The sequence below is a fragment of the Gopherus flavomarginatus genome, chromosome 6 (genome assembly GCF_025201925.1).
Source record: "Gopherus flavomarginatus isolate rGopFla2 chromosome 6, rGopFla2.mat.asm, whole genome shotgun sequence".
In the NCBI taxonomy this organism is placed as follows: domain Eukaryota; kingdom Metazoa; phylum Chordata; order Testudines; family Testudinidae; genus Gopherus; species Gopherus flavomarginatus.
In genome coordinates, this window is record NC_066622.1 from 3,984,792 (window position 1) to 5,138,224 (window position 1,153,433).

At 42.9% G+C, this 1,153,433-nt stretch overlaps 4 protein-coding genes across 20 annotated transcripts in view; 2 read left to right on the forward strand and 2 right to left on the reverse strand.

The window, feature by feature from the left end:
* The first annotated feature begins 93,834 nt into the window (after nt 1-93,834).
* PTPRG (protein tyrosine phosphatase receptor type G) lies at nt 93,835-690,973 on the forward strand. Of its 2 annotated transcripts, none has more exons than XM_050957273.1 (29): nt 93,835-94,029; nt 224,329-224,433; nt 411,140-411,319; nt 418,937-419,085; nt 490,421-490,516; nt 539,066-539,132; nt 555,169-555,326; nt 560,121-560,313; nt 582,695-582,879; nt 585,012-585,120; nt 587,834-587,883; nt 590,423-591,350; nt 599,966-600,095; nt 634,773-634,864; nt 654,122-654,213; nt 670,002-670,098; nt 671,391-671,473; nt 671,710-671,844; nt 672,105-672,239; nt 672,674-672,846; nt 673,810-673,945; nt 674,295-674,441; nt 678,740-678,833; nt 679,807-679,883; nt 680,353-680,481; nt 682,838-682,984; nt 684,813-684,955; nt 688,260-688,395; nt 689,732-690,973. In XM_050957273.1, the coding sequence occupies exons 1-29, from the start codon at nt 93,945-93,947 to the stop codon at nt 689,876-689,878; spliced, it is 4,398 nt and encodes a 1,465-aa protein (XP_050813230.1). In that variant the 5' UTR covers nt 93,835-93,944; the 3' UTR covers nt 689,879-690,973. The 2 variants fall into 2 exon arrangements, with proteins under 2 accessions (XP_050813230.1, XP_050813231.1); XM_050957274.1 differs by having other exon boundaries at nt 93,838-94,029; nt 590,561-591,350; nt 599,963-600,095.
* Nucleotides 690,974-725,285: 34,312 nt separating this feature from the next.
* On the forward strand, nt 725,286-804,233 carry C6H3orf14 (chromosome 6 C3orf14 homolog). Of its 12 annotated transcripts, XM_050957560.1 has the most exons (9): nt 725,312-725,463; nt 727,118-727,202; nt 728,753-728,876; nt 737,595-737,669; nt 745,499-745,581; nt 752,282-752,356; nt 790,293-790,367; nt 799,901-799,970; nt 800,600-800,693. In XM_050957560.1, exons 2-8 carry the CDS (start codon nt 727,150-727,152, stop codon nt 799,926-799,928), a joined length of 513 nt encoding a protein of 170 aa, XP_050813517.1. In that variant the 5' UTR covers nt 725,312-725,463; nt 727,118-727,149; the 3' UTR covers nt 799,929-799,970; nt 800,600-800,693. The 12 variants fall into 12 exon arrangements, with proteins under 12 accessions (XP_050813510.1, XP_050813517.1, XP_050813518.1 ...); XM_050957553.1 differs by lacking the exon at nt 799,901-799,970 and having other exon boundaries at nt 725,286-725,374; nt 800,600-801,180; XM_050957561.1 differs by lacking the exons at nt 799,901-799,970; nt 800,600-800,693 and adding an exon at nt 803,836-804,233.
* FEZF2 (FEZ family zinc finger 2) lies at nt 759,696-763,311 on the reverse strand. Its single transcript, XM_050957491.1, has 5 exons — nt 762,894-763,311; nt 761,814-762,647; nt 761,501-761,635; nt 761,199-761,331; nt 759,696-760,440 (listed from the first exon to the last, which is right to left on the reverse strand). Exons 2-5 carry the CDS (start codon nt 762,594-762,596, stop codon nt 760,193-760,195), a joined length of 1,299 nt encoding a protein of 432 aa, XP_050813448.1. The 5' UTR covers nt 762,597-762,647; nt 762,894-763,311; the 3' UTR covers nt 759,696-760,192.
* The window catches only part of CADPS (calcium dependent secretion activator), a 404,679-nt gene continuing 35,157 nt past the window's right edge, over nt 783,912-1,153,433 (reverse strand). The window contains exons 2-30 of one of the 5 annotated variants that reach the window (XM_050957615.1): nt 1,105,577-1,105,690; nt 1,076,354-1,076,686; nt 1,007,091-1,007,171; nt 998,484-998,720; nt 996,180-996,301; nt 942,222-942,333; nt 935,671-935,810; nt 931,542-931,608; nt 920,187-920,295; nt 918,376-918,588; nt 906,783-906,919; nt 900,198-900,385; nt 889,011-889,112; nt 887,845-887,908; nt 887,015-887,138; nt 884,621-884,689; nt 883,742-883,759; nt 871,569-871,675; nt 864,117-864,273; nt 862,769-862,910; nt 850,950-851,096; nt 846,581-846,736; nt 842,182-842,329; nt 833,333-833,407; nt 831,948-832,031; nt 820,285-820,317; nt 815,278-815,385; nt 787,492-787,596; nt 783,912-785,745 (exon numbers count right to left, since the gene is read on the reverse strand). In XM_050957615.1, coding sequence (XP_050813572.1) covers nt 785,566-785,745; nt 787,492-787,596; nt 815,278-815,385; nt 820,285-820,317; nt 831,948-832,031; nt 833,333-833,407; nt 842,182-842,329; nt 846,581-846,736; nt 850,950-851,096; nt 862,769-862,910; nt 864,117-864,273; nt 871,569-871,675; nt 883,742-883,759; nt 884,621-884,689; nt 887,015-887,138; nt 887,845-887,908; nt 889,011-889,112; nt 900,198-900,385; nt 906,783-906,919; nt 918,376-918,588; nt 920,187-920,295; nt 931,542-931,608; nt 935,671-935,810; nt 942,222-942,333; nt 996,180-996,301; nt 998,484-998,720; nt 1,007,091-1,007,171; nt 1,076,354-1,076,686; nt 1,105,577-1,105,690 — 3,672 coding nt within the window. In that variant the 3' untranslated portion in view covers nt 783,912-785,565. The remainder of the gene's footprint in view (nt 785,746-787,491; nt 787,597-815,277; nt 815,386-820,284; nt 820,318-831,947; nt 832,032-833,332; nt 833,408-842,181; nt 842,330-846,580; nt 846,737-850,949; nt 851,097-862,768; nt 862,911-864,116; nt 864,274-871,568; nt 871,676-883,741; nt 883,760-884,620; nt 884,690-887,014; nt 887,139-887,844; nt 887,909-889,010; nt 889,113-900,197; nt 900,386-906,782; nt 906,920-918,375; nt 918,589-920,186; nt 920,296-931,541; nt 931,609-935,670; nt 935,811-942,221; nt 942,334-996,179; nt 996,302-998,483; nt 998,721-1,007,090; nt 1,007,172-1,076,353; nt 1,076,687-1,105,576; nt 1,105,691-1,153,433) is intronic. The other 4 variants (XM_050957616.1, XM_050957614.1, XM_050957617.1 and 1 more) reach the window with 4 other exon arrangements.

Consider the following 1,153,433-nt stretch of genomic DNA (forward strand, 5'->3'; position numbering starts at 1 on the left):
ATAGCTTGTATCACTTTGAATAAGCCTGTTATAAGACAAGGCTCCTATGTTTCATCAAGGAGTATCAGATGTGAAACAGCATGAAGGTATTTAAGAAGCCAACTCAAGAGTTCCTCCTACACAAGCATTCAGGTCTTGAGCAGGCCAGGCAAACAATGAGCATTACACCAAAGCTTAAACTTGTTCTTCATCATAATTTTAAAGACAGCAAAACAATGTCCACCTCCCTTCCCATTTGTTACAAGGAGTCTTCAAGTTTAAATCTCCTCAACGTGATAGATATGCTTGCTTTGATCTGCTTTGCTCTTGGAAGTCCAGGGGCTCCAGGCTGCTGGCCCAGTGCTGCCCACGGTCCGCTCTGTCTGCCATTAGGGATTCTTTTCCCCCCAAGAACCCTCTATAACATTTCATGAACCACCAGGGTTTCACAAACCCCAGTTTGGGACACCACTTCTGAAAGGTTGCCAACCCCTGGTATAATCTAATGATAGAATAACCATCAGTGTGGGGTGAGTCTGCCCTATTTCTCAGCAGTTTGTCCTGGCATTCTCTGTGACCCAATGAGGTACGTGACACACTCCTGTCCATAGGCTTGTTGATCCCCTCAAATCATTCTAATATATCCATGAGGAATGATTTCCTTTTACACAAACAATGTTGACTCTTACCTGCCACAATTTTGCATAAGGAAGGGACGTCTCTAATGTAGAATCATAGCGGAGCCAGCAGGGATTCTTAAAATAGACCAGGAGTCGGCAACCTTTCAGAAGTGGTGTACCAAGTCTTCATTTATTCACTCTAATTTAAGGTTTCGCATGCCAGTAATACATTTTAACATTTTTAGAAGGTCTCTTTCTATGTCTATAATATATAACTACACTATTGTTGTATGTAAAGCAAATAAGGTTTTTTAAAGTTTTTAAGAAACTTCATTTAAAATTAAAATGCAGAACCCCTCAGACCGGTGGCCAGGACCCAGGCAGTGTGAGTGCCATGGAAAATCAGCTTGCATGCCACCTTTGGCATGCGTGCCATAGGTTGCCTACCCCTGAAATAGACCATCATTGAGGCTGCAGGCTTTGCTGATCAGCCCAGTGTCAGACACACAATATGAAGTGTAGCTGGCACACAGCTAAACCCTCATTCTGCAAAAGCAATCCACCTTAGCATAGCACATGATATCACAGGATGTAGCTCCCTGCTCCCCGACCTCCACACATGCAAGTCAATCTTCTATCTCAGCTATCCTGCTTACTCCCTAAGACATTTGACCTACCAACCCACCTGACCTTCCTGCCTTTCCCCTCAAAAGTTGTGCCCCACTGCAACTCCGTCAAATTTGTAGGTGAAGGGAGTTAAATCAATCAACATGACTGCTGATTTTGGGCACCTCAATTTTTGGATGGCCAACCTGAGACACTGATTTTCCGAAAGTGCTGAGTACCTATCCTCTGCAAATCAGGCCCTTTAAAGGTGTCTCAAGTTGGGCACTGAAAAATCTCTAGTCATATTTGAAAATCTTAGCCTTGGTTTTAAACTAAATCAGAGGTAAAGGGTTAAAAAGCTTACCTCTTATGCATTCTCTTTCACTGACATCAAATACTACCCCCAATCAAGGGATAGTGAGGTATTCACCTTGCAAGTATATTCCTTTATCCTTTCATCTGTCTTCCCTCTTTTTGTACTTGGCATTTTAAATGTACTTTTTCCTCCTTTCAGATACTGAACATTCAGAAGTGGCTGAAGAGGCAGGCATGCTAAAAAGGAGAATGTCTTTTGTCTCCTTCAGCCTTCAGTGTATACAGTCATGAGTGTAAAACATAAACATTGTACAGAAAAACTGAAAAAATCTCGAGTTCAGTAAAATGGCATATCCTAGAATTTGGCTAAGTATGTCAAAAAGTTAAAACTGATGAAGGGGGGAAAACTACAAGTATTATTGAACAGTATTAAAAGAAATTGGAAAACCTGAGCTTTTCCAATAGCTCTTCTCATAATTCTCCTTTTCTAATGCTATAACCTCTCTATAACCAGAGATTATGCATTACATAAAGAATTATAACAGCTAAATTTACACAAAACAGATGAAGAGGTGGATTACTACTAGAGCAGAAGCTTTTGTTTAGCAAAAGATGGCTTTAAATATTATGCTATTAAGGGAGGAAAGAAATGCAAACACGTGAAGCAAAAAGTGATGAATGTTGCTAGATAATATTTCTAAAATTCAACTGAGCATAACATCTCTTGAAGACAAGCTGAGTAGAGATCCTGGGAACACACTCTTTTAGCCCAATAGGGACACTACACTTTTCCTCATTTATACTCAGCTGTTTACTAGTTAAGATGCAAAAATATAAAACTCTCTCCCTAATCCTTAGCAATACTACAAGCCTTTAATATCTTGTCCTTGCTAGCCTCACTACTTCAATGTGCCAGGTTCTTCTAAAAGCAGTTTTCCCTGCCAAGTGAAATTTGAGAACCTATCTGCCATTGTGTTTAATGGGAATTGTAGGTTATTTTTCAATGAATTACAGTGATTCCAATATAAAACTGCTTTTATCTAAAAACTACAAATCTTAGAACTCATGGTGTTGTGCAATGTGTATTTTCTCCTATGGGAAATTCAAACAAACTCTATCTCTTGCCCTATTTGGTTGGTGGCCAAGAAGCGGGAACATAATCATTGTGGCAAAGTAATAGTAGTATTAGTAATAGTCTTATTTAATCTTAAAAATAAAAATAATAAATTCCTTACCAATTCTCTTCTCTCCATATGGCAAACTATGATTCTTTTCCTCATCACCACGTTTTTACCCAGTTTTGAGATTGACAGTGTATTTCTGTTTAATCCTGTTTATCAGATAACATTATTTATGATCTCCAAACAGCTTTGATACCAGGGTTTGGTGCTTGGATTCATTTTGCCAGTTATGCAGCAGAAAAGCAGCAAAACATTATAAGACCTGCTTAGACAGTTACTATGTTTTTATTTTTTGGAGCTCAGTCATAAAAACAACAAAAGATTGCTTTGTTTTATTTTTATAGGGTAGGTATATAAATCCAGAGAATATTCTCCACTGGATTCTGACTACTTTAAAGCAAGTTTTGAGCCTCATAGCTTTACAGTAGCTCTTTAATGGCTGCTGTTTTTTAAAGATTGTTTTGATTATGATTCAGTTCTTGTCCTCCCTCTAAACCTTTTACTCAAGCTACTGCACAGTCTGCGGTGGTCAACTAAACAGCTTCTTCTGTAAGGCCAGTCCACCATTTCTCCTAACTCAGCACTGGTCATTTCTCTTTTCCTCAAAAAGTGCAACCGTATTCATGTTTTTTGACATAGTAACAACAGCCCAACATCCAGTCAGAACAGCTTCTTCTGTGCGGCCAGCCATTCATTCCTCCCTATGAGATTGTCATCCCCAGATGCATGCTGAGCTACACCCTGTGTATTTCCCAGACTGTACCCACAACACATCCACAAATGGCTATTTTCAGTAACAGCACCACATCCTTTTGTGAGCCGCCCTCTTCACTAGCATGACAGCTGCAGCTGCTGACCACAGAACTGCCACCTTTTGGAGTTGTGCCCTTTGCATCGCCCATGACTGAAACAGTCTACAAATAGCAAAAAAGTCTAATATAACTTTTCACTGAAAGCAGAGAGTTTGACAAATCAAGATGTCAGTGTTTTGCATAAAGTGATGACAGAGTGTCCTGAGTCTAACACATAAGAATACCTCTAAGCTACATACACAGAGTATAATGTTTTTCTTTACTTTAAAAAAATATTGGTAGTGAAATCCAAGCCTCCTAACAATAACATCTGGAGGATGACTCTCAGGTATATCTAAGCATGAGGAGAAGTGTAGGCACATTTCCCTCCAGAAATCTGCAGTCACTGAACATGGCCACCAGCCGTGGATCCAATTAGCTATAGAATCCAAGAGACTAGCTTTCATAGTGTGCTTAATACAGTGAACAGACTGTTTTTTTTTGAATGCTGGGGTAATGGCACAATTTCTCAATACTATGGAAAACTTACAAAATATACATGCAAGATATAATCATAGAATGGTGCAAGTGAAAATTATAAAGGATAATTGAAACTCCTACATCTTGAAAAAGAAACTAAAGAAGCTGTAGGATTTCTGTTTAGCTAAAGGAGAGCACACAACATTAAGTAACGTCATTTTAATACAAAATGAATTGGGTCTTATCCTAAAGAAGAAAATAAGTAAGTTCCTAAGTGTTACTGAAAGCACTTATTTGAGTTATGAAATCTGTCAGGCAAAATACTAGCCAGGCTATATGAAAACAAAGAAAACAAAACACATAGTACAGCAGTCAAATATAAAAGCAAGGGTTGGACAAACAAACCACAGTGTACATAGTGTCTGCAAAGATTAAAAAATGAATGGAAATATCCATGCTGAGAATGCTCACATTTTTCTATCAAGAGCTAATGCTAAATTGGAGATCTTCTTGCAAAATGTAGGGAAAAAAAACTTTTCCATTAACATGGCATGACTTTGAACTCAGAGGATTTTAGGAAGAGTTTTCATTCAGAATTAGCAAATTTTCTTTCAGATTTTCTCCAGAACTTGTACAGTGTAGAGAGGAACAAAGGTGCATACTGATGTAGGAGATGGGCCTGTACATTGAAGGAAATATTGACTTTACTACATGCTCTTCCTGTCCGTTGAATCAGCAGCAGCTCCTCCTTGCAAACAATGCATTGCAAGCTCCATGTGAGAGGAATAGCTTATATGGAATACAGACCTTATACAAAATTTTAAATTTTACGTTTCAAGTGAGTTTCATCTTGATAGAATTTAAAGTAGCTTTCCTCTATACACATGAAGATTCCAGAAGATAAGCTGTTTGACTTACAGCCCAGTTCCAAAAACAGAAAGATTACTCTAACACCCTTGTTTCTGAGAGGGAACAGGAATTGATAAAACTGATTAGTTCAAAGTTCAAAGCTGATTTTGCTGATGTATGTATGTATGTTGAGTGACTAGTTGTTGCTGTTTTTTTTTTCAAAAACTAGTTAAGGGATTTCTATATTGCACTTCCTGTAAACTGGCAACACATTGTCATTTCAAGATCTTTTCAGCCAGCTAAAACTATGCCAGCTTCCTCAGAATGGTCTCTTGTAGCCAATTTGTGATTTTTTTGTAGGGTGGAGCGGGAAGGTGTCACAAATTTATAGTCTCTACAGTATGTAAAACACTGAATATTTTTTAAAGTGCTGATTTAAGTGGGACTTTTCGAAGTTCATGTTTGCTAAAAGATGACCTAATTTGAACCTGACTGCATGACTCCAGGGTAGGTTTCACATCTGATATATCTGAAGACCTTGGATGGAGGCACTGCAAGGCTGAGTAGATGAAGTTCACAAACTATAAGAATCAAAGGTATGGTCCAGAAATATTATATTTTGGGATCAACAAGACACACATTCCAGAATCTCAAAGACCAGCCATCCCGGGAAAAGACATCATGACATCAACAAAGTCTCCGCAGCCTTTCCCTAGTGTCCCTGAAACCAAGGTGTGATAGCAAGAAGCAAGGTGTCAACAGAATATCACCATCTGGTTCCTTGACTGCAGTTCCAGCTCCTATTTTCCATGAGTTCAGAAAACTGCAAGAGGTGAAGAGTTTGCAAATCCCTGTTATCTTATTTTTCCTCTCTCTTTTTGAGCTGGGAAGCATACTAACCTTTCTGTAAGCTGTGAAAGTATGGTTGTATGGATGCATGTGTGTGTGAAAGCCCATACAGTTCACATAGGGAAGGAGTCTGAGAAAAAAATGTTTCCCAGGTTTAAACAGCCCTAAGCATCGTCTCATAAAATTATTTATTAGAGCATGTTCTGTGGCCTATGTTAAAAAATCCTGAGTAACTTGAAATTGTCATCTGTAATTTGTGGTAAGCAAGAATTGTCAAACTTCTGCTTATTGAGAGTTTTATGTTAAAGTCTGTATTTTAATATCTCTGATGTGAGGTTGGAAAAGTTGACCACATAAGAATAGAATTCTAAGGAAGAGGCTTTATAATTGTCTCTAAGATTGTGGTTTAGAGATTAGATAACTTTGTTTTATTGTTAGGTTCTTTACAAGCTCTTAATCATATATTTGATTAAGTTTAGTAAATTCTTTAGCTGGGGTTCAGAACAAAATGGACCTTTTTACAGTCCTCTTTAGAATTTATAAGAATATTATTTTTATTATTAATTTGATTTAATTAATTTGATCATGTAACCTCAAACCAGTGTTGAGATTAATTTCTTGATTTCATCTTGATTGGAATGTTGTAATACTCCATTTCTACCTTAGCTTAATATTACTATTAATAGCTTTAGTGATACATTTTTATTATTTTTAGGTGGTTTAATAAAGTTTGTAAGAAGATAGCCACGTTTTTCTTTCAAAAAACAACATAGGTCCAGATATCTTTGAGGACCTGGGTGGATGCCTAAGAGATGTGAGCCGGGCATGGTGACTGGTGGGGGGGAAGTATGGTTTTAAGCTAAAGGTGTGTTCTTGGGTATCCACAAGGTTTGGCTTCCAGTCCTTTACATGCCTTCCCTGCTGCCTCTTCTAAAAGACTGCTATCTCTGATTCAACTAATGGATTATGCAGTAGAGAAACCACGGTGAAACACATGTGGATTTTTAAAGTAAATCTTCCTTGGCTGTCATTTTTTCTGCAGATTGTACAGTTCAGAATACAAAGCCAGTTCATACAGCAACCACATGAAACTTCTGAGCAAACCAAAATTAATGTGAGAAGCAAAAGAGAAATTACAGAAAAATGTTGCAATTCTAAAAACTGATAATGCTATTGAAGACCTCTGAGTTGGCAAGACAGATATCCAACAGAATGCCAACAAAGACATCCAAAAAAATTTTAATTCTACAAGCATTCAGGCTATATGGGGACATTTAAATGTGGCATAGAATGCTTGCCTAAATAAGTAAAAAAAACAGAAAAATAGTTCCCCATTCCACCTATTATCCCAACAGAAGAATGGCTAAAAATTATACACTAATTTCTGCCTGGATAGGCATAGCACTAGGGAGGAGGAAGAGTGGGGGGCAGGAGGGATAGGGGTTCTAGTAGACCCATTCTCTCCTCTAAGAAACCTATAAAGTAGGGAAGGATCCTACCAGGCAGTCCTGGGGAAAGGCACAACGAGGCATACTTTACTCTGAAAAGGAGCACTATGAAACATGGTCTGATCGTACCATATCATGCTATCTTGATAGGGGAGATAGAGAGATCCTCCATGGAAGCTGATCATGTCATCCTGCTGTTGCAGTGTTCATGTTGGTGCATCTCCCGCTTAGCCTTCTTGAGTACTAGGAAGAACTCCTATCCTGCTTCTTGTGCAGAGACAAAACGTCATTATGTTCATTCTTAATCAGCTGCCCTACTTCTACAGTGTGCCAGCTCGATATGGAGCAGGACCTAGCCCTATACCAAGAGATTTAATGCCATGTTTGATGGCCCTTGGCTGCCAAGCTCTCTGCCACCAGATAGCAGGGTGAACATGAACCTTACCAGTTTCAGGGTGAAATGCAAGACCCAGCTCTGTACAGATATTTCTCTAGTAGCAATGACTGGAAAGTGGGATGGCAACACATTCCTTGAAACAAATATCCTCTTTCTGGATAGACTTACACTTCCTAGATTATCCTGCTTAGTTACTACTGTGCTCTCATGTACTATGAGCAGTGCAACAGAAATGCAAAATTAGAGCAATATAGATTAGAAAATATTAGATATTCTTGCCAATCTTTGTACAGAATGAGTCTGCAAAAAACAGCATTAGAAGATAGTAATGTGATAGCCTAAGACAATTGGAACAAATCAAAAGCTCATTTATTTAAATTAATGGGTAAAGCTGTTATATGAAAAACCAAAAAACCCACCTTATCTATTTACTATAATCCACGTGTCATTTGAAATGTAAATGGGCACAAACAAGGTTTACTATTGTCTCCATTCCTATAAGTTATTATGTGTCTCACACATTTACCAAAAAGTCAACATGGGCATATGAGCATACGGCATCGCTTGCTGCCAGTTTACAATTATATATAACTAGCCTCATAACAGCTATATACAGTAGAGAAACATTGCAGTGCCTTTGAAACCCTACAGTCAACATGCAAAAATTATACAATATACAAAAATCATAAGCAAGCTCTAGGCAGTATCCACATACTTTGTAACCTCCTTGAACCACAGAAGTTCACTTTAAAATTCTGCTAGCAAGTCTGTCTATGGCAAACTCTATTAAGTCTGACAGAACCTGATGGGTATTTTAAAGGTTTAACAGCCTGTAGGGAGTTAGTTCTAATATTTGTACCTGGCCCTCTGAAAAATAGGCCAGAAAACAAGATATCATTTAGGACTCAAGAATAAATCAAATGTGAGGATTCTAACCCTAGCTGGTTTTCAGACAATTTTTGTACAAAGAAGATTTAGAAGACTTTTTAAAAGTCAGTTTCCTCTAATTTTGGCAAATTACCTCTCTGAACCACCTTGTTTGATCATTAGCTTTCCCAAAAAAAATTCTACTGGCTAGATACCACACAAGCAAAATTTCCTGTCCAAAAGATAGGATTTTGCCCTCTGGAAGATAGAGGGTGTCATAATCAGACTACAGTAACTAACAAGTTACATGAGATATCACGGTGATGAGCAAGGTATAAGAACCTGAATCAGATAGAATCCTCAACTATAAAGTCATTACCTAGACTCTGTAATCAAAACTGGAACACAAAAGGTATTATATAATAGAGAACTGTTATCATGGTGAAATGTTCTGGTTTTTTAATTAATCAGGCAAAAATAGGTTATTGAAAACAAATAATTATTTTTCCTGGCATGATGTTTAGTGTCTTTCTTTCTGCCTGATGTAAACTGTATCTAGAGTGTATTTAGTGTTCGGTAAGATACAATATGTATATGTAAGGGAGGATTTGTAACAATTAGCCTGCTTCAAGTGCTCCTCCTGTTTGCATAGTAATGAGCCATTCCTCTTTGCTGAGATATGGAGGAAAATGCACTAAAGAGATAACCTGGCCTGAGGTTTTTAAACATTTTAACAAAGATGCTGTAATGGAAATAAGGCTGATTCTTTACTGATAATTTTATTCTTCCACCACCAACTCACATAGAAACAACAAGCCCATGGCAGATGGTGAGTATGATTCTCCCCTCACTTACACTGGTGTAAATCAGAGGGTAACTCCAGAGAGAGGACAATCAGGCCCACCCTTAATATGTTATAGTCAGGGGCGGCTCCAGGCACCAGCATGCCAAGCATGTGCTTGGAGTGACAAGCCGTGGGGGGCACTCTGCCAGTCGCTGCGAGGGCGGCAGGCAGGCTGCCTTTGGTGGCATGCCTGCGGAGGGTCCGCTGGTCCCGCAGCTTTGGCGGACCTCCTGCAGGCTGCCGCCGAAACCTCGGGACCGGGGACCTCCCGCAGGCAACTCACCAAAGGCAGCCTGCCTGCCGTGCTTGGGGTGGCAAAATGCCTAGAGCCGCCCCTGGTTATAGTAGCTGTAATTTCTGACCATTAACTGCTGCATTTTCACCTTTGATGGTACAAGTGAATGGCTGATATCAGCTAAATGTTTTGGATAGAAGAAAGGATAGGGCCTCATTCACCACTGCATTTTACTCCATTATTACAACCTATCTGATCCCAGTTTTACACTGTGATACCAGTGATATCAGTGGAGTTATATCTGCATAAAAACAGAGGAACAGTCATGATTCAGGCCATCAGGTTTTTGCACGTTTGTTAAGAGTGGCAGCTATATTAATTGAACTACTTAAATATCACTCTGGCATTTGGCAGACATATTTTCATAAATATTTAGGAATCTCCACTTTTATATTTAGTTGGATCCCAAATAGTCTGTTTCCTACTTCAGTTGTTCTATGTAGAAAAATAGTTCTATTTACTTGAAAAAGAAGGCCGACAAATTGGAAACTATAGTGATGGCAAACCAACATTTGGAAAGGACACAGACAGTATATCATTAGAAATTAATATTTATTTCTGCGTTGCACAAGTGATGAAAATATTTTATTGCATGCAAACGTTGTATAGGTATCGATATAAACCAAATGATACTGTACTGTGTAAACAACTCCAGCACATTGTTATGGCCATTTCTCATGCAACTGTCTTTTTTGTTATTGAACAATTTTGCTTATTTTCTTGATTTGCAAGTATCAGTTCCTTTTCTCTGAAGAACCTCACTATTGATGAGTAAGTGAAAGAGGACAATTTTATACTGTGATGATATAAACTGTTTAAAAATCATGTTTTTCAGGCTAAATCTTTTATTCAGAGCCATCATTTTCATGCTATTGCATCTCTGTTTTATCATGCTTCACAGCATGCCGGTTTTCACACTCATTCTTATGGCATTACAGTTTCTAGCAGCCTAGCTTGCAAGACAGATATCTGTCCACGAGTATTTTCTAGAACACACAATAATACCACATGGAAACTGAATTAAGTACAGTAAGTCTAATTTATATTGAAAAGATTTAGCTTGCTCCTTGAGGTTATATGCTCTACATATAGTCCTTTCATAAAATATTTGATAGTTCTGTTTTATTTATCACTCTAATTTTAAATAAAGTAATTAAGAACAGGATATTTTTGGTATAATATACCCGGACACTAGTTATTAAAAGCAGAGACTTTGGCTTTCCTGTAGTTAATATTATGTCTGCATTTCCATTTTAAGCCTAATTTTTCACAATATTATAACTCCATACACATTGATTCTGGGGTAAGAATCAGCACAAAGAACCTCAGTTTATGAGTGATTTATGTTTTACCAAATATATGAAGATAGTTGTAGTTACACAACATAAGAAAGCATTTTCTAGTATAGCTATGCAGGAATGAGATATGCGCAAAGAGCTATACCAATCAAAAAATACTCATTAAACAAGCTGAGAAGAGAGAGATGGTGTAATCTTGGACCAGTCTGCTCAAATGACAAGTCTTCAGACAGATGATGTGACATATTCTCACACCTTAGCTTTCAACCATACTTGTAAATATCAATATCAATTGCATGACCTTCTCCATGAATGCCATACAACCTGCAAAGCTCTCTGGATCTACAGTTAGATGCCTCTCTCACAATCCACAGATGTATGTTTTTTCAAGATGCAACTGCTTTTTTTTTAAAAAAAGGGGATTTTTGGTTTGACTTTTATTACACATTACCCCAAAACCATAAACCACAACCACCAGAGAGGGAGACCAATAAAAAGGGTCAATGCCTCCATAGCCACCCTGAAAATAACATTTAAAGGATCACACAAATATAAGCTAACAGCTCTTTCATATTAGTATTCTAATATTTTAAAAAAATTAATACACACACTATATATATATAGTGTGTGTGTGTGTGTATATATATAGTGACAGGGTCAGGCCAGATGGCTACAAGAGAGTGGTCCTATTGGTATCCAGGAGGTGGGCAGGCAAAGCCCGCCCACTTCTAAAGCACCTCCCCCTAGCCTAAGGGGAGGATCCACAGGTCTGCGATACAAATAATTCCGTGGGACAACTAATGAAAAAACAGGATCGGGAGTGAGGTCATAGGGCTAAACGAAGGGAACCTGATGGGGACACCGAGCAGAGAACCCCGGACAACGCCCACTGCTCCTCGAAGGCGTCAAGGGAGTGCTACAAAAGAGTGGTCGAAGGTAGATACATTAGTTCTAGGTTAAGCAGGTCCCTTTTCCTTGGGTAAGATAACAGGGTCTATTCCAGAATACTCAGGAACTTTCTATAACTAATTAAGGCAGGCAGGCTAATTAGGACACCTGTAGCCAAGTGGGAAGCTGCTAGAATTAATTAAGGCTAATCAGGACACTTGGTTTAAAAAGGCTCTCACTCCAGTTAGTGAGGTGTGTGCAAGGAGCTTGGAGTGAGAGGATCTGCTGCTGGAGGACTGAGGAGTACAGGTGTTAACAGACATCAGTAGGAAGGTCCTGTGGCGAAGACAAAGAAGGTGTTGGGAGGAGGCCATGGGGAAGTAGCCCAGGGAATTATAGCTGTTGCACAGCTGTTCCAGAAGGCACTCTAGACAGCTGCAGTCCATAGGGCCCTGGGCTGGAACCTGGGGTAGAGGGTTTCCTCCAAACCTCCCAACTCCGGATCCAACACAGGAGGTTGCACCAGAGGGGAAGGTCTCTGCGCTATTCCCCAACCCACATGGAGGATCAGCAGAAACTGTGGGGATTGGTCTTACTCTTTTTCCCCATACTGGCCAATGATGAGGTTATCTGAGTGAACAGCAGATTTGAGCCATGAAAGTGGCCAAACTGAGGGCTACTGTGAATCTCTGAGGCTAGAAAAATCTGCCAATAAGTGTGGAACCCACCATGCACTAACTGAACCTAAAATGAAAATTTACAAAGAAGAGGGTTACATTTATGTATGTGCTTTCTTCCTGTATCAGACTCCCCAGACTTCTATTTTTGACAAATATTTGTTATTCAAATTGAACAAGAAGGGAATTGTAAATCTGAGTATTGCTGGCTAGAGCACTGCACTCAAATTCTGCACGCTCAACTCAAACAACATTTTCACTGACATCAAGAGTTAAGCCTGTATGACAGTGGCAGGATTCATCTCAGAGTCTACAGAGTTTTTCAAATGTGGCCACCAGGAGATTTTCTTGTGGCTACAGCCTCCTGGGTGGTGATCGTGCGGGGAGGTGCTGCCAGCAGGGGTTTGACCTTGCCCCCCTCTGGAGCTGCAAATGCCACAGGAGTAGGCAGCCGGGTAAGTTCTCAGTGGTGGTGGGGCTCAGGCTTCCAGCTTCAGTCCTGGGTGGCAAGCTGCAGGCTCTAGCCGTGTGGCATTGGGCTCCGTCCCCCCACCTCTGGCCCTGGGCTCACCACCCCTCCATTGCTCCTGGCCCCCACTGTGTTGTCCAGCTCTGGTCCCCGGCTGCAGGTCTTTGGGCAAATATCACTTTCCACAGAAGCAGACTTACTAGCTTGCAAGTCAAAAGGCAAAACAAAAAAAAAAAACAATCAAAGCACCTTATTTGTGTTTCTATTCTGTTTAGGTCCAGTAAGGGAGACAAATGTACATTATTGAGTCTGCAAAAAAAACTTACATAAATAAACTACTGTGATTTGTAAAAGCAGCAAAGAATCCTGTGGCACCTTATAGACTAACAGACGTTTTGGAGCATGAGCTTTCGTGGGTGAATACCCACTTCTTCAGATGCATGCATCCCACGAAAGCTCATGCTCCAAAACGTCTGTTAGTCTATAAGGTGCCACAGGATTCTTTGCTGCTTTTACAGATCCAGACTAACACGGCTACCCCTCTGATACTGTGATTTGGACATGTATATGTGCATATTTGTTTTTCCTAAAGTTAATTGGGTATTTCAGGAAAATTTGGTGGCTGCACTCTGAGGCCACCAAAAAATTGTTGAGAATGCCTGTAGGTAACCTCCTATGCAGAACTCTTAGTGAAACAGCATTAGTATAAATGATAATATATGTAGTTCAGATATTAGCAAATGATGATTGCACAGAGGTACTTTTACAATATGTTTTTGACCAGATACTCAAAGGATTCTATCATTTTGTTCATTAAATCAAAGCTAGGAACATCCTTGATCTTAATTTTACATTAATTTGCTGTCTGTCTAAAATTAATTTATCCATGTTGAAACTTTGGCCCTGATCCAAACACTTCTGCATAGACAGAACTTTAAGTACATGAGTAGTTCTAGGGAAGTCAATGGGACTGCTCATGCACTTAATATTAAGAACATGCCTAAGTGTTGCAGATTAAGGGTGAAATTCTGGCCCTATTAGCAGTTGATGGCAAAATGCCCATTGACTTCAATGGGGCTGGGATTTCACTTGCAGAGGCTTAATATCCAAACACCTGAATTTAACCATCATCAGCAATTATTTTCTCAAGTTTTTATTACTTCCCGTTAGCAGAAATGGACTGATATTCTTATATCCATGTATTTATGAATAATATATCAAGTAGCTACTTTAATAGCTTTTAGGAGGCCAAATATATTTTAATACACATGCTTTACATCAAAATATCCCTTAGCCATAAACATGGCAACCTAGCCCATTGTGAAGAGCAGAAGAGAGCAAAGAAGAATGCAGTGGAAGAGGGGGAAGCTACAAGATACTACAATTGCAATACAGAACAAGGGATATCAATAAGGGAAGCAAGGAGGCAAAACAGAATTTTAGATGAGGGAGTAAATAGGAAAGAAAATTTTATAAATACATTTTGGGTAAAAGGAAAACAAAGGCCAGTACTGAATCAATAGTATGGTCAAATCATACTGGTCACAAAGTGCTGAATATCTCCATATTTTTTTTTCAAGTCTTTAATAGAAAGTGTGATGTAAGCATGAAGCTTTGAGATAAATATTAATAAGGCTCTGGGAATATCTAGCTTCAGAATTACTAAGGGGCAGGTAAAAGAATATTTAGGTAATTTAAATATTTATAATTCAGAAGAGATCGATAATATTCATCCAAAGATTCTTAAGGAACTGGCTGAGGAGAAACATTGGAAGTCATCTTTCAGACCTCATAAAGAACAGGTAAGGTACCAGAGGACAGAAGAAGAGTGAATAATAGCACAAATCTTAAGAAACAGGAAAGGAGAGAAACAGTTATAGGCCAGTTATTTCTCCACAATGCCAAGAAAAATGTTATATTAAAAATTAGGGATGCCCCCAATCTGCACTACCTGAGCTGAACAAGTTGAACACCCAACAGTTGAGGAGGTATGTGTGTGCATTGGCTCTAGGGTTGTGTTTTGGCCTGTGATGATAAAGAAGTGAGCCATGAAATCTGGCTAGGACTCAGGTTCCAATGCCAATATGTCAGGCAGTTTTGGTTCAAGGCTTATAAATCTAAACATAACCTTAGCAATATTATTGCCAGAAGAATGTTTTTAGCATGCTTTGTCTACCCATCCTAAACAAAAACAACTACACCCTGCTAGCTGAGCTAGTCACATTCCAGAGAAAACTGGATCTGTGCATCCAATCCAGCTTTTCAAAAATGATCTAGATATTTACCAGTTTCTTGATGGGAGACAGCATTTTCCATTCTACCAATGGGGGGGTGACATGTTAGATTACAGCTAATGGCAGTTATGCTGGACCTACATCACAAAAAGAATTAAACAGCAATAGAGACAAATAAGAAAGCAATATCTCACATCATGAATAATAAATACATTGTTCCATTTTGTCCTCGAATAAAATAAGAAACATGAATAATGAGACTAGTTGACAGAGGTGTAAAAATATGAAGCTAAAACTTGTATTGTTGAATTCTAAATTTACACATTATATTTACATTTTATATATTCAAAAAATTCATTTCATGGTGATAATGAATCTGTATGTAACTAATATTCTATCACTCAATACATTATAGTGTTAGAATAATCTTCCAAGGCACTAAGCTATCATGCATCAAACATTGCTTTCCGGTAACTGGTTGTTCAAAGTAGGTCTCCCTTTTGGTTTTGACACTATTAATCTTTCTGCCTCTGGGCAAGACTAAAAGATGTGGGCTCCAGAAGTAAAAATTAGAGAAAAAGAAAAGGTTAAAAGACAGAAACAATAAAGTAAAACAGCCAGGGAAGATTAAAAAATTTATATAAATAAAATCTTTAAAGTAGCAACTTAAATTCCTCTTAAAGAGCACACACACTATTTTTATTGTTGCTCTTGAAAGAATATGGACCAAAGTCAGCCCTGGCATAAATGGATACAACTCCCATACAAGTCAATGAAAGATATGTCCATTTGTGTCACAGCTCAATGTGACTCAGCAGTTTCCTTTCTGTATTAAACTAACCAGAGGCTGCATGCATTTCTAAGCAGTCCAGTGAAATCCTTCTTGCTTATACCCCTATATCCACCCACACAAATACAACTGCTTCCTATTCACCATTGTAATAGTACTGTGCACAGGACCAACTTCAGGGTTCAGGGAAGAGTTAGTCTGATCTGATGATTCTTTGGGATATCCTCTTGGCCACCAGCAGTAACTCTGCTGAAAAGTTCATGCAACCTGAAGTGGCGTTGCTTTGCATGGAGTTCCTTCCATGCTGCCTAACCCTACTTAAAATGTTCCCCAGCAGCTGTTTTCTCAGGGCTCTAGTGAAGTCTCTGCTCCAAACAGGGAGGCCAAGAAGCCCTATAGCCAGTGCAGAGGCATACAGGGCCTCCATACGGATGGGTCCTGTGTCATATTGATCTTGGGAGATCTGCAGATTCTGTGTATAGATCATCCCAACTCTTGCCATGATGGTTGGGGATGGGAGTCAAAGCTGTACTCTCCCCTAAAATGGAATAAAACCCATCAGGTTCCTCTTCCTGAGTCTTCCACACATATGTTTATTCAGAGTCCCTTCCTGTGAAAAATAAACAAAAATTAAAAAAAAAAACAGGAAGGGTATGTGCATTTCCTGCTAAACAATTTGAGCTAGTCAAGGGAGTAGAACTCTCCAAAAGGCATTGAGATGCTGTTGATTAGGTCCCATTTTTTGTTGGAAGTTATGAAATGTTATTGGAATAGTGGAGTCCCTGGGGTACTTTAGGATGGGAAGAAATGCAATCTTAAAAATTGGTGGTAGTCCTAGAATTTGGGCAATAAGCCTATTTTTATTCTCTAACTATAGCAATATAGTTCCTTTTCTAAATTTGCCTAGTTTCATCAAATTTACCATTGCTTCTTTTAGGGTAGGGTGAAATTACCCCACTATGATTAGAACTTTGAAAATGGATGGGGAACACAATAAAATCAGCACTGATAAACAAAAGTTTAATATAGAGTCCAAAAGGTTCTATGAATGACATTGCAATGGTTATTTTTTCATTATGCTACAATGTCTTTGTAGCTCTAATTAGTTTAGACATAATTGACTAGAGCTCTCTGCTGCCAAGGTAACTCTCCCACCCAGGGTAACTCATGCATCAGCTTTTGATCTCTGTTTATAATGGTAAATTTCTCATGCCAGTAGAATGGAAGTAGTAAAGAACTGAAAGGAAAGGGGATCACTCAGCAGTCTCAAATGTATTTCTATCTTTATTATAGATAAATCTTATTTATTTTTGCCTGTTCTTTTTCGTTTAAAAAAATGAAAGATTTCCATTTGTGACACTCTTTAATTACAATCTTAACACTTTAGCTTTATTTCTTCTTAGCTTAATTAATGGTTTCTGTACTGAGGGGGTGTGGCCTTCCTCCGAGACTGATGGGGAAGAACCACTCTCTGCCCCCTACTCGTCAGAGCCAGACAAGCCACACCCACCTCTCCCACCAGAAGCAGAGAGGTGGGACAGGAAGTTTAAAAGATGGGCTCTGCCACACCAAGGACCCTGGGAAGGTGCTGGGATGCCCACTGACCAGTACCCAAAGGAGCTGGTTGTGTTCTCTGGGGAGATGGAAGAATCCTAGGAAACAGAGGTACACTCAGAAGGGATAGTTAGTGGCAAGTAACCCAAGGACACCTGACAAGAGTCTGGTTGTGTTGCCAGAGTTCAGGTCATTGTGTTTCAGTGTGATCCTTGCTGACCCAGTGGTGGAACCATCCGCCAATATTAGGGCCCTGGGCTGGAACCCAGTGGAGTAGGGCGGGTCTGGGTCCCCTACCCCTGCAGCCGACCCCACCCCTGGGATGGCTGCCTATCCACCTTAAGCCAAGAGGTCTGCATTTGTCTGCCTGAGCCAGGAGGCCAGGTGATAGACTGCTTGTTGCTCTGTCCTGCCCAGAGGGCCAGAGCCCTGAGACTGCTAATTTCTCATTGAGCATTGCATTTATAGACACACAGTAGTGAGGGGGTGTGGCGACTCTCCAAGACTGATGGGGGGTAGATGGCCACAGACCCCTACAATTTCCCTTACATACAAAAATCCATTAGAATATCATCAGTACATCTAGAAACAAAGAATGTAGGCCACGTTTACAGGATGGGGGACTCTATCATCAGAAGCAGTGACTCTGGAAAGAATTTGGGGTTATGGTCCTCCCTCCTCGGTCACTCTCTCCCTCACCCTCACTCACATTCACTGGACTGGAGCAGGGGGTGGGGGTGTGGGCAGGCTTCGGGCTGACCCTGGGGCAGGGGGTTGGGGTGCAAGCTCTGGGAGGGAGTTTAGGTGCAGGAGGGGGCTCTGGGATGGGGCAGGGGTTGGGGTACAGGAGGGGGTATGGAGTGCTGGCTCCAGGAGGGGGCTCAGGTCTGGGGAAGGGGGTTGGAGTGCAGGATGGGTGCGGGCTCCCACCAAGTGGCTCATCCCTTGGCTGCTCCTGGTGGGCAGCCTAGCAAGGCTAAGGCAGGCTCCCTGCCTGCCCCAGCTCCGTGCCACTCCTGGCAGCTGCTGGCATGTCCCTGCAGTCCCGGGGGGGAGGGGCATGCGTGTCCCTGTGCTTCCCCTCCCTGCAGGCCCTGCCCCCACAGCTCCCATTGGCCAGGAATGGGGAACTGCAGCCAATGGGAGCTGCAGGGGCAAGAGCAGTGCATGGAGACCACCAGCCCCCTGCCCCACGCAAAAACGTTCCCAGCAGTTCTGGGAGTGGCGCGAGGCCTGGGTAGGCAGGGAGCCTGCCCTAGCCCTGCTGCGACACTGGACTTTTAGCAGCCAGAGACTCCGATCAACTGGCAGAGGCTTCGTGACCAACCAGTTGATTGCGATCTACTGGTTGGTGACCACTGATTTATATACTATTAAAATGTATTTGGTGAGACAAGTGTGGGCTGATGAATCAGGATGTCCTATATTCTATTCCGAAGTATAACCATTACAGGTTTAGGGGCACAGGTTCTACTGAAAGCCAATGAGACTTGTGCTCCTAAGTCACTTAAGCACTTATGAAAGTCACTCTGTACATCTGTGGTCTTGAGGAAGCTATTTAATCTGTGTGTCATTCCCACAAGAGTTGCTGGTTTTATCAATATATCATCAATGGCTCTTTTTTTAAAAAAAGAATTCTTGCAAACAATTCATTCATTATATTTTAGACTAATCGCTTCTGCATTTTAGACCAAATTTACCATCAATGTTCTTTACTTCAACAACTGCTTGCTACACTGACATAGTATCTACACTGTAGTCAGATTTTTATAAGGATTTTTAGTATGCAGAGGCAGCACCCGTGCTCATCAGCTACATTAACACAATGGCTCTTCTGGAGCCATTACAGGTGATCGTGCCAATGATCCATGGATTATGTACTTTCTCAAAGTCTGATGCACTTATAAACAAAGTGTTTTTCCCCCCTTTGCATTTCTTGTTTCTCATGAGACATTTTTCCCTTTCCATCCCACATTTGTTAACACTAATGCAAAACAGAAAATATTAAGCCACAACAGCTTATGCTAAAGTAACGTGATGGGTCTGATTAACCCCAGCAAGGCAAAATAATTCACACATATTATTTATGACCAATATTGTCTTATTTCCTTTTTCTCCTGTCTGTGTCCATCTGCTGTCTCTTGTCATATATGGAGATTGTAAGCTCTTTGGACAAGTACTTTGTTCGGTGTTTGGACAGTGCCTAACATAATGGTGTCCTGGTCCAAAACTGGGGCTCCAATAATACCTGACTATCCATTTCTATATACACTGACTAACTTCTGTAGAATTTCTCCCAAACCAGGTGATTTTCCTAATGGTACTTCCAAAAATATATAGGCACAGTGGGTTGAGGATGGAGTTTTCAGCCACTGTACTCCACATTTCATTGGGTAACCCTGACTGGGTTTGTCATTTCTGTGTTTTGTGTGTCCCCCTCAAGCCTTTTCCTGCAGGCCCAGAGGGGCTCAGACAACTACAGTCCCACTTACAACAATGACTCCAGGACAAAAACTGCCCTCATCCTTCTGACTGGAGCATTAACTTTGCCTCTAACCACCCTAGCCATAAAGGAGCAAATGGAGGCTAGGAAAACAAAATCACTAAAAAATTTTTAAATCAAAAGCCTGGGGAGAAGCAGCACTGAAGTTTGGGAGAGTCAGGTAGGGTGCTCCATGGGAACTGATCTCTCAACCAGCCCTCCCAATTCATCATCCACAACCTCCAGTCCCTGCTGCTGACACAAGGGACCTGATATACTACTTGTGAGGACTTCAGGTATAGGGAAATGTCAAGCCAGGGCTGAACTTTTGTCAGGATAAAAGGACTCCACAACCCTGTTCTGCTAATAGATGGGGAATTAAGTTTAGACAAAAATGAAGTAAAACATTGGGGAAAACTAAATCAGGATCTCATTAGCCAAACTAACCTCTGCACGCACTAGAAGGCCACGGATACTTTCTGCAGTGGGATGACTACTCTGCGGGGGAAGGTCAGCTCACTGCAGAAGAGTCAGACAAAATACCTCAGCTACACCCCAAGTTGTTGCTCAGGAGAGCCAGTGTGATGTAAATATATTTCTTGCCCTTCCAGATTCCTAAGCACTCTCTCTTTCCTTACCAGTTTTGCCACAGGTTTCCTGTATGATCTGGGGGAAAATCCCTTAACCTCCTTTGCCTCAGTTCTCCATCTGGGAAACTGGGATAATCCTTTCTTTCTCTCACCCCCATGGCTGCCTTGTCTATTTTTATATTGTAAGCTCCTCAGGGTAGGGAGCATCTCCCTGTGGGTATGCACAGTGCCGAGTACAATAGGACCCCAATCCTGGATGGGCCCTCTAGATACTATAATAATAATAAATAATAATAATAATGATACCCAGGGGATTTTCAGGAGCCTTGCTATCAATCATTCAGTCACCCAGAGAAGGATGCCTTCTTCCTTGTCTCCTTGCCCATGGATTAAGACATTTGGGGTACACACACGTGCATTTTCATGGCCCAGTCATCACTTATTGGAAAGTAGCATACTTGGGTAACTACAGGGACATTCAACAGCAGCTAACAAGGGGCACCTACTGCTTTACAATTTGGCAGCAGCCTTTAGCTGCTGACCTCCACAAGGTCCAACAATATAGGTTATTTTGGTTTGTGTAAGACCCTGAAGTAGGAAGTACTTATTAAATAGAACAGTTATGCAGAGTACTGACCAGAAAAAAAGATTTAAGGGCTATTGTCAAAAAAGGACCTTGAAGATGTCAGCCCAGTATAGTGGAAAAGAAGCTAGCTGAAATGCATCAATGGGAGGAGGAAAATGCAGAGATGGAATACTAATAAAAAAATGTGCTATTGTTAATCTATAATCTGGTCCCATCTGCAATACTGCTCTCCTTACCGCTTCAGCCCAGGAAGGGTGCAGCATGGGCAGCCAGGATGATTCCAGGCTGTAAGAATCTTTGGTACAAGGCAGTTAAAAAGAGTTAGGCTTGTTTACTTTGGAGGTTTTCAAGGAAATTTAATAAGAGATTTCAGGGTGACAACTGAATTATTTAATGTTATGCATGTATTTAAGAAGGACCAACCAGATCTATACTTCTGAGAAGCTCAATATTAGTGGTCAATCTAACTACAGGAAATCCAGAAAGCAAACCAGATCCACATGGCTGAGACACTCAAGAGCTAGAGATCACAATCTAAAAATAGGAAATCCAGAAAGGAAATTTGGGCCAGGATCATCTGCTGCAGACCTATGGCCAAGAGCATCCTTCCCATAATTAGGGCCATACACAGGCCCCTCTGGAGCCCCTTTATGCCATTCTGGTGAAGAAAAGGAACTGTAAAGGAACAATCAAGGCCCACTGTGGAATTCTCTCAATGCAGGAGCACCTTAGTGCCACAGGCAGTCCATAGGCAGCCATAGTTAGAGTTCAGATTGCTCTAACTTACTCTGGGGTCTCAATATGCCCCCCACCTTTGGAGCAGCACAGAATCTAGGAGTTGTGACGGTGGCAGGTTGGGACTGTGACCTCCATGTTGCATCTCTCAGGAATCTGACTCTTACTCTCTCCATTAACGTACAGTAGCCAAGTATTAGACTAATTTAAGGACTGTGCCTGCTTGGCCTTTGCCTAGTACAGAACTGAAACTACAACTTGCTCACATTTTGAGCTAGTACGATTTCTAACAAACACCACTGAACCATTTTGTCCAACATAAGGATTTATCCCATTTCTCTCTCCCCCATTCCCTTTGATAAACAGCAGCTTCTAGATCAGTGGTAACTATACAAAAAGGAGATTGAGGAACTTGTGAAAGTTTTTATTTTTCTGCTACATAGATTCACTCTTCTTGTGGCTAAGCAAACATGTTCATATAGGGCAAACTTCTGGGTTAAATGTTTTAAAAAAAAAGATAGATTTAGCCAGAAGGCTCTTTTAAATATCCTCAACTCAGATTTTTTTGCAGTCATTTCTCCTTTCTCAAATCCTTCATTCACTGCTGTCTGCACTGTTCCTTCCCTCTCTGGTCATTTACACACTACTTTTATACTGATCACCAAGCTACCCCCAATGACCTAATGAAGAGTCAGCTAGTTATATAATGAGAAATCTTTTCCATCTAGACATCAGCTTTTCCATTATCTGTCCTTAAAATAACAGTAGATTGCCACCTCTAATGCACTACTGAATTTTAAGTGCAAGTTTTTGAAAAGTGCTTTTAAAAGGTTTAATCTCCATTACCCTGGGACACGCATGTAGTTCCCACAGGCATAATGGCAGCTGGGTGCTTATATGTAGAGAATAGACAACTTTAAGTTCAAATACTGTATGTATCTTGCATAGAAAATTTGACACACGGAAAGACTAGTAACAGTGCATTTCCTATCAGAAGATTCATGTAATCTTTTAGGGTTCATTGTTTTTTCATTTTTCAGGTTTTTCTTTGCATTGCACAGATATGTCAGAGCTTAACTTTCTTGCTAAACCTCCTTTGTAGACATAAAATAAGCTGGAGGAGTCTATGAAATAATCTGTTGCTGTTTCCATTTAGAATCAGGCACAGTGACAAGTAGGGAGCTTAACGTTGTCTCTTCACAATGACCTCATGAAGAGCAGTGACCATTTACACAGTGGAGTTTCTGTAGCTGTTGCAGTTCAAGCCATTTTACTTACAAAGAAAAAGATACTAAAGACAATCCTGGCCTTTTACAGGAAAAGGGACGCTGGCAGCTCTGGTCAGCACCGCTGACAGGGCCATTGAAAGTCTGGTTGGTGGTGCAGTGGGGCTAAGGCAGGATCCCTGCCTGCCGTGGCTCCCAGAAGCAGTGGTATGTGCCCCCTCCTATGCTTAGGGACAGAGGACTCCATGTGCTGCCCCTGCCCCAAGCACCAGCTCTGCAGCTCCCATTGGCCAGGAACAGCAGCAGCCAATGGGAGCTGCGGGGGTGGCACCTGCAGACAGGGCAGTGCACAGAGCTGCCTGGCTGTGCCTCTGTGTAGGAGCTGGAGGGAACACATACTGCTGCTTCCAGAAGCTGTTTGAAGTAAGTGCCGCCTGGAGCCTGCACCCCCTCCCACACCCTAACCCCCTACCCCAGCCCTGATTCCCATCGTACCCTCCAAACCCTTTGGTCCCAGCCCAGAGCACCCTCCTGGCATCCCAAACCCTTCATCCCCAGCCCCACTCCAGAGCCTGCATCCCAACCCCCTGCCCAGCCCAGTCCCCCCTCCTGCACCCCAAACCTCTCATCCACAGCCCTACTACAGAGCCCACATCTGCAGCCAGAACCCTCACCCATCCTGCATTTCAACTCCCTGCCCCAGCCCCCTCCTGGACCCCAAATCCCTCATCCTGGCCCCACCCCATAGCCTGCACCCCCAGCCAGAGTCCTCACTCCCCCCACACCCCAACCCCTTGCCCCATCCTGGAGCTCCCTCCCACACCCTGAACCCCTCAGCCCAGACCCCCCTCCTGCACATCAAGTCCTTCATCCCTGGCTGGAGCCCTCATCCCAAGTTAACCCCCTGAGCCAGCCTGGTGAAAATAAGCAAGTGAATGAGGGTGAGGAGAGCAAGTGACAGATGGAGGGGATGGGGCCTCAGAAGGGGCAGGGGAGGGCAAGGGTGTTTGGTTTTGTGCAAGTAGAAAGTTGGCAACCCTAATTCTACCCCATTTATAGCTAAACCACCATTTGTTGTGTTAAATGAGATTTCTCTGATTTTCTTCACCTCACTCTGTCTACCCCTTTCTCTGCTTGATTGTTTTATGAAACAGGAAGGCAGGTAAAGACAGGGGGGAAATCAATATAGTTAAACACATTCTCTGGACTCCAAATACTGAGAAGATTCAGCCCTGTTACATTTTGGTGCATGAATCCTCACAAATCTGTAAATTGGAACCATTTCACGTGTCTGGTGACTGATACAGATGTGAGAAGAGTTCAGAAGTTTTTGTAAATATACCCTGGCCCCTTTGTACTGTATCCGTTTAGCAACTGTGGGGATATATACTCTTAGAACGTATTTGGCTGGCAGTTCAAAAGAAGGTTTGTGATCTTCAGCCTTTCACATAGTGCTGCCATACAGCCATCACTGGGCAACTTATACTTGCCCTATGCCAGCTAGAATTTCTAATGCATTGAAAACCTTTTAGGAAAGGATCATTAAAATGTAATCCTGCTCCAAAGTGACTATTAAGGAGTATACTAGATACTGACACTTCATAGAATAAAGTTTAAAATAGTGTAGGGCCAGATCTTGCTGAGAACACCTTACAACACCAGTGGTACCCCTGATTTCATTGTACTGTTTACTTAGAAAGGTACTGCTCAGTGTGATTGAGTAGAGGAATCTGGACCTTTGTGTGTTAGTGATTATAATTTTGCTTCGTCTTGCCTTCCTGATAAAAAGAGGAAAAAAGCAAACAGTTATACGTAGACCCTATAGACCTAGAATGATCTAAACTGTCCCTGTTCTGTAGTATGGGACTAATCACATGATTGAAGTTATTAACATGTAAGGGTTTAAGATGCATAAAGTACATTTCTCACAACCCTAATTATCCATCTGATCAATAAATTCCCAGTTCTTCATGAGTAAGAATAGGCGGTTCTCCCAGTTTCACTTGTTTTGCTCAGTTTGTAATAAATGACTATTAGAATAATTGAAAAATATACATTGCTGTGGTAACTTATGACACATGCATAGGCTTTGAAGAGAGAATTCGGCACTAAGATTTAAGATCTGCTGCTTATATGACAAACTGACAGCTGAATAATTGCATTCCCCTGGGAATGTCCAGGAACAACACAACCTTTTCACCGTGAAACAATCTTACATTACAATTGCCAAAACCACCTAGTGTGTATCTGAAGAGCTGACAAACAATATTCTAGAGATTTGCTCCAAAGACTTAACAGGAGAAGGAATTCTGTACTAATGAGACAATTCAATGGAGCCAAAAGAAATGTTCTTCCTACAGCCATATGGCAAAAATAAACTTTTTACTAGAGGAGTTTAAGTCCTCATGAAGCACAATACTTGGAAATCTCCTTTCCTAAATAAAGTCTATAGTTCTTGAATTTTTAAATCATTGGTTCTGCTTAAAAATTTTGTTGTTTAACTCTAAAGAAATTCCCACATTTTCTGTTTTCCTGTGTAGCTAAAAAAGTCTAGCAGATGTCTGATCACTTGCCACGTTTCTAATGTTGACTCAAAAACATTAACCACTTCTTTCAAGCCTTCTCAACCAATTTCTCCATCATTACCTCACACGACTTTTTTAAAGGAATCTTGCAAATGACATAGATTTTTTCCCTAAAACCTCCTTTAAACACTACTTAAGTTCCCAGGCAAATGCTGAAATTAGCTAGTAAACATCCACTTACACCTGCTTGCTGCTGCCGAGGCAAAGCTGCTGAGTCCAGGTGATTTTTCCAGTTCACTCATTCTGGGGCAGGAGCTCTGAGAGCATTTTTTGCTGCTAAGGACTAAAAAATTTCTGGACTTTTACTTCCTTACTGTCTCACTATCTTTATTTCTTTTTCAGGCCATTCATGCAACATAAGCAGAATCCAGCTAGAAAGCTGCACCTCTCATACCAAGGGAAAAGCTCCTAGAGAAGAGGCCAATGCTAAAAATGAGCAGGCCTCAGCTTACCAGCTAAACTTCTGTAAAAGCCTCTCAAGTGGGTGTGTCAGCATCCAGCAGCACCTAGAGGCCAGAAGCCAGAAATCAAAGCAGAAGCAGGACATTGAGCTGCAAATACATCTGTTCCAGTTATGGCCATCTTACTCCCCTGCCTCTTCACTTTCTATCCCCATTCCATACCCTTGATATTCCACATCATTACGGCGACCTCTTCGGGGAGATACTCCAGCAGGAATCCCCATGCAATACCTGCTAACCAGCAGTAGTCAATGATCTTTCTTTATTGGTGTCATAAACAGATAGCTAAGGGTTAATGTTCTTTTACCTGTAAAGGGTTAACACAGGGAACCAAACACCTGACCAGAGGACCAATCAGGAAACAAGACTTTTTCAAATCTGGGTGGAGGGAAGTTTTGGGTGTGAGTTCTTTGTTCTTTGTCTTGTGTCTGTGCCCTCTCGGCTCTGAGAGTGATTTTTCTATCTCCTGGCTTTCTAATCTTCTGTTTCCAAGTTGTAAGTACAAGGATAGTAAGACAATAGGTTTATATTGTTTTCTTTTGTATTTACATGTGTGTAGTTGCTGGAATGTTTTAAATTATATTCTTTTTGAATAAGGCTGTTTATTCACTTTTTCTCTTAAGCAATTGACCCTGTATTTGTCACCTTAATACAGAGAGACCATTTTTATGTCCTTTTTTCTTTCTTTTTATATAAAGCTTTCTTTTTAAGACCTGTTTGAGTTTTTTTATTGGTTAAGGCTAAGGGACGAAGGGAGAGAGAAAACTCTTTGTGTTAGATTTACTAGCCTGACTTTGCATACCCCCTGGGTGAAGTGGCGGGGGAGAGATTAGACCTCACGGTACTTGTGTTTCCAGGACTGGAAGCAGGGAATCTCCTAGGGTCGGCCAGGGAGGGGAGCCTGGGAGGAAGTAACCAGGAAACAAGGGGAGGGGGTTATTTCCCTTTGTTGTAGGGCTCAAGGCATCTGAGTCTGGGGGTCCCCCAGGGAAGGTTTTGGGGAGACCACAGTGAGCTAGGCACTGTATAATTCCTGGCTGGTGGCAGCTTTACCAGGTCCAAGCTGGTAACTAAGCTTGGAGGTTTTCATGCTAACACCCATATTTTGGACGCTAAGGTCCAGATCTGGGAAAAATGTTATGACAATTGGGCACTGGATTCAGGATATGTGGTCCTTTATGGCAACTGGGAAACCTGCCAGTTCCCACTCTCACTAGTAAGCCAGAAAGTTGGAAGTCCAAGAATTGAATGAATTCTTGTTGTGCATTTGAAGCCAAGCAGGTTCTCAGATTTGTAGAACAATGTATTGAGCTGTCTTTACATCATAGAGGAGCTTAGAAGTCCAAAGTCCTCTACAGTCAATGGAAAGACGCCCATTGAATTCTGTAGGCTTTGGATCAGACTAAGTGAATTTTGTTTGCTAACTTTTTTTCTCATTGTCTTTGAGACTCTCCACCTCTACCATACAGGAGATATGAATGGGCTGAATTCATCCCTAGCACAGCTTCATTGAAGTCTACAATGGTATGAGGCATGACTTTGAACCAAAATCTATGAAAATCTTAGTGCTTTAACTGTTCAAATGCTACGAAAAATAGCTGCTTTCTTAAAATTCTGGTCAGTAAAATAAATCTCTCCTGCAGTAACTGTTCACATTAAGAATTACTAATTTTACTGATTCCAAAGAGATGTATTTCCTACATATATGGAAATACATTCACCCCTTGTTTCTACCTGTCCTACAGTTACCAGATAGCAAATGTGAAAAAACGGGATGGGGGCGGTAATAGTTGCCTATATACAAAGTCCCAAAAACAGGACTGTCCCTTTAAAAATGGGACATCTGGTCACCCTACACCTGTCCATCTGCTGAGGTGATTCACATCACCCCATAGCTGAACAGCTTCGTCTGGCAAAAAAACAGGGCCCAGGGCTGTCAGCAGCAGAAAGTCTGTATCAAAGGTTGTGGTAGGTGCAACACCTTCCTCCCCTTCTACTAAAAGACCTGCAAGGGACTAGCATGAAAAGGGTAAACTGGATGACCCAGCTAGTGATAGGCCTGTCAGTCTGACATTTATCCTGGTCATGATAAAGGAACAGCCAATAAGGGACTCAATTAATAAAGAATGAAAGATGGGGAATAAAATTAATGCCAAGCAACATGAATTTATAGAAAATAGATTGTCAAACTCACTTGTTCTTTTTGCTGAAATTAGAAGTTTGGCTGATAAAGGTAATAGTGTTTACATAATAGACTTCTGTAAAGCATTTGACTTGGTACCACATGACATTCTGATTAAAAAACTAGAATGATATAAAATTAACATGGTACACATTTAATGGATTAAAAACCGGCTAACTGATTGGTCTCAAAATGTAACTGTAAATGGGGAATCATCATTGAGCATGTGTTTCTAGTGGGGTCTTATAGGAATCTGTTCTTTGCTCTATACTGGTTAAAGTTTTTATCAATGACTTGGAAGAAAATAAAATCATCACTGATAAAGTTTGCAGATGACCCCAAAATTGGGGGTGTAGTGAATAGTAGTAAAGCGATCTGGATCACTTGTAAACTGACACAGAAATTAATACAGGTAAACGTAAACATATTTAGGAACAAAGAATGTAGGCTTTACTTATAGGATGGGGGACTCTGTTCTGGGATGCAGTGTGTCTGAAAAAATTTCAGACTCATGATGGAAAATCAGCTGAACATGAGCTCCCAGTGTAATGCAGTGGCCAAAAGGGCTAATGTGATCATTGAATGTATGAACACAGGCGAATTTCAAGTAGGAGTAGAGGTTATTTTACCTCTGTATTTAGCACTGGTGTGACTGCTGGTGGAATACTGTATTCACAATTCAAGAGGAACATTGAAAAATTAGATTGTTCAGAGAAAATCACAAGATCAATTAATCTGCCATCTTTGATAGACTCAAAGATCTTATTCTATGTGTCTTAAAGAGAAGATTAAGGGGTGACTTGATTAGTCTATAAATACCTACATAGGGGACAAATATTTAATAATGAACTTTTCAATGTAGCAGAGAAAAGTATAACATGACCCAATAGGCTCAAAGTTTAAACCAGACAAAATTCAGATTGGAAATAAGGCGTAAATTTTTAAACAGAGTAATTAACCCATTGCAACAATATACGAAGGGTTGTGGTAGATTCTCAATCACTGAAGATGTTTTAAACCAAGCCAAGATGTTTTCCTTAAAGATATGTCTTAAGAATTATTTTGGGAAACTTCTACGGCCTGTGTTATACAGGAGGTCAGATTAGATGGTCACAATGGTCCTTTCTGGCCTTGGGAATCTATGAATCCGTAGAGTGGGTGCCATGGCCAGGGAGAATACACAACCAAGGCAGCCAGGAAATGTACTGATTCAGCACTCCCTTCTGCAGCCTCACTAATGAAATTCTTATGAAGCCCAACATAGAAACCAGAGGTGCCCTATGTAACCCAAGGTTGAGGCAGCAGTGTAAAAAGCCATCAGCCCTCCTCTACAGTTGAATCTCCCCATAGCCAGTTGGGGAATGGAGATGTAGCTTTCACTCCCCTTTACCAAGCAAGGTGCACCTAGCCTGTTTACTACAGTTAGATTAGATGCTAGTTAACAACATTTTGCATTTATACAGTACAATTAATCCAAAAGAATTTTGCAGAACATATACAGTACAGACTGCACCAAGGAGATGCAGCTAATTCTAAAAGGTTGGAAGCCAGATGGACAAAATTTATCTAGCAAACGACACCATAACGTGGGGAGGGGAAATTTTGACCCAAGGCACCAGAGTTAAGCCCCAAATACTTCAAAGACAATCATGGGATTTTATGGTAAACTGTTTCAAAGAACAAATGACAAGCACGTGACTCCTATTAAAGTCCATGAGAGCTGGACACCTAAGTGCCACATATGCTTCTGTAAATCTCTTGAGGGTCCAAGCAGAGCTTAGAAGTTCAGCTGTTAATGTCTCATTCTAAAGATACATTCCCAGTAAACTCTTCCAGCAGTGCACAAAATCCATTTTAGGAAATTCATTACCATGTTATTTAAGCACCTGAGAATCCTTAAGACATTTAGCCTCATAATACTAGTGAAGTGCTATTACCCACATGTAACAGAAGGAGAACTGAGGCACAGGAAAAATCAGTTGTGTGATTTTTTTTAAAGGGCCTATGGAAACCAGTGGGAGTTAGGCACCTTGGCTTTTTGAAAATTCCACCACTAGTGACTTGCCCAGTTTCACAGGAATTTGTGGCTGAGCAGGGGAGCACATCCAGGGTTCTAGCCACTGGAACATTCTTCCTTTCAGCAGAAACTCCCCAATTGTATTACTGGAGCATGGCAAAACATTGAAAACAAATCTCAAGCCCTGGGGAAAGATCCTCAGCTGGTGACAGTCAGTGTAGTTCCATTTTAGCTAATAAGCTATGCTGATTGATGCCAGCAGAGGAGCTGAGCCCTAGCATTTATTAGATTTCAGTATCTCACCAATTTTGGGGTATGTTCTTTCTGGATGTGATTTGTTCCATATTAAAGATGCTGAACGCTTTGTGGAAAGCGGAGGGCTTAACGAGGCACAAAAGACGTCAAGACCATCCACTGCAACCAAAGAAGCTACCAGTCGTGACGATTTTTCGTACCATTGGTGTTTGACTTCTAAGGTCAAGAGAGTGGGATTGCTCCCGTACAACGGCTCTACCACTTAAAAAGCTTTCACGCACAGGTCCTGTGCAAATCATCAAACATCATCATCATACCACCCAAGTCCTGCGGCGATGGGGGAGGGGCAAAGTGACAGGTGGAGGTTACCACTGAGAGTCGTAGTCCCAATCCTGCACGCAGGCGGCCTGTGGATAGGTGGTCGTCCAGCTCTGTACCTGGGGCAGCAGAGTTGCCCGGCAGCATCCCAGGCGTCTGAGCAGCCCTCTTTAGGCCAGCACTGCTCACCCTAGTAAGGGAGGGGCCTAGAAAAGGTGGCCTAAAAATTGCCTGCCCTACAACACCTGGCCAGCAAGCCGTGGTTGGCAGTTTAACCCAATCTGCAGCCGAAACCAAAAATAAAATTTGAGAAAACTTACCATTGGTGTATGGAATGTTCGTACCCTCATGGATCGAGAAGCTGTTGCAAGACCTGAGGAGAAGGACAGCTCTCATTGCTCAAGAACTAGCCCACTACAACATTGATATAGCGGCATTAAGCGAAACAAGATTGCCTGCGGAAGGTTTCTTGAGCGAACTAGGAAGTAGTTACAACTTCTTCTGGAAGGGTAAGACTGAGACAGAGGACAGAATACATGGAGTTGGTCTGGCAATGAAAACCTCATTGATGCATCAACTCCCAGACCTTCCAGTGGGTATCAATGAAAGATTGCTGAAACTACGCTTCCCACTAAATGCCAAAAGTCATGCCACCATCATTAGTGCATATGCACCCACTCTAACATGCTCTGACAACTCAAAGGAACAGTTCTATGAAGATCTCGACAGACTGATCAAGGCCACACCTGTAACAGACAAACTGCTCCTACTTGGAGATTTCAATGCCCGAGTCGGGGCTGACAACGAGAACTGGAAAGAAGTAACCAGGCCACATGGTGTAGGCAAAATGAACAGCAATGGACTACTTTTGAGCCTTTGTTCTGAAAATGACCTGACCATTACCAACACTCTGTTCAGACAAGCGGATAAATACAAAACAACGTGGATGCACCCTAGGTCCAAACAGTGGCATCTGATAGATTATGCCATTGTCAGAAGGCGAGACATCTGAGACGTAATGATCACCAGAGTAATGCGAGGCACAGGGTGCTGGACAGACCACAGATTAGTCAGGACGTCTCTCCAACTTTACATTGCTCCCTCTCAGCACAAACGCCCTAAGCATGTGCGACCTGCTTTCAACATAGCCAAACTGAAGGATGCTCAATGTTTCAACAACTTTCAGAAGAGTCTTGATGACAAACTGACATCCCACGGACAACTGATCGGTACTGTAACCGAAAAGTGGGACCAGTTCAAGCAGATGGTGACTGACACAGCAATAACATCTCTTGGACCAAAGAAAAGAACACATCAGGACTGGTTTGATGAGAACCAAAAAGAAATATGTTCAGCTCTGGAAGTAAAGAGAAAAGCTTTTATCAAATGGCAGAATGATCCCTCCTCAGTCTCCAAAAGGGACCATTTCAAATACCTTCAGAGCAAAACACAGAAAGACCTCTGTCAGATACAAGACAACTGGTGGGAGAGCAAAGCCAAAGAAATCGAGCACTATGCTGAGACCCACAACTCAAAGATGTTTTTCAGTGCCATTAAGACTGTCTATGGACCTTCTAAACTAAGGACCACCCCACTGCTCTCATCAGACAACACAACGCTGATTAAAGATAAAGAAGGCAAGAACACTTTAGCAACCTTCTCAATAGACCAACCATGAATAATAACATCCTCAATGAAATTCCACAACAACCTGCTCTGACAGATCTTGACACTCTGCCCACTATAGATGAGATTAAGAAAGCTGTTAGCCAGATGAGTTCAGGAAAAGCTCCTGGAAAAGATGGGATACCAGCAGAGATATAGAAAGTAGCAGGTCCAGTAGCACTAGCAGCGTTATACAGCGTGATCAGCAGCATCTGGGAGGATGAAAACATATCACAGGACCTCCGCGACACTACTATTGTCTCTCTTTTCAAGAACAAAGGCAGCAAAGCAGAATGTGGAAATTATAGAGGCATATCCCTCCTCTCCGTTGGAGGGAAAATCATCACCCGCATCATCTTGAACTGCCTAATAGCCAGTATTTCCGAGGCAAATCTACCTGAAAGTCAATGTGGTTTTCGACCTGGCCGGAGCACAGTCGACACGGTGTTTGCTGTCAGACAAATACAAGAGAAGTGCATAGAACAGAACATGCACCTGTATGCTGTCTTCATAGATCTGACAAAGGCGTTTGATACCGTCAACAGGGAAGCCCTTTTCTATTCTATTCTATTCTAACATGACTTGGCTGCCGAAGAAAATTTGTCCAGATTATACGCCTTTTTCATGACAGCAGGACAGGCGAAGTATTGTCTGATGGAGCCACATCTGCCCCCTTCAACATCACCAACGGCATGAAACAAGGATGTGTTCTCACTCCTGTCTTATTTAACCTGTTCTCTGCATGCATCCTCAACCATGCAATGAAAGATCTGGATTGAGGTATATATTTGAAATACCGGCACAATGGTTCACTTTTTGACCTCTGTCGCCTGAATGCAAAGAGTAAGACAGTGCAGAAACTCCTTCTTGAGGCACTCTTTGCCGATGACTGTGCCCTCATGGCTCACACTGAAAATGATCTTCAGCACATTGTCAACAAGTTTGCCGAGGCCTCGCAACTCTTCAGACTAACTATCAGCCTCAGAAAGACAGAAGTTCTCCATAAACCTGTACCTGGATCAAATGCTTTTGGCCCAAGTATCTCCATTGATGGCCCTCAGCTTAAAGTAGTGGAGAACTTTAAATACCTGGGTAGTGTCATATCCAGTGATGGATAGCTGGATAATGAGATCAACGCTCGAATATCCAAAGCAAGCCAGGCACTTGGCTATCTGCATGTCAAAGTTTTAAACCATCACAACATCCGGATGTTAACAAAACTGCTTGTGTACGGAGCTGCTGTTCTTTCATCTCTTTTGTACGGGTGTGAAACTTGGACACTATATAGGCGTCACATCAAGCAGCTTGGAGCATTCCACATGCGTTGCCTCCGCCACATTATGAAGATCCGCTGGCAAGACAAAGTGCCCAATCTTGAGGTCCTCGAGAGAGCCCAGATGACAAGCATCGAAATGATGATCATGAAGTCACAGCTACGTTGGACCGGTCATGTCAGCCGCATGGATGCCAACAGAATCTCCTGCCAGCTTCTCTATGGTGAGCTCTCCCAGGGCATCCAGCATATAGGTCGTCCACGAAAACATTACAAGGACACCATCAAAGCCAATCTGCAGTATAGCAGTATCAAACCCAGGGACCTTGAGGATGCCGCCAGCGACAGAACACAGTGGCGTGCAACAATCAGAAATACCTGCTTTGCCTTTGAGGAAGACCGCTGCCGGCGTCTACAAGAGGCATGCGAACGACGTCACAGAGCACCAGCAGCGCACAACCCACTGACTGCAAACTTCCCATGCACCATCTGCAGCCAAATGTGCACCTCTAGAATTGGCTTGTATAGCCATCAGAGGGCACACCATGAGACCAACAATAGATGATTTGCTCAGATTTGTCATCATCAGATCGACAGACTACCAAGAGAAGAAAGATGCTGAAGGTCAGACATGATTCCTCTTCCAGTGTCAAGTCCTAGGTTCCAGCCCTTACAAATTCAAACTTCCCTGCAGGATTTGGCCCCAAGATATACCTACCCACTTTTCATTTTGAACTTAAAATTAACTCCTGGCACACTCTGTCCTGAGAGGACAACTCACTAAAAGTGATGGTGTGATGAGGCAGCTGCCCCACACTACAGAAAAGGGATTAAAAGCAGCCCTAGGGAGGCTGTGCCAAAGGCAGCCAATTAGAAAGGGTCTGAGAGGAGCAGCTAGATATGGCTCAGCAGGCTCATATAAGAAGGGCTGCAGGGCAGAGCAGAGGGAGTCACTCTCTGGAGCTTGAGGAGAGAGGTGGACTGGCTGCCTTGCAGGCTGAGGGAAGCAAGAACCCTGGACATAGTAGTGCTGCAGGCTGAGGCCATGAGGCTAGGGCAAAGAGGGTGCTGGGGCCGCAGGGAAGTGGCCCAAGGAGATCCATGGAGAAGTTGGAGGGGTGCAGTAAGTGGCTGCTATTTATAGGGTCCCTAGGCTGGGACCTGGAGTAGTGGGTAGGCGCGGGTCCCTCCCCCCTCCTTCTTGCCCCTGGGGAAGTGGTTAAACAGTAGACTGCACTTGCTACTGAAGAAAATAGCTGGACAGAGGACTGCAGTTCTCCTGGAAGGGGGGAAACACTAGTGTGGCACAGCGGAGAGCAGTGTCATGAAGAGGATGCTGCAGTCCTGGGAGTGATGTGGGTCCAGCAACGGAGGTGATAGTGGCCGAGACACCACCCGCAGAGGGTGCAGTGCTAATTCCCTGGACAGCCAGCAGGAAGCACCACAGTGGTGAGTCGCGCACCATCCAAGGTGATCAGCCTGCAGTTACACAGTGATTCACTCTATGCCATGTTACCAAAACTGCAAGAAAAAAGATATCATCTGTATGTAAATCTAGGCCATGGACAATTCCAGCTGCTTTTTTTTTCTTTTTTTAATAGAACCTTACCATGGTTAGGGAGATACGGAGAAGAACAAGTCACATTTGAGGGAAGACTTAATTGGGCCCAGGCTATGGTAATCAGTTGAAATTCCACCCACACTGCATAAGACGTGACTAAGAGACCATCTGAATCATTGTCTACTACTGTAGTCACTGTCTTACAGGGAGTGCCCGGGAGGCATAGAAAAGAGGTTTCAGAAGTTGGCTACTGAAAAGGCTTTGACATTGCAGTATCAGAGGTGACAAAGGCAGCATAAGGCTATGTCCACATACAGCTTATGTCAGCCTAACTTATGTCACTCAGGGGTGTGAATAAACTGCCCCTCGAGCAACATAAGTTACACCAAACTAAGTGCCAGGGGACAGCACCGTGTTGGTGGGAGAGCTTCTCTTACTGACAAAACTACCACCATTCACGGAGATGGTTTTATTATGCTGGAGAGCTCTCTCCCATCATCATAGAGCGTCTTCACCAGACGTGCTGCAGCAGCGCATGTGTAGACAAACCCTAAGACACAGAAAACTGCCTCTGCCACAGGCTGTGAGCCTGGGCAAAGCACTTAATTGCTCTGGGCCTCAGGGTGCCTGTCTGACAAGGGAAATAATCCTTTGTCCTTCGTCTTGTCTATTTAGATTGTAAACTGAGGCAGGGGCTGTATCTTACAATGTGTTTGTACATTATCTCATACAACAGAGCCCTAGTCCAGTTGGGCCTGTTGGCACTGATGAAAGGCAATAGCATTAATAATAAAGCTACGCCATCTAGTAACGTGTCTCCCATTGCAATTAGTATTTGTCATAACTTGATAACCTTTTTTACCATAGTCTCATTACCATGAAACACTTCTGCTTCTGGTGACTGAAATGAATTACTCAAATGAAAATACTCCAGCCTTGTGGGATCATGACAGGAACTATATAGCCCTTGGACATGTTTGACTGACAGTCTTAACTGCAAGCTCAGCAGCAGCCTCATATTGAGTATCTCACCCCAGTAGAACAAGGAGCCCCGACTTAACCCTCTAGCCAGCTTCAGAAAAAAGCTAGAAACTGGCAGGAAATAGGGAAGATCGACTGGATCGTATGTGGAGAGAGTGGGCTTAATTCTCCTCTCACTCACACTAATGCAAATCAGTAATAATCCACTGCTGCCAATCAGTGTGGTAAGAATAAGTGCAAGTGAGGGAATAATAAGGCTGTCAGTTGCTACTGACAATATCAGAGCAGAAGCATGTACAGCAAAAGTGCTTCCTCCAATTATCCATCAACAAGATTAGGATCCTTCCCTTACTACTCATAGCCCAGGCATCAGGGATATGGTTCTTTCGCAGTACCACATGCTGATATCTTCACTGTAGCCACTTAATTTTCTCATTTATTATTGCAGTTTCAGAATAGGTCATAATGTCATGTCATAAAAATAAAAGGTACCTCAAAGTTTATTTGCAACCATAGCTATCCAGAGCTGGGAGTGGGGAAATGATAGTAAATAACAAGGAAATGGAAATAAAAACAGATTTAAAAGAACATAATGTTTTGGTAAGACTTTTTTTTAATAGCAATGGCTTTGGAAAAAAAATTACTTTTATGACCAGGTTTTCCACAGTGCATGCAGAATCTGCAGGTGCATCCATTGGTATGCAAAGCATAACACTCTGAAGAAAAAGCTTTCTCCTCACTCTCTATTTTCTTTTAAAACACAAGCCTTACTAGATAAAAACTAACACAGATTCTTAATCTTTGTGGCTGGAATTGTCAGCAGGGCTCAGCATACTGGGTGCAAAACTGTCCTGACAACCTGGCCACAAGTATCACCATGGGAGCAGCAGAGTGCTGAGCTTTTGGAGAACCTGCCCCCATTGTGAGTGCTCAGCCCTTAAAAATCTGGCCCTGATCTTTTGGGAATTTGATCCCCTCTTGCCATAGGTTATAGTCACCCCACACATAGTACCCCCACACATAGTACTTTCAAAATCACAAGTGCAAAGCACTTGTGGGTGATACACATGCACAATGTTCAGTTGCGCTAGAGCGAACACAAGTTGATAATCCTAGTGTAGGTCTATACTGCAATCAGAAGGTATGATTGCCGCTCACTTCCTGAGCTAGCTTTAATCTAGTTAGCTTGGGTACAGGAGCAGAGCAGCTGTGGCAGCGTGTGCTTCAGCATGGATTGTGCAAGCTCACCGGAAATCCTGGGCAATTACTTGCTGAGCTAACCTGCGCTGCCATGGTTTCACTGCTGTGGTATCTGAGCTTGCTAGATTAAAGCTAGCTTGTGTATGTCTACTTGAGCACCGGCCATACCCAGGCTTGCAGTACAGACGTACCCTTTGTCAAAAGGAGGAGCTGAAGATAACAGAGCCAGGCAGAAATCCTGAAATCGGATTGCTAAACTTGGAAGACTGTATTTATAGACAATTAATGAGGTTTTTTTTCTTCTCTCCTACACATCTTGTCTCTGATGTACTATATCCACCAGCTACATGCTCAAAGACGAAGGAAAAGATGAAAGAGGAATGCCTCAGTAGCTCAAAGCAGCATTATTTCCCACCTATACAAAGCCCTTCTCTTCACCCTTCTTCATACTGCTGTAATTCCCGCCTCCCTGCCGCCTTGGGGGCCAGGGGGAAGAGCACTTGTGAAAAAAATTGCTAATGTTTAAAAATTGCTCATGAAATGCTACTGTATTTCCTGCTGCTTTGCATCCCATACACGTGATTAGAAAATGCATGTTCAGGGCAATGTTACTAGAAAATCCATATTCAGGGTAGTATCAAGTCTCTGGGACATCTGATTGGAAGTGGAGGTAAGCAGGGGCAAGCTGGTACATTAGAATCTGTGTCAGTGAGATCCTTGCCTACATCTGGTGGTTTCTGTAGGAAAGGAAGGATGAGGAGGATGAACACATGCTGCTTAATTGCAGCTTAAATATTTATATTTAAACTCAGTTTGTATCTCTATTTGCGCCAGACATAAGGCTGTCCGTCACATGGAATTGGCTGGCAAAGCTCTGCCTTTAAGTAACAGGTGAACATGTGCAATGGGAGCGCTCTTAAACAGGACTGTAACAAAGGGCACAAACCCATCCTGGACCCAAGAAGGAGGGATTAATGGCCTACCTGGGAGACCTGCAGCCTGAGACCAAACCTGTTCCACAACAACTGACAATATGAAGCCAAGAGGACAGAATCTTCAGCTGGAGGGATTAAAAGTGAAGAAGCAGGCTTCAGAGTGCTGTTGCCCTGACAGAGAAACTTCAGTGAGAGACTGATTGATCATCTGACAGTGTGTGGCCTAGCAGTCCTTCGGTAGGAACCCTAGAAACATTCAAACCTGGGGAAAAAACTTCAGCTGGCTAAGTTGTGTTATCTTATTGCTTATGTTGCAGGGCTGATTACACCCCATCACCCTTTGGGGGTGGGGGAGAGGTGCATTCCAGCCCCATGGTTGAGTCTGTAGAGCTGCCCCCAGTCTCGGGAAGGCATAGCCCAGTGGCCTTAGTCAGTAGTCCAGCCCTTGCTCTTGGGGCAGTGTGGCCCAGCAGCCAGACTCAGCAATACAGTGCAGCCTAGTGGCCAGAGTCAATAGTGCTGGTGAACTGGGTCACTACCCCTTGGTGGGCAGTGGCCCAGTAGGAGGAACCCGGGCACACTCTCTCCACTATGTCCCAACCCACTTTTGGTGGCCTTATTGGATATCCTGGGAAGTGGCAGGGATCCTACCAAAATACACTGAGTCTGTCTCCAGTTCTACAACCACTTCCTCACAAAGTTGCCCTAGGTCACTTCCTACCCAAATCTCTGCAGTTTGCCATCTCCAAGTCTCAATAGTTTCTCCCTTCTCTGCAGCATCCCAAGCCTGTATGTCAGGGTCCATCTCTGACTGGCTGGCCTCTGCATCCTGGAGTGCAGGTGGTCCTCCTCCAGGAGTCAGCAAAGCACCTCCTTCCTCACCAGCAGTCAGCCTGGATTGAGCTGCTCTGCTGCCTTTTATATCATGTCTCCAGCTGGTGCGTGCCCAGCAGAGCCGAGGGGGTGTGGCCTCCTCAGCCCAGAGAGAAGGATTAACCCTTGCTGCACCAGTGTGGGGCTGTTACACCCCATCACAGCTTATAAAGCCAAAGTCCAGGAAAAGAGTGTGTTTTGACTGCATCAGGAGTGGACTAGATTAGATTGGGGAAATGATCCTGTTTATATAGATACCGTGAGGATGCATGTATTTTGGGAGAATTATGCATTCTTTATACACAGAGAGAGAAAAGAGGAAAACTTTTGCATAAACTTTGGGAATTTTGATAAATAATGCTTATGAGAATTGAACACACATTTTCAGATTTTTTTAAATAAAACTTTCTCCTTGCCTCATCTATTTTTCAGGACAATTGATAGTTGCATCCATGCTCCAATATAGTAAACTCAGCTCTCTTCTAACATAGTCCCTAAAGTTTAAGAGCTTCATCTCTTATTCATCCAGTCAAATTCTACACTGGGATGTCGGGCTAGCCTCCTGACTAATTTATCTTTAGTAGGAATACTAATTGTACTGATCTCTGAGGAATCTGGTAAACTGTGAAGAAAGTAAATCCCAAAACACACACCACCAATTAACAAGCAATCAAGGTATTGTGCAGATGTTTTCTAGTGAGGGGCTTCATTTGCTTTTTTTTTTTTTTTTTTTTTTAAATCACAGTGAGACTTTTTTCCTTGTATTTCTTCTGCATGCTGACATGAACAAATCTGAAATTTGTGAAGATTATAGACTTTGTGACGACATTATACTTCAAATGTTAAAGCATTGATAGACGACAGGATTTGATGCAATGCTCCAGTCCCCTTTTACAATGAAAAATCTTGACAAACTTTGTTCCTTTTTTCTCCCTCTTGCATTTCACAATTTACCTTTTATAGATTGTGACCATAAAAAATTCATGGGGACGGTGGAGGTAGAGTTCCTTCATTTCATCTTACCTTCTCTGTCCTGTCCTGAGGCTTCTGCTCTCTGAACACCATTACTGAATTACTGAATGGTGGTGTTGCGACAGCAAAGATAAGTCACCTCTCTCCATCTCCTTCTTTTGTTGTCCTTGGTACCTTTGCATACTGTAGTCCTGTGTCAGTCTATAACTCTATGTTCACCCCTTCTTAAAGACTATAATTTTGTACAATGTGTGCCTTGTGAGGTATCATTTGAAAACGCATAATGTGCTGGTCATTATTGTCCTGGCAACGTTGTATGTAAAGTTATAAGATTCTAGGGATGTTACTAAGGCATATTCCAAATCTGGGCCATAAACGATGGGCAGTGCAAGACATGCATTTCTGGCAGAAAATCTGGAACTGGGAATTTGCTGGTGTTACTCTGCAGCGTAATTCAAGAGTGGGTGGTCATAGCACTCATACAGTATAGCTGGGAGTGATTTACATGCTGGAAGCTGTTTGGAGGCAGAGCAGGAGTGGTTGCTCTCAGAATGGAGCAATGTAAAAGACACAGCAGGCTGGAAAGCTGAGGGGACATAGCTGTTGAATAGTCCAGATTGTACGCTGGGGAAAGTCACATATCCTATGGGCTGAAACAAAATGACTCAGCAAGTTGAAGGTGCACCTACACAAAGAAGCAGAAAAGCTATGGCTGTTATGTGAATACTGGCAAACGGCATGCTGTTACAGATGTCATAGGCTTTCTCTCCCTTGAGAAATTGGGCAAAGAATTCCCATTAGTACTACCACCTCTTTAGCTTCAGAAATGGATGCCTTAGTGTCAGAAAGGCTCCTGTGGTTTACCAGCATTTTTACCCCATGTTCATTAAAACTCTGCATCTATGTGTACACCAAGGCTTCCATTAGTGTTACCACCAATAACATCTGGCATTGCAACATTCCCTAGTGTCTCTTCTGCATTCTGGAACAAGCTTATTATGCTGCTTCCAGAAATCTCTAATTCATACACGACCATTGTATCTTAAGATAGTATCTTTCATCCAGAGGTGTTCCAAGCTGGTTTCCATATTACATGTCATATCTATCTGCCACTAAAATACAGCCATTCTGAGGGTGAAACACAGTGGCCACAAGGAGTTGTTTTAAAGTGTAAAAGTGAGGAATAATTGGCCCATTTAACCAATTTTAACCCCTTCAGGATGGTGTAGGGTGAACACCCCATCACAGGGTGCTGGGGAGGTAGTTTGCCCAATGATAGGAACCAAAAATGTTCAGTATTACAAAGAAGTGCAAATAATTAGGGCAGAATTAATGGCACATTTCAGTCAAAATATCCTTCAATATGAGAATGCTTTATAATCCTGGAATGGCCAACATGCTAAATCCAGCCTTAACTTTATAAGATATTGAGACAGCAATTGTTAAATTTTAAACATCATAAAAGCATCTGGTTCCAAGGTTATGTACATAATTTCTGTTCATATTGGCCAGCTTCCTTAGGTTACTGTATTTGGCAGTCATTTCTGTGGCTTAGAGTGGAGAATTGTTAGCCACAGGATCCTCAAACTTCCTCTTATCTCTCAAAGCAGACAGGAAACCAACCAAAGATGGACAAGCAGTTCATACGCTAGAATCTTTGTCCTGGTCAGCAGGACAAATTATACACCTCAAACTCCCATTTTTTCTCAGCATACATATTGGATGACCAGAATTAAAGGCTCAGTCGTATATTTAATTCTCCTGTCACCTCTTCTTGGCATTTGACTAATCTTAAACTCTTTGCCTGAAGTTTCTTTCCCTAGGAATTCTTAACAGATAACAAAATTGTTGCTGTAATGACGTGTTGCTGTACTGCCAAATAGTGATGAGGATGAATAAGAGGTAGCTGAATAAAAGTGACTAATAATATATTTGTGCTTGTGCCATAAATGTTACAATTCTTCTTAGCATATGTGTTATGGGCCTCAGCTGGCACTTGACCAGGATTCATCATCACCAAATTTAGTCCTCTGGTTGGATCACTTAGCTTTCCCGGCTTGGGCTGTGTACTGATGGGGAGTGCAATGTGAATGCTGATTCATGCCCCCCAGTACTACAGTTAAAAGTTGTTATCCTCGTACTATGTGCAACAGAGTCACAAAAGCTCACTTACTGTTTTTGTTGTCTTAAAGATTACTGGTTTTAAGGGCCCGGGTAAGGAGCTGTAGAAAGGAAGCCATTTGGAAGAAACAAAAGATTATTTTTGGTTCTACCAAACCAAGGAACTATGCTATGTATTCTTGAGCTCCATCTACTGGCACCTTATCTACTATTTACCGACAAATACTGAAGCTGGTAATAAACAGTGTTGGATTATATTATAACTCAGAAGTGTAGCACTGTAAGATAATGATGTGTAAGTAAATCAGTAATCACCTGTGATGGCCAGGAAGGACCCTTTCCCTCCATGTACAGCTTTCCTATATTCAGTGCAGAGTCCTTTTGCCAGCATTGATCTTTATCTGCTACCTAGAGGAAAATTAAATTATAATACAGCTCTTGAACTGTGTGATGCTATGTCTGGAGGGAGAAATACCTTCCAAAATGATCTAACCCAAAGTGCATTGAAGTCAAGGAACAGACTTCCATTGTCTGTGGATTTTAGACCAGGTCCATCATCAGCATAGGCCCTGAGCATGATATTTGCTTGTCTTTTGTTTGCATTGCTGCTGATGTTATTAATGGGCACACAAATACAGAGTCCTTCAAAAAAAAGGTCACAATATTTGACTTGATGATATCTTGCATCTGTCAGTTTTGTCAACTTGTGAAATTATATGCAAAGCATTAGTAACACAATTGAACAGGTGAAATCACTCATAATATGCCTACCTCGGTGACTTGGGATATTAGACACTGACAGGCAGGTTACTGCATTGGTTGGACCAACAATCTGATAAGCTCCAGCAAATCCTTTGTTCCTATCTATTCCTATGCTATTCTTATCTTGATGAGACACCAGACAGCTACCTTCAGAGGCTTAATTTTTCTGTGGAAGTAACTTCACATATAATGTTGGATGCTTGTAGAACAGTCCATCAGACCAAAATGGGCTCTTGATGTCATCAAATTCTGAAAAGGTCTTCAGCATGTGAATGGAAGTGCCAGGATCAGACCTGAAGTTTGACAATATATATGAATGTTTTACTCTTATCCCTATGTAGTTGGCAACAAATGACCATTGATAAGATTCCATTTTAGCAGGAAACTTGAAAGGTTTCTCCTAGTCTCCCTACCTGCCCACATTACTCCTAGAGGCACTAGGAATTGTGCTCCACCCGTCCCAACTTCAGCAGCATTTAAGCCCCAATTCAGCAAATCATTTAAGCAGATGCCTAAGTCCCATGGAAGTTGCTGCTGAAGCAAAGCACTTAAGCATTTGCTTAATGGGGTAAACTTTACCATAAGCTTAAATGTCTTGCTGTATTGGGGCCTCAGATAAGTTCTCAAGAAAAAGAAATTGATGCTCTGCATTTATGATCTTTCTTGTGTCCAAGCCTGAGACCTTCTCTATCTCTATAGTAATAAAATCTTAATGAATTTAAGAACATTTTATTTTTCAAATTAGTATAATTAGTCAGAGGAAGTGAATCACTGGCCTTGAGCTCTGAAACATATGAAGTTCAGTTTTGTCTTTAAATTTATTCTGGAAGAGGTTTAATATATTTTTGGCTGAGAATTTCATCTTCCTTAGAAGCTGTAAATAAACAAAATGTCGTCCTTATACTTCGGAAATTGAAAAACAAGATGTAATAGAGTCAATCTGGTTAAAATGACTTCACCCTCCTTATAATACAAATACTTTTATCTTTATAAAAGAGAGGGTTAAATTTAAATGAAGTGGTAAATAAAACTAGAAAATGCTGAGATTAAATATAATGAAATTATAAAGGTAGGTTTAAAGACAAAAAAGGGAAAATGCAAAAGCAACATATCTTTCAAATGCAAGAGTTAAAAATTATCCTTTAAACACACCAGAAAAGGAATATGGGTAAAATTTTCAAAACTGCCTGTCACATTTTCAGATGTGATTTACAAGCTATGGACCTTAGAACAAGACTAGGGTTAAAAACAAATGCCTAGAAAAAAGGCAAGGATTACAACTTTCACATATTATAATGGTAAATATTATGTCATTGTTATAACCACTTTACATCTATATTTTATCCCTTTTTCCATTTCCCTTCATATACTCTTTGCTTTTTGGGGTAGTGACTGTCTCTTCTAATATGTGTGTTTTTACTATGAGACCTTGAACCTGTTTAGGTGCTTCCATAATATAAATCAGCATTAATGGTTTAAAAGTTTGTAAATTACTTCATGCATTGTATTTGTAAAGGGAGGCCACCCAGAAACAAAAGTGAAGTGTCTTTCATCTGTGCAGATAAGTAAAGAGAGAAAGAAGCAGAAGTTTCTTTGGGATTGAATGGTTCCTGCTTCCACATGTGGTTACGTGTGGAGGGAACAAAATCTTTCCTTCTCTATAATAATCTTCTTTCTTCTGCCTAGCAGTAAATTTTAATCCTCTTTATCTAGGCATGGAAGGAGGCCTATAAAATTCTATGCATGTTGATTCCTTTGTATCGATAATCCGTTTTCAGTTGTGTGGGGTTTTTTAAGGTGCTCTTAAAATGTGGTCACAGCTGGTGTATGAGGCAGGCTTTTAAGTCTTACTTGTATTTCCCCTCTTGGCCAACACAAAGACTATATTTGTCCAATAATCATTTTTATACATAACTCTGCAAAAGATATTATGACATTTTTCTGTTTCATTCACAAATTCAGCTTTGGTTGAACTAGACTTTGTTACCCAAAGACATCTCCACAGGGTCTGTATTTAATCTGTACACAGTGTGCAGCCTCTAATGGCTCCCTTATGAATAACTTGTGCCAAAGATTGGGCAGAGTCGTGGATTATTCTTTATATCAGGAAAGATCAAAAAGAACCTATTTTAGAATACCACCCTTCCCAGCCCACAGTAATGAAATAATTTGTTCTGAAGCTAGATGAACTCAATTTAAAATTATACACAGGTTTTCTTTTGTGTCTCTTCAGTGTACTATGACATTAAGTTGCTTATCACTTTTATGTGAAACCCACATAAACGTAAATACTCCCCAGGCTTCCTTTGGCACTATTCTTTGAGCTTGTCCTTACATCAAACACTTCTGGATCCTGATTTTTTTGATTCTGGACTCCATCTTACATTCCTCTGGGAATTTTGAAGGTGTAATATAAAAATTAGGCCAGTTTGCACATTTTGTCTGTAAATATATTGACATATATTTTGGCCGGTTTCCTGAGTTCTGCCTTCTAAGAGACATCTCAAGGGATCTGTCTTAGGGATGGGGGTTCCACAACCACCACTCCCAAGAGAAGGAGGCGGGTGGTCGTCAGGGCCTCCCTCCTCAGAGGGACTGAGTCAGCTATCTGCCACCCCAACCAGGAAAACCGAGAAGTGTGCTGCTTGCCAGGAGCAAGGATTCATGATGCGACGGAGAGACTGCTGAGACTCATCAAGCCCTCAGATCGCTACCCCTTCCTGCTTCTCCACGTGGGCACCAATGATACTGCCAAGAATGACCTTGAGCAGATAACTGCAGACTACATGGCTCTGGGAAGAAGGATAAAGGAGTCTGAGGTGCAAGTGGTGTTCTTGTCCATCCTCGCTGTGGAAGGAAAAGACCTGGGTAGAGACCATCGAATCGTGGAAGTCAACAATGGTGCTGTTGGAGAGAAGGCTTAGGATTTATTGACCATGAGATGGTGTTCCAAGAAGGAGGATTGCTAGGCGGAGATGGGCTCCACCTAACAAAGAGAGGGAAGAGCATCTTCACTAGCATGCTGGCTACCCTAGTGAGGAGGGCTTTAAACTAGGTTCACCAGGGGAAGGAAACCAAAGCCCTGAGATAAGTGGGGAAGTGGAATACCAGGAGGAAGCATGAGCAGGAGAGTGCAAGAGGGGAGGACTCCTGCCTCATACTGAGAAAGCAGGATGATCAGCAAGTTATCTAAAGTGCCTGTACACAAATGCAAGAAGCCTGGGAAACAAGCAGGGAGAACTGGAAGTCCTGGCACAGTCAAGGAACTATGATGTGATTGGAATAACAGAGACTTGGTGGGATAACTCACATGACTGGAGTACTGTCATGAATGGATATAAACTGTTCAGGCAGGACAGGCAGGGCAGAAAAGGTTGGGGAGTTGCATTTTATGTAAGAGAGCAGTATGACTGCTCAGAGCTCTGTTATGAAACTGCAAAAAAACCTCAGAGTCTCAGGGGTAGGTTTAGGTTGATTATTGGGAAACACTTTTTCACTAGGAGAGTGGTGAAGCACTGAAATGGGTTACCTAGGGAGGTGGTGGAATCTCCTTTCTTAGTGGTTTCTAAGGTCAGGCTGGGATGATTTAGCTAGGGATTTGTCCTGCTTTGAGCAGGGGGTTGGACTAGATGACCTCCTTCAATCCCTTCCAACCCTGATATTCTATGATTAAAAATTAAGGCCTTGATTCAGCAGTGGATGAATGATGAAGGCAAATGGACTTAGGCACATGCTTAATTTAGAGTCTAAAACTTTAGTTGGATGAAAATATATCATCTTGGTTTGGTCCTTTTTACTGAAATGCAATCTATCCTTACACAGACTGAGGGAGTAGCATCAATAAATGGATTAGAAATGACCATTCTACTATGAATTCTTTTATTTGAGCTGCCAGCTGCAAATGATACATTACCAGCTTTTTTTAAAATGTGAGGCCAAATCATTGGAATCAAAGCAGAACAAAGGTCTCTGGTCATGGAAGGAGATCCAAAAATAGCTTGCACACCTTAATATATGTGAGAATTGGAGACATGTATATACTTTGTTTTGTCTCAGTTGAACGTTTCGCCTCTCAGACTACAGTGTGTGTACTTCATATACTTTCCATAAAGACCATGACTTTTTACTACGGTGATTGATTTGTGTTCCATAAGGAGTTCTTCTGGATACATTAAGAGCCATATTAGTTAGGAAGTCTGATTTAAGCATCAAAAATCATGGGCCAGCCCTTCAGCTGGTGCATGTCAGTGTAGCAGTATTGACTTCAGTGGAGCTGTACTGACTTCCACCAGATGAGGAAATGGCCCAAGATTTTTCATCACACACATTAAAACATGTCCAAGCTAACAATGATTCCCAACTGTTTCAGAAAGCATGCCTGAGACATGTTTCCACTGGAGGGGTCAGTATGGTGGAATGAAGGCTCAGCAAAGAATACACATTGAAAGCGTTGGTTCTTTGCTTCGACGTGGTTTTAGGTTGGAAGGGGAGCATACAGTATGGCTCCTGATGGGAAACATAGCAGTGGCCAAAGGGTAAATAGTTACTTTCCATTCAAATCTTTTGCAAAGTCTACGGAGAAACGGTAGGAGAAAAGTACACTAAAAATTTGGTAACCAGAGCATGTCTGTGACATGGGGTGTTCCAGGCCTTTGTGGTCCCTTAGTGGAGGCAGTGCTGTGCCTCACCCAAGGAAACTTATGCGGGAGGGGGAGGCAGAGCAGCCATTTTGAAAACCAGTGAAATCTAGGGGCCAACAACAGCCAATCAAGCCCCAGACGGCTGAAATAAAAACCTGCAAACTGTCAGCAAGTCAGTTCCTAGCTGGAGCTAGAGGAATGAGTAGGGGTATCCCGAGGCTGCAGCCAGAGGAACCAGGCCAGGCCCAGCCTATTACTGGCTCCAGTCAGTGGAGGGGCTAAGAAGGAACATTGCTGATTCAATCCCAGGGAGGGAATTTAACCCAGAAAGAGTAAGAAGCTGTTTCTGTTTATAACTGGCCCTGAAGGACCAGGAACTGTTTTTACCTCTTGAGTCTGTTATACCCTGAGAGGGGGTTTTGGACTGTCTGACCTGGCTGGAGGTCTGAGTCAGAGGCAGGCGGAGCGCCTGCAGGGAGTGCTGGTAGCCAAAGAGAATGGCAGCACCATCACCGGATGATGAGAGAGTGCTCAAGAGATGAATGCAACCGTCAGGGTGATATAGGAAACTAAAGCATTTTAAGATCTGTCACTCTGGACTTGAAAGTGTTACAGTGCTGCATATATGTCCCCAAACAAACTAATTCTTGGGTCTAAGACATTTAAAATGAAGATTAAACTTCAAAAATATATTGACAAACAGGCATTTGCTCCCACATGGCAAATCAATGGATCACATACCCATACTTCTGAAATCAGAAGTTTAGTTAAGGAAAACAGTATAACCACAAGCCACTGGGAACTAGATCAGTTGGAATGTTACTGTTTTGTCAATTCAATTGAAGTAGTGAATGTCAGTCAAGATTTGCCTTTTTCTATTATGTCCTGGATAGCTACTTAGTAGATACGTGCAGCTGAGTGTATCTGGCTAATACGAACTTCCCATATTAATTTAATGGGGATGTCATTACACAAGAATGTGTGGTAAAATAAAAAGTCCCAGGTAATCTATTATGGCAGTTGCATTTGATTACTGTACCAATGGCTTTTGCATTGTTAGCTGTACTTTTTGTGTTGCTCCTTTGAAAGTGCACAATACATTATATCAAGCAAAAATCTGTGTGAGAATAGATGTATTGTTGTAAATAACTATCCAATACTTGAGAATATGTATTGGATTGCTGTCATTAATGTTTTAAAAAAAGCTTGATCATGAAGGAATAGGTAGATACTGTTACACAAATAACTTAGCATGGAATTCAGTGTCTATGGCAGGACTACCAGAGAGAATGCTAGGGCACACAGTCTGAGTTAAGTTAAGGTCGTTGCTTCCTCCAGGCAACAAGTGGTGTATGATTCTGCAAGATTTTCTTTTATAATATTTCTATGGCTTATCTCATGAGCTATGTAATGGGGCATTGCAAGAAGTAAAAAAGTGCCCAACTGCCTGGGGAATGGTCTTCACTCACCTGGAACATTGGTAATAACAGTACATTGGAAATAAATATTTGTTGAAATGCTGTATAATCTTGTGGGGATTTTTTGGAAACGTAAGAGTGGCCATACCGGATCAGACTAATGGTCTATTTAGCCCAATATCCTGTCTTCCTACAAAGAATCCTGTGGCACCTTATAGACTAACGGACGTTTTGGAGCATGAGCTTTCGTGGGTGAATACCCACCTCGTTGGATGCTCATGCTCCAAAACGTCTGTTAGTCTATAAGGTGCCACAGGATTCTTTGCTGCTTTTACAGATCCAGACTAACACGGCTACCCCTCTGATACTTGTCTTCCTACCGTGGCCAGTGCCAGATGCTTCAGAGGAAATGAACAAAACAGGGCAATTATCAAGTGATCCATCCCCTGTCATCCAGTTCCAGCTTCTAGCAGTCAGATATAGGGACACCCAGAGCATTGGGTTGCATCCCTGGCCCTATTGGCTAGTAACCATTGATGGACCTATGCTCCATGGACTGAAATAATAATTTTTTAACCCATTTATACTTTTGGCCTTCACAACATCCCCTGGCAATGAGTTCCACAGGTTGCCTCTACATTGTGGGTGAAAAGTACTTCCTTATGTTTGTTTTAAACCTGCTGCCTTTTAATTTCAGTGGGTGACCCCTGGTTCTTGTTTCATGTAAAGAGGTAAATAACACTTTCTCCACACCATTCATGTATTTAGACTTTATCATATCCCCCTTAATTCTCTCTTTTTTTTAAGCCAAATAGTCCCAATTGTTTTAAACTGTCCTCATATGGAATCTGCTTCATACACCTAATCACTTCTGTTGCTCTTCTCTATATTTTTCAAACTTTTTTTTGTTTGAGATTGGGCAACCAGAACTGCACAGAGTACACAACGTGTGGGCATACCATGGATTTATAAAGTGGAATGGTGATATTTTGTCTTATTAGCTATCCCTTTTTTAATGGTTCCTAATTTTCTGTTAGCACTTTGACTGCGGCTACACACTGAGTGGATGGTTTTCATCTCCTTAAGAAACATACAGTTCCTATCAAATACTAAAAATCAGCCATCAGAGATTATATCATTTACCATGCTTGTTAGGAAAAGTATATTCTTATCCTTCACTTAATATTGTCCAGAAGTAGCTTCCAAACATTCTAGAATCAATCCATTTACTTTAATTAAATGATTTTTCCCCAGTAGAATACATTGAACTATAGCAACACTTCTACCTTTGTAATTCCAAATAAATATTTCTAATCAGAACTGCCAAATGTACAAATGTGGGATGTAACCAATGCAAATTCTACAGCTGTATATTTAAAATACACACAATTGAAGTGCAAGAAACTTCCTCCTTAACTCTGTATCTTTGTCAATGAAGAGCGTCTCAGACCTTGCATCAGGAACTTGCTAAGGTGTTAGAGCCATCCTATATAAATAATGGAAATGTATCAGTCCAGGTGTTATTGAACTGAGCCATGTACTAGCTTGCTGTAAAAACTGAAATCCAGTCCTCTAAAGAGTTATCCTGCTTTACAACTAAACAGCACGCTCTGTGAAGTAAATCATGCTAGTGTTACTGACAGAATTAATACTGACATTATTCTAGAATTCATGCTCTTTGTGATCAATATAACACTGTCTCTAGTAAAATGGTAATGTTTCAATATACTGATTTACTAAATTGCCTAAACCATTTAACAATTTACAGCCCAGTTTTGCCACCCTTACTCTCACTGAGCAAGTAGCCCAACTGAACAGTAAAACTGGCCCCTGTACCTAGTCCTTAGCCACCATAAAATTCCCCAGTTAATTTGTTGAAAGATATTACTGAATTTTATTGTACCAACATTACTGATAAATGTTGTTTGCATCACTGACAAGAACCGAGTGTTGCTGTAATTCCACCACCTTCACTTAAGCAAAGACTTTCCTCCCTCCCTGTTCAGCATGGCCAGGTGGCAAGTGACTGGTAGACATCATGCGTGTCAGCCACTGATATTAGCTAAAGCTAGCTATGGCGGGGTGCGGGAGGATAAATGTGCATTGACTGAGTGTTTGGAACATGTTAGTTTCATCATGCTGATGAAGAGCACTTTAGAGATGGCAGGGTATTCAGCATGCCAGGAGAAGCAGGTCTGAATACAGGTGAGATCATGGATGTGGCTGGAGCCACAAACTCCAGCTGGAGGAACACTTCCTCTTCTACTTTCAGACCAAAAAGGTCTTTCTGGATGCTCCCTGGCCCATTTGTGTGAGCTGGATGTGCTTGCCTTCGGGAAATGGCTGGAACTCCCTTCGGCAAGGGCAATAAGCCTAGCTGAGGGACCAGAAACAGGTGCAGTAGTGGCAGCTGGAGCCAAGTGGAAGGGTCAAATGGGACAAGAACAGCAGCAAACAAGCACAACAAACCTCAGATCAGTGCTCCAAAATTCTGTAATTATGCTTTTAACCATGTGCAATAAACTTTCCAGATTTGAAAACAAAATATTGGCAGCATAAAAATGATAGAACTCCCTTTACTTTACTGCACAGTCCAATGGTGGACTGTGTGTGGCATCCTCCTCAGGCTGGTCTTCTGGCAGATAACAGCCTACTATTGCTACCAGCAACTCCGGATTATTCCTTTAGCTCAAGAGGTAGTAGTGTGCACTACAGTTGCTGAAAGTCTGGGGTTCAAACTCTCCTGAAGATTTACCTAGGGCAATAAAATATGAATGCTTGTTGCATAGGAGTTACTAGGGGCCATACAAACAGAACAAATACAATAAGAAGTAAGGATTAGCAATGCTCTATGGTGATATGGGTCATCAAGGGGTGAGGGAGATCTAAGATGTAGTTTAAAACTTTGGCTGTGAGGCTTCATAGCCAATCAAACCGAACTGAATTTAAAACACAATTTACTGAATTCAAACATCTTGGAAAACATGGCCATTAGATTGAGTCAAATCCCATTCTGGCATCCGGTGCGTCAGCTTCTTCAGCGCAGTATTTCTCATGTATAAAACATATGACCTGGAGGAGACTTTGCAGATTATGGTGGGTGGATCTTGCTGACAGAAAGCTGCATAGATTGATCTAGACTAGTTTTTCAGTCGCTGCCTTTAGGCATGCAACCACAGCAGTCTGCGTTACTCATCTCACCAAGGCTTTGAGGAGCCTCAGAACCTTGACTTGCTTGAGCTGAACTATAAAGCTATGACAAGATAACCATGCAGAGTTCCACTGGCATCCCCTCAAACCAGCCCAGCAGCAATGTGAACTTCGCTTTTGCTGCTAGTTGTTTTTTTTCCCCTCTCACTCTCTTCTTGCTGTCTAAATGAGACTGGTTATCTAAAGGAGTTGTAGCTCAACATCTACCTAACATTATTGCTTCCTGTTTAAGTTCTAAAGTAACTTGAGTGAGGCAAGATTCACGTAATTAACAAATTTTATTATGTAGTAAACTGACCCAGAAAGTGATTAGAGGTGCCCTAGTTTAGACTGAGAATTTAGGAAAGACTCAATGATTTTTTAACCCTTTCCTTTTCAGATGCTTGTATCTCAAAGTGGTCTTTGGAAACCTAAAGTTTAAGTAAATTATTAGTGCCTGCATAAAAGTTCCTGAGGTATTTATAGGTTGGCTAGTCTAGTAGGAACCCAGAAACAAAGGGGGGGGAGTGTCAACAAGTTTTCTAAATAATGGGATTGTGTAGAATGCTAGGACGACATCTAATGATGCTCTTTTTTTTTTTCCAGAAGTTAAGTGACTAGTTTTCCTGCCAAGATGATCTCATCTGTGCATTCAGATGGGTGCATTTAATATCTGGGTTTCCTGATGTCTCCTCTTAGAGCATGAGGTTAGTGAGAAAGTTACTGACGTACAAACATATTAATAGAAAAACAAAGTATCAGGTCTGCAAGAGCTGACTGCAGGATTTTCGTGAGAATCCATACGCTATATGGTTAACTATTACATCAGTGCTGAAACACTTTACCCAGCTACAATTGCCCAGTTCTAAAACTGAAGCAATTAAACTTCTTTAGACTTATCATTACTGCAGAAGTTTAGCAGCTCTTTGATTACAGCTCTATGAATTCAAGGGCAGCCATGCATTGAGCATCTCTAGCTCAAATTGACAACCATGCTTACCACCTGGGGCCAGCTTTGCTCAGTGGTTAAAGGCCCTATTCTATATTACTCAGGGAGTGCATATGCTGCCTGGCTTAATCTCCCTCCCGGTGGATCTCCACCACCTCTCCCTCTGTACAGTGCTTAATTGCTTGCTATTAGTGCAGAGCATTAGTGCAGCATCTTTCATCCAAGGATCTAGACGTGCTTATAAACATCAAGGTATTCCACCTGCTGGGAGGTAGATAAGAGCTACTGTATGCACTTCACTGATAGGGAAAACTATGCTACAGACTGCTAAATCCAAGCCTGGGTGTGAGGATGAAGTGGTGAGTGGAGTTTCACCAAGGATGAATTTGGCCTAGAGAGGTTAAGTGACTTCTCCAAGATTGTACAGTGAACCAGGAATAGAATCCAAGAGGCCTGGCTCCTAGTACGCTGCATTAGTCATTATTATTTTGTATTACAATAGCATCTACCATTGGACTAGGCATTGTACAAACGCATTGTAAGGCCGCCCCAGCTCCAAAGAGCTTTAGGGCCAAATCCACACAGAGATTTCAGGTGCCTAAATCCCATATTTAGCCACCGCTGCAATACACCAAACCCCTACCTGGTTAGTACCTAACTCTGTAGGTGCCTAAACTCACTCGCACCTCCATTTTTCCTGTAGCAGTCCTCTAGGTGTTTAAGTTTCTGCCTGTGGGCATGTATGCTGCTGGCTCAGGCAGGCATTCAGATATGTATGTCAGGCCTAGGCCCTAGCACAATCCTGAGACCAAGGGAAGATCAGCATTATCTTGCCTGTGGGGCTCAATCAGGTAGGTGCGCTCCATGCTTACCCCAGTGGTTAGGGTATTTTGTCTGGGATGTAGGAGACACTTGTTCAGTTCCTCCCTCTGCCTGATGAGGTAAGAAGAGATTGGAACAGAGGTTCCCCAACTCTCAGGTGAGTGCCTTACTGACACTGGATGAGAAGGGAAACAGAGGGGGAGAGAAAGGAAGTGACCTGCCCCAGGCCATGCAGCAGAACCAGGAGTAGGTCTGCTGGATTGTGCACCAGTGCACCATTCACTGGGCCGTGCTGCCATTCTTTTGCATTAACCAAGTGCTCCCATATTCTCACTCATCAGTCAACACTTCCATTACTCAGATGGCTTGAAATCTCCTTGGAACATTACAGAGAGGTAACTTTTAACATTTCCTGTGCTTGAACAGGACAACGGTCAGCTCTCGAAATAATCAAAACGTAAAGTTAAAAGATATGGGTGGCAGGTAAGAATTACTTTTATTCACTAAAGCTTAATTCCAAAAAGCAAATTATTTAGATAACACAAGGGGGTTTAATGCTTCTGAAGCAACAGCTCTGTCCTGGACTAAGTCAACTTAGAGGCCAAAAGCTGAGATGTTTACAAATCCAGAGAACAGAGCTTATGGAACCAAAGGGAAGCACCATCAAGTTATGCTAATGTCTGATGGTTAAACATTTTGGGGGCAGTTAAAAATAAGAATTAAAGTGTGGGTTTTCCCCCCAGCATCTAGACGAAGGGAGAGTTTGACATTTGCAGCTTGTGTCCAGCAGGCAGAACCATGATGCAGATTCAGTTACTGAAAACTGTCTGTGATAGGTTGGAGGGTTCAGTAGCTCCTCATTGGTGAGCAAACGGTTAACATCGGTTCAACTCCCTCCAGCTGTCAGAGAAAGGACTGTTGGCCTGCTTCATCCCTGTGCTGGTGCAGAGCTCTGAGCAAGAACTGACGGGAGGCACCTTGTACATCCCCTATACAGGGGCTGCAGAGAATTGGTTTGCCCACCACAGTCCATAGCAGCTCTGAGAACCATGGGTCTTGAGGGCATAGGGAGGCACTGGCCATATCTCTTCTCAGACTGTCCCAGATATGACCCAGGCATCAGAGGGCTCGGTATAGGATGGGGAAGCAAAGACCCTGCCTTGTCCTTTACACCAGATGTTCTCCCAGATGAGGGAGGTGATTTCAGTTGCTTTGCTGCCACTTTGCACTAGTATCAGGAGGTAGCCATGTTAGTCTGTATTCACGAAAAACAACAAGGAGTCCGGTGGCACCTTAAAGACTAACAGATTTATTTGGGCAGAATGCTTGTGGGTAAAAAACCCACTTCTTCAGATGCACGGAGTGAAAATTACAGATGCAGACATTATATAATGACCCTGGTTCTCCACTTGTGAGGTAACTGCCTTCTCTTCATGTGTCATTATATAATACCTGGATCTGTAATTTTCACTCCATGCATCTGAAGAAGTGAGGTTTTTTGCACTAGTGTCACTGACAAAGTATTCACATGACCCAAATGAATCAGGCCTTATAGATTAGGTTGTTATGGAAAGGCCTTTGGAGTGGTCAGACTCTGCATGCTGGAGTACTGGGCTGGGTGAAACCCAGGTAGAGAAGTTCCCTTTACACTTTTTGCTGCTTTGTTTTCTGGTTATAGAAATCCCTTTGAGCAGAAATCCTCACCGACTATAGCCTGCACCTGTGCTCTAGTTCTGCTGAGTCACTCCACCAGTTTCACATTATCTCACAGATGAAAGTCAGTAATTAGACAACATTCTGGAGTCTAATTGTCTGCGTCCATTCATTTCAGGCTAATAAGGATTAATAACAACTCAGAAACTCATGTTTTGATGGAGTTAGTTAATAAAAATATGGTTAAGTCAAGTCATTCATTAGGATGTGGATCTTTTCTTAATCAGCAATGTATGGTGTTAATATACACTATAAACTACTTTGTCTGTGTATACTTTTGAGGTGTATACATGCATATAACGCAATTCATACATAAGAATGCGACGTCATACTGAGGAGTGAGCAGTGGAGTATATGATGCACTGAGTTCTGTTATGGAAGAATAAGTTTCCATGATGCTCAGTTCTAAAAATCAGAATGCAGCTAAGTTTTATCCATTTTCTGTATCTCTGCCAAGGATGGTTGTCAGCTCACTCATGCTTGCAAGTTTGAATGAATCCATGAGACTTTTGATGAGAAGTGAACTTAAGTAAACTGCAACTAGTGAGACTTGGTACTTCGGTTAAAATGGACAGTTTCCAGAAGCTGACATCTTAGAAGATGGGACGACAAAGGGATGTGACATGACATTCTGTTATTAACTCTTATTTTCATGCTGAAACATATAAAGCCCAGGAATCTGCCTAAGATACAGTGGCTAATACCAAACACCTGGGAGGAGTGCTAGAGAAGCTTTAATGAAAACAAGAGATCAAGACTCTTGCTTTCTATTTCATCAAGAGGTTTTTCTTCATTTTCTTCACCTGCAGATCTATTCCAGTGTAAGTAGAGGCCATTTTCCATTCTTTCTGTCTATGACCTGGTCAGTTTATTGCCACATTAGCTTGTTTAAAGTCTTGAATATAATCTCCACCTTGATGTTAAACATTTTTCTTCAGGTAGGAAATGTAGAATTTTTTGTTGTCCTACTTGTAGCAACTTCATGGAGAGAAAAGCAACCAAGAACACTGCAACGCTGCATTTATTAAGCATGAGCACTAGGATAAAACACTGAAAATCAAAAGACCTTTTTTTGGTTGTGTGCCACTAGATTACAAACATGACTCTTATACTGGGAAGGATTTCCTGGCTATGAATCAGAGAAGTTATAGTTTGAACAGTGGGAAGTCAGCAGCTAGTTTTTGGCTTAAATAAAAAAAAAAAACCAAAAGTAACAGCTCAGTAGAGCATAAGAAAAGCATGTTTGCTTTGTCATGAACAGGGTAACAATAGGATAATCTACTGTAAATATTGAAGGGAGATGGAGAGAGGAAGAGATGCTCATTTTAACAGTACGAGCTTTGTAATGCAGTAGAACTTTGCCTTTTGAGAAAGTCTCTAGCCTTGTTGCTGTCCAGAGATGTGACTTTCACAAAAGGAAGCTTTAGAATTAACTTTCTAATGTGGTTATTATGGGAGAGGAAATGACTTAAGTGGGGAGAAAGCTAGAAAAATACTGGAAATGTTAAGAAAACCGTTAAATAGCATTGTGAACCCCATTGAGGGCAGAGAAATAAAAACACAAATGGCATTAAATTAGGAATATGGGAAGGAAATAAGAAAATTACCATTAACCTGGACAAAGGCAAACTTAGGTGATTGAGGGGAAATACACCAAAAATACAGATACTTAATAGGAGGGATGTACCTGAAAAGCAGAAATGCCAAAAGATGCACATGCAATAATGGTCAGTAAATTAGATAAATTCCTCCAGTAGCATATTGTATCAAAAATATAAATAACTTGATTAGCTTTTTAAGTCTGCTTCATATATATAAAATCTCGAGGAGGAGTAAGATCTATAAATAAGCTGGAGGCATAGCAATTGAGGGAAGAGTACCCAAAATGCTCAAGGGACTGGAGAGATTGGTTTAGTAGAAAGGATTGAAAGAACTAAATGGCCCTGATTCAACTCCATTGTGTACCGTTTGCTCAAACACCTAAGGGGAGAACTAACTTGGTTCAATGGCAGTTAAGGAGAGGGAAGGTTTAGGCATATAAAGTATAACAAAGCAATGGAGGAGATTAAGAATTAAAATTTTAGGGTAAATGGGCCAAATTCCACTCTCAGATAAATAAAGGCAACTCACTGTAGCTTGCATGTATTTGAGGGCAGAATGTGCCCCAAAAATCAGGAAAAACTTCCTAACGGTGACATCGCTTAGGCTGTGTTAGTCTCCCAAATGATGCTGGTGAGCTCTGTTGCTTCAGACATTTAAAACAAGACTTGATAAAGTGCAAGAAGATATAATGAAGGCAGCATTCCTACACTGTCGGGAGGCTGAGACATGACTAGTGGGTCTAAAAGGCCTTTCCCATTAGATGTCATGGGAGTTGCCAGGACCAGGATCTGTTAAAGTATGTCTTAATTTCTTCCCCTGTGAAAGGTGCTGTGATGGGCTGTGCAGCCCACACAGGCCCAGGAAAGGTTAATGAGGACCGGAGAGGCCACTGATGTATCTGGCTGCATCTGGAGAGTGGGCTCATTAGAAATGAAGCTGAGCTGGGAAGTGATTTTCAAGGCAGGAAGCTGAGAGCAGGTAAGAGTGCTGCACTCCTCAGTCACTGTTTGAGACTATCAAGATTGAGAAGAGAGCCCAGGGAGAACATTGGCCTTGGGCCCATCTCCTGAGCAAGGAAGTCTGTCACAACTCCAGGAAAGAGCCCAAGGAGCCACTGGGAGTGGAGCAGGCTCTGGTGGCGAGCCCTGATAAAAGGGCAGGATTTGGACCCACAAGGAGTAGGATTGCCAACCCTCTCGGATTAGCTAGAAGCCTCCTGGAATCGATCTTCTGCTGGCTCTTGAAACCAATCCAGGAAATTTTAATAGACCGCTAAAACTCTGCTCTGCAGCACAGTGGGGCTAAGGCAGGCTCCCTACCTGCCCTGGCTCCTGAAGCAACTGGCACAGCCCTTTGGCTCCTAGGTGCAGGGGCAGCCAGGGGGTCTCTATGCGCTCTCCTTGCTCTGAGCATCAACTCCGCAGCTCCCATTGGCCGAGAACCACAGCCAGTGGGAGTTGCGGGGGTGGTGCCTGAAGGCAGGGGCAGCATGCAGAGCTGCCTGGCCACCCCTGAGTCTAGGAGCCGGACATGCCAGTCGCTTCTGGGAGCTGCCCAAGGTAAGCGCCACCTGACCAAAGCCACATCCCTCAGCCCCTCCTGCCCCCAGTCTGGTGCCCCAGGCTCAGCCCAGAGCCTCTTCCCACAGTCTGAACCCCTCGGCCCCAGCCCAGAGCCCATACCCCTTCTGCACCCCAACCCTCTGCCTCAGCCCAGTGAAAGTGAATGATGGTGGGGGAGAGCGAGCAATCGAGGGACAGGGGGATGGAATGAGTGGGGGATGGGGCCTCAGGGAAGAGCGGGGCAGGGATGTGGCCTCGGGGAAAAGGGCGGGGAAGGAGGTGGAGCAAGAATGGGTTGGGTTTGTATGATTAGACAGTTGGCAACCGTAACAGAGAGCGAGCCCTCAGAGGTGCTCAGTGGAGGAACAGAGGCTAGAGCAGCAGAGAGGGATAAGCAGTAAAGTCCACAGAGGACTGAAATTGTTTTGAGTCTGTATATTCTTGGATTTTTGTCAGGGAATTCAAGGGAGAGCCCTGAGAGTTCTGGCTCCTGAGGCAGGTATCAAGATAATAGAAGAAGGCCCCGAGAGAAGGGTGTGAGGACCACAGGGCCCAGAGGTGAGGCTGATGACCCTTTTTGTGATGACACCAGGCTGTTTTCTGTTGGACTTTGTTACCCCACAAGCAGGGGGACTAAAGTGTGACTCGGCCGGAGGGCTCCATCACTGGAAGAGGCAGAACGCTGGATAACTACAGCAGCCATCAGCAGGGGTGCCAGATGGGGAGAGAGCTGCTACCCAACACCCAGCCATGAGGAGGCGCTCCAGCAGGGAACTGGATAGAGAAGACTTGCTGGCAGGTTGGGGCAGAAAGCATTGCTGGACTGTGTACAGGTGTTGAAAAGCATCTCTGTGCTGCAACTCTAGCTCAAGTGATAAACTGTTTATACAGGGGAACTGTCCCCTTAAGGCTGGACGAGACAGGCTGGGAGACCAGTTACCCTGCTCCAAGTTTCCAGGGAAGTAAATGAAGCTTCTGGGGAAGCAGATGCTGGGTGAGAGGAAGATGGTCCTGGGGAATTGTTAGTGGCTAGGAAAGAAAAGAAGTAGGAAAACCCAGGCCATTGATCCTTAAGGAGCCATGTAGAGAGGGTGGGGCAAGCTACCATCTCTCCCAGCCAGGTGTTTGGGGGTTATTAGACTGCCTGGGAAGGATGAAGGGAGTGGTGAGATGATGGGGAGGATAGCTCAAAAAGGAGGCTCCAAGCCAGGTCAAGGAAGAACTCAGCCATCATACAGCCCCGAGAGGGAAGGCTGTGAAAAACCCTGAACTTAAAGGGAGAAGAGCCCACAGACCAAGGAGGCCAGGACCTGAGAGAGACAGTCCCTAAGAGGGTTGTGGAAAACCCCTGAATTTAAGGAGAGAGATTGTAAGATAGGCAGGCCAGATTTGAACTCCACATACAGCCCTAAAAGGAGGACTGCGGAGTCCTGAACCTAAGTTGGGGGTGAGGGAAAGACTAAAGGGTCTCTTTCTGGAGCTAAATGTATTTAACAAATGAGACCCCAGGAGAGGGGAAATATTATTTTAAAGACTCTGGGTGTGAGTGGATTATTCTTGGGACACTGAGGAAAAATGTCCTCAGGACCATCACCTGCCACAAGGGGAGTGACATGTAGACTGTGTCCTACTTACGCTGCTGATTTGTTTTAACTCTGTTTTTAATCCAAGGGCGTTTGCATTTATGCCCCACTAGGAACAGATTCCTCATGCTGGCACAACCCTGTTGTGGTGAGCAGGCTTTTGTTCCTGGAATTAGATGTCTTCAGAATCTACCCAGCAGTGGAACAGCACTGAGTGACTGCATGGGGGCCGGCTGCTTTGTTAATGGTGTTGAATTATGTGATCTCAACCACAAGAGGCCAGGAAGTTCTGCTTCCAGTGACAGGTAATCACTTCTCTTTCCCCCCCTAGAAACCAGCAGAATGGCTTTCTTACAGGCCTCTTAGGAAGTGTTCTAGCTATTAAAGAGGATCTCTCTCTAAAAACACAGAATGGCTCAGAGGACTGAGAATGCATTTAAATTCTAGGTCACCATTTCAGATTCAGCCTAATGGGATGTTGGATTTTACTGGTAGTAGCTGGCTGCTTAGTTGTCTGCATGGAGTAGGTTTGAGGGGCTGTCTATTTCCAAGTGGACAATCCCCTGCATCACAACATCTATCTCTACAATTAGTACCTGTTGCTTGCCTTGTTGGTAGCTCCTTAGGGCTTGGCTACACTTGCCAGTTAGAGCGCACTAAATCAGCCCTGGGCGCCATAACTCCTGAGGTGTCCTCACTGGCAAAGCACTTAGAACACCTGGACTCTGGGCCCCTGGTAATCCACCTCCATGAGAAGCATAGAGCTTGCTGCGCCCGGGTTGGAGCACCGGGGAGTCAGTGTGGACTACATATTGCATTACTGTGCTGTGATTGGCCTTCGGAAATGTCCCATAATCCCTTGAAGTCAAGTGGCCACTCTGGTCATTGTTTTGAACTCAGCTGCAGGGATCCCCTTTCAAAGCTCCGTTTCTGACAGCCCGCATGCTTATCTGCTCCAGGACACAAAGCAAACCATTACTGTGGAATGCTCCTGCTGCAGAGGCAGGCATGTGTGTGGGTGAGGGTGAGAGAGAGGCATGGAGGGTGGGGGCTTATGTTGGGTTCCCCCTTCCCTCTGCCGCTGTCTGAACTTACAAGACAGCATGCTGACACACTCTGCCCTCCAAAACACACACTTCCTGTCACACTCCCCACTCTAATTTGAAAAGCAGCTGGCAATCTGGTAGGATGCCCATGGAACAATGGGAATGGAAAACCTGCATCATCTGATGCTGTGCCTGGCCCATTAATCATTGCAAACCCTTTCCAAAGCATGCTGCAGCCACTTGCACACTGGGTAGCTACCATAATGCACTGCTCTCTGTGGGGTTGCAAGAGCTGCTAATGTGGACATGCTCCACAGTCACATTGAGCGAGTGTGAACACACAGCAGCACTTTCCCTGCAGCTGTCTGCGAGGGCTGGTTTAACTCCCAGCGCTCTACATGTTAGAGAGACCAGGAGATGGATATCCATGGACAATGAGCGGCTTGCTAATGCAGGGAGATGGTCTTTTCAGATCAGTGTTGCCCCTGCACTGCCACAGTCTGTGCTGTCCCTGCGCTGTGGATAAACTGGAGGCTTTCAGCATCCAAGACCGTCAGCTCAGCACCTTTCACAAGCCCTGAGTATCGGCATAACATTTTTCCTAGTGGGGATACTTTCTACAGTGATATAACTCACTAACTGATTTTCCGCTCCCAAATAATCCAAATGTATTTGTGAGGGGGTGGACTAGGCCCAGAGGGGGGCTTGCTGGAGGCCTCACAGTCCTGCCACATTTGTCCCAGGTCAGAAGCAGTGGAGAGGTCCTCTAGTCTGGCTAGAGTGGCTGCAGAGGAAGCAGCCAAGCAGGGCCCAGCACCAGCTGCTACAGCACCAGAGGCAGAACAGTTCCTTGCTAGAACTGGCAGAGTGTGGATGGTGTGGCTGGCAAAGGGAACGACAGCACAATGGACAGCCCAGTGCTAGTAGGGACCAGGGGAGCAAGGAAGAGCTCCTGGCTGGCTACTAGGCCTGAGCTTAGAAGAGCCTTGAGCTAAGGGTACAGCCCAGTAAAGGCTGGGGCCCAGAGTAGTGCGTGGGCCCGGGTCCCCTCCACAGGCCATTGGAAGAGGGCCTACAATTGGACATCAGTAAGCTCCCAGAAAGAGACTGAACTGTCAGGAGGCCCAGCAGAAGACTGGGGTCAAAACAGACAAAGAGGGCAAAACCATTGCCTCCAGAGAGGAAGCCAGGGCGGTACGGCCTGATGGCAGGGCTAGGGCTGGGACAAAGACTGCAGACACACCCACCCAGAGGGGGCGCTCGCCAGAGGTGCGTGCTGACCCTGTTACAGTATTGGTGCAACATTCCCAAAGCCTTATTCAGGAAAAATCTCTTTTGACTGTGATATCAAACCTGAATGCTTGAAATTTTACCAGTCCTGCAAAATCTACACGCTTGTGTCTTCCTCTTTGACTTTTATGCTACTGTGATGGAGTATGCAACCCCCCTACACTGGGCAACAAGGGATTAAGGTACGGTATGGCCTCAGCTGGGCCTGCCCCACCACACCTGTAGGAAATGCATTGACTGGAGGAGCAGTTAAAAGGCAGGGGAGCAGTTCATGCAGGGGCAGACCAGAGAAGAGAGCGGACCTGCATCCTGCCACTCGAGCAGAGGTAAGCTGAAGGCAAGACAGAATCCCACCCCATAACTGCCCAAAGGTCCCCCCCGAGGGAAGGGAGAGCCTGCTACAGAGGCAGGCTGAGGGGGAAGCAGTCCCTTCTCCCTTTCATATGGACTCTGGGTTTTGTAAATTTACCTCTGTTTGGGTTGGACTGCCTCAGCCAAGGAAAACTCTGGGATTGATGTGGCCCAGGAGGAGGCAGTTGGTGCCTGAAAGAGAAAGAGCTACCACGCTACGTGCTTCACACGGCCACCTGAAGGTGCCTTGTGGTGAGTGGACACCCTTCACGCTGCCGTAACCCAGACAGTGATTTTGGGACTGTCGGGGAGGGAAGGGAAGGGAAGGAATGGAACTGACCCACAGAGGGAAGCCTTAAGCAATCCCTGGCTCTTAGATCACTGATGGCCCTTAAAGGCCCTGGGTGGGAGCCCAGTGGAGTGGGAAGGATCCCCTACCAACAACTCCCCTGCAGATGCCAGGCTTACCCCCGATTACTAGATGATGCTACCCTACCAACCAACCCCTGATTGAGAACTGTTAGGGCTACTATCTTTATCTCATCTACCTGACTTTTTAAGATGTTCCCATTGATTTCCCCCCGCCCCTGCACAAATCAAACACACATAATCAGTACCATACACATCTGTCATGAAACATTGCCAGTATCCTAACATCAGGTGATTCCGTTTTTGAATTGGCCTAAAATTAGGCCTAAGCCACAATATAAGCTTCATTGATTTAAGTACAGCAAGATATCTATTCAATAAGATGTGTTTTAGCAAAGTTTTTTTTATCTATTTGTAAAGACTTTCTGCAAATTAAGGCTCATCTATTGTGTGCTATAAACATGCTGGGTCAAACCTTGTGGCAGTGTGCAATGCATCTTTATCCTTCTGAGGGAAGTAATATAATAGAGTGAGCTGTGTAAGCAAAAATAAGTCACAAGAGTTACAGATAAAGGGCAGTATCTGTATGAATCTGAGCCTGTTGGTAGCTAATATATGTTGTTGCCCCTGGGCTCTGAGGATTGTTTCTGTTAGGAGGGAAAATTAATAGAATCAGGTATTTTTCTGATGTCATCCTGTTTTGCGCAAAGTCCCAATTTCCCTGAACACAGCAGGAGACAGTTTCTTTGCTCACAGCTCCAAGCCCCTTTCTAGCCAGTACTTAGCCTAAAATTATCTTCATTTTTGCTAGCTATTACTGCTCCTCTGGCTGCCTGGTGCTTCCTTGCTACTTCTCTCCTTCTCTGGTCTCTGTTTCTTTTTCAAACATGCACTAATGTTCACAAAATACCCAGAAAAACTCTCCCCCCACATGCCTTCCCTGTGCCTTTGTTTTGGGTAGTGACATGTGCCCATGCTTTGAGTGAAGGCTGCTATTGTTTCTGCTGTCTGGTTCCATAGAGGAGCTTAATGGCTTCTTACAACTATCTTAAATGAAAGATGGTGGTTATGCCCAACTCATAACATAGCACTCTCACTCTCTATTTATATATAGCAGATCACTATCTACTGGTGTATAAGAATAGGGTATGTGATTATGTTTATTAATGTGTAGGTTCACTAAAGCTATTGTTACATGGCAAATGATTTCCTTAACAGGATCTTCCTGAGCAGATCTTAACACCACACCCTGGGATGGATATAAGAGGAGCTTAGTGGCCTCTGGTGGAGGATAGGTTTGAGTGAGAAATGGGTGCATCTTACAGAAAAAAGATGGTCTCTGTATTGAGAGTGAGATCAAAGAGGTAAACGGTCACTGTTTTAATTTAGGGTAGCCATCCATCCCATAATAAGATGTATCACAGCCATCAGACAGACAATACAGAACACCCAGCCAGCATGACAGAAAAAAAACCACAATGGGCCAGTGCACATCCAGGCACCATCGCAGCTACTTTGTGGCCACTGGTGAAGACACCACCCACCATAGGACATCCAAGGAGATTCCCAGGGACAGACCCCTAATGCATGGTATGACAACTGGGGAGGAGGACATAGGTGACTCCAACAAGGAAGAAGCTGAAGGTAATGTACAGCACTGCCCAATGACACTTTCACCTGTCAGATCCTGATTTGTGATACTTGAACAGCACAGCTTTTCTGTTAGAGGCAATCTCTGCCCTGAGAGCCACACCTAGTTCTCACTGTGTTCAATGCATGGGCACCCCAGTGCAGAATCTGTCCCTTCATGTACATTAAAATCCTGGATGCACAGCATGTCGGTTATGGCATCAAAGAGGACTAACATTTGGCAAATGCACATGACTTAATGTTACATGAGTTCTCCTTAACTTCAGTGTGGCTACTAATATGAGTAAAGGTAAACACGTGCAGGATCACATCCTAAATTGGTACAAATACCTTATTCTTCAGATGAGTTGAGAATTACATGGAAGAAATGTACTTTAAACGTTTGTTTTACTGTTGGGAACCAATAGCTGGTGTGCATTTAATTTTGAGCTGTTGCAGGAATGAATCCTCCTAATTTCCATTGATAATTCACAAACATACTTTATTCCTACCCTGGGAGCTGTATTATTTTGCTTAAGTATATCAAAATTTGAGGGCAATAGGATTTTGTATTAGACAATTTACATAGATAGTCAAGTGACTTAACTAAGCTACGCATGTTCCTAGAATCCCTGTAAAGAGAGGTAACCAACTAACTCCCTGAAAAGAATCACTTTTAACATTCTGAGAGGTTGACAAATAAAAAAAAGATGGGATTGGACAAATATTTGGGCCACATAGGGAATACTAAAAAAACAGGAACAGTTATCTTGACAGGCATGTTAATTTAGGGACAGAATCTGTTGATGATGATGTTCACCCTTGTTTTACTCTGTCTAAGGCTGCAATCCTGCAAACATTTAAGCATGTGTTTAAATTCTATCATAGTCTACTCATGATAGTACAGTTAAGTTCATGCGTAAGTGTTTGCAGGATCAGGGCCTAAGAGAATGGATTCTGTTCATAAAACACCATTTAAATATTTATGCTCTAAATGATAATGATCTTCACCCATCCCTCTGGCATCTTTTGCTCAGCAAGCACTATTTCTGTAACTCCCAGCAATTTCACCAGGGCTCTGCAGTTTGCTGTTGGCACTTGAGGAGATAAGGCTAATGTTTGCAAATGCTTTATGTATGCAATTAGCAGGTCTGCGCTTGAATGGGACCTTGTACACATGCTATTTTTTAAATTATTAAATGCAGGTTCAATAAAGCTCATTATAGGTCTCTTCATGCAATGACTACAGCCCTAGGACATGTTTCATTTAACCATAAAACAGGACTTGAACAGAGTCAAAATGGGAAAGCACAGCCAGTTATCCGATTTTAACCTTTGGGGCACACAGCTAGACGCAGTCCATCAGCTCAGAGAGACTCTGGCTCCTTTGTTCTCCCACCTCCCCAAAAGAAGAGAGGGGCAGCCTGTGTTCTGAACAAAAATCAGTCACCCCACCTCCCTACAGGTGAAATAAAATCTATTACTAGACTTAACAGAAGCTTACCCTAGGTGTATAATGATCCCAGATGCTGAGCACCATGAAAGATCGGGACCTATGCACAAGATTGGGACCTAATGCAGAATCTTGTGCTCTTGTTCACTGAAAATTCCCACTTCCAGATGATTTCTGGGGGAGTTTTGAGTGTGAAGGATTGAGCTGTAACCCAAAGCTCCCTAAAGAGGCAACTTAAGAAGATTTTGCTGGTATAGAAACAGGTTTGGGGTTTTTTGTTTGTTCTTTGGTTTTTTTTTTTACTGAATATCACAGGGCACTTCACAATCACAGGGAGATGAATAGCTGGGGAACTTCATAAATAATAATGGAGCTTCCAAAATATTGCAGTGATTCAGAGCTCCTTGGTTTTCAGTGGTGGCTAATAAACCACCCCCCAATAAAACAGAATTTTCCTTTTCCCATCACTACGTTCCTGTTGTCTGTCTACTCTCCTTTCCTTTCCTTCTCATACAAAAAGATGCAGTCACCACACTGGCTGGTAGAAGAATGGACAAACTTTGTATTTTCCCAATGAGACTGACTGACTGACAGTGGCTTATTTCAAATTTAAACTATTGTCTGCTTATTGAAAGAAAACCTGGCTGAGCTGCTCTAAAAATAAAAAAATACTGCGAGAAGCATAATAATCTCCCTATCCAGTTGTCTACAAGGCCACTAGTTTAGCTGCTAGAGAGAGCTGTTATATTTTAGATGGGTTGTTTACATTCCAAAATAGAGTGTTTTACTCTTTCTAAAATTCTTCACAAATTTAAGTTCTTGCCCTGGTTACGTCTGATGAGGAGTCCACAAACTGATTTCACGCCACTCAAAATTTCCATAGAGGGTCTCACAAGCCTATGGTAAACTAAACTAAAATATATTAAACAACAACATTTAGCACTCTATATGTCCAGAGGGCTGTACAAGGATTGCTCCTGATCCTGCAGCCCTTGTACTCTGCAGAGTAGTCCCATAGACTTCAGTTGGATAACTCACATAAGTAAAGGCTGCAGGATTTGGCATGTTAAGAAATTAGTTATCAGAACAGCTCTGTGATATGTAGGGTGACCAGATGTCCCGATTTTATAGAGACAGTCCTGATTTTGGGGTCTTTTTCTTATATAGACTCCTATTACCCTCTGTCCCAATTTTTCACATTTGCTGTCTGGTCACCCTAGTGATGTGCAATATCTTAGGGACATCCCTCCCAGACTCTTCGGCAAATTCTTTGAAACTACTGCAGAGGAGAATGGCTCCAGAGAATTCATTCCAGATTTTACACTGAAGCCACTGATTGCTGAGACAGAACTTTGGTAGTCTGGCGAATGCTGTGTGACTGCTCTCATTATCCCAGGATAATAGCTGTGTTATGTACCTCACTCTAGTGACAGCACTTACATTGGAGTGGCAGTGTTGCCTACTAGCTAGCACACTGACCTAGGACTCAGGAGACATGGGCTCTATTCCTGGCTCTCTCATGGGCCTGCTGGGTGACTTTAGGCAAGTCACTTCAACAATGTGCCTCACTTTCCCCATCTGTATAATGAGGCTGATGATATTGACCTTCTTTGTATAGTGGTTTGAGATCTACTGAGGCAGAGCCCGCTATAAGAGCTAGGTGTTATTGTTACTCACATGAGTAACTCTCCCTTTAACTGGGACACAACAGCAGGTCTATATGTATTATTATTATTCCCATTTTACAGATGTTGAGGCAGAGCAGTGGTGAATTAACTTGCCCAAGGTTGCCTAATGGCTGCAGCACTGCATCTTTCTAATACAAAGGTGAAATTAGTTTCCCTGATAACAAAGACCCATCTCCAGGTCTGCAATCTATAATCCATTAGTTGTCTTTCTGATCCTTACCTCTCAACTAAAGATAAAACAATATGCCTGCAGATTTTCAAGCCGTTAGGGGGCTGGTAGATACTGTCTGCTAGACATGACCAGCTGAGGCCTTGATTCAGCACATGCTTGACTTCAGTAATGTCAATGGTCCTATTGAAATCAATGGTACCGAAGCACATGTCTATACCTTAGAGCAACAAGGTTCCTGATTATTCACTGGGATGCTCACACAGCAGTGAAGGAGTTAAGTTAAATTTTTATCCCATTTTCCCACAAAGGTGATTATAAAATCATCATTTGTTCAGTGCTTTCCTAAAGTGAAAATTAAAGCTCTAATCCTCAGTGTTTCACCTGTTTAAAAGAAAGAGAGAGAAAGAAAAGCATGCTTGGAAAAAGGACTAGCTTGGCCATGAATGTATACAACCAGACATGTCAACAAAAATGCAGTGAGTTAGGCCCCGATCCTGCACTGGAATCATGGGAGTGAACTCCTGCATTCACCTGCTACAAAGGTGTATGGTGCTGTTCAAACGGAATCCAGCGAACACCCAGGGTCTGTGCACACAGCTCCCAGTGCAGACTGAGGCTTTTGTAATGAAGGATGGACTTTTGAAAAGTGCCAAGTGATTTAGGAGCTGAAAGTCCCATAGAAAAGCAATGGGACTTGTCCTAAATCATTTAAACCTAGATTCTCAAAGGTTTTTCAGGTACCCTTAGCCACTTCTGAATCCCACCCTAAGTGATCACATTTAATAAGACACAATCGGGGCCTCTAAATAGTCCACCCTGCAAATTCAGACCTCTTGTGATTGACCATCTGAATTTGAGGAGGGGCCCCAGTTAGCCCTGGCATATGCAGCTCTGAAACAATTACAAGAAAACTCCACCTATTGCAGAATCATTGGAAAAAAATCCAACTATTAAAATGTTAAAAGTAAAATTACTTGCCATCTGAGATAAGTTAGCGATTGATTATGCCATGACAGCAAGGGAGGAGGAGTACATTTAAAACTAAAATTGGGGAAGTGGCAGAGAGGAAGGATTATTGAATCTGTGTTAAACTCCTTTCTAGTTAATTCACCAGTCCCAATTCATTGGAACATCCTTAAAACCCGATTCTGAAGTAATATCGAATATGTATAGAATACAATTCCAAATGAAAGTGAAAGGCAATGCAGAACATTTTATACTAAAGAAACAACATAGTGATGTGAGGACTAGATGCTCTCTCTGGGTTATGCCTTGTGAATACATACATATTTACAAGACAGATGTCTTATTTTATGCCCCTTAGGAAACTGGCTTGTTCTGAGGTGTACCATATCCTAGGGACTTGTGTTAGAGTGTAAGCAAAGTCATCAGCAGGCACTGTGCTGGAAAGGAGAGCGTGTTTCTGACCCCAGGGTGCATGACTGGGTGATGGGTTTCAGGAGGAGCAAATATCTCTGTGCCTGAACTGCCTCCTTTCAATCCACATCCATCCTCACCCTGTTCTCCTGCTGTATCGCAACTCTCCCTGGGGCATGCTGGGAAATTAGTCCAATATTAGCAAAGAACTAGGATGGAGGCGGTGGTGTGAGGGAGCAGGGATTTTAATAGAGGGTGGGACACACTGGAGTGCTGTAGAGGCTGACTGCTCTTTAGTGTTTCTGACCCCAGTCACATGCCATAAGTCAGGGTTACAAATGGTTAATAATAATCATCTGGCGGGGCTGCTCTTACAAGGCTGACCACCGAGAGGTGGGCAGAGATCACTGGCCTCCTAGACAGATGATGTGTTCTGGATCTCAGCCTAAGGGCCTGCAGGCGGAGAAGGGGGCAGCTTTCCAGTGGGGGGAAAGGGGTGAAGGAGGGGAAAGATGTTTGGGAGAAAATGTTTTTTCTTTCTAGCCTCTCCCAGCTGAGTGCTTATGCATATTTGTGCTGTGAGGGTTATAAGTCTTGGGAGAGGCAGGGTGCAGCTTGCCCCCAAAGAGTCTATGCGCACCAGAGACTGAGCCCTGCTCAGCATGCATGTTTGCTTAGCCTGCTCAGCAATGTATCTGCAATATGCTGATTTTAACTGAACAGAAAAATAGGATTTTTTTTTAGACTCCATCTCCGGAGGCCTGTGGGATTGTACCTACAGGAGCAAGAAGGCCAGCATCTAAAAATAAACAGCAGCATCTTGAGTTTTTAAAGTGAAAATGTCTGGCTTCATAACATAATAGAGCACCTCCTCTCTTTGGAGGAATGGGATGCTGCTGAGAATTCCTTAGGAAGGTTACTGGAGGCTATTAGTTCAAAAACATGCTGAAGACTGCAGCAGTGATCCCGGGCGCTAAATGGGACGAACTCTCACTGTAGACACATGAATCCTAAGCAATAGGTCATTGCCAGATATCATGGTGCTGGTCACCATAGAAGAAAGATGTATGCTGGGGAGACACAACCGATAGACTTCTTTTTACTTACAAGAACATGCAAATTTCTGCTATGAGGCCAAAACTGAGGAGAGGGAAACCATGTCTATTCCCCATCAGCACCCAGGGGTTCCCAGCCCATCAGGAGTTGGTGGGGGAGGTGGAGAAAGTAATGGCATCATGGCCTTGCTAGCAGGGAGGGGAAGGAGACAGGGACATAAGAGGGAATTGATGCATGTTGCTGGGGGAGTAGGGATTCCTCCAAATTCCCTGTCCCTCCAGCCATTCTTCCATGTAGCTCCTATGTCCTTGGAGGGACTCACAGGTCATTCTCCAGCTTCCTTTTAGGTCAGTCTTCCCATAGTGGCTTAAGCCTTGTGCTCAGACACCAGTTCCTCCCTTTCACTGTAGGGTGTCCCAGTAAAGGCTGTTACAGTGTTTGAGACCTTGGGGGTCCTAGTATGTTATTAGTAGCTGATATAGAAGGATATTGCCTCTAACCCATGGGAAGGTGGGTTTATTTGCTTTAATTACCTGTGTGGTCAGATGGTGAAGAGCCAGAGAGTCACTGCTCCAGGGCATGCTGTGTAGCTGTGATGGGGGGGGGACTTTTCTCCCCACTACTGAGGAGATTCTATTACTGGAATCTATGTGTAACCCACACGCCTCCTGGGAGTGGTGCTCTGTCCCCCTCTAGTGTCACCAAGACCCCTTAGAGATTAATGAGTCTGCTACAGCCTTACCGTTGAGGCAGCTGGCTTTTAGCTCATGCAGTAGAGTCTAGTGCATTTAGCTGCAGGTCTCAGGTTCAATCCCGCCTGCCAATGATCAGGGTCTGTTGGTGTTACATACCGTAAATAGGTTGGGACTCACCACCCGCGGCACCTCCTGCTGGTGACTCCGGGAATTAGCTCAATTCCAGTGGAGCAGCCCCTCCTGGTGGTGTCCCATCCATTGTTCTGCCCTCTACTCTCTGCTGCTGTCGCTGGACCCCCGTTGCTCCCTGCTCAGCAGCATCCTCTTTGAGGCCACTGCCCTCCGGCAGTGTCCCTTAGTCCATCTGGACCCCTTTCCAGGCATCAATGATCAGCAGTCCAACATTCCAGCCACCATATGCAACCACACACCCCAAAGTCTAATCCCTCTTGTCAGGGATCGGGCGTAGTCTATGATGGCCACTCCCTATGGCTAATGGCTGGGTGTACTGCAAGGAGGAAGGGGGGACCCAGGCCTGCCCTCTACTCAGGGTCCCGGCCCAGGGACCCTCTGGCATCAGCCTCACTGTCCTCTTTCTTTCCCCTCCTCTGTCTGTTCCCCTGGGCCGCTTCCCCTACAGTCCCTTGCACCCGCTAGACCCTTCCCTGCAACCTGGCAGCTATGGGCTAGAGCCTTCTAGCCTCCCTGAGCCTGCCCAGCACTACACTGTCCACAGTACTAGTCTCCCCCTTGGAGACCGACCGACCGACCGACCGACCGACCGACCGACCGACCGACCGACCTTCCCCTCTCAAAGGCCTGGGACAGACTGACCACTTCTGCTCTGGGCGGCCTTAATATATGGGTGAGCCTGGCCCTGATTGGCTCCCCATAAGCCCTTTTCCGATTGGCTCCCTGGCCTGCCACAGCCCATCCTCCCAGGGAGTGGGGCAGTCCACCCCACTACACGTACACACACGCCATAACAGTATTGCTAGTCCCAAAAAAATCATGTGTCAGACACTTTGGAAGCCAATATTACATTCTGATTTTCCTTTACTTGCCTTCTGGCATTTGACCCGACAGGGCTCCCATTTTTCAAGCTTCTCTCCACAACTATGCGGGCTGGGAACTACTTTTTTTTTGTATTTTTTTTAAATGAAAGCCAAGATTCTCCTGTAATTTCAGGACTCCCTGAGCTGGGTCTTAAGGAAAACACCAGACATAACAAGACCTGAGATAAAATCATGAGAATAAGCAACAGTGCTACAAGATATCAAAAGCTGTGAGCAGAAGAATTAACAAAGAGCAGAATGAGAGAGAACAGTAGATGTTAAGGCAAATTTTGCCTTTCCTTATTCATTTATTTGAGTTGCCTATTTAGACTTCTCACTTTGTTCTAATTAATTAACAAACCACTGATATTCATTTCTCAAAACATTTTTTTTGCTTCACTACATTTATTTGCACAGTACTACTGTTATGTACATGGATTATTCTTTAATGAAGTTCAGAACACCCTCTCCCAGCATGCATTACTCTTCCAAACACAAGAAATACAATGTGGTATATGAGCTTGTGACTTAAACTAATCTAATTCAGTTTCACTCTGCTTGATTACTCTTCATATGATTTTTGGCATATTATTTTTACTCATTATTTTGACTATTTTTAATTACTTGTTTTCATAACATATTTACAGTAATATTCACAACTCTGTTTAACAGAGTTCGGATTACCTAATTAAAATGTATTGGTTTATTTGTGCAATAACAACTTTTTTTTAAATGTAATTTTTATTACCTGCGTATCTTAAAGCAAAGATGGGCCCAGTATAGTACCTCCAAATCTGAACTCCTTCAAATTTTGGGGTGCTGGGGTAGAGATAAAGATGAAGGGTTGTATTTGAATATCTGGATCTGAGCCCACACCTGTAACTTTGGGTTTGTGTTGGATCAATAACTGGAATGAGGTCTATTTTTTAGTTCAGAGGTGCCTAGAATCTTGCAAATCATGGCAGGAAATCACAGCCCAAGATAGTGGATATGCCCTGAGTCAATTGATATTGTGAATTTTCCACTTCTTTGGGCTATGAGATTTTGGTGCAGTTGATTTGAACCCTAGCCCTCATTTGATCTTCAACCCTAGCCTACATGGCCAATAGCAATCAGTCTGAAAAGCCCTCACCTTGGGAATAAAAGGCTTTAAGATGCTTTTTTTTAAATTAAAAGATGGAATGAGGTTGATGTCAGGGGGGTGGGATCAAGTAATATGCCCTATAACACAACCCAGTGAAGGTCCTGTCACCTGCCTCAGTCCTGTAATGACCTCCACGTACACAGGCTACTGCAACTACCCTGTAACAGAGTCGACAACCTTAGCACCCTGCATAGGGATGCGGGGTATCTATACTGACCCATCCTGCATAAAGAGGCTGGATAGTGATTTCTGAGTCACAGTAGCAGGTGTCCCTTGTAAACGCCAAGCAGGCTGAATATCTTTCAGAATCAAGGGGAGCAAGAAGCCACGACAGGGGACAGGAGTGCCAGCAGAGGAGCACTCAAATTTGGGGGAAAAAATCAGGGTTGGGATTATATCCTGTTATTGCTATTTGAATTACCACTAAAGTGAAAGCCCCGGGAGGATGTAAGTTGAGGCTATGTGCTGTGTGCACAGGGAGGATGGGAGCACCACGTTCTGACAGATCACATGTGGTTGCAGATGCACAAGCCAGTTAGATCTGGACAGCTGCCCTGTGGGAGACTGGCAGTAATAGCATCTGATCCTTAGTTAAGTGTGAGGTGGCTGCTGCCAGACACTTTAAAAGCGGAAATAAAGCCAAGTTATTTATCTCATTTTATTTACAGTAATAAGGTGCCTGCTGGACATCTTCTAAGTGCAGTCTGATAAAATCAATACAGAGCCTTAGAATCAGAAATAAAGCTCAACCAAGCCGAATAGGCTACCAACCAGAACTGAAGGGTCTGGTACCAGGGCAAACACAGTAGCTCTCAAACAAACCAACCCACCAGAACAAAACAGGGACAATTTCCAGGTTATATGGGGCCCAGTCCTGTCTAGTTTATATTCAGTCTGTACTGAACCAAACTACCCTTGAAGTCATGACTCAGCTGAAGTCTTCAAGGGGGAATTTGTTTCTGTGAAGGCTGAGAGGGGACCTCAGGTTTTGCCCCACCAATATAGGGAAGAAAAGGCACTGGCACATTTACACAAAAGATTAAAACAAAAGAGAGGCTCCCCAAAATAGTCACTGATAAGGCCAATGAAATAAATGGCCCTTCTGTGCTGCCCTAAAAGAGGGTTCTGGCAGATTTAGTTGGGGATTGGTCCCCCTTTGAGCAGGGGCTTGGACTAGATGACCTACTGAGGTCCCTTCCAACCCTGATAGTCTATGACCTCGGGAGCGTTCCACAGCTGAGAAAGCTGTGCTCATGGTCTGATGCTGGATGAATGCAGGGACCAAGCACTGATCCACTGTGACTGTAACTGCAGAGCAGGGATAGAGAGGGAGCTGATAAAGATCCAGGGTGAAATCCTGGCCCACTTGAAGGCAAAGGGAGTTTTATCATTGGCTTCAATGGGCCAGGATTTCACCCCTAGTTTGCAATATGCTAATACTATCCCTGGTCCAATGAGTGAAGGGAGATGCTTTCCTTCAGGTTTAAGCCATAGAGACATGGTATTTAAGTGTATGTGACTGGAAATTTTCTCTGTGGTACAGATATTCTGATTCTGAGACAATGGTTAATGGGCAAAGCTTAAGAGTGGCTAGAAAAGCTGTTATCTGGATCACTGATCTACGTTAGTCCAGTTTGTGAGCAATGATTTATATGATAATGTACCAAGAAATCTGTTTAAAACAAAAAAAGACAAAACTGAGTTTCCTGTGGGGCTGATTTTCATCTAGTTTAATGAACTGTAAATGAGCTATCAAAGACAGCTCCCCATTAGTGGACATTACTGCAATAGGCTACCCCTGTACTTCACTGGATATCTTCTCGACAATCTCCTGATCTCTACAAATTGTTGGTAAGTGCTGCATTAAACTAGCTATCATCAGTCTTGGCTCTTACTACAGTAACTCAAACAGATGTCATTGCAGCAATGGTGAGACGATATTAAGCTTTGGTTTTAACTGAAGACTGTACCAAATTGTGACAATAATATAAAAGTGAAAACATATTGACTAGAACTGATTGACATGTTTTGTTTGAAACTTTTTTAAATGACCTTTTATCTAAAATGAAGACTTTCACAAAAAATGTTCTGGTTTTGATTATAAAAACAATCTTGTCTTTTATCAATTTATGAATTATCTGTTTTTCCCCTTTTTTCCATCTCTTTTCATCTTTCTTTTATTCTTTTCTGCCATTAAATGCAATAGAATAAATGATGCGTAGAGTTGATTTGCTTTTCACATTTTCCTCTCTGTTTTTCCCACCTTTTTCTTGTTGCTACTTTGTAACTTACCAAAACTTCTCTGAATTCTGGAAAAGTTACAGATTGGCAAATGGCAGAATGACACTCTGTCACTGTACTAAAGTCAGCATAAGAAAAGAGCAAATTAAAAGACAACCACCACCACCCCTGGCCATCATACATGTTATTACATTCAGTCGGGAAAAGGAGAAGGGGAGGGAGGAAGGAGAAACTGGGATAAATGAAGAAAAAATAAAAATTACTGCTAATAATAAAAAAGAAATAAAATCAGAGAAGTTCAAACAATGAAAAATTATTCTATTTCAAATCCTGTGAACTGGAAACAACGTAAAGTTTTTCAAAACAGTCTCTCCCATTTTTCAAACAACTCTAGGATTGACATATGGACCTTTATCTATGGCTTCCCAAAGCTGTATATGCCAATTTGTGGTTTGCTTAAACTTTTGATGCTAACAATACAGTTCTCATTTCACATGTTACAAACCTGGTCACTGTTATTCTTCCTTTCCTTCCAGATGACCCACTGTCACACTTCCTTCTCTGAAACTGGGTGAGAGATTACTTTGGCTATGATTCAGGTGGCTAGAGTGCTGTAATCCTCAGGACCTCAGATGTCACACCTGTAAACTCTTTAGTTCTTTTTCTTTATAACAACTTGTCTATTAACAGCTCATTCAATGGAGAAGGCGGAAGGAGCTAGAGAGAGCTCTTTGGTATTGTTCAATAATAACCCTAGTTTTCTTGGAGTGGCAGCCAATACTCACTAGACATTGTTTGTCAGTACATGTTGTTTTGCTGGATAATATCCCAGTGTAATAGCTTTGGTCTACACTAATGCCTTGTAACAATGGACTGGGGAAATGAGTCTTCCCTGTGACATAGCAAAGACAGAAAAAATGGTATATCAAATGTATGAGCACATAGATGTGAGTATCTTCTGATCTGTTGTAAACCAAATCAAAGACATTCACGAGCTTGAAAGAAGCAGAGCAAGAGGAGCTCCTCCCTGCTATACATAATAGTTCTAAATTGGCAATTTAAACTACTACGTGTGTTAGTGCTAATGTGAATGCATGAGATCAGAGAATTTTGGAATCGCTGAGGTTTGTGGTGTAATTTTCCCACTACTCATGTATTGTAGTCCAAGACTAGCCTACCTGCTAAAGATAGCACCCTTGTTAATCCCAGAGAGAAATGTACCAAGGCTAGTTACAACCTCCTGCCACCATCAGAGCCTGCCCACACTTACAGGAACTGGACAAATCATTAATATGTTAATCAGGCTGAAGGATAATTGAGAATAGATGGTATCCCTGGCACTGAGCAATGGGCAGTGACAAAAGCCTGCTCAGACAAGGTTGTTCTTCTCCCTTTGTTTTGCTGTGAAAATGTGGGCTAGTGATATGCCAGGAAGCTATAGAGTGACCAGGCATCCTGATTTTATAGGGAGAGTCCTGATTTTTGGGTCTTTTTCTTATATAGGCTCCTATTACCCCCCTCCCCATCCCCTGTCCGGATTTTTCACAGGGTATGTCTACACTACGGGATTATTCCAATTTTACATAAACTGGTTTTGTAAAACAGACTGTATAAAGTCGAGTGCACACGGCCACACTAAGCACATTAATTCGGTGGTGTGCGTCCATGGTCCGAGGCTAGCGTCGATTTCTGGAGCGTTGCACTGTGGGTAGCTATCCCGTAGCTATCCCATAGTTCCTGCAGTCTCCCCCGCCCATTGGAATTCTGGGTTGAGACCCCAGTGCATGATGGTGCAAAAACAGTGTCGCGGGTGATTCTGGGTAAATGTCGTCACTCATTCCTTCCTCCATGAAAGCAACGGCAGACAATCATTTCGCGCCCTTTTTCCCTGGATTGCCCTGGCAGATGCCATAGCACAGCAACCATGGAGCCTGTTCAGCTTTTTTTTACTGTCACCGTATGTCTACTGGATGTTGCTAACAGAGGTGATACTGCAGCGCTACCCAGCAGCATTCATTTGCCTTTGCAAGATAGCAGAGATGGTTATCAGTCGTTTGGTACCATCTGCTGTGCCATTGTAAATTGGCGATGAGATGACGGTTATCAGTCATTCTGTACCATCTGCTGCTGTCATAGGTGCCCCTGGCTGAGGTCAGCCGGGGGCACAAAGACAAAACTGGGAATGACTCCCCGAGTCAATCCCTCCTTTACAGTATCTAAAAATAGAGTCAGTCCTGCCTAGAATATGGGGCAAGTGTACTAGAGAAGCAGTGTATCAGAGAGCACAGCTGCTCCGTGTCAGATCCCACAGAAATGATGAGCTGCATGCTATTCTAGGGGGTGCCTCTGCAACAACCCCACCCGTTGCTTCCCTCCTCCCCCAACCTTCCTGGGCTACCATTGCAGTGTCCCCCCATTTGTGTGATGAAGTAATAAAGAATGCAGGAATTAGAAACACTGACTTGTTAGTGAGATAAAATGAGGGGAAGGCAACCTCCGGCTGCTATGATAGTCCAGGCAGGACATTAAATGGTGCGGGGGAGAGGAGCCCAGGATCCCGCTGCTATGATAGTGCAGGCAGTACAGAATCTTTTCTTTAGACATGAAAGAGGGGGGGCTGATGGAGCTCAGCCTCCAGTTGCTATGATGAAGATGGTTACCAGCCGTTCTGTACTACCTAGTGGGAATGACCGGGAGTCATTCCTATTTTTACCCAGGCGCCCCCGGCCGACCTCACCTGAGGCCAGCCAGGAGCACTCATGGGCTGATGACAAGGACGGTTACCAGTCCTACTGCACTGTACCATCTTCCACCGGGGAAGGAAGGAGAGAGGATGCTGCTGTTCATTGCCCCAGCACCGTGTCTACCAGCAGCATGCAGTAGACATACGGTGACATTGAAAAAAGTCAACAAATGATTTTTTTCCCTTTTCTTTCATGGGGGGGAGGGGAAGTAAATTGATGAGCTATACCCTGAACCACCCCGGACAATGTGTTTGACCCTACAGGCATTGGGAGCTCAGCCAAGAATGCAAATACTTTTGGAGACTGCTGGGGACTGTGGGATAGCTGGAGTCCTCAGTACCCCCTCCCTCCCTCCATGAGCGTCCATTTGATTCTTTGGCTCTCCATTATGCTTGTCACGCAGCACTGTGCTGTGGACTCTGTATCATAGCCTGGAGATTTTTTTCAAATGCTCTGGCATTTCGTCTTCTGTAACGGAGCTCTGATAGAACAGATTTGTCTCCCCATACAGCGGTCAGATCCAGTATCTCCTGTACGGTCCATGCTGGAGCTCTTTTTGGACTTGGGACTGCATGGCCACCCGTGCTGATCAGAGCTCCATGCTGGAAAAACAGGAAAATGAAATTCAAAAGTTCACGGGGCTTTTCCTGTCTACCTGGCCACTGCATCCGAGTTCAGATTGCTGTCCAGAGCGGTCACAATGGTGCACTGTGGGATACCACCCGGAGGCCAATACCGTCGATTTGCGGCCACACTAACCCTAATCTGATATGGTAATACCAATTTCAGCGCTACTCCTCTCGTCAGGAAGGAGTACAGAAACCGGTTTAAAGAGCCCTTTATATCGATATAAAGGGCCTCGTTGTGTGGACGGGTGCACCGTTAAATCGGTTTAATGCTGCTAAAATTGGTTTAAACGCATAGTGTAGACCAAGCCACACTTGCTGTCTGGTCACCTTAGGAAGCTGCCACACCCTGAGGATTTCTAAATTACAGTATATTCTAAATTGCAGACATTTTCTTAACTCGGGGCTGTTTCCCTCGCTTGTCTTACCCTTCCTCGAGGAGCTGTCCAGGAAGCCAGCAAGTTCACTAGAGTTTAAGAGAAAAAGCCTTGTCTGATACACAGATCTCCCCACTCAGCACCTGCCTAAAAAATCCCAGCTCGTTCCCTTATTTTAAACTGGATCCATTCACAAAAAAAAAACAAAAACAGTTGGGTTTAGAATGCTGGATATTTCCTGCACCTGTTGTCCCAAAAGCTGCGTTATCTCACAGACAAACTGCAATAGCTGCATGTTACAGAGCAATCGAGTTACAAAGAGAAGGATTTATGAAATAGAAAAACTCCTTCATTTAAGCAGAGAGACTCCCCCTTGTGGTAAATACGCTGTGGTAGGTTCAAGGTACTAGTGATCTCAACTACTTAGAATGCCTGTCGTGGGCAGACAGGCAAGTAAGCAGCTACCCTACCTAAGAGTGGGCCTAGGAACACGCCCAAGTTCAGATGTAGCCCACATTTTAAAATTAGCTTGGCCCACATGAGAACAATGGTTTTAAATTTTATTTTATTCAGTAAAAAACAAAGTGTAACCTTTTTCCTGTACATGTCTTTTAGAAGAATCATGGGGTCTCATGTTGTCATTTGAATGAATTAATCTTACAATGTAACTTTCAACTTCTCATTTTTTAAATTTCCTACTTTGAAAGCTGACACCTTTAACAGATGAGAGAGTAATTCTGTGTGCATGGATTTCACTTGCTGGTTTAAAACCTGGATCTGCAAAAGTCATTTGGAATAACAGGACAGTGGGAGGTTCTGTCCCCATTTATGATATATCTCCCTTTCAGGTATTTGTATTAACTAGGCTTCCAAGGGGAAATACTTATCAGCCCTGATTCAACTATTTCATCCTTAATATTAACCCAGCATCTATTAAACATTTCTTTAGCTAGCTATTGTGGCAGAGTACCTGCCTCTCCTCTGCTAGCTCAGTCCTTCTCAGCCTTGGACACACAGGCTTGGGCAAAACAAAAGCCCTTCACAGTCACACAGGTTCTGGCTGATCCCTTCTCAGTCACGCCCTTGTTCTGTTATCCTCTCCTTCTGGGGAGAGTGCAATCTGCCTCCCAAAAAAAGTTTTAGAGTTCAGCTGCCCCTACTCACTGGCAGCTACTCTACTTCTCTCCTCCCCCTACTTCCCTGCCAGGGAGGGTTTAAAAAGGTCTCCAGCCACTGGGGCCAGCTGAAACTAATTAGCTCCCTGGTAACCCCTGTTCCAGCTGAACCTTATTCCTCCATGGTTAAGCCTTCTGGGACTAATTACTACCCCTCTCTTGGTAGCTAAGTGTCCTGAGTTTGCCACACTATGCTATCCTGTAAATAAGTTTTGTTAAGATTTGGGGGTGGGGGCGCGAAAGACTTTTTGTGTTCTAAAATCAAATCGCAAAATTCTGCAGTTAGTGACACTAGTAGGAATTTAATTTGAGTTAAGTTACTTCAGATTTAAACCAGTACGGAAGCAGGATTTGGCCCTCCAAATGTTGTGCGATTTACACCTCCCCTCAACCAAAATAAAAGAGACGTTAACGTTTTAAAGCTGGTTGGTACTCAGGGTGATCACTACACTTTTGTGAGATTTGGTCACATCCCTGTTTGATTTAGTGACATTCAAGACCAAATTCAGACCCAGTGTAAGTGATGTAACTCCACTGAAATTAATGTTGAGTCATTTAGGTTAGTGGAGCTGGGGCCAGGTATAGTAGGTCTGTATTTGGCCCTTCATTACAAATGCAAATGAAAAGCTGAAATGAAAATCAATTTGGTTGCATTAGGGAGGTATGTTGGCAGGAATTGGGAGTACTGCCTGCTTAGCTTCTGGGGCAGCATCTTGTCACTCTCAAGAAACTTTTATACCAGGTGTGGAATGACATAGATTCATAGACTCTAGGGCCACGTCCAGACTAGGGGAGGAAAATCGATCTTAGATACGCAACTTCAGCTACGTGAATAACGTAGCTGAAGTCGAATTTCTAAGATCGAGTTACTCACCCGTCCAGACGGCGCTTAATCGATATCCGCGGCTCTCCGTGTCGATTCCGGAACTCCGTTCAGGTTGATGGAGTTCTGGAATCGATGTAAGCGCGCTCTGGGATCGATACATCGTGTCCAGACTAGATGCGATATATCGATCCCCGAGCAATCGATTTTAACCCGCCGATACAGCGAGTTAGTCTGGACGTGGGCTATGACTGGAAGGGACCTCAAGAGGTCATCGAGTCCAGTCCCCTGCCCTCATGGCAGGACCAAATACTGTCTAGACCATCCGTGATAGACATTTATTTAACCTACTCTTAAATATCTCCAGAGATGGAGATTCCACAACCTTCCTAGGCAATTTATTCCAGTGTTTAACCACCCTGACAGTTAGGAACTTTTTCCTAATCTCCAACCTAAATCTCCCTTGCTGCAGTTTAAGCCCATTGCTTCTTGTTCTATCATTAGGTAAACTAGTTTTCTCCCTCCTCCTGATGACACCCTTTTAGATATCTGAAAACTGCTATCATGTCCCCTCTCAGTCTTCTCTTTTCCAAACTAAATAAACCCAATTCTTGCAGACTTCCTTCATAGGTCATGTTCTCAAGACCTTTAATCATTCTTCTTGCTCTTCTCTGGACCCTCTCCAGTTTCTCCACATCTCTCTTGAAATGCGGTGCCCAGAACTGGACACAATACTCCAGCTGAGGCCTAACCAGCGCAGAGTAGAGCGGAAGAATGACTTCTCGTGTCTTGCTCACAAGACACCTGTTAATGCATCCCAGAATCATGTTTGCTTTTTCTGCAACAGTATCACACTGTTGACTCATATTTAGCCTAGATCTCTTTCTGCCATACTCCTTCCTAGACAGTCTCTTCCCATTCTGTATGTGTGAAACTGATTGTTCCTTCCTAAGTGGAGCACTTTGCATTTGTCTCTATTAAACTTCATCCAGTTTACCTCAGACCATTTCTCCAATTTGTCCAGATCATTTTGAATTATGACCCTGTCCTCCAAAGCAGTTGCAATCCTTCCCAGTTTGGTATCATCTGCAAACTTAATAAGCGTACTTTCTATGCCAACATCTAAGTCGTTAATGAAGATATTGAACAGAGCCAGTCCCTAAACAGACCCTGCGGATCCCCACTTGTTATACCTTTCCAGCAGGATTGGGAACCATTAATAACTACTCTCTGAGTACGGTTATCCAGCTAGTTATGCACCCACCTTATAGCAGCCCCATCTAAATTGTATTTGCCTAGTTTATCGATAAGAATATCATGCGAGACCATATTAAATGCCTTACTAAAGTCTAGGTATACCACATCCACCGCTTCTTCCTTATCCACAAGACTCGTTATCCTATCAAAGAAAGCTATCAGATTGGTTTGATACGATTTGTTCTTTGCAAATCCATGCTGGCTATTCCCTGTCACCTTACCACCTTCCAAGTGTTTGCAGATGATTTCCTTAATTACTTGCTCCATTGTCTTCCCTGGCACAGAAGTTAAACTAACTGGTCTGTAGTTTCCTGGGTTGTTTTTATTTCCCTTTTTATAGATGGGCACTATATTTGCCCTTTTCCAGTCTTCTGGAATCTCTCCCGTCTCCCATGATTTTCCAAAGCTGACAGCTAGAGGCTCACATAACTCCTGTATTAGCTCCTTGAGTATTCTAGGATGCATTTCATCAGGCCCTCGTGACTTGAAGGCATCTAACTTTTCTGTGATTTTTAACTTGTTCTTTTTTTATTTTATCTTCTAAACCTATCCCCTTCCCATAAGCATTCACTATGTTAGACATTCCTTCAGACTTCTCAGTGAAGACCGAAACAAAGAGGTCATTAAGCATCTCTGCCATTTCCAAGTTCCTGTTACTGTTTCTCCCTCCTCACTGAGAAGTGGGCCTCCCCTGTCCTTGGTCTTCCTCTTGCTTCTAATGTATTGATAAAAAGTCTTCTTGTTTCCCTTTATTCCCATAGTTAGTTTGAGCTCATTTTGTGCTTTTGCCTTTCTTGCCCGCATTCCTGTGTTGTTTGCCTATATTCATCCTTTGTAATCTGACCTAGTTTCCATTTTTTATATGACTCCTTTTTATTTTTTAGATCATGCAAGATCTCGTGGTTAAGCCAAGGTGGTCTTTTGCCACATTTTCTGTCTTTCCTACCCGGCAGAATAGCTTGCTTTTGGGCCCTTAATAGTGTCCCTTTGAAAAACTGCCAACTCTCCTCAGTTGTTTTTCCCCTCAGTCTTGATTCCCATGGGACCTTACCTATGAGCTCTCTGAGCTTACCAAAATCCGCCTTCCTGAAATCCATTGTCTCTATTTTGCTGTACTCCCTTCTACCCTTCCTTAGAACTCTATGATTTCATGATCACTTTCACCCAAGCTTCCTTCTGCTTTCAAATTCTCAACAAGTTCCTCCCTATTTGTTAAAATCAAGTCTAGAACAGCTTCCCCTCAGTAACTTTTTAAACCTTCTGAAATAAAAAGTTGTCTGCAATGCAGTCCAAGAACTTATTGGATAGTCTGTGGCCCGCGGTGTTATTTTCCCAACATATATCTGGATAGTTGAAGTCCCCCAACACCACCAAATCTTGGGCTTTGGATGATTTTGTTACTTGTTTAAAAAAAGCCTCATCCACCTCTTCTACCTGGTTAGGTGGCCTGTAGTAGACTCCTAGCGTGACATCACCCTTGTTTTTTACCCCTTTTAGCCTAACCCAGAGACTCTCAATGCTTCCGTCTCCTATGTCCATCTCCACCTCAGTCCAAGTGTGTACATTTTTAATATACAAGGCAACACCTCCTCCCTTTTTCCCCCATCCATCCTTCCTCAGCAAGCTGTACCCCTCCACACCAACATTCCAAACGTGTATTATCCCACCAAGTTTCAGTGATGCCAACAATGTCATAGTTGTATTTATTTATTAGCACTTCCAGTTCTTCCTGCTTATTACCCATATTTCTCACATTTGTATATAGGCATCTAAGATACTGGTTTGATCTTGCCTCCCAGTTTTGCCCTGACCCTCCTTTCTCTCTGCCATTATAGCCCACACTCCCTCTTGTTTCCAACCCATCTCCCAGGTCTCCATGTTCCCCACTTACCTGTGGGGTTTGCTCACCTGTCCCCGTCGAACCTAGTTTAAAGCCCTCCTCACATAGACGGACTCCAGCCAAAATCATATACCGTCCTTTTCAGAGAGGATCATCCCCATGACACTGATCTTTGACAGTAGAATGGGGGGAAATAAAAGCATAAAATTAGGGAATCCAGAGGACTCTTAGTGCTGAATAGTCAAATCATAATAGCCTAAATGTGCATTTGTTACCTAGCTAGTCTATTGATGCCTATAGGATGTATCAACTGTGGAACTGCAGTGAGGTTGGTGTGCATACTGGGAGTATCCAATTTTATTCCTTTCCTTGGAGGGTTTGTTAGCTATCGACTCTCATTCACTTCATGGAGTACTAGTGGTGGAATCCCTTTCCTTTTTAATGGGGTCTTGTTAGCTATTGTACTGTATGTCACAAGGATTTATTTCAACAGCAATTCCTTAACACACAAACCTAGAGAAATTCACATGAAACTATATCTAAGTAACTGGTAGTTTTCAGCGTAATCCCAGGTGCAGAGAAATTCACAGTGAAGGCAGAGAAGTCTAAGTCACAACTGGGCTGAACTCTACCACCTGCATTTCTTGACGGCAGCGCTAAGAGCTAAATCCCCCAGCCAGATCCACCGGCCAAATGCCAGATGAGTGCGTATCATGGCGGCAATACAGAAATGTTGTTTCTCCCAGTGCATCCATGCTGCAGTGAAGGACTTGGAGCAGCTGTCCAGCATGTGCCTGATTCACCTTTGCTGTGCAATCATTTGCACATTGCAAAATGGTGCAGGATTACTACTGATCCAGAAAAGTAGTATTTTGCACCCTGTCTGCACAGGTGTAAATTTGCCAACAAGGGGAAAGGCAAGCAAGAACCACATCTTACACCCTCGTTGGGGGCAAAGTGTCTCCAAAAGTGTGTGGTTTTGGCCAGCCAAACCCTTCTGTCCATACACAGGCTGAAATGAAGAACATTTTAAGTGCCAGTGATATTCTACCGCGTAAAATGACCCTGCCATTTGTAACACACAAAACTTCTTAATGTGCTCTCAGTAGGTCAGCTGGGACAAGGCTTTTCATAGTCTGACCAATCTTCCTTGTGGAATCACTGAAGGGGATGCATGTGGAATGGAGCCTGGGCATTGCTTATCATGGATTTATGGTAGTTCAGGCCTCAGTCGTGGTCTAGGCAGCGTTTTGCTACGTTGAAAACCGGTGTCCCTATCTTTCATGTGCGTGATGCATGTCTTTGTGACATCATGATCTGATTGCTGCAGTGCACTGTGTTCACAGCGAGAGCAGTGTGCAGCAGCAGGATGGCGGTTGGGCTGGGCAACGTCTCTACTTCCCCGCGCCCAACCATCTGTTATGTTCCTTTCACTGGCTGCCTATGTGGGCAAAGACTGACTTAAATGCTTTGGTTGTAATGTTTTCAATTCTTATAAGGCAGGACATCTCTCCTTTTTTCTGGTTTCTTATGTGCCGTCCCAGTCTCTGGAGGCAAAAGAGCGCTGGAGTATGGGGTTTGCTCAGACATGAGAACTGTTCAAATCTTTGCCTAAGAGACTCTGTTCTGTGGAATGCCCTTCCTTTCAACCTTAAAATTACTTCCAGGAGAGCCCTTCTTATGAGTTTTAAAGCCGTTTTATTTCAGAGGGCATTCAGCGTAGTGCATTGATTTGTTTTTATGTTTTTGTACTTCAGCATCTTTTATATTTTTATTGTGTAGGGTGCATAGGGCATCACTTGATGGATAGGTACCTAATAAATGTAATTATTATATATTGTAATTATGATTATCTTAGCCATATAAACTCCCTTAGGTCATTTCTGAAATTTCCAATTAACCACCCACTTCAGAATGATCACGTTTGCATTAGGAGATCAGCAAAACACCCTGGTTTTTAGTAGGTTACTTCCTCATGCCTCCTGTAACGTGTAAGCCCTCAGAATTTGACAATATTTTGCGAATTAAATATTTCTCATGATCTGTTGCTATTCTTATTTGATAGCCTTTGGCACCCACTTTGCATCCATTCATCTTGCCTGGTTCAAATGACTATCCACAAGGTGCAGAGCAACAGTGAGTCAGGCCCTCTAGTCCTTGAGTTCAGCTCTTTTCACTAAGGGCTAGTGTGAACTAGAAGCTGTACAGAAGCACATCTGCACTGATGCAGCTGCAACTCTGGTGAAGATACTCTAAGCCGATGGGAGAGAGCAATCTCCTGTTGACTTAATTACTTGACCTCTGTGAGCGGTGGTAGCTATGTTGGTGGAAGAAGCTGTCTACACCAGCGCTTAGTTCAATGTAACTTAGGTCGCTCACGGTATGGATTATTCACACCCCTGAGCAACCCAAGTTATACCAAAGTAAGTGGCAGTGTAGAGAAGCCTTACATGCTTGCTCCGCTCACCATTGCATGGGGCATAACTATTTTTTTTATAACAAGAGGGAATTTGTGCATCTCTTGATCTCCTCCTCCTCCCAAAAAATCTTACTGAGTTTCTTGTCTATGGGTTACCACAGTACACTAAATTAGAGGTCCTGTTGAATAAACTAAACTCACAAGAGATCAATCTGCCCTGCCATTGTGCCAGTTGCCAACAAACTTTTATAGAACAAAGCCATTTTGGGGACTCTTTATTTTTTTTTTAAAGCTCTATGTAACTTCAAGACCAGTATGAGGCTTTCATGTGGATATCTCAGCATACGAACAGCTGTCTGCTCTGAAGATGTTATCCTAAGGGCAGCCTGTGGAGGGGGGGTCTCTTTATAGACCATGAGGAAGAAAGCTTATTCGTCTCCCAAACCATTGCAAACATTAGGGGAGATTGGCCAATCATGATATGTTTGGGTATCATACAAGTAAATGTTCTGAAGTCATTATCCATCTATCACAGGTAGGTGGCAGATGAGCTGGCTAATAAAAAATATTTGCAGAAATCTATGACCTCCAGTACTCTGTGTCTTTCTTAGAGTTCACATCACCTATCAACAGTCTTCATTCCATTTTGCTTCACGCATCTTTCTGGATTAATCTGTTTTTTATGTCTTCATAAATCAAACAACACAGCATGTTGCTATGATTACATTGAAACAAAGGCCTTTTTTCCTTCCAGCTACTTTGCTTGCCCTCCACGTCTGTTTCTCAGCAGGTTCTCAGATGCCATGTAAGACTTTTAATGCCTCACAACACACTTAAAGAGGAATGAATCTGTCCTGAGGCTATGGGAAAGTAGCTCTTCTGATAAAATAATCCATGAAACTCCAAATTCAGCACTCCTCCATTTCTTCCTTTGCAATGCTAGACAGAAATAAAGGCTGCGGAATTAATCTGGAATCTTATAACACACATGACTTCTTGTAATCTGAATTGTAGCCTCTGAGGTACTTCGTGATGATGCTTGTGCTCTCTCTCTCTCTCTCTTTGGACCAAATCACTCAGCGTAAATTGGTGTCACTCCATTGAAGTCGATGATTCTAATGGAGCAATGCTGCTTTACACCAGCAAAGAATGTAGCCTTTTGTTTTGAAATGTTACAAAATGTAAGTTGCTACGTGGGGATTTTCCTCCCCTCCCCCCAATTTTTATCCTTCCTCCCTCCCTCAGTTCTTTACACAGTCATTATACATATTAACAAGCCTGGTTTGGAAATGATGAATGTTATTAATATTCTTCTAATTCAATAATCCTTCTCATATTTGAACTACGTGCAATATTTTCTGCTTTCTTCAGTTTTCCACTAATTCAAACATATGACAAATGTGAGTTTTGGTCGCAGTTTTCTATTATTTCCCTTGTCTGATCAAATAGATTAACAGACTGTCATTCCTTTCCCAGGAGTGATGCCCATGTGTTGAGAAAGGCAGGGTAAAAATATTACCTGTTCAAACAGAAGAAGATAAAAGTTATCATACATTATTCACTCTACCATGGAAAACCAGACAGAGATGCTGATCTTACTCCTTTCACCTTGACAGTTCCCACCACGTGTAATGGTAAATATAGCAAGATTTGCAGAATCCACATCAGTCTGGTCTTCCTTGCACTATATTAGAATTTCCCCTTACAGTCCATTCTCATCTCTTCACACCGTTCCTTTAAATCTAAAGCTACTTCAAAGTAGCAGTTGCTTTAATCATGCACAATGGCAGTAATTACTTTAAACAATGGGAAAGAACCCACTGTCCTCTAATGCACACTCCTCCCAGCCACCTGGCAGTGTTCCCGGGCTTCATGCTGTCAAGGCGGTTTTCTCTATTTGGACAATGAAGGGAAATCTCCAGAATGATTCCCACCTCGCTATTGTTAGACAATGTGCCATAGGCAAAGAGATGCTGCAGGAAATGGATTCTCATTTAACTGTGTCGCATCCCATTCTCCAGACCCCTGTCATCTTTACCATTCTCCTACCCACTCAAATTGCTAATGTAAAAAGAAGGCTACTTCCCCCACTGCAGGTCTTTGTTTGATAGCTGATGATGTAATGATTGATCTGCAGCTGTACAGAAACTGGGTTATACACACTGTACCTTTGGCATGCTGAACCAAGAGTTCTGCTCCTCTACTACTTCTTCTCTCTCTCTCTCTCTCAATATTTCATAGCTGTTAAGACCCTGAAGGAACCATTAGGCTCCTCTTGTCTGACCTCCTCCATTTCTTTGAATGGGGCACAGCTGTTTACAAAATATGCCTTACAAAGACGTATGAGGTAATTTGCTATCTGAATTCAGGCACTAATACCAAATGCTTACATACTTATATCTCAGTTGTGTGTGTTTATTCTAAAGATGGAAATGCATAAATCAAAATTCCAGATTCAAGATGTGGAGTTAAGTATCAGAGGGGTAGCCGCGTTAGTCTGCATCGGGGTAGGCAACCTATGGCACATGTGCCGAATGTGGCATGTGAGCTGATTTTCAGTGGCACTCACACTGGCCGGGTCCTGGACATCAGTCTGGGGGGCTCTGCATTTTAATTTTAATGAAGCTTTTTAAACATTTTTAAAACCTTATTTACTTTACAGACAACAATAGTTTAGTTAAATATTATAGACTTATAGAAAGAGACCTTATAAAACATTAGAATGTATTACTGGCACATGAAACCTTAAATTAGAGTGAATAAATGAAGACTCTGAACACCACTTCTGAAAGGTTGCTGACCCCTAGTCTGTATCCACAAAAACAATGAGGACTCAGATTTATTTGGGCATAAGCTTTGGTGGGTAAAAAACCCACTTCTTCAGATGCATGGAGTGAAAATTACAAATACAAGCATAAACATACAGGCACATGAAGAGAAGGGATCATGTGCCAGTGTATATATGCCTGTATCTGTAATTTTCACTCCATGCATCTGAAGAAGTGGGTTTTTTTACCCATCAAAGCTTATGCCCAAATAAATCTGTTAGTCTTTAAGGTGCCACCAGACTCCTTGATGTGGAGTTAGTTTCAGAATTTTAACGTACTAGTCTAGAAAGACATAGGCTAATGTAAAATGATTGATATTTTAAAACAAACACTGTGGTCCCAGTAACTTTCATTAATGATTTTGCATCAATGAGAATAATTAATGCAAATTGCATTTAAAAAAACACTGTTACTTTGTTCTGCCCTTATGAGACTGCAATTGCTTTTTAATTGCTTTTTTCAAATAGTGTCACCTGTTGAACTTCTGTTTACAGTCCCAGTTTTGCACACAGCCTGCCATAATTTGAGAGGGAGAACCCTTGGTAAAGTAGGAGCACTTCCTTTACCTATTGCTCTGGTTAGGTCAGGGATGTCAGCCTTCGAGTGCTGAAGAGAGAATGTTGCTCAGGATTTCTGGAACAAACCAATGTGAGTGGACTAGTTGAACATCTGTGTCATTATATAATCCTTAAGGTCAAAACAGGTGTGGTTCCCTCCCACTCCCTATTTGCATAGGAAGAGAAAATAGATGCAGTTTTTTTTAGTTTTACCTTCTTTACTTTCAAGCTATTTGAAACTAAATCACACAGACAAAAACCACTTACTTTGAGAGACTATGGTATTTGTCCATTTCTTCAAGCCTCTGGGTCTTTTGTTTTGGTTGTTCATTAGTCTTTATGCAGGGGCCTTGAATCTGCATTCCTTGTGAACCTAAAACACGCATGACCTCAACAGCCGTTTTGAGTGTGCAAGAAATGCAGGATCAGCCCCTAATTCATAGTAGGCACAACCTGGAGTGGGGGGAGTGAGAGCAAAGGTGGACCTAAGATACCTTTGTGTTTCCTGAATTTGAGGTGCCTAGGGCTGCAGTACACCCCATTCTACATCCAACCTGCTGCACATGGGCATGATGGCTGGTGGTGACTCTGGGTTCAAGTTCCTGTGCCCTGGAGTACAGTGTTCTTTCGTGGTGTGCAGTGAGGAGGAATGGGAGAGGGGGTCCCTCCCCCTGCAGCTTTCACCACATTCCAGGCCCTTTTGTGGCAACAGGGACAAGGCTAGGATTTGCCCTGGTAGTGAACTGAGATATAGAGTCTCCAACCTGCAGATAGAAGAAAACTCACTGAACTGCTGCAGATTGCAAGCCACCTTTGTGGTTATTGTGATCTCCCTGCTAATACCAGTGACAGCAGGGTGTGTGTTTGTGTCCCAAGGGATTGACATAGCCATTCCAATTGCTTGGGTAAATGATATTCTGCTGACTTCCTTAGACTGGTTCCTTCTTGTCCTTCATCCCCCTTTCTGAAGCTATGGTTTGAAAAGAACTCATCGACGAAAGACGCTGCATGTAAATAAAGGTAAGACAATGCCAGCAAACAAAAAAAACAGCAGTGACCATTCCAGTCCCAGATAAATCATGTGACTTGTATTGACTGTAAAACAAAATTATCATCCTGTAATAATATATGATTTTCAAATCTGACAAAAACTCTATCTGAATCAAGTTCAAGCTTTAACAGAAGGCAACAAAGCCCGATGAGCTCAAGTTAATACTAAAAATAATTCATTCTCAATTCAGACCACAGGTGCTGGAACTAGGGATGCTGTTGTACCCCGTAGCTTATAAGAACCCCAAATACATGATTTCTGCTTACAGCATCCTCATAATAATAATTGTTCCAGCACCACTGCAGTGTCTGTTTCTCAAGCCAGTGTAAAGTTATCATTCCCTTGGAATCCCCTGTCTATTGCCAGGCTAGGTACCAAGTGTAACTTGAGAGTAGTTTTTAAAGGTACCTGTTTAACCCCCCCCCCATGCTAGTCTATTATTTTGTGTGGGGTCTCTGGGCATAACCAGAAGTGTGATGGGCATTACTCAAAAAGCTAGGTGGGATGCTATAGTGTACATTGAGGGCGGTGTAATAACATAAATAACTTCAAACAGATACAATTTAGATAAGAGTGAGAAATTTTAAATTACAAATGGGAAATTATCTTGACTCAATTACACATTTAATCAAAAACGACCCTGCACTAGTTAGAAGACGTATAAAGGCAAAATACTGTTCTTATAACTAAAACGTGATAAAATCTTACAGTCTAAAGGAAGGGACAAAACTCATTACAGATAAGCAGCGCTGCCATTTCCCTCGGATTGCTTTTTATTTAAACGCAAGGGCTAAAAAGGAAATCGCTCCCAAGTATCTGCCAGAAATCAGCCTAGCCTCTGGGCGCTGATCGTTGCAACCTCAACTCTGATCCGGAGATCAGGATCCTGAGATCCTCAAAATATTAAACAGCAGCAGCAGCAGCAGCAGCGAAAGTCTCTGGCCGTTCTTTGCATTGTCATGATGTATCAGATTAAAACGGCAGCACATCCGTCCTGGTGTCTGCTATTGTATCTCGGTAGTTAGCCAGGCTCCTGCCAAATAGATCGATATTGCTGTAAACCCCCCTGCTGTCAGGAAATAGAAAAAATATGCAGCAGCAGGCCTGATTTGCGAAGGGCTGGAAGGAAGGCGCTGGTTTATCCCCGCTGGAGAGAGCCTGTGAGTGTGTGTCTGTTTCCAGCAGGGTTTGCAGGCGAGTGCGGCGTGAGAAACGAGCTGTACAGTGTGTCAGCGCATGTGTGCATTACACACACACACGTGTGTATCCCGCATACGGTGCGTGTACACACACACGCTCCCACAGGCCGAACAGATGCTTTCCCGCGCACACCTATTTTCACATGCAAACGCCTCCTGGGTTTGCAGCGCAGTCACTGGAGGCGAGAGAGAGCCGGGGAGGGGGGATGTGTGCACGGCCCCTTTAAGAGCCCCGGGTGCGCGCGAGAGCCCGACTCCCCTTTTCCCCGCGCGCCCCCGCCTCCGCGCTGCCTCTCTCCGCTTTAAAGTGGGAGCCAGGCGGCGGGCTCACATGCTGCTTCCTGCATGGAGGAATGGAGCGCGCCCGGCTGCCGTCTGAGCGCCGCTGCCCAGCCCGGGGCACGGACTGAGAGCCTGCGCCAGCCCCCGCCGCCTGCCCCTGCCATGGCTCGGCCCCGGGGGCTGCCTGCATGAGGAGCGAGGGACAGCCCGAGCCCCAGCCCCAGCCCCGCCACGGCGCTTCCCCTCCGGCCGCCGCCGCCCGGGGAGTGAAGTTCTGAGCTCCGGGAGCCGCCGCGGGGCTGCTCCAGGCCCGGCGCTTGCTGCCTCCGGGACCTTCTGCTCCGGCTGCACCGCACCCGCCTGTGCCCGCGGGCGGCCCGGGGACTCCGCTCGGCCGGGGCTGCGGGGTGGGGTTTGTTTTTGTTTGGGGGGGGGTGGCTGGGGAAAGCGCAACTTCTTCTCCACAAGTTCCAGCCCCCTCCTCGCCCCCTTTCGATGTGCGCCTTTGGACATGCGGAGGCTACTGCAACCGTGTTGGTGGATCTTTTTCTTGAAAATCACCAGCTCCGTGCTCCAGTATGTGGTGTGCTTCCCCGGTGAGTGCCGCCGGCCCCACGCGCGCGCGGGGTTTTTTTTGAAAATACAGCGCTCCTGCTTTACGCGCTCTGCTGCGCCGCCTGGCCCGTGGGGGGGCTGGGGGTTCCCAAGGGTGCGTGGCCCGGCGTGGCTGCTGCCTCTCCCCGGGGAGCTGGCTGTGCTGAGGGGGGGTGTTGCTGATTGACCGGCGCACCCCTAGCCATGGCGTGCGAGACACACCGGGGGGGGGTCTCTGCCCTGCCGCTGCCACGCTCCGGGGTGGGCTTTGTCTAGGGCAGCGGGGAAGGGGGGCGGTTCTCAGCCCCGGCTTCCCAGCCACTTTGCCCAACTCCCCCCCCTTCCCTCCTGTCCCCGGGCGCCGGCTGCCCCTGCTCGCAGCGGGACCGGCCGCGGGGAGGCCCCCCTACCCCCGGGTGCGGGATTGTGGCTGCCCGAGCCTGGCCCCCGGCTCGCAGCCGCCTCCCATCGCCCCTCGTGGGCTTTGCCCGCTCCGCAGCCGCATGCCCCACAGAGAGACCCCGGCCCCTCGGCAGCCCCTTGCCCCGGGGCGCCGGCTCCCTCCTCCCTCCGGCAGGCTCGGCTTTGGCGCGGCGCTTCCCGCTGCGGAGCCCCGAGCGGGGCCGGGCAGCAGCCGGCGGCTGGGGGAGCTTGGGGCGCTGCGCTGCGGGGCGCTAATGGCACCGGGCGCCCCAGCTCCAGGGGCCCGGACGTGCCCCGGGAAGGCTCCCGCTAGGCGGGCTGAGATTCCCCGCGCCTCGATCCTCCTCCCCCAACTTAGTTGTGTCCTGCCGCTGCCAGGGCCCCCCGGCTGCCCCCCGCCCCTGCTTAGCTGCGTTCTGCCGCCGTCCCCTTGACCTTGGGGGCCGGGGATGTGGGCTGGGGCCAGAGGGACAAAGGTCGGAGCCTGCCCGGGCTTCGGGGCGAGCTGAGCCCACAAACCCTGGCTGCTGCTCTGGTTCCTCTGCTCCCAGCCCGGGCAAGGAGGGAGGCAGCGGAGCCTGATGCGGAAACTTCCCCCGGCGGGTGGGGATGCTGTGTGGTGGGGCTCTGGCCACAGCCTCAATCCTCTGCTCCCCACATCCGTGTGCCAGGCGCAGGGGTGGATCTCACCCCAGGGTTGCCTTAACACGTCCTCTCAAGCATAGCGCGCTCAGGGCAAATGCAAAATCCTCCAGGAGGCTGCGGAGAAGAGGAAGCTTGGGTGTGTGTGTAAAATGGCTAAGGAAAGTTGAAATGGAATAGCAGACTCCTCCGAAGCCTCTCTGACATTTCCCCAAGCTGCAGTCAGCCAGATGCACCCACAGAGGCGCTGCTGAGCTTCTGTCTGTCACCGCCTGCGTTCGTCCCCTCTCCAGAGAGCCCCCCAAACACGCACGCAAGCTCCGGGATGGACGTGGCCCTTCTGATGAGTTACTCAGAACTTCGCCTGCGTTTCTCTCGAACTAGAATGTATGTGATGATAACGTCCCCTTGTCTGCCCATCTGCTGGCTTTCAGTAGCCACACAATCTTCCCTAACGCAGCTGGGGAGATCAAGATCTAAAGTTGACCAATTTCTCTATCCAGACAATTACAAAACCCATTTCTTCCAGAATTTGTGTACCCTTCAGTTTTAAAGGGGCACTCACAACTGTACATATGTGACTCCAGTTTCCAGCACCCTTCAGAATGTTACATAGATCTCTTTCTCTGTACATTCCTTTAAAAATATCTCAGGCTTTTCCTCATTTCCCCATTCCTGTCTTATGAGAATCTTTGTTGCAGGGAAGTAGCTGACTAGTGGAAATAATGAAATTGAGCACAAAATGCTGTAAAATGCACAAGCTGGTGGGTGGGGGTGTGTATTGCAGAACTCTTCTTTTTTTTTTTTTTTAAACTTATTTTGCTTAGTGGTGCTCCTTATTTAGTAGCTACAAAACTTTCAGCCAGATGTGATTTGTTTTTATTTAAATAGTGGTACCTTTTTTGGACTTGGTTAAGTGTGGATATATATTAAAAATGTACTTCGGTATCTTATTCCAGAAAAGTGAGGAAATTGAATATTTTGAAGGCCCTTGCTGCTTGCTTTCCTGTTCACTTTATCAGTGGAGCCTATGTTTTCATAGCTATTAAGGATGGAAAGCTGTGACACTGACCTTCTGATGCAGTTTGTATTGTGGACCACTTACAGGATACATGAGAAGAGCAAAATCACTTTCTGGAAGCTTTCTAGTAACTTTCAATTCTCTTTTAAAATACCCACAAGGACACAAGCAAATAGTCAGTATACCCCAATCACCTCCAGTAACTTATCAGATGATAAAATGATTTCAAGCAAAAATAAAATAAGCCAGAGTGAGAGTTAAAACCTCCATCTGTTTGAAATTCTGCAGCTCTTGAGGAAAAACACATTTATCATCTTTGTATTGATTTCTTCTCTATTTCACAAGAACCAGAGAGCGAGGCCCCATTCTCATTGATGTGTATATTATACAGTAATTACATCTAGAAAGCAGGGTCTGAGAACAATTCAGGAAAACAAACTCTGATGTAGGCTTAATATTACAATATTGTAAGAATAAACAATTTATATCCATGGAGTTAAAACTAGATAATATTTGCATTATAGGTTGATGTAAAGAGATGCTCTGTTTGCATACTGATGTTCGTGTACCGCGTATAGCTAAATGATTTAAGAACGTTAGTGACTGAGAAATAGCTATATAATACTTACAGATGCTGTTCAACACCAGGCTTTGCTTGGAAAACAAAGTATTTTCTTATTAAGGCTTTTGTGGCTGTAGTTCATGACACTGCTGCCATGTTAGGCCTCTCTGATTTCATTATTCTAGATTTTCTTCCAGACAGTGATCACACTTGTGGGTTGGGCAAGCTGGAACATTAAGACAAATAAGGACACTGTAGCCTTCTCTGCTGTGACCTGGTACATGAGAAGTGCCAGAGGCAGGAAGGCTGCAGTGAGCAACTCCGGAGACTAAAACAGGACATCAGTATTGACGACACCAAATGGCAAATTGTCAAAATTGGTGTTGGTGGGGAATCCCTGCCAAAAATTAACTATTTAGCACCTGAAACAAAATCTACTTCAGTTTTTTTAAAACCTAAATTAAGAAGCAGATGTTTGTTTTATGTAGGAAAAACTTTATTCCCAGCTGCCTTTGGACAAGAGATACAGATCACTACTTTGTCTCCTTCCTCTCTCCTTCCCCAATCGCTTTCATTAGTGAAGCAACATAGAACAAAGACAACTTAACTTTGTAAAATAAAGTATGAGGTCCTATAGAAAATAAGCCTTTTCACCTTTAGCAGTCCTCTAACAGAATTGTAATGGATTTTTACTTTTTGTGTACGTGTCTTGTTCTCTGCTCCATCAGTAACGACAAGAAAAATGTATTGGAAGCTTTTGCCCTTCCTGCAGCGCTAGTGCAGTACATTTAACTGTGAACTTGTCACTGGTAATTGCAATGGTTAGTAAATCAAACTAAGATAAAGTAAACACAATTGTTGCTATGGGGTCTGCTCACTCATGCGGATAAATTCATTGGGTCAATGAGTAAGAAAAGGCCTAAATATTAATACTATAGCATCCTTAATAATCTGCTTCCCTAAGGTAAGGAATGTTTGTTCCGTTATGCATTTTGTGACTAGTATAGTACCTGGTTTCTATGGAGCTGTAAGCTTGTTTATGATTTCCTAGGAGAAATATTGAAGAAGTGGATTTAATTTTTTTTAAATGACCGAATTAGTTAACCAATTTAGGTCAGTATTGAACTAGCATATATCTGCCTCCAACTTGTTTTAAAGGCATGATGTTGGTGACTTTTAGTTCTTCGCTCAGCAAGTATGAAGACTAGATTTTGGGGGGAGAGGGGAATCTTTAGTGTTGTTCATCTGTTTCTTAGGAGCTTGTGCCTTTGAGCTAATCAAATGCCACTTTCAAAATCTTTAAAAGTCCTGAATAAGACTGGCCTTGTTGATCCAAGATTTTCTGTAGCAAGGTGTGCACTATAAGAAATAGGAAATGTACAGGAGAGGGCTCTCCAAGACTTTATTTAGTCCTGTGGCTTTTATGAAGAAGACACATCTTACATTTTAATTATTCTTTTATTTTCAATGCCTTTTTAAATGTGCTTTATGTTCCAGGAAGTGGCTAATGGAGTCCTGACTGCTAAAGAATGTCAAATACTCCCCTCTTCCCTTTTCCTGCACACTGGGAACTGAGCTTGCTGGTATGCTTCTGAAGAGAAAATTAAGGAAGAGCTTTGATACCATTAGCAGGCTTATGGAAGCTGATTCACAGTTAGCAGAGCCAGGACAGAGCTTTGTAAAATCTTTGTGATACTGGAAGCTGAGTATATGAACAGCTACAGGAAGAGTGATTTTTGGGGGTGAAAGGGGAGTTCAGTCAATTCAAAGGGGGTTGGGGAGAGTAATCCATTTTCAGAGGATAGAATAGAATCTGGATATCAGAGAAACATAGTGATAGTGCAGCAACTTTCTGTTATTTGTCTGATATTTATAGGTTCTATAGAGCCATTGTTCTCAACTAGTGGGATCAGGCCCTATTCTGGGCCTTCTGTTTTCTAAGGGTGAAGAAGTGAGAGAGTATTGTGTGTGTGCTTCTCGCCCTCTCCCCCACCCCCCCTTTTAAGAGAGGTGCACTTCAATATATGTTACCAAAAACTGGTGTAAATAGCTTTCTATCACACTTTGGGAAAAGAGGAGCCTTTACTCAAACTAATGAAAGTTTTGCATAATCTAGCATAGAGACTTGATGTTCATCAGCTAGTCTGTACAGTAACTTCTGATGGACAAGTAGGTCCTGGCTGAGTTGTCAAGTCCCACTGTTCATTCCATCCTCCTTGAAAAGGTTGAGAAGTAGTGCAGTTTTATCCTAAGAAATCTCACTGAACAGGAATATGATGTGGCTTCTGTTGGGAGTGTCAACTTTCTGTCAGCAGCACGGGGGTGAAATCCTGGATTCATTGGCTTGTAATGAGTCAATGACTCTTAATAGGGCTAGGATTTCACCTGAGGTGTGTTTCTTTCCTTACATACACTTTTTTAAATTAAGTGTAATGCTTTAATTATGTAACATGAATAGTTTTCATTGTCTCTTCAGTTATAGAAAATAGGATGAAGATTCTATTCCTGTTCTGATCAAGGACTTGTTTAAGGACTAACATGCTGGCAGCTTTTGGAAAGAAAGCATTGTTAAATTTGGCTCTAATTTAAATTTTGAGTTTTATGGTTTAAATTAAAAAAAAGTTTCGAACTATTAATCTCAACTATCTTTGGAACAAATGCTAATCTTGGCGGCTGCTTTTTAGCAGCCAGTCGAACATGTGGCGTGATGTGCTCGGAAGCCTACGGGTATAGTAATAAAATTGCACTTTATCCAGTATATAACCTTAATATGAGGAATTGAGAGAATGAGACTAATTTCTGTTTGCTTTTAAGTTACTGTATTTTAATTTTATTACAAAACATACATCATAGTTGCTGTTGCATTCTGACTGAACTGTGATTCTTTATACTTTCATGTGGCAGCAAGAAGTCATCCTTAAGGCTTAATTATACAGTGCTTTTAAATATTTCAGTAACTTTGTTCTGCTGTCAGGGAGCCAAATCCTGAACCCTTAGAGCCATTTTTTTAAAAGGTATTTAGGCACCTAGTGGGATTTTTTTTCCAAAAGTGCCTAAAATCCCAGTAGGCACCTAGTCACGTCTTCAGGTGCTCAGGCTTAAAAGGTAAGGGCCATATTTTTAACTCAAGCAAACCGCCGTTCACTTTTTGTCTAAGTAAATCTGCAGGCTTCATTTTCTTTACATAATACTGACCTGGGTATAACTCCATTGACTTAACTGGGAGTCAAGCCACTTAACATTGACATCTACATCTCTCTGGGAATGTGGGAGGCCAAGAATAGGAGGAAAATATAAATTGTGTCCTGTTCAGACTGCATTTCTGTACTACTGAGGGGAGCCTGTTACCTTGCCCCACCTTGTAAGGTCAATTGAAGACCAACTGTTCTGGTTAGAAGCCCTAGTTTCTCCATTTGTAGATTGATATTCCTTCAATGAAAGAAAGGGGGTGGAGGGAGCATGTAGGTAGCTGGTAGGGAGTTTTGTAATGTGGCTGGGTTGGGGGCCCTATTGAGCTGGATGCTGCTGCGCAAACACAATCGTACCCTGAAGAGGTTACAGCGTAAATAATGACCCTTCCCACCAGAAGCTAACAGGTGAAAGGAGGGAGACAGAGCATTGAAACAAAGCAATGGAGGTGAGGGATGAAATGGCTGCTGCTCAGGGCCGGCGCTACCATTTAGGCGACCTAGGCAATGGCCTAGGGCGCCAGAATTTTGGGGGGGCGCTATTTTGCTGGGGGGGTGGCACGCGGGTTCGGTGGACCTACTGCAGTGATGCCGGCGGACAGTCCGCTGCTGGAAAGGCTCCAGTGGAGCTGCCGCAGTCATTTCGGTGGACGGTGCGCTGGTCTAAAGGCTCCGGCGGACCTACCGCAGTCATGCCTGCGGCAGGTCCACCGGAGCCTTTCCAGCAGCGGACTGTCTGCCGGCATCACTGTGGTAGGTCCACCGGACCTGCCGGGGGGGGGGGGCGCGGCGGCGAAATGGCTGTCCGTCTAGGGTGTCAGAAACCCTGGCGCTGCTCCTGCTGCTGCTTCTATTCATTTCTCTTTTCCAAATTTTTTTTCTTACGTGAATGTCAGGAAGTGACTAAATAGGAATGTGTGTGGGGAAAGGGAGAGGAGACGTATTACTGTGATGCATGGCTTCTTCATTCCACTCACAATAGGATTTATTTTATTATTTATTTTTACTGAAAGTTCACCTTAGAGCAATTTAAATTAGCTACAGTAAAATCAGGTAATGGGTGTTTTTTTTCATGTCACTGTACATATTTAGATATGTTTGGGAACTGGCGTATTAGAATTCTGAATCAAGTAATTTGGATAGTGCTGGATCATTCTATTGAACTGGCTGCAGCGTGCACGTGCCAGCAGCAGGCAGGTGAAATCTCACTTGATACTGGGTGCTGCAGCTCTTTAGTGTATAAATGTTGCTGTGATGCCCAAGCACATGTGTTCTCTGCCAGTTGCTGCTTTGAGGGATTTTGCATTCACAGCATGGAAACCTATGTGGAAAATCTAGATTTTTGAGACTTGGCTACTTAGTTTAACAAAGCTGCTTTGAATATCCTTTTCTGTGCTCACAGATACTTGATGAATGAAACCTGGAGCCAGGGGGAGCTGCACTGGTATTTGGGAGCAAAATATTGGCCATTATTTGGTCATGTGGCAGCTGTTGGTTCTGTTTTCTGATTCAAAAGCATGCCTGTCTTTTCGATGGAATGCTTTTAGCACTCCTCTTCTGACAGCCAGCTTATTCTAGTGAAAAAGAGGAAAGCTATCTGATCTCTTTTGCTCACCAAAACGGACAGTAGTACAGGATTCTCTTCCTCCCCCCTCCCCTTTCGGAGGGGAAGAGAGACTGATACAATGCCACAGTGTTTTAATCAAAACAGTGCTTCAGAATGTGTCCACAGAACAGCGCCTAAGTACTGGATTATTGCCCTTCATCATTCTCAAGCCTTAAAACTGGCATTTCTGCTTCCTGGCTGTGCCACCTTCTTTAAAAAAAAAAAAAGTCTCCTCTTCAAAGGGAGACTAATGCTTAAGAAGAATGCAGAAGGACTTAAACTAAAGACGGCACAACTCATGAACCCCCCCCGCTCCCAACTCCTGTCCAAAAAAGATCAGATTCACGTTATGTAGTCTTCTGCACCACTGCAAAGTTTGTGTAAAACACCTCCGTGCTGATTTTTGCAGTGATTCTTGCTTGGCACTGGTGCCAGTGATTATGCCTTGTATGGGGCAATGATTGTGTATGGTACAAGGCAATGGTGAACTGGACCCATTAAATGATCTCATTTCAGCAAGGGTGCTCATTTAGTGCCACCAAAGACTGCTGCTTTGTGTGCTCTATTCTGCAGAGAGTTCTAAACGCAGCCCTATACAATTGGAGAGACCCTCTTGCTAGCTTCTGCTCCTTGGACAAAGGGGCCATTTTTAAGAGGTATTGTAACCATTAAGAGGGAGTTCCAAAATAAAAAGATGTCAGAAGTGGTCTCAGATGGCCAATATTTTCCAAAAGTGACTATTTTTTTTGCTTGCCCCAATTTTGGAGGTCCAACTTGAGACCTCATAGTAGGGGCTGATTATTTTTCCCAGCAAGTGCTGAGTGCTAACATTCTGATGATCAGATAATTAAGTTTTCTCCACCTGAAAACTGAGGCACCCAAAATTGCTCATTGCTTTTGAAAACTTGGGTGCAGCTCTACATTGACTTGAAAAACTAGGGGTAGAAATGTCAAAAGCTCCTCAGTCCTACTGACTTTCAGTGGGATTAAGGTTGCTAAATCACTCTAGGTGCTTTTGAAACTTTTATTCTGGATATACTATGGAGGCAAACTAGAAAGGATAACAGTAAAACCTGTAAACTGGGAATTCACAGTGCAGGAATACCTTTCAAGCACAGCATCCATTTCACTAGTGAAATGAGAGAGCCACAGCACTAGTTCAACAGGTCAGAATCTCCCATATTGCTCACCAATTAATTATGTTCAATATTCTTTTTACAGTAGAATATTTATGCCTAAATTATTTTCAAAACTTTTAAAAAAATATACCTAAAATCTGCCTGTTGACAGCAGTTGCATCATATTCTAATTGGTGAGAATCACTAATGAGAGTACTCAGAGTCTAAAATTAGTTGTTTATTTTTCCTTTCTTCTGTGCCTGAGGGTTTTGCATCAGATTATGTGGCTTCTGTATAACTGTTTGTATTTCAAAGCAACACCTTCCTGAATTTTTAGCTATTTAAGTAAGTGTTAACTATGTAGGTTCAGTGACAGCAGTTTCAGAAACTGATTTTTGTTTAAATTGTTTCTTACTACATTGTTGACGCATAGTAAAGTGTTCCTCTTCTGTTTACTGTGAATAAATTCATTGTTATCTTTGTAAACCATGGGTGCAAATGTGTGATCATATAATGTCTCTCTTCTTAATATGGTGCAGATCCTCGGCTGATGCAAATTGTCATTGCTCCATTTAACAAGAGGAGCAATGACAAATTACACCAGCTGAGATTCTGCCCTATTGTCTTCATAGTGGGGGATGGAAAGGGTTGTCTTGAAAAATGTTGCATATTAAAACTAGGGATTTCGTTAATTTCAGTGTGATGTTGAATGAGGTTCTCACAAAGAATCAAAATTTGGTCAGAACATAACAGTAGTTATGATGCATGTCTTTCTTTGGTTTTATTTTTAAAAATCCCAGGTCTATGTTATTTTGGTTTGCCGATATCTAGGGTCTTCATAAAAAGCTAGGGTCCTTCAACAGAGCCTACCTGCATGGTTTGGCCTTTTATTTTTTTGTTTTCAACCATTGGAGAGTTTTTTGTTATAGGTGTTTGGCTTCTTCTCACTGTAAAGCTATCTCCTTATTGTAAGGCATGCTTAACATCTCTGAAATGTCCCAAGTCACTATTGACAATTGTTATGCAGTCTTTGTTTTCTTTTTTTTTAAAGAAAGAAAGAATTTAAAACACTTTGTGTAGATAAGATCAGTTACAGTCAGCATGGATTTGTCAAGAACAAATTGTGTCAAACCAACCTGATAGCTTTCTTTGACAGTGAAACAAGCCTTGTGGATGGGGGGGGGGGCAGGAGGAGTAGTAGATGTGGTATATCTTGATTTTTAGTAAGGCTTTTCAGACACTCTTTTATGACCGTCTCATGAACAAACCAGGGAAATACCAAGGAGCTACTGGTTGGAAAACCGTTCCCGGGGAAATAATCAGTGGTTGTCCTTCTGGAAGGGCATATCAACTCGGACCCTGTAGGGATCAGTTCTGGGTCCACTTCAGTTCAATGTCTTTGTCATTGAATTAGATAATGGCCTAGAGCAGCGGTCCCCCAGATGAAGGACCATGGTGGCAGTCGAGCATGTGCCAAAATGCCACCAAATTTTGGGTGGCGACACCTCTCGATGACATTGCTGCCGAAATTCGGTGGCATTTCAGCTCATGTTCAACCGCCATCCAGGACGCAGGCGCATTGGTGACCCCTAGTCTAGAGAGTACACTTGTAAAGTTTGCAGTCACCAAGCTGGAAAGGGTTGCAAGTGCTTTGGAGAATAGGATTAAAATTCAAAATGATCTGGACAAACTGGAGAAGTAAATAGGATGGAAGTCAATAAGGACAAATGCAAGGTATTCCAGTTAGGAAGGAACAGGAAGTTGCACACATACAAAATGGGAAATGACTGCCTAGAAAGGAATACTACGGAAAGAGATCTGGGGATCATAGTGGACCACACACTAAATGAGTCAACAGTGTAATGCTGTCACCAAAAAAAGCAAACATCATTCTGGGATATAGTAGCAGGAGTGCTGTATGCAAGACACAAGAAGTAATTCTTCTACTCTGTTCTGCTCTGATTAGGCCTCAGCTGGAATATTGCATCCAGTTCTGGGTACCACATTTCAGGACCCATGTGGACAAATTGGACAAAGTCCAGAGAAGATCAACAAAAATGATGAAAGGTCTAGAAAACATGACATATGAGGGAAGATTGAAAAAATTTGGATTGTTTAGTCTAGAAAAGAGAAGACAGAGGACAGGATAACAGTTTTCAAGTACATAAAAGGTTGTTACAAGGAAAAGAGAGAAGAATTGTTCTTCTTAACCTATGAGGATAGGACAAGAACCAATGGGCTTAAATTGCAGCAAGGGAGGTTTAGGTTGGACATTAGGAAAAAGTTACTGTCAGGATTGCTAAGCACTGGAATAAATTGCCTAGGGAGGTTGTGGAAGCTCCATCATTGGAGATTTTTTAGAGCAGGTTAGACAAACACCTGTCAAGGATGGTCTAGATCAGGGGTTGGCAACCTTTCAGAAGTGGTGTGCCGAGTCTTCTGTTATTCACTGATTTAATGTTTTGCGTGCCAGTAATACATTTAACGTTTTCAGAAGGTCTCTTTCTATAAGTCTATAATATATAACTAAACTATTGTTGTATGTAAAGTAAATAAGGTTTTTTTAAATGTTTAAGAAGCTTCATTTAAAATTAAATTAAAATGCAGAGCCCCCCTGGACTGGTGGCCAGGACCCAGGCAGTGTGAGTGCCACTGAAAAATCAGCTCGCGTGCCACCTTTGGCACCCATGCCATAGGTTGCCTACCCCTGGTCTAGATAATACTTAATCCTGCCATGAGGAAGGGGGCTGGATTAGATGACCTCTCAGGGTCCCTTCCTGTTTTGTAACTTTTTTTTTATTTTTTTTTTTTTTTAATGATTTAACCTATTAGCCAGACTCTAAACCAGGCACCATACAGGAAATTAAGATTCTCAGTCTAAATACCAATTTGAATTTGATCGGGGCAACTTGGTTCTTACTGGCAATTCAGTGACTCTATGAAAAAGATGTGATTGATAATGGGATGACAGCTTTTTACATGGGATTTTGTGAGGTGGACATATATGACCAGACCCTCAAAAGATATTTAGATACCTGAAATAAATGAGAGGTAAGAGACATTTTAGGGAGCTGGGAGAGATCTTTGAGGAGCTGGTCCATATTGTCTCAGAAGTGGATTGAGTCTCAGCAGAGCAACCAAGGACTGAATGCACATGGAACCCTAGACTGTCCTCTTTCCACTGGCTGTTGTCCCTGCAGAATGTTGTCCAAGCATATTGGGATGAGAAGCTTGCGCCTGTGGTATAATTCGTATGTCAAGAGCTATCCATGGGGCACCTTCCTGTGAACATTGTTCCATGATTTTTCTTTTTAAAAAACATATTTTAAAATCACATGTAAGTGCCAAGAAAAAAAAATTACTGTCTTCACTTCCTATTGACGAGCAAACATGTTTGTCAATCATATTTGACATGTTGTTAGGAGCACTGAAAAAAGTGTGTGTGTGTGTCTAAGAATTAATGGGGTTTGGCCATTAGCATGCTAGAATGAACCAAGTAACTTAGTTGAATGTACAGAGTTTTACTGAAAAAGTCCTTCCTCATAGTTTAAAAACAAATGAAATTGCTTCTTATTGATTTTAATTTATGTTGAAACACTGCTGTCTCTCTAACAATGCCAGAAATGGAAGCAACTATAAATGAGTACAAGATGTGATAAGATAGATGGACTCTTAAGCAATCAAGAACACAGACAACCTCCAAGTTAGACAGTAGTTAAAATATGAGACTATGCATGGATCAATACATAAGTTTGCCTTAATCTTGTCCTTAAGCGCTTGATAGCTACATGTCTGGTATGTAGACATCCTCCTCCTCTCTCTCTGGCAGAGACTGTAAGGCCTACTGACAGAAGGGAATATTTTTCACTATTGCCCTGTCCCTGCACACGTGGGTTTGCTTATGCACTGCAGTACACAGCCACATGGGAAATAGAGTGAGGAAGAATAGAGGGCAAAGCCTGTATTTCTAGAGACCCTTCAGCAGCCATTTGTAGAAGGAAGTGCTGCATGGTTTTTGGAATAACAACACCTCTTCCCCCCCCCCCCCCCAGACCATCACTCTCAAAACTAAATACACCAATATGTTTAGAAGGAGAGTTAGTTGAGTGTGAGACATCCACTGAAAGTTAGTGGTGCACCCTACACATCTGGCAAGAAACTGCAGCAGTAGTAAGATAGTGTGAGGAAGAAATGCCATGTCACCTGGGCTTCAGCTATTCTTTTACTCACCACCCTCTCCTTTAAATGTGGAGTTGCTTTTTGTGAGTAATTTGAGCAGAGATTAGTAAATATGAGAAACCATACAACACACACCCCAGGTATTGGACTCAAAAGACTGAGCCAACATTGCAGCTGCAGTAATTAATAAGGTAACTCCAGTGGAAACTGTTAACTGCATTCTACTGGCCTGATCCTGAGGGGTACTGTGCATTCCTAAGTGCTACTGAAGTTAATGGGAGCTGTAAGTGCTTAGCACATATTTAGGATCAGGTACTAATTCAGTAATGCAAATACCTTCTCTCTCCAGATAAGCAGTGCCCTTAACCTAGCATCCTGAGGAGGTGATGGGGTAGGTTCTCTTAATCAAGCTGTACTAAAAAGCCATGAATAAGCTACTATATAGGACACCTATGTTTGTCATTGTAGGTTACTTCCATGTCAGTCTTTTGATTTTGCACATTGGATGGCCACCATGGACAGCTTGGGGGAAGGGGAGGTTCATTTAAAAAATGTTGCACTTCTTTCTTTGATAAAAATGTCAAGACAACTTAAAAAAAAATTAGTTTGGTTGGGAAAATCCTGCTCTCTGGGAAGAGATCTATTGCCCAACAAAAATGAAACAGGTTCAGTGAAAACAAATTCTGATAAATTTTTTTTATATAATCAAAAAAGTGTGTGTGGGGGGGAGGGAGTCAACCTGTGCCAGTAGAACAAGACTCACAGGTGAAGAGGACACTAGTTATAGGGGCCCACCTCCTCCCTCACCAGCAGACTTACATGACATGGGCAACTACCTTGCACGGCTGCCCTCACTGGTGTACCTGAGCAAGTTGGGATTGGTTAGGATGCTTCTATCCAATGTTCTCAAAAATCTGAGCAGAGAGGGGAATTTAACACATTACTCCAGAAGCAGCCAACCCTGCTCAGACATGGATCTAGCAGAAACAAAGTGTCTTCAAAGGCAAAAAGCTCACTGATGACACTCTGCTTCAGGCTCCAACAAGCATCATCTCTGGAACAAACGGTGAAGTATCGTGAGTGCAGAGCAGAAGTCTGGCAATTGCTCACTTACAGAAGAGAGCGTAAGCAGTGCCACAGTAGATCAGAGTAATGCCTCATCTAATAATGATCCCCTCCCCAACCACGACTAGTACAGGATGTTTGACAGAATGCTGCAATGACTCCTGAGGAAAACAAGATGCAGTAGGAAGGTCAATAGTTTCTTCCTTTTAATAATAATAATAATAATTAATTTAAAAAAATCCATAACTGCCAGGGGTTCCATCCCAAGAGTACCAAGCACTTTCCATTCCACCTGAAGCTGAACTGTCAGACACAGAGTACTGTGCACAGGTGGTGTACATGTGTACTAGTCTGCCCTTCTCAAGGGAGAATCATATTGGATATTACATGAAGTTTCTGCAAGGTACAGGGCATTGGGTGCAAACCCTAATGTGATCCATGCTGTTGTCAAGGTTCCTTCCCCACTCTGAACTCTAGGGTGCACATTTCCGGTGAGCAAATGTCCTCCCTCAATCTTTACATCTGTTGGGAATCTCAACAGAGGCCAAGAGCTGGCTGCGTATGGAGACTTTAACTGCTTTTTCCAACTTAAGACAGCCCTTCCAGACAGGATTCAGACTTCTACTGGTGGAACACTCTTGTGTGTGCGCGTGTGTGTGCACGTGCACATTTGCACTGCTGCTAATATCATACCTCCTCTATGGATAAAGAAAAGTGCAGTTACTAGTACTGTCAAACTAGCACCTTTAAAGACCATTGCATTGTCCAGTCTATCACACGTTTAAATAAAATATAACTGGTGAAGTCTTGGCCCCTCTGAATTCACTGGCAAATGCAGCTGCTTTCAGTGGGGTCAGGATTTCCTCCAGTCTGCTTCTTTGGGTTGCTACGGTTTTGACCTCTATTTCACTCACTTAGAAATGTATTAAGTATACCAAACTACTCCAACAGGCTAAGGGTAAATTTTCTAGTTTGCTTTTTAAAAAAAAAACATTCTCTTTCTTCCTCTCCCCTCCCCCATATCCAGGGATATTTGGAGTGAGCTACCTACTCGCTTGCATTTAGCTTCCTTGTCGCTCTTGCTTTGCTCATAGTTATCTTACTGATTCAGAAAGGCTAATGAATTGGGGTAGAAGGGCAGCAGTGCTTCTTGGGAAAATCAGGGTGAGCTTTTATTCCCCTGAAACTGTAAGAAAGCCATGTTCTGTTGCTACAAAATTAATAACTAGCTTGTGTTGATGAAGAGCTCATTTCATTCACCTTTGAAGGCAACTTGAGTAGCACGTGAACTGCTCGGATCTGATATCAAAACAGCAAACCATTTCTTTTCAGCTAATCACCTAGAACTATGTAGGAATTCACACACAGGTGCCAGATGGCCAGCTGTGTTTAAAATATACGAATAGTCTCAGTGCATATTGCACCTGTGAATCTAAGCTAATAGGTGTTTGATCATACCTATCCTATGTGAATCCAGGATAGCAGTATAATAAAAGCAGTAATGTTTTCCAGCTCAAGCAGTTCATTGGTGTGCAGTTAGTTAATGCCTAGTTCTGCATGCTCTGCCTTTCTACATTTTATATTATCAAGCCATGTGACTTTTTTTTTTCTTTTTTAAAACTAACTAGTTTTAAATGTTAAATAGAATTTTCATCTCAGCTAATTTTTTTTTTTTCTGGATCTTGGAGTCTTGTACAAGGTTTTCCAGTAATCCTGGTCTCCTCTAAAATTAGAGTTCTGGGCCAGGATTGCATGTGTAGGTGCCTAACTCCCATTGACATCAATAAAAAATAGGCACTGCAAGTCCCTTTGAGGATCTGGGCCTTGGTGACTCTTTTAGCCTGCGAACTCCCACTTCTGTGATTGTGCATTGAATTACCATGCCCCACTCACCAAGGTCTCTCTCATAGCTATAATTCCGAAAGGTGTAAACCCCTCCTCATAGATACTCAAGTGCACAGGCTATCTGTAGAGCCAGGTAAGTACTCACAGGATTTCCATTATGAATGGATAACTACAGCAGCTTATCTCGTTTGCCCTCTATTAGTACCTAGTTAATTTAATAAATAACTCTGTAGTCCTAATCTTCAATTTTTAATTTGCCTGTCAGTTGCTTTCTGCTGAATTGATAACTGCTTGGAAGTGCCCAGCAGAAGAATGCAGTCCTGATGTGTTGTTCCTCAAATCCAGCTGTACAAAATAGTGTATGCTATATGCATTAGGGAGAGACAGATTATTTTTGGGGGGTCTGTATACTTAGGGACCATACTGAAGTTTGCTGCATGACATTTTGATCCCGTAAAAGAGATTCAGAAACTCATAGACTCCCTTTTTGAGAGTTGCCAGCTGAAAGTGAATTAAGCCATTTTGCCAACACTGTCTTCATTCCTGTTCATTGTATGGACCTCTTCATCCAGTGTACCATAGGATGTCAAGCAAAACAATTGATGAAACCATTAGCCAGCTTGCTATCTGGGTAGAAACATTGATGAATTCCTTCATATTTCCCCTTGGGTTTATTTAGTAATTTGTGTCAGAGGAGGAATGAAGTAGTGTAAACAAGTCACACGCTTGCTGTACCTCTCAATCCAGGAATAAAGCAGAGACGATGAGTGATTTTGCTTTTGCTTGCCTTCCTTATGTATATTTATAGAGTGTGGCATGAAGGATCTGCTTAACTCTTTCCTCCTTTTAACTTTACACATGGCCTTATAGGAGTAGTTGGATCTTTACATCTAGTAAAGAACGAATATACAGAAATTAATCAGAGGGCTTTGGCAGAACTGTATAATGATACTGTAGTAATACAGTACTGTAAGTGCGCTCTTTTAAATGTTGCTTGAAGTGTCTCTGCAGAATCTTTCTACCTTTCTACTGATGCTTTGATGTACGTGCCTTGGCTGAACAAGCAGATATTTCTGTCTTGCTGCAGAATCAGAAGGTTGTTTGTCTGTCCCTTTTTGCTTATTTTGTCTTGCAGCAGGGCTGTATGGGTCAGCAGCTAGGGCATGGGAAACCTGGGCTCAGTTCCCTACTCTGATGTGACATTGGGCATATCATTTAGCTGCTCTGTGCCTCAGTTTCCCATTTGTAAAAGGGGAGAACAGTCCTTCCCTACCTCACACAGGTGCTGTGAGGATAAAACACATCAAAATATTGTGGAGCACTCGGAGACCTATTGAGGAAATGAGCATTATTATTGTCTGTCCGGCATTGTCCTCTGTTCGTTGTTTCCTTGGTGGTGCATGGCCTTCACAGCTACACTGGCATTCTATGTAAGGTCTTATAGCACTCTCATGACAACCTTCCAGTTGTGAATTAAGCACGTGCTTAACAAACACACAGCTTGTTTTCCCCCCCTCCCCGTGGGACAACTGCATATGCATTGGAGTAGGGGAGGCTTGGTGTGGGGGAACGGGTGGCATTCAGTGGGACTGCTCACGGTAGTGAAGTTCAGCGTACACAGAGGTATTTGTGGAATAAAGGGCCCAGACCTGAAGTGCTCACTGAGTCCACTGGCAGCCTTGCCTGTGTCAGGCCTAGAGCAGCAGGCAACTCGGACCTGAAGGGCTTGAGAGTAAAGGGTTCCCAAGTGTTTCCTTTAATCCTTAGGCAATGGCTGCAGCTGCATGTGTCAGTAGTAATAAAAATGCTCTAGGTAAGCATTTTGCATCTTTACTGGCCATTATCCTTTCATTTTTTAGCTTAATACCATGTTTCATTTGCATTTGGTCTCCTTAAAATGCTTAAGAAATGAGTGGGGGGTGGTGGGAGAGAATGCTGTTTAAGGCCCCGATCCAGCAAAGTACCTATGCATGTGCTTAAATCTGAATTCAGTGGGACTTAAGCATGTACTTAGATATTGCTTTGCTGAATTGGGCCTTAATGCTCAAGTCTTTTTACAAATGAACTGTGTTCATGATGAAACAAAACAGTGCCATTCAAGGATTGTTTATATGTAAATTCTGCCCCTTTGCAACTGTGCAAAACAATAAGCAAACGGAGTGATGGTATTGAAGAGGTTTCCTCCATGCACAATTGGTATGCGAAGTAGATAACTTTTAGCAAAGGTTGGGTTAATAAATCAGTCCTAATTTAATGAAGTGGCATTGTAATCTGTGTCTAAAGCTATGCTTGTGGAAGAGCACAAAATATGGTCATGTCAATGGACTAGATAAGATAAATGTCCAAAGTAGACCGCGGCAAGGTCACGTGGCCTAACTGTGCTCTCTGTTGAATGGTGGTGAAATGCTGACTCAAAAACATGCAGATTTTTAACAATCTGAGCAAGAGCCAGTTGTTACTGAGGCAAAGTTGAAGCCGTAGTTTGTCAGTAGCACCTGAGGGTGACACCTGAAAGCTGGTAGGGAAATTGATATAGGAAGGGACTCAAAACAGAGTAGGGAAAGGCTGTTCTGAGGAGTCTTCTCTAAAGACACCCTATATATAGCAGGGTAAATCTACGGACCCCTATGGTACCTCTTTTTGTTCTGACAAAACTCCTTGCTAAATTCAGTGGGGACCTCTGCTGTAATGTCTAGTATAATATGAAGCAATATTTGATTAGTGAGTGACTTATTGTAGTGATGACAAGGAAAGACTATCAACTACAAGATATATTGATAAAGGGCAATAGTGTTTCTTTACGGTTGCTTCCCTGGAAAGCTGGTATGGTGCATGTTTCATGAGATTTGGAAGTCTAGTGTTGCTGAATGGATGTGTGGAAATTGCATGTTTTAAAATACTGTGGCTTTAATATATAATATAAAGTAAAGATTAATAAAATAAAGATTACATTAGTCAAACCAATAGGAGGAGGAAAAACTCTATTAGCACCATTATATATGTAGTCACAGGCAGCTCTCTTATCGTCTACATATTCCCATTTTACCATCTGCACTTCTGTTCCAAGTAAAAATTTTGAAGACTAAAAGCAGTAGAAATTCTGGTGGCAGATAGATGATGATGCAGCACTGAAAATCAGTTCAATTATAGAGTGTATCTTAATACACTAAAACTCCAAATGCTTTTCTTCCTCACTGGTTTCCCATTTCCATTCTGTACAACGTCTCTGGAGCCTAGAATTCTCAGTGCAACTATCAAGATTCCTTCCCTACTCTGAGCTTTAGGGTACAAATGTGGGGACCTGCATGGACACTTCTAAGCTTAATTACTAGCTTAGATCTGGTAACTCTGCCACTATCAAGAAATTTCAGTGTCTGGAACACTTTCTGTCCCCCTAAACTCTCCCCTCCCTGGGTGGCCTTGAGGGACTTCACCAATTCCCTGGTGAACACAGATCCAAACCCCTTGGATCTTAAAACAAGGAAAAATCAACCATCCCCCCTCCTTTTCCCCCACCAATCCCTGGTGAGTCCAGATCCAAACCCCTTGGATCTTAAAACAAGGAAAAATCAATGAGGTTCTTAGGGTAAAAATCATCTCTGTAAAATCAGGATGGAAAATACTTTGCAGGGTAATCAAATTCGTATAGCCCAGAGGAACCCCCTCTAGCCTTAGGTTCAAAGTTACAGCAAACAGAGGTAAAATCCTCTCAGTAAAAAAGGGACATTTGCAGGTTGAGAAAACAAAAATAAAACGAATCCGCCTTGCCTGGCTGTTTCATGTTTCAAAATTGTAAGACTGGTTCAGAAAGATTTGGAGAGCCTGGATTGACGTCTGGTCCCTCTTAGTCCCAAGAGCGAACAACACCCAAAACAAAGAGCACAAACAAAGACTTCCCTCCACCAAGATTTGAAAGTATCTTGTCCCCTTATTGGTCTTCTGGTCAGGTGTCAACCAGGTTTACTGAGCTTCTTAACCCTTTACAAGTAAAAGAGCCATTAACCCTTAACTATTTGTTTATGACAGCAACACTTCAGAATTCTGCAGGTGGAGACAGTGTACGAGTTACATGCAGTAAGACACTGGACTATAGGATGTTTGCCCCAATTATAAAACCACAGAGGGATTCTGATGATTGTGTTTGGTGAGAGTCTGATTCTGTTGTCTCTCGATCCATGTCCTGGGCTGAACTCTGATTGGAAGAGTTAAAACTTTGAGACCAATGGGGTGTGACCCAAATCTGTCCACCCACCATGACCATCAGTCTACCCTAGGTATGCAGGCTAGAGACTGTAATATCAAAGGTAGCTTAGCTTTGAACCACTGCTAAGGTGGTGAAAAATACTTTAACATGGCACACAACCAACACTACTCAGGTAAAAACCCATATCTCCATCACCTCCAGGTTGGACTGCCATAACTCACGTTACCTGAAGTTGGACACAACTGATGTAAAAAGGCTAGTACGCCATGTCTTACTAGTGGTTTTTTTTGTTGGTTTTTTTTTTAAAGGCCAGTGTGATCACATCACACCTCTGACTGGCAAACTCACTTGGCTCCCAGTTCTCTCTAGAACTGCTTTAAAATTCATGGTCCTGATTTGTAAGGGAATTAGATCTGTGTATCCTGGAAAACTTCTTACCATCTCCCTTCCATCCTGAAAACCATTGTAGTTGGATAGGCCTGGGCTCAGAGTAGAGGGCACTAGAAATAGAGTATTTTCAGTGACTGGACCCCAGCTGTAGAATTCTCTGCCATGTGAGATTGGGCTGAGTCCAAGCCTTGGAGGAAGACTGAAAGACATGTATCTTCTCTTCTGGTCTCGTTTGCTTCTCAGTTTTGGGTGGTGCATGTATACCAGAGTAATAGGAATTGAGAGAGGGACTATAATCATGTAAAGATTGCCAATAGCTTTCCTTCTCTCAGGAGCGTTGACTAGCTCGGTCAAAAGTGGACTGAAATTCTGCATGGGTTTCCACCAGCCAAGAAGAGCCTGGGTGCATTTTTTTGCATGAGGAAGCACTGACTGCCCCAGTGCTTGCAGCATGTCCTATTGTGGGTTTGGAACTTTAGGGAAGGTGGTTTTGCTGTCTCCTTCCATCCTGGTTCTGATTGAGGGCCTGTGACACTCTTCCCCAATTCAGTCAACGCTTCCTGTGTGGTAGGATGAGCAGTAGTATGCCAGGGAATGGGCAACCCAGACTAATTAGCCATCTTGCTGCATCCATGGTCAAGGGGAGAGACCCAAAGACGTCTTCCTTGCTGTTGTGGCAGAGGAGTGAATCAAATTCTTGCACCATAATCAGGTTCAGCTGTGTCGGGAGCACGAATGGCAGTAAATCCTACCCCCCATTTCATTTGGCTACCTGGGGGGGAGAGAGCAGGGAGTGAGGAGTAACTGAGGATGAGTATTTTGATGGTGGCTTTTTTCTTGACCTACCTTTCATTGCAGTATCTGATCATCTTTGCTTGTGGAAAGTAGATGGCTGTAGTGCTCTGCCATGCCATCAAGGAATGCTTTGTTCAGCCTGCTGGATGCCATTGTCAGTGAATTAGCATTTATGGACAAACAGCTGATTCTGTCAGCTGGAATCCAGGATAGGGCTGCCCATCTCTGTTGGGATGAGGTGGTGGGCGTGGTTGTGATCGAGGTAACGCTGTGTGATTGGGCTGTGGATGCCACCTGTGTGCGTCCTGAGCCTGCTTGACAGTAGTCACTGAGAGTAGCAATGTGCTTTAGACGTCCCAGTATTTGGCTCAACACAGATTCCAGTACGTGGATCAGCTGAAGAAGGGATGGTCTGTATATCCCTTGGGAGCCCTCTTGGCCTTGCATAGAGACTGGCCACCCCTTTGGCTCAGTTTCTGCTCAGTGCTGCACCAAATGAGTGCAAAGAACAAGTTGTGGTTACTCAGGGCTGTCTGCCTCATCCTGTCTGGTCTCTGACCTACCCCACCTTCAGACTGGTTTTTTGCTTTTTGAGCTGTGGATGGTGCTGGCTCTAGTGGGTTTAGACATTGCATGGAGCCTCACAGGCCTGAATTTGAAGTCTAGCATCATGTCAATAGAGCAAATGGCCCAATGTGATCTTGAATGATGCATCCATCATATCTGCTTTTTGCTCTAATTGGTGTTACTTTTTGAGAAAGTACCATGTGCCTGTGAACTCTTCAGGTATAACGCAGGGATTGAAAAGCAAACAACCAGACACCCTCATAGTTACAAATCTCTCATTTATTGCCTCATAAACGGTCTCCAAAGGCACTTATTCCATGCAAAGCAAACTATTCCAGGGTGGAGGTATTAGTACTCTGTCAGGCAGAGAGTAACAGCTTCTGTAAACCAAGTTTTCTTTTAAATAGACCTCATGACCTGTTAAATATTTACGTATTAATATTCCCTCATGGCTTGATCAGCGATTTTGAAATGAATTATCTTGCGCTGCTGTCACAATTCGAGAGACATGCTGAGGTGAAAGGGATTGTCTGTTTCCTAGATTGGAAGGATGTGCTTGGTGAAAATGAACATCCTCCTAAGGTTAAATTATCTGTTTAAAACCCTTCCAATTATGTTGCTAGGTAGAGGCTTTTTTATGAGATATAGCAGAGAACAAATGAGTTAATCTGAGGAGAAGAGATATTTGGCACATGCCTCCTGCTGCACCCTTCATCATCTGCTCTCACCTATTTTTCATCCCACTCTAGGGGAGGGGTGGGAATGGAATTGCCAGCCATCCAACTGCACTTGTGGGTTTTTGTATTTTGCTGTCCGGAACATTAATCCCATGCATTCAGGAGCACATGTGTGCGAACACTACTTGTCACCTCTCTTTCTTTGGCATCCCATGTGGGGCCGGCCATGTGTTCACAGTGGAAAGGAGTTTTTTTTGGTCAGAAGCTCCTGCCTGTCCTAACTCGCAGCTGACGGTGGCATCCAGTAGCTGTTTCTCTTCAAACGCAGTAACCCATGAGAGGTGACACATTTTGGTCTCTTCTTCAACCGTATTTTTCAGCTAACACAAGTTCCCGTAGCCCAAATACAAACCAGCCCTGTCCTTGGCCACAGAGGCAAACCAGCTGCCTACGACATGAGGAGATGCTCTCCACTGCACTGCTAGCTTTGGAAACATTTTTTCTCCATTTGTCCCTTCCTGTTGGAGTTGGGAACAATGGACTCTAACCAGTTGAGAGCTTCCACTGGGTGCTCTCTTGGTGGTGAGGGGCTGGTCTGGCTTCATGGAGTGGGAGCAGAGTGGAACTAAAGAGTCTTTCTGGAAACCCTGTGGATTCTGGATCAGCTGCCCAGAGAGCCTGACTCTCAGCACCGTGGTGACCTTTCATCGTCAGCCCCTGGAACAGAGGTTGCCGAGGCTTCTGGCAGCATGAATTTCCACAGATGGCCATCTCCTTGTGTCAACTTTTCTCACAAAAATCCTGCTAGGTTTGGAAAGGAGCATATCCCAGCAAGTGGCTGCTAGCCCTTTTGCCCCACTGATTCCCCCTTCCCCCCATTGGTTCCCAACAGCTCCTTCCCTGCAGAGCCATGACTAGGATGGTTGCCTAGGAGAGTTTACACATGCTCCCTGTGGAGGAAGGGAAGACACTTATGCTGTGCCAATACCCCATCCCCATATTCCATGAGCCATGGGGTATCGCCTTTCACCTCCTTGTTCCAGTGTCGCACAGCAGAGTGCATTGGCTGCAGATGGCAAGTCCTAGTAACTTGTGTTTCAAGAGAATGCTCTGTCTAAATTAGATAAGTAGAATATGACAGTAAAAGAGGATCACTGAATAGAGGGTTCTTAAAATACTCAGTGAATACACCTCTTTAAACTGGAGGCTGCTGGGATTTACTCACAGAATGTGGCAAGGTTTTTAATTTTTTGACTATTCCAAAGCTCTTTCCCTTGGAAGATAATAGTCTTTGTGTAATTGAACTTCAGGGTATGTACTTGTGATTGAAAAGCTGCAGATCTTGTCCTGAGATATTGTCTGCTTTTCTTGGGCCTGTTTTTGACCCAGTTAACAGGCTTTATAAATATATGCTCAGACTGAAGCCTGGCGCTGCCCTCCTGAACTTGAGAAATTCACCTCCAGGTCTGTAATGATGATCACTAGATGAATCTTATCTGTGAAGCAGATGGCCTTCTTTGCTTGTTTCCTAGCTTGGTATACACACCTAATTGCCCTTCTGAGAGACATCATTTTGCAAGCTTACATTGGAAGGAGGCTTATTGTCTGCAGACCTATTTTTCCCTGGCTTCCAGAGGCCTTACTCCAGCAAAGAAACCAGATTATAGCAGATCTGAGGAAGTGTCCTTTAGGAGGGAGTTTACTAATAGCAAAAAGAGAAGAAAAATCCTCTGGTGTCTATAGGATATTTTACACTATCGTGTACAATACTGTTGCGTCTCACTCCAATGTGAGACTCTTACTGTAGGAAAGCCAGACCTCTATTGCCATGATTAATGTAACAGATAAACGAGCCAAATATTCAGGCAGGTAAAATGTAGTCAATCCTGGCTCTGTGTGTGTGTATAATGTGAAAAAACCCTGCTAATTCTGTGAAATAAATTTTTGAAACTTCCCCAGCATAAAATTTATACTGAACTACATAAACACACTTGTAAAAAGCGCATCTGCTGCTGTAGTTACCACTTTAACACTGCTCTGGGGAATATCTTCAAAAATCAATAGAAAGCTCAGACAGACAAATCACGACCTAGATCTCTAGAGTGTTGATACTAGAACGTGTGGCGCTCAAATTCCACACAGAAAGAAGGGAATAGCTTGTCTTGGAAATGGCAAATGAAGATGGCCTGGCTCTGAATCACCTGACCTCGAGCCTGGACTAGGGTGACCAGACAGCAAATGTGAAAAATCGGGATGGGGGAGGGGGAAAATAGGTGCCTATGTAAGAAAGACCTTAAAACCAGGACTGTCCCTATAAAATCAGGACATCTGGTCACCCTAGCCTGGGCTGAAGCCCTTTAGCTGTGGAGGGAATATAAAGTGAGAAGACCGGCTTCAGAATGCTGATAGCTGGATGGAGAGATCCTGGCTCAGAGAGCAAGGTGTCTGTTGAGTGGTCCAGAGGTTGAAATGCTGGGAGTGGCTAGGCCTGGAAGAAGACTTGAGCTGGACTTCGTTACCTTATTGTTATCTTTGTTAATAATGGCGGTGCTCAGGAAGCAGATGGTAAAACTTCCGTTGACTCCAAGGGGAGCAGAGCTATGCCACTGCTGAGCATGGGTGGAAATTCCACCCTATATATTGTGTGGACTGGGCTTTCAAACAAAGCATAACATTGGAGAAAAGCATTGTTCACAAATGGGTTGAACCTTAAAGGAATGATACTGTACATAAATGAGTGGCTTCTGTTGCACCGTTTGCATCAGTTATTTTCCCTGTCCTTCTTGGGTTGAAAATATTCTGTATAGAGAATGGAGCAAAAGACATTATGGAGTTAAATTATACAAGCTTAAAAAAAAAAAGCCTTACACACAGGACTTTCGGAGGGGTAAGGGGGAATCAAAGGCATAACAAATTTGCATAGATAACATTTTGAATTGTTAATTCACATCACAAGGATGTGTCATTTTTAATTAAGAATAAAATGTGGATATTCTAAATTGGAAATGATTATAATTGCAGATGGAAATTGAGCTTATGGGAGCTGGTTTCATTTAACTTAACATTTAGAACTTGCTTTGTTGTTTTGTTTGTGGTACTGGTGATAGAGGTAGGTTATAAATCCATAAATTTAAGCATGTGTTGATGAAGACCTCATTTCCGCAAACACACAGGTTTGTAACTTATGTCTTGAGTTGTTCTGTTGATATGAATGGGGTCTACCTATGTGCATACAGTTACGCATGTGCTTAACTGTTTGCAGCATTAACCCAATATTATGGCCTTAAATACTATTGCTAGTAGATTTCAGTGCTGTTAAAATAGTGTTCATTAGGAAGAATGTTTGTTTGTTTTTTGTCCCATAGGGTTTTCATATTTATGGCATCTCTATTGACAAATATGGCAAGTACTGTGCTTCTAAACGCACAACTCAGCCAGATATTTAACTGGAGGTAGCTGTATGACTCACTGGATTATAAATCAGGGAGAAAAAACTGTAGTTTTTAGAGCTCTGTTAGAAGTGGACACCTGTTCAGCCATGTGAGAGAGCAGCAAATGTAATTATCCAGCATGCACCTGTGTGTTAGGTAAATAAATATTTTGAAGCAAGGAAAATTAGAAGGTGCTGCTGCTTCTGCTAAGAGCAATACACTAAGGGCTCCATTACCTCTGGGATACAAAGGGGTTTTAAAGCGAGAATTCCAATTAGTGCTAATGGGAGTTATCTGTGTAAATCTTCAGCACCTTGGTGGGAGAATGGCCCCTCTGAATGATTGGCAGGTATTACCTCTGCATTCTAATTCTCTGTGGAAGTGTAATCCAGAATCATTTCTTTGATCATTCTGTTCAGCCTTCCTGTTTGCTGTATGCTGCAACACACTAGGAATAAACTATTGTTTACCAGCAATGGCCAGGTAGCATCGCTGAGTTACTAGAATAATGTGCATGTGGAAATTTTAATGCACGTTTGTATAATATACTAGGTCAAGAGTAGCTCAGCTGTCTGAGACTTTAATAGGGATTCAGTAGGGCTTTCTTCTAAGAAGGGTTGAATTCTTCTTTTTTTCCTGGAAATTTAATTGATCTGTGATTCTCTAACAAACTCTCTCTTCTTCCCCTCCATGCATATCATGCATCCCTGTAAACTCCTTTTTGAAAGGTCTCTTTCCTCTCAGTTGCTGCAATACTTAAGAAGCAGTGATTTACAACAAATAATTCCATGTTAGGCTTTAGTCACTGTTGGCAAGTTCTTGCTAATGAAGATCAACTATATGTGCGAAGAAAGATCACAGCTTAATTTTATTGTGTGGTGTGTAAATAGCTAAAACATTAAGAGTGAAGTGAACTAATATTTAGTAGGATGATAAAAGAACTTACTTGAATGACAGCACAGTTGCTTTTCCCAAGTACGTGACTAGAGATGTAAAGCAGGGTAACGTCACTAGGGTAATATACAGCTGATAACAGTGACTTCATTTGCATTTCTTCCCCTTACCTTGTGGTTTTTTCCCCTGAAGCACATGTGTTGGGAATTGAAAATGCAGTTTGCCTGTCATGTTGGCAGTAATCTTTCAATTTTTTTAACCTAAAAAATGAGGCAGCAGACATGAGAAGCCACTGATGTATGGGGCTATTGATGGGAATTGAATTTGCAAAGGGAAAATGGGATTTGGTTGCAGTCTAAACTGGTAATGATATAGCCCAAATGAATCTGTAATGGTCATTCATTCATTTGTTTTTGCCAACTGTGTGATTTGACAAAACCTATTCATGGAGGTGACTATGAAAGAAGCATAGGTTAGCTCTGTGAGTAGGAGTTAATAGCTCATAGCAAACAACAGGTATGCAAACATTGGACTGCAGCCTGTTCCCAGTGACTTCATTAGATGCAGAAGGGGACTGAGATTTATTTACATGGGAGGAAAAATGGTTGGTGTTTGTACATATTTTTATTAGTAACTAACTGTCACACACAGAGTAAAATATACCGTGGTGCATACATTTTTAAGAATGTGTTTAGGTTTGTTGTATGGACCTTGAGAATTCTTCACTACTGTTCATTACTTGTACAGCGTTGTAAACCTACCAGGCACTTAACAGAATATCCACATAGTCAAGGTGCATGCCCTGGGGATGTGGCAACCTAGCACAGATGAATCTGATGCCTAGTGCAAAGACGAACGCATTCCAGTGGGTCTTCTGCTGTTTTGTTTTAAGTCACTGACTGAACAAGGAGTTTTGAGTCATGTCATGTCTACACTGCAGCTGGGAGCAAGATGAGCACTACCTGGGCTTAAGCCAGTGCGCTGAAAATAGCAGCATGGATGTTGTGGCTCTGGCGAAGACTCAAGCTAGACACCCAAGCTCAGGCCCGTAGGTTTGGATGAGCATGAGTTCCCAAGCTGCAGCATTGACACTACTATTTTTAGTGCTCTAGCATGAGCTGGACTACCGAGTGTCTACCTGGGGCTTTGAGGCTCCCTCCCAGCTGCAGTGTAGACATGCTCTTGTTTGCTAGAAGAATGTCGCATTGTGTTTCACGCCACTATACATGTTGGCTCGATCGTCCTCTAAGGGTGTGTGTCTGCCTCAAATGAAGGGGTGATTGTGGCATGAGTAGCATACCTGTGCTAGCTTTAATCTAGCTAGCCTGGGTAACAGTGGTAGGAAAGATTGAAATATTTGGACCTGAGTACAAGCTATTTAGGTTCAAAACAAGTAATAGGTGAAAGTACTTCCTGATGGCTCCTTCTCCTGTTAGGGGTTAAAAATCCACTTTTTCAGAATCATTTAATGGTCCAGTATGCATAGCAGTGAAGGCAAAGGCAGAAATTTGGGTTAAGTAAATGAAAATTGCATAAGGTTTTGAGAAAATCCGTGCTATGTCGTCAGTAGCACCCACAACAGGACTACCTATCTTTAACAAATGTTAGAAGGCAAGCACTGAAGGAAAGGGACCCGAACTTTGTGTCTACTAGCAAATGACCAGAATGCTAAAGCTAACTTTAGCATTGGGTACTCTTAAAAACAGATTTAAAAGTTTATTAGAGAATGTTTAAATAAAAATGATACAAAGAGTTCAAAGCGTCAGTTGGTCATTGGGGGCAACATACAGAGTATAGGGGGACGCTGGTATGTGGGAATTGGTTAGCACATAACATATACAGTCTGCAAGGTCCCCCAGTGCGGGGTGTATGGTGGGTGGGATCAAGAGGCAGTAAGGAAGCAGTGATCTAACCCTACTTATCTATTTGGGCAATAGAGTCCCTCTGGGAAGTGAAAAAATCTTTTCTGCTCTCTCTTTGCCATCAGCACTTGTGTATATATTTTTTAATATAAGGATGTTGGAGACTGAGGAAGAAAGCATGCCCAATGGTCTCAATAATTCATGGGTACTTATTTGGGAGTGCTAGTGGAAAGCTTAAGTTTCTGCCTTTCTGTGGAGCAGATATTGGAGCAGGTGTCTTCATGCCTAGGGATGTGTTTTGCTTGTGGTCCTCAGAGGCAGGAGAATAAATCTGACTCAGAATATTGTGTGTATAAAGAACTGTTTAGTTCTACAGCTGTGTAAAACCTACAAAACATTCATGTGAAAAGGGGGGTGTGCTGTCAACATGGGAACTTTTTAAACAAGACATACCTGTGACTTTGCACTCTCTGATTTTATGAAAGTATGCTAATGTGTGAATATAATGTAACTAAAATATGCTTCATGCAAAAAGTCTCTTGTAAGGTATCATTACAAAGTTTATAATCTGAGTATGTTCATCCTATTTGTATAAATGTATCACTCTTGTATCTGAAACTCAAAATATGAAATATAACTCTAAGGGCCCATTGTAGTTATGCAAAGCGTGGGCCATTAATGATAGTTTGGAATCTTAATGGCTCCCATCAACCAGGACAATTGACTGGATGGCTCTGTTGGCAGGCAAGCCTTCCTGTGAGTCAGGCTGGGAGGAATGAAGGCTTGGAGTCTTACAGTGACATGTGGTCATGTCACTTGAACGGGAATCCATCTTTAACCTGGTGCTTTTCCATTTAGAAGGGAGGAGGGAACCCAGAGAGGGACAAAGGATTCCCACCTTACGCAAAAGATATATAAGTGGGTGGAACAGAACAAAGGGGGAAGCCCTCTTGATAAATCCCCCTAGCTACTACCTGAGCTGGAACAAGGGCTGTACTAGGGGAAAGGATTGCACCCAAACTAGGAAGGCGTCCAGTCTTGAAAAACTTACTGAAACATCTCTGAAGGTGAGATTTTTACCTGTATTCAGTTTTATTACTGTACTAGGCTTAGACTTGAATGTTTTTATTTTGCTTGGTAAGTCACTTTGTTCTGTTTTTCACTACTTGGAACCACTTAAATCCTGTTTTCTGTATTCAATAAAATCACTTTACTTAATTAACCCAGAGTATGTATTAATACTGTGTGTGTGTGCAGACAGCTGTGCCTATCTCTCTATCAGTGTTAGAGAGTGAACAATTTATGAGTTTACCCTGTCTAAGCTTCATACAAGTTAAAGCCGATTTATTTGTGGTTTGGACCCCATTGGGAGCTGAGCACCTGAGTGTTAAAGACAGGAACACTTCTTAAATTGCTTTCAGTTAAGTCTGCAGCTTTGGGTCATGTGGTTCAGACCCTGGGGCTGTGTTGGGGCAGATGGGCTTGTCTGGCTTAACAGGACAAGGTGCTGGAGTCCCGAGCTGGCAGGGAAAGCAGGAGCAGAAGTAGTCTTGGCACATCAGCTGGCAGTTCCCAAGGGGGTTTCTGTGATCCAACCTGTCACAGTACCTGTCTAACTTGGTCCCTTTCCTTGCACTCCCATTAAAGTCGATGGAGCTCCTCACCTTGCAGCACTGGTAGGCATTAGGTTTGTAACTGAAGGCACAGATATATTCTCCAGTAGTCTACAAACCTCAAATCAGAGCAGTGACAAATGATCTGTCGAATCAGGGTCTCCCATTACCTCCTGAATCAAATGGAAATGCTTTCTATGGGAACTTACTGGTAATTTACCTCTGAGTTGAAAAGAAAAAATAATCAGTTACATTGATCTTAATTCCATAGCTAGGTAGGGGTGTGTGTGTGTTTTTTTTTTTTTAAAAAAAAGTGGCTTTAGTTAAAAGCGAGAGGACCTAGAACAAGAATCTCCTCCATACAATGTAACAGACCTCTTCCATGGTCAGACTTATTATAAAACTGTATGATGCTGAAGTGATTAGGTTTATGCCAAAGACTCCGTAGGGATACAATCTCTATGCTTGCTGTTGTTGAGGTAATACCCAGATTTCCTTTTAAGTTCCATTCTACACAGAGCACTAGTGTTCCTATGTTGGCATAACTCACTCCTGTCATTATCCATAGTTTGCTTACGGTTCTCCATTCTTGTACTTGCTGTGACCCTCACATCCAGTCTTTCACAAGTGGTCGTCTTTAGATACATCCCAGAATCCTTTGTGTCTGTTTCCATGGTAATTCAGAAGAGTCCCCAGATCCCATGGCCCTTCAAAAGGGATGTCATGGAAGTGCAGTGATTTATGGGATGCTTCTGGCATCTGAAGGGGACTAGTGGAAAGTGACTGAACAAACCGGCTTTGGCAGGAAGCCAGAACCAAGAAATAGGAACTAGCTTGCACCATCTTCTCTAATACCCCCATGCACGTTGCTGGCAACCCAGAAACTGAGACTTGCTGTTCTATGGGATTTAGTGTGGAAATATCAGATGTGAACTTTTGGCAAGCAAAAAAGGGTAACTGATTTAAAGACCAACAGTGAGTTTCCTTGAACGTGGGGGGGGGGGGGGGCGCAGAGGTGGCCAGGCTAGCATCTAAGGGCTGAATTCTGTGGTTCCTACCAAAGTAAGGCTCCCAGTGAAGTCCAGAGTAATGGCAAATGATGCGTTCTAGTCAAAGAATCTCTTAAATCAGCATTGTCACAAAGCTGGTTGTATAGGGATCCACTGCGTTGTGTAAAAGCTAGCGATCCAAAAAGTGACAGGAGTGATCTGAGCTAAGTTAGGAAAGCAGGGTGAGGTCCACTATTCAGTGGTAAAAAGGATTAACTTGTTCTCTTAAGCCCATAATTCCTTTTGGAGAAGTTTGGATGAAATGGGCAATTTGCAAATACAGGCTTATTCCCAAGCATAGTAGGAGCTGCTGTGTTTCCCAAAGACATCGCTGTTTTTTAAAAAACAAAACCAAAAAAACAACAAGAAAAAAAAAGATACTGCCAGGTCAGTATCACCTGAACAAATGCGTGAGTGTTGTTTTTGTCTAGATTCAGTTCTTGGTATTGATGGAAAGAACCGAGGCAGTGGCTCTAAACCTTTCCAGACTACTGTACCCTTTACAAGAGTCTGATTTGTCTTGTGTACCCTCAAGTTTCACCTCACTTAACTTATAAAATCTGACATAAAAATATGAAGTGTCACAGCACACTTACTGAACAATGGCTGACTTTCTTATTTTGAACCATATAATTATAAAAAATCATTTTCAGTATAAATATTGTACTTACATTTCAGTGTCTAGTGTACAGAGCAGTATAAACAAATCCTTGTCAAGGAAATTTTAGTTCCTACTGACTTCTCTAGTGCTTTTTATGTAGCCTGTTACAAAACTCAGCAAGTTACTAGCTGAGTTGATGTACCCCCGGAAGACCTCGAAGTACCCCTGGTTGAGAACGGCTGCACTAAGGTTCTGTGTTCGTGTAACCCACAAGCACTCTGTCCCCCTCTAGTGGTGGCTGAGCCTCATATAAAGCTCTTAAGTCTGCTACAACCTAAGGTAATGAAGCTGCATTTTCTAGCTCAGACAGTAGTGGCTTGTGCTTTAAGACTCAGAGGTTGCAGACTCTATCTCCACTCCCAATTGCACACGCAAAGGGTGTCGTGTTCCATTATGCAATGCACCTGATTTAACTCTCTGCTTCTGGTCACTGCTAAACAAACAAACAAACATTTATTCTTCAAGCCTCCAGTTCAGGAAAGTGCTTCAGCATATGCTTAGAGTTAAGCTCATGCTTAATTACTTTCCTGAATCCGAGCCAAAGCAGTGGAAAAACATGTCGCTTTCAGTATAAAGTAAATTATTTTCTAGTTAAAATTCATGTGAACTCTTTCTGAAACAATGTAGGTGATTGTGCTGCTTGGCTTTAGCCTTCTGTTTTGGCAAAATGTGCATCTGTTGCTTTAATAATTTGCAACATGGACACAACATATGTTCTTCCACATACTGTGAAGAGAAAATATGAACTTTAATCTAAATAAAATGTGCTTATGATCACTTGTGTGGCTGCTGTTCTGTTTGTTTTGTTCCCTTCCCAACCACCTTAGGTTTTATGTAGCGCGGTGGAGTGGTGTAGTTCTACGTTTCCATTGCAGCAGTGTTTTGCTCATGTTGGTTTATAAGATTTTTCAAGAGTAAGCCAGTATTTGTCATGAATGTCACTGATTGAATAGAACATTTTCTTTTTCCATATGTATGACTATGCAGACATTTGTTCTGGATATTTTTATTTAACAGTTCAAGGTTCAATTATTTCACTGGATAGTTAATTTCCACCCCCCCAACCTATTTAGTACCTGCATATAACAATAAGTTAATGAAACATTTATGGTGGCAGTCCATTAACAAGGAAACAAAGGATCCCGTCTAAAGACAGCCGCCAAAATGTTTTGTTTGAAGTGAAACCTGTTCTCTAGCTATTTTGAATTCATTACCGCTGCCTCTTACTGAAAGTTGAAAAGGTCAGTATGATGTAATGCAGTGATACCTTTGTGTGCGAAGCTGCTTGGAAGCAATCTGAGTCAACAGGAAAGCAATATCTTAAAGCTTATGACTTATTACTTTTGTGATCTCAGGTATGAAGGAGATAAAAAGGGCAAGAGTTTACTGTAGATTCTCTTGAAGGCATGTAGAGTTCTTGAAGTAGTAATAAATGGCAGATTAAAATTGATCTCAGTGAGACTTCCGATGTTAACCAGTGTTATGAAAGTAAATGATTTTAGCTTTTTAGCTGCTTCATCAAACAGATCATGTCATATCATAGTGTCACGGAACCTCCTTCCCTGAAAAACCCTACAGAGAGAGCTTTGAAAAGCATTTCTGGACTGGCTCTGGAACAGTAATTTCCAAGCAATAACGAGCCATCAAATGCTTTTTTTATTTTTAATTGGAAAAGTTAATCCTCTTGAAGATCCACAACAGTAGTTAATGATTCAGAGGTGCTTTAAAAGCAGCAGTGTTTTTGGGTGTGTCATAGGGCGTGCCCCCAGCTGATCTAGTGTGGCTCTTCAGGCACTCAGCCTCAGTTTTCCTTCTCTCGTGGCCCTTCTGAACTTCTCACACCCTTTTGGACACTGTGGCAAAATTTTCTGCTAGGTTTCTACTTTATGAAATTCAAATAAACTTGATAGTCTTTGCCCTTGGCTCAGTGGGTTGTGCAGCCTACGTCCTTGGGGGCTTGTGTGTATCAATCCTAGTATCTCTGGCCTGTAGTCTTTACCCACGGTGGCTTCATGTGAGGCCTGTAGATTCTGGGTGCTTCTCTCCTTTAGGAGAGCTGCCCTCTCTGTCAGCACCTCTCTTCAGCTGATGGCCTTTTATTGGGCCCAGGAGCTCCTTATTCAACTAACTGCCAGCTGGGCTTGTTCCTCATAGGGAGCCTGTGCCCCTACTGCCCTCAAGGGGCCAGCAACACTGGGACAGTGGTTGAGGGATTTGAATTTGTTCTTTAAAATGTGTGCATCAGGAATGGCTGAAACAAAAGGAATCATTGTCAATTTATGGGTTTTAGAAAATGCTAAATCCACAACGACTGCTGGGGTAGAACCTCAAAGTACTTTTAAACTCCTTGTCTGAACTCGACTAGATTGCGTGCGGGTGTCTTGTAATTGGCATAACCCCTGGTGCTGTTGACTCTCGTGTATCGTAGTACATATTTAATTGAGTAATATGGATGGATGGCAGGGCAGGGAGAGAGGAGTGTGAAAGTGTGCCTGCCTCTTCTTTCACAACAAAAGGAATGAATTTACTCCACAACTATTGTAATTCGCTCTGGAAGGACTGACCAGCATCTAGTTGGATCCAGAGTATAAGCTGAATTCATCGTTGGTGTCTGGGAGCATATCTCCCCCCCCCACCACCAGTGGAAGTGGCAGTCCGTGTTCATAACGGAAGCTAAAGCATTGCCCCAGCATGACTGAATGTCTGGCTATATGGATCGTATTAAAGCCATTCTTTGTGCTGTTTCCAGTCTGACTGATAGCTCTATAGGTCTGAACAAATAAGTGGCCCCTCTGTCAGAGATTACAATGCAGGTTACATATGTTACATGAGATGTCAGATGAGGAGGGAGAGAGGGGAGGCTTACACGAAATAAGGCTGAGAGTATTTGGTTTTTACAGGTTATGCTTTGTGCCTAGTTTAATTGGCATGTGTGCCATTTATTAGATCTAATAGTTACGTGGGATGCTGTTATCTCACCCGTGTGGGAGTGTTATATTTTTACACAAACAGGTCATTTGACATAGGTTAAGAATTGTGGAGGTCGCACAAGAGTTCATCTTAATATATTGCATTTCTAAACCCACATGCATTCAAAGCACTCTTAGCACTTCAGACAATGGAGGTAAGCCTCACAGCATCCTTGTGAGGAAGGACAAGGATTGGTTATGGAGAAACTGAGACCAAGATGTGAAGTGCCTTGCCCAGGGTCTCAGAAGGAGTCAGTGTCCAAGCCAAAACTGGAACTCGAGAGGGCCTTGCGTGGGCCTTTCTCAGATGAAGGCCATAGATTGTCCTACTGGCTTTCCACAGTACCATGTAAATAGAATTGGCTTGCATCATGCATATTTGCCCTGCCTTTCACGTGGGATATGATGGGTTTATTAGTAACTACCGATAGCAGCTCTGTTTTGTTTACCTGCTAGCTTGATGGAGAACTAGCTAGCTGCTGAAGAGAGGAACAAGGAATTTAATCCCTCCTTCTCCCAAATACAAAGTCTACTCTTCTGGAAAGAGTTAAACGTGATATAATTGTTTGTGATTACGAGGTTTCTTGAAAAATGTAACCATTGACATAATATGCTTAAATTTCCGTAAGGTGTTCAGCTTAGTCTTGTATGATCTGATGTAAATCTGTGCAGCCATATTTAATGGATTAAAATTAGGTTACCTGATCACAAAAAGCAACTGTAATTGAGGAATCATCTCCCAGCATGGGGGTGTTTCTGGGGCCTGGTAGGAACCTGCTTTTGACTGAATGTAATTTAATCTCATCAATGATCTTGAAGAAAATATAAATTAACCATTAGTAAAATTTGCACATGACACAGGATTCGAGTGGTACATAAAGGGGACGTGTGTTACGCAGACCAAGCTGGGTTGCTTGGTAAGATAGGCTCACTAGAACAGCATGCCAAATGCAAAGTCAGTAGATCTAGCAACAAAGAAAGTAGGTCACATGAGAGTATACAATACATAGGAATGCAGTGACCCTAAAAAGGACTTGGGAGTCATGATAGATATCTATAACACTACACTGGAAGCTCACTATCTCTTGGTTAAGACCACAAGTGCAGTCCTTGGAGTCATAAGCAAAGGATACCAAGTAGAAATAAAGAGGTAGGATTGCCTCTGTATATGGCATTAACTAAAGGAAACTCAGTCTGTTTATTCAGCTGATCAAGTGATCTCTTACTCTTTTCTTTAATCATGGTATATTAGTACAATGGAACCTCTGAGTTACGAGCACCTCAGGAATGGAGGTGGTTCGTAATTCTGAACAAAATGTTGTGGTTCTTTCAAAAGTTTACTGCTGAACATTGACGTAATACAGTGTTGAAACTTTACTTTGCAGAAGAAAAATGCTGTTTTTAAACCATCTTAATTTAAATGAAACCAGCACAGGAACAGCTTCCTTATCTTGTCAAATCTTTTTTAACATTCCTTTTTTTAGTAGTTTACATTTAACACAGTACTATACTGTATTTACTTTTTTTTAATTTTAATTTATTTATTTATTTTGGAGTCTGCTGCTGCCTGATTTGTGTAATTCCAGTTCCAAATGAGGTGTGTGGTTGACTGGTAAGTTCGTAACTCTGGTGCTCATAACTCTAAGGTTCTACTGTAGCTATGTAGGGATGAGAATTCTGGTAGTAAATGGCTCTCTAATCTAGCAGAAAAGGACATAATGAGAAGAGATCCAGACATTGGAAGCTGAAGCTAGAGAGATTCAGATTGTCAATAAGACACTTGTTCCGGTCATCAGCACGGTTAACAGCTTGCCTAGGGATGAGGTGGCTTTTCCATAACTGAAATTCTTTAAACCCGAACAGCCTATTCTTCTAGAGGAGATACTGTAACTGAGTAATGATGGGCTTGGTGTAGAAGTCACTGGATGAAGTTCTCTGGCTTGTGTCTATGCAGGAGGTCAGATAAGGTGATCATAATGGTCTTTTTTGGCCATAAAAATCTAAGAATGTAAATAACAAAGAAACATTTTCTTGAAAAGTAACTTTTCAGCCAGCTTTACTATCTTGAGGAGCTCTCAAAACCCATCCTATGCAGGTGAATAACAGTGAAATACATCTGTCTACCTTGATCCAAAGTGATATGGAAGTCAGTATAACACTCTGGATCCTGTAGCTTTTATATTTGTTGTGTAAGTTAGTGTTTCTTACACACGTTTTTGAAAACAACATTTTTTGAGTAAAATAATATTGTATTGGTTTTTAACTCCCCTCCCTCTGCCTCCCCGATGTTTGTTTGTTTGTTTGTTTGTTTGTTTTTCTTCTGGTGGACAAACTAATTGGGGAAACAGTCATAGAATCAAATGCATACAGGAATCTTCATTTTCCCTGTTGGATTCGTGTAGCATACTGGATGGAGGACTCTAGAAAATGCATTGTTAAAGGAAGGGAGTGTTAGTCAGACTGGCAGAGTTCTCCACTATTCAGAATCCCCGAGGAAGGGTCAAGAGACAAGTGACAGGGACTTCTTTGTTTTCTCCATTGCTGTATGTGCACAGAGTTTTTATGTAAGACAAGTTAATCAAGGAAAAAGTCTATGCCAAGTCTTTATTTCTTCCCCCTTCAGCATCTTCTTGTAGTAGCTCATTTTAGCGACGCTTGACTCACTGGTGTGGCATCTCTTGCTGGTCGTCTTAGGAATTGGGTCTTGTCCAGCCTGGAGCACCCTCTGCAGGCCAAACTCACCTGCCTCAGGTCCCCGTGTCCCTCCTGGACCCCAGTGCCCCTTACCCCATGGTTCTGCCCACTGTAGTACCCTCACATGCTCTGGTCTCCCCTCCCTGGTGGAACCCTCAACCCTCTCACCCACCTTGCCTCAGTGGCTGCTGCCAGTCATCATGTAGCCCCACTCACTGGGGCATACTGCAGTCTGTCATGGCCACTCATCATTGGCAAGGGGGTTAGGCAGAGGCAGCTGGTCCATCTCTGGGCTTCACCTCCTAGCCCCAGTACCTGCATAGGCCTTTACCAAGGCCTCAACCTGGGGAGTTGCCAGGTCAGAGCTCCCCAGCTCTTCTGGCTTTCCCCAGTCCTGCTCCACTCTAGGTACCCTTTTCTCCCCAGCAGTCAGACCCTTCTCTTTCCACAGCTAGAGAGAGACTCCCTCTGTCTCCTGGCCCAACAGCCCTCTTATCGGGGCCAGCTGGGCCCTGACTGAGTTGGTCACAGGTGTGTCTGCTTTCCCAATCAGCCTAGCTTGGCTGCTTTTAACTCCTGCCTATGGGAGTGGGGCAGTCACCCCACTACACACATTACAGCTTTTTTTATTTTTTTTTGAGGCTTATGTCATGAGTAAATTCTGCCCTTTGGCCCAAAGCCACTTGACCCCCGTTGGGTTGTAACTTGCCCTTGGTTACACCCCAAATGTGATTTGTCCCCTAAGGTTTTTCTGTGGTGTTGTGATGAGGGCAGAATGTAATTTTTCCTGTGGAAATGGCTACATAACAAGATGGTTTCTCCTCTTCCCCCCTCGCCCCCCGCCCAAACTAGCAAAAGGCACTACTGGAATGGAATGCCCCGTCTATGCGAATGCCATTGGTGTGTTTGTTTTGCCAGTGTAATACTGTCAAAGCTTTGTTGAATGAGCTGATTTCAAGCTGTTGATATAGTTCAGACCTTGGCAGCTCTCTAATCTCCTTGAAGCTTTAGTGTTTGATTGCATTCGGTTGCCCAGCAAATAGTCAACTGTGTAAGTTATCTCAAAGCGAGAATATATCTAAAGCCTGTATTTATAACAGACAAGGTTCACAGGAGTGCAGAGACCCTATAAATACACATATGGGCTTTTTTGAATATCCAGTGAAATCTCAAGTTCTGCTTGTCAACACCTGATAAACAGGCCTAAGTTATCTTTTTAGGTGCTGTTAGGTTTTATTGTTTTAACAATATGTGAAATAATGTCTGATCTCTTTTTTTCAGATCACTGTGGCAGTTTTATGTCTAAACTAAAAGGTCTTCTCATCCGTGATGCACTAAAATGTATATTTGCAATTGGTGGTTGTTGAAGGAGAGAACACTGCATAATTGACGGTAGATGTTTATGCAGATTTAGTAGCAATTTAATGTCTTGTCAACTCTAACCAACTAATATTACTTCATGCCAAAAATCTGGGAAGTTCAGTGGCTGTAGGGGAACAAATGTTTATACAATCTGCAACTCAACAATAAACTAATTGCTTTCTAATATGCACTCATGTTTGTATATAATTGTACTACTCTGGACCCAGTGCAGCATGACTCTTACAGGAAAGGCAGCAAGGGCACCTTTCATTCTATGAGGTCACTTTCAGATCCTTATTTCTTTTTTTGCTTACAATTTGGCACATTTTTGCCCAGCCCCACAGAATGTTATGGAGAGTTGGAGTAAAAAGAGAACAGCTATTTTGGCAAGAGGGAGGAAAAACATATTGCAGCAGTTCCAAACAAGCTTTGCAAGCTGTTGTATGAACAGCTCAAGCTTGTCGAAGGTAGTGGTGTTTAAACTCAAAGTTCAGCAGGGATGGATAGAACTCTGTCAGTGGTGCCTTTTTGCCTGTCAAAGACTGCCCCCCCTAAGAAAACCACCGAGTCTTATTGTGCTTTTTTCTGCTCATCTCCCCAGACTTCTTCCATTTTCTTGAACGGCTGTTGTTCCTCACGTTACATGAACACAGTGTATTTGAAAACTTTTCCATGCTAGAAACATCAAGGTCTGTGAAAAAAGGAAAGTGAAAAGGAAAGACATGAAACGGTCAAGGCACTTACTTCCCACTAGGCCAAAAAGGCATAAACAATAAAAACGAGAACATTGTGTAGATGCCTCAAAGACAGGGACAGATTAAGGCTGCTGCAACCTAGGCAGGTGCAATCCCTGTGCGCTAGGCCCCAATGCTCCTCACTCAATTTGGTTCCACTGCCCCCCTGTAAGGGCCAAACTTGAGTGGGCAGTGGATGGCCAGGGCTGCTCCTTACCTCTGCCACAGGGCTGGCTTCTGCCCAGACAACCAGCCATAGCTTCGCTGCCAGATGTGGAACTGTGGTAAGTGCCCACAACGGGTATGTTGTCTGGGACAAATGCGGTACGGAGACTTGGGTGGCTACAAATACAGAGGGGTTAATAAGGCAGTGTCCATGCAGCCAGATTAACTGGCTAGGAGAGGGTTAACTATAAGTAACATCTCTGTGTGTTTGTCTAAGGCCCAGTGCTGGGTTAATCTGGCCCTGCTCAAAGGGCAGGGAGTTTTGGAGTCAGTGTTGATTAGAGCCAGGCATGGCTGGACAGGGTCATAGTGGAAATCCTTTGTCACTGTTTGTTGCTAAAGTGAAAATAATGTCAAGAGCTTGTAAGTCACAAGCTGGAAAGGATTTGTGCTCACATCAAAAAGCAGAAAATCACTTCAGTTTCCTCAGGATGGTTCAATGAAACTTTCAGTATTTGGAGAGCAAAATGCTGCATTTTATCCTGCAAGTGAGATGTTTTTCCAATGATGCCATCGTCAAAACCTATCAGCAGCAAGACCTTAAATCCCTGCCTCCAGGTGTCTCAGTAGCTTATTTGAGGAGCAGGCCCTCTTTGGCTCCAACATCCCAAAAATGGCAAAATCTAATTGTCATAAAAACAGATTTGAGCTTTTATCAAGGTGAAACCTCCTTAAATGTCTTCAGTGTAGCACAAAATAAGCAACTTAAAGACCAGTAGTTCAAGCACTCTGGCCTGCAAGTTTATACTAGTCTGAAAAAATATATCCAAGGCAATCAGCCTGCAGTCATCTCGCCTACATTCCCTGCTATCCAAATTGTGCACTGGATGTGTCAGATCTTTTAGAAGAATTTGTTTGACCATGTGTAGTTAACAATTGTAGTATAATGCAAATGTAAAAAGGTGAGGAGTTCATGTTGCCCGGACAACCTTAACACTCATTTCCTGAATCTTGAGTGTCCCACTTTACAACATTAATATTCTTTAAATATAACTTTGAGTGGAGTATTGTATGCACGTACCCTTCCGCCCCCAATTCTATGCAGGGTGAGAGGGAGGGTAGGTGTGAGTATGTGACACTGCCTCAAGTGATTCTCAAATGAATTTCTACCACAAAACAATTGAATACTCTTCATTCAATTTCCCAGCTTGAAAGACTCAGTGGAACATGTGGTTGTACCCCAGTGTGGTAAAAATGTTGTTTTTAAATGGAAGTTCAAATTAATGTTAAAAGTTAGAAATAGCAAGTGTAGTAAAGCAGAAAGTCTTAGAGAATCAGGACATACATTCATCTTACTCAGAACTCCAGTGCTGTCCTTGCCTCTCGTGGAAGTTTCAACAGCTTGTGAAGCATATGAACAGTCCACTTGACTTAAGAATAGGCTAGTAAAAACTTTAAAGAAAAACCTATTGACTGGGGTGAAAATGGTTTCCGAACATGTGAAAGAGCTATATGTGTGTGTGTGTGTGTGTGTGTGTGTGTGTTTTTATTATTATTTTTTAAAGCCAAAAGCAAACCTTTCCATTAGTCTCGCAACTTGAAATTATCTGGGTGAATTTTTTCCCCCTAAACATTGAAGGTTTTTTGTTTTTTCTACAGACCATTTTAAATTCCTGTTTGCTTAATAATCTCTCTTGCTTGCGCACACAAGATAACGTTTGTCTATCTGGTTTTGCTGGATTACTAAATTGACAAAGCATCAGAATAAACAACTATCTGTTGTGAGTAGAATTAGCTGGTATGCGTTAGCTTATTTATTTATTTATTCTAATGTAGCCTATTTCCATAATGGTGCAAGGCTCCGAAGTGAAAGAAGTCCATGATGGCTCACTCCATGGAATTCTATGCAATTCAAAATGATTACACTAACCTATCAAAATGAGTGGGGATGGGGGCAGGTGAGTGACTGAATTTGGAGTTGGAGTTTTTTTGCAAGATATTCTGTTTTTTGTCAGACATCCAGAAAGCCCGCTCTATAGTCTGTAAATTTTATAATCCCTTTAATGTATTGGCTTTGCTGCATGCTGATGTCAAATAATAAATGTGATATTGTAGTTCATGGGAGGGATTTTGTTGCCCCAAAATTGGACTGAAAATATAACATTATGGTGATGGAAATTCCTTTGGAGCTGAAGGGTTTCTTTCTGCTGGGCTACATGTTCTCCACAGGCCTCCCAGAGTAATTGGCACTAATCATTTTGATGTGTTTGGGTTGTAGAAGTTTGACCTTGTACCTACTGAAGACTGCAGGGGACCTGACCTACTGAGAAACATCTTGTTAAAGTTAAGGCCCAGAAGAACCTTTCACTTTTGTCACCTGTTAGTCTTGGAGCCTCTTTTAAAGGGTTCACTTGTAACCTATCCTGGTACATTCCTAATAGGAATTTGACTTACCCTTGGATACAACTAATCAGGATGAGTATGAATTAAAATAACGTGCCTTTCCGCTGCGTGAGGTGCAGTTCATGGAGTTCAAGCTGTTATGAAACTCTTGAACTATATATGTTCAGGTTTGCAGAACATATTCTTAAGCTGAAAAACCTCTCCTCTCTAATTTAACATCTCGCCTCCCTGTGGACCCCCAAGGATGATCCAGTGTTAAGAACCAGGTTCTTCTCATGAAAGAGGAATCTGTGATTTTATATCAAAGCTAGGGTGGCATAGGCAAGTGCCCTATATGCAGCGTTAATATCCTGTTCTGTATTTTTACTAATCTTATTTCTCTCTACCTTTCTGCTACTTTATTTAATAGGCCTGCACATTGTTTAGAAACTGGTATCAACCACAGATACCCAAAGCAGCAGTTTCCCCAAGTCCTAGGATTTATCTCTTGAGTTGAAAGTCACCCTAGTTGAAAGTCACCCTACCTGCAATCTAGGAATTCTTCCTTTTTGTATAACTTTGTTTCATATACTCACTTAACCTAGTTCATTCTAGATCAGATCATTTCAGTAGAGCTGCAGGTTTCTAGCTGGATGATGAGCTCCATACTTGAGAATGAGTTCTGACTTTGTATGCAGGGATATGACTAAGGGTTGAGGTTTGGATGTGGCTGGAAGCCACCTGGCACATCTAAATAGTGACCTCATAACATCTTGATGGCATTAAATGAAAGTTGAGGATTAAAGCCCCAATTCTCCACTACAAAACTCATTTTTTTTTCTCTCTCTGATGTAGTTAGCCGTAGTACGACTCTGCTATGTGGAAGTCAGATGGGCATAGAACCTTAAAGTTGAGAGAGCACTATTAGCACAAATTAAACCTAATACGTGTCAATGCCTTGGTTTAAAGGAGCGGTTCTCAAACTACAGGGCGCATTTTCCAAGGGAGGCATGGGAATGTGTCAAGGGAGGTGCCATCTGTTCACTTTTTTCTTTGCAGGAGGGCTGTGCACACCCCCAGGAGGCAGGGATAAAGGAGACAGCTGGAGCCCCGCTGACCAGACTCAGCCTCCACTCCCCAATCCCTTTCCTGGAGGTGGTGGGGCTCCAGCTGTCAGCCCCAAGATAGCAGCAGCAACGCAGAAGTAAGGGTGGCAACGGGGTGCCAAGTCTGCTGTGAAAATATTGATGAATATCACTTTTTACATTGCCACCCTTCTGTGCTGGTGCAATGCAACTTTCAGAGCTGGGCACCTGGCTAGCCGTTGCTGGTGTCCACTCTACTTTCAGAGCTGGGTGGCAGTATATGTACATGTGTATGTGAAGGCGGGGCATAAATGGCTACAGACACAAAGACGAGGGGGCCCCCATTCAAATAAATTTGAGAATCACTGGTTTAAAGCTGGAATATCTTCTTTGCTGATAGCTCTGTAGTATGACACATTCCTTACTGTTGTAAAGACCTAAATCTAAAAACTAATTCTAACTGATGCAGATACTTAAGATAAAAGGTTAGGGTTTTTTTTAGACTTTGACATTAGACATTTGAAATGGGTGTTATAGAACAGAATGTAATTTTTTCTTGTTCTATTGAAAGGTTATTCCTTTTATGTTGGGATTTAATCCAGGGTTGTAGTTCTTAGCAGATGTTTTGATTAAATCCTGACTAATTGTAGACTTTTTTCTTTCTCCTCTGAAAGAAACAGTTGGGAGGATAGGAAACTGCATTTGTAAGAAATGTTGGAACCATTAGTTGCACAATTTGGAATTTAGGGAAATGTGAAAGAAATCAACTTTCTCTACAAGAGAGAACAGGGCTATAAAATTGATGGTTCTTATCAGGTTTCATGTCCGTATTTAATATGGCAACAACTCTCATTCAAACCAGAGTTTACTGATCATTGTGAAAGAATAGCTTTTGATGACAAATAGCCAGGCATGACTTGGGTAATCTCTGTAAAAGATGAATCACTGAAGGGACATGAGAAGTTCCTTTTCAAGGTATTTCTGGCTAGGGTGAATGTTATATGCTTACATGGCTTCAAATGGATTCTTGTTTTTTAAAATGAAAAGCACAGGTCTTGTTTTGTCTTCAAGCCATCTTTTTTTTTTTAATTCATATCCCTCCCCTCTGCCCCTCATAATAAAGTTGCTTGTGATCAGGCAACTTTGACCCAGTGCTGAGGCATGTGTTTCTCTTTGCCTCTGGCTCTTCATCTTTCGATTGTGTATTCTAGCTCTTACTGTTTTGTCAGTTGTCTCTCCCTTGTGACAAGGACCTTTCTTGGCTCGCCCCAAGGGGTACTCTGTGTGTGTGTGTGTGTGTGTTTTCACAGATGCCTTCTAGGGATCACATGGCATCTCAAGGCAAGTTGAGGACTCTGTCCAACCATGCGCAGGGGTTAAGGAAGGGAATGGTTGTGGAGCACCTCAGTGCTCAGTCCCTGCTTTGTGGATTTGTCATTCAGAATGGCAGTTCCCTTAGACTCCGAGAGATGATTTTCGGGGGTCAGTCCTTTTGGGTTCTGAGCTGAAAGGGAAACTACTGTCAGAACAATTTTTGGTTAATTGTCTGTCTGCTAATTGTTGGAGTCCTTTAGCTCCATTATGATAGGAACACAGCAGTCATTGTGGATTACTGGCTTTTTTCCCCAAAGCAGAGAGAGCTGGCCAATTGCTTGACAAGTTCCCTTCCTACTTGTTTGGTGCATTGTGGGTCCCTCCCCCCCCGTTATTCTAATGAGAGAATAACTAGGAGCAACCTGGTAAAAGAGCTGTTATATTATTATATATGCTGGCCTAGGTTCAAAAGGGAATTGACTTGACTTTTGAACTTTCAGTACCCTATGGAGCTTACTATTTTGCATTTTGAATAACTTTTAGTTATTAACTTACATCCTACCATTAAACCCCCTGATATTTTCGAACTCTGTGGCAGATTCTAGAAATTCGTTATTAGTCTAACAGAACAGATTGTCAGATTGGACAGTTCTGGAAAGATTTGCTGTAATCTTAAGTAGACCTAAATATTCAGTGGTGTTCAAAAGAGCAGCCATTTGTTGGGATAGCAGGTTTAATTGATTCTATAAATGTCAAGAAGTATACTACATGCTGAGGATCATCTTCTGGCATCTTATCTACTAACTACTCACGCATATACAACGTGTTTGTAACACTAACTGGACATTAAATCTGGCTACAGGTTGCCTAACAAACTCTTAATTTGTAGAAAATTAGATACATTGTGCTGAAGAGGAGACTAAATACTATTTAGAGCTTATGGTATTAATACTGTTAGCTTTAAATACTATTTAAAGCTTAAAGTACATCTGAGTTTTCTGTAAGGTTACTTCCATGCCAAGGTCTACCTTGTTGCTTGGAATTGGTTTGCCTTGGTTGTAGAAAAACTGAAATAAAATCCTGCACGCAAGTTGTCTCTCAAATCCAGTCAGTTACCTTCTTGTTTGCTGTTAACGGTTCCTTGATCCATATTTAATGTCCATATTTTATTAGCACATCGCTTCCAACAGCCTGTTATATGCAGCGTCTTCCTTTGACTTTTGAAAAAAATTATTTGGGAGTGATGACCTTAAATTTTAGTGAGGATTGCTGGGGAGACACTGTTAATGCTTATAAAATAAGTATGGGGTGGTATTCTATAGCAAAATGTAATATCGAGATAGGCCCACTTGGACCTAGGACAGAACCTGTCCTCTAAGACAGGAGTAAAGTGTAATGTGACAGTGGGGAAGAAGCAAAAGCAGAAAACTTTGCTGCCTAATGTCAGAATCATAGAGCTGAAGACCATAAAGGATCACCAGTTCATCTAGTCAGACTTCCTGCGTATCACAGGCCACCAGCACCACCCTGCACCCACACCAAACCCAACACCTGAAGTATTACAGCCCACAGGAGATGACTATTGTGGGGTGAAGTGTCTTTTTTTTCCCTAATATTCCTCCAAACCTAACCCTGGGTCAAGCAGAGAGTGCAGTGTCACAGTCTGGCCAGGTGCACACTCTTAGGGTGCACATCCTCCATCACCCCCTCTTTAAAATTGTAATCTCACCCTCCAACTGCCTAGACCCTGGAATCAACAGTGACTCCTCAGACACTCCTGTAGCTTAAACACCTCATCCTCTCAACTCCAGCCAAGTGGGTATAACATTTTAGAGTTTTAACTTCCAAAGAATGAACTTATTTCCTGCCCAAAACTTTAAACAAAAGCCAGGGAGTAGGTCACCAACTGTTAATTTAATTGTCTTCCTTGTACATAAACCTGTCTAGACTGCAAGATGTTAAGTAAAATATGTATTTTTCATGTTATTTATTAACTTGCGAATGACTTTGTTTTAACTATAGCACAATGACAGCAAAGTCAACGTTCGGTGCTGAGCCCCACATGGTACCCTTCTTAAAATACTCCACAGCAGAAAAGGGGCGCATATATGCGTGTATATGAAAAGGTTGATGTGTACTTGTATAAGGAGAAATTCAGGCCCTCTGCCTTCATAAACTCAGTTGCCAGTCTGGATTGTTCAAAAATTGTTAGTCAGATCCCAAAAATCCATGACTTTTTTTTTAAATAAATTTTGGTTCCAATTTTCATTTTATTTGAGCCTTTAGGATTCAGGCTAGAAAAATAGGTACAATTTTGAAACAGTGAGGTAATTAACCATTGGAACAATGTTTCAAGGGTTGTGGTGGATTCTCCATCACCGGACATTTTAAAATCAAGATTGGCTCGCTTCCCTAAAGCATCTGCTCTAGTTTGCACAGGAATTTAATTCAGGGAAGTTCTATGCCTGCATTACCCAGCAGGTCAGATGAAATCATCACAGCAGCCTCTTCCAGCCTTATCATGCACAAATATCTTTCCAGGATTTTCTCCATAACCAATTTTATTCTTTTCTTTAAAATAACGAAAGCTGAGATTGTTACATAATCCCATGGACTCCAGGATCTGGGGCATAAAGGAAAAGGCAAAATATTACGAGACAGTCCACAAGACTGTCAGCCCAATTTTTTTCCTTTGTAGAGGAAGAAAGGGGGAGCTTGAGCAGTCTGTGCACAGGGGTCCTCCGTGCAGAAACCTGAAGATGCCGGCATGGAAGGTAGTGTTGGAAGTGGGGATACTGTGTCTTCTGCTCTGCAGATCCAGTGATCCTATCACTCCATACAAGTATAGGGAATGAGGAGCTAGGGCTGCCACCCTCCCCCCTCCCATAGAGGTGTGTGCTATAGTCACTCAGTTGCCCCAGCCCTAGGCTTGGGGAGAGGGCGGGCATGAACATACCTGACTTGCTTTCCTACTCTCTGCAGACTTAACTGGCACAAATCTCTTGGTCACTCATGCTTTTTGCACCCATGAAATGAATTTAACTTTGTTAATTTAAATGCTACAGAACTTAAAACAAAACTCTGTGAAAGTAAAATGAATTATATTGTAAAAATAAGAATGGATTAAAGAAATGTTGTATGTACCTTTTAAGCAGAAATAAGAAATGTTGAAATACAGGTGCCAGGAAAAGAAACATTAGGTATAAACAATGGTGCTAATGGCGAAATAGTAACAGAAGATCGGTAATAGTTAGTTAGTAAGGAAATAAGATATGCATGCCTCGCCCAGGTAAACTTATCAGATTCTGCTTCCTTCGTTATCTTAAGTTCTCGCCCTTTTATCTGTATAAATAAGATAGTTAGTTTGTTTCTTGCATGGTGCTCACATTATCTGGGTGTTATTAGCAGAGCGCTGTGCTAATAAAACAGAGTGGTCTGACAAACTGTGAGTCCTGAGTCTAACTTTGACAGTTTGGAGGTCCCACTGAGATGGCAACCGTCTTCACTGGGGCCGTGTGATTCCTGACCGTTTTTGTAGGATCACCGTGGCAGCCGGCACCTGGGCATTTGGCCCGAGTGGTCCTCCACTAGAACAGAAAGACGCACGACCACAGTGAAGTCTATGCCATCAAACCTGTTGGTTCCCACTCTGTTCTGGTAGGGATCCTGGGATCTGACATCAGGAATCTGGTCAGGTAATTATTTCTGTGTTTTGTCCGGACTGAGGACTGTCTTGTCTCGGTGTCTATCCGTCCTCTTGTGGAGTGTTTGAGTCTGGGTGCCGTCTCCGTCCGGGGATTGGCCGACCAAGGGGTTCCTGTCTCTGCGGGCTGAGTGAGTGGAGTCTGTCGCACCGCACTTTGGGTAAAACCCTTGGTGTGAAAACAAGGGCGATTGAGGCAGTAGCCTGTGGACTCCTTTTGTGTGTTGCACTGGGCATTGCTCTGACGAACCTGAATTTCCTTCTTGTGTGATTGGTGTGTGAAGTCCTCCTGTATGGGTAACCAGAAGTCTACGTCGGGACAGTTCCTTAAACGAACACTGGCTCATTTTATGTATTTAGGATGGGTCTGGACTCCTGTAAAAAGGGTCCAGACTCCCATAAATTTCTGGAAAAATGGTCTAGGCTAACTCAGGGGGATCCCAAAACTCAGTGGCCACTGTTAAAATCTTGGAACAAAGACTGAGTGAACGTCTTAAAGGACAAACTTGGCCAACCTAAAACTAAACTCGCTAAAGGAGAGGTTAATTGTTTCATGCAGTGGTGGAAAGAGGCAAATCGTAGGTGGATAAAATCAAAACTCGCCTCTCTCAAATATTCAAATAATAAGTTAAAAGCCTCCTATCCCACCACCAGACTGATCGCTCCCCTTTACCTCGTTCTCCAAACCTCGGATTGATCCAACCCCCTTCATACTCCCATCGCATTGTAAAAAGGACAACAAGCCCCTTGTTCTGTTCCCCTTTTTGTTGTCTGCCTCAGAAACTGAATCTTTAGTGTTCCACTACCAATTCAGCAAGGGAGGGGTGGCTCCTCAACTAGCCCCCAACCTTCCCGGTCCCTTTCCTTAAACATTTCTTTCAAAATTGTGAAATGACTACAATGTCACTCACAAAAATGGCTCATTGGGAAAAAGCAGGATCAGGCCCAGACAAGCAGGCAAGCAACAGATAAAGAAACTGAAAAACAGGTTGGAAGCCCTAAGGGCTTAGTGTCAGGAGTAAGAAAAGCAGTAAGTGCAGGCATGAACCCCTGGAACAATACTTAAAATAGTTAAATTTAAGTTCATGAAGGTGTCATTTTGGGAGATAAGTGATTTAAGGAAAGAGAGTGAAAAGTTAACTCTACAGAGGCTGGAGAGAATTAAACTTTGTGAAAATGTTAAAAAGGACCATGTTAGAGAGAGAGAATTCTTGGTTTCTTTTCAGCCATTCTGAAGGGAAAATGGGCCCTTTTCCAAAAGAGTGCTTGTAAATAATCCAAATATATGTACAGCTATGTAAAAACAATGCAGTGTAAAGGAAGGTTAAGGAAAAGAAAATGTGTATGTATCTATTTGTCTGTGAAAATATGTAAAGTTCTAAGAATCTAAACCAGCACATCTGGTTTGTAAAACTCCTGCTTTGTTAGGTGTAAGATAAATTGGTTTTGTTTTTGTTTTTAATGCCACTAAAAATTCATTTGACTCTTTAATTCAAAGTTGCAAAACTGACAGATCTTTTTGCAAGACACAGGTAATTAGTGCTGTTTGGCTTTGGGATTTAGCATTTAACCCTTAAGGGGTAACTTGATTCTTTACAAAAATTAAAATGTTTTTAAATAAAGACCAAGTCGTGGCCGCAATAGGGCAGTCAAAATCAGGAGAATAGGTAGAGATTCTGGAGTCTTTTTGTTTGGTTGGTTTTTTTTGTAACAATAGCAGATAAGAGCTGTAATGAAAGAATAAGAAATTATCAGTGACCCTCTGAAGCAACAGCAGAGGTGAGGTGCACAAAAAAAAAAGAAGCAATGTTAAAAACATTGAGCCTTAAAATGGCTCTGTGTAATCAGACTGTCACTTTGATAAGGGTACATGAAAACTCTGTAAGAACAAAAGAAACAGTTACAACTTATGTAAAAATTGATATGGCTAATGTTTTTGAAAAATTATAGAAGGAATTTGCATTTTCCCTAGGACTTGTGCAGTGTATATTGTAGAAAGGGGTAAAAGAAATGCAAATGAAACGTGGTGCTGAATTAAAATCCTATTAGGGCTCCAAAAAGAGCTGCAATAGGCTGTGTTTTCTTTTTCAGATCCCTGTGTGTTAAGACAGTTTCTGAGCTCTGCTGATGGCTTTAAATCCAAAAGCCAAGCCTGTGTTGATGCAAATTACCTAACTGATAAAGGTGAGAAGCTGCAAATAAAGAACACACCTGGTCAGCAAACAAATTGCCTACATAAAAGGCATGGTATAACAAGATACCTTTAATAGATTTGATGCTAATGTTATTTGTTAATATTAAACATTGAAATAAATTTAATGTTAATAAGTACCCCTGTAACAACTTAGTGTGTGTGATTTTTGGGAAAAAAACTAAAAGTAATATGGTAATGATGCTTCTCAGCTATTACCTGTGAATAAACTTAAAGCTTAACACAGCAGGAAAAACATTACAAACTTGGTCTGGTATATAAGAGGAAAAACTTGAGGTATACCACCTCATGAATTTAACTAAACAGTGGAATAATTTCCGCATAACCCTTAAAAAGTAGAAGCCATTAAAACCTGGCCTGCCTATTTAAAAAAAAACAAAAAAACCCACAGGAAAATATGGAGGTAATTCCTCTGTTTTGCCTGCCATAAGCAAGGGTCTTATAAAAGAATGGAATCTTTAACCAATAATCAGTGCCACCCCAAAAGGGGTAGAACAATGTTTATTTTTGTCTTTCAGATAATCCAAATTACTGTATAATGGGCTATGTGTATGTGTTAATTCTTGGGGAAAAGTGTTTAAAAAGTGTTAACAACCCACCAGAAGACAAATGTAAATGTAATGTAAGTACTGTGTTTACCAATGATCACATTTACTATTTGCCACAACAACAACAAAAAGTCTCAGCTTACTGTAAGCACTGATTTAGCTGAGTTCTCTATCAGTCTTGGCATTGAATGGCAAAAAGTTACCAATCATCTGTTAAAAGTAACATAGTTCCTAGGAAAAGAAAAAACAAAAAAAACACACCAATGTGGGAAACGGAACCATTCATATTATACACGCAAATGGAGACATGTTAAGAATTACCACTGCAGAAAGACATAACAGCTTACCATTGATGTAACATATTTTCTGGATGGTCTCCCACAACTACTAGCATACTAATGTTACTACACCTAATCGTTTTTAGTTTTAAATTGTATGTCTTTAATTGCGATGTTTAAAATGTGCTGTTGGATAAAACAAATGTATGCAAAGCTAGAGCCATAGGCCCAACTCACCTCCCAGTATTTTCTATTACGCAGACTAAATAAGAAGAGACACTAGCAATTAATAATCTTAGTGTCAAAAGGGGGATATGTAGGAGCAGGATTTTATAATGTCCCATAAGAATTAATGTATGATTTGATTTCATCCTGCCAGCCACCCTTTTTGAATAGCAGAAAGAAATGACCCTCTGGGACTATAAGATTCTGTTTTCCCATATGCATTACAAATTGGGCCCTCTCTTAACTTTGTTTTAAGATTTAGTTAGTAAGAGACAGGATTCTCTATTGTGTCCGTTAAGTAAATTAGAGAAACATTGAAGGCCTGGATCTCAATGTAAATTGTCTTGGTTATTGATTGTAAAACTTAGCAAGGTTTAATTTGCAATACCATTTTGCTCAATATAAAATACTGTTGTTTGTATTCTCAGTCTGTTTGTGTGAAGGAGAAATGTATGCATCAGGAAAAGATAAGGTGTGAAAGCCATTGTTATAGCCAGAATCAAGGAAGAAGTAGTAAAGAGACTTAGGGTATGGCTACATTTGGAATTTCTCCGGGGCAGCGCTTTGAAGTGTGAGTGTAGTCGGAGCGGCAGCGCTGGGAGAGAGCTCTCCCAGCGCTGCATGTAAACCACATCCCTTACGGGTGTAGCGTGCAGCGCTGGGAGCCGCGCTCCCAGCGCTGCTGCCCTGATTACACTGACGCTTTACAGTGCTGTATCTTGCAGCGCTCAGGGGGGTGTTTTTTCACACCCCAGTTGCAGCGCTGTAAAGTGTGAGTGTAGCCAAGGCCTTAAAGAACATCAAAGAATCATCAGGCACTGCTTACTACCCCGACGGCTGTTAAACTGTCTGGCATCTCAGAGTGGATACATGCTTCGCAGTGTAAGAATGCACCACCCCCAGTGAACCAATCATCACCTCAGGACCACGCAGAGTCAATTTTGACTCCAGAAGAAGACGTAGAGGAACAGCCTGCAATACCTTACAATCTACGCTCTCGTAAGGGTTGCCGGAAGCAGACGACAACCTAAAGCAAGGCCCAAAAAGCAGCAGTAGTGAGCCTAGCGCCTGCTCCCTGGTGAACATAAAGGTGTGACTGCAGTTCCTTCAGGTTGTCAGAACCAGAAGGGCCCTGCCTCCAACATGCACCTCTGGTGGTGCCTGTTCCTCGGCTGCTGGTGTCTTAAGGTCTGGGGAGTCCACAATGACCATTCTTTTATCCAGCAGCAAGTGTGGATAGCTCCGACCCTTATTATTTCTAAATGCTGGTTCTGCAGCCACATCCCAGCCCACTCTCAAGCTGGTGTTCCTGTCCTGGCTATCCCACTCAATTCCTCAGACTTCACTGGAGGACCTCATCCGTTTAACCCAATATGGAACAGCAATGACACTTGGGAAGAGACTATTGGCAGTTCCTTTATCCCACTTGGGGGAGTAATACACCATGCAAAAAGCTCCTGACGTTATAAGCAATAGTTAAAATAATGGCAAATAAAACTGGAGAAAGTTTAAGAGCCCTGGCCAAAGAAACAGGGGCGATCCAACAGGTGGCCCTCCAAAACCATCAGGCATTGGACATAGTGCTGGCGGCCGAAGGAGGGACCTGTGCTCTCATTGGAAAAGAATGTTGTGTGTTTATACCTGACGAGTTCTTTATGGAAGTGGCTAAGTAACCTGTTCACTTTCTCTGGCATAGGAAACTGGTGGTTTCAGGGAGCCCTGACTATCTTGTTTGGAATCCTAATGATTTTTGTATGTCTTTAGTTAATCTCCTGTTGCATCCAAAATGGTGTAAGACATGCCACCCAGGTGACTGCCCCAAAACAGAGTGCTAATATGATGATTTTGAATATCACTGATGAAGAGATAAAGAATGGTTAATATGCGGAACCCAGTAAAATGTTGGTCATGGCAAAAGCTTGACCAAAAGGAGGGATTGTGAACGTAAGAATGGATTAAAGAAATGTTGTATGTACCTTTAAGCAGAAATAAGAAATGTTGAAATACAGGTGCCAGGAAAAGAAACTTTAGGCATAAACAATGGTGCTAATGGCGAAACATTAACAGAAGATTGGTAATAGTTAGTAAGGAAATGAGATATGCATGCCTCGCCCAGGTAAACTTATCAGATTCTGCTTCCTTTGTTATCTTAAGTTCTCGCCCTTTTATCTATATAAATAAGATAGTTTGTCTCTTGCATGGTGCTCACATTATCTGGGTGTTATTAGCAGAGCACTGTGCTAATAAAACAGAGTGGTCTGACAAACTGTGAGTCCTGAGTCTAACTTTGACAACTCCATACTGCTGCTTTTCCTATCCTTCTTACACTTAAAAATACCCAAACAAAGCTAGCTGAGCTCCATGGAGCTCCTGCAACTGGTTGTAGGTGATAGATGGAGAGAGAGCTGGGCTTGGCTGCTTTGGGTGATGCTCAGAGGCCTCCATGCAGTTCAAATTCACAGCCATGCTGCAGTCTGTATCTGCCCACTGCGTGTCCTCCCTCTGTCACATTTTGCGCAAGTCACCTAGCATGGTGTGAGGCCTTCAGTTTAAGTGTGACTAGTAAATTACTAACTATCAAACGCTTACGTAACTCAGAACAGATGCTCAATCTCTGAGGGCTTCAAACGATACCAAGAAGGCCTTTTGAAATTTAAAATACCATTAAAAATGGATTTCTGAGGATCCATTTGTGACCTCAGATAGGGAGAAAAAAGGCTAGACAGTACCACAGTCATTCAGTTTTCATCCCGGAGGAGTGTGAACATTTAAGATAAATTTATACAGAGGTCTCTTGAAATTCTTGCGGGCAGATGTTACTTCCAAGCGTGAGGTGGTGTAAGACCTAACGCATGATATTGAAATACTTCAGGTTAATAGTAATAACATGGAAAAATTCACCTAGGCACAATTTGGTGTGTACACAGTATGTGCCAGTGTGACTCATCATCTGGAGTATTTTTGCAAGGGACTTATGCCAAAGCTCAAAAATACAACTTTTAAAGTGTCAGGTCTCTGACTCTGACTGTGGTCTAGTTGGAGTCTTGTGGTCAGAAGTATGGAGGATGCTTTCAATTGTCAAAATGACTAGTGTAGCTCACCAGCAATGTTTGTTTATATTGAGCAGGCTATTTTTAGCATTCTTGGTTGCAGAAACAATTTTGTTTGTTTTTTGGCTTCTAGTAAACTAGAAATTGTCTCAAATCCTTTTGGTCAAATCAATTATATTTGACAAGGGCTGCAAAGAAAATCTGTTAGCAAACTATGGCCTATAAAGGACTTATCCACATAATGAGATATTTGGGGGTGGGGGAAGGGAGATGGAGGAGGGAGCAGGCCTGATAGGCGAAGTCCTATATCTCAGACTGAGTTAATAGGAAACAGAAGTCTGGTTAAAATTTAAAATGGAGTCCTTCTGATTTGGGGCATGGCTCCTTTCACTCTTCCTATCCTCTCCACTCACTGAACTATTTGATTATCTTCTAATTGTAATAGTCCTAGGAAATGTAAGTTGCTTTCAAAGCCAACATTGTTTTTTAACTGCAAAGGGTGGGTGGCATCTAATGAAATCAGTGAGAGTTTGGCTTTTGACTTCAGCAGGACCAGGATTTTTTGTTTTTCACTTTACTATGTCAAAATGGCAAGTGGAAATGAATGAGACTATTCCTTACTGTCTCAGCATGCAGCTCTTGTGTATTCCTGCCCTACGCTGCCTCATACAAAGCAAATTGCCGTTTTTGTAAGACAAAAACTTTCCATTCCAGGCAAACAATATAGTTTGCTATATATGCTGGTGTTTACATGGGTGCTGCATAGACTGGCTCTAATCTTTTTAGGCTGCAGAAGCATATCCAGATGGCAATCTAGGAAATACAAGCTTTCTACAGGTTAGAAAGAGATGTCCTTTTAGGTAAATGTGTACTCCAGGGGTCGGCGACCTTTCAGAAGGGGTGTGCCGAGTCTTCATTTAGTCACTCTGATTTAAGGTTTTGTGTGCCAGTAATACATTTTTAGAAGGTCTCTTTCTCTAAGTCTATAATATAGAACTAAACTATTGTTGTATGTAAAGTAAATAAGGTTTCAAAAACGTTTAAGAAGCTTCATTTAAAATTAAAATGCAGAACCCCCTGGACTGGTGGCCAGGACCTGGGCAGTGTGAGTGCCACTAAAAATCAGCTCGTGTGCCACCTTCGGCACATGGGCTATAGGTTGCCTGCCACTGGTGTACCCATTAGTTCTTCCCTACTGATAGACCGGCAGGGGCTAAAATCCTGGCTATAGTGAAGTCAATAGCAAAACTCCTGTTGATGTCATTAGGGCCAGGAATTTACCCTGTATAGCTTTGTTCCTACTCTCATGGATAAAAAGCACAGAGGCAAGAAAAAGAGAAAAGGAAAACTGTTCTGGGTAGCAGCTGAGAGAATGTGCTAAGGGCAGCAGTCCTAGGCCTTGATGGTGAACTTGGGCTCAGAGAAACCTCTGAAAGAGAGAGCTCAGTAACTGCTCCTCTAGAGATCTTGTGGCCTGATTTCCAGCTTGCTTACACCGGTGTAACCCAGAAATAATGTCACTGAAGTCAGTGTAATTAATTGTAAAATCAGTGTTAACTAAGAGGAGAATCAGGCTTGTTGTGTGGTGTGTTGTTGGTTTTTTTAGTTTATTTTTTAAAAAGAGCAGATAAATTCCTTAGTTTTTTTTTGATACTGTTCTCTGAGTGGTAGTGAGGCTGGTCTAAACACAGCTGAAATGAAGACTAGAAATGCTCCTCTTACCACTGGGGGAAAAAATATATCAGAAAAGCAGGTGAAACAGGGCTTAATGTAGGTTGGAGGTTATAGGCTCTGTTTATAGGGGCAAGTCATGTTGTTGGCCCATGAGGCTTCTGCGCACAAAGCAAGGGCATTATATGGCCCAGCCAACATCTTAAATAGTCCATGAAGAGACTTCAAAATCAGCTACACACGAGTACAAGAGAGGGTGGAACACCCAGGATACCCGCAGGATGATGGAGTGTTCATTTGCTAAGAAAATAACAAAGTTTTTAGCATAAAACTGATTAGAAGCAGGTAAACAAGATGGCCTATCCTAGAACTGTACGTGCCTTTAATAGAGGAGCAGTTTAACAAGACGATTTGCCAGGGTACAAGCTATTAGGGATAAAATTGTAGCTTTCTTGAGCAATCTTCAAGGGATGGCGTGGGGCCCACCTCTGAGCCCTTTGAAGCTGATGACAAAACTCAGTGACTTCAGTGGAGCAGGACCGATTCCTGGTTGACAATCTAGACTTTTTTTTTGTGATTAATCACTTAATTTCTAATTCTCTTTATAGACTTCGACCTATTATGTATAACTCGGATGAGTGTTGGACCTACAGTTGTTTAAACACCTGTTAGGTTATAAAATAGACTGCAAAGGTAGAAGATGTAATTTCCCATTCAAGTCAGTTCATGCACGTTTGGCGGGACACGCAGGGCTTGATCCTCCATCACCTTCCACTTTGTGGAGCCTCTGAGACCTTGGCAGAGTGGCTGTCATGCTTCCAAATGACAGTGGCAGGATTCCACACACTCTCTGCACTGGTCTATATGACTATCCAAGGTGCAGAGAGAATCAGCCCCAAGATTTTTACTGGCTTATGCATCTGGAGCTTGTACATTTTACAACATAAGCAGAAAGTAGCAGTTCTCTCTCTCTCTCTCTCTCTCTCTCTCTGTGCACGCTTGTAAACTTTGTTGTAAGCCATCTTGTATAAAAGCTCCATTGCACTAGAACAAAAGATTCAGCATTCTGAAGCTACCCCTTTTTGTGAACAATACGGTGGTAATTTCTCTGTGGCAACACTGACTCTAATGATGTGGAGAAGCTGTGCTCACTTGTTTGCGAGTGCGAATTATGTTCCTTATCGTGCATAATTTTTGCATCCTATTCATGGGCAGATGAGTGCATTGGCTGTAATATTAAAATAAAACTTAAAATCCCAAAATGCTCAACCCATCTGACATAGTGATTTGGGTTTGGCTGACTACAGAATCAAACAGAACAAAATACATGCTAAGTATGCTACCCTTTCCATGTATTCGTTGTCTGAAATATGTATTTTATTTTTTTGGGAAAAGTTAGATGCAGAAAACATTGCAAAGTATTTCAGTGTAAATAAGAAAATGTGTGGAAAAATGTAGGGCTAGATTTTTTTTCACCTAAAGTGCCCAGCACCAGAGCTTGGCGAAATTTTGTGATGGAACCTTTCTTCTTGTGAAAAATGCAGATTTGGTGACTGAAGCATTTAGTTAATTCCTACTGGTTTCCTTGAACCGTTCATTTGGAAAACCAAAATAGTTTAGAAAAAGTCCAGAATTATATTTGTTTGTTTCTAAACTACTTTTCATTTAAAAATGTTTTAATTTTATTTTTAAAAATTCAAAATAGTTTTAAAAGGCCCTATTGGCTGGGAGTGGCGAACCGCGGCCGCTGGGGTGGGGGGTTGGGGGGCCATGCCTGCGGACGGTCAACATAAACAAAATGTCTCGTGGCCTGCCAGCGCATTACCTCGATGGGCTGAGTGCTGAAGGTTGCCGCCCCCTGTCACATTGTTTGATTACTTTTCAAAAAGGGATTCCCCCACCCCCATGTGATGCTTGGTTAATTTTGCTCTTCAAACTTGATTTCAGCTCAAACACTCCATACTGAAATTTTACTCCACTCCTTCAGACAATAGCAAATCGATAAGAGCTAGCGACAAGAACATTTACCATTTGCATCATTTCTGCACATATTCTGGAATAAAATTAAAACCACAATAAACACTGTTCTCCAATACTTAGGGTTCTGCAGAGTACCTTCTGGCTAATGCATCACAGAAAAGTTCAGGTTTTAACACTTTGCAATATCTCAACATCATCTTTTATCTGGAGCTTGTAGTTAAGGGTTTGGGCTCTTCATTTAAAAAGCCACCAAGCTGATCGTTAGTGCCAACTGTCGGTCTGAACTGCTAAAACATTTGGAAAGAATAGAAGTGAATTCCTTCATCTTAAGGTAGGGATTCTTTCTTCTCCAGCTGCTACAATATCGGTATTAGTTCTATGCTCCATTTATTGCCTGTTCCTGTGGTTGTCTCAGCTATAGCTGTGCTGGGGTAGCATTGCCAGTCACACACTTTGCTGGTCAAAAGCTGAGTGGAGGCAGAGGAGCTTTGTCCTTCAATAAGCAGCGTCTTTTTCCTCCTCTTTCTCCTCCAGCAGCTTTAACTTGAAAAAACAAGTAGGTGTGAGTGTAACGTAGGGCCAGGCTTCCTGATGCCAAACTCAAAAACATGAACAAGGGATGAGCCCCCTGACACCAGTAGGTTCTGGGTGCAGTTTCTTGGTACTAACCAGGTTTGCCTTAACATGTGACTTGGGCTCAGATCCTGCAGCCCTAGTCTCTTCTCCAGGAGCAAAGACACTGGTTAGCAGTGACCAAATGGCCGCCTTCACGTCAAATATTGAGTAGAACAAAAGCATTTCCGGTAAAACATTTTAAAAACAATAAATCAGCCCATATGCATGCTGTTGTGCCCTAAGGCTTACCATTCCCTGCCTCTAGGAAGGTTGACTTGATGTAGACTCCTGACAAGAGAACCTGCTGCCTTTTTCTGAGAACAGCTCTTGATCTATGCAGGCTCTGTTGATCTTCAAGCTCACAACTCTGGCAAAGCCAGGTTTCCAACTTGTTGGAGACCAACTGTGTTGCCTCTTAGAAGTGATCAGCTTGCCCCCATTGTCTTCCAGCAGTGTGCTTGAGATTGCTTCTCTAGACCTATTGTGTGGCTTTCCTGTTTGCCCTTCCTACAGCTCCTATGAAGTAGATCAATACACAGCTATAGGGAAGTCTAAACATTCCGCTCCCCGTTATACAGTAACTAGCTGACTGACCAAGTAATTTACATTATTCATACCATTCTTACAGCTCAGTAATCCTAGATAATAAGTGGCAGCTCCTAACCTGCCACACAATCTACTGGCATCTTGCCTATTAACGACTGACAGATACCCACATATAGAACGCTCCTGAAATGCAGCCCTAAGGGAGGTGACATACTCTGTTACTCCAGATGGGTAACAGGTAGCACTGCTTGGCACAAAGATGGGACCTTTGCCCTGCCCAGGCTCAGTCCAGCTGGCAGCAGCATGAGAGCTTTGGATTATTCCAGGAAAAGACTAAAGAAACTGTTACTCAGCATTTGAATATGACGGGCCAGCTGGCTGACTGGCCCTTTTCAAAAAGGGGAAAACCCATTGCAATGAAGAGAGCTAAAGGAAACATGTAGGTGATTGCAGTTGCCCAAGGATGTTATATAAACGCGAATCGGGGGTCCTGGAGAACACTTCTGCACTAAGATATGGTCTGCGCCTAGAGAAAAGTTTCAAACTCCTGGCCTAAGCAAACTTCTCGCTGCAGCAGTGGATGTTAAGTATTAGGTCCTGACAGTAGTAAAGAGCCATTTATATCACTGCCAAATTGGTCTCTTGAGCTTTAACTATTCAGGTTTTTTTTCTGAACTGTATTATCATAGTGCAGAAGAAACCCAGTCGGGGACCAAGACACCATGGTGCTAGGTGCTGTACAAACACAGAACGAAAAGATGGTCTCTCCTTGGAAGACTTTACAATCTAAATAAACACATTTTCCAAAGTGACCAGTGATTTTTAGAGAGACCAGGTGGGTGAGGCAGTATCTTTGATTGGACCAACATCTGTTGGCAAGATATTTTGGAGTGCATCAGTTTTTGGGTGCCCAGTGTAAGGATTGCCTTTTTTTAAAGGGTCTCCTTTTCAGAGGTTGTGTGCTTCGCACCTGAAATGTGGGGTCTTTTATAGTAGACCCCCAAAAGCATTAGTCAGCTTTAATGTAGGCCTTGGTTGTTGGTAGACTGACGTGGAGGGTAAGAATGGGAAGCATCTAGCTTCCAGTGAAGTGGAAGATAGTCCAGGCTGCCCGGGCAACTCATGGTACAACTGGTTACAACCTGGTTATAGCAAGTAAAGTAAAGTTGATGGACTGAGCTGAACTCCTGCCTTTCTGTGACTTGTTACCAAAGGGCCACCATCTCCTTGAACTCTGATGCTGCTTTCTGAGATTGTTTTTATCTCCTAGTGTTTTAAAAACACCTTCAAAGCTGCTCTCCTTGAATGGGATGAGAAAACTTTCACTGTATTTACAGGTTGTGCACTCTGTACATTTGACATCACTCTGTTCATTGAGGTTCACTTATTCACCTGGATAGTACATCTGCTAGACCCGTTTGTCTTTCACACAGCAACAGCGTGAAGAGAAACTCTTTTACACTTAAAGGTCAATTATAAAACCACAAATTGGCTGGGGAGTGGAGAGGCAAGAGAAGCACTGGAAAATAACTGATGGAGTTTGACTGGATTTCTAGCTAGCTGTTTCTTTAAAACAAACTGTCTTTGAACAGCCAAAAAATTCTTAACATAATGTAGTGGGTGTGGTGGCAGGAACTGCTATTTCCCCTGAGAACATTTCTCATCACTTATGATCAGAAATAGGCTGGAAGACTGATGTTACTATGACTCTTCCTTCCTGGTATTTATTCTTCTGTTCAACTTGCTTTGTCTTACTTTCCTCATCCTCCCAATGCTGCCCACTGTGTGCTCTCTGACATGTAGATGGTGACCTTCCTTGGGCAGGAACTATGATCTTTTATTGTCTGTGCCACACCTTGGAGATCTTTTTCTTGCTAGGATTCCTAGGTGCTACAGTAAAAAAATTAATGATGTTTATATGTTTAATAAGGAAAGTTTAGTATCCGAGGTTTCTGGTGCTTTGCTTATCAACTAAACATAGTCCTAGTTTTTAAAAAAAAAAAAGAGAGAGAGAGGAAAAAAAAGAAACAAATAAAAAACACAGCCCAGCAAATACTCCACATGCCCAAAGCAGGAAAGAATTGAATTGAATACTAAATCATCCCAGCCATGAAGTTTTCGGTAAGATCCTGGAGTACTAGGTGGCGGAAGAGACTGCGTGATGACTGAACTTCTGTATTTTGCACCTTCAATTCTCCACCTTCTTCAGTCTCCGAATGGATCTGAGGTGTGGCCCCATGTAGGAATCTAATCTTGAAGTGACAATAGCATATGATGGCAGTAAGGTCTTTGCATGACATTGTTAGCTGGGCTTGCTGAGAGAGGGTAGGCTTTAGGCAGCCAGCTCCTACTGAAGTTTAGCAGGATGCTAACGTCTAACTCCCTTCCGCCTCTTTTTTGAAAATCACAGTTTCAAACTCCTTTATAGCAGGTACCCTATTTATCCAGCACTTGGTTTCCGTGCTTCTTGTCCTATAGTGAACATGTCTAATTTCTAGATGCTGTGCTGTTTGGGGCAGGGAATGGTCCGTCTGTATTTAGAAAGAGCCCAGCCCATTTTGGGTACTACTTAATGAGTCCCCAGTGATAGGGTCACATCTAACCAATTTTGATCTGCTTGGTACAGATTTTAGCACTTCCAGCATAAATGAGCGTGGCACCTTTCTAATCTAAGCTCCGCCTTTTTGCTCTGCTATTCATGCCCTTTGACTAACTTCTCTGTTAATACCTGGTAATCGTGATTTCTGTAGGGTCCCGGTGGCAAAGAACCATTGACTCCTAGGAAGTCATTTTGGTAGAAACCCCAACTTGGTTCTTTGTCGTGCCGTTGCTGCCCCCACACAGACACACACAATTTGCCCATTTTCCTTCTGACCTTGTGTTTGCCCCTTTTTCATTTGTTTTCTGCTCTTGGCAAATTGTTCTGAGACTTTTCTCATGTATCTGTATTTGGAGTGATTCCTTTCTCTTAAGAGCTTTTAACCATGTGGTCACAACGTTATTATTTGCAGGCAGTGGTTATTAATAGGGGCTGGGACTAGAGAGTTTTTAACCTCCTGTGTATATGGTCTTGATTCCTGCATGCCAAGCTAGAGTTCCTTGGGTGCTTTTACATATATCTTTACTCCGTTGTTCAGTGTCCACTAGGCGTTGAAAATATGTAGCAGTTTGTCATGTTCCATTTTTCTGTGCAACTGCAGCTTGTCCTTATCTGTGAATCTAGAGACACACAATGTTTTTGTGTTGGTGTTTTTGAGTGTGTGTGTGTGTGTGTGTGTGTGTGTGTGGAGCCAGCACTCACTTGGTACAAGCTGTATGAGTCTTTCTATGTTTGATTGGTGGAGGCTTCTGTCTGCTTCTCATGTCTGGAGTGGGCATGATTCCTTGCATTAGTTAGACTTCATGTCTGCAGAAATCTTGAACACCTGGGATGCTGGTGACAACTCCCTGACATCCATAATTCATGAGCTTGATAAAGCCTCTTGCTTAGAAATGCTCAGTCTGTCTACTTGGCTTCCTAATTGAAGTAAAAAATTCTGTAGGACTCCGTGCTGTTGAGGAGAAGGAAAATCTTCCACAAGGACAACATCAAGCTGGAGCAGAGGGAAAAGATCGTAATTAGGACCCTCCTTCTAAATGATGATGTCATGGTATCCTCACACTGAGGATACTCCTTGGGACAGGGGACCCCTATTATCAGGAGGAGCCAGCACTTACAGCAGGAAGTTGTTCCCAACACCTTCCAAAAACTTCCTGGATTGTCTGTGCACTGCTGTATTGCTCTCCCAGCAGATGTTAGGATGATTGAAGTCCCCCGTGAGAACCAGGGCCTCTGATCTGGGAACTTCTGTTAGTTGTCTGAAGAAAGCCTTGTCTACTCATCCTCCTGGTCCAGTGGTCTATAGCAAACGCCGAACACGACATCACTCTTGTTGCTATCGCCTCTAAACTTAACCCAAAGGCTCTCAACAGGCTTTTTCTCCAGTTTCATACTGGAGCTGTGAGCAAGCATACTGCTCCCTTACTTACAATGCAACTCCTCCACCTTTTCTCCCCCTCCTGTCCTTCCTGAACAGTTTATACCCATCCATGACAGTGCTCCAGTCATGTGAGTTACCCCGCCAAGTCTCTCTTATTCCAATCACATTATAGTTCCTTGACTGTGCCAGGACTTCTATTTATTCCTGCTTGTTTCCCAGGCTTCTAGCATTCTTTTACATTCTAAGATAACTAGGCCAAATAAAAAAAGTAAAAGAATCAAAAAAATGCCACTATCGGTAAACAACAGAGTAAGAGGTGATCAGAGACAAAAAAGCATCCTTTAAAAATTGGCAGTCCAATCCTCCTGAGGAAAATAGGAGCGTAAACTCTGGTACATCAAATGTAAAAACATAATTAGGTAGGCCGAAAAACAATCTGAAGAGCAACTAGCAAAAGACACACACACCAGCAGTAAATATTGAAGTACATAAGCAGTTGGAAGCCTGCGAAACAATCAGCGGGGCCTCTGAAAAATGGAGGTGCTAAAAGAGTACTCGAAGAAGACCAGGCCGTTGTGGAGAAGCTAAATGAATTATTTACATCAATCTTCACTGCAGAGGATGTGAGGGAGATTCCCACACCTGAGCCATTCTTTTTTTCGGTGACAAATCTGAGGAACTGTCCAGTAGAGGAGGTTTTGGAACAAATTAATAGATTAAATAATAAGTCATGAGACCAGATGGTATCACCTAAGAGTTCTGAAGGAACTCTTGAATGAAATTGCAGAACTAACAATTGTGACATGTGACCTATTGCTTAAATCAGCCTCTGGACCAGATGACTGGAGGATAGCTAATGTGATGCTGATTTTTTTTTTTTTTTTTTTTTTTTTTTTTAATAAAGAAAAGCTTCCTGGCCTGTAATTGCCAGGATTGCCTCTGGAACCAGGGAACTTTGGTTGAAACTATCGTAAAGAACAGAATTATCAGACCGATAGATGAACACGGTATGTTGGAAGAGTCAACACAGGTTTTGTAAAGGGAAATCATGCCTCACCAGTACACTAGAATTCTGTGAGGTCAACAAATATGTGGACAAGGGTTATCCAATGGATATAGTATACTTAGACTTTCAGAAAGCCTTTTGGCAAGGTCCCTCACCAAAGGCTCTTAAACAAAGTAAGGCGTCATGGGATAAGAGGAAGGTTTTTTTCACGGTCAGTTACTAGTTAATGGATAGGAGACAAAAGATAAGAATAAATGGTCAGTTATCACAATGGAGAGAGACAAATAGCATGGTTCTCCGAGGCTCAGTACTGGGACTAATTATGTTCAACATATTCATAAATGATCTGGAAAAAGGGGTGAAAAGTAAGGTTGCAAAGTTTGGCAGATAAACAAAATTACTCAAATAGTTAAATCCAAAGCTGACTGTGAAGAGTAACAAAGGGATCTCACAATACTGAGTGGTTGGGCAAGAAAATGGCAGATGACATTCAATGTTGATAAATGTAAAGTAACATACTTTGAAAAACGTAAGCCCAATTATATGTACAATGATGGGTCTAAATTAGCTGTCCTCACTCAAGAAAGAGATATTGGAGTCGTTGTGGATAGCTTTCTGAAAACATCCACTCAGTGTGCAGCAGAAATCAGAAAAAGTAACAGAATATCAGGAGCGATTCGGAGAGGGAGAGAGGACAGTAAATACCATAATGCCACTATATAAATCCATGGTACACCCACATCTGGAATACTGTGTGCAGTTCTGTTCACTCTATCTCAAAAAAAGATAGATTTGAATTGGAGAAGGGCAACAAAATTGATTAGGACTCTGGAACAGCTTCCGTATGAGGGGGGAGAGAAGAAAGAGTGGGATTGTTCAGCTTGGAAAAGAGACTACTAAGGGGGGATAAAATCATGAATGGCGTGGAGAAAGTCAATGAGGAAATGTTATTTACCCCTTCACATAACACAAGAACAAAAGGTCACCCAATGAAACTAATAGGCAGTGGGTTTAAAACAAACATAAAGTACTATTTCACTCAACACAGAGTCAACCTGTGAAACTCATTGCCAGGGGATGTTGTGAAGGCCAACAGTATAACGGGGTTCAGAAAAAAATTTAGGTAAGTTCCTGGTAGATAAGTCCAACATTGCTATTAGCCAAAATGGTCAGAGATGCATGCCAGTGTTCTGGGTGTCCCTAAACTGCTGACTGCTAAAAGCTGGGACTGGATGTTGGAATGGATTGCTCAGTACATTTCCCTATTCATCTCATTCCCTCTGAAGCATCTGGCACTGGCCTCTGTTGGAAGACAGGATCCTGGGCTAGATGGACCATTGGTCTGGCCCAGTGTGGCCATTCTTACATTTTTAAGATGTATGTCACAGTTCAGGGAAATTGTACCTGTATTCCTCTCCCCGTGGTCCAGCACAGGCACTCATTCAAGACTTCCGGCTCCTCCGCCATCACCCCGACTGGGGTTTTTCTAGGCAGTGGAGCTACCTGCCTACTCTGTGAGATCCCCAGCAAGACACACATCCTAAACAGGCCTGTCTGTGCTTTGTTTTTATCCTCAGTGGCTGTTCACAGCCTTTAATTGCCCATAGTTAGAAGTGCTTTCTAAGAAAGTAGTTCTTGCATTGAAAGCTTTACAGAGAAAATGTAATAAAACAATAAACTCTGCTTGCATGCTAATAAGCATACCAGAACTCGACCCCCACCAAATTCAGCAGCAGCTCTGACAGGAGACTCTCTCTCCTTCACACATCACAAAAGGTTCATAACAGCTTCAGCTCAGAACAAGCACCCTATGAATAAGTCAGTCTCTTCTTCCTACAGCTTGGGCCTTTGACTTTCAAGGTGTAGCCTCATAAGGTGGGTCCAGAGGTGGGAGTGTAAATTCCCTTCCCCCCCCCGATATTTCCTAGGGGAAACACTCAGCTGTGTCCCAAAAGTTCCTTTTTGTCTGGCCCACTGTGTAAAAGAGTCTTCTGAAGCACATAACACTTCCTGAGGCTTACATTGGTCACATTTCCCCACTGAAGAAGTTGCACACAATCTCATAATAACACAGACAATTTATATTTAATGCTATGGACTCCAAGGATGCTTAAACTTAATTCAGTAATGGTTTTCAAGGGTATTGAAGGGACTTGTCCTGTCACATGGGTTTTTTTAAGAAATGTGTATTAATTTTGTTTCATGTCAACACAGAAATCAAATGTACAATAAATAGCAGATGTAGCCATATCCCAGTTAGCTTAATGATACCTTAATAAACTGAAATCCATCCAGAAATCTACACTGTGTATGAAGGGATACATATCTGCTAGCATATCAGCCTCAGTTCTGGGGTTGATGAGCCATTGCTGTGGGGTTAGAGTTGGGGGCAACACATACCACAGCTATGCAAAGGGATTCTGGATTTTGTTAAAGGTCAGATAGGAACTGCTACCGGTGTCTTGGGTTTTCATAGATTTGAAGGCCAGAAGGGACTGTTGGATAATTTAATCTGACTTCCTGAATAACAGGTCATTTAATGTTGCACATTAATTCACAGTGTGTGTTAGTAACCTCTCAGTTTACCTATATTGTGTGCAAAGATGCTTGGCCAATCCTCTCCTGGACATCTTATCCTCATTGGCCTTTTGAGATATTGCCCTCTCTTGGTTCTTGTCCTACCTATATGACCTCCTCCTCCCCGGTGGGTCCTATCCTCTCCCACAGTCTGAGGTTGGATTCTTCTGGGTTCTGGCCTTGTCCCTTTGCTCTTCTCCGGTTACACTCTTTCTTTAGATGGTCATATCAGTCATGTGGCTTGACTGATAGTCTCCATGTGAGTGACTTGGAAAAATCTGTGTCTCCTCCTGTCCAATCCTGCATCGCATCTTGTCTCTATGGTGTCTCCTTTTGGATGTCTTGTCAGCGTAAACTGAACAAGGCCTCTGTTTGTGACATTGCTCAGGGCTACAACCTGGGGATTATTTTTTATTTTTGCCCTTCTCTTGCCTCCCCCATCTTCCAGTCCAAATCTTGCTGTTTCTTCGTCCTCAGAATCTCCATGATATGTGCTTTTCTCTTACCATAGTCAACTCTCATGTTCGTGTCCTTGTTGTATCCTGCCTTGATTATCACTTCCTCTTTGACTTCCCAAACAAACCTTATCCCCATTAGTCTATACAAAATGCTGCCACTTACCTCCTTTTCCTTGTACATGGAATTCCCCTCCTTGAATCCCTCAATAGCCTTCTCATCCTGGCTTGCATCAGATTAAGGCTTCTAGTCATCACTTTGACAGCTCTGTATAACTCTGACCCTCCCACCCCCCAATTACCATCCTTCGTCAAACTGTGTAGCCCAATATCACTTCCACTCCACCCATGCTGCATTCTGTTCCACTTGTTTGTCAGTTTCTATCACAATCATCTCTGTGCCGCCTTCTGTACAGCTCCCTGCGCGTGATACAACCTCTCCGTTCGCTTCCTGTTGACATGTAAATCTCTCTTAAAGACCCACGTGTGCCATGCTGCATAGTGAACTGAGTTATTTGTATACAAATTTCCTATTCCTCTTCCCCCTGACCTCTCTCTGATTGTCTATTTTTAAATTCTGAGCTCCTTGGAGCAGGGACCCATTTACCTTTTGGAAAGTGCTTAGTATTGGCTCTCTGAGCTAAGAGGTGAAAACAATATCTAAAAGTTGTATTTTGCAGTGACTCCCACTAAACAATAATACTCTGTAAGTATGAATCAGTCTGAGTTTGTGGTACAGCGTCTCCACTTGTAACTCCAGGTGTGGATAGCTAAATCACCTTAGTCTAAACAGACAGTGTGAACAGATGGTAAATAATGTACAGAAAGTGAAGCTGTGAGTAGGCTCAGCATGACCTTTGTGTCACACCCTTCTTAGTGTCATAGAAGCAGACTTGCGGCTCTGAATCACAGCCGACTACACTTTATTTGTAAGATGAATTTTAAATCATCTAAGGGTAAATGAGACGAAGCTGAATTTATTGAATGAAGCTGATAAGCCAGTGATCCTGTAGAACAAAGGGCTGTAAAGAAACTCAAAAGCATTGTCTGAAATTCATCTCCTCCCATCTTTCATCACAGCTACTAGTCTAAAGCAATGTCCAATCCACTTGTCCTTTCACTCTAATAGCTATAGTGAAACTGTCCAAGCCCAGCATGAGCTCTTCTCAGAAAACACGTTTATGATCAGAGGGTAGCCGTGTTAGTCTGGATCTGTAAAAGCAGCAAAGAATCCTGTGGCACCTTATAGACTAACAGACGTTTTGGAGCATGAGCTTTCGTGGGTGAATACCCACTTCCTCAGATGCATGTAATGGAAATATCCAGGGGCAGGTATATATATGTGTGCTAGCAAGCAAGCTAGAGATAACGAGGTCAGTTCAATCAGGGAGGATGAGGCCCTGTTCTAGCAGTTGAGGTGTGAAAACCAAGAGAGGAGAAACTGGTTCTGTAATTGGCAAACCATTCACAGTCTTTGTTCAATCCTGAGCTGATGGTGTCAAATTTGCAGATGAACTGAAGCTCAGCAGTTTCTCTTTGAAGTCTGGTCCTGAAGTTTTTTTGCTGCAGGATGGCCACCTTAAGGTCTGCTATAGTGTGGCCAGGGAGGTTGAAGTGCTCTCCTACAGGTTTTTTTATATTGCCATTCCTAATGTCTGATTTGTGTCCATTTATCCTTTTCCGTAGTGGAGTCCTGTTGGTTTCTCTCTTGGGTTTGTCTTGCAGTAGGAGGCTTCTGGGTACACGTCTGGCTCTGTTGATCTGTCAGACGTGTACCCAGAAGCCTCCTACTGCAAGACAAACCCAAGAGAGAAACCAACAGGACTCCACTGGCCATCACATACAGCCCCCAGCTAAAACCCCTCCAACGCATCATCAAGGATCTACAACCCATCCTGGACAATGATCCCACACTTTCACAGGCCTTGGGTGGCAGGCCAATCCTTGCCCACAGACAACCTGCCAACCTGAAACACATTCTCACCAGTAACTGCACACCACACCATAATAACTCTAGCTCAGGAACCAATCCATGCAACAAACCTCGATGCCAACTCTGCCCACATATCTACACCAGCGACACCATCACAGGACCTAACCAGATCAGCCACACCATCACTGGTTCATTCACCTGCACATCCACCAATGTAATATACGCCATCATATGCCAGCAATGCCCCTCTGCTATGTACATCGGCCAAACTGGACAGTCTCTACGGAAAAGGATAAATGGACACAAATCAGACATTAGGAATGGCAATATAAAAAAACCTGTAGGAGAGCACTTCAACCTCCCTGGCCACACTATAGCAGACCTTAAGGTGGCCATCCTGCAGCAAAAAAACTTCAGGACCAGACTTCAAAGAGAAACTGCTGAGCTTCAGTTCATCTGCAAATTTGACACCATCAGCTCAGGATTGAACAAAGACTGTGAATGGTTTGCCAATTACAGAACCAGTTTCTCCTCTCTTGGTTTTCACACCTCAACTGCTAGAACAGGGCCTCATCCTCCCTGATTGAACTGACCTCGTTATCTCTAGCTTGCTTGCTAGCACACATATATATACCTGCCCCTGGATATTTCCATTACATGCATCTGAGGAAGTGGGTATTCACCCACGAAAGCTCATGCTCCAAAACGTCTGTTAGTCTATAAGGTGCCACAGGATTCTTTGCTGCTTTAACATTTATGATGTGTGTTAACCAAATTAACTATGAATGTGGGAAGATACTACAGGAAGAAGAGCTATTAATTTAAGAAAAGGAACAATATAAATGCTTTACAAACGTTATACTCATAATACTGCCTCTGTGAAGTAGTTAAGGGATGGCCATATATTTTTAAATTTTGGGGTGGCTTTAGTAAAACCATATTCTATAGCATGAGCAGGGGCATGTGCAGGGATTTAAATGTGACTGTTTTTGGAGGGGCACTTTAAACACCAGTTCCCCACCCAGTGCCCCTAGATCCCCGCTGCCTGCCCCACCCACCAGCCCCCTGCTGCCTTCTCAGGCTTCCCACCCATTTCCCCCCCTCCGCCCAGCACCCTGAGGCCCTACTGCCTCACCCTATCCCCATTGTCCTGAGCTCCCTTCTGTGCACCCCGGGCAGGCTCCAAACCCTTACGGGAGGCTGTGCGTGAGGACTCAGCAGGCTTCCCAGCACCCCCTCTGGCCAAGCTGTGCTGCCAGTCTGGCTTCCCTGTGCTCGGCGCCATCTAGTGGGGCTATGGGAGCGCCAGCTGCAGTGCCTTCCCAGGCATGTCCCTACAGCTGTGCTCGGGCTGATTCCCACCCTGGCAGAAAGTGGGGGAAGATGGGCTGGGGGGAGGGAATCCCGGGGCGGGAGGTGTCAGAGCAGAAGCTGGGGATGGTGGTGGAGGCGGAGATGGGGGGACCTATGCCCCTGCTTGCCCCCTTTGTGCACCCCCCAAAGTATAAGCAACAACACTGCTTGATTAGTTGGCAGGTCAGATACTCATTACAGTCAAACTGACAGATAAGACTGAAAGTAGTGACTAATGTAAAGCATCCTTTCTCTGCAATAGGCTGCCTTCACTCTCATCCGGCTTTTGGTTGACAGTACAGCGTGGGTAAAGATGAGAGTACTAATCATGGTTTTACAAAAGGGGGTGGTGGTGTATTTATGCCAGATCAGTATTTAGACTATTTTTTAAAAAGTGAGAGGAGCCTTAAATGGTTTTATTGTTTCTTGTCTTTGGATATTGGTGTTTTACTTGAAACTAAGTAAGATCTCAAAAGAAAAATCATGAATTATCTTCTGAAGTATTTTCAAGAGGTGTGCTATCTTTGTGCTTAAAAATACATTGCACCATGACAATCCTTTATTAGCTGGATTCACTCCACCAACCAAATTCTTTATCTGGAATAGCTATAAGTCATAACAAAGTTTTTTACTTACACATAGAATTGATGGAATATTTATTTGGTGGATATTAAATTTTAATCAGCCTAGTTTTGAATGCATATTTATGACTTTGAATCTCAGTACTTTCAAGAAAAAAGTTTAAAAACAGTTCTGATTCCCGTGCTGCGGTTAATAGAAACTTACATTTGGTTGTTTTATTAATATCTCCTTCCAAGTCTGGTTAATCAAAGTACATTTGGCAGCAAGGTATTATAAATCATGATTTATTAACAGACAGTTAAGGCTTTGATGTCAATTATAGGATGAAACACCAAGATTTAAATGAATACTAAATTTTTATTAGACGTTTAAAGAGTTTACATGGTGTCATAACTGTTCATGGAACTTCACATAAAATATGACACTCTGCCCCTAGATGCTTATGAGACTAAAGAGATTTTCCTGTCTTCTATAGCTGGATCTCACGTTAGATGGTATATGAGGTGGTGGCATGTGGAAAGATTCTGACTGACATCCCAACTTTGTGATGAGTCTCTTGCTCTTTTCACAACAAAAAACAATGTGAAGAAACCATGCTGGCACATGTGGGTCCTAAATAAGTATTTACATGATCAGGCGAAGCCTAGCTGTCTACATTTTGCTGTTCTGGATGGTTTTTGGCAGCTTCTACAACGTAAAATGCAGTGAGCACCATTAGGTGCCTCGCAAACTACCTGAAGGTATGCTAGCCTATTCCTGTGCACTGCAGTGTAATAATCTGGAGGGTGGCTTTAGACAAGGAATGTCACATATAGTTCTGCAGAATTGTTACAACCTCTTGCTTGTTCAGTGTGTATTGGGGACTCAAGAGGAGGTATGAGTTGCATTATTGTCAGGATGTTGATGACACCCAGTTCTGTTACATCTGACCCAGGTAATGCTGTCAAATGTTTACCCTGTGTTTTGTAGAGACTGGGACGTGAAAAGCCCAGAGAAGAGAGACAGGAAGCATGGTGCATCTAAGTAGCTAAATCACCTGGGAGAGGTGCTGAAGGTAGAAATAAATGTTAAGTGACCAGAGATGACAACTTCCGGCTTCCACTGTTGCTAGTTGTTCTATTCCACCAGTTTCAACTATCGAGTGAAAGTGGTGGCTAATCAAATGATGGCAGTGAATTAAAATCCATTATATAAAATCCAAGGCGTGATAAATCTTGTGCTCTACTCGTGGTATTCCCCTTTGTTCACTACTGCTGTGAGAGGAGGGGGAAAATGTGTGCTCTAACTCAACCACCAGGTGTGGGCTTGATGTTAGAATCACTGGGTGATGTTATAGGCCCCGTGTTATGGAAGAGGTCTACATGAATAGATGAGCATAATGGTCTCTCTTTGGCCTTGAAATCAATGGATGAAAAGTTGGTCCTATTGAAGTCAGTGGCAACATTCCTACTGATTCAGTGGGGCCAGGATTTCAGGATTTCACTATGACTTGAAAGGTCAATTTCTTCAGGCACCTAATGTACTTTTCTTAAATTCCATGTGGCATCCCTGGAGTAATGTTTATGTCCCAATTAAATCAGATGTTTAAATTGGCTTTGATCCTCAGCCACTGGAAAAGAAGGTCTCTTTAAGTTGCTGAGGTCCTAGAAAGCACTATAATGTAGTTTCTGGTTTTTAGAAACAAACTCTTCATTTAATTTAAATAAGGCGATCCTATATACAGGCATCTCCTAGGTATAACATGGAACACACCTTCTGTTATGAAAGTCGGGGCTTAAACAACTCTACAGGGCAATGGAATATTTGAACTCCATGCAAAGGTGTGTTTTGAAATGGTTCATATTCTTATTTAACATGTTCTCAGTAGAATTATTTTTTTCCCTTAACATTTAGTATTGGCACATGGCTAGTTAATAAGGTGACCAGACATGTCCATTTTTCACGTCAAGAAATACTGAAAGTAATCTCTCTCAATTATTTTTTTCTCTTCATATGGAAGTCATATTTGTAAACAGCTATTTTCTATATCTCTATGAAGATGATGAAAACATATCAAAGGCTTATACCATCTTTTAAAAGTACAGTTGTATTGAATTAGTTTAAATCCCCAACCCAACACATTTATTCATTTATGCATTTAATTAAATAAAAGTTGAAAATAAATGAGATCATTCATTGCATAACATAAAAAAGAGCCTTCGTCTACCACAGATGTCTGTCACTCAGCTGTGTTTTGTGCCCGGTGAATGTACAGCAGCTGTTAGATATTTCTTTACAACTTTGTACAGAGTCAAATTCTGGAGGGGATGCTAATCCTTCCATAATTAAAGCTGAAGCCAGTTTTCTGCTACACACCCAGTCTTTCACACATGCCCCGCTCCCCAGCATAAATTGATCAAACCAGAATCTATCACAAACTCCGCTTGCCTCATTTCACTTTGGGTTCAACATTGTTGAAAGTTTGAGGAGATCACACAAGGAATTTCGTTTAGGAGAGATGGATTCTTTTAAAATTTTTCCCTAATGCTTTGTTTGACTTATGTCTCTGAAGCTGATTAACCTCTAAACTTCATACTTCACTTCTCCTGTAATGCTTAACAAGTGGAAGCACTCCTCACCGGCTTTAAAGGGGTTCCAGCATCAATTATAAATACTTAAATGGATTATTGTGAAATTATCAAAACATGGATGAAATTCTTAACTAATATTTATATACACTTATGGTTGCACTTTGCAGTAAAATAATGCAATGTGTGTGTGGCCCCATGAAATGGGCTTTGCAGTGGCTGGCATAAAACCACATTTATGTTCAGTCTCCATCCTACCCATCAAAACTTTTTCAAGCTAGCTCAGTACTGGCAATCTCACAACCAGATAACATGGGTTTAATTGAGTTTGCACAATGGAAGGAACAATTTTGCTCTTAATTCTCCCCTTGTTTATGTGAGGATTTTTTTTAACTTGAGCAAAGCTTGTTCATATTTTAAAACAATAATGCAAATACCAACCCTACTCTGTCTCTGCAGAGATATGATGGGCCTAGCAAAAGAGCGGCACATTTTAAAACCCTGAAGTCTTGATCATATGCCCAGGAGTTACTGAGCAACCTGTACTGATGGACCTTGGGTGTGTGGTCACTGAAATGCATTGGGGGGCGGGAGGAGAGATACGAATATATATGAATGCAGCAATTCAGAATGTAGTAAGAAACAGAATTGGAAAGCCGATTGTAAGGAGTATAAAACAAGAGAAATAAGTTAAAAGTAGATGTATATTTAAGAATCCTGGCAGCAGAATTTTCCATAAGCTGAAGTCTGACAGAGGATGGTGGTGGAGGGTGTTTTGCTTTCTGCTAGTCCATGAAACGCGTACTGCAACAAGGTATCCTGTAACAAGGTATCTTTCTCATCTTGGAAAGAGGCAACAGGATTAATTCAAGACCGTTTTCCTGAGATGGTAAAAAGAACGTACAGTTAGAGGAATAATCTATGACAGAACTAAATCACGGCAAACACCTTGCATTACTCACTGTATCTTCACAATCTTAATAGTAAACGTAATGGCTTTTCTGGTGGAAACTGATCTCCCACCGCAGATGCAAGAGGCTGTTGCTTTTTGGACTATCTATCATAAAGTCAGTCATAGCTGAATTAAGTATTATCTGACATCCATTTTTATAGAATAGGAGCCTTAACATGGCTCAGTCAGCATTGCAGAGAGGCCGAATTGAATGAAGCCTCTGTAGCAAAAACAAACCAACCCATCCTGATGTACGAAAGTCGAGACTTTTTGAACATTGCTCGTTTCAGCATTAGATTCTTGGTACAGACTGCCAGAACAGGCGATGGATGTTGCCTTTTTAAAATAAGTGTTGGGCTGTCCTTAGACAGGAAGGAAGCCCAGGAGCAGCAGAGCCCCCAGACAAGCACAGAAATAACATCTGGTCACTAGGCGCTAATAGAGGCACGTCTATTCCTGAGAAATCTAAAATCCTGTCTCTGGTCAGTTCACTGATCTTGTGCTTTTACTGCTTATTATTCTTGGCCATGTCAGCGCTTATGGCCTGTTGCCTTGAAGGTGTATTTTTAAAGTCGGAAACTTCTGCTGCATCCTGCCATTTAAGGAGTCTCTCTCTTTATCAATAATGATGCAAGACTCTTAAACAGTGACAAGCCTCTCGTGTTTAGATCCATGGCTTTTAAACAGAGAAGCTTTAAGCCCATGCCAGAAGTCTGTTTAAAATAACAGCAAGCCTCCATAGGGATTTAAATGAAGCATCTATCACAGCTGGAGACATACTGGAATTTCCAAAAGTGTTCCAGTCACTTAGGATCACAATGAAAGTCAATATGACCTAGGTTTCTGAGTCACCTGGGTACTCTTGAAAATTCTTGCCACAATTTTTAATATACCATTGACCTTTCCTACACCAGTGTCCTATTCTGACAACAGCATCTCCCCTCTGAACAATATCAGATAGTAGGGGCCTCAAAGCTTAGCTTGCCAAAGGAGAGGAAAATCAGATATGCAGCTGGAATGTACTCTCAACTTATTTACCCACATACACCAGTCCTGGAACAGAGGTAGTCAAAACAGCACGCGGAGCAGTCACCTCTTTCAGGAATCTCAGCCCAATAGCTATACGTGGTTCCCATAGAGCAACTCTGCCTCAAGATTTGAGAATTCAGTGCCTAAGGCAGAAAGCAAACTTTCCTGCTGCTTGTCCAGCTCCCTTTCCAAGGGCCACTGCTGCTACAGAACCTTGCAGTAAAAAACTCATTTGTTCACATGCTAAGAAAAATCCTGGAAGACTGTTTAACACAGTAGTGACACTGGCTATAACACTGGTCATGCAGACTGTGGAGGTGTGAACAGTCATGTGCTCTGAAGTGTTGCACTTGAGCTGCCCGTATGAATGCTGTTGGTGCAAACCTGGCAGTGGGTACTTTTTTTTTTTAGCTTGCACTAGCAGGGTCCACCCAGGGCAGTTGTTAGAGTGCCACACTTCAGAGAGCTCTAGTCTCCACTGTCGAGCAGTGCAGACAAGCCCGAAGATTGAAGTATTGTAGAAGTAACAGCCAGATTTGAAACCCTTAATCCCATTGATCAGTATCTTAATCTGCAGGTAGTCTCATGGAGTTAGGTGGAACAACATGTGATGTAATGTACTATATAACTTGAGTAAGGGACATCTGTCTGTCTCTAAGTTGACAGTCTACTATGAAGATGAAATTTAAAATAAAGGTCAAAATTCTGTTCTCCCGTGCACGTGTTAGGGTGCCCTAGAAGTCAATGAGTGTTCGCTGTGTGTGACTGAAGATGCAATTTGGTCCTAAATTAATTTCACTGGTAAAACTGAAACTCAAACATGGTGTGAATGAGACATCTGTTAATCTGCTGAGTCACGTCTATAGAGAAATGTCATAAGGATTTTTAGAATGCGACACTGCATGTGTGGCAGATGCTCTGGCACTGTGGATAGGTCTGTTTTTAGATGAGGTCTTAAACAGTGAACTTTTGTGTGGTCCTTTTTTATTTTAAATGTATATCCTTTTTAAAAAGCAAAGAAATTAAACTACAAAAATAATACTGGAATTGACACAAGCTACAATAAGCAAGGAAACTTAAAATTTAAGGCTGATCTGGTCATTTTAGATTTGTCAGGTCAGGTTTTCATTTGTTTTATTTTTTCATGTTAAGTTAGTGATCTTACTTTAGCAGAACAGGATGATGTGAAAAAATCACTTATGTATGAAACATAAATTTTAAACTTTTTATTGTGACCTTGTCTGTCTGGCACCACACCTTAAAGAGCTGTTGACGCTTCTTGTGAAACACAAATATTCTGTTTAGAGAACATTTGACGGTTTTTTTTTTTTTCATTTGGTCTCTTTCACTTTGTTATGATGAGCACTTTTTTGCGTTTAAGACCTGTGCTGTTTAGTAATTCATCTGCTCCCATTGCAGGTCCGTCACAGTCAAAAATCTTCACTAGTGAAGACATAATCATATGTATTTGTATTTATTTGGTTTTTAATTTGCTTTTATAGCATCCTGGCATTTCCCTTGGCACTTGAGTGCTCCAGTGGGCATATGACTGGGATGTGGCGAACACAAGTCAGACATGGCAGGCCAAATGCATAAAGCTCTCATAAATTTTTGTGGCTGTCTTGTGTGCAAGGATGGCAGGGCTGGATTCACAGTGAAGTGTGATGTTGCCAGGAAGGATAAGTAACGGGAGCTTCTGAACACTAGATAAATACAATCCTGGAGATGTATTGTGTGTGATGTACCGACAGACTTGTCTTTATATAAAATGTTTGTTTTTCCCAAGTCTTCCTTTGCAGTTCAATGCAACATTGGTAGACATGTTCTCCTAGTAGAATAGCAACAGCTGGAAGCCTTAAAGGAACAGACAGACAAATATGCCTCACAGTAGCTTTTACATGTCTTCATTTTCTTTTAAATTTGTAACTGGATTGAGCAAGGTCTTAGCAACAAGGAAGTAGCATTAGGAGGGACTTTTTGATATCTTGTGTTTGATTTCTGTTGGCTTGTTCTTCTGGAATCAAGTCTCCCTTTACTGTGTACTTCGTATTAACAAGAGCAAGAAGTACAGCCACATTCCTTTATTTACATATGAAGTGCAGTCTGAGGGCAGCTAGAGTAGCATGGAGTAAGTTTTTTGTGCATTATGGTAAAGGAAGGAAACTGAAACCGGATCAACACTACAGAGCTTGGTTGAAACAGGGCAGCTTGCATTGACCTAACTATGTAAGCATCTACACTAAAGTTTCACTCCCACTATACCAACTTAACTTCACCTTCATGAGATGTGTGGAGTTGATGTAGTTAGGTCAACACGGTGTCAGTGTAGACACTGCACTGCTTATGTTGACTGTTATTAGCTTTCAGAAACTGTCCCACCATGCCCCCACACTGGCCATACGGTTGGTACAAGAGCTCCTGGTGAGGACGCACACCGTTGACACAACGAATGTAGCGTGAACACGCAAAAGTGATTTAATTAGACGTAATTTTGAAGGGTAGACCTGCCTGGAGTGTATTTTAACCAGTGAATTTTCTAGCACCTAAAGGAGAGAGAGTTTTACCATCTGTGTCTGCCTGGTCTAGCTGTTCCCTTCTTGCCCACCCCAATCTCTCACACAGAAGAAGGAAATGGAGAGAAGGTAGGTGAGGTAATGTCTTTATTGGACCAATTTCTGTTGGTGGGAAGAACAAGCTTTTGAAATTCTCATTTTCCTCATATCCTGGGACCAACATGGTGGTAACAGCACTGAAAACTAAAGGAAGAAGAGAGCCCTTTATTTAAAGATTTTAAGTGTGGTGGGGAGGGAAAAATCACCACTCAGACAGCTGACTTTCAGACCTCCTCAGAAAGGCTGACCGCCTATGACCTCAGTCTACCAGACAAGATCACAGAAACTGCCTGGTTGGCCTACAGTGCCCATCTGAACAGCTAACCCATACACTACTTGTTAGGCCCAGGCTGGTCAGTTACAGGGAGTTCCTCGGGGGGTGTCAGCAGCAGCTACTCCACAAGCAGAAACAGAAACTGCAGTGAGTGCAAAGGGCAACTTAGTCTTATTGCAAATTCAGTACGTTTCCCCCACCCTGTTTAGGAAACTTGTGGTGCATTACGTAAAACTTGGTTAACCACGCGGTCTAGTTCTACAAGTCATTTAACAGTTCCTTTATTCCTGTGGTTACTCTGCTGGGTGAACAGTGTGTTAAATCCAAGCTTTTTATAACTGCATCCTGTCTGAGAAGAGTGGTGAGTGTGTGTTTGGCTTTTTGGGGGGTGGGGGGAGGGAGAGAGAGTCAAGAATTGTCTGTTCATTTTTATCATTGCTTGGACTAGGCTGCCTGGTATGACAACAAGGGTGGTGTTTGCATGCTGATATCATCTGTACAAGATCAAATACAAGATCTTGAAGTTGTCATGTGGAGACTTTATGTTCCAAATGATACGAGCATTGGTATCAAAACATCAACATTCAAATATTTATTTCAAGGAACATGAAAACATCCTGCCATTTCACCCACAGGACTTTGGTGTTATTTGCACACACTATCCTGCAAAATCAGGAGCTGAAGCGTTGGCTCACTTACAACGAGAAATGTTATTGTGAAGGTTGAAACGAAAGTCCTCCAAGCCCTAGAGTCTGTCATTCTCTTCTGCCCTTATCTTCAGTGTGCTGAGAGTGACTTGGGCTTGCCATATCTAGGAGATCACCTAAAGCTGCAGGGTGAGGGCCCCGGATGACGGCTCTGGTACAATGGAGATTTCTCCAAGGAGGGTAACATTTGTCAGTGCTGGAGATCTCCCGCAGGAAATAAAGGCCATCTCAAATCTCATCACACTCTGCCACAAGCACCAACCTGCCTTCTAACGCATACTCTCAGAGCTGTGTGCAAATCGTAAAAGAAAACACTACGAAAAACAAAACCCTCCACAGCACCCTCTCTCATCCTCTCTCTTCAGGAGGAGAACGGTATGAGCCATGTCTCACCAAATGGAGTCATGTTGCTTGCTGCAAGGCTCAGATACCACGGTGACCAGGGCTGTATAAGAACCTACGTAGAAGATGATGGCATGAATGCCATCTGGAGAATGAACACAGCCTTTGTCATACCTTCTTGTTAGGCTGTCAGGAAAGAAGGTGGCAGCGGGGTGGTGGTGGTGGATTAATTAATTCCTCTAGCCCAGATCTGTCTCTTGCTTATTAGTTACTTCTGCTCTTTCTAGAATCCAGATGGTTTCCAATGTCTGTCCCTTGGTGAGCAGTCCTTCTTGGCTAGTACTAATGAGTAAATTACAAGATGAAGCAAAAGGACTTCCAAGAAAAAGCAGAGGAAATGTGTGATTTTCTTTGGCTACCAATGCAGCCTGAAGATACTCCATAAAAGTAACATGTGGCAGGAACATTGTGTACTAGGTCATGGTGCCTCTCGTCTCAGGAGAATATCTCAATCCAAACAGGAAACCTGTTTGGCAGCAAAGGGAACCTTAATTCTTCGCCATTGCATGATGAGGCAGACGGCTTCCTGTCATTTCCATGCCATTTACTCTTGCCTTTGCAGCAATAAAACCAGTTCTTTTGCTGCATGTTAAAAACAAAAGCCTGTTCAGCCATTGGTATATGCATAGTTCCTATTCAAAGAGCTGGGATGTGGGCAAATTATCAGCAGTAAAATAGGTAGGAGTGTGTGTGTCTGTCTGTCTGTCTGTCTGTCTGTCTGTCTGTCTCCGTGAATGGAGAAGTTTGGCAGTCCTCTCACCAATGACTCTGAAGGAAACAGTATCTTTATGTCCAATAAAATGCACCAGCAACTGTCTTACTCCTGCATAATCTTCAGCTGAAATCAATGGTTCAGACAGGTCGGTCAGTCTAAATCAGACATTGATATCAAGTGTGTACATCTCCCTATTTAAAAAGAGACCAGATTTTCTTCTGGTATGAGTGGGTCATTTTTCATTAAGTCAGTAGCACGGCACCAGTTTGCGCCAGCACAGATCTTGGCCCAGCTTTCGAGGAATAATTACTAAGGATCTCATTGTACCATCCTTACAGCAAAGCAATCCCATTGAAGTCTGGGGGATTGCTTAATGGAAAAGGTGCAACTTAACGAGAGTAGAGTGGAGTGGAGTCTGGCTCTTAGTCGATACTGGTGGCATAGAATAACTTTGCAGACTACCATGATGGGGCTGGAAATGGTCCTGCTCTCCATGAATAAGGCAACCATATCCTAATATGCTGATGAACCCTTCAAACCCAGGAGAGCTGCCTTTATGGAGGAAAAGGGACTATTCTGCCCTTCTCCAAAGGAAATGGGTCTTTGTCAACCTGAGGGAAAAGTAGCGATGGCCACTGGAAAGCTTTCCCAAAGCTCTGTCTCTTCTAAGTCACCTGTTAGCCATTGAAGCAGCCATACCCTGGTGCAGCTTGACTGATTGTAGAGGCCTTTCACACACCGGCCTTGGGGGCAAGGTTGTCCACTGGCTAAGGTACTGGAGTGGAAGCAAGGAGACCTGGGTGCTGTTTTCAACAATGCCCCTGATATCTCTGTGATCTTTGCCAAGCCATTTTGCCACCTTGTGCCTCAGTTTCATCCCCTGTAAAATACACTCACCTGAGTACACGGCTTTGGGATCAGGGGATGAGGGAATGCTTGATGTACAAATGGCAATTTTAAAAATTATTCATGTTTAAAGATTTGGTGACTTTTTTTTAATTAGTCAGGAATTGGTTGACATAGTGGGGAGCGTTGTGGTCAGTACTTTTCGGAATTTTTTTGGTGACGTTCCTTAGTAATATGTTGTAACACTACTTCAGAGATGAAATTAGCATCCACTTAGCACTGTATTCCATGACCAATGAGCACGTTAGAGAAACAATTGTGAGGTACAATATTAATAATGCAGCAATATATCCAACTTTCTGGCAAATGGCACTGCAGATGAGATGGTTTAACTTCTTCCTCTCTAATAAAGGCTTGAAGCTGTCAGCTTATTGGCATGGCAGTGTGGACATGGCACAGAATGAAGTCCAAGGACACAGAGTATGAGAACTGGAGATGCTCATTTGGCAGCTCCATTTTTGACCAGCTCTGGGTTGGTATTCGATAGAATACACACTGGTGGTGGCCTTCTGCAACTAACAACAAATTTGGACTTCTTACAGGCTGACTGTTCTGTTTTGAATTGATGCCAAGTTGCAATAACAGGTCTCTGGCTGAGAGCAGGAGGAGGCACGTGGGCACCACTTTCAGATCCCAAGAGGCTTTTGAAATTGTTAGGTAAACCCATAGGAGAAGTGAGCAGCTGAGAAGCACCAGTCTCCTGCTAGCTGGAGACTGTGGCTTTGGTTGCTCAGGTTGTTACACCAGATGCACAGGTTTATGTCCTCCTACTTGGAGGTTTTACCTACTCTGCCACACAATCAGGCATAAGCACAGTAGACATACCCATTGTTCAGGCTCCTCCACTACAGAATAGGTTTCTGGGTTGCTGTACTATGTGTGCTTAAAAGTACACTGGATCTTGGTGAGATGCACCAGGCAGTTTAGAAACTAGAAGGTGTCTAGAAAACTGAACCAGAGGTGGCTAGTTTGAGGGTGCTCCGTAATGTTGTTTAAATCTAACTTAACCAATATTTGCCTTGAGTATTATGCACTACAGGTCTAGCAAAAGTTGTTTGGTTGGCTCATGGCTAGAGTGGGGAACAAAGCGTATGGCAGGCAACATGGTTCTCTATTGCTCAGTAGATGCAATTTACAAAGATGTCAGAAAGAAGGAGTTACATTACTGTCTGGTCAGTTATTTTTAGATACTCTAGTATTACCTGTGTGTTTTAGAAATGGTTTTTCAGAACTATCTAGCTTAAATTGAAAACTAAGCCCAAACCAAACAACACGGTGTTTGATTCCACAGCAAACCTTTCTTCACAGTGCTGTTCACTCCTGGGGGACAGGGGCTGGATAAACATGGAAATTTAAAGGTGTCAGGGATTTCAATGATCAGTTGAGTATTCAGTATGCCATTCCCAGCTAGTCACACAGACTCCCACACTGTGGAAAACATGTCTATCAGACTGTACACAGCTTGATTGTAATCTAGGAAGTGCTCGGTTTGTGGAAGTGCTCATTATGATCATGTTCTATTCAAATATGTTGTCTTCACCATTAAACAGCTTTCACAGCTCTGGACCCTCCTATTTATCTGCTCTTGCACCGTATCACCCCAGTGCCAGCATTCCCAGTTTTTGATTTGGCCACCTCTCCTACAAGAGTGTTTCTGCTTCCATCCATACCTCCTCCTCGTGCGGCCCTCCCTTCCATCACAATGCCTGCAGGAAACTGTCAAGTGATGATAGACTAAGAAGTGCTCTAGGGGGATTGCTGATACCCATTTGCTTTTGCTTATCTTATTCTTGCATTCAGGAGAGGGAACCCTAGCCGGGTGCATAGCTCCTCTGTAACCACATATCCTTGTCCTCCTTCCCCAGTGCCATCCATTTGGCACACCCACTTGTTTCATCTTTTTTTTTAAAGTTGATCGTAAGCTCTTATGAGCAGGGACTGAGTTTCCCTATGTTTATATGACCCTTAGTCCAATGGGCCCCCAATTCTGATTGCAGTCTTCAAGTGCTACCATATAATACGATGATAATAAAGGGTAATCACTGTATTGATGAAATGCCACTTACAGCTAGTAAGAAACAGGCTCCCATCTGGTTTAATTTATATATTTGAAAAAAATGCTTGTTTTTATACAACCACTTTTCAGGATGTGTCGTGGAATTCTTAGCACCCTTGCAACTAAGTGTGATTAGTGTCTGTTGGTGAATGATTTTTGTTTTTGATGTAAACTCTCTTAAAACAGAGCTGTTCCATGACCAGAATTTCCCTTTGGGGCAGGCACTGTCTTTTGTTCTTGTCTGCGCCTAGCACAACAGGGGCGTGCTCTGGGACTGGAGCTCTGAGGCGCTACAGTAACACAAGTGATGGATGATAATATTAAGGGGATGCTGTCCCTGTCCTCATTACAGGCCCAGTGGTTTGTTCACACACACACACACACACACACACACACACACACACACACACACTCTCCCTCTCCCTCTCCCTCTCCCTCTCCCTCCCACATACAAAGGAGCAAAGAGTCCTGTGGCACTTTATAGACTAACAGACATATGGGAGCATGAGCTTTCGTGGGTGAATACCCACTTCGTCGGATGCATGCAAGTGGGTATTCACCCACGAAAGCTCATGCTCCAGTACGTCTGTTAGTCTATAAGGTGCCACAGGACTCTTTGCTGCTTTTACAGATCCAGAATAACATGGCTACCCCTCTGCTACTTAAGTCTCTCAGTAGGTAAAAGAAGTCACTGCCCTTACCTACTCCCCTGTCCATCCTCCGGCTCCCCGTTACCCAGGCTGTTGATGCAGAAGATTGGGGAAAGCTGGAGGTGGCAGGCAGTGGTGACTGGATAAGCACCAAGTTAGGAGTTCCCAGCCATTGTTTGTGCTCCCCAGTGTGGGCTTCCTGCGGTCAGAACAGGGAGTGGATACCCCCAGTCTCTGCAGGCTGTCTTCTCTCTTTTTCAGGCACCCTATGCTGCTGCTTCTCTGTCGGCCAATCACACATGTGGGTTTGAGCAGCCCTTGGATCCAATGTGTCTTCCTGCTTGTGGCAGCAGCATCTCCTTCCAGGCCCTCGATTGTTAAGATTTATGGCCTGGACTCATATAGCATCTAGGGTTGCCAATTTTGATTGGACGTATTCCTGGAGGTTTCATCATATGACGTGATCTTTAATTAAAGATGATTCTTTAATTCTTAGAGACTCCAGGACAAACGTGGAGGATTGGCAACCCTAATAGCACAGCTGGACACAGTGGAGTCTATGCTGAGGGAGCTAGCTGCAAGATTTAGTAACTTACTATGGATAGACATCATTATCTCATTTTTTCCAACACGTACAATTTTATTGCAAGTCTCATGATACCTGGAGTTTTTCTTAAAGCCCCAGCTCCTAGAGTCATATGATTGTGAAAGTCTTGGCTTACTTTATTATTTAAATGAAAATTTCCAACCATCATGGTTGTGGGGAAAAGCTTGAAAATGTGACCTACAGAGACTCCAAAGCCAGAATGGAAATAAACAAGAATCCAATGTTTATTATCTCCAAAAAAGGCCCCCAAACCAAACAGTCCTCCTAATTGTTTAAGCCAAGCTTATGACTTCTGTTAGCCTGATTCATGAGTTTTGAATGGTTGGGGTTGGCTGATACTGTTACCTACAGATGCAACAGATGGGTGCTGTATGCTGTGCATCTCTCTGTGGTAGGGTTTGGAGTGGAGCTTACAGATTTCTATCATCTGTAATTGCTTTATTTTGTTCCATTTAAAATATCTTACTGGGTAAAGTATTATTGAAGGAGATATTCTACCTCTCTTATAAAAACGTTCCATTGCAAATACCACTAACTCATGCCTCTCATTTTCAAAAATAATTTTTTTAATCATAAGCTGGTGGGAATTGTGGCATCTCATCCTGCTTCTAGCTCAGATATGAATATTTAGTTATATAGAAAGGGTTTATGAGAGCAGATTCCCTTTTCAAAGATGATTGTCACAGTAGCTTAAATTGTCTGCCAAGCATCATAATAGAGTTTTACTACTGTAGAGAAACAAAGGCATAAGATAAGCTTAACTCATTGAAATAAAAAGAGAACAAAGGGAGAAAACATCAGAACAGCAACGAGCCTTGCTGATGACAAGGGAACACGGAGTGATTTCCATACAAGTAACAACTTGAAAAGAGCTCCCAAAATAAGGTTGCAGAGAATGGATTTAAGGTCCTTTTCCCCCTCCCATCCTCTTCACACTTCTTGTTTCAACAATAGCTTTTACTTGCAGTAATAGCAAGAGCAGTGTGCTGTGTAGGTGATTTCCTGAGAACCTGGCCTTGCCCCAAAGGAAGGGACCCTGAAGAGAGCATATTACACAGCAGCTCAGAGGTTTGATGGGAATTTAAACAAAAATCCTCAAGTGAGATGGAAAATAATGCTGGGACTTGAATGTAGCCAAAATCAATTTTCTGGCAGGTTGCAAGTTATCTGCATTTCTAATTTGAGTCTCTGTCTCTGCCTCTGTTTCTTCTAGCGGGAGCAACTGTCTTTCCAGCCAGTTCTCCGCTTTTGCCATTTAGTCTTTACAAAAGACAAGGAGGCACGCAACTGGAGCAGGTGCTAAAAAAAGCTGCATACAAAGAAATATGTCAGGGGAATGGTCTCCATTCCATGTTAAAGGAGCAGTTTTGTCACCGGACATGAGCACTGACAGAAAGTCAAAAGGAGAACATCAGGTCTCCTTCAAATGCAACTTTCAGCCCTTACTTTAGGACTTACAATCTTTAAGATTTTTACAAATCTTAATTACACCTCTATGACATATATAAATGCCATCCTAATTTTCTTAGCTTCTCTGCCTCAGTTTCCTAACTATGTAAATTGCCCAGGTCTACAGAATGATCCAAGACTAACACTCCAGAGTTTGACCCTCAGGCCACACCTTTTATCAATTTCCAAAAGTAAGGTTCCAGTTTGGCAAACACTTAACACATGCAGTCTTGGGCTTCTCATGATGCACACTTACATGCTTAAACGTGTGTGTGTGGGGGAAGATAAGGACCTAAATATGCAAATCCAAAATATGCAAATTTGTTAAACTAAACAAGCAATAAGATTTGCTGGTACGATACTGCAGAATACCAAGGAGTTGAGAAATAAGCACGCTGCTTAAACTTTAAAAGGGGACTGGAAATGCTAATGTTATTCATTACATGCTTTTTTAGCTTTTATCTAAACTATAAAGGAGGGACTAATGAGCAAAATTGCTAAAATATATGAACAAACAGCTCCTACTTAATCCTGCAGCCGTTTCATGCATGTAATGCCCATTGAAGTCAAGCTGGAGGGTGGCAAAGGGGGCTTTTAAGTTGCAAGAAGGAGAATTATATGGCTGAGCCTCCAGTTTGGAATTTTGTGTTTTTGTTTTTAATGAGTCACCTGTCCCCTCCATTTGTCTCTTCCCCCCCTGAAACTTAGTGTAATTTTGTGACAAACTTGGATCTTGATTGGATTCAACCTAGCTTGATGGTATGGATTTGCTCATAGTTATTGATCCTCTTATGACTCCTTGTGCCATAATGATAGCATATTTCCTGTCTAGGGTGTCTCAAGACAAAATGTTGTTCCTGGAGTATATCAAGTATCAAACGCATCATTTGTATTCCCTTGCCTGTGTGAGCACTAAATTACGTGCTGTTATATTCTAGAAGGAGGATATTTAAAGCCATCTATACTTTAATGGAAACAAGATTTCAATTATTCTTGTGGTGATAGGGATGAAAGTTTTCTAGTTTAGCCAGAAAAAGTCATGTCCTGTAATGAACCTGAGCAATTAGAAATGCACTGGTCTATAACTGAGCGTCTAATGAATAATCTATAGCTAAATGAGTTGTACATCTTAGTAGCTGCTGTCTTCTCTCCTACACCCTTTATGTTCACATGGAGCTACATATTTCCCACTGGGTTCCAGAGCACTCACCCATCATGCCATATGTTTTTTTTCCTCTAATGATAAGATTGCACGCAAAGGCCTCTGAATCTTTGGGCCTTTGGGGCTTGTGATGCTGTTGGAACATGTAGCATTCCAGCGTGAAATTTTTCACATTTATACCCAGCCAATAACTCGTTACACAAATGGCAGCATAACTGGAGCAGTCAAACGATAAAAAAAAAAAAACCAAATCTCAATCACGAGAGGAGAAAGTCGTGATTAATCGCAATGTTCAAAAATAATATCAATTTAAATTTATAAATCTTTTTGCACTTTTCCACATTTTCAAATATATTAATTTCAATTACAATACAGAATACAATGTGTACAGTGCTCACTGTTTTTATTACCAATATTTACACTGTAAAAAGATAAAAGAAATAGTATTTTTCAGTTCCTCATACACGTATTGTAGTGCAATCTCTGTCGTGAAAGTGCAACTTAAAATGTAGAATTATTTTTTTAAACATAACTACATTCAGAAACAAAACAATGTAAAACGTTAGAACCTACAAGTCAAAGCATGAAAGGACATGTGAATGTTTAGCATATCTGGCACATAAATATCTTGCATGGCTGCCTACAACAGTGCCATGAGAATGTCTTTTCTTGCTGTCAGGTGACATTGTAAGTAAGAAGCAGGCAGCGTTACCTCCTGTAAATGTAGTTGAACTTGTTTATATTAGTGATTGGCTGAACAAGAAGTAGGACTGAGTGGAATTGTATGAGGTGAATTGAAAAATACTATTCTCTATCTTTTTACAGTGAAAATATTTGTCATAAAATATAAAATGAGCACTGTACACTTTGATTTCAGTTACAATACAGAATACAATGTATTTGAAAATGTGGAAAAAATCCAAAAATATTTATAATACATTTAAATTGGTATTCTATTATTATTTAAATGTGATTAATCACAACTGTTTTTTAAATTGAGTAAATTGAGTTAATTGGCATGCGTTAACTGCAATTAATTGAGAACCCTAATAATAAAAACCTAATTGTTATGGGGATTAAAAACAGAGCAATTCTATGCATGTGTGTGACTTTCAAAAAGACAATATATATCCGTTTTCCAGGCTGCTTGGGTCATTTTCTAGAACTAGTTATGGCTGGATGCATGCTTCATGGATGCATATAATCAGTTTCTTGGCAAATGCACTTACAAACAAATTATTTATAGTCATTTTCTCCCTGCATTAAAGGTTATGATATAGCATACGACATTTTAAAAACAATAAAGGTCCAAATAACTAAAATCAAGGGATTAATGCTATAATAGGAAAGGGGGGCAGGTGCGAGGGGGAGTCCAGTGCAAATTGTGCTAAGTTTTTTCTCTGTGTGGCCATGATTGAACAACAGTGTGCTGATGTTGCTAAGCAGTGCATCTTTACCCCATTTATATAAGCACTGAAGCATTTAAACAGAGTATTTGCAGTTCATTTCCAGACAGCTATACTCTTATAAATAGATGAAAGGGATAAGGGCACCTTTCTGAGAACAAATTTTTATCTGAATTATCCTTCCTCACTACTGTACTAGAGCTAGATTTCATGACATTTAAAAGTGGCTATGCACAATTTCATTCTCCTAATTCTTCGCTCCATTTGGTGGGAGTGGTGGCATGACTGAATCATAGGAGACATGGATTCAAGAGCTTCTTAGCCAGGTGGCACTGAGCAGTGTCACCTTCATGATACACCTGTGCAGCTAGAGTATCACCCCAGTGGGATGAAGAATAGATGCTCACTGCTTGTTGAATCAGCCCGGAGGTAGTCCTGGAGTAACGCTGGCCTTGGCTCAGCGTGTAGAGTGTCAAGTTCCAAGTCCTCTGCACTGTGAAATTGGGGCATCAAGAGAGGAGGTTTGAGAGGAAAGATGGCTGTGGCTTAGAGCGTGTCCGCACATACAGCATGACAGTGATGCAGCCGCACCGCGTTTGGGGAAGCCGTGCTCTGCTGATGGGAGCAAGCTCTTCTGTCTGTGTAATTAAAATCACCTCCACGAGGAGCAGCAGCTGTGACAGAGGGAGAAGCTCTCCCTATGACCTAGCGCTGTCCACACCGGCACTTATGTCGGTGTGGCAATGTTGCTCGGGAGGGTGAGTGACATGAATAATGCTGCCAAACTGTAGTGTCGTCCGAGCCTACGGCACTGAAACACAACTGGAAAGAGCTGGATTTGTCTATCTGAGCAAGTCACCTGATCTGTTTGTGTCCCTTTATCTGTAAAGTGAGGATAACAATACCTCCTTGGTCTTGTCTAGTTAGATTGTAAACTTTTGGGGTGGGGGGACGGGACGGACTGTTCAGTACGATCTGTACGTACATTGACCAGCACAATAGGGCCATGTTCTGGGTTAGCACTCCAAGTGGAGGGTTGTGGGATATCTCTTAGGCTTCTGCTAGGGTTTAGTGCTGCCGAAAGAGAACCCTACAAAGGAGGTGAAGGATACAAGCTTATTGCAGCCTTCGCTTATCTTCTGGGAAATGCATTAAAATCTTATAACCATGAGTATGTTGTGTTTTTTGTTTTTAAGAGAGTTGATACTTAAGGGAAGTGGAGGGATGTACAGTTTGGTACATAAAACAGTGACTCAATAGCTTCCAACCTCCTGACTTGCTTACCTAAGTGAGGCTCTTAGACTATTCTCTTAGTTTTCTAAGAGAAAAAGGAAGCGTAGGGATGGGAAAAATGTCAACAGGAGCTAATCTGGCTATAGTGATGAGAATAAAAATTCTACAGCTTCTGCTGGTTTCCATAGGTCTGCTGGAAAACTCTGGCTCAGAGCATAGAATTACAGAACTGCGCAGAAGAAAAGGTTTGTTCCTGGAGCCAAACACTGCTGGTGATACAGGCAGTGTCTCATTTCCTGTGAGTGGCCAAGGAGTCAGCATGATCTAGTGGATAGAGCACTGGCCTGCAGCTCAAGAATTCTGGGTTCTATTTCTGGTTCTTCAGCTTGGTGACTCTGGGCAAATCGCTGCCTGGTTCAGATAATGATCTGACCTTCTTTGTGAAGCACTTTGAAATTAACTGATAGAAAGTGCTCAGTGGTGGTGTTACTGTGAGGTGTCTTCCAAGCGTTTAAGTGGAGAATGGTCACCAAGGGTAAAACTTTCAAGAGCTCTTAAGGTCCATTTTCAAAAGTGACTTTCCATTGAGTCATGGTAGGTGACTTTTGAAAATGTTACCTATGTCTCCGAAACACCAATGTGATACACCTCTACCCCGATATAACACAGCCCAATGTACATGGTTCACATATAACACGGTAAAGCTCTGACATGCCGCTCTGAGCAGCATGTTGAGAGTGCAGGACCAGGCTGGGGCCGAGGGGTTTGATAAGGGGCAGAGGGTCTCGGGGGTGGTCAGGGGCTCCCCCTGCCCTGGGTCTGCGGGGCAGGAGCTGTGGGAGGGCACTTTTGAGGACCCCACAGTCCCAGAGTGGCCTGGGGAATTAGCGGGGGACCGGAAGCAGCCTGCTCTGCTGCCCTTGCCCCAGCCGTGTCGCTTGGGGGAAGGGATCCCCCCCGCACTCACCAGCAGCAGCGGACGCGGAGCAGCTCAGCCCCAACCGGCTCCACTCCGCCAGCTCCCAGCCATGGCGCTCCACTTCCCGCCGCAGGTGAGTTTGGGGGGTGTCCTTTCCCCAACCTCCCTGCACTCACCGGTGGTGGGAAGCAGAGCGCCGCGGCTGAGAGCCTGCGGGGTGGAGTGGACTGGGGCCAGGCTGCTCTGCTTCCCGCTGCTGCTGGTGTGTGTCTGTCGGGGTGGGAGGGTGGATAGGGGTCAGAGCAGTCGGGACAGGGGTGGTTGGGTGGGGGATGAGGTCCTGGGAGTGATTAGGGAGGGGGGTCTCTGGAGGGGGTGGTCAGGGACCAAGGAACTGGAGAGGGCAAAGCAAGTTCAATATAATGTGGTCTCACCTATAACGAGATGAGATGTTTTTGTCTCCCGAGGACAGCATTATATCGCGGTGGAGGTGTATTTTAAAGGGTGAATTCAGGAGGCCTGTTTTTGTCCATTGTGGCTGCAGCTAGAGTGCGCGCACACCAGGAAGTGCACACTCACGGTTCACTCACTAACAAGCTTGTTGGTCACGCCAGCCAGGGTTCTGTCACTGCAGAGGAGCCATGTGCGTATTCGTGGGTGCACCTGTTGTGCCACAACTGAAAATCTGGCCCAGTGCTTGTTCGATGCAGAAGATGTTGCCGCTGCCGCCATTATCGTTAAAGATGCTGATCTGGTCTGACGGTGATAACGAGTGGGTAACAGCAGCTAAAGCTAAGAAGTCACCGCGCAGGGAGAGGGTATCTTCTAAACAGAAAAGTTCCAGCCTCACATTATTGCTCTGACTATCTTGACGAGTAAAGGGACTAATTTATTGCCAAATCAGTCAAGCGCATTGGAAAAGATCGATCAGATTGCTGCCCCTCTTCCATTAGGCTGCATTTGTTTGGATAGAAAGAAGCTGATTATGCCTAGACGGAAAGGGAGCGACAATTGAGTGGAAAGCTGTAACATGCCAAGATGGGTGGATAGCTTTATAATTCCTGCTAGTACAATCATGTCAAACAGCAAAGAGCAAATAGGAGAGATACCAATAAATCTTGGGCTCTGCTGCTTGGCTTATGAGTGGGTGAGTAGGTTTTGACCTTCCCTTCCACAGTGTTTAATTATGTTTCCCACATGACATTTTCTCTCTCTCTCTCTCTCTCTTTCCTTGACATATTCCATCATTTGCATCAATGATGATTGGCACCAAGCCCCTTTGGCATCTCCTGGGTTTGCTTGAAACTTGTGTTTTTTCTACATTTTTTTTCCTCCTCCTGCCCTCATTTTTCTCTTTACCTCTCCATATGCACTCAGTGAGCTTGTCATTCTAATAAACAAGCTTATTCTCCTAATAGCTTTTCCCAAGTTGCCACAGCTCTATTATGTGCCTCTGTTTCATGACTATTACCTGCAATTGGTGGGTGTGTTTGATGTATTTTCCCCAGTAGAGAGAGAATTAATATTTCCAACTTCAAAGAATACCTGGCTTCTGTGTGTTTCAGTTGGTGATGCTTTTATAAATAGGCAGAAGTCAGCTTGTACAGTCAGATGCCCACTCTGTCAATACACATACCTACAGCTATCTATATATAACATACAGTAAAAGTGATACTAGCCCCCGATCTTTGCTCCTGTGGACAGAAGCCTTATACCACTCTGAAGAGTTGTCTATATGGCGAAATTAAGTATAAAACTATACTGGTATAATTACACCATTACAGTCATACCAGCATAACTATTGCAGTATTGGCTCACATCTTATACTGGTGTAACTTCTCATGTGGACAGTCCCTTAGCCTCTGATCTTGCAGCCTGTTCTGTACAGGCAGAGCCTGCTGTTAATTTCATTGGGGTCTGGGTCTGCTCGCATGGATCAGCTAGCGTGATGCGGATCCTTAGCATGCTTTACAGTGGGGTAATTGGTAAATTTGTACACAGCCAGAGTGCTGCTGAAGGTTTACTGAAAAATAGTCTCCAACTTTAATTTTTCTTTTAAAGAAAAATTTCTCCACAATGTTGTCAGACAAAATGCTGTCTTAGTCAACAGCTTTCATCAGTCACCACTGTCACAACTGCTGACCGAGTACTGTACTGGATTACTGCCTTCTCTCTCGCTTTTTGAAACTCTCTCTGTGATTAATTCTGCCTTGTTAAATATTGTGGTTGATTTGAAATGCCATGGTCTTTTCATCTGATGACTATTTTAAAGCATTGCTGTGGATTAGACTAAGAGAAAACAAGGATTTCTAATAAATGATCAAATTTCATCCTGGTAAAGGGCTAATGGTGGGGGCACCCCAACATTGCATATTAGGACTAACTTGGTATTTATTGTTGACCTGAAAAGGGGGACGAACAGTGATGCTGCCAGATTAACCTACATAATTCTGTGTCATCTGCCAATCAAGACTAGAGCAGTGTGAGGAACTTCAGAGGGACCTGACCAAGCTATGTTAATGGGCAGCCCAGTGGCAGATAAAATTGTGTTAAGTGCAAGATAATGCACTTACCGTGGGAGGAATAATTAGACCTATTCATACACCTTACAAGTTTCCAAATGAACTGTAATAGCTTCTGGGAGGGAAAAAAACGTGGGCATCACGTGCTGCTGTAATGAATGTGGGAGCGTTCTGTGGCTATTGATCTGTACCTCCGGAGTGTGATTTATGCATTGGTGTGTTGGACTGCCAGAGGCAATTTCAATGCAACCTCCCAGAGGCGGGTGTAAACCCAGTGATTGCAAACCATTGTGACTGCCTGGCCAGTTACAAGGCCATTTTCCTAGGTGGTCTGGCTGGCTGCTTGGGAGAGCCTTGTTTGACCCTTCACACCTAGGACCGGTAATATAGATGCTCTTGAGCAATATTTGTCGGTGGAGGCCGGAGACACACAGGGAGGGGTGAGGTTTTCTGAGAGAATCCTGTTCCCCCGAGAAAGGGAGAAACCAGCTGGCGGAGAGACGCTCTTTGAGCCAAACTGAGACCTGACTAGTTCCCAGCAGTTCAGTTCTCTAGCTTCCTAAAAGAATGGACCCCTCCCTGTAACTTAAGTTGAAAGCCTTAAATTAGGCAGCTGGTGTGCTGAGACCACTGCCTGTTGTGCTGACCAGCATTGTCTCATGGTTTCTTGTACTCCCCTGTTGGTTGGTCTGTCATTTGTGGTCATATACTTAGATTGTCCCTGCCCAAAGCAGCTAACAATCTTTTCATTCTGTGTCTGTCCAGCAGCTAGCGCAGTGGGGTCCTGGTCCGTGCCTGGGGCTCCTAGATGCTACAATAATACAAGGAATCAGATACTATTATCGTGACTAAATCAGCTTGTAGTGAAACATAAGGTTAAGTGAGACCAACTGTACATGCATGTGGTTTGTTTTAAAATCCTCTTTCTCTAATCCCGTTAATAAATAAATACTTTTGGTTGTAGGCTCCTGAGGGGTGGGAATGTTGGTGCCTAAAACCTACTCAGACCTGCAGGGTGTGGTAAGGGATTGGTGTACCGGGGCGGTGGGGGAGGGGAGCAGCGTACTTGGGTTTGTCTTGTAAAATGCCCTGGAGATAGATAAAGCTAAGAGACCACAGACCTGAGCTGGGTGCTGTCCTCAAAGAGACCAGAAACAGGGCAGAGGTGCTGCTGTCCTGTAGCTAGGACAGCTGCATAAGCCAAAATGCCAACATGCTACTGGGACACATGAGGACTGGAATGGAAAATAGTGTGCTGCACCACTTTTCATGAAGAACAGTATAGCCAATGATAGTAGAAAAGTGAGTCCAAGCCCTGCAGAGACTTCCATAGATGTGTGGGTGCAAGAGCTTTGAAAGAACTTAATTTTGTCCTGTTGTTGGCCTCTTGGGCAAGTAAGAGTGAATAGAAAGGAAAGCCACCCAAGTATAATGAAGGCAGGTGACACAGAGCCGTAGTCTGTGTGTGCAGAAGAAAGCTGGCATCACTGGAAAAGGCTACCAAGACATCAGTCATTAAGCCTGCAGAGACATGTCTCTTGATCGTGGGGATGAAGCAAATGTAACTTAGGCTTTGATTGTCAGAGGCATGTGTGCATGGGACCCCAGCAATGAGCGAGTGTTGCAGGAATGCAGAATCGGTCAACGCTGCACTTGGCTGATGCAGCAACTCATGGTGTCAGATGCCATCAGGTGGTTGAGGGACATCTACCTTTAACACATCACTGGACATTGGCAATACCAGTAGAAATGAGCTGGAGAACCACTGAGAAGCAAATTGAAAAGTAACTGAAATACTTTTTTGGATTATATCTACTAAGGGACAACCTATCCTAATTGCTCAGTTAGTGAGGGACAATCGCCATTCATTCCTATATTTGCTTTCTGCAGCCAACTCGCTGTATAATTGTTCATGAGTGATGCAGCCGAGTATTCAGATTCTAATATCTAAGCTGTATCTTTAAATTTACTAATCTAAATGTGGGTTATTGCTGATTATGTACTATGTGTATTGTATGACTTTTTTAAACACACCTTTTTGGATAAGCCAAGCACTACACCCAGATGTCCAGACACTCTCTTCTTAACTTATGGATTATATCATTTTATATATAACTGATGAAGTTCTGCCAGGGCTGAGGAGCTTCGTTTATATTTCTACTGACCTGTCAGGTAGGTGTATGTCCTGCAGCAAGGCATGTGTTCTCACAGAGCATTTCAACTGTCTGTGTCCCTTTTCTATGAAGGGAACTTCATCTGTAGTGTGCTTGGAGCAGAGAGAGGAGGCAGGCAGAGGACAGAGAGGGCAGCTTGCATAGGGTACTGTGCTTACAGCTGCTAAATGCAAGGAGGGTCACCTCCAGTGCTGTGGGAATATGTTCTCTCTGCATTTGAGACCCTTGTTGTTACAATAGACACCAGGCTCAACTGTATGGGAGCAGGCATGATTACGTGTGGGGACAACGTATTCAGTCGGAATGAACAAGTGCAGAGGTGCTGGCTTTCTTAATTTTAAACAGAATTGTTTCACTTACACCACATGACTTTCAGGCATCTAATCAGAGCCTGCATGGGTGAGGGCTTGAGGGAGCACTAGGACACATCTAGGTACATGGCTCACAGCCTTTTTTCAGGCCAACAGACCACAGAGTGCCACAATCTAAAGGTTATTCCTTGGATAGACCAGCTGCGTTGTGCCGTTGAGGTTTTCCAGCTAGCTGCTGCACCCAGACTTAAAGGACAGCAAGTGTCTTGCCAGTAAATTAGGTGTGTTTACTTCACAGCCCTTTCACACATACTCTTCTCTGGTACTTGAAAGAAATGTTAGGTATGGATCTGCCAGATGACAAGCTGCAGTCAGCAGGCAGCCTGTAGCACTGCAAGCAGGTGTGAGAGAAACAAAGCTGCCACTGGCTGTAATGTGTTGGGTGACATAGGGTCTAAGGATTTATCTAATGGAATAGCCTCTCTGTGGAGTATTCCCCTCTTCCCCCTTCAAGTGCCAGGGAGTGCAAAATCTGTATGCAGCTCAAGGTTAACCCCCTTGGCAATCTCTAGGCAGTGTGTGGGGGTGTGTGTGTGTGGATGCAGCTCCTACTTGTAATCTGAACTATTTAGGGCAATAAAATGCCACACAAATGAAATGTTCACAAGCTGAGACATTAAACTGAGAGAACAGTAATTTGGTCCGAATGCTGCTCTTATATTAGTGCAAATCCAATGTAACTGTATAGACTGCAACAGTTACTCTGATTGGACAATGGTGTGACTTAGGAAAGGCTTTGGGCCTTTTTAGAGAACCTCATTCATCACGACACTTGGGGGATGAAATCATGACCTAATGGAAGTCAATGGCAAAACTTCTATTGACTTCAATGGGGAATGCTGAGCATGCTACAGAACAAAACTTTTTTAAAAAAAAAAGTACAGTCAAACGTAATCAAAAATACAAAACAAAGGCTCAGCTGGAAATGTATAAAATGGAGGTTGTCTTGTGATGGGCAGTTTGAAAGACCCATCAGTCTAGGTGCTATATTCGTTACGCACTGTGGCATTATAGCTTAGATACTGCATGTCACTGTGATCGTCAGGAGGGAAACGTGTACTGTCGTAGACTGATTACATGTATTAGTTCCCCGCTGTTGCAACAGAAGGACCTTGCGAGGATTATGGAGAATGGGCCAGATAAATATGAACTGATTTCTGTATGCTAGTTATCTGCTGTGGTTCCAGTTTCTCCTGTAGGATCCACTGATTTTCCCAGCAGTGCCGGGGAAGCTGGATGTGGCAATTCAATAGTCCGAGATGAAGCAGGCCGTTCTGTGGGGAATTACTGGAAACGTCTGTTATAAGGGAATTAGTACTGGACTAAACAGACATCCTGGTAGGGTACTGTCTTAAAAGCCCCCAGTATTAGAGCTTTCAAGTCAATTGTATGACACTGTTTCCAAGTGCAGCTCTCAAAGTGAAGAAACCCTTTTGAAAGCTTATTCTTTAGGCTTTCAGATTATGTAACATTTGGGTGCAGACTCTTTTAAAGGAGCCTCAACCTGGTTTCTGCTCTGATGCCCAGAGTTGATTCCAGGCACAAAACTGTGAGCACAATTGTAGGTGCAGTTAGGAGGGTTTAGATGCCTAATGGCCTGATTTGTTGGTGAAATCAGGTGGTTTGGCGACGAAATATCTCTTGTGCCTATAATTAGTCGTAGGTGAAAAAATAGACTGTTTAAGAACTTGGCCCTCTCTCAAACTATATGAGTCAGCCTTGGCATCATCATTATCCAAAGTGATTCAATTTAGTTTCTGAATTAGGATGGTGTAATTGAAGAGGGGAAGAAATATGTGCGCGTGGGTGTGGTGGTGGGCTTTTTTTTTTTTTTTTTTTGATGGGACATGGTGGTGTCACACTGGTTTAAAAAAAAAAACAAACTGACCAAAATATCTTCTATGATTGCTGATATGGCTGCTTAACTCCTTCTGCCTCCTCTCTGCCCCTCCCCCTCCCAAAAGAGACACAAACTGACAGCGATGAAAAGTAGGTTTGGGTTTGGCTATGTATGGCTTGCGTAAGTGGTGTGTGTGTGTGTGTGAATATTTGACACAGATTGCGATGAGAGAGCAGGGATCGGGGCGTCCTTTGTGTGTGCACAACTGGGCCTATAAAGTCCGTTAAGGTGAATGCAGCCAGGTTTTTGGGTTAAGTACAGTGCATGTTTAAGTTCATTAGTGCAAGAGGAGGAAGAAATTTGGAATTTAGGAAAACACATTTAAGACCCTGACTGTGAAAGTGTCATCAATATTTCTTCACTGCTAGCAGCTTCTTATTGGCACAACCAAAGTGCCTGTCTACACTTATGAGGATTTTAAGCTAAGGTATCAACTTCTACCCAGTATTTTCTGGTTTTTACTCCTTTGTCTAAACCAACAGGACAAATCTCTTCTTACAACGCTCTGTGACCAGAGTGGCAAACTAAAAATGCCAGAACACCCTAATTCTATTAGGCTGCAACATCCTAGGGTGGCTCAGAACCTTGTGGGTCACTTGCTTTGTTTTTGCAGCAACTAAGTTGCAAACATCAAAGACAGAAGCTACATTTTCCTATCTCTTTTGTTCTTTTCTCTTCCAGATAGTTAAATAGCTTAAAAACCAAAACCATTCTTTGGTGTGCTTCAGGGAATCACTGCCATGCACTGGGCAGCTGAATCTGAGTCTGACTGAGTGTGTCTGTTTTCTCCTCATCATCATCTTTTTTGTTCAGGAAGTGAGTGTGGTCTGAAAGAAACAAGCTCAAGGCCAAGTGAAGATGGAGAAACTTTTTCCAGTTAAAGCCTTGATGAGTCTGTCTCCTTGTAGATGAGTGTTCAGGGCTGGTTCAGTGTTTGAACATCGTGCCAGCAGTAGAAATTGAGCCAACTACGAGTGTGGTGAGAGGGGGAATTGCCCCAAATGTAACTGCAACAATTGAAACCCAAAAGGAATCTTTAAAAACTGCATGGCGGCAACTTGTAACAATGGCTTGCTGCACAATGGCTCTCCTTCTCTAGGAGTTTGGAATTCAAGTCTCTCGGTGGATGTGTGCTGTGTTCAAAGGTGAAGGCCCTTAGGTTTAAGCAAAGAAAAGCCACAAGTATTCTATTAATACACAGAGAGCCAGTGCAGAAGATTCAAGACATTCTGTCTACGCATGCCACAGCATGGCACAAGTCTTTTTATACCCATCTCACAGCAAGTGTAAGTCTTCCCTTCTGTTGCAGGTATCAGTGTTTGGAAATAAGGACTGGTATGTATCTTCCGAAACAACGTGCTCTTGAAATGTCAAGATGACATTGAATTTAACTCCAGTTCTGTAGCATAGACATGGCCTAATGTCGGCATAACCCCATGATTTAGGTGCAGCCTATAGCAACAAATGGGTTTTTCCGTTACTGTAGGAACACCACCTCCCCAAGCGAGGGTAGCTATGTTGATGAAAGCATTCTTCTGTTGATCTAGCTGTGCCTACATCAAGGGTTAGTTCTGCATAGCTCTGGAGCTCAGAGGTGAGTGATAGAGGTATGGAAGCCTAAATTTTAAGTGTAGATGAGGCCTCTGTCCAGTGCTTCCCCAATTTGTTTAAATATAGCTAAACTGGAGAAGTGCTCCTGTATCACCTTGGTGTATTGCAATTCATAAGAACTTCCAGAGTAATTGTGTTAAGTGCTCTCTTGTCAGCATATGGAGTTAAATTCAGACGAAAGCTTATTTTTATACTTAGGGGAAAAGGCAGGGAAGCATAGAGTGTCCCTGCCCTACAATGCTTTTCAGTAAAATATGTGCAATTAAATGCATATTGATCAGCAGCCTCTAACTAGCAGAGTAGGGCAGTGACCATGAGGACTACCTGCGATGAGTTTGAAACCAGCCAGGTAGGAAATAAAACTAACCAGAAATTATGAATAGCCAAATAACAAAAAGGCTTAATTAAATCTTGATGAAAATGTCTAACAGATTGCACTTATTTCTTCATTTAAAAATATACTTTTGATAAATTGTTTTAATTCCTAGGGCATAGATATACTCATCTTTGCTTGTCCTTACTCCATTGCCGTAGAAGCTTGGAGTTCAATACAGATTGATTTGTAACATGTATTAAGGTTTGAATTGCTTGATAGGTTCCGAAACTTCAGCTGGCAGGAGGAGTGTACAAACCTGGCTATTTTTATTTATTTTTAAAAGCACCTCAGTACCGTGTGAATGGTTTTTGTTTTAGCATTTTTTGTAATCTGTGCATGATTTAAAAAATAAAAGGTCCATATAGCTGAACTAGTAGTGAGAAGAGTGGCTGTGTAACTTATGACAGACCTTTGACTGCTTTTAGAAAGGCATTGGCTCTGTCCATTAATCTCAATAATATACGTAGACACAGACAATGCACACATCCTTAAAATGTTAATGATCTGACTGTGCCAGTGAAACTAGGAAACTAAGATGTAACAGTGTAAAATGTAGCATTTCAGACTTCAGCAGTACCATTTTTGTCTGTGCATTACACTAGACCACAAGCAAAAATATCATTTGAGCACTTAAGCACAACTATTGTCCATAGCACCACCTCACTCAACAGAGTACTCTCGTCTGTGTGCATAGCTGTCTGTCCTCATGGATGGTCCAGTTGCCTCTTTACACGTCCATCACCTCTGTCTCAATTTTCAGGGCAACCAGTAAATAAACACGTTTGCCATCCAGTTATCTGTAGGTTAGCAGGCTGCCTGCCTGTTTCACCACCACCATTTTGCAGCTATGTTAGGAAATGCTTCTCCCACACACATTGCTATTGTGCCTTTTAAGGTTTTTGTGCAGTGTACACGGTGTTTGAGTGAATGGCTTCACTTAGTAGGTGTTCCTTAGAATACTTGCACTTTCAAATACTTTTTTAAAGGATGCTTTTAATTATCAGTCTGGACGTTCACTGCAGGGGCAGCTCCAGGCCCCAGCATGCCAAGCGCGTGCTTGGGGCAGCATGCCGTGGGGGGCACTCTGCTGGTCGCCGGGAGGGCAGCAGGCGGCTCCGGTGGACCTCCTGCAGGTGTGCCTGCGGAGGGTCCGCTGGTCGCGCGGCTTCGGTGGAGCCGCTGGACCAGTGGACCCTCCGCAGGCACACCTGTGGGAGGTCAGCCGGAGCTGCGGGACCAGCAGAGCGCCCTCCGTGGCATGCTGCCGTGCTTGGGGTGGCGAAATGTCTAGAGCCGCCCCTGGTTCACTGGGCCAAATTCCGTTCTCGTTGACATCAGCTCAACCCTGCGGAACTCAGTGGGTCTCTGTCCTTGCAACTGAGATGAGAATTTATGCCATTAAGTTATAAAGATTTCTACGAAGTGATTTCAGTTAAAAAAACAAAATCAGAAGCCTGCAACACAGCAAATGGATACAGACAGGGATGAACTAGAGCAATGAAAATCAATATAAAAATAGTTAATGGTAATGCCATTTAACAAACGTGCTCTAAGTGTATTCTCAATTTGTTGGGGGTGAAGGGAAGATTTTTTTGGCCATTCAGATCTTATGGGAAGTATGAAATGGAGAGATTTATGCTAGAGGGAATCAATATAAAGCTCATCACATATTTTAAAAATTTTTTCCTCATAATTAAGCCAGACTAAGCTCATGTTAAGCGTCATGGGACACTCTCCTCAGAGAAAAAACTAACTAAATCTAATTTTTATGTTTTGAAGTTGATTTCTAATAAATTAGAAATCTTGCAGTGGGAAAGCATTCTCTGCTTTCCCCCAGTTAAATGTTAGACTCTGGATAATGGCATAATAGTTTATCAATTGCTACAAAGTCATAATAGCAGTTTGAGTACAACTGATACTCTGAAGCAGGAAAGTGCCTATGGTAAAATAATAAACCATTATTTCAGTACTAATCTCAACTTAATTAGAATAGGACAATGCAGCATATTTTTAATACTAGAGGAAAAACTATTAGCATAGTATTTAGTAACAATGATATCCTATTATCCCAAAGACAAAATAGGATTAATAGAGCAGTAAAGCACTGAAACCATATGTCAACAGAAGAACATAGTAGATTAATTTTGTCAATAGCCAAATTAAATTCGAATAGGGGAGGGAGGTGGGGAATCTTCCTTCTGCAAGGATCAGAAGGGATGGCTTGGCCACAATTCAAGTTTTGTTGCAGATTTTTTGTTGCCAAAAGGCAGAAGGTGCCCCCCAAGTTAAATATGCAGTTAGATGATTACAAACTCTACAAAATTCTATCAAGAGTCTGCTGATTGCCCCCTTCCCTCACCAGCTTTTTTTTTTTTTTTGAGGCCAGAAGGGACCATTAGATCATCTAGTCTGAACTCCTGTACAACACAGGTTATCGATTTTCACCCCCTGATTGTGGCACTGACATCTGAAACAGGGAAATATACTGTAGATGCTTCAAGTTTCTGAACTATTTTCCTGCATGCAGTAGCCAGGATTCTGACCCTATCAGTTGTTAATGAAGGTGAAACTCTGATTGCAACGAAGTGTGCTGCAAAGTGACGGAGATCTAGGCCAGGGTACTCTGAGAGCATGTTTAATGTTCTAACCAAGCCTAGTCCTGAAATTGCATCAAACAAGTTTTCCCCAATGTCAGTGTGATCAGATTTCTCTTTATTTGCAGAGACTAGTCAAGTGTAAAATGCTGGATTGTTCTAAAAATATCTATTAACATCACTTTGTGATATTTCTAATATGATGCAAACCTGGAAAATATTATGTCCTCTTTGCCTTGCTGTTTCATTTAAACTGTGGACTCTAACATAGTTATCAGAGTACCCAGGTTTGGATATGGGCCAACATATTCTCCAGTTAACGCTCATCTGCACCCAGCCCGGCTTCCATTGCTAAGGTGGGAGACTGAAGATTACTCCTCTCCTTGTTCAAGTCTCTAAGGTGCCACAAGTCGTCCTCCTTCCTCTCTTTTTAGTTTTTATTGCAGTCACTACGGAAACCAAACAGCAATGGTCCCTAGTGGCAGGAGTCCTATAGAAACAGGTCTGCTGCTTTCCTGGGTGACCGTCAGCTCTGAGCGCACTCCTGGTTAATTTGTTTTTAAGGCTTTAACACAAACGGAGAGCTATTGAAACTTGGCAGACTGAGCACGTTTCTACCCTGCAATCAGACGTGTGACTGCAGCATGCGTAGATGTACCCGAGCTACCTTTGGTCTACTTAGCTCCAATAAGAATAACGGGGACGCTGCGGCAACATGGGCTAGCCATTGGAGTATGTAACCAGATTTGAGGACAGGCTGATACTGTCCTGTTGCCGCAGCTTCACTGCTGTCTGTCAAAGCTAGCAGCAGTCACACCTCTACTTGCAGAGTAGACATACCTTGAGAGAGCACTCAGGTGATGTCTTTTAGTCTGCAGAATGAAGAGTTGGCAATGCCTCTCCCCTACGCTTCCCCCACCCAGGTGAACATGTTGCAAGCCTCTTCTGGAAGGCACACCTCTAGGGAAGAGGCTCTGCGCTGAGTCTGCGCTCTGGTCGAGGGAAGTCAGTGGGAAAACTCCCATTGGTTTTGATGGGTGGAAGATTTGAGCGGGTGCATTGACATTGTGGGGTTACCAAATGTGATCATACAGCTCACTGAGGAGCCAGCTAATAGTAATGGCTTTTAGCCAGCTCAGGCTTGAATCTGAAATAGTGACCTACATGTGAAAAGCCTCGAGAGGGAGTATATGGGAAAAGGGCAGGAGAATATTGAGCATTTTAAACCTGTAATGTGAATCCTGAACATTGATGCAATGTCTATGCCAAAACTTCAGGATAAATGTAACTTTATATCCCCTAAAGAGCTCTGGATGTCTGTATGCTGGCTTTTTCCTGGAAGTTACCTACAGTATTAAACAAGGTTGATATACCTTTTGCTTTGTGTTTGACTATTTTATGGAGAAAATATGTACCATATCTGAAATTATGGCAGTCTTGATCAGGAATATTATATAACAAACAAACAAACAACCCCCCTTCTCCCTCCCCACTTCTTTTGCTTTAGAAAAATCAAAAACTCATTTGTTCAGAGAAATAAAACGTCTCTAAGTAGCTGCTGCTCTCTGGGATGTATCATCAGGCTTCAGGACTGTGTTGCTGTCTAAGCACTGAGACACATTCACCTACTGCAATAAGTCAATAAGCTAAGAAGTTGATCACTATTTATGGCCCTGGCCTTGCACTGCATTTGCCTCCATTCAGAGCCTTGCTGGCTTCAATGGCTGCAGTGACTCTGCACCCTAGCAGCAGTCTGCCTGTCTGCTAGCAATACAGGATAAGGGCCTATTACTGTAGCCACTTTCTCCTTTGAATTTTTAGTTACTCTTCTGAGCTAGTAAGGAAAATTACATTGTATACTGCCCAAGTAATACTGGACTACATGGGCTGCAGGTCTGTGCTAGTATGACAATTCCTGTTTTGCAGCACAGCTGTTTTGTAACCAACAGCGTTAGCGTCCTGAAAAATCTAGGCAGAGTCCTGTAGGAGGAAAGACTTTACACACATAACTTGAGTTTATAGCCATGTATGATCTTAGCATTTTTATTCCTTTTTATATTGATAGGAGTTTTTATTCCATCCATCTCACAATTGCAGCGCAAGTCAGTGCATTTCTCTTGGGGTCTATAACTGGGAACGAAAGCTGACATTTGACAGAGCGAGGAGCGGGTGGGGAAGAGAAATACCCGCAGTGGGTTGGAAGATTTCTTGCTTTTCGGATGACATTCTTCTCTGAGAGGTAAAAGAAGAGTCTTAGCTGAATGTGTCTTGTGATTAATTTGTAGTTTTTCATGTTAATTATAACCACTATCTGTGAAATCAGGAGGAGGGCAAAGTATCAGATACAATGATTCTTTTCAAAGCATTTAAATATATAAGCTGATTTGAATAAACTTTTCTAAAACCCAAGAGAGAAAACAATTCTCTAACGCCTTACCCATGACAGGCAAACCTAGGATTGTGCAGAAAATATAAGATGTGTTGCTTTACATGAGACTTTTTTCTAACGCTGTCAACCCTTGTAGACATGTGGCTCCATTTGATGCATCCTGACAATGAGTTAGCAGCAGCCCAGTCCTCCACATTCAGAACAGGGCACATCTGTTATACGTTTGTTGACCTTCAAGGCTCAGTTAAGAACTAGCTGGAAAACATCCCTTTTCATTTCTATTTTTTCTGGACTCTTGAACATGTTAGCGAGCTACTGCCCAAGGGATGGCTTTGTAAAGTCTGGTCAGACTGTACATTGTAGATGACGAGCCTTTTTTACCTGTAGTACACTCCTCTGTCTACATGGCGAAGGGCTCCATCTGCCCGTTTTGTTCTGAGAAGTGACTTTCTAGAACATTCCGAGGTGTCTTTTTGTTTTCTGGGGCTGTTGTTCTGACACTTCGCACCATTTCAGACCATCAGTTAGTGATCTGGGGCATAAACCTTTCTTGGCATGGCAGATAGAGGCTTATTTTTAGACCCTGCTAGGAGGTCAGAGGTGCCTGGAAAACCGTTGTGTAGTGGGAGCTTACAGGACCAAAAAGCTCTCCCAGCATAGTGTAGCCCAGAAATGTATCTAGTGCTAGTTCCTATTTCTAGGAATGTCAAACACTAGTCCCAAACAGCATAAGGGGGAAAATGTATTTTAGGGGAGATGGGAGTACTGGAAGGAGTCTGTTCAAGGGACAGTTGGAGGGCTCAGATTTCCCATCTCTAAATCCGCACCATTCAGTATTTTTCCATTACCGGCTTGCACTTTTTTGAGTCTGTTTCACTCCATGTTGTATCACATTACTATAATTATGTGACCTAGTCTCCTCAGAGTGAATTATCAACAGGCTGTGCCACCCCTTTCAGGCAGAAGGAGGCAGAGTTGCCTGATAGAGCTTGCACTAGGATTCAGAAGACTTGAAGAGCCACTTCCCTCACTGGGGCTGTATAATGAGGATGATAGTGACCTCTTTCCTAAATCGCGCTGAGGTCTACCAATGACAGGCACTGCCTAAGAGCGGGGGGTAGTGGGATTATAACTCTGGGGGATCCTTCAAGCATTCTTACAGAGTACAGTCATCAAGGGTAATACTTTCAAAAGTACTTGCGTCCCATTTTCAAAAGTGACTCTGAGCAAGGTATTGATACTGGAGAAGGCTGCGAGTCAGTCATGGATTCCATGGCTTTCCGTGATCTCTGTGAGTTCTGCAGCAGCTGATGCTGGCTCACAGGCTGTCTGAGCCAGCAGCAGCAGCAGTTTGGGGTGTGTGAGAGGGGGTTGAGGGTGCAAGGGGTGCTTACCTTGGGGTGGGGGGCTCCCCAGCTCCCACTGACATAGCCATGCAGCTCCTAGGAAGTGATGGAGGGGCCTCCATGTCTCCTGCTACCTGTGCCTGCAGGCCCCGCCCCCGCAGCTCCCATTGGCAGTCGGCGCTTGTTGCAGGAGCAGCGCAAGGAGCCCCCAGACCCTCATCTGCCTAGGAGCTACAGGGATGCAGAGCTGGGTAGGGAGACCTGCCAACTCTCCCACCCCAGCACCAGCAGGGGTCCTGGGCCACCTCCACCAGCACCCCCAGATCACCCTCTCCTGTGCACCTGCAGCCCACCTGCCCAGGTTTTCGTCACTGCTATTTTTAGTAAAAGTCATGGGCCGTGAATATTTGTTTACTGGCCCTTACCTGTCCATGACTTTAACTAAAAATACCTGTGACTAAAACGTAGCCCTAATAATGGAGACTCAGTTGCTGTGGCTGAGTGAGACAGAAAACACAAACTGTTTTCCCTTTGTGGGGAGGGGCAAGCAGCCATGAGAAGGGATGAGGAGGTGCTGAGAGCTGGGAGATCTGCAGGACTGGAGTTGGGGCCAGGTTGCAGAGCATCACTAGGGGCTGCTTGGCGCCCTGCGTTCTGTGGCCTCCCCTCTGGGAGCACAGCAAGCTCTGAGGATGTAGGGCACTGGCTCCCATCTGCTGCTTCATGCTATTCTCGGTATGCTCCTTCAGTGGGGTTAAGAGTGCAGATTAACTAGTGCTGTAAGAGAAGCATTTGGAGCCTCAGCTAAGTGATGTTGTTCAGCTTTTTCCACCGGCCTGGAAGCAGAAGAAGAGAAGGGTTTACAAAACTCCCTCCCTTGACTTCCAGTCTCCCTTGAGCATGCCTGTTCATCTCCACTTCTCCTCACTGAACAGTGGAGGGGCTAATTGCACCCACAAGTGGCTACTGTAAATGATCCACTTACTCAGTGAACATTATACTTGGCATGCAAATTTCTGCCCTGCTGCTGCATGTGTCAACCTGTACTTCAGTAGGAGTTGTGTGGACACCCTGGGGCAGGAATTGGGGCTGTGTATTGTTAAAATTAATATGACTGAAGTCTGACCTTCTCAGGATGTGTGCAGCGTACTCTTCTTTACATTTCAGTCTGTTTGCATAAGACTGGTTAGTTTCACTTCTTAGGTTTTAGGCACTGGCGTGCTGCTGCTATAATAGATTCACAGGACGGCAAGGAAAAGTTTAATTAAACAAAAAGTCTTTCCACTTTAAATTGAATTTGAACATTAAGGAAGACATCTCTTCTTACCATTTAATCTCTTTTGTTTTTAATACAATTTATTATAAAATCATGAATGTAATCCTATTAAAAAGACATACAGCAAGTGCTAATTTATTGGAATTTTTCGAAAAGAATAATTTAGTCAGGAGAAAAATGAATGTAACTTGTGGAAATTGCATCTTAAAGGGACCCAGTCATTTTTGTGTTTTGTTTTGTCATTGTTTTGTTTTAAAAAACAAATAGTTATATTTTAAAGAACTCCAGTCTCTGATGGTACCGTTTTTCACAATTTGTGTCCTGATGCTTATATTTTTGTAGAAAGTCCTTTAAATATAAATTTTAATGTTGAAAGCACAAAATAAGCAAATGGATTTTTGTTTTGTTTCTTGTTACCTTTCAGTAGTTGTAATCTTTGGTGCTACTTGTAACTAATAGCAGGAACAGAATAATCAAACATGATTTAATTTGACTGTGCTGCGTGAAATTTTACCCAATACAAATAACCTTGAATCCATTTTTAAAAAGTGGTTTAACACAAATGTTGGTGCCTAGGCAATATCAGATTCTCAGTGCTCTAATCTTTATGGTCATGATCCTCCCAAGTACTGAACATCCTTAGCTCTGCCTTCTTGCAGCCAGAACCACTCCATATCATGATGCGTCTGTCTGCTTTCTACCTCTTCATGCCCCGCCTTCCACTTTAAGCTCCACACGGATGATAATGAACGGCTATTGATTGCACATTGCTTAGTGAACTAAAATTTTCAAATTCAGTGTTTCTGAACTAATGTGGGGCTTGTTCACTTCAATTAATGCCACTCTTCTGGAATGGAATGGCTGTAAATTGCACAAACAGTCTCTTGCTCAGTTTTGTTTTGGGTTTTTTTTCTCATTTAAACCTGCATACTTTCTTATGAGCAATCAGGTTATCTTTCAATGACTTTATGCAGTTCGTTGAACTTTTCCTTTCACTGGACTGTCAGTCCTCCTGTGGTGTCTCCTCCAATCCCTTCCATTCAAGAGAATACTTGCCTTCTCCTTTTCCCCTTGCCCACCAGGACCACCATGGCCTGTGCTATCCCTGGGCCAGGAAGAGGACTAAGAATGCACAGCCTGACTTCTTTCAGAGGGGGTGAGCATCCACAGATCCCATGTGAGCCAGAGGGAACTGCAGAAATGATGAGCTTCTAAAGATCAGGCCATGTTGTGAGTGTGAGGGGAGGGTGTTAGAATAAAGGCTAGATATAGCATATGGATTAAATGTTTCATATAAATTCTTTGGGTCAAGGACTGTAATAAAAATGTTACAGAATGTTTGTTTTCCCCGACAGTACATTCACATGAACTTGTGACCTCCTCATCATCCTTACCCAGGATTCAATTGTGCCTCTCAGTCACAGATCCAGGAGAGGGACCATGTGGAGCTGCAGCTCCCAGAGTGAGTTCTGGGAGCAGCCAGCTATGTATGGGGGCCTGTACTGGCTGCTACATCCTTTAAAGAAAATATACTTTGAGCTTGCCTGTGGTGCAGCCAGCCCTGCAAGCTAAAGCAGGGAATGGATGGTAGCCTCCCCATTGAGGCTTTTGAAGTAGCTAATGCCACTCGCCAGGGATGGTCTTTGCCTTCAGAGGAGTATACGGTTTGCAGCAGTGACCTGGCCCTGCAACCAAAGCAAGGGCTGCTTAGCTGTCCACAATCTGACCCACAGGATGTGGCATTGGTAACACCTTACCTTTCTGTGTAGCGTCGCTTCAGGTAGTGGGTCCAAGAGCCCTTTGCAGATGAACATATGAGAGAACAATGCACAGCAGGATGCAGCTGCATCTGGGTTGATGAGTTGGGGATTGGTGGTTTGTTGCTGTCTGCCCGAGTGTGGGGAGGAGAAAATGTTATCCAAGGACCCCGGGCATAACTCCTTCTCTTGCAAGAAATGCCATAGGACCAGGCAGAATATCTGCCTCTGCAACCACCCTACCTTACAGAGGCTTCTTTCTCTCATACTTCTGTCCCTGGATCTGACTATGATGGGAGTGTTGGGCTTCTCCTCTTCCATTCCTGCTACCAGCCCCTGCCTCCTCACCCTTCCCACTCTTCTCATTTGAATGACACTGCATCTGAGGCCACGTCCAGACTACCCGCCGTATCGGTGGGTTAAAATCGATTGCTCGGGGATCGATATATTGCGTCTAATCTAGACGCGATATATCGATCCCCGTGCGCGCTTATATCGATTCCGGAACTCCATCAACCCCAACAGAGTTCCGGAATCGACAGGGAGAGCCGCGAACATCGATCCTGTGCGGTATGGACGGGTGAGTAATCCGATCTTAGATATTCAACTTCAGCTATGTTATTCACGTAGCTGAAGTTGCGTTTCTAAGATCGATTTCCCCCCCGTAGTGTGGACGTGGCCTGACTCTTCTCTTCTTTCCCCCTCCATATGTCACTGTCTTCTACCATCCATGCAACTCTTTCTGATCTCTTCCTCCCCTCTTTGCTACCTCCTTTCGCCATCACTGTGAACAACACCACTGTTGTGCCTGTCACTCAGGCCCATAACTTGGGCGTTCTCTTCAACTCACTCTCTCTAAGTCCTCACATCCAGGCTGTGGCTAAGTTTTCCATGTCTCTTTTCTGTATAGCATCGCTATGGTATAGCCTTGTTGGTACAGCCTTTCCAATGCAGCCACGCAGCTGAATCTTTCGTTCAAGCTCATCATATCACATTTCCATTACTACACCATCCTTCTCTTTGGCCTTGACAAATTCATCTTTCTTCACTCGTATCCATTCAGAAAGCTGCTGCAAAGGTCAGGCGCTCTGCTTTTACTATCTCGCCTCTCTTTGCGTCCCTTCACTGGCTCCCTCCTCTGTATTACGTCAAACACAGGCCATGTCTCTTCACTTCCAAGTCACTTCATGGCCTGTCATCTGTCGTTCACTATGGACATATTCTCCTGCCTGTGACTGGCTCATGATAGCAGCACTTGTTAAATCTTCAAACAAGCACCTTCATGTGGCCCTCCATGCTTCAGAGGAGCTCCCTATAAGCATCTACCAAGTTACCAAACTCTCCTTCCTTAATGCCTATAAAAAAAAACTTGACAGCAGTTAGGCAATTGGTGTACTGGTTCCATTGCCTGTGATGCTGACCAATAACATCTCATTGTTCCCTTGTGTGTCTGTTCATCTGTTGTCTCTTGTCTTGCACTTAGACTGTGAGCTCTTTGAGTCACAGGCGGTCTTTTTGTTCTGTTTCATGGATTCCAAGGCCAGAAGGGACCACTCTGAGCATCCAGCCTGACCTAGAACTTCCACAAAATAATTCCTAGAGCAGACGTGCTAGGAAAACAGCCAATCCTGATTTAAAAATGGTCTGTGATGGAGAAGCCACTCACAGCCCTTTGAAATCATTCCACGTGTTAATTACACTCACTGTACAAAAATGTACATCTTATTTCCAGGGTGAATTTGTCTAGCTTCAATTTCCAGCCATTGGATCATGTTAGACCTTTCCCTGCTTGACTGAAGAGCCCTTTGTTAAATATTTGTTCCTCCTCTAAGTTCCCATAGACTGTAATCATGTCACCTTGCAATCTTCTCTTTGTTAAGCTAATTAGATGGAGTTCCTTTGTATAGTGATCAGCACAATGGGTCCTCGTCTTGACAATACAATACAAACAAATAATAATTGTCTTTTTTTTTTTTCAGGTTTTCCCCAAATGATGCACACATCAGGCAGAACTGGCTGAAAAGTGGGGAAATGTTTTGTGAAATACTTTATGAAAAAATTCTTTTTTTGGTTGGTTTTTTTTGTTTTGTTTTGTTTTAAATTCTTAGACCAGCTGTAGTGTCCATCGCAGAAGAATGAGGGGTTGAGCCATCCTTGCTGGGAGCTGAATTCACAGCGCTAGCAAAGCTAGTTAAATTGACTTCAAACCTGATGCCTAGCTCACTGAGTAGTATCCCTTCAGAGTTGTAGTATAATAAGATGAATACTCCATTGGGGCAGAGACCGTCTGTGCATGCCTTGTGCAGCACTCAGCATGTTGGTTACTTAGCATGCTATTATTTCATGCATATGTTTAGGGATGTACAGCACAAAACATTTTCCTGTAGCTTTAAAATCTATCACTTGGTGGGATGATATTTTACTGTAGTATACTATGATTTTTTTACCGTTTAAAATCAAATTACTCATATGGTCAAAGCTAATCTAATAAAAGCCCACAATATAATATGCAGAATGTCGGGCAAATAAAAAAAAAAGTAACAACTTATTTAATGCTCCTAAACTACTTCAAGGAAAAAGAGCATTTGGTAGTCTGCACAATGTTCTTGTTTAAAAATTCTGCTTCACTGCAGCAAGTGCTGCATCTGTAGAAAGTTAAGACGAATATGAATAGAGCTCTTAAAAAACAATCCCTGACATGCTGTCACTTCTTAATGCATTGGGGTTTTATTTAAAGAAAATGATTTACTTAAAATTATAATAGCTTTTTAAAGTTGGTTGTAGTAAAATTGAATAACTGAGGTAGTATTAAGGTAATAGCTGCTTTTTGGCCAACTTAGATTGTTGGATATTCCCTACAAGATTCCTTTGTGGCATTGTATGGAAGGAGTAAGCTATTTTTAACACTGACACCAGATGCACAAGAGGAAGAAATATTGTTACAGCTTACCATGAACAGACGTATGGAATACAAAAACAGCAACTGTGAAACCCACAAAAGCAAGGAACTTCCAAGTTAAGGTTGGCAGTGCCCTTAACTCCCCCTGCTGTGGATAAGTAACAACTCATATAACACAGTATGTAGGAACACTTAGCCCCTAGCAGTCACATGCTCGCAGTAGCTATGTGAGTGTTTGCCAGCGAGGCACAGCAACGCACATCTTAAGGGGAAGTTGGGTTTTCTCTTTTTTGAGTAACTAAACTTCCCAAATGGTCCTCAGTACCCATGGAGGCCTCCTAAATCAAGCGTGGCTACAGTGCGAAGTCTTATAGTTAAATCTCACCCAATCTGCTCTTGACCAGAGAAACCTGCAGTCGTCAGTCTTGCTTTCTGAAAGTTGGCAGAGTTCCTGGTGGAAAGGTTTCCAGTGTGCAAAAAGCTAGATCCACCAGTGCTTTTGTGGGGTTATGCAACACAGAGGGCCCTGACTATTTACCAGTGAACAGAGGCTTAAGAAAGTAAGTATGTTCTTCGGATCAATGTGACTTGCACATTAAATGTGGTGGTGTTACATGGGCAGAGTTCTTTTTTTAACATATTTTTTTCCCAAATGAATTAGATACTCCATAGTGATTGTCAGATTAATAGCCCTGGAAACAGAAAGCCCTCTACTCACTAGTTAAAGCACAGGCAGCAGGAATGAACTCTTCACTGCTAATGTGCCTCAAATTGCTGCTTCTGGGGAGACCATTGCTTGGGAAGAGAAAGCAGTTTGGTCTCCATGACCATACAGCCATTAGTCTCTCTGGGAGCTGGGTACGTGCTTGCTGGGAAGGAGCCATTTTATGGGGTAGATCCTGCCTGCAAGTATGTGGAATTCCACAACTCCCTGCCAAGTGTCCTTCAGACAGCACGATCTTTTTAGGTACCGCCCGAAAGCTGATTCACATCGTGATTGAAACATGTGCCAGTCCCAAGCTCCTGTGTGTGCTAACTTCCTTCTCCCCTGGCACAAACCCCACTTCCACAACAAGCTTACGTTACAAGCGATTCCTAGCTATAACGCAGGCCCCACGCCAACTGAAAGGATCCCTGTGTTGCCTGTTTCCCCCATCCCTTCTTTCTCCTTCGCTCTGTATATGCCTTAGCAACCTTCCTGCCCATATCTTTCTTCATCACCGTGTCCTGCCTTGCCAGGTTGCAGCTGCCAGTCACTTAGTTCAAGATGCTAGTGTTAAAGGTATTGGCTTGTATTAAATTACTTTTTAATACAGACTCAGATACAATTGACAAACTGTTCATCTAATAGATACTTTCCTATATCCCTGTTTTCAGCTGCCCCTCTGACTTAGAAAGGCCACATGGTCTGGTGATTAGAATACAGAGCTTGGAGTCAAGATGATTTATGACTCCAGTTCCTGCGTCTGCCACTGATACTCTGTATTGACCTTGGGTTCCTCTTTGTGCCTGTTTCCCCCATATAAGCAATGTGGATAGTAATACTCATCCTTGTTAATAAATGTTTGCCAAGGGCTTTAGGATCCTTTAGCAAGAGGTGGTATGTGCTGGATAAGTGCAAAGTGTTTTATCCTTTAAACTTTTCTAAACTTGTTAAGCTCCCATTTTCAAAGAAGCGGCTTCGAACTGCATTCAGCATTGCAATGACAGTCTCTGTGAAGTCTGCCTAAAGCAGCATTATTACCTCCAGCGCCTTATGCATGCACCACAGGATGGCAGTTGGCGTTGGTCTTTTGGCAATGGCGTCGCAGCAGGAATTCTATTCCAATTCGTTATCCACCCTAGCCCCCAGTCCTTTGTTGTTGCTGCTTTTGAAACAGCAGTATTCCACTTTATAGCTACACAGATGATTATTTCTCCCCAGGGCATTACTGTACATTTATCTATAGGAGGTCATCTCACTTACATCTGCCCAGCTGTCTGAGCTTGCCAGATCACTTTGTTTTTGATGTATCCTCTCTAGTGTCTACTATTCTGCCTGGCTTGGCATCACCCACAGATTTAATGAATGTGGAGTTAACGTTGGCTTCCAGACTGTTATGTGAATGGAGGGGAAAGAACAGTGCAGGGACCCACTTGATACCGCCTTTCGTTTTCAGACTGTTTCTACTTGGTTACAAAGTCGTTATTGTAACTAACACTGTTCTTGTCCATTTGATTCCTCTGAGCCCCATTTCTACTTTTTCTGCCCCCTTCTGCCAATGGCCTCGCTGTAGGCAGAATAATCTTCTAGCCAGCCCTGGCTCTGCTTGGTTCCTGAGGTAGTTAGACTGCTGCAGAGCAAGGAAACTCCCTACCTATTCACGCCCCTGAGGAGTGTCATGTTCTTGGAGTTAGTCATATGTTCCTGGAGAATGCAATAAATGAACTGTTACTTTTGAACCCTGCTTCCCCCATGTGACATCATGCCCTGCTGCTGCTAGATTGCCAGAACTGACCCTTCCCCTAAATACAACATTAAGGCCTGGTCTACACTGGGTGGGGGGGGGGAGGAGATATTGATCTAAAGGTATGTCTACACTACAGGATTATTCCAATTTTACATAAACCGGTTTTGTAAAACAGATTGTATAAAGTCGAGTGCACACGGCCACACTAAGCACATTAATTCGGCGGTGTGCATCCATGGTCCGAGGCTAGCGTCGATTTCCGGAGCGTTGCACTGTGGGTAGCTATTCCGTAGCTATCCCATAGTTCCCGCAGTCTCCCCCGCCCATTGGAATTCTGGTTGAGATCCCAGTGCAAAAACAGTGTTGCGGGTGATTCTGGGTAAATGTCATCACTCAATCCTTCCTCCATGAAAGCAACGGCAGACATTTCGCACCCTTTTTCCCTGGATTGCCCTGGCAGACGCCATAGCATGGCAACCATGGAGCACGTTTTGCCTTTTGTCACTGTCACCATATGTGTACTGGATGCCGCTGACAGAGGCAGTACTGCAGTGCTACACAGCAGCATTCATTTGCCTTTGCAAGGTAGCAGAGATGGTTACCGTCCCTATTGCACCATCTGCCATGCCATTGTAAATTGGCGATGAGATGACGGTTATCAGTCATTCTGTACCGTCTGCTGCTGTCATGGGTGCTCCTGGCCGACTTTCGCTGAGGTCGGCCGGGAGCGCATGGACAGAAATGGGAGTGACTCCCCGGGTCATTCTCTTCTTTATGTTTTGTCTAAAAATAGAGTCAGTCCTGCCTAGAATATGGGGCAAGTGTACTAGAGAACCAGAGAGCACAGCCGCTTCCTGTCAGAGCCCCAGAGATCCCGCAGAAATGATGAGCTGCATGCTATTCTAGGGGGTGCCCCTGCAACAACCCCACCCATTGCTTCCCTCCTCCCCCAACCCTCCTGGGCTACTGTGGCAGTGTCCCCCCATTTGTGTGATGAAGTAATAAAGAATACAGGAATAAGAAACACTGAGTTTTTAGTGAGATAAAATGAGGGGGAGGAATCCTCCAGCTGCTGTGATAGTCCAGGCAGTACAGAATCTTTTCTTTAGACATGAAGGGGGTGGGGGGTTTATGGAGCTCAGCCTCCAGTTGCTATGATGAAGACGGTTACCAGCCGTTCTGTACCATCTGCTGGGAATGACCGGGAGTCAGTCCCATTTTTACCCAGGCGCCCCCGGACGACCTCACCGAGGCCAGCCAGGAGCACTCACGGGCTGATGATGACGATGGATAGCAGTCATATTGTACTGTCTGCCAGCGGGAAGGGGATGCTGGTGTTCAGCGCTGCAGCACCCTGTCTACCAGCAGCATGCAGTAGACATAGGGTGACACTGAAAAAACACGAGAAACGTTTTTTCCCTTTTCTTTTTTTTGGGGGGGAAGGGTGTAAATTGATGGCGTATACCCTGAAACACCCAGGAAAATGTTTTTGATCCTTCAGGCATTGGGAGCTCAAATGCTTTTCGGGGACTGTGGGATAGCTGGAGTCCTCAGTACCCTCTCTCTCCCTCCCTCCGTGAGCGTCCATTTGATTCTTTGGCTCTCCGTTATGCTTGTCACACAGCACTGTGCTGTGGACTCTGTATCATAGCCTGGAGATTTTTTCAAATGCTTTGTCATTTCGTCTTCTGTAAGGGAGCTCTGATAGAATAGATTTGTCTCCCCATACAGTGATCAGATCCAGTATCTCCAGTATGGTCCATGCTGGAGCTCTTTTTGGATTTGGGACTGCATCGCCACCCGTGCTGATCAGAGCTCCACGCTGATCAGAGCTCCGAGTTCAGATCGCTTTTCAGAGCGGTCACAATGGTGCACGGTGAGATACCGTCCAGAGGCCAATACTGTCGATTTGCGGCCACACTAACCCTAATCCAACATGGCAATACTGATTTCAGTGCTCCACCTCTTGTCGAGGAGGAGTACAGAAACTGATTTAAAGAGCCCTTTATATCGATATAAAGGGCCTCGTTACATGGACGGGTGCAGGATTAAATCGGTTTAACGCTACTAAATTCGGTTTAAACGCGTAGTGTAGACAAGGCCTTAGATGCGCAACTTCAGCTACGAGAATAGCATCGCTGAAGTCAACGTATCTTAGATCGACTTAGATTGACTTACTTTGTGTCCTTGCGGCATGGGATCGATGTCCACCGTGCCCCTGTCGACTCCGCTTCCGCCTCTCGCCTTGGTGGAGTTCCGGAGTTGAGACGTGATACATTGATCCCTGACAGATCGATCACTACCCACCGATCCGGTGGGTAATGTAGACGTACCCTAACAGTGAACAGCAAAGCTTAGATGTATTCTGAACATCCCTATTAATCAGCCTGTGAGGGGTGCATGGCACTGCAGTGAGTTCGAATTGGGGAATTGCTCCTCCAGTATCTTGTCACATTTCAGCTGTTGCAGAGGAAGGTACAAAAAACCAGATGGTGGAGAATTATGGAATAATCTGCCCAAGGGGAAGTTTCTTCCTAACTGGTGTCAGCCACTGGTTGTCTTTTCCCCAGAAAGAACAAGATGATTTGTCTGGAAGACTGGTTGAAAAGGGAGAGAATTCTGAAAAGGTGGGATAATATTGCAAATGCTCCTCTACCCCAAGCCTGGTTAGTAGGGTCAATCAGCACAAACGTTTGCCTTTAACTCAGTTTTCTGTTGTTTTGATGTTTGCATGTGTTTTAAATAAAGATGGAATTGGTTTTTCCAGGTGAAGTCCATTGCTGGCAACATCTGTATGTGCTATGTACTGCCAGCATAAAAGGATTAAGATGCCATCACTATATGAAACATCAACACCATTAGCTAACTTTTTAGGCATAGAAACACTAGTCCCTATCAACTCTAAACTTTTTTTAAAAAGCTTTTCTTAGCCTTTAATTTGTTCCCTTAGAGCATTTTGTACCTTGTTGACCTTGAGACCTGACTGCAAATTACAAGAGAAATAGCCTATAAAATATATTATTAGAACATTTTTATTCTCGGTCATAACCGTTCCCCTTTGGAGTTTGCAGCTCCAGTGTTAGTGCCTGGAAACCAGAGTGAACCTAACTAGAGAGAGATTAATGTGGTTTTACTTCATTCGCACAATTAAATTAATTGTAAAATTGGCCAGGTATGTAAACCCTGTAACGTGACATGAACCTGGTAAAATCCCAATCACCGGCCTGTTGCTGATCTCATATCAGTTTCACACCAAGATGGGTCCATTGACTTAAATGGAGCCACTCCTAATTTACAATGTGAATGAGAAGAGTATCAGCCTCTGTGTGAATTGCTGAGGAAGTGCTGTCCTGCTCGTTCATGGAGTGACCTGGCTTCAGTGTAAAACTGTGCAACTTGATAGGTCAGAGGGAGATATATGGACCTTGGCAAAGATTCAGTGTGGGATCTGCTTTGTGTTGGATATCTTCCTCCAGCAAGAGAACTTTGGACTTTCTTTGCAAGAGTATAGATTCACTGACCTGGTGGGTCTCTTACATCTCACATTCTCACATGGCTTAAATAATAACTTGTAAATATTAATATTGGGGAAGGAAGGAAGAGGGGAGGCTGTATTAGAGGAGTCCCTAAAATTACAGTAGTAATCCAACCGTAATGGCTAGGAGTCTCTTTGGGCTGGTCTGTATGGTATGGCAAAGTGGTATAATGTGATCTAAAATGTGACCCTCTAACTGCCCCACATAGACCCTGATAGTGAGCTCTAAGAGGTGCATCTCAATGTGTACTGTTTCAGATGAAACTACATCAAAGCACCATCGGAACCTTTTGAGCACGCATCATCAAGGTCTGGGTGGGGCAGTTAGAGCACTCCACAGCTTATTCCACTCTGATGGGCATCACCACGCCATGTAGACAACTTTGAGCATTAACAAATTGTGGGTCAAATCTTGAACCTATTGAAGCCAAGGAGACTTTTGTCATTGACTTCAGTGGGATCAGAACGTCACCCATTGTGTATTAGTAATTAAGGCCCTGATCCTTACACACATGCTGAGCTTTACTCATATGAGTAATACACATGACTTCAATGGGACTGATTAGATGAGTAAATGTGACTGTCTTACGTAAAGGTGAGCATGTGTGCATTTTGCAGGAGTGGAGTCCAGGTGAACAAATATTTCTTAATTTCTTTTGGCTGATGTAGCCTGTATTTAGTTTGGATACTTCTTGGTACATAGCACCCTATAGCAGTGGTGGACAAGCTTTGGCCCGCGGGCCACATGCGGCCTGTCAGGGTAACCCACTGGCGGGCCGTGAGACAGTTTGTTTACATTAATGGTCTGCAGGAATGGCTGGCCACAGCTCCCAGTGGCTGCGGTTCGCCGTTCTCGGCCAATGGGAGCTGCTGGCAGCTGTGCCTCCGGATGGTCAATGTAAACAAACTCTCGCAGCCGGCCAGCGGATGACCCTGACGGTCCGCAAGTTGCCCCCCACTGTTCTCTGGTAAGTTTTTTGCAAATGGAATGAAAGTTTAGTAATACAAGACTGACTGTGCTTAGCTGGGAAATTTTGCTGACGAGGGGTTAAACTGCCGTGTAGTTTGGGGGCTAGGGTGGTGGCAAATATGAGGTTTGTGGATTAGTGAAGTGGGAATCAGTATGATTCTGTGGTATTCTGAAAGCAAGGAAGTGAAGCACAAAAGACTCCATTGAGGCCCCTTGCATTGCTGTTCAGGGGCTGATCCTACAGCCATATGGGCTACGGCCCCGTATTACTGCAGGGTCAGATAAGCTTAGAGCCCACGCTTCCAGCCTGAGCTTAGAGTTCTCTTACTTGGGTGTGTTTGTCAAACGCTTTGCTCATGGTGGAACAAGAATGGAAATAAAATGATCGCCTTCTGCAGTCATTAGTTTACTTTATCTCTCTTCTCCATTAACCCAGCACTGACTTTGTCTGTACTGAAGGAGAGAGGGAGGGAAAGGGTCAGCTTCCCTTCTGTGTTAGCTTGCTCTCTTGACATAAGAACATGAGAATGGTCTGACTTAGTATGGCCAGTAGTCCACTATCCTGTCTTCTGACAGTGACTGGTGCCAGATGCTTCAGAGAGAATGACCAGAACAGGGCAATTTATCAAGTGAGCCATCCCCAGTCCCATCTTCTGGCAGTCAGAGGTTTAGGGACACCCTGGGCAGGGGTTGCATCCCTGACCATCTTGGCCAATAGCCATTGTTGGCCCTATCCTCCATGAACTTGTCTAATTCTTTTTTGAACCCAGTTATTCTTCTGGCCTTCACAACATCCCCTGGCAATGAGTTCCACAGGTTGACTGTGCGTTGTGTGAAGAAGTGCTTCCTTTGGGTGTGTGGTTTTTTTTGGGTTTTTTGGTTTTTTTTAAACCTGCTGCCTGTTAATTTCATTGGCTGATCCCTGGTTCTTATGTTGTGTGAAGGGATAAATAACACTTCCTTATTGACTTTCTCCCTAGCATTTGTGATTTTATAGACCTCTATCATATCCCCCTTAGTTGTCTCTTTTCGAAGCTGAACAATCCCAGTCTTTTTATCTTTTTTCATTGTGAAGTACTTCCTTATGCTTGTCTAAAACCTTCTGCCTATTAGCCCTGTTTTGAAGTCCAACTTTTGTGTGTACGTTGGGCAGTTGCGAGCATCACAACTGATGTCAGTGATATGGTCTGATGACTTCACTATGAGATCTGGTAGAGGGAGGAGTTGTGCAGCCGTTGGGATTACCCCTCTTGGGAAGCACAGACAATGAAAGTTGACAGTTAACAAACATTTAAAAAAAAAACAAAAAACCAACCCACCTGTGTTGAACATACAGGCCAAGAATTTTCAGAGTTACTTGTGATTTCCAGTACTTCCATTTTTGTGTATGTGCCCAACCTGAGATTTCTTAAAGGGGCCTGATTTTCATGATGGCCTAAGCATTTTCCCTCTGAAAATTAGACCTCTTTAAGGTGTCTCAGTTTAGGCACCCTGTCATAGTATCTTTCCCAATTCTGGACCTTAGCGTCCAAAATATGGGTACTAGCATGAATTCCCTAAGCTTAATTACCAGCTTCGATCCTGTAATGCTGCCACCAATCAGGACTTAGAGTAGAGCGCATGATAGACTCTGGTCTCCCCCAAAACCTTCCCTGTGGACCCCAAGACCCAAATTCCTCGAGTCTCACAACAAAGGGGAATAAACCATTTCCCTTCCCCCTCTTTTCTTCCTCCCAGCTCTTTCCCGCCCTGGTTACACTAGGAGATCACCCTGATTCAACTCCTTGAATCACCACACAGAGAGGAATGATACCTTCCCCCCTCCTCTTTTCCCTTCACCCAGAGGCAATCCAGATTCAAGCTCCGTTAATCTAAAACAAAGGGATTCCCCCTTCTCCCCTCCCTCCCTGTTAAGTACAGACTCAATTCCCTTGAGCCTCAACAAGGGGAAAAAATCAGACAGGTCTTAAAAGCAAAACTTTTAATAAAAAGAAAGAAAAAAGTAAAAGGTCTATCTCTGCAATTTAGATGGTAAAAAGTTACAGGGTCTGTCAGCTTAAGAAACTGGAGAAACAACCTCCTCCAATAGAAATACAATTTAAAATACTTCTAGCCAAATACAATTGCAAATAAAGGAAAACAAATAAGACGACTATACTGCCTTTTTACCTTTATACTTACAAAATTGGAATAGAAGATTAGAGAGCCTGTAGGTACGTGTGGTCACTCTCAAAGCCCAGAGAGAACAAAGCAAAACCCCAAAAAACAAACAAAGGCATCCCTCCACTGAGATTTGAAAGTATCTTGTCTCCTGATTGGTCCTCTGGTCAGGTGTTGCAGGTCACTGTTTGTTAACCCTTTACAGGTGAAAGAGACCGTAACCCTTAGCTATCTGTTTGACACACCCAAAATACCTAGTTCTATTAGACATGCTTGGCCTGAAGATAGTGTGTTGAATACATGGGGGGAAGGGGCAGGTAACAGCATGGTGGGAGGGATGTTTGCTCTGGATTTGGGTAAAACAAAGCTCTCCTTAGGATTTTGGCTTTGTCTGTAGCTTCTGGTGACTAGTGATGGTCTAAGCAGGTCCACGGGCAGAAGCCAGGTCCCAGTGGGGAGGGTGGCTGGGGGGCTCCCTATGCAGCCAGTTGATTTATTTTTTGTCATTGAAAAAAGGGTGAAAATGAATTGTTTGGCATTGCTAGGTATCTGGCCAGCTTTGCTTATGTCTAATGCTAGTTCTGCAGGCGATTCCAATTATCTGATTTGGATCAGTGGCCCAAAATTACCAGCAATGCTGCATCTCGCACAGCTGATGCCAACTGAGTTGTAAACTGCATAATACAAAACCAAACTCTTTGAAATCATGCAGCAGCCTCCCTGGACAAAACTGGCAGCCTCTCTCTCTCCCTGACCTCCCCAGGCTCCCTTTTTTTCAGTTCCCTTAATGGGGTCATTAGTATAACTTGAGGCTGCCTGGCTGACTCGCTAATGAGGCTGGGCTGCCTTGCCTCAGACCCAGACAGGCTTGGAGAGGGGTCCATAAAACCTGGCGATGATCATAGGGATTTGTATTCATTCTTCCCAATTCCATGGGAGCTCATCTACTGTCCCTAGCAGTGACTAGCTGCCCTTACACACCCCGAGACCCTACTCACAGGTAAGTGGAGCCTATCCTTTTGCATAAAGTTGAGAGTCTCAGTGCCCTGCAGTGGGGGACTTCCCTGTCAATCCTCAAAGAGCTCTACATCCTGTCACAATACGCCTGCTTTTGTTCTGTGAAAATAGATTTTCAATGGTTTATTTACAGCAGCCCTGATGCTTGTGGGAGTTGTGTTTTCCTGATACCATGGAATAATGGAAAATGCATTAGAGTGAAATCAGTGGCTTCAAACTCACCGCGTTGCAAAGGGTTAATGCTCCTAGCAGCTGCTGCTGCATTCCTCTTGCTTGGTACAGGGAGTTTTAATTCCACTGGTTAATTTATTTCCCCACAATGTGACACTGTGTTCCCTGAACTATTTTTCATCTTCAAATTGCAATCTGCCGGTTAGTTCCTGTAAGGCCTGCTGTGCTCTGCGTTTGTTCTTGTTCTCAGCCACTGCGCTGCAACCACATCATATATCAGGTACATAAGCAGCAGAAAGAATGAATAGACCTAAAGGTCCCATGCCATTTACATGAACAGATCTGTAGATTATATTCTGCAGGGTGACTCTCTCATATGAGTGGTAGTGTCTGTGTCACTCAGCAGATCCTCAGCTGAAGGGGTGCCTCTTTTCCTATTGAGTCATAAGAGATTTATGAGCATAACTCCCATTGTTCACTAATGGGAGCCATCCATGAAAATTACCCATTCATCCATTGGAGAATAGATTTAGTCTTTTATCTGGGAATCAGAGGAAAGTCACTGTAGTATAATCAAAGGAAGAAGTCTTTCTTGGAATATAATTTGTTGGTACTGTCTGACCACCATATGTCGTTTGACTTTCATCCTTTTTTGGCAAGATATAAAATCATCTGGACAAAACATGGTGCTCTGTGGTTGAGAAATATATTTAAAAGCAATACAGTATTAAAATGGACTAGCTGCGCCTGAAATGTTTTGTAGATTTATTTGCTGTCAGAGTCTGATAAAATATTTGAGGCAAATGGCCTAGTTCTGTTTAGGCAGTTTCCTGTGAGAGGGACTAGAGAGATGGATTGAATCATTTTTTATTTTAATTGCACAAATATACTGTTAACCATTATAAATCTGTTTTCTATCAGTTGTTCTCTTTATTTTTTTCCCTTCCTCTCTTGCCTATCATTCAGTGTTTATTTTAAGACATCATCTGGAATAGTAAACACTTTTGCAGTTGAACATGTGGAAAAGTCTACATCTTAACTGTCTCTCTAGTAGTATCTGATTGTGATTGCAAATAAAGCCAGTGCATCTAATCTAAGATGCTGGTTTTTATAATGAGGCTTGTTTTACAGCTAGTTAATTGTCTTGGCTCACAGGTCTTAGCCATAGTCCACACGAAGAGATAGGTCTTGTGCATGCTCTTTTACCTTCTAAAATTTGTAAATCTCTCTCTAGCCGAAAAATGATGTAGATTTCAATAAAATACCTTTTTGGTACACACATACAAAACACCCCAAACCCAACCCCACAACTCTTTCTGCAGCCTGAATTAAACACAGGGCTAATTACTAACAGTCTGAATAACAAAGTCCCTTTATGGCTAAAACACTAATGAGATTTTTCTCTGTGCTCTTTAAGACTTCACATAATAATGGAGGGCCAAGTTCTTAATAGTCTAACTCTCAGGATTAGTCTTGAAGGGCTTATCTACATTACAAAAGTAGCAATGGTTTAACTAAACTTATTTAGTTAAACCAGTGCAAGTCCCTAATGTAGACACACTTAACCGATTTAGTGCTTGCTTAAATCAGCTTGTGTGGGTAAAATACTGAATTAAGATGAACTGGTTTAGGTGTGTCTGCATTAGGGGTTTGTACCAGTTTAATCAGAACAATTTCAAATTGATTTAGTCATAGCAGTGCACCTCTTCTAATGCCAACAAGGCCTAAAATGATCAGTGTTTGGCCCAGAATGTAGTGTGTGTTAATCTAACATAATGTATGAATGATGAAATCATTAGTTATGAAATATCAACCTTAAAGGGATTTGTTTTTTTTCCTTACACAGGTGACTGTTTGATATCATTTGAGCACTAATGCCTAGAGCATAGTCTCTCTCCAAATATTATAATAGGTTTATATACAAGTAGATAGGGGTTAAATTCTGTATTTTCATGTGAACCCTGAATATCACTAAAGTATTGAGGAAGGAATTATCTTATTGTGCCTTAGAGGATACTTATCAAATCCATTTTATTGAAAACTGAATATACTGAGAGAACAAATGGAAAGCTGATCAGAATATTAAATAAATAGCACAAAATTTAATTGCTTTGTTGGCTGTAGAAGTGCGACACGGATTGATTCACTTTAGATTGTGTAGGATGTGAGATTTCGAGCTGATTAAAATTTAAGGGGAATTAGAGATAAGAGATTTCACCATGATATCTGTGGGGATCTTTACCTTCTTACAGCAAGTAGTTACGATAGGAGCCAGTGCAAATCCATTGACAGCAGCTGTTGTTCCGGCTGATAGGTATCGATAGTACAGCAGAAATCCGTGGAGTTACTCTGGGTTTAATTTTACATTGGTGCACCTGAGAGCCAAATTGGGCCCAGTGTATTTTAAATATGTATTTACGATTCTCAGATCACATATGCTGGTGTGCATAAAGGTGTGCATCTCTACCTTCAGCATTGGCTTGGTGTATGTACCCAGCACCCTTTGTGGTTGGACACTTGCTGTGTCTCTCCTTGTTTCACAATCTCTCTGCCCTTCTGGATACATTGGTCCCCCCACTTCCTTCCTTTTTTCCTCTTGTGGCTTTCTTCCCAGGGCAACTGGGGTGGTGTTCTTTTCTATCTGACCATCCTGTGCACCCTCCTGCAACCTCAACCACTCCCAAGCTGCCTTGCTTCCCTAGTCCTCTTTGTATTGACCTCTGACTCCTGGCTGCTTTGCAGGATCTGGTTCTTACTGAGGGCTTGGCTACACTGGAAAGTTGCAGCGCTGGTGGTGAGTTTAAAGCGCTGCAACTTAGTAACTGTCCACACCTGCAAGGCACATCCAGCGCTGCAACTCCCTGGCTGCAGCGCTGGCTGTACACCTAGTCTGCTTGGGGTGTAACGATTGCAGCGCTGGTGATGCAGCGCTGCTCATCAAGTGTGGCCAACAAAAGTGCTGTTATTGGCCTCCAGGGTATTAGGAGGTATCCCAGAATGCCTGCTCACAACAAACCGGAAGAATGGCTGAACTCCGAGCTCCCCCGAGCTGCTTATCTAAAAAACAAACACAGCTCCTGTTCGCTGGAGCTAGGGAGCAGAAGCAGGCAGGGGAATTGCTTTGGAAGGTTCACAGCTGTTTGCTTGAAGAGAGAAGTCACACGGCAGAAGGGGAGGGGGAGTCCGTGTTGAGCAGCTGCTTATGTGGTCTGAAGGCTATTTAGAAGTGCATAATTTGCATTTAGTGAATGAGGGGTGGGGGAAGGGCTCGAAACTTTTAAATTGATTGCAGGTTGGTGATGTGTATGTTTCAATCCTTAGAACTTGCAAGGCAGGGAGCTGACAGATCCAAAAATCCATTCTGTCTCTCTCCCCCACGTTCCCCCTCACCCGCCTCTTTTGAAAAGCATGTTGCAGCCACTTGAACGCTGGGATATCTGCCCACAATGCACCACTCCCAACAGCCCTGCAAATGCTGCAAATGTGGCCACACTGCAGCGCTTTCCCTACACAGCTGTACGAAGACAGCTGTAACTCCCAGCGCTGTACAACTGTAAGTGTAGCCATACCCTGAGTATGATGAGAAACAAGTTTGCAGCTCTCTGTTGCTGAACTGATTTGAACCTCAGAGCTCGTGGTTTCCCCATCTCCCACCTGTAAAGGAATAATGGATAACTGTAATGATTAATGTTAATAACTTAGCTCCATTAACATTTACTTATTGTTTTCCTGTTCTTGGATACACACGAGCTAATCTCCATCCATTTGACCGGACCATCTATCTGTATAGGTGCTGAAATAACTCACATAACCATGATATGCGAGTGCCTCACAAACATTAATGAATATATCCTCAACCATCTCTGAGAGGTAAGGGAGGATTACTAACTCCATTTTACACTTGGAGACTGGAGGCATAGTGAGATTAATGACTTGCAAATCTACACTGCAAGAGAAGATCTGCAGCAATGAGTCTCAGATCCTGGGCCAACTGAGTTGGGTGTATGCTATGGGGCTAAAAATTAGCAGTGTAGATGTTCCTGCTGAGGTTCTGAGACCCATCCCCTTTGCTGGCTTTCAGAGCCCAAGTGGGAATGCTTAAAGTGCTATTTTCAGCCTATCACATGAGCCCTGCAAGCCGAAGTCAGTTGACCTGGGCTCTGAGGGTATGTCTACACTGCAGTTAAAAATCTGCTGCTGGCCTGTGCCAGATAACTCAAGCTAAGGGGCTGTTTAATTGTGGTGCAGACATTTGGGCTCAGGATGCAGCCGGAGTTCTGGGACCTTCCCACCTCGCAGGTCCTAGAACCTGAGCTCCAGCTGAAGCACAAAGTCTACCCCACAGTTAAACAGCCCCTTAGTCCGAGCCCCATGAGCCTGAGTCACAGCCACTGTTTTTTAATTGCAGAGTAGACATACCTTGAGATGCATTACCTTGGTTTTTATTTCAGTATAGTCATACCCATAGGAAGTGTGAAGCAGACTCAGGGATTGAACTCAGATTTTCTGAGTTCTTACAACACCTTAACATCAAGACCAACTTTCCTTCTCTCAGAACTCCTCCATTTGTGTGGCTTTATATCTTGCACTTAATTGTGTCAATCATCTGAAAAGTCCCAAAGACCATAGTAGAGTGGTATTTACATAACTATTGAGTTGCCACTCAGTAGACATGAGATGTTTAGCACATTGTATTTCAAGAGTATTGTTATAGTTTTGTATCATACCAAATATATTTAGTGATGTAACACAATCAAATTCCATCCTGCAGTTCCGTGAACAAACACTTGAGCTACCTTCTTGACTTATGTTGCCAGAACTTTTCAGTGGAATTATACAGTTGCATAACGTGGCTGCTCACCTATTAAAAATATAGATAGACACTAATTATAATTATAAACCTATGTAGAAGACTAAAACTGCATATTTTCATATGGATGTCAAGTTTTTAATTGCATAAATAAGATGCTGACTTAAGCAAATATTCAATTTCACATTAAAGAAAGAGATTTGTAAAGGCCTAGATTAACATAATTTAATTTTCTGCAGAGACGATACTGAAAATCAATAGCATGATTCATAGCCAGACCGCAGAATTGCCATGCAGCCATTCTTTGACTGCTTAAGCTAAAAGTTCAAAGAGTTCTACAATTTGATTTTAAATGTTGTGTGCTGACTCGAGTGTTTCCCTTTAGAATCCCTAAATGGTTTAGACCCTGTCTCTTTCCTGTTTTGCCGGTAGGCCTACCCAAGGCCTGGTGGCTGTGGAATTAGTAGCAAAACTTTATCTCTGGTGGAAGTGGCTATCTAGCATCCTTCTTCTGGGTGAAGAAATCCAGATATTTCTGGAAAATTGGCTGCCATCTTTGTCTACTGTCTACAATTATTCTATATCTGCATGCTCAATGAAGTGATGACTGTCTAACTCCCCCTTGTGGGGCACTAGATAACTAGTTAAAGTGCACATGTCCCAGGACACAGTCAGAACTGCAGGAAGGTCTGAAATACCATGTTCTTTTCCTGTTCCCCTGACTGCTGCTGCCTCCTGCTGTCCCGCATGCTTTTTCACATCTCTTCCTGTGGCGTTCCATGTCCCTCTTCTGACTCCAGATACTCCTCTTTCACATTGAAATCCCCTGCCCTCCTGTCAGCAGCGAGGAGGAGAGGAAGTAGACTCTCTCCCAGCAGACAGGAGGAAGGGATATGGCATATTGAACCTGAATCCTGCAGCATGGCCCTGATTTTTTTATTTAAGTTCAAGTTTTCACGATTGGATCCTGCAAGTGAGCCAGGAATTTGGCAGGTGCCTGAAATGTCAGGATAAATACTCAAAACCAGAGGTTCTGATTAAATAACACAATCTGTCAAGATTGTTCACGTGGGCTGGGGCAAACCCTACTGTAATTTTTTTTTTAAATTCTTTTCTGCCATTAACACTGCTACAGAACTTCCGGTTTGCCACAAAATTTTACATGATTGTGCTGCAGAAATCAATTGGCGCTGCCATAGAGTGAAGCCCTTTGCACTGCTTTGTAGATGGGGCAGCTTAATGCGCATGTTACTGAAATGTAACAAGCTCCAAGGTACCTTAGTACCAACCTGCTGGTGCTGAAGTATTATTTCAGTGGGAAGAATTGAACTGAACTGCCAATACTGGCTGTTCCATGAAGGGTTGTTACAAGCCCAGCCTTGCTGTGCCTGGCTTGAGAAGTGACGGGCGTATACCACTTGTGGTACGGCTACTACAAACAGTAACCTTTTGGACACTTAACTTCTGTAAACTGTTGGAATTAATTATTTAATCAGGAAAGTACTAATTAACTGAACTGAGAACTGTCAGACTTAAATTGCTGTTGAGTCAGACTATGCTTGGCTTTTCTTCTAATACTGCCTAAATCTTTGGATTTAAAAGAAGGTTTTATTTTTTGTCTTCTGTGCATATATAATAAGACATAGGTATGCAGGTGCGGCGTATTGTGGAAGAGCGGAGTTCTTCAGACTACTTTTCTGACATTTGTCAACTCATGCAGCTCAGATTTGATTGTCACATGTACAGAAGCAATACACAAAATCTGCATGTATAAACTTGCCTTCCTGTGAAAGCTGAGTGTTGCTTTAAAGGAAAGAAGCAGATGTTAACAGTAACAAGAAGAAAGCATGAAAGTACTCTGTGACAGTGTAGTGAGTGTTCCCTCTTTTTGTTTTGTTTGGTGCGTTCAAGTGCTTTACTTTATGAAAGCAAACCAGATTAGTGGCTCCTTTTTAATGATGTGTTTGCTGTGTGGTGGTCTTGGGATTATACATAAGGTGGCTGCCTGACACTACTGCCTCTTCTCCTTGAGTGGAAGGCAGCGTCAATGTCCTCCAGGCTGGATTGGATGGCATGAGCTGTTGAAGTGTGACTTCCCCTCAGTGAAGTTCTCAGGCCTTCAACACTTCAGCCAATTGAATCTCAGCCTCGCCCAAGAGCTCCACACATTCATAGAGAGAGAACTTCTGTGCCATAGGAGGGCTACCTGTTTGGGATTTTTAAATGTAGTTTCTGCTGTAGTGGAACCCAGTACAATACATTTACAAAAGCAGAAAGTTTATAGAATGTGCTGCACTCTGGTATGTGTGTTTCTCAAGAATCTGGCTACCCGCTGTTTTCCCTATAGCAGTTATTGTTTTGTGTATGAATAGTAAAGCAAGTCCACACGTACCCTTCATCTGGCTAGATAAAAAGACTATCGACAGTCTAAATGTCCTGGGCTAGACTCTGCTGGTGTACGTTAGCTGTTGATACTCTTTATGGATAAATGTTGTGTAAGATGTGTTCGGTGTAGTGAGTTTGTCAGATCTGAGGTGAGAGTTGTTGGCAAAGAACAGGGGATGCTTTGCCTAGGAGCCTCTGTGTCACAGTAACCCACTGTTGTCTCTTCAGAGACCTTATGCCTGACTCGAGTCTGTACACAGAGTCCAGGCTGAAATTGTGTCATCATGTATTTGTGTTACTGTAATGCCTAAGAGCCCCAGTCATGCACCAGGACTCCATTTTGGTAGGTTCTGTGTAAACACAGAACAAAAAGAGTCGCTTCCCCAAAGTGTACCCACTTTGCCCCCTTTCCTCCAATACCATTGTCAGCCTGAACATCTCATTATTTTCTTCTCTCCTCTTTGCACCCTCTTCCATTCTGCTCCCCCCCCCACCAATGAAAGGTTTTCGTTCAAGAAGCAACAAAACCTGTTGTGAAGGTAACTCAGTCATGAGGGTTTCCCAGGATGCCCTGTCTTGTGCCGTCTCCTTAGATTGTGAACTCTTCATGAAACAGAGACACTCTTTACACCTGAACAGCACCAAACCCATTGTCTCTGCTTAACAAATAATATCTTTAGCGAGTGAATGTTGTTTTCCTAATTGCTGCTGTTTTTTGTTTCTTTTCTCAGCTCTGACTGAAGGGTACGTTGGCTCGCTGCATGAAAACAGACATGGTAGTTCTGTGCAAATACGGCGGCGTAAGGCCTCGGGGGATTCTTACTGGGCTTACTCAGGTGAGTTGACTCATACTATATTGGAGGGAAACGTGACTGGGACACTGCCAACCCCCAAACTACCTGTTTGAAATGTTTGTTTTATTAGTTTTGCTGCTACGTATGCTTCAGGAACTTGAAACAGGAATTGGACTTCTATTTTGCAAGCTATGCAACTTGGTGTTTTGTACTGACGCTCCTGAAAATTCAAGAGCTTGACTGACCCACCCTGACCTTGCCTTCCACACACACAACAGCACAATTGCATAGCACACTCATGCACTGCTCTTGGAGCCACTGCATTCCCCAACCTGCTCTCCACAGAATGGCACTGAAGAGTTGTGATGGTTCTTGGAGTGCTCAGGACTGAGTCTCCTAGGTACCTCCCCTTCTGCCTCCAGCACAAGAGAGACTTGCTGGTGCTTAACTGAGTGTCAGAGAGCCACAGAGTTTTAAGGTCAAAAGGGACCAATACGATCACGTAGTCTGACCTCCTGCACAATGCAGGCCGCAGAATCTCACCCACCCACTCCCGCAACAAACCCCAAACCTACGTCTGAGCCACTGAAGTCCTCAAATCATGGTTTAAAGATTTCAAGGTGCAGAGAATCCTCCAGCAAGGGACCTGTGTCCCACGCTGTAGAGGAAGGTGAAAAACCTCCAGGGCCTCTGCCAATCTGCCCTGGAGGAAAATTCCTTCCTGACCCCAAATATGGTGATCAGCTAAACCCTCAGCGCATGGGCAAGACTCACCTGCCAGACACCCAGGAAAGAATTCTCTGTAGTAACTCAGATCCCACCCCATCTAACATCCCATCACAGACCATTGGGCATATTTACCACTAATAGTCAAAGATCAATTAATTGCCAAAATTAGGCTATCCCATCATACCATCCCCTACATAAACTTATCAAGCTTAGTCTTAAAGCCAGATATGTCTTTTGCCCCCACTGCTCCCCTTGGAAGGCTGTTCCAGAACTTCAGTGCTCTGATGGTTAGAAACCTTTGTCTAATTTCAAGTCTAAACTTCCTGATGGGCGGTTTATGTCCATTTGTTCTTGTGTCCACATAGGTACTGAGTTTAAATAATTTCTCTCCCTCCCTGGTATTTATCCCTCTGATATATTTATAGAGAGCAATCATATCTCCCCTCAACCTTCTTTTGGTTAGGCTAAACAAGCCAAGCTCTTTGAGTCTCCTTTCCTCGGATCATCCTAGTAGCCCTTCTCTGAACCTGTTCCAGTTTGAATTCATCCTTCTTAAACATGGGAGACCAGAACTGCACACAGTATTCCAGATGAGGTCTCACCAGTGCCTTGTATAACAGCACTAACACCTCCTTATCTCTTTTAGAAGTACCTCACCTGATGAATCCCAAGACCACATTAGCTTTTTTTCATGGCCATACCACATTGGAGGCTCATAGTCATCCTGTGATCAACCAATACTCCGAGGTTCTTCTCCTCCTCTGTTACTTCTAACAGATGAGTCCCCAGTTTATAACAAAAATTCTTGTTATTAATCCCTAAATGCATGACCTTGCGCTTTTCACTATTAAATTTCATCCTATTACTATTACTATTCAGTTTACAAGGTCATCCAGATCTTCCTGTATGATATCCCGGTCCTTCTCTGTATTAGCAATACCTCCCTGCTTTGTGTCATCCGCAGACTTTATTAGCACACTCTCACTTTTGGTGCCAAGGTCAGTAATAAAAAGATTGGTCCCAAAACCAATCCCTGAGGAACTCCACTGGTTACCTCCCTCCAGCCTGACAGTTCACCTTTCAGTATGGCCCGTTTTAGTCTCCTCTTTAACCAGTTCCTTATCCAGCTTATCATTTTCATATTGATCCTCATCTTTTCCAATTTAACTAATAATTTCCCATATGGAACCATGTCAGATAACTTACTGGTGTCAGCTCCCAGTCTGTCAGGCACCCAAGCACTCCGGGATATACTAGCCTTCCCTTTACCTTGTAGATGAATAATAAATACACCCCATTGCTGAGTCCTTTGGAAACATTCTCCTGTAGTAATCAGCCCCATATCCCCTGAACACTCACGGTAATAACGGGTCTGCTCTCTCCAAAGGAACAATGCAAAACCAGCTCAAATGATTCTGGTCTGGATCACCTCCTTAAATAATACCACTGCACTGAGATACGTTTATAGTGAAAATAATCATAAGTTTATCATCAAAGATCAAGATTCAAGAGCGAGTGAATAAGGATCGTGGTAACAGGAGAGTTACAGATGGAACAGAATCATTACATGGTTCCTAGAGACTAAAGTTAAAACTTATTCAGACAGAAGGTTAGCCTAAGACAAATTATCTCACCTCAAATGTCCTTCACAGCACTTTCAGCCAAGCCTGGTTGAGAGCCTGTTTTCGTTAATGTAATCTCATTGCCCGATTACTTCCTAGGTGGAGGATAAACAGGTGTCTTCCTTGCCATCTACTTATATCCCCAAAGTGCATTGTTTGTTCTCCTGTGTCTTATTTACGTGTGTTTTGTTATCCTGTTGATTTCACATCTCCGTATTAGCTTTGTATGTAAATTGTTGGCTTATAATGCTTAAGTTACATGTCGCGCAGACAGGTGAATAAACCTCCTTTGTCTGAGAGAAAATCTGTTTGCTAGTTCTTCCTTGACAGGAACATATTTTCAGTATACATACATTACTTTGTAAAAAGTATCTGTATGTACATATCACAATGATATTAATGAACAGTGTGAGCGTGGCTTTCATTTAGGACCTTACATGATATTCTTTGGTGAAGCATAATGTACATACCAGGATCAGGATATTCTCGTAACCTCCTTTACTGGTTGATATTGAGACATTCTTAGGGTTACATAAGTATTGTATATTTTAAGTGTGCATGCTTCCAATTTTACATTTTTGCAGATTACTCTCCTGCTAGGTTTTCAACCCCTGCGCTCTCCAACCCCAGTCAGAAATCCCTTACCCACTTCTCGCTCAATTACCGGTTTTCCAGGTCAGTTTTCCCAGCACTGCTTGCTTTCCCCTTACTTTCCCCCAGGCTACCCCAACTTTTCTCTTTCTTACCTCAAGTAGTTCTTCTGGACCCCTCTAAGGAATTTTCTGCTCCCACAAACTCATACTTTACCATTTTCCCCTTCACAAGTAATTCCCCAGCCTATCACATGCTATTCAAACAAACTCCCAGCATTTCTCGGTGGAAGTGTGAGCGTCCAGAAGTCCAGGGGTGGGCGGGTGTGTTTGTGTGTATTTTACAGTTTTGCGTCACAGTGAGACAGACTGATGCAACATATGTTAGAGAAGGTAGGATTTGGTGGATGTTTCATTGTTTGTTTGTCCTCTTGTCTTGTTAGGAAAGGTCTAGGAGAAACCTGCTCTCATGGATCAGTTTTGAGACTACAAATCACGATACAACGTAACTTGTACTAACCTGCCTCCATGTGCAATTCTCTGGTTATTGCAGTCCTGGAAGCTTCTAGACCTCCAGTTTATTTGCAGACCAGTTCCTCAAGAGCTGTGGGGAGGTGTGGGAAGAAAAAAAAGAAAAGTTCATGTTGGTAGCTATGGCTTGTTTGCAGAAACTGTTTCCACACACTTGTTTCTTTCTGAAGGTCCATTGTGTCATTAATTTTGCCAGACTTTTTTTGAAAGGGCTTGTGATGTATTTCACATATTTGATGTTAGTCCTGACGGAGACATTGTGTAGAACCGGTTTTATCACAAAGATAAAGTTGGGTTTCTAAGGAGTTTGAATATGGATGTCAGCTAAATAGGAAAATTATAACCTAGATAATACTGCTAATTCTGTCATCAGTAATAAATTATCAGTTTCATTGAAACTGCATGACTAGCTAAGGTTAGAATTCATCCATTAATACACAAAAATATCAGATGTCGCAGTTTCCTTTAATTTGATGTCATAATAAGAGATGCTGTCTCATTTGCAAATGAGATCGTATAAACAAAATACATTTCAGTAACAGATGACAAATGAGCTCTTTCCACTTAAATTTTAAGAATACTAGCAAATAAACAGGACAGATATTGTCACAAATTTTATTTCTTTATTGGATTTTAAATAATCTGATGATAGAAGGAAACAAATCAAGGAAAAATCTGTATGTTAAGATGGATAGTCTGTCGATTCTTATCTGTGCTCTACCAACTATACAAAAATTGCAGGTTAAGTGGCATTCGGTATGTTTCCTTGGTTTTGGTTACCTAAAAATGCAGTTGGAATATTCATTGCAGCCTATTAAAGGAAAATGTTTCAAGAAAACAAATAAAACACTGTTGTTGGAATTAGTCTGCTGTCATACATCTGAAAACTCTTTGCATGAGTTATTGGATTTTGTTTTTAATCAGTCCTGCAGTTTATGAAATGTCTCTGCGTGTGACAATTTTCTAAATTCTATTTTCATGACTATTCTGTTTTTTCATTCGTGACTAATATCACCTTATCCCCAGTAAAAGCTTTTACCATCCACTGCTCATTTTAGATTTGTCAGTGTAAAATATATAGACCAATCTTTAATTACATGTTACCTATTGGCTTTTTTTGCTTCTTTTTGTCTATTGATAAATCTCCAGCTTCTACAGGGAAAATAGCCAATCTGTTTTGTTTTACAGAGGACAGATAGTGTTTTCTCAGTCGTCAATCACATGCAGTTCTACTTGATTACTGTTATCTAATTAGAACCCTTTTTGTCACTATTGCTGATAAAAGAAGTAAAATTGGGAAATAGGCATAAGAATAGCCGTACTGGGTCAAACCAATGATCCATCTAGCCCAATATTTTGTCTTCTGTTAGTGGCCACTGCCAGATGCTTCAGAGGGAGTGAACAAAATAGGGCAATTTATTGAGGGATCTATCCCCTGTCATCCAGTCCTACTTTCTGGCACTTGGAGGTTTAGGGACACTTGGAGCATGAGGTTGCATTCCTGAATATCTTGGCTAATGACAATTGATGGACCTGTCCTCCACTAATTTATCTAGTTCTTTTTTTTAACCCAGTTATACTTTTGATCTTCACAACTTCCCCTGGGTATGAGTTCCACAGGTTGACAGTCTTTGTGTATTGTACATCCTTAAGGTTGTTTTAAACCTGCTGTCTAGTAATATAATTGGGGGACCACTGGTTCTTGCGGTGAAGGAGTAAATATCACTTTTTCTCCACACCATTCATGATTTTATGGGCCTCTGTCATATCTCACCTTAGTCGTCTTTCTCCAAGCTGAACTTTCCCAGTCTTTTTAATCTCTCCCCATGTGGAAGTTGTTCCATATCTGTAGTCATTTTTGTTGCTCTTCTCTACTTTTTCCAATTCTAATATATCTTTTTTGAGATGGAGTGACAAGAACTACATTCAAGGTGTGGACGTTCCATGGGTTTATATAATGGAATTATGATATTTTCTGTTTTATTATCTATCCCTTTCCTAGCAGTTCCTAACTTCATTAGCTTTTTTGGCTGCGGCTGCAAATTGAGCAGATTATTTGAGTGGTAAAAGCTAATTTAGAACCCCTCATTTTCTATGTGTAGTTGACATTTTTTCCAATGTGCATTACTTTGCACTTATCAACATTCAGTTTCATCTGCCAGTTTGTTGTCCAGTCACCCAGTTTTGTGAGATCCCCTGAAACTCTTCACAGTCAGCTTTGGGCTTAACTATCTTGAGTAATTTTGTATCTTCTGCAAAACTTTGCCTCCTCACTGTTCACCTCTTTTTCCAGCTCATTTATGAATGTTGAACAGCACAGGTCTCAATACAGATCCTTAAGGGACCCCACTATTTACCTCTCTCCATTGTGAAAGCTGCCCATTTATTCCTACTCTTTGTTTCGTCTCTCTTAACCAGTTACTGATTCATGTGAGGACCTTCCCTCTTGTCCCATGACTCCATACTTCGCTTAAGAGCCTTTGGTGAGGGCCCTTATCAAAGGCTTTCTCAAAGTCCTAGTACATTATAACCACTGGATCAGCTTCATTGACATGCTTGTTGACCTCTCCCCTCAAAGAATTCTAATAGACTGGTGAGGCATGATTTCTCTTTACAAAAGCAGTGTTGATTCCTCCCTAACATATTGTGTTTATCTATGTCTGACAATTCTGTTCTTTACTGTAGTTTTAACCAACTTGCCTCGGAGTGAAACCCAATTGGCTTTACTTTAGCTACCGTATAGTCATCTGGTACAGAGGCTGATTTAAGCAATAAGTTACATATCACAGTTAAAAGCAACAGAGTCCTGTGGCAACTTATAGACTAACAGATGTATTGGAGAATGAGCTTTCGGGGGTGAATACCCACTTTATCAGACGCCACTGACTAAGTGGGTATTCACCCACGAAAGCTTATACTCCAATACATCTGTTAGTCTATAAGGTGCCACAGGACTTAGTCTGGATCTGTAAAAAGCAACAAACACGGCTACCCCTCTGATACTTGATACCACAGTTGTGAAATTTCATATTTGTGTTCCTTCAGAACTCTTGGGTGATGACCATATGGGCCTAGTGACTTATTACCGTTTAACTTATCTGTTTGTTCCAAAGTCTCTTCTATTGACACCTTAATCTGGGCCAGTTCCATTCTTTTAGGTGACCAATCTGAGGTTCAGGTGTGGGGATCTCCCTCACATCTTCTGCAGTGAAGACAAATATAGAGAATTCATTTAGCTTCTCTGCAATGGCTTTGTCTGCGTGGAATACTACTTTTGCATCTCTGCTATCCAGTGGCCCCACTGAATGTTTGGCAGTCTTCCAGCTTCTGATGTACTTAAACCAATTTTTGCTGTTTTTGTGTCTTTAGCTAGTTGCTCTTCAAATTCTTTCTTAGCCTGTCTAATTATACTTTGATTTGCCAGAGTTTATTCATCTATTTGACTTCCAGTTTTAAAAGGATGCTTTTTTTGGCTTTAGCAGCCTCTTTGCTCTGTTGTTTAGCCATGGTAGCATTTTTTCAGTCCTCTTACTGTTTTTAATTTGGAGTATACATTTAGTTTGAGCCTTTGTTTTTAAATAGTCTCCATGCAGTTTGCAGGCATTTCACCCTTGATTGTTCCTTTTAATTTCTATTTAACTAGCCTCCACATTTTTGCGTAGTGCCCCTTTTTTAAGTTAAATACTGTTGTGGTGGGTTTCTATGACAGAAATGATCTATGTACCACTTCCTTGCCAAGGAACTGAAAGAGAATTTATTGTTATGTTATACCGTGAGCGCAACTGAAGTTTAATATTTGAGCAGTACAATATGAAATTCCATTCCAGAAGAAACCCTTTTAGAGTTTAACTTCCCAGACTCAGAGAGACAGTGCAGGCCTCCCTGGTCGTTGGCGTGGAGTTTGTGTTACATCAGTGTATGCTGAAAGCATTTGGCCCCTATCTTGTTCAACCCCATTTTATCACTCAATAAATACACAGTATATAGCTGTGAGGAATCTGTCTAGACAGTGCACATGCCACATTGAAGGCACTTGAGCGCGTGCAGTGCCTTGTGGGAGAGTGCTGCACTGAGGCAAGGTGAACTGCTGTCTTCAACTCCAAGCAGGAGGAGTTGTTCTCAGAGACAGGGAGAGCAGGGAATGAAGGGGAGTGTGTAGAGCGGCATTATTCATGAAAAGTTTGTGAGGTGGTAAGGAGAACAGAAGATAAAATAACGAGAGAGGCTTGGACAAGATGGATAAATATCCAAGCTTTTGAAATATACTCCTGCAATGCTGACTTAAGAGTCTGAGGAGATTCCGGCATTGCTAGGGCTAAGGAAAGCAAACTAATGGTGTGTACAATAAAATGAAGACTGAGGCAAGCATGACTATATTATTAGCATGTAAATGCTTCTTGATGCTGTCTAGTTACCATTCATTTCCAAGGGAGCTGCTCCACTTCTCCCCTGACCCATGTCTGCCACCTCCCTATCATCCCCAGCTACATGTGGAATTTTTAGCCAGCTCGGCTGCTTTTATCCTATATCTCTTCTCCATGTTTGTGCTTGTAGACCTTGGGGACTGATGTAGAGAGAACTTGTCTATAGAGATTGAGGTGAGGTAGCTGGCAGGGGACAGATGCTGAGCATATATTTTTCCTGAATCGAGTGTGATGAGGTGAAGGCTGGAAGCCACTTGCTTTCTTTCTCTCTTCCCCCCCGCCTGTCTTGGACTGTTCTCTGGGCAGGGAGTGGGGAAGCTGTTTGCCCAGTTTTCACAGGTAATGACTCTCTTGGGCAGAGGTTTTGGCCGTGGTTAGGGTGGTTATGTCACGTGAGCCGTTGAGTAGCAATTTACATGATCATCTGCATTGGAGGGGAGGGGAGATCCTCAAGTTTTTCTGTAGACATTTCCTCGTGAAACACTTCCCTTCCCATTCACAGTTATCCAGGCCATGTCGTCTTCTCTTTGCAGTCATAGAACATCCCCAGGGCAACGACAGCAATTGCTGGTGGGGTAAAGTGCTCTTAGCAACTATTTTAAAGCTTCTTTTAATGTAATGTAAGAGCTGGAGACAAGGACCCCGCATCACATGTCCAAAACTGCTCCTGCTAACTACCAACCGCGTTCAGGCCACTGTGGTGACCAGCGCTGTAACAGGTGCTCCATGGAGACCACATAGACCTGTGTGCCTGTTGCTCAGACAGTGAGCTGAGCTATAGTTGGATACCAATTTCAATGGAGCAAGGCTGATTTTTTCCCTGCCAGAGGGCATGCAGAGTGGTGGTGTTTTCAGGCTAAAACATTCAGTGATCAGTCCTAAGGCAGGGGTGGTGGGTTGTGGGCCCCACTGGCCTGCTGTGGTGCAAGGGTCAGTTACAAGGGCAGAACAGTTCAGAAGGGGCTGCTCAGTGACAGGGTCCACCATCAAACCTCCCCTGGGTAGGCAGCCTGTGGAATAACTGCACTGCTGCTCCACAGTCAGGGGCAGGAAGGATGCTCCAGGCGTAGTTTGCTGAGCTGGGACTCGAGAGATCTGAGCTCCATTCCTGGCTTCATGAAAGACTTGCTGAGGAACCTTGGGCAAGTCGCTACCTGTAAAATGGGAATAGCATTTCCCTACCGCATAGGGGTGTTCTGAGGATAAACATCTGCTACTGATTATAGGACACTCAGCTACTACGGTGATGGAAGGTTCCTAGAAACGTCTTCCCTGGACATCAGTGGAACTCCTGCATGTGCTGTCCACATACGGCATGTAGGGGCCTGGTCCACCCACCATCTCATCCAGTTGTACAAGTCAATTTTTTTTTTTTAAGCCTTACAAAATGATAAAGTTCATCTACAAATACAGCTCTTGTGTGAGTCTCATGATGCCCTTAACTGCAGCTAGGATAAATGAGAACTTGCATAAGAGAAGTAGCAACTTGAGAGGGAAAAAATAAAAGAACAGATAATTAAATGAAGTGAGAACTCAAGGTCTGTTTTTAATGGCTTCTGTCATAATCGCGGAGCAGAAGCTTACAGTGTATCAAAAGAAATGAGTATGCCAATAGCTCTTTAAACCAGCTTCAGAAATGAATGAAAGCCCACTGAAAAGAAAAAGAATAGTAAATTTCGTTTAAACCTGCAAGAATGGATGGAGATGGAATTTTTGATACAAAGTGCTAAAGTTTATTTCTATGGGAAATACTTTGTGTGTGTGTGTGTGTGTGTGTGTGTGTGTGTGTGTGTGTTTTGGCAATATATTGTATACACGTGCATATGTCAAATCTGGCTAGAGAGACTCAAAAGAGATTGACTGTAATATTTGGCTAAAATATGACAGCGTAATGCAAAGTAGAGGTTTGGATCAAGAGTAGTTCAACCTGAATGAATTAGGAGTCTCAGTTAAAGAGCTTTACCATTGCCGGGCCTGATTCTCCAACCACATAAGCACTTGTGTACCGTTATTCACATGAGCAATGCCTTTGAACTCCATGAGAACTAGTCACACCAGTATAGGACTTTAACCACATGAGACCAAGCAGTCTGCTCTTGCTTAATACTCAATAGTTAAATCCCAGGCAGACTGTGAAAAGCTACAAAAGGATCTCTCAAAACTGGCAGATGAAATTCAGAGTTGATAAATGCAGAGTAATGCACATTAGAAAACATAATCCCAGCTATAAATATGAAATGATGGTGTCTAAATTAGCTGTTACTACTCAAGAATGAGATCTTGGAGTCATCGTGGATAGTTCTCTGAACCCATCCATTCAATGTGCAGCAGCAGTCAAAAAAGCAAACAGTGTTGGGAATCATTAAGAAAGGGATAGATAAGACAGAAAACATCATCTTGCCTCTATATAAATCCATGGTATGCCCACATCTTGAATACTGTGTGCAGATGTGTTTGCCCCATCTCAAAAAAGATGCATTGAAATTGGTAAAGGTTCAGAAAAGGGCAACAAAGATGATTAAGGGTATGGAACGGCTTCCGTCTGAGGAGAGGTTAATAAAACGGGAACTTTTCAGCTTGGAAAAGAAACAGCTACGGGGGTTATGATATGGGGGTCTATAAAATCATGACTGATGTGGAGAAAGTAAATAAGGAAGCGTTGTTTACTCCTCATGACGCAAGAACTAGAGATCACCAAATGAAATTAATAGGCAGCAGGTTTAAAACAAACAAAAGCAAGTATTTCTTCACATAACGCACAGTCAACCTGTCAAGTATCAGGGGGTAGCTGTCTTAGTCTGTATCCACAAAAACAACAAGGATTCTGATGGCACCTTTAAGACGAACAGATTTATTTGGGCATAAGCTTTTGTGGATAAAATACCTCACTTCTTCCATGCATCTGAAGAAGTGAGACTTTTTACCCACGAAAGCTTATGCCCAAATAAGTCTGTTAGTCAACCTGTGAAACTCTTTGCCAGAGATTGTGAAGGCCAAGACTGTAACAGGGTTCAAAAAAGAACTAGATAAATTCATGGAGGATAGGTTCATCAATGGCTATTAGCCAGGATGGGCAGGAATGGTGTCCCTAGCCTCTGTTTGCCAGAAGCTGGAATTGGGTGGCAGGCGATGGATCACTTGATGATTACCTGTTCTATTCACTCCCTTTGGGGCACCTGGCATTGGTCACTGTCAGAAGACAGGATACTTGGCTAGATGGGCCTTTGGTCTGCCCCAATATGGACGTTCTTTTGTTAGTGAATTGCAAGATCAGGTCCTAAAATGTCTGTTAAACATATATCCATATTCCCATATTTAATAGGCTAAATGTGGCATACTCCCAGTATCCATAATCGTGACTACTGGCAGTTCAGATGGCTTGTCAGTAATGTGGAAAATTCTTTGCAAGTTCATAAGTCTTTCTGTCTTTTTTTTCTTTCTTTAAATTAAAAAGAAATGTCACAAATACACAACATGGAAAAGTGTACCAGGTTGAGGGCTCTTTGAATGACACTTCCTTAGGCTATCTACTGTATTTCATAAAGAATAATATTCGGAAGAGTAAACCAATTTTTTGTTTTTGAACTTCAATGTTGTTTTTGTGTTACATCAGTGGGTTCTGAAAGCATTTGGCCCCTACCTGGTCCAATCCCATTTTATCACTCAGTAGCCTATGGGAGGTGATGGAAGATAGGATTTTTGGATCCAAATCTGGTACTCTATAAATCTGTCAATAACCACGGTCCAGAGAAATATCTATGACTAATTGGTGAGATACAAAGAAAGGATGATTTACCAAATGATGTAATGAGATCATCTCAGTACATAAAAGAAAGTAGCAGCAAGGAAAAAAAAAAACAAAATCAAACTAAAGCATCTTACTCTCTCACTCAAATCAGAAAACCTCTACCCTGATCATAGAATATCTGGGTTGGAACGGACCTCAGTAGGTCATCTAGTCCAACCCCCTGCTCAGAGCAGGACCAATCCATTAAGAAAAGGGATCTTGCTCATTGCTGTCATTTTAGCTGCCATTGCTTTATATGAATGTGTCTGTCATAAAATGGCAATTTCTATTGTCCTTTAAGAAGCAGTATTTAAAATATAACCAGTGAATTTAAGACTTGAGCCTTTTTTTTTCTTAAAAGCTATTCCTGGCATTAAAACAGGAAAAAACACTAAAGGTTATTTCCTGTAAGAACAGCAAATGGTTTTAAATATGATTAAATGTAACTTGGTTTTGTCCTTTGTAAATATCTCTATTTCCAGCTCTTTGCCTGGGTCTGGTGTTCTCGTTAGACAAACAGCTAATACAAACTACACTGGAAACAATTGTCACATAGTGACTTCTGTAGAGGTGAACACCCAGATTTATTGTGCTGAGAGGTAACTAATGGCCTGTTTGCCTTGGTTAATATTTCCCTCTCTCTCAGGATGCTAATATATCTTGATGTTGACAACAAATATGAAGTCTGTACACTCTCTGTTGTAACATTCTGAACACATTCATCAAAAATATCCAGAAATGTGTGCATTATAGCCAAGAATTTCAAAAATGTCACCTCTCCTTTCAAGCTAATGTTCTAAAGATGAATTGAAGTTAGAAGACCAGAAAAATACTCCTATTAATCTCTGAACTGATCAGTAAATTGAGATTTGCATATCCTGTCTCTACTGATCAGAGGTGAATGGTTGTCTGCCCTGAGCTCTGTTGAAACCAGTTATGATGCCATCACTTACAAAGGCAATTGGATTGGTTAACAATTGATCCAGATATTAGTATTCACCTTTTTCATGAAATGAAATGGCTTGACAGTTTACTATTTTTGTCTAAGCATGAGAACTGACTTATCTGTGCATCTAAAACTTTTTTAATAGAAAAAAAACACATTCAGAGATGAAATAGTAAGGGGGAAGCAAACCCAGGGACGTTACACAGAAACCAAACCTAAAGACCCAACCTTAAGCTTTACACTTCTATATTTGATAAAATCCTTTTTCTAATAAGAGTTACGTTGCCTTCATGTATGCAGTGTTGTAACCATGTCAGTCCCAGGATATTAGAGGCACAAGGTGGGTGAGTTAATATCTTGTAGTGAATCAACTTCTGTTTGGTGAGAGATGCAAGCTTTCTTCCTCAGGTCAAGCTCTGTGGTGCTTGAATGCTTTTCTGTCTCAAGAAGTTGGTCCAGTAAAATATTACCTCACCCATCTTGTCTCTCTGTTTTCTTGAAACAGTTTCCCAGCATACCCCCTAACTTTAGGGGGGAATCTAGTGTTCCCAGACAGTCTCCGACCATGAGGTTGTCCCTCAACTTCTTGATTTTAAAAAAAGCTTAGTTCTAAGCCTGCTTTTAAAGTCTTTTTTTCCCCCTTAGTCTCCAGCGACTCATGACTAGTCAGAGTGGTGACACTCCCTCCTGACTTGATGATTGAGAGCCACAATGTTCTTTTCAACTTCGAGTTATCTGAGGCCTGGTCTAAAACTAGAAAATTGAATTGGCTTCACTGTGTTGCTCAGGGGTGTGAAAAAATCCTCATCCTCTGAGCGTCATGGTTAAGCCAACCTAACTCCAGTGTAGATAGTGCTAGGTCATCAGAAGAATTCTTCTGTTAACCTGGCTACTGCCTCTTGGGAGGGTGGAGTACCTACGCTGACGGGAGAACCCCTCCTGACTGCATAGGTGGTGTCTCTGCTGAAGTGCTACGGCTGTACCACTGCAGCTTTTCAAGAATGGAGAAGCCCTTGGTGTCTTACCATCAGAGGTAATGGACCACCGTTCTCTTCCTGGGCTGGACAATGGATAATTACTTACTGAAGCTGGTTTCATGTAAACAACTGGTTTGGGAGAGGCCCTTCCTGCTTGACTGCTCACCACCTGACTGAGAAGTTTGAGCAGTTTTTTCTATATACACCAACACAAAAATTCACATAACCATTGCCTGTATATTATCTGATAATTACTACCTTTCAAGCACTACAGGCTTTCATAGTAGATCCTACATGATATATATATATTTGTAGTACAAAAATGTAGGATGCAACCACTTGGTTTAACTGTTGATTTTTTTCTGTTCTTCCTTGGGTGTATCTGGACCACGGTTGTCACAACCTTTATATAGCAAAAACTGCCCTGCTGGCTTTTGAGCCTCAGGAGTTGCTCATTCCTACTGTTCTCTGCCTCCAAGACATCCATTCTGACTGAGAGACATTCCTCTCTCACTTAGTCACCCATTTGCAAATCCCCATGTCACTTTCCCACGAGGTCTCTTAGGACATTAAGGGTATATCTGCATAAAAGACTCCCGGCATGGCTGCGGCTCGCCCAAGCCAACTGACTCATGCTCACAGGTCTTGGGTTGTGGGGCTGTAAAACTGCACACGGCTGTAGACGTTCAGGCTCAGACTTGAGACCGGGCTCTGAGATCCTGTGATGAAGGAGAGTCTCAGAGTCTAGGCTCCAGCCTTAGCCCGAACCGCTACGCTGCTGTTTTTAGCCCCACAGACCTAGCTCTGTGAGTCAGCTGGCCTAGGCTCCGAGATCGGTGCCAGGGGTTTTTATCTCATTGTAGACATACCCTAACTTATTTTCACAGAGACACAGACAAAGTGGTTTCTTTATTAGACACCAGTAACACTGTCTCCTCCTTCTCCTTATCCTCTTTGATGGTTGAAATACTTGTGGTTTATTCCAAATACAACCAGAATGACTGCTGATATCCTGATTATGTGCAAGGAATAATATCTGGATTTTTCAGTCTTGGACATGGGTTACCTAGGGAGATGGTGGAATTTCCTTCCTTAGAAGTTTTTAAGGTCAGGCTTGACAAAGCCCTGGCTGGGATGATTTAGTTGGGGATTGGTCCTGCTTTGAGCAGGGAGTTGAACTAGATGACCTCCTGAGATCTCTTCCAACCCTGATATTCTATGATCACTATGGGTAAAGTAGCCATTTTTCACTTTTTTTGGCCAGTGGTCTTGTTGAAATTGTGAACTGATTGGTTTCTATGCTTCTGAAAAAATAAATCTGCGACCGAAAACTCTGCTTTTTGGCTGGGAGGAAGGCTGCTGAATAACTGAGAACCTTGAGCTACTGAGTCTAATCCTTCTCTAGATTGGAGGTGTGATAATGAGCAGGCATTCAGGAAAGAACCAGAGAAAGATCTTAGAAAGCTTTAATTCTTTCATGAGGTTTCTGCTTGTGTCAATATAATAAACATAAGCTGGAGTGTTAAATGGGGATTTCACAGATTCGAATATTGCGGCTTCCGTATTGTCTCAAAATTCTCTCATTTGCTATAATACAATCATGGATCTAGTTATTTCCACCAAAATGGGAAACTACAAAACAATGCTAATGACACACAACCCTTTAAACGTATATTGTTTTTCCTGTTGATCTTTCATTATAACCAGAATTGGATATTTGGCTGAAAATTGACATAGCCTTAATTATAGTGCTTTAAACGATGGAAAATGTGTTCAGAGACAGCAAAGAGTTAAATGTTCATTTTTAAAAGAGCAAACCTCAGTTCTAGTTATTTTAAAAGGGAATTGAGTCTAAAATGTTCCTGAATCTTTTCTAAGGAAAAATTCCCTTAGTATGGAGATAAATATACAATAGCTGTGTATTTTGAATGTGCAAACGAGAGATGGCACGATCAGAAACCAACTGTAGCTCAAGCTGAACAAATGTGCTAGAGAATGCACAGAAGGTAGGAGAGTGCCATTGCCTTAAGGTTCTTAAAAGATTGCAGCAATACATTGAACTTCCAATTTTGGTTTAGTATATAACTGAATAAATATAGCAGAATAAATAACTGAGTGGCTTGTGAGTAGCAAGGAAACTGCAGTGGAAAACAAAGCAAGCAGGAAAGCAGTGAATAGTCTGTAGGGTGTGGATAAAAGTAGTAGTCTGGTGCCAACATTATTGCAATAGCCCAAGCGTGAAATAATCAAGGAATGAATCAGAATTTTAGTTGCAGAACAGAAGTGGAATCCTCATGCTGTATAAATGGATTGAGTAGTGCAAATACTCCAGTAGATGAAGAAGTGGTAGTATTGCTTTTATTGCTTTTATTTCTGTGGTGGAGCCTCCATGATAAAAAAGGCAGTTATAAGATAATCATCATCTTGGTATCTCTACCCCAGGAGTTTCCCTCAAGGCAGGATCTCCATCTTGCAAAATGTAACATCAAAACATTATGGTCCTTGAAATGGCAGCCTGTGCCTGGGTAGGGAATTTAGCTGGTAAAGTGCATTCGTATAACCATGAGAATTAGCAAGCAAATACAGCGGTGAATGGTTACTGACAGGACGCCAGTCAATTGCCAACAGTGTAATGTTTGATGTAGGTCTTAAAATTGTCACACATTCCTTTCAGGCTGGATTTCGGGTGTTTGCCTGTAAAATTAACAGGTCACTTCTATCTAGCTAGGTGCATATGTGGCTCTTGTCACTATAGCATCTGACTGCCTTACGATCAGTGGATTTTAATCCACACATCTCTCTGAGACAGGCAATGTTATCCCCATTTTACAGATGAGAACGTGAGGATCAGGGTAGGTTAAATGACTGACTTGGGTCCCCCATTTGTGGGGTGCAGTTCCTACCTGTTTGGGAAACCTGGACTTTGACCCTAAAGTCATGCTGCAAGGCCCATGGATGCTCCTGGGTTTTTCTCCAGGGATGTGGGGGATGCAAGGGGTGGGAAACAGGAGGTAAAAGGGGTAACTGGGAGAGCTCAGTGCATTGGCCGTTGACTCTCAATTGCTAGGTTTTTATCAAAGCCTGCGTGTGCCCACAGAACTGGGTGAGTACACTTTAAAACATCAAATTAAATAAATATGAAATCCCGCAGCAGAGTGCAGAGCTGTGCATCTAAATTACATCTTTAAACAGCACTTGAGTGATTTTCTTGAAATGTTTTGAAACTTTACCCTGAACTCTTTAAGGGTCGTACGTGTAGCCCTCCAAGCTGTGCAGGCTGAGGGAGACCACTGGCATGGACTTGGCAGGGGGATGATTTATTTAAGAGGCACGTCAATCTACAGCATAAGGACAACATCAAGCCTCTCTGTGAACCCGTTTGTGGAGCTGGGAAGACAAGTGGGTTTAAAGCAAATGAAGCTCCTGTCTCCTGCACTCGTACTTCTTTGTCGTGATCTGTCTCCTACCCTTACTCCCACCTTTCCTCACTGCACAGCCTTGCTGGGTGGGCAGATCGATTGGGGTTTAATTTGTTCCTAATGAGGATGGAGGAATGAATTATCCCATTTCACTGGTGAAAAGCAGGAAGCCTTTGTTTTCTGTTGCTGTTCTAGAGGGTGGAGATCCCTAACTCTTGTTGACATTTGGTTTGTGAGAAGTGATGGGAACTATTGACCCACAGGGCCCTCGTTATTCTCTATGGCTGAAATGTCAGGTAGGGAAAAACACCTTCCAGCGTTGTGCAGCCACTTAAAAAGCCTTCAGTATTCTGGTCTGACTAGCAAGCAGTCTTCCCAATGCCTTCCTTGTTGTGTTTCTGTAGATATGTAATTTTCATCGTGGAGGACCAGCAGACTGCTTCTCGTCTGGTCCCTGCCCTTTGGCCTCTCTGGCTTGGATAGCCTTTCCGGGTGTTCGAACACCTACTGGCAGAGCTCACGGGGTCAATGGAACACACAAGCCTTCCTGTTGTCGTCAGGGTGCCAGAGCATCTGCCATGGCTGGCATGCCATTGGGCTGCTTGCGGAATGCAAAAGGGACAATGGAAAGACTTTCTCCTTCAAATACTACTCGGAGAGGAACACTTGATGGAAATTAACACCATTGAGGATATGCGAAGAGCAGCCCAGGGTAGACAGGGATGGTGGGGCCTTGTCTGTGCCCTGAGTGATGTTCAACAGCACAGGAAAGATTTAGGCTATGTCTGCACTATGCACCTTTTAGCAACACAGCTGTGCTGTTACAGCTGTGCTGCTAAAAGGTGTGCAGTGCAGCCACTCTTGGTCGGTAGGAAAGAGCTCTTCCGCAGACAAAAAATAAAAAAAAATTCCACCCCACGTGAAAGGCAGTAGCTTTGTCGTCATGAGAGCTCTCCCACCAACAAAGTGCTGTTCACACCAGCACTTTTCGTCGGTAAAACTTTTGTCATTCGTGGGAAGGGGTGTTTTCACACTTCTGAACGATAAAAGTTTTACCAATGAAAGTCCAGTGTAGACAAAGCCTTAGATTCAATCTTCCCATTGACTTGAGTCTGTCGGTTGGTGCTACGGGGGATTGGATCAGGCCTTGCGTTTTTCTCCATCTCAAGGCAATTCCTGAATGTCTGTCTTCCGCACAGTGTTGTTAAGTTCTCCACGACCCCAGGCCCAGTCCGTAGGGTCTGTACGATAGGTCTCTGTCAGAATTAAAGCCTCTAAGGTTCTATTTAACTGAAATTTTCCAAGAGCACCCTTGCAGTTCTATCATAGGCATTTATCTGGCCCACATTACCATAGTATCTGAACCCCTCACAGTCTTCTCCATATTTATCCTCACAATACCTCTAGGAGGAATGGAAATGCTCTTTTACAGGTGGGGAACTGATGCAAAGAGAATGAGTCCAAGGTCATACAGGTAGTCTGTAGCAGGAGCAGAGAATTGAGCTCAGCTCACCCACATGCAAGCCGAATGCTAGCACCTGCTCATCTTCCTGCCTTGCATACTAAAGGTTTTATTTGCAGGGGTAAAGTTCCACTGACTCTCTTGTGGCACAGCTTTTACCCCACTGCAGTAATGACTCTAATCTTGCTGATGTAACACAGCATTGCATGCATGCATATCTTACCTCACCAAAAAGAACCTTAGGAACAATAAGGTACTTCTTTTCTTCTGACATTATTTCTGAGGCGCTGTCACTTGGCCCATCATATAAACTTCTTAGGAATTCAGCGAAGGAGAAAACAACACTGTAAATAGAAGACTGAAGATGACTGATACTGACAGGTGGACTGTGCTGATGTAAACAATCCAAAAAAGTTACCTTGTTTCCTTCTCTCCTTCCTGTAATAAAACTATGGCTACATACCTCTCTCCACACTCTCCATCTATTGTTGGACCCAATCCTGAGAGATACTGACTGCCTTTAATTGCCATTAACTTTACTGTTCCTCATCTTGCAAGAGCACAGCCTTAAATGGCTTATTTGGCATTGTCGAGTCTTTGGGCATTATGGGCTCAATCCTGTGAAGTGCTGAGCACCCTCATACCCCATTGGAATGAATGACAGTTGTATATATGCTTTGCTTTCTGTGTATCTTTATCAAGTAAAGAAAAACAAGCTTACACCCCTGAGGTAACAGCTACTGCGAAGTCACAAAGAGTTTAAATCATTTCACATTCTGTTTGCCTGTTGTCTTTGTTCTAAAGGTGTATTGTCGTGTCTTAGGTTGCCTAGGCTCCCATCACATGCTAGGTCCTTCTCACCCTTGGGGTGTGAAAATGACTTTACATTCCAGATGCTAATCTGCTTCTAACCAGAAGTGACATTATCTTCCCAAATACTTTCCTACTCAGAGGCTTCCAGAATTCTTCAGAAATTTTGTTTTGTTTTGTTTTTTGAAGACCAGAAAGAGAGAGGCCTCTGTGTGATACAGTACTCTCAATACCCTGTAATAATTCTGATCTCCCAGGGGTGTGAATTTATTTTCAAATAAGATGGATTTCTCATTCAGCAAATCTGACTTTACAGTTCAGGATCATGTTAACAATTTCCAGTATCTGTCGTGCAGATTATTATTTGTGTTAGGGTAGTGTTTAGAAGCACTAAACATAGAACAGGGCCCTGTTGTGCTGTAAAAATGTGTAGCATGGTGGTCTGTTCCTCAGCGAGCTTACAACTGAAGAGAGACAAGGGACAGTGGGTAGATACAACAAACAGATGGGAGAAGCACAAGGTAACAATATGACAATTACGAACAACTGGAAAAACAGATAAGCCTTCCCTCTTCTTCTATGCATTTATTAAAGCTTTCCCTGTGCGTTTGACACATCCGGTATGGCCTCTTTTTGCTGCATTATCTAAAATTGCAAACTTATTAGTTATGGAAGTGGCCATTCTGGATACACCACAGCTCTGCCCCAACCTTCTGCCACGGGTCTCTGCCATTTGAGAGCCTCACACCAATTTCTTAACACTGCAAAACCTGTTCAGAGCAAAGTTAGTCAAAAATGTTGTGACCAATTGAAAAATGATGTTGTGAAAAATTTTTCCCAGGGAAAAATTTGATTTTGATTAAACCGCATTTTCCGATATTTTGGAAAAATGTGGTTTACTCAAAATTTTCCACATAAAAAGGACAATTTTGGTGACGTTTTAAAACTAAACATTCCAGTTTGAATCAACACTGGGTTTTGAAAGTTCTGTGACAGTCCTTGAAATTTTGACTTGTCATCCCAATTGTGTATGACAACAAACGTTGAAATATTGGAATTTCCTGACAGGCAGTAATTCCGTTTCCTTGCCAGTTCTGTTTAATAGCTATATATTTGGAAGCACATGGATGAAATCTAAACAAGACCTGGTTGTAGTAGCCTATTTTAGATCTGCATTCATAAGGAGGTGAAAGGAAGGCCCTTACGGTGGACCAGTACAAGAATTAGGCACTGTGTAAGACCTAGTTTTGAGTTGGGTCCAAATCCTGCAAACAACTATGTGTGTTTCTCACATCATGTGCCATTGATTTCCATGGGATGCCATGCAGGAATAGCCTGCGTTTCTGAGTGCAGCTATTTGCAAGATTGGGCCCTTTGATTAACCATTTTTACCAATGACTTGTACTCTGGTCTGTTAAGTACAGTCTTATCTATAACACTGTAGGAATAATATAGCAACCTAGATAACATTTTTATGAGTTTAAATTATTTTTGTGTTTGAAGTAATGATCCATAGTTTGAATGTGAATTTAAAATACTCGAGCTTGAATCCTAATAAAAACAAGATTGACATTTCTTTGGAGTTGTTGCGTAGTTGATAACTGATCACCAATATTTGTGTTCTGGTAGCATCTAGGGAAGTATAACGAAGATAAGTGGCATGTTGGGCCAGATGTTCAGAGGTCGATGGCTAAAGATGCAGAGGGGCGCCTCTGCACTTTTGAGCATCTCTCTGCATCTTTAGGCATCTATATACATTTGACAGTCTGGCCCATTGCATTCAGTCCTGTATGAATGTTTAGGGGAAACAATCCCAGCCTCACTGAATTTAAGATCTAGGGTGCCAATCCTGTTTGGCTGAACCTGCACAAAGGTCCGCTGAAGTTGATCAGGACTGAAGTCAGTGGTTCTCAAACTTTTGCATTGGTGACCCCTTTCACACAGCAAGCCTTCGAGTGTGACCTCCCCTTATACGTTAAAAACACATTTTTTTTTTATATTTAACTCTATTATAAATGCTGGAGGAGAAGTAGGATTTATGGTGGAGACTGACAGCTTGTGACCCTCCCCCCCACATAATAACCTCACAACCTCCTGAGAGGTCACGACCCCCAGTTTGAGAACCCCTGACCTACGTGGATGCAGCAATCTACCAGTCACTGAAAGATGAGACCTTTTAAATTATGGAAGACATGGCAATGACTTCCTGTCTCGTGTCATGATTTCAATACGCAGTTATAAACTGTGAGTCACAATGCACAGAAAAGAGCTTTTTGATCCCTCTTATCAAAGTAACCTTGGTCTCTATAATAAAAGTAACTGCTGTGTTGATAGTTTTGCTGAGTTGTATCATTTTTAAAAGATATAATGCTCTGCAATCTTTTAAGTGATACTGGGCATTTTTAACATTCATTGATAATTTCCTGGCATATGGACATCTCTGCTTATTTTAATAAGTACTTTCAGCTTTAATGTAAATGGTGGAGGAAATGGTCTTTTTTACATTCAAATCCGCTTCACTGGATAATTTAATGTTTTAAAATTTAAAACATATTAAAGTTTAAAATTGAAGTGTTAGTTTTTGAAATTTCATAAGGAAATGGTATAGCTGCGGTATGGACCTAAGCATTCAGACCTGCGGTACCATGATTAGAAAGATATGGCTGATGATAGCTTTTGTGTAAAATACATGTTATAAACACTATTACTGGAAATGCTTATGATCCAGGAGTGTAATCAGCAGGGGTATTTTGATGTGAGGATGTGTTTACAACAAAAAGCCTGCTTGTTGTTTTACCCACCAGTTTACATCTTGTCTCCTTTTAGCTTGCAAGCTCTTTGAGGCAGGCAATTGTCATTCACTATATGTTTCTACCGAACTTTGCAAGATGGAGCCTGGAGCTGGTTTAGACCTTTCAGTGCTACTGCTGTGTAAACAGTTAATAAAAGATACATATCAGAAGTGCACTTTGCTGTTCTTCTGTGCGTTGAGGGGAATAAGAATTCCCTTGAGCATATGTAACAGTCAGTTTAATTGACTGGGAATAAATATGAGCCCTACAGTCAATGGAAATATTCAGTAGAAATGGTGATGTTTAGATGTATGGATATGTAGATGATGGAAGCGTCTCTGTGTGTCATATTCCTCGGGAGGCTGCTTACCGACAGTGCTAGAACCCAATTCAAGGCACACTGGAAGCTGAAGAACTTATGCACAGGGAGAAAAATGACAAGGAAAATGAATGGAAAAATCCACTCCACTGAAGCTGAGATGACACAGTTCCTCGTGGTTATATTGATTTTAAATTACTGTTTAGAGCTGGCGCTTGTCTCTGCCTAGTCCTGTGCTGTTGGGTAAGGTGAGGGGTGGAAAGGAAGAAGCCACAAAATGCTCTTCCTTCCACCACTAGCCCTTTTTGTCCCTGTGCAAGAACCAGGAGCAATGCTTATTACATTCCTAGCATGTCAAGAACCAGGGAATTCTAGAATTCTCAATGAAGCCTGAAAGGGAAAAGAGGCAGAGCATGGATGAGACCATGGTCCTCTTTCTTCTTCTCACCCCACCCCTGCACACTGGTTCAACTGGGTAACAGATGCCTCTACTCCTGCTCTACTGAAGCTGTTATCCTGGATTTATGGGGAGTGTATACCCAAGAAGGTGACCAAGCTAATTGCAACCATAGGATGTGCATTCAGCCACCATAAATTAGTAAAATAGAACACCACAGAAGTAAGGGTTAATTGGGAAGCAGGCTTTTAGATGCACAGTCAAAACTAGCTGGTAGTTTCTGCTAATCAGAATGGGAGAAGAGGAAAGAAAAATAAACAAGTGAGATTGAAAACCTTGGTGAGTGGAAAACCTTGAGTCTAGATGCCTCTGATATTAGAAGTTTATTGAAAGTTAGGAAAAGTGGTGATCCAGTAGGGATCATTACGACTTATCTGTTCTGTAGGAGTTAATTATAAAAGATTAGTTATAGAGTGCAACTTCAGAACAGTCCTCTGAAACCATCTTGACAGAGGTTTTTCCTGACACCTTTTCTTCCTGGTGAGTGAGCAACTGGCCACTGCAAACCCACTGTTAATTACTCAGTATCGTTCCAGAGCTTAAGTAAATATCTGGGATGTTCTAATCCTATTGCTTCTGCCTGTGTGTGTGTTTAAATCTAATAAACTGCAGTTTTAGAAAGAGCATGTTTGCTTACATTAATCTTTTGTCAGCTGGAATTGCTGTGTTCCCACTGATTTATTCCTGACACCGCCTGAAATGAAACAGTTAAGTTGCCCCTGTTGTGGGTTCTGAAAACCCTGGGTAACAAAGCCATTAATAAGAAATGTAGCATGTCATAGTTAAATGGATAGTTAAAATAAAATAGCTACAATTGTATTTACAAATTGTATTGAGGCTAGAATTAATAGCAATATTCATTTAACAAACTTTTTGTGTAAAGTCATTACTGCTTAACTTGATGCAGTTTTCACTGATTTGCTGTCGATGAGAAGTTTATTCAGTTAGTAAGACTTAATGTTTTTATTTTAAAACCAATCTAATCTATTTTGGTATCTACTGTGCCTTTTGGGAACGAGAACGAAGAGCAAACAAAGCTAATTGTAATGGAGATTTGATACATTATCATAATGAAACTCTTAGTTACCATACCACTGAAAGAGCACGGCACCTGTGCTAAATCCAGGAACGTTGGAAAGGGAGATGTTCAGTCTTTGTCTGGTGGGGACAGAGAGAACAAAAAGGTTCTTGACACAGGCATCTTTTATAAGCACTGTTTGATTACATGTAGAACTCTCAATCAGTTAAGGATTTTGATCTATTTCTGAAATGACAAACACCTTTTGAGATATTTGAGAAAGGAGTCATAAATAAGGCTAACATTAGATCAGCTAGCAGTGATAGAATTGACACAAGAATCATGTACCAGAAACCTGGTGCATGGAGATCACTGGGTAGAGAGCTAATGCAAGAATGTTTGTTTAGTTTTGGGCTTACTTTATCACATTTCTAGCTGTATGAGTGGTTGGTTAACAGAGGTTTATAAAGGTGAAATGAACTGACTCGTGTTTCATGTTAATACTTCAATAAATAAATATTTATTTTCTCTGTGTAAGAAATACATCATAAATAGATCACTTTGACTTAGATTTATAATATGATGGTCAATTTCCCAGTCCTCTCTATTATTCAGTCCATCTAGTTTTTAAAAACTGAATAAGGATATTAAGCCTAAAAATACAAATTCCACAGCCTTAAAAACAGGTTAAGGCAGCTTTATACCTTCAGTAACTTAAGGGTCTTTCAAAATCTTACACTTTAAATGAGTTTCGCAGATGGGAAGATTTTATTTTCTTGCTTGCTTAATCCAAAGCGATACCAATAATTCTCACAGGAAATGATAATATGGGGAATGTATGGGACTTCACTTCCAGGGAGATGAATTTGAATGCATCAGTGCTTATGGAAAAGAGAATTTAGTAGAAATCTTAATAGAAATCTCCAATTAGATATACGGATGGCATATAGGTGACAAGATATAATACTACTTACTAGAGTAAACAGCACATGGAGTTGCAAATATGGTCTACATTTCACAAGGATTTTTGGCTTCATTTAGTGTTTTAGACAGTAGGGAGTACAGTAGCCTGAGTTGGGCAAAAGTGTAGGTTTCTCTCGCAAAAGACTTGGGCTCAGACTTTAAAAGGTGTTTAGGCATTGTTCCACTCAGCTCTGCAGTGCCTAAGGCCTGGTCTACTTGGGGAGTACGGTTGGGTCGATGTAAGATGTGCAACTTCAGCTATGGGAATAGAATAGCTGAAGTCAACGTATCTTATTTCGACTTACCTCCCGTCTTCATGGTGCGGGATCGATGGCCACAGCTCTCCCGTTGACTCCGCTACTGCTGCTCGCCCTGGTGGAGTTCCGGAGTCGACGGGAGCACGTTCAGAGATCTATATATCGATCCCCGATAGATTGGTCGCTACCTGCCGATCCGGCGGGTAGTCTGGATGTGTACCCTAAGTGACTTTTCAATGGGACTTAGCCACTTAAATAGCAAAGTCTCATTTTCAGAAGTGACTTGGGCATTTGGGCACTCAGGTCTCATTGACTTTTAATGAGAATTGCGTCCCTTTTGAAAATGAGACATTGCCAACTAAATCACTCAGGTCTTGCAATGCTAAGCCGAGCAACACCTAAATACCCTTAAAAATCTGGGCCACAGTCCTGCAGCCCTTTCTCATATAACTAGCCCTAGCATGGAAAGGAAGGGCTGCAGGATTGGGCACTCGTCTCTTTTCGTACAACTGGCTCTTTCAGTATAAAATTTGAAAAAACGTCAAAACCCTATGCCTTTTTGTGCTAAATTTAAAAAAAAAAAAAAAAAAAAAAAAGAACCAAACCCCCAAACTTCTGATAACCTCCAGGAAGGTTATCTCTTAGCTTTCAATGAAATATAGTAATTCAACTCTGCTGAGCAGATACTTTTTATATTTAAGTTAAAAAAAAAACCTGTGGGAAGTAATTTGAAGAAAATTGCAAATTCTATTCTTAGTACTAGTGATGACTTAAATCTTGCATGATTAGTCATAGGTGTGGGGATAGGGCAAAGTAATGAGATTAGCTCATTTGTAACTGCACAGAGAATTTTTTAATGTGAAATGTCTATACATAGCTTCAAATATCAAAGGATGTCTGCTTTGCTTTAAAAAAAAAAAAAAAAAAAGTACTTCATATAAAATATTTGAATCCAGGGTTCTCCAGCTGTGGTCCACAGAGCACTTCCATGTGGTATGCCAATGTGATGGAAGAACCTTTTGCAAAACTTCTGTCAGTCCTCAAGCAGTGACACTTGCTGCTCATTGCATCCCAGTGCAGGTCTTCTTCAGGGGTTCCATCACATTTCTAAAAGCCAGTTAATCTCAACATCAAGCTCCTGTGTGTATCCTGTATAGCTGCTTCTGCGTCTTTCTTCGCTTTGGGTTTTATGTTTGGAGTGATGATGGCTTAAATTTAACCATAATCATATTTTCGTCCTATGAAAAATATACCAGACCTGAACTTCAAATTCATCCAGATGGTATAGTGTGGGGCTTCAGGCAATACAGGGAGATACGGTATTAGTAAACTAACAGCTGTATGTCCAGGAAAAGGAAATAAAACAGCACAGACACAAAATAGGTGGATGTGAGTAAACAGCAGCTGCCCCCAACCTATTTAAGTGAGTTTATTTCCATCACTGACTTAATACTATCCTAATGTTTCTCCTTCATGTAACAATTGGCTATAATTGTCTCGGGGCAGGTCTGGGACCCAGCAGGTGTTGGTGGGAGGGTTTCTAACGTAAGTTGTCCACAGAATGAAATCCACTGCATTAACCTATTGATTCTGAGAGGTGAATTTTCCTGGTGTTGAACAGTCAGCAAATTAAAGCATGAGAAAGGAATGGTACTGACTGTTGTGTCCTTTAAATGATCATCTGCTGTTCCCACAAACTGCATTGGATTAGAATCCCTCAGGTCCTCCACGTACTTCTTACATCCTGAGGTTTTTCTCTAGAGTTTGATAGGTGAAAAATGCAGTGTTCTGGCATGAGCGAATGCTGATACAGATCTGTGTCTGTAAGCTTCTTTCTTGCTTCAAACTCATGGACCATGGTGATAGTTAAGACAGAATTATATAGAGAAGCAAGGAAGTTCTGCCAACAGGACTTGAAATCAAAGCAGTTCGGTAAAACCAAGGTATTCTCAATCTCAAACTTTTGTGCCAATTGTCACTGGGCTATGACAGCACAGTGGGTCTCTACTTCTTAAAAAAAATTCAAACCTTTATTTGGGAGGCTGGGTGGGTGGATGGATCCATGGGGGAGGGCAGGGAGGTACCTATAAAATTTCCTTGTGATCAACTTTCCCCAGCATTACATCAGATCAAGGAATGTTTGGCAGCTGGGATTTTTTTTTACTTCAAAGAATTTAGCGTGATACCAGAGATCAGATGCCTCTGGAACTGCTGATGCTGTAAACTGCAGTGGAGACACCTCTTAATCAGCCGAATGTGTTGCTCTGGGCAAGAGGGTGTTCCTTGCTCTGGAGGGTAAATTCTACAGTAGATACAGAACTGCATTTTAATTTGGAAAAGCCATAGGTGGGATTTGCACTTGAAGCTCAGTATTTGGAATATGGGCCTCAATCCTGTGAACATTTAAACACACATGCAACTTTGCTCATATGAATAGTTCCAGTGAACTACTTACGTGAGTGAAATGATGCATACGCTATTTGTAGGCTTGGAACCTTTGAACCCATCCTGGACCAGAATCTAGAACAGCATTCATTATAGTTCTCATGCATGTTACATGAAAACTGGTTGATTCAACCCAAACTAAGACATTAATTACTGATGCAGTAGGTGTTTTTACAGTGAAACTTTTCAGGCTTAATTTTCAATTCAGTACCACATGGCGTAATTAATTTTCTAATTGTATTTCTTCTTTTGCTGCTCTTTTTTAAATTTTGTGTGCAGTTGCTTTTAATAACATCTGGTAGCCTTTTTCAGTGATATGGGATCCGGTGAAAGTAAGAATCCTACAGTGTTTAACAGCCATGAACTGCAGAGTAATACAGAGAATACAGTTCATGCACAACTGACATGTAGCCAACTCTGGAGTGAAATGCAGAAATGGTTGAACAGCACAGAGAAAGATTACAAAGTGATTCAGGGCATGAAGTGAAGAATATTGTATCCTGCTGGAAGTACTGGAAATTTTTTTGCTTGTAGAATGTCGTTACATAATTTTAAATTATGTAAGTACTGTGACCCTGTATTTATACAAATTGCCATAGTTTTTATGATCACAAATAATTGGGACCTCAGTTCTATTTGAAGAACTTTTAAAGGTCATCTGTTATTGACCATTGAGTTAAAACTATGAAAGCACAGATAGGAACAGAGCGTTGACCGTACTGGATCCAACCATTTGGTGTCCTAATCTGGTGTCCTAATCTAGAGTCCTGCCTCCAGCTGGGATCAATATTTGATGCTTGTGACATTACTAAAAACAAAAGTAACTAATATTACCTGGATATGAGATGCCAAACTTCTATATGTTGCTGCTTTGTCCAGTGTTGAAATTATCAGTGATGTCAGAGTTTGTAAAGGGAACAAACTGTTGCCATGGAAATTCTGAAAGCCATCCCTGGTTCACTCTTGGCTGGTGAGTTGTGGAGAAGTGTGACTCAATGGAGCACATTCTTCCCTGGGTGTAACTGCACACACTGCTACCTCAGTGGACAAAGCTGGGTGTGTATTTGCTCACCCTCCAGGGTGCCCAGAGGGTATGGATGCTACAATAGCTGATCTGGTGGAAGAAAAAAGAAATGCTTTCCCTTTGCTTTCTGTTTTCCAATTTATAGCAGAGCTTGCAAATAACTCTTGGCAATTAGTCATCACTAAAATGTCTGGCACTATCCCAACGTTCTTTCTCACTGGAATGGTGAGAAATCTTTTAGGGGAAGATTTATAAAGTAGATGCCCAACTCCTATGGAAAGTCACCAGGAAAGTCAAAAGCTACTTGTGAAAGTCAGTGTGAGCTAGGCATTGAGATATTTATGCCTTTTGAAAATCTTCCCGGGATTGTTTGTGTCACGAGAGATAGGGCCTTTGGTTCTTGTGTTTGTTGTAACACACCTGTCGGATCACTTCTTATGACAGCATTCTAGCATGAGCATGTTCTAACTTTCTAACAAAATTCTTCTTTGGTCTGACATTTCTCATGCTAGTGTTCAATCCAAAGGTGAATGAACACTTTTGGGAAGTTTGCTAAAATTTTGTGGCCTATATATTCTGTGCTGTTTAAGGACCTCTTTCAATACCCTTTAAAATAAGTGGGAGTTTTTCCATTGACTCTTAGATTTGGATCGGGCCCAAAGAGTGCAAAAAGTTTGGTTTGATGTTTTTAATAAAATGTGGCCATGTTTCTTTGGCAGACCTCAGAGATTCAGATACGTGCAAAAGGGGGTTAGGTTTAACCCCTCAGTATCCATTCTCAGACTGAGGGAGTCAAGAGATGCCTTTTTTTCCTTCATCCCCTCCCTAACCCCCACCCCTCCAACCTCCCTGTCCCCTGCCTAAAGTAATAGTCCAGTTTTAGTTTGTTTCTTCCCTTCCCTTCCACACTTTTCAACTTTTCACTGTTGGCACCAGAAATGAGGGAGGGGGAGGAGATGGAGATGCCCCATTCTCCCAAAATTTGAGCACTGGCATGTAAAAGACACTAAGAACATAAGAACGGCCGTACCAGGTCAGACCAAAGGTCCTTCTATCCCAGTATCTGTCTACCGGCAGTGGCCAATGCCAGGTGCCCCAGAGGGAGTGAACCTAACAGGCAATGATCAAGTGATCTCTCTCCTGCCATCCATCTCCATCCTCTGACAAACAGAGGCTAGGGACACCATTCCTTACCCATCCTGGCTAATAGCCATTTATGGACTTAACTACCGTGAATTTATCCAGTTCTCTTTTAAACACTGTTATAGTCCCAGCCTTCACAACCTCCTCAGGTAAGGAGTTCCACAAGTTGACTGTGCACTGTGTGAAGAAGAACTTCCTTTTATTTGTTTTAAACCTGCTACCTGTTAATTTCATTTGGTGACTCTTAGTTCTTGTATTATGGGAATAAGTAAATAACTTCCTTCTCCACTTTCTCCACAACACTCATGATTTTATATACCTCTATCATATCCCCCCTTAGTCTCCTCTTTTCCAAGCTCAAGAGGCCTAGCCTCTTTAATCTTTCCTCATATGGGACCCTCTCCAAACCCCTAATCATTTTAGTTGCCCTTTTCTGAACCTTTTCTAGTGCTAGAATATCTTTTTTGAGGTGAGGAGACCACATCTATACACAGTATTCAAGATGTGGGCGTACCATGGATTTATATAAGGGCAATAATATATTCTCAGTCTTAGGGCTTGTCTACATCAGAAAGTTGCAGCGCTGGTGAGGGAGTTACAGCGCTGCAACTTAGGAGGTGTACACATCTGCAGGGCACCACCAGCGCTGCAACTCCCTGTTTGCAGCGCTGGCCGTACTCCCGTTTTGTCTCGGGTGTAGAGGATCCAGCGCTGGTGATCCAGCGCTGGTAATCAAGTATAGACACTTACCAGCGCTTTTCTTGACCTCCGTGGAATAAGCAGGTATCCCAGCATACCTGAGGAAGCCTCTGGTAATCAAGCTGGTCTCCTTCCCCGGCTTGCTCTCGCGTTCCCCGAACCCCGAGCAAGCAGGTCTCCTTCCCTGCGGTTTGCTGGGTGGTTCCGGGAACGCGAGAGCAAACCGCGGCGAAGCTGGTCTCCTTCCCCGGTTTGCTCTCGCATTCCCCGAACCCCCGAACAAGCAGGTCTCCTTCCCTGCGGTTTGCAGGGTGGTTCGGGGAACGCGAGAGCAAACCGGGAAAGGAGACCAGCTTCGCCGCGGTTTGCTCTCGCGTTCCCCGAACAAGCAGGTCTCCTTCCCTGCGGTTTGCAGGGTGGTTCGGGGAACGCGAGAGCAAACCGCGGCAAAGCTGGTCTCCTTTCCCGGTTTGCTCTCGCGTTCCCCGAACCCCCCTTGAAGCCGCCCAACAGCGCTGCAGTGTGGCCACATCTAACACCACTTGCAGCGCTGGTTGCTGTAAGTGTGGCCACTCTGCAGCGCTGGCCCTATACAGCTGTACTAATACAGCTGTAACAACCAGCGCTGCAAAATTTTAGATGTAGACATGGCCTTATTCTCTGTCCCCTTTTTAATGATTCCTAACATTGTTTGCTTTTTTGACCGCCTCTGCACACTGCGTGGACATCTTCAGAGAACTATCCACGATGACTCCAAGATCTTTTTCCTGACTCGTTGTAGCTAAATTAGCCCCCATCATATTGTATGTATAGTCGGGGTTATTTTTTCCAATGTGCATTACTTTACATTTATCCACATTACATTTCATTTGCCATTTTGTTGCCCAGTTACTTAGTTTTGTGAGATCTTTCTGAAGTTCTTCACAATCTGCTTTGGTCTTAACTATCTTGAGTAGTTTAGTATCATCTGCAAACTTTGCCACCTCACTGTTTACCCCTTTCTCCAGATCATTTATGAATAAATTGAATAGGATTGGTCCTAGGACTGACCTTTGGGGAACACCACTAGTTACCCCTCTCCATTCTGAGAATTTACCATTAATTCCTACCCTTTGTTCCCTGTCTTTTAACCAGTTCTCAGTCCATGAAAGGACCTTCCCTTTTATCCCATGACAGCTTAAATGCATCATGCAGTGGCATATACTGTACCTCAGATTGCAGGCACCAGAATCTAATAGGCACCTCTTTATACCTGGTTGGCCCCTTTTCTTGCCACAGAATGTAGGTAGAGGTGTATAGGGGATTATCCATGGGAGATGTATGTGTGTGTTGGGTTGTGAGGATGGAGATATGCTTGTGAAAATATATACCTGGCTATCTACCTACAGCACACACTCACATTGGTAATGTGCTAATTTGCGTGCGTCTTACCCATTTATTTTTACCCTGAGCAAAGCATGCCTTCCTCATTGACTGCTGTTTTTTAATTATCAGAGCACAGAATCAAGCAGCTGTCTCTACCAGTTTCTATCCAACTGTAAGGATCATTTGGTATGCAGGAGGCTGGAAACTTCACATGTACCACAAGAAGTCATGTGAGTCTAATGATGCCATTTAACAGGCAATGTTTTTCTTGGCATACATTGAGACCCTTTAGAAAAAGAGTATTAAAAACAGAGAAACCATGCTGTGGCAGAGAGGGAGAGGATTGGGGAAGACACTTCTGGTGTTAAGACTTCATCGGTCTTTATGTGGGAGGAGGAACTATGCTATTGTCTACTAGGAAATTCAGGATTTCAGTTGTTGTTTGCGGGTTCAAGAAAAACTTGGTTATGCTAATAGAAGGCATTACTTCTATTTGGCTATTCCTAACCTGGGCATCCCATAATTCTGATTATTGCAGCGTTGTAGGGCAGTGACCTGTGACACCGAAGAGAAGAAATTCCAGATAGGCAGTTGGGAGATGATGGCTCATTCAAAGGCATTGTGCCATGTAAGAGCACAGTTGTAGGAACATTTCATATTTATAATGTAGACATGCAAAATACACACAAAACAAATGAAGAAAACGTGATTGCACCTGACAATTCAAGTTCCCAGAATTACCTAGAACCTGAATGCTTAAGTGAAACCCCCACATTGCATCCCTGCTCTTCGTCCTTTTATTATTAAAATATATGACAAAATTCCTCCTTTGCCTTGGTGGGTCCTGTGCTTATAGGCGGATTTCCTTGCCTCAGAGATTCATTGCAGCCCTCAGTTTGGCCACTTTTGCTAGTGGCTCAAACCTGCTGTCCACTCAGCTGACCTCATCACTGGCCAGCATGGGGGAAACGAAGAACAATCCCCACAGTCTGTGTCCCACCTAATGGGTCAAGGACAGGCCAGATCCCTTTCCTATTTAGACCTTCCCTTCTGGTGTTTCTTACAGACCAGATAAACTTCTCCTGTGTCCGATCAGGAGTTGGGGGGATGAGGGGAACCCAGGTCCACCCTCTACACCAGGTTCCAGCCTAGGGCCCTGTGGATAGCAATGTTCCCTGTATCAGCTGTGTAACAGCTACAACTCCCTGGGCTACTGCCCCATGGCCTTCTCCTAGCACCTTCTTCAGGGGTAGGCAACCTATGGCATGGGTGCCAAAGGTGGCACACAAGCTGGTTTTCAGTGGCACTCACACTGCCTGGGTCCTGACCACCAGTCCGGGGGGCTCTGCATTTTAATTTAATTTTAAATGAAGCTTCTTAAACATTTTAAAAACCTTATTTACTTTACATGCAACAATAGTTTAGTTATATATTATAGACTTATAGAGAGAGACCTTCTAAAAATGTTAATGTATTACTAGCACGCGAAACCTTAAATTACAGTGAATAAATGATGACTCGGCAAACCACTTCTGAAAGGTTGTCGACCCCTGTCCATCTTTATCCTCAGTGCAGGATCTTCCTCCTGAAGCCTGATCACTCTTGAACTCTTCACTCCTCCAGCAGCACGTCTTCTCACCCCCTGCTCCTTGCACACACCCCCACTAACTGATGGGAGCTCCTCTTTCAACCAGGTGTCCTTATTGGCCGGCTTGCCATAATTGATTCTAGAAAGTTCTTAATTGGCTCCAGGTGTCTTGATTAGCTTACTTGTCTTAATTGGTTCTAGCAGGTTCCTGATTGCTCTAGGGCAGCCCCTGCTCTTGTCACTCAGGAAACAGAAAACTGTTCATCCAGTGACCAGTATATTTGCCTTCTACCAGACTCCTGTACCCCACTGGACTGGGTCTGTCACAAATACGAAAAGCCATTTTCTACAATAGTATTTGCTACATGGATGGTTTTTGGTTCCTTTTTTCTGTGTCCGGTCTGTCTATGGTTTTATAAGGTTGGACATGGTTTCTGGCACTCACCTCAAGAAGTAAACACCAAAATCTATCTTCCGGCCCTGTTAGGAGGAACAAACATAGTTACTTACTTATTTTATAGTAAGTAGTATTCCAGATTCTTCTGGGTTATCTTAATAACAGCCACCCAATAGGAGTTGTGGGGATGAACAACGTAATTGGTTTTAAGAGAGCTGGACAAATTTGTGTGATTGTATGACTGGGTTGCTTGTGATGGTGAGGGGCAGGACTCAGCAGCCCTGGAGCCTACTTCCAGTTTGTCTTATGTTCCTAAAAACTCATGCTGCAGAGATCAGGAAGGGATTTTCCTTCCCCTACCAATGTGGGCCTTTCCTCTAAAAGCATCAGGGATGGCCACGGCCAGAGATGGGACATTGCATGGGAAGGGCCAGGGCTCTGAGCTGGCACCAAAAGGTGTGTATCTCATATGCTTGGCTGGCTGGTTTTTGCTCACATTCTTGGGGTCTAACTGGAAGCCCTATGTGGGGTTGGGAAGGAATTCCTCCTCCCCTCACATGGGCAGTGACCTTTGGGGTATTTCACCTTCCTCTGCTGCGTGTGGTGCAGGTCACTTGTCAGGGTTATCTGGGTATATCTCACTTAATCATTGCCCTGCTATTGTGGGAGCCTCGGGTTCTGGTGCACATCAGACCGTCCATGGAACGCAATAGTCTAGCCTCCTGTGGGCTGTACGCTTGGGTACAATTTCAGTTGTTGGATTTGGTGCACGGGTGCTGGGTGGTGTTGATATAAGAAGTGGCAATGGTATTTTCTTTCACTTTTTGTTTTCCTTAAGTACAGTCTAATCATAATGAGGGTAAAGTTCTGTATCTGTCATTTGTATGAAAGTTCCTGCATAAATATGCTTATTTGTGAGACATTTTCTATTGTTTTGGTATTTCCCTTTCAATAGATACACGTAGTCAACAATGGTACAACAGCTGGCTGCAGCTAAATAATGAAAGACTGCCTAAAGCTCTTTGCAGAGTTTGTTTTAAAACCAGCGCAACTCCCAGCTTTTAACATTGGGGTAGAACAAACCATAAGGCATGACATGGTAAATAGTCAGGGACTTTCTGGGGCGTCTCTGATGGCATCAAACTGAAGAAAAGCATTTGCTTGACCCACCCTTGAGTTTGACCTGTAACACACGGTGTCAAGTGAAGTTTTAAAATTTCCTACTTAATTCAGGTCTGCCCTGTCCTTAATTTAGCTTGATTTTTGCCTGTGAATCACGCCCCGCTGGAGAACCGGCTGGAGAATGTACTGCACAGGTTATAGATGTCATCTGGGAAACAGTGAAGAGTAGGCTTCACACCTTGTCTGTGTCTGATATTGCAACTAATGGTAGGACATGAACTGAGAGGTGCTGAACGCCTAGAACTCCAGGTGACTTCTCAGGATCAGACCAAAACTGACCCTGGACAACAAACTCTCTCCACCCCTCTTTTCCTACCACCCCATTTTTTTTAATCCGGGGGGGAAATGGAATTCTGTTACTATACCCCTGGGTTTGTTTTGATTTAGACATTGTCAGGAACATTTACCCTTGCACCGTCGATGTCTCTGATGTGAACAGTTTAATAGTTTGAAAATGAATGAATTTAAAATTGGATAGTTGAAGGTCAGAACCCTATAGTGATAACTCAGCTAATGTAATATTCATATCTGGCTAGGAAATGGCACCATATATCAATATGTTGTCGCTGTCTGCCATCATTATGAAGGGTAGAAGTGCATTTGTGCTTTGACAGATAGCTAAGAAAGAAAACGATGGGTTATTACATACAGAAAACATAAAGGAAAATTCAGTGGTTGTGCACCGAACAGAACTGATGGGCATTGCACCATTAATCTGTTGTGAATAAAGTAATGTATGTTAGTTACACATTAACCCCATCAATGTTTCCCACTATAGAATTGTCTGAACTGGAGATGGAAAGGTGCTGTAGGTTTACACACAGTCCTTTAGTGTTGTTCTGCGCACCAAGATTAGTGTTTTACTTTTATATATCAACTAAGATGGGAGTTGGGGTGAGCCCAGTGTGTTTCTTCACAGGGTAGTTCTTGAGTCCAAAATGTATTGTGAGTTATAAGGCCCGTCTGCTGATCCTGCTGTGTTGATGAGGGAAGAAAGTGGGCATGCAGAGCCTCTTAGGGCAATAAGAATATCCTAATATAAGGAGTTCACCTCCTTGGTGCATGAGGTCTGCAGGCTTGTGCTGGTTATGGAACTCCAGGCCAGTTCTGCAGATGCTACCCTTAGCAGCAAGTGCTAGCCAGTTGCTGCAGGTCAGCATTCACTTTACTCTTGTTTTGTGAACCAAAAAGTCCTACCCTGGGTCATGTCGTTCTGGCTCACAAAGCAGTATACTGGCCTGTGCAGGCAAGGATTTCTTGGCCTGAGGACATATCAGCTAGTATTCTCCATCCATCCTTACTATGCTCTGCTGCCCATGCCAGGGGATTCTCTGGCTCATAAGAGACAACTGCTGACTATCCTCTCCACCATTTAAAAAAAAAAAAAAGTTGTGTGGACTGTTACCCAGCTGGCTGAGACATGCCTTAAATCCTCTCATTTGGCTATGGGCTTGCCCTGTCACAGAGACTGCATATATTGAATGAAGGGAAGGAGATTCTGCTTGGGTTTACAAAGAGGCAGCCATGAAGAGGGTTGGTAAATTCCTGGCGGAAACTCATCTGAGTTTCCTTCCTCTGTGTTTTCTGTAGCAAAGCAACCCAGAGTCAGTGGTGGCCTCTTGATTAGCCTGAGCAAGACAAAGAATGAAACATTATTTGCAAATATTTGCTTTGAGAAAAAAGTCATAAAATTCTCATGTATTTAAAAATATATGTATCATCTGCAAAACTCTCTAAACTGCCTGAATAACAGAAGAAGACGGAACTGGCTAGATTAACTTTTTGTGTGTATTTATATTATCCTGATGCGAAAAGGAACTCTTCCCCACCCCCCATTTTTTTTTTCCTTCTTCTCTATGCCACAAGTGAGAACCTGCATTGTTTAGGTGAAACTTCATGAGAAGCAAACTTTTTGTGGCTAGTTGAACCCTGCTGGTACTGTCTCCTTCTGGTAATTGTTGGTTTAAAAAAAAAATCAAGACAAAAGTTGATATGCTTGTATTTGCTGCTAGGATTTCAGAAAAGCTAATGGGAACTGGGGCCAGATTTTTAAAGGTATTTACGCACCTTACTCCCAGGGAAATCAGTGGGAGTTAGCTTCCTAAATACCTTTAAAAATCTGCCCTTAAGCACTCAACTCCCATGGAAATTCTTTAAGATCCTTTAAATATCCCAGCCTGCATGAATAGGCTTGTCAGAGTGAGCATGCTCAGGCTTCTGGCGAATCTGGCCATGCTCATAGGCTTAACCAAAGACTTAGGGTGTGTCTACGCTGGCAGAGTTACATCGCTGGCAGTTACAGTGCTGCTCAGAGAGCGCCGAAGGGGAAACCGCTGTTGTGTGTTCACACTATCAGCTGCCTGCGCAATAGTGTATTCACACTTGCAGTGCTATTCAGAGTGGTGCAGTCTGGACAGCTATCCCACAGAGCATCTCTTCCTCTTCTGCCACTGAAAGTTCTGGGAAGGCGGAGGGGGTCGCGGGGCATCCTGAGTCCTGTCCCAATGCCTCGTGATACTTTGCTTCGCATCCCAGCTGTCCCCGTGCTTCCATCCGCATTTGGCATCATCTTTCAACAGTTTATGTACTGCGCGCTCTGCCGGAATGGATCCCAAACTGCTGACCAGTATCCTGCTCTCTCTCACTAACACATTGCGAGTGGTCGTGGAGTTATTCCTTAAACTACAAAGTCAACAGAGTGTATTGGCCTGAGACTGTCCAGGCTATCCATCCTTCATTGACAGGACAGATGGTAAGCTAGAATCTTTAAGAATCTAAAACCAGTTGGAGAACACTTCACTCTCCCTGGTCACTCGATTACAGACCTAAAAGTTGCAATATTATAACAAAAAAAATACAAAACAGACTCCAGTGAGAGACTGCTGAATTGGAATTAATTTGCAAAATAGACACCATTAAATTAGGCTTGAATAAAGACTGGGAGTGGATGGGTCATTACACAAAGTAAAACTATTTCCCCATGTTTATTCCCGCCCCCTCCCCACACATACACTGTTCCTCACAACTTCTTGTCAACTGCTGCAAATGGACTATTTTGATTACTGCTACAAAAAGTTTTTTTCTTTCCTGCTGGTAATAGCTCACCTTAACTGATCACTCTTGTTAGAGTGTGTATGGTAACACCCATTGTTTCATGTTCTCTGTGTGTATGTGTGTGTGTATCTCTCTTCCTACTGTATATTCCAGTCTATGCATCCGATGAAGTGGGCTGTAGCCTACGAAAGCTTATGCTCAAATAAAATTGTTAATCTCTAAGGGTATGGTTACATTTGGAATTTCAAAGCGCTGCCGCGGCAGCGCTGCGGGAGCACTACCGAGGCAGCGCTTTGAAGTGTGAGTGTAGTCAGAGCGGCAGCGCTGGGAAAGAGCTCTCCCAGCGCTGCATGTAAACCACATCCCTTACGGGTGTAGCGTGCAGCGCTGGGAGCCGCGCTCCCAGCGCTGCTGCCCTGATTACACTGACGCTTTACAGCGCTGTATCTTGCAGCGCTCAGGGGGGTGTTTTTTCACACCCCAGTTGCAGCGCTGTAAAGTGTGAGTGTAACCAAGCCCTAAGGTGCCACAAGTATTCCTGTTCTATAAGCATTACAGCAACTCATTGATGTCCCACTCCCATGCTAACAATGTGATAACTACCCTTATACTGGTCTGCCAAAAATGGTAATCTCAAAGATCTGTTCCCTGCCCTGATTAGAAGGTGACTTATTTAAGATGCTTTTCCATTTAAAGTGTTTACAAGCTCTTATTCTAGAGTCTGTGAAAGGGAATCTTTTACAGCAGGGGTGTGGCTAGAATTACTCAAACATAATGGGATCTGTAAAACGACCCTTAACGCATTTTAGATAAATTAATTTATACGTAAGTGTTCTTTTTCTTTTCCTGTTACCAGATGTTGTAAAAGTCAAGAAAATTAATCACAAATAGGCTTTCTGAAGAGACTAGCTAAATAGATATTGATTTTTTTATGTGCGTTTCTTCCACCCCTCCCTCCATTTTTCTAGTTTGTGCCCTTTAATGAGTGGGATGTGGGGGGTGGGGGGAACCTCACTGCTGTTTGACAGGTACTTGGAGTAATCATCAACCACCTGTCATCTGTAATTGTTTAGCAGTCAAGGGAAAAGAAAGTTATTTTATTTTATGCTTTCATGCCATTACCACGTCTAGTATGGAATTATCTTACTTGTGTGAAGATGTTGTGTAAAATATTTCTGTGTCCTGTACTTTGTATATAATTAGATGGAGGTGTTTTTTGAACTAAACGGGACACTGTCCAATATTTTAAAGCCAACATTTGAATTATCATCATCTTTTGAGGAATATGCTCTAGATTTATATGCATAAAGTATACATACCTTTTTTTGAAAAAAAGAAAAAGCTATATTCAAAGATAATGTAATTATTTCACAGTGAAGACTGAATTGGAATAAATAAAGAGAAGTGTAGATTTGTGAAAATCTCTCTTTTGGATGTATCTGGATGAGACTTTGCTTCATTTATTCTTGGGATTTTTAAAAAAAAATAAAATTTTGTAGCTAGCAGATGCTTAGCCTGTGTGCTGGGAAAAGTTCGAATTTGAGATAGTTAACAAATGACAAACAGTTGGTTCCTTCTAAAGTAAATTGATAGCCAACCTCCAGGTATGGAAGAGTAGATTCAATACAAGAATACAAAAATTTCAAGGCTCTGTTCCCCAACAGCCTAAGAGAAGAGATGGACCCTGCAGTGTGACAAGAGGAACAAATCCAGGCTCCAGTAGTGCAGCAAGAGGAAAAGTCAATTCCAGTCACAAGGAAGAAAGGCTGGCCCATAGTTTCCTCTCATTCAGAGCCAGGAAACCTCATTTCAAGCCCTTTCCACTGACTGGAACTGTAGCAGAATGGCACGAGGAGAGGGGCCATCTCTCAGATAAGTAGGTCTCTCCAAAGGCCCTTGCAATACAGAAAAGGAGTGAAGTGTAGTCAATGCAAAGGGATTCTGCATTGCACCTTCTGTTGAAAAAGACACTCTTGCTTTCTATCTTACAAACACATTGTTGGGCTGTACAGGATTATCACACCGTCTCTGCCTAAGTCTTTCTGGCCTGGATCTATGGAATGGATTGCTGGCTCCAGTCCCAGAGCTATTTAGGGCTTTACAAGTTACAGCCAGAACCTTCAATCTAACACAGGTATGTAGAGCTGCCAGCTGATGCTGTAATCAGCAAATGAATATTCTGCACTGGCTTCTGTTTCTAAGGAGTCTCAGGAGAGTTCTAGGGAGTGTGCATTATAGTGCACTAATATTGGGTGGCCAAGGCATTGGTAGCTGTAGCTGGATTCACATGTGAACTAAATAGTCACATTTGCCCCAGAAAGCACAAGTTGAAAGATGTCATTTTGACTATATTTGTTATCCCTACATCCAGTAACTTCACATGCGCTAATTCTTCCCAGGGCTTTGCAAGTTACACTGGCTAAAACTTGCCAGAGACTCTGCTTTTTGTCCTATTATGGGAGGTGTTCCAGGTGGCACTGCTACATGTAGTCTTGCATGCATTTCCCTAGTATGCAAGCAAGTTGTCTTTGTAGAAAATGCTGTGTTACTGTTAGTTTTCTTTGGGGGAGCAGTGGCAAGCAGTAAGAGTTTGCTCCCTGCCTTAATTTCTCTTACTAGACTCAATTCTTGGGGCAGAATGACTCCAGGCGACAGACACTGGTATTTGAGCTGAGACCCCTGAAAGAGGGGATTGCCTGCATGCAGTTTGACCACCTCTGTTCCAGGACTAGTGAAGATGTTTAAATAAAACAAGATGCACTATGAAGAATATACCCAGACTCTGTCACCGATTTCTGCTGTAGCAGGAAGCTCACCTGCGACATCTTAGCCGTGGGGCAGTAGTCCATTCATGATACTGCTCTGTTTCCATGGAATCGGAAAGCGTGGTCCAAACCTGAGAGACGGTTATCCCCAGCAAAACTTTAAAACTCTTCAGAGGGAGAGAAAATTGATAGGGTAACCAAATAATGGCCATCTGGATTGATGAGGCTTTTCCCCAGCTGGGTCAATTTCACTTTATATGACTTTGCAGACTGCATGGAGGAAGTAAGGAATCCTTTCTTTTGTCTCCTGCAAGGCAGCAGGCTATGACTTTGGAAACCCTTTATTCCTCTATAATGCAGTGGATCAGACTCTTCACATGACTACTGTTGCTCCAGTAGTTCCCTCACTTCAGCTGTAAACCACAGTAACCTGTAAGAGCAAAACCAGGAGAAGGAGGCTTCTGTGTAGTCTAGGAGAAAAGATGATTATGAAGTCTGAGCAGGGCTTTGATAGAGCCATTTTCAGAGCACCATATCATTCTTTGAGTCTTCTGAAAGTGGACAGATTCAGTGATCTCTGGTGGCTCATCACAAACACAATAGCAAGATGAGAATGCTCCTGTCTCAAGCCCCGGGAGAAATGAATGACTAATCCATGTGAATGGAATAATGTTTACTTCCTCAGTCCCATCCCTAATATTAGATCCATAGTGCTATTAGCTCCATGAGTTGAGATAGTCCCTGGTTGTCAGGGCAGCGATGAATTCCTGAGTCAGTCCAGAAGGACCATCATCTGTTTGAGACTCTGGTCATCGAGCGCTGTCTCCATTGGTGCCTTCAGTACAACCACAGTATGGAACCTGAGAAACTCTGAGATCTGCATGCTAACTTCATAGTGAACACCCCAAAAGAGAGAGCGTGAGAAAGTGACAGACAAAACCCAAGTTTCTAGTGGGTTTTTAAAAAAGCATTTTTAATGTAGGATGAAAAAAATTCACCGCTGTAAATCTATTCAGGAGAGCTGTGAGAGATAACAGATAATTTCATTTCACTTAAAGCTTTGAATGTTTTCTTTTTCCTTAAGTAAATAACACCTTGCCGAGCTGTATTTAAGTGTGCCAATCTCTCCATGCTAAGGTGGCTGTGAGGGTGTTAATTACAGTGAACAAGCTAGTTATTAATGGTATTTTTACATTCTTGTCATCTATTAGTGGCTAGGGTTTTGGGGGGGGAGTTATTTAATTTATAATATCAGCTACTTTCTACCAGACAGGAACAAGTTTTGAGGGTGTAGGGAAGATTTTACCATTTTATATACAGGTTTAAGGAGTTAGTGGCTTTGCATAGATGTGTGATAGTCCATATAGGATTACTGTCTCTTATTTAAGTGATTCGTGTACTAAAGTGTCCCCAGGTAGACTGACACAGTAGTCTGTGACTTACTTATTAAAGGCTATCCTATTAAGGCCTTCATGGGAGCTCTTTAATTTGAGATCATTGATACCGTGGACTATAACAGCTCCTTTAGAGCTCTTATGGTCTTTAATAGTAATGCAGATTTAGAAATGCCTCCATTTCCTTCCGGAGTTGTTAAAATCTATATTCTTGGACACCTCCTAAGACCCACATTATTGAATGACAGCGCTTTTATGGCCCAGTGTGTCATTGTGCCAATAATCTTTTTAAGGAGTTGTCAGCTGAGCCTTGAGTTGATACACCTTAAAGATTCTAGCTTACCATCTCTCCTGTCAATGAAGGATGGACAGTCTCAGGCCAATACACTCTGTTGACATAGTTTTTGCTTTCGACCGTATTTTAAAGAAAAGGCCAGAGAACCACAGCAAGGTTAAAAATAACAAGACATAAAGTCAAACACCAAACAAAGTGGTGGTGGGGGAATCAGTTGGGGTGGAACTCTTGACTGAATTCTGTCTGTGTTTACACTGAGGGACCCTCGCTTTCTCTCCAAGTCTCAAAGCCGTGGATTGTATTAAGCTACGGTATCAGAAGCTGCATATAAATTTAAAGATGGAGCCTTGTTCAAAAAACTAGGCATAATGATTTTACATGTTTAATTGAGGCTCTTCACATTGCTTTCATGGAATTCATTGTGGTGTGTATGTTTAATGATGATGTAGGACTAATTCTAAGTATGGCGTCAATAAAGATTTCCCTCTTCCCCTTATAGGTATATTTTTCAGGGTAGGGACTCAGCAGTTTACAGTATGAATGTATCTGAATGCATTATGTATCTGCAGTGGCATATAAACAATAAACTAACAGTCTATCATGCTGTTTAATTTTAAATTTCCTTTCAGAGTTGGTAGATTAAGTTCTGCACTGACATACAGTCCATTTGAGTAAATGGTTTTCCACAAGAAGTAAATTACTGTTGAACTTGGCCACAGAGTAATGATGAGCATCCAGAAGTACCTTTACATTTGAATCTTAGGATACTTTGTTCTTCTGTTTCATTTTTGTGATGCTATAATTATCTGGTCAGCAAATAAGGCATTTGTAATTGCCAGGACTTGGAACACTGATGTCTTTTTTTGAGCACAGATAACTTCAGATACAACGTATGGAAAATAATGTGTTGAACTCAGTACAGCGATGTACAACATCGCCCTGGGAGTAACACATTTTGTGCATAAATTAGTTTTTAAATAATCCCATCATTTCATAGTGACTAAACTTAAATACATCATTGGCCACATTTTCTGTGAGCCCTCAGCTTGGATTTTAGTGTTTGTATGGGAACAGCAGCAGCCTCAATCATTTGTGTGCACGGGTTAGAATTTAGTTGCATGAAATCTACTTGTGTTCAGTCTTTCATGTGTTACTGAGGTTTGTGCATGTAAATTCTACCACGGGCACAGAAAAGATAGTGTCCGAAACATTACACATGCAAGTGATTGCTCATGCACAAATAGAGGCCAAAAAAGGGCTAACAATGAAATGACATCTAGGCTAAAGTCTTGTATTGCAGCACTAGTAAATTAAGCTCCGATCCTGCAACTGGCTCTGTTGGCACGAATCCCTGTAGGAGTGGATTGTATTGAAGAGAATTATACGCAAATAAAATTGTAGCTAGCCTAAATAACTGCACATGCATCGATATACATATAAGTTACAAGAGCTCAATCTTTAATCACAAATGGTTAAAACAATTTTAATAGATAAAAGTAATTTTGTGATTTAAAACCATGTATTTTATGGTCTTTTGTCAAGGTGGTGCTTCTCTTAGTCTAGAGATTTCTGTTTTGAAACATAATAAAAATGCTTGTTGTGTTTGACTATTTGATGAAAGCATGTTGGTTTGTGAACAGTGTTAGACAACTGCTTCCCCCAAGTCTTTGCTCGTGTCTCTTCCGAGTTCTTGTCGCTTGTGCTGTTCCTGAAGAATTTAATGAGATTTTGTCTCCAAGTATTTGCTTCCTTGTGATACTGTGCTTCCTCTTTTGTGTGGAGGTGTTATCTAGCCTTAGCTTTATTTATTTTAATGAGTTATTTTTCTCGTAGTTTTTGGTTGGTTTTAATTAGCTAGAGCTTGTTTGGCTCTTTATTCTCCTTTAGACACTGTGGGTCAGATCGTCAGCAGGATACAATGGTGTAGTCAGTAGAGCTCTGCCGATGTGTTGTGTGTTAGCCCAGTAGGATCCTATTTGAGTCTGTGGTGGGTTCACTTTATTTCCCAGTTTTGCTTCTGGGAGCCATTTTATGTTCACAATACACTTCTTTTCATTTGGCAAACCAGGTGGATCTCAAAGCATACAATGTAAAAAATTAAGAGCCTTTGTTCCCCATGAGGTAGGTGATTCATAGATTCCAAGGCCAGAAGGGACTGTTGTATCCTCCAGTCTGACCTCCTGTAGAAGACAGACCTTCCCCAAAATAATTCCTCGAGTATATTTTAGAAAAACATCCAGTTTTAACTTTAAAATGGTCAGTGATGGTGAATCCACCATGACCCTTGCTAAACAGTTCTAGTGGTTAATTATCTCTCACTGTTAAACATTTATTCCTTATTTCCAGTCTGAATTTGTCTAGCTTCAACTTCCAGCCATTGGCTCTTGCCTTGCTCTACTAGGTTGAAGAGCCCACTGTTAAATAGGTTCCCCATGTAGGTACTTATAGACTGTAATTAATCTTCTGTTTGTTAAGCTGAATAGACTGAGCTCCTTTATCACTATAAAACACGTTTTCCAAACCTTTAATTCTTCTCCTGGCTCTTCTCTGAACCCTGTCCAGCTTTTCAATATCCTTCTTGAATTGTGGGCACCGGAATGGGCCATGGTATTCCAGCAATGGTCGCATCAGTGCCAAATACAAAGATAAAACAACATCTTTACCCCTACTTTAGATTCCCGTTTTTGCCTTAGCCCTTTTGGCCATAGCATAGTACTGTGAGCTCATGTTCAACTGATTATCCACCCTGACCCCCAAATCTCTTTCAGAATCGCGGCTTCCTAGGTCACAGGGACCCTAGGTCTCAAACGTTGGTTCATGGGGCTCTCAAGAGCCAGTCATTTCCAACTTGCCAACCGTCACCAGAACTAGGAGCTCAACTCGGACAGAGGACTCCAGTCCTGGGATCTGATTGGCAGAATGCTGGGGGTCCTGACCGGTTCTCTGCTTCTGTTTAAAGCAAGCACAGGAAATGGAAGTTGTCCATGCAACTGGGTTTCCTCTTCTTAGGATGGTCTCTCTTGTGCTACCTGCTCCTACTGCATGACTGTGATCTACTGGTCAACTAACGGTGCCTAGATTCTGACACCTGAATTGCCTCTGGTCTGTCTTGGACTCTGATCCTTGGTGTCTGACCTGGCCTGGCTCCTGACTCCTCCAGCTCTGACCAGTAGGTCTGACCACCCATGTCCTGATCATGACATCAGGCTACAGTCCTCCATCGTGTACCTATGGCCTTTATTATTCCTAGGTGTCTATGTTGACATAGCCATATTAAAACGTGTTCTTTGCTTGATCCCAGCCTACTGGGAAATCCAGATTGACCTGTCCCCTTGGTTATTTACCATGCTCCCAAATTTTGTGCCATCTGCAAACTTGTCAGTGGTGAGTGTATGTTTTCTTCCAGGTAAATTATAAAAATGTTAAATAGCATAGGGTCAAGAACCAGTCCCTGCGGGACACCACTAGGAACACGCTCACTCTGTGATGATTTGATCAGGTAGCCAGATTTTAATCCATTTACTGTGGCCAGGTTAATTTTATATCGTTCTAGTTTTAGTAAGAGGTATCCCAGGACCGGCGCTAGGGGTTTGAGCATCCTAGGCAGACGGCAATTTCGCCGCCCCGCGCGCTGGTCTCGCAGCTCCGCTGGAGCTGGCACAGTGGTGGCTGCAGAGGGTCCGGTGCTCTGTGGCTCCGGTGGAGCTGCCGCAGTCACGCCTGCTGGAGGTCTACTGGAGCTGCGCGAGTAGCCGACCGTCCGCCTGCAGGCATGACTGCGGCAGCTCCACCGGAGCCGCGGACCCACAGACCCTCCGCAGGCACCACTGCGGCAGCTCCACCGGAGCCGCCTGCCGCCCCCTCCGGCAAAACGGCGCCCACCATTTATTCTGGTGCCCTAGGCGATTGCCTAGGCTGCCTAAATGGTAGCGCCGGCCCTGAGGTATCCTCATTTTACAGATAGGTAAGCTAACGGTTAGAATAATTTAGAGCATAGGATTGCAGTAATTTTTCATGATATGGGCAACATCTTCATAAAGTCACAGCTTTTATTTATTATGGCTCAGGCCACCTCCTCTCCCTTTTGCTGTCACATAACATGCTTGTAAGAACATCATCTGCTTATGTGGACAGTAACTTTAGGAAAACGTGGAATGCATTTTTTGCTGTGTTTCGCACAATATAACATCTGTCTAGATACAAGGAGAGCCAGCACTGTTTGGTCAGCCAGTTTCCTAGATCACCACCTAACCCTCCAGCTACCACCAGTGCTCTGTGGACCACAGTTGGGGAGCCACTGGTGTAAAGCCCAGTGTCATAAAAAGTCAGTGACCGAGCTAGCAGTGGAACTCAGGAGTTGTGGTTCTCAGTTTAATTCTCAAATCTTTAGGCATGCTGCATTGGTGTGTTAAGAGACAGCTATACATATTCCTAAAATAAACTGTCACCGTACATGAAGTTACTTACTGGTAAATCAGTTGGCTAGCAACATGAGCAAACTTTTCAGGAGATATAAAAAGTAGTAACATCCTGTACCCTGAGCATGATTATTTGTGTGGGTGGTCAGGTCCCTAATAATATTGAATTAATTTGAGAGGTGTATCTTTTTTTAGTAAGCTGTCATCTGTGAGGGAAGCCATTAGGATGGAAAGAGAGGGTCTATGAAGATGATTTCTCTAATTATAATATACACTTCATCTTGTGGCGGATACTGTTCATGATTCATGTTGCTGCACACCCACCACTTTTACTCTTCTGTTGTAGGGACAGCTCAAAACAGGGCAGGGAAAGGTCTGGGTTAGTATGCGTGGAAACCCAAAATAAAATAGCAAAGCAAATAAGAAATGGTTGAGTTGCCAACAGACCTCTTCTCTGATGCAACCTGTTCTGAATGATTGCAAACATCATGGTGAGTCTGTGGTTTCTAGGGGAAGGTGATACAGCTTCAGGGAGAAGAGATTCGTAGATCTGTTTTGATGCTAGCAGAGCGGTTTAGCAGACAGCATGGAGTTGGAGGTAAAAGAAACATAGCCCAAAGTTTGAGGGTGTTGAAATGAAGAGTCAACCCCATTTCTAGTATTTGCATGTTGCAATCTGTAGACTACAAGAAGGAAGAGTGATACATCTTCCCTAAATGTCCTCTCAGAAGAATTCTTTTTATCACTCCCATCAACACTCATACCACCACCAATCCAAAAAGCTGGAACTCTGGTCTGGACAGTAATTTATTCATATGTGATCTCCTTAGGCTGGTCTCTTGCTATGACATACTGTGGAAACTGGACATTGACTCCTGTAGCTTCGTACGAAGCAGGACTACTTTGATGCCATGTCTCAGCATGGGGGAAATTGCCCCAGTTGCTTTTATAGGTTCAGAAGTGAGGGCTTGTGTGCAAGCCATAATAGAAGGCTCAAGATTTAAAACCTACAGGGGGCAGTAAGATAAAATAACACACCCCAATATGTGGTTATGTGAAAATCAAGCCCACTGTTTGCTGGAATGTCTTGTGACGAAGAGGTTTTGTCTATTACAGGATAACTCTAGCCATAGAGCATTTTGGAAAGCATACATGATGGTCCTTTCCCTGCTCCTGACTTTGGTTCCACTACTCTGGAGCATTTGCTACCTTGTCTTCTGCCCTTAGCATTGATTTTACGCAATGCCAAGGGTAAAAACATTAGATTCATATAACCCACCTCTTTGTTTTTAACTGAACAGCTCCACTTTGATCCTTGGTTATATATCAGACCTATCTTTGAAGAAACAATTGATTTAATTTGTGAATATCTTCCAGGAGTAGGAAGGAAACTGCACCCAGTAAATACCAAAAAATCGTTACAAAGTCATATGGATGAGAGTGTAAATAACTGCAAGGCTTGCGTATTACTTATCTCAACAATAAGATGGAAAATCATTTGCTTTAATAGGTCTAAAGGATGGTTTCTTCTGGAAGGGAAGGGGTGTATGTGTGTAAACAATACAAATATATGTTACATTTGAAAGACTATCCATTACATAGTAACAGTAAGCAGAAATAGGAGATTTGTTGACAAATGAAAAACGTTTGTTAGATTTCTTTGATAGCTAGACGTTGTATTGCAGAACTCTCAAGGTTCTTCATGAAGTTGTGAATTCACTGGTTAATTACTTTTCTTAATCAATACTTTACTCAAATGCAGACACATGAAGATTCTGAGGGAGTCACTTTTAAAGGAAGAGGAATAATTAAATGACCTATTAGCTGCCTTAGTATGGACAAAGGACTTCTGGCAGGCACCCAACTTGTTTGGGTTCAAAATTCAAAGCCTACCAGCTTTCCAGATGAGGCGTTTTATCTATTCGAAGCCTCCATCACATTGTCTATTACAAATTATACTGAAATATTGGACTGAAAGAAAACATTATTGGATTGAGATATATAGATATATGAAATAAAACACTGCGAATTGCTAAAAAGGCATTCTGCTGAGTTGGAACTTGACCCTGTGCACACTTGGGTATATGTGTGACTTCACCAGTGTGAGTGATTCTTACTGTAGGGCTGTCTGCATTACTCATATGCAGAATTGTTTGCAGGATCAAGCCCAGGGGACCTGCTTCTGTTCTCCCCTCACCCCTTTACAACCTTTCAATGCCACTCTGGCAGCAAAGAGGAGGCTGAGAGGCACCCTGAGGAATGCCCGTGGGTAGGAATCCCCAATGGCTCTTTGCTCTCTTCACAACTTGGGCTGCCCCTCCTGTGGTTACTCCTGAGGGAATTCTGCACAAAAAATAAATAAATAAATTATGTGCATAATATTTTAAAATTCTGTATATTTTATTTGTCAATAAATACATGTGGAGGCTCCAGCATGGCAGTGGTGAGCACAGGCTACTGGCTGCACAGAGATAGGACATGGACTCGGTGGTGTGGCTGCACCTGACCCTGACACAGTGCAAGGGCTGGCCCTGCCCCAGAAACACCTGCCCCTCCATGACAGGCACACCAAGATATCAAGTGAGAGGGACAGAGTCTTGCATGCACACCCAGCCATGGCCCCCAATCCAGGTGTGGGCAGGCAGGCTCAGCCTGGCAGAGTCCAAGTTTGGAGGGGCTTAGTGTGGAGGGATCCAGGTGTGGTAAGAGGGTTTTGTCTGGGACAATCCAGGGGCGGTGGCTCCTTGTAATATTCAGGTCCGGGGAGGATCTGGATGCCCAGGGGGCCATTGGGGGATTCCAGGTGCAGGGGGAACGGGACTTTGCAGTGAGGTCCAGATGAAAGTGATTGGTGCTTCCATGGTGTCTGGGTGTGGGGAGACTGAGCAAAAGTGTTAGGGGAGTGGGGCTTGGTGGGATGGGCGTCTGGGCGCAGCTGGTTGGGGCTCAGTGCGGTGGGGTCTGGGTGGTCCAGATATAGGTGGGGTGGGGCTCATCAGAGTGGGGGCTTGAGCGCAGGGGCTCGAGGGGGGGCTGGGTGCAGGGGTGGAGGTCTGGGTTCGGGGGGGTGGGGCTTGGTGGGAATGGTCTGGATGTGGGGGGGCTCTGGATGTAGGGAGTGAAGCTCGGCGGGGTGGGAGGTTGGGTGTTAGGGGCTTGGTGAGAGTGTCTGTGTGTGGTGGGGAGTAAGGCTGGGCAGGGGGGTCTGGCTACAGGGGGGGTATGGGGGGTCCGGATGCATAGGGGTTGGGGGGATGGGGGAGAAGCTTCCCATACAGTGACCCCTGCTGCCACAGCTGAGGAGTGATGGGAACAAGAAATGGGGGTGGTGGTGGTGGTGTGTGCAGGGGGAGGTTTCTGGGGGTGGTCCCGGCCACTCTTTGCAGGAGAAAAGGAAGTTCTGTCTGTCCCTAGCCCAGCCAGGACTATCAGTTGAGCTTGGCGAAGAGTAGGAGCCACTGGCTAGAACATCCCCAGCCTTGCTCCCTGGGGTGATTTACCTGTCCGCTGGCTGCTCTAGGCACCTGAAACAACACTCCTGTGCTATCGGGAGGGACGCGTAACCACTCTTGCAGCTTCCCTTTGCTTCCCTATCAGAAGCCATTTTTCTGTGGAAAAGCAAAGAAATCTGCGGGGGACATGAATTCTGCACTTGCACAGTGGCACAGAATTCTTCTGGGAGTATGTGGCGCATCACCCTGAAGAAACAGCACAGAATGTGGCAAAGAAAGTGGAACTCAGTACTTGAAAGGCCAAAAGAAGCTGCAGATTTTCCTAATTACTTAAAAGTGCATTTTTTGCTTTGAAAAGTGACTTAAAAGAACTTGACATAATGGGGATACTGGAACTGAATGATTGGCATATCTTTTATTCCACATACTACTTCTGTAAGTGAATACCAGCACCTCCGAACAGTATTAATTACAAGGGTGCCCACTAGTTTGGTAAAGAGATGGTTTTGGTTAATGTTTGCCATTGTTGCTTGTGGTCGTGATGCTTTATCTTCTGGGACAGAAGATCTTTCTTCTCAGTGATAACAATCTGTGACAAGTCGCAGTATGGTATTCAATGCAGTACTCATTCCGCAACTACTTTGCAACTTGGATGTGCATCACAGCGTACGAACCACTGTAAGCTTCAGCTGATGAGAATGAGAGAGCTGAAATCGATCTTTAGCATTATGAGCTTGGTCTCTCCAGAGACTAGTGAGAGAATCCAATTATACTATGCATATTTGATTGAATAATATGAAGATGGACTATCTGATCAGTTGGAAGATATGGCTGCTGTCAGGAGGCTCTGGTATATAAGCTAAGGCTTTGGTATATTTTGGGCAGTGTTTGTCTTCAGAACCCTGTCAGTGCAATTGCCTCCTGCATCAAACCTATACTGAATGTTGTTTTTTTCTTTAAATAAAAGAGGAAGCTTGTTCTCACAATTTAGAATTCAGTTACCTGTTTGAACTGGTGAGATCTGTTAGCTCTGCATAAATATGTCAGTGACGGACAGCTCTTAATCACTGCGCAGGTAATTTGTTTCCCTTCCAAGGTACTCCTAGGGAATCGTGTGATCAGCCTTGTTAGAGTGAAAATAAGACCTGTTTAGCATATATTGAATAGTGGGAAAAGTGGTTGGTTTTTATTTTGTTTTGGTCCCGTAGGAAGACTCCAGAATCTTGATGAATGGGGGTAATGAAGTGTAAATTGCACCGGTGCATAAGAGGCAGAATTGAACCTTGTGCTTTTTAGATGTCCATTTATTAATAACCCTTCATTTCTTCTTTATAAATTCCTCCGTACATGCATGTGTACATAGTGCAGTATCAGTATACATACTACACTGGCTGCACACTGAAAAACAGAATAAAAGCTTCTCAGACTCCCCAAAGAATTAAGAGTATAATTATATCGTCCTATCAAAAGTTACCTGTAAATCACAGAGAGGGCAAGCCATAGTTGGTCAAAGCCAAAGTAGGAAATGTAATAGTTTGTGAAAGATTAATAAAAATGGATTGTACCAATGAGATCTTAGAGAAAACCCACTTGGTAAGCAAGCTCTTCGTATGTTCATCAGGATCAGAAGCCTAGAGAGGGCTCAGTTACATACTTGTTCACAATGTATCCAGTGTATTCTTGAGCCAGGAGCAGTATATTTTAAACTAATATGTGTCCCCCTCCTATCGCCACAAAAAGAGGGTTTGCTTTCTTCATCCCGCAGCTGAGTACTAAAGTTCTCAGACGCGCTGTAATTGTGCTTAAGTTGCCTGAGCCTTGATCAGTCTTGTTCTCAGCAGTTAACAGAACTGGTTTTCGGTCTCTTTACCTGAATACAGAATTGGAGATTAGATAAATCCACAGTCTGTCCACCTTTAGGAACTACTGCAAAACCCTTTCTGTTTAATCAAGCTTTCCCCCCATACTCAGACTGACATCGACAACATCTGACATCTCCCCTCTCTCACAGCCCAAAAGAGACCCCACCTCAAGCAGAGGTTTTGATAACTAGAAAAGGGAGACTAGCCAACGCCTCCGTGGAGTCCACTGAGCACTTCACTGTTGCCTGTCTGAAAAGCTCTCAAATACTGCAATGATGTGAAAAGACCTAAGACAGCACCATAGGACTGGCAAATAGCCATGAGTCTGCTCTGCCTCTGATTAGCGGCTGATTGCAAGGAGAAGCGGTGCTTTATCTTTATTACATGATAGGGCATTTTATTGCAAACTTAATCCTGCCTTAAGAAGCATCTGACTGTGTAGAATATGCAGCAATCCAGTTGTCATTTATTAAGAGAAATTTTGCATGTGGAAGCTTGCCTTTGACGTACCCTAAGGAAGTCTCCTCAGTAAGGTAGTTGGATATGAAATTTAGCAAAATATTGCTGTGAAACCCTACAGAAGCCCCCAAAACTTGCCTCAGGGAACTATCTTCTTAAAATGGATATCACTATGATCTGTCACACAGCCTGAAGAGCTAACTGTGATGGAACACACCCCTGTATTCACACCAAACACACTGCTGTAATAATTTTTGCGCAAGGCATGCCTGGTGAGGTATCATTTGAAAACTCATAACTTGCTGATCAGTAATAGGATGGTAAAATCCGTGTAGCACCATTATGTATAAAGTTGTGAACATAAACTTCACTTATGACTGCAGTGTGTTTCCCAGATGAATCTGGGGAGTGACTAAACCAGTTTCTCAAAGACAAAGGGCAAGTGGATGCCCCAACCAGGTGTCAACAAAGCCGATTGGCCATCACCCATCAAGTGACCATTCTTTGGCAAGAAAGGGGGCGCAGGGACAGAGATCTGCATTGTAGCCAAGAAACAGAAGTTATTAGATCACAGGCCCTAGTTCTCATGGGATACTTCAATCACCCTGATATCTGCTGGGAGAGCAATACAGTGGTGCATAGACAATCCAGGAAGTTTTTGGAAAGCGTAAGGGACAATTTTCTGGTGCAAGTGCTGGAGGAACCAACTAGGGGCAGAGCTCTTCTTTACCTGATGCTCACAAACAAGGAAGACTTAGTAGGGGAAGCAAAAGTTAATGGGAACCTGGGAGGCAGTGACCATGAGATAGTTGAGTTCAGGATCCTGACACAAGGAAGGAAGGAGAGCAGCAGAATATGGACTCTGGACTTCAGAAAATCAGACTTTGACTCCCTCAGGGAGCTGATGGGCAGGATCCCCTGGGAGAATAACATGAAGGGAAAAGGAGTCCAGAAGAGCTGGCTGTATTTAAAAGAATCCTTATTGAGGGTGCAGGAACAAAGCATCCCGATGTGTAGAAAGAATAGTAAATATGGCAGGTGACCAGCTTGGCTTAACAGTGAAATCCTTGCTGATCTTAAACACAAGAAGCTTACAGGAAGTGGAAGATTGGACAAATGACCAGGGAGGAGTATAAAAATATTACTCAGGCATGCAGGAGTGAAATCAGGAAGGCCAAATCACACTTGGAGTTGCAGCTAGCAAGAGATGTTAAGAGTAACAAGAAGGGTTTCTTCAGGTATGTTAGCAACAAGAAGGTCAAGGAAAGTGTGGGCCCCTTACTGAGTGACAGAGGCAACCTAGTGACAGAGGATGTGGAAGAAGCTAATGGACTCAATGCTTTTTTTGCCTCTGTCTTCACGAACAAGGTCAGTTCCCAGACTGCTGCACTGGGCAGCACAGCATGGGGAGGAGGTGACCAGCCCTCTGTGGAGAAAGAAGGGGTTCAGGACTATTTAGAAAAGCTGGATGAGCACAAGTCCATGGGGCCGGATGCGCTGCATCCAAGGGTGCTAAAGGAGTTGGCAGATGTGACTGAAGAGCCATTGGCCATTATCTTTGAAAACTCATGGCGATCGGGGGAGGTCCTGGATGACTGGAAAAAGGCTACTGTAGTGCCCATCTTTAAAAAAGGAAGGAGGAGGATCCGGGGAACTACAGGCCAGTCAGCCTCACCTCAGTCCCTGGAAAATCTTGGAGCAGGTCTTCAAGAAATCAATTCTGAAGCACTTAGAGGAGAGGAAAGTGATTAGGAACAGTCAGCATGGATTCACCAAGGGCAGGTCATGCCTGACTAACCTAATTGCCTTCTTTGAGGAGATAAGTGGGTCTGTGGATGAGGGGAAAGCAGTGGATGTGTTATTCCTTGACTTTATGGTTTCCCACAATATTCTTGCCGGCAAGTTAAAGAAGTATGGGCTGGATAAATGGACTATAAGGTGGATAGAAAGCTGGCTAGATCATTGGGCTCAACGGGTAGTGGTCAAGGGCTCCACGTCTGTTTGGCAGCTAGGATCAAGTGGAGTGCCCCAGGGGTTGGTCCTGGGGCCGGTTTTGTTCAATATCTTCATTAATGATCTGGAGGATGGCGTGGACTTCACCTTCAGCAAGCTTGCAGATAAACTGACCTGGGAGGAGTGGTAGATACACTGGAGGGTAGGGATAGGATACAGAGGGACCTAGATAAATTACAGGATTGGGCCAAAAGAAAACTGATGAGGTTCAACAAGGACAAGTGCAGAGTCCTGTACTTAGGATGGAAGAATCCCATTCACTGTTACGGACTAGGGACCGAATGGTTAGCCAGCAGTTCTGCAGAAAAGGACCTAAGGGTTACAGTGGACGGGAAGCTGGATATGAGTCAACAGTGTGCCCTTGTTGCCAAGAAGGCTAACGGCATTTTGGGCTGTATAAATAGGAGCGTTGCCAGCAGATCAAGGAATGTGATCATTCCCCTCTGTTTGACATTGGTGAGGCCTTATCTGGAGTACTGTGTCCAGTTTTGGGCCTCGCACTACAAGAAGGATGTGGAGAAATTGGAAAGAGTCCAGCGGAAGGCAACAAAAATGGTTAGGGGGCTGGAGCACATGACTTATGAGGAGAAGCTGAGGGAACTGGGATTGTTTAGTCTGAGGAAGAGAAGAATGAGGGGGATTTGATAGCTGCTTTCAACTACCTGAAATAGGATGGATCTAGACTGTTCTCAGTGGTACCAGATGATAGAACAAGGAGTAATGGTCTGAAGTTGCAGTGAGGGAGGTCTAGGTTGGATATTAGGAAAACTTTTTCACTAGGAGGGTGGTGAAGCACTGGAATGGGTTCCCTAGGGAGGTTGTGGAATCTCCTTCCTTAGAGGTTTTTAAGGTCACGCTTGACAAAGCCCTGGCTGGAATGATTTAGTTGGGGATTGGTCCTGCTCTGAGCCAGGGGGTTGGACTAGATGACTTCCAGAGGTCCCTTCCAACACTGATATTCTATGATCCTATGAACAGCATGAGGTCTCCTTGCTCCACCAGACCCCCTGTCTCTTGGTTCTCAGCTGGAAATGCTTTTCAAAGAGGGACTTGAACTATAAAAAAGGAGGGTCAAATACCCCAAGGCACCTCACCTGACCTGAAGAATTTAGTCAGTAATCTTGTTCACAACATGTGGTGAGAAACTTTGCTTTAAATCTAATATAGTTTGTTAGGCACTAGAACACATTTTCTTTATTTTTCTTGTAACCGTTTGACAATCTACATGAGTACAAGCAATGAGGCATAAATCTATCTTCTTCTAGTTAATAAACTTGTTTTGTTGTTTTATCTCATCCAGAGTGTTTAAGTTGAAGTGTCTGGGTACTCCATTTATGGTGGCAAGTTGTGTGTATATCATTCCCTTAAAGGAATAGTGGACTTCATATATTTGGACTGTCCCAGAGAGGGCTGGGCAGTACAGGACATACATTTTAAGAACATAAGAATGGCCATATTGGGTCAGACCAAAGATCTTTCCCAGTATCCTTTTCTTCCTACAGTGGCCAATGCCAGGTGCCCTAGAGGGAATGAACAGAACAGGTAATCACCAAGTGATCCATCCCCTGTCATTCATTCCTAGCTTCTGGCAAATGGTGGCTAGTAACACCGTTCCTGTCCATCCTAGCTAATAACTATTGGTAGACCTGTCCTCCATGAATTTATCTAGTTCTTTTTTGAAACCTGTTAGTCTTGGCCTTCACAACATCCTCTGGCAAAGAGTTCCACAGGTTAACTCTGTGGTGTGTTAAAAAAACATGCTTCCTTTTGTTTGTTTTAAACCTGCTGCCTATTAATTTCATTTGGTGACCCCTAGTTAGGAGGGAAAATTTGAGACTGGGAATATGTTGGGGGTGACCCTGCATTATAACCAAGGCTGGTGAGAGCCAGGATGTGACTGGCAGGCTGCAGTTATGCAAACATATCTGAGTTACCTGCAGGCTGGCAAGCTATTTGAGAGTGCTCCAGGTTGAAAGCTACAACAGTAAGGCATTTCAAGGCACTCCTGGTTGCAGGGCAAGAGTGAAAGAGCCCCCCACTGGTCTGGCTTGCACCCTGGTATGTCAGATTAACTCAGCTGTTAAAAGTGTATTCGCCTCTTGATGAACACTTGTAGGGTGACCAGATGTCCTGATTTTATAGGGATAGTCCTGATTTTTGGGCCTTTTTCTTATATAGACTCCTATTACCTCCCCCATCCACGTCCCAATTTGTCACATTTGCTGTCTGGCCACTCTAAGCACTTGTAATGCATTTAGGAGCAAGTTCACCCAGTGAGGGTACAGTCCAAGCACCAAGCTATGTGCCTATTCCATAGGAAGGTCAGTCTTTTCCCTTGTCACCCAAAGTCTTGTTATCCATGGCTGCAAAGCTATTTCACTGCCTTGAGGCCATCCATTTGGTACCTCTTGGGTTAGTGGGCAAGGAAGACTATAGGTGCTACATGAGGGAAGTGAGAGGGACATGACCTTCCCCAAGATAGTGAGAAATTTGGAGATGTCTCCTTCTGTGCAGTTACAGTATAGGCCTTGCTCTTCTTCCCCTGGGAGATTAGACTGGACTGGGTGGTTCTCCAGCCTTTGACTTGCCTCTGCTACGACCGACTCCCCTGAGGGTACAGGGGTTGTTCACGGAGCTGGGAATCTCACGCTGAAGGAGGCAGACCTCCTGCACAATTACCCTCGCCTGGAATCCTGCCGTCCCTCTTGTAGAGCCAAATGCATTCTGGTTTGGCTACCATGAGACCCTGTTGTTCAAAAACAATGAGTCAGGGCTCCCAAAATTTCATGAGATTGGCTTAAAAAATCATGCCAGTTATTTATTTATTGGTGGGCTTGGGGTATTTGCCTTTTGGTTTTTGAGCGTCGAGGAGTATGTTTTCAAGGTTTTTGCTGCAACCAGGGAGTCTAGAAAGTATTTTTTAAAAAAATGTCAGCTGCGATTCTTATATCGTCACATGAGTCCAGGAGCTGGGACTGTAAGGAAAATATCACGAGTTGGCAACACTGTGTTTGTCCTGACAAGAGCTATGGCAATTTCTTATTTTTATGTCTGTACCTCAAAATCATGATCTGAAACACTTCCCAGTGGCTTTCATGGCCCATCTTTCTAGCTAGAAATTAAATTCATGCTCATCAATGTTGTCTGTGCACCTGTGGGGTAGAATAGGGTTTTGGTTACATGGTCTGATTCTGTAGTCCCCTTTAAATCAATGTTTTGTTCATACCATAGCTGGTCCTTTTACTTCTGTATTTAAGCTAATGCTCCTCTTTCTGCGGAAGCAATCCAGGAAAAAGTGCAAATCCAGAGGTGTGAGGGAGCACATGGTAATGCTGATAAGTTTTATTCTGGAAATGCCATGCATACAGTCTCAGCTAATCATTATACTGTGTGTCTGCAGGGAGAGAGAAGGGTGTTTGCTCTAGAAAATTAATTTTTAATTCCTGATTCTTATTAGCAGAGGCAGCATACAGTAGTAGATTTAATTAAAGGTGTAGCAAGCTTTGTCAGTCAAGTGAGGCAAAATTGGACTTGGGCTCCCTTCTGAAATTCCAGAAACAAAAACAAAAAGCCTTTCCTAAAGTGTGCTAACACACTTTGCCTGTTATTACAGTTCATGTTTGTTTTTTCTCATTACAGTACCAGAATATCATTATATTGAAAATCAAATCTAACAGTTTATATTACTGCTCGTTGCTGGCTATGAGCTTTAGATCTCCTTTCTGTTAGTAATTGTGTAGCTTGAATGATTTAATTGAGCACTAGGTCAATCTTGTAGAAAAAGGCTTTTATGTAACATGTGCCTTGCAGTAGAAAACTGTACTATCACTTTGTCTTCAGTTTCAGCAGATTTTCCTATCAGGGCAATAGATATCTCAAAATAATGGCAGCTTTGCACAAAAATGCATATTTGGGGATTATGATAATAACACTTTGTTTACCTGACCTTCAAATTAGTTAGATCTAGATTCATGCTTATATCCTGACTACCTGATTTCAGTGTATATGACTGGTTTAGCTGGTGGTTCAGTTGATTTAAAAAATTCCATTGGAGATAGTTTTATTTTCAAGACCTGTAATTCTGAATAAAATTCAGGTATCAGAAGGGTAGCCGTGTTAGTCTGGATCTTTAAAAGCAGCAAAGAATCCTGTGGCACCTTATAGACTAACAGACGTTTTGGAGCACGAGCTTTCGTGGGTGAATACCCACTTTGTCAGATGCATGTAGTGGAAATTTCCAGGGCCAGGTATATATATGCAGGCAAGCTAGAGATAATGAGATTAGTTCAATCAGGGAGGATGAGTCCCTGTTCTAGCAGTTGAGGTGTGAAAACCAAGGGAGGAGAAACTGGTTTTGTAGTTGGCAAGCCATTCACAGTCTTTGTTTAATCCTGAGCTGATGGTGTCAAATTTGCAGATGAACTGAAGTTCAGCAGTTTCTCTTTGAAGTCTGGTCCTGAAGTTTTTTTGCTGCAGGATGGCCACTAAGGGCTGCTATAGTGTGGCCAGGGAGGTTGAAGTGCTCTTCTACAGGTTTTTATATATTGCCATTCCTAATATCTGATTTGTGTCAGTTTATCCTTTTCCGTAGCGACTGTCCAGTGTAGCCGATGTACATAGCAGAGGGGCATTGCTGGCATATGATGGCGTATATTACATTGGTGAATGTGCAGGTGAATGAACCGGTGATGGTGTGGCTGATCTGGTTAGGTCCTGTGATGGTGTCGCTGGTGTAGATATGTGGGCAGAGTTGGCATCAAGGTTTGTTGCATGGATTGGTTCCTGAGCTAGAGTTCCTATGGTGCGGTGTGCAGTTACTGGTGAGAATATGTTTCAGGTTGGCAGGTAATATATGCCATCATATGCCAGCAATGCCCCTCTTTATGTACATCGGCCAAACTGGACAGTCGCTATGGAAAAGGATAAATGGACACAAATCCTGCATATATATACCTGCCCCTGGAAATTTCCACTACATGCATCTGACAAAGTGGGTATTCACCCACGAAAGCTCATGCTCCAAAACATCTGTTAGTTTGTAAGGTGCCACAGGATTCTTTGCTGCTTTTACAGATCCAGACTAACACGGCTACCCCTCTGATACTTGACACCATGCAAGGCACTACATTTAGCTGTATGGAGTGGAAATCCATCAACCTCCTGAAGAAACTTGCACAAATACAGACAGATATCATCTTCCTTTCCATATGCAAATGGATGGACATCATACCAAATGGACTAAAGGTAAAAAATCCACTGCTATCTACATACTATACAGACCACAGTGAGAGATTAAGCCATACTCTATCAAAGAAACTGAGGAACCATCTGATCAGCATCCTATACAGCAAACAGGAAAACATCAAAAAAGAGCTCTCCAACCTGGAGACTCTCATTAATAACCAAACTTCCATACAAACGGACTTCACTAAAATAAGACAGGAGATCTACATTACTCACTTCACCTCTCTACAAAGGAAAAAGGACTGTAAGCTGTCTAAACTCCTACCTGCCTCATGGGGCCACAACCATGGTACCCCCAGCCCACCCAGCAATATCGTCAACCTATCCAACTACACACTCAGCCCAGAAGAAAAGTCTGTCCTATCTTGGGGACTCTCTTTCTGCCCTGCCACCCCCACCAACATGATAGAGTTCTGCGGCGATCTGGAAGCCTACTTTAGCCGTCTCTGACTCAAAGAATACTTTCAGGACAACACTGAACAGCGCACTGACACACAGGTACCCTCCCACCAACAGCTCAAGAAGAAGAACTCCACATGGACTCCTCCTGAGGGTCGAAATGACAGTCTGGACCTCTACATTGAATGCTTCCGCCGATGTGCACGGGCAGAAATTGTGGAAAAACGACGTCGCTTGCCTCATAACCTAAGTCGTGCAGAACGCAATGCCATCCACAGCCTCAGAAACCACCCTGACATTATCATCAAAGAGGCGGATAAAGGAGGGGCTGTTGTCGTCGTCATGAACAGGTCTGACTACCAAAAGGAGGCTGCTAGACAACTCTCCAACACCAAATTCTACAGGCCACTTCCCTCATATCCCACTGAGGAATACACCAAGGAACTGCAACATTTACTCCGGAAACTTCCTACACTAACACCGGAACAAATCAACATACCCTTAGAGCCCCGACCAGGGTTATTCTATCTACTACCCAAGATCCACAAACCTGGAAATCCTGGACGCCCCATCATCTCGGGCATTGGCACTCTCACTGAAGGACTGTCTGGATATGTGGACTCTCTACTCAAACCCTATGCCGTCAGCACTTCCAGCTATCTCCGTGACACCACTGATTTCCTGAGGAAACTTCAATGCGTTGGTGACCTTCCAGAAAATGCCATCCTAGCCACCATGGACGTAGAGGCTCTCTACACGAACATCGCACGCACAGATGGAATACAAGCTGTCAGGAACAGTATCCCTGATGATGCCACAGCACAACTGGCTGCTGAGCTCTGTGCCTTTATCCTCACACACAACTATTTCAAATTTGATGACAAGATATATCTCCAGATCAGTGGCACTGCTGTGAGCACCCGCATGGCCCCACAATATACCAATATTTTTATGGCCGACCTGGAAGAACGCTTCCTCGGCTCTCTTCCACTCACGCCCCTTCTCTATCTACACTACATTGATGACATCTTCATCATCTGGACCCATGGGAAGGAGACTCTGGAAAAATTCCACCACGATTTGAACAGCTTCCACTCCACCATCAACCTCAGCCTGGACCAATCTACACGGGAGGTCCACTTCCTAGACACCACAGTGCAAATAAGCGATGGTCACATTAACACCACCCTATACCGAAAACCTACCAACCCGCTATGCCTACCTTCATGCCTCCAGCTTCCATCCCGGGCACATCACACAATCCATTGTCTACAGCCAAGCACTGAGGTACAATCGCATCTGCTCTAACCCCTCAGACAGAGACCAACACCTACAAAATCTCCACCAAGCATTATCAAAACTACAGTACCCGCACGCGGAAATAAGGAAACAGATCAACAGAGCCAGACGTGTACCCAGAAGCCTCCTACTGCAAGACAAACCCAAGAAAGAAACCAACAGGACTCCACTGGCCATCACATACAGTCCTCAGCTAAAACCCCTCCAACGCATCATCAAGGATCTACAACCCATCCTGGACAATGATCCCACACTTTCACAGGCCTTGGGTGGCAGGCCAGTCCTTGCCCACAGACAACCTGCCAACCTGAAACATATTCTCACCGGTAACTGCACACCGCACCATAATAACTCCAGCTCAGGAACCAATCCATGCAACAAACCTCGATGCCAACTGTGCCCACATATCTACACCAGCGACACCATCACAGGACCTAACCAGATCAGCCATACCATCACCGGTTCATTCACCTGCACGTCCATCAATGTAATATATGCCAGCAATGCCCCTCTGCTATGTACATCGGCCACACTGGACAGTCGCTACGGAAAAGGATAAATGGACACAAATCAGATATTAGGAATGGCAATATACAAAAACCTGTAGGAGAACACTTCAACCTCCCTGACCACACTATAGCAGACCTTAAGGATGCCATCCTGCAGCAAAAAAACTTCAGGACCAGACGTCAAAGAGAAACTGCTGAGCTTCAGTTCATCTGCAAATTTGACACCATCAGCTCAGGATTAAACAAAGACTGTGTATGATTTGCCAACTACAAAACCAGTTTCTCCTCCCTTGGTTTTCACACCTCAACTGTGGTAGAACAGGGCCTCATCCTCCCTGATTGAACTAATCTCATTATCTTTAGCTTGCCTGCATATATATACCTGGCCCTGGAAATTTCCACTACATGCATCTGACAAAGTGGTTATTCACCCATGAAAGCTCATGCTCCAAAACGTCTGTTAGTCTATAAGGTGCCACAGGATTCTTTGCTGCTTTTACTGAATAAGATTGTGGCCTTTTTTTTTTTTTGAGGTTCAGAATAATTGATATCCTCCTGTCTATAACTGAGGGCTTGGCTACACTTGCGCATTAAAGCAGCCCCGGGCACCCTAGCTCACTACCCATCCACACTGGCAAGGCACGTAGAGCGTTCTGACTCCGCAGCGCTCCTGGTACTCCACCCTGGTGAGTGGAATAATATTTGCTGCGCCTTGGCTACAATGCCCGGGCATCAGTGTGAATAGGATGTTGCATTACTGCGCTCTGATCAGCCTCCGTAAATGTCCCATAATCCCCTTAAGTCAGGTGGCCACTCTTGTCATTGTTTTGCAATCACTGCAGGCATGCCGATATGCCCTTTGAAAGCTCCATTTCTGACAGCCAGCATGCTTATCTGCTCCGAGACAAAGCAACCATTACTGTGGAATGCTGTGTGTGTGTGTGTGTGTGTGTGTGTGTGTGTGTGTGTGAGAGAGAGAGAGGTCGGGGGGGGGGTGGTGCAGAGGGGTCTGTTGCTGTCTGAACTTACAAGACAGCATGCTGATATGCTCTCAGCCCCCTGAAAACCCACGCTCTCTCCTCCCACATACGCATAGCACGCTCCCTGTCACACTCCACCCCACCCCCCTCATTTGAAAAGCACGTTGCAGCCACTTGCATGCTGGGATAGCTACCACAATGCACTGCTCTCTGTGGCCATTGCAAGAGCTGCCAATGTGGCCATGCTAGTGCGCTTGCAGCTGTCAGTGTGGACAGATAGCAGCACTTTCTGCTCTGCACTGGTTTAACTCAAAGCACTCTATTTGCAAGTGTAGCCATGCCCTGGGATTCAGAGAAGTTGTTTCAGGGCAATAAAGAGATGGATGGTGGTTGGTTTGTTTTTTGGAACGGGAGGGGATGCAGAGAACTGAAAAAAGGTATTTTGGGGTGAATGGACATCTCTCTTCTCATGTGCCATCATAACTATATTCCAAGAAGAGGGCACTGCAAAATATACCAGCAGTATCATTTTGTGTACCTTACTCACTTACCAATGTTTTAAGTATAGATTTAAAAGATTGCTTGCTTACTTTAACTCTAGCAACATTAGAACATATGCAGCCAGTTATGGGACAACTATAATAAGTATTGATAATATTTATGATATGCACATTCATTCAAGGACATCAAATCATGTTACAAACATTAAGTAAAACCTCTTAATACCCCAGTCAGGTTAAATAAAATGCCAAGGTCACTTGGGCACCGAATCACTAAGACATTTAAGCGGATGGATAATATTACTCACATGCATACAGTTATGAGTGTATAAAGTACAATTTTGAATTGGGGCCTTAGTGAGTCATTGGCTGAGCTGATATTGAGGCTGAGAGTCCTGCTCCCATTCTTGTGCTTTAACCGCTAGACACAACTCCGTCTCTTTTGATGCTAATTTCAACTTTCCATGACCCCAAGCAGAAAGTAAGCCAATTTGCCATTGTTAAACCTCCTGACCAGCTGGAGAGGCAAGAACAAACAGCAAATTCTGCTTTAGAGCGGAAACCTCATTCTATTAGGGTGCTTTCATTTCTAAAAAGCCTGAAAATGAAAGACTCTGTTAGTGATGTTCTCGAAGCTCGCTCACCCAAATCATGCAAGGATGACTCAGAGCAAACTTCTGAAATCCCCAGCTTCTCTCTCTCTCTCTTTTAAATAGGAGTTCTGTGAACAAACTCCTATAGGAGTAACAAGAGATTTCCACTGAAAGGGAAGTGTGTTAGCCATTCAGGCCATCTGGTAGCTTGCCATTTCTGGACCAGGCAGTGTTTTTCACATTGTAATTTATTTTACTCTTAAAACAAACCACCCCTACTAATGACACACACAAAAAGCCTTCTTCCTTCCAGATTTTGGATCCCTGAATGGGGGGACGTGGGAATAAACAAACCAAAGCCACTTAAATTTCATGTCATGCACCTTCTCTGGAGAAAATTGTCTTCAGCTTTCGGTGGGTGAAGGGTGGTTCTCTCCTCCTTGCCTATCCCCACCCATGATGTGTGTGTTTGTATATTTCTGTCAGCAAGAACAAATGAATAATCCCTAGCCTGACTCGGTATTGTTAAGCCAAGCCCAGTGTTCCTAGGCATTATGACTCATGTAGGCTGTGACAGCGCTGCATTGAAGTGCATCCTTATGAAGTATGTGCCTTAGTCCCATTGACGTCATGGGGCCAGTCATGTGCTTAAAGTTAGTCAGTGCTTAGTTTATGATGAAGGAGGTGCCGGGACTCAGGGAATTTTTCTTATATTCATAACAGATGCAGCAAGCCCAGAGGTGCACTGGTTAAAGTACATACACCTCTACCTCGATATAACGCTGTCCTTGGGAGCCAAAAAAATCTTACCGTGTTATAGGTGAAACCGTGTTATATTGAACTTGCTTTGATCCCCCGGAGTGCGCAGCCCCTTCCCCCTCCCCCGAGCGCTGCTTTACCGCGTTATATCCAAATTCGTGTTCTATTGGGTGGCGTTATTTCGAGGTAGCGGTGTACTTTGCTGAAGTGGGGCTGCAGAGACCAGCCCTGGTATCAGCAGTCTTTACTCCTGTGGAGGATAGCTGTTTATGTCCTCAAAAAATAAACAAACGAATACATAAATAAAACTACGGAGCATGTCTAACAGCTAATTAACAAATTCTCATCCATTATGGACATTTTTTTAAAAAAGGGTTTGTTCTGTTCTATTGTTTTATTCTATTCTATACTGTTAGGTTCTTACTACGATTCTGAGTGCAGTATATCTGAGACTTTCCATTAGTAGCCGTGTGACTAAACATGCGTCATGTTGTGTGATCTGTCATCCTCTCCCCAGGGGGAGAAGCATGTGCAGTGGAATGTTTTGTTTTAGGGGCCTTTGCTATTTTTTAATACACATGTTGCTCTCTAGGTAGGTTGGAGGAGGCAGGTCAGGGAAGAGTGCCTTGTACTTGGAGTGGAAGGTGGTGAGCTTTGTGATAGTCCTTAGTTCCTGGGTGTATTCCAGTCTCAGACCAGCCCTGAGAAAGTTTGCTCCTGCAGAGACCAGCTTTACGCTTACTCTGTAGAGAGTTCTTTTTCTGCCAGAGGCGTGTAGTTGTCAGCCGCAATCTCCATCAGTTCAGTTCAGTTCAAGGATTTGCTCCTGGCAACTTTTTTACCTGTTCAGATATTAGTGCATTGTTGACTAAAGCAGAAGTAACAATTTTAGATAGAATATATTGTGATCCATTTTGAAGTGATTTAAACTTTTAGGCCCTCTAAAACATGGATTTTATAATATAAATATCAGAGGGAAAAGTTTGCAAGATTTGGAGTGTGGTTCAGATCAAAATTCTTAAATGCTTATTGGAATCTCAATAAATGTCCAAGTCTCTTTAGCCCATAAATCTCCCTAAAAGAGGCTTTATTGTGAGATTTCCAGTTTATACCTTGGTAAGGAGAACCAATGAGAGTCTTTCTGGGGGTATTTCTTTTCCTAATCTAAATACAGTCTGGAACTACATAGATGTGTGAATACTTCCTTTTAAAAAAGGGCACCTCACCTGTAGAATTTCAGGTAAGATTCAGGGTAAGTTGGCTTCCCATTCTGAATGAAATTTGGTCTTTTATATATGTGTATAATACCTACTAAGTAATTCACACTCACTTTGAGACCACTTTATGCTGCCACAGTGGTGCAACGCGATATTAATGTCTATGAGAACCAGACCATCAAGCCCAGACTATATGATGATTTATCCCCTATAATCCATCCTGCAAGGTTCATTGCAATCAATGTGATTGCAAAAAATCAGGGTGATGACCCCCAGACTGCAGTTCTAATAGTTTCCCAAAGGAAATTCTCAAAACTGCATCTTGGGACTGATGCAGAGTAGTGGCTTTTTTTTAAGCAAAGGAAAGAAAAATCTCCTTGTATCCTCCAAGGAATCTGCCCCATCTTTCTAAAGACGACCAAGACCAGAAATATAAATCAGCCATTTAAGGAAAAGGAGACCGTTCAGGAGCAACATCCTTGAGGGTATTCTGCATTGTACTTATGCTAATGGACCAGAGGCTTTGCTCTTAATTTAAACAGAAGAGTATTTTCCACACGATGGATTTTTTTTTCTTTCTTCTTTAAATTTGCCTGTAGCTTTTCAGTGACAAATATTTAATGGCCTTTTGTGTAGCGACCTTTAATATGCTGGCAAGAAAAACACACTTCGTCCAATCTTCCACCTGAAAAATGGCACAACCAATGCCCTTGTCTTTTTCCTCTGAGTCTTTCTTAACATGATTTAAAAAAAAAAGACCTTTTATGGGAAAAAGAATTATGGTTTCACTGTGATAATATATTCATGTTAACCCTAGAAGTGGCGTAGGTTGCTTGACCTATCAGTGCATTTAAAACAGAGACTCCCTCTCCAACTTCTGAACTATGGAGAAAATATTTTCAGATATAATCAGATATGAAATGGAAGATTATCTTTTGGCCAGAGGCAAGCAGATGCTTGTTTCATTTGAAGGAACTTTAATTTCAATGGGAAACTCTTAAATATACCAGTGTTATTGTCCATGGGGATAAAAAAAACAAACAATGCTAGAAGTTTGTGAGACTTTCTCACTAACTCTTTCCACCCAAATCCCAGTGAGTGGAACAGTTCTTGGAATGTAGTGTCTTGCTTGCATTTATTGATCTGCAAAGAGGAATGGTTGCATTGTAAAAGCTTTTGTTGTAGCTGGATACAGCCTATTCCTCCTGACATTCAGTTTATTTGATTGGATGCTCTGGGAGATTGGCTACATCTTTATCTGATTGTCAGTGAGAAGTGAATTGGGGGCAAGGCATTTCCTTTAGCTATCCAATCTATTGAAGTGATAACAAGGTGGTTTTTGCCTTTTGACTCTATAGGCATGATGGGAGGTGAGCTGTGAAAACTTCTAGAGCATCTTAACTGTTGTCCAGTGTGGGTGGAATTGTATTTACTAAATATTGGGTGCTAATAATGCAATGTCCATCTTGAAAATATATAAGCTGCTGATCTGCCACCATTGAAATATCAGAATCCAAGAGTTCACTCTTGGCAAAAGTCACAGTCTGAGGACTTGGAAGATGCCCAATCACTGGCTTCAAGTGGACACTCAAGTTGCACTTCTAGGGTGGGAATTTCCTAGGAGCCTAAGGAAGTTTTAAAAAAAAAAGAAAAAAAAAAGAGATATACCTATCTCATACAACTGGAAGGGACCTTGAAAGGTCATAGAGTCCAGTCCCCTGCCTTCACAGCAGGACCAAGTACCAACTCTGACAGATTTTTGCCCCAGATCCCTAAATGGCCGCCTCAAAGATTGAACTCTCAACCCTGGGTTTAGCAAGCCAATGCTCAAACCACTGAGCTATCCCTCCTCCTTCTAGCTGGCAAATGGCCAGATACTGTACGGTCAGAGAACTTTATATGAATAGTCTGCTGCTGATGCCCCTGAATCCAGCAGGCTGCTAGTTGTTGGGACACCTGGATTCATATTTTGGTAACAAACAGAGGCCTTAATAAGAATAAATATAAGTTGAACATTTCAAACCTGGATGCTTTAGTGCCTGATTGTGAATCATGGGGCCTAACTTCAAACCCAGGTTTGAAAATGTTGGCCAGAGTTTCCCATGCTGGTTTAAACACTACTCATAAAAGAAGAAGAGTTGTGGAACTAGGAAGAGACTCCAGAGAAAAAGAAGGAAAGGAACCTGTGATGGAGTGAGAGACCCTACAAGGAAACAGACACTAAAGGTTGAAAAAGGGAGCAATCCCTTTCCCAGCTGCAGCCTATGGGCAGGCTGAGAACAGCAGGGATAAAAGGCTGCTGCTCAGGTAGAAGAGGGTAGCTGCCAGAGAGACACAGAAACAACGAAAGAGCTCCATAGGGTCAGACCGGAGGAAGCTGCCCTGATAAACCAGTTCTCTGCCAGAAGAGATCAAAGATGATGATTACGGGGCGGAAGTACCTGCAAGGTCCCATGGGTAGGAAGGAGCCCAGCGAAGCTGTAGGAGATTTAAACAATTAAGTCTCTGACTGTACCACCTTGGGTCCCTGGGCTGGGACCCAGAGGAGACGGCAGGCCAGGCTCCCACTGCCACCCCCGCATGCACAGGAGTAAGAGAGCCAAGAACCCTGACCAAGGTGGCAATAACAGGAATATTGGACTTTGCCTTTGTGCTCCTGCTTTGACTTACTTTGTATCTGCTCTGTTGAAGAAGGAAGGGAAGAAACCTTGGGCCAGCACCAGACAAGAGGTTAAGAAAAGACCTGAGACAAAGGCCCAAACTCCTGGGACTATTGAGTGAAGGCCCACTAAGGGAAACTGAGGCAAGGACCATCATAGTTCCACAGCTCACCGCGTGTGGTGCTACAGAGCTGAGGTCCCTCAGTTTCAGAAGCCTTTCTTTGAACATTTAATCAGTACTACTTTAAAAGCTAGTGTGCATGTGTGTCATTGGTGCACCTGACTGAAGAATTGTTTTGTAATTGGACAATGTGCTAAGGTTTTTAGATCTGTTTTTAAATTATTATTAAAAAAGCCCCCAACTAGACTAGAGGGTTTTTTAAAAGAAAGTAAGCGATTTTTATTTTTCTTGAATCAATCTTTAATTTAGGAAGATTTTATTTTTCATAGAACCCACCTTGCCTCTAGCTATAAAGTTAAAAGTTTAAGTGTAGCCAACTTCTGTGATGTCTGTGGTTGCATTAAATGCTCTGTATCACTTTGCTATTCATGTCATTACTCCCAGTAATCACAGCGCTCATCCTTGCATATGGCATAATATGCTTAGTTGAATATCTCTTACTTTCAGGAGGCTTTGTCGCTGGTCGTTGTTTGTTTCTAAATCTGTTCAGTGACATACTCTGTTGGACTAATTTGATGGTTTGCACTCCAGTGGCTATGAGTTATGACCTGTGTTTGCTATCTGACATGCAAATGAAGAACTGAAATTTACAGGAAATCATTTGCTTCTTTGGTTTCTTGCTTTGACAGAATGTGATAAATATGCAAATTTGGGGAGAGTTCAAAACTTGCAGCACTTTCCCTCCTTCCCCCACAAAAAATAATTGCTGCTGCTGCACTTGTAGTAAAGAATTACAATGGAAGAGAGAGAGAGAGTTTCTTGGCTACTTAAGACTGTACCAAGTGCTGCATCATACTGTAATCAGACACATGGGGTGGACCCTTGCACTCCTGCAGAGACATCTTAATTTCATTTGTTCCCTCAACAGCCACAAAGGGTCTACCTACACAGGTCTGATTGCAGAATCTGGGCCAGACTACACTTCAGTTTGTGGTTCTTTTTCTGTTATGTGAAGGGATGAAATCTGGTATGGGAGGGTAGAACTGTAATTCCTGCTGACTTAAACAGTAGCCTCATGCACATGTCTGAGAATAGATGTGGGCTCTACAGATGGAAGTTAGTTGATTAGCCAAGGTAACTTGATCTTCTTTCTGTGATAATTAAAGTCTGATTACAAATCATTCAAGGATTTCAAAACTGTTTGGAAAAAAACGTCCCTTTTCAGTGCAGAATATATTCTTAGCAGCCTGCACCACCAAACAAGTGGCAAGTATAAAAAGGCTGAATGATGACCAGGCCATTGCAGTAAATTGTCATATAAATGAAGTCAGTGCAGTTCACAGAATAGTGAAGGGTTTTGCTGTTCAATATACAAAGCTGAAAAGTGGACAGTGTGTTCTACAAACACATCCTGGTTATTTCTGCACTGAAATAAGGCTTGGGGCCAGACTGTGATATTTCCACTCACACTGAGTCAGTCCCCTTTGTTTTAATGGCAGAGCACTGGTCTGAGACTCTGGAGACACCTGTGTTCAGTTCCGAGCTCTACCTCTGGTTGGCTGGGTCACTCTCATTAGTTGTTATACTTCTCAACATGAGTCCAAGTCTCAGAATCTGACCCTTTGACCTGTTTATATTGTGATGATTGCCTATAATGGTTGCATTATTATCACAGGGAAACCTGCATTTGCAAGGCATTCAGCTTTGTATAAACATTGCAAGCATTACATATCAATAATAAAAACGTGGATTTTTTTTTCTGTTTGAGACTGAACAAATGGAAAACCAAGTTAGTGCTAGAAACCACCTGTCAGGCTGTCTGGAGCAACTCACAATCATGGGTGCCAACCTCAGGGCAGACTGCCACAAACCAGGGCACCAAACCCCCGTTGGTTGTATGTTCTATAATTAGATTTCACGAATCACGCATCAAGTGTGAACTCCTCAAACACTATATGACTGTCCCCTAAGGACCCAGACAAGTCTGCCTATGTGATGGTCTCTTACACCAAAAAATCGCAACAATATTCAGGTGACTCCCTGTCCCAAAGAATCAATTGTTTGCCCCAGGTCAGTTGTACCTCAGATCTCAAACCAATGACAGTGCTTTGTAGCTGATCCTGTAATGAACTAGGTTTATTAACTAGGAAAAAGAAATGAGAGTTAATTACAAGGTTAAAGCGGGTAAACATACACATAAACACACACACACACACACATGAGATACAGTCTTCAATTCCAAAAGATGATGATAGCTGCTGTATATGCTTTATATGTCCTTTAGGGCTAATCCTGGCTAAACAGCTGGGGACCCTTGCTTATGCTTAGAAATCTTTGCCCATCACAGTTCAAGATACAATTTCTCCTAAACAGGGATTTTTATTATCTTCCCCAGCATTCAAGCTGTGATGGGATGAGGGCTTGTTCATGTACCTTCTTCAGGGGTATCGGGAAAGCAATCCACAATGTCTTTGGTGCACTGATGTTCCACAATGACTTGTCTGGTGTCTCTAGGTCTTCTTTTGTTGGGGAGAAGACAAAGTCTTTTGTGGTAAACTAGCAATTCACACTTGGTAATGCTTCTCCTCAGGTTTACAGCCTTAGCAAACATTTTTATAGTTATAGCACAAACCCTTTTAACATTACTTTATACCATGGGATATAGATATAAGTAAGATTAATACATGCAGCATCCTATAAGCGTTCCATAAAGTCTAAACACTAAGCACATTCTTATCACTCTAATGCCTGTTCTAACAATACGAATGCACAGGTGAGCAAGACCGGTTCCCAGCTCTGCTTTCAACAGTGTTCAGTGAGGCCTTGGCATGAGCTGGCCCCTGGTCTGCCAGCGTCCCACCGCCATTTTGGAGTGTTGGTAGTTACAGAAAGCTTTTTGATAGATCATTTTTAAAAAGCCAGCTACGAGGCTTGGAATTGTAGGAGTCTCCTGGCAGAGATGGATTGTTGCCAAAGGATCTGAGGCCTCATACATGGGAAAGAGGCAAGTGAGGGCAAAGCTACAGGATGAATCAACAGCCTCCATCATCCACTTGTTTGAAAATTTAACAAGGACCTTCATGCTTTCTGCCATGGTGCCGTACACACCTGGGAGAAGTTCCCTGTAAACATCTGCAGAACTGGCTCGTAACGTCTTGAAGTTCTCTCCTTAAAACTCTCCTCTGCTGTGAGGGCTACAGATAACTTGATAAGTGTTAGGCTGCTGGTGTGCTGAGACCACTGCCCTTCATGCAAACCAGTATTGTCTCATTGTTTCCTTGTACTCCTCCGTCTGTCTGTCTCTTGTCTTAGATTGTGAGCTCTTTGGGGCAGGGGCTGGCTTTCTTCTGTGTTAGTACAGTGCCCGGCACAATGGGGTCCCGGCCCATGACTGGGCCTCCTATGCATGATGATCGTACAAATAATAAACAATAATAAATCCAATTTCTTCCAAGATTGATGAAAGAGAGGATTTATTCCACGCCTATCATAACTATATATATGATAAATACAGATCTCCAGGCTTAGGAATGTAAACAATGCAAGTAGGTGTCCATGTACTCTGTTATCCAAGATTAAATAACTAGTATTGAAAGAGCAATACAGAGTGTCATGTGCAGTACATCAATGGAGCAGAAAACTCCAATGTGTGTTGTAGTTCTGTAAGGGCTATTTATCTCAAATGTGCCATCTGTTTGTTCACACTGAGTAATGAATGACTTTTCTGTTTCCACACCCGGACCTGTGCAGCCTTCAGTTGATGGGGGTGTAGCGCCGCAGCTATTTATCATGCTTCACTTATTCTGATCACTGGTTTAAACTACACCACCAGGGAAACATCTCAATACTTATATTATGATTCAAAAAGAGAGATTTCATGGGTTAATGGTGAAGAAAAGCAGCTATTTTCTGTCCCTTGTTGCTATAATTCAAAGTTGACTCTGCTAGTGTTTGAATCAAATTACTGCCAATATTGTCATAAGCAAATTTATCAGCCACAAGCTTATTTACCATGTCTTAACAGCGCAGGGCCTGATTTGTTGTCGGTTTTGGTGATTCCTTTGTAAAGCTTCAATTTCTTACATTGGTAAATGGGATAGAATACATGAATGAAAACAAGGTAGCTGAAAAGAGTTTGCATCTTCGGCTAGCTTCTGAAGAAGAAAAGGTTTATGTGAAGCAGAGAGGTTTTTAGCCAGTTGTATTCTGTATTAAAAAAAAAAATCTGTCCTAAATAAAATACAATAGCAAAAATATTGCTTCAGGAAGGGGAGGGTCTTCAGGAAAAGAGAGTAAGTCACAAAACTCCTCTTATGCTCTGCTACACTCGACTGCGTTGGTCTTATAGATTGCATCAATTAGTTACGTTTTACTGATGTAATCCCTTGGTGCCCGAAGTCAGCCATTTCCCATATGGCATGTTAAAAAACAAACGGCATTATTAATGCTTCAGGTGGGACCTGCAGAACTGTGGCACAAAGCGTTAAATGACATTAATTTCTATGATAACACTATCACTGCGCTGTTTTACAAGCCAATAACTTAATTTTTTGTTCCTCCTAGTAGTTTATCTCCATGAGGGAGGTAGATTATTGCCTTGTAAAGGAGCACAATGGTATTATCACCCGGGCTGCTGCTGGTGCTGTTAGCGCTTCAAAAATACAAAGTGAGAGAAGTAGCTGGGTAGAAGCAGAGATAGTGGCAAGGAAGCCCATAGAAGGGGACAGCACTCTCAGTGCAGTGCAAAGGTAGGACTATACTGCAGACTCATCCCGAGCAAGGTAGTTATACCGACCACACACACACACACACACACACACACACACACACACACACACACACACACACACACACACACACACACACACACACACACAGAGACAACACTATGTCAGCAGGAGAACGTCTCCCGTTGACATAGCTACTGCCTCTCAGGGAGGTGGATTCACTACGCCGATGGGAGAAGCTGTCCTGTCAACATAATAGAATTTCAGGAGAGGTTTCAGCTGAGCTCTGTTGAAAATCTGCATATAAATGTCTTCTCCACTGTTATAAACACTTCCTGGGTTGTGTTCTTTTTTTAAAGAAATAAAAACACAGCAGAGATTAACTTGAAGACATTACAAAAGCCGTTAACCAACATTTTCCTTTATATCCTTTAGTTTCTCTAGTTTTACTGACGCTCGTATCTGCTGGCTGGAGTCCTGCAGAGCTGAAGCTGAGTATGGACAAAGCTTCCCCTCATGTCCATTGGTGAAATGTACTCAGCTTGCCCTGAGAAACTCCTGCTCTTCTAGACACCATCCGTACTTTGAACAGAGAATACTAATTATTGCCAACTATCTTGGGGTTTCTGTGGGGGGTGTCAGTACTAAGATTGAGACCATCAAGTTCATCTCTCTGGTGAGTCCATCAAGATTTGGATCTTGTGTTTCCAGAGATGAAAATATAGCATCTTATCTACTGGGAAGCTTTCTGGGAACCTGATGTGAACTCTTGATGTTGCTTCCACTGCTGAAGTGATTGAGCTTCACAATATAGTCTTTAGAGGGAGGAGTTCACTGTGCTGGATACAAAAGACTTCTGTTTTCTGGCAGATAAACAGTATGTGGTTTGGCACAAAAGATCTTGTTGCAGTGCTTTGCACGTGTCAAATTAATGGTCTCTAAGCTCATTTGATCTTGAATTTCTTTTCAGGGAAAGCTTTTCAATAAAAACCTGTACAGTATTCTGTAAGATAAGTGGTAAAAGACAAACATTCGATTATCCAAACTTCAATTATTCAGCCCTCCAAGCTACCAGAAACAGGGTCATGTCCCCTGACGTTATTTCATTACATTGAAAATTACCTTGATTATCCAAAACCTCAATTATCTTATCAAATGTCTCTGTGACATTCAGGTAACAAATGTGGTGCTACTGACTTGTGCCCATTCTGTTCTCACTTTCACTCATGTAATCCTGCTGACCTCAATAATTCCTTCTTTGTTTTGTATGTTTAAAAATAAATTACTGATATTATAGTGGTTCTTAGAGGCTCCATTGTGCTAGGTGCAATACAGATACAGAGAAAGAGTCCTTAAGAGGTGGCCTGCAGAGCTTATTATATAAATTGCAAGACCTAAAAAGAGTGGGAGGAGAGAAGTAGTGATATTCCCTTTTCCAGATGAAATACTCAGGCCCAGAAAGATGAAGTGACTTGCACATGACTACACCACAAACTTGTGAGAGAGGTAGAAACGGAACCTAGATGTCTGGGGATAGTCCAGTGCTCTAATCACAAGACCGTTTTTTGTCCTTGTGACAAAAAATATAAGCTTTTTACCAAGTGAAAGCTTGCTGAAGGACACTGATGCTAATTGTCTAAAACATACAGCAGAGCCACTGTATGAAGACATTGGCCACTGTCGGAAGACAGGATACGGGGCTAGATGGACCATTGGTCTGACCCAATATGGCTGTTCTTATGTACTTATTTTTCCTCTCAACTCTACTTTAGAATTAGTTCTCGTCTTGTGCTTCGATAAATAAAATAGTACGTGCTGCGTATCTTTTGTAAACCCTTTTATACTGATTGGGATGTTTTGAGGTGAATAGTATTGTGAACTGATGCCCAGAAAAAGTCCATCATACATTCCCCCTCCATTCCCTTTACCCTTGGGTCAAAATTAATAGGGAATTAAGATGCTTTGTTCTATTATAATGTGTTGTGCAAGAGGATTTGATAAGTTAGTGAGCAGGATGCATATTTGGCACCAGACAAAATACTACTTATGTATGTTTTCTAGGGTTTCTATTGGTAGCTCACTCCACAGAAGGTAAAATATATGAATTTGCATAGGAAAGTGAAGGATAATGTCAGTACTCCAGGGGGTGTTTAGAAGACAATGGGTTCAATGTGAGACATGAGATCTCAGTATGTTTGAATGAGTGTGATGGTTTTTCTTCTGTGAACTTAATCTCGAAAACGCTCATTAAGTAGAGTGGTGTTGCCTTCTGTCCATTCCCTGATCACACCCAAAGCACTTGGAGTAAAGGGAAATCTATTATGCAGCAGGTCACACCCAATATAAGTAATTATGCTTTAAGTAAATGCATCTTGTTTTTTTCTGTTGTAACAAATAATGGACTGGTAATCTAATAAATCAATTGCTTTAACAGCAGTTAATAAGTGTTTAATGTGGATAAATTGGGTTGTCTTACAAATGGGTCTTAAATATTTAATTCAGTAAGTGTTTTAGCTCTTGGTTTTTTTTGTTTTGTGTGTGGTTGTTTTTTTTTTAACATTCATTATGTGATGTGTAAGGGTATGGCTACACTTACAGTTGTACAGCGCTAGGAGTTACAGCTGTCTTCGTACAGCTATGTAGGGAAAGCGCTGCAGTGTGGCCACATTTGCAGCGCTGTTGGGAGTGGTGCATTGTGGGCAGCTATCCCAGCATTCAAGTGGCTGCAACGTGCTTTTCAAAAGAGACGGGTGAGGGGGAATGTGGGGGAGAGAGAGAGAGTGGATTTTTGGATCTGTCAGCTCCCTGCCTTGCAAGTTCTAAGAACTGGACCATACACATCACCAACCTGCAATCAATTTAAAAGTTTCGAGCCCTTCCCCCACCCCTCTCTTATTCAATAAATGCAAATTATGCACTCCTAAATAGCCTTCAGACCACATAAGCAGCTGCTCAACACGGACTCCCTCTGCCATGTGACTTCTCTCTTCAAGCAAACAGCTGTGAACCTTCCAAAGCAATTCCCCTGCCTGCCTCTGCTCGATCAAGCAAACAGCAGCTGTGTTTGTTTTTTAGATAAGCAGCTCGGGGGAGCTCGGAGTTCAGCCATTCTTCCGGTTTTTTGTGAGCAGGCATTCTGGGATACCTCCTAATACCCTGGAGGCCAATAACAGCACTTTTGGTGGCCACACTTGATGAGCAGCGCTGCATCACCAGCGCTGCAATCGTTACACCCCAAGCAGACCAGGTGTACAGCCTGCGCTGCAACCAGGGAGTTGCAGCGCTGGATGTGCCTTGCAGGTGTGGACAGTTACTAAGTTGCAGCGCTGTAAACCCACCACCAGCGCTGCAACTCTCCAGTGTAGCCAAGCCCTAAGTAAAAGTGCTGATTTCCCCGGGAAGGACTACATTTTCTAACGGGGGCACAGCGCACATTCCTGAAATGGTTGTGTGGGCATCTAAGTAGATATGACTTCACTTCCACATGCTTGAACATGTTCAGTCCATGGTCTTTAAAATCGTACGGATGCCTCGGTAAGGCAAGATAGAAGGTACAGCTCTCTGTTTAAGTGAGTAAGTGTATATTCAATAATTTAGGCCCTGTTTGTCGGATTATTTGGATCCTATGTACACCGGCTGTGCTGGCAAATAGCTCCAGGAAGCATCAGTCATTCCTTGGCACCATGTAGTCTTGTGCTGCTCAGTCCCACCTCCTCCTTAGTACTTGGTATAGGAGTGTGCCACTAACTCAGTAAGGTGTGGGTCTGGGGAGGGAGGCGGATGTAGTCAGAGCTCTTCCTATTCTGGATTGCCACAACACTCCATAGAGGGATTCTGCTGCAGAGTGTAAATTAGAGCAGCCACTGGGCTGCTCTAATGTACACTAGGGTTGGCTCTCGTCCCAAACTGAATTCAGGCTCTAAAAAGATAGTGTAAAGCAGCCTTTTCCCCTTCGTCATGCCTGAACTGAGCTCAGGGCGTAATGGTGACCTCATCCCTGTTGGGGGAGGGGGTGGGGGACGGTGATAAGTGTTAAACATGTTTTTTCTGACGTTTGAAGTCCCACCCATTAAGTTCATGGAGAAGTGTGAAAAGGCAGGTGTGGTGATAGGGAATAGAAATAATTTTGTAAAGCACTCTGAGTGCATGGGGGGGGGGGGGGGCGGGGGAAGAAGGCACCATGCTGCCTTTCTCAATAAGAAACAATAGGAATTAGCAGCGTAGCCTTGAGTTGGTCTTGAGATCCTTTATCATAATGAAACCACAAATGATTCTTTGACCAGGAACAGCAGAAAAAAATAGCATGTTCCTTCTTGACTACAAACAGCCCCACAAGTGCTGTGAAGATGCTATGAAATATCGCAAAGGATTAAATGGGATCATTCATACCTACTCAATAAAGCCACCTTAAAAATGCCACTGCAAGTAGCAAGGGCAAGTCATGTGTTTAGTTTCTTTTTTTTGATCAGCAAGTAAAAGATGAGGTGTTTTATAAGGGTAAGTTAGGGAAGTGTATTTGTGCTTGTCTGGTACCTTTTATTGGTAATTAAGAGGTGACTAAATGAATGGGTTAAATCCAGGATGATGAGAATATTCCTTCAGCTTCCATGCTTCTGTTTACATTGACTTCAGCACGCTCACACAAAAGGTTGCAGAGGAGAAGTCATTAAATGGGCTAATGGGGCATTGAACTAACCTGAGGCAGCGTTTGAAAGGAACTGCTCCTTTCGTAACTTCTTATTAGAACTCTCTCAAGTATAACGTCAAGCTGGAGGTAATTACGCTAAAAATGCAAATAAACGTGGCGTGATCATTTTTATGCTAAATGACCAGCTGAAAATAAATATTCATGCGGCGTCCGTCGTTTCCACAGAGGCAGAGTAAATCTAGAAAGGAAGAGTTTGCTCTTGTGTCAGGGTCATGGTCTCCTGCTGCTGCACAAATCGAACAGTGAGGCTGTTGGGTCAATGGATAATTAGTGTCAAGGTGAAGGCCCGCAGTGTTTATCCTCCAAGCAGAAGGCAGTGGTCCTATCACAACAGAGACAGGAGCAATGTCTCAGTATAGAGACGATGACTGAGCACACACATTGAAGTATTCTAGAAGTGGTGCATCCAGATGAGAACTGAGGCCTATTGGTGGAGCAATATGGGGAAGCTTCAACTTGTTGCCAATTGTGTTGTAGGTTAGGTTTCAGCTTCCAGTGTAATCAATCATCACCTTAATATATGGAGATATATACCTATTTCAGAGACCTGGAAGAGACCTTGAAAGGTCATTGAGTCCAGCCCCCTGCCTTCACTGGCAGGACCAAGTACTGATTTTGCCCCAAATCCCTAAGTGGCACCCTCAAGGATTGAACTCACAATCCTGGGTTTTGCAGGCCAATGCTCAAACCCTCCCCCTTGCACAAGCATTATCATTTCTTTACTGGCTTTCTCACTCCTCTCCCCAAAAAAACTACTAGAGGGAAATCCTGGCCCTGTTAAAGCCAATGGAAATTTGGCTATTGACTTCAGTAGAGCCAGAATTTGCCCCCAGCATCTTAGTCATCTTATCAGATGTATATTAGTGTAGGAGACAGATACTTAGTTTGTATGCTCTTGGGACCTGATCCCTGAATGGGGCAACTAGGGACTACCACAATACGAATGAATAATAGTGCTAGTTAGTGTCTTACTGTCGCCTTACTGAATTGATGCATTCGTATCAGTTTATTAAACAGTGTCTCAGCAAATTAGAACTTTGCGGTTTTCCACAAACATACAGGACTTCTATCAGGCAAAACAGTTTGGCTGGCTGAGCTTATATTTGTATTAACTTTTATCTGTCCACAAGGATCCATTCGGCAAACTGACTTGCACAAATTTAGCTTAGCATGGGCCTGCAGCTGAGTGCTCTGTATTCCCATTGGTTTTAATAAGACTTTAGGACACTAAACGTATTGCAGGATCATACCCTACAATTTGTTTTCTACAATTGATCATTTTGCGTGATAAAATTTACAGCATCAAAGAAAGCAAGGCAAGAAAAGGATTGTGATGCTTTACAGGCATCAAACCACTTTCATATCTGCATATTTATTTTGCACATACTTGAGTGCCTGTTATTTAATAGCACTTAGAGATTTAAATGAAAACTGACAACATCAAGAACCAGGCGTACCGCTGCTATAAATATATTTAACTTCCTTTAGCTGCCTGACTTCTTTTTTAGCTTTCCGCATAGCGATAGCCAAAATTTCCAAAGTATTTGATATTCAGAAACCCAGTGGGCACAGTGCCCAACCCATCTCTTTGCACAGTAGACGTGCAGTGCAGATATATGAGAAGATTGGCAAAAACCATCAAGGAAACCAGTTCTGCCCCTAATCTTGTTCTCCCTCAAGTCAGTGGCAAAACTCCCATCTACCTAAATGCAAGCAAGATTGTGCCCTGTGTTTGCAACTGTTGCTTAAAGAGAGAGACGATGAATGCTCCTCATATTTCATTAATCAGGTGGCCCTAAAGGAAGGGCACCGACAAATAAGAGACGCAAAAGTCAGTGATGATAAAAGCCAACGAGGCTCTCAAGTGCAGCAGTAATGGTGGCCTTGAATCGCAGTACTGTCCAGAAGCATGGATCAAGGCCCCATTGTGTTGTGTACTGTTCTTTCATATATAGCACAGCCTTTGCCCCAATGATCTTAGAAACATGAAAAAGAGGTTTAGCAGGATATGTACAAGGAAAGCCATTAGACGCATGTTGTGTTAAATTCTCCCCATAACCAACACAAATCAGATACAAAGGGTAGGGGAGAGGAAAACCATTTGAATATGTTGTCTTTATATACACCCCTGTTCCAGGATCTAATTTCTTGTTTAATTAAATACATAAGTCCATCTGAAAGCCCCTCAAGCTGTGAAAATGTGAGGGAACCATCTTGGCTAATACCAGGGAATGAACCTCCTCAGCTGAAAGCATGAGTCTGTACGATTTAAAACTGAAGAGCTGAGCACTGTAGCCAGGGGTATAATGGTCTCTGTGGATCAGACCCAAAAGGGATTGTTTAATGAGTTGAGTGCATAACTTAGAGTCATGCAATGAAGTTGTACGTAAAGAGATTAGGGATGAATAACAGGGAAAATGTTGTAACTCAAATCTGTTGGCCTATGGAAGTCCTTGATGTCAGTTCACTGGAGTCCTTTAAAGGTTTTGAAGTTTTTAAGTACTATTTTAAACCCTTTGGGACATATAGTTGCAGTTTGATTGCTCTCCACCGTATTTCCTAGCCTTGTGAAGTGGGCTTCCTTCATAGTCTGAGCAGTCTCATTCTGCAGCTGAGCTATCCCTGTGCATTCTGGGACCTCATACCTGTCAGAAGCCCATGAGAAGGTCTTTCAGAGGTATTTTTTTAAAGTGTGTTTAGAATATTTAGATACAGACACCAGCTACTCTTGCTCTTCAGTGGCTTTAGCACTTAATTATAAGGTTAACAAATTTTTCCTAAGACCTTAAAATACTTTTGAATATTCTCTTGGGAACAATCTTTCTGTTGCAGGGAACAGAGAAGATGAACAAATGGGTCTTTTCTGTCATTAATTGTTACAACTTATTTTTATGGTGCTACAGCTTTATAAAATCATAGAAAATATGTGCTGATGTCCTTGTTCGGGAGACTTTTTTTTTTCTCTTGTTAAACATTCTGAAACCCCTATGTGCAATCCATGTGGCATACACCAGCACATCCACAGAGTATGCTTTCGTTACTACGTTTTTTTGTAACTGCTTCATGCATAGTCTCCATGCATATGGAGTAATTCCTTTGATTTGCGAGATCTGATTCAAAGCTGGAGCCTAACCACGTATTTTATTTTATATTATTGATTTATTTATTGCTGACTCCTCCAGAAGAACAATGTCATTGGAACAGCTCCTGACATATGCTTGGTACCTATATTACCCCTTATTCCAAGTTCCAGCTTATGCTTCTCAGCTGTGGCTGGTCCTCTCCCTGGTCAATGTTTGGCTTTTCCTTTAGTCATTTTACACCCTATGGATGTACAGTAGGTTCATTATGCTGATGATTTCTTTGGAATTCCCTCCTACTTCCAAAAGATGTTATTCCTGTTACATGTTGGTAAATGCATTTTTGGACCCCTTTGGTGTAAATTTGCTCACTGGCAGAGGATCCACATATGCATAACTCTGCAGCACCCCCTGTGTGGAAAGGTTGCCGGATGAGCTGAGCTCTGCAGTGACACTTGATGATGAGGGAACTGTAGACGTGGACGGGAGGCAGTGGTGAGAAAATCCGGAGAGGATCTACTATTCCATGCAGCAGTGGCCAGGAAACCCCCCCCACACACACACACAGTAGCTTGGAGTGTCAAGGGCTGCTCTTCTAGTCTGTAAATTGGAGCAGTGACCACACAAATGAAATGCTCTGCAAATCCATGGCTTACCCTGAAACGAGGGATGAAATCTTACCACTTCCCAGCCTTGCCCCAGGACAGCTTTATGAGTCGTCATAGAATTTTATCCTCTCTGCCTCGGATGTATGATACACCTCCCAAGTTACACGTGCTCGCCCATCTGCAGTAAAGTAGGAGGTTGCACCATAACCAGATGTGTGGTGTTCATTATTCAGCCAGCTCTGGGGCAGCCTCTCTTTCACTTGTACGGCATAATTTATTTTTGAAACACGCAGAAGAGTGATGAAAACCACTACAGCACTTAAACCAAAACAAAAATTCCAAAATATAGCAAGTATGTCTGGCAATTTAAAATAAAAAATGGTTCCTGTCTAGCAGCATCTTCCGAGCAAGTAGTTACTTTCCAGAATGTCTTGGGGAAAGCATTTCCTATTCTTCTCATGTAAATCCAAAGAGCAATTTTTATCTTTAAAAATTGAAGTGATTCCAGAAAGTTTCTATTAATTTTTTATTTAAACAGGACATTCCTTCTCTTTTGTCATCCAGCTATGCTATATATTAAACAAATTACTTCAGTCCAACTCTGGGTTTACAGACTTTCAATTATACTTGTTTTACTGAACTCTAATTTACGGCATCAAGATAAAAATCCAGTCATTTAGTTTTATGTGTACTTCCTTCTTCCCCCCCCCCCCCCCAAAAAAAAAAAAGTGCATTGGGGAGGGAAGTTTCAAGTTTGGTTGTTTCTATTCTTTGAAGAATATAAAGGGTTTGCAGTTCAGACGGGCCCATTTCCTTCAGTAATGGGAAAAGTTCAAGTATTTCTCTTCAAACAAAGCTAGAAAGATTATTTTTGCAGACTTCTGTTGAGTAGGTTTTGGACAACACCCTAGAACAGGAAACCTCAGTTTCTCCTAAGTTTATTCAGGATGCAAATAGATAACATTCCTGTTTTAAAACACTATCCACAATTAAACCTTTCAAATTTGTAATAATAATATGTAGTTTGATTTACTCTTTTCTCACATGAATGCATATATTTAATCAGCAATCCAATTTGAAGTTAACTTTTGGAAGTGCAGTATCTGAACTTTGTATTTTTAGGCTGCAGAGACGCGCTAGCAAAACAGTCTGAACGCAAAGTGTGTAAAGGTGTTCCTAGGAAACAGGATTGAGAGCACACATGATATTGCAGAAATGATGATAGTGATGGGTAAATGGCACTTGGCGTGGAGGTACAACCATCTTCTGTAGGCCCGATGAGACAGAGGAGTGAGATGGTTTAAAAAAAGAGAACGTCACAACTGCATTGTGCAACCGAATTTGAAGTTCTGTTCCAACAGTCAGAATCTGCTGATGAGTGTAACTCTTGAAGTGTATTATAAGAATACAAACTAAATTTAATTGAGAGTTCGAAAATCCAGTGCCTTTACGTGGTCTTGGTATATATAACCAGGCACTACAGTTGGCTTAGTTAGATAACAAATATAATATAAACATTTATTTAACTTGTGTTTATGTCTAACAAGTCTGCAAGAGTCTTTATTTACATTGATATATTAGTAATTTGGGTGATTGGTTCTGTTCTAAAAACACAGAGTGCATGATACTGTCCACGGGGAATTATATACCTATATCTAGGGCAGAAAAGGAGCATTCACATTTTTTTCTTAGTTTTTTTGGAGGAATGATGACACTTGCTGGGTAGATGGGGCTGTTTTATAAGGACTAAAAATTAAGCTGGAGTCATTACAACTTCACTGTTTGTCCCACTAGGTAGAAAGTGGTTATTTTGTCTTTCCTTTTTGGTCTTGCTTCATGAGGTAGAAAGCATTTGATTCACCAAGTGATGCTAAACTCCCTAATATCTGCCAAATTATTACTGGAAGATTCTTTGATTTCCAGAGTTCTTAAGCTTTAGTTAAAGACTGCAGGAACTTTGGTGAACAATTTGAAATCTCTGTATTCTTACTGAGAACCTTAGAGATTGCAGAGCTGTGAGAAATTGCGTTGTTGCCTTTTATTAGCCCAGAGGTTCTGAGTAAGAAGTATCTGGTTGATCGCCTTTGGTCCCTACCCAAAAGAGCAAAGAATTATTCTTTTCACAACAGATCACGAAGGGTCTGCACTAGAATATTTTGAACTTTGTTTCCATAGCTGATCAAAGAGTGTCCACTGAGCAACTAATAGAATGTGTTGCTACTCTCAAATAAGGAACAGGATTTTAAATCTGGTGTCACTCTGATATTAGCTTTCAGAAGTCAGGAACCTTATTATTCTTCCCTGTGTTAACTGTTTATGTGGGGGGCTAAGCAAAAATAACTCCTTTTGCAGCTGTTCTCAAGCAGTGGAGGAATAGCTCAGTGGTTTGAGCATTGGCCTGCTAAACCCAGGGTTGAGAGGTCAGTCCTTGAGGGGGCCACTTAGGGATCTGGGGCAAAAATCTGCCTGGGAATTGGTCCTGCTTTGAGCAGGGGGTTGGACTAGATGACCTCCTGATATTCTGTGATTCTATGTTTAGAAAGCAATTCACTGTTAAGTCAAGAATTACAAATATGGGCTTAATATGTGTTTGTTGGTCCTGCTGTGTTGGCTGGGCTTCATCTGTGACAGTCTTGCTTCTGTGGATGCTACAGTATTTCAGGCTTATGATGTGAATGGGCTGTATCCACATGTGAAGGAAATGGCTTGAGAAGGTTTAGATCAGGGCTACCCTAGGCATTAGTTACACCAGTATCCTATACTGACCCAGTGTGCCTAGTCAATACAACTTATACTGGCAAAACTGCACTTCCGCAGTATAACTTATTCCTCCCCTCCCCTCAGTGAAATAAGCTAGACCAGTAAAAACACAGTTCTGTCAGTATAAATGTATCTACACTAGGCACAACTTTGTCAGGCAGGGCTCACCGTTTATCACACCGCAGATCAATATAGGTAGTCCGCCAATAGTTTGTAGTGTAGGCCTGGCCTCAGAATACAGGGAGCGCTCTCTCTCTCTCTCTCTCTCTCTCTCTCTCTCTTTTTTTTATTCAAATTTTTCCTTTTCTTCCCCCCCCCCCCAAAAAAAAAAAGCGAGAAAGAAAGAAAAGGCAAATGGCATGGAATAAAAGGATACTTTCTGGCATTTTTAGTTATATGTTGATTGTTCACATGAACGCCAGAATACCCTGTTATGTTCTGACACTAGAGTTTGCTTGTATTTGTATTGTGCAAATAAGGTAACCTGATTAGTCAGTGTTTCTCCAGTGTGGCCCCCAGGGACTCCCAGTATCGCCCCCATGACTTTTGGGGATATGTGACCAGTAGGAACTTTATGTGAGAAATTTTTGTTACATTTTTTTTTTCTAAATTGACATCGTAACAACTATGTAACTTTGGTGATGGTGTTAATAGTACACATTCCACTTGACATTGAAAAGATTTATTTTAGTTACATGGCACTTCCAAATAACCACATGATTGGACTGCCACTAGTATTATAATTTAGCTGTCAAAACCGCAGCCACTGTGAATTTGCTGTGGCTGCATGTGTGGCCACAGCCCAAATTTGGTTGAAAACCACTGGGCTGGATCCATAAGGAGAAGACAGGTTTAAAATGACATATTCCTCCGCCCCCCACATATAGCAGCTAGGAGGTAGTTTGGAAGAGTTTTACTTTGAGGAGTTAAGTTTACACCCATCCAGGAAGCTGCTGCCACTGGAAGGACAGATGTAACTGGCGACCTGGGCCCTGGCTTGGAAGCTGATAGTGCTCTGCTGTAGCACAGAAGCAGAGAACAAGCTGCATGGTGCAGAGGTGGCTGCAGCTACAGCAGACAGCTGGGCCATGGGGAGAATGGGTAGCTCTGTGCCAACTATCATTTTCTTTAGCCCTTGCCAGTCAGAGGCCCTCCTGCTCAGAAGAAGATGGAGCAGTCTAATCTGGGCAGAGGGTGAGAAGGAGGTGAGAAACTGCGGGAAACAAACGAGAAGAAGAAATAAAATTGGGAGTGATTGGCTTTTTTTACATCTTATCCTGGACACTGTCAGTCCTTGCTATGGTCCTGCTGCCACCACAGTCATGCTTGGATTGATATAAAGTGGGGTTCAGGCCTCTGGCCAAAGCCAGTTTGGGGGTTTTAAAGTAGCATCACACTGTACTTCTGCTTCATAAACTGCTGCTCTGCCAGAGTTTTCTCATCTATTGTTGTGTGCAGAGCAATTGGCACAATGGGGCCCTGATCCTGAACAAGACCGCTAGGCACTTCCCCAAATAAGAGTCAATATGGAAAGCTAATGACCTCTCCTTTTGCTTTTTACAGACCTCTCTATCCAGGATACCCAGCACAAATGCCTGTGGCTTCTATGCCACATCTGTGGACTCAGTTCTGCGGTTGCTTTGTGCTGTGCAGTCTGGGGAATCGGCCTCAGCTGGGAAGTTGCCATTATGCTGGAGGAGATGGAAATAAAATTTGTTGTGGCCAATAGAGTCCACTTTTGTTTGTTTGTAATGCTGAGATACTGCTCACATGCCATTTAAGGTAGCTTGCATAGTTTAAGCATAACACTTTAGAAAGTACTGTAGCAATTTATGCATCAGCAAACCAAACAAATTCTTTACTGCACCTTGCTGTGCAATAGATTTTGCTGAGAAACAGCATAATTTTACTCATGTTGCCCCTGAGCTTCCTCCCTCAGTTTCCTCTTGCTGTTTCGTTACCCAACTTTGTTGTGTTGTATATGAAATTAGGCCATGATCCTATAGGATCCATGGATCCACACAGCTGACTTTATGCCTTCATGGACTCTTCCCCCAACCCCCCATTGATGCTAATGTATTTCTGCGCAGATGCAAGGGTCCACTTCTATGAATTTAATTATACAATCAGAGCCATAGTTTGTAATTCTTCAGGATGAGGACCGTGTTGTCTTATCTGTATCAGGAGAAGCCTACCACACTTTTGGGTGCTATAAAATCATGATAATCTTTAACAACTTTCCATGGAGTCCAACCCAGGGCCCATTGTAGTCAAAGACTTTACATCAGGTCCTTTATGCATTGCTGTTATTTTCTTAAGACATTTTGGGTTATACACCACTGTTTCAGCTATGGTTATATATTAGTATTATTGTAGTGTTAACAAAACACAGTTTATTTTTTTCAACTTCCACTTTTATGACTATAAGTACAGAATGGAATGTAGCGTATCTTTCAGTGCTATAGCTCTGAGCAGTTGGCAAAGAGAGGAGGAATATGCTAACTCCAGTAAAAACTGCTGGGCCAAAATCAATTGGTTCGATATATAGATGTGCTGATAACTAGGATGCATTTCATGTATATAATGGTTCCAGTGTTGTCTTTCGTATGTAACATCAAATATTTACAGTGGCATGAGAACACTAAGTAAAAAGAGAAAAAATGTAAAATCAGCCCAGGGTCACAGTTGCCAACTTTCATGTGGTAAATAAGCACCTCGACTTTCACAATAAGCCAAAAATCAAGCTACTCTCATTTCAAAACAAGGCCAAAACAAGCCAGTCCCTATGAGCCCAACACTCTGTGTGACTAGATCCCCCCCCAGCATACAGTCTGGGACTGTGGTGGGCCCACTGTGCATCTGACTCTCTCTCCTCCTTGCCCCTGCTTGCCTCTCCCTTCCCCCGCTTGCTGGGAGCCAATTCCCCCCTCCCCCCAAAAAAAACAAGCTACAAACTACAAGCCAAAAACAAGGAACTCATAAGCCAATTAAGCCAAAATCAAGCCCAATTTCTGCATTTTTTTTTCCACGGGTTTGGCATGTCTGCTCTGGGTTAGTTATGTCAAATTAATGTCGTCTTATGAGGTAAATAAACTGTAGTTCATGACAATAGATGGCATTCTAATCGCCAAACCTATATAGCACAATTTATTACAAGAGCTCTGTGTCGCTCCAAACTTTGTCTTTGAGATAAAGTGTGTTTTCATAGTTCTTTAAAACTACTCTTTGCCTTTAATTGTAGAGTGCATGTAAAATAGCATTTTTAAAGGTATTGCCCACCTTTTTGTATTTCGCCTCTCTTTATTTTCTGTTGGCTTTCTCAGCAGTTAGCCAACTCTGCAGACCTCATTAGCCCTTGCTGAAACTTTTAACCCTTTATAGCAGAGGGTGAGGTTTGCCTTTTGTATGGACTAAGCAGAGGTTCATCTCCCTGACCACATCTGATGTGGGTCTTTGGATTCTGATCCCCTGCAAGCACAATTGTTCCAGTAACTCTCCCGAGCACAGCTGTCTTCCTGAACCCCCACTACAAAGGGATTCTGTAGTGGGGAGAGAGCAACTGTAGTAGTTACTAGTACCAGTGACTTCCTCAGGTATCTTCTGCAGGTTTGGGGGGCTGGAGAAGGGGAATCCAGCAGTCTCCCCTGACTCTTCCACCCCTATCCTAGGCAGACCCAGTACCCTGTGAACTCCCTGTGGAGGGGCTTTCACAAGGACAGGGGGAAGAATGAAGCATGCAGCAGAAGTGGCATTTTTTTCATCTCCTTTTGTACAGTTTCTCTCTCTACAAGGGCATTGAAGGTGTATGAGACCCAGCCTTACCGAACTCTGCAAATCAAAGGTTGGGGAAAGGAAGCAAAATCTACTGACATTCATCCAAATTAACCTTTTAACACATAACATTTTCTGAATGCACTTCATCAAACGGCAACAGAGAGTGGTAAATGGTCTTGTTTAATATCTCAGGGCTTCAAAGAACAGTAGAAAAAACTCCTTATTGTTAAAATAAATACCTGGTTTAGTCCGATAAGAGGTGAGGTGGTTCATAAACTGCTGGGTGAGTAAGCCTAAAGAATCTGTTTAATTGAATCTTCTTACTTAGAATGTCACAGTTGTAGAAAATAGATGTCTAGGGAATTGTGGCAATATGCTGCCTTGACACCTTCTCATTGGATGAGTAGCTAGTTATAATATTACTTCGAGTCCCATTGAAACCAATTGTAGGCAAGTCATTCTGAACAGCAAACAATAAGTGTTTTCAGGCTAACCTTGACTGTATGGAAATATGGATGTCTAGAGAGGGGTGTGCGTAGTTTAAGTTATTAGATCAAATAGGGAAGAAAGAAATTGCACAGCATAGGAAATCCTTACATTTGTCTCTGAGTCCCTGTTGTTTGCTGGTGTGACCTTTTTATAAAGCTCTCCACAACAGGGCTTTCTCCCCATGTAAAATGAAGCTTAAGTTTTTAATTTTCTTTGTTAGTGATACAGCCATGCTCCTGGTCTTGCAACACCTGAACAAGGAGCCCTTACTAATGAGAATAATCCTGTTGCAGCCAATGGACCTATTCAAGGGAAATTGACAATTGCAGGATAGTGTACTGAAGTAAAGTAGGAATGATCAATAAATGGTGACTTGTAATATGAATATTACAAATCAAACCTCTGTTTCAGACTCCAGTTAGGGCTTTGGAGGGACAAGAATCTAGTTACCTATCACAACATGTACAAAACCTCAGCACTTAAATGCAAGGTATTGAATAGTTAAGGACATCCTAAATCATACATGCCCACATAATAAACACCCACATTATTCTTATCAAGTATGAAGTAATGCATATTTCATCACAACCCAACCTGAGCTCTGACTATGGATTCCTGAAGCCTTTTATGTATTATTTTTGTTTGTTTTGCAATTCATTATTTTGGTGTATATAGTTTTCTTTTCTCATCTGCTACAGCAATTCATGACAAGTTGTCAAATACCAATTGGTTTAATATTTCACTATTTTTTCCCTGGAAAACTGCCTCTTGGATTAGCCAAAGACAAAATCATCTTTGTTTTAAATGGTGGTGCCTTTGGCAGATAGGACATACAGCTGTTTGGGCTAGGATTTTCAAATGCATCTATGAGTTTTGGTCTCTGCATTCCAATTTCTTTCGGCTAGGTTCTAGGCTTTCTTTAGGGAGCTGTGAAAATAGTAGTATTTGCAAACATTTTTCTTTAAATGTGCCACTTAAAGTCCTTTTTTTATCTTAATTTAATAGAAAACTTTCTAACTGTCAGTGAGGCCCTAAAAACGTGAAAGCAGGGGGATATTTCGTCAATTTGCATGATCAAATTGGGATCAAAATCAGGCATAAATTGGGAGCATTTTGCAACCTTAATGATGGCAATGCTACCACCTCTTCTCAGTTGAGCTACTTTCATATTTCCAGCACTGGGATTAGGGCCCACAGCTTTATTCCTCGAGACACTGCTCTCGGCCACTGGGACTAGAGGCAGATCTTTCATAGCTGTCAGCTAGAGCCACACTCTTCTTTTCTTTGTAAGCCGGTAGAGGGCAACATCCCTACAGAAAAATTACCCCTTCCTGCTTCCAGTTAATGAAAACTCCCATTGAAATCTGTGGAAGCAGGACTGGGCCCCAATGACTTATTTATTTTTGTCACACTGTAGGTGGTGCATGAGTTTTCAATGAGACTTTAACTGTATGGAAGGTAGGAAGGGCTAGTAGTGGGGCTGTTCTGAGCTAGAAACGGACAAAGAAATTGTAGATAACTTTTAATGACATGTAACTCGACAACAGTTTGAAGTTTTTTCAAGCTTTGCAGAAATATTCTTCTTACCTTCAGAGTAATTTTCAGGCCAAGTTTCTTAGAAAAGACAAACTTTTATGGGCTGCTAAAGCAGGGCTTTATGGGGGTTAAAGTTAGGGTAAGTAGGGGGTGGGAAGCTCCCCATGCTCTACTGAAAGGAGAGAGGACCTCCCACTTCTTTGCTTTGGGGAGCTATGCTTCCCCCACCGCTATCCCTGCCGCTGTCTAGTGGAACCGTGGCAGTCTCTTTTAACTGCTGGTGTTTTACAGTGCAAGCTAGATGTCCTCTTAACTGCAGGAAAACTACTGCCTCTTCATAATAACTGGTAGGTTTTCCCCGAACAATTAGGAATGTTAATACTTTCCCCACGAGGCTAGTCATTATTTCAGCAAAGATAACTTCTGCTGGCATAATAAAGATTTTTTATTAAGGAGCTGTGATCAGCCCACCCATTAGCTTTAATGGACACCGTCAAGGAGAGAGTGTCCCAAACCTGACATTCTTTTTCTTAAGACTTGAAAATTGATGGTCTACGTTGCCACAGCCTGCAGGAATACCTATGGGGGAAGGCTCAGTAAGGATCCTTTTGTAAAGTCTCTCTGAGTTGTTTCATTGTGGTAATAGGGATTGCTCTTCACGGGGGACAAACAGTGGTTCTGCATCCAAATATAGTGGGTGGGTCCACGGGAATGTTGTTATACCTCTGCTTTCAGTGACTGGTCTTCCCCCTTCCCAGTGCATGATCAGATCCCATCTAACTTACTGTTGTTTTTTTAATCTCAAATAGAGGGACGCTCAGTTAGGAAAGCTACAATGCAGTCAAAGGATTAAATAAAGGCCAGCTGCAAATATAAAACCTCTCTCACTGGTTTGTTTTGAAACATGCAGCTTAAGGAGAGCTCAGCAAATGTTGGGTAAAACTAGTAAATGAATTCTAAGTCCGGCAATGTGGTCTATGAAATCTGAGATGATTACTTTGTCAGAGAGCTAAATGTGGAAAATAATGGGAAAGGAAGCATGCTCTGTATAGTGTAAAGCAGAGAAGTTCTGCCTCGGGGCAGGCTGTGAATTAAAACATACACGGTAAAAGCAGACTGGGTCAGTAAGGAAATCCTGCCTGACAATTTCAGATGTGCCCTGAAATCATCATCCTTCACCTTTATCTCGCTGACATTTTTGGCTCTGCCCTTTGACTTGTCAGCACTAAAAGAAACTGTGAGATAAACCATTTCTTTGCTCACAAAAAGCTATTATTGTTTTACATTTCCTCAAAGTGGCTGCTAGGGGCAGGGAGAGGTTGGGGAGAAAGTCTTTCTCCAAAGTTTACCACCACCCCTGAACAAACCCCACGCAATTGGTGTAGCTGGGACCTACGGGATAGGGTGTCAGAGCTGAGTAACAGTAACTGCATGAGTAGCCTTTTTCTAGTCATAGGGGAGAAAAAAAAACATTGGCACAAGTGATCCCGTCTCTTGTCAAACTTGGAGCCTGAAAAAACACCATCGTGACTTTGATCAAAGATATTGTTGTAAAAATAAGCTCTTTAGGGTGCAAACATGCTGTCTTCATTTTACTGTCTTGCATTTGGCTTCTGTTGGTAAAGTCCTGTCCTTTGCCTTCAGAAGCTTTGGAGAAATGTGCAACATAAAAGAAATGGTGATGGGGCCACCAAAGAGGCCTGTCTTTGTTGTTGTTTATACCCAAAGTATTATGTTATGCTATTGGCAAAGTAATTTTCAGCTCCAAGTGAGACAAGATCAGTCACAGTGGTTTTCACAAGATTGATGTGAAGACCTAGAGTGGTGCTAATTAATCAGAGATGGGGAGAACGCGTGCCTGCATACTCAATTAGTGTAACATTCCCTAAATTGGAGAATAGTGCAGCTGTACAGTAATATTATACAAAGACCATCTTTAGAGGAGGCTGAAAGATGTATACCATTACCTGTATACTAATACACCAGGACAGAACTGACTAGGAATCTATGCTCTTGAGAGAGACCGCTATACTGTGCACTTGAAACATACCAAAGGACAGCCTCATCTCTGATTATGGTTTATTTGTTTTTGTCATGTCTTTGATACAAACAATAGTCAAGTGCTTTTCATTGCTCTTCTTTGAAACCAGAGCATGATCATGAAATTACTTTCAAGGTTACAGGAGTTTCAGCAGCCTCACAATACTGCATGCATAAGCTTGCAGTGAGAACTTCAGTCCAAGTAAAACAACACATAAGGAAAGTCAGAGTTCTGTACACAATCTATATGTTAATTATATATTCAAACATTTATACATTTTATTATAGAAAGGTTACTTTTTCACCTTCCCCATGCTCCAGTCAGTTACTTCAAGAAAAATACTAATCTACAAGCTACAGTGGTGTTAAATAGCACAAGACAGCATGCATTTTTAAGTCTTTAAAAATAAAGCGATTTAGTAGTGTAGCGGCTTTAATTTTATCCAGATTTGGAGTTTACATCAGACACAGCTGTTGAATAAACCTGAGAAATGAATTAGAAATGGATTAATGAAGCTGTAAAACAAAGACAGAATATTTTAAGTAGTGCTCAAGACAACCAATTTTAAGTATGTAATGTCTGATACTGAAAGCAAAATAAAATAAAACAATAGGCCCAATTTGTGAATTGACAGCAAACATATAATTTTTTCACAGACTTCTAAAGTATGCAAACCCATATAATTATAGTTCAGACTAGTTAATTGGTTCCTATGGTTTGAGAGACGTAAGCCCTCCCTAATAAATAAGTCTATGGCAGCTAGCCCAATACGGCTCCATCACTCCAATGAGACTAGAAATGAACATAATGTGCCAATTCTACTCTTAGTAATGCTAGTGTAAATCTGGAGTAAATCAATTGGCCTAATATTAGCATCAGAAAACAGAGTTCAGTTTTCCTTGCCACTCTCCATCTCTTTATTCGTGTTCCATGCAATGTAGAGCCTCTGTCTCCATTACCTCTGTGTCTAAATGTAAAAAGAGGACACTGAGGTTTGATCCTTGAGCAGAAAAATGTTCAGACTAAGCAATTGTCAAATGTGGGTTCAGCTTCAGACAGACCTCTTTGACTCAAGGAATCATTGGGAGATCCGTGGAGGATGGGGTGGGGTGGGGTGTTTTCTTTCTTGCCCCAGTGGAATTTCTTCCCAATCTCTATTTTTGGAGATCATTTTTGCATCAGGTGTTCAAACCAATCAGGACGTAGGAACCTGAGAGTTCATGATTTGCTGCATTATTGCGTGGTGTACGTCTACTATATCTGCATTGCCTTACAGGAGAGGAATCAGTAAGCACACCAAGGACTTGTCTACATGGGGGAAATTTACTGGCATTACGATTCTGGTTCAGTTTACACCGCAATAGTTATCCTGGTATAACTCCATTGTGTGAACACTCTTGTTTGGAATAACAATGGTCTTTTTTCAGTTTAGCTTCCTGATTTCTGAGTAAGAGTGTCTGCACTGACAATTATACATTTCCCCATTGGGCCAGGTCTTTGCTTAGAACTTCATTAGCAGTTGGCTTGAACTGAATCTGGTAAAGAGAATAGAGTTTGTGAGCATGTACTTTCTGCCTTCCTTTTCTCTGTCTCATATTCATTGTAAGACGATCTTATCCCTTGTTTTGTTTAATTGTGGTCTTTAGAGGTTTTTGTTTTTGTTTTGCTGTCTTTTAATGGAGAATATTCCTGTGAGAAGATGTAGGGACGAGATCAGGAAAACTGGTTTGTTTAGAATGTTAGACAGCTGTACAGATACATGGGAATCTGAACAGAACAGTATTTATAAAAGATAATTATCCCTGACTTATGCTCAAGAAATGCAAAATCAAAACCCCATAAGGCTCAGGTCAAACTGAGCTTAACTCAGTCTTGTGAGATTTAAAAGGCATATGTATGTAGTTAAATACTTGTACAGTAGTACAAATCCTCCAGTTGGGTTTCTGAGAATAAAGATTGTAATTCTGAAAATAGCATTGCAATTTAGAAAGCATTTGCAAATGTTTGTCTTCAGTATCCATTCACAGTTTTTTCATTTGCTTATTGGAGTGTCACGTAGCCATTCAGCGCTGCATAAGAGTTATCTCTTGTGAGCATGAGTGGGTCATCTGTGGCCTGTTCTGTGGCTGTTCTTGTTGGAAAATGCAAGGTTACTTTACTGCTGTCTTGTGCTCTTCACATTGCTAGTTTTAGGCTGCAAGGAATTTTTTTGTACAGTCCGTACAATCCTACGCACATTCTCCAAAGGCTGTGTGTCCAGTGACTGTTTTCAAAATTTAAAAAAGGAATAATTCTGTAGCAACATTTTTTTAAGCTTGCAAAATACTCACACTTACTATTTTTGTATTGTCACCTTGTGTCGCTATTGCCATTGATGCTACAGCAACTATGTGTATTTCCCTGAGCTGGGACTTTTCTGAACCCTTCCGCAATAGCCCAAAGAAGCGGTTTGTTGGCACTGTCTAGGCTGGGCCACCAGACTTGTGTTGCAATGTTGTGGCCTGACAAGTTATGACACGCTTTGGTGTGGAACACTTTTTCACTACGTGATGAGAACAACAACAAAAAAGGTATGCATAGTACAGTCTCTATCTGGGCATCAGTACATCTTGAAGAAACATTTTGTAGTCATATTTTAAAAAACCCCAAAACCACAGCACACCTGGGGCATCTTGATTGATTGAAGTGCAAATCAGAACATTTCAGGCATCCCAAAATAAGTTCCTGGCTCCCTAGAATGTTCCAGAATGTTTTGTAAAACCAAGATGGTAGGGTCTCTCTACCATTGTCCACCTATAGTCAGGGGTGGCTCTAGACATTTCGCCGCCCCAAGCCCGGCGGCATGCCTCGGGGGGATATTCTGCCTGTTGCCGGTCCCTCAGCTCTGGTGGACCTCCCACAGGCGTGCCTGTGGAGGGTCCGCTGGTCCCGTGGCTTCGGTGGAGCCACGGGACCAGTGGACCCTCCGCAGGCATGCCACTGAAGGCCGCCTGCCTGCTGCCCTCCCGGCAACTGGCAGAGTGCCCCCCGCGGCATGTTGCCCCAAGCACGTGCTTGGCATGCTGTGGCCTGGAGCCGCCCCTGCCTATAGTGGAGAAGCATTTCTGTACCCCCGCATAGCTGTGGGCCTTTTATTGATGCAGCTTGTCTTAAAAGTGGGTGTATGAGGTTATTCAAGCCAGAGTCATTGAAGTATAACAAATATATCATTACCACTAGCCAGAGGATAATATCTTTTAGAACAAAACCTGATTTTTCTTTTACACCCAAGAATATAATTTCTTTCCCCACTTTGTCTGACTCATCATGTTCTAGTTGGAAACATTCTCTCTCTCTCCCCTTCTCTTTGACCACAAGTTGCTCTTTATTCCTACTGTATTGAATACTGTAGTCTGGCCTAATTAATTCTAGATCTCTCTGTTTGATTTTAAAGGATGATATCACGCCATACCGATGACCATTCGGGTTACCAATTAAATAACATCTCGCCTAGTGGGTTAACATTTAATCAACCTTTGCTTGGAATATTTTTGCAAGGATAATCCGAAGCATTTAACTAGCTGAGCAGGGACACGGATCAGATGGTTAAATGGAAGCAGCTGAATATTCAGTTAACTCTTCTGATTCTGGGGACACCACCAGTGGAAGCTCTGCTTTTTGACCAAGTCATTGTTCTCTGATCAACGAGATTGTCTCCAAAGAGAAACTTCCTCTTTGTTTTTCTTCAACAGATGGAAAATCTACCTTAAACCTGAGTAGATAAATAATGGTGTTGATTTTGAGATTTTCAAACTTCTGTATCAAAACACATGGTACTGGATGGCTCAAAAATGAGTAATAGGATTTGAGGATTTTTCACCTTCAAATCACTGGTTCAGTTCCAGCTTGGGTTAGTTTTTGCCTTCTAACATTTGCCATGTGTGAAATGAGTTGATGTTCTAGCCTCCTAGTAGGCAAGTGTTAACTTTCCGCTACTGCAACTTTTCAGGAAGAAAATACCCGATATTAAAGGACCTTTTAATGTAGCTGAGAAAGGCATAACAAGAATCAAGATCTGGAAGTTAATCAGAAAAATTCCAGTTAGAACTCAGCCATAAAATTTTAATAGAACAAACTACCAAGGGCAGTGGTGGATTTTCCACCTATTGACATTTTCAGATCAAGAATGGATGCCTTTTTGGAAGGTATGCTTTAGCCAAGCACAGTTAAGTGGGCTCAGAACACGGGTAACTGGATAAAATCCAATGGGCCTGTCTTGTGCAGGAGGTCAGGCAATAAATGATCTAGTGGCCCCTACTGGCCTTAAAATATATGAATCTATTCCCATGTTTCCAACTGCCATAGATATGCAGATGGCAGTAAACCTGGGCAAAACCAGCCCTCAGGAAGGACACAGATTTTGGGGGCCATGCAGAGCTGCAATAAGAGTACGTTCTTGGAACAGGGAGCAGCCTGCGTGGCTGAATATCCAGTAAGATCCAAGAATATCCAGTAAGACCCAAGGATCCACAGGGCCTTAGGTGGGGTGGCTCATTTCTGCCTGATAAAATCAGAGCTGAAACAGATACTTCAGTTCTGCAAGTCTCAACTCAGGCAATGCTCCTCTTCAGTCAAGTAGTTTTGCCTGTGTAACAGCTGAGTGAAAAGCAAGTAATGATTTAAGAGTTCGTCCTAGAGTGGATTAGAGAGCTTCTGTAACCTAACAATGAAAATAAACCCACTGCAAAACCAGTGTAGACAAGGAGCTGCAAGTGGAGAAGGATATGCTGTTTACCTGCTGTCATGAATTTTGCAAGGGCATAAAATTTATTTAAGTATTTTATTTGTATTAACGTAGTGCCTAGAGTGACAAAGCGGGTGAAGTAATATCTTTTATTGGATCAATTTAGGCAGGGCCTGGCCCCTAATATCTTGGGACCAACACGGCTACCACTACACTGCATACAGGTAGAAGGCCTAGAAGCCATAACTGAGGTCAAGGCCCCATTGTGCTAGGTACTGTCCAGATACCCATAGTGGCCACAAATCATTTGGCTCATGACATGAGTAACTGGATGAAATATAACTGCTGTTATACAGCAGATCAGTCTAGGTAAAGTAATGGTTCCTTCTGGCTCTAAAAGCTTTGAAACTACATCCTTGCTGGGCAGCTCTGCACAAGGGATCCAGAGGCCTAGAGATGGGGTGTTAGGGCACAGCCTGGAGAGCTACTCTCTGGATCCTGTTTGGAGCTCATATTGACAATACATCTGGGATCATCCCTGCTTTGATTGATCTTCATGTATATCCCTTGCAAAATGTTTTTTAAACGGAGTTTCTCATGGGGTTGCATTGCAATGCAATAATGTTGTCATAACTGTTGATCCTATGAATTAAGTGTATATGTATATGTCTATGTATTGTGTTGTTTTCTTTGCTAATCATTGATAAAATACATGCATAACAAGCTGTGCAATTTCGTCTTCGCCCTGTATGTGTATGCAAATAATGACTAATACCTCAGCTACATTATAGACTGAATTTTTGTGGAATTATACTTGTGGCTGTATTGTAACTGGGTTATCTTAGATTTGTGTACTTCCAGGATATATTACAGTCCCTGATAACAGAATGCATCTGAAATGACAGTATCTTTTATTTAAATATGGGATTTGGCAGACACTACAGTTTCCATTTTAAGAAGTAAATGAAAACAATTCACTTTTAGTTAATGAAATGTAAACAAATTGAAAAACACTTTTTTATTCTGCTTAGAAACTTTGCCAGAAAATGCTGATTCTTCAAATATGTTTTAACTGTTAAAAAAAGGAACACATGTAGCTGGGAAAGGATGTGGTGAATGATAATATATTAAATCTTTCAGCACTTCTGTTTGAAGTTGGGAATTTTGTTGTTTTAATCTCTATCTGATGTAACAGATTTTTTTTTTAAAAGAGAAAAGTGGATATTATCTTCACATAGTACCACATACTTAGATTTATCTGTGCAAGGCTAGTACTGCTGTGAACTGACTGAAACATGCAAATTTGGATATCTTAATTAGCCTGCTACATTCATATTAGGTTACTAAATGGCCTACTTGTGAACTAAGGCTACTAACTTTATGATTCTGATTAGAAAAAAAATGGCCTGTATGTTTTGAATGGAAGACTTAAAAGGTGGTCAATATGGGTGAAATTCACTTCTCTGCTTAGAGTCTGCAAAAGGCCATATGCATCACTTAAACTCAATGTGGACCAGTGGGCAGAGCAATAGACAGGAAACCTGGGGCTCTATTCCCAGCTCTGTTACTGTCCTGTTATGTGACTTTGGACAAGTCAACTCACCTCTCTCTGCCTTGGTTTCCCCTTTTGTAAAATAGAGATACTGATTCTTTCTTTTGTGTGTGTGGCAGGATCACTGGGGTACAACCTGGAACTGTGGGACCATTGAGCCCCCTTAACAGCTTGGGCTCTTTCACACAATGCTATGCCAGTGACAAGCAGCAAAACCCCTCCAGGCGCTGTGATCATTCAGCCGTCAGCATGTGGAGCCCTATGCCTGGCTAAATTGGACTAGTGCTCTCTAAGCCATTCATTCATGAACTATACAGAGAGAGGCACCACCAGTCGCCCCAGCGTGGCTCTCCAGAAATATACCATCTTACACTGCTCAAGACTCCCTTGTATAGTGTAAGCTCATTAGTTAGTTCACCATTCTGACAAAAGGGTAGTAGGCATGCAACAGCCCATGTGAACCTGAGCTGAGATTTCCCAAGCTTTTCAACCAAAACCACATTGGTTTAAAAAAAATATAAAACAGATTTATTAGCTACAGAAGGATGGATTTTAAGTGACTATAAGTAGCAGGCAGAGAGATCAAACTTGGTTACATAAGAAGTAAAAATAAACATTCGCTCTAAATTCTACAGACGAAGCAAGATTTGAATCAAGCAGTTTCTCACCCCATTGGATGTTTCAGGCAGTTTACAGTTCTTATCACACAGGTGGAATTTCTTTCTCAGCCTGGGACCAATCTCCCCAGGTCAGTCTTTGTCTTCCAGGTGTTGAGATGGGGGAGGAGAGAGGCCAAGTGGGGATGTCATCGATCCTCACTTATACTTTCTCTCCAGCTACTGGAAAGATCCGTGCTGTGCCGTGTGTGTTAGGCAGCCCTCACTGGGAATGCGCTCTGAAGAGTCTATGGGAGAGTGGATTCTTCTTGATGGGCCAGTGATTGATGCTTCTTTGTTGCCACTGGAAGGCAGGCTGAGAGTGTCTCTCAATAAATTCTAGATTGATAGATTTTAAGGCAGCAGGGACTATTATTATCGTCTCGTCTGACCTCCTGCATAACATAGACCAGATAATTTCATCTAGTAATTCCTACATCAAGCCCAATAACTTCTGGTTAAAGTAAATGCGTATCTTTCAGAAAGACCTAGTTTTGATTTATAGACTTCAAGTGATGGAGAATCTACCATCTCCCTGGGTATGTTTTTCCAGTGGCTAATTCCCCACACTGTTAAAAATGTGCGCTTCACTTCTAGTCTGAATTTGTCTAGCTTCAGCCTTTAGATCTTGTCATGTCTTTGTCTGTAAGATGAGGGCCTTCTATTTTCAGAAATCTTCTCCTCATGTAGTTACTTGTAGACTGTGAGCTAGTCACCTCTTAACCTTTTCTCTGATAAACTAAATAGATTTAGTCTCTCCATTGTAAAACAGGTTTTCCAGACATTAGATCATTCATGTAGCTCTTTTTCTAACCATTTCCAATTTGTCAGTTTTTTTAAACTGTGCATACCAGAGCTCATTCAGTACTCCAGTAATGGTCTCATTAATATCACCTCCCTACTCTTGCTCAGTTTTCCTCCACATATACATCCCATGTGCATGTTAGCTCTCTTAGCTGCTGCATTTCACTGGAAACTCGTGTTCAGTTAGTTGTTCACCATGACCCCGAGTCCTTTTCAGAATCACTGCCTTCCAAAATACAGTCCCCCATTCTATAAGTGTGACCTGCATTCTTTGTTCCTAGATGTGTGACCTAGCATTTGGCTGTGTTAAGATGCATGTGGTTCAAATGAGCTCAGTTTACCAAGCAATCCCGGGGCGGTTTGCCAAGGGCCCCCAAACAGGGTGGCATTGTGACCTGGTGCTTGGGATTGCATTGGCACTCTGGTTTGGTCCACTAGGATGCAATGCCAATCAAATCTGAATAATTTGCCCTTCCATCTCCATGTACGCAGGGGGGAGGGGAGGAGAGCGTTCCAAGCCTGAGAACTTGTATCCTGAGAAGAGAAACGTGTTTGCAAATAGACATATCGCAAAGAAACAGCAGAGAAATTTCTGGGAAATGTAATCTGTGTCTAAATTGTGCTATACCCAGTATGGCAATTCTTTAGAGGGGAGTACAGCTGCTGATTCTGGGATAGATTACGTTCTGTGAAAACACTTTTCTGTTAGCATTTGTTCGCTTCCTCTTTTCTATTTTTGAGTCCAGCACAATTCTTTTCTGTGTAAAAATGTGCTCAGAATAATTGATGCTGTTGTGAGTATTCTTTGTGTTCTGCAATTGAAATTTAAAACTCTTAATGACATTGATTAAATTTATCTGAGTACTGTAGCAGATGAGGTATTCATGCTTTCCACAAGGTGAAAGGAAGCATATGGTGTATTGTTTTATAATTATTCATTATATTTTCATGAGTCAAATAACACAGCTTCATATATGGCATTGAAAACTTGCTGCTAATTACGCTATGGGACAAAATGAAATAATTGTTCCTGAAATATAAGAGGCTTTAATAAACAAATGGAGAAAGAGGCATCCTAAATCACTTGAGTGCCCCCTCCCACATGTGTTGGTGGATCCCTGCACCGACACAGGGTCCCACTGATTCAAATAGGGCTGTGTGCAGCTGAAGAGCCCACCCATGCAGAGCGCTTTGCAGGACCAGGGCCTTAGAGAGAGTATTTTCCTATAGGAAATGCGCCTGCGTAAAGACTTTACTGACAGACTGAAAAGATGTGCTCTTTTAGCAGGCGGGTTAGCTAACATTTGAGGAGTCTGTACAGTTGGCAAATTAATTTCTATCCTATTCAAATTAAAAACAAATAAATAATGGCTACAATGTGATAGTTCATCCTAATATAAATAATAAATTCATAGTAGATTATATTTATACTCAAACAGGGAGGGGAGCATTTATCTTCAGTGATTTATTCTCACAATCTGCCAAGCTACTAAGCCAATATTCATTTGCTGGAGACTTCAGCCTTGCTCCACGAGATCATTTAGATTATTCCTCACATGGCTTTTTCTGCATTTAGAAAAATCTAAAGAAACAAAAAAAACATTAATAAAGACTTAAGGATAATGAAGCCTACGAAAAGGAAAAAGACCCCCAAAATACACACTATCCATAATAATCCCTTTTTTATTGATTTTTCTCATTTCTAAGTTTATTCTCATCTACATAGGTTCTTATGCTGGTTTCATTACTGTAGTATCCAAGGACCTTCCAGTAGTGCCTTAAGCAAGATGACTAACATTAGGCACGTGTTTGCCAGATCTTTACTCCCAGAGATGTCTGGGGAGGGGTAAGTAATGATACTGGGTCAATTCATCTCTGCAACCATGCTCCAATTAAAACAGAGAATGGATGAAGGAATGAATTATGAGAGAATATAGACTTTCAATATGCATCTTTTTTCTCAAAGACAAAAATTCAGAAATATTATAAAAGGGAAAATTAAGCTCTTTGACGAGGCAAATGCTAATATGGGAGAGTCCTCACTAACTTAATAGGTAGTACTTAAATTAGTCCTCAAGGGTCATATAACAGAATACTCCAATGAAAAAACGAAACACAAAAATAAATTATTACACCCTAACCACCAATTAGGGAAAAATACCGAAGAGATGAGAACTTTCATTACTTAAATACTACTACACAAGATGATAGACAATTAGCCTTTGAAAGGGACAGAAAAATCATTAAAATTCACTAAAGCAAGAGAATATGAATGGGGTGTGGACGGAAATAAAACAGGAGAACTTCTCATTTGGCAATGAAGAAGGAAGAGACTCAAAGTTCAGTTAATGAACTACAGGCAAACTAATGACATCCACGCAAATCTTAATAAAAGATTTAATACATTTTAACTCTACATATCTAATCCCAAGTATCCATGCTGGAAATAGAAAAATACTTATTTAAGTTATACTTACACTGACAAGTGTAAGAGAAACTGAAGCTGAGGAAAATTATCAGAGCATCTGCAAAGGTTTCCAAATCTGTATTTCATGGTCATGCAGGCAATGCCCATGTATTAGATGATATTACATGAAAGTTTTATAAATTTTGCTTGACCAAAATAATTCAGTATTTACAAAAATATTCAGCTACCTAACTGGAGAAAAAAAACTTCTTCTCAACAGTTCTGTTCAGCTACAGTCTGTCTTAAACCAAACAAAGATCCCGTAAGATTGGCCTATAATATTCCTATTTCCTTATTGAATCAATTTATTTCACAAATTGCATATTCAGGGCTTGAGAAAGGACTGGCAAAACTTTCCCATCCTGGCTTTGTAGGAGGGAAGAGTATTTTAGGCAGTATTCCCAGAATAACAACTATAATTGAGGGCTACATAATTAGCAAATTCTTAAATCTAGATCCTGAGAAAGCCTTGATAAAGTAGAGTGGGGTTTCTATCTAACAACACTTAAGAAATTTTGATTTGGTCCTGTCATAAACAGATAGCTAAGAGTTAATGTCTCTTTCACCTGTAAAGGGTTAACAAACAGGGAACCAACCACCTGACCGGGGGACCAATCAGGAGACAAGATACTTTCAAATCTCGGTGGAGGGAAGCCTTTGTTTGTGTTTTTTGGGTTTGGCTTTGTTCTCTCTGGGCTCTGAGAGTGACCACACGTACCTACAGGCTCTCTAATCTTCTATTCCAATTTTGTGAGCACAAATGTAGAAAGGTGGTATAGTCTTTTTATTTGTTTTCCTTTATTTGCAATTGTGTAGTTTGCTGGCGGTATTTTAAATTGTATTTGCTGGGGGGAGGCTTCTTTTTAGTTTCTATAAGCTGACAGACCCTGTAACTTTTTACCATCTAAATTGCAGAGATAGACCTTTTACTTTTTTCTTTCTTTTTAGTAAAAGTTTTGCTTTTAAGACCTGTCTGATTTTTTTCTCCTAGTTAAGTTGAGTCTGTACACCAGGGAATTGGTAGGGAGAAGGGAAAGAGAGCAGGGGGAAGAAGGGAAAAGTGAATTTCCTCTTTGTTTTAGATTCACGGAGCTTGAATCTGTTTTACTTCTGGGTGAGGGAGAAAGGGAAGAGGAGGGGGGAAGGTATCATTCCTCTCTGTGTGGTGATTCAAGGAGTTGAATCATGGTGATCTCCTAGTGTAACCAGGGCGGGAAAGAGCTGGGAGGAAGAAAAGAGGGGGAAGGGAAATGGTTTATTCCCCTTTGTTGTGAGACTCGAGGAATTTGGGTCTTGGGGTCCCCAGGGAAGGTTTTGGGGGAGACCAGAGTCTATCAGGCGCTCTACTCTAAGTCCTGATTGGTGGCAGCACTACAGGATCTAAGCTGGTAATTAAGCTTAGGGGAATTCATGCTAGTACCCATATTTTGGACGCTAAGGTTCAGATTTGGGAATTATACTATGACAGGTCCATTTAAAAAAATGTATCAAGTCACAATATTCCAAATCTGTAGCTAGAGGTACAACTGACAAGAATTTATAATGCTGATTTTTTTTTTTTAACTACGAAGGAAAAGGAAAGTTTGCTCACTTGAGCCCATCCCCCACATTATTTTCAATCTTATAACTCATTTCCAAACTAATTCTCGGTCTATTGGGTATGTCGATTGGTGGAACACAAAGCAATATTTCTCTTTAGGTTGATGCTACTCTGCTTTATTTGAATGAGACAGGGTGGAGTAGGGCAGGAGTTCTATCAGAAATTTGAAAACTCGGAAGATTATCAAAGAATAAAATTAATACAGAGAAAAGTAAAATGCTAAATGTTAACTGGGATTGAAATTCAATTGAAGAGAGAACTCAGAATTGTCCTTTTAAGATACTTAGGTGTGAGTATTTCTTATGAAATGGATGGGGTTATGTCAATTGAACTATTCCCTTCTGCTGGGCAGCGGGCATAAAAAACTTTAAGAGCAGAAAAGGTTACAAACTTACAACACTGATTAAAATTAATATATTACTACATTTCCCACCTCTATTCCTGTGCATCCCATGTAATTTGTTTATCTTCTTTCATAAAAACAATTACCTTCCATGCTATTTTCTCCCACTGAAAGCATTCGTGTTTAACCGCTAATTATGTAGTTGCTTTAGTACAATGCACTTAAATGTAGTTTGTCGATGGATGATGTCATATTAACAATCATACATAACTGCCTATGTCTGATTTATTTTGTTTCACATTGAGTTCCATTTAGTACTGGTAGCATTGCTTTGGCCTTAAAACACTGTGGTGTCTTGCTTAAGTTAATGATTGCTTACAAATATCGAGCACTGACTTACACCCATGCAATCACACTGAGGTCAGTGTGGCCTTACGGGTACAGCTTTCGTGAGAACAATATGGTGGTGGAGAACAGAGTGTGGAAAAAAGTACAATGGAATTTTTGCACAAGCTATACCACTGGGAATGAGAGCTTAGTTATACAGCCCTTTATTTGAAGAGATTGCCTCAAAGTATCCCAAAACTGTAAGATGTACTCTTCTAGTTAAATTTGATAAAGACCATCTCCCACCATTGCTTAAACAAACAATGTTTGCCAGTCACTTGACTAACTGCTTCAGACAAGTTTCACTGCCACCATACAAGATTAACCCTCTTAATTTTGTGTCCTTCACTTCTGTACAAGGGCCCAATCCTAAAAAATGCAGAACACCTTGATCAGTTCAGGTGCTAAGTGTGTCCTACATGACTTTACAACCTATTGACTCCAGGAAGAGTCGCAAAAGATCAGCTTCTTGTAAGAGCACCTCGCAGAATCAGATCCCTAATCAGCAAACATTAGAAGAGTGGAAGGGGGCAATTTTCTTCTCACACCTTTTGTGTCCATGAAACCTCAGTGGAGCTACTCCTGATTTACATTGTGGAAATGACAGAAGAATCAAGCCCCATTTCTCTGGTTGCATTGGTTTTGCAGATTATCAATACCACCATAAAAACAAAGCTGACTAGCTGACTTTAAGGAATGGAAGGGCTTTAGCGGTGGAAAATTGCAATAGTTTATTAGCATGTTAGATGAGCAACAATGATACAATCGTTCCTTAGGCTATGGCTGCACTACAGCCTAAGTGACGTCGTTCAGCGGTGTGAAAAAACCACCCCAAGTGACATAAATTACACCGATATAAGCACAGTGCTATGTCAGAAGGAGAGCGTCTACCGTCGGCATAGAGTGTCTTCACCAGATGCGCTGCAGCAGCATAGCTATCTCAGGACAGCTGCATTGTTGCAGTTCTGTACGCACAGACATGGCCTTAGGCTTGGCTAGGAAAAAGGGATAATTTACCATTTAATTATCAAAAAATGTTAGGGGGATTACTGTATGTGGGCAAGCTGAGTACAGTATGAACATTCTGATACAGTAGGATTAGTGCAACATAATGTGTAGTATTAATATTGGGTAATAAAAATGTGACAGAAGTAGTTGCATAATATTTTAAAAATTAAGCCAACCTCATGTGGACACATATGCATTTTTATTGGATTATCAGTGACATCTTTCAAAATTATGAAATACAAGTTGTATTCTCCAGTGCTGACGGCTGTTATAATTGCTAGAAGTACAGTAAATGTCCCCATCAGTCTCCGGGTTTAATCTCAGCATAATTAGCTCCTTGCACAATAGAGTGTTTAATTTGAATGGCTGCCAAGGCTCATTAGGTTAGAGAAGTAGTTCCTGAGATCTGTGTTGTTAAAAGTAGGACTTTGGTATGAGAGAATTTTCACTAGATGTGTCAGTTCTTTTTAATATTCTGGCATTGTGTACACCAAACTAAATATTTAAAGTTTAAATAGATATTAATGTAGCTTCTGCTTGATACTAGAAGCTGAAATGCACAACTCATTCAGAAATGCACGTGCTGCTTAGTAGATCTTACAAAGCTGAATAGGACTCAAATAATGTGCAATTAGTATTGCTTTGAGTTCCTTAAAGGAATATTTTTCTGGGGGATGGTGTGAATATATAAGAACATTATTTGTACCTGCCTTTTTGCTGTTGGTGGGGATCACAATGGAATAGTGGCATCTTGTAGCTATGGGAATAGGAATCCTTCCTAATTACTAAAATAACTGTGATTCATCCGTCATGGTGAAATTCTTGCATCAGGGAGATGCTCATTCTGAACTCTGCTTTTAAAGGGAATTCCTGAGCCTTATTATCTCTTTTACTTCTGCCAATCTCTTTCCTGTTGCAGACAGCCATTCCCAATATACTGATCTGGCTGTGGGGGTGGTTTGCTGATCTACATTGCCTCTGTTGCTACTCTCTCAATATCATCAAAAGTCTTAAAGCCCTACCTCCAGGAGTTGGGTGATTACATGAGAGTCATGTTTGTGGACATGACAAGGTCATTTATACCAGTGCAAAGTGGCACCATTATGATTTCGTGTGTCTTGGCCCCACTCTGCATGGATATAAAATAGTTATACAAAAGGCAAAGCAGTGCAAAAAACCTCCTCAAAACGTGAAAGTAGTGTGACGTCTACAGACTATCACATCTGCATGTTATTTGCCTTTCCCTCATCCTTGTCTGTTTAGATTTGTAGAACTCCAGGGCAGGGACGGTCTCTTCCTCTGTATGTGCACAGTGCCTAATACAGTAGGGTCCCAGTCTTGATTGGGGTCCCAAGCAGGTACTACTATAATATAAAGAAAAATGATTATAAAAGGCAATGGAGAATCAGGTCCATGGTGTAAAACATATACAGAAAACCTGTACCTATTTTGTTCATCTTTAAACTCTGAAATTTGAAAAGACTTATACCAAATTATTTCACGTATATACCTTGTACTTTATTCCTACTGACTTGTTTCCTATCTTCTGAGATTTCACGCTGCTGGTCTGAAACTAATAGGGATGGTTTCCATTTAAATAGCCTGAAACATACAGGAGCAACAGTGTGGTTATCACACATTTATTTGTAGATACACATAAAAATGTTTGTGTGGAATCAAATTCCTCCCGAGATTGTGACAAAATCTACATGAGATTCTTAAACATTGTGTTTGCATTGGGATATCTATATTAGCTAGTATGTATGTACAGAGACCACTGGATGAGTTGGTCGCTCCCTATTGATGCTCCATTGTGAGGCAGTATGGTCAGTGGATACTGCATTAGATTGGGTTTTAGGATTAATTGGATTCAGTTCCTGGCTCTGCAAGTGACCTAGTGCGCGGTTCTGGGCAAGTTGCATCACTTTTTGGTGCCCGTTTCCCCTTTTAATCCTCTGTCTTCTCTATTTAGACTGCAAGCTCTTTGGCAAGGGAATGTCTCTTACTATGCAGGTGTACAGTGCTAGAACCATAGGCCATAACAGCAGCTGCACATTGGTGAAGGGTGAAATATTTGTTCATTTAAGAAAAATGTGAATGGATTTTTGCATGGTAAAAACTGCATAAGTTGCATGTTGTGCTGAAGATGGCCCTTTTCATGCTTAAAACATTGTAGACATGATCAAAATATAGACTTAAGCATGGAAGAATCCAATAAGATCACAATTAAGGGTCTCTCAGAACAAGTATACATGAGAATTTTGCACTAATTTAACTTAATGTGTGAATTTAAACCCATTTAGCTGAACCAGTGCAAACTATTGGACTCTGATTTCAGTTAAGAATGACTTATTTTGCTGTCACTTAAATCAACTGGGAACAACTTTGAACTAAGTTTTAGTAGGAGTGTCCACACAAGGACACTGATTTAGGTTAAACTGGTGCAGCTTTCCCAATGTAGCCTACAAAGGAGATAAGCATATGTGGATCTGATCCCAGCATTTCATTCTAAATGTGCAAAAAATCAGTAGCTCTAATTTTTTTAAGGCAGCTATTTAATATATTAAGTTACAAGTCTGAATTTATACCCTCCAGATTTGTCTGAGTCACTAATTCAGCTAAATATTTCAGAATTTAATACAGTCTCCCAATATATTATTTCTGTGGGAACAGAAGGAAATCTCTATGCCTTTGGCAAGTAACCAAAGATGATGAACTGGAGACCCCAGTTTTAAAGGCACGATAGTATTGACCAATTTTAAACTGTCATAGAAAACGTCTTCTCGAGAAAGGATGGAATCTACCATTGTCCAAATCTAAGAGAAGGCTTCATATCTTTGGTCTTTGGAGCATATTGGGTATGAAAGGAGAGGAGGGATGTGGCGGGGGTGAGTGGGGAGGGGGTAAGGGCTGCAGAGAAAAATAAAGGTTTGTGTTGAAACTATAGAAATAGGATTGTTTGGGAAACTGGTAATGAGATGGCTTTCACCTCTAGGTAACAAGCTAAAATCCAGCCCAAGTTAAGAGTGACTGAAAGGTAAAATCTAGTGGCTGTTTGGCCCAGATCTTCAAAGGTATTTAGATGTCTGACTCCCATTGATTTTACTTTTGAGGCGCTGTGCCTTTGTTCTCTGCAAAGTGAGTTTAGATCTTTGTTCAATTTGCAGTGTCCAGATGTCCACCTAACAACCCACACAGCTGGCAGTCTCAATAGAGAGGTCAAAGACTGAATGGGCAGGAAGGAAGGAAGGAAGCCATTCTCCCCAGAGGCTGTCTTTTCAATTCAATCGCCCAAGTATAAATCTTGAGAGGGAAGCTTCTTGAGGGGGAGAGAAGGAAACCTATTTTTGTGTTACTTGGTGTTTAAACATTTTCTTTATGGATATTTGAAAGTTGCTCAGAGTTTTAGGATGTTAGAAGTAGTCCTGTCCAGAGCTGGATCTAGGGACAGGGGGGCAGGATGTTTGCCCTGGACCCCAGTTTTCAGAGGGTGCAGTACTGCTATGCTACTTTCCTATATTTTCCCCTTCCTCTGTTAATTGACGTGCTATGTGGGGTTTTGAAGGGTATTTTTGGCAGGGACAGGGAGCGTAGAAAACATGGCAGAAATGATTTGGGGTCAGACTACAAAGCTTTTACTCATATTAGTGGGCACGTACTCATGTGAGTAGACTTACTGACTTCAGGGGGACTACTCATGTTAGTAGTTGCTCACCATTGTTCACAACCTGGGCCTCCATGGGCTGAAAGTTGCTCTAGTCGTGAGTATGCAAGAAAAGAATTGCACAGCCAGGTGAGAGACTGGATTTGTTATAGTTGTCATTCCTTCAAGTATCAGAGGGGTAGCCGTGTTAGTCTGGATCTGTAAAAGGAGCAAAGAGTCCTGTGGCACCTAATAGACTAACAGACGTTTTGGAGCATGAGCTTTCGTGGGTGAATACCCACTTCATCAGATGCAGGTAGTGGAAATTTCCAGGGGCAGGCATATATATATATGCAGGCAAGCTAGAGATAATGAGGTAGTTCAATCAGGGAGGATGAGGCCCTGTTCTAGCAGTTGAGGTGTGAAAACCAAGGGAGGAGAAACTGGTTTTGTAATTGGCAAGCCATTCACATTCTTTGCTTAATCCTGAACTGATGATGTCAAATTTGCAGATGAACTGAAGCTCAGCAGTTTCTCTTTGAAGTCTGGTCCTGAAGTTTTTTTGCTGCAGGATGGCCACCTTAAGGTCTGCTATAGTGTGGCCAGGGAGGTTGACGTGCTCCCCTACAGGTTTTTGTATATTGCCATTCCTAATATCTGATTTGTGTCCATTTATCCTTTTTCGTAGCGACTGTCCAGTTTGGCCGATGTACATAGCAGAGGGGCATTGCTGGCATATGATAGTGTATATTACATTGGTGGATGTGCAGGTGAATGAACCGGTGATGGTGTGGCTGATCTGGTTAGGTCCTGTGATGGTGTCGCTGGTGTAGATATGTGGGCAGAGTTGGCATCGAGGTTTGTTGCATTGTTTGAATTTTAGAGAATAGCTTTATAAAATATTGAGTTCAATCCAGTATTGCTTAGGAACATGCTTTGTTTAAAAAAAAACATATCATCCAAAGAGATTTACTGACTTATGTTACTGAAAATACCTTGGATTATTAAAACTAAACATTTCTGGGGTTTTTAAATAATTTATTTTTTCTCTTTATGCACTTTCACTTAATTTTTGCATTTGCATTCTTGGACAACTGATGGTAGGTTAGTCCATTCCGCTTTGTTCCACAGACTCGACCCTGCAAATAGAATAGTGTAGCCCAACCCTTGCACATACATGCAGCCCTCCTGTGAAAGTGTTCCCAGCTCTCACTATTTTATCATGAGTCTCACAATCGTTGTTGTGTATCCTTAAAGGCCCAGCTATGGGAGCTAAGTGAATACATGGGAATCTTATTTTTCATTTAGAGGAAAAAGGAATTTTCTAGCCCCAGTATTTGTGGAGAAGAGCTGGGAGACATGACCCAGTTCCACACTAAGGGCTTAAGAACCAAAAGCAAACAGAAAGAACCCAAAGATTGTTGTTTTTTATTTTTTAAATCTCATGATTTTCAAGGCAGTCTCATTATTTTCAGAGGCCTGACTCATTAATTGTCAATGCTTGGGACTGGCAAAACTAGAATTTCATAGCAGCACTTCTGTTGGGTTTTTGACATCTTAGGTTAGGTGAAATGGTTATTTTTATAAAATGTAAATTTTAAGTCAAATCGAACCCAGCACTGTTAATTTAACAAATTGTATTGCATTGTGGTGTTAAAAATGAATGGTAGTGTGCTGTCATGGAAAAGTTAGTATCTGCTATATGAGAGTTTTTACAGGACTGAAGTTAGGTCTCCAACAATTATGACTTTTCCAATTGTTCGAGCAGTGTTAGTAAAAGTTTGTTTGAACAAGGGATAGGGAGGAGGGCTAGCTCAGTGGTTTGAGCATTGGCCTGCTAAACTCAGGATTGTGAATTCAATCCTTGAGGGGGCCACTTTGGGATCTGGGGCAAAAATTGGTCCTGCTAGTGAAGGCAGGGGGCTGGACTTGGTGACCTTTTAAGGTCCCTTCCAGTTCTAGGAGATTGGTATATCTCCAATTCTTATTTTTATTATATTTAACATATTTCAAGATACTTCGTACTTGGGACCTCTAAGGCTTTATAAATGAAGTTTCCTTTGTTACATTACCCATGGCAGAGAGATTGCATTGTAATGGACATTACGAAGCCCTGCAGAGTGGCAGAGGCTTCAGCAGTCGGTGATAACTGTTTTCAGTGAGCATTTTGCAATTGCACTTGGTAGCCGTGAAATGGTTTTTCTAGTAAATCACCTGGGATTAGGTTCTATAAAATGGTTCTTTCTCCCTCACTTTCAGACTAAGCAAAGTACAGTGAGAGGCTTGGAAAAAGTTTTAGAAATCACAGTCTAGTACACAGTCAGACAATGAGACGCCATCATAGATAGAGTTGCTATTGTCTGTACACGAAGAAAAGGTTAATACTGATTTTATTGCAAACACTTTTTTTTTTTTTTTAAGTATGAGGCAAGTAAAAGGCACTGTCGAAGTTTTTTACTTTCTATTTCAAATGAGCTTGTTGTAGTGGATTTAAGCTCCCGAGTTCTAATTCTGCTCAGTGTGTGATCTTAGTCAAGTTGGTGATGGAAGAGTGATCCAAGGGTTGGGCCAGTAGCCAGAGATTCTGAAGACCTGGGTTCAGTTCTCAGTTCTACCACACACCCTATGTGACATGTACAAGTTATGTAGCCTCTCTGCGTGTCAGTCCTGCATCTATAAAATGGGGATAATAGCACTGCCTTGCCTTGCAGAGATTCTGTGAGGATAAATACACTGAAGATTGTGAGGTGCTCACATTGTAGGGTGGCAAGGGCCCTGTAAGTAGGAAGATGGATTTCACCTCGCTGAGACAGTTGTTTTGCAGTCTATAGAATGGAACTAATGTTTGCCTACTCCTGGCAGTGCTGATTGATTAGTGAGTGCATGGCACTTTGGAAACAGAAAATGCTATATTTGTGTCTTATTTATTATTGGCATTTTTAATATTTCTTTACAGATGTTTTGCTAAACACTTTTTATCCCATAAGCCATATTGTCCATGTTCACGCTTTGTGCTAAATCAGCTGTCTTCTGCTTCTTCATTGAATAATGAGTTTTTCTTGATTAAAAGCTGCAGAGTTTGGCCTTTTGCGTTTACTGGTACCTGTTTCAAAGATAATATTGCATCAGTGAAAAGTATGTTGTTGCACTGGCAACCCCTAACACCCTGACTTATGTGTTCTCACCTTTAATGATGGGGAAGAGGTAACCACAAGCTCAGTAAATCTGTGGTGGTAGAAGTCAAATCTTTTGTGAAGTTTTAAAACAAGATTGAATAGAGCACTTGAAAATATGCTATAAGGAATGATCCTGCATTGGCAGGAACATGAAGCAAATAACCTAGATCTTTTCAACAGCTGAAAAATCTCAAGATTGCATTTGTAACTTTAAATTCATTTAAATAAGATGTTATTTTCCTGTGCTATCGATGAAGCATTCCTTTGTGAGAGCAGATGGGGAAAGTGAGGAAAACGTTTGGTAGGATAACTAGTTGATTCTTTTTAAATTAAGATGGGCATACTGCAGTTATGAACAGAAAGATCAGTCCTGGTAAAAAGCAATGGATGATAACTGGCTGAAAGTAATTATATAAAGTACAGCTCTTCCTGATACATGTAGCACTGGTTTAGTTATGTGCCTAGTTAATATGTTGCCAAAAGATGTCTTATTTAATTAAATAAAATATAAAAAGTTAACCTACATTATTTAAATTACTGGAGTGTGCTAGTATTTAAATTATGGCAATTAAAATTTAGTACACTTAGTCCAATTATATTTAACTCTTTGACCTGAGGTAGTGTATATGATTTCTTTCTAATATAATGCTGCAACAGGACAATTCATTACAACTGGACTCCAGAATTATGAAAGAGAATATTAATTGTCAGGTAGATATGACTTTACATGAAAAATCCTTTTCTCTGTTTCACTCGTATGGAGACATTTAACTTCGTAGGAATGAGTTTTATTGTTCTTAATACTTGAAATGACCTTATGGGTTAATGCTGGCGAATATCTGAACAGAAGGTGTAATAGGGTAATTAAAAGTCAAATTTGATGTGTTCAGAAACTATGTTCCCAGTTTCCTAACACAGGAATGTAACAGATGTTATTACATCCAGACTGTTATCTTGATAGGTGACACATCATTATCAACAACTGTTGATGAAGTGCATATTAATGCCCTAGGAACATGATGTTGTACAGGTGAAGAAGCCATAATTGGAATACGCTTCTATCTGTGTGTGTTAAAAATTTAAAAGCTGTTATCTGGGTTATTAGAACCAGTGTATTTTGGGAAAAAGAATATTTCTGTAGTTACAGAAAGCTTTAGCACTAGAAAATGTTATGTAGTGACAGCTGATCTATGCAAGTTTGGCAAAATCAAATGCCCCATTTATTTTCCTGTACCCACTATGAAATCTTCTATTTTTCTGCAAGGAAATTTGAACTTGGAAATTTCTCCATGTATTGTATATTGAACACATTCTTCTTGCAGCCATTAAACGTAGCGCACCTCCAATGGCTTCATTTTGTCTTCAGATACATAAACGTGAATCACCGTGTGCTTCATAAAATTAGATACAATGTTGACTAATGTTGTACTGTAGCTAATTTTGTAAATTATGCACCAGCATATTCCCATGCATTTTAATACAGGAAAGAGCCCTAGATCTGGAGAATTTAGAATATTTTATTTTAAGAGCTGATTCACTTTAGTAGAGAGTTACCGTAACCATATGGACTCACCCCTGCGGTGCCTCCTGCTGGTCTCTCAGGGAATTAGCTCGATTTCCAGCACGGAGCGCCCTCTGCAGGCCGGTGATCCACCTCAACTGAGCTCCGTGTCCCGCCTGCCCCGGACCCTGGTGCCCGTTCTCTCTGAGGTGCTGCCTCCTGGCAATATCCCAACAATCTCTGTTGATCTCTCATCCCTGGGGAGCCCCCACCCACTACTCCCACCTTGTCTCAGTCTGGGCTCCTGCCAGTCCTCACCTAGCCCATTCACTGGGGCAGACTGCAGTGTAAAAGCCACTCATCGCAGGCAAGGGGGTTTGACCTGCTGCCGCCTTCTACCACCCAGTACCTCTATGGGTCTGGAACCAGGCCCTGCAGCCTGAGGAGTTGCCAGCCTGGAGCTCCTCTGCTCCTCTGGCTCTTCCCCAGCCTTGCTTCACTCCCAGGTACCCTCTTACTCCCCTGCAGCCAGGCTGGTCTCTCTCCACAGCTAGAGGAGAGAGACTTGCTCAGCTTCTGGCTGCCCTGGCCGCCTTATAAGGCCCAGCTTCCCTGACTGGGGTGAGGCCCAGGTGTAGCTCCTTCCCCAGTCAGCTTGGGCTTTTCTCCTAGCCCTGAGCCCTCTCCCAGGACTGGCTTCTACCTGGTCAGGGCTGGAGCGGGTAACCACCCATCTACAGTTACCATGGTACATTATTGGCAGAAATTCATTCCCAGAAAGTTCAGTCCAGTTCCTTTTAATGGCAGGTCCGTAATGGATAGCAGGATATCAGGATATCAGGGGGGAAGGATAGCTCAGTGGTTTGAGCATTGGCCTGCTAAACCCAGGGTTGTGCAGTCAGTCCTTGAGGGGGCCACTTAGGGATCTGGGGCAAAATCAGTACTTGGTCCTGCTAGTGAAGGAGGGAGCTGGACTTGATGACCTTTCAGGGTCCCTTCCAGTTCTGAGATAGGTATATCTCCATATTTTTAATTTTTTTTAAATATACAGCAGAAGTACAGAGGCTATCCAAAGCAGAGCTTTACTTTGATCATCTTCTTTTATCACTGAAAATGTAGTTTATTTACCAAGTCTCCTCTTTTGAAAAGTTCCTTTATAAATTTTATGCTTTTATAAAGAGTGGTGTATCGGTAAGTTGAACTTTCCATAGCTCAGCTGTGCATTTTTGCTTATGTAAGACATTTAAGAAAGTAATGTATGACATGGCTGCTGCCTATAAATTCAAATAAATTCTCGGCTGGGCTATTCAGGGATAGACTTTTTGGGAAGCAGAGCTTCATTACATTCCTGCACACATCCAGATACATTCAGACAGTGTTAAAGGTTTTGTTTAAGGTGACAAATGCTAGTAAATCCCAGAGTCAAAGCAGCAATTACAGCAAACAGACTGTACAGCCATAAATCTAAATCCCTGTGTATTCAGATAAAGCCAGTTCCATGACCCCATACACAGACATACAATTATCTGACCCCTTGTACCAGCAAAAAGTAATGTTCGGGGTTTGGGTTCAGTTAGTGCAGGTTTTCTGCCTTTCTTATTGTAGTCTTCACTGTGAGAATGTTGTGCCCAGGGGTTAGAGCGTAAGTAGCAGGAAAGTCAGGCTAGGAGAAGATGCCTCTCTCCTTAACCCTGCTACCCGTGTGTGTGTGTGTGTGTGTGTGTGTGTGTGTGTGTGTGTGTGTGTGTGTGTGTGTGTGTGTGTGTGTGTGTGTGTGTGAGAGAGAGAGAGAGGGGGAAATGACCATTTGTCATCCATGGATCTCTGAGTACTTGATAAAGGCAAGCACTGTTATGAATGACAGAGCAGCCACTGGGATGGAAATAGATATTTAGATTTTGGCCAAATGGCCACAACTTTATTAAGCCTTGTAGCTTTAAGCTCGATACTTTCTGGAAGGCAATATGCTCTGGCAGCAGCAGAAGTGAGGAAGGAAACAGCTGCATCAAGCTATCACTGGCCCTTTCCCCCCCTATTTTGATCCTTGAATCCAAAGCAACCTATGTGTTGTGGGCTTAACCTGCCCACTTAAAGCCCGGAGCCTAGCAGGCCTATCTTATTACAAGCCCTAGCTGTAACAAAGCAGCCTCTGGCGGGACACAACTGAGAGTATCAATTCAGGACAAATTGCTTAGAGCAGGGCAGTCACAGTCCAAGGCTGGGCTCCTTCACTACTAAGGTACCAAACCAGCCAAACAGAGAGGACATTGGTTTCACCCCACTGGCCAACCAGAAGTCACACAAGCAGTCCCCTCCGACACTCGAGTTTCCCATATCACCACCAGCACCACTCCTTTTGGGGATGAATGATTATGAAAACTAATACCCCAGTAAAAGAGAGAAGGTTCTCCTGCTCCCAAGGGACCAAGTCCCAGACCTAGGTCAATATACAAGTTAGGTCTTACTCAGAAATCACACTGCTGCCAATCGTTTAGAATCTAAAATCTAAAGGTTGATTCATAAAAAGAAATAAATATACATGAGAGTTTAAAATTGGTTAAATGGAATTAATTACATACAGTAATGGCAACGTTCTTGATTCAGGCTTGTAGCAGTGATGGAATAAACTGCTAGCTTAAGTCAAGTCTCTAGAGTACATCCAAAGCTTGGATGGGTCATTCAGTCCATTGTTCAGTGCTTCAGTTTATAGCAAAGTTCCTGCAGAGATAAGAAGCAATATTGAAGACAAAATAGAGGGGTTCCCAGGCCTTTTATATCCTCTGCCAGGTGGAAGGACCCATTTGTTCTTACTGTGGAAAATTACAGCAGCAAGATGGAGTTTGGCGTCACATCGGCAACTCACATGTCCATACATGACTCAGTTTGCAGATGGCAACCATTGCTTACATGCTACCTTGAATGTTCCCAGGAAGGCTCCTCAGAAGTTGATTGGAGTCTCCCAAGGTTCATAGTCAATTAAGTGTTTCTTGATTGGGCACTTACTTAGAATAGTCCTTTCTCAAGAAGCTGGCCAAATGCTTCACTGATGCTACTTAGAATCAATCACATTGAGAAACAAGTACATAGCCAATATTCATAACTTCAAATACAAAACTGATACACATATACAGACAGCATACTCATAACCAGCAAATTTACAGCCTTTTTATAGACACCTTATTTGACCTCCTTTGTACAGGATTTGGTGCAACTATATGACCTTGGTTGCAACTATGATCTATACGGTCACAGTTCATGTCAATAACGTTACACTAGCCAAGTCCTGCAGCCCTGTTCAGGCTATTGGATTTCTTACTGATTTCTCCCCCAACTACTTTCTCTCCTACCACTACCGCCCGTGTACTGTGTCCCCAGGCGCCCTCTCCCTCAACCCCTTCTGGGTTTCTCAGAGGCTCCATCCTTTCCCTTCCTCACCTGACCCATCCTGGCATTTATTTAGTATGTGTGTGTATAGACACATGGTCACGTACTCACTTATGCGACTGTTAACTGTGACTCCTTCACCAGTCAATCCATAATTTAAGTAGCATCATGTAGAGGGCCAAATATCTAGTCTGTAGCCCATTTCTTCTGCCACCATAGCTGTTGGTCACTGAACTGTTTAATGCACAATAGGACAGTATTGCCAGCCTCTAGCATTCAAAGTCACGGCCCAAAGACTCAGGAGATTTAAAAAATAACCAATTTGTGGTTCTTTTTATTTGCCTCCTGGCTTTTGAGCCTTGTTGGTACACTCAGCTCATGTTCTCGAGTTTTTTCTGCAACCATGAGGGCTAAAAATGTACTTACTTAAAAATAAATAAATAATGAAAGCTGAGCTTCTCACATAATCCCACGATTGTAGAAGCTGGGCCTTGAAGAAAAACACCAAATATTGTTTCAGCAACTGTCTGAAATGGGCCACTTTCATTACCACTTCAAAAGCTATTTTTCCTCCCTTGGTATCCTGCTGTCAATTGAATTATCTCATTAGACTGACCTCATACTTGGTCAGGCAACTCCCATCCTTTCATGTATTTATACCCTGTTCCTGTATTTTCCACTCCATGCATCTGATGAAGTGGGTTCTAGCTCACGAAAACTTATGCCCAAATAAATTTGTTAGTTTCTAAGGTGCCACAAGGACTCCTCGTTTTTACCAAATATTGAGAGACTTGTGATGAAATACTGAGAGTTGGCAACAATGTTAAAAAGGCCAGCTTACCTTTTGCATAAGCTCATACTTGCAGTCACATTTTGTAGTTACAAACACTGCTGGTTGTTGCATATGCTGTAAGAATATTATCTAACATTTGTGTGCACACTTTAAATAGCACCCGGGCTTGCCAGTGTTTTAGTTGGCACCTACTGGACTCACCGAATTACCATAATAGAGCATACGATGATTAATTTTATAGGGTATTAGTATAAAAGTATCAATGGGAGCACTTCATTGAGTCTTTATCAATGATTCTCAGCCTTTTCAGGCTAGTGCCCCTGTATTTGAAGTCGAAATTGAATATGATCCCCTTACATTTACTATATAAAGCAAGAGGAAAAAATGTGTGGATAATGCTAAGCCTCCATAATTTATCTGTGTTGGTGTTTTCAGAGCTTGAAGAGAGTAATTGACCCTGCAGGTGAGGTGAGAATATACAGGGAGTCGGGGAGCCAGATTTTCTTGGCTTTAGCTTGTAAGACAATTTTCAATGTCTTGCAGCTCGCCTGATTTCCTGTCAGGAGCCCCCTGCGCATTGCAACCCACTGGTAGAGAAACTGGTCTCGTTGGATTTGCGGGTGAAATGTTAACTTCACAGGCATGTGTTCAGGCGAAAGTGCGTATGTAGCTGTTAGGACTTTTTATAGCGCTAACATAGGTGTCTGCATTTGTAATGTGTGGAAGTAGGTATTTGTGCCTGCCAATTTACACACTCATGCAAGAGTAGTTTAGAGTCTAAACTGAAAATGTACTATAATGTCGCCTAACAAACATTACTCCTAGCTCTTTGAATAGTTCTGCCCAGCATTCAGTAAGGAGGGGAATGCTCACTAACAGGAAATATGTTATTAAATGTGTTATTAAATTCTTACTTTTCCTCCATTGTTTTCTATCTCCGTCAATCCGATCTTTACATGTTGCTGAGACAGCTTAAACTTGTCACATTATAAAGACAAATCTGAGCTTTTTGGTAGCAAGCAAGATTCATCTGTTTAGGTTTCTCCTGCCTCTTCTTCAAGTGAATTTGACAAACATAGGAATTAAAATTTTTGTTAAAGCTAATGTTAAAATTATATAATACACAGTTTAAGAAAAGACAGGTTTCGGAGTAGCAGCCGTGTTAATCTGTACCCGCAAAAAGAACAGGAGTACTTGTGGCACCTTAGAGACTAACACATTTATTTGAGCATAAGCTTTTGTGGGCTACAGCCCACTTCATTGGATGCATAGACTGGAACATACAGCAAGAAGATATTTATACATACAGAGAACATACATACTTCCACCTTTTCATGTTCTCTGAATGTATAAATATCTTCTTGCTGTATATTCCAGTCTATGCATCTGATGAAGTGGGCTGTAGCCCGCAAAAGCTTATGCTCAAATAAATGTGTTAGTCTCTCAGGTGCCACAAGTACTCCTGTTCTTTTTAAGAAAAGAGTGTCTGGAAGTCTGGACATCTGGATATAATGCTTAAATTATCCAAATGTACAAAATTTGGTTTGAAAGTCATAAAATACACATAGTACATAATCTACAGTATCCCAAATTAAGATGAATAAATTCAGTGATATAGTTAAAGTATTAGCAACCATTTAGTCAGGTATATACAGTGCTGGTGTAGCCAGACAGATCCCCAGATATTAGAGACAAGGTGGGCAAGATAATATCTTTTATTGGACCAATTTTTGTTGGAGAGAGAGACAAGCTGCTGATTTTACACAGAGCTGTTCTTCAGGTCTGGGAAATGTACCAGCGTCACAGCTAAATACAAGGTGCAACAGATTGTTTAGCGTAAGTAGTTAACACACATTTCAAGGATCCCTTCTAGGTGAAGTGGCCCATTTAATACTTTTCCAGTCATGGTGGGGGAAAGGGTTTAGTGTGTTATCAGTTGTCCTAATAAGACATAAATCCAGTGTCTAGTCAATCCATGAATTTTAGTATCTAGCGAAGTTATGAATTTTTTCCTTCCCCCCTCCCTTTGTATGATGGGAGGGTTGTTAATGGGCCATTTCACCTTGAATGGTTCCTTGAAATATGTGTTAACTACTTATGCTAAACAAGCAGTTCTACCTTGTATTTAGCTGTGAAATTCCAAGTACATTTCCCAGATCTGAAAGCTTGTGTCTCTCCCTGTAGAAGTTGGCCAAATATAACATATTACCTTGATCCCTCCCCCGTGTCTTGCAAACATAGGAATTGTCATAATCGGAACAGATTCCGTGTGTCGTTGCTTCTTCTGCTGCGTGACTAGCCTTGCCCTTGTTCTTCATCTGAAGCCTTTGAGCCAGCTGAGTGCGCCTAGCTGGTGCAGGGGTTGCTAAGATTTACCACTCCAGCTGAGCTGGGAGACCATCACAGTCTCGAATAAAAGGAAAGTTTCCCTACAAAAACGGGAGGAGAAAGTGCAAAGACTCTTTTTCTTCCTCTGAGCCAGTGTTACTGGCATGTTCAGGCTGTATTGCCTGAAAGTTGTTCTGCCATCCAGCCAATTTGTCCCATTGGGAGAAGGCGGATTTGTTCCAGCCTTGTGTCACAGCAAGAATTCTTTGGAAAGCCTACTTCACTTTCCTTTAATTGTCTCTTCAGATCTGTGGCATGGTTATTGGGAAGAGTTAAACACAAAGCTCTCCCGCCTTATTCATCTCCTCATGTGTGTCTCCTGTGGAGGTGATTAGCTTTCTTGGTCAGCTCTGCATCTCTAAACCCTGAAGTATCTTTTGGCATATTTCATTTCTCTTAAATGTTGGTTAACATTTAGTGTATAGTATTAAATATTACTACACCCAGGGTAGGTTAAAAATTGATAAACCTGTCAAAGGAAATGCAGGGCAGGTGAACTTTTAAATTACAATGAATTACAATCTCAGAAACATTAAATTGATTTTGTATACACTGGAGAACATTTCTTCCACATGGTAAAATTGACCCTAATGGTTTGGTTAACAGATACTGTGTTAGTTAAAAGCCCACATTTTATTAATTATTCCAAACTCCAGTTAAAAGATCTGAATGGGAAGAGAAGGCAAAAATAAATAAATAAAACAATATATTCAAAAAGCAAAAAAAAAAAAAATCTCCCTACAACTAGCCAACACCTCTACCTATCCACCCCCACTTTTAAAAGACATTGTGAAATTTTCCTTCACTGTATTTATTCATTCAGTTCATGTTTCACTCTTGGCCAATATGAAGGAAATACATTTTTTCAGATATGACTAATAGTTTTTCATAAAATCATGGACTAAGCTTACAATATATTTAAGCACCATACTGTAAAAATATTTAACTTTTTTTTAAAAAAAGACAGTCATCTATTTATCTGTTTCTGTGGTTCTTTTGTCATATTCAAGAGTTAAAGAAAAGGGATTAGAGAAAACCCTTTTGTTTGAGCTGAAAAAAAATCTTTTTTTTTTTTAACTCCTACATTGGTTACTGAAGTTAGAAAAAGGAAATTAGCTGAATCCTCTAATCTGCATTAAAGAATTGATGTTAATGTTCGTTGCTTTGTTCAATATTTTTGGAAAGTTCAATTTCCAACTGATTGCCTTAGTGTATAGTACAGATATTAACCTCTTATTTATCAAGGGGCAGATTTTTAAAGGTATTTAGGCACAGAGTAGGATTTTCAAAAGTACGTAGGCCCCTAACACCCATTCAAATCAGTCCTCAAGAGCCATACCCGTAGAAAGAATTCAAGAATTAAGGGTTTAGTATGTAAGAGTTGTATCTTGGGATAAATAACATACAACATATATACTAACTTCTGTGACAGCACTCTTATGGATCAGTGTCAGGCCATGGTCCTGAGGGTAAATAACATACTTGTGTTTCCCCTAAGTCTAAGCATTCTTTGGTGATCTAAGAGCTCCCCTGTCAGCTTACTGATTCCCTACTGGGAATTGTGGTGCCTTCCCATAATCTAATAAACTTTCAGAAAAATAAAAATACAGTGGAACTTCAGTAATCCAATCTTTGCTGAGCCATAAACCCCATAATTCACACACAGGGATGGTCTCCCTCCCCCACTCCGCTTCTCAGCACAGATGTAAATGAAAGTGCTGAATGTCGTGAGATCTCATTACTATGACTGATACTTTTACAGCAGAATATTTGCTAGTAATACTGTGAAGTATCATAAATAATTACTATCAATGAACACAGTGTATTTTGTAATGCAGTTAGCTTTGCCGTTTTTAGAGTTGTTCACTCAGGTTTGGTCCAGTACTTATTTTATGCCGCAGTGTATGAGGTTATGCCACTGATGGGTCTGCTGTGGTACTTGGACTGCTTGATAGAGATCAGACCCTTACTTGCTAATAAACAAAATTCCACAGACTTCATTTCATCTCCCAGTCACTAGAGCAAATGAACTTCCCTAGAAGACAGTTTCATTAACCTCTTACTGATATCTTACTTGAAGATGTTGAACTAATAAATAAGACAAGATACGTTTTAAAGAACTCTATGGACCTAATCAACTTAACCCTCCCTTTGAAGTGTTTTAATTGGTTGCAAACAGGGGTTCTGGAACAATTTCTGTAGTGGGGGTGTTGCGACCACTTCAATCCAGGAGGTGCTGCAGCACCCCCATCACCACTAGTTCCAGCACCTATGATTGCAAATTACCTTTGGGATTTAATTGAATTCGTTTCATTTACTACTCGGAAGTCAAGAAGTAACAACTACAATTTCAGAAGAGGTTATGATCTTGCAATTCAGGGAATAGAATGGAATTGTATAAGTGAGTATCAGTATCATGCCTTCTAGTCATGAGGAAATGAGAGTGGTGTGTCGAGAAAGAGAAGCTGCAAATACTGGCGCATGGAAGATATGAAGCACTGCACTTTCATGGGAAATATGCTGCTGAATCTGCAGTGAGAGGCCATGGGATTTGGAAACACGAAGCAAATTCTTTTAGTCTCTTGCAGCCTGTGCTGAGACTTAGAGCATAGCCTAAAGGCCAGAAGATCTGGTTTAAGATTCTGGATTAAGGATGATAATGGTGTTGGCAGAGAAGGTTTCCAAAGGAAATCGTCTCGTTAAGGAGAAAGCTCAGCCAGTGATATTCTTTTATACAGAGGATTCCAGCTCAAGAGCATATCACAGACTACAAATTGTAGGCTTCTTGGAAGTGAATTTTGTGGTAATTAAGCTAACAAGCTTTGGTATAGAAACCACACACCCACCTCTGTAAAGCCAACCAGAGGAGTATATGGGCTCACAGAGAGACTACTCTTTTCTAGCTAGTCCTTTTTTTCTGACAGAGTCCAGCAGTGAGCCCTAAGCATAGATCACATAGTGCAAATAGGAAACAATTATGTTGTATGAGGTTAAATGACCGTTAAGGAAAAGTCTGTTGATAAGGCACATATTTATTATCATTAATCTACATAAAATAAATATTAATGTAAAAATAATGTTAGTAATATTGGTGTGACATGAAGATTGAAGTCCCAGACTGAGGTCATAGCATTGTATCCCCTCACTTTGGTGGGACCAGGGCGGGGAAGAAACACAGCAGGTATAAAGTTTATTTACAGAGTGTGAGCTGGGTCCCTGGAATTACTTAGTGTTCCATTGCTGCATTCTGCAGCATCGATACAAGAATTCTGTGGAAACTTCAGTGCTCACTATCCACAAAACAATATGAAAACATCCTGATGGAAAGAAGAAATCTTTGATTCCAGCAAAGCTTTGCAGGGTATGAGCTACAACATTATAATTGCTCTATGGAGTATGAAATCTGTTCTTTAATAGCATTTTTGCTTTGCTCATGTAACATCTTCTACCAGTTCCAAAATTCTTCTGTTTAAGTGCAAGTGGCCTGATGTTCAAAGGTGTTGGGTACTTCTAACTTACACTGATTTCAGTAATATTTGTGGGTGATTTAGGTTACTGAAAATCAAGCCATGTATTTGCAGAATTACAGGTTCCATGCAACTAAGAGCTTAAGCACATTGGGAGAATTTACACAAGGCTTTTTTTGTAATGAGAAACATATCCTCTCAGACCAAGTTCACCGTTTGCTTGTTGATTTACATGAATCGTTGACACGTCATCTCCATTTTTCTTGCCAAAAGGTGTAATAAGGAAGCTGGTATGGCAGCGTTGCTTTTGGGAATAAAAGATAAATATTTTAAATGTTACAATTAGGGCTGTTGATTAATCGCAGTTAACTCACGCAATTAACTCAAAAATTAATTACACTTAAAAATCAGTTGTGATTATCACCATTTTTATACATTTTCAAATTTTCAATTACAACACAGAATACAAAGTGTACAGTGCTCACTTTATATTTTAATTATAAATATTTGCACTGTAAAAATGATAAACAAAAGAAATAGGGTTTTTCAATTCGCCTCATACAAGTACTGCAGTACAATCTCTTTATTGTGATTTTTTTTTAATGTAGATTTTTTTTTTTTTTTTTTTACAAAACTGCACTCAAAAACAAAACATGAAGCATAGAGGGACATATGAATGTTTAGCGCATCTGGCATGTAAATATCTTGCAATGCCGGCTACAACAGTGCCATACAAACACCTGTTCTCACGTTCAGATGATGCTGTAAATAAGAAGCGTTATCTCCTTCAAATGTAAACAAACTCTTTTGCCTGAGTGATTGGCTGAACAAGAAGTGGGACTGAGTTTTACATTGTTTTACATTTTTATTTTTCAATGCAGTTATTTTTTGTACTTAATTCTACATATGTAAGTTCGACTTTCATGATAAAGAGATTGCACTACAGTACTTAGGTGAATTGAAAAATATGATTTCTTTTGTTGTTTACCGTGCACATACTTGTAACTGAAAGTAAATATAAAGTGAGCCCTGTACACTTTGTATTCTGTGTTGTAACTGAAATCAATATATTTGAAAATGTAGAAAACAACCAAAATATTTAAATAAATGGTATTGTATTATTGTTTAACAGTGATTAATTTTTTTAATTGCTTGGCAGCCCTCATTAGAATTTTTAGTCTACAAAATATAAATAACACCAGTAAGTCATTACAGTAAATGACCGTTGGAAACAGAACTTTCCACAAGAGCAATGGTCATTGAACTTCATAAATTACAGAAAAGCAAAACAAAACAATGATGTTAATAATGTATTAAGGCATCCCTCATGATACATTAGTCTTCTACTGTTCATGGAATATGTAAATAGTAATGTTTTTAAAGGGGTTTCTTTAAGGATTAAAGGTGACATCTTCAATGGGGGAGTGGGGTGGTTTTTGTCTTAATGAGAGAGAAAAACACACATAGCAGAATGTCCTGAAACTGCTAACTACCTTCTAGATAATCATTATATTTAAATGCTGCTGTTTCTGCACTGCAGAGCAATATAAATATTTAATTTTCCTTGTTTAAAACGATGTGTCTGAAAAGCAAATTGATACATTATAGATAGTATTTCCTTGGTTCTGTTTTTTAAATTAAAATTTAATTATGGATCTATGTTCCACAGTCAGTCATTTTTAAGAATTAGGTTTTGCTTACTGAACTGAAACCTCAAATTCACTTAAGCACAAAACAATTACCCTTTAATGTCAAATAAAGGATTTTGTCCTTATGATTGATTTTTATACATTAAAGACCAGTGAGATTTCAAGAGACTTTGATGTTTGTGTTTTGATCTCTTGACTTTTCTTTTTGTATGGTACATTTGGTATGTTGTTCTCATTCTTTCGTTCATACCCTTCACTTTAAATCAAGGCTAGAAATTATAAAAGAAAAATAGAAAATTCATAATTATGCATATTTCTAGTTAACAAATCCTCTCTGCTCTGCAGAATTTTGAATGATTGCAGAAATCTGCAGAATATGAATTCAGTGCTGTTTTCAGAAACGTGGAACATAACTTGGGTTCAAAAAGAAGCTCCTTAGGCTGACATGGAAGGGCTACATTGATCTGATTCTTGTTTGAATGATAGTTAGCTAAGCTCTACCTCGTTTTATCATTTACTCAATAAATGCCTTTTATTCAAATTGGCTTTTCAATTACTCTGCTGCCTCTGTTGGCTGTTGTAGTTTCTTCTCAAATATAGTATGCGTGGGGGTTGTTGACAATTGCGTTGTCACCCAAACAGAGGGTCTAAGGGTATCCCTGACATGTGGGCTTAGTAAACCGGTTTCTTGGGAGTGCACTCAAAATCTGAGTCTCCATCTGCTTCGTCATTCATTCTGTATCCTGCTTTCTTCATTCCTTTGCTCCCTAAAGTAGGCATTTAGTTTTGCCCTAATCAATTCCGCCTAGAGTGACCAGACAGCAAATGTGAAAAATCAGGACCGGGGCGGGGGAGAGTAATAGGAGCCTATATAAGAAAAAGATCCAAAACTCGGGGCTATCCCTCTAAAATCAGTACATCTGGTCACCGTAATTCAACCCCCTCTGCATTGGAGTTGTCACTACGCACTAAAAGCATTAACCCTCTTTTGCCTAGTGATTTTGTTGATGCCCATCATTGCTTACCTCTCGATGTGCATATTGTGACAGATCCTGCAATCACATGCAATATCTCTGGGGACCAGAGATTAATAAAATTGGCCAGAAGGGACCATTGTGATCTAGTCTGACCACCTGTAGAAACAGGCCATAGAACTTCTCCTAAACAATTACTGTAGCAGATCTTTTAGAAAAAAGATCGAGTAATCTTGATTTTAAAAGTAGTGATGGAGAATCCACCACAGCCTTTGGTAACTTGTTCCAATTTAATTACCCTCACTGTTAAAAATTAACGTCTTATTTACACTTCAGCTGGACACAGACCTGAGCGATAATGATTCCCCGTTTACGGTTACATTTTGAGTCTATTAGTTAGCCAGGTTTTAATCCATTTAAAGTGTGCCTTGTTAATTATATATTCTAATTTTTTAATCCGCATACCTTGTGTAAGTATATTATGTCAACATTTTTACCTTTATCAACTGAACTTGTAATCTCATAAAAAAATTTTCAAGTTAGTTTGTTAGGATCTATTTTCCATAAACCCATGTTCATTTGAATTAATTACATTACCCTCCTTTAAGTCTCTATTAATCGAGTCCTGTAGCAGCTGCTCCATTATTTTGCCCAGGATCAATGTCAGATTGACCGTCCTGTAATTATACAGATCATCTCGTTTGCACTTCTTAATAAGTGGCACAACATGAGCCTTTTTCTAGACTTCTGGAACTTCCCCTGTGCTCCAGGCCTCATTGAAATCAATATTAACAGTCCAGTAAGCTCTACAGCCAGCTGTTTTAAAACTCTTGGATGCAAGTTATATGGACCTGCTGATTTAAAAGTGTCTAACTTTAGTAGTAGCTCCTTGTGTTCTTTGTCTTCCTTTATCAATTTTCTACAATTCCTACTTTCTGATTTACATTAATTACCATCAACTTCCCCTTTCTTCCATTTGTTATACCTTATTATTATTTACAGCTTCCTTCACTTCCTTTTAGACCAGTACGGCCATCTTCTTCAATTGTGGGATTCTGGCGTTTGGGCATCTAGTAGGGTGTTTGTGAATGATTCCCAATGATCATTCATGTTTTTCTGATTAAATTCTTCCTCCCAGCTGATTTGGCTCATAATTGTTTTCTGCTTTGTGAAATTGGCCCTGTTAAAGCACCAAGAATAATATATATTATTTCCCTGGGCTTTATTCTGCTTGTATGTCATAAACGTGATCAAACTGTGATCACTTGTACTTAAACTATCATTAATTTTTAGTTCTATCATCAATTACTTTTTTATCTAAGAGAAGTACTAATATAGAATTCCCCCATGTTGGCTGCTACACTTTTTGAGTTAGGAAATTTGTCATCTATAACGTAAAGTTCAAAGGATGTTTTAGTACTGGCAGCAGGAGACCTCAGTCATATCTCACTCAGATTGAAGTTCCTCATGATCATGCAGGTTTTTTTCTTTTCTTGTAGATAGGTGCATAAGGAAGTAGTCATCCTGTTTGCTAGTGTGATTTGGTGGTAAATAGCAGAAACCAACTAATATCCCATCTTGTGCTTTATCAGTTAGGAAATTGATCCATAAACATTCATGATCACTTTCTTCCAAGTTATCAGTGACTCGGAAAACAGGAAATGCCATTGCTGACATAGTGTCATTTCCCCTCCACTTTTGCCCAGTCAATCCTTCCAAATAGGCTATACCATTGATTTTTAACATTCCAGTCATGTGAATCTTCCCACCAGGTTTCAATAATACCAGCTAGACTGAATTTATGCTCATAAATGAGCAATTCCAATTCCTCTTGTTTGTTACCCAGGCTCTTTACTGAATTACTATACGCCAATGTTATTTCTTTTCTTCACATCCTTTGGTTCCTTGATTCATTGTTTTTCTCAACATCTCAGTTTTATACTACATTAGTGCTTATATATTCCCTCTCTTTACCCCTCCCACCCTTTTGTTATTAGTTTGACCCCCTCCTGACTTCTCTAGCCAGCCTATCCTGAAGAGATTGCTTCCCCCTCACATATACTGAGGTGGAGGCCAACCAAACTATACAGACCCCTCTCCCCATAGAAGTTGCACCAATGTTCTGCAGAACCCAAACCCTCCACCTTACACCACATACCTTGTCAGAGATTCACTCCCAGAATCTTCTGCTTTCTGTCTTCCTTTGCTCATGAAACAGTCATCTACTATCTTCAAGATATCCTGTGACGTAGTGTCATTAGAGCCAATATGAAGCATCTGCGATAGATTCTTGCCTGTCAGCTTCAGAAGGAAAGCCAGCCTTTGAGTGACATCTCATGTCTTGGCTCTGAGAAGGCAGAACGCGATCCTGTTGTCCACCTGTCCCTTGTAGAATGTTGTTTTGATTCTTCTGAGGATTGACTCTCCAGCAAGGATTGTCCTTCTTTCTTGGACAGTTGGAGAACTCTTAGAGCAAGCTTGATTTTTCTCACAGGTTGGGCTGAGTTGCCCATCTCTCTGTTCCGTAGTGTGTTAAGTTTAGAATGCTGTATCGCTGTGGGCCAGGGATTGTCTGCAACTCTAGTGTGAGGGTTACCACAAATCCTACAGCAAAATCTGGGCAGGGTGATTAAAGTGAATTACTCATGTAGCAAACACCTCCAGAGAGGTACCACCCCCGAGAAAGCATGCATATACTGGTGGATGTCTCCTGGTATGTTTAGTGTTTTTTTCAAGCTGTTCATTGTTTTTATGATGTTTTCTCTGTAACGCTTTTACCTAAGAATAAATGTGCTTGCTTAGAAGGAGCTGTGTGGTAACTTGTTACTGCTGACAATGCACTGTTCATAGTCCACTGAGAGAAAATAAAGCTCAAACCCTGGCTGTTAGGCAAACTGGCTCGATGGGGACATGGCAATATATGATGGGCACTCCTGTAGTGGACCGCGGAGAGGGCGATACAGGTGCAGTTACCCGGAAACTGAGACACACGTGTCTTCCTTTGGAGACCATTACAAGTCTACAAGGGCATGCGGAAGAAAACACCTCTCGATGGAAAGACATTGTACAGCTTTCTAATCACTAGGCTGGAGAATTTGTTTTAATGAAATGCTTTGGATGGAGAGAACAACCTAACTGGCATGTGGGTTCTGTTATTACTCATGACAGTCTCTCCCCCTTACATCAGCACATCCTTCGTCAGTTCAGTGGCATAGCAGAATTCCGTCAGCTTTAGGACTCTGCAGCATCTTCAGAGCTCTGACTTATTTCTCTTCTGCCTTGACTCTGCTCTTGGATGCTGCTCTTGTTATTGGATTATCTGTGGGTGACAGTAAAGTTCACCTGAATCCAAGGCACATGTAGGGCTAGATAGTGCCAGATAGAGCTGCACAGGGCCCCAGGGGTAGCTCAGGCAGTGGTTGGCCTTGTCTGTCCCTAGTGCTCTGGAGCGAGGTGCGCAAGTGTCTCTGTCTGGCACAGCCTGCTCCTGTCGCTCATACAGCCTGGTCCAGGCTGTACTTTGGAGGATGAGCCATGGCCGTGGCTGACTCCTTTCCTGTGTTGCTTTGCAAAGGTGTCTGCTCTGCCAGGTGGGTGGAAGGGAGCGGTACTGGTATACAGTGGCAATGGGATTGTCCCTGATCCTCACATTGTGTGTGCGCATAGGGAGTATAAACCTTCTCATATTCCTCTAGTACCAGTCTCCAACTGACCCTCAGTGTTTGATGTTTTAAAATAAAAAAGAGCAGCAGCAGCAACCAGGAGTTCAAAGCAGCCTGGATAGCATTGAAGTTTTATTGAAGGCATTAGCTTGCCCTGCAGTATTGCACTGGAAAATAACTACCAGGGAGAGAGAAACAGACAGCCAAGCTGTGATTCTCAATTGTACTATGTGGCTTTTCATCTTCTAGTCAAACAGCTAGATTGGTGCATTAAAATATAAACTTTAATTTTACAAAGTGGGTTAGTTGCAGCTAAATAGCCACTGAAGGTCACTAGTGAAGGGTTAAAAAGGGTAGGAGTCATCACCCAGCACCATCAAGATGTCGCACTCTTCAGGCTGTAAAACTAGAGGCATTTTAAAGTAGTGTAAATAAAATCGTACTCTTTGGGGACCTCTTTCAAGCTAGGATGCTTGATTCATCCCCATGGAGCTCATTACCTCTGGAGTGTGCTCATTTTTACATTGTTTTATCTTTTACAGTGGTGATGTATATTATAGTGGGCTCACTGGCAATGTGGACTACTCAAGTAACATCCAGTCTGTTGCACAAAATCATGGCATGTTCTTTTCCCACCACTATTCATCTGATAACCTATGGTTATGTTTAGTCTCATGCACACAGAGAAAGTGATAAAAACATAAAATACTCTTGCTGGAAGGTTGCATTTTAACAATATTTCTGAGAATTCAGAACATCATACACAAGAACCCAAAAATAGGCTGCTCCCTAATATAGAGAGGCACAGTTCATCTCACCTTGCTATAAACTGGTGTCTTCAAACTGATTCTGCTCCTACACATTGCTGTAGAACCTCCTACCCTGTAAGCAGAACCAGGGATCCTTAGCAGGCAGGCTTGCCTCCATGGACTGGATTGCCTCAGGCTAAGCCAACCCTGATTACAGAATGATCCCAACCCATGGGGAATCAGGCAATTCCCTATAAAGAGCAGAAGGTGGCTGCAGTAAAACAGAGAAGGAAGCCCAGGGAGCTGCAGCTAAGCTGGTGGACATTGCAGGGAGAAGGACTATGTCACCAGGGAGTTTGGAGGATAAAGTCCAATGAGCAGGAGGCTCCTGGGGGCAGGCAATCTGACTGTGTTTGGGACTGGACACCAGAGCTCCAATGAGGGAGAGCTGGGAGGACTAGCTGGGAGATCAGACTGGGATGGAAAAAAGCCCTTGGAGTGAAAGAAAATGCCAGAGCAAGTATGGACTTTCTTTGTGCTATAGGAATGGATTTTAGCTTAGGGCTCTGGGCTGTTATAAAGAGGTGCTGGCATTAAACTACCCTTGCAAAGGTATTGTTAACCAGAGAGCGCCTATGTTAATTCTTAAAGGGCCCCATAAAGAGGAAAACTGGAAGTGGGGATCCTGTAGTGACACCCTCGGCCAGCAGGGGGGGTACTCAGTAAGATGCAGCTCCCCCGCCCGGCCCCTTAAAGTGATATCCTGCAATTCTGGCATGGTCCTCAGTACGCCACTCCTATGGCTGTGACATATTCTTTAAAAGTGCAGAGTGAATTGCACAACCAGGAGATGTAAAAACCATTACCTGAGGCATCCCAAAGGGAGGAGGATGGAGGTTTTATGTGGGCAAGCTTCCTCAGAGTGTTTCTAATCCCACTCTTTCCTCCTTTAATTCTTCCTGGTGTTTTTTTTTAAAAGTAAAAGGTGGCTTCCAAGTCTCAGAGGTATTGTGGCAATACCTCTCTTTTGTCCATGGGTCCTGTCAAGAGCTTTGGGAAGAAAATTGGTATTTTTAGTTTCATTTGTAGTAAAGGGAGAGCCTGGGTAATGTCTGCTCAGTCTCTGTATTGTCTCCCACACAGTTTGCTCCTTGGAGAGAAACTTTTAGGTGATGAACAGCAGTAACATCAGTTCTGCAAATAATCCATTTGAAGGCAGTGGCAATAGCCATGTACACCTTGGCATTTCTTTTACAAGACAAAACCACAACCCATAACTGACACATTCGGAAGAATGGAGCCTGCCCTCCCTATGGTTTCCCGTCATTCCGTGGGTTTAAGCGTTTTGAGAGTGCAACAGAACATGACAGTGGCTGGTTTGAGACTAAAGAAACTGGAGAATTGAGCTCAAACCCTGCTTATTGCTCAAGCTGTGCCTTGTGTTATTGCTCAAGCTGCATCTCTTGTGTTCGTAAGACAAAAGGCGTCAGGGTTCGGGAGAAGAGGAGTCAATATGCAAATAGAATGGTGGAATATCCTCTTTATCACCTTATAACTTACACAGCCTTCACGATAGAGATGAATGCACAAAGCTTGCTAGTCTTAGTTTAGAAGTTATAACATGAGCTTCAGATGAAAGATGGGCAGCTAAGACATTTGCCTCCTGACATTTTGGTAAGGGATGGAGTGGTTTTAATTCTATTATTTCTTGATCATTTTTAGGTACTTTTAAGAAAACTAATTTTCCAGCAAGACGAGAGAACCTTTAGGGGGAAACCATTACAAATTGCATGGTATGGTCACTATTTTGAGTTACATTACCCACTCTCACATCTGCATCTAAGGGAACAATAGAGAAAAGCCCATGCAATGACACTGAATTCCAGCCAGTTCTGTTTGTGTTTACTGCTCCTAGCTGAATAGCAAAACTAATTGCCGCCAATTTCTGAATTCATGTGCCTTTGCTTATATGGATTAGAAAATGTGTGGGGAAATAAAGTACAATAAACTACTCATCCACTGATGTTAATTCTAACAAATTGAGGACCCAGGGACTAAAGTCAAGTCAACCTGGAACATCAGAGGAGCTTAATTCCTAAACCTCCATGGCGTTTGCACTCAAACCCTAAGTCACAGACACAGTCTGATAGTCTCCTATGGCTGTCATACAAGGAAACGATATTTGTTTTGAAACCATATCCAATCCTGGATTATTTTATTTGTTCTTCATTTCAGTTTTGTGGCTCACTGCAGTAGTCTCGACGAAGATATCAAAACATAGCCATAAAGTTCAGCCTACGTACTGCAGATATGGAAACATACAAACTGTATGTTAACTACTGAGCATTGATACAGTAACTCTAAAATACGCATTGTCGGCTGAACTGTGTATTGTACAAAAATGAGCAAGAACAGAAAAATCTTTAATTTGCATTTGTAATGCGGGGTTACTGGAGCTGCGCCTGAATAAAAATGTGAAATGTTTGAACATCACTTGCCTATCAGTGGTTGCGTAAATCTGTTAGAAATAATGCTGGTATTCTTACCTTGACCACAAAAATACCAACTGGGTTAACTTAGAATAATATTTATGGCTTGTAGTTAGATCAGATATTTCACAAATCCATATAAATCTACATTATAGCATCGTAAGCACCTAGCCTTCTGTAATGCCAGTAATTACAGTGAGATGCGCCTTAAAGGGGCATTGTTCAGCAAATCGTATTTTAATCAGGTGCTCGCTGACAGTGGTTGCATTCTAGGTCAGAGCCCTAACTAATGCTTTGTGGACACACTGCAGCTGTTGAAACAATATGAGTTTGGTTAGTCGATTCTGGCCAAGTAAGACTTGCATCTCCTCAGTACGCTTCAGGAACTGTATCTTTCAACAAGCTTCCTGCCCTGCAGAGGCTCAGCTCATTGCATTGCTATATCATGCTGAATAATTCGCAGCATTTAGCACTTAAATTGGCTCATTGCAGACAATCCAATTAGAATAAAGTCTATTATCGTTTTGGTACCTTGGAATGAAATGGAGTATTTAAGTGATGAGCATGCCATGCAGGCAGTTGCGTTTCTTATAACGTCCCTCTAGTCTTGCAGGTTTCTTGCATTGCGTTGAAATGGTGCTTGATGTGACGAGTTCCCATTATACAGGGAGAGTCGCTTCTTTATAACCTTCCAGTGTGAGTTCCCTTTTCAATTGTCAAGGTTTGGAAATGCTACAAGAGCAAGAGAGAACTGAGGTGGTTTGTCTCTTTGCCGGTTCATATGTAAAATTTCATTATAGCTGTTCTTTTGGGTAAGGTCAGATGCATTAAAACATCTTGCATCTGTTGACTTTAATGGAGTTGTGCTGATTTTTGCACCAGCTGAAGAGTTGGCTCAGGATCAGGAAACAGAAGCCGTGGCTCCTAGTCTCAGCTCTGCTACAGGCCTCCCATGTGACCTTGGGCAAGTCACCTAGGCCTTGTCTCTCAGATTCTCAGAGCTATTTAGATGCTGTAACATGAGAGCTGACCTATTAAATGAAACTGGTCTCTACTCTCCAGTTCCAGACCAGATCCTCCCAGCTGGGTCAATTAAGTGGGTGGGCAGCACCTGGGGGCTGTAATAGGTCAGTCAGGAGTCAGGTAGGAGAAGAAAAGGAGATCTGACAGAGAAGGCAGGCAAGCAGAAAGAAGGGTTTTCTGGGGTGTGGTGAGAACAAGGACTGTATGGACTGTGTTTTGGGACATCTGTTACAGACTGCTGGCACAAGGTTTTGGTAACAAACTGGCCCCAGGAGGGGTACCGTTTAAGTAAGAGCCTGAAGTGTAGTCCTTTGGGTTATCCAAGAGGGAAACTGAGGCAAAGGGCCACTTGCAGGACTGCCCTGAGGCCATGAGCGGCCACTGGGGAGGAGGTGACCTGTTTACTGGCACCGAAAGATAGATGTGTAGTGGGATTTTCAAAAGCGCCTGAGTTAGACACTGAACTCCCAGTGATTTCCATGGGAATTAGGTGCCTAAATACTTTTGAAAGTCTGACCCTTCACTTCTTTGTATTTCAATTTTCCCATCTTTTCTACCTCGTGGGGATGTAAGGATTAATTTACTAACCTTTTAAGCACCTTGAGATCCTCAAATGTAAGGTACTTTAAAAATGCTAAATATTATCATAGCATGTGGCTCTTGTAATGCAGTGAAAAAAATCTAAGCTTTCCACACGATACAGAAAGTGCACATGAGGTGAAAGGCTAGGGAAAAAGTATCGCTTGGGTGGTGTCTGGTATTGATAAAATATGTCATCAAAGACATAGCGCACAGGACAAAGTTAGACTAAAAGGATGAAAGGAAAATAAAACAATAGATTGTGAGGATATTAGTAATTACTGTTGTTTATGTAGTATTCTAGGTGTCCATGATGCTTTCAAAGATGAAGATAAGGGCGGAATCCATTGACTTCAGTGGGGGCTGAATTGATTTATGTCCAAGTTCCTTGATGTGAGCAGCTTAAGTTTTAAACTTAACACATCCCAGTGAATAGCATGACTCCCGCCAGAAGGGGACAGTGCAGTGGAGCGATACAGGTCTGTTGCATCTTACGCGCATTTAACATGCGCAATTTCAGCTTTACGCAGTCAGCAAAAACAAAAATAAGAGAGAGAAAAATAACAATTTTAATACTGTACCTGTAGTGCGGGCGATTCCGCCCACCATTACACGCAATGTAATCTTGGCTATACACGATTTTCGCTTTACGCACTGACTGCGGAACGTAACCCCAGCGTAAGATGCGACAGACCTGGAATAGCAAACACAGGGAAATGACTGCAGTGATGCTCCTGGAAAAAAGCCATTTATGCTGTGAGCAGGGACCTCCTAAGTTTTGTGTCATGTGATATTTGCGTTATTGAAATACTTTTTTCTCCTAACTAAATCTGAGTATATAATGCACACATAAAATAACCGTATCATAGTTCTTAAACATATGGGCCCTGATCCTGCCACGACTTAAGCATGTGCTGAACTTCACATATGGTGAGTAGCCCCAAGCCAGGTCTACACTATAGAACTATATCAGTATAAATGCGTCACAAAGGGGTGTGAAAAATCCACACCCCATGGCAACATAATGACATCAACCATATGTAGACAACGCTGTGTTGATGGGAGAGTTTGTCCCTTCGACATAGCTGCTGCCTCTAAGGGAGGTGGATTAACTACGCCAATGGCTGACGCTTTCCTGTCGGCGTAGGTGAATCTTCACTTAAACGCTACTGCAGTACAGGGGGATTCCAAATGTATTAGTAACAGTGTGTACATTGAGGCATGAATATCAGCCTTTGTAGGCTTGGGACCTTACATTATATTAGTTACATGCATGTACTGTGTGTGTGAGAGAAGAAAGAGAAATTAGATGTAATTAAGAACAGCTTGGTAATAAAATCCTTCTTTTAAAAAGGCCAAGTAGAAGCTGTATTTACTGTGTGGCATGTATAATTTGTGGTGTTGCAGTTTAGATTTCTCTGAAAGTGACATTTTAATATACTAGTAAGAACAATGACAGCGCATATTGGAGTAACGGTTGCATCTCGCATTATATATAGTGTCTCTCAGATTGAATGTTAAAATGCGCAGATATTTCAGGGTATCTCACCACAGCCCAACTGTGCCTGAGAGAATCTGTTGTTCTATCAATTGCAAAGATTTGTTCCTTAACACACACAGACTTTTCAACTCAACAGAAACACTTTTAAACTATATGAATTAATTTATAACATTTTTATTGCTCTATTATCTAGAGACCACAACCTGGTTGGGCCCCATTGCGCAAGGTGCTGTACAAACGCACACAAAATGGCAGCCCCTACCCCAAACACCTTACAGTTTAAAATCCACTCGCTTACTTCTTGTTCAAATAAAAAAAACCACTGTGTGGAGAGGTGTTAGGTCCCAGGAGTTGCAGGAATATCTATGATATGATTGGCCTTGGCCTTGGCGCAGTAGTGAGCAATGCACCAAAATGATAGTTAACATTAACACACAAATCAGTTTAGTAATTCAGCTCTCTTAAAAATACTGTTTTGCCACTCATCGATATAACAGCCTGGCAGAGATTTCATTTGATCTAATGTTGCATAGCTTGTGTTCAGAGTTTCTCAAGCTGACTCTCCAGGTAGGATATAGCATTGTCGTAACTGGGGGAAGGAAATGGGAGAAAGCTATCCATCATTTTCTGTGTACTCCTTACCGTAAAACGAAGGAAGGAACTGGAGTTTACATGAAATAGAAAGAAGTCTGTTTATTCAGTAGTGATTAACTTTAAAGCAAAAGATTTTTTTCTTTTGTATATTCTGGGGTGTCTCATATACTATAACCAATTAAAGGAACACACATAAAGAACATTTAGTTTAAAAGAGCTAAAATAAGGGCTTAGAATGGAAGGGCTTTCTCAATTTTTAACTACCCTGAAGCATTGCCACTGCAGAGCTATAATAATGTGGTAATAGCTAGAGTTGATGCAGCAGGTAATGAATCTTCAGTTGGGGATGAACTTTATTATCGAATGTAGGGTTTCAGCTTGAGCTTGTTTCTTGTTGTCACAAGAGCAGTATTTGCATAATTAAATAAATGATCTTAAAACTGTCTGCTCCTGTGTGGCTGTGAAATACCACACTTTCCTGTCAGTACTCAAGCTCACAGTCATAGGTTATTGGAAAATGCATCACAGAAAATTACCATCAAACCTTTGGTCTTTATGGTACGCACAGTAAGCCGATGACTTACTGAACCAAGATTCTGGGTTCTATTTCTCTTCTTGTCTCACTTAATTGATCTCTGTTGTAACTTTTCATTTAAAAGACAGAAGCACAAAGGGTGTTTTGAGGACTTTCTCTTGCTGACTAAAACAGATGTCAAGCTGTAAATAAGACCAACGCTAACGGATATTAGCAGAAGGCGGGTGAAGATAAGGTTAGGTGGTCCTGATTTTTATTTACTTTTAATATTTTCATCCAGCAGATTATACTAAGACTCATTGCAACATATAAACATTAAAAGACATTTCAAGGGCAGAGCTTCCATTTTTTCTTTGTATTTTCATCACAGGTATGCTCTAACTGATGACTACTACTTTTAATGGAAATACTTAGTGTAACCAGTGGTCAGCATGTGTTATGTGTCCCTGTCTATTCCTGATCCATAGAGGATGTTAGTATGTTACAAACCTTACCTAGAAACCCTGGTTCTTTAGCTGAGCCTGTAACGAGTCATACTTTTTAACGCTGGTAGTCACCAGTTCAGTTCCTGATGCCAGTCAAAATGGTGACCATCACATAAGCAAGAAAGATTTGGGGCGTAAACATGAGGAAAACCATTCATGGTCCATTGAAGTAGATTCTCAGTGGCTTTGGTGGAAACAGAATATGGGCCCTCCATTAAAAAAAAAAAAAAAAGAGATTTTGGCACACAATCTTGTGCCATTTTTTAATTCCAGTTTCCATTCACTGCCCTGGGAACGGTGCGTGCAGAACCGTGACAGAATAGGTGTCTTTGAGTGAGCAGTACTTGCTGATCATACAAGCCTATAGTGCCCAATGGGAAGAGCATCCTACATGGTTTTTGGATAACCATGTTCAGTAGTGTAACAAATAGATATTAAAGCTGAAACAAATTTTACCGAGGAGAGGTCTGCAGAAGTACAACTGGTCTTGCGCTCCCTCTTCCCCCCCACCCCCCCCCAAAATCTTGTGGGGACTGAGAATACAAATACAAGAGTTCTGCAGCTGTTCAGTGGGAGGACATCAGAAAGATCGTTAAAACTTGGGGGCATTGGAGTATGTACCTAGACTTCAGAACGGGGCCTCTCAAATGACTTGTGCCTGATAAGTGTGTGTTACAGGTCCCCTTGCATGCCTGATCTGCACAACATATGCATCTGTTACAACCCAAGCTAGAGTGCTTTAGCTCAAGCTGTAACAACTGTTGCTTTTAGCTCTGGAGGTTTCTGGTTCACTTCCAGTGTATTGGCCAACATAGTGGCTATGTTTACACCCACGGTTATAATGCATGACACTCATTAATGAATGGCAATGAGAGTTGACTAACAGGTAATTAGTAAATATTTTGATAATAGTGGCAGTGTAAAATGAGATTTGTACTCATGTTCTGGGAGGTTTTTCATCTGCATTGGAAGGTGAAGCAAATACAGCATATCACTAGGTAATACTGACTCTTTTGTCAATGTTTTAGGTCTAGCAATGGTGTGACATTAGTTTAATACAGCTGACAATTTTCCAGCTAAAGGTTTAAAAAATTTCATGACTGGTGGGTAGACTTTTCAAAACCACCTTCGTAACTTATGACACAAACCTGCTGAAAATCAATGGCACTAGTGCTCTTAAATCACTTAGGAGATTTTGAAAATCCTACAAGGGGTCTTGTTTTCAGTTGAAATAATTTGTTTCCACCGTCGATCTCTTGTCCCACATGTTTTAGCACAGAAGATGAGTTGCAACTTAAACATATGAACATAGAATAAATATGAAAACCACTGGCTCCCAATCAGTTCAAGACTTTGGTCCTGGTCTCCTAAGTTATCCCTAGATGATCAGCAGCCAGGTACATCAATACCCATATTCCACAGTTAGTGGGGACAACTGTGCTTCTCTAGGGCTAATGCAACTGACAAAGCACACATGTAGTGAGTGAGAGCTGGAAGTGAAGCTGAATTTCCAGAGACAGAAGGCTAATTTAGAGCCTGACCACCTGTAGGGTATACTAGAAGACCCCCCTCTTTGAGGCATGGCTGTGCATTGGGCTGGATTTTGCGTTGCACTTTGAGTTCCTCCTGTGAACAAAGCCAAACCAGGGAAGGGGTTAGTTCTGACCCACCGCAGCCCACGTGGATTGTGTTTGTCAGGGTTGTGGAAACCACCTGCTTTACAGTACACAATGTTCTCTCTTCATCTTGAAGGCTCCGACAGCACGTCACAAATTTAACACGCATACGTGCAAACTGTAGACAAGGGTCACTCCACCAGCTCCCTGAAGCATGAAACATGACAAATGTTTTATCAGCAGCACTATACCCACGGCTGTTCAGGGGAAGAAGCAATATTTATGGTGATCTGGGCAAAACCAAATCAGATAAACAGAAGAAAGAACCTAGGCTGACATGAAATGAAATCCCTCCTCTAGGGCTTCTTCCACGGAAGTCAATGGGAAGAATTCAGTGAGAGCTTGATCTGGCCAAGTGCTGCCAAGTGGCTCGGCATTGTTGCGGGGGCACTGTCATATCTCATAGAAAAAGAAAAAAATATAAATTCCATATATCTTTTCAAGCTTTACACATTTCTGTAAAGGTATCAACTGTACCATGACATTTCCCAGATATAATACAATGTCATTTCTACCAAAACCTCCATGACTGATTGCCACTATAATCAAAGCCAATGTACACTGAAGTACACATTTTAGAACTATTTCTGCCGTGATGCTTTTACTTGTTTAACCTGACACTTTCTGTTACCATATCTAGACACCTAAATATGTCAAATATTTCTAGTGTGGAAAGAGCTCTATTTCTTGGAACTAACACAAATCAAATGTGAACTTTGTACAAAACTGTTGCTGGAGGTTATTCACGATGGTCGGGCATTGTTGGAAAATATTGATTGGAAAAACATTTTTCTTCTTTCAGTGGTGGTCTGTGTTGTATTCACTGAGGGTTATGCACAAGCACCTAGAGCAGGAGCTTTTGAAAGTAATAGCGTTTGGCAGTCTGTGCATGTGCCCTGTGCCGCGTCTTGGTTTCGCCCGAGGCGATAATCCGGGCCGCTGGCGTAGTTCCTTCTCACTGCCGCATGGAAAAAAAATGTTGTGGAAAATATATTGGTTGTGAAAGGAAAGGGACTGAGTTTATAAGGGAATTCAGTCCTCTCCTAATTCACTGACTCAATTCAGTACAGTTTGAGTCTAAATTTATTTCCCAGAACTAGACTAAACAGTTATTTGAAAAGTGAGCAGCTTGTTCCATCTCCATATGTTTTTAATTGTTCACTTCCTTTGAGAAAAGCCATTAATTGAGCCAAATTGTCCTTTGGATGTGAGTTTTTCCACGTGGATCGCTGCCCAAAAGGTGATAAATTAGGTGTTAAACTCACTTTCATAGTGACCTGCAAAACTATTTTGAAGACAAAAGTGAAGGCTCTTGGCTGACAGTCTGTGACTGTCCCTCTAGAGCAGTAGTTCTTAACCTGGGGTGCACGCACCCCCTGGGGGTGCAAGATGCCCTTTCTGGGGGTGCGAGACATGCCAGATTTTTTTAGAAGGTAAATCATCGAAAACATAAATTAAGCACAAGCACGTAAGTACAACTACTTTGTTTCATCAAACCTATGTATGTATTAACATTATACATTTTTAACGGTTACTGTAATATATAAACAGAAATATATCTAGGTTTAAGGGGTGCGAGAACATATTTTTTGGGTTTAAGGGATGTGAGAACATATTTTGATAATGCAGTAAAGGTTAGGAACCACTGCTCTAGAGTACAGTAAAGTCAATCAGTACCTGTCCTGTTTGAAATGATTAACAGGAAACCAGCAGTTCCAAGTGTGCTGCAATGTTAGCCCTTTGACGTTCCCATGTTTCTTACGTTAAGCCTGAGCAGCATTAATGTTGTAATCATCAGGATATCAGAGGCGGTCTTCAGACCTCTATATTTTACTGCTTCAATTTTGGCACCTTTTAGTTTTACAAGAGCATATGGAAACCAGGTGAGAATGTATGCCAGGCGCTGTACTTGTCATGCTGGGGCTTCAAGTTTCAAATAAAGCAATAACGGAATAAGAACATTTCAAATTCTTCGTAATTCTTATGCTTGTTTTCTGATTTTATGCATCAGCAGAACCTTATTGCAAGGACAGTGAGCAGGGCTTTTACTCAACCACTTTTAAGATCACCAGCTAACTGAGAAGAAGCAAGGCATGTTTTGCACATCTGTGCACGATACGGTTTACACACATATGTGCTAGTTGTATTGGCCAAAGCAGGAGAAGATGTGTGTTCCTGTAATTTTGTTGCTGCTATAAAACCACTAGATAACTGTTAGCCTTTTTAGGCTCACTTTTGATAGTTGGTGGTGAACTTTGAGAAGTGTTCCAGTTTCCTTGCATTACTGGGCAGCCAATCAATATACGCTGTTGTATGGCACAGTATTTCGCTGCCTCAGTGTGGTAGCAGTTCATTTTATAGTTCATCATTGACTGCAGAGATTCTAGAGGCAGCTGATCTTGGGCTCCTAGTGCTTGTGCCACCAGTAAGTAAAGGTAAGAATAGTGTATGACGACCAATAGATCTATGTCTTATTTCCCAGGATGGAGCGCTGGGGCATTTGATTCCTCACGAACCTCCGTTCTGCTCTGTTCTACACCCTTTCCTCTCCCACTTGGATGCACAGTGAAAGTTTTTGAAGAGAAGCTGGAGACAGGGCACCAGCAGGCTGGATCATCTTTTACAGCTGTCTTTTTTTAGACAGACTGTTGGGGGTGAGGCAAGAGTCTGGGAAGCCAGAGAAGAGGATATGGCTGTGGTCAGGGCCTGTGTGAGTGTTTTCCCAGTGATAATGAAGAGGACAGAAGGATTCTGGAGATTACCCTGCAGGATTTAGTGACCACGTGGACAGGCCTGGTTTGTGGAGATGATTCAGCTGTGAGAAGAGCTTTGATTTCTTTTATTGAAGGCAATCCTCAGGCTAGTGATAACAAATGCTGTTTGATGGTTGGTTTGTGTAAATGAATTAGAAGATTTCTCCTCGTTCATTCTGGAATGACTAGATGCAACGAGAGCATTGAGCAGTGAAATAGTAAACCTCTTATTTCTAGAGGAACAATGGCCTGGTGCACTTAGTTTTCAACCCTTTTCATTCCAAAGCCCAATCACCACCCACTTTGTCAGTCTGACCCAGACATATCCCAGAGTTCTGTGTGCTGGCTTTTCCAGTGACACACAGGAGGTGCTGAATTCCTAAGGCCAGGGTGCATAGGAAATTGTGGGTGTCTGAGGACAGCAGAAAGTCACTGAGAAGGACCCTGGAGACAGGTCATGGGAGCAGCCTGGCAACCTCCTTCTTTGACAGCTACTGCTCCTAGGCTCCTTGGCGGTTACTGTCAACAGGCTAGGAATCACAGCTCTGTTGCACTAAAAGAGAATCATTTATTGTTCAAAGTGGGGTCGTTGGGATACAAGTTGCCTTGTTTTACAACACTCACTGCATTAGTTCCGTACCTTTTAAACATATCATTAGCACCAGCCTTTATAAGGTTCAGTGTCATAGTCAAATATGTAACCCGCAGATTGACCGGTTCCAAAGTGGTGCGCTCAATAGCAGGCAAAAAATAATGCAAAATTCAATGCCAGCGTGAGTCTCAAAAGTTAGAAATTTTAGTCTTCATATAGCTGAATGGGACAAAGTCTTCATATTTTTATGCAGCTTGTATCTTAGTTTTCTAACTAAATATGTTTTCCTTTCAGAGAAATAGGTTAACTGAGTTTAAAATGTTCTATTAGCTCATGTGTAGAAGCACCATAGAGCTATACTAAGTAGCTAGATTGTTTTTGACATTGCCAGAATAGGATTAGGCAGCTGATTTTAAAATTCATTTTACTTAGGAAACGTCTCTTTGCTACAGTATATCACACAAATACTGCCCAGCAAATAGGAGAAACTTTTCTTGTGCCATAACCACAGTCACCTGGGGAATTTTACCTCCTCCTCCTGTTCGGTTGATGTCCTGCTCAGTATAGTTGCAGGATTCTTGCATTTTCATTCTATCTTTTCTTATGTGATCGTACCTCTGTTTCCTGTTTGTTGCCTTAGGCAAAGCCCCTTGTTTGAATGGTATCACCGGTGAAGTCTCCATAAAGAAATATAATTATAATTGCATACAAACATAAAACATATCTAAAAATACACACATGGTAATAGTTGTATTACAAGGAAACCATGTTTAATGCATGCAAAATAGCTTGAATCAAGTGGACAGATAAAGAAGTTGCACTAGAATTGCTGTTCGCCAATGTCTAACTAAAACGGGGAGCAGTATTCTCAGAATGCAAGTAGCATTGCTGTCCATTCCGTTCAAATAAGAGAAAGAGAGTCTAGTGGGAAAGGCTCATGGCCCCTTTATATAAGCAGCACTCCATTCAGCTGTGAAAGGTCTTTCAGTGGAGTATTTGACTCTTAAGAAAGCAAAAGAATCATATCAGACATAAACGTTTTTTTTCCCCCCACGAGCCAATTCACAGCAGCCAGATGTAGTAATGCAGGCTGAACAGAAGCAGCTAAAATCCCTACAAGCTGTCACTATTGTTGATCTGTTTTATTGTGTGGCTCCTTCTTGTACTTTTCACAGTTTTAACAACCCATCATCTGTGTTGCTGAAAGTCATTTTTAATCTAGAAGGGGCTTCTTTTGGACTGTCTGCATACATTTCCACCTTCAGCTTTGGTGAGAAACTTGTCACATAATTGATAGAACTCATAAACATTGTAAATTACAGCTCTTCTTGAGACTACAGCTGAATTTTAGTGTTGAATATATTTATCAGATTGACTTTTGCCATGGCATTCACCAAAATCTTGTTGTTCTATAATGTATAAATGATCAAATGGATGTGATGCTAAATTTCACACCGCTTCTGACCACTAATATCATTGCCTTGCGAACTCCATTTGTAAAGTTAGTCACCTGAAAAAGTTTCAACAGCTAGAATTTTCTCTCTAATAGTTGATTCAGGAAAATCAATTTGTATCCAGCGTGCTATCAAATAGCAGTTAACTGAATGCACTGTTGCTTGTTTGTGACAGTAGTGGGCTTGAATGAATTTTCCTCTTCCAAACTCCCCAGTGTTTTTATTAGCAATCTCCAAAACCATTGCAATTACCTGTTAAACACTTTATTTTTCATTTTTACCCAAATTGCTGGTGCTGCTGAGAAACTTTTAGACAATGCAGTAAAAGAAAAACAATCACCCTGGATCTTAATTTTGAGCAACAATTGAGCAAGGGGTTTATGATGAACTAATATACCCTTTCTTCCTACTTACCATATTGGTTTTCTGCTTAAATCAGGATTTACAACTTGCACAGGACAAGGGACTGTTCAGCTTAGAAAAGAGATGACTAAGGGAGAATATGACAGAGATCTATAAAATCATGACGTGTGGAGAAAGTGACTAGGGAAGTGTTGTTTGCCCCTTTCACATAACACAAGAACCAGGGATCAGCCAATGAAATTACTAGGAAGCAAGTTTAAAACAAATATAAGGAAGTAGTTTTCACATAGGCACAATCATCCTCTGGAGCTCATTGCAAAGGATGTTGAGAGTCACAAGTATAACCGGGTTCAAAAAGAATTTGATAAATTCATGGAGGATAGATCATGTAATGGTGATTAGCCAAGATGGTCAGGGATGCAACACAATGCTTTTGAGTGTCTCTAGACTTCTGACTGTCAGAAGCTGGGCCTGGGCAAGTGGAGACGGTCTTGTTGTGATGTCACAGGTCTTAAACCCAGGCCTGGGAATCCCCCGTCAGCTGCCCCATCCTGGGCTCCAGTCCAGTGCCCTGTGACTAACCTGTACTAGCTGTCATGCATGTCACTGCTTGTGGTAATGTTCTGTCAGAGATGTCCCTGGAGCATTGTCAGGTAATTGCTCGACTGGTTTCAAAGTGTTCTCATACAGAATAAAATAAAATAATTACAGTGGGGTTCTATATCGCTCTAGTTTGTCACCCAAACTGCCAGGGGAGATGGGGCAGAGGGGCGGCAGTGTTGGCTATATTTGGACACCGCACAGCTCAGTATCACTTTGTCAGGCCCCTGATGGTGCAGTCTTTCTCCTTTCCCACCGCTGGGGTGGGCATGGGTGGGAGTGAGCAATCTGAAACACAGTTCACAGAAGGTGGTGCTGGTAGCTACAGGGTACCAGGAGGTGCAGTGGCTGTCTGCCCCGCTATTGATAGCGTGCCCACAGGTTGTCAAGTAGGTTTGAAGTCTGGGGACACTTCTGTGTATCCCAGGTACCAGTAGTGAAGTGGAATCCTTGTTTCCACCATCATTTTTCTAGAAAGTCCCAATCGTGTCCCTTTTTGCTGTGGACCCCACCATATGTATCCTTGCGTTTATGACCTGCAGAAAGGACCACGGCGATATGGTCTAAATGGGGCTACCCTTAAAGAGGGTACAAAGCCACAGTTAGTGCAGAATGCAGCTGCCTGCTTGCTTAGGGGTGTTAGGCATCGGGAGCGTACTCTGTTCATTCTGCAAAGGCTGCCCTGGCTTCCTGTGCATTCCAAGGTACAATTCAAGGTGTTGATATTGATCTATAATGTCCTTTGTGGCTTAGCTCCCAGCTGCCTGAGAGACGGCTTCTCTTGTGATGCTGTGAGGACAGAGGAGATCAATCGGGGGGCCTTTTGCTACAATTATGTGCGGGGCTGGGGGTCCATTCCCTGAAGGGGCCTTGGCTTGGAATTAACTTCCGTTGTCTGTTTGTCAGCAGCCGAAGCTGCTTGCTTTCAGGACACCGTGGCAGGCTCATCTATCACTCAGGCTTATGCTCAAGGGGCTGATTGAGGAGATTGTGATAAACTTTAATCTGGGAAGGGAAGTCTGTTGTGCTTGGCATTTGTCAATAAACCATACATATTCTTGTACATGAGCCTGGAGACCACATGCTAAACTCAATTCACAAATCCCCAAATAGATGGATACTGGTAATAACTTGTGACTGTTGTTTTTATGCGTTGTGGTAGCAGTCAGGGACACCGGTCAGGGTAGCCACACGCTGCGGCCCACATCAGATGATGCATTTCTTAGATGTTTCCCAGTATGGGGTTGGCTAGAGGCAGTTTCTTTAGGAAAAAAACGAATAAAACCGAGACTAGAGACTGCATAGTCACCAAAAAAAAAAAAAAAAGAAGAAAAATCTAACCACCATCTTGCTCCCACTGCAAGTAACCCCACAGATTGTGCTGAACTGCTAATTCCTACATGGATAAGAATTGTGGTTACGGATTGCTACTGATAGTCCAGAAGCGGGGTTGGCCCAGGTGTGGTATCTCTGATAATCAGTTCCCCCTGCTGGAGTCTTGCCCATCTAGCCAGGCTGTCCAGAGACAGCAGTGATTCCTCAGTGTTTTCACATCCTGGCGGCTGCAGAATGCTGTAGGGCTTTGTATTCAGTCAGCTGTGACCCCTCCTCTGCCTCTGCCCCCTCATTGCAACCAGCTAGCATGGAGGTGGCATCAGGCAGCTTCAGTCCCCTGCTGATAGGGATCCGGGGGTGGAAGACAGAACAGGGATTGTAGAGGCATTGGAAATCATATATGGGATGGGAAGTGGGGAGGGCTAGAAGGGGGTACAGGATGAAGGAGTAAGGAAGAGCTGAAGGGAGAGGGACATCAAGGTTGCACCAGGTTTCCCAACCCTCCTAAATAGTCACCTGGCTGGCAGGATCATTCTGCCAGGCTTTCTCGTGGCCCACAAAGTTCTCCCATTGCTTTTCCCAGTATTGCTTGTAAATCCCAATTCCCTTTTGGCTTCCTCCAGCTGCCCTGGTGTCTTTGTCCCTCCATCACCTACCTTACTACTCCTCCCTCCCTCCACTGCTCTGCTCTTATTGCCAGGAGGACAGCAAACACAAAACCAAAAACTTGTCCTCACCAGCGAGAAATGTCATGCATGGGTCTGCACCAAGCTTGGCAGCTATATGATGCAGAGGGTCAGTTTTAACATACAGGTGCCCTGCCAGGGGACTCAACTGCCCGAAGTTGCTTAAATAAATCCTCTCCATCCACTCATCAGCTGTTTTGCGAATGCAGAGTGATGAGGGCACTGTTGTGCCAAATGCAACTGGTGAGCTAATGGGGTGCGATCACTGTCTGTAAATTTGTACCTTCTGGACAGAATGGCAACTTCCTCCTCTTTGTGGGGGGGAGGGGAGGAATATTTAATGCTGTGAAAGACAGAGAGTTCTGTTCCACAGAAATGTCTCCAATTATCAAAAGGAAATTGCTTAGACACCAGGCTTGGGTTGTCTGCACGGGTCCAGATCTCACATTAGGCACCCACCAAATCTATTGATGGCATGGCTCTTCCAGCAGCCAGCTGGCTATTTCCAAAGTGTTGGCATAACTGTAAAAGCAGCTTTCGCTCCTGAGAGAAGGATGCGTTGGCAAGGTGTCTGATTAGCAGTGTATAGTAACTGGAAAAGGGAAATAAACCATCCCTAGCAGTTTGTCTACACTGGAAATGGGCATTTATTAAATCTGGTAAATGCATACATGCACAGGTCATACACATACACAGATGTTCATATATCTGTTTTGCATGTCTTTAAAGAGACAGTCTACTTTATGGTGAAGGTCCTGGACTTTAATACCACAGCTCCATGGTGACATGCTTTGTGGATTATTGAAAAATTGTGATCTGTCACTTTAAAGTCTCAGGGTTTTCCTGAGCTTGCTTGCAGACTAGTGGGCTCTGTAGGGAAGCACACAAGCTGGGCCTAGCAGCAGTCAGGTTGCAGCCAGTCAGAATAGCATAAGGTGGGTTGAGTTGCATCTCTCTGTTTTAGGGAGCAGCCTGCTTTGTTTCTCTCTGTTCTGGGATTCTTGTGTGCTATCATTTTGAATTCTTAGAAATAATGTAGTGTTACATTGCCACATTCCTGGAAGAGCACTTTGTTTTTAACCGAACTTCTCTGTGTTTATGCTTTAAAACATAACATGCTTGCCTTTCTTGATTTCAAAAGATCATAAAGTAAGAGAGAAATGAAAGTGGACTTTCAATGAGAAAAGAATAGCTCTTAAAATGACAGTTAATGTGGATTTCTGAGCACAGATTGTGTGACCTGTTGAGCACCAAAAATATTCTGAGATGTTTTTCTCCTGCTATATCGCTGCCTCTTTGGCTTTGGAAATAATTGTTCGTGATGAATTGAGGTATTATTGGCACAAACAATTATGACTGCCAATCAGAGGTCCAAAAGTAAATAAAGTTCCTGTCAACATGAAGGGTTTTTTTCCTCTTCTCCTCCTCCCACCAATTTTGTGCAAACACAGTTGAAGGAGCAGCACTACTGACAGGATTATCGTTTTTCTCAGGACCATAGATAGAGTGAATTCAGCTTTCTAAAAGCCCTCAGAAAGGTTGTCATAGCATCTGTGTAGTGGAAAAAAGACCTAATCCTGCCTCATTGAAACCCAACTCTAAAAGCAATGCCTTTCTGCCTTGATAAACGAGATGAAAATGTAGGCTCCAGGATGGATGAGAGAATCACTGCGCTAGAAGTAAATTCAGAGTGGGGGGTGGGAGCGGAGGGCTGGAATGATCATCTGAAATATGACTAGTAAATGAAAGTAAAACTCCTAAGAAGCAAAATGGAATCTATTGAAAACCAATGAAGAATTGAAAATAAGTGAAGAGTTTAAACAGATGAGAAATCAGAATCTGAGAACACAGAAATATTTCACTTAAAGTGACTGCCAGAAGCTTGAAGAGCTCAGAAGTCTTCCCTGTTACTGGGAGATTGGGTGTCTTCTGGGAAAGCAGTGGGCCAAAAAGAACGTGCAGTGGTTTAAACACTGTGGATGTGATGCTAACAGGCGAGAGAAATTAGAAGCTACTAGGAATCCAGGAACCTAGCATGTATGGATTATTGTTTAGCATTGTTTAAGATGGGGTGGAACCTTTTTTTCTATCAGGGGCCATTGACCCATAGGAAAAATCAGTCATGGGTCACACACAGCCCCGTAGGGGCACAGAGGCTTGGGGGTTATCATAGGCTCTGGGGTGGGGCCAGAAATGAGGGGTTCAGGCTGCGGGAGGGGGCTTGGACAAGGCAGGGCGTTGGAGTGAGGGCTCTGGCTGGGGGTGCAGGCTGTGGGATGGAGCTGGGGAAGAGGAGTTCGGGGTGCAGGAGGACTGGGCTGGGGTCAAGGGGTTTGGCGTGTGAGAGCGGGCTCAGGACTGGGGCTGGGGCTTGGGGTGTGGGGGGGTGTAGGGTCTGGGAGGGAATTAGGATGCACGAGGGGGCTCAGGGTTGGGCTGTGGGCTGTGGGAGGGAATTAGGATGCAGGAGGGGGGTTCTGACCTGGGGCAGGGGGTTCCGGCTGGGTGGCGCTTACCTCAGGCGGCTCCCGGTCAGCGATGCAGCAGGGATAAGGCAGGCTCCCTGCCGGCCCTGGCTCCGCGCCGGCCCTGGCTCCGCGCTGCTCGCAGAAGCAGATAGTATATGCCTGTGGCAGCAAGGCGGAGGCATGGCCAGGCGGTTCTGTCCAGTGCCCATGCCCGCAGGGGCCACCCCCACAGCTCCCATTGACCGCAGTTCCCAGCCAATGGGAGCGGCAGAGGCGGCTCTCAGGGCGGGGCAGCGTATGGAGCTTCCCTCATTGCACCTGTGCCTAGGGGCCACTGGGACATGCCGGTTGGTTCTGGAAGCTGCGCAGAGCTTACTGGACTTCTAATGGCCTGGCAACCGCAGCTTCCGCCCTGCAGCAGGGTGAGCTTGTGCTCACGGCTGCAGCCCTGCAGGTGTGGGGCGGTGGGGCACCAAGGGTTGGGGCTTCTGGCCCGCTGTACGGAGACTTGCTGCGGGCTGGATCAAGTTAGACGGCAGGTTGAATCCGGCCTGCTGACCGTAGGTTCCCTACCACTGGTTTAAGAAGAGGAAAATGTAACAAGTGTGGGCTGAAAGCACATTCTGATTTTCCAGCAAAGTTGTAAAGTGTCCCTGTGGTTCATAGTTCTCTATCTGATGATTTTTGCACAGTGATAGAATCAGATGAAGCTGTTATGTGGCTCATTAGCAAAGAAGAAAGGATCAGTCAGAGCTGGAGACACCATTGACTGGTTTTCCCACGGTTGTGGCCTTGTGACATTACTGGAGTTTCACCAGAAAGCTGACTTGTGTGGAACTATTCAGGTGGTGGTGGTGGTGTGATCTGTAATTAACATGCGTCTTTTGGCGAATTAGGTGGCTGCTTGGCAGCATGCGCTACTGCATTGTCAGATTAGAAAGCTGAAAATCTCTGTTTGCTTGGACTCATTTAGTGGGGTGGAGGAAAGACTTGGATCCTGTGTAGCCAAATGTGAGAGGCGAATTTGTTAAATTATTCCTGGACATCTTCTCCCTCCCTCCCTTTGCAGTCAGTTGTAGAAGTATTTAAAATGAGTGAAACATAATATAGTATTTAAGTATAAGGCAGATTTTGGATGACAAAAGATTGCTCTTAATGGAGTAAAATATACACTGCTGGGTGACTCAGCTGAAGGCTGCACGCGGATTTCAGCGGGGCTGTCATGCGCAGCCTGTGAAACTGATCTGACTCCAGGGAAACTAAGATTCTGTGTCTAATTATTTGGGGGGGGCTGGAATAAGAGCTCTAGAGTCTCCTGTGTTCAGGGGAAAAAGTGTTCTGGCTCCCCGGACACTGCTAATGTACCTCCCCTCCAGGTGAGAGAAGCAGGCATGGAATATTCCCTGTTTATGGTCAGCGATGACTCTTTGGGTGATATGCGGGACTGAGGTAATACTGTGTGCCGTAGCCAGTGTAGATTAAAAATAACTGGTGAGCTTGGTTTTTGTATTTTTGTTTTGTTAAATGTTTAATGTTTTGTCTTGTGTCAAAAGAACTAGATAAATTCATGGAGGACAGGTCCATCAATGGCTATTAGTCAGGGTGGGCAGGGATGGTGTCCCTAGTCTCTGTTTGCCAGAAGCTGGGAATGGGCGACAGGGAATGGATCACTTGATGATTACCTGTTCTGTTCATTCCCTCTGGGGCACCTGGCACTGGCCACTGTCAGAAGAAAGGATACTGGGCTAGATGGACCTTTGATCTGACCCAGTATGGCCGTTCTTATGTACATCAGAGTTCTGTCGTACAGTTTCTTTTGAATTACTTACCTTATGTTCACTGAAGACATGGGTAGCATTTAATGGGGTGAGTAAATAATATGCTGGACAAGAGCAGGGAAAAGTTAGTGAGTTTTGCTGGATACAAGTAATACCTCACAACCCCAGCCAGAATTATCAGGCCTAGAGAGAAGATTTCATATTTCCTTCTTCCTGCAGGGAATGAAAAAAAAACAGGAAACACGCTTCAGGGGGGCTGCTGTAACAAAGGGATATTGGTCTGCAAGGGTGGATTGAACAGTCCTGATCATGTGTGAGCCCTACCATGAGCTAACTGGGAAAAGGGGATGGAAGTTTGTAAAATAGTTTAGTCACCTGTTGTAACACATGTTGGCGGGAGAAAGGTACCAAAAGTCCAACTCAGACTTGCATAAGGTTGTTTAAAAAAAATGAATAAAAGTGAAGAAGAGACTGAGTTAGTCTAAACAAAAGGGCTTTACCAATGTAACTCAAGGGCTTTGTTGAGACCGGACTTGGTAAACAAGGTAACCTTGGCATGCAGGAGGTTAGGCCAGAGTGTTGATCAAAATAACAAAAGGATTGTAGATTATCAGGGTTGGAAGGGACCTCAGGAGGTCACCTAGTCCAACCCCCTGCTCAAAGCAGAACCAGTCCCCAGACAGATTTTTACCCCAGTTCCCTAAATGGCCCCCTCAAGGATTGAACTCACAACCCTGAGTTTAGCAGGCCAAGGCTCAAACCACTGAGTTATCCCTCCCCCCGTGGGCTATTCCCTCCACTGCCCCTCTTTGGGTCCTTAAAAAGAAGCTTTTGGGGCTGGAGGCTGGTGAACTGATTGGGGGAATTCCTGGAGGAGGAGGAGGAAGGCCATTAGGCCTCCATCCTGCTCCATTACAGGGGCCTAGTCTTTCCCCACACCTTGAAATCCAGACCTTGACACGCCAGTGGGGACAGCTGGCCAGCAGCTGAGGATGTGAGATCATGCTTTGTCTCGCTTTCCTCTGCGTGTTCCTTTCTGCCCCTCCTGTCCATTTCTCTGTCTGATCCTGAGGTCAGCTGTACCACACAGCACCAGCACAGTGAGACAAAGCATTGCATCCAGCTCTGCCTAGCCTGAGAGCCACTGGTAAAGAAGAGGGACCAGACTAACCCAATGATGTCCCAAACCAGGAAATGAGCCAGAGCTCAGAGTGCTGGTGTGGTGGCTGATCTGCCAACCCAAAGCATCTCTCTGTGGCTGACCTGCCACCTGGAATCCCAAGAACATCAACAGATGGTGTATTTCCTCTGCCTTTACTATCCTATCTCATCTCCCCTTCGCACCCGTCTGTTTGTCAGAAACAGAAAAAATAACCATCCTTCACATCTCAGAACTCAGCAACAAAACTAACCCTTTTCTCACCACTAAGAAGCACTGTCCAACTAAATAAGGGACTCTAACTGATTTCCTCCCTTTAAAATGGACTTTGATAGGTGTTGGTTACATTTGTCTAATATAATTTAATTTCAATTTTAAACTTTCTGCCCTTTTTTTTTTTTTGGTATCTTACGGTACGTCTACACTACAGGATTATTCTGATTTTACATAAACTGGTTTTGTAAAACAGATTGTATAAAGTCAAGTGCACGCGGCCACACAAAGCAGAGTAATTCGGTGGTGTGCGTCCATGTACCGAGGCTTGCGTCGATTTCTGGAGCGTTGCATTGTGGGTAGCTATCCCATAGTTCCCGCAGTCGCCCCCGCCCATTAGAATTCTGGGTTGAGATCCCAATGCATGATGGTGCAAAAACTGTCGCGGGTGATTCTGGGTAAATGTTGTCACTCATTCCTTCCTCCGTGAAAGCAACGGCAGACAATCATTTCGCGCCCTTTTTCCCTGGATTGCCCTGGCAGACGCCATAGCATGGCAACCATGGAGCCCGTTTTGCCTTTTGTCACTCTCACCGTATGTGTACTGGATGCCGCTGACAGAGGCAGTGCTGCAGCGCTACACAGCAGCATTCATTTGCCTTTGCAAGGTAGCAGAGACGGTTACCAGTCGTTCTGTACCGTCTGCTGCTGTCATGGGTGCTCCTGGCTGACCTTCGCTGAGGTCGGCCGGGGGTGCAAAGATGAAAATGGGAATGAGTCCCCGGGTCATTCCCTCCTTTATGTTGTATCTAAAAATAGAGTTAGTCCTGCCTAGAATATGGGGCAAGTGTACTAGAGAACCAGTGTATCAGAGAACCAGAGAGCACAGCCGCTCCGTGTCAGATCCAGCAGAAATGATGAGCTGCATGCCATTCTAGGGGGTGCCCCTGCAGCAATCCTACCCGTTGCTTCCCTCCTCCCCCAATCTTCCTGGGCTACCGTGGCAATGTCCCCCCATTTGTATGATGAAGTAATAAAGAGTGCAGGAATAAGAAACACTGAGTTTTTAGTGAGATAAAATGAGGTGGAGGCAGCTTCCAGCTGCTGTGATAGTCCAGGCAGGACATTAAACGGTGTGGGGGAGAGGAGCCCAGGATCCCGCTGCTATGATAGTCCAGGCAGTACAGAATCTTTTCTTTACACTGGAAAGGGAGGGGGCTGATGGAGCTCAGCCCCCAGTTGCTATGATGAGGACGGTTACCAGCCGTTCTGTACCATCTACCGGGAATCATTCCTATTTTTACCTAGTCGCCCCTGGCCGACCTCACCTGAAGCCAGCCAGGAGCACTCACGGGATGATGACGAGGACAGCTATCAGTCGTTTTGTATGGTACCGTGTGCCACCGGGGAGGGGAGGGGAGAGGATGCTGGTATTCAGTGTCACAGCACCACATCTACCAGCAGCATGCAGTAGACATAGGGTGACATATAAAAAAGTCAAACCATTTTTTTTCCTTTTCTTTCCGGGGGGGGAGGGGTGGTAAATTGACGAGCTATACCCTGAACCACCCCGGACAATGTGTTTGACCCTACAGGCACTGGGAGCTCAGTCAAGAATGCAAATGCTTTTCGGAGACTTCGGGAACTGTGGGATAGCTGGAGTCCTCAGTACCCCCTTCCTCCCTCCCTCCACGAGCGTCCATTTGATTCTTTGGCTTTCCATTAGGCTTGCCACACAGCGCTGTGCTGTGGACTCTGTATTATAGCCTGGAGATTTTTTTCAAATGCTTTCTCTTTTCGTCTTCTGTAACAGAACTGTGATAGAACAGATTTGTCTCCCCATACAGCGATCAGATCCAGTATCTCCCGTACGGTCCATGCTGGAGCTCTTTTTGGATTTGGGACTGCATCGCCACCCGTGCTGATCAGAGCTCCACGCTGGGCAAACAGGAAATGAAATTCAAAAGTTCACGGGGCTTTTCCTATCTACCTGGCCAGTGCATCCGAGTTCGGATTGCTGTCCACAGCGGTCACAATGGTGCACTGTGGGATACCACCCGGAGGCCAATACCGTCGATTTGCGGCCACACTAACCCTAATCCGATATGGTAATACCGATTTCAGCGCTACTCCTCTCGTCGGGAAGGAGTACAGAAACCAGTTTAAAGAGCCCTTTGTATCGATATAAAAGGCCTCGCTGTGTGGATGGGTGCACCGTTAAATCAGTTTAACGCTGCTAAAATCGGTTTAAACGTGTAATGTAGACCAGGCCTCAGTTAATAAATTCCTAAACTTTGGTATGAGTTTCTTAGAGTGTTTTTGCCACGAAACTAACAAACTGAGGTCTCAGTGTATCAAACGCCAACCTTGTTTAAAGTGTTTAATGTTGGATAGTTTCCGGATCATTTTTGGGCCCATTTATTCCATCTAAATTAATACAACAGGACACTAACCCTAATCTTTAATAATTGAAAAGGCTGCTAAGATTGCAAGACCCATGCCTTAAACTTGGAAATAGCTTCCATAGTCAAGTAGTGGAAACCACCAAAGCCCCAGTCCTGCAAAAGCTTAATTTGATGCACATGGAATTAGTCCTATAGATTTTAATGGAATTGCTTGTGATTCATAAAGATAAACCCATACGTAAGTCATTGCAGGATTAGGGGCTGAGTCATTTAGAACTGGATTAGACAAAACTGTGGATTGAATAATCCTGATCAGGTGCTCGGGGATGCACTAGGTGCTTTAATAGTGAAGTAGGTTAAAAAGTCCAATTTTATTTCCCTGAAAATTTTTAAATGAAACAATTTTTTTTCAAAAAAGTTCACAATTGATATTTTTAATTTCAAATTGAACAAAACAAATTTTGTTTTGAATTTTGTAAAAAAAAAAATTTCTCTATTGTTTTCACAATATATATTGATTTTCGTGAGACTGCACTATAACTTTTGTAAAATTTCAACCATGTCGCTGTAATAGGATGTTTCTGTCTGATTTCTATGAAGGGACAGTTTTACAGATATCTTTGCGGTGTCACTTTTTGATCAGAAAACTTTATTCTGCCTCCTTCTCTTGCTGGTAGGTATTAACTAAGTGAACTGAGTAACGCACAAGCTGCTCATTACACAGAGGTCTCTTGCTGAAAGTCAGATTGTTTCTCAAAAGTGCTATTATTTCTACTCATCAACAATATCAAAGTTTCTCCCATGTTTCTATAGAAGATTGCGAGGAAGTTGTGATTCGGTTGCTGTGTATTGCTGTATATTGAGGAATAGTATGTTATCAAAGTAGGTATTTCCTCTTTGGTCTTGTAGGTGTATCATGAAGTCCTTTACTAATAAAATGAATAGTTATCAGAAAGACATTTAGTGCAACTATCATCTCTCAACATTCAGACTTCTCTGTCATTTAATTCTGACCTGCAAAACCTAATAAGTCTTTGAAAAGATTTTAGAGGAACAGTGATCATTCCAAATGTACTAAAAGGTAGTAATTTTCATAGATGATAGCTCCAGTATAAAATTTGAGACAGCCTTCCATACATCATCTTCTTTGCCTCCCATTCTTGTCCCTCCTGGATTTGTCTGTTGAAAGAGGATCCTCTTCACCTTGATGTTACTTTATTCCTCATAAAGTCATTTGAATTAGACTAACAATAAAACTTATCAGCGTATTCATTGGAGATGTCTTGTGAAAAACAACCCAAAAAAACAAAACAAAAAAGAATAAATGTAATAGGCCAATGATCAAACAAGCTTTTTAAGCCTTGTCTAAAAGAGAATGAGAAGATATAGAAGTGAAAACACAAAATGGGGGAGGATGTTCAAAGCATGTTAGAAAATGTTGCTACCTATATGCAGTTGAGAGAGAGAGTTTGCTGTTTTCATACATATCACACGCACATGCTATATATTAAATTTCTGATTTGTTCAGCTAGAAGCCAGGCAGGGTATGGATTTTTTGAAATGCTTTTCACAGTAATATTTCTCCATTTGTCAAACTAAGTAGTCACTCTAAAAATAGACTCCACTGGAATAATTAAAAGGAATTCATTCAATACATTTATAAATACTAAACTAAACTCTAGCAATTGTCCACTGAAAAATAATCTGCAGTGAAATCTGGTAGCCCTGCAGCGGAAAGTGTAGAGAGGATAAATACACAGGGGAGCTACACTCAGCAAGATGTGGAGTCCGCAAGTATTTAACAAATCAGATGGCAAGGAGAGCTTTGAAAAGAAATCAATTTAAGTGAAAAGAATGCATTTATCAGAGGTTTGATTAAACAATACAGACATGTCAGAAGGAAGACTAGAGACTTCAGTAATAACTGAGTGACTCAACCTGCTACATACTGTGGTCACTACAGCATGATTTGTATCCAGTAGAATCTACTTTATGGCGATCATAGATTGAGGAAATGTTATATGCACCATCTCTGCTCTTGTGTATAAAATATTATTCCTACGGATTACAATAATAATGTTGCCTATCTGTGTCTCATAAAGATATATCCCCTGCAACCCTTGCTCATGTAAATTGCTCCCCAGAATTCAAGGCGACTGAGAAACTCACATGAGTAAGTGTTGCAGAACTGGGCCCATATGGCATATAAGTACTCCATGTGTTTTGGATATGTAGAGATGTAGATACTCTCACACATCATTAGCCTTCAGAAAAGAATATGTTATATGTAATTCTCATCTGATTTGTGACCTCAAGAGTGCTTTATTGTTGCCAGGAAATTTTCCATTTGCCCCTCCCCCGCTCCTTATGAGAAGTAAATGTTAAATAAATTGAATTTTAATGTTTATCGTTGTCCCAAAGGAAGGTAAAACCATTAGCTAATGACTATAGCGATAAACAAATTGTATTTAAATTTGGAATAATATTTGATATGCTATGTCGTTAATGGAAATTTGGGTTTAAAAACAACTTTATAAATACAAAAAGATCAGTGTGACTTACGCATACAGTGCGACATTTGAAGGAAAATAAATGTTGAATCAGTTTTCCTCTGGAACTTCCTTATATGCAGGTTTAGATGCTGAATATAATACACATAGTGAGAATACCCTCCTGTTCAGTTGCAATGGAACATCAAATTACACTCCAGTTACCCATTCTTATAGAATATCCTCCTCTTAAATTTGCCTTAGCAGTAGAATGGGATTGGGAATTATGACTGAATGATATCCCAGGGATTAAAGTTCATACTTCTAACCATCAGAGCTTTAATTTTTATTGCAGGATTTGCAAATCTATATTATAAATGTCACTGGCGTGGTTATACTGCTCAATATTTATACATTTTCACAAAATAAAACTCTAAAGTTCCATGTTTTAAACATTTAATTTCATTTGTGTTTTTTTATTGAGAAAAATATGTCCACAGTGTGTTGATTTGTTTGAATATGCCACCTGAGTTTTATTTTTTTTAATGTCAGTTATCAAAGAACATTTGGACAAATATTTTGAAATAACCGGCCTTCCCTAACTGCCAAAAACCACACTCGGTTATTCCACCAGCTGTTCCACTCAGGACAAAGGTTGAGCCATGTCTGCAAGGTCAGCAAGTTTGGGTTTTGTTATAGAGACAGAAATGGATCTAGATTGTATGTCTCTGTGTTCACAAAGCCCTACCACAAGTGTCCTGTAGGAGTTTTTCCTGATCTGATTGCATGGATGTGAATATGGCCCCATGTGAAGTATTCACAAAAGGCCCTCTGTGCTGCTAAAATCTTCCCTGATGCAGCGTTCTGCACTGGGGCGGATGTCACTCAAGGTGTCTAGATAGAAAAGAACTTGGATCTGAGCCTTATGGGGCTTTCAGAATCCTAGTCAACAGCTGGAATTGCTATTGGAAACAAATGATGAGCCAGTGCAGGCTCTGGAAAACAGACTATACATCACTTAAAGGGGCATTGTCCACTTGAAATCCAGTCTATTTAAGTAAACACTGAGCTAAAAGTTATTTCAGTTTCTGCACTTGACCTCTCTGCCAATGTGGTTTTATAGGTCTATGAAATTAATGCTTTTCTCTCCTTGGTTTTGCCAGATCCGAATCATGGTTTTGGGTTCCTGCTATAGATTGCAAGGTCATTGGCTGATACAGTGTCAAACAGCCATGACGTATTAGAGGATGAGGCTCCCAATATGCATGTTTCCCCAAAACCTTCTTGCATGATACTGCAAGAGCTTGTTTTAGCATTGTTGATTTCAGCTAGATATTGACCATAAACCTAAGGGAGGCCATGTAATAATTATTTTATGAAGATAATGCGTGGTAAACATTTATAAGCAAAAAAGGCAAACAGTCAGACCACAGTGGATAAATTACTATAAACGTATTGAAGTCTAGTTTCAGAAATGTCTGCAATGAAATTCTTCATTGTGATCAATGTCTTCCTACGCCATACTTCGCAGTTTTATATGTTCAGTTCCAGGTGGATGATATCTTATATGTGGGGCTAAATTTTTGTTTGATATCATGTATTATTTTTATGCAGTGCACAAAAACATAATCTCTAAATATAGATCTTTTTGGTGTAGTAATTATTGCTTCTTTGCCAACTTCAAGAGCAATTAAGCGTCATCTAATGAACAGTTTTCTACATTATAGTTTAGTCTGCTCTCTTAATAGGTCTTATCTCATTAAATAAATTTCTTCCATCAGAAAAGAAATGTCTAAATTCAGTACACATTTTACAACTAATGGCCAAAAGAGCTTAATCCTTTTCTCTTTAAGGCAATTTTGGGATTTTTTCAGGTGAATCTTTTTGTGAAAAAAAGCATTTCTATTTACATTTTATACCCATTTTAATTTAGCTTTGGCAGCCAGCTTCAGAGTATCTAATTGCTTTACCTGAAGGCCCATGATAAGGGCTTTCAGCTGAAACAATGGGACTTACACTACTTAACTAAGGCTCTACTCCAAAAGCAAATGTGCATTAAGTGTGAATTTCATACTTTGCATTGTTATCCGACAAATATAGAGAGACAGCTTTTCTGAAAGTTATGTTTGGCAGCCTTGTTTGGAGCACTTTTTCTAATGAATTAAAGCACTGTTTATTGAAACTTTTAAAGATTGTAGCTAATATTAAATTGATGAGCATAATGTGCGTTGCACTATACAATGCACGAAGGAGCCAGTGAAAATGGAGAAGGCCCAGAGGGCTACAGGCAGTGTTGTCAATTCTTGCAATTTTATTGCAAATCTCTCAATATTTGGTGTTTTTTCCTTAAGTCCCAAGTGCTGGAATCCTGTGGTAAAATAAAAATTCATCAGATTTCATGTTTAAAAAAAAATAGCTCTGTGGCTGTAGCAAGCGTATGAAAATGTGATCAACACATACCCTCAAGACTCATGAACCAAAAGTCTTGTTAAAAGGCCCCAAAATGATGTATCACATTTTAAAAAAATCAAATCTCATGATTTTGGAGAGCGAGATTTCTTATTTTTGAGCACTCAGGATTGACAATACTATAAGGATTGATAATACTGTAAGTAGGAGGGTTAAGTCTACACAGAAGCATCCCCCAACATCACTGCCTCTAGGCCCAATGTGGAAGCTCAGCTCCATATGGCAGGGATGTGACCTGAGAAGGGAAGAGCCTATAATGGGTTTTACTTAACATTCTGTTCACTCCCTTCAACAGTTTAAGCTACTAAATCACCTAAGCTGAAAAGGCCTATGAGCTCTGATGAGTGGGAATTTAACCACACACACTCTTCTTTTAACCCCTTTCTGGCAGAATTCCAGGGTCAGTACATATCCATCATTTTGTGTTTGTAGTCAGTGGTAAATCAAGGTATTGGATATGCAAGAAATTAGAATGGACCCGTCAGCACTTTTATTTCCCCCATTAAAATGTCAACACTTTAGAGCTGAATTTGTATGTGCTGTGCTAAACTCCCCATCTGACTTTATGTTCCAGACTGAGCAAAGCCCTTAAAAATATGCTCAGCTGAAAGCATCTGAATAAACCTGTGCCAATTCAGCAAATTACCTCCATCAACTTCAGGCATGTGAGTCGTCCCAGTTACTTGATGCTTAAAGTTAAGTAGCAAAGAATCCTGTGGCACCTTATAGACTAACAGACGTTTTGGAGCATGAGCTTTCGTGGGTGAATACCCACTTCGTCAGATGCATGTCATGTATTCACCCACGAAAGCTCATGCTCCAAAACGTCTGTTAGTCTATAAGGTGCCACAGGACTCTTTGCTGCTTTTGCAGATCCAGACTAACACGGCTACCCCTCTGATACTTAAAGTTAAGTGTTTACTTAAGTGCTTTTGCTGAATCGGGGCCTAGAAAAAGAAGGATCCGCTAAAACATGTGATCTCTGAACTTGAAAACAAATCTACTGTGAACTGACGTTCTCTCACAACCATAACAAAATTAAAGCCGTGTGCATGGCAGTGCTCTGATGTGGAAGTGGTGTGTGTTTCTAAGCAAAGCCCTATAATAAAAGTTTGTCTCTTGAATATTTGTGGAGGCTCCTTTGAGTGAGTGAAACTGGAATCTCTGCTAGCCTGTTGCATTGCTCAGTTTACAAGCCATCATACCATGAACATTACACTACATGGTGTGCATAATATATTGGAGGGTTGTTGGTTTTTTCCTGTGCCACTTAATCTAGGAATAAACTGAAACTGTGAAGTAAACGCTGGAGGCCAGGTATAAGTAAAGCGGATCTATAAGATCTGTCTTAGTAACTACTAATTTAATAAACATCTGCTTACTGATTTGCTAGGTTTTTCTGCTGTAGCATATTCCGAATATAAACAGTTAAATCCAAATTTACTTTAGAATGAACACAATTTGTTTTTTTCTTTTTTTCCCCACTGCCATGAAAAACTGATGGGACTGGGGAGACTGATTTACCTGTTATGTGGGGAGTTTTTTCCAGTGTCTATCATATACCTGTTGAAAATCTTTTTGCAACACGATTTTTTTAAATGGCATAATGAAATACAATCCAAACAATGAAACTCATCAATATTCAAAAAAACCCAAACATCTTAACATCAGACCCTTCCCACTAAAGTTAACACATGACTTCAAATTGAGCACCAAGCCTCATTTGTGTGACCATGCATTTGTTTTGGCTTCATGGCCGTGACAGGAAAAACCTGCATGTGGTATATATATTTTTTATAAATCTAAAAAAATGTGAATAAGATCCAAATAAAAGATCCAAACAAAAAGAAGTATTTCTTCACACAACGCACAGTCAACTTGTGGAACTCCTTGCCAGAGGATGTTGTGAAGGCCAAGACTGTAACAGGGTTCAAAAAATAACTAGCTAAATTAATGTAGGATAGGTTCATCAATGGCTATTAGCCAGGATGGGCAGGGAGGGTGTCCCTAGTCTCTGTTTGCCAGAAGCTGGAAATGGGCAACAGGGGATGAATCACTTGATGATTCCCTGTTCTGTTCATTCCCCCTGGGGCACCTGGCATTGGCCACTGTCAGAGGACGGAATATTGGGCTAGATGGACCTTTTGGTCTGACTCAGTATGGCTGTTCTTAATAAATTGTATTTTATAAAATGTCCCTCTCCTAGATTAGACTGTGTAATGTATTGGGATACCACTTGGAATAAACAGAGCATGGAGTAAAAACCAATCTACTGTAGTGCCTTCTAGGATAATAAGCGTCTGATCCAGTAGAAAATAGCTGCAGCCCTTCTGAGCAACAGGTGGTGGCTGGCCTTCAAGGCCTGGTGCGAGTCCCTTGCATTTGTTCAGGCCTTTGGTTGTGGGGAATGTCTTGAAGTTTCGTTTTTGTTTGTTCCTGGCACTAGCATCTGTTTGACATTTGTCAATAGTTAGGGACGTTGCAATATTGCCAACCCCAGCTGTTCAAAAATCCTGAGTCAGGACTCCCCCCGCCATCGAGACATTTGTAAATAAAAATTTGAGGGTTTTTTTTTTGTTTGCCTTTTAGCTTGAGCCATTCTCCATTCATATTTTTCAAGCTTGTCTGTGCAACCATGAGTGCTGGAAACTTATCTTTAAAAGTGTGATTCCTTCTCATGAATGAATTGTCATACAGCATACATGAGATACTTGTCATACAGTCTCTTGATTCCAGCCACTGGGGCTTTAATAAAAACTTTAAATATTGTGAGACTGGCAATATAATCACAACAGCTGTTAACAATGACATGGTGTTTAGTTATTTCTCTTGGTACGTGCGCCCATAAACGGTGTCATGGATGTACTTTTAAAACTTAAAATAACTGAGTGGGTGTTGGCCCTCAGCACCCAGCTCTCCCCAACCTGGGACAGAGGCCAACTCGGACAGAGTTATGATAATCTAGGAACCCTGTGAACGGGGGGAGATGCAGGGCAGCTTAAGGGAGTGGGGGGATGAATGTCCCTGTCTCACCTACTCCACTGCTCTGTTTTAAACACGATAGTTTTATTTCTCCGCATAGCTGGCATAACCCCTTGTGTGGCCTCTGTAGGGGAAGAGGGGTCCACCAGAGCCTTTTGGGAGAAAATACTTTCTTCTTGGCTCTGGGAATGGAGTAGTGTATCCTTACTCAGCGTGGCCATGTAAGGACTCAGTGCAGCAGAGAACCTCCCTTGATCTCTGTCTGGAAAGCACGGCAATCTTCAGCCCAGTGCACTCCTGACTAAGCTCCAGAAAGGATCTGTCTGTCAGGGAGGACTCTGGACAACACCTTGAGCTAGTTCCATTTTGGTTCAGGTGGAGGCCATCCTTCCTGTTTACGCTCCTCCTTTCCCAAAAGGTTCCCCAGTTCCTCATAAACCTAAATCCCTCTTCCAAACGCCATTGTCTCATCCACACATTGAGACCCTGCACTGCTGTCTGTCTATCTGGCCCTGTGTTTGGAACCAGAAGCATTTCAGAACGTGCTACCATGGAGGACCTGGACTTCAATCTCTTACCTTGAAGCCTAATTTTGGCCTTCAGGACCTCTCTCCTACCTTTCCCTGTGTAACTGGTACCTACATGTACCACAACCACTGGCTTCTCCTCAGCGCTACACATAAGTCTGTCTAGAAGTTTCAAGATGTCCCCTACTTTTGCACCCAGTGGGCAGTTCAACATGGGGTGAATTGTAGCTTCACAGAGAGAAAATTCTGGGTATTAAAGGGCCCTTTAATCTAGCCGAGAAAAGCACAACAAAAACCAATGCCTGGAAGCTGAAGCAAGACAAATTCCAATTAGATAGAGGGCACAGCATTTTAACAGCAAAGGTGATTAATTATTGGAACAAACTACCAAGGGAAATTGTGGATTCTCCTGATATTTTCAGATCGAGATGGGATGCCTGTTGTAAGAGAATCGGTGGACCCACAGTCTTTTAAATCCAGCTAAGTGTTGTCAGAAAAAGAAAAGTCAAATGTATTTTGAGATAAGGAAAGAAAACACAAAACACTTTCTGGACAGAGTTGAACAACCTCTATGCTGGATGTGCCAGACTCAGGCAAAGGGGGGCGGGGGTGGGAGAAGAGGACAAAAAGTCTGAATGTCCATGTTGTTTAGGAGGAATATCTACGTTGTAGAGACTGTCGCTTTCGTTATTGTAGGTCATCAGGGCCGTGTAGCCTTTCAAGATAGAATTCAGCAAGAGTTTTGTCTTGAAAAGGTGAACTTGTGTCCAGTAATATTAATGTTGTGAACAGGCCTTTATATTATTGGTCAAGTTTCTGCTTTTAGTCTAATATTTTGAAATAGTGTTTTTTCCTGCCCCAACAAGAATTTTAAAAATAAAGGGAAGGGTGGTGTGAAGTAAATAACTGGACCATTCTTTCGTGTGTAATGTCCACACCGCTAGACATGTGTCTCTTATACCAGGTTCATAGATTCAAAGGCCAGACGGGGCCATTGTGATCATCTACACAGGCCAGAGAATTTCCCCCAAATAATTCCTAGAGCAGACCTTTTAGCAGGCTGGTGCAATCTGCTGTATTTCCTAATGATTAAAAAGTTTCAAGTGCCAGTTTGGTACATGTCCTGATCAGAATGGAAATCTATGAATCTTCCCATAACCTTTGTACCCTTAGGGTGAAGTTCTGGCCTCATTGAAGCCAATGGGAGTTTTGTCATTGACTTTAGTGGGGTCAGAATTTCGCCCTTTGGTCTTCCCAACCTGTGATGGAGAGTATGCCAGGAGACTCCAAAGCCCATGAAGAACTCATTGGCTGAAATGGGTCTCTGTGCAGTCACATGAGTTCATCCATTTGCAACCCAGGCCATAGACTCTGATCCTACAAACAGATAAGCATATAATGTCCCTTTACTCAAGTGAGTAGTCCCCTTGACTTCAGTGGCATTATGCACATACTTCAGGTGCATTAGTGTTTATAGGATCTGGGTCTTAGTTAGTACATTTCTTTTTTTTTTTTTTGGTAAAGAAAGCTTAGTATCATCAAAAGACATTGTACTGCACTCTTGAGTTTAAAATCTCAAATTACCCCTCATTTAAATAGAAAGTGATATGTCCTGTTCTTTGTCTCTCTCGACACCAATAAAATCAACAATTCTGCATTCAAGTGAGGCCCTTTCTTGTCTGCCTTGCTGTTAGTCCTTTTTCTTCTCTGTTCTGTAGATCTTGTGTCTGTCCTTACATCACATCTTTGTATGTGCAACTCAAGTCTGATTCCTATGTTTTCATCCTTTCAGTGATGTCTTTTTCACTCTTTGCCCATTTCCCCCCTCCCCGAACTAATTTATTGCATTTTGAGCAAAATTAATAATAAAGGTGACTTTATTCCACCAAGCAGTTCCTATTGGCACAGTTAGTGTGGCGCATGTTAACAAATCCCTCCATATTGTATCAGAAAGTGCTGCACTTTTCCTAAGTAGCATTTTGTTATGAAGTTCGTTTGACTGAAAATGTGTTGCATGCTTAACTACCTGCTGGTGAATTTTTCTATGCCAAGTAATGTGTCAGAAGCTAGTGGAGCATAGTAAGTTAATTACTTGTGTGCGCACTGTGAAGCAAAAGCAAACAGCAAGGCATCAGTGATACGAAGAATGAGACTTCATTTCTGTCTCCAGAGATTGTGGTGTTAATGAATCCGCTCAATCAGCAGGGAATTGGTAGTGTGGATAAGACCAGGTATGGCTGTGTACTGATACGAAGATTACTCCCTCAACCAAAACACTGTTTTTAGCAAGGTTTTGCTAATATTCAGTAGTTTTTCAAAAGCACTGGTGAGATAATATGACAGCCTGAATAATTATGGCTGTCTTGAAAAGACATGATGATGATGATCTTTTAATGTGCTCTGCAAACACTATAGAAATCCAATATCTTACAGATTAAACACAAGCTCACTGATACACGATCGATTTCATCCGATAGTATAGCTCACTTGGGGCTGCCCTGATGGTGCCATGAATACACAGCATAAGAGTGGCATGTTCAAGGCTAACCCCCCAGCTTTTACACCTGAGGCCAGTAAGGGCAGGGAACACTGCGAGACCATGCTATTCGGTGCATGACTGTCCTCAGTGGCCAAGCCAGAAAGACCTTGCAATAGCAGAGGGCATTGCCAGCCCTTCGAACTGCAGGGTTTGCACTGCCCTTTCAGCCAGACGAGATGATGCTCTGTTTCTATCAGTGTAAGTGTGGAGCAGTGGACCTGTTGTGGCTTTCAAGGGTGACTATCTTAAGGAGAAAATGTCTATTTGGTTATCCATTAAAAGTGTGCATCCTTGCCAGCGTTTGAATCTGCCTCTTCATAGGGGATGCAGTCTCCTCAGCCACCTTCCACTGCTCCCCCTTCAAACCCCGGGGGAGCTAGGAGTCCTCCATCCAGCTGTGATCAGTTCCTTGCAGTGGCTGCTTAGCAGCTCCCCACATGGCCACCTGCTGCATTGCAGAAGAAGGAGGTGAGCGTAGCCCTGGTAACCCCATCACCTGCTTCCCCGCTGAACCAATAGGCTTCAGGAAGACCAGGGTAGGAGATAGGCAGGCAGAGCTTCAGAGTCTCAATGCGTGGATGAGACGATGGCGTAGAGAGGAGGGGTTTACGTTCATTAGGAACTGGGGAAACTTTTGGGATGGGGTAGCCTATACAGGAGAGATGGGCTCCACTTAAACCAAAGTGGAACCAGGCTGCTGGCATTAAACATTAAAAAGGTTGTAGAGCAGTTTTTAAACTAGGAGATGGGGGAAAGCCGACTGCTGCAGAGGAGCATGTGGATCGGACACAGACTTCTCTTAGGGGAGAGTCTGATGATAGAGAATCTCCAGGTTATAGTCAGGAGCAGAAGACGGAAGAGGATAATGTAAGGGCCGGATCAGATGATAAACAGTCACATAAAAAAAGAATCTGGCACATCAGATAAGGGCAGACAAATAAACAGGGGCAAGTTTTTGAAGTGCTTGTGCACAAATGCTAGAAGTCTGAATAATAAGATGGGTGAACTAGAGTGCCTTGTGATAAAGGAGGATATTGACGTAATAGGCATCTCAGAAACCTGGTGGACTGAGGACAATCAATGGAACACAATCATTCTGGGGTACAAAATATATTGGAAGGACAGAACAGGTCGTGCAGGTGGAGGAGTGGCACTGTGTGTGAAAGAAAATGTAGATTCAAATGAAGTAAAAATCTTAAGCGAATCCACATATTCCATAGAATCGCTATGGATAGAAATTTCATGCTCTAATAAAAATATAACATTAGGGATCTTTTATCGATCACTTGACCTGGACAGTAATAGTGATGAAATGCTAAGGGAAATTAGAGATGCTATCAAAATTAAGAACCCAATAATAGTGGGAGATTTCAGTTATCTCCATATTGACTGGGAACATTTCAACCAGGACGAAATGCAGAGATGAAATTTCTCGATACTTTAAATGACTGCTTCATGGAGCAGCTGGTACAGGAACCCACAAGGGGAGAGGCAACTCAAGATTTAATCCTGAGTGGAGCACAGGAGCTGGTCCAAGAGGTAACTATAGCAAGACCGCTTGGAAATAGTGACCATAATACAATAGCATTCAGCATCCCTGTGGGAGGAAGAACACCTCAACAGCACAACACTGTGGCATTTAATTTCAAAAGAGGGAACTATACAAAAATGAGGGGGTTAGTTAAACAAAAGTTAAAAGGTACAGTGACTAAAGTGAAATCCCTGCAAGTTGCATGGGCCCTTTTTAAAGACACCATAATAGAGGCCCAACTTCAATGTATACCCCAAATTAAGAAACACAGTAAAAGGACTGAAGAAGAGCCACCGTGGCTTAACAACCATGTAAAAGAAGCAGTGAGAGATAAAAAGACTTCCTTTAAAAAGTGGAAGTCAAATCCTATTGAGGCAAATAGAAAGGAGCACAAACACTGCCAGCTTAAGTGCAAGAGTGTAATGAGAAAAGCCAAAGAGGAGTTTGAAGAACGGCTAGCCAAAAACTCCAAAGGTAATAACAAAATGTTTTTTAAGTACATCAGAAGCAGGAAGCCTGCTAAACAACCGGTGGGGCCCCTTGACAATCGAAATACAAAAGGAGCGCTTAAAGACGATAAAGTCATTGCGGAGAAACTAAATGGAATCTTTGCGTCAGTCTTCACGGCTGAGGATGTTAGGGAGATTCCCAAACCTGAGCTGGCTTTTGTAGGTGACAGATCTGAGGAACTGTCACAGATTGAAGTGTCACTAGAGGAGGTTTTGGATTTAATTGATAAACTCAACATTAACAAGTCACCGGGAACGGATGGCATTCACCCAAGAGTTCTGAAAGAACTCAAATGGGAAGTTGCGGAACGATTAACCAAGGTTTGTAACCTGTCCTTTAAATCGGCTTCGGTATCCAGTGACTGGAAGTTAGCTAATGTAACACCAATATTTAAAAAGGGCTCTAGAGGTGATCCCGGCAATTACAGACCGGTAAGTCTAACATCAGTACCGGGCAAATTAGTCGAAACAATAGTTAAGAATAAAATTGTCAGACACATAGAAAAACATAAACTGTTGAGCAATAGTCAACATGGTTTCTGTAAAGGGAAATTGTCTTACTAATCTATTAGAGTTCTTTGAAGGCGTCAACAAACATGTGGACAAGGGAGATCCAGTGGACATAGTGTACTTAGATTTCCAGAAAGCCTTTGACAAGGTCCCTCACCAAAGGCTCTTACGTAAATTACGTTGTCATGGGATAAAAGGGAAGGTCCTTTCGTGGATTGAGATCTGGTTAAAAGACAAGGAACAAAGGGTAGAAATTAATGGTAAATTCTCAGAATGGAGAGGGGTAACTAGTGCTGTTCCCCAGGCGTCAGTCCTAGGACCAATCCTATTCAATTTATTCATAAATGATCTGGAGAAAGGGGTAAACAGTGAGGTGGCAAAGTTTGCAGATGATATTAAACTACTCAAGATAGTTAAGACCAAAGCAGATTGTGAAGAACTTCAAAAAGATCTCACAAAACTGAGTGATTGGGCAACAAAATGGCAAATGAAATTTAATGTGGATAAATATAAAGTAATGCACACTGGAAAAAATAACCCCAACTATACATACAATATGATGGGGGCTAATTTAGCTACAATGAGTCAGGAAAAAGATCTTGGCTTTTATCATCGTGGATAGTTCTCTGAAGATGTCCACGCAGTGCGCAGAGGCAGTCAAAAAAGCAAACAGGATGTTAGGAATCATTAAAAAGGGGATAGAGAATAAGACTGAGAATATCTTATTGCCCTTATATAAATCCATGGTACGCCCACATCTCGAATACTGTGTACAGATGTGGTCTCCTCATCTCAAAAAAGATATTTTAGCACTAGAAAAGTTTCAGAAAAAGGCAACTAAAATGATTAGGGGTTTGGAGAGGGTCCCATATGAGGAAAGATTAAAGAGGCTAGGCCTCTTCAGCTTGGAAAAGAGGAGACTAAGGAGGGATATGATAGAGGTATATAAAATCATGAGTGATGTGGAGAAAGTGGATAAGGAAAAGTTATTTACTTATTCCCATAATACAAGAACTAGGGGTCACCAAATGAAATTAATAGGTAGCAGGTTTAAAACAAATAAAAGGAAGTTCTTCTACTTCACACAGCGCACAGTCAACTTGTGGAACTCCTTACATGAGGAAGTTGTGAAGGCTAGGACTATAACAATGTTTAAAAGGGAACTGGATAAATTAATGGTGGCTAAGTCCATAAATGGCTATTAGCCAGGAAGGGTAAAGAATGGTGTCCCTAGCCTCTGTTCATCAGAGGATGGAGACGGATGGCAGGAGAGAGGTCACTTGATCATTGCCTGTTAGGTTCACTCCCTCTGGGGCACCTGGCATTTGCCACTGTCAGTAGACAGATACTGGGCTAGATGGACCTTTCGTCTGACCCGGTACGGCCGTTCTTATGTTCTTACGTTCTTATGACTGATTCTGCTTAATCTTTGGGGAGCTCCTAATATCGCATGGGTCCCCTTCCTCAGTCACCCAGAGCAGATGAAAGAAAAAAGATGCTGAGAACCGACAACTAATTATGGCTCCCTGATTCTCTGCCTCAGCCCAGGTTAGAGCAGCCTCCATGCTGCTTTAACTTGCACAAGCAGGCAAAGGTCCCCTAGGGACCATACACCATCTGGGGATAGCCAGAATGCAGCAAACTCCAGCTATTCTCCCTCCTTGCCCATGCTGGGGAATCCCAAGCAGGGAAATTGCATATGGTTTCTGCTTGGTTTGCACTGTGTGAGTGGTGCGAAAGGAGAACGGGACAGGGGATCTGCCAATAAGTATTGATGGTGGCTGCTCAATCTGTTTTAAATACTGTATTGAGCCCTCAGGCTGAGAAGATTGAACCTCATTCCTCTAGAGCAGGGGTGGGCAAACTTTTTGGCCTGAGGGCCACGTCTGGGTATGGAAGTTGTATGGCAGGCCATGAATGATCATGAAATTGGGGGTTGGGGTGCAGGAGGAGGGGAGGGCTCCAGCTGGGGGTACAGCCACTGGGGTGGGCCCAGAAATGAGTTCAGGGCATAGGAAGGGGCTCTGGATTGGGGCAGAGGGTCAGAGTGTGAGGGGGAATGAGGGCTCTGGCATGGGGCTAGGGATGAGCAGTTTGGAGTGCAGGAGGGTATTCTGGGCCATGATCAAGGGGTTCGGAGTGCAGAAGGGGGATCAGGGCTGGGGCAGAGGGTTAGGGCATGGGAGGAGGTCGGAGTGCAGGCTCTGGGCAGCGGTTGCCTCAAGCAGCTCCTGAACACAGTGGCATGTCCCCCCTCCAGCTCCTACATGGAGGTGTGGTGCTATCCAAGCTGGCTCTGCATGCTGCCCCATCCACAGGCACCGCTCCTGCAGCTTCCATTGGCCACTGCTCCTGGCCAATGGGAACTGCAGAGCCAGCAGTTGGGGTGGAGGCAGTGTGCGGAGCCACCTGGCTGCCCCATGCATAGGAGCCGGAGAGGGTGACATGCTGCTGCTTCTGGGAGCCGGCACATGTGAAGCAGGGCAAGCCCCTGACCTTTCTCCCAAATGGAGTGCTGGAGGGGGACAATCCCCTGACCCTGCTCCCCGGCAGGAGGTTGAGGGCCAGATTAAAAGGTTTGATGGGCTGGATGCAGCCTGCAGGCTGTAGTTTGCCCACCCCTGCTCTAGAGTGAGTCACTACTGGTGTAAACTGAAATCAGTGGAGTTTCCTCCAGATTTAGACAAGTGTTGCTGAGAGATACATTTAAACTAAGGGGTTCTAAAAATGGGACGTGGGCCCAGGCTGTTAAGATGGGTTGAAAGACTCAAATCCAGACCATGCATGAGTATTAAACCTGGGAACACTGAGGGTGCTTATGTTCCCCAGGCCATCTGTCCTGCAGGGATATGGTACATTGAGATAATGCCCTACATTTATGTAACACTTACTATCCACAGGCAGCCCAAATCACTTTACTGCTCTATATTTAGAAACCACTTCACCCACCACTGAGGACAAGAGTCTCAAACAAATTAATTAAAAGAGAAGAAAAAAGCTTTAACTTGCTTTTAATTCAAGCACTGGGTCATGTGGACATCTCTTCAAAACCAGTCCTGTGCAAAGACAAGACATTTTTACTATGGTGACCTTGTCCAAGAAGAGTGGACCTTGGCCATTTTTTTTTATTTTCTGCTTGTCCTCAAGTGAGACTATTGATTTACTGAGTTTCCAGTTTATCAATGCAATGTTTTAACAATCAATTTAGCGGTTTTTTTTAAATTATCGCTATTTATTTGCATTACAGCTGTGCCTAGACAACCCAGCTGGTGATGAGGGCCCCACCGAGGCACTATATTTAATAAAAGGACAGTTTCTGTCCCAAAGAGCTCACTGTCCGTACACATGATGAGGGATGAAACAAATAAATGGAGGGGAATTCTCTTCATGCACTAATTTGAACCATGGATTCTCATACTTCATAGTGTGGAGCAGTATTTAGCAGAGAAATTGTCTCGCAAACACCTTCTCTCCTATTTATGATTGCTCAGGCTACCTCTGCTCCCACTGGATGTCGACTGAGCTCCTAGTCGTTGATGACAGGGAAAGGTAATCTTACTCACTGGTCAGCCTGTGAGACGTATGTCTCCCCCACTCCCCCTGTGGGAATTAGGCCAGTTTCAGCCCCAGCTATGGAGCCTGGCTGTTTAGACCAAACTGTAGAGATGAGTATTTTCGCTCTGAAGGTCATAAATCTTAGAAATGTAAGGTGGAAGGGGACTTCAAGAGGTCATCTAGTCCTGCCCCCTGCACTGAGGCAGGACCTGGATTCCACCCCCAATGTGTGGGCCAAGATGGCAGCTGTTGCAAAAGTGGGAATTTATACAGGATTCAAACTGCTCTGGATTACAGGTGCACCAGTTGCTAAAAACTGACATTTTGTTAGTTTGTTTGATGACAACCTGAAAGATTTTTCTAAAGCAGACGTTTCCTGTGGAAGTTTCCGTTTTGCTGAAAACATTATTTCCACCAGCTCTCCCTTTATAGCTTTTTAAACACATTGGCCTAAATATTCAAAAATGACTAATGATTATGGGTGCCTGACCTTTGAGTTTCAGAAAGTGCTACGCACCGACCGTTTGAAAATCCAACCTTTTTAGGGGTCTTACTTTGGGAATCAGAAATGGTGGCATCCCAAAAACACCTCTGAAAATATAGGTCTTTGAAAGTAGCATTTTGAAAATGGTAATTGTGAAACAGCTGAGGTATAAAACTATAAAATCAGTTCTTTTACATCAGCTATAGATGCAGTTACATCTCCTACATATGTCAGATTAGGGCTTTTTTTTTTAAGGGTTTCTTTAAAGTGGGTATTGTGCTGTTGTCTTATTCCAAGTCCTGCTGCTGTTACAGTTATGTGGGAAAATAGATTGCATGTTCATGAAAGGTGGGTCTAGGGAGCATTCAGTATCATTAATTAAAAGCTGGCAATCGTAAAACTTTTTGAGAACTATTTAATCTGCATATATTGAAGAGAGGACATCTGAATTGAATAACGGGTTGTTGCAGGGTCAACATTAAGTCTATAGAGTGGGCAAAACTGTTCCTAACTTAGAAAAATAGGATTGCTGTTGAATCGGGGTTTGTCAAATACTAATTATTCAGGATACACAAGTGTTGCTTGTGATAGAGTTAAGGGCCAAATGTAGGGTGAAGCCCTTAATTAGTCAGATTAGGACCAGCCAGGGGTAATTCAGAGCCCAAGATAAGGCCAACATTTAACAAGCATTTGATCTTTTTCTCCATTTTGTTTATTTTTTTAACCCACCTGCTACATGGATGATTTTTCTGGTTCTGTAAATGTAAAAGCTAAGAAGCCAAAACAGCAAGAAGATAAAAATCATTCTTTTTTTAAAGCAGGTTTCCTTAGAAATCATGAGGGTTCCCATTCCACCATTGCCTTCAGCAGGGCTATATTGATATAACTCCTCCCTGCCTGTGTTTATTCCCTTTATAGACTGGTCCGTGCTCTCAATCAGAGTTTTATTAATCTGTATCCTGCAAAAATTCAATACAATAGAAAGTTCTTGGAATGAAGTTTTTTAGTGCAGTTCCCAGAGCCAGGGCCCCAGGGAGGGAAAGGGCTCGAACTGGCTACTCATAATTTGGCCAGGAGCCAACTGCAGCACTTTCTGTTCCCACAGCCCAGCCTGTATTGGAAATAATTTATTTACGGCGCGGTATCGTTTACATTAGCAGTTTTCATCATTGCGAGCAAGACTGCTAAGTGCACTCCTTAGAGAAAATAGGTTTTCAAAGCTATTGTTCCAACACTAGAAAAAATAATTACAGTGTTTGGTTTTCCTTATGTGTGCATATCTAGAGATTGCAGCCAAACCTATGAGGGAACTATGTTTTTGCACTAATACAGCATTTTTCAGCTTCAGAGTGCTTACAACGTTAGCCAGTCCTCACAACATCCCTCCATCTTATAGAAGGAGAGAGACACTGCGACTGAGTGACTTGCCCACAGTGCTAGCAAGGAGTCAGAGACAGAGGCAGGGTTAAATCACTGGGTGGGACCCCACTCTCATTACTCTGATCCACACACTTGACTCCTCTCAGCAAGCCAATGAGGTGCTCCCCAGCCCAGCAAGGAGCAGAGCCACACCAGGATCTGTCCGAGGCCCTTGCCTCAGGGTGCAGTTTATTGGTTAAACAGAAACATAGGAAAAATAAAGTAATTTCTGTGCTCGGCATGGGCTACAGTTCCCACAGGCTTTTCCCCTCTTCTCTCCCAGCCAGCGTCCTGATGCAGGGACTCCTGCAGGTAGCTTTCTACTCCCTGTAGTTCTCATTCCCCAGGCAATCTGCCCCGAGTCACCGAATAGCGGCATGCTTCTTCTGCTCCAGGACCCCACCATAAAAGCTCCCTGCAGTTCCCTAGCTCAGCTGAGCTCTTTCTGGCCATTATAAGGACCAGGTGCTCTTCAGACCATCACCTGACCTCGAGTCCCACAGCATCAGGTGGGAGGCAGCTTTGGACCAATTGGTTATTTGTTTTTTGTAACTGTTTGTCTTGTGTTCTTCTACTCTGCACTCTTTGGGGCAGGAGCTCTCTGCTATTCTATATTGTTCAGTGCCTAGCACAAGGAGGCTGCCTGGCCAGGGCTTCTCCGCCACTACAGACACACAAATACTAATACATTTGCTTTCAAGGCCCAGCAACACAGCTATCATCCTTCCAGAGAAAGGGGACAAAATGGGGGACTCTGTTTGCTAGGGGTCATTGCTAGGTATGCAATATGTCAGGCACTATCACCTTGCACGTACAGAGTATTCTATCTCCACAGCACTTACCTACGCTGCCTGCTGAAGGAATACATGTCCAAACTCATCAGTTAAACTAGGTCTTCCCTGCAGCAATGCAAAGCACTGTCACTGAGCCACTGCTCTGACTCACAATGCACCTTTACATAGTAATTTTCATTAAGATTTATGTTTAATCAGATTTTAAGAAAGCGTATCTATGATGATATTTTTAAAAAGCATATAGGTCTTTTTTTTCTACAGGCTTAATGGGTTTTTGCTGAACTTGCACAGAAGTAAATTTATACTTTCGCCATATAAATGAATCTTGTATTTTCTCCTTGTACTGTAACTTATCACCTCATTCATTAAATACAGCTCAGTGATGGGCAGTTTTTAAAAGGCCACAGAGACAGACAGTTATACAATGAACTGGGTGAGATGTCAGTTACTTGTGTTAAAAATTCAGCAAATTATGAAAAATAGAGGATGTCAATTTATGTATTCTCAGTCACTGGCTACCTATAGGCACATTCTGTGCAATAACTTATTCTCCTACTCAATAAATTCTGGATATTCATTTTATTGGTTCTGTGTGTTACATACTATGCGAGTATTGCTGAAATGCTGCATAAAGGTAAGAAACCCGCAAAGACATTAGTCATATCTTTCAGCAGTTTAATGCAAGTCACTCCCCTTATCCACCCCACCTAAGCTAATGCTATTTTCCTGTTTATAGTGGTAAATTATTTAGATTATGAATACTGAATATTAGAATGTTTATATAAAAAGCTTGTTTTGCTAATTATGTTAATTCCACTTTACTACAAGCTTCCTGCATGATTTGTCTTAAGTTTTTGATGTTTTCTTATGTAGGCTATTTATCATACATTTGTGCCCTTGGCAGATGATCAGTACAATGGGAGTTTCATATAAGATTCATGAGAGTTTCATATGACATTCAAGAACAAAATTAGAATTTTGAAATTATCTATGTATGTGACTATGCCTATATACACATACGTGTGTGTAAAATTATATATATATTTGTGTTGAGAGTGCAAGGAAAGAGAAAATACATGTTAGCAAGTTTTCTGCCAAAAGCAATTGTGAAACAGTTTAAACTTATCCTTAAAGAATGCAGCAACAATAATTCATTGCAACTATGACTGAGAAAATACAAATTTTAGATGAACATTTCTGAGATGAATCACTCTGGCTTCAGGTTTAAAAGTTAGAAACAATACAGGAAAACATGCATCTAGGAGCGTGGCTTGAGGCTCTTATTTTTGCAAATATCTACTCACAATTAAACATGGCGGAAGCTGTATCATTGACAAAATAAATCTTTTTTTCGATATGCTTTGCTGCTGAAAAAGAAAATGTTTAGACATTCCCTCGAGGTGTGCTGGGAATAAATAGTTATGATTATTAACATTGTGACTGGCTAACGGTTATTAAAGATGAATACTTCTCATGTGTCTGTTCACGAGTCCAAACCTTTCTTACTCTAGATGTTACCCAGCAACCTTTTGATTATGAAGGACCCTGCTAGAGTTTACATGCCAAGCACTGCAATTTCAAATACCTCTCCTTGGATTTTGTCCTTGGTAGATGTTTCGTTCAGCAGTGTTGTTCTCAAAGAACTGCCATCAATTGTTTGTTGTTCTTGCTCCTCATGAACCCCTTTCTGTACTCAACTTGCAAAACCAAAAAAAATGATGCTTAAACCTTGTTTAGGCCTCTGAGTGCAACTCTCCAGCATCTTGCTCTTGGTATTAGGTCTCTCATTTTTCAAGCAGTAATTGGAATTTTTTGCAAGTGTGAGCCTCTCATGTTAAACAGAGTGATGACAGAGAATAATAAAATGAAAAGTCTTTTTCCCCTCAGGGCAGGAAATCCTCGGATCTTTCTTCAAACCAGCGTTGTGATCTCTAACTACTTTGCTCTGTTTCGCCATCTCTTGGAGCTAGATACATTCTTTTTACAGGATAATTTCAGCAATTTCTCCCCCAGTATAATAATTTAAAGAACTCAACTGCTTCTTCTGGGATGGAAAGGCCTCTGAAAGATGCCACTGATTGTATCAAGGTTTCTAGGGATTTTTATACTTTTTACCCCTGCAGTCTCATGACAAATTACTTAGCAAGAGATGAATCAGTCTTGCAAAGTGTTCTTTCTTGCCTTATGTCTAAATGCCATCTTCCTGATTCATCTTGACTGCTTTACTCTATTCCTTCTTCAGTGGAGAAACGCAGGATGCTATGAATCAACTGGTCTGGTTCTGAGGTGCACACAAAAAGTGGCCCTGTCTCCTCATTTAATCCTTTCAATTTGAGCTGCTCCTCCTTTAGGTGCCTTCCTAACTTTAGCATCACAAGGGCTTTTAAATTGCTACATTTATGGGGAAGTCTTGAGTTACGGAGTTAAGTAGTATGTTTGAACCCTTTCTCCCATGAAGTGTTAAGACTGGGATTTCCAAAGGAACTTAAAAGTCTGCAGCTTCCATTGATTTCGGTGGTGTTTGGGCACCTAACTCACTTATGTCCTTTTAAAATTCCAGCCTCTGAGTAGAAAGTGTAACCGTGGAATTTAGAATTGGCGCCAACTTCTTCGTTATTTCTTAAGGTTACAGGAGGGTACAAAGTTTACTTGATGGTAGGTAAGATTCTGAATTGTATTTCATAAAGAGAGCTGGTTCTTGCTGGGACAGGAGAATTATGACAAGGGCCCTGATGTGGAGCTTTGGTGATTTAAGCCGGCAGCCTTGTTCAACAAAACTTTAGTGTTCTTGAGCAGATCATATCTGCAAGTTTATGGGAAGGAACAGTACCTCTTTATTCCTTGCCCTGCCAGACTAGCCAGAGTCCTTCCTTACTTCTGTCCCTGAGACAGCCTTGAGTCTGAGTATGCTGCTGACATGCAGCCATGAGCTGGTAAACAGCATTTTTGTGGAGAGACTAGTTCTTTCCATCAATCCTTAGTAGTTGGTTTGGTGTTGACACTAAAAGAGACACCTGCTACCCTCACTTGGATTGGGAGCTATCATGCCTTCACACATCAAGGGTCCTGTTTTCAAAAGTACCTAAGTCATGTCAGAGCCTAGATCCTATTGACTTAGGCTCTTAATAGTCTCCTTAATCATCAACACATTTCTGAAATTTGTAACGCTCTAGTGATTTAAGCAGGCTTAAACCTTGTAGGAGGACTACCCAATGCCAGATGCCACTAGCAGCCTGCCTCCAGCCCAGCAGGAACAGGAACCTGACCATTTGTACACAGCTTGGGCATGCTAATTCTTGTAGACTGTGCCTTCGTATGACGACAGTCCAGCTTTGTTTTTTCTCTGCTCTGAAAAGCCAGACAAACTAGTTGAGCAATAAAAGTTCGATATGGGTCAATGAAGCGAAGGGCAGGTTGGGAGGAATGAGAGGTACATGTCTACCCCCACCACCAGTTTTTGATGGCTCTGTTGATATCTGCCTTTTACATCTGTATTTCTTATATGCTATCACTCCTGGTCTGTACCGTTACTGATGAGTGGTCTCCCTTCAGGGATGGGATAGGTATCCCCAACATGTGACCAAAGTAATTGTGCCTCCATCAGGCTGCTGCAGAAGCCTAATTATAAAAATGTTAGGTCACTTCGCAAATGTCACTCCCATTTGCTATTGGGAGTCAAGGCAGTTGAGCGCTCTAAGGTTGTTGTGTAAATGGGATCAAAAAATGGCCCATCGTATGCCAGATCTGGGGCTCAGAGTGAGATGGCTCATGTCAAAGTGCAAGGAAAGTGAGCTCTAGAAAAATAAATTTTATATTCTATCTTTATTTCCAACTGGTACATGAATGATCAGCATAAGATAGCTCGTACATGGTACCACGTGTCAAATTAAGTGTGTTGTTATGTAAAGAAATACATGAAGACCACAACTTTACATAAAGATAACTGAGCCGGTAATTGGAAAGTTAATGGAAATGAGGGAAATTTCAAAGTTGGAATACAAATGCAGTTTCAGAAAGTTATATTTTTAAACAATAGTTTCATGAAGGAAAAATAAATACATTTGAGTAAAAAAAAAAACCATCCTTGCAAGTTTATATCAGCTTTAATTAGATTTTGGCTGAATTCATTATTTTTAATGGTTTTTCATTAGTGAAGCCTAGACATTATTTGGGATGTACAGTAGCAGGAAGAAAAACAAGGTAATTTTTTATTCTATTTAAAGAACAGCTTATATATTAAAAGGCTATTAATAAAAATCCTGCAGTAGCTGACAGAAAATTTTAGCATAAGAAAAGATTTTAGGGCTGCCGGTTGAACAAGGAATATTTCCTCATCCTGCAGAAAACTTGATGTTCATAACGGACCTAGCTAGGAAGCGACAAGTAGTTTCCGATGAGCATAAATGAAAGAAACCCTGACTGTTGCGTTCTGCTCAAGATGCCTGAATTCATATGATAGGAGACGGTTGCAATCCTAAGATTATTGACCTAGGCTCTGAGCCCATACCACTAATGTCAACAGGAGTTTTGCCATTAACTTCAATAGGAGTGTGGTCAAGTCACTAGAGACCAATCATGCAAAATTAGATTCTGAGGCTTTTGGTCCATGGAAGATCTGTAAACCTCTATAGCTCAGCAAACTCCTGAGCTGTCAGAGAGGAGTACTAACCACCACAGGATCCCAAATACGGCTATCCAGCCACAGGGGGTGGAAAACCACTCTGTGTGGGAGGCATTTCAAATCCTGGAGTTACTGGGCCTTCTGCAGGTAGCTGGTCTGTTTTGAAGGTCAGCCAAGGAGAGGAAAACAGGGCTGGGAGGCCTGACAACTCTGTTTATAAGGCAATCAGTGGCCTCAGTGGGAAACTCTCAGTACGATAACTAGTAAGAAAGGGAAGCTTTCCCAATGATGCAAAGTAAATGGAGTGAGACCGTGCAAGTCTCTGTTCTTGATTCCTGTCTCCCCACTTCACCCAGTGGTCATCCATCTACTCCCTATGTGAACAGTTACCCAATCCCGATCCTCTTGTTCCTACTCCCCTTGACCCCCTGTTTCGATAGCCTGGGGATAAATGCAGCCCTTGTACCATAGCACATGCTATTAATCTGTTATGTTTGCAGTGTGTTGCTCATTGGATTTATTAGCACAATATAGTGTAAAGGGTTATTTAGGTTAGATGGAGAGCTCCTCAAAGCAGGAGCATTCTCCTTGAGTGCTTGGAAAGTGCTTAGCACAGAATGGGTGCTAACATTAATAACTAATGATGCTAACGGTCACCACCGTGCAGGTCTATAATATTTCTCTGCAGATATTCCTTCTGGCACTAGAACTCAAGGACGGGGTAGTTGACATTTTATTATAATTCACATGTATTCCTGGAGTTTCCTGTGGAAGCTTGTATTGTTCATGAATAGAGGAGGGTTTCCAGAGTGTCAGGTTTTGAGCACTGAATTATTTGTTAGCCATTGAAAGCCCAATTCAAATGCAGTCCAAATTTTATTTGATTAAAATTGTGATTCTTGTTGCAAATGAATTGCAAATAGTTTTATGTTTCTCTGTTTCAGACCAGTAAATGTTACACGCAAGATACATGGTTTTTTTTAACTAGGTTTAAATTAAATGCAATCTTTATTTCGTGTCATGTTTTTATTTAAAAGCATTTATTTAAAGTTCCAAAAAACAAAGAATTCAATATAGGCGGACAGGTGCAACTGCAAATGATTAATGATATAATTCTCAGTACTTTATAAAGTGTCTAACACTGAAGAGATTTATACAGTGCAGAATGGCAATTGTGCTTTGATGTAGGGAATAGGTAATCAATACCTGCAAGCTTAGAAACTGTTCTATTTCCTCCACTAATGATGTAGGTTTTTTGCAAGGCAAGGGTGTCTGGAGCATAGACACTTAGAAGAAGAATTAATTTGAAATCTGTAGTGGAAGATCAGTTTCAATTAAAACTCCACTTGAATGTACATGATAAAAAGCAAGCTGTTACACTTAAACCTTCTGATGGTTATGAGCGAATAAATAAATCTTTTTGGGCTAACCTCTTGATTACATTTTTACAGGGTGTTAAGCTAATTTTTCCTGAGTGTGAAGTATTATTTATTTACTTTATCAAAATCTAAAAGAAAAACGAATCCCCTTTCTTGTCTTTTCAAACTGTTCTGTAATAATAAGAGACACAGCTCCTAAAATTTGGTGTAGCTCCATTGAAATCAATGGGACTATGCTCCTTTACACCAGCAGGGGGATCTGGCCCTACATTTCTCACTATCAACAATTGCTGGCATTATAGTGCCGATCATATTGTGTGTAACAATTTACATGCCACACTAGCATGCAGTGAAAATAGTCTGTTAGTGGAGCTAGAGCATTTCAAAAAGTTCTGAAAGAGAATTAATGGAAAATTCCCAGTTTAAAAAAATTCCATGGTGATTCTAAATAGCAAGTCTTAAACTTAGCCTTGTGACAGAGATATGAAATGGCAAGACTTGGAACCACAGCACAACTTTCATTTGTGGGTTTCAATGGCTCAGAGTGTTATTGTGTTACTTTTTTTTTTAATTATTCAGCACCAATATGAAAGCATTTTATGCATGTAACAATATTACTGTCACATAAAGATGCAGCTGCACTTCCATTAGTAAATCCTAGATTTAGATCCAAAGGCAGCTGGTAATTGTCTAGAAGGAGATTCTCAATTATTAAAGAAATACAGAGGGTATAATAATCAAAAGCATGTAAGTGATTTAGGAGCCCAAATCTTGTTTTCAGTAGAGACTTAGGTTCCTAACTCCCAGGAGAGTTAGGGACCTATGAATCTCACTGAAAGTCAATGGAACTTTATGCACCAAAGTGCCTAGGTCACTTTAAAAAATGGGACTTAATAATATTGGAGGTATACCTATCTCACAGAACTGGCAGGGACCCTGGAAGGTCATTGAGCCCAGCCCCCTCCTTCACTAGCAGGACCAAGTAGTGATTTTGCTCCAGATCTTTAAGTGGCCCCCTCAAGGACTGAACTCACAACCCTGGGTTTAGCAGGCCAATGCTCAAACCACTGAGCTGTCCCTACACTTCCCCCCTTTAGTTTTGCTGAGTCACTTAGCTACTTTTGAAATTTTTACCTGTACGTCAAATCAAATTAACAAGATATTTTCTCTGCAAATTGATCAACAGTTCTGATTTTCAAAAAGGTATGTGCCTTGCAAATGTCCATAAAGGAACAATCCTATAGTCCTTATTCAGCAAATCTCCTTCTGATTGCAGTGGTCACCAAAGCATTGTGGGTGGGTGCAATGTGATCGATCAGGCCTTCTCTGCCCCTAGCTGGAAGCATTGGCAACCTCACACCTGCCTGCTCAGGGACAACCCACTCAGGCAAAGCTACCAATTCTCCAGAGCCAAGAAGGGCGAGGAGGAGACACTGACCAACTGGGATCCAGAAGGCCCGTTAAGATGGCTTAAATGCTTCTTCTCAAGAGCACTGAATGAGACTGTGATGGAGGAGGGATGCCTCAGAACTAGCCCAGAATTCCAGGGGCTTAGCTACAAGTATTCGCCTTTGATGTATATTTGCTTGTTTGTAGGAGCAGACAGGCAAATTCTGAGTTTGTTACTGTTTGACTCTTCAAAGACTGATACTGAACTTACACTGTGGGCTGCCACAACTGGTGAATTGAGACTGCAGGCACTTGCTGCGCCAAGCTTGGCCCAGAAGGGGGCACTGCATAGCAGCCCTGCTGGAGACGGTGGGGTTTTCAAAAAACGCTAGTTCCTGTTTGAGTGGTATAACTCCCATTGTCTTCATTGGAAGGACTGTTAGGCCAGTGGTGAACACTTTGGAAATCCAGACCTTTGTCTGAATTCGTAACAATACCAACATGTGATAGCTTGAGAGTTATCTGCTTTACTGGGCTTATTGAAATGTAACAAAAATTTCATTGCCATTCATTGACTTCACAAGTGTATTTCAAAAAGTTTTGGAAAAAAAACTTGCTTGTAGGCTATATAAGTGGCCAACTAATATGCCACAAAACAGTTATGCATTAAAACACTTTGGTAAGGAAAATCTGTCTAGAAACAGAACATGTTTAGGATTTAATAATTGGGTTCCCTTTAATCGGGAATTCATTTAAAATGGCTTTTACTAAGAGTATAAACTGAATCATGAGCTATGATAGTCTAAACAGAGCAGAGACCGTAGTTGATTTTTAAAACACATTGCCATTTTGTCAGCTTGTAATTAACAAACAGGACACTTTTTTGTTCAGATTAATGTGTAGAGTTTGTATGTCATGAGTACCAAGCACAATATCAAGGTACCCACTACAATGGCCTGCATTAGAACAACCCATTGGAAAATGAGTGCGATTTGTAGGGTGCCCTTCAGGGAGAAGAAGTGTAGAATTCCCTCAGCCAGGAGGATCAACCTGCACAACCTTCTCTGACCAAAATGACACTAAAATTGGAATAGCTCTTATGCTTGATTGCCTTATGCTAGGTCAAGGGGAACAACGACAGTATGCAATCCAATATATTATGCCAGATATGTATTTTACTTATAGAATCATAGAATATCAGGGTTGGAAGGGACCTCAGGAGGTCATCTAGTCCAACCCCCTGCTCAAAACAGGACCATCACCAACTAAATCATCCCAGCCAGGGCTTTGTCAAGCTGGGCCTGTAATAACCTTAGTCCCAGATTTGGACCTTAGCGTCCAAAATATGGGGGTTAGCATGAAAACCTCCAAGCTTAGTTACCAGCTTGGACCTGGTACCTGCTGCCACCACCCAAAAAATTAGAGTGTTTTGGGGCACTCTGGTCCCTCTGAAAAACCTTCCCTGGGGACCCCAAGACCCAAATCCCTTGAGTCTCACAACAAAGGGAAATAATCCTTTTTCCCTTCCCCCCTCCAGGTGCTCCTGGAGAGATACACAGACACCAGCTCTGTGAATCCAAACAGAGTGAATCTCCCTCTCTGTTCCCAATCCTGGAAACAAAAAGTACTTTCCTATTCCCCCAGAGGGAATGCAACATCAGGCTAGCAATCCAACACACAGATCTCCCCTTGATTTCTTCCTCCCACCAATTCCCTGGTGAGTACAGACTCAATTTTCCTGAAGTAAAGAAAAACTCCAACAGGTCTTAAAAGAAAGCTTTATATAAAAAGAAAGAAAAATAAGTACAAATGTTCTCTCTGTATATAGATGATACAACACAGGGTCAATTGCTTAAAAGAATATTGAATAAACAGCCTTATTCAAAAAGAATACAAATCAAAGCACTCCAGCACTTATATTCATGCAAATACCAAAGAAAAGAAACCATATAACTTACTATCTGATCTCTTTGTCCTTACACTTGGAAACAGAAGACTAGAAAGTAGAACTACTTCTCCAAAGCTCAGAGAAAGCAGGCAGGCAGAAAACAAAAGACCTTAGACACTCAATTCCCTCCACCCAAAGTTGAAAAAATCCGGTTTCCTGATTGGTCCTCTGGTCAGGTGCTTCAGGTGAAAGAGACATTAACCCTTAGCTATCTGTTTATGACAGGGCCTTAAAAACCTCTAAGGATGGAGATTCCACCACCTCTCTAGGTAACCCATTTGAGTCCTTCACCACCCTCATAGTGAAATAGTGTTTCCTAATATCCAACCTAGACCTCCCCCACTGCAACTCGAGACCATTACTCCTTGTTCTGTCATTTGCCACCACTGAGAACAGCTAAGCTCCGTCCTCTTTGGAACCCCCCTTCACGTAATTATCTCACTTTACAAACTGTAAAAAAAATGAACAACCTCCTCCCTACTGTATACAAATACAAAGGGAGTGGGGAGCGAATGGAGAAGTGTCAGTTTCTGGCACTGTTTCTTTGGTGGCTAGCTATCTTATCTCAAGCAAACAGCGCTGTGCTAGATGTACAGATACGTATGCAAAACACTGCTGATCTGTCCATGGTGCGTCACATTGCTACTATTTGACTTTTGGGGGGGAGATCTGGAAGAGTAATTTAATCAACTGAGAAGTTAGGTGAAAACAGATTTGAGTAGTGAGAAAAATAAAAGCACAAAAAAGAATAAATGGTAGAAGAAAATGCTGTGCTGTCACTCGCCTCTACCATTTCTCCTTTCTGTAGTTTATTTTTTGTACTACCCAAGTTTGTTCACACTTAATTTCTCAGTTGATTTAAATTAAGTTCTTCCCCTGGTTGCCTGCTTTTAGAACCTAAAATAAAATAGCAGTTATTTAAGGTCATATTATCTTAACCTGTGTCACAAACTAGAGTTAATGCATTATTAGTGTATTTATTATCTAATGCAAACAGGTAAACTACATAACTTTCTACTATTTCTCCAGCTATTTGAAAGTTCCTGTAACACCATACTAACTCGTAACTCAGTCATGAAGGAATTGGCAAATTGCAAATAATTTTATAGAATGGCAATTTAAAATAACAGTATTGTTTATTGCTAGAAGCAAAGTTTGAGTACTGTATAAAGTTAATGGATTTCAGTCTCTTCATAGGTTGCATGCAGGAAATGTAGCAGCAGTGTAGTTACCTTGGGAAGTAAAATGCTTGCTGCCCTGACTTAGGGATAGTCTTGTAACTGTTGGCCCATCAGAACAATAAGTTGTTGGTCTTTTCTTTTAACAGGTACATATGGTCCTGAGCACTGGGTTACTTCAAGTGTGGACTGTGGAGGTACTCATCAGTCTCCAATAGACATCGTAGACCATCAAGCACGTGTGGGAGATGAATATCAAGAATTACAGCTTGATGGTTTCAACAACGAATCCTCTAACAAGACATGGATGAAAAACACTGGGAAAACTGGTATGTTCTTTCCTGTTTGTCTCCGTAAGCCTGCCTTCAATCAATTAATAACTCAAGCCATAAATTAAAAAACAAAACAAAAAAACAAAACCCAACACATAGACATTCCATTGTTCTATTTAATCCTAACATGAGAACTTCCCAGTAAGTTGCCAGGTCGCTGTGTCTGCATTCTGTGCAGAATTAGTGCTGTAGATCAGTTTTTAACAGTTATTTGACGTTCATCCCCAGTATAAACCATTTTCTTGGCAGCCAAGTGAGCATCACAGTAAAGGCCTGTGTGAGAATTAGAAGGTGTAACCTTGAATTACCCGCTAAGGGAAGCTATAGAGTCCAGTAGTGAAGAGTGCCAAAATGCAAGGCTCAAAGATATTCTTGTGAATAAAAGAAAAGACTAGGAGTTAGGAGGTTCTGACACAGAAAGGGCAATAGATGTGCAAAGTGGTGTAGTTGTGATTAATATATTGTGGACATTATTACAATACTGATTACTGCACTGTAACTGCACTTCTCTTCTGGCCTATTTTTATAATTGTTTTATAAAAGAACAGTCTGAAGACGTTGCTTATTTGTACCAAAAATTCAATGGTTCACCAAGAGGTCAAGGTTAATTAATCTACCAAGTTGTTTGCATTTGCTTGCACTTGAATATTGAAATTGTAAAAAGCAGAAATCATAAGGTCTGCCTCTTCAGTTGTCAAGGTCAAGAATTTTTAGGTAATTGAATTAAATCCATAATTAATTCAATTTTATTTATTAAATCTGTATTTATATCCTTGTTAATAGTCTACATGTGTCTCTGCAGTACTTTGTGTCATGTTTCTCTAGTTAAGGGTCTGCTCACATACTCACTAGAAGTAATACCTCAGGGGGTCGTAGCACAGCTGCAAATAGACTGGGAGTACTTCCACTAAATTCACTGGGCTTTGGATCAGAGCCATAGATACTAGCCAGAGATCCATTTTCTCTCATTTGTTGAATTCAGAATCATTTGGACTACATAGAGATTTTGAGACATCCTCTAGTTAATGGAGGGCCCAGTGGCTAGGATCCCAATTGGGACTGTAGGAAAATGAGGTCCATTTCACTCCTTTGCCACAGACTTCCTGTGTGACCCTGGGCAAGTCACTTAGCCTCCCAGTGCCTCAGTTTCCCATCTGTAAAACAGGGATAATAGCCCTGCCCTGCCACAGAGGGGTGTTGTGAGGATAACTACATTGAAGATTGTGAGGCGCTTGGGTACTTGGATGGTGGTGGGGACCATACAAGTGCCTGAGGACTGTATCTAATAAATCAGATTCTTTGTAAGAATATCACTGACATTTGAAGGAAACCAGCAAAAGAATGGAAAAATAAACCATTCTAGAAAGCATAAAGTAGACAATGCCATGACGGTGCTGTGTTCACACACAAACTGTAAGGTGAGAGGTGTTTTGGATACACCTGTTAGTTTAGGCCCTGTCCTAAGAAGTGAAGTTGAAGGGAGCGGAAGGCACGGGATCAGGCCCTTGGGGGGAGGTAGAGGATCAAACCAATGGTGAGAGCAATCTGAGGTAGGACACCAAATACAGTCTTCAGGAAGTGTTTCGTGGACACACGAGAGTCATTGGCCAGGAATTGTCCTCCATGTTTCATGGACAATAGTGCAGGTGATGGCCATCCCCTCTCCATCAGCCACTGTTAATTGTCACACAGGGATGATTATCTGATCCAAGGGGCATGGCACCCTTGGTTTGAATTTGGGATTCCTTCTCTCAAACGGGCTGCCTACCAAAACTGAAGAGCCCTGCCTGTTCTGAGCTGTCTGGTTTCTTTCAAGGCACTAGACTTGACACTGCTATCATGTTTTAATTGTTCACACTGCGCTGTGGATTTTTTCTGATAGGCTAACACCTCTCAGAACATCAGTGATCAGCTGTCCCTTTTCTGTAGTACCTTATATCCTTTTCTCAGAGCTGTGCACACGGTCTTTTTAGCTTCGATGTCTATTCTAAGGCATTGTGCTGAGTCTGTCAAAATGGTGCCTGTAGCTCCTCCCATATTTTCTCAGGCCCCACCTCATTCCCTGGATTTGCAGGATGTTTTTGCTGGGAAGAATTTTGAATTGGCAGTTTGTTACAGCAGTAAACCAAGCAGGATAGGTAGAAGGTAGTGGCAGATTTTGTAGTAAATTGCTATGCTTTTTGGCACAAGAGTCATGGGACATAGCCCCATAAGACATTTATATTAAATCCTGACAGTCAGTCAATTAAATGTCTATTTAAGCAATGATGACACAAGCAGAGGGCATTTCTTAGCAGTTAATGACTAGTTGGAGGAGGTGAGGTTCCAAGGCAAAGTCAAAGGCTCTTAGCCTAGACACGCTAATTGCCAGGAAATGCCTGACTCAGATATTGGTTTTGCTGATACATTACTAAAATATTTCCCTTAAAAAAGAAAAAAAATACTTTTTATGTACTGAAAAGTTACATTTGAAATGCATGTGGCTACAGTTGCTGTGTTAGCTTTGCAGTACTGGGTTTGCCCTAGCAGATAAAGAACAGTATGGTAACCCATAAGAGAGCAGGACTTCAGTATGAATATGCACATCAATTCAGTTAAGGCCTTGTCTACCTTAGGAGGATTTAGGTATAGCTATACTGGCAAAACTCTGTAGCGTGGATCAGTATAATAGTGCGTATCTGGTATAATTGAGGCCGATTTCCCTGATCGGCATAAGCTATACTGGTATCAGCACAGTTATACCAATAGAACTGTTTTATGCTACAGCTTTTACTGAGATAGCTGTGCTGCTAAAACCATGAAATGTAGACCAGGCTTAAGGCGGAATATTCTTAATGTATGTTCTGTTGTTCCTAGGTTTTCCAGGGGGAGCAGCACTTCCTACTATCACTTATAAATGTTGCTATTCTAACTCCTAGTCACTTAGAACTTGACAAATTTCTTCCCTTTTGGAATGGAACTTACCGAATATAACTGTAAGAAGGGTGTTTTTCTTCATTAGTTTTAACATGCGAGGGTCACCTTTTTGGCTAACACAGCAGGGAGTGAACCAGTAATTTCTGGTATTGAAATTACAAGCTGCTACAGCTTGAACCAAAGAGCTGGCTTTGGCAGCTGAATGTAGTAACAGACCCTTGTTTTCTGTGGATCAGGAGAGGGAAACTATACAGTGCATCCTGACCAGTGGGTTGCATGAGCAAAAACAATCCATGGGTTTCAGAGCATCAGGGGAGTAGAAAAAATACATTTTCCTCTTCATGCAAAAATTCTATTTTTGACTGTTCTGGTCGCAAACTGCCTTGAGAAAGAGAGTTGAAAATTGATGTGGAAATAGCCCTAATTGGGAGAACTGCCCTTCATGTTCCAGTGAAAATTGGTCAAATTAAACTGAGTAATAACCCACTGAAAGCCATGCCTTATGTATGCACACTACTGTTGGCATGCTCTTTTGGCCCTTCATAGCAGCGTTCAGCGAGAAGGTAGGATGCACCAAGCATTCAGTGTGCAGCTAAGTTTGCTGTAGAGAGTAAGCAAATTCGTAATACACCTTGCACGGTAAAAGCCACACATCTCCTGAGGCTTGCAGATTGAGGGAGCCATCCTGTGAACTATTGAGAGAGGCATTTTGGTGATGTGTAAGTTCAAAAACTCCACATTGGGGAATTCTGGTTTTTCTATTATCTTCTTTGAAAACCTGAAAACTCTAGGGAATTCCATTTCAATGTTAGCATTTCCTAACTTTTTGTCTCCTTTAAACATGTAACCTTAACATTCTCTTAATTTTGCCATTTTGATGGGATTGTATACAGTGTTCTGAGATCTCTGCAATCTTTGTAAGAAAGGGTATGTGGCATGCAGTTGTCAGTCCAGACATCTGCAGCCTTAGCTCTGCATTCCCTAGTATTTTAAAATCTAAGTCCGGATATTAGCAATACTGTACTTTGAAATAGGGTGGCCACTCATCCCCAGAATACTGGACATTCTGGTACATCCAGGAACAGTGTGGGCCCACCCCCCTGTCTGTGTGATTTCTCCCCCCACCCCCGCCACCTTCCCTCACATGACCTCAAATACATGAATGTGTGAAGTCACGCTGGCGGGAGTGAGGCAGCACACTCTTCAAAATGGCATCCCCCATCTGTGATACTGGACAAAACCATGTCTGGTTTTGTCTCAGTGTGGGACAGGGGACAAACCTTGAAAAACAGGACTGTTGGGCTTCATGGCCTGCCTACTTTGAAATGACTTTTGATGGGCTGATTTTTCTACTCTGTTCCCTGACTAAATCATTGTGTAAAGACAATGTCAAGAAGTCTTCCACTGCGGTACTTGAATATTGGGTAATGCTAGAAATAGTTTACATAAAGAAAAATCTGTCGGCCATAACAGAGTGCTGCTGAGGCAGAGAGATGGTGGGGCACACGTGTTATATGACACAAGAAGTAAGAAATACTGTAAAATGAACAATTAGATGAACATTTCAGATTGTATGTCCTCCTAATTATCCTTTTAATTATTCATCTAAAACAAGTAAAATGACCCCTGACAGAGCCATAAATGATTTAGATATTATCAAATATTTATAAGATGCAACTGAAATCCCCACTGTGCATTGTAACAGATGCACATGAATCTGCTTTCTCGGATTCCTCATCACGTGCAATTTTATGTATGGGATTTCTGACTGAATGCAATCTGCAGTATTTTAAAAAGCAACTGAGATGTGTAAGGGAGGAAGAAAGGCGTGGCACTTTCATTCACAATTTTGATTTAATGGACATAATTTAGAATAAAGATGGAGGGCCAGATTTGGTGCAAATAGGCTGTAGGCAGTGAGCAGTGAATTCCCCCTGTGGCAGGTGAACTCCCTGCTTGTACCAATAGAGGCTGCAGCTAGGTCCTGCCCCCTATAGTTCTCTCAGCCACCTGGACAAATTGAGAGGGGTGTGTCAGGACAATAAGGAACAGAGCTCCACTATATCAATGGTGCAACTTTAGAGCTGCTGCTGGGCTGCTGTAATTGCATCAGAGCTAGATCTGACCCTGGAAATCAGGGAAGTGTTACTAGCTCCCTCGCATGCCTGCGCCTGCTCCTCTGCTGAACAGAGCTTCAGTACAGGAGAGATTCTAGCCTGTATGATTTTCATTTCATGTTATTTCACAACTAGCTTGTTTGTTTTCCAGCACTGAGTAAAACTTTTCCATTGGTACATAATAAACATGGATTTATATGATTATGTGACCTTTCATCCTGAGGTTCCAAGCACAGTAGGTGGTGCTCCCTAGCTATTTTTAGTTGATAAATAGATAAATTACAAAAAATCCCTTTTATTGTTAAGCAGGGGTTTTGTAAGGGGGATTTTTGAAAGAAGCCTTCGTTTGGTCTCCTGTCTCCTAAAAGGGGGAGGAGTAGAAATGCAAGATGATCTTGTAGTTAAAACAACAGACTGGGGTTTGGGAGACCTGGGGTTAATTCTCAGTTCTCCTGACTTCTTCTGGGAACTTGGTCCAGTCACTTAATCTTTCTCAGTGTCAGTTCCCCAACTGTAAAATGGACATAATAATGCTTCCTATCTCTGACCTCTTGTCTGCTTTCATTACAAGTTTGTCAGGGTATGGACTAAATATACATGCAGTGCCTAGCACAATAGGACCCTGCTCTCTGTTCGGGCCTCTGACTGCTACTGATGCGTCAAAGACAAATGCATTTGGAAATTAAGTATTTAGCCCTTACTTTAAACGGTACATTAATGGTGGGGACACATGTAACAGACATGAATTGCATTGCCTGAGGCACTACTGGGAGGTGCGCAGATACTGCAGAGAGGAGCACAGTGTAAGAACCAATAAAGAATTAAATAGGAGAGGTGTTAAGGAAAGTGAATGTAAAGGGGGGAGATGGAAGTGTGGAGGGGCCAAATTTAGTTCATCTGAGGGTCTGTCTACACAGCAGAAGTTGTGCACAGTCTAGCCTACTCGAACTAGCTTGAATCCAGCTCGTACAGGTACCACAGCAGTGAAGTCAGCACTGCAGGGGCTTTACAGCAGGCTAACAAGCTGAGTACGTACCCAGGTTCTGTTGCGCTGCCTTCACTGCTGCTGTTACCCTCAAATAGCTCGAGTGGGCAGAGCTTTTGTTGTGTGTTGAGATAGGGGAGCGGAGTTTGGGGGAGGCTTGCTAAGGTTGTATCTGTCTGTCCTGCAAGGTTATGTTGTGTCTGAAGCAGTCCTCCAGCAGATACACTCAGCTCCACGGTTGTGTTGATTGCATACCTGGAAAGTGAAAAGTTCTGACGATCCTGCCTTTGAATTCTAAAGAATGGCATTTCATGCAAAGCGCCCTTTGATAGTGCCAGGCGGACACCAGCATTTTATCTCTGTGCCTTAATGCAGCTAATTGCTTTTTAATGAAAGCAGACTCCCTGGCTAGAGCAGTAAACTCTTAACACTGTGTCTCAGAAGGCAAGTTTGAAATAGGGTCCTTCTGCACCATGGTCCAGACCCAGCAAAGCCCTTAAACATGTGCAAAACTTTGTTAGTAAATACGCCTATTGTCTGCAGTGAAATTACTCACGTGCTTAAAGTTATACACATGGTTAAGTTGTTTGCTTGTATAAAGCCCAGAAAGTATAGGACTGAATCCTGTCCCTGATGCCTGTGTGACGAAGGCCATACTGCAGTGGGGAATCCCCTTCAGACTGGCAGCATAGTGCTAATCTCTTCTGGCTGCCCTAGGGCAGAATCACATGGTTGGCAAGGATGAGACGGGTCTATTGGGGTGAAGATGCCTCCTCCCAGAACAAATTGGAGGAAGATGCCAGCTGCAGATATGTCCCACCTAAAAAATCTGTTTCCTCCATCCATGGGTCCTCCTCCTTCCATGGGTCCCATTTCTCCCCCTCTGGAAGCTCTGCAGGATTTCTGTTGTTCCACCACTGCATTTACCCCTGGGATCAGTGTGGGGAAAGAGGGGGTTGGATTACTTATGGATGGCAAGGGAGGAAGATCCTTGTTCACATGACAGCTTTGCTTCCCTATCAGTCCATTTGTGTAAGTCCCACTGGTGGAGTGGGAACGGAGCCCCTCCTCACTCATCAGAAATGGTCTGGTGGAGCAGAGCTGTCTTACACAGGGTTAACTGAGGCGTGGGGAGTCTGACAGCTGTGTGAAGTGTACGGTGGTAATTCTTTTGTCAGCTGAGACAAGAAGGTTCCTCTTTGGCTCATGTTTTTGTTGGCATCATGGAGTCATAGAGCCACAGGGCTAGAAGGTACCGCAAGTGTCATCTAGTCTAGCCCCCTACCAAGATGCCATCCAACACAGATGGCTATCCAGCCTCCCTCTGAAAACTGCCATTGTCCTTCTGTTCTTATAGTTATGAAGTTTCTCCTGAGATTATGGAGAAACTTTGGTAATCTCCCATTGTTTCCATGGAATTGAGCTCTCCCTAATTCACTTGTATTGCTTGTATTAGTGCTTTTCCTATCCTTCTGGACTTGCATATGGTTAGAAAAAGAAAGCCATTGTAACCAGCAACTGTGCATCAATCATCATAAACACTATAGCAAAAATACACTCAAAATCTTTGTCCTTCTCTTTGTCTTGTGTGTGCAGTCGCTATCCTTCTGAAGGACGATTATTTCATCAGCGGTGCTGGGCTGCCGGGTAGATTCAAAGCAGAAAAAGTGGAATTTCATTGGGGTCAGAGCAATGGATCTGCTGGCTCTGAGCACAGCATCAATGGCAAGAGATTCCCTGTTGAGGTGAGTGGAAAGAGAACATGTTTATGTCCTTGCAGAAAAATGGATTGCAGTAGTGTGAAATGCATCAGAAGTGCTGCAATGTTCCATCCACTAACATATCAGTTTTCAGGTCCTTCATGGCTGATTGCCTGTCATCTCGCATGTGCTGCTGAGGTGTCAGCTCCCCCCGCTGCTCTGCTAAAGGTGCCAGCCCTCATCACCCACTTGTTACATTTTGAAACAAGCACCTTAGTGCTTTCTCCCAGGTCATTTTTTAGGCATGAGAGGAGCTCCTTGTAAACATCTGCAAAGCCACCTCATTGTACTCCTTCAAATCCTCCTTACAACTCTCCTCTGCCGTGATTCCTACAAAAAACAATGGTTACGCAGCTGGCATGCTGGGACTGCTCCCCGTCATCAATATTTTTTTTGTTTCCCCATGTTCCCATCTCTCTGTATCCACTTATCTCCTGCCTCATACTTACATTGTGAGCTCTTCAGAGCAGGCACTGTCTTTTGGTTTCGTGTTTGAATAATAAATGTCATTTATTTGCCTTGTCACTCAACTTTGCTGATAGTTTGCAGTGTGGACTGAAGGTTTTCTACCGCGATGTATAATGAATGATCTGTGATGGAAGGCACTACATACAAGTCGTTGTATTGGATAAACTCTTTGTTGCAGTATACGTTATAGAAGTGTAACGTGGCCATGAATCTTGTCTGCAAACAGTGTACTCATGCTGAAGGTTTATGTGTAGACAGGAAAGGCCTTGCGCATGAAGCATTGGGCTGAAATTTTAGGAGACCGTGGCTCCATTCCCAGGCTCCTCCTGTGTGATTTGGGGGAGTTTTGGAAACACCTCTGACAATCTCCTCTTGAATCTTTCTACCTCAGTTCCCCATCTGGAGAATATGGGTAGAAGTCCTTTTCTCCCACCTTTTGTCTGTCTTACCTATGGAGACTGTAAGCTCTTTGAGAAAGGGATTGTCTTTTACTATGTGTTTTGACAGCATTTTGCATGATAGGGACTCTATCTCTGTTGCAGCCTCTAGGCGCTCATGCGATGAGGATAGTGAGCTAACAATACACACATTTCAACCCATGTTGCCATCTCTCTCTCATTTGGCAATGCTGGTATGCGCAAAGAGGAGAGTGGTTTTTATTGGAGAAGAAAGAACACATGTAAAGCTCTGGTGCTAGGCTACTCGCCTTTTGAAGTTTTGATAGGACACTGTGCAACCCTTCCTTTGTGTCAGGTATTGTAATTCCTTTCCCCATGCCGTCAACGTTATTCCACACTCATTTGAAGAATGAAAGGTTATTTTGCTTTGAAAGAAGCAATATATAGGAAATGATTTCCTTTTCTTTTAAATAGAAAAGTATATTCCTGGTTTCTGTTTGCATTGGTTAGAATACTCATTTATTCTGCTTTAAAAACAAAAAACCCTACTTATGTCTTTAAGGTGTCTGTTCACACATTGGGAGTACTCGAGTTAGAATGTGTATGCTGGGTTGAGCCCTCATGGCCCAAACCTGAGAGCTTCTGCATTTAGGTTGTACTTATTTCTGAATGTTTGCCCAAAAGCAGTCTGTTTTTTTTCAAAATAGTTTAATTTTAGGCCCAGTGGTTTATTGCAATTAAAATCTGATTTAAAACACAGGCTTTATTCAGTATTACAGCATGGACTTCCAAATTTCTGCTCTTTTTAGACTGCACTGTACTAGCACAGAACCCACACTTCCACCTTTAGTATCTCTTGAAAGGAAACTAATTTAAAAAGTTAGGGTCTGATCTGTTGGGATTGTGCTTGAGCCCTTCGCAAATGCTCTCTGCACACACTGGCTACAATGCTCCTTCAGTGTAACATCAGCCAAAGGGGCCCCATTGATTTTAATGGGAGCTCAGAGTGCTCAGGAGCGTTCAGGTTTGGCTGCGAGGGCTCAATCCTGCATGTCCATTTCTACCACGAGTATTCCTAATGCGTGTGTAGGCACTTGGAAAAAGGACCTAGGTAAGTTTTTACGGATGGAACCATTTTTGTGTAATGCTAATTGCAGTTCAGCCTACAAGTGCCTGCTGTAACTCCGACTGCCTTACGCTTGGAGTTTCTTGGCAGAAATACTGTGCTGTGCTCCAGAGGTAGGATTTCTAGGACAGTTGTGAAAACGTGGGGGAAAATCATACACTGATCTTAGCCTCTAGACGCAGGTCAGTTATCTGTGGAATAGTCAGGGGCACTTTGTATTCCAAGGCCTGGTCTACACTGGGGGCGGGGGGGGTGTCATAGATAGTTAAGGGTTAATGTCTCTTTTACTTGTAAAGGGTTAACAAACAGGGAACCAACCACCTGAGCAGGGGACCAATCAGGAGACAGGATACTTTCAAATCTCGGTGGAGGGAAGCCTCTGTTTGTTTTTTTCGTTTTTGCTTTGTTCTGTCTGGGCTCTGAGAGTGACCACATGTACCTACAGGCTCTCTAATCTTCTATTCCAATTTAGTAAGTACAAAAGGTAGAAAGGCGGTTTAGTCTTTTTAATTGTTTTTGCTTTATTTGCAAATGTGTATCTGGCTGGTAGGGGTCTAATGTGTATTTGGCTAAAAGTATTTTAAATTGTATTTTTGCTGGAGGAGGCATTTTTCTCCAGTTTCTATAAGCTAACAGACCCTGTAATATTCCATCTTGAATTTACAGTGATTTTCTTTATTCTTTTTTTCTTTTATTAAAAGTTTTGCTTTTAAGACCTGTCTGATTTTTCCCCTTGTTGAGGCTCAAGGGAATTGAGTCTGTACGTAACAGGGAAGGAGAAGGGAGGGGGAGAGAAAGGGGGGGGAACCCACCTGATTTCTCTGTGTTGTGATTCAAGGAGTTTGAATCACGGTGATCTCTTAGTGTACCCAGGGCGGGAAAGATCTGGGAGGAAGAAAGGAGAAGGGGGAATCCCTTTGTTTAGATTCACGGAGCTTGAATCTGTATATCTCTCCAGGAGCCCAGGGAGGGAACACCTGGAGGGGAGGAGGGGGAAGGGAAATGGTTTATTCCCCTTTGTTGTGAGACTCAAGGAATTTGGGTCTTGGGGGTCCCCAGGGAAGGTTTTGGGGGAGACCAGAGTTTATCAGACACTCTACTCTAAGTCCTGATTGGTGGCAGCACTACAGGATCTAAGCTGGTAATTAAGCTTAGGGGAATTCATGCTAGTACCCATATTTTGGACGCTAAGGTTCAGAATTGTATGACAGGTGGGGGGGCAGAGATCGATCTAAGTTACGCAACTTCAGCTATGAGAATAGCGTAGCTGAAGTCAACGCATCATAGATCGACTTAGAATTACTTACTTCATTTCCTCGTGGCGCGGGATCGACGGCCGCCACTCCCCCATCGACTCCGCTTCTGCCTCTCACTGTGATGGAGTTCCGGAGTTGACAGCAGAGCGATTGGGGATCGATTTATCCGCATCTAACTAGATGTGATAAATCGATTCCCCGATAGATCGATCACTACTCACCAATCCAGCAGGTAGTGTAGACGTACCCCAAGTCTGGCACAGTTCTAATGTCAAAGCAGTTGAAAGCAAATGATCTCTGAATCTAACTGGAAAACCAGATGTGGACTGTACGAAGTCCATTAGTTCCAGAGCGCATCCTATGGGAATGCAGATGAATCTGCTTCAGCCATAGACTTTGCTCTGTAAACATGAAGTTCAGGTGCACATTCCTCTAGAAAACAAAATACTTGCTGTTAGTCTTTTTGTTGAGGAGGATGCACTGATTTCAGAAACTAATTAGAAATGTCAGATATAATGCAGAGCCTTATTGTTCGACTATGTTGTTTGGTTTTTATTATTACAACTAATGTGTCAGATGGTGAGACTGTCTATGTTAATTGGTTTCCTTCATTGAAGCCCATCTGGATCACATTTTTTTGTGATTTATATGTTAAATTAGCTGGTAGGATATATGAGAATGTCCTTCTATTTCATACTTTAAAGGCAAATCAAATCAAAGGCATCTTATCTTGTATTTATACAGAGTGTAATTGTTATGTTTTCAATACATAACGTATATAAAAACATTTTGAATGGTTGGTTTCATGATGTGGTCTTGACACAGCTAGTTCTTAGATTTTCTTTGCAGACATTATAGCATTCCTTACCTGCCCAGCGGAAGGAGACGGGCGGGCCCTTGGGCAGAGCGGGAGGGGCTGAGGGCTAGCTTCCCTCAATGGCGTAAATGCTAGTATTGTGGTGACTGTTCAATGGACCCCAAACCTCTGTCTTTGGCCATGTGCTAAGACCACAATACCAGTGCTAGTTGGCACTGTGTATTGCAGTGATCGCTTCTCTCACACTCCATGTTAGAGCCTGTGTCTGAGCAGGGTCACTCACCAGTGCAGCGATGCTGAGGATTAAAGCAGTGCTCTTGTGGTGTCAATAATCCTAAAGAGGAGGATGTGGGCTTTAGACCGGCTAGGAGAAAACCTTTGTTTCCTTGAAAGTTTTTAATGTGTTCTCCTCATCTTAATGAGTTGCTGACATGTTTGTGTGCGTGCCTGTTCTATTCTAATTACTTCGTCTTTTCTGGAGAGCCAAAGCTGAGTAGATCTGTGTACAAACGCCAGAAGCCATTAAACTGTGAAGTGACAACATTAATATAGAAAAATAGAAAATAAAATAGAAGCTTCCCTCAGGCCAGCTTAGAATGCAGGTCTTCCCTATCAGAGCCACTACTGATAACAGCAGAACTTTAATCCTCCTGCACTACTGCATAGCCTGGCCTCTGCAGAGGTTCTGACGCGGAGGTCAGACTGTCTTTCGTACCTGCTAATATGGTGGAAGCACAGGTGTATAGCATCTCAGGCAGGCTAACAATAGACATGGTAGTGCTGTGCTGGCAGCATTCAGCATCTCTGTCTTAGCATGACTGGGACTTTTTCAGTTGCTTCCTATTCATTTTTATGCAAAATGCTGATTATTTCTGTGAAGAGCAGAAATCAGAAGAGTGATTTTAATCATGACTGTGTTAATTTGATATGAGCTTCGGCTGTTTATGAGCTTTCTTTTTAATGGCTCTAATTGTCAGTTATAATGTGAATGCCATTATACAGTAATATACAGTAATTTATTTAGTAAATGAGAATCTCATTCCAAGGACCATACTGCAATATGTCATAGGGACCTAATCCCGTTACTCTTACATGAGCAAACTTGTACTGTCTGGCACCCCAAGCTGTCTTCTAAAGGTATTTGGCACACGGAGGTTTCTGCATGTGCCTTTTTGGAGATCTCTGTTTTTCTTTGAATTGACAAAGCTGAAGAGAGAGATTAAAAAAGTTGTTCCCTTTACCATTGGTTAACCAGATTCTCATGGAAGGCTTTGACATGATGGTAATTGACCCATTTCTCTAAATTATCATCATAGACAATCATTTGCATGAGCAGTTCTTACTCTTCCTTAAATACACTTCTGGGAACATTTTCCAGGATTGACTATTAGCCTTTGTGTTGTTCCTCTAACTCCCTGTTTGTCCTCTCATAAGAATGGCCGTACTGGGTCAGACCACAGGTCCATCTAGCCCAGTATTCTGTCTTCTGACAGTGGCCAATGCCAGTGACAGTGGCCAATGCCTCAGAGGGAATGAACAGAACAGGGAATCATCAAGTGATCCATCCCCTGTTGCCCATTCCCACCTTCTGGCAAACAGAGGCTAGGGACACCATCCCTGTCCATCCTGGCTAACAGCCATTGATGGATCTATCCTCCATGAACTTATCTAGTTCTTTTTTGAACCCTGTTATTGTCTTGGCCTTCACAACCTCCTCTGGCAAGGAATTCCACAAGTTGACTGTGCGTTGTGTGAAGAAATACTTACTTTTGTTTGTTTGAAATCTGCTTCCTACTCTCTTTGGTGTAGTTCTCTTTGCCCAAAATTATACTAGTAAGACTAACTCCATTGTTGCCCAGATCTGGAGATGGTCGCTCAAATATGAACGCTCATATTCTTTCCCATAAATACATCACATTGTGCTACCAATATCATATGACCCTGTGATGGAGTGTACCAGAACCTCTGAATCCCCTTGCTGGAGGCCTCGTAGCCCTGCCGCAAAAAGGGCAGTGGAGAGGGCCCTCCAAGCTACCTAGAGTGGCTGTATGGGGCATAGCCAATCAGGGCCCAGCAGCCTAGTATAAGAAGCGCTGCAGGGGCAGCCAGAGGGCGTTCCATTACTTGCTGGAGCTGTAGGAGTGTGGATGGTATTTGGCTGGCTCATGGAGCTACAGAAACCCGGACAGGGCAGCGCTGCCAGAATCCAGGGAGAGCTGTGTGCTGGGACTCCATCAGGACAAGGCCCTGAGGTAACGGTGAAGACCGCGTGGGGCTGCGGGGAAGTGGCCCAAAGAATTAGAGAAGTCGGGCGACATAATTAAAGGGACATGGCAGATGGCTGCTATCTACAGGGTCCCTAGGCTGGGATCTGGAGTAGTGGGTGGGCCCGGGTCCCCCCACCTCCAGTTAGCCACTAGGGGGAAGTGGCCTGGACACTGAGGCACCCTGGAGAGGGAACTGAACTATGGTGTCCCAGCTGGAGAACTGTAGCCAGGAAGCACAAAGAGGGAAAAGACTTTGTCTCCAGGGAGGGAGCCCTGGACACTGCTCTATCCCAGAGCAGGGACAAACTGAGAGACAGTGTGTACAGGTGCACGCACTCAGCCAAGGGGGCGCTCATGAGAGATGAGTGCACCCCGTTACAGACCCATTAGCATCATATGACCCTATTGTTTCATATTGCTACTTTTGTGTCCCTGATGTAGAAGAAATGTGTATGATTCAATGCAGCGAAGCTCTTTCTAGAGGAAATAAATTGAGATTTAGTATCTTTGTCTGCTTTACCCTCAGTATTAATACCTTTTGCCACCGCTAGGGCCATATAATATAGATAGTTTTTCACTAGTGTTTGGGGCAAGCCTTTGAACGTTTGTGTACTTTGGGGGTTTATGTAAAGAAGAGCAGATTCCTAAATGTTTTCTTGGAGTCCACTGTTAGAACTCCCATGCTGCTTTACCATATAGTAGTTGGGTTTGTTACTGCTGGCATGCTGCACCTTAGAGAATAATGTCGTTGCTAAGGTACTGCCGTTGGCTTTAAGCAGCGGTAAAGTTTTCTAGTGAGATAGGTAGACAGGAGAGGTTCTGTTTTCATTATATTTTTTTTGGTGGTTGCTCTTGAAATTTCCTTGCCTCCATCTGGCAGAATGTAGAAAAGTACAAATCAGTAAATGATGGAGGGAATTTAAAGAGACCATTGGGAATATCTCACAGCAGGAGGCTTCGAGCAGATGAAGAATTTTTGCTTAGTATTCTCTTTGAAGACCCAATCCTGTAGTCATATGGAGGTACTTAGAGCTCCCATTGGCTCCAGTGGGAGAGCTACAAAGCTGACTTTGGGAGTGAGGATCTGGCCCTAAGTTAGAGTTGCCAACCATCCAGGATTGCCCTGGAGCCTCAATGATTCACAGGTTAATCTTTAATGAGAGATTATGTCATGGGATGAAACCTCCAGGAATACCTCCAACCAAAAGTGGCAATCCTACCCTAAGTCCAGTGTTGTCTAGAGGTCTTTTGTATGTCAGAGGAAATTTCACTGGTGTGATTTCCATCTGTTCTTGTGTCCATGACCTACTCAGTCAGGCAAGGAAGGGATGGCTCAAGTATTTTTTAGACTAATTATTCTTTTTAGCAAACTCCCATTTTGCAGGCAGTTTTGTTGCAAGGCTCAGCTACTGCTTTTCCCACAATGCCCTAACACCCTAGATGACAGAGGACATCAGAAAGAAGGAGGAAAGCCGGACGCTACCTTCTCTCCTCCATTCCCCTCCAGACTTTGCATCTCTTCCCCCTCCTCCACTTGAAACGGTATTTTGGGTTTGTCATTGGCAGGAGTTCAGCTCAGTCTAATTTTAAGGAGTAATATTGATCTATGTATTGAGTACATGATTGCCTTGGTTTACCCTGTGTTAAGCTGCCAAGTCCATGTTCAACTGAAGCAAAGCCTTGTGGAACAGTCTACTTCATTTTTCCTTTTCCATGGCATCACTGTTGCACTTTCCCCTTGTGATTGCCTTTAGTGCTTCCCGTATAGTGGCTGGGGAATTGGTTGAGTCTTTAATTAATGACTTTATTGCAATAAAGGTTCCATTTTAGTGCGGAATGCTTTATCTTCTTGTAGTGAAATATTTAATCTCCATCTGGCTGATCTTTTGTGTGAATGCCCTGTGATAATTAAGAGGAAACGTGAGAGGATGGTCTGAAATTAAAATGTGGTTGGTGGAGGTGTTAATGTATCATGGGACTGTCCATGCAGAGACCAACACAACATTTAAGGAAGGAGAAGTAGTCTGTTTTTATGATGTCTTGCTGTCTGCTGGACCCAAGTAACTTCCGGTCGCTCACAGATGACAGGGCGCCTGCAGAGTTTTGTTTCAAAGGAGCCATTTAGTGATTAGACACAGATACAGTGTTCGATGGGAATATCCTGCTTTCCCCTAAGGATTTTCTGTGGCTTGTTGTGCATCGGTAGCACTGCACTGCACTGCAATTGCAATATGTTAATGATGGGCTAAGAGTTATACATTCGCTTGACATAAATCTCTAATTTTCTACATGTTTAATAGGAGTGTGGAAAGAGTGACAAGGAGGAGGAGGATCAGGTGGAGGGGAACATAAGAGATAAGAGGCTGACAGCCTGTTCCTGTTGTAAAGGGAAGTTATTTTGAATAGGAGAAAAATCAGTACAAAGGTTGGAGAATTTGACAGCGTTATAAGAGCTCTTTAAATGGAAGCTAGCGGATTCAATGGGACTGCTACTTGAAATGCTGGATTGTCAAGAGCCAGAAAAATGGAATGGGATAATCTCACTCTTACAGTGTGTTGGCTAGTTTCCTTATTTGCAAAGGACATCAGGATCTCCGTGATGTTTTGGTGGCCAAACCCATGGTCAGTTTGCAGCAGTTCACAGTGGGTATTGGACCTCTGGATGTAAAGAAAACCCACAAACATTTATTGATGGCACAAACTCTCTCAAGCTTTTTTCTGTCTTGATTTTCTGAATAGCTGATTATATAAGACATGGGAGGTTGGGGAGGAGAGGGAATCATAGAAGTGTAGGACTGGACAGGACCCCGAGAGGTCATCTAGTCCAGTCCTCTGCACTCCTGGCAGGGCTACATAATAACTACTAGAGCATTCGTGAGAGGTGTTTGTTCAACCTGCTCTTAAAAACTTCCAATGATGGAGATTCCACAACCTCCCTAGACAATTTATTCCAGTGCTTAACCACCCTGACAGGAAGTTTTTCCTAATGTCCAACCTAAACGTCCCTTGCTGCAATTTAAACCCATTGCTTCTTGTCCTGTGCTTAGAGGTTAACGAGAACAATTTTTCTCCCTCCTCCTCATAACAATCTTTATCTTTATCTTTCCTCAGTCTTTTCTTCTCCAGACTAAACAAATCCAGTTTTTTCAGTCTTTCCTCATAGGTGATGTTTTCTAGACCTTTCATCATTTTGCCCTTCTCTGAACTTTCTGCAATTTGTCCACATTTTTCCTGAAGGGTGGCACCCAGAACTGTACACAATACTCCAGTTGAGGCCTAATCAGCGTGGAGTAGAGCGGAAGAATGACTTCTCATGTCTTGCTTACAACACTCCTGCTAATACATCCCAGAATGATGATCGCTTTTTTTCCAAAAGTGTTACACTGTTGACTCATATTGAACTTGTGATCTGCTATAACCCCCAGATCTCTTTCTGAAGAACTTTTTCATAGGCAGTCATTCCCCATTTTGTATATGTGCAACTGATTGTTCCTTCCTAAGTGTCTTTATTGAATTTCATCCTGTTTACTTCAGATCAGTTTGAATTTTAATCCTATCCTCCAAAGCATTTACAACTCCTCTCACCTTGATATCGTCCTCAAACCTTATAAGTGTACTGTCTATGCCGTTATCTAAATCATTGATGAAGATACTGAACAGAACCAGACCCCAAACTGATCCCTGTGGGACCCCATTCCTTATGCCCTTCCAGCATGACTGTGAACCACTGATAACTAATCCCTGGGAATAGTTTTGCAATCATTTATGCACCCACATTATAGTAGCTCCATCTAGGTTGTATTTCCCTAGTTTGTTTATGAAAAGGTCATGTGAGATTGTATGAAAAAGCCCATAGTAAGGGAGAGAGATTTCTCCAAGTCCATAGCTTCAGCATCCACCATGGTTCATCTTGGCGGGACTTGGAAAATGTAAGTGTTTGATAATAATGGGGAGGCCTTTCCTACTGACTTCACCTTCCAAGCACATAGTGATAAGGGACACGCTGTCTTTGATATGCTTAGTAGAAGATTTAAGGAGTCCAGTTGCTTTGCGGCAGGAGTCTTCTGTGTCACACCAGCCTCCTTCCTCTGTGGGGTAAATGGCTGCTGCAAGTGGGTTGTTCTGCTGCTACAGTATTGTAACAGGGTGCTGACTAGGAGAAACAAGCCAGGCCCCTGTTAACCCTATTCCAGGGGAAGAAGGGTAGTAGTTGGGTTGGCTGAGGGGCCACACGCTAATTACCAGAGTGGGTCCACTTGCCGGCCTGGGTAGTCAGCCTGCCCTATAAAGCTGGCTAAGAGACAGGAAGCAGGAGGAGACAGGAAATGGAGGAGCATGGGCTCTACAGATCCTTGCTGGCTGGGAAGTTAGCAGTCTCCCAGAGTGTTGATCTCTGTAAATAGCTGTAAATAATAGGTGGTGGGAACGAACACAAACAAAAAAAGGACACGGGTGCTGCACTTCAGTTGGTCTCTGACTGCGTTTGTGGAGTGTCAGTAACCTAGTCCCAGATTTGGACCTTAGCGTCCAAAATATAGGGGTTAGCATGAAAACCTCCAAGCTTAGTTACCAGCTTGAACCTGGTACTGCTGCCACCACCCAAAAAATTAGAGTGTTTTGGGGCACTCTGGTCCCCCCAAAAACCTTCCCTGGGGACCCCAAGACCCAAATCCCTTGAGTCTCACAACAAAGGGAAATAAACCTTTTCCCTTCCCCCCCCTCCAGGTGTTCCTGGAGAGATACACAGAAGCAACCTCCGTGAATCTAAACAGAGGGATTCCACCCTCCCCGTTCCCAGCCTGGAGAACAGAATTACCGAGAGTCAATCTCTCTTCCCCCCTCACCCAGAGTGAATGCAAAGTCAGGCTAGTACATCTAACACACACAGGTTTTCCCCTGACTACTTCCTCCCACCAATTCCCTGGTGAGCTGCAGACCCAATTCCCTGGAGTTCCTCACTAAAGAAAAACTCCAACAGGTCTTAAAAGAAAGCTTTATATAAAAAAGAAAGAAAAATACATACAAATGGTCTCTCTGTATTAAGGTGACAAATACAGGGTCAATTGCTTAAAAGAAATATGAATAAACAGCCTTATTCAAAAGAATACAATTTAAAGCACTCCAGCAACTATAGACGAACTTTGTACTCACAACTTGGAAACAGAAGATTAGAAAGCAGGAAATAGAAAAATCCTTCTCTAGCTGAGAGAGATTCAGGCAGAAGACAAAGAACTCAGACACAAACTTCCCTCCACCCAGAGTTGAAAAAAGTCTGGTTTCCTGATTGGTCCTCTGGTCAGGTGTTTCAGGATACTTTTTTTTTTTTCAGGTGAAAGAGACATTAACCCTTAGCTATCTGTTTATGACATGGAGGGGCTGGGAGAAGGCACCGCTACAGGTATATAGCAGCTGTTAAACCGCAGGACTCAGTGATGTGAGGCTGAGTCTCAGCCGGGCTTAAGTATCCTTTTGCTCAAAATGCAGTTCAGAGAGCACTGCCCACTCCTGGGACCTGCTGACTGGACCATTAGAAGGTGCAGGTCAGGAGTATTTTTGAGAAGGAAGTCTCAGCTCTGTTTTTTTGCTCTCAGTGGAAGGTATTCGGGCCAATCTAACTTGGCGACATGGTCATTCCAGAATGGGCAGTTGGTAACTTTTAAACTGTTCAGTTTAAAATAAATCGGGGATTTTTGTCAGAAATGGATCTGAACAAAGCTGCCCTGAGCTTTTCTTTAATTCTGGAAGTCAGAACATTCCTGGGGTTATGTAGAAGTGAGTTACAAACCAATGGAATGTATACTGTCCAGGCTGCATATTGTACTGAGCATATTTACAATGGTAGTGTGACCATTCGTTCAGATGGTCAGAGCTCTAGATGCACACTTTCTGGATTTGTGTAAGATACTCATTGCAACAAGGCCATCTTGATATAAGAGCTATAGTTCATTTGTTAGAAAGATGAGGGATTTGTTAAATATTCAAAAGCAGCAAAGAGTCCTGTGGCACCTTATAGACTAAAAGACATATTGTAGCATGAGCTATTGTGAGTGAATACCCACTTCGTCGGATGCAAATATTCAACACTGCTCAATTCCATTAAAGAAGTCTGAGACTCCTGGGATTTCAAGTAGTTCATACTTGTGGAATTGTTCCCTCCTGAGTTGTAATGGCACTTCAAGACTTGTGTGGAGGGCACTTTAGAAATACGAGACAGACTGACCACCCTGGACAGGAATGAGAAAGTGATGCACAAATATGTTAAGAAGCAGCGGCATGTCCGTCTCACACAAAACATGTAGCAAAGCTAATGGGCTTGCCGGTGGCTCAATTAAAAATATTTACAATAGAAATGGTTCTATTAGGGCTTCGAAGGATTGGGAGTCTATGGCAAATTTACCAGAACATGTTTGGATTTTATGAGACAGAGGGGAAATGTGATTCTAAGAAAAGCCTCGGTTCCCTTTTGGCATTCTTGGTTTCGTAATGCTGGAACAGATGCTCCCAAGTCAGAAGAAGCCACAGGCATCCTCATAAAAACGAATGCCTTTGGAATATAGCAAACCGTACTGACAAACTACCCAAGTAAAAACAAATTGGAGCAAGTCAGAGTCAGCTGAGGAGCACTGAGTCATCTGCAAGGGAGAATGAGATCTCATTTACAAATACTGACAAACAACAAGAGTCCAATCCTGCCAACCATAAAATGTTGATGTGGTTACTAGAAGTAGTGTCTCTCCAGGTACGTCTACACTAGAGGATTGTTCCGATTTTACATAAACCGGTTTTGTAAAACAGATTGTATGAACTCGAGTGCACACGGCCACACAAAGCACAATAATTCAGTGGTGTGCGTCCATGTACCGAGGCTAGCGTCGATTTCTGGAGCGTTGCACTGTGGGTAGCTATCCCATAGTTCCTGCAGTCTCCCCCACCCATTGGAACTCTGGTTTGAGATCCCAATGCATGATGGTGCAAAAACAGTGTCGCGGGTGATTCTGGGTAAATGTCGTCACTCATTCCTTCCTCGGTGAAAGCAAAGGCAGACAATCATTTCGCGCCCTTTTTCCCTGGATTGCCCTGGCAGACGCCATAGCATGGCAACCATGGAGCTCATTTTGCCTTCTGTCACTGTCACCGTATGTGTACTGGATGCCGCTGACAGAGGCGGTACTGCAGCGCTACACAGCAGCATTCATTTGCCTTTGCAAGGTAGCAGAGACGGTTACCAGTCGTTCTGTACTGTCTGCTGTGCCATTGTCAATTGGCGATAAGAAGACAGTTATCAGTCCTTCTGTACCGTCTGCTGCTGTCATGGGTGCTCCTGGCTGACCTTCGCTGAGGTCGGCCGGGGGCGCAAAGACAAAAATGGGAATGACCCCCCGGGGGGCGTAAATTGACGAGATATACCCTGAACCACCCCGGACAATGCGTTTGACCCTACAGGCATTGGGAGCTCAGCCAAGAATGCAAATACTTGTCGGAGACTGCGGTGACTGTTGGCTAGCTGGAGTCCTCAGTCCCCCCTCCCTTCCTCCATGAGCGTCCATTTGATTCTTTGGTTTTCCGTTACGCATGTCACACAGCACTGTGCTGTGGACTCTGTATCATAGCCTGAAGATTTTTTTCAAATGCTTTGGCATTTCATCTTCTGTAACAGAACTGTGATAGAACAGATTTGTCTCCCCATACAGTGATCAGATCCAGTATCTCCCGTACGGTCCATGCTGGTGCTCTTTTTGGATTTGGGACTGCATGACCACCCGTGCTGATCAGAGCTCCACGCTGGGCAAACAGGAAAATGAAATTCTAAAGTTCGCAGGGCTTTTCCTGTCTACCTGGCCAGTGCATCCGAGTTTGGATTGCTTTCCAGAGCAGTTACAGTGGTGCACTGTGGGATACCGCCCAGAGGCCAATACCGTCGATTTGCGGCCACACTCATCCTAATCCAATATGGTAATACCGATTTCAGCGCTACTCCTCTCGTCGGGGAGGAGTACAGAAACCGGTTTTAAGAGCCCTTTATGTCGATATAAAGAGCCTCGTTGTGTGGACGGGTGCAGGGTTAAATCGATTTAACGCTACTAAAATCGGTTTAAACACGTAGTGTAGACCAGGCCTCAGGCTCTCAGACTAAAATAGTGGATGCCTTGCCCAGTGGTAAGAACCTTGGGAGGAAATAATGTTAGATAAGAGGGATTTTGAGATGTCATAAAGGTTTTGGGGCTGGTTGATTTTACAGTTCCCCAGGGGCTCTCTGCAGAGATATTGGGAACAGCAAGAGAGCTGTTAGCAGAGGATGCTGTCCAAAATCCAGATGACTCCATGATTGCTATCAAGGAATCGGAAAAGAATGAGGAATTTCAGACACTGGTTATTATATGGATGGGAGGATGGAAGTTTTCAACAAATTGTAGGCAAAATGAAGGACTGAAAATGCCATTTTGAATGTTAAATCCAACAACAGATTATTTATTAGCCTGTAAAGTTAGTGAGAGCAAGGCAGTGCGTACAGTTAGGATGTGCTGTGCACTTCCACCTTCTCATCCATGTTGGCAGAAATGACTCAAACTAAATGCTCGTCTACACTAGAAAGGCTTGGCCATTACAGTACATGGATATCACTATTCTGGTAGAACCATCCCATGGAGACATAGCTGATACTGGCATAAGGAGATCTTTTACTGATATAATTAAACCACCTCCCTGAATGACATAAACTATACTGGCGAAAGGACTCCTGCCAATATAGCTGCAGCCACATTGGGTGTTTTGCTGGCATACCTATGTCAGCCCGGGGGGTGGATTTTTTCACACCTTTGATGTAGCTATGCCAACAAAACTTTGTAGTGCACACCTGGCCCAGAGAACACTGGGCCGTTCTGTATCCGGTTACATCTTGCAACAAGATTGACGTCAGTGTATCCAAGATATCATCATCAGAACCTATCCAACCTCATTGCCTTAAATGGGCATCACCAAAAGTAGCATTTGCTCATAGTGTTTGTAATCTCTTCAAGAACTACAAGAAACAAAATACAAAATGACTTTCTGGAAGTAGATGAATTGTCTTATGATAATGAATGGTGAAATGTGAAGAGTTCAGGCCGGAAAATGAACACCAGCTTTTGGTACTTACCTTGGCCTTCAAGGTTGCCCAGTTTTTGTGGGAGAGGGAATGTGTTGAAGTATGGCTAGAAAGGAATTCAAACTGTTATAAATTTCTACTTTGTGCGAGAGGTAAAATACAAATCGATTGTTGGGCTCAGAGGTTTATGTGCCATCCTGCCTGAAAACATGCGGCAGAAAGATTTTAAAGACAAATTAATTTTAAGGGAAAGAAAATGAATCCTGGAATGTGTAGGTTCTCCGGGTCCTAGAACATCTTCGAGATTAATAGACTCATGGGTTAATTCTCCAGTTGGCTGGAATTTTCAGCAGACAGAATTGTCAGTCACAGGAACTAAGCAGGCTCATATTGTTGGGAAAACTGCAGTCCATTTTATTTCCTGGCAATCTCATCCTGCAGCCTCCAGAGCGCTTTCATCCTGAGCTACAGCGTAGGAAAACCTGTACAAATCCTTTCATTTTAGCCCTTCTTATGGCTTTAAGGCTTTCTTGGAAGTTTTGGATCCTCCTCGCCCAGCCCCACACATACACACTCATCAGGCCCCAAAATGGCAGAGAAATGCTCCAAAAAGAAGGGGAAAGCTAGAAGCATCTCTTCTGCTTAGTTATCCTCTAGTAGCCTTGCTTCAAGGAGGAATTTTGCCTCACCTGCTGCTGATCTCTCCCCATGTAAGATCCTCCACTGCCAGACAGTGCCTATTAACAGCTCATTTACTGCCTCACAAGAAGAGCCTTCCCCAAGAATTAGTGGCGTCCACCTGATTGACATAGCTATTCTTGTGTTGGCAAACACCAAGAGGTACCATAAAACCCCATAAGAAAAATAAATGTCATTACACCCAGTGCAGAACTGGCGATTTCAGAGGGCAGTGAGGTTTTAACATATCCAAGCAGTTAGGAAAATTGTAAAATGTGTATTAAAAGCCCTTGTTTCCAAACAAGAAGCCTTAAATCTCTCTGCTGTAAATAACCATATGTAGCTCTGTAGCAGGGTGGACCCCTGCTCCTGCCCTGAAGGGGTTAAAACCAGCCCTGGGAAGGGGCTGTGGCTGGAGAAAGCAGCCTTTAGGCTGGGCTGATTGGGGAAGTGGCTGCCTCTGGGGCCATGCCACAAACTGAACAACAGGGCCTCCTAAGAAGGCCAGAGGAGCTAGAAGCAGTCAGTCTCTCTCTGATTGGAGAGGGAGACAGGCCTGACTGCTTGGGAACTCACCCAGGGGACTTAGAGGAAGGCAGGGCTGGGGAAGAGCCTCAGGAGGGGGGAAGTCCTAGGCCAGCAACTCCCCACGCTATAGGGCATGGTTCTAGGCCTCCTAGGTACTGGGCTTGCAGAGGGGCAGCCGGAGGGTGGGTAAAGGCAGCCAGTCCAAACCCCGTTGCCTATGATGAGTGGCGGATACTGCAGTCTGCCCCAGTGAACGGGGGCTAGATGGAGACTGAGCAGTAGCCATATACTGAGGCAAAGTGGGGATAGAGGGTGGGGGTCCCCTGGGAAGGGGAAACCCTCAGAGAAAGGGGTGACTGCTTGGGGCAGCACTCCACATAAAAGGGCACCAGGTCCTGGGAGGGACACATGGATCACCGGCCTGCAGAGGGCGCTCTGGAGCTGGAACCGAGCTAATTCCCGAAGACACCAGCAGGGGGCGCCGCAGGGGTGAGTCTGCCCATTTACAAGCTCCAATTAACGGTTACAATTACAAGCACTTGTCATCAGCAGCCTAGTCACTAAGGGTATGTCTGCACTGCAGTGAGAGTCCCATGGCCAGATCAAGCTCGCAGGGTGCGGGGTGTTTGATTGCAGTGTAGCTGCTCAGGTTCAGGTTGCAACTCAAGCTCTGGGACCCTCCCACCTTGCAGGATCCTTAGCAGCCCCTTAGTCCATGCAAGCCTGAGTCAGCTGGAATGGGCCAGCACCGGGTGTCTAACTGCAGTCTCAGTACCTGTCCCATTGAAGCCAGTGATGGTTTGATCACTAACTTAAACAGAAGCAGAATCAAACCCTAAACTGGGAAAAGTTTTAAAAAATGAGCATTTGTCCTTTAGCAGAGATGTTGCATATGATGAAATGTGACCCTTCATTCTATATTTTTACACTAGCACCATTTGCAATATTCTGTGTATTTTATTCTGATGCATTTTTGAAATGATCACTACAGTTCTGTAAAATGCACATGGACTAGAGTGGAACTGGAAAATCTGGGCTGCTGTTATCACTGTTATGTGTCTGCTTCCTCTTGAAGTATATCCGTCTCACTTGGTTGTACTGTATTGCAAATATGAAGTGATACATCAGGAGCAGTTCATGTTATCCTTTTTCCCCCCAAAAGCTCAAAAGCAGCATTTTCCTGTTGCTCCCAGTTCAGAGTGGTCTTGGGAAATAGAGTGTTTCAAGAAAGTTTTTTTAAAAAACTAAAATATTTAGGGATTTTTCCCCAGAACTTTTAATTATTTTTCAGTGAAAAGTCAAAACAAAACCGAAAACCAAAACAAAACACAATTTTAAAACCCAAAATAGAAGGAAAACCTCAAAATGTTCCAGTTCAGGGGGATTTTGAAAAACTGGAACAAATGGAAAGAAATGAAAATTTTCTGCAGAAATATTCATTCCTAAAAAAAGCCGGGGGGGGGGGGGGGCAATTCTTATCGAACAAAGTTTTCTATCAAAAAGTTTTGACCTTCCCTGGACTTGAGAAGAACATTTCTAAATGTGGGTCTTTGACATAACATCTTGTTCAATTATGAGCACAATTAGTCCAGGAATTTTTCTCAACACGGTCAATTAAAATGAGTGCTGCAAAGATTGTTTTTCAGTGATTGTGTCAGTGTGACAATTTGGCTGCAGGAGATACCAGTTAAACCAGTAGATTTTTTTTTTTTTTGCTTGGGGGGATGAAGAGGCATAATTAGCAAGGATGATTTTCAGATACCAATAACCTCACATGTCTTTATAGCAATCAACAGAGCTTCACCTGACACTCACAGATAGGCATCAGATAACAGCAGTCAGAAAATCAATATGTCAATCAATGCCTTATCCTTGAAATGGTATTTAAGGTTTGCTCCTAGCTTTATTTCCTTGCTTGTGTGGAGTCACAGCAGTCTGGATGTTGAGATAATACATTCATTATGATGTTGCATAAAGAAAATAATTCCTGCAGAAATGTAGATCTCAGTCCTTCCTCCTTTTCCTGTGTTTTAATGTATCCATCTTCTTATTTGACAATGAGCTCTCACTGGGTTAGATTTATCTATGCTTTCTTGGTTTGTAAAAGGAGGTGCTTAAAATATTTAAATCAGTGCCATGTGTAGGTTAGAAAAGATGTGAATCAGGGCTTTATACAGTGACAGCAAGGTGTGTTGAAGAGGTGGCTGAAAGATCTCAAGATTCTAACTACACAAACTGCGAGAGACTTGGAAAAGCTAAGAACATCACCTGTTTTCTATGTGTTTTTGTAAGTTGAGTTTCTGGCCAAGCCCCCAGGGTGCTAATAATGCCAAAATGTTTCTGGGTTGAACCTAGTTCTGTTTCTTCCTGTTAACAGATCTCCCTCTTCCCCATCACTTCTCTGATCATGCTGAATTATTTAACGAATTCTGATGTGCACCACAGAAATAGTATTTGCATAGTTCAAATAGGCTGTATGTGTAAACATATATCGAGATTTAGATGCATGCTGCAGCTGGAAGTGATCATCAGAGGCCCCAAAATGTGAATATCTTAAATGAATTTAATCTGCGGTGGAAGTTCCATTGTTTGAGTGCTGCTATGAAGCACAGGAAATACGCAGCAGGCTAGTATCATCTGTTCATCTTCGGGTTTCCATTTAATATACTGGGTCAGCTTCTATCATCAGCAAAGGAGAGGATCTGGTTTACAAAAGCCTATTTATCTTGTTGAAAATAACCAGTTCCTTATAAAGGAATGGAAAGATGCATGCTGACTATTCTCTGAATATATTAGAAGAGTAATTCCCATCCTCCTTGCAATGGACAGGAACTTTACTGTGACATACTGACTGACAAGTATAATCATTGTCACCTCCTGGTGGCTCACTAGAGGGTGGAAAATTTAGTGCTTCTTTCCTAGTAGGTTTTGTTCAATTTAAGCAGATTATGGTGTGAAAGATGGGACAGGAGATCTGGCCTGGCAGAGGACACTGTGATTTGAATAGGACCTTCAGTTTATTTGACACATGTATGGGTCTTTTGAATGGAGCTGGACTCTAAACAGGTGGGGAGATTGCCATAAAGAATGACAGGCACTTGAGAGAATCAGTAAATCAAGTTGCTAAAAGCAGGTATGACACACCTTCTTCAGATTTTGATTCACCTAGCAACAGCTTGTGTTAAATGTGTTGGGAGATGGGGGAGTTTTCTTCTCTCCTCCCTTCCCTCCCCTGCCCCCCATTGTTGAAGCAAACTTCTACAGGGATATACTGTACATGAAGTGAGTGTAGATCATAGGGCCTGGTGATCCTCTCACTTGTACTGGTGCAGATCACATGTAAAACTAGTTTTAAATGATGCAGGTACTGGGCCTGGCACAAAGAGGCTGTGATCCTTAATTTGGGGCCTCCAGATGCTCCCACAATGCAAATAAATAACACTAGTGCCAATACTCAAGCCTTCAGTGCTTATTTCGTCTTTAACAGAGGCATAGACATTAGAGTAATTCATCATTATCATGCTGTACAAATTGAATGTACTGGTTCTGCTGGCAGTCAGAATCACCAGGGGCTGTTTATAACTAACTTGCTCTGTTTTCTGCCCCTTTCCCACTTGGCTTTGAAGCTTACTGACTTTCCCTGCACTTCTAATGCAAAGAGAGGAATCTTGTACTGCTCCCCTCTCACCTCTCTGGTGGCGCAAAGGGATATCAATACTGTAAGAGCCCACTGGCTCTTACACTCCCCTCTTGGCAGCCCTAATACAGGGAACATATCAGGGCAGGAAGGAAACATTACCATATGCTCTGGCAAGCCTTAGCTAGTCCTTTAGGAAACCCGCTTCTAACAGGTGTATGGTAGAGCAGCATCTAGGCTGCTCTAACTTGCTCGTAGGCCTGTACAGAGAAACAATGAACCATAACCAGCTCTCCGACAGCCCTCATCTCTGCAGCACCAAGTGGAAGTTGGATGTAGCACAGAGCACATCCCTTAAGGTAGCCCCAAACCAACTTACAAGGAGTGTCCCACCGTCTGCCTCTTCTCTGGTTGTGCATCCAGCATCATAAAATAGTAAACTAGAGATGGGCTCATGCTGCAAAACTTGGGTCTGGCTTTCAAACATACCAAAGACTGGGACTGTTCAGAACTAGGATGTCGCTTCATCCTGTAATGAAGGGAGGATTCATTTGTCAAACTCTGATCTGAGATTATTTTCTGGACTCCTACAAATTTTTGGGATGCTGGGCTTTAGTTTCGAGCAGTCGATCCTGTCAATTTAACCAATTCCCTTTTATCCCCGTGTATTTTTTTAAAAAGCATTTCCTGTTTTCCACCTTATATACATTGATATATTTGTAATTGTGTAGCTTTCCTCTGTTAGTACCTATAAATTGAAATTATGTCCTTCATACTGTGATGCTCAATGATTTCCTTTTCAGCCAAGAGTACATTACAAAGGTTAAAAATGATCTTTGCAATCCATGCATTTAAGTATACATTACTATCTGTTTTAAGGAGGGGTAATCAATATAATAAATGATACCTCTGTGTATTTTGAATAGATCACTGTGTAAATATCCATAATGGAATTGATCTCGTGGATTATGGCATAAAAGGGATTTGACAATTAATGTATTAGACATTTGCCTTTCATACTCACACATAAAATGATTATATATTGATTATTTTGAGTCTAGGTTAATGATGTTCAAGAGGTTTCTGTATCTGTATTTAAGATACTGAAAGTATTGACTCAGAAAGAGGTATCGTGTCACTCTGAATGATAAACATGCAATAGCAGATGAGTTATGTCTTGGTCCTTGGACCAGAGTGTCTTTTACATGAAGGTTGATCTGGGCGCCCAAAGAGCTCCATTAACTGATCAGGTGTTTGGGCAGCATGCAAGGAAGGCAGGATTGGATCCTTAGTTTGTTCTGTAGGAATAATTTGTTGCCATTGTAAAACACTGGGGGTCCAGCCTCTTCTCAAAGCACAGATGACTCTCATTAGTGTTAATGAGAATGGTGCATGAGCAGTGACAGGAAGATAATTTTCTTGCTGAGTATAAATCCTCCCCATCCCTCCTGACAGGCATTTCCTCAAGCTAGCTGATGAGTTTGATTATGTCCTTTACAAAAAAGCAAACAATGAGGAAAAATAATATCCTAGGTGATATGCTAAGGGAGTGAGAGGATACAGAATGGCTGTTTTTGGAAAATGAGACTGTTATCCCAATCCTGCAAGATGGTCTGTATGGGCAGATCTGAGTACCCCCCTCCGCCTCCAGTAACTTTGCTGGCTCCAAGCACCCACAGGGGTCTACCCATGCGGGGCATCTTGCGGGATGGACCTGTCTCTCTTGGTCACGTTTTGGAAAGAACAGCACGCACGTTATTAACTCCACTGTGAGCCTTCAGGATCCTAGTGGACAGAGGGACATGCTATATATTCATCAGCCAGTGTAATATCATCACCTGCTGCTGTAATGTGAAGATACAGCATCCTCCTAAGGCACGGGCGGGCAAACTTTGTGGCCTGAGGGCCACATCAGGTTTACAAAATTGTATGGAGGGCCGGTTAGGGGAGGCTGTGCCTCCCCAAACACCCAGATGTGGCCCGGCCCCACCCCCTATCTGAACTCCCCACTGCTTGTCGCCCCCTGATGGACCCCCTGGGATTCCTGCCCCATCCAACCCCCTGTCCCGTGACTGCCCCCCGCCACACCATCCAATCTCGCCTCTCATTTTTCCCCTCTCCTGGACTCCTGCCCCATCCAACCACCCCTTCTCCCTGTCCCCTGACAGCCCCCAGAACCCCTGATTGCGCCCAGGACGCCTACCCCCATTCAACTCCTGTTCCCCCTGACCGCCCCAACCCCTGACCACACGCCTGCCCCCGCCCACCACCCCAAACTCCCCTGCCCTCTATCTAACCCCCCTTGCCCCCTTATCGCACTGCCAGGAGCACAGGTGGCTGGCGGTGCTACAGCCACGCCACCCGGCTCGAGCTGGGCCACGCCGCTGTTGCCACCACACAGCACAGAGACCTTGTCAGAGCCACTCTGCAGCTGTGCTGCCCCAGGAGCTCACAGCCCTGCTGCCCAGGGCATAGCAGCCACGGCAGAGCAAGTGAGCTGAGGCTGCGGGTTGTGGGGTGCGGCAGCAGGGGAGGGGCCGGGACGAGTTTCCTGGGTCAGGACTTCAGGAGCCGGGCAGGAGGGTCCCACGGGCCATAGTTTGCCCACCTCTGTCCTAAGGTGACACTGTTTTGCATTATGGAATTACTGCAGCTCGCAGAAACTGCCCTGTGAACAGTGGGGTGGGTGACAAGTCAAACCTGATGATTAAGCTGCAGTGGCGCCCTTTAATTGTGGGTATTTGTGGGTACATAAAGTTAGTCCTGAGGAAATACTTATTGAGTGAGCACGTAGCAGTCACACAATTGAAAAGTCACACACGGGAAAAGTGTTTTATTTCAATAAGACTCATTTGAAAAGGATTCTTTTATGTTGGGTTGAATTAATTTTCTTTTATGAGCAGCACTTGGGTCAGAAAAAAGTAGTGATTATATTTTCACTGTTATCTACTGTTTTATCTTTAACAAACTAATTATTGCCTGGCGTTTTCCAATACCATGTGTATGAAAAGCACTGTGTAAAGCCAAACTGTATTCTAAACTGCTGGCTTAATTATGATTTAATATTTACAAAGTGCTTTTTTATGAATTAAGGGTGCTATTTTCAAAAGCACATTAGTGACTTAGGCTCCTAAATCCCATTTTCAAAAGGAATTAGGAACTTAGGGCTAGATTTTAAAGGAGTTTGAGCACCTAAAGATGCAGATAGGCACCTGGTGGGATTTCCAGAATGGAAGTTAGGCTGCAAAGAAATGTGAGTGGCAGGTAGTGATAAGAAACAGTGGGATGTTTTGGGGCACTGAGTGGGTGGAGAATGGTGTTGGCTGTTGCTGTTGAGTGGGGGGAGCTGGATCTGCTGGGTTTTTGCCAGTCCTAGGCAGCAAAAAAAAAAGGAAAAAAAAAAAAAGCCGCAATTAGCAATACTTCAGCAGCAGCTCTACCGCCACTGCTTCACTCTTCGGCGGCAATTTGGCGGTGGGCCCTTCCCTCCGAGAGGGACTGAGGGACCTCCCACTGAAGACCTGGACCTGCTGCCTCTTTCTGTTGGCCGCCCCAAGCACCTGGTTGCGATGCTGGTGCCTGGAGCCGGCCCTGGGTGGAGCCTTACAGGAGGGTGAGTTCATGTGGTGGGGAAGAGATGTTCATGGTGTTGGAGGGGGTTGGAACTGTTGTACTATTGGTAGCTTTTGGAGGTCTCTCTCCTCTTTCCCCATCCCAGCACAACATTCAGCACTGCTTTGGGAGACTCTGCAGCTGGCACATGGCTCCTTGGAGAACCTTGAAGATTTTACTTTATCAGCTGCCACTAGGTGCCTCCTGGAAACCCACTTCCAAGCTGTGCCTTGTTGGTGGGGAAGCACTTACCTAGCTGACTGCTATCCCCACTAAGGTGAGGAACCAAGAGGTGAAGGGGCTTGGCTGGAGCCTCCAAGAAAGTCTGTAGCAGAGAAGTGAGCCACCTTCCCCCATCCCCTAGTTGTTCCCAGAGGTCAATCCTACTTGTTTTGAAAGGGTGACCTTCCAGTAAATGCTTCGTGTCTGGGGAGGCCGTTTTCTCTACTCTGTGTCAAAGTGAGATGTTCTCCACACCTTATTGCTAGGGTGTCACCGCTATCCTGGTCCCAAAGGCTGCAGGAGACCTGAGGGGTGGGATGAGCCTGGGGAAGGGGAGAAGCAGAGTGGGAGACTGATGGCTGAATACTCAGTGGTCAGGGTGGGAGCTTAGTGGGTTCCAACCAGAAAACTCCAAAAGCCCCAACATGACTGTATACCCTGATAAGAAACCCAGTCCTCACCCGCAGCACCTTGTAAATATTTTTAGGATGGTTTGCGTGTAACATTCCAGGAATGTTACAGGCGTAACACGTTCTCCCGCAACAGAGAATGACTATAAAGGGAGGGTGACCCCCCCGCCCCCCACACACACAGTGGCCTCCAGGTCTAATGATGTGTGTGGTGGTGGAAAGGAGAGAATTGGGTTTTATGTTAGAAATAGAGGATGCTTCCTCAAGGGCCAGGTATCAGAGGAGAAACTGATTCCTCCATTAAAGCCCAACTTCAGTTTAACAAAGCACGTACACATGTGCTTGTTTGATTGATTAGAATGGCACTGTCAGCACCTGCTGGAGAGCTTTGATTAATAAGGATGGTTTTGCTGGATTGTGCCCGGTGAGGAGCAAGTCAGGATGCTAATGCAGCCATCCTCGTGCAGGCAGAACTCCCATGGTGGTGGTCCAGCACTGAGATCAGTGTGGCCATTCTGCATTGGTTAAAACAGTGGTTCTCAAAAAAAAAAATTTTTGTGGGCCACTAATATTTTAATATTCGTAGTCTTACCTTTCTAATGTGATGGATGTGCCCTCTCTCCCCCGCCACGGCAGCCCCCAAGCTGGGGCTGGGAAGGAGGGGGGTCTCTCTGTCTCTCTCTCCTCTGCCATGGCAGTCCCCCAGCTGAGGCTGGGAAGGAGGGGGGGTCTCTCCTTCTTTCCTCTGCCGCGGCAGCCCCCCAGCTGGGTCTGGGAAGGAGGGGGGTCTCTCCCTCTCTCCCCCACCACGGCAGCCCCCGAGCTGGGGCTGGGAAGGAGGGGGCTCTCTCCTTCTCTCCTCTGCTGCGGCAGCCCCAACCTGGGGCTAGGAAGGAAGAGGAGGGGTCTCTCCCTGGTAACTACAGCCCTGGAGCTGAGGAAAGTTGCCCTTTTCTCTGGCCACCACATCCCTGCACGTCCCAAATTCCCCCCAAGGCCACCATCTTGCCTTACATGTGTGCCTTCTCCAGGGTCCAGGCCCCTAATTAGTGGAGCTATGCCTGTGCAGCTTAATTAGGTGGGTGGCCCTTTGTTGTGTCGGGTGGGCCACCCGAATGGAGCTCCACAGACCATCTGAATGGAGCTCGCAGACTGCTGGTGGTCCACGGAGCACAGTTTGAGAACCTTTAACCGTTAAAGGGAACTATTGTTACTGGGAATAACACCTACAGCTGGCATTAACCCTTCACACACCATCAAACCTTCTTTCTACATAAAATACTTCTCTCACGCATTAACGGTTCCTCAAAACACACACTCAGTTGTCTGTGTGTGTAAACCTGTACAGCTTACAAAATTTCTTTGAGAAGTGAAAGCTAGTTTTAAGTCATAATATTTAGAAGTGTGTGGGACGTTTGCATGGGGGAAGAGGAGGAATTCGGAGGAAGGAGATAAGTCAGGGGGCAAATCAGAGGGGGGAGAGTCTGTGTAAGGAAGAGGGTGGAGTGGGAGCGGAAATCATCCGAAACTACTTAACTACTGCTCATTTATAAATGCCTACCTTTAAAATGACTTCTTCTTTTAACAGTCGTTATTCTAAATGCTGAAAACGAGGGTCGATAATTTATGGTTTGAAACCACCTTAGCTATAGCAATGCAAACTGCATCGCTGTTAGTGCCGTTTATTTTGAAAATGCCTTGGGCGAAAAAATTGCAGTGCCATAATTAACTAATACCAAGATTCTGTTCCTGGCGCTTTGTGCAGCTCTTTTCCAGGAATATGCAGCCAGTGTAAATTCCCAGGGCTTGAAAAATGGTGCTTCGGGATATCCTGACATCACCATATCATTTGAAAGTGATTACAAGAACCAGCTTGGGGCCAGATCCAGTGTGGTGTTGAGAGCCTTCAGTTTTCATTGATGGCGAAAGGATGTGAGAGGGCTTAGCACTTCACACAGTCTGACCCTGGAGAGGGGAATCCCCGTTGCTTATTCTTTTAAAGGTTTTGTTTTTGTTTAAACATTCACATCAAGGAGCATCGCTGTACAGGCTGCCTTCTAATTATTCTGCTTTCTGATATTTTAGGAACATTGATCTTTCAAAATGATCTCTTACTGGTGGCGTCAACTTTGCGGTGGGAAACAGTCGTCTAGTTCTGCAATGATAAACTAATTACAGGCTATACATTTTTAATTATTTAATCTCCTGTCATATTCCTAGAGAGGCGTGATCTTGATTCCAAACAAATCTCCTCTGCATGACCGAATGCGCATCATGAAATGTATGGCTTTCATTAAAGCCTGTTGGTAATACAGAGTTTAGGATTGTTTCTTTAAAACGAAGAAGGGTACACGCCTGTTGAAAGATTACTGTAATAATGCTGCACTAAGCATTTCATGTCATACAGAGCTCCCAGCAACGTGCCTCATCTTACAGAGTGCTCTAAAGAAGTGCTATGTGAAGCTGTGGCGCCCTATGTCTTAAGTGCTTGTAGTGGGTGGCACATTAGAATAATGAATTTTATTCTTTTTTCTTTTTTTTGCCACTGAAAATCTAGATTCATGTCTGCCATCCTTATCTGCATTGGTCTTTAAAACAAGTTTGGGGATGGTGATTAGACAAGGGATAGGCCAAAATCAGAGTCTCAAGTCTCATCCCCTTCAAATTTTTGGCAGGTAACCGCCACTTGTGCCACTGAGACCGCTACTGTCCATTATGCAGTTTGTGCACACACCCTGGTCTCTGTTATAATCCTGTCCTCCCACCTCCCCCTCACTTCTCTTTCTCTAATTCTTACTTTGTCGGCTCCTTGAGCTGAGGCTGCTTTGTGAAGTTCATGCTTGTATAATGCCCAGTGCAATGGGGCCATGATGGCTCGTTGGAGGCTCAGGTGTTACTGCAATGGGAATGTTTAAAAATCATTGATCTCCTTCACATTTTGAGATTCGTAGATTCTCAGGCCAGAAAGGACCATTGTGATCATTAGTCTGACCTCCTGTGTAACGCAGGCCAGAGGAACTGCCCCAAAGTAATCCCTAGAGCAGAGCTTTTAAAAAAACATCTAATTTTAATTTAAAATTTGTCAATGATGGAGAGTCCACTCTGACCCTTGGTAAAGAGTCCCAGTCTTTAATTACCTTCACTGTTAAAAATGTATGCCTTATTTCCAGGCTGAATTCATCTAGCTTCAACTTCCAGCCACTGGATTGTGTTCTACCTTTGTCTGCCAGATTGAAGAGCCTGTTTTCAAATACATCTACCCCAATATAACACAGCCCGATATAACACGAATTCGGATATAACGCGTTAAAGCAGCACTCCAGGGGGGCAGGGTTGCGCAGTCCAGCAGATCAAAGCAAGTTCGATATAACGCGGTTTCACCTATATCGCGATAAGATTTTTTGGCTCCTGAGGACAGCGTAGATACTTATAAACTGTGACCAAGTCTTCTCTAACTTTCTCTTTGGCGAAAAAGATTGAGTTCCCTGAATCTCGCTATAAGGCAGGTTTTCTAATCCTTTAATTCTTCTCATGGGTCTTCTCTGAGCCCTCTCCAATTTATCAACATCCTTCCTGAATGAAATGAGATTCCAGCAGCAGTTGCACCAGTGCCAAATACACAGGTAAAATAACCTCTCTGCTCTTGCTCAAGATTTCCCCATTTTTGCATTCAAGTATCACGTTAATCCTTTTGGCCATAGTATTGCGCTGGGAGTTTGTGTTCAGCTTATTATCCACCACTAATTCACAGGATAGAGTCCCTCATCCTGTAAGTGTGGCCTGTATTCTTGTTCCTAGATGGATACATTTATGTTTTGAAGGGGATGGATTTGCAACACTGGATCTGAGGCTGCTCGTACTGTATTGGCTATGGGTCAGATTCAGAAATAGAAGCGAGACTTTTTTCTGGTTTGGATGTGACTAAAATCATGTGAGACTGGCTCTTTTAAATTGGGGAAAATCAGACAAGGCCTATTCAGTGAGATCGCCACCATTTGGGGTGGCCGTTTTGCATCCACAGCCCATCAGCTTTCATTGCTACCTGGTCCAAAGACAAACACTACAACGAGTTTAGCCTCAAAAATATTATTACAATTATTTCAGTATTACAGTAGCATCTAGGAGCCTCAAACACAATCAGGACTCCACTGGGCTAAACACTGTTAATTCCAGGAAAGGCATCAAGCATGTGCTTACATTCCGTTAACTCAAAATTCAAATGTAAAGTAGGTGAGATTAAAAAAGATTAAGTGAATTGTGGATGTGGCAAACCAATGTGAGTGTCTAGGGGTTTTAATCACACATCTGACCTGGCCATCCAAACTAGGATAGAAATTGGTGTGGCTAGAATCATATTTAAACCAAATTTTAAACTTGCCTTCTCAACTTAGTTTGAATCCCAATTTTTGTTTTAATCACAAGGTGTGCCTCTCTTTACTACACAGCTGTCCACGAGCACAGTTACGTACAATTGGAATTGGTTGTCAGGGAAAGCCCAGTGGTGTTGAATGTTTGGGTTCTGGTCTATTCACAGAACTGTGACGCATTTGGAAACTGCATGCTAGTAAATGCTACCATTGTCTCTTGGTCATCAGACACAAATCCACCACTTCCCACCTTCCAAAAACAAGGCAGGCTGGTGGCACAGATGGTCATTAAGGCAAGGATACCTGGACCTAGGTCATCATCAAACAGTACGTGGTGGGAGTGAGCTACAGGCTCGTATGCCTAACTTCAGTACCAGATTGGTTGAAACTGTAGTAAAAAACAGAATTATCAGAAACATAGAGGAATACAATTTGTTGGGGAAGAGTCAATACAGCTTTTGTAAATGCCTCTCCAGTCTATTAGAATTCTTTGAGGAGGTCAACAAACATGTGGGCATGTGTGAACCAGGGGATGTAGCGTACTTGGACTTTCAGAAAGCCTTTGACAAGGTCCCTCGGCAAAGGCTCCTAAGCAAAGTAAGCGGTCATGGAATAAGAGGAAAGGTCGTCTCATGGATCAGTAACTGGTTAAAAGACAGGAAACAAAGGGTAGTAATAAATTATCAGTTTTGAGAATGGAGGGAAGTAAATAATGGTGTTCTTTAGAGATCTGTATAGATACCTCTGCTGTTCAACATATTTTGATCTGGGAAAAGGGGTAAACAGTGAGGTGGCAAAATTTGCAGACAATCAAAATTACTAAAGATAATTAAGTCCAAAGCTGACTGTGAAGAGTTACAAAAGGATCTCACAAAACTGGGCGACTGGGCAACAAAATAGCAGATGAAGTTCAGGGTTGGTAAATGCAAAGTAATGCACGTTGGAAATCATCCCAACTATACATACAAAATGATTGGGTCTAAATCAATTCTTACTACTCAAGAAAGAGATCTTTAAGTCATTGTGGATAGTTCTCGGAACATATGCACTCAACGTGCAATAGCAGGCAAAAAAGCTAACAGTGTTAGGAACACTAGGAAAGATTTAGATAATAAAACAGAAAATATCATAATACCACTATACAAATCCATGGTATGCTCACACTTTGAATACTATGTGCAGTTCAGGTCACCCTATTGGAAAAGATACAGAGAAGAGCAGAAGCTGGGAATGAGCAAGGGGATGATTACTTGATGATTACCTGTTGTGTTCATTCCCTCTGGGGCACTTGGCATTGGCCACTGTCAGTAAACAGGATACTGGGCTAGATGGAACTTTGGACTGACCCAGTGTGGTCGTTCTTAGGTTCTTGTACTTGCCCCTTTCCAAAATATTAATAGCAAAGTGATTTCTAACTCTTGTATAGCATTTTTCCTCAGTAAATTTCAAAGCACTTTACAGATGAGGTCAGTATCATCATCCCCACTTTGGATTGTTTTTAAGTGACACCATGCTGCAGACAATTGCAGGACGGAGTGTAGAGAGCACATTAAAAATAGATCTTGGGCCTAAATATATGAGTGCATTTACCCCGAATGCTAATGCACTTGTGGTTATTGCATGCCCGGCATTCCTGGAGTCACAAAAATGAAGATCCAGAATTTTTTAACATGAAATAGTGAAGCGGGAGTTGAGGCCCCTCTGAACTTTAGCCTCTTGAAGACTTCCTGGCCAACCAAGGATGAAACTATTATGATGAGTAGAACTCCAATTTTGTTAATGTTTTAGAGTATGGAAGAAAGCAACAAATCTGATTTAAGTGAGGACATTTTGTCTTGGCAGTGTGATTTACTCCAGGACTGTATATCTGACATGATGAAGACTAAAATGTACTGCAGCTTAAATTTCTCCTATAGCTCACTCAAAGTCTAACATGATTTAAATAGCAAGATCTTAGAAATGACATGTATCCTTGGATGCAAAGCTGTTTCTGAGCTGAAGATTTTAATTTCATGTCAGAGAAGAATTTATCAATATGAGGATTCTGAATGTTGTAGGATGTTAATCAAGGGGTAAAGTTTCAGGGCAATGGGCAGAGATTTGGCTTGGCAGGATATTTTTTAAAATAATTTTGAACAATATGGATATTTATTTTAAGCATTTTTTCTGTTTTTATTCCTTTACGTTTTCACAGTTGCACAAAATTATGGGGGACGGTTGTCAGACAATAGAGGGTGTCAGAGCATAATTATTTTACAACAGGTGATGATGAGATTCAAAAAGTTAAAGCTGTGTCACCATTCAAATACATTTGTCAACATTGTGTCAAAATATACAAAGTAAATATCCGTAAATCAAAATCCAGTAAACTCTTAAGCAGCATTTTTGTTACGTTGCCTGTCTGTAAATTTTGATGATTATCAGTGGAAATATTTTTCCTCAGTTTGAGTGTGTACAATGAAATCAATATTTTACCAACATTGACTCATACAAATTTAACCCTGCTAAGCCCAGCCGTAATGTGTCACTGTATCCATGTATGCCATTTATTCCCTGGTAACCATCTAAAAGGGTTAGCTATTATAACATGAGTATGATCAAAGGTCAAATACCGTATTGCTGCTCTATAAATCCAATGTACACCCACATCTTGAATACTTCATGCAGATTTGGTCGCCCCATCTGGAATTGGAAAAGTTTCAGAAAAGAGCAACAAAAATGATTAGGGGTATGGAACAGCTTCCATATGAGGAGAGATTAATAAGACTGGGATTTTTCAGCTTGGAAAAGAGATGACGGTGGAGGGGAAGGGGGCGCGGGTATGATAAAGGTCTATAATATCATGACTGGTATGAAGAAAGTAAGTAAGGAAGTGTTATTTACTCCTTCTCATAACACAAGAATTAGGGGCCACCAAATGAAATTAATAGGCAGCAGGTTTAAAACAAACAAAAGGAAGTATTTCTTCACATAATGCACAGTCAACCTGTGGAGCTCTTTGCCAGGGTATGTTATGAAGGCCAAGATTATAACAAGGTTAAAAAAAGAACTAGATAAATTCATGGGAATTTAGGTCCATCCATGGCAATTGGCCAGGATGGGCAGAAATGGTGTCCCTAGCCTCTGTTTGCCAGAAGCTGGGAATGGGCAACAGAGGATAGATCGCTTGATGACTGCCTGTTCTGTTCAGTCCCTCTGAAGCACCTGGCATTGGCCACTGTCAGAAGACAGGACACTAGGCTAGATGGACCTTTGGCCTGACCCAATATGGCCATTCTTATGTTCTAAAATCTGTTTGGCTGACCCAGTTTCTGACTATGCTGCCATCCAGTAAAAACTCACCGGACTCTTCTCTAGTACTACTGGCTCCCTGTCTGGTGCATGAGAATGTTACATAGTTTTGTTTCTTTTGAGTATATATCTGATTTTGGGGGGAAGATCTCCAGCTGGTGTCAGTTGTCATAACTCCACTGAAGTCAGTGGGCCTGAGAATGCCCCCCCATGGAACTGACAACACCCCCACGGACTATAGCCCCTCCCAAGAGAAGTTCTCCCTTTTTGCCTTGTCATTAGGTTCCCCTTCTTCACTTGCCCCTGGTATTGGTGTGACTCCTGCTCGTGTTATGAGTCCAATTTAGAGGCAGGATTTTAGGGGCAGGGATTTTGTCATTCTGTGCGTACAGTGTCATGGACCCATCCAGAGCTAGATAAACAATAAATTTGGCAGGAAATCACAATGGCACCTTTTCCCCTGAGCCCTATTTCTTCTGTAGTTGAAATGCATTAATGTAAGGGGGTTTAAAGGGAAATCCTTGGGGCCATAGAGGTGTCCCGGGCACTGGAAATAATGCAGATCCGCTACATAAGGGCTAGTGGTAGAAGGGCTTATGGGGACAGATGAGCCTCTATGGCATTGATCTCTTGTTCTCCTCCCACCCCCATAACAGGGGCTGATTGGAGATGTAAAGGCTTCAAAGTAGCGTCATAAAGTGGCCCCATGGTTTCAGGAAAGGATGCTGTTCTGAACTGAGGATTGTGGTGGAATTGCAAGATATCACTTTAGGGATGAAGAGGTTTCCTGGTCCTGGCTGCAGGCTAGGGAGTGCTGTAGCAAAGTATATGAGGAGATTCAGTCTAAAAAAGAGAGGTTAAAGCCAGGTGGGATGCGTTGTGCCTTGTTGTGTTAAGGAGCAGCCAGTTTTCTCCCTGTGTGTTCCTGGAGTCTTATGTGTTATTGTCCTGAGTTCTATGACATCAAGTAGTGTTACTCCCAGCAAGAATATCTATTTTTTAAATCTAATTTCTCTGTGTGTATCCTGTCACCATAGCAGGTGCCTCACCTTTGGCTCTTCCTAGTGCTCAGTTCAGCCAGTTGGGTCGTGTCCTAAGCTGAGGACTTGGTCTGTAATTTTTTGGGACTGGTTTTTCTGTCACCACAGTGGAGTTGTAGCCATTTCTGCTGGTTGTGAATTTGGCCTTTGGGGCCTGCAGTAATTGAGCAGAAGGTAGGGTTGATGTGTTTGTTCTCCCCATTATTTCATTAGTATAGTGTTTAAAAATTCAAATGTTCCTGGCATTAAATGAGAGAGAGCTTGGATTAAGTGTATTTAAAAAAAAAGTCCAACAACTTTTATGGCCTTTCTCTATGTATGATTCCATGAAATGGAATTAATTACTCTGATCGCACTAAGCCTGTACTGTCAGTTTGATAAAAGTAATGTGAACAATTTCACTCTATTACTTTTAAATTAACTTCTTCCATACTGCTCTTCCTAGTCCGCTGCCACCTTGTGAAAAACAGGGTGGCATTGTATTGATTCATGTGATGGATGAGAATATTAAGTGTTCCCTGGCGAATGAGCACCCCAAACAACTGGAGGCTCTGTAGCTCATAAGGACTGGGGAACTAATTATGCTGAGACATGGGCAGGCTATTTTGCTAAGTTGCAAAACAGCGGAATGTTGAAGGGTGTTTCTAGCTGTTCAAAAAACCAAACAGATACTGTACTGTGCAGCACCATATCTTAAAATAGTCTTCCGCAAATGCAGAATTGAAAGAGGTCACTGGGGAGTCGGTAGCAAGCAAATCCAAGGGGAAGAAAGAAGCCAGTGAGAATGTAAGGAATGGAAAGGAGGCTCTTGGAGCTTGATACACCTGATATTTCTAAGCTGAAAGGAGCCCAGCTTTCCACAAAGGGAGAGGGATGAAAGGATATTGCACCTTCAGAGATCAAAACTAATCCGAAAGGTTGCTTGTTAAACTTTCACTCTGTGAAAAATGAACTCTGAAAAAAGCTGGCTTGATGATCCTTCGAGGACATTTTAGAATAATTGTAACAATAATGCATTAAAATGTCACTAGAGGAAATGATTAATTGGAATTGCCTTCATTTTTCTCTTCCATCTACTTGCATTCCTGTCCTTACTACCTCATATAAAAAATAAAAATAGTAATGTTCAGCCCTAGCACTATATATGAAGTATTTTATTACTGCAGAGTGGCATATGTGAAACCTCGCTACTGACATTCATAGACTTCTATGCCTTCTACTTTAATTGCTTTATTAATGTTTTGGCTTTCAGCATAAAAGGTAAAGTATTGAAAACCACTGAAAATTTGTGAATATGACAGTAACATTTATCATTCCATGAGGGAAGGCTTGGTAGCTTCTGCTCTGAATGTTGGCTTGCTCTTTCCAATGCAGAGATTCTAATTTCCAATTAATTTTATCTTAACTCTGGCCCTGAGTCAACAAGAAGTAGGTTATCTGTTGGCAGAAGTTGTTTTCTTAAGGCTCTTAATAAATAGAGAAGATAATACTGATATAATAAGACAGCCTGCCTCCACTTTCACCAATTTTGTTTGCATGAGGTTCCCTACACATGTACCAGCTGATAACTCCCATCCAAGAGTCTGCTATAAGTCCACAGAGCCAGCATCCATAACATGCAGCATAAAAAGTTGTGGATATGTTTTCCTTGGTGCAAACTCTTTTTAGCATTCAGAATTGAAAATTCAGTCTTGATTTTTTTTTTATTTATATTTTTTGGTCGCATTACCCCATCAGAAGAACTAGAAGAGGGACCGGGGGGAAAGCCTAAACTTAAAAAAAAACAACAAAAAAAAACAAAAAAAAAAGTAAAATAAATAAATAATCTGTTTGTTGCTTTAGGCATATTTTTACTTATTTTAGTTTGTTGTCATTCAGTTTGATTCACTGAACTGATTCAATTTTAATGGTTCACTTATGTATGCAACTACCTAGAAAAAAGAGAGAAAAAGTGCCCCTGAAGCAAGTTTGAGATTTTGGTCAAAAAGGGATCATAAATAAGCAGAAGCGAGAGCAAAAGCCAAGGTAATATGGCACACATCAAGCAAAAAGAAAATATAGTATGTGAACTGAAAAATAGGCAACAAACATCAACATGGAAGTTCAAAAACAGTACCTAAGGTAAAACTCCAACTCACTGTGTTTATTTTACAATTACATGGGAGAGCGAGTTTCTTCAACCTTTGGATTCTTTCTTTAGTCTGTTAATTTTAAAAGCACCGTGCCTGGGAATGGATCTCTTCTGAAGTACCAGCAATTTCTTAGGGCTCTTGCCAAATGCAGGAAAAGTTAGCAATGGGTGAAATTGCATACACTAAGAATACGACATGATGAATATTTTGTCACACAGATACCATCTGTGACTTATCCTGATAGATGGAACAGCTTGTCTGCCAAACCTGAAAACATGGCTTTGCTTAGCGCAGAAGTGTGGATAATCTTGAGGATTCGAAATATTCTGTAAGAATTAAAACTTGACCTTGAACTCCTACTCTGCAAGGTCATATCCTATGTCACAGGAAAGGAAGCTGGCCCTTGATTTGTAATGGGGGTCTTGCATTTTGTATATGGAACAGGTCAGTTGAACATGAACTCTTCTGGGGAGGATGAAAATCATGTCATGCCTCATTTGTGGCCAGATTTTTGGGTAGCCATCACAAAGGAACCCACAAAAGGTGTAGCTGTGTCTGCTTGTATGAAAAGGCCTGTGTCTGTGCGTAGTGGTTAGATGTTATTAAGAAATACTTGGACATGACTTTTAGAGGGATGACCTGAAATCAGAGGGATTAGAGGCATTCAGCACCCCATTTAGCTCCATTCAGTATTGATCTCAAAGTGCATATGTGGTGTTCTGTAGATATTTATTATTATTTGGTTTACAGGAGCATCTATACTGCAGGATGATAGAGAAGGAACAATTAAATATCGGTGATAACAGTGCTCCCAAATGCAAGATCTCTTCCACATTCAAAATTTTAAAAAAACCTTTATTTTGTTATTATTGATTGATTATATATTATTTGTACTGTGCAGAGCTTAGAGGTCCTAGTCATGGAACAGGACCTCACTGTGTCTTGTAGCTGCTCTGCTTGTGAAATTATGATTTAATTATTGTACCTAGAGAACCCAGCCAGAGCTGAGCCTTAGTGTGGTATGCACTGCACATATTCACAGAACTTTGTAAACCTTTCCCGCTCTGTTTAATAATGGCATTTGCACTAGTGTTTCCAAATTTTTCACCTCTGTGAAGGGGGCTAGAAGCCTCTCACACAACTGGACTCCTGCCATTTCAGTTACTATGGTAGGAAATGAATTTTGCAGGTGCTCGGTTAACAAAGTGTGTTAAGCATTAGCTTAAATTTAAAAAATAAAAGCTGGTTTGTGTGGTAATATGACCCAGATGCAGTGGCTTCTACATTAAATATATCTTGTAAAGAGGTCGCTTCCTGAGCTACAGTGCCCATAACCATTAGGTTTATTGTATAAGTAGTTGCTTTTTCCGCACCAGAGTAGCTGTAACCATTAAATGTATTTAATAAGGAATACGTTCTCAGCTACTGAGTGCCTATATGTGCTAAATATTTTAAAAACGTATTCCACTTCCTGAGCAGCTCTTCACATTACATATCATTATTAAGACTTTTTTTCCACTCGTAGCATTAAAGATTTTTTATAGATAGTTACTTTTCAAGCCACTGAGCAGCCCTTAATGTTAAACATTTTTAAATTTGCTTTCTTGGCTGCAGAATGGCTCTCTATTAAGTACTTTGGGGTTTGTTCTCCCTTAAGGTTTTGGAAGCTCAGGACAATCCGCTCCCTCTTCCTGAGCAAGTTATTTAATAAAAAGATGCAGTCAACTGGAATTCTAGATAGTTTCCATAAATGAGATAAAAGGGTAACTGCCCTGACTCCCTCTGCTCACCATTGGGCTTTTACAATCACATTTTTTTATTTATGCATTTTTTCCCCTGCCTGTTTTGTGATAGGCTTATGCAAACAGAGGTAAAAAGTAATTGACTCGATATGTCTACACTGCAATTAGACACCCGCTACTGACCCGTGCCAGCTAACTTGGGCTTGCGGGCCATTTAATTGTGTTTTGGGCTCAGGTTGCAGTCTGAGCTCTGGGACCCTCCCACCTGAGCTCAAACGTCTAAACCACAATTAAACAACTTCTTAACCCAAGCCTCACGAGCCCAAGTCAGCTGGCCTGGGCCAGCTGTGGGGTTTTAATTGCACTGTAGATATACCGTCAGTGACCATACAGGGGAAAAGGGTGAAATAAAGTCCTATCAGAGGCAGAAAGTAATTAAACTGGAACAAAAAACAACCCCCTCCCCATCTCTCTCTAAACTGTAGCATGGTAGGAAAATATTTTCAGAGACATTTGATTTTGTTTAAGTTGATAGTGCCCATTCAACTCTTGGGAAATATCAACATTCATATAGATGCTCACATGTATAAAGTGTGTGCATGAGTTGGTGAGTAGGTGAATATTCACATATACAAACACTCCTAAGCACATGCACATTATGTACATCTCACACTGGTGCACACACACAACTAAATAGCTGCAAGGTTTCACTGACCCGAATAAATTTTTAGTTTAATAAGCAAAACTTCTAAGGAAGGAGATTCCACTGCCTCCCTAGGTAACCCATTCCAGTGCTTCACCACCCTCCTAGTGAAAAAGTTTTTCCTAATATCCAACCTAGTCCTCCCCCACTGCAACTTGACATCATTGCTCCTTGTTCTGTCGTCTGCTACCACTGAGAACAGCCGAGCTCCATCCTCTTTGGAACCCCCTTTCAGGTAGTTGAAGGCTGCTATCAAATCTCTTGAGCCTTTTACCTCTAGGCTGCTAGCTCAAATCCAGCCAAGGTTCTGTGTAATTGAAAGATATTCCCATTGGCTAGTTGTTTTTATGGCGTGTGAGATAACTTGATGGTTTCAGTGTAGTTTCTTGTAGACAAGTGTCTACGTCACACTGTTACTGTGATTGAAGTTATTTGTACTGCTGTAACATCTACAGACCGCAGCTGAAATCAGGGCCACGTTGCACTGGGCAGTGTGCCCAGATGCAGTGTGGAAAGCTGCTGGACAAAGAACGGGTTGGGAGAAAGGGGGCATTTTCCCATTTTACAGTTGGGGAACTGAGACACAAAGCACTCGTGACTTTCTCAAGGGCAATCAGGAGGTCCGTGGTAGTATAGGGCATTGCACCCAGCTCTTCCAAGTTCGAGTTCAGTGCCTAACCAACACACCATCCAGCTTCTCAGTAGGGCCTAGATGGCAACTGTAGTTGGCCTCAGTGGAGGGGCTAAGTAATTAAAGATGCAGACACATTGCGTGGGCTAAGCTTGTGCTCTACTTGTTCAATGTGGAGAGGACTTCATGCTCAGGACTGTTAATGCTAGCACCTGTCTTGAGCACGTCGATCAAACAGTCATACAAAGCTGTATGCATTGTATCTGTTGTGTATGGAAATAGGGTAGTATCCCTTTAAATAGCTTGTGAGCCCTCTGGTAGAGCTCCCCATGTTCTGTGTTTAAGGAGCTGCCAGAACCCAGAGTGACAGTGTGTGTGTAGCAAGGCCTGGTGTATTGGGATATATTTAATAAACCAGTTATCTGAGGCCAGTGGCAGTATGGTTTCTGGATATTGTTGTTGTGTAAAGAGCAAAAAAGACAACCGTATCCTATATAAAAGAAGTTCTATCCTGCCCAATGCTGCTGCTGCTGCCAGCATCTGTTTACCCAGATTGCCATTGCCTAGAGAAGAAAAAACCTTTTTTAAAAAAGTTTTACTTTGAGTATGGGAATTGTTTGTTTTGGAGTCTGCGTAAAAGGCAGGGAATGGTTATCAGCTAGGAAGTTATCGCTTGATAACCACAAGGCATAGTGAAACTGCAAAACTCATTTCCATTGTCTGTTTGATTTGGTCCTGTAAAAATCGTGATGGAGAACACGAGCAAGCATAATATATTCTTCCATTATGCTTCTATATTTATTTTGTATAATAGGAGGGGAAAATAGATATATCCCTAGCAGTTTCTTTTTTAAAAAATGGTAGTGTTAATTTAAAATATATATATGGGGGGGCGATATTTTTCCCTTTTCCGAATGTATTGCACATACTTGTGTTTTAAATCAACACTATTTTCTTCAAAGGGTCACTGTCATTCCTGAATATTACATTTAAATGAAAACTCTACTGTAGTTAGTTGTTTTCGTGAAATTGCCTAGCTTTCATTTGGGGCACATAAGGAAATTCAGGAACTGCCCTGAATAAGAGATGTGATCAGAACACAATCACTTGTCAAGTAGCTAACGAATTGGATAAAGGAAAATAAGAAAGAATCATGATTACCACTGAATTTGTTCAGTAGCATCACTGTCAGCCTTGTACTTTAATAAGGGCTGGATTCAGTTGCCGCTAAAAGCTATGGCAGATCTTCCTTTAACTTTAATGGGCGTCAGATTGAGTTCTATATAGATCTCCATAAGAACTAGTTACGTAGCTAGAAGGTGGTAAAAGCTGCTGGAAGAGCCAGGTTTGGGACTGTCAAGCTTGGTCCAGTTGAGTTTTTATTTATACGTATGTAAATGATGATTAAAAAAAAAAACACGAAGGCTCCAGGTGCCATAAGACATCACTAACAATACAACAAAATCCCAGCAGCATTAAAATAATAATTTCAACAGGAATTCAGGCAGCCATCTACAGAAGCTCCTTTCCATGTTGTGGGGTGCACACACTGAGGCCTTTCCAAAATCCCTGTCAAATAGGCGTCTTTTGCACTGTGCCAGGAAGGTCACCAAATCGGCGCTATTTTGGACCAAGGCAGGAAGCAAGAGAATGCCCTGCCAGCCACCTACTCTCTTTTATAATAATGGGGATCCAACTTGAGCACTTCTGCTGATCACAGCTGTGCAACAGGACCTGAAAATCTGTCAGGTAGGCTGCTCCCGGGCCGTTTAGGGCAGTATAGCTCAAAGCAGCCCCTTAAATTTCACCTTGAGACCAGTGTGCAGCCAGTGCCGATCCCAGAGCACTAAGGTAATGTGCACGGTACCCTGCTCAAAAAGAGAGCGAGTTCATCATTCTGCACCAGCTTCAGTCCCTGAGTGACTTTAGGGTGTAAACCCATATAGAGTGCACTGCACATGGAAGAGACGTGAAAAGGCTTTTCATGCACTATGGGTGGGTGGGTCACGTACTTTGAGTGTGGGAAGAGTAGGGCAGGAAAGTGATGGCTATGTGGGTTTCCCAGTGCTCCTTATGAGTCATTTCATGGGACGGCACAGATCATAAGGAAAGTAGCTAGGTGTCCTGGTTGAGGTAACAACAAGTGTCTTATAGACTCTAGGACTGGAAGGGACCTCGAGAGGCCATCGAGTCCAGTCCCCTGCCCTCATGGCAGGACCAAATACTGTCTAGACCATCCCTAATAGACATTTATGTAACCTACTCTTAAATATCTCCAGAGATGGAGATTCCACAACCTCCCTAGGCAATTTATTCCAGTGTTTAACTACTCTGACAGTTAGGAACTTGTTCCTAATGTCCAACCTAAATCTCCCTTGCTGCAGTTTAAGCCCATTGCTTCTTGTTCTATCATTAGAGGCTAAGGCTAACAAGTTTTCTCCCTCCTCCTGATGACACCCTTTTAGATACCTGAAAACTGCCATCATGTCCCCTCTCAGTCTTCTCTTTTCCAAACTAAATAAACCCAGTTCTTTCAGCCTTCCTTCATAGGTCATGTTCTCAAGACCTTTAATCATTCTTGTTGCTCTTCTCTGGACCCTCTCCAATTTCTCCACATCTGTCTTGAAATGCGGTGCCCAGAACTGGACACAACACTCCAATTGAGGCCTAACCAGCGCAGAGTAGAGCGGAAGAATGACTTCTCGTGTCTTGTTTACAACACACCTGTTAATGCATCCCAGAATCACGTTTGCTTTTTTTGCAACATATCACACTGTTGACTCATATTTAGCTTGTGGTCCACTATGACCCCTAGATCTCTTTCTGCCATACTCCTTCCTAGACAGTCTCTTCCCATTCTGTATGTGTGAAACTGATTGTTCCTTCCTAAGTGGAGCACTTTGCATTTGTCTTTATTGAACTTCATCTGGTTTACCTCAGACCATTTCTCCAATTTGTCCAGATCATTTTGAATTTTGATCCCGTCCTCCAAAGCAGTTACAATCCCTCCCAGTTTGGTATCGTCTGCAAACTTAATAAGCCTACTTTCTATGCCAACGTCTAAGTCGTTGATGAAGATATTGAACAGAGCCGGTCCCAAAACAGACCCTGCAGAACCCCACTTGTTATACCTTTCCAGCAGGATTGGGAACCATTAATAATTACTCTCTGAGTACGGTTATCCAGCCAGTTATGCACCCACCTTATAGTAGCCCCATCGAAATTGTATTTGCCTAGTTTATCGATAAGAATATCATGCGAGACCATATCAAATGCCTTACTAAAGTCTAGGTATACCACATCCACCGCTTCTCCCTTATCCACAAGACTCGTTATCCTATCAAAGAAAGCTATCAGATTGGTTTGACACGATTTGTTCTGTACAAACCCATGCTGGCTATTCCCTATCACCTTACCACCTTCCAAGTGTTTGTAGATGATTTCTTTAATTACTTGCTCCATTATCTTCCCTGGCACAGAAGTTAAACTAACTGGTCTGTAGTTTCCTGGGTTGTTTTTATTTCCCTTTTTATAGATGGGCACTATATATGCCCTTTTCCAGTCTTCTGGAATCTCTCCCATCTCCCATGACTTTCCAAAGATAATAGCTAGAGGCTCAGATACCTCCTCTATTAACTCAGCATATACAACATGTTGGTGTCTGGCCCAATATTAAAGTTGGAGGCAATTTCAGCAGAGAGCTCCTTTCTGGAGGACAGTGGGTTGGGCCAGAAAAGCTTTATACCACTTTGCTTTAAAATATTCAGTCAAATCAATCATGCCAGTTGCCCTCCACTTCAGATACAGTATATCTCAAGAACACTAAGCTTATGAAGTGCCTGCTAAAATAATGTGCATTACATCCTCAGTTTGGAGACTTCCACTTCAGAAAGAAGTTCCCCAGATGGAAAGCTGTGAATTATTAATGCTGTGTTTATCTCAAAGTTTACTTCCCTTCACAATCAATTAAGGCTATTTCATTTCATTAAAACTAGCATTTTCCCATTTGGGAAATAATTTATCTGAGGAAAATTTAAAAATACCCTCTACTTGTAGGCTCAGAAGCTACCGTCAATTCAGATAGTCAGTGTGTGAGCCAAGAAAGTAAAAGGCTTTGTCCTAATTGAGAGCTGCTAAGTTTGATTGTGATTAATTGCAATTTAATGATTCAACATTATTACTTTTGACTTTATTGTAGAAGTGGCTTTCAACAGCCCCTGTGCAGGCAAAAATCGCATGTCGCTGGTGTTTTACCTACATAAGGAAAACTGAATTGAATTCTATGGGTCCCATCTTGCAAACTTTACTCCCATTGATTCTGAGTGAGGGCTTCAGGATCAGGCCCTCTAAGAACAGATTGTTTTGCACAATAAAACTACCATTTCATGCTTTGTATCTTATATAAATGACCTGCTCGGCTTGTATAGCAGTGAAGCGTATGTACTACGTGATGTCTTTATTTTCTCCTCTATTGCTAGGGATTGGGCATTCAGGATGTGTCATTTCATTTCCATAGTAGACAAAGGGACTAAAATTAAAAGTTCTGTTATTTGTTATGGAGAGGCTTTCCAAGGGAAGGTAGTACTGGACTTCCCACAAGGATGAGGGGATTTTGATCTGATGTTCTTGTCCTAGTCCTGAGTAACTAAACAGCAGGGGTCTTTGTAGCTTTGGGGACAAGGGAAGCTGCCTTGCAATCATCAGCCTCACTTTCAAAGCTTGGCCCACTTAAGCTTAACACTTAAAATGCCAAACTTAGGAACTGTAGACATTAGAGTTGAAGAAGGCCTGTTAAATCATCTGTTCCAGTGCAGCATTGTTACATGGTTGTCTAATCTAGATTTTTAAAAGTCAGCAGCAATGAGGGTGCCGTTCATAGAAGTGTGCTTGGAAGATATTGCTGAAAATAGCCAAAACAACAGATTCTGCTTGCTCTCTGCTGTGTAAGATTGTGAACGTATCATAGTGAACTTTACTGGTGGCTCTGCTGAGAGGCTGAGTCAACAATAGTGCAGTTCAAATGTGGAAATATTGATTTGCACCTGTAGCAGGCCTGAGACTGCCCTGTTATGCTTCATTGCTTAAATATCAACAATATGGACTGCAACAATCTTAATTTTAGACTCCAAACTCTTAAAAACCATTCAAGATTAGCTGGCGAACAGCTGAACTCGCTGAGTGTTTTAGAGATTTACCTGAGTGGTATGTGACAGTCTGTTAGTGTATTTATCATGCATTTGAGGAGGGGAAAGAGCCCTGCTGAAAAGTAAGCCATTACCTCCCCAAGCGTGGTTTTTCCAGAGTATTTCACATTTATGTTGCAGCTCTGCATCTTTAAATGCATATTGAGATCATGGCTGTTCCTTGGTGGAAATGTGGCAAAATTGCTTTCTGATAAAAAAAACTGATAAGTCTTTCTTACATGAAAATGAGTAAGAGGGCCGTATATATTTAATTTGGATTTGTATGTAACTGCAATCGGGTCATAATGGGGATGTGAGGGGAGGAGAAAATATCACCCAGGTCAAGCCAGTTATGGCTCTTGGTTATACATTAGGGCACCAATGAATCATCACCCTCAAAAATGTAATCACTAACAGTCGTACCAGAGAGAGTAGAACAATCCTTGACCCCTTTTTAATCTCCTCTAATCTGAGGATCTCAAAAGCTGTACATATGCCACACACCAAGTAAACGTGATTATTTTTAGTACTGTTATTTATTTGTATTGCAGTACTGCCTCAGAGGCCCAGTCTTGTAGCAGAACCCCGTTGTGCTAGATGTTTTACAAACGCAGAACAAAGAGTTTATGCCTAGATAGGCCTGACTCCCAGTTGTTTCTGATGAACACCACACCAGGCTGCCCATTTTTTCCCAGGACGCTAAGACTAAGGCCTGGTACATCCACAGTGTGACACCAATTTAAATAAAGCCTTGTCCACATGGGTAAGTGGCACCAGTATCGTTGCTATAGCTGTAATTAAAGCAATGTCACTAACCCAACAGAGTCCAAACTGCTGGGTTTGCAGTGGCTGAAGCTACTTCAGTGGTGACAAATTGCAGCCACCCAGCACAGCCATCTGTCAATGTCAGTGCACTGCGCTGTGGTGAGTAATTTAACAGGAGCAAGCTAACCCAGTGAAAGAGTGTCCACACACAAAGTTGCACCAGTTTAGCTAAAACAGTTTAACATCACACCTTCAGGTAAACTGGGTCCAGTTCTGTGTGTAGACCGGGTCCTTAGTGCCCCCAGTTACTAAATATCTGCAGGTGGAAGGCTGGCAAACTGTACTGCTGAGTCTTTACTGGCATCTGCAAGCCTCCCACCTTTAAAACCTCTTTGGGCCCAGGTTGTCTTCCTACTGAAATAATACATCCTTGGGGGTCCCCTTCTCTATCAGGTGCCATTAACTGTAGTGCCAAGACCATCCATGAGGCAGACTCCAACTGTAACCAACTTCATTTAAAGAGCCTTTTCCCAAAGGTCTCAGAGCCTCACACCGGGGAACCTCACAGGGCCCTGGAAAGCACTCCCCTCCCCTCCCCCCTCACCCCATTGGGAGGAGATTTTACTTGTTTGTGGAGTTAGTTGTGGCAGAGTGGGCCACACAGGGACACTTGCTCTTTCTGTTGCTCAGGTACATATTTTGACCCAAAGAAATGAATAAATATCCGTGGCAACGAGGCTGTAATCTGTAATCCTCCAAGGGTAAAATAAAGTCCAAAAGTCAAATTGAGGCCCAAGGTGAGCAGGTGTGCAGCTCCTGTTGGTTGACACGTCCACTTACACCAGGGCCGAATGCGTGGGTTCATAGCATGGCCGTTGTCTATATAACCACATTCTTCCAGTGATGCACAGTGGTATCGGAGCATCTGAAACTCCCTCACATACAATGGCTGTATATCAGATTTTGGGGGGAACTTAATATTACAGAGTTTAGAGAGGCAACCAGCCAGCATTACTTATTATTCGGCTGGGCTCCAATTGTGGGCAAGATACTAATGGAAATGCATTACACTTTGAAGCTGAAGTGACATGTATAGATGTTAAAATGCTGTGTTTTATTGCACCTAAAAGTACTTGTGATACTTCACCACCCTTACTACTTGAGCCTTGTTTGTAAAGTCCTCAATAATTGCTTAAAATCTGGCACTTCGAGATTAATCTTTTTTTTTTTTTAATGTAACATTATTTTCTGAAGAGAAACAAAGTACGATGGAAGATGCAGTTTACAAATGATCCCTGCATTCATCTTATTTTTATTCGTCATACAAAGTAGAACTAAATGAAGGAGCATTTCATAGCACACTGGTAAACGGTAGTGCAGCTATTTGACAATGTGAGACAGATCTTCAGCTGGTGCAAATTGGTGTAGCTCCAGTGATTTTGATGCCTGTCTACTCTAGGTGAGGATCTGGTCTCATCTCCGTATTTTTAGTTATTACTATTGTAACAATACACTGAAGATGGGGTTACCAACTAAATCGAAGTGAAGGGAAACGTGACCTGACATTGGAGCACTGGAGAGCTTATTATCTCATAGAGGCTTTGGAACAAAATGTTTGAGCGGTAAACTGAGGTTGAAAGGAGAGGCCGAGTTTTTTTTTAATCTCTGCTGCTTCTCTTCACTTGATCAGACTGTAAGAGGGAGTTTTATGGAGTAGCCTTCTGCCAGTGTGGAGAAAACTGCTGGGTAGCTCCACTCGCTTCTGGAGGCTGGATTATGCAAATTTCATTCTCCAGGTTGTTTTGTTAGCAATAAGTAATACTGTAGGCAGACAGAGTTATAGGAAAGATCTTTACAGAGCATGCATAAAGGCCAAAGCTGCATCCTGAGAGGCCTATGTTTGTCTGGTATTTCTAAGCTTCGGGAGTCCCACGAAACCAGATTCCTTCTGAAACCTGGCCTGGGTTGTTTTGAATGGGGTTTCTGTTTACTGCTTCCTCTCTGTTCCTGTGATTGATACTTGACAGTAATTCTCTCTGGACTGACAGGGATCCATTCCAGGAGACTAAGAGAATTTTATCTTTCCTGTTAATTTGTTTTTCTATGGAGACTTTGACACTCCAGAGCTTCCATCTGTGTGTTCTTCCTTGCTAACTTTCGTGTGCTTATCCAGCCATGGGAACATGCCCTGGGAGTTTTTGTGCCAAATTGGCTCTTAAGGACTAGGGGGCTGGTACCTGGACAGAGAATTTTGCATATTCTCGCCTCATGAAGCCAATGGGAGAAGCTACCTAGTCATTTTCTCTGTAGTTTTCTCTGGAGGGCTACTCCATGAGAAGCCCTGTTAACGGGTGAGGCAAAACTGGCCCTTTCCTTATCCCTGGAACAACTAAAACAGACTATAAGCTATTTATCATCATCTTTGTTACGTTTGTGAGAGATTTAATAGTCCCCAGAATTGTTCATTTCTGTATGCTATTAGACTGAGGCATTATTTAGCAATTGGTATCGTCTCAAGAGGGTAATTACTCAAAAGTATCTATTTGAAGATTCATCTACTGCTTGTTGTATAAATGTCTTCAGTGCGTGAGGTTCTTAAACATTAACAGGCCTCATGATGAAAGTTCCCATATTACAATATTTAACAGGATGGTGTGTTTCCATTAGTAATATGCGTGTTTAGACCCCAGCTCCTACATCATAAAGTGGCTCATGGGATTTTGCCACTCAACACCTATTAATATCAACTCTGTTGAGTAAAGAGGAATTACTGTGTCGAGTGTCCTGGTAAGTCACAGAAATAACGTGCAAATATGTAGAAATAACTTGAAAAGTAATGTGGGTCAGATTTTAAAAAGCCAAAGCTTCCCCCTCTCTATCGCAAGGGCGGACCAGTGGGGATGTGACAGAGGCTAATAATGCCGCTAGCCTTCTCCAGCAGACTGATGATCATGACAACGAATGGACAGGACGGCGCTAGGGGTTTGAGCGCCCTAGGCGGATGGCAATTTCGCTGCCCTGCGCGCTGGTCCCGTGGCTCCGCTGGAGCTGCCGCAGTGGTGCCTGCGGAGGGTCCGGTGCTCCGTGGCTCCGGTGGAGCTGCCGCAGTCGTGCCTGCGGGAGGTCCACCGGAGCTGCGCGAGCAGCCGACCGCCCGCCCGCAGGCACGACTGTGGCAGCTCCACCGGAGCTGCGGACCCTCCACAGGCACCACTGCGGCAGCTCCACCGGAGCTGCCTGCCGCCCCCTCCAGCAAAACGGCGCCCACCAATTATTCTGGTGCCCTAGGCAATTGCCTAGGCTGCCTAAATAGTAGCGCTGGCCCTGTGAATGGAGCAGCAGGGAGTGCTGTGTCAAGGCATGTAGGGAAAGTCTTAGTGCCTGATCCTTTACCCTTTCACACGGGTGAAGTCGAGCTGCACCAGTGTAGAACTGGTGTGAGATGAGGATGAGGCCCACTGCTCTGTGGAGAAGAGAGAGAAGAAATGTGAGTGACCCCATTACAAAAAGCCAAGAGTCAAATTCCCCACTTCTGGCTTCTGGAAAAACAGCAGAGGTTCCCTGTCCCCTTCGCTGGGAATGATGATGAAGACTGGCCTATTAGAATGGGTAGGGATTAGTGGGGTGAATGGCTGGTTTGGGGCAAATGAGGAGGATGCTCAGAGGTGTATCTGTGTGTTTTGTGTCTCTTCTCTGCACCACAGCTCTCTGTACACAGTTACATCTCTGCATGTGTCTAGGATTGAAGACTCTCCCAGGCTGGTTTAAAGCAAGCTGGGGCCCTTGGCACATCATCCCTTGTCACCCCACACCATGTTGTGGCACCACCCACCACTTGGAGTATGGTGACAGGGGCCCCGTCCCTTCCCAGAGAGGCACCATGCCCCTTTCTCCCTGCCAAGGAGCAGTAGGGCTAGTCCCTTCCAGAAAATCTACCCATAACTTTACCAGCTGGTGTGTATTTAGTTGGTTGCAGGCAAGGTATACTGTGCTCTTCCCCTCCTGCCACATACAGTCCTGTGCTGTAGAAGAGCTGGTACCCGCTCCTCCCGACCTTCTCGAGTCTTGAATTAACACTTCTTTGAGATGAATGGTGCAGTTCATCCCTCTAAGCACTATTGTTTCAGGCTCTCTGCAGACTCAGTCAGATGACATTGCTGCTGAAGTCCCACTCTTCAGCTTTTCTCTGCAATCATGAGAGCTAGAAACTTGTTTTTATTAAATGAAACCTGAGCTGATGGTGGAATCACATGATGCTAGGATATGGGGCCCGAAGTTCAGGTCTGTAGTGCCTATGCCTTAACCCACCCTGCTGTCTCCTATTATTATGGACTATCATTGGACTATAATGAGCTGTCTACTCCTGATAGCCTGGGAAAGGGAAGTATGGTGGGAAGAGAAGAAGGTGGGAAAGAGAAAAGATCAAAGACAACCAGGAAGGAAGGGAGAAGCTGAAAAGACATGGAAAATGTACGTTGTATGAGACAACAGCCCTTTTGACACATACAAAAGCAGTACTGCCTATAGACAGATCACTTTAGGAAGTGAGAAAAAAGGCCTGACCTAAATTGAGGGGAAAAAATGGAGTATGACATTCACTCACTTTCAAAATTTGTCTCATATTTTGTCTCATTATTTTGCCATGGTTTGTGGGGGGCGGAGGGGGCAAAGGAGGACACTGTCCCATCTTGCTGCATTTCTAAATGCCCCCTGTACCAGGCACAATATCCTAACGAGGGCTTCCACTACATGTAGAATAGTCTCCATAAGGAAGGAGTTTTTCATCTAAAATGAGACTGGCCAAAACAATGCCTAGATCACCTAATTGGTCTTTTCCATCAGTAATTCCTATGATCTGAGACTAAACCACCATTTCCCCCCAATTTTTAGTTAATTTCTTGTATAATGACATTTAACTTAAAACAAACAAACTACTATTTCAGTAAGATGGATTGGCATAGACTTAGACTTCATAGACTCTCTAGGACTGGAAGGGACCTCGAGAGGTCATCAAGTCCAGTCCCCTGCCCTCATGGCAGGACCAAATACTGTCTAGACCATCCCTGATAGACATTTATCTAACCTACTCTTAAATATCTCCAGAGATGGAGATTCCACAACCTCCCTAGGCAATTTATTCCAGTGTTTAACTACCCTGACAGTTAGGAACTTGTTCCTAATGTCCAACTTAAATCTCCCTTGCTGCAGTTTAAGCCCATTGCTTCTTGTTCTATCATTAGAGGCTAAGGTGAACAAGTTTTCTCCCTCCTCCTGATGACACCCTTTTAGATACCTGAAAACTGCTATCATGTCCCCTCTCAGTCTTCTCTTGTCCAAACTAAATAAACCCAATTCTTGCAGCCTTCCTTCATAGGTCATGTTCTCAAGACCTTTAATCATTCTTGTTGCTCTTCTCTGGACCCTCTCCAATTTCTCCACATCTGTCTTGAAATGCGGTGCCCAGAACTGGACACAATACTCCAATTGAGGCCTAACCAGCGCAGAGTAGAGCGGAAGAATGACTTCTCGTGTCTTGTTTACAACACACCTGTTAATGCATCCCAGAATCACGTTTGCTTTTTTTGCAACATATCACACTGTTGACTCATATTTAGCTTGTGGTCCACTATGACCCCTAGATCTCTTTCTGCCATACTCCTTCCTAGACAGTCTCTTCCCATTCTGTATGTGTGAAACTGATTGTTCCTTCCTAAGTGGAGCACTTTGCATTTGTCTTTATTGAACTTCATCTGGTTTACCTCAGACCATTTCTCCAATTTGTCCAGATCATTTTGAATTTTGACCCTGTCCTCCAAAGCAGTTGCAATCCCTCCCAGTTTGGTATCGTCTGCAAACTTAATAAGCCTACTTTCTATGCCAACGTCTAAGTCGTTGATGAAGATATTGAACAGAGCCGGTCCCAAAACAGACCCTGCGGAACCCCGCTTGTTATACCTTTCCAGCAGGATTGGGAACCATTAATAGCTACTCTCTGAATACGGTTATCCAGCCAGTTATGCACCCACCTTATAGTAGCCCCATCTAAATTGTATTTGCCTAGTTTATCAATAAGAATATCATGTGAGACCGTATCAAATGCCTTACTAAAGTCTAGGTATACCACATCCACCACTTCTCCCTTATCCACAAGACTCATTATCCTATCAAAGAAAGCTATCAGATTGGTTTGACACGATTTGTTCTGTACAAATCCATGCTGGCTATTCCCTATCACCTTACCACCTTCCAAGTGTTTGTAGATGATTTCTTTAATTACTTGCTCCATTATCTTCCCTGGCACAGGAGTTAAACTAATTGGTCTGTAGTTTCCTGGGTTGTTTTTATTTCCCTTTTTATAGATGGGCACTATATTTGCCCTTTTCCAGTCTTCTGGAATCTCTCCCGTCTCCCATGATTTCCCAAAGATAATAGCTAGAGGCTCAGATACCTCCTCTATTAACTCCTTGAGTATTCTAGGATGCATTTCATCAGGCCCTGGTGACTTGAAGGTATCTAACTTTTCTAAGTGATTTTTAACTTGCTCTTTTTTTATTTTATCTTCCAAAACCTACCCCTTCCCATAAGCATTCACTATGTTAGACATTCCTTCAGACTTCTCAGTGAAGACCGAAACAAAGAAGTCATTAAGCATCTCTGACATTTCCAAGTTTCCTGTTACGGTTTCTCCCTCCTCACTGAGCAATGGGCCTACCCTGTCCTTGGTCTTCCTCTTGCTTCTAATGTATTGATAAAAAGTCGTCTTGTTTCCCTTTATTCCCATAGCTAGTTTGAGCTCATTTTGTGCCTTTGCCTTTCTAATCTTGCCTCTGCATTCCTGTGTTGTTTTGCCTATATTCATCCTTTGTAATCTGACCTAGTTTCCATTTTTTATATGACTCCTTTTTATTTTGCAGGTCATGCAAGATCTCGTGGTTAAGCCAAGGTGGTCTTTTGCCACATTTTCTATCTTTCCTACCCAGCGGAATAGCTTGCTTTTGGGCCCTTAATAGTGTCTCTTTGAAAAACTGCCAACTCTCCTCAGTTGTTTTTCCCCTCAGTCTTGATTCCCATGAGACCTTACCTATCAGCTCTCTGAGCTTACCAAAATCCACCTTCCTGAAATCCATTGTCTCTATTTTGCTGTACTCCCTTCTACCCTTCCTTAGAATTGCAAACTCTATGATTTCATGATCACTTTCACCCAAGCTTCCTTCTACTTTCAAATTCTCAACAAGTTCCTCCCTATTTGTTAAAATCAAGTCTAGAACAGCTTCCCCTCAGTAGCTTTTTAAACCTTCTGAAATAAAAAGTTGTCTGCAATGCAGTCCAAGAACTTATTGGATAGTCTGTGGCCCACGGTGTTATTTTCCCAACATATATCTGGATAGTTGAAGTCCCCCATCACCACCAAATATTGGGCTTTGGATGATTTTGTTAGTTGTTTAAAAAAAGCCTCATCCACCTCTTCCACCTGGTTAGGTGGCCTGTAGTATACTCCTAGCACGACATCACCCTTGTTTTTTACCCCTTTTATCCTAACCCAGAGACTCTCAACACTTCCATCTCCTATGTCCATCTCCACCTCAGTCCAAGTGTGTACATTTTTAATATATAAGTGAACACCACCTCCCTTTTTCCCCGTCTATCCTTCCTGAGCAAACTATACCCATCCACACCAACATTCCAGTCGTGTGTATTATCCCACCAAGTTTCAGTGATGCCAACGTTATAGTTGTATTTATTTATTAGCACTTCCAGTTCTTCCTGCTTATTACCCATACTTCTCGCATTTGTATATAGGCATCTAAGGTACTGGTTTGAACTTGGCTCCCAGTTTTTCCCTGACTCTCCTTTTTCTCTGCCATTATAGCCCATGCTCGCTCTTGTTTCTGACCCATCTCCCAGGTCTTCATGTTTCCCACTTACCTGTGGGCTTTGCTCACCTGTCCCCGTCGATCCTAGTTTAAAGCCCTCCTCACTAGGTTAGCCAGTCTGTGTGCAAATAGGGTCTTTCCCCTCCTCGAAAGGTGAACACCATCTCTGCCTAGTAGTCCTTCCTCGAATAGCATCCCGTGGTCGAGGAAGCCAAAGCCCTCCTGGCAACACCATCTTTGCAGCCAGGCATTCACCTCCACGATGCATCTATCTCTGCCTGGGCCCCTACCTTTGACAGGAAGAATCGAAGAGAATACCACCTGCTCTCCAAACTCCTTCACCCATACTCCCAGAGCCCTGTAGTCACTCTTGATCTGCTCAGCGTCACACCTCGCAGTATCATTTGTGCCCACATGGATGAGTAGCATGGGGTAGTAGTCAGAAGGCCGGATAATCCTCGACAATGCCTCTGTAACATCTCGGATATGGGCCCCCGGCAGGCAGCATACCTCCCGAGATGAAATGTCAGGGCGACAGATGGGCGCCTCCGTCCCCCTCAGCAGACAATCTCCGACAACCACACCCTATGTTTCCTGTTTTCAGTGGTGGCAGCAGACCTCCCAGCCTTACGGGTCCAAGGCTTCTCCTCCTTTACTGTAGGGGGTGATTCCTTCTCTCCTGTATCAAGAAGAGCATAACGGTTACCTATTACCATGGCAGAAGGGTTCGCAGCAGGGGTGGAGCACTGCCCGCTGCCAGAAGTAACCAGCTGCCTGCTGGCATAGTCTCCTTTCAGTATGTGAGTACAATATGCGTGTCACTTTGCACCTTAACTTAAACGTCCAACAGAAGGAAAACTAAGGCCAAGACTTTGTCTTCGCTTCTGCCAAGTTGGTTTCTAGACAGTTGGTGTTACGTACCGTAGAGTGTGGACAGTAATAGATCGCCACCAGGGCAAGATGATGGTCTGTATTTCTGGTTTAAAGCCACAGTTGCAGAGTTATGCCAGAAACATTATTTACCTCAGTTTTATAGTGATATAAAAAAGTTAATAAATAAAAAAAACCCTGTTACTTTAATATAAAATATATTATAAGCCACGCTCCAGAGGGAATTTGTGATTTGTAAGTTATTTGTATTTTGAACTTCAATGCCACGCTTTTAATATATTTCAGGCTTTTTGATCCCCAGCTTACTTTATATTCTGAAGGCATGCATTTGTTTGCTGTAATCTCAAGAGAAGATAAGCATGACATCTGGTTCACACCTGTGGTTTTAGGGATAAGAGTATAGCTGCTTTATGTATTATTCAGGGCGCCTCTCCGGGTTTTTGCGCTTGTTGAAGGTAAACACGAAATATAGTAGCCTCCTCCTGATAGAGATTGGAAGGTGGCAGTTCCAAGGAATGCACGATGCAGGGGTGAAAATTAGTTGTGCAAGTTGATTTTCAGATCTATGGGAAAGGCTCTAGTTTTGCAACTCCCATTTGAAGGAAGTGCAGTGGAGGCATTCTGCTTTGTGGCCAGGTCTGTGCTAAGCAAAATATGAATGCTAGGTGGGTGGAGCTAGCAAGGAGTGAAACATCTCACTTGTGCGTGCAAGGACTGTTCTGCGTGGGCATCTCTAGAACTTGGAGAAATCACATTGGCCTTAATAATAAAAAAAACCTGATCTGGAAGGCTGTAATTCATCTCAAGGATTGCTAAAATAGGAGTGAAGGGAGGAGGAGGAGATTTGAAGACTTGGGGTACTGTATCCAGCAGAGGCACTAACCCTGGGAACAGTTAGACTTAGGAGAAAGGTTACACTGGGGTTTACAGATAGTTGTTGTTGAAGTGAACAATAAAGGGAAACCTCACAAGTTTGTACCATATCCCTTGTGAGAGTTGCCTGTTTGCAGCAGGGTGGGAACTCCTCCTCAGACTCGAGTGCTAGCACTGCTTCTCCTCCCGGCGTGAGCAGCGGCTCCCTTTAAAGGAATGGCCCCTTTTCATTATCACGCAAAAGTTGGGCAGAGGAGTCCAGCCTGCTGCATAGGGACCTCAGCTCCATTCCAACTCCAGCTCTGTGGTCAGTTAGACATCAGCTTTGGCCTGGGGAGAGCCATGTCTCCTCCAGCACTTACAGCAAGGCCTGGGATGCAAGAACAGGGGATAGGGGATGCAAGAACAGCTCAGTGGAGCGGGCAGCCGGATGATGGGGGGGGGGTGCCACAAAGGGAGCAGGGGATAAAGAGGGAGGGGCACAAGGGTTGCCAGGTGTCAGGTTTTTGACCGGAAAGCCCAGTTGAAAGGGAACCTGTACAGTGTCCGTCAGATGTACTGAGCAAATGGGTTGCCAACATTCTAATCGCACAAAGCTGAACACCCAAGCCCCGCCCATTGCATTCTCCCTCCTTCAGTGGCTCTCTCTCCCCCACCCTCACTAATTTTCACGGGGCAGGGGCAGAGGGTTGGGGTATGGGAAGGAATGAGGGTTCTAAATGGGGGTGCAGGCTCTGGGGTGAGGCCAGGAATGAGGGGTTCAGGGTGTGGAAGGAGGCTCCAGGCTGTGGTGGGGGCTAGGTTGTGTGTGGGGGTGAGGGCTCTGGCTGGGAGTGCAAGCTCTGGGGTGAGGCTGGGGGTGAGATATTTGGGAACAGGAGGGGGCTTCAGGCTGGGGGGTGGGGTTGGGGTGTGGGGGGGTGAGGACTTTGGGTTGGAGGTGTGGGCTTGGGGCTGCAGGAGGGGGCTCTGGGTTTGGGGGGCTCTGGGCTGGGATTTGGGGTGCAGGAGGGGGTATGGGCTCTGGGATGGGGCCAGGGATGAGGGGTTTAGGGTGCAGGAGGTAGCTCTGGGTTTGGGTGGCCTCAGGGCTGGGGCAGGGAGTGGGAGCTTGGGGTTGGGGTGCTGGCTGACTTGGGTGGCTCCCGGTCAGTCTCACCCGCTGACACCGCTGCTCAACTGCCATTGGCCAGTTCCTAGGCAATGGCAGTACAGAGGTGGTGCTCAGGCAGTGCACGGAGGCCTGTGGCCCTCCTGCCTAGGAGCCAGACCTGCCTTAGCCCTGCAGCACCGCCGACTGGACTTTTAACAGCCCGGTCGGCAGTGCTGACTGACTGGACACCAAAAGTCCCCGGGGAGGCACTGGGTCATCAACCCGTGCCAGCCCCTGCTCAGCTGGGACCTCGTCCTACCTGCATCTCATGGGCAGGCAGGCTTCATGTCAGGGGCTGCAGTTCCCATCCCAGCTCCAAAGCAGAGGGAGACCAGCTGGTGGCAGGAAGGAGGTAGAGAGGATAGAGCAGCGAGCTATAGGGGAGGGGTGGAGAGAAGTGAGCAGGGGGCAGGGGTGAAAGTAACTTACAGGACTTACTGGTACTGCCGGAGTCCTGAGGGGGGCATGGCCTCATCTGGAAGGGGTGTGGCCTCTCAAGATTTAAAGGCCCTGGGGCAGCAGCTGTGGCTGGGAGATCCAGGGCCTTTAAATCAACCAGGGCCTCCCAGCTGTAGAGGTAGCTGGGAGGCCCCCAGAGCTCAGGGGCAAATTAAAGGGCCCGGGGCTCTGGCTGCTGCGGGGAACCCTGAGCTTTGCGGGGCTGGCGCAAGTATTTAAAGGGCCAAGAGCTCCTGCCACTGAGGGGAGCTCCAAGCGCTTTAAAAGCTGGCCCCAGCCCGGCCACCGGAGCCACGGCCGGCATTCAAAGGGCTCTGGGCTGCCTGCAGGTGCGGGGAGCTCTGAGCCCTTTAAATCTCAGCTGCGGCAAGAGATTTAAAGGGCTCTGGGCTGACCGCAGTCGCGGCAGCCCAGAGCCCTTTAAATCCGGCCCCAGTTCGGCGCCAGAGCCGCGGGCAGGGGGATTAAAGAACTCTGGGCTGACCGCAGCCGCGGGGAGCCCAAAGCTCTTTAAATCCCTGCAGCAAAAGCCAGTGCAGGTCTGGCACGGCTTACTGGCTCTTGCCGGTATGCCGTACCGGCTTGTACCGGCTTACTTTCACCTCTGGCAGGGGGTGGGGCCTCAGGGAAGAGGTGGAGCGGGGCGGGGCCTCAGGGATGAGACAAGGCCCAGTGTGGGGAAATTCCAGCTCTCCTACTGTAGCGTCCAGTTTCCAGAAATTAGAAAGTTGGCAATTCTAGGCACCAACTTAGAGGCTGATCAAAATGGAAGGGGGAAAAATGAGAGGGAAACACATGAAAGAAAGCAAAATAAAATAAAAACCACCAGCAACTTTTAGGCTAGGAGTTATGGCTGAGTTCCTTTGTTATTCACTGGGGCTCCGATGCAGCAAAGCACTGAATCACAGGCTTTGCGTCCCTCTTGGGAATAGTCTTCCTCTCATTCATCTGACACAGAGCACAACACGTTGAGTCTTTGCAAAAGAGGGATGGGATTACTCACTCGCTGGAATTAAGCACGTGCCTAAGAGCTGGGCTGAATTTGGGCCTATAAAATGAAATTTGAGCCAAACAAATTACTTAACAGTGCTGTTCTCTTCGCCAGAAGCCTAGCAACTCAATGGGGTTTTTTCTTTTCCATTGAGCTCAGTGGGCATTCTATTGAGCCTTAGAAAAACTGAAACTGTGAAGAGTGGTTATTGTATTCAAATTCCATAGTACAAGGAACAATACACTTGAAAGAAGGAGATGGAGGGGCAAGGAACCTTAAAATATCCAGGCCTGAGCAGCAGTGTAGTCAGAGTGCTCAAAGGGACTCTTGGGGTGGCTCCTGGGGGATTTCTGCAGGAAGGGGCCAGTATGTGGAGGGGGTGGGCAGGAGTTAGATTTGTGTTTTATTTCACAACTGTGGCAGAATAACTGACATTTTGCAGACTATTTTGCTACAGAGTCTGTGTTTGCAAGTGGATTTGCAGATATGTTGATGGGCAGGTTTCAGCATCTCTTGAGAAAATTGTGCAATTTCCAGAAGTTTTACCTTTTCACTCAGTTTTAGTGTTCACTTGAATATTTTACCTTTTGTGACCCTATTTATGCAACTAAAATGTTAAAGTGTAGTTCTTTTGATGTGTTAATGCTAATTTGGAAGTGTTTGACACATGAGTTCAGAGAATGAGATGGAGACAAAACCTCCACCTCCTGATAGTTTCTTACTAATTTTTCCATTGTTACAAGACGTGCAGTGTAATGTTGCATAGTAATGTTGTATGTTACATGTGTTGCACTAATATCTCCCTACAAAATCACGTTGTCTGGTCAGGGCTGGATTAACTCTCTTGTGGGTCCGGGGCTATTAGCTTTTATGGGACCCCTGGGGGTTTGGAGTGCAAGAGTGGGCTCAGGGCTGGGGCAGCGGGTTGGGGTGCAGGAGGGGATGCAGCTCCAGCTGAGGGATTGGGGCCAGGGATTTGACGGGGGGTTGGGTGCAGCAGGAGGTTCAGGGTGTGGCCTCTGAGTGGGAGTTTGGGTGTGGGAGGGGGCAAACCTTGGGACCGGTGTCCGGCCCACGGCATGGACACTTGCCATGGACCAGGTGAAAAGAAGCAGTGGGCTGCCACCGGCCTGCGGAGCCCCTCCTTAGCCTGAGGTCCTGGGCTGCAGCCCCTAAAGCCCCTGCGTTAATCCGGCCCTGTGTCTGGTGCCATTAGAACATTGCAGAGAACTTTTGTTTTCTACATTTTTGAAAGTGTTTGGTCACCAAATCAGGTGATGAGATAGGAGATGTGAATTTTGAGAGAAAACCAGGCACCAAATTCTTCTCTCCGTTAAGGTGATATAAATCTGGATTAATTCTACCATGGTCAATGGAGTTGTTCTGACTTCACTGCAATATAACTGGGAGTAGAATTTGGCCCCATGATTGTAGTTTGGATGGGAGTCAGGTATGAACTGCACTGTAGGTACCTGACACTGCACAAGTTAGCTATTAGCTGCTGAAACTTATCAACTACAAAATTCATTTTAATTTGAAGTGAGACTACTGTCAGACACAGGGGTGAGTCGCCAGAGCAGTCCACCTAGGAAGCTACACTATTATTGCCTTTTCGGTTCCTCTGAATTCGTCAATGAACTGTATAGAACTTTATGAACTTCTTAAGCTATAACTTAGAAACCAACTGCGTAACGTGTTTACATTCTGAACAGCCAAAGGGTGAGAGAATGGGATACGATGTTCAAGAAGAAAATCAAGAACCGAGGCACAGGATTTTCCAAAGAGGCTAGTGATTTGGGGTGCCTTGACTGTAGGGAGCCCAACTTGAGATGCCTCCAGAAAGGGGTGAGTATTCTTCCCTGAAAGATCAGGCGCCTTTAAAGTATCTCAAGTTGGGCACCCAAAATCACTAGTCACTTGTGGAAAAAGATCTCTTCAGGTGACATGTAGCAGAGTTGGGAAATGCACCCAGTTCTCCTGAGTTCGAGTCCAGTACTTTGCCCTCAAGTCAGGACCAGCAGAATAAGCAACTGCTTAGGGCTCCGAGCAGCTCAAGGGAGCCCCTTAGTCACTTTTTATTCTGTGTTCTGAGGTGGAGGAGAAATATTCCTGCCTAGGGACCACAATAGGATAGCACCGTCTCTCCTTCAAGTCTGTCCTTCCTCTCTCTCTCCACGAATCCAAGAAAACACAGGAAGTTCACGCAGAGAATTAAATGACTTTTAGCACCATTGCATGCTTTATTAGAGAAACTCTGTTTTTTGGATTACTGCAGTGTCTTGGATGGAAATGGTTATTCAGGAAAATATGGGAGAGTGCACTTTAACTTGTGTCAGTTGGAGTGAGTCACTCTCATGGACTGGTTACGCTGAAATTGCCCGTGCAGTTCACAGCTCAGCAAACAAAAATAATTCTGCTAGTATATTGCCTGGGTGAGTTCACATCCCCTCTGAGATACGAATGGCCTTCCTGCCCAGTGGAAAGCTAGTGAAAACCTCTTTCATCTGCTGCATGGATCAGAGCCCAAAGATGCAACAAAACTACAAATATCTCAGAATTTGTTCTAAACCCTTTTGAATAGCATTAAATGGAATGAAAGAGCTCCCTTCCTAACCCTCCTAAAAATAACCCAGTAAACCATGCTCTGAATTCCATACCACAAGAAGAATAAATGCACTAAGCCATGATCTCTCAGAGGAATCTCAGAGCTGGTGCATCTTAAAAAGCTAAAGTAAATGGTATTTGAAATTGTATTAATCAGACATGCTGAGAGAAGTGTGATTTTTCTCCCCCTCCAAAGGATTTTTTTAAAGGTACAGTACTTTTATTACGAGCACTTCAGTGTCTTACTCCTGCTGAGAATGGGATGGCAGTGTGATCAGGTGCGTGGGATGGACCAAACTGAGAATACCACACTCAGGGCAGATTGCAAGAATCAAGGCAGACAATCCCCCAAAACTGGTGGTTTATTATATAATTAGAGTCACCAAGCCAGTAACAAAAGAGCTTCAGTACCACACTGGTTAACCAGAAGCCAAACGCAGTCCTCTTTAGACATTCCAGTCCTAGGTTCCCATCCACACAAACTGGTCTAATGTAGTGAGAAGTTACTGCAAACCCAATTCACCATATTTCACGTTCTGCTGATCCCAAAGGAACAGATACTTACCTGCAGGTCAATATGTGTCTCAGTTCTTACTCAAATAGCATGTTGTCAGCCAATCCTTAGTAAACTAACTAAAGATTTTATTAATAAAAGAAAAGCAGAGAGGTATAAATGGTTAAAATAGATCATATACATACAAATGATTGCAAAGTCTTTAGAAGTGATGGAATAGACTGCTGGCTTGCAAAAGTCTTTCTGATAACTTCCAAAAGATGGGAAGTCCTCAGTCCATGGTTCAAGATGCTCCTTTTAGTTGTAAATCCATAGTCCAGAGACTTGGAGCAAGAAAGAGGTGAAATGGAGATGTCTCAGGTGTCTTTATCCTCTGCCATGTGCATGGAAAGTAACTGTCCCAAACAAAGCCCACAGCCCCTGTATATGGAAAGGTACTGGCCCAAGATGGAGTTCAGGGTCACATGAGCATATCACATGCCCCATGTGTTTTGCTGAATCACAGGGGGTGGCCATTGGCTCCTCGTTGTCTGAGGCATCCACAGGAGAGGCCTACTGGACAGGATGAGTTTCTTCAAGGGCCCATTGTGAGTGTGGCCTGTCCTTAATCGGCCATCAATACATAGGTGTCTAGCCCTGATGTAAATCTCTCTGGGGGTGCCATGTAGGTACACAACATATGTTTGAGATAGATACACAGCCAGTATTCATAAACTTCAGATATGGGATTTAACCAGGATAATCCTACTTCACAGATTGTAACTTTTCCATTGACACCTTAGATTATATACTTTGTATCACATTTAGTGCAATTGTGTAACGGTGATATAAATGGTCATCTTACCTTTTCATAACCGCATCACAGGCAAATCGTAGGATTCTTCCACCATCTTTTTTCCAGCAAAGTTTTAGACCCCTTCTTGATATTTAGGAATGCAAATGCATTCATCAAAGAAGAGCCAAAGTACAGAAAGATGTGGCATTTCAGAACTTGGGGTTGCTATCTGGAATCCGCAGAACACTTGCGTCCCTTCGGTAAAACACTTTAGTTGAGGGTTGGCTTTCCTTCAGGATATCCTTTCCTTATAGGAAGGACTTAATATGATCCCAAATTCTAAAGTCAAGCTCTGGGAAATTTATGGGGAAGATCTCTGTAACAGTCACTTACAACAGCAATTACATTTATAAAATGAGTCCATCCATTGTTGGTTCTCAGCCACTTCCTGAAATGTCCTGTACATTACCTGTTTCAATTTTTACACTAGACACCAGCTAAGCACAGGCTCCAATGTTTCTGTTTTCCAGCCATCCAATTTTATTAAGTAATGCTGCTGCTGTTGGATTGTTCTGTCCATTAGACAAAAGTAAGAGAGTTGCCACTGTATGTTTATATGCACACTAGCTTTTCATCGTGGTCTGGAATCCTCTGAATTCAGATTTTAGTTCTATAAAGTGGATAAGGGGCAGTTGATTTAAAACAACACCTCTCATGCAAAGTCCAAACAATGGGTGTGATTTAAAGTCCATTGAAAGACGTCTGTTGATTTCAACCTGCTTTGGATCAGGTGCAAATGTCTGGGCAAATTCTGTGACGTAAAAGCTATGAGTTGGTTAGGAATGGGTGTACGTTTGTAACTTCATTCAGTAGCATTCCAGTGATATAATCAAATACCTGTATTCTGTGCGTCCAGGGTACTTGTACATGGCCCCTGTACCATGGTATTCGAGCGCCTTACAATCTTTAATGTATTTATCCTCAAACACCCTTGTGAGGCAGGGAAGTGCCATGAGTGTCACTGTACAGGTGGGTAACTGAGGCATCGAGAAGCTACGTGACTTGCCCAAGGTTGCACAGAGTCTGTAGCAGAGCAGGGACTTGATCCCAAGTCTCCCGAGTCCTAAACTAGTGCCCTGATCCCTGGACAATCCTTCTTCTCAACCCTGTGTCAGTATTCCCAACCTCGATCATTCAAAAATCATGAGTCAGGCCCCAAAATCATAAGATTGGCTTAAAAATAATGACTATTTCAAATAATAGGTAATGTTTAGTTCTTTGTATTTGCCTTTTGCTTTCTGTGCCATAAAAAAACATTCACGTCATGTTACCTGGCTTTTCTCTTCAACCATAAGGGCTGGAAATAAATCTTTTTAAACAAAACTGATGTTCTTTTGGAATCACATGGCTCTAGGACCTGGGGCTTTAGGAAAAACACCAACTATAATGAGACTTCTGATTGAATTAGAAGAGTTGGTGACACTGATTGCAAGTTTACATCCTCCTCTTAGTTGTTGTTTATTATTTGTATTACCATAGTACCTAAGAGCCTTGCTCCTGTCCCAGCACCCTATTGTGATTGGTGCTGCATAGTCACGTGCCCTTCCATCTTTTTATCATGTAAATAACACTTTTTTTTGCACACTCACTTTGCCAAACTGTAAACTTACCATTCATGTGTCTCTGAAGAGAACCTGGTAAATATACATCTAACAAGAAAATATGACAAATCCAGTCATAGTTCAAGGAAATTAACTAGAAAGGAAGCACAAAAAATCATGAGCCCTATATGGCCCATATTTAAAATATTTTTAACTTTGTTTACATGTACATGTTACAAACATTTCCTGCATTTGGAAGAAATATAAGAAGTTTAAGATAAAACAAGTGTACAGGGGAAAAGAGCAAAAATGTGAAGTATGGGTGAGGTAATAACCACAACACTATAATGCTGTGCTGTAGTGTGTTTTGAAATAGAAGATTTATTGCTGATTTCTTGTTGGTTTTGAATGATTTATAACATTTTACTTGTGGCAGAGTGTTGCAATCTAAATTGTCATAGAAATTCTATTGAATTTATAGTTCCATTTATCCAAAACGATTTTCCAGACTTCATTTCATGGTGAATCATATGGCTGTTACTCGGAGTACAAAGCAATTTCAAAAAAGTTTTATGGTATGGAAAGCATTAACACTGCAACTATTACATTCATTTGTATCTCCATAATAAGAAACTAACGCACAGCCCCTTTGCATCAAATTTGCCCACACTGTATAGCAACTCACCCTGTGGAAATGAGAGCACCACTTCCTCATTTGGGACAGGGAGCTGGGTGTGGGAAATATTTATTGCTCGAAATACAAATCAAGATCCTGGCCTGCCAAACTACGACTCTTTCCTCATTCAGGACTTAACCCTCAAGGTGCTGAGTGTGTGGGCACTGAGCCAGCAAAGTATTTAACCCATGAATCATCTCATTAATTTCTCTTTGACTCATTAATTGACTACTGGGACTTCAATGGGACTACTCACGCATTGAAAAGCTTGCTGAATTGCCATCAGAGTTCTGCGCATCTTATAGGATTGGGGTCAGAAGAGCACATAAGTCATCTTGTGAAACTTCTTGCATAACATGTGCCAAATCACATCTCTTCTACAGTGCCCATAGTCCAGTCAGTGGTCCCCAAACTTTTTATGTCACGCCCCTTCTTAGCCATAACATAATCTGTCCATGTTCCTCTGGGGGCCGGGAGCTGGGCTGTGGTCGGGGCCTTGGCTGGTGGCTGGGGCCAGAGCAGGAGAGGAGCGGGGTGGTGCTTCCTCCCTGCCCCTTGTGAGTAGGGTTGCCAAGCCTCCAGAATTGCCCTCGTCGCTCCAGAAATTAAAGAGTGTGTCATGTGCTGAAACCTCCAGGAATACATGCAACCAAAATTGGCAGCTGTGCTTGTGGGGGTTGGCCCAGGCCGCAGCTGGAGCCAGAAGCCACAGCCGGGAGCAGGGCTAGGGCCGGGAGCTGGACCACAGTTGGAGGCCAGGAGCTGAAGCTGTGGCCTTGTCTGCAGGAGGGGCCAGAGCTGGAGTGGAACTGAGGGCAGAGTGGGGTGGGGTGGCTCTCCCTCCCGGCTCCTGTGGGGGCTGGCCCAGCCCCAATGCACCCCCCCACCCCAATGTTGCTGCATCCCACAGTTTGTGGGCCACTGCCATAGACAATGGAATGGCTATTATTAAAAATGAACAAAAAAAGCCAACAACTTTTTATCCTAATTCCAAGATGTGCACATGCCAAAAATGAGCTACCACATGATCTCGTTGTTCTTGTTTACCATTTTGACTACCTACAGCTTGCAACTTTGCATCATGTTTTTCAGATTGCACGTGCTTCAGACCGAGCCTTTTTCTTTGTTTTGTAGCGTGTTTGAGCACTGTAAACTGCTGAGTGACAGTGGTAATAACAGAATCGTGCACTTGCCTAAAATCTCATTGGTGAGTAAGGGGTCATGTAGAAGAAAGGTGTCTCTCCCAGTTCTTTCTTTCAAAATTCTGTTTTAATACATCAAGCCCTTGCAAAAGTATTGTGGGAAAAAACCCACACTGTCCTTCTGCCCTCAACGAATCAGGTATAGAATATGCTACAAATCAGACATTTTACATATATTAAGATGAGACATAAATCTAGGATTTACACTGCTGCAATCAAGATTAGAACATGGTCCTAGATAATTTTTATGTCTAATCAAATGGATGACATCAGCCATTTCCCTAAAAATCTGTGCACATATTTAAAACAGAATAAATTAGCTGCATACAGGCTTTCAATAACAACAACAAAATCGTGTATGATTCATAGTCTTCGCATACAATTTATTTTTGTGCAAGCCATTTTAAATCCAGCTGTAAACGTGGTTGAGAATAATTCCTACAGTACAAGCAGCAAAAGGTAATAATTAAGGATGCGTATATTCAGTGATTAACTTCATTGTGTAAAGCAAATATTTCCGAATTTTTATTTCAGTGCACTGTGCAAAGTTGCTGTCTACCTGCTATCCTTTTGAGTTCCATTCTTCTAAAAGGATTCTGGGTCTCTAACGCAGTATGTAATAAACCCACATAACTGTTGCCTTTGCACCTAACCGGCTGAGTCACCAGAAAATTGGCTGGTCTACAAAGCTTTTTATTCTTCCCCCACTTTAAATTGCATGTTAGTCCTGTGTGACCAGGGAAGGGAATGAGCAGAAAGCTAATTGCGATGATCTCCATCCACAGGCTGGCATTCCTGTTACTGTTGCATATTTTTTTATTCTACCTCTGTGACAGCACAATGAGCTGTTGTTGATTTTTAATCTAAGAATAATTTGTCCTGGGAGGTTGCACTGGGGCAATAGCTTTGGCAGCCTTGTTTAAAGCTCTTAATTATTTTTTAAAAATACTTGGCATCCAACTATGGAGAAGTCTCCTTGCTTGGGTTCCACAATCACTTTAAACTCTCTTGGACCCCTTGGGCTCCATTTAATGCTCATCTTTGTTTTACTTTCATCTGTGCTGCAAGAAGTTAACCAAGAGTGTCTGTACTGTGTGTAAACTCTCCTCCTCTGCAGCCCTCATCTGTGGCAATGGGGAGGCCGCCTAGCTGTAGCTCTTCCGTCCTGAGAGCAGAGTGAAAAGATACCATCCAAACAGAAATTAAAAACTAGCCCCTCATTGTGCCATATTGAAAGACCGAGGGCAGAAGCCTCCAGGGTACAGCAGGCCTTATAATAAAATCAGAATGGGTAAATAGACGTTTTATGTGCATTAAGAACTAACAATGTGTGTACACATGTACCAGGAGGGCCTGTCCCTTGAAGAGCCTGGGGCTAGCAGCAGCCCTCTTCTGAGGGAAAACCCTGTTAAGAACAGGTTGGGGCTTGGCAGTTGGGAATTGGCTGGGTGATTGGCTGATGTGCACCCAACTCGTGTAAAGACAGAGAGAGCTCATCTGAGGAGAGAAGCTCCAGGAAGTAGGTTGGCTTTTGTGCTAGGCCCTGGGGTAAAGGGATTGGGGAAGAGTTGCTAGGAGCAGGGAGGATCTGGCAAGGAAGCCCTGGGTCAAATTGTTTAGCTGTTGGATTTGTGTTGCACTGTGGGGAAGAATGTTGATGCCGCTGATAAATGGCGCACTGAAGAAGTACCTGAGCAGATCCTGGGTATTGCACTACTTATTTTCTGGGCTGGAGAAGTAGGCTAGCAGCCTACAGAACATACCACATTTATTGGGAATATGGACAGCAATATCTAGGGTTAATGTTACATGAGGGGTTTCATTCTAACCCCCTGTTTTCATTCACTTGTAACTCAGGCTTGATCTTTCCTGCAAAACGAATCTTTGTCCAGTCTGAGGAAAAACAATCCAGCTACTTCAGAGTATAAGGGGAGTGAAAAAATATAAACTTTTCCCATTGTAAGAAAACTCTTGCAACCGGAGCAGTTCTGGGGAGAAGGCTGGCAAGGAAGTAACCCTCCTAGGGGAGACTTGCCTCTGAGTGTTCCAGTGAATTTTTGCTTTGATTTGACTAAGTTAGCCACTGAAAATTTCATGTTGTTCATGTATGGTGCAGTCTGCATGAGAGATGTTTGCAAGGCATGTAAAACATGCAGCTAAGGAAACTTGTGCTGCATGTGTGCGCCACGTAGTGAAATGTTGTGAAGGTCCATTTAGGCCCCTGCTGACCTTGTAAGTGGTTAAGGAGTCATAAAAGGTTGGTGTAAACCTACTATTTTGGGCAAGAAGCAGCACTGCTCTTGTGGCCTGAAGGAACTGTCACTGGGGAAGGCTTTTGGCTGTAAAGCTGTCAGGAAGGCTGCATGGCACTCTGGTGATGTCTAGCCAAATAGTTTCAGATTGTGGAATTTATACTTGTAAAGATTGTCAGATTCTTCCAAGTGTGAAGAGGTTCAGAGTCTGGGAGAATAAGCTTCTGCTTTTTATGTTTTTTACTCCGAAGTTCTTTTTATTTCCTCAAAATAAAGCAATAGCCTCTTAGGAAGTTGTGTTATGTGATGGGGCAGGGCCAGATGGCTACAGTAAAGTAGTAAGGAACAGATATGTTAGCCCCAGGCTAAACAAATCCCTAGTACCATGGTAACTGTCACCCCAGGCCCCGTGGACATTTTTATCGGGCCCCTGCCCCGTGGACCCAATCGGCCCCCTCACCCTTTCACTGCCAGCCGGCTGCATGATCTGCAGCCGGTTTTGTTCCAGACCGCACCACGGAAACATCTGTACTCGCTCGTGCTCCATACCCTTCACTACCTCACCCTCGCGTCCCTCCCCGATACCAAATGGCGGGACCTCCTGCCGCCTCTCGAGGGTGAGGAGCCCCGGTGGGCCAGCTTGTACTCTGCCCTGGTCCCGGGCCCGCCGGGGATATCACTTGGCGGCTCCTTCACGGAGCCGTGAGCACAGGCGTGTACTTGGCGCGGTTCACATCTGTCCCTAGCACCTGCCCTATCTGTGGTGAGAAGGAGACCTTGGCGCACGTTTATTTGGAGTGCACCAGGTTGCAGCCCCTGTTCCGGCTCCTCCTGAATATTTTCCTGCGTTTTTGGTTGCACTTTTCCCCTCACCTTTTTATCTACACGCTCCCCATCCATGGCCCCACGAAGTCGCGGGATCTCCTTCTCAACCTCCTCTTGGCCCTGGCCAAACTGGCCATCTACAACACCAGGGAGAGGAGGTTGGCCGACGGGATTTCCTGCGACTGTAGGGCCTATTTCCTTTCCTCCGTCTGCTCACGCATCCGGGCAGAGTTCCTCTGGGCGGCGTCCACTGGCTCCCTTGACGCCTTCGAGGAGCAGTGGGCGTTGTCCGGGGTTCTCTGCTCGGTGTCCCCATCGGGTTCCCTTCGTTTAGCCCTATGACCTCACTCCCGATCCTGTTTTTTCATTAGTTGTCCCCCGTAATTACTTGGTGTCCCAGACCTGTGGGTCCTCCCCTTAGGCTGGGGGGAGGCCCTTTAGAAGTGGGCGGGCTTCGCCCGCCCACCCCCGCTGGATGCCAATAGGACCATGGTAACCAAATGGCAGTTGCTCCAGGTTAATCAAGACACTTGGGGCCAATTAAGATCATTCTAGAAGGCAGCAGAGATAGCTACATTGATTGGGCCACCTGAAGCCAATCAAGGGCTGGCTGGAACTAGTTAAAAGCTTCCCAGTTAGTCAATGAGATTTGAGTGTGAGGAGCTGGGAGCAGGAGGTGAGAGTGTGTGCTGCCGGAGGACTGAGGAGTACAAGCATTATCAGACACCAGGAGGAAGGTCCTGCGGTGAGGTCAAAGAAGGTGTTGGGAGGAGGCCATGGGGAAATAGCCCAGGGAGTTGTAGCTGTCATGCAGCTGTTACAGGAGGCACTATAGACAGCTGCGATCCACAGGGCCCTGGGCTGGAACCCAGAGTAGAGGGTGGGCCTGGGTTCCCCCTAAACCTCCCAACTCCTGATCAGACACAGGAGGAGTTGACCCAAACTGTGGGTTCCACCACAGGGGAAGATCACTGAGGTGAGCAAATCCGCTAATAAGTGCAGGACCCACCAAGGTAGAGGAGGAACTTTGTTACAGTACAAAAACCTACATTTGATCTACCTACTCTAGCACTCAGAAATCAGGGAATGCCACAATTAAGGTTACACAGTAAATCTTAACTCTGCTCCCTCATGCATATTCTAGTGCTCATATATTCCATTATAAGAAGATGCAGTTTTTCTGCAACATTCAGTACACTTTTGTACTATCTTGTAGTCCTGGTCCGTGTGTGCCAGACAGAGTCCATGAAAATCATTTATACGTAAAGTGCACAGCACATTATACGTATTAAGCATATAACAATGTGTAATAGTGAAAATTTACTCGCATATTTAGGTCACCTATGTATGCAGTGAAGTTAGCTTTATAGCTAATTGACTTTTCTCTGAATTGTAGCTAAGGAAGTCTGTGCTGCTGATAGACATTTTAACCTAATGTTTTCTATTAGTGAAGATATACCAGACTCCAGCAGGCAGGAGCAGCCAAAGTATGGCCCTTCAGACATTCAGAAAACATCCTGCAGTTTTCACTGGGCTTCTCTACCTTGGGGTGATTAGCTGTTTGCTTCAAGCCTCCCATCGCCCAGTGTCTCTACCTCAGCTTCACTCCACACTTGTCCTTCTTCTCCCCTGCCTTGGCTTCTTCACCTCCGCTCTCTACAATATCTTCTCTCCCTTCCCTTTGCTTTCCATGTAGCTGATCCCCTCCTAATGACCCTCCCCTCCAAAAAAACCCAACCCATCATGGAACTAATCTGCCATTAGCTGCTCTTTCTCTGTTCGTTCTGCAGGTATGTTCTTCCCTTCCCCCAGTCTGTGTCTGTCTTGTCTATTTTGATTGTAAGCTCTTTGGAGTAGGAACAGTCTACTCCTGGGTTTGTGCGGGGCCTAGCACAGTGAAGTTTTGGTTGGTCCTCAGGCACCACCGTAATAAATATGTTTCATAATAATGTTATTTGAGATCATTCTGATAATGGAACACATATTAAGTATAAAATAATGAAAATATGCTACACGTGTGTCTGAAGGTGCAGAAAAAAGTATATCATATTATGGGAGGAAGTAGTATGCGATACCATGGTCAAACCGTGTCATAATACCAGTGCACAAAGTTTCACATGCTGTCTTAACTGTGGAATTTTGAGTACTTAACCGTGACAATGTTATCTTTCTCTTAACACCACTTTTGTATGATGCCTGCACATGTAAATTATGGCATTTCCTGGAAGACTCTACTCCTAAATTCCTTCCAGCCGTATGATCATGTAAGCATCTTAATGTGTGACAAATGAAAATACTTTTTCATAAAGTACAGTTCCCCTTGATTTGACTGATACAGGTAAGAGCACCACCCTCTGTGGAAAGACATCAGGGGAGCTCCATGAAAATGTTTCAATGCATGTGGTAATCAGGGCAGGTATATACTGTTGATTAGACTCCGCAGTTGCAGTGCTGAGATGGAGGATCTCAGCTCGACCATTTCACCAAAGTCATTTGCACTATTATCCAAAAGTCTATTATAAAAGTTAATTTCCTTAAAATATTTTGAGGAAAGATGGTCTATAATGATTTTGGCATATAACTGAATGATACTTTCCTTCATACCCTCTGATGAGGGTCGTATATTAAAATATTTTATGTGAGGAATACCCAATTGTAGTCTGTTGTTTTAAGGGGAAGTAAAATGTAATTTACCATCTAGTGAGCTTCTGTCTATACAAGTTAAAATGAACCCTAAGCAATTCAACCTAAAATGAATTGTGTTTAATTTCAACATCTGTGAATGGATGTTTCTCAGTCTGTTTGATCAAGTCAAAAGCTGGCCAAGCCTGGAGGCACTGCATTTGTGAGACACTGCCAGAATCTCTGAACTTTGTAAATACACTGGTATATGAGATCAGGGCAGGGAAATCATCTTCCATCACTCCCAAACGAGGGTATTTTCCAGTGGATTTTTACAATTGTTGTGAACCATTTGCAAAGTAGTTTTCTTTCTTCATTTCCACTGTTAAAGATTGATCTTCATCTGGGCCTCTTCTTTTCTCCTTATGATAATGCTTCATTAGGTGTGCAGGTGCTGCTGTAGTTTCACACCTTTAGAACCAGTGTATGCTGCCAGAACCCTGGGAATCACTAAACATGTCTGGTAACTATCCCAGGAAGATAATTAAGATTTATTTTTCACTTTGAGGAGGCTAAATGTGCCTTTGACGTGGTTGTAGTGAAAACCTGCCTGTGGAGGCAGCATGATGCCCTGCCATGCGCAAAGCTGCAGAAAGCAGGAGAGAGCGCTGGTAAGTATGCAGAAGCGATGATAGGATTTGTTCCACAGCGTGATCTCAGAAGAGCACAAGCTGTCTGTCAGAGCCATCAGAGAGCAGGGAAGGGTAGAAACGTTGTCAGAACCAGCGCGTGTGGTACCTGTGTTACCGTAGGCCCTTGGGATTAGGAACTGATAGAATTGTCCCCTGTACAGATGCATCGTAAGAAACAGTCTCCGCTTTGAAGCGCTTACAATCTAAATAGCAAAGGAAACTGTGAAGAGGCTTGCCAAAGGTCACCCAGCAGGCCAGTGGCAGAGTTGGGAATAGAATCTAGGTCTCTTGATCTTCATCCAGTGCTCTTGCCACTGGAACACACTGTAATCAATGTGCTGATGCTAGTCAATGTGCATGAGTAGGTGTGAAGGTGCTGTTCAGGCCTAATTCTTCCACGTGCTGGAGCTCTGGAGGCAAAATTGGTTGATGTTTAACTGAAGTCAGGGAAAAGTATGGCACTGTCACACTGATAGTCCTGATTATGAGAGGCTCACAAAAATGCATTGATACTGATACTGTTTTTATCTCATGAATTAGAAATAAAAAAATAACGCTCCACATTAAAATGCTGCTTGTAAAAAATAATAATTAAAAAAAAAACTTAAGGATTTTCAAGATAAACTTGTTTAGCAGCTGTAATAGAACTGGAGAAAAGCCTGTGATGAATATAGAAATGTGAACATGCTGGTGGAAAACGGGGTATGCCATCTAAACAGGCCGGCTGCTCTGTTTATCCGTGGGTTTGTTGTTATACTTCTTTGCACTGAATCTGGTCCCTGGTTACTGTCCCACTAAAGCAGCCATGCTGTTAATCAAAATGCTAGTTAAAGGAATTCTGCCCTGTGATATTTTTTATCTTGGGTTTGTAAGATCTGATCGAAAGGCAGCACTGTGTGTCGCCTCAGTTAAATGTTACAGGAATAGCCGATTTATTTGATTGTGTTAATTTTTACAGATGCAGATTTACTTCTACAATCCTGATGACTTTGACAGTTTTGGAGCAGCAATTTTAGAAAACCGGATAATAGGAGCCATGGCTGTGTTTTTTCAAGTAAGTTGTACAGTGGCTAAAGTACTAAAACCAAAGAGTTCGCCAGCTCTTTTTTATTCATTTTATTCATTGAATTGTTTCTTGTTTAATGGATGCATCTGTTTTCTCGGTCACACCTGTCTAAATGAAAGATATTTCATATTGTCTAATGTGTGATTTAAAATGTAAATAAGTGTGTTTAGAAACATAATGAAAATTTTTGCATGAATTATTCTGATTTTATAGCTACTTGACTCGTGCACAGATTGGAGAGCACGTTTATCATGGAACTTACTTCGCTGCTGAAGCATGGTGCTCAGGTTCTCAGAATGTTAACAGACTTATATAAAAGTGCTTCTGTTTGTAGAAGATTTTAAACTCAGACATAATTTGCCAGCAGATTAATCAATAACTTCAGTCAATTTTTCTGTAGTAGTCTCTTATTCTAAATTGCCATGGTAACAAGTTCTTGGACAGATCACATTTCCCACTGTGTGAATTTATGCATTTCTTTTTTTAAATATATTTTCAAAAATATGAATGTTCAGTTAGTTGATTCGTTGGTTTGGCACACTTGAGCTCTGCAGTCCTTTATAGAGACTGCTGCGTATGACGGCTGGCAGGTCAAGTCAAATTGGAGTGGTAGTCAGCAGTGTGGGCCTTTTTAGTCACGTTACAGCAGAAGAGAGCTTTTACGTTTCTGACTGGAGGATAAATTGAGGCAAGTGTGTTGAAGCTGCTTTACAGCACTGGGCTGTTCCAGAGTAGTATCTAATGAACAATGTGAAACAACTAAAGATAAGAACATAAGAATGGCCATACTGGGTCAGACCAATGGTCTATCCAGCCCAGTATCCTGTCTTCAAACAGTGACCAGTGCCAGGTGTAATTATAACACTGACAGACCCCGGTTGTAGTCCGGTGGGATCGAACCTGGAACCTCTGGAACTTAGTGTATGAGCCTCTACTGCATGAGCTAAAAGCAAACTGGCTCTTAGCTAAGGATGTAGAGCAGACTCATTACTTTCTCTCTCTCTAAGTGGTCTCAGTGCCACTAGATGGGACAGAACACCACCCTCAGAGGTGTGTTCATTTTTCAGAAGAATAACAAAGCTCATGGTACATCCTGTTTCTCTAATAAGTTTGAGAGGCGTCACACACCTTTGGGAAAGTAGAGGGTTTGTCCTGAAGAGTAGGTGGAGCTTTTTATTACTTTTGTGAAGCTGAATTAAAACGTGATTGCGAGAAGAGGTGATTCTGTTCAATTGAAAGGAATTTGGATCCAAGGGGAAACGTGTGTCATCTTCTTTATATTAGATGGGCAGACCTGACTTCGCTGTCCAAAGTGAATATAGCTTATCTTCTCCTTTTTCTTTCATTTTGATCAGATTCCATGAAAAAGAGGAGGGGGCAGATCCTCAGCTCATATAAATTGTCATACTCTATTGGGATGACTTCACTGAAACTATACATGTTGAAAGAGGAGTGGCAGGGTTGGAGTGGGGGATGGGGCCTTCGGGGGAGGAGTAGAGTGGGGGTGGGGCCTGGGGCTGAGCAGGGGAGGGCTTGGGGATCCACAGCAAAATTTTAAATCAAAATGGGGGTTCTTGGCTACTAAAGTTTGAGAACCACTGCTCTAGAGTAGCCCTGATCAGGAAGAGCTGTTTCTAATTGCTGGCTGAGGATGGGCTGAGGAGAGCCCCAAAGGCTCCTTTGTCCATTACAGGAACAGGAAGTGGTCAGGGGGAAGAGAGAGAGAAACTTTTTTTCAGATGTCTCTAAAAATTTACTGTGATTATTTTTTGTATTCCTCCATCTGCAAAAGCAGGTGCCTTAGTCACTGTGTGTTCCACTTTACAGGGCTCAGAGGGAGCCATAAAACCCACTAAAAATAATGTAAGGTAGTGTTTTAGTATTGTAAAACATCCTGATTTAAGGTATCTTGAGCCCAGTTGAGTGCTGTGGCTCCTTAGGGGAAACAGGGAATCCACATTTTTCAAATTCCTAGCCCTGCAAGGCTTTAATGATGTGACATCTGTATGATGCAGCTGGGTTTCTGTGGTGCAGGAGCCATGAAGTCTGATGAACTCTCTCCCATATCTCTGATCATTTCCAAAGAAGGGGACTAAGCTAAGTCTGGAGCATACTGTCCTGATGACAGGCCTGCCTTGTAGCTGCAAACAAATTTTTTTTCTCCTAATTTTTCTGCCTCCAAGTTTGAATTATAAATCAGTTATGTATTAATGATTCACTTTTTGGATCTGTTGGAAGACTATCTTCAGGAAAGCTGTATGAAAGGATGACAAGTCACCTATGCAAATGTCTAGCTATCTAGGCCCAGATCCTGCAAAGATTTAAAGTTGTGCTGAATTCGGCGCAGCTGGAGTAGCCCCATTGACTTCAATGTTAAGCAGGACAGCTGCAATCTTGGCCAACACCTGGGGTTGAACTGGGGCATCTCTAGAGCTGAAAGCATGTGTCTTGAGCTGAAGAGCCATAGTACATAGCTGTCAGCTGAACCAGACTTTTCAGGATTGGAGGGTTAGGGGATAGGGAACTTCTGTATTTCAGTGGTTCTGAATAGAAAGAAAAAGCTTCAGATGACCTTTGCAATCTGACGTAAGACAAAATAAACAGGTGTAAAATTAAAATTGATATCCCCAAGGAGAGTAAATAGCTATTAACTTTTGCAAACCATGTTGTGTATCTAAATATGGAACACCCCTGACTCTCTGAAGGCTCCTTCTTTGCTCCTGTGGGCTTCCATTGTGGTTGTAATCTAGCTACATATTGCATGCTGGGGCATATCTCAGGGTGGGAGCTAGACCACAAAAAAAGAAGAGAAGGTTTCCCTCTCTACTACTACTAGGTGCTGAATACTTCTCTTAACACAGGGGTTCTCAAACTGGGGGTCGGGACTCCTCAGGAGGTCACGAGGTTATTACATGGGAGGGTTGTGAGCTGTCAACCTCCACCCAAACCCTACTTTCCCTGCAGCATTTATAATGGTGTTAAATATATTAAAAAGTGTTTTTAATTATAATGGGGGTCACACTCAGAGACTTGCTATGTGAAAGGGGTCAGCAGTAAATTTAAAAAAAAAAAACATTTTAAATAGCTACTTGCAAGTAGTCACCTTGAAGAATGGTTTTCTGACTTCCGCCCAGAAAATTCCAGGACGTCGCTGTCGGCTTTTTGTGTAATACTACTTGCCCGCCCAATATTAGACTCATTGTTTCCAGTCCTTTAGATGCTTGGTTTTTGTCTAGTAAATAGAGCCTTCTCTCGCTTCACGATTTAGGAATATGTTTCCAAGTGTTGGATTAATTATGGGACAAAGCTTGTTTTTTAAATACAAAAAGAAAATTAAATAGTGCCTGTTTTGCTACATAAATATTGTATTGTGTAATGGATTTGCTAGGGTTTGCCATTAAATGAAGGCTTGAACTATTCCTGAGGTTTTAATGCAGTGTTAGACTGGATTTGTGTGTTTACAACACTGAATTTATGGTCTGGCAGGTGTTTTGTGCTTGACCGATATTCACAAATGTTCCTTCTAAATTCAGGTTCCCCAGTAAGTGAATATTATACTGAGCTATATAATTATTGGTGAAACATTGAATAATTAAGAACCCTTCTTTTCCTCCTTTTTAATAATTTAACTTAGACCATATAAGAATTTTCCTTATTGAATTCATTATGTTTCAAGGGCACTTTCCAAGTATAGTACATTGGATTCGAACTTGACTAAATTGAAGCAATTACAACTTGGTTGTAATGAGTGCTGATGAAGTCTGTATTTTTCTCATTGCTTTCAAAGACTTTATCTCAAGCCTTATGATGATGATGAATTATTTTCAATGTTGTCAGGGTAGTTGACCTCATGACTGAATAAAATTACAAGGTTAAGTTGAATGAGAAATTCTTGCAGGTGCAAGCAGCATACATTCATAGGTGTTAATCTGAGTTTGTTTTTGAATGTGGTTTATACTCCTGAAAAATGATTCTCTGAAAATAATACCATGGGGAGTTCCATGTTGATGGTTTCTCAAGGGCTCCATATCAGATGTTCTCAGTTTGCAAGTAAAGCAATGTTTTTTCTGACTGCCAGACTGCGATCTCAAACTGGGATCTGAAAGCCAATATTGTGCATTTGATTTGAAATTCCCCCTCATGCAGAGGGCCAGCATGAGACCCGTGTGCAATTTAAGTCTGACTTAAGCCATGATCAGCCTTGATCAAATTTCACCCTGGCAGCTTGTTGGAGATGCACAAGGCAGGAAACAATCCAGCTTACTTTCCCATAGATGAGTTGGCCTCGTGCTCCTAATAGAAGTCATAACTAATTTTTGTCATTAAAAATTAGCAGATTAATCTCCTTGGATGCATAGGGAGCAGACAGACAGACATATATTTTCTGATAGTGCAGAACACCAAAAGTGTCATCACAGTGCACAGTAAACACAACACATGGGAAGAATTGGCCAGCAGTCTCCCTCCACAATTCGCCATCTTCACACAGCCTTGAGAAGTGCCCCATATTGTGTCCCAGCCAGCCAGTCTCATTGTCACATTCATGGCAGGTGCCCCCTGCCCCTGACACAAGTCCCTTTGGCAATCCTCCTCTGCTCCCATGTCCGACAAACTCACGTTTGCTTTGTCTGATTGTCTTGATAATATGATGTATCTCTCCACTTATGTGGTACAGTTGGGCAGTTACCTCCTCGTTAGTCATATAGGAGGTAGAGTTAATGCACATCAATTGCCTGTAGCATTTCAAATTGAAGGCAGCCTCTGAATCAGAGTGGATAAAAATCAATTATTATTTTTTAAATGTTAAAATCAGATTTTTTTATTTAAATCAGACTTTTTTGATAAACTGCTTTTTGAGGAAAAAACCTATCTAAAGATCATTTTAATTAGATACATTATAGCTCAAAGATATCGCATCATGGGATAGGGATTATACTTTCTAATTCTATAGTATGAGACAATATATTCATGTAAAGTTTAAGAAAAGTTTTTTGTAAATGAGTTCCAATAGTTCATGGATTAGGGATCCAATTTTATGGGGTTCCAGAGGCTTCTGTATAGATTATTTAGGTTAATCTTTCTATCTACCCAATGGGACTCAGTGCTCAGTCTAGAAGATACCATCAGAGCTAATTAGTTTTGCAGTTCTCAAACTGTGGATTTGGGTCTCTGAAGATAACATGCTCTTTAACAGCAAAAAAAAAAAAAAAGTTTTAAAATAAGTATATATTGAGGTGAGAAATAACGGACCTTAACCCTGTTGTCCTTCTGCAAATTTGTGTACACAGTCAATCCCTTACCTCTCTCTAAAAGTTCAATGAATAGAAGATTGTTGGGGGCAGAATAGATCTGGACAAGGAGAAGAAGTCTGGAGATAAATGAGAAGGGAGGAACAGGCACTAAAAACAAAAGTGAAACTGTTTGAGCAGCATATTCCGGAAGTCTTGAGGTCTTTCTGAGTGTAGCCTTTATTGATTTGAGATCACCATACCATTCTCTCACTAGAAGGGAAAACCTATAATGGCAGCAGGCCATAAAAGAGATCCAGTTTGGGTCTCATCTATCTCTGAGTTGTGAAGAATATGTATTAAGATTATAATGACCAACAAGAATGCACTTTTATGTAGAAATCCTTGATTAAATCGAGTCTTCCTGACTAGTGATTTAAATCATTTAAATCAATTTGATTTAAATCAAATCCGCCCTGCTCTGAATGTCCTGATTTCTTAGCATCCATGTTTCGCATATGTATAGCAAGATGCTGAAGACATCAGAGCAGATACAGGGACGGGGAAAGGTACCATTGTACACAGTTGCTGTCCTGACCATAACCTCACTTTAAACAACATTCAAGAAAAATACTGTATCTATAAGGGAACATGGTAAGTACTTGCATACAAACAACAGTAGATTCGGCTCAGCTCATCAAGGACCGTGTCCGTGCTGTGAATGTCTTGGATTATGCATCTGTTTTTGTCTTTCCATTTCACTGAGTGCTTCCCTTCTCACTGATGCAGGTGCAGTCCCCATGAGGCAGTATAGTGACAGTGTGAAAAATGGTTTCAAAGTCCCTGTGATGAGGCTGCAGGATTAAGTTTGGTATTGTTTTTGTGTGCATGGCTCGAGCATGACAGGGACACAACTCTCCGTGGCTGAGTAACACAGGGCAAGACAGGTTGCTCAAAGTGTTTTGGGGTCAGTGCCCCATTTTGTGATGGCCAGTTTTTGGCATACGCGATTCTTGGTGGGCATTCACTTTCTTTTTCAGCTTTCTGATGTGCTCTCTGAATGTCAGTGTTTGGCCTAACCTGGAGGTTTATAAGTGCTCAGGTATTATACCATCCCTTGATATCTGGAGCTAAATCTACCCACATACTTTCAGTTAGCAGTGCCAATTTAGCGAGGAATAAAAGATGACTGCTTTCTCACAGGGTATGCAGGTGTGAGGAGAACTCAGATCACACCATTCCAGGCTGGACCTTTCTGTCTCTTCCCTGACCCCCAGTGGGGCCATGAATCCCAGCAGTTGGCCCACCCAGAGGGGAGGTAGATGGCTTTAAAAACTGGTCACCTGTATATTCTGATTATTTTAGAGAGTTATTCAGTAGCTCTTCTAGTAGAATAAGGTAGATGGCGAACTGCTTCTGTTATCTGCCAGGGCTGTGGTGTGTACACCTGGTCAAAATTTTTCACTTGAAATGTTTTTTCAATGGAAAGGGATTTTTCATCAAAATGAAAACTTCTGCAGGAAATGTCTATATTCCAAATATCTCTTTGGTTCTGATTTTTCAATGAAACCTCGATCAACTGAAGGTTTTTATCTGAAAACTGAGAAGGGGAAGGGGAAGGCATGTTTTAAAACCATTATGTACTAGGCATCCCTTTTACCTTGCTATTTGAGTCATTCAGCATATAACTCTGTAATGATTTCAAAGTGAATTCACTACTATTAAAAGGTGCTAGATTCCATTTATCTGTAGAACGGGCAGGGCACGTGTAGTGGCTGTGCATTCTTCCTTCCATGGCTCTGCCAATGCTCCTCACATGTGACAAGCCCAGAGGTGTCTCGAGGTTCCACTGATGTGGTTCAAATCACTGGTCTCTCTGCTGGGACTGCCAATCTGGATGGCACGCAGTGTTGCTGTAGCCGTGTTGGTCCCAGGATATTAGAGAGACAAGGTGGGTGAGGCAGTATCTTTTATTGGACCAACTTCCGTTGGAGAGAGAGACAAGCTTTCAAATTTAAAATTTTTATTAAAGCTAATGTTAAAAATTATATAATACATAGGTTGAGAAAGAGTGTCTGTTAATCTGGGTTTAGTGCTTAGATTATCCAGAAATACAAAGTTTGTTTTTAAAGTCACATGATACATACAGTACCTAATCAGCAATAGCCCAAATTTAGGTGAATAGATTTAAGAATGTAGTTTAGATGTTCACATCCAAGTATTCGGGTACATAACTCATGAAAATTGTACAGAGATTTGGTTGTGGAAAGCAAAATATAGCAATGAGTGAAGATTGTCCGTCAGTAATTGAGTATTTAAGGTAGATTGTCCATTTAGACAATCCAATCCATGAGGAAAGTATTTCAGTTTCTTTCCTTACTGCGCTTCTCATCGGCACTCCAGCTCATCCCTCCTGGAATTGCCAATGTCCGGTGATGTGTTCTATGTAGATGACCCTCGACCACCTGATGGCATCCAAAACCATGGTGCCGCATCAGCCGAGTGTAGTGTTGACCGATTCTGCATTCCTTCAACACTAGCTCGTTACTGGAACCCCGTGCAGCCAAGGCACAGATGGTCAGCGCCTGTGTCTGAACCTAGTAACCCTTAAGGTTTCGGCCAGGGGAGCGTATTTCTCCACCTTTCGAGTTCGAGCATAGTGGAAGACTGGGGTCCTGTTCTCAAAGGACACAGTGACATCCACCATGATGATATTTGGGTCCTCGTTGGTGGTGATGATGTCCGGTCGCTGTTGGCAGTTGGGGATGATGGAGTTCATGGCAACCTTCCCTATGGGTGGCAGGATGGCTCTGACCAGGGATTTTGGATGGTAGTATTTTGCAGCTACCAGATTCTGGAATGGGGCTTGCAGCAGAGCTCTTCTTCAAGTCTGGGAAAGAGATTCCGAGCTTTACAGCTAAATACAATGTGGAACAGATTGTTTAGCATAGGGAGTTAGCACAAATTTTAAGGGACCTTTGAAGTGGAGTAGCCCATTAACACCTCTGTAGTCATTGGACAAAAATAATGTGTTGGGTTTACTATTTATTACAACAATCTGTAACCCACAACTCCCCCTTTTTTGTCCTATGACTGCAAAGGTGTTATCTTGAATGGTCCCTTACAATATGTGTTAACTGCTTATGCTAAGCAATTTGTTCTACCTTATTTATCTGTGAAACTCTGAGTATCTTTCCCAGACCCAAAGAAGAGCTCTGTGTGGCTTGAAAAATTCTCTCTCTCTCTCCAACAGAAGCTGGTCCAATAAAAGATACTACCTCACCAACCTTGTCTCTCTAATCTGGATGGTGTCATTTTAGTGATGTGTGCACTAGTCTATACTATGATTTGGAGTGAAATCAAGTTGTTTCACATTGAAATATCTACAACCACCAAATATCTAAAGAATCACATCATGTCTACGTTACAAAATTAAATCAATTTAACTTACTTCGGTATGCAGCCGCTAGAGTAATTACATCGCTTGCGCGTGTCTACATTTTGATCCTTGTGTTGGAGATGCTCATCCTCACCAGAAGCGATTGTTCTGTCAGTGTGGGGCATTGTGGGACGGCTTCTGAAAGCCAGTAACAGTTGATGTAAGCAACGCAGTGTCTGCACTGACCAGGTGGCGACCTAACTACATTGACTCTATGCCTGTCATAAACAGATAGCTAAGGGTTAATGTCTCTTTCACCTGGAAAGGAGTAACCTGAAACACCTGACCAGAGGACCAATCAGGAAACAAGACTTTTTCAAATCTGGGTGGAGGGAAGTTTTGGGTATGAATTCTTTGTTCTTTGTCTTGTGTCTGACCCTCTCGGCTATGAGAGTGATCTTTCTGTCTCCTGCCTTTCTAATCTTCTATTTCCCAGTTGTAAGTACAAAGAGATAAGACAGTAGGTTTATATTGTTTGTTTTTTGTATTTACATGTGTGTAGTTGCTGGAATGTGTTAAATTGTATTCTTTGTGGATAAGGCTGTTTGTTCATATTTCTTTTAAGCAATTGACCCTGTATTTGTCACCTTAATACAGAGAGACCATTTTTATGTATTTTTCTTTCTTCTTATAAAGCTTTCTTTTTTAGACCTGTTGGAGTTTTTCTTTAGTGGGAATTCCAGGGAATTAAGTCTGCAACTCACCAGGGAATTGGTGGGAGAAAGAAGTCAGGGGAAAATCTCTTTGTGTTAGATTTACTAAGCCTGACTTTGCATACCCTCTGGGTGAAGAGGGAAGTACTTGTGTTTCCTGGCTGGAAACGGGGGAGGGTGGAGTCCCTCTGTTTAGATTCACGGAGCTTGCTTCTGTGTATCTCTCCAGGAACCCAGGGAGGGAACACCTGGAAGGGAGAAGGGAGGGGAAATAGTTTATTCCCCTTTGTTGTAAGACTCAAGGAATTTGGGTCTTTGGGGTCCCCAGGGAAGGTTTTTGGGGGGACCAGAGTGCCCCAAAACACTCTAATTTTTTGGGTGGTGGCAGCTTTACCAGGTCCAAGCTGGTAACTAAGCTTGGAGGTTTTCATGCTAACACCCATATTTTGGACGCTAAGGTCCAAATCTGGGAAATATGTTATGACAATGCCTCTCATGGAGTTGGAGTTATTAAGTTTGCATAGTGGGAGAGTTACATCAGCAGGATTGAAATTTAAGTGTAGATGCTTATGTAGTTAGGTCGACATAAACTGCCTTGTGTCGACCCAACTCTGTAATGTAGACCAGGCCTCAGCCTCTACTAGGTCTCCATTCAGCACAGGCTTAATTTAAAGGCTTAAGTTCAATGGGACTATTTATGGGTTAAACCTAATGCTTCACATACTTTGCGGGATCCAGGCCCCAGTTACTGTAGTGTGAGCAGGGTGTGACCTGGCAACCAAGAAGTGACAGGTCACAAATCCCCTTAGTATCCTTGAGCCAGCCACTCGTATTAGTTCATATAAAACATTTGTACGAGTCACATTTCAAAGGAATAATTACATGGATTAAATCCATTCAGGCATATTGCACTGCTGTTTTTTTTTAACCATATCACAATGTAATTCATTGCACACTTCACTACTTGCTTTATTAAAACCAAACTGAAATGTGTTCAAAACAAACATATTGCTTTTGCATTTGAAATATTCATCTTCCAGACATACAGTAGATTCATTATAGTGGAGAGTACTTCAGCCCTTGATTACTGCTGTGAAAGACACAATACTGAATCCCTAAGCACCCGTTAAATATTCGATAGTGCAGAAATCCAGGAGGAGGTAACAGAATTCTTATTTCCACAAGGAGGGTATATAAATCTGTTTTGCCATTTAAAAAGAAAACAGCAGTGATTAGTTAATACATCACACATAGCTAAACAAATACAGAAGATCCAATAAAAATGAATTTTTAAAACTGTTTTTAGAAATGCTTTTCAGCTGTTTAAATATCTGTATAATGATGAGTCATGCTGGTATCGCAACAAAATTATTTAAAGGTATTTTAGACACCCCCTGCCCCAAAGATGCACCTAGGCACCAAAGGTGGAACTCCCAAGAGAGACTGAGATGCTGCAGTGCTGAGGGTTGCAGGACCTAACTTTCAGGCACCCTGCGGCCTGGTGGAATTCACAGCCCGGGCAGAGTTACCCTGTACAATGCATGGAGAGAGTCCGGTACCTGAGAATGAGATTCACAAAATCGAGCAAGCTGAACGGGGAGCCACTCAAGCTAGCCAGCAGGATATGCTGAGGAGAGGCGTGTGGCCTGCACCCTCCAAAGGTATCGGGCAGCTAACTCTGGGCTGGAGGGAGGTGCCTGCTGTGAACCCTCTTTGGAGTTGGATACTTACACCAGGTCAGCTGTTTTTGAAGAAAAATGATGGTGGTTGGTGGTTCTGCCACCCTTATAACTGTTAGCCCAGTGGTTAGAGCATTCACCGAGGCTGTGGGAAACCCAGGTTAAAAATTCCCACCCTGCCAGCTGTGAGACATGGACCTCCCATCTTGCAGGTGAGTGCCCTAACCACTGGGCTATGGGGGATTTTAGGACTGGGCACTCAGTCACTCCTGTTGAAGCAGTTGTGCTGTAGGTAAATAATTAAATAGTCATTGGGCCAAAGGGCGCATGAGGGCCCTCACCTGGGAGGAGAGAACCAGGTTCCAGTCCCATTCCTCCCATTAATGTTTAAAAGTAGTGCTCAGCTCTGCCTTACACAGGAGGTCATACTAGACAGTCCCTAGGTGGACTAGATGGTCCCTTCAGGCCACGTGATCTGTGAACTTCTAAACAGTTAAAGGATGGGTCATACGAAAAACATAAATAGACAAACAAATCATAGAAGATATACACTGTTAATACAGCTCAGGAGATACTGCAAGTTACAGTACAAAGGCGCATCTCTACAGAAGGAAAAATATCTTAAAGTCTATGAGTCTATATCTTCTTACCTTTAGAGTACAGAGTTGCCTAGAAAATTATTAAAATACATCTGAAAAAGATGATTTCTTACCATACAAAAAGTTTAAACATCAAATCCTGAGATGTGCCTAATATCCTCAACTAATGTCGGTTTCAGTAGGTGGAAGGCACTGAACTGGTCCCAAGATTTGTCTCTGTGGCTAAAATTTTCCATACTTTGGTGCCTATAGTTAAACAGTACGGCTGATCCAAAATTTTGAATTGAAAATTTTTTGTTGCAAAAATTAGCATTTGAATGACGTGCACATTTTTATGGAATTTTCCTCAAAATTCCTATCAAAAACATTTTTTATCACTTTTGTAGAAATTTTCTATGGTCATGGGGAGGCAGTTGGTATCGGACATTTTCCAGCCTTCATTATTAAGTATCTAAATAAATAAATATAATAGTAACTTTGGTGTTTCTTGACTTCTGAGTGCTGAACATTTGCAACTGTATCTTAATTGAGTGTCTTTGTTTGGGATTGCTGTAATAAGGGCAAGTTTTAGTATTAAAACAAACGTCTACAGTTGTTGTTTTGGGGTTGGGTGGGCGGGGACTCTAAATGCTAAAGCTATATTTTAGCTCCTAAATAGGTGGCCTAATTTTCCAGAGTGCTGAGCAAACAACACCCATTGAAGGCTTAAATTTAGTTGTGAAGCTTCAGATGTTCTTTTGATGCAGTGGAAAATACTGATGCTACAAACACTGCCAGAGTTACTTTGGCCTGACTCCCGAGAGCTCAGAATCTGAGTTTTTTGCAAAGCCCTCTAAAGGCTTGATCTCATATACCTCTCACAAGCGAAACTCCTGTTCGTCCTCAGAGGAGTGTGGGTTTAGGCTCTATTGTTCATGTGGTGGGGCATTCCTAGGGATTATCCTTTAGAAGTAGTTCATACTGATCAATTTAGAAAGACTGTGATGAGCATGGCTGGAGTGCAGTGGTGTTCACACGTATGTGTACGAGTGAGGGAGGCAGACTGACAAGACTGCTGACACTGACCATTCTTGGAATCAAAGGTGTCTCTCCGCTTATGCTTGCCCGTGTTCTGCCAAGAGGCATTTGCAATCTCTAGATCATGATGGTTGCATCCTGCTGTGCTGAAACTTTTCTATCCACAGGCAAACTGTGCAGTGCAGAAAGATAATTTACCTTATGTGCACTTATCTTCCATAAGGCTCAAACAATCATTTTACCCTCCTTTCTCCTGCTTTATAAATTGTTTCATGGTATTTTTCAATAGGGCACAGGAGTATGAAACCCAAGACCATGAACAGATGACCTCCAGAATGTAAAACCTTCAATTAAAGCCTGATTATAGGATCAGGCTTTATAAGAGCATGCTCTATACATAGAGTGACAGAATGTAGTTTTCTCACCGATGTTTAGCAAAATAGCAGAATGCACAGTCAGTCTTTGGGCTTTGTTTTTATTTTTTAATTTTTTTTTAATTTCAGGTACATCTACATAAATGCAACTTATCCATAATCAGAGAGAGGAATGAATTGTGTGTTTTCTTTAATTCGCTGTAGATATCTCCTTAGGTTCTAATGTTTGTTAAGCCCTGTGTAGAGGTGGTAACTATCACCTTAGACTTTCATTTGTCTCTCTCTGATATGTTAACAAAGAGAGTGGTTTACATTGGTGACTGGTTGTCTAATGACTTTTTGCTATTTCCTGCTTTTAGTGAGACAGCATATTCCATCGCTTTGATTTTTTTAATGAAAATGCCAACATTACTGATGTTAGGAATGAAAAACTGGTAAGCTGTTTTACTACTGAGAGAAGACTCTAGATTTAAATTTGAATCCACCTCTAATATTTGATGGAGTATCTTCTCTTCTCTTCTCAGTGTATTGAGCTGACTCTCATTTACACTAATCATGAGTTCGTCACGAGCATTGCACAGAGAATAGACTCCTGTGCTCCTACACTTTAATGTTCCTTTGCATGTCAGAATGGGTGTCTTTATTTTTGACTTTCAGCTTCTTTGCTTTTCCAAGTGATTATTAATCAATTAATGTAATAGAATTAATAATTCCTATTGGGATGACATTTCTTTTTTGCCTTATGTCACTGACTTACCGTATATACTCGTTCATAAGCTGAATATTTTTGGCAAAAAGATGACGCATCGAAGAGCGGGGGTCAGCTTGTAAATGGGTCTACACCAAAATTTGATGATTTAAAACTCTATGGAATCATTGAATTGAATATCTAATACATGGTTGTTCTGTTTACCTGGAGCATCTGCCGGCATGAGCCCCTCAGCTCCCTGTGGCCGTGGTTCGCCATTCCCAGGCAATGGGAGCTGCGGGAAGTGGTGCACCACTTCCCTCACCTCCCATTGGCTGGGAACAGCAAACCACGGGCACTGGGAGCTGAGGGGCTCATGCCTGCAGATGCTCCACGTAAACAGAACGTCTCGACCTGCTTACTCTGACGGGCCGGGAGCCAAAGTTGGCCAACCCCTGAAATATAGGGTCGACTTATGAAAGGGTCACACTTTTTTTTTCTATTTTTACCTAACCATCTTGGGGAGTCAGCTTATAAACGAACAGGCTAATAAACGAGTATATACGGTATATCTTAATTTGTTACATTGAATTACTTTAATTATCCCATTATTTTAAAAGATGTTGTGTTTTTGAATTATTTCCCGTAAAAACTCATTGAGCATGAGTTCATATCTTAATTTTTCCTTATTGAATCACTGCCTCTGTCTTTTTCTTAAATGCTGGGGAGCGGAGTTAACATAGGAATATTTATAATGGAACAAGGTAGATGAGGTAATATCTTTTATTGGATCAACTTCTGACCAAAGAGACAAGCATTCGAGCTACACAGAGCTCTTCTCCAGGTCTCAGAGGTAAGGTACTCAGAATGTCACAGCTAAATACAAAGTGGAACAGATTGTTTAGCGTTAAGTAGTTAAAGTGTCTATTATTTATAGTGTCTATTAATGCCAGCATCCTAAATTTAGTAATTTGGCTCTCTGTGAGTAATGAATGTCTTGCCTTTAATAATAGAAATTAATTTTGTGGCCATACAAATCTTTACATGGATAGAATATGCTTCATGAGTGTTTCGTTAGCAAACTCCTGCTACCAATACTTAGGTGTCTAATATGTAAAAATTATAGTAGTCAATCATAGCAATCATATTATCTCACACCCTGTGTGCTTTAGAGAAGATTGATAACCAGGATGCCTGCTGATTATAATTATCAGAATAAAAGAACAAATTAGTTAGATATTCCCTAACTATAGCAACACTCAATACTTCTTGCATTTTATTCTTTGTTAGCAAATTACAATTTCAAACTGTTTATACTTTTCTCTCACTGAAAGAGGTATTTTTAATGCACCATTTTACTAACACATTTTAAAACACATACACTCACTCTCTCTTTCTTCCTCAGTGTAGGCTACGAAATGTTAATGCTGCATGAACAAATGCATTTCTTAATAGTCTGGCTCCATGCTGAAAGGTCGAGGAACTTCCCAGGGCCGCCAAGAGGGGGGGGAAGTGGGGCAATTTGCCCTGGGCCCCCACAGGGGCCCCCATGAGAGTTTTTCGGGGCCCCTGGAACAGGGTCCTTCACTCACTCCGGGGGCCCCGGGAAAACTCTTGCTGGGCCCAGGCCCCCAGAGCTTCTTCCTCTCCCGGTCTTCGCCGGCGGGAGGGTCCTTCCACTCCGGGGTGGAAGGACCCCCCCCGCCACCGAATTACCGTCGAAGCGGGACCCGCTGCCGAAGTGCAGCCAGGTCTTTGGGGGTAATTCGGTGGCGGGGGGCCCTTCCGTTCTGGGACCGCTGCCGAAGTGCCCCAAAGACCCGACTGCCCTTCGGCGGATCCTGCTTTGGCTGTAATTCGGCAGCAGGGGGCCCCCGTCACGGGTCTTCTGGGCATTTCGGCAGCAGGTCCCAGAGCAGAAGGACGCCCTGCTGCTGAATTAGCACCGAAGCGGCGGCCCCCCGCCGTCGAAGACCCCAGGCCCCCAGAATCCTCTGGGCAGCCCTGGAACTCCCTCTTTGGGAGCACAGAGCCTATCAATCATCTATGGCCTCTGCTAGTGCAAGGTTCACGTCCCTGCCATGCTCCTCTTTCGTACTGCAGGGTTGGTGGACTCCACCTGTTTACTCTGCCTTCCAAAGAGCCCTTTCTCCTCCCCTGGGATAATCAGCAATTGTTTCTTCAATATGAATATCAAATTCCAAATTACAGTTCTATTTAAACCTGATCCTGTTTGTATCAGAGAGAGAAGAAATTGATAGAACCTTGAAATAAAGCATGATCTCTCTTTTGAGCTATCATAGCTTGTGAAACTAACAAGGAGTCCGGTGGCACCTTAAAGACTAACAGATTTAGTTGGTCATAAGCTTTCGTGGGTAAAAAATTTATTATCCACGAAAGCTTATGCCCAACTAAATCTATTAGTCTTTAAGGTGCCACCGGACTCCTTGTTGTTTTTGTGGATAGAGACTAACACAGCTGCCCCCTGATACTTGACACCATAGCTTGTGCCGAGTCTCAGGGCCGGCCCACAACATTTTGGCACCTGAGGCGGGGAGCTCAAATGGTGCCCCTATGCCCCCTTGCTTGGGCCAAAACTTTGAAAGGTCTCAATTCTTCCTTCTTCCTATTCGACTCCTCTCATGACACTGCTCTGCTACCTACCCCAATAAAGAACTAACAACTTAAAATGCCTTGTTCAAAAATGTTAATTAACACTTAACTTTCAAACGCCTGAACAGCAAATGTAACTTTTCTTGTCTGCATTGGCATTTTTATCTGTTTGAATAATCAGAGTGGTGCTTTCCGTGCCTTCTTGGTTGCAAAGATTTGAACTGCTTCCTGATGGTCCACAGTCTGGGCCAGCTCATGCTCTGTTGAGATGGTTGCAGGGCCGACTAGCCTCTCCTGTGTCATTGTGGAGCGTAGATGTGTTTTTTTTAACTTCAGCTTGGAGAAGCTGCATTCTCCACTGGCAACTGTTACAGAAAATGTTAGAAGAATGTGCAGAGCAACAAAAGCATTTGAAAATAGGGTGGTCATCTTATTTGTGCACATATATTCCAGAACAGCCTTTGGAGTTGATCCTGCTGAAATGTATCTTGAAAGAGCCTTCAGTTCATTACCTAAATCGCTCGCATCAATATCGTGCATGTCATCATGTGTCAGCACGGTCTCTAGTGCCCTGCATTGCTGGTGCAGGTCATCTTCAGGTATAGGGAGGAGTTTTGGAATATCATACAACATCCCAAATATACTGCTGTGTTCCTTGAGCTGCATGAAACATTCTTCAACTGACTGTATTGCACAATCTAGCACCTGGTTAAATAATTTAACTTTGATTGTTGTTTGGGGTCTCTATGGGATTATCCCATGCCTCGTAATCAAATTGCCGCCTTCTTTGGTGACTCTTGTATTCTTGAATGGGTTGGAAAATAGCTTCAGTGTGAAGTTCCTCTGCCAGCTTCTGTGCGCTCTTCAGAATGTTTTGAAATCCCTCACCTGACCGGTAAGACTGTAGGTAAGACTTTGCTTTGTCCAGTTGTTCCATTGCTCCAGATATATCAAGGTCAACACCTTGGAGCCTCTTGCTTACAACATTTATTTCAAACAGTATGTCATGCCACAACACTAAGCCACACAGAAATTTGAAGTTATGTATGTTTCTGGTGATCCCATTTCTCTCTGACACTGTTCTCCCACGAACAGTTCCTGTCATAGCATTATTCTCCATAATGGCAACTATGGCATCATCTATCTTCCCACTTTGGTGTTTGATAGGCTTTATCACCTCCACTCAACTTTCCCATCGTGTGGCACTCAGTGGTTTCAGTGTCAGAGAGGATGTTCCCAGATGTTGCTTCAAAATTTACCATCGATGAGTCGATGCACAGAAAAATACATAGATGCTTTGAATTACATTAAAAAATTCAGCAGCCTCACTAGAAGCTGATGCTGCATCACTGACCATCAAGTTCAATGAATGAGAACTGCATGGGACCAAAAAGCTCGAGGGTTTAACTCTCAGATCCGTGTCTGCACTTCTCTGTTCTTTCCTCTCATGTTGGCAACATTATTGTAGCCCTGACCCCTCAGGTGAGCTCTCACAATTTCCAAATCTTCCAGCTTTTTAAGAAGCACATTTGTCATACCAGCTCCTGTAGTATCATCAATGTCAATAAATTCTAGAAAATGCTGACAGTCACCATTGCATGGACATTTTCACTAGATTCTCTTGTTGTTACAAAACGCACCATTAAAGTCATTTGTTCCGTATGGCTGATGTCAGGGGTGCAGTCTAGAATAACAGAGTAATATCTTGCTGACTTCAGATCTGCCACAATCTTCTGTTTGACTTTTGTTGCCAGTAACTGTGTGATCTCATTTTGAATTGTTTTTCCAAGGTAGTGGTATGTGTACATTACTTGGGTGGTAATTCTTCTTAGATGCTCCTGGAGTACAGCATCAAACTCAGCCGTCAGCTCCACAATTTTAAGGAAGTTTCCATTCTTCAGCACATACAGCTGATCTGAAGTGTCACGTAGTGCTAGGCTTTGGGTAGCAAGCATTCTCACAATGGCAATGAGCCTTTTCAGGACATTTTGCCAATAAAGAGACTCTGATGCAATCTTCTCTAGATGCTGATCATCTACGGCGGCCTTTAACCTTAGTCTCATCTCAAGCTCTTTCCACCTATGGAATGCTCTCTGGTGATCTGCTGCCTTCTCATGGCATGCCAGATTTCTTGCCAGATTTTTCCAGTCCTTTGTTCCTGTAGAACCCAATGTGGCTGAAACATTAGACTGGAAGAGTTTGAAACAAAAACAGTATGCAGCATTCTGGGTTTTTGAGTACATAAGCCATGGCTTCTCCACTTTGTCACCATTGGGGATTTCACACCAGTAATGTGTTGGATGGAAACTTCTATTTTCATTGTCTTTGGGGAACATGAAGTTTTTCACTTGCTGTAGCCCATGCAGAACAAGGAAGTCCTTCAGGCTACTGCTTCAAGTGGGTTCACTGTCCTGGATCATCTAGACTTAAGGAACTAAACTCAGCAGCAGCTGTTTTTTGCATCTCCACCACACTCTTCTCTGATCTACACTTTTCTTCAGGAGTGTGCATGGTTACATCCATTGGAGATGGAGATGTGGATGCCACAGTAGCTGCCAGGTCACCTGCACTCTGACTAACTGGAAGATCAGGCATCTCCTCACCACTCACATCCTCACTGTTTTATGTAGGTTCAGTCCATCTCTCTGCACCCCGCACCCAATACCCCATTCTGTGTAGTCACCTGAAGATGATACCCAGTTTGCCCCACACAGAGCCTGAGCAATCAGACTTTATGTGGATGAAGTGCAGAAGAGCTTGGGGAGCTGAAATCCATCTATTCCAGCCAGTAATCGCAGATCCCCAGTCCATCCTTGTACTGCCCTGTAGGGGCTGTCTTACGCAGTGGAGGAATTTGTGTGGCCTCAACTTCATCCTCTGCCTCTGCAATTAAAAACTTGTACAGTCTTCAGATAGTGTAGTGGCTCATCTTAATTAAAGATGTGGTCAGGATCTATTCTTAAATGATTACCTGGTTCTGCTTTGTGCCATAAAAGAGAGATTGGTTGTAACGTCTGAATAAATTGGGACTTCCTTTGCCTCTATATCTGTAAAAATGCAATCTTCGGGCTCAAATGAGAGTTATTCTTATTAAATGTAAGCTGTTCTGCCTGAAGAAAAATGTCTGCAGTTCTCAAACCTATTATTGCCAATACTAGCAGAAACTTGGCATCTTTAAACATTGTAAGACTCAGATAGTATTTCTTGGGTAGCATACCAAATGTTATAAAAACTCATCTTGGTCAACAGGTTATACATTTTAATACAAATAAAAGACTATAGCTATTTGTTCTTGAGTCCTATTTCAGTCTGATCCCTGTAGAAGAGAGAATATACAGAAGATGTATTATTTATGTATTTATTTAAAATATTTAACCAAGATCCCATTTTGGCAAAGAACTCTTTTGCCTGTGTATCTTCCTAAGGATGAGTCTGATATAGCTCGAACTGTACAAATAAATGCAACATATAATTATTGTATATACAGTGACTTGGTTAGTTACTGCAAAGCATGTATCCTGTTCTAGGCACCACACTTCAGGAAGGTTATGGACAAATTGGAGAAAGTCCAGAGGAAAGGAACAAAAATGATTAAAGATTCTAGCAAACGTGATCTACCAGGAAAGATTGTAAAAAATGTGTTTGTTTAGTCTGGAGAAGAGAAGACTGAGGGGACATAACAGTCTTCAAGTCCGTAAAAGGCTGTTATAAAGAAGAGGGTGATAAATTGTTCTCCTTAACCACCGAGGCCAGGACCAGAGGTAATGGCTTAAATTGCATAAGGGAGATTCAGGTTAGACATTTGGAAAAAACTTCCTGTCAGGGTAGTGAAGCACTGGAAGAAACTACCTAGTGGAGGTTGTGGAATCTCCTCGTTGGAGGTTTTTAAAAAGAGGTTGGACAAACACCCGTTAGGGATGGGCTAGATAATACCTAGTCCTGCCTCAGTACAGTGGACTGGAGTAGATAACCTATCAAGGTCCCTTCCTGTCCTGGATTTCTATGAGGAGAGCATCACTACAGGCCTCTATCTGCTGGGGGAGAAACACTGCATCCCTGACCGAGAGAGACTGTTAAGCAGACTGGAGAGTACTCAGCAATGAGTGAACTTTACTCTTTGACTGGAAGGACATTGTGGGGCTAGGCCCCTCCTGGAACCTGAGGCAATGACAGCATGTTCTGAAAGGTCCCCGGGGGAGCTCCTCCAGGTGAGCCACTACAGGCTATTTGGACTATGGGGGCCATGCCCTCAAACTAAAGGGACATAGGTAGGACATAACCTAGGGCAGTGGACTTAAACTCTTTGCCAGGAAGACCCTGCAAATGGTGGTTCACACAAGGCTCTGGGTTGGGACTGGGCGGAGGTCCTGGGTCCTACTACCACACCTTCTTAAGGGCTGTGGGGCCCAGATGTAAGTACAGGCCAGTTGATAACCAGGCATCTCTGCTGCCCTTTCAGGGAAGCAAGGGGCCAAACATCAGGTCGCTAACCACTAGGACACCCAGCCTTCCTGGCACCCTATCAAATACACTTCTAATGATGTCTAGAACATGATTAGCTGTACAAGACCCTGCATATTTCTGAAATTCTTGTCTTAAAGAATATAAACAAAGTGTACACAAATAGAGATGGAGTTTGCTACCAGTTTTCAACTTGAAAGAGCCCACGCTGCAAGGTCCGGTAGCTAAAAGTGAGTTAAACCTTCCCTTGCTTTGAAAACACTGTAGAAGAGCGTGTGCAAGCAAAGCTGTGTGAAACTGATTTCAGCTCATAGGGGATTATCAGTTCGATCCTGCAAGGTACTGAGCACTCTAGCTCCGATCCAGCAAAGCACTTGAGCGTGTGCTTAACTTTACATATGTGAGTAGCCTCATTGAGTTCAGTGACACTACTTACATGCTCAAACCCCTGCTTAATTGCTTTGCTAGAATGTAGCTAGAATACTCAGCACCTTGCAAGGCTGACCCCTCTGTGAAACTGCTCCCCTCTATTCTTGTTTATTTTCCCCCTCCTGACCCTAACTTTCACTTTGTGGTTCAGCTGTTTACTAATCCCAAACCACAGATCAGAACCGAGCTGAATCTTCAAGGTTTTGTCTGGATTTGGATCCAAACCATGAGAATCTGACAATATTTCCATACTTTTCACCCATAATACTAACTAGTTCCAGATTCAGATCGCTCAGCAAACTTGACTGCAGTTGTGAGTTTGAAATGAAACCCCAAACTGGGAATATTAAGTCTCTATTCTACGCACAAGCAGCTCCACTTTTCCAGTTAGTTCTCAGGGTTCAGACAACCACACAGCTGGGAAACAGATTTGAGCTGTAATAGCATTCCAGTAGCAGTATGGAATTGAGCTCTCCAGCATTCTCCTTTACAATGGCATAACCAGCGTTTCCACAAATAGCTTTCTACATGGGAATGGGTTTTATGTCTGTTTCAAGAGTGGCTTTGACCATATACTTAATTTTAACTAAACCAGGTGAGCTGCTTGTTTCATTTTGATGAGCTCAAGTTGTAACAAATTTGTTCTGGTTGCACAGCTGGGGTGAAATCCTGGCCCTATTAAAGTTGAGGGCAAAACATCCACTGGCTTGAATGGGACCAGGACTTCACTGCTGGCCTGGGTAGATCCTGTTCCAGTTTTAAAAGCCAGCATTGGATATGGGAATGTTAAAATGCCAAGTGTGATCCTTAGTGTGGGCCTTTTACCCCTCTCTCCAAACCGTTCCATAGTAACACTGGTATTCAGGTTCTCTGAACAAACCAGCCAAAAAGCGTGGGTATGCTCTTGTGAGCATCCAGTTCTACTGGAGGTAAATAATGCAAAGGATTACCAATCCAGGGTTTGCTCTTCACTGAGATTTAAAACCATGTGTCATGTACCTCATATTTTAAGCAAAGGTTGCAGGAACCTATTCTTGACAACTCTGAAAGAGAACCTTTCACTGTTTAAAAGATAAGGCGGGAATTTTTCTACCTGGCCATGGTGTTTGCTATCTCTGAAAAACAGACTGAGAAATGCGGAGACAATGAAAAAGTGCTGATAGTGTGAGATATGTATTCATTTAGCTTCTGACCATAATAGTGTGTCACTTAGGTGTAGACAAAAACGTATAGCAATCCAGTAATTGTCAAAGAGTGAAGAGACTTACCGGAGATAAGTACTGGTTTTGCATCGTATGTACTATGTCAAATTAATTAGGCCTAAGTACAGATTTGGCAAACTCCTCTCTTTATTATGAGAATAAAATGATATACACCGCTACCTCGATATAACGCCACTGGATATAACACGAATTTGGATATAATATGATAAAGCAGTGCTCCGGGGGGCGGGGGGGGGCTGCGCAGTCCAGTGGATAAAAGCAAGTTCAATATAACACAGTTTCACCTATAACGCGGTAAGATGTTTGGCTCCCAAGGACAGCACTGTATCGAGGTAGAGGCGTATTGTATTGGAAAGCAGCCAGACTTTAGCACTCAGTTTTGCTCCTGGTAAAATAAATCTTTCAATTTAAAATGCATCATCTGTTGGTGTGGATAATATTACAAAAACAGATTAACTTTAGATCTAAGTCTCTCTGTACACCACAAATATTACATCGGGTGATCGGTAAGCTTTACTTTCTGTGCCACTTTTTGGGGTCTTATTAAAAACAGGGTCAGGTTATATTGGAATCTAGATGATCGATTTAAATCACACCTCTAGATACATTTTCCCTCAGGATAATGCAAGCAAATGTATAGTTTAAAAAACAGCCATACTACACAATATTGAAAAGTGTCGATTAGAAAGCCACTGTAACCGTGAATACTTCTTTTCTATATTTCATATATGATTGGTATTAGATCATATTTATTCCTGAATATTAGTAGCAGTCAATTCAAAATTTTCTAGTTTCTTCCTTCTGCTTTTCTTGCCACCTGGCTAATTTCTGTGAAGTCTAGATCCTATTAAAACATCTAACATAATTTGAAGTATTCCTGTATGAAACATGATCAGACTACATCAATTATTTTTCAAAAATTTCTCTGCATTTTGTATTCCAGGCTGCTAAAACACTTAGTTTTATATCCTATTTTATTTCCATGATATGCAGAGCAGACACACAGTTCAACATCTGAGATAAACCAGACGTGTTAAGTATTCTCTCAAAGTACATACAGATCAAATTAAACTTTAGGTTAACTTTTTGGAGTGTTCTGGCCTTGCCATCTCATTACCAGCTATATGGCTAAGCAAACTATTACCTTCTGCTTCTCCGTATATCCTCAGAGATTTATTGTATCTCAGATAACAAGCTTACCTTCTATAATAATGCAGGACCCATCCCACCTTATGGTTAGGCTTGTCTTTTCTCATAACCTTGGGCATACAGCTACATATCAAAATTGAAGCTACCTTTAAACATTTCTATGAGAGTCTGTTGGAAGGACTCTGTGCTGTGGATGAAGACATCCATCATCCTCCAGCCTAAAATAGCTCATTAGCCTGACATATTCACTATATTCCGGTAGGCATTCATTTTACTCTCAGGACAGATGGTGAATGGATGGAGAGAGAGATGGTGAATACCAGCCAGGTGGCACGGGGTCGGTGTGTTGTAGTGCCATATAACAACACAGACTTTAGAAAAACTTTTGAGTGTCTGGGTGTGCTGGACAGCTGGATCCTACCACACCTGTTTAACAGATCCGCTAAAGGCTTGTGCAAATTGTTGGTGAGCTGTGGAGATTCTCCCTCTTCCAGTTAGCTGTTCTTGCGTCATGAGCATTATGTTTTCTGCTGTATTCATGTGACAGGTGAGGGTTGGGGGGGGGGGGTTGTTTCTTTTTTTGAAAGGCGTTTTACAGTTTGGGCAATTCCACCTTTCTCTCTGCCTTACTACTGGCACCTTGTTTCTCTGTTACCATCTCAGTAGACCTCTCAGCTGAAGTTTTTGTTGTCCCCTCTATATAGTATCATCAGCATAGCGACACTGTTGCATAAAAGCACTGCTGTAGACAAAGCCTAAGGTTCAGGCTAGACCTTGAGAGAGGAATTTGGGGAAGTTCCTCCAGAGCTGGGTGGCAGTTGGCAGAAATAGGGGGCATAGGCACCGTACAGAGGTCGGAGACTGTTCGACTCCTCTGGTCCGACGCCACACTACAGGTTGCGAAAGGGTAACCTTGACTTGAATGTCTGATGTGCTAATGAATCCAATACACCCTTAACATTCTAAATGGTCACCAACTCTGTAGGACTGGGTGTGGGTGACGTGGAGGAGTTACACACCTGAAAACGAAAAGGGGATATGTCTCTGACAGAGTGGTGGAAAAGGTCAAGGGGGACAAAAGGAGAGGAGACAAGATTTTTTTTCCCTTACTAAAACTAATCCTAGATAAGGTCACCAGCAGATAGTTCAGCTCTTGCTGTGAATACGACCAGGCATGTTGTGCAGATAGCTTCTTGTTTTAATCAGATTTTCTCACTCTGTTTTTAATGTATCTTGATTTTAATTACACTAGTTGAGTTCTAGATGGTTACTCTGAAGTATATCCTGGAAAGGAAGACAGCTTTCTGATCTGCAAGAGGGAGCAACAGAGAAAATGATACCTGGATACTGGCTGTAGTCAGTACAGGCACAGGGGAAGCCAGTGGCTCAGGGAAATGCCAGGAATAGAGGACTGAAGTTTCCAATACCATGTTAAGTGCTGTGACTCTGACTATCAGATATTCACATTGACTGAATAGCCTTCAACTAGCTCTGCCACTTCTGAACTATAGAACATCTTGAGACAAGCACACATCATGGCAGCGTCTGTATTTCAAGAGGAAGAAATCGCTGCTGTAAACTAAATGTTTTCCAGGCTTTTAATGCACTTAAAATACAAGTGCTTTTTTGTTCTGCACAATTATTCCCCCATTTCTTTTAAACACAGAACAAGAGATTTGTTGGAAGTGTCTTTTGTGCGTTATAGACTGACTAGTTAACTCATTCTAAACAAGTAAAAATAAACAGTTTGAGATTTGACCTTTGCCATGGTATGTGTAATATTGCATGAGATAAGGAAAGCAGTTGTTAAAAAGTTAAAATAAGAAGAGAGAAACCTCTTCACTGTGGCAAGATTTGAAGACTTTAGGAAGCAGCTGTGGAGCATCATGCTTGGGCCTCTGTGTGCAGTCCTGAATTCAATAGACGCTCGGAACATCCCCTTCTGTCACTGCAGACTGCCTCTACTCTAGGGGGTGAGGCCTGCCTTGCTAGGGCCCTGTCAGTGTGCTGCAGCCCCCATAGTGTAGACGAATCCCCAATGAGAGACAGTCTCTGCACCACGGAGCTTACAATCTAATACAGCACAGATGGGGAGGCAAATGTCATGTTAGGCCACAATGGGCTTTTTTCTTTTTCCAGGGATTATGTGGCAGGGAGGAAGGTCAGACTAGATGATCATATTGGTCCCTTCTGACCTATGAGTCTATGAGGGGGGAGAGTTACAGGGACTATGTGGACGGGTTTAGGAGGAGACCACCATCTGAACAAACTGAGAAAGGGGCATGGGAGCTTGGGAGGCAGGTGGAGTGAGACTGATGGGAAGAGATTGAGGAATAGGGTAAGAGGGGATTGGAGCCCTTGGCCAATCAGCTGCGTGACAATGTAGAAAGCAGTTGGGCACTGGGGCTGCCATCAGTGTTCGAAGGCCCCGGCTGCAGCTGCTTGCCTCTGCTCCTGCCAGCTTGTCTCATGGTGGGCACTCTTCCAATAAACAGCTTCCCAATGGGGGCACTGTAATTTATTTATGTCTGGGAACTTTGAACTTTTCAGACGGGGCTTAGTGCAAGTGGCTGCGTATGTGGAGGAAGGAATACAGCCGAAGGTTGCCCTGGTTTGTCTCGTTTCGGCCTCATTATGTTCTACAAAGGACAGGCCTTCCCAGGAGTTTCCCTCTTCCCCAAGCTCACGTGCTGAGCCGGAAGTGAGGGGAAGTCTTCATGGAGCCTGGTGCCCTCGAAACCCTAAGCAAGGACCGGTATACCCAGAGGAGTACGTTTTAGTGTAAAGAACCTACACTGCCTTTTAAGTTCCCTATGCAGGTTTCACCAGGTGGTTTCCAGCCACAGCCCCCATATAGTGTGTCTGGGCCCAGCCAGGTCAGCAGGGAAGTCAAACACAGATTGCTTCAGCCAAATCTAAGGAACAAGGAGCCTTCCCGCAACTCCTCTCTGTTCCATTAGTCAGTCCAGTGAGGGTTGTTCCCCAGTGACCATTTTCTCTGTTTGGTTTGGTCTAGTTTTTAGTGTCCCAAGAAATCAGGCTCACAGCACTTCCCTCTGGGGATTATTCAACCTACTGGTCAAAGGGCCCCTGGTAACTAATGGGTACACGGGTTGACGTCACCCCAATTTTTATTGTCTTTCCACCTTGCAACTTTTCTACTGCCTCCCTCCCCTCCAAGTGGAACAGCCTGAAACTGCATCTCAGCAACCATTTCTTCCCCCACTCCCTGCCCATATCAGCCTTTTGAGTTGCTGGGCTGGGTCTCCTGCTACTGGGCAGTGCTCTGTCCCTTCACTAGGCTGCCAGGAGGCTGCTCTCTGGAGCTGGCTCCATGTCCTCCCGCGGCTCCGAGCACAGCACAGAAGATCCCTGGTGGGCATATAAAGGCACAAAAGGAAAGACTCTGAGCCCTGGCCGCTTCTGCTCCATCTCCTCACCCCACTTCCATGAAGGACAGATAGGAGAAAGTGATTGAGTTGAGGGGCACAAGGACTTCCTGAGGACACAACAGGAGGGAGGAATTAGGGGGCTGCATAGGCTATGGGAAGATTTGTAGGCGCCTTGGAGAGGAGGATCCAGGCTTGATGGGACACCTTGGGGAGGTGGATGCAACTCAGAATGGCACTTGAGAAGAGGATCCAAGGCTCGGGGAGGGGGGGGGAGAGCGGATGGGATGGGATGCTGGATAAGGAAAGTGGGTGGGGATTTCGGGGATGTGGGCGCTGAGGTTGTATGTCACAGAAGGATCTGGAGACGGGGAACAATGAGTCAGGGGAGCTCTTGGAAAGGAAGTTGTGGGGAGAGGTTCAGGCTTGTGGGAAGCGGTGGTGCAAGTTTGGTGGTCTGGTCTGGACACCGCACCAATAAGGTATTTACAGCTGGTACGCCCTCCTTTCCCCCAGCCCTTCTATGCAGCTGCATCCCTGAATCCGCCTGCCTGGGGTCTGTACAGCAGCCCCGCCGGAGGAACCACAGCGAGGAAAAGAGCAGAATGTGGGGCCACCAGGCAGCCCCACGCCGGCAGCTCCTCTGGCACAGCTGCTGTACTGCCCCCAGCCCCGTCCTCCCATGGGGCTGCTGTACAGACCCCAGGCAGGAGGGCTCAGGAGATGCAAGTGCGTGGAAGGGCTGGGGGTGGTACAGCAGCCGCGCTGGAGGAGCTGCACGTTCTGCTCCTTTCGCCACTGCGATTCCCAGGATAGCCCTGAACCCAGACCGGCAGCTCCTCCGGCGCAGCTGTACCACCCCCAGCCCTTCTGTGCAGCGGCATCTCCTGAGTCCTGCCTGGGATCTGTACAGCAGAAGTCTCTGGCGCAGTGGGAGGAACACAGAGCCCCCCCTGCTCCCCAGGGAACATGGGATGAATGTAGATCATGGGGAGGAGATGGGGAGAGCGCAGGGGCCCCGAGCTGGGGGGCGGGGTGGAGAGGAGTCATGTGGGAAGGTCACGAGCCCTCCCCCCTTTTGTGTCTCTCCCAAGAGTGCAGGGTCCTAGCAAGAAATGATTTCTACTTGCACCATTTGTGGGAAGCCTTGGAAAGGGGAGAATGAGGTGTGCTTTGGAGGAGAGGGAGGATGGTTGGGGGTTGGTGGGAGAGAGGATGGGGATAAATGGAGAAGGGAGGTATCACTGGAAATTTGGAAGGATGAGAGAGTTGGAGGTGTTTAGAGACTTATTGGTGAGGGTGCTGGAGGGAATTTGTACTACAGGAGGATGTCTTGTGACGCCATGTGGGTCTGTGTCCCATTCCCCTCCCCTGATTTTCCTGGCAAAGTTTAGGTAGCTGCACCCACATGTGCCATCAGCAGTAAGAGCAAGAAGGGCAGAGCACCTCGAGGGAAGTTGTTGGCAAGAGACTGCAAGAACCTAAATTAGTTTAAAAGTTTACAGTGAAAAAGGAGAAACTTCTTCCTTAAAGAGAAATGCCAAGTCTAGCTAGAATACATTGTAACTGACAGACTGATTTGTCCTCCTGTGGCAGAAAATGATTAATTAACACTGTTGATCTAAAACAGGGTTCATGGAGAAGGAGCGTGAAATTCCTGCAGGCATGTGAGTCCATTCGATTTACAACTGCTTCACAAATGGGAAATGTCTCCCTCCAGAAACTTGTGTTGGAGAAGTGAGGCAAACAAGCAAAGTCTCCCCTTCTTTTCTCTCCCCAGCAAGACATGGCTGTGTCGTTTGTTACAGATGGGTGTCTGAAGGCAAGAAATACTGGGTTAGCAAAAAGAGGAGAGGATAGTTTGCCTCTAGCTGGCAAGTGTCAATGGATGAATGGAGGGGGAAATGTGAAATTCAAACACGCCACTTGTGTTTCCGTGCTGCCAGCACAGTTTGCATTGGTGACTGTATTTCAAAGTAACCCCTTAAATAAGAGTATCAGAATAAAAACTAACTTCTCTGATTACATCAGTTGGTGCAGCTCCATTGATCTTTGGCAGAGTTGTGCCCATTTACATCAGCAGAAAAATTGGCCCGGCTTTTTTAAACTCCTAATTTGAGTGTTGTCTCCCCTCAATCCTGTACTGCAGGAAGTTGCTTTCACTTGATTTGTTAATTGAATTGTGAACTGAGGTGTGGTTATGGTCAGAAAAATGACTGTATCAACATGTTACCTTAATCAACACAGAAGGTGCCCCCTGCGTGTGCTCTGAGTCACAGCTGCCTGCTTTACTTTCTGCACCAGTTCCCACGGCAGAGCCATTGTCGCCATGGGAGAACGAGCTGGGTGGTGGGCCAGGAGCGTGATGGTGGGCAGCTGAAGTGGGTAGTCAGCACTAGGAAAGCAGGGAGCCCAGCACCAGGGGGAGGTTTCCAAGGTGAATGAAAGGTGATGGCAGGAAGCTGTGAAAGTTCTTCTTGACAGGTGCTGTGAAAGGGACAATTACTGTGCCCAGTGCCTCTGTGTCAGTTAGGAGGGGAAAAGGCTGGAAATGCCTGATTTTCCCTGATGTTCTGAATTAGAGCGGTTTTTGCAAACTCCTCCCGGATTCTGGGTGCCAGTCTGAACTGGTCCCCTGCACCTTTTGTGTTTCCTCCAGCACAGAGTTTTTTTTTTAAACGCTTTCTCGTTGCACAAGCAAATCTTTACCGAGTTGGAGCCACGAACATGAGAAGATTAAATATAACTTCGCGATTTTGAATCTAGTCTCTTCAAACGTGTAAAGCATCTCTTCGGTGAGATTTGGGTCTTTGCCGATAACCCAGCTGTAACGCAGGCTCTGTTTCTCATGGCGACACTTCCTTCCTTGCCCCGTTTTTGGTGCAATAGCTGTTGTCACCTTAGGTCTCTCTGAAATTGGATACATCACACCAACACTAAGTTTCTAGTTGGAGTAGTGAGAACAGAGTTTATTACTGATGGCAGTTTTTATAAAAATAGATTTCTTCCCAATAAAATGTTACCCCCTGGTGTGCCGTTTTTCCAGCTGAACTGCTGGTAGGATTGAGAGATCTTGTGCACTGCTGCTTAAATAAGTAGACTACATGCTGTATGAAGAAATCATATTATTTTCTCAAAGGAGAGCAAGTGGGCACAGTGCACCAAAATTGCTTTAAATAAACTTGCAGCTTTTTCCTTTTTCGCTCAGCTGCAAATAGCCTATTCTATCAATCAAGCCTTCCTATGGCTGAGATTCCACCACTGTAGCTGTCTCTTCTTTGTCATAATTAAATTTTGTCTTCTGCAGAGCTGTGGTCTATTTTAAATACTCTATTGAACTGCTCAAATTGCCGTTTATCAGTGTGTCCTCTTTGAGCTGGGGTTATCTTTTGTTTTTTCTCAGATGGAGGCTTATTAGGTTTTTTTCAACCATTTGTGAAGTGAATGTGCTTTTCACTTACTGTAAATTTTCTTTCTGGGATGAAAATGCTATTACTTAGTGCTTTTAAGCCAGTAGTGTAAGCGGCCTTAGAAATATTTTTGTGAAATTAGGGCTTGCTGTCTTGCTTTGTCAACGGATGGAGTCAACGTTTAGAACAGTGAATGGTTTACAGCAAAAAAAGAAAGAATAAAAGCACTCTTACTGGGCCAGCGATTACAAACCTTGAGATACTGGATGGCATCGATATTCTATGTGACAGAGTGAAGAATTGCTTGGCATAGTGAACTGATCAGTCAGTTGCCAGCATGCACCACAGTATGTGATTAACATAGAAATGCAGAACATACTCAGAGCTGAGTAATTGAACTGCACTTAGTTACATTTGGGTCCAAAGCCCTTGTTTTTTGATCCAGTGCCTCCTGTATTAGCATCCTGCCTTAGGGAATATTGGAGTTCAATATCAAGATACTATGTGTTTTCTCATTCGAGTTATTCGGTCTCTTTCCTCTTTTCTTAATACATTAAAGTTGCAACAAACTGTGTGTATAAAATTGTTTGTGAGAGTACATTGTCAAACATCCCTAGGGTACATAATAAAACCACAAAAGTGAGTCCGAGTAGCCAGGATGCAATGAAATGGATGGGGTTGGGGAGTTATTATGTAGACCATTATCTCTGTCCCTCAGCAAAGATGTTTTCTGCTGTTTATGAATAGCGACATCACAATATCTCATTTACACTTTTATATCATGGACTTCTATGTAATTTCTATATGGATAATTCGCTGGAGATTTAGGAGTAAACTGCTTGCAGAAATTTGACTTATCGATATGGACAGACTGGAGTCTTGAAAGGAGCCTCATTATGGAGAACAAATGGCCAGCTCAAATGTTATATATAGAAGGAGGTTGCCCTAATCCCCAACAGGTCTGGCCAATAAGCAGATTGTTAGTTTGGGAAGACGACGTAATTTGTAACTGAAGCTGGACTGTAAGGAGGGGACTGGGAACTTCTGGGACAACAAGGAAGCCTGGTTTCCCTATAGAGGAAAAAGACCCATCCTGGGAAAGACTCCCTGAGATCTCTGACACCTGACTAGAACATGTGAACCAGAACAAACACTAGAGCAAGGAAGCCTGGCTGAGAGCACTAAGACTGAAAACAAGACAGCTTTTGAGCTGGAAATTTTCAAAGATGTAACATCTTCCAGTTTGCTTGTCTAATATCCCTGCAGCTAACTCCAGGGCCTTCCTGGATGTGGTTATCACAGTGCTGAGCAAGGCACAATGTGGGTAAGGGCTGTTTTGATGCTTTCCCCATGTGGGTAAGGGCTGTTTTGATGCTTTCCCCAGTGGTGCTGTAAGGCAGTTGTGCTGTGCTCAGGGCAAGTGTGGGGCAGCCAGGATGCCTGATGTAGATGAGGGCTGGTTACAATTTATTCAGCCAGTTCAATAGCTTTTAAAACCATTTTTAACTTTACTTTAAAGAAAAAAAAAAAGCAGCATCCGCCTAGCAGTCTCCTCTTTGGCATTGCTAGTTAATATCTCATTTTAAATACTCTCCACAAAGCTGTGGTGTATTAAGTTAATACATCACTACAAAGTCCTCCCTCGGAGATTCATTATTTGAAGTGGAATTAGCTAGAAGGATCAATGCACACCCATTATTCTATTGAAAATAATCATTGGAAGACCCATTAACTGCCTTTTTTTAAAAAAATGCAATATATAAAATTTCCAGTCTGCTTGCGTGGGAGTTCCTACGTATCAAAAAGAAACCTTCCTCTTTTTGTGCCTCTAAGCCTTGAATATTGTCTTCACCCATGGAAGGGATTATTAACACCTGAAAACCAAAGGAGCTCAGAAAAACAGGTTTGACACAATGGAATTTGTCTTCAAGTCACTGAACCTGATACAGATTCTCATAGCTGGAGGTTAACTCAGATCTAATACATATTTTTTTAATCAGAGGTCCTGGCAATATCTGTGCGAAATAGTGTGTGCACTGTGCTTAAGGTTTAGTGTCACATTTTGCCTGCATATCTGTTTTTCTTCCTGCTTCAGACAAATAGCCATTTAGTCTTAAAGGGACCTTTTCTGTTACTTGCTATGTCTTAGGAGGTTTGTGGTTCGAAGTGCTTATTCTGTGTACATCACATATTATATGGCAATTGCCCCCCGCCCCCTTGCATCTGTGTAAGCATGTGGGATGATGGCACCTCCACTCTGCTGCACCTGTCTGTGATGTGCAGTCATAGCGCAGTACCTGTGGGGGAAAGGGCGGGAAGGGGGCGGAGAACAATGCATCCTCTGGACCTTTCAACACTCAGGAGGGTGGAAAATCAGCAGCACTAACTGTAACTTAGCACTGTGCTGGCACTATCCAGCCTGCTGGCTGCCCACACAGATCTGCCATTGCACCACGGTATTGACCAGCATCTTTCAGCACAGACTCCAGAAAGATCTCAAATTGGAAACGCCACCGGTATTTCAAAGTAGAGTATAGGAAAACAGTCCACCTCTGTTCATTGACACAGATCCATCGATCCATTTATTCAAGAATGGAGCATGTATTCAGATACAGGAGATTTAACAAGGTTGATTTCCCAAAAGAGACAAAGTGGGGGGATGTGTTTTGTGCAACATAACAGCATACATATCCTGGCCTTGCAGAGAGTCACACCCTTTCATACCACAGGAGACCAGAGTTAAAGTGGAATCATTCAGTAATATTAAGAATAAAAGCCACTCAAGCAATTAGATAGCTATAAAATAATCTGGCCCAGAAGACTTGTATCTGAACAATTTCATCAGCAACATGTCAAATCCTTCCCCCATCTGTATTCCCTTTGGCTGCAATTACCTTGAATTTTTGAAAATGGGTAGTTATAGTATTAAAATAGATATCAGTTTAGGGTTTAGTGTATGCATGCAGGCGGCTTTTCTTGTTCTTGGACTACAATAGTGGAAAATTAGGAGCATTCCTACCTAAGTACAGTACTGACATCTGTCCAGCCAGGGTAGCTGACTGTGAGAGAACAGATTGCTTAACCATGTTGATTCTTCTGGAATTTTACAGGACAATTTGATCTCTTTAGCATAGCTAATATATAATAGTTTTCTTTCTTTCTTTGGAAACTATTTGTACAGAAGCTCTAGACTCTGAATATTTGTCTTGTGGGCAGTAGACTTTACAGGCAAACTGGATGGCGCTGCAGCCAGGCAGTCTGGGGAATTTTCCTCCTGACCTGCACCATTGTAACTGAAAGCAGAATTTGCCATCTCTCTGTCTCCCCTGTTGTCACTTACGTCAGCTGCCACAGTTAACTGTGTAGTCGTTCATCCTTGGCAGACAGTCTTTTTCAACACTGCAGGCTGGTCTCTGGATGCTAATGCTATGGTACTAAGGGAGCATCTGGCTATATGAAATTCAAGGCATGCAGATCGTCTTGGCCAGTGTACTTAGCAGATGGGTAAGACCTTATATATTGACGATGATTAGTTTCCAAGGCAAGGGCCAAATGTTGCATAGGGAAAGAAAAGTAAATTAGGAGACTATTCTGAGGGGAAGGGCTCATTTAGAGCATTACAAAATTGTTGCCATTAATTTTCGTGTGTCTTATACAAAAGACACATCATTTCAGCTCTCGATACCGTAGACTTTGTACTTGCTTTGTAAGCCCCTTTAATGAGCTTGAAAGTGATTGTACAAATTTATGACAGTCTAACAAGCCGAAATGCCAGATTTTTGGGGTGGAAATGGGAGAGAAGTTTTTATTTTGTCCCCATTGGAATGGATTTGAGATTTTTCTTCTGCTCTCTTTTTCCATCTTGAAACTCAGCTCTATTAACTGTGCTTCTAAAGGAACACACACTCATACTTCTGTTCTGCTAGTCTTGTTACTATTCATATACATTTGGAAAGGTGAGTTTATTACAGTAGGTGATTTTAGCCCTTCATTGTGGTGCTGCCTCCAGACATTGCCATGTGGAGACTGGTGGCTGGGAGTGCCACCGAGGCTTGGAGGTGTTGCATAAAATAGGAAGCCAGGAAAGGGGAAATAGCAGGGTCTCTTGCTTCACTCCTTACGTGATGCAGCTTATTCAAGCCAGGGTATCAGTGATGAGATCTAGTACCCCGCTCCCTGAAAATGATCGTAGATGCAGCTATACATGTGTTATATTACTCACTCCGTCAATGTAAGAATACATCTAGAACACAGACTGTAGGCCATACTTACAGGGTGGGGCCTCTATCCTGGGAAGTAGTGACACCGAAAAAGAGTGGTAGATAATGACAGAGAATGAGTGGACTGTTAGCTCCCAGTGCGATGCTGTGGCCAGAAGGGCTAACGTGATTCTTGGATATGTGAATGGGGGACCTCGAGCGTAGAGGTTATTTGACCATAGTATTTGGCACTGGTGCCTCCATTGCTGGAATACTGCATCTAGTTCTGGTGTCAACAATTCAAGAAGGCTGTTGATAAATTGAGGAGGGTTCAGAAAATATCCACAAGAATGACTGAAGGATTAGAAAACCTGTCATATAGACTCCAGGAGCTCAATCCATTAATTTAGCAAAGAGAAAGTTAAAGGGAGACTTTGTAGGAAACAAATATTTGATAATAGGCTCTTCAATCTATTAGACAAAGGTTTAACACTGTCAATAGAAGTTGAGACTAGACAAATTTAAACTGGAAATAAAGTGGACGTTTTTTAACAGTGAGTGTAATTAACCATTGGAGCAAATTACCAGGGGTCGGGGTGAATTCTCTGTCACTGGCAGTTCTTAAATCAAGATTGGATTGTTTTTAAAGGACATGCACTTGTTCAAAAGGAATTATTTTGGGGACGTTCTCTGGCCTGGGTTATACAGAAGGTCAGACTAGGTGATCACAATCTGGTCTTGGGATCCATCGGTGCTTGTTTTTTTCAGAGTTCATTAGAACTCAAATATAAAAATTATAAAAGAAAATAAGCTGCTTCACAAACTTCTCCATGAACGTTTAAAATTGTTTTGACCAAGACTATTTTTCATTAAACTATAATGGGTAGAATCACTTTGGGCTGAAAGACAGATCTGAGTTCCCTTGCATGTTCTTAGCCTGGGCTTCTATAAATTCACCATTTTTGAGAGTCTAATAATTTTTTTTTAATTTTGGAAGCTATAAGCGACTCCTACTTTGTTTCTAAAAGTTTTTTTTTCCTTTAAAATATCAGGCCAGCAAAGAGCTCCAGTTCCTTACAGGATAATGATAGGGCATGGAACTGAATTTTGAAATCGTGTTATGCTTCTCACTCCTATAAAACAGCCTTATGCCATGTAAGCAACAGACACATAGTCCTGTAGAGTCTGTTGTGATTCAATACCAGCACAAGAGCCAGCATACAATAAAAATCCAGCATCTCTAACCACAATGCAGCTGCGATGCTAACTGTCAGCTCTGTTAGCAGTCCCACTACGCATGCTCTTTAGACCTTTTGTCCTTAGAGCACTAGTAACAGAGTGCCTGTTTTCCTCTTCTGTGCCTTTCCTATTGACACAGAGACAAGGACTGACAGCACACACTCTTAGGGACATGCTTAGTCACAAGGTGAGCACAGGCAGCTGCCATAAAAAAGTGCTAGTGTTGTTGCCATTAAAAAAGTTCATCTTTGCTAACCCTGGTCACACTGTGGGTATCTGAGCTACCAGTTATTTCCTGTTCAAAGTGTTGGAAACTGGAACTTGGGTAAATACTAACTGTACAGTGTCACGATCTTACCATGATTTTTATTTGCTTCCCAGAATAAACCTGCTCAAAGAATGCATTGTGCATTCGATTGCTGGGTTGTTTTATGTCTCTGGGATGTGGTCACTTGTGTATTACCTTGTTATATAGACCATATTACTTTGTTATATGAACTGCGTAAGATACAAGATGCTCATTTTATATTTTTATTCACCCCGTTAAAATGAAACAGTTCATTCTACCCAGAATGGCGTGTGCATTGGGGAATAGAAATAGCACAGAGAAAGTGATGACAAAGAGACTGTATGTACTTAGTTTACTTTGATACCATCTCTGCCCTGAGGTGAGAGAGTTCTATTAGTATGGGAAACAGCATAATGATATTCTTAAACTGCAGGGCTGTGTTTGTTATTCCATCGCACTTAGTGTGACGGTTACCTATTTGTTTCCATCAAAGAGGATTACAGGCGCTGTTCAATTATAAATGATACATACAAGTATTCTATCCCATTTTCGGAGGATCTTATGTACATTAGTTCGACTTCAGTGGATGCTTCATATTCAGTAAACACAATGTCTTGTCACGTTTCTATGGGCATTTTTAGGAAAATTCCCAGATAGCATTTTCTGTCTCTGTGTCATTAGCCCATTAACTGAGCTGAGTGTGCTTCTGAACAACAGTATTAGGTGTGTGTTTATGATCACACTAGAGGAGTCTTCATCTGGCTGGTCGTCTTCAGTGTTAGCCTTTCCCATCTGGAAGTAGGGGATGGGAATGAGTTCATGCTCTTGTCCCAGTACAGGAAAAAAGCTTTGCTAAGCTTTTACAGGCCATTCTTAAGTGAAGCCCAAATGAGGAGAAACAAAGATGTGCCTACATATGATCTTTATAATAACTCTGTGGCCACAAAAAAGCACCAGTCACTGTGATTTCACACAATGCACAATTAGCCTGTGGAACTCTCTGCCAAGATATCACGGAGACTGAACTTGGCAGGATTCAAAAAAGGATGAGACATTTGTAAGGATAATGGGCATATACAACGTTTCTCCAGTAAAGACATTTTGATAGAGTTGATGGTAGTGGTGTGGTGGAAGGAGTCGAATCAAGCTGGAAGGAGTCGAATACCATCTTGTTGCACAAGATAGGCGGTGGAGAAAATCTTAAGAACTACCGCCCCATATGCCAGCTCTCTCATATCTACAAGCTCTTTACAAAGGTGATAATGAACTGACTCTCAGAGTCTGAGTGAACAACAGCCGAGAGAGCAGGCAGGGTTTCGAAGAAATGTTAACATGATCGACCATATATTTACCCTTAGCCAGCTCCTAGAAAGAGCGAGGGAATACAAACTCCCACTGTGCATTGCTTTCGTCGACTGTGAAAAGGCCTTTGATAGCGTCGAGTTTAACACGCTATTAAAGGCGCTCAGAGAGCAGAGCATTAACCCTCAGTACATCAGTTTGTTGAAGGAAGCGAATACTGGATGTACAGCATACATTACTCTCCTCGAAACTCCCCTCTGCATCCCAGTCAAGAAAGATGTAAAGCAAGGAGATACGATTTCACTGAAACTATTCAGAGCCTGCCTTGAAATGGTTATGAACAAGATCAGTTGGAGGAGTGGTGTCAACATAAATGGAGAACTATTATCTCATGTCAGATTCGCGGACAACATTGTACTAAGTGCCGAAAGCACCAACCAACTACAGAACATGCTACGAAGAGTCAACAAGAAAAGCAGTCAGGTCGGCCTGAGAATGAACCGCTGCAAAAAGAAATACATACGATCAGAAGTCTTACTAAAAGCCCGAATAAAGGTAACTGGAGAAGAAGTGGAACAGTATATATATTTGGGCCAAGAAGTTAATATGCACCAAGATTTGAACGGAGAACTCTCGCGAAGGATTCAGACAGGATGGTGTGCATTTAATTCCGTTGAGGATGTCCTCAAAGGAAAAAACAGCAAGGTCACACGTACAAATATCTTTAATTCAACAGTGCTACTAGCCATGCTGTATGGCAGTGAAACATGGGCACTGATGAAGAGAGAAGAGCAGCGGCTGTTGGTAGCTGGAAGGGCAATGAAACGAGCTATGTTGGGAATTTCCCTTCTGGATCGCATCCCAAATGAAATGATCAGAGAACGCAGTGGTGTGAAAGATATTGTCGTGGAAAGCAGATATAACAAGATGTGATGGGCGGCCCACACATGGCTCACGGACAATAGATGGACCACAGTCATTGCTGAGTGGTACCCGCGAAAACAGAAAAGACCACCCGGTCAGCCTCCAAAAAGATGGGAAGATGACATTGTTAAATGTCTTGGACGAACGTGGAGAAGAAAGGCAAGGGTGCGAGAAGAATGGTGGATGTGTTGTGATCGGTGTAGTCGTAATGACAGCTGAAGATCAATTGATCCAGGTGATAAACTCATATGCTTCAAGGCATAAGTCCCGCTCTAATTAATGGGGGTCAGGAAGAAACTTTCGCTGTGGGGAGATTATCCCACAGCTGCCTTATCCACTCTTCTGTTTAAGCATTCAGTGTGGGCCACTGTCAGAGACAGCATACTGGAATAAATGGATCCCTGATCTCATCCAGTATGGCAGTTCCTATGTTTCTGTGCCAGGTAAAAGAGAGACATATAACACTTGGGCTAGAACCCAGCACTTTGGGTTTCAGAAGCACAATTTGCTACCAAAGGGAATTAAAATAGAGCAAACTTGAGAATTATTCCTTTTTTTTTTTTTTTAAAGAAAGAAATTTGAAAACTTGAGTTTTTCTTCTAAAGGTTTGAACCATTACAGAAAATGGCTATTGGGCTTAGGAGCTGCAAAACAAGTCTTGAATTACCTCTGGCGTGAGCCCCATTGCTGGAAAGGCGCTATTGCACTGTGCGTTGCTGATTCCATGCACTGCTCCCAAACAGTTACTCATCCTGCCTTTGATTTTAGGCCAGCTCTGAACCAGGCAGAAAAAGAATGTTTCTCCTAATGATTTTACAGTTTTTTAAACACATTTAATCTTCAAAAAGCACCAAATATCCCAATGGGAAATGAGATAACTCTGATTTTTATTTTGTTTTGATGAGGCCTCTTCACCTGTGGAAAAAGCCAACTAGTAATTACGTATAGCTTTGTCCACAGCGTGCAAAACCAAGCCGCAATAGTGGTGAGATGTGGAGAAAATGGAGTGCAGCATTAGCAAGAGGAAAGCAAAACTTTTGCATGGAAAAATAAAAACGTCTCCCAAAGAGCACTGAACTGAAACCTGATCTCCCTAAATGGTATCCATTTGTACACAAGTTTTTAAAGAGACAAGACACCCTGCATTATACAGATGAACAGAAAATGTGATTACAGATGCACCAATACTTTTTTCCCTGAACAGAGCCGGAATCCCCATTTAATTTTATTGCAGAGCATCACACATTTTCAGAAGATGCTTTCAAAATGCTTACTTAGCTGGATCTGTAATAGGTGCTGTACCTCAGCTGATTAAAGGGACACTGTCAAGGTTGGTAGGGTCTAAAAATTGATCTACTTTGACGGAAAATCCCATCTGGAAGGTTTTTACCTTCAGGATTCTTTCCATCTCTTTCCTCTTCTCAAACGAATTGCAGCTGTCACCAGAAATAAAAACAAAGCAAACAAAATAAAAGTCTGCACAGTTTACAGTGAAACTCCCTCCCAGATAGTAAAGCAATGCCCAAGTCCAGGGTCAGGCACCTCTGTTTTCTTTGAGTCACAAACTAAATCACTAGTTTTACCTTTATTTAAAAAAATGTGATTTTAATGGCAGCAGTGATGGGTTTGGAGAAATCTAAATAGATAGGAAGGACCCAGTAGCATACCCCTCCCTGCACAATCCTGTATTTTTAAACTGTTTACTTGCTTATTGGCCAGAAGCAGTGCAAAATCTACAGGCCTGACTTGTGACTGTTGAATACTCACAACTTGCTGCACTCAGTGCTAGACTTGCCTTGAGTTCTTCTGCCAATGTTTGTGATTTTAACGTCGATATTTTCTTATTTTTAAAAACGTTTTTCACCTTTTTATTGTGTAAAAGACTCCCACAAACAGGGACGACTATTCAAGAGACTTATCTCTAACGTGCCTTCCCCCTACCATACTATCTGAGAGCCACACAATCTTAAAATTCTCCTCACAACACTCTGGATGGTAGGGCCTTGCTATCGCCCCCATTTTACAGATGGGGAATTGAGGCACAGAGAGACTAAGTGAATTGCCCAAGGCCTTGAAGGAAGACTGTGTCAAAGGAGGAATGAACCTGCGTCTCCCAGATGCCAGGGTAGTGCTGTAACCACTGGGTCATCCTTCCTTTCTCACTCTGGGAGGAAACAGGGAAAACTTTAAACACCACACTTGTGTCTGAGAATACTTTAGTTACCACTATTATAAGACGCACCTGAGATTATTAGAATTGGAAGAGTATGGAGAAGTAGTACTTCCTTGTTTTTGGTTTTTGTTTGTTATGTTTGTTTGTTTCTATATACTTTGTCCGTCTGCTGTTGCTTTTTAGCATCTGGTATCATTTTGTGCATTCTCGGTGTGTCCTCTTGAGTTGCTTTCTCCTTTTCTTAATGTAGGTCTCACACAGCAGCTATAAGAAAAACACTTCTTTAAAAATACAGCAACATGAATATTAAAGCCAAATAATCTGACAGAGGTAATCGGGGGCATGCCTGATACTGTTTTTAAGTCATGGAATTGTTGAGTCTCTTTAGCGCTGTCCCTTTAAAGGTGGAGTGAGCTAACCCATCAATGCAAATGCAGTAGTGAATGTTCTTTGACCACTAGATTAAATAACATCCATTAATTGTAGAAATGGATTAAACAACGGCTAGGTAGCTAAATAGCAGCAAGGTGGGCAGCAACAGGGAAGCCATGAAGTGGCAGGAGTGGTTAAAGCTGACAGTTAATTAAATGGCAGATAAAATGCAGAGCAAGTGGGGATTTGTGGAACTTTCAACTGTGGCTCAGAGGGGCGAGAGTCATTCAAACTTTCCCAAGGTGTCTGGCCCTGCGCTGCCGTGGAGTGACTGCTGTGGTGCACCTGCCCTGTAACAAAGGCTGGCTTACAAGTCAGACTGTTTAAAAAACGAAAGGGCTACATGTCTGTCAGCTTGTAGCGGGTTGAGGGACGGGGCTATGAGGGCCAGCCATGTTCCGATGCTGCCCAGGGCCGGCTGCTGACGACTGTCCATCTTCTCTTGATAGGGAGCTGCTATTGAGCAATCTCCCAGCATCTCGATGGTGCTGGAATTGGCAAACGGGTGGTCAGTGTAGCCCAAACAAGGTGGTGATGAGCTGAAGCAGGCCTCTCCCTACTAGTCCTGCTGCTGCAGCTGTCGCCATCCTTCCTAGGCAGTCTTAAGTGTTGCATGAACGGAGTCAACTTCAGCTGGGTTTAGTGCACAAGGTTGTGTGTGCCGTTGTGACAGACTGATAATTTCCTGCAATATCCTGCAAAACTGGACAGTCTCTACGGAAAAGGATAAATGGACACACATCAGATATCAGGAATGGCAATATACAAAAACCTGTAGGAGAGCACTTCAACCTCCCTGGCCACACTATAGCAGACTTTAAGGTGGCCATCCTGCAGCAAAAAAACTTCAGGACCAGATTTCAAAGAGAAACTGCTGAGCTTCAGTTCATCTGCAAATTTGACACCATCAGCTCAGGATTAAACAAAGACTGTGAATGGCTTGCCAACTACAAAACCAGTTTCTCCTCCCTTGGTTTTCACACCTCAGCTGCTAGAAGAGGGCCTCATCCTTCCTGATTGAACTAATCTCATTATCGCTAGCTTGCTTGCATATATATATGTACCTGGCCCTGGAAATTTCCACTACATGCATCTGACGAAGTGGGTATTCACCCACGAAAGCTCATGCTCCAAAACATCTGTTAGTCTATAAGGTGCCACAGGATTCTTTGCCCCTCTCTAAAGAGGAAGCAAGCAGGTGTCCTTTGGTGATCTGTCTTTGCTGGGAATGACATAGTGAAGGCAGGGAACTGTGCCTGAAAATGCTGTGATCAGAAGGGAAAGACACGAGTCTCCACCCAGACAGGCAATGGCTGCGGAGCTAAAGTAGAGAGTGGTGCCCTGATTGGATCACTCAGGGGAAATACCGATGCAGTTGCCCTGAACTACCACATTACTCATCAGGTAATCACAGTGGTTTGAGTTGTGTGAGTATGAAGCAACTGAGAAGGTTGTATTGTGTGAGCATGAATTTCTTAATATATGCACGTGGTTAAACTAACCTGGTTTGCTTCTTTCATGAGGTCACAGCTTTGGGGTTATTGTTCTGGTGGCAGGACTTGGAATGACTTTGGTGGGCAGTAGAATTAGGGCAGCTGGGTCTCTCAACCCCACAAATGTTGGACAAGGAGGTAGTGCATTTTCCTGTGAATTAGGAGTTACCCCAGCTTTACCAAAGAGGGTTGATTTGCATAGAGACCCTGAACTCTCTGATAGCGTTCACAGTTTGTTCAGTGCAGGGTGTATCTAGCCCTTGGGAAACTGCAGGCCCAGAGTGGGTTGTGTGGACAGTTAAACTATTCTGTATTTGAACATCAAAAGCTGACAGCACGGGTTGGCCATTGCCTCCTCCACCTGAACTGCTGCTAGCATAGGTTGAGGTTGCCTTTCTGTTGTTCCCACCTGTACATCCATATTGAACTCCCATGGCTCCTTCCTGTGAGTGTGCTGTGGCTGAAGGCAAGGAGGCAGGTTGGCTGAGCAGGCACCAGACAACCAGGGCTGGCTGCCGCCTCCTCCTACCTGCCTTGCTCAGTTGCACTGAGAGGCCAAGTGAGGGCCAGAGGTAAAGATAGAGGGAGTGTGGGAGAGTTTTCCCCCTGTTAAAGCAGATAAAGCCCTCCCAACTCCTCTACCATTGAGTGGCTTGGGGGAGCCATGGTTCCTACATCTTTCTCACTGGCTGATGAAGTGAAGACTGACGGGACATGGAAGATCTGAGGTGGAAGGGAGTGGGGCCTGGCTAGGGAGTTACTGGGACCCCACACTTTCCTTCCACAGATGAAACAACAGCACTACATGAGGGAAGAAGAGCTGTCCCAGCTAGGAATCTCCGATTCTGGATTACTTTTCTCAGCAAAAAGACCTGCGCTCTCACCCTTCTCCAGCCCTACCTGCTGGCTCCCCATCTTTTCCAATGGGAATAGAGAAGGAAACCCCACCCACCAGGTAGCGCCCTGATAACTTAGCACACATTATCCAGATATTACACACAGTCACCTTTTGAAATGCCACAATCTCCTGAAGTTCAGGAGAATAGAAATTCAGCTGAAAAAATGGATTTTTCTGAAACTATTAGCAAATTTGGGTTGACCTTAACTAAGGGATCATCTACATTACCCACAGGATTGATGGGCAGCGATCGATCCAGCATGGGTCGATTTATTTCGTCTAGTCTAGATGCGATAAATCGACCACCGAGCGCTCTCCCGTCGACTCTGGTACTTCACCAGTGTGAGAGGCACAGGCGGAGTCGACGGGAGAGCTTGAGCTGTCGACTCAACACAGTGAAAACACCGCGGTGAGTAGATCTAAGTACGTCGACTTCAGCTACGTTATTCACATAGTGTAGACCAGGCCTTATACTTTCAGCTGGAAAACACCTGATTTTTGACTTTTTCATTTCAAAATGGCTTTTGTTTTTAAATTTGGCCATGTGGGGGCAAAAAAGGATGAAAAACATCAGAAAACAACTAAAATGAAAAACTCGGCAAAAGATTTCAGTCAACCAAAACATTTCAGTCAATTCAAAATGAAATTGTTCTGAAGTTTTCAATTCGATTAAACTTTTCAAAAAATGGTTTTCAGTTCTAATCAAAACAGATTCCCTCTTCACTCCCCTAGTTTGGCCCCCAAAACAAAATATCCAATATATATGCTCGTCTCTAGGGGAGAGCAGTAACTTATATACTCGTTCAAAAATAATCAACACCTCTCAAATTTTAAATATCCAGTATTGGCAAAAAAACAGTTTGTGACCAAGTACATGCCACAATTTATTTTCAAAAATTAAATTGACAAATAACTTTAAACAAAGAATGTGTTAGTGTAATATGTAAGCTATTCTACAGGCACCCAATGGATAGGGGAAAAGGCAAAATTTCTCATGTTATTGATTGCTAATTATTTGCTTAGCTCTGTTGCAAACAAATGACAGAAATAGGAGCATACGAACGGCCATATAGGGTCAGACCAAAGGTCCATCTAGCACAGTATCCAGTCTTCTGACAGTGGCCAATGCCAGGTGCCCCAGAGGTAATGAACAGAACAGATAATCATCAAGTGATCCATCCTCCATTGCCCATTCCCAGCTTCTGGCAAACAGAGGCTAGGGACACCATCCTTGCCCATCCTGGCTAATAGCCATTGATGGACCTAAACTCCATGAATTTATCTAGTTCTTTTTTGAACCCTGTTATAGTCTTGGCCTTCACAGCACCCTCTGGCAAGGAGTTCCACAGATTGACTATGCATTGTATCAAGAAATACTTCCTTTTGTTTTAAACCTGCTGCCTATTAGTTTCTTTTGGTGACCCCTAGTTCTTGTGTTATGAAAAGGAGTAAATAGCACTTTTACTTTCTCTACACCTGTCATGATTTTATAGACTTCAGTCATGTCCCTATTTAGTCGTCTCTTTTTCAAACTGAAAAATCCCAATCTTATTAATATGGAAGATGTTCCATACCCCTAATAATTTTTGTTGCCCTTTTCTGAACCCTTTTTGAGATGGGGCGACCACATCTGCATAAAGTATTCAAGATATGGGCATACCATGGGTTTATATAGAGGCAATATATTTTCTATCTTATTTCCTATTCCCAACATTCTGTTAGCTTTGTTGACTGCCACTGCACATTGAGTGGATGTTTTCAGAGAACTATCCACAGTGACTCCAAGATCTCTTTCTTGAGTCATGACAGCAATTTAGATCCCATCATTTTATATGTATAATTAGGATTATGTTTTCCAATGTGCATTACTTTGCATTCATCATGATTGAATTTCATCTGCCATTTTGTTGCCCAGTTACCCAGTTTTGAGAGATCTTTTTGTAGCTCTTTGCAGTTTGCCTGGGACTTAAGTATCTTGAGTAGTTTTGTATCATCTGCAAATTTTGCCACCTCAACTCACCGCCCTTTTTCCAGGTCATTTATGCATATGTTGATTACGTCTTTCCATTTTGAAAACTGACCATTCAAAATTACCTTTTGTTTCCTATCTTTTAACCAGTTACTGATCCATGAAAGGACCTTCCCTCTTAGCCCATGACAGCTTACTTTACGTAAGAGCCTTTGGTAGGCACCTTTTCAAAGGCTTTCTGAAAATCTAAGTACACTATACAGGCAAGTTTTATCTTAGGCGGGGGTTCTGTTCTGCGGTTATCGCGTAAAGAGAAAACCGTATATAGTCAAAATTATATCCCCAAGCCCTTTAAATCCCACCCGCAGCTCCGGCGGCGGGGCCGGGGGGGCATTTAAAGGGCTCCACCGGGCTCCCCGCTGCCCCTTAAATGTCCCCCCAGCCCGGCTGCCGGAGCTGTGGGCGGGGTTTAAAGGGCTCCACCGGGCTTCCCGCCATGGTGGGGATCCTGGTAGAGCCCTTTAAATGCTGGCCCCGGCCCCGCTGCTGGAGCTGCAGGCGAGATTTAAAGGGCTCCGCCGGGCTTCCTGCTGCAGCATGGAGCCCTTTAAATGCCCCCTCCCCCGGCCCAGCCACTGGAGCTGCGGGCGGGATTTAAAGGGCTCCACCCGGCTTCCCACCGTGGTGAGGAGCCCAGAGGAGCCCTTTAAATCCCACCTGCAACTTTGGCAGCTGGGCTGGGGCTGGCATTTAAAGGGCCTGGAGCTCCATGGTGGCTGAAGCCTCAGGCCCTTTAGTTTGCCACAGGGGCTACCAGCCACCTCTGCAGCTGGGAGCCCCCTGGGTGATTTAAAGGCCCTGGGTCTCCCAGCCACAGCTGGTGCCCCAGGACCTTTAAACCTTGAGGCCACGCCCTCCTACTTGAGGCCATGCCCCCCCGACTCTGGCCGTACGCGTAAAGTTGAAATCGCGCATGTTAATTGCTCATAAGTGGCAAGAGACCTGTATCCACTGGATCTCCCTTGTCCGCATGCTTGTTGACCTCCTCAAAGTATTCTAGTAGATTGGTGAGGCATGATTTCCCTTTACAGTAAGGGAATGAGTCATTTCTTGGTGACTTATTACTCTTTAGTTTATCAATTTGTTCCAAAATCTCCTGTAATGACACCTCAATCTGGAACAGTTCCTCAAATTTGTTACCTAAAAAGAATGGCTCAGCTTTGGGAATCTCCCTCACATCCTCCACTGTGAAGACCAAAGCAAAGGATTCATTTAGTTTCTCCACAATGGCCTTATCATCCTTGAGTGCTCCTTTAGCATCTTGATTGTCCACTGGTTGTGTAGCAGGCTTCCTGCTTCTGATGTACTTACAGTTTTTGTTGCTATTACTTTTTGAGTCTTTGGCTAGCTATTCTTCAAATTCTTTTTTGGCCTTCCTAATTATATTTTTACACTTCATTTGCCAGAGTGTATGCTCCTTTCTATTTCCCTCACTAGGATTTATCTTCCACTTTTTAAAGGATGCCTTTTTGCCTCTCACTGCTTCTTTTACTTTATTGTTTAGCCACGGTGGCACTTTTTTGGTTCTCTTATTATGGTTTTTTAATTTGGGGTATACATTTAAGTTGAGCTTCTATTATGTTGTCTTTCCCATTCAGCTTGCAGAGATTTTACTTTTGGCACTGTACCTTTTAATTTCTGTTTAACTAATCTCCTTGTTTTTGTGTAGTTTCCCTTTCTGAAATTAAATGCTACAGTGTTGGGCTGCTGCAGTGTTTTTCCTGCCACAAAGATGTTAAATTTAATTATATTATGGTCTCTATTACCAAGTAGTCCAGCTATATTCACCTCTTGGACCAGATCCTGTGCTCCACTTAGGACTAAATCAAGAATTGCCTCTCTTGTGGGTTCCAGGACTAGCTGCTCCAAGAAGCAGTCATTTAAGGTGTCAAGAAACTTTATCTCTGTATCCCGTCGTGCGGTGAGATGTACCCAGTCTATATGGGGATACCTGAAATCTCCCAATATTACTGAGTTTTTAATTTTAGTAGCCTCTCTAATCTCTGTGAGCATTTCACAGTCACTGTCACCATCCTGGTCAGGTGGTCAGTAATATAGCCCTACAGCTATATTCTTATTTTTCAAGCATGCAATTACTATCCATAGAGATTCTGTGGTACAATTTGGTTCATTTAAGATTTTTACTTCATTTGATTCTACACTTTCTTTCACATATGGCGCCACTCCCCACCAGCCCAACCTGTTCTGTTCTCCTGATATATTTTGTACCCTAGTATTACTATGTCCCATTGATTATCCTCATTCCACCAAGTTTTTATGATATCTACTTTAACAATATTCTCATTTAATATGAAGCACTCTAGTTCACCCATCTTATTATTTAGACTTCTAGTATTGGTATATAAGCACTTTAAAAACTTGTCACTTTTTAGCTGTCTGCTATTACATGATGTAGTTGAATGGGACTCTTTTTTTCATTTGACAGTTTCTGATCAGATCCTACCTGTATTTTATCATTTTCCATCGTGGAGCCTTAATTTGGAAGGTTTGAACTTAAGGTAGGGAAGGAAGGTTTAATGTCCCCGTGTCTGCTGGTTTTACTCCCCTCTCTGGATCGTGGCTAGATCATTTCTGCTGAGGATGTGGTTTATCTCTGCGCAGAAGAATATTATGGACATTTTTGCCTCAGGAGCACAGGGTTGCATTATCAAATTTCAGAAGCTATTGTCTGGACTCTGCCTGATGTGATCTTTATCCCTCCCTCTTCCAAAGGGCCTTTTAAACAGGTTATTTTAAAAATATAAATAAAAAAACACTAAGGGCTAGATCCTTTTCTGGTATGAATTGATGCAGCTCTGTTGACTTCCATGAAGCCATGATGACTTGCAGCAGCTGAGGATCTGGCAATTTTTAGTGAGTAGCTGACTGTTCTTTGGTAACTTCAAACTACTATTTAGCTAAGAAACTTGTGGAGAGAAATCAGCTGTTCATTTTCAGGCTTTGCAGGGGCTTTAACATTTCTAATGTTTTAATATATTCTGAAGACTTTCTCTCTTTTGATTTAGCCTTTGTCGCATTATTTTATTATACTATATATCTTCAGCATTTGCTGAGGAGCCATTGTAAATGTGAGAACTAAGCAGCTTGCTAGATAACATCTTTTTTTCCCCTCTTTAGAAGATTAAACTGAGACTGTTCTGTCTGATGCCAGAATAGATTTAACCAATCATGTATCCTTTATATGTAGGTCAGTCAGAGGGACAATCCAGCACTGGATCCTATTATCCATGGGTTGAAGGGTGTCGTACATCATGGTAAGTAGCTACTTAAACTTTTTTTTGCTGAAAGGGTAGAGGGGCTAGAATATTGTCCTTAAGGGATCAGGTCACCCTTCAAAGGACATATTGAGATGTACATTCTTCATTCACTGATGTTTAAGGGCATTAAAGCCATTATTTGATTGGTACAGATCAGACTCATTTGTTACCTGAAAATGGGTGTGGGTTAACAGTAAACAATTTGTTTCTTTTCAATCAGTGCTTTAGAATGTGTAAGTTATAAATCAAAACTTAGTACAATATACCATTCATATTAGTACTTCAGCTTCAGTGCAGACATTTCATGCCTGCTATTTATCTTGCATTTGGTCTAAAAATACTCCTCTGAAGTTTCTATTTGTTTATAAATTATTTGTCTTTCAAATTTAGGGAGCTGATAATGAAACAGAAAATTAACTATCTGTGAAAATTAATTAAACTTTGCAGCAGATGAACATCTTTCTAATGCTGGCATAAATATAATCATTCAGCTGTTCTGATGCATATAAACCTATTATCCTTGAACTTATAGAAGGTACTGAAATAAATATTAATATATTTTATATTTTTATAACTAGTTTTACTGAGGAATTATCCTGAAACCTTATCATTAGTAATGCATCATTAGCAATGACATCAAGATTCTCCACTTCTAACGTCCCTTTGTCAAGTTTTAATATAATGATTTGTAAAGGTTTAATAATCTCATTATAATTCAAAAGACATCTGCAGAAATGCCGTTAGGTACTATAATAAATCTCTGTTCTGTCTATACTACTGCAATAAAACATCTTTGCACCTTTTCAGAGGATTGTCTTTAGACATTAGTTGGTGCCATAGAGCTTAACAAACATTTTTTTTCTCTTGACTAGAAACCTAAAACTAGTTGACAGTATTAGATTAAAACAAATAGGATTTGGGATTAATTGCTGTGCTTTCAAAGTCATTTAACATTGCAGCTGTGCACACCAATAAATCTAGTGCAAGTGAAAAATAGGGGTTAAATGATAACATACCACAAAATCCTTCATTGAGAGAATTTTCCATAGGGTTTTTGCCTTTTATAAATTGCCGTGTTCTACTGTGAAATAAAAACTACACACTGAGCTGAAATAGATGTTATTATCCAGTTCCCACTGAGTTACAAAACAGGCTGGCAAAAAAATAAAATAAAATAAAATACCAAGGATGAGTTGAGCAGTTAGGATTTTCTGGCCTTAGGTAATTTGACACTGAAGTCAAGCTGTCATTTAAGTGAACCAAAATCTTTTTTAGGTTTGTATCGTACCTGCTCTCTCTTTCAAGGCCCTCTTTCCTCTGGCAAAAGTGGATGGTGTTTAATCCATCCTATTCCTTTCCCAAAACTGCTGCTGAAAAAACTGTTAGCGTATAATGATGCTGGTGACTAGTAGGAGTACCCTGTTCCCCAAAAAATTGGTCTGGTATAATGTGACCTGGTCCCTAGCTTGTGATTCCGTAGCCACATAATGATATTCTTGGAGCTGCTTAGGCGCAGCAGAATCTGGGTGGATAAAAGATGTTTATTTTTGTTTCACTTACAATGCACAGAAGACTACTAACATTTCAAGGGGAGGAAATAGGTTGATATATTTCAATAACTGGCTTCCTTTAAAAAACGCTAAGAAAAAAATAGAGGAAAATCTTGCTTTCCTTCCTGTTTTGGCTACTTAAAGCCTTACGTTATGGTGGGAAAAAGGCTTTCTTGGAGGGAGGGGGATTTTAAAAAAATAGATGAAATACTGATAGTTTCTCTCTTTCTTTCTTTTACTATTTTGGTTCTATGTAGAGTAGTGGTACACATAACAGCTTCAGTAAGTGCTTTCATTGTTTTATTTGATATAATTTACCTAGAGCCTTATGTGGACACATTTTTATAACTGAAATAAATACAGAATCCCCAGGGATTGTATCTTAAAGGGGACCCATGTTTGTCATCAGTTATGCCCTGTTTACCTCTGATTCTCCCGTAATATGGACTCCAGCTTAGTTATATGTTAGTTAGATGGAAACTCTTATGGAGTTTGGACAGTTTGCTAGTCGGGGAGGGAGAGGAGAGAAGAGCACACCAATGAATACAAACAATACAAACGAAAGGAGATGGAAATGGGCAAAGTAAGGAACCTGAATGTCTTTGCCGTTTGTGGACTTTGGCTGCCTATCTACTGCTATCACAGTAACACCTGAGAGTATGTGTGTGCATGTACATATGTATAAGATGATAATAGAGAGTGTATGATCCTTATCTTTGGGATGGCCATGTTGCTCATGAGTTAGTTATATTCTTCCCAAGGTAGTCTTTGTACCATCTCATTGCTTACTCTACACGTGCTATGTATTAAAAATAAATCAATAAATAAAAAGTCTATTTTAGAAATGTTTCCAAAAACATTATTTAAAGTGATGGTGGTTAGTATCTTCCATATCCTTCTGCCTGTCACCCCAGATACCATGAGCTGCTCACGAACTCTACCAGTATCACCTAGTGGAGATTCTCCCACCCCCATGGGATCCAATGCCAAATTCTAGGGATCCTGAGGTATCAGTGGGGGACCAGGGCCATCTTTGTGGAGGCTCTGAGCCTGGGTTGGCTGTTTATTTTCTCCCACCTTCCCCTCCACTGAAACAACAACATTTGGCAAATAATGGTGTAAGCTAGCTAATTATCATGCTGTTTTGATAGAAAAACTCACCCAACAATAATGATGCTTCTTATGTATTTGTTTACATTATACTAGCACCTGGGTCAGGCGCTCCAATCCAGGAGGAGGACTCCATTGTGCAAGGGGCAGTACAGAAACACCATTTCATAAAAAACAATTGTGCTGTTATACCTGCCAAAACGTGTTATACAAAACCAATACATACATTTTTTCCTGGAAAGTTCTCTTAGCTGTAAGTGCCCTTCCAGGAGTGAGTGAACAGTTGAAAGCTCAGAACTACTTCCTGTAGAAGCAATTTGAGCTTGAGATTTCGTCAGGGATTTGAATTACTCACTAATTTGATGGAACATAAATAATTGTGCCCTTCACAATGTCACTGGCGTAGGAATGATGATAGAGAAATGTACACACAAAAATCAATACGAGCTTCATTGGTACTCAGAATTTGCTTTATCTTCTTTATCTCCAGGCATAATTTCCTGGAATCTCAATGTCATATTAAGTGTAATTTTACAAGAAGAAACATATAAAGTTTCTTAGCTGGAAGGAAAACTAGTGACGTGTCAAACATCTGAACAGTGTGGTGGATAAACAGTGGTTTCAGGTTTGCTTCATGTCTTCCTGCCTCATGGCACATTCGCCTCACATGCTGTGCACGATTCCAAATTCCAGGATGCTCCTTTGCAAAGCATCGCATAGGCACGATGAATGAAGAAGCAGCTTTTCCCAGAGCTGTCAGATGCCTGTTGCTGATGTTGGCACTGCTTCCAGTTTTCTGCTTTGCCAAGGATTGTCGCTCGTGCCCTCCAGAGAGGAACATGTTATTCTTGCGCCCCCTCCCTCCTTTTTTTCTTTTTAATCTGGTACAAAATATACTAAAAATACTGTTCATAGGCCTGTATCTGGTGGTGCTCATGCTAGACAGACAGGCTTCAAGAGGGGAGCCCTCTCTCCACAGATGGGACATAGCGTGAGGCAGCAGCAGTGCAAGCTGACCTGCCAACTTGTTTTCAACCTTGGCTCTTGGTCTCCTTTTTCAATGTCCATTCAGTGTCTCTGCAGAGACTGACAACAAAGGTCAGTGCCAGTTGTACCGGTCTCCACTAGGAATTGGTTGAAGTTAAATCATACGTCAAGACATCGTGGTCGTCGCTGTGACCTGGGCAACATGTGAATGATCAGTGACCCTGCCGATACATCATTCCCAGTCTACAGAACCATGCACTCTTCCACCTCCATTTTATTGTTCCCAATAAGAGTCTCTCTTTGCCCTGACTCCTGATACTGTTGTCCATGATGCAGAGGCGCAGAGGCTAGACAGTAGCTGCTCCCTCCAACGTGCCCACTCTTGGAGGTCCAAGGGACACTGATACTAGGGCTTGTATTTTGCAGCAGATTACCATTACAATCGATGATCAAGCTTTCACTTGCCTCCCTAATACTCTAACTAGAGACCTGAGGAACACCTAATGTAACGTGGAGCTATTCTACAGAAGTATTGATTTTCCACCTCACGTATTTCTGATTTTCTCTTTCTATTGTACCATTTAGTGAGACACGGTGGTGAGGTAGTATCTTTTACTAGACCAACTTCTGTTGGTGAAAGAGACAACCTTTCAAGTTACATAGAGCGCTTTCTCCTCCACTGGTGTCTGTCCTCTCAAGATATTACATCTCTTGAAGGGAATAGCTGGTGGTGTTGACTTCTTTGTTGTTCAGCATTGTCTCTCGCACATCAGGTGACCAGATGTCCTAATTTTATAAGGACAGTCCTGATAGCTGGGACTTTGTCTTATACAGGTGCCTATTACCTCCCACCCCCGTCCCAATTTTTCACCCTTGCTATCTGGTCATTCTACTCGTGCACACACACTCACCATGTGTGTCTTATTCCTTCAGTCTTACTATATGTACCACGGAAGCAAACAGATAGAAATATTAAGTTTGCAGTGTCATTTTAGCCATGTTGGTTCCAGGATATTAGAGAGAAAAGGTGAGGGTGAGGTGATATCTTTTATTGTACCAGCTTCTGTTGGAAAGCTCTGTGTAGCTGGAAAACTTGTCTCTTTCACCAACAGAAGCCGGTCCAATAAAAAAATATTGTCTCATCCATCTTACCTCTCTCAAAAAATGAAGAGGAGACAGCTCCACTCCAGACCTCAACAAATCTTGTGCCAGTGACGGTAGGCCACATTCTGCTGCTCTTTCCTGTCCTCTGTTCTGTTTGCCAAAGATTCCACAGATCAGCAGAAAGTTATAAGTACAGATAATTTTACCATTTTGGAAAACCCTTCTATGAATGTCACAAAAAAAAAGGGGCTCTTATTCCCTTCCTTGTCGAACCAAGTACTGAAAATCGAAGTGTACAGCAAGATCAAAGGCTTGTGAACAAACAGAAAGTGAATCACTTGCATGTGTTGCTTGTTTGCTCATCTGGAGGTGGGTAGGGGTTTTTGTTTGTTTGTACCTCTGCTTATTTAACCAGGTAGTTGGGAAATTTCTTGCCTTTTTTCCTTTGACTCTGTCTTAATAAGTACCATAATGTAAGCAGGAGTGGACGTGGAGTAGAGACTGCTTTTATGTCCCCTCCAGCAAGAAGAGGGGAGAAGTGAGGTAGGTGATGGTCACCAAGATTTAGAGGCTCCTGAGGGGAGAGAAGACCATGCTGAAGTAGAGAGAGGAGCTGGGAATGGCATAGGGAATGAATAAGCTGCACATCACTAAAGTTGTCATAGGCAAAAAGGCGTTGAATAACCTGTTAAAAATAAATCAGCACCAAAAAGGAAGGAATCCAGACAGTGTGTGTTATCCTGTGGATCTATCGTACCACCAGGCGTAATAACAAGAAAACACCGTTAGCAGCTCATAGGTTTTTTTCCTTTTGTTTTTAACTTGAGCTATAACACCACCTGACAAGCTGTTTGTTCTCTGCATTAGAAAACTGCAGGTTGTAGAACGGAGAAGGAAGGTTCTCTTGGGACTGGTCTTTGAAGAAGGCAAACACGCAGTGGAGTTTGCAGAGGAGAAGGTCGTAAGGGTGGGATATGTTAACTGAGAATGAAAACGAATAAGAACAGGTTGTAAGGATGAGTTGTTCTGTGTGACTCTAGGCCTTATTTAAAGTAAACTATCGAAACCTTGCTCTGAAGACAGAATTCTTAATGTCCTCCTAGGCTTTTCCATGGTGCTCATCTCTGTAGTGTCTGAGTGCTTGGCAAACATTAACTAATTTATATTCACAACACCCCGTTGTAAAGTCAGGGAGCTGAGGCTTAGAGAGAGAAGGATCAAAATTGGCCACTAATGTAGGGTGCCCAATTTGAGGTGCCTAGGCCCTGTTTTATCAGAGGACTTAGCGGTATCTAGCACTTTATACATTCAAAGCACAGCTCCCCTTGACTTCAGCTGTGAGTGCTCAGCACTTCTGCTGATCAGTTAAGGACTCGTGAAATGAGGAACAAGCATTTAGAGACTGCCTGTGGAAAGTTTGGCTTAAGTGACTTGAGTAGCATCACACAGGAACTGTGTGGCAGAGGCAGGGATAGAAAACAATTCTCCAGGGCAGCGTTCCTGCAGCCCTCTACCTCATTCACTACACATCTCCCCCTTCTCCCTGTTTCCCCCAAGCTCAACCTCTTTTGCTCCATCCCCTCCAAACTGTCCTCTTCCAAATCCTGTGTCTTCCCCAGCCTTGGCTCCTTATCGCCATCCCATTCTCCTCACTGAGCCAGTCCCCTCCTCAGGCTTCTCATCCTCCTCCCAGTCTCCTTGCCCAGCCAGTGCCATTTCCTTGTCTATTCTCTCTCCTGCCCCAGCCTCACTCATTTCCCCTCCAGCCCTGTGTCTCCCCCTACCCCCGCTCCCAATCCCAGTTCCCCTCACAGACTTCACATCCAATCCCAGCTCCATCCAAATCCCCCTTCCAATCCCAGTCTCTTTGCCCAGCCATCCCAATTCTCCACCCCCCACCCACATACATGGTGGCTCCTCATCTGATTTATTTCCCCCTCACCCCCACTGGTTTCCTGTCCTTGTCCAGCAGTCCCATCTCCACACACACCCCAGTACCCAGTCTGGTCTCAATGTCTTCTCCCTCCTCCCCCATTTTCCTCACCAGATCCCAGTCTCTATCCTCGCTCAAGTTCAATCACAGTTTTTATTCACCCGCCACCTCCAGTCCCAGTCTCACCAGGTTCCTTTTCCCACTCTACTCCTTTCCCTCTCCCTGGTCCAGCTTTTGTCCCCACTGCATTCAGATCAAGCACCTTTCTCCTCCAGGCTTATTTCAGGTGCCCAGCCTCGCCCTAGCCCACAGCAGCTGGGAACAACAATTACGGGGAAAATCTGGCTTTGCCGCTGTAGCCCTGGGCTGGAGCATGCTCATTTGCTTTGTGGGGGTCACACAAGCGCACAGTCCGGTCAAATGTAGGTCAAGATTGGTCAGAGAAGATGGAATATTCAGGGATTTTAGCTGCTGAACTCTGAGAAGTCTGTATCAAGCATGTAAAAACCGTGGTTTTTCAAAGGCTTAAAACTTGGCCAAATTTGGGCATATTTTCACAAGAGCAGCAAAGGCACATTCCTGCTGCAAGGGCCACCCTCTGCCAAATTCAAGGCTCTACTCCAAAGCTTCCCAAAGAAAAGGCTGCCAGAATTTTCAGCATTGTTTTGCCATGTATTTTTCCCCAGCCTCATTCTCAGAAGCAACTGAACCATTTTGGCTGAAACTTCCCAAAAATTCAGCCTCAGGCAGACACCCCAGGGTAGAAAATTTCAGTTTGAGTGGTTAAAGTTTGGCAAAATGATAAGCAACTGAAAATGGGGTGGGAAGCATCAGGCAAGCTTAATTGGCAGAGCTATCAGACCCACCTGTAATAAAACTTTAAACTGATTTGGAATCACATGGTTCCTGTGAAAACACTCATCCTCCCTGTTGCCATCCTCCCTGAACTTTGTTACACTCACTGGTTGCCTCTTGTCTTGCAAGCTCTTTGGGGCAGATGATGTGGTGGTGTCATCATCTGTCCTTTCCCCTCACCTTTGTGTGCCTCCTATACTGCCTAGATTTCTTTACATCGGTCAGTTAGGACCCTCGCTCTAATATATAGTCCACAGAAAGTTGCCTGAATTATCCTAAATTCAGTGGGTTGTCTGAAATTCTTCTTCATTCTTGATTCACACATCAAGTACTCTTTGTGCTCATTTGAACCGCCTTCCAGATAAAGCAGTGTGTGCTATTTGTAACCAAATCTTTAAATCACTATCGTATAGTGGGTCCCTTTTTCCATAATGTACGACCTGCTTCATCTGAGAAGTTCTGACTCTGCAGGTGTGCAGAGTGGTGTCCTGTTTGGTTTTGTTTGTTGTTGTTTAAGAGGTTAGGATCCAGAAGCATTAGAAGGAATTGGCTCATTGTGAGAATGAAATTGTCAGTAATACCGCTTTACAGGTTTGGGAGAATTTCACAGCTGTATTCAAAATATTTTCAGTCCATGGTCTGGGTGGTGTTTCTGTCTATCAAGTATTCCATGTAAATTAATTCTGGAAAAGTTCATTTTAGGATATTGTTCTCAATCCAGCTGAGTTCCTGTTGTCCTGCAGGAAAACTCTGATGACTCCCAGAACACTGGGTGGGAAATACAAACGTACTTGGCATACAGTGGTTGTCCTGTGATCTCTGATCCAAGTTTCTGGTAGATTTGAAAAGGGTTTAGATTGCAGATAATCTGGGTGGTGTTTACCTGTGTGTCTCACGGGTCCATTTATTTTTCGATGATTGGCTTTAAATTCAATGTTATCTTCATTGAGCATTTTTCCAATATTTTATTTTTAGCAAGCCAGTCTTTTGGGGGCAATACATTCCAATGACAGTAGATGAGAAAAGATCTTTGGCTGCTGCTCATACTAACTTGTAGTCTTTGGTAAAGATTGGTTGTTAGTATCCATTTAACAGCTGATTTGTCATCTCTTGGGGAAACTATCCTGCACTTGAAAATGAATGAATTTGCTAGTACCAGTTCTGAAACCCTAGTGGTGTCTAGACAGATAGATAATGTGAATAAGTCTGTAGCATCCCTTGCAACTCTTTTTGTCTTCAGTTTGCCTCGATTTAAAAGGGTGGCCTAATGCAGCCTTCCAAAACGGTCAGGAAAATTTAACAGCCCAAGCAAAGAATCTGCTCGCGTACCTGCAGTAATATAATGAATGTCATAAAAAAGAATATTTTCCTTGCCTTCTGGATTAGTAGGGTGTTACAAGAAGCTTTAGAAGTGCTCATGCAGAGACCTGGAACTAGGAGACACAGTCTGCTTATCTACAGTCATTTCAGCTTCCCTGTTAATAAAACTATTTCAGTGTCATGCTGGAAAAAAAAGACCAAGAAATGGACATTAATGCTGCTTTCCTTTTTAATACCACTGCATCAGGAGGTCAAGTGTGTATCCAGCAGGCCATGTTAGTCTGCTTGCCTGTGAATAGAAGAGAGTTAAAGTAGCACATTGTCCTTTTATGCTGTAGCAATCTCAGTAATGTTTGTCACCTCCATTTTTTTAATTGTAGATGATGAATCTGTGATACTTGTTTTTCCTTTGGAAATATCAGAGTGGACATTTTTTTTAAAACACACTTGAGTGCTTTACACAAAGAGCCACTATTTGTGTATTGTATCAGAGGGATAGCCGTGTAAGTCTGGATCTGTAAAAGCAGCAAAGAATCCTGTGGCACCTTATAGACTAACAGACGTTTTGGAGCATGAGCTTTCATGGGTGAATACCCACTTCTTCAGATGCATGTGAAGAAGTGGGTATTCACCCACGAAAGCTCATGCTCCAAAACGTCTGTTAGTCTATAAGGTGCCACAGGATTCTTTGCTGCTATTTGTGTATTGTTAATAAAACTGATTGCATTAGGTTTAGGGTGGCATTTCATTAGGCTTATATCAGGTTGCACCTTTCAGTGCTTTGCCATGTTTATGTGGAAACAGGTTTAGCCCATCTTCCTCGACAGAAATTTTCCTTTAGGTCTAGTGCACGACTCTAACATTTGAGCCATAATTGGTGTGTTTCAGGTTCCTTTTCAGAATACCAAATTTCCTATTCACGTACATATTGATGTGTTGGTATCGATAGGAGTAGAGAAGACTTGAAGGATGCCTGGAACCGCAGTTTGGTGGGCTAACACATAGGTCTATGTAGTACTGAATGAGGCAATCCATGAAGCATTTTGGGGGGTACACAGAAGTCTTCATTAGTGCATGCGGCGGCATCTGCCTGTCTGTTTTATAGTATAGTGCCCATCACCATAGTATCTAAGAGCTTCCCACATAAAATAGGTGTGTACGCCATGGTCCCTAGTAGACTTCATGAATCCTTTTGCTGTTCTTTCATCATGGCAAGGAGGCTGTTTTGGGGATATACATGAGTGTGGTTCATAAGGTGCAAAGCTGAGTTTGGGGAGTCTTGGAGGGGCTGCTGGAGCATCCGGTATGTGGTTGTGGTGAATCCCTGGGTCCTCAGGACAGACAGACTCCCAAGGAGGTCACTAGTTCCAAGTCACAGCCAGGGTTTGTCCAGGGGAGTGCTGTCCCTGCTACTGGACAGGTTGTGTGCATTTCTCTTATTTTTTGGCACATCTGTGCAATCTCCTTGGAGCACCCCAGAATGGGTAACAGCAGTGAGCAAAACCCAGTGGGGCCAGAGGTTGGGATTTCACCTGCTGTGGAATACCACTGTCATCAGGAGACTTCTACAGGCAGATGATGCTCATTGTAGAGGCTTGGATGTGATCCTCAATGTGATCTGGCAGGCTTAAGGACAACTTCGGGCTCATCTTCCAGGGGACACGGAGGAGCCTGCACTGTCACTAATATGCCTGTGCCACCATGAGTAATCAGTGAAGGTATCATTCACCTAACACACGATTGTGGCACTTGCTGAAAGTGTATTGGACTAGCCTGACTAAAAGACGTGTATTTAACACCCGTCTTTGGGACACGTGAGGGCAAGAAAGGAGTGTGTGTGTGTGGGAGGGGCTTTGTGGACTTCTCTGTTTTGGAGAAATTGAGATTTGCTGTGGGTGATTTAATGAGGATGTTGATGGTGCAGCCGTTACTAGAAACTCAAGAAAGCATCCAGTATAACTGAAGTGCAGCCTGCTACTGATGTGTGGATGGCTTATTAAAAACACATTGTCACCATTTGCAGGCTGCTTGAGTCCTCCTCTGTAGTGGGTCTGCGTATGCTTTCCAAGAGATGGCTGATTTAGCAAAGGTGGCCATCTCCGTGGCATTCTAACAGTGCTCCGCAGATACCCCCCCACCCCCAGTTCTCCTGCCAAGTGACCAGACTTACTCCCAAAGAGTTTCACATTCTGCCAGCAAGTGGTGACTCTTCGTTTTCAGATTCCCTGCCCTTTATACTGGGAAAGAAAGCAGGGGGGGTTATGGTGTTTTCACTTGCGGCAGGTGTAGCGTGATGCCAAGGGCTGCTGTCTATCCCTAGGCTGCTTGGTTACCTTGGATCAGCAGTGCTAAAATATCTCTTGTAGTATTTCTTAAAATGTCTCCAGATTCAATAGTCAGGGGAGGGATAGCTCAGTAGTTTGAGCATTGGCCTGCTAAACCCAGAGTTGTGAGTTCAGTCCTTGAGGGGGCCACTTAGGGATCTGGGGCAAAATCAGTACTTGGTCCTGCTAGTGAAGGCAGGGGGCTGGACTCAATGACCTTTCAAGGTCCCTTCCAGTTCTGTGAGATAGATATATATTTATTTAGACCATAAATCCTTTGGCTCTGTCCAGCCTCCTGGGTCTTGGACCTTCATAGGCGCCTCACTTCTCAGGACATCTGCAGAAAGATGCCTGTTCTCACTCCAAGCTTAATTGTTTTCACTCTCATCTGCAGAGACCCCACCCCAACTGAATTCATTCCCCGCCTCCTGCCACTGAGGGTGGAAAGCTGGGTGTGACCCATATAAGGCAGGAGGAGGAGCTAGATAATTTTTCCAGCCGAGTCATCTCCATTAAACAAAAAGTACAAGTTGAGTTGTTCAGCATCTGCAATGGATGCTTTTGCCTACCTTAAATTACCTTCAAGTTTTGCTCGTAAAAAGTCTTGTTCCATACTGTTGTGCAGTGTAAACCTAGGCTGTTTTAAGAGATGCTGCCTTCCCCTCCAGAGTTCAGTACAGCATTTCAGAAGGACACTGGATAAAAAATGACTACACACTAGTCACACTTAGTGACGTAGCAATGGGAATCTAGGATAAAATTTTCACAAGCAGTTATCTGATTTAGAAGCCTACATCCCAGTTTCAAAATGACTTCTGAGTGGAACATAGACTCCCACTTTCAATGAAATTTTGGCTCCTAAGTCCTTAAAGGAAAATGAGACTTAGGCTTCTGAGTCACTTAGATGCTTTTGAAAATGCTCCTCTTAATAATTAGACAACTGCTCAATATTAGCAGTGTTCCTACAGAAATTCTAGGAAAGTACAAAGAATACTGAAAATAGTATCTATTTATCCAAAGCGAAATTGGCCAGTTTTCAAGGATGGCCACTCTAAACGCTTGTTTGCATCACTATGTGGGTATTGCAATGATAATTATTGTATAAATTAAGCATCTTTGTGCTAGAAGGTACGAATAAATATACTATTCTTGTAACATAATTAAAGCATTCAGACTGAGAAATGTTTATAATTGCATCGTTCTTAAACCCAATACTGTGCATCTGGATACAAAATTAATGGACTTTTATGAAATATGAAGTTATTAAAACACAGCAAATGCAATTAATCATCTGATTATCTTCTAATATTTTAATTATCATATTTTAATCTAATGTATATGTTTTAATCTTTGGAATTATTAATGAAAAGTTACAACATTGCTTGTAGCTAAAATAATAATATTCGTCAGCATATGTCATGCCTCACTTTAACTGTGAGTTAGCAAAGCTACATTTTTTTTCCCAAGAAATTTTCTCTTTCACAGTTGACTGTGACTTTCCAGACACTTTAAAAAAAAAAAAAAAAAAAAAAAAAAAAAAACCTGCCTAATTGATAACCAAAATTTAATCATAGTAGGATACTTTCAGTTTGCATTCAAATAAGGTATTTCTTTGTCTAAATAAGCGTCCCTTGGTTGATTATTCATGTTGTAGTTCAAAATGTTTAAAAATGAAAGACAGACTTGGATGAAATGTAGACTACTTAATACAGTGTGTATTTAATATAAAAGTCATACATTATTCATTTTTGCAATTTGAATAACTTTGAATTTAGCATCCCTGTTCTTTCTCTTTTCCTTTGATGAACAATTAATTATTAAAATATAATAATGTCAGCATATAGCACAAAAATCCTTGGAAGTGGAATTCTTCAGTAGTCCTTTAATAAAGGAATATGCCATACATGTATGTTGGTTTATGTTTACATTTGTCGAGCATTTTACAAACTCATTCATTCTAACAAAAGATTAAAGGACTCAAAAATTCAAATTGTTAATTATAACGGAAGATTTGTAAGCCATACAGTTTTAAAAAAATGTGTACACACCACATCTAATTTCCAGGCCTTTGCTATGTGCATGTCCAAATGGCCTGTTGGGGTCATAACTGTCCATTTGTACATGAAAATACCACATTTATACTAGCACTAGCTAGGCACATAGTCATGTGCCTTTTTGAAAACTATTTCTTTTTAGTTGCTTTAAAGATGTATACAGGCTGCATTTGAAAATCAGAACCTAAAATTGAACCTACAGTTTTTCCTGATGAAAATTTCATGTGTAAAATTGAGCAAATGGAATTTGAGATTGTGCGCATATATATTTGGCTGTGGGGTGGGGAGGAGAAGCACAGCAATGATTATAAATGCATGTTAGGGTCCCTTTTGAACTTTGGTCAGTGGTACATTCGACCATTTCTATTTTTCTTCTTCCATAAAGGAATAATGTTTTGGTTTAAGGGCCAGAAATGTGGCCTGCTTTTTTTTTTATTTTTGGTCACATATGTTTGCATTTATCCAATAAGGAAAAGGCAACTGTGCTCTCTTAGCATATGTGCTTTGACATGAATAGAATTATTCATATTTTTGAGAGACATTGCACACCTGATGCTATGCAGCAGAATCTAAAATGCCTACAGTGCATCACATATTTACATCTTTCATCAGCAGTACAGAAAAATATCATGATTACAGGAATGGTGCTCTGGGATATAGATATACCTTCCTTTGATGTGATCAAGGCCATTAGAAAACTATGTGGTTTAGTGAAACTGAATTCTACGGCTTTTTAATCCTGCCTTTCTGTGTTCTCATTTAGGATGTATTTCAGCAGATCTACCAATCACCTTGCAGCCAATTAAACCATGAGAAACCCCACCAGTAGGGAGAAGTGGGTAGCTCATTAGCTCTGAGACTAGATAAGGACAATTGTGGATCTGTCTTAATATGGACTTTTGTTTAAAGTCCAGAGAAGATAGAGCCATACAGAAGGAGGGAGGAAGGAATGTAGGTGCTGTCTCTGTAAAGGAGAAGTTCCATTGTTGGGATAGCCCACAGGCATAAAGCACTTATTAAGCACCTTACTGGTACCTTTTCCGTAGACATAGGGGGAGGTTCCGCCCGTTAGTCATGCAGACTGCAGGGGATACGCAAAGGAACAATAAAGAGGCTGTCTAGCCTGCAGCCGTTTCCTTCTTTTATGGTGCATTCTCCCAAATTTAAATGTTACAAAACTCTAGCTATTAATTAATCAGAATTTGTACAATATTTGTTTGGATTTCAAGATGAAGTTATGTCAGTTTTACTCCAAGCTGTGTCTGTGAAGTGTGAGAACAAGAGGTCCTGAAACAACTGATTTCCACAAAGGATAAAAATGCACCTCTTCTATATTCTTTTGAATGTTGATGAACCATGCGAGTTTTCAGCACTGCATGTCACTGACTTCAGGTCAGTTTTGACTGTGTGAATTACACATGATGAAATCTGTTTTATGTGACTATACAATAGACCTGCAAAACCCAACTGCTTGGCTACCTGCCTGTCTGCCTTTTTAGGCTCACAGAAGTTGGATAGAAAAGACGTATTAGATGATCAGTTCCAGTCTCTCATCTGTGCAGAGTACAATTTAAAAGAATATATATATTTTAAATGATACATAGAAAAATGTGATTACAGTAGAAACTTCCTCATTAATTCTTGCTCTAAATGTTGGGAGACCAATTGAAATCAGAGAAGCTTGCAGTTTAGCAAGTGTCTGTGACGGGGACAATGTGTCCAGCGCCGTGTTCTGTAATTTTGGCCTGCCGGGAAACAGTGTCTCATGCTGGCCCCACCTTTGATGCACTACCAGGACTGTTCATACATTCTCCTCCAAAGGAAAGTGGTGGTAGGATAGGCTGTCTGGTCGGAGTTCTGATGGGCCTGCAGGAATGAAATGGAAGCTGACCGATTGACTACGGAGATGCCTGGTTTCATCAGGACAGGAAAGGCTTTCAGAAAGGCTGACATCATTCCTTTCCTTTTCCATGGACAGTAAGAGAGAGAACCACACCTGAATGTACTCCTGTAACTGGAAGTCAGTGACGCTATATTTGCATTGAGGAGATGTCTCCAGCCTTTCCTGCCTGGAAGAAAAGACAGAGGAAGTGGAATTGCCATATGCAATGTTCCTTAACAACAGGGCTGCCCAGCAGCTCTGCTTACTTACCTTGCATTGAGTCAAGCCACATTAAGAGAGACTATTTTAAGAGTAGGGCAGCATTTCCAGAGGCTCTCTCTATGATAATGATTCTGCAGACTTACCCATTGCTTCCTCTTCATTCCCAGAGCCCCAGCAGTTCCACAGAAACACTGGATGGGCAATCTGGCTCTGGCTTCCCATTCTCAGCCGCACTGTGTAGTTTAACTATCCCTATTTCAGGGTTGCAGCTACTGTTTGATGTGGGACCAATACTTTGTGGTGCTCTCTGACTGGTCAATAGAGAGGATGATGTCACATGTGCTGGCTCCACCCCACAATAGAGTTTTCTGGGTCTGCACTTTTATGGACTACTAAGCTGAAGAGCAATTTAATGGGGTTCTACTGTCCTGCTATGCTGAAAACCATGTAATATTATTTCCTGTGTTATACCCACTATATTAAACGATAATGTTTGGCCCAAGATCGATGAACATTTCAGGTGTCCTTTTCACAAATAACTCTTAAAGAAGCTTTCTGACATGGTTTTATATTTTATAACTATGATCAAATACATTGTAACCGATGCATATTTTAAAGCCACCCATCAACATGGTATCTGTTTTAAAGTAATGTAAAAGATGTATAATTTTATTTGTTGTTCTTTCCTACAGAGAAAGAGACCTTTCTGGATCCCTTTGTGCTGAGAGACCTTCTGCCAACATCACTAGGAAGTTATTATCGCTATACAGGTTCTCTGACAACTCCACCATGTAGCGAGATTGTGGAATGGATAGTTTTTCGCAGGCCTGTTTCTATTTCTTATCACCAGGTGAGCTTGTGCCATCAGTAATGGTTCTATCTTGATTTGCCCTCTGCTACTCAAAAACTGATGTTTTAATTTAGAGGACGAGAACAAAAAAAAATCTGTTGACAAAAGAAGGAAATATTTGAGGTTTTTTTAATATATATTGTTTCTGAACATGAGCAATCAGACTTTAGGAGATAATACAACATGAAACCCGATTTCCTTCTAATGATTTAGCTAGTACTGGTTATTTTAAGATAAAGTTAAGCTATCATCTGAATATTTACATAGAATCCTTTTTTCTTCTTTTAAATTGAAGATTTGTTTTGAAAGTAAAATAAGTAACTTTATATTGACACGTATTTAGTACTTTGAAGTAATTACACTAGGAAAGAAATGTTACCATTAATTTGCCATCTTTAACTGTTGCTACAGCATAGTGAAGCTGCCATTATGTGCTTATCCAAATCTTTAAAGTTAGCACATAGCATCTCTTATTGTAGATTGAGGCAATGACTGGAACTTGTGTTGCAAGGAATCCCACGATAACAAATGAATATATGCAGTCAAGTGTTTAACTATTAAAAACATTTTGACATTTTAAAACCATTGTTTTTAGAAAGAGTTCCTGTTAAAGTCAGATTCTTCTTTAATGTTCTTGTTTTGCTTCAATTGTTGAAAACAGAGCTGTTGTAAAATAAGCTATTCTGATAAAAGTTAGTGAAGTATCTAACTACAAGTGAATGTAAATGTGTCTGTATACACATTCCATAAGCAAATGTTAAAATTATCTAATACACAGTTTAAGGAATGAGTGTCTATACATCTGGGTATAATCCTTAAATTAATTATCCAAAAGTACGAAGTTTGGTTTAAAAGTCATAAAATAAATACAGTACATAATCTGCAATATCTCAAATTAAGGTTAATAAATTTAACGATGCACTTTAATTATTAGCATCCAAATATTCAGGTACGTCACTCTTAAATCTTAGTCATTAATCACTACGGCCTGGTTTACACTGGGGTGGGAGGATCGATCTAAGATATGCAACTTCAGCTACGAGAATAGTGTAGCATAGCAAAATTGATGTATCTTAGATCAATTTAGAATCACTTACTTCGTGTCCTTGCGGCACAGGATCGACTACCACCACTCCCCCATCGACTTCGCTTCTGCCTCTTACTGAGCTGGAGTTCAGCAGTTGACGGGAGAGTGATCGAGGATCGATTTATCGCGTCTACACTACATGCGATAAATCAATCCCCAGTAGATCGATCGTTACCTGCCAATCTGGCGGGTAGTGTAGATGTAGCCTAAGAGTAGCTTGTGGAAAGCAAATATAAGAGTGTAGATGATACCTACTAGAGGGTTGCACAGCTGTATGTATGGTGGCATAGATAAAATAGTATAACTTGTGTGTGTAGACAAGCTTCCATGTTGGTTTAACAGGCAATGTGGAATGATAGTGTTATTTCCCCCTGCAGCATAAGACGGATATAGACTTAGAGATGTAGTTTCCAACCTGGCCAATACTGTAATTATGATGTGTTCCTTTTATAGAAGCAGCACAGTGTAATCCATTCTCTTAGTTTAACTTTATCACAAACCATAGGAAACCAGTCTGTAATCCCATATGGGAAAAGTGATATCATTTAAGCTCTGCTGAAGTTCCAATAAAATCCTTCCAAGGTATCTTTCTGGAAAACTGACAGTTTTGAAACCAGTCCATTTGTGGAGGCTTCTCTCTTTTAGTCTTCATGCTCCATCACTGTCATCTCGCCTTATAATTAGACAACAAAACAGCACAAGGCCTGCCACCCCGCAAATGCATTGTAAAGCTAAGTGCATTCAGTGACCCAAAGCGTAACATTCTCTCTCACAATGCACACCAAGTATTTTATTGTGATTAGAATGGGTTCAGTATTTTGAATTGCCATTTATATATCCATCACTTAGAAAACTCTGCACATCAGGTTTTTAATAGTTTGTAATTACATGACTTTGAGTTTTAGATCACTTTCCTCCTTACCTAGAATGGTGCCTTAAGAGCTTTTTATTTCATTTTAACTGGCGCTCTCGCTCCCTTGAAGGGCATGAATTTGACTTCCTCTGTTCTGCCAGCAGTGATGGATCAATTAATAGCTAATTTGTGTTACATAATATTTTTGTAATAAATCATTTCAACTTTGGTTTTATACATCAGCATGTAAAAAGGAAAGTTAAAATTGCATTTGAAACGGCAGCAGTTCAAATGCAGTTATGCCTCCCCAAGGTAGCTTGCCAGAAGAAAATAGTTGAAAAGTTTTTTTAAAGGATTTAAAAAGTCAGGTTAATGTCATGGAAGTAGAAAGGTCAAGACTTAACTTAGAGTGAGCAGTTGGTACGTAAATTCTTGATCCTGCATAGACCTTATGCACCAGCTTAACTTTGTACACTTGCAAGTAGTCCCACCGAGTTCAACGAGACTGCTCCTAGCGCTTACAGCTAAGCAGGTGCAAAAGTCTTTGAAGAACCGGGGCCCAAGAGGGATTATCAGGAACCACATGTTTTCTCTCCCTTCCTTCCTCCCTCCCTAATAAGAAAAGTGTAGGGTAATAGACTCTTCACCCTTTTATCTACCTATGTGTGATGCCTCTAGCTTTCCTCATAAATGCTGGTTAGAGATTCCATGGGAGCAGGATTGGATCCTTGGAGTCTTTCTTATTGCAGTATAACAAATCGTAGTTCTTGATGTGAAATATAACCAGCCTAAGCACCTCCTTCACCCCAGATTTCATTCTGGTCTCTTCCAGTTGCCTGCATCAATGAGGGAACATTTAATTTCTTTAGCACTGTTGCTGCTAGCACTATGCCCACCACTTTAAAAAGCGTGGACTGGACAATGGCGCGCACCTTAAAAAAGAGCTGAAATGACATCACTGGGTGGAGATGACTAATGGAATTCTCTACATTCCCACATAGTAGATAACACAGGGTCAGTCAGAGCTGTGGTGTTGGACTGTTCAGTGTGTGTTACTTAACCCTCTTTGCCTCAATTTCCCCATTTGTGTAATGAGGTTAATAGTTCTGTATCCCACTGGGGAGTCGTGAGGATCACTGTTGGCATAGTCATTTCAGCTCCTCTGATCTAAAAGGCTGTGCAGGCCCAAGGTATCGTCTATGATGCGTTAATTTGAGGGCAGGTGAATTCTCCTGATACTCGGTTCCAAGTTCCCTACCTTCAAACAAAACTGCCAGACTCAGGGTTAGAGATGTATAACAAATCCCTTCCATAACCTCAGTTCGAATTTTCACTGGGGGGCTCCCAATGCGAGAATTCTAAATTTTGTCTCAAATTAGCAGGCCCAACACACCACCAAGCTCCAGCTGGGCCTCCTATTGAAACAAAATGGGCCCAATTAACTCTGTCCTACCCTACTGATCAGAAGAAATTTTACAGGTTTCAGTTGAGTTACTAGAAACCACAGGGCACGGCAGAATGAGCGGCCTGGACAGCAGCACAGGATGGGTGCTTCAATGCTGCTGATCTGTGGGGGAAATTAAATGATTTTAGTGGGTGCCCGGACTCCAGTGGGGAATTCTTGACAGGTCTGTTAAGCTTCCCTTTGATTTTTTTAGAGAGAAGCTATCAACTGAGGCTATGATGTGGTTGACAGTATAATAGTTTTTTTTCCCTGGGTCATTAGTTTGTGTCTCAGAACTGTCACATCCTTCTCTGTAGCTTTTAGTGTAAATATACGTAATGAAAAGGAGGCTGGTATCACTTTCAAACTGTGGCTTGTCATTTAGCTGTAAGAGAAACTCAAGGCCCCTCTAAAGTGTCTGGGCCAGATCCTGCTTCCACTGAAATCAAAAGCGTTGATTCCAAGGAGAGCAGGATTAGATTATTTATACTGTTCTGTACTGCTCAGTCTTCCTTACTAATTCTAGTTCTTGATCTGAATGATAAGCTTTTAATAAATGCTGTATTGACCTCAGTAACCAACTGAACAAACAACTTAACTGAATCTTTTCAATTCAGTCTGCCAGTAGTTTTTCTCTAGGAAATATTATGCTTTTTCTTAACAGAATGCACTTTTAAACTACAATTATATCTTAGGAATTAATATGTTAAGGTAAAAATAGCCTGGATCTTCATGCAGCATAGGAAACAGCAGCCTGTTCTCTTGGAGAGAATATGAACGAATTAAATGTACCAAATAACGTGCCATACAAAATAAATACCAGGAGCACGGTTAGGGTTTTCTGCCTTAGTAGTGAAGCAGCAGAGAGAAAAAGTCAGTGTGGCCCAGTGGACAGGACATTGGACAAGGGATCAGAAGATCTTGGTTCTAATCCTTGCTTACCTGCTGTTTGACCTTCGGCAAGTCACTTTGTGCCTCAGTTTCCCCATCTGTAAAATGAGGAGGATGCTATTGACCTTCCTTTGTAAAATGATTTGAAATCTATCAATGAAAACAGCAGCCTAACAGCTACATGTCAGTATAAGTAAGTAGAGGGACTATATATAGAAGAATGATTTTGTGATGTAATGAATGAGTGTACACCACATCTCAGTATAATATTAAGAAACAGGATATAAGCAAAGAGGGAGGGAGAGAGGAAGGGGCGGAGGGCTTGTTAGTGCACATATTAAATGATTGAAGACAAGGGAGTCCAAGAACAAATATTTTCTTTCCTGTGTCAGACTCAAAATCAGTCTCGGCATCGGCGCTTCCTGCCATTTTACGTTCTTATCAGCCACCCGGATTTCACCACATTGTTTTTCTAATTAATGTTCTTTTTTTCTTCCCTGCCCTGATGGCCACGTTCAGCTGGAGGCGTTCTATTCCATATTTACCACAGAACAGCAAGATCACGTTAAGTCTGTGGAGTATCTGAGGAATAACTTCCGACCGCAGCAGCGTCTGAATGACAGGGTGGTGTCCAAGTCTGCTGTGAAAGATGCTTGGAGCCAAGATGTGATGGACATCTTAGAAAATCCATTTGGCACAGAGGCTTCCAAAGGTAGATTGAGATTAACTGTATTTGTTGAATGGCAGACTTGTCTTTTTTTTTTTTTTTTTTTTTTTTTTTTTACATAGGGCTTTCAATTAACTGCCACTAGAAGTACAGGAGGTTCACTAAAGAAATGTAGCAAGACTCAGTGATACACTGTAGTTATACTTGATTATATTTGATACAGTTATGAGGCACTGAATTATACTTTTTCCCACAATGCTCACTTAGCCTGTGGAACTCATTGCCACAAGGAGGCCCAAAGCTTAGCAGGATTCAAAGAAGGGTTGGACATTTATGTTGATAAATCTGGATCTTCTAGAAAGGATTTTTAAAAATAGCCAAGAGTTTTAGAAGGGGTATAAGACCTTTAGGTTCAGGGCATAAACCAACCTTTTGGTAATGGCAGTTGGGAAGAAACTATCCTTGTGGAGAGGTTATTCCTTAACTCCTTTCTTCAGTGTTTGCTGCACCTCCCTGTGGAGCAGCAGCTGGTGTTTGCTGCTGGCGGAGATAGCTGGACACCAGTTTGGAAAAGAGCATTAAGAGCCACATGGCTGTTCCAGGCTGTCAGGCTGCTTTGCATGCACTCAGCAGAAGTGCAAGTGTGTAAATAATACTTTCAGATCTATTTCTTGTATGTTTATGTTCCATTTTTTCTATGTGATGATTTTATTAGGCAGAACTCACTGCTTAAATAATCCTAGTCAGGCACCCACCTGCCTCAATGATGGGGGAACTTGATGGGGTGAGCGGCGATAGGGGACGGTCCCAGCAGCGAGGGAGACAGATATTCGCTAAGAACACTAGGCAGCTTCTCTCCTCAGGAGTCTCTGGCACCCATTGGGGGCAGGCTGAGGAGAGCCTACTCCGAGATATGGTTATATAATGAGCCCTGTAACCGCCGCACTGGTAGTAATTAAATATCCTGATATAGGAGAATATGAGTGATAGGTGTGTAATGCCTCTCCCTGGTGTTAAAGTTCAATAAAGTTGCAGCCTGCCTCTTCAAATCCATCCATGTATCTATCCTCATTTTACTGCTTTGTCCACATCAGTTGAGTGGATTCAAATACGCACTTCCAAGGCTGGCACAGATAGCACACCTCTTGTGGCGTTCAGCTGCCACACTTGCCTTCCCAAGAGAGCTGGGTCAGAGCGGGGCTCTCAGGGCTTTATTATTCTGTGGCTGTTCGTTCACTCATAAAGAGAAGCATATAAAAGGCTGCTTTGGGACAAGGAATTTATATCAGGAGTGAGAAGAAGATATTGTCAATCAGAACAATCTAGGATGTGCTCTGGCCTGAAAGTTTAAAGCAGTGTTTTATCAGCACCATATGCCAATATTTATTCCTTCTGATATATACTGCGTGAGTATTATTTACCCAGGGCAGTAATGAACGTTAATAGTTTACATTATGTTAAAATGACTAAACTGACTAGCTTTTATTGTGAGTTTAGCTCAGGTACTTCTGGGCCAGGTGGTGTAATATTGCAGAAGGTTTTACTGCTTTGGCTGAATGCTTGAATACTCCTTGCCTCACTGGACTGTTTTAAAGATGATAAAGGAAATCGCTGAGACCCACAATTATAGCTGCATGTTACAAATACTATGCAATGGATTAGACTTGAAATTCAAAGTGTTGCCATTGATTAAAGTCCATGGAAAGATCCCCATTGACTTCTCTGTGCTAAATCCAACCCTGAGGCCCTGATTGAGCATGTGCCTAACTTTAACATGAGAGTAATTCCAGTGAACCAAATGGTACTCAAGCGTTAGGCTTAAGTGCCTTGCTGAATGAAGGCCTAAATCTGTATGGAGTCCTGTATGTAGAAACCTCTAACAATGGTGCTTTTGTATCTGCTGAGATCAGTTCAGGCGTACTGACCATCCACAGGTGTTGTGACCATGTTGGCATTTGGGGACAGGGCATTGTCAATGGAGAACCCTTGATTTTGGAACTTACATTCCCCACACTTGTCTGATGGCCCATTTTGGTGGTCTTTATGTGGGGTAGTGTCATGGGGTCCACTCTCTTCTAGTGGCACCTGCTGCTGGCCACCCTGGGAATTAGCTGTGCCAGGCTTGCCCTGCTCTTCTAGCAGCCTCTTGCCCCATGCTATCTCACCCTGTGACCCCTCTCACTCCAGGGACTGCAGCCTCCTCTTCGTGGCTTGGCCCTTCAGCCAGGTCACTAAGGTCCTTCCATTCTGAGCAATTCTAAAGCTTTCCAGACCCACTGTCTGGCTGGTGTCTCCAACGCCCGGTGCCGCTGCCCAGTGACTGGGAGGGGAACCCAGGTCCACCCTCTACACTGGCTTTTAGCCCAGTGACCCTATAACAAACAGCCAAGGTCTCTGTACTATCCTACCCGTGCTGCTGTTTCCCTGGGCTTCTTCCTACTTACCTGGCTTCCCCCCCTCTGGGTTTGCCATTCTCCCAACTCCCTCCACTCAGCGAGTGGATGTAGCCTACGTCCCTCCAACCCTTGTCTGCAGCCAGCTACCTGGCTTTATATAGCCCCTCCCTTTCCCCTGTTTCTGCACAGGTGAGCCTATTTTTTATTTAGGACTTCCCCTCAGCATTCAGTCTACCAGGTTAATTGGCCCATCTGGCCTCCATTAACCCCTTCCACTCCTGTGTTGAGTGGACACCCCATCACAGGTGGGAAAAGAACCATTGATTGTTTTCTCTATGCCTTTTCCTTTGGAGACTGACTGTTGGTGAGTTATTTGCACGGACTCTGTCAACATGTTGTAACTTTACCAGCTGCACATGTACCGGGGACAATGGCGGCAGGTGCATTTTTATGAATTTAAAAGTAAATAGGTTGCTCCAGTGTTACCAACATAAAATGGAATGTAGCACATCCTTGCAAAGGCTCTAGGGCCGAGTTATATCTGCCCCAGAGATACTGCAATGCAAATGTTCCTGGCCCATTCCTTGATGAAGGTGAATTGGGGAATGAAATGCCTGGTTCACTGCACATTCTGAACTACTGACATATAAATAAAATGACTTGAAGTCACAGTACTTGAGTGAAAGCTAAACCTATTGTTTATTTCTCTAGTAAATACAATGCATCATTATATAGTGTCATTCATGCAAAAGTGCTGCAGCACAGAACATTTCACAGCCAGAGATAGTCTAGCATACAAATATAAGACTACAAGGTTAACATAATGTATGAAACCTTAACATATCTAACATCCTTCTACTTTCAGTGGCTGTCATTAAAATACAGCATTTGTCAACAGCTAACAGTGTAATATCCAAGATTACCATAGTTTCTCTTTATATGTAGAATAAGATATTTGCAATAACTGTACGATAATAGTTGGGAAACATTGACTTTTTAATGGCTATTTTGTAATATATTGTAGGATTGGCTGTAGCCATCTTAAGCTTTCGTTCATGTGAGATTTTTATGTCAAACCCTATGAAAACTCTGTGAACTGTTATAAATCTAGAAAACAATTTATAGTAGGTACTTAAGCCATTTTATTTTATAGGAAAAGGAGCACAGAAATAGAATTTACAGGATGTTTGGAATAATTTTGAGAATCCTCCACTTAACAGTGTCATGTGTCTGTCCATTGATGAACTATCTTCTCTTGAACTGTTCTGGATATGCCATACATCAGTATTGGAACCCCTGTTCTTTAGATATCAAAGATAATTCAAATCAGATCAATGGTGACCAGCTGACCATAAACTATGAAGATACATAATAGAAAAATCAGTTTGTTCATCCAGTTCCCCTCAATGAATGTGTGACAGGTTCGGTCACAGAGACCTCCTTGGGACTGTCACCTGACGTGCTGGAATTACCTCTGAGCCTGTTTTCCCAGGCAACTTGGGACTCCAGAACCCTGCCTTGTTGAGCCAGACTCTCTAGTCTGCTGTAACACAGACCCAGGTCTGAACCATGCCCCCAAAGCTGCAGGCTTTAACTGAAAGTCTGCTGAGCAGGTCAGCTCTCTCCAGCACACAGACACCCAGCTCCCAATGGGATCTAAACCCCAAATAAATCCGTTTTACTCTGTTTAAAATTTATACAGGGTAAACTCATAAATTATCTGCCCTCTATAACACTGATAGAGATGCACAGCTGTTTGCTTCCCCAGGTATTAATCACTTACTCTTGGTTTGTTAATAAACAAAAGTCTATATGATTTTATTAAGTATAAAAGTATAATTTAAGTGGTTTCAAGTAATAACAGAACAAAGTAAGGTACCAAGCAAAGTAAAACAAAACACGCAAATCTAAACCTAATACATTAAGAAACTGAATACAGGTAACTCTCACCCTCACAGATGTTTCAGTAAGTTTCTTTCCCAGACTAGACTCCTTCCTAGTCTGGGCACAATCCTTTACCCTGGTACAGTCCTTGTTCCAGCTCAGGTGGTAGCTAGGGGATTTCTCACGACTGGCAACCACCTTTCTTCTGTTCGACCCCCTTTTATATCTTTGGCCCAAGGTGGAAATCCTTTCTCTCTGGGTCCCCCACCCCTCCTTCTAAATGGAAAAGCACCAGGTTTAAGATGGATTCCAGTACTAGGTGACATGGTTATATGTCCTGTGAGACCCCAGCCTGCATTCTTTCTAGCCTGACTCACATGAACACAGGAAGGCTTACAAGTAAACAGAGCCATTTACAACCAATTGTCTTGGTTAATGGGAGCCATCAAGATTCTAAACCACCTTTAATGACCCCATTTGCATAATTACAGTAGGACTTCAGAGTAATACTTCATATTTCTAGCTTCAGATACAAGATGATACATTCATACAAATAGGATGAACATACTCAGAGTGTAAGCTTTGTAATGATACCTTACAAGAGACCTTTTGCATAAATCATATTCCATTTACATTATAGTTACACTTATAAACATATTTCCATAAAACACATGGAGTGCAATGTCACAGTATGTTTACCCAGACAGGGCAGCAACTCGTAGTGTGTAGCAAGTGGAGTTTCTTGAATTCCCTCATCCCATTTCCTTCCATTGGCAGAACCTACTGAAATGTAATTTGCTTAGGACTGCTCTGTATTAAAAGTTAGGCACGTGCCTAAGTACCTTGCTGAATCAGCACCTATGAGCTGAGAATAACATTTACATTGATCCTGCGGTGACCAGTTGACCCTGCTAATCAAAAAAACATACAAATCTTCTGTAACAATCTAGTCACTGAAATGTACAATTATGACATTCAGAACAACCTCAGCTGGAACATGATTTATTGATTAAGGGGTATCAGCCAGTAAATAAAACATAAAATCACCTGTTGACGATCCCAGATTAGTGATGGATTCTGGCTCTAATCCTTCAAACCCTCAGGTGATTTATCCCATTGAATTTAATAAGACTACTCACCTGTTTAGCGCTGTGGATGTGTATAAGGGTTTACAGGATTGGGAACTGCATGTGTAGACTTAAAAATGAGAGCTGGTCAGATATTAGATACAATTTTTAACTAAACAATAAATGAAATGGGTAATGTATTGAATATATTATTTGATTGATATTCTTAACTAGTTATCAAACTTATCACAGATAACATGTAACAGAATGGTGATGGCAATATTAGATTCATACCACTTGACCATCTCAATTAACATTAATAATTGCACTTTAAAAACAAAAAAACCTCCCCATAATAATTGGTTTCTCTATTTTCTGACTTTCCCACCTGATGAGTTCAGATTTCTGTGTTTGTCAAAGAGCATCACACATTATGCTCCTGGTTCTTCCTTGTTCAGTTTTTAATGAGCTGAGGTAGGATGATTTGTGATGATTAGCATAATAAGTGAGCATGACACTGACACTTAAGAGTATAATAATAAACAGGGTCCTCTCACTAAAGAGCTTACAGTCAACGGGCTCGACTCTCCAACCCAGAAAATCCCTTACTTTCATACGTAGCCCACTGAAATGAGATATACCAACAAACAGTTGGTGCAGCTGTTGCAAAGAAAAACATACCACTATTAATTCATAACTTGAGAAGTTGCTGCCTCTCAAGTAGTTGGTTTCAAAATACAACTGATTTCCAATAAAGTCTTTGCCTATATTTCTGCTACTGATTTGGGCTCTTAGACAATTGTTTGTATGTATATATAGTTTGATTATGAATGCCTTTCACCTTTCAGTCTCATTAGATGAGCTATAAGGTTCACAACAATTAAACGAACATCCCATGGGGAGGTGCTCTTGACATCAGAGTTCTTTCGCAGATGCCTGATTACTTCCCCAGAGGTGTCTGATTGCTCTTCGCTGAGTCCCCTATGATGCAGTTTGCCATCAGTGGGAATTTGTCTTAGAGTACCACCTTTAATTATGATCCTTGACTTAGTTAACAGTCATAATTTCACTACAGTAACACCTAATGGCTTTTGACTCTAAGTCAACATCTGGGTTATTTCTCTAGTACTCCACGTGTAAATGTTTTTCATATTTAGTGTGCCAGGTTAAGCCATCATGATGCACTCAGTTTGGAAGTCATTGTAACCTCCAAGTTATTAAAACTATCTAGAAGATGTGTTTTTGTTTTTGTTGTTTTTCTGTATGTTTCACTCTGGGGCAATGCTCCGAATATTGATTTGGAGTCAAAAGTACAGCACTACTCAAGCAAAGCAAGGTAGTTCAGAGTCATTATTTCACAGCTGCTGACATCAGAAATGAAAGCAATGCCTCCTACGGAAGCTCTTCCTTTTTTTCTGAATATCATCACATGCTCTTAGAAGGACAATATCAGAGTATTGCTTCAATTAACATCATCCAAAAAAAGATGAATTTTTCTGGAACGTGTGCAAGGTGAAGAAGTATGTGAAGATGCAGTCATTTGGGGGCAGACAGTTTCAGGCATTAACAGTAATATTTCAGAATGGAATGAAGCCTCAGACTTACAACACAATTGTTTCCTGAAAATTGTGTTGTAAATCAAAACATTGTAACTAGCAACCACAATCCACTCCATTGTGGGACCAAGCATCATAAAGTTGAAACCAATTTTCGTAAGCTGAATTGGTGTCAATTCAGAAACGTTGTAAGTGCTGTTTGTCATAAGTCGAATGTCGTAAAATCGAGGATTGCCTGTTTTTTTGCCCTGTGCTTTATTTCTTCTTTTGGAATGAAAATCAAGGAATAAAACTGAGTGTCTGGTTTGTAGATTTGATGCTGTCTTGTGGGAAGATACAAGATGGTCATTAGGCCTGCAGTTGTGTGTAGTTCTGAGTGCTGGGCACTGAGGAAGAGACAGGAGCAGATCTTGAATACAGTGGAAATGAAAATATTAAGATATGGATGCTTGGCGTTACAAAGATGGACCATGTTCGTAACAAACAAATTAAGGTAATTGTGAAGGTGGCACCAATGATGGAAATGCTGAGGTAACCCAGGCTTAGACGGTTTACGCATGTGAAAAGAAGATCAAAACAATATATAGTAAACAGGGTGTTAAGCTTTGAAGTGCAAGGTGAGAGAGGATGTAAGATCTCAAGCTAGATGGATGGATGTCATACAAAAGGATTCGGTTAGCTGCAGAGTTTCCGAGGAACTGCTTCAAGACTGACTGGAATAGAGTTGGGTCTTTGAGACTAAAGCTACAAGAATAATAATTTGTTTTTCCTTTTTAAGTGCCAGTGTTTTGTGTAGTCCTCAAGGCAGACGAGCAGTCCCCTTGATTTCTTTCTGCAACTCCAAAGAAATAGCTCATGCATGAAGGTTCCTTCTCTTCAAGAGTTGTATTAAAAAGTCAGAGGCAAACAAAGAATCTTGTATAGCAACAAGTCCTAAATGCTCATTTCTGTCTCCTCTGAGAGACCTAATCTTTTATCCAAAACATAGTATACGTGAGAAATACAGATTTAAAATGATATATTACAAACAACTTAACTTGAAATCACTAACAAAATGGTAAAACATTATTTATTTCTTCCCATCTTATCGTTAGTTAGGGAAAATGCAAATGAGCAAGAATCATTTTCAGTGCACTTACCATATGGTCACAGTTGCAGCTAGCCTTGCTGCCTTTGGTAGGATCTGTTCCACACAGTGACTGCCCTCAGGGTAAAAAAGTTTTTCTTAAACTGCCTAAGGGGCAGTTTCTGTTCATTCTCTTTTGTTTTAAAGTTTCTTTTGCAAATTTCTTTGTGCCATCACCTTCATTTTTATGCCCCTTCATATTTGCTTATAACTTAGCCACATCACTTCTTTCTTGTCGTTTCCTTTGCAGATAACCCTAGTTATCTCAATATTTAAACAGTTCTAATCATTTTCCTAAATCATGTCAGACACTGAGCTGATAATTCTATGCACCTTCTCATTATCACCCAACATCCTTTTCCTGATCAGTATCTTGCACTGCAGTTCTTCAGCCCTTGTATTATTATTTGTATAGCCCAGTAGGTGTGCACTATGCTAACATGTTAAACCCTGTCCTGCCCCCCAAGGAATCTAAAATCTAAGAGACATGGAATACAAAGGATTAGATATCAAGGTGAGAGTAGGAACTGACACTTTTCAGAAGGAGATACTCCACTTTTCTTACAAAAACGTATAAGCTGCTTGGTGTCCTTCCAGTTTGGTGTGTCCTGCCGACTTAGTTTTGTGTTAGTTTAGTGTGATGTTTCCATTGCTGTGACCACTATGGATAGTGAGTTATTAATAAGCATTTATGAAGCACCATAACTTTGCCTGGTGCTTTTGAGATTAGAGCATGGACAGGGATTATTTTTTAAAGAGTGGTATGAATAACATATTACAAAAATTAACGCTGTACATGTTGCATCCTCCTGTGGTATGAGTGCCAGCTCCTATTAATGCTAATGGGAGCTGTGTACGCCACAAGGAGTAAAAAGGTGTTTTCCATTATATACCTCCTGTTCCAGTGGAAGCGTGACTAGGTGTATCTGTCCTTCATAGAAAACACAATAAAACCACAGTTAACAGGACTGACACTCAGGGGCTCTGTTTCTGGCTCTGCCACAGAGATCTTGCACAAGTCACTCCATCTTTCTGTGCCTCGGTTCCAACGTCAGTTAAATGAGGATGATTGTTTTTCCCTTCCTAACTGCAGTGTTAGGAAGTGCTCAGGTCCCACAATGATGGAGGCTATATTAAATTCTATACCGGGGGTTCCCCAGAAAGGATCGGAAAACTCTTCATAATGTGGGTCTCTGACTTCCTGCCATTTAACATACTTGGTTTCCAAAAACTACTATAATTTGATAGGTTGGAAAGATGCAAAGGTATCTGATTTCTGTCCCCCCTTCCTCACACACACCTCCAGCAGCCACCCAACCAGCCAGGTCAGGTTTAGCTTACTGGGCCAATTGAAGTAAGTTCCTGGGTTTGTCACCCATTCAGTCCATCACATTTCATTTTACAGCTGCACTGACATCACACACACACACACACACACGTTCCTCTTCTCCTGTTTCCGAATGACACTAGTTAGTGCCCTTGTGATGCTCCCGAGGAATTAGTTTTCTAGGTCACTTCTGTACTGGTGTGACTGTGTGCCTCTACTAGGCCTGCCATTTGGCCCTTGAAAATATTTATCATTCATCTCAAAATTTCTTACAGTTCAGACCAAGAGTCATGATACATTCCCTTAATGAAAAGATCATAAGCTACGTGTGGAGCTGATTTGCCATTTTGAACAGGGCATCCTACATGCATATACCTATTGTGCATAGACTCTTGCCTCACTATGCTCGTGCTCACATGTTCCAAAAAGTGCTATGCGCAACTTGGCCGAACTGTTGGCTGCCATGCATCAGAAGGTTTAAACGGGTGACCATAGTTAATGCTGTAAATATTTCCCTTCTCTAGAAAATCCTCCTTTGTGTGAGCATTGACACCGTATGTGTGTCTGCACTTGATCACGCCTGTTACGCTATATACCGAATATACTGTACAAATATATAAATACATAGATCTAAATAGACATAGGTATCCTTTTTAAAGGTATTTATCGTACTATGTATATGCTCTGTGTATCTGTGGTGTATAATATATACACAGAGATTGTAGTCCAGATCTTCAGCTGGTGTAGACTCGCATAACAGTGTTGAGCTCAAGGAAGTTGTGTTGATTGATACCCGCTGGATTTGGCCTACAGTGTACAAACCTGTGTGGGTGTGAGAGAGAGAGATGAAACATTTAGGGAGAGAAAACACGCCACAGTTTCTGCCTTTCAGTAAAATAGGTTTTGTTGCAGTGATGCCATGGAAACTCAAATACTAAAAAGAAATCCATACAGGAATGAATCAAATTGCACCCCAGATGTTAGCTGAATATTCACCTCAGGAAATGGGCCATCAGCAGACGGGGCAAAAACTTGGCTTTCCAAAGCCTCTTAAATGGGAAATTCTGTAAGAGCATTTTACCTACCCAGTCACCAGTGGAATGTCTTTGTTTCACATGGAGCATTAGACCACACGAGGTTTTGTCCATGTTTCTTAAGCATAAGGAACAACCTTGTTTGTTTGAAGCATAGTCAAAGGTAAGAGCAGAGAAGATAAATAGTCTGTGTCCTAGACACATTCTGCCTGTAGTTTAAAGTAGATCAACACAAATATTTGCGAGTACTGTGCACTCTGTAGCCTGTAGATGCCTGCTAGCAAAGAAAAGGCAAAGGTAAATGATAAAAGTGTGTGTCTCTTTAAAAGTGATTATTCTCATGTATTAATAATAGCGCTTACAAGGATCACAGCACTTAACATCATGAACTAAAACATAGCTAAGTGTTACAGACATTCAGTAAAAGAAAGGTGGCAGGGATGTTGTAAATCTGCCTCTTAGAACTCTTTCATGTATTTAAGCCTGTGTTTCCTCTGTGTATGATCCTCATAACCTGTCTCTTTTTCTTAGTGTAGGCAACCCACCATTCCAGAACAGAGAATGAATCAGATAGCAAAAAGCGTGGTGGTGTTTTCTATGAGTCTCAGTCTAGTCTCACCCCAGTTACATACTGCAGTATTTCTGTTGAGTTACTCCTGAGTGATGCCAATGCAAGGAAGCAGAATCTGGCCCTTTATTACTTCCATTGCTATGATACAGTCAGTTCAATACATGCTATGTGTGTAGATTTTGTGTTTGCACTGTGTTTTACTTAGATTTAATCATTTTGATGCATTGCATGAGGGAAGGGGTGTTAGGAGACAGAATATGCGAGTTTCATATTTGCCCACTTTCTGGTTAGTCTTTAAAATGGCCTTGATTTCTGTATTGTTTGCAGACATGTTTCTCCTGGTCAAAGCGACAGGTTGAAACTAGGGCTGTCGATTTAGTTGCAGTTAACTCACGAGATTAACTCAAAAAAATTAATTACGATAAAAAAAAGTAATTGTGATTAATCGCACTGGTAAACAATAGAATACCAGTTGAAATTTATTTAAAAAAAAATTGATGTTTTTCTACATTTTCAAATATATTGATTTCTATTACAACACAGAAAACAAAGTGTACAGTGTTCACTTTATTATTTTTTATTACAAATATTTGCACTGTAAAAATGATAAACAAAAGAAATAGTATTTTCAGTTCACCTCATACACGTCTTGTAGTGCAATCTCTTTATCATAAAAGTGCAACTTACAAATGTAAATTTTTTTTGTTACATCACTGCACTCAAACACAGAACAATGTAAAAATTTAGAGCCTACAAGTCCACTCAGTCCTACTTGTTGTTCAGCTGATCGCTAAGACAAACAAATTTGTTTACATTTACAGGAGACGCTGCTGCCTGCTTCTTATTTACAGTGTCACCTGAAAGTGAGAACAGGTGTTCGCATGGTATTTTTGTAGCTGCCATTGAAAGGTATTTGTGTCAGATATGTTAAACATTCGTACGCCCCTTCATGCTTCGGCCACCATTCCAGAGGATATGCTTCCATGCTGATGATGCTCATTTAAAAAATAATGCATTAATTAAGTTTGAGACTGAACTCCTTGGGAGAGAATTGTATGTCCCCTACTCTGTTTTACTAGCTTTCTGCCATATATTTCATGTTATAGCAGTCTCAGATGATGACCCAGCACATGTTCATTTTAAGAACACTTTCACTGCAGATTTGACAAAATGCAAAGAAGATACCAATGTGAGATTTCTAAAAATAGCTACAGCACTCAACCCAGGATTCAAGAATCTGAAGCGCCATCCAAAATCTAAGAGGGACGAGGTGTGGAGCACGCTTTCAGAAGTCTTAAAAGAGCAACACTCAGATGCAGAAATTACAGAACCCAAACCACAAAAAAAGAAAATCAATCTTCTGCTGGTGGCATCTGATTCAGATGATGAAAATGAAAATGCGTTGGTCCACTCTGCTTTGGATCCTTATTGAGCGGAACCCATCATCAGCATGGATGCATGTCCTCTGGAATGGTGGCCGAAGCATGAAGGGGCATACGAATGTTTAGCACATCTGGCATATAAATACCTTGCAGTGCCGGCTGCAACAGTGCCATGGGAACGCCTGTTCTCACTTTCAGGTGACTTTGTAAACAAGAAGCCAGCACCGTTATCTCCTGCAAATTGTAACAAAACTTGTTTGTCTGAGCTATTGGCTGAAGTAGGACTGAATGGACTTGTAGGCTCTAAAGTTTTACATTGTTTTAGTTTTGAATGCGGCGGGGGGGTTTGTACATAATTCTACATTTTAAGTTCTACTTTCATGATGAAGAGATTGCACTACAGTACTTGTATTAGAAGAATTGAAAAATAGTATTTCTTTTGTCTTTTACAGTGCTAATATTTGTAATCAAAAATAAACATAAAGTGAACACTTTACACTTTGTATTCTGCATTGTAATTGAACTCAATATATTTGAAAATGTAGAAAACATTGGGGTGGCTAGAGCCCTGGGGCTTTGCTCCTTACTTGGAGCACGGGTTGCAGAGGGGTCCCCCTCCCTGCCCAAGAGGCAGGGGCAGCAGCATGGAATCCCTGTTTTCCCTCGGAGTGGCAGCAGGAACTCTATTCTGTTTGACGATAACCAAGGATATATTTTCCCTCCATAGAGGCAGCAGTAGCAGCAGGCCCCCTCCCATCTTCTCTCCCTTTCCTCAATATTTACTTCAGTGAGTGTGCTGGGGTAGATGGGTGGGCTGGGTCTGCTGCATTTTCCCTTCCTGCCACACCCAGAGCCCCCAGCTGAGATCCATGGGGCTTTCCGAGCTATTCTTTCAGGCTTGCTGCAGAGTCAGGAAGACATCGCGGCATCAGTGATGCTGGGGTCACATTTTCAAGCTTTTACTCTAACTGCAGACCAGAGATTTGCGTTTAAAGGCAAGTAGAAATCCTGGTGTATTCATGTGACTCTAAGAACCAGTACCCTGGGCATGGATCGGTAGTGCCTGTGTCTTAATCCAGCTTTGTTCTCACCAGGCACATATCTGGTGGGTCTCACTGATGGGAGGGCAAAAGTCTTCAAGAGAGAGCCTGCTGGCCTTCTACGCCAACTACATTTTTGGCCCACAGCCCTCCTAGTTCTGGGTAGGGCTCTTCTGAGGGTAGGCGGGCACAGACTCCTTACTCTCCCCTCCCTCGCCTTCAATTGAAAGTTGGAACATAGGGTGACCAGATGAGAGGAAGAAAATATTGGGACACACAGGGTGTCCGCGGGTGGAGCCAAAAAAAAAAAAAAAAAAAAGCCGCGTGCTGCCAGCAGAGCGAAATACTAGGACAAACACCTAAATACCGGGATGGTCTGGTCACCCTATTGGAACAGGAAGTATCTTCCACATGCTATGAGATTTTTAAATTGGTCGCGTGTGTGTGTGTGTGTGTGTGTGTGTGTGTGTGTGTGTGTGTGTGTGTGTGTGTGTATAAAGACTACTTATCTATCTCTGTATGCATAAACATCATTTAATATACCTTGTGGGTGTATATAGACAGATTCATAGGTTTCAAGGCCAAAAAGGATCATTGTGATCATATAATCTAACCTCTGTATAAAACAGGCCAGAGAACTTCCCCAAAATAATTCCTAGAGATGATCTTTTAGAAAAACATCCAATATTGATTTTAAAAATGTCAGTGATGGCGAATCCTCCAGAACTCTTGGTAAATTGTTCCAATGGTTAATTACTTCTTTTACTGTTAAAAACGTATACCTGATTCCAGTCTGAATTTGTCTAGCTCCAACTTCCAGCCATAGGTCTGCATTATACCTTTCTCTGCTGAAGCTATTATTAAATATTTGTTCCCCCTGTAGATTCTTATAGACTGATCAAATCACCCTTTCTCTTTGTTATGCTAAACAGATTGAGCATTTTGAGTCTCTCATTCTAAGACATGTTTTCATATCCTTTAATCATTCTCATGGCTCTTCTCTGAACCCCGTCCTTCTTGAATGGTAGATGACAGAACTGGACACAGTATTCCAGCAGTGCTTACATCAATGCCAAATACAAAAGTAAAATAACTGCTCTACTTTTACTTGAGGTTCCCCTGTTTTTGCATCCAAGCATCGCATTAGCCCTTTTGGACACAACCTCACACTAGGAACTCAGGTTCAGCTGATTCTCCACCGTGACCCCCAAATCTTTTTCAGAGTCACTGCTTCGCAGGAGAGAGTCCCCCATTCTGTAAGTGTGGCCTTCATTCTTTGTTCTTAGATGTATACATTTACTTTTAGCCATAGTAAAACTCATATTTGCTTGAGCCCAACTTACCAAGTGATATAGATTTGCTCTGAATCAGTGACCTGTCCTCTTCATTATTTACCACTTCCCCAATTTTTGTGTCATCTGCAAACTTTATCAGTGATTTTGTATTTTCTTTCAGAACCTTAATAAAAATGTTAAATAGTGTAGGGCCAAGAGATGATCCCTGCAGGGCCCACCTGGAAACACACCTGTTTGATGACGGCTCCCCGTTTACAGTTACATTTTGATACCTAGCCATCTTTTAGTCCATTTATTGTGTGCCACATTAATTTTATATCTTTCTTATTTTTAATCAAAGTGTCATGCAGTACCAAGTCAAATGTCTAAGTATATTGCATCAACACTGTTGCCTTTATTAAGCAAACTTGTAACCTCATAAAAAAAATAGAGTTTGACAGGATCTATTTTCCATAAACCCATGCTGACTGGCATTAATTATATTATCCTCCTTTAATTCTTTATCAATCAAGTCCCATTTCAGCCACTTCATTGCCTGGGATTGATGTCTGACTGGCAGGGTTATAATTACCCAGATCATCCTGTTTACCCTTTTTAAATATTGGCACAACATTAGTTTTCTTCCAGTCTTTAGAAACTTCCCCAGTGTTCCAAGGCTTATTGAACATCGGTGTTAACGGTCCAGCAAGCTGCTTGGCCAACTCTTTTAAAACTTTTGACTGCAAGTCATCTTAACCTGCTGATTTTAACATGTGTAACTTTAGTAGCTGCTACTTATCATCTTCCAGGAATAATAGTGGGATGGGAAGAGTGTTATCATATGCTATGACTGTATCATCTGTTTTTACCCCAAATACAGAGCAAAAATATTTATTTAACACTTTTCTGAATTATCTATAATTCTACCATTTCTACCTAGTAATGGACCAATACCATTGTTGGATTCTTTTTGTTTCTAATATATTTTTTTAAAGTGCTTCTTATTATCCTTAACTCTGCCAGCCATAGATTTCTCCTTGCCCCTGGGCTTCCATTATCAATTTTCTAGTTCTCAGCTTCTGACCTATATTCATTGCTATCAATTTCCCTTTTTCTTCCATTTGCTGTACATTATTTTTTAATGTTTTATCAACTGTCTTCACTTCTCCACTAAACCAGGTTGTGTTTTTTTAAGTAGTATGGCCATCTTCTAAAATAATTCCCAGCATCCATCTCTCTCTCTCTCCCTCTGTGTATATATATAGAAAACTGGTCTGGACTTAATTCTGTTTGCACATTATACATTTGATCAAGTCATGATACTTGTACCTAACTTACCATTATTTTTTAGTTCTGTGATCAGTTCCACTTTATCTGTCAAGATGAGGCCTAATATAGAATTCTGTCATGTTAGATGCACACTTCTTGAGGTAGGAAATTATCTCTAATGTTCAGGAATTCCAATGATGTTTAGTACTGGCAGCACGAGACTTCCAGCATATGTCACTCAAATTGAGGTCCCCACTGATCACACTGCATCTTTCCTACACGCTGTAGCCAGGTGCATAATGTGCCGGTCATGCTTCTCCGTAAATAGGATTTGGTGGCCTGTAGCAGACACCAACTAATACCCCCTCTTGTGCATTATCTGTTAGGACATTGATCCAGAAGCATTCAAGATGATTTTCTTCCGAGTTAGCAGTGACTCGTAGTCATGTACCTGTTGATAGTCATGTGTATAATATGCCACTTAGGATGAGGCAATATTTAAGTTCTAAATTGCAGAGCCATGTGATAGATAAATGTATTCCTCGCCTTATAGCACTTCACTTGCTCTCTGCTCACTAATCCATCTCTCCGGGATTTATTCTAACATACCAAACCTCTGAGCAGCTTCCATGCACTCTCAGTTTTTTAAATAATTTTGATTCAGAAATGTTTCCTTTCCTCCATCCAATTGCGAATTTTCTTCAAAAGTCTCCTTGCCCAAGGACTCTCCATCCTTGCACAGGCAAGATTGAGTTCTTCACCAGCCCTGGCTTTTCTGTGCACAAAAATGTCTTGACTTTAATATGCAATATGTCCCAGTTCTGCAACAATAGAAACAGCAATTTATGCCTTTGGGAAGGAGGAAATTCCCAGCTTCCCAAAAGAGGACACAGCACATCCAGAAATAATGGTGGTGACATTTTTATGCATAGAAAAGCTAACTTAGAACATTTCTAGGTTTTGATGGATCTCTCTGAGCCCTGTCCTGTTGGATTCATAGTACAAGTAGGCTTGGAAGGATTCGATTTTTATCGTTAAAAGTCTATAACCATCAGTTTTGTTGTACACGAGCAAACTGACAAAAAATTTTCCATTGATGATGATCCAAATTTACAGACTGGCAAAGTAAGAAAAATGCTGCTTGAGAACTTATTTGAGTTTGATTTAAGACTATTTGCTTTCTATATTTTGACACGCAATGTTGACAATTTGTGTTTTAATGGTCATAAAGCTTTAACTTTTTGAATCTCAGCATCTACTGTCATTAAACTGTCTGACCTCCCCATTGTCGGACACACACCCCCTAACTTTCCCCAATTGTGAACATTTAAACTGATAAAAATGGGGGAGGAAGGCTCTGAAAACTTAAATCAATAAAAAAACAAATGCTTAAAAATAAACTTTTATGTTATCCGACAAAATTATAAAAATCAAATTCCACCAAGACAAAGTATACTTTACAAGAGGAAGCAATACAAGAAATAAACTCAATGCAAGTTTTAAAACATTCCTTAAATAGTTTTTCAGTAATATAGCTAGCATAAGCAAAATGCACACTGGTGCAGTGTGCTGTAGAATTTTATCAGGGTAGAACTGCATATGTCACTACCTGTGAATAAGGTGCGTATTCCAAACTTCGGCTGCTAAAACCTTTCTAGCACATGGCCGTGATCAAGTATGTTTATATAAGTAGTTAGTCACAGGTATGTCCTTACATCAGTGCCTAATTCCTGCTAAACCAGGGGCATCTTCTTTGTCTTTTTTTTTTTTAAAACACCTCTCAATCAGGCATACAGAGGAGGGCTGCCGTGAGATTCTGGATTAGGCTCTATGGGGATTGATTGAGTTAGGAAAATCCCACGGAGGCTGCATAGCCAAATACAATGTAGAAATCAAATGAAGGGAGAGATCAGTGTGGAGATGTTACATTAATTTTATTTGTGCCAGACCATTTGAATGGTTTTAATATGAAGGAAATAATTCTCTGTTGTGTGGCTGACCTGGATGGTGCTGTAGATTAAGCATATGACTGCATTGTGCTTTGCTATGGCAGTGTACAAGGGTGGACAAGAGGACATTTGCAGAACTCTCCCGCCCCCCAGGAGTGAAAGGGGAAAGCAGGATCTCTCCATAGTTCAGCGAAAGCTAGGGGAAAGGGGTCAGCCGTAAACCTCATTTTTCTCAGGGGGGCCAAGATTTGCAGTGCAGAGGCTGTGTCTAGTCCCCAGGAAACCACCACAAATGCTGCCATCAGCTCTAGACGTCAGCTGAGGTTGCACAGTGTTTCAGTTCAGAGCAGCGAAGTGCACTCAGAGCTCTTCCCTTAAGTCGACCCCCTGTCATCCTCCCCTACAGGCATTTTGCAGAGGACACGGAAGGCGGACACTGTTTCTGTTTGTTCTTGTTGCACCAGCCCAGAGAGGAAGAGATCATCCAGTTAGGGTGATAACTGAGAAATTGGAAGACATGACTTTGATTCCTGGCTTCACCACAGACTTCCTGCGTGACCTTGGGCACATCACTTAGCCTCCCTGTGCCTCAGTTCCCCTTCTGTAAACTGTGGATAATAACACTGCCTGCCTCCTGGGGTATTGTGAGGGGTGTTGCATTATGGACTATCAGGCGCTCAGGTACTACTGTGCTGAGAGCCATATTTAAGAGACATATTTGTCCTGAAATGAGGACTGGCTGTGGTGGTTTTGTGTTGTAACAATTCCGAGACCTAATACTCTCTTTATCACTGCCTATCATGCTGACCAGTATTGTCTCATTGTTCCTTTGCCTTCCCCGACTGTCTGTCTGTCTCTTGTCTTATACTTAGATTGTAAGATCTCTGGGATAGGACACATCTTTCTTCTGTGTCAATACAGTGCCTAGCACCATGGGGTCCCAGACCCTGACTCGGGCTACGGTAATATAAGTAGTAATAATGGCTGAATCTGAAGGAAAGGCATGGTAATATTTTCTCTAAAAACAGCTGAGATCTGTGATTTCAGTGTCAAATGGCTTTTTTAAAGAAATCATCAATTCACTGGCTTGTTTGCTCATTTAGCCTGAAAAACTCTTATTTCTTTTCAGTGTATTCTGTTTCAATCCAGAGCAACATACGAACATTTTTTCCTCTCCGCATTTGTATTTGTCCTTCAGCTTTACACTTTACAAAATCTATGGGGGCTCCTTAGCATCCTAAAATATGGTTTAAAAAAATCCAGAATCTGTGAATCTTTTCCTTCCTTAAATGCAAGACAAACACAATATGGAAAGTAAAATAGTCTCTCTAGAAAATGCAGATAGCTTTATAAACAGTCAAATTATGTACTTTTTCACTCCTTTTAGACATTTGCTACATTATGTACTGTTCTAATTAAATCATCACATTGAATTATCAGATCAAATGTTTTTTATTCCATTGTGTCCTGAACAGGTTTGGTTAAATTAATAAAACATATGTTTCATTTTATAAACAAAAAGGGGGAAAAAATCCTATTTTTCCCATTCATCAATCCAGAAACCCTCAAAATAGATAACTGAATAGAAAATGCTAGTTAGTATGTAATCATAACACATTCTTCCCTTGTGCCTCAGAATAATTGAAACAAAGTCCTATTAAATCATAAACTTTGTGAATTTTCTTTATTGTGAAATAGCAGCATTGTGAATTCAGTGTCCTCCTAGCAGGCCAGGATCTTGATTTCCCAACTGTTCTATGGCTCGATCCAGCAGAGCCTTTTAGATCATGTGTTAGTGAAATCAGTGATGGCATTAGAGCAATTAAAGTCATGCACTATGCTTAGCTGGATCGGGGTTCAGGTGGAAACAATGGCAGCTCTGTACCCAGTGGCTGCAGGATCACTGTCAGGTTCTTATGCACAAGTCTCTAAATGATGAGTCAACAGATACTACAGGGACATTACAAGTATTTGGGGCCTGTTTAGCCTGTTGTCCCTTTATTTTATGTCTCATGTGAAGGTTACCGGAGAATTGCTTTTTAAATCAATTCCTGCTGCAGTAAAACAAACTCCAAGGAGGCCTTGATGGGGCTTCTTTGGGACTAACCACTACTTAACTGGACAGTGTGTTGGGTGCTGATTGACACAAGCTCCCAAGAGCTGAGCATGCTCCCAGTTCCAATAGGCTTTGAACTGAATGGAACAATAAAGCAATTATGGTATTTTGGAGAATAACACTTCTTTGGCAAAGGTGTTAATGAAATATTTGTTACGATCTATTGAAATAAGTATTCAGTGTGAAAATCTCCATGGAAAGGGGTGAACATAGAGACTTGCCTGTGGAACTGGCTATCACAGCTATGTCTGGACAGTCGTTAAGGGGATTGTGTGGCTTAAGTGCTCTCTTTTTCTCTGGATGGGAACTAAGCCCCATTGGACACTCCAGTCAAACCTACTGGAGGTTCTTGTGTTGCAGAAAAACTGCAGACAGGGCAAGTTAATGCGTAGGATCCTCACCTAAACTATCCCACACTTAGTAGATGGAAGGTGAGTCCCCTGCAGCCCGTAGGGCTAAGTGTTGAAGGAACAGGGCACCAGTAGGAGAGAGGAACAGGTAGTACGCTCAGGGGAGAAAAGCAGAGGCCAAGGGTAAGAGAGAAGAATTCTTGGGAACAGTGACTTAGTGGTGCCTTAGCAGGGGGTTTCTGGAAATGGCATTGCCCGTGGTAAGGTGCAGTTTTGGCCACCTCCATTCAAAGTAATCACGACATTTGCAAATAGGTAAATTACACTTCAAACTGCCACGAGTTTCTTTTGTAGAGGGAAAGTCTCCTGCTACACATCAACTGCTTCACAAATGTGCCTCAAAAAGACAACAAGGTTCTGTTCTCTCATTTTGTCCCCATTCGTTATAAAATGAGGGTGACAAATGCATGGGATACATTTAGCAGGGCCATCTCACTGGAAATACTGGAGATGCACATGTTTATCCATTTGCAGCACGTTTTTATTTATAAACCGTGGGTGTTTGGTAATGCACTAGCACATGACATGGCCAGACAGGAAACCCAGAACTGGAAATAGACTTCGTTTTCTCTTCAATGCAGCTGCGACTCTTCAGGAGTAAAATGTTTGTATGTGTACATGCAGGGAGCAAACTTAAGGCAGGTGTGTTTTAACTTGTAATGGAAAGTAGGAGTGGGGAGGATAATATTGGAAAGAGTGCACAGGTTTAGTGGCGTGAGTGACACCCTGAGTCTTTCCTGTCAGCAAAGACCAGATCCTTAGTCCCTGCTGAGCGGATTGAGGTACCATAGCGTGCAGTTCTTTGTGGCTCAAGGGTTATATTTGGAAAGAGGATGTGAGAATCTGTCCTGAATTACATATTTGAATCACAACTCTTTTCAAGCTTGGGAAAAATATATAGCCCTTACAGTGGGAGACTGGTATGTTCTTTATAGATAGCATATTAGTGCCATCTAGTGTTCTCCATTAGTATGCCTTTAAATTTCAGCTATTAGACAAATATTTTCTTGAGTCATCCTGAATGGGCTGAGTTCTTCAATGCATATCAACATAGAGCACACGCTGGGTCAGTGCCTATACTGAGTCCTCCTCGTTTGTAGGCAGCTGAAATAACTAGCAGTTCAGCTCAAGCTAGGCCATTCCTAGGGTTTTCCTCCTGGACATTCCCCGCTCAAGTCCTAGCACACTCTGGCCAGAGAGCAACTTCCACCACCTTTATATCCGAGGCGGGATTAGAAAGCCACAGCTTCCACAGCAAGGCAGCAGGAGTCAGTCGACAGTTCCACACAGCGTTCCTCCCAGAAACCTGCTAGGAAGTGTCAGCCAAAGAGCTAGGTGCCGGGTTGCGGACATGCCCTTTCTTCCTTTTGTGACATTTGAATGAGAAGCAGTGTCTGTGTTTCCCTGCAAAACAGGTGAAGAAGAGTATAAAATACCCTTAGTTTATTATGCACTAGTGGGCATAAAAAAGAAACCATATAGTGTCCCTGTAATAACTCTTAGCTCTGATATAGGGCATAGAATCTTCAAAGTGCTTTGCAAACATTAGCTAATTCTCCCAGCACTGTGTGAGGCAGGGAAGAATTATTGCTCCCATTTTAGGCATCAGGCAATTGTAATGCAGGAAAGTTGCACAGGGAAATTAAGACCCAAAGGTTTAAAAGGGCACTGAGCAATTTTGGGTGTGCAGAACGCTCAGCGTGCGGAGGGTGAGATATGTAGGCACATGCGGGGAGTGAAGATTTTGTACTCATTTGTAAAATAAATAATTGGGCCTAAGCAACTTGCCCAAGGCCACAGACGTAATGGGCCCAATTGTATGTTATCCCTTTCCTGCACTTGGCACAGGAAAGCAACTGAAAGTGGTTTAAATCCCATTGGTTTCAATGTAACATAGAGTAAAATATTACAGAGCTTGTGTAAATGTGTCAAAAATCTGGTTTTTTAATGTTAAATGCAATTATTCTCCTATTTGGTTTCTCTGTATTCTTCAGGCGAGCTTTATATCTGATCCCTTTTGTTTAGTTTGCAGTACTCCCCCGGTCAACATGAAAGTGCAGCCTGTGAACAGAACAGCCTTGCTAGTAACTTGGAACCAACCAGAGATCATCTACCACCCTCCCATTATGAACTACATGATCTCCTACAGCTGGACTAAAAATGAAGATGAAAAAGAGAAGACTTTCACCAAGGACAGTGACAAGGACCTGGTAAAACTGCCGCATCAGCAATTGACCTTAGTCTTAAGCTAGCCTTACACTTTACTTTCCTCAGTAGGAGAAGGTGGGGTACGAAAGCATTTGTTCTGTTTAAATGAATGGTTAGTTTTTTAAATTGCAATGAATTGCTTTTCACACATTCGGTGCTAGTTGAATTCTACGTAGCACATCGCCCAGTATACTAGAGTGTTAATTTATCGTTCACATGGTGGGCACAAAGGGAAATGGGTAGGCAGGTATTTTTTTTTTTATATATAGTGCTGTTGAAAACTATCTGGCTTGGGAACTAGCTCCACTCACTGCGAAAACCTTTTTGGCTTATGTGCAACTCACTGGTTTCACAGTAAGGACTGATCATGCAAAATCTATTATGGGACCAGTGAGTCCCACTGTGCATAGCCCATTGGAGACTATTGGGATGTCCCTGGTAGTGTTTGCAAGATCAGAGCCTAGGAGCCAGGGATGCAGTGGCCCAGGGTGCAGTATTAAAAAGAAGTGTGACGTAGATTTCTCTGCTGATGAGATAGTAGAGGGAAGGGCAGAACAGTTTAGGTGAATGTGGAAATACCAATCCACCAGCTCCGTTTAAGATTGGATCTGTTTGTCATTCTTGTCCAAATGGAAGCAAATACTGTACTAGTCTTTAACATTCTTTGCATATAAAATCAAAGTTATATATTCAGGTTTGAAAGGCCTCCGTTTATTGTTAATCAAAGGAAGTCTCTGGAATAAGGAAATCAGTAATTGTATATGCACATGAAAATGCAGCCGCGCTGAGAGAAATTCCTAATGACTGTTATTTTTTTTCAAATACACAGTCCTCTGGGCCCATTCAATCAGTTATAGAATAATACTTCTCTTATTCCTTCAGATGAAGATTCTTTTACTTCATTTCCATTTATATTTTCAATTTCCCCACTAGACATTGTTATCTAGGTCACATTAGGGAGTGATGTACTTCATGAAATCAGAGAGGAATCTACTGAAAGACACTCAAGGTTATGAAGGTTGTGATGTATTGTAACCTCTCTCTTGTCATAACATCACATGCTTAAGGGAGATTTTTTCCCATCTTTAATGAGAATGGAGTACGTTAAAAAGCAGGAACAATTTGGGCACAAATACAGTGTCTTTTTTTTAATATAAAAATAACAAAATCTGCAGAGAATTCAATGAAGTGATAGCTTGAAGTAAATGGCAATGAACCCAGCTCTGGAGAAGGGGGTTGGAGGTAAAGGATTCAGCCAAAGTTTAGATTAGGGCCAAGAGAGAGGGGCTTGGCAGAAAAACATCCTTTGACAGTGAAATATAATTTACTGTCAATGTACTTCTACTGTGGCAGAAGAAATTGGGAAGTCCAATTGCTTGAGACATTGGAAACTAGGCCATAAGATAGCTCACTGGCCTTGCAAATGACCCACGCTGATACTTAGTGCAGTTATCTTCCTCTGCTGCAAGGCCCAGAGCGGAGCAATTGAGGGCATAAAGGGACCAAGGAGCACACACAGAGTGAATGAATGGCTGGGTAGCCATCCAGCATCTCCAGAGCATCCATGTGCATATTCAAATACTCACATTGTAATGGTGATGGTGGGCTGGAAGGTGATTCCCAACCCAGGGCAACCATTCAGTGTGGGGGCACCATATACAGCAAATTGCCCCAATCATCCCTGCTGTTCATTGCAGAGTAAAGCACCTGGCCTAGGTACTGTGGTGGTTGGTAGCTCTATGTTCATATCCGGGTTGATGGGAAACACCCTTTTCTCCCTCACTGCATTTTTTTATTTTTATTTTTAAAAGATCAAGTAACTTTTTTGCAGTTTTTTGAGCAGTGAGGAGTAGCAAACATGTATGTTAGTGTGGTAGCTAATGCATCATGGGTGAAATTCTCCCCTGTGCAGAGCTAGCGTAAGGTCTGTGCACCACTTAAGTCCTGCTAAGGTCCAGCAGCTTACGTAATGCATGGGCCAGCAGCTGGACCTCTGCCCAAGAGTTAATGTCGCCCTCTAGAAATAGTCTTGTCTACATGTTCTGTGTTAGCACAGTGCTCTATATTGTACAAACTGATCATGGAGAGCCCTTTGGGGGGGAAAATCTGAATAATATCTATTTCTTTTAAACAGAAAGCCATCATTAGCCATGTCTCACCTGACATCCTTTATCTGTTCAGAGTTCAAGCAGTTTGCCGAAATGATATGCGTAGTGACTTTAGCCAGACTATGCTCTTTCAAGGTAAAACAAAAAAAAAAAAAAAGTGTTTTAAATTATGTGATTTTTTTTTTCCTGCGTAGCATTCTTTGCAGACCAAAATGTGTACACGGAATAATATTACAAGGGGTCTGGGTGTTATAAACAGTGCTAATTTCCAACTCTGATCAGCTGAGGCTAGCGGAACACTCATTCAAAAGAGAAGGGTTCATTGACAGACTGTTCTCAGTGATAGGTTGTAATTACTTCCCATCTCCACTGAGTGATCCTTTAGAACCTGGATTTGATGATCTCCAGCGCATATAGCAAGTCCCTTTTATTACTGCAGGTTTTCCAGGAGAAGGCTATGAGAATCCTTTGTTGGTATTGTACCAATTTGTTCGTTTTATTTTGTTTAATTAGTATGTTTACGTTTTTTATCTGAGTTTAGAGCATGCACGTCGGTGCCTTTTAGAAATCTGACTGAATATAAATATATGTAACCTTATTTGAAATCAGCCTTTAGCTACCTAATTTAAAAAATAAATCAAAGGTAGCATAGCCCACTGATGTGGACCCTAAGAATTACTGTAGCTGTAATGCACATGTAGCAAGGATTAGGTCTGGTTAGTGTCTGTATGGGATGAAGGATGGCCCAATCTTACCAAGACAACAGTGTGCACAGATTCTTACTTCTGAACACAGTCTCATTGATTACCAAAACAAAGATACTTTAAATCAGTGATAAAAATTGTCACACTCTCATCTCTCATACATTTCCGTTTCAATTACTCTGAGTAGCGTGATAAGTCTGAGACTAGGAATACAAGTTATTGATAAAAATTATAAATCCTAGTCCTAAGAAAAAGCAGAGTTAAATTACTTGAGTCAGAAGTTATCCATTAAATTAAGAGACATTTTTAAGGGTGACCTTTGGCGAAATATGGGGGGTTCAAACATAGTTAATCTGATAATCCTTAACAGTTGAAACTGTCCATGAAAAGTCAGGCAATGGACACGATTCAATTCTCAGATCCACAAGGTGCCAGTTTTGCCTCTGGTTCTAAGGGGACCAGACAGCAACTGTGAAAAATGGGGACGGGGTGGGGGATAGTAGGTGCCTATATAAGACAGAGCCCTGAGTATCTGGACTGTCCCTATAAAATCAGGATATCTGGTCATCCCACCTCCCGTATTATGTTCTCACTGCAAGTGCCTCATTATCTATCACCAGTGTGGAGGGGGAGGTTCTATCATATCTAATATCTAATAAATGTATGCTGTACACTTCTGTCAGATCTAATAAATGTATCCTGTACACTTCTCTGTGGTATCTGAGCGCCTGGATCTGTGGGGAGAGTTTTGGTCTTTAAATGCCCAACAGGATCAGAAGTTTGTGTACTGGGGACCTTTCATCTCAGCTCTTTAAGCTAAGGGCGAAAGGGACTGAACCACTGAAACTTGACCAAGATACTCATTTGATTATAGGCAAAAGAGCCTTTTGGACAGCTTCCCAGTTACACTACGAGATCTATAATGGAGGTTACACACACACACACCAGTATGGCAATGGCAGACGTTGATGTGTTTCCCTCCTTAGCCATTTCCCCTCACTCCTCCAAAAAAGTAGGGCAAGTTCTTCCAGTTTTACACAGGCTCCAGAATATACATTTTAAAATAACTCCTCAGAAGGTATCATCACACTGTATCTTGCTTGTTGGAATTGTTTGGCTGTTTATGCTAATGCTAACCTGCATTCTTCTAGAAGTTTAAGCTGATAGAAGCTCAGATTGGTGGTGTGTATATGTGTGTGGGGAGGGGTGAGGGAACAGTACATTGGGATGGTTAAATGTAATTTAATTTGTCTAGCAGATGATTACAATTTATATTTCCTTCACTCTTTACAAACTAGTAATTATAAATAAATAAGAAAACACAAAAAACCCTGTTTCGTGATGGCTGGCAGTGTTTTAAAGCATTCAAGTTTTATTTTGAAACATTGCTCACTCACATACACACTCTAAACAAACTATAAACACGTACCTAATTACAAACAGTACACGGCATGTGGCATGGCAGATGAACCTGAAATACATTTCTCCCCCACTGTCACAAATAAACAACTTGAGGGATGTATAATTGCTTACGACAAACCCAGTTCCTTAACTTCAGCCACTCTAATATTAATTCTGAATACCAGGGACTAGAATCTATTTCATTTATATCAGCCTAAATTGAGATGAACACAGCTGTAATATGTTTTAAGGTCAGTAGACATTATGAACATTTAGTCTGACCTGCTGCATAACTGGGCCATAGATTTTCACCTAACTTGTGGGTGAGTAAGAACATATATTTTATGGCTCAGTAGGCAAAAGCCAACATTTTCAAAGCAAAGTGGTTAATATAAGGCTTGTAAATCCATATTTAGGCACTAATATGGATTTAGATGAATTTAGGCACCTTACCTTGAAAATCTTGGCCTGACTCTCAGTTTACACAGGAGTAATTGGGACCAGAATTTGGATTTGGTTGTACATATCATGCCACTTCAGCCATTTTTTACTCATCTGTGATTACCATCTTATACACCAGCCACTGTTTCCTCTATAGTAATCCCTAGGCACACTCAGTAGCAATGGCTCTCAAGGTTTTGAAATTTTTAGATGCCTTTAATTTCTGAGAAATTGTTTAGCAAGAATAACTGCATTTTTCAGCTTCATGACCCACATAAAAAATATCCTTCTTTGTTTCCCAGCTAACACTACTCGAATATTCGAGGGGACCAGAATTGTTAAAACAGGAGTGGTAAGTAGTGGACATAAATCAGTGCAGCAAATTTAAAAGCAGTTGTAAATTGTGCCATAATACCCACCAGGTGGCAGCATAATGTTGTAAATCTACTGCAGTGATTTGAGAGGGTGTTATTTTATTTAAATCATGAGCAAAAGCTTTAATAGCCTGTTTCCACATATGGAATAGCTTTATAGCTTCATGATTCTGTAAGCTTTCTTTGGAGAGAAAATATGTAATCCTAATGATGACTGAGAATATGCTTAATTTCTTTTAATAACTAAATGAATAGAGAGGTTCATGCAGTAGGAGCCAGGCAGTGTTTTGGCATATGGCATCTGCAGTCTTCCAATGCTGTGGAAATATCTCCTTGTGTAAATTAGACCTTAGCAAATTATTTATTTTAATTCTTCATTTCATGTTACTTGAGGCTATAAATATTAACTAAGGTGAACTTTCAACAGCTCTTCTAATTTTGTATTCCAAAATCCAGAAAGTGCAATATGCAAATATATTTTACACCACTTAAAAATGCCCAGTTTTAGTTCTGAAAGAACATAGTTATGGTCAGTGCTGTAATGCCAATCACATTTATGGAATTCATATTAAAGAACGTAGGCTAAGTGCTTTATTTCTGGTTTCACTCAGTCCCATTCTGAATGGTAATACCCCAGTAATACAGGCCTCAAACAAGAATGATTAACATTTTAACATTTTTCATGAATAATGTAGAGATGTACAAAATCTGCTGCCAACTTTTACTATTTCAGCCCAGCTCTAACGGCAAATGCCAGAGAAAAGCACATGTCTCAAAGCTATAGAGGTTAAGATAGGTAAGCATCCAGAAGTTCAGATGCTCATTTAAAGTTTGAGCTCAAGATCTCAGAAGAACAGGCTCTCCCTGGAGATCTCCAGTTCTTTGTGATTGCAGCTGGGTCAGAAAGAACATGAGAGCAGTCTTTCTTGTTTTGCTGCAGCATTTCAATTTCCTGGCTTGGCTGAAAACAGGAATAGCAAGGGGATGCAGAGTATTATGACTAAATGTACTAAGCTTTTAAAACTCTAAAAATATTTAGGGTCGTAGACATTTTATGGGTTGGGTGAGGGTTCAGATCAGTGCCTATGTTTCCCATGTTTGCTGTTCCTCATAAATGCATTTGCAGCATAACCTCCACTTTGTTTTTGTTGATTGAACTGGTAACACGAAGCGTAAGTGCATCATGGTGTAATGTCCTGAGCACAGAACTAAATTCTAATCCTGGCTCTTCCACAGAATTATTCTGTGTCTTTGGACAAATCAGTGAACGTCAGTGTCTTTAGGATGATCACCACTACAGGCAGCCACGGTAACAGTGAAATTCATCTAATGGTTTTCAAACGTTTAGCCAGGTTTTATTCTGGATAGATCATGTGTGTACAAAGTTGATCGTTTTAGGGTTGCTGATCATCTTGCAGTACAGCCCGAGTAGCTGCAACTCTGGGTCAGAATTCGGCCCCAGCTGCATTGGGGAAATAAACTGTACCAGCCCTTTTCCTCCCACAGACCCCCACCCACCCCCCCACGTGCAGCCATTGCTCTGAGTTGCAAGGGCAGAGTGCGCTGGGCAGGATTGGTAGAAGCAACTTGTGGCGGTGACTAAGGGCTGGTGATTGTGGTAGCCAGCTCAGGGCAATAAGGAAGCCTTGCGTGCCCTCGTACTGCCCTGCGTGGTGCACAACCAGGGTCTCAGTTGAGATCTTTCGAAGGATGATGATGCCAAACTGTGCCATAATGCCAAACCTTAGCAGAATAACGCCAAGCTATGCAGGGTAACTAACAAAATTAGGAAATAATTGCAACTGAGACCCCAATCCTGCAATCAGATCTGTATGGAAGGACCCCAGGACTCTTTGTGAGAACAAGGGATGCCCCATGTTTGGATCCAGTTGCAGGAACTGGGCCCATTATTACAAAATTAGGGGCATTATAGTAGCTGCTGCAACACAGCTTTTATTTTAAGGTAAAATGTACATGATTTCACATTTTAAACATTTTGTAGTCTTTGGTTTAGAGAATTGGCATAGTGAAAGTCATTAAACTTTTAAAAATATATACTCCCTCCCCCCCTCCCAAAAAGGAAATATTCTTCAAAAGTCACTAAGGAAGGGAAGAGGTTGAGTATAAAATGAAGATAAGAGTAATGAGATATTGCTATAATTGTTGTTTGGAAATGGCAAATGCAAGAACATTGACTCCTCTTGGGAATGACTACACTGCAGTCAGAGGAGTCACTGCAGCTGGTGTAGACATAACTCAAGATCGCGTTGATCTAGCTAGAGTCACATTAGCAGTGAAGCCAGGCACGGCTGCTTAGGTACCTACCCAAGGTCCCACGTGGGGTTGTACAGTTTGTGTACATCAAAGCTAATTCGAGTATGTGGTCTGATCGCACCTGAATGCATTGTAGACATAATCTGTGTCATTTGCCTTGTGACTTTTTAATGCTTGTGCTTGTACTGTTTCTGGGTAGATTTGACTCCAGTTTGTATAAATATACTTGTCTCATTTGAACAGAATAATGGGCAGAATGGAGTGTTTGGAAAGAAAAAGAAAACAAAAGGAAAAAAAAGCCGAGGTAGCATATCAGTTACCCCTACTGACACTCTTTCTGGTGTGTTTTCTTCCCTTGTCCCCTCTGGTGGTCTCTTCAAGCCTACAGCTTCTCCTGCTTCTTCAGCTGACATGGCTCCCATCAGTTCTGGATCTTCTACCTGGACTACTTCTGGTCTTCCTTTCTCCTTTGTTTCAATGGCAACTGGAATGGGACCGTCATCTAGTGGAAGCCAAGCAACAGTGGCCTCCGTGGTGACCAGCACATTGCTTGCCGGCCTTGGGTTTAGCGGTGGCGGTATTTCCTCCTTTCCTAGCACTGTGTGGCCAACCCGCCTTCCTAGTGCTGCTTCTACCAGCAAACAGTCAGTTAGGCCGGTGCTTACAACTCCTGAGGCTTTATCTTCTCCAGGACCAGACAGTGATTCCGCTCTGACGAAAGACAATGAGGGAGCAGAGGAAGGAGAAAAGGATGAGAAGAGTGAAAGTGAGGATGGCGAAAGGGAACATGATGAAGAGGGAGAAAAGGATTCAGAAAAGAAAGACAAGAGTGCAGTGACAGAGGCTGCCGAGGTACAAAATAACACTGAGACCACACTAACGACCATTTCCCCTAATAGAACTGTAGAGGAGGAAGGAAATAAAACCATACCCGGTCAAGAGCAAAACATTTTCCCAACAGATAAGAGTCCTGAAGAAGAGATGGTTACTGAAACAGACACTCAGGCCCAACCTGTCCCCTCCACCCAAGTGCCACCAGCATTCACAAATGAACATTATGTAGGGCAAATCCCAAAGGGACCAGAGACAACATCAAGAAAAGCTTTTCCCAACGACCATAGGTTTCCAGAGGAAAATTCATCGGATAACAGATTCATCACCATTAACCCAGGTGAGTGATCCTGGGGGAGGGATGAGTGGGAGCTGTGTTTACTGCCTTGTTTCAGATTCCGTTGAAAAAGCTATAGGGACCAGATTCCTCACTGACTGACACCCCACACGATCCCATTAGCAGCAATAGTGTAAAGCAGTGTAGGACTCAGCCCACAAATGATGTTAGAACTCTGGGGGTGAGGTGGGTGGGAAATACACAGGGGAGGGAGTTTACTGTGTTAGGAAATTACCCAGCCTCCAATTAAAAACGTGTGCTTCGAGCTGAAAAATGAAGTTTGGCAAGAAATTAGCCTCCAATATGGTTGGCTGCTTTAGGAGTTTTGTTGTTAGAAATTAATATAGCTAACTGTAATTGTGAAATTATCTTTGAACAATGGCCGCTGTGTCTTATGCATATCTGTTTTTCATAAAACGTTTGTGACATGTATAAAGTTATGTATGCGTAAGACTTTTTCACTGCTTAGCTCCATCATATCTGGCTGGCTGGCTTTCTCACCACGCACTCACAGGCCTCAAGACTGATCCGTGTAGATGGTCCTTTGTATTTCACAGAGTCCATGGAAGTTAAGGGGGTTCTGCACTGGCAGTGTTACGTGGATCCAGTTACAGGTTTACCTTGGTCTCCCTCTGAGGTTTTAATGAGATGACTGTCTGAGTGACTGTAAGATGATGTATGCTTGTTTGTTTGTTTTGTAAAAAATCACTGTTTATTTTGCAGAACTATAGTATGTTCAGTAATTTTGTTTTTCCAGCAAAGCTGTTGTGGAGTTAGAATACTGTGAAAAAGCATCTTAAATATTTATTTCTCTTTTACATTTATGAAGAATAAAATCCAGACCTTTTATGCTAAGTTACAGCTCAGAATCAATTTTCACGGCTAAATTTTAAAAAATCAAAGCCCCCAATCCTTAATGATGTTTGTTATAGAAATGCTGATCCAACTATAATGCTGCGACTCAGAACTGTTCTGCAAGAAAACAGATTAGCAGCAGTGGAGCGGTCATGCTCTAACCCCAGTTTTGCTGACATTTTTTATGCAGAGTCTGCTGATTTTCTAGCTTGCTTTCTTCTACTCCATGGTGTCACATGGTGGTTTTATTTAAAGTCAGCTCTTCCCACCATACATGCTTTAAAACACTTGCGTAGGCAACTTGCAAGACCCACCTTGCCATGTCTGCTTTTTGTCAGGATAAGCGTGCACGCTGGCTTTTGCAGTGCTGAGTCAGAGCTCAAGGTCGTAAGAATTGGGCATAGTGGAACCTCACTTCGAGGCCACCTGGCTTGCTCTGTGAAGGCAAATCTGCCTCTTGAATAGAGGTACTGGGTTCTTCCCTCCCCCTGCTTAGGAGTACCTAATGTCCTGATTTCCTCGAATGTCCGAATTTCATGTCTTTTGTGCAAGCTCTAGCAAAGAGCCTGATGGCTTACTGCCAGTGTAATGTAAATGAGAGAGGAAATGGACAGATGGCTCCAATGTCCATCAGAGGACATATGGTTTGTTATCACGTTAGTTTTTCTGGGGTGTGAGTAAGGGGGGGGTTAAGAAAAGATGGGAAAGAATGTGAGGAAGGTGAGAAAACGCTAATGCACAGCCATATTTTATTATGAATAGGACTCACTAGTCTGACATGGCTTGCTCCCACTCTGTCTGACACATGGAGAGCCCATATGCCTTGAGGAATCTCTGGAGGAAGGAGAGGAAGTAGCTCAGAAGCAGTCCAGGGAGTCCGGCATGGCTTGTGTTAATCAGTTACCAGGTCTGTGGGCATAGTTCACTTGGAGGTTGGCTGTGGGCTATCTGGAAAGACAGAACATGCAATGGATCTTCCTGGAGACCTGAGAAAAGGACAGCCAGCCTATAGAAGTCACAGCCAATATGGTTCTAGGTTTTTCTATGCTGGCATGAGGGAAGTGACATCAGCTGTGTCCTTCATGTTCTGGCTCAGGATATCTGTAAGGAGAAGGCTGAGAGTCAGATTTTAGAGCCAAACTCACCAGAGGAAGTGATGAGTGACAAAGTTCCTGCCATTTCCCAGGCCGGAATCTTAATTGAGTCTCTGGTGGCATCACATACAGATTTATTCAAGAACAGGGGGTGGTCTAGCTTCTTTTCAACTTCATAGGCAGATGGTGTTAAGCTCCTAGGTCTTGAATCTGCAGAAGAAACATGAAGGTGAACCTTGAGGGACATGCAGAGACCTTTAAGGGCCAATTCACACCATTTTCCTAAGTTAGAGTCCCCTTTTCTTTCCCTGGGCTCTGAGGGGCAAATGTTAGTCTCTAATAGACCAGAGAATTTTTCACAAACCTAGTGACCATTGAGTCAATCTTTGGGAAGGACCAGGAGCAGCGCCAGGGTCATCTGCAAATTTGACACCACCAGCTCAGGATTAAACAAAGATTGTGAATGGCTTGCCAATTACAGAACCAGTTTCTCCTCCCTTGGTTTTCACACCTCAACTGCTAGAACAGGGCCTTATCCTCCCTGATTGAACTACCTCATTATCTCTAGCTTGCCTGCATATATATATCTGGCCCTGGAAATTTCCACTACATGCATCTGAGGAAGTGGGTATTCACCCACGAAAGCTCATGCTCCAAAATGTCTGTTAGTCTATAAGGTGCCACAGGATTCTTTGCTGCTCTCTTATTCTCTTGATCCTGGCAAGCCCTTCATTCATGCAAAGAGACTCCTTTGCTCATGAGACTCCTTGCATGAGCAAACACTGGTTTGCAGGACTTAAGTGGCTTTTGGAGCATTGAGATAAGCATGTCATTAGATCAAAGTTTGTGAAACTTAGCATCCTTAGGTGGCTAGTGTGGAAGGAAGTATATTAAAGCATTGCTGAGAATTAGTACAGGTGAAAAACGTGCAAAGCATTCCCAAAATGTGCAAAAAGGAGAGTTTTTGCAGTTGATTATAGTCTCTAGAGGACAAAGCAGCTTTTTTTAGATACTTCATTTCTACAGTGAACCAGAAAAACTAAATTTGCTGTGGGTTATTTTGATGGGGTTTTTGAGTGGAAAATTGTATCGTTTTAAAGATTAGAACATTGTTTTATAACAATGTACACTTGCAAAATTAGTTATAGGGAACCAAATTAGCAGTGCATAAGGAGATAACTGAAAAGGAGAAGCACAGCTGACTAGAGGAGAATAGGAACACGAGAAATTATGGGGAAAGAGAGGCCAATTAGTACAGGAAGGCTCATTTTCTTTCAACATATACACATACCTTTCCTGAGGCCATGTCATTATTTTCTGAATGGCATTGGCCCCCTCATCTGGTGTTATTGGCCGATGTTAATAGTTCCTTCTGCTATTGAGTGCTTGCTCACATGCTCCTATTTCAGTTTTTTGCTCATCCCTCTCAATTGTGTTTTTTGCCTAATTGTATCTTGCTCTGCAACTGTAAAATAAACAGCTGTTCAGAATTATTCAGGATTTTTTAAATCGGGAAATTAGAAGTGAGATTCTGCACAAAAAAGCATGGTTCAGTCTTGACATGTAATTGCCAATATTAACCAACAGAACTGATTTGCCATGTTGGAAGCTTAAACAAATACTATTTGATACAAGATAATGTATTAGGGTGACCAGATGTCCCGTATTTTATAGGGTCTTTTTCTTATATAGGTTCCTATTACCCCCCACCCCTATCCTGATTTTTCACACTTGCTGTCTGGTCACCCTATAATGTATTCACTTTCCACCTCTGTCATCAACAAATTTAACATATTTCCAGTTGGTGCTTTAGACTGGATCATGAGCATAGCTTGAAAACAATATAGATCTAGCCCCGACCCTGTGGGATTCCATTTTGTAGGAACTGCTTCCTATTCCCTACAGGGTTAACAAAGCTTCACACAAGTTTGCTCACAAGAGGGCTTTATAGCGAGATCATGTCATGCATTCTAAACCTTATTTAGTTTCAATATAAGACTTCAGTGCTTTGGTTTTCAGAACAATCTTCACTGGAGCTGAGGTTACAAAAGCCTTTTGGGGATAATCTCACTAGGATAATTAAACATCTGTGTAATTCTTTTTCTTCATATGTGCAAGAATTATCAAGTTGTATTTTCATGCAACTCTTGACCAGTTTTGCATGGCAGATTATAGAAGCATACAGTAATAGGGTTTGAATGCTGGTAAATAGATGTACTGGATTACACAAGAAGATCTTGTTCAGAAGAACAGTGTGAATTCTGATTACTTGACATTATGGTTATGGGTGATCAACATCAGTTTATTAAATAATGAAATGGCATATTTAAGAGTTATAGCAGTCAATAGGAATGAGCACTGAAGAAGTGCCTATAAATCAGTAAAAAAAATTCTGCATGACATTTTAAAAAACATTTTTAAAACTTCTCACATTTCCACACTTAGAATGACTGACATTATCTCTGAGTGCTATTAACTGACCATTGCCTTTCATTTGAATGAGTGGATGATATGAGACAGCTCTGCTGGGACAATGACATTTTGTTGGATTCAGAACATATCTATTGTCTTGGTTATCTGTATCTAAAATGATATGACAAACAGAACTTTGTCTCTGCGCTGGAGGTTTATGCAGTGTCAAGGGATAATAAAGGGAAAGTTTCAGCAAGGCATAGGTAAGGTAGGTAATATATTACCAGCAACTATTGCTTATTGTGACAAGTGGCATTACTTTTGGAGAATAAACATTTTTATATTCTCAGGGAGAAAGCTTTAGAGACTAGAATTTTCCGACTGTAGAATTTCTCTCTCCCATTGACCTTTGTCAATAAATCCCCATGCCAAAGCACCCCTTTGTTGTCTCTCTGTCCAATTTCCATTGCCAGGTCCTGAAATAGATGAAAGTGCTGAATAAGTGTTTCTCAAGAAAGTGATTGTTATGGATACCTACACCCTTTCGTACACTGAGAAATGGATTTTAAACTGCCTGAGCTCATGTTGTGTAGGACTTCCTGAAGCAGATATGCTATTATAGTTTTTATTCCTTCCTACTGGGATGAATTCCAAGCCAGTAAAAGGCAAACTGAATTAATTCAACAATGACATATGCCACTGGAAATTGTTTACATTTCTTAGCAAAATTGGAGTTTCCTCATCCATGGTTTTTGTTTTTTTTTATGCTGAAGTAAGGCATATACTGGGCACAGTTACAACAAGGATACATTATTTGCTCTACCACTGCTCGGTGTTTTCAGTTTAAAAATGAAAGATTGAAAGGCCAATTTTAGCTAGAGTGCAGAGAAGTATAAAGCTCTGTATCCTTCTTTTCAATGTATCAGTTTCTCAACATTTTGTTCATGTTACCCAGCATGCTGTCTTTTAATCTGCTTCTCTTCTCCTATACTGAAGGAGGCACCTGCTGGCAGTCCAGATGTACTGCTAAAGTCTTCTAGCATCAGCAGTCATCTTATAGCAACTTTCGCTGATGTTTTTCTTTCAGTTCACTCCAAACACCGCTTAAGCAGTGAAAAACACTTAGTTTCTTTTCAAAACCAAGAAACTAGTTTTTTCTCTAGTGGCAGATTGTTGCTTGGCCATTTCCACTTGGAATCTCAGCCATCAGCATCAATGAATTGTGCTTGCTATTCTACCTTTTGACATATTGAGCTCTTTCTTCTTTTCGCATCTGTGGCAAGATGGGTATGAGAGGTCAGATAAGCACAATCTCCCCGGTAGAATAAATAAAAGAAATATCATGAATATTACAAAAGTATTGTACTTAATTGTGGTGTGTCAAAACTGTGTTTGCTAAGGGATGTGAATTATTTCATGCAAACTAAAATATACATTTTTATGCCAAAGCATAAAGAGAGGATCATGTATGGAACACTCACGCTGTAGGAGAGAAATGAAGTAATATTCTGTCTGGCTTGGGGTTGCTGGTGGTATTTCACTTTCCTAGTAAGTTTTAATGGACCATACATTGTAATGTACTGTAAACGGGTTGGGACTCACCACCCGCGGCGCCTCCTGCTGGTGACTCCGGGAATTAGCTCGATTCCAGTGGAGCGCCCCCTCCTGGTGGTGTCCCATCCATTGTTCTGCCCTCTACTCTCCGCTGCTGTCACTGGACCCGCATTGCTCCCTGCTCGGTGGCATCCTCTTCGAGGCCACTGCCCTCCAGTGTCCCTTAGTCCATCTGGACCCCATTCCGGGGATCAGTGATCAGCAGTCCAACATTCTAGCCACCATATGCAACCACACACCCCAAAGTCTAATCCCTCTTGTCAGGGATCGGGCGTAGTCTATGATGGCCACTCCCTATGGCTAATGGCTGGGTGTACTGCAAGGAGGAAGGGGGGACCCAGGCCCGCCCTCTACTCTGGGTCCCAGCCCAGGGACCCTCTGGCGTCAGCCTCGCTGTCCTCTTTCTTTCCCCTCCTCTGTCTGTTCCCCTGGGCCGCTTCCCCTATGGCCCCTTGCACCCGCTAGGCCCTTCCCTTCAGGGCCTGCAGCCTGGCAGCTATGGGCTAGAGCCTTCTAGCCTCCCTGAGCCTGCCCAGCACTGCGCTGTCCATGGTGCTAGTCTCCCCCTTGGAGACTGACCTTCCCCTGTCAAAGGCTTGGGACAGACTGATCACTCCTGCTCTGGGCAGCCTTTATGTATGGGTAAGCCTGGCCCTGATTGGCTCCCCATAAGCCCTTTTCTGATTGGCTCCCAGGCTGCGCAGGCTCCCTGGCCTGCCACAGCCCATCATCCCAGGGAGTGGGGCAGTCCGCCCCACTACATGTACTCTTCTCTACCACTCTGATCAGTAGTACACACACACACACACACACTTAATTTTTGTTACAGTGATTTGAGTTCCACTGATGAAAAGATTTTTCTTGCTCTGAACTACTAAATGAAATCAAATATCTTAATAGTGGTATATTGTTAGTATACTGCAATGACTAAAGCATACAATGTGAAATAGATTATAAGCTTTAATGTATAGTGCACATATATTCTAAATAAAAACTCTGAATAATGTATCTGAGACAAGTTAGTGCAAAGCTGATGCCCTCTGCAACATTTATTCATTGAGGTTAGAGACTAGGAATGATACTGGCTATTCATCTCTCTTGTGATCAGTTCTGCACTCAGTACACGTTCACTTCCCCCTAAACATCCCTCTGATTAGCACCTCATTTAGGCTTGGCTGCCAAAGGTCATTACCTCCATCAGCCTACTTCTTAAAACTAGAAAGATTTCTTGCTGGGCTTGCAGCAGCCTATGGGTCTTGCTCTGTTTTCAGCCGTCTGGCAAAAGCATTTACAATTAACCTTTACTTCTATGTTGTTTGAATTTTACTCCTGCCTATGGAGGAGTATAATCTAAATGCTATTAAAATAGAGTATGACTTCATATTATGTGACATCTAATTATCTCTGCTTTGCCTACCTATGGTGAAAAGGCAATTATGTTTCTCTGGTAAGATTTGCTGCTGTATCAGAGGAGATGATAATACAATACGGAACAAGAGCATGGAATTGCTCTAGTCAGAGAAAACACATGGCGAGGTGAGAATAAATAAACAAAAAGTCAAGTGTGTATTTTTCTATCTTTGTTCAGATCTGAAGCCATTTACAATCTTCCTTACCCTGCCACTGCTTATTGATATTTGCGGACCAGCCAGCAGGATGTTTAAGTAATGCAAAATGAATGACAGAAACTGCACCCAGTAATTTTTCACTTAAGCTGTTGTGAAAGAAAGTTTCACTTTTCAACATTTTGTGAATTTGCACAAGGTAGAGGGCTTTTTGAAATACGGAATGGTCCTTAAAATGCAAGTTTTTATGGAGTGGGGTCCCTCTTGTCAGTATATGTGTATACAGTTTCTAGAACAATAGGTCCCAATACCTGACTGAGGCCTGTACTTTTGTGTATGCAAGGCCCTATCATCCTAGTGTTATTTCTGCTGACTCATCCTGATATCAGCTGCCAGGATCTTGCCATAGTTTTATATAAAACCTGAGAAGTAAGGATTTCCACAGTGAATTGCAACAGGTTCCATCTGTTCACCCATTTCAATAATCAGTGTTCTAAAAGTACCTTCATATGTACTAACTCAACAAACCTTAACAATTCACCGAACATTATGACGTGCTACGGGATGAATAACATGTTGAGGTTTTTTCTAAGTGCTATTATTACAATAGTGCATACATTGAAGTACATTTTACACAGAGCTTCGTAAAAGAGTGAAACGCATTCCCTGCCCCAAAGCCCTTACAAATGAGGGGCATGAACCTGCAAACTTTACTTACCACATGGAGCTTTTAATTCATTGACCTGGGGGAATGACTTCTGATGGTAAGAGTAACGCTTGGATCCTGTTTGCAGGACCTGGCCCTAAAATTGTGGGTTAGTTAAGATTGGAACTAGGTACAGTAGTAGAGTCCAGTTGATGCATTGTATATGCACCATACTTTCATGCTGTAATGCTGATATGAAAGTGAAAGATTGACACTTTTGAAGGTCCAGTCTCTGATTATTTGCTCACATCATGTGAACTGGAGTGAAACTGGAGTGATGGAAGTTCTAATTCTGTATATAAATGAAGCCATTGTAGCATCATTCTTTTTATTGGTACTGATTATGTTCATTATATGCTTACTGTACAGCAGACAAGAATAGCTCCAGTATGGCAACCAGACCTTCTCCTGGCAAAATGGAATGGATAATCCCTCTGATTGTGGTCTCGGCCCTGACCTTTTTGTGCCTCCTCCTCCTCCTTGCTGTGTTGGTTTACTGGAGGTGAGCCCGTTTCCTTTACATTGGGAACTGATTGTGATTTGAGAGAGTGTTGGGAGTGTCTTTTGAATATGTCTCTGTATTTTTTATTTTACTGGCTGTGATGATGATGGATGCATTAGATATCTCTAGAGGTGTTAGGACAGCCATATTGGTTAACTACCCGTATATACTTGTTCATTAGCCTGTTTGCTTATAAGCCGACCCCCCCCACAAGATGGATAGGTAAAAATAGCAAAAATTGTATGACCCTTTCATAAGCCAACCCTATATTTCAGGGGTTGGCAAACTTTGGCTCCTGGCTCGTTAGGGTAAGCCGCTAGAGGGCCTGGATGTTTTGTTTACCTGGAGTGTTCACAGGCACGGAGCCCCTCAGCTCCCTATGGCTGTGGTTTGCCACTTCCCGCAGCTCCCATTGGCTGAGAACAGCGAAACCGCAGCCACAGGGAGCTGAAGGGCTCCATGCTTGCTGATGCTCCAGGTAAACAAAACGACAATGTATTAGATATTCAATTCAATGATTCCATAGAGTTTAAAATCATAAAATTTTGGTATAGACCCAATTATAAGCCAACCCCCACTCTTTGATGCATCTTTTTTTACCAAAAATATTCAGCTTATGAACGCATATATACAGTATTTCAAGTGTTTCAGGTATTGATTTTCATGTCATGAAGATGAGATTAGTGGTAACGATGGCCAAAACAACTTGTAACACAGACTAGTGTCTCCTCAGTTACTTCTCCTTAAACAGCTGTAACAATGCACATCAATCCTGACCTTTGGGAAAGATGGGCTTGTGAAAAAGGCTCACTGAACCGGGGTTCTGAGTTCTAGGCCTGTCTTGGCCACAGACTCCCTGTATGATCTTGGACAATTCCCTTAAGCGCTGTGTGCCTCAGTTTCCCCATCTGTAAAATGAGGACGATAATCCTTGTCTACCTCATAGCACTGTTTTGGGGTAGCTCGGCTGAGCATCAGAGTTTTAATCTGAGGGTCCAGGGTTCAAGTCCCTGGTCAGGCAGAAGGACAGTTCCCCCTGTGATATCCCCTAAGAACTTCAGAAGGCATCTCTTGAGGACTCTCCTTGACTTCAGTTTTGGGGAGAGGGGAAAGCTCAGTGGTTTGAGCATTGGCCTGCTAAACCCAGGGTTGTGAGTTCAATTCTTGAGGGGGCCATTTAGGGAACTGGGGTAAAAATCTGTCTGGGGACTGGTCCTGCTTTGAGCAGGGGGTTGGACTAGATGATCTCCTGAGGTCCCTTGCAGCCCTGATAATCTGTGATTCTGTGATTAGCTCTGTAATATTAGTGAGGGGCCCAGATATTACTGTAATGAAACGCATAGTAAAGCCTATGGGAATAAAATACAATAAAAACAAACCCTTCAGATTGCCTCTTCTGAATAGATCCTCTTGGTTAGGCCAAGTTGTATATTGGTTTAATGATGGGGATGATAGTTACCCCCGAGAGAACTAGGTTTAGCATCACTAAACTCATCTCACTTTAGACCTAAAACAGATTTGATTCTAAAGCATCTTTCTAGATGTACCTGAAGCCACTGCATCTTTTGTTTTCTGTTGAGATAAAGTTATTTGATAGAGTTTACCTTAGCATGTACTTCTGTGGAAGACAGCCTCTGAGGAGAGACCCAGGGCTTTTCTGCTATGGAAGTTACCATTTCTTTTCTAGAAGAGAATCTGTATCCTGAAGGACAGGAGGCATGACTAGTTCAGAAAGCCCTGGAGCTCCTGTCCAGAAAGGAAAGGTTTAAATAGCAGGGCCGGGAAACAGCAGGTCTCTACTGGTTAAATCTTTGCTATCCCAGTCCAGAGCTTTCAGACCCACTTGCTGTCATGGGGACCCAGATGTTTAGGTGGAGTAACCAAGCCTGGGAAATGGGAGAAGGCCGTTTCAAGGTTCTAGCACAGATCAGCGGTGTTGGATTTGGGTGAAACGTTTATCGCTGATGTCAGTAGTATCAATGTTCGTTTTGGTTTGAGTCTGTGTCAAAAGAACTTAAGTTTTCACTGTTCTTTAGAACCATTTTTCTTCAATTGTTGAACACAAATTTACAAAGGATTAACCCAGTACAAATGTCAATATTGATTAATATGAATAGTTTATTTCAAAAACAGTTTAAATAGGGCATGGGAGGGGTAGTATCATTAGAAATCTGTGTATTTTAATCATTTTCCATAAAGAACCAATTTAGGGGACTACCAATCTATCTTCTAAAACATCTTTGAGCAATGATTAATTGGCCAACTTGATGGATCTGGAAAGTTCAAACAAATATTAATAAATAGGCAGCAGTGTTCCACATTGAAATCTTTTCAATTAACGGATGCAAATAATTAACATTACTATGAGGCTATCATGAATACAGTGGTAACATTAATTAGTTAAAAGATTAAATTGTAAAGACTCCTTTGGCACCCCCTGTAGCTGGCCTTTCTTTCACTGTACATCATCTTTCTAAAGTCTGTCCTGTTTTTCCTCCAGATATACAAACAAAGAGGCAAATTTCTCATCCATGCAACACCATTGAAGTAAATGAGGTTCTACAGGCACAGTATGATAGAGGGTAATATTTATCTCACAGTGATTTAAAAGGCCCTTCTCAGAAAAAAAGCCTTTGAGGTTGAAAAAAAATCTTAATAGGAGTCATCCAGGAACATGGTTGTGTGGCACTGGGAGATTACCGTATATCCTTTATTTGGGAAAGGTTGGTACTTTTGGTACAATTTCACTAATGCGTTGTGAGGAGTAATTGAGAAGACTAGTGTTGGATTTGCTGAAGCGGTAGCAAAAATTTGCTCTAAGATAATACGGTGGAATTGCAGTATCTGCTTCATCACCAATATCTGTAGAGCAACTGTTAGTAAATGCTTTTAATGGAGATGGCTATATTATAGGTGGCTAAAATTAAAATATAACTGAGGTTCAACACGTTATCCTTAAAATGTTTCAAGTGACTTTTTAGGAGATTTAATTTGCTCAGTAACGACAAAAAACTACACAGAGGAAGGAAGGAACATGGGGAAGATCTTAATTGAAACTCAGTTACTTATTTGATAGCATAAAGGCACAGGAACTAGTCTTTGTCTATTCTATAACTTACATGAGTAATTAACCATTTGTTAACAGGTTAATAAGAATTGTGAAAACCAGACATTAAACCCCATGACAACAATGGATAGCCTCTCTATGTGTATAATCTATACTGAAAACTCATGGAGATTCAATATTATTTTAGACATGAAAAATATACATTTGGACCTCTACTTGAAGCACAAATATATGAACATAATTAGCAGTCTAAAGGTATTTATGAACAAATATAAAATAACAAATTTGGAGTTAATAACCAAACCACAAGGGTACACATTAGATGTTAACAGTCAGGCCATATATACTGAGTAGGAATTAATTTAAGATTTTGTGTATGAAAATCCTTGAGACTATGAAACTAGTATATAAGGGCAATAAGAAAGGCAAACTGATATTTCTGATTGTACAGAGCATTGGCAATGAAGTGGTTACACTTCATTTTGAGTGCCCTTTTCAGTTTCTTCACTTTCCTTAGGAAAAATAATGTATTTACATTGGTGGGCATTTAAAATAAAACAAAACCACCCATGCAATCTAATCTAAAAGTTAGGAAATTAAGATAAACTGGGTCTTCAGAAAGAAATAGTTAAAGTGAAATGGGCAACATATGCAATAATTTGCTAAATAAGGCCATCGAAGCAAATAGCATGAAAATGAGTTTGAGACAGATTTTTCAGAGTGGGAAACATGCTATTGAAGTATAAGCACAAAAAGCAGTTGTTAAGAAAAGAAAACCCTCAAGGGGACAGGCGTGTTGGTCCAAGTGGCCTTTTCCTGTCCAGCAATTCTTTGTTCTTGTGTGAGAAAAGCATTAGGAAACTCCTACCGAGAATTAGAAAATTCAGAAGAGACATGGATTACCCTTTAGCAATGCATTTTGAGGGTAAAACAACTTGATATTTTCACTTTTGGGCATTTGAGAGACTAGATGATTTGAGAACAGAGGTGACATAAATAGAACATTGAAGCAAAGCAAAGCCTTCTGGTTGTTTGTATTGTATTGACGCCCTAGCATCTAGAGGTCTAAATAAGAAGTTAGATTTTTTTGTTTGTGAATATATATAACAAAATTAGCTCTGTTCTGATCCTTTGCAACTTTCATTTCATGTTCTGTAAATGAAATGTTTCATTATATGTAGATGTAAGGGAACATTTTGAAAATTGAAAGAGCAAAAGCTTTTCCCACCTTTTAAGGTATTGAACTTCAGTAGAGTATTCTGTAGAAAATCTTTACAGTTGGCGATATTTGATAGTGGTTGTCCCACTTCTGTATGAGATTTTTGATTTGCAGGGGCAATTTTTGCTTCCTACTTCCTTTGCCTGAAGGAGATTGGACAAATGAAGACTGTGACATGATTGATCTTTGAATGAGGAGGTCACTTTATTCTCTGTAGCACTGCTGCCATCTGAAGTCATGAAAAGATATTGCAACATGAATCCAGCAGTTTTGGCCTCCTTTTTACACTCGTTTTCTTAACATTTTTTTAATGAAGCTGTAGTGCAAGGAAGGCTGTTATTTTTTTGCATTATTATAGGGGCACATAAAATGTTAGCATAATGAGGCTGAAAAAAATCCCATTGCCTGATACCCCAGAACAATGAGCTGGTAGCTTCCTCAGATATCCATAGGACAACCAGAAACCAAATCTTTGCATTATAACAGATTCGACTTGAAACTTTTACTGGTGTTGGTTGTGAACCTCTGGTTGCTGGAGTAGGAGGAATGAGAAATCCATCATTTAACATTTCACTTTTGTATACTTTGGTTCACATCTTTGTTCACATTTGAAAATGAGTTTGACAATCGGATCTTTAGCCCCAGTGGACATGACGACTGGAATGTCTGGTCACACAAGGTCTAAAACAAGACGACTGGAATGAAGGGCATTAGTAGAGCGGCAAAGGAAAACTAGCACAGTACTTATGCATACTGTGCTTGGATTAGTAGTACCCCACTCCCACTGAATAAAGTGTTTGTTCTAGTGACAGTTAGCATAGGAATACTGAAGGAAGGTGAGAGTCTAGTTATGAACATAATCACGCTAGTATGCCGGAAGGATATGGAGACAGTTGGCTGCTAGTCACAGAAGTGCTGATGGAAACAAATCAAAAGGTTTGGATGTGCTTTTGTGTGCATAGGTTCCTTTTCTCTGGGCTTTGAGAATTGAATGAAATACTCCTAGCCTCCAGGGGTTGTGGGGATGCGCGTGCACAAGAGAGAGAGACTGTCCACTTAACTTTTCATATAGCAAACTAATTTGTGTACTATGTTCTGCCCTGATATGGCGTGAGACATGTTTATGGTTACACAGCTAATTTCAATGAACTCTGTTGCAGATTAAACCTTTGTATGATGGTACTTGTATTATTAATCATTAGAACTGTGACAATAAGGTAGTTTCTTGGTGTCACTAGTTCTGCATGTTGATACCAGAATGCTCTTTGTACTTCTGTTTCAAGGAGGAGTAGGGAGATGGCTACATTCTGGGAACACATGAAATATTTAGACATGCAGTGAGTTCTTGTCTCTGAGCTTTGCAATGAAAATGAAAAAAAGGTATTTCGTGTGACTGATGACCTTTCATTGTCAGATGTTTTTGTTTGTGACTTTTATTCAAAACAATACCATACTATAGAGAGTGGTTTAAAAAGGGTAAAATATGCAGACACTATTAAGAAGCAATTAACATTTTAGAGTTTTAGCCAACAGCAATTTTTAAATAGGAACTAAATTATATCCATTTCTCATGTTCAGCTAAGAGGAGGAAATTAATTCACAAGTATAGCTTGAGAGTTTTCTTTTCCCCTCTTTTCAGTGGATACCATAATTCACCTTTGAATTATTGCAGTTGTCCAACGTTGTGATCCTGAAGACAAAGCAGGAACATTGTACTGCCTTTCTTATTAAATCAAGCTGTTTATACAGTGCTAATATGTTTACATTCAGGAGGGATTTCTGGAGCAACACAGCTGCTGCCTTTCAGAGAGCAAAGCAAGCTTTGCAGTGCTTGTTTGTAATCACGTGGTCTTTGAGGTAGCTTGGGGAAAAATGATTTTAACTTCCTTGGGCAAAAGTTCTATAGGAACTCTTTTTCTGTAGGTTTTTTTAATAGCATCCTATAGAGTTTAACAGCGAGTCAGGAGATCTTGATTCTCTTTCCCACTGTGTCATTGATTCATTGTGTGACCCTGGGCAAGCCACTGAGTATTTGATAGCAGTACCGTAGAACTCAATGGCAGAGATCTCATTGACTTCAGTGGGAGCAAGATTAGGCCCTTAATATCTCAGTGCCTGTTTCCCAAATGGTGTATTAGTGATAAAGCCCTTAGCCTTATCTGTAAATCTGCAGATGAAAAATGTGAGGTAAGAGCCAAGTACTGTTGTATAATTATCACTACTAATGAAGGTTCTCTAGGAAAGCTGCCATTCAATATTAAACTAAACTACAGCCTGTGTTTGAACTTAATGGAAATGAGGGAGATTTCTGTCTGACCAGTGGTGGAGCTGTTGTTTGATCATTTTATGGGTTTTCTCTTATGAGTACCCATGATATTGTACACCTCTATCCCGATAGAACATGACCCGATATAACACGAATTCAAATATAACGCGGTAAAGCAGCACTCCGGTGGGGCTGGGCTGCGCGCTCCGGCAGATCAAAGCAAGTTTGATACAACGTGGTTTCACCTGTAACACGGTAAGATTTTTTTGGCTCCCGAGGACAGTGTTATATCGGGGTAGAGGTGTATTTTGTCTGATGTACTTTGCTGAAAAGTGAATATTGCTGTTATATTGCAAATTGACAGCATTTCTAAAATTGCTTGTTTAGTTTAATGAGACAACCTACTTGCAATGTACTTAAAAAATGTTCCTGTCTCTACTGAATGTCTCACTCTTGGAAGTGTCTAGGTAACATTTTCAAAAGCACCCAGTCCCATTTTCAAAAGGGACTTAAGTATTTAAGTCTTCCTGAAAGTCAATAGGACTTAAGTTCCAAAGTGCCTAAGTCGTTTTTGAAAATGGGATGTAGGTTCAAAAGTCACTGTAGTGCTTTTGAAAATTTTGCCTGCCATCTTGATGCACTGAGCACTGATGTTTTGGACAGAGAAGGGCCAGAGCTTAAAGGTTTTGGTACCGATCCAATCTTTTCCAAAATTCAGGGGGGATGGATTCATTTTTTTTTTTTTTTTTTTTTTTTTGCAGTCAGCCTGTGCTCTCACTGGCCTGGGAAGTTCAGCAGAAAACTGGCTGAACTGTTCCCAGTCCTCTGCATAGTCAAGTCACTATGGTGTCTTGGCCCTCTGGCTAGATCCCAAAGTCCACTCCTTGCAGGGTATATTCTCTTCTCTCTGCCACCATGCTCCATTAGCAGCTGCCCTTCTTTGGCCTCTTCAGCAGTGGCACCTTTCACAGCTGTTTCCCTTCTTTCGGCAGAAGAACACAGTCTCAGCAGCCACTTCAGTCAAGGAACCAGCTCCTGGTCACCTGATGCCTTGTCAGATGACTTAACTCATTGCCTTCCCCTGAGGAAACAGGCCAAATCTCACACAAGTGTAGCTGAATCCTCAACCCTCTTAAAGGGGCACTCACCCTGTGCCTCAGCCCGTTATAGAGCTATAGCTCAGTGCAAGTTCAGGTCTAGAGTTAATCTTTTCTGAAGTTAGACGGCCAATGTGTAGGTTTGTGTCTATCCACAGAATAGGCTCAGCATAGGCAATAGCATTACAAGTTTTCCCTCACTGCCCTGACACAATGCATCAAAACACCTTTCTGGAGGGACAGCCGTCCCTCGACGTGAAAGGGTAATTCAGCTCTTGGGGCCTCTGCTGACTCTTCCAGGAAACGATACCATTTTAATTAGAGCTCTTTTCCGTGATGTCAATAGTTGTCCACAAGAAACTGTTGGGTGGGCTCAGTCCAGCTGGTAACAATGCTCAACATTTCCCAGGTGGATTTGAACCATTGCCCTAAAGATGATAAAGTCTCTCTCTCTTTGCCAATCACCTGAGAGATCCATTTATTATTTCACAAAAGATTATTTGCATTGACACAGCCACTATTAATAATGGCTTTCAATAAAACCTGCAGAATTCTCCAGGCTTCCCTTTCTGCCAGCCTCCTAGATTAGTTTGGCATGCAGCTGGTCCTTAACGTGCAATAACCACAATACTTTCTTCTTCTAATTAAAAACCTTATTTTGAAGTTGCTCTGTATTGAACTTTGAAAAGTAGCTACTTGAACACAGCAACAGGTTTTACTGCTCGGTTTTCTGTGAAACGTTGCCATTTTCAAACCTAGTAACTGCCCAGTCATTCTAGATGTACAGAATATTTGCTTACTAAGATTGGTCTAAAACGTCAGTCCCACTAGATTCTAATTAATTCAAAAATTAGGTGTTCGAGCAACCACTTACATACAGTAAGATGAAGATATGGTGTTACAGCAACACCTCAGGTGCTGATTCTTTATGAGGACATGACATAAGAACATGATTAAGTTCCACTGACGTCGATGAGATTGAAATACATGCTTAAAGTTAAGAACAAGAATGGCCACACTTGGTCAGACGAGTGGTCCATCTAGCTGAGTGTCTTGTTTCTGACAGTGACCAATGCCAGGTGCTTCAGAGGGAATGAGCAGAATAGGTAATCATCTAGTGATCCATCCCCTGTTGTCCACTCCCAGCTTCTGGCAAACAGGGACTAGGGACACAGAGAGCGTGAGGTGGCATCCCTGATCCTCTTGGCTAATAGCCTTTGAGGGACCTATCCTCCATGAACTTATCAGTTATTTTGTGAATACAGTTATAGTTTTTGCTTTCACAACATCCCCTGGCAATGAGTTCCATGGGTTGACTGTATGTTGTGTGAAGCATCCACTGCACATGCTGAGTAAAAGTAATCAATCAAATTCAGTGCTGAGTTCCTGTCATACAAAAAGTGTAGCGTTAGCATTTTTAACAAAGGTTAGGAAGCAGCAGGACTTAGGAAACAACTAACCAAAGGGTTTCCAAAGTTGTACCTATGTATCTCCCACACACATCCTTTTCACATGCAAGTGCAGGTCTCAGCATGTGCAGTGGATGCACATGCAAAATTTGCCCAGGAGTGTGAGTTAAGCCCCGATGAATCATGTATGTTTTATTGGCATAGGAATAAAGATGTGGGTGTGGTTCTGTTGGGACTGCACAACGCCTCCCATAGCCATGATGGTGCAGTCCAGAGAGAGTGGAGCTGTGGGTCAGACCACAGTGTGTGGCCTCACAGGCTGGAGGTGAAGAAATATTGGTAGGAAGAGCTGTGAGCTCAGTCGGACGCGTAAGCACTTCCTACAAGTGCCCAAACACTCTTGCTGTCTCCTCAAACTGTCCTCTGTTCCCCCAGTCCCATGTTGGTCAGCACTGAAACTGCCTCTTGATTCCCCATCCCAGCTTCGGTGTTTCTGCCTCCTCTGCACCAGCAATTCCTTAATCACCTTCTCAACTTCCCCTTTCCCAGCTTCAGCAACTTCGAGATGGTCTCTTCATCCATGCACTAGCAGTACCGCATCTACCTACATTCTTATACTGGACCCCATCACCATGGTATCTGAGCCCCTTGTGGGTTTGCATTTCTGTAGGTGCAAAGTGCTGCATGGAGTGGAGAGAGTGCAATGAGTGCTCCACCCGTACTGCTGTGTGGTCCATCGTGTCCACCTCCCTGTGATTTGGCTGGTCCACATGATTCCTCACCAAGGGAGCAGGGGGGATGGGGAGCATGCCGTGCCCTTCCACCTCATTACTGCCATCTGAAAGAGGAGACAATATTAAAAACTAAGAAATATGATGCCTACCATCACTTTTTAGGGAGTTGGGTAGGTTTCGCCGTCATGTTCTCCCTCCCCAGTTTAGACAATGCAGAGAATCACTTCACAGCATATTTGCACCTGGTATATATAGTATAAAAGACAAGAGGCGTATTTATTTTGGTGCCACTAGAGGCAAAGATACAGAAATAGTACTCGCTTACTCAGGACATATCTTGGTGTCCTGATCATGCTCACTGAGGTGTGGCAGATCTGTGATCAGTTACCTCTTCTAGACTGCGGAGAGCTGAAGCGTGTCGTTGTTGCATTTTAAGTTTGGAAATGTGGGCAGCTGTTTGGTTACTTGTTCAAGCTTCTAGCATCACTCTGAGTCCTCTTCATGCTTCAGACACAACACGAGATAATCCATGTAAATACTTTTCTATCTGTATCTTGCCTTTTCTGAGTAAAACAATGTGAAATCCAGGGAAAAAAGATCTTGTAAACCCAAAGTATGGTGTGCTGTGGCTATTTCAGTTCATTGTTCGTTTGTGGTGTTGGATCCAATCTTGTTGTGGGGAACTAAAAAGGATCTCTTCTAGTGCCCCAGCTGCTCTGTGATGCCAGTGACATGTTTCTTCTGTGCTTGAATGGATGACATAGTGAGGTGCAGCTGTGTGCAATGAGGGCCTTATCACATGGTACCTAATAATGCCATTCCTCTGCAAATTTTTACTCCGTAACTATTTCCCAAATGGCTACTTTAGGGCCTTTGAGAATTCACTGGAGTTGTCAGTTGTTATAGTAATGGACCCCCTGCTGCTGAATTGGCTTAGAGATGTATGTTCTGGCTTTTGAACAGACTAACTCATGCTCATTAGACCCTCTTCCTTGCCCCTTCCATCCCTCCCCCAATAAAAAGGAGAGAGAGAGTCACTGGCTGAAGGTTGCTTTTTAATCATACTGAATGATTTAAGGACTGGAGTGAGTATGTGGGGGAGAGAGAGAGAGCTGGAAAATTGTCCCCTTCTGTTGTTATGTTTCTGTCGTTTCTACATTTGTTTAAGCCGCTTTAGTTTTATTTTTCACTTCAAGCTATTTAGATAAGAATTACAAGAGCTGCCAGTTTTCCCATTAGACAATGTGATGATGACTTCCGTCTTTAACAAACAAAATTTATTGTTAGTTTTCTTTAATTAAAAAAAAAAAAGGAAGGTGGGAGAGATGAAGAGGACTTTGCCAAGCCAAGGTACCCAGAATTTTATAAAGAGAAAACTGATTAGTGGAAATTTCTGGTACTGTGGAGAAGTCTAGAAAATTCAGCAAGTAGTATCTTTAGTTATTTGTATACAGGTTTTCAAAAACCTTTTTAGGAACTTCAAGTGCAGAAATGATTATTCCCTCATCTCAAGATACTAGGGGATAGATTCTGTTTTCATCCTAGTGTAAACATGAGTAATTCTACTGAAGTCAGTAGTGACTCCACATTTATGTTGGTGTTAGCATGATCAGACTCCAACCGTGTCAGGGTTTTGAATTTGTTTCAAGACCTGCCCTGCATGACTGAAAAATTGTTTAGTTCTAAATATGTTCTCAAATGTATTTAATTTGCATTTCTAAATCATTGTTTCCTCTGTATTCTGAGCCAAATACTCCTATGTTATATGCATCCCGCCCCATTGAGCTCTGTGAATCAGATTCATGTCCCATTTGTCCCAGTGTATATGTGGAGTAACTCCACATTTATGCCAAGCAAACGAGAGCAGGGTGTATCTGACCAGGATGGATGGCTGTAACTGAAGGCTTGTCTACACGGGGAGAAAGCCTCAAGAAGTTAGTGTGCACTAATTACCAACTCCCTGTGCAGACGCTCATTCCATGCTAAGAGTGCCTGTGTGCATACACGTGGAAGTGTATTAAGTTAAAGGACATAAAAGGAACGTCTACACTTAGTCAGCGTGCCAAGTAGACACTGCACGCCCAACTGGCACAGGTAGCAAGAGCGGAGTGGACAGTGGGGTACTGCTTAGGCGAGTAAAGCACAGACATCAGAACCCGAGGGTATATTCCCTGCGTGGTTCTCTACACCTTGAAGCAGTACCTTCCACATCTACACTGCTGTTTTTGGCAGTACTGTGTCCTGCTGCCTCCCTGCTGCTGGAGTCTTTTTCCAATAAAGTGAAAAGCTCCAGCAGCGAGGAAAGGCTGTGCCACAGGCTACCTTTCTCAGCCGCCTGCCTCTGCCAGAGCCTTTCACTACTGAGAGAAGTTACACACTGCAATGTGGACAGAGCTTGCCTTTCACTGCAGCATGTAGCTACTGTGTCACGAAACCCATAGGTTGATGGAAACCAGACCAGTTCTGAGTTTGGAGTTTCATTTGATCTGTTCTATAGTGGTTGGTAACCTGAGAGCGGAGACAGGTTGTAGATGTTGTGATGATTTGAAGTAACAAAGAGAAGCAGAGCTTGGTACAGGTGCTGCTTATTAGAGCTGGCAGGGTATTGTCTAAAACTCCGATTCTGCATAGTTACTGTACCTTGCATTGTCTGCAGTGAGTGCCAGCAGTGGGCATCCTAGAAAGAGCAGCAGCATTCTAGGTGAAAAGAGAGAAATTAGCAGAATCCTGAGGGAAAGGGATGAGGATGATGAAATTGTATGGTATTGCAGGTATTGTTACATGTCACTGTGCTTGCAAAAGAAATGCAGCATGTTAACTGTTAAAAAGACTAGAATTAAGCCTCAAATAAACCAGATGACTGAATAAAAGCCGTCTTGGTCCCTCTATTCCATATGCTGTAGAAGTTTAATATTACCCTAGGAAGAGAAATCCTGTTTCTAAGCCATTCCAACCGGTCAGATCCTGGATGGTATGTTGCTTAAAGGGAAAAACAGAACAGACCTTAGAAATGCTGATTTTAAAAAGAAATTTAAAAAAAAAAGGTGCCAGAGGCCATCCTGGCAATTACAAGAATTAATAGGCCGCAGGTTTTAACCAAACACAAGGAAGTACTTCACACAATGCACAGTCAACCTGCAGAACCCTTTGCTAGAGGATGCTATGAAGGCCAAAAGTATAACTTGGTTCAAAAAAAAAATTGGATAAATTTATGGAGGGTAAGAGGTCTATCAGTGGCTATTAGCCAAGATGGTTAAGATTCAACCCCATGCTCTGAGTGTCCCATAGCTTCTAATTGCCAGAAGCTGGGACTGGATGACAGGGGATGGATCAATCAATAATTGCCCTGTTCTGTTCATTTCCTTGGAAGCATCTGGCACCAGCTACTGTCAGAAGACAGGATACGTGGCTAGACAGACTGTTGGTCTGACCCAGTTTGGCCATTCTTACACTCTTATGAATTTCAGAACCTTAGGTCATCTATGTGAATTTCTTATCCACGAGGACTTCAAGGAAAAGGGTCACTGAAGTCAGTGGGAACTCTTCCAGTGGCTTGACGAGTTTTAGATTGGCTCTTATTCAAAAGATGTTGATGCATATTTAATAATGAAATATTTAACATGACTATAGAGTGAATGTTAATATTATAGTGGCAGAACAGGATTTAAAAACTATTTAGAATTCCTTTTGTCTCCGCAATGAATCTGACAACGTAAAATATTGAATTGTATTCTTTTGAAAAATGAATCTGACAAGAGCAGAGAAATTCAGAGATACAGTTTGAATGGGAGGACGTGTATCTTTTTTTTTTTTCCCATGTAGATCACTCAATTGAACTCGCACTGATTGTCAGCCAGTGCGAAAAACCCAGTTTATACACTTCTTGTTTCTTTTTATTTAGAGAGTGTAACAGTATAAAGTCCAGGGGCTTACCCCACTGTTTCCATGAAGTGCCACCTTCTGGGGTGAGAGAGCAGAGAAGGGAGCAGGTGAGGGCGGTACAGGTCGGGCGGGGAGTTTTTAATGCCTGGGGTGACTTACTAACTATGTATGTATGTATGTATGTGAAATTAACCACATTTGTTCAATCAGAACTCTTATTCTGAAATCACCTGCTATATATGCCTGATTTATTTCTGCAGTAACCCTCTTGAAGTCAGAGAGGTTACAGCACAGGTAAGTTTGATCCATTATCTTTAAAATGGTCACACTTCATATTAAGGTTCTATTTATAGCTGGTTTATAAAGGGTTAACAAACAGTGAGTTTCGGACATACATAATATGTGATGCTGATGATTAAGCACATCAGTAGAAGGTGTCAAAGCAGGCCTTAAGGCATGGTTATAACCATAATGGACGCTATGTCAATTGTTTGTTTATTAAAACATCTATTACTCCTTTAGTTACCCGTTGTAAACTCCTTTTAAATGGAGCCTTAATATAAAGTGGAACTTTTTAAAAGGTTGATGAGAAAATGGGTCATTTTAAAAAGATTAACAGTCATTATGACTCTTTTGTGAAATATTTATATAAATTTTTTAAATTAAAACATTTTGCAAATAAGAAAAAAATGACAGTATAGCCTCTTTCTCTCTCCTGCTCCAGGGAACAGTTTATTATCCCGTCCTTGTTTGAGCTGTTGCTGGGTTATATACTTTTATGTGATGCTCTGAAGAGTCTCTCTATTTGTATAATATGGTGTCTCATAAACAAATCAGTTTCAGTCATGTAGGACTCTCCTGGAAGAACTATGAATGAAACATCCTATAATACAAGTAGATGCATCCTAAGGGCCCAGTATACATTTATCGTAAAACAGTAAAATAACAGAAGCTGACAGATAAATCATGTTTTCATCCTCTCCGTGTAACTGTAAAGTGTAATCATCTAAGGGCCAGATTCTCAATCCCACAGCAACATTCAGAGTAATATTAACACTAGTTAGTTTCACAGCATGAGGCACTCTGGGTATGAAATTATAGAGTTAGGAATGTTCAGATCAATCCATCAGTATACCCGGATACACAGAATGGATCAGACACCTGGATGAAATAATAAAGAACAGGGGTGATCTTATCTTAAAGCTTCTTTCCTTTTGTGGGCTCTGGATTGGGGTGAGTCGCTCACAGTCTATGGAAAATTGAATCCACCTCTGTTCATAAATATGTAGTATTAGCAATGGGCTTTGTGCTCTGAATAGGAGCTTAGCACTTTGCAAGGCCGCAGGAGGGGAATAAAAAATGCTCTAAACCCATTTTAGGAAGTTAAAATTGCCATTCTCACCATTTCAGCAACAATAGAATCTGTGGTTTGTTAACCAAGGTGTTTTCAGTTGTCAGGCTTGAGCAGTGCTTAATTTGTAAGAGGTGCTGGGGCTCGAGGAACTAGGTGCCAGGGCCCTAGCAATTTTTTTACACTCATAACTGATGCAGCAAGTCCGGAAATGCCAGGGCTCAGCCCTGGCCCAAATTAAGCACAGGGCTTGAGGATTTTATGTAGAGATGGGGTCAGTTGAATGCCAGAGAGATAACTGGCATCTAGAATCTGAGAGCATTTCTGCAAGCCGCCTGCACTGACAGTTTCATCCCTTCTGCTTAGCCCATGTTGGTAAGAGAGTGTGGAAGCATAGGTGCTAAAAGGGAACAGGGGAGAGAACTGGAAAAAGGGGAACTTTTAAAGACTGCTGCTTGGATAGTATCTGTTCTGCTGCTGCTGCCAGCTAGTGATGTCACAAACTAATGTTGCTGGAGGAAGGTTGTGATTGGATAAGAATAATACACCCTACAGTATTTTACTCTCCTGTGTTTTCTAATCAGAAGTACTCAGTTCCGAATCGTGGTAGCCTTCATTGCTACTTGGTGTCCATATTATAGATGCAAAACCAAACCTCTGGAAATATTGTCCTAGTCCTACTTCATATCCTTCATTTTCTTAGTTTTTGAATTATTTTAATAAAAGCTTAGTCGCTCTTTCTTTCTCTCTTTCTCTCTCTCATAGCGCCCAGGACACCCAGTCATGGACCAGACTCCATTGTAGAAATACAGAACCAAATGACAGCCCATACCCTAAAAAGCTTACACTCTCAGTATAAAACAAGAAACAACAGATGGATCCAGACAGACCGATGAGGGAGTACAAGGAAACAATGAGACAGTATTGGTCAGCATGATGGGGGATGGTCTCTGCACACCAGCGACCTAACCGTTGTCAAGTTTTTTGTAGGAATCATGAAGGAGAGTTCTAAGGAGGGATTATATATACCAGTCTCATTCACATTCCCCATTCATATTTTTTGTGCATCTCAGTATTGCACCGGTTTTGGAGTGTCAGAGGTGGTTGTTCGTGCATCCTGTTCTCCAAAACTTTAGCGACGCTGCGTGTGAAAGTTAAAGCTGACTCTAGGCTTCTTTATCTTGCATGACCGGCATTTACACAACAGCAAAACAAGAATCTCCTGACCTTGGCATCATTTCAGGCTTCATCTTCATTCAGATAAACTATTTCTCAACACTCTCTTCACTATCTCTAGACCAGCAGGACTTTTCTTTCAATCTGTGTCTTCTTCAACAAACTCCTTTTGGACTTTGCATAAGAAAAATTCCGACTTGTAGTCTCAGCTAGATTGAATTCCCCAGTTTTCTACTGACAATATTTGTCTAGTGCCCTTGCCTTTTTTCTCTTTTGGGGAAGTTAAATCTCCTAGAAAACATCAGTGGCAGTTAGTTTACAGACCTGTTTTGAACATGTTTTGTGATATTTAGGGTGACACACACCCATCAGCTTTGATAGCAGTTACTCATGTTTCATAATAATTCAGATTTTTTTTAATTGAAGAAACTTTATTAAGTAACAATTTGCATATGAAAATCAGCCATAATTTGATTCTGGTGATATTTAATTTAATATTATACCTGTTTACCCAGGAAGATTAAATATATCTCTTAGAGATCAATTCCAATACATATAAAAAAAATAAAATGCAAAAAAAAATTAATGGGCAAGGAATAAATGTTTCATTTTTCTCAGTCATGAAATACAATTTCCGTTTTCCAAAAGAAAATATAGTAATTAGGGAAATTTGCAAATGGAAATTAGCCCTGTTTGGTCTGCCTATTTATTTTGGTCATTAAATGAAGTATTTAATTAGCATTTATATAATTCATGTTTCAGTATAGTCTATTTTATAATTCCATGTTTAAATATAAAATTGAAATGGGCTTGATGCAACCTATTATTCACAAGCAAAGTACCTAATTTGATAACATAGATATGAAGATACTGAGAATGTGAATTACAAAAATTCGTATTTTGAAAGGATGCAATCTATGTTTTCTGAAACTGTGGGCTGAACTGTTATTTTTTTTACGTTTTATAATTTGCATACATATTAGTCCCTGTTTAAATGATGTGTTAATTCTATTCATTAGACTTCAGTAAATGTGTTTAAGTCTCCAGATAATCAAGCTTAGGTCCCTGGGAAGCAAATTATGGACTTTCATGTTAAAAAACCTATTGTAAACGTGACATTTATCACCGCTGAGGCAACTTATGTGTAGTACTTGGCTACAGTCAGTAGGGTAAATCCAATCTTTCTTTCTGATGCTTATTGTAATGATTATGATCTTTGAATAAGTAGCTGGTACCAGGCCCTTAGTGTCTCTTCAGAGCTGATTGGGGACTTCAGAAACCACTCCACCCATGATGTGTTCAAAATGCCAATTCAGCTCTCCTGGAAAAGGGAAGCTTAATTCAAGCCCTAATGCAGATTGCTTCAAGCAGAGAGAATACAATTTTTTTTTCAATCCTGAGGATAATGTGGGGGCTGAGATGACTAGAATTCCTTGAATGGCCATGCTGATGGGGCCCCACAATGCATCTGGCCCATCCCTGCCGGGGGATTCTTCCTTGCTCCAGTACATGATTGGTTTTTGCTCTGAACCTGAGACTCTTTAGCCCTCATACCAGAATCATACCAATTGCCACAGGGAAGCAAATTTTCAGAGTCTTTGCTTTCAGGTCCCTCCATCCTCCACAGACTGTAGTGAAGGTGGAAACAATCTGTTTGTGGTAACATGCTATGGGAAGAAAAGGGACTAGGAAGTGGTGTTAGAGTTACATGACTTCAGTTGCCTATTGATTTGGCAGGGCTCATGTTGGAGTGACCCCTGAATGACAGTTACACTTGGAGATGCCATGTCTGCTCTGATTAATAAAAAATGTGATAGCAAAAAACGTTCTTAGGCCATTATTGTGAGAAAATGCCTACTGCATTGCAAGGCCTATATGTTAATTTACATCTGCTCTTGGAGCATATGGGCCTTCTCAAAAAAACATGATGAAGGATAAAAGGGAATTCATTTGAACGTTTGTAGAAACAGAGGGTTAAAGTTCAGTGTCACTGTTTTTGTTATCTACAAAGCTACATGAACAAGTTCCCTGTTGTATAGTTTAAAGCAATAGGTGGAGCCTACCGGAAAGAAAGCTTGTTGTCCCTGCAGTATAGTTTTATTCCAGATGCACAGAATGTTGTAGCTGAGGACAAGAATAATATTTGATGTACAGTCGCAGCAGCTTTTTTATCTCAGAACATCTAAATACACAATCTCCGCCTTCTCTATGGCATTTTGCTTGAGAAACAGTTGGGCACGTTTGAGGTACAGGGAACGCTCATACTTCACTACCATTTATAATACAAACCCGTAGGCAGGGCCATTGGAAAACGAAAATTCCATATTTTATTATGGATGGAAGGTTCGGTTCCTATGGATTGCGGTGTTGCAGGACTGCAGATTTTAAGTTTTCATTTGGTTTTGGAGATCTTCTTCAAAGTGTGAGCCAATTCACTTTCTGTATCTCTAGAGAGAACGTCCCTTTTATCTTGCAGTCTTCTCAAAAGGGGCTTAATTCTGAGGCCCAATGGTAACATTAACAATTTCACTGCTGATTTTTTAATTGGTATTGTCCACTTCATGTGGATGGATTCATTTGAAAGCTCTGGTGGTCAACACAGGTGAGCTTGGCAGCTGCAAAACTAAACACCAAGCTCAATCTTGTCCAAACAAATTCTTGGGCTTACATTGCAGGAAAGGAGATTTCGATTAGACAGAAAAAACTTCCTAACTCTCAGGGTGCTTAAGCACTGGAACAAATTTCCCAGGGAGGTTGTGGAGTCTCCGTCATTGGAGGTTTTTAAGAGCAGGTTGGACAAACCCCTGTCAAGGATGGTCTAGGTAATACTTAGCCCTGCCATGAGTGCAGGGGACTGGACTAGATGACCTCTTGAGATCCTTTCAGTCCTGCATTTCTGCAAACTTGGAATTTGAGAAATTTCTAAACAATAGAGAGGACAGAACAGCCCCCAAGTCAGAGAGTGGTGCTGGAATTTGGGATAAATCCCAACAGGGATTTCATAGAAGATGTTCTGACTCTCATCTGGCAATGCTTCCTTGAGCTGTGATAACTTAAGGGAGGAAGCCCTAGACTTCCTAGCTGGAGTGGAGGATAACCAGGTGTAGCTGCACCTTGAAAATAGCTGCTCCTTTGAAGGCAGAAACAGGTAGATCCTGCCTGTCACTGTTATAAGGCAGGGTAGGGAGTTCTCAAGATATAAGGGGACGGATTTTTAGTTCATCCATTCTTGTGCTCCACACAGGAACAAAGGGTGAGCGAAAGTGACTTTAAATCACCTTAGTGCCCTGGGTGTGCAGCTGCCGACACCTGGTGTAAGTTTGAGCACCCGCAGGCCTCGCTCAACGGTGGGAAGGCAGCACTAGCTAACTACAGGCAGTGGTCAGCACAGCTGAGTAGCGTTCTGATTCAGCATCTTCCCAGAGGGAGCCTTGTGCACAGAGCTCCTTCCTGGCCCTAGCAAGACCCAAAAAAAAGAAGCATGACAAAACACCGTTCATCTTCCCATAAGCCAAATCCACCCCTCGTCACAAGAGCCCTCCCTAGTGTGGGAGGTAAATGCTTTGTCATTTCCATACAGCCGCATACTGTGTGTGTGTGTGTGTGTGTGTGTGTGTGTTTTTCTCTTGCACTGGGAACATCACATCTCATTGGTGCATTGGAGCAGGAAAGAGACTGTTTGCCAACAAAAAAAGACATTAATTAAACACACCGTATACTGCCACACGTCCTTTACAAAAAAAAGACTCATTTGTTAGTCAGCTGAAATTATCTGGCACTGAACGTCTTGTGCTGATGTGACAGGGTTTGCTTGCTCATATAAAAGTTATTCGATTTGCCCCTTTATAAGCGAGAACAATAATTTCCCTCTTTCCAAATTGCAGTGTGCTCATGATTTTTTTTGTAAAAAAAAAAATATTTGTGATCTTTGTCTACAGATTTGTGGACATTTGGCAAAATGCAACCTTGAGTAACTGGATGCAGCTCCCTTGGATGTGTCTGGGCCAGAGATAGTGGTGTCATAAAAATGATGAAAGTCCCCGCTTGGTGGTATGTTCCTGTGCCAAAAATTAAAAAATTCTGTGCCCAGAAAATAAAAATTCTGTGCACAGTATTTTAAAATTCTGCAGATTTTATTTATCAAAATAACACTACATAATCACTAATTTCAGTTATTTTGATAACTTATTTCAAAATATCTGTCAGTAAGTATGTCTAACAATACAGGCACACACACAACATTTCCCCCAGGTATAGAGAGTTAAAGAAACTCCTATGACAACTCAGTTCCTGTTTCTCTGCCCCCTTTCCCTCCAGAGCCCAGCTATGGGCCCCCACACCTCTGACCCAGATACCCACACCCCCTCCCTCCCACAGCCCAGCCATGGGGTCCGCCCTTGCCCAGATACCCACACCCCTTTCCCCCCAGAGCCCAGCCATGCCCCGCCACTCCAGCCCAGATACCTGCACCCCTACCTCAGCCCAGCCATGGGGTCCCCCCTTACCCAGATACCCACTCCTCTTTCCCCCCAGAGCCCAGCCATGCCCCGCCACTCCAGCCCAGATACCCGCACCCCTACCTCAGCCCAGCCATGGGGTCCCCCCGTGCCCAGATACCCACACCCTTTTCCCCTCAGAGCCCATCCATGGACTCCTCCACCCCTGGCCCAGACACCCATGCCCTCCCCCCCAGAGCCCAGGCATCCAGAGGGAGAAACAGCCTGATGCTTGGTCCCATGCTTTCATGGAGTTTCCTGCACGCAGCCTGCTCTTTCCTTCAGGGCATGCTGGGAACTGCAGCTGCTAGCAACCCTCTAGCTCCTTTCCCCTCCACCTGGCAGTATCTTCTATGTCTGAGCTAGGCTCTGCTGGATCCAGCAGCCCTTAGTAGTGACCAGCAGCACTGCAGCCCATTTCTGTGGGGGAAAGGAAATTATGCACATGCAGTGTTAATTTCTGCAAAATTCTGCATTCTGCAGTGGCGCAGAATTCCCCCAGCAGTAGGTATAAATTGGTCACAAAACAAGGGCAAGTGGGTACAAATTGCAAAGAACTGTGACACATTAAAAATACCCAGATTAAATTTTAAAAAAAGTTCTCCTAAAATGAGCAATATCTTCAATAGTTGTCTAATGGCGAGAATCGCTGAAGTTCCTTTGATGAGAGTTCATTAGAGAATTCCCAGACTTCCTGGATCTCTGCAAAGAATTGGTCCAACAAATGATATCTAAAGCCGTAGTATGCAATAATGTTAGGATACAAGAGCTCAGTGTCTGGACAGCTTTTTAGTCTATTGTGGAAGTATAACTTTGTGTGCTATAAATAAAGCATGTGACAAAAATCACCAAGTTGATTTATCCATCCTGTCAAGTTGGCTGTAATCAGCTAGAAGACAAATAAATGGGTCAAAAGGTATTTCACACTTGAGTGATCTAGACAAGAAATCACAGACCTGAAATCAAAAGTCTGAGACAGATGCCAGAGAGAATGGCAAAATGTTTCTCTATTTAATCTATTTATACAGTGTTCATCTTGCAAAAGTCCTCAATTTAAGGCACAGGTATAAAACTTGAGGAAAAATGTTACTGAGTTTCCAAGACCTCAGAGATGGAAAGTGATGGAGTGGATCATTTAGTAAAATCACAAACAGAAGAATACAACTGTGCCAGGTCTGTGTATCAGTTAGATGGTATTCCTCAGAATGGGTGTAACAGCCTTAATTATTATCATCACTCTGTTGGTCACAGGGCTATAATCTAACCCCTCCGGCAGAACAGTATTAAAATTGCTACCAGAGATCACATAAGAATGTGGAGAGTAAATACAGATTGGGGGGGAAGACATCACAAACAGGATTGTTAGAGTCATAGGTATTAGAAAATAGAATAAGGATCAGAACTCAAAAAATCATGGACAAAATTATATCTGCCTTTAGGGTCAGAGATCACTGTATGTGGAGTGAATGGAAAATATTTCTGAACCAAGTGACTATTCCCAGTTGTCTAGTGGAGAGCAATGAAGAGGTACCTGGCCCACTGGCTCTCTTTTTAACATTCACATTCAAAAACATTCACATGTTTCTTGTTAAAATGCAGCCTCCAACGAATACTGTTTGTTCTCCCCCCCACATCTTGAGACAGTTCTAGAGTAACCAGTGCTAAAGTTAAATGAGCAGACATTTAAGAAATCAGTCAAAATAAAGTAGAATAAAGTCTACTAGCCTATGTTCTGCAGATATGAACAGAAAACATATTAAAGAGGATCTTTTGTTAAGGGATTTAAACACAGACAGCCCTGTTGGTAATTAACGTAAATGACTTGAGTTCCCTATGTTGTATCTCACTCATTTGAAACTCGGTTTTATCTTTAATCAGAATATTCATTTCAATATGATGATTCTTTTTATTAGATGTTTCAATACACACATTAAGGCAAATGGAAGCTAATGCATTATCTGTACACATTGTATCTCTGCTCAAAACTGAATTGATCTGGGTATGAAAGGAGTTTCCAGTCTTCAGTTTAATTTTAACTGTTACACTGATCTCTGAAAGGCAGACTATCCTCTGCTGCTCATTTGAAAATTCTTGACTTTTCTGTACAATCAGAGGTCTATTAATACGTTTCTAAATCCCACTGTAATATTTAATGATGTTACTTGATTGTTCAGTCCTTTTGCATAACAAAACATCTTTTCCCTTAACAGGAATACTCAGGGCATTTTGAACCAAGGGATAGCTCTGAAACTTCAAAGATGTTCTTGTTTCTTTTTTCCTTTTTATAAATATTTTGAAAATATTATTCTCCCTTCTCACTCTGTGCCCTGTCTTTTTCAAACTCATTCTTGATCTTTGACTGAGATAGTACAGTCACCAGTGCCTCTTGAGGAATTAAAGTATCAGCGACAACATTTGGTTATAAAATGTCTAGAATTTTTTTTATTGGAAAATTATCTGACCAGTGTTTATTAGGTCTGGGAAAGTGGGTAAGTCCAAATATGCATTGTCTTCATTTGCCCATGCTTCTTAATTACACTTAGCTTTAATAATGCTTACACCTTTTTTGTATTCATTTGATCTTTCTGGTGTATGAGCCTAAAGTCTCTTGGATTTGTATTAGAGGATTGCTGTTGTTTGTGGGATTTGTTTAGAAAAATCCATGTAAGGAGCGGTTGCTCTATTGACTGCTGAAGTTATTGGGCAGACCCTTAGCTTTTGTAAATCAGCAGAGATCTGTTGGCTTCAGTGAAGCTATGCCAGTTTAAAACAGCTGAGACTATTCCCCACACAATGTTTAATTGAGCACTAAGTTATTGTGATGTGTCTGATATTGTGTTTCCTCCTTACACTTGTTAACCTTAGAATACAAGGAAAGCCTTAATTAAAAGTGTCTCCCCAGATATACCTCTGGCTTAGCTAGAATTGTGAAGAGTCGATAATATATCAGCAGCATTAGGAACAGAATCGCCAAATGTACTGATCGCTAAACAGATTAATGATTCCCCAGACCTCTGCCAATGAGACCCATATAACATATGAGGTTTGTTATCTGTCCCTGCACAAATCTCGGCTTCCACAGACATGGCTGTGGAAAGAAGACTATCTGGATACCAAAAATTCTGTCCTTTAGTGCGAGGAGCAGATTTTGTAAATTTCCTTACTGGAGTACTAGCATTAAATATTGTATTTCCTGTGTCCCCCATCAACTCTGTCTGCCAGGTACTAAACATCTGCTGGTCTTGTCTTTTGGCACCTGCTCCTCTTGTGTTATGTTGATTAAAGGGCCTTCTCAATACATTTGAAACCGAATTTTAACAAGAAGCTATAGAATTCTCCACAAAATTTGTGAAATTCCCTTTTCTATGTAAAAAGGCAAACAATAAAGACTTTCCATATTATTCACAACACTCAAAAAGAAAAACGTGCCCTAAATAGTCTGAACTTGAAATATGCCAATCATCTGTCCATCTTGACTTCCATCACAAATGGATCTTTCCAGCCTAGAAAGAAAGAAAGGAAACTACCTTCCCATTCTATGGTTAATTATGCTGGACAAATTTCCAGTTCCAGTGAGTTCCAGTTAAAAATGGCCAATGCCTAATAGCAAGATGAGAACTAAGTCTAAATTTTAAGTACTTTTAGTTGCAGGCATGTCTAGATCCAAAAGCTGGTTTGGTGATCTCCCAAGGGACACTTCAAATAAATATCAAGAAACTCTGCTGTTTTCTTATTGTAATGTAAAGAAAGGATAATCCTTCCAGCCGGAAAAGCAGGTCTCTTGTATTTTGGAAGAACTTACTGTTTTCAAGTGCATGTTCCAAGCAGAAAAGCTATCTCTGCCACTCACTGTTAACAAGCCTTTTCTGAACTGCAGTTTTTGTAGAAAAGCTTCTGGCCCCCATGAATCAGAGTTTGTGAATTAAAACATGAAAAGAATGCACCCAATTTTTGGACCTGGACAAAAACACAGCCACATGTACCTTAAATTTAGACTTAGGTTTCCTCTTATTTTAAAGTATGTCTCACTGGATATCTTTCTAAAACTAGCTACTGCGTACGAGTCTCGCAAGCTCATTCTGTTGGTGGTGTGGCAAAATAAGACCCAATTCTTGCAAACAGATGTGTTTGGGGCCTGCACAGAGCCCCAGTGCAATCTTGAGCTTCTAGTGTTGGTACTGACAGCCTGTCTTCATTGATCACAGGAGTTCTTGCAATTACTCTACAGCTCTTCACTTGGAGGAAAATTTAGCTGCCATTCAGAAAAGTTTTAGGCTACTTTCTGATACCCTGCTGTAGTCAGGGTGTTATAACTGAGCATTTTAAGGCACTACTTAAACTATCATTTGCTTGGATAACTGAATCTCTCATCATTTTAACCTGTAATACACAGCATAGAAGATACAGTAGCTAGGCAGTTTGCTAGCTTCACAACATATACATACCCATTGCACTAAATACATCTGTGGCTTATAGAGAAAAATGTGACTGCAGATACACTTTTTCGTACCTTACAGATACCCCATTTTTAAAGACTATGTTAAAATGCTGCCCATAGGTTTTTAAACCCTGCTTTCTCCTCTAAATCCTCTGAGTGGCAATGCATATGCCTGAGAGCATGCTCTCTTTCCGTGGAAAGTACTGAAAAGAAAACCTCCTCAGTCGCGTGTGAAACTGCTGAGTGTAATGGACACAGATGTTGCAAGCTATTGATTAAAACTCAGGGAAATTCTGATTCTTCTAGCTCCGTCAAAGGTCACAAAGGTAATAATTAGTTACCGAGTGTTACAAGAGTTAGTGTCATCACAAATAAGCTTTCACAATTGCCTTAGCTTTTCTCAGGGGACACTAGAAAGATGGGAGCAGGAAGCATGGAAAATGTTTATGCTGGGTTAAACTAAGATTTATCCACTTACAATTTGCAGTTGAAGAGCTTTGTAAATGCATTACATCATTGGCCACCTGGACACTTTTTGGTTGTACATCTGATGATGTTAGGAATGGGGGAGGGTTTGTGAAATCAAGTCTTTGTGCATGTGTCATACTTTCTGCAGCTGTTTTACCACTTAAATACCTTTCTCTAAACCTTTATTGCATATGGACTGTGTTCAGCACTGTACGCTACGTAAAGAGAGACAACCCTGGGCTAAAGGAGTTTACAGTCTAAGGTTATTCTGTATAATCTGTTGGCATCAGGGAAACAAGATTTGCAAATGCATCCTTTGTTCTTAACATGGACATCTCTGCAACAGACTGTAAATACTTGTAAACCTGTGCCTGGTTGGTGTGGCACTCTGTCTCCTTCTAGTGGTGACTAGGCCAGCTAGAGATTGATGAGCCTGTTACAGCCTTGACTAAGGGGTGGTCTACACTACAGGGAAAATCGATCTTAGATATGCAACTTCAGCTACGTGAATAACCTCACGGCGCGGGATTGATGTCCGCGGCTCCCCCTATCGATTCCGCAACTCCGTTCGGGTTGGTGGAGTTACGGAATCGATATAAGCGCTTTCGGGGATCGATATATCGCGTCTAGATGAGACGCGATATATCGATCCCCGAGCAATCAATTGCTACCCGCCGATATGGCGGGTAGTGAAGACGTACCCTAAGAGACATAGTAGGGACCACCACTTATAACGCCAGTGCTCCTTGGTGGGTCAGCAGCAGCAGGAATCAAACCTGGGATCTCTTGAACTTAATGCACAAGCCTCTACTGCCTGAGCTAAAAGACACATTTCTCTTAGCCAAGGCTGTAGCAGGCTCAGCAATCTTTAGCTGGCCTAGCCACCACTTGAGAGGGACAGAGTGCCACGTCGAGCAGTCGGAGGTTACATACTAAGTCAGCTATCCTTCTCCACCAAAAAGTCACAACTCCTCATTGCCAAATTGTTTTTTCAGGTGGAAAGTTTTGACCTTTGATATATTCTTTGAAAGAGACCATATCTTTAATTCTCACCCACTTCCTCTTATCCCATTGTTTTATTCCTTCCCTTCTACGTGCTAGCTACCACCGACATTTGCCTTGCACTGCAAAGACATGTGCAGGGGTGATTGAGGCAGAGAACAGCAGGACTCTGATAAGCAGACGCAAACTGTAGAAGGCTATCCCCACTTTCTGTAGCTTTGGGTGTGTACAATACGGAGAAGGGGTGTGATAAGATGCTGTGCCATCCTCTGCTGTGTTGCTAGCAAGGTGATCCATGAAATAAGAATCTTTATATTTAAATAAAAGTAACTTCCAGACTTAGCTAGAGTTCTTTTTCGAAAGGATTCATAGTAAAAATAACTGTGTGATGTATCATTTCAACATAATACACTTCTGTTAATATGAATTACTTTGTTTGCCCCGTGTTGGATGAGAGACCTATTTCACACAGGACGTGAATGCTGCACACCTATAAATCTTTCACTTCAACACTGTGCACAACAGTGGTGCATTTTTCATGGCCAATTCCTTGTTCACGCCCGTATGTGTATATTTTGAATACACAAACTGTGCATGTGTTGAGGGGGGTGGGGGGAATGACCTTGCTTGCCTATTTGAAAGGCATCAAATGGCTTGTTTATTTTGGCCTCTGGAAATGGCATGATAAGCTACTTCTCCACTAAGAACATGATCTGTGTGCTTTTTCAAATACTTTCAGTGTCTGTATAAAAAAAACCCAAATGTTCAACCTGTTTAACAACTTTATGATTGCTTTTGAATAGAAGAGTGACAGTAAAGGCATAGACGCGAATTGAATCCCCAGAATGTTCTTTTTTAATTACTAGGTAAACAAGATACATTTCTTAACATACCCTGAAGAAATTTTCATATCATCAAAAGGGGTACCCAGTTAATGAGCACTGTAATATTTTTTAGGTTACTTCATTCTTATTGCCTAATATCTTTTAACAGTGGTTGTCTTTTCTGCAAAGTGCTTTCCTCTTAATTGCGAAAAGTGTAGCTTTTCTTTCCATCTGTGGAAAGGTCATTAGCAGAGCTTGTGAGATTCTGAATGGCCAGAGGGCTCGGGAAAAGCAGAGGAACTGGTCTAAATGATCAAGTGTGTGTTTGTTACGTGGACTGGTGTAATTTTTGGCATGCTGAGAGAGAGAGGGAGAGAGAAGGTTAGCCATTAGCAAAATAATTATACAAGGAGTACTAGAAATGCCTGCTCTATCTAGCAGAACATTCATTTTACAAACCTGGGGCCAGACAGGCCACCTTAGTGAACACACACTCAGCCAAGGAGTCCCATTCGCTTCAGTGGGACTAATTGAGTGTGTAACAACTTGCTACTGTAAGGAGATAACCATAGGAAGTGCAGTGAAAGGGATAGGCTATTTTTATGCCATTGTAGCTAGACAAAGAATCCAGAGCCTGGGCACACTCTGTTCAGGTACTGTATTGGCCTCTTCTGATCAACACTGCACAAGAAAGACAAGGTGGAGGAGGTAATATCTTTTATTGGACCAACTTCTGTTGGTGAGAGAGACAAGCTTTCGGGTTTACACAGAGCTGTAAAACGAAGATGATTTCCCAGACCTGAAGAAGAGCTCTGTGTAAGCTCAGAAGCTTGTCTCTCTCACCAAGAGAAGTTAGACCAATAAAAGATAATATCTCGCCCAACTTGTCTCTCTAGTATCCTGGGAACAACACCGCTACAACAAGAAAAGAATAACAGTCAGAAATTAGTTTGTGAGGAGAAGGAAAATCATCTTCATGAGAGAGACCCAGGGGAACCAGTCTGATATAGATGTAGTGGGAAATTTTCCTCTTGTTCCAGCAGTACATTCGCTCTTTGTTTTATACGTTGCCAGGTTTACGTCGTTCCACAGTTAGTATGTGAAGGCAGCATTCTCTGTGTTACCTCTCTAGCATTTGATATCTTTCTGTTTCTGTTTGGAGGAGGTTTTTTAAGAGTGCATGTACTTCCAGCTTCTTATATCATTCTCCTGTTGAGTTGCGGGATGAAAAACACTGGAAGCAAAATACTCTCAGAAAATGACAATTTTAGCTCTATCGTGCCCTATATGAAGGAGGAGAGTGCAGATACTCCTTAGCATACAGTGAAAGGATGAGTGTAATATTATAACTCCTCACTAGTCACTTGTTAATATTCAGGACATCGGTTTTGCTTCTGTGTTTTCTCTGTCCCTCTGCTTATTTTGGTTTGTTTTTAATGCTAGAGTCAATTTTATTGCTCAAAAAAGTCAGTGACTGATGATCCTGGCTATAGCTTTGCAGACTGCAGGCAGTTGTTGTCCAAGCTCCCATACTCTGGTCTGCCAGTTACTTAGTCCTGATTTGCAGCATTTCTACTGTTTCACAGTCTGAGGATCTTTCTTGAGACGTCGTTGCCAGTTATGATGGTGACACTGACAAATGTCCACGGAGGAGGGGTGAACCTGGCTTAAAGGGCAGAGCAGTGCAGTACTGGTACGCTTGACTCCATACGTGCTCTGTTGTCAGTTCCATCAGAAACTAATCTGGACTCTGTTTACCAGACAACATGGAAAAATTGCACACTGAGAGTGTGAAATGATTTTACTGAATCTGAAACTGCATGTACAGAGGCAGGGAACTGTTTCTTTCACTATCTAGGGAGCCAGGCATCTGGTTTTCGACTGGAACTGCCAGTCGAAAAGGGCCCCCGGTGACTCCGGTCGGTGGCGCAGGGAGGGCCCAGGGCTAAGGGAGGCTCCCTGCCTGCCCGAGCTCAACATGGCTCCCGGAAGCAGCCACCAGGTCCTTGCGGCCCTAGACACGTAAGCGGCCAGGGAGACTCCATGTGCTGCTCCCCGCCCTGAATGCCGACTCTGCAGCTCCCATTGGCCGGGAAACACGATCAAAGGGAGCTGTGGGGGCAGCACCTGCAGATGCAAGGCTAGTGCACAGAGCCTCCCTGGCTGCCTGTGTGCCATGGGGCTGCAGGGACCTGACGGCCACATCTGGGAGCCACAATAAGTGCCGCCGGGACCCAAAGTCCCTTCCGGAGCCCGCATCCCTTCATACCCAACCCCCTCCCCCAGCCTGGAGTCCCCTCCTTCACCCCAAGCACCTCATCCCCAGCCCCACCTCCGAGCCCGCACCCCCAGCTGGAGCCCCCACCCCTGCCCCAGCCCAGAGCCCTCTCATACATCCTGAACCCCTTATTTCTGGCCTCACCTGGAGCCTGCATCCCTAGCCCAGAGTCCATACCCCACACACCCCAACCCTCTGCCCCACCCCAGAGCCCCTCCTGCACACCAAACCCCTCATCCTCAGCCCCAGCCCAGAGCCCACACCCCCAGCTGAAGCCCAAACCCCCTATCTGTAGCAGTGCTGGGATTCTTCCATCCTAAGTTCAGGACTCTGCACTTGTCCTTGTTGAACCTCATCACGTTTCTTTTGGCCCAGTCCTTCAATTTGTCTAGGTCCCTCTGTATCCTATACCTTCCTTGCAGCTTAGTGTCATCCGCGAACTTGCTGAGGGTGCAGTCCATACCATCCTCCAGATCATTAATGAAGATGTTGAACAAAATCGGCCTCTAAGGATATTAGGAGGGGAAAAAACTTTCCAAAAACATAATCTTAGAGTGGCAAACACTCCCACCGTTCTGTGTTGGTCTCACAGAGTACGACTTTCTGCATCTTTGCCCCATATGTGACAATTATGTGTCTGATCTCTGGTTATTGTGCCCCGGGGAAAAGCAGCTCAAAAAAGCATATGGGGCTTGGGGGAGGAGTCTGCTTCACTGCACACTGATTTTGTTTCAAAGGCAACAGAGTCCTGGGGACTTTGCAGCTAGCATGCGAGCTGCCTGGAATTTTGTGGAATTAAAATTAAGATGATTTGCTTTACTTTAAATCACTGCTGTAGAATCACTTCTGTCATTTGGAACTAGTGTTACAGTAAAGCTTATAGCAATAATTTATGCCATTGCCAAAGCTCAATTGCTAATTCACAAAACGCTGCTTCTAGCTGTCAGGAAAAGTCTGGTGTAAACCTTGTGTATTGGTCACACTTTCGGTTTCCCTAGCAAATCTACAAGTAGTGTAACATTCCGCTGACAATTCTCGGTCCCGACCCTGCAAACAGTGTGGCAAGGACTTTGGACTGAGATTCCGGAGCTCTGGGTGCTGTGCCTCACTCTGACCTGTTGTGTGAGTGAGTCATGTGACCCCCTTCGCTCAGTTCATACCCTTGGACTGTTTGGGGAAGGGATTCTCTCTTATTGTAGAGGCTGCTCTAACTTTCACCAATAGATAATGGTCCCCAAACGCTACGTTCCCTCTAAGGTGCACTCTTGTGTGGCCGCACAGGAGACCACCAAGGGCTGTGTAAGCATTCACACTGCGCTTGGGGACATGGGGTGAGGTGGGAGGTGGTGATGGAGGAGCTTGGGGCATGCGGGGCTGTGGCGACTCACCCGGCTGTGGCTCGGCGAGGAGAAATGTCTCTCCCTCCCAGCCCTGGAGCTGCTGTGGCTGGGGAGAGGCGCCTCTCCCCCAGCCCTGGAGCTGCTGCTGTGGGAGAGGGAGTCCTCTCTCCCCGCCGCAGCCCTGGGCAGCCTGCACCCCAAACTCCTCATCCCCAGGCCCACCCTACAGCCTGCACCCCCAGCCAGAACCCTCATCCCAACCCTCTATCCCAGCCCTGAGCCCCATCCTACACTCTGAACCCCTCGCACCGCCACTGATCACCTCAGATTGGTGCACGTAACAAAATTCATTCCGCACATGGATATGAAAAATTAGAGGGAACATCGCCCAAACGGCTGCTCCTCTGGGCACAATCACTGGAACATAGCGTGTCCTGCCCCATTCCACCCACAAGTGACCACAGAATGCCCTCTGTACTGTGGGGGAGGGATAAGTGACTGCACTAAGATAGCTATCAGCCCCATGCTGGATCCCCACAAAGGAGACTGAAGAGAAGCCAAGGAACTGGCCTAATAACCTGATCTTTATGGAAAGTTCATATTGTGAGTTTGTAAAACTCATTCTTTAAAAATTATTCATTTGTTTTGTATGGGATTTTTTGACAGATCAATCAGGAGAATAGCCTCATTGAGGACTAACCATCTGTAAAGTTTCAGCTTTGGAGTTACTGTGTCACTAAAAGCCTCCTTGCAGAGGAAAAGGTGTATTTGTATCACCTTTACCAACCTGAAATGGGTGAATAGACTTTAATCAAACTTCCCGTCTCACAAAATTAGCTGAGACTAAGGCCTTGTCTATGGCAAAAAAAAAATTGGGTTGACCCAGCTATATTGCTCAGAGTGTGAAAAATCCACTCTCCTGAGTGACGCAGTTAAGCCGACCTAACCCCTGGTGTAGACAGCACTAGTTTGACAGAAGAATTCTTCCATCGCCTAGCTACCGCCTCTCAGGGAGGTGCAGTACCTACATCAGCAGGAGAACCCGTCCCGTCAGCATAGGAAGTGTCTATACTGAAGCACTGCAGTAGTGCAGCTGTCGTGTTTCAAGTGTAGACAAACCCTACATTTAAAAAGATAAAACTGAAAAGGAGTCTTTTAGAAAGTTATGAGCGTGTGAAAAGGGGATTACAAAGGAAGCCAACCGTTAACTTCAGTGTCGGTGTTTGCTACCAGGAAGTGCTGTAATAAGCAATAGGTACATTATGTATGTATAATACCATGCCTATTGTTACACCCACACGCACACACTGCATTGTAGTCTGATATATTTGTATTTGTGACATAATGATGTTTTCAATGACAGCTATAAATAGCCATCCAGGAAAGAGAAATATGGATTTGTCAGTTGCATAAATTACAGCAGCGAACTCTACTATATGATTAATATATTATTACTAATACCTGTCTATATTACACAGTACTGAGATGCTACTGCATATTTAGTATATTACTACATATGTGCATTATGCACATCACACAATGTAATTATGCTATAGAATTAAGCAATTTCATATTTTTATTAAATGATTCTCTTGGGGAGATATAAAAACACAAAGCAATGGGGTTTTTGTTTGTTTTTTGCATATGAGAGAAGAGAATAAATAAATGAATAAAAAAGAATACCATTTCATACATATCGTAAGTCCAACTCCCGCCCCCTCAAAAAACCCCTGGGATCAATAAATAAAAAAGCCTATCTTTATTAAACTGCTATGTCGAAAATTGTATGTATTCTTAAGGCCTTAATTACCAAGAGACCTCTCCATGGATTTTCTGTAGAATTTACTCAAGGGAAAAAAGTCCTGAATGCATCAAAACCGTGAACATTTTGCCTGTTTCATATTCATACTTTCTCCCCTTGTGTGTGACTGATTTATACTGCTCCCAAGGGTGCGCATTGTCCAAAGAAAAGGCTGCCAAAAAATAAAGGAATTCCCTTTTTGCTTTAAAAAAAAAAACAAAAAAAACAGCAGAGTTGAGGAGGAGAGGAGGGAAATGAACTAATTCCTTAAAATGTCACGCAATATGGAGTCTTGTGTATGGTTTCACCCTACGGTTCCGTAGCAAAGTATGCTTACCATATAAATAACTCTAATATGGTACAAGACGCTCTCCCTGGGAAAAAAAAGAACCCACTTGAAGAAAGCCATTCCATGCTGTGAAATGTGATCTTTTCTGGCTGCATGTTCAATAGCACATGTGAGCTTACTTGTCATATACTTTTATTATTTACAAAGTGCCATAGCTAGTATTGTGCTGCTGTGCAAACATAGGCCTATAGGGATCTTAGGTTCTTTTCGAGACCCATTTTGCCTTAAAGCATTCTTGGATTTTTTCAGTGACTCCTTAGCACTCTGGTTTGCATCTGTGATGAAACAATGGAAGCATAAATTAGTTTGACAATGTCAGCAGAACAGGCTATAGAGAGTGGGCTTTCTATGCAGAACACAATGTCCAGAATTAGAGAAAAGCATAGGACCAGGCAGAAAGTTACAAGCTATTACATGCAAATATCTTTCAGCAGGAGAAACAACAATTCCCATAAAGGGGCAGTTAATCAGGGCTGTGTTCCAACTCCATACAGGTGTTGAGGAGCGGTTGGTTCAGAGCTGCAGTAAGAGGGATCTTGGCTATTGTTAAGAGCCCCTGACAGATGAGAGCAGACCCTTCTCTCCTCACAATAGCTGCTCACACTGAGCAAGGCTCATTAAATATTCAGTTCCAGCCTCAAGCAGCTCATTAAGTCAGCAATGAGCAGTGACGCGGATGTTGGAAAACCCTGCCTCAGTTACCATGCAGAAGCTTCTTACATCTCTTGATTCTCATCTGCTCAGTGCCTTCCCTATGATGACCAGCTTGTGCTCTCTACTTTGCATTAAATACAGGTAAAAACAGCTAGGTGGATTTAAGGGCTCCTTGCAGGGCTTCTAGCATGGTTTCTGCATTTGACTTGTCGTCTTGGGCCTTTTCAGAAACTGCTTCTGCTGCCCAAGCTAAGCATCTATTGGATTTTCTATAGCAGCATCTGTGATTCAGTGTTAGCTGGAAGTTATGAAGAGGATTTTACAGGTTTAGGGCTTACAGAAATAAAGTTTGTTACTGTTGAAACTGTAACTTTCATAACAGCAGTGGGGTAACACGCAGCATAAAGTTTTACAGTAGGTGCATATTCCCTTGAACATCTTGCTTTAGTTTTGATTTGAGAACTGATCCATAGGACTGTGTGTGATCCATAGCACTGTGTATGTTTCTTGCTGAATTGTGTATTTGAAATCTAGAATATTTCAAATAGTAAAACTTTTGGCGCTTAATTTAATGTGAACTGATACATAGCAGTACTATGCTCCTAAATGAAGGTGTGTATGTTAGGTATCAGTGAATTAAAGTCATACTGAAAGCATAAATATAGTTACTTACAGCTTACATGTGTTTTCTCTAACGAGCATTTAAAGCTGTAACATCTGACAGTATGTAACTAGAAATGGAAAGGCAGAACATGTGCAAAAGTTTTTCACTGCATTTCTATCTGGTATTTTTCATAGCACTTAACTTATTCTGTTCCTTTAACAGAAAGTGTTTTCAGACGGCTCATTTCTACGTGGAGGACAGCAGCTCGCCTCGAGTGGTCCCTAATGAGAGTATTCCCATTATACCTATCCCAGGTAAGGCAAGCCTAGCCTCCTGTTAATTACTGAATGAAGTCACACTTTTTATGGACAGGTTCTAGTTTAATTATGTGTATGCAATAGAGTTGTGTTTGTGACAAGATTACAATTTTCCTTTTAAGTCTTTACAGAGGTTTGCAGTGTCCATGCTGTTTCATGAAAATTAACTTGCTTTGCAATTTGACTCTCACCATGAAAATATTGTGCATTCATCAGACAATTCACCCAAATGGTTTCAACTAAAAGTTCCAGAATAACTTTTTTAAATGTCAAAAACAGAAGTGATGTCTTTTAAAAATAGAAGTGCAGGACATCCAGTCTAGAACTGAATACAGATTCAGGGTCAATTACGGAATCTGGCATAAGCAACTCCATTGGCTTCAGCTCAGGGTGGTAGGATTGCTCTCATTTACGCCAGGTGCAGATTTGGCTTTCACTGTTATATCGGAAAGGAGAGCAGGGCTGCCCAGAGGATTCAGGGGGCCTGGGGTCTTCAGCGGCGAGGGGCCCCTGCCGCCGAATTGTCGCCAAAGACCTGGCACTTCAGCGGTGGGTCCCAGGGCGGAAAACCCCCCACCGCCCGTCTTCGGGGCACTTCGGAGGTGCGGAAGGACCCCCTGCCGCTTAATTGCCGCCAAAGACCCGGAGCAGAAGAAGCTCTGGGGACCTGGACCCCGAGAGAGTTTTCCGGGGCCCCTGAGCGAGTGAAGGACCCCGCTCCAGGGGCCCCGAAAAACTCTCGTGAGGGCCGCTGCGGGGCCCAGGGCCTGGGGCAAATTGCCCCACTTGCCCCCTGAGAGAGAGGAATTGCGTATAAGTAAAGCACCAAAAGTATCATTCACAGCCATTTGTTATAGTTGTAATATTCAAGATACCAAAGGCCAAATTCTTCTCCCAGTTACACTGAAGTGGAGGTGAGAGCAGATATTGGCTCCAGGTCATTTTCATGGGATATTTCCAGGTATCATCGATCGCACTGAATTCTTTACCCCTTCAGTGACGACGACAAGGAAGCTTAAAAGTTTCATGATGTTGGAATGGACTTTGCGGTTGCTACCTTGTTTGGTATTATTCACTCTCATTTACAGAACTAAAATATACAACATGTTACAGTGACATTAGTTTCACAAAGGATTATCTATTTGTTGTGACATGACGACATATCTTTCCTTTGTTTTCTTCTCATTTTTTGTCATGGTTTGGCAGCTCTAGGATTCCAACTGCAGCTATTACATTAATCTTAACTAAAACTTTCAAGTATCAGAGGGGTAGCCGTGTTAGTCTGGATCTGTAGAAGCAGCAAAGAATCCTGTGGCACCTTATAGACTAACAGACGTTTTGGAGCATGAGCTTTCGTGGGTGAATACCCACTTCGTCACCCAGGAAAGCTCATGCTCCAAAACGTCTGTTAGTCTATAAGGTGCCACAGGACTCTTTGCTGCTTTTAAAACTTTCAAAAATGCCTGTAGCGCACTAGGACAAAAGACACTGGAGAAATACACTCACTAGAAAGGGGAAAGCATCAGAAGCCTCTCTAATGGGGATAATAGCATTGTCCTGCCTCACAGGCATGTTGTGCGGATAAATATATTAAAGATTGTGGGGCTGAGATAATGGGGGATATATAAGTACATCAGAACAGCCAGACTGGATTAGACAAAGGTCCATCTAGCTCAGTATCCTGTCTTCTGACAGTGGCCAGTGCCAGGTGCTTCAGAGGGAATGACCGCTACAGGGCAATCTGTTGAGTGATCCATTCCCAGTCATCCAGTCCCAGCTTCTGGCAGTCAGAGGTTTAGGGACACCCAGAGCAAGAGGCTGTATCCCTGACCATCTTGGCTAATAGCCATTGATAGACCTATCCACCAGGAACTTATCTAATTATTTTTTAAACCCCATTGTAGTTTTGGCTTTCACAACATCCCCTGGCAATGAGTTTCACGGGTTGACGTTACCTAGTGTGAAGAACTACTTCCTTATGTTTGTTTTAAACATTCTGTCTATTAATTTCTTTGGCTGACCCTTGGTTTTTGTGTTACGTGATGGATTAAATAACATTTCCTTATTCACTTTCTCTACTCCATTCATGATTTTATAGAGCTCTATCATATCCCCCCCTTAGTTGTCACTTTTCTAGGCTGAACAGTCCCAGTTTTTTTAATCTGTCCTCATGCTGACGCTGTTCCGTGTTCCTAATAATTTTTTGCTGCCCTTCTCTGTACCTTTTCCAATTCTAAGTACCTGAGAGAGTGGAATTTTCTCTACTATTTTTATGGGCTAATATTTAATAACTGTGGTCGAGGAAACATTTGAAGATAAGACCTTGTTGAAATTCTCCCCTGTTCTTTAGGGATCCCCTGGGTAAAGAACCAGAATCCTGACAAGCTCCAGACACAGAGACATTTACATACTGGCCCAGAGACACTACAGATTCTGAATCCCCGGTTGAAGAGAAAGAGACATGTTCCTCTCATTCAGTACTAGTTCTCTGCTAGGAAAAGCCCTGGGACTGTTCACTTCTGCTGGCTAGTTCTGTTCTGGAGTGTTTCTAACCTGTCTCCTCTTTTACTGGCTTTGCTCAGCAGAGTCCCTGAGACTGGCTGGGCAGCCAAGCTGATGTGGAGGAGATGGAAATCCGGGGCGGCACAAGGGGAGAGTTGAATAAGGCTGTGAGGGGATATGTGGCGAAGGGGAAGCTGGGTACATGCAGGAGATGGGGAGCTAGGGGCAGGCAAGACGACAGGAGGGGCTTGGCACTGCTTTCTTGGCTCCTTGGTGCACCAGGCAGCATCACTGTGGGATGGGAGTATTGGTGGGTGTGAAAGGCACGGAGAGTGAGCTGGGATATGGAGGGCCAGTGGGGCTTTGCAGGGGCATCAGGTGGTCAGAATAATTTTGAGGTGATGGTCGGGCTGAGCAGGGAGGGGTCGGAATCTGGGATGATTGAGAGTTGGGTGCAGGGTGATGAGGAAAAGGAGGCCTAGCATACCTATCTCATTGAACTAGAAAGGCCCCTGAAAGGTCAACAAATCCAGCCCCCTGCCTTCACTAGCAGGACCAAGTACTGATTTTGCCCCAGATCCCCATGTGGCCCCCTCAAGGATTGAACTCACAACCCTGGGTTTAGCAGGCCAATGCTCAAACCACTGAGCTATCCCTCGCCCCCCCTACCCCCCATGTATAGTTAGATATTGCTCAGACTTGAACAGTGGGGTCTTGGCTCATGACTGGGGCTCCTGGGCATGATGGTAATACAAATAATAATACTAATTAATGCCGCCATCTCCGTATATGGACTATGCCCTCATTAGACTGCTTGGGACCAGCTTGATCCTCACTGAGGGGCACGAAGGCTGACATCCTGACGCACCAAAAACCAACCCCTTCCTTCGCCAGCTGGGATGGCCCTTTTAAAAAAAAATGCAGTTCTGGAAAGATACTTGAGCTCCATTAAAGCCTCAAAGAGGCGAGATGCCTCAACACTTGATTTGTGGTGGATTTTAATCTCTATGTCCATCCCAATCTGCCAATGCTTTTCTTCATCAAATACATTCATATAAAGAGAGCTTGCTGCTTTGGTGAGGAATGGTATCTCCGCTGATGTGCGGGGGAGATCTCAGCGAATATGTTCAACCCACAGGTGTACTAGGTATAATAATATTAATAACTTGCGCTTTATATAGTGGTTTCCACCTGAGGATCTTAAAGCACTCTGTGCCCGTGAATTAATTAATCCTCGCAACACCTCAGTGAAGAAGAGGGCAGTACTCCTATTTTACAGATGGGTAAACTGAGGCACATAGTGGTTACGGGCCAGATTTTAAGAGATACTTAGGCAAATGAAGATGCAGACAGGTGCCTAAATAATTGAAAATCTGGCCATAAGTGATCTGTCTAATGCAAGGGTTCTCAAACTGTGGGTCGGGACCCCTCAGGGGGTCACAAGGTTATTACATGGGGGGTCGTGAGCTGTCCGCCTACACCCCAAACACCACTTTGCATCCAGCATTTCTAATGGTGTTAAATATAAAAAAATGTTTTTAATTTATAAGGGGGGGTCACACTCAGAGGCTAGCTATATGAAAGTGGTCACTGGTACAAATGTTTGAGAAGTACTGGTCTAATGTGGCATTGCAAGTCAATGGCTGAGCTGGGACTATAGTTTAGGAATGCTAAACCCTGTGCACTAACCACTAGACTCTGTTTCCTCCAGCCGGAAAATAGATATGTAGCATGAAAATGGCTACTTAGTCCATTTGGATGGTCCAGACCTCGTCTAAACACTTCCACAGGAATAGAAAAGACCTGCTCCCGACTCCCCCAGTCTACTTGCTAACAGGGGCCATTTCTCTTCTGATATCACGTAGAGCTCCCATAAAGCCATCCCACTGAAATGGTTTAAAAAGGTTGAACAGCAAAATCCTCCTTTGATTCACCCATAATTCAGATGAAAAGATGTTGCTTTTGAACTTTTTCTGCTGGAAACTGCCAGAGAGTGTGAGAAAATCTTACTTGCCATATTGATCCTGGAAGTAAAATATAAGTGGCATTTTCACGAAAGCAAGTTCTTCAAAGTAATCTTATTAGCTTTTGATACCCAAGGCAATACCTTTTAAAGATATTTAACTATATCCATGGAGCTCTGCATCTCTTTCTTAGATTTAGTGGACCAAATTCCACTCTCAACTGCACATACAGTGCTCAACTGAAGGCAATTTAGCTCAATGTGTTTGAAAATGTGTAACAGCTTTGCCAAGACTGACTGTTTCCTCTGTTCTCAGAACTCTAAAATCACTGGCAACCTCTTAATATACCTTCAGTAGCTTCTACCATAAAAATTGAGCTTTGCAGGTCCACAAGTAGAAAAATCATCTAACAGAGGAGTGAGCTTACCCATTTTCTGCCTCACTTCCCTCTGCCGAAATTTACTTAATTATTGAGCATGAAGCCACCTAACCCATAGGCATGCTTTCTTATCTATGCAAATTTTGTCCTGAGACATAAAGCCCGTTTCATAATTCATAATTATCTGTACTGCTTGATCTAGAGAAACATAGGACAAAGGAGAGATCATTAACTGACTCACCCTCTGGCTATTACAAGTGATGTGTAAATCTAAACTCAGCATGAGTCTGATTTAGGATCATGCCCCCAGGAGTGTAATGTACCTATAATTGAATGGCAGATTTCTTAAACACACCTGCCACCTTGCTAATTTTTTTTCCAACTTCTCTGTCATCCTTTCCTCAATCAGTGAATTTTGGATCATGTCATCTTTCCATGGCTCTCTTTGTTATAAACATCTAGTCATGGCAAGACCTCATGGTAAATGTTTCCTGTTCCATTCCTTTTCCCATTTTCCACATGGGTCGGCATCTGCTGCAAGTTGTTGATGGCATTTCTGTGCTTGTCCTCTCTTTGTATGGCCCAGCAACTAACAGGAACAGCTAATCCTCTATAGACAAGTTTTGCCTAGAATTCGTAGTCATGACTGCAAACCATGCAAAACCTGCTCTGGAATAACACTTCTGTAGTCAAAAGGCAGGCTCCCAGCCAGTTCCCATTTTACTCTTGTCACAAGATCTGAGCCAGTAAACAAAGCAAGGGTGTCATTGGTGTAATGGTGGAGCTATATGGTAGGCACTTCTTCCATTTCTACCACATACTTTTCCTCCTTGATCAAGTATTTCATAGCTTTTTCTCCCCCTGTGTAGTGCACTGTTCCTCTGGGGCTTCTATTGACTTCAGTGATCTCCTGATGAGGCCCCAGGAGTTTAAGAATTCCTATCCTGGAAATGGGAATTTTGTCATTGGCCTCAGTGGCACCTAGGATCAAGCCTTTAGTTTCTAAGATCAGAACAGAAACACCTGAAGGATTAGTAGAATGCATGTTTGGCTCTATGGCCAAATTTAAGAGACTATAACTGCCCTGACCAATTTTACCATAGTCCAAATTACCATAATGACTGGCTCACTGAGCCTTTTAGTTAATCTGAATGTATTAAGCCAGATGTTCTTCAAAGTTTCTGGTCTGAGTAGAAATGTCTCAGTTGGGATGCCAGTCACTGTATCCCAAGTTGAATTTATGTGGTAGGGTTTAAGAAATCCATTAGTGGTAACATCCATGTTCTCAGGCCTCAGACTATATTGATATTAGATGTTTTCTGGTTAATTCTTTGCTTTTGATTGCATCAGATGATATGGATGATAGAGTTCCTGAATAACGTAATCGATTCACAAGTCATTAGTAGATATGGTTGTGATGTAAATGTGCTGCTTCTTCAAGTATTTATCAGTGTGAACCCCACCGGAGGTACATGAGACCAGAGTAGCAGGGTCTGTCAGGGCTGTGCATGTGCCCTGTGCCGCCTTGTTTCTCCCTGTGTGAGGGCAGAGCAGTAATCTTCCCACCCATGACAGTGAGATGGAATCTGGCGAGTGTCCAACCTGCTCATTGTGAGCTTCAGCTAAACCTTCTGAATTTCTTCATAACTCCCTTGATGACCTTCATCTGCAGTTGCTGTGACCATATCAGCCCATTTTGACTGATGGCTAGAACTCTCACCCCAAACAAACTCTCTCTGTACCAAGGCTCCCTAACATGATGTCTTCAGACCCTGCCCATCCTCTGATGACTGATCCTCTTAAAAGATAGACATAGCGGGTGCCTCTTCTGTTGAGGGGAACTGCACATTCCTAGCAGATGCTTGGAGAGCCTTTGCTGTGTAAGTCATAAGATGTAAGGCTTAAATTACATCTTCTTGAACAACCTTTGAAGGTGCCATCAGCCTGTGAGAAGACACGGTCCAAGATCCTGTCAGTGGACAAGCCAGTGTCATCCAGCAAAGTTTGGCACCAACAGAGATTGTGCTGAGCATAGAATCAGAGACATAATAAAGGAAAGTCATCAGGTGGCCAAGAGAGCACTGCAGTGGATGCCTCCGACACCAGGGCAAGAGCTGTGGCCACCACAGTGACAATCCACAGAACCTTATGGTGCCAGACATTGGGTATAGGCCACAATTGAGGATCTATTGGTCTAGGGTATGGAGCTCTTCAGCAAGTAGACAGAGAGTGCTCAGCACATGTTTAAAGATTCTGAAGCCACCTGACCACAAACCATCCTGGCCCTAGCCCCAGTCAAAGCTGTGGATTCCGTCCTCCCAATGCAAGCATCCTGACTACTAGACCAAGAAAAGACTGAGGTATGGCAGAAGATGCCAGTCTACCTCCTACTTCACAGCGCACCCTGGTTCCACAGTCCACCAGCAAATTTGACAATATGATTGTGAGACGTATCAGATCCAGTCAAGTTTGCACTACGTTCAAAAGCCACCTTGCCTCCTTCCACCTGCAAATACAAGGATGTGATTTCAGGTCATCCTGGTGCTGAAAGCCTTCAGACTAGCCTGCACAGGGTTCCTAACTGTTCTGCGGAACTCCATGGTGCAAATCCAGATAGACAACACATCAGTGATGCATTATATAACAAACTGAAAGGCACTTGCTTATCACCTCCTTCCCAGGAGGCCGTTCAGTTCTAGAAGTGGTAACATCAACGTGGGATAACCCCACTGGCTCTGCATCTCATAGTGACCTAGCAGAGTTCTTAAGCAGGCACATAGTGACCACCCACAAGTGGTCACTGAAGGAGCATATCATAGACTTCCTATTCCATCTGTGGGAACTCCATGATAGACCTTTTTCATCAAAAGGATGATACCAAATGCATGAACTTTTGTTCCAGAGGAGGTGTGAGTCGGGGCTTGTTGCCGGATACCTTTCTTCCCTGGTGGTCTCAAGGACTCCTGTATGCCTTCCCACCAATTTCTTTGAACCCCAGGATTGTGTCCAAGATCAGAAGGGCTTAGAGTACAGTCATCCTGATACCTTCTTGGTGGCTGAGATATTTTTTGGCTGTCATACATGCTACAGATGTCCATGAGACCTACAGGCGTGCCTGGACACACTATCTCAGAATCAAGGTTAGATCTTGCACCCAGGCCTGCAGTTGTACATGCTGGTTTGGATGTTGGCTGATTGAGCAGCACTGAAAAAGACTGCTCCTTTCATGCCCAAAACATTCTCATATCAAGCAGGAATCTGTTCACCAGGAACATTTTCTCCTCACAATGGAAGTTATTTTCCATATGGGCAGTCCAAAAAAATCTAGACACAGTGGAGGCACCGATTCCAAAGATGATGTAGGAACAGGCGGCACTGTCATTCAAAAGTCAACTAGGCGGCAATATTGATGTGTCACGTTCTGGTGCAGTTGGATTTGAGCTTTTCACACTCAACAGTACCTAAATTCCTTATAGGCCTCCTTCATACTTAACTTACAGTTATAGAACCAGTTCCCTCATGGGACCTCAAAAACGTAATCGATTTACAAGTCATTAGTAGATATGGTTGTGATGTAAATGTGCTGCTTCTTCAAGCATCTTCCTGAAGCTCTTGGAGTTTCCCTTTGAACTACTATCCGAACACTCCATGTACCATCTTGCTATTCAGTGCTGTTTCTGGTGGCCATCACCTGGCTCACAGAGTCAGTGAAGCCTCTGTGTCTCCTTAAATGCTCTTATGGCTCAACCTCCTTTTGCAGTCTTTCATGGGGACACGGTGCTGCTCAGACCACACCCCAAGTTCAACCCTGAAGTGGTCTTGGACTTTCACCTAAAATAATCAGTTACCTTGGCAGTCTTCTTTCCAAGGCAACACTCGACACTCAGAGAGAAGAAACTCACCACCCAGGACATATCCTGAGCTCTACGCTATTACCAGGGTAGGACCAAGCCATTTTGCTTTCTCTCTGGACATTTCTGACTCATCCAAAGGTTATGCCGTCTTGTCACAGAACTTCCAAGTGCATCACACGCTGCATTTCCACTTGCTATCCTCTCTGGTGGGTGAGCCTTTTCCTGTGAACATCAAGCCATACTTCACCAGAGCACGGGCTGCCTCTATCGCCTCTGTCAATCACCAGCTTCAGAAGCGTGCCTATCTTTGAGTTGTGTCAAGCTGCAATGTGGAGTAACACACTGACTTTTGTGAAACATTATGCTTGTGATGTGGCTGCCTGACCAAGGCACCGAGTTCACAAGAGCAGTACTGCAATCACTGTTCAGCTGAAACTCCTCCCTCTCATCATCCAGGGAGGACACTGCTTGCCAGTCACCCACAGTGGGACTCACATTGGCACATGCTTGCAGAAGAAAGCACGGTTACTTACCTTCAGTAACTGGTTCTTGGAGGTGTGGTAGTCAGTGTAGATCCGAAGACCTAAGCAGCCTATTAAGCCCAGAGCAGACACTCAGGGTTGCGGCAGAGAGATGTGTCCCTCCCCCTGCCTCAAACCAGCCCCGGCCTGGACCTACTGCAGCCGGGGGAGAGGCACTTCTCCACCCCGCCCAGGTGCTGCTGGGGGGAGTCTTCTCTTCCTGCTGTAGCCCCAGAGCAACCTGCACCCCAATCTGCACCCCTAGCCCCATCCCCCACTCCTGAGCCCCTCATCCCTGGCCCCACCCCAGAGCCCGCACCGCCAGCCGGAATCCTGACTCCCTAAACACCAACCCTCTATCCCAGCCTTGAGCCCCCTCCCACACTATAAACCCCTCTGCCCGCCCGCCACATTAATTTTGTTATGTGCACTAGTGTGGAGGTAGTGTGTCACACATCACATAACAAAATTCATTCCGCACATGGATGGGAAAAAATTAGATGGAACACTGCCTACGACCTACCCTACAAGCAGAAAAGTACAACACTGAAACTTGCAAAAAACATCTTCTTTCTTGATTTCCGTCCCTGGAAAATATTTCAGGTAGAGATGAAAATGCAAATTTATTCTAGTAACGAACAAAGTTCTGCATTTAAAAATACTTTGGTAGTACGTTCTGACACCATGACTCATGTAGAGTAATACCTTGCTAAACAAATAGTCCTACTGAAATCAATAGAATCACTTGTGAAGTAAAGTGCCATCTGGCCCTTAATGTTTTAATATTACTTCCTCCTTATACATGCTGTAGCCACAATGAAAGAAAACTGCTTCACCTTTCTGTGATGTGTCTAAAAAGGATAGTCAGCTTGTGGGGTTATTCCTGCATTCCCTGCACATGCAAACTCCCACAGCAAGCAATGGGAATTCTGGTTGTGCAAGAAATATACTATCAAGTCCTTGGAGAGCATGTATAACATTTATATTATGTTCAAATGAGAATAATACATGTAAAACACAACTAGTAATAAACTCAAATGCTTTAAACAAATCCAACAATGACTGTAGGCTGGGAAGAAAAATTCAGTACTTGCTTTCAAATGTTAAGTCCCCAATACAGCACACACTTATGCATATGCTTAATTTTAAATGCATGAGTAGTCCAATTCCAGTGTTTGTACAGTGCCTAGCACTATGGGGTCATAATCATAGATGCTACAGTAATACACACAATAAATAATAATGAGATCTGTCTCAGGCTTATAAAGTTAATACAGTAATGTTTAATGTGTATGCTAATAGAAAGCTTGCACGATTTCATTCTGTTGAGCTGAAGCTAGCACAATGGATTTGGTTGCTCCTTTCTGCTTCAAAGGGAAAAGATCATTTGGATTGCTGTTTCATTTATAATTTAATGATGACCTAATCTAAGATTTTACATGCAGTTTTAAAATTCAGATTTCATTATGACGGGTATAATTTTTGTAATTAACATTGTCCTTCGTGTTACTGATTGGCATGTGATTTATAGTGCTATATTAGATTAAATCTTTAAATAAGTGAGCTTAATGTAACTGCAGAACTGCATGTCTTATTTGACATATTCTGCTTTTCTTTTTATGCTTTTATTATGCACTACTGCTGTATCAGAAATGTGCCCTGGTGTTCCTTTGATTTCATTATAAAATGTAGATGATAATAGTTTCGCTGAAAGGTATTTTGTGCAATATTTCCAATATGCTGAAACATCAAGATCCTGAGTGTGAGTATTTTTCATATAAATCTTTTTTCATCTTTTTCATTTTGAAAGACATTGTTTAAAAACCAATAATAATTAGTTCATGCTTACAATTTGAATAACATAAAAGTTAAAAAGGAATTGTTCCCCCTGATATGAGGCTCTCTACAATTTATAATTTATCTTGATCATTCTAAGGTCACTGACTTCAGCAGGGAGACAACATTTAAAGGGTTTTCAGCATGTAGTTCAAACTCTGGGGATGACACCAGCTGCGTTGCCCTACTTTATTATTTATGCAGATATGATCTGTCTAGAAAATGTCCACTGACAGTTCAGAAATATTATAGCCACTTCTGTGACTTTGTCTTACCCTAAACAAGTTGCCTAATCTTTCCGGCTCTTTTTGTATTGCAAGAAAATATGATCTATCAGACAAATGCAGAATTCCGAGGGATACACTAACATTTCTATTGCCTCCTTATTTTAAATGCTTTAACAAGTCAGGTAATTCTATCGCTCAACTAAATGTACTGCACCCACATATACACTGCAACTAGACTTAAACATAACACTAAAGGTTTAGAGAATATTCAGGGCTAGGTTGCACAAACACTCAAAACTCAGGCAGTGCTAGCACTAAGATTGCACATGAAATGTCAGCTCCCTTGTGTGTATGCTTTACAATACAGTTATCAGTTGCAGGACCAGTACTGTTTCGAATATATTTTTTCACAGTCTTAGATGCAAATTCTTCCATTCTTATACTCGTATTGTTAAAATGGTGAAAGATATCTTTGTAGACTTAGGCCTTTTTATATAAGCTCTTGTCTGTCTAAGGGGTGAAATCTTGACTTTATGGAAGTCAGTGGGGCCAGGATTTGACCCAAGGTGTATATTTAACAATATGTCAGCGCCTACATACAGTTCTTTTCTACCTGCAGCATTTCCTATGTTAGATGCAGTTTCACACCGTGCAGCAAACTGTGAAGCTATCTCAACAGCAAGCTACACAGATAATTCAGCTATAGTGTGTACATATAAAAGCAAGTTTTCATTATTGCTCTGGGTCATGCACTTAATATGTAATATATTATGTAAATGTAGTTTCCCCCCTTTCCTATAAATGACTTTTAGGGACTCAGTTTTCTGACATACACAGGGATACAAGATGCTACACATATGTTAGATGCAAGGCTAGATACATCTTGCACTATCAGGAGTTGTTCTGCACATCTTTTTGAAATCAAACATTGTGAAGCCCGCAGAGCATTTAACTAAAACCCAGGACTTAGTAAAACTATTGCTGGAATCACATCCAATGTTAGCATCATGGCCCTTCCAAAAAAAAAAAAAAAACGGAAGAAGAAGAAACAAAAATAAAGTATATAAGGCCCTCTCAGAGGAGATAGCATTAGGGACCGACTTTGTGATCAAGCAACATAGTGTGGGTTAAATAACAACAGTAATTTTTTGGAAGGGGGGCCGCTGATTTATTTGATAAAGGTTCTTTAACTTGTTTTTTTCACAAACACACAACAATATACCAGTGTACAGAAGTTGCTGGTTGGAGAAAGTCTTCATAGAGAAAGAAACAACCAGTGGAAAACATTTAAAGTTTCAGATTGTCCTGAGATATTTTTCATTATTTAGGGAAAGCACAATGGAAAGTGAAACTGTAAAAAGGAGGCACTTGAAAACAGGGGTGAGGCTGGGGTGCTCCCTCTCATGAACAGTTCCTGATTTGGGCGCTGGACTTCTGGTTGAGACCATGAGAAGCACCAGAACTCCAACGAGAATCCAAACCAGAAATGAGGAGTGTCAGGCAGCACTTTGGTTTTGACCTTCTGGATTCACTTATGACCCAAAATGTCTATTCCAATCCAATACCATTACACCATCTGTTGAGGTCTCCGGTTACAGATGAATCAGAGATCTTATTCTGTGGAGGTGCTGCCTTGATACAATATCGCCTTTTTTTTTAATTGACCCTAATTACTTTAGAGTAAGTATCAGAGCAGGTTTATTAGGCAGGACATAGATGAAAGATTCCTTCCTAATCACATTGCTAATTATACTGCCTTTTAAATAGGAACCTGTACCAGCATTATAGTTTTAAAATATACTGGGCATATTGATTCCTGAAGGAATATACTGCATGTTCATTGCCTCTTGCCCTTTCTTAGGTGAAAAATGAATGGGTTTTTTTGAAATGCAGGTGAATATCATCCATACCCACAATTTTTGCAATGCCGACTCCTTTTGTGGAGAGAAGTGAGTTGCGTTATGCCCCTCTTAAATTCATTCTGCATCATAATGTCCATGCATATGGTAGCTCCCTACAGAGCCTCTCAACATCATTCCATAGTTGACCACTGGTCACTACAGAGCAAAAGGAGTCACTCCTGCAGCAATCCCAGATCCTGCTGGCCAGGGATGGATGAACCAGTTCGCCTCCGATTTGAATATCCTACACACTAACATCTGGCACTTCCATCAGAGTACTGGAGCAGTCTCTGATTATAAATCCTTCTAACCCAGAGATCTTTACCCAGGCTTACCTAATTTGTACACTACCATGGAAAGCAAGGTGTTTCCCAGTGAAAATGAACATGGTGAGAGATTATGCTCAGATTTTATGCTGGTGTAAAACCAGGCTAGTTCTGTTCACACTGGTGTAACAGAGGGCTGAGTCTGTGCCATGAAGAACTGTTATCTTTGCACTTGTAATTAGTTATGAAGACACATTTTTAATACATTTTCTCCCTTTGAATAAGCTGCAGGTCTGGTAGAAAGTATACAGTATATTGACATTAACAAATGTCAGTGTGGTTTTAGGCTGGGAAAAAGTAAACAGTGCAAAAGGGAATATGCATTGAACATTAGGGCTCCTAATTAGCTATTATAAGATTCCATTAATCTCTTCCATTGACTAGAAGAGTTATGGTCTCTGAGGCTCATTTGTCTTAAGATGGAAGAGAAGCGTAACCATAGCCTTGTGGCTGAAGATACCTGCAAGAAAAAGTACTTTCCATGTATCCAGTTACATTAGTATGTTTTGTTAGAAAAGGTTTAAGGAAAGATTCTTCAGATTAGACAGTCACCATCAGAGCAAATGCCTTCAGACAACAGTGTGCCATATTAGTACATTATGTGTTTTAGCATAGATCTCCCAAGCTACATGTGGCCAAAAACACACCCTCCCCAACTAGGTTAATTAATGCTCTTAACTAGGAGGTTTTGGGGGCATTACAGATGGGCAAAATATGGCCCCAAAGTGCTTTAATTTGCGTCAGCTCCATTTAAGAAGAGATCTGGAAATCAGAAGGATATCTTCTAGCACACCGCATCGAATTTAGATCGTGTACCTGAAGGCCTTGCCAAACGACTCCATGTTAGTTTAAATATCCTTAGTATCACTGCTTTCTTGTGTATATCAGGGAGCATGAAGGTGTATTTATGGACTGGGGCGAAGGATTCTGGATTCAGTTTGTCTGTCTTGTCTATTTAGATTATGAATTCTTCAAGGCAGGGACTCTAGCAGGTGCAGAGAGAGGCTACTAGGGTGATCAGAAGAATGGAGAACCTGCCTTATGAGAGAAGACTTAAGGAGCTTGGCTTGTTTAGCCTAACAAAACAAAGGCTGAGGGGGAGATCTGATTTCTCTCTATAAATACATCAGAGGGCTAAACGCTGGAGAAGGAGAGGAGTTATTTAAGTTAAGTGCCAATATTGACACAAGAACAAATGGATACAAACTGGACATCAACAAGTTTAGACTTGAAATTAGATGAAGGTTTCTAACCATCAGAGCAGTGAAGTTCTGGAACAGGCTTCCAAGGGGAATAGTGGGGGCAAAAAACATAGTTTGTTTCAAGAGAGAGCTCAGTATGTTCATGGACAGGATGGTATGACAAGGGTTCGTGCAATGGTAATATCTCCAACAGCCAGGGAGGGCTCTGAGTTACTACAGAGAATTCTTTCCCACGTGTCTGACTGGTGAGTCTCGCCCATATGCTCAGGGTCTAACTGATCATTATATTTGGGGTCGGGAAGGGATTTTCCCCCAGGACAGGTTGGCAGAGACCTGGGGGTGGGGGGGCAGGTTTCACCTTCCCCTGCAGGATGGGATTGGGTCACTTGCTGGTTTGAGTAAATGGTAGATTCTCTGTAACTTGACAACTTTAAATCGAGATTTGAGGACTTCAGTAACTCAGTGAGAGGTTATGGGTCTGTTCTGTGGGTAGATGGGGTTCTTGACATGCAACGTGCAGAAGGTCAGACTAGATGATCATGACGGTCTGAGTGTCTGGGTCTTTAAGTCTGAGTCTCTTACTATGCGTCTGTACAGTGCCTAACACAGAGGTGTTAAACACCTGGCCTGTGCCAGATCCAGCCCACTCAATGTATTTATGAACCTGCCACCGCACGGCATATTCAGATTCTGTAGAATCTAACCTTTTATTTTATTTTATTAAGTTTCTAAACTTCATGGCGGAGAAGTTAGGCTTTCAAATGCTAAGCACGTGTAACTGGTACAGTGCTATTTTCTTGGTCTGCAGGCAGACGGAAACAGAAGCTCTGGAAGTGTGAACTCCCCCTCCCCCATTATTCTCATTGTGATGTTCATCTGTGTCACGTCAGCATTATTAACTATTTCATTGCTGATCATTTTATCAAATAAGATGGGAAACTGGGTTGGGGTGAAGCCCATGGAGGGACTTGGGAGTTGCTATAGTAGAGAACATATAGAGGGAAAAGAGGAAGAGAGAGAAGGGGGAAAGAGGCAGAGAAAGCTGCATGAAGAAGGAAGAAAAAGAAAGAGCAGAATTAGCTGTGGTTATACTGGTGAGGATACTTTGTCACTGAGCAATAATGATAGCTAAAAGTTTAGTTAATACATAAGGACCATATTCTGTCCTTGATCTTTGGTACCAAATGCTCATTGAAATTAGTGGGAATTCAGAAGATTGAAGGGAGTTTGTCATCCTAAATGTATGCCGCGGCCACGGCCATCATTAAAAATGGAGTTTTGCTCTCTGCAAAATTTAATTTGACACCCTGATCTAATGCAATGGGTCCCTGATCTCAGCTCGATCTCTAGGCTCTACTGCAGGACAAATAAATAATAATAATGATGAATAATAATAATATTTTGTCTGATTTTTGTATTATGTGAAATTCTTAATACAGCAACGGTTATTTTCTAGGAAGCTTGGGACATACTTTACTTTGTGGGAGAGGGAAGATTATTTTACATACTGTTGACACTGCTGTCCCTGTGATCTATGAATTCATGAATGTTTTGGCTGTAAAAACATAAATGTATCTTAATGAAATACTATTATATTCTAATATTATAACATACCATTGGTGGTATTTAAATATTGTAAATTGCTAGTGATATTCTAAGGCCGTTTGCTAAAATGATCATACTCTTATCAAATGTTCTCAATGTTCAAAATTACCATGATGAGGTGATCAGATTATAAATACATATTAAACAATTGCCCCTGTAAATAAAATAGAAGAAAGAGAATATTTTCCCCTCAGGCTGATTCAAGTTTGAAAGTGTCAGTAGATGCAAAAAGCTCCCACAAAGCCTTACTTGAGAAAATGAAAGTAGAGGAGTAATGACATGGTCATTAGTAACTGCCATGAACCAGAGAAAAATCAGATTTTCAGGGTTGGATCTATAAAATTCTTGCCACAGTGGAACCTCATTTACACATACTGTATATTTGTACTCTTTGCTAAAAAAAGCATATGTGATAGCTTACTGATTTATTAGTTTGCCAAAGATCTTTCACTCTGAATACAGTAAATGTTACATGTCTCTTTGTTTATCTTTAAATTTTGCTGAATATCTGTAGCAATATTTGGATTTTTTCCATCGTAACATAGATATTTTTGAAAAGCAGGAGAATGCAGAAAATACTGCAGCTGTAGCACAAAACCATGTGGGAGGAAAAACACATCACACGTACTTGAAGTAAACATAAGCCACATATAATCTTCAGAAGGATATTAAATAAAATACATAAATGTCTAAATAGTGCCTTGAATGATGCAATCAGACAGTAGTAACATCGGGCAATAAGTTATTGCACCTGCTGAAAAAAATCACACTTGTGTTGTAGTGCATGACATTTTCAAAATGCCATGTCGTGAGCATTAACTAATTACGCCCGGAACACACAGGGGTTTTACCAATTGAAGTGGTGAATGTAGCAACATTGAGACCCCAAAAATAAGAGGGCTTATCTAGATGAACAGAGCAGCTGGGGTGTAAATCTGTAGTGCACTGGCATGTTACACACTGTTTGTCCATGTGGACCTTGCTGCCACACACTCAAAGTTCCAGAGTGTGCTTTGATTAAGGCTCCATCTACACTACAGCACTTATAACGTCACAGCTGCCTCAGCGTAGCTTGTACTTGTGGTGGAGATAGGAGGAAGCTCTTCCATTAATAACTCCTGCCTCCGTGAGCGGCGGTAGCTATGTTGGCAGGAGTTGTCTACACCAGCATTTAGGTAAGTGTAACTTACATCACTCAGGGATGTGGATTATTCACACCCCTGAGCGACATAAATTATACCAAAATAAACTGTAGTGTAGACAAAGTCTTACTCCACTCTGAAATAGGATTAGGTCAACGCACATTAAAGAGCTTTTAGCTCTAGGTAGCAAGTTCCACACAGATACTTAGACCTTATCTATGCTACAGGTTACTTGGGTATAATTTACGTCACTCAGGGGTGTGAATAATCCACACCGATGAGTGATGTGAGTTACACCAAACTAAGCGCCGCTGTAGATAGCGCCATGTCGGTGGGAGAGATTTTCCTGCCAACGTAGCTACCGCCTCTCGCAGAGGCAGGAGTCATTGAGCCAATGGGAGAGCTCTTTCCTGTCAGCAAAGAGTATCTCTGCCGGAAGCACTACAGTGGCACAGCTGCGTCGATGCACCTGAGCCGCTGTAAGTGCTGTAGTGTAGATGTAGCCTCAGCGTGCTGCAGATTTACACCCCGTTTGCCACACAGTAATTGTTCCCCTAGACAAGCCCTGCTGAGGTGGGTATCCCCTACATCCCAGTTTTACCAGGACTGTTCTGGTTTTTCTTGATTTCCGAGGAACTTCTTCCAAAACACTGTAAATGTCCTTAGGTTTTTATTGCATCCATCAAAACGTTGGGGTTCTTCATCATTCAAAGTGTTGATGGGCTGGTCTACACTACGGGGGGAAATCGATCTTAGATACGCAACTTCAGCTATGTGAATAACGTAGCTGAAGTCGAATACCTAAGATCGGATTACTCACCCGTCCTTACCACGTGGGATCGATGTCCACGGCTCCCCCTGTCGATTCCGCAACTCCGTTGGGGTTGGTGGAGTTCCGGAATCGATATAAGCGTGCTCGGGGATCGATATATCGCGTCTAGATGAGACGCGATATATCGATCCCCGAGCAATCGATTTTAACCCGCCGATACAGCGGGTAGTCTAGACGTAGCCGATGATTTATTGCCATACTGAATAGAAATGGCTCTGTGGTTAGCAGTCCAGCGGAGTGATTATGCCATGTAAGAACAGTGTTTGGAGTGAAGAGAAAACTCAAATGACACTACTCAAGCTGTTCTTTTGCTCCAAGTGAATGTTAATGATGCTTATATGGTATTTCATTACAGGTTCATTGAGATACTACTGTACTGTAAATTAAAAAGGAGAAATTCCTCCACTCCGGGAAATATACCTGTGCCACTGTTGAGTCACAAGCTGTCAGCAGTGATACAAGGCCCATTTTTTTAAGTATACTTTATCTTTTGTGTGGCTATTCTGTGAATCTTAAAGAATTTGTTGCCACAAAAGTGCTCCAGGTTTTGATTGTCACCTTATCAGAGAACTCACAGCTACTTTCATTTTTAAAATACCCCCAGTTAAAATACTCCCAAAAGTATAATTGACAAAATGGTACTGTAACTTTGTGCTAAAGGATAGCTTTTCAAAAATGCATTACAAAGCCAAAACCACTACTCATATTTGTAATATCTAGGATTAAGTATCTTGTGTGAACAGTCGCACCCAGATATCGGTAACCGATATGCTAAGATTTCTTGTAAGTATGTACAGTACAAACCATGCCACTAGAGAACTCCAAGAAGGCACAAGTAAAATATTCTATGACCTGATGTTGAAGATGGAGTTATGGATCTCACAGTCTCTGATACGAAACATATCAGCATATTTACAGAAAAAATATGACCTAGCAACTCTGAATATCTTTCTCTTTCTACAGATGACATGGAAGCCATTCCTGTCAAACAGTTCATTAAACATATCAGTGAGCTCTATTCTAATAACCAACATGGCTTCTCAGAAGACTTTGAGGTAAGTTTCATTAACCTTTAATGAAATAGCCTTTTCCTAGCCTAACTAAACGTTCTGTGGACTCACCGTAAGGGACAAGCTGTAGTTTATTCCAGTCACAATGGGCCGGGGTTTGCTACCATTGCTCACACTAAATAATATCTTACATCTTGAATAGCCCAGGAGGAGTAAGATACGACTCAGCCCTGGTCTACACTGAGGGGAGGGGGATCAATCTAAGGTACGCAACTTCAGCTGCGTGACTAGATCGACTTACCGTGGTGTCTTCACCGCAGCGAGTTGACTGCTGCCACTCCCCCGTCGACTCCACCTGCACCTCTCATGGCAGTGGAGTACAGGAGTCGATGGGAGAGTGCTCGGGGATCGATTTATCGCATCTAGACTAGACGCGACAAATCGATCCCCTCTGGATCAATCACTGTCCGCCAGTCCCGCGAGTAGTGAAGACATACCCTCAGTGTGAGCTAGGGAGGTAGAATCTGCCCCTTAGTAAGCAAAGTTAAACATGGGCACACAAATTGCTTCCCTTACCTGTTTATGTTGGGCCAGATCCCAAAGTCCTTATTCAGTTTTATACTCACTCCTTACTCAGAAAAAGTCCCACTGAAGTCACCGGGCTTTTTGTCAGAGTGAAAACTGAGTAAGGGCTTCCAGTTTGGCCCACAGTATTTATATTATGCAAATATTTTAAAATATCTAGGCCAGATTCTGATCGGAGTTACACCAGTGTAAATCTGGAACACCTCTGTCAAAGTGTAACTGAGATTGGAGTACAGCCTTGTATCTCTCTAAACCCAGGTACGTGACGCTTCTATATTCTACACCTAGTAACAAACAGGTTTTGGAGCTTAGCGATCAATAAGGGATTGAACCTGCGATTGTTACACATGGGTAGCCTCAGAGATGCCCATGGAACTACTCACAGGAGTAAGCCCCAGTCAGTGTGAGTAAGGGTTGTACTCCCAGGCACTACTGAGTGAGCACAGTCATTCTGTAGCTAGCATTAACAGGAGTTCCTTTCAGTCTGCTCACAACTGAGGTTGGGAATATTGGCACATAAGAGGTATTTTCAGCTGAGAAATCTGGTAAATAGTATGCAACTGTGGCATTGCCTCCACTGATGGCACAATGAGACCACAATAGGTGATGTTCTTCAAGATTTGCCTATTTTAAAATGTTATGGAGGGATCATAAAGGCAGCTGTATTTACAAACACGACCACAGAACAAAATTGGTGGTCTAATATCTAAAGCCTTGTCGCTGAATGCAATAAAGACAAGACTATATGCAGGAATTGTTTTTTATGGGATCATTTACAACATTTACTGCCTCTGTTTGGTTGCAGTCTGTGTGAGCGGCTGCATTGTCTGATACCCAAAAACTATTGTGTAAGTCATAGATATTTTGTATTCATGAGAACGGCAAATGGGTGAGGTGTTAAAGTGATTTAGTTCAATTGGCTGCTGGCTGGATGACTGAACAGGAATATTGAGGCATTTAACAATGTTGATGGTATTCAGGACAAACATTTATCCTCCAGAGAGTAGAATTTGATCAGAATGATCAAATGCGACTCAGTCTTCTCAATTATTTATGAATTGAGCCCCCAGTGCTATTCATCACAGCTGGTTTTGACACCATTTAATTATTCAAAATAATCAGCTACACATCTGTAAACTTGATCTGACTTAATATAGGCTTTGCTTCAGCTGTCACAAAATCATTGCTATTAACAAACGTTGGAAATCTTCCACCTGTGTTTTCGGCAGAGGAAAACACTGCTGTAATAGCCTTTTCTTCCCTTCGTACTGGAAGCCCCCTCTGTAACTGCTACTCCATGGTAGCGCGTCAGCAGAGAGAACCAGTTAGTTCACTATCTCCTATGAAGGGAAGTAATTTTCTTTGTGGAGTACCTACTCCCTAGGCCAAATCCTGGTGTATATCTGGAGTAATTCCTTTAAAGTCAGTATAATTACTCCAAACTTATACTGATGTAAGCGAGAACAGAATTTGGCCCATGTTTCCTTAAGAAGAAGTAAAAATGGAATCTCTTCTCCTGAAAGAGAGGTAGAATGATCATCTTGAAAAGATAATGGATTGATACAGTTGTGAGGAAACACCACTTCCTTTTGTTGCGTAAGGTCTCCTGCTTACTCATGGAGGGACCTGATTCTCCTCTCACATCAGTTTCACCCCAGAGACATCAGTGGAATTGCTCCTGATTTACACTTGTGAGATAGGATAATGAGGCCTGGGTGGATCGATAAGAACACGGGGTAATATTTTCAGAAGCACCTACATTACTTAGAAGTCTGAAGTCCCATTTTAAAAAGTGGCTTTCTGTCTTAGGAGCCTACGTCTCATTGACAGTCAGTGGGATTCAGCCTCCTTAGTGCCAAAGTCATGTCTGAAAATGGGACTCATGTTCTTAAGTCACTTAGGCGTTTTTGAAAACTTTTCTTTCTGTCTGTAAAATGAAATTGGAAAAAGAGAAAACGAGCCTGGATGCTGAAAGAATTGTACCCAGCACAGGAAAAAAAAGTAAGTTTTCCAAAGAGAGACAGCCCTCTTAGTGGACGGGGATATTTGAGTGTGAGAGGAGGTCCCAAAGTAGCTTCAAAAGTTCTACAACAGGAAGTTTTCCCCTTTGTGTCTTTGTGAAATAAACCGAAGAGGGAAATGAGCATGATGAGAACAAGTGTGGTCCGCCCTGTGTAGAAGGCACAAGTCGTGTTATGTTTGATTAATCTTTTTGGTATAAATCCTCTCCTGTGTTTTTGGGAGCTTGCCTTGAGTTGTACTGGGAGCTTCATTATGTGAGGAGCATTCCTTTGGAAGCAACGTGTCCAAATACTCAAAATTGCCTCTCTCTTAAAATGAGCTGTAATTACAGTGAAATATTTTGTGAATATGCTAGGGGAGCATTTTATGTAAAAGAAGAAAAGGACTTTAACTCACAAGCTTCCCCTGGAAGGTAGATCCAAAGTACATCCATATTCCCAACAGGAAATCATACTGCAAGTCTACACTTTATTGTCTAGTTAGCTAGTCTTTCTTATGTATAGAGAATGGCTAAGGTTAACCTTGAGAACAATTAATTTATTATTTTTGAAGTAACTAGAAATTAAAGTCCAGAACCTGATTGACCAACAAAACGGCCTTTTAAAATGATGCCAACAATGGATGGTTGTCCATGGTGCTTTCTGGTCTTGCTCCAACTCTGAAGAATATAAATGAATAACAATAAAATTCCTGTGAAATCCAATGGGATGCAAAGCCCTTTTTGCATTGCTACTTAAGAAACAGCTCCAGCACCTTTTTCCTATGGCACAGGCATCCTAGGTTGCATCTGGCCCATTGTGTCTCTACTGCATCTTTGGGGTAGGATGTGTGTGTCCCATCAGCAAATGTGCATTGCAGCAATGCTCTGTGACATGCTGCCAGGGATTTTTGGGGGTGGTTCTGCAAGTATGTAAATCAGCAGGCCATTCCAGCCCACTTGTGGGGCGGGGGAGGCCTGAGAGAGCATTCCTCCACCTCTGCACAGTCAAACTCCCTGGGGTGTTGCTGGATTTGGCCCTGAGAGCTCCTGTATATACAAGACGATAGCTCTCTGCCTCTTCCTACATGAAGCTCTTTCTCCCACAAGGGATTGTCTCTTTCTTTCCTCAGTTGGGCTTATTACTAGAGTAAGACAGTGAATTTTGTTAGCATAGCTGTGTCCTTTGGCTCTAAGAAAGGAATATTAGATCAGGAAATCTCCAAAGAGCCAGCTATGAATTTTTATAGCATAATACAGTATTTGGATTTCATAGATCAGATAATTTTATTTGCCACCTCCAGTTCTTTAGTGGGTGGGTCAGCCCTGCTGCTGGAAAGATTAGATTGGGTAAATGTAAACTTCTCAGACCTGTCTGCTGCCTGTAGACGCATGAGGGTGGTGATTCACTGTCAATTTGGAGTCTGAGCAGGCTAGCTGAACTGAAGGCAGACTGTCTACCTCCCTCATCACATAAATTGAAAATATCTTTATGCTCTAGTGACACCTTCTCGGAAAGCTCTGAAATATAAGAAAACAGCATAAATCCATATCTTTTGAGATGTGGCACAGATCTGCTAACTTTGTCCTTGCAGCTGTTGCAGTTTGGGTGTCACTGAATATTTATTATAAGATGATCCATAATGTTTCTGTTTCTGAAGAGCTCTGTTGAAGACTGAGAAATCACTGTGTTTCCAAACTTTTCCTGATGTCAGTGGGAGTTAGACACCTAACTGTGTTTGGGGATCTGGGCCTAAGGCCTAGTCTACACTAGAAGAGGTTTGCCAGTATAACTATGCTAGAATAATTGTATTGGCACAGCCTCTGCTGGCTGAAGACAGGGTTTTGCCAGTAGACTTGCATCAATGCTAGGGCTTTTGCCAGTATAAAAATGTCATTAAAGAAGAAAAATCACACTCCTAACTGATATTTCTATACCAGCAAAAGTTTTAAGTGTAGACCTGACCAAAGGCTGCTACAGTCAGAGATTAACATTATAATATCCCAGTCTGTGCATTTCCATATTGTATTGATCTTCTGAGGGATAGACTGGAAAGGCCAAAGATGCATGTACTGTGTTGCTGTCTGATGGAGGAGCATCCATATTCTATCAGACTCTTCCTGAAATCCAATATTCTTCTTCGAGTGATTGCTCATATCCATTCCAGTTAGGTGTGCGCGCCGTGCGTGCACGTTCGTCGGAAACTTTTTACCCTAGCAACTCCAGTGGGCCGGCAGGTCGCCCCCTAGAGTGGCGCCGCCATGGCGCCTGATATATACCCCTGCCGGCCCACCCGCTCCTCAGTTCCTTCTTACCGCCGTGTCAGTCGTTGGAACTGTGGAGCGCGGCATAGCTGTCCTCCGCGTCCCTAGCTCTCCTTGTTGTACTGTTTATAGTTGTAGTTAGTAGTTAAGTGTAGTTAGTTAAGTAGTAATATAGTAAATAGTGTAAATAATACTTGTAAATATTTGTTAGCCGGTTTGGGCCGTAGCCTGTCCAGGCACCGGGCCCATGCCTGGTTCGCCGGGCTTCAAGCAATGTGCGGCCTGTAAGAAGCCGATGCCGACCAGCGACCCCCACGATGCGTGCCTAAAGTGCCTGGGGGAATCGCACATCTCGGACAAGTGCCGCATTTGTAAGGCTTTTAAGCCTAGAACAAAGAAGGAGAGAGACCAGAGACTTAGGACTCTCCTCATGGAAGCGGCACTCGACCCGGCAGCTTCGCAGACCGTCACCTCGACACCGGCACCGGACCGCGCCGGCACCGGGAAGACTCCCCGGCAACGACCTTCCCCGGCACCGGGTCCAGAAGCAAGGCCCTTGAAGTCTGCAACTCCATCCAGGCAGACTCGAGTGGAGCGCCTGGCACCTGCATCTGCCGCGGCGCTACCGACGGGGATCCCGTCGACTCTGGGCCCGGAGGGTCCGTCGAGTCCGGTCCCGCCGAGCTCCCCCATAAGATCTGGGGTTGAGCTATTGGTCCCATAAACGCCGGAGACCTTCGCCTCGGCACGGGACCTAATTGCCCTGACTGAGCCAACTCAGCCTCCACCCCCGGTACCTCCGGTGCGGGTGGTGTCCAGAGGCAAACCGATGATGAGAGCGCCGTCTCGGAACTCGCGCTCGCTGTCGAGGTCCCGGCACCGTGGTCGCTCCAGATCCCGCCGCCGCTCGCAGTCCCGGCACCGCTCACCTCGGCGGTACCGGTCGCACTCGCGGCACCGATCGGCCTCCAGACAGTCCCGGTCTGGTTCCAGCCACCGATACTGGCACCGGGACTCTAGGAGCCGTTCCCGCCGTCGATTGGCTCCCCGGTCGACCTCCCGGCACCGAGCTGGTGGCAGGTCCCGGTCCCGGTCGACCTCCCGGCACCGCGTCGGTGGCAGGTCCCGGTCCCGATCCCGGCACCGAGTCAGCGGCCGGTACCGGTCCCGATCCCGGCACCGAGTCAGCGCCGGTACCGGTCCCAATCCCGGCCCCGGTATGACTCCCGGTACCGGTCCCCGGCACCGAGAACATCTTCGGCGCCAGGACGCGGAGACTTTTACCAGCCGCGGTCGGCCCCTCCATGGCCTTCCAGACAGCCATCGGTGTCATCGCAGGCGGACAGTGTGTATGCGCTGGGCACAGACAGGCAGGCGGCCCTTTTCCAAGACCCTCCGCAACAGGACCAGGGACTGCAGCAGTGGAGGTTCTGGACACCCTGGGCATATCACCAAGCCCAGGGCCTCCAACAGCTTCCTCCTAGGCCTGCGATGACGGAGCACAGGGCGCCGGAGGCGTCGTTGTCTTGCCCCCCCCCCTCCCCGGACGGGTCAAAACAACAAGACCCTGAGCTCCCCCTGGAGTCAGAGGCGAGGGCTCAGGCAGACCCCCCACTGGACACTCTCTTGCCAGGGGTCTCCTCATCGTCTTCTCCCGATGAGGCGGTGGCAGGCACCTCTTCCAATAGCCCTCCTCCGCTAGATCTCAGGGCACATCAGGACCTCCTCAGGCGCGTAGCGCAGAACTTGAGCCTGCAAGCTGAGGAGGTCTCCGAGATCAAGGATCCTGTCGTCAGCATCCTCTCCTCTGATGCTCCCACTAGGGTCGCCCTGCCCTTTATTCGGACGATCCGGGCCAACGCCAATACGATCTGGCAATCGCCGGCCTCCATCCCCCCTACTGCACAACAAGCAGGGCGGCACCAGATCCGCTCCCCTATGTCACGAGGCGATGCGACTCTGGGACTTTTATGTAGCCCACTCCATTCACCTCACGGCTTCCATCCTCCCCGGAGTACGGAACACGCTGGCGGACCGCCTGAGCAGATCCTTCCTCGCGCATGAGTGGTCTCTCCGCCCGGACGTCGCCCTCTCGATCTTCCAGAGGTGGGGCTGTCCCCGCATGGACCTCTTCGCGTCCAGGGGGAACAGGAAATGCCAGGCGTTCTGCTCCTTTCAGGGCCGGGAACCCGGGTCTATAGCGGACGCCTTCCTTATTCCGTGGACGACCCACTTGTTCTACGCATTCCCCCCGTTCCCGCTGATCCACAAGGTCCTTCTGAAGGTGCGCAGGGACAGGGCCCGCGTGATCATGGTAGCCCCAGCGTGGCCCAGGCAACATTGGTACCCCATGTTGCTGGACCTGGCCACAGCCAACCCAGTTCCCCTGCCCCTTCACCAGGACCTGATCACCCAGGACCACGGTACTCTCTGTCACCCGGACCTCCAGTCGCTGCACCTGGCAGCGTGGCTCCTGCGTGGCTGACCAGTTGTGAGTTACGCTGCTCCACCCCGGAACGTGAGGTACTCTTGTGCAGCAGGAAGCCTTCCACCAGAGCGACGTACTCGGCCAAGTGGAAGCGTTTCTCCTGTTGGTGCACGGAGAGGGGTTTCCTCCCGATGGAAGTTTCGGTAGCCAATATTTTGGACTATATTTGGTCCCTCAAGCAGCAGGGCCTGGCGATATCGTCCCTTCGGGTCCACCTGGCGGCTATCTCCACCTTTCACCCGGGTGGGGATGGCCACTCCGTTTTCTCTCACCCGACGGTGATTAGATTCCTTAAGGGGCTGGAACGTCTATACCCTAACGTCCGATCCCCTGCCCCTACCTAGGATCTTAACCTGGTTTTGACTCGGCTCATGGGGCCCCCCTTTGAGCCGTTAGCGACTTGCTCCCTGCTCTATCTTTCTTGGAAGACTGCCTTTTTAGTAGCTATTACCTCAGCTAGACGGGTGTCGGAACTCCGGGCTCTCACGGTAGATCCCCTGTATACGGTCTTCCATAAAGATAAGGTGCAGCTGAGACCACACCCTGCCTTTCTCCCCAAGGTGGTCTCAGCCTTTCATGTCAACCAGGAGATCTTCCTCCCAGTTTTTTTCCCGAAGCCTCATTCTTCACGCAGGGAGCAACAACTCCATTCGCTTGATGTCCGTCGGGCTCTCGCGTTTTATGTGGAGAGGACCAAACCGTTCCGCAAATCCCCCCAGCTTTTCGTGGCAGTAGCGGACCGCATTAAGGGGCTTCCCATTTCCTCGCAGAGGTTATCCTCGTGGGTAACGTCCTGTATCAGGACCTGCTATGACTTGGCTCACGTTCCTATGGGCCGTGTGACTGTGCACTCTACCAGGGCGCAGGCGTCGTCGCTGGCTTTCCTCGCCCGTGTGCCCATCCAGGAAATCTGTCGGGCAGCGACCTGGTCATCGGTCCACACCTTTGCTTCCCACTACGCCCTGGTCCAGCAGTCCAGAGAGGACGCGGCCTTCGGATCTGCAGTGCTCCATGCCGCTACTTCTCACTCCGACCCCACCGCCTAGGTATGGCTTGGGATTCACCTAACTGGAATGGATGTGAGCAATCACTCGAAGAAGAAAAGATGGTTACTCACCTTTGTAACTGTTGTTCTTCGAGATGTGTTGCTCACATCCATTCCACACTCACCCTCCTTCCCCACTGTCGGAGTAGCCGGCAAGAAGGAACTGAGGAGCGGGTGGGCCGGCAGGGGTATATATCGAGCGCCATGGCGGCGCCACTCTAGGGGGCGACCTGCTGGCCCACTGGAGTTGCTAGGGTAAAAAGTTTCTGACGAACGTGCACGCGCGGCGCGCACACCTAACTGGAATGGATATGAGCAACACATCTCGAAGAACAACAGTTACAAAGGTGAGTAACCGTCTTTTCTCATTACCTAGTAGAATGTTTAAACCCAGGAAACAGTTTTTGTAAATTCACAAACAAAATTCAAGGGAAATGGTACAGCAGGGTAGCCCAAATCCTGGACTTTCTGTTACTAATTGTGTATGTTATGGTAGCACCTGAAGGCCTTGATCCAGATAAGGGCCCCATTGTGTTTGGTGCTGTACAAACAAGCAGGTTGACCTGCTTCCTTCTCCTAAGAGCTCACGCGCCAGTGAAAGAGAAGATGCAACAAGCAAGTGTAACAAAACAGTGGCAGGGAAAAGGGAATGTGACGATGGTTGTCTCACTGCTTATTATCACTTCTATATTACCGTGTGTAGTTTGTTTTGTCCCTGCTTCTGTATAGACTATCCCCAACCACCCCTCTGTCTAATGTTATTGAAGGATTTATAGCTGTGCTAGATTCTTAGAAGATTCTGTGCTATACCTATTGCTAGATCCTTGCAAGCTACTGGGTGAGTATCAGTATGTCCTCTTAGCCTTTGCCATGATAGGGCAGGACCTGCTGCAAGAATTACAAAAAGTTGGTCCTATGATTTTGGGGCCATGATAAAAATGATCTTAGTGATGAATGAACTAGTTGCTTTCATCCTCAACATACCAAAATAATTTTCAAACATAACTAGTTATCTTTTTTTAAATACGCCTGTAAGTGAAGCTCCTTTTATCTACTCATGTAGCCTCCCGATCCTTGTTCATATGCCTACAAATCTCCTGATGTTAGGAAGGCAACTGACATAAAATAATTGGAGACATGTAATGCCCACAAAATTCGAGTCAAAAGACTGCGTTGACAATCACCCATTCCAGTGAAACTTTTCATTAATTCACGTTACCAAATATGCAGCAATTTGATTTTACGCTTAAATTTTGTGAAAATTCTTTGAAGTTTATAAAACTAATCTGTAACTTGTTTCAGAAGGGCAATGAAAATGAGTCATTAAACTTTGGTATATTAATTGCCAATTAGTATTTGCATGGACCATATAATTAAAGCTAAATTAGCCATTATAGCACTGAATATAACATTTCTTATAGTAACTAAAGGTTGATTGAACCCAAGTATTTTGGGTTCTTGAGTTATCAGGAAGTTGAAAAGGACAAAACGAGAGCATTTTCCATTGATCTTCAAACACTAATGTGTCCTGAGGAGTTAAGCATAAAAGACACCAGTACACTAGCTAGCCTGAATTAAATTCAATGAAAAGAGACCAAGAAGAATTAAAAAAAAAAAAATGCTCCAGACCCTATTACCCACAATAGTCCAACAAGGATCCTTCAGTTAAAATCTGAGGTTCTTATTCCTTACAGTCAAGCTGATAATGGAGTTTACCTGAGTAAAAACTCAGAGTAAGGATGTCAGGATTTATTTGGCCCCAAATTAATGGTGTTTTGCATAGAGCAGCAGAATAATGTATGCATTAGAACCTGCAGAATGGAATATACAGAAGAGATGGTGACATTGTGGGAGGATAAGTAACTAGAGTTCTACTGTATCTACCTACATTGTCTCCTGTCTTGTCGGCTGCAACCTTTTGCCCCTGGCCTCTGCGACACCCACAACACCCCATGATAAATGTAGCCACTAAGATCATCTGTGTTGCCTACCATTCTGAGAGTGTCATACTCCTCTTTGATTCTCCACTGGATTTTCCACAACATTTTAGGTTTCTTATTCTCTTCTTCAAGGCCTTTCATCACTGTGCTTCTCCCTACATTTCTGATGCTCTCTCTTACCATGGTTCCCCTTCCACCGGCTCTGTCAGCCTTGATCTTCCCATCTCATCTGTGCATTTCTCAGACAACTGGTTTTGTACTTTTTTCCACACTGCCTCCTCTGCAGGGAACACCTTCCCTGACCTAATCATAAGGCAGCTATCCTCCTTAAAACACTTCCTCAAGATCCATCTCTCCCATGAATCCTGTAGGAAGTTAGCCATTTAAGCAGGATGTTTAGAGAGAAATGATCAGTATATTTTTAGAAAGAGTTGATTGTTTTATTCCTTTGCCACATGTTTCCTGATCTTCAGCCACGAATGCCCACTCTGATACCATATTTATCAGTTTCTCTTTGCTGTCAGCCAAAAGGGCCAAACCATCAGTATACATTAGTTTTCTCTGTCTCCCCACAGGCTTGTTTCTCCTACTAATTAACTCTATAACTAGGGTGAAGAGAAGTGGACTCACCACCTCTGGGTTCAAAATGGTAGCTATCCCATTCATTTGCTTTTTCCTCCAGGCCAAAAAACTCAAAACTCTGAAATTCCATGTATTGTTATCAACTTAGCTCTTGGCCCTCGATATAGCTCATCTATCATCTCCACTTCTTAACGTCCCCCTCCCATCCACCCATCTCAATATTCCAAACACCAGCTCCTGCAGAACCACCTCATAAGCTTTCTCAAGATCAATAAAAGCTACATAGCAGTAATATTCTCCATTAATCATTCTTTCACACTTCTGTCTCATTGCAAATTTATACTACGCCTTCACTTCCTAAGGCCATGTCGCTCCTCTCCTTTATTTTCCTCCACCTTGCACCTCAACCATGCCTCCAAAACTCTCTCAAGGACTTTGAGAAGCTGACTTCACAGGTGATGCCCCGATAAGTGTTTGGATCATTTGCATTACCCTTACCCTTCCAAAGAGGCAGAATCAATCCCATTCTCCTGTCATCTGATATCCTTGCATGATCCCATCAAACCCATAGTCCTCTATGAAGCCACTTTGCTCCAGTATGTCCAACTTTCTTGATCATATCAAGAGTTATCTTATCTTGACCAGTCTTCATCTTCTTCGTTGCTGCTTCTACCTCCTCTAAAGAGATCGATATATTTTGAGGTTTCTCCATAATAGTTGGTGGTGCTTGCATTTGAAACTCCCTCTTCTCATTCAACAGCCTTTGACAATATTTTTCCATACTTCAACCACCTCTTTAGGGTTAGTCACCACACAGTTCCCATCCTTCACGCACAGATTTCTTCAGATCTTGTATTTCATTGTTCCTCTCTTTTAACAACCCCAAAACCAATTTTCTGCTATCATCTTTCTCCAGCTTTCTGTATAATTCCTCTTAAGTATCCATTCTTGCCTTGGCAACTGCCTTCTTAGCCTCTTTTTTTTTTTTACCTGTTTATATGCATTTTTTATTCTCATTATCATGACCTGCTGCCTCAAACTCTTTGAATAATTCTTTATTCTTTCTTTTACATGTGACTTCCATGACTATCTTGTTCTCTGGAAGTGCCTCATTCAAGTTCCTCCATTCTTTCTCCACTGACTTCACTGTTGTTGGCAAAGCATGAAAGTCTTCCTTTACTTAACTCTTCCTTTCTCCCCATCTCCCTCTTATAAAACCACCAATGCAATTTCTTCCTCAATTTCATCTTCTTTCCTGTTATCCCAAGTTGCCATCAGATTTTAGCTATTAATACCTTACCTTGTTATGGCACATATTCACTCAATATAACCTTTATATCTTTCACCTTTTTCATGTGTTTCTCTTCTTATCAAAATATTGTCTACTTGGGTTTTTGCTTTTTCTGCTGTAGACTGTCACCATGGGGGATTCTTTTATTTTCAAACCATGTATTCACCACTGAAAATCTGTAGAACAAACACCACCCCAACCCGCTTCTCTCCTTCTGCATTTCTTTTACCAAAGCCAAATTTACCCCCACTCCTTTCATGGGGCTCCTTTCAGCAACACAGCAAGTTCCTATCACCCTCAACCACTAACAAGATGATACTGTCACTCATAATCACAAACTCTGCCAGCTCATTGCTAATGCTCTTCTCCTCTTCCATTGGTCTACCTCATTGCATAGTGTATACTGACATCACACATAACCCTACTGTCTCTCATCAGCCATAGTGCTGTCAATCGGTCTCCTCTTCTATCTACGCTCATGACACCCTGAGCAATCTCTGGGCTCACAACGGTAGCGACCCCGTTCATTTTCTTTTTCCTCCAGGCCAAAAAATGTTAAATCCAACTTTCAAGATTTTATTTTTGCATCCACACTACCTAATTTCCTGCAGACATAGTATATGGATTTTTCTTCTAGTCATTGCCATCTCTCCTGACCTACCCGTAAGTGAACCTACTTTCCATGGTGCAAGTTCCAGGTCTTTGCTAATGTGTTGCTGTTGCCTGGAAGAGGGCGCATCAGCTATCCCCAATGTGGTAGCATGTTTTAAATGACTTCCGCATGAAGAATCCATAATACATGAAGAACCTAGGAACTAAGTAGCCCACTGGCACTGGCCCACTTTGCTGACCCACTGGCAGCTTTCATTTGGAGTTTACCTTCTAAATCAGCTGACATCCAAAGCTTCCAAGCCTGATCCACCCAAATCTGAGAGCTATTTCCTCCTCTCGGGGCAAAAAGCTGCCCTCCCCTCAACACTTGTATGCCAAGTTAGCCACTGGCACTTTATAGGATTGATCACTTATACCACTCAATGCCCAGAGCTGTATTTGCCACTCAGTGAGTGTTACCACCCTCTACCATATGGAGATTGATTGGAATTTTCCCTTTTCAGAGCTGAGGCTATAGTGGCATTACTTCAACTCCTCAAGTATTTTTAAAGGCAACATAAAAAAGGTTAATGAAAGTGATTAACCTTATAAATCATTCCCTTCTGGAAAAATCCTATAGAAGTTAATAGAAAGTGATACATTTACTGTGCAGTATTTAAATCATCATGGAGAATTCCTTAGCAAGGATATAATTCTCTATTAAATTCAACAGCCCTTTAGCGTTCTCTCTGTAGAGCCCTATTGGAGTCTTCTGTATTAAATTCTGCAGGAGTTTTCTGTAAATGTTTGGACACTAATAACCATTTTTAAAAGTATCAGCGGGGTAGCCGTGTTACACTGACGAAGTGGGTATTCACCCACGAAAGCTCATGCTCCAAAACGTCTGTTAGTCTGTAAGGTGCCACAGGATTCTTTGCCATTTTTAAAAGGTTTGTAATGAACTTAAGGAAATTTTTTTTTAGATGATGAGTGCCCTACAATACAACTATATAGGAATGACGAGATCTGAATTGTAAAATGCAACAAAAATGATCATCAGTTTTCCAATTGTGGTTTAGACTGAACTGATGTTTCCTATTGTATAACCAGAGCACCAGAAGTGAGCATACGCCTCTCCTCTTCTGCACACTGGCACTGAAAAGGCAGAATTAGAAAAAGTGTGCACATTAATTTGAAAAATATTTTCCATGCTAGAAATGAAAGTCTGTCCATTTAGAGCAGCTGAGGATTCAGCCGGATTTCTTTGTCTTTGCTGAGCTCACCCCCTTAACTGTAGTATGTTCCTCCCTGTGGAAGAGCGAGAAAGGCAACTGTTCGCTGGGGAGTGCCTTGTGAATACAAAGCCACAAAAATGTACTTGGTTTTAGTATATTTTGCACTTTTAAAATGTAAATGCTGTGGAAAATATCAAAATTACTATGCAACCCCTTTGTGAAATGTCTGCATAATGTCAAACTCTGTTACATCTGCTGTTTGTATAGTATTTCTCTTGATAATTTTCTCTGTCACTTAGCTCCTGATCTTTGTAGCAGCTGTGCACTGCTAATGACTTCCTTTATTAGGCAGGTTCTATACCGTTGTTTTTTAAGCCTCTAGTACAAAATAATTTGGCACTCCATCCCCATAATCTTGGGTAGAACTGGATTTTGGAAAGGGATTTCTTGGGCCCACAAAAATCTTTTATAAACAATTTCTTCCACAACTATTTAAACAAACATGCACTGAACTATTTTCAAAAAGTGTGTAAAGAAATAGAATAATAATGTTAATGTTAAGGTGCTGAGCTCTTAACTTTGTCATTAGGATCTTTTTTCTGGATATAAAAGAGTATTAACATTTTGAGGTTGTGATTAAGCACGTGTAAGAAAGTATATCTTGAACACGATATTGCCTATGAGTTAATTGATTCAAGTATCACCCCAGATTAGCACAGGGACATGTCAGTCTGGCAAAGTCTGCAAGACGTTCTCTGAAACCTTGTAACTCTTTAGATGAATCTGGCAGAAGGCAAATCTCTGCCATGCTAATGCTGTGAGGAGAAGACGCCCACTCCGCTGTTTTAACAGACCCACATTGTACGGTTTAATTGCGTGTGCTGGAATTATGCTGAGAACTGAAAGTCAGCAGGAGTCAGGCACCTAAACTATTTAAATGTTTTTGTAAACTCCAGTAGGCACCTCTCTGCATCTTGAAGCACATAAATCCCTTTGTGCCTGTTACCCTGGTTCTATTATATAAATTAGATGAATTGCCTAAATATATGTACCTAAACATGGATAACATGACATTTTTCTTTCAAAATTTTTTTTTACTCTTCAGTCATTGCCATCAGTTGTATTTAATGTACTTTTCATAACCATCGGATCAATTTTTTAAAAATTGTATTGAAGTCATTCCTGTGCAAAAAGCTAGCAAATGACCACTACGTCACTTGCATTCCTTTAAAGACATATTTTGACGGCAACATAAATAGGTACACAGTGGGAGTGGTCAAAAATTTTCTAATGAAATTATATTGTGGACTACATCTCCCATGATGCACCATGACCAGTGACTCATATGACACAGCCCTTCTTCTCACCAAGAGAGTAGAAACTGGTGCATCCTGGGAGTTGTAGACTGTCTAGAAAGCTCAGCTTACAGAGGAAAGTGTAAACTATGACTTCTACCACTGTTGCCATTTTGAATTGAAATATTTTTTGAAAACTAAATTTGTCAACGTTTTCTCTGTGGGAGAGAAAACCCTAATCTGACCAGCTCTAGTGCACAGGCCTTTCATTGATCTTTGCAGAAGGAGTTAATTCCACCCATTCTGGAGACCTGATTCTGTAATCGGAGACCAGGACTCAGTTAACATCCCTGATTAACCAGAATGTGTTTTACTGTACTACATTGAAAGATTACAACAAAGAAATCAAACCATTAAAATGTTGATGTTTCAACATGTTTGCAAAGAGCTGTTGTAAAATGAGACACACCATGTTTTTGTATTTATGTATTTTCCATCTGAATAATTCTGTCACTAGGAAGTGCAACGCTGTACAGCCGACATGAACATCACAGCAGAACATTCCAATCACCCAGATAACAAGCACAAGAACAGATACATCAACATTTTAGCATGTGAGTAAGCAATTACGGTAAATACAGTACATAAATTGTACAAGGCCGTCTGTTCTAAGGCTGTTTAAAATTAATTTTAATTGGAGAGGGACAGCAATTAACAATTACAATTCTAGTCTTGTTGAAGTCTATATGAGTTTTGGCATTGACTTCAGTGAGGCCATGGTTTCACCCAGGCTTTTTACCGGGAAAACATTGACAATTTGGTGTTAGATATTGCAAGTTTAGCTTACAAAAGTAGCACTCCTGCATAAGACAATGCAACTGAATAATTAAGATCAAATTACTGCCAGAACTCTATATGCTAATCTGAAAAGCGACTTAAGGGAGATGTGTGGTGGATCAAAGTGTTTTATTGATGATCCTTGGGATTCATTTTATCTTCCCAAATATGCTAAAGGTAAGATTGGTATGTCTGTCACATTTCAAACTGTTCCACAAGAGAAAGCGACTTGGACAAACAATGGCCTTCTTAGCACATTGCAGGTCTCTCTCATCGTCCTTCGGAGAATTGCGAAGCTGAAGTCCGTTTCAGGACTGCAAATTATTCCGGATCTGAGCTGGGAGGTGGAATAACTCTCTCTGTTGTCATCTCTCATGTAGAACTGATGGGAGATTGGCAGTCAACACATATTGTATAGCAGTACTGAATTCGTGCTCCTGTAAAGGTCACAATGCAAAGCTTTGCCCTCAAGAACACCAAATGCAAATGGGACAAATCCAACATGATTTTAATTGTATAAAAAATACAACCCTCTGACATACATTCACCCAGTGTTTAGGGTGCTAGCTTGGGTCTTGGAAGACACCAGCACAATTCCCTGCTTCCTGTGTGACCTTGGGCATGTCAGTCTTTGGGTGCCTCAGTTCCCTATCTGTAAAAGGAGGATATAGCACAGCCCCAGTGTTGTGAGCATTACGTGTAAAACACCAAGGGAAAGGGGAGTGGAGAGACCTTTCAGGCACTCAAATACTACGGTAAGGGGGCGGTCCTTCGATAGGTCCCCCTACTCTGAGCACACCTACTCCTCCCATTTCATACTTTTTAAAGGGACGCTGTCACGTACTAAAAAATAAAACCACCCCCCATTTGTGTACTGCCCGAGGTTTTGATCCTGCAATCAGATCCGCGAGACCAGACCCTTCCCTTTCCATCACTGTAAAGCCAGTTTACACAGGTTATGTGCACGCAAAGTGAATATCACCCATAAATTGCTAGGAAATGGGATGGTTTACCTGCAATATTTTTAATGTACTGTTCCTTAGTGCTTCTCTGCTGTTTTTTCTCATAGATGATCACAGTAGGGTGAAACTAAGGCCTTCGCCAGGAAAAGATTCTAAGCACAGTGACTACATTAATGCTAATTATGTTGATGTAAGTTGTTTGAATATTTTTTCTCTTCTCTCATTGTAAATACGTTCGTAAAGGGGGAAATCTATCCAGTTGGTTCTTACGAAGCGTTTGTGTTTTCTGACTTCCCCAGGACTCCTGCTACAAACTCTTCAAATATTCAGAACAGGAAAGACACCTCTCTTTGTTATCTGTAAATTATTAATGTGTCTGACCTGCTGCTGCTTTCATCTTACTTTGCATTTTGGTTTTCTTTGAAGGGTTACAACAAAGCAAAAGCCTATATTGCCACCCAGGGACCTTTGAAGTCTACATTTGAAGATTTCTGGAGAATGATTTGGGAACAAAATACTGGAATCATTATCATGATTACAAACCTCGTGGAAAAAGGAAGAGTAAGGGACCATGTAGCTTGATAATGACCGCCCTTTTCTATTTAATATAGTGAATTAAATCCTGCCTTCCGATTCATGAATGGGCAGAATTTGACCCATTAGCTTTAAATACACAAATAGGGTATTGCTATATCGTGTGTAAATCCCATAGTGGAGATATAAATTACTAGGTATGATTTTTTACCCTTTCTGATAAACTCAAAATATGGTTTTAGTAAAACCAAAATGACCCCAACCCATGTAATTCTCCCTTCTTTCAGAGAAAATGTGATCAGTACTGGCCAACGGAGAATAGCGAGGAATACGGCAACATTACAGTCACATTGAAGAGCACAAAGGTACATGCCTGCTACACGGTCCGCCGTTTCACAGTCAGGAACACAAAAATGAAGAAGGTGAGTGAGCCCCCTCTGGTCATGTTAATTTCCTGTCCAGCTTGTTAAGTGCAAGTATCATACCAGCAAAGCCCAGGGGTCTTGCCTGCTACGTGTACAACTTTCAGTAGCTGGCTGATGGGAAATAATTAAGTGAAGCCTGGGTTACTGGATATCTGGCGAAATCATTTACTGTGCACCCACAGTGCGGAGCTGTGCAGAGTTTCTTTTCCCTTAGAGAAGTTCTCATGGCCATTATTTCCCCACTCTCCTGTGCGTTTGTCCCCGGGACTCTGTCTGCATCAAGTGGGAGGCAGAGCTGTGGGAGCAGAAGCACTTCTCCAGTTGAGCTTCAGCTGACACCTGCTTGTTTGAACATGTCGATAGAGTTTGAAGTAGTTCCAGGCCTCCCCTTTCCGAATATTTATTCCTTGTTGGGTGCGTTTTACGTACAGGGTCAGAAGGGAAACCCCAAAGGGCGACAGAACGATAGAACGGTTATTCAGTATCACTATACACAATGGCCTGACATGGGAGTGCCAGAATATGCTCTGCCTGTGCTAACCTTTGTGAGGAGATCGTCAGCAGCCAGGACCCCGGAAATGGGACCCGTGCTTGTACACTGCAGGTATGGCAACTCTGGTTAACTGGGGCGTGGAAAGCACACTTTGGATGCAACAGGTACTCTAGGGTGGGTTCTTATTAACATGCAAATACAACAGATTATTAACACACCAATTCAAAGCAGAATGAAACTCATCTCAGTGCAAAGCCTTTGAACCACTTAATCCCAGCAGATGTAAAGGATGCCTAAATCTTCTGCAGGGTGCCGACACGGGTGAATTTCAGATGCAAGCAAGGGTGCTGACAAAAGACATGTACAACTCCACTTACTTGCTATTTGCACTAGACATTTCTAAGGTTTGTTTACACAGTTCCAGCCATCCAACCAGGGAGTAACAATACCGTGTCTCTCTAGACTGACCAGTCATGCTCTGTGAATAAAGATTAATGAATAATCAAAGACCTAGTTAAGGAATTAGTTTGCAAACCACCCATGGTCTGAAAGATGTTAGCACTGATTGTACGGCAGACAGTTATTGGGAAATAGTCTGGTCGCAGATAACCTTCATAGAGAAGAAGCAAGTCAATTATATGGCTACGTTAATCACTATGAATAGAACACCCAGTGCTAGCAATGGGGGAGCGCTCTCAGATGTTAAGGTCAGAATAACTGTGGTATGACCATAATGATCATTTAGTTGACTTCCTCCATAGAGTTTCACCCACAATCACTAGTGTTAGCAGTTGCACTCAGCAGGGGGCATCTCTACAGATGTCCTCGGAAGGAACCTAGAGAGGGAAAAGGAAACAAACATTTGGAAAAATAGCTAAAATAAGCACAATTTTCATGCGATTGAAATCCTGGAATGCATATAACATGTTACTTAAGGACTTTAATGATCAGGAGGGTCAAGGTGTTCTAATACTGTAACGTTTGGGGACAGAAATGTAGGAACTCTGTTTTGCCATTGCTAACATTTAATTGAATACAGCAGAATTATCAGGGTTTCTTTCCTGTCCTTTGCAGTGCTGGTGTGGGCAGAACTGGTACCTACATTGTGATAGACAGCATGCTGCAGCAGATACAAGACAAAAGCACAGTTAATGTCCTGGGTTTCCTGAAACACATCAGGACACAGCGCAACTACCTCGTTCAGACAGAGGTAAAGATTGGAGTGATACTGAATTGAAAGCAGTGCTCGTTTTTATGATGTGATCAAAAAGGAAATCGTTTTTTCAGTTACTTTTCTCTAAATGCAGAATACAGGCATTTCGGTGACTTGTAGTGTCTTTTTTCAAGACCAGAAACTTTTGTTTCCTCCCTTGATTTCCTAAGTATTGTTTAGATTATACTCATGAATGTATACTCCAGTCTGAGCAGTATTTGTAGACTGAGCTTGTTTTAAAAAGGAAAGGTACCCCTTTCCTTCAGTGTGCTGTCCGCCTTCATTAATGACTCTGCTCGGTGTAATTTTCTCCTAACCCTTAAACCACTTGCTCTTGACTTTCCAGGAGCAGTACATTTTTATTCATGATGCCTTGCTGGAAGCCATCCTTGGGAAGGAGACTGAAGTATCTGCAAACCAGCTGCATAGTTATGTTAACAGCATTCTTATACCTGGAATAGGAGGAAAGACACGACTAGAGAAACAATTCAAGGTAAAGGTTTATCAGGCATCAGGCGTGATTTCACACCCACAGCTCCCTATCTTTTGTCACATGGAGAGTCTTTGCTATCATATCTAATGACAGAACTAAAGGAACCTGAACCAAAACGCTGGGTCCGAGCACCCCTGAATTTTGGAGAAGTTTCAGATTGAACAACCTTAGTTACAGTGATGTAAATCCGGACTAATGTGATTGAAGTCAATGGAGTTTAGAGTGACCAGATGTCCCGATTTTATAGGGACAGTCCTGATATTCGGGACTTTTTCTAATATAGGTGTCTATTACACTCCATCCTCTATCCCGATTTTTCACACTTGCCAACTGGTCACCCTAATGGAGTTACTTACACTTGTGTAAAATTGGTGTAAAGAGAGAATTGGGCACTCATTTGAACTATGCTGCTGACCCCTCATTCTATAAGGAGCTTGAATCAAAATGCTGAATCCAAACACTCCTTAGATTTTGTTTAGTTTTAGATCTAGATCAGGATCCAAACTTGGTGTCTCAGACCCATCTCTAGTTAAAACAAATGGAGGTGGTTGTTGGTAGCACAATTAAAATCTTCGGTATTGTATGTACATGGTAAATTAGTTTTCTTGAGACTCTAGGAAAAAACAGCTGTTGCAGCTGTTGCTTTTCCAGTAATACATTACAGAAAATTTCATCATTAAAAATAAGTTTGCCGTTTTCTCACATTTGAGAATTAAAAGCCTCCAGCCATTTAAGATTTTCTGATTACATTTTAAATACACATTTAAAACTACTTTGTGTTACTGTATCTCATTAGATGAATCTGTGTAGACCCTGTTTTCACAGTTAAACTCCCTCAGACAAGTACCAGCTAAAGACATGAAACCATTACACAAATTAAACCAGGTGCCAAATGATTCAAAAAATGAATAGGCCATTTTCTGAATTCACTGGTGAGACTCTCTAGGTTTCTGTACCATCCATGACATTTTAGATGCCGAAGAGTATGTCTACAGTGCAGTAAAACACCCACGCCTGGCCCAGGTCAGCTGACTCAGGGTCATGGGACTTGGGTTTCGGGGCTATAAATGATATTGTGCATGTTCGGGCTTGGGCTGGAGCCCGGATTCTGGGACTCTCCCTGCTTGCACTGTCTCAGAGCCCGGACTCCAGCCTGAGTCCAAATGTCTCCACTGCAATTTATAGCCCCGCAAGCCTGAGTCAGCTGACCTGGGCCAGCTGCAGGTGTTTGATTTTGGTGTAGACGTACCCTGTGTCTTAACCACCTAATTCCCATTTTCAAAAGTGACTTAGATGCTTAGAAGCCTATGTCCCAATGAGACTCCGAAGGGCCAGATGTATAAAGGGACTTAAGCTCCTAAAAATGCACATAGGCACCTACGGGCATTTACCAAAATACTTCAGTAAGTTAGGTACCTAACTTGCTTAGGAGCTTTTGAAAATGGGACTTTAGGCTCCTAAAGGTCTGTCTGCACTAGGCCAGCATGTAACACATAGACACTGCATGCCCAGCTAGCACAAGTATAAGCAGCAGGATAGACGGTGAGGAGTGGCTTAGGCAAGTAGCATGCCCTGCATGCCTGAACCCTGGGATATACATCCTGCACGGCTGTCTACACGCTCAAGCAGTGCCTCTCACATTTGCACTGCTATTTTTAGCAGTGTAGTGTCTCCCTGCCAGAGCTTTTCCTCGCTGTAGTGAAAGGCTCCGGCACCAGGAAAAGGCTCTGGTGGAAGGAGCAGCTCCCTGCTACCAGAGCCTTTCCTCGCTGCCTCTCCCCGCGGGAGCCTTTCACTGCTGCATGTAGCTATAGAGTGCAGCGACAAGGGTGGACACGGCTGCCTTTCTGTGCGGCAGGTAGCTACATGGCTAATACCTGTACTCTGCACAACACCATAAGTGGAGACAAGGCGTACATCACTTTTGTACATTTGAAAATGTTGCCCTCGGTGAATGTTGGCAGCTATTTGATGTTACTTGGAGGTTTGGAATATCAGTAGAGAAGGATTAATTGGCAAATGGGGGACACAGCACTTAGTTCTGGAGTGAGAGTTTTGAGCGAAGTGAGAAACCCTTGTCTGATAGGGTTTTTGTCTTTTTTTTAAATGGTGGCTGTTTCATGTTGTTCAGAGGTTTGTAATAGTCCTGATGGGAATGGGATTAGCCATTGGGCCAACCGGGTCCGTGCTCAGGGGCCCCAGCCAATTGGGTACCCCTGGAAAAATGGGCACTGCCCCGATCTGCTTTGCCTGCCCGGCACTCCTGCTGGGGAATAGGGTCACGACACGAGGGCTTGACCTGCTACCCCCGCTCCCCAGCAGGAACTTGAGGGGGCCTGCAGGCAAAAGGGGTGGAGCAGGCCCCCCACTTGCTCTGGCCCAGGGCCCCACAAAAGCGTAATCTGCCTGTGCCTCCACATACATGTAGAGATCCAAATAGATTGTTAGGCAGAATATATCAGTGCCGCCCCATTTAATTTAATGCCCATTATATATCTGAGAAAGGGATATCTTCGATGAGATTGTTAAACTGCTATTCTCTTGTTGATATTTTAATGAATAGAGCTGGTCAAAAATTTTCAACCAGAATCTTTTCCAGCTCAAAACTGGAGTTTTGTTGAAAATAAAATCACATGAAGATGTTGTCAGCTAAATTTTGATACTGTTTTTAGTGAGAAATTTCAAAACAAAACTTTTCATTTCAGTTTTTGAAATTGTAATGTTCTCCTTCTTTTTTCCTTTTTTGACACACAGAGCAATAAAAATTAATAATGTACAGGTTTTATTCCACTTTTTCCCCTGCAACACTTCAAATCTTTGCCGTCTCTGGGAAAAATTACACAAGAGTAAAAAAGAAAAATGTAACTCTGGCACTCTGAAACTGTTCCAAAGTTGAGGAACTTTTGAAAAGATAGAGTGGGAAAAGGAAAAAATAGAGGTGAAAATTGAAAGAAAAGACAAAACATTATCCCTCAGCATCATTCATTCTATTGCATTAATTGGCAAAATTAAAAAAAAAAGAGAAAAGGGAGAAAATAAAAAAATTAAATAAAAAAAATTTAAAAACCAAATCCAAAATTTTGATTAAAAACGAAGTGAAATATTCATTTAATTTTGTTTAGAAATTTCCCACAAAAAGTTTAAAATGAAAAATTTTCATTTGAAATTATTTTTGTGGTGGGAAATACAAGGTTTAGGACCAGCTCCAATATTGACGACATAGTTTTGCTTCCAACAGTATCAACCCATTGTAATGACTCTTGATATAATAACTGTGTAACGTCAGAAGTGCTGCTCTCAGAGGAGGATAATGATACAGAAGGAGTGCAGTGTATCTGCACAATTTTCTTCCCCTTTTGTCTTTCCTTTTACATAAGGTACATCAAACTTCAAATGCCTCTAGGGTATTCCATCCTGCAGAAGCAGATATGAGGAACTTGATTCCACAGCAGAGCTCTAGCCCAGCGGAGAGTTGGCATTGACAAAATATCAGTCATCGTTCCCTGATTCTTCACCACCTGGTCCCAGCATAAATTAAAGCTGCTTTGACATCTCCCTATGGAGAATAGGCATAAAGGAGCCTTGACCTGCCACTCTCTCTGTTCTCCTTCGACCGCCCACTTCACATTCCCTACCTCCCCTTATACTGAGCAATGGAGTTCTGGTCCAGAAAGCAGCAGAGCCAGCTTTGCACCAACTTTGGACCAGCAGTGATTTTCCCCACACAGAAGGATACTCCAGGAGAAATCTCCTGCCACCTCAACTTCATTCTGTGCCACAGAAGCGGCACAAAGTGAACCTGGCAGACTGGAGAACGTGCCCCAAATGCCTGGTCTCAGCTGGAATCGTTTTGGGCTCACAGTAGGCCACAGCAGTAAATAAACTTCCTTAGGCATGATCTTGTTTCAGTGTAAAAAGGAAGAGAGAGAGGCTTGCTTTTGTTGGGTTTTTTTCCCCTGAGACCTGCTCCTGGGCTAAACATCCCTGCAGGGCTTCAGAATAAATTGTCAGAAGTAACTAAATCTAGAGTGTTCTGTGAAAATCAACTTGGAATGGAATTTCATTTTGATGTGTGCCAAAGCTGAGACCTGTGGAGACCTTAGTATCCAATAAGCATTCATATATTTTATGAAGAGGATGATTCTTACTGGCATTGTGAGTACTTTAAGCAAATCTGACCATAGAGCTTGTTCTTCCAGTGAGGTATTTTTTCTAGGAGCTGCCAAGGAAAAACTTTCCTCTTCATTTTGAGGGCTATGAGAACTTGGTCAAACCAGTTCCTACTTGTTTTCTTTCAGCTGGTTACACAGTGTAATGCAAAATATGTGGAATGCTTCAGTGCTCAGAAAGACTGCAACAAAGAGAAGAACAGAAACTCATCAGTTGTGCCATGTAAGCTCACCTCTTTGGTTTGATTACTGCTTAGCATAACTTTTTGTGTTGAATTCTGTTGCTTATGCATGAAGAGGCATAGCTGCCAGGAAAGAGAATGGTTGTGTTTTGTTCAGCCAAAGATGTCTTGTCTTTAGAAATTACTATGGTGAAACTGAGCAAAAGGACCTGGTGATGGTGTCAGCTTAATGCGTTGTCCAAGCAAAATGTTAATCTGAAGTGTTTAAGTTTTTGAATAATTATATGGCGGGGGTTGAGGGGGAAGGACTTTTTAGCTACGGAATCACAGTAATGCAGTCATGTTAGCATCTGTACTCAGATAATATCTCGCAATGCGATTGATGTTGATTGTTTGTTAGTGTTGCTGCTATGAGTAAATTACCACATTTGGATGATTCAGTTAGTAGCACATTATGCACACTCAAAAAAAATTGAGGGACTGGAAATATAAACTACGTCTCTTCTCTTTGGAGGAGATGAGATGTGTTGAGGGGGTTATGTATGTTCTTGGGTGACTAATCAACAGGGATTACCTCAGTTGTGGAGACAGCTGCCTGCTTGCCCCGAGGTCAGCAAAATGGTCATAAAGCAATGCTGGAAAAAGACTGAAGAATCAAAATAAATGAGATGGTTTTGTGTGCAATTGGAGATGAATAGAACTCTATAGTCAAGAATGATCTGAAATCCCCTGCCATCACTGCATAGACTGTTATTTGATAACTCAGCCTGTTGTGAAAATCTTTGCTATAGTAAAATCTGGTTCCTGAAATTACTTTGTTCTTGTAGGAATATTGTACAACATTTCATCTTCTATTCTGCTTTGGCTGGCAGCGCGTTATCACGGTTACAGTGCGGGCCTGCTGCTGGGGGAGATGGGAATTGTGTTAGATCGGATTTGTTAAAGTCATCTCAGAAATTCATGCTTTCTGCACCATGCCATGACCAGACTGTGATCATTTTTTTCATCTTATAGCTGAACGTGCTAGGGTGGGTCTCGCGCCACTGCCTGGAATGAAGGGAACTGATTACATTAATGCCTCTTATATCATGGTGAGAAAATCTGCACTTAATTATAGAGCAAAATCAACTGAAACGTGTTAAATACCAGATTCCTACAATTGTCTTAATTTTGCATATAATGATTGAGTATAAAAGATGAAGTTTTAACACATTTCATAATGTAAAACTTTTAACTATCTTTAATAAAATATCATGGTCTAAACTATTTAAATTATGCAAAGCATTTTTATGGAATGAATTTTTCCATTACATGCACTCAAATAAATATTGGCATTAAGAGTAAATGAAAACAGCAGGGACTCTGAGAAGTGGAAATGTACTCAGAGTGAAAATGGTTTGTGTAAGAAATATTAATAATAGCACAAGAAAAAATTAGACTTGTACTGCATGTTTTCAGCTGTAGTCAAAACAACAGTATCTGTTCCTATAAATACAATGTAATGTTTTAAAAATACTCGGTGCAACAAGGGACTGTGTGGTTTTGTCTTTGCTTTATAAGGGTTACTACAGGAGCAATGAGTTCATCATAACCCAGCATCCTCTTCCACATACAACTAAAGACTTTTGGCGAATGATCTGGGATCATAATGCACAGATCATTGTCATGCTGCCAGACAACCAGAGCTTGGTAAGTTAAACACTTAATTGTGTATATACTATACTTCAATTACCGAGCACAGCAGGGTGCTGGAATTGGGTCACTCATGCACGCTGGTTATGTTTCCATTGAAAATGTAGCTAATTTTGAGCCATCTACTTAAATCTGAGTTCATACAGCAAGCTTGTTACAGTCAACCATGTCGCTGCTGTCTTTCAAATCGATTATATCCTCCTATAGGTGAAAGGTAACCTCAACTAGTGTATCCTGCCAAGACTGAATTACTAATGAACTGAAGGAAACCATACAGTTTCCTCAGAGCAGAGCACAAATGATAGTTTAAGACTCTGTGCTATGTGTTTGTGGCCCATGTGATGGAAAGGATGGGGACAATGAAGTTATTCGTTTGCCAGGGGCTAAGGTTAAGGACAGCAAGTGGTAACAGAGACAATAGTGTCATTATTAGTTTGCTTCATGGGGACCTAAGGTTAAGAAGATCAAAGAGAGGATAAATACATGATTTCTGATTGAAGGGGAAAGCAGTTGTGATTGTATATGTGGATATAAATGGAAATAAAAGAGAGGGAGAATTCAAGTGTTGGAGGTGAGACAGGTGAAGTGTTAATGATAGCTTTCAGGTTAACTGGCATAGGCCTAAGAAGAATGAGTGCTGAAAAGGATTAAGGTCTGAACAGTTGATTTTTTTCATATGTGCCTGACTAAAGTGTGGCTGAGAATGGTAGGGAAACAATGGGCTTCGTTACTAGAAAAGAGTGGTTGTGAGGGCTGCCACGTTTATATTCTTCCTTAGTGCAGTGAGATTAAAGGGATCAGCAGGAATTCCCAGGGAAAGAGCTTTCAGATAAGCACTATCAAATCAGAGAATTGATGAAAAGAGTGTGTGTCAGGTGAAAATGAAGAGGATGCTCCTGCCTTTAAAAGCACACAAAGCAATGCTGCTGAACAGTTCTGATTATGATATAACTGGGAGAGGTGACACTTGGCTAGATATGAAAATACCTCGCAACTCATCTTGGAAGGCACATAGTGCCAGATTCTGCCTTCGTTGTGTGGAGGGTGGTGGGGGTTGCCCTGGAAACAGGCGCCGGAATTTGGCACAAACTTTGTGATATGGTTAATGTCAGTGTGGGTGAAGCTGAACATACAATGCTGAGAGAGAGATGACAATGCAGACTGACTACTATGTCCGAGTGAGTTTAGTCTAAGGAAGAAGGGTGAGATTACTATGGAACAATCAACAATATTAGGGACTACTTGAATATGATTCTATAGACTGAGGGCAACCTTTTCAAAAGCACCTGAGTGACGGGAGCCTTAAGTCCCGTTTTCAAAACAGACGTAAGCATTGGGGAGCCGAAGTATCATTGAAAGTCTTGCCCTGGGCCACAGAGGGAGAAAATGGATTCATAGATGCAGAGGATAATGGTTCATGTTTTTTCAGAAGGAAAAACAATTTGCCTGATCTTGTCCTCAGAGACAGGCAAGCAATGCCATGTAGTATGTCAAATTAACTTCTGTGCTTATGCTGGCACGTACCATACGACCTTGAATCCAAGAACAGGTACAGGCCTTGGGTCTACTGTTTCTTCCATTCTTTGGGTCTGTGACTTAGAATGCACAATTGTTTTTCAAAAATATTTTCTTGATAGTATAATCTACTGCTGGTTATTCATTAAACGTACTGAAACTCTTAATCCTTTTTTCCCCATCACAGCGCTCTTTTTACTTAGAATTTATCCTTGCTCCTTCAGTAAACGATTTTTGCCGTAGACTGAGGTTTACAGAGAATTAAGCTGACCTGCTGTTTTCCTCGGGGTTAGGAATGTTAGGGTTTCTTTTTCTCAGTTCGTAAAATTTCAACAACTAGATACGACGACCTCCAGTGTTCTGATCCAAAGCACAGTAAAGTCCGTCAGAATCTGTCCCCTGACAGTACTGGGTTTGGATGAGACCAAGATAGATAAGAATTAAAGACAATAACAATTTCTAAAGTTCAGTCAGTGTTTCTAAGCAGGTACCTGACCTGACTGCAAAAAAAAGGCAGTAATGTACTGGGTAGACAGCAGGTGGTGTAGTCTGGGAAACATTGTGTCTACAGAAAGGTTAGGTGTAAGTTAACTAAAATAACCATTTCCCTAGGAAACCAATTAAAAAGCGGACTTGCACTATTTGGGAGGCACAAGAAGGATTCCTTGAGGCTTGCTGACTACTCTAATAAATCTCTTTTAGACACAAACAGTTTTAAAGATCGGTTTCTGGTTATATCTATCTATCGAACCCGGTTTTGGATCCATTGGATTTTTCAGTCATACATAAAATAAGCTATTTGGAAGACTGCAGGGATCTGTTTATTTTATTCCCCCAGGCAGAAGATGAGTTTGTGTACTGGCCAAGTCGCGAGGAATCCATGAACTGTGAGGCCTTTACCGTGACCCTTATCAGCAAAGACAGACTGTGCCTCTCTAATGAAGAGCAAATTATCATCCATGACTTTATCCTTGAAGCTACCCAGGTAAAGTGAACCCCCCACAAAAGGTGCATTTGGGCTCTCCCTTTCATCCAACGCGCTAGTGCCTTCAGTTAAACTGTGCAGTAAAACAGAGTTTGCAAATGGTTTTCAAAAGGATTTACTTGTCAATATATTGCCTGTGTGTCCGATGCAGGGGAAAGGATATTGATATCAGTTCCTTTTCCTTCTCACTCCCCAGACACAGAGATTCAGTTTCCTATTTCCAAATGAATTGTTTTGAAGCGATGGTGGTGGCTCTGCATTTGCTAAACTACATTTATACTGAGTGACAACACCTACTCTTTGACTGCTATCGCAATGGCAGATGCATTTAGCTGCAGGGAAGAAGATATTGTTACAAGCTCTTGGTAGCCTTTTGAGTCTGGAGACCTTTGGTCGCTCTTCTCTTGTTTTACCAGCTGCCCTTGGAATATTAAAGATGCTGAAGAGGCCAGTGGACTAAGGAAGACCTATGTGGATTGAATTGATATATGGAAAATATTTAAACAATTAAATATTTCATTATATTCCAGATTATTTAGTATAGACCCAAACCTGCTCCCTGGAGCCTCAGAGATGCCAGAGCTGCACAGCTCGGCTGTGTTCTGCATTCACCCAGACCTCACTGAATCCTTCATGGGCAACTACACAGCCATTGCATGGTTGGATAATATCTTCCCCTCTCCACAGGGGGTGACAAGAGGGGGTACTGTGCATGCACATTGCCTGCCTCTGCATCACAGTGCAGGGGAGGGATTTGTGCAGCTAACTGGCAACGAGTGGAGACTCTCAGAGGCTATGCAGCCTGCAGGCTGTTGAGTGATGGCTCTGAGATGAACAGGATAGGGAGAGGAGTGCTGCCAGCAGGCAGGAGGTTCCTCCTGTAGCAGTTAGGGAGAGGGGAGCATTGTGTTATCATCCAGGCAGGGGCAAGGATCACACAGTCACTTGCTGTACCACGGGCATAAAGACGTTTACTGAAGACTACCCGGAAATGCTACACGCCAACACACCTTGGTCCTCTCAAAGAGCTGCAGGACCGAGAGCTCTGGGATCTAACTCAGTAGTTCTCAATTGATGGTCCAGACACACCCCTGGGGGTCTGCAGACTATGTCTAAAGGATTTGCGAAAGGTTGCCGTTACCATAGAACAGTGGCTTTGAACCTGTGGTCCACAGATCCCTGAGTGTCCACAGACTATGTAGATTTCCAAAAGGGACCGCACCTCCATTAAAAAATTTTTAGAGGTCTGCAAATGAAAAAAGGTTGAGAACCACGCGTCTAACTCATCTCTAGAGAGGGAAAGACTCAACTTCCTCACCCCACCACAGACCCCTTCAAAGAGAGAAAGGATCAGGTGAACTTGGAACAATTCTGGGGTCTGTTCCTGGCTGTGCTTTCTGCTTGTGTAGGAGCAGCACCATGGTTAATGCAGTCCTTGGGGAGGGAAGGAAGCTTAGGGTCCATAGTCAGCTACTCGGAGAGAGAACTGGGAGAAAAGTGCTGTGCATCACCTCTTCTGCCCCCGCTTGCGTGCCAGTCTACCTGTCCCAGGATTGCTCAGCTTGCTGCACAGCTGAATACACAGCAGTCTGGGGTGCATAGACAGTATACTTGCACATATGTGTGGATGATGCACACATCCATGTATAACGTAGTTGCTCCTGACCTCCCGGGAGATGAGAATAGTATTTCCATTTCTGGCCCCTCTCGTTTCTTTCATTGATGGGCAGAATGGGGAGGAATGTCCCACTATAAAGAAGCCTCAGCATCCCTAAGTATATGAATGTGGAGTTAAAATGGCTAATGACATGATGGTTTTTCGTTTCAGGATGACTATGTTCTGGAAGTACGCCACTTTCAGTGTCCCAAATGGCCAAACCCAGATGCCCCCATAAGCAGTACCTTTGAACTTATCAATGTAATCAAGGAAGAGGCCTTAACAAGAGATGGCCCCACCATTGTTCATGATGAGTATGTCATCTGCCTTCTCTCATTTACATACAGGTTATAAAAGAAATTGTACATTGGATAAGGGTGTAGATGGAGGAAAATGTCCTCACTCCTCTGGAGAGGATGGGTTCTCATGGCCTAAGCACCACAATCAAAGTACCTAACCTCCCTGAATTGCAGCCAGTCATCATGCTTCAAAGGCAAATAAATTGAATTTAATGCAGTTTATAATGCAGTGTTTGGGTCTTTCAAGCCAGACCCTCCCCCACGCCCAAATTCTAATGGCTTTAAAACCGGTGAGAGCCATAGTTTAGACCAGACTCCAGAGCTGTTTTTTTATTAAACCAGTTTCAAAACCACCCCAGGACTCCGGTGTAATAATGTAGGTCTAATGTGCCACCTATGACACAGGGCTTTACTTCAACCGTATGGAAATAGGATTGAACAAGTTCAGCTCTGCTGGTTCTCAAGATGCGCAGCAAGGATAATTTGTGTCACAGAAGCAGAGATTTGTTTATGGTGGGTTTATTTTGTCCAGTTCCTACAGCCATTCTGTGGAGCCATCTGGACGTCAGCTGGATGAGAAGGAAACACCCACCCCTGCAAGAAGTGTCGCTTCTTTCTAAGAAATAGTTCTGCAAAGCAACCACATTTGTGTGCCCAATAACATTTCAACAACTGATTATAGATGATGCTAATTCTTACATCACACATTCATTATTACTGATGCTTTGCATACATTCATGGCAGTTTTCAGCGCTGGCAAATGTACTGCTTGTAAAGCAGAGCCTAGTGCCTGACAGTCCACAACTGCTCTTCTCAGAGGGAGAAATTCACCCTGCAGAGGATCAGCACAAGAATTATGCACCACTTAAGTGCCAAGGAAGCCCATGCAGGTTGAACTCTTAGTCTGGGAACTACTTTGAAGAACTGTTGTGAGAGCCATTAGACCGGCCATGATCTTTAGTCAATGCTGCAGCAAGATACATTGGAGCTAATGGGGAAATCTTTGAGGCCTTACTTATTCTGCAAAAGCCTTACCAAACACTGACATTTCAGTGGTCAGCCAGGCTAATGACTGAGATGTAAAATTGCACGTTAGTATTCTGCTGCTGCAAAGCAACCTTTCCGTTAACGTATTGCTACTACAACAGTTTCTCATGACAAACTCCTACAAAGAGTGACTTGGGCCTGGGCGAGTAGGTTTTCTCCCTTTCTGCCTCACTAATGCATAGTGTAAGCTCTGTTGCATTTTGGCAGCTTTTATTAATTTGAGGCTAGTTTTAATATTAATGCTTTGGCTAGTCTGGAGTGCCGTTTTGCTGTTCGTGCGTTATTCAAGATTATGCTTTACAAAATTAGAACCATTATTGATCTGGGCATTTCATGCTGGACACCCCTCTCCCTACCTCACTCCCTCCCAGAAAAAAACCCCAAACAAATCCTCAAAACTGTGATTCTAAAAGTGCTGAGTTACTTTTTCTGTAAATTGCTTTTTTGGTTTATTTGTCGTAGTCAGTGATTTTTATTTTTATGCCTAGCATATAATGTGTATTGCACCTTGGATTTGGAGGCTGAGCAAATGTAGCTGAAAATGAAAATCTCTCTTTAGTATGTGCAACAGCCGCATCCAATAATCCACTAATAATTACAACTGTGGATTAATTCTAATTGTATGGATTTGCAAATACTAAATGCAAATGGGATTTAGGAAGTACTTGGTAGACGACTTGATGAAGAAACATTTCTAAAAAGTTCTGGAACTCTACCTACAAACCACATCTTAAACACTAACAATTTATACCCAAATCTTCAAACATGGCTGCCTATATTTAGGCACCAACTTAAGGATTTTGTGGTCTGATTTTCCAAGATGTTGAGTACACAACAGCTCCCATTCAGGACACTGAGAGCTGTAGGTAATCAGCCTCTCTGAAAATCAGTCCATTAGTGCTTTAAACAGGCATGTAGGTGTCTCCCTTTAGGCACCTGTGTTGTCCTTAACCCATAAGGACAATGAGCCCTGCCTTGTTTGGTGTGCAGTTCATAGGTGAATAAGGCATGCTGACTGAGGCAGAGGGGCCTCACTTTTGACTAAATTCGGTTTGCAGTTATCTTCAGAAATCACCGAGGCAGTGTTGTGTTTAGTCCTGTTAAAATGAGGCAGAGATCCGGTGGAAATAATGGCATGTCATCCTGTTTTTAAAGACTGTATCGCCACACAAACATAGCAGGGGAAGCAGAGTCAAGGTTGGCTTAAGTTCTTAACATTCTTTTAACAGTCTTTGCATTTCTTTGCCATGGGTTTGTTGCTATGGGCATGGCTGGAGCTTGCTCCATACCAGCAGTCCCTGGCACAAACAGGTTCTGCATTGCCCTCAGGTCACAAACCATTGCTAAAATTCTGATAGGGTGTATCCAGTGAATCAATATCCATAGCATTTCTTGAACACCTTTATATCTCAGCCACACCCAGACGTTTGCCTGCAAACGAGACCTAGCTCAGTTGAAGGGTGTTAACAAGATGTTTGTCATTGACTCATGGGCACTTAGTTTCCAGCTTAGGCTTTGTCTGCACTCAACTTTTGTTGGCAAAGCTTTTGTCCTTCGGGGATGTGAAAAAACCACCACCACCACCGCCGCCCTCAACAACAGAAGTTTTACCAACGAAAAGCGCCAGTGTGAACAGCACTTTGTTGGTGGGAGAGCTCTCCTGCCGGCAAAGCTACCGCCGCTCATTGGGGGTGGAAGGTTTTTGTCGGCAGGAAGGCTCTCTCCTGCCGACAAACAGTGGTTACATTGCGTGTCTTTTAGCAGCACAGCTGAAGCGGCACAGCTGTGTGGCTAAAAGGTGCGTCGTGCAGACAGCCTTAGACCCTCCTACATAATTGTCGGAACGGAAGAACTAAGCTTGTTTGGTGTAATGGCTTGTAATTTGCTTGAGTTCCCATAAACATATTGCAAAATACTCTCCAACATAATGGAAACGCTTCTACGCAAACAGAGTGTGAAATTTAACTCTGCTTTTGCACAGTCCAGGCAGGGTATTTTTAAATGGTTCACATTATTTGGTTGATATGGTTCTTTATATTGGAATCCGCAGTTAGCTCAAGATAGCCAGTGTATGGTTAATGCTGCTTTTCTATTAAAATGGTTAAAAATGACTGGTTCACCCATATAGAGTAGAACATTGAATATTTACAAAAAATAAAGAAAACAATGTATGTAGCACTTGGCTAAGCCTGAATCAAAGCTCCATGGCAATTTGCCAGGGTGCCCAGATTCACCTCTTTATGTCTGACCGTGGCGGTGTTGTGGTTTGCAGGTATGGAGCTGTGTCAGCCGGAACGCTGTGTGCCCTGACCACCCTTTCCCAACAGCTGGAGAATGAAAATGCTGTCGATGTTTTCCAGGTGGCAAAGATGATCAATCTTATGCGGCCTGGAGTATTTACAGATATTGTAAGTCTTTCAGTGGAGGATAAAATTGGTCTTGTGCTTAAATTAAAACATGCACACAACATGATGTCCATTACCAAGCCTTGTTGCCTCTACTGCCAAGCAATGGAAGTTGCTTAATGGGCCTATTTGTGTTTTCATGTAGCTATGAGGCTCCCACACAGGCTCTAACTACCTTAAGCACATTCAGAAAATAATCCCAACCAGTGCTACTACTGCTTTAGCAGAACCAAAGAGAGGGAGCCTAGCGAAATGATGGGCCTTATTCTGGGAATCACTCCACTCCCTCTACACTGAAAACATGTCAGATTTCCCTGTAGGTATAGACACAGTCCCAGCATAGGGGATAGAGGTGGGACTGGGCCATAACGCACTGCACTCCAGCTGTCCTTGTCTGGTGGCCCCTAACCATAGCCAATTGATATAGTTCAGAGTAACCCCCAGACTAAGCCCCAGAATCAGGGAGCCATAACTGTCGTCTTCACCCACTCCTGCCCCCAAGGTGCCATCTGAGAATCTAGCCGACATCTGTAGTTAGCATCTGTTTATATTCATAGTCATTGCTCATAAACTCTACAGTATTGTTAAAGATGCACATAACAATGAAATGAAGGAGGAAAAAAGAAAATGGCTAACTGGAAGGAAGCCCCAATTACTAGATCGTTAGCAGAAGGCTTCTTACGTTTGCCCTGATATACCGTACAGGTTCTTGCATGTTAAATAATGTACTTCACAAGTGCATTTCTGGCCTGAGCAGCTGCCTTTGAAATCAGTGGAAAGACTCCAGACAACACTGGCTCAGTTCCGGTAGAGTCAGCCTGAATATAAGGCACGATTATATGTGCTAGGTTTGGGTGCTCACTAGATAGTCTTCTTTGCTGTCTTTAGCATCAACATTTTGTATGCATTAAACTGACAAAAATAATGCTTCATATTCTGTAACATCTTCATGCTTTCCACAGGTAACAACAATTGTTCGTTATGTCCTCTGAATATGGTAGGATTTAAACTCTGTAGTTTAAATACTGACCTGATATGGTAGCATTGACTGGGCAGAGAAGACAGTGAGATTAAAGCAAATAAATATTCTGTAAGAATTTGAAAACATGGCAGCATGCCTGTGAAGTGCATTAGTTGGGCATGATCTGTTTACTGAATTTCTGGACCACATTTAAGGATTACTGTCATATAGATGATTTTACTGGCCCCGTGCATTTTATGTGAAAATAATGGGTTCATTCTGCTGACTCTTCATAACCAGCTGCACTGGAAACACCAAGCGGAAATGCAGTCTCCTAACCAGCATGGGGATTGAAACCATTTGTCCTTTTTGTTCTAGGAGCAGTACCAGTTTCTTTATAAAGCAATGCTGAGCTTGGTGAGCACTAAGGAAAATGGAAATGGTCCCATGACACTGGACAAAAACGGTGCTGTGATGGCCAGTGAGGAACCGGATCCTGCAGAAAGCATGGAGTCTCTTGTCTAATTGGAATCTTGAAAAGGCACTTAATTTGTAGAACTTCTGAAGACTGCGTGAACTTTTTTGAGGCCTTTTTTGCCAGACTCTAGGTTATACAATAACCCAATTACTTTTTTACACTGATAAAAGTTTTGATATTTATTTTTTGCCATTTTATGTCTTAATGGTATCCTACTGAGCATTCGCACCTCTGTTTCTTTCACACAGTGCACCGCAATTTTATCTAGTTTGCACTATATGATCAGTGTTACTGCCTATAATACTCTAATACAAAAGCAAGCCCTGATGTGACATTCCATGACAGCAAACATGCTACTTTTTAGTTTAAATGCAGTGAAGTTTTGTTAACTACGGTGACCCTTGAATCTTAAATCTTGAATGCTAGACCAGATGGATTCTTCCTACAAGAAATACTGCACCCCGTCATACTCCTAATATTTATTGCTTTAATTTTAATTGTTGTAGGTCTTCTGTATTCCAGTTCAGTGGATAAGCAATATTCATCCTTTCGTGATAAAATGTGGCAGGTGGTTACTAGCTACAGTGAAGGTAGAATAGCCTCATGGAGCTGAAACAATTGCTTTTGTATTGTTTCAGATTCTGCTTTTTGTATACTTTGAGGCCTAAGAATTGCTTCACATGGAACATATAAAATTACATAAAAAAAAGTATAGAACAACTCAGACCTGGGACATGGTCACGGATTTTGCCATTACAGCCTCAAAGCTTCCCCAATTATTAAGAATAAAAATGTCAGTTTTAGATTTTAAAACCGCCATATGGAACTGTGTTGTTTTTTATTTTCATCAGAGCCAATTCAATGAAAACTGTGCTACGATCAAAAATAGGTCTGTTTCCAGACACAGGAAAGTAGCAATATTTTTCATTACTAAGCTATTCAATCTTTTAAACACATTAATTTCTTGAACAGGAACTCACACCTAATAGTATGTCACATGGCGAAGACGAGCGTTTCTTAATTTCATAACTGTTAGATGCCATTTTTACAGGTGTGTAATTTTCATATTTTAGTGCTAAAACATAAAGTACTGATCCATATTTACTGGTGAAGCAAACTAATAAAAAATAACTACCTATAAAGTACATTCTTCCTCTTTTATTTTTTGCCAAACTAATTATTTAGTACAAACCTCTTGATTCCATTCTCCCTCCCACATAAATCAAACAATTTCTCCAAATTACATTATTTAAACAGTGTTGTTATCTTGAGCACTTAGATGTAATCCCTCATTGGTTCCCTAATCCTGTGCATTTTGATCCCAGTTCGGCAAAGTACTTAAGTCTATCTCTATCTAGCAAAACCCTTAAGCAACTGCTTAAAGCTAAGCACGTCCGTAACAGCTTTGCTAAATAGGTATGGTTTGCTCTAAAATTGGATATGTTAATTTGACAGTTTGGATGTTTGGTATAGATGTAAAGGCATTATCCCTTATATAGAGATTTATTTTCATTAGTTTTAAATTTCAACCAAACAAAAAGGGCACTGTAATGTTTCAGGGCTTGCTGTCAAAATATTACAGCACATTTTTCACTTAAATATAAAACCATGAGGATTTTTTTCCTGTTTTCAATACACCCTCGCTAGGATGTAAGCATTTGCCAGGCAAACCCACTTCTTTGGTTGAATTATTAATTTGGGTTTCTGGAGGGTTAGGGGTAAGCTAGTGATTCTGTGCATTTTCATACAAAAGGACATTTAAAGTGAACTTTCCAGTAACGTTAAGAGTAGACACTTGGGGCCCAATCTTCGGTTGGTGTAAATCAGCGTAGCTTCACTGATCTGAATGGAGCTATGCTACGTTACACAGGCAGAGCAGCTGGCCCTTTATTTTTAATGATGGAAAGATTTCTTCATGCTGACAGACCTGGTTCATCCAGTTTTCTAAGCATTTGAAAGATTTCACCAGTAACAACTATGTCATTACCTTGAATTTATCTGAATTTATTTAACCTCTTGATACTAGTGGTCCAAAATAGCTGCTGATACTACACAGCAATGCATTCATACATTCATGTTTTCTATCAGAAAATCCCATGTCCAGCACCAAGGAACTGATTCAAAAAACAAATGTCAAGATGACTCAGAATAACTGTTCGATGCTAGTGCTGTGGAGTGCCCATCGATAGCTAGCATTAGGCAGCTCAGCACTCAGGGGTCAGCCAGTCTAATATACTAAGAGTTCAGATTGGCTTTCCAATCACTTCAATAACAGGAATCCTTCAAGCACATTTCAAGTATTGCTGCCTGCACTGCTTAGGCTGGGGCTGAGAGCCTTCCAAGCAAAGTTAATTTGCCAGTCTGCACTGGTGCCAGACGCTTCAGTGCACCCATTGCTGGCAATGGCCGCTGCGCCGGAAAATTCCAGCTCTTGGCACAGGAGGACAGATCAGCTTGCATCTGAAAGATCTGAGTTCCTGGGGGGATATAATTCAGGTCTTGGCAAGAACAGAATGGCTTGCAAATTAACAGAGGTAGTTAGAGAGTTGTATTTGTTCAGTCCATTTAGCAATCAGTTACTCTTCATTTCAGTTTGGTTTTGGGGAAGGAAGTAGCACAGTGGAAGTGGACTGTTTTAATGAGACACTGCCTGGCTTTTCTTGGGTTGATTCCTTACATTTGTGCCATTTTCTTTAAAGTCAAATGAGATATGGGAACAGGGTTGAATGTTGATAAATGTTTTTTGAAATCCATGACACAGGGCTTAACCCCTGGGGAAATAACTCAGACTGATGACTTGACTTTTCCCTGGCTTTTTTTCTCCTGGGAATCAAGAAGTGTATTGCTGTTATGTTCAACTGTGCACCTGTTTCCCTGGGGCTGCGTGTGACTGAACATATGTTAACAGATCCTTACGCATAGAGGTCTGCTGAGACGCTGGCATTTGTCTGTCTCACCACAGTCAAGTCCCCCACATGCAGGGCCACACACTGGCACATCCTTGCTGTGTCCACTCTGCCCCAACACACATTGTGATGACATTACAATCGTTAGTACAATAGAGTTGGGATGTCTTTCACACCTTGGAAATTCTCAGAGGATGTGTAAGTCTGCAAATTAGGAAGAACTTAAGCATTGCTTTGCTGTCAACAATGGTCCTCACCACTTGCGATCCGGGGAGAAAAGGGAGTAATGGATTGCAAATGAGTGTGTGTGTTTTTGGGTGTGCGCACTCACACGCTTTCTAGAAATGTTATTTCCCCATGTTTTTTAAGTGTATTCAGCCAAGAGACCAGGCGAGCGAAGTACAGGGCTTTTATGAATTGAGTCCTTAGTAATGACCAAGAATTTCTGCAAAAGCTTCTGTCCGTTAACAACATCCAAAAAAATCAGTGGCATTCTCCGCCTAAAGCCCCAATCCTTCAGACACTTACCTACACGTTACACTTTACACGTGTGAGGAGTTCTGTTAAAGTCAGTGGCACTACTCACATGTGTACAGTTAAACACATTGAACAAGTGTTTGCAGGGCCCAGGGCTAAAGAACTGTCATTCTAAAGCAGCATTTGTCCTTGGCATTTCAGAATGTCTGCTTCAAAATATGAAGGCTAAAGTTTATTATTAGTGTTTTGATTCTGATCTTTTATTCCTCTCCTGTGGATCCATTCTGTGTTACTGGGTTTATTGACTGGATCAGCAAGGTTTCAATCCTTTTTCAAGTATCTGATTGCTTGAATCGCTTCTGCCTAGAGTGATCTATTGGAACCCTAGAAAAACAACCTTTTTAATGACACAGCACAACTGCCTTGTTGTTCATCCTTTTCTGTTTTTTTACACAGATGCATTTTATTTAAAAGTTACAATATAGATAACAGTTTCTACCAAAGATACCTATTACTAATTCTGAGCAAAAAAAATCGTAATTTAAGGAAAAAATAATGAAATGAAGGAGTCTGAAATATTTAGCAGTCATGCTCTCAAATTCATTCTCTTCCGCCATCAACTCCTGTGTTCTGAAGTTTATGTTCAAGTGGTGCCAGTGAATTTTTATATGAACGCAAAAAGGCGTAATTGTTAGTCCACTGCATTGCTTTTATTTCCCCCACTTTCTCTCTTTGTTGCCATTCTAACAATGTAAACTACATTGGCTTTGCTTATCTAAGGAGAAGGCACACAAAATGGAGAGAGGAGAAGGAACTGTACTGAAGAGATTTGGCCTCTACTTTATCTTTGCTGTTAAACTGTTTTTAGTATTTTTGTTAAATATTTGCAAAGGGAAGCATTTTCTACAGAAGATAATTAATTTCAAGAAAAATGTCTTGAGTTTTAAGAATAAACGTCTCCAAAAGAGGAGAGAGTCAATTTTATAAAATGTCACAACTCTCCAACATTTGGGGTAGTGACTTTTTTTTGTTTGTTTTTGTTAGAACGTTTGAAACTAGCAAGCAGCCATTGTTTCTAAAGAACTAAGCATTCACAATCTACTCATATTTCCTTTTCCTTCGTTTTTAAATAGCGGAAATCATTAAAACTGTAAATATTTTGTTGCTTGGATAAGCATCTTCTGGGAACTTTGTATCTATGGTATATAATCATAGAATTTTATATTTTCATATAAAGCTAATTTTTTTCTAGTTTCAACTCCTTCATAGTTTTTTTGTGGTGGACATGTGAATACATACTTTCTGTGTATTGAAGTAGTGAAACACAATCATCACATTCCAAAAAGAATTCAACACGTTATTTCTTTGGGGGCAGTGATTGTGAAAGTTGGATTTTCTTTCAATTCCATTGTCAGTGTGTGCAATAGGAATTAGATTTAGCTAGCCATTGGAGAAGTTCATCTCATTGATCCATTGGGGAGGGGTGGGGGGGTTGAAATTGATGTTTGGTTTTGGGAAGTTATTTTTTGTTAGCTTTTTGTTTTGTTTTTGGTTTTAGGGTTTTTTGTTTGTTTTGGGTTTTGGTTTTTTTGTAACTTGAAAATCTCCTTTTTGTTATGTTTAAAACTATATCAAATCATTCTATTATAGTGTTATTTAATATGTAAATTGTATTGCTATACATAAAATAAAGTATGGTTTTTGATGTATTTTACAGACTTCTTTGTTGTTTCTACCAGATTTGCACAAAATACCAAAGTTCAACTAGATATTTCATTAGAGGAGGAGTGTTCCTCTGCTCAAGGCCCTGATCCTGTAATCCCTACTCAGATGGAATTTCCATTTACTTCAGTGAGTAAGAATAAGGGCCCTGATCCAGCAAATTCCTGCACCCCTGAGTAACTTCACTCATGTGACTAGTCCTATCAAAGTCAATGAGACTGTACATGTGAGTGAATTAATGTATGTATTGGCAGGATGGTTGTTTCAGCTTTAAAAATATCTTTTAAAAATAAAAGAAGTAGATGGTATGTTTTTAATATCACACATGCACATGCAAGGTTGTAGCCAATGGTTCCCATTAGTGGATCTGGGTGTTGTGCACATTTTGCAAACATTTCAGTATTTCGTCTTCTCTGCTGATTGTATCTATTCAGTGCATGTGCCACCTTTTTAATGGTCATGGAGCAATCTCTTGGGCTTCTGGGTAAAATCTCTGGCAGGTCCACTACTGACAGTTGTACATTACAGTACATTAGTACCTGCTGTATAAATACTGCAGTTGTTCTGGAATCACAGAAATTAAAAATTATGTTGGCAGCTTCAGATGCAAGCACCAGGCTGGTTCCTATGTAAACATCTCTCATACAGAGAACTCACAGGCATAAACTACAATTACTGCCTGACATTTTCAAAGCACAGTTAGTTAACAGCTTTTTAGGACCTGGAGTTCTGAGGAATTTTGCATTACTGCATTTTACACCTCAAATATTTGTATTTCAGTGTTCTAGAGAGAGGCAGACTGAAAAATGGAGGGGTTGTGAAGTAGTGGCAGAATTGGGAATAAAGCCCAGGTCTCCTGACACCTGGTCACACTTCCCAGAACACCTGCCCTAAGCTGCGACAATGCTGCACATCTATTGGCTAGCTATATGCAGCTTGTCACTGTAAATCACAGGTAGGAGGAGAAATGGTGGCACAAAGTCCCCATTTCATGTCAGAGTGGTGTAAAAGGGTCTTGCAGTAAATAGAAGCCTGAGCCTACATATCAGATCCTCCGCTATCTCAGCAGTGCTGTTCGGAGCCTGGAATTTTAGAAACAGATGTGGCATTTGCCCCATAATGCTAATCTCAGTTACTATCGTGCTATATAGTCTCTTTGGCTAGGAAATGGCTAGGAAGTCCATCCCGAATTGAACAGATGGAATAAGGCACATGACAGACAACAAATGCTAAACAGAGACCCATCTGGACAAGTTATAGTTTGAATATGTGACAGAAGCACTGCTGTGGAAACCTGACTCAGCCAGATCTGCACACCCATCATGCAAACAAAGACTACCAGGATACAGGGTAAACTGGGCTGTCCGCATGGTGCAGAGAGAGAGAGAGTGGACCCTTTGCTTCTAGTTACCCATCTCCCAATCAAATTCATGACCCCGCTGTGTTGTGGAATCCCTTGTACTCTTTCTAGTTCAGTGCGTATTGTGCTACCACATTATGTGAAAAAACCCAGGGTGATGCTGGAAAGTGCTGTGAGAGAATGTTATGGCTTTTGCATTCACGTTCTGTATGAAAAATGTCTGCAGAAACTTATGAAAATGGGAAACACACAGTAATACTTTGGCCCCACAGGCAGTGATTTACCAACACTTCCCACTAGTAATGTTAAGCCCGAATTAATTGTCTGTATCAGGAAATCCCAACTTCTTGTGTAATAAGAGCTACTGAGATTTGCCTTTAAAAATTCCAGCACCTGCTAGCAGTCTTATTTAGCCGTCACAAATAATACTGCCATTCCTGTGACATGGGATCAAGGTTCTCCTTCTCTCCTCTTCCCCCCCAAGATAGTTCACAATATAAAAATAAATGTGATCAGTGGGGTAGTGTCTTAACCCTATTACTTAACCACATCGAGTGCCATGCAGTGCTTGCTGTGCTGGGGTGTCAGCACTGGCTGGAAGGTCACTCGTGATTTCTGTTTCCTGCCTGTTGACAGTCCATGCCTGTCTTGTCTTTCTGACTCTGTAATGCTTTAAGAAGTGACACTTCACAAACCAATCTTTCCGGATAGTGTATTGACCAAATTCCAATGTTGGTAATTCAACTCCATTTGCCTAACTCTCCCTGTGGTGTTCTTCGCTTCTGCTCCTAAACAGCTGAGCAGTTATTTTGTGCTAATGCATTCCAGCTGCAGGTGATGTGATCTCTAGTCTGTACATACACTTAATATTGTGTAGCCATTTAAGATAGTACTGAGTGCCTTGTAATTCTTCAGGTTGAAAGGTAATTTATTCAGGTCCATTGTTTTTATCATTACAGGAAATAACACTGGTTATAAATTTTGCATTCCCTGCTGCCTGAACTAATATCAGTTCAGCATATGGCCTGGCAAATTCTGTAACACATCAGCAGAGTTCTGAGTGGCTCTGTGCAGACCCTGTCTCTGAGAGGCCATGGGATTCTTAAGCCCCTTGCTGAGTGAGAAAAGCTATGCCTGAGATGACAAACTTAATCGCTAGGTTGGGGATAGCTGAGATGTCCTGGCTATCACTCTCTCTGCCAATCTGCGGACTAGGACACCAATGGTCTTTCTAAGAAAGCCTCACTTGTAAAGAGGCTGCCAGGGTGGTTACTCAGAGGGAATGGGCTGTCCCAAATGTCCCATAGAAGTAGGCAATGCCCTGCAATTACAGAATAGAACGTCATGAAACAATAGTTCGTGGCTTCTTCTGACTGATCATCACCTACCATCTGATGGGACATTCAGTAACACACAGGATCAACCTCTGGGTATTTTTCTTCCTGAACTTGGATTAACATTTGAGATTTTTATCTTTCACCATTTAATGCCTTAGAACAAAGCCTGCCCGGGCTGGCACAGTAAAGATGAACACAGCTGCCACCCAGCTTATCCTCTGCAGAAAGAATTCTACCAGCTAGGGAAGGATTCCTTGTGGTGAATTAACTCCAAGGCTATGCCCCACTGGGGATCACATAGTGCAGATTGGCACAGTTGAGAAGCTTCTTTTCCATCACTTTCTTAAGCATTAAGAAGCCAGCTTATCCCACTGCTTCTGCAAATAGGTGAGGGGCAAATCCAAGGGTCAGTTCTAGGACCATTCTATTCAATTTATTCATAAATGATCTGGAGAAAGGGGTAAACAGTGAGATGGCAAAGTTTGCAGACGATACTAAACTTCTCAAGATACTTAAGACCAAAGCAGATTGTGAAAAACTTCAAAAAGATCTCACAAAACTAAGTGATTGGGCAACAAAATGGCAAATGAAAGTTAATGTGGCTAAATGTGAAGTAATGCACATTGGAAAAAATAACCCCAACTATACATACAATATGATGGGGGCTAATTTAGCCACAACTAATCAGGAAAAAGATCTTGGATCATTGTGGATAGTTCTCTGAAGATGTCCATGCAGTGTGCAGAGGCGGTCAAAAAAACAAACGATGTTAGGAATCATTCAAAAAGGGATAGAGAATAAGACAGAGAATATCTTACTGCCCTTATATAAATCCATGGTACGCCCACATCTTGAATACTGCATAGAGATGTGGTCTCCTCATCTCCAAAAAGACATACTGTCATTAGAAAAGGTTCAGAGAAGGGCAACTAATATGATTGGGGTTTGGAACGGGTCTCATAAGAGGAGAGATTAAAGAGGCTAGGACTTTACAGCTTGGAAAAGAGGAGACTAAGGGGGGATAGGACAGAGGTATATAAAATCATGAGTGGCATGGAGAAAGTGAATAAGGAAGAGTTATTTACTTGTTCCCATAATATAAGACAGGGGTAGGCAACCTATGGCACGCGTGCCGCCTTCAGCACACAAGCTGATTGTCAGTGGCACTCACACTGCCCGGGTCCTGGCCACTGGTCTGGGGAGCTCTGCATTTTAATTTTAAATGAAGCTTTGTCATAAACAGATAGTTAAGGGTTAATGCCTCTTTTACCTGTAAAGGGTTAAAAAGTTCACTTAGCCTAGCTGACACCTGACCAGAGGAACCAATGGGGGAACAAGATGTTTCAAAAGGAAGGAGGGAAGTTTTTCCTTTGTTTAGAGTTTCAGTTTCAGCTGGAGTGAAAAAAATCAAGGAACAAGTTTCTTATCAGAGTAGTAAGTTTTAGAAAGGAATGAATAGGTTTATGTTTATTTCTTTGTAACCTGTCTTATGCAATTAGAGGTAGAATCAAATTGGGTATTTTTTTGTGTAACTAAATTTGTACCCAGGGGAACATCCTCTGTGTTTTGAATCTGTTGTCTGAGAGAGTAGCTGGTATGCTAATCTCTCCCAGAGGGTTTTCTTTTACCTTTCTTTTCTTTAATTAAAAGCCTTTTTCTTAATACCTGATTGATTTTTCCTTGTTTTTAGATCCAAGGAATTGGATCTGGACTCACCAGGGAATTGGTGAAGGAGTCTCTCAAGGCTACCCAGGGAGGGGAAGGTTTGGGGGGGGAAAGGGAGTGATCCAGACACTAAAAATTCTGGATGGTGGCAGCGATACCAGATCTAAGCTAGTAATTAAGCTTAGAAGTGTCCATGCAGGTCCCTACATCTGTACCCTAAAGTTCAGAGTGGGGAAGGAACCTTGACAAGCTTCTTAAATATTTTAAACTTATTTACTTTACATATGACAATAGTTTCCTTATATATTATAGACTTATAGAAAGAGACCTTCTAAAAACGTTAAAATATATTATTGGCACACGAAACCTTAAATTAGAGTGAATAAATGAAGACTCGGCACACCACTTCTGAAACATTGCTGACCCCTGATATAAGAACTAGGGGCCACCAAATGAAATTAATGGGCAGTAGGTTTAAAACAAATAAAAAGAAGTTCTTCTTCACACCTGTGGAACTCCTTGCCTGAGGAGGTTGTGAAGGCTAGGACTATAACAGGGTTTAGAAGAGAACTAGATACATTCATGGAGGTTAAGTCCATTAATGGCTATTAGCCAGGATGGGTAAGGAATGGTGTCCCTAGCCTCTGATAGTCAGAGGGTGGAGATGGACATCAGGAGGGAGATCACTTGATCATTACCTGTTAGGTTCACTCCCTCTGGGACACCTGTCATTGGTCACTGTTGGTAGACAGGATACTGGGCTGGATGGACCTTTGGTCTCACCCAGTATGGCCATTCTTATGTTCTTGTGTATCTTCTCATGCCCCCTTCTCCCACTACACACACATCCTCAGGATGCCATTACTCAGTGGAATTTAGCCCTTAATTAATATGTCCCTAGTAGGTCCAGAGCTGTTATGTTATCAAGGGCTGAATTTGATGGTACATCATCAGGTCATGTGCACATTCCTTGGGTGATTAGATTATCCAATGTGCTCCTTCTCGTACTGATGTAGTACGTTGTGGTAGTGGCTGTGAACACCTGAATTACGCAATACTGTATTGACAGGCAGATGGCCTTTTGAGCCCATCTCCCAGCCCTGAGGCCGAGAACACTGATGTGGAATCTGGACTCCCAGGTGATTCAGTGCATACGGAGGTCCTGATAATGAGCACCCCAACCCATGTTGGAGGCGTCTGAGCTGTCTGTAGCAGTAAGGGATGGAGGCATGAACAATACCCCTTGGAATACACACGGCCAAGCTTCCTTTTCAGACTGTGTACACTAGCTGTATGATGAGCGAATACCCACTGTTGTAGAGGGCCTCCTTTGCAGACAAGCAAAACGTGTAACATAGATTGAAGAGGCTATGAGACCTAGGAATTTTAGGAAGAACTGTGTTGGCTGCACAGGTTGACCCCTGAGCATGATCAGGGATTCCCCTGTCTTTGGAATCTCTCTTCAGGGAGAAAAGCCCTGGCTTGAGTGGAGTCTAGAACCATCCTGATAAGGATGATCCTTTGTGTGGCTTAGAGAGAGGCCTTCTCCCAGGTGATCAGTAACTGGGAGGACTGCAGGAAGTATTGAACTGTAGAGGAGAGAGCCTGGTGGGAGCTAGTTCTGAGGAACCAGTCATCTAGGTAAGCATAAACTAATATACCCTTGAGTCTGAGATGCTCCACCTACCAGGAGGCATTTGTGAAGAGCCTCCATGCAGTGCACAGACCAAAAAGGAGGATGCAAAATTGGAAGTGATTTGTCCCCACACAGAACCAGCAATGCTTGAAGTGGGTGAATTTTATTGCCACCCAGAAGTAAACATCCTTTAGGCTGAGAGTTGCATACTAGTCCCCCTTAGAGAGACGGGATAATGTCCCCTAGCGTTAGCACCTTGAACAGCTCTGACTACACCATAGCTTAAGTTGACATTGCTTGGGGCTGTGAATTAGCCACCTCTCCTGAGGTACATAAGTTAGCGTTAGGGTTAGCGCTGGCTGCAGTGGTGGAGAAGGAAATGAGCTGGTCAAGGGCATGTACATGCCTAGATGGATGACAATTACATCTTCTTAGCACAAAAGTGCTCAGGTAACCCTCAGCCCCAAGTGGAACATGGCTTTGTTATACAGCTCCATAGGGGAACACTAAAGGGCTATGTCCCATAAGTGGGAATGGACTGAGAGCATCAAAGAAAGAAGCCTACTTTGCATCTCTCTGCCTCTGTTTCCGTATCTGTAAAATGGAGATAATTATATTTTAGCCTTCTTTTTAATAAAGTACTTTGAGATCTACAGGTGGAAAGCGCTACATATCATCTTTCCAATTTCCTTGGTTTGAGCACAAAAAAAGTAAGTATCCATTATTTCCATAACAACCTAAAACCAGTGTTCCTCATTCTAAAGAGGAATTGACTATACTGTGTTATATATTTGTCCACTGGCAGATTAAATAAATGGCTCATTTCTTGAGCTGTGGCTATCACTGGAGTGAATAAGCTCATCTAGTGTGTGCTGGAGTGCAGTCTCTCCAAAGAGATTGTAACTATTTGACAGAGATATTTAGTTGTCTGTTTTCTCTCTCTCCTTCCCCCCACCCCCGGGTGGACACTGGGTAGCTTACACATAGATAGAATATATATGGAAAACAGCTGCCTGGTCTTTATCATAATCCACCCTGATATAAAATGTATGAATGTAAAGACAAATATTATAGAATATAGTTTTTTAAAGTATGAGATATTTTAGACTATGCCACTAGAAAAATGGACATTTACTGTGTATGAGGAGTGTCCAGTTTTTAATGGCACCCACCGTCTATTAAACTGTCATGTGCATAATTGTAAAACACAACTAAAAAATACCAAACTTTCCACTGCCTAATTTTTAATTGTTGCAAGTTCTATGCAGAAAAGAAGCCATGCAGGGAAAGGGTTAAGATAGTTATCTTAACAAACATGTTCCCCTACTGGTTATAGCAAAGATGATCAGACTTTGTAACACGTGGAGACAGTAACCTCGTGCTTCTTAATACTAGCTCTTCAGACTGCAAAAAAGGATATAAACGGGGAAAACATTCACCAAAGTCCTTAAAAATTCAGTAGCTTAGGTTACAGAAAGATCTTCCTTCTGAATTTAAGTGCTTCAAATAAGTGTCCTTATTACTTAAATCCAATTTTCTAGATAACCTCTTACTTTGAACCTGTTTGACATATGTTGTGCCTTTGCCTGTCTTTTAGCAAACTGTAAATTCATTGCAGCCTGTGAAATTGGCTCTAAGTAAATCTTTTTTCAGAGGAAGTGGCTGGAGGCTAGCTGGTATCAGGATATAGATTTTGTATACAGGTGGAAAACATTACTAATCTCCTAATGGGAATATATTGCCTCAAATATATAGCAGTATCAGAGTTCTGTATTTCATTATGAATCTAAGATTAGAGTGTTCATTATTAATGATCAAATGTAACAAAAAACAAATTCTTCCAAATTGTTTTTATGAAAGTTGCTATAATTATAAAAAGCTCACAAATATCTCCAATAGGAATATTTTCCCAACCAGCCCAGGCCTGGCACTTCTGTCTGTTTTGTAACAGCCTGTTTTGTTATCTATTGTATCTGGGAGCACCAGTAATATACTAAATTAGTTCCTTGTGGAATACTGGAGTAAAAGAGTTTTAGTGCATTAATCTCTACCTTGCTAATCTGCACTACGCAGAATGAATGCCCAGAAAACAGCCCTCTAACATTTTATCAAAGCTTTAATAATGGATTGCTATAGCAAAATCTCATATGACTCGGGCTTCGTGACTTTTAGAAAATATACTGGGAGACGCTCTACAAGTGCGCTAGGACATATATAAATAATGTAAAATAAACTTTCAGATGAACAGAGTACCTTTTGCAAGGTGGCATCTTTGCTTTGTGCATATCCCCTGGCTAATTCACAAATCTCAGTTACTCACCATGGGTCTCTTAGTTAGTGTGAATTAGGGAAGGCTTCACTGTATCATTAGTTCTCATGGTGTGTCGGTGAAAATACATTGTTTTGCTGAAAATAAGACAGTATTAGGATACAAACGGGCAAGCCAATTAAATACAACTGGCATACACTTATGCAAATTACACTTGAGATTTCAAGTAAGGAAAACTAGCTACGTTTTGTCTTATTTGGGCCATATCATCCCAGTTCCTGTGCTTCTGCCTTTAGGTCCTATGGGCTTAAGTGGGACCTTAGTGATGCATAGACTTTGCAACTTTCCACTGTACGGGGGTGAATTTCAGCCTCCAATACAATCCCCCTCCGCCCCCGACTTTCTATCTGAGGCACTTCCTGATCCTTTCTCTTTCTTTGAAGATCAGTGTCCCAGTCAGCCTAATAGATTCTCTGTGGATCCCTAGGCCATATTTTGTCTGCATACTGGGGCTGCCAACGTACTTGCATTTCAGACTATGTGGTGCTACCTTGCCAAGGTGTAGTGTGAAGTTCAGTTTCACTATTTCCTACTCAGCAGGTCCAACAAGCACACTCTAGAAAGGTCATATTAATCTTTAGATACTGGATTAAATGTCATCAGCACTGTTATTCCACAGCTTGCCTGCATTACAGAGGCTACAGTCTTAATTGAGTTTCCTAAATCACCTCCCAACCATCCTCCATGGTAAAGGTGATGCATTAACTTTCCATATACTGAATATTCTTGTTTGATTCCTTGCTCTAAAAGACACTTGTGCGTTAAAGGGGCACAAAGGCATACAGTCTCTTAATGCAGTGTTAACATTTTACATTGCCTGCGCTCAGTTGCATTTCATGGTATTTGTTTCTCATGGGTTGGCAATCCCAAAATAGAGCTTCAGACGTGGAGATCTTGTTTTTAACACAGTCAGCCAAGTAATTTGATGCCCATTACAAAAAAATCTATATTCTTTAGAATAGTTTCTACAATAAAGCAACTAATAGCCAATCTCCACCTTGAAAGGGGTGCTAGACGGTGACTACTTTTTCCCCTGCCTTTTAAACTAATTTTATTCCAATAGGTTACATTCTCAGCAGTCATAACCTTGATCTTGGATATTAGCTCCAATTTAATGAGTGCACTTTGAAAACTCAATAGTCTTTTCATTCTATCTACTGTCAGTAATATCAGGAGATAAACTAGTTTCCTTAGCAAAAACTTCCTTGTCTATAGATGGGCTGACTCAGGTGGTAAAAGATGGGTACTTCTGAAAAGAATATTAGCTTCCTCAAAACTGTCTTGTTCATATTCCCCTAAGTTTATCTAAGGTCACAGGTTTTGATAAGGAAAAGTCTAAAGCCAAAGTCAACTCTATCATTCTGGGTTTGGAAATGATGTGACTAAATCCAGAACCTCTGACGTAAGCTCACCCTTATCACTTACCTGTGGCACTTCTGTGCACTTTCTGAACTTAATAGCCACACAATCCCCAATAAATGGCCATTTATTTCAGCTTTTTTTTTTTTAACAAGGCTCTTAATTGCAGATTTCTGTATTTATTTTTATCACACACAAAAGTAGGCTACCAATAAGTTTTAAAATGGAGCATTATAAAAAATAACTACGATGGATGTAGGCCTACATTTTCAAGAATGATTAATTATTTTGGGTGCCCAGCTTGAGAGAACTCAGAAGGTCACGAATTTCAGAGGGCCGGTTCTTAGCATTTCTGAACTTCGGGCCCCTTTCAAGGTGTCTGAAGTTAGTCACTCAAAAGAACTAGTTTATTTGGCTTTAAAATAGTTGCACAAATCATGGTATCTGAGCAATGAAGACCACATTCCAAGGTGGGCTTGAAGCACCTACTGCATATAGGAGCCTACTGCACCATTAAGACACCCTGCTGAAACTGCTATAAATGGTTTTGTGATTTGATTCCTAGGGAGGGGTTGTTGCAGTGGATGTGAATCACTGCCAAAGAGTCACACTTACTGTATGTCACAGATAACAGTTTATATTTATAGCTAACCTAGCTTACCTCAAAAAACAGGATTTTGTTTTGACTTTGGGCACTGCAGCTACAACCCTCCTTTGTGGTCCCACTACAGTCTTTGTCCAGCATGAAAAATGGAGATGACTATTTAGAAACAAAAATGTATTTTTAGAGCAGAAACTAAACCAGAGCTTAATCTCTACTCCCATTTGAACTCTACTCTATGTATTTGTCATCCACCTCCTCAGACTCAGACAAACATAAGCTAGAGATGGAAGACAATACGGTATTAACTAAAGTCCAATAATAACTAAGTTATTATATTTATATTATACACCCATTTGGTCACACTTTATATTAAGATTCCATTTACAAATAAATAAAGAGTTAATAAATGATTAATAGATGTTTTCATAAATGGTGAATCAATAGTTATAGATGGATACAAAATTCAACAGATTGCTTATTACTGTGATGTAAGATCTAGTGATGTGCTTATAACCATGTGTAGCACCTACAGGGCTCATTCAGGAAGTCTCTAGCCTGACCTATTTAAGGACATCCTAGGGCCCAACAGGCTATTTTGATATGTTTCTTCATTAGAAGCCAATATTTCATGTGTGCAGAACTTGTACGAGGACATGTTGAAGTGACTCAGTCACCAATGATTTGAGAAATGTAAAAGAATGAAATCTGAGTGGTGATCAAGTACCTCCATAAGAAAGGCATGACCCAAAAGGAAATCCATGAGGACACAGTGGCAAAACTGATGATGCCCCTTCATATGCCACAGTAAAAAACTGGGCTGCTGAATTTAGGTGAGAGAGCATCAGCACTGAGGATGAGCCAAGATCAGGAATGCCCCAGAGAGGCCACCACTCCAAAAAGAGTTGATGCAGTCCACAGGATGGACAGAAGATCAACAGTCAGGCACATAGCTGAGACCGTGGCCATCAGCACTGGGTCAGTGCCCAGCATCCTCAGTGAAGACTTGGGCATGAGAATGTTGTCAGCAAGATGTATTCCCAGAATGTTCAGCACTGATCAGAAGACAGCACAAATTGAGATTTCCTGGGAAATTTGGGAACTTTTTGCTTCTACAGGACACTTCACCCCACACACTGCAGGTTGCAGTAAGCATATTGTCCACATTTGACTTTCAGCTGCTTTCCCATCCAGATAATTCATTGGATTTGGCTCCCTCAGACTCCTACCTGTTCCCGGAGTGGAAGAGAGCCCACCACGGGAAGATTTTCAGTGATGATAACAAGGTGATCACAGCAGTTGAGTTTCTGGACATACAGAACAAGGACTTCTAAAAGATGGGCACAGCCAGCTGCAGCAAGCTGGACCATGTGCATTGATGTCGAGAGATTATATTGAAAAATAAACAAACAACTGAACGCAAATTACGTTTTTTTCTTTGTCAGGCTAGAAACTTTCTGAATGCCCCTCACAATCATCATGTCTGTAACATGCTTATGACATCTGTTAATCTATAAACCATTTATAAACTAACCTTAATATAAAATTTGACCCATATTACAAAACAAAAGGGCAGGACTCAAACATTAACAAGTTAACCAGTGTGGCTATCCGCAGTTCCTTTAATTTCTCCACATCCTTCAGATTTTGGTTTATCAATGCGGCAGATTCTCCAAAGCATTAAACTCCTTTCTAGATGTGGGGATCAGTAATGTATCCCACATGGCACCTGGGTTACATAGGGTAGGTTTAGATCCTTGGATCTGCATGAGTAGACTCAATGGCAGGAGTGGGGACTCAGTACACCACTTGATAGATGTCTTTGAAGTCTAAGGGTACGTCTAGGGCTGTTTAATTGGGGTGTTGCTGTTCAGGCTTGGGAAGGAGCCTGGATTTAGGACCCTGCAAGGTGGGAGCGTAACAAAGCTCGGGCTGCAGCCTGAGCGCCTACAAACAGCCCCTTAGCCCGAGCCCTGTGAGCCCGTGTTCGCTGGGAAAGGTCAGCCTCAGATGTCTAACTGCTGTGTAGACGTACTCAAATGGGCTTCACACAACAGCATGGATTAGATTGCAGGACTGGGGCCATAGGGACAATACCAGCACTTTTGTGTTCTTATCCCATGCCAATACAAGGCAATATCTTGTTTCCCTCATTTATGGCAGTTATGCCCAGCACCTATGGATGCAATCCCTCTTCCATGATACTCTTTCACATTTTTCTGGCCTTTAAGCATGTTAGCCTTGCACTACTTTATTATAAAAGCTGTGACTAAAAGCACTGTCACTATGACATACCTGACCACATCTGGAATCACTGGATAGACAGTACAACTGCTAGCAAAAGTACCCAAGAATGACATCTGTGGAGGTTTTTTTTCTAATGTCTGTATATGCTATAGCTGTACAGTTTGGAAAAATAAGGGTTTTTTATTTGTGTTTATTAACAATGCCACTTAACAGTATTTCTCTCTAATGTGCTTTATACATCAAACCTGTTTACAGTTTAAAAACCAGTCCTGTGTATTTAAATGTCTCTTGCCAGGTTATCTCACGTGGCTCTTTTAACTTGCGAGAATATTCATTCATTTCAGTCATACATGAGAGCACCATCTGTTAAGAGCTTGCTGCTCCAGGAAGTGACATGGTCAAGGCTGATGGAAAAGCGGGAAATGGAATAGCTTGCTTACTAATGGGCAAGTGGTGTATGATATCAGTTTAGTCAAACATTCATAGTGCAAGTGTACTTTTAAGAGTCTAGCATTCTGAACCCATAACAGCACACCCTTCCTTGGAACACCTCTAGACACGAGAGTATCTTGGTGCATACACATAATGTGGCTGCTCATGCAGCCTCTGAGCGTGAAATCCTGAGCGCAGTGAAGTCAAAGGCAAAGTTCCCATTGACCTCAATGGCGTAAGGACTTTGCTCAGTCTTATCTTTAAATCTCATGGCATTTGGTGTTCATGCATTTTTCAAAGACAGGGGGTACCAACTTTATTTAATTGACAAATACATTTATTATTAATAATAATTATTCATATTTCAGTAGCACCCAGGGACTTCAGTTGTGGATCAGGGCCCCATTGTGCTAGGTGCTTCCAGAACACAACAAAAAGATAGACCCTGCTGTCACGCCGTCTGGAGTGACTCATGATCGTAAGTGCCGACCTCAGGGCAGACTGTCAAAAATAGGGCAGATACCCCAAAAGGGTGCTGTGTTCTATAATTAGATTTCCCCAAGCCTGTAACACATGTGAACTCCTGGACCACTACACCAGTCTTACCAGGGAGTCACAGACAGTCCCCTTAGACTCTCCAGTCTAACTTGCCACCCAGACAAACTAGACTTAGCGATAACAGGTCACTTACAGCAAAAAAATCACACCACATCCAAGTTGCTTCCAGTCTCAAGCGACTAGTTATTTACCTCAGATCAATTGTTACACTAGATCTTACACCACAGACAACACCAGTAGCCAATCCTGTAATAAACTTTCTAAAGATTGATTAACAAGGAAAAATAAATGAGTTATTTACAAGTTAAAGCAAGCAAACATCTACACAGACAAGAAAATAACGGCCATACTGGGTCAGACCAGACGTCCATCTAGCCCAGTATCCTATTGTCTTCTGACAATGGCCAATGGCAGGTGCTACAGAGGAAATTAACAGAACAGGGAATCATCAAGTGATCCATCCCCAACCACCCATTCCCAGCTTCTGGCAAACAGAGTCCAGGGACACCATCCCTGCCCATCCTGGCCAATAGCCATTGATGGACCTACCCTCCAGGAACTTATCTAGTTCTTTTTTGAAGCATGTTATAGCCTTGGCCTTCACAACATCCTCTGGCAAGGAGTTCCACTGGTTGACTGTGCGTTGTGTGAAGAAATACTTCCTTTTGTTTGTTTTAAACCTGCTGCCTATTAATTTTGTTTGGTGACCCCCTAGTTCTTGTGTTATGAGGAGTAAATAACACTTCCTTATTTACTTTCTCCACACCAGTCATGATTTTATAGACCTCTATCATATTCCCTCTTAGTCATCTCTTTTCCAAGCTGAAAAGTCCAAGTCTTATGGAAGCTGTTCCATATCCCTAATACTGTTGTTGCCCTTTTCTGAATCTTTTCCAATTCCAATATATCTTGTTTGAGATGGGGCAACCACAACTGCACACCATATTCAAGGTGTGGGCCTACCATGGATTTGTATAGAGGTAATATGATATTTTCTGTCTTACTTGCTAATCCTTTCTTAATGATTCCCAACATTTTGTTTGCTTTTTTGACTGCAGATTCAGTGGGTATTTTCAGATAACTATCCACAATCACTCCAAGATCTTTTTCTTGAGTGGTAACAGCTAATTTAGACCCCATCATTTTACATGTATAGTTGGGATTATGTTTTCCAGTGTGCATTACTTTGCATTTATCAACACGGAATTTCATCTGCCATGGTGTTGCCCAGTCACTCAGTTTTGTGAGATCCTTTTGTAGTTCTTTGCAGTCTGCCTAGAACTTAACTATCTTAAATAGTTTTGTAACATCTGTAAATTTTGCCACCTCACTGTTTACCCCCTTTTCCAGATAATTTATGAATACATTGAATAGGACTGGTCCCAGTACAGACCCCTGGGGTCCAGGAGGGTTTGTATGCATGTGGCGAGCCTGAGCAGCCACATGTTCTGCTCTGCTGCACTGCTATTTTTGGTGCACTAGCTTGAACACAGCTAGCCTATGTCTGTCTAGCCAACCAAAGCAGCATGCTCCTGGCTGCAGCGTAGAAGCATCCACAGAGACACACCAAAAGGGCGAAGGTGAAGGGGCACCTGGAAAGGTGGAGTTAGCGACAGTCCCTAGGCTTCAATCGATCAGCCAAAAGTCTTAAAGAAGGTTTCCAGGAGCTCAGTTTAGTTCTACTAGGGATGACTGTCTGCATAGATATTACCTGAATTTTGCAATTCCAACTGTATTAAACGAAGTTATTTTTTTATTTAAATATATACACACTCATCCTATTCTTTATATATAATAGACTCTTGACTCCTTTCTGTTCTTCTTCCGCATCCTGACTTTAAATGAGGCTGTAGCTCACAATTCCATGCCATAGCTATAATGGGAGACTTGCCAAAAGCTAATCAGAGTATTTTTCAGGAATACATGATTTATAATCAGGTGACATTTCCTTTTGTTATCAGGATTACATTTAAATTATATTTTTAACTTGATCACTTTATTAAAAAGTAATGCTTACGTAGACAGGTGAATTACATTCAGGATTACATTTTGTGGTGGTATCTTGTTACCGCCAGGTTGCTTTGCTGAATTTTGCCCACACTCTCTGTGGCACCACTTATGAGCAGAAACCACAGTATCTCTCCTCGTACATGACCAGGAACTTGATAGCCATTTCCTTCACTTGTCTGTGCCTTCTTTATGCCGGAGATAATTTTCCCTTCAAAAGAATCTAATTCAATTCAAAGTAGATAAAATTTATGAGCTGTATATTTTAGTTGGGACTGGATATATAGCATTTTAATTAGGCATATATGACTTTAAATGATATCATAAATTACTCTGAGAGATTAGTCACCCATAGAGAGACAACCTATCTCCTGAATGTGAAGATCAGTGCATATTACTCATACCTTGAATTATATTACAATCCCACATTTTGGATCCAGATTCCTTGGTAGCCTATATAAACGGGTGTCATTTCCCTTTCTTCAACTACAACTACTTTTTTAGCTAAAAACTTTTGGGCAAATCCTCAGCTGATGTAAATTGAAAAAGTTCCATGAACTTCTGTGGAACTCTGTGCCATTGGCACTAGCAAAGGATTTGCTCATTTGTTGCTCAAATCTCTCTCTAATACAGTTTAATGGACAATAAATGAATACTCCTAAGGATTGTAGTTTTCTCATCATTTAGAATTTATTTATCATAATGTTCCCTTAATGAGGTGATTGCTTCATTTTTGTAAAGAAAATCACCAGTACTAGGTCATCTCTGGAGTGAAACAAAGTCAAGAACACCATGTGTTGACCCCATTGGTATCTGCAGAGGTACTAATGCTCTATCCAGCTATGTCAGGGCCTTGGTTCTATAACACTGTACATATCTCTCATCACTTACAGAGCTACCGGACAAGAAGGTCTTATATATTCAACTGGGCAATCTGAGACTGTTGTTACAACTTCCTGTTATTTTAATAGTTCAAACTGACAGCATTTGAAAGACAACTTAAATTTACCTGCCTTTCTGAGCCTTTAGCTATGAGCAGAGGTGCAGAGAAACAGCCAACTACAAATAATGTAATGTAGGACTTTGTAATATAAAGCACATATTGCGATCAGAGCAAACACTAGTTTACGTTATACATTCCGTGCAGCCAAAATGAACTTTCACCACACAGTAAAAACAACAACACCAATCCCATTCTACTCCCTGTGTTTGAATAGAACATATATATATATATCGCACCTACACTGCATCTGTGCCAGCCACAAGCAGGCTGACTTGGCAGGTAAATCAAAGCTGATGGTAAAAGTTCTATGTTATGTGATTTGTTGTTGATCTCTCTTCATAGCTGGAGGCACAGAAAGTCAGGTAAATTTGAACTCCAGCTTTCAAGTTGTTTCAAAGGCTGTTAGTTTATTAAAATATTAACTTCAGTGATACTACTCTGGATTTAACCAGTAAAACTGAGAGCAGACAGTGGCCCATATGGAAGAGTATTGGACATTAGACCTCTCTTGAAGATATTGTGTTCAGAGGACAATTGCACCATCAGTCATAAGGGTCTGCCACAAGTGAGGCCAGCGGGCCAACTCTTCTAAAGGACTGTGGGCCAGCTTGACACAAAGCACTGCTTGATGCACAGAAAAGTTAAAGCAGTCCAGAGAGACTCCTGCTAATCCGCTGCAACCAAGATAAAATAGCTGCAAACCAATTACAGAGATGGGGTCCAGCAGGAGAAAGGCCTGTTATATGGTGCATGGCCCAGCCCAGGCTGAAAGAAAATACGTTTTTTGTTTTTTCTTTAGTAATTTGTTTTAAACACAGAAAAAGAGAGACAAGCAAAATATAGTCAAAGAGAAAAAAACAACAACCTACAAGCAAAAAAAAAAAAAAAAAAAAGAAAGAAATAGAGAGAGAGAAGCCTGGATTAAAGCCAACAAGAAGGAAAAGGTCCAGTATATAGTCAAGGAGAATAAGCAGAAGAACTAGGTCAAGGTTGGAGTCAAAGAGCATAAGGAAGAAAAATCAAGCCCACAATGAATAACTAAAAAGAAGCATATTGCAGGCTAACAGAGACCCAAGAAAATAATTCTTTCAGCAGGCAGAGAGGTTCAGAGAGTCCACTCTGTCCTCCAGTTAAAATGTATGGTTAGATGTCAAGTGTTTCAAGTGTTTTTGAAGCTAAAGGAGAAGAGAATGTAAGGCACTGAAAGCATTAACTGTAGGATTCACTAAACTTGGAAGTTGTGCAGATCAGCTTTAATAAAATACTCTCTCTTGTTAAAGCCATAGCTGCCTCTCTCTTCTCAATGCTCCTACCTACAATATAACATGACAGAATTCTTTGTCATAGAATGTGTATTTTTGCTGTATTATATTGCTATATATTACTTAATCCTATACATGGGCATATTGATGTACAGTCAAATGATAAAGCTACAGTCTTTGGCCTGAAGAGTTTATAATCTAGAGGCAGACTGAAATGAGAAGAGAAGAGGACAAACACTGCGGGTGATTCATAAAGGTATTTAGGTGCCTAACTCCAATTGAAATGAATACTGGGACATACTACAAGTGAGATGTTGTGGGTTTGGTTTTTGCTCTTTGTCTTAGTCAGTGGGAGTTAGGGCCAGAGCCTCAAAGTTATTTAGTTGCTTAAGTGTCTCAAGTTGGGCATCTCCAATTAGAAAAAACTTCTTTAAATGCTGGCATAAATGATTTGGCCCTGGCTATGCAGCCAGCGGCAGAGGTGGAAATAGTACCCAGGTTTTCTAACTCCTCTGCTCAAACCACTAGACTATCCCAGAAAGAAGTAACTCAGAAGAATCACTCTGACAGGTTATTTCTACTGAATTGCTGAGTACATAAAGTGTGTTTAAAGAAGGGGTAAAGCTACTTGAAAGGTCTTAGAGATGCTTAGATTTATAATCTGCTGTGGCAGGATCTAGGAGTCCAGAATTCAATGAAGCTAAACTGACAAATTTATTATAGGTATAAGTCTGAGAAATATATTAGAGGAAATATAATAAGAGGCACATTTTTGTGACGCTTTAATGGGAACTCAAATAATTCAACAAAAGACTAAGTTTGGTAAGGGGAAAAGTCATTTATTAAACTTTTCTAGGAAGACTGGCTGACCCGCCTTTAAAAAAAGGCATTTTTTGGTTAAGATGAAAAACTGAACTCTTATGAGAACAACCTAGTGAAAACGCTTGAGGCTGACTTTTTTTTGCAAGCTCAGTTACTTTTGTTGTCAATGTGTTATACAATAAGATAAACTCTGTTGCCTCTAATTTCTTTCAGTGATTGAAAAACTTCCTAATAAAAACATTAAAAAACAAATTGACATCTGAAATAAAGAGCATTCCTGGTCAGAACTGTACAGATAAGAACTAGAGATGGAAGCTGGAGTAGCTGAGAATTCTGCTTAGAACTAGATCATACCAGAATTGTGAAACTGTTATTTTTTCTAGATCCACTTACAGTAAAAGTCAAGCTATTAACACTGGACAGCAAAATAGCTGCATGTTTTAAAAATACCAAGTACTTTCTGTTTCTGTGTGTCATAATTCCATAATGGTTAAATGTTACTCTTGGGCCAAACTGTAATACTCTTACTCATGTTGGGTATAATCCTATTCTATGTGGAGTAGTATCTTAGCCATCCTGCATATTAAAATCTGGGTCTTAAGGTAGATATTCAAAGTGTATGTGGGCATCTTAGCATTCTCATACAAAAAATAGATCAAAGCATCAATAAAGTTTGTGGATAATTTTAACAAAGGGTCACTTCTGCATGTGGTTACTCTTGCAGGATGCAATGAAACTAACTACCCGCAGGCATAAAGTAAGCAGTATTTAGCCCACAGTGGTAAGCTGAGCATTATTTGCAAGATGCATGCTAAATATCACCACCATCCCACATGCTTCAAAATATGAACAGAGAATGGAGAATTTCCAAGTATTTGTTTGTATTATGTTTCCTATGATCAGGTTAGGGGAAACAGGCAACATGAATTGTTTGAAATAAATCTGTAATTTTCACAATCCTAACATGCTGAGAAGTGATTAAATCCAAGTTAATTACTGTAAATACTTTCTATAATTACTTGTAAAAATTTACTACCTGTACATCTGTTAAATTCAACTGAGGCCTGTAGCTATTTAGTCTTCTTTTAAAGACTAAATGGGCCTAATGTTATTACTCAGGGGTTGCACTGAGTCCTCAAACAGAGCTAGCTACTTCATAGAAATAAAAGATAGAAAGTACTGCTAGGCCACATATTACATCCCCTGGACAATACAGAACTGGCCTGAAAATAGGCTGTCTTGCGCTTTGTCTGGTCTAGTTTATATTTCCCAGCCATTTGCACCACCACTTTTGGGAGTCTATTACACAGCATAAAAAATTTCACTGTCAAAGATCTTCCTAACATTCTGCCTGAATTTCTCTTTTCGTAATATAACGATACAACTCTACTCGCAACAAAATGCCAAGTATTCTTAACCTTGACTTTAATGTGATGTGAACCCTCCCAACATTGAGATTAAGTGCCAGGTTATGATTCCCTGTGTGCTGAAAAGCAAGGGGCAAGTGCAGGTGCAAGGATTCAGTTCTTGCACCTCCTAGATTTGTTTCCTCATTACTCTGCTCCTGCACTGTAGGCATTCCTTGTATCCCCAGCTCTTGCTGTAAATTACAGCAGCCTCCTGCTTATTATGGGTCAGAAACTGCAACATAATCCACCTAACCTTGGGCCAATCCTTGTCCAGGTTGCTGAATTGCTATAGACCTTCATCCGCTCCAACAGATGATGTGGAGAACTGACAGAATCCAAGATGATGGCCACAAGCTGATATGATAGTATTCCATGGCTCCTACATTGTCCTACAGGCTGGATACATTTTTAAAGTGACAGCACTTTCAAAATGCATATGGACAGATAGATTTTTAACAGCTAACAAGATATTAAAAATTACTATAGTGACAAAAGTGAACAATCCCAAAGAGGCAAAGGAGGAAGGAAAAAGAAAAGCTACCAGTGAAAGAGATACCTAAGATATTTATTAATATTTAAACCAGATTTTATAGTGGTTTTTCCTTTGCAAAACTCTTACTGAAAATCCAAACACATTAAAAAAAATTGTAAAAAACTAACATGATATAAATTGGTACTGGTAAATAAAAGCACATAAAACTGCACTATACTGCACTAAATGTTAGTAAAACTGACAAAATAAAATACTAGCTATATAAACTGCATGCAGGCGTGTACCATTATTACTAGGAAAAAACATATCTTACAATTATGAGCCTACACTATTTATTTCATTTGTTTGTAATTACATTTTATACATGTTTGTTTAGTAATATCAATCCAAGACATCATTTTGAGACTATAATTAACTGCACGTTACAACAGTATATTTTACTATTTTTGTGTTACAATTATTTTAAACGGTTGTGCCCTTGTTAGTTGTGTTTAAGTGCCACCTAGTGTTAAACTTAACTAATTTCTCTTCTAATGGTCCACTTTTTAACCTAAATTTTTTATATTAAGACAGAACTGTGAGTGGAGAGAAAAACTATGGCCAAAATGCTCCCACTTTGGTGCCTAAAATTAAGCACCTTATTCCATATGTAAGCACCCACTGACTTCAGTGGGGACTGGATAAGAGTGCCTAAGAGCTCAATCCTGCAAACTCCAATGACACTATCAAATCTGCAGAGTAGTGCTCATATATGCTCAGTAGTGTCTGCTGGGCTAGGCAGTAAATACTGATGTAAGTGCCTTACTTGGAGCTACCATAGGTGTAAGTGCCGAACTTATAAGTATCCAATTTAAAAAAAAAATCTAGTATTTAAATAAAACTTTTTTTTATTTATACAAGCAAGTATTCACCTAAAACAAACGTAACTGTTTGTTGAGATTCAGTATATCCAAGAAATGAACACACTTTGACACATAGTTGACAAACTTTCATATTTTCATCAGATCCATTAAATTAAAATGAGAAATATCAAATTGTAGTAAAGTAATAGTAACTCAGACACATCCTCTGATTGAAATATAGTTTCAGCGTTCAGTGAAATTAGGTGGTTCTACAGCAAAATCCCATTCCCACAATTTGCACCCATGCTGGCAATCTCATCAGAGAGACCAGTGACTGATGGTCACTCACCCTCTCACCCTAAGAGCTGAGACATACTGACTGATGGAGAAGTTAGCAATGCTGCTGACCATGCATGGAGGATTTCAGTTTCAGGACTGTCAGACTGGTACCTCCTATAAATATTAAATTCACTTGGGGAAAAAAGTATGTATAACTGAAAAGAAGACAAACTTTCTGCAAAAATAGAACCTGATGACTTCTTTTAAAACTTTTGACTGTTTAGCAATGTGACTCCATGAAGCATAATTGAAAGCTTAGACAAGAGACAATATACAGTATTCAAAAGAATCTGCTATATTTAGGCACTGACATAGAAAGGTACTTAAGCAAATGCATAACTTTAAGTAAGCATAGTCACTGGGACTACTAATGTGCTTAAAGTTAGTTAAGTGCTTAATGTATTTGTTGAATTGGGGCCTTAAAGAATATGTAGATCCCTGTGTGGGAGCCTCATTGACTTCAATAGGGTCCTTTGCAGGTGGAAGGGTCTGCCCATTCAGAAGAGTTTGAGGATCTGGGACTTCTATTTGTTACTAACAATCTTCTTTTTTCTCTCCTTACAATAAATTGCTTCACAATTTAAAGCTTGTACCTTGACAAGCTTAGATACAATACAGTAGGAGGGATAGCTCAGTGGTTTGAGCATTGGCCTGCTAAACCAGGGCTTGTGAGTTCAATCCTCGAGGGGGCCATTTAGGGAACTGGGGTGAAAAGCTGGGGATTGAGCCTACTTTGAGCAGGGAGTTGGACTAGATGACCTGCTGAGGTCCCTTCCAATTGTTGATTCACAAAGAGCATTTTAATAGTAAAAATCAAATTCAAGTAACAGATAAAAGTATTAAATGTGAAAGTAGATGCTGATCTGTTATAAACAGACATAAATTTCTTTCTCAACTACAAAGTAATAATTAGGAAATTATTATTTCCATCTTGTTTCTGCTGTTGTTACACTGAAGCACTGGATAACATAAAGGAACTGCTTCCATAGATTTAATTTGCATTCTTTCCATAAATGACATATTTATTCTGATTCTATTAGAACACATTTTGGGCTTATTTAAACAAAAATTCTATTATCAGCATTCTTTTTGAAATTCATTGAACACTACAACAAAGGATCCCTGCCACCTAAGGGAGAGAACTGGTATTGCTGAAAGCAGAAAAAGATGCAGATTTTGTAGGGCCTGATTGATCCAGCTCCTTCACTGAATTCAGTGAGAGTTTTGCCATTGACTTAATGAGAACTGATCAGGCCCTTCCTCCTCCCCCAAATATGTTATAAAAAGGTCTTCATCTAATTCCATATTGCAAATGACAGTAATGAAAAAAGTTTAAACTAAGATCTAACTATTCTTCTTCCAGAATGTTGTAATAGACTCAGGCAAATTAACAACTGCTTTAAAGAACTTCACTTAATTACTAAAATGAACAGAATTTGAATGAACAGAACAGAGACAGAGACCAAAGCAGACATAAGAAAGAAAACTTCTGCAGTAAGAAAGGCTTGTGATGAGACATCTTAAAGACTGGATTCAGAAAACATAAGACACTGAGAAAGCAAACTGTTTCAATTGTAAAGACCAACTCTGGAAATCACTTGCAGCTGAAAATGTGTATAAATCTAACAGACAATCATGAAAAATGAATAAGCTTTTAAACTTTAGTTGGATTAGGTCTTGTTGTTTTTATTATGTTCATGAAACAAAACAAAATATGCATAAAAAGAAATGCGGGTTACATTGTCTTTTAAAAACTTACTTGTTCTTATAGCCAAACTTAGGATTCTAGAGAATTTGGGTCAGCCTCAGTAATTATTTAGTTAAAAATATATTTTAACAGCTTGGGACAAATTCTGTCCTCAGATGTATACACTCCTACTGAGGACCTTGTAAGTGCATACTCAGAATTTGGCCATAATGGAATAGCTATGTACAGAATTACCTAAGCTGGCATCTTGTGTAGATAAATAACAGTGTGCTTCACACATAAATATGTATAACTGAGGCACATTCATAGCACTGTAGCCAAGTGAGTGGAGTCTGTGACTCTTCCTTAGGGAAGGGGACATGCTTGAACATCCATGCATTGCAGAGGCCCTGATGCCCCAGTAAGGCTCCACCCAGCACAAGTGTCCACACTGGTAGATCCAATTGTGGGATCTGGGTCCTAACTGCAAACATGATGCTGCTCTGAAGGGGTCCATTCCCCCTTTGGAACAGATAGAGGCTTCTGAGACTGCAAAGCCCACAAAGTTTGTGAAGCCTCTATGGATCGGCAGCTGTAGAGTCTATTTTGGGGCTGGATGGAGCAGAGTGGCTTAAGGCAGCTTCTAAAGCCTCGCTGCCCCATGGTGAAGAATTCTGCTGAGATTTGAAAAGTTCCCTGGAACCCCCACAGGGCAATCCCACTCCCCTAGTGGTCACGACTTGACTCCACACCTATATTCAAAAAAGCTCCAGCCACATACATGCTCATGATTGCAGGGATCCCAAGCTGCCAAGGAATTAAGGTTGCCAACCCTCCAGAAGTGGTCTGGAGCAGGGGTGGGCAAACTATGGCCTGCAGACCAGATAAAGCCGGTGGGTGAACTCTTGCTGGGGAGCAGGGTCTGGGGCTTGCCCCACTCTGGCATTCCAGGCAGGGCCCATACCATGCAGCTCCCGGAAGCCATGGCATGGCTCTGCTCCAAGGGTCGGGAGCCACTCGATGCGTAGGAGCCGGACAAGGGACATGCCACTGCTTCCAGGAGCCGCTTGAGGTAAGCGCCGCTCGGAGCCTGCACCCCTGAGCCTCTCCCCAAGCCCCTGCCCCAGCCCTGATCCCCCTCCTGTTCTCTAAACCTCTTGATTGCAGCACAGAGCACCCTCCTGCACCCCAAACCTCTCATCCCCAGCCCCACCCCAGAGCCTGCACCCCCAGCTAGAACCTTTACCCCTTCCCCAGCTCTGATCCCCCTCCAGCCCTCCGAACCCCTCGGTTCCATCCCAGAGCACCCTCCTACACCCCAAACTCTTCATCCCCAGCCCCATCCCAGAGCCCGCACCCGCAGCTGGAACTTTCACTCTTCCCACGCCCCTGCCCCAGCTCTGATCTCTTGCCTGCCCTCCAAACCCCTCGGTCCCAGCCCAGAGCACTCTCCTACACCCCAAACTCCTCATCCCCAGCCACACCCCAGAGCCCACACCCCCAGCTGGAACCTTCACCTCCTCCTGCACCCCACCCCCAATTTTTGATCATTCATGGCCCACCATACAATTTCTATTCCCCAACATGGCCCTCAGGCCAAAAAATTTGCCTACCGCTGGTCTGGAGTCTCCAGGAATTAAAGATGTCATGTGATGAAATCTCCAGGAATTCAGCCAACCAAAATTGGCAACCCTACAAGGAAGGCCCATCTATTGAGGGGACAGGAAGGGCAGGTCCATCTGACTTGGAGTAGATCTGAGTGGGGGAGGGGCATGAGTGAAAGCTGAGCTAGATCTGACTGAGGGAGGGGCAGGACTGACTGATTAGGGGAGGGCAAGATTTGTTAGTGGGGGTAGATTTCAGTGACTATGGAGGAGAACAGAACTGATTGGGGGATGAGGCAGGGCAAAGGCAGGAGTGAATGATGGGGTGGATCTCACTGGCTATGCGGCAAGGCTGACTGGGCAGGGGGAGGAGTAAAGGATACAGGGGTCTCACTGGGGCTGGGTCTGACAAGGGGCAGTACTCACTGGAGAGGGGGAGGGACAGGAGTGAGTGATGAGGAGTTGATCTGACTGACTGGGGCCTGGTCCACACTACGCTGTTAAACCGATTTTAACAGCTTTAAATCGATTTAACACTGCACCCGTCCACACTACACTGCTCTTTATATCGATTTAAAGGGCTCTTTAAATTGATTTCTGTACTCCTACAAAACGAGAGGAGTAACGCTAAAATTGATATTACTATATCGATTTAGGGTTAGTGTGGACACAAATCGACGTTATTGGCCTCATTATTTTACAGTAGCTACCCACAGTGCACCGCTCCAGAAATTGATGCTAGCCTCGGACCACAGACGCACACTACCGAATTAATGTGCCTAGTGTGGACGTGCACAATCGACTTTATAATATCTGTTTTATAAAATCGGTTTAAGCTAATTCAAATTTATCCTGTAGTGTAGATGTACCCTGGGGGCAGGACTGAGAGGCAAGGTTGCTAACCCTTCTGATTTTGCCAGGAGTCTCCCAGAATCGGGCTCAATCTCCCAGGCGCTACTAAAGCCGATATGGGAGATTTTAGCCGCTAGAGATCCAGCAGCGCAGCAGGAGTGAGGCAAGTTCCCTGCCTTCCCTAGCCCTGCGCTGCTCCCGGAAGTGGGCAGCACATCTCTGCGGCCCCTGAGGCGGTGGAAGCTCCCATTATCTGGGAACTGTGGCCAATGGGAGCTGCAGGCAGGCACAGCGCATGGAGGCCCCCGAGGCTGCCACAGGTACTGGCTACTTCTGGGAGCAGCATGTGGAGGGGGCAGCGCACAGAGCCCCTGACCCCACTTACGTCCAGTGGCTCCCGGTCAGCGGCGCAGCAGGGCTAAGGCAGGCTCTGCCCCGGAGCTTCTATTGGCCACAGTTCCTGGCCAATGAGAGCTGTGGAGTCAGCACTTGGGGCACAGGCAGCGACCGGAGACCTCTGCTCTCCCCTCATCCCCAGAGGCCGGACAAGCCAGCCACTTCTGGGAGCGGCGCAGGGCCAGGGCCAGGGCCAGGGCAGGCAGGCAGGAAGTCTGCCTTAGCCCCACTGGGCCACTGATTGGGAACCACCTGAGGTAAGTGCCTCCACACCACACCCCAACACTCTGCCCCAGCCCGGAGCTCCCTCCTGCACCAAACTCCCTGCCCCAGAGCCCACACCCCTGACTCCCTCCTGTACCCCAACACTCTGCCCCAGCCCGGAGCCCCCTCCAGCACCTAAACTCCCCCCCCCCCAGAGCCCACACCCCTCACCCCCTCCTGTACCCCAACACTCTGCACCAGCCCGGAGCTCCCTCCTGCACCAAACTCCCTGCCCCAGAGCCCACACCCCTCACCCCCTCCTGTACCCCAACACTCTGCACCAGCCCGGAGCTCCCTCCTGCACCAAACTCCCCCCCCAGAGCCCACACCCGACTCCCTCCTGTACCCCGACACTCTGCCCCAGTCCGGAGCTCCCTCCTGCACCAAACTCCCCCCCCAGAGCCCACACCCCTGACTCCTTCCTGTACCCCAACCCTCTGCCCCAGCCCGGAGCTCCCTCCTGCACCAAACTCCCCCCCCCAAGCCCACACCCCTCATCCCCTCCTGTACCCCAACACTCTGCCCCAGCCCAGCGCCCCCTCCAGCACCTAAACTCCCCCCCCAAGCCCACACCCCTGACTCCCTCCTGTACCCCAACACTCTGCCCCAGCCCGGAGCCCCCTCCAGCACCTAAACTCCCCCCCCAGAGCCCACACCCCTGACTCCCTCCTGTACCCCAACACTCTGCCCCAGCCCGGAGCCCCCTCCAGCACCTAAACTCCCCGCCCCAGAGCCCTCACCCCCTCCTGTACCCCAACCCTCTGCACCAGCCCGGAGCTCCCTCCTGCACCAAACTCCCTGCCCCAGAGCCCACACCCCTGACTCCCTCCTGTACCCCAACACTCTGCCCCAGCCCGGAGCCCCCTCCAGCACCTAAACTCCCCCCCCAGAGCCCACACCCCTCACTCCCTCCTGTACCCCAACACTCTGCCCCATCCCGGAGCCCCCTCCAGCACCTAAACTCCCCCCCCAGAGCCCACACCCGACTCCCTCCTGTACCCCAACACTCTGCCCCAGCCCGGAGCCCCCTCCAGCACCTAAACTCCCCGCCCCAGAGCCCTCACCCCCTCCTGTACCCCAACCCTCTGCACCAGCCCGGAGCTCCCTCCTGCACCAAACTCCCTGCCCCAGAGCCCACACCCCTGACTCCCTCCTGTACCCCAACACTCTGCCCCAGCCCGGAGCCCCCTCCAGCACCTAAACTCCCCCCCCCAGAGCCCACACCCCTCACTCCCTCCTGTACCCCAACACTCTGCCCCAGCCCGGAGCCCCCTCCAGCACCTAAACTCCCCCCCCCAGAGCCCACACCCCTGACTCCCTCCTGTACCCCAACCCTCTGCCCCAGCCCGGAGCTCCCTCCTGCACCAAACTCCCCCCCCCCAGAGCCCACACCCCTCACTCCCTCCTGTACCCCAACACTATGCACCAGCCCGGAGCCCCCTCCAGCACCTAAACTCCCCGCCCCAGAGCCCTCACCCCCTCCTGTACCCCAACCCTCTGCACCAGCCCGGAGCTCCCTCCTGCACCAAACTCCCTGCCCCAGAGCCCACACCCCTGACTCCCTCCTGTACCCCAACACTCTGCCCCAGCCCGGAGCCCCCTCCAGCACCTAAACTCCCCCCCCCAGAGCCCACACCCCTCACTCCCTCCTGTACCCCAACACTCTGCCCCAGCCCGGAGCCCCCTCCAGCACCTAAACTCCCCCCCCCAGAGCCCACACCCCTGACTCCCTCCTGTACCCCAACCCTCTGCCCCAGCCCGGAGCTCCCTCCTGCACCAAACTCCCTGCCCCAGAGCCCACACCCCTCACTCCCTCCTGTACCCCAACACTATGCACCAGCCCGGAGCCCCCTCCAGCACCTAAACTCCCCCCCCCAGAGCCCACACCCCTCACTCCCTCCTGTGCCCCAACACTCTGCCCCAGCCTGGAGCCCCCTCCAGCACCCAAACTGCCTGCCCCAGAGCCCACACCCCTCACTCCCTCCTGTACCCCAACCCTCTGCACCAGCCCGGAGCTCCCTCCTGTACCAAACTCCCTGCCCCAGAGCCCACACCCCTCACCCCCTCCTGTACCCCAACACTCTGCCCCAGCCCAGAGCCCCCTCCAGCACCTAAACTCCCCCCCCCAGAGCCCACACCCCTCACTCCCTCCTGTACCCCAACCCTCTGCACCAGCCCGGAGCTCCCTCCTGCACCAAACTCCCCCCCCCAAGCCCACACCCCTCATCCCCTCCTGTACCCCAACACTCTGCCCCAGCCCGGAGCCCCCTCCAGCACCTAAACTCCCCCCCCCAGAGCCCACACCCCTCACTCCCTCCTGTACCCCAACACTCTGCCCCAGCGCGGAGCCCCCTCCAGCACCTAAACTCCCCCCCAATAGCCCACACCCGAGTCCCTCCTGTACCCCAATACTCTGCCCCAGCCCAGAGCCCCCTCCAGCACCCAAACTCCCTGCCCCAGAGCCCTCACCCCCTCCTGTACCCCAACACTCTGCCCCAGTCCGGAGCCCCCTCCAGCACCCAAACTCCCCCCCCAGAGCCCTCACCCCTCACTCCCTCCTGTACCCCAACCCTCTGCCCCAGCCCAGAGCCCCCTCCAGCACCCAAACTCCCTGCCCCAGAGCCCACACCCCTGACTCCCTCCTGTACCCCAACACTCTGCCCCAGCCCGGAGCTCCCTCCTGCACCAAACTCCCTCTCAAGAGCTTTCACCCACACCCCAATCCACTGCCTAAGCCTGAGCCCAGTGAGAGTAGGAGAGATCAAACAATGGAGCGAGGGGGGCTGGAGTCCGAGGGGTGGGGCCTTGAAGAGGGGGGAGCCCAGGGACGGGGCAGGACAGGGAGTGGGCACAGGTGTTTGGGTTTGTGTGTTTAGACAGCTGGCAGTGGCAACGCTACCGTGGGGAGGGAGGCAGCCGGCATGAATGATGGGGAGGTGGATCTGAATGACTGGGGGCAGGAGGGTCTGGCATAGGGCAGCACTGAGTGGGGGAGGGGCGAATGGGAAGGTGGATCTGACTGACTGGGGGGTCAGACATGGGGCAGGACAGAGCGGGGGGAGGGGCAGGAGCGAATGATGGGGGGGTGGATCTGACTGACGGGGGCAGGAGGGTCTGGCATAGGGCAGCACTGAGTGGGGGAGGGGGAGGGGCGAATGGGGAGGTGGATCTGACTGAACGGGGGGGGGTCAGCGGGGTCTGACATGGGGCAGGACAGAGCGGGGGAGGGGCAGGAGCGAATGATGGGGGGTGGATCTGACTGATGGGGGGCCGGAGGGTCTGGCATAGGGCAGCACTGAGTGGGGGAGGGGGGAATGGGGAGGTGGATCTGACTGACTGACTGGGGGGTCAGACATGGGGCAGGACTGAGTGGGAGGGGCAGGAGCGAATGATGGGGGGTGGATCTGACTGACGGGGGCAGGAGGGTCTGGCATAGGGCAGCACTGAGTGGGGGAGGGGGAGGGGGAGGGGGAATGGGGAGGTGGATCTGACTGACTGACTGGGGGGTCAGACATGGTGCAGGACAGAGTGGGGGAGGGGCAGGGCTGACTGACCCCGGCGGTTGGGACTGGATAACGGGCGAAGCACCAGAGCCAACGGCCCAGCAGGTCCCCGTGTCAGAGGGGCGGGGCTGGAAACAAGGCCCGTCCAGCCTTCAAATCCCCATCGTCAGTGTGACCCACCACCCTCCGCATGTGATTGGTTACCGACACTTCTCTCCTCCAATCACGGCGGCGAAGGCGAGGAGGCCCCTGACCCAGCCCACGGCCTGAGCCCGCCCACCGAGGTGGAGAGACCAATGGCAGGGGGCGGCTCACCCTCCTTTCCTGCCGTCTCCATGGTGCCGCGCCGGCAGCTTGACGGTGAGTGGACAGTTGGCCGCAGGGACTGGACGAGCCGAAGGGGGCGCTGCGGGGCGGCCCTGCGAGGAGTGGTACGTCCCGTGGTCCCCCCCCTCCTCCTCCCGCACGCAGTGGTAGAGCCGCAGAGGAGGGTAGCGAAGGGTCTGGTGGCGAAGCCCAGGTGCGCTCGCTCTTTCTCGTGCGGATCGAGCGCGAGCGCTGCCTGGGGCCTTTCCCGCCCACTGGGCCCTGAGGCGCTCGACGTGTCGCTCCCCCTCCCCCCCGGTATCGATGTCCCCTGTGGGGGTGCTGGGCCTGGGCGCTGCCTGGGGGCCTTTCAGACCGGTGCCCAGGAGGCAGTGACTGGGCGGGGCCCGAGGCGCTGGCACCAGCTTTGTGGCCGTTGGCAAGGGCAGCGCGGCCCCCCCTCCCCCAGCATCGCCAATAGCTCATGTTTATTACGGGCGGGGGCCGGGGGTGGTTTGGCCTGATCCTTCCCCGGCATCCGCTCACGAACTCAAGGTGGCTGCCCTTGGTGTCCTTCACGAGGACAGCCGAGTCACCGCAAAATACAGAGCCATAATGTGACTTCTGGGCAGGCAGCTCCAGTCAGGCCAACTCTGCCACTGCTTCAGGATGGCCATGTGGGAGGGCAGCAGCCCCCCCCCGCTACCAACTGCACCCCTGTGTCTAGAGGAGTGACTCCCATTTATCCCTTGTCACCTATGCGCTCACGTGGGGGGTGTCAGATAATACAGAGGCCTGAATAACAAAGATGAGGACACATACACACAGGCCAAACTTGAGAGGTAGAGGACAAGCCCTTGTGTGTGGCTGCTGAACGGCTCTTTCCCTTGGAGTTGAATAAAATCCACGTTGCCCATGCTATGTGGATAATTGGTAGTATACTGTGTGAATGCACATTTTGGGGAGGGGGATTGCTTGAATCCTAATCCAGCTGGTTGAGACCCTTGATATTTTTATTTCCCCAGGTAGCTGCTGTGCACAGTTGTGTTCATCACTTTATGTATACCTAGTGGCTTTCATTCTGCTGGATCCCAAAGCACTTTAGCATAATGCAGACTCCTTTGAGGTGGAGCTTGTTAACCAGCTGACCACAGAATAGGGTAAACTTTTATTATGTGTAGGAAAAAATGCTATAGGGTCTTTAAGCTCCATGCAGAGCAGACAGTATGGACATTGTTTTTTGGTGTCTCATTATACCCCCCACAATCAGATTTAGATTCCACTATTTGTGTAATTCTTCATCCTCTAATTTATACAGCAGTGGGATTGTGCTTTTTTCACTCCATTTTTAGATAACATAGTAAATAACATATAAGATGAATTAGCATAATTCAACTGTTGTTTAAATAGAGATGCTTCTTCTTCCAGTGTCTCTGAACTAGCAATGAGAAAAACACTAATCTAAGTGGCCTTTGTGTATGCACAGTTTGTATGAGCATTTTACTATAGCAGAGGCATGTTAAATACACATTCAGTTTGCATAGCTGAAAATCTAGCCCTTGTGCTGCCAATGTTCCAGTACATAAAATGGGTTTAATGAGATTCAAGAGGAGATGTAATCATGAGTTAGTAATGTGTTTATACAGTGTTTTGAACAAGTAAAGTATCCAGTAGTACTATTGTCTGTATAGTGTTTTATTGTACACAGCTCCGATTTCACATAAAAAAAAAAAAAGTTGCTTAGTTAGGTAGGAAGCTGCCCTGCATGTAACTAGGTCTGTCTAATATGCAACATTCTTAAATACTTAAAAGATAAGTATTCATATATATCTTTGGAGGAATAATTTTAATTTTACTTTCTTTAATAGAGTAAAGTTGGCAGTTACTTAAGGAATCAAAGATGGCATTCTACTTAGCACAAGAAGTTCAGCTTGCTAGAAGACATGACAAGATGTAAGTATTTGTTTCAGAATTGTGGCCTATGTTGTAGCAACTTGTGCTATGATCTTCCCAAATCTGTCAAACTACTCAGGACCGGCTGGTGAGTATGTGCATGGGAGACCTCCACAGAACAGTTAGGTCTTTTAAAAAGAGGTTGGTGTTTTTATAGGGGGCAGTCTTCCTTTGAAAACTACTGACTCCATATCCCAGCCTGTCACAGGGGAGAACAGTGCTGCCAATGCTGTTGTCTTCCAGATGAGCTGCAGAACTGGGGACCTGACCTTTAACCTCAGTATGCTGGCTAAATTCCAGCTCAAGTCGCTTGGGTTCTACCACCCAAAACTCAACTTGTGGTTTCAATTCAATATAGTATTTTCTTCCCATTGACTTCTAAAATATCAGTACATCTTCAGTTCACTATAAACTCAGCTTATAAAGTGAATATCTTATTAAAATGAGTTTGAAAAGTTTGCCTACACTCTGACAACTAGTCAGTAAAAGTAATACACTCTGCTATTAGATTTGTTTAGGGTTAAGCTCTCAGGATGTGAGAACTATGAAAAAAGAAATGTGTAGAAAAATACATTTTTATCTACATCAAGACTACAGTAATATAAATAACATGTCCATTTACAAGTTGATTATAAAATTCTGACCTCTGGTGCCTGCCTTTTCGTAAACACTTTGCATGTATGTTGTTTGATTAGCTCCTTTATATTTATCTTCCAGTTCTCACTGAACAGAATACGTAACAAATTAGTTAATTCTTCATTAGTATAGCAGAGGACTGTTGCTGTAGACCGGGAAAACTGACAAAGAATAATTGTTCTGAAAATCATTGGTCACATTCACATCTAGTGTAAGTAAATGCAACTAGATCGAGCGAATTCCGTTCAGCTGTTTGCAGAATGGTAGGGTACTCTGTCTGCAGTACAAACAAACTTTTATGATCACATGCGTCCTAAACCACATCCATCATTTACTAACTTATGTGACAACAGAGTCTGTCTAGATTAGCAGTTGTGGGTAGGGTTGAGTTTTATAAGTCAATTTAAAATGAGACATCTGAGAATCTAAGGCTCATGTAAGGATGGCTCACAAGTAGCAACTGAATGGAGGTGGCTGGAGGGAATATGAGTCCATAGAGCAAGAAGTATAATTGTCTCTGGGGACTCTGCAGGGAGCTCTTTGACTCCTGCTACGTTTCTTTCAGAAAATATGAGACTCATTCTCCTCCCAGTGTTGGCTTCTGAGCACTTGCAGGTGTGGTGCCGTGCCTATACTACCTCAACCCATCCTACCACACTTCATCTGAGATACTCAGAGCTTGTGTGCCCCCCTCATGTATGAGGACTGCTGATTGCAGCACTATGTCTGCCTCACTACATGGGAACACAGCGGGAAGAGTCTGACTGTACTTTCTCCCTCCCTCAGCACACCCACACTGAAACAGGCATAATTAGGCCTCTAATTTCAAAAGAATTGATTAAGGTAAAAGGTTATTATTTTCTAGCTACTGTGCAAAATGTTATGCCCACTTATTAAAATATTTTCCTTTGTAGACTGTCTCAGAGATTGATATTGCTACAGCAGATGGAGAATCATCTAGGAGACAAAAAGACTGAAAAGACATCGCAAACACAAGCAGCTGATGCAGCTTATAAAAGGAATGCAGCACTTTTAAATGTAAGTTTCTGTGACTGTCAAGTGGCATATTGTGAAATCCCGTGTTACATAGATCACAGGCTAAAAACATTTGTATCTTTAGTTTTTCAGGTGAATTTTATAACATTAGGATCCTGATTCTGGAACTTGTGCAAAATGTATGAAATATTGTAACCTGGGATATCACTAGCTATTCCTCACACCCTTCTCATGAGAGCCTGGTGGGATCCCTAATGGGATCTCCGAGTCTGGGCTCCAGCCTGAGCCCGAACATCTATAGTGAAATTTTATAGTCCTGCAGCCAGAGCTCTGTGAGCCTGTCGTGGTATTTTATTGCTGTGTAGACCTGTCCCAAGTAAACTGTTTCTAAATGGCTAATCACTGAATCTTTCATTGCAGGCAGACTTACAAATCTAAGATCATGTTAAGACCCATTTGAAATAAGAGCAGTCTTTTCCTCTTCCATCTTTGTTCTGTATCCATCCTGGAGATTCTCCCATCAAATCCACATTTCTCCAAATACTCATTGAACACTGTTGCTTAGATTCAGTCTCAAGTGTGGAGTTAAAATTTGATTGATAGACCAATAGGCACTGAATCCATGGGTGCTCTGGGGCTGGAGTACCCCCAGAAAAAATTAGTGGGTGCTCAGCAGCGCCACTGATCAGCTCCTCCCTCTTCTCCCTCCCCCCCGGGCCTCCCACCCACTGGTGATCAGCTGTTCAGCAGGAGGCAGTGAGAGGGAGGAGCAGGGACAGGAAGAGGCAGAGTGAGGGTGGGGCGCACTTGGGGGAGGGTGCGGGAAGAGCAGAGGTGGGGTGGAGTAGGGGTGGGCTTTGGGAGAAGGAGTGGAGTGAGGGCGGGGCTTGGGGCATAGCAGGAATTGAGCACTCCTCACAGAAATGAGAAAGTCGGTGCCTCTGGATCACCAGAACCTTTTTCCAGTTAGCAGTTTTTTATTTTTGAGATGTCTGATTTTTTTGGCGTTGTTCAAAATAAATCTTTTCATTTCCTCCTTTTTTTAATGAAAAAGAGTATAAAACCTATTAAAGTCACCTTTGTCCAGCACACATGTATTTACTGTTATTATTCAAGGTATAGTCACCTTGTTTTTCTACTGGATGTTGCAGTATCCTGTTCGGTGACATTGTGTCTTTGTTTTGTAAAGGCATCCCATGACCATTTTAGTCTCCAAGGGTGGGGATCCGTCACCTTTATCTCTGAAGAAGGGAAAATTACTTCCCTTTAATTGCTGTGATTGGAACGTGTTATGACAGATCACTTACTCATCCATTCTGCACTTTTCAGAGTTAGGGGTTCTGTAACCTTGTAGACCAGGGGTGGCCAACCTGTGGGTCTGGAGAATTTAATATATGGCTCCTTGAAAAGGTGCTAACTCCGGGGCTGGAGCTGCAGGTGCCAAATTTTCACAGCTCAACCCCAGGCCCTCACCCCACTCCACCCATTTCCTCCCCATCCCCTGAGCCTGCTGCACCTTTGCTCCTCTCCCCTCCATCCCAGAGCCTCCTGTACACGGCGAAACAACTGATCACGGCAGGCAGGAGGCACGGGGAGGGAGGAGGAGGAGGAGGTGCTGATCGGCAGGAGGGTGTAGAGAAGGGGTGGGCTGATGGGGGCTGCTGGCTCTTTGGCAATGTACATTGGTAAATTCTGGCTCCTTCTGAGGCTCTGGTTGGCCACCCCGCTGTATATTTTTAAATTCTGCATATATCTTGGCTTCTTCCTCAAGGGGAACTGGTAATTAGGTCAATAGAAGGCTCTTAGTTTGATTGCAGGGACTGACATATGATACCCCCTGCTGGAACCAATAGCTTAGAATTTTGAACCTGAAGAGGTCTCACCCTGACCTCTACCACAAGAGCACATTGTAAAGCGGGGATCTGTTACTAAGTATATCTTCATAGAACTGCACTTAAAAATAGGTTATTTCCTCTGTGCACTTGCCCTTTCTTTTTGCTATTGCTTATTATTTAATTCTACTATCTAATATGGCAAAATGATTGTCATAAACAGATAGCTAAGGGTTAATGTCTCTTTCACCTGAACCACCTGACCAGAGGACCAATCAGGAAACAGGATTTTTTTCAACTCTGGGTGGAGGGAATTTTGTGTCTGAGGTCTTTTGTCTGTCTGCCTGCTTTCTCTGAGCTTTGGAGAAGTAGTTTCTGCTTTCTAATCTTCTGTTTCCAAGTTGTGAGTACCAAACATGGTTTTGTTGTTTTTGTATTTACATGTCTATAGTGGCTGGAGTGCTTTGATTTGTATTCTTTTTGAATAAGGCTGTTTATTCAATATTCTTTTAAGCAATTGACCCTATATTTGTCACCTTAATGCAGAGAGACTATTTTTATGTATTTTTCTTTCTTTTTATATAAAGCTTTCTTTTTAAGACCTGTTGGAGTTTTTCTTTAGTGGGGAAACTCCAGGGAATTGGGTCTGCAGCTCACCAGGGAATTGGTGGGAGGAAGAAATCAGGGGGAGATCTGTGTGTGTTGGATTTGCTCGCCTGATTTTGCATTCCCTCTGGGTGAAGAGGAAAGTGCTTTTGTTTCCAGGACTGGAATTACAGAGGGTGGACTCCCTCTGTTTAGATTCACAGAGCTTGTGTCTGTGTATCTCTCCAGGAGCACCTGGAGGGGGGAAGGGAAAAAGGATTATTTCCCTTTGTTGTGAGACTCAAGGGATTTGGGTCTTGGGGTCCCCAGGGAAGGTTTTTCAGGGGGACCAGAGTGCCCCAAAACACTCTAATTTTTTGGGTGGTGGCAGCAATACCAGGTCCAAGCTGGTAACTAAGCTTGGAGGTTTTCATGCTAACCCCCATATTTTGGACGCTAAGGTCCAAATCTGGGACTAAAGTTATGACAATGATTTTTCAAATTTTTCATTCTAGAAAGTGAAAAGATTCATCTTTGTGAAAAAATTTCTGGCCAACTGTGTGTGCTGGGGCAAGACTTAACACATCTGCAGTTTGAATGAAACTCTACTGTGGTGCAAGGCCCTCCACCCTACTTAAATCCCAAACAGACACTGCACAACTGGGGACTGTAGGCAGAAATGCCAGTCAAAGGTGCCTGTGTACCTGATATGTGCTAAAGACAGGATCTCTGCACTGGTCCCATTTAAGGTCACACTGGGAATAGGATAAGGGCGGGATTGCAGGTCCAATGGCATCAAAACCCTGTGAAATGGGTGTGTCTGATGTTCCAGCCTTGGTCTGAAACAGCTGATATGTAGATTTGCCCTCCCCACGCCTTCTGTGCTCCACGCATCTAGAGCCTGAATACCCAGACTTTGTGAAGGTGTGGGAAATTTCACCCATTATATTTTTCCCCCATAACTCTTCTCCATGTGTGTTTTTTATAAACAAGGTTCAGATTAGCACTTATTTATTGACAAGCATAATAAATGCAGATTCCATTTGTGCATACTGAAACAAGCTCATTATGATAGTAAATGTTATTGACATCTTAATGTAAACCTATAACAAAAATATGTAGTCTTGTAGTTATGCAGGATATTTGCCATCTACTATCGTATTCCTCAAAATGATTTCTTTCAAGTGTCAAAAACATTAGTGTTCATAGAAGAAATAAAAACATATGTATGACCATCAAAACAAATAGTCTGGCAGGATAAAGCATCATAAATAAGTCTCGATATATTAATTTTATACTCGCTTTAACAGACATGCAGTACTGCAGATGCTTTCTGATAACAAAATAAAACAGGAAAGAGATCCATGCAGAATAATATATTAGAGCCTTGAAAAAACGATTCATATTTATGTGCCAGCTTCAGAATATTGTTCCTGATACCAGGCACTGTACATTTCACAGTTACCATGTGGGGAGTTGTTGATTTGGCCTACTCAGAAATACATGGACATGATGAGGTGTTGATTTTTGCTTAAACTTAGAAAAAAACAGAAATGCAAATAAAATTAATTCAGTTTTATGGGAACATTAAAAAAAAACCCTACGCTTTCCCTTTCTGCCAATTGAAATTTTATGCTCACATAGCTCAAAAAAGGCTGAAGCTAGAAACTTCAAACTTAGCTTGCTTTATAATCCTTATTGAGTTTAGGGGAAAAAATGAAATTTGAAGAAAATAGATTTTAAAGATTTAAGTCAGCATTTTTATACAATTGTGTTAGAGTATGTTTTTGCCCCTAACATGTTTAAAGAAGGCGTTGTCAGGTTTAAGAATGTTCATTCAGGCCTTGGATTAAACACCTCACTTAGGTGCTGTATTTATTAAGTGATGAGATTGCAGTAGTACTACTAAGTGTCTTCAGAGCTATGTTAACTTGGCTACCTTTCACATATGTACATAAGAACGACTATACTGAGTCAGACTAAAGGTCCATCTAGCCGAGTATCCTGTCTTCTGACAGTGGCCAATGCCAGGTGCCCCAGAGGGAATGAATAAAACAGGTAATCATCAAGTGATCCATCCCTTGTCGCCCATGTATGTAGTCTTTTCTGTTCTCTTCCTTGTTATTCATAAATCTTTAATGTATTACTGTGATATCTAGTATATACACCTCTACCCTGATAAAACATGAATTTGGTTATAACACGGTAAAGCAGCGCTCCGGGGGGTGGGGGGGGCAGGGTTGTGCACTCTGGCAGATTAAAGCAAGTTCTATATAACATGGTTTCACCTGTAACATGGTAAGATTTTTTTGGCTCCCGAGGACAGCATTATATCGGGGTAGAGGTGCACTATAAAGTTTAGGATGTGTGATGTAACAGTAGGCATTTTAGCAGAAAATGTGGGCCAAATTCTGATCTCACATGTGGTAGTGTAAATCTGGATTATACGAGTGTAAATGACAGCTGAATTTGGCCCCAGAAAAGTGATGTATGTATCAAAACCTCTATTTTACCTCTGTGAAGGGACTTGAACTGTTTTTCTTGTAGTCCTGGCCATTTTATCCAATGCGTTATGGGATAGACTAGTGCTTAATATTGTAGTATCCTAGATTCTGTCTTACTTGCCAAAGGTGTTTGCACTGCTGCCTTCAGATAAATTGGAGAGAGTTAGAAAAGATAAATTCCCAACACCAGACTTTTAAAAAATAAAAATGCCACAACAGGCACCTCCTAGCCACCAGCTACATGAAAAAGTGCCATCTAATCTTTCAGTGGCCTCAGTTTTTTTCCAAGGCATACTGCACCTTGCAGCAAACATTTCTTTCACTGTCTGTCATTAAATCAGTTTTCTGAATGACAATAAATTGCAAATATACAAACTGGAGTGGAGCAACAAAAAAGAGATATCTGATATCTAGGCCATGCCAATGCGACCTCTACTAAAATGTGTACAACAGCTGTTTTCCCTAGGCTGAAAGTAATTTATTTCCTACTATCATTCCTGTATCAAAATTAAGTAGCCACAGAGATAGCGATCTTGGTCTGTTTTGCCCCCTCCTATGTAAATACTTGTAGGAAGAAGTCAGAGGGGGAGGAAAATGCTCTGAGGGGAATGTGGTGCATAAAAACCCAAATAGATAGGACTGAATGGAGACTGATCCACCTTTTCGCCATGACAAGTAATTCCTCCAGGCCATGGCAAAGGCATGTTGGTGAAGTGTGGGGAAGCTTGCCTGGTGCTGTCCTGTTCTGTGTGCATACACACAGAGAACTTGACTTTGCAGTGTTGTCAAGCCATGGCTGCTGTGCAATTTTAATTTTAACTGAAAACCACTTTGTTTTATCATTTTTTTGTTCTGAGTTCCAGAAAAGGAAGGAATCAGAAAGTGTTGTATATGTATCAGATGTGTTTATGCCTCAAATTCTTACGGTTTCAACTATATCCAGACCAATTCCAGAACAAAGAACAGAAATTGCATCCACAGAGTCCATAAAGTCGACAATTACTGTCATGATTTGTATTATTCACTGGGCATCATCTCTGGTGCTTAGCCCTGTTCAGAATATGCCAGAAAACGTAGTTCCTGAGCCAGTGTGTATAAAATGTTTAGGCCTGGATAAGATGGCTCAGATATTTAAGTATCAAATGTATAGTTATTAAGCACATGTTAATATCTGTGAGTGAAGGCGCTGATGACAATAGAAGTTTTACTAGATTAAGGACTAGAAGATTTGACTATCCAACTTTCTTTCTAGAGAAAGAGCTGCCCAGAGCTCCTCTGCCTGTTTATTTTCCTTTTCTGCCTGCAATGGCCCTGATATATCTCAGAAGTGGCTGGTTTTGTTTCTCAACTTTAAAATATAGAATTTTCTTGCTGTTTTGGTTTTAAATATTCTCCTGTGAGAATTGCAACTCAATCACTGTAGTGTTGTGTTTAAGAGCCTTCTGGAAAGTAACTAGCCTTTAAACAGAAGTAAAAGCAGTGTTGCCAAATCTCATGATTTTGTCATGAGTCTCATGCTAATTGCTTTCCTTAACGTCCCAGCTCCTGGAGTCAAGTGGATATATGATGATTTCAGCCTTCGTTCTGAAAGAAAAATGAAGTTTCTAGCCCTCATGGCTGTGGAGAAAACTAGAAAATTTGACCCCAGTACGCCCTAAAGGCTCAAAAGCAAATAAATAAATAAATAAATAAAAATTAAAAAAAATCCCAAAGCTGTTACTTTTACATAATGTCATGATTTTTGGTGAGCCTGATTCATGATTTTTGAACATTTGGAGTTGGCAATAATACTATGAAAGTGACTAGAAAGTCTCAATTTCACTGCTGTTTAAAGTTAGTTTCTAGTCTATTAGCAATAGTGAGATAACACTGGTAGAGCCCCCCCTGGCAGATGCATTCTAAACTCATGGGGCCTTGCCCTAGTAGGATGTTTCCCAAGTTAAATGATCTATTCCAAGCTTGATGAACTGCAAAAAAGTGATAGAAAGTAATCTAGATTTTTCTACAATTGTTTCAATTGTTGTATTCAAGAGTTAGTAACAAAGAATATACATTACAGTTTTAAATCCAATGCCCCTTAAGAAGTGACTTGACACAAGATATGAGAACATGTTAGTATTAGAGCTGAGTGGGTCTAATATTTATTTAATTCTCATTTTTATATAGAAAATAGATACAGTGCTCCTATCAGCTAATTTCTATGTTGTTATCTGCAAAAAAAAACCCTAGAGTTTTCAGGTGCCTAAGTAGCCCCTGGAATCACAATTAAAGTGCCTCTCCTCCCCCCCCACTAAAATCTGAAATGGCGCCCCTGCATCATTTGTTCAATGTCCCTTTCTCATTCCCTCCTTTCGACCCTATGACCTGCACCCTTATTACTGTTTGTTCGTTTTTTGTCCATTGTACTTAATTCTGGTCCTGTGGCCTCTCCTTCATGTGAAAAGGCAGCCTTCCATTACTGTGGAGTGCTCCACCTATCAATCCCAGGATTTAAATAGGGTAGCACCTTATACCATCCTTCCGCGGAGATCAGTTAGCCACCTCAAACCAGCACTAGGTTCACTGATAAAACTGTAGAAAGACCAAACAAAAAAACTGCTTGGATGATATTTTCAATCTTATTCTTTTCTATTTGCATACAGTAAAATCATTATAAATATGCTATAAAACCAGTCCAAATATTAATACATTTTCATTCATTTTAAATAAAGATGAACATTATAACTTACTGGATTTTAGCTAAGAACTTTCAGCTAAGAACTATTAGTTTCTTTTAAACATGCTCTGCACTAATATTGGGCCAGATTTTGCAACCCTTACTCATGTTGAGTAGCACGTACACAAGTATTCCAATTGGCTACTACTCAATATGAGTAATTGTGTTTGAGTTCTCCTGTAGACCTGCTCCTTCAGGATCTCACTGTTCTGAGCAGCAGTGGCGGTGTATCTTTGGGAAGTCCCTTTGGGGAATTTCCTCACTCATTTATTTTTTATGCTGTACTCTTCGCACCTGCTTTCTGCTCCCAACTCTGCCATCTGCTATGCTTCTCTCCCCACCCTCCTGTTCTGCTTTGTCTCCTTCACACCCATCTCCCACGCCCCTTTCCATTTCTTCGTCTGCCCAAAAGCCCTGCACTCAATCTCTTCAGTGCTTGGCTGTGGAACTAAGCCCGCAAGAAAGGGTTACAATTTAAGAGTCTTTTCAAATTGAGTCTAGGCCTCTGTGAACCCAACACATGTCTACTGGGCAAGTGGAAGCCCATGTGCAGATTTTTTAAGAAAGCTAAGGGAGGTGTGTTCTCATCTGAGTTTGAATGTCTGGTGAACAGCTTGCTGCATCTCTACATTTTTGTGCACATGTTATGCATGCATATTAGCAAGTCATCTTTGTCTTGGGGAAGACAAGATTTTGAACACAATTTGCTTAGTTACTTTAAAGCTACAGTAGATAGAATACATGCTTTGGTTCATCTACATAGCATAGTGAATACCACTCTCCTTTTTTTTCCTGTATTGTCATGAGGAACATAGTCTAACTATAAATTACCTTTGTGTATGGAGAGATTAAATATGTAGTAGGTGCCGTCTATCAGAACACTTCTGGCAAAGAAAACAATTCTTACAGCCAGGAAATGCAAGAAAGTTCAGCAAAGCGTCCAATATATTAGTGTTATTGTCAAAAATAAGAGGCTGCAGGATCTATAGCTAAACAGAAGATTTCAGTTCCAGGGATATCAAATCCAGTGCTTTTTAGGAGAAATAAGTTCACTTAAAAGGCAGTTAAATATATATTGCCTGTTAATGTCACCTGTAACTTGTCAAACACTTATTTTAAACAGGATATAGAAGCAGCAGAGAAGAGGCTGCAAGCAAGAGTACATCTACAGCCACATCCTGATATTGCTAAGCTTGAAGTAAGTCCTGAAATAAACTCCATCCTTTCCCTTGCTGGGTACAAAATAGTTCCCTTTTTTTCTGAAGCATATTTATAAAGTAAAAATAATTGATTTTGAAATTGACTGGTATAGCCAAGGGCCTGTGTACTGTGCAGTAGGCTGAACCTAAATTCTGGGCTAAGGTCCCTAGATTCTGCAGTAGCCAGGGGGAAATTCTCTAGCAGATTCAGATATTTTTTTGACTGGAGCTTTTTATTTAATTTAAATATGAAAAATGTAAGAATCACAGCAGCCTTTATAGTGTTTTTCAATATTAAATTCAACTTACCTTTTTTGTCCTTACATTTTCAGTTTTAAGTACACCATAGATTGTCATCTTCATGTTTGAGTCAACAGCCCATGAAGATGAATGGGGAAGTTCACACCTGTCAGAGCTATTGTGTAAGGGTGGTTGGGAACATGTGAAGATATCACTGTTGCAGTCACAGTTAGTTCACATTTTCAAGATTTTCTTTCCAACCAGAATAGCTTGAAGCAATTTTTTTTTAAATTAAAATTGAGGTTCTGGAACACAAGTCTACAGAAAAGGGTGAACTCTGCCATGGTGAAATACATGGGGCCTGATTATAGTGATTGCCATCATTCAGTTAATATCCTGAAGTCCTGAGTATTTAGTAGATGAAAAAAATTGTATCAAAATATACTTTAAAAATTTCTGTTACAGTGACAGATGTGACAGCATGCTATTTTAATGGTCATATCACTTTAAAATAAATAGGGATGTGATGCATTCACTTTTTTGGATTTGTTGGGTACTAAATATCACCTATCTTCCCCTCATCCACCAAAATAAAAATCAGACGCAAAATATAAATTTAGGTACTGTATACTACAGTTAACTCAGGAAATGAAGCTGTTTAAAATGAGTTGATTATATTAATGAAATAGTAAATAGCATTAAAGTTTAAAATATATTTTAAGTTGCAACTTGCAAACAAAGTTAATTCTGATAGCTGACAAATTACTTAAAAGTGAAGAAATGGGACTAAGTTATTTAAGCTGAGTCTGTGGTATGATCCTGCAAACACTTACACACATGGGTAATTCCATGGAGTTCACTAGGACTATGCATGTTCTAAAGTTAAGTGTTTGCAGGACCAGGTCTAAATTTATCCCTGGGATATATTTATTACATAAGTCATAAATGCCTGTTTGTGTGCTGCAAATAGAGTTTTAGTCCTTAATAATTTAAAACAGTTATCACTTACGCATGGACTGTACTGTCTCAGCTCTGTTTTAGCAGCATCTGTCTGTATTAGGCCTGAAGTCCCAGGGGCGGCTCTAGGCATTTTGCCGCCCCAAGCATGGCAGGCAGGCTGCCTTCAGCGGCTTGCCTGCGGAGGGTCCGCTGGTCCCACGGCTTCAGCGGACCTCCAAAGCCACGGGACCAGCGGACCCTCCGCAGGCATGCCGCCGAAGGCAACCTGCCTGCCACCCTCGCAGCACCGGCAGAGCACCCCCCACGGCTTGCTGCCCCAAGCACGCACTTGGCATGCTGGGGCCTGGAGCTGCCCCTGTGAAGTCCCATACGCTAGAGAGTTTTGACATTTCCAGTTCTGGTTCAATCACTGTGAAGAATTACATACCATTGCATAGTAAATTCTGCAGAACAAATCTGGTAGCAATTACACAAAATAGTACAGATTAAAAAAAATCTGGTGTAGATCTTTACAGTGTGGATAAACTGGACAAAAGTCAGATAATTCTTAGCGATTATTGATAGAAACAGTGTTGACTTTTGCCTTCATCCTCCCCACTCAATAGTGAGAGTTATGGGAGAGTGGTGTTACTATTTCAAGGGAAAATTTCACATATTTAATCTTATATTTTTAAGGAGAGGGCACTAAATAGCATGAAAGGAAAATATCTTTCATATACAAAATAGACTGTCCACATTCCTTCCAATAAAACTTTCAAAGGATATTTAACACATGGCCTTAATACATATGTATATCAGATGTGATTTTCACAGTTGATTATAATGGCTCCTTAATTTAGCAGTCCAAGTACAGATTCATGTGATTACACACAAAATTTCAAAGAAGATCTATTGCGTAAATACATATTTTATTAACGATGTATAGATATTGTGCATATGAGTTACACACATGAACCAAAATAGTTACCCAATAGTCCAGCACTTCCAAAGGAGAGATTTATGATGTATCACGTATGTGCACTAAAATATTTAAGTAAATAAAAATGGATTTTTTCTTTTTTTAAAAAAGCCTAAATATATGTGTACAAAATCTATACAAATATTTTGCTAAAAAAGCAATCTCCATGTAAATATATTGGCCCCTGTTGAACAAAGCATTTAAGAGTGTGCTTTAAGTTAAGTACATTGTTTGCTAAATCTGGACCTTTGTCTCCAACTCTTAACTAAAGTATTTTTATGGCCTGTAGTATAAATTGTATGATTTCATCCATAAAATTAATGATTTAATCCATAAGCATTAACAAATATATGCTCAAAATGCTCCTGTGAAAATGGGGAATGTTATCTCTATTCTTTAGTTGGAAAAACTGAGACACAGAAGTTAAACCTCTTACCCAAGACCCTAGAACAAGTGCATGTCAGAGCTGTAGCTAGAAATCAGGCACTTCTGGCTACCACTTTGTTTCTTAGACCACAAGATAGCTCAAGAAAGAAAACTGCACAACCAGCTAAGTACTGGAACCAATTACATTATCGGGGATTTATTCATGGCAAAATTTAGCTCGCAAATATTTTTCAGACAACCTCAAATTAATGCACTACTTGTCTGGTGATAGCATTAAACAACAATTTTATTTTTATCTCAGAATCCTGCTAAACTAGAATTATAATGTTAATATTTAGCCTTGAGAAAATGTGTTTGTTTTACAGAAACATGAGTACAATTCCATGAACATGAATACTACCATTATGATGGGTTCTCTTTCTAATATATTATCCACCACAAGAGGGCACATTCAGTCACTGCATAACTTACTCTAGAAGGTGAAATCCTGCCAACTTCTGTTACATTGTTTAAGTGAGGGATTGGAAATTTGGTATCCAAATAATTTGGTCTTTTTTGAATTGCTTCACAGATAAGGCTAGCTTTAATAACACATTGTATGTGTGTATTGTTTTGTGATAAATTGGTAAATAGATTAAATTGTGAAGCAAAGTTAAATTGCTTATTGTTGCATCATATCTTTCTTAGACTCTCTATTGGGCATCGGTAGAAGAATCTATTCCTAAGTGGGAGCAGTTCCTTTTAGGAAGAGCACAAATGCCTGTTGGTTTTAAGAAAAAGAAATCTACAAAGTATAACATAAGTCACCCAGAAGGAGCTGCACAAAGATAAAGAGAAAACAAAACAGACTACCATTTGACTTCAATGGGCAAAATAATCCCATCCAGACAACAGTGTGTCAGGCCACTAAATTTCAATTTCAGTGTATGTATATGAAAATTAATCATGTTTGATGGGTTTTTTCCAGTTGTATCTGTGTGGAAGAGTTCAGCTAAACTATAGTCTGCCAGCTCAAGGAGGCTCAGGGTAACATTTCTCCTGGTGGGAGGAACAATCCTTTTTTGAAAATGACTTTATAAGATCAGAAATTAAAAACATTGGTATATGGAAGCCCACCAGTACAATTGCCTCTTTAAGATGACAAGAGTTTTAGGTTACATATAATCTTTCACTTTTGTATTTTTAAGAATGTTGTATATAAATCTACCTTTTATTTTCTTGAACCTCCTTGGCCACAGGAGGGATTTACTCTGGGAAGAGCAGGCAATTTACACCAGGTTGTGGGAGAAGCTTTAGTTTATGGCTGGGATCCTTTATATAAGCGCAGTGGTAAAGGGCACATATTTAGTTTGTATGTCCCCTGTTTTCCCTGATCATGTCAGTGACACTGATTTTTTTTCGAGGGGTGGGGAAGGGGCTGTGTTGGTCTCATCCATAAGCAATTGCAATTTCTGTTCCATTAACCACTGCTGCACCCTCTTTCCCTGGCTCACTTCCCATATTAGGTTCTGTGCCTGGTTTGCGAAAGCTGATGCCAATGTGAATTTGGGTAGAATCCAGCCATGAAGTTCATTTTACAGACATTGAAGTAACAAACATCAGTATTATATTTTGGCCATGTTTCCTTTGTAGTTTTAAGCCATTGCTTTGTGTTGCTTTCATTTTGTTAATGTAATCCGGAGACACAACTTATGGATAAGGCCAAGGGAGGTGGGGACGAACCAGACAGAAAGCCAGCCCAGCTGAGCGCCCAAAGATCACAGATACTGGAATAAGAAGGTGAAGAGCTTGCTTTCTATCGCAGATCAAGGACGGTTACTCAGCCTCTGGCTACAAGCATGGAAGGCCAGCCAGTGGTTTTTTTGCACATTGTTAATTATTTGTATTCTCTTAAGTGCCTAGGAGCCTTTGTCATGGACCAGAACCCTACTGTGCTAGGTGCTGTACAAACAGAACAAAAAGACAGTCCCTGCCCCAGATAGCTTACAGTCTGAGGCCAACCCCTTGGTAAATTAGTGTGCCTGGGAGCCACCGTCCATTGCTTTCTAGTGTTTGCATATATTGAACACCTAATTTAGAGAGAAATCCTTTCAAGTAAATGACTTAGAGGTCTTTGTGGTTTTTCACTCTTCCATAGCAAGGAAGGATGGTGGACTTTGGGGTGGAGGGGAGTGGATTCTTCCAGATTTGGGACTCGAGTCAAGAAGATCAATAGAAACCAATTTCAATAAAGGGTGGTTACTATTTCCATAGTGCAAGAAGAATTCATGTACATGGTTATATGAAATTGGGCTATGCAAACCACTCCAGTCAGCTATAGGCTAACCAAATTAATTACCAGGAACAATTAGGAATGATGAGGCCTCACTCCCTTATTTGCTGTTAGGGGGTGTGTCTGTGTCTGGCGGTAACCTTGTCGCTATATCTGATTTTTGTGTTATGGATGGATGATCTAACAGCACCTTTCTTATACTCCCTGACCAACCTCTACACAAGTATCACAGCTCTTTACACTGCTCCATAAGGAAGGTTCAACTTCCGAATTGTGCACCTAGAGCATTATGTGAATTTAATTAATCAAATAGGATTTAATTATCCAGTGCTGACTAACTCTTAGTGAGGAATTCATTGACCCTCAGAATAGGGAGCAGCCTCTCCAGCTGGAGACCACAGGAAGTCTGAACAGTTTGCAAGGGCCAGCACCTGCAGAAGCTATTTTCCGCTAGATCAGGCCCTTAGTTTGCTGAAGTTAAATCACTCAAAGATGCACCAAAAAAAAGAAAAAATCCCCCCCCAGCTGCACTTTAAAATGATTTTACATGTTCAAAGTTTATATGAAACTTTTTCTATTTAAGTGTCCATTAAACTGATACGTTTTTACAGAAACTGCCATGTTAGAAATATCCTGTTGAGTGGGTGTTGGTGTTTGTAACAATAACGTTGTTTTCATAATATGTGATGGCAGATTAGCACGCTTCTCTGCAGTGCTGTTAACAGTTGTAATTAAGGAATAAATAGTAAAGGGTGTCAGTCCGATGACAATTCCATCTATAGTGTCACAATACAAAATGTCACAAAATATTAGAACTGTTATATAACTACAAAAATATCAAATTAGGCTTTCATCTTTGAAGCAGAAAGCTTAAAAAAAACTAGCATAGAGACTGTTGCAATTTTATTCCTACTCATTGTTCTGTCACAAAGACAAATTGGTAATATTTTGTTCTATAAGCTTATAAAGTGATTCTCAGCCATACTGTTGATTTAACAGGAGTGTGCGCAGATTTTTAGTTCTGGAGCTCTGAAATTATAAATCCAGCCAGATGCAGGAGTGATAGAAAAGGAACAATTTTTATACTTCAAAGGGGAGCTTTTTGAAAGGCACAAAGGAAGTTGGGTTCCCAAAGAGGAAGGATGAGTCAGTGGTTAGCTCACTAGCAAGAGACCTGGATTCAATTCCCTGCTCTGCCACAGACTTTCAGGGCAACATCCACAAAGGCATTTAGATAACTAATTGCATGTGCCCAACTTGAAAATTGAGATCCTTAAAACTTGTGGTCAGCTGCTGCCCCACCCAGTAGGTGCCTAAATTCCTTGGGTGCTGAAGTTCCATTTGGTCCTCAGGCACAAATCTACCTTAAGTCCTGATGCCACCAAGCTGTTCAGCAAGCTCCTGCATAAGATCCAGCAGGATTCACAAAGTAAGCCTTTCCCCTGCCTATCTTGCCTACAAGGCCCAAGCTGATAGGAATTCCCAGAGTATGTCTACTCAGAAACTAGACATCCATGTCTGGCCTGTGCCAGCCGACCTGGGTTTGTGGGGCTCAGGCAGCAGGGCTGTTCCACTGCTGGACTCAGGATGGAGCCTGGACTCAAGACCATGCAAAGTGGGAGGGTCTCCAGAGGCTACATAGCAGTTAAACAGCCCTGCAGTCTGAACCCCATGAGTCCAAGTCACCTGGCACCAGCTAGCTGTAGGTTTTGCTGTGTACACGTACCCTCAGAGGCCCTCTTAGAAGCTCCCAATGAAAAAGAATGGAATTTAAGTTCCTACCTCCCATTTGTACTTTTGAAAATCTCTCCCTGAGATTTGAAAATAATGAAGGAATATTCAACCACAGTGAAATTTATTTCTGTTTCAATTAATCTGAAAAATGACAACTAAACACATGATGAAATTGTGAAATGTTGATTCAGGGAAAATATCACATTCCCAGACTTAAGGTGTCTGACTTTGGTAGTGAACAGCTCCAGATATTTTAACATCCATTTCTTTTAGTTAATTTCAATCAATTAAACCATACTAGGTCTTTTGGATTGTAATTCAGTAAGGATTTTATAGTGTGCAGAATGTTGAAGCTTAAATTGAAAACAATACTGATGATGCTAAACTTATCCTCCCTTCAGAGACTTAGGAAATTGAAATTCTATATTGTTCAAAGTGTATGGCCTTGGAAGCAGCAGAAGTACAGCTACTCTAGTGCATAAGGAAATATATCTATCCAATGTAGGAAAATGCATAAGAACGGACATACTGGGTCAGATCAACGGTTCATCTAGCCCAGCATCCCGTCCTCTGACAGTGACCAATGGCAGATGCCCCAAAAGGAATGAACAGACAGGTTATCATCAAGTGATCCATGCCCTGTCACCCAATCCCAGCTTTTGGCAAACAGAGGCTAGGGACTCCATCCCTGCCCATCCTGGCTAATAGCCATTGATGAACCTATCCTCCATGAATATATCTAGCTCCCTTTTGAACCTCATTATAGTATTGGCCTTCACAACATCCTCTGGCAAGGAGTTCCAGAGGATGACAGGGCATTGCATGAAAAAATACTTTCTTGTGTTTGTTTTAAACCTATTACCTCTTCATTTCATTTGGTGGCCCCTTGTTCTTGAATTATGAGAAGGAGTAAATAACACTTCCTTATTTACTTTCTCTATACCAGTCATGATTTTATAGACTTCTATCATATCCCCCCTTAGTCATCTCTTTTCCAAGCTGAAAAGTCCCAGTCTTATTAATCTCTCCTCATACGGAAGCCGTTCTATACCCCTAATCAGTTTTGTTGCCCTTTTCTGAATCTTTTCCAATTCCAGTATATCTTGTTTGAGATGGGGTGACCACATCTGCACGCAGTATTCAAAGTGTGGGCGAACCATGGATTTATATAGAGGCAATATGATATTTTCTGTCTTATTATCGATCCCTTTCTTAATGATTCCCAACATTCTGTTTGCTTTTTTGACTGCCGCTGCACATTGAGTGGATGATTTCAGAGAACAAGAACCAGAGGAAAGCATCCTGAACTGAGAAGGCAAAAGAGGCCATGTCACTGCCTGCACCGCTGTAACCCAATGTGGTAAGAGATTAGCACAAACAGAGATTTTACGTGGACCTTGTGGAACAATGAAGGAAATGGGGCAGAGAGGCAAACCGCAGGGCATCTGAGATGAACAAATAGGGGTGATTCTCCCCCCTTCGCTTGATCGCAGAGCTCAAGGGCTATTGTCAGCACTGAGGGCAATCATGCTGTCGCTCATGCAGCACTTAATAGACCTTGTCAGCCACCTTAATATATTGGTAGGGTTACTGTTGGTCCTGTGTGCCTTAAGTTGCTGTGTATATTGGCCCTGATTCAAGCCAGCACTTGAATGTGTGCTTAACTTTAAGCATGTGCTTAAGTCTTACTGACTCCAGTGGGGTTTAAGTCTATGCTTAAATATGGTCCTAAATAGGGATGCTGTCCTGAGCCATGGTCATTATTTGGAACATATGATTCCAAGTAGTCAGTCACATCTCTGACCCTGCCCCATCATCTTTTTTTTTTTTTTAATTAACCTATGTAGTTTCCTTTCAGTTCTTATGTGCTTTTTTACTGAGCACATGCTGCTCTACATGCTGTTCTTTCAGGTTCTCCCTTCTTGTCCTTTTACTGCTGGTACTGCAACTTAAGCCATATAGTCCATGACAAGATCCTGGCTGAAATAGATTCTTAATTGAGAAAAGCAGTGGGGAAAACAAATGACTTTACTGTGTGTGGATTAGCGCTTGTGTGTCTCATAAGAAGGAATACTGAATCACCTTATTTGTTAAGTTTATGAGCTGATGAGTAACCCTTGTACTAACCTAAGAACACAGCCTGATTCATACTTATGTCGTCACCTCCACCACCACATTTCCTTAGCTGTACACCTTGATCACGGGGAAGGCAGTGGAGTTAGGTATGTCTTTGGGATGAGAAATTCCTTATTCTTGAATACTTTCTCAAGCCTTTTGTTGTTTTCCTATAAGATATTTATAAAATAAGAGTTTTATTAATTTTAGTTGCATTTCCACCTTTGTATGGTATCCACAGTTGTTTATATTCAAGACCATATTGTCATAGAGGCTTTGAGCTAGATTCTACACTGGAGGCTGCAGTCTCTCTCTCTCTCTCTCTCTCACACACACACACACACACACCCCTTTTGTGCATACAATTCAAGTAGTTAGCTGTCAAAATGCTCAGTTTGAACTTCTGTGCATTAAACAATATTTTAAAATCTGACTCTGAAATTGAGTGTAATCTTAGAGGTTGCTTCTGAAAATGTAGCCCTTAAAAACACAAGTTTTTCAAATATTCATTTTATTTTAATAATTTAGTTCTTATACAGCTAAGATACAAGATAATTCTTAGCTTCAGGAATCCGCTGAAGATTTAAAGGTATTACACCTTTTTAAATAGAGCGAAGAAATTTCATAAATATGTCTTAGGTCATCTAAAGACCAGATCCATGGAAAACGTGTTTTTAAAGTTGCAGTAAGGAGTGATCCTCATGGCACAGTGATTACTTTTGTGTATTCTTGTGCTACATCAGATGTATAGCTTACTGTAGGAAGGGGCTATGCTGGTTCCAAAAGACCAGTATGGCAATCCCCCTGATTTAATGGGGGTTGTTTGAAGTGCAGAGCAGTGCTGAGTTTGACCCAGTGAATACATATACAAGAGACCAACTGCAAAAAAAAATAGCTTGTTTAAAATAATAATCCTTCTCCTGAGTTCTCATTTGACACTGGAATGAAAGAGTTAAACAGCTGTAAGGAGATCAGAATTTCAGAAGTTTATTGCTGAGAAATCCCATATTCTGCCAAACCTGAAGTGGAGGTGACCTATGGATTCACATTTTTGTTTCACAACAATGACACAATCAAGTATTTGATTATCTAAGGTATCATCTTACCAGCAAAATATGGATATAGATTTTTAAAATGCCTTTATGGAAGAGACAGATGCAAGAACAATTCCTTTTTGGATCCTCCTGCAGTGTGAGGTTTTTGTCTTTGGAGTATGTAGTACCATTTAAATTGAGAATTTGTTACTCGTTCAAAAACAATGCAAAAAAAGCTCAAGAGACTGCTGTGACCTGCACCCAGGGCATATATTCTGGTTGTTTTTTGTGAGATCCACATCACAGGAGTTTGTCACTGATCTGTATTACATATGTAATAGTAATGAATTTAATCATCCTCTTCCATATCTTTTCACCCAAGAATAATGATGATCTTAAATATGACTGGGTTTGTTCTTTCCCCTGATTCCTAATCATATCACTTACCAAAGGCCCCTCTTTGAAAGGCTTCTGAATACCAAGAAGTTTACTTACATCATGCTCTTGAAAGAAATACAAGCTCAGCCAGATTTCATAAGATTGTTTTGTAAATACATTGTAAATTAATAAAAATAATTTTTATTCTCCTTTAAATAAATCACTGTTTCTTTGGTCAGTTTATAGCTTAAGCCCACAGTCAATGAGTACCTGTCAAATACACCCAGCTGTGTCACAAAACAGTTTTTGTTTTCAGGCTTATATTTCTATATCTGCAATTATTAGTGTGTATATATTCCCCATAGCTTCATTCAAAGCTCTTTGACTGTTGTGCTATAATAGATGCTGGTGGCTAATTTGCCTAAGTGAATTGCATGCCTGCAGCTTTGTTTAAATTGCTATCCAAACTGCATGCTTCCCCTTGCTTTGGCCACAAAAAAATGTGGTTTTGCCTCTGCTCAAAGACTTTTCTTACAACAGAAGCAACTGGTTATCTGAGAAGATGGAATTGCTCTAAATTAGACACATGAGGCTTAAGAAAGCCCAAAGCCAAGATGCTATAAAAGGAGCATTACATCTTCATTTTTCTGAAGCTTTGAAATGAGACAGAGCAGGCTCATTGAAGGTCTAAACTATGGAACAAATAGGGGAATGTTTATATTTCAAAGGAAGGTAAAATGTTCTGGGCCAGAAACAAACTCTATGCCAAAAAAAAATAAATAAAGCAAACTAAAGAAATCTTTGTATATTTGTGATCACTTAATAGCAACGATAATTCAAAGGAAACAATAGATTAGCTTGTCATTGTGCTTCCCTGGAAATAAATGCCCACAATAATGTGAGAGACCTAATCCATACAAACTGAATGAAGTCTGAATGAAGTCTGTCACAGTTTTTCTCTGTCATCTCTCAAGTGCATTTATAATGATTTAAAGAGCCACTGCTGCTCTACATTGTTGTGTTCTTCATGTTTCCTTTCCCTTCGTTTCTGATTGCCAAGGTGTTTTGAGTATATTTGTGCTTTTCTTCCTTTATAATCAGCTTTCTCCTGCTGGATTCATTCAGTGATGCCACAATCCAATCTTGGTGACATCCCAAATCATTAATATAATGAATCAGGAGGAGGAGGCTGATTATAAATTAGAAAGCTTCTATTTATGCAGAATATCTTGGCAAGGGGCACCAGCAGGGAAGGAAATAGAATACATGACAGTTAGTGGGATTTTGGAGAAATTATTATAAAGGATCCCAGGTGCTCTCTGTGAATTTAAAATACCTGCATGCTTTAAGGCCAAAATCTGCCTGCAGTTAACCCATGAAATATCACTGACTGAGCACAATGTTGTGGGTTACAAAGGCCCAGATCCTCAGGTGGGTAGGCTTTGAACTTCCGTTGTTTTAAGTTCCACTGAGCCTTAACAGCTTTGAGGATCTGGACCTAAGTCTTTAACCCTTTCTGTGGTTGTGCTCGTGCAAAGCACCCACAGCCTCTTGTATGAGCTACCCAAATACCAATTTCTGTTGATATATGAAGATGTCATAACTTAAGTCATTAGTTCTTCAGACCAGAGATGGATTGATTTATCTGACCTATCAAAACTAGGATTTTCTTTTCAGTGGGCTTGTTTCCTAGGTAGACCTCCAATGTTACAATAGTGTGGACATTGTTGTTTTTATTTTTGTGGACATACACAATGGCCACACTATTGTAATATATATACACACACACGCACACCTGTATCCACTAGGAGCACATCACTTTTGGGATTTCTCATTAATCCAATTGATTCTACTCTATCCATCTACCCACACACACACAAAGATGGTGAGACCACAGCTTCCTGTATGAAAACTTGCTTCCTTGACTATTATCTCATTCCACTCCCGTTTGCCTCCTCATATTCCATCTCAGAACTAGCCTGTGAGCTCTTTGGGGCAAGCTCTATCTTTTTGCTACGTGTGCACTGAGACGCTAATCACCAATTGGGCTATTAGCAAAATTATATATGATGATAATCTTCTTTAAAAGGTTAAATCCAAGCAGATTTTAGAAATACCTGCCACTCTCTCCGTATCTTCATTCAGTGATTGGGAATAGGGCCAATCAATTACTTTTGTATCACTCAAAGTGGCATCTGCTATCTTAATAAATGCTTTCCAGGAAGGTTAGTATCAGAGAACAGTAGCTACCCTTACTACACTTTCTGTTATTGGCTCAGGAACCAATCCTGCAAACACTTATGCATGTGCTTAATTTTACACACTGTGAGTAATCCCCCTGGAGTCAGCCATTCACAGTTCATAAACCGTGTGAAGTTTTCACAGGATCAGGGCCTAACACAGTCAAGCCACATCTCTGAAATTTGGGATTAATAAAAGAAGTGGTAAGAGCTCCAGCCTCCCCAAAAAGGAACGGATTTTCCTGAAATATCGTATGCTGCATCTGAGGGTAGAATGTTCCCAGGAAGTCAAATTAGGAGCTGAACAGAAGTTTTAAAGGCACAGTGTTTTGAAAATTTGCCTGAAGTTCACTTTTGGAAAATGTTCTAATTTTCTTTGGCTCCCAATATTTCCAAAGTGGCTTGGCCTAGAAACTACAGATTTGTTTTGTTCGCCTTGCTGAGGAGATGTGGTTTTTAGTAGCTTCCGTTAGTGACAAAATTACAAAGCTTTAGGCTAATAACGAAAACATTAAAATAGCTTGCGATGTTCCACACTAAGGCAGGCAGCAAGTGAGTTAACTATGAGATCATTAAAGCCGGGTTGTAAATGGCCAGTAGAATGCTGGGGAGGGGCTTGGCAGGGAAAAAGAAAATGGTTGTCTAATCCAAGGGATCAGGAAGAGCTGGGGAAATGATCCTGCTTGCACTAGACCTGGTGTATTGATTCCTGTCTCCACCCTGCTTCATAGGCTAAAGAAAACATAAATGTGGTTTGCTGGGGTGGGCTTGGCCCAGGCTGAAGAAAGCCCCTGCTCTGGTTCTCTGTGCATGAAGTCAGAGTTGAGAAATGCTCTGCTCACAGAGTATCCGTGTATAGTTTTCAAGCGGCAGTGTTTTATCTCTCTTTGCTACTAGTGACTACCGTCTAGGCGATGCTTGTCCAGAGCTGCTTTCCTGTGTGTGCAGGGTAAGGTTTGCAATTACTTTGAAATGGTTTCAGCTCTGAATCAACCCACTCCTGACACCAGGCATAGATTATGCACAGGGAAGACAGGATGAAATGGGGAGGAGGTGCTGATGGGGAGGCATGTAGACTGGGGCTAGGGGAGTAGGTGGCCTGATGCTGTGCTACTTGGAACCAGGCATTGTGGGGAAGACAGGACGAGGATGTGTACAGAGGACTAGGAACGGGAGCCGAAGGAGGAGTAGGGGACTAGGATGTGTAGGGATGCCTAGAATTGAGAGTCTGAGAACATGGAAAGGTATAAGGGATTGAGAGAAGCATTGATCTGTGTGCAGGGACGCTGGGTGAAATTCAATGGCCTGCGATAGACAGGTTGGACTAGATGATCTAATGGTCCCTTCTGGCCTTAATCTCTATGGAACTATGCCACCCACTGTTACTGTCTTTACCAAAACAGAATCCACAGCACACCAGCTGTTAGAACATCTGGAAATGAATGGTTAAAGAGGCCAGCCTGGTCCCCACTGCCATAGAAACCTCCATCAGTCAGTTACTGAGTCCCTCCAACTTATGCTAAAGCCCATACCCCCAGAACTGGCAAAAATATACACAATGGTGAAGATAACAAAAAATGAGATTATTGGCGCTGGGCCCCTAGAATTGGAGTTGTTAATGAGAACACGTACTCTAGTAAATTAGCACCTTTGCAGAAGTCCTAGACAAACACACTGGTAGCCCTGCAGCCTTTTCTTTACAGTATCTGTTCTGCACAGCCAGTCTGATGCAACAATGTCAAAAAGGCAGCTCTCCCACAGCACTTGGAGAACTTATACAGTCCCCACATACACAGCTCTATAGTCCTCCCTTCCCTTCCTCCCTGCCTTTAAAATATACTGCCGTCCCATCTTGCTAGGCCAGTGCCTAGGTTCTCACGTCAGCCTCAGAGCTTGGCCAGTGCCAGGGAGTAGACGTCCATGTGTTCTGTGGGAGGGCAGAGGGGTGTGTGGTATGGGGGAGGGGGAGACAGATATGTGTCTGATCTGTCGGTAGGCAGTGCAGGTGAGTGTGGAGCAGGTGTCACAAAATGAGATCTGAAAGGGAAAACGAGATAAAGGGGGAAATGGAAGGAAAGCGTTAGATAAGGACTCATGGGGAGTGCGGCAAAGCACTGTCATGGATCAGAAACTGGCTATGTGAAAACAAAGTGTGAGAATAAATGGTCAATTTCAATATTGCAAAAGGCTAACGGGCATACCTCAGGAATCTGTTGTTCAATATAGGGGCCAGTGTTGTTCAATATAGGGGATGAAAATTGGCAGCTGACCCTAAATTATTTAAATTTACCAGGACCAGAGAAGCCTCTGAGGAACTTGGGAGAGCCCTAACCAAGCCAGGCGAGTGGGCAGCATTGACAAATGCAAGGTAATACACACTGGGAATAACAAATTACTTATGTCCATGTTGGGTTTTGCCAACAATTGTGTTTTTCTTTGTAAAATATTAGTAACTAAACTGACTGTAATCACACAAGGAAAAGCTCTAGCCATGGACAGCTCAATGAACAGCTCTGATCAATGTAAGGCAAATACTAGGATGCATAAGAAATAAGATTGAAAATACCATTGTGTAAATCCATCAGCTGTTTTACCCAGAATACTATTGGGTTCTGGTCACCCTATCTCTAAAACATTAAAGCAGAAATAGGACTCAGTGGCAGGAGCAGATTTACCCCAAAACATGCCATGGCCTGAGGTCCCCAGTGACAGAGAGCCCCAAAACATAGGCATGGGAACAGGTTGTGGGGCATGCCACAGCACCCCCATGTTTTATGCTGGGCTTCACTGCCACCCCGCGCCACTTATGTTAAAACATATTGTTAGGAGCACAGAACCACCCAGGCTCCTGGGGAGACAGGGAGGTGCCTGATCCCGGCCACGAGGGCTGCAGCGCGGCTGCGGCAGCTAATGGGGAATCGCAGGTCCCCTGCTTTGCAAGGACCCAGCAACCAGGGATCAGCGTGCAGAGGCAGCAGGGCGCTCAGGTGACTGCTGCCATGTGGGTCTCTGCCTGCTTCTCCGGGCTGGCTAGCGCTGAAGGATTAGCCCTTAGCCCTGCTCCTTCTGCCCCCTTCTGGGGGCCAGCCCCCCCTCACCTTGCCCAGGGGGCCAGAAATTCTGTCAGCAACCCTGCCCACACCCCCAGTTCCCACGCCTATGGTCCCGGCTGCTGCCCCGCAGCCCGTGCCCAGGTCTGGACCCCCGCTTGGGGTGGACAGAGGTCTGGCTTTCTTTTTCTTGGCTGGGTCCCAAGTGGGGGCACCCAAAAATGAAGCTGCGCATGTGGCCCCCACTAACTCTAAATCCACCCCTGCTCAGCGGTGGGCAATGAAAGTGGTTAGAAGTATAGATGCTATGAAAACCAGTGGACTTGTCTCTGATATTGGCCAATATCAGATGCTTCAGAATGAGGTGCAAGAATCCTGCAGGGGCAAACTAGGGAATAGTTTTCCCATGGAGCAAGGTTCTTCCTAACTCTCATCAGTTCACGGATCAGTTTTATGCCCTGAAGCAGCTGATATTGTTGTATTTGTGGTAAGTAGGTTTGCATCCTCTACATGCCAGACTGGTAGCTCTCTGAAGTTATTACGCAGTGTTTAGGACATCATTTGGGCCAGGATTTCACCCCATAATTCTAAAGTGGGCAGGGCACAGCTGAAGCCATCAAAAGTGCAGCTTAGCATATGAATCTTACTTTCACGACATTAAAAATAATTGTCAGTTTATTTCAGACACCTGTCCAGAACTCTTGTTTTCTGTCTCATTATAAGACACCCAGAAAAAAATGTAATATTTCCTAAACCAAAATTCTTCATGGAAAATTATACAAGTGCTCCTTTAAGACATTGTCTACATGCACAGATGTAACTAGTTAAACTGCTGCAAATGCCTAATGTGTCTGTGGACAAATTGGTTTTAAAAGGGCTTATGAACAGAGCCTCCTATTGACTTAAGCTTACTGGATAGGCCATTTCTAAACCAAAGTCAATACTGACTTAGGCCAAAATCAATATAAACTGGTTCTAAACTGATTGAAGGGTGCCCATGCTGGACTAGTCTAGACTAGGAAAAAAACTTCTCTAGTTTTAATTGTTACCTTGAGCTATCTTAACTCAATTGAAAACCCACTCTACACCGATGTAGACACAAGTAAGCCCAATTTTAGCAGGCTGAATGAGACCATATGATCCTGTCAGTTCAGGTAAACTTGTGCAAATGTGACCATGTCTTCATTAGGGAAATAAGGTGTTTTGTTAATGTGTTAAAATCCTAGTGAAACAAGGCAGTCCTAGGTGTTAGCTGGTCCAAGTTAACTCTGGGAGGGTGTCTGGGATTTACCTATACCAATTAACAAGTGTTAAAACTGCAACTACCTTGTCTTCAAAGTAGGATTTTAACACATCTGCTAATGTGTTTAAAACACACTTTTTTCCTTGTCTTTACGTGTTCTAAGAGAGGTGGAACTGTGACACAGCTAGGCTCCCCTGCAAACTCCTGTGCTCTGGAGCTACTGCTTTAAGGCTGTCTATGGCGGTAGGAGCACCTGCTGTGAGGAGGTGCTTCCTGGGACCTGCCGCGAGGGGGGATTGGCCTGGTGGCTGTGGTTGTGTCTTACTCCTTACAACAGTTAAGAAATAAGTGACACGTCCAGCTGGCATCACCTTCACTCCATGCACTGGCAGGAGGCAGGAAGGTGGACAGGATCTTCAGCTCCAGGCCAGCTGGGAAGGCTTGTTAATACCTGACCTGGTGGAGCTTAGCTAAGGGCCGCCATGTCCAGCCCGAGCCCGACTGGGAGAGGACATGCCAATGCATTTCCCATCCCAGTGGGGGCCTTGCTTTTCTTCCCCACCAGCTTTAAGCAGCCCTGTTTCAGATTGGCCTTTTTATGTTTGATATAAAGAATAGTTGTTGGCCAATTCCATCTTTTCATCACTGCTCTCCAGGCCTGAATCCAAGCGGCTTGTCAGATGCTCATTAACTCCCCCTTTGGCTCCTTCCAGAGTGTCTCCTAAGCGCATTGTGCCAAGAACTAGTGCTTCTTTCTCTTTACCCGGCTCCCTTTCTCTGCTCCATCAGGGAGACAAATTACTTTCCAAAAGGGATCGCCAGGGATGGTTTAATGAGAATTTCTTTGGGCCTGGCCGTGGAAATCAATGTAGTTAACATTCGGTGGACTTAATTGGACTTTTCTCTTCTGCCTCCTTCAAAAAAACTCTGGAGCGATCCTGTTAATCTCTCATTTGTAATCAATTGTGTTGACTAAACAAAAGTCTAGGTCGTCCTTTCTTCCTGTCCCAGACAATCCTTTGTTGCCTCCAAATGCCTCATTCTTGAGTGCTGCTGGTCGTGTAGATGGGTTCGATTGTTGACAGTTCATTATTGCGCTTTTGTCCATTTAATCTCCCTCGCTGTGTTTTGCATGTGCATGCCTTAATGAGCTCCGTTGGCAATTAACATGTTTCTAGCAGCAAACCGGTTGCTCAGACGTTTGGAGAGCGGAGTGCAGGGAAAAGGGCAACGCATCTGCCTTTGGGTTGGTCGCTTCCCAGTGCTTCTCTCCAGCCTGCTGGCCTCCCCCTGCTGCTCCACACACCTGCCCCCCGCTTTTCTCATCTTCCATGGGGGGGGGGGTGTTAGGCTGGAATTAGCACGTGGGGGATAGCACCCCCCAGCAGCAAGGCAAATGGAGCGCGCAAAAGGGAGGGGGGTCTGAAATGTTGGCAACTTCAGTGTCACTTTACATAGAGGTCCCTCTAACTCCCCTCCCCCCCCAAAAGTACCAGGCCTGCTCAAGCTGTTGTGTTCATGGCTGTGTGTTTGTATTATTATTATGATTTGAAGCTTGCTGGCAAGATTGCTGACGTGTGAGCAGTCATGGACAGCAGCAACATCTTGCGGGGGGGGGGAGATAATTGGAGTCGTGTGTGTGTGTGTGTGAACATACCCCCCCTTGCAATAGCGTGTGGCCGGAGCGGGGGCTGTATTCCCCAGTCAATGTCAGAGCCCAGCCTCCCCCCTGCCCTTGGCGAAGATCAAGGTCCGCACCCAGAGGCGTGTGCAGATAATCCAGCCCCCCAGTCCCTTTAAACTCTTCCTAAATCGATCAGGACTCGACCTTGCTCCCCGCAGCTGGCGGGCCCGGGGCCGCTCGCGTCAATGGGAATCCGGATCTCGCCCCTTAACAGTCCTTCTGTGGGACTGGAAGTCACTCCAGAGCGGCCCGGGTCCACGCGCGGCTCGCCTGCTGCTGCGCGGTGGGGCCAGGCCGGCCGGGGGCTGAGCGCTCGCGTGGGAGGGCAGGGGCCGCTTGCTGCAGACATCGCGGTTCCACCCCGCTGTGCGATGCCCCCCCCCCAGGGGTAACTGGGCCCGCGGCGGGCGTTAAAAGAAGGCAGGAGCCGTTCAAAGCCTGGCTTGTGATACGAGAGAGAAACACGAGAGTGACACCCCCGGGAAAAGCGTCTGCAGCCCCCCCCATTCCTGGTGCAGGCAGGTAGCCCCCCCCCAATTCCTGGTGCAGGCAGGTAGCTGCTCCCATCCCCGCCCCCCCGCTATTCCTGGTGCAGGCAGGTAGCTGCTCTCTCCTTCCCCCCCCCCGGCTATTCCTGGTGCAGGCAGGTTGCTGCTCTCCCCCCCCCCCCGGCTATTCCTGGTGCAGGCAGGTAGCTTCTCCCCCCCCCTCCTGGGCTATTCCTGGTGCAGGCAGGTAGCTCCTCCCCTTCCCCCCCCGCTATTCCTGGTGCAGGCAGGTAGCTGCTCTCTCCCCTCCCCCCCCCGGCTGTTCCTGGTGCAGGCAGGTAGCTGCTCTCTCCCCTCCCCCCCCGGCTATTCCTGGTGCAGGCAGGTAACTGCTCCCCTCCCCCCCCCGGGCTATTCCTGGTGCAGGCAGGTAACTGCTCCCCTCCCCCCCGGGCTATTCCTGGTGCAGGCAGGTAGCTGCTCTCTCCCCTGCCCCGGCTATTCCTCGTGCAGGCAGGTAGCTGCTCCGCTCCCTTCCCTCCCCCCGGGCTATTCCTGGTGCAGGCAGGTAGCTGCTCCCCCCCCCCGGCTATTCCTGGTGCAGGCAGGTAGCTTCTCCCCCCCCCTCCTGGGCTATTCCTGGTGCAGGCAGGTAGCTGCTCCCCCCCCCCCCCGGCTATTCCTGGTGCAGGCAGGTAGCTGCTCTGATAGCTGCTGACGCTCCGGCCGGGGCCCAGGCGGGCTCACTGGGCCGGGAGACGCAGCACATGCCCGAAGTAGGGGCACTGGGAAGCAGGACCCCGCCCGTGGACCTGGGGGCGAGCAGGCTGCGTTCTACGCTGCCCTGCCCCAGGGCTCCCGCTCTAGGGACCAGGCTCTTCCTCTCGCCGGGGCTGGAGGCGAGACTGCAGAAAGGAGCAGTTGCGCTGCTCATTTGGCTGTAGGGGCCTCGCAAGTGACTAGCGCGGACGCGGATTCCTGTGTCACCGCCACCTGTTTCTGACGCCCTCCCCCTCCTCCCCGGACAGCCCGCAAGGCCTCGCCTGGCTGCGGAAGACAGGAGCCGGGGACTGGGCTGCAAAACGATCCACCTGCTTAAAGTGGGCTCCAAGCTCCTGTCTAGCTGTGCGCCCTGGGCCCATCCTGCTCCCCTCGACCCGCCCCTGGGAGCAAGCTCGGCCCTTTGGGTCAAACCCCCGTGGCCAGGCAGCGGGGCCCCCGCGGGAGGGGCCAGCTGGGAATCAGCTGTCCCAGAGGGGAGCAATGCCCCCCAGGGCTGCCCTGGCGCCCCCACCTGGCCAAGGTCCGCCCCCCGGGTCACTTGGGAGAGGGAGAACTGGTGCTGCTCCCAAGGCAGGGTTCGCCCGGGGCCCGGGCAGCCCCACCTGTGCCACCAGAGCGCTGCTCTTTGCACCAGCTGCGGGGTTAGACGAGCGACCCGGAGCTGTTCCCCTAAATGTTCCCTGCCCCGCTCCCAGGCTCAGCACCGCCTGTGGGAGCGGGACTCCCTGCAGCGCGGGGTGAAGCGAACGGCCCCGGGTTGTTCCCCTAAATGTTCCCTGCCCCGCTCCCAGGCTCAGCACCGCCTGTGGGAGCGGGACTCCCTGCTGCGCGGGGTGAAGCGAACGGCCCGGGGATGTTCCCCTAAATGTGCCCTGCCCCGCTCCCAGGCTCAGCACCGCCTGTGGGAGCGGGACTCCCTGCTGCGCGGGGTGAAGCGAACGGCCCGGGGATGTTCCCCTAAATGTGCCCTGCCCCGCTCCCAGGCTCAGCACCGCCTCTGGGACCGGGAATCCCTGCAGCCGCGGGCTTAGGGTTCAGAGACGTTTTTTCTGAGCGGGATTTTGTATCTGAATCTTGCAGCAAGTTCTAAGGCAGAGCGACTGCACCACCACCCCGGGCCCGGCCCCGGCCCCTGCGGGACGATGCTTCTGGCCGTTGACCTGTGTCGCTTTCCCCCCGTAAAAATAAGGAGGACGAGCCCTGGCCCCTCTGGAGCAAGCGGCGAAGCTCAGTCGGGCGCGGGGCGGGACGCAGGGGGCCCTCGCCTGCCCGCATTTAGCCACTCAATTAAGTGGGGAAAAGCGAAGTTCCGCTAACGCGGTCCCCAGCCAGTCGGTGCCCGGCTGGTTCGCGTGTTCATTGGCGAGCTTGGAGTGAGCAGCACGCGCGGGCCCGGCCGGCTGAATTCCCCTTCCCCCCTAGAATAATATTGTTCCTCCCGACGTGGGCAGAATAGACACTTGCATATTAAGAGCCTGGGAGGAGGGAAGGGACCAGTTAGTCTAATCCCACGGCTTGATTATCCATATTCGGATCAAACAGGGGTGGCTGGGCCCTGCTGGGAGTGATTAGATTAATGTAATGCGGTTTGAAGGGTCTGTGTTTTCGCTCTTAATTTGGGTCATTATTCGGAAAGCAAAGCGCGAGCTCATTTCATCAGCATTCAGGGCAAAGAGAGCCAGGCAGGAAACGGGCTAAATGCGCCTAATGAAGGGCCCAAAAGGTGCCATTCTGGAAAGCCACAATTATCTGCCATCGCCGGCCAAAATCCTCCTGCCAGTATTACCGAAATCCGCCTTTTCCGCGCTCCGGCGGGGGAGCCGACGCCTCGCTCACCTGCAGGGGAAGGGGAGAGTAGAGCAGGCGCCTCGGCTGACGAACAGCCCAGCAACCTGGCCGCTTTGCTTGTGTTTCACTTCGCTACGCGCCTGCCTTTATTTGTCACTCTCTGCCCCTGCCTGCCCCAGCGTGCTAAAAAGCCCCACTAAGAACAAACCGGCTCCCTAGAGAGAAGGGGGCAACTCAGGTTTCCCACGCGCTTCCCCTGGGCTTGGAGAACTGCGCAATATTAGGTGGGAAATGGCTCCATGGGCCGGAGCGACCGGTCGCGCTTGTAGGCACTACAGCGAGCGGTTCGCCCCGCCGCTCCCCCGGGAAAGGCGGGTGGCAGAGCGCAGCTTTCCAGCAAACTCCTGTCCCTGCAGGCTGCGCGGACCCCCCGCGCGGCGGAGAAAGACTAGCCCAGGCCCGGAGTACAAAGCAAACCGGTGATTCCTCCAGCTAGAGACACTGAAAGCAGGGCCGGACCTGTTCTCGGCTGCTTTATTCTTTCGTGCAGCTCTTAAAGGCTCTTTCGCGTCTCGCGTTTTATTTCTCACTCAGGCTTCTGCTGCTAGCAAACCGTGGTCATCTCCCCCCTCTCTAAAGTGCCAGAATCGAAACAAAACGCGCCCAGGGCGGCGATTCCCAGCGCAGAACGAAATCCGAGCGGCAGCGGGATCGAGGCCGCCCCGTCCCGGTGGTTCCCTGGCTTGAATAAGATTTTTTTTTTAACGATTCAAGGGTTAGTAGCAGCTTTTTTAAAAGGCGGGAAAAGGCTCCTAACTGACTTTTTATTATCCCATATATATATATATAGTATATTCCTTATTCGATTGTACATTAATTTTACAGACATATATAAAGATGGCTCTGGTGGCACATATTTTACAGACAGGCCCTGGGGAGAAGTTAAGTTAAAACAAACCCGTTCCCCCTTCAACCCAAGACAACCAAATCCCAGCAGTTGAGCGGCAAAGGAGTTTTAAATAAGTTTCCTCTTATCTACAAATGCGACTCGGAATTCTGGCTGCTAGTCACCTGCTAAGCTGGTTTTTAAAAAATCGGCTGGTTTGCAGAGAGAGTCCTGGCCTCTGGGACGCAGGTGGAAATCTCTGCGGCTGAGCGACCGGAGGTTTTAGCTTTGCAGACTCCTGGGCAGCTCTTTTGTAGGGGTCGCGGTGTCGTGTAGCTTTCGGACGTGCTTCTTTAAATCAAAGTTTCTGCAAAAGCCTTTGCCGCAGGTGCCGCACGTGAAGGGTTTCTTGTCGTTGTGAGTGTGCATGTGGAAAGTCAAGTTATAGATCTGGTGAAAGGCTTTATTGCAGATGGTGCATTTGTACTGCTTCTCGCCGCTGTGGGTCAATTTATGGTTCTTGTAGTTTCCTACGAGAGGGAGAAAGAGGGCAAGGCGGTTACTCGTGGGTTTCCCAAGCTCTGGGGCTGCCCCGCTGCAGAAAAGGAGCGCGCTGCAAGACTTCATTAGGACGTGGAACCGAGAAGTTGTCAAACGTAGTTTGCATCAAAGCCGAGCGGCGTACAACTGACATTACAAAATGAGAGGCCGGGTCAGTCTTCTGACCCAGGGCAAACGGAGGAACCTGGATAAGGCCCCCCAAAATGGCACCTCATTTAAAAAAGCATTTAGTTAAGCCCGTCAGGAATTTCCCGGGCTGAGTCACTGGAAGAGAAAGGCTCTCCGGAAACTTGTCTGCAGCGAGCCGGAGACCCAAACGCGGACCTACCGGATTAAATGCGCGTGTAAACTGCCCAGCTGTGCGGCTGCCTTGCAGGCCAACCTCGGGGTCCGCTTTAAGCCTAGATTGGCCACGCGGGACACCGCTAGAGTCCCCCCTTTTATAACCCCTTTGTCCCCCCCAATCAGCGCCTCCATGTCTCGACATACAGGACCGAGCGCCCCGAACATTGTGGGCAGCTGGGCGTTATTCTGCTGGGGCCAGTGGGGGAACTTCGTATCCCCAAAGAATTTCTTCCTGCTTAGATGAAGGATTTGAAGCGGCACACGGGTTAGGAAACTCGGCCTCTCCGTTCTCCCCCGCTGCTTTGCCTGGCTGGAACCTCGGGCAGATACATTCAAAACAAAACCACAAAAACAACCCAGGCGATTGATATTTTTAAAATACCTTTTTGGTGAAATCCCTTCCCGCAAAATTCACACACGAAAGGTTTGTAGCCCGCGTGGATTCTAATGTGCGTGTTTAGCGTGGAACTTCTGTTGAAAGCTTTGCCGCATTGGTTACATTTGTGAGGTTTTTCCTGGGGAAAGACAAGGACAAGAAATACCTGCAGAAACTTGGCGAAATCTTGCCCGTTCAAAGCCCCATCCCGGCAAATAGATCAATCAAACAAAATAAATTAATCAAAATAGAAACCCAAAAGCAACACTTTGATTGGGTTGTGAAAGGAAGGCGAGCGCGGCACATACCTGCGTGTGGATAATTTTGTGTCTGCACAGGGTGCTGGCCTGCCGGAACCCCTTGCCACAAACTTTGCAGACGAACGGCCTGGCCCCCGTGTGGACCGGCATGTGGCGAGTTAAGTTGTAATGGGCATTGAAGACCTGGGAGGAAACACGAGGGAAGCGTTTCAGGCGAGGGGCGCCGGGGCCCTGTCTCCTGTCCCGGCCCCCCACGGGCTTCGCCTGGGCTGTTCCCAGAAGGCGCAGCTCCAGGCCCCGGCTTGCTCTAGAAAACTCCCAAGCAGGAGGCAGGCCCGGAGCTGGTTGCGCGGTCACTCACCTTGCCACACACTTCGCAGGTGAAGTTCTTGGGCTTCCCGTCGGCGGAGCTGCTGACTTTGCTGTGGCTTTTCACCCCGTTCCTCTCCCCGGCCAGAGCCGTGTTCTCCTTCATCACCTGGTCCAGCTGGCCGGGGAGCCGCTCCTTGTGCGGGTACTGGGCGCTGGGGAACTTGTCCGGCGCCAGCCCGGCCAGCTTGGCGCTCTCCAGCAGGAGAAGTTTGTGGTGCGCTGGGAGGTCGGCCGGGGACTGCGCGCCCAGCAGGCTGGAAGGGAAGAGCTGGCCGGGGAGCAGCTCGGAGGGGTACGCGGAGTCCAGGTAGTTAAAGTAGTACACGGAGCCCTGGCCGGGCATCCCGGCCGCCTGGCTGATGGCCTGGGGCTTGATCAGGCGGCCGGCCGGCAGCAGCGAGTGCCCGAGGCCCAGCTCCGCCTTGCAGCACATGCCGCAGGTGGCTTTGCACAGCCCGGCCGGGCCTCGCAGGGTGCTGCCCTTCCAGAGCTCCGAGTAGCCGAGCAGCCCCTTGGGGTGCGCCTCGTAGGCCAGCGGCGGGATGGGCAGCACGCACGGCAGCGGCGGGCACAGGCCCAGGCTCTTCTTGCTCGGCTCGGGCTCCAGCCCGCCTGGTCTGGGCTCGAAGGCCGGCTTGGGCTCGGTGCTCTTGGCCATGATCCTCTCGATGGAGAAGGCCAGCGTCTTGGAGGAGTTGGAGGCTCCGCTCCTGCCTTCGTGGCGCGGACAAGCGGAGGGCATAACCGTCTCCACGGCCGCCGAGCTCGCCATGGCGGGCAGGAGGCGAGCAGCGAGCCCGGCTGGGCGCTCCTGGTCTCAGCTCTGCATTCCAGAAAAGCCAGGAGACAAATCAACTTAATAAGCACCTTGTTCCCCCCCCTTCAGCTGACCCTACACAAGAACAATGGCCCCGGGAGGGGCGACACCCGCTTAATGCTCATTAACCAGGACGCACCAAAGTAACGTCCAAGCCAGAGCCCCACCAGCCCACGGCTCTCCTCCGCCTGAGCTCGCCTGGCTCTGCCCTTGCAGGGGGAGGAGAGTCCAGCTTGCACGGAGAGGAATTACCTTTGCCCAGCACCGACGAGACGCGTCCCAGCAGCGCGGAGTGGCCACACTGTCACATTTTGATGGCCAACATCTTCCCGAGCGTCAGCTCGCTGGCTCTGGCACCGAACGCTGACATCACACGAAGTCACTCCGAGCAGAATGACACGGGGAGGCCACGGTGCAGCCTCCCTGAGCCCCAGCGCCGGCCCGAGGTGCAGCGGGCCCCCTCCTGCCCGTGTAAGGCGCACAATTTATCCGCCAGCCTTTAAGGGGAAGGAAAGGGGGGGGGAAAAGGGAAAAAGCAACTTGCAAAGCGGAGGAATCGTTTTGCATGTGGCAAATTAGAAGGCAAGTGCGATTCACAAGTCGGGTAGGAAGAAGCGCTGTAGTTACTGCTCGGGTTAGAAAAGCCACTGGGAGGGAGCAGCAAGACTTTTTTTTTCTTTGAAAGGAGGAGGGTTGTTTAAAGCACACCAAACCACCACACCAGCATGCTCGAGTTATTCTGGCAACGCATCCGCGCCCGGCTCCATTGCAATAAATTGTCACTTCTCCGCGAGCCTCCCCGGCATGTCGACATTAATAGCCAGCCCGTTAATTAGGGCGGTGTTATTAATGTTAATTAAGCTAAGTTTAATTCTCCTCCCCGTGTACCGCGGCGATTAACCTTAAATACCCGGGCACGGCGTGGCAAGGATCAGGAGACAGGGCTGGGGCTTTTGCTTAGGAAACAGGGCAGCACCCGCCCTGCCAAGGGGTTTTGCAAATCTCTCAGCGGTGCCCCGCTGGGGTGAAGGACCCTCTGCTTTGGGGCTGGTGACTCGCCCCCTTTCCATCAGCTGAGTTTCGTTTAGAAGCCACGCTACCGTATTGGGTTTGCTTTGCTATGAACCGCAACGATTTGATCCCGAGGGGGCTTTACAAACGGCGGCTGTAGGGGCTTCGCTGTTTGTCTAATTCAGGGCCCAATGGCCACCTGTTTTCGGGGGCCTGGCTGCCAGGGCAGAACATCCCCTGCCCTGATTAAGCGCTCGCCCCCTCTCCGGGGCTATTCAGCAGAACAAATTTTCCTCCGGCGATTCAGAGCAGCTCAGTTCTCTTTCACTGGGCGCCACTATAGCGCGGCGTGGAACCTGGTTTTGTATGTTTCTAAAATAAAGGGAAGGATTATCGGGGGAGCTTGCGAAGGGGGAGAGATTTAGCCTGGCCAGAGGTAAAGCAAGCCATGAAAAGGCCCCTATATCGCCCCTTCCCCCCCAACACGCCTAAGAAAGTTTGGAGGAATTCAGCGTTTTGTGTCCTGCTGACAAAGGCCCCCTTCTCCAGCGGGGCCGTTTGAACTCAGCTGTTTGCAGACAGCCTATTTCACCTGCGAACCACAAAAAGCTGGGAAACAAAGTCCGCTCAAGGGGCGCTCTCGAGGCTGCAAAGCAGCCGAGGGGGTGAGACGATCGGGCTGGAGAACTTGTCCTAAACGCAGGGAGCGGGCTAGCTCGCTCTCCGAGAGGAGTGTCCAGGGGGAAGCAGCCCCCCGCTGCGCAGGGGAAAGGGGCCCTGGACGGTGCAGTCCTAGTGGGGATGGTTAATTTTTGGCCAGGGAAAAGGAGCGCACAGAGCCAGGGGAAGAGCGCATGGGCCTGGCCTAAGCTGGGAGCTAGGACAGTAGGTTTAAAATTTAAAAAAATCAATTCGCCGCCCCCAGTTATTTCTGAAAACAGCCGGGCAGCTAAGCCGGGGGAAAGGTTGATCCCTGGCACCTCTAGGCTTGGCAGTTCCTAGCCCAGGCACCTCTGCGCTTGGGGCATCAGTGGGGAATGTAAAAATATTGTTCGAGTCCCGGAATCTCTTTCATTCCAACCTTGGGTCAATGGCAGCCGAAATCAAGCTGCCTCCACCCTTGCTCCTGCAGGACAGGCATCCTCCCTGGAGACCCACCCCAGGGGGGCACATGGCCCTTTCTCACCCCACCTTCCCTCAGCCCTTCTCCTCCCCCCTCTCATCAGCCCCTCTGCTCCCCCCTCCCCGCTTCATTAGCCATCTTTCCCTGCATCACAATGGGCCCGCTACCTACTACAGAGCGGCCAGAAAGAAAACATTTGGGTCCCAGCAAGCCCTGGCTAATGTGCCGCTCTCCCCAAAGCGCGCGGCCTTTAGCAAAGTATTTAATTAGCCGCCACAAACTTCTTCTCCCCCTCGCCTGCAGATTCCAGCGAGGGGAGGGTTGGGAAGTGCTTTACACCTTGCCACTCACATGTTAATTAATCTCTATCTAACCCTAATTGCAGTTGATTCAAGCACAGCTCAACAGCTCACCCACACAATAAACACTGAGCCTACTTCTATCCAGCTTACTCCACGCTAACACATCGAGCAATTAACTCCAGTACCAACTAATAGTGCAAACAAATATTTTCTGTAAACGAGATGATTTCAGGCAAGAGAAAAGGGGGCTGGGGACCCGGTGCAGGGAACCGAAGGCTGCGTTGCAAGGTCATTTCTCTGGCACCAAACTGCCCTGTCTTTTGTTCTCTTCCGCTCCTTCCTCTGTTTATTGTCTTTCCTCCCTCCTCAGCTGTCTTCGTTTTGTAAATTGTACCCCCCTCCCTCCTTTATGGAAAGGGTTTCTTCGGTCCCCCCCGCATACATCTCATGTGGAAGCAAAGGTCCCTTTGCCGCGCACTCCTCTGGCTTTTTGCTACCAGGCCGGCTGGCCTTGGAGCTGACTAGAAAGGCGCAGATCGGACCTTCCCCCCCTCCCCAAAAACAGCTAACCCCCCCGGCCTACCAAATGCGAGCCCAGGCCAGCGGGCAGGACCGAAGGGGAGTTCACGGAATTCAGAGCCCGGGATTGCAGCAAAGCCCTGTGCGATCCCGGAGGCGGTGCGGGGGAGTTGCTTGGCTGGGAGCCGAGCCCTACGATTTAGGGGAGAGAAGGGTGACCCTCGCTGGGATTTGATCGGCACAAGGAATAACCTTTTCTGTGGCTGGAGAGACCCCCCCCCCCAGTGCAGGACCGATTCCCTGGGAAGTCTCAAGGCAGCTTCTGCTCCGGGAAGGCGGGTTCGCTCTGCCCGGGACTGCACATTCCCAGAGGCTCGGGGAATCTGGGGCAGCCCCCCAGGAAGGGCTGAAGCCGGAGGGCAGACAAATGCCAGGTCAAGAAGCGGGGGCAGAGCCGGAGGAATAACTTTGTCCTCCTGGGGGCTGCCAGGATCCCTGCAGGCTCCAGCATGGGCGGGTGGCAGCCCCGGGAGGTAGCTTGTTTCCCCGGGGGCCTTTCCCCTCGGGCGAGCGCCGCCGCCGTGGCCCGCTGGGGCGAGGCAGCTTCCAGGGTGACTCGGCAGAGCTGGCTGCAGGGTAACCGGAGCTGTGGGGCGCTTGTGGCCCAGCTCCTGGGGAGGGGTGGGCTGGGCTGCGGGGGCTGGCGGCCCCCTCCTGCCTGGCAGGGATGGCTCCCTCTCGCGAGGGCCGGAGGGGCACTTCGGAGCTGGCTTTGCAAAGGGGCCCAGCTCTCCACCCCGAGCCCGGGCTCTCCCCACCTCGGGCCGGGCCTTTCCCCGAGCATGCGGGGGCAAAGAGCTCCGGGGGGGAGACGCTGGGCTAGGAGGCTCCTGGCCCACAGAAATAAGAGCCGGGCACGTTCCCAAGCAGGTGGAGCCTTTTCGCCCCTGCGAGGCCCTCAGTCAGGCCAGAGTCCTCCTCAAAGGACCGGCCCCCTCGCCCCCATCTTGCAAAGTCCCTGCGTGGGCGAGACCCGGGCCAGACATGAAGCCTCTGGCAGCCCTCTGCCCGCCCAGACCCCCTGCCCCAGACGCTCCAGCCGGAGAGGCAGCGCCTGGCCGGGCTGGGTCTGGCCCGGGCAGGGGGAGCGCGGAAGCCTGCAGTCAGCGGAGTCACTAGACAAGCCGGGGGTGGGGTTGATCCGTTCACATGTCAGTGGCCAAAGGCTCAAAGCTCTGCTGGTGACACGTGGTTTTTCCTGCCTCACCCGTGCCCGGGATGTGGCGCCTGCCCCGGTGGAAAGCGGTTTTCACTAAGCAGAAGATCATAACTCCCCCGCCCCCCCGGGGCAGTTGTATCCTGCCCGCCCCCTAGATCTGGCTTCCCCCCCCCCCCCGCCAGGAAAGGAAACTGAGCCAGCAAGAGCCCAAGTCAACCCCGTCGCCTCATTCCCAGCCTAAGCCCCGGACTTCCCAGGACGTGCCCAAGTGACACATGCCTGCGCTGGGCTCCGCGCTAAAACCCAGGCCGGGCAGCTCAGGCTTTTAATTGAAATGACAAGTTTGCGCCCAGCTGGAGGCTGTCCTCACTGATTCCCCTCTGCCAGGCGGGGAAGGATATTAACTATGACGGACTTGATAAAGCTGCGCCAATTGCCCGCCCGCCCCGGCCCTGAGACGGGTTTTTTCTCGCTAAACCCGAAGCGGAATGGTATTAATCAGGATTTAGTAATTTGTTCCTGTCGGAACCGGCAGGCAGGCGCGAGCCTTTGGGGCTGCTCCACTCCAGGTTGCATTCAAACAGCCCGTGAGATTTAACTGTAAAAAGAGTCTTTAGACTGAGCAACCCTGAGTCCTCTCAAGGCAGGGAAAAGGATCGGGTCCGTTTCACGGCAAGAACCGCGTGGGGAATCTCCGTGTAAACGGCTTTATTTTCTCCCGGGTTCTTCTCACTTCGCATGGTAGTTCCCTCCTGACCTTTCAACAACAGAAACCACTTACGGGGTTTGCAGAAAGTAGGCTGGGGGCTGCACGCTTCCCCGCCCAATGAAAACGGGGTTTTCTTTGGCCCTGCAGTCTAGGGTGACCAGCCAGCAGGTGTGAAAAATCAGGCCCTGGGCTTGGGGTAACTGGCACCTATATAAGAAAAAGCCCCAAATATCGGGACTGTCCCTATAAAATGGGGACATGGACCTGGTCACCCTAGAGCAGTCTGACCGCTCTAGCTATTTCGATTTGCTCATGGGACCTGGTGTCTAGTTGCGCCGCACATTTAAAAAAAAGCGCGCGCGTAGCCGCCACAGCAATTTGAACGTGAAAATCGGTATTTTCAACGGGGACTGTTATTTTTAGCGCCCCTCACGTTACCCTCTCAGGTGTCAATCGTTGCAGTTTTGCACCCACCGAGGGGGAGAGGGGATGAAAGGGAGACAAGCTTTTTTATTCTAAAAAAGGGCATTGATTCCGAGGTGGTGCAATGAAAGGGGAGGAAGTTACCCGCCTGCGATATATTGCTAGGCCAGGGACGGGCTCCTTTGGGCCCCGAGAAGCCGGTTCTTTCGCCACAACAAAGCCCCTTCGTGAAGCCTCTGACTGCAAAGCGCTCGCTGGGGCGAACTGTCCCATTCAGGTTAACGCTGCAAAGCCATTCCTCTCTCGTCACTGTCTGGGCAGCGGGGGGCAGAGCGTCAGGGAGCTCGGGCCTCTCTGTTAGTGCCCAACCTCTTTTCTCCACTATCTCCCTAAGCAAATGGGGTGAAAAAGCAAAAGCACGGGCTGGAAAAGCAAAACCCTCCCAGGCTCGATTTCAGCACTGCCCTCGGCTGCTGGGCTAGGCTGAGGGGAGACAGCGAAGCAGGGACCCGAGGAATGAAAGGGTTTAATTGCAGGTCAGGCCACCGCTGTATTGTGGTGCGGCTCCGCTCCCGCATCGAGCCAGCCCCGCTCAGCCTGGGCTTGGAAAGCAACTTCTGCTTTGCTCCCTGGTGCCCCTTCTAGGCCCCCAAACGAAATCTCCAGCTTCGCTCCACAAACTTGCCCGCATGTGGCATCCCAGGGTGGGACTCACGCTAAGGGAGGCTGCGGCATAAGCGAGGCGGTTTCCATGCTAAGGACTGGGAAATCTGAGTCACAGGCGGCGAGTCCGCCTATCTACCGGCGTGACCAGCCAGACCCCGTCCCCAGCTTTCCATGCGGCCAAGTGCTGTGTGATTTCTTCCCCTCCCGGGTTAGCAGCCGTGTGCATCCGGATGGGGTCTATTTATGCTCCCCTGGGAGATAATTTAGGAGCCTCCTACTTATTTAACTTGGCAGCTTCTTACACTCCGCAGTGGAAGCTGCGGAAAGTTCTTAGCACGGTGCTCCGCTATCGCATGCAGAGGGGGCTTTGCTTCTTGCGTTTGTTTTACGGCACAAAGCGAGCGCTCCCGGACGGGCTTCTAAGGAGGCACCAAGCGAGGCGAGGCGAAGGTGCATTTTTGCAGGTGTTTGTTGATCTTACAGAACATTACCCGCTCCCATCCCTGCTCACCAAACCCAAAGGCTGTGGGTGGGTTTATTTCGAGTCATAAGGGGCTCCCACTCTTCCCAGAATATAACCAGGAGCTCATCTTGGGCCCACAGATTAATCACAGCACTCCCTGCTGTTTACTGGCAACGAAATATTGGGCACAAAATCGTGTAGGCTGGTCAGCTGGGATACGTTTGATTTGGTTGTTTGTTTTGTTTTGGGGACACCGGCAAAGCCTCAATGGAAAATAAAGCAAGCCAAGTTGTGACTGATTGAAGGGACAAGCGCATGGGGCAGGAAGCCACGCATAGTCATTCGTTTTCACCTGTTTTAAATAAGAAACGCAACAAAATACCAACCGCCGGTGTATTTGACCCCTCAGAAGATCAGACGCACCCGGGAGATAATCACCCGCGGTTTATGGTGGTTTTAAGTTTTCTTCAGACAAGTCCCTTGAGGGCCAATGTTTTGGTAACGATCTTTGTTCTCCTTCAAACCCTGCAAACGCGTTGTGTGTGTGGGGGGGGTCTTTGCGTTGTGGATTCCCGCTAAACCGTTGCGTGCACCCACATTTCGCCGCCCATTGGTAGCCTCCCCTCCTCGTTCTCCAGGGTTGCAACGGGGCCCCGTTCAACGCCTGGGCTTTGCACGGCTTAAATCCCGGGGCCAGGGGCTGTGTTTCCCGGGGGCGCGCGGGCTGGTGTCAGGTCCCTGCAATGTTGCACGGTTCGATGTTGCAAGGCGCTGTCCTGCACCGGCGTCTCTGCCGCACACCCAGAGCTGGAGCTCCCCGCGCTGCAGATCAGCTGCTCGCTGCAGCACGTGTGAACAGCAAGGCTGCGCCCTCGCGCTAGTGGGGGTGATAGTCACTTGGGACACAGGCGCTGGCTTGCAGGTCGGGCGAATGGGGGACTCGGGAGAGCTCCTGCTGCTGCCGGAACGACTCCTTGGTGTAAGCAAACTTGACCTAAATGCGGCCGGCAGGTCTTTGCAGTCCTCCTGGGATGTCCAGTGTCTGCTGGAGATTGGGTGGCAGCTTCAAATACATTTAAAAAATGGAGGCCAAATTTATTCAGATCTGGGCCCCTGAAATGCACGAGCCCAGATTTCAAAAGCAGCGTCTTGGCCTCCAAATTTTGCTGATTGAAAAGGAGCAATCTAATCCGTAACATCTCCCTTCTGTTCCTTAATTTCATATTCACACATCTGAGTCTACTCCCAAACTTCTAATTTTGAACCCGCTGCAGCATTTTCTGTTGGAAAATGCACAACTCAGTTACAGGAACTGCGATGGCTGGGGTGGGGGGCACCTCAGAAGGTGCGAGAAGCCACTAAGATTTGTGAAATAAGCACATTATCTGGGTATTAAAGGGGGCGCAGTTCTGAATGTTAATAATTAGGTTTCAAAGTTCACACTCTCACTGAAGTGACCAGAGCAGTTGCAGCTCTCAGAACAATTGTTTCAGGCTGTGTGTAGACCCACAAAGACACCTCCGCACTGGCTTCTATGCAGCTCATGTTTGGCAGGTTTTATAAGGGCCAGGTTTTAGGAAATGGTGCATTCTGGGGCAGCCTTCCACACCAAGGGCTGGAGTCCACATCAAGGAGCATGGCTGTGGGATCACAAGGTAAACCAGGTGCTCCATCCCTATATAGCTATGCCTGTGCCAGCCATAATTCTTCCCTGGTGGTGGCTGCAAGAATGGGAGTGGGGAGGGATAGCTCAGTGGTTTGAGCATTGGCCTCCTAAACCCAGGGTTGTGAATTCAATCCTTGAGGGGGCCACGTGGGGATCTGGGACAAAAATCAGTACTTGGTCCTGCTAGTGAAGGCAGGGGGCTGGATGCCGGATGCCAATAGGACCCTTTGGGGTCCTTTCCTGTTCTAGGAGATAGGTATATCTCCATTATAATATAAATGCTGCCCAGGGATTTTAACCTGCATAGTAACCAGGGGTGAAAGGGACTTACTGGTACTGCTGGAGTCCTGAGGGAGGCATGGCCTCAAAATTTAAAGGCCCTGGGGAGCCAGCTGTGGCTCGGAGACCCAGAGCCTTTAAATCAACCAGGGGCCCCTAGCTGGGAGGCCCCCAGAGCTCAGAGGCTAATTAAAGGGCCAGGGCTCTGGCTGCTGTGGGGAACCCTGAGCTTTGCGGGGCTGCGGCAGGTATTTAAAGGCCAAGAGCGCCTGCCGCTGAGAGGAGCTCCAAGCCCTTTAAATCCTGACCCCAGCCTGGCTGCGGCTGTGATTCAAAGGGCTCTGGGCTGCCCACAGTTTCTGAGGGGGTGGATGACATGGCACTAAAATTCCCTGCAATCTGTCTAGACTACAGCAGCCTCCCTTGTTACCACGAGTGGAGCTACAAGGGGTACATCTGAAGTTGGTGTGGGTCACTATAAAAATGTCATCGTCTTACTTTGGAGCGAGCTGGGTGTAATCAGTGTCATACAGAACAGTAAAGCTGACAGCGCTGCGTAGTCCTGCAGGGCCAATATATCTGGGGCAGAAGTGAGCTGGGGTCTCTGCTGGATTGTCCATAAGCAACGGAAGTGGTAGGTAAGGCCTAGACGCTGCCCTGTCCTTCCACTGGCCCATTACACAGGGTTCGGGAGAGGGTGAGCTCAAAGTGGAGACCTCAGCCACAGAGTAAGGTGCCCCTCACTCTCCCGCATGGCCCGTGTAACGACCAGCTACAGCCTCTGGGCCTGGCAGGCCAGCTGGGGTCGAGTAGGTGGCCATGTCTCAGCCCTTCATACCAACAAGCAGAGCTGGCCACTGTGACTTTTTTTTTTTTTTTTTTTTTTTTTAAAGAAAAATGTTACAGTTTTGTTGCAAAAAGACATATGGACCCCCTCCCGTTTAAAAATGCTTTCAATGTTTGGATTGTTTCATTTTGAAATAATGGGAATGGGCCCACTGTTTTCACTGTGTTTAACTCTTCTGCCCTCCCCTCCATTTTCCATGGGGGTGGGGGGGATAAGATGAGTTGGGGGGAGGGAGAAGAGAAATGGAGGCATGAAAAAAACAACTCCTCCTTTCTGTCACTTGGTTAATTTTTCCCTTGAAAAAAGTTTTAAAAAACCAAAACAAAAAAAGCAAGTGAGAGAAAAATCCACTTTCTTTCACTTTTGCATGCGCGCCTCCTTTTCATGGGGGTGGGGGGAGAGGGAGGAAGCAATAAAAGAAAAGGGGCACCCCCCCCGATGCCAAAGTTTTTAAATGAAAATTTTCTAAATGAACTAAAACTTGTGTTTCGTTTTGAAAACTTGTGGTGTGAATTTTCGTGTCGCTGAGACATGGTGACTGACGTGACCATGCGTCGTTGCCCTTAAACACTTTTTTGGAACAATCCCCAACTAATTTCAGGGACCTTTCCCTACAGCTGCAAAAGTTTGCATGACTTCTGTCCCGCAGCTGAGGTCTTACTCCCCGCCTCCTTCCCCCATCCACACTGGGGCCTACATACAAAGGACAAGCTAATCCCAGCTAATAATTAAAGGTTACACATGCAAGCCTGTCTCAGACCTGTGCAGCACCCATTGGGCTGCACCGTCTTTATTACTGTGACAGTTCCTGAGTGAGAAAGACCCCCCAGGATGGCTCTCAGAGCCCGGGTTGAGCTGGCACATTGTTGACGGTGTAACCTAAGTGTGTTGAACACGTTGTCACTGAGCGACTGGAAACCTCACCATGGCACCTACCGAGCCACTTGTCAGAGCAAAAGCCTGTGGCGTCGTCTCATATGATGTTATTGTGCATCCTGTGCTATTAGATGGTTTTCTTAAAGTCCCAGCCCCTGGAGTCATGTGACTATGAGAAAAATCTCAACCTTAGTTAAAAACACAGCCCCCTCGAGCACACAATCAACCCCCACCCCCCAAATTTCACTCCCTTACTGTTGTAGCGTAAAGCTAAGAAATGTGACCAAAGTGACCCCCCCCCACCAAGGTGTAAAAGATCAATGAAAAGAATCCACCATGTATTATTTTAGACGCACCAATGAAGTTTTTGAGGAGGGCCTGACACACACTATTTTAATGCTCACGATACTCATGGACTCATAGACTTTAAGGTCAGAAGGGACCATTATGATCATCTAGTCTGACCTCCTGCACAATGCAGGCCACAGAATCTCACTGTCAAGGTTCCTCCCCCACTCTGAACTTTAGGGTACAGATGTGGGGGAACCTGCATGAGAAGCTCTAAGCTCAATTACCAGCTTAGATCTGGTCTGGCTGCCACCATTCACAAGCACTCCCTTCCTTGAGTAGCCTTGAGAAACGTCACCAATTTCCTGGTGAACACAGATCCAAACCCCTTGGATCTTAAAGCAAGGCGAAATTAACCATCCCTCTTCCTTTCTCCCACCAACTCCTTAGTAGATCCAGATCCAACCCACTTGGATCTAAAAACAAGGAAAAATCAATCAGATATTAAGAAAAAAGGCTTTTAATTAAAGAAAAGAAAGGTAAAAGAAAACCCTCTGAGAGAGTTTAGCATACCAGCTATTCTCACAGACAACAGATTCAAAACACAGAGGGTGTTCCCCTGGGCAAAAACTTAGTACACCAATGAAAATACCCAAATACCCAATCTGATTCCACCTCTAATTGCACAAGATAGTTACAAAGAAATAAACATAAACCTATTTATTCCTGTCTAAACCTTACTACTCTGATAAGAGGCTGGTTCCTTGATCTTTTTCACTCTGGCTGAAATCGAAAACTAACAAAGGAGAAAACCCTCCTTCCTTTTGAAACATCTTGTTCCCCTATTGCTTCCTCTGGTCAGGTGTCAGCTAGGCTAGGTGAACTTCTTAACCCTTTACAGGTAAAAGAGGCATTAACCCTTAACTATCTGTTTATGACACTCACCCATCCACTTCTATAACAAACCCCTAACCTATGTCTGAGTTATTGAAGACCTCAAATTGTGGTTTGACGACCTCAAGCTGCAGAGAATCCTCCAGCAAGTGACCCGTGCCCCATGCTACAGAGGAAGGAAAAAAAACCTCCAGGCCCTCTGCCAATCTGCCCTGGAGGAAAAGTCCTTCCTGACCCCCAGATATGGCGATCAGTTAAACCCTGAGCATGTAGGCAAAACTCATCAGCCAGCACCCAGGAAAGAATTCTCTGCAGTAACTCAGATCCCACCCCATCTAACATCCCATCACAGACCACTGGGCATACTTACCTGCTGATAATCAAAGATCAGTTGCCAAATTAATTGCCAAAATTAGGCTATCCCATCATACCATCCCCTCTATAAACTTATCAAGCTTAGTCTTAAAGCCAGATATGTCTTTTGCTCCCACTGCTCCCCTTGGAAGGCTGTTCCAGACCTTCACTCCTCTGATGGTTAGAAACCTTCGTCTAATTTCAAGTTTAAACTTCCTAGTGTCCAGTTTATAGCCATTTGTTCTTGTATCCACATTGGTACTAAGCTTAAATAATTCCTCTCCCTCTCTAATATTAATCCATCTGATATATGTATAAAGAGCAATCATATCCCCCCTCAACCTTCTTTTGGTTAGGCTAAATAAGCCAAGCTCTTTGAGTTTCCTTTCATAAGACAGGTTTGCTATTCCTCGGATCATCTGAAAAAAAAAAAAAAACAACCACGTTTGAAAAATGCAGTCAAAGCAGCACTTTTATGGCAGTGAGCTGGTGTGTCTGTGCAGCACCCATGGCACTGCTCAGGTACTTGGTTAAGAAGCGGTGCAGCAGCCTGGCTCAAGGATGCCAGAGAAGAGCAGGTGTAGGTGTTGCGTTACTTGGGTTCCTGCAGGCAGGCACATGCAGAGGTTTTGTTTGGGGCCCTGGGGTAAAAATCTGAACATCAGGGTTCCACACTCACCCATAAAATAACCACTGAGGGAAGGGCCCATGAAGGAGCAGGGCTGGGCTAAATTAGAGAGAGAGAGAGAGAGAGAGAGAGACAGTGCCACGCAGGTTGCATGCAAATTTGGTATTCCTCCCTCCCCACCAGCCCCCATAATAACAGAGGGGTGCCAGGCCAAACCTGAGTGGCGCCGTGACCAGGGTTGCCAACCTCTAGGATTGGCTTGGTGTCTCCATGCTTTAGAGATTAATCTTTAATTAGAGATTATGGCATGTGATTAAATCTCCAGGAATACGGCCTACCAAATATGGCAACCCTAGCGGCTGGGTAGCCAGGCTAAGACATGAGGCAATGAGCCGTAAGGCCAGTGGATGTGAGGCGTGGCAAGTAGGTCAGGCAGCATGTGGGTGGATGGGCAGAAGAAGAAGGAAGCCAGTGGGGGAGCAGGAGACAAGCCAAACCAGGCTGAAACCAGAAAAGTGAAATGAAGACAAATGTGAGAAGAGGGTGAAAAGCTCCAAACAGCCCCCAGCTGTAAGTGGCGCAGGCCGAGACATGGTGGCTGGGCCAAGGACAAATGCTCAGCCAGGCACGTGGGGCTGCAGAGCAAGCTGGAGATGACATGAGGTGGGCGTGTGCACAAGACTCCTGCCTGGACCCAGTGATGCTGCTGACAGTAAGGCCCCGATTCGGCAAAGCATGGTCACATGATTAAGCCTTGCTCAGCTGAGCAGGCCCAATGAGGCCAACAAGGAAGGATCCCTATGGGAAGGGTGGCTGGAGTCCGATTCTGATGCCCTCACTTGGCATGCATGGTACAGCCTCCCATGGCTAGTGGCGGCAGCAAAAGGCGACGCACATTTTAATTTTTGACTCCAGCCCACTCTGTGGGCCAGGCCTTAGGCCCAGCTCCTCCACAGTAGTTAGGTGCCGAAATTCCTTTGAGGCTTGGAGCCTTAGTGGATCAAAGCCCCAATTGCTGAGCATATAGGGGCGTGGCATGTGGTGGGCCGCAGGCGGCAACTGCCTCAGTGAATAACAAATGTGTGCATGACCTGAGCAGTGAGACCACAGCCTAGAGTATCGTTTCTGTGGGCTCGCCTGTTTGGTGTCGGTCATACGGTGCGTGAACGTGCTTTTGGACAGGGGTGGCCAGTATGTGCTTGTACAGCACCTAGCATAACAGGGCTTCTGGGCGCCAGTGTAATGTACATTATAAAGTGCTCTGGCCTGGGGTAGGAGGTCAGCCCAGATGAGCACAATGGTTCCATCTAACCTTGGTATCTAGGAATGTGAAGGAAACTGTCCTTGTTTAAAGCCATGGCCTAGGTCTTAGGATGGCTGGGTTCTGCCACAGCTTCCCTGTCTGACTTTGTGCAGATCACTTAATCACGTCCAGCTCCCCGTTGGCTAGGGGACTAATGAATACGTTATTGAAATTGTAAGTTCGGGGAGGGGGCATGAAATGTCCCATGTATTTGTACAGCACCTAGCACAAGTCAGGCCCGATATCAGACCAGGAGCGCTAAGTGCTACTCCGTTATAGCCACTATGAATATATAAATAATTATAATCAGAACGGCAGTTCCACGAACAAAGCACAGGTTGATGAGGCTGCCAGCTGAGTCTTACCAGCATCTAGGACAGGGGCGGGCAAACTTTTTGGCCTCAGGGTCGCATAGGGTTTCAGAAATTGTATGGCGGGCTGGTTAGTGTAAGGGGTCGTGGCCCAGCCCCCACCCCCCTATCTGCCCCCCCGCCCAGAACTCCTGCCCCTTATCCAACCCCCCCATTCCCTAATGGCCCCCTGGGACCCCTGCTCCATCCACCTCCTCCCCCTCACCCCTGTCCCCTGACCGCCCCCGGAACCTCTGCCCCTGACTGCCCCCTGCTGCCCCATCCAACCTGCACTCCTTCCTGACTGCCCCTTGGGCTTCCTGCCCCCGCATTCAACCCCCTGTTCCCTGCCCTCTGACTGCCCTGACCCCTTTCCACACCCCCGCCCCCCCCGAACTCCCCTGCCCTCTATCCGATGCCCCCTGCTCCCTTACTGTGCTGCCAGGAGCACTGGTGGCTGGCGGTGCTACAACGGCACCGCTCGGCTCGAGCCAGGCCAAGCTGCTGCCGCCACGCAGCACTGAGACTGGGTGAGAGCTGCTCTGCAGCTGCGCTGCCCCAGGCGCTCACAGCCCCGCCGCCCAGCGCATTGCACCGCCGCGCCAAGCTGAGGCTGTTGGGGGGAACAGCAAGGGGGGGGCTGGGGTAGCCTCCCGGGCCAGGCGTGCAGGCGCCGGGCAGGAAGGTCCCTCGGGCCTGATGTGGCCCTCGGGCCGTAGTTTGCCCACCTCTGATCTAGGAGGTCAAAAGACGTGGAAATGCAAAATGCCTGTTGTGTAGGGGGTACTGACATTGCTGGTCTCTCTCCAGATGAGAGCGGCTCACAGCTGACCAACACAGTTAGCACAGGCAGTGAAGACAGGCCCTCCATTGCACAGAGGATGGAGCCGGATGACAATTCGTTATGGAGCAGGTTTAAAATTGAGGAAAAAGGGATGTGCTAGGGAGACTGGCAAATAACAGCTCTTGTTACTCACGCACGTAAAACAGGTTGGTCAAGGCCCGTTGAAGACTGTCCGAGGCCCTGACAAAGGCGGGTGAATGGTGAGTGAGCCGCCACATAAACTGCAGGGAGACAAATACGAGGTGCTGCCTTACAAGCTGAGGACTAATTTGAACTATTGTTCTGCATGACTGCATTCTAAATGAGCAAGAATCAGTCAAGAAACCGGTCTGGGCAACGCTACGGGCAGCGCAGCGGAGGGACTCTGCTGATGTCACAGTGGTAGTAAAAAAAAACAAAAAACCACATACAAAATATGAGCCAGTGAAAGGCGTGCAATGAGCATTATTAGTACCATTTTACCAATGCCTTTATGTCAATCAGTGGTGCATTCTTGTCTGGATTTCTACGTTTCCACCATTTTTTCCTTTTGGAGCATCGTCCGTGCTGGCAAACGCAGCTATTTTACACTCTATTGTTATTACTTTTACAGGGTTGTCGCTTGTCCTTAGCTTGTACCGGTCGCCTCAACCAAATCACTGACCTGTATTCACCCAGAAAGCCACAGGCCAGGTTCTTGAGTTGTGCTCATACAGTGGGTAACACTGTTCGGTCTAGAGATGTAGTTACAGCCTCATCATTGCCCAGCTTCTGAGCCATTAACCCATCTGCCTGCCCAACCCCATGACTCTTTCCTATCGCCGAGTGCCATGCCTGGCCCACTCTTATCAGCTGCTTTGAGCGCTAGGGCCTTGTTCACCGCAGCTGTCATCTGCACGCTCCGCAGCAAGGCTGCGCTTCCAAAAACTCCATCTTGTCAGGCTCTGACCACCTGGTTTGTTTTCAGATTGAACAGTTGAGTCATAATATGTTTGTTTATTTCAACAACTGTATTCCTTGCATAGGAAATGAGCCAATATGTCTGTGATGGGCAGAGTGAAATATGCCATGTTTACAGTTGCTTTTTTGTCATCTCACTCTCAAATTTTACAATATAATCAAAATCTGATTTTCATACTTCTGGCTCAGTCATTGACTTAATCTTCTTAAGTGTTCCCATTATTCCGGCTAGTTCGTTGTTGCATGTATTAATTTTAATCTTTTGATCTCCATATTAGCTACTGCCTGCGACTAATTTGTTGCACAGTGTTTTTCATTGTTTTGACCTGCAAGGCATTTTTATGATGGCACAGAACTCTACTGGCAGATTGCATATAATCTCTGCGCTTCCCCCCCTCCCTTTGCATAGTTCAACAAACGCAGATTTACAATTTTAGATGAAATCCACCTCTCCTATGAAGGTGGTGGGGGCTGAGAAGGGGGGATGGAAATCACTGCATGGTTAGCTAAAGAACCTAAGCAAGCTTGAATGAAGGCTGTACATTGAAACACACTGGGCTGAGGGACTGTATTCAATTGTTTATTATTTAACCATATCTAGAGCTCGCCTTGATAAACTAAGCACAAATACACTCGTTTTAGATGCCATCTTAGCCAGCAGCTAGTTTCTGCAGCATCCAGGGCTCCCATTCTGAACCCAAAGAACGTTTATTTTTTGGAAAGCATCCGACGAAGTGGGTATTCACCTACGAAAACTCATGCTCCAATATGTGTGTTAGTCTATAAGGTGCCACAGGACTCTTTGCTGCTTTTTGGGAAGGGTTAAAAGGGACTTTTCAAGTTGGGCAGCTTGACACTGGCACAGGCTACGTCTTCACTACCCGCCGTATTGGCGGATAGCAATCGATTGCTCGGGGATTGATATATCGCGTCTCATCTAGACGCAACATATCGATCCCTGAACTCACTTATATCGATTCCGGAACTCCACCAACCCGAACGGAGTTGCGGAATCGACAGGGGGAGCCGCGGACATCGATCCCACGCCGTGAGGACGGTGAGTAATTCGATCTTAGATACTTCGACTTCAGCTACGTTATTCACGTAGCTGAAGTTGCGTATCTGAGATCGATTTTCCCCCATAGTGTAGACCAGCCCTCTCAGTCCAGGATTCGGCCTCTGTCCAGCCACTTGACCAACAGTTGCTGAGTCATGGCGCTATCAGAAAGGCTCAGAGCTTTGCAGCCTTGCGATGTGTCAGTGTCAGGAGGCAGAAAAGCAGCTGCAGTGAATGGGAAATAACTATTGCAGCCAAGGCTGTGTTTTACCTTGGGTCACTTTTGGCTTGGTCATTACATGAACTTTTTTTTGCTTTGGTAGCTGATTCTTTAACCCTATGTTGGGTTATTTAAAAACAAACAAACAAACAAACCCAACCCAAAGTGGCTCACACTAGCCCAGAGATGTCATGATGCTTTTTTTTTTAATGCAAAAATGACAACAGCCTTTGCTTCATCCATGCATTTTTTGAATGCTTCAGGACAGATTTTTCTTTTACTAGGAAAGCTCTGCCGCTCCACCTCACTGAGGGCCAGAACAGCAATGTTTAAGACGCCTCTGGGCCAGGGCAGCTGCATTATAACAGCGAGGAAGGAAACAAAACTACTCGTTGCTGAAATGTAAAACAAGTTGGCTGAGTAGCTGCTGAGACTTGTCAGACAAATGATGGATTCTGTTTCCAGTATCCACGCTGCCATGTGCATTAACTCTGCCAAACAAGCCTAGTTTAGCTGGATGCCTTTCCATAAAGATGGGAGAGGCTTTGGCCCGGTCTCCACTTAAAAGGTTTTCTGGCATAGAGATGTTGGTCAGGGTGGGGTGTGATGCTCTCCCGTCCCCTGCCCCCCTCCATCCTGCCACAGTTAGCTATGCTGGTAGGAGTGCTAGACATGGGTATACTGGCCAAAAAAAGAGTCCCTTTGCTGGAATAGTTTGCTCTGGTTGGGGAACGGAGATAGGTTATACTGCCCAAAGAATGCCTGGTATCAGCAGCTTCTCTACTGTGTGTGTGTGTTTGCTGGTATATCAAACCCTTTCAAGTGTTCACAGCTGCTAAGATTGATTGTAACAGGCTCCCACCTGAGGCTGTGTGTGTTTGAGTCCTAGTCCAGGTGTAGTTTATGCCCAGGAGGGCTTTAAACCTGGAGTTATAATAATGTATACCTCCCTCATAGAGCTGGAAGGGACCCTGAAAAGTCATTGAGTCCAGTCCCTGCCTTCACTAGCAGGACCAAGTACTGATTTTGCCCCAGGTCCCTGAATGGCCCCCTCAAAGATTGAACTCACAACACTGGGTTAAGTGGCCAATGTTCAAACTACTGAGCTATCCCTCCCCCCTGCAAATAAGTAGAAACAGGCCATTTTTGACATGGTGTGTCTGAGGGAGCTGCCCCAAATCAGCACTTCCAGTGTCTCTGGTCCTGGTTGTTTGCAATGAGCTCTGGGAGGTTATCATCAACAAGTCACCCAGTTCATGCCCTTACCCCACCAACTAGGCTGTGCATAATTAAAGGGAATGAGACAAATCATAGAATATCAGGGTTAGAAGGGACCTCAGGAGGTCATCTAGTCCAATCCCCAACTAAATCATCCCAGTCAGGGCTTTGTCAAGCTGGGCCTTAAAAACCTCTAAGGAAGGCGATTCCATCACCTGCTTAGGTAACCCATTCCAGTGCTTCACCACCCTCCCAGTGAAAAAGTTTTTCCTAATATCCAACCTAAACCTCCCCACTGCAACTTGAGACCATTACTCCCTGTTCTGTCATCTGGTACCACTGAGAACAGTCTAGATCCATCCTCTTTGGAACCCCCTTTCAGGTAGTTGAAAGCAGCTATCAAATCCCCCTCACTCCTCTTCTGCAGACTAAACAATCCCAGTTCCCCCAGCCTCTCCTCATAAGTCATGTGCTCCAGCCCCCTAACCATTTTTGTTGCCCTCTGCTGGACTCTTTCCAATTTTTCCACATCAGATACACACAGTCACTTTTGCCCAACGCAGCTGCCACAGTGGCTTGATGGGGGGTGGGGTAGGCATGACCACAGCAGCTAGGCAGCTCTGAGCAGGAACAGCAGCTGGCACCTTGCTCAGTTCTTTTTTATGCGCAACTCTCCCTCCTCCTCCCCTCTCCGAGTAAATCGCTGGTGGAGCAGAAACCAGGTTGGTTTCTCTACTGACATGGTAGGAAGGGGCTTAGCTGGGTCGGGTGGCAGGGCTGGGTTACGTTTTGGGTTGAAATGTTCTTTAGAGGCTGACCAAGCCCAAGTCTGGCTTTCTCAGCTGTTCTCAACAAGCTTAAGGGGCCGTGCCCTAGCCAGTGGAGGAAAAATCCCTGCCCTTGTTTGAATGAGCCCCACAGCAGCATCTCTGGTATATGAGAATTCAGCCCTTCACGTGCAAGAAGCTGCTGGGATTTCTCTGGGCTTTAAAAAACCTGGTCCCACATCTTTAAAAAAAGGAAAGAAACAATTAGAGAATTTTACCCTGTTTGCCCGAGGTTCCTTCGGCATCTGTAACCCACTCTAATGTACTGTGGCTCCCTGTCCACCTCCAGTGCCTGGCCCCCAGCCACAGCGTTGTGTGTCAGCACTAGCCTTCGACATAAGTCAGGGCTCTTAGAGCCAGAGCTCCCAGAGTCAGTCCCTGCTGCTGACCCATCTGGTGTCTCACGTCACACAAGGACAAGGGTTTTGCCAGTGTGGGCACTGGCTGTGCCACTTTCTGGCTGCTTGTGCCAGATGCAATCTCACCTCCGTAGGTGGGGTCTTGCCTGAGCACCCTGACTGGCAGAAGCTCCTCAGGGACAGCGGCTGCCTACTTCAGCCAGAGAAGGACTATATAGGAGACGTGTGGTGAAGGCACCGGCCTGGGAGAGCTGTGGTCAGGTCCTGGCTCTGGGTTTGACCTTGGTCAAGACCTGTAGGATGAGTTTCACACAGGGACGTAGGCACTTCGCAACAACTTTTAGGTGCAACTGACAAAACACTGTTCAGATGTTGCCTGCCCCTGTAGGAGGCTGAGATCCCAGTGGTCAAAGTCCCCTAAACTGCGACCGAGAGGCTGCTCCCTGGCCAAGCCCCAGCCCTGAGAGAGCATGCATCCCAACAGCCCAGCGGCCAGCGTGCTGAGCATGCATCCCAACAGCCCAGCGGCCAGCGTGCTGAGCATGCTTCCCAATAGCCCAGCGGCCAGCGTGCTGAGCATGCTTCCCAGTAGCCCAGCGGCCAGCGTGCTGAGCATGCTTCCCAGTAGCCCAGCGGCCAGCGTGCTGAGCATGCTTCCCAGTAGCCCAGCGGCCAGCGTGCTGAGCATGCATCCCAATAGCCCAGTGGCCAGCGTGCTGAGCATGCTTCCCAATAGCCCAGTGGCCAGCGTGCTGAGCATGCTTCCCAATAGCCAGCGTGCTGAGCTGGAATGCAGGGAACATGCCCAGGCAGAGGGGAGTGTGGGCACCACCACACGGGAGGCTCGCTCTCTCTCTGTGGAGCTTTTCCACTTTGTATTAGTAACTGGACATTTACTGGAGCAGAGACTGACACCTGACTCTCCCACCTCCCAGGTGAGTGCCTTACCCACCAGGCTACAGGGTCAGTCTCTCGTGGTCACGGGCCCAATTACTACTGAATACAAGGTGGAACAGCTTCAATAGGAGAGACTGATTAAAAAAAACCAGTAGCCAAGTGGTTAGGGCACTTACTGGAGAGAGAGAAAACCTGGGTGTAAGTCCCTGTTCCACATCGGTTAGAGGAAGGCTGAAAACACACCTCCTACATCCTGAGCATTGGCTATGACAGGGCACCCCCTCCTCAGTTCTGTGTGTGAGCATGACATGAGGGGGGGCTAGCTTGCTTCCGTGACTCCCTTAGAAAGTGATTGGAAACCGTGCAGCATGAAACCAAGGCTCCGATGAATTTAAAGGCCCATCCTTGAGTGCCAGCTCTTAACCTGTCTGATAAACCAGTTTTGATTTCCACCTGTAACTCTGAGCTTGTCAAAACCCTGTGCCCCTGACAGTGGATGGCAAGGCCCATTCAGTTCAGGTATAGCCTGCACATGGATTTTTACACCCACCTTTGCTTTAAGTATCCATAGAGGCTGAATGCCCGGTTTTAATGGCTGGGACCATGGGATTTAAGGGGTGACTCCAGCCAAGGAGCACCGAGAGGATGCCGCAGCAAGGTGTGTAGAGAAGATCTGCTTTCAAAAATAATGGAAGTGAGACAAGCTGGGTGAGGAAATATCTCTTATTGAACCAGCCTCTCTTGGTGAGAGAGAGACAAGCTTTCATCTTCAGGTCAAGAGCTCTGTGAAGCTCGAAAGCATGTCTCTTCCGCCAACCGACAGTCAATAAAAGATGCTCCTCACTCCCCTTGTCTCTCTGATGGCCTGGGACCTACACAGCTAGAATAACATTGCCAACAACATAAACATAAGTATTAGGCATCATTCAGCCTTCTCCATCACAGCATTTCTAGTCTGATTAGGCTGTGTGAGGGACCAACGGGGAAACACTACTAAACTTTGAGTCTAACGAGCTTTCCATCAGGGCATCCTGTTTTAACTTCAATTAAGAGTTTGATCGTGCAACATGCACTTTTAATTCCTACCAGATGTTTTTAGCACTGTGAGGGAAGGTTCAAATACAACAGGAGGGCTTTGGTAAGTGTCAGGAAAGGCCAATTACCGTGTCACAATAGGAACAACTTGCAACCACTTCCAAGAACAAACCATCTGCCAGCCCCTGTACAATGGATCACACGGTGGAGTGTGCAGGTAAACGCAGGACTAATTGCCAAGGCAATGCTGGGAACTCCGAGGATGAGAATCATAAAAGTGTTTCTGCCCCAACTCCAATTGAAATCAATGGGACTTGGGCACCTAAATACCTTTGTGAATTTCCACTCTTGTTAGGTGGAGAAGATGGTCCTGGTCTGGAACATGTCCTTAGTAACACCTTCCTCACCTTGATCTTTGTGAGTGAAGTAAAAAACAATCTAGTTAATAAACTGGAGAAATACCCACATGGACCCCCCTTCCCCCAAGCCCTTGCTTATTCTGGAAGGGGACAGGGGAGGAGGGACTCTTACATCTTAGCTTGTCATTTTTTTCTAAGGCAGACATAAAGAGACTCCGTAGTTTATTCTCAGGACATCTGAATAGTCATTTATTGAAAAGCCACAGTTCCCACACGTTTACAACTGTCGGCTCGTAAAAGGCCAAAGCAAAATGGATCCACTATTTTACACAGCTTCTGGAGGGGGGAATCGGGGACATGCAGTTACTGGTCAAAATGCAATGTACATGACATATATAAAAAAACATTGTGAAACAAAGGAATTTAAGTTATGGTAACAGTCTACTGGAATAAATGTTCCTATATTATTATAAACACTTCTTTGTAATCTAGGATTGTAAATAAAGTCGCCTTTTTACATACACAGATACTTGAAACAAACAAGACGTAACATTTAGAGGGGCAAACGTTGACATAAAACAACTGCTTTGGACTGTACCATGGCATGAATGTATCCACTATGCTAGGATTTGCCTGTTGTGGCAATCAGAATTACTAATCCATTGGTACATACCCTGTATGGAGTTAATTGTATCTTTAAGGAGAAGCGTATAGTTTATTAACTGGGATGCAGAATGATTCAAACAGCTGGATTTAAAAAAAAATGAACAGAGAACAAAAAAAATCATTTGTAACAGCCTCACTTTTCTTTTAAAAACAAAGCTGTTTTTATTAATTTTAAGCAGTTGGCATCCACAGAAGAGAAACAAAGAAATGAAAGTACTTGATTCACTCATCTTCACAACAATTTAGCATCAATGTATATACAGTACATTAATGAAGCATTGTTTAAACTTTAATTATAACAGGGACACACCTAGCATGTATTCTATGTAGCTTTCCATTAACAGTATTAAACAATGGTGCTCCATATTGCTTATGAACATAGAGATATGAAATTAGGAAACCAATGAATCAAACAGAGGTGCTAATCTTATTACCACACAGCTAAATGGCAATTGTATTGGTAAACTTCTCATGGGTATTTAGAGCTGACAGAAAAATTCCTAATGTGGCTAACTGAACAACAGACTAGGTACATGCACTGGCGAAGAAGCCACCACCACGTGGGGCTCTAGACCAGAATTATCTAATCATCCTCTTCATCTTCTTCATCACTGTCCTTCATTGTGATTCCCTGAAGACCTCCGCCTTCACTAACTGACGCTGTGGCTTCTTCTACAGTCAGCCGGTTTCGCACGGTGTCATAGGTTTTGCTGTTTAGGGTGGAGTCCAGCACTCCTTGCAATCGGAAATCTCTATAGGTTTTCTAGGATGGAAGTGACGTGTTTGGAGGGAGAGACAAACAGCAAAAAGTCAAGTTTAATTCCCCAACACAGATTTCTCATGCTTCATTTCAAGAGTCAAAGAGTGGGCCTGGTCCTGCATCAGCAGGCCATTAACGTCCATGGACATACTCCACGGACATCACAGACACAAAGGGTATTTTACATGGCAGTGGCAATGCAGTGATGGGTGTAACTTGTGCCCTCTTTATACTGCCAGAGAAATAGAAAATGGCCTTTGTGTAAATGAGACTCTGGCCACTTTTGGCCACTTCAATGGGAGTTTTGCCTGAGTAAGGACTTCAGGATCAGGTGCCCACTGTATTCATGATCACAAGCTGCAAAGTATATTGGGGTGTATCTAGTTCCCCTTGGCAATGTATTGCTGCAATACACACTATCGTTATTTTCCCTCATAAAATAAAAACTCCATATCACATAGAGACATGGTTACAAGGCACCAAAACTCTCTACTCCAGTGAAATAAAAATAATTTAAATACTCCTATATACAAAATTCAAATCTTGTTGACAAGTACAGTCCTGCACATTAGAGACACTGAATATATATGTCAAACACAAACACACTGTGCATAAGTGTGTCTGTTTATATCTTCCCCTCCTTCCACAGTCTGCAGCTATTGGTAAGTTGTAAAGGTTTCCTGGATAGTTAAGCATTAAAATTAACCTCTTTTTATCTGAATTTAGGTTTGGAACCTTCTTGATTGATCTCTGTGAGATAAGACTCCAGCAGTAATGCCATTAATTTAATAACACACTATAAAACAGTAACTGGATTAAGTAGTTACTTGTGGATCAGAACATTCGCAAATTGGTTCTAGCAGCTACCCAAAGCAATATTGGCTTTAAAAGAACATAAATCCAGAAAAATAATTCCTCAGCTAATTAACAAATAGAGATTATTTGCTGGTGCCTATTGTTCCAATTTATGAAAAGTACATTTAGTACATTTCAGCTGAAATTTTGTTACACTTTGATTTGTTCTTGGTATACAGGAAAATACAAACATTTTAAAACACTAGGCCAAAAAGCATCAAATAGAACCTAAAATGATCAAAAAACCTATTTACTCCCTTCTGTGATCTTATTTCACGTAAACCACTGTGATTTCACACTGAAATAATTATCATTAGTCCAAGACACACACAGATGCACAGAAAAAAAATGCTACTTTCAGGGTATGTTATCTCACCTTTGTGATCCCTTAGAGTTGATTGTATATACCCATTGTAACAGAAACTACTTCAATTAACTACAAGAACAATCATGATTTGCATTCTGACAATAAGCACAAGACATATTTAAATATTTTTTGGAGTAAATATTTCCCTTCAGCCAAGTCTTGGAATTTTTTTTAATTGAACCCCAAGTTAAAATGGATTAATTAGTGTGATCAACATGTTTGCACATAAAAAAGTCAATTTTTGGAATGTTTATTGTACAATTAGGGTTAAATGTCAATAATATATTTCCCCCCTAGCAGTGTAATAACTACGTAATTATTGTGGGAAGTATTTTTCTAATCTATATCTGTCTCAAATTCCCTTTGATTAATTTTTGTACTTGCAGAATCCCCATATGCATCTAATATAAACTGTTCTAATTAATGATTTACTCACTTGGCTGCAGAATACATTTCCTCTAAGAAATCTTACCACACCCAGTGCTTCCAATGCTAAGATGTTTGCAAAGTCACATAAAAATTATTACCTTTACCATCCTAATAAGAGTTTTCAGTTGGTAAATGTGAAGCTGCAGGTCCATGCGGTCTGTCAACCAGGTGCAAATGACATTCATTGAGCTGGTGTACCATTGCTGCAAAAGAGACAAGAGTTCTCCAGCAAACACATCCCATGAGTATCATGAATAAACACAATCTGCGAACAGGCATATACAATCAGGACTGACCTTTTCTATTTGCCAACCTGTTACATGACTACAACAGGATTACTAGGGAATTTTTTTTAAAGCAGAATTTCAATGAATGAGCATTTCTTTTTCATAATCAGATTCTCCCCCTCCACCCCTAAAAAGGGATTATTAAATAAAACATGCACCCTAGGACTACAGACTTTTAGCACAACTCATCCATCCACAGCCTTCCCAACAAGGAACATCTATGGATGGTAACAAATGGAGAGTAACAGCACCGCTGGCTTTTCCACAGGAAGGGTGGGCAGTATCACCTTGGCCAATGATTTGATTTGCCAGCGAGGATGTCAGTTTTATCCCAGTGCTTTTCTTACAGCTGCTCCACCATGACCCTGCCACTAACCACATCAAACCCAGAGATTTCTTTGCCACTTACCTGCTTTGAAATTTCAAACCCAATCAGCCGTAGGAGGCCTCTGATTCCCTAAGAGGAGCAGACTGTATGTACCAGGGGATTCTAATACAACCCGATCATGTTAGTACACAGTAACTGCAGGGCTAGATACACTGTCATAAGAGCATACAGCATTGGCTGCACTATCTGCTCCAGTCTCAACCCCAACAATACTAAAGATGTAAAAGCACCTAGCAAAAAGAGCTAATTTCAAGATGTGGAAACTATAGCTCCCCTCAAGGGGCTGAACTTTTGCTTCTCGTCTGTGAAAAATGCTCGCAGCTGTGTCACGGCAGACTGCTGCCCCTGCAAAGCAAGAAGGCTCTGCTGGGCTCTGAGGTTAGAGGAGTGCTCCTATATTCATCCATCTCAGAGACATATGAGCAACACTTCCAAATGGCTGGATAAAAAGGGGGAAAAATCAAATCTTAACACGTCATCAGTTTTCATCCCACTTGTTATTATCCAAAGGACAACTGAAACTGAATTAAAAAGTTACTTGTGCAGAGATATATGCACATCAACTTCTCTCTCTCTCACACACAGTACGTGCACACATCACTCCTATACTATTACTTTTCACATGTCAATACATGTACCAGAGACCAGTGGAAATTTAAACAAGTGCTAGTTAAAATGCTTTTCATACTCTTCCCCTCCCCACTCTGACCCTCCCCAAGACAGTGTGTCTCTTAGACAGTCACATCTTTTGTCAGTGTTACATCAAACGTGGGCTGACATTTTTATTTCTCTTGTAAAGCAGAACGAGCAGTTTAGTTCTTAGATTATGGCCCCATTAGTGAAACTGTCTTTTTTTAGCCCTCTTTGGATATCATCACAAAACTGCCCCCCAAAAGGTTAATTGCAACGGGAAAAAAATGAAAATTGACCGGGGACCGGGGCACTGATTCCCCCCTCTGTCCTGCCCGCTTCACAGTAATGATCCTCTGTTGATTTCAATGCAGTTACTTTGGTGTAAAACTAGTGTAAAAAAGTGCAGGGCCAGGCCCATGTTAGTATAACTTGCACATTTCAGCACTAACAAAATTCCTTCTTTAGCATGAATGGATCTGGTTGGGGTTGAGATTTTGCAGATCTGCACCTCAGCCAAACAGCAGGTAACTGAGACACGTTATAGCCACAGGTGACGCTAGTGGCAAGTGTGGAGTCTAACCAGGTGCCTCATTCTGGCTGCCCACTCCAGACTTTGCTACCAGCCATGGGACCCCCTTCCCCTTATGGCTAAGGCAATGGAAACCTATGGCCTGTCCTATCAATTTTCCCTCTGCAGGGGGATGTCTCCTCATGGAAGAAACAGGGCACAGCAGGAAGTGAAACTCCCTCAACTAGTTTATCTCAGGGATATATACACATGCTTCTCCCCCCTATCACCCAGCTCCTATTGGTGCCTGGTGAAGATGGCTGCCAGAGATACTGTGCGTTCAAAGGTTTCCCTGACCATAGTTGCCCCCGAATATGCCTTTAAATGGGTCTCTTGCACTACATTCCCACGTTGATGGGGCGAGTTCCCTCATCTACTCCTCCTCACCTACTTATTGAGGTTCTTTCCTGGGCACCCTTCACCATGGCATCTGGGTGCCCTCTCCTGCCTCGCAGGATCAGTACAGACCAGTCATTGATTTCCTAATCCAGGGAGCCACAGAACGTCCCTGGCTGCCAAATCCGCAATAGGATCTCTGAGGTAGCTGAGAAAGGCCTCAAGAGGTCCAGTAGTCAGACCACTCTCTATTCATTATACCCTGGCATGGCATCCACTCCTTTCCCCAAAGCAAGGGGAGGTTTTCTGTCCAAAGTCAATTGTAACCTTGCTACAGCTCTGCTTCGGTAGGATGTTTCCATTCTCCCTGGGGCCTTTGGGCGCATGGCATCTTTTCCACATTTATAATTTGGCTTCAGCATCCCAACTTAACTTGCATCCTCTGGTTTAACCCATTCGATTTGTTTTGTTCCCTGTAACCCTTCAGCCCAACCAGGGTCAAGTGTTTTGTAGGCATCACAGCAGAGGTGAGTTTTAAGACTCCTGTCAGGCTGACCCGTAATTAACATGTCAATTAGCAGCAATCCACAATGAGGGCTGAGCAGAACTTAGTGAAGATGTACTTGAAAGAATGCAAGTTTTTTGTTTTTAACTTTTTATAATTAAAACATCTTCTTTCCCGGCCAGGTTCAGAGACACGGCTCAGCAGCACGCTCACAAAGTAACAGCCTCATTCAGCCAATTAAACCCAGAGAGAACCAGGTAGTTCAAATCCCGGTGTTCTATGTTCATTATACTGCACTTAATTACTGTCTAGTGATCTGGGAAACATTAACCTCTGCGTGTTGGGAACCCTGAATATAACATTCATTTGGCTGAGTAAATGAAAGGCTTCTGGTAGCCCCAAATTTACCCCCTGTAGCTAGTTTGAGGGGTCCTATGATCTCACTGAAATAGCTAAGAGAGGAACCTCTCCCCACTTTCACACTCTATCCCTACACACTCCCTCTACTGTCTAGCATGCCTCAACTCCAGGATCGACTTGGACTACAGCTGCTTTTCAGTGAGACATTTAGCCTCTTCTGTTTGAAAAAGCATGTAGCAAGCCAACCTGCTGCATGTTAAATGTTTGTATTGACTGTTTTCTGTGGAAGGAATTGGAGTTTTCCTGCACACATTTACTTAGTGCCTAGAAGCTGTGAGAGATTAGTAGTAAGGTTACTTGCCAGGGGCTATCTATGGCTGGAATCCCTTCCCACATTCTTGTATGTTCCCGTCTGCAGGCTACCTCACAAAATAAACCAGAAGCAGCACATGATTGTCAGATTCACCCCAGGGAGTCCATTTGGACCCAGCAGACCAGGCTAAAGGCGGTGCGAGGGCCTTGCCTATGGCCCCGGGTTCGTTTTAATTTGTTCCTTTACTATCGCTGGGAGAACAAATGGGTGAGCCACAGCACGGCTGGTTAGCGCTTCGGACTGTAAAACGCTGGGACTAGCCCTTCTGGGGAGTCTGTAGACTGATTTCAAAGGCTCTCTGTGAGCAGATAGGGAGTCAAATCTCCTTTGCTTTAGAAAGGGATTTTCTTGATGAAAAGAATTGGCCCCAAGTTTCCAGGTCAAAGTGCCAGGCTTCCTCCGAACGTGTGACTCATTATAGACTAGTATCAGAGGAGTAGCCGTGTTAGTCTGGATCTGTAAATGCAGCAAAGAGTCTTGTTGCACCTTATAGACTAACAGACATATTGGAGCATGAGCTTTCGTGGGTGAATACACACTTCGTCGGATGCATGTCCAGTATGTCCGTTAGTCTATAAGGTGCCATAGGACTCTTTGCTGCTTTCACTATATAGACTGAGAGCAAGGCCTGCTGGGAAGGGGAAGCAGGAAATAAGAGGTAGGTCCCTGCCTTTCAGTGGGGACTGAAACACAGAGGGAACTGTAGTCTGCTGGTTGGGCTCCTCAGTGTGAAGGGAATTGTGGTCTCAGTGGGGTTTGCAGCTGAAAGGGGATGGGGAAATGAGCCAGCGGAGGGGCTGGGAAAGCAGGTGAGCCAGGGTAGGAGGAAGGCTGGGGGAAGACCGAAGTGCAAAGCTGAGGATGGAGTGGACAGTGGCTTCGCTGCCTGGGGCTCCAGGGTTGGAGCATGGGCCAGAGGCAGGGACCATGTTTCCCAGAGCCTCCGTTTCACCATGCAGAGTGGGTGTGGATAAAGTCCTGCAATCACAGGGGTGACTCTGGGCATCCCTACCCTGAAGAAAGGGCAGTCGCCCAGGCAGGGTGAAGGACTTTATGGCTCCTGTCCTCCTCAGGGGAGAAAGATTTAATAGTGGGGTTCTCCCAGGTGAGCCTACTTCAAGCAGCGTTATCTGCTGGCAGGGTAAGCAACTATCCCAGCAATCAGCTGGAAATGACATCACAGGCAGGGTGCAGCTGTCCACAGCGCCACTTCCCCCCAAATTACATTGTATAGCCAGACAGAGGGGCATCCATGGGCATCTACTGGGGTGCAGCACTCCCTGTTCTACCCGCACAAGGCTCCCATCCCCTCCACTGCACACTTCCATGGGAGAGAGCCGCAATCCAAGGCTGACAACTCCTGACAAAGAACTGCTCCAGAACACAGAGACCCTTTGCGCTTCGCTTTACAAACTTGTTCACAGAGGGCGGGGATAAAGGAACAGAAGATCGGCCAGTGAAAAGGCAGGGGAGTCATTTTTTCACTTGGTGTCTATACTGTACGCCACCTGGGGAGGAAATTACTGAGAGTGGAGAGCGCTTTAAGCTAGCAGAGAAAGAGCTACCAAAATCCAACAAGTGGGAGCTGAAGCTAGACCAATTCTGAGTGGAAATAAAACACATTTTTTACAGGGAGGGTAATTAACCACTGGAGAAACTTACTTAGGGGTGTGGTGGAGTCTTTGTCAGTTGGAGTCTACATCAGATTGGATGTCTTTTTCCAGACACTGTGCTGTAGCTTAGTCAGAATTTATGGGCTTGATGGGGAATCCCTAGGGGAAATCCTCTGGCCTGGGCTACACAGATCAGACTGGATGATCACAATGATGCCCCAGGCCTTAAAATCGATGGGTGAGCTTCTGATCCTCTAAGAAGCGCAGCACAGGTCGCACAGCCTGAGGGAATGGAGACTACGGAGCACGAAGCCACCTTTGTGCCCCTGTAATCCTGGGCTACACCAAGGGCTGCTTCAAACAACTCTGGGATCTCCCTGCCTGAATGAGGTACTGCCGTGCTGGCAGGCACCAGCACACACCTCCTGCCCCATTCCCTGCATATGTCCTAGGCTTGGAAGGGGGTCCTCAGAAGGCAACTTTATGGCTGTTCCACAGCACTTGCAGCAGAGTAATTCTCCCCATGCACAACCAGGTCCACTTTATGCCACTCCAGCCCTTTTGTCAGGCATACATTGGCCAGAGAGGGGTGAGGGCCTCATCCGATGAATCTATGCTAATGTTGTTTCTCTGATAGACAGGGAATATCTGCTCAACAGTCATAGCAACCCTATGCCCCAAAATATGAAACTGTAGAGAAACTCGAAAGAAGATGGTTTCATTTCTTCAAATGGCTCATGCCTTTGGTTCAAGTGAGCCATGACCTCTGGCTGCCACCACCCACCTCTGAGCAGCGTGCCAGAAAATATCACTCCCCTCCTTTAAATGCCTCCTTAAAGGCTCATTCCTTTCAGTTAGGCTTCCATCTCCACCCTGTTTGGAGACTATTCCCAAGTTTCACTAAAGTATTAAAAACAACACCCAGAGAGCAGATGAGCATGCAGCCATAAGAACATCTTATGATCTTCCACCGCTGTATCTCACTCTTTCCATACACAATCCACCTTCCTTTGTTTATTGCTGCCTCTTGCGTTAAGTCTAAATGAGTGGTGAGTCTCTTGGGGGCAGGGAACAGTCTTTATATTTGTCTGTAATGTGGCGTGCAAGCCTTTGTGGGTCCAACTATTCAATAAAAACAACCACCTCAGCCTTGAGAGGACAGAACTTCCACGTATCAACTGAAACAAAGAGCTGGACCAACCAAGATGGCAGCCCCCAGAAGGACCAAATTAACTTGCTAGATTCCCAGCCAGGCGCAGAACCATAAGGACGCCGAAGGTGAATTCACGGCTTATTCAATCTTTAAAAAACAAAACCACCTATCAGTTATTTACTCCCCAAAGCAATTATCATTACAGTCCATGCAATATCATCACCACAAAATACCAGTGACTTCCAACACTCTTCTAACAGGGTTGGCAGTTTTGCTGTTGAGTTTGCTAACCTACATTTGATCCCCTTCTTTCCATCAGCATTTCATGTGAGTCTTTGGAAACATAAAACAAATGAAGCTAAATTATCTACTAAAGACAATGCATTCAAACACCCAGGACACTGGGGAGGTTCAAACTGGATTCTGACTCAGGATCCAAATGCGTCCCCCTTTCCTCCTATGGATAGGAAAGCATTTGCTAATAAAACATCAACCATGCACATCTTTAAAACATAAGGCACACGTGTATTACTTCAATGTATTAAAATGATCTGTTCCCCAAGGCTAAGCAACCAACTGCACAAAAATTTCAATACTGTAAGTTATAGATGAGGTACAATTCAAGGGATATCTGTTAATACATTTATCCTGATTTTAAAAAATCACATCTATCAATTTTTTTAGATTTAATATGGCATTCTTCAACTGCTGCATCTAAGCTTTGCATATGCATAAAAATAGAGTAAGCTATGAGTGAAATAGATACTGAACCAATCACTAGAGACAATATGTTATTAGAAAGAAGACGACTTCTGATTTCATGGCTAACACAAAGATGTTAACATTCCACACGATTATATATATATATATTTACAAGTAATCTTGCTCTCCCAAACAGAAATGGGATCTTAGACACAAGAGACAAAGTCCTGTTGCGATATGAACTAAATAGTTTCTTCTGCCTGTTCAGCTGTTGTACTTAATAAAAATCCTTCAAAAATTATAGCAATCTTGTCTCAGAGCATTTCATACAAAATCATAACAAATTATGTTTATTATTATGCGTTTATGCTCACAGAACCCATAGGTGGGAGACAACTCAGCAGAACCTGGATAACACTGTTCAAGCAATGCTTTTATTTGCGTATTGAAATGACTTCTACATGGAACAATTATGCTCCTGACACCCATCCATATTTCTAAAATGCATTAAATTATCTGTTTACCAAGGCTAAGCCATCAGTTATGCAACATTTAGTTCCTAACGTAAGGCTGCCTAACTGCAACACAGAACTCTTGGTGTCTCACTGCTGTGAATGTATTGGTAATATTTGGCTTTGCCGTAAACACTTTGACCCTGGGGGTCCAAGCTTTTCCTTGCCCAAGCAGGCCAAGGATACTATCCCCCAATGGGCGCTTCCCTTTTGTAAGTTGCCTGCTCAAGCAAAACTCCCACTGAGTCAGATCCTGGAGTCCCAACTTTGTTTCTGCTCAGACCTTGCCAATTTCACTGGCAGTTTTACCCCAGCCAGGCATGAATTAAAAACTCAGTTCTTTTCCCAGCAAGGATTTCAGTTGGCATCTTTAGGTAGCCTCCTAAGGATTCCGGTTGCTCTTGCAGTCTACCACGATCCAGTCTCCTTTCTTTCACAGCCGACCCGACTGCTACTCTTGCTGGGGCAGAAGAGGCAGATTCTGAATCTCCTGAACAGACCCAATAGAGGGTGCTGAAGCATGACTTCTGGCAGGCTTTGACCGTTACCGTGACAACCTCCCAGCCAGCCTGAGCAATAGGTTGAATGCCTGGAAGAGGAGAGTTTGGAGTCTGCGCTATGGAGCTGTTGAAATAGCAGGCTTGTCTCTGAATATATAAATGGCAAAAATTGATATGAATAAATCTGCAAGTAGCACACAGACTGTGGCACGTTTTATCAAAAACCGTGCTGGGTTCCTGTGCTTTTGGGGAGGTGGTGTCATTACACATACACAAGAACATCTGCAAACTCCCATTCTCTTTAGTGAGGTCTGAATGGAAGCATGACCTCCTGTTCCTTGCCATGAACCTGCAGTTCACACTCATATTTTACATGTTACAGGAAGCCACAGTTTACCCCAGGGGTGCTGCAAACAGAATCTCATAAGCCAGATGCAGCACTGCTTTCTAATGCACCTGAAGGAGTTGTATTCTTCATTCAAAAGCTCACATACTAGTAGCTTAAGGTCACTTCAGCTTTTGTAAAGGGGAGGACAAAACCAGGAATGCTTATGGGGCTGGGTTGTCAGCAGGGTAGCAGAGGGATTACAAGAAACTGGTGACTCTGCCTCTTTCTGCCTTTGCGGGTAGTTTTTTGTGTGTGAACAAGTGCCATACAACAGATTGAGGCTGCTATAAAAGCCTGGGACTGTGCAAGAGCACCCTGCTGAGCCTCAGCTGTGCTTGCAATTAGCAATAGGCATGAAATGATTATTGTTGTGGTGGCTGATGGCAATCTGAAGTGACAAGTTTTATGGGGGAAGTTGCAGCGGGGATGTGCAGCAAGTTTTTGCAAACCATTAATCGGAGGCTGCAGCAGGGTTTAGTCAAAGCTATTTTGTGTCATTCAAAACATCTTACAAGGATGCTGAAAGAATATTTTCTGCTCTCAGTGCCTTGGAATGGAGTTTTTCTAGGTCAGGGATTCTTTACTGGCCTATTTAGTGTCAAAACTACCCATTTGCCTCAAATTAGCAGAAAGCTTGTAGTTAAGGGCTAGAGATTAAGCATACAAAATTACTCAGCAGGTGACTGCTGGGGGGGATTTGGGGGTTGAGAAGTCTTTAAAACTGACTACAAGACGTTATATACTTCTGACAAAAGAACATAGTAATCCTACCTGCTTGCTTTAACCACTCTTGTTTGTCCTTTATTATGTGCTTTAATGCTCATGAGAGCAAAACTACTGGTGATACTACTCAATTACCATAGTAACTCTCACCTATGACCCTGATTTCAGTCCTTGCTTTCCAACCAGAACCAATCCAAGCAATTCAAATCTATTTAGAACTGTGACATACCAGTGTCTGGAAAGCGCTGAACACAGGCTGCCCCTTCTTTTTGTCTGGCACATGAACTTGTTTTGAAATATTGAAAGGAGGCTGTCGAGCAAGCCTTTGAATTCAAGGTGTTCCGAAGGTAACGGATTCTGTGGCAGGAGGCTGCCTCCACGAAACCCAGCATCAAAGCAACACAAAATAAGGAGGCCGCGCACCAGGGCACACAAGAGGAACGTGCTCATGTCTGGCAATGGGTTTCGTTGTTAACCCGACACATGAATTTGCAGTGAAACAGAAGCCCCTTCTCAAATGGTTTGGTACTTTTCTCTGATTGGCCATACACTCGTGTCCATTCTCCACTCACCGAGCCAGGTCCTCTGCTCAAGTCAATGGAGCTATGCTGATTTACACCAGCTGAGGATCTGACCCCATATAAGAATGTAAACTGGATCAGGATCAATATCAGCGAGTGTATGGAGGGAGAAGAGATGGTCAAATTCTACCTTTAAGGCTGTCACAACGGTTCATGGAAGCTACATTTCATTTTTCCCTTAGGAGGGAACGTACGTCTGCAGCCCTGGATAACTCCCAAACCTGTTTTTTAGTAATCAAGTCTGCACACAATTGAGAACTTACTTTGCATGCACATTACTTTGCTACCTGAGTCTACAACAATCCACAAGTTGTCCTTTCATGCCACACCTATCTAGCCATGTAGCAGATGAATTGGAGCCTTGCACCTGGAGTATGCAAACCTGGAGTGCAAATGTGCGCACAACTCAGATGAACAGACCTAAATTCTGAAGACAAGGTCCTTTAAGACCAATTATATAAGAACATTTATAGTGAAGATTACAAAGATATGAGGTTTTGCAGCCCCTACTTCAGGCCATCAATTGATCGTTATAGGGGTAAGGAAAGATTTTGCACCCCACCACCATATACCCTATTGGCCAGGTGCATTATGGGAGGTTCTCACTATCTTCTGAAACATCAAGCACATGGTATTGTCAGAGGCAGGATAAAGTATTTGATGCTGTGAGCTGACATGGCTCATCCTCCCCATTCAGCTTATTGTACAAGAGAATACTGGAAATGTTGACATTGAGAAGGGCACGAGAATGAAGCCACTTCTGGCCATCTGGGGTCCCCTGAGCTTCAAGGGTTTCCCCTCAAACTTGCTTCATTACCCCACCCTCAAGCCCTGTACAGTTCCTCTAGGTACAGATTCTTGTGGAGTCTCTGAGTGTTCCTCCTCAGTCCCCTAAGCGGGGCTTGCTGAGGAACAACATGGCTTTTTCCCTGCCCACTGTGACGGGGCATGCTGGCTCCATATTGCTTCTCAGATCCACCAACCCAGATGTGAAGGACTCAGCTGTAGTCTCACACACAGAGTTGTGCACGGTAGCACATTGTGCTACTGCTAGACAGCTGAACTGGCTCTCCTACTTCAACAGGAGACAAATGACAACTCAGACAGTGTATGCTGAGAACAACTTTGCAAAAGTGATTGGTCCAAATGGTAACTGCCCAGTGTGTGACTCATGCATCTTTCACACCTTTATCTTTGTAGAAAAGTGTCTTATGCAAAATCATGTGACTCCCTGTGGATGACTTCACCAAAGCAAAATTTACTTTAGGTGACCTTTAAAACCCCAAGTGTGCGCCTCAGTAGCAGAGTGGGTCTTCACTACCTTCACCCTTGCATAGTCATTGACACCTATACAAACTGGATGTAGAACGTTACCAGCGGTAGAGGTAGGGTTTACACCGGTTTTGCCCAGGTGTAGATGATGATAAGCGTGAATGGGTGGAAAATCAGGAACATTATATTTCACATATGCTCATTTTAAAAAAGTTCAGTTCTGGGCTAGCCCAAAGGCACTCCATGTGAGTGATCTGGGTTTGATGGCAACCCTTGGGGTCAGATCTTTGGCCTTGCTCTGTCCTGAGGCTGCTCTAAGTTGCATCAGGGTGCAAAACTGGATCGGAAGTGGTGGGAGAAAGGTGGTGTAATGCCATCTCTGGCTTCCCCCTCCCCATGTCCTGCACTGAACAGAGCTTAGCCTGACCAGCAGATCTAGCCCCAAGGCCTTTGCTCTAAGCAGAGGCTACAGCATTATGGGAAGAACTGTTTTATTTTCTGTGGAAGTGTAACTACGCACCGCTGGGGCGCCTCCTTGTGGCACACCAGGGGATTAGCTCTCGACCAGTCAGATGCGCTCTCCTTTGGTTGCACACCCCCTGGGCTGTATCCCTCTCTCTGACTTGATTTGTCCCCTTTCATGGCTGGGCTCTTCAGCCAGGTCATTACAGTTTTCCTCTTTTGGGGACGCAAAGTTCTTCTGGACAAAGTGTCTCAGGCAGTCTTCTGCTCCACTGCCCAGACTGTGCCACTTTCCCAGGAGATGGTAGGGGAACCTGGACCCTCCCACTACCCCAGCTTCCAGCCCAGGGACCCTATGACTAGCAATCCCAGACCCTGTTGCGCTTTCCCTGAGCTTTTTCCTACTTTTCCTTATCTTCTGCCCTACACCTGGGTCACCACCGGAGCTTCCTCTGCTCCCTGGGGTGACTTCACTCCCTTTGGTTCTTGCCAGAGTCTACAGTCCAAGACACGATTCCAGGACTTATTTCCCTCCTTGTCTCTTGCCAATTCCCCTTCTTCTCTAGGAAGTGGCAGCAGAATTCCTTCCTGCCACTCCTCTTAACACTAACGTCCTCTCTTTGTGCCTATCCCAGCGCTTCCCCTAGCTGGGCTTCATCTGCCATTAGCCCATATCAGCCCTGACTCTCCTCCCGGTGCAGCCTGTCACAGGGTTAATTGGCATTGAGGGGGATAGACACCCCAGCACAAAAAGGTTAAGTACACTTCCTTGTAGAATCCCTGAGGGGTGAGCCGCAGGCACAGTGCTGAGGGGATGGGGGAGAAGGGCCTTCAATTTCTAGGCACCTCAATGGAGGGCACATAGAAATGCCCAGACCAGAGAGTTTGAGACTGCAGTTAAGTTGTGGAGTAGGATGGTGGCAAAGGCTGGTGTGGATGTAAAGAGCTGCTGCCCCCCCGAGACTCATGAATTTAACAATAATTTGCCAGCATCAATCAGAAGATGGGAACAGAGAAACTTCTGCCACAAAAAGAAAAACATCTCTGCCCTGCTGAGACTTACCCACACATTAGTGCCCTTCCCACTAGTTTAGAAACCTTTCTCCCACTTTCTCAATTAAAACCATATTTTGCTATTATTATTATTGCAGGCTGCCATGCCTGCAGGCCTCCCCCTGAACCTGATCTCTGAGTAACTCTTCTGCAGAGGATTGACCACCGGTAAGATTACCTTTCTGAGCCAGGAAACCTTTCTGTGTAACCAGGCACATGTTGGGATGACTCCTCCAGCCAGTGTAAATTGATAAAGCTCCATGTGTTTGTACAGCACCTAGTGTAACAGTGTCTTGGCCATGACTGGGGTTCCTAGGTGCTACGGCAATGCAAATAATAAAATCAATGCCCTATGATGATTTACACACCTGCTGAGGATCTGGCCTCTAGGCTTCACTCCTTGCTCTCATTGGCAGAGGCCCCAGTTCACATAGCTGTATGTCGGAATATTTTTGGATTTTTCAGTCAGCAATCCGAGAAGTCAGTGAGAAGTTACCACATTACAGATCCCAAAAATAGTTAAACAGAAAATTAATGATGAGTTAATGTTGTAAGCATTGATCAGTTAGTCTTACAATCAATGCTTCCAATGAAAAAAGCTCCCCCTTTTATAGGACAGAATAAGAAATTAAACACTTGTGGGCTCATTCTAAAGAATGAATGAAATTGAATAAGCTACCTAGTACTTGAGATTCACAGTCAGTGCCTGAATAGAGCAAACCTGCTAAGCTGAATGGATTGCCTTTTGGGACCAATTTGTCTCTCTTCACTCTTTATTCTTCCTTTTTTGCTGACAGATGTACAAAGGCGGAACTGCGCTGTGCAGCTTATCTACATGCACCCACAGCAGCTGTCACTTTTGTCGAGCAAGTTAATCAAGCAAATGCCACCATATCCCACTTTCTATAAGGAACAACATGTTATAGACAGTAGTCTTGGGAGAGAGAGAGGAGGGAGAGAGACTTTATTTTAACTTTGATTAGCTTGATATTTGTGTGTGTGTGTGTGTGTGTGTGTGTGTGTGTGTGCACATTTTCAACCAACTGCACAAGCCACACTTTTGTCTTCACTCAGCACAAATATTTAATATTATTTAAAGTATAATTTGCACTATTGGGAGGGCTGTCCAGTTTTAATTAAATTTAAAGGACTTAGGGACAGGGTTCAAGAAAAAGAGAAATGGAAGCTTTTTGTGTGTGTTAATGCTTGTTGATCATAATATATTGATTGTCAATCTCTAAGCCAAAAAGATTAGTGTAGTAAATACTATTATCTGGATGCCACAAGTGAAGTGCTAGCTTCATTTCCCCCTGCTTTTTCTTTGTAAAGCAGTTTGAATCCCTGGTTGTTATTTATACATTTTCTTTGATAAAAGCTACCTACAATTGTGTGGCTGATTTTTTTTTAAACCTCTGCCTCATTAAGTACATAATAGCATTTATGTGTGGGTCTTTCTGCTCTTTAGCCTTTCAAGCTTATGCTTATATTCCTCGATTACAACCAAGTTTCAAAACTTCTGAAGTTCACAAACAATTGGATATACAGCAATATTGTATATATCAAATTCTCCACTACTATCACCACAGGCTATAAAATCACAGGCACTATTGAGAAAGAATATATAAATAGCTGTCTTTCTGTTCTACCACCATGGACCATACAATAAGAGTATCTGATCTCCGAGTAACTAAATATTCTACAGAGTACTTAAAAAGGTGGCTGTCTTTCTGTATACCACCACAGACCACACAATAACAAAGCATAACCGAAAGAGTATGCAGAGACAGCTGTTTTTCTATTATAAAACACATTATTTTATAGCTCACACTATTCTTTTCTGCGTTGTTTCTTTCAAAATATAAAAGTTGATAACTGGTTTTTTTTGCTAAAAATTTGTGATGCGCTAGCTTACCTTCCAGTAGGGATTTCCAGCTGGGTTACGTTCAGAAACAGAATGCACATTTCAGAAATATTTTGGGTACACGCCCTATTTAAGAAACTGTAGAACAGCAAACAGAACCTTGCTCACAAGAGTAAGGACTTCAGTAAGTAAAGATTTTGTAGGATAGGGTCCTATGTTAGTGGGAATATAATAAGCAATATGCCTTCAATTATGTTTTGCTAACATTTAGCTCAGTAAGTGCTAAATGGTAGTGCTATGTTTTTATTTATTACTATTATATTGTTAAAGCACCATGGACATCTATGGTACAGCATAAGCAATAATAATAGTGAACCCTGGTTTAAATAAGTGACTGAAGTGCTTTGCTAACACAACAGATTTACATTTCAGCAAAGATTTTTTTAAATACTACTATAATGATTTCACTGCAGATACATTTAGAGTAGTTCCTACAACCCTGCTGCTCTGTAACTTCTGATTGTTTTCCCCCCTGTATTATTCCTTGGCTGTGAAATCTCATTCACATTGAAAGCTTAACTATGTGGGCAGGGTATAAAGTCAAAGGGGATTGATATTAAAATCATTTGTATTATTATTTAATAATACCACAGTGTCAGCCTTACATAATAGGATCAAGCCGCTACCCTGAACTATTAATCATCTGTCTAGGATGTAAATGGCATTGAATTACATCATATTTTTCAAAAGAAACCACAAAAACGTTCTTTGAATCATGTAAACGGAATGCCTTAGACACAACAAGGAAGGAAATTCAGAGTGAAAGCTGAAACTCACACACAGTTGTGTTTAAGTATGGCAGGCTTTTTGCAGTACATATGGTAGCTAAGATCACCCACTGTTTGAGGACCTCAGCAAAAGGGTGAGTTAAGGATGGAGTTTCACCCTTAATTGGGTTTAAGTTTGATTTGAAAGGGTCTCTTGCATATCATTCCCATCAGTGCTAATGGAAGGTCCATATAGAACTTCCTGGTGTCTCTAGCAAACGGACTTGTTGGTTGTAAATGGTTGGTTGTAAATGGTTATGAGATTAGACATGCAACTCCCACTATTATTAATGGAAAAAGACGCCTCTAATCTGGGTTTTTTTTTTGCTTTGTATTTTGTATGCATCTATCTGGTCTCGCAATTACGTTATAAATAAATCGTAAACATACGAATCATTTCATTCATGGAGAGCCTCTGCATTTAGCGCTCTGTGCTGCATACAATTAATTAACAATTAGAATATATTTTGTACACCACCCCCTAAGCACTCTGGGATGGGTTAAGGCTCCTTAACTCCAAATTATAGTGCCTCTGAAGCCATTCAGCTCCTTAACGTTATCTAAGCACAGATTTCAACACAGAGAGAGAGAGTTTAAAAAAAGCCAATTGGAGGCATTAACTCCTGCACCTTCACGACACTGGGATAGTTGTGAAAACAATCTGAGCTTTATATTTATCACACAATTCGTAAACCATGTAGTTTCCTCTACATTTCTAAATAGTTGCATAGGATTTAGCCACACAAGTCCCACACACACCTGGGACTGACGTCTCCTGAGAGCCAGTAAAAGAAGCAGTGTGCAGTCTCAGCAGCACTTGGATGGGGGATGTCAAAGGAACCAGTGACTTACTGTAGGAAGGGGCCTGTCACGGAGTGTGAGCAGCCTACAGTGGACTCATCACTCTGTGGACTTCATAAACATCCCCACCTGGGCCAAACCGAGGAGATAATTGGTTAAACACCAGGTGATGAACCAATTAAAGTGATTCAGCTCCTCAGCTGAGGACAGTTAAAAGAGATACAGGAAGAGGAAGGGGAAATGGCGGACAGCCCGATGGAAAGGCCAGAGCAGCCCAGGCTCTCGCGGAGGGGAGATTTCACCCCTCTTTCCCTCTGTGCTTAGGGAGAAGGTCAAAGCCTTATGCTATAGGGGGACAAGGACTTGTATAGCCCATTGTACATAAAGCACCCGGTGGTGAACCTATGCAGGAGTGTGTGAGGACTGCTGGCAGTGAGGAATCCAGGGTGAGGGAACCCCGCCACATGACAGGGCCTGAACCAAAGCTCACTGAAGTTGGTGGGATTACTAGGGTGAGTAAAGTTAAGCATACATGTGTTTCTAGGGACAGGACCTGAGAAGGTGGCGCTCTCCTGAGTTATGATAGAACCAAGCCCCCAGCCTGGTGTGGTTGTGGTGAAGAAGATGCTGTTTTTATGATAACAGGTAAAATTAAAGTCTTGGCCATTAAAGATTTATAACGCTTCTCCTGGCCAAAATTCATTGTCCGTAGGATTCGAAGGTGAGAAGAATGCAGTTGAATACATGTTTAATTTTCAATAACAAAGCCCGTGCAAAGGTGTAAAAGCCATGGGGATCCAATAAACTGATGTGTTGCAACCAGATGGCCTCAGACTCCAATACTGCAACTGTGTTCAGACAGAGCCCTGGCTCCCTGCAGGTGCAGGGGTCTGCCAGGTCGGAATAGTTGCAGGATATGGGTCCTAAAAATTGCTTCTGGGTTGTGACTGAGGGAGTCATGACATCCAGGGAATAGCTGGAGCACCTGTGTGTGTGTGTGTGTGTGTCTGTGTGGTCCTTTTGGATCACAGCTGCCCTGTGGCCCCTGAATGGTGGTTTTTCTGACGTAGGGTATTGCACCTCACCCATGAATTATAACCCCACCCAGTGTTTGCAGCAATTAATTCCAAAGGACACATGCCTCTTCAAGTTGTTCTTTAGGGCCCCAATCCTCCAAATGCTTGGGGGTAACTCTACTCAGACATGTAGTCCCACCAGAGTCAATGCTGGTTATTCACCCCTAGTCAGTAGGGCTACTTGGATGAGTAAAGTGGTATGTGTTTACAGGATCTGGCCCTACATGTGGTCTGGGTGCACTGACATGCTTTGCTCTTGGGTAACTGTCCTTCTCTTCCTCCCAAGCAGATACAGCTGTGCAAAACTCACAGAGCTTGTAGCATGGCACGCTACACACAAGTGATCACTGCCCCGAAGGATTTTGCCCCCACCACATTTTACATTATTTGCAATTTTGATAAAATAGTTTTTGCATAAAAAAGATGGTATATTGATTGCAATGCTGTTTTCTGCATTTAAAGTAGTTTCCACTTGTGTTTTTTTAAAAAAAAATTTATAGAAAAGATGTTGACATTTTAAACCGAGGTTCCCATATAAAGAGCCTGCTTAAACATAATAGCTACGTAACATTTTTGTAAAGAGCCCAGCCCTTTGTTTGTCAAAGCAATATAATACAATGACAGTGTAATTGGATGTAATGTTGATTAATAAGATGCAATGTATGTCATACAATACTTTAATTGTACAGGGTTTTTTAGATTTTAACACTAGAACTGAATCAAAAGACGTCACAAACTGGAGCTGGGAACCTTTCATTGAGTTCTCTTGTATAGCCTGCACATTCCAAAAAGTGTAGTTAAAGGCTGCCTAGGTATTAACTGTGAACTGGAAAAGAGTGAATGGGGAGAAAAGGATCCCCTGGTATCGTACATGGGATTTCAGGACAGAAAAAAGAGATTTATTTTCCAGCTCTTGCTAAGCATTTTTGTACGCTGATATCATAAGTGCAGGGCGAGGTTTAAAGGAATCTTGGGGAAAGAAAAGAGCTGCAGATCAAGAGAAATGAAGTGGCCTATAACTGCTAATCTAACATGCACCACTGGCTCACTTGCTACCCTGGGAGCAATTGTGGGTGACGGGACTGCAGAGAGAAAAGGGAACGAGGCATGAAGAAGCTATTGGACATCAAACAATCCTTCATTGTCAGTGCGGAGGCGGAGGGCCCAATCCTCCTCCCAGCACACAGCGTATGCTGTACACAGGTGTAAGGAATCCTGCTCCATAGGCCGTGGGAAGGTAGGGGACCACTCTGTGATGACAGCTGCTGCCTCAGCCCTCCAGCAGATCATTCTATTATCCCTGACAAACATGCATGAGGTTAGGTCAACGGATCTGGATAATCAAAGAACCACCCACTCAGCTCTGCTCTGGTTCTCCCCAGACTTGTCTTGGAAAAACCCCACTCCGTGCTGCACACAGGAACTCCCTGTTCCCCATGTGTAGCTGTCCCCCTGCATGCTGGGACTTCTATGCATACAAAGGAGTGGGGTGGAAAAAGGATTTGCCCAGTGGAATATAGGATTTTGGGATTTTTGCCATTGACTTATCTACAAAGTCTCAGATTCCAATGCTAAAATATTTTCTCACTTGAGTATCATGACTGTTTCGTGTCATGTGAGAGCTAACTATTGACTACAGAATCATAGACATGCAGGGTTGGGAGGGACCTTGTGAGCAGGGGCAGTTCTATGTATTATGCTGTCTCAAGCATGGCAGTCAGGTGGCTTCGGAGGCATGCCTGCGGGAGGTCCGTTGGTCCCGCGCCTTCGGCGTACCCGCTGCTGAATTGCTGCTGAAGCTGCAGGACTGGCGGACCTCCCGCAGGCATGCCACCAAAAGCTGCCTGACTGCCGCCCTCATGGCAACCGGCAGGCCGCCCCCTGCGGCTTGCCACTCCATGCACGGGTTTGGTGCGCTGGTGCCAGGAGCCGCCTCTGCTCGTTAGGTCATCAAGTCCTGCCCCTTTCGCTGAGGCAGGACAAAGTAAAGCTAGACCATTCCTGGCAGGTGTTTGTCCAACCTGTTCTTAAAACGCTCCAGTGATGGGGACTCCACAACTTCCCTTAGAAGCCTGTTCCTGAGCTTAACCACCCTGAGAGTCAGAAACTTTTTGCCTAATATCTAACCTACATCTCTCTTGCTGCTGATTAAGGCCATTACTTCTTGTCCTCACTTCAGTGGACATAAAGAACAATTGACCCCATCCTCTTTATAACAGCTCTTAACATATTTGAAGCTTATTAGAGTCCCCCTCAGTCTTCTTTTCTCAAGACTAACCACGCCCACTTGTTCTAGACTTTCCTCACAGGTACAGGTTTTCTAAACCTTTGATCATTTTGGCTGCTCTCCTCTGGACTCTCTCTTATTTCTCCACATCTTCCCTAAAGCGTGATGCCCAGAACTGGACACAGCTCTCCAGCTGAGCTTTACCAGTGCCGAACAGAGTGGGACAATTACCTCCCGTGTCTTACACACAACACTCCTGCTATCGTCACACGTCAACTTTGACCCAGTCGTGCTTTCCTTGGGCTCGCAAAATTTCAGTGGAAATCAATGGGGCTTTTGGGGTCACAAGAGATGCAAGATTGGACCCGTAGGTTCTCATTCTAGACTAACCACCAACTGGAAGCTCAAATTAGTTAAAAACAACCGTTAAATAAAAATGGACAAGCAGGGCTCACAGTGTGCTAAGGGCAGATTTTCAAAGGCCAGATTTAAAAGCTGCGGATAGGTGCTCTTGAAAATTCAACTAGGACCTAAGGTGGCCAGCCACCTTACCCCTCACAGTTGCCCCCAGCAATGGGAGTTAGATACCTAGGCACTCTTGAAAATCTCACTATCTCATAACTTTAATAATCTGGCCCTACATGACTTGCATACATTGCACAGTGATAAATATGTACATACAGCTCTAATCCAACAATCTATATTGGCTAAGCAGGAAAGACTATGTTGTTAAGCTAACTGACCTCTCATTTCAGAATTTAGGACGATTTGTCTTCTGTAATGCAACGTGACATTATTCCTTCCACAAAATGTACCTTGGATATTTTTTTAATGGCAAAATAAAGAGTCTGTTGCTTACAGTCTGCCATAAAAAGAATATCCTCCAACGCTAAAAAGCACCGTGCAGATCATGTTAGCAAGACTATGCTGACCTAAAGTAACAGAGCAATCAGTCTGACTTCTTAGAATGATTAATGGAACAATCTCCTCTGGAAAAGAAAACAAATTAACTGTCTTCACCAAATGTCTGCTGAAACACGAAAAGCTGTTCTGATAAAGACATTTAAAAGGAAAAACTCTTACATGCATGTAAAATCCAGTGACAGATCTAGGACTTATTTTATTAAGAGGCTCCCTAAAATAAATTAAATGAAACCTACTTAAATGAATACTTCATGAAAGAATAAACCTTGTTAATGGAATACATTTACTAGGTAAGACCCTATTTCGGAACACGTCTTCACTACCTTGGGCAGCTTGTGGGCAGGAACCGTAAGAAAACAGGTCTTCTCCTCCCTTTTGCCATGATTAATAAGCCTATTAAACACCTCTTGTCCTTTTTTAAAGACACGCTTTGCATATGAACTCCAAAAGACGAAGGGGTCAGCTGTGAAATAGCATGACCCTGCATGTGGGTTTGAAACATGTCTTTTTGTTGGGTAACTCCCCTCCCATTAATAAAGAAGGGTATATACAACGTTCTTATTCTCCAGGGCAGCAATAACTGTATACAGACAATATTTTTCACCACAAAGTACTTTACGGTTTTTACTCAACTGCCATAAAGCACTGTACCTGCAATCTGACTCTCCTTTCTTTGAGTACAAAATTCAGTTGACATGACTTCAACTGATTAAAACATTATGCCTTAATTGAAAAACAAGCGCTGCATTAAAAGTAACTCTTTTAAAGACTTGCTTAAAACAGTGCAGTCTTTTCCAAGACCAGTCTGCTTTATTTTCTTCACTTCAAAACGGACTCTTTTTTAGACAAAAGCAGCTGAAGAAGAAACAGCATAGGGAGGCTGTCTCGGGATAGATGTAGGAGAATTGGTGCCTCAGTGAGCAACCTGACTGTGTAGGAAGAAAAGTAGCTGTTTTCTAAGGTTCAATCAGACAGCTGCATTAGCTTCTTCTATAGCGGTCAATATCACCATTGCAAATTTCCATATATTTAGGAGTATATGAAGTGCTGATTCAGCAGGGTACCTGGGCACGTGCGTATCTTTAAGCACACGAGTGGTCCCATAGAAGTCAGTGCTAACTATTGACCTGGGCTCCAAGTCCTTTCTTTTTAAAACCTCAGTGCTCCTTCGGTTCCGACTTGTACTGACTTGATACGTTTCACATTCATGAATCTATTAATAGCTAGTATAATTGCATTTAAAAAATACGGGACTAAATCCTGTCTCATGCATCCTCAGGAGCTCAGAGCTCTCCAGAGCTATGCTTTGGCTGGACTCATGGGCATGGAGCCCTATTCCTGCTGTGATATCTAATAGGAATGCATTGCACAAAGCACTTTGCCAGTGGACAAGCCTGATCCCTGTATCAGAGATGGTGGAGCTGAGGGGCAGGGAGCTGAGCTGACTTGGCTAAGACCACCCTGGGACTCAGTGGCAAGGCTGGGAATAGGACCCTGGTTTCTTGGTCCCTATTATAGGCCCTTACCCAGTGTACGGAGGTGGGGGAGGCAGCACCTCCCCTGATGTTCCAGCATGAGGTGCTCTGGGATCTCCCTGGCAGGTGGGGAGGGTGAAGGGGCCAAATGGCCCCATCTTGATGAGCTGTGTCAGAGCCTCCAATTGCAGATGCCGGATGCTGGGGTAACTGTCCCATCAAAGCGGAAGATCCTCTCTCTGACAGGCAACCATGGTGGTGAACAGCTCTCAGGACTGCCTTACTCTGTCCTCCCTCCTTGGCTTCCTCACCTACATCCCTCAAACCCACTGATTTCAATGTGCCTCTGTGTGTCAACATCAAAACACCCTCATTTTCCCTGCAAATACAAAGAGGCTTCCTGACGGTATTTTAAATCACTCCTTTAACAACAAATATCCAGGCTGTACCTGTCTGCACATAGAGTTCGGAGGCAGCTGAGTGCATAATGTGACAGTAAAATGGTAAGCCAAGCCTTCTGCAAAAGTACAGAGCAGTTAGCACCGTTAACTACGACTGCATCATCAGGACCGTATCACTGCATGATTAAGTTCTTATCAGACTTTTCAGTAAGGGCAACCTTACTGATCTGATAACTGCCAAGGACACGCCAAATACACGGAGTCAATCTATGCACATTTAATCCCCAGAAGGCAGATTAAGTGTATAATTGACCCATATAATCCACGTATCATCTCCAGTCAAATGTTTTCTATGTCCGGTTTAGACAGACACGAGGCCCATAAGAAAGCTATCAAAGACTCAATATTACCATTGCAGTGGATTTCATCAAAGTTAGAGATGGCTTTTTAATCACTGATCTCAGAGACTGCTAGATTTAAGCAGATGAACTAGCACTAAGCACATCTGTTTTAATCCTTATCTTCTACTCAGGCTTGTGTCTTCAAGAAGTACATGGAGAAAAAAATAAATTAATTTTCGTTTAGATCTTGCAATCTTAGGAGCATCTCTTGATGATCTGATCTCTCATATCAAAAGCATGTTTTGGGTTTTTTTTTGGGTAAGATATTGAATTAAGAATGAGAAAGAAAACATACCATCTGCGCTATTTATGGACTTTGGAGGTTTGCATCAATATCCTGAAATTCACAGGAACCACGGTTGCTTTTTCTACATTTAACAGCCTTTTGTACACTAGCTACACTCCTGTGACCAAAACATCAGTATTTTGCTAGTTAGGAAAAAGTCAGGCTAGTGATTATAATATCAACTGGTCCACCATACAGTTTTGTGATCAGATAGGTTCTGATTGGCTGGAAAATACATAAACTACGTATGCGGATCTAAAACTGTAAACTATGATCATTAAAGGCACTAATCTTTACAGGCAAATCTCCCGCTGGCCTCAAAGGAAATTCTGGCTGTGTAGGGGCCTGGTCCTAAAAGATGCTGAGTGCCCTCAGTTGAGAGGGCTCAGAACCACACAGGATTGGCCTCTAGGCCTGCAAAACCAGTCACCTTTTTTCAGGTCCATGACATACCTCAAGCCCATCTGGCTCACACTTTTTATTTGAAACAATCAAATACAGAGCCCCCTGGTTTACGCAAACCTGATTTATGCAAATCCGTAGTTACGGCAAAAGTTCCGTAAGCTAGAAATAGGAGGATTTTTTTTTTTTTTTTGCGTAATGGTCGGGTACACGTTTCCCAATTACGCGCAAAATTCGAGTTACACAAGGCGTTCTGGAACAGAATGCTGGCATAAGTCGGGGAGTGTCTGTATGTCAAAAATCAAAGTTGCAAACTATTACACTAAACTGAGTTTGCAACCTCTCTTTTTTCAAAGCATTGTACAATTTTTTAAATCACAGGAACATACAGAGACATGCACATAGACAAAGAGCGTGAAGGCATGTGAATAAGCTGTTCTTAAATTCTTCCCTTACTAGTTCTCAGTACCAGTGGGCCGGGTTCCAGTATTGTAGCTTTAAAAAATATTGTATGCTGTGCAGTCGTAGCTGTGTCGGTCCCAGGATATTGGAGAGACAAGGCAGCTGGGGTAATATCTTATTCTGGATCAACTTCTGTTGGGGAGAGACACAAGCTTTTGAACTACATAGAGCTCTTCTTGGTCCGATAAAAGATATTACTGCACCCTCCTTGTCTCTTTAAAAAATATTACCAGTTTAGTGGGACAGGCCAAATAAATAAATCATGTTAATTTGCAGTAAACACGCACCATTTAAAAATAAAATAGTAAAAAATTCTAGTTAGCTTTTGATTACCAGCAGAATTTCACAATCTGTTCCTTTAATGACCCAGAGAATGCAGATATTAAAAATTAAGATGATGACTTTACTGCAGGGAAAAAACTGACTAATTTACAGAATAAAGGAGATTATCTTAATCCTGCTGTGTGGTCTACATTTTAATCTTCTGCAAGCTCCAATATCCACCAAAGAGCACAATTCTGCTATGCAGGTACTGGCACAATGAGCACTAAGAATATTACCTCAAATATTGTCTGGAACATGGTATAACTAATAGTATCCAGGCTTTTTTAATGGAAGAAAACAGAGCAAATAAACAGAAATACCAGGTGAGAAGAGGAGGAACCAAAACCCCCAGGAGCTACAAAAAAATGGACCAAATTATGGGCTTGATTTTGCACCAGTCAAGTCAATGGGAGTTTTTCCAGTGACTTGTATGAGAGGAGGATCTATCCCTATATCATTATCCCTATCTCCTTCTTGACAATCTTGAAACCCCGGTGAAATCAATGAGGTTGCAGCACACATGTGACAGGGAAGATTTTGGCCTGGTTACTACATATGGCAAGGGAGTTAACACGATACACTAAAAATGTACGGCCAGATTCTCAGCTGGAATAAATAGGCGTAGCTGCATTCAGGTAAATTGCGCTATGTTGATTTATCCCAGTTGAGTCTGTGGCCTGCAAAATGTTAACTGATGTCTCTGTCCAGATTCCAAATCTGATCTGACTCTGGCCTCTTTCACACTGCTGCAACTCCCCAGACTGCAAGAGTGTCACTCCTAAAATATACTGAATCAGCCCATACATATTTTTAAAAGGATATTTCTATAATACAAATGTTGATTATTCATTCTCCATCTTTCTTAAAACTGTACCTGCTGGACACCCTCCTCCCCCGCCCAAAAAAAAACCCAACCCCAAACCAAAAACAAAAAAACTCCACCTTGACAAACCTGACAATTTTATAGAAATCTATCACTGGGATTAACAAAGAAGATAAATAAAACTAGTTGGCCACAATGTTTAGCTTCATGAAATTAAGGGCTGAATACTTCAAGAATATTCTAGGTTTTATACACAACTGGTTTGCTTCATTACTATACTTCACAACAACGCAGTGAGCAAAAGTGGCCACAGTCTGCCTTTGGCTGCATGGGCATAACTGAGAGTAAAACCTGGACCAAGATGTCTATATAAAAACAAAACAAAAGAAAACATATGGATGTGATGCTGCACCCATCCAAGGGAGTTTATCACCAACTTTCATAGGAGCAGGGCTGGGCACATTTAGGAAAACTGACTGAAACAATCCAAAATGTTCACAAACTGATGCTGGTTTTCTCCACTTTAGCAGCACAGCATGTGAGAAATTCAATTACAGATACTGCAACAAACCATTTCTAGGTGATGGAGATTTCTGTGAATTAACATTGAAGGGCCCAATCCTTAAACCCTTCGCCACTGGGAATCATGCTAGTTAGGGTGACCAGATGTCCCGATTTTATAGGAACAGTCCCGATTTTTGGGTCTTTTTCTTATATAGGTGCCTATTACCCTCCACCCCCGTCCCGATTTTTCACACTTGCTGTCTGGTCACCCTAATGCTAGTAATCACACAGCATTCACCACTGTGCCCAGTATTAAGCGTGTGCAGGACTGGGCCCCAATTTAATTGCTCTGCTATTACTAGTTCAGTCAGGGAGGTCAGCACCTTGTCCTTCAGCTTAGGGCTGAACTTGGGAAATATACTTTTATTTCAGAAACAATTTTGCAATAGTGAGAGCAGCCAGTTTAAAACACACTTTTAAGTAATTAAGATTTCTACTTTTAAAGTCTAGTGCATTCTAATCCCATATACTGAAATAAAGGATCCAATCCTGTGCACCTTACTCATGTGGAGATACATTTGAGTGAGACACAGAGGAATGTAGTCAGCAGGATTTGGTCCCAGAATTGAATTGCTAACACATCAGAGCAAAAAGTGAATTGCTTTTCCACAATGCCTTGATAGCTGCATGCAGTTATGTAAAAAATATGTAGAAATGTAAATATTATAGGATTAATTACTATTAATAAAATTCTTTATCAATTACCTGCCTAACAGGTTAGGAAAAGTATAGCTTATGAAAAATGTGTGTGTGCGTGTGTGTGTGTGTGTAGGGGGGAGGTGGGAGGGAATTCTGTACTTTTACTTCCTACCAGGTTATTCTTATTTTTTTTTATTGCTAATTTAACCAAAATATGGTCCTATGATCCTAAGAATGATTGGATCAAACAAATACTTAGGTCAGTGACAGATTTTTAGAGTTTGAGCTAATGACAGAAAGTTCTAAAAACCACACAACTGCGAATCTTACGGTGACCAGACAGCAAATGTGAAAAATCGGGACAGGGGGTGGGGGTGGGGGTAATAAGAGGCTATATAAGCAAAAGACCCAAAAATCGGGACTGTCCCTATAAAATCGGGACATCTGGTCATGCTAGTGAATCTTAAGAAACTGATCAAAGGAAAGGCAACTAAGGCATTGAAAAGAACAACCCAGCTGATCTCTGAAAATTTACTGCTTATGGAATAAAATTCAACATAGATGTGCAATGCACTAGTGGACCTGCTGCAAAATAGAAGTGACTGTGTCCTTTTTCCAGTGCTTACTGGATGGGTGATTTATATCTGGCATTCTGTGCTTTAAATTCTTTGAAGAGTGAGCACGCACAGAGCATTAAGGAGTCACTAGTGTGCTTTATGCATGAATGAGGCATTCTCAGTGGATATGGGCCATGCTAGTAGATGTACACAGGAAGATTATTTGACTCTAATTCATGCCACTTGATATAATGTGATAAAACATTTGACATGAGAGATAAGTTCCATTTTAATCTGATAGGATATCAGTGAAAGAAAGAGTGGGAATTATAAAGTAAGAAGAGGTTTCTAAGGGAAAGGTGATGTGAAGAAAGAAGAATATCCAGTAAAGAAGGCATTTGATTGGGGGGAAAAAAAGCCTTCCCTACACACTGTGGAAGCAAATGAGTAAGTAAACAAAGCATATAAAGTTATTAATATTCTAGAGCCAGAAGACTGGAAAATGATGTTGCTGAGAGGTGAAAGAAAAGAAAGTTTGAATGTAAGCTGTTTCACACAGTCACAGAAATCAATATATAAACAAAGATCCTAGAAGTGACTGAAACACTAATGTTAAGTGCTTGCCATAAACATAAAACCTTCAGTGAACAATAGCTACAAGGACAGAAAGTGTGTCACACAACAAAAGCAACAGAGAGAGACAGGTACATCAGTTAACATGCATTCATATTTAAAATAAATGTAGGCTGCTGGGCATCAAGGTCAATGTTCTCTTGTACATGTTATCAATTAATTTGGTGCAGGGGGCAGGGTGGGAAGGGGACAGAACTCCTGAAAATCTGTGTCCTTTTGACTAGAGCAACCATCTCATTTTCCCCAGGGAGACCATATTATAGCTTTTACATCTGGTGCTAGACACCACAACATAGTCCTTCTGAGTATAAAAATACGGATTTTATCAGCTATCTTTTGTCATTTTTTAAAAATATAAATATGTAGCAGAATTCATTTTCAAGTTCTTAGTGCTGGGCAGTCAGAAACAATTAATTAACATACCAAAGAAATGGTCCCCGACTAACACATCTGCCATAAAATTGGCTCGGATTTTAACGATAAGAACAATGACCAAGATGTTCCTCTTTAGGAAGATTTCTCACAAACTTAACATAGTAAGTACTGGCTTAAAAGATGCTGTTATCTTACAAACCACACACATAAAGACCAGGACACAGTAGGTCAGAGTACAGAGTTAGAGCAGGCAGACAGCAGATAAGAGCCTAAGTCAGAAGGAAAGGAAAGATTTTTTGTTTTGTTATCTATAACCAATCAATTTTCTCAAAATGTGACTTATCCTCCTGTCTTATTTTGTCACATTTTGGGGGAGTCTCCTGCTTGGTTTCCAAGGAGGAGAAGGCATTTACTTACATCAAATAACCTTTCTATATACATCTCCTCATTGACCTTATCACGCAAGACATCCTGAGAGTGGCGAACAAATGTCACATAGGCATCAGCAACATCCATCCCCGGCTTCTGTATGGAAGAAAAGAAGAGAGAGAAAGGAAAAACATGAACATCTTCATATAAGGCAGCTTCTTTATGTAGTCCTGTTGCTGTTGTTCCTCTCCTCAAGCTCCCTTTTTTCCTTAAACTGTTGCTTTGCACCACACTCCCTGTTGATACCTACAGTACACTTGAGTGCCAGAAACTGATACTACGGCTGGCTGCTTTGTATGCCGCAAAGCCAACGAGCCACTCTGTCTATGCAGCTTGTGCAGCACAAGATCATGTAAACACACTATCTCGCTTGCTTTTTTTGCCTAGAGGGAAGCTACTCGGATGAATAAAGCCTTTCCTTGACACACTGATGCCAGGAAGTTCTCGTGCTATGTTTGGTATTGTTGACCTAATTAATGAAACAACAAATCACGCTGTGGTTTTTCAGTGTCACCTTCTATATACAAACCCTCTGTTATACCAAGTTAGAAAGCTAACACCCAGCGCTAGTCTCTTGTTTCTTCTCCTAAGGTGTAAGAATGTGTGTAGTAAGCAATGAACATTTTATTATTCACACCAAAATCACATTTCTTGTTGTTTAGAACTTAAACTTTAGCTTGAACATGGATGTATATTTTAAAATAAACTAGTTAAATCATAAATCAGCTAATTTCCCACCATGTCTAAATCAGCGCTACATTTCTAGGATACCTATAGCTACAGTTATGTCTGTACATATCGACATATATGTTCATTGGTTTTAAACCTTAACTTATAAGTACATTAGATTTGTGAAAGGCAGTGATACTTCTGATATATTCTTTAAAGGAGACGGTAACTGAAGTAGATGGAGAGGGAGAAATATACTAAAAAACCCATTGAGTTCACACCACTTGATATGTTGAAATCAAACTGATCTCAAAGGAAACCCATTAAAATACTGTAACATGAATCATTACAAGACCTGCCACAGAACCTTAAATTTCCATGGCACATTGTAAGTTTGTTAATAACGAGTGTCATTAGTTTTCATTACTGTGATTTACCTCAGATCACAAAGTATCGGTTCTCTCTAAGATGTGATTGTCAGCCACTGTAAATTGAAGTTAGTTAACACTTCTGTGTAATTTCCTGGGTGAAAATGAGGACCGTTTGGAAAGCAGTGGGAAAGGAGTTTTTTAATACAAAGCAAACAATTATCAAGCAAAGGGCCAATGCTTGGCCCTTGGGATGCCAGTAACATTTCTTAACACCTACTGAAACAATGACAAGGTATTAATTTGAAAACCAATGAGGACAACACAAATGCGGCAGTAGTCAAGTGTTATACTTTGAAGCAATGTTCAGCACGCTGATTGTGCCAGTTTCATGGTGGCACTATATGAGTTGCAGTTTTTTGATACAAAACAAGTTTCTGAAATTAGATGTAAGTGATGGCTTATCTGCTCAATAACACGTATCTTCTCTTTTCCCTGGAGAAGGAACCCACAATCAAATGTGGTTTTCTCTCCACTTCACCTGGAGATATTGTGTCTCACTGCTCCTGTAGATGCTGCTTTCGCTTACACTCATGAAAAGGAAGGCTAGCTCCATCTAAGTCAGGGGTAGGCAACCTATGACACGCATGCCGAAGGCGGCACACAAGCTCATTTTCAGTGGCACTCACGCTGGCCGGGTCCTGGCCACTGGCCCAGGGGACTCTGCACTTTAATTTAATTTCAAATGAAGCTTCTTAAACATTTAAAAAACTTTACTTACTTTACATACAACAATAGTTTAGTTGAAAGGTTGCTAACCCCTGGTCTAAGTTAATGGTGTTTCACCAATATTAAACCAGTGTGTGAGTAGAATCTGGCCCATATGAACTAAATGATGGATTCCAGGCTTCAGGAAACATTGTGATACAAGTGGAAGCCTATATTCACGGAGAACTCTTCTCAAAGAGTTGGATATTGTTCTTTGACATTTCCATGCAGATATATTGTGTCATCTCGTTTCACACAAAAAAAGTTAGTACACATCAGCCAAACATCTATGGATAAAAGGCTATTTTAAATCTATTTCCTTATGCCTTCTGAACAGCTCAGTCCTCTCCAAGTGATGCTGGCTTTGCTATGGAATCACATAAAATGCACATTAATGACAGTAAAAGCAGCAAAAAGTCCTGTGGCACCTTATAGACTAACAGACGTTTTGGAGCATGAGCTTTCATGGGTGAATACCCACTTCGTCAGATGCATGTGACAAAGTGGGTATTCACCCACGAAAGCTCATGCTCCAAAACGTCTGTTAGTCTATATGGTGCCACAGGATTCTTTGGTGCTTTTACAGATCCAGCCTAACACGGCTACCCCTCTGATACTCCATTAATGACAGTGTTGTAAGAGGTGTTGTAGCTCTGATATTTCTTTTCCATTCTCTACCTTGACAACACAACTGGACAGTTTAACTTTTCAAGGAGCATTTTGCCTCTTAATTTTCTGATCTGGAAAGAGAAAGTCTCTTCACAGCTATCTTAATTACATGTTGAACTATGGACTACAGCACTGTCTTGCTGTGGAGAAATCTTAATCGGACAAGTGGGTAAAGGAATTCAAAATTAAAGCCTTGGGGAGAGGGTGTCCTGGGGGATCAGCAACAACAACTGTTGTATGTCACAAAGTTGTAATATTTAGTGAGTGATCATAAAATTGAAACAAAACAGAGTCCAGATAACACCCCCAAATATGTGGTCACACACGTGCATGAGTGTATTGGTGGATGTGAGGGTTATGTGTGTGTGTAGCCACTGATGATGGGGTGTAAAGGTTTTATTAGAATGAGGTTGGAGTGAACTGCTCACATGGGATAAGCCATGAGCATTGTGCAAGGCATCCCAAAGGAATGCCAAGAAACCCTTGATACGACATGACACCATCGTTTATTTTACAGGAAAATCTAGTTTGGAAATGTTTGCGAGTTATATACTATTGTACTGGGACTCTTCCTTGTAACCTCAGAACGCTGTACTCCCGGGCAGGGCTCCAAGGGAAGAGCTTTTCTGTATCTGAAGTCCTAGCTGCTGAAATTGTCAAATGTGCCTCAGTGACTTAGAAGCCTAGATGTTTTTAAGGTTGGACATCTCAAGCTCTTTTACAGGCATGTGACTGCTGAGTCCCACTGGGAGGCTAAAAGCTTCCCCTTCCCAGTGTTATAAATGGCCCACTTCTATCCCTCAAGGGCCATGACATATAAACGTTAAAGCCAGGACATTTTTATGCAGAGAAAAGCTCTTCCTTGTCCGGGACTGAATCTTGCCCATACTGGACCCAAGGCAGGTGTACTTCGGGAGGGAAATTCCACATCTGGGGTAAGGAGATGGAAACACTTCTCTGGGGTTATCTACACTTGGAGCGGAGGATGCGTTACTCACGTTAGTTCAGACTGAGCTAGTACCCTCAAACTAGAAGGCAGCTGCAGCAGTGTGAGAGGCAGGAGGGGCTAGTTCCCCCGAGGATGTGCTCACCAGAGACTTGAGGTGCTTACTTCAGGTGGCGAGCATGGCCACATTTGGTTTTTAGTGCACTAGCTCAATCCATGCCCATGCAAGTATGTCTCCTTGAGCTGGGAATCACACCCCCAGACATACCCTCTGCCAGGTTGATTTTTTAAAAAGATTCTCAGAGGGTTGGGATGTTAGGGTAAGTTCTAAGTGCATGACAAATTTATCACATTACTCGCAATTTATCGCATGGGCATCACCTCCTTAGTAAGTGGTGTGTGTCACACACACACTGAAGTAACCCTGTCTAGCTAACCTGGAACGTTTTCAAGGCTGCATGTACGTGGTGTTATCTCAATTTACACTGGTGTGGCTGAGTGCAGAATTTGGACTGATGTATTTAAGTCTACAGTGGAGTCGCACCATAGGCACATTTAACTTACGTGATTTTAACTATATGCACTTGACAAAAAAAAAAAAAAAAGAGAAAAATAACAGTTTAAATACTGTACCTGTAGTGCAGGCGATTCCGCCCGCCATTCCACTCAATGAGCGTTTGACTATATGCGATTTTCGCCTTACGTGCTGACTTCAGAACCTAACCCCTGCGTAAGATGCGACTCCTCTCTACTTGTTTTTATTTGTAAATACTCAGCACAAAGTCTGTCTGTAAATGTAACCTCGTTTATCAGCAGTAATCCCTAACTCCAACTAGCATTCATATACTGCACTTAAACTCAATTTCAACATACATTTCTGGCAACTTAAGCGCTTTATCTAAGAACTTGAAGGGCTCTCTTCATTATGTGTTAAACTCTAATTAGAGAAGCCAATGTACAATTTTTCTTTAACAACTGCAAACATGAGCAAATTTGGTTATTTTTTATTTTCAACACTGTTTCCCATATACACACACTGCTAACTTACCACCATTTCCCTAAAGTTAAACCTAAAAGCATTTTCTGAAAGAGTAAAATATGCCAGCAATTAGAAGAATAAAAATAAAACAGGCTAGCAAGTGTGTTAGATATCTTTTGGCTCATCTCTACTATGTTCTAGACTTCTCTCTCTGAAATTATACTCTATTTTACATAGGCAAGTTTCAATGAAAAAAATTATAGAACACAAAAAAATTACAGAAGGTACTGTAACTAATTTTTTGGAGTGACCCAAGTCCCCTGTGTAAATACGGTACCTACTTGATATTATGTGAAGTCCATTAGTTACGTATCCCTGCCCAGTTGCAGGTCTCCATATGACAAATGTTTAATATTGACACCAGCTACCGCAGGTCCTCCTTTCAGCTCAAGTGTTAGAATCCTACGCTTATCACACTGGAAGTCCTAGGTTCAATAGCAGCTGACAACCCACACTGAGGGGTTGTTACATATGCAGTAAAACCAAAACACAATGCAAATTATTAAGACAGAAGGCAATGTTTAAATTGTGCTTACAGGTACATCGACGTATTTGGAAGCTGCCTTCACCTGTAAAAGAAAAAAACTAGACTTTAGACTAATGTTGATGTTTAATACATACAATAATATTTAAAGATAACATTAGTATAACTTGATGCTGATTGAAAAAACGATGCTAAAGTGATATATTTCCTGTTTCAATCTATAAGTAATGGTGGTTTAAAAAAAACCCAAACAAATAACCAAGAGAGGTGGCTTTACAGTCGCTAAGGCACAAATTGCAGCAGATGATGGTGTGGGAGTTCTCCTTCTCCTTTTTCTCCATGATCAGGGGGAGGTACAGGGATTCTGGAAAAGGCCAACAGAAATACATTCGCTTCATTATTTCTCTGGGGGCTTAATGCTGCCAATGAGCAGGGCCTTGTTCTCAACTCTCATGACACATGAGTCAGATTTTAATATATGTGGCTAAGGCAGGTATCCTCAGCTGCACAGCTCTTAGGTCACTGAGGAGGTTGCACTCACACAAGCAAGTGGGGTGGGGGTGTGGAGCTGGGGTGCACACAGGAGTCCTGGAGGCTGGCTGGCTAACGTGACTGGAAATAGGACAGGGGAATGTATTTTTGTGAACAGTTTTTTGGGGGGAATGGATGGCTCAAGGGATTGGCAGTGGAATCAATGCAAACCTAGTAGCCAAAAGTTGTTACCACAGCATGACAACTTGGTGGCTTCATTCCAGTTCAAAGTAAACAACTGTCCACATCCTAAGGAAATCCAAAACCACTGGAGCCCTTGCTGGCAGATCCAGGCCAGTCAGCCAGGGCACCCAAATACTCCCCGTCCAATACAGCACCGAGGCATGTGGACGAGGAGGCCCATGTAGGTCTGCACTGCGACTGCCGTCGGCGCACAGAGAGAGGAGTTCAGGGCTGTCAAGCAGGGATTAAGCTCACTCAAAAGTTTAAATGACATTTAAATTAGAGCTGTCAATTAATCACAGTTAACTGACGTGATTAACTCTAAAAATTAATTGCAATTAAAAAATCAATTGAAATTTATTAAATCTTTTTGGATGTTTTTCTACATTTTCAAATATTTTGATTTCTATTACAGCACAGAATACAAAGTGTACAGTGCTCACTTTATATTATTTTTATTACAAATATTTGCACTGTAAAACTAATAAACAAAAGAAATAGTAGTTTTCAATTCACCTCATATAAGTACTCTAGTGCAATCTCTTTATCATAAAAATGCAACTTACAAACGTAGATTTTTTTGTTACATCACTGCACTCAAACACAAAACAATGTAAAACTTTAGAGCCTACAAGTCCACTCAGTCCTACTTGTTGTTCAGCCAATCGCTAAGACAAACAAGTTTGTTTACATTTACAGGAGACGCTGCTGCCTGCTTCTTATTTACAATGTCACCTGAAAGTGAGAACAGGTGTTCACATGGCACTGTTGTAGCTGGCACTGCAAGGTATTTATATGCCAGATATGCTAAACATTCGTACGCCCCTTCATGCTTCGGCCACCATTCCAGAGGATATGCTTCCATGCTGATGATGCTGATTAAAAAAATAATGCATTAATTAAATTTGTGACTGAACTCCTTGGAGGAGAATAGTATGTCTCCTGCTCTGTTTTACCACATTCTGCCATATATTTCATGTGACAGCAGTCTCGGATGATGACCCAGCACGTTTGTTTTAAGAACACTTTCACAGCAGATTTGACAAAATGCAAAGAATATACTAATGTGAGATTTCTAAAAACAGCTACAGCACTTGACCCAAGGTTTAAGAATCTCAAGTGCCTTCCAAAATCTGAGAGGGACGAGGTGTGGAGAATGCTTTCAGAAGTCTTAAAAGAGCAACACTCAGATGCGGAAACTACAGAACCTGAACCACCAAAAAAGAAAATCAACCTTCTGCTGGTGGCATCTGACTCAGATAAGGAAAATGAACATGTGTCGGTCCACACTGCTTTGGATCCTTATCGAGCAGAACCGGATCAACAGCATGGATGCATGTCCGATGGAATGGCGGTTGAAGATAAAGGGACATAGGAATCTTTAGCACATCTGGCACGTAAATATCTTGGGACACCGGTTACAACAGTGCCATGCAAATACCTGTTGCAGGGGCGGCTCTAGGCATTTTGCTGCCCCTAGCACGGCAGGCAGGCTGCCTTCACCGGCTTGCCTGTGGAGGGTCCACTGGTCCCGCGGCTTCGTGGCACATATAATAGACATTAAATGTATCATGAAAACCCAAGAAGTTCAGTAAAATTAGCACTTAATGTTTATACCTTTTTTGTATTTCGTGCCCGGGGGAGGTCCGCCGAAGCCGCGGGACCAGCGGACCCTCCACAGGCAAGCCGCTGAAGGCAGCCTGCCTGCCACCCTCGCGGTGACCAGCAGAGCACCTGCCACGGCTTGCCGCCCCAAGCACGCGCTTGGTGTGCTGGGGCCTGGAGCCGCCCCTGCCTGTTGTCACTTTCAGGTGACATTGTAAACAAGAAGCAGGCAGCATTATCTCCTGCAAATTGTAACCAAGTTTGTTTGTCTGAGTAATTGGCTGAAGTAGGACTGAGTGGACTTGTAGGCTCTAAAGTTTTACATTGTTTTCTTTTTCAGTGCAGTTATTTTTTGTACATAATTCTACATTTCTAAGTTCAACTGTCATGATAAAGAGATTGCATTACACTACTTGTATTAGGTGAATTAAAAAAATACTATTTCTTTTGTTTTTTGCAGTGCAAATATTTGTAATTAAAAAGAAACAAAGTGAGCACTGTACACTTTGTATTCTGTGTTGTCATTGAAATCAATATATTTGAAAATGTAGAAAACATCCAAAAATATTTAAATAAATGCTATTTATTATTGTTTAACAATGCGAGTAATCACAATGAGTTTTGTTATTCGCTTGACAGCCCTAATTTAAATTAAAATTTAATGAAAAAAATAGTGGCAGGAACTGACCAACATGCCACAAATAGCTTCAATGTCTGCAGCTTCCATTTCAATAGCTTCTGCCTCGGAGATTTTGCAACCAATTCCAGGAAAGAAGAACTGTCGGAGTATGAAAACCGCTGCGGCAAAAGCCACATGTAAGTGCCCAATAATGTATCTTTCTATCTGACCTCACTCAACTCTTAGCCCCTCTCTGCGAGTCGGGGGATGGGGATGTTTATCCTTTACTTGGCTTTTTTAACCAGCTTACATGACAAATGGCAGGGATGGCTCCTCCATTTGTAGGGCAGGATGCAAGAGTAGGGTCCCAAGCCGCTGAAGGGGGCACCACTCTGCAGGTTTTCCACTCTGCTTTTGCTGCTGGTGTCTGGATGTGGAGATCTTTTTTCTCCCTCCCAACTGGCCCTGACACTGAAGAGGATTCCAGGCCAAGTCCATGGGTTGCAGAGCTTGTGTAGTCTGGGTACAGCCCTAAAAAAGGCTCTGACCAAGGGGCAGTCCTGCCTTTCAGGATGCCAACAGTCCATTGGATAATTTTCTTATGTTCTCCTCTTCAAAGCTCACATTTAAAGATCATGTTGATAATCTGGAGGCTGTGGTATGTTTCCAGATATCTGCCAATTACAAGACCCAAAACACTTGCTACTTCTCTGCTGTGCTTCATAAAACAGAACGCATAAGCCTGTATGTCAGCCATAGCTGGCAAAGGTTACAGGAGTTCCATGAGTTTCAAGTTCAACTTTTCAGACTGAGCAATTCCCAGCTGGATAGAGAGAGACCCTCTTACAACGGTACCATAATGCAGCCCATCTGGAAGGCTCACAGCTGAGATCTTCCATGAAGCTTATGCTTTTAATTAGGATAAGCATGGGCTAACCATCCTTGTTTGGGTGTAAAAGCTCACCTGCTTTTTAAATATTTCTATAGCTACCATTAAAACATCCTAAATATAACACGCACACAGTTGCATCTTGGGATGAATAAATTATGTGTCCTGAATGAGGGGCTGACTGTATGTGTGAGACAGAATGTGTGAGTGGGTGGATGTATTTGTATGGAGTGTACGAGGTGCGTGTATGTGAATAATTAAGCAAAATGAGGCAATACAAAAGACCAGAGCGGTGGTGACTGCTGAGGGTAACATTTCAAGCATTTCCAGCACTAAGACCCCCAAACTGGGGTGAAAGAGCAGGGGCAAGCCCTGGATATTTTCAAAACCCTACCAGTGTGCCTAGTGAACTAGATGGGCACAATTATAAGGACACAAAAAGCCAGCCCACTGGATGGACACGAGAGTCACCCGCAGACCTCCTAAAGTTTTAAAATGACACAGGAACCAGCTCTAGGTGTAGCAATGAGTTTGATGCAGGAATTACTGAGTGTTTCTCTGGCCTGCATCATCCAGGAGGCTCCGAATGGATGTGCATAATGATCCCTTCTGGCTTTAAGGACTAAAACCCATAAAAAGAAATGCCAAAAATGACAAGACACGGAATTTCAGCAAAAATAAACGTTTCCGTCTCTCTGTGGTATTGACATGGCCTGCTGCACTTCACAGTCGTCAGTGTATTCACCCTCACAACCCCCTGCAGAGGTAGGATGCCGTTACTATCTCCCCTGGTCAACCTGGGTGAGGGATAGCTCAGTGGTTTGACCATTTGCCTGCTAAACCCAGGGTTCTGAGTTCAATCCTTGAGGGGGCTATTGAGGGAACTGGGATAAAAATCTGTCTGGCGATTGGTCCTGCTTTGAGCAGTGGGTTGGACTAGATGATTCCCCTTCCAACCCTGACAATTTGTGAGCTGGCTCCTGCCCTCTGGGCAGCTATAGAAGCTTTGCCACTGACTTAGGATCCGTCTGAGCTGCCATGTAGCTATTTTTAGCACAGCAGCGCTAGCCTGACTTTGTCTACCTGGGCTTGATGGCTCAGGGCTGCAGGCTGTGTAGACATTCCCACAGGGAGTCTCCCACAGACCAGGGACATGAACCTCATTCTCTTAAATCCCAGACTAGCACCTAATCATGGGATAATCCTTCCTCCCCAAGGAACGATGTAATGAGAATAATGCAGTCTTCCTTCCACAATCTCCCCTCCACCCACAAAAGCTAAGCTGCTTTTTAAAAAAAAACAACAAAGTGAATAATGACTTGTTTTTCTCTAAAGTAAGATTTGGCTACACTTAGTGAAGTCTCCAAACAACCAGACATTGTGTGAGTTTTGCTAGGCTGCAGTTTTTCACAAATTATGTGACTTTTCCATGAAATGTCTCAGTTTACCATCAAAATTTGTGAAGAACAAAGATGAGATCTTTTTAATTAACATCATTGTGATTCTTTGCTGCTCAACGAAAGAAGCCATCCAGATAAAACAGCTGCCATTGCTTGTGACTCAGCGGAACGTCACAGACAGACACCCATCAAACGACTGGGCGGCCGATATTGAGAAACATTTGACTGTTAAAAAAAATAAATAAATAAAGCTCTGGCCAAACGCAGAAGGATATTTTCCTTCTGAAGCTCTTTATAATGAGGTGGCTAGTGAGAACTTTACAGCAGATATATTAAGTTAATATTGAATTTCAAGGCAAGAATTGAAAACAAGGATTTCCAGCTGGGTGATAAAACTGTCTGTCAGAAGACCCCTGAGTACATGTCATTTCTGAGACTGGAACACGTGTGATGGAAGGAGTTGGTAGGAGGGGGAGGAAGCTTACTGCTTTCTAGAATTAAAATGCTGGGACCATAGCACTGTTTTATTTGTTCACACAGGACAAAAACATGGGAGGCAGCACTACTCCGCTGTAATGAGCGATAGCTTATGCTCCAATACGTCTGTTAGTCTAGAAGGTGCCACAGGACTCTCTGTCGCTTTTTACAGATCCAGACTAACACAGCTGCCCCTCTGATACTTGACAGCTTCTCTCACACAGAAAATGATGCTCCTATGGCAGGAAATTGTGCTGCTCAGCAGAGCCTTCCTGACTGCAGCATATATGGGACTGGGACACCTGTCGAGTGCTACTTACTATTATCTATTTCCATTCACGTCCCTGGGGTATGAGCTGCTTTCCCAACAGAAAACAGGCACCTTCCCTGCCCAAGAAGATACAGCTCAGTCCTGCAGCGTGACGAGTGCCCCAGTGAGGCCAGTGGGAGTCGAAGGAGTTCAGTGCAGGACTGGGCCCACTCGCTGCGGGGTATGGGAAACAGCTTCATTAGATATCAGAGGGGAGCCGTGTCAGTCTGGATCTGTAAAAAGCGACAAAGAGTCCTGTGGCACCTTATAGACTAACAGAAGTATCGGAGCATAAGCTTTCATGGGTGAATACCCATTTCATCAGTCGCACTAACGAAGTGGGTATTCACCCACAAAAGCTCATGCTCCAATACTTCTGTCAGTCTATAAGGTACCACAGGACTCTTTGTCACTTCATTAAAATACTTCTAAACTCTCTAAAACCCCGATTCAGGGAGGTCTCTCTACCAGAGCAGGATTTCAGTGACTATGTTAAACAAGTGCTTTAGCGCTGTCCTCAGTCCCAGCCTAACACAATAAAAGTGGCACGGGGCTATTTCCTGCCCACCCCTCCCTGCTGTCAGATGCACATTGTTGCTGCTCTGCACTGGGGCTCTTTGCTAAGAGCAGCCAACTCCTCCAGCCTCCTTACTAATCATAGAAGCATAGGATTGGAAGGGACCTCGAGAGGTCATCTAGTCCAGTCCCCTGCACTCCTGGCAGGGCCAAGTATTATCCAGACCATCCCTGACAGGTGTTTGTCTAACCTGCTCTTAAAAACCTCCAATGATGGAGATTCCACAACCTCCCTAGGCAATTTATGCCACTGCTTAACCACCCTCCTCCTTGTAAAAAACCGGTTATGTACTTGAAAGCTTATCATGTTCCCTCTCAGTCTTCTCTTTCCCAGACTAAACAAACCCATTTTTTAAAATCTTTCCTCATAGGTCATGTTTTCTAGACCTTTAATAGTTTCTATTGCTCTTCTCTGGACTTTCTCCAATTTGTCCACATCTTTCCTGAAACACGGTGCCCAGAACTGGACACAATACTCCAGATGTGGTCTAATCAGGGCAAAGTAGAGGGGGAGAATTATTTCTCATGTCTTGCTTACAACACTCCTGCTAATACATTCCAGAATGATGTTTGCTTTTTTTGCAACAGTGTTACACTGTTGACTCATATTTAGCTTGTGATCCACTACGACCCCCAGATCCCTTTCCACAGTACTCCTTCCTAGACAGTCATTTCTCATTTTGTATGTGTGCAACTGATTGTTCCTTCCTAAGTGGAGTACTTTGCATTTGTCCTTATAGAATTTCATCCTATTTATTTCAGACCATTTTTCCAGTTTTCCCAGATCATTTTGAATTATAATCCTACCCTCCAAAGCATTTGCAACCTCTCCCAGCTTGGTATCATCAACAAACATAAGTGTGCTCTCTATGCCATTATCTAAATCATTGATGAAGATAGTGAACAGAACCGGACCCAGACCTGATCCCTGATGTGCAGCCTTTGGGGGTTTCCCCTTGTTTACTGCCTTCCACTCCTTGGCCACTGCTGCCAGGGAACCACACTCGATTTGGGGGGATACCCGAGCTCCCCTGACCTCCTGGACAGATCATTCTCTACAACTGAACAGTGTCCAGGGAGGCTTCACTGAAGACCTGTGCTTGGCCGTGCTTACATCTACCGGTGTTCGGGAGATCTCCCCTGCACTAATACTCTTCCTGCGGATGCCCTTCCATACCTACACAATCGGCATTGCCAATGCATGCCAGCACCCACTTCCCCATCAGCTGATCAGCCAAAGCCATCCTCCACTTGCAGGGTCACTGTGTCTCAACAGGCTCTCCCTGCTTTGTCCCTCCTGTTACTGCCTCTCAGCTTGCTTCCTGTTCTCCCCCAGCCTCAAAGTTATTAGTATTTTCATCTGGCCAGGGTTTGTGTCATTCTCAGTGCAGTGCGAAGGAGCCCTGCAGCTCTGCCCAGTTTGCACTGCCCACCTCACCACACTTTAATCAACCATACACCTGTAGAACGATGCTGCTAGGGAACTATCTGTCTGCCTTAATTCTTTACTGGCAGGGGTGGCTCCAGGCATCAGCACGCCAAGCATGTGCCTGGGGCGGCAAGCCACGGGGGGCACTCTGCTGGTCGCCGCGAGGGCGGCAGGCAGGCTGCCTTCAGTGACATGCCTGCGGAGGGACCGCTGGTCCCACGGCTTTGGCAGACCTCCCGCAGGCGTGCTGCCGAATCCGCGGGACCGGGGACCTCCCGTAGGCAAGCCGCCGAAGGCAGCCTGCCTGCCATGCTTGTGGCGGAAAAATACCTAGACCTGCCCCTGTTTACTGGTGCATACCCAACATGCCCATCCTTCCCCAGAGACCCGAGACTCCTATTTCCATCCAATACACTGTTTCAAGGTGTGCCTGGGAGAAGGTATGGGGCATTTACTGGGTTATGAGACCATTTGCCCATGCAGCTGAGGGCTCTGTGCTGAAGCATGAAAGTATGGCCCATTGCTGCCCCAGACTCTTTCGTCCCGACAGTGTGCATCTCTTGGGTGTCACAGCAGATGTGTTCACTGTGGAATCTCCATATGGGCTGAGAGCTGATTGCTCCGGCACAGATAGGGTACGTCAGCTAGCCTGAAGCTTGTGACATCCGCAGCAGAGGGCACAGGTTCAAAGGACAACTCTTAGTGGTGCTGGCTGGTTTATCCAAACCCAAAGGCGTTGGGGTTTTTGCCATTTCTCTACAAATCGGAGCACGGGGGGAAGCTTTGAGAGAAGACCTGAGCTCTCACGTGAGAGTCAGTGGTTTCTTCATGCAGCAACCTGCACAGGGCAGCAAGCCTTGGTTTTAAGAGGGGAGGTTAAGCCAGGTTTGGTTTTTGAACACTGAACACGGGGAATGCTGGTGACAGCTTGGGTTGGCCGTTGCCTTCTCCCCTTCCACAGCTGCCAGGACAGGTTGCCTCCCAGTAGTTATCCTGCAAAGAGTTCCATGGCTTAGTCAAGCTGGTCGAAATCCAAGTATCTGTCCGCCTCCCATTGCTCTTCGCAGTTCAGACATGGAGATAGGGATTCCATTCACACAGCAGTAGAAGGGAGCAGCACAAGTCAAACCATTCAGTGTAAACAGTATGATGTGGTGAGAGAGATGCAGCATCCACCAAGGAACAGCTTGGATTCGCAGAGAAGGAAGAACTGCACATTACACTGTCTACCCAGGCTGATGCTGGCACTTCCGATGCCTGAAAAGCTGCCGCCTCCACAACCTCTGCTGTTGGCACAGGAGCGCACTTAGAATCTTCTGCAAGACACACTAAGATGAAGGAAGACAGCCAGCCTCAGCCCTCCACCCCTCTCTGCAAGAGAGGAACTCCTGGTGAAAACGAACACTACTCACCGTTTTAACGACACTAGCATGTTCAAAGGGATTCTAGGGCAATGAGGGGGATAGCAACAGGATAAGGGAGCATGGGACAAAGAACCACCAAAACACAGAGAAAGGGTGGATTAGTCTCATGGAGTTAAACAGAAGAGAATGGAGAAGGCATGCATGCCTGAGCTTAAGGGACAGTCAGTTCGTGATGAATCAACTGCAAGATATTGCTGAAGATCTCTTCACGGCAAACACGACTCTACAATCCCACCAAGGGCAGTGACACTGAGGGAGCTGTGCTGGTGACAACGAGATGAGTGGGAGCTGTATGTGGTCTGTCTTCTAAAATTCCCAGAAATTTGAGATGGGAGAATATAAATCCTGGTCCAGGGAAATCTGGCCAAGACATGAAATTCATACTTAAATGATTTCATAGAGGCCTGTGGAATGAGGTCAAACCAGTACTATTAGATCATGGGATGGACTTTACATGTGAGAATATTGATGATGAGTAACTGTAATGAGCATGAAGTCTCCTGCCCACTCTCAGCTGAATTACTAGTGATTGCAAGATACAAAGGCTTTATATGTGTTTGTAATGGGGCCAAATTTTCAAAGAAGTTTCCAAAGCACACCTCACAAAATTATTCACACACATAGGTTCAAAGGAGGTATTTGTGCAGCCGTTTGGGAATAGAAATAGAATCACAGAAAAATAGAAATGAAGGGCTGGAAGGGACCTCAACAGGTCATCTAGTCAAAAACATAAAACCTGTTTTGAAGCCCGCATGAAAAGTTTTACCATTGCAAAGAGTTGTCCTTGCAAATTTTACAGGGTCCATTTTCAGAGGACCTTTGAAAATTGGCCCTTGTGTGTCTTTCCTCTGCAATTGTCAAAACAAATGTGTAATACAGCTTGGCACTTGTAAGACTTAGTCGTTAACAAGACAAGATTTGTAAACTGTATTCATACAAGAATACCATTCACATCCATTCTGTTGCCAGAAAAGCAGTCAATCTTACAAGTCAACGTTTAGTGGGAGGAGCAGTGTTTTAGCTCTGCGATGTTTCTTAGAAATTAAATGTGGTTTCGGAGCCTTGGTGCACCGTGTTGAGAATTTATATCCTCATGCCATTATTTTCCTGTCCTCTCTTCTTTTAGAAGCAATATGGAACTGTTTAAGTTTCAAATGATATTGGGTCTTGAAATGTGCAGTTCCACAGCTGCTAATGATGATAGGGTTTGAAACACATATGTGACAACCCTTCTTTTGACCATGAAAGTTAGACAAATAGTGCAGTCCTCTCCTCCCTGCAAATGCTGCTCGGAAGAGTAGCTCCAACTACCTAACGTGTAGAAGAGTGGAATGTTGTTGCTGAGGCATGCTGTCAAGGATGTTACAACTGCTCAGTGCTTCTGTCCTTGGAGCTCCGGTGTTATCAGCACTAGCAGAGACCACAGCCTGCTAGCTCAGCACACCTCGATGTTACTCAGAGAAAGACCACAGGCACAGTTTGGTGACAAAGGCACTGGGCCAGGTTTATTGCCCTCAAGACACAGTCCTAATGACTCATACAACTTGCACAAGTACATTAACATGAGTGCCCTGTGGCAAAGAGCGGCTCAGTCAGCAGTGGGAGTTTCTGCTGTCCCCTTGGCCACACAAAGGATTAAGGCGAGGTACCCCAACAATTATAGACTGAGACAAACAAGTTACGTGCCACTATATGCTCTTCATGTCATCTGTTTGTTACCTCCCTTTGTACCTTGTTCCTGATATTTTGGCCAAACATTGCACATCATTATTCTGTCAAACTATCTTACCTTGTACTAGATCGGTGTGTATTTGTACTAGCCTTCTGGAATGTATTTACATAACTATCGAGTGCCTAGTGCTTCTTAGGAGGGCTTATGTTTTAGCAACACTTTGCCAAGTTCATGTTCCAGACAGTAAACCTGTGAGCATCTGCTTTAATACCCTGCTCTGACTTTGGTTCACAGCCTCTAGTTCAGGCCCCAGGTCTTGCACCAGGGCCAGTGCTACAGGCTCTTCCTTTCTACTACAATATGGTGTTTGAATATCTTTGAACTTTGTTACAGCATGGTAATCCAGTGTTATCAGCTATTTACGTTAAGCTTTGTGTGTATGTAGCAAGCTGTTTGCTTATTTTTTGAGCTCTTACAGTGTTAAAATAGCACAGAAAAAAGGGTTACTCCCCAAATAATCTATTAGAAGACCTGAATGAGTTTATATAAAAAATAGGAAACCAACCAAAACCCCAAAAGAAACAGATTTTCTCTACTCACAGTAAATGACAAAAAAGAAGAAAACAATGTCCCTTCATCGTATCTGGACAGTTTGGCCAGGACTCCTTCCAGAATGGTGACAAACTATTGAAAAGGAAAATATTGCAGTCACTTTTAAAGACAGAGGGAGAGATTCTGATCTGATTTATAATGGGATAATTAGGATTAACGTCAACAAAAATCAAGGTTTACAATGATGTAAGTGAGAGCAGGACCAAGCTCAGATTGTCTGTAACTGATAACTTGCACTTTAAATTCAGAACTATGTCTTGTACAGCATTTATGCAGGGAATGAATGTCAAGAACTTTTTTGGCACTATGCAGCTTACCTCTAATGATATAAATCACCCGGATGATACTGGTTACCGTGCCTCCTTTCTGGGTAATGTTGGAGAGCTTGTGCTCCCTCTAGTGGGAGCCAATGAACACCGGCTCCTAAGAGGGGAGGTCAGATGGCTCATGCTCCCAGTGAGAGGGATCAAGGAGGTGCCATGTGGTCTGCTTTGCAGGAGAATCAGACTGGCATATGTTGAAAGACTATGTTTAAAGGTCTTCACACTGAGTAATAGTGATGACTGACATCTGGGTTGCAATACTGTTCTCAGTTTGAAACTAGAGAACAAGCAGTTTGGACATGTACCCTACCTATCTATGTATCTGTCCTAGTACTTATCGTTATTTCAGAGCTGAGAGATGAGCACATCTAAATTTAAGCATCTGAAATATCAGACCACTCTCATTTTCCATACAATTTCCATACAAGTGAACATGATATTTTGGAATGTGTTTCTTGGCACCATAATGCCATAGACTGCCCCAACCAAGATCAGAACTCTGCTAGATGCTCCATATGCACATAGCGTCCCAAAGAGCTCATGACCTAAACAGACATTTTGGAATGTTTCCTGATACCACAACATCATGAATCAACTTGTTAAAGGAGGCTCAACCTAGCCCCTACAAAAAAGAATACAATTTTATGAGCACAACTTTTCATGTGCATCTGTCAATGGGACAGATGTCTTCATGGTCTATGCAGAAGGAAATCTTTCTCTCAGTATGTAATAGTGCCCCCTAGCCAGTGCAGTTCGTGTGTGTCACTGTGGGTGTCTGTGAACACAAGATGATGGACACAAATCCATAGATGCTTCCCTAAAACTGTATTTTTTTGGCCCCATTTGTCAACCCTGTTTAATGGTGTATTGTATCCCAGACAACTCCCAATCATCAGACAGTCATGATGAAAGGAATGAGTGATGCATGATCTTTCCCACGAGAAACAATAAGCCAATTCAACTTCTTAATGTGTCACATTTTAATGGAAATGCACATATAAAAAAAAGTGATGTTAACAGTGAATCATTTCACCTGAAGCCGAAGGTTACCTTTGCCACTAAGAGTGTTATCATTTCTTTGACGGTTTCCTCAATTAGTTCATCTATTTTTGAATGGTACTGGTGCTAAGAAAAAAAAAAAGAGAAAAGGCAGAGGTAAATATTAGCATTGATCAAGTGATGGCACTGTGTTTATTAGGCTCTTCCCCTGGTAAACAGAATTTGTAATAGTATCAGCTAAGAAACAATCAATTTATTACCCTCTGCTACACTGATGTGGATAATAATTACTTACATTTATATATGATTTTTAATTCAGGAGAATCTGACCGCACTTTCAAAGCATGGGCAAACCTCTGAAATATGCACACAGCTACACTAACACCAATAGGAGCCAGTGCTTAATTTGGTGCCAGGACTCGAACAATTTTTTTACATTAATAACTGATGCAGCAAGCCCAGAGGTGCCGGGGGCTCTGAACTGCTGGGCCCGGAGGTGCTGGGGGGCTCCGAACTGCTGGGGCCGGAGGTGCTGGAGCTTGGACCTGGCACAGATTGAGCACTGATAGGAGCTAAATGTATGTGTCCAAGGGGGGGACTTTTGGCCCTTATAGCCCATGTGTACAAATATAATAGTTACTGTTTCTAGAGCTTTCTACAGTATTGTACCAATGTTAACTAATTCACTTTATAAAGGAACAATTTAACTGCCTATTGAAATGCAGCCACCACTGGGATAGAATGTGGCAATTTCCCCAGGGCACAGCCAAGCCCCGTTGGAGCTTGGGAAAGGCAGCAATGGCCTTCTGCGGAAAGAACGGTAAGGGTGACATTTTAAAGAAAAGAGGCTAAAACTGGAATATCCCGAACCATTTGAGGAGCATCGCTGCACTTGCAGAAAGTGCTATAGAATCTGTGAGGCTCCGTTCCAGCAAAGCACTTTGGGTATGGCTGTACTGCCACTGGCACGGAGCTCCCAGCCTGGGCCCACAGACGTGTGCTGGCGGGGTTTCGAGTTAGCAAGCTAAGAATAGCTGTGCAGATGTTGCTTTGACATTGCAGTGCAGGATGAAGCTTGGGCTCTGAAGCCAGGGGGTGCCTTAGGATGTCTGAACAGCTATTTTTAGCATACTAGTGCAAGCCCCACTAGTGCAAATCAGCACCAGTGCGCTGGGGGGCTCATTTCCAGATGCAGTGGACACAGACCCTTTAGCATGTGTTCAGGTTCAGTGGCACAGAAGCAAGTGCTTAAAGTTAAGCACTTATTTAAATGCTTGTTGAATTGATGCCTTTATGATCATAACATAATCAAGATCTGTGTTTCGTCTCATGCATCTCCACCAGCACAGTACTATTTGCTAGCACCATTCTGGCCCACTGGTTCAGCATAGTTGCATAGGAAAGAGTGCCACCTATTGACTGATGAGCACCAGTTGTTGCAGCACCTAGGTTTTTCCATGGCACCTCCTGTTCAATACCAACAGGAGCGGCGCCAGGGTTTTTGGCGACCTAGGCGCAGGGCCGGCTCACTGGTCCCGCAGCTCCAGTGGACCTGCTGCAGACATGCCTGCAGATGCTCCACCGGAGCCGCGGGACCAGCGGACCCTCCGCAGGCATGCCTGCGGGAGGTCCACTGGAGCAGTCTGCCGCCCTTCCAAATCCCGGCGCCTGGCAGTCGCCTACATGGAAGCGCCGGCCCTGAATACCAACCAGACCAAACCTCACTTAGCTTTTGAGCTCTGAGGCAACCACAGACCAACGTGGTCTGGCTATAATAGGTACAAAACATTTTTTGGATAATGTACAAAAACTTCAGTGAGAGGATTTAAATATGAAAAACCTACATATTCTTACTGAAATATTTTCAACATGAAATTTTTTATTTAAAAATCAAATGTTTTAAGTAGGGATCTTAGTCCCTATATGCATTGCCACTTGTTTGCATTAATATTGTTTTAAAATGTTAATATCAAATTACATTGAAAGAGACAAATTTGCTACAAGCACTAATCATGCTTTGGGAAAACAAAGGCTATGAGGGCAATTCAGTGTTGGACACTGGTCCCTCAACATTGACTAGGTAGTTTCTATCATTTTGAACTGCTCTATATTTTATTTTGCAATAAAACAATAACATGTGATTACAGGAACTTGGAAAAAAGAAAAAAAATGTAGGACATACTTACCCACTCTTTAGCAAACTTTCAGATGATTGGGGACAGAAATTAAGAGGAAGGTGCAGAAGACAGGAAAAAGAACACATGAAGATAAATAATAAATAACATAAAATTTTCAAAAAAAAGGGGGACCTAATTCAATGGGGCCATGAGAAAAAGCAGCAGCTTGTACAGAAACAATAAGCAATGGGAAATGAAACGTGAATAAAAACTCATTTAACTGAAATACCAGAGATCGTTACCTGTAATACTTATAGGAGGTAAAAGTGGGGCGGGGGGCAGGGGAGGGAAAATGATCCCACACAGAACACAGACTGTACGTCTCCGATAAGAAAGTACAAGGACTTGTTTTCATTGTACTTGGAAGCTGGACCGCAACAAGAAGAACAATTTTACAGATGAGTTTCAAGGTAGGTGGACCTGAATTAAGGACTGGAGTCGAGATGATGAGTCTTGGCACTGGACTAGGGCAGGTTCGTCAAGTGGTGCAGCCTCTGACCTCCAAAATCTAGCACCCCTCACAAGCCAGATTAAGAAGCTATGGAGTGAGCATTTGGCTGAACCTGGTGGACACACCAAATAAAGATGAGAGCCACAAATACCAGAGTGGGGCTTGCCCACTTCCATATGGACAATTTAGTGGCAGGGGCAATTTAATGGAAAAACCTATTTTTGTATAAACAAACATTTGCCTTCTGAAGAATTTTTGTTTCAATGTCCTGCTTTGTGGGTCCAAAATCTGCACCAATGCCTTATAGAAACAACAGTTACATGAGAAATATTCTTATGTATGTAGCTACATTTCATTTACTCATCAGAACCTATTTGGCAGTACTTTAAAATCTGGAGATCTCACACCAATCAGGAAAGGCAGCTGCAAGTACTGAGCTCAGGGGCGCACCCAGAGGAGCTGGGTTGAATCCAGAGGGTGCATTCCCCTACTTTGGGCCAGGACCTGCATGAAAAGATGGTGAATAGGAATGAAATTTGGCATGTATCTGGACATGTTCTCCTCCCCCTGATTGCATCTTCTATCAGTTGCCAAGTCCCAGAAACAGAGCAGAAGGCACCTGTGGAATGTGACAACTCCAGCATGGGTGGGGAAGGCTCCACCCACATGTGGGAGAAAGATTGGCCAGGCACCATGTGGAGTGGAGAAGGCAGCGAGAGGACAATGAAGCTGGGAAGAGCAGCTGAGGGTCTGATGGAACACGGCAGTGGTGTGAGTCGGGATGGTGCAGGCAGAATAGGAGGTGACTGAAAGGGAGTCTGACCAGGTGCTGGTGCTTGAGGTTGGAGGAAGGGAATGTGGTGAGAGGATGGTGAATTAAAGCCAGTCAGCAGTAGTGTCTGCTTGCACCTGCCTGCTACATCTATAGGCTGGCAAGGGGGCGTCTGATTAGGCCCCACTGATCTGTCCCAAACATCCCCCAAGTTTGACAGTCATTTGAGAAACAGAATGCAGTGTGCATCAGATCCCGTCTGAGCAGGGGCTAGCGCCTGTCCGGCAGAAGTGCTTCCAGCAGTAAGCAATGGCAGTATGAGCCATAGGCAGAATCCGAGAAGTTCTTCCCAGGCTTGCTAGAGGCAGCGGCGGGGGTGGGGAGACAGGACTCTCTCGTTTGTTATCTTCAGAATTACTATTACTGCTCAGTTTCATTTTGGGGGGTGGAGATTTGTCAGTTTCTCCATCTCTTTCCTGTGGAAACATACGCTCTCCTTTCTGCTGCAACTTCTCCATGCAGGATCTCCGTATCTGCAGTAGCCACTACTATGTTTGCAGATATTTACTCAGGGTGGCGGATGACCGGTGGGATGCAGGCAGTGCTGCTGGGGAGCGGCATGCCAGTCTATGAAAGACATTTTGCAGGTAGTGTCTTCTGCACACCCTAGTGGAAGCACTTTGGATGATGTAACCCTTTTGAGTATGCATGCGCTACCAAGTAAGTGCAGAACAAGGAAGCTTGCATCAAATGCTATAGTCACTTACAGAGCTATGTAATTTGACCCCATTTTGGAAAGCAAGTGCACTAATTTATGAGCGTGATTATGTGCACACCTAACTCAACTCCAGTGTGTGCACAGAAAGTGGGATTACATGGGAAAATGCAAAGTAGGACTGCTAACGTGGGTGCTGGAGCCAGTGGCGGCTCTAGCTTTTTTGCCACTTCAAGCACAGCAGTCAGGCAGCCTTCGGCGTACCCACTGCCGAATTGCCGTCGAATCCGCGGGACTGGTGGACTTCCTGCAGGCAAGCCGCCAAAGGCTGCCTGACTGCCACCCTCGCAGGGACCGGCAGGGCGCCCCCCGAGGCTTGCCACTCCAGGCACGTGCTTGGAGCGCTAGTGCTTGGAGCCTCCGCTGGCTGGAGATCACCGACGGACAAGCAGGGTGTGCACAGAAGTGCACATGGGCTTTTGAAGACATGGCCCATTGTAAATGGTGATGGGCTGAGTTTAAATCAAAGTTCCATCCACTCAGTTTTAGGTCTTGCATATTAGCCCAAAAGACATGCCTCATTAGCATATTATTTTAATGAAGGAGTTTTGTTTGCTGGAGGTGGGGGTGAAGTTTGTTGCTGTTCATTGTCATGGGATAAATCATGGGTTTAAACTAAAAGAATGGCTAGGTGTGTGTAAAAATACAGTGTGAAAAGTACTGGCAAATATATTTTCAATTAAAAGCTTGTTTACAAAGCAAATAAGAAGTGCACGGAGAGCACTAACATGGAGCCCAAGAAGGTGAAAGATTTTCAGAGAGGGGCCCTATACAGCAAAACATCCACCGCAGCTGCTGTCAGGAAGGGCCATGGCCTCCCCCAGCTGCTGTCCAGTGGTGGAGACCGCTCCTCATTCTGAACATAGGAGGCCAAATTCAGAGCTGGCATAAAGAGATGGAATTCCACTGGAGCCAAATCTTAATACCAGGTCGGTATTTGGCCCATTAGGTTTTTAGGCCAAACTCACTGTTTATCCTGGGCCCTGACCAGCTCTGCACATCCCAGCTCAGCTCAGGAGAGGGGAATGCTTTAAGCCACCCTTGTCCTCCATTGCTTCTGGGGATGCCATACTCCTGGCTGGTCTCTTGCTGTAAGATTGCCAGTGTCCCCAAGCGGGCATGATGGCAGCTGGGGGGCACAAAAAGGCTTTGGCCATGTGTCATCTTTCTCCTGGCCATGCTCCCTAAGCTGGCTGCAGGGAAGGGTGTGTATATGAAGCTCTAAGACACATGATCCCTGCCTCTGGTGTTCGCCCCATGGCAGACAAGGTTGGATTTAGGGCTGCTTAGTGCTGGTCAAGCAGCATGCAGTGGCTGAACTCCAGTTCAGGCCTGGGGCTTCTGAAATACAAAGCATTTCTGAGAAACCTGGCAAAAGTGACTGGGAAATGTCACCTGCTTAATTTTTTGCATGCAATATATTGGCATACCTCTCCTGCCGAAGATCTTGTGTTACCGGCTTTACCCACTTGAGATTCAATCCTGAAACTGAAGATGGAAATCCATTCGACCCTCCCCTTGTAATAATTACCCAGCTAGGAAAAGGTGTTCTGGATCTGGCACAAAAGGATTTCTAAGAAAATGCTTCTTTTGCAGAAGTCTGTTTCATACTCTACAGATCCTGACATTTCTTAGGAGAATGCATGTGGTTTGAAGTTGAATAATTGATCTTTTTCATTCAATTTAACAAAAACTTTTGAGAGCGTTAATCACAATTCACTATTAGATAAATGAATAAAATCCACAATCCCTGTACTAAAGTTACTCCACTTGACTTCATGTGATGCATATTTTGCCTTGTCATGTAACAGATTGTGTGTATGCTGTATTTCTGTTAGGACCATCTGACCTTGGGTATTAAATAAAAACATACTAGACCAACTGAGAAACATTTAATACATAAATTTATACCCATTGCTGTATTAAAAATTCAGAGGAAAAATAAATATTTAAGATGGTAAAGTATGTTTACCAAATGTTTTAACAGCTGCCTTTAGATATAAGGACATGGAAATGAGACGATTGGTATGTTTTCAATAGAGTAATACTTTTAAAATGCATCAAACAATTCATATGTCTGTAAGATAGTTTTAAAAGAAAGGGCTTGTAGGTTAGGTCAAATCATAGCTCAAAAGAGTTGGTTTGTACTAGTGCGTGGCTTTCACTGTGATAAAAATTGATGGTATGTTTCCAAGCAGTGTCTAACTTGACTAGAGCTGGTAAAACTATGACATTTGAACAATTTATTAGACAATTTCACCCCTTTTTTTGTTCACAAACAACCTGTCAATAGATCACAATTTGTATGAACTTGTTTGCTATTTGTTGTTGGGTGAACAGATTTTAGATACACACTGAACCTAAAGATTATTCATGAGCTGTTCATGGAGAGAAATTCACCTCTGTGCAGGAGTTCAGCACAAAACCTTTGAACCACTTAAAGCCCTATTTTTAAAGAGTTAAAAAAGACTTAAGTGATGCAGAAACCTTATATGGCCATGTGCATTGTGGGGAACTTCACCCATAGTGAGTTACAACCGGGTGTGAGGAGGCCAAATTGATATCTGGTTTCTGATTTGGTGGTTACATGCTTTAGTCTTTTTGATGACAGTCTCTTAAGTTCAGCTTAGAATTGGAATGGAATAGCTGGCATAGCGTTTCTGGATACAATTACAAACACATACACACTCTCTTTCTCATATTTTAATCTTTAACAACCTTTTCATCCTCCAAATATAAATGGTTCAACCCAGAGGTTCACACAAATTCAAGAGGAGGGGAGGCAGCCCCCAAAATGGAGTGGTGTGAGCAGAGAAGGTCAAGATGAGGGTAGGAACATTCATTAAAAAGAAGCAAAGCTCAAGGAGGGTGTATGAGTACTGCAGTCCTAAACAGTAACGTATGCACTGATAATTTACATCTGATTTACAGGTCTATTAGTGCAGCTATTTGTTAAAAACATCCTAGCACAGCAACTGCTGTTTCACACCATCCTTATGTTATCTTCAAGCTACTATACCAAATACCTTCTTAAAGAAGCACACAAAGATTTCCAGAGACTTATGCTTGCTCTTGGCGCAACAGAGAATAGTTGAGTGGCTGAGTGGGTTGAATGCAGGGCTTTGATCTCTGAAGATCTTAGATTTGTCTCAGGCCAAATGCAAAATGGGTCTGGTGGTATCCATCATACACTGACACATATAGTTCAAAGGAAACTGCCGTATTGAAGGATGTATGAGGAAATATACACAACTCCCGCCAACACTACTTCTGGATTTAGCCAGTGCTATCAGATCCCTGTGTTACTGACTTGACCATTTTTATTAACATAACTAGCTAGCCCTGCAGTATCCCATGTACTGTGGGAGTCTGCCTGAGCTCAGAAATGTCATTCCTCCCACTAATTTAATTCACTAAGGTTTAGTGCTTGATTTGCAGTGTATCGAAGAGTAGATGAAGGTATTAGCATTGCAACGCTCACCCTCCTGGCTGATAGGAAGCAGCCAACATGGCTGTTGTGGGATTGAAGAACTGGGGGATAAAAGAGGAGATGGAGGGCAAGAATGGAGAAACAACCAGAGAGTGGAAATGTTGTGATTCCCCCAACCAGCCTAATAGTCATGCCTTGGGCTGACGAGAGTCCATTTAGTACGTGCCCTACATTGGATAGGTGGCTGAGGAAAGAAACTCAACCATCAAAAGCTTCAAACTCCCCTTCCCCCAAAAGAGACGGTCACAAACAAAATGTTACAACTGAAAACATAAAAAAAAATAAAGGACAATGAGCCTGACCCAAAGTCAAACTCCCGCTGACTCGAATGAGCTTTGAGTCAGACTCTTAAAGAGGATTATAGATCAGAGTGAGATAAATATTTAAAAAGAACAAACAACTTGTAATGATTTATTATAAATTCCGAACATGTAAAGCTGTAGTGGAAGATCTTATCTAAGAGACACCCGTTGGCAACAGGACAGGAAATCCAAGCAATAGTTCTGAATTGATTTGCGCCTGGCATATGAATATATAACTTGGCTTAAAGCCATTGGAGCACAATGATCATGATGATGCATTTAATTTAGTCCAATTTAGCGTGTCTTTCTAGTTTGAATATTAAATACAGAATTTTCAACCTGCAACAATGTCTCTACAAGGAACAAAATAGATCAGCAAGTGATCAAAACTGGATTGTTTTTGAAACCTTGAGTCATTAAGAACCTGGACAACTGGGATCATAAAACTTGCTGATTTCAGCCATATTCAAGGAAGTCAAATCAGGTGGAATTCAAATATATTTTAGGAAGTTGTCTTTTAACAAAACAAACAGTTTAATACTTTTGTTTACTTCCTGTGTGTCTACTCAAAATAATCATAGCTTATACATTTGGTGACTACATGTAAATATCCAGCTTTTTGGCAAAGATACCTCTGGCTCCAAGGTGGAGTTAATGACTCAATAAACACATTCATCGTGCATCAGCAGGCTTTAAAGCATACCTTACACACTCCACAATCCTTGCCAACCATCACTACTAAATGACTGGAATTCTGAATGTCCATATCCATTAGATTTATTTGATGGAGTGACCCTGAATATTCATTGGCATACTCTATACAGAAGGCTAAAATCCACGATTGTTAGAATGTTTCTGAAACTAGCAGAATAGGAGATGGGAAAATTCATTAAGTTTTCTCTAAATTATATAAAAAATAATTTGCATTTTTACCTCTTGGCCCATTTCCATACTGCAAAGTTTTGTTGATTGAGCTTTGGCATCAACCATAACATTAAACATGGTGCATATTGACTGAGGGACTCGGAAATCTGTTGATCGACTGGTTTTTTGCAGCTTTATTTCAAATGCAATCCTGGTTCTATTAAAGAAAGTAGGAAAAGACCATTTCAGTTGGTGTTTAAGATACTGTAGCTAATAATATGTGGAACACAATGCTTAGTGAAAGAGAAAATTTAACGCTACTATAAATGGTAGAATACAGTTATTTCAAATGTGTTTTACTAAAAATGATTTTCCAATTTAAAAAGAAACTGTGCTATGGATAAGGTGTGTAACGGTCTCAGAGAAACTACTACTTTCTCATACTTGGTAAGCAGTGTGATGAGATTACAAATAGAAGTGTTAAAAGTGTACACCTATAATTTGGACTGTTTTGGCTAATTTATACCTACAGTTGAAATGCAATCAAACAGTAAACGTGATGAATTAAAGGAAATTCTGTCTATTGGTACACAATACTAAACACAGATGATACAAACCTGTTAATCGCTTAACTGGAAGGCAACTACTGGATTATTGAAATTTTATTTTTACAGTTTTATTGCTTGCCAGAATTTTTCTTTGATTTTGCAAACGTACCAGGATACCTTTACAAAAAGTCAATTGTAAAATAGTACATGTGTGTAACTACACACACACAAATATTCTGTTGTCCTTGCTAAATTTTATTCAGTTAAAATTTGAGTGGGAGTTAAATTTTTTATTTCAATAAGAGTTTTGTCTGACTAAAGACTGCAGGATTGGTTGACAATAATTTTAAAATACTTACTGGGCCATAAGCGGCTCCAGTATTTCATATTAGGAATACTTCTAGCATAATGAGTAATGTCCCCTGATTCCTGAATTCCCTGAATGCAAAACGTTAGAAGGATTTTGTAGTTAAGGGAGTACTATATTCATTATTAGAAATACAACACAGAATCACTATAGCAGTGGGCCTGGACCAAGAAATTAACAGAGAAGCCTGGAATTAGAAACAAATAATATCAATTACACCTAATACCTTTGACCTTTAAGGATCAGAAAGAGCTATGGAAGTGCAGGCTGATATCTATAAATGAAGCTCCTGATTCTGCAATCAGATCTGTATGAGCACATGGGCTGGCCAGCTTGGCTCTGATAGAGTCAGGGTTTTGATAGGGGAGCTCAGTTCCCCCACACTGAGATGCAGCCACTTGTGAAATGCGGCAGCTGTTCAACAGTGCACGGCAAGAGTTAGCTGTAGGTTAGAGGAAGAAGTGAAGAAAAATACCACGTCAAACTGAAACTGCTACGGAAATACAGGTTGACAGAATGAGCCAAATTCTCAATTGGTGTAAGCAGGAAGCACAGCATCATTGGCTTATGCCAGCAGTGGATTGAGCCTGATGTAATTACCATTACCAGACGTTAGCCAAAGCACAGGGGTTAGTTCCCTGATGTTGACACTAGGTGATGGAATCTTTAAATGAGCAGGACCATGGTTTTGTGTCTGCCTGGAAAGATGAGCATGATCAGGCCCACTTCTGAAGCACCATCATGAACCGCTCTCTAATTACAGTAAATGTATTTAAATGGGAAACGAAAGTACATAACAGAAGTACTCCGAGGTATAGAATACCCCAAGTTACTCCCCAAGGAATAGCAATGGAAGGGCTAGTTATTTTAAAGGAAAGAGAAAAGAAATGTCATGGTCCTGGAGCCGGGAGCCACACTGAATGGCCAATGAAGAGCAGAGCACTGTATTGCACGGACACAGGCCGGTAGGTGAGCCAAGTCAAGGCAAAAGCATGGAGAAGCAAGAGAAATCCAACCCAAGAAGAATCCTCTTTACTGCTCAAAGGACTGAGCCGCAAGCCAGCAGCTATCCTTCTTCAGGGATAATCCTACACTTTTTCTGTGGTGTAGAACCGCTAAACTCCACTTAGTTATTTCCTTAGTCTAATATTTACCATTTATATAATGCTAACTAGAGGTTCAGACTGATGCATCTATTTTCAGTTGTCTCTTAGAGAACAGAGTCAGACAACGGAAACAACTGAAGACACTCAGCATTTATATCAGACAATATACCAGCAGAGCAAGAAAGAGGAACTTTTCTAATGCCATAGGTATCACGATCATCTCAAGACCTTTAAAGAAGGCACAACATAATTAATGAATCTTTATGACCTATTGTGCAGTTTGCATCTGCAGGACAATACAGAGTAAGAGACTTCACTAACTTGACAGTTAAACATGCCTTTTGGATGATCAGGAAGGAGACTTTATCAACACTCAAAGGTTTACATGTGAATGAAGATCTGTACCTCTGTGGGAACAGACCTTGCTGTGACCTGGGGGACAGTGCTGGGAAATTGATGCTGGCTGTGGGCATCTCACATCTTCCTCTCTTTTTCCCTTTTCCTTGTTTGTTTTGCTATGGTGAGGAAGGTTGACCTTGCTGGCCGCTATGGCCTTCCTGCGACATGGCAGTGGTGCAGGGAATTGGCAGCAAAAGACTAGTGCTGGGTGGCCCTTGTACATGTGGATGCAAATTGCCTCTCCCCAGGCTGGCAAGTGCTAAGAGAAGCTGTTGCTGAGAGCAGGGGTCATTCTCACTCCCTCACTGGTGGCATGCAGTGCTTCCTACTCGCCTTCCCTAGGGGTCTGGAAAAGGGACCTTTTAATGGTGTTAATACAAGGGAAGCTGGACATTGAGTTCTGAGGGATGACTGACTTCATGAGTTTGAGATTTTTCAGACTGGTCCTCGCTCACAGGCTCAGGATAAATCTGATCACAGTATCAGGGACTGGAAAGAGTTTTTGCCTGCCACTGCACCGATACGTTTTCTCTACCGCCTTCATCCAGAACTTCCTGCAGCGAGATCTGCTGGGTACAGAAGAATGAAGCATTGATGCCCAAAGGCAGGTCCCACCTTGGATGCAGAAAGGGAAGTTGGCACCTTAGCCTGCAATGGCGCAGATCAGGATAAATTCCCTTGCGCAATGCTACAAAGACTGGGGTATTTGCTGTTAATGCAGGCAACTTGAAAGGGCCCTGGCCGAGCTCAGCTTGAGAAGGTAGAAGCTGCCAGAGCCACCTCCTGTAAAATGGCTGCACAGGGTTCAGAAGAGATGTGCTCAAAATGGTGGGAGGAACAACAAAGTGCATGGAGGAGGGCCTTACTTCCATATGCTGTTGAGGAGGGGCTTCTGGTGCACAGAGGAATCATGTTCCTCCCAGAGGCTGGGACAGTTTGGGGGCTGTAGCATGGGAAAATGCATCTCTTTGGTGTCCATGACAGGATGGCTCTCCTCAACTTTTAACATTACCTGGCATTGCAGGGCTAATTGGCTGACAGATAACTCGCAGTGAGAGTTACTGTATTTCAATAAAAGCTGTGGGCTATGGCCTTTAATCCGATTATCTGTATGCTGTGTTTTATTTCACAGCAGCAGAGCAACCCTATAACCCCCATTTGTTCTGAGTTCCAATTTCTGAGCCCAAATGTCTGCACTTCGCGAATGGGGAGATTGTGGATCCAAGCGGCCAGGAATCAGAGAACATTAAAACACATGCTTGCACTTGCAGTGCAGCCAGACAACAGTGGCACAGAGCCACCTGCACATACCTGCTGTGGCTTTCATCTGCCTCTACCTGTTCATTTGCCATTTGCTTTCCTCATGCCAGAGGATGCGAAGTTCATTTCTTTCCCCCACCCCCATCACCTCCTTCTGAAACCAACCAACCAAACAGGAACAGTGTGAGCAACGTGACAATATAGCCTGGATGTTTCCTTATCAAAATGACTGCTGTTAACATATTCATAAGAGTTCCTTTAAGGTGTACGCTCTGTTTCAGAGGCTCGGCAGGAGCATATCGTATGAGGTGGCATTGGCGGTGACGACTTTTTTCAATCAAAGGCAGCTGGAAAGCCTGACTGGTTCTCTGAATGGCACAATCTCCTTTGTCGGTCACCGATGTGGGTGCTGAGACAGCACACAGGGATACTCCTATAGCATTCAACAATCCTGCGCCCTAATGTGTTACCCAAACCTGACCCCAGAGGAGGTGCACAACAACAGCAGAGAAAGCCTGAAGTGAGGGGGGGTTTGTTGCCTTATTGGGAATAGGCATCGTCTAGAGCCTACATTTAAAAGATGTTGCCTTTTAGAAGTCAATAATTTGCAGAGATAAAAAGTGTGCTAACACCAAGCCTGTCTTGGATGGAAATAAATTAGGGCATAAAAAGATAATGGCTGAAGTCAAGCTGAAAGGTAAAGTACAGCCCCCTCTTTTCCAATAAGATAGGGCAACCTCCCAACCCCCAACAATTTATTATGATCCAGTTCCATTGTTCAGACGTACCTCTTAACACAAGACTCGATCATGTCACTTGCCATAAGTTTTAGACGTTGTTCTAGGTGCTTTCCAAATTCTTCCTCAGGCCAGTGTAAATCCCGAATGAAAGTCTGTAGGGCATCAAGTTTCCAAAACAGATCTTCAGAGGTTCCTGATCCATTGCTGGCAGGGTAAAATGAAAACAGAAGTCATACGCAGGACCCTGCTACTGGAAACCTGATGTGGAGACCATTCTTGTACAAGTTGAGGGCATACAGTGGCTTAATACACAGAACAATGCTGGGTAATCTCCATCATCAGGCTTTTGAATTTTACCATACATTTGCCTAGTCTACCTTGCTGTTATAACTCACAAATCTTTCCAGACCAGATGATAAGACAAAATTATGAATTACGCACATTAACTGGAAAAACTGTGTATGGTAAAAATCAGCCTTAGCTAATAACCACATTGACATATGTGATTATTTAAAATTAAGGCTCAAATTTGTAGTAGAAAACCCTTGACTGACAATAACTACAGTACATGAATGTATGCAGTTATTCAAATTTAGGGTTTCATGCATTTTTTTCTTCAAATGATACATTTTTAATTTTTTCCCCAACATTTACCAGGTAAAGGACAGTGCTAACAAGTGGTGAGCGAGGACACACCTTATCTCTTGAACAGCTGGAAAAAAATCAGGGTAAGTCAATTGAACTAAGAACACTAGACATCTCATGTGAAAGAGTTTTGGTTAGGTTGACTACTCCACATCTCACAGATCAGCCTCTTGCGAAGGCATCTACAGGACAACAGATTTTTTTTTTAATTTCTATTTTTTTGCAATGTCTTTGGTCTGTTGCAAAAGTCTGAATTCTTTCCAAAGTGCATAGTCTTACCCACTCCTCTGCACAGATGGGACGCTTCGGGCTCGTTGTGTATAGCTACTTTGGTTCTTTTCAACTATAATTGTGTCTAAAACCTCCACTTAGAGAATAAAATACAGGCCTTGATTGTGTTTTGTTGGTGCAGAAAAATTTATCTATAACCCTTTTCTCTCTCTCTCTTTTTTTCATGACAATTACCAAGAGATCTTCAAGCACTTTAACCCCCTCCTCGCATACCACTAATGCTAACACAGTAATTGATAAGATGTTTAACACACCATGCATTACCACTTGTGCTGACATCGTCTATAGAAACAGATGAGGAAGGGTGTTTCTATTGTGACAGATGCCAGCTGCATTGAGTTAATGCTACAGAGGAAAATATAGCCGATGCATAGATGGCTACTGCCAGGTGAAAACCATACTCCCAACATGCTAGAGGGGTCCTGTGAGGGCTTGTGCTAACAAAGGTAACAATTTAAAGAACGAATCAGCTCAGAAGTAGGAACAGATGTATCTGACACTAAGGGAGAGGTAACACTGAAACAAGTCCTTAATAATGAACGGTGAGTGGGTACAAGGGAATTGGGACACTGAAAAGATAGAGAATCAGGCATTTCCTTATATGGTATCTTTAGTCAAAAAACTATTTTGTGTAACTTCAATAGCACAGCCCTGAGAGTCAATCTATCTACATTTGTAGTTTCTTGTTTGAGACCTATGTTTAGGAATAATTAAACTTTCTCTAATCTAATCCCAGTTTTGGAACTGCATGAATTTATGTTTAAATAATTAAATACACATGAATGCAATAATTGGTATTTATTACAACAACATTATGACACCCATCTGGTTTCAGAATTTTCAAAAAAATTACTCTCCGTATTTTTTTCTTCTTTTGAACAGCTCATTATTAGGTTTTCCTGGGAGGAAAGTAATATTCTATGTTATGTCCAAAATGAACTGTTCATTGTTAGTGAAATAGCACCAAAATTGCTTTGATCACATAGAATTTGCAAAATGCTTTTCACACTTAAGCTATAGTTTTATTAAAGATGATCGTCAACTTTACTGTCATGTCTTGATTCTTATCTTTTCAAAAACGAGATCACAGAGCATGCACAGAGAAAAAAGTAATACAAACTTTCAAGTATTATTTACAGATACTGCCTAATCTAGCCTTTAACACAGCCAACTTAGCATGAATATGAGTTGTATTTCTTTGAAACGTAAATTACTCTAATATTTCAATTTTTTTAAAAATAAAAGGTCATTGGCTTTGCCTCCAGTTCGTTAGTATTAGTATAGAGCATATGCAGTAGGATCCAGGTGTAGATGTAAATTACGTGTAGTTTCCTGTACCTGGACTATTGCCCCCCTCTGCCACCCTTCCTGCCCAATAAAAAGTCGATGTTTATTGTTACTGTGAGACTTTTTGTCTTTGGGTAAAGTTACAATTTATTCTTAAATACAAATTGTTAAACAAATCAATTACCATGTCAACCTATCAGCAGCTCGGGTATAAGAAAAAGGTGAAAGCATGATATGCAGGGGAGTTGCATCTTACACGAGGGTTAGGTTCTGAAGTCAGCGCGTAAGGTGAAAATCGCGTATAGTCAAACACTCATTGAGTGGAATGGTGGGCAGAATCGCCCGCACTACAAGTACAGTATTTAAACTGTTATTTTTCTCTTTTTTGTTTTGTTTTGCTGAGCGCGTATAGTTAAAATCGTGTAAGTTAATGTGCCTATGATGTGACTCCACTGTAGATTTGTCGGACTTTGTTTGTTTTCAGGTTTAATTTAGATTGCTCCGAGTATTGGTTTACCAGGCTGTGCAGAGCATGCAGCTCAGGGAAGTGAACCTAGCAGCAATTTTAACACTGTCTCCCTTTCCCTCCTCAGGAAAGCACATACCCAGAGGGATGGGGGGGGGTGGTACTTGGGTGGCTAGACTGAGTCACTGGCCATGCCACTGCGGATACACTGCTACATGTAGGTGCTAGCTCGAGGAGAGCTAGCGTGTGTACGTCTACCTGAGCTGGGAATTACATTTCCCAGCTGCTGTGCAGATATATCCTGAGGTGCTGCTGCTTGGCAAGTTATTCTGGGGATCCCAAGCCTTAGCAGCACAAAAAACTTTGCTGAAAGCACGTGCTTAACGTTAAGCACATGTGTAGCCTTATTGACCTCCATGGTACTCATGTGCTTTAACGGACATGTGCGTTTGAGGCCATGATTCAGAGAAGCATGTAAGCATGTGCTCAAAGTTAACCTTCCTGTAGTGGGCTCCTTTCATGTACTGGGACCTTGGTGCTTTGCTGGACTGGCATGGCATGGCCTGGCATTTCTCCCCTTTCAGCTTTTAAGAGTTAAGAAAGGATGGGGAATGGATGGTCACAGAAGGAGTAAGATAGTAGGGAGAGGCTATCTGGGGCGGTGCTGGTGACTTTGAACTTTCCTCAGGAGGAAGATGGTTTATGAGGAGCAGGTGGGTCAGATTTCTGAGTCAAAGCACCAGGGTGTGCATACTGCATGGCTGTCAAAAAACAACAGGACATGGGCAGCTCAGAAACTGTCCAGTATCCCTGTGCTTTGACTGGCTGAGATAATCCTTCTCCGTGTCACACTAAGCAATTTGAAGTGAGAACTTAGAAAGTCTCAATTTTTATGCTGGTAAATGTTATTAGAATGATGGCCCAACACTCACTGGCAGCTTTCTTTATCCCTTTGGGTATCAATCTCTGGCACCACTCAATGGCTGTGACTGTTAAGGGGGACCCACCATAATTACAGAAGTCACATGACCTACACTGAAAAACACATCTATCATGCCTCTTCATTGAGTATGTGTCCTACATCATAGGACAGTCACAAGGTTAACAATCTTGTGTTAGGCACTGGTTATTACATACTAGTGACCTGGGCCCTGTTTGATTTCCTACGTTTGATTCAAGACATTTGGAATGATTTTTAAGTATTGAGGCTGGGATGGAGGTTCTAGAATTCAATTACCATTTGGGCTCCCCATGTCATGCATAAGAATCCTTATAAATGTCTCCCCCCTTTATTTGAAATATTGTACAAGAATTCCAGGCAATAAGGAACTTGCAGAAAAATAAAAACTCACTTTTAGATCTACATCTGGTCCATGGAAATTAGTCAACTTGCACTGCAGTTGGTTCTTCCTATCTTTTGAGACATGTCAGCTCATATTTACGTACTGTAGTTTATACTCCAACAGGACTACAGCCCACTATCAACAATTATTTTGTAAAGTGAGACGCTCAAGCTTCCAGCGGGCGTAAGACAAAGTCTCAATATTTATAAAAACTTCTAATGTACATGCCAGAAATACATAAGGGTTGCCTCATTTAGTAAAATATCTAATTATCTATCTCTGTCACTCTTTTAAAGTTATATATAATGCACAGAAACAAACAACACATATCCATGCCAAGATTACTTTAAATTTAAATGAGATCTAATGTGAACTCAATACACACTCAGAATCATATATAGCAGCCATCCATGACGGTGCAGAAAAGCTAGGCATTTGTGGGATGCCTAGTGGGATGTTAACTGGTAGATTTGGTACTTTAGGGAGATTCACATTTGGCAGATTCACATTGGGCAGATTACTTGTTAAACTCCTGTGGAAGAAACAGACAGAAAGAAAAATACCATAACAGTGACAATGCAGATGTAGCAGAAGCACGTGACAGTCATAAACAAATCTGCAAAGTTCACAGCAAGACAACAGTCAAAAAACTAAAGCAAAACATTTCAGAAAGAAGCATGAATATGGAAGGCTTAAGTGTGGTTATTTTTTTAGTCTGCGATAAAAAGCAAGTTACCTAAAAAAATGAACAAAAGAAGAAAAATCACAAAGCCGCAAATTAACAAACTACTCAAACACTCACACAAAATAACTTAATTTACAGGTCCTGATACAATTTCAGAGCACAGAAAAGTAGCTTTTAAGTTAAAGATACACCACGAGCAAGCAAATCTGAATTCTTATATCAACATTTAGATTGGATGGATATATGAAACAGCTACACTGAAAGACCTATCAGGAATTTTAAAGGTTTTGTGTTGGAATCAGGGTTCAAAGTAGTAAACACTGAGGGTGAAATCCTGGCTCCACTGAAATCAGTGGAAGTTTTGCCATTGAACTCAATGGAGCCAGGCTTTTATCCTTAAAGAAAACTCCCCATTTACCCTGCTCTCTCCAAATGTTATAGATTTGTTTTCGTTTGGCGCACATGAATGCTGCTCCGTCAACCAGAAGAGAAAGATTCCAATCTTGCAACTGTATCCATGCATGCAGACCCTTGTGGGGCTTCGTAGATGCAAGAATCTCCCTGTGTGTCTCCGTTTGCTAGATCATGGCCTAACGATCAGGGAGGAGGAACACTTTATAATGTGCACTGACATCTAGGTGTATGTTTTCAGCGTGGTATGCAGAGAATTATGAACAGATCCTGATTACTCAGCATGAGATTTGTGTGCGAATGTTTCCCACTTGGAAATAGGGCCATGGGATGTACTCAATGGTTAATTTCTGAAGGACGTATAGCTGGGCATTATAAATTTAATAGCATTATCAAGACACACAATTATTATATGAAAGAGAACTTTTAAAAAATGATTTTGTCCATCAAATACAAGGTGGTTTAATGTAATATGCTTCCCAGAAACAACGTACAGTACAATGACACTGCATGCCCAGGATTTCCAAAACATCCAGAAACATTTTAATGTCCTCACATTGGCAAAATAGTTATAACCGTATTTTAAAAGCATCTCATCATAACAATATTTTACATGAACATGGGGTTTTGGTATCTGGAAGATGTAGAATTTGGGAAGTTTATTCCTTGCGCTATATGATCAACAAGACATAAGTCATTTTCAGAAAACTCTCTTTCTGTCTTTACATAGCATATTATGGCATAAACCAAGAAAATTCTTTCCACCCTCATTTCAAAGGCAAATCCAGAAGTCTCGACTCAATTTTTATTGTGTCTTTATTCCCACTGGGAGTTTGAGGAAGGAGACAGTAAAACCTGAGTCAGGACACCAGATTTAATGCTTAATTCTGTAGCAATGCAGTCAGAGGAAGCTTTGCCAGTGACTGGAATTCATGCAGTTTCAGGCACTCAGCCTGTAAAGTTTATGAGATGTTTTAAAAATTAATCCAGCCTTAATTGTCTGGCTCAGCAATATGAACACAGAGGGTGGTCATTCCAGAACTGTTTTGGAAGGTCTCTTCCACTCCCTATACAGCTATTGTCTTCTAGGCAGCTTAACGGCCATACTGCAGAACTGTATAATTTCACGTTCTCCTCTTCCAATGGAGCAATTAAATTATATTAGCAATTTTCTATAGGTGTAAATACATTTTTGAGCTGCATTTCTTACGGTCAATCTTATTATATCAGAACACAAAGATACACATAATCGCATCAACAATACTGGATATAAAATTGCTAATGCAATAATACGTTTAAACTGTATCGTTACAAGAATCAGCCAGTAACTGCATTTCAAGGCATTAGTTCAGGGGTAGGCAACCTATGGCACGGATGCCAAAGGCAGCATATGAGCTGATTTTCAGTGGCACTCAGACTGCCTGTGTCCTGGCCACCAGTCTGGAGGGGCTCTACATTTTAATTTAATTTTAAATGAAGTTTCTTAAACATTTTAAAAACCTTATTTACTTTACATACAACAATAGTTTAGTTATATATTATAGACTTATAGAAAGAGACCTTCTAAAAACATTAACATGTATTACCGGCACACGAAACCTTCAATTAGAGTGAATAAATGAAGATTCGGCACACCACTTCTGAAAGGTTGCCAACCCCTGCATTAGTTACACAGCCAAGAGGCAGAATGACTTGGATTTCCAGTCTTAACTTTTGAACAAAGTTCCACCTTCAGGGAAAAACACAGTGTAATGTCATTTTGGGGTGAAAAGACGCTTTCTGGTTTATTTATGTTTCTGGTAAATTTGATTTCACACTATCTGCTTGTCCTCCTTGTGAATGAAGAAACATATATAGGAGCCTTCTCATGCAACAAAACCATCCAGTTTCCATTCAGATGCGTATATGCCTCTTAAAGTGACTATGATTTTCAAATGATAAACCTATTTCATAAGGACTGAGAAATTGTTAGAGCTTTAGGAATACTATGTCTGTGTAGTTAATATTCATATTGAATAAATCAAAAATAGCAAGGGATGGATAACATATAAATGTGTAAGTAAGAGCAACTGAAAGAATAGCCAAATGGTGAACACATACATCAAAAAAAACCCCTTTGTTTTTAATACTAAAAATTCAAGAAGACACTTAGTGTCATATGCATTAAAACACTGTATTATTAAAATGATTTTCCACAGAAAATACTATACTGTATTCACATTTAAATGTATTTTTTTTACACAACACATTATTTTGCTGATGCTTTGTGGCCCTTGCAAGGATAAGTTACAACTTTTAACAGCAAAATACTGTAGTGTATGTAGTGTAATGTCAACACATGGGGCCTGATTTTGAAAAAAGCCTTCTCCTTTGCATTCACAATTTTGCAGGTGCAACTGATCTCATTTACACATCTAATGATCTGATTTGCCCCTGCAATCAGGTAGCTAGATCTGTAGATGACATCAATATCATCTATAAATATTTGTGTCTGCATTTATTCAGGCCATAAAATTACAGGTACAAAATGGGAAGCTGCTTCTAAAAATCAGCCCATATTTATTTTAATACAAGATGCTAAATTTGGCCCCAGTCCAGCAGTCTGATGGAGGTGACACTCAGCTCATTAGTGGCAGAGGGTTGGTTAGTCTACGAGAATTCAGTTTCAGAACGGGGGCCTAATGTATGTGAAAAGGGAAGTTCTGTCAGATTGTACAGGGATCGCTCAGTGGTTTGAGCATTGGCCTGCTAAACCCAGGGTTGTGAGCTCAATCCTTGAGGGGGCCACTTAGGGATCTGGGGAAAAATCAGTACTTGGTCCTGCTAGTGAAGGCAGGGGGCTGGACTCAATCACCTGTCAGGATCCCTTCCAGTTCCATGAGATAGGTATATCTCCATATATTACAGCTCATTTTGCATTGTTCTATTTCCTCCCAATTTTTTCTATTTTCTACATTTCTACAATTCATACCTCCATTGTCTAGCTATAAAAACTTCATCACAGCCACACTATCAGTGACTAATGGCATCATTGTATTGTATCCTATGAAAATAAATTAAAAAGTTCACTTTCCCCGTTGTAGTATTGACCAAAGAAAACCAGTACAAATGCATAAGAAACTACATAATAAATGCCATACTATGCAATTGATATAACAGAGTGGCCAGAAAACCATGGAGTTTTTATTGAGTTAGCCCACCTAGGTACAGAACATGTAAATAAATTAGAGACTTGTTGGTGCTTAAATGTTCAGTTCCCACAGGTACCCTGAAATCACTTACTGATCTGCTAGATCAGCTGTTCCTCTGATTCCTCTAGAAATCCTATTTGATTACTATAAATGCTGAACCAATCCAAGTGGTAGTCTTTCTACAAAGGCTTCAGTACTAGGGGCATATCAGTGAAGTTAGTAGCAAAATCTGTGCTCTGTCTCTGGCTTGATATCTGGTGTGGTAACCGTAAATAATATACACCTACAAGAACTTTTTCTTGACAGGCCACTTTTCCCCAGGACGTCTCTCTAGCAGGACAACCTCACCTGTTCTGTCTGACTTGCTAATATACTCACGCGGTTTAATTGGTCACATGTTATATTAATATATTAAGGATACATTTCTAAAGGGTTAACAAATGATTAACAAATGCTAACATCATTAGCAGTATGTGTTTTGGATGGTTATAGGTACACGAGTATAAAGCATGGTAGATAGTTAGGTGTTGTTATGATACCCATGACTTCTATCTCTTGTATAGTGCATCTTCCCTCAGTAGATCAGAGAGCATTAACAAAGTGGGTCAGTATCATTATCTCCAATTTACAGATAGGGAAACTGAGGCACAAAGCAGGGAAGTGCTTGTCCAAGTTCACCCACTGGGCTAGTGGCAGAGGTAGGAACAGAAACTGTATTTCCTGAGTCACAGTCCAGTGCTCCATCCACTAGCCCACCCTTTAAGCTTATTAGCCCCCTTTTACAGATGGGGAACAGAAGCACAAAGAGATTAAGTTGTAAGCAACCTGTTGAACTCTATAACAATCTATAATAATTGATGGATCATTTATTACAACATCTGATTTTCCTTTTATAACCTGCTTACCAATGAATCCTTAATAAAGTGTGGCCATTTGGTTGGGTTTTCAGTTTGCAAATTCAACTTGCAAATTGAAAAGAAGTGCTGAGACCGACCGTCTTGTACTAAAATCCAGTGACTTCTACAATGTTACAGAAGATACTTTTCTGGTCGTTCAGGTGTCCCAGAGGAGATTTGTACAATTTTCTACCAAACCAACTCAAAAGGCCAGCAGTGGTCATTACCTGACCGTCTGCTCAAGAGGACCTCTGCTGCTAAGTGCTCTGCATACAGTATACACTTAGGTGTCTGGTGGTTGCTATATATTTCAGAGCTCACTGAGAAGCTAGTGGGAAAAAAGCTAAGGGCATGAAGCTGCCTCTTACCTGACTTTACATATTAAACCAACCTGGAAACAGATCTAACTGACACTCTGTGATAGGGTTTGCTGTTTCACTTTGTTTCATTTTCTCTGCATAGTTTTGCACAGACATTCCAGCTGTGCAAACTGTTACAGGGCAGGTAACCCATGCTCATAAATTCTATAGCTACTCAGAGCTTGTGCAAAAGAGTCAGATTACACAGCCCTCATGAGAAAATTATGTGGGCATTTTTTCTTCAGTGTTTTCAATATTTAATGGTATCTATCTTACTGTTTATATGATTCTATACCCAGCTAGTCGTAGCATAAGGTGAACAGTATCCAGCAAAGAAAATATAAAGATGACATGCTTGCCTACTGGCATCTGGTCAGGTTATATAGGAACATATACTTCAGCCTTGATTGCAAGCATGAGGGCTTTGGGATGTACGGTCACTGGGAAGCGTTTACGGATAGACAACTGTTCGCTCAGGATGGACTTCATCTAAGCAAGGAGAGAAATAGAATTCTAGGATGGAGGCTCGCCGACCTCATCAAGAGAGCTTTAAACTAGGAAGTTGGGAGAGATGGTTGGGAGATGTTCAGGAGATCTCCACGCCAGAATATAACCTGGAGAGGGAAGTAAACAAAGTGAGAGGGGTTACCCTCGCGGTCCCAAGATTTGATCCAAGGAGGAATAGTGGAGTAGAAACCAGAGTAACGGGTGATGCTGGTGGTAGAAGGTCTCTGCACGATGGGGGAAAGAATGTCACTGACGCCAAACGCCGAAAATTAAAAGGTCTGTACACTAATGCGAGGAGCCTAGGTAACAAGATGGAGGAACTGGAGTTACTGGTGCAGGAAGTGAAACCGGATATTATAGGGATAACCGAAACCTGGTGGAATAGTACTCATGACTGGAGCACGGGTATTGAAGGCTATGTGCTGTTTAGAAAAGACAGGAAGAAAGGCAAAGGTGGTGGAGTAGCCTTGTACATCAATGATGAAATTAACTGTAGCGAAATAAGAAGCGATGGAATGGATAAGACAGAGTCTGTCTGGGCAAAAATCACACTGGGTAAAAAAGCAATTAGAGCTTCCCCTGAGATAGTGCTTGGGGTGTGCTACAGACCGCCGGGATCTGATTGGGATATGGATAGAGACCTCTTTAATGTCTTTAATGAAGTAAACACAAAGGGGAAATGTGTGATTATGGGGGACTTCAACTTCCCGGATATAGACTGGAGGACGAGTACTTGCAAGAATAATAGGGGTCAGATTTTTCTGGATGTGATAGCGGATGGATTTCTTCATCAAGTAGTTGAAGTACCTACGAGAGGGGATGCCATTTTAGATTTGATGTTGGTGAGCAGTGAGGACCTCGTAGAAGAAATGGTGGTAGGGGACAACCTTGGTTCGAGTGATCATGAGCTGATTCAGTTCAAACTAGATGGAGGGATAAACAAATGTAGATCTGGGATTAGGGTTTTTGACTTCTCGAGGGCTAATTTTAAAGAGTTAAGGAAATTAGTTAGGGAAGTGGATTGGACGGAGGAATTAGTGGATTTAAATGCGGAGGAGGCCTGGAATTACTTTAAGTCGCAGCTGCGGAGACTGTCGGAAGCCTGCATCCCGAGAAAGGGGAAAAAAACCATGGGCAGGAGTTGTAGGCCAAACTGGATGAGCAAGCAACTCAGAGAGGGGATTAGACAAAAGCAGAAAGCTTACAGGGAGTGGAAGAAAGGCAGGATCAGTAACAAAAGCTACCTTGGTGAGGTCAGAACATGTAGGGATAAAGTGAGGAAGGCTAAAAGCCGCATTGAACTGGACCTTGCAAAGGGAATCAAAACCAATAGTAAAAGGTTCTACAGCCACATAAATAAGAAGAAAACAAAGAAAGAAGAAGTGGGGCCGCTATACACTGAGGATGGAATGGAGGTTAAGGATAACCTAGGCATGGCCCAACATCTAAACAAGTACTTTGCCTCAGTTTTTAATAAGACTAGTGAGGAACCTTGCGATGACTGAGGGATGATAAACGGGAATGTGGATATGGAAGTGGATATTACCGCAACTGAGGTAGAGGCCGTACTTGAACAGCTCGATGGGACGAAGTCGGAGGGCCCGGACAATCTCCATCCGAGGATATTAAAGGAACTGGCACGTGAAATTGCGAGCCCGTTAGCGAGAATTTTTAAGCAATCGATAAACTCGGGGGTTGTGCCGTATGACTGGAGGATTGCTAATGTAGTTCCTATTTTTAAGAAAGGGAATAAAAGTGATCCAGGTAATTATAGGCCTGTTACCTTGACGTCTGTAGTATGTAAGGTCTTGGAAAAAATTTTGAGGGAGAAAGTAGTTAAGGACATAGAGGTCAATGGTAATTGGGACGAATTGCAACACGGATTTACTAAAGGTAGATCGTGTCAAACCAATCTGATCTCCTTTTTTGAGAAGGTGATGGATTACTAGATAAAGGAAATGCGGTAGATATAATTTACCTAGATTTCAGTAAGGCGTTCGACACAGTTCCGCACAGTTGCTAACACGGAGAAGGACAGGGATACTATTCAGGAAGATCTGAACCACCTTGTAAACTGGAGTAATAGAAATAGGATGAAATACAATAGTGAAAAGTGCAAGGTCATGCATTTAGGAATTAATAATAAGAATTTTGGATATACGTTGGGGGCGCATCAGTTGGAAGCGACGGAGGAGGAGAAGGACCTTGGGGTACTGGTTGATAGCAGGATGACTATGAGTCGCCAATGTGATACGGCTGTTAAAAAAGCAAATGCGATTTTGGGATGCATCAGGCGGGGTATTTCCTGCAAGGATAAGGAGGTGTTAGTACCGTTATATAAGGCGTTGGTGAGACCCCATCTGGAATACTGTGTGCAGTTCTGGTGTCCCATGTTCAAGAAGGATGAATTCAAACTGGAACAGGTTCAGAGACGGGCCTACAAGGATGATCCGAGGAATGGAAAAACTGCCTTATGAAAGGAGACTCAAAGAGCTTGGCTTGTTTAGCCTGGCCAAAAGAAGGCTGCGGGGGGATATGCTTGCTCTATATAAATATATCAGGGGGGTTAACGTTAGGGAGGGAGAGGAATTATTTAAGTTTAGTACTAATGTAGGCACGAGGACGAATGGGTATAAACTGGATATTAGGAAGTTTAGACTTGAAATTAGACGAAGGTTTCTAACCATTAGGGGAGTGAAGTTCTGGAACAGCCTTCCAAGGGAAGTAGTAGGGGCAAAAGACTTTCCTGGCTTTAAGACAAAGCTTGATAAGTATATGGAGAGGATGTTATGATAGGATCGTTAATTTGGGCAATTGATCTTGGATTACCACCAGACAGGTCTGCTCAATGGTCTGCGGGGAGATGTTGGATGGGATGGGAACTGAGTTACTGCAGAGAATTCCTTCTTGGGTGCTGGCTGGTGAGTCTTGCCCACATGCTCAGGGTTTAGCTGATCGCCATATTTGGGGTTGGGAAGGAATTTTCCTCCAGGGCGGATTGGCAGGGGCCCTGGAGGTTTTTCGCCTTCCCCTGCAGCGTGGGGCACGGGTCGCTTGCTGGTGGTTTCTCTGCAGCTTGAGGTCTTCAAACCAATTTTGAGGATTTCAATAACTCGGTCCTGGGATAGGGGTTGTTATAAAATTGGATGGGTGGGGTTCTGTGGCCTGCCTTGTGCAGGAGGTCAGACTACATGATCATATTGGTCCCTTCTGACCTATGAGTCTATGAGTCTATGAGCACAGAAAAGCCTTTTAAAAAGGCTATGCTGTGGAATAATTTCCTGGCTGTCACAAGGTAATGGGATTTCACTCTCACAATTTGATGCAAAGATCTAAAGCAGGATAGCAGTAGACAGGTATTCTGCTTCACCTCTTCAGGCCAAGTTGAAAGCCTTTCTTCAAAGCTGAGTAAAGCTGTGCAGAATTTTCCAAGGGCAAAGATGTTTTATGTTTTTAGCAGTATCATTTCCACTGTTGCTGCTATATTACTATGCAATAGTGTAACAGGAGAAGGACAAGTTAGTGTCTTTTGCACTGTTGCAGTATTAGAATGCTATTTCTTTCAGTCTTTCTTGTGAATGTAAAAACTGGCAAATAGTGTGCTAACAATCTCGTGCACTCATCTGGGAAATGTGAAGTGGTGGTTACCAACTGTCACCTCCGTAGAGCTGCAAAATAGGACAAATGGCCCAAAGAAATCAACTGTCTGATAGTGTGAATGGGTAGCTGAAAGAGGAGGTATGTGGTGGAGTTGGAGAGAGTAAGTAAAATACATCTGTTATGTTGAGTCTGCTCGCAGGTTTATTGTGGATTCATAGAGTCCAAGGCCAGAAGGAACCATTGTGATTATCTAGTCTGACCTCCTGTACAACACAGGCCAGAGAACTCCCTCAAAATAATTCCTAGAGCAGATCTTCTAGGAAAACATCCAGCCTGGTAAGGAATAGCACACTGCCTGCCCATGAAACACCGAAAGAAGATTCCTTAACATCTAGTTCTGAACCATGCCCCAAATGATCATCAGTAAGATTGGAATAAGATTCCCTATTTTCTTTCACGCAGTGCATATTGTACTCTTATGTTTTGCACAGATATGTTCACTGGCCTTATGGCAAATCCCAGTGAGTTATCTTTAACAACTCTCTCTCTCTGCTAAATTAAGAATGAAGTATCTGCTAGTGATAGAAATTATTAAAATGCGTGTTTTCACTAAAGGAACATAAGCTTTCCATGAACAGAACACGTACTCCGTGTCAAAGCACTTTTAAGCATCCCAGTCCACTCTATGAGACAGATTCGTCTCAAAGTGAAACATCAGACTAAGAAAAGAAGTTTTCATAACTTGAAGGATACATTAAAATTATAGCATTAACATATCAGAAACTCCCTACTTTAATTTTGAAAGTGATTATGTTCCACATATCTAGAACATTGAGAAAACATTTCAAAACCCAAACGTTGTGACAAAAACATACATTTATATAAATCTATATTTGAGTCTAAGGTGAGTTAAAACCATGAATATTCATTATTTTTAAACATATTCAAGTTTCTGATTTAAAACAAATACAATAAAAGGAGCTAATTATTTGTCAAATGCATTGTTAAGTAGCATGGTTACATGAAGTGATGGCACCAATTTTATAACACATCTGTTACTAAAGCCATGCTGTAAAATTAAAGCTAATGCTAACTTTAAAATGCAGTTCTATCTGAAGAAAAGATTATGTAAAAATGGCATTTTGCCACTGAAAGATCAATTTCCTGTGAATTTTCAGAGTTATATCTGCTTATTTTAGAGTCAAAAATGAAGTTTTAGTGTTTTTAATCCTGTTAACACTGCAAAGCAAAGACAGCAAAGGGAAAGTGAGCTGGATTCTTCTATTCCTTCTCATGTATCAACATAATGGAATACGGAGTTGCAGTCATTTGTCCCGCTGTAAAAGGGATAAATGACCGAAAAGAGGGATTGTGCGGGTGTAAATGAGGGCCTAATTTGGTACACAAAACCTTTACTGCTGGTGGTGATGTACTAGAATGCAAGAACCATCCTGGATAATCATATTCCAGGTTGAATTTGGAGGGCTGGCTGTCAGCACAAAATCTCTTAACTGGTATGGAATCTCTTTTTGGTATGGAAAACACTGAAAGACACCTCCCCTTTTACACAGTAACTTTTCAGAAAAGAACAATATCCCGTACTGGGTATCTTTCAGCTTACTCTTTAAATTTTTTTTAAAGGATACACGTCCTTCATAGTATCTAACCGTGCCTTCTTGGAACAAGCATGACAGTATTCTGCAATGCTTAGAAACTTAAGAAGTAATAATTATATTGTAAAATTGCCATTGTTTTAAAGGACTTTATGTTTTCAAAATTGCACAGATCTTAGGCTAAAAGTTTGGTCTCTCACTACATTTATTTTTTTAGTTTTAAGCTATCATGTCTATGAGATCAGTAAATAGTGTTGCTCAAATCTTCCTTCTAATTTCTGCTCCCCAGTAGTTAGCACACCAAGTTTCCCTTTAGGGCGAGTACCTCCAGGATCTCTCCCGAACCTGGTTTAAAGAGGTTTATTTCTGAAAGTGCATAGCTTTAAAGCAGCATCTTGCGCTGGTGTCCTTCACAGATTGCATTTAAAAAAAATCAATCCAGCGAGCAGCAGTGGTGCTGAACTGACGAAGCACATCTCTGCATTATCCCTTCACAGGGTGGGTGGAAAAAATGAGTTTTTGGAATAAAAATTGCAGTAGTGACCCACCCAATGTATAGTGCTGGACCGAACACAGTAAAGCAAGGTTTTTGTTCTGAAAAGAAGCTATTTGCATTTAAGAGCAGCATTGGAAAAGGCTTTTTAGATTGGCTAGTCAGATCTAAAAAGCCAAGCAAAATGAGAGGATTTCATGTTTCTCATATTTCCATTTGCACAGCTAAAGTGTTCAACTTAAGTCAGCATTGCACTAAAAAAAATCACATATTGTTTTTCTCATAAACCTTTAAAACCCTTAACGAATTAGGCCTTATATTTTTAGGATTGTACTAGAAAATATAAGGCATTTGCTGGATGTCCAATCTAGTGTTTACTACTTCATCTCTGTACGAATCTCCATCCATTTGCACCCAAACTTCGATTGTATCAAAGGAGATTTCCTTACTTTACTGGCTCCCATGATTCCCGCTCAAAGCCCCTGTGAATTGATTGTGCAATTGAGGACTCCATCAGATCGACATATCTAACAACAAGTGGAGCAAACAGGTCTTGAAGGTGTTTGTGGAATTTTCCATTGCACAAATTATCTAGAATAGATAAATAAAAGTATAGTAAGAAACTATTGTTACTGAATCCTCTGTAACAACCCACAAGTAGTGGCATTTTATTACACAATGAATATGCTGGCTAATATGAAGAAATTCCATAACTGGAGTTTGCACTGGGAGTCCTGAACCATCAAGATCAGTGATAAACATAGCAGGATTGAGCTCTTAACTGGAACAATCAAACAGTAGATCTTCTCCATTAGTATCAAATTTAGAGATAACAAAACAATTATGTACTATTTGCTATTATAAAAAGAGTACAAATGAAACAGAGTGTGGTAAACATCACTGCCTGTGCAGGCTGGGAAATAAGTGCTTCATTAGAGAATCACTACTCTTATTCAGAGTTTTTCTCCTAAGAGGAACCTCAACACTCATTAGGCATGTCTTAAGAAGCTAATTAAGGCCCTGATCCTGCAATAGGCTCTTTTTGCAAGATTGGGGTCTAATTTACTAACATGGGTCAGATGGGACTGGACAGCACTGCGTGGGATTTCCAAGAGCACTCAGAATTGGCCTAATTCTGCTCCCATTGCTGTTATCAGGAATTAAAAGCATTGGCTTCAATGGGAGAAGAGTTAGGCCAATAGGGGGCACTTCTGGAAATCTCACCTGTCCTACTAGCATGTAACATGACAGGAGAGAAAACAGTTCAATCCATGGCTAACCTTGCTTCTTTGCATGTCTCCTGTGTATAAAGTAACTTTATGTCATTTATTTTACTCAATATATAACCCAGATGTCTTTCCTTTCCTTTTATTAAACTCTTGGGAGGTGGTGGGGAGACTCCATATTTTGTAAAATATGGTGCAGGTAGAAATGCTTAATGAAAATAACAGTAATTTACTAACCATCAATAATGCACTCACCACCGTGGAACCTGAGTGAATAGGACATTAACGAAATTCCAACCCCTGACTTTGAACAGGAATTTATCTTTACTTAAAACAAGTTCCTGAGCAAATGAAAGGCAGGAAAAGAGGATTTTTTTTATATTAAAGTAAAATAAATAAATGATATATGCAGCAATTTTCCCCTAAGGCAACCACAAAATTAAACGGACACATTTGTTTTAAAGTACCACCCTACATTGGTTTTCTGTACAGCATGGAAAGGCCAGAAATAGCATCAATAACCTGGCAGATTTGCCCTATCAAAAATACATGGTCAAAATACAATACATACAGTCAGCACGGAGGAAATCATTTAGGAGCTGAAATAGTGGAAAGCTGTCCCACGTGTCTGGGGGTTGCACCTCTAATGCAGCATCCATATCCACCGCAAACAATGACAGGAAGGTTTCTGCATGTTCAACCATTAAGTCTGACCACCACGCAAAGGCCTTAAAATTTGGTAGAAAAAAAACCAATAATAAAGAAATGTATTAGTTCCATTAAAGCACAGTCAATGAGATGAGACCATTTATCTTAAAAACAAATGTGCATCCCAGGGGAAACCAGCTTTATTGTAAAGAGAACAGCGCTTTGAAATGTTAGCCACAGCACGTACAGTGCAAATCACATAAATTATGCACCTACCATTTTGATACAGAAATGTCTCATAGCGCATATATTCAGAACTTCACTGTACGAATAGTCAGTTGTAACATGACAGAAAAGCTAGGTCTGTTCAATTTACAATAACTCACTAAAATTTTTCTTGAATCATGCTATTTACTGGAGGAGTCAACTAGTTCTTATTCTAAGGTATAGAAATCTGGGAGTTTCTTCACTGTGTTTGTGGGTTTTCTGCTACGTTTTTCAATAGTTTTTAAATGTATTTGGATTCACTATTACTGTTCATCTTGAAATGCTAGAAGCCTGCACTTTCATAGTCTTTCCTAAATCTCTTATCTAGAAATATTTCAAGCATCACCAGTAAAAATTACTACAGCACCTTTCATTTTCCATGGTTAGGTATAAAGCTCTTTAAACTTACTAGCATTGTTTACAATGCCCTTATTATGAAAATGTTTGTAACCAATTTCAGAACTATGTTACAGACATGTCAGGATACCAGTCGTAAAACATCAAAATCAAGCCAGGACTTTACTGAGGCAAGAAAACATATATAAATTTGAAAACCAAAAAATATCAGTGAAGTAACTCATTTTCATGCACATGGGTCCTTAAAATTCACTGTACAGGTTCTCTGAAGTGACATTCACATCATACATGGCTCAGATGCGAATGTGTTTCAAACGCATGCATGCGTGTTTAGTAATCCCCTCTCGCTGGGAACATGCAGTATGAGCGGTGCTGTCAATAGGACCGTGTGCAGTAATTTTTAGGTGATAGGAAACTACTCAAAGATTTAAAGTGTCTACCTAAGAAATATCATCCCAGACTTTCCAAGACAAGGAAACCTAATAAATAGGCACCATACTAGAAAGATGGAACAAAGACTGAGAATAAACATATCAGTTTCAAGAGAACCTGTCAGCCAGGAATATGTATTTTTGCCTCTTGGAAGGAGTAAGTTTCTGTCAGACGTGAATGGACATAATGGACTTCTTTCTTTCTTAGGGCTCGATCTTGCATGCACTGAAGTTCTGCCATTGACATCAGTAATAGAAGCATTTGTTCATTAATCCTTATTACTGAGCTTATTTTAGAATGTTAGACTAAGGAGGATGTTTTGCCCTATACAGGTACCTGTTCCTCATAACAACATTCCTGCCAATGGCAGAATCCTTTGAATAGTTTCCCATTTGGTCTCCCTTGTACTTGGCTTCCAGCTACACAAGCTACAAAGCCATGGGACTGAGTCTCCATTTCACTATCCCAATTTTATGCCACTCTCCTCCACTGACCTCAACAGAGTCACACCAGAATAAAACCAGTGGAAAAAAGTAAAGAATCAGGCTCACGGTGTGTAAATTGTATAAGTGCGGCCTGCCTTGTGTGCCAACCCCAGGGAATGAGGGGCAGGATGGTGTGCCCTTAACCCTTGCACTGGTGCATCTTATCACCATTTCCTGCACTTGGAGGGAAGCGGGCTCTGCAGAGCACTCCACCCCCTTGCTCCAGTGGGCAGGAAGAGGAGAGAGAGGGTGGAGAATGGGAGAAACCTTAGCTCCAGCCCCCCCCAAATTAATGCCCAGGAGCAGATCTGTGCTGGCACGCTGGGGAACACATGCTGCACTGGGTATAGACCTGGTGCAGTTTTACTTCCTCCCTGGAGGAGCACGAAGAAATTCTCCAACTCAGCAACACGCAGCCCCTTAGCCTGGGCAGATTGCAAAGTGACATCCATCACGTGTGCCATCCCTGAAAAAAAATCTGCCCTCATGGATGTTCAGTAAGCCCAGGGTCAGATGCAAAGACCTTCTTGGACTTTTGCTAATGTCTGTGCTAAGTAATTCTATGACTGCCATGAACAGTGCAAGGCCGCTCAGCACAGCTGAGTGTAAACCAGTGCTGTTAGCGGCTCTCTCTGGAGCTCATGTCCAAAAGGGAGAGAGAGAGAGAGTTGTGAAAACGCTGCTTTGATGTAATGGTGGATTGGATATTTTTACACAATGTTCTCTAACAGCAAGATCATCTGAAGCAAAAGTGGCAGAAATCAATTCTGCTTTCAATGTCTGCTCAAATTTTCTCCAAAGTTAAAAAACATAAAAGCTATGATGGTTGACAGTGTCCCTTTAAAACAATTTTTTAAAACAAGTTTGAAAGAGCTGATGCTTGCGATGCTACATTTTTTTCTGGCCAGGCCTTTGTTTCTTGAGAATATAAAATCCTGTCCCCTTGCCAAGTTATTAGCAAATGGATCTGAGTGCTAAGAATCCTGTTAGTAACTCTGTCCATGAAGAAGAACAAAATCACTGTTTTGGGGGAAGAAAAATAATATTTTCTCCAACAAATCCCAAAATATTTAAGAGTCCTGCAAGAAAACCTGCTTTCATGAGAAATAATTTAAAAAAAAAAAGAAATTAACAAGAAAATCAATATGTGATCACTTGTGAAAAACATAGTCATACTTCTATTTCTGCTGGAATTATCAAATTCTACCTTCATAATTATCCAACTCATGTCTGGGATTCCCCCACCACTTCACAGCTAGGCACTAATTTCTTGAAATGAGAGAAGTAACATTTCATCACTCAAAAATCTCTTTCAATTTTATCAACCATCTACTTACCTGCTTTGCTTCAATATGATTTAAGGATAAAAGTGTGCTTTCTAGACAAACACACCTAATATTGTATATATTACACACAGGTACACATGTATATATGCATATCTTCAAAGAGTTAAAATACATATATACATATACATACATACATATACATAGAGAGAGAGAGAGAGGGCAAAATTAAAAATACATGAAGGCTTAGGTCTTATGACATTTACAATCATTCTTCCATGTGGAGGAGAATCAACTTTGGAGACACCTGATGAGAGAAATGACATGAGTCTAAGCTCTCATGTATTATAGTCGTGTACATACTGAACAATGGATGTTTCATCGGCACTTTTGTCTGGGCAATTTAATTTCTTATTGTGACTAACAAAAACAACTTAATAAAATATAATTTCTCTATGTTAATATTTTTCAAATTTTTCCCATAGGGTACTGGCCATTCGTGGGCTCTCAAGCTTGTTTTATGAGTCTGTAATGTGTATTGTTGGCATGTTCACATGCATTCACATGCTAGAACAAAACGGGCTAATTTCAATGTGCAAATGCTACTGATCCTGGCATTTCTCCAGTAAGTGACAACTTCGTTTTCTTGAGGGATATCCAACTAGACATATGAGTCATCTCTAGCTTCATGGGTGCTCTTTACTAACTCCAGGTGAACAGAAAAAAAAACATGCATGTGAAAACTCATTTGGAGTAATTAAGCCCACAAAGTAGACTTAGTTATATTGATAAAAGCAGAAAACTTAGACAGAAAATCTTGAACTTAACTGTGAAGACTTTTTTCAACCATATGTAAGATACTGAGAAGACATTTCTAAAATGTCACAGTGTGTAACACTCCGGATAATTGAGCTTACACATAAATATCCCTGCAGGTGTCTCCTTTGCGTAAAATGCAGTTATGTGGCAAAATCTCATGAAATCTGCACAATAACAAAGGAAATAATGTGGATATAGTTGTTGTCATAAATGGACAGTTAAGAGTTAATGGAACAGAAGTACTTCATATCTCTTTTGCCTGTAAAGGGTTAACAAGTTCAGTGAGCCTGGTTGTCACCTGACCAGAGTACCAATCAGGGGACAGGGATACTTTCAAATCTTGAGGGAGGGAAGTTTGTGTGTGTGCTGTTAGTGTTTGGTTTTTGTTCACTCTGGGGGCTCAGAGGGACCAGACGTGCAACCAGGTTTCTTTCCAATCTCTCCGACACAGTCTCTTATATGTCCAGAATAGTGAGTACTAGGTAGATAAGGTGAGTTAGGCTTATGTTTGTTTTCTTTATTTGCAAATATGTATTTGGCTGGGAGGAGTTCAAATTAGTATTTTGCTGAAAAGATTTTACTTTGTACTTGTATACTTAGGCTGGGAGGGTATTCCCCGTGTCTATGGCTGAAGGACCCTGTACCTATTCCATCTTAAATTTACAAAGATAATTTTTACTGTTTTTTTCTTTCTTTAATTAAAAGCTTTTCTTGTTTAAGAACCTGATTGTTTTTTTATTCTGGTGAGACCCCAGGGGACTGGGTCTGGATCCACCAGAGAATTGGTGGGGAGAAAGGAGAGAAGGGGGAGAGAGAGGTTATTTTTCTCTCTATGTTAGGAACACTTTCTCTCTCAGGGAAAGTCTGGGAGGGGGAGAGAGAAGGAGGGGGGGAAGGTGGATTTTCCTCTCTGTTTTGTGATTCAAGGAGTTTGAATCACAGTGATCTTCCAGGGTAACCCAGGGAGGGGAAGCCTGGGAGAGGCAACGGTGAGGGAAAGGGTTTACTTTCCTTGTGTTAAGATCCAGAGGGTCTGGGTCTTGGGGGTCCCCGGGCAAGGTTTTGGGGGGACCAGAGTGTACTAGGCACTGGAATTCCTGGTTGGTGGCAGCGCTACAAGTACTAAGCTGGTAATTGAGCTTAGAGGAATTCATGCTGGTACCCCATCTTTTGGATGCTAAGGTTCAGAGTGGGGAATTGTACCATGACAGTTGTACATACCATAAAAGCCACATAATAAAACCACATTCAACCTATTGTTTTCCTCATTGGGGTGAAATTCACCCTATGGGCAGTGGTCAGCACAATTCCTGTGCACCACTTAAGTCCCACTTAGGATATGTCTACACTGCAGTTAGACACCCACGTCTGGCCTGTGCCAGCTGATTTGGATTTGGGCTAAGGGGCGGTGTAATTGTGGTGTAGACGTAGGCTGGAGCCCAGGATTTAGGACCCTGAGAGATGGGAGGGTCCCAGAGCTTGGGCTGCAGCTTGAGCCTGACCATTTACATTACAATTAGACAGCCCCTTAGCCCAGGTTGTGTGAGCCCAAGTCAGCTGGCACAGGCCAGATTCGGGTGTCTAATTGCAGTGTAGACAGACCCTTAGACCCCCCAAAAAAAGACACTGTGTTGGCCCTCTGGACAGGGATGAATGTCACCCTTTCAGATCATCATCCAAAGTAGGAGCAGAGTATACATGTTCCCCTCCTATTGTCACAAACATCACGATGCATATTTTTATCTTCCCAATGTAGCGGACAGAACACATGTCCAGCATCGTAGCCACTTGCCTCACAACATGCTGCCATTATAAAAATAACTAGCATTAAAAAATGAAGAGAGTTCTTACAGTGCGTACATAGAATATATGACAGTGATGAGTGGAATAAAGTATTATTTTCTTTAGACAGCCTATCACAATTCACATGTAGCTCTGTGGCATTTTGCTCTTTCCGACTCTTAAAGTGTCCCAAATAAACGAAAATAAAGATTATTTCACTCTTCACCACAGTATATTCTCTCTATATATATAAATACCATATATCTAGTACAGTACACACACAGACAAAATAAAAGGAAGACTATTATCACCCTGTTTATCACTTATTTCATAATTGCAGTGGTGTACTATAGATCAGGTAAATGCAGAACAACATAGGTAACAACAGGCTGAGGAAAGATTCCAGGCAGGTAAGGGTTGTGCTGGGATGTAACTGCAGTGCTTGTAAAATATACTCATTGTTACATGCTTGGACTGGATACTGTCCCACATTAACCCTTCTGTGGAGGGCTACCAATTCCACAAGCAGTCACTCTGAAGTTGCTGTTACATTCCTTGGACCAAAGTTACAAAGCAAGGATAACCCAGGTAAAATCCCATTAGGAAACATGGCACCGAGAGGGCATGCACGAAATATGACAGGAGGTGACTCATTTCATTCAGTTTAGTCACATACCTCTTTCCCCTGCCAGGATCATCCAAGATTGAATGAACAGTAGAAAAACAGGGAGGAAATTTAAATATGCAATCAGGCATTAATTGGGACTCGTGGATGGTTGTGTTGTAGAAATAAGTTAGATTGTACTGTAAATTTAATATACATCAGAATGATTTTTACAAGTGATTGTGACATTATTTATAAAATTTATTTAATGCAATATATATATATATTTAAAAATGTGAAGGAGAAGAGAAAATAGTGAATGATTGTAACAATACTAAAGTTATAAACAAATAATTGTTAAATCTGAGTTTTAAAATGATCAGCTTTAAGACAATTATCACAGAGTACTGGATTTGCAGAGAATGAAGGGCCGGATCCTGTATATTCTTACACATGTGTAACTTTACTCATGTGGGTAGTCCCACCGAGATGAAAATCTCATGACATCTCGTCAATGAGGTTATACACCTCAATGCAATTATTCACGTGTTTAAGTGGTCACAAGATCATAACCTATGCTACTGAGGTTCTCATATATTTCGGACTTGGTGAGATATGGATTCCCTGTTTAAAAGTCTTATTAAAACAAGAATCTTTCTGCTAGACAGCTTTGAAGAATAAAGCTATTTTTCATTTTGCTAAGTACTGGATAACCTGTATATTCAGTAACAGAGGACAATTCATTTCAGCCACAGCACAAGTAGGATACCCCAAACAGGCCGAGAAAGGCATAGCTGACTGAAAAGCCACAGTGAATAAAAGAAGATCATCATATTCAATGACATAAGTAAAAAAGAAACAAAAAAACTGTTAAAAGAATTTTATATAGAAAGAAACAGACCAAAAATAGCTTGAACATTTGTGGTGCTTTTTCTTTGCTACAATGCTGAATGGTGACAAGGGAATGCTGTTTGGATAAGGCTGAAATTGATTCATTTCATTATGCTTGGAAGTATAAACATGACTTTTTGGAAACCCATGACCCCTCTCGAAAGTGGACAGACTTTATATTGTGATTAGTCCGGTAGCTTGGCCAAATTCAGCTCTCACTGACGAGAGCAGAATTTGGCCAATTTTGTGTAACCCCTTCCCTCCTCTAAAAACTGACTTCCCCAAGTTTATTTTTTCTGCAACTATATTTTGACAGTTATTTAAGAAGACCAGGTGGCTTTAACAGTGATATGAAACCACATGGTATGGTTCAACATTCAGCACAGCGAAATGAACAAAGCTCTCCAAAACCAAAAAGATCCTGTCCAAAGACATGCTCGAGCACTGCTACTCACCTCTGCATGGTGTTCTTCATTCTGCTGTAGAACTTCAATGACCAGTTCTGCCAGACGTATTGTATCTTCTAGCTTTTTGGCAGGAGTGACTAACCGGCCTACATTTTCTGTAGCACAAGAACTTGAGTTAAAATGGAGTGAAACCTGAGAGGCTAGATGTATGGCCAATAGATTTAAGTGGAAAAAGTTCCATAATAGTTAATAACTCTAAAAATTTTTTCATGCGAGTGTTAAATGCTCTATAATTAGTCCTGAGCAAACCGTAAAGCCACATTTGTTATTTGTACTGTGAAAACGCAGTGCTCCAGTTCTGAATTTCAAAATACTATGTGAATTGTTTTACTTTCCATTTTGTGTTGGTGGCACTTTATTAATTCAAATTAACAGAATAGCAAATTCCATAGAGACAGCATCTATCTATTAACAGATGACGATATGTATCTTTCTGGTTAGACTGTGCTATTATATATTTGATGTACACATAATTTGTAGAGTTTTGTTTAAATGGAGCTTTTAAAAAAGTAAGTTGTTGAATATAACAGTGATACATTAATTTCAATGATATACACTGGATGCGCTTAAAAAGATTCTACTGTTCTGAAAGATTTTACCAATTTAAGAGATATTCCTTATATATATATATAAATATAAAAAAATGGGGAATAAAATAAAAAGAAATGTCAAACTTTTAGAAACTTTATATGTGGGCCCAACTATATAGAAGAAAAATTGAAGGTCCAGTTCACCACTGGTTACTCCTGGATATAACTACACTAAAAAAAGGGAGTTATGCTTGAGTAAAGTTGGAAGGACCCAGTGGTAAATCAGACCATTGGTTTATAAGTATAGTTTTATGGGAAAACATACTCAACTTTAAAGCATAAAATCCCTTAAATAAATCACACGAGTTCAAATACCGAAGCAAGGTGGAGAAAAACACAAGAGCTATTTCATACTATCTTGCAGTATTCTCCAAACCTTCTAAAATGAAGTCAACCTAATGCTCATGCACATCTTATACTAATGCTTATGCATCAATATATTAAATGTTATGTACAGTAGACAAACACCTTCCGGAATATTTCATTAGAAATCCAAATAAATAAATATATAAACCCCACTACTCACTAATAATCCAGATATCAATGAAAAAGTCCAAGGAGCTGGCCAAATGCAACAGTGGCTATGTGTACACTAGCACTTCTGTTGGTAAAACTTTTGTCAGTCAGGGGCGTGAAAAACACACCCCTCTGACTGATATAAGTTTCACTGATAAAAGCACCGCTGTGGACAGCGCTCTCCTGCCAACATAGCTACCGTGGCTCGCTGTGATTAATTATGCTAATGCGAGAGCTCTCTCCCATCAGCATAGAAAGGTTACACGGAAGAGCTTACAGTGGCTGTACCGCTGTAAGGCCTGTAGTGTAGACAGCCCATGAGCTGGTCCCTAAGAACTTAGGGCTTGTCTATGTGGGAACACTCAGGAATGTTAACCCGAATTTATTAAACATGTAAATTTAAAGTGGATAAGTTAAAGTGCATTAAACCCCTTTGCAGGCACCCTAAAGCCATGCCAGCACTAGAGGTGCTACAGGGGCAGAGCGATGGCACCGTAGCTATCCTGCTGTAGTGTCACAGAGTGGATGCTTCCAACAGGGACAGAAGGGGTTTTCCGTCACTGTAGGAACTCCATCTCCCTGAGCAACAACAGGTAGGGTGATGGAAGCATCAGCCAAGCTGTATCTACCTTGGGGGTTAGGCTGGTAGAGCTATAGTGCGCGCACGGGTCTGAAACACAGCTGTAGTTATGTTGACCTAACTTTTAGGTGTAGACCAGGCCTTACAGAATTAAAGTGGTGTAAGTGCAGTTCAACTAATCCCCAGTTCAGCAAAGCACTTAATGGTCCATCCCTATTTAGCAAGGCACTAGACTGGGATTTTCAAAGGAGCCAGAGGGAATCAGCTGAAATCAACTGGAGTTGGGTGCCCATCTCCTTAAGATGCCGCTGAAAATTCTAGTCATACCTGATTGACATAAACACAAACTTAAAATTAAGCACAGAGGTAAGTGCTTTGCTGAATCAGGGCCTGCAAGAATTAAGGAAGCTGTTTTGGCCCCTCTTAAGTCTATAGGAGTTTTGATGTTGACTGTAACAGGGCCAGGATTTCACCTGAAACTTTTTTTGAACACATCCCTATAGTTAAATGGTTTCTCTTTAAAAACAATGGCCAACATTTTCAATATCAGAGGCCTAAAATTAAGGACCTAAGTCCACAGTTAGGAATCTATGTTGGTGCCTTAAGTCTTAAAGAAGTGATGAGCATCTAAACCTAAAATCAATGGGAGCAATAGATGTTTGGTTCCTTTAAAAATCAGATCATTTCTATTTATGTGGCACCAAAGGCCCCAATCCTGTGAAGTAGTTTTTGTGTAGATGTTGTGATGGGTTAGGCACTAAATATGGACTTTAGGGTCATCCCCGGCTAGGGTGATCAGATATCCCGATTTTATAGGGACAGTCCCAATATTTGGGGTTTTGTCTTATATAGGCACCTATTACCCCCCACCCCTGTCCCAATTTTTCACACTTGCTGTCTGGTCACCCTATCCCCTGCCCCAGTTTGAAAAGTGTTCCCCATGTTTCCCTTCACACATTTTCTCAAGGCAAATACTGAACGGCGAGCTAATTATTAACTTGTCATTCTTTCTTTTATCCATGCAAACGCCTCAGCAGAAACAGCGTTTTTCTTTTGTGCAATAACAGGTCACAAAAACCTTCCAAAATACACGGGTGCTTTTCCCACAGCACTGAAGTCAATGGGAGCTTTGACATTGACTGCAACGCGAGAAGTATAAATCCTGATATGGTTCATTCTTTCATTCGTGGCAGTGATTTGCTCTCAAACACAACTAAAAGACAAAAGTGTTAATAAGAACAACTGCTCAGAGATGCTGTCTTTAAAGAAAATATTTTGCTTTATCAACTTTGGCAGCCAACAGATGTCAATCTTTTTTTTCTTATTTTAAATATTTCCCTGGGTAAGTTACTATACATCAGAATATTCTGTTGAGATAGCTGGAGCACTGACAGTTAAATGAAACGTATACCATATACTTATCAAACATTTCATACAACATCGTTTAAAGCTCATACATATTCATTGTTATCATGCAAAATGTTATGCAACAACAATGTTATTTTGTGCTGACGTTGATATTTGAAAATGTTGCATATGTCAGACATTGCTAGACAAAAAATGTGGACATTCTGAAATAAGTACTACTGTTTCTACGTCTCTAAAAGCCTACTTTGTTGTGCTAGATAATTTTAAAAATCCTTACAGTAGAACTAGCTTCCTAATATTAAACTAAACTAAAACAACGAAAAAACACTAAACTAGAAGACGGTTGAATAAAAGAAAGGAAAAACGGTTACAGTACTTGGTGTTTGTCTAGGTATGCCTTTGAGCATCTGATTTATCATGTTAGGCTGAGTTTGGGTGGATGGTGATGGCCCAGCCGGTGGCTTAGGCTTAGGTTTAGCTGGACGAGCTGTTTGTCAGTGATGGAGAGAACCACACCAAAAGTAAAGAGACATATGACGTCATAAACAGTGACTAAAAGATGTAAACTTTGAAAGAAAAGCAAGCAGAAATGATAAAACACAAATGGAATAAGCTCCTTATCGTTACTTGAAGTATTACACAATTATAACACCATTTGACAACAAACATTTTAGAAGTCATCAGATTCTACGACGTGACAGTGCTTTGCAATCAAGATGCTTAAAAATTCAGTGGAATGCTAATTGTATTTCATGTAGCCAAGCGCAAAAAGGAGAAGTTTAGTATGATAATTTAAAACGTATAGGTGTGTGTGCGAAATCTGAAATAATATCGCCTGGTTTTTGCGCCCTATAATGGTAAGAAAGGTTCCCTATTGAAGGTGCCCCAATGCCTATTGTGAGGTTTAATATCAAAACAATGAGCATAGGACTTAATTGCTTTGCAAAGACCAATTACAGATTTTAGACTTAAACACCACTGTTGGTGAAAAGGAGCTATAAAATATTCTTGCATTCTTCGTGCAATTTAAACATGTAAAAAAATCTGTCACTTTAAAAAATGTGTGGTTTCTGATTGTTTCCAACTCATTTAATTATTTTCAACTTGGAATTCTAGTGGCTTTTATATTCTGGGTTGAATCATATATAAAACTTGCCAGCTCTATCAAATATGTTACTTGCTATTCCAAATGTTAGAATACTGCAATCAGGACTTGACCCATCTGTCATATAGTTTACAATATCAGCATAGCAAAAATTCTATGAAAATAGCCTTTCCTTCTGCATACACATAGACAAATCATATATGATGAATATACTGGTGCTATAGTTACCATTATATTTAATAACACATTTTAATAGGCCAAGTACTGTATTGTGACTATTTTAATTATTTTGTTTGTAAGGAATCTGGCATATTTATCTGGACATTCTGTTGCCAAAAGTTCTTTCCATTTTGCTTGCATTTTCCAAGGGAGGGGGTAAATTAGTTTGGCTGCTGGTTTACATAAAGTGGATTTGTGATTGCTTTTAATTCTGATAGTGTTATAGAAATTATCAGGGTATAGACAAATATATTCTCATACACCATCCATTTAAGAGTAAAAGTTTGAGATGCACATGCCCTGCATTCCTTTAAGATGTTCAGTGATTTAATGTAGAGCCTCAGCTTAAAAACATTAGTTTTTTCTGCTAACAGTTGAAACAAATCTATTCAATCAATTCCAGAAACAACTTGATCCTTATTAGTCATCTACCAGAAGGGCCCCTTTCTCAAAAATGTTCCTTACATCCCTCACCTAATGAAAATTATATGCCTTTAGGGAATGTTACTACAGATTTTCATTCGGATTCAACATTTCAAGAGGAAGTCAACTCAGCTACATACTGATGGCCCTTAAATTCAGCTCACACATTTAAAGAGACTATTTAACAGCAAAACATTACAAAAGGAAGTTTGCATAAGGATCCCAGGATGGGAGGTAATTCTAATAGACAGCTATTATACCTTGGCTCCCAGATGCATCTGTTAGCCATGTTACAGTAACACCTCTCTATACAATTTACTCTGTTTGGTTCCCATAATGTGACTGGCGTGTCAGAGAGACAAGAGTTTTTCAGAACAGTACCAAAGCCAGAGGAAAACTGCATCCAGGAGAAGCAGGCAGCTCAAGTCCTGCAGTAATCTGACCCTGCATAAGCCTCAAATATGTTTCCAGCTACTGCATTGCCAGCAGCTGAAATATCTACGGATTGCTCCAGACCTAGATGCCTACAATATCCAGATAAAAAATATATTTCAAGTTTTATTGGCATCTGGATCCTGAAGCTGTTGAACAAGCCTGGATAGTGTAACCTCAATGGTTTTCTACTTTGTGGAAGCGTCAAAAGCAGAAGAGGAGAAAAGAAAGAAGGCAGTGTACAAAAAGATAACTAATGGTGCAAGCCTTAGAATGTCACTATTAAAATATACTTGAGACAGCTTAAAAGACACTTTGTTGCGTGGTTTTCAGCAAAGTGTCCCAGTGGGTGTGTGAGATTCCTCATTCCACCAAATACACTTCAGTCCTACCCAGCATACTCCTACCGCAGCCTTCTCTTGGGGAGACATGACCATGCCCAATCGCAACATGTGATGGAGTGTGCCATGTATGAAGGCAGGTTCATTATGATGGGGTCAAACAACTTCTGAGTCACCAAGTGTTCGATGCTTTTATTTCTTTTACTTTTTAAGAGCTAAATCCTGGGCTTTTGCTTGAAGTCTGAGTAAAGCAGCGGCTGGAAGGCCAGAATCTCATCACAGCAGCCGGGAATGGCTTAGCTGCAGTGGTCTCTCTTACCTTTTGGATCAGCAGGAAGAAATCTCATCGCTACTTCTATTCTAGACTGAGACTTTTTGTGTTACTTCCGTCTTTGCTGGCCCTATGATTGTAACGTAAGGAAATTAAAATTTTTTTTTGGCCCTGATCCAAAAAAGCACTTAAGCACATGCTAAACTTTAAGCACACAAGTAGTCTCATGACTTTCAATGCCACTACTCAGGTAAAGTTACACATGAGCTTAAGTGCTTTGCTGGATGTGACTCTCAAACAGCTATATATGTACAACCTCATTTGATTCCTTTAAGCTTTTGGGTTAATATTTAGCACCAGTAATTTGCTAGAACAGCTATGGATGCTTTAACATTACAATGTTCACTAAACTCAACAGTACTTCTGCAATTTTTTTCAGGGAGGCAGATTTAGTTTCACTTTGATTTCCCCCAACGCCTTTCTTCCCCATTTTTATTTTATTCCATTCCAGTATTAATTTGCTTTAACATGAGAAATATTTTATATTGTTCATTAATGTGCGTCCGACTGACTTACAAATCTGAGTTATTAACAGAAAGGCAGCAGGTAGGTGTTACTCACTCACTATCTGGCAAATTGTTGCCTCCCAGCTATTAGCTGGACAAATAAGAAACTTATAGGGCCTGGTCTGGCAATTGGCCTACTTGTAAGAATATGAATTACTTAGGTGAGTAAAGGTTGCAGGGTTTGCTCCCAGAATGCTGTATACGGCAACTAGTGTAAAAAAAAGGCACCATTATTTTGGGTACATACTTTCTGTAATATTTCTTGGGTGCTACTCCCTAGAGATGGTAAACTCTTCAAAGCAGGGTGATGGATTTGTGCATGTGTAACACTGACAGATCCCGGTTGTTGGGATTGAATCTGGGATCTCTGGAGCTAAACGCATGAGCTAAAAGCCAGCTGGCACTTGGCCAAGGCTGTACAGCAGACTCGTTAATCTCTAAGTGGCCGCAGTACCACTAGATGGGACAGAACACCACACCCAAGAGGCGTGTGGGTTATGCGTGAAACTTTTAAGTATGAGACTCAGGAATAGCCATATCGGCAAAACTGAATCATGTAGCAACTACAGAGGGGAGTGAGACTGGCTGAAGGGAATTCATTTAAAAACGCTAATATTTGTTAAAAATCATTGCATGTTATCACCCCCCTCCAGCTGTAATTATAAAAAATGGGTTTGGCAAAATGGCCTCTTCTGTGCTTCTCAGCAGCCGGATTTCTCTCAAACGAATGCCTTACACATTTGACTCTGAGCACTGAACTGCGAGACATTCTGGGATTCACGTTAGTGGAGACGAATAATGCTTGGGGTCTGCCAGGCTCCCTTGTGATGGCCCCATGCATTCAGCGCAGGGTGGTCTGGCCCTCCTCCCCAACACAATTCATGCAGGCTATGGAATCATTGCTATCTGCCTGTCAATACACAGAATATGGTTCTCTCTGGTGACATGGCAGGGATACAACGAGCAAGCTCAGGAAAGGGGACAGGAAGCTCAGGGTTTAGGGTCAGCACTAGGCCCCTGCGCCACTCACGCCCTATTTTGAGGACTCAGGTGGCACTCAAGTGGTGCTTAGGCCTTGGGCTTAGCCTCGTCAGTGCTGGATGGTGCCTCAAAGAAGTGGAGCGTCTGCCAATTACATCTCCTCCTCACTTCCCTACAAATATACTGTTGAGCCCACCCTCCCCACACAAAATCAATTCTGAACTTCCAAATAACATCAGTAACCAAATGATTTGGGGATCTTCCTCCCTGCACTGATAAATGCATCCTGCCCTAGCCCCAATAGCTCCTGGTCTGTAATTCCTACCTCCACTGCTCTAGAAAACGAGTAGGCAAGCCCCAACCACTCCCTACTCGTGGGTCCTGCACCCTTTTCAACTCCTTGCTAGCCCCTTGAAATCACAGGCTTGCCCTGCTCATCCCTCCCTCTGCCTCAGTTCTGGGCCCCTGCTGCTCCTGAGAGTTTGGAGGTATCTCAAGGGCTAGAGGCTACCAACCTTCCCACCCCTGACCACATCCTAGAGTGTTGCATTGTAGGAACTAGATGTTTCCAAATACTTCTCCCCTCAACCAGCCCACTGTCTGCTGAAGAGCTGATCAGAAATTTTGTTATCCTTCTCCTCTGAAAATCTTTACTTTTTAGGGGAAAACATAAAAAAATTAAGTATTCTGAACAAAAACGGAAAGAGTTTGGTTCTGAAATGCCACCAGAGTGCATTGTGGGAGTTATAAGTTTGGGTGATTCATGCCCCCATTCTCTTCTATAGGCCAGGCCCCTTGTTCAGACTACATTTCACATGATGCTCCACAGTCTCCCTGATTGGTGGGGGAGGGGGTGCATCGTGGGAGACATATGAGCCCAGCCCATAAGGAGAATGGGTACATGAGGAAATTGAACTACAGATCCCAAGGGTCACGATAGCAGAATATCTGATTTGAAGTACTTTGGCTTTGACTGAAATGTGAAAACAATGTCAGTTCTGGGGGCTGCGTGCGCGTATGGAAAAGAAAATTTTGTGGAAAGCGGACACTTTTCACACAAAAAAATGCATGTAGTTGAAAATCCGGTTTTCCATCATAAAATAGTTGTATGGAAAACTTTTGGCCAGCCTGAGGCTCTGTTGCTCTCCTGCTCTCCCCATGGTGCTGCTGGAGAGAAGCACAGCTTCTGTCACAAGGTTGTTTTGAAAAAGAGATGAGATTCACTTGGTGAGGCTTGGAACCATTGACCTCTCATCACTAGCGATGGCTGCCCTCTGCACAGGGGATAATCCACTGACATTAAACAGTGGGGAAAGGCTTTAATGGGATTCCTCTAAGTGATTAGTGAGGGTCTTAGGGCTGGTCTACACTAGGGCTGGTGTCGATCTAAGTTACGCAACTTCAGATACATGAATAATGTAGCTGAAGTCGACGTACTTAGATCGACTTACCGTGGTGTCTTCACCGCGGTGAGTCGACTGCTGCCACTCCCCCGTCGACTCCGCCTGGGCCTCTCATGGAGGTGGAGTACAGGAGTCGATGGGAGAGCGCTCGGGGATCATTTTATTGGGTCTAGACTAGACGCGATAAATCGACCTGTGCTGGATCAATCGCTGTCTGCCGATCTAGCGGGTAGTGTAGACATACCCCTAAAGAATAAACAACAGACACAAAAACAGTGGTGGAGGGGATTGGGTTTCTTCTGCTGCATGGAGACAGCATATTTTGAGTAAAAAATATATATTAGGAGCTGGATTATAAATTGGTGTTGGTTTGTGGCTTGGAGATAGGAGGCCTCCAGGAATCAACCTATTAGTTTAAGGATACAATGCTGCTGTCAAGAACCCTCAAAGGCTGACCAGAGGCTGCTGATAAGAGTCACCCATTTACATGTTGTCTCAAGTCTTAGGGCGAGAGCCAACGTCCATTAAAGCTAATGGCAGCCTTTCTATTAACTTTGGATCAAGCTCACTGGGAACGGAAGACATTTGTATTGGCTCAGCTCTGAACAGTAATCCCGTGTGCAGATAAACAGGAGCCATGACAGCAGAAAGTCCACACAGCTCTTTGGAACACAGAGTCCTCGATTTAGCACAAATGCTATTCTGCTCCTGCTCAACAGTGGAAAGCAAAAGAAACACCTGCTCTGGTCATGGGAACGGGGGCTTGACGGGACTGGCAGGGGGTGATGCCTCGGGGATCTTGTTGGATTGGGGGGAGGAAGAGTAGAGCTGCCTGTCTCTCTATGTTGCTCATTTCTCTTCTTGGCTGCCCTGAGGAGCCTCTTCCCCTCCACCAAGATGCTCTGACTGGGCAGTTTGAGTGCTCTTTTGGGGTCACCGCTGGCTCCCCCTCTGCTCCACATGGTGGGGAATGGGACATAAAAAGGGTGCTCCCTGCTCTTGGCACCATTTGGGCTGGTGCCAATCCTCTCCCAGCCCCATGTGCTTTGAGCTTCAGCTGATCACCAACAGCGGCAGGAACGGTTTTGTGCTGATTGACCGTTGCTACTGCTATGGAGGTGAGCCAGCACAGGAGTCTGGTTTGCAGGGACCATTAGCAATACGTGTCACCCATTGACAGGGACTGGTCTAGGCAGTGGGGGCGTCTGTTTGCATACTGTAGACACAATGAAGAACCCATTCGTTGGAACCTTGCTTCCTCGGACAAGAGAAGGATAGAGGGGAGGGGGTGAGGTTAACAGGAGCCTATTCCCCTTTTATGGCGAAGCATTTATAGTGCATTGGACCAGGCTGTGCTGTTACACTGCGGCTGACCTTTAACTGCATCATTTATGCCCACGTCTCATTCTCCTGCTGCATCTGCATCAAACACACCTGTTGTCATTTGCTGCTGCCCCCTGCTCCCCTCCTTTTCTCACCTTCACTGTCCTCCTCAGAAGAACCAAATACCAAAGATCAAATCCAAACAGAATTATATGAGTACAGTGTCCAAAAAAACGGAAGAAGTAAGTTTATTGTAAACTATTAATTGCCAAGTAAAACAATCTAAAAACCCTGGGCTGGATTTGCATTTGCAATAAAGTCACTTTTACACCATGATAGCAGTGTCACATGGTCATGGTGTAAATGACAATCGGGTCCTTTAAGTCCTCAGCACTTTTTTGATGACTGCTCTGCATTTCACAATTCCTGTACCCCTGGGATGCTAGTCTGCAGTAATTTTTTTCTAAAGAAACAATGAATTCTCAATTTCTGTAAATGGCCAGAGGGAAACCCTTCCAGGGCTTTGCACGCCTTAATCTGAGTGTTAGTAGTTTTTGTCTTATTAATAATTAACACAGATTATTAATCCTGAATTGTTTTAGCATATTATTCTCTTTAATGTTCTATTTAAAACCACGCATTATTTCTAAAGGGAAGAGGAAAGGCCAGATGCATTTTGGGAAGGAGTCAGGAAATGCATGGGGGTGATGTCGGGGGTGGTGGTTATGTAGCTATTTTCAGTATCTCAATTTTATTCTTGCTTGAGAGAAAGAAACAACATTTAGAGCAGTAGCATTCACATTTGGCCCCAATTTAGTCAAAATAGGTCAGGGTTCCGTAAGGGAAATAGGATTTGGCTCCATGTGTCCTTCGCTGGGTTCATACAACATAAACCTGTGTGTTTTAGGTAAATGGGGCCCTCTGAAATGCCCCACCTAATTTCCCTGATATTAACCATGTCATAAGTCTGTGTCTGGTCCTAAAAAGATGATGGCCATTGTCCTTATTTTACTGATACACTTGGATCTATGCTCAATTAAATCCAACGTGATTATTTGTTATGGGTGCACCTGAAAATATTATATACTACTTTTTCTGGGGTGCTTCTTGTGGACTTATTTAAAGAGAAAATCCATGCTTTGTTTTCTGAACAATTAATTTTTGTTGTTACTAGCGCCTTTTACCAATACCACAACTATAACAAAAAATGAAAAGATACTCGGACAAATTACAGAGCGATCACTCCTAATGCTATTAGTGAAAGAGGCACCCCTGGAGCACAGAGCAGAACTTGGCCCAAGATGCTGTATTTCTTTTTAAAACCAATTTCTTTTTAGAAACAGGTTTTGAAATCAAGTGTATCCTTTTTCACAACACATAAATAACGACTTAGAAAAAAACCCTAATAGTTCAGATCTCAAGACCTTTCAAACTAAGGACCCTGGTATGTAACAGTAATGAACATATTGGCATGTTACAACTCCAGAATCACTACTGAGAGTCCATCTTAATGGTATTTATCTGACCCGCACTCTTGTTTCATTACATGTTACCAACATGTTACGAACAAAAAAGACAAACACGACTTCTGTCTAACCGTAGTGTTAGTTACACATTAACAAATAAACCATTTTCTCCAAATAGGGCATAAAACAGAAGATATGAAAAACAAAAATGAAGATTAGTTTAGTTATAAATGTGCTTATTAGGTGATTGACATTAAAGGCCAAATCATCCAAACTTTTTTTCTGCCAAAAATTTGTTTTAGTTCCTTTGGAAAACAAGAAACTTTCTCTTCACTATAAATAAACCTCCCTGTTATGTTGTACCTTCACTATAAAATACTTCTGCTCTACACTATATCTTAAGGGAGAAGTAAAAGATAGTATGTATGTTGAGACAGCACAAATTAACTCCTTAAGTATTATTGCAACTCCATCTTCAGTCTACAGGAGTACATATCTTAAGGAGCTATGAAAAGAAAACAAAGATAAATATAACTCAACAGTCCTAGCAATTTATAATACATATACAATTGTTCACCTGCATCCTTTTGATTCTCTATATGAAAGAGAGAGAGCAACAAGGAGAGAAAAGAGAGAAACAAGAACAGATATGCAGGATTAATGAGCAAGTGGACCAAAATGCCCCCCAGTTATGTGTGATATATGACATTTGAAAAGAAAATAGTTGCCCAGTGACTCCCACCACCAAGAAGCATGGTATCACCAAAAAAGACTCCTTTCACAGAGGTGAAAGAAAATGCTGCACAAATAGAAAATCAGTAAACTTAGTGAACTAAGCTCTGAGAACATACAAGAGCTCACCAAGCAACAAGTTCGTATGTTCCACCCAGAGCTTGGTGTAAAAGAATAAATAAAATCTAGAAAGAGAACAAGGAAAGCATTTCTGCTTGAGAGATAACAGACAGAAGACATGTAAGATCTGATGTACAGAGAAAGGACAGCTTCATATGATCTTATACACAGGATTGTTTAAAGATCTTATACACAGGAAAAGGGATGGCTTTTTCCAAATGTCCTTTATCTGACCTCTAGCTCATTGTTCCCCAGTGTAGCTGCTACCTTTTGATTGTGTACCAGTGACAAAAGCACTTTACAAATTGGGGTTACACAGAAGCAAAGTAAAAATGCATTCAGGTCACAGACATAAGAATAACTGAAAAAACTTACAGACAATCTGAGTTTATCACAAACAAATGGCTTAATTGTCTAACCTGTTTTAGGCTGATAAAAAGTGACTGGACTTCTCACACTGGGTTTCACAGACAGAAGCAACAGACAAGCCAATGCTAAAAGACTTGAAGCAAGGAAAGTGAGTTGGTTTGGATCTGGATTTTCTTGAAGTAATGAAAACAGAAAGAGTGAAGACAGCATGGAGAGGAGGGTGGTAGGTACTCACGAATGGTTAAATCCATCACTTGAGAGGCCAAGCAGAAGACAGGATGCTCATACATTTCTCTCTTTTTCCCTATAAAAGAGGATTTGGGCATGCAAGAGGCTTAGGTCAGAGGTAAAGAGGTTATAGGTCATAGGTCAGAGGAAAACTTTACATTAGCTTAAAAGGAAAATAGCTGTAAAGTATTTTGGGATACACACAGGATAAAAGAAAAAAAGGAGATTTAAAATTGGAGATCTACTGGATTAACCATTCAGCATGCCCATGAGTCACAAAAGAGGTTGCGACCATGATTCTAAAGGTTTATTTTGAACTGTTTGCAAGAATATAATGATCAAAACATCATGAATAAAGGGAAATAGAATTCTATTGATTTAAGGCTCCAAGATACTAAGGATTTTAGCCTTCAGTATCTAAGGCTTTTACAGGTATTTCTTCATAAACATAGCCTCAAGAAGTGCTGTGACCGATATTTCCTCAGCTGTTATAAGTATTTCTTAAATGTTTGGATATTCAAATAGAAGCTTTTTAATGTCAAAATCATATTTGTATAGAGAAATGCATCATATGTAGATAATTTTTTTTTAGAAAGTATTTTAGCTTGTAGTGGACTATGCTCATGAGTGAAAACCTGATGCATGCAGCTGGCGGATGTTGGGTTGTTTGAATTAACAATCCCAGCATGCTTTGAAATTGGTGTCACAACCACTTTTATAGAGACAATATAGAAAAGTGGCTGTGGCCAATCACGAATAAGGAAGGAGAGAAGCAGAGGAGAGCAGGTAGTGTGGAATGAAGTATTTCTCTGAAAAGGTAGCTGGAAAAAAAAAAGTTTGTTGCTTCAAAGTATTCCCAGACCTAAAAGTCACAGTGCGAAAAAGAGGGCAGATAATTAACACAACCAAGAAGAATTGAGGCACAAAAGGAAAGTACATACTAACTGTTCTACTTTGGAAGTGAATGCATTTTTACTTACAGATCATAAAGTTTGTTTTTGCATAGATTAATCTGAAAGAAGAGAGCAAATCTTACCAACAGGTTAGTGATATTTACACAGAGACCTAGGGAAGCCAGCATTTGGTAGAAGCATCCATCAAAACAAAAATTGCTTTTTGATTCTGAGTCCTTCTCCGTCGTCAAGTCTATTTCAACATTGCATTTTACAGAATACACCAATTAACATATCCTGTGAAGTTGAGTACTTCGATAAATTGCCTGATAATACAGTGCTTATTAAACCTTCAATCCTTCTCTATTTTTGCCACTCATTACCAAGTCAAGAGTTGATAAACATCCTTTTAGTGCCCAATTCTTAAGTGTTTCTCACTGGATGCATAACAATGAATTCATTACCACTGGTACACAATTTGCATTGTCAGACAGAAAAAATAGAAAAAGAGAGGACATATCATATCAACAGAACCTAGAAAATTTGACATGTAATAACCCAGGTCCTCGTGTAAACAAGGGCTAGGAACAAATCAGAGGGTGATTTTTTTTCTTTCAGTAATGTCTTAGAGGCGTACAATGTGAATCTAGCTTTAATAAAGCTTTATATTTCACACACAACAGAAGACCAAAATCCAGAGTAAAACAATTCTTTTTGAACCTACAGCTTTCAGTTACAAGCACTTGTAAAGTTGTGTAGGAGTTTCAAATTGCTGTATAGCAGCCAACAAGGTAACAATGAAATTGGATTAACATGTAAAGAACTAGCTGATCATCGAGCTCCAACAAAACTCATATCCTCCAGCAAGTTTTAAAATGTCTTTTTGATGGCTACATGTGTCTCTGGTCACCAGTTATTATTCCTCCATAACTTAAAAGGTCAATAATATTAGCTATGCTGGATTTAGAGTGACAAGAATGTAATCTGATGCAAGAATGGGATCAACTGATGACTTCCACTACTCACAAAGCAAAGACAGTGAAACACATCCCAGAAAAAGACATTTTAAGTTGGCTACACACAAGCAGAGATAAAACATTTCTTAGCTTCTTATATTTTGATTGTTCCCTGAACTCCACTGTCTCAAGCTATTAGCAGCATTATCCTTTTCAGCTACGAACATGACATCCCATGTATTTCTCACTTTTTTTAAACAAAGACACAAGTATGAATGCTGTACCAAACGTGCTAGTGCTCAGAAGAAGCTATGATTCTGTTAACCATTTAATCTTTTTTTCCTAGAAAAGGAAATATTTCGCTATCCTCTGCTCTTAATTCTTAAAAAACAAACACCACAAATACATTTCCTAGCCAATTCCATATTCCCTTTGACTTCAGTTTTATTGTCAAGCAAATAAATAGTTAATTCATTGTTTTAAATAACTGTTAGCCATAGTTTCCATACAGAAGCATAGTAACATTTTAACACCATAAAGTAATTGCCTTACCTTCAATTTTGGCATACTCTGATAGTCTAGTATAGTTGACTAAAGCAGCTTGCTCCAAGCATTTACGGATGACTGTTTTTACCTCCTCTTGAGGGACAGGAGTAACTATGTCTTTCATCAGAACCTAGACAAAAGAAAAACTGATTTGTTGTGGCACACACATCATTGATCTTTTTTTGTTTGTTCGACAAACACATGCATACCCAACACTAACCCAGTGTGGCTGCCTTTCTCTATGTGGCTCACCTCTAGTGGCCAGCCTACATAGTAAAGTTTAAAAATCCTACTGCACTTGATCCCTTTGATCAAGCAGCAGAGACTCACACTTTTAGATCCAGAAGTCATAGGTTCAGACCCCACCGATGACCCGACCAAAGATGTCACTGCAGAGTTAATTCATGTACTATTTCTGCAAGCAACTACTTTATTCAGTGACATAAAGCTTTTTAGAACCGTTATTCATTTAGACAAGTTTTCAACATTACATTTAAAGGGTCTGATTCATCGCCCCGTTACACCAGTTTTATGCCAGTATAATTCCATTGAATCCTCGTTCCTTAGTTTGCATCATCTTGGGACACAAAACTAGTCTAACTGAATAGAGAATTAGACCCATAATTCATAATATTTAGAATTCTCTGTACATCGCATTACAGGGTGTAATGACACCACCAAAAATCTACTCATGCCCATGACCAAACAGATACTGTAACGTTATCTAATTCAATTTGTGTGTATACCTATGCATAAATCTAATTGCCATGTAAACTCTACTGTATGATTGAATATGACAAGGAATTTTAACCTGCCTTTGTTATTGTGATGCTTACCCTTTCCAGCAGGGATAGAGTAGCTTTCAACGCACCTTCGGGTCGGCCAAATGGAAAGCAATACCTAGAAAAACACCCAATTGTAAAGATTAACTCAAATGCACCTGGGCAAACATACCAATAAGCTTAAGAGTGATCTGTTAAGAAAGACTGGGTGGTGGGGCAAGGGCTTTGTTCTCGCTTCCCTGAATTAGGCCCCTACCCTTCAGGTGGTGCCATGTGGGCCCAAGAGACTGGATCAAGGCCTGAAAGAGTAATTTTGATCAGTGCCTCAGTGGGACTGTTAGGAAATCTCAGAAATATTTTCCATGATGTGCTCAGGAGGATATATCCCTATGCTTCAATCACAGGGAAAACTACTAGTAAGGGCTGGTAGATCTGCCACTTTATGAAATCTGGCTGTCAACTGGGAGGGAGAGTGGCTACATCTATCAGGAAGCGGTTACATATTATCTCCGTGCAATAAAAGGGCACTGACAAGGAAAGGACCAGTTATTTCAAGACTGGAAATTAGTGATCTCATCATAATCACAGGCCATAACTAATTGGTTCAGCTGACTATTTTATTGTTGAGAGTTGCAGCTAAGAGTGGTCATGGCATTGAGTTTGCATCGAGAGTTACATCACCTCTCCTCTTGAGAACTGGGGCTGACCACTGTATGAAAAGGCTGGTTTGAAAGGCGGCAACTCACCTCCCTTTTTTGAGGTTGGTGATATCCATTATTCCCAAAATTAAACCATCCATGAAAAAAACCCCTGTCTTTGTTTGGACTAGGAAGAGATGGCAGTAGATAGCAGAATGCGTTAAGGAGAAGGGGATAGGAAGGAGGAAGAAATAAGAACACAGGGTCTTTAATTATTTGCTTAGAATTATTTAACTGCCAAATATGAGTCCCCTCCTTGTTGCTGTGCCTATGTGGGCAAATTGAGTTGAAATACCTTTAAAAGGTCAAGCCTTCTGTTTATCAGCTATGAACATATTCATGTCTTTTGCAGCTGCAAGTTTTGGCACCCTAATGTACCAAGTTATTTTACACTGTGCATATTACTTATGCAGAATTATAATAAGCTGCAGCCTTTGAAATCTAAAAGACTCATCTTTTATGGGATGGAGTCTTGAGGAAATGCATCCTCTCTCCCTTTAAACCAGGAGCCTCTGCCTTTACCTAAAATGGGTGATCTGATTCTCCAGAAGCAAGCGGAGCCGCTCCTTGATTTCTTCAAAACGTTCTTTCTCTTCTACAGTTACAGTTCCTATTCCATCAGGCCTGAAGGAAAAATGCCATGAATGACTCAAGCTTCACCTCATGACCCTGGTAAGTCATCTGTACGGCAAACAAGATACTGCAGTTTTTGGAAATGGATGTCATCAACTATTAGATCCAGGATATACTGCATGTGCCATGCAAAGAAGCACTTATGGGTAAAGCAGCACGATTGTTTAGAAAGCATATCTCAGAATAAAATAAATACTCATTTTAAAATTACGGCATGCATGTTTTTAAATAGTGAAATCACTATATTTTTGTTTACTGCAGAAAAACCTGGAAAAATGTAGTTCTCTCTAAAAATACACACACATATATATATATATATACAGACACATATATAAACACTACAACGGGAATTTTCATTCAGTCCTGTTTGGCTCAATAAGTGATTCATTTCTACAGAAATAATCATATTCACATTTATCAAATTTAAAATATGGTTCACAGCATAAAATAACAGTGATGATAAACTCACGTACAAATGGAATATAAAAATACAGCACTCATTCATGTCCACTGAATCACTTTATAACATTTTATCATGTAAAAGGAAGGAGCACAAACTGAAATATATGCTCCAAGATCAATGTACATTTTGCATTTCCAAAAATAATGTCTTTTTTCAGGACATTCCATCAAACAGCTCTTCAATGACTATTTGTTACACTTTTATTATTTTGTTAATGAACAGGACTGCATTATGAATAAGGCAGCCACAAGTAGCTACCTTGGGGTATTTCCCATCTTTCACAGAGCACAGTGCGCATGCAATCATCTCTTCCATTCTTCACCTGTAATGTTGATAGATAATACAGAGAGCCCTTGTGCCTATTGTGCTCACGTTCTGTTTTTACATCTTTGTAACTCTGCTGATTTAAACTGACTCCTGATTTGCACCAATGTGTGAGCAGAAACCAGCATCCTCTGCATACATGCCCCCTTCTCCCCCGCCCCAGAGAAATACACGCCACAGCATAATCGCTGAATTGGGCTAGTCTAATCCATTCACCAAAGGAATCAGCAACCCAGACAATAAACATCACTAGTTTCTATTATTGACAGGCAAAGTATACAGATCTGTGTATTGCCGTGTAGCCTATACCAGCACAGTCTCTCTTTAGGTAACGTAAGATGTCTTAAAATTGAACAAATGTTCTTACTTAAAGGCCTCCTCCAGCATTCAGCTTAAGCTGTGTAAATCCTTAGTACTAGACTAGTTTGGTTATACAAAAGGCTTGGCAAGGGATTACACAGCTTCTAACGAACCTCCTGTCAGGGGTTAATTGGTTAGCTTTATTTTCCTTTTAAAGAATCAAAAGGCCCTAAACTAAACGAAAAATTACAATCTGTACAGTCATGTTTCACTGACCTCAGATGCAGAAACCTCTTAATATCATAAATATTAGCTCTGCTGTTAGAATACAGGTAAAAAGTTCTCTTAACAAATCCAAACAGAGATGCTAACACAATCTTAATTGGTTTTCTTTTCATTATATGTAAGTGCTAACGCTACATTAAATAACACTTATATCCTGGACATATTAAAAGGCCCAGATGACAGTGGATATCTTTAAATTTAATCAGTGTTTCCACAAGTTCCAGTGTTTCCTATCATTTATTTGCCAAGCTCAGCTGCAAAAATTTTATTTAGGCTGAACTATGGAGTATAAAATTTTAGCTGGAAAACACATTTATTAAACAACTATGGAAGAATGGATTTGATCTCATTAGTACTGGTACATAATTAGGTCTAGTTATTCTGAAGAAGCAGGTAAGCCAGGTAAATCCAGTTAGACATTGTTTTTAAAACACAGCTGCTGAACATGTTTAGTATATTTATAATCCAAAATTGCAGAAATAATTAGTATTCAGATTCAGATCTAGTTCATGCCATCAGTTACTATGCCAGCACTGCTGTGTACATTGGGGAATCCGGTTTGCTTGCCAGTAGAATGGCAGATTTTTCAAGATACTCCATGATAAATACTTTGTGTCAAAGGACAGGATTGAAGTCCTCATTTGAGTTTTGGGTGCACATCCGCACAGATGCACAAAACCCATATAGGTCATAGAGTTTCATGAAGGTCAATTGTATCAGCAACTGACAAACCATGTAGCCACAAAACATTGACAGTAAAGAGCCCAAACTGAGAACAATATGCTGATGAACTGGAAAAGTTCTGAAAATTATGTTATCATTTGTTGGGTCAATAGCCCTCAAAGTAAAAGATTTACTGAAAAGGCCACAGAAGACTCAGGAGTTTAAATGCAGATTTATTTTCTAAGAGATAGAACATGTGCCAAGAGGTTTCTCTGTTTAATAATACTAGTTTTATAAATTTTCAGTTCCTCTTTTAATTCAAATTATTAATGTAAAATATCACTGTATGCTGTTTAACCCAGCAAGGGGCCCTCTATTCAAAGTCCCAGCACATTTTCCACTGTCTTCAGTGGGATAGCGTCCAGAGTTGTACGTAGGGTTGATCCAAAGCCCGTTTGAAGCCACTGAAATAGTTCCACTGAGTTCAACAGGCTCTGAATCAGGCTTTAATTCTGTTTGATCTAGCTATTTTAGCACTTGCCAGGCAACACCAATTTCAGACATTTGCAATGCTTTGGCACAACTGCATCATTACAATTTGGAGCGGCAGTCTAAATTTTCAGTGCTCTGGCAGTTTTCAGTCTAAAGCACCGATATTGTTAGGAACTCTATGCGGGCACATGGCTGGGTCCAAACCTGGTTGGACTAGAGTTAATATATGTCTACAACTCATCTAAGTCAAGTTATAACTTCCAAACAGTTTGCACTGAGACAAAAATGTAACTATCTAGCTACACGCAGACTATATATATATATATATATGTGTGTGTATTCAAATATTCACCACACTTCAGTCATAATAAATAGTTAGGCCTTGCATTTTTCTTGATCTTTATCAGAAGACACAATGCCAAATTCAGTCATTTTAGTACAATTAAAAAGTTACTTTATGCACCCTATGTCGTTCTACAAAACTGCACGCTAGATAAACAGCCCACCCCAGCATATCATTCTACTACAAACTTGAGACAATCTACAGGTCAACTGTAGCCATTTTTGGAGCAGCACGGATGTCTGGAAGGGCCTGCCAACTAAGAGCCATCACAACTGCAAGGACTTCCTTTCTCAAACAGCTGTGGACTATATCACATCTGACATGATGAGCATCTCTTGAATCTACCTTTCAAATTTTCGGCAAACCATTTTCTCACTGTCCTTCACAAAGTTGACATTTTCGGCAGCATGATAGGAAAGATGTCATGTCGGCTGCTTTTCAAGTTGTTGTCACAGTGGTTAGCACCAGTTCTGTCATCTTTACTCTCCTCACAATCTCCCATCTTGAGCCATGTCACAAATAATAATACTTCCAATGGTTTTGTCAAATTTCAAATACTATAACCCAGCTGCACATCTTCAGATTTACTAGTTATGTTAATTTTTGTTGCTCATCTCCCCAGAAGCTGAAGCATTAGGAACTCATTAATTAGTGACAAATGCAAGGATACTGATAGAACTATATAAAAACACCATCAAAAGCCCTGCACCTAATTTATTAACGTGATAATTTCTGAAACCTAATTACAATCAAAACATTAGTCAAATATATTTGAAAACTGAATAATTTTGAAGCATATTTATTTTTCCATTTGTTAAGCAAACTAAGGGTTATATAAGCTATCCTTTCTATAACGTCACATTCACTTCTGTGTTCTGGTAATTCCCTTATCATAACATGCACAATTGATGGCCCTTAAAGACATTCTCAAAAAAGGTGAAATCTCACAAATTACTTTTCTTATTCATGCTGGTATTAGCTCTTTTTATTTAACAAAGGTTTCCCATCAACTTTATACTGGATGTTTAATTTATATACGGAATCACAGCTTCCTGCAGCAAACAAAACTTGCACAATACATTTTAGCTAAAACATAATTGTAGAAAACTAACACACATATTCATAGTGGCCATGTATGGTTTATATTACGCTGGCGTAGGCACCAGTAGGAGTGGTAAGAGAGAAACAGTGAAAGAAGTGCTGCACCTATATTGTATTTAAATATAATTCTGTGCACACACACACAAACACGCACACAGTGTCTATGTCTCTTTCTTTCTATGGATTTAGATCAACATACAACATAAATGTCTCCGATTTGAATGGCAATAGATTTTCATCTGATCCTATATTGATCCTGCCAGGAAAATTAGAGGAGTCTGGTTTAAATAGTAGGGGGAGGGCAGAAATAAAAAAACCCACATTTTCTATAAATTTATTTTTAGTAATCCCCAACAGCACATTTTCAGAGATAACATAAGATTATAATCAAAAGAGTTATCACCTGGAGATTTGTCAGTGCTTAACATATATATATTTCACGGGAAAAGTTGTACATGCTATATTCTTCAATCTAGGTCTAGTTTCCTATTTTTCTTCAACTTTTTGTTTTTAAAGTATGAAAACAACCAAAAAACGCAGGCTGTGAAATTAAAAAACAAACACACACACATTTTCATGTCAAACTGTAAAAAGATTTTCTTTCTTAAGTTTAGACTGTTGTGAAAATCAGAGGGTTAATTATAAATTATAATTAGGACCTGTGATCCTAAGGCCAATGCTTCATTCTGTAAGCCACACCTCCCCCACCATGCCCTTTTCTAATTATACCCGGAGGCCCTCAGGCCTAGTTATGCTGCTAAAACAAATATATCAAAATCATTTTTAACAAAGACTAATATATGAAGCAATAACATGCATTTGTATGCAATTATAAATCTACAGTATAGCTCCTTTGGGTTAATCTCTTTGACATCAGCCTGTCTGAAAAGCGAAGACGCTTATAAATAAAAAAAAATAATCTCTTCCACTTTTTATGCTTAACTTTAAGCTTTATCACTGAGGAAAATACTCCTTAGATGCACTAACCAAACCTCTGCATGTGTTTCACACACATCAGAGATGATAAAATAAATCATGTCAAAAATTAATGCAAATAATCTGATTTTAACTAACAAAAGAGAAATCTAAGATAAGGCAGATGCTATCTTCAACTCAGTCCTTTGCAGCCAGGTGCAACACATAGCTTATATCTAGCATCACAAACTATTATGGGATTTATAGTCCAGGGCACTAATGGTACAACGGCAGCCCTAAAGACAAAACCATACATCTGCAGAGTGTCCCATCAACTGTACCGGGACTCCCTTTAAAGGGCTGACCATTAAGTTTCATCTTCATCCAATCCAATCCTTCTTGCCCCTGTGAATTTATGTTATATTTTCAAGATTGTATAGTCCTTTTTTCTGTATTTTTAATTAAGGGGACTTTTAACATAGATATGTGGCCCAACCGTAATCAGCCACATGGGACAATAATAAAAACACAGCCTGATTCATTACTATAGCTTTGGCTCTTATTTCACTTCTCTTTTCTCCTAATTTCAGTCCAGGCTTTGGTTCTTTGTGGATATGCAGAGCTGAATCAAGGCTCATTCCTTCTCAAGCGCAACATGCATCCCCAAAGAACCATGCTTGGACTGTGTGGATGCTTCACTGGCACATTTTCCTCTCCTATACCCACGGTAATGTATCACGTCAGCATGTAACATGACACTATTTATCTGTGGATCACTGGCACAATGCATCATCTCAGCCTATATAACAGACTGCGTTTGAAGACATCAATAACATGTACTTTATCAATACATACCTATTATGGCTCTGGCTAATATATGGATCCAGGAAATAATAAAGTGTCTGACATTACCTGTAGAACGGTTTTGTTAACCTGTGGCTCTCTGATACAACATGTCCACCACAGATCTATTAATCAAAGAATAAATATAATCTCCAAACAGAGCATACAGAGATGTTACGAATGTCTGGAGCTGGTTGGAAGTTTTTGAAATTTCTATGATTTTTTTCATGAAAAATTTGTAAAAATTGTTTTCCATTTTTCATCCAGCTTTCTGAAATTTTTGTTGTATGATATAAAACAAATATTAAGGAGACATAATTGAGAATGCTCTAAAATGTAATGCAGATATTTAATTCCACAAGTTCCAGAAATGACTTCAAAACGGTAATAGTTCTGGAGTCTGACAATGGTTGAAAATCTGCAAAGGCAACAGCTGTAGGGGATGCCAATTTTGATTTCATTCTGAAAGTGAATTTAGTGTTTTGAAACACAGTGACTACGGGAAGGGCAGTGCACCAATCCACCTGTGTGCAAAAATGGGGCAAATTATAGTAAGAGAATTGATTGTGTGGATGTTTGGTGATGAGACTGAGAAACTGGACCAAACACCAGCTCATTTCACACAGAGCACTGACTAGCCATCAGATAATCACAACGTTCCCTCACCACCAGCTTGAACCAGCCGCAATAGGAAATCCAAGTGGTGATGGGCTCAACATCCGCTAATCCAGTCCTTACCTTTTACATACACAAATCTGTAGTTACATTTTCAATCCATTAGGACAAAAAAAGTACCGCATATACTCTTTCATAAGCCAAATTTTTTTAGTAAAAAAGGGAACCACCAGAGAAGTGGGTCGGCTTATAAACGAACCGGTTTCTGATCGAGTTTATACGGTATATAAAACCACAAAAGCAGCCATTTTTTTGCCCACTCTAGCCAATTTTATTTTTAAGATTGTTTTTACATGGGTCAATTGGGAACAGCTGTGTTTGTAGTCAAGGAATAAAACCCTAAGGAGGGAAATTCTTAAAAAGGGAGAGAGTCCAGTGGTAAGGCACTAGCCTGAGATATAGGTTCAGTCCCTGATTCACCAGACAATTATTGTGTAACTTTGTGAAAATCACATAGTCTCTCTGTGCCTTTCTTATCCATCTGCAGAACAGGGATAATGGCACTTCCTTGTCTTGTGAGGTGTTGTGAGGATAATCACATTAATGGACTGTGAGATGGTCAATATTACAGTAATGGGGCCCACATAAGTACCTAAAACAAATAGATCCAAATGGGTGTGCCTTTACAAAATTCTACCAGTTTGAATGATTTCTACCAGATTTCCATTAGAACTGGTAAAATCTTTCAAATTGGTGGAACTTTTTAAGGGCATCCACTGATGTTGTGCCCTTAAGTACAGTGAAGAAGTATCACTAATAATTTCCTTAATTGCAGTGAACTGTAATTAGTTATGGTAACTAGGGTTAGTAGGTTCTGCACAATCACGATTGGTATCTATATCTATGACACTACTGTATATCATGCATACAGATGTCTGTAGAAGGAAAACTTGGGATAAAAAATTATAATTAACTGTTGCTTTTTTATTTTTATTTTTAAAGTATGGGTAAAATTAACAGAAAAATTAATGGATTCAACTATGCAGATGGCAATAATTTATAGTGTCCCTTTAGAGTAAGTATTTCGAGCTTTCAAAGGCCTAATAACTCATCGGCTTAAAAAAAGTCGAGGTAAAGGAAAAATGGACTGCGGTAGTGTTTTGAAATATCACCCATATTGGTTTTTGACCATTTCACATGATATGGCAATAGGGTCACAGCAAAGCTAGAGGTGTATTTTTAACAGCAGCCGTTTTGTTCCTGTCCTGCACTGACACTGATCAGATAACAAGGCGGTATTCATGAAGCAGGACCCTGGACAGCAGCTAGTTAGTTTCTTCTCTATGATGGCCTGTCATTCTGTCAGTCCTGACCTTCAGGCTGTCCTGAACATCTGAATCACATTCTCTCTGCACTTTCTCACTGACTGCAAGCTACTGTTGTCTCACTGTCTGACCTTACACAAACACAATACAAACAGACAACCCACCTCAGCTCCATCACTGTCTATTGCTAACATAGGAGATTGATAGCCACACAGAATTCTCTCTCTATTCGACCTTCATTATTGGAGTGGCATAGTCTGACTGACAGCCAACCTCATTCCCGAGAAAGCTAAACCACCAGTTGTTTTTTTGCCCTCTAAAAGTGAAGTAACATCCAGTTTCTAAAGAAAGTTCAATTAACATATTGATGCTTATGACAAAAGTAATACATTTTTGTTAAACAGCAAAGATATTGACTGTATATATTTTAATGTGTATGTTCAAATGATACTTTTCCTCAAAGAGTTGGGCACACAGATAACGATGTGATTTATTATTATTTAGTATTTATATTACAACATTGCTCAAAGGTTCCAAGCCTAGATGGGTTCTCGTTGTTCTAAGTGCTGTACAATCACAGAGCAAGACATGATGCCTACCCCAAAGAGCTTACAAGGTAAGGCTTTGACTCTGCAATAGCTAAAGGTCTGTCTCGGTAGAGCAGACTGCAAGTTTAAGACCTAAGATAGCAAGCGACAAATGAAAGGTGGGAAAAGGAGACTGTCCGAGATAGATGGGCTTTATACACACAAATACACTGGTAATTGGTGATTAGGTAGCACATAAATAAGCATCAGTTTTCCCCAGCTGTGTGTCAGTCTAGCCTGGCTCTAAAACAAATCACGTACATAGCCTGAATAGCCTTTCAAAAAGGAATCACAACACGGAATCTAAGGAACGTAGACACTTTGATTTCTGTCTGAGCCATAGTAATAAATTAAAGATACAGAGTTACAGATTTTTTAGGGCCAGGAGGGACCACTGTGACAATCCAGTCTGACTTTCTGCAGAACGCAGGCCAGAGAACCTCACCCAATAATTCCACTAATTTCTGCATCAAGCCCGTAACTTCCGTTTGAACTAGAGCACAGGGTTCAGAAAGACATCCAATCTTGACTCAAAAATGGCAAGTCCTGGAGAATGTAACATGTCCCTAGGTAAGACACTCAGTCTTTGGTTTCTAAGGCAGACGTATGGCAAACGGTCTTGTTACGGCACAAGAAAGATAAGCTGAAGCTAAACACAACTATCATGCCATGGTATGGGACTAGTCTAGTGTTACTAACCCCGCCCCCCAGCTTGTCTAGAGATATCCATTTTGTATTATTTATTCTTTGTTGTACAGTAGTACCAGAGCCTCATTCAAAATTGGGGCCCCATTCTGCGAGGCACTGTGTGCAGACAGAAAATGAGTTTACAGATTGCCACATCTTGCCTATTGTTTTGAATTCAGCACATCCCTCCCCATGTACTATTCCCCAGACACAACAGGACAGAATGGCAATCTACAGTTGGCAAGTTTAATAAGTCCCTGCTGTTGATATACACACAGTGGACAGATTCTGCTCTCAGTTGCACTGGAATCAATGGAGTTACATGGGAATAAGAAAATCAAAACCTCAACCCTTGGCTGCTGTAAAGTACGATCCAAAGTCCATGAAAGTATAATGCAAAGCTCCGATTTACTTCAGTGCATTTTCGATCAGGCCCTATATATCCTCAAAACAGAGTTAGGTTTCTGCAGTAATGCATCCTGTGGATAGTGGAATTAGTATTAAGGAGCAGAGAACTGACATTAATAACCTTGTAGTGACAAGTATCGGGGGAAGCCGTGTTAGTCTGTGTCCACAAAAACAACAAAGAGTCCGGTGGCACCTTAAAGACTAACAGATTTATACAGGCATAAGCTTTCGTGGGTAAAAAAGCCTCACTCTTTTTTCACTGGCAGCCTCTCTGATTTCTGTTTAGGTCATTTTTGAATACTGCATTTCTAATACACATTTGAAAAAAAATCACAAACTCACTGGTACCCCAAATTGCTGGATAATTTTTTACTATCATATTATTAAATCTGCCTTTTCAAAGCTTCAAAACCAGGTAAATATTGGAAATGCAAAGTGCCCAGCGTGCTCAGTGACTGAGAAGTTCTTATATATTACAGAATACAATTCTGGGCACTGGTCTCACTCTTACCTTTTCGGCTCTGGATTCGGCTGGGATTTGGAATCTTTCCTTTTTCTGGACTCCTTTTTGGAATCCTTTTTTGTCTCCACTTCAGTGGCAGAGGGATTAAACACTTTGCCCCCCTCGCTGTCTGCATTTGGTTGTGACCCACCAAGTAACTCTGTCATTTGTTGACTTTGGGGAATGGTTGGGATGAGTTTAAATGCACAGGGTAAAGCCAGCAACAAAAGTGAAAGAAGCAGAAGAAAGCATGAAAAAATAAATGAAAGAAAACAAAACTGAAACCAAATAATAAACAGCAAAAGATACAAACTTACAAAAGAAAGTCAGAACTAAATAGAAAACAAGAAACTAAAAACTCTGTTTCCATGACAAGATGTATAAAATTAACTGTGTATCTCATGGCAGTCTCACAATATGAAATCCAGACAATGTGTATCATAATTCTGGATGATGTTTAACGGAGAGTTTACAAAAACACATAATTATTTTGTAACACTCTGTTATTCAGTAGCATATGCAGAAGAGAGTGCGACATCTCAGAGAATATAATGCAACTTGGAAAAAAAATCTCAATGCAAGAAGCTGCAGCAGCTACTCTAGCTGTAAATAAAACAATATAGAAAAGGAAACTTAGCACTGCTACACTTTTTGCCACAGTACGTTTGCGACATTTGAGAGAAGAAAACAAGCAAACTACGAACTTGAAATTGCTCTGCAACAACAATAAGATGTGGAGGAAAATTTTCAACAATGCTTAAGCAAGTTAGGAACCAACTTTCAACTGGACGTAGGCTCCTAAGTGCCTAAATCATGTTTGATAATGGAACCCAGGTGCTGGTGAAAATGCTACCTATGGTAACTTGCTGGACGCTCTAATACATTAATTAAAATCAATGTAATACATTCTTTATATCCATTTATGCATGTGTGACAATGATACAGATTTCAGTTATGCACCCAAATATACATTAACAAGAAGTGTATCTTGGAGTTTTCTGAGTAAAAAAGTTAAAAATTATCCTTTTGGATTCTGTATGCATATTTTTATTGCTTTCATTTCAACACGCAAAGAAACAAACAAACAAACCAATTATGCCACCAGTACTGCTGCTGCCAAACATCCAGTATGAAAACAAGTTGGGGATTGTTGTGCATTATCCAAGGAAACCTACAGTCATCCCTTGCTGGCATTTAGTTGCTAGATATAAATGATTCCTTACCTGTTGCCATGAACATGTGATGCACAAAAGGCAAAGCTGTAGTGAAGCAAGGTGGGGTCAATCATAGCTCCGTTTTCTGCTCGTTCTAGTAAATCTTTGAGGTAGCAGAGATGTCTGTGACAGCCTCTGACTCCATTACGTGCACAATACTCATCTAGCACAAATACCTGGCCAGGACTGAACCAGCCCTGTTTAGAAATAAAGAGACTTGATTTTAAATAGAAGATGTTAAACACAAGAGTTATTTGATTTGGAGATGTAATGCTCCACTGTTCTTATAGACAATCCAAACCTAATGGTTGGCAAAAGACAAGGGAGCAGGCCCTATCATTCCTAACTCAAATAATACACAGGATAATTGCAATGAAAAAGCATTAGAGTAACATTTAAGATAAATGTAATGCAAAATGCTGAAAAATGTTTCAACTATTCTAGTTAATGCCAGTACTCAGTATTATCGTTAGAAGATTCTTTTATCTTTAAGGGCGGCCAAAGAATTGTATATCGAAACAGCACAAAATATTAACAACACTGTCATGGGGGAGATGTTGTATTATGCTCTTCCCTTGGTAAGAGCAGATAATTATTCAGTAATGACTTTTATCTCTGTATCTGGCAAGTATAAGAAAGTACCAAAGACACACAAACAAGGTTCTACAGTATCTGAACTGGAGGATTCACATTTCCCTCATTTCTGTGAGGAGCCACTCGGATTAGACTCTTTGGGGACAGCTAAAGTAGAACATGAAGCACCAGCCTGTGAAGTCATTAGCTGGAATAAGAATTTTCTTATAGAACCCTTTTAAAATGCTGCAAACCCATCAATATTTACATGGAAATTTGGGTGCTAAACAATTGGTAAGATGCAGCTCTGGAATGCATCAAACTGCAAAATCTTTCCTCTTTTAATTGAAAAGTTCCTGCAGCGGGCGGGAGAGTGGTTGAGGCAGTGCACTGCCCCTATAGGCAACTTCTTTGCCACCCCATCTGCTACCCCAAATGCTACATCTTAGAAACAACGCTGCTGTGAAAGATTAAAATATATTTTCTACCACTCAGATGACACCAAATCTTTTCTAGATGCCAAAATAGCTGCTTTGAAAAAGAGTTGAAGAAATATCAATTAAGAGCTCAGTCAAAAGACATTGAAAGGGATTTGCTCATCCTTGCTGGGCCAACTCCAAAACAGATTGAAAAAAGCATTGAAATAATGAGGGGGAAAATCATGGATATAGGAAATAGATACAGTTCATTTTATTACTAGGATCACCAGAAAATTAAGATACAGAATAATGCAGAAGAGATGCCTATAGAAGTCCATTGTTTCAATTGGTCTTTACTGGTCCTTGCGCCCAGGGTGAAAGTCAATTTCCTTGTCTTTCTCTGTTTCCCTTTGTTACATGCGTTGATCTTTTATCCTCTTCCTCTCCGTCCCCGCCGTAAAACTGAGGACTTTGTAGAAGAGGGAACCAGAAGTGAGTGTAAGTATTAACTTGAAAGATATATGTGTGGCTTCGGAGGCATTGTCAGAGGGTGACTGGGGTCAGCCACATCTGTGGCACACTTAGCTCACCTCCCCAGGTACAGAAAATGAGCAAAGTCACATGACAGGCAGGTCAGGAGGTAAATCAGACCCCTTCAGGAGTGAAGATTAGACAGAATCCTGCAGGAGTGCCAGAGAGAGAAGGGAGACTCCAGGTAGGAAGTGCTGAGAGTCACTGCTCAAGAGAGAGCAGAGAAGGTCTCAAATGAGCCCAGGAGGGGCTGAAGAGAGAAGACAGACCCTCAGGAAGGAGAGACAGCTTGAGACTGGGCTGAAATGTTTAGTTTTGGGCATGGCTACCTTGGCAGGAGTGGACTTTTTCAATAATGGCATAGCCAGATGGCCATGTCACAACCGCAAGCGAACTGGGCTGGAGATCATGAGGGGATCCTGAAGCAGTGGCCAGGCTCAGCAGGCAATGCTGCCACAACAGTTTAAATTACCTACGATACATGTCATAACGATGTAATGAATGTCCTACAATGGATCTGATCCTTCCGGCGGTGGGGGGGGGGGGTGAGATCCAGGCCACACTGAAGTCAGAGAAGAGACTCCAATTGAGTTCAATGGGGCCAGAATTTCACCCAGGGAGTTATGGCGAGAAAAAGACGACAGGATTGGGCCCAGGGAGTTATCTAGACTTGATTCCCTGGCTGTGGAGCCTGTGGAAGCTTTGTGAACCTTTCAGAGCCTGCAGCTATGGAGGCTGCTCTTTATTCCATAACTGCTGCTGCTTGCTCCTTCTTTCAGAGCAGAGTCCTGGGCATGACAGAAGGAAAGATGCTGCGCTTTGTACCTCGGGGCAGCCTCTTCCATGGCAGAATGACAGAAACTCAAAAAAGAGCCTTACAGGGGCTCAGTGCATAGCCTTATAACATGATTCCCTAGCTGATGACTCCAAAACCAGAGCTCAGATGGAGAGCTGAAGGGGGCCCACTTGTCTGAAAATGTCTTCTTCCCCAAATTAAAGTGGATGTGAGGCAGTCAGGAGGAGGACAAAGGGGCTGTCCTTCCATAACAGCTGTAGGTTGGGGAGCAGACTCCTCCAATCTGGCAATGGGAGGGAAGAACGCTTGCAGAACTGGGAGAGGAAAAGCGCTTACTCCCAAGCAAAGCTATATTTCTTTAAAAACAGTAGGTACAGAGGCATGTGGTGGTGGCAGCTTTCTCCTTTGTTCCTCTTGTGGTATAGCTACAAAGGAGAGGCTGGAAAGTGGTAGTATATGGTGCTCTCTGTCCAGCCCAGTGCAGGATCCAGGATTTGTAGGAAACATTACTGAAAGGCTGGTAACTTTTTTACACGCATTCCCCCACACCCTCAGGCAGCTCCTAGCCCCCTACTGTGTTTCTGCCTTGTGCACCAGAGTGTACATGTCTGGGCCTCACACCTGAGGCCAGCCATGCAGTGTTCAAACTGTCAGAAGGTCTTCGAGCTGTCCTTCACTGCTGTGATGGGGTATAACGTGACTGAATGTATCTGCGCTCTAGACCACCGAGCGTTCTAATGATCCCCATCAACCTCGAATTGTACCCAGAAGTGAATGAGAAGCTTGGACAGAAATGCTAAGGGTAGCAGGCACCACTCAGGATGTGGAAAGGGAACACTTGGCATCACTTATAGAGATGGTTCTCAGGAATTTTCTGTATAAACAGTTTTTTTTTAATGGACAATGGAGTTTCTGCAAAATTGAAACTCTCCATGGGACTTAGATTCTGCTGAAATTTTTCTAGTTTTCCATTGAGAAAACAAAAACCAAATATTTAGTTTCAAATAGGTTTCACATTAAACCCTGCTGTGATGAACTGCCTCATGGGAGTTGAAGTTCAGAGACCCACTGTCTCCAATTGGCTGGGATTCCTGATAGACTGCCTCTCCCATGATGTAACACAGTCTCCATTTTGACTGAGTAGTGTGGTGCATTGTGGGGATTTCATGGTTGCAAGGGCATCCTGGGAAAAGTGGGCCACGGAGGGAGCATGTTCCATAGGGGGAGAATGGAGGCATCCAGCTTCTGTGTAAATTTCAAGAGTACCCCTAAGTAGAAGGCAAGTGTCCAAGCTGAAGGTACCAAAGGCAATCGGTACTTCTGTGAGCTCAACATTAGGGAGGAACAGCTGCAGTCTCCTGGCCAGAAGATGAAAGGCAGCTCTCCTAACTGAAAATCCAGTAGCCAGAGGATCCCGTGGCCATAGCCATGTATCCTCTGGAGAACGGTGGGTAGATGCACTCAAATGGCACGGGCAACATTCCTGCTCCTTTTCCTTAAATGCTTCTCCCTGCCAACAAGCATCATTTCTGTCTTACCGGAGATGGGTCATAGCCAGGTTGTTTTCATACAGATACCTGTCCCAGGAGACTGTGCAATCTGGGTTCAGTGGAAAGGGGACAGAACTGAGTATTGTTCTCTGTCTATCTTTCTCACCACCTCCTCCAGCAGTGCCAGTCAACATTTGCACACATTGAACAACAGATGTGACAAGCGAAGAATTCTGCGGGACCCTGCACACTGAAGTCCTATGGGAGGAAGAACCACTGCCCATCACCCTTCTGGAACCATTTGGAAAGGAAAAGGGGAAGCTACTGAAGAGCCATTCTTACAACATTGCCCAGAGAAGTCAACAAAACTTTATGGCCAATGGCATCAAAAGATGCTGAAGGTCAACACAGACCCTATTTACGAAGTAAATCAATCTTTGAGGTAAACACAGCCTCAGTTCCACAGCCAGGGGTGACGCCACCCTGAAGGGAAGGAAAGAAACCTGTGGAATCCAGAAAGGGTCCATCACCACATTCCTTAAAACAGGGAGTTTTGAGACAGGATGGTAAATGGTGAGACTAAGCTCCAAAGATCCATGTGCCTTGGGGCTTATACGAGCCCCATCACTCTAGTGGCTTCTTAAGCAAGGGCTCAAACACCTCTTTAATAATGAGAAGTGTGGCTGGCAGCTTTCCTCTTGAAGAGTGACATTAACAATCTTGTCAATAATGGCTTCCCCCTCAGCTGTGTCTGTTTCACAAGTGTCTGGTCGAAACTCTCCAAATGTTTCCAAAATCTAATTCAGTCAAACTAGTCACAAGCCAGCTAGTAAGATCTAATGGGATGGGGTTGGTCTTATTAGCAACCAGCCATGCATGAGTAAGCAGATGCTGCATGCCAGAGTTGCTTCTTGCCATTGCCTCTCACATGTGAGACAGGTGGGATCCAAGCTCTGTGCCTGACAAAATGTCATTTCCCCACCTGCTCTACAGTAACCTCCCAATAGGGGAATTTCCACCAACTCCTCCCTACTCCTTGAGCAGACCTCCTTGGCATCCTGCAAAGTCCCCCAGAGATCATCTGCACAAGAAGTGAGGGGCTGCAGAGCAGAACGCAGAGTGCCTCAGACCCATAAACCCAACCTCCCAATTATTCCTTGTGAGCACTCCCAATGCTTCTCCAAGGTGAACATGGAAGCTCACCTGAAAACTCCCTCAGCCTGGTCCCTTTCTGGGCTCCCAGCACCAGGAACAAGCCAACATGCAGCAACTGAGGACAACAAAGAGGACCCCAGACCTTCCCAGCTATTCCACGACACATGCAGCACAACTGAAAACGCATAAGTTAACCCCCTAATAAACACTAGCATCAGAACAAAGTCTTGGCATTAGCAGGAGCTGTTGCTGTTTCAAGGGAGCCTCTTCCTGCCCCTCCGAGCTATGACAATAATTCTACTAAAGGAGGTAGAGGACTCTAGTTCTACATGGTTGTCCTATACAGCTTTGGAGAACGAGATGAGAACTACCACTTAGAATCAACTTTCCTTCATCTCACCATCACCATCTCCTTAGTCCATTGGAGAAGATGAGTTCCTGGATGCAGTAAGATGGGTATAGGTCACTAACAAAATACAAGAGAGCTCTGTGGTGTAGACGGACTGGCTAGGTGAAAAAAATGTTTAATCCTAATGACAACCTCTGGGTGGTTTACAGGACTATCACTTGCTTCCAGTACAAGAAAGCCTCAATTTCAGAGCTTATGCCATTGGTAGAAGGTGAAGATTTTTGGCACACCAAACATTCCATGTACATAAAGAGTTAACTCTTCTGCTGAGACTGCTGTGCATTATTTGTAATGGGAGACCCAAGACATATTGCTGCTTGGCATAGGAACAGACCCAGGGTGCACTCAGGTGGGATCAGGACCTAACCCCTCTAGAATGCCATCTGAATATCAGGCCTGATACAAAAACCACTCAGGTCTAAAGAAAGACTCCCACTGACTTCTCAGGGCTCTGACTCTTTTAGCATTTCAAACTGTAAGTTACTGTTCATTCTAGAAATCCACTGTACAAGTCCTGTACATTAGTATTTATTTGTATTATCATAGAACCAAGGAACCGCAATCAAAGATCAGGGGCCCATTGGGCTGAGCGCTGAGCAGCCAAATAACAAAGATGACAAGTCATATATGGACAATCTTAATATTTTTTTTTGCTTAATCAGTGTTATAACATACTGGACCAGATCCTGCAATCCTTTCTTATGTGAGTGATCCTGACAACAGGACTCCTGAATGAATACAGATTACAGGATCATGCCCAACATCTGATAACTTCTCAGACAGAGCAAACTGTTAGCTGCTTGGAACACTACTCATCAGTACATACAAATACTGGGGCACATGTATTCTGGTGTAACTCTACTGACAAGGGGGATGGGGCCATACCGATTCCTTTTTCTCTTGTACCGTCATCTGTAAGGCAGTGGTGCAAACTGCAAAATATTATTGCTGCTGTCTATAATATTTCCCCAGCTGAGTTTGTCTTTGCAGGAGGTAACATTATAAAAAGTGCAAATGATAACACAGAATTGCTACTGCAGTAGAACAACAGTTAAGTTCAGGATATATTGCCTCTTAAAAACAAATACCTTGGGGGACCAAATTCAGAGTTGGCAAAAAGCAGGACCACCCCTCAGGCAACATGGGAGCAACACCCACTTGCACTAGCTCTGACTTTCTTTCCTGGTGTTTATATCACTATAGACCAAAGAATATACTTGCCAGACAAGAATATGAATCATTAAGTCTGTGGTCCAAAGTGAGGCGCTGAACCATCTCAAAGAGTGAAGCGTGGTCAAAGTTACAGGGGTTGGAAGAGATAAATTCATCCATGCCATGCTTTTGAGCTCTATCTGCATCTGTTCATTTATACATATAGAGAAAGACACAATTTAGAGAAATACAGCACATTCTATTTGACATATACACGAGAGAGAAAAATATACACCATGAAGCATGAAAGCTAAATAATTCTCTTCCCCTATAATGCCATTTACTTTTTTTCCCCAAAATATATTCTTCACCTCCCGTTGTCAACTTGCATCACGTTTTGACTATCTTATTGCATTCAGGCCAAAGCTTTTAGAATTAACATCTTGTCAACTGCTCTTTATCGTGCATTTATTCTGTATTTTAAAACAGAACACAAACCCAATAACTTATTCTGTATCTTACAAAACACAATAAGCTAACAGATTTTTGGCTTGCAAAAGTATATTAACTCCTATTTAGTTATTTGAGATTAATCATATAATAGATTCTGCCATTCTAGTAAAGTTATGTCTGTAGCAATTTCTCTAAATTTACTAGATTTTTTAGATATGAAATCAGCTATAATTTTTTGCATCAAAATTCCAATATTTGTCTCCTCCAATCTCAGATTTTGTTACAACAGCTTTTAAATGCTACCTTAATGAAATAAAAAGATGCTCATTTAAGCATTGCTGATAAGTTAAATTGAGATGTAGTTTGTTGTCATGAAGGAAGTAGCCTGATAGCGTGCAGACTGAGTTAGCCATTTCAACAGACAGACAGGATTTACTCTGCTAGGATTATGAGCTGCCATCTTTTGTGAATTAATAGCCTCAACGTCTTCACACTTCTCTGATGTGGGTGACGTCTATCGGCACAAACTCCTAAGGGCTAACTAATTAATCTCAACAAATATAACTAAAATTATACTAAATTCCCCAGTGGAAACAAAACAAAATATTCAGTGTAGGTGTGGCCAAGGAGGGATCCCTAGGCAGTAGCTTTGTTCTATGGAAAATGACTAAATTAAGACACTTTTCACTCTCTTTTTGCATTTACTCAAGTTTCCTGCTACATGAGTTCTTGTCAAATCCCTCACAAATGGAGCAGGGTTCAAATCTCACTGTGTTTACAACTCTTAGGGGAACTGTGTGGTCTTGAAACAATTACAGAGGCTGAAAGAGCACAAAACCACAGTAAATTAAAATTTAGTGTTTCTTGCTACTACTTTGGCATTTATATTTGTTTCTAAACCAAACTAACCCTTTCCAATAAGGCACAAAAATATGCAAGTTAAAAAAAAACAGAAGTAAGACTTATATGGAAGCAAAGTATTATGTTAAATATAAGATTAATTAAATATTTTAAATTAACCTATGAAAGATGATGTCATTTTACAAGATGTCTTGGGAACGTCTAAACCCATAGATATTCCATCTATTATAGGAGGCATTTTTTACATTTTTCTCGGTATTCTGTAGTTAAATATATTGATAGCACTGCCCGTCAGAATGACACCATAGATTCATAACGTAATATTTCAATTAACTAAAAGCAATACTTAATTTGGCAGGAGCTTGGAATCGTTTTGATTAGAAATCTGCTGAACAGGTATTGTGGTTTAGAATGTATGTTACAGTACTGGGGCTAACTTTTTCTATTTTGTTCAACATAAAAATTCTCATTTGCCATCTATCTGCCTATTACCTGACCTCCAACTGGTTTTTCCCTCCCTGTTTCTCCATGCATCCAGCATGGAGAGTGAAACAGCAGGTCCATTTAGAGTTGATGCTGCCTATGGATTAGCTAGTGTGTGTTGACTCTGAGGTGTGGGGCAGCCTTCCCAACATGGAGAATTAGCACATCACCTCCATGACACATTTTGTTTCCACCAGGCTACGGCAGAGGATCTAAAGTGCACCCCAACCTTGGGTCTCTCCTTGCAGCGCACTATCAACACACCAATAGGCTGGTTTCTATCCATTTTGACAGATTATGCCCCATCCTTTCTGTCCCTCTGGGCCAAGATCGATTTGATTAATATGAATACACTACTAAAGGTTTTGTATCTGCTGTTTTCAATTCCACATCTAGTGCCCATAAAATAGCTTTACAATTTTAACAGATATATCAAGGCTTTTTTTAAATAGACGGCTGCTCTCAAATTTTCTCGAGTAGACTGCAAGCTGACAAACTGGCTGGAGGCCTTAATTTGCCAGTTCTGCTCAGATATTTTATTACTTTTCAATTATGAGCCAGGGTGCACTGTCAATCTTGTTGTTCAGCAAAGAGGATTCTTTCTTAGCCTTGAGTAACCCAACTAGAAGTTTTAAGGGCCATTTCCCTTTTTTTTTGTTGAACCTTTTTAAACGGATCTGCTAGAAAACTATAAATTACCGCTACTTTCTCCCTTTCACACTGACCTGGGATACCCTTCAATTTCTGTTCACGAGAGGTACATGGGGCAGATCCTCAGATGGTGTTAATCTCATCTTCAATGGAGCTAAGGATCTGCTTATGGTTTTTGAGACCTCTCTGATCAAATATAAGTTTACAAGCAAACTACACCCTAGAGCAGAGGACCTATACAGGCCCCTAGGAACAGCCCACAAAGTTAAGTGGTCAGTAGGCTCTTGCCAAAGTCCACTGCACTGTGGTAAATTGAACTCAAAGACACTTATACTCTAACTAGTCTTTGCAAAGCAATGCCTTACCCAGCTCCCAAGTATGTACCCACTTGAAATCCTCTCTATCACCCCAAAGATCTGACTGGCTCAAAATGACCACATGAGGAGACAGTTACCGTACATGGTATTTTATGAGCTTGACTGACCAAGATGTATTCCAAAGAAGGGCAATTTGCATGAGTTCTGCTCATTAAAATTATTGAAAATGTGACCATTTCTGGCACAGAATGTAAGCTTCACGACAGCAGTCCTCATCATGGCTCAATGCTGCAGCTCTCATCTACACAAAACCACTCATCACGTCCAGTAGTTGTTTTATGTAGGTAGACTGCAGGATTAGGTGCGCACAAACCACCATCTTGGATCTAAATTCAGAAATGGGGAAATTATGCTTTCAAGAGGAGGTCTTTCATGAAAATCAAATGGGATTTGAATTGGTGATGTCTTTGGAAAATGATTCTATTACATGTTACGCAATCACATATTTAACTTAAATAAAAATATTATACAAGTCTAGCTGCTCAAAATTCTCCGGACCATTTAGGATATGTCTCGGTAGATAAAATAGTTACAACCCTATGCTAAACTTGCCTTTGCTCACTGAATTATTTTACATTACAAAATAAATGCACCATTCAATCTGCACTTTGTTTTTGTATCTTGATTTTTTTTTAAATTATTCCTAAAGCTGAATTTCAGAAGCCAATTATACTAAAATCATTTACCTACCTTCGAAAAGCAAAGCATAAATACATTGCCTCAACCGTCTCAGACAAGCATTCAGGATTTTAAAGTAACAACTACATCTGCATGTAAAGTAATAATTTTTTATATAAAACAGCCATCTTTCAAAATAAACAATTTGTACCGCTTGAACGTGCCTTTAAGCAACTTACAAAATAAAGGTCGATGGCTCAAAGTCAGACCCAAACTGTACATATAATTTGTAGACACTTTTAATAAATCAGTTGTTGGCCTTATCACTCTAATCTGTTCTCATAACAATGATAATTAAATACAAAGAAAAAGAGAGTGTTATGTGCTGTTTCTGTAATTTACAATCCCTTTCCAAGGTGCTTTGCCAAGTTAGTTGGCACTTCTTTATTCAAGGCCCCAAGACAAAATTATGCTACTGGCCAAAAAAAAAGTTGTTTTACATCTTAGACTGTGAGTAAAGTTATACCGGCATCACAAACTCTATTAACCTTCTTTCTTGAACACTATATGCTGTAGCCTTTTATGCTAAACTTTGAAATTTACATGATTGCCCTTCTTAATACAGTTCTCTTATTGCAATTTTATTTTATTCCACTTGTAGCATTAAAAAACTGGCATGTCTATCTTGTCTGCCTCAGCTATGCGCACTGTGATTCTCTGTCAAACACATATTTCGTATATATGTTTGAAGTCACAGTCTTAAAAATCTGTCAATGTCAGTAAGACACAGATATTAAAAAAAAAAAGAAAAGAAAAAAAATGCCCCACCACTCTGTTCTATTAGGGTAGTCCTTCTGTTATTTACCACAGTCAATTAAAAGCAACAGACAAAAAGGTCAAACATCCCTTTCTTGCTATTTGTTTTTTTGTTTCTCCCCCCCGCCCGGTGTCTTTTGCTACAGTAAGAATTTAGGCAGATTTTGTTAAGATTGCTGCACTTCACAACTGGGAACAAGCTCCATAAAAGAATTCTTGTTATAAAAGGCGATGGGTAGCCATTTTATTGTAAGAATTTCCGACTCCAAATTATTTATTTTCAGTAATGAGTGACTTTGTTTGAGTACCAAGGGCAACTGAACAGCCAGTAAATTTTACAACACATTTGTTTATAAAACTGTAAATTAAAAGGTGACTTTGTATCCTACTCATCTGGAAAATGTGTACTTGTCATATCTGCTTGACATTACAAGAATGAAGATGTGGTTTGGACGGTAACAAACAATGACACTAGTCAACCTCATCAGGAGACATGAAATAAAGGAATGACAATGATTGATGGCAGCTATTCATTTACAGATATTTCTAGAAGAGTCTTTATTGGCATGGTCAGACTACAACGCTAAGTTTTTCAGTAACTTAACTCTTCTTCAGCTATGCACAACAGTGGGAGAGAGGGCAAGCAGAACTGCAGGCGAACTCCCTGCTCATTGTGTTGTGCCACACAGTTGACTGCATGCTTTGAGGAATAGCTAAATTTCTTCATGGTCTCATAGATTAAGCAGAATTTACAGAGACTCTCAGAATGACTACTTGTTAACAAAACACCAAAAGAAAGTGCCTAGGAGCTGAGATTTGCTTGAATCTGTAAAACTGAAAACACTAGCTCACGCTGCTAGTATTCTAGTCAAATAAACAAACAATTAAATTAAATAGGACTTCAAGCACCATATTGTTATTTCTTACTGAATTGCTGACAATGATATTTGCGTCCCTTCCTCTTTATGTACGATATAATGTTGCCACTGATCAAAAGTCAATCCAATTAATATTTCATATTTTACCATGATTATGTCCCTCTCTGCAAACACTTATGCATGTAGCTTTACTCACTTAACCCATCGAGAGCAATGGGACTACTCAGGTGAATGAAGTTACCTACATGCCCAAAGTTACAAGAGCTCATTTTTAGTATTGTTACTGTTGTTTTAAATAATGAGAATATTCTGTCACGCTTTTTCTCACTTGGTTTTACTTTTTCCTCTACTGGATATGAAAACATATTTTACAACTTCATTTTACAGATTTAATAGTGAGTAAATCACTTTATGTAAATTATTAATTGTACTATATCTTGAAATTAAATCTAAGTTATTCAAGGTTCAGTAGTTAAGTGAATTACAGTTTATAATATGTGATAAAACCAAGTGGTTCATAGAATAAGTAAAAATTAGATTTTAGAGAAAAGCTAATTCCAGGATAAAATATGGGTTTTTTAACTGTTTTTTAAAATACTTTGAATTTAATGATGGGGAAATATACTTTTTTTTAAAATAAGTCATTCATGCTTTTTAAAGCACAAAAAAGCTATTTATAGTCTATTTTAAATTCATGCAAGTTATGTGAGAAGCGAATTAATAATTTAATACTGCATTCCTGATATGTAGCATCTGCAAGTTGACAATACAAGAAGACATAGTGTTCTCATGGGATTTTTATATATATATATATATATATATATATATATATATAAAATAAAGCAATTAAAGCACATCAGACGAAAATTCAATCATTCTTTCTTTCTTTAAAAAGTGTTGAAATCCTTAATTTTTACCAAGTCAACATTGTATGGCAAAGTTGGATTAGAATCCTTATCAGACATCGAAAAAAATTTAAAAGATAAAAAGAAGAGAGAAAGTAATATCTGCTAAGAAGGGGTAAAGAAATTCTGCCTGCAACCTGGGGGTACATTTATGCAAGAAAAAAAAGGAGTATTGTTTAATGCTCAGGAGGGTAGATACCACCTGCTCCTTCTCATAATTGCATTCAAAATACTCCAAATACATATTTGCCAGCTCTCATGACCAACAGCTTCTACTCCCTCTTAAGTAAAGTAGGCACTCACCATGTGTTTGAGGAACAGCATTTTAAACATGAATAAAGAATTAGTACAGTGTATATTTTATTTAAGACTGAACAAATAACTGAGGAAAAAATTTTATTCCACAAGTTTAAACTATTATCTTTCTGTTTAAATAGGTATCTTCACGGGAAAATAACAAAAAGAGGATAAAAAGCTCTTATAGCAATTTTCTTAAATGATTATATTTTAAAAAGCATTTCTTTGATATAAGAATGACATTGGAGACCACATGCTAAACATTCATGTATATTTGTTTTTGGGACTAGGAAGAGTCCCTACTGTGACTAAACTATTTTAACACAGGGTGGATTCTCTTTCCTGTCTGGAAATATATACAGTAAACCAAGAGCTACAGTTTGCTTTCAGAATAACCCACTATTGATTTTACATGATCAGAAACTGTCAAACCATGAAGCCTCATGCTTGCATGGGCAAGGAACATCTTTCTGTTTTGAGTTTTGTTTCTCTGAAGTACACCTTGTCTTGCTCAGTTAGGCCTCTTCAGGTTTACTACCCTACCTTTCTATTCTTTGAGGTGTCCATGGTTACCCCCACTCTGCTGGTGCATTACACCATGCTAATAATTGGAACGGAAAAAAATGAGAGAGTGCAAAATGATCTGTTTTCAGGCATTAAGCAGTCAACTAGATGTAAATTCCATGAAACAAAAAAAAAGGTATTATTTACAGATTTATTGTGATGTTCATATTTACATCTTGGAATGAAAAATAGGAAATGTTAATGATTGGCTTTACTAAGAGGATCACTTGATGCCAATGTGAAAGCCAGGGAGAGAAGGCAATTATGCAAACATCACATGCATCCTAATTTCAGTATGGAAACTTACATTTCAAACCTAAATTCAGGAAAATAACATGGAAAGTTTTACTACAAAATCTAAACATGAGAAAGATTTAAGTGAAAATAAGCACATTGCATATGTCAGATAATCTAGTCTGATTATCTGAGCTGTGCTAACTACAGGGAAGCACTTACCCTTGAGTCCAGCTAGAAGTTAGCAGGGTAAGAAGGAACAAACCAGAATAACATAAAGACTAGCAACAAGGCTCAGGAAAGCAGACAGGAACCCTAACCTAGCGCTAAAGTACTTGGGTTCAAGCAAAGAATGAAAAAGAAAACTTAAAAAAAAATCCCCCAAAACAACGACACTTACAACTGAAAATTTCTTATGAAGCTCAATAAGCCTAGCCATTTATTATGGTGGAACAAACAAATATAATTCTCAGAACAGCCAACTCTTCCTCTATGATGTGATTAACAGCCATTAAATATAAACACACATTAAAAATGAAGTATAATCACAAGTGGTATGTAAAACAATTACTGACCAATCTTTAACGTTTAAAAGAAATTTTTTTTCAAAAAATGAAAGCTGAGTATGATTTTTTTTGGTTTAATGTACTACTGACATAGAATGGACAAAGATTGGTGCTCCTATACAAGTGACCACTTTTATGAAGCTTAATATATTGCCAAAGAGTGTAATATATCCTGGCAGCATTATTAACTACAGTACTGTACATCATTTCAACAGTAAACAAGCATGGCTTTGGGATTTTTTGCTTATAAATGCAAATATTTGAGAAAAAGTATAGCTTTGTGTTAGTGTATTTTTTCCTTTTAAATTGTAGCAAAACAACAATAAAAAAGCAGAAATTCTCAGTCTAACAGGTGCTGTTTCACTCATGTAAAAGGGATTGTAGAGTTATACACAAATTAATGAATAGCAGGATCTATTTTTTTTCCAATATTTAAATTGCACAAAAAATACACTCCACGCTTGCTTAGAGCTGTTTGTTTATTTCGAAATCAAGTGTTGCTAGCCAGTTAGAAGACAAGTTGAGTAATGCATAAAGTTTTTATTTGCTAAGTCAAATTATGTGGGAACCAAATGAATTCAGTATTACTCCCAAGTTTCCCCACTGCAAAATGTGTTGTTCTCAAGTTTCTGTTTAACAGACAGCTACATAACAAGACTGGAGTGTTGGATTTGTGTGTGCGCGTGTGTGTATAACAGAAAACAGTTCTATTATCTTTAAGCAGCTTACTCTGCCCATGAAAGCAATAACAAAACAACTTATAGAGACACTGCTTTAACATTTACTTTCTTGCAAGTGCTTCGTCTGCCAAGAACTTTACACTATGATAAGCAAGAAAAAATAAGATCTGCAAGGTATATAGTTCAATGCACAAAAATAAAGTGCTTAACAATAGTCCTTACCTTTCTGCAGGCAACACAACAAATAAAACAACCCACCCCAGCAAACCAAACCCCCTTTTAAAATGCAATACTTGATTTGTTATAAGTTAAAAGAGTTAATCCAGATCTCTATCTATAACCAAAACACTTGACTATAAACATCATGTGTGCATGAAGGACTCACTTCTGTTTTTTATGACTTAAGCTGATGTATTTTACTACCCAATGATCTTTTAAATGAGTGTGGTATTCTGTCCACAGAACATATACTAATATACAGGCATAAAAAAATAAGCTACTGGTCCTAGCTCCTTACTGCTGCCATTGGCAGAGAGCAGCTGAAATGCGTGGATGAATCTGGGCTCTGGCATGTTTTCCATTTTCCCCTAGTTGCTGTGAAGGAGGATCCGTTCATCTAGATGCTGTGGAAGAAATATGCAGGAGTTTGTCTGGGTTCCTGACTCTGCACTTTGGAATTACCCTCTTGAAGAGTTGTTGTTGTTGTTGTTATTGTTTTTTGCAACTTCAGCATTAAGGACCTCCAATGACAGCAAAAGTTGTGTGGAAACCATTCTGCCAACGAGTCTTGGTGGTAGCGTAGAGGCCAAAGGCTTCAGATTTTAGGCTAGTGAGGATGGAACAAGGACCTGAGAAGAACAGAGAGCTCTTTACTCTGATTGATCACAGAGGATGAGTTTAGGGATCTAAGATCCTGGCTTTAGTTGGGAGGAGGGAGGAGAGAACCCAGCCTCAATGGAAGAATGAGAAGGAAAGCGCAAGTTCAAACTTGTGGAGTTTCTTTATGTATGGATAGTATATGGGAATATACAGAGCATGGGAGAATGAAGGGCTATGCCTCAAGTCTTTGATGGAGGGTTGTGTAATGGTTAGACGAAGCTAGGACTCCTGTGTTCTGTTCCTGACCCTGCCACTCACTCACAGGTAGATCATTGACCCTCTCTCTCTCAGTTTACCTGTAAGTAAAATGGGTAGAGTACTGCTTACTCAGCCCCTTGGTTGCATATGCTGAGGTCACACAGGACAGGATGCGGGCCCTGACCATGGGCAGAGTGTGGCTCTTAGTTACACCCCTTGATACCCTCTGTCTTCAGTTCCTGTAAGGTTGTGGGAAAGGCCTACTGCAAACACCTTTGATTAGTGTATATTTGTTAAGGATAAAGGTGTCTGAGAACGGGGACCTGCAAACGTGTGGGCCAGATGCCCTCCCCAAAATATGGCCCCTTTGTGCTACTCTAGCAGTTGGCATAGTCAGCTCTTATGCCAGGTCTGATATAGGGTTATGTTGGGAAGAGAAGGGCTGTGTCCAGAGTGATGCCAGTCGACAGCAGCCCCTTACAGGCTGCTACCAGCTAACTTACTTTGCAGTAGCTCTGAGGTTGCCCTAAAATATGCAAAAGCTGACACTGAACCAGCCCCAGCATAAGGGAGCCACACTCAGCTCCTTGCTCTATCCCTCTTCCTGGCTGCTCACTTACAATACTTACGAAAATGGCTACTGACCAAAAAAGTTTTGCCCCACAAACGGATGCAAGGAGGACTAGATTTTGAAGAACCTTTTGACAAAGAATTTGGGTGGGCGAAAATATGATCCTTGTGATTGCACCAAGATCGCCATGTCCCAGACAGGTCTATTGCATAAGCACAAGACATACGGGTTAAATCTCCCAACATGTAAGATGCTCCTTTTAGCCAGTTATCTACACTCTCTTTCATGGCCCCAAGCCATTGTAGGGTCCAATCTTCAGTCCTTAGTTAAGTCAATGACCCCGTAGGTCAATCGGAATTTTTATTCTGTAAGGTCAGAAGCAGGACCACAGAAGGGAAAACACTTTATATGCATTGACCAAGCTGTATCATGCTATGTTCTCACTGATGTTATAAGGGGACACAAGCTATGCAGGGCAGAACAGAGTCCAAAGTATGCAAGGATGTGAAGCAGAGTAAAAAAGGTCCAACAATCCATATGTCCTACATGTCCCACAATTGTATTCTATGGGGACAGGAAATATAGTTCTTATAAATTCCGAAACTAGTATATTAAATCCTGATTTTCTTAAAAAAGCCCAAATTATATTAACCCTAAGTAGATTTCAGCTTATATGGAAAATATAGTTCTAAATTCCTTGATCATGTCAAAATATTCAAAACAATTACAGTTCTGTAGATACTATTTTAATTGCTTTTAAATGTAAAGTTGATTTAATTAGAAGATTTTCTTAAGGACTTTATGGTCTTCTCCTTATTTTACCTAATGGTTTCAGTCTCTTCTTGATGCACATGCATCATTCTTGTTGAAGTTAAAGGGAGATACATGTCCACAACTGAAAGCTATGAAAGGTGGTACTAAGATATGTTCAAGAAAAAATGCGCACCTCATTTATCCTTTTTTACTTGTGTTGGCTTCTTATGATTGTTTAAATAATGGACTTTTTGTTTAGTTTAAAATCAGATCATATTGACAAGACAAAAAGAATCATGCTAAATATAAAATTACGTAAACTATGAACAAACACACAGCATGTGCAGATAATCAAGAGTTATAAGATGAAAATTCCCATCCACCTGATCTGTAAAAGCAACCTAATAAAAATACCACATACTTTCTCACAGTTTAAGTTTTCAACAGGGAGCCTCCTTTTGTGGGGGAGTTTTGCACCTTCACAATTGTACCTATGTTTTTGAATGTGCAATTGAATTGTGGGTGTAAATCTGTGCACTTGCACCTCTAGGCACCTGATCTCTGGTGCAAATCAAGTTCACTGATCTGGACCTGCAACTTTCTTCTTGTGGATGGGAAAAGCATTCCTGTAAAAGTATCGAGTATTGCATTTTAAGATACTCATTTTACAATTTCCTCTCATTATTTGTTTCTTGGGTTTGATTGTGGGTAAAACACAAGGTTAACTGGTTATGAATTCACTGCTGTAAAAGCAGCTTAGAAATCACAAAAAAATATTTCAAAAAGTTGGAATTTTGTGTCTTAATATTTATTCACATCAGTGCAGAAACTCTTTCCATCAGAGACTTCTGCTATCTAGGAGAACTTTATTTACTTACAAAATTGAGAGATTGGGGCATCTAGCTGGGGAACATTTCCTCCCTTAGCATTAAGCTTTTGAACTTGGGTTGGTGGCACAGGTTTGTGGGACTGGCCGGTGGCCCGGTACATGGCTTGAACCCACAGGATACGGTCCTGTTCATCATCGCTTGCGAAAATCACTGTGTCTCCTTCTTTCACTGCATTGAAAAATGTTCTTCCACCCTCCAAACCTGGCAGGAGAAAAAACAAAACATTTTAACATGGTAACAGAGATTCACAGAGCTTAGCAGCAGAACTGATCATCCTGCATAATACAGGGTGTAGAATTTCACCCAGTGATTTCTGCTTTCAGCCCACTGAGCCAAAACATTCCTTTTAAAAAGGAACATCCAATTTTGATGTAAAGACTGTCAGTGATGGAAAATCCACCAACTCCCTAGGTGACACATTGGATAGCTATATCACTGTGTGTGTATCAGCTGCTCTCAGTTACTCCAGTATAACTTGATTGACTTTAAAGTCAACAAGTTGCATTGGTGTTGTTGGGAGCACATGAGTCAAAGGGTTTAAGAAATTTTTCAAACTGTTTGATCTTAACAGTCTAATGGAGCATTAGATTGTTTTTACAGAAGCTAGATGTCAGTTATATGTAACATTTACCAGCCCTTCTCTTGACCCCAGGTGTTTGGGCCTGGTGCTGTAGTCCTTTTTCAAGCAAAAACTCCCGCTAACTGCCGTGCCCTTAATACAACCCCTGACCAATTCTCATCTTTGAAACGAGACTTGGGGTGGGGACAGGGCTTCATGTATTTCTCTTTTCCAGAGGGTGCATGTTTGTTTCTTTCTCGCTCCCTGGTTTGGGGCCAGATTCTGACCTCAGTTACAACAGTGTAAACCTGGAGTAACAGAATCAGATACTTAGCAGCTGTCTTCCGGCTACTTACTGAAGCCCATTTAAGAGGGACGAACACATGCATTCCTCTGTCTACACTAACCTTGATCTGTACAATCCCAGCCCCACTGAAGTCAATGGGAGTTTTACCACTGACATCGCTGTGGCCATGATTTCAGAGTGGAGCAGTCCTTCCTAGTTCTTCACATAGCTGAGCAGGTCATCTTTGGAGAACAGCTGAGCTCCCAACAGCCCAAAGTAGCATATCCCATCTGCTCAGCTTGGAATGCAGTGCCACAACTCATCACAGAGAACCAGATCCCGATGCTGAGTAGCACTGTCCTTGACGAGTGGTCCCATTGAAATCAGGAAGGTGTGGTGCTACTCAGCATGAGAAAAGGGATCAGGAAGTGGACTATAGTGTATATAAACAGGTACAAGAAAGGCCCTGGAAAGGCCGGATCAGTGAAAATGATACTCTGGTCTTGTAAGTATTTTTTTTTATGATGAAAACAGGTACATTGGTTGCATAGGAGGGGTGTGCGTGTGTGTTAGTCAGTGGAGAATAACTTGAAGGCTTAGGCTGGGATTTTCAAAGGAGACTTGCTCAGTCAGAAACTTAGTTCTTATTGGTTTTACTGGGAGTACTTAACCCATTTAGGTTCCTGTGAAAATGCCAGCCTCTCTGCCACTAAGAAAGACATCTGATAATATTTCATCTTCAGCTGGTTTCCCCAAATCAACTTAGAGGCTGTGTGGTTTTCAAGCTTTGAATAGATAACAATCGGGATAAACACAAACATATGTATAAGACAGCCAGTCACGGCTTAGTTACAAAGACAGAAAAAAAAGGATCTGATTTGCAGCTATATTTTGCAGTTTCATAAATGTGACAAGCTTTATCTCTTAGCAAAAACCTGTCACCTTTCCTCATACCTGGCTGTGGGTCAGTGTAGTCCACTGTGTATCCATCAAGTTGCAGTAGTTCTTGAGGCTCAGCCTTTTTCTCCCGGTAACTGCACATAGCAAACGTATATTGACTAACCTGAAGAAAACCACAAAGCTAAGATGGCACCATGCTACCACAACAGGGAGATTCAAAGTGTAAATGCTTACAAATGACGTTCAGTAACTGGAGTTTTGCACAGGGCACATCCTCATTTACTGATCGAGAAGGAGATTTTATTTTCTTATTTATCGTTGCCAGACTATGACTTTAACATGCTTAGCAAAACATTTTCTTACACATTCTTTTACAGCTGACTCCTAATTCTCTGCATTGATACATATGTTTTTTTATTTCCCCAAAAGAGGAAGCTACATGCTTTATAAACTCCATCATTCATCTCAGACAAGTGCCAGAGTGACACCCTGTCACAAACAATGTGAGCTAAATTGCTAGGTACCAGTCATATTAGAGCAATCTTAAAATCCCACTGATCTCTGCAGTTGTTGTTATCAGTGCTGTAAATGGCAGCTCTCACTCCTCTGAGTTACCATCTCTATGACACCATACATTCAATGTCAAGTTCTTGATGGAAGCCTTTTCAGCTTCCGGGATCTCCGTCAGCTCTCAAATTGCCTTTAGGAGGCCATCAGGCTGCATCAAGTCCCAGCTTGTACTTCGCATTTTAAAATCTGGAATGTCTGAAGAAGACTATTAGAAAGCAAAGGATTCTCCATGCTTTAGGCTAGGAACTTACAGGGAAATTTACTGTCAAATGATTTCAAATGACTTTGTTAAGGTTGTGTCAGAGCCTGGATTCCTTACATAATTTTATGAGTTTAGACATTTTGTTGACCTCTGGATGAAACTTTGACTTCATGTGGTTCCTTAAAACTCTTATATTAATGTATCGTGTTCGTCATTTTTTGGAAGTGCGGAAACATCTTGAAAGACAGTCTGTGTGCAAGTGTTCGCTCTCCACGGCAGCCAAGCAGCTAAGAGATTTGCCTCCAAACTACAGAGACATTGCTCTAGTATAAATATACATGCAGCATATATTTTTGTGGCATCTATCACTCATAAAATGCTATTTATTTAAAGCTGAAGACATGAAACGACTTGCAAGCAGATTAGATCACTGCTCAATCACTGCTCGATACACTGCTGCCCTCTACTGGTTTGTGTTAAATACTGTCATGCATTCATAAGAATTTTTCATTATGGCAACTTATTCTCAGGAACAGCTCATAAAAATCTACAGCCCACACATTTGTAGGAATAAGATTAAAAGACAGATACTAGTGACCTGTTAAGTTCATTGCTTACTACCACCAGTAAGAAAACTGAGCAACCACCAACAGATATTGTTTTCAGTCGCATACTAGACATAAGCATTTGGCATGAACATTGATTGAAATTATGTACTCAATGTTCCTAGCTATTCAATAATTAAAAATACTGTAAAACAACAATACATTTAAAATTAACCTTAGTGACTACAAACACAGAATTTAGAAGAGCACTCTTGCATTTATTTTTCAATGTCAGTTGTAGTTTACATGTACTTTACATTGCTGCCACCTCCTGGACAAATTGCTGAATTTATTACTGATTATTTACTATTGGCAGATCTCAATTACTTTATGAAAATAATGACAATTGTATTACTCTGCAAGTAGTTACCTTCTGAAATTAGGGATGCCAAGAAAAATTTAATTTTGGAGTGATTTAATTTTAATCCAACATCAACCTCTAGTGATACAACTTGTGTTTATTTCCTGCAACAGTTATAGCAACATACAATAACTCTTCTCTAGTACAGAATAACTCCTCTAACCCAGAAAGTTGGTGCTGATTTTCAGACTCTCTTTACTATACATATATTGCATCTCAGAGTTTGTGGACACAAAATATTCTTCATTCCCAAAAAGAAACCAGTCAAATTATGTACACACACACGTTTTACACACATATAGTCACATGTTTGTCAGTACTTCTAATTTGACAATATTATACAAATAATACCACTACACTCATTCTACTGATCCAAGGAAACTTTCTTGTTAGAGCTCCAGCTGTGGCTTGGAACATTCTACTTACCAATAATAGAAGTTCACGAAGTATTAAAACATGTATTTGCACTGTTGTTACATATATTATTTTGGTAAGACTAAGGGTTTTTTTTATTATTACCTTTGAACTCCAATAACCTTCCTTTTCTCAGCCTGACATAACCAAAAAAATTATTTCCCCATGTTATGGTACTGTAATTGAGATAGAATTTTTAAAAATTCAAGCCCAAATCTTAGTCTTCAGGTTTTCATTCATCTCCTATTTGGTTTTTTGATCTTTAATGTAGCTAATGATTTATATTGGTGATATAAGAGGATTATAGGGTTAATTTACATCAGAGAGAGGTTACATGTCATATGGCAGGAAAAGTAAGATGAGTCAAATGAAAACAGAAGTGTCCAAAAGCCACTGTCCTCTGGACAAGTTTAAAATATGATTTATATAGCACTGTAAGTGAGCAAAGGGCTGTGCAATAGACAAAGGGTGCCAAGAAATAAGTCCCTCCCTTCAAAATTTACTGTCTAAAGGCATGAGTAAGTACAATGCAAAGTAAAAACAAACAGAATGACTGGAAAGCTTCATGAAATAAGTAGTTTTTAAAAGTCGCTTTGAGGGAGCTGATGGATGTTTCCTGGTGTGCAGTAACTGGTGTCCAAGTAAAATGGTTGAAAGAGAACAAAGGGAACAAGAGGGGCAATACCATAGAAAGAGATGAGGTCAGAGACCTAAAGTTTGCCTACACAGCAGTTGGAGGTGTGATTGCAGCAGGTACAGACACACCTGAGCTAGCTTTAGTCTAGCTAGAGGGAGCACCAATAGCAGTGAAGCATCATGGACTTCAGCACAGGTTAGCTGTCCAAGTCCCCAGGATCTTGGGTGGGCTTGTGCAGCCTGTGCTCAAGCCCACGATACTGGGCCTTTGCTGCAATTGGTACTGCATTGACTAGATTAAAGCTAGCTTGGGAGCATGTCTACATGCTATTACCTCTCCAAGTGCAGTGCAGACATACCTTTAAGTAGCACCAGAACGTTTTTAAAGGCAGGACAATATTCAGAAGTAGAGAGTCCAGAGGACAGCCTAATGTGGAACTGTGTGATAAAGTTTTACAGTATTGCAAGTAAATGCATTTTCATGAAATCTCACCGAGGTCTGCTCCACACAGAAAATTACGCTGGTTTAGCTAAAGGTGTGATGTTGTACCAAGTAAGCTTAAACCACTTCTGCTTTGTGTGTGGACACTCTTCCATGGGTTTAAACTGAGCTTATATTGGTGTAGCGTGCCCCATTGTATTATTTAACAGATTCACTTCTACCCTGATATAACGTGACCCGATATAACATGAATTCAGATATAACGCAGTAAATCAGCGCTCGGGGTGGGGGGCCCTGCATGTGCCCGTGGATCAAAGCAAGTTCGATATAACGCGGATTCACCTATAACATGGTAAGATTTTTTGGCTCCCGAGGACAGCGTTATATTGGGGTAGAGGTGTATAAGCTACACAGAGGTAAGCCATGTTCAAACCAGCATAACAGTGTCTACACGCAAAGTCAAAGACGTTTAAGCTCAATTAGTGCAGTATCCAATCTTAGTTAAACCAGTGCAACTCCTGCGTGTAGATGCAGAGTTGGTTTTCTCTCTTCCATTAGCACTCCCAGGGTTACTGCAGAAATCCTCTCTGATACCATGGCAAGGAGAATAGGCTTCTAAGAACATAATCATGGAACTCCCATAAAGCTCCCAATGAGGCCAAACTCAGTACGAATACACTAGACACTCTTATTTTGAGGTTCCTGGAAGATGGCATGTCACGGTCTCACTGGTATCAGAGGAGACAGTAATATGCTGTCACTGCTATTCACGAAAAGTATGAACTGTGAAGGAGCAGTACAGAATAATCACATTTAAAACAGCTCAGGTAGATGAGATGAAGGATTGCAACACAAAAGGAGCTGTCTATGCGCAAGTGCTGGCCCTGAACTATTTACCCCTGGGTTCAGAAACAAGCTGACACCACATCTAGCGATAAAATGTGACTCTTTCTATTCCATGAGGGATGGGATCATCACACTCAGTCTACGAACGATTCTCTAAAAATTTGCTTACTGGGAGATTTATATTCCAGGTTCATTTCAGAGGGTCAGACTGGGCCATCTGCAGGAATTGAAATGGATGATTACTATTTTTAAACCCACGGGAATGTCTGGAGGGAGCGTTTTTTCTTTGGGGTGTCTAGGTGGGAGAAGTGAATCCTTGTTTCCTGTTATGTAACCACAGATTCTTCTCCACTGGACAGTACTGCAGAATTGGATGGAGATTGCACCTTGTATACATCAGCCTCTAACCTCTCTGAGCTTACCAGTGGTCTACTCTGCATGGAGGTTTGTGAGTGGCCTGCCAGGAGGAACAAGTAACACACAAGTCACTTGACAGCCCGCAAGGTTCATACAGAACCAAAGTTGAGGGGTACAAGCGGGGAAGAGAGGGAAAAGAACAGACAGGTAGAGGGATGAAAGGGAGACACAACATGGAGAAGAATATTCCTTTTAGTAAGAAAAAGACAAGAAAGGAAGAAAAACAAAAGGTGTGAGAGAAAAAGGGACAAAGAGAACAAGAAAAGGGAAAACAGAGAAAACAGGAGAGAAATTACAAGGGTCACTGATTTTAGATTGGCAAATTAGATTTTACTTATTCGTTTCACCATATTTCTTCACCAGGTGTATATTTCTAATAATTACAAATGGGATGGATGTATATTCATGAGTACTGTTTTCAATTGCTCCTTAACAATCAAATACACCAATTCTGTCTGACACCTCTTTTTCTAGAACTTCATACATACTTGTTCATTTCTGTACCTCACTTTGAGTACTACACAGCTTATTCAGTTTCATCCCGGTTCCTCACTACTGAAGGGACAATGAGGAATTCCTAAATGGACCATTTCTATATTAACAACAAATATTTTCTTCCAAGAGGAGAGAGACTGTACTAAAATACTTCCGGCTGCAGTACAGTTTTCTACAGTGACAGAAGATTTCAGTCCTCTGGCTCCAGATAGATATATTGACTTCCAAGCTCTTTATTGACATAAATGAACATAACGGGCACTCTATCTTAAACTAAAAAACACTACAGACCAGAACAAAATGTCAGATATCAATAAATTACTCTTTACATTCAATTTCTAAATGTTTAAAGGTAGCATCCTACATACCACACATAACAAGCACATTCACTTTTTCACGGGAGTTGTGAGAATGTGTTCTCAAGGGCAGATTTGAATCCAGGAAGTCTATGCAACTAGTGCCACTCACACCAATCTACCCAAGTAAGAATTGCGTATTTGGACCCTTACTGTCAGAATTCTACCGTGATGAGCCAGGATGTCTGTTTAAAGTATTCTGTTTTTATGGAATTATTTTTAAGTACTGTTAGTTATTGGGCATTGCCAAATGCTCATTTCATCTGATCTTACCCAGAAACAACTGAGTTTTGCTGAAAGCGGGAGCTGTCACTGTTAGTCTAAATTACAGTGAGTTTAGAGAGTCTGTCACTAGAACTATAGATCCAGGCACAGACACTGCAACTGTTTTTAATCTACAGCAAGTTGATCTGGTTCCAAAATGTTCTACAAACATCATCAGACACAATCAGTTGAAAACTGCTTCAAGCTACATGGCAGACATGTCATCCAGGTACTGCAAAGTGTTACTTCCCACATGCTGCCAGAGAATCAAAATGGGGTTATCGCGAAGATGACATGACAAAAATAGATTCAGTCTGAAATCTCAAAGTAATTAATTCTCTTGCCCTTAAGAATCACAATCAATTGTGAATTTTCTATTGTAGCCAACAAAACCAACATGAGTATTAACTCTTGTTCATTTCATTATGTCCCGCAGTGCACTACTGTAGCTATACATGAATTCCAGCTCTCCATGCTCTAAGAATTTTATATTGCCTCTCAAGGACCACAACACCAGCTGGTTGAAATGCGCATGCTGCGTACATTTCGCAGAAGCAGCCAGTTAGGAGACATTTATAAAGTCAGTGATGGGCTCATATATACTAGGATGAATGTGCACTACCTTTTTCAACCAGCCATGGTAAAACTTTGATCTAAAAGCTTTCACTGCTTACCACAGCCACTGGCATTAGGACTGACTTTACCAAGCAGTTTCCTCACTTGCAAGGTTGTTTCCATCCAACCTTAGGGCCATATTCTGCCATCACTTTCACGCTGCATATCTTGGAATTTAAAATGAGGCAAGTAACGAGTCTCTGCCACGTAATTTACATCTAATCAGTATTCTGCTCTTCTGCTGCTCATCTCAAAGGGTGGCACATGCTATAAGGGGGGCGGGCGACACACTTAAGAGAAAATTGTATCTATTGGATTCAGTCCTGTCCTCTAATACACGGAGGTGTGTTAGTAGAGCAAGTACAGGAGACTGTTTTGTGAGACACATAGTGACACACACCTGCATACTGAAGGGGAGTGTACATTAGAGAGCACAATACACAAAACATAGAAATTGAGCAAAGGAACCATTTCTCCTGTACACACCAGCTACGCATTTATCTATCCATCCATCTAGGTACTTTCATAGCCTTCATCACTGTAATATCTGAGCACTTATACACAGAAAGCCCCAGTAAAAAATGAAAATGATTGTTTTAGCCAAACTATAAATGAATTATTACTCCCCTCTCACATTTTTAAAAGTGAGTAAAATCATAACTGCACTTTCACACTGAAGACAACTAAAAGTGGACTTGCCTCCTGGAAAGCACCTCCTTCTGGCTTCTCGTGCAATATCTCATTACTCGAATGGAAGCCACTTTTTATCCCATATAAAACATACCAGATGTGCATCAAGCACTCTAATAAACACAATCTATGAAACACCAGACCACCTACTGAACAAAGGGCTAATACATGGCAGCAATCTCAGCCCTGTGAATTTCTCCTGTGATAACATGCCTATGATTTGCTCTCCCCTCCAAATGGAGAGGGAAATAACTTAACTGCTCTCAGACCTGACAGCAAAAATTACTTATGGTGGGGCTGATGCTGTACTGGTAACATATGCTGGATTTGAATGGAGGGGAGAGGAGGAGCAAAGTTGGGGGGAGAAAAGGGAGAGGACAGAAGAAGAGAAGGCAACCATGTTTATGATTCGTTCAGATTTATATAAAATTCAAAAATGCCACAACTGGGCATTGTAGTTGTAGCCATACAGGCATCTCCTTGCACCCATGCCGTTCCAACAGCAGAACCACTCCCTAAAAGATCCCCTTTCCTCCTTTTGGAGTCCTTTAGAAACATTAAAATTACAACCCACAGATATAAACTCAGATATAAAGTCTAATCCTCCCCACATGGCTAAATATAACCAGGCAGAAGGGAAGACTGTACACCTCTCCCTCTCCTCTAACACTGTATATGGTACATAAGATCCATCCTATCTAGATGTTGTACCAAAAGACACAGGTATGTTTCAAATTCCATCTCTGGGTTCTGGAGACTCTGCAGAACCCCACAATAGGTGTCTAGCCTCATGAGTCACCGCTCCCCATCTTTCATTCTCTATATCATTAACCATTATCAGGCTCAGTACATTTAACAGAATCCAGTGAATTACAGGCACCAGTGCCTTTGCTTCCAATCAGTGTTAATACCAGCAGCCATCCTCAGCATCCCAGGAAAAGCAAATGACAAACATACGGAGATCAAAATATTTTTATTCAAACTTTACTGCCTGCCAACAAGTTCAATAGGCCTGAGCTGCATCTAAGGGACAGGACAGAGTGCATTTGTTGTTTATATTTCACATACAGCAGAACATTTCACATTAACAAAGTGACATAACAGAGCAGTTGTTACGGCAGCTGGAATTTCTGAGGCGGACTACAGAAGTGCAATTTTCTCAGCGGCTAAATCCTGCTTGCCTTACTCAAGCGAACTGTCCTGCTAGGCCAAATTATGATCTTACTCATGACATTTGAAGAATAAAGACCTAGTATTATTAGAAAACGTGGCCTGGCTTCATGTGTTTTAACACCATGCTCTCACATATGGGATGCCCCCATACATGATCAGTCGTGAGATTCATGCTAAGGAATGCACAAAATCCAAACTCACACAAATAATCATAATGTTGTGGAAAGGATCAGAATAAGGACTCCATGTGAGACAAATGGGATTGGGGTTTCTCATTAGATGGAGAGATTAGGGTCCAACCCTGCAAATGCTTATGCACAATTATCCTTCATTTATTTATTTCTAGTTATGCCCAGACCTTGCTTTCCAAGCAGTGCCAAAGGCACCTCCCCAGAGGACCTTGCAATGAAGGAGAGAGAGTGCCTGGATTAAGAGCTACTACTCTGAGTAAGGATTCTGGTTTGGAGAATTCCAGTGCAAAAGAAAAGAAGAGACAAAGTATGAACTGACGACTATAATTCAGTGCTAAAGGATAATCCAATTGTTTCATTGCCAATTATATTGCCATATGGTTGTTAATTCAGACACAGAATATAATAAAGAAAATAGCACCCTAAAATATTTACCATCAGATTATCTATGCATGTGTTTCTGTGTCTTCTGTACATAAAGAGTCATTAATAATGCTTTGTTCTCTCCCCAGATGCCTTGACATAGTAGTTTCTTTTATCAGTAATTAAGTCTGAAACAGTTTAAGGTTTAGTTTCCGAGAGCCTAGGCCTGTGGCAAGTCGAGTGCCTCCTGCAAGATACCAAGGGCTCCCAATTACCATCAAAACCAATGGGGCTTTGTCTACAGTGACAATGCTAAGCAATCCTCTCACTGCTGGTTTAACAGTGGTGCCGTTCTTCCACTGGCTGTGGTGTAAACTGGCATTTTTAACAATGTGCCATAGAATCAAATCAATGTAGGGCTGGACGGGATCTCAAGAAGTCATCAAGTCCAGCCCTTTAGCTGAGGCAGAATCAGGTGTTTGGCCAACTTGTTCTTAAAAACCTCCGGTGACAGGGATTCCACAGAAGCCTATTCCAAAACATAGAATTAGGAAGTGTTTCCTAAATCTCCCTTGTTGTACATTGAGCCCATTACTTCTTGTCCTACCTTCAGTGGACATGGAGAACAACTGATCACTGTCCTCTTCATAAAACTCTTAACATATTTGAAGACTGTTATTGGGTTCCCTATTCTTTTCTCAAGACTAAACATGTCCGGTTTTTTAACCTCCCCTCATAGGTCAGGTTTTCTAAACCTTTCATCATTTTTGTTTCTCTTCTCTGGACTCTCTCCAATATGTCCACATTGCTCCTAAAGTGTGGGCCCAGAACTGGACACTGTACTCCAACTGAGGCCTCACCGGTGCCGAGTACAGCAGGACTTTTAGAACCTGTGTTTTACATACAACACTCCTGTAAACAGACTCCAGAATTACATTGTCCTTCTTAGCAACTGCGTCACATTGTTCACTCATTTAATTTTTGATCCACTACAACTCCCAGATCCTTTTCAGCAATAATACCACCTAGCCAGTTATTCACCATTTTGTAGTTGTGCATTTGATTTTTCTTTCTTAAGTGAAGTACTTTGCCTTTTTATCATTACTGAATTTCATCTTGTTGAGTTCAGAACATTTCTCCAATGTGTTAAGGTCATTTTGAATTCTACTCTTTTCCACCAGAATGCTTGCAACCCCTCCCAGCTTGCTCTGCAAATTTTATGAGCATACTCTTCACTCCTTATCCAAGTTACTAATGAAAATATTGAATAGTACCAAAGCAGAATGACCTCTTTATAAATTAAGATTTATACAGATAAAGAGTGAGCTATATGACATAGAAGTTGTAATCCACTTTCCTCTCTTTAATGAGTGTTGTCAAGCTGCAAAGGCAATGGAATTCAGACTGAAATTTGAAACTTTGTGCAAAATGAGAATCAAATCCAACAGTTTCACACATGGAGTGCAATCCTAACCCTACTGAAAGTTTGCCATCAACTTCAATGGGAGCAAGATTACACCCATTAACTTGATTACTCCTGATCTACACTGGTGTAAATGAAATCAGAATCAGGCCTTACATTGTCTCTCTCTCTTTCTCTCTGGCCTGGATTCTCAGGTCTTGACAAGCTGTTCTCAGCACAGGACCATTGCCCAGGATGGGTTTTTTCTATCCTAGTTCACTTCAGGGCTGTCCTTACACCTGATGACAGCTCCAAAGGCAACACATGGGGATGGCTACACCCCAAATCCACCCTGGCCACACTTCATCTTATTAGACATGTCCACTCCACTGGGGGAATCATCAGTGGAGCTGGATCTGCTAGGTTTCCAGCTGCTCTGTCTAGCCAGAGTGAATAGAGTCCCGAAGCTGTGACTGACAGACCATGGCTGGTTTATACAACATTTCCAGACAGTCAGTGGAACTGCTTCTCTGACACTGGTGAAGGATCAAACACTCCAAGAAGACACCCTTCCCACCCAGCTGTTGCCCAGACCAAGACTTTTCTAGAGTTTACAGGGTACTATCTGGACCAACTCACTTAATAAAAAACCCAAATAAGTCCCTGCAGGGTGGCGCCTGCTTTCCGCCTGGTTTGTTTTTGTTTTTTTGGTTTCTTTGAAGGAAACTCAACCATGACCGAACTTACAGATGACACTAAAAGTGGAGGGATAAAGAAAAAAAAAGTATAGGAAGAAAGAAAGACACTGCACAGCGACCAGTAAGGGCTGAATGAGAGGGTGTTCAGCACTGATAACTGGGATGGCTTAAATGCAGGGAGAGGAGATAAACACTTGGGTGAAATATAGGCCCCATGGTTGACAACGGCAAAGTTTCTGTTGACTTCAGAGGAGCCAGAATTTCATCCCACAGGGACTATATGGAGAATCTGCACCCAACAGCACAAATCACAGTAGAGTGAATTTATTTCCTCTTATCTCAGTGTTTTATCCTGCCCTAATATTACTTCCTCATGTTACCAAACACCACGGTAGTTGCAGCTGTGCTATGGAATTGGATTTGGAGGTTGCAAGCTGACGTGTCCTCAACAGGCTATTTTCCTTCAGAACCTTTGCTCTATGAGAAAGTTGAGAACCCCACGGCTGCCCAAACGATACTTTAGAAAATGTTTTATAAAAAATTCAGATTATTATGAGAACAGATTTAACAATACCATCAATTACTGTTAAAATTCAAATTACTATGAAAACAAACTTAAAGCCACTGATCAGTCTTAAATTTAACACTAATTTTTAGCTGAAATGTTACCTGGACCAGCACAAAGAACCGTTTCTTCCATCTCTTCCAAACGTTTTTACCAATGGCCCATAAGTATCTAGGAAAAAATACAGAATAGCTGAATTCAGTATACACATACTGCTTATTCTCATATTGCTTTTTAATGTCATTGCTCCACAGCTCGACAAGGAAGTCAACACAAAACCAGGAGAATTACAAGGGTCCCAAACTATGCACAGTTAGCAAAGAACATGTTTGTGATTTCTACTGTCAAAATAAGCTGTAAAGATAACAACATAAAAAGATATTATAGATTCATTATTAATGTCAGAGAACATTTACACAATCTCCAATGCGCTATAAACCTCTTAGATGGTAAAATGTAAGCAGAAAAATGTGTGTTATGTACAGTAATTGCCTTTATTTCATTATTTGCTAACTCTCAAACATGAAGGGGATGATTCTCCTCTTGCTTACTCTGGTGTAAATCAGGAGTAAAACATGATAAAGGGCTTGATCCAAAATTTGTAGGAGACAATGGAAGTCCTTCCCTAGACTTCAATGAGTGTTGGACTGGGCCTTAAGTGACAGCAGAATCAGGCCCACTGTGATCAAATTTCAGAAGAATATTGATGACATAGTAGATCCAAAACTAACACAGGCAGGCAATTCCAGAAACCAACCTTCAGAGATTCAAGCTATCAGCTCTTTGGGGGATGATTTATTCCGAGAATTTCATATTACTGCCTATTTTTATGGCCACATTTTAAAAAAGCAAAATGTATTTATTCAGCATTACTTTCTCCCTTTTTTTTCTCTTTAAAAGGAAAAAATAAATAGTAAGGCTGAGCATAAGGAGCATAAGTCATCTGATCTGCTATAAGAGCCGTATAACTCAGAGAAGTGGGCCGTGTGAATTAGGAAAGGACATTTGTGGAGTTATTGACTATAGGCGTCCTTTAACTTTACAGAACAGCTACCGTACAGTCAAGTGGGAAGAGATGATATTTGCAGTGGAAAATCTTGGAAACATTTAGCATTACTTTCTAGCCTTCACAAATCCATGCTGTTGAGGGAAGCTGTCAAACATAAGGGCTCTCAAATCATGAAAAACTGGGACTGCAGAATACAGACTGAGTCAACTAAATAACCTGCTTGATAAACTTAAGGCAAATTTCTAGGCATCTACCTGGTTACCTCTCTAATAAGGAAGTGAATTCATCACCCCTATAAAGGAAGAATTAGGGCTTTTAAAACTAATTTTGTGTGTAATCTCTGTGATAAAGCACCTGCTGTAGCTGGCACTACAATCCATAATAAAGACACTGGCAAAAATAATAGTAGTAGTAGTAGTAATAATAAACACAAAGACGTTATCCAGTGCGGTTAACTGGTTTTATTCAATGGGACTGTAGTGTACTATATCAACATGTTTCTCTCAAGATATCTGATACCTTTGCCTTTTTTCTGTACCAATAAATACAAAGATAGTAATCTTCTGTTATGCTGGTAGTCCTGTTTGTCAAAAGCAATCCCAGATGAATACGTATTCTTTGCGAATATATAGGCTTTCATCGTGGTACACGCACAATTCCACATTATGTGCTAACCTGGGTAGTGGGGTCTTGGTTTACGTTACAAAAACACAGAGCCCAATTCTGCTGCCATTTGAGCCAATGAGAAGTTTGTCATTGTCTCAAGTGGTGAACGGGGGTTTGACATTGCCTCTTACATAAAATGTGCAGTTTCAGACTTTAGGGAGCACCAGCCAATTAACAGCCAGTTAACAGAATGAGGCATCAAAAGACATTCTAAGAATATAATCAAAAGTCCTGTGAGTTACTTTTGCTTCATTTATAGATGCTGATCTAAGTGGTACTGTAGTTAATCGGCGTTTTTCCATTAACTTTAATGGGAGGTTTCTCATGTCCTTATATGGGTCGATACAGGCCATTAGGTGCAAAGGTAGAATGGTTTCTGCCCATTCCTCCCACAGGTAACCCTGTTTCATTAGGCATCCTAAAAGAAATGTTATGATTTAGTATTAGCAAACTTGTGATCTCAACATAAATAGGCAAACAAGTAAAATAAACCTTCTAAAATCCTGGATCCATTTAAGTCAAAGGGAGCTTTGCCATTGGCTTCAGTGGATCCAGAATTTCACACCTGGTAATGTATAAAGATGTAGGTTCTACACTAAGATTGAGAATCACTCTAGGTCCTCCTGCACAGAGCTTTCCTGTTTCAGCCAATTTAAAAAAACAACTTAAAATCACAACCTATAACTGATTTCTCATAATTAAATGCTGTTTTGTCAACAAGTGTCAGCAGCGAAACATCGCAAGACTTCAGTGCTGACAAGGACTGCAACATGCTGTTTTTAGTTGTTCTGTATTTGAACAGTCAAATCATTGATTGACAGCCTAAATGCATTGCACAACAAAGTGGCATGCCAGAATGAGAGGGCTGAATAGAAGCATATTCTAATAAAGACTTTGGCCAGATTCTGCTCTCAGTTACGCCATTATAAATCCACAGTAATTCCAGTGAGATCAATCAGACATATACCAATAGAACTGCACAGAATTTGCTCTCCACACTGTACAATATTTAGCTAACACCTTTAACACAGATTCTCTGCAATGAAGCTGCAGGGATTGATTCACATGACCAATGAAGTCAGTGGGTCATTTCAATGGGTTCCGGATCAGGCTCCAGGTGCAGATATTGCAATGAACCAATATTTTAAAGTAAATAATTTTAACCAACACTTTGTAAATCAAACGTTTGACCAAAAAAGGATGACCAAAGCCAGAGCTATTCAGTCCAGTTGCCATCAAAAGCTGCAAGGGAAACAAATATGACTGATGAAGGAATATCCTCTACGGATGATTTCTGGAATCCTGTGATGGCCAACTATGCTCCAGATGTGGCTAGGGATCCTGACCTCACTACTGGACAAACAAACAAGGCGGAGGAAGACAAAAGAAAGAGGATGAGTGCTTTGATCCCTCTATCAATTATGATGCAAAACTTTATAAAAATAAATAATTTTTGTAGCTATAGAAATATGCATCTGGAGAATAAGTTAAACAAAACAATGTTTTTCCTGGATGGTTTATGTGGTAGCTATTTATTACACACTCTTCCTTGAAGAGAAATCAGAGAGGAAAGCCTTGCCAATGTCATTGGTTATATCCTCCTAGATTTATAATCCAGTAGTATGGGGAATGTGCTTATCTACCTATCTGAGAAAGTAAAGGATGAGGAATTATTCTTCTTTGGTTAAATGAGTTTGTTGAATTGGCCAGCTCAGGATTGGCTGAAGTGCATACAGTTTATGGAATCATGACAGGAAGAGCTCATTTTCTGCCCTCAGAAGCAAACATACAACTCCCATTGTTTCAATGTGAGTGAAGATCTGGGCCCAAAAGACAGAAGAAGCCAGTTGGGTCATCTAGCCCATTTCCCTGCCAACAAAGAACATTTTCCCTACTGTATTTTTCAAGTGTTTGCTGTGTATACTGTAGTTTTCAAAGTCTCAGTCAATGGGGGATTCCATCATTCCCTCATGAGACTATTCCATGGCCTAGGATATCTCTGGTGGGAGTTTCTCTCTGATATTCAGGTATAACCTTTAATGTCTTTAAATTCCATCCCATTACTCCTAGTTATACCCTCATGTTTTACTCTATGTGAATTCTATTTAATTCTACAATTGTAAAGGATTGTACATTCCAATATAGTAATGATGCTAATAGTTCATCTTCATCCTTGGTGTACACCTCAAGCAGAACGCACGTTGTTTGTTGGTTCTGAGAAGTCAACGTTGGAAGAAACAGAATAAATTGGGAAATTATATTGATGTTGAAATAAAAGACCAGGGCTAACGGAGAAAATAAAATCCTTAGTCATTTCCTCAGGATTATTGTTTAAGGATTTAAATTGTTAGGTTGATGCACATGAGCGTATTAAAAGGATTATGCTAAAATATGTAAAGTGCACTGCAAATGAGTGAACCAGCCCCATTTCTATATTTATGCCTCTTTCATCCTTCTGTGAACTTGAGGATAAAACAGTCTCTCTCCATTCCTGTCATGCTCAAGTTATAACATCCAAACTCAAACCCAATTGATTCAGAACAAAACAAAGCACTTACCCAGAATGCTTCATGTTTTGAGGTTTATCCATTCGGACTGCAAGTTTGATCTTTAGATCTTGATCTGGGCAGTTTTTGGAAACAGTCATTTTGTGCCACTCTGATTGTTTCGGGCTATTCGGAGTAGGGTGAAGAACCACCTGCACATAACAAACATAGCAATGGTGAAGTAGAGAAATGACCCATTACATTGGTTTTTAACAGGGAATTAAAATACACTTCTACTGACTTAATTAGGGGCAGGATTTCATTCACCATATTTTAAGTTAAATTTTATTATTTTGGGATTAGTTTATAAGTCCTTGGTTGCTTTGGCTACTGCATAATTATTCTCAGTGTCCTGAAACATCTACTAGAGATCAGTGTTTTGGTTTAGTGCATTTGTTACTAGATTGGAGAAGCTAACAGCTGGTGGTCATGAGCAACCTTGTTAAATAACTAATTAATTGGTGATCTAGGTTAACTTGTTTAAATGTATGACATTATTAACTATTATTAGTAAGTATTTATTAAAATAGTTTAAGGAGTAAAACATACACAATAGAAGAGAAAAGAATAAAGATTATTACTGGCAAAACTCCTTTATTAGTAGTAATAATATTACTAGGAACTTCTGTCAAAACTCAGAGACCCATTGAGCTAGGAACTATACAGAAATGTAACAAAAAGGGCAGCTCGTGCCCTAGAGAGATCACAACTTAAATGATAAATAGGACACAATTAAATGACTAAACTGACATATGGGTGGATGAGGTTAAAAAAATGAACAGAGCTGAGACAATTTGGATGTATTATAATTTTGAATAGAATAATGTACCTGATCAAAGTCAGCTAGAAGGAGAATAATTGGTTGGTTTTTATTTGGTTTTGGTCGATTTTATTTGAACTAATTTTTGGATGACTCTGATCCATGAGCAACTGATTCAATGGAGAGAGGTGTTTCAGTCAATTATCGATTTTAGATCATATGCCACAGATTCAAGTAATTTAAAAAGGAGAGTGCAATAAGTTTAAATTTAAACCTTGAATGATTTATAATTACAGAGAGAAATGTTCAGCAGATGTGTGTCCTTTACTCATTGTTATGTTTATAAGACCTAGGACAAAATTACATTAATTGAAGGAATACAAACACTTTCCAAATGGAGACTTTTGGATCATTAAATTATAGCTTCTGTTGGCACTTTGGTTTGTCTCTGTTACATATATATGCCCTGACAACAATCCTTCTTCCTTGAAGTTCTCAGATAGCTAGTTGGCTACCACTCCCATTCTTTTCTGCACTAGCCTCCTGTCAGTGTCTGCGTCTGGCTCCTTTCAGAATGCCTCTGAGGTCAAATTACTGCAGGTGCACCAGTCAGGGAGGATGCAGCCCAATTCTATGACACAATATTACTGAAGAAGAAACAAGTTGGAACATCAACATGAAAGTGAGGAATCCCTACTACAAAGGGAAGCAGCGATCACTTTCCCACCACAGGAAATCCTCTTGAATTCAATTAAACAAGCCGGTGACCCCAACTGGGACCCCAAAGGTTCCATGCACAGTCCTGAAAGTAAATCAGCCTTCAGCTCGTTAGGCCTGAATGAGGGTCCGCTTACATTCTATTCCTGTGGAGAGAGTTGGAGGTGTCATGGAGCAGACCTCAGACAACCTCTGATGGCGGCGTTCACCAATACCCAGCAAACCATAGCAGAGCTATATTTGGCTATATTTACGGACATCACGTACAAACAGCTATTTACATCATTTTATCTCCTAACTAAGCTGCCTCCCTCCCAAAATACCAAAGGGACTTCTCTGCAACACACAAAACAAAGTAACAATGTTGCAGTATAGCTGTAGTCATGTCGATCCCAGGATATTAAAGAACAAGGTGTGGGATTGAGTTAATATCTTTTATTGGACCCTCTTCAGAGACTGGAAGAAGAGCTCTGTGTAAACACAAAAGCGTGTCTCTCTCACCAACAGAAGTTAGTTCAATAAAAGATATTACCTCACCCCCTTGTTTCTCTAAAGGAACAATGTAGCATTCTAAACACACAATGAGATTTTAAAAAAAGGTAGAAAAGTGAAATTCAGATAACATTTCACCCCACCCCAACTTTAAATTTTTTTTTTTTTACCTAGTGGGATGAGAGGCAGCAGGCAAAATTTCAGACCCGTCAGTTTGTTGGCAGAGGTCTTCAAAGAGCCCCCTGTTCCCTTTGTGAGTCTTAGCATACATCCTCTTTTGGAGTAATTGATTTTGGGTTGAATTTAATCAATAGTTCACCTTCTATATTCTGCGCTTCCTGATTGAACACAGGGCTGGAAATTAAAATGCACATAAAAACATCTGGCATATTCCTACAGCAATACATATGCATATCAGATGCCAAGATATCAGCTGTTGCAAAAGGTTAATAACCTTTCCAGCATTTCTCACTTCCGCCTCTGGCAGGGAAGAGATGATGGTCAGAACCTCAACTGTTGTAAATCAGTGGAACTTCACTGGCTGCAGTGGAGCTGCTGGCTTATACCAGTTGAGGTCATAACCTGGTAAGTCTAAGAATTCTGAAAATTCTTCAAAAGGATCTTTTTGTCCATCTGCTTATTCTACACTTATTATCATGGTATTTAATATTAATTGCCAGAAGGGGTCATGTTTTACTCTCTTCGTGTGCTTGGAATTTTCACTGACATCGATGGTAACTGGACCACGGATTACAGACAAGCGACGGCCCACTGTTTAGAGAGGACAGTGCCTCTCAGATAAGGAAGAATAGAAAGACCAAGCCTGCCACTACTTTCTGGGAGAACAATACTTCATTTCCTCCTAGTGACTCCACCTCTATCCCATCATGTAATGTATTCCCAATTGTTATAGTACATTTACATGTGTGTGGCTAAAGCCTCAATAATTTCGTAACTATTCTGTGTATCGAAATGACTCCCTCCATTCCTGAAGCATAAACATCGGTCTTTTGATCTTTTCATTTTCATACTTTATTGTTTTGTTTTGTTTTGTTTTGTTTTCATCCTGTTCTGGTGGCTCACACCAATGCATGTTAAAATTCATTAAAGTCTCCATTGTTGGGCAGTGAGATGCATCTCCTCATAACGGATTAGCTTATAGGCAAGCAAATTCTTTTTATAACTGGTAGTATTCACCCTCATTACCTATGGTATTTCTATCATTCATTCCTGACTGCTATTATTCCATACAACTTCCAAATACCAGCCCAGTTTATCATCCTTTTTTTATACTCCATCGAGCTCCAGCTTTACTGCTGATAACAAACTACAATTTATTTTTTCTGCATAGAGACCAAAGTGCCCTTGACACTGATACCCCAGTGCACTTCTTTAGGATTTGATCCAAATCCCATTGAAATCAACCATCAACTGTAATGTATCTTGGATCAGGCTCTTATTCATCATCTTATTTAATGCTATACATACTGAATTTTATCCACTAGATTCATCCTTTATATTTCACCATGCAGATAAACTTCACTAGTATGATTCCAAAGCTGTGTTATTTATATGGATTAACTGAGCCATACTGGCAGAGCATGCATTATTCTTTGAAAGGTTCGATTCCAGCATCCCAGAAGATCGGTCCTGGTTTCTTAAAGCAGTTATAATGGTCTTTCATTTCCAATCACTTTTTAAAAATAAAATATTTTTCAAAGCAAGTTTTTGGCATTTGGCAGTAAAAGGGCAGGAGGGAAGGGCAGGGATAGTATTATGAACACCTGCTCTCTATTTCCAGGGGAAGAACCTTTATTCTGTGTCATGCCCAAGTGGCTGGGCCTTGGATCGGGGCAGGGTGTTCACTTGGGGTGGAGTCCTCCCTGGAGGGCCATGGAGGAGAGCAGAGCTGATCTGTGGGTCGTCTTGCAACCTGACTGCTGCAGTAACATCAGCATATGATTGGTGGATCTGCCACATCATCTCCCAAAGCCTCCAGTACAAAGGGGCATAGGGAACCCACCATCCCACAGAGGTTGGTATGAAGGAGTAAGGACGAGAGATCCTCCACCGCAGATTTGATGTAGACAGAAACCTCTGATAGCCATTCAGGTAAAACATCTGCTTTTGTGGAAAGCAGCCTCCTTGTAAGTACTTTCAGGATCCTCTATTTTGATTATTTTAAAATTGTTCTCATTAAAAAAATTTACTTAGTGTTCTTATATTTTATTGACCTTGCTGCCCTCCATGCCCTGATTCCATTGAAGTCAGCAGGAATGTTGCCACGGACTTCAACAGGGCCAGGATTTCACCCCATGAGTCTAACACAGCCCTGGGAGCAGCCATACAAGGCTCGTGGGTATTTTCCAGCTCTCACTGTCAAGTGAAACAGTGAAATTGGAAGTGTAGGCCAATTCCCATTTCAGCTATTGCCGGAGAAAACAAGAATTGTAAATGTCTGGCAGACCACAAAACAGTTCTTAAAGGGCAGCTAGGCCTGGATGTTTTTGTGTACAGAACGGCATTAGTTTCCTTTCCCTTTGAGACTCTGCTGTCTTCCCTCATCAGCTCAGACAGGTTTGTGTCAATTTGAACAGCTAAATCAGGGGCTTAATGCATTCAAGATTTAGTTGTTTGAACAAAAACAAATCCCGAAGCAGCCCAACCAGACAAGCACCATCACTAGACAGAAGAAGGCAGTTTCAGGCATACCGAGTGCCTCTTTGAAGTGCAGCTGGCTGAGAAGTGCTGGTGGACGTACTCCAAAGGAAATTACCACGTCACCCTCCGTGTTCATCAGCGCTGGCCAGTACCATTTGGGTTTGGGAAGCTAAAACAGAACTGTAACTCCCCGATGGACTTAGAATGACACTGAAGCAGTGGGGCTGGCTCACCAGCATTCCAGAAGTAACCGGGGAAAAGGCAGAGCCCGAAAAATGTTTTGGACAACACTCACTGCTAATTCCTTTCCAAGTCTGGCAAATCCAACACTGCTCACAACTGCCACCTGGCAAGGAAATCACAGTTCTTCAGTTGAAACAAGAGTGACAAAGCAACTGGGGCCTAAACCAACTGTACCCACGCAGGAGAAGAGCTGCTTGTCATCGTGGAGGCTCAGTGGAGGGCCCTGCTTGGCAGGAGGTCATTGGCACAAAAGAAAGCACCATGGTAGAAGGCTTAAAGAATGAGTTTCGAAAACAGTACTGAGAATATTAGAATGCCACTGCATAAAGCAATGGCACATCCTCATCTGGAACACTGTGTCCAGTTCTGGTCATCCGACATTATAAACAGAAAGAGGAAGGGTGACGAAAGCGATTAGAGGCATGGACACACTGACATGTCATGAAGCAACAGAAAAGTGCTCTCCATGGGCTCTCTGAGCAGGCAATGGCACTAGTGGACCCACAGCCACAAAGAGTGGAATCCAGATTGGGAACAGCAGTGACTGCGGGGGAAGCGTGGGGCAGTGAGAGGGGAGGAAGGGGTCGCCAGAGCTTCTGTAGCCAAAGCCAGGGAATCTGAATCCTTTACTGAGGAGGGCACTGGCAGATGAAATACATCTCCCAGATGTAATGCAACATTTCATCTCCTAGGGCAGTGGAGGGCAAACTATGACCCGTGGGCCGGATCCGCCCCATCAGGGATTTCAATCTGGCCTGCAGGATTTCAGTCTGGAGCCTGAACCCTTCCTCCACCCCTCCCCCAACCCCTGCCCTGAGCCTCATCCTGCACCCCAAGCCCTGCCCTGAGCCCCCAACCCCCCTGCCCTGAGGCCCTTCCTGCACTCCAACTCCTGCCCTGAGCTCCCAACCCCCTTCCCTGAGCCTCCTGCTGCACTTTGCACCCCTCCTGCAACCCAACTCCTGCCCTGAGCCCCCACTCCCCCTGCCCTGAGCCCCATCCTGCACCCCAACCCCTTGTCCTGAGCCCCTTCCTGCACACCGCACCCCCTCCCACAACCTGCACTCCCTCCTGCATCCCAACCCCCTGCCCCAGCCCTACATTCATGGCCCTGCATGCAATTTCCCTACCCAGATTTGGCCTGCGGGCCAAAAAGTTTGACCACCCCTGTCCTGATGAAGTCCTGGCCCCACTGAAGCCAACATGAATGTTGCCACTGGCTTCAATGGAGTCTGGATTTCACCCTGGTGAATAGGTACTGCAATTAGCCCCTTCAATGCTACTTTCCCCAAGTGCTGCAGTGAGGTTAACGTGTGTATGAAAGCAGCCTCACACTCAGTTGTCTAGTCTTAAACCCCTTTTTCTGCTTAAAAGAATCTCTGTCTTCTTTCCCTCAGCTGTGTGCACGTCTAAGGGATCCAGGACTGCCAATATCACACAAAAGACATTCTGCATTTGTTCTGTGAGTGCTTAGCCAGCTGAACTACTGCCATTAAAAGCTAACATCAAAGACAATTTATGAACTGCATCAATTTCCAACACAGTCGTGGAGAGAGAGTGAGTGTGTTCAGCATGCCCTCTTTTGCTGCGTGTCTTGGAATCACAAAATCCTCTGCTTGCTTCCAGAGATATTTTCTTAACCTCATCAACAGACCAAAAGAGACATCATTAAAGTGGAGATTTTTCTTACCCGCCCAAGTTCTTTGTCCTCTAAAGCCAGCACTCCAGTGCTTTCTGTAAACAGCTTCACCTTCACTGCGGGAAGTGCGTGCGTTGTAGTAAAGTCACCTTGAGTGCCCCAGCTGTGAACACAACCACAGGGAAATGTTTAGAAACATGAGCAGGACAGTTGTGCTGTCACCTGGGTGTGTAAATGGTTAATATCGGATGTCACTGTCTGACATACACACACATACACACACACATGATACAACCGTGTGAGTGACAATGTGTTAATTAACTTGCTAGGAAAATGCAAGATAGATGCTCAGAAATGTCGCACTGGCTCTTCATGGAAGACAATGGAGTATGTGGAAGTAATACGAAATCAAGTTTGAAGAGAACTTTATTTATTTACATCTAGTTTGCCAATTAATAAAACAAAGCCCAATAATCAGCCTGCAGTGAAAGTTTGTAGCGTAGTTATAGACTAGAAGGATATTGTCTCTCTAAACACATAATGTCTGTAATGCTTTGTATCTGTTGTTCTACTCTTATATATTGTATCTTCCTCTTTTCAGTTCTTGTTGCAAGTTAATTTTGCATTCTGAAAAGTTACTTAAGGATGAGCCCTGCCAGCTCTATTTATCCACCAAACAGGTTCAGGGTTGGTAATGGCAGTGCTTGTCCATCCATAGGCTCCAGCCTTAAACTGGAGTGGTCACCTCTGAGCAAGATTAGCTGGGACTGCTAACAAGGATGCCAAGGTGTGCTGATTTTGACGATATGGAGGCCTATCCAAATAAGAACTGGATGGAGACCACTAATTCATTACACAAAGTCTACAAATCATCCATCAAATGGTAGCTTGGGTTTGAAAACAGCGACCTAAAAGTTAAATATCCCATATCTCATAAACAAACCCTATAGCCAACCAGTCCTTATATCGCTCCCTAAAGTTCTGCAGTCACAGAAAGATCTATGGGTATGCAGACAACTAATTTCACAGAGCACGTGGATTTTCCCCTCAACATTCAGCAGAATCTTGCTTGTAACTAGCAGACCCACTGTAGATCATAACATTTTGTGAACTATTGAGTAATCAATGAATCTCGGTAATCTCACTACAAAGTGTGCTGCCTTCATTCATTTTTGACATGTGCAATTTAGTTACAGCTATTCATAACTTATAGAATACTAGTAAATACACTGCAACAAATATTTCCCTGATTTATACAACCCCCTGGGTTGGAGAGCATATAAAAGCCTGAACCCAAGTCAAATTTTCAGTAATGGGAGACTTCACCACAGCTCTGTTTCTGTTACTGATCTTTGTAAGGTGAGCCCACTGGCTTCTGTGTGGGAATTACTGGGTTTACAGATTAGTGGACAGAGATTTAATGAAGTTTTACTGCACAACTTTCTCCATTCAACTGCGCTTAATGTGTGCTCGGCCGCTTTTTCTCTCTCCAGATTTTGGACGGACGGGAAACTTTTCATCATAGCCAGAATGGATTTTCAATATTTTCACAGCTCATTTAATTTTGTCTCAGGAACTTTAAAATCGTGCTCTCATTTTTTAAAAAATCAGTGCAGTTGCTGTTGCAAAAGTAGGCAGTTCCCTTTTCTCTCTTTTGCTTAATGCAGCACACAAAGATCAATAAACCTTGACAAAGTATCCATATTATTGCTACTGTCCTTAAATGGGCAGTTGTTATTTTAACAACATTATTTTCCAACCTTCTCTCTGGAAAAATCTACCAGTTTTCTGAAACTGAGGCTACAATATTGGTAAAAATCCCACTGGGAAGGTCATTGAATTTTCTAAGGTTTGTCTACATGTGGATACTCAGGAAAGATAACCCGAATGATCTTTTAAAGTGGATTACTCAATGGCATTAAATTCCTCTGTGAACATTTTTATTCAGAGTTAAAGTGGCCTTAAATCTATTAAGCTTAAATCATTTTGGAAGTGAATTAAATAAACCAAATTAAGGGCACTTTAATCCTGAAGACAATTCACAAAGGGATTTAACTAATCCATTTTAAATTCACACCTCTAGTTAATTTGAATTAATTTTCTTGCATGTCCCTGTATAAACAAGCCCTCAGGCTTGCTGACACATTCATGCACTTTGCATCATAGATTATTATTAGGGTTGGAAGGGACCTCAGGGGATCATCTAGTCCAACCCCCTGCTCAAAGCAGGACCAATCCCCAAATGGCCCCTTCAAGGGCTGAACTCACAACCCTGGGTTTAGCAGGCCAATACTCAAACCACTGAGCTAGCCCTCCCCCTATATGGTCTGTCTGCTCTGTTGTGTCACCTAGCAAGGAACTGGAACAGGAAAATCTCAAAAGATCTAGAAGTTAGTTGATGAAAAACATTCAAATGTTTGACTCTGCATGCTTATCCAAAGTTAATTTTAGTAAATCCATTGGACTGGCAACCTTGTATGAACAGGCTTTTTGAACCTGCTGGTTCTGTCTGGTTCAGTCCAGTTTGGAACTATTGCAAGAACAGCCTTCTGCATCTAGTTTCAGCAGAAACCAGGAAGTTCAAAGGCAGGAAAATTAAACCAAATAGATAAAGATCTTGAACTTCAAAATGTGTTTAATTTCAGTTACACTAGTTGGCTCTTAATTCACCTAGCTTTTCCCTCCTATGATGAGTATGTAAGGCCCTACCAAATTCACAGCCATGAAAAATGCATCACAGACCGTGGAATCTGACCCCCCCACGCCCATGAAATCTGGTCCTTTGTGTGCTTTTACCTTATCCTATACAGATACCAGTGTTTCTCAAACTGGGGTCCTGATCCAAAAGGGGAGTCACAAGGTTATTTTAGAGGGGGTCACAGTATCGCCACCCTTACTTCTGTGCTGCCTTTAGAGTTGGGTTGCTGGAGAGCGGCAGCTGCTGGCCGGACGTCCAGCTTTGAAGGCAGCGCGCCATCAGCAGTGCAGTAGTAAGTGTGGCAATACCATACATGCCACCTTTACTTTTGCATTGCTGCCTTCAGAACCAGGCAGCCAGAGAGTGGTGGCTGCTGACTGCTGGCCAAGCTCTACAGGCAGCACTGCAGAAATAAGGGTGGCAATACCATACCCTGCCGTTCCTTACTTCTGTGCTGCTGCTGGCGGCAGCGTTGCCTTCAGAGCTGGGCTCCCGGCCAGCAACCGCCACTCTCCAGCTGCCCAGCTGTAAAGGCAGCGCTGCCGCCAGCATCAGCAGCACAGAAGTAAGGGTAGCAGTACCGCAACACCCCTACAATGATCTTGCGACCTCCCCCACAACTCCTTTTTGGGTCAGGCCCCCTACAATTCCCAGATTTAAATAGCTGAAATAATTAAATTTACGATTTTTAAAATCCTATGACCATGAAATTGACCAGAATGGACTCTGAATTTGGTAGGGCCCCCTTAATATGAAATATACAGTAGTGGAGACGGAAGCAGAACTCTTGGGCTGTGTTTCTGAATGCCCTACCTGTACTGGGCACAGGGACGGCAGGTGAAGAATAAGTGTAAGCACTTAAACCAAAACACAGATGCTAGGTCTAATTTTAGGCCTACTAGAAAAGACTGTTGGTCTAAATTGTTTATTTCCTTGACAATATCTCAATGTAAGCTTTAACTCCTCGAACAGCAGCATTTTCCAAACTGCCAGGCAAGCGATTTCTTAGGATAACACGAACACTCCATCTATCTGCAATCTTCAGAGCATTAATCTGATCCTCCTCTCAAATGTACAGTGACATGTAAATGATGCAGTTATCATAGGATTAACTGATGTCACTAATGCACATAGATGAGTTTTCAGAAGTGGCTCTCCTTAAGCCTGCAATCTGAAAATTGCTTTCAGAGAGCTTTCTTGCCATATGGGATATTTCAAATTTCACATCTCTACCCTGTTTGCAGAGAAGTAGCAGCCTGTTCCATGACTACAGAACTGCTACATTTCTTGTATCAAAAAAGCCGAATAAGTAGTGATAAACATCAGCTGGGTGGTCAAAAACATGCTGCAAATAATACCTGATGTAATAAAGCGTTAACAGTTGTGTGTAATTTTTAAGTGATGACACATTACTAAAACAGGCTGGAGATAAAGGTTGCAACTTTCAGAATTGAGTGATAGATTTGATGAGATTTTAGTCACAATGTATGTGCAGTTTTACATGGGTCACTCATGGCTCCACCTCCTAATCTGGGTCCCACTCAGTAAATCTATTAATAGAAAGACAATTGGCTTTTCCAGGAACTAGGTTGTAGATCCTGGGAGAACTGATGGAGGAAGTCTGGCTGCCACAGAGATCAGCTGTATTAGAGACACTGCACAAACTATTTTTTTAGAATGTTTTTAGGAAATTATACTTGTCACTTTAAAATGTTCTCTTTCCTGCATTAACACTGTTTGAGCAGTCACCTGCTTTAACCTACCTCAAGGTATCAGCAAGCTCTGAGAAGTGCTCCCATTGTAATCTAAATGGGCCTTGGTATTTTAAGTGATCTTATTCCTTTGAAAACTGCATCAAAATACAGAGCTGTTATTGCTGCCAGTGAGAAACTGGAATGGGCCTGTCTAACTAGTAAGAAAAGTTGTTTTATTAGAAATCACCTTTTTAACAGAAGTCTATCTGTACAACTCTTTACCTCATATATCACTATTCTATAGTGGCATAACTGATTCCAAAGAAGGTTGAAAAAACATTAGTGAAAGATTATATAAATTATATCCAAAAATGACAAAAGAACACTATTAAGGTTGCAGAGTCAAGCACTCAAAAGTTAGGAAATGCCAAAATTAAGGTTGCACAGACAACCTTAATTCAGCCCCCTTACGAACAGCAGAACGGCCGTACTGGGTCAGATGAATGGTCCATCTAGCCCAGTATCTGACAGTGGCCAATACCAGATGCTTCAGAGGGAATGAACATAAAAGGGCAATTATCGAGTGATCCATCCCGTTGTTGAGTCCCAGCTTCTGGCAGTTATAGCTTTAGAGACACCCAGAGCATGGGGTTGCATCTCTGACCCTCTTGACTAATAGCCATTGATGGACCTACCCTGCATGAACTTATCTAATTCTTTTTTGAACCAGTTATACTTCTGGCCTTTACAGCATCCCCGGCAATGAGTTCCACAGCTTGACTGCACATTGTGTGAAGAAATACTTGCTTTTGTTTATTGTAATAACACTTCCTTATTTGCTTTCTCCAGACCATTCATGATTTTATAGACCTCTATCATATCCTCCCCTTAGTTGTTTCTTTTTTAAGCTGAAAAGCCCCAGTCTTTTTAATCTCTCCTCATATGGAAGCTGTTCATACCTCATATAATTTTTGCTGCCCTTCTCTATATATTTTTCAAGATGGGGAGCCTAGAACTGCACAGGAATTAAAGGTGTCGGAGTACCACTAGGGTGACCAGATGTCCTGATTTAATAGGGACTCTCCCGATATTTGGGGCTTTGTCTTGTATAGGTGTCTGTTATCCCCCACCATCTGTCCCGATTTTTCACACTTGTTATCTGGTCACCCAATGTACCACCGATGTACATAATAGTGTTATGATATTTTCTGTTTTATTAACTGTCCCTTTCCTAATGGTTCCTTATATTCTGTTAGCTGAACATTGAGCGGACATTTTCAGAGAACAATCCACAATGACTCTAAGATCTCTTTCTTGAGTGGTAACAGCTAATTTAGACCCCATCATATTTTGCTTGTATAGCTGGGATTATTTTTTCCAGTGTCCATTACCCTGCACTTATCAACAGTGAATTTCATCTGCCATTTTGTTGCCCAGACACCCAATTCAGTGAGATCCCTTTGTAACTCTTCACCATCAGCTTTGGACGTATGTATTAGGATACAGTCTTTAATTACATTAACACATTTTTTCCACAGCAACTGAAGACAGAGTCTAATAATGGGAATTATGGGTCAACCTTAATTAATGATCTCCGTCTACAACTATTTTTCCTATGAAGTATCCAAGAATGTCTCAGTCTTATTAGTCTCTACTTATTTTTAGAGATTTTTCATCAACTCAAATGTACATGCAGGCATTCCCTGGTAACATTTAGAATTATTTCCTATCCTGAGAAAATATGTAGCAAATGGTGATAAGTATTAGTGGCAGTGTTACTAACCCAATGCAGGTTAATGACTCCAGGAATATCCTGCGGATCAATATCAGGAAAGGGTACCTCTTAACATGAGATTTTGCAGAAATTCATCTAAAGTCTCATGAGGAGCATAAACACAGTTAGCTGACATCTCAGCTGTGACAGCAAGCGACAGCACACTGGGTCTGAGCCACAGGAGGCAAGCAGAGATAGGGTTGATTATTCATGTGATCCAAAGGAGGTTGGCTCACTTGAGTCTCAAATCTCTGGTGAACAGCTTGCTACTGCTCTAATCACTGTTTAGTCATTCCAACCCACACCAGTGAATCACTAGGATGCATCCGAGCCTTTTTGTGGTGTACCCTTTCGGAAGAAACAGGGCAGTATCAGCTGGAAGCAGTTCAACAACTGGTGCCTGCCCATGAACACTTCAGATCAACAGTTAACCATCCAGTTGATCGGCACACTGTGTGTTCTTCTTTTGCCCAGCACTGCAGCTGGGCATTTGATTATCAGAAACAATAACCCCCGTCCAGCCTTTAGGTGTTAGAGATACAGACACAGCTCATGTCTGTAAATGTTTGTTGAAATGCCAGCCAAATTCCTGGCACTGTAATGCAAATAAAACCAGATAACCCTAATAGAACAAACTAATGCTCATGGAAGCAAAAACATCAGTTAGTTCTGGGCAATATTGCCATGACATGAGTTACTGTCCCTTATTATTAAGGGAAATACTAAAAGACCGAAATGTCTTATTTTAGTATGAAAACCATGTTGTATTACACAGTGACTGTGAAGACAGATCCAGCTTTTGTCTCTTTGATAAGGGCATTTTCTTGAACTCCCTTGCACTCCTTAATTAGCAATCACCACCTGTGGATCTCTGGGGAGAAGTGCAAACCATTTGGGGCCCATTGCTAATCCTTCCTGTAACTTTTGATGTTTTTCATGTGCTTAGATTGGTTTACAAAACCCTATAGAACACTGAACAGCAGACAGTTTATATGAGCATCAAAGACCTTGCCCCTTTGAATAACAAAATCAATACAGTAATCTAATCTTGACCACGGTTGCTTCTCCCCATTAGCACATGGCAATGCATTTTGGCTTTGGCTATCAAGAGGAATATGCTCATGACATTTCTCAGAACTCTTATAAAATTCAGGTTTGATTTAGAAAGACCACAGGCTAATGAAATTTGTGAAACAAAATCTGTTCAACAGCTGCACTCTCATGTAGCTGATTTAGACCTGGATCCTTCAAACAGCTACATGAGTAACATTACTCAAATGAGTAGCCCCACTGACATAACTGAGTAAAGTTAAAGTTATTCCTTTGCAGGATTGGGATAGACACTCTAAACAAATACAGATTCAGTAGGGGTACAGAACAAAGAAATGAAATATGAATTTGGGCCTTGTTTTTAATTTTTATAGCATTTTACTGCACGTTTCTTGATGTTCTATATAGGGAAGACTCACCTCTTCCTACAGTAACAGCCATGGATAAAACTAACAGTATTGTCAATCCCACATGGTCAAAAGTTATGAGTCAGGCCTCCAAAAGCATGAGACCGCCTTAAAAATCATTAAATTTTACAAGAATAATTGTGGGGTTCTGTTTATTTGCCTTCTGGTGCTTGTGCCTTTAGGGTGCACACTTTCAAGTTTTTCCTTGCAACCAGGGCCAGAAATGTACTTTATTTTTAAATGGAAGCTGAGATTCTCACATTGTCACATGACTCCAGAAGCTGGAGCTTTAGGAAAAAACATCAAAATAGAGAAAGCTGGTAACACTGGGAAATTCTGAATTATTCCCCTTAGGGATGCTCCTCCCTCATCACTCCTCCCTTTCTGACACACGCACGCGCTACGGGTCCACCCAGAACTCAAAAGAGAAAGGGAAGGAAGGGGAAATCAGAGGAAGGCTCTGCAACCCTCCCTTCTCTCTCCAATTCCTGGTAGCCAATTTGCAAGGGACTCCTGACCATGTAGCCCCCAGTAGCCCCCTCAAAGGGGAATACTCACCACGGAGGGGATGGGAGACAAGCAATATAGCCCTAGGCTGTATCACCTTTTCTCCCTAACCTAACCTTTTCTCCATAACCTCTCTGGACTTTCTCCATTTTGTCCACATCTTTCCTGAAATGGCGAGCCCAGAACTGGACACACTACTCCAGCTGAGGCCTAATCAGAGCAGAGTAGAGCGGAAGAATTACTTCTTGTCTCTTGCTTACAATACTCCTGCTAATACAGCCCGTAAAGATGTTTGCTTTTTTTGCAACAGCGTTACACTGTTGACTATATTTAGCTTGTGATCCACTATGACCCCCAGATCCCTTGCCGCAGTACGCCTTCCTAGGTGGTCATTTCCACTTTATATGTGCGCAACTGACTGTTCCTTCCTAAATGAAGTACTTTGCATTTGTCCTTATTGAATTTCATCCTATTTATTTCAGATCATTTCTCTAGTTTGTCCAGATCATTTTGAATTATAATCCTACCTTCCAAAGCACTTGCAAGCCCTCCCAGCTTGGTATATAATAGTTTTTATTTAGCTTGTGAGCTCTTCAGGCAGACTGTCTCTCACTATGTGTTCGTACAGTACCTTGCACAATAAAGCCCCGATTCTGATTGGTCTCTAAGTGCTACTGTAATGCAAATAATACATAACAACACAACTGCAATGACCTCCTTTATGGGAACAGTTTGCCTATCTCAGATTTAAAGTATATTTGGATATTCTGATTATTATGTTTCTTGTCTATTAACCGGCAGGTGCATGTGTGGGGAGCGGACAGAGAAAGAAAAGATAAATTCTCTTTTAAAGTCTACTAGACTTGATCACATATAATTTTTGTAATGTCAGTCTCCTCTAAACCAAACCATTCTCTACATGGCTCTGCTATTAGTCTACTGACAGGCCTAGCAAGTTATCCGGGGCTGATTCCTGGCACAGTAATATGAATCAGAGTTATGCTTATTCATTATTTATAGAAATCACAGGCTTCAACATAATGGCTAGATCAAGTTACAATAATAATAATGGGAGAAAACTCACTGTTATATCTTAAATAGAGATTGTGTAGACTCTGCCATGTACAGAAGCATATGAAGGAAAGCATTGAATGCGTTCTCATGAGTATTAGTGTCTTTGTTCTCTATTGTAAGGTCACAGGTAGAAGTGTTTTCTCTAGAGGAGCTTACAAACTGGAGGTGAATAGAAATGATGATTAAATCAGGCTATGTCAAAGGCAACTGAGGAAACCTCGGGTTGGGTAATGTAAGTGGCCTCTCTCCTAGTGGTGCTCCAGGGCAAAGGACCTCAGAGGCCAACACAACCTGGACAGCCTACTTCAGCACATTCTGTCTGCTGATTTCCTGGCATGAGATTAAGAGATGGTGTGCCTCTACTCCATGAAATGGGAGTCAGCCACTGCGTGCATGGAAGGATAGGGGATATCGGGGTAAATGGATGCCCCACTGTGATTTGGGGATGTGATGAAAGCACTTTTGGCTCCATCTGGATGGCAGCATAGCTTATGTGTGGAGTCTTTGCTGTAAAAGTTAAGTAAGGGCCCACATTTTCAAAGCGTGGGAGCTGAAAGTATATATCACATCTGATGGCACTTTATTGATGTAAAGTTCTGCCTGTAGCCCGCAAGAACATATGCAACTAAATCCTATTGAATTTGTAAAGATGTGAACTGATTTTCGGATTAGCTGGGCACCCAACAGCTCCCAATGAAGTCTCTGAGGCAGGCGAGATTCAGGTGGTTTAAATCTAGACACCTAAGTTTGGAAGCGTTGGCCATGGGTTGTTGTTTTTTTTCCATCTACATGGCAAATATATACTTTTGACAGGATAAGTTTGTTCTGGATTCATTATTGCATAAAAATGTGCTATAACAATGAGCTTTGTGCCAAGGGAATAGCATTGCAGACTTGATTGACTATGAGATCTGTGTAGTGTGTAAAATGGGTTCTGATCATGGAGCCCAAAAGAATTTACTGTTTTAGCTGTAGCTCATTTGGCTATTAATAACTTTTTTTGGTAGCCACAAAATCATCGTTCTTTCAGTCTCTGGAAAGATGCTACTACCTTGCTAGTGGTCTGAAGCTAACGTTCTCAACCATAACCTAATACGCAGTGCATATGAACTGTGTCCTTAGAATGAATGCAAGTCATATTTCAGTTATATGAATTATGCCCTTATGGTGAACATCACTATGGCAACTAATGATATATCAGCTTCAACAAGCGCTAAATCCAGTTTCAGCGCACGTTTATTTTACTGACGTGGGTATTTTCTTAGCTTTACTGAGCATGAATGTATATGTATCACAGTGTTGTCAAAGGTTTGCTATGTATGTTTAATGACATTTAGAAAGGTTTATTCCCTTTGTGGCTAATGCTGTTGTTCTCATGAAGGAAACCTAATGAAAATTACTGTTTGTATTTGGTTAGTAACATTTGCTGATAACATATGGTCTGGGAATGCTTCAGCAAATAAGAGGCTTTTAATAGTAAACAGAGATATGAGTTCTGTAAAGCAGATGCTATGAAAATACACAGCGGAAGGTTGTGTGTGTGTGTGGGGGGTTGTTCTTACTTTTTTTCCCCACTTTCCCCCAAAGCACATTCATCCACTGACTTCTTAAGTTTCTCTGTTGGTGACAATGCATCATTTCTTTTTGGAAAAGAAGCAAACATAAATAATACTATGTGGTTTTAAGCTGAAAGCAGAAAATAAGGCCATTTCCTGCTCCTCATGTTTAAAACATTTATTGAATCGCTGACAGATCCCACACGAGAACGCTTTAATACTTTGGGATGCTCTTGGAACTGTGGCGCTATAGATAATTTATTCCAAACCTCTGCTGCCAGACACTTTTGGCACTTTGATGCATCAGCATAAAAGATTAAGTGTACTTACACTGGGTGGCATAGAGTACCATCTAGTTGAAAAATTTCAGAGTAAAATCTACCATAAAAATGACTCACTTGATCAGGGCTGTACTGAAAACACAGAACTAAAAAAGCCAAGTCACAAGAAATGATATTCTGAATGGAGCAAAGAAGAAAACCATGCTACTTTGTGAACAAGAGGGGGAATATTTAAAGGAGGTGTAAATTATATCAGTTATTTATACTGCAGCATCTAGATTCCTTGGATCTAAAGAAAAATAAATCCCAGATGAGAACAAGTGGTGGCTCTGGGTTGTCATGTGTGAGGTTTCCATTTGGGTGAAGGGGGATAGCGGTTCCTAGGAGGGTGGTGAAGCACTGGAATGGGTTATCTAGGGAGGTGGTGGAATCTCCTTCCTTAGAGGTTTTTAAGGTCAGGCTTGACAAAGCCCTGGCTGGGATGATTTAGTTGGTGTTGGTCCCGTACTGAGCAGGGGGTTGGACTAGATGACCTTCTGAGGTCCCTTCCAACCCTGATAGTGTGTGATTCTATGATATTTATTATTCTTCCTAGTAACTTTCCAATGCAGAAAATATTGTTTGATGCTTACAGTGGAGAAATATAAGATCTCATGGTCAGATTCTTAACTGGTATATATTAGCATTGCTCCACTGATTTCAGACCTTTGATTCCAATGGAGCTGCACCATGCATTTGAAATAAAAAAGGAAAGTGGTGTAGTGTACGTATAACGTTTAATAAAGAATACATTATAATATTTTATCTAAATTAAGATCTGATTAAATGAGGAGAACAACTGAGGATTTTGAATGAGTGACAAGTTGCAGCACTTACTCCATTCCTGCTGATGTGTTCCAAGTGATAAAATAAATATTGTATCTCTTTTGATTTGTGAAATGCACCTTTGCGTTTTGTTCAACATTTTAGATGAGTGCTGAAGTGCGATTTATTTTTAGGATCTCTGATTCCATGATGTCTACAATTTGTGATGCTAGGAACTATGCCGAACATCTTGAGCAAGATAGGCAAAAAATTGTGGCTAAAGCTAGCTTGCTAATCTATATTTAGTCACATAGGGGGCAGATTTTAAAAGTGCTGAGTATGCAACAATTCCCACTGACTTCAGTGGGAGTTGCTGAATTATGGCACTTTTGAAAATGGATAACTTTATGGAGGTGCTTAGATATGGACATAGGAGTTTAATTATATGATCCTATTTTTCAAATGTCTCAATCCTGGAGTGTGTTCTGAAGATTCTTCTGTTGCTTCCTGAATAGGGTGACCAGACATCCAGATATTACTGGGACCATCACGATATTAGGGGCTTTGTCTTATATACACAACTATACTCCAACTCCCCCCTCCCAAAAAAAGTGTCCCACTTCTTCACATTTGCTATCATCTGGTCACCCTATCCCTGAATCTTCTGTGCTATTGTTTCATTGTCTCCTCCAATTCTCTGATGAGTCTCTATTGCTTTTTCTGCTACTCCAGTGTTTCCCCCTTGCTTCTCCCTGGGCCCTTCTTGTGTTCCTGCAGCTCTGTCCTCTGCTGCCCCAGTGCTTGTGTCCTTCTGCTACCCCTTCACTGTACTGCAGTAAGACTTCCCTTTCGTAACTTATTTCTCCTTTTTACTGTTCAAAAACATAGCTGAGGTGCTGGAGGGACCAAACTTTTAAATCTGTATGCTTTTTATGCTGCTGTGTTGTTCAGGTCACTGCCTCTTTGAGGATATCTGTGCTCACCTAGGCAGATGCTCATCTGGGGAGTGTGTTGCTTAGCCCAGTCTGAAGGATTCTCTCTGGGTTTTATGGAATTCTGCTCTACTACTTAACATCCCCCTAGTTAGTTCATTACTGAGTTCCTGGGAGACAAACTTCTGGGCATGATTCTGGTCTAAATTATACCAGTATATATCAAGAGTAATTGCACTTAATTCAATGGAATCACAGGCACAACTTAGCTCAGGATCTGGTCCTCTGAAGCAGTTAGTGATCCTTGGGGTCTCTGGCAAGAACAGACGGCTAGAGACCAATAAGGCTGTTTGGTCAGGTACTTGTGGCATAAAGGAGGAAGCAGCTGAAGATGGCTCTTCCATTGCTGCTCCTCAGTCTTCACACATAGTGTAAGTCTCACAGATGAATCCTCTTTGGAACACACATTCCACCAGGTTATCTTGTAACTATCGCTTCACATAATGCTTTTAAAGATGCTTTATCCCCTAGGCTACTGAAATGTAAAGCCTTTTTGCAGTGACTTGTCAAGCGACTTTGCAGATTATAAATAAAGATAACTGGACCGTTAAAATAAAGATTGAAAATATAAAAGCTGCCTCCAACATTATAATTACGGGAAATAACAGTGTGCAGAAATATCCAAAAATACCACTAAAATCAAACATGTCCATATCTCAGGGCTGCAGGAGGGTTCAAAGCCTATTGGTAAGATTCTTGCAATAAAATTTTATCTGGCCTTACAGAGTGGGGGGAAAAATAACGTCTTGGTCCTTATTCATAACTATCAGTGTTCATGGAACATCAGAAGGTGCACCTGACCCAGCATTACCTGTAGCCCCTCATTGTCTCTCTATCAGTTATTGACCAGGAGGATGTTTCCCATTTCATTGTTTCTCTTTTAAAAGTCTTTTTCCAGAGAGCGTGAAACTTTCCCAACATCTTTCAGCAATCCGACAACAAAGTCACAAACACACACTAGAGTCTTAGAAGGGACCGCTGAAAGCTGGAACATAAGATTCAGTGTTTCATTCTGGGATATTGTAGATGGTTGTTGCAATTTTTTGTGTGTGTGACACTTTGATGAAGACAAAAGATTCCAAGATGCAGAATTTTTTTAATAATTTTTAACATTATTTTTGTGGTAGCACCAGAGGGCCAAGGGGATTGGGCCCTATTGTACCAGGATCTCGTCTGCTCAAGGGCAAGAGGCCAAAGCAGAGCATGAGATATGTACAACCAATGATGATTTTTTATAAAGCCCTTACTTCTCAGACTTCTGACGAACCTGGATCTCTCCAATGGGCCTGATGTTTTTCTGGCTTACTTTGGGTGCCTCAACTTCTCACTTTCCTTCCAGTCCTGCAAAGGATTTTCTTCTTTGCCTCCCCAGGGTGATTTTTTTCCCCATACCCACAGATGTGCTCTAACTGTGGTTAGATGATGTCCCACAGAGTAGCCCTTTCACTCTCTTTCTCACGCATGCACACACTGTGACATGAATCTCAGCCTTCCAGCACAGATGAAGGGAGAAAAGGTCGACCCACTTTTGGCCTCCCTGGTACCATTTTCCCGTTTATAGGAACATATAGACGGCTCTCTACGATGGTCAGATCCACATGGATGAAAGTTAAGGAGGACTAGGGGAGCTTAACTAGAGAGTGGATGATCATGAACTGAGGTTTAAGGTCCCCAGAGAAGAGCAACAAAAATCATTAAAGGTCTAGAAAATATGACCTCTGAGGGAAGACTGAAAAAATTGTGCTTGTTTAATCTGGAGAAGAGAAGACTGAGGGGGGACATGATAACAGTTTTGCAAGTACATAAGAGGTTGTTACAAGGAAGAGAGAGAAAAACTGTTCTTCTTAACCTCTGAGGATAGGACAAGCAGCAATGGGCTTAAACTGCATCAGGGAGGTTTAGTTTGGACATTAGGAAAAACTTCCTAACTGTCATGGTGGTTAAGCACTGGAATAAACTGCCTAGGGAGGCTGTGGAATCTCCATCATTGGAGATTTTTAAGAGCAGGTTAGACAAACACCTGTCAGGGATGGTCTGGATAATACTTGGCCCTGCCATGAATACAGGGGATTTGACTAGATGAACTCTTGAGGTCCCTTCCAGTCCCAGGATTCTATTTTGAGGAGGGCGTGTACGCTGACAAGATTTGCATTACTGATGCTGAGCAAGTGGTTCAATCATCAACTTTAATTTATGTCTAAGTCAGTTTAACAGCCAGTCCTTAGAGTTTAGTACCAGACCAAGAGCTTTGCTTTGTGAACGTACAATATTCTGTGCACCTGCCCGCCCAGCTGGTTGGTCCATCATTTCCTACCATCCTCCCAAATACACAGAATTACTTTTAAACATTCACATTTCATGGAAAAAGAATGCAAGTTGTGAGAGGAAGCAAATTCAGCCACTGTGAAATTCCTTCCTTATACATGTCTGTGGTTGGAGCAAAATTGGACAGGCCTTTAACAGGCATAATGTACCTCTCTGTGAAGTCTTGCAAAAATTAGAATGCGTTTTGATGAAAATTCTTGCAAGAAATCTAAGAGTATTTTGATCGACAGCAACTACACTGCTGCAAATTCAAAATGGATGGAAAGCTGTTGCATTTCCTAAAACAAAACCTTCAGCCTTTTGCACTATAACTGTGGAGCCATTTTAGCTATAAAATTGTCTGCCTGACAAAACACCCTTGGACCTGGTTGTTTTGTCGGGATTCCATAGTGCAGGCTACTGTCAAAATCAGTTTGGCTTATTATAAATAAAGTAGTAAAATGGTTATTATTGTACTAAATCACTCCCTTGGGACTCTAATCAAAGAGGTAAAATATTGTTCCTTTAATGGAGCTAAGAGTTAAGCTCTGTTGTGCAAATTAGCCATGGGCCAGAATATCCTACATGCCATTATATTATACTTTTGTGGTGTTTACAGAACAAAAGCATTTCACTTGAGATGCTGATGCACCCAGTGGACTCAATAGGCATTCCGTGCTTCTCTTACTGAAGTTCATACCAGAGGACTGTGGTTTTGTCTCAGAAGCCTATTTCTCCACTGTCAGGAAGAATACCTTCATATGACAAATTCAGTGCTTGAATTGCGGGGGGAAATGACGCAAATTCTCCCACTGCCTAGAATCCATTTTTCTAGGTACTTATATGACATATCCTGGGATCTGAGTACTCCCTGCGTATTTACAAGTAATTTCTCACTATGTATGTAGGGAAAATAGCTTGACAAATATCTTTTTGCTAGTGTATGTATGTTGTATACATCAGTGTACGTGTGTAAATAACTTACTGAGGGAAAATTAGGAAATAAGTTTTGCATATTCGGTCCCAGTTCATCCAGGATCTTGAGCCTGTGGCTAATCCCATTGATTTCAATGTGACTACTTACATCGGGGTAGTCAACTTATGACACATGTGCTGAAGGTGGCACGCAAGCTGATTTTCGGTGGCACTCTCACTGCCCAGGTCCTGGTCACTGGCTTGGGGGGCTCTGCATTTTAATTTAATTTTAAATGAAGCCTCTTAAACATTTTAAAAACCTTATTTACTTTACATACAACAACAGTTTAGTTATATATTATAGACTTCTAGAAAGAGACCTTCTAAAAAGGTTAAAATGTATTATTGGCACGCGAAACCTTAAATCAGAGTGAATAAATAAAGACTCGGCACACCACTTCTGAAAGGTTGCTGACCCCTGACTTACATGCTTGAAGTTAAGTTCATGCTTAAGAACTGCAATCTTGTTCTGATCATGGATAAATCTCTTGTCATTCTTGTTCATTGACAGAGCGAGCTCTGTAGTCTTAATCCGGTTCCTGTGACCATTCTGTCCAAAAAAGGATTCTCTGCTTCAGCTCACTCCTTATCTCCCCACATAAGACTTGAACCTAATGGTGTCACGGAGTCACCGAGCGATGCTCTGAAACTGCTCCCCACAAAGCCAGTCAGGACTTTGGGGAGCCTCCTCTCCCTTGGAGCAGACTTGTTCAGGGCAAGAAGCTCACACGTCTTCACCTCCTGGGTCTCTCCTTGGAGCATTCAGCATCCTCTGCCCCTCCGTGCGCTTCCCACAGTGAGCCCGCCCCAGTGGGGTCCTGGGAAAGCTACAGGGTCCTGCACCCACACTTCGCAGTCAGATGTGACTCTCAGCCAGCCAGGAAAACAGAGGTTTATTCGATGACAGGAACAGGGTCTAAAACAGAGCTTGTAGATACAGTGAACCGGATCCCTCGGCCGGGTCCATTCTGGGGGGCAGTGAGCCAGACCCCCACGTCTGCACTTCACTCCTCGGTCCCCAGCCTGCTCCAGCCTAACCACCCCCTCCAGCCCCTCCTCCTCTGCTCAGTTCCTTTCCCGGGCCAGGAGGTCACCTGATCTCTTTGTCTCCAACACCTTCAGTTGACACCTTTGCAGAGGAAGGGCCCAGGCCATCAGATGCTAGGAGACAGAGTGCCAGGCATTTAGGTGCACTGGCTCTTTGCTCTGTAGAAATCACACACCCTTATTCCACCACCTAGATACTTAAGAACTGCACAAGGGACACTGAGGTACCAACACCGTATTCAGAGAAAACATTAAGAACATTCCCAGTTCGCCACAAATGGTCTCCAGTGTTTTAGGTCGTCTAAGTATGTAAAAACGTTTACTCATAACTATAGATAAGTGCACAAGAATATTGTCTGGTTGCCTACAGACTTTTGGTCAGAGAGATCACTTTCTGGACTTTCATCAAGCTGCCCATCAGAAGTATATGCAGCAGCAGCTCATTGTAAAAAGCCGCTTTACTTGGCATATCTGCCATCAGGAAAATTCAGGGCAGTGTGGTCATTAATTTAATTATATTAAGATTCAAATGATAATTTCATTATAGAAAATGATGCTTGTATATTTCCACGCATCATCTAAGTCATAAAATGCCAACTAAATTTCAATGTCAATTCACTAAATGCCAACTTTTAAAACCTATAGAAGCTGTGACTGGACATGTCTTGTTTTTCTTTGAATAGCTGCTTCACTGGAGAATACTAATGGTTAGATTAAGCATCAAAGATGGCGCCGTGACCCTATGAATGTGTATGCAATGGATGCCCCATGGTAGGAAGTCAAGATACACAGAGCTGGATGACAAAAAATAATCAGGTCTCTTAAAGGTGAAAAAACCTTCTGTTCCCAAAGATTTCTGGAAAGTATTGTTTTGCAGCTATCGTAGACAGTGGATGGATTTTTATTTTATGTCTCTGGGATTACAGAAAATATTAAGAAAATAAGAATTCAATTTTTTAAAAAGACATATTGCGACTCTGCAAGAAAACAGACTGGATCTGGGCCCCATAAACACTGACTCGAGAGACTTTCTCCAGTGCACCACAATGAAATGCAATTTCACTGAGACCACAAGTCATGTGTAATGAGTCCTGACGTATAAATAGATCCGTTTTGGCAATTTATAATAGAGATGCATATGCAGTCAGGAAAGGGTCTGTGTTTTTCTATGACTAGGCTATGCCTCTGGAAATGCTGATTTGAAGATTTAGAACAGCTGATTTATTTTAACAAGCACACCTTTGTGGACAGCACATCATTTCAATTAACGGAAGACAGTTATTTTAAAAAGAATTCAAAGGATTTACATTGAAACAAGATATTGTGCTGTATAGAAATACAATCATAAAAATGCATTCAGGGCCCTATTCTGCGCAGTGCCGAGTCCTCAACTTCTAACTAAAAAAATAAGACAACACAGAGCTTTTTTTGCAGCCCTGGTGACCTCTTTGGCATAACTTCCTACCATTTCTGTCCTTTGTGGGGTGTTCTAAGCCAAGTTCTGATTCTGCATGTCAAAGGACTGCAGGACCTGTCGCAAGGATTAGGGGCGTCAGCCATGAGCACCAAGGAAATGACTCATACACACCACAGCCCTTGTTTTTATTATACAACATTCTGAAAGACTGCTTTCCTGAAGTGAAATTTGGCAGGGGCCAAAGCAAGTCAATGGAAAAAAAGGAAGCCTGGTTCTTCAATGTAAATTAGTGAGAGACCTTGCGTTCCCCAACCAACGTGGCAAGAGGGTTCGAAATTAAAACCAAAATGAACATATTAAACCTGTCTCCCTCTGTGTTTCCTATCTGTGAAACAAAAATCAGGCATCAAAATCAGGTTACTTCTTTCCCTGATGAGAAGCATGCACAGTTTCTAATACATTTTAGCATAGTTTCCTTCCCCACGCCTGCCAGCCTTCCCAGAGTATCATCCCACAATAAGTAAAGCTCCCTGCCTTCGCTCTTTTTCCAACAAGATCAAAATGATCAGATGGAGACTGACGATGGGCACTATTTTTTGCTCACTTTCCCTCTCAGTGTCAGCACGACCTCACGAGACTCCCTCTGTTACACAGAAATCTAACTGTGAGCCTGGGTCACAGCATGGAACATTTTATTTGTCTCTAGAACATCAGACATTGGCTGAGGCCTCCAAGCGTTCCTGCTCTACAAATAATTGATTAACAACTCACTGTCCTGACAAGGCCTGATGCAAAGCCGGCTGAGGTCACCGGAACGACTTTGATGGGCTTTTGATCAGACCCATAGCTCCTCAGAATAGTGTCATTCCCTCCAGCTGAGCCTGCATCTGCTCACGGCTGAGCTATGTAGCAATTCTGAGAACAAACAATGCTGATAATTCCTCTCCGCAACGACAAGGTGTTCTCCATCTTTCTTCAAGTGCTGAATGCAATCAATACACCCCCGACGCAGAAGATGATACACTATTTTTTTTCAACTAGTTGATATTTTGGTAAATCTGGACAACAACATGAAAATGTCCCAGGAAGTACAACTGTCCTGACAATAGCTGAGATAGCCCATAACCCCCAGGTCTGCATAGACCACCTAGAGCAATTCCTACAGGTCTGAATCATGGGGACAGCATGATGAATCACTGATATCATCTTAGCTAATGTCACATGAAATATGAGCGTAGCATACTAAAAATATGTGATGCAGAAAATATATGATGACTTTTATGAAGAATATAATAAAGCCTCAAATGATTCTTTCAAACTAGGACCTGCCATTATTGAGGTGGAAGCCTAATATCTATTGTGGCTTTCTGGACAATAGCGGCTTTGACCTCATTTGTACCTGACTGCGCTACGTTTATCTTTACCTATGTCCTGGCTAGGCACCATTAATTGTACATTTTATCTGGGACAACTGTCTACATGAGTTTGAAAAATGGGGATCTTTACCATGAAGAAACTGGAGTGTCATGGTATATAAATCATTTTCAGTTTAACTGTTTATTGAACATAGTACAGTAAAGGATTATGAAGAGGACTGCGGATGAATTAAATTACATAACACCTTTAAGCCACTAGATGGCAAAACAGGGCTGTGGATGGTTTCTTGGAGGCCCCTAAAAGCAGCAATGGCTGTATCTCCAGGATTGAACAACAGTGCTCTCAGGTGTATTTCCTGACTGCATTTTGCTGCAGAAATTTTTCATCTAACTTCTAAGACAATTTATAGCAATGTTTTCATCAATCAACTAATTATTTAAAAGAAGAACAATGGCACTAATGATCTGCTTTCATGTTTACTGTTATGACATTGCAATGTAGGAGAGAAGCTCAGCTAGAGGAAAAGGAGATGTAACCAGTTCAAGACAAAGTCATCCCACAGAATTGGTCTTTGTGCATTTACCAGCTGCAGTTGCTACCACATACTGGTCTATACCCCATGCTGTACCACATACAATGTATTGCACACCCGAGTAACAGCCCAGCATTCCCTCTCACTAAATCTTTAAATAAAATTCTGTTACCAATGCAGAGAAAAAATTTCTGGAGGAAAACAAAACTCTAGTAGGAAAATGTTCTTACTGAGCATGGCTGCTGACACTGACTGTCCAGACCATGATCTGAATAGCTTGCTGGGGCTTTTGGGGGTTTTCACACCCATGCACCAAGTCTCCACAGTGTATGACTAGATGTTGGACTAAATGACCTCCTAAGGTCCCTTCCAACCCTGATATTCTATGACAGGCCTCCTGGCTGAAAAGAGGGAAAAATCCCATCCACAAAAGGTAAATAAGTTACTGGTTTCACATCATTAAAATCCCAATCCTGCTAATGAACAGGGTTACCAGATAGCAACTGTGAAAAAATGGGACAGGAGGTAATAGGCGCCAATATAAGAAAAAGTCCCCAAAAACGGGACTGTCCCTTTAAAAATGGGACATCTGGTCACCCTACTAAGGAACAACTTCTAGACTGGTTTGGTAGTAGAATGTTTCATGGTTATAAGCCTACACAGAACCCAGCTGGGTAGCATTCTGCTACCAATTCTAAACTAAAATAATCAGAGGAATATTACGGCTTAGCACTTCTGTGGTGCTTTATATTTTCCAAGTGATGCATGAACATCCACTAAATAATCTTCACGGCACCTGTGTGAGGTAGGTAAGTATCACCCCACAGGAAACCAAGGCAGGGGAGATACTTACCAAACAGCAGCAGCAGACATGGATTATGACTCAGGAGATCCATCCACTAGCCTATGCTGGTTCTCTGGTCACTGCCGTGATCTCAGGGCTCAGTAACCCCTAACCCTGCATGAGTTTGCACTTACAGAGCTTCCTCCAGATTCTTCCAAAATGTCAAAGTTTTCTTTCCATAGATCTTGGAGATCTGCCAAAGCCAAGTATCTTCTGTTCCCTCTTAACATGTGTTCCTGACTATGGAGTTTGGCTCCCCTCCTCCCCGGAGAGGGTCGAGCCCTGCCGGAGGCCAGAGTGGGTGGAGCTATGGAGTCTGAGCCCGCCCTTCAAAGGGTCAGGCGGCGACCCGGAACTATAAAAGCCGGCCCTCACAGCTCAGTCAGGCCCCAGAGGCCGGAGAGATCAGATGTACCTCAGGGAGCTCAAGACTGGGAGACTCCGGCCACCCAGGGGAGCTGCCCAGACTGGCTCCCCCGCGCCCGCTACCCGGAGGAGCCGCTGGCGCTACCCTGGCCCGACTATCTCGACGAACTCCCGGACCTACCACCAGCCCCGGTCGCAATGAGCCTATGCTCATGGACCCTTCAGAGGCCGACGTTAGGACCCAGGTAGGTCCCGAGGGGGAGTACGGAAGCAGCCCGAGGGCAGCCGACCCCAGTCAGGCTGTGGAGTTGCCAGAGCCAATGTCAATGTGTTGCGGCCAGGATCCCCACTGACTGACCAGCGGAGTGACAGCCGCCGTTAGGGCCCCGGGCTGGGACGCAGTGAAATGGGAGGGCCTGCGTCCCCACTGCCACCCCACTCCGGTGTGGCAGACTCCCCCTCTCCCTGGCCTGAGGAGGCTGATAACTGTTACTGTTGCTCAGTCCTGACCCAGGCCTGAGCCCACTGACTCTGTGTTTGCTGTCCGCCTTGGCGTAGGGCCCGGCGCCTCGCAGCTGGTATGGCAGCCCTGCTGGAGGGCCTGAGCCCCTTACCACTGGACGGACAAGCACCGCAAGGACTCCCGGGCTAGTTTCCCGGACCAACCGGAGTGGAGTGGGCCGGCGTGGCTCCCCTCCTCCCCAGAGACGCACACGTTTACAAGGCAGCACAGGTTGAGCAGATGCTGTATCCCAGTTCTCCTAGAAGATCTCATTGGCAGAGTGGAGAATCTCGCAATGATACTTCCCTGCCTCTCTCTGACCGCTCTGTACCCACCCTGCCAGAACCCCATGGAGGGGCTCTATGGGGAAAGCATTCAGGTACCTCAGAAACCACACCGTCCCTTTCTGCACTCCCTAAGGACAGATCTGCAGACACAGGTTTCCTCTGCTGCACGTTTTCTGGACTCTTTACTCATGTAAGGAATAACCCTGTAATGATCTTCTGAAGCATGATTTCTCTTAGGATATTGTCATAAACAGATAGTTAAGGGTTAATGTCTCTTTTACCTGTAAAGGGTTAACAAACAGGGAATCAAAAACAACTGACCAGAGGACCAATCAGGAGACAAGATACTTTCAAATCTCGGTGGAGGGAAGCCTTTGTTTGTGTTTTTTGGGTTTGGCCTTGTTCTCTCTGGGTCCTGGAAGGGACTAGATGTGAAACCAGGTTTCTTGCCCATCTCCCTGCTACAGTCTCTTATATATTCAGAATAGTGAGTATTTAGTAAAAAAGGCAGTTATAGCCTTTTGATTGTTTTCTGTATTTGCAATACAGAAATTTGATTGTTTTCTGTATTTGTATGTGTAGTTTGCTGGAAGTATTTTAAATTGCATATTGCTAGGGGGAGGCTTCTTTCTAGTGTCTATAAGCTGTAAGACCCTGTAACTTTTACCATCTAAATTACAGAGATAACTTTTACTTTTTTTCTTTCTTTTTATTAAAAGTTTTGCTTTTTAAGACTTGATTTTTTTCCCCTTGTTGAGGCTCAAGGGAATTGAGTCTGTACTTAACAGGGAAGGAGAAGGGAGGGGAGAAGGGTGGAATCCCTTTGTTTTAGATTCATGGAGCTTGAATCTGTCTATCTCTCCAGGAGCCCAGGGAGGGAACACCTGGAGGGGAAGAGAAGAGGAGGGAACAAACCTGATTTCTTTGTGTTGTGATCCACAGTAGTAACCCAGGGAGGGGAAATCTGGGAGATGCAACGGTGAGGAAAGGGGTTTACTTTCCTTGTGTTAAGATCCAGAGGGTCTGGGTCTTGGGGGGTCCCCAGGCAAGGTTTTGGGGGGGCCCAGAGTTTACCAGGCACTCCAAGTCCTGGTTGGTGGCAGCTTATCAGATCTAAGCTGGTAATTAAGCTTAGGGGAATTCATGCCGGTACCCCAACTTTTGGACTCTAAGGTTCAGATTGGGGAAATATACCATGACAGGTATATTTCCCTATGCTAGTCTGTGATATTAATTACAGTAACCCTCTTTATATAATAACATGCCCTGGTTGTACACAACGCTCAGTAAAGAAACAATCAATTGGGGACCTTTGCACACGTACTTCAGTTGGCTCTTCTAACCAGACGTGTGCTGGGCAAATCTTTGCATAGCGGAGTTTAAGGTGATTAATTTCATTTTTTAAAAGCAGTACCATGATTAAAAGCGACAAGACTGAACCTAAACCAGCTTGATCTAATGATTTTTTCTTGTGCCCCTGTAATAAACAGATAGCTAAGGGTTAATGTTCTTTTACCTGTAAAGGGTTAACAAAGGGAACCAAACACCTGACCAGAGGACCAATCAGGAAACAAGACTTTTTCAAATCTGAGTGGAGGGAAGTTTTGGGTGTGAGTCCTTTCTTCTTGGTCTGTTCTCTTTCTGGGCTCTGAGAGTGACCACAGGAATCTCCAGGCTTTCTAATCTTCTGTTTCCAAGTTGTAAGTACAAGGATAGTAAGACAATAGGTTTACATGTTTTTTTTTGTATTTACATGTGTGTAGTTGCTGGAATGTGTTAAATTGTATTCTTTTTGGATAAGGCTGTTTATTCATTTTTTCCTTTAAGCAACTGACCCTGTATATTGTCACCTTGATACAGAGACCATTTTATGTCCTTTTTTCTTTCTTTTTATATAAAGCTTTCTTTTTAAGACCTGTTTGAGTGTTTTTCACTGGTTAAGGCTAAGAAACGAAGGGAGGGGGAAAATCTCTTTGTGTTAGATTTACTAAGCCTGACTTTGCATACCCTCTGGGTGAGGGGGGAGAGAGATTAGATCTCTCGGTACTTGTGTTTCAAGGACTTGAAGCAGGGAGTATCCTAGGGTCCCCAGGGCGGGGAAATCTGGGAGGAGGTAAAGAGGGGGAAGGGAAATGGTTTATTCCCCTTTGTTGTGAGACTCAAGGAATCTGGGTCTTGGGGTCCCCTGGGAAGGTTTGGGGGGACCAGAGGGTATCAGGCCCTAAAATTCCTGATTGGTGGCAGCGATATCAGATCCAAGCTGGTAGTTAAGCTTTGGAGGTTTCATGCTAGCTTCTCATGTTCTGAACTCTAAGGTTCAGATCTGAGTAGGACAGTTATGACAGCCCCTCAAAAGACAGCCCCTTTGCTTTATCCTGCAGTTGCTTAATTTACCAAGTATTGCCACTTCTATTTTCTGTTTATTCAACTCCCTTCTTGCCCTGACATCCACAAGATCTGTCCCATCCCTTTTAAAAGTTCCACAGAAAACAAGCAATGCGACAGATGTATTTTAGCAAAGTGACCGTTATGTTGCCTCTTGGATTTGACTGGCATAAAATTAACTTAGAATAGCTTGGGTGTGAGCACTGTCACATATACTGAAAAATAGCTACCAGGACGTAAGCAAAGGACAATGATAAATGGCAATTTTTCAGTGTGTAGGAAAGCTCTGCTGGGGCTCAGCAGGGATTGTTGCTAGGCTCTTTTTTATTTAACAATTTATTAACAATATGGAAGCCGGGGAAACAGGACATTAATTAGCTCTGCAGATGACACTTAACAGAGAGGGTTGTGTATCTCACGTACAGATACTGAAAAACAAACTAAGAGCACTTCAGACCTGATTCAAAGCCCACGGAGGTCAATGGGATTCTGTCAGGGACTTTGGATCAGACTCTTCGGTTTACACTGCAAAGTTTTGCCAGCGTAGCTATGCCGTCTAAGAGTAACCCTCCCAGCAACTCAGTGTAGATGCAACTATGCCGACAGAAGAGTGCTTCTGTTGACTTAGCTCCTGTTGCTTGGGGAAGTGGTATAGTTGTGTCGGCAGAACTCTTTAAGTTGGCATATGCTGTGTATCTACTAGGGGGCTCTGAGGCAGCTATGCCAACATAGCTATACAGACAAAGGTTTTGTAGTGTAGACAAGCCTTTGGAGAGGCTGAAAACATGGGCAGGAAATAAGATTTTAAATCTGGGTAGATGTAAGTTTATGCACCTGGGGAATAACCACCCAAACCAGAAAGAAAATGGGAGAAAAATACTTGGACAGTAGCAAGGATTAAAAAAACGCCATAAGCAAATCAGGCACTGGAGATGAACAGAAGGAATTAAGTCTAAACCAGCCAAACCCATGCACTCTACTTTCAGGATGTCTGTGCAGTAGTATCTACTCCTGGGCTGAGAGAAGATACTGTTCATACTGTGTGCACCTCTGGGCACCACAAAAACAATTAAGGGGCTGGCTGGAGGGACTGTCTTATAAGTAAGAATTTTAAACAATGCGCCTAGCTAATATATCAGAGTGCACGTGAGCTATACAGAGAACATATGACAGGTCTGCATTTTCATCAGCAGGACTGTGGGATGGTCATACTACTTGAGAGTGGCTTGATGTAGATTATCTTAAATGGGTGCCAATAAAAATCTCTATCTCAAACCACACCAGCCAGAGGTGCTGAAACAATTTTTGTAGTGGGGATGCTGAAGATGGAAACCATGTATTCAGGTTGTTATCACTACTTCAAGCCAGAGAGAGTGGCAGCACCCTGAGTCCCCCTCATTCCAGCACCTATGACACTACCCTGTACCCAACACGTCAAATATTTTCCCCAAAATAAATATTTTAGAAATGCTTGAGAGGTCTCAGGAGTTTTTGGTATTCCACTGTGTGAAAAGCCAGGTCACCTTAGGCTTTGCGTACTTAGCGAATTAGTCCACACTAGAGGGATGCAAATTCCAGTTCGTGCTATCGTGTTATACACCAACTAGCCCATGTGTTCCCTAATGCACGTTAATACAGTCTCATTGCAACTTACTGCATACAGAAGCCCTTAGTTACAAGGAGGACATGCCAGAGGGGGAGAGAAATGCTAGAACTAGTATATTTTCAAAACCACTACAACTTACCTAAAACAACCAGTGTATGCACAGTAATATCAATATTCTAGAGGTCCAACATCTCACAATCTACCAGGGCTACAAAGAAATGCCTCATGCTCTTGGAAAGATGGAACAGGGATAGGGATGCCCCCATTGCCAGTGGAAGCATGAGGAGCTTTAGAAAAGCAGAATTCTCGGCAAGGGTACTCAGCTCCTCCTGAATGTAAGCACAAAGTCCTGTTATACTAAAGTACCTTAGGATGCCACCAATGCACTAGATGAAAGCTTTAATCATGCTCAGAGCATTGGCATTGTCCCAAATGTTAATGGAATTTTGGCTCATAAGTGTCTAAACTCCTTTTGAAAATGAGATTTAGTCTCTGAAATCAGTTAGGCATTGCAATGCTGAAGGCAGCACCATCAAAATAACTTTACAAATCTGGGCCTAAGCACCTAATCTCCCTTGATTTTAATTCTGAAAACCCCACTACCCACATATCTGCATTCTTTAGGCACTTAAACCCTTTAAAAATCTGGCCCTATGAGTCTAAACCCCATTGGGTTTTAATGGCTTTTAAGTGCCTAAGTCACACTGGGAAATGGGACTTATGCTCCTAAGTCTCTTAGGGTGTTTGAAATTTTGTCACAGACTGATCAGCCAGGGTACACTGTTAACAGGGCAGATTCCAAAGGTGACAATCAGGTGGGTATCAGAGATTCACCTGTTAATAGCAATGGCCATCTGACCGATTCAGCAAAACCCCAAACTGGATGAATTTGTCGATCGATATTCACTGCATCCCCAGTGCCAAGAAAATGGATAGCATTACATTCAACTACCCTAAAATTACTCTGCCCAATTAAAAAGTGACAGCATAAACCAAACAGTACAGTTCACTTACTGAAGGCCATATTTTGATATCCACACACAGGCTGAATAGCATGTTAGTTCACGAGAGGCCCCACTGACGTCAATGAAACCATTTGTGGAGGTAGGAAACAATCATTGTGAGTGAGGGTGTCAACATCTGGCTTTAAATATTATTTTGGAAAGGAACCAGCTGGCCTAACCTCCATCAGAAAAATCTCCCATACAACATATTCATGAGTTACCTTTGTCATGTACAAACTCAGACATACAGAAACTATTAATTACACAGTTCCCCCTGTAGGGGGAAGGTACATTCTGCTCTCGAGCCAAAACAAGGAGGACTATTTTCTTAGGAAAAAACATGAAGAAAATGACAAGTCTCCTGAAAAGTGACAATTCTACTTCCGAGGAATAACAATGAAGGTAAAACTCAGAAGAGACACTCAAGGTGTGACCTGCATGCTGTTAGGCATTTCTGAGCACCCTACGTTGGGAGTTATAACAGCAAAGCACTGTTAAGACACCCAGGGTTACAGGGCAGGTGGTGACTAAGGCTGGCTTTAAGAAGTGCGGGACCCGATTCGAATATATCCAGTGGCGGTCCAGGTCTTTGGCGGCGCTTCGGCGGTGGGTCCTTCACTCACTCCGGGTCTTCCACAGCACTGAAGGATCCGCCGCTGAAATCCCGGAGCGAGTAAAGGACCCATTGCCAAAGTGCCGCCGAAGACCTGGACCGCGGCCAGGTGAGCAATAATTAAAAAGTTAGGTGCTCTTCTTTAGGGTGTGGGGCCCTCTGAGGCGTGGGGCCCGATTCGGGGGAATTGACCTAAAGCCGGTGCTGGCAGTGACAACCTCTCACTGGTCTGGATTGAGTCCTGGAACGTGACAGCTGGTGCTGACATTATTGGTACTGAACTGAACGGAGGCCACATGGCTAGAACAGGAGAGTCAAAAGTACAGGCTCTCGCTTGTCAACCTCTCTCTTTTCCATGCCACGTTTGTCTTTGATGACAGTCCTGCCATTAGCCATCATGAGCGAACCTGTGTCCACCTTTGAAGGTCCATAGACTAGCTTCAAGGAATCAAAGAACTTCTTGTTTCATTTGTTTCCGCATACCATTGAGTGTCTTCTGCTACTTTCTCCCACCACTTATCTTGTATTAAGCGTAGTTATCTTTGTGTCTTGCTTTACAGGTGATTGAATCTGTCTCTTTTTGAGGTGGACTGAATATCATTTTGCCAGATTTGGAAAGTCTTTTTCTTTTCCTTTCAAGAGTACTGTGATTTCCTCATCATTTTTACCAGACCAGTCACCTGATTCTAGGTGAGAATAAACCTCTCCCACTGTCAATCTTCACCTTTTCAGAAGGCTCCTCGTGACTCCTAATGAAACAGAACTGCAAATGTCTGTAAAGCTCTTAAATGAAACTATGCAACTAGAATGGTAATCCAATTATTTTGTGCATTTAAGGCAGTTTATTTTAAATTAACATTGAGAACTGTAGAAAGGGGGAAACAAGCTTCAGTTTTTAATTTTCTGCTGATCTAGTTTTATCCGAAGTTGTGAATTCTGCTTAGGGCTTCTCTATGAAAGCAAATATAAATGTAAATTATTTAAATACACAAGCACACCCTTCTGACTGGCTTTGGTAGGGAAATAGTGAAGATTACTTATGTTGTACCCTGCACAACAAAAACAAAGGACTGCAAACAGGAGACATTAAAAGCCTTCAGGTTTGGTGAGCGGGCATGCTGGCAAAAGGTGCTCTGGCCACTCCGTGCCCCCACACAGTTAGAGCCTTTCTTCTCTGCCCTGGCCATCGCATTGCTGGAATCAGGGAGGACAGCTGGGTCAAGCTGGTTGCTTGAACACTTGCAACATATGGGTGCACCCCCTGTAACAGAACAGTTACAGGATCTGTAAATAGTTACCTAATAGGTAAAGTAATAGATGGCACTCAGGGATGTGTTACACAGTTCCTGGGTTTTATAGAACCAATAAAACTTGTTGGTGGTATTAAATGCAAAGGCTTCCTCTGGTAGCTTTGAACACTGGCTCTTAACAGGCCCAAGCAGTCACCTGGGACTAGGTTACTGAGATATAAAATCAGCTGCGTTGTGTGGACAGTGGAGTTTGGTCTCTGTGATTCACTCAAAGAACCATAAGCAGGAACCAAAATAGTGCCCTTGCTAACATCAGGACAAACAGAATTACAAAACACCAGGGTTTGTCTTCACTGCCTTGTTAGCTGAAGGTATAACTTGAGTTTTTCCCCTAACCTGACTCCTGTCCACACACAAAAATCTCTAGCTCGAGTCGTGCAGCTAGTAGGCTCTGTGGGGGCTGATGGTGGTGATGGGGGGTTTGAAGCTCAAGGGCTGCTGAAACTGGAGGTAATCATGCGAAGGGGATGCATCTGTTTGAGTTACAAGAAGTCATCAGCTGTTAATCCAATCACTTGGGGTATGTCCACACCGTGATAAAAACCCCAGTGGCACCAAGCCTTAGACCCTGAGCAGCTGGCCTAGGCTCACGGGGATCTGCTGCAGGGCTATAAAATTGCAGCATAAACGTTCAGGCTTGGGTGGGAGCTCAGGCTCTGAGACCCTCTCCCCTCACAGGGGCTCAGACGCCAGGCTCCAACCAGGAGCCTGAACATCTATACTGCAATTTTATAGTCCCATGAGCTTAGTCAGTTGACCCGGGCTAGCTCCAGGTCTTTTACTGCAGGACAGACAAAACCTTTGTGTCCCTCGAGTGCTGTTCACAGTGCAGCTGCTCTCACTTGAGGTAGGCTAGCTTGAGTGGAGTCACTCTGGATAACCGTTGCGGTGAAAATAAGCCCATAAACTCATGTAACTGGCCAAATTCTCCTCTGAGTTACACTCAACTCCAGAGAGTGGTGTAGTAAGTGAAGGCCCTGATAAAGGCCCAGTATGAGGCCTGAGGCCTGAACTAAAGTAATGTCAAGACTTAGCTAGAAAGCAAAGTCAAGCTGTGAGCTGAAGGCCGGCTCAGTTCACAGATGCTGGCAAGGAAAGGGCTGATGCTGCAAGAAGATACGTACCTAAAAGGTACTGAAGACTAGAGATCAGAACATTCACATACTTGCACATTCCACACAGATAACAAGGAACAGGCCGACCCATCCCAATGACAGGGGCAAAAGGGTAATATGATGGATAGAGTTGTTTTGATCGAACCAACATGTACAAGGTGAGAGGCGGCACTTTGCTACGTAGAGGGGTTGTACCTTGCTGCGTGGAGGGGCTGCACCTCAATACGTCAGGAGTGATGTGTAACTTGTTTGTACCTGTGTATAAAAATGTATCCCTGGGGCGATGTCTTTGTCCGGCCTAGGGGGCAGTGGAAAGTCCCGCCACTGACTGAGCCGAGTCCATTGTCAAGAGGCACTCTGTCGCAGTATGCCTGGTAGACTAAGTACTCTACGGGGACCCTGCAAGTGTGTCCAAGCGCAATAAACCTGGCCGACGTGCCTTCGTACCTTACTAGACTCTGTGGTCATTGGGGGTTCTCTTCGGGTCTGCTGTGTCAGCTATCTGCGCAGAGCTGGGACAGCACACAGAGGGAACACACGCACGCAGCCGACTGATACCAACAAGGAGAGAGCAGAGCAGAGGACCACACCGGTAGTGCTTCTGACAACACACCTCTGACAACAAGTGGTACCAAGGTATTAGTCCGGCACTGGGTGGAGAATTTATTTATGTTGTCACAAGAGGACCTAATTCACACTGCATTATTACCTGACATCTGCAGCATCACCCTCCTCTGACCATAGTTGGAGAACACTGACTACAATGGAATATTTTAATCATCTGTTCACTTTGTAGCAAAAAGTTACATTAGATCATTTTAAAATTCAGGAGCTGGGGTGGGGGCCTTAACTTCCTGAGCTCATGACAAGAACAGATTTTCTATTGCTATAAAGAAGAGCAACCCCTATGGGAAATTCGACTTTGCTGACAACCTCCATTACCCATCAGGTGATTTTCAAGGAATAGAGTTAATGAAGAAAGCTGTGGAGTCTTATAAATGCTCAAGGTCAGGCACTGGACTCAGTAAGCTGCTGCATATGAGTCTGAAAACTAGGACCCTAGGCAGGTGATAAGCTTAGAGAGAGAGCTTGGTGCAGTGAGCAAAATGCAGGCACTCAGTGAAATAAGAGATAAGCACCCTAGTCAGCTGAGCCCTTTGCAAGCTAATCAAGGAAGGAGCAGAAAGATAACGAAGGCTAAGAGGTGCTCCCCTTTCTCCTGGAATGGAATCAGGGTAGCCCATAAAACTAGGGAGGGAAAGAGGAATGGGTGGAAAGTGGTTGAAATATTTCAAAAGCGATAAAGAATGTAGTCTGTAAAGAGTGAAATTCCGGAAACTGCAGGAAGCCCAGCTACCCAGGTGCGACAAGGAAAGGCTGTTACAGCTGATAAACGGTTTACAGGTGCCTGCCTGTGACATGGCTGCTTTGGGCCAAGTAGGATAGGAGGAAGCATCTGGGTCCAAGGGGAGCTAAGGGACCACGTCTATCCTCTCCCATTCTGGCTGTCTGAAGCAGGGGAAGCCCATAGAGATGATTTCCCAGGGTCTCTCAACCTATTAGCTTCTTGTTTTGGGGACAATAAATCAAGCGCTGAAGAAAGGGCCTTTAAAAACTCATGTCTGCCTGGCTGGGGAAACCACCCACCAGCTTACACTGGGCTTTACATGGATGTCATGCATGGGGATGGGGAACAAAATCCACCTCCTAACCCTATGCAGATGGTCCATGGACATTACATCAGCTTAAGGTGGCAGCTGCTCCTCCATCCACTTAGCTCCTCAGCCAGTGGATGAATGCAGGTACAGATCTAGTATCATCTCCTCAGTGTAGCATCCCTCACTTCACCCAGTGCCAGCCTATCAGGCATGAGGGGCTGAGGCCATCCAGCATGGAGCTCCATCCGGGCCTCTGTACTCAAAGCTCCTGCAAGGCTCCTTTGGTGTGGGGCCCTCTGCAAAGTGGGTCAGCTTTTACCCAAAATTAAAATAATTCCAGAATTCCCCGAGAGTATAGTTATGCCAAGGAGTTGAGAGAAACCTCATTGAAGCTGGTAGGCTTAGCGTCACCCTTCATTCAGGATAAAAGTAAGAAACAATGCTCCTTTATGGAACCAGACAGCTGAAACAACAGGAAGTGCCACTCAAAATGTGGGCACACGGCAAGGCGTGAGTAGAAGCTGAACCATGTGACCCAACGAGTTTCCCTGGAGACTGAAAACAAATGCAGGGGCTGGGAGATGGATTGGTGGAACTAAGTGTGTCTGGTGGAGCTGGATGGGAGAAAAGGGTCAGAAACACACAGGACACAAAGATATGCCAACATTGCCATTAAACACCCACTCCTGGCCCGTGCCAACTGACTGAGACTTCGGGCTTGGGCTGGACACCAGGCTGTGGGACCCCAAGGGGGTGGGAGGGTCCCACAGCCCCAGATCCAGCTCAAGCCGGAATGTCTACACTGCTACTGTACAGATGGCAGCCCAGGCCCCACAAGCCTGAGTCAGCTGACACAGTCCAGCCACAGATGTTTAATTGCAGTGTAGACATACCCAAAAAGCAGCAGCAGAGATGGTCTGGTAGTATAACCCGTAACAAAATATACTGAGAGAGAGAGTTTTTGGTTAAAGGGATGGCTGGAAAAGGTATGGAATTGTGAGGAAAGAAACAGTATCTTATTTGATTCCTGATGTGTTCAGGGAAACAGGACTTTGTACATTCTTTGAAATTAACAGGATTGCATCAGAGAAATCCCTCACTCCAACACCAATTTGTTCTCCTAATGGAAATAATCCAGTAGACCCTGAAAACTGGCTAACTGCTTGGGTCAAAAAGGGGTAACACAGTTAAAACCCAAATTCAGCTTGGCCTGATTCTCCTCTCAGTCACTCCAGTTTCATAACCGAAGTGGCTCCACTGAGTAAAATGGAGCGACTCCTGATTCATGCTGGTGTAAGCAAGAGAAGAACAACGCCAATCTGTCTTCAAATTTCATTCTCTCCACTTCAGACCTCCATGGTAAGCAAGCCCATGGGGCTCTTAAGATAGCCAGGGGCCTCTCTGATTTTAGAGGGATTTAATTCACTATTTGAAGGTGTAGAGAGGACACTAGGCATATACGTTCTCAGACAATTACTCCTTTGAGTGGCTTGTAAGTTATACCTGCAGAGCAGACATGATTATTCAACACAAGTGAAGCCGGGCACAGAATTTAGCCCTAGGCTCAGCTCTGAAAATTAAAGACCTCATAAGATGTGGAATTTTAGCTATCTGGGAGTGCTGGAGTATGTTACCAGCTACATGGGATTTTACATAGTCCAAATAAGATTGTTTTACACAGAATGCATTATGTGAGACTTGTCCATCTCCCACATCAGACCATGGGGGCTTTTCTAGCAAACTAATCCCGAACATGAATTTCCCACTGTGCTACCAAAGTGCAGGTTACATTTAAACATATGCCAGTTCAAGTGAAAAGTTATTCCCCACAGCAGACTCCTCAGAGCTATTAGGCAGATTGTAGGATAGCGGTATTTTTACCCAGCTATTTCCAGACCGCAACCCCTTCCCAAAACAAAAAACAGAAAACTATCACCCTAAACCAATCAGACTTTTGACCCCAAGAACAGCGCTGTACCAGAAACTATGTCAAGTCTGCTCGGGACTTTGCTATTGATTTTGCACAGAAGAAGCTTAGATACTAACTACAGTGTTGTGTAACAGTGTAGAGTCGCCATGCAAACACAAGTTAAAATCCTGGTGGATTTGAGATTGTACCCAGAGAACTTGGCAATAAGTAGCGGGGTCCCCGGTGGGCTTGGACTGCATCCTCACTGCTACTTTTAGCTGTGTTAGGTAGAGCTAACATGATATGCACACCAGGCAGCAATCACAATCACAGTACAGACATAGCCTAAGGATATGTCTACACAGCAACTAGACACCCGCAGCTGGGCCCTGCCAGCCAGCTCAGGCCATGGGGCTATTTCATTGCTGTGTGTTTCATCCTGGGCTTGGGCCAAAGCCCAGGCTCTAGGACCCTGTGAGATGGGAGGGTCCCAGAGCTCAGAAGTCTACACAGCAATGAAACAGCCCGGCAGCCCAAGCCCAAGCCAGCTGGCATTGGCCAGCCACGGGTTTTTCCTTGCTGTGCAGATGTACCCTAAGTGACTTAGGAACCAAAGTCCCAACTCACTTTTAATGGGACTTTGGCTCCTAAGTGACTTATATGCTTTTGAAAATTTTACCCTTCAACATCGCTACCTACTGCACCAAATAGGACTGTTGCAAGGATAGATCTCCTTTGAGTCCAGTGTGAGCAGAGTGACGTGAGGGCTTTTGAAAATCCCTCCCTGTAAACTCTTTGGATCAGAGGTTGCCTTTTGTTAGTGTGTGTGAGTGTACAGTACTCAGAACAAGGAGCATTGATAAGAACCTGTAGACACCAGTGTAAACCAAATAACCAACACTCCCCCAGTAAGTATAAGATCACATAGACTGTAAAGACGATGGACGTAGGCATTAGAAGGGTGTGCATGCATATAACAGACAGCAACTCCCAAAGGCATTGTTACCTAAACCCAAACACTTTACATCATCATATGCCCCTGTGCCTTCCCCCTCCAATCCCTCTCATTTCCCCCCACACCTGAATAAAAGTTCCAGTTGTCAAATTAATCCTTCTGGTTCAAATGTAGTTTTTCTCTGAATGATAACTACCGGAAGAAGAGCTCTGTATAGGTCGAAACCTTGTCTCTCTCCCCAACAGAAGCTGGCCCAATAAAAGGTATTACCTTACCCATCTTGTCTCTCTAACAACTATATAAGAAATGTAGTCTTCTGGTGGCCCTGCACAGCCTGAAAGATCATGGGGAAATTGGATTTCAGTCAGTTTGGAGCTAGATGTTATTTATCATTTAAATTTGAGACAGTGGCCTTTATTTTCAGAGCGGATAAGCAGTTTTCTCATGAGTACAAGGAATTTACATTTCACTTATTTTTCTGTAGACAATTTTGCTTCTGAGCAATGTGTTTTGGGATGTATGTTACTAAACCCAGAGAGATTCTTGTATAGGAGGGCATAGTTTCATCTACCTGCACTTCACACTGTAGTCTGTAAGAGGGAGACTTTTCTGTGGTTTTACACATCCTTAAACCAGAACGAAATACCATGTGTACAAAAAGGTTGACTGCTTAAGAAGTTAAAACTCACTGGTTCAGGTTTTACAGATGGCCCTTTCTTGCAGGTAAGGGCTGAAATTCCTGGTGTTTGTAGGGGGAAAATGATATACACAGTCTGGTATCAAAACATACAGAAAGTGGTTATTCAAATATGGAAGTTAAGAAGAGAATATTTCTTTGGGAGGATAGTTACATGTTTCTTCTCTGTTCTAGTCCCTTGCAGAATGGTTGCATTTTTTAGGATGTTTTCCATACAGTAAAAAGTACAAAAGCAACTCCAGCGCCCATGACCTCAAGGAGAGCTCAGGACCTCAAAAAGAGGCATTTGGTCCTGAAGGGTTAAAATCCATGTGCATTTTATATAACAACCTGGTATATGGATTGTGCCAGCTCTTTCTCAGACCCAAAGTCCAGAGTTTGGTCAAGAGACCAGAGGCCTAGCAAATAGTAATTATTTAAGAGAAAGCTGGGGTAAACAAATAATCTTGTTTTGCTAAAATAGGCCTGGTCAGCAAATTGCCAGGTGTTGGAGCTAAGAACTAAATAATTGTGTCTTATTCAGAGTTGCAAATTGAACAAAGAATCCCTGTTCCTATTGTGTCAGTCTCTTCTGTAGGGAACATTCTTCCCACAGATCCAACCTTGAGTTTATGAAAAGTTGGCACATGTCAGTATAAGATACGGCATCCTTCCACCTCCCTTCCCAGGGACCAGTGCCTGCCTTAAGACATAAAGGGGACAATCTTTATTGTCACATACTTTCATTGTTTCTTTGCTTTAACCCCTAGGAATGTACCTGGTAAACAATCAAAGAAGTTGCTCCATTCCTATGGACCCCAAATCAAAATTCAACGTATATATTTTATACTAATAACATTTTATGAAAGTATTAATTAAATGTTAATTTGCTAATTTAAGACCATGGGCAGAGATATTATGTAACCTTTTAACCATTGGCTAATGTGCTTTCTTGTTTTGCTGTAAAACCTATCCCGGGGTGTGGAACTGCCAATCCCATCACTTTTCTCCGCCCATGGAAAATTTATATATTCTATTGTAATCCATTAATTAACAGTGTCTCTGAACCTAATAAGCCAGGTGACACTCTGCCAGCGCTGTGTGTAATAAACTCCTATACTTGGCCTCTACACGGTGTAAATTTATGTCCTTCAGGTCCCTTTGAGGATTGGGCTCTAATTCCGTAAACAGATGAAACTCGGCATTTCTGGGTGACTGATGAATACCAGAAATGGCATCTGTTTCCACGGTGTAGTATCTTTTTAAAATGCACTGGGGATTATTCTATTCAATATAGGTTCTTACACCATCCTCATCGCTGTAGTACCTGAATGCCTTCCAATAGTGGTTTAAGGAAAAGGACTAACATCAGTCACATGAGGTTCATCCTCTCTCCAGGAAAAGAACTGTACATGCAGTGGAGTGTTTTATGTTCATAGGGCTGTTTGTTGTTGCTTTTTTTTTTTTTTTAAATGACCAGGCTGCTCTGGGTTTATGCTACAGAAGGCACGTAAAAGAAATGCCCCGGCATGTGATGTGAAAGGTGGTGAGGTTTGCGATGGTCCTTAGTTCCTGCGGGAGTTCATTCCACAGTCTTGGAGCAGGAGCTGTCAACTACAGTTCCCATCCTGGAGCTTGCAGACTCTTCTGGCTATCCTGAGGCCAGGCCAGGGAGCACCACGAAGAGAAGGACCAAGACCCTGAACTTGATTTGAGATTCTATGGGAAGCCAGTGTAGAGAGCAAAGGATGGGTGCAATGAGCTTGCGGAGCTCGTGTCGCTGAGGAGATGCACTGCAGCATTTTGAACTCCCTGGAGTTTCCTGAGGGTGGATGACTCTATGCCCAGACGCTGCATTTCATTATGGTGTAAAATAATCCAACTAAAGAGCCAAATCCTGCAACCCTTAGTTTTACAAGTAACGCTCCCAGGAGGATCTCTTTTTGAGGTCAGTGAAAATGCCTGCATGAGAAAGCTTAGGCAGCCCTTACTTGAATGAGGAGTCCTAACACAGTATGTGCAGACTGGACCGGCTACAGACACCAGCATACCAAGCACGTGCTTAGGGTGGCACCTTGGGACCGGGCAGCACTCGGGGTTTGTTTTTGGTTTTTTTTTGGTTCGGCTGGGCAGCGCTGGGGGGAGGAGGGGCTTGGGAGGCGTGGCGCCGTGCTGGGAGGGCGGGGACTTGGGCAGTGCAGCGCTTGCCTGGGGCGGGCTTCAGCGGCATGACGCTGGGGGGGGGCGGGGACTTCAGCAGCGCAATGCGGCGCTCGGGAGGGGCTGGGACTTGGGCGGTGCAGTCCCATTCGGAGGGGCGGGGTGGGGCGGGGCGGCACTTGGGGGGCAGGGCGGCGCTCTTTGTTTTTGCTTGGGGCGGCAAAAATGTTAGAGCCGGCCCTGTGTGCAAACCAGTCCGAGTGCACTTTTCAAAATGGGTATGAACAGTCTCCTATAAATGGATCCTGACTAACTCCACTGAAGCAGCAAAAATACCTAAAATTGTAGGAACTTCCAAGCACAGCTCTGCTATTTCCCCCTCTGAGATGGATTTAAAAATATTTCTGGAAAGTGAGCTCTGCTGGAGGGCACTCTCTGAGAATATTTCCTTACTTTCAACTGTATTGTTTTGATGCAGATTACTGAATATTCATATTTTTCTGGCATAGAACCAGGCAAAGCTGGAAGACAGGCAGCATCTTTTATGTCTTCAAAATTGAAATTAACGCTTATAGAATACAACCCTGATTCCACAACTGTATCGGTGCAGATTCAGAAGTCTGCCACTTACTTTTAATATGGTAACAAACATTCCCTGTGGAAATAAGAGTCTAGTTCATTCAGGTTGGAATGCTGATAATCAATGGCATCTGTATTTTGGTGTACAAACTATCAGTTTTAGCTGAAAGTCCTTGATGAAAAGTACAAATCCCATACAGCCTCCATTTTGTTTTTTCTTAAAGATGTAACAGTTCATATTTTATACAGGTCATGACCATACACCTAAGGGTAGCATAAAATCCCTCCTTTACCTGTAAAGGGTTAAGAAGCTCAAACAACTTGGCTGGCACCTGACCAAAAGGACCAATAAGGGGAGAAGATACTTTCAAATCTGTGAGGGAAGGTTCTGCTTTCTGCTCATTGTTGTTCTCTCTGAGACAAAGAGAGAGACCAAGCAAGTAATCCTTCTCCCACTAAAATGATACATCTAATATTACAGAAATTGTAAGTAATAGCAAGGAAATGCGTTATATTATCTTTCGTTTTAGCTTGTGAATTTTCCCTATGCTAAGAGGGAGGCTTATTCCTGTTTTTTGTAACTTTAAAGTTTTGCCTAGAGGGGAATCTTCTGTGTTTTAAATCTTATTATCCTGTAAAATTACCTTCCATCCTGATTTTACAAAGGTGCTTCTTTTACTTTTTTCTTTATAATAAAGTTCTGTTTTTAAGAATCTGATTGAGTGTCCTAAAAACCCAAGGTTCTGGTCTGTGCTCATCTTGTTTACATATTTGGTTGGTATATTATTCTCAAGCCTTCCCAGGAAAGGAGGTGAAGGGGCTTGGGGGGGATATTTTGGGGAAACAGGAACTCCAAGTGGTCCTTTTTCTGAACCTTTGTCTAACTCACTTGGTGGATACCATCCAAGGACAAGGAATTTGTGCCTTGGGGAAGCTTTTAACCTAAGCTGGTGGAAAATAAGCTTAGGGAGTCTTTCATGCGGGTCCCCACATCTGTACCTCGGAGTTCAAAGTCGGGAGGGAACCCTGACTCACACTCTCTCTCTCTCTAAAAATAAATAATTTCAGAGTCAACAGCAGCTCAAAACATAAGAACATAAAACAATTAAAACATTAATGAAATCTTAAAAAAATTAAAATGATGGATGCTGCATCATATTTGCCTTCTTTGAAGAAAGCACATTTTCTAGCTGGCAAACAAAACCACAAGAAAAAATAATGCCTATGGCACACTTCTCTTGTAAATCAGCAGTAAAGGTGCATGTTTTGCTTCATGTGTAATGAATAGCAGGCCCTGACCCTGAAAAGCTTTACTCATCTGTGCAGAAACTGATGTTCCTTGAGATGAGTGTCCCATCCCTGTGGGTGTTCCACTTCAGACGTCTGTGCACCCCTGCGTATTCGCTCGGAGATTTTTACAGCAGTGTCTGCACAGGCCTCGTGCACCAACCATGTCCCAATAGCGCACATACGTGACTGGGCTCCTCAGTTCCTTCTCTACAAACAGAGACCGCTCCAACTCAGGATGGGCAGTGGAGCACTCCAGGTGACTGAAAAAATTCTGATGACCTCTAGTGCCCATTTGTCTGTAGAGATGGCCTGCCAGTTGTGGCAGAAAGGGTGCAAACGGTGCCCCAAAATCTGGACAGGTAATATGAGTGCTGGAGTGGATGAAAGGTCTTCATACTCTTGACCAAGGTTTCAAATCTTCTCATTAGGTGACAGGGGTTGGGGGACAGTGCTGACAGCATGGGGTGGCGTCGCTGGTGCCTAGGTCTCCAGCGCTGTTGATCATATGGCCTGTGGTGACATTGAGTGTAGGCCAGATATCGTGGGCATTGATACTTATACTGTCTTCTTCTAGTTGATGGTGTGTGAATGCCAAGGGATCTGAGTCGCTCTGGAGTCCTTCATGGCATGCAACACTGTATTGGTCTTCACAGCAAATAACTTCTCTACATCGAAGGGGAGAGCTTCCACGTATTTTGAATCTCGCGTGGGAAAGAAGAAGATGTAAATCATGAAGCTCGATGCGTAACGACGGCCGTCGTGGTGGACCTGGCAGCCATGTCAGCAGCATTAAGGGCAGCCTGTACTGTTGTGCGAGAAATGATTTGTCCTTCAGAGACTACGGCTTTGAATTGCTCTCTCTTGTCCTCTGGAATGTCATTATAAAGTTCATGAGTTTCCTGTAATTTCTGTGGTCATATTTGACCAGTAGGGCCGCGTAATTAGTCACCTTGAATTGCAGTGTAAATGATGCATAAACTTTTTGACTGAGTCTGTCTAGTCTTTTACTGTCCTTGTCAGAGGGAGTGGACCAGGAATGCTGCTGTTTGTTCCTTTGGTTGGCTGCTTCAACTACCAGCGAATTTGACGTGGGGTGCATGAAAAGGAGCTCTGAGCCCTTTGATGGGACACAGTATTTCCGGTCTGCATGTTTGCAGGTAGGTGTTATAGTGGCTGGTGTCTGTCAGATATTCTTGGCAGGGCCATAATGGCTGCGTCAATAAGGAGGACAATCTTGGATGTGCTGGAAAGCTCTAACATGTTGGTCAGCTCATGCTAATTTTCCAACACCTCTTCCAAAGTAATCTTGAGTGCAATAACCACTCTTTTGCAGAGGTTGTGAAAACGAGTAAAATCATCTGTTGTTGTTGGAGGTGGGGGAACAACAGCCTCATCTGGTGAGGGTAGGGTGACTACACAACAACTATGAAAAGTCAGAACAGGGGGTGGGGAGTAATAGGAGCCCATATAAAAAAAGCCCCAAATATTGGAACTGTCCCTATACAATTGGGACATCTGGTCACCCTAGGTGAGGGGGCTGAGTTATTATTGGTCAGAGAGGTTTCAGGTGCCCCCTTTTCTGTGTGCAGGGTTGCAGGTTGTTCTTCTCCTTCAGTTGCAGACATGTGCACAGGCTCAGGAGGAGATCTGATGTCACCTCTTCTGGGCCTGTGTCAGTCACTAGGGTGTCTCCATGGGCTCCAGCAATGTCACTGTCCGGGGAATGGCATGAGTGGCCCCACCCACAGGTGTCCATACCAGGGTGGTAGGTCCTTGGAATATGAGAAGAGGCAGGCAACTTTAAGTCTGAAGCCTCGGCACTGGAGCAGTGCGCATCGGCAGCAACCGGGGTACGGGCAGTGCTGGAGGTGCCCGGAGTGTGGTACATACTGAGCCGTGGAGCAGTCGGCACCAACGAGACAGACCTGCTTGGAGGTTGTTTGGAAAGTGGTTGGTCTCTGTGAGGTGAGGAAAGTGGTCGGATTTTTTTTTTTCTGTTTTTTAATTTTTTGCTGACCTAGGTGGACTTTGTCTTGAGGATGACTCTGCAGCAGGGTTGGAGGGAGGTCTGAGGCACTTCTCCATTAAGAGTAATTGAGCCTCAGGTCTCTGTCCTTTCATGCTCCAGGCTTTAACCGTGAACTCCCCCAAACACTGAACACACTGAGAGTGGCTGTCCGAGATAGGAATGGCGTCTCTACACGTAGTGCATCGCTTAAAACCTGGTAAGCCAGGTGCAGTACGAACTGTCTAACTAACTGACAGGAAAAACGGGAAGGGAAAAAAAACGTTGTTGGAGATAACGGGGAAAGGAGAGTTCAAACTTATCTACTAATTACTGGGTGAAACTGTGTAGAAACTAACTAAACTAGCCAAGACAAATTTTTTTTGAACGAATCCGCTGAGCTCCGTCTCAGGCTGGGGACGGTAGAGAAGGAACTGAGGAGCCCAGCTGTGCATGCGCACTATTGAAGCACAGTTGGCGTGCAAGGCCGGCACCGTGTGTGCATGGTCCGTGCTAGTATTGCTGTAAAAATCTCTGAGCGAAGTTGCAGGAGCGCACTAACATCTGAAGTGGAACACCCACAGGGACAGCTCTTGAAGGAGAATGATTTTTATTTAGTCACATTGGTGAAATCCTCTCTTCATTGAAGCCAGTGGGAGTTTTGCTATTGACTTCAGAGGGGCCAGGATTTCATGCATTGACTTCGGAGGGGATACAGCTGAAGGCGTTTGCAGGACTGCGCTTTAAACCTCTATGATGGTGCTTTTTTGTTCAGATAAGAAACTTGCGCTAAACTTCACATTAAAAAATCCTTATAATTCTTAAATCACATACAAGTTTTAACATCTGAACTCACATCATATTTGGGCAACCCAAATTAGATCAAAAAAGTTAGAAGAAAATGCCTATTTTTGTTGTTACCGTCTTAAAAGTCTTGGAAAAAATCGGTCTGGAAATGTGTGTTTGCTATATTATTTGTGTACAAACGCGGAGTGCAATCTGAAACTTTCAGCTTCTAGTTCAAGCAATGATTTTCAGCTTTGTTTTCTTCAGCCTTTGAAAAAGACGGTTACTCACCTTTGTAACTGTTGTTCTTCGAGATGTGTTGCTCATATCCATTCCAGTTAGGTGTGCGCGCCGCGCGTGCACATTCGTCGGAAAACTTTTACCCTAGCAACTCGGTGGGCCGGCAGGTCGCCCCCTGGAGTGGCGCCATCATGGCGCTTGATATATACCCCTGCCGGCCCACCCGCTCCTCAGTTCCTTCTTGCCGGCTACTCCGACAGTGGGGAAGGAGGGCGGGTGTGGAATGGATATGAGCAACACATCTCGAAGAACAACAGTTACAAAGGTGAGTAACCGTCTTTTCTTCTTCGAGTGATTGCTCATATCCATTCCAGTTAGGTGAATCCCAAGCCTTACGTAGGCGGTGGGGTCGGAGTGAAATGTGGCAGAATGAAAACTGCTGAGCCAGGGGCTACAGCATCTCTTGTCTGTTGAACCAGGGCATACTGCGAAGCAAAGGTATGGACCGAGGACCAATGAAGCTGCGCGACAGATCTCATGTGTAGGAACATGAGCCAGCAAGGCGGCAGATGAAGCCTGAGCCCTGGTAAACTGCACGATGATGTGGCTTGGGGAAATATGAGCCAAATCATAACAAGTGTGGAAGTCTGCCATCACCCGAGATGAGATCCTCTGAGAGGAAAACAAGCAAGCCCTCCCTTTGGCCCGCTACCGAGACAGAGCTGGGCCACCTTACGAAATGGTTCTGGCAGCGCAATATAAATGCGAGCACTCCACAGATGTCCAAGGAGTGCAATGGTTGCGCCCATTGCGTTGAGCTGTGGGTAACATGAAAGGCCGAAACCACCTTAGGGAGGAAAGCCGGGTGCGGTCATAACTGCACCTTGTCTTTGTGAAATCTAGTGTACGGTGGAACCCCCGTAAGAGCTCTGAGCTCGGAAACTCGTCTGGCTGATGTAACAGCTACGAGGAAAGTTGTCGTCCAAGACAGGCATATCAGAGGGCCAGTCGTGAACGGCTCGACTGGGGGAGACATAAGTCTGGTTAAAACTAGGTTGAGGTCCCAGGTCGGGGCTGGGCGGCGCACCCGAGGGTGCAAGCTCTCCAAGCCCTTGAGGGATCTCGAACCCTTAGAGCGTGAGAACACGGAACGTCCACCTTAGCCTGGCTGGAAGGTAGAGATGGCTGCTGAGTGTATCCTCAGCGATGATACCGCCAGGTCCTGCCGCTGAAGGCCAGAGGCAGGCCAAATAGAGGGGATCGAGACCTCAGCAGGAGCAAGATCGAGCGTATTGCAGCTGTAGAAGAAACGCTTCCACCTGGCCCGGTACGTTGACCAGGTGGAAGGCTTCCTGTCACCCCGGCTCAGTTACGCAGCAGCCACACCGTGAGGCGAAGAGGCTGCAGGTCCGAGTGACGAAGCCTGTCGTTGCCCTGAGTGATGAGGACTGGGTGGGGTGGCAGGGTAATTGGGTCTGTTATTGACAGGCCGAGCAACGTGGTATATCAGTGCTGCCTGGACCACTCTGGAGTGATCATGATGATGCGCGCTCTGCCCCTGCGGAGTTTGAGCAGGACCTAATGAACCAGTGGGAACAGTGGGAAGGCATAATGGAGTTGGCCTTTCCACGGCATCAGGAATGCGTCCAAGATCGATCCCGAAGAGAGACCTTGGAAGGAGCAGAACATCTGGCATGTTCTGCTCTCGCGGTGAGCGAACAGGTCTATGTGAGGAAACATCTCCGCTTCTGGAGAGCAGAGCGCCTCACATGGGGCAGAGTGATCACTCGTAAGACAGGAAAGACCTGCTGAGTGAAAGCGCCAAGACGTTCCGAACGCCTGGGAGAAAGGACGTCACCAGCTCCATCGAGTGGGCCATGCAAAAGCTCCGGAAATGGATGGCCTCCTGACAACAAAAGGGGGGGGAGGACCATGTCCCTCCCTGGATATTTATGAAGCACATGGCCGCTGTGTTGGCTGTAAACACCGAGATACAACGGCCTCGCAGCTGCCGCTGGAACCCCTGGCACACCAGGCGGACTACTCTCATTTTTGGGGCATTGATGTGGAATGCCAGTTCCCGAGAAGACCAAAGGCCTTAAGCTCGGAGTGACCATGAGCACTTGAGCAGAGAGATGACGCGTCCGTCGTCGGGGCAGTGAGGGCTGGGGCGGATGAAACCGCATCCCTGCCCACACCAGGGAGTGGGTTAGTCACCACTCTAGGGAGCCTAAGGTGCTCGAGGGAACGGTGACTACCATGACCATTGGCTCCCTGTCCGGGTGGCACGCCGAGGTGAGCCGGACTTGGAGAGGACGGAGGTGGAGCTTGGCGTGTTTGGTTACAAACTTGCGGGCAACCATGGACCCAGGAGACTGAGACAAGTACGAGCCGAGGTCATTGGGAAAGCCTGCAGACCTCAGATGATTGTTGCCATCACCTAAAACCGCAGTTGTGATAAGCAGGCTCAGGCTAGGGAGGAGACCAGGATCGCTCCTAGGAAGTCCAACCTCTGCGTGGGAACCAGAGTGGATTGCTCTATAGTAATCATCAGGCTTTGACCTGTTAATAAGACCGTGACGATGCCCACGCGCTGAGTGGTTTGTCTCAGAGTCTCCTCGGATAAGCGAATCGTCCAGATACAGAAAAACGCATATCCGACATCAGCGAAGGTAGGTGGCGACTATGGCCGTAAACCAGAAGTACTGACAGTTGGCTAGAAAGCGGAGGTATCTCCTGCGCGGAGGGAAGATGGCGTTGCGAAAGTACGCGTCCTTCATATCCAGGGCGGCATAGTAGACCCCAGGAGGCAAGGATGGAATAATGGTTCCCATGGATACCGTGCGGAACTTCAACCTTATCCTAAACCGGTTGAGTCCGTGCAGAACTAGGAAGGTCTGAGACCTGCGTTCGAGTGGGGGACTAGGGCATAACGGGAGTAAAACCCCTTGCCCCTTTCGTCCATCGGCGTCTGCACCTCTTGTACGAGGAATTGCTCGTGAGAGGGGTCCCTGAAGGGGGACCGGGCTGGAACAAATTAGAGGTGGTACCTATGCTCCACCGTGCGCAGGATCCAGCGATCTGAAATTAACTGGGGCCACGCCAGGAGAAAGCGGGATTGGGATCCCGGCCTGTGACTGGTACACCGCCCTCAGGCGCACCCTGGAAGGTTCGTCTTTGGTCCCAGTGGTAATTGCGAGGGACCTTGACCTTGGCTCTTTAGGGGTCCTGACGTTCGTCTGTGACCACCTTGGCCTCGCCGTTTGCCAAAGTCCTGTCTCTGGCTAGGCACAGAGTATGGCGGCTGGGGACAGAAAGGCCTGCGTTTGGTCGCTGGCATATGCATGCTGAGAGAGCGCATTAGGACCCTATTGTCCATCAGGCTTGGCAGCCTGGGGCTGTCCTTGCCGCTTGCCAACAAAGGGTAAATCCTGAATGGCCTACTGCAGCTCCGGCCGGAGGTTTGAAACCTGAAGCCATGAGATGCACCTCATGGCGACACCAAAGGCCAGAGTCCTGGCTGCAGAGTCTGCTGCGTCCAACGAGGCCTGGAGGGACGCTCTGGGTACCGTTTTTCCCCCGTCCTCCAAGACGGTAGCGAACTCTTGGCGGGAGTTTTGAGGGAGAAACTCCATAAACTAAACTACCTCCACCCAGGTGCTATAATTATTGCAGCTAAGCAAGCCTTGTTGCTTTGCTACCCAGAGCTGCAGGGCCTCTGCAGAGTACACCTGGCGGCCAAACAGGTTCATTTGCCAAGCCTCTTTCGGTTTCGGGGCTGGCGCCCGCTGGCCATCATATCAGAATCGTGGTCCTGAGCATAAGATCTGCGCATGTGGGATGACACAGATGCGTGTCCGGATGGCCATGGAGGTACTAAAAGAAGGCACAGACAGAGTCTCTGACTCTATCGGACCTTGCCCGACTCGGCACCGGGAACCGGCACCGGGAGGCGTAATGGTACCTGGAACGAGATCCAGACCCACAACCAGAATGGTGCCTGGAGGTCGACCGAGATCTCGAGGCTCGGGGAGAGGCTACAGGAGTCAAGATACCTGTCGCGGACCCGGGAGTCGGAACGGTGCCGATAGCAGGTCGGCGAACGGGACACCGACCGGTGCAGCGAGTGCGACCAGTACCGATGAGGAAAACAGCACCGGGACTGCAAGTGGTGTCGGGCGTGCCGACAGGATCTGGAGTGTCTGCGGGACCGTGATCATGAACGGTGCCGCTCTGCTGTGTTGACAGAGGATGGTCACATGAAGAGAGTGTATCACCCGCACCGGCGGTGCCGGGGTCAGGCAGCATCGACTCTGTCATGGCAATGAGATCCCTCGCCGTTGGTAACGTCTCCAGCGTGGAGGGAACAGCAGGTTCAACCACAGTGCATACTGGGGAGCTGACAGGCACCGGATTCGACGGCCCTCGTGGGACCGGGATCGACGGTACCGAGGTCGTCAGAGCTTCGGTAGGCGTCGGTGCCGGGCGATCCGAGTTAGATGAGCTGTCCGGCTGCGGTGCCGTCGGCACGGAAGCAGCAGGAGCAATAAGCTCAACCACGGCGCGCGCCGGGGAGCCGTCAGGCACCGGATTCTACGGCCCTTATGGGACTGGAATCGACGGTGCCGACGTTGTCGGTGCCTCAGAGGCGTCGGTGCTGGGAAATCCGACTTAGACGAGCTCTCTGGCTGTGGTGCCGTTGGCACGGAAGCAGCAGGAGCAATAAGCTCAACCACGGCGCGTGCCGGGGAGCCGTCAGGCACCGGATTCTACGGCCCTTGTGGGACCGGGATCGATGGTGCCGACGTCGTCGCAGCAAGTGTCGGTGCCGGGCGATCCGACTTAAACGAGCTCTCTGGCTGCGGTGCCGTTGGCACGGAAGCAGCAGGAGCAGTAGCTCAACCACGGCGCGTGCTGGGGAGCCGTCAGGCACCGGATTCTACGGCCCTTGTGGGACCGGGATCGACGGTGCCGACGTCGTCGGTGCTGCAGCAGGTGTTGGTGCCAGGCGATCCGACCTAGACGAGCTCTCTGGCTGCGGTGCCGTTGGCACGGAAGCAGCAGGAGCAGTAGCTCAACCACGGCGCGTGCCGGGGAGCCGTCAGGCACCGGATTCTACGGCCCTTGTGGGACCGGGATCGACGGTGCCGACGTCGTCGGTGCCTCAGCAGGTGTCGGTGCCGGACGATCCGACTTAGATGAGCTCTCTGGCTGCGGTGCAGTTGGCACGGAAGCAGCAGGAGCAGAAGCTCTACCACGGCGCGTGCCGGGGAGCTGTCAGGCACCGGATTCAATTGCCCTGGGGGACTGGAATCGACGGTGCCGATGTCATCGGTGCCTCTGCAGGTGTCGGTGCCGGGCAATCCGACTTAGGCGAGCTCTCTGGCTGCGATGCAGGTGGCACGGAAGCAGCAGGAGCAGGGGGCTCAACCACGGCGCGTGCCGGGGAGCCGTCAGGCACCAGCAGGACTTGTAGGCTCTCTCGACCTCGGAGGAAGGGAGCGGGGCCGAGTCGACTTCGGTGCCGGCGACGGCCGGTGCCGAAAGGCCTTGGTAGTACCGGCGGGGTCCGGTGCCGAGGAGGCGCTTCTGCCAGCCGCTTGATCATCGCTCGGCGCCGAAGGTGGAGGGGTAAGTGAAAGTCCCGCTCCTTTTTGTTCTCGGCTTAAAAGCCTTGCAAATGGGGCACTTAGCTGTCAAGTGCAATTCCCTGAGGCACTTCAAACAGGAGTCGTGTGGATCTCCCTTCGGCATCGGCTTCTGGCAGGCCGAGCCCATTTTAAAACCCGGTGAGCCGTGCATGAGCTCCGGCACCGGGTTCATGGAAGGGGCTACTTCCTGAACCCTGCTAACAATTACTAAACTAACTATGTTAGCAGAGAAAAAACGTATAACTATACAAATATATATATAAAAGGATTATAACTGCATAACTATATATGAGAACTACGAGTAGCTAGGGAAGTGGAGGTCAGCTAAGCCGCGCTCCACTGTTCCAACGACCGACACGGGCGGTAAGAAGGAACTGAGGAGCGGGTGGGCCGGCAGGGGTATATATCAAGCGCCATGATGGCGCCACTCCAGGGGGCGACCTGCCGGCCCACCGAGTTGCTAGGGTAAAAGTTTTCCGACGAATGTGCACGCGCGGCGCGCACACCTAACTGGAATGGATATGAGCAATCACTCGAAGAAGAACTATCATTATGGCACAGTCATCTACAGAAAATGGTGTGCTTGGAACTCATCTTAAAAAAATCATAGAAATATGAGATGGAATTGACTTATTAGGTCATCTAGTTCATCTTCCTCATCCCTCCGCTGGGATTTGTGATGCTCTTTGGAGAAAGAAAATCTGAAGATTTGGGAATCAGAGGAAAAGTGGGCCTCCTAGTGTAACTCAGGTTCTGACCTTTACACAATAAAGCTATCAGTTTGAGTTTCATTTAAAAAGTGCCAAGACTCTCTAGTGAATCAAGGGAGAAAACTCTCTTTCATCCAAATGAATATTGCTTCAAAATGAACAATCCCCAAAATTAGCAAGCAAAAGTCACAAAATCGTTTTCTCCTTTGACATTAATACAGATACTACGTCATTAACAAAGACCAGACCGTCACCATTACATTTGAAAAAGCAGGGATTAAAAGAGGTCTAGGATGTCCTCTCAGCAAACTAAGGAATTGCATGAAGGGTTACAGAAGGGTCGCTGGGTTTTCTAACCGGCAAATACTAGGCAAACCATCACTTGAAAGGAAAGGGAGGGCTCCTCCTGGAAATCTGTGCTGCTGGCAGAGAGAAGGGGGGCTGCTCCCCCAGAGCCGCTGCCGGCAGGGAGATGGATGTGGGCAGTCCTCTGGCCCCAGCCCTGGGGCAGCCTGCACCCCAAACTCATCCCCAGCCCCACCCCAGAGCCTGCACCTCCAGCTGCAGCCCTCACACCCCCACACCACAACACTCTGTCCCAGCTCTTGAGCCCCCCCCCTAAACCCCTCATTCTCGGCCCCAAGCCAGAGCCCGCACCCCAGTCAGAACCCTCACCCCAACTCTCTGTACTAGCCCTGAGCTCCCTCTCACACTCCGAACCCCTTGGCCCCACCTCACCACATATCACCTCCATACTGGTGCATATAATTAAATTCATTTCACACATGGATATAAATAATTGGAGGGAACATTGCTCCTAACTGCCAGAGGGATGGAAGCAACTGGAGACAAGGAAATGGAAAACACAGTCTGGGACTTAGTTAGCAGTAGAGGAAATCAGACTGCAGTAGGAGTAAAGCTAGCGAAAAAGCCTGATGGACATCATATTGATCACTAGGCTAACGGCAACTGGGCTTCAGCTGAGGGACTTTTTTTTTTTAAATCTGTCTTAAAATGGTATCCAGTGAAGAGGAGAAAAAAAATATCGTAAGAGCTTTTGGTATGCTGGAAACAACGGTAGTCGTGGGTAATATAAGTGCATATGTAGGTGGATTCAGCTAAGGCAATCACAGCTGCTTTGTAGCACATGGCTATAGTACATTCAGTGCGAAAGGCAAGGCACTTCTGGATAATGGACACAGAGTGAAAAATGTGCTTACCTGTACACTCATATGTGAGCAAGAGCATTAATGGTTAGTGCTCACAGATGGGGAAGAGCCTCTCATGCAGGTTGTAGGTCTATGTCTCTCTACAGAGAGATGCTGCTCTAGCAAGCTTTTCAAAAATGGGAGCCTAAAGTTTGACTCCTAAATCCCGATTCAGGGACTTGAGTAAGTGGCCCGATTTTCAAAAATGCCAAGCAGCCAGAAGTTCCAATGGGAGCCGGCTGCTTATTGAAATGCCCAGATATAGATTTAGGTGTCTAAGTTTAGGAACCCATTTTGAAAACTGCACAGACATATGTCTAAGAACCAATATATATACACACACATACAGACGCCTCCCGACTTACGCAATTGTTCCGTTCTGGAAAGCCTTGCGTAACTCGAATTTTGCATAAGTTGGAAATGTATACCCATACGTTACGCAAAAATTTCTGCAACTTGAAAATCTTAGTTCTGGCTTATGGAACTTTTTCTATAAGTGCGAATTTGCGTAAGTTGGGTCTTGCGTAACCCAGGGAGCATCTGTACACACAATGGTATGGTAGAAAGATTTTATCAGCATGAGTTTGGGATAAACACATTACTCATAGAGTGACAGAACCACGTTATCAGTTATTCAAGTTATCCCAAACAAATGCTGAAGCAGCTTTTCTGCTACCCGGTGCCAGTATGTACAGCTGGTGTAAGTTGGTGCCAACATCACCTGACTCCAGTGAGGTACCACGAGTTGTCCTTTGCATGTATGACACAGTAGCCTGCTTAAATAACTGCAGCTCTCTGGTGCCTTCCACTACCTTGATGGCACTGGTTTCTATAGTCAGCCCACACCAGAGTGAAACTGGCCTGTATGAAATGGTGCATTATACACCATCTTTTCCGCTTCTGTGTTTGTACTATAAACCACCTGAAACACACACTAACATGCTGGATAGGTAACTGGGCAACTAGGCTGGGTAAACAAATTCGGTATTTCCTATGGAGCAGGGAGACTGAAACTTTGATAGCTGCTGATTTGAGGCCAAGATTAATCCCAGAAAGCTGTTCAGCGCTGATGATATATGTATGCTGGGGACCCTGCTTACTACTTCCTCACACAGCCACTTACTAATCTGATTTTGGTTCCAGCCTGGAAGCCTTGTTTTGCAAATTAAGTAATGGTTTGCAGAGCTGAGAAATCCCATGCCCTTGGAATTTCTCTTCAACAGTCATTTAGATCCAAGTTTTCTCAAAGAGAGCTGATGGGAGCTAAGCACTTTTGGAAAATCAGGCCAGTAGAGTCTATTGTTTTACACTTTACTCACAAATCCTATATGCAGTGGTTCCACTACATCTTGCGCATGGTGGGACATGAACAAGTGCCCCCATTGGGCTCCTTATATCCCCAGGAGCAGTCAGAGAGGTCTTTGAGAAGGCCCCTAGGCAGCTCCTGTGATTCAATTGGCTCCTTTCATAAAATGTTCCCGTACCACTAAAAGAGGAAAGAGAAGGAAAAGGGACACATCGCAGGTTCTGGTGCAAAGGAAGGAGAGGAAAGAGAAAAGCAATGGCATCACACGTCATTTTCCACCAAGAACAAGGATATGTAACTCACCAAGGTCCAGAGACAAATTTCCAGAGTTTGCCTTGCCTCTCAGGTAACCCACCAAGGCATGTAATAAACCACTTTGCTCACCCCCAATGACTAGTTCGGGCTACAGGGAGAAAAGTTGTATTTAAAAAATGAGGCGGCTTGGGGCTGATACTGTAGGATCTCTCTGGGTATTTCCTGGTGTGGAGAGAGTACAAAGGGAATTTTGTGTTGGCTCCTTCTTAAAATCCTAGGGAAAACACTGTTGAGTTTTTTTTGTCTCTCAAACGTTGCCAATCAGAGCTGTGCAAAACATTTACCTCGATGCCACTGGCATTTTCATTAGCAGCTTTGGTATGCGTTCTGCCAGCTTTTGAGACTCTCAGGGCCCAGCTGACAGAGAGGGTTTGCACACCTAGCCAATCTTCCCACTCAGGACTAGAATAGCAGGGCGTGCTGCTGGTCAGGATTTAGATTCAGAGGCATGTGGGAAAAGACTCATCTCCCATGATAACAGTTGTCACTTCCCCATCACCAGCCCCTGGATGGAATGAAGCATGGGGCAGAGGATGGAAGGGGAGAGGGGTGGTGGTGCTAGGTCTTGCAGGGGAGATGACCGGAGAACAGCAACGAGGAGGGTGGGAAGACAGTAGCAGGGAGAGGACATTCCCTTTGGTGGTTCACATCTTGCCCCTTTTAACCAAACAGAATTCTCCTTTTGAGAGCCAACAGATTACAGCAGCGCACAGCTCCGCACCATGTGCTCAAAACCTTGGCAGTACAGCACAGAGCAGCACAGAGCAGAGCCAAGCTCCGGATCCCTGCCTCTCTCTTTCACACAGAGGTTTCTCCAATCTCTGGGGCCTTGGACAAGAAAGCGCTTCATTTCCATCATTCCCCAAACTGGCCCTTGCCCCCTTGCTTAAGAGACAAGAAAGACCAACAGATATGGGGAGAGGGTGTCAGGGAAAGGGAAGAGGAGGAGGTTGAGTGGGGACATGGAGGCACACAAGGAGTAAAAAGTGAAGAGGAAATGAAACGATGCCACAATGCACTCTTCCCTCTCTCCCACTTTTCTTTTATCTTCTTCATGCTCTCTAGTCCAGGGGTTCTCAAACTGGGGGTTCGGACCCCTCAGGGGGTCGTGAGGTTATTATATGGGGGATCGTGAGCTGTCAGCGTCCACCTCAAAACCTGCTTTGCATCCAGTGTTTCTAATGGTGTTAAATATATTAAAAGTGTTTTTAATTTATGGGGAGGGGGTCACACTCAGAGGCTAGCTATGTGAAAGGGGTGGCCAGTACAAAAGTCTGAGAACCGCTGCTGTAGTTGATGTCGGTCTTTATAACATATCATCTCAGTACCCGAGTACTCTCCAGTTGTGGAGCAAGTGACAGGACTAACATCCACCACGTGTGACTCATTCTCTCTCACCTCCACAGCTGCTGTCCCTGCACGTTCTCACCTATCACTAACTTCTGCTCAGGGTCCCTTTTTTCTTTCCCCATCAACGTTTCTTGAAAGTATTTTAAAAACCTCCCCACCACCCACCCACACACACACACACACCCACACACCCACACACACCTATGCTTTTTGGTTCCTCTCCTCTCCTCATTAATGTTGCCTTTCAAAAGGGAGTTCCTTTTCCATCATTCTTGTTTTATTTTTCTAGAATACTTTCAAAGACATGACAGGATGATGGATACATACCCAAAACAGCCCCAGATCAAATAAACACTACGCACATATTTAACTTTATGAACATGCTTAACCTCCATCCCTAAGCACTTAATCACGTACTTAACTTCAAGCACACATTTAAGTCCCATTATCTTCAATGGGACTTAAGCATGTGCTTATGGGCTTTGCTGAACTGGGCCTACCTGTTGTTCATTTGGGGCAGGGTGAAGCTCTGTATATGTTTCTCATTTGGAAATAAATGAACAAAGCTTTCCCTATGTAAGTTCTAATGATCCCTTCTGGCCTTGATAGCTATACATTTATTTAACTTTTCATGAGAACAGTGCAGCAACGGAGCAGAAAAGAACCTGCAGGAGAGCAAGAGAAACTTACGTTGGTTTCGAAGCTTCTGCTTGGTCAGTCTGCAGTTTCTCTCCACCTTCTACTTCCATAGTGCAATAAACGATGCGGTTTGGAGCTAAGGATTTTAGACCCTGCACTTCCATTATGACGACCTATGGAGTGAAGAGAGGAAGAGTAAGGAAAGTACTGAGCAACACAATAGCAAATTAGCTCTTTCAGCTCAAGCTCTTTCATTAGGGTGACCAGATGTTCCAATTTCATAGGGACAGTCCCAATTTTTGGGTCTTTTTCTTATATAGGCTCCTATTACCTCCCATCTCTGTCCCAATTTTCAATTTGCTATCTTTCATCAGGGAGACTGCCCAAATATATATGATATGGGTCCGCTCTTGTGGGGTACTGAATGCCTTCAACTTCACAACACGGTAAGACCAATAAATAACCCTCGTGAGGGCTGAGATCCAAACAAGAAGCCACTCACAAAACATCAACAATCCATATCACTATCAGTGCTGCAGTCTGGACTCACCTTCTGCTAATATTTTTGCAAATTCTATCAATCCCAGTTCTTTGCCTGACCCACACTAGCAGAATGTGGCTCTCTGTCCCTTTCCAGTGGCTAGGCCACATAGAGACTTATCAGTCTGCTTCTTCGGGTAACCTAATGGAACTGATCCCTTCACTCAAGCAGGAGAAGCTTGTGTGTTTAGGTCTGGAGATCACAGGTTTAGTCCCTGTAGAAGATTCATCAACAAGTGTCATTATACAGGAAGTGCAGTAGGATGATGCATGTGTTTGTTTATGGCACAGTATATATAATTGTCAACCTTAAGTCTGTCTTATCAAAACTTTTTCTTCTTTTAATGTTGATGAATCATCACGTTAACATTGTGCCTTCATGAAGAAATCACATGGATGTTTCTGCTCCTCTTATAACTAGAGATGCAGCATATAAGTTAAAATTTCAAATTCCATGCTATATATTCCCTGATGCATTGTGATTCGCCTGCAGATTCTCTGATGAATCAATGTTTCTTGACCAAACTTCTGCTGCGCAAATGTTTTGTGCATATGAATGGATTGCTCACCCTCTAGAACTTCAAAGCTCCACTTACAAGTCCTTCTGAATCGCTTTCAGTTGGGATAAAATGTTAAACAACATTGTCATGAACAGCTTGTTTATGAACAGCACATATTTTTCTTACAAGTAGATCTAGTGCTTTGTGACATTTCACTGTTTCTTGATACCTGTGCACACAGTAGTTATGCTCTGTTTGATGTCCACAAAGACATGAGCCCTGGATTCATACACAACCAAATTTCCAGTAAAGCTGAACTGAATATTGCGAATATCATGAAACCAATACTACCTTAAATATTTTGAACGCTGAATTCAGTGATATTATAAACAGTGGTGTAAGTTGCATGCTGTTAAATTGGAGTAATGGTGAAAATTAGTGTAATTTACACAGCAAAGGGGACATTTAGCACAAAAAAACAATAGACAAAAATGGGGAAAATGGTAAATATAAATCCTTTTTATTTCATTTTACACCTTTTTCAGGTCCGCTCTGTGTATGCTCAAAAGCTTGTTTCTCTCACCAACAGAAATTGGTCCAATAAAAGATATTACCTTGGCCACCTTGTCTCTCTGAGGAATAAAGTGACATCTCTACTTAGCAGTAATCAAATGCAAAGACACCTAAAGCACAAGGTTTTAGTAGTTTAGGAACCAGTAATAAAGTCTCTATGAAATTACACTGATGAATATCTCTATCCCAGAAGTTCTATTTTTGATTTAAAAAACCCACAGAACCCTATTATTGCAAAAAGCAAAGAGAATGAAACATTGTGATTCCCTGAAACAGAGTGTTTTTAGGTACTATAGAGAAATGAGGCATCCAGATTAGTTCCCGGATTAATTCCACCCAATTTCAGTGGAGTTGCCCGGCAAATGAATTTAGCTCATGGCTTCTACACTTGGTACAAACACTGTGAAGATGTTAGTTAATTACACTACTGTTTGAGCGACTTGATACAATCTACCTTGAATTTCACATTAGTATAATCTCCACAGATTGTTCTAACATGACTGGGAGAAATCTAAAAGGGCACATTATGAAGCTTGATAAAAGCATTTTATAATTGTTTCCTACAAGGGAAGAAAGCCCTGCTTGGGGATTAGGAAATCCTTCTACTGACCTCTGCCCCTCAGGCTGTTATTTTAATATCTACTCTCACGGCTCAAACTGGCTAGGCATTGATTGGTGTGATTCTTAATCACACTAATTCAGCACATTATATGTTCAAATGGAGACAGTTTGTAGCTTTTACCTCCAAGGAGAAAGACAGCACAACATCTGACTTTGAAAGCTGGTTTTCATTTTCTTCTCCCAGGTCAATTATTGAGGTGTTGTGGCTGCGTTTTAGCTTCTGTAACTTGAACTCAGAGCCGCCTTTGGACACTGGCATGCTTTCCAAGTTTGCCATCAGCAGATTGACAGAAGACTTTAGCTCCTCGATAAACATGTTTTCCATTTCTTTGGATACAAATTTCGGAAATTTACGCTCCTTTGATTAAAACAACAAGAAAAATATATTAAGATTTAATGGATACTCAAGAGTCGCTTGTTGGATTGTCACACCATGTGAGTGATCTGGTTAGGTCCCCACATGCATTTGGAAAGTGCCTTGCACATAGAGAACTACCACCATCCATAACAGCTGTCTCCCAAGCCACTTGGATGGATACATTACCTTTAGCAACTGGCTAAACCAGTGCCTGGCATTTATGTGATAAACTGTAGCTTCCTGTATGCATTTTTCAGTTTCACATTCATTATCTGTTAATACAGTTTGTCTCCTATATACATGCCTCATCAGTATACACACCCTGGCCCACATCCTCAGCTGGTGTGTGTTGCCATAGCTACACTGAAGTAAATGGAGCTTCTCTAAATTTACACAAGCGGGGGAATGGCACCCTGTTTTTTCTCCCCTCATTTAAATGATAGATTCCTCCTCAGAGATCTGCTCAGGGCTAATTTTAAAGTCCAACCCAGAGCTGATCACAGCCAACCCCAACCTAACCCAAGAGCCTCATGATATTTTCAGAATTGACCCAAACCCGACACTTGCATGAGAACTTGTGTCAGCGCTTCAGACTTGTCCTTGGGGCTCGGCCCATTGGGCACTTCCCACTCCCGATGCCTGTGATCCGTCTCTGCATGTGGGATTGTCATGGCGGCGTCTGTATGTGCTACTCTTACCAGCTACCGGTGCCTTGCTGCCTGACTAGTTAGCACACTCTCTCTGCAGCCCACACAGAGCGGAGAGAGGTGGTGACAACCAGCAGAAGCTGGACAGGCAGCTGTAATGCCGACCCCTGGGCAGGAGGAGGTGATCACATACGACCCGAACCAGAGAGCCTTGGGTTGTTTTTCATGCACAACCTGAACCCAGTGCTTGTAGTCAAGTGCTGTCGGGTTGCAGGGCTCTACTCTGCCTGGGCCCAGCTGGCATGTGCACTGGATGTGTCTTCTCCCACATGCAGCTCCGTCAGTTCACCTTTATTACGATCTGCAACGCTCCAAAAAGCCTAGGAATTTCCTGCCTAGCTGCATAGCACCCGTAGTACAAACACAACAGGATTTATTCTCACAATGCCACCGCAGAAGGGTTCAAAAGGATTATTTCCCCCTTTTTACATGGGTGGGACAGAGGCACCGAGAAGTGATTTGTCTAAGGTCACCTAAAGTCTGCAGTAGAGCCAGAAACTGAATCCTGATCTCTGCAGTGCCAGGCCAGTGCCCTTCTCCCGAGTAAGCACTGCCAGCTGTGCCCTGCTGTGTGCTGGGTTTGTATATGTGGTCAAATATCTGCCAGCGATTTGGGCGAGGCCATCAATTTAACTTGTGACGTCATCCACGTGTTGACTCCAGGTCTCCCTGCTGTTTTCTTAGGGTTGTCTCATTAAGGGTCTGAAGTGCTAATGGGGATCTAGGCCACAAGAACGAAGGGCGTGTGGTCCCAGTTGGAAGCTGTATCTCAGGAAGGGGTTGGTGTTAGGCATAGCTCCTCTCAGAGGGCACTGCTACCATGGGATGGGAGTTTAAATGTGACTGACCAAGCTTTATCATCCCAGTTAAAAGCTCAGGATCCTAAGGCCTGGTTGCTGCACTGAGCCCAAGCAATGGGAAGCAGCCTGGGCTAACCAAGTATTCCCCCCCGGGCCATGGAGCAGGCAGGAGAGGTCTCAGGGCAGCAGTAGCCCTGACAGCCCCCACATTCTCATCCACAGCAGGAGAAGGGTTTGTGCAGATCCACCAGCCCTGGGTCTCACCTGCCTGCCAGGGCAGATACAGCCCGGGCAGAGAAGAGCTCTATAGCTCAGAAGGGGCGTGGGGAACTCTGTGTGGGCTCCCTGCATGCTTCCCAAACCTGTGGGACACACATCCGTTCCACTCCCTACCCCACCTGTGCTAGGAGTGGGCAGGACCTGCTACTAAGTCATTAACAAAATGAGGAATAAACACTGTGGTGGGAAATGGCTGAAGCAGTGAATGATTCTAGTCCCCTCAGCACCTTCCCTGCAATTTCTTTGTAACAAACTGGCCAGGCAGGTAATTCAAAGGGCAATCTCTCTCTCAGGCCGAGAAGGCCTCAGCACCCGCACTTGAGGCCTGATGTCAAAAGAGAGCTCAGCTTCCATCGAGGCACTTCAGTGGGTGACTAGATTTTCAAGAGTTCAGCGCATCATCACAATGGGAGCGTCTGGGTGCTCGGGACCTGTGGTAAAGCTTTCAAATGCACCTAAGGATATGTCTACACTGCAACAACAAAAAACCAACTGATTCTGGCTTGCACTCCAGGGCTAGAAATAGCAGTGCAGACATGCCAGTTCAGGCTCTGAGACGCACCTGCCTGCCAGGTTTCAAATCGCAGGCTCCACACTGAGTAGTAACACCTACATGGCTATGTTTAGCCCCAAGTCAGCTGATCCAGGTGCTGACACTCACTGTCGTGGAGGGTTTTTTGTTTTGTCAGTGTAGATGTACCCTAAATGACTTAAGAGCCCTCATTCCACTGACTTGCAATGGCTCCTGCCTGCGAAAGTCACATTTGAGAATGGGAGATAGGTGCTTTTGGAAACATTATCCCAACACTGCAGGTACTGAACGCTTACACCCGGCTCTGAGCTCTTTTGAAAATCTGTCCCTAAGTGTTTCCTAAGTTAGTGACAACAAACCAGAATCTACCCCCAGATTCATTTGGTACAACTTCAGTGACAGAAATGGGTGCCAGCCAGGGGCGGTGCCGGCCTCCGCCCAGGGGAGGGGGTGGGGCTGAGGTGGGTTAATCAGAAAATTGGGGAGGTTATGTCCTCACTTGCCATGAGGCCTCACCTCCTGCTCCTCCTCTTCCCTCGCCCCTAACAGACCAGGGAGCAGCGGCCATAGCTGGTAGGGCCCAGGAGCGTCAGTCCAGGCCAATGTGGGGAGTCCCAGACCTTCCAGTTGCCCTGGGCAGCACGTCTCAGCAGGTGGGGACATTGCCTTGTGCCAGGCAATTAAAATGCTCTCAGACAGTGCTGCTGCCGGTGCTGGTCCTGCTGCTGATGGAGCTGCGTGCTTGGCCAGCAGCCACCACTCTCTCCCCTCTGCCTTCAAAGCTGGGTGGCTGGCAAGTGACGGCTGCTCCAGAGGGTGGCTAAAGGCACATTTTGGGGTGACTACAGCCCCTGAAAGCCCCCCAGGTGCCACCTCTGGTGCCAGCAGCATAGGGGCTGGAACTAGGGGTGCGGAGGGTGCTGCAGCACCTCCTGGCTTGAAGTGGTTGTCATTATAAAGTTCGGTTCAGTGGCTCTCAGCACTACACAAACAGTTCCAGCACCTCTGGCCAGCAGCTCACTAATTAAAAAGCCATTGCCAAGCAGCCTTTTACTCACAATTAGGGTGCCCAGATGTCCCGATTTTATAGGGATAGTCCCGATATTTAAGGCTTTTTCTTACACAGGTGCCTTTTATCCCCCACCCTCTGCCACCATTTTTCACACTTGCTGTCTGGTCACCCTACTCACAATGTCTATGTTTTACTATTTTACTACCCAAGGATCCAAATCCAGGACTATCCGCCCCCTTCGAAGAAACTAGCCTCTAATTCCAGGACTGTCCTAAGCCATCTGATGCATCTGTCCATCCCCCTAAGTCACCTCCAATTTGACTGTTTTATAGGGGGCACCAGTAACTGTGCTAGGCATAAGCTATCTGGCTGGAGCTCACTACCAGAAAGAGCTCTAAAACAGAATTGTGGAGACGACTTGAGAAATATCTTCTCGCTCCAAGGCTGACAGTTCATAATGACACCATAAAAAAGAGGTTCATAAAATGCATCCAGGGAAAGAAAACAAGACCACATTTCTGCCAGGAAACCTTCTTAAGGCTGTAGAAGAAATACAAACAGCAACACAGGCTGGCAGAGTGTATCCGAGAGTACTCAATGGTTTATTCATTACAAACACATTTCAAAGCAACACTTGTGCCAGGCAATTAAAATGCAGACTTCAATCTCAGATCTCAGACTTCAGAAACCATCCTCTCAAGTAAATTATTCCTGGCATAAGACAAGCTATCTAACTGTGTTGTCTGATGGCCCGTGCATTACATGAGACAGAGACCACCCGAAAAAAAACTCAAATGTTTTTTAAATGGTGGGAGATATTGTTGAAAGCACTGATGCTCAAACGTTAATGTCCCGTCACAGCACTACTCATCTCTCCCAACGTACTAGCTTCTGCACTGCTTCTATACATCACATTTCAAATGCAGTAATTATCAGAAATAAAATCTCACTATTTGTCACCAATAGCTTCTCCATCAATGCCCAAACCCTGTAGTTCTTGTACAGACGACACTCCCACTGAAGTGGGTGGACACATCTGTGAGACAGGTTGGACATCTGGAGTGTATGTGTGAGGCTGCTCAGATGATGGATATTCATGGAGTGGTGGGAGGGTCAATAGATGGTTGGCAAGTGGGGTGAGCAGGACAGATGTTGAGGGTGGAGAGTTGAGGCACTTTGGAAGTGGGGCAAGATGGATTTATCTGTGTGTTAGGTTATCAGGTTCTAAGACATTATATGGAAATGTAGGGCTATTCTGTTGACTCACCCTGACAGGAGGACTAGGTGAGTCTCGCTAAGTCCAAGTCAAAGAAAAAAGACAGGAGGAGTCTCTAAGGCTAAAGGGGAGCTAAGAGGAATAAAGGAGCCCAGAAACATGCATGTTTGCTCCTTTAAATGCTAAAAGAAAACCGTGAGATGGGGCCTGAGCTTCTGATACTGATGGCCCATGTGTGCAGTGCTGAGAACCAGTGGGGACTCTGCACTTTCATGAGCTGTCTGGGGAGCAGTGGGAGGCTGAGATCACAACATAGGTGGGTGTGAGATGGCAGAAGTAGCAGGTGATGATACAGCAGATGAGATGTCTGGGCGGAGCTAGTAAGTTGAGGCAGGATGGTAGGGATGGATAGCACTAGGGTCAGGCAGACAGAGTAGGAAGAAGTGAGCCCCATGTAGGAAGGCTCCCACTGCTCTCGCACAAGAGGACTGACCAGAAGACGGGCAGGACTGTGGCCAACAGATCCTCAGCTATAGACTCCATTATGATTATGATGGCATCACCCAAAGGCCTTAATCAGGCCTGGGGCTCCGTTCTGCCTGGCTCATACACACACATGATTCATACCCCAGACCTCCCACCCATGGAGGGTGGATGCAATAGGCTGTGATAGCCCCGTGAGTGGGGAGCCGTCTGGCAGGAGGATTCCATCCCTTCCATAGAACTCCCCTCCATCTGAGCTGTGCGCTCAAAAGAGAATTTGGCCCTAAACTATTAACCCAAATACAGGGACAGTAAATATACATAAACACAATTATAATTAATTGTGTTTACTGTGGTAGCACCTATGGGACAACCAAAAGTGGGGTTGCATTGTGCTAGAATCATAGACTATTAGGGTTGGAAGGGACCTCAGGAGGTCATTTAGTCCAACCCTCTGCACAAAGCAGGGCCAATCCCCAACTAAGTCATCCCAGCCAGGGCTTTGTCAAGGATGGAGATTCCCCCTAAAAATGGAGATTCCACCACCTCCCTGGGTAGCCCATTCCAGTGAAGGACTCCACTGAACACCAAAAGCGACATTTGAGCTGTCCTGGGCCTAGGAAAAGACACAGCTTTGCTCAAGTGTTCTGGTGTGTGGGTCAGGTTACTGAGTGATCCTGGGCAAATAACTTGTTCAAGGTCTCATAGCTGGCCATTAAGTGGCTCTACAAAGACAACAACACTGGGGCACTCCTGCTTCTTGGTCATACTAGACCACACAGCCTCCATCACATCTTAATTGAAAATGCCCTAACTTTAATTTCTTATATGATGAGTTAATCTACCATTATAACTGAAACTCACTGATGGCACCTTGGTGCTGCGAAGTACTTTTTAGTGCATCGATTGTGCACCCACAATCTATCACCTGGCATGATACAATTCTGCAACACGGACCAGTAAATTAGAAATTTTTCTTTTCATAAAATTAAAGACTAGGCTGGAACTGAATTACCGGCTGTGATGCTCCTGCACAGAAAATAACTTTGTGCAGAAACTATAGAGAAGGATCCAGAAAGTCATTTGGATGCCAGCAAAAAGCCGCATCCATGGAGTTGTGAGAACAGCAAGTATCTTAGTATGCAGATACGGTAGGATTTTGACATGCTAAATTGGTGGCTAGCAGCAATCATGGAAAAGGGATTAAGTAACAATATGTACTGAATATATTATCAAGACTGATATGCTAGTTTCAAATACAATTTCCCCCCATCCTCCAAAGTTGCATTTTGAAAGTTGAGCCCTGCAAAAGGGAAGTTTTGGAATATATTTGTTTTAGGAGCTTTCATATGGCCTGGTCTCATAGGCCTGGTAGCAGCTTGTTTATGTTTTACTGTCCTTGGGGGAAATGACAATGGTATATATGTGTTTGCAAATGTAAGACATGCAGTTGCACCCTCTGCTGACTGCCAGTGAATTATGAATACTATTGCCCCCATTCGAAAATGTAGTAAACAGAAAGTTAAATAAATAAGTAGGTAGAACCTCTAGTATCAATACCCAAATGACCAGCTAACATTCTCAAAACCTTTGACGGTTTCTTTAAAGAAACAAGAGAAGGTTCAGTATTTTCCTTAAAATAACAGCCCACTCTGATTTAAAAGTGGGGAAGGAGAGTCAGTTTTTGATTATATATCTGCCACTAACTTGCTCTCAGATAGCTCATTTTCTCCATTTGTAAAATAGGGATCATACCAGCTACCCTCCCAAGGATGCAGTGATGAAAATTACCTGGTTACAGTTTGAACAGTGCTTTGAAAAATGCAAAGCAATCTGTAACGATGTGATGTACCCACAAGTGCTGCTGCTAAATCATTAATAATAGACTACAAATACATACTTTACTCCCAATGCTCTCAAACTATTTTACTTAGAAGCAGCTTCAAGACTGCATTCCTTGTAGGTTTCAAAATTCTGGTACAATAACGACATTTATACTTCAAGGAATTACAGTTTACCATGGAGGGACTCATAATGTAACCTTTCTTTTCTAGAATAAACCAGAGAGGGTCAGAATTGGCAATTCATTTTGTGGCAGGGGAGTTGATCAAATCTGTCTTGTAAAGTCCATTCAGGATTATTTTATTATCTGGCCCTGTCAGGAAAGCATGGAGTCTTATTTGCTCACTGATATGGGAGAGCTTTGACGGAGTGTCAGATTTTACCAGATATATAAAGAGAGACTGACTTTTCTGTGTTTGCAAAGAGGAGAGTGCCTGGGTGTTTATCCTCAGGAATGAGGAACCCATTCGAGTGCCACTGGCGGGGCTGAAGATATGCTGGTAGTCTGCATTTGGGGGATTTTTTTATTCCATATGTTTGGAGGGAAAGGACAAAATCAGTTGTTTCCCAACGCAGGCTTCTGGTGGAAGGCAGGGAATTCTCATTTGTTATTTGCATCCTGAATTGAAGTGGATTTAGTTTGCTGATTAGATTTCTACTAGGTTTTTTTGGTTTTCTCTCTTCTTCTAATGGGGTATCCTGTCCTGACTATAGACTGTAACATTTCAGTTAGATCACAGAAGCACTGAGCATGGTGCTGCAGAGCAAACATGTGACGCTGCCCACATTTGGGATCTGATATAAGACTCGGGAGATTTGGCGAAATCAGAGGTGAAATCAATGGCAAAGCTCCCAAAGTTATTGTCCTCTTTAGGTCACCTGAAACTGTGTGAGAGTTACCGTGATACCAACCAGAGAAATGACTTGCTTCAGCAAGCTGTGGTGTGGTGACAGTCTGCCCCTGCAGAGTGGCATGGTTCCAGATGCTTTGTTGCTGAGCTTAGTTAGAGGGAATGGCTCATAGGCCTGCTGCACTGGATAGATATCAAAGGCAACTCAACTGTAACATGCGAGGAGGGTGTTGTCCCAGACAACAGGCGGACACTAAGCCAGGAGAGTGCCAGCCCACCCATGCACAGCACCAATATTTGGCCAAATGTGGTTCTATGTGCACTTGCAAGTCTGGAGTCATTGAGGGAAGGTTGCCTACCGGCAGAGAAAGAAACACAGGAACCCCAGCTCCTAACAAAATGGCTGCATCCAGGAAAGAGACCCAAATACCTCCGCCGTTTCCAACAGCATCTCCTCAGAACCTACACTCATTCCCCAACAGGAATTTTGAGCCTGACACTAAGAAACAGAGAGTGTCCGTAGATCCCACTAATTTCACTGGGAGCTGTGGGTGCTCAGCATCCCCGAGGAGCAGGGCCTGAGAAGTGGGATGCATGGTAACTCCATGGAGCTACGTATGTGCTAGTTACTAATTAGAGTTTTCTTACCTTGGCAATTTGATCTGCCATTTGAAGGCGTCCGTCTAACTCTCGTCTGATCTGTGCAGCTTGCTCATCTGGATTATCCAGCTGTGTGACAAAAAAAAAAGGTAAACAGGATTTTTAGGATGAAAAAAGGCGACCGGAGCACCACCCAGAAGAAGCTTGTTCAGCTTCTCAGAGCGTACAACTTCATTACATTATTATTTAATATTTATATTGCGCTAGCTTGACAGGCACCAGTCAAGGTCTGGCCCATTCTGCAAGGCATGGTACACGCGCATATTGATTCATTTTTCCAAAAATTCTTTAAACTGACATGCTCAGTTGAATGCATTTTGTCAGACTGCATTAGATGCCCATGTAGCTACCTCTGTGAGTAGAAATTCCGTCACGGACAAATATATGAATCCCTCGGGGCTGCTGGGCCAGTTCTACATTCACTGATGTGGGAAAACCAGTATCATTGCCACTTATAATAGCGCTACTGCAGGGGGTAGCAGAGAGGAGTAAACGGGGGACATAGAATTGGTCTCACACAGGCACATGAATAAGGTTATGAGTCGGTCAGGTTATGTGATTTCACGTGACCTCTGCAACTTCAGACCCGCGCACAGCAGGGCTTGGGCTGCCAGGCCTGGGCAGTGGGGCTCCGGCTTCCGTGACTTATTGTTTATTGACCATGACTTTTCCTAAAAATACCCAGGCCCAAATCTTAGCCTTACACATGAGGCATGGTGGGAATTCACTGAAGATAAACTCAGGGTATGCACTAAGGCCCAGAACTTCCTTACTTCCACGGCAAAGTCTACCCTCCCTTTTCACATTATACTTTCTCCATTAGCAGTGTTACCTATAGGTCAACACTTTAGGCTTCATTCAGGCTCCTGGGGAACCCAAGGGCACAGTTCTGGGATGCACTAGCCTTCTGTACAGATTCCCGCCAGTAATGGCGGCATGCCTTATAGTAGCACATGTCAACCTGTAACATCAGAAGATATCTGTACCCATATAAAGAGGAAAGGAAGATGCTTTGCCGAGGAGGACAATAACTCCAAAACACACTTCACCACCCCTTTTATTTTTCAGGCTTTCACTACATTTGCTAACCTCTCTCCTTCCTAAGACATAACATCCTATTCCTGTAGCATCTCCTCCTTCTCCTCCTCCAATTTTTCATTTTCAGCTTCAGGGTTCTGGAATATGAGGTAGGGATTCATGCTCTGGACTCTCATCAGTACTGCCATCGCAACTATTATGCACAGCAAGTGCTCCAGGTTCTTGTCTGGTCTAAAAATACTAGGAAAAGCTGTTGTGACCAGGTTTCCAGTTTGTTCAGCAGAGGACGCGACAGGCTGCTCTTGAAGTTTCAATTGCATTTTATTTGTGCTTTAAGTGCCTTGCAGTGTCCCTTGTGTCAGATCAATTTGGTCTATTGGAGATTTTAATTAACCAATTGTGACCGATGGAGAGGGCATTTAACGGCAGCTAATGACTAATGGCTAGAGGTGAAGCCAAGGGCCTAGAATGTGGCTGGTTAGCAGACGTCAAAGCGCTCTATCCAGAGGTCATCAGTACTGTTATAAGCCACTAAGAGTTGCAGGGGTAGGTAAAAGAATAGCTACCTTTTCCATTTTTTTAAATTACACATTGGTTGAAGTTAAAAGTCCCATCACACATTTCCATGGACACAACATTCTGTTTTAAGCACTACTCTTTCCCTAGCAGTTAAAAGCAGAGGCCCAGTCCTGAAGTCTTTAATGAGGCACATGTTCCAATTTGGTCTCAAGGTTTGTTGAGGATATTCTGAGAAAGGGCCACATTGGGCACCAGTTTCATTTTAGTGGGAATAAAATAGCATAGATAATAGATTCAAAAAGTCTTAACAGATTAAATGAGAGAGAAATAGAAGAGGATAGTCTGATGTGTTATTCTTTGAAGGTTTATATCAACACTTTTGTGATTCACGCATAATAATTCCTAGGGAATTTTAAATTTCTGTGTAATATCCACATTTACATAAACACTACGCTAGCCTCCTCAGCTGTTGTGCATCCACTGAAGTTAATGGAGCAATGCTGGTTTAAACCAGCTGAGGATTTGGCCCATTATATGAGCAGTTCTTGAATCTACTGACTTCCGTAGCAATTTGGACTGAATAAAGATCGGTATGGGCTTCACTATCGTGCCGCATAACTTCCTAGTGTGCAGGGATCCTAACAGAGAAAGTATAGCTGTGCTTTTCTATTTGTTGTGCGCTATATGCAAGTGTACACAATATTCACCTCGGACACACTGGCTTGACCAGCCCTTGAGAATTCTTATGGCCATTAGTTTGCATTGCAGTGCTGTTGTGCGTCTTCTCTCTCTCTTTTTCCTTAAGACCTCAACCCTCATGAGAGCAAATCCACACCACCCATTAGCTGACGTGTTCAGGGCCGAGATCCTTTCACCATCGACTGTGCAGACTCCTGCAGTGTGCTGCTGTTCGCAGTTGCACTGACTCTGAAAGCTCTAACAGGAAGAGTTGCTTGTGACAGTTAAGCATGCAGTTCCAGCATGGTTCTATGACACACAGGGGCTAACTCTCTCTTACATCAGTGTAACTCCGGGGTAAGTCCATTATCTTCAGCGTTGGTGCAAGTGAAATCAGAATCAGACTCAAAAGGAGCACATAGGAGGCAGGGCCAGATTTCCAGTTAGGCACACCAGGCATGTGCTTAGGGGCGCCGGCGTTCTAGGGGTACGGTCAGCTGTGGGGAGGGGTCACTGAAGATGCTGTGCCTAAGGCCACTAAGGTGTAAATCCAGCCCTGATAAGAGGAATAAAAAGGTGCCAACTAAGGCTTGGCAAGCCAGTTAATTGGCCAGTCAGCTACCTGCCTATTTCACCACAGTCAAATATAATCAAATATTTCAGGAAGAATGCCCTTATGTAGGCAGTGGCCTACCTTTCTGATTGTTAGCAAACTTACTTAAATGTCTCAATCACTCACTTTACTATGTGCTAAGGTCACCTGATGGGAAAAAGATGAATAACTGAAAGTTGAGCCTCTTGATTCGCTAGAATCTTCTAGAACATTGCAGGTGGTGGTGTCTTTACTTCATACAAGGCCACCAATGTACATATCAGCTTACAAAGCACATTAAAATGATGATGACAAAGATATAGATGAAGCAATTGAAGCTGTTAAAGAAAGAGATAATGAAAAGCAAGGTACTTGAAGAGTTAGTCTGCTGTCTACCTAGAATAAGTGCACTTAAAGAAGACTTTTTTTTTTTAAGAATTGCAATGTTTTTGTTTTATTGCATTTTAACTTGGTTTTCTCATTTGTAAATGTTCAGTCTTAATGTCTGTATTTAAATGCTAACCAACCATTGCTAAAAAGGTAATAATTATTCTTTCATTTTTAAGAACTTAATTTCATTGTATTTTGCCTTATTCTGAGCTCAAACAACTCAGTTAAGTCACTTTTTAAAAAAAATATAATTAGGCAAATATTTATCCAAGGCTAAACCTACAGGAGACCATAGAGTTTTACTCTTTATTACTGTTCTAATAAATTATTGCTTTAGAGTGTTTGACCATTTTTGACATTATTTGACACTATTTGACCAATGTTTGACTGGTCAAGCGACCAAGTACTTTTGGACCATTCAAATGCCCAACTTTATGTTGACTTTACAGACACTTTCCCAACTATAACTACAGTTTAAACTCCTTTGGGTAAGTTGAGACACAGCAGGAATCTAAAAACTTTAAACTGACAATGGTAAGTAGGAGTGCTAGTAGCAATACTTCTTTTCACAAGATACAGGAGTGTCATCAAGTTCAGCAGCATTAAACATTTCAGTATTGTTCTGGTTCATAGTTCTTTTGGAAATATCCCTTAATGCAAGTGGAAACTGATTCTCCTGTCACAGTTTCCTAGTAGTATCTGTTTAAGAGAATGGGGAATCAAAAACTAAAATCTAGGACCACACTGTTTGTTCTGTGACAGTACCAAATGCCATTTCTTGTCTCTTTTAAGAAATAACTTATTAACACCCCCCCCACCTAACTTTTACTGAAGCTAACCACATTGAAATCAGGGTTTTCTTTTCCCTAGCAGTTATCTTGTCTTGCTATTTGACTCTTCTAACGATGATGGTCAGTACCGGGAACAGATAGCAAGTGTGAAAAATCAGACCAAACCCCAAATATCGGGACTGTCCCTACAAAATCGGGACATCTGGTCACCCTAATGGTCAGAGTGGCCTGTTCTGCCCATTGGAAAGCAACATCACCATAAGCCATTGTACCACTAGTGCTCTCAGTCACAGCTTCCCATAAAGCAATTTTATAACCTGGCTTAGAGTTGCTATAACTATCTTCCTATGTATTATCCTTCTTCAGAGACAAATTGCTCCACAGAGCAACCAATTGCCTGGTGCAGTGCAGTCTGGAAAGTTACAGCTACAGCAACCATTAGAGTTTCAATTCCCAATATGACTAATGCACATTGCACTTGGGTTTGAATGTATTTGCAATATGCCATCAAAACACTGGTGTGTCACAGTTTCCTTCCTATTGTCTCCTTGCATAACTTAAGTGTTTCTTTTCCCCTTATATATGTATGCATGTGTTTGTGTGCTGATGTGCTTCAGTAGGTCTGATCTCCCAGAGAGTTCAGAGTCATTACAGCTGGCATTGAGGGAATGTATTTTTCTGATTCAATTTAAAGGCCTCAGTCACTGATTTAACATAAGCCACAAACCTGCTAAGCATCCTGGGCCTGATCAAAAGCTCACTGAGATCAATGAGAGTATTTCTATTTCTGCCAATGACCTTTGGCTCAGGCTTATTTGTACTCCATTCCCTGTGACTGTGCCACAAGCATTTCATAATTTGACCTTTTAACGTCAGAACTCAACATGGTGTTGCTCTGGATTCAATGTGGCCATGGTCCTGAAACCAGTAGGAACTCAGCTCCTCTCAGGATCAGGCCCTTTGGGACACTCCCCCCTGCGCCGTGTTTCCCAAATATCTTCCCCATTAACAAATGCATTATCCAGACTTGCTTCCACTGGACTGAACAGACTTTCAGAGTAGCTCTGTTAAATGTGGGAAATGTACCAAGTCCCCCTTTCCTTTAGAACTCTGAAACAGACGTCGTTATTCCAAGTTCGATTTGAGCGACAGTAATTGAAGTTAATCACATTACCCCAAATAACCTGAATTCTAAATGTAGAAATCAAGGATGCCACCTTCTTGGAGAGCTGTCCTTCTAATATGCTAATAAGCCAGCGCAATGCCTTACAGCAGCACTTTCTAGACAATCAGGATTTTGCAGGCATTTTCCAGAAACGCTGCAGCTGGGGAGATTATTTGTGTTATGAGGTTACATCCACAGCTGCATTCTCAGTCCTGATCTGGAGGATAAAGCATTCCTTTTTAAAAGGAAGCGTTGCCATGACCAGTTGAACAAAGCGATATGAAGAGACACATATCCCTACAATTTTAAAACATTATGCAGACTTTTAAGTACTTAACTCCAATAACCGTACATGGCAGCTCCATGGCTACCACTCATTCTTTGAAAAACTTATCCAGAACTGGTCTGCAGCATAATATTAATGAAACTTACGCCTGGTCTACACTGAAACGTTAGGTTAACATTGCTAAGTTAACTGTAGCTATGCCAATCTATCCCTGAGTGTAGACATGGCTAGGTCAGTGGAAGAACTTTTTCATCAACCTAGCTACTGCCGCTTGGAGAGGTGGATTGATTACAGCTACAGAAAACCCCCTTCCAACACTGTAGCAAGCATCTACACTACAGTGCCACGGCCACATAGCTGCAGCTCCACCGATGTGCTGCTGTAGCACTCATAGTGTAGACATGGCCTTAGTTTACGAAATACATTAGAATTCTCTCTCCATGTAGAATAAGGACGAGTACCAATGAGGGAACTGATCCTAGATCGAGAATGTTGAAATATAATTTGCTTGTGAAACACAGTTAAACAGTTAATGTAAAATAAGTTATCTAAGCAATAATGAACAATCTGGTGACAGGAAACTATCCCTGAATAGCAATCAAAGCCCAATTTCTTAGCTAGAGAGTCAGCAATTTATTTTCTGCAGTATGTATGCATACTTTATATTCAAAAACTGACAGCCAAATATATAAATGATTTACACGGTCAAAGAGAAATTGAATTAGTCTGGTTCTGCATTATGACTTTTTTATGGGTGTGCTGTGAATAAAGCAAAGATATAAATCATAAGGTTGCCCCAGTCAATTAAGTCTGAAAAAGTATCATAAATCTCAGTGTACATAAGATATGTCACATGTGCCAATTTTTTTCCAGCAACATGTCAAAAATACAGGCCATGCTCAATTTCCAATTCTAAGCTGCTCATTACATAATTGCCCAGTTGCATATTGGGTCTTTTCTTACGTCTATCCACACATGCCATTATTTCTTTCCGTTTGCCTTGATGAGAGATTTACCTTGGTGCTACAGTTGTTAAAAGTTTAAAAATATGTAGATTTGACTCAAATTAGGAACAAAAATGTATCAGAACCAGAGTTAGTCTGCACCTGAATGTACAGCAGAGTACCTACATTCATTTGTAGTTACCGAATGTTGACTGTTCCATTACAGTAAAAGAATCTGGCAAAAAGATTGGCTTATATACCAACTGTTTATGAAATATTCTTTGACTGGATGCAATTTTTTTTAAAAGGAGGTTATTGACATAAGGAGGACTTTAGTAACAACCCATCCTGTGATTCTGTACAATTGATACACCCTCAACAATTTATAAACCCTACTCAAGAACTGTTTCAGATTATTAATAGAGCCTCTTGATTATGACAACCTTGCCAATTAGTGTTCAAAATTGGAGTCTACGACACTGAATCACACTCACCATAAGAATCTGGCAAACTCAACTTCTGTACTTTAGGGACATCATGAATAAAAGATACTGCACTTTAGGAGGAGGAAGAAAAGTCAGAGGAAAAGGAAAACAACCACTAGTAATTTAACCTGCACTATTTTAAACAATATGGAGCACAACACTAAGATGAAGCAGTAAAGAAATCTGAATCAAACCAGTTTCAAGCCTGACACTGTTCCGTTTGTTACTAAGACACCTGAACGCCCTGAACCATGCTTTATGTTTTAAGGTTATCAGCCAAGATTCTGATCTCAGTTACATCAGTGAAAACCAGGAGGAACTTCAGGGGAGTTAATCCGGGTTTTCATCAATTAAAAAGAACAGGCCAGCATTGATCTCAATTTAAATGCTCTAGTAAGGGCTTTGTTACAGATTAAAAACAAACCCATCAGAGTGCAGTTGTAGTAAAAAAAGGTGACTGGATATGACATCAGAGTGTTATATTTATTCCCTCTCCATTACATACATCTCAGATTGTTTAAAACGAGAGAGTTAAGAAACCTTTTCAAGCCCAATCTTCTTCTGAAAAACAAAATCAAGCTATGCATGTTCTTTCTGCTTTTTTAATCATGAGTAGTAATGCTGATTTGGCAGTCAGACCTTAATTGCCATGGTTGAAGATGAGGCTGGATACAAACCAGCTGACAACTCCATAGCTACACAGGCTCTGTTAGCTGTTAACATTAGATTTTGTCAACAACATAAGCAAGTTGTGATTCAGAACACATAAGGAGTTCATAGAATCAAAGTATTAGGGTTGGAAGGGACCTCAGAAGGTCATCTAGTCCAACCCCCTGCTCAGAGCAGGACCAACACCAACTAAATCATCCCAGACAGGGATTTGTCAATCCGAGCCTTAAAAATCTCTACAGAAGGAGATTCCACCACCTCCTTAGGTAACCCATTCCAGTCCTTCACCACCCTCCTAGTGAAATAGTGTTTCCTAATATCCAGCCTAAACCTCCACCACTGCAACTTGAGACCATTACTCCTTGTTCTGTCATCTATTACCACTGAGAACAGTCTAGATCCATCCTCTTTGGAACCCCCTTTTAGGTAGTTGAAAGTTGCTATCAACCCTGCTCCCCGCCCTTCTTCTCTTCTGCACACGAAACAATCCCAGTTCCCTCAGCCTCTCCTTGTAAATCATGTGCCCCAGCCTCCTAATCATTTTTGTTGCCCTCTGCTGGACTCTCTCCAATTTGTCCACATCCTTTCTGTGGTGGGGGGCTGTCATAGTATAATTCCCAATTCTGAACCTTAGCGTCCAAAATATGGGTACTAGCATGAATTCCCCTAAGCTTAATTACCAGCTTAGATCCTGTAGTGCTGCCACCAATCAGGACTTAGAGTAGAGTGCCTGATAAACTCTGGTCTCCCCCAAAACCTTCCCTGGGGACCCCCAAGACCCAAATTCCTTGAGTCTCACAACAAAGGGGAATAAACCATTTCCCTTCCCTCTCCTCCCCTCCAGGTGTTCCCTCCCTGGGCTCCTGGAGAGAGATACAGATTCAAGCTCCGTGAATCTAAACAAAGGGATTCCCCCTTCTCCTTTCTTCCTCCCAGATCTTTCCCGCCCTGGGTACACTAGGAGATCATTGTGATTCAAACTCCTTGAATCACAACACAGAGAAATCAGGTGGGTTCCCCTCCTTTCTCTCCCCCTCCCTTCTCCTTCCCTGTTACGTACAGACTCAATTCCCTTGAGCCTCAACAAGGGGAAAAATCAGACAGGTCTTAAAAGCAAAAAACTTTTAATAAAAGAAAAAAAGAATAAAGAAAATCACTGTAAATTCAAGATGGAATATTACAGGGTCTGTCAGCTTATAGAAACTGGAGAAAAAGCCTCCTCCAACAGAAATACAATTTAAAATACTTGCAGCCAAATACACATTTGCAAATAAAGAAAAACAAATAAAAAGACTATACCGCCTTTCTACCTTTGTACTTACAAAATTGGAATAGAAGATTAGAGAGCCTGTAGATACGTGTGGTCACTCTCAGAGCCCAGAGAGAACAAAGCCAAACCCAAAAAACACAAACAAAGGCTTCCCTCCACCGAGATTTGAAAATATCTTGTCTCCTGATTGGTTCCCTGGTCAGGTGTTTGGTTCCCTATTTGTTAACCCTTTACAGGTAAAAGAGACATTAACCCTTAACTACCTGTTTATGACAGGGGCCCCAAAACTGGACGCAATACTCCAGATGTGGCCTCACCAGTGCCAAATGTTGTTTAAATAGATTATGCTCTTATATAAATACTAGAAGAGAAAGACTACAATACCACACCTCAAGTGAAGTGTTGTGCATCCTTAAACATTTAGGCCTGAAATTATCATGAGCAACACAATTAGAAATATCTTCATGATGAACTAGAAAGATTTTTAATAAAAAGATGAAACATACAGATATATCCTTCAATTATTAGTCGGGCACTTAAAATATACAATGTGGATGTGACAAACACTGTCTATACTATTGTCTCCAACCATACAAGACAGCAGCATGAAGGCAAAAAGTGTTGGCATTGTTTTCTAATTTTAACCCCTTTCTGCCAGTCGCTCCTAATGCTGAGTGCTGCTTCAAAATAAACATCAGGAAGTCCTGACTCATACTGCCTCAGGGTTAACAAGGACCCATCTGTCTGAACATTTTCCCTGTTGTGAAAGGTTTCCACATCATTCTGGGTGCAAACTAGTCTCAGCCTGTGCCTTGCACTGCTTTTGAATATGGAGATGCAGTACCTCCACTTTTTACAAATTATTGCAGCAGCTTATGGATCATTGCAAACAGTAATTTGCTTAATCAGAACAACATGCTTGGTGCTGTACAAGACACAAAAGATAAAAACAGCCCTTGAACCTGGAGAGCGTACAGTCTCTGGGTTGACTCTGTGCTCATTGATATCAATGGCAAACATTCCCATGCACCTCAGTGGTGCAGGATCAGACATTAAAAAATAGCCTTTCAGGAGACAAAGTGTGCTGGGAAATCCAAGAGAGGTGATAACTAATTGTTCTATTCCCTCTCTGCCTCTGAAAAATGGGTATGTACAGGATCATATCACAGACTCACCTGAGCCAGAGGTCTGCAGAGCAGCCTCACCTTTCCGTTACAGGAAATAAATTAACATTTGACTCAAAATGGCCACCTGAACACTAAAGTCCATAACATTCCATCACTGATTCATGACCAGGCCAGGTTTGTTAGGTTTAGACAAGGAGAACCTTCTTTCACTGTTGCAGCCTCACCCAGAAGTGCCTTTAAAAGAAACAGCAGTACCTTTTTATCCGGCCTGCTTGGCCCTGATTGGTTTCTTCCTGCTCCTGGCCATTTTAGCCACTGGAGGACCAACAAACAGCCAATCCTAGGAGATTTCTATAGGCAATCCCTGAGGTCCAAACTCACCGCTCTTTTCCACAAGGACAGCATCATAGGATATACCAGGCATTTGCTGGAGGTCCCACTGCCTTGGCACAACCCACCCTAAGCAGGGCTGCCCAGAGGATTCAGGTGGTCTAGGGTCTTCGGCGGCTGGGGGTCCTTCCACTCTGGGACCTGCCACTGAAGTGCCCCAAAGACCTGCGGCAGGGGCCCCCCGCTGCCGGACCCGCTGCCCAAGTGCCGGGCCTTCGGCAGTAATTCAGCAGTGGGGGTCCTTCCGCACCGGGGCAGAAGGACTCTCCACTGCCAAAGACCCGGAGCGGAAGAAGCTTTGGGGGCCCGGGCCCCGTGAGAATTTTCCGGGGCCCCTGGAGCGAGAGAAGGACCATGCTCCAGGGGCCCTGAAAAACTCTCGTGGGGGCCCCTGGAGCAAATTGCCTCACTTGTGCCCCTGCCCCCCGGGTGGCCCTGACCCTATGATGCTGTCCTTGTGGAAAAGAGCAGTGAGTTTGGACCAAAGGCCCTATATCTCCTAAGCATGGCCGTCTTGTAGGCTGTCAAATACAACAGCTTTAACATCAAGGAATACAAGATTTAAAAGGCAGGCAAGGAACATCATTATTATTATTGTTCTTTTTATTACAGCAGCACCTAGAGATCTCAATGAAGAGCAAGGCCTGATTGAGCCAAGCGCTGTACAAAAAGAATGAAAAAGACAATCCATGCTCTGAACAGTTTGTCATCCAGTTAAATACCGGATCCAGTCGAGCCGGTATAGAAGATGAGAGGGAGGCTGGTGAAAGAAAGACAAGGTTAGTAACAAGAGTAACACGTACTCACATACACACACACCAGCTACAAGCAGAACTGGCAGGTTTCAAGTCCGGTTCTTTTTCTTAGTTTGCCTTTTTAATAAAGGGATTATAACGAATCTCTGAATTTAGCCAAATTTAGACATATACAGAAGAAAATGATCAATTTTTTTAGTTGTGCGCAAACAATAACATCATTATAGAATGAGGCCCCACTTACCCAAGTCCCTTTGGGTGAAATTCACCTCCTGTGCATAGAGGCAGCATAAAGCCTACGATCGTCTTTGATGTTTCAGGGAGGCACCGGCTGACTCTTGGCAGAGAGCTGAATTTCACCTATTTAAGCCAAAGGTCTTATCATTGCAGTAGCTTAAGATACGACCATCAGCTATTTTAAGAAGATATTAATCAATTGTACTGCTTCTATGGCTGTGATGCTAAGTACAGGCTTGTATGTATTTAATAATCAACCTAGAGACTGCAGATTGGGTTGTGCTTTTCGGAACATTAATATTCTCTGAAACACCACCATACAAACAGCAAATCATGCAACCACAATGCCCAAAGGCTTCAAGGAAAAAGTTTTATGGCTCTTACCACTCAACCATGACGTGCCATCTAACTCAGCAAATGGTTGATTAAACATTTCAAAGTAAACATGGTCTAAGTCTGTGCTGAACAAGATAACAATATGGGTGACAATTGCAGCTTTGATGTAGGGCTTTTGGAGGGATCCTTTTGCTAGTAAAAGTTGGTTTGACTTGGTAATGTACAATGAGAAAAATACTGAAAAATTCATAAGCTTCTTTTAATTAATAATTAATCTGTAAGTCAACATATTCTAGTAATTTATAGTAGCTGACACCCTAGAGTGCTGAAGGCTAAAATAAATAAATAAATAAATAAAAATGCATGCCTTCTGAATTGTTACATTTCCTGGCAGCCCTTAGTCTCTTATCAGAAAGCCGCTGCTCCCAGAGATAAAGCAGGCTGTTTTTGACATAAGCTGCGAGGAGATGCTGTAATATATTCTGCATTGCGAATTGTACATGATGTCTTGGAATACCTTTGAAGCTGTACTCATAAAAACTGGGGGATCTAAATTTTTAATTGTTGACAACCCCCCCCAGTCAGGTAGGATGTTGAATTTTCTCTTAAAATTGGAAATGTGAATGATGTTAAGCTGTCTTGGTAGCTTAAGTCACTAATACTTTCCGAATGTGTTAATCCTCTGCACAGTAAATTCCAATCCTAGTAGTGCCAGCTGTTTTGGGATTTGAAATGACAGGAGGAAAAAGGAGAAAGAATGGAAGTTTTGATGTGTCATAGACCTCTGTGTCACCAAGCTTATGTAAGAGGCATGGCATTGTTAGCTCCTCTGGATGTAGACTCTAAGTTACCACTTGAAATATTCAAGGGACATTTTCCGAATAGTATGCAGAGAATTGGACGTGCAAGCCGTATTCTCTGGACACCATGCTGATGAGCTATCTATTAGAGAAGGCAGATAATAATAGCTGGTAAAGAAACGTAAACAATATTTTTTGCAGGGCTATGGGGTGTTTTTTGAGTCAAAGAAATGCCTACTGCAATTCACAGAAATCTAGGACACAAATGAGCCTCAGAGGAAAAATAGCTTCTTGATTTAAGAGCTTAGGATCCGGTGTGCAATGAGATTTGGGGGTAGTTAGTTTTGTCATCTTTTATCTTCATTATGCTTTAACGAGGCCATAACTGCAGTGTTTATACCAGCCCTCCACTGAATTTATTTTAAAGAACTTTACTGACAGATGATACTCATTTGCCAGCATTCATACACCAGACAGGAAGTATTTTCCTTTGCTCCCCAAGGCCCAGACTCATGCTTTTGACTCAGCCCTGAGAATGGCATGGGATGGAGCAACGTGATGAGCCTCCACAAAGCACTGTGCCGCAGGAACCCCCTCCTCAGTTCCAGTTTTCCACAGGGACAGCAAATATACCTCATTATCTCCACTAGCTGCTGCATGTGGTGGTGGGGGGAGCCATGACTGTCTGTTCCCTACCCCTCACACACAGGCATATAGCCACTGCACTGTCACCTCCCTCAGTCCCAAGATTCCTAAGATCTGAGTAGGTCCCATGCAGCAGGGTCAGAGAGGGGTGTGTGTGTGTGCGCGTGCGTGAGTATTTGGGATTGTTACGTGCCAACATTGAGAAAGAAAATGAATTTCCATCTCAAAATAAGAAAATACTAGTTCAGAGAAATACCAAATGCTACCCACTGCTCCACAGCTCTAGAATCTTGAAAGGGAATCCTCCAAAACCTTACCTGCATGCATCAATATTCTGTACTAAATCCATGGCCAGGCAACAGAGAAGGGAGATATTGGAATAAATGTAGGGAGTAGATTTTTTTTTTCAAATTGACCACAATAATCATAGTATAAAAAGAAGCAGAAAAAGAAGTCAACCTTTTCTGGGGTCAAGAGAAAATAAGTTTTAACCAATGCACGTCTTTCAAGAAGACCTTGATTCAGCATAACTTCAGTTATACTACTCACTACTGTCACTAGCAATTTTACCAAAGATTTTTCTGCTCTTCAAATACAAGTAGCATAATTGAAAGCTGTCTAAGGGTACCTTTAACTTGGCCATTTATAATATATGGAGATATACCTATCACATAGAACTGGAAGGGACCCTGAAAGGTCATTGAGTCCAGCCCCCTGCCTTCACTAGCAGGACCAAGTACTGATTTTCAAGCAACAGCAGGCCCACCTGCGGAGGAAATGACTGAGGTTTTGAGCAGAAGAGACCAGTTTCCAAATCAAAATGAGCAAAACTGGGGCCCCTCTTCTGAGCAAAGGCAGCAGCCACCCTGAATACTTGCAAACCTCAGGTTGACTAGACAATAACTGTCATTGCACACAACTTTGGGAAAGGGTCAAAGTCAGGCAAATCAGGGAAAAAATTTCCAGCAAAATCCTATGAAACGAAGTTTGTGCATGGAGAAGATTATTCATTGGTTATTTTATTTCAATTTTTTTTAAATTGTCAAATAGATAATTCAGGAAACATAATGGCCATGTATCCAGTTAGTTTCATAAGATGGGCAAAAGCTATTCAATATAATTTATTTTAAAATTCATGGAATAAGTTAGTCATCGACTAGATCTGCTTGGGATTTACACACAGCCCCATTAGATTTGCCAGTTAGTAATCGCTGTGCTGCCTCATTCACTTTCCTTGCAATTCACCACCTCCTCTCTGGATTGCACAATTCCTTCTGCATTCTGACCAAGCATTTCATCATGCACTGAACCGACAAACACTGTCCGCAAGAGTTTTGCTGGAGAAGAGCCCTGTGCAATTTTCTATTTAGCTATGCAAAATCTGACCTTCTGTGATGCGTAAATCATTCACAAATAAGGCCACTTGCTATTGGCTGTTAGTTAAGTGGCTGCAGATCATTGGTTATTTTTGGTATACCAGCAAGCATCCATATTATCTAAATGAACTAACGCTGCAGTAAGAAAATAATCAGAAGGTACTAGAGTGAGCTATTTAAGGCAACAGGGGACTTGCAATGTTGTAGAGGCTGATGGATCTTACTTTAATAATTGAAATCTTATTTCACAGTTCACAAGCTTTAGGCCTGGGCCTAAAATATTCCCAAGGCTGAGGCAATTGGTCCACCCTTCCCGAATGCTAATGATAAAAGGTGCAGCAGCTACATTTCCACATTTTACCTACAGCTCTGGCTGCCCAAGCCCTCTAGAAGACAGAAGTTAATAAGTGCCAGTACACAGAGCTTCTTAGCAGGCTTGAACATCTGAAACCTAAATTAGCTCAATTCCAAATACTACCTATTATAGAAAGAGGGTCTAGAAATGCTGCTTTAATCACACTAGTAAGCAGGTTTCCATGATGTTGCTGAAAATAGTCCTGCTTCTTTGGGGTAAAATTCAGTTAGCAGTTAAATGAGCTTTTCCTCAAATCACTAGTTTTGAATATACCAAGTAGCTCTCTTAGCAGACTGTAGGTGGGGAAACAGTCACCATTCATGCTGTGCAGGCAGCGGCCTAGGGAGCAATTCAGCTACCCAAAGAAGTCCCATCTCTACAGTGCACTAGTGAATCTGTCTGTTTTTCAGTGGCACTGTGCCCAGCGGCGGCTCCGGGCACCAGTGCTCCAAGCACATGCCTGGGGTGGGAAGCCGCGGGGGGGTGCCCTGCCGGTCCCTGCAAGGGCGGCAGTCAGGCAGCCTTCGGCGGCTTGCCTGCGGGACATCTGCCAGTCCCGCGGATTCGGCGGTGATTCAGCAGTGGGTACACTGAATCTGCGGGACCGGGGACCTCCCGCAGGCAAGCTGCCAAAGGTTGCCTGACTGCCGTGCTTGGGGCGGCAAAAAAGCTAGATCCGCCCCTGATTGTGCCGTCACAGCCGGATGGTGTCACTTCCAGGAGTTACATTACCTTTCAGTTACGTGCAGAGGGAAATGGAACTGGCAGATAGATGGCAGCTAGCTGTACAGAGAGCCAAGTACTGGTGCAGCTGCTTACCCGTAAACTGACAGGCATCTCTCTGCTCATGGCACAAGGAACTTTGTCATCTCCTGCCCAGGATAACATTGTGGTAAAAACAAACAAACAAACAAAAAAACCCCCACACTATTGTGCACTACACCATGGACAGACACCCCAGCGTGGTTTTAACCTGCTAGGCAGGTCCAAACCTGGCTGAAGCCCACCAGTGGCACTGTGTTTTTGCATACGCCAAATGCTTCACCTTCCACTGGGAATGGGGAGGTGTTTTCCCAAAGCGATGCAACCAGGGTGCTGGGGAAGGGAGCCGCAGGTGCTGTTGATGGCATGTATGCTGTCCATTGGGGAAGCTGACGAAGCCTGAGCAGGAAGAAAGTTTTGGGCTAGACCCTCTTGCCAAGATCAGGGGCTCATAGATAACTCATTAGTTTGGTGGCTGATCAATCAGTGGGCAACAGGCCTGGGGCTCATGGCACCACATGGGTCGTGCTTTCTGGCAAGGTCTTCTTTCATTGATTCATTCCTACCTGCTGTTGCGAGAAGCTGTAGCCAATCTGACCGCACATTGCGGGTCTCTGTTTATGAGCCACCACTGTGCCAGGCTGCCTGCAAGACTGGGAGAGTTCCTCAAACCCTTGCAACATCACACCTGGCTACCCACTGCCAAGCCCCAGATATCCCATTCAGTAATCAGCATGCATATGTGGCCCTGGAGGAAGATCAGGGACCAAAGGCTTGTGTATGGCATTGTATATGAAATCTAGGGGAATTCTTCATTCTGATCTAAATCATGAATCTAATTGGGAGCATTCCAAGTTTGCCCCTCTGCAAGGAAAGATTGTTCTCCGCTGCTGGTGGGAGGTGGGGCGGGAAGCAATTCTAGCAGAAAAATTTCAAGTGAATTACTTGAAGGTTACATATTTATGAGCAACAATAAATCAAGATAAATATTACATTAAACAAAAAAGAAAGAGTGGAGAAAGTAGATGTTGCCTGCTCTTCCATACATTTTCAAAGCATTTAAAAAGTAGTTGGGGTTTGATTGGGAAAGCAAGATACCATTCTCTTAATGATACCACACCCTTTGAAGCTATATAAGCACTTCTGGAGCCCCAGAATTCCAATTTAAAATCATTCCATGGATGTACAGGTTACCAATCATATAGCTGCAGACACTGAAGTGTGGAATAAAAAGAAGGGACTGATTATTCAGGTATTATGGTATTGCACAAGGGTGAAAGGCACTTCTATGCGGAGGGCCGGTGCCTCACGTATGTCCCCTGTAAGACCCACTCCAAGGACATATTGGTCAGATTTTCTCTCTATAGTTCATCTGTTACACTAGATATTGCAAGGTGAAATTCAAATCAATATGACAAAACATTTCATGTTTTTTATTGCACTGCACAATAAACTATGATTTCGAACAGCTAATCTTACAGTTTAAATATTAATTCTAACTGAAATGGGAGAAAAAAAACCCTGTATATGCCCAACATAAGTCAGTTGATTAACAACTTAATGTTAAATACAAAGAAGTTACATCGGAAGCTAAACAAATTCACACACTGTGACGCTGGTAAACCAAGTACCACTCTGGCCAAGGCCACAGGAATTAGCTAAGAACTGAAACTCATAGCTGGAAACAAAACCAGCTCACCGGTATGTTAGTTTTGTTAAAAATAGGTATTAGTCTTCTAAGAATGTATTTAGCGTTTAGACAGTGAAATGCTTGTAAATTGCTGCATGCATTTATCTCACTGGCTATGTCTGCATTCCATGCTAGAAGGTAAAACATAAGTTTGTCTGATAACTGTAAAAATGTTTGCTCTGAACTTGTGAACTCAGACGGAAAGCGTGTCCCCGCCCCCACCGATCCAGAACTATCTAAAATTAAGTGGGCCATTTTAGGACAAAAGCTATGTTGATCGCCCCATCCATCAGTGGAGAGGTATGTGCAGAAGGCCTCGCCCTGCTTTTGACAGTCTGCCCTGAGACTGGCACTCTCAGTTGTGAGCCACTCCAGACAGCATGACACGCATAATGAAAATACATGGCTTGAAGTCAGCAGATCTATGCTGCTTTTCACCAGAACTTAAGAATGGCCAGACTGGGTCAGACCAAAGGTCCATTTAGCCCAGTATCCTGTCTTCTGACAGTGGCCAATGCCAGGTGCTTCAGAGGGAATGAACAGAACAGGTAAGCATCAAATGATCTATCTCCTGTCACCCATTCCCAGCTTCTGGCAAACAGAGGCTAGGGACATCATCCCTGCCCGTCCCAGCTAATAGCCATTGATGGACCTATCCTCCATGAATTTATCTAGTTCTTTTTGGAACCCTGTTATAGTCTTGGCCTTCACAACATCCTCTGGCAATGAGTTCCACAGGTTGACTGTGGGTTGTGTGAAGAAATACTTCCTTTTGTTTGTTTTAAACCTGCTGCCCATTTGCTGCCCCTAGTTCTTGTGTTATGAGACAGAGTAAATAACATTTTCCTATTGACTGTCTCCAAACCATTCACAATTTTATAGACCTTTACCATATCCCTGCCTTAGTCGTCTCTTTTCCAGATGAAAAGACCCAGTCTTATTAATCTCTCCTCATATGGAAGCTGTTCCATACCCTGGTGAGGATCTGATCCAATGAAGCTACTTGCAGTGTCAGCTATCACTCAACAGAAGTAGGGGTGACAGAATTGGGCCCTTACGAACATCTAAGTTCCACTGGCTCTCAAAGGGCCATTGAGTTGTTTAGGCATCTACATGCTTAAATATGTTAAGGGCCTGGTCTTGATTCCGTTCCAGATCCAGTGGCTAACCACACCCCCCAAAGTACTTAATAGAGGTTTCAGATTTCTTTGGTCCTTCACTGTCTGTCTTAGGGTTGATCTACAGCCAAATGGGGGGTAATTGCCTGCTTGGGTAGAGATACATGTGGTAGTTCTGATTGAGCTAGCATGTTAGAAACAGAGGTGTAGCTGTTGCAGTGCAGGTGGTGGGACAGGCTAACTGCCTGAGTAAGTATCTAGGGTGGGCTTGTACTCAGAGCCGATAGCCCATCCCACCGCCCACACCACTATGGCTACACTTCTATTTTTAGTGTGTTAGCTTGATCAAGGTGAACACACATATGTCCACCTGAGCTGGAAATTACAGCCCCAGCTCAAATGCAGACGCGGCCTTCGGGTTGTATACTGCTGCCTGTGCTTGCAGTAGCTGAGAGCTTTCCACATAAAATCAATAGCAAGAAGTCTCTACTGCTGTTAATGGAGTCTTGGGCACGTCTCTCTTTCCAGAGACAGAACTCTGCTTGGGCTAGGGTTTGGGTTTTTTCTTTAAACATTTTTTTATTTTTAGTTTTATTTTTTGGGGGAGGTGTTTGGGGGTAGGAGGGTATCTTACACCCTGGCCCAATGCCACTGTGTACGGTCACCAGTCTGTTTTAAGTGGACCCAACATCTCGATCCCATGTGCCGATTCTAACTCTGGATCCACGAGACACACTCCGAGGCTCAGATGTCTTGTCTGACATCCTTCCCTGGGATGTGGTACTCTACAGTCCAGCTGCCCTAGACCCCAAAACCAATGCCTGAGACATCCCAAGCCCCCTAGTCTCTTAAACATGCTCCCCCAGAGTTCCACTTAGGCTCTGGGCCCTCTGGCATCTAGTTTAACCCCTCTGGGGGCAACATGACAGGAAAGTAAGGAATATAGACTGTGGCAGGTGCTGTCCCTGAGCATGGCATAGCCCAGGAGGCTGCTGTCCTCTCCTCTCTCTTGGGTCTTGCAGTGATTTACTCCCAGAACAGAATACTTAGGCCAAGATTTCCCCCTTTGTGGTGCTTATTTAACACTTGTACAGAATATAAAACTTGTTAGACCTGTGCTCTGGAAGCCTGTGTGCCAATTCAGATAGGCACCTGTCATAACCTTAGTCCCAGATTTGGACCTTAGCGTCCAAAATATGGGGGTTAGCATGAAAACCTCCAAGCTTAGTTACCAGCTTGGACCTGGTACCTGCTGCCACCACCCAAAAAATTAGAGTGTTTTGGGGCACTCTGGTCCCCCTGAAAACCCTTCCCTGGGGACCCCAAGACCCAAATCCCTTGAGTCTCAAAACAGAGGGAAATAATCCTTTTTCCCTTCCCCCCTCCAGGTGCTCCTGGGGAGATACACAGACACAAGCTCTGTGAATCCAAACAGAGTGACTCCCCCTCTCTGTTCCCAATCCTGGAAACAAAAAGTACTTTCCTATTCCCCCAGAGGGAATGCAAAATCAGGCTAGCAAATTCAACACACAGATCTCCCCTGATTTCTTCCTCCCACCAATTCCCTGGTGAGTACAGACTCAATTTCCCTGAAGTAAAGAAAAACTCCAACAGGTCTTAAAAGAAAGCTTTATATAAAAAGAAAGAAAAATACATACAAATGGTCTCTCTGTATTAAGATGATACAATACAGGGTCAATTGCTTAAAAGGATATTGAATAAACAGCCTTATTCAAAAAGAATACAAATCAAAGCACTCCAGCACTTATATTCATGCAAATACCAAAGAAAACAAACCATATAACTTACTATCTGATCTCTTTGTCCTTACACTTAGAAACAGAAGACTAGAAAGTAGAAACTGCTTCTCCAAAGCTCAGAGAAAGCAGGCAGACAGACAAAAGACTCAGACACACAATTCCCTCCACCCAAAGTTGAAAAAATCCGGTTTCCTGATTGGTCCTCTGGTCAGGTGCTTCAGGTGAAAGAGACATTAACCCTTAGCTATCTGTTTATGACACGCCCCCCAAATTGCAGACAGTGGGGAAGCTCACTGGCGGCGATTTCCTTCTAGAAGTTTAAAATAAACAGATTAATACAACACATGCACCTTTACATATACTACTAAGTATATAACTAACAGACTTCTACATTTTAAGAACACTTTTTAACTACTGAATTCTGGGAAACTCTCACGGGAGAGTGCATCAGCAACTTTATTAGAAGCTCCTGTGATGTGTTGAATTTCAAAATCAAAATCTTGGAGAGCTAAACTCCAACGAAGAAGTTTCTTGTTGTTCCCCTTGGCAGTATGAAGCCACTTTAGTGCAGCATGGTCAGTTTGTAGTTGGAACCGCCGTCCCCAAACATATGGGCGTAGCTTTTCCAGGGCGTACACAATGGCATAGCATTCCTTTTCACTGACTGACCAGTGACTTTCCCTCTCAGACAGTTTCTTGCTGAGAAACACGACAGGATGGAAGTTGTGATCTGTTGCTTCCTGCATGAGCACTGCTCCTATACCACGCTCCCAGGCGCTCTTGGACCGTGAATGGCCCTTCCCATGATGCTTCCATCTTATGGGCCTGTTGCGCCTTCAAGACCATAACCTGGTCTCCTACCTTGAAGGACCGATCTCTGGCATGTCTGTCATACCAGGCCTTTTGCTCTTCTTGAGCATCCTTTAGGTTCTCTCTAGCAAGGGCTAAAGAGAGTGTCGGAGGGTGCTTTGTAGGTTGCTTACAAAGTCCAGAATGTTAGTTCCTGGAGAAGGCGTAAACCCCTCCCATTGCCGCTTCACCAACTGTAATGGCCCCTTAACCTCGTGACCATACACAAGTTCAAATGGTGAAAACCCTAAACTGGGATGTGGTACAGCCCTGTAGGCAAACAGCAACTGCTGCAACACTAGGTCCCAATTATTGGAGAATTCGTTGATGAATTTTCGTATCATGGCCCCCAAAGTTCCATTGAACCTTTCCACCAGGCCATTGGTTTGATGGTGGTATGGGGTGGCAACCAAGTGATTCACCCCATGAGTTTCCCACAGTTTTTCCATGGTCCCTGCCAGGAAATTAGACCCTGAATCTGTAAGGATGTCGCAGGGCCAACCTACCCTGGCAAAGATGTCTGTTAAGGCCAGGCACACAGTGTTAGCCCTGGTGTTGCCTAGAGCTACTGCTTCTGGCCATCGGGTAGCAAAGTCCACTAAAGTCAGTACGTACTGTTTTCCTCTGGGCGTCTTTTTTGGGAAAGGGCCCAGAATATCCACAGCTACTCGCTGAAATGGGACCTCAATTATGGGGAGTGGCTGGAGAGGGGCCTTGACCTGGTCTTGAGGCTTTCCCACTCTTTGGCATACCTCACAAGACCGGACATACTTGGCAACATCCTTGCCCATCCCCTCCCAGTGGAAGGACTTCCCCAACCGGTCCTTGGTTCTGTTCACCCCAGCATGGCCACTGGGATGATCATGGGCTAAGCTTAAGAGCTTCCCCCGGTACTTAGTTGGAACCACCAACTGTTTTTGCGGCTGCCATTCTTCCCGGTGTCCACCAGAAAGAATTTCCTTGTATAAAAGTCCTTGGTCTATAACAAACCGGGATCGATTAGAAGAGCTGAGAGGCGGTGGGGTGCTCCGTGCCGCCGCCCAAGCTTTCTGAAGGCTGTTATCCGCTTCCTGCTCAGCCTGGAACTGTTCCCTTGAGGCTGGGGTCACCAGTTCTTCCTCAGACTGTGGACTTGGGCTTGGTCCCTCTGGAAGCGATGTAGGTGATGGAGTTGTTTCCGTTGCTGGTGAACCGCTCTCCACTGGTGCACCTGAGGGTATTTCAGGCTCTGGCTGAGCCTTTTGGGTATGGCTGTCTTTTGCTTCTGCCAGTTCTGGCTCGCTGGCGCCCTCTGGCGTTGAGTTTGAAGATGTGGTTGCACTTGCTGGTGCTGGTTGCTGTTCCAGTTCCGGGCCTGGGACTGGAGGTGCTGTGGCTGTTTCAGTGGTTGGCGTGGAATCTGGGTCCACTACCTCTGTCTGGGTCTCTGGTAACACAGACGGGGCGTCTGTGGACGGCTCAGGAACAGGAATGGGTCTGGAAGCTTGCCTGGTTTGGCTACGTGTAACCATTCCCACTCTCTTGGCCCGCCTCACCTGGTTGGCCAAGTCTTCCCCCAGTAGCATGGGGATAGGATAATTGTCATAGACTGCAAAAGTCCACATTCCTGACCAGCCTTTGTACTGGACAGGCAGTTGAGCTGTAGGCAAGTCTACAGCTTGTGACATGAAGGGGTAAATTGTAACTTTGGCCTTTGGGTTGATGAATTTGGGGTCAACGAAGGATTGGTGGATAGCTGACACTTGTGCCCCCGTGTCTCTCCACACAGTAACCTTCTTTCCGCCCACTCTCAAATTTTCCCTTCGCTCCAAGGGTATTTGAGAGGCATCCGGGCCTGGGGATCTTTGGTGTGATGGTGGTGTAATGAATTGCACTCGCATGGTGTTCTTGGGACAGTTGGCCTTGATATGTCCCAGTTCATTACACTTAAAGCATCTTCCATCTGATGGGTCACTGGGCCGAGGTGAGTTACTGGAGACTGGTGAGGTGGAAGGGTAGGGTGTCTGTGGCTTTACTTGGGTGGTATGTGGGGTCTTTGGCTGTCCTCGGTTGTAGGGTTTATGGTCTGTGTGCCCCCTGGGGTAATCATTCCCCTTGACAGTAGCTTTCTTGCTTTCTGCCAGTTCCATCCATTTGGCTCCAATCTCCCCCGCCTCAGCGATATCTTTGGGTTTTCCATCTTGTATGTACCATGTGATGTCTTCAGGAACACCATCCAAGAACTGCTCCATTTGTATGAGGAGGTGCAGTTCTTCCAAGGTTTGAATGTTGTTTCCTGTTATCCAGGCCTCATAGTTTTTTGCAATGTAGTAGGCGTGTTTGGGAAATGACACCTCTGGTTTCCACTTTTGGGTTCTGAAGCGCTGACGGGCATGATCTGGGGTTATCCCCATTCTGTATCTGGCCTTGGTTTGAAAAAGTTTATAGTCATTCATTTGCTGCTTAGGCATTTCAGCTGCCACCTCTGCTAAAGGTCCACTGAGCTGTGACCTCAATTCTACCATGTACTGGTCTTCGGGGATGTTGTACCCAAGACAGGCTCTTTCAAAATTTTCCAAGAAGGCCTCAGTGTCATCACCTGCCTTGTAGGTGGGAAATTTCCTGTGCTGTGGAGCAATAATTGGCGCCGGGTTGTTAGGGTTGGCTGGCACATGCAGCCCAGCTTTTGCCAACTCCAGTTCATATTTTCTCTGTTTTTCCTTCTCTTCATTCTCTTTTTGTTGTTTTTCCATTTCTTTTTGGTGTTTTTCCATTTCTTTTTGGTGTTTTTCCATGTCTCGGCGGTGGGCCGCCTCTTCTTCTGCTTGTTTCCTTCGGTAGGCCACCTCTTCTTCTTCTAATTTTCTTTTGTGTGCTGCCTCTTGGGCTGCCTGTTCTCTTTGGAAGGCTGCCAGTTTGATGCTTTCTTCCTTTTCTTTCATCTCCATCTGTCGCCTGTGTTCAGCTTCTTTGAATTGCTCTTCGGCCTCAATTTTTGCCTTAGAAGTCATGATTCCTGTTTTCTTGTGTTGGGGTGCCCTCTGGTGTTTATCTTCTGAACTGCAGGCTCTGTTGCCTCCTGGAGTCTGCCTAGCAACAGTGCCTTTAGCTAATCTTCAATGTTAAGTAAACCTGAAAAACCACTTTATTTGCATGCATATAGTGCTGGTACTTGCCTTCTAATGGGAGGGCTATTGTGTGACAAAAGACCCTTAACAGTCTCTTAATGGCTTCTCGCTTAACATGCAAGCCACAAACTGCCAGAGAGAGCAGAAAAAAAAATTCTCTCTGGTTCCTTTTAAAACCAAACTGTTTCTCTCTCTGCTAAAAAGCCCTTAGCAGAGAAAAGAAAAATATAATATTCCTACTGGCTTCTGGATTCTGTCTATATCCCACCACTGCTACACCATGTCATAACCTTAGTCCCAGATTTGGACCTTAGCGTCCAAAATATGGGGGTTAGCATGAAAACCTCCAAGCTTAGTTACCAGCTTGGACCTGGTACCTGCTGCCACCACCCAAAAAATTAGAGTGTTTTGGGGCACTCTGGTCCCCCTGAAAACCCTTCCCTGGGGACCCCAAGACCCAAATCCCTTGAGTCTCAAAACAGAGGGAAATAATCCTTTTTCCCACCTCTCCTATGTTCAGAGTCCCGCAGCCTGCTCTCTTCCTCTCCTTTATTTAAGAGTCCCACGGCCATTCTTCTGTGGCAATGCTAATTCAATACTGCTGCAGCCTTAAACAGCTTCTGCCAGCTCAATTCAGTCCTTCCAGCCCTGCACTGGGAAAAGCACAGCAGGCAGCAGTCCTCTTCCTGCTAGCATCTCTTCTGTTATATACGCATATATGCTGCCCTTCCCTTCCCAGGGCTCATCTCAGTTGGCTGAGAGGGGAGCCTCACTCCACCCTGCACCACAATGCTCCTGGCTTCAGACTCTTAAAGGAAAATCTGTACTATTGTTTCTCAACACTAACTAATTTTCCTGGATCACTTCCTGCCTCCCAAGATCTGCCTCTGGCATTCCCTATGCCCTTGTGTACCCCCAGGCTCCTGGAACCTTCAAGAGCCATGCCGTGGACGAGCCCTTCAAAAGGGGACAGGCCACCCTTGTCACATAATCCATCAACCTCATGAAGAAACTTGCACAAATACAGACAGATATCATCTTCCTTTCCAAATGCAAACGGATGGACATCATACCAAATGGACTAAAGGTAAAAAATCCACTGCTATCTACATACTACACAGACCACAGTGAGAGATTATGCCATACTCTATCAAAAAAACTGAGGAACCACCTGATCAGCATCCTATACAGCAAACAGGAAAACATCAAAAAAGAGCTCTCCAACCTGGAGACTCTCATTAATAACCAAACTTCTATACAAACGGACTTCACTAGAATAAGACAGGAGATCTACATTACTCACTTCACCTCTCTTCAAAGGAAAAAGGACTGTAAGCTGTCTAAACTCCTACCTGCCACATGGGGCCACAACAGTGGTACCCCTAACCCACCCAGCAATATTGTCAATCTATCCAACTACACACTCAGCCCAGAAGAAAAGTCTGTCCTATCTCGGGGACTCTCTTTCTGCCCTGCCACCCCCACCAACATGATACAGTTCTGTGGCGATCTGGAAGCCTACTTTCGCCGTCTCCGACTCAAAGAATACTTCCAGGACAACACTGAACAGTGCACTGATACACGGGTGCCCTCCCACCAACAGCACAAGAAAAAGAACTCCACATGGACTCCTCCTGAGGGTCGAAATGACAGCCTGGACCTATACATTGAATGCTTCCGCCGGCGTGCACAGGCAGAAATCGTGGAACAACAACATCGCTTGCCTCACAACCTAAGTCGTGCAGAACGCAATGCCATCCACAGCCTCAGAAACCACCCTGACATTATCATCAAAGAGGCTGATAAAGGAGGTGCCGTTGTCATCATGAACAGGTCTGACTATCAAAAGGAGGCAGCCAGACAACTCTCCAATACCAAATTCTACAGGCCACTTCCCTCAGATCCCACTGAGGAATACACTAAGAAACTACAGCATCTACTCAGGACACTCCCTACACTAACACCAGAAGAAATCAACATACCCCTAGAGCCCCGACCAGGGTTATTCTATCTACTACCCAAGATCCACAAACCCGGAAATCCTGGACGCCCCATCATCTCGGGCATTGGCACTCTCACCGAAGGACTGTCTGGATATATGGACTCTCTACTCAGACCCTATGCCACCAGCACTCCCAGCTATCTCCGCGACACCACTGATTTCCTGAGGAAACTACAATGCATTGGTGACCTCCCAGAAAACACCATCCTAGCCACCATGGAGGTAGAGGCTCTCTACACAAACATCCCACACACAGATGGAATACAAGCTGTCAGGAACACTATCCCTGATGATGCCACAGCACAACTGGCTGCTGAACTCTGTGCCTTTATACTTACACACAACTATTTCAAATTTGATGACAATATATATCTCCAGATCAGTGGCACTGCTATGGGCACCCGCATGGCCCCACAATATGCCAATATCTTCATGGCCGACCTGGAACAACGCTTCCTCAGCTCTCGTCCACTCACACCCCTTCTCTATCTACGCTACATTGATGACATCTTCATCATCTGGACCCATGGGAAGGAGACTCTGGAAAAATTCCACCATGATTTCAACAGCTTCCACCCCACCATCAACCTCAGCCTGGACCAATCTACACGGGAGGTCCACTTTCTTGACACCACGGTGCAAATAAGTGATGGTCACATTAACACCACCCTATATCGAAAACCCACCGACCGCTATGCCTACCTTCATGCCTCCAGCTTCCATCCCGGGCACATCACACGATCCATTGTCTACAGCCAAGCACTGAGGTACAACCGCATCTGCTCTGACCCCTCAGACAGAGACCAACACCTACAAAATCTCCACCAAGCATTCTCAAAACTACAATACCCGCAAGAGGAAATAAGGAAACAGATCAACAGAGCCAGACGTGTACCCAGAAGCCTCCTACTGCAAGACAAACCCAAGAGAGAAACCAACAGGACTCCACTGGCCATCACATACAGCCCCCAGCTAAAACCCCTCCAACGCATCATCAAGGATCTACAACCCATCCTGGACAATGATCCCACACTTTCACAGGCCTTGGGTGGCAGGCCAATCCTTGCCCACAGACAACCTGCCAACCTGAAACATATTCTCACCAGTGACTGCACACCACACCATAATAACTCTAGCTCAGGAACCAATCCATGCAACAAACCTCGATGCCAACTCTGCCCACATATCTACACCAGCGACACCATCACAGGACCTAACCAGATCAGCCACACCATCACTGGTTCATTCACCTGCACATCCACCAATGTAATATACGCCATCATATGCCAGCAATGCCCCTCTGCTATGTACATCGGCCAAACTGGACAGTCTCTACGGAAAAGGATAAATGGACACAAATCAGACATTAGGAATGGCAATATACAAAAACCTGTAGGAGAGCACTTCAACCTCCCTGGCCACACTATAGCAGACCTTAAGGTGGCCATCCTGCAGCAAAAAAACTTCAGGACCAGATTTCAAAGAGAAACTGCTGAGCTTCAGTTCATCTGCAAATTTGACACCATCAGCTCAGGATTGAACAAAGACTGTGAATGGCTTGCCAATTACAGAACCAGTTTCTCCTCTCTTGGTTTTCACACCTCAACTGCTAGAACAGGGCCTCATCCTCCCTGATTGAACTGACCTCGTTATCTCTAGCTTGCTTGCTAGCACACATATATATACCTGCCCCTGGATATTTCCATTACATGCATCTGAGGAAGTGGGTATTCACCCACGAAAGCTCATGCTCCAAAACGTCTGTTAGTCTATAAGGTGCCACAGGATTCTTTGCTGCCTTGTCACATAGGCTCAGCAAAGGAATTTATTAACCACAGAGTTTACTCTTAAAAAAAACACTAGACAGTTATAGAGCTTTGAAAAACAACAAGAGTCCTGAGACGGTTCCTCCTCATATCTGATCTCACTATTTTGTGACCATGAGGTCTTGACAGTGTTTTGGAGACTGGGCAGACCCCTCCTGCCTTCTCTATCTCCAGCCTGTTACTGCATGTGACAATAGTGGCCACCCTCCATAGAGAAGCATCCTCTCTTAAATACAGTCTCTGTCCCTTTTTGCCATGGTGTCCTTGTTCCATCTCTCTTCCTGTGTAGAGTCCATTACAGAACTGGTAGTTGAGACACCCCACAGGGGATGAAACTGCACACTTACGAGGGGAACCCCCCACAACTGAAATCTTAAACATCCCTTCCAACATAATCTCTCCACAGCCAAGAGGACAGATATATAGTCCCTGAAATCCAGCCACCAGCAGACAAAGGGGGCACCATTGTAGTCCCCAATCATGATAACTATGTCAACAAGGCCAACCAACACTCTCCAATACCACCTACTATAAAGAACTCAAAGACCACTCCACCCCGCAATTCACCAAAGAATTTAGGAATATCATCAAATACTTCCTCAAATAGCTCCAAGATAAACTTTACCACCTCATCCCCCACGTACCCACCTCAGGGACCTTCTACATGCTTTCAAAAGATACACAAACATAGGAGCCCAGGCAGACCCATCATATCTGGCCACAGCACTCTTACTAAAGGAATATGGCAACTCATAGCACAACCCTACCCCGATATAACGCAGCCCCATATAACATGAATTTGGACATAACGCGGTAAAGCAGTGCTCCGGGGGAGGGAGGGAGGGGCAGTGCACTCCAGCGAATCAAAGCAAGTTCAATATCACGCGGTTTCACTTATAACGCAGTAAGATTTTTTTGGCTCCCGAGGACAGCGTTATATCGGAGCTGAGGTGTAATCATCTTCAAACCACTCATCACGCAAAAGGGACAGTTTCCTCCAGGACACAACTGACTTCCTCCAGAAACTCCACAATATTAACAGCTTCCCTCAGAGCACCATCCTTGCCATTGTGGAGGTCACCCCCCTGTACGCCAGCACCATGACAGACTCACTGCCTGCATCAACTAGCTACAAAAAAGCGTACAACACTCAGATATGCACCCCCAACACATCACCAAACTCATCCACCCTCTTCATGAGCCACCTTGAGGAAGAATTTCTGGACAAATGCACCATGAAACCAACAATATACCTGAGATACACTGATGATATTGTCAACATCTGGACAGATGACAGAGTCCCTCAGAGTTCCATCACAACTTCAACAACCACAACCATTCATCAAACTCTCTCCAGAGCACTCCCACACCAGTATCAACTTTCTGGACATGACAATCAGCTTCAAGAATGGAACCCTACAGGAATTATACACCAGAAACCCACAGATCATTGTACTTTCTCAGATCTAGTAACCAATAAATCTGTTATGTACAGTCAGGCACTCAGAGACCATGGAATATTCTCTAAGGAGAAGGTCTGGGATACATGCCTTAATGCACTTAAAACTACCTTAACCAAACAAGGACACTGCACCAGAGAAGTAGATTGTATCATGGACCAGGCCATGCAAATACCCAGAGAGAACCTGCTTCAATACAGAGGAAAAACCCTCCAACTGCACATTGCTTTTTGTCACCTATCACCCCACACTGGAACTCAGGTGGAGTATTGTTAAACAATTACAACCCATACTGGATAGGGACCATATCCTGAAAGCAAGCATCAGAGGGTAGCCGTGCTAGTCTGGCTCTGTAAAAAGCAGCAAAGAGTCCTGTGGCACCTTACAGACTAACAGATGTATTGGAGCATGAGCTTTCGTGGATGAATACCCATTTCATCAGACGCAGCCTGAAGTCTTTTCCCAAACCCCTTGGTAATCGTGCAGCAATGTGCACGGCTCCATTGCTGCCCCAGCTCTAATCAGCAGCACTGAAGCACAACCAGCTGAAGGAAGTGGTGCGACTGGATGTAGTCTTAACCTGGGGGCTGTGGAGTGAGGAGGGTCGGGGTACACAGTGGAGGGTGGCTATTATGCATATTCTCCTGGCTCAACTGTAACTTTGTACTAGAATGGCATTGTGGTTTGACTACATGATGGTTGAATGTATCATTCTTATGGTGAACAGGCCTTTTTGAAGGAGGTGGTTTGGCAGCATCCCTAAAGAGAGTCGGACTCTGGACTAGCTTGCTCTCTGGAAGACTGTGCAATAGCTGGATCCCCTCACCTGAGGATGCTTTATCTCTAGCACTAATGGGCTCAATGGCTATTAGCCAATACGGTGAGGAGCCCAATCCCATATTCTAGGTATCCTTAAGCCTCTGACTGTCAGAAGCTGGGACTGGATGGGTCACTTGAAAATTGCCCTGTTCTGTTCATTCCCTCTGATGCATCTGGCACCAGCCACTGTCAGAAGACAGGACACTGGGCTATATGGACCACTGGTCTGACCCAGTATGGCTATTCTTATATCCCTTTAGAAAGCACATTCCATACTCAAACTTTCTGTTGTCTTCTAATCCATCTTTCTGTCATTGATTAACAAAATGCAATAAGCATTGTTTTGTTTTAATGCACACAGAAGTGACATGCAAGCAGCATCAGCTAACAAGTGCTATTTGGCAGCTACTTGTATTCCTGCTGCCATTGTCAATAGGGCCGATAGAAAGAGATGGAAGCCAAAAGCAACTGGGTTGGCTCCAATTCCACTAGAAACACTGGAAAATATGTTTATCAGAGGGATAAGGACTAAGGGTCTGATCCCGCTCCCAGACATGTCAGTAGCAAGATTTCCATCTATCATAACCTAGACCCAGATTTGGACCTTAGCGTCCAAAATATGGGGGTTAGCATGAAAACCTCCAACCTTAGTTACCAGCTTGGACCTGGTAAAGCTGCCACCACCCAAAAAATTAGAGTGTTTTGGGGCACTCTGGTCCCCACAAAAACCTTCCCTGGGGACCCCAAGACCCAAATCCCTTGAGTCTCACAACAAAGGGAAATAAACCTTTTCCCTTCCCCCCTCCAGGTGTTCCTGGAGAGATACACAGAAGCAACCTCCGTGAATCTAAGCAGAGGGATTCCACCCTCCCCCGTTTCCAGCCGGGAAACACAAGCACTTCCCTCTTCACCCAGAGGGAATGCAAAGTCAGGCTAGTAAATCTAACACACACAGATTTCCCCCTGACTTCTTCCTCCCACCAATTCCCTGGTGAGCTGCAGACTCAATTCCCTAGAGTTCCCCACTAAAGAAAAACTCCAACAGGTCTTAAAAGAAAGCTTTATATAAAAAGAAAGAAAAATACATAAAAATGGTCTCTCTGTATTAAGGTGACAAATACAGGGTCAATTGCTTAAAAGAATATTGAATAAACAGCCTTATTCAAAAAGAATACAATTCAAAGCACTCCAGCAACTACAGACATGTAAATACAAAAAAAAAACATATAAATCACTAGCTGATCCTTTGTACTTACAACTGGGAAACAGAAGATTAGAAAGCAAGAAATAGAAATCCCCTCATAGCCGAGAGAGCATACAGGCAGAAAACCAAGAACAAAGGACTCACACACAAACTTCCCTCCACCCAGAGTTGAAAAAATCCTGTTTCCTGATTGGTCCTCTGGTCAGGAGCTTCAGGTTACTTTTTTTTCAGGTGAAAGAGACAATAACCCTTAGCTATCTGTTTATGACACCATCCACTTCAGTAAGTGAGAAGTGAAGCCGTGACTACAGAAGAAAGTTTACTTGAATTAGATTTTTAAATGGTTTCATTAAAGTGGTGCAGAAGGCAGGGTGGATATTCTTACTTCGGTTTAAATCAAGCTTATTTTGATTAAGTCAATTTTTCTATTAGATTAGGAATTGATTTAAACTAAAACCAAAATATGTCTGTGTAATGGTGATACCCACCTCTCACGAGCGCCCCTTTGTTCAGGTGTGTGTCTGCCACTCCTTTTTCAGTCTCTGGTGACCACTTCTGGCAGCTTCTCTGGCAGTTTCTGATTATATGGGACACAACTCAGACCCCTTTCGGGGTAGTAGCCCAACAAAGTCTTTAAGCGCTCCTGGTCATGGTAGGGAGCCATGCCCCCAGGCTTCTTCCCTAGAGGCTCTTTGCCCACTCTGGTCTGTTCGGCCTCTTAACAGTTCAGATCCCCTTCTGGGGGTTTATTATTGTCCAATTGTAGGTCACTTCCACAGCAGCCCACCCCACTACTCTGGGTCCCAGCCCAGGGACCTGAAGAATAGCAGCCATGTGCCTCCATGTACCTTTAACTAAACTGCTCTCAGTTCTCTGGGCCACTTCCCTGGGGCTTCAGCCTTTACCACTGCTTCACCCTTACAGCAGGGTTCTTGTGTTCAGGCCCGGCAGCCAGCCAGGAGCTCTCTCTCATTCCCCTGGTCCTTGCCAGCACTGAGCTGTGCTGAAGGACTGCAGGAGCACGGTCTTCACTCCTCAAGCTCCAAGCAGCAACTTACTCTGGTCCGCACTACAGCTCCTTTTATACTAGCCTGCAACCCTCTGATTGGCTACCTGTTGCAGCTTTTCCCAGTTTGGCTGAATCCCATGCAGCCTCTCTATGCAGCTTGGAGGACTCCTCTATTACTCTTTTCCTGGGATTAGGTGTGGAAGGAACTTGAGGCCTTCAGCAGGGGGCCTCTGGGCCTAGTCCACTCCCTCACTGTCTGGCATAAACTGAAATAAAACTTTGTTTACAGAGGAAAGTTGCACTGGTATAACCAAAGGTGTGATACAGTTAAGAGGATACAGTTAAACTGGTGCAAACCCGTGTGAATGCTCTTATTGCGGTAGAAGACTGGATTTTTTGGCTTAGCTTAAGTCAACTGGGAACAGGTTTAAGTAAATTAAACCGAAGTAAGAGTATTTACGCTAGGATTAGCACTGGTTTAACTAAACCAATTTCACTACACTGGTTTCTGTGTAGCAAAGCCCTGCACCAATTTTTTTTTTAACTAAACCAGTTTGAAATCACACCTTACGTTAAACCAGTGCAACTGTCTTGTGTAGACAAGCTCCAAGTAATGACTTCAGGATTTGGCAACATATCAAGAAATACTGCTATTGGAACCCAGTGTATGAAGAAACCACTGCAGGAGCGCAAAATGCATGGATGCTTCCCCTTAAGAATATTACGCCATAGGATTGCTGGTTATTTGGAGCAATAAGTTAAGGAGCCAACTCACTGTACCACTCTGACCAATCATCTGCATGTCTGGTCATTAAGTGACCCCAAATCTCACTCATTAACATTTCCCCTCTCATCTTACTGCCACTAGCAACATCACTATTCGTCAGTGATTTCATGACTTGTCCGATCACTACCACCAATAATGAGTTGGACTCAGCTTGACATTTGGATTACACTTCGTTTCCAAAGTAGCAAAGAGTGGTGTTCAGAAGGTGATAGTTAAGTCCTTCGCAGAAGTATTCCCCCAGCACTTGCCACCACTATCAACCATATCTCCTTTACAACACATCTGCCAGACATCATCCCTCACAGTGACTGATGACAGGCCAGTCTTTTATGCTTGTTTTACATGTGGGGCCAGATTCTTGCTGCACATCCACAATTGGTGGTTTTATTGCAGCCAGTAAAATACCAGACTACAAATACAGACAGACATGAATACCTTGATTGCCAGTAAAGGGTCCCAACAGGTCCTGTTCCAGCTATATGTTCTTCTTTGCAGGCAGTGGTGGGGTATTTTTATTTTGTGGGTCCCACTTAAGACCTGTGGCTGGTGCCATTATCAGTTATGCCATGTCTGAGAGGTATGAGCATTCTGCCATTGGTCCAGCAAATGTATCCACTAGACCAGGGTCTGAAGTGGGAGCAGTGACATTTGTTCCTTACATCATATGATCTGGTATCTAGTATTACAAGAGGATCTCATAAAGCTGGGTGACTGGGAAACAAAATGGCAGATAAAATTCAATGTAGATAAGTACAAAGTGATGCACACTGGAAAACATAATTCCAAGTATACATACAAAATGATGTGGTCTAAATCAGCAGTTATCACTCAAGAAAGAGATCTTGGAGTCATTGTGGATAGTTCTCTAAAAACAGTCAGTCACTCAATGTGCAGCAGCAGTCAACAAAGCTAATCAAGTGTTAGGCACCATTAGATACGGGATGGATAATAAGACAGAAAAAATCATAATGTTGCTATAGAAATCCACACTCATACCATGAACACTGTGAGCCATTCTGGCTGTCCCATCCCAAAAAAGATGCATTAGAATTGAAATGGTTCAGAGAAGGAGAATGATAATGATTAGGGGTATAGAACAGCTTCCATATGACAAGAGATTAAAAAGATTTGGCCTGTTCAGCTTCAAAAAGAGATGACCGGGGGTGGGGTGGGGGAGAGGAGATATGACAGAGATCTATAAAATCATGACTGGTGTGAAGAAAGTGACTAGGGAAGTGTTATTTATCCCTTCACATAAGACAAGAATTAGGGGTCATCCAATGAAATTAATAGGCAGCAGGTTTAAAAACAAAAACAAAAGGAAGTATTTCTTCACACAATGTACAGTCAATCTGTTGAACTTGTTACCAGAGGATAGTGTGAAGGTCAAAAGTATAACTGGTTTCAAAAAAGAATTACATAAGTTCATGAGAGAGAGAGATTTATCAGTGGTTATTAGTCGAGATGGTCAGGGATGAAACCCAATGCTCTGAGCATCCCTAAATCTCCAGCTACCAGAAGCTGGGACTGGACAACAGGGGATGGATCACTTGATAATTGCCCTGTTCCATTCATTCCCTCTGGGGCACCTGGCATTGGCCACTGTCAGAAGACAGGATATTGGGCTAGAACAGGAGTTTTCAAACTCTGGGTTGTAGCTCCGCAGGGTAAGCCGCTGGCAGACTGGAGATGCTTTGTTTACCTGCTGTGTCTGCAGGTACGGCCCATCATAGCTCTCAGTGGCTGCGGTTCGCTGTTCCTGGCCAATGGAAGCTGCGGGAAGAAGCATGGGCCGGGCCACCACTTCCCACAGCTCCCATTGGCTGGGAATGGTGAATTGTGGCCACTGAGAGCTGCGATTGGTCGTACTAAACAAAGCATCTCCGGTCCACCAGCAGCTAACCCTGCGGAGCCGCGACCCAGAGTTTGAAAACCCCTGGGCTAGATGGACCACTAGTCTGATCCAATATAGCTGTTATGTTCTTACAAATAACAAATATCATGTATCTAATTCCAGAGCAGACACACTGAATTTATAAGCGCCTTTCATCAAGATATAATAATCAGAACAAAACTTCCATAATGCCAATTAAAAAATGATTACTTTATTTTCCTCCGAGTTCTCTTGTGAGGTCTTGCTGAGATTTCACAGCATTCCAAGGTTTTAGTTAAATTTAGGTCTGACATAATTTCCCAGTTCTAACTGGAGCAATAGTATTAACCACGACAATAGAATTTAATTACTTGCTTCACAAGCTTCATAAGGGCTTTTGTGAAAACCCCGATATTTTTTCCAGACATTATCTGAAAATGAACGAAATGGCACTGGTTGAGTTGTTATCCTTCTCTTTGCCTACTCTGAACACACCGCAGAACTCTGAAATTTAAGTGAAAAAAGACTACACACTAAACGTTGAAAAATTTATTTATTGTTGAGAGACAACATCAAAGGATAGAACATTTCCCTGGGATAAAGGTCTCCTGCTCTTATGCAAACGTTGAAGCAAAGCCAAAGCACTTAACAAAAAATAAATGTTGAGGGACAGCCAAGACATTGATGTTAAAATAGCTGAGAGTGGTCCTGTGACAGTGTAAGGTTACAATTTTTTTTTAAACAGTTTATATATTAGTCTAAAATTAGGAACAATCTGATGAAGGGTCCAACCTCCAGAAACAGAGGACTCTGATCAGGGCTAAAACAAAAAAGTAATCCACGTCTTCTGTCCTATCAGAATCAGAACTAGAAATGCTACATTCTCTGGAAGACTAACAATATGAATGCATCCCACCTGATGTGGGGCTGGACTGAAAAGAGGCAGTCACATGTAGTTTAATGCTATGTGTGATAACATTCCAAGGTGGTCTGGCATTAGCATTAAGATTAAGGACATGAGGAGAGTTGAACTGGACACAGAGGTAACAAGGGGGGCCAGCTGTAACAGGAGAATATAGGACAGAAAACAGCATGTTTAGAAGAAGCCAGTCTTAAACAGAGTAGGGTACATTAGAGGTAGGAGGTATTGGAAATGGAAAAGTTCCTCCAGCTGATGAGACAAGTTCTCCAGTGAGTATGCTGCACTGTCTGTGATAAGTTTGCTCCTGACTGGCTCAGTAATGAACTCTTTCCAGTAAAAAGGAACAGCCAACAAGTCATCTGACCATCTTGCACATATTCTTACATATATGCAAAATCATACGCTCCATCAGTGGAACAAAATGCTTGGTCATGAAGATGGAGGCCTCTGTAGAGCAGAAGCACATGCTGCCAATAAAAATGGAAGCAAAGTAAGGGTAACCCACGGCTCAATACATCCCCCAATGTGCCTGTCCCACAGAGAATACGACTGCTCAGCTCCCATCCAGGTGACTAGGCCTTTACCACAAGCTGTGGAGGATGGAGGCCTAGGATTCAATCCCCAGTGATGACCAATGTGATGATCGTTACACAAACACATATGTGAAGCTGGAAATGCTGCCCCCATGCTAATGTTTCACCACTATCACTTGACTTCTGTTACATCAAAGGAGTCATGTCGATGGTTCCATGTCTGACAGATACGTCGGCAACTGGCTGACAGTCACCCACTGTCCCATTTTTGAAATTCTGAATCCTCAAGATCTGAGGGTAACAGGGTCAGCTTTTCAAACTAACATGCATGGAAATCCCTTGAAGTGACTCAGGCCTTCTCCTCAGACCAAACCCAGATGGTTGTTATGGGCAAATAGTCTTCCACTGCCGAGACTCCTCTGACTGGGATGCTGGGTCAGTACATTATTAATTCAGTGCTTAGCTTTAAGCACGGCAGTAGCCTCACGGACATGAGTGGGTTACTCACTTGTTTAAAGTCACAAGATTCTCTCTCCCTCAGCAGGACACCATTAGGAAAGCTGGTGGAATTTCCAGATAAAACCCAGCTCTGCCTCTCCTTCACATTCAATGCAAACAGTGCCATCTCCCAGTGGGTGATGCCATGGGTGGGGAGGGGAGAGAGAGGAGAGAAAACAGCCTGGATGTGTGGCCCATGATTTTGCGGCCTTAAAGGCAGGGAACGAGGCAGGCTCTGTTTGCCTCCTTCGGGGCTTCAGAAATAAACAGTGCCAGGAAATACCTGAATCAGTAAGTTCACACATGATTTCAATGGAGAAATACAACACAAGGGAACATTACAGGACAAGACATAATGGGTTTAAATTGCAGCCAGGGAGATTTAGGTCAGACATTAGGAAAAACTTCCTAACTGTCAGGTTAGTTAAACTCTGAAACAAATTGCCTAGGGACGTTGTGGAATTGTCACTGGAGATTCTTACGAACAGGCTAGACAAACGCTTGGCAGGGAGGATCTAGGTTTACTTGGTCCTAACTCAATGCAGGGGACTGGGCTAGATGATCTATTGAGATCTCTTCCAGTCCTATATTTCTATGATTCTGTGATGGTGGGGGGGCAACCTGCGGCCTGCCAGGGTAATCTACTGGCAGGCCGCGAGACAGTTTACATTGACCGTCCACAGGCACAGACACTCACAGCTTCCATTGGCAAGGAACGTTGAACCACGGCCCACTGGGAGCTGTAGCCAGCCATTCCTGCAGACGGTCAACGTAAACAAACTGTCTCACGGCCCGCCAGCAGATTACCCTGACAGTCCGCATGTGGCCCGCAGGCTGCAGGTTGCCCACCACTGTTCTATGATTACTTAAGCTGCCTGGGACTGTTCATTTGTCTTACGGACCCTGGTGTTGCTTTTCCTAGATGAATGACAAACTGCTGCACCCAACTTCCAGTTTCCGAAGAGAAAATATGAGCATGGGTCAGCTTGGTTGGGATGAGAGGAGGAATAATGGGGGGAAGGGAAGGGGCAGGGGTCCCGAGAGGGGGCTGTCAGGGGACAAGGAGTGGGGGGGGTTGGATGGGTCAGGGGTTATGAGGGGGGCAGTCAGGGGCCAGGAAGTGGGAGGGGGCAGATAAGGGGCAGGGGCCAGGCTGTTTGGAGAGGCATAGCCTTCCTTACCTGGCCCTCCATATAGTTTCACAATGCCTATGTGGCCCTCAGGCCAAAAAGTTTGCCCATCCCTGCTCTAAGCATAATCCAGTACATTTCAGCCAACAATTTAATTACAGCTGTGCTCAAGGTCTTGGTTTTGTGCACCCTGGCCAGCCAGCCATTGAATTCAATCTGCACAATGGACTCTAGGCTCAGTGTGTTTGGTACTGTGATATTAAGTTATTTAGAGATGGCTTTATTTAAAGGACTCTGCCGCACAAAGACACTCTGTTGACCTTGACCTCTGATGTATCAGCTCTATAAGGCAAAGGTTCTTTAGCTAAGAGAACGTTCAGACTTCTCCATCTCATACAACACCAAGAAAATAATGGCAACAACATTCTGATTTCCAAGATTTCTTTATCTCTTGTCTGATGGAAGATATTAAGCAACATTACAAATATTTATTCAAAAATAATTACAAATATCACTGAGTGATTGCAGTTGCGAACTAATTAACTCAAAATTCAGGATTGCAGAGTTAAATATGTTTGCTGTTAACATAAGCCAATTTAAATAGAGATACAGTAGGTAATGACAATAGAAATGGAGTCAATCAATCTCACTATCATTAATAGCCTGCTGTATGAAGAGCAATGTTACATTAAAGCATTTCAAATTTATCTAATTGTTTTCCGCATTTGTGTATGGAAATAACTTCTACTCCCAGCACTTTGGCAAAGAATGCTTGTTAAGGAAACGATCACTGCCGTTATCTTGAAATTCTGGAGGCCTAGTGCTTTATGGTGCTAGGAAACAGCAAAGGCATCTGAAGTAGATCAAAACACATGATTAAGAATTGCCCCAAGATGGTAGATTGAGCCAACATACTGTTGAATGCTTACGCCTCTTTAAAACAAAATTAATATCACTGTATGCGGCACTTGTACAGTGCCCTTTAAAGCCCTTTACAAACATTAATCAATCCTCACAACAGCCCTGTGAGGTAGATAAGTGTTATACCCATCTTACAGAGGAGGACATTGAGGCTCAGAGGCCTAGACCCTCAAAGGTATTTAGAAGCTGAACTCCCACTGATTTCAATGGGAATTAGGTGCCTAAATATCTTTGAGGATCTGGGCCAGAGAGGTTAAGTGGCGGACGGTGGGACCAGGGGAGTCTGGGCCACTGACACCTCTGCATTGCCACAGGAAGCTTAGGTTGGGCTCCGATGGGAGGACCCTGGGAGACTGGGCACAGCAGGAAGTACCTCTATGCAGGACCTGAGTGGCAGCCCCTCACGGGCCCCTGGCTGGCCAAGTAGTTAGACCAGGAAGCCATGATGGAAAGCTGTCTGAACAACAACACAGATTGCCCGCCTGTCTGTGCTCCAGACCCCTGCTTGTAATGGACCCTAGACTCCAGCTTCCAATCCTGGTTTTCCTCAAGTCTGTTCTTCGATTGCTGTCTGTAACCTAGTGCCTGACCTTGATTTCATGGTAACCTAACCTGGCTGCCTGACACCTGACTTTCAGTTCGCCCTCTGGCCTGTCTTGGATTCTGACCTAACCTGCTCCAATCACGAGCACTGACTGCCCTTGTCTCTGTCATGACAAGGAATTTGTGACAGAAATGGAAACAGAACCCAGCGTCCTTACTCTCAGTTTCTGCTCACAAGTCCATTCTTCCTCCACTGGCTTTTAACTCTCTTTCCCTGGAGCTTAGTATAGGCCAGGCCTTCAGGCAAAGCCTTCGTTTCCTCTCGGGATGAAGTCCTGGTTCTCAAAATGTTTGGTTAGCTTAGCATTGAGGTTAGCGAGTGTGTTTTACACAGGGACAGGATATGCAAGAGTACAGAATATGCAATGGGGAGCTGCACTATGGACACAAGAGCACAGTTTACCTATAGTGTACAGATTTGCTGTGCACACATGTAGTGTATTCATCCATCTCTTGCATTTTTGGTTGTATTTTCAAGTCACTTATTTTAAAAGAGAGTAACTAGATTACAAAGAAAACGATGAAAACATTTCCACAGGGGTTTAGCTTTCTTCTTCTCTGGCGTGTAATCCTGTGCAGATAGTGCTGCCGTGGTATTCTGCTGTAGCCAATCAGCTAGTTAAAACATCTGTGGCACTACAAGTACCTTTGAATGCTGCTGCTTGCTGGGAGAGTGTGGTGGCACTCCAATAGGTGGCACTCCAATAGGAAATGCCAACCTGAAATCATTTTCCTTTTGTGGGTAACTATGTCTTGAGTAGTTTATGTATTTAGATCTATGGAAGCCAAACAGGTGCCCATACAATGGTCTGGGAATTATAAAAATCAAATTATGTGTCTCTGACCTTATTGGCAGTGTTCCACATTTTCAGTTTTTACCAATTTTCATTGATAAATTGCCAGGGCTTTTTTTTAATGAAATGAGTTCAGTTTTTACTGATTTACATCCATTTTATCAATCCACTCATTTTTTTTAGGTACTTATTTTTGTTAAACACTAATGATTAACACGCTTGCTGTGTCCCGCAGCTCTAAGACTGAAGCAGTTTCTCACTGTAAAACACAGAACACACACAAGGTGGAGGTCAGGAAAAAAAAAATCAAACCATGTTAATACTGTGCTATGATTGGCTCACAAGGAGATGCTGACCGCCTATTTCTTTGCACCCGTTTAGTGCGGCGCTGAATTTAATCAATCAATCCTCCACAGATAAAGATAAGGTAAACATGGGGTGAAAATGCAAATCTAGGCCTGAATACCAACAAGAAAATCGGTGCTCAGAAGTTTTCAAGAGGAGTAAAGACGGGAGTGAAGAGGCTGCATTCCGCTGCAAGTACTGCACATTGAGGTCAGCGTTTGAGCTGACAGAAGAAAGGAGCATGTCAAAAGCAAGCAATACTAGAGGCTTAAGGAAGAAAGTGAGCTTGGGGATAAACAGTCAATATCAGGAGCTTTCACCAGGGCTTTAATGAAAGAGGATGCAGCACGATTGCATTAATGAATTTGTGCGTGATCTTTGTTTCGCAGGACAACCACTGTTAATTGCAGAGTAGCTATTGGTGACTTTGTCCAACAATACTGTCCAACAGCAAAACCCCTTCCTAATGCAGATGACCTCACTCGTAAGTATCTGCAAGAAAATGACGATGATTTAGTATCTAAACTGATGGAACGAATTGATGGAAATATGGTGTCAAAAAACAGACTAGACAAGTCTCCTGATGCTTTGGATCGTTTGATTCTTGGCCTTTTGTTTTCATTTTTTTATTTCAAAGTGACTAAAACTGCACTGTTTTGTGCTGACATGACAGTCATTGTCTCTGCTGACACCCGTTTTACTGACACATCAATAACTGACAAGGTATGAGATGTACCAACTAACTTGGGAAAAATGTAGCCGCAACTAACACAGATTCTGCCTCCTTCATAGCTAAGTTTTCCTGGGAGATTAAACTCAATCAGAAACCGGAACTGCTACATATTACCTATCCTGCTCATCTGATTAACACTACTCTGTCAGCAGCTACTGCTACAGAAGAAACGAAAGACGTGAAATCTTGCATCACTGGATTAAGAGCCATTTTCGAGCATGCAAACAAGTCGTAGGCTTTGTTTTACACAGTGTGAGATTGCTGATTACCCACCCCCATTGTGCCACACCAGTGGACGAGCTTGTACTTTGCTACCTGCCGTGTAAATAAACCGTGGACTGTGCTAATGAGTCTCCTAGATCATCCTGAGTTTGCTGGTTCTAAAGCAGAAACTCTGAAGAGACTGGCAAATAACCAGAATGACTCTCAGATTCTGAGCACCAAGGTAATGTTCATTGTTAAACTTGGAATCACTGTGACACACACAGAAAACACTGGAGTTTTCGCAGACCACTGCCGATATGTTTGCCAATACAGACTTTACTGGATCCTGACAACCAAAATCTCAGCTAAATTAAGAACAAAAGCTGCAGGAGAAACGCATGAGAAAACCCAACTGTTTCTGGAATTCCTTCTCACCCCAGCACATGAGAAAACCAAAAAAGCAATCTAAATCTTCCACACAATGCTCAGTGAGAAATGGGAGACAATTGTAACCCATAATCTGCACCCCAAAGTGTTTGCTGCCAAAGATTCTTTTTGGAATGTCATCCAGATGTTTCGACCCTGCCTCAGGGTGAATTTTGCAGCAGATTTTGACCATTATTCCAGAGCATTTCAATCACGTGCCATTAAAGATGAAATTTCAGGTCTGAAAGGGGAATTTACTACTTACATGAACTTGCCTAACCCTGACAATGCGAAACTGGATGCGCTGGCTTTTTGGAACAGTCATCAAGACACTCTTTCCAACTTCAACAAAGTGGCATAGCAAGCTGGAGTGTATGCCCTGGATATACTGATGCAGAGTGCGTATTTCCAAAGTTAGACTACCTCCAAGAGCGCAAGACTTTAAAGAAAATCTTCCAACTGTTTGGAAACCAGGATTCCTGGAAAAAACTATTAGCTTTGAGAGAGACACAATACACCTTTGTACATTAAAAAAAAGTTTCAAATGTGTATATGACAAAAGTGTTTTCTTTCCCCCGCCTCCATTTTTTTCCAATTTTTGGAATGTTTGGAAAATAAACACTGAAAAATTCCTGGATTTAAAAAATAAAAACTGCAGACATGGAATACTAATTATCGGCCAGATTGTGAGCCTTGCTCACACCCATGCAGAGGAGTAGCAGGGTTTGAAGTGTTCCCTTACGTACCAATTCTCACTACTTATATCATCAGAAACAGCGGGAGAGAGCAGCCTCTATTAGGACTGATGCTCTCCTCTTGCAATGGGCAGGGAGCAGGTAGCAGTACCTTGGCTGCCCCACCCCCACATCCAGCTGGGGAAGTAATCTACAGCAGGTACAAGGCTGGCACAGATTACCTACCTCCACAGAACACTTACTCCTGGGGATCAGATTGTGGCTCTAAACCAGAACCTGGCTCCTGGTACGCTCCCTTGGGTCTTACAGGAAAGCCGTCATTTAACCGGAAATGAAGACTGCAGCTTTTCTTAGGGTTGGACACCAGTCTGGGATCTTCCTTCAGCAAGAGGCAGGGCATCACTGTGCCAGCAGTCACAATTCCCCTGCTACTCCGAGGAGGGAGTAAGTTGTGACAGGCATATACCCAGTACCGGGCAGGCTGACAAATGCACCACAGGGCACGGGGCGGAGCCTTGACTCAGCCCAACCAAATCCCCTCCCACCTTCACAATGGGGAGGCATAATAGATCCATGCAGCCTGCTTCCCCCTGCACACAGGAAGCTGTGGTGTCACCCCTGCACAAGAGAATAAGTGGGTGCCATACTCTACTCACTTGTGCAGGGAGTAGAGCATGGAATTCTCTTCCTGTAAACAGCATGAGCACAGTCCAGCATTGCGCTTTTTAGCAACAGAGTCTAACCATTCAGTAGCTGCATGAAACTCCAGAGAGAAAGAGGTACCTGCCTTATTAGGGAGCCATCTGAGGGATGTGCTCCCCGAGCAATGACATTCTCACACAGACATGCACGCTAGTCAAACCCAAACGGCATTTGGCCAGCGGTCACTAAAGAAGCACACCAGCATCAGATGACTTAGGTGGCACACTCTGACAAACAGGTTGTGTGAATGTTTTAAAACTACAAGAGAGTATCCTAAGAAACTGAATATTTATATGTTGAAAGTTGTCTGCATTGTACAGACATGCTGCCAGCACGATCCTGTTTGAGATCTCAGAGACAGATTCTGGGTGCCCTTTACACTGCTGTAAATTCCATCGATTTAAATGGATTTATTCCAGATTTCCATGGGGATAACTGTGGTTAGACTCTGTGCCTGAAATCTGAAATGACCTTAATTTGGTTGCAGTGGGAAGTGATTTTTCTCTAATGGCTTCATGAGAAGTTTTGTTCAATAACCCAAGGGCAGTGGAAAGAAAACCACAGCTTGATGCAATTTTTACTTCGAGATGATCATACATACCTGGATTGTGTGAAAAATGCAAAACTGATACTTTTAGGGATGAATTAAGCCTAATCAGGGCACAGAGCCACCAAAATCTCAGGACCACTACAGATAGACCCTACCTCCCCTAGGGCCCCCCCTCCTGGGTGGGACCCTTCCTTTCCCATTGCCACCTCCACTTCACCCCCCATCACATTGATAGCACTGGAAGTCAAGGTCCCCTGTTTGTCTGCAGGGTACAGCATGAGAAACCTTCTCCATACAGTTCCATCAATGGGGTGAAGTGGCCTTTGCTCAGACTCTCTCCAGCAGCCTCTTTGGTTGGTGGTTTTTCCAAAGTGCGCAACTGTCCACAGAACAGAAATCCCCTATCTTATCCCACAGCTACCACGTGGCACTGAGTACATTTTGATGTTCACTGTGTCTACATATGGTTTCACCAAATGCGAATAAGTGAAATTCACTCCTTCCAGCACAGAAGCCAAACACAGTAAATGGGCCTGGTGCAGTGGATCAAATAGAGCTAGATGGGGGACATGCAGTTTATCCACAATTTTCAGGCAGGCTACAGGGTTAGAACACTCCTTGGACATTAGTCCAGTTGAAAGGTTGGAGAAGCAGCAACTGCCTGTCACTCCTCTCCTGGAGGGGGTTCCCCAACACTGGTTCTACATAACGACAGATAATGTTTATCTATACTCACTGTCATACCTGAGCACCTCACAATCTTTAATAGATTTGTCCTCAACACCCTGTGGGGCAGGGCACTGCCAATATCCCTGCTATACAGATGCAGAACTGAGGCACAGAGAGGCTAAGGGATTTCGCCAAGGTCACACAGGAAGTCTGTGGCAATGCATGAAACTGCCCCTGACTGCCCCCTGCCACTCCATCCAACACCCCCTCCTTCCTGACTGCCCTCCTGGGACCCCTGCCCCTATTCCCCCCCGACTGCCCCAATCCCTATCCACACCCCCACCCTAACCACCACCCCAAACTCCCCTGCCCTCTATCCAACCCCCCCCTGCTCCCTGCCCCCTTACCGCGCTGCCTGGAGCACCGGTGGCTGGTGGCGCTACAGCTAGGCCACGCCGCTGCCGCCTCCACGCAGCACAGAGACCGGGTCAGGCAGAGATCTGCAGCTGCACTGCCCCAGGAGCTCACAGCCCTGCGGCAGAGTGAGCAAGCTGAGGCTGTGTGGGAGGGGCCGGGGGTGAGCCTCCCGGGCCAGGAACTCAGGGGCCGGGCAGGACAGTCCCATGGGCCGAAAGTGAACTGCAGGCCATAGTTTGTCCACCCCTGTCATAGACCACGATCAAGTCACCACGTAATCATCTCTTGGACAAACTAAATAGCGTATGCTTCTTTAGTCTCTCAATAGATGGCAGGTTTTCCAGACCTCAAATCACTCTTAAAACTCTTTTCTGAACCTGTCCTTGAGGTGTTGACACCAAAACTGGATGCAGTATCCAGTAATGGTCTCACCACTGCCATGTACAGAGGTAACACCACCTACCCATCCCTACCTCACGTTCCTCTGCTTATACAGCCAAGGATCAAGTTTGCCCTCTTCGCCAAGGCATCCTCCTCATGCTGAGTTGGTATTTGCCATTCCCCCCAAGCCCTTCTTTTCAAAGTCACTATTCAGGATTTGTCTCCCTCCTTCCAAACTAAAATCTCAGCCTGTCTTGACATTTCTGCATTCATGTCTAGCTGGCACTTGACACTTAACCTGGTCAAAACTGAGCTCCTGATCTATCTCCCCAAGCCCTTCTCCCCACCACACCTTTCTTGATCCTGGTGGAAAGCAGCTTCCTCCTCGATGCTCATTTGTATAGATTCCACTTCTTTTTTGACTCTGTCCTCGTTTCTGAGTCACATATCAAAACACAATCTAAATCTTGGCACTTTTCCCTGCACATCTCGGAGACCCAAAACTCCCACTCGTGGCTGGATTGTTTGGCACCCTAGCTACTGCAGTCTCCTGCTCTCTGGCCTCAATGCCTGGTTCCTCAACACCCTCAAGTTCCATGCTGCTGCTAATATCTCCCCGGCCAGACACTTTGCCACTCTGTTCTAAGTCTCTCCCCTGACAAATCCTCCGCCACTGCATTCATCAAAAACATCTTGCCCTCACCTCTAAAGTCCTCTACAAGCTAGCCCCACCCTTTCTATCCAACCGATTATCTCATTGCACGGTCCACTCCCACCTTTAGTCCACCATGACAGCCTAGATCATCTGCTTGTCCACTTCTCCCCCAAAGACCTTTAAGCCTTCTCCCATGATGCCTCGTTTTGAGTGGGAAAAGCTCTCAAAAATCATAAAGCCACGTCCTAATCCTCCTCCAAGACCCTGCTCAAAACTTCACTCTGCTGCAGCCTATACAGAGAGAGGGAAGTGCTGGTTGCTCAGAGACCATGTCAGATTCTACCCATTTTACTGTACGGAGCAGGACTGTTCAGCTGGCCAAAACAAGTATAATGTAGGGAATGTCTATAATGCAAGTGAAGGTGTGACTCCTAGCATGCTGGATCCCAGAGCTCTGACCCCTGAATGGCCCCTATTCACATTTATGTAATAATAGTAATAGTAGTATCGGGTAAATATATTTATCTTGTCCAGTAGAATGCATCAGTTCTGAGGATGATTTCATTTTACCAAGATCATTATTTAAAATGCTGCAGCTTTAATATAGGCCAACCATCTCACATTGGCTTAAAATGCACTAGATGGTATCCTTAGGATGAAAATCTCTCTTGAGCTGGCCTTTTTCAGACATACAATGGACATGGCAGTGACTGTCATTATGATGGCAAGGTTTAATGATCCCAATTATCTCTTTTTATGATTTTAGCTTCTTTTCCTATTTTCATCTGGGGAAATAAACCTTCCCCTACTGACTTCAGGACATTCTCGGCTGTTTTTTTAATCATCAACACATAAAGACGGAACAGACTGACCAAGCAATGGCCCTGGATGATTGCCTATAGTTTAATGATAATAAGAAAGAGCAGGAGTCACACTGTTGGCCGTAGGGAAGCAAGGGGAGGAACAAAGCTTTACAACAATACATGGGAGCTGCAGGTTCCCTACTGGGTACAGTTTGCTACAGCCTACCTTGTCAAGAGGGGCTCCCCAAAGGAAGTCGCTGTATATGCCTTGAAGCAATGGTTCTTGTCTCTTTAAAACATAAGGCAAGGATGTTGCAAGATACTCTGTTTCCAGCCTTTTTAGAGGATGGCAAATAGTTCCTTTCACAAAATCCTATTGCTCATCACTCCCTTTGCTTACCACAAGTCCATTTTTAATACATATCTTTGATGCTAACTTTTTTTACTTCTCCTATAATAATATTTCAAATTAAATCTCTTTTCCCGGCTGAAAACAGGGTGCATCTTCTGATCAGATATTCGCTACCCTCCACAAGACTATTTTTGAATAATTTAGACAATGGCAGGCACAGCTTTTCCAACTCATTTACATGAAATTGCTATTTAGCCATCTGGATTTTTGGCTGGAAATAATTATGCACAATGTGGGGGAGTAGAAGCCCAAATCAGAGGGGGAAAGGTAAGATTTAATCCAAACAGGCAAATTCACATTTCTTTTTAAGAAGAATTGTTCAAAAACTCAGTTGCACAGCTGGGATGCTGCTATTTGAGGAACTGGCACTTCTGCTACTCTTAGTTAAAAATAAAATAAAAAAATATACACAGAAGAAGAAAAAAATCAGACTGACCAATTAGAAGATAAGGATCAATAGTGGTGAAAAAAATACTACAGTAAGGAATGTCTGAGATATTTGCACATTTTACACTGCACATCTTTCCATTTATGAGAGCTGCATGTTTCAGGAACGACAGAAAAATAGTGGAAATTTAAAATGATATCAAAAATACTATGCCTGCATAAAGAACAGGAGTACTTGTGGCACCTTAGGGACTAACAAATTTATTTCAGCATAAGCTTTCGTGGGCTACTGCTCACTTCTTCGGATGCATAGCCACCACATGTAGCTGGCGTCAGCTGATTCAGTAAAACTATTCTGCCATTGAAGCATTTCTAATAAAACTCAGTAGTACAAATATTTCATAAGGTAGGACCTGATTCTGAATAAAGGTGTGCAAGGTATCTGCATCTTTCCATATGCTCTCTTCAGTTGCGTTAGACATCAGATTGCCAGCAAACCTGCTCAAATACCAGCAAGATAAAGGTATAGAGGGAAGAAACAAATGACAGAACGTTCTTCCCTCCTGTATTATTCTTTTAAACCAATCATCGCTATGCAAGACTTCTCCATTATCTCTGAAAACAAGACTGAAAACTAGCTTGCTAGGTTACAAACTCAGAAGAAGCTGAGCAGTCAAAGTTGTGCACTCAAGCCATGAGCAGGGAAATTCTCAGCCCCTCCCAAGCCATGCAGATGAAAAGCTTCAACTGGTGCTCACTTTCTTTATGTGGCTCAAAGGGATAAAGCTTTAAGTCCACAGATCTCTGTAGAATATCCCTCCTGTTCCCAAGACAGAAGCAAAGGTAAGCCATTGTCAGGCAAGGGATAGAGTGCATGCCTAGTAGCTGAATACAGAAAACCTGTGTGTTAACCTTTAACCATTGATAGCTGTAGTGGCCTCCTCAGTTTCCCCTAAGAGAGCCCTCTCTATTATTGATGTCACTAACCTCGGCACATGCTCACGAGAGGACAAAAAACTCTATCACCACTTCATAATACATTCTGTAGGAATGCTGAGTCTGTCTCCCTGCCCTTCTCCTGTAATTCTGGAAAGCTTACACCTAAATGTCACCAGCATGAGGATCTACCTTCTGATTTCAAGACTCTCCAGTAGGATACATGCTCCGTTCCATCTGTCCACCCAACCCATACTGGTCATCTACCAGCAGCTGCTGTGTAATGCAGTGTATTAACACTTCCATCATCCTTCCCTATCCCACCTTAACTGTAACCCTAACTTATATAAATGTCTTCATTTCACACCACCACCAAACTCTGCATAGTATAAACTAAGGGTCAACACACTCCACAAAAATCTAAATCTCAGCTGGATGTACAGAGCCCCTTATATACGTCATCTGCACAGTAGGTCAGAAACACACTTTTCCTGCACCCCATGAAATTCTTTTCACTTTTGTCATTAATCTTATAAATACCAGGCTCTTTTCCAGCAATTGTTGTGTTGACATTCCCCTCATGAATCAGTGGGATGCATGAGTTCTCTCTTCATTGCATGGCCAAGGTTGATCGATTGCAGTCATTTTATGAAAAGACTTTGTAGTTCCATGGAAATGATGAAAAACCACGTAGCAAACACAGCTCTCTCTCAGCTGGCAACTTATCATTGCAAACTATATCTCAGAACCTTGGCCAAACATTTCTAATATTGGGACAATGGCAAATGTCCCAGGGAGTTCTCACCCTCCCAGAAACCACCACTCTCCTGCTGAGAACACACTTGAATTTGTGTGCTGGAGTCTGGTCCATTCTCTGCATGATTTTTAACAGCTGCAGTGTCGTGGTAAGGATTCTTTAGTTCTCTACATCTGATGTTTGCTTACATCAAAGCCCACATTTAACTCACATTCCAATCTCTCACTGAGTGACTCAGAAGCACAAGTAGAATAAGGTTGTTCAACCACCAATGCATAATATTTTGAGTATGAAAGTTTAATATTGATATAGCTATAAGAGGTGGCTTGCATGCTCTATGGATACTAAAACAGAGCATTTGAAATGACGTGAAATCTAGTTTGCTGGGTGCTTCCTGAGTTACAGTCATTTTGGGAGAGGCAAAGGCAGCCCTGCAGGGATATCCTTTAGGGGAAACAATTGCTGAGATTTTCCATTCCTCCCAGCAAATATGTTTACTCTCAGCTTTTATTTTAGCATTGTTTTAGATGCAAGATTGATGGGTTCACCTAATTTTATTTTAAATTTATTCTGCTCTGTCCTCACCATAAGCCATCCAATTTTGAACGTGTCTGAATTAAAATGACATGATATTGTATACTGCATTCAAAACAACAGGATGAAGATTTATAAACTGAACTCTTCCCTGCCCCCTCCCTGTACAGTTCATTCTTCTAGGCTGTCCATATTTCTGTATTATTTGACAGATATTCAATAGTTCTATTTTCTGGAAGACTGAACACAATATGGAGAGTGGGAAATAAGCAACTATCACCCAAAAACAACCTTTATCGCTTTGCTGGAGAAACAAAGATTAGAGAAAACTTAGTAAAATATTTGATAGGGAAAGCTGAAAGAGTCATCTGAGATGTAATCTGAGGCCAGTGCAGATCAACAGAAAACATTCCTGTTTCTTAGGCCAGGTCTACACTACAAAGTGTTACTAGCATAGTTACGTTGGTCGTGGGTGGGAAGAAAGCCTCATTTTGCCATTATAGTTTATATTATCTGGGGAGGTGGATTATCTATGCCAACAAAAGATCTCCTTATATCAGTATAAGACATGGTTCCACTTGGGAGCTCCTCCAGCAGAGCTATGCCAACACAGGGGAATCAGCAAAGTCTTTCCAGTGTAGACTAACCATTTCTGGTTGCAATGAAGACCCTGGACATGCTTGGGTGAATAGTCCACATCGTTCCCATAGGGAGCTATGCATGCGACTATTGACAAAATTCCTGACCCATCACTGACAATTCACCCAGTAAAACTACAGTATGATAGCATGAAACGGGGAGAGGAGGAGCAAAGTGCTGCCAAAGGTTAACAGTCTCACACAGAATGCAAATCTAAATCAAAAGACCTAAACACACAATTTAATTCTTCAACTGCTGCATCACATTCCACGTTAAAAGAAAAAAAGCTCATACAGGGCAGAGACATGCACCAGTTATGCCTTATTGAATATTCGAGCCTTCCTTAGCACTGTTACCACCACCACTGCATTTGGATCCTGATCAGTGTTCAATTGCTAAAAAGGAGATGCGTCTGGATAACATCCCTTCTGTCACTGAGTGCTTCCCAGCTTGATTGGCAGAACAACGTATGGGGGAACACAGAATGATACTAAAAATAATTCTGCATCTCTCCATGCTTTCAGGGAATAAAGGGTAAAATTAATTTCTTTGTTCGGCCTCCTGCTGGCCATGTTTGGTCAGGGAGAACACAAAGAGAGAGGAATGAAAATCAGCTTTGCTAAAATATTGCTAACTGAACACATAGTTCACACCTTGTGACATTCATTGGCTTTTTCACCCTGCAACTTGCATTGCAGATACAGGGCAGATACAGGACTTGAACTCTTCCTCACAAGGAAATGAGGCATTGTTTGAAATAAATTCAACTCTGTGGCCAAATTCTCCCTCAGCAATGATACCACCACTGACACCAATGGAAAGCAAGAGAATGCTTGTTTTAAATACAGGATCTGTCCCATTACCTCCTGTTGGTGTCAGTTATTTGCTTGACTCTGTGGACTATTATTAAATTACCGTGGATCTTTCCTAAAGCACTTGACGCTGCTTTTTTGTGATTTAGGCCCCTAGTGTCCAATGATGAACAATGTCCAGCTTGGGTTTATGGAATGGCAACGTGATTCTGGGATGCATTAACAGGTGTGTTGTGAGCAAGACACGAGAAGTTATTCTTCCATTCTACTCTGCGCTGGTTAGGCCTCAACTGGAGTATTGTGTCCAGTTCTGGGCACCGCATTTCAAGAAAGATGTGGAGAAATTGGAGAGGGTCCAGAGAAGAGCAACAAGAATGATTAAAGGTCTAGAGAACATGACCTATGAAGAAAGGCTGAAAGAACTGGGTTTGTTTAGTTTGGAAAAGAGAAGACTGAGAGGGGACATGATAGCAGTTTTCAGGTATCTAAAAGGGTGTCATCACGAGGAGGGAGAAAACTTGTTCACCTTACCCTCTAAGGATAGAACAAGAAGCAATGGGCTTAACTGCAGCAAGGGAGGTTTAGGTTGGACATTAGGAAAAAGTTCCTAACTGTCAGGGTGGTTAAAACACTGGAATAAATTGCCTAGGGAGGTTGTGGAATCTCCATCTCTGGAGATATTTAAGAGTAGGTTAGATAAATGTCTATCAGGGATGGTCTAGACAGTATTTGGTCCTGCCATGAGGGCAGGGGACTAGACTCGATGACCTCTCGAGGTCCCTTTCAGTCCTAGAATCTATGAACCTAAAACATCCCAGGTGTGTAACTTGGCCTGGTAGTTAACTTGTGAGGAGGCTATAACAACATACCTGAGGCAAACGTCCCCACCCCGAGCCTTTGTATCTCTGCTGGGAATGAGGGATCCTTTCCCTAACAGGTGGAACAACCCACATAGCCCTGCGGTGTTCCCGCCACATACGAAAGCCCAGAGAAGGAGAGAAATAATGAACCACATGTGAGAAATGTTAGTCACATAGCTCAGTGCATGACTGGAAGATGCTCAAATACTATGACGATGAAGATGGAATAAGAACCTATATCGAATATTATAAAGCTACATCCTTTGGCCCTTCCAAATCCTGCCTCATCCTTGCAGAGTAGAGCTACAACAGCTGCACTGTGCGAGGGGACCGCCTTTGCCTCATGAAGCCTCGATACATGATGACGTTTGAAGGTTCTCTTTCTTCTCCGCCCTCCCACTGACTTGACATGGAGGAGCTCCGTGACTGATCCGGCAACTTTGTCGTGAAAGGTAAACGACAATTTGGCGCCCAGAATTTTTCACACAGCACCAGACAGTAACAGTGGGGGACTCTGCTGAGTCGCAGCCTGCCTGTCTCGTGTTTTGAACCTGGAAATGGTTTTTCCTTTTAAAACCTATTTCAGCATATTTATTGTTGCAAATCTAAGAGCCCATTCTGCACTTCAATTATCCTTTAATAAGCATAAAGAAGCTTAGCAGAAACATCTCTCTTTTCCATCCACTCCCTCTCACTTTTAATTGTGATCCTTCTTGCTAGTAATTTCAGAGCATATACCTATTACACCTCTACCCCACTATAACGCGACCCGATGTAATACGTAGCAGCAGGGCTCCGGCAGTGCTTTAAAGGGCCCGGAGCTCCGGCTGCTGCGGGGAGCCAAAGACCCTTTAAATCACTGCTGGAGCCCTGCTGCCCCTACCTCGGGGCTGTGGCAGTGGGGCTCCACCAGCGATTTAAAAGGCCTGGGGCGCCCTGCAGCGGCTGGAGCCCTGCCACCCCTAACCTGATATGACGGGGTTTCAGCTATAATGAGGTAGGGATTTTTGGCTCCCCACAACCACGTTATAGCAGGGTAGAGGTGTATTTCCTATTCTGGGCCTCAGTTATAACCTCCTCAAATCTCCTATTTAAGTAGTGAATTTAAAGCTAAGTTTTCCTAACCTGGCACACTTAATGCCCCTGAAGAATCTTTATTCTTTCTCCAGCCCTTGTCAGTACTTCTCGACTTCTTCAGCAGCTGTCCTGCACAGCAACATCAGGTGTGGTCATATCATCCCTATCATTCCGGATTATGGCCTATTTCCACATCTCTACATTCCACTGAACTGATACATGTGATCAGAGGCATTCAAACACTTCCAAAGCAGTTCTCTCATCTCATAATTCAAGCTTTAAAACTTTTACCCTCCTCAAGTTCTTTGATCCTCTGCATACGGTAGTTTCAGCAGGCAAATTCCCTATGCTGGACTGGGCACTTGCAGAATGATCATTATTTCTTTCCCCTGAAAGCTATTACCTAGTGTTAGGAATTCATAGCACAGCTTCTCTTTCCTGAAATGGAAGAACCGTGTTCATAAATATCTATTTGAAATGGTGCTTCTGATTTGATTAAAAATAAATCTGGTGATGAAATAGGGAAATCCTACCAATAGATTGGAAAAAAAGCATTCCAAGTCCCTGACTAGAGTGATTAAAAGAGACTGAAAACATCAAGGCATTTATATTTTACAGTGAATGCCTTCATTTGTTTTCATGTCCCCTTTTCAGCTTGAAAAGGGGATGATGAAGAGCGAATATGGGAATATTCAGAAAAAAATAAAATTGAAGAGCCATCTTGATGGTAATTTAAACTTTGAACTGTGGATAGTATAGAAAGCCTGTACTGTTACGAGAGCATCACTCCAGCAATAAATAAATTAATATTTAAACAACAACAACAATTGCCTTGAGAATTAATGTTAAAAAAAATCACCCTGAATTCGGATCTTAAAGTCTCTGCTACCATCAACATTGCTGGTGCTGTGCAGGTCGGGTTTTACTTGTGAAGCTGAAGCTGAAGCAAAACGGTTTTCAATTTAATTTGAATATGCTGCTTGAAATGCACCAGGACAGCGGTTACTCGTGTGCTCCCTGTCCCCCAGTGATAACTTCTACGGGTTAGCTGAGTTGCTCTATCGCTGTTATACTTCAGAGCCTTTTTAAGTCAATCTCTTCTAAAATTACTGCAGTGCGAGCTCAGAACTCTTTTCATTAGGCGGATAGAAAACATGCAATACAACTCCATTGGTCGCATTCTCCTCATAGGCTAGCAATAGGTTACATATAGGGGACAGGTACCATGGTGACAGTGCAGTGGGAAAACCTGAATGGAACAGGGGGAAAAAAGCAAGGTAGTTAAGATGTGAACAATTACCACTGAGCACTCTTATTAAGCAAAAAATAATAATAAAAAACTCAAAGCTTTGCATTTCGTCTGGGGAGACCTAGTGAACTTCTGCTGCAATTTAGGAATGGAATCCACCTTCTAACGAGTGCCGTGGCATAGGGGACACTGAGCATTCAAGCCATTCCCCAGAAAAGCAGAGAGCACGAACCAAGGCTCCCCTTCATATCCACATACCGTATGGATGTTGACCCTCCTGCCACAGTGGAATACAGAGATGTGGAAATAGACCACAAACCGGAAGAGAGAATTCCAGCACCATGCACAAGGCTCCACTGGGAGAACAGTGACGTTTGGCTACGCCGTGGGGATGCATTCACTCTCTCTCTAAAGGAGGTAGCCTGGGAAAGATGCAGCATAGAAGCTCTGTTGCTTTCCTCTTTCCAATAAAGATCCCTGTTTGGTGCAAGAAGCAAGCAACTTTTTCTGGAAGTCTTTTACTGGAACATATGTGCCGTTATCGTTCTTTCCCTTAGTGTCTCAGATTTATTTCATGTGCTCTAATTCAGTTTCTATAACAAATCCAAACCCCAAAAGATTTGAGTCCACAGCAGAACCCAAGCCCAGCTTCCCATTCAACAAAACCCACACATCCCCAGTGGGTAAAGAAAGGAGTTAAACCCTCTGACGAAATGAAAGGATCTCAAACGAATTTAATTGATGATGTCACAGCCATGACCATCTGCTCAGCAGCATCTGGCTACTCTTCACAGGAGTTATTGATCAACCATCACTGAAGAACTTCATATTATGCTCCATCAGATTTATTTTGGTTAATGGTAGAACTAATTTGCTTCAAATATAATTAGAGAAGCTGAGATTACGCTCTGTCCATTCTGGTGCAGAACATAATAGATTATCCAGCAGCCAGTGACTGCATGCATACATACATGCTTTATATGTCATACACAGCAGAAGGAGAGAGCCCTTAAATTACTGAAGTGTGGTCCTGCTCTGAAAAGTGTCTATGTACAAATGGCACCTTCTGACCCTATAGCTCTGCTCCAGGTGTGCACTCAGTTATCTCTGCTGAGAAAGGCAAGGGATTACTGCCATCTACACCTCTCTGCTCTCACAAACTAGCCTAGGTAAGATTCTGTGAGCTGAGTCCATCATCCAGCCAGTCATATGTGCAAATCCGCTGAAAACAAGGGGGCTACACAGGTGTCACTAAGGGTAGGTCTACACAGTAGCTGGGAGATGTAAACCCCAGCTCAGGCAGATGTGCACTGGCTCTGCTTGAACTAGTGTGCGACAATAGGGGCATGGCTGCGGCTAGCCTGCTCCAGAGCTAGCACCTCTACCACTACCCAGACAGGGAATTACACGTCCCAGCTGCAGTGTCCACATAGCCTCAGGGTCCAATCTGACCTGCTGTACTGGTGGGAGTTGTTTCATTAGCTATAAGTAAAATGGGAGATCTATAATCCACAAAGCTTTATTAAACCCATGGAGGCTCTGCTGTTTATCTCCCACCACTGGTCCCTCCCTCACAAATCTAGGTCCCTCCTTAAATTTGACCCGCTTTCTCTAGGTCTATTCATGATATTCTAATGCTGTGAAGGCAGGAAAGAACCAAGGCTTGACTCTAAGAGCCCAGACTGCACCTGCGTAACTGCCAGCGGGAACCCCTTTCTCCCTTTTTTTAGAAGTCTTGGGAAGCTGAACATATTTGGTAGGGAAAGAATTGACACACATTTTACACAGTCACTTATCAGACAGCAATCACACTTTAAGGGCCACACTGCTATTGGACAGAGGACTACTTTGCATGCACAAATGACCTTCAAGGCACCCAAATGACTGATCAACACTGGTAATTGCTCTACTTCCGCGTGCACATTTTTACATACAAACCTTGGGCCTCCTTTTCCAAAACTGGGCAGCTACAAATGGAAAAGCTAACCAGAGTGATAAAATAAAGCCTGTAAACCTGGACTCTCTGCTATCCACCTTTCAGACACCTCTCAGGTGTGCGTCTGCATTACTAATAAACCCCTAACCACCAAAGAACCCTAATCCCCCATTTTCCCCAGATAACTTTACCAAAAAAAAAAAAAAGATGATCATAAAAGGCAATTTCATGCCATTCACCCAATATTTTCCTTTTTCAATTTAATATCCAAAACTGCTTTCGAAGCTACCCCGGCGCTGACAAGCATGCTGAGCCTCAGCCATTGAAAGCAACAAGAGTAATTACAACCCTGAGGAAGGCTTCAGGCTGCCATTCCCGTTTCCATGGAAATAAACACTGAATCACTGCAAACAGAGTATGGTGCTGAAAGGATTGGAACTAGTGATTATTCTAAAAGCACATCAGCCAAGGTGTGTGGGATCTTTTTTTTTTACACAATAGACACAGCAATAGTAAGGACTGGTGTGACTAAGTGACAGAGACAGAGAGAGAGAGAATCAAGCTCATGGTTGTGAAGGTGCTAGCTGGAGAACTGTGCAGACTGAAGTCCTCCGTTTATCCTGTTCTCTGCCTGTGACGCACAGTAGTTTATTCTCCTGAGCATAGGTGCCAACTCTGTGGGTGCTCCAGGGCTGGAGCACTCATGGAAAAAAATTAGTGGGTGCTTAGCACCCACTAGCAGCCATCTCCCTCCACCCCCTTCCTCTCCAGAAACTCCCATCCACTGGTGGCCCAGCGATCAACTCCTCACTCTCCCTACCAACGTCTCCCACCCGCCATGACCAGCTGTTTCGCGACATTCAGGAGGCACTGGGGGTGGGGGATGGAGAGGAATGGGAACAGGGTGCACTTGGAGAAAGGGGCAGAACTGACCAGGAAGAGGCAGGGTGGGGCAGGGGTAGGAAGAGGTGGCGCAGGGGTGGGGGTTTGGGGGAAGGAGGTGGGGCTAGGGGCGGATTGGGGTGTTGAGCAACCTCAGGGCCAGAGGAAGCCGGTGTCTGTGCTCCTGAGGGTTGCAATACTTTGGTCTAATTCTGGTTGTTGGCTTGGTAAGTGAGTGCTGGGTTAGTAGCCTGTGATCCCTAAACAACCATAATCCTCCATTTTCCTGGATAACTTTACAAAAAAAAGATGGGTCAATCTGGATGATCAGGTGGTTCCTTCTGACCTGAAACTCTATTCACAGATCAAGTTTTCCTGTCTTGCCTCCTGAATATTCTGGATGGAACATATCTAGGGTTTTTCACAGTCAGTTCAAAACTTGGCCTCCCTGAGGAGAGTGGGCCAATAGGCCAGTATCTGTCAGTGCCAAGGATGGTGCTGGTTTTTGTGAGTTGAACATTTTTCCACTGGGTACTGGACTGAGACAAATCTCGTTTCAGAGGGGTCACTAAACAGGCCATTAATGTTCAAAACGATTACACCTGCAGAGTTACAAAATTTGTAATGTATAAACTTAAAAATCATTCCTTTTATGTAAAAAAAAAATAAGTATTTTTGATAGGTCAATTTTAGAGAGTTCAAAAAATGTTAATTCTTTCTTCTTCAATGCAATAAAGCTCTAGCTGAACTGCTGTGGTGCATCATGGGAGATGTAGTCCAGCCAAGCTGCCTAGCTCAGAGGAAACAAGGGGCACAAAACAACCAAACTACAACTCCTCCATGCTATACGGTTGCTCAGGGGGACAAAAATTAATGCTGAATCAAGCCAAAATAAAATATTTTAATTGGAAGAGGCTACTTAAGTATTTGTTTTGACATTTCGGAGTTGAAGTTTTTTGGGACTTTCTGTTCCATGACTTTTATTTTTATATTAAATTATATTATATATAGGCTTTTTATCCTGATTCGGGATGAAAACAAATGTCAGAAATACCTGAATTTGCCATGGGATGAAAAGCCATGGGATTTCAGGCCAGCTCTAGTCATCAGGACTCGAGCTCAAGACCTTCAGATCTAAAAAAGACAGGCTCCTAGCACTTGAGCTAAAGGAATAGCTCCATTAGCTGACAGCAGTAGTAAGCTTTTATAGAGCCACTAGATAGGGATATATATGCTAGCAAGCAAGCTAGAGATAACGAGGTCAGTTCAATCAGGGAGGATGAGGCCCTATTCTAGCAGTTGAAGTGTGAAAACCAAGAGAGGAGAAACTGGTTCTGTAGTTGGCAAGCCATTCACAGTCTTTGTTCAATCCTGAGCTGATGGTGTCAAATTTGCAGATGAACTGAAGCTCAGCAGTTTCTCTTTGAAGTCTGGTCCTGAAGTTTTTTTGCTGCAGGATGGCCACCTTAAGGTCTGCTATAGTGTGGCCAGGGAGGTTGAAGTGCTCTCCTACAGGTTTTTGTATATTGCCGTTCCTAATGTCTGATTTGTGTCCATTTATCCTTTTCCTTAGAGACTGTCCAGTTTGGCCGATGTACATAGCAGAGGGGCATTGCTGGCATATGATGGCGTATATTACATTGGTGGATGTGCAGGTGAATGAACCAGTGATGGTGTGGCTGATCTGGTTAGGTCCTGTGATGGTGTCGCTGGTGTAGATATGTGGGCAGAGTTGGCATCGAGGTTTGTTGCATGGATTGGTTCCTGAGCTGGAGTTATTATGGTGCGGTGTGCAGTTACCGGTGAGAATATGTTTCAGGTTGGCAGGTTGTCTGTGGGCAAGGACTGGCCTGCCACCCAAGGCCTGTGAAAGTGTGGGATCATTGTCCAGGATGGGTTGTAGATCCTTGATGATGCGGTGCCACAGGATTCTTTGCTGCTTTTACAGATCCAGACTAACACGGCTACCCCTCTGATACTAGATAGGGATGCATCTCATTGTCTTTGTGATATATATACTGTATACACATACTTATATTCTACAGAGTTATTTTACCTAACACTGAGGTGACAGGATAGAATGTGAAAGAACACTACCCAGGGCATGTTTTAGTATGTAATACGCAGCGAGTAAGGGATATAGGCTCTACTCTTTGTTTTAAAATTTCATGTCTACTGGAGTTATAACACTGGTATTTTAGAGAAATGTATATGCCATGCTTGGGGCCTGCAAAGAAAAATATTTGATAAGCTTTTTAATCATACATTTAGAAAATTAATTCATGAAACCAATTTCAGCCACAGTCAGTAATGGGTGATAACCATACCAATGTATTGCTTTTTCTATAGTAGGAAAAACGGAAGAATGCAGGTGATTACAGGTAACTGGAGTCCAGATTCAGGATAAAAAGTTTAATCTAAGAGAAGTAATTTGCAATAACCTGTCAATTCTCAGTCCACTTCACATTCATTGATTTTCTTGGATCTTCAATACGTAAACGAGGTAGATAAATATATCCCCATTTTACAGATGGGGATATTGAAGCAGAGGTTAACATAACCTGATGTTCAGAAACGCCAAGGACACAGTTATAATGGAAGTCAATGCGAACTGAGAGATATCAGTGCCTCTGAAAAAAAATCAGACTGTCAGGGCCACATTTTCAAAACAGCTCAGCCTCCAACTGGAGCAGCACAATGGCGGTTAAACTCTGTTGAAAATCTGGCCCTAACTAACTTCTCCAAGGTTACAGAGGAATTTTAAGATAGAACCAAGAATTCAGCCCAAGTCTCCTGGCTCCGAGTTCTGGGCCTGACACAGAAGACCATCCCTTCCTCTCAAACACTACAGGTATCAACAATATCTGTCTCACATGTGTACACACACACACACACACACACACACACACACACACACACAAAAAGAATTCTTCAATAGAAGCCCAGATGCTTTATTCTTAGACCGTCACAAGTGGAGTAAACCGTCTCTGCAGGAAAGTATGTGAATATGCAAAACTATTAGACTCTGTGCACTATTTGAAAATTTCGTGTTAGAAAGTTGTTAGACAAATCCATCATCATCTCACTGTAATGTAATTTCATCTCTTTGTTTCCTCAAAACCTTTCCAACTACATCAATCTCATTTGTTTTGGTTATATGTGCAGACTCCACGGCATCGCTTCCATTACATTATGAATACTCCTATAATACTGCTTAGGGATATAGTATTAAAAATAAAAAGTCTCTTTAGAAATAATCCCTCCTTTACATAAAAATAGCTTCCAGAAGTGAATACAAAATACACTCTCCATGACATAATTAATAGCAGGTCACAGTAAGGCAGCAGGGTAATCCACGGTGAAAACACACTTTTAGAGGCATATGTAAACTGCTGAAGTTCCTACCTTGCTCCGAACAGAATCTACACTTGCTAGGTCAAATCCGGACCCTACTGAAGTCAGTGGGAATGTTGACACTGACTTCACTGGGGCCAGGATTCCACCCACCCTGTTTGGTCCAGCCTTATCCCCTGGCTGGGATTTGCCTCTCTCATTAAACAGCAACTAAAGCACAAACTCGCATCTACATTTCCTCCCAAAGCTTGGCTGTTGTCTACATTTTCTCTGCAGAGGCTTCCTTCCCCCAAGTCCTAGTTCCTTCTGAGTAGGGTGACCAGACAGCAAGTGTGAAAAATCTGGACAGAGGATGGAGGGGGGGTAATAGGAGACCATATTAAAAAAGCTCCAAATATTGGAATTGTCCCTATAAAATCAGGACATCTGGACACCCTACTTCTGAGTAAAGAGCCACGTCCACTTCCCTTATATCCAGGTGGAGCGAAAAAGAGACACATTCAGCATGAATTAATCAGCGTCTCCTCCCAGAGTTCCAACATGGAGTGGATCAACTCTGCCACACTGCCTCCGTGTAGCTGAAAGTGCCCATTGGAGTTAACCTGTTTTAGGCCCAAATATTTAGGCCTCATTCACAGGATCCTCCCTCCATAGGCTCTTGGCACTGTAGCAGGGTAGCGGTGGTGGTGGGAGGGAGCGAGAGTTGGTGTTTTGGGGGCATGACTAGAAGGTTCATACACAGCGGGACTCCACAAGGGCAAAACTGGGTTGGAGAGGAACAACACACTGCATTTGCTACAGCCCCCTTCGTGCCCTGCAATAATCAGCCACAGCCCAGCTGGTGCAGATATGAAGCGAGTGACAGGGTTATCTCAGAGCAAAGACATTGGCTCCAGCTTTCAGGCTAAGTTAGAAAGACCAGCTGGGTTTCCTCAACAAGCGTGTAGACAGAGCCCCAGCCAATGTTTGCTTCAAAGAAAAATAACTAGGCAAATCTTTTTAAATAACTCTTCACCGCCAACATGTTCTTGGGTTGCTGTAACATTAAGCTTCTTATGTACATGTGAAGCACAAAGGAAAAACAACATACAATATTGTTAACTAAAAGGCACTCACTAGGGATAGTGCCTGAGATTTACCTTCCTTTTGTGTCAGGATTAAATAGGCTAAGCCTTCCGCCCTGACTGAGAGGCCAGTTTCTGACAGAGCACCCTTTAAATGGGATGGTCTGAAAATTTTATTTAAAAATTGTTCTAAAAAAATGGTTTATTCTGCAGATTTTCCTGCTCTCCCACTGATGCTTATAAGGGTCTTTCTACAAAGGGAAAAATGATAAAGGCCCCCTGGATGTGGAGGGCATGTGGACATAGGGCCAGATCTGATTGCAGGACTGGGATTTACATGATTATAGAGGGGAGACACTGAAACTGACTATAAAAAGGGCTTTCAAATGCACAAAGGAAACACATCCAGGAGAAAAAGTGTGCTTACTTCAGTTACAGTACCATTAGATCTGGGAACATCAGCAGGTACATTATGATTGCCAGACTGGACCAGACCCACGGCTATTTAATTCAGTATCCTATTTCTGACGGTGGCCAGCACCAAATGCTGCAGAAGAAGGAACAAGAAATCTTGCAGAGTTGGAATAATATGCTCCCCACATTAGATCTTTTCCCAATGCCTAGTACTCAGAGATTGTCTTAAAACCTGAAGCATGAGGTTTAATATACCTTCCAAAATTTATTAGCACTAAATTATAACAATTCTATGGATTATTTCACTATCCAGAGATGTCCTATCCTTTCATGAATGTCTTGAAGTTTTTGGCCTCAATAGCACCTTGGAGGAATGAATTCCACAGTCCAATTACACATTGTGTGGAAAGAAGTATTTCATAGACTCACAGACTCATAGACTCTAGGACTGGAAGGGACCTCGAGAGGTCATCGAGTCCAGTCCCCTGCCCTCATGGCAGGACCAAATACTGTCTAGACCATCCCTAATAGACATTTATCTAACCTACTCTTAAATATCTCCAGAGATGGAGATTCCACAACTTCCCTAGGCAACCTATTCCAGTGTTTAACTACCCTGACAGGAACTTTTTCCTAATGTCCAATCTAAATCTCCCTTGCTGCAGTTTAAGCCCATTGCTTCTTGTTCTATCATTGGAGGCTAAGGTGAACAAGTTTTCTCCCTCCTCGTGATGACACCCTTTTAGATACCTGAAAACTGCTATCATGTCCCCTCTCAGTCTTCTCTTTTCCAAACTAAACAAACCCAATTCCTTCAGCCTTCCTTCATAGGTCGTGTTCTCAAGACCTTTAATCATTCTCGTTGCTCTTCTCTGGACCCTCTCCAGTTTCTCCACATCTTTCTTGAAATGCGGTGCCCAGAACTGGACACAATACTCCAGCTGAGGCCTAACCAGCGCAGAGTAGAGTGGAAGAATAACTTCTCGTGTCTTGCTCACAACACACCTGTTAATGCATCCCAGAATCACATTTGCTTTTTTTGCAACAGTATCACACTGTTGACTCATATTAAGCTTGTGGTCCACTATGACCCCTAGATCTCTTTCTGCCATACTCCTTCCTAGACAGTCTCCTCCCATTCTGTATGTGTGAAACTGATTGTTCCTTCCTAAGTGGAGCACTTTGCATTTATCTTTATTGAACTTCATCCTGTTTACCTCAGACCATTTGTCCAATTTGTCCAGATCGTTTTGAATTTTGACCCTGTCCTCCAAAGCAGTTGCAATCCCTCCCAGCTTGGTATCGTCCGCAAACTTAATAAGTGTACTTTCTATGCCAACATCTAAATCGTTGATGAAGACATTGAACAGAGCCGGTCCCAAAACAGACCCCTGCGGAACCCCACTTGTTATACCTTTCCAGCAGGATTGGGAGCCATTAATAACTACTCTCTGAGTACGGTTATCCAGCCAGTTACGCATCCATCTTATAGTAGCCCCATCTAATTTGTACTTTCCTAGTTTGTCTATAAGAATATCATGCGAGACCGTATCAAATGCCTTACTAAAGTCTAGGTATATCACATCCACCGCTTCTCCCTTATCCACAAGGCTCGTTATCCTATCAAAGAATGCTATCAGATTATTTTGACACGATTTGTTCTTTACAAATCCATGCTGGCTATTCCCTATCACCTTACCACCTTCCAAGTGTTTGCAGATGATTTCTTTAATTATCTGCTCCATTATCTTCCCTGGCACAGAAGTTAAACTAACTAGTCTGTAGTTTCCTGGGTTGTTTTTATTTCCCTTTTTATAGATGGGCACTATATTTGCCCCCTTCCAGTCTTCTGGAATCTCCCCCGTCTCCCATGATTTCCCAAAGATAATAGCTAGAGGCTCAGATACCTCCTCTATTAACTCCTTGAGTATTCTAGGATGCATTTCATCAGGCCCTGGTGACTTGCAGGCATCTAACTTTTCTAAGTGATTTTTAACTTGCTCTTTTTTTATTTTATCTTCTAAACCTACCCTCTTCCCGTAAGCATTCACTATATTAGACATTCCTTCAGACTTCTCAGTGAAGACCGAAACGAAGAAATCATTAAGCATTTCCTTTTATGAGTTTTGAATTTGCCACCTTTCAATGTTACCAAATGTCCCTCCTGTTCCTGTGCTAGGAGTCAGGCACGAGGCTTTCAGAGAGGAATGCAATTTTCAAGGTGAGAATGTCCTTTAAGACTCCAGTGTTTGCATTGTATGGCCAAGTGGATTTATTCCCGCCTCAGAATTTTTTTCTACAGTACGTACGTTGCAGTCTATACATGTAGATGCAACAGGACTCACAAAGGGATGTACTCTGAGGGATGTAATGTCAGCTCACTTAACTACCATTCATATCATTGCAAGCTCTGTGCATGAATCAAAGGGAGAATATACTTCTAAGTGCTCAAACCTGAACATTTCCATTGAAAACCATGTCATTTCACTTAAGCAAAAAAAGGATCAATACTACAGACAGAAGCAAGAATTCACATAGCGCATTTCTTCGATTAGCATTAGTAGCTATCACTTGACATACTTTACCAGCAAAAGAAAGCCTGAAATGGATTTCCAAACCGACCTGAAATGGGGTCAGGGAAGGCAGCATGATCTTGCACAGGGGTGGGCAAACTACAGCCCACAAGCAGGATCCAGCCCCTCAGGGCTTTGGAGCTGGCCCACGGGATTGTTACCCCCGTGGCAGCGCAGGCTGCGCACCGCTCCGGGAAGTGGCCGGCACCACGTCCCTGTGGCCCCTGGGGGAGATGGGACAGAGGGCTCCGCGTGCTGCCTTTGCCTGTGGGTATCTCCCCCGCAGCTCCCATTGGCCGGGAACGGGGAGCCGCAGCCAATGGGAGCTTCGAGGGAGGTACCCACAGGCAAGGGCTGCGCGTGGAGCCCTCTGCCCCCTCTCTCACAGGGGCCACAGGGACGTGGTGTCGTCCGCTTCCTGGAGTGGTGCGGGCCCAGGGCCGGGGCCGGGGCAGGCAGGGAGCCTACCCTGGCCCCGGTGTGCGGCGCTGCCACCCTGGCGTCGCTCGCTCCAGATTAGCCGTGCCGGGCCAACCCCATACCCCGAACCCTTCCTGCACCCCACCCCCAACTGCCCACCCTGAGTCCCCTGCCGCACTCCGTCCTACACCCCAACCGCCTGCCCCGAGCCCCTCCCGCACTCTGCACCCCTCCTTGCACCACTGCCCTGAACCCCCTCCCACACTGTGCACCCCCTCCTGCACCCCAACCCTCTTCCCTGAGCCCCCTCGTACACTCCACACCCCTCCTCTGCCCCAACCCCTTGCCCTGAGCCCCTTCCTGAACACCACACCCCTCCCACACTCCAACTCCCTACCCTAGCCCTACATTCATGGCCCTGCATGCAATTTCCCCACCCCAATGTAGCCCCTGGGCCAAAAAGTTTGCCCACCTCTGATCTAGCAGCTAATATTGGACTAGAAACTCAGAGGACTGGCTTCTATCCCGGGACCTGCTTTTGTGTTTGCTGACCCTTAGGAAATCATTTAACCACCATGGGACTCAGCTTCTTCCTCCCTAACATGGAGGCAGTTATACTTAACCACCCTTCTAGAGCACCCTTATACTTAACCACCCTTCTAGAGCACTTTGAGCAAAGTGCAAAATATGATAATTATTAAACACCTCTAGCTAGGAAAGAAAAGACAGCAGTAAAACAGGGCCAATTTGTCAACATGGAAATTATTTCCTTGGCTCCGTCCTGGATACATCTGGGGCAATATCTGTTTTTGTAATGAGGCTCTTGGCACCGATTTCCTGATGCATTAGGACTCTGTTCCAAGAGCGTTGGACACACTGGCACCAACTTGTTAATGCTCAGATCTAATTCTACAGGCTGAACTCCAGAATGCATTTTGTCAGGGTGGATACTAAAAGATCTTACGGAGTAGTCTCTAAGTCTGCAGTATACAGTTCACAGGGATGCCACTATACCAGCCACAAAAAATCATCTAAAACAATATCATAAGCAGATCTGATCAGCTTTTCTAAGCATGAGGGATTGAATCATTCACTGCATTAGTTGTCTGCAGTGTTGCTGTCGTCAAGCTGGTCCCAAGATATTAGACACACAAGGTCGGGGAGGTAGAAGAAAAGCTCGGCGTAAGCTCAAAAACTTCTCTCTCTTTCACCCACAGAAGTTAGTCTGATAAAAGATATTACCTCGCCCACCTTGTCTCTCTAACTGCATTAGTGGCAGTATACTGAGAGTTCTGAAAAGAATAATGAAATTCAGAAAGCCAATCAGGGGAATAAATAGTTTTCTAATACCAGTACCTGTGCATCAGATAAGTTCAAGTCAAAATAGTTTCTGAGTACATTGTGCGTTACTTAAACCACAAGCGAAAACTACATTATCATCTCTATTTTCAACAGTAAGATGTAGCTTTATTTAGCTTGGTCAGTTACAGAGCAAAGCCTGCAACTGTGGTGGCATTACAGCTTTCTGCCACAGTTTTTCAGAGAGAGTCAGATTCTGCTGTGGCATTTTAGAGCAGGAGCTGTCCAGCATCCACTATAGACACATGCATGATTAATGATGCACACATGCGCAATGCGAGCCTTTAGTGCTCTCATGTGAAGGTTACGATTTTTTCAGTACATCCAGAGAAATGCCAGTCAAATGCGGCAGGCATACACATTTTAAAGATTTTTACTTACTGCACATTCATATATCAACAATTACAATATTTGTATACTGTTTTATTCATAGGAAACAGCCAATAGATAAGTCAAACAGGTTATTTAGAGAAAGATTAAAGTTATACTTCTAGTTAACTTGGATGAGAGGAGAGTCTAACCATGCTAATCTAACTCATTAGTGTGTATCAGTTTCAATCACAGTCAGAGTTTGGTACATCTTTGCTAGGAAACAAATGCTCAGACAGACTATGGGTCCTATCACGGTGAAAATAATCATTTTCTGCCATTTTCTGGAGCATTTCCTGCTCCTTGAGACAACCTCAAGACTAATCAGAAAACCACACATCATTTGTGCCATTTTTTAAACTGCCGAGGCAGACACCGACACGTCCTACAGTCTGGCTACAGCAGCATGGTGCAGTTTGTGGTCAGAAGCACTTCAGCACACAAACAAAATCTGCCAAGTCTTATTGGGTTACAGATTTGCGGCCCTGTGGCCATAGGACTGCAGAGTACGCCCTGAACCAGGATATGCTTTGGGTTGCCCTGCCCCTGCCCACTGATACTTAAGTCCTTCTTCGGTAGAGTCTCTGCCAAGAAGCCATGTTGTTAGCCAGAGCTGTAATGCCAATTAGATCCTTTTTCATTGTCACACATTTCTCTCTCTCTCTCTTTTTTTTTAAATGATTGAGATGAAAAGGAGGGGGGCAGTGAAAGGAGAGAATTAATTTAGTCAGGAGGGGAAAACATGGCACAGCAAATAACCCCCATCTTAAAAATGGAAATGCCAAGAATTGCAGTTGAGGGCGGGGGAATGGACGACAGAACTGGCTCCAGTGATCATCTGAACTAGGAGAACAGGAAATGGTGCAAAATTCATCCTTACTGGGCACAAATTACCAAAACGAGGGGAGAAAGTGATAAAATCATTTTGTTCTCCATACAGTGGGGAGGCCAAGATCTCTGTCTTCCTTGGAAATAGCTTGGAGGGTATTTTTAGTGAATGTCCTATTGGTTACTGTTGCAGAGTCTGCATTCAGAGGATCCCTAAATATTCCATCTAAGACTAAGTCTCCGCTGCCAAGAAGACGGGGGAATCAGGAGATGAGTAATATGCGTTACCTGTCGAGCTGTACAATCCTAGCAGAGATAAGGCACCTGTAGTGTTTATCCCGAGGTAGCTAGGGGAGGACAGCACTGTACCTTGCCCGTCGCTGACCTCACCTAGGTACCTCGTGATAAACACTACAGGTGCCTTGACTCCACTAGGATTTTACAGGAGGACAAGGAACCTGTGTAAGCTATCCTGCAGTAAAAACTCACCTCTTCTAGCAGTGAAGACAAAGCCGTGGTTAATCAAACCAGACAAAGGAGATGTAATTACAAGTTGGATGGAGCACAGCAAAGCTGCAAACAATGGTCAGTGAACCTCAAAGGGTTCATAGATTCCAAAGCCAGAAGGAAGCACTGTGATCATGTAGTCTGGCCTCTGGCAGAACACAGACAGAGCCCTGCCTCAAAATCATTCCTAGAGCAAATTCTCACACTGAGGAACAAAGAGCTGCCTGAGCTCAAATTTAAAGCCTACAAGCATGATCTCCTTCCAATTCCATTTGTTTCTCCTCTTATCTCACCTCCCTCCATACCCCACCATGCATTCCCACCCCCTCTTCACCACCCACTGTCCCTTTACACACAGGCAGAGGGACTGAGAAAGGGGGAAGAATGGAGTGGAAGCCCAGAGACCCTTACCTGCCCAGCCAGTGGTACCACAAGCAGCAAGGATTAGGTAGTAAATCCTGTCTCCCTTAACTCCTGGAGTGGTCCCACTGGGGTCAGGCATGAGTGAGAGCAGTAGGATTTGGTTATTGCTTAGCCTTATGAGCTTCACAACAGTGCACAGGTCACAGACAATCCAGCACAATCTCAACAAGCAAGTTTGTGTAAAATGTTCACCCCTTGTGCATCTGAAATTCAAATACTAATATGATTTCCTATAGGATGCACTGATGTGTGCTTCTCCTCCATACTGGCAAGCTGGCAGCATAAAGGCAAAGATAATGACAGCAAAATGATGCATAAGGTACCATCAAAGACTAGATCCCCTGAGATGGGGAGGGACCCTTACCTGACACGCATTGTAAAGCAGCTGATGCTCAAACTTCTTAATTCCCAAGATGTTCTGGAACATTTCGTACAGCTGTTCCTTGCTGAGGATCAGCTCTGAGGCAGCACTGGCAGTCATCCTGGCCTGCTGTTTGCGTGGATCCTCTTCGCCGCGGTAAATAGTGTCGAATTTTGCCATCCAAGAGCTGAGAACCGTTTCCTTGCTGAGGCCGTCGATCTCAGGCAGGCTGCGCACCCTCTTCTCAATGTGCTTCTTGAAAACTTCTCGAGAGTCATTTGCAGAACAACCCCCGCTCTGCACCATCCGGGCCACCCGATCGCTTTTCAGAAACACCTGCAAGGAGAGAGAGAGAGGAAGGGGGGGGGGGAAGTGACTCCATTTTGTAGTCACCAATTACTGTAAAGTATCATTTAAACCCGGTTTGTCTATATGAAGCTCTGCAGGCCCCGAAGCGAACTTATTTATACACTACTTTCCAATTCCCCATGCAGCAGTCAAGCACTGCTGGACTAGAAAGGTCATGTTTGGACTTCAAGATGTAACGAAGCCAGACCACTAAGCAAAAGCATTTTGATGTAATCAGGACTGCACCTCATGTCATAGTCACGTTGCATCAAATACCTAAATACCGCTCAGTATGCAGGAGCATATTTTAGTTCTAGCTACTGTTGTGACAAAAGAACTATTGTGTACTTACCGTCCTCCAACCACATTCCAGTGTAAACCTGGACTAACTCCACTGAAATCAGTGGAGTGAGGCTGTTTACATCAGTCTAACAAGTTGCCAGTCATCTGACACTCCACAATGAGAGCAGCGGTTTCGAGCTGCTCAGAAGTTTGGAATATTAGAACAATGCTAGGAAGAAGGGTAGATCAGTTGGCAGGTGAAGCAGTCAAAACGCGCAGGATAAAATTTGTCTGCTGCATGGCTCTGAAATGTATCACTGGGCTAGATCCTGGCCATACAGGGCCAGATCCCTCAGCTGGTGTAAAAAGAAAGAAAAAAAGTCCATGGAGCAATGCTGATCTGCACTAGCTGGTCCACGTGGGGTTTGTGTGTGCATGTGCACTGCCACACCTTTGCTCTCTCCCTTGACTTCTATGGGGTTACTCTGGGATAACACCGATGGAAGAAGCTGCCTTAAAATCTTAATATGATCCTTGCTATTTGGCTCCTTTAACCAGTAAGTATTTAAATGTAATTTTAAATACATGGCAATAACCTGGCAGCTAACAGAGAAGCATCATGGGGCTGGAATGCTGCTGGGATACAACAGAGCTCCTGCACCCTGATCCTTCCATCCATTAGTACAATCTCAACATGCAAGCTGGGCACCAAACTCCCCTTCCGAGCCCTAGCCCCAGAACAGAAAGGCCTCCACAGATTGCACACAGCAGGGAACTGTGAACTGTTGCGACAATTTTTTAATTAAGATCTATGATTCCAGAGACAGGACACTACTTCAGAGCTGGCCACTTGGTTGAATCCATAGCAGTAGGTAAGGGCTAGCAACCTATCTAACTGTTTCACATTCTCATGCTTCACAGTGGGCTTTGTTTCATCTGCTGTATGAGCATGCAGAGGGCAGGCAATAAAGATGAATAGTGTTTGGTGCTGTGACAGCCACTACATTAAAAATATCTCTTCACACTCTTCCATTCCTAGGCATGCCCTGTCAGCACTGACCCCTTCCCCACAGAGATGGGAGAGATTAAAGGATGAAGGAAAAGAATCCATCCAGGAGAGAGAATTGCTCACACAGATCCCTCCCTTGGGGAGAAACAATACATCTCCATCTTCGAAGGTGCGTGAGGTGACGGTATTCACCCTAGAGAGCGATGGCTGAACTGAAAATTGCTGGAAGCTTTGAGATCTCACTAACAGATGACAGAGCTGGAATGGACAGCTCTGAAATCTCCATAGCGTTAGTCTGAGTTCCAGCCTCGGCCCCTGAAGTTGGCTGTCGTCCCATATCCGGCACGACAAAGTTCCGTTCAACACACTTTCCAGGCTCTCACTGGTTCAGGTTTTTAAATGGCTGCCGACTGTAATGATACAAGTTTACCTGCAGTTTGTTATTCAGCGACTCTCCTGCGCAGCTAACAAGTGAGTATTCCCCAATAAAGAGGGGAGACAAAGCTGCAACTCAAGCTGGGTGTAAGTTTGTAGGTGTAGATCCTATAATAAACCCAACTTGGTTTAAGACAGACTTTGATTCCATACATCATGACATCAACTTATCCTTCTGTCTGAAGGAAGTGGCAGATGCCCACAGTAGGCTACTGAACTGAGGCAGACCTCAGCAGCAGGCTGTCCTGCTGAGATAGCAAGAGAGACAGGATTCTGCATCATGGAGATGAACTATTTATGTAAAGGTAGTTGTGCTTCAAGAATGCCTTCTCAAATAAATAATGCATTGGCAAAAGAGTCTCCAGAAGCTCTCATATGCTGAGATTTTATCCCCCCTACTTAGACCATAAGCAACATTGCAGTAGTGTGGTCAAACCAAGGGGGAAAACAGAGCAAAAGATGGGGGGAAAGCTTCTGATCTTTGTAAACCAATGGTTAACTCAGAGACATCTCATATCATCAAGATAAATTAAAATAAAAAAGTAGCATATTCTACAGCTATAGTCAGAAAAGGGCAAATTTGTTCCTGCTGTAACTCCATGGGCAGCATGCGACTCCTCCATTTGGGGAGATGGTGTGCATCTGGACCGGGACCCTGCTCCGAAACCCGCCCCCACTCAGCCTACTGCCCCAGAAGCCTGCCCCTGCTCTGCCCAACCCCTTTCCACTCCCCTCCCAGAGGCCCCCCATGACCATGCCTCTTCACACCCTCCCCGAGGTCCCCTCAATCACATGCACACCTCATCACCCTCTCCTTCCCCCCCCATGCCTCTTCACCCCGTTTGCCTGCCCACCAGCCAGCTGAGCCATCCAGCTGCTCATGTGCTTCTTTGCCCCTACCCACCTGCCCTTCGGCTGGCTGCTCACACTTACCTCTTCACCCCCTCCCACGAAGGAGGAGAAGAGGATGAGGCTGGTGGGGAGGCTTGACTTCCCCTGGCCTCTTATACCCACTGCCTACGTGTAACTCCATTGAACCAGAGGCTGTTACACCCAGGGTGCATTTTGATTCAGCCTTGTGAGTCTCATGTTGTAAAGAGATTATTGCCCAGCACAAGATATGCTGGGGCAGGGGGGTAAGATAAAAAGAGCGGACCAGATATTAGGTGAGAATATTCTCCCTGCTACAAGAAAGGGTCAAGACAACGCAGGCCATGGAGAGCAGGAAATGCTGCATGAACAGCAATGTAGGGGACACAGGGAAAGAGTGACTCCTTTCCGCCTTCCCAAACGAGAGCGAATCTGTGCCTGCCTGGAGAGTACAAACGGTTGTTTTATTCATGACGCAGAGGATGACAGGAGTACAGCCCAGTGGAGGAAGCTGTGCAGGCGGGGTTGGGGTGGGGGGATAGCAATGAGCTCTCAATAATTAAAGACCTCAGGGATGACCTGAGGACATGGCAGGTTTTTACACCACTCCACTGTGTTTCAAGTGTGGCATTCAGAGCATCCCCAGCCGTTTGATGGGCTTATGTTCTCAGATGCATCTGTCAGGGAAGGGAGATGGGCTTTAGTCCATAAAGAGCACAGTGCTTGTCACGGGTGTGCAAATGCTCGGGAGAGAGAGACAGAGAGCCTGCTCCCTCCCTACAAACGTGCTGAGACCAGGCCGGACTCTGATCCCAGAGTTACTCATGTCCAGGGCATGCTCACAAACCCTTTTCAAGCTTTGCCTTTTTCAGCTGGGTAACATCAGCAGCAGGGTGAAAGGGGACTTGGAAATTCATCCTCTGGTGTTCCTGAAATGGCACTGATTCTGCACTGAAAGTTCGCCAGTGGCCACTTTGACTTTTACTTATACAGCCTGTTTGTGAATGGTAAGAGCATTTATCTTGTGGTGAGTTAGCTAAGGGCAGACACGCAGTGTGACCTTCTCCTCACTGGTGAAATGAGGTTACATTTATTGCTCATTCCAATTAACACAATGACAGTTTTTAGGCAACCCTCAGAGCCAGGGGAACTAAATGCCACTTAGAAAAAGCAGCAATTCAAGAGCTTTGGCCAGCACAGATTTGTGATCCGCTGGTCCAGGCAGGAGGTAATCCATAAACATCATCGGGTTGGAGGTCCTGGACATCAGAAAATGATGAACACAGCAAGTGAGGCAGAGAAGGGAACTGGGGAGATACGAAGAGAGGCTGACATAATTGCAATGGAAAATTGGTTTGTCATGAAGACTGTGCATCTTTCTTTGGGAAATAAGTCATGTACTCAGAGGGCTCTGGGATGTCCAGTATGAATAGTGCAGGCTAAGAAAGAATTACCGTTGCAAAGTTCTAATGGGTGTATGTGTGTCAGTGTTTATTAAAAGAAAACCAAATACCTCTTTCACTATGAAGTCAGCCATTCCTCTTGGTATGTCTATTGACAAAGCCTAGGCCTTATATGGATCAGTTATAACTCTCAGTCTCTCGGTCAGCTACTGAGCAGATGAAGGGAAGTAGCAAAAATGAGATGAAGGTTTTCAGCTGGTTAATACATTAAAGGTCATGAGTATTCGAACAGTGCAACAAAACACCCATTAAACCAATTCCTGTGTAAAATGGCCATTTACAGTATGACTTAAATCCAGGCTTTCAGTTTTATGATTAACAATGGAAAAAGGTAATGGGTGTAAGTGCAGATGTAATCAGGTACCTGGATGTCTAAATGGCAGCAGCTGTGCCTGGTCAGCATTACCGGGTCAGAACTACATGGTGTCCAGGAAACAGCCAGGCCAGAAGGGCTCACACCTGTTCATGAAGAAGTGTTTTTATTGAGGGGATACAGAAGTGTGATGCATTTGAAGCAAGTCCCGTCTGCCAACTGCACATGTGTAATCCCAGGGTACGTCTTCACTAACCGCCGTATCGGCGGGTAGCAATCGATTGCTCGGGAATGGATATATCGCATCTCATCTAGACGTGATACATCAATCCCCGAACGCGCTTATATCGATTCCGTAACTCCACCAACCCGAACAGAGTTGCGGAATCGACAGGGGGAGCCGCGGACATTGATCCCACGCCGTGAGGATGGTGAGTAAATTCGATCTTAGATACTTCGACTTCAGCTACGTTATTCATGTAGCTGAAGTTGCGTATCTAAGATCAATTTTCCCCCATAGTGTAGACCAGCCCCTAGTGACTGCTGTGGGAGTTGCAGCATGAGCTGGGTGATTAGGCTTCAGCCCTTTGTTCCACTGCAGGATCCTTGCGACTGAAAACATTTTGAACAAAGAATCCTGTGAACAGGAGAAAGGACAAGAAAGTCTTGCATGCTATGTTCAAAAAGTCTGATCTCTACTCTACCGAGTATCTATGCTAAGGTGGGCTGAGCAGGGTGCGGCTAGGTTGTAAAAAGCCGGTCAGCTAAAAGGGAATGGCTCCCTGCACTGCTATTAGTGGAAGTCTGCTTGTCCCAGTGGCGTTGGCAATACTTCTACAGCATTACAGCTGTTTTGCAACTCCCCCGGCGCAGCCTGCGCAGTTCACTAGACTTTTCATCTGATGGCAGTGCTGTAGAGATTAGCATTAATCAATCTGGTATAGTAGAAAAAAAACAAACCTCTTTCTTCATAAAATTATTGCTCACATATGCCCAAGTCGAATGACGGAAGAGACCATCGCCAATTCCACGCAACCAGAACAAGGAAATCAAACAGCCCGCGGGCTCCCCACATTTAATCTGTTCCCCTTTCATTCTCCGATGACAGAATGTTGGTAAGGGGACAAAATGCAGAGAACAGAGTAAGCTACATGTTAACACTGCATAGGAATGTTCAGAGGAATCTTTCAAACCTGGAATACCGATTATGTCTGTGTTGGGATTGTCAGTAATAACGTTTCCAGATTGACTAAAAAAAGTTTCGCCCACACCCAAAGCAAATCCTGTGATTCTTCAGGCTATCCAACCACGGTGTTGGGTATACGGATTTCTAATGCATAAATAACAAGAGTACTTGTGGCACTTAAGAGACTAACAAATACTTGTTCTTTTTGTGGACACAGACTAACACGGCTGCTACTCTGAAACTAATGCATAAATGTAAACTAAAGGGACATTCAAGAGAAATGATTGTGGGAAATAGGCAGCAATACAGAATAGTCTCTAGATAAAAATATACAAAAAGAACAGTGGATTAGTCAGCTGGTCTGATTTATCCACCATCCTCCTCTCTCTATTGAAAACCACCTCGTTTGTGTTTGTCATAAACAAGCTCCTCACTCTGCTCCTTAATAAAAGGACTGGAAGGAAGCAGGACAACAGTTCACTGGTCCTGCAATCTTGTTACTCTGCTGTGCCACCCTTCCTTTATATTAAGGGTATGTCTGCACGGCAGCTGGGAGGTATGACTGCATCTTTGATCTAGCTTTGAACCAATAGCAGTGAAGCCATGGCAGCGTGGGATGTGTACACACCCAGGATCATGTGTGGCTAGGGCCAGATGGCTTGTGAATGTCTACACAAGCTGCAATCACACCTCCTGGTTGCTGTATAGACATACCCTACATTTCCACTGGACAAACACCTGCTTCCCCAAGGGAGCCAACCCCACATTGTTCATTTGGAGATGGCTTAGTCTGGGTGCAATGTTTAACTGCAGTTTGTAGACAGCAATAAAGACACCAAGAGAAGATGCAGTGGAGGAGCTCAAGAGGTAGAAAGAACCACATGGCAGAGGGCTTGTGCTTGGCACACGCTGCTTGGAAGAGGTGTTAATGGCCTGTCAATCAGCTGTTGCAGGCAAAGGTGATCACAGACCTCCTTGAAGGACATGCCTGCATTACGCACTCAATTGATGCTCTTTGCGTAGTAACAACAGCTGCAGTCAAAGGCGAGCAAGCAGCACATGGTGCCATTGGGCCAGGCAATGCTGCCCAGAGAGGTGCGTGGAGCTAACCAAAAGGGCAATACCTCCTCCTGGAGCACCCCATGGTGCAGGGAGCCTGCCTGCTGCATCACCCCATCAGAAGATCCAATATGTGCCTCCCTAGATCTGCTGGTATGAGCAGAGGAGGCAGACTGGAACCATTTCTACATACCTCCCTTTGGGTGGCTTGCACCCTAAGGTGTGTGGGCAAGGGACATGGCCATGGTCCCCGATTTGGAGGCACACAGTAGAGGGAGCAAAGGGCTTTCCTCCCAACTTATTGGTACCTGGCCTTACCCTCAGGGCACACTGGATATTAAAGCACCAACCTTTGAATCCAGGAGGGAGTATGGTGCTTAATGGTTTTTGGGGTCTATACTTTCCAACTCCCTGCTAAGAGCCAGGCACATGAGCCAGGAACCAAACACAATCAGGGAAGCAGCATGGTCCAGTGGACTGAAACTCAGACATAGGGTCTATTCCCAGCTCTGATACTGGATGACCACAGACAACTCACTGCCCCTCTGTGCTTCAGTTTCCCCGATGGTAAAACAAGGAGGCAGTGCCATAGGAACTGCTAGTTATTGTCCCTGGTGTAAACTCCAAACACAGATTTCCATTTAAAGGCTACGAAACGTAAAAGGAACAGACACAGTGGCCATTCAGTGCGTTGAGAAAGGTGATCTGATTCAAGGTACCTATGACATTGCTTTTGAGTTCAGTTTGGGTTAGATGCAGAGTACCCTGATGATGTCATAGCCGGGGAAAAGCACACACAGCCATGTTACAGTTTCTCTGGCTCTTCCATAAAAGTTACAGCCTTTTTTTCATTTGCTCAAAGTCTCCAGACTGCCCTTGAGCATAAACAGCAGTTACATTTTTAATTAATTTTCAGATTTTTAATGCGAGGCGGTGAGCATAGTTTGACATTTGAAGTAACACAGAACTCAAGTGCGCTGTTTCACTGAGGAATGTAAAAAAATCTGTCCCCCTCCCCCATTTTTTTTTTAAATTTAGGGCACTCTCACCTTATATACAATAAACTTCCTATTGGACCTTGACAACAGTGAGTTTGGATACAAGCTGAATTGATGGGAATCTAGTCCCTCTGAGGTACAAATCTCACTTGGAGTTGCAGCTAGCAAGAGATGTTAAGAGTAACAAGAAGGGTTTCTTCAGGTATGTTAGCAACAAGAAGAAACTGAAGGAAAGTATGGGCTCCTTACTGAATGAGAGAGGCAACCTAGTGACAGAGGATGTGGAAGAAGCTAATGTACTCAGTGCTTTTTTTGCCTCTGTTTTCACGAACAAGGTCAGCTCCCAGACTGCTGCACTGAGCAGCACAGCATGTGGACGTGGTGACCAGCGCTCTGCGGAGAAAGAAGTGGTTCGAGACTATTTAGAAAAGCTGGATAAGCATAAATCCATGATACATGATAAATCCATGGGGACAGATGCGTTGCATCCGAGGGTGCTAAAAGAGTTGGCAGATGTGATTGTAGACCACTGGCCATTATCTTTGAAAACTCATGGCAATCGGGGGAAGTCCCAGATGACTGGAAAAAGGATAATGTAGAGCCCATCTTTAAAAAAGGGAAGGAGGAGGATCTGGGGAATTACCGGCCAGTCAGCCTCATCTCAGTCCCTGGAAAAATCTTGGAGCAGGTCCTCAAGGAATCATTTCTGAAGCACTTAGAGGAGAGGGAAGTGATTAGGAACAGTCAGCATGGATTCATCAAGGGCAAATCACGCCTGACTAACCAAATTGCCTTCTATGAGGAGATAACTGGCTCTGTGGATGAGCGGAAAGCAGTGGATGTGTTATTCCTTGACTTTTGCAAAGCTTTTGATATGGTCTCCCACAGTATTTTTGCCAGCAAGTTAAAGACGTATGGGCTGGATGAATGGACTATAAGGTGGATAGAAAGCTGGCTAGATTGTCAGGCTCAACGGGTAGTGATCAATGGCTCCATGTCTAGTTGGCAGCCGGTATCAAGCGGAGTGCCCCAATGGTTGGTCCTGGGGTCAGTTTTGTTCAATATGTTCATTAATGATCCAGAGGATGGCGTGGACTGCACTCTCGGCAAGTTTGCGGATGACACTAAACTGGGAGGAGTGGTAGACACGCTGGACGGTAGGGATAGGATACAGAGGGACCTAGACAAATTAGAGGATTGGGCCAAAAAGAAACCTGATGAGGTTCAACAGGACAAGTGCAGAGTTCTGCACTTAGGACGAAAGAATCCCATGCACTGCTACAAACTAGGGCAGCAGTGCTGCAGAAAAGGACCTACGGGTTACAGTGGACGAGAAGCTGGATATGAGTCGATGGTGTGCCCTTGTTGCCAAGAAGTCTAATGGCATTTTGGGCTGTATAAGTAGGGGCATTGCCAGCAGATCGAGGGATGTGATCCTCCTCCTCTATTTGACATTGGTGAGGCCTCATCTGGAGTACTGTGTCCAGTTTTGGGCCCCACACTACAAGAAGGATGTGGAAAAATTGGAGGGCAACAAAAATGATTAGGGGACTGGAGCACATGACTTACGAGGAGAGGCTGGGGGAACTGGGATTGTTTAGTCTGCAGAAGAGAAGAATGAGGGGGGATTTGACAGCTGCTTTCAACTACCTGAAAGGGGGTTCCAAAGAGGATGGATCTAGACTGTTCTCAGTGGTAGCAGATGACAGAACAAGGAGTAATGGTCTCAGGTTGCAGTGGGGGAGGTTTAGGCTGGATATTAGGAAAAACTTTTTCACTAGGAGGGTGGTGAAGCACTGGAATGGGTTACCTAGGGAGGTGGTGGAATCTCCTTCTGTAGAAGTTTTTAAGGTCAGGCTTGACAAAACCCTGGCTGGGATGATTTAGTTGGGGATTGGTCCTGCTTTGAGCAGGGGGTTGGACTAGATGACTTCCTGAGGTCCCTTCCAACTCTGGTATTCTATGATTCTACTATGATCCAGATCCTCAAAGGATTGTGGCTCAGTATCTCTGAAGATGTGGGTCTAGATGTCTTTTTCAGACATCATGAAATACAGGCTAGTTTTGTATATTAAGAAGGTGCCTGTCAACTTTCAAACAAAGAATATCCCAGCCATCCAGTTTATTTTAGGATCCAGTTCCAAGGCAACCTGAATATTAAGAATGCATTTTGTACACTTCTGGCAGATTCCATTGTATTCCAGTCTGGGGCTTACCAAGGCACATTACGGTGTGGAAACTACATTCAAAGGTTTGAATCATATTTTCTGCTGTACTCACTGAGGCTGTTAACAAAAATATAGCAAGCAGATTTGACAGTGAATTGAAAGTGACATGCATCATTCGATTAGAATTCTTCTTTACATGGTTCATAAGTTTTGAATGTAACCTTCATAAATTCTTTAGTATCAGTGAGTTTTGTGTTGCTCAGTTAGCTATTTGATAAATACATCCTGCATGTAAAGGACTGACTTGTGTGCTGGATATCCCTGCACTAGTTTCCTCACTCCCAGTCAATGCTTCACAGCTCCTACATGCCATGAGATCAGCCTTCTGCAAATCTTGACCAAACCATGAGTAAAGCGATGTAAAAAAAATTGGAATTTGTACCTCACAGGCAATTTTTCTATTTCAACCTTTTTTTTTCACCCTAATTTGGGTGAAAACAAAAACTAAAGTATTGAAATTTTTTGCATAACAAAATTCTGAAAAATTGCAGCATGGAGATGTCGAGACATTTTGTTTCAAGTCAGTTTGACATTCAACTGCATCTACCCCAGGTGTCAGAGAGGTGCTTGCCTGGCAGACTGGTAAGCAGCAATAACCCAAGAGGTCTGGGCATCATTGCATTAACCCTACCTGAAAGGGGTACCAGTGATAAGATTTTGGGGGGGGAGTGTGTGGAAAACCTCTTTCCTAGGTACACTTCTCATCTGCCCTGTTAGTCAGGATGGCCAGAGGGAGGAACTGCCTTCCTTTGTAGGAAAAATAGACAGCGAATTACCTGGATAAACAAGAGATTTTTTGTACAGAAGGTTAAAACCTGCAGTACCAGAAAACAGCAATAGATTATGTGAAATGTAGAAGAAGTCCATAACAGGTTCTTTGCTCTCACTTTAGCAGTAAGGCCGCATCAGTGGAACCCATGTGGGTGCCTATCTGCAAAGGAACAAAGGGGTTTTAGTTCTATAAGTTTTGTTCAAGCGTTTGCTGGAAGTTAAATTATTAGAAGCTAAAAAATACATTTTTATATAGGGCACAAGTACAGTAGATTCCACTTAATAGCAGCCTCAATATTAACAATTTCTAGTTAATAGCAACATTTTGCTGGGAACCAATCCTGTCCCATTGACTTTAATGGGAAAAGGATTCAGATATCGGCAACTGCATGCCACTTACTGAAAAGTTGTTTTGGATGAAAAGCCCCACGTGCAGGCATATTTGCACAGATGCCGTCAGGGAAGGAAGTGTTGGAGGTGCCTTCCCTGGTTGCAGCCCTGCCAACCTGCCTGCAGCTAGTGCTCGGCTTGTCCCAGTGCTTCATTCCAGAGCTGCAGCCCCACAAACCTGCCTGCACACAGGGACACAGGACTTGCAGACGGGCTGTGGGAAGAGCAGTAGCAAGGACGGGGGATGATGCAGTCTGGATTCCAGAGCTGCATGGTATTTCTCCTGCGCTCTCTATGGCTGCAGAAAGGGAAGGAAGTGCTGGGACGTGCTGAGCCGAGAGTGCAGGGAGAGGTACCATACAGCTCCATTGGCCCCTACTCTCTGCAGAAAGCTCAAACATCTAGACTGCAGTCCCCTCCCCAATGCTGCCCTGCCAGCAGGCAGGTTTGCATGGCTGCAGGCAGGAGAGGCATAACCCTGGGCTTCTTCCCCCAGCTTCAGCCTCACAAGCCTGCCTTCTCCTTATTAGCAACTGCAGGATAATGGCAACCTTTTGAAGGCAAATGAGGAGCTGCTAATAAGCAAAATCTACTGTATGTAGAAGCTGGTCAGAACAAGAGTTCAACAAAGAAGTGGAGAGAAACTGCAAATAACTTCACAGCATCTTCCCCCTTCATATCCCCCCCCAGCTGGGTTTAAATAGTCCATTTTTTCCCCTCACAGTCAGTCCCATCTAAGTAAATCAGTTAAGTATGTCTTAAATCCCACTGCCATCTTGGAAACATTCTCTTCAAGAGCACGTGTTCGATGAAGCAGTGATAAACTGGCAATCCCCTGGCAATACTCTTTTAGATGAGGGATGAAAATTAGTCTCTGCTTCCTACCTGCCTAGAGAAAAGAGACAAGCTGGGACCATTAGAGCAATTCAGCGAAGCTAAACCAGGGATGAATTATGTGTTTTCCCGCACAACAGCAGTTGCTGCCCTTTGCTAGCATGTGTGAGAGTTTAAATTCTCTTCCAGGTTTTACCATTGAATTTTTCTGCACTCTCACAATTTATAAACCAGTCTAGATCTTCACCTTTTATGGTGAATAGCTCGGAGAGAGAAAGATGATTGGCAGGAAGGCTGACAAAAATAAATGACACTGCTCAGATAAATCTATCCCCCTTCTGACAAGTCCTTCTTCCCTTCGGAGGAAGGGTATGAAAGTCTGTGTTAAGAGCTGCGCAAAGAAAGCCATTTGCAGTGCACAAGAAGTTTCAGTGGTCCTCCAAAAGCTATGACCAGAGCTGTATGTTCCAGCTAATCTAACTATTTACATACATAGAGACAGAAAACTCCTGTAACAGTACCCAGATACCATTTATTCAGGATGAAAATGTGAAATTCTTGCCAATAATCCAAAATTTACCTGAATAATCACTCAAACTCCAGCAAGAGCAGACTGACTGCCCAGTTACAGTGATATTCCTCAGAAAGCACTACATTTACTGTACATTGTGGCATGTGCACTTGCTTACAATTCATTTCCAGCAGCAACTCAGGGTTTTCTAGGGTTAGAGGGTCTCTCTCCGTGCATTTACCTTGACATATTTGATCTGCCTACATCCTTGAATTAACAGCCCTCATGGGTACAGAGGTTGGACAATACAAACACTCCCAGCTTTGCATCATTATGTATTTTGACACAACTATTCACATAAATTCTGCGTGTGGATGTAAATATGTGAAGCTAGAATCATATGGAATTGTGCCCTGGTTTATTGCTAGACTGAAATGTACAAAGCGAGGTTATAAAGACATTCACTGTGCTAAATGGCAACATGTCAACAACTAGATTTAATGGTGATTAGTCCTACTAAGTAATTAGTACAGTGAAGACTATTCATTACCAAATCTAGTTAATTGCCAAAATATTACTTCTCTTTAAAAAGGAACATAATTAGAGAAGTATGTTTCTTAATTATGATTTATGGCCTTGGAATTGTGCAAGTGATATGCATTAAATGTTTGAATGTTATTGGGTGAACTCATCCCCAGTTTCACATGAATTCTTTTATTGCCTTCCAACTGCTTTTGATCATTTGAAAACTGGAAAACACAACCCTATTATCCAATACACATTAGCTGAAAGGATGTGATATGGTCGCTGAGTTTTAAGGCAATTTTCAACTCTTCATTTAATACAACAGAAGACTCAAAATTGTATCTCTCAGACTAAATCCAAGTCATTTTTGTAATCTACTCAAAATAACTGATGTCAACCCCATTGAGTAGTTTTCGGTTTCTTAGAGACTACATATAAATGTGTTCTGAAATGCAACAGAGTAACCAGTTAGAAAGCTCATTGCATGGAAAACACTTTGGATCAACCAGGTCAGCCACATCATACTGTTTACTATTACATTAATTGGACTCCTAATCAATAATTGTGCCACTAGATCATTGTGAGGCGACTGGGCAACATAGAAACAACTGAGCTATTAAACCCATGTAAGATCAAACTAACTTTCTTGGGAAGTATCTGTGGAAACTTGCATCCATCAAGGCAATTTCAAGCATTCAGAGAAATATAAAAACACAGCAATCCTCATTAGAGAATCTTACATATTTTCCTGGAAAAGCGAGGATGGTTTCTGAAAAGGAAAAAAGGAAGATGGATGCATGTTACATTCATCTTCTGATCAGCCCACTTTACACTTTAAGTGTAACTGATAAAGCAGTGTAACCTGCATTGTTCTGATATTCCCTGAGAGTCTGTACCTATGCCATTGAATTCTATGGGAATTTTGCCACTGATTTTCAGTAAAAGGCCATTAGTGTGAATAAGAAGTAACTTTCGCTCAGAGGAGCAGGGAGGAGGGTGTGGCTGGGGAAAATAAATAAGTGAACATTTTGTAGGCTATATGATAAGACAGATTTAGTGAGTATCCCTGCTACACCCACACCTCATGTCCCCTCAGCATGTAAAGTACACTCCTTTAGGCAAAAGGAGAATCAGGCCTGATGAGAGCAGCAGGAGATGATGGATTTGCTTGATGTAAAACCAGTGCGAGATGAGATTCAGGCCCAGTCACCACGCCTACAGGCTGCCAAACTGAAGCCATTTCCATAGATCTGTCTCTTACTAAATTTCTGACACCTGCTCTACATCTGAAAATTAGATCAGCCTGGCTACAGTGGTAAGGCTGTGAAAAATTTTATGCCCCGTACAATGTAGTTAGATTGACCTAACCCTCATTGTAGATGAGCTTGGTCAATGGAATGCCACCACTTGGAGAGGTGGATTAACTACATTGATGGAAAACCCCCTTCCATTGATGTAGGAAGCATCTGCACTACAGTGGCATAGCTGTAGCAGTGCCACTATATAACAGACATATCTTGAACTAACAAAAAACAAACAGTTCTGGCCCTAAATTCTCCTATAGGCTGGTCTCCCTGGAGGACTACATTTCCCATAAGGCAATGGGCTGATTGGCCTTTGATTGAGCTGTGTGGTGAATCAAGGGAGTCGCATGGATCTATGTGCATTATGAGAGACAGTCAGGCCAGGGAGCCTGGCTCATAGAGGAGAATGGAGGCATCAGGCTCCAAACCACATCTCAGAGTCATGTGACTCCCAAGATGCACTACGTATCTCAGTTGGAGAGATATCAGCAGATTGGTGTATGGAAATATAGTCTTTGACTCATAGACTCATAGACTCATAGACTCTAGGACTGGAAGGGACCTCAAGAGGTCATCGAGTCCAGTCCCCTGCCATCATGGCAGGACCAAATACTGTCTAGACCATCCCTGATAGACATTTATCTAACCTACTCTTAAATATCTCCAGAGATGGAGATTCCACAACTTCCCTAGGCAATCTATTCCAGTGTTTAACTACCCTGACAGTTAGGAACTTTTTCCTAATGTCCAACCTAAATCTCCCTTGCTGCAGTTTAAGCCCATTGCTTCTTGTTCTATCATTGGAGGCTAAGGTGAACAAGTTTTCTCCCTCCTCCTGATGACACCCTTTTAGATACCTGAAAACTGCTATCATGTCCCCTCTCAGTCTCCTCTTTTCCAAACTAAACAAACCCAATTCCTTCAGCCTTCCTTCATAGGTCATGTTCTCAAGACCTTTAATCATTCTTGTTGCTCTTCTCTGGACCCTCTCCAATTTCTCCACATCTTTCTTGAAATGCGATGCCCAGAACTGGACACAATACTCCAGTTGAGGACTAACCAGCGCAGAGTAAAGCGGAAGAATGACTTCTCGTGTCTTGTTTACAACACACCTGTTAATGCATCCCAGAATCACGTTTGCTTTTTTTGCAACAGTATCACACTGTTGACTCATATTAAGCTTGTGGTCCACTATGACCCCTAGATCTCTTTCTGCCATACTCCTTCCTAGACAGTCTCCTCCCATTCTGTATGTGTGAAACTGATTGTTCCTTCCTAAGTGGAGCACTTTGCATTTATCTTTATTGAACTTCATCCTGTTTACCTCAGACCATTTCTCCAACTTGTCCAGATCATTTTGAATTTTGACCCTGTCCTCCAAAGCAGTTGCAATCCCTCCCAGTTTGGTATCATCTGCAAACTTAATAAGCGTACTTTCTATGCCAACATCTAAATCGTTGATGAAGATATTGAACAGAACCGGTCCCAAAACAGAACCCTGCGGAACCCCACTTGTTATACCTTTCCAGCAGGATTGGGAGCCATTAACAACTACTCTCTGAGTACGGTTATCCAGCCAGTTATGCACCCACCTTATAGTAGCCCCATCTAAATTGTACTTTCCTAGCTTATCTATAAGAATGTCATGCGAGACTGTATCAAATGCCTTACTGAAGTCTAGATATATCACATCCACCGCTTCTCCCTTATCCACAAGGCTCGTTATCCTATCAAAGAATGTTATCAGATTAGTTTGACATGATTTGTTCTTTACAAATCCATGCTGGCTATTCCCTATCACCTTACCACCTTCCAAGTGTTTGCAGATGATTTCTTTGATTACCTGCTCCATTATCTTCCCTGGCACAGAAGTTAAACTAACTGGTCTGTAGTTTCCTGGGTTGTTTTTATTTCCCTTTTTATAGATGGGCACTATATTTGCCCCCTTCCAGTCTTCTGGAATCTCCCCCGTCTCCCATGATTTCCCAAAGATAATAGCTAGAGGCTCAGATACCTCTTCTATTAACTCCTTCAGTATTCTAGGATGCATTTCATCAGGCCCTGGTGACTTGCAGGCATCTAACTTTTCTAAGTGATTTTTTACTTGCTCTTTGCTTATTTTCTCTTCTAAATCTACCCTCTTCCCGTAAGCATTCACTATACTAGACATTCCTTCAGACTTCTCAGTGAAGACCGAAACAAAGAAGTCATTAAGCATCTCTGCCATTTCCAAGTCTCCCGTTACTGTTACCCCCTCCTCATTGAGCAGTGGGCCTACCCTGTCCTTAGTCTTCCTCTTGCTTCGAATGTATTGATAAAAAGTCTTCTTGTTTCCCTTTATTCCCATAGCTAGTTTGAGTTCATTTTGTGCCTTTGCTTTTCTAATCTTGCCTCTGCATTCCTGTGTTATTTGCCTATATTCATCCTTCGTGATCTGACCTAGTTTCCATTTTTTATATGACGCCTTTTTATTTTGTAGGTCACGCAAGATCTCAAGGGTAAGCCAAGGTGGTCTTTTGCCACATTTTCTATCTTTCCTAACCATTGGAATAACTTGCTTTTGGGCCCTTAATAGCGTCCCTTTGAAAAACTGCCAACTTTCCTCAGTTGTTTTTCCCCTCAGTCTTAATTCCCATGGGACCTTGCCTTGCCTTGCCTTGAGACACCGAAGACAACGGGCAGGGCCGTCCTTCGGCGTACAAAGCCAGGGACTAATAAATTTGGGGCACCACCTCCGGGATGGGACAGCAAGCAGGTAAGAGCGGTCAGGTCGTAGAGCTGAATCAGGCGGCACAGTGGCGCACTCCGAAGGAGGGTACTGCTGGGGTCTCTGGGAAGGGGCGGGGGAAACTCACCTGTGTGACTGTCTCCCCGCCGCCGTGAGGCGAGGGGGCAGGGTGGCACCAGCTCTGGCAGTATCCTTTTGCTGCCCCAGCATAACGCACATTCTTCTTCTCCTCCCCTCGCAAAGTGGAGCCCTCCCCCGCCCGCCAGCGCTGAGCCCCTCTGTGGAGTGGCCGACCCTCCCGCCTCCAGCAGGGCTAGGTGGGGTGCAGATGCTCAGGCTGGCTGGCTGCGTGCCGAGGAACTGACTTACTTCCTCAGCAGCCAGCCTGAGCGCCTCCGTTCCGAGTGACCACACGGGCTAGAATGTGCAAAGGTGGCTGGGCTGGGGAGTGTCTCACGCCCGGCAGGTGTGGCAGTGGTCCACCTCATGGCCTCATGGGTCCCCCATTCCTGAGATGCTGCACTTCACCGTGGTGCTGGCAGCAGTGCCCAATGGTGTGACCTGACCTGAAGATTTGCTGCTGCTGCTGTTGCCACTCCGCACCCCAAGAGATGGATTTTGGGGTCCCGTGGCTTTCCACCTATTTCCTCCTTTACTGCAGCTGTTGGACCAGAAGGCTGGGGGTGAGCCAACCATGAAAGCAGGACTGTGTTGCCATTGATCAGCTTCAAGCATTTTTTTTTTCAACCTTATGTTTTGTGCAGGGTTCAAAATGGACCGGTTTTTCCTTTTTTTGCCAGAGTCTTGGTGGCATTTTAAATACCTTTATCAAAATCGTGTTAGATTGTCATTTTACAGCTTTGTTTGCCAAAAATGCTTGCTAACAATCCTGAATCCAATTTTTATTTATATATAAATAAATAAATATATATATTGATATATATATAAAATCAATATCTTAGCCAAAACCAGAAAATTAAGTTGTTGATAATTATTTGTGACAGGTTCGGTATAGGGGAAGGAGTGGGCTAGTTTTTATCAGAGAAACAAAGAATTTTGACAGGCTTTCCTATAGTCATGGTACTGCTAAATAGAGTCCTTGAACAACTGTAAGAGGCTTAGCTCCTTACCAGTGTAGAGAGTCACCATATGTTGTACTAAGATTCTCTTGCTTCTTTTTTCCAGTAAGTCAGTATAGTTTTTGCCAGCCCAGAGGTTGGGCAGCCAATGTCTTAAGTTTTCACAATGTTTTGTCCAACTTTCATCAAGTATATGCCTGGTTAATAAACGTTAAAAAGGCAAGGGAGACTTCCTTGGGAAGGATCTGTGCCACAGATTATGCTAGATGTGTGAAAATGTCAGTTTTTGATGGAACTTTAGAGGCAGTGATTTATCATGTACTTATAGACTCATAGACTCATAGGTCAGAAGGGACCAATCTGATCATCTAGTCTGACCTCCTGCACAAGGCAGGCCACAGAACCCCACCCATCCAATTTTATACAACCCCTATCCCAGGACCGAGTTATTGAAATCCTCAAAAATGGTTTGAAGACCTCAAGCTGCAGAGACACCACCAGCAAGCGACCCGTGCCCCACGCTGCAGGGGAAGGCGAAAAACCTCCAGGGCACCTGCCAATCTGCCCTGGAGGAAAATTCCTTCCCGACCCCAAATATGGCGATCAGCTAAACCCTGAGCATGTGGGCAAGAGTCACCAGCCAGCACCCAAGAAGGAGTTCTCTGCAGCAACTCAGTACCCATCGCATGCAACATCTCCCCGCAGACCATTGAGCAGACCTGTCTGGTGGTAATTCAAGATCAATTGCCCAAATTAACGATCCTATCATAACATCCCCTCCATATACTTATCAAGCTTTGTCTTAAAGCCAGGAAAGTCTTTTGCCCCTACTACTTCCCTCGGAAGGCTATTCCAGAACTTCACTCCCCTAATGGTCAGAAACCTTCGTCTAATTTCAAGTCTAAACTTCCTAATATCCAGTTTATACCCATTCGTCCTCGTGCCTACATTAGTACTAAACTTAAATAATTCCTCTCCCTCCCTAACGTTAACCCCCTTGATATATTTATATAGGGCGAGCATATCCCCCCTCAGCCTTCTTTTGGCCAGGCTAAACAAGCCAAGCTCTTTGAGTCTCCTTTCATAAGGCAGTTTTTCCATTCCTCGGATCATCCTCGTAGCCCGTCTCTGAACCTGTTCCAGTTTGAATTCATCCTTCTTGAACATGGGACACCAGAACTGCACACAGTATTCCAGATGGGGTCTCACCAACGCCGTATACAACGGTACTAACACCTCCTTATCCTTGCAGGAAATACCCCGCCTGATGCATCCCAAAATCGCATTTGCTTTTTTAACAGCCGTATCACATTGGCGACTCATAGTCATCCTGCTATCAACCAGTACCCCAAGGTCCTTCTCTTCCTCCGTCGCTTCCAACTGATGCGCCCCCAACGTATATCCAAAATTCTTATTATTAATTCCTAAATGCATGACCTTGCACTTTTCACTATTGTATTTCATCCTATTTCTATTACTCCAGTTTACAAGGTGGTTCAGATCTTCTTGAATAGTATCCCTGTCCTTCTCCGTGTTAGCAATACCCCCCAGCTTCGTGTCATCCGCGAACTTTATTAGCACATTCCCGCTCTTTGTGCCAAGGTCAGTAATAAAAAGGTTAAATAAGATCGGTCCCAAAACCGATCCTTGAGGGACTCCACTGGTGACCTCCTTCCAGTCCGACAGTTCACCTTTCAATACGACCCTCTGGAGTCTCCCCTTTAACCAGTTCCTTATCCACCTTACAACTTTCATATTCACTCCCAGCTTTTCCAATTTAACTAACAGCTCCCCGTGCGGAACCGTGTCGAACGCCTTACTGAAATCTAGGTAAATTATATCTACCGCATTTCCTTTATCTAAGTAATCCGTCACCTTCTCAAAGAAGGAGATCAGATTGGTTTGGCACGATCTACCTTTAGTAAATCCGTGTTGCAATTCGTCCCAATTACCATTGACCTCTATGTCCTTAACTACTTTCTCTCTTAAAATTTTTTCCAAGACCTTACATACTACAGACGTCAAGCTAACAGGCCTATAATTACCCGGATCACTCTTTTTCCCTTTCTTAAAAATAGGAACTACATTAGCAATCCTCCAGTCATACGGCACAACACCCGAGATTATCGATTGCTTAAAAATTCTCGCTAACGGGCTCGCAATTTCACGCGCCAGTTCCTTTAATATCCTCGGGTGGAGATTGTCCGGGCCCTCCGACTTCGACCCATCGAGCTGTTCAAGTACGGCCTCTACCTCAGTTGCAGTAATATCCACTTCCATATCCACATTCCCGTTTATCATCCCTCCATCATCGCAAGGTTCCTCACTAGTCTTATTAAAAACCGAGGCAAAGTACTTGTTTAGATGTTGGGCCATGCCTAGGTTATCCTTAACCTCCATTCCATCCTCAGTGTATAGCGGCCCCACTTCTTCTTTCTTTGTTTTCTTCTTGTTTATGTGGCTATAGAACCTTTTACTATTGGTTTTGATTCCCTTTGCAAGTTCCAGTTCAATGCGGCTTTTAGCCTTCCTCACTTTATCCCTACATGTTCTGACCTCAGCAAGGTAGCTTTCTTTACTGATCCTGCCTTCCTTCCACTCCCTGTAAGCTTTCTGCTTTTGTCTAATCCCCTCTCTGAGTTGCTTGCTCATCCAGTTTGGCCTGCAACTCCTGCCCATGGTTCTTTTCCCCTTTCTCGGGATGCAGGCTTCCGACAGTCTCCGCAGCTGTGACTTAAAGTAATTCCAGGCCTCCTCCACATTTAAATCCACTAATTCCTCCGTCCAATCCACTTCCCTAACTAATTTCCTTAACTCTTTAAAATTAGCCCTCGAGAAGTCAAAAACCCTAATCGCAGATCTACATTTGTTTATCCTTCCATCTAGTTTGAACTGAATCAGCTCATGATCACTCGAACCAAGGTTGTCCCCTACCACCATTTCTTCTACGAGGTCCTCACTGCTCACCAACACCAAGTCTAAAATGGCATCCCCTCTCGTAGGTGCTTCAACTACTTGATGAAGAAATCCATCCGCTATCACATCCAGAAAAATCTGACCCCTATTATTCGTGCAAGTACTCGTCCTCCAGTCTATATCCGGGAAGTTGAAGTCCCCCATAATCACACATTTCCCCTTTGTGTTTACTTCATTAAAGACATTAAAGAGGTCTCTATCCATATTCCAATCCGATCCCGGCGGTCTGTAGCACACCCCAAGCACTATCTCAGGGGAAGCTCTAGTTGCTTTTTTACCCAGCGTGATTTTTGCCCAGACGGACTCCGTCTTATCCATTCCATCGCATCTTATTTCGTTACATTTAATTTCATCATTGATGTACAAGGCTACTCCCCCACCTTTGCCTTTCTTCCTGTCTTTTCTGAACAGCACATAGCCTTCAATACCCGTGCTCCAGTCATGAGTACTATTCCACCAGGTTTCGGTAATCCCTATAATATACGGCTTCACTTCCTGCACGAGTAACTCCAGTTCCTCCATCTTGTTACCTAGGCTCCTCGCATTAGTGTACAAACCTTTTAATTTTCGGTGTTTGGCGTCAGTGACATTCTTTCCCCCGTCGTGCACAAACTGTCTGCCACCAGCATCACCCGTTACTCTGGTTTCTACTCCACTATTCCTCCTTGGATCAAATCTTGGGGCCGCAAGGGTGTCCCCGCTCACTTTGTTTACTTCCCTCTCCAGGTTATGTTCTGGCGTGGAGATCTCCCGAACATTTCCCAACCATCTCCCCCAACTACCAACCATCTCCCCCAACTGGCAGTGCCCCAAATGTGCTGCTACTGCTAATGTCCTTCCAAACAAAAATAAGGCACAATTTAAGGACTGGACAATGTTAAGGTCAGATGTATGAACAGGGAGAGCTTAGAGGTGTGTGGCAACACAAATATCTCAAAAGAATATTTTTTTCTGAATAAGCTCTTGATGGAAAGGAGTGGCTCTTCAGGCAGTCGTGCTGCTAGCATACTATTCTGATATCTTAGTCAAGATCGCAAGTGATCAGAAGTTACCATCATCTGATTACTCAGTTGCCTATGTAAAATGAACTGGTGATGGAAGTTCAGCATCATAACTGACATTGTTTATCAGAAAGGATGAGTAACAAAACCTGGAGAGGGTCCTTCTGTAACAAGGACACATTCGGTTGGAAAAAGAAATTAGCTTGTCTCTGTCCATGCTGCTCTAATTTTAGTGGATAGGACTTCTGTAACATTTCTGTCCTATCTTAATCTAGTTGACATGATTCGGTGTTGGCTTCATTTTGGTCACTTTATGCTTTACCTAGGAATAAAACTAGGGTCCTATTTTCCCAGCTTATTAAACTGGATAATGCCATTGAGCTATTTACAGTATAAGGTTGATATAGAGTTGTAACATTAAGACTGATGCCACTACATATTTAAAACTAAAAAGTGACTTTGTAAAAATGACATGGGTTTCCAACTCTCTTGTGTCTCAGTCAGGGTGGAGCGCCTTTGAGGTGTTTCCACACTAGCTCAAGGTCACAGACTCATGGCTATCCTATATTACTTATTTTAAATAATATTTCTGATAATCTGACAATAATTTAAACAGTTATTTCTTTAAAAAGATATCTTTATAAATTATGTCATAGCAAAAACAACTTTGTGGGTCACAAAAAAGAAAATGGAAAGATAAAATAGAATTAGCTATACCAGCAAAGACAAGTTCTATACTTAGTTTGTACATCATGAAAACAACAAAGTTTATCAAGTTCATCAAGTAAGTGCTGAAGAAAATTTGCATGCAGATGAAGCACAAGAAACTCAACAAAATAGGGAACAATCACTTGAAACAGCTGCAGACACAAAACAAGAAATTACAACAGTTGAAACTACTAGCGTGGGATATTGACGCATGGTCACAATCTTTAAACAATGAATTACGCGCCATTATACTTGAGAAAGGCCCTATTAGAATAGAAGGTCTTGAATATCCTAAAGACATTAGAGGTAGGAAAAATCACAGAAAACTATTACCACAAAATACTTTCTAACAGTGAAATTGTTAACAGATGGTGGCTTGTGTACTCTAAATGCAAGAATGCTGTATTTTGTTTCCCATGCAAGATTTTCAACAGTTGGATTTTAACATAGCAATCATGGGTATTAATGATTGGCAAAATCTTATTCAGACATTACCGCAACATGAAAAGGCACAACACCACATTGAAAGTATGCACAAATGATGTGAGCTGAGCGTAAGGTTAAAAAAAATCAGACAACTCTTGATGCCCCAAATCAAAGATTGCTGGAGTCAGAGAAACAGCATTGGCATTGTGTTCTTGAACATCTATTGTCTATTGCTGAATATCTATCAACAAACAACCTTGCTTTTAGAGGAAGCCTTGAGAAATTATACCAGCCCAAAAATGGCAATTTTGGGGGATTTGTACAACTACTGGGAAAATTTGACACTGTGATGAACGAACATCTCTAAAGAGCGACAAAGAGTCTTGTGGCACCTTATAGACTAACAGATGTATTGGAGCATAAGCTTTCGTGGGTGAATACCCGCTTCATCAGATGCATGTAGTGGAAATTTCCCTAAGAGTAACTGAAAAGGAAATATATGACCACTATTTCGGACCAAGAATTCAAAATGAACTGATCATGCTTATGAGTGATAAAGTGAGAGACAAAATTGTTTCACTGATTTCTTTGGCAAAATATTTTGCTGTAATTCTAGACTGCAATACGGACATAAGTCATCAAGGACAGATGTCGTTAGTAGTGAGATTTGTCGACATTAGTAATTCAATCCAGATTACAGTTAAGGAAACATTTATCACACTTTTAGAAGTAGAGGACCCTATAGGTTTTGGACTTTTTCAAGCTCTCCTTGATGAACTAAAACAAATGGGATTGTCTGTAATGAACATTAGAGGACAAGGCTATGATAATGGCGCCAATACGAGAGGATGCATTTCTGGCGTGCAAGCTGGATTACTGGCAGAAAATCCACAAGCCTTTTTGTTCTATGTGCCTAGCACAGCCTTAATTTGATTTTGTGTGATATGGCCAAGTCTTCTGTAGAAGCTATTTCTTTTTCTGGTTTGCTGCAATGCATTTATGTGCTCTTTTCAGCTTCCACTCAACGAAACGCGTCGTACCCCTGAAGTGGCCAGCAGGTCCAGCTCCTAAGTGTGTGTGGGGGGCCCCCACGGGGCTCCGCTCACTGCACCCACCCGAGCACCGGCTCTAGACTCAAATATCCACAGCACGTCAGTGGTATTACCGTTAAGCCTCTATCTGAGACATGCTGGGAAAGCAGAGTAAAAAGTGTGAAAACGTTGAGCTATCAATCTGAGGAAGTTTATGAAGCACAGGTTGCTATTTTGGAAGAAGCCAGGGATATAAAGGCTAAAAGTGAAGCAGAGTCATTGGCCTCTGAAATATACAGCTTCAAGTTTCTAACATCTGTCGCAATCTGTTATGACATTCTTGTTAAAATCTCAAGTGCAAGCAAAATAATGCAGAGTCCAGCGATGCAGCTTGAGTCAACACTTACCTTACTAAACACCACACAAGACTTTTTAGTGAAATACAGATAAACTGGATTCAAGGAAGCACAGCAAGAGAGTTTGCAGAGGCACTTGGTGTAGAGCCAAAAGTTCCATGTTCAAACATGACAAGAGTTGAGAGGAAAAAACAGCAAGCGGAATATGAAGGAGCAGATGAGCCCACAGAAGATTCAGAAAAGAAATTTGAGGCTGAATTTTTTAATGTGATGGATAAAGCAATATCTGCTGTTGATGAAAGGTTTAATACCTTATGAGCACACCATGAACAATTTGGATTTTTGTATGACATAACTAAATTCAACAAAATAGGAAAACAAGAGCAGCTAATGACAAAGTGCAAGAACCTTGAGAGCCTCCTGAAACATGGTGATAGTTTTGATTTAAATGGACCTGAACTGTACGAAGAACTGAATACATTGTCATCAATGTGGCCACATGCAAAACCAGTGATGGACATTGTACAATTTATTCATACCAGGAAACTTGTTGACATATATCCTAATGTGTACATTGTCACTCGTATTCTACTGACAATTCCTGTAACAATAGCATCAGGAGAACGGAGTTTCTCAAAACTAAAGCTCATTACCAACTCTCTTTGCTCTACAATGAGTCAGTAATGCTTGACTGATCTTGCTATTCTTGCAATCAAACAAGACATCACTTTGTCTTTCTCATATGATGACATTATTACTGATTTTGCAGCCAAAAAAGCCAGAAAGATTGCTTTTAATTAAAAACAAATCCTTGTTTCAATACCTCTTCATAGAAATTTCCAGTAAAATGCTGACAAATTAGTAATTTTTTAAATTTGCATCATTGTCAATAAATTAGAATTTTTTCTATAGCGCTATTTCTTTAGTGCAAGTATAGTCCATCAGCATTATAGTGTGCTTAATTTGTTTAAATTGCATGTGGCAAGTTTTCCAGTACTGTAAGCTTATTTTTGTATTGCTAAGAGCAAGTCAGGCATAGGGGCACCAGTTTAATAAGACTGTGTAGGGCACTATAAATCCTAAGGACGGCCCTGACAATGAGGGCTGGAATAGAAGGCAATGTGCTGATAGGGAAATGCAGTTCCTTGGTTTGTTAGGCTGCTGGTATGCTGAGACCACTGCCTATCATGCTTACCAATATGGCCTCACTTGTTTCCTGGTGCTCTGTCTGTATTAGAGTGACCAGGCGTCCGGTTTTCGACCGGAGAACCGGGTCAAAAAGGGACCCTGGTAGCTCCGGTCAGCACCGCTGACTGGGCTGTTAAGAGTCTGGTTGGCAGTGCTGTGGGGCTAAGGCAAGCTAGTCCCTACCTGTCCTGGAACCGCGCTGCACCCCGGAAGTGGCCAGCAGGTCCGGCTCCTAGATGGGCGTGCCCATGGGGCTCTGCTTGCTGCCCCCTCCCCAAGCACTGACTCCAAACTCCCATTGGCTGGGAACCACGGCCAGTGGGAGCTGCGTGGGCAGTGTCTGCGGGTGAGAGCAGCATGCAGAGCCACCTGCTGTACTTCTGTCTAGGAGCTGGACCTGCTGCTGGCTACGTCTGTCATAAACAGATAGCTAAGGGTTAATGTCTCTTCCACCTGAAGCACCTGACCAGAGGACCAATCAGGAAACCGGATTTTTTCAACTCTGGGTGGAGGGAAGTTTGTGTCTGAGTCTTTGTTTTCTGTCTGCCTGCTTTCTCTGAGCTTTGGAGAAGTAGTTTCTACTTTCTAGTCTTCTGTTTCTAAGTGTAAGGACAAAGAGATCAGATAGTAAGTTATATGGTTTCTTTTCTTTGGTATTTGCATGAATATAAGTGCTGGAGTGCTTTGATTTGTATTCTTTTTGAATAAGGCTGTTTATTCAATATTCTTTTAAGCAATTGACCCTGTATTGTATCATCTTAATACAGAGAGACCATTTGTATGTATCTTTCTTTCTTTTTATATAAAGCTTTCTTTTAAGACCTGTTGGAGTTTTTTTCTTTACTTCAGGGAAATTGAGTCTGTACTCACCAGGGAATTGGTGGGAGGAAAAAATCAGGGGAGATCTGTGTGTTGGATTTGCTAGCCTGATTCTGCATTCCCTCTGGGGGAATAGGAAAGTGCTTTTGGTTTCCAGGATTGGGAACGGAGAGGGGGAGTCACTCTGTGTAGTTTCACAGAGCTTGTGTCTGTGTATCTCTCCAGGAGCACCTGGAGGGGGGAAGGGAAAAAGGATTATTTCCCTTTGTTGTGAGACTCAAGGGATTTGGGTCTTGGGGTCCCCAGGGAAGGTTTTCAGGGGGACCAGAGTGCCCCAAAACACTCTAATTTTTTGGGTGGTGGCAGCAAGTACCAGGTCCAAGCTGGTAACTAAGCTTGGAGGTTTTCATGCTAATCCCCATATTTTGGACGCTAAGGTCCAAATCTGGGACTAAGGTTATGACAACGTCCATGGCACAGTGCAGAGTCAGGACAGGCAGGAAGCCTTCCTTAGTCCCCCCGCTGCACCGCTGATCGGGAGTCGCCGGAGGTAAGCCCACGCCCCAACTCCAAGCCCCAACCTCCTGCCCCAGCCCTGAGCCCCCCAAACCTCTCATCCTCGACCCCACCCCAGAGCCTTCACCCACAGCCCAAAGCCCGTATGCCCTCCTACACCCCAATCTCCTGCCCCAGCCCGGAGCCCCCTCCTGCACCCTGAATCCCTCATTTCTGGCCCCACTTCAGAGCCGGCACCCCCAATTAGAACCCTCACCCCTCTCCCACAACCTAACCCTCTTCCCCAGCCGAATGAAAGTGAGTGAGGGTGGGGGAGAGCAAGCCACTGAGGGAGGAGGAATGTAGGGAGCGGGGGAAGGGACGGGGCTAGGGTGTTCAGTTTTGTGTGATTAGAAAGTTCGCAACCGTAGTCTGTATCCATCTGTCTCTTCTTGTCTTATACTTTAACTGTAAGCTCTCTGGAGCAGGGATGGTCTTTTTCTGCGTTAGTACCCTGCCTAGCATAATGGGGTCCTGGTGCATGAATAGGGCTCCTAGGTGTCATGGTAATACAGCTAATAAATAATAATTGATGCTTTTCATTTCAAATCAGTCAAACATTTTGGGTCAGTTACTAAATTAACTGTTCCAATTTGGGTTGAAACTACCCAAAATGAAATATTTCGGCCAAGTCAGTTTTCCATATGGAAAATTCTGATTTTGCAGAAACTGAATTTTCTGTCAAAAAAATTACCAAACAGCTGTAGTTATTGCAGACTTGCTCATGAGAACTGGAGTACTGGACTGGTTGAAAAAAAATGAATTACTGTTCAAACAATTCATATATGCAAAGTGCATATACTGGTAGACTGGGGAATATGCCGACAAAGTCGGAAATGTAAATTTGTTAACAGAAAAAAATTAGGTAAGTGAAATTTGAAGTAGCCAACTTGGTCAATGTCCCTTTAATGTATAAATAGCAAGTTAGAACAAATATTAGCGGAGAGTGGAAGGACAGATGTGATTTTATGGCCTTAAAATGCCCCCAACAAAACATTTTCTGAATTGCAGACAGCATTGTAAGTGCACTATTAAGTACTATTTGTCATTCACTATATTTGTTAATAAGTAAACACAGTACCATGCAATGAAAAGGTAACGTTAATATTAGCCAAGTGTCTGTGCTGGCACTGTATGTCCTAGCCACGGGGCTAACTTACCAGGTTTAAGTGTAGTTAGCGGCTGTCAATAAAATATTTATAATCTTACTTTTTGATTCATTTTACTGAAGCATTTGGGGTGCTGTCTCTAGTACAGAGGTGACACAGATTACTTGCTAATGACAAGAGCTAAGACTTTAATGATGTTCTCTATTGCAATATGTAAAGCTTTTCAAGGCCTTTGCTATTCTTGTTGGGTCACCACATACATTATAACAGTACCCTCAAAGAGCCAAATTTTCTCTTTTCTGCTTTCCATGTCACCCCCATGGACTACATTCATCCCCGATATTTCTCTACACATGCCACCGGGCTGAATGGAGGGGAGAATTTGGCCCAACTGACCTCAGCAGCAATGTGGAGGTATCCATTAGGACAGAATTTAACCCAAAAGTAAGAACATGAAGTATTTAGATACATTATGCAGGAGTACACATTTAGCACGGCACTAAATTTAGCACAGATGATTTAACTGTTGAACCGTAATTTAAATTTTCTTTAAAATATTTTGGGAGAATTGGTTAAACAGCACTGAGTTTATTTGTTGGCTGTCAGAGCACATCCAAAGAGATTTGGACGGGACTATTAATGCAGAAGAGGCCATGCAACACTTGTTCATAAAAAATCATTGTCCGCTGTCATGCCCAACAATTGCCTCACCATCATGCCTTACCTCGAAATAACTTTGGACTGCATTAATAAAAGCTTCATCAGCCACAATCTGCGTTTCTCCATTGAGAAATGCTTGGAATCGATCCTTGACTATCTGGAGCTGCTGCTTGCTTATCTGCAAAGACATTTCAAATGAAGAGAGATTAGTTAGCAAAATGGAAATTATGGAATTAAAATAACCAAATAAATAACCTTATATAATATTCTATCTTGTAACAGCTGGTACCCTTGCGCCATACCTGTGAAACCATGAGGCACACCTCTACCATATGGTCTTTTGCCTATTGCAATAATAGAGGTTGAATGAGATACAAATACCTTCATTCTGGCAAGTATATTCATGCTGTTGGCCACTCCTAAGAACATCTGAAATAATTCTGGGCAACAACCCACTACATCCATATTTTCTTTCCAACGCAAAATGCACACAAATTGCTACCTCTTCCAAACTGGGCATTTTCTGAACAGAACTACTAAGCTCTCCCCACACCCTCAAGATACTGGCCAGGTTCAGTGGTGACACAAATCACAATAGAATTTACACTTGGAGTTAGAAGGGTGCTCTTAGATCTGGACTAGAAAAGAAAGTGTGATTTTTTTTTTGTTGAAATAAAAAAAAATTTGGCCTGCTTAGGACCAAATTTGCAACACCACTTATCCCCTATTGTAGAAGCAGTTTTGCACCTTTAACCCAAGTTAAAGAATAGGCTTGACCATAAACTTTGTTTAGACAAGAATTTTCACTCTGCTGATACCTGCTGAAAGAAAAAGCATTTAAATTACATTCATTTTGCACACCCTCTGAATACCAAATCAGCACAGATCAAGGCATTTTAACTGTCAGACCATTTTCTGATCCATCTACAGCTGACACAACTTTAACATCACAGTTCACGGCATAGTTCCACTGATTCTGGCCCAGATACATCAATAGGAAGCTCACAGCAGACTTATTTTGGCCTTAAGGCAACGGCACACCGTTTTTGTACAGCTCTAACTATCAGTTTAGATACAGAGGTTAAAATTGAGACAACCCCTAATGTTAACCAAATCCCAGTTGGTACACTGAAACAAGCTATAAACACCTTTCTACCATTGTAACTGAATCCACACTAATGGGGTTGCATTGATTTAACTATATTCATGTCTAAACAGAGTTAAATGGATACAAAAATCTGTTTGTAGAGCAGCCCCAGCACCTGCCACCGATTGTGTAACTAACACCATGCATAAGCAATCAACTGCTGCCTTTACTTTCTGAATATCATCAAAAGCTGAATATGGCAATAATAAAAGAGCATTTCAAAATTGGGTTTATTCAAATGTGAGGCGCATGCGAAACGAAAGATTAACTGGAAAAAATGCTAAATATAAATACTGAAGTACAACTGGATTCAATGAATATATCTGGATTAGAAAAAGAACTAGATAAATTCATGGAGGATAGGCCCAACAATGGCTATTAGCCAAGAAGGTCAGAGACGCAACCCCATGCTCTGAGTGTCCCTAAACCCCTGCCAGAAGTTGGGACTGGATGACAGAGGGCGGATCACTCAATAGCTGCTCTGTTCTGTTCATTTCTCTGAAGCATCTGGCACTGGCCACTGTCAGAAGACAGGACACTGGGCTAAATGGCCATTGGTCTGAGCCAGTGTGGCCGTTCTTATGTTCTTAATGAATAATATAAGCTAGTGAGGGAAACACTCAAATCCAGAGAGATGATTCCTTAAGATGTCATGTACACACTGATGAGTTCAATGACGATTACAAGAGCAACAGGAACATTATGAAGCAGACGGTTGGTAGGCTGAGATCTCTGGGTGACTTTTCCAGAATTTGAGGCTAAGAAAGAATCTAAATAAGAAAGAGCAAACTAAACAAAATGTATGTGGCTAATTAAGTCTTGAAGAGAAAAGATAAGGACATTAAGAAAAGCAGAGTGAGTTACTACCAGAAAAAGGAACTGAGAAGAATCAGAAAAGTTTGTACAACTCTATCAGTGGGAGAAGGAACTGCAACTCAGAAAACAGACCGATTCAACATGTAAGAGGGAAATCAAAGTAACGATGGTTCTAAAATGGCCAAGTTACCAAACTGGATTTTAAAATCTATCTTCAAAATAACAGTAAAGCAGAGAAATACAGACTATTAAGAAGTAATGAAGGCCCATTAGATACAACTGTTGATAAAATGTAGGTGCGGGAACACTTAGAAAATGTGGACATAAATATAATCGGGTCTAGATGACAACTCACAAGGTGCGAATGTGGTTAGCTAAGGAATATTCTGAATGGTGGTAATTAGTTTTGGAATGCCCTGGTGAACAAGGTGACTGGGCAAAGGAAATGCAGTGTGACTATCTGGTTTGGTTTATTTTACTGCTATCAGAAAGTTGCTTTGCAAAAAACAGTAAAGCAAGGGATGTCATTGCTCATTTAAGAAAATGAGAAACAAATTTGCATTTCCCCCTTTGAGAGAAGGGAAGGGGGAGCTATAAGCAGCTGGCCCACCCTGCTTCAAACACAGCAACATACATGGTGTCTAGTATTTCCTAGCCTTTGTCTTTAACAAACAAAAACAAAACGTTAGGCCCCAACAAACCCTTTCTCTCCTTGGGATTGGAGCACCTGACCTGAAATCAGCAAAAATAGCTCCATTTGTTCAGGGTTCTAGCTGCTGAAATTTGAGCACATCAGCAGGAGCCCTGTACTGTTAGGCAGCATTCTAGAGCCTACCACACTGATAATGGAGTGAAAATGAGTTCAGTGGAGAGTTCTGCTGAAATGGGTAAATACAATCCGTGGTTAGGTGACTAGTGACAATTCAGCGTTCACAGCTCTCAAGGAAACTCAATCAAACTTGGGTAAGTTTATTAGTTATCCTATTTAAAAAAAAATCTAGTGCTGAAGCTGGCAACAAGTTCTGTCAGCAGCCCATTGCATCATCAGGCCTGAGACGGTATTTCCAAAGCTTGACAAATTTGTTTGGTTTGACTTGGATGGAAGTACTGAGAAACAGATTGAAAACTGGCCAAAGATCATCCACAAAGACACTGAGCAAGCGGGAGGTGAGACTAGCAAAGCGTCAGGGGAAACGTTGGTAGGTCTCCTTCTATCAAGCACATTGGTTGGATCCACGACGGGACTTAGGTGCTATCATGTGCTGCATTGCGAGGCCTATCTTCCAGGTGCCTAGAAAAGTCAGAGGAACAACCCTGCACTCCACAAAGCCGAGTTAGGACCCTTACACCATGAATGGGGAGAGAACGAGAGCTGCCTAAGAACGAGACCCACAAAGCCAGCATGCTAGGCGGGGAGCCAACTAAGCTTGCCAATGGGAGATGCCGACATGAGGGGTGTGCGCTAAGACCCACTCCTCTCCCAGAGACAGGCGCTTAAGACAAGGCTGCAGGAAGGTGGCAATCTCTGCTATGATTCATGACTGGGGTGGGGGGAGAAGCCATTTGGCTGCTTAAGTTGTGCATAAGGCCCAAAACAAAATGGAGGGACAGAAGAAACTCCCTTGTAACCTTCAGCCTAGTGGACAGGGTCCTCACCCAGGATGCGGGAGGGCCCTAGTTACAGAGTCATCCTAACTCCTTCTCTGGCCCAATTAATAGTTAATCAGTCAATTGTTTAATTAAAGTGGAACAGCTTCAATAGGAGAGATTGAAGGAGACGCAATGCTTAGAGCACTCACTTGAGAGGTGTCAGATCCCTGGTCAAGCCTCTTCTCCTCAGGAGGAAGGACTTGAACCAGAGCGAGGGGTCTCCCATAACCCAAGCGAGTACCCTGACCACTAGGTTACAGGTTATAAGGCTCTGCCTTCTTGTCCCCCTCACCTCCTAGCTGTAGTGTGAACGCACCTGCAGGACCCAATCTGGCAGGCAGACTCTGAACATGCCGACTGGATCAGGCCCCTGTGACTCAGGGAGCCAAACACCTCTGTTCTCTGGTTTGTAATGGCTCCAGGGCTTAGGTGGCAGCAGTCAATGGAACTGATGCTGCTCACAGAGTAGTTAGAAGGTGCATTTCTTTTAGGGAACTATCCTTCCCCACCCTCCAAAATCTAAGGTACTAATATGGCCTGAGCACCTACCATAAGGCAGTACTGCACATGCTCAGGCAGGAGACAGACACCTGGGTGCCTAGATTGAGTCTGCAGTATGCATGCTCAGAGGAAACCCTCCCCTACCATCCTTCTGCCCCACACACAAACACCTTAGGTACCAAGTGAGGTTAGGCACTTCCAGGCTTTGATGGCAGTTGAGTAGGAGCTCTGGGGAATTGCAGCGGTAGCTAAAATCACAACCTAGATACCAATGTACCTTCAAGGTTCTCACTCTTTACCCATCCTCCAGATTATTAATAAACAGCACATGGATTAAAATTGTAGATGATGCTAAACTGGAATCTGTTATTAACATCAGTGAGGGACAATGAAATTACTCCTGGAGATAGAGGTTAGGAACCAAGAAACGCCATTAAAAAAAGAAAAATTCAGCAGACAAATATACCTCCTGATACACCAGAAGAAGATGTACCTGGAGGAGACAGATTCGGAGATTAGAAAATACCTGACGTGCTGCATCTTCACTTTTCATGTTGCATTTTGCGGGGACCAAGTGCCACATACTGGTCTGGTTTGGTATTTTTTAAGATAATTTTGTCAGAGAACTCTCTTTATTAATTTTCAATTTGTAGCACATTACCTCTCACAGCAATTTCCAAAAGCCTGTTTAATTACTAGAAAACAAAAGTCGTTTCTGCTCCACACTTATGCAGGAGATTGGTTGAACTGCCTTCAAAGTGAGTGATGTTGCCTGACATTTCTGGAGACTAACAGCATTTATCTCATGCATTGTTAATTACTCCAGGGGGCAGTGTAAAGGCATCATTGGAAATTTCCTTATTAGAGCTGTGGGTTTGGTTTTCTTTAAACCACACAGTTGGGAGGGGGAGGCCCCCCTTTTTTCAAATCCCATCACATGTGCAGTGTTGCTTAATAGCACCTTAATGTTCTCATTTTCTCCCCCAGGCTGCAAAATAGCACTGGTTTATTGATCTTTTTCCTCTTCCTACAGCTATGAATATCGTCATGAAAAAGTCAATTTCTAACTGAAAATTAAATTGCTTTCATATTCTATTTAGCTTTTGCAGTGCCAAGGAAACAGATGATCAGTGAAGGAATTTCATCTGCCATAAGCCTTAAGTAAACAAGAGAATGTGTTTTGAACACAATCCACACCAGGAAAGGAAACCCTGAGTTGACCACACTGTGGGTATTTGATTTTGTGCATGCGTCTTTTAAATTCTCCCAACCATGAGTTCCCTATGTTGGTTGTTAGACACAGTTCCTTGGTGCTTAATGTCAACTTGAGTTGTGGTATATTTATTATTTGTATTCACGTAGCACCTAGAGGAAACCATCAAGAGCCAGGCCCCCCTGCTGCTACAAACACAAAAAAAGGCAGTACCTGTCCTGCCCTGAAGAGGTCACAATCTAAAACAGGCAAAGAGCGGGCAAGAGGAAGGATTATTATCCCCATTTCATAGATGGCGAACTGAGGCATGGGGCAACTGAGGGCTTGCCTGCATGTAGAGTTGCACCAGTTTAAATAAAGGTGTGACTTTAAACTAAATTTAAGATGGTGCAAAAGGCTGTGTGAACACTCATTTCAGTTTAATCCAGCCTTACTTGGGGTTAGCTTAAATTGAACCAGTTTAAGCTCCACTGAAATAAAGCACATTCAAACCAACATGTCCACACAGGAGTCTGTCCTAGTTAGACCAGGTGAAAAGTGAACCCAGATGGCCATAAACAACTTGGCCACAGTCACATAGGGCAGGCATGGCAGAGCCAGGAATTGAACCCAGATCTCCACAGTTCCCAATCCAGTGCCGGTAACTTCAAGATCACCCTTTTGTTCAATTCTTCCTCAAGATTATTTCCAGCTCTACAGACTGAGCTCAGCGCCTAGATTTGGATCCTACAGGCAGCAGAGTGCTTTGCTGCACGATGCCCTTCTGGAAGGCAAAATAATTATTGTAAATGAAGGAAATCTCTGCCCAGCTGTTCCTGCTTGGTTCTAGCAACTTCTATTAGCAAAGAGCTAATTAACTGCCATTTGGACAGCTGCTGACCTCCCTCTGTCAATAGCCCTTTAATGCCATGCGTGGGGCAGGGCTGTGGGATTTTCTACCTTCTGAAAATTTTTATGGATCATATGTGGAAATGTCCTCTCCCCTCCTGAGCTCAGATGCTAAGGTCAGTATTAACTAATTTTTAAAAATAGAGAATTTGGTGACAGGAAGGAAATATTCTAACCAGTATTCCAGGCTTAATGGCAGATTCTCCAGGATCAGATAAGACGAACCAAATAATACATGGGATGTATGCCCTGATTCAGCAAAGCATGTGAGCAGCAGTTCTCTTGACTATAGTTCCCTAACCAGATTGCCTAACATGCCTGAGCAGCAGAGCCCCATTAAGTTTGAGAAGACAAAAGAATCTGCTAAACCTATCTGCTGGCCCTGGTTTTTTATTTCAACAGCAGCACTATCTATACCAACCTATAATGCAGATTAGATTGGTCCAGTATCCCTGATGATGCCACAGCACAACTGGCTGCTGAGCTCTGTGCCTTTATTCTCACACACAACTATTTCAAATTTGATGACAACATATATCTCCAGATCAGTGGCACCGCTATGGGCACCCACATGGCCCCACAATATGCCAATATTTTTATGGCCAACCTGGAACAACGCTTCCTCAGCTCTCGTCCACTCACGCCCCTTCTCTACCTACGCTACATTGATGACATCTTCATCATCTGGACCCGTGGGAAGGAGACTCTGGAAAAATTCCACCATGATTTCAACAGCTTCCACCCCACCATCAACCTCAGCCTGGACCAATCTACACAGGAGGTCCACTTCCTAGAAACCACGGTGCAAATAAGTGATGGTCACATTAACACCACCCTATACCGAAAACCTACTGACCGCTATGCCTACTTTCATGCCTCCAGCTTCCATCTCGGGCACATCACAAGATCCATTGTCTACAGCCAAGCATTGAGGTACAACTGCATCTGCTCTAACCCCTCAGACAGAGACCAACACCTACAAAATCTCCACCAAGCATTCTCAAAATTACAATACCCGCATGAGGAAATAAGGAAACAGATCAACAGAGCCAGACGTGTACCCAGAAGCCTCCTACTGCAAGACAAACCCAAGAGAAACCAACAGGATTCCACTGGCCATCACATACAGTCCCCAGCTAAAACCCCTCCAACACATCATCAGGGATCTACAACCCATCTTGGACAATGATCCCACACTTTCACAGGCCTTGGGTGGCAGGCCAGTCCTTGCCCACAGACAACCTGCCAACCTGAAACATATTCTCACCAGTAACTGCACACCGCACCATAATAACTCTAGCTCAGGAACCAATCCATGCAACAAACCTCGATGCCAACTCTGCCCACATATCTACACCAGCGACACCATCATAGGACCTAACCAGATCAGCCACACCATCACCGGTTCATTCACCTGCACGTCCATCAATGTAATATACGCCATCATATGCCAGCAATGCCCCCCTATTATGTACATTGGCCAAACTGGACAGTCTCTACGGAAAAGGATAAATGGACAGAAATCCGATATTAGGAATGGCAGTATACAAAAACCCGTAGGAGAACACTTCAACCTCCCTGGCCACACTGTAGCAGATCTTAAGGTGGCCATCTATCATGGTATAATTCCCCACTCTGAACCTTAGCGTCCAAAAGATGGGGTACCAGCATGAATTCCTCTAAGCTCAGTTACCAGCTTAGTACTTGTAGCGCTGCCACCAACCAGGAATTCCAGTGCCTGGTACATGCTGGTCCCCCCAAAACCTTGCTCGGGGACCCCCAAGACCCAGACCCTCTGGATCTTAACACAAGGAAAGTAATCCCTTTCCCTCACCGTTGCCTCTCCCAGGCTTCCCCTCCCTGGGTTACCCTGGAAGATCACTGTGATCCAAACTCCTTGAATCTTAAAACCGAGAGGAAAATCCACCTTCCCCCTCTCCTTCTCTCTACCCCTCCCAGACTCTCCCTGAGAGAGAAAGTGATCCTAACACAGAGAGAAAATTAACCTCTCTCTCCCCCTTCCCTCCTTTCTCCCCACCAATTCCCTGGTGAATCCAGACCCAGTCCCCTGGGGTCTCACCAGAATAAAAAAACAATCAGGTTCTTAAACAAGAAAAGCTTTTAATTAAAGAAAGAAAAAAAACAGTAAAAATTATCTTTGTAAATTTAAGATGGAATATGTTGCAGGGTCTTTCAGCTATAGACACTGAGAATACCCTCCCAGCCTAAGTATACAAGTACAAATTAAAATCCTTTCAGCAACATACAAATTTGAACTCCTTCCAGCCATATACATATTTGCAAATAAAGAAAACAAACATAAGCCTAACTCGCCTTATCTACCTAGTGCTCACTATTCTGGATACATAGGAGACTGTATCAAAGAGATTGGAGAGAAACCTGGTTGCACGTCTGGTCGCTCTCAGAACCCAGAGAGAACAACCACCAAACACTAACAGCACACACAGAAACTTCCCTCCCTCAAGATTTGAAAGTATCCTGTCCCCTGATTGGTCCTCGGTCAGGTGACAGCCAGGCTCACTGAACTTGTTAACCCTTTACAGTCAAAAGAGACATGAAGTACTCCTGTTCTATCAACCCATAACTATCTGTTTATGACACCATCCTGCAGCAAAAAAACTTCAGGACCAGACTTCAAAGAGAAACTGCTGAGCTTCAGTTCATCTGCAAATTTGACACCATCAGCTCAGGATTACACAAAGACTGTGAATGGCTTGCCAACTACAAAATCAGTTTCTCCTCCCTTGGTTTTCACACCTCAACTGCTAGAACAGGGCCTCATCCTCCCTGATGGAACCAACCTTGTTATCTCTAGCTTGCTTGCATATATATACCTGCCCCTGGAAATTTCCACTACATGCATCCGACGAAGTGGGTGTTCAAAACCTCATGCTCCAAAACGTCTGTTAGTCTATAAGGTGCCACATGATTCTTTGCTGCTTTTACAGATCCAGACTAACACGGCTACCCCTCTGATACTTTCACTTAGTTGTCTTCCATAGTGTGCTTACAAGTGGTATGAAAACAGAATAACTGCTCCACTAAAACAACTCTGATTCAATCAATACTTCCCATCAGCATTCTGCTGTCTTGGCAGGACTTTGGTCAAGTGTTGCTCTGTTGCACCTGTGCATCCCCACTGAACTGGTTGTAATTTCAATAGATTTAATAGGATCCAAATGTAGCTCTATGAAAGTGTGCCAGAATTGTAGGAAGAGAAGTAAATAGATGGCCATATTTAGTAGTGACAAGCTGAGTTTTCTTATTACCATATTCATTAGTCTTCCTTTACTTTTTTGCCCCTCGTTACTCCTTTCTGGAGCATTCACTACTACTACTACAAACATGCACAACCATTAGATCATTCGCATTATTGGATGGCAACAGGGAAAGCACTAATAGTCACTGCTGCACTTTACAGACATTGTAGATTGCTGGAGTTGCATAAATTGATTTTCAGATGTGAACGAGATGTCTCATTAGTCTTATGGTGCATTTATGTAATAAAATAAATATCAGCTATAAAATATTCTAAGTATAAAATGCCCAGTTGGGATCTTGGAACCATACATGCATATCCAGGAAAAATGAAATTGACTATAGGTTTGAGAAGAGTGCGTTACCTGTTCTTCCACCACAAGCCTTCCTACTATCTTCCCTAAAGTAAGTTAGCCCAGATATACACATTTAGTCCTACACACTTGCTTAGTGACCCCAGAAATGAGATGTGGGTGACCTATTTGGAACAACTCAGCCCTGAGCACTTGCTATATGTATGTTTGTGTGCATTAAGCATATCAAGAATGAAATTTCATGAGTTCAGCTTAAGCAGACCTTAGTGAAATATGCTGAATTCTCCACAGGATGACTAATCAGCTAGAAGCTCTGACTACATGTAATTTTATGCATCTTTTAGTTGACTCAGAAAGCCAAATGCAAAACCCGCCACACAGAGCCATAACATGATTTGGGGTCATATGTTGAAGAGTTGTGGGTCACAAATCAATGAATGGTGGACACTCATCCAAAGCAGAACCATCATAAAGGGAAATAATTTTTCAAAAAATAGCTTCCCTGCAAGCAGAATTACATATTGCACATTGCAATCTGTTTAACCAATCCAGGACTTCCCCTCCAAGATGCCTCACTATCAATGAAGTTGTTATATCCGAGTTCACTACAAGCCGTCTCTGCTGCAGAATGGGCAGCGTTCATTTATCACTATGGGAATGTCAGCAATGATAATTCAATATAAAATTACTGATATCAATTAAAAAGAACCTATAATATAGATGGGGCACAAACCAAAAGCCTAGATTGAAACTGCCTCAAGTTCTGGGGAATTTCAGTCCTAGATCCAAGCTCTGCAGCTTTTACCTTCTTTGCTTTAAAAACAGTTTCAGATCTCCACGTATGAAGGTAAGCGGAATGAAATTATTGCACACAAGAGGTCACAGGAAGTAGCAGTATTTAGTGGCCTGTCTCCACACTGACACCAAAAGCACACTGCTATTCAAATCTGGCATGCAGAATGTGACATGGTGCAATCGAAAAGCCAGATTACGACATGCTCTTTATCTTCACGTATCCATGAGATGCTGCAATCCCTACAGAAAATACTGCAACAACAATTGGGTAAAATGCAGTATTGAGTTACAGGAGAGCATCATTCTTTGTGGTACTTAACGCAGTGAGAGAGAAATTCAGGCAAAGTGGCTGATCGGTTTAGTACTGGATTTCCTAGTGACACACCAGACCCAATTTTCAAGTCAGCAAAGCACACTGAGGGGATCACAATGGGAATGGCTGGGTGCTGAGCATCCTTCAAATCTGGCCTCAGCTGCAGATGACCTGGCCCAGATGGTTTGATTTTCACAGGTGTTGTGAACCTACAACTTCAGGTGCTCAGCACCTCCAGAAGTCAGAGCCTAATTCATTAGCCCATTGGCTGATGCACTTTGTGCATGGAGTAAACAATCTTGTCCAACAGAGAAGTTAACAGAAAAGCCATGCTGGACTGGACAGTCAGAACACAGGCAGTAAAACATGTACATGGTAATGGAGCCAGGGATTAGCCATAATTTGCCATCAATGGGGATATAAGAAGCCCTGCCCATAACTACAGCTGTACGTACAGATCAGTCACAAAGTAAGGCAGCAGTCAATGGAGCTGATGCTGCTCACAGAGTAGTTAGAAAGTGCGTTTCTTTTATGGAACTATCCTTCCCCACCCCCGAAAATCTAAGGTATTAATATGGCCCTTGTCATCAGATGTTCAGCTGTGTGTGTGTGTTCCCCCTGTGTGCTGTCCCAGCTCTGATAGCTGGCCAAGCGAACCGCTCAATGACCACAAAATCCATTAAGGTGCGGAGGCGCTTGGTCAGCAAAGCACAGTCCTAGCTCCCCGGATCAATGTCTACAGTTACACTAGCACATGGATGTCCGTGACAATGGACGCAGCTCAGTCAGTGGAGGGATTTTCCACTGCCCCCTCAGATGGGCAAAGACACTCTCTCTGAGATATATCATTATACACCAATACAAACAAGTGACATATCACCCTTGACATATCAGGGTGCCACCCATTGCGTTGTACCTGCAGGTTCAATCAAAACATCTCTATTCATCACGCTATCATCCTGACCTTCTCCTTAAGATGGGTCAGCATATTCCTGTTGTCTTTGGGGAATGTGTCTGTCGGCGTGTTCTGGTACCACCCTTCTGGAATGTGCTTGTGTGAGTGTTCTGTGCCTCGCATCTCTTAGGAATATGTGTTTTTTGCAATATCAGCCCTATGCTTGCCAAATTCTGTGAGCAGGGCCTGCTTCATGCTCACAACCTGACTTTGCTTTATAGCAGCAAGGTTTTGACCACTGTAGTTCAGACCTCGTACACAAGGTCTTATGTCTCCAGCTCTCTCTCCCATAGTATCTGAGCACTCACTATCTTTAACATGGGGGTCCTCACAACACCCCTGTCACTTTGCTGGGTGCAGTGAGGCGTTGTGTCACTGCGTTTGGTTACCGCAACCCTGTTAAGTCAGGCAGTGCTATTACCCCATTTTACACCTCTGTCATTGTGGTAGACAGACAGACTTGCCCAAGATCCTACACAAAGTCTGTGGTAGAGCAGGGAATCGAACTTGGGTCTCCTAAGCTCCATGCATGCACCCTAACCACTGGACCCTCCTTCCTCCCAACAGAGTTATGAATTTGTTCTCAAGATTTAAGCTATGCAGTTTGGATTTGTACAGTACGTATGTGCATCAACGTTCAATACCCATCTTACAATTCTTCAAATACTAAAATGGACTAAAGCCCCTCCCATCATGAAAGTAACTGAACAAGGACACAAACTGTCACTTTGCTATTGACCATTGCATAGATGAGACTCTATTCATTGGCAGGGTGCGAGAAGTAGACTATATGGTTTAATCGATCCCTGACTAACCCGGAACACAAAACTACTTGGTTTCACCAAACAGGTTTTATGGAGCCAGTGATTTACCCACTGCCAGTGTATTTACATAGACTGCTGGCTGTAGAATGAAAATCCCCTGAAGATAGTTTGTAAATGTAAAGAACGCAAGCGTCATTCAGATCAAGAAAACATCCAAAGTTAGTGAAGGGTCGTGGCACTGGATTCTCATCACCTCCATCCTAATGGGAGGCAGAGCAATCTTCACTATCCCCCCTTCTCACTGGGACAAGGGAAGGGACTGAGCCAGTGGGTAATGTAATATTCTCCTGCTCCTTAGGGCAAGCAAAGGGTAGCCAGGCTGAGGGAACCATCTTTCTGCTTCATTTGGAGCCACTGTCCAGTATTGGCTGAAGTCAGAGGCTAGATACTGGATTAGCTGGATCACAGATCCAACCCAGCCTGGCAATTCATGCCTGCCTCTGAGGTCAGGAGGAAAGGGAGTGTCCTGCTTGGGCCAGGAACCCATGCGGTTATCACTGGCAGACAGAAAACGGCCTTTTGATACAGCCACACAGAGCGTGACCCTCAGGGAGGTGTGAGGTCTGTTCTTCAGGGTGTTCAAGTAGGTTGGAAATTAGGTAAACAGCACTCACCTGTCCATCCCCAGTGCTGAGGTATCAGCATACAGTTCTGCATACAAGTATTGAGCAGGACGGGGAGGGCAGAGGGACCCAATCCTGCATTACAGAAAGCACTGCTGCACTACCACCAAGTTGTAGGAATAAGGCCAATGAGAGCAGTGGAGCTAAAGCTTCATTAGAATGATGGGGATTGTGCCTAGGCCTGCATCTAATCAGACATGTCCATTCCACTCACACAGTGCCCCCACCCCTCTTTTCATCCAGGGGCCCTTCCGTAAAGTAGCAGGCTGGCAGGAGGATTGAGATTTACAACCGCTCGGTGGACGGGACCATGCCTAGTGGTTGTCATGAACTGCACCCACAAGGAGTTACTCCTCACACCCGTATTGTGTCACCACCACCCTGCACGCTTGAGTACAGAGAGCTGAACTGTCTATTGCCGCAGACTCCGTGAGCTTGGTTATTTTCCCAGCAGCCAGATCGGAGCAGTGATAACAGGAAGCAGGACTTCATTCCCAGTGTGCAATTAGGTACACAATAGACTATGTTACTATTTATATGAACTGCGGCATGTTCTTGCAGTCTCCTAATACCACCTGCCTTTGAGGATTGCCCTGTTTTCAAATATTTAAGAAGTACTGTTAACAGCACAGTCAGCATGCTGCCTTCACTCCTCAGCACTGTTGCTTCCAGGAACCACAAAGTCTTCTAAGCTGATGGAGAATGAAGCCTCAGGCCCTATTTACACATCTCAAAACTAACCTCTAACATATTTCCAGCTTCTATTCCCCAGGACTCAGAGAAGGGTGAAAATCAAAGGCAGATCACCTGTTCTAACAAAGTGCTAATCATCCATAACAAGGACAGTCAGTGCCTAGCTAGATCTTCACAAACTGCTCTAATGACAGTGAATCACAAGGATTTAGAACACATGCTCATTTAGGAGATCAGAGCAGCTAGATACAGCCAACTACCTAATTATGTCTAGGGTGTATGACAACCAGGATAATCACTGCTGATCAGAGGTCAAATCGATGCACGATTTCCTCAGCCCATAATTGGAATAAGAGCATTCATTACCCTCTTACTTACTGCAACTGAACTAAAACTCACAGGAACAAATCATGCAGCTTGTTTAAGATGTACATGCACAGCCAAGTTCTCACTGACACTTTCATTAATCCACACTGTCATTTGCTAACTGCACATGTGCTTCTTTATACATCACTGTACCAATGGACATACATCTTCTTAAACTGATTAAATTCGAATGAACCAGGAACAGAGATGACAGGCTACTCTTAATACTGATACAGGATGATTTCCCCTCCTTAAAGTCCTGATCTAAAACTACTGTACTTTCACTATTTTTTTTATTATACTTTCAGTGTAAGACCCCAAATATGTGGCATCTATTCTCTTTAAAGGGCAGTTTCTTGCACAGAGACGTGTATGTTAACACCAAACCACTGCATACATGCTACAGGTTTACTGGCTGTGGATGCTTTAACTCAGCAGCCATCTTGTGGATGTGCCCTCCAAAGCACTCTGTAAGGAGTTATACCTCCCCTCCAAAACTCTTAGACTCCCTCAGCCAAACCCAGCTCTGGTGTCCACTCCACTGACTGCCAGGGAGTAAGGCCAGTTCAAACCAGAGCTTCCTATTATTACATTATTATTCAACTCTCTCCTAAAGACTTCTGCAAAGTCCACAATACAACCGTTGATGCTGTTAACTAAATAAACTCCACCAATGTATCACTGGAGGATGCTCAGATGCCCAAGTGACAGGCACACTATACAAATTCAAACAGAATAGAATAGACTTAGCTATTCTTTCTTTGGAATTTCCTGTATGTTCTCTCTTCTATGGGCCCAATTCTCTTTTACGCTAAGGCCTCATTACAGCATTCTGGCAGAATGAAGAGGCCATAGTGTAAGTGAGAAATCAGGCCATGTATGTTTATCTTGGATATTTTAAGCTCTTCTGAGGTTTCCATTGTCCATGATGCCAAACATATTGTCAGCATAAAGCCAACAAAAGCGAATAACCCATGTGCTGTGTCTTAAATTAGACCAGCGACAACATTGCTCTCCTTACACCACATCCCAGGAAGACAGCATTCTGACACTTCGCTCCTCGCTAGCAACTTCTCAGCACCTTCCAGTTTTAATTGTTCTTGGTAAGTCTCAGCGAGTCTTTTCTGACTGCTTAACAACCTGATCTGATCTTCTTAACATCCTCATTTCAGACACATTTTACACTTCTTACCAAAGAGGGCTCATTGTGTTTGCAATGGGATGCACTCACCTCTCAGAAGCACCCCCTGGTCGAGTGTGTGCAGGGCTGCACTCTCTCCCCCTGTAGCCCTTCTTGGGCTTAAGTCCTTAATTAGTCCTGTAGTCTAGAAATGGTCTCGGCACTGATATTGAGCCGTACTCCAGGGCTTCTCCCCAGAGGCAATGTCCTGACCCTCTCTGGGTGTTTCAGGCCCCAGCTCTCCTGCTGGGCCACTAAAGAGTTCAGTTTCCCTTCTGGAGTGCCTCAGAGGCCAGGCCACTTCCCCCAGAGGCTAATGGGGGCAGGGGGACCTGGACCCATCCACTACTTCAGGTCCCAGCCCAGGGAGCCTGTAGATAGCAGCCATTCACCATGTCCTGTAATCACAGCCATGCCGCTGCTCTAATTCCCTGGGCCGCTTCCCTGCAGCCCTGCATTTTCTTCACCCTAACCTCAGGGCCTTGTCCTGATAGAGTCCCAGCAACTAGCCCAAAATGCCTTCTTGCTCTCCTCGGCTTCTACCAGCACTGCTCTGTCCAAGGCCCTGAAGCTCCCTCAGCCAGCCAGCACCTACACTCCTCCAGCTCCGGCAAGGAACGGATCTCACTCTGACTCTGCAGCTCTTCTTATACTAGCCTGCTGGGCCCTGATTGGCTGTGTGGGACACAGCCGCTCTAGGCAGCCTGGAGAACCCTCTCCACACTGCCTTTTCCTGGGGCAGGGTATGGCAGGGCTATGAGGCCTCCATCAGGAAGGCTCAGAGAGTCTGGTAGACGCTGTCACAGTGCCAAAGAGCTTCCATTTCTGACAGACACTGTAGGTCTTTCCAGGGATACCAAGTTGGCATGTCCATTCTCTACAGAAAGTCTGAGGTAGAACATATTTCAACAGCAGCACTATCTGCGTCTGTCTATGCTGACAAGGAGATTTGCTTCTTTTAGTCTTTCTAGTTCTAACATTCTTTATTACATAGTCACAACCAATCATCCTAAATCATCCTTGCTCTTTAGTCTAACAAAAGGTTAAGGTACGACTTGATAGGTCTGTAAGCATCTACCTGGGGAACAAATATTTGATAGTGGACACTTCAATTTAGCAGGCAAAAAGGTATAACAAGATCCAATGGCTGGCGGTTGAAGCCCTAGCTAAAGGCTGGCATTTCCATAGGACCCAAGTTTTTCCTACAGGGTGATGTCACTGTCTCTCTCACATGTACTTCATGTTAAAACTCTGTGCATTCACAGCCCCTGCTGGCTGATGCAGCAGGTTAGTAACCCTTTGGTATATGGTAATCCAGCAGCAGAGTATTGCTGTTTCAAATTGACGCCAGAAGAGCCCTGACTTTACCACAGTTAAATACACAGTGCTGTCAGCTTCCCTTTTCAATGTCACAGCAAATGGCCCAAATCCTGGTGATAAATACTATCTTTATGTACATCGTGTGTACAAATGGAGCTGCACTTTCTTTGGCCATTCAAGATGCTATGTGACACTGGGAATTCACAGTACCTCCTCTTACGCACACTGGCTGTACCCTATAGTAGCCAAAACTGACTTCAATAGAATTTCCCCTGTGCAAGTGGAGAATTGGGCTCATTCGCAGCCCATGAGTCCTGCTAAACTCAACAGCTCACAGGAGCTGCTCAGCATTTCAAAAGGGGCTGCCTGCCCCCAAATGCAACTCAAAAGTGGTTCTGCTTTTGTTAGCTGTATGGAGGACAGTGGAATATGCACAGGGACCAGCACTCAGAAACTACACGTTCCTATCACACATGTGCACTACAAATCCCCATAACAACTGTGTGGGTGAAACCAGACATCACTATGCTCTTGAATGAACTCACACAGAAAAATGATAAAAGACAAAAGCACCCTATCACCTATGGATGAACACTTCTCACAAAGTGATCCCTCTAACACTGACCTCTCAGGCCTTGCCCTGAAAGGAAACCTTCAAATGACAACCCTGGGAGCTTAAATTCATAACTTTGCTAGGCACTAAAAATCATGGTCTTAATAAAGACACTGGATTTATGGCTTATTACAATCTGTAAGCCACTAACGCCTCTTTTTTGTCTTCTGACTGCAGAAGTGTTAATGGTCTCTTCAAATGTGTGTTAACTACTTATGCTTTACAATCTGTTACACCCAGGGGCAGCTCCAGAAACTAGCGCAGCAAGAGTGTGCCTGGGGCGGCAAGCCATGGGGGGCGGCCTGCTGGTCAGTGTGAGGGCAGCAGTCAGGCAGCGTTCAGCGACATGCCTGCGGGAGGTCCGCCGGTCCCGCGGCTTCGGTGGTGGGCACGCCGAAGGTGCAGGACCAGCAGATCACCTGCAGAAACACCGCCGAATCTGTGTCCCCAACGGACCACCTGTAGGGATGCTGCCGAAGGCCGCCTGACTGCTGTGCTTGGGGCGGCAAAAAACAGAGCCACCCCTGGTTACACCTTGCATTTAGTTGCGATGTACCTTTCCCAGACCTGAGGAAGAGCTCTGTGCAGTTCAAAAGCTTGTCTCTCTCACCAACCGAAGTTGGTCCAATGGAAGATATCACCTCACCCACTTTGTCTCTAAGAAGTAGAAGTGTTATTTTTCTGAGCTCACAGCTCTTTATCTAATCTAATGATACATTTCACATCCATGTTGCTCCAGAAACACAGGAGCTTGTTTAAAACTCACAGTAGCAGTTCCATGCTCAGAACTGCCCTGCATCTCCAGAGCAAGCAGTGGTTTAACCCCCGAGTCTGCATTTCTCATTTTCACAGGATCCAGGGGACAGAGCAACAAGAGAGGAAAGCTCACTAGAGGCTCTGATTTGAACACACAATCGCCCACTCAAAGCAGGGTTGTAGTGGATGGTGCTAAATTAATCCACATTGACACCACGCTGCCACAAGTCTTTACTACTTGGAAAAAATGCAACTAAACTTAAAAAAAACAACAACAACACAGATAATGCAAGATACCTTTGAGGTTTCTCCAAACTATCTCATCCTCAATTCTCTTCAGCACAAGCCCTCATCTCTCTCTGAAGCAAACACCCTTCTTTTAAGGTGCTTAGCCTCAGTAGGCCCAGCTATGTTTAACTAGCCCTCAGCCTAGTACTTCCCTGGGCTGCAGCTGAATCCTGGCTGGGAATTAGCCTGGGATTTCAGGGCTTGTTGGCAGACCCAGTAAAGTATTGTCTTAGCGATGCCACAGTGGCAGAGCTGGGGTAGGGTATAAGTGTCCCTCCCAGGACCTGCCAAAGGCCCGTCAAACTCATGCATTGTGTGGCACCTTTACAGCTTTGCATGCAGCATGCTGAGGACTGCTGCACAGCATCTGCTATCTCTGTGATTCTGCCATGTGGTCCCATATCACTAATGCTTTCACTGGGCAGATCTGATTTAGGGAACAAATCCACGTAACGTTTCTTCTGCATCAATGCAGCGAGCCAAACTGGCTCTGTGAGCACAGCATTAGACCCTGAAAGCCAGTCCCCCTCTTTCCCTGTGCTGATGCACCCTCCCCTCTCCATCTTCATCCCCACCCGAAGACAGGACTGGATTCTGCCTAGAGCCTATCAGCATTTCTGCTTGATCAGCTGGCAGGCATTATTCCACAAACATGTCCACTACCTTCCCTAGTCTCTTATGGCCAGAGTAGTTTCTTTGCTAGCTCCACAGAGCACTGCTTTCTGGTAGGGAAGTAAAGCCAAGACGACATGTGGAATCAAGCCCTATGCTGTTTTATTAGCAGGGGCTCAGTAGCCTGCTTCATAGTCTGGATCAGCTCGCACACTGCTGACCGAGCCCACCAGCAATGCGAGGGTTAAGTGCCACAGTGCTATAGGGCCTTCAAGGAACTCTATTAAGTACTGTTCCGCCCCAGTCAGCAGGAAATCACGTTTTCCCACAGGCCGGTTTAGGAACAAGCAGCTCAAGCAGCAGCTGGGTCCTTAATGAACTGCAGGCCTGCACTGATCTAGTAGCTCGCAAGCTGACTGGATCTCACACTCGGACTGCATGACAAAAAACTCACAAGACCGGAGGGGCAGAAAACTCACAGCTTGATCCATCGTCTGCCTGCAAAGCGTGAGGCTGGCCACATCTGCCTCCACAGCAGCACAAAGCACGACAAACTAGGCCACCAGTCTAGCATAGCAGCAGCTTCTTAATCATTGCCCAGCATTCTTTACCATCTCTGATATGATCAGTGAGCTCTGGAGGCTTTTCGTTTGCTGTATTTCTTAGCAAGGAAGATCCCTAATGATGGTCAAACCCCAAACAATATTTTTCACGAGCAGTAATTGGTCACTGTTCGCAATGTTGTGCCTAACACTGGATTGGAGAGTCTTTGGGCATCACACAGACAAGGTTTATTTTCTTCCTTCTAAGGTTCTAAAATATTATTCAGTGTGAATTATAGAAAAATATAGCAATGGTATCTTGGATCAGGTCACCTGCAGGGACTGAACCTTAGACCCTTGGATCTAAAAGCAGAATTCTCTACTGCTTGGGCTAAACCACTACATCCAGTAACTCATCCACAGCATGATACTCACAAACCTCCATATACTGGCCCTCGAGTGGCTAGACAGGAGCCACACAGTTAATGTACTATAGATTAGCATACAGAAAAACACAGCCTCTTAACAGATCTCTCGTTACCTATACACCAACAAGGGTACTTTCAAAACCTGTGCATTTCTCTTCCCCCGCCCCCCAATGTTATACAGGCTACATACATTGTTATTACCGCTTCTTGAAAGCCATTAGCGTACTCAGTGTTGCAAAAAGAAGAGGGAAATGTGGTCCTTGCTCCCAGGGAGGTTACAATATACAAGGAAGTTTTCTCTAGCTGCCCATTTTCTTTCTTCGAGGTTGTCCATACCACAACTGTCACCTGGGGTCTCCTAAAGCAGCATGTAAGTAGAGGAGGGATCAGCACCTGAGAGCAGCCGCTAGTTCTCTCTTGGCAGAGGCTGGATCAGTTCATGCCACACATCTATAGTGTTTAACAAAGACTTGTGTTCAAATGGAGGGAACTGCCTGATGCATTTCCTGTGAAGCCTCTTTTCTGCCCATGACGAACTCACCATTCAGTCCAAATGAGTCTGCTACAGCCTTAGCTAAGAGGCATGAGGCTTTTAGCTCATGCAGTATATAGGGCTCATGCATTTAGCTCCAAAGGTCCCAAGTTTGATCCTACCTACTGATGACTGGGGTATGTCCGTGTTACACTAGGAGACTCTACTAACAAGTGTTCAGTAAGTGTGGGCTTCCCCTTAGTTTTACATTTTTTAAATAAAAAGCTGGAACCTAAGTAAGCCACTCCTAAGATGAGTTATGGACAAATACGGCAGAGAGCCAGTATGTTATTCTACTACACGCTCATCAGCAAACAGAGGCTTTCTAGCTTTAATTTGAACAATAAAAATATACCTTTCATCTTAGATGAAGGCAAAATATCACACTAAGTAAAGTTAATTTAGAAAGAAATGTGACATGCTCTGCTGTCAAACCAAGCTGTCCACTTCACTGAGCAGTGACACTTTCAAAACCAATAAAGAAAAATAAATTCATATAATGAACGAAAGGTGAATACACATAAGGAAGAATAATTCTGGCGTCAAACACTTCGGCTAAATGCTACCCTCAGCATTCTGAATCAGCTAATGGAACTGTTAAGACAATGAAAAGCATGTTGCTATGCCTAGCACTGCTTATCCAGACATACTTGCTACATAACAATGCATGCCACTACAGAAATTATTTAATTTGGCATTTTTTCATATGCAATACTAAATAGCATTGTAACATATCAGGATACAAAAAATAAGAGTAGACCTGGGCAAATATGGATTTTTTTAATTTGTTGGCGATTTCAAAAAGTGGACTAAACATTTTTTTGGGGTCAGACCAAAAAAGAAAATTTTCAAAAATCTGTGGTGAATACCCCCTCCTCAAAAACCAAAAAAAACAGACCCCATCTAACCAAAAAACTACACACACACACACACACACACACACACACACACACACCCGCCCCATTTCAGGTGAAATAAAAATATTTTGTTTGATAAAATATGTTGTTTTTTATTTTGGGTATTCTAAAATATTTTTGCTGTTTAAAATAAAATTAAAAGGAAATTTTGAAACAAAATAATTTCAAACTGAAAAACAAAATCATTTCATTTTAAAAACGTTTTGATTTTTTCAGATCTCCCCTCCCCCACAAAACAAGCAATTTGGTGAAATTTACATATATTTGCTAAAATGTTTCAGTACCACCAAACCTTTATTTTTTTTTTGCTGAACTCTAATTACGAGCACTATATAGATTTGAACATAAAGCCAGTTAGACATTGGAAATTCTCCTTTTAATCATAAAAGATCCACACACGTTATATCGGAGAACTGGCTCACAACCATATTCTAAGATTGAAAAGAGTTCATAACTCTAGATAAGCAAAAAAAAAATTGATGTTCAGAAGAATGAGGCATCTTAAGTTACTGGCATCAGCCCAATCACATAATTAATCTAGGAGCAGCTTCAGAGTCGTCAGCACATCTCCCTGTGGAGCCGACCAACGGCCTGATCCAAAGCCCATTGGAATCAATGGAAGTCTTCCAACTCTCTTCAGTGGGCATTGGATCAGGCCCCAAGATGCCACTTGAGCTGCAAAGCCTAGTTATTCTTGTCAATAGCCACACCAATTGGCTGTACAGCTGGAAGAGTCAAACTGAAAGAAGGAGCATGGTGTCATCTCATTTAACTATTCAAATGAGGAGTTATTTTCAATGTAATAAAACCTGGCTCACGATCTCTCAATAAATATTTCTGTTCTATATTTGGGGGAAGAAAACAGATGATGCAGACTCAGACGGGGATGACAACACTCTTTCCATTCCATTAATATCTCTGGAGGATGTTAAACAGAAGCTACTAAAAGTCAGACATTTTTAAATCAGCAGGTCCACATAACTTGTATCCAAGAGTTTTAAAAGAGCTGGTTGAGAAGCTCGCTGGACTGTTAATGTTGATTTTCAATAAGACTTGGAAAACTGAGGAAGTTCCAGAAGATTGGAAAAAAGCTAATATTGTGCCAGTTTTTAATAAAGGGTAAATGGGATGACCCAAGTAACTACAGACCTGTCAGTCTGACATTGACTTCAGGCAAGATAATGGAGCAGGTGATACAGGTCTTAATTAATAAAAAACTAAAGGATGGTAATGTAATTAATGCAATTCAACATGGGTTTATGCAAAACAGACCCTGTCAAACTAACCCGATATCTTTCTGGGAAGAGAATACAAGTTTGGTTGATAAAAGTAAGAGCGTTGACGTAATACACTTAGACTTCTGTAAGGCATTTGACTTGATACCACATGACATTTTGATTAAAAAACTAGAATGAAATATTAACATGGCACAAGTTAAATGGATTAAAAATCAGCTAACTGTAAGTCAAAATGTAATTGTAAACAGGGAACCATCATCAGGTGGCTGTTTCCAGTGGGTCCCAAAGGAATCGGTTCTTGGACCTACACTATTTAATTATTTTTTTTATCAATGACATAGAAGAAAAGGTAAAGTTATCATTGATAAAGTTCGCAGATGACACACATTGGGGGAGTGGTAAATAATGAAGAGGACAGGTCACTGATTCAGAGTGATCTGGATCCCTTGCTAAACTGGGCATAAGCAAACAACGTGTGTTTTAGGACAGCTAACTGTAAATGTAGCCAGCTGGGAACAAAGAATGTAGGCCCTACTTACACAACGGGAAACTATCCCATGAAGCAGTGACTCTGAAAAAGATCTGGGAGTCATTGTGGATAATGAGCTGACCATGAGCTCACAGTGTTAATGTGTGGCCCAAAGAGCTAATGCAATTCTGGGATGCATAAAGAGGGCAATCTCAAGGAGGAGTAGAGAGATTATTTTACTTCTATATTTGACACTGGTAAGACTGCTGCTGAAATACTCTATCCAGTTTTGGTGCCCACAATTGAGGGAAGATGTTGATAAATTGAGGAGGGTTCACAGAAGAGCCATGAGAATGATTGAAGGATTAGAAAACATGCATTGTAGTGACAGCCTCAAGAAGCTCACTCAATTTAGTGTAACAAAGAGAAGGTTATGGGGTGACTTGATTACAGCCTAAGTATCCACATAGGGAACAAATATTTAGTAATGAACTCTTCAATCTACTAGAGATAGGTATAACACGATCCAATGGTTGGAAGTGGAAGCTGGACACAGAGTGAAAATAAACCATATATTTTTAACAGCGAAAGTAATTAACCAATGGAACAGTCTACCCAGGGTTGTGGTAGATTCCTCGTCACTGACAATGTTTAAATCAAGATTGGATGTTCTTCTAGAAGATCAATTCTAGGAATGACTTTGGGGCAGGTCTCTGGCCTGCGTTATACAGGCATCATACTAGATGATAACAGAGGTCCCTTCTGGCTTTGGAAACTATGAATCTATTGTCCTTAAGGAAAACAACAAACTTTAAGAAATGGATCTCAGTTGCATTATTAAATGCAAACCATTTAGGGCCAGATTCACCAGTAGAGTCTAACATGTATCACTAGAGCAGTGCAAAGCAGCCAGGGCATACCAGTGAATCTAGCCCTTACTTTTCATATGATGGAAAGGTAACTTTTGGGTGATATGGACATGCATAAATCTTTGTGCCAGAAACCCAATATATTAAATGCAGAATGTAACAACTTATTTCAACATGGGGAAACGTTGCAGATCACATTTTAAAATACAACTGACATTTAAAATCTAGAAAACGTGATACTAGGTTGTCACAGTTACAGGGCTAGCTGCTCCTTTGACATCCCTCATGTGTTAGGTCTCTTGCCTTCATCTCTTGTAGGGGTGGAATCCCACCATTCTCCACTCTTAGAAGGGGTCCCTGGGCTCCTGCCCCGTGCATCACCCAGGGTTTCTTAACAAGCTGAGCTAGGTTTGGGCACCTGCAACTCTTCCCTTTGGGTGCTGTGACCCATAACCCAAACAGACTGAATATAGTGACCCAGACTAGGTACTGTTTACTCTTAACAATAGGAACAAAACATAACAAAAGGGGGGGGAAAGGGGAAAGAAGCTACACGTATATCGGTCTTACCTAGAAATCTAGGTTGGCCTATTTTATTCCAGCATCCCAATCTTAATTCAGCCCTTAGCTCAAGACCCGCTGTCCCCTGCTTCAGGGAACGCATCCCTCTATAAGTCCTTTGTTTTCTCCTGTGACTCTTGCACCTGGTTAAACCAGTTTGGGCAGCTCACTTGGGGGATGGGGATAGACTTCAAAGAGGTTGGTTTTCTGCATTATCTCAGGTGCCTGCAGAGCAGCTGTGCCAGATAATTGTTTCCCTTCCTGCATCTGTGCACTCAGCTTCTGCCTGAATTAACCCGTTATATCCACACAGCAAACACCACAATAACTATCACGCAAAGCAATGGAACATATAATATTCCTAAATGATTACAGGCAGCCCCATGTCCATCACATGGGAGGTGGTGAGTTGGATCAAGTCCAGGTGTCTTTTCTTTCTATTCTTCTCTACCTCGAGTATTTCTGTGGTTATTTGTTTTTGTTGCATTTCTCCTCTGAAAAGTGATTTCCAACAATGGTAAATTTTACTCAGCATAGCTCCTTGGGAAAATTCTGATCCCATTGAAGTCAATGGGAGTTCAGTTTTGCCACTGACTTCAGTGGAAGGTGAATTTCATCCCTTGTATACAGTCAGTCATACCTTTAGTGACTTGAAAGTTTTACTGCTTCCTATTAGTATTGCAGAGCCAACATAGTTTAAAAAAGGGATTTGGATTCTATTCCTGCATGTACATCATTAACTGAACTGGGACATGAATTGGGGGGGGAAGGATAGCTCTGTGGTTTGAGCATTGGCCTGCTAAACCCAGGGTTGTGAGTTCAATCCTTGAGGGGGCCATTGAGGGATCTGGGGCAAAAATCTGTCTGGGGATTGGTCCTGCTTTGAGCAGGGGGTTGGACTAGATGATCTCCTGAGGTCCCTTCCAACCCTGATATTCTATGATGATCCATCTCCTAGAAATCAATGGAAGCCTTACTACTGATTTACATGAGAGCAGGAGCAGACTCTCAGAGCTTATCTGCAGTGCCTCTATTACTGGTATGAGAAGAACCCAACTTGTATTGCAAATTAAGCACATCTGATCAAGAGTCACAGAAACAAAGTTGAACCCCAGGATGCTATTGTTCCACAATCACTTTTCAGAGCAGAATGGCACTAACAGGGATTTTTTAAACAAGGATTTGCTTGCTTAATAAAGACATAATGCTAATATTTACAGTCTGTTGAAAGGGGGATTAAAAGCACAGTCCTTGTTGGGAATTGATGTCTATGAAAGCATATTCTCCCTTTACACTGGACCTTGAGCCTGCAATTAGCTTTGCATAGGTGAACCCATTGGGACAATATGTGGGAAGATGGTTCCACTCACAAGGATCCAATTGCAGGACTGGGGTCTAAGTATGCTCCTGCTGATAGATATAAAGTGTGTTATGCATTGCTGTTTTATGGTATTTGCTTTTAACAACAGAACGGTTAAAATAAAAATAAAAAAACCCAGCCATTTTGGCACCATATCTCACTGTTCGGAAGATTTACAAATCTCTATTTCAATCTATTTGCTTTGTGGTTTTAACTAGGCATGGATGCACCAATCTGGATAGAGTACAAATCAATTGGAAACAAATCCTGTAATGTTCCTTTCTTCCGACTCACAGGAAACAAGAGTTATTGAACTGTTTAACAACCACTTTCAGTAAGAACCCACCAAGTCAACAGCTTTACTGCTTGCTAACAAAATGGCTTCTGCCCTCTTGTGCTGTTAGATTGGCTAATTATACTAGTTAGCTGGACAACAGTTCCATAAACTTGGGAATGGATTCACTTAAGTTACAATTAGAAATAGGCTCGAGATGTCAAATCGGGGTACAGCTCCATATTTTAACAATCCAGAAAGTTTGGAGACTTGAGGTTGGACCCATGTCTACTGCAAACTCCTAACATATTTTGAAGATTAACACATTGCACCCATTTTTTCTCCATTTGTTTCCACACTTCATGATTTCAGCCAAAACAACATGAGTGGATCTATCCTACGCAGTACATTAATGCAGACACTTATTTACCACTGCAGTCTCTCTCACACACATACACACCTTTCCGTTTTTCTTTAAAGAACTACATAAAACAACAAGAAAATAAATGTCAAGATCACGCTGATGCAATGTTATAGCTGTAGAGTGACCAGATGTCCTGATTTTATAGGTATAGTCCCGATTTTGGGGTCTTTTTCTTATATAGGCTCCTATTACTCCCCACCCCCATCCCGATTTTTCACATTTGCTGTCTGGTCACCCTATATGGCTGAGGTTTGACATGCACAAAGTCATGCAAAATAGAAAAAGGCTATAAAGGAGAAGGGGATAGCGATACAACGAAAATGAAGGGTGGGGACAGGAAGAAAAGGGCCAGAACACGAGGTCATAAATTTAAAAAAAAAAAAAAGAAAGAAAGAAAGCGAGACACAAGAAGGACTGTAAAAGAGAAGATGCCTGCTACTAACTAGAATTCCTGTGCAAGCCCTGGCAGTATATCAGCCCCATATTTTGATAGGAAGAATGTTAAGTTTGCATACATCTTCTATATGCATTGTAAGTGGCTTGCTGCTTAACCTACATGCATACCTGTTGCTCATGTGATAGGTAAAACTGCCTATTGTTTTGAGACCTCTCAAAATATTTAGGACAAGAAAATGGGTCAAAGAAAGAGTTTCCATCTCAACTTGAGCTCCCTTATTTGTCTGCAGGTTAAGTCGGGCATATAACATTACCTTTTATATTTTTCTCTGTTTTTCTTTGGGTGAAAAATAAAGCACAGTCTCATGAAATGTATGAGTGCTGACATGACATGGCTTCCAAGACATTATGTTACATGCTTCTGTGCATGAAGAGCATAATACACTGTACGTTTAAAGGTTACTGTGTGGAGCTGAAGAAAGTTACAGGTCATCTCTCATTCACACTGTGTAGTTCCCTTGGAAAAAGCCAATGGCAAACTGCTCTGTGAATTCACTACAATGCATACTTCCTTCCCACTGAATATTTTCGGGGTAGAACCTCCAGTAACCATTATATTTTATGGATCTATGGGGAAGGGGGGAAGGCAGTGTGATCTAGTGGACGATGCACAGGACTGGAAACGATGGAATCCTGACCCGTTTTTCTGCCAGCGTTTGTGGAGCAAGTCATTTAATCTCTCTGTTGAACCATTTGCAAAAATAGGGTTATTATTTTATGTTTAGATTTAAACAACAATGAAGAAAGCCTGTGCAAAAAGTCCTGGGAGTCCTAAAAATTAATTAGACTGACAATCGTAAATGATGACTGACCACCCAGCAGCACAAAAAAAAATCATAAAAATAATGGTTTTCACTAAGTCAACCAATAACTCAAAGCAGCAAAACAGCCTTGTTAGGTTACCTCAGGAATACACACTCTGTTTGCTCCCCAACCTCCTGATAAACAATTAAAACATAACAGTACTTTCCTACCATCCACAGGGACGCCATGTGGATTATTGTATAGCACTTTGAAGATTAATACCAATTAGTATTACTATAAAAGTAATTGCTACATGCTGTAAGGATCAACAGAGGGAAGGAGAATGGTCCAATGGGTAAGGTGCTAGCCAGAGTCTCAGGAACTGATATTTCAGTTCACTGTCAGTTCGGGGGCAGGTGGGGGGGGGAGGGAGAGAATCAAAGAAAAAAATCTGTTCGGATTAAACCTAAAATAAAAAATTTGGGAAAATCAAAAAAGTCAGAAAAATTTCAGTTGAGCTCAAACCAAATGTTTTGTTCAAACTGAAATGAAACATTTTGTTTCAGGCATTTTTTAAAAAGCAAAGGAAATGAAGGGCCAGATTCCCAAAAATGATGGATGAGTAGTAATAAACAATCATCAGGCCAAAGAGAGAATTTGGAGGTCAGCGTACTCCCTGGTAGAGAGGACACCTAGGTTCCAGTCCCTGCTTCCACAGGAAAGACAGACATATTCCATAGGTCAGTGGCTAGGGGCCTCACCTGAGATGTGGGTTTAAGTCCCTGCTTCAGAGTGGAGATTTAATCCTGGGCTCCCATATACTAGGTGAATGCCCTAATCATTGGACTACTGAGTATAAGGAAGCAGCAGCACCACCTTCTCCTTGGTTTTTGTGAATGGAGTCTAAGTCCCTTTGGCAAACGTAGCCTGAAAAATCCAAACATTCTGTTTTGGAAACATCAAGGCAGTTTGACATTTCTGACATTTTTCCTCTCAGAGGTTGTACCGTATGACTGGAGAATTGCTAACATAGTTCCTATTTTTAAGAAAGGGAAAAAAAGTGATCCGAGTAACTATAGGCCTGTTAGTTTGACATCTGTAGTTTGTAAGGTCTTGGAAAAATTTTTGAAGGAGAAAGTAGTTAAGGACATTGAAGTCAACGGTAATTGGGACAAAAATACAACATGGTTTTACAAAAGGTAGATCACGGCAAACCAACCTGATCGCCTTCTTTGGGAAGGTAACAGATTTTTTAGACAAAGGAAACGCAGTGGATCTAATTTATCTCGATTTCAGTAAGGCATGTGATATGGTTCCACATGGGGAATTATTAGTTAAGTTGGAAAAATGGGGATCAATACGAAAATCGAAAAGGAGAGACAACAACGTGTCATACTGAAAGGTGAATTGTCAAGCTGGAAGGAGGTTACTAGAGGAGTTCCTCAGGGACCAGTTTTGGGACCAATCTTTTTATTACTGACCTTGGCACAAAAAGTGGGAATGTGCTAATAAAGTTTGTGGATGACACAAAGCTGGGAGGTATTGCCAATACAGAGAAGGACAGGGATATCATACAGGAAGATCTGGATGACCTTGTAAACTGGAGTAATAGTAATAGGATGAAATTTAATAGTGAAAAGTCCAAGGTCATGCATTTAGGGAGTAATAACAAGAATTTTAGTTATAAATTGGGGACACATCAGTTGGAAGTAACAGAGGAGGAGAAGGACCTCGGAGTATTGGTTGATCATAGGATGACTATGAACCACCAATGTGATACGGCCGTTAAAAAAGCTAATGCAGTTTTAGGATGAATCAGGCGAGGTATTTCCAGCAAAGATAAGGAGGTGTTAGTACCGTTATACAAGGTGCTGGTGAGACCTCATCTGGAATACTGTGTGCAGTTCTGGTCTCTCATGTTTAAGAAGGATGAATTCAAACTGGAACAGGTACAGAGAACGGCTACTAGGATGATCCGAGGAATGGAAAACCTATGTTATGAAAGGAGACTCAAAGAGCTTGGCTTGTTTACCCTAACCAAAAGAAGGTTGAGGGGGAATAGGATTGCTCTTTATAAATATATCAGAGGGATAAATATTAGGGAGGGAGAGGAATTATTTAAGCTTAGTACCAATGTGGATACAAGAACAAATGGACAAACTGGACACTAGGAAGTTTAGACTTGAAATTAGACAAAAGGTTTCTAACCATTAGAGGAGTGAAATTCTTAAACAGCCTTCCAAGAAGAGTAGTGGGGGCAAAAGACATATCTGGCTTTAAGACTAAGCTAGATAAGTTTATAGAGGGGATGGTATGATAGGATAGCTTAATTTTGGCAATTAATTTGGCAACTGATCTTTGATTATCAGCAGGTAAGTATGCCCAGTGGTCTGTGACAGGATGTTAGATGGGGTGGGATCTGAGTTACTACAGAGAATTTTTTTCTGGGTGCTGGCTGGTGAGTCTTGCCCACATGCTCAGGGTTTAACTGATTACCATATTTGGGGTTGGGAAGGAATTTTCCTCCAGGGCAGATTGGCAGAGGCTGCAGCATGGGGCATGGGTCACTTGCTGGAGGATTCTCTGCAGCTTGAGGTCTTTAAACCACAATTTGAGGACTTCAATAACTCAGACATAGGTTAGGGGTTTGTTACAGGAGTCGGTGGGTGAGATTCTGTGGCCTGCATTGTGCAGGAGGTCAGACTTGATGATCATAATGATCCCTTCTGACCTTAAAGTCTATGAGTCTATGAGCTGCAATCAACATGGCTTGCTCAATGTTTTGTTTGACTCAAATTGCATTTTTTTTTTGGCAAAAACAATATTTGTGGCCGAAAAATTTCACCCAAGTCTACTCAGGAGTCCCAGATGAAATTCTCATCTCTGCCACATGCTTCCCCTTTGTTTCCCCATGCCTCAGTTAAAGTGGCATGTGGTGAGGCTCAATACTTCAGATACTGTGGTGACAGGGCCATATATGTAGATAAGACAGAACTCTTGAACTCACCTAGTTTGAGCCATTTTTATTTTTTAACATAGGTTTTCCTTTTAATTGGCATTAAGCACTCACCATATTCTCTAATTTTCCAGTCAAAACCAGTGTTTTAAACGGATACAGACACAGCTTGCATCGATAACCCTTCCACGTTTTTTTTGTTAAAACATGTTGCTGGAACTGAAAATCCAGCTATAAAAGGCAGAAATAAATGTGCTTGGCAGAGACTTTAAATGCCAATTTGCAGGCTGGAATAGGCTCTCTCCAGTTGAGTTCTAAACCCCCAAAACTGAAGTTTGCAACAGAAATGCTGACATACCCTTAGCTACTTCACTGAGGCACCAGTTGACGTGATTATAACACAGCCAGACTAATCACATCATTTTATGTCAATGCTATGAAATCTCTCCCTACTCGAGCAGTTACATTATTCAGCTCCAGTTTCTAATATTTTTTCAGAGTGGCACTTACATTTTATATAAATTAATCTTTTCCCCAATTAACGTGCAGTGTAGCATACGTGTCCCTCCAGACTCAGATGCTATCAGACATACAGAGCCACTACGGTCACTGCAATCTGCTAAACTAAAAACCAACAGCCTGGATCTTGAAAAGCAACTTATCTGATTTGGTAACAAAGATTTAAGCTACCTTAGATGTAGGACTCTGCCATTAGTAGTTATTTTCCTTCCCTTTTTTATTACTATCCCTGATTCTCCTCTTCATGTCACTTCTTTTTTTTTTTTTAAGTTCCTACTAAGCAGCAGCAATGCATGAATGACTGGAAACTCAAGATGCAAAACTCCTAGAGTATATATCATCTGCCACGCTTGTGTGCCTTCCTGAATCAGGTGTGTTCCCACTTACATTGTCCCTAACATGTATGCCCTGCAATGGAAGGGCAATGAAACCACTGGCCACAGGAACAGATGATTGCCATCTGTAAAGTAGATAGGAATTGGGAGGGGGAAAAATGCAAACCCAATTCTGGCCCGCATTTCTGTTCCTGGTTGGGCCCATTCTGAAGGGCAGTATCATTTCTCCCTGAGAATATGCCTATGTTCAAACTGTACAGTCTGAAACCTCCCCTAGATCTGTGAAAATTCTGTGGAAGTCAAATGAAAAAGAAACATCCATGGTTTTAAGGCAGACTGTTAAGGAGCAAAACACATCACTCCGAACCGGTAAAAGGATAAGCAATCTTCCTTGGATGGCATTTTGAAAAAGTCTGAATCAAGTAGTCAAGACAGAATGGAACTGATTTCTAGATTTAAAAAGAAAAAAAAAAGGAAAGAGGATCATATTGAACCTCTTCCTCCGCCACAGCATTTCCTGCCAAAATGAGTAAATCAGACCCTCCCAATGGTATCCTCCTTGCAGCTGCTAACAATTCATTTTCTTTGTGAAGCAGCAAAATGCTGCCAGCAAGTTTAAGCATCATAACTTTCTGCTCTCTCTGTCAGAGAGAGTTTGCAAACACTAGAATACACGTTTTAACAGTAGTTTATATGAATTTATAATTAGAGCTGGTCAGGAAGAGAGATTTATCCCCACCAAAAATTTAGTTTGTTAAATTTTTCAAGTTTTCATTGAAAAAAACTAAACACGCAAAAACCCAAATCAATTCATATTTCAGCCACCAAAAACCACATTGTTGGTTTTAAATGTTCTGGTTACAGTTTGTGACAGAAATCCAAAAAAACTTAAATGAAAAAGGGGTTTTGTGCAAATTTCCATTCCCCCCCCCAAGAGCCGTACTCTGTTAAAAATAAACTAAACAAAACACGTCAATGGAAAATTTTTAACCTGCGTTAATTATAATGTATCCTTGTTGAATCCTTCAATCTTAAAACTCAAAACACTGATGGTGCCAATGGCAAGATAGTAATTAGGAATGGTTTTAGTGGTTTTGTAAATCAATATGCAGTTAATGTTCTCATAGAAAAGTCAATTAACAATTGCATCTAATCGGTGTCCAACATTATGACGATGCCTACAAATGGGGCAACTGGCTATTTGTGTAGGTTGTTGTGCATACATATTAGGCATGCCGTTATGGGCAATTTCTTTTTAAAATCAGGCCTGTGGCTTTTAAAATGCAATAGGGAGGCTCTCTGACTTACGTCTGTGGACAATCAGTTTAACCCTTAAGAAACTGGCTAATTCCAAGGTGAACAACTGGGAACTGGCTGTTTCTGACACACTGAGTAGTACCTTAATGCAAAAATTATCCTGTTGGTTTCAATGAGACCTCTTGTGGTGTAAGGTACAGTTCAGTGCGAGTACGTGTTCCTGGCTCTGTTCCAATGTGTTTTTAATACATATGCAGAGCTCAAATAATATGGTGAGAAATGTCAAGAGAGAAGTATTGGTAAGCCAAAAGTCAGCTACATAAACTCTGGCATGCAGGCCCATGTTTCTGGCCAAAGGTTATACACCTGGTGTTGATTTGTGGTGCTTCTAATCACTGCAAAAGCAGAGTCCATATAGCATTGTCACTGCCATAGCTGGGCATGGTCTAAATAAAATTTGGTAATTATAAACACCAAACGTGGTTGCCAGTCTTTTGTAAATAATCTTATACAAGTCCCTTTGCTAATACACAGATCACACGACTGATAGAAGAATTTTTCATCTAAATTAAGGAGTAATCTTACAGTCTGTATGTATTAGCTTATACTCTGGTATATGTAGTAAATATTTCATGACTGTATAGGCACTGCTAGAAAGAAGTCTTAGACTTTGCAGTACATTGGAGGCAGCTATTCTCACAAAAAAAAAAAAAGAGTTGTGTTTTTCCTACTCAGGTTTAACAGGGGGCAAAAACTTCATGTTTTTTATTCTCTTCAGCATTGCCTGAAATAACATGAAATCAACATATGCAGACAGGATGTGCATTGAGTACACAAAAGTACAATGCTAACTGAAGAGGCAAAAAGATCTCTGTCTATTATACTGGATGTAACAGAGCTGTGACCGCAGTATCGGAAGCACAAAGAAAGAACCAGACCATCTACGGTGAAATTGGAGCATATCATTTTAAAGAAGCGTTTGCAGATCTAGGCATAACTAAGAGCCTAACACAAAACTAAATAATTCCTTTGAAAAAGGCAGCTATGCTGGAATGTGCCTACAGCTTTCCTATTACTGCCACTCCAGTCCCCAAATCCCACTGAAGCAATAACTGAAATTACAAAAGCCAAAAATACAAAAGGAGAGGCATCCCTAAAAGTAAAAGTGGTGCCTTGGGCCCTGGCTCTTACTGCCTCATTTTCCCTCTCTCTATCTTTGATGGATAAGCTATGTCTTGGTACTGGATTTATAATTCAGTAATCTGAGTTTTTTATGGCGTTTCCCCCAACTACAGTCCCAATCCTGAAAAGATGGATTCTCATGCTTAACTTAACACACATGCGTTGTCCCATCGACTCCCACTCATTTCCATTTACAGTGCATTGGTTTGGCTGCATCCAAACGCCATAAAAACCTCAGCCAATATGTAAAGAAAGACCTTTAACAGTATTTACAAGCCACACACTAGACCTTCACTTTTGCATGAGTAAGGACTGCAGGAGTGAGAACTTGGAAATGAAGTGATTTAACAGACATCTGTGTTTACCTGAAGGTGTCACTCAAATGTCTGATTGGCAGCTGTTCTGATTAGTCCCCCTACCAAACTTATGTGCACTGCACTTCTGTGAAAACTTGTGGCTAGTTGGCATATTGCAGAAATGGTGCGCAAAGTCTGCTTCAGGAGGCAGCGTTGATTGATCATGGTCTTGAAGACAAGTGCGTTCTCTCCATCTTGGAAACAGTCCGTGGGCGGCAGTAGCAGCTGCTTCAGGGAGGAGAGAGACATCAGTTGGTGGGAAAAGAGGACTCTGCAATGCAGGGAGTGCTAGAGCTGTTACGAGCCATTACATTTCAGAGGCTACCAGAGGGCCTTTTGTATCCCAGTATTAAAAGGCCTGCACTGACAGGAAATACCCTCACACTGTGTCCTGGGTCTCTGTCCTCAAGCATGGTGTCAGAGTCAGAAAATAGCAAGAGCAACAAAATAAACATCTTCTCCAAAGACCCCAGGGAGACCAGTGAGGGAAGGAGAGAAAAGAATCAAAAAGAGTCCAGCAAGAGCCCTGACAATGAACCTCCTAGAGACAGGGTTGTTCTGTGAGAGAGTTGCTCTATGCTGCTTGCAACAACTGAAGGGGGACGGAGGGGGGAGAGAGAGAGAGGAGGAGTCGCCCCAAAACAGAAACACCCTGGGGGAAAACTTCCAGATAACAGGGATTTTAAAGGGTCTGTCTACACTGCGATTAGACACCAATTAGAGCAGATGTGCTGCCTGAATTACCTCTACGCTCCCAATCACGTTAATCCTGCAGGATCCCACTGTCAAACAGCACGGAGCACCAGGTGTGGTCTAATCTGCAGCTGATGCTAGAGTGTAATTTCCATTAGTGTTAATGGGGGTTCATCCACCGACAGTGGTGGCAGTATAAAATAAACCCTTGCCAATCACCTCTGATAGCTAAAGTACTGTAGTTAGCTAGTCACAGTATTTGCACTGTTAAAAGCACTTTCTCTAGCAGGTACAGGAAATTGCCAAGGGACGACACGGAAGCATAGCACTGAACAGGATTCAGAGAAGGACTGGATGTTTATAGAGATAACAAGGCTTTGTGGAGTTAGAACAGAAAAGATTACCAACTCAATAGCAGCACTGTAAGGGAGGGATATACACCACACTGCTGCTAACCTCTGGCATTCAAGAGGAAGTGATCCCCAGAGGTAGGCTGGGTGGAACCAGTTACAGGGTTTCTTGCATCTGTTTCTTCACCAGCTGATTATGTCCAATCTCTGACGGTAACCACAATCTTTATCTTTAAATATTGGGGTGGGACGGGGGTACCTTTCTGCCCTCAGAATAAACAGGACAGATTCCAGCCCCCAAAGTGTTCTGTTGGGGGGTTGGTATACGCCATTGAAAATCAGGAGTTGGAATAAAAAAGTGCGCCCCTCTAACTAGGACTTGCCATGCACCATAACAATACAGCAACAAAGAGGGACTGACAAAAAGGCTCCCTAGCTCTCAGCTGAATGCATTTGAACTTCTCAGTAGGAGCCATATATAAAAACATCATTCCGTTTAATAGTCGAACTAGAGAGGGATGTGGGATGCAAAGCTCAGATCTGGTCCTCAGACACCTCAAATGTTTCCTGATCAGGGATTTTGATTGAGTCTATTATTAAAATACCTGGATCTAGATTCAGAGTTGAGGGGTTTTAGATCAGGGGTTGTATTGCGGGTCTCTCTGTTTTAAACTGAAAATACTTTACTGTTTAATTTTTTTTCCCTTCTCAGCACCCAAGGGTAAAGAACCTACCTGTATTTATTTTTCAATAAGCAGCCTCTTGGCTATCATTGCTTTTTTTTTATTTAAACATGTCTTGCTTTTAAAAACTGAACATGGACTTCAGTCAGTCTCCACTCACAATCCAAAATTTCAATGCAGAACAAAAAGGCTTCACTATTATGCTTGTAACTTAACAACATATTTAGTACTGTTAAAAAAATGTTTTGGCAACTGCATTATATGTGAAGGCCATGACAGGAGTCTTAAAAAGGGGAAAGATCTCACAGACAATGGAACAAATCCTGCCGCCCTTTACTCAAGCAAAGCTCCCAGTATGTCAGCAAGGAGTAAAGGGCTTAACTCTTCTAAATTTTAGATCAGGTATGGCCAAAAGAGAGGCCTGTGAGCCACATGTGGCTCTTTTACACTTAAAGTGCAGCTCTTGGACACCCCCCCACCCACAACGTCCACCATTCTCCACCTGCCAAACTGTGAGTGGAGAGAGCTTGGGGCTTCAGCCCTGCGGGGAGGAGAGCCTCAGGACTTTAGCCGGGGTGGGGAGGAGGAACAGGGCAGAAGACTCATGCTCCAGCAGGCATTGCCCCACAGGGTAGGTTGTGTGCGTCTTGCGGCTGTCAAACTTCTGAAGATTATTATATGCAGCTCAGAGGGTCGGTAAGTTTTGCCACCCCTGTTACATATACACATTCATATGTACATATACATATATAAAATTGAATTCCTCTTGCCCCCAATATAAGGGGAGAACAGGAAAAAATAAAGAGGCAGGAGAACAGAAAGGTAATGGGGAAGGCAGGGGCAGAGAGGGAAAAGGAGAGTGACACCTTGGTTTCCACCTGCTAGGAATTACTAAGGTTTCTAAAAAAGTTAGACCAAATCTTTTAAAATGTGTCTGAGGTCTCTCTCCTCCAAAACATTAGGGTTTGGCTCTTTGATTATTTTGTTTGCAGGAGAGAGCTGGAAGAGGAGACGTTACAGAGAGCTTTTTAATTTCCTTTGGGGGTTTATTATTAGCTGTTGTAGTTTGTTTGTTAAGATGCTACATGCTGTTTTGTGCGCTTGATTCAGGGATGGCGTCTTGTTGACCCTTGACATTTTCTGGGGTTAGTTTATTTTAATGTACGCTCAGAGGCCATTTAAAAATTAAAAGATTATTATAAAAACTTGAGGGTTAGAGGAAAGGCCTGTTTGTTTTTACCTTGTCACAAAATATGAGAACCGGACACACACAATGAAGGGGCAGTGGATGAAAGGAAACACTGCTTTATGCAAGTCATCACTGTAGAGTACTGAAGCAAAATCACAGCAAAGGCGGGGCACAAAGATTCAAAATATGATTAGATAAATAGGAATAAGCAAACATAACGATAGCGATTACTATTAATACACCTGGTTCTGGGAATCAGTTGATCACTGGCTGTGGTCAGGAAGAAATCTCCATCCCCTGATCCCATAGCACAATTCTTCAGGTGTACAATGACCATGTTGACCTTCCTCTCCTATAGGCAACTGGAAAAAGTGGGCTACTACACTAAGTGTTCCATTGCAGCATCGTTAAAGAAATCAATTTTCTTTTCCAACAGCGCTTACTAGTTAAATTGCTAGAATTTCAACAATCGTCGTGCTAGATTTTGAAGCACACTGAGAAATCAATTTCTGTTCCCACATGGAAATGCCTTTGTTACTATTTCTGAAGTTTTCGCTTGCAAGGACTGAGGGTATAACTCTGGAGATGCAAACTAGTTTCCAAACAGTTACAATTCAGCTTAGAAAACATAAATATGACTTTTGAGCCCACTAGACAAAGAGCTACATATGGAATGTTCATCCAATGAAAGGGGATGGAGCCTGAGCACGCTAACTCCAGGGCCAAGATTGCTTTCTTTATGAAGTTGTTTAATAAGAAGGGGTTTAAACTTGTTCTGCTGTTTATAATGTAAACCATCCAACCTGAGGGAAACCCTGAGAGGGGCTTAGCACTTGCAATTCCTATCAAAATAACTGGGTCTCGGGATCCAGCCCAATTTTTCCATCATCATTTTTCACTAATGCTCTGTTGGCAGCTACTCAGATCCTTTTATCCTGGAACTTTGGCCTTATCATTTACTACAATTGTATCAGTAACGATGAAAAGATGCAAAGATCATCTTTCATCTACTAAATAAAAAACTATGTCTGAAATACCAGCCATTGAAGGCTAGGAATGGCTGAATTCTTCCTCTAATTAAGCTAATTAACTATGAGCCAATAAAAATGGATTTTTGGGGAGAGGGGGAGGAGAAGGGTGTTTTATTATTTGGTCCCAACTGACATCCCACATTATCAGGATCATTTTCATAATCCAGAGCATTATTAAAAGGAAGTGGTTGTGCCTTTCCAACAGTCCATTCTACTCAAACCACTGCACTTCTGTCTAATTCACAGCCATGCAAGGACCGAGGGGTTCTTTGCCTTACACAATTTTATTACTAGTTTCCCTCACCTAGGGCATCAACAAGTCTAGACAGACTAGATACTAAGGCAGGCCTGCACAACATGCGGCCCGAAGCCAAGCGGCGGGGTGAGGCTGCTGGGTTCACCCCCTGCCTGGAGAGGTGCGCTCCAATCACCCTAATGTCCAGAACTGCACGTGTCTCCATCTCCCACTCCCCCAGCCTGACATACAGCGGGTGCATCACTTCTGGGGCCCGCTGAGGCGGGGCACAAAGCAGAGCCAGTAAGTGCCAAGCAAGGGGAGGGGTGCCTGGCCTGGGCTCGAGCTGCAGCTCGGGGGGTGGGGGTACTGGGCCAAAACCCGCCCCCAAACCTCCTGGTTGGTCCCTGGGTGGCCTCCATTTTGTGTGTGTGTGTGTGTGTGTGTGTGTGTGTGTGTGTGTGTGTGTGTGTGTGTGTGTTGCACCTGCCCTGCCCGGGACTGCTGCCCCCTTCCCTGGTCCAGGGACCTTCCCCCTCCCCTGCCCCTTTCACACTGCCCCCACCCCGGGCTCCCTGCGGCCCCTGTGTTTGTGTTGGGTTGGGGATGTATTTCAGGTGGGGGGAGGGGGCTTCAGCCCTCACCTCTTTGCGAGTTGTGCAGGCCTGTACTAAAGAGTACCCACTGGTGGAGGGTCTCATTTATTAACATACAAAAAATGTTCACCCTAAGGTCTCAACTGGGTGACTGGGTCATTCTTAGTCCATCTGTCCCTGACCTGAGTCCCATGCTTGCTTGCTATCCACACTCTTCCCCAGGCGCCCTCCCAGTTCCAGTCTCTGTACTGGCATTAGGCCTCTTGCTCCAAGTAGAACAAGTTCTTTAACTGCATTTATGGGTCTGGGGATGTCCATCCACTGCAACTCTTCTCCAGGGACAGCAGGTGATCCTTGCTGGCCAAGTTTCCAGATGGTGTCTGGGAGATTCCTGTCGGAGACCAGGTCCTCTTGGATACTTAAGTGCAGCCCTTGGTCTAAGAGGCTCCCCTCTATAGAAGCACCTCTAAACAGGCTCCCCTGTCAGGTGGGTTCCCAGAGAGCTCCCCATCCAGACTCCCAGCTCAGCCTGTTGGCTCAGGCCTCCCCTGTGAGCTTCTTTCCCCTTGGAGTTCCCCTCTCACTGAGCCTAGGTAACCTTTATTAGCTCCAGGTGCTAATCAGCCACCTGCGGCAGCCCATTCCCCCCAGGTGGGGCCTTCATAAGGCAGTTATGGGCAGACAGGACTCGAACTCCCCATAGAAGGCAGCTGCCCCATGACACCTAGTCATGACCCAGGACCCCACTGTGCTAGCGGTTATACCAACACAGAGCAAAAAGCTGGTGCCTGCCCCAAAGTGCTGACACGCTTACAATCAATCCGGTATATCCAGGGCCAGCTTGTGACAGGACCCAGCAGAGATGCTGCCGTCAGAGGGACAAGCACACAAGGAACTTCCTTGCACGGCTATCACAGATGAAGTGTCCATGCTTGGGTGGTGCAGGGCTTGCTCTCTGTGCTCCAGGCAGAGGGCAGCAAGGAGGAAGGGTTATGACCCTGCCTCTCTCCGCATCAGTTTTCCAGGAATGTCGATGGGCTTTGGATCGGTGAGCGATCCTTAACAAGTGGAGCAGAGGTAAGATATTGCTCTCCATATTGCCATGCCATACAACATTCAGAGAGGTGCTGCACCTGCCCATTTACAAAGCTTTCTTTTACTACCTGCTCAGCTGGGCTTCATTTCTCCCCACATTTATCTTCTTGTCTCTGGGGAGGATCTAGTTAGAAATAAAACCCCTCCGCGGCTCTCATACTTCTGACTCCCGCATGTCAGGGATTTGTAATCTGTGTTGTGGGATTACCCTGCACATACAGTGCTCACAGTTAGCTAGCATATAACCCAATTGAGCACTAGCAATGCCAGGTAGTTAAATCATGCTGCGATAAGCAAAGAAATTGATTTTGTGCCTCCTACACATCCAAGGCTGCCCCTCAGTCACACTGACACGGCCGGTAGCACCATTGGCACAAAACATCTTCTCTTCTATTTTAGGAAGCAGTTTAATGTAACACTGTTTAAACCGCATGGCCCTGGTAAATTAAACCATTTTCAGAAGAGTGTTAGCACACTGCCACTGTCCTCGAGCACCAGTTTCAATGCATTCTGCAGAGCCTGGGAGAGCCGAATACTATGTTTCTCTAGTCAGCACCCCAAAAGCCCAGGTCCAGAAAACTCCCCCGCCCTACCATCCCAGCCAGATTCAAATATGTTACTGTGACCCAGCTGTAGAACTGTTTTTAAAAGCTGCAGCATGAATGAGATTATGAACTCACTTGACTAGCCTTAGCACACTGTGTCCACGTAGCATATCCATCAGAGGATTTCTACATGCTTCAGGGTCCAGTTCACCAATCCTTGCTCACATGACCACTGACCTCATTGCACGATGCCCCTCCCCCCATTTAAGCCGAGATAGAGGAACAGTCAAACACACCTAATAAGGCCAGATATAGCTCCATGACAGAGGACTTTTTTTTTTCCCAGCTCTACAAAATGCGGCAGCGGTATGATGCAATTAGAATTAATTCTAATGCAGCCCCCTGCTCCCTGTAAAGCTCTAATCATCCATCTGGTAGACAGTCCATGTTCTGCAGTGGTCCCTGTGAGAAGTGCAGACTATATTTATTCTGGTACATTTCAGTAGGAAGCTTTAATCTGTATAATCGCCTCAGAGAAGATTTCATTCAGAGAGGGAAAAGCAATTACCATTTCATTTGCAACCAGTTGCCTTCCCAGGGTCTCCATCTATCAGTCTGTCAGCCTGTGGACCTGCATGGATTTTACTGGCGTGCAGGTTCATGTTCCTGACAGCAACATCAACAGATATTCGGTGCTTTCTGCCCCAAACTCGGACATTTTTCTCCGTCCAGCTACTGCTTTTATCAGACTACATAATGCATGAAGGAAAAAACTGGATATAATCATAGATTACAGGGACTGCAACACAGAACGAAATACAAACTCATCATACCAATAGCAATTGCTGTCGTCATTCAAATGTTCCCAACCTCAGAACATTTTGGGAGGTGTGCAGATGATGGCACTGCATTTCTAATAATCTGTGCAGTAGCTGATTTTCCTAGATGGACATTAATGCAGCCCCCGCTAGTTGAAAAGAAAAATCAATCCTTAATTGTTTATAGAGCATAAGCATTAGGGTGACCTGAAGAAGAGCTGTGTGTGGCTTGAAAGCTTGTCTCTTTCACCAACAGAAGTTGGTCCAACAAAAGACTTTACCTCACCCAGGCCCAGCTCTGGCTTTTTTGCTACCCCAAGCAAAAAATAAAAAAACAAACAAAAACCTGCAGGAGCAGCAAAGCAAGAAACAAAAACAAAACTAAAAAACCTGGGGGGCTGACGGAGCAGCGAAGCAAACAAAAAAACAAACAAAACAAAAAAAACATGCAGGGCGGCCGGAGCCAAGATGCAAACTTTCGGAGCCACTCCCCTAGCCACGCTGGCTAGCAGGACTCTCTGCGCTGCAGATGTGCCCCAGGCAGCGGAGTGTGCGCCCCGGCTAGCGGGGGTGAGAGAGAGAAGGGGTGTAGCCAGGGCTTCCTTCAACCAGGGCACTCACCACTCAGCCCCTCCCACTGTGCTGCCTGCCGAGAGGGCTCCACACCACTCCCGCCTGCCGGTGAATTGTAGGTCAACAGGGAGGGAAGGATGCGGGTTGCCGGGCTTGCTGCAGACCTGGCACCAGCAGGGGCAGACGGAGCGCGCAGATGGCTCTCAGCAGGGTGCTCCCCTCTTCCAAGCCGTCGCCTCCTCCAGGGCAGTCAGAGTGGCGAACCAAAAAAAAAAAGGCAGCCGTGCCACCCTAGGATGGAGGGAAGCCACCTCTTAGAATCTGCCGCCCCAAGCATGAACTTGCTTGGCTGGTGCCTGGAGCCAGTCCTGACTTCACCCACCTTGTCTCCTGGGACCAACAACACCGCAAGCATTAGGGTATTTGTTCTTAAAACCAGAAACTGTAAAAACTATGGCCCCAGTGCTTAGTACAGCCCTGTGCCCTCATGGAGCCATATTTAAATCAGTGGGACTCTGTGCTAGGAGAGCTCACTGAATCACTTAACACACTAGCTTCCACTGAACTTTGCCATATGATGAACTATAAAGCCAGGTTCTGAAATGGGGTAAATTTATCCTTGACCAAAGACCAAGGAAACAGAGGAATACTCTGAGAAAAGCACATTCATTCTCTGTGGAAGAGAACGCAATAACCAAGCAATCCCCAAAATCACAAGTAAAACTCCCTAGCTATGTTTTGTACCAGGAAAGCCAAGATGTTCTTAAAGAGGCCCAGCTATTATTAAAATAACTTAATCTTATGCTCTTTCAGAATGCCAGCAAAGCAGCTACTTGATAAAGCAACTTGATAGGTATGAAAACTAAATTTAAATCAAACACAGTTTCTGTTATAAGTTATTGCAGCAACAGGTCTCAAATGAAGCCATGCCACAGTCATCAGTGCAATCATCTGCATTACTGACATCATCTTTGTTAGGGGAAAGAGCAAGTAACCCAGGTACTGGGATAATTAACTCTTTCCTATAATGGGGGGGGGTGTTAGATGAGGAAAAGTAAAAGCGATTATTTTAAGAGTAGTTATTTTCCATTCTCCCCAGTCTCTTCACTTTTTTGCCATACACACACTGAAGAGTAGACACAGATGGACCCTGCATTTCAGGAAAGATCACTCTAACGAGTCACGAATAGATAAGTGAGGAGAAAACACTTCCCATAAGGAAGTAAAAGAAAGATTTTTCATAAGGGCAGGGAATTGTAGGAAAATAATCACAAAACTAAATGCTGAAGAACTTTAAATTTAGGCAGAGATTTTCAAAAAATAAGAGCTGAACATTAAGCTCCTAAATTAACAGGAGCTGCTGGGTGCTATTTTGAGTATCAGGCCACTCGACATTGGTGTCTAAACATGTTTCTAGGAACCTAAATGAAATCATCTTTTTTGTTTGCTTTAAATCAAGGCTCAAGTCTCTGATTTGATCCCCACTGATCACGCCAGTGGCTGCATTTCAAAAGGCCGGAGCCTGACTCCGTTTCCACCGAAGTCAATGGAAGTTTTGGCATTGATTTCCATGGGAGCAGAATCAGGCCCACGTGATTTGTGACACCTGCCTGTTTGCTGGTACAATCTAACTAGGCTTGGCAGAATTGAATATGTAATTGTGATGGATAATATCAATATTTATTTCATCTATTTAAATTTTCCACAGTTGCACAAAATTATGGAGAGGGGCTCAAACAATTATTTAACAGTAGATGCTGAGATTCACAAAGATAAAGCTTTATAACTTAATACACAAATGGTCAATATCGTGTGTCAGAATTCACAAAGCAAATATTCTTAAATCAACAAACCATGCCTGGTTTTACCATTCATTTGCTAGCTGATTTGTAACAAGCCAGGAAAATACAACCTAGATGGAGCTACTATGAGGTGGGTGCATAACTGGTTGGAAAATCGTTTCCAGAGAGTAATTATCAGTGGGCATAATGAGTGGGGTTCTGCAGGGATCGGTTCTAGGTCCAGTTCTGTTAAATATATTCATCAGTGATTTAGATAATGCCACAGAGAGTATACTTATAAAGTTTGTGGACAATACCAAGCTGGGAGCTGTTGCAAATGCTTTGGAGGACAGAATTAAAATTCAAAATGATCTGGACAAACTGGAGAAATGCTCTGAAGTAAATAGAATGAAATTCAATAAGGACAAATGCAAAGTACTCCCCTTACGAAGGAACAATCAGTTGCACACATACAAAATGAGAAATGACTGCCTAGGAAAGAGTATTGCAGAAAGTTATCTGGGAGTCTGTGACAAAGTTCCTCCTCTACCTTCGTGGGTCCTGAGCTTATTGGCAGATTTGCTCACCTCAGTGATCTTCCCCTGTGGTGGAACCCACAGTCTCGGTCAACTCCTCCTGTGTCTGATCAGGAGTTGGGAGGTTTGGGGGGAACCCAGGCCCACCCTCTACTCCAGGTTCCAGCCCAGGGACCTGTGGATTGCAGCTGTCTATAGTGCCTCCTGGTACAGCTGCATGACAGCCACAACTCCCTGGGCTACTTCCCCATGTCCTCCTCCAAACACCTTCTTTATCCTCACCACAGGACCTTCCTTCTGATGTCTGATAACGTTTGTACTCCTCAGTTCTCCAGCAGCACACCCTCTCACTCTCAGCTCCTTGCACCACTTGCTCCCAGCTCCTCACACGCCCCCCACAAACTGAAGTGAGCTCCTTTTTAAACCCAGGTGCCCTGATTAGCCTGCCTTGATTGGCTGCAGGTGTTCTAATCAGCCTGTCTGCCTGAATTGGTTCTAGCAGGTTCTTGATTACTCTAGTGCAGCCTCTGCTCTGGTCACTCAGGGAACAGAAAACTACTCATCCAGTGACTAGTATATTTGCCCTCTACCAGACTCCTGTACCCCACTAGTCTGGGTCTGGCACAGGATCATAGTGGATCACAAGCTAAATACAGTCAACAGTGTAATGCTGTTGCAAAAAAACCAAACATCATTCTGGGGTGTATTAGCAGGAGTGCTGTATGCAAGACACGAGAAGTAATTCTTCCGCTCTACACTGCACTGATTAGGCCTCAACTGGAGTATTGTGTCCAGTTCTGGGCCCCACATTTCAGGAAGGATGTGGACAAATTGGAGAAAGTCCAGAGAAGAGCAACAAAAGTAATTAAAGGTCTAGAAAACATGACCTATGAGGGAAGATTGAAAAAAATTGGGTTTGTTTAGTCTGGAAAAGAGAAGACAGAGAGGACAGGATAACAGTTTTCAAGTACATAAAAGGTTGTTACAAGGAGGAGGGAGAAAAATTGTACTTAACCTCTGAGGATAGGACAAGAAGCAATGGGCTTAAATTACAGCCAGGGCAGTTTAGGTTGGACATTAGGAAAAACTTCCTGTTAGAGTGGTTAAGCACTGGAATAAATTGCCTAGGGAGGTGGTGGAACCTCCATCATTGGGGATTTTGAAGAGCAGGTTGGACAAACACCTGTTAGGGAAGCTCTTGATAATACTTAGTCCTACGATGACAGCAGGGGACTGGACTAGATGACCTCTCGAGGTCCCTTCCAGTCCTATGATAAGCCTCAGTCCGAAGTCTAAATCGCAGGATTTTGACTCTAATATGATCTCTGGCAACATTTTTCTTATTTTGCCTACCTGTAAATTTTTATTATCATCAATGGAAATATTTTTTTTCACTTGTGTGTATATGGTGAAACCAACATTCATGGACCCTAACCAACAAATATCTAACCCTTCCAAGCCTAAACATAACCACTGTGCTATGTTTGAACAGCCAACCTTTTCAATGGAATCCTAGACATTCCCAGGGGAAAAAATAGGGCTTAGTTGAACTCTGACCTCTTGGCCCCTGTCCGGTTCTACTAAGTAGCTTGATACGGTATTTAAAAAAAAAAAAAAAAAAAGATACAGTACACTTGGTAAAATGACTTCTGCCAAAGGATTATAAATAAATGAACTCCATTTCTTATGATACAGCATAAAAAGCTGATACAGTTTCCTTTCAGTAATGTCACCCTAGTCAAATCTGAAGCCAAAAATCACAAAACCATTTTCAGTCTAATTTAAATACAGCACATGACATAAGGAACAACAAAATAATGAGCTTGCTCTACACTGAAAAATACCTTTCAACCATATCACTTAACAGGTTTGATGTCAAGATGTATTTTGACAGCAAGACAGAAAATGAACAGGATCCTTCACAAGTAGTAATTTAATATTAGTGTGTCAAACTAAGTTGAACACACATGAAAATAGTATATTGCTCATTGAGAAGCTCTAGCCACAGGAGAAAGGATTTGTGTAACAATTCCATCACACACAAAAAAACATAAAATGGATCTGTGCCTTATTTTAAAGAATCCAAATAATAACACAGCAGTATCTGAATGGGATAACAGGGTAGATTCTTGGCTTTAATAATAGACACAAGCAATGTATTTTAATGGATGAGAGGAAAAGTTCATTACACATTAAAACAAGTTCCTTTTGTAAACTATCTAGTGCAGCAAGGATTGCTATTGAAAACACAAGCAGTTATCTGACCTACAGGCCAAACGGATTTTCATGAACTTTCACATTGTGTGTTTCTGCACACATATTAAACAATGGAAGCCAGGTGGAAGGTCATGAGTTTTTGCTGCACAAACTCCTCTCTGCTTCTGGGCTTTCTAAAAGTTCCCCACTGTAACAATGAGGCACATTTCCATAATTCTGAACCTCATCCCCTTCCTCTGAAGTGTACGACGTTTTTAAGACTATAAAAATAGAATAAAAGATATCACAAGCCTGTCCTCTATCACTGCTGAGCTGAGGGGCCATCATCACCTGCAAGCTGTGCCAATAAAACTCACAAAACCTCATTTTAATTTAAAGGCCTCTAGCTTTAGTCTCATTGTATTCATTACCTATATAGGACCGTATCTCACACCGAGCAACAATTAGCTGGCAGCCCTCAGTGCTTGTGCTTTTCTTGCCTTATGAGCCGTAAAGGTCTCCCCCAGTTTACTCTATTGTGACCTCTGGCCCTTACCTCCAATGGCCACCTCCAACAACCTGGTGGATTTCCTCTCAAGGCTTCACTTTCTCCATCTGGAAAATGGAGATAATAGTTACCATACCTGTCTCATGAGCTGGGAGGCAGTGCTGCCTAGTGGCTAGCGCTCCAGACTGGGACTCAGGAGACCTTGGTTCTAAGTCCTGGCTCTGCCACTGGCCTGCTGAGTGACCTTGGGCGAGTCACTTCCCCCCTCTGTGCTTCAGTTTCCTCCTCTGTGAAATGGGGAGCATTGTGATTTACGGCTGAAAAGCCCAATGCAAGAGCTCTTGAATAATAATAAAGTGCCAACGTCTAATAGCACTTTGAGATTGTCTGAGAGCATATGCAATATAAATGCTAGGTATTATAACCACCACCACCACCACACAGGGAAGGGCTATTTCCTGATCTTGACTCCAAACATATCCTGAGGAGAATTTTACTTCTGAAAAAAGCCAGAATACTTTGTCTGG

Bases quoted from the DNA above. Each gene is read 5' to 3' on its own strand.
- PTPRG (XM_050957273.1), top strand. From the start codon at position 93,945: ATGCGGAGGCTACTGCAACCGTGTTGGTGGATCTTTTTCTTGAAAATC. The intron at 555,327-560,120 runs GTGAGCTTGTGC...GGCCACGTTCAG, and splicing joins TTTCTATTTCTTATCACCAG to CTGGAGGCGTTCTATTCCAT. The intron at 560,314-582,694 runs GTAGATTGAGAT...CCTTTTGTTTAG, and splicing joins TGGCACAGAGGCTTCCAAAG to TTTGCAGTACTCCCCCGGTC.
- C6H3orf14 (XM_050957553.1), top strand. From the start codon at position 727,150: ATGGCATTCTACTTAGCACAAGAAGTTCAGCTTGCTAGAAGACATGAC. The intron at 727,203-728,752 runs GTAAGTATTTGT...TTTCCTTTGTAG, and splicing joins GCTAGAAGACATGACAAGAT to ACTGTCTCAGAGATTGATAT. The intron at 790,368-800,599 runs GTAGTTCAAATC...TTTTGCTGACAG, and splicing joins TTAAACCCAGAGAGAACCAG to ATGTACAAAGGCGGAACTGC.
- FEZF2 (XM_050957491.1), bottom strand. From the start codon at position 762,596: ATGGCGAGCTCGGCGGCCGTGGAGACGGTTATGCCCTCCGCTTGTCCG. The intron at 761,636-761,813 runs GTGAGTGACCGC...GTTTCCTCCCAG, and splicing joins CCTGCGAAGTGTGTGGCAAG to GTCTTCAATGCCCATTACAA. The intron at 761,332-761,500 runs GTATGTGCCGCG...GTCTTTCCCCAG, and splicing joins ACAAAATTATCCACACGCAG to GAAAAACCTCACAAATGTAA.